The sequence below is a fragment of the Dromiciops gliroides genome, chromosome 4 (assembly GCF_019393635.1).
Source record: "Dromiciops gliroides isolate mDroGli1 chromosome 4, mDroGli1.pri, whole genome shotgun sequence".
Taxonomy (NCBI): Eukaryota; Metazoa; Chordata; class Mammalia; order Microbiotheria; family Microbiotheriidae; genus Dromiciops; species Dromiciops gliroides.
The window spans coordinates 362,772,662-363,926,094 of NC_057864.1; the positions used below are offsets into that span (position 1 = coordinate 362,772,662).

General features: G+C 36.7%; 1 protein-coding gene and 2 pseudogenes across 11 annotated transcripts; all 3 read right to left on the bottom strand.

Moving 5' to 3' along the window:
* Positions 1 to 112,373: 112,373 nt before the first annotated feature.
* On the bottom strand, positions 112,374 to 868,970 carry PTPRK (protein tyrosine phosphatase receptor type K). 11 transcript variants are annotated; one of them, XM_044001287.1, is made up of 35 exons: positions 868,829 to 868,970; positions 676,877 to 676,999; positions 583,795 to 584,066; positions 489,898 to 489,979; positions 487,417 to 487,532; positions 464,111 to 464,285; positions 425,248 to 425,541; positions 293,698 to 294,000; positions 285,556 to 285,665; positions 283,713 to 283,914; positions 280,629 to 280,734; positions 259,981 to 260,254; positions 254,131 to 254,167; positions 177,090 to 177,225; positions 175,963 to 176,004; positions 173,795 to 173,824; positions 168,852 to 169,012; positions 166,880 to 166,915; positions 165,146 to 165,157; positions 163,709 to 163,893; positions 159,724 to 159,811; positions 157,627 to 157,703; positions 157,414 to 157,431; positions 154,600 to 154,636; positions 152,276 to 152,373; positions 150,317 to 150,433; positions 134,573 to 134,727; positions 131,790 to 131,925; positions 131,416 to 131,565; positions 129,930 to 130,103; positions 127,350 to 127,481; positions 127,082 to 127,207; positions 125,409 to 125,572; positions 124,321 to 124,456; positions 112,374 to 113,860 (listed from the first exon to the last, which is right to left on the bottom strand). In XM_044001287.1, the coding sequence occupies exons 1-35, from the start codon at positions 868,923 to 868,925 to the stop codon at positions 113,807 to 113,809; spliced, it is 4,455 nt and encodes a 1,484-aa protein (XP_043857222.1). In that variant the 5' UTR covers positions 868,926 to 868,970; the 3' UTR covers positions 112,374 to 113,806. The 11 variants fall into 11 exon arrangements, with proteins under 11 accessions (XP_043857222.1, XP_043857221.1, XP_043857224.1 ...); XM_044001286.1 differs by having other exon boundaries at positions 177,090 to 177,228; XM_044001289.1 differs by lacking the exon at positions 175,963 to 176,004 and having other exon boundaries at positions 177,090 to 177,228.
* Positions 836,097 to 836,627, bottom strand: LOC122753692 (annotated as a pseudogene).
* Positions 868,971 to 1,142,491: 273,521 nt separating the features above from the next.
* LOC122755134 lies at positions 1,142,492 to 1,144,489 on the bottom strand (annotated as a pseudogene).
* Positions 1,144,490 to 1,153,433: the final 8,944 nt, after the last annotated feature.

A 1,153,433-nucleotide genomic window follows, 5' to 3' on the forward strand; every position in this document is an offset into this window, starting at 1 on the left:
TTTTGCAGCCTAGACAAAACTGTTTGTGGTCAAAGCTGCAGGTGAAAGGACTACCTGAACAGAGGGATTTCTGAAACTAAACTAGATGCAAAACTGTGTTACAATGTGGCCCATTTCACACGGACTTTCTATCTGATCACTTACTTATCGGGCCCTATGTGACTGCATTTTATGTGTCTCACTGTATTAACTGATTATATAAGTAAATAAGGAACTTAGTTTCTTTGTATATTAAAGATGTTATACTAGATAATCTCTAAATTCTGTTCTCTAACTCTTATTATTGTCACCATTTTCACAAAAGCTCTCCCCTGACATGAAGGACTAGAATATCCTTTAGGACATTTCTCAATTATTTATTTCATTTCTTCACCCTCCCTTGGCAAATCATCTGTGAATTTCTTATCTCATATCACCCAGTGTGACAGTAACTAACTCACCTTGCAAGAACAAAGCTCAAACAATGAATGAGTTTATTTAAAGGTCTGTGATCATATCAGAACCTTTAGTAAGTAAAAACACTAAAGGGTAATAGATAACCCTCACCGAGGAGCGTGGTTTCAGCCAGTTATAGAATTACCCTGGGTATGGTTCTAGTAGTGTACAAGAGGAACTCCTCCTCTCCTCCTTAGCACTCTCCTTTACAATTACCCCCAGGTAACTGCACAGTGCAATCCTACCTGTAGCTCCTATCTCCTGCTTCATCACTATGTGTGCAAATCATTCTTCCCACAGCTCCTTACAGATGTTGTAGCTCATTGGTTCCCATCACTAAATTCCATTATTAATCCTCTAACATAAAGCACTTCATGAAAGCTCCCTTGAGCTTCTAGGAAATGAAGGCAGATATCTTCTTCCACTGTCTGATATGGTGTCCTACCCACCTTTTAATTTTCATTGTTATTCTCCTTATCCCTCAGGAAAAAAAAAAAGTAAAACTTTTCTTGATTTCAGGGAACCAGATCTCTGTGAGGTTCCCATAGATAAGGAACCCTTTAGAATCCCTGACAGATTAAGGTATGGATAAAAATCTCATGAGCAGACAGGTGGTGAGGCGGTTAGAACACTGGACCTGTAATCATGAAGATCTGAGTTCAAATCCAAACTTAGATAGTTACTAGCCATTTGACCCTGGAAAAGTCACTTAACGTCTGTCTGTCTCAGTTTCCTCATCTGTAAAATGGGGACGATAATAGCACTTGCCTTTCAGGAATATACAGGGTTGTTGCAAGGATAAAATGAGATATTTGCAAAGTGCTTTACAAACCTTAAAATAACCTAAATGCTAGCTATTACTATAGCTGAAGCCTTCCCTTCCACATACAATGTTTCCCATGGCCTCTGCCATGAAACAAGAAGTATCCCAGGGATGGCATTATAATAATTCTTTTTGTATCCTACAAGCAAGTTTCCCTCTTTAATATCTTGTTATCTGAGGATAAGTTGGTTCCAAAGGTTGTCATGCCGGGGTGGGAGTGGGGGATAAGCTCCCACTCTCTATAAAATGCTCCAATGGCGTGCATCTCAAATAGCCTCTGACAACCGAAGCCCAACTCCTGGCCTTCTCGTGGCGGAACTGTTTCCACTAACAGGAGGAGGGGTGAAGGCGAGTCACTGGTGCCTTAAAACCAGTCAATTCAGGCTGGTGGGGCTCGTCAGCCTTGGCAGGCAACTCACCTAGGGGAAGGAACCTTGATTTTAAACCTCCACTGCTTTGCGGCTATACCCATATATGGGAAAAGCTTTGGGAGTTAACCCCGAGGAAAAATCAGGAGTCGGAGTCCCTTAAGCAGTTGGATGTTGGACATCACATCCCTCTGGCAACTCCTGTGGTGGCACTGGTGCCAAACTGTACTGGCTCTGCCTCTCCTTTGGATCCACCAATGTCGCAGAGAGGGAAAACCTGCTGCATGGGCAACAGCTTGTTTTCCATATTGATCTGCCCAGGCCAGCGCCCTGGAGAGGACACTCCAGCACAGCCACACTGTGGCCTGTGGCTCTTCAAGGCGCTGATCCATGGTCCTCCACAACTGATGGAGGCCTACTACTACTACTACTACTACTACTACTACTACTACTACTACTACTACTACTACTGAGGATGAGTTTCACAGCTCCCGATATGTGGTATACCCCATCATCCAGTATTGAGCCTCCTTTCCACATCCTTTCTTCCTATGAGTCTAGAGGTTTAGAAATACACTTTAACTTTTCTCTCCCACTGCTTCTCAATCCCCAATGATACTTCTTGGCAGTGTTATTGAATTTACCTGGGGCTGCTTATAAAGCATCTGGGGAGAATGACCAGGGAGAGAAAAATTTATTTTCCCCATTGCATTCTTTCCTCAGTCATATATATTTAAAATGTTCATAGATCATATATAGTATATGATACACAATATACAGCAAGCATCAATTATAAGTTTTGTGCTGTAGATATGGGTATGGAACAAGCAAATTTTCACAAATAATATTCTACAACAGACAACATAAGATCATGAGTTCGTCTACCTAGAATTAAGATGTATGGCATGAATGGGGGAACTAGCACTTCTGGTGTGAGGGCTTGCCAAGCTCTTTTCAGGGCAGTTCATCCACTTTTGGTGTCCAATTCTCACCTGTATCTCCAAGAAGCTATAGCATGCACAGTGACCATGCCCCAATAAAATCATCTTGGCAGGTGGCTTAAACCAGGCTGAGGATAATTGACAGGCCTCATACCCATTGGTGAGTTAGGGAAACATCTACCTCAAGCATGTGAAGACTTTGTCCAGTGGTATGGGCAGATAAGAACATTAGTTCCAATATGGCCACAAAGGTGGCTGTAACAGGCACTATGGAGCTCTTAGATTGTGGCCAGAAATCATCAATGCCAAGATCATCCATTCTATCCTGGACCACTGCCAGTCATCTTGACTTTAGTCCTGCCACTGGATTTCAAAGACTCTGGAAGACAGAATAAGACATAACTTTGTACTACTCTGTTTCATTTAAATCCAATTCACCCACAGCTCATGAAATCATCCATAATGTCATTGGTCCTCTTCAAAACCAAAGGACGAACAACAACATATCTAGAGTTGGTAAGGACCTTAGTGTTCATTTGGTCCAATCCTTTCCTTTTACAGATGATGAAATTTGGTCTCAGGGAAGCTAAGCAACACGGCCAAGGGCACATTGGCAGTACATACCAGAAGCAAGATTTGAACCCCAGTCCTATTTCTCTAGAGTCAGTGTCTTTACTGTGTACAACTGTCAGAGAGAGAATGCACTGTGGTTTTGCTTATTGTCTATTTTTAAAAGTATTTTACATAACAAACTCAGAGCAAACTCAGCTCTAAAGGCTGTCCTCCAGCATAGCCTATATGTGTATATATCAAGTCATCCAAGATTCCTTAGGAAATACAACAGTAGACATAATTTCAGTCTGCTACAATATGATTTAGTAAAGCATAAACCAGAGCTACATATGCTCTCTTTTGGTGTCTGCCACCATCATGGAGTATGCCCAGTATAGAGTTCAAATGGAAGAAGGATTCCCTGGAGATAGTTAGATCCTGTGAATAATCTTTCTTGCAAATGATAATTCTGATTACACTAAGAACAAGAACACAGTAGAACCTACTGAGTGGAAATCAGAATCATCTAAATGAGTTTAATCTAAATACACAGGAAAAGCAAGTTGCTATAGAAGGGAGTAGCTATATCACTGAAAATATAGAACCAATGAAATATGAAAGTAAAACATTATGCATACTATTATTAGTATCATTCTCCTCAGAATGCTCTCTGCTGCCTTGTACATATAGATATCCACACAGCATTGAGTAGACATCCCTTCTCAACCCTCTGGTTCATTATATGTCAGCCTGGCTGTTGTCCTTCTACTCTAACTCCTTCTTTTATGATTTCTTGCCACTGCTGAATGCTCTAAGAGATTTCTTTTAACACACCAACCCACAACTGAAGTGTCTGAATCAAGGATGAAAGTTCAAAGCAGCTCTAATAGCCTTCTAGCCTTTCTGATAACATATCTAAGGTCACTTTCCTCCTCAAAAGGATCTTGTCCTGAACATTTTTCAAATGAGTTCAATTATCTGGCTTAAACTGGTGTTTGAGACCTCCAGGGAGTGATGCATCAATACTACTATCCTCCTGTTCATTTAGGAGTCTTAGTATTTCTTTTGTGGGCAATGGTTGTAGTGCATAATTTTCCTTGACTCTTTATTGGGGGGGAGGGGCAATGAGGGTTAAGTGACTTGCCCAGGGTCACACAGCTAGTAAGTGTCAAATGTCTGAGGCCGGATTTGAACTCAGGTTCTCCTGAAACCAGGACTGGTGCTCTATCCACTGTGCCACCTAGCTGCCCCTTTCTTTGACTCTTTAGATATGGGTCAGTAACAGATACTTATGTCTTCTCAATATCAGAACTTACTCCCTGTTGAGATATTATTAGGGACAGAATAGCATAGTGGTAGAATATTATATTTGAAGTCAGAGACAAATAAGTTTAGGCACCTAGGTAATATAGTGGATAGAGTATAGGGCCTGGAGTCAGGAAGACTCATTTTCTTGAGTTCAAATACGGTTCCAGACACTTACTATCTGTGTGATCTTGGACAAGTCACTTAACCCTGTTTGCCTCAGTTTATCATCTGTCAAATGAGATGGAGAAGGAAATGGCAAACCAATCTAGTATCTTTGCCAAGAAAACCCCAAATGGGGTCACAGAGTCAGACATGGCTGAAACTACTGAACAACAACAAGAAATAGGTTTGCATTTCACCTCTATCACTTACTAGCTGTATAACCATGGGCAAGTCACTTAAACTTCTCAACTTCCATTTACTCACCAGGAACAATAATACCTATGGCAACTATCTCTAGCCTCACAGGGCTGTGAGCATCAAATGTGATGATGTAAGTTAAGCACTTTGTACATTCATTTAAATATTAGCTATCAGTAAATGACCTACATATTTGATAGATGCCTGTTGAAACTAGCACCTCTGAACTCTAATTCTAGGCCAATAGTTTTCCTAATCAATCACTTTCAGTAGTTTCTCCTCACATTCTTCTAGGTATTCCCCAACATTGTGTTTGTCCATATAAGCCAATACTTATTTCTCCCTAAGCTAATTTCTCTCTTGGCAGAAAGAAGACCTAGAAATCTCTTATGCCATGTGCTCAGATTAGTAGAATCCCATTGGACAAAACAAAATTTTTAAAAGCTACAAGAGATTTAAATGTCTGGGTGGGGAAGAGAGAGAAAACCATTCTTCCATGAATCTCTCTAAGCCCCATTTTCCTCATCTGTATAATGGAAATAATAATAACACTTACTTCATAGGTAGATAGGTGACTTTATGTAGAAAACACTGGACCTGGAATCAGGAATAACGGAGTTTAAAGCCTGTCTTAGACACCAGCTGTGGGAATACTTGGCAAGTTACAATCTCTCTGTGCCTCAGTTTCCTCATGTACAAAATTAGGGAGTTGGACTGAATACCTCCAAAGTCCTTTCCAACACTAACTCTATAATCCTATAGAGCATGGCTTCTTAAACTTTTTCCACTCACAACCTCTTTTTGCCTGAGAAGTGTTCATGTAAGATGGGTTTATAGCTATATAACAAAGCTTCTTAACCTTTTACTGTTGCCGAATTTTTCATGACCCCCCACATTCAGTTACATGGCCCCATATGGGGTGCAACCTACAGTTTAAGAAGCTTTGCTATAGATTTTTGTATAGATAATATATGTAATTTGCAAAACAAAGTACTATACAAATATCTCCCATTATTATCTTTAAGTCTATGATTCTAACAATGAAAATGGAAATCATGGGTGTGGGAGAGGAGAGGCCTTGTGACAACCCCTCAGATAACACTCTGTAGGGTTTTTGGTAAGACTATGATGATTATAACACCAATGATGGTAACAGCAAATTCCATTTAAAGCACTGTTACTTGACTTATTTTAATATAGTTGGGGCATGAATCTTTGTCAGATCCTCAAAGAGAGGGTTTTCCCCAAAACCCTTTTGCCAGTGTTTTTTCAAAGCCACGCAAGGTTAATTTGCATGACCTGGCATAGCTAGCACAGAGTCAAATGGGTGTAAAAAGACAAAGGGAACTGAAAAGCCCCTCCCAATGAGCCACCCCAGCTCCAGACTGAGTTGGAAGTACTAATGTGAGCATGATTGGGACTAGGTGAAGAAGGAGATGAATAGAGCAAATACACTTTAACTTAGGAGTAAAAAACACAACTTTTGTGTGGAAGGCTGAGTAAAAGTCAGTTCCACAGTAGTTGAAGAGACCCAGTTTTGAAGTGTGAGGCTTGAGGCATAAATAAGTTTTAGCACTACCATTCAGGATTTGAAATAATTTAACCATGGGAAGAAAGAACATCTTTGGGGTGTGTAATTTAAGATTCTAAATGTGGATTCTAATCTGTTCCTCCAGTTTTGGGGGAAACTGACTAAAATCACTGATAAAACGAGTTTAGGTTTTTAAGGGTTTATTGGAAAATAGAAAGAAAAAGATTGAGAACCGAATTCCAACAGCCTGGCATTCCTATCTTTCCTCAAGTTTCCTGTGAAGTCCTCTGCCGCCACCACCATCCAGTCAGGAACCCAAAAAACCCCAGAGCTCTCCGTGCAGGCTCCCTTTCCTCCTTCCTGTCTCCTCCCAGACCATAGGAGGCTCCCCAAGTTGATTGGCTGGTAGCCTTGATAGACAGCCCCCATGAGCAAACGTCATTTCCTGACGCCAAGGAAAAGCCACAATGTCTCTGAGGCATTTTCCTTATGGTGGAGCTTTCCCACAGCAAGTCTCCATCATTCCAATCATTACAGTGGCCAGCATATTGTATGTGCAAAGAGAGCTGAATAATAGGAAAAGGAAAAAAGTGCCTATAAGTCAGCTAGAATGAAGGAGAATGGCTATTGATTAATGGAGTACCTTTTTAAAAAATCTTTTTAAAATATTTAATTTTATTCTTTCTTCAATTCCATGTAAAAAATTTAACATTCATTTTTTTTAAGTTGTGAGTTCCAAATTCTTCCCCTCCTCCCCCCCAACTGAGAAGGCAAGCAATTTAATATGTTATAATGTGTGGTCATGGAAAACATATTACCATATTAGTCATGTTGTGAAAGAAAATACAGACAAAAAAACCCCCCAAAAAATAAAGTTAAAAAAATTATTTGATCTGAGTTTAGAATTCATCAGTTCTTTTTCTGGAAATGAATATCCCTTTTCATCATAAGTCTTTCAGAAATGTCTTGGATTATTGTATTGCTTAGAACACCTAAGTCATTCACAGTTGATTATCTTACAATATTACCATTACGGTATACAATGTTCTCCTGATACTGCTCATTTCACTCTGCATCAAATCATGTCAGCTTTTCTAGGTTTTTCTGAGAGCATCCTGTTCACTATTTCTTATAGTACTAAAGTATTTCATCACATTCACACAACACAGCTTATTCAGTCATTCCCCAATTGATGTGCATCCTCTCAATTCCCAATTCGAAGAGCTACCATACATATTTTTGTCCATGTAGGTCCTTTTCCTTTTTGTTTTAAATTTTTAAAAATTTATTGGGGAATGGCTGAACAAATTGTGGGATAAGATTATGATGGAACATCATTGTGCTATAAGAAATGATGAGCAGGATGCTTTCAGTAAAACTTGGAAAGACTTATATGAGCTGATGCAAAGTGAAATGTACTGTATCAAAGTAACAGCAATATTTAAGATCATCAACTGTGAGTGACTTAACTATTTCCAGCAATACAATGATTCAAGACAACCCTGAAGGATTTATGAAAAATGCAATCCATCTCCAGAGAAAGAACTGCTAGTGTCTGAATACAGACTGAAGCATAATTTTTTAGTTCCTTTTTCTAAAGTTTTTTAAAATTTTGTTTTCTTTTACAACCTGACTAATATGGAAATGTTTTCCATGACTACACATGTATCACTTATATTGAATTGCTTGTGTTCTCAAGGGGAGGTGGGGAAGGAGGGAGGAAGAGAATTTGGAACACAAAGTTTTAAAAATCAATGTTAAAAATTGTTTTTACATTTAATTTTGAAAAAAATTAAATTCTAAATGAATGGGGGTAAAAAAGAAAGAAAATTATTATTTTATTTACCACCTAGTAGTGCAATTGCTGGGTCAAAGAATATACATGGTTTTATAGTCCTTTGTGAATATTTTTTTTGAGGGGCAATGAGGCTTAAGTGACTTGCCCAGGGTCACACAGCTAGTAAGTGTCAAGTGTCTGAGGCTAGATTTAAACTCAGGTCCTCCTGAATCCAGAACCAGTGCTTTATCCACTGTTCCACCTAGCTGCCCCACTCTATGAATATTTCCAAATAACTCTCCAGAATGATTGAATTAGTTAACAACTCCACAGTGTATTAGTGTCTCAATTTTCACATATCTCCTCTAACATTTGTCATTTTCCTATTCTGTCATATTACCCAATCTGATAGGTGTGGAGTGGTACCTCAGAGTTGTTTTAATTTGAAGTTTCTATGCAATAGTGATTTTGAGAAATTTTTCATATAATTTTAGATTGCTTTGATAACTTGATCTGAAAACTACCTGTACATATGCTTTGACCATTTATCAATTGGGGAATGTTTCTTATTTTTATAGATTTGACTCAATTCTCTGTATATTCAAAAAAAGAGGCTTTTATCAGTGAAACTTGTAATAAATTTTTTTTCACAGTTATGATTACTAATTGCACATTCCCCTCCTTCCTACTTTTCCCTATTTATCGTACTCTCTCTGTCTTTTTACTCTGTCTATCCTCAAGTGTTTTGCTTCTGACTAGTGCTTCCCCCAATCCACCCTCCCTTCTATCACTCTTCCTCCCCCATCTTCCCTTCTGACCTTCCCCTCCTACTTTCCTGTAGGATAAGATAGATTTCTATATCTAAATGAACATGTATGTTATTTCCTCTTTGAGTCAGTTTTGATGAAAATAAGGTTCAAGGGTTCCCCCCCACACCTCCCCCGTTCTCCTCCACTGTAAAAGCTGTTTTGCACCTCTTTTATGTGAGAAAATTTACCCCATTCTACCTCTACATCTACCTCTCCCAGTGCATTACTCTTTCTCACCCCTTCATTTATTTTTTAAAATATCATACCATTATATTCAACTCATACCCATTCCATCTGTTTATGTATACTCCTAATTGCCTTAATGATGAGAAAATTCTTAGGAATTATAAGTATCATCTTCCATTGTAGGAATGTGAATAGTTTAACCTTAATTGAAAACCTTATGGTTTTTCTTTCCCATTTACCTTTTTATACTTCTCTTGAGTCTTGCATTTGAAAGTCAAATTTTCTATCAGCTCTGGTCTTTACATCAGGAATGCTTGAAAGTCCTCTATTTCATTGAACATTTTTCCCCAGAAAGATTATACTCAGTTTTGGTGGGTAGATAATTCTTTGTTATAATCCTAGCTCCTTTGCCCTCTGGAATATCATATTCCAAGCCCTCTGATCCTTTAATGTAGAAGCTGCTAAATTTTGTTTTAAACTGACTGTAGTTCCATGATATTTGAATTGCTCCTTTTTGGCTGCTTGCAAGATTTTTCCCTTGACCTGGGAGTTCTGTAATTTGGCTATAATATTCCTGGGAGTTTTCACTTTGGCATCTCTTTCAAGAGGTGATCAGTGGATTCTTTTGATTAAATCTGACTCTCTGCTTCCAAAATAACAAGGCAATTTTCCTTGATAATTTCTTGGAAAATGATGTCTAGGCTCTTTTGTTGATTGTGACTTTCAGGTAGTCCTATAATTCTTAAATTACCTCTTCTTGATCTATTTTTAAGGTCAGTTTTTCCAATGAAAAGTTTCACATTTTCTTCTATTTTTTTCATTCTTTTGATTTTATTTTATTGTTTCTTGATGGTTCATGGAATCATTAATTTCCATTTGCACAATTCTAATTTTTCGTATGTGAGATTTTTTACATCTTTTTCCATTTGGCCAATTCTTTTTTTTAAGGATTTCTTCTCTTCAGTCGATTTTTGTGCCTCAGCATTTGGCCAATTCTTTTTTAAATGTAGATTTTCTTCAATGTTTTTTTGTGCCTCTTTTATTAAGCTATTGACTCTTTTTATAACTTTCTTATACCACTATCATTTATCTTCTCAATTTTTCTTCTACCTCTCTTACTTCATTTTAAAAATTCTTTTTGAACTCTTCCAGGAATTTTTTTAGGAGACCTGAGACCAAATCACATTTTTCTTTGAGTCTTTGAATGTAGAATTTTTTACTGTTATCTTCTTCTGAGTTTGTCTTTTGATCTTCCCTGTCATTGGAGTAACTCTTATCAGGGTGTTTTTTGTTTGTTTTGTTTTGTTTTTTGCTGTTTGCTCATTCTTCTAGCCTATTTATTAACTTTTTTTTTTTTTGCGGGGCGATGGGGGTTAAGTTACTTGCCTAGGGTCACACAGCTAGTAAGTGTCAAGTGTCTGAGGACGGATTTGAACTCAGATACTCCCGAATCCAGGACTGGTGCTTTATCCACTGCGCCACCTAGCTGCCCCTATTTATTAACTTTTAATTTTATGTTAAGTTGGGCTCTACTCCTGGGTTGGAGAGGGTACTGACCCAAGTTTCAGGGGACTTTTTGTGCAGCTCTTTTTAGAGATAGTTCTGGGGGTCTATAAGTTTTCAGTTATTCCAAGGTGGTATGATTTATGGAGAGGTGTATTTATTACTTTTCTGGTCTATGCTCTGATCTGTGAGTGACCACAAGCCCTCTTTTCTATGCTGGAAGTGTGAGCAGGGTCCCTGTTCCCTTGCAGCCACAAGTTCTGATAGTCTAGTGCTTCTCCTTACCCTGGGACTACAACTTAGGACTTCAACCCAGATCTTAGTATGGGCAATGCAACAGAGTCCTGTCTCCAGTGCTAGCAAAGGAACCCCTCTAATCTACTTCTGACCAGTTGTCCAACCTCTTACCATCTGTGGGATGAGAGTTCTGGAAGTCATTGCTGCTACTTTTAATTCAGTTTCCACAAAGGCCTGCTGCTACTTTGTTAGGGTGCATTCCACTTTTACCCCAGTGTGGCAGACCTTTCCTGATGACCTTCTAAGTTGTCTTGGATGGGAAAATTGTTTCACCCCACCCTCTTGTAGGTTCTGCCACTCCAGAATTTCTTTAGATGTATTATTTAAATAATACATCTTGTTTGGAGGGGAATTTGGATAAACTCTGGAGAGTCCCCTCCATCTTGGTTTTTACCCCCAACAGAATACTTTTGAAAGAAACTCAAGAGAGTAAGATGCCTTTAAGTAGAACTCAGGAGAGTGGGTAGAAGGGGAATGATGCTGACTAGGAGCAGGAAATGTTGACTTCAGTAAATGGAGCAGTAGACACTTAAAGGAACAAAGTCACCACAGTGAGTAAAAGGTGGCAGAGCTAAAATTGAAGGCAGAACTACAACCCTGACCTTCTTCCTTGTAGAAGCACCACTCAGGATGAATGAATGAATGAATGAGGTATTTTTTAAGAGCTTACTATGTGTGTGTAGCTCTGTGCTAAGTGTTGGGTATGTAAATACAGAAGTAACACAGTTCCTGCTCTCAAGAAGCTCACATTCCACTGGCAGAAATAACATGTATGGAAAGTTTTCAATTGCAAGTCAGATGGAAGAATCCCATGGTTCTTAGGGTTAGTGCAGATGTTAATGCAGATGTTACCTTCTTTAAGGTAATTTCTTCTGATAAAATCATTGCAGTTTCTGATGTTGAGTCATTTGACAATGCCAAGAATTTTGGGGGTAAGAAATTTGTCTTCTGAATCTATTGTAGCTGTGGTTGTAGCATCTGCAGGATTGGTTACCAGGCTTCATCTCCACAGGGTTTGCTTCCCACGGATAATGTCTGAGGACATTAGGCTGGAAGCATTGCTATTTCCAAGACTCTTGGATTCTGGGACTTAGGCTTTCTTCATTAGGGTTCTGAGGGAAACATAGTGCTCAAAATGGTGGTGGTGGCGGCTGTTGAGCTTGCCTGGCACATGTTGCCTTACATCTCCCTCACTTTGCTTACTTTTTTTAGCTAGACTTGATTTACTTAAGATGTTACTATGAGTCATAAGGCATGTACAGGTCTCTAGATCAAAGCTTCTTAAACTGTGGGGATCATGAAAAAATGGGCAACAGTAAAAGATTAAGAAGCTTTGTTATATATCCATATACCAGGGGTCACCTAAAAATTTCTTGGGCAAAAAGGGGTCACAAGTAGAAAAAGATTAATAAGCCCTGCTGTGGATGACAGAAAGGTAACCCATATGAAGAGGAAATAGGTGTTCTCTAGGGGATACAATTCGAGTCCTTTGTGTGCCCTTTATTATGTGGATAAAATTTGTTTTAAATGTTGATTTTTTTTTTCTTTGAAGAGCAATAAGGATTAAGCAACTTGCCCAGAGTCACACAGCTAGTAAGTGTTAAGTGTCTGAGGCTGGATTTGAACCCAGGTCCTCCTGAATCCAGGGCCAGGGCTTTATCCACTGTACTACCTAGCTGCCCCTGTAAAAATTGATTTTTATGAACCTGTAAGAGTGGTTTTAAGGGGGTAAATGGGGAGGACTGATGCTGTTTTTGAGGAGTATAGGACATTGGCATTTCAGTTTTCACCTGGGTCAAGGGAAATGAAGCAGAGAAGATTAGGGGCCCCCAAAGTTTATACAGGTCCTTTGTGTCAAGAGGAAGACTGTGTCAAAAGCTTATACTCAATTCATTTTTAAATAGCACTTAAAAAAAAACATATCATTACTTCAATCTATTTAACACAGATGATTTCAGTCAGTTAGTAAGCATTTGCTTAGTGCCTTCCGAGTGCCAGGTACTGTGCTAAGCTCTGAGATACAAGGAAACACAAGAGGCTGCCAGCCTCTCTGCTCTCAAAGAGCTTACACTTTAATCCAGGCAAGAAGAAGGAAACAACTATGTATAAACCTCTTATCAGAGTTGTTGTGAGGATCAAATGAGATTAAAGCACTTAGTACAGAATGCCTGACGTAATAGGTACTTAATAAATACTTGTACCCTTCCCTTAGAGATCTTTTGCTATAGCTTCCACCTTAATGATCTTCTCCTTCCAATAATGCCTGGATTCTGTACAGCTCAGTAACTAACTTCTTGTGTGGGTTGGAATATTGCTGTCTCCTCTTTCTCATTTCTGTCTCATAGGATAATAGAATCATTTTTGTTGTCATTGTTCAGTTGTTTTTCAGTGGTATTTGGCTCTTCTTGATTAGTTTTCTTGGCAAAAATATTGGATTGGTTTGTCACTTCCTTCTGCAACTCATTTTACAGATGAAGAAACTGAGGCAGATAGGGTTAAGTGACTTGCCCAGGGTCACACAACTAGTAAGTGTCTGAGGCCCGATTTGAATTCAAGAAGATGAGTCTTCCTGACTCCAGACCCAGCATTCTATCCACTATAGTACTTAGTTGCCCAATAGGATCATAGGTTCATAGAGTTAAAGCTGGAAAGGAATTTGGAGGGCATCAAATCCAACTTTCATGTTTTACAGATAAAGAAACTGAGGCCAAAGGGGAATAAATGATTGGCCCAAGGTCACACAGATAGTAAAAAGTAGCAGAGATTGGATTAAACTAAAGTTCTTGACCCCCAACTCAGCAGCCTTTTCAATGCAACACAATGCTTCAATTTCCTTTTTGAAAACAAACAAACAAACAAACAAATGTTCTCTAGGGACCCTTCAGTCCCTGTCAGGTTGGAATAATAGAGGCATCAGCTTAACATAGAGGCTGTTTTCATAAACACAGAGGCTCAACCAGAAAATCCAAAACAAGCCAGGTCTGGTAAACACAACAGGAGTCAGTAGGAGATTAAGAGAGAATAGAGGTATAGCCTAGATGAGAAGACAAGGAGTTGTTTGCTTTGCTATTTGGCTCTCACTTTTTTTTTTCCACACACATCTGCAAGGTCAATTTGCCTTGCATAATGTTCCCCAGAGCCGACATGGTAGCAGGACACACACATTGTTTTTTGTTGTCTGTCTCTCTGTCCCTTTATCTCTTTATTTCTCTGTCTCTGTATCTTTTGCAGAGGCATAGAAGGTTTTTTTTTAATTATTCAGGAATTAAGGTAAATGGAAAAATACTAAGATAATAAATCAAATGAAACTATGTATAGAAGCTGATGCCTTCCATTCTTGCCTTCCATGTGCCTCCCAAACCCCTCTCCTCCCCCAATACTCTCATTTTCTCTACTATTGGCTGGCAATGTAAAGGTTCTTGAATGCAAAAGCTAATGCATGGTCCCCACCCTTCTTCCTACAGGAAGAATGTGGTCTGTTTGTGGCTGCAGCCATTCTTTCCCAGGTCTAGGTACTGCTACATGCAGCCTCAGTTACCGGTCCACACAGAGCTTGGCTTAAACCAAGCCCTCCAATCTTGGCTTGCACCCATGCTGGGCCTATTCCATACTACTGATAACCAGCAGTTAATCTGCACCTAAGTTGCTTAAAATTCTTTCAAAGTGTCACATAATATTAATATCATGCAATGGACAAAGTTACTTCAGCAAATCAGGGTAAAGGTTTCCCTAAGAAAGCCTTGTTTTCTCTCCCATTCATGTCTAACCTGAACAAGCTTCAGGGCTAGTAGATTGGTTGTGCTTTAGGAATCATTCTCAGTGCCATTACAGTTCAATTCAGGCATTGGATATGCAGAGTTCTATTTCAATACTTCACTGAAGTATGGAAGTCACCTTGGGTTCTTCAAGGCCATGCCAGGCTATGAGTTCTAACAGGTTCTACCATAGTGGAGATGTTTTGAGTACACTCCCAGTGACAGAGGCCATACCTTTGCAACGGTTGTCATTCATCACTGGAATGTTTTTCTCTTTACCTCTGCATCCTGGCTCCTCTGGTTTCCTTCAAGATTTAGCTCAAATCCTGCCTTCTGCAGGAAGACTATCTAGATCTTCCCAGTCCTAATGCCTCTGCTCTGGGACGACTATCCACTTACATCCTATATATCTTACAGTTACAATTTTTTTTAGTGGCTGGATTGGAAGGGGGAGAGATGTGAGGCATACAGACCCACCAACAAGCTATTAAAACAGTCCAGACATGCTGTGATGAAGGCCTTCACTAGATTGGCAGCAGGGTCAGATGAAAAAGAAAGGGTATATTTGAGAAATGTCATAGAGGTGAAATTAATAGACCTTGGCAACAGCTTGGATATAGGGGGTAAGAGACAGTGAGGAATCTAGGATACCTCCTAGGTTGGAAGCTAGTATTCTTTTCAGAGCTAGAACTCTTCCTACTGTATAATTTAATGAATGGTAAAAGAACACAAGAAGATGGTGGAGGAAAGACAATAACCTCTCAAATTTCCCCACACGATCAAGCCAAAAACCTCCAAATAATGCAATAGGACAATTCCTGGAGCAGCAGAACCCACAAAAGGATGCAGTGAGATTATTTTCCAGCTAAAGATGGCTTAGAAGGTTGACAGGAGGGAACTGCTGTGACAGGACAGGAGTGTAATCCAACCCTGTGGTCACACAGACACAGATCCAGACCCAGGCAGGCTGCACCAGAAAAAGAGAGCCCTGGAGCCTCTGAATCTACTGCAGCACCAGCATCTTTTGGAACTGAGCTCATGGTCTGGTGAGAGAGCTGAACAGTTGGCCGGAGGAAGATTGCAGGAGTCTCTACTAGTGTTGATCCATGAAATGAAACAGGAAACAGTCTTGAGTGGTGGCAGCAGCCCAGGTGGGGGAGGAGAGAGGACTTGCCATAGCTCGCTCAACCTTAGAAAAAACAAAGTTTGTTTCCTGGTTGAAGAGCAAATAGGCCTGGAGTTATTTACAAACCAGAGAAAAGGCCAGGTGAGTAAATAACTTGCCTCTCCTTAAATAGATCCACCTGAAGCTTGGGAAAGTACATCCTGGAAGCAGTGCCCCACTTTAAGGAGTTAAAAGTCAAGAAATAGCCTGGCAAGATGAGCAGGCAGAAAAAGATGACCATAGAAAGTTTCTTTGGTGACAAGGAAGATTGAGGTAAATCCTCAGAAGAGCATAGCAACGTTAGGACTCCTACATCCAAAGTTTCCAGGAAAAATATGAATTGGTCTTCGGCTGTAGAAGTGCTCAAAAAGGACTTTGAAGATAAAGTAAGAGAGGTAGAGGAAAAAATTCAAAGAGAAATTAGAGTGATGCAGGAAAGACTTGAGAAAAAAAAGTCAGCAGTTTGAAAAGTCAAATGGAAAAGCTATCTGAAGAAAATAATTACCTAAGAATTAAGATTGAACCAATGGGGGGGTGGCTAGGTGGCGCAGTGGATAAAGCACCGGCCCTGGATGCAGGAGTACCTGAGTTCAAATCTGGCCTCAGACACGTAACACTTACTAGCTGTGTGACTCTGGGCAAGTCACTTAACCCCCATTGCCGCCCCCCCCCCCAAAAAAAAAGATTGAACCAATGGAAATGAATGACTTTATGAGAAACCAAGACATAATAAAGCAAATCCAAATGAATGAAAAAATAGAGGGCAATGTGAAATATCTTCTTGGGAAAACTGCTGACCTGGAAAATAGATCCAGGAGAGATAAATTGAAAATTATTGGACTACCTGAAAACCATGATCAAAATAAGAGTTTAGACATCATTTTCCAAGAGATTGCCAGGGAAAATTGCCTTGATATTCTAGAAGAAGAAGGTAAAATAGAAATTGAAAGAAGCCACTGATTACCTCCTGAAAGAGAGCTCAAAAGGAAAACTTCCAGGAATATTATAGCCAAATCCCAGAGCTCCCAGGTCAAGGAGAAAACATTGCAAGCAGCCAGAAAGAAACAATTCAAATACTGTGGAGCCACAGTCTGGATAGCACAAAATCTATCAGCTTCTACATTAAAGGATCAGAGGGCATGGAATATGATATTCCAGAGGGCAAAGGAACTGGGACTACAACCAAAAATCACCTACCCAGCAAAACTGTGTACAATATTTCAGGGGGAAAAAATGGGACTTCAATGAAAAAGAAGACTTTTAGGTACTGTGATGAAATAGCCTGAACTGAATAGAAAATTTGACTTTTTTGTTTTTTTGTTTTTTGTTTGTTTGTTTGTTTTGGTGAGGCAATTGAGGTTAAGTGACTTGCCTAGGGTCACACAGTTAGTAAGTGATAAGTGTCTGAGGCCGGATTTGAACTCAGGTCCTCCTGAATCCAGGGCTAGTACTCTATCCACTGTGCCACATAGCTGCCCCGAAAATTTGACTTTCAAACACAAGACCCTAGAGAAGCATAGAAGGGTAAACAGGAAAAAGAAATCATGAGAGATGTTAAATGGTTAAACTTTTTACATTCCTACAGGGGAAGATGATATGTCTAACACATAAGAACTTTCTCAGTATTAGGGCAGATGATAGGAATAAATTTAGACAGAGGGTACAGGTGGGATGATAGATATAAAGCATTTCTCTTTTGTTTCTCTTTCTGTCTCTCTCTCTCTTTTTTTTTTTTTGTGGGGCATTCAGAGGTAGATGGTATACTCAGGGTTGCACAGCTGGTGAGTGTCTTTTGTCAGAGGCCAGATTTGGGCTCAGGTTCTCCTGGGTCCAGGGAGGATACTTGGTCCACTATGTCACCTAGATGCCCCATGGTGACATCTTTAAAACAAAATTAAGAGGTGAGAGTATTGCACTGGGAGAAAGGGAAAGGTAGAGGTGAAATGGGGTAAAATATCTCACATAAAAGAAGCAAGAAAAAGCTTATCGGGGGGGAAGGAAATTTGGGGGAGGAGCAGGGAAGTGAATGGGTCTTATATTCATCATAATTGGCACAAAGAGTGAATAATATATACACTTAAGTGGGTATAGCAATGTATCTTGCCCTGTGGGAAAGTGGGAAGGGGAAAGAATGAGGGGGGAGGAGTGAAGGAAGGGAGGGCAGATTGGGGTAGGGGCAATTGGAAGCAAACACTTTTGAGCAGGGATAGGGTAAAAGAAGATAGAAAATGGAGTGAATATCATGAGGAATGAATAGGATGGAGGGAAACACGATGAGCAATAGTAACTGGGGAAAAAATTTGAAGCAGAGGCAAGAACAATGTAAGATGAGGATGAGGATGATGGTACTTACTTTGCTTGCCTAATGTGAAAAAAAATTCTTTGTCAGATATAAGGTACTATATAGATGTTGGCTATAATTGTTGTTGCAATAATCAACCTCATGGGTGTTTTGTAAAGAAATCCTTTAAAGTACTATATAAATGTAGTCTACTATTAAAAAAAAATAAGATGAGCAGAATGCTATCAGAAAAAAACTTAGAAAAACTTACATGAGCTGAAGCAAAGTAAAATGTACTGTATACAAAATAACAACAATACTATAGGATGATTTGCTGCAAATGACTTAGTTATTCTCAGCAGTGCTGAGAACCAAGACAACTCGGAAGGACTTACGAAAAAAATGCAATTCATCTACAGAGAAAGAACTTATGGCATCTGAATACAAATGGAAGCATATTTTGTTGTTGTTCCTATTTCTAAAGTTTTTTTTTTTGTCTGATGTGTTTTACAGGACTGCATGTATAGCTTATATTAAATTGCTTGAGTTCCCAAGGCGGGGGGGGGGGGGTAGGGGGAAGGAAGAGAATTTGGAACACAAAGTTATAAAAATTGCTGTTTCAATTTGTTTTTACATGTAAGGTGGGGGAAATTCTAAATAAATAAATAAATAGGCAAACAAGCAAATAAATAAGTAAAAGGACACAAGATCCTACTTTGTTTGTTGATTACAAAAAGAAAAAAGAAAGAAAAGCATTAGACTCAGGAGAGCAAAACAAAGTCTTGTAGGTTTTCTTCTACTAAGAAGTCTCATTCATAACTTAAGATCATAAAAGATTACTATTCAAATACAGAGAACACTGTTCAATGTTCCTTTGACTATTTAGACATCTGGCTAATTAGAACAAAGGTAAAAATCAATACTGGTTAAAGATGAGGGAAAAGACATTGAGCAATTACATCAATTTCAATCTGGCTTTGATACCAAAAAGTGTGAAATAGTCAAAGATGTTCATCTTGATTATCATCATTTCCTGTAAAAGTTTGAAATGCATAAAATAGTCATCACAACTGTGAGAGCAAAAGAGCCCAGAAATTAAAGTAGCCAACAAATGCTTGTTTTCCTTCCCAAGCAGAGAGAGAGAGAGAGAGAGATTATACTGAAGGACAACATTCTATTAAAATTTAAAAATCATATGTAAAATAATAAAGGATATCTGACTTTTTAAAAAAATTCAATGTTGTCTTGCAGCCCTGTGATAAAGGAGTGGAAAAGACAATAAATCTACAGAGAGTTTATCATGAGACGCAACTTAATCACATCAACCAGAGAATATTCATAGATGAAAGTAGCAGCAGGATAACAAATAGATGGAAAATGGAATTAAAGTTTAACCATTTCCACAATGATTTTTATTCATCACCAATGAAAAGAGAAACACCACATTTGAAATTAACACCCCAGTACTCAAGAAGCAGAAATGGTAAAATGTCAGGAAAGTACACTAAGGAAATCCATGTTTGGAAGATCACTACCTTGAAAACACTGAGGATTGGTTTTTTTGTTTTGTTTTGTTCTTTTTAATAAAACACCTCAGAAAAGAGAAGGTAGCAATAGAATGGAAGCAGGGGATGGGGGGAATTACTGCTCGAGCAACATTAAAACTCCCAAAAGTCAATCAAGAAAACAGCTGCTTATCTGTATATCTACTTACTTATCTTTAGAAAAAAAATTTGAGAACTATCTGCAAGGATATCCTTTATGAAAACAAGAGAATGTTCCAGGTAGACCACATTGGATCATAGATCTATGGAGGTTTGTGTATGAAAACTCCTAAGCTGGAGTACAGGATAAAGAAGATTCTCTGTGATGATGTAGGACCCAGGGATAAGTTTGGGGCCCTTGGGAATGTATCCTACCTACTTCTCCCTAAAATGTCCGCTGAAGGCAGGTTTGGTCTAAAGTCCTGTCAAGGCTACTTTAGCAGCTGCCTCAAGAAGTTTGTTTCGCCTGATCTGACACATATTCTTTTCTCCACATGTTCTGCACACCTGGTCCTTCCTTTGTCCATCTGCCCAACCCGGACATCCTGTATCCTTCCTGTTACCTCTGCCCATCCCAGGGGTCTGCGTGTCCAGAAGTCTCCCCCTATTCAGCCTCTCACTCATACTTTCAAAAACTGCTTCTGTGAGGGGAGAAGAGTTTATGCATTCTTGTAGGCCTCCCTGATTCCTCAAGATGCCCAAAGCCTACTTTCCCCCAGGAATCTGGGTTTCTTTTATTCTTTTTTTCTTCTTGGTGAGGCAATCAGGGTTAAGTGACTTACCCAGGCTGTCAAGTGTCAAGTGTCTGAGACTGGATTTGGCATCAGGTCCTCCTGACTCCAGGGTCAGTACTCTATCCACTGCGCCCCCTAGCTGCCCCAAGAATCTGGGTTTCTGTAGCTCTCTCCAAGTTCTTTTTGTGAGACACCTGCCTGTTCCCTCCAACCTGTGTCTCCAATAACCACTATAAATAGCTGGCCTTAGCCTATATTTTACATTCCATCTAGCCATCCATTAGGAAAACAGATTCTATTTGAGCCACAAACTATATACCTTCATGTACACCTAAATCTTCTGTATTTTGATTTGTGGGGCCTAGTACAATGCTGTAGGTATTTAACAAATGCTTCTTCATACATTCACCTATCCATTCATTTATTCCAAAATTCATCTACCATGCCTCTTCCTGGCTATTTCCAAACTCTGCTGCCTCGTGCATCTCTCCTGGTCTTTTTAGTTTTCCTTTACGTGATATCTCTCCCTATTAGAATATTAGTCCTTTGTGGGGTGGCTAGGTGGTGCAGTGGATAAAACACCGGCCCTGGATTCAGGAGTACCTGAGTTCAAATCCGGCCTCAGACACTTGACACTTACCAGCTGTGTGACCCTGGGCAAGTCACTTAAGCCCCGTTGCCCTTAAAAATAATAATAATAATATTAGTCCTTTGAGATTTTAATTTAATCACAGATATTCCAAATTCAGAGCTAGTACTCTTCCTATTTGTATTACCTAGCAAAAGGTAAAAGAATACAAGATCCTACTGTGTTTAGTATTTGTTGATAACAAAAACAAAATGAAAAGCACCTGAACTAGTAGAATAAAACACAATTTTATAGGTTCTCTTCTAACAAGGAGTCTTTCATACATGTTTTAAGATCATACAAGATTCCTTGATAGATGCAACTAGAGAGAACATCATTCAGTGTTCCTCTAATTATTATTATTGTCAAGCAAAGACTGAAATAGGGAGTTATCATCTGGCCAAAGATGTCTTCCAGTGTCCTAAAGGGTTTTTTTGTGAATGGTAGAAATAGACAAAGAATTTCCCATAGATGATAACATCTTCCAGATGTTTTCATTTGTGGATGATATTGGGCATTACTTAAAAACAATCCAAGGACAACTAAATGAATGAAAAGCATTCAATATTCATGGGAGCAGCATAGTACTGGGGAAACAGACTAGACAATGATCCACATGAGAAAAACTAAATGGATGAAAAATGTACATTATCTTTGCTTTTGTATTTGGTGAGGAGGTCAAAAAATTGTTAGTACACAATTGTTTTAAGCACTGCAGATGGACAACTAGTTGGGTCCAGAATTGAAAAGGAGGAAAACAGTGGGCTAGATTGCATAAGGGAAAATGTTCAGTGCTTATAATGATCCCAAACTATTGTTCCATAGGACAAGGACCCATCTTGTTAACATAAATGTTCTTCCTATAATGCTGCACAGTTGCAAATCTTTGAATACCACATGCAAGTAGCATAGAGATCAGTGAAGAAATATATGTTGGATTGGAGTAGGGTACAACACATTTCTTTTTTTTTTTTTCCCTTTTTTTTTTTTGGTGGGACAATGAGGGTTAAGTGATTTACCCAGGGTCACACAGCCAGCAAGTGTCAAATGTCCGAGGCTGGACCTGAACTCAGGTCCTCCCAAATCCAGGGCCAGTGCCTCATCCACTGCACCACCCAGCTGCCCTCATACAACACATTTCTAATGGGCAACTAGGTAGTGTGGTCGATAGAGCACTGGGCTTGGAATCAAGAAAACTCATCTTTATGAGTTCAAATCTGGCTTTGAATATTTACCACTTGTGTGACCCTAGGCAAGTCACATAACCCTGTTTGACTTATTTCTTCACCTGTGAAATGAGCTGGAGAAGGAAATGGCAAACCACTCCAGTACGTTTGCCAGGAAAGACCCCAAATGGGGTCAGGAAGAGTCAGACACAACTGAAAAAATGTTTTAAGAAATGGCATGTATGAAGACATGTATAATTAGAAAAGATGAGCCAGTCTTCCAGAAAGTGGGAAGAAGAGCATATAGAAACTCCTCTAGTTTGTCAGATTATGGATGCCACATTGTAGATTTTCAGATATTTGAGGATTACATGAGATGAGCAGTCCTGTACGGGTTGTTTTCCTCATCAATAGAGAAAGTATCAAGATTCATGAGACCTTAGATCTATTGATGTAGATGTTTGTAACTTCCAAGTGATGCTAAGTCTCTTCAAAATGCTAGTTGTTCCATTCCTTACAGACTCATCTCATACAGCCACACGTCATGAGTGGTGAGAGCAATATTTTAACCCTTACCACATTGTGCTATTTTTTTCCCTTAAAGGCAACAAAGCTGTCCCTGAGACTTGATCAACTCAGGGAGAGATAACTCTGGTTGTATTGAAATGGTTTCCTGGTCACATAAGGGCATTAAAAAAAGCCCTCACATGTAGTCTGGGTCTTTCAGACTTAGCAAATGCTCCATGAACATGAGTCCCCACACCCTGCCCTGCCAACTAGACATGCTTTCATTTGGAGGCCAGGGAGTCATTTTGATCCAAGTTAAGTGCTAGAGGACCCTTTCTATGTTAATAAAAGCAGTAAACTGCTTTTATTAACTGTTGAATGATTTTCAAAGGCCTCATTTTGTTCCAACATTGAACTAGAACTAATAGGTTGCCAATTAGAGTCAGGCTTGTCTTATTAGACTATATTAGACATAAACAGTGTACGTTATTGACTTTGAGATAAATAAACTCCTTGGTAATCATACTCCATCAAAACAAAAGCTCCTTGGGCTAGTATTCAGAAAGATTGGATTTTTATTCTGAGTCTACCATATAAAAACTGAATGATCTTGGGCAATTTACTCAACTTCAAATCTCAGATTTCTCATCTACAAAATGAGAATAATGATAACAACAATAATGAAAATAATAAGACTAACCTTTTTTTCCATCACAGGGTGGCTGTGAGGTTCACATGAGGTAATGTAAAAGAGTGATCTGTAAACTGAGAAGCAATATGCATATATAAGATGGTGGTTTTATAATTTCCAATAATGTATGTTTAACTAGAGGTGTTCCCATTATTATGTAATTTCGTTATTGTCAACTACTGAGTGTTCACATGCTACATACAATTGTCTTTTCACGTTGCTTTTATCAGAAGAATCCGGGGGCAGCTAGATGGTTCAGTGGATAGAGCACTGGCCCTGGAGTCAGGACGACCTGAGTTCAAATCCGGCCTCAGACACTTAACACTTACTAGCTGTGTGACCCTGGGCAAGTCACTTAACCCCAATTGCATTACTAAAAAAAACAAACAAAACAAACAAAAAGAAGAAGAAGAAGAATCCAAGTAAAGAAATTACTTGATATGAGAAACATTTTGTTTATATGATTTTGGCAGGATCTTTAAATAACAGATTGTATGTCCTAGAAAACACAAGTGACTTTTGAAATGAACTAAGTTAGTTACTATCACATGCAAAAATTGAGTCTTTGCAAGTAGGTAAAAATAGCCACATAGGTTCTTCTCATAAGTATTTCAAAGTTACTGTGGAAATATTCTCAAAGTCTGCATCTCTCATAGATTTTTTTTTAAGGTTTTGTCTTATCTTCTTAGAGCCACTTATCTTAGTTACATCACCATCGATCCCATTTTTTTTTATTTTGGTGAGGCAATTGGGGTTAAGTGACTTGCTCAGGGTCACACAGCAAGTGTCAAGTGTAACCCCTTTTTAAAATGTAGCCAAACTGTATTTGTTTTTTCCATGGCTCCGTGACTTTTTTTTTTTTTTAACATCCATTTGCTCACTACCACTCATTGATCAGGCAGCTATGTGGTGTAGCAGATGGAGTCAGGCCTAAAATCGGGAAGACCCATCTTCCTAAATTCAAATCTGGCCTCAGACACTTACTTACTAGCTGTGTGACCCTGGGCAAGTCACTTAACCCTGTTTGCCTCAGTTTCCTCCTCTGTAAAATGAGCTGGAGGAGGAAAAAGCAAACCACTCCACTATCTTTGCCAAAAAAAAACCCAAATGGAGTTACAAAGAGTTGGACATGCCTGAATAATAACTGAACAACAACAACTGTAAAACTCATTGACCACAGTTGCCATAGAGACAATTGAGGGTGGTAGTATTGGTAGGAACCATCCAGCCGAGACAAATTCAAAGGAAATTAGAGAATGGTGTCTATGCAAACAAGTAAGTATACACCCACATGTAAACACACACACACACACATACACACACACACACACACCACAAATGAAAAGTTTAGTATAGCAAATTGAGAGTACTCTTTGTTGCTTTGCTCAGTATCAAATTACTTTAGCCTGCCCCTGGGCTTTGCCTCTTCCTAGGTCTCTCAGACTTTCTGCTTTGATCCTATTTTGATTTGTAGATACTTCTTGTCCTTACACATCTCATCCTATATTTTATTTATGGAATTTAATTGATTGTGCAATGCTTTTAGTTTCTACTGGTGGAGGAGCTTTCTGACTGTGCTGTCACCTTTCCTTCTAAAAGAGGAAGTCATTATCCAGAAGCATGGAAGGAACTTCACTGTGGTCTATTGTGGGTCCTGTTCAGGGCATAATGTGGTATTCCAGAAAAAGCATTAAATGAAATTAATTAGAAAACCCAGATTTAAGTCATGAGTCTGCCACTCCATTTTCTGTATGGTCCTGCATACTCCGTCTTTGCCTCAGTTTCCTCATCTGTAAAATGAAAATAATGGATTAGGTGATCTCTAAAGACTTTTCCAGTTCTAATACTCTATGAGTCTTTGAGAATCATAACTACTTATACATTCCCAGGTGAGGATTTGCTTATTTATCACAGAGAACTCATTCAAAAACTTGATGTCTTTTTATACATACACAAGGAACAGAAGGCTTCAGCTCTCTTATGTCATAGAAAGTCTCAGTTCTTGGCAGATGGCAAAGTAGAACTGTGTTAGGTAAGAGGCAGGAAAAGGGAAAAGGACTTAGGATAATGAGACAACAGAGAGGAAAAGTACAGAGACAACTGTAACCAACTCTCCCCCAAAATATTCAACACCTACATGTCCATATGTCCTTGGCCATATTCGCAGTCCAAAGTATGTGAATATGAAAGACAAGTACAAGACAGCTGTCACTCTGATCTGTTATTTTCCCTGAATGATGCTAACTCTGTGATATTATTCAGAACTCCCTTTTATTCCTTTGGCATTATGTTCCTTTTCTCCATTTTAAAAGTTCTTTTCCCAGATCTGTGTAGTAATTTTATTTAGTAGGTATATATAAGATGACCAAGTAATTTTCAAGGAAAAGCTGGAAAGAGGAGAACCAGAGGAGTGAATCAGCCCACCATGGTTCCATAAGGACCATAAACTCTTAAATTTGGAAGTTAGATAGAGAAAGCATTTATTAAGTACTTACTGTGTTCCAGGTACTGTTCTAAGCCCTAAAGATACAAATACAAGGAAACAAGACAGTCACTGTAGCCAGGGGGCTTATGTTGTATTTGGGGAAGACAACACTTAAAAGCAAACTGGAAGAAAGAGGTGGGGCAATACTTCAGGAAGAGGAGGAGGGAGTCCACGGATGAGCTGAAGCAAGGATAGGATCCTTACTAAAATGGTGAGCCTGGGGAAGAAGCTACTAATGAATAAAGGAGGGATCCAGGGCAGATATTTCACAGGGTGTAATGTGGCCAGAGAGGAGGAGGAAGCAAGGCCTTTAGAGGTCTTATAGTTACACTGAGGCAGCTAGGTGACGCAGTGGATAGAGCACTGGCCCCGGAGTCAGGAGGACCTCAGTCAAATCCAACCTCAGACACTTGACACTTACTAGCTGTGTGACCCTGGGCAAGTCACTTAACCTGGATTGCCTCAAACATCTGGGGCCAACTCCAGTCATTCTGATCTATGCCACTGGATCCAGATGGCTCTGCAAGGGAGAGTGAGGCTGGTGACCTTGCACAGCTCTCCCTCACTTAAATCCAGTTCACTGCAAGTCATGACACCACCCCCCAATATCATGGTCCTCTTAGACACCGAAGGACAAACAACAACAACAACAACAAAAACATAGTCCAACCTGTATCTAAAAGACAAATGCTTATTACAACACTTCCAAGAGGAAGTCATCCTATATCTGTTTGAAGACTTGCTATGACAATAATATCATTAATTTATGAGGGAAGTCAATTGAGTAAAAATCTATTTCCCTGTAATTTTCACCCATTTGTCCTAGATATTTTTTGGGGGGTGGGGCAATGAGGGTTAAGTGACTTTCCCAGGGTCACACAGCTAGTAAGTGTCAAGTGTTTGAGGTCAGATTTGAACTCAAGTCCTCCTGAATCTAGGGCCAGTGCTTTATGCACTGCGCCACCTAGCTGCCCTCCAAGATATTGCAAGTTTGGTTCCAGACCACAAAGCAAGTTACACAAATTTTTTAGTTCCCAGTGCATACAAAAGTTATGTTTACACTGTACTGTAGTTTATTAGGTGTGTAATAGTACATAACTTAATTCAAAAACACTTTATTGCTCAAAAAAAATGCTAACCATCACCTGAGCTTTCAGTGAGTCATAATCTTTTTGCTGATGGAGGGTCTTGCACTTATGTTGATGGCTGCTAACTGATCAGGGTAGTGGTTGCTGAAGGTTGGGGTGGCAGTAGTAATTTCTTACAATTAGACAACAAGGAAGTTTGACACATTGATTTACTCTTCCTTTCACTTGAACACTTAGAGGCCATTGTACGATTATTAATTGGCCTAATTTCAATATTGTTGTGTCTCAGGGAGTAGGGAGACCCAAGGAGAGGAAAAGAGACTGAATTGGTGGTTTGGTGCAACACTCAGAACACATGCAACATTTATCAAGTAAGTTTGACATATTATATGTGAGTGGTTCATGTACAATTACAATAGAAACATCAAAGATCACAGATCACCATAACAGATATATAAATTCTGAAAAAGTTTAAAATATTGCAAGAAACTACCAAAATGTAACACAAAGACATGATATGAGCACAAGCTGTTGGAAAAATGGTCTTGATAAATTTGCTCAATGCAGGGTTGAGCAAACTTTCAATTTGTAAAAACAAAACCCCAAACAAACCCTGAAATATCATACAAAGTGCAATAAAGTGAAGCATAATAAAGAGAGATATGCCCTACTTAGTTCAACAAATATTTAAATGCTCTCTATGAGCAAGGTACCATATTAGGTGCAGGCAACAAAAATATAGTCCTTGCCCTCAAATAGGACACTAAGAGGAGGCAATATGACTTGGACATAAGTGTAGCACAAGTATAGCATCAGTCATCTATCTTAACCACGTTTTAATCACTATGCCATGAAAAGCTTTGGTTCTCATTGAGGAATGAAAGAGGAAGGTGCAAAAGTGGCAAGATGCTGCTGGAGAGAAGTCCTGCAGTCAAGGTCAGGGACAGCAGGCCAGAAAAGCTCAAGCAGGTTCCTCCTTGCCAGGACCTAATCCACAAGCCTTGAGCTACTTGCAGCAAGGATGCCATCAGAGGTAAGCAAGACACCAGGTGGAAATGCACTGATAGTTCAAGGTTTCAGTTCATGCCAGATCCTAAGAGCAGACCCCACAGTATGAGGAGGCAAGTCCTGAGCAAAGATTTCTTGAGTCTTCACTGAACAGTCTTCCCTACTTAATGGTATGAGTCAAATATCATCTGGCAATGATGTTCAGTATTATCTCAGTTCCTTTGCCTGTTCACAGGAGAAGCATACACCCTGGATGAGACATATTGGCCTTTTGCCTTCCTTTGTGTGAATCAAAAGAAGAGAGAAATAAAGGCCTATTGCTTTTAACATTACTAGCAAACCTGACTCTTTCATGAAAGAAACTCTCAAAACAGCTGCAGCAAACTGGAATATCATGACAGCCCTTCAAAGCTAATCCACTGTTGGTGGAGTTGTGAAAAGATCCAACCGTTCTGGACAGCAATTTGCAACTATGCCCAAAGGGCTATAGAACTGTGCATACCCTTTGATCCAGCAATACCACTGCTAGGTTTATATCCCAAAGATAACCTCCAAAGAAGAAAAAGACCTATTTGTACAAAAATACTTATAGCAGCTCTTTTGGTGGTGGCTAAGAATTGGAAATCAAAGAAATAACCTTCAGTTGGGGAATGGCTAAACAAGCTGTGGTATATGATGGTGATGGAATATTATTGTGCTATAAGGAATGACAAGCAGGATGATTTCAGAAAGGCTTGGAAAGGCTTTTATGAACTGATGTATAGTGAAATTAGTAGAACCAAGAGAACATTGTGCACAGAGACAGAAATATTGTTTGATTTAGAACTGTGAACGACAACTATTCTCAGCAACATAATAATCCAAGACAACCCCAAAGAACTATTGATGAAACATAATATCCACCTCCAAAGAAAGAACTTCTATTGATTAAACACAGACTGAAGCATATTATTTTTTCACTTTCATTTTTTCTTTTATTCAAGTTTTCTTCTACAAAATGGCTAATATGGTAATGTTTTACATAATTGCACATGTATTACTCATATCTGATTGCTCACTGCATCAAAGAGAGGGACGGGGATGGAGGGAAGAAGGGACAAAATTTGAAACTCAAAACTATAAAAAAATGTTTGTTATAAAAAAATAGGTCTCCTATACTTCCTGGCTAAACACCCCAAAATTCCTTCAATCACTCTTCATGGTTTCAAGTTCCTTATACTTTGGAACTGTGTAGGTTGTTAATGTTCCTCCTCAAATGTGGTGCCCAATGTTGCATGAAATACTCTGGACATAGTCAAATAAACTCCAAATATTGATTGAAAAAAAAAGAACTATTTATCCCAGAAAAGAGAAGATTTGGAAGATAAGGGATATCGCTATTCAAATTTTTGCACATCATCATACAGTAGGCAATTACCTTTCTTGTTCTCAGTATTATACTTCCATGACCATAGTATCCTACAAACAGATTAGGTTTTTTTGACTGACATTACATCGCTGACATATGGAACATGATGTCAAAACACAGTATTGTAAAACAAGCACTAAATTGAAATTCAAAAGACCAATCCCAGCTCATCTTCTAATTTATTGCATGGCTTTGACCAAGCTATTTTACTTCTTTGGACCTCAGTTCCCTTCTCTGGGGAATAAGGTGTTCTATAAGATGATCTCTAAGGTCCCTTCCAATTCTATAGTCCAATGATCCTAGCATCTGAAGTTTTAATGATACCAAAGTACTGAAGCTGGAAGCCCTGCCACAGTATGTATGGTCATGTTATCTCTAAATACTATGATTCTATGAAGGATATCAATGTGTGTTGCATACAATTAATTGAATATGGGATCTAATTTCAAATTCTTCATAAAACAAATTGATGATGATCTTGTAATATGAGCAGCTACTATTTTTTGTTTGTTTGTTTGTTTGTTTTTTTGCGGGGCAATGAGGGTTGAATGACTTGCCCAGGGTCACACAGCTAGTAAGTGTCAAGCGCCTGAAGCTGGATTTGAACTCAGGTCCTCCTGAATCCAGGGCCGGTGCTTTATCCACTGTGCCACCTAGCTGCCCCCTGAGCAGCTACTATTAATTAGCTTTACCGTGGCTTTTTAACCATAGTGAGCATTTATATATTTCTTTAAGGTTCGCAAACTGCTTTATATATGTTAACTCATTTTTATTCTCACAACAACTCTAGAAGTTAATTGTTATTTTTATCCCCACTTTACAGATGAGGGAACTGAGTTTAAGTGACTTACCTAGGGTCACAAAGATAGGAGATATCTGAGACAAGATTTGAACTCAGATCTTCTGACTCCAAGTCCTGCATTCTAGGTCATAATGCCATTACAAAACAAAAAACAAAAAAAAACAAAACCTATCATTTTCTTTTATATTTTTACATAGTAGGTGAAGTTTTTTGACCAAAAATATGTTTTAATTTTTATCCTGTGAGAGGCACCATGCATAGAGAGCTGAGCTTGGAGTCAGGACATAATAGGTTCAAGTAACCTAACACCTATTGGGTATGTGATCCTGGGCAAGTCACAACCTCTCAGTACAGGAAACTCTGTAAGACTAAAATTTTTAAAGTAAGTACTGGTTTGCATTGATAGAAGCAGACCCCATATTGGAATGTGGAGTATTCCAATCGGTATGTTGGAATATATTTTGGAATATACTAATAAAATTATAGGTTTGGTCCAAAATTTTTAACCCCATGACTAAATATATGGAAGAACAATAAATAGTTAGGATGCGTTTTTTGGTTAATTTCTTATTTTATGAATTGAATACTCCTGAATTATTAAGGATTCCTTTTGACCCTTCTTGATTTCATTATTTTGAGCCTTCTTTTCAAAAAGAATCCCCTGCAATATCCAAGAGAACAGTAACCTGCTCTGGTGCTCTGACCAGCTGCTACACAGCAGGATAGGATACAGGAATCAAAAGGATGTTAATTTTTTGCTGGGGATGTAGAGGTTGAAATATATGATAAAGTGGATCATCTTTCCTCCTTGGCTCTCCTCCCAAACTCTTTCTATATATTCTTTCTCCTAGTCCTGCATTGACTGTTCAGAAATATTGTAATTTTAATTGGGTCACATAAATGATAGAATCTTGTACCTGCATCTTGTATTTGTACTGTAGACAATTAGGTGGCACGGTGGATGGAGTGCCGGGTCTAAAGTCAGAAAGATCTGAATTTAAATCTGGTCTCACACATTTACTAGCTGCGTGACCCTGAGACAGCCACTTAATCCTGCATTGGTTTCTTCATTTGTAAAATGAGCAGGAGAAGGAAATGGCAAACCACTCCAGTATCTTTGCCAAGAAAACCCCAAATGGAGTCACAAAAACTCAGATATGACCGAAATGACTGAACAACCACCAGAGAAAGCCCTTTAGCCATCACTTGATCCAACCCCTTCAGTTGTTGGAGAGAGAATTTAAGTGATTCTTTCAAAGACCTAAAGGGAGTTTGTTCCAGAACCAGAACTATAACCCAGTTCACTGGACGGGACACCTAGTCCACTGCTCTTTCTACTATAATGTGCTGAAACTTCAACATACCTCTCTCAAAATGAAAGTTTCTGTGATGAGTATCTAAATATTTGCTCTAAATTTCAAAACAAAGCAAATCTTGAATGTTTAACTATAATGAGCCATAGGGATGGATCTTCTCCTTTTACAAGTTTTCCCACCAGTATGATAACAGAAGGAAGCAATTTTTATCTCAGTGTGATAAGCTTTGAGGCTATTGCTGAAACTACTCAGTCCTTAGCACTTCAGAGGATCAATTTAGGTGTCATTCTTAAATCGAGTCCAATTAAACAAATATGTAGGAGCAGGTAGGTGGCACAGTGGATAGAGCACCAGCCCTGGAGTCAGGAGTACCTGAGTTCAAATCCAGCCTCAGACACTTAACACACACTTACTAGCTGTGTGACCCTGGGCAAGTCACTTAACCCCACTTGCCTCACTAAAAAAATAAAAAAAGAAAGAAATGGGATTAAAAAACAAATATGTGAGCATATTACTATATCATATATACAAGGCAACCATATAGCTAGCATGCATCATGGTGGGTACAACAATGAATAAGACATAGGCCCTGACCTCATAGAACTTACAGTCTGGTAATACTGATAATCCATATTCTCATAGAAATTTAAAATTTATAAATCATTCCCCTCATAACAACTTGTGATACAAGTATTATTATCCTCTTTTGTTGATGAGAAAAATAGATTTCAGAGAAGTTAATTGACATGGGTCACCCAATTGGTAAATTTCCTTTTCAAACACAGATTACCCAGGAACCAAGGCCTGTGCTCTTTCCATTGGTCCACACAACTTTGAGAAGAGAGAAACACAAATGAACATAATACCCAAAAGAATGAGGAAGTATTCTGTGTTCAAAGAGAGTACAAAGTGTTAAGGGGTTCAGAAGGAGAGTAATTCTTTTTGCCTGAGAAGACTAATAGAGGTTTCTTTTTTTTTCTTTTTTTGCAGGGCAATGAGGGTTAAGTGACATGTCCAGGGTCACAGAGCTACTAAGTGTCAAGTGTCTTGGGCCGGATTTGAACTCGGGTCCTCCTGAATGCAGAGCGGGTGCTTTATCCACTGCACCACCTAGCTGCCCCCTAAGAGAGGCTTCTTATAGAAAAAGTCACATTATTTAGGCTTTGAAGGAGACAGAATAATGTAAAGAGCACTAGATTTGGCATCAGAAGACCTACCTGGTTTTGAATGCCAACTTTGACATTTCATCCCTGTGTAGAGATGAGCAGGTCATTTTACTTCTCTGCACTTTGTGTTCTTCATTTCTAACACAAGGGGTTTGCACTTATAATCCTATGATCTCTCAAGTCACTTCCAGGTTAAAAATTACACGATGAAACTCACAGGTGGGAGTTTTGAGTGTACAACATTCAACACATTTTGGAAAGCACTTTCCTCACTATATACTGCATGCATTATCACCACTCCACCACCTCTGTTAACAGAGGTATAAACTGAGAACTTTTGAAGTTAAGAAACTTGCCCAAGGTCACACAATGAGTAAGTAAAAAAGTTGGGCCCCTAAACAGTTAACGCTGAGGCAGCTGCTCCTACTTGAAGAGCTAATAGGTGAAGGGCTGGATAACACACTTCCTCCAACATTAAAAAAAACAACAACAACAATCCACATCCCCTCTGTTCTATCGTCTTGTCTTGTGGTGCCCATCTTTCTATTTGTCTCCATTTGTCTGCTCCATCCCAGACTCCAGTGTCTGGATATTGGGATGCTGACCACCTGGGAGAGAACTAGAGATGCAGGTGCTGCCTTCTAAGTGGGAGAAACTTCCCATCCTGGCTCTGACGCTTCTGTGAGGAAAACTGCAAAGAGCAGGGATTGAGAAGGAAGAGAGGTGATAGTGGTTCTTAGAGGAATCAAGAAGCAGGCAAATTGCTGGTTAATGTGTCAAAGGGATAGTTTGAAGCTGGCCTTGGTATTGAGCCCCCTCTGCATAATCAGGGGTTAGATACATGTGCATTTTGAGGTGACAGCAATACATGAGTACAGTCAAAATTAGAGATGCTAGGAGGCACCACACAAATCACACTTGACTTTGGGGGAAGGGAAAGCTGATGCCTTCTTAATTTGCTTTTTTCGGGGGGGGGGGCAACGGGGGTTAAGTGACTTGCCCAGGGTCACACAGCTAGTAAGTGTCAAGTGTCTGAGGTCAGATTTGAACCCAGGTCCAGTGTTTTATCCACTGCGCCACCTAGCTGCTCCCTCTTAACTTGCTTTAATAATTATTTCCACCTGAAAATTATCTGGCCATCTCCAGTAATCCTGATCTATATCTTGTCACTGGACCCAGATGGCTCTGCAGGAGGGAGTGAGGCTGGTGACTTTGCACAGCCCTCCCTCACTTAAATCCAACTGACTGCAAGTCAAGACATCACCCTGATGTCATGGTCTTCTTTGAGAACAAAAGACCACCAGCAGCAGCAGCAACAACTACATTGTTTTTCTTTGATGGTCATCATTTATTTTTTTAAATTGGGGAATAGCATATTAAAATCTTGCTTAGATTATTGCATAACCAAATCCAATACAAGATAAAATGGTTAGGAAAGTGTCAAATCTTTAAAAAAAATTGAAAAGAAAAAACGTGAGATTGGCAAATTTTTAGCTCACGGCAAATATAAATGCAGTCCACTCTTTTCAAGTAACATTTATTCTAAAGCTTATAATTTTCATCTAAATGAAATACAATTAAAACAGGCTTTTGGCCTGTACTAAAAAGGTATTAATCTATTAAAGTCAAACATTTATGTTTAAAATATTAGGTCTTCTAGGCTCCTAGGAAAACTTCTTTTAAATATTTGAAGGGACTTCCTTATTATGAAAAAATAAGGATGGGTATTAATATGAAAACACTTAACTACTGAAAACACTTAACAGTTGTCTCTGTATTGAGCAAATCAGTAGGATATAATTTTACAAATTTAAGTGAACATGATCTTTCCAAATGTAAACTTTTAACAAGAACTTCTCCCCTCTAATAATCTTATGTTTTTCATCCCTTAATCAGCAACACATACCCTTCTACTTGCCTAATTTCTGGTGATAATTTCATTATTTAAAAGGCAGAGGAAGATATAAAGACAATACCACTCTGGACCAGGCACTCACTATCAAAGAAGAGCTGGTTTCTGAGAAAGAAACAATGGAAGCCCTGGAGGGTAGAGGGAACACTCCATCGCAGAGTTCATTAAAGACAGGAGAGGAAAGCCAAACATTCTGACAGAAACCCTAAATTTGTGTGTGTGTCAGGGGAGGACAGAGAGAATACATAAGATCCAATGGCCTAAATCACTGCAGGGGAAGTATGTTCTATGAAGATGTTAACAAATGATTCCAATGAGACTGTCTAAAGATTGATAAAACATTTATTAAGTACTATGTGCCATGCACTGTGCTAAGCACTGGGGATACAATTTTGTTTTTTTTTAATTTTAAGACTGTTACTGCCCTCCAGGAGCTTACATTCTAATGTTCTAGTGGATGAATACCCTAGAGCTGTCAGGAGAAGGGAAGGTTGAGGGAATGGAAGGCATATAAGACCAGAGGCAGGAGGACATATCAGCCTCAAGGTATGATGAGGATACTAGGGGGAATCAAATATATGGCTGGGTCTCATTAAGATAAAGTATCTTGGGGGCAGCTAGGTGGCGCAGTGGATAAAACACCAGCCCTGGATTCAGGAGGACCTGAGTTCAAATTCGGCCTTAGACACTTGACACTTATTAGCTGAGTGACCCTGGACAAGTCATTTAACCCTCATTGCCGAGCGCAAAAAAAAAAAAAAAAGATAAAGTATCTCAGGCAGCTAGGTGGCACAGTGGATAAAACACTGACCCTGGATTCAGGAGGGTCCTGAATTCAAATTTGACCTCAGACACTTGAAACTCACTAGCTGTGTGAACTCTGGGCAAGTCACTTAACCCTCATTGCCCCCCCACCCAAAAAAAAGGTAAAGTATCTCACCTACCAGAATTGGAGGCCCCTGGGGGCAAAGTCCAAATTTCCAATGGGAGGGAAACAAAGATAAGGACTGTTTGATAGATATCTAGGGATAGACAGCTAGGCTAGGAGGTGGCTAAAAGTGAAGATCTCAGCCCTGGCAAGATGAGACCAAAGCTCACCTGACAGAGCTAGAGAACTGAGGAGGTAGAACCCAAGGGTCAGATGGGAGGGTCCTGTGGATGAAGTCTCCAGTCAGGGGATCTTAATCTTTTTTGTGTGTGTCATGCCTTATTTCAACAGCCTGGTGAAGCCTATGGATCCCTGCTTAGAATCATTTTTAAATGCATAAAACAAAACATATAGAATTGCCTAGAAAGAAAACCAATTATATTTAAATATAGTCATCAAAATATTAAAAAAAAAATTCTTAGACTACAGTTTAAGTGTTCCTGCATTTAGGTGAATACAGAGAGACTCTAAATTCAGGATCTCAGCTTATCCTTGCACATGGAACTTGGGATCTGGAATAACATGAAACTCAAGAAAGGTCAGTGCTTTTCCTGTGCTCGCCTGCTTCTCTCCCTCTCCCTCTCCCTCTCCCTCCGTCCCTCTCCCTCTCCCTCTCCCTCCGTCCCTCTCCCTCTCCCTCCGTCCCTCTCCCTCCGTCCCTCTCCCTCCGTCCCTCTCCCTCTCCCTCCGTCCCTCTCCCTCCATCCCTCTCCCTCCATCCCTCTCCCTCTCCCTCCATCCCTCTCCCTCTCCCTCCATCCCTCTCCCTCTCCCTCCATCCCTCTCCCTCTCCCTCCATCCCTCTCCCTCTCCCTCCATCCCTCTCCCTCTCCCTCCATCCCTCTCCCTCTCCCTCCATCCCTCTCCCTCTCCCTCCATCCCTCTCCCTCTCCCTCCATCCCTCTCCCTCTCCCGCTCCCTCTCCCTCTCCCTCTCCCTCTGTATCCTGACATTGTCATCTTTACTGATGATGGACTCGGTCTCTCAAAAAAGGAACAGGATGTATAGATTTAGTAGCCAGGTCAGAGAACCTTTTGGAGCCTGACTCTACTTCAGTCACATCATTTACATTCTGCTCTTGCTCTTCCAAACTCCCCTCAACCACACACTTGAAGGACAAGAGTAGACATGATGAGAAGACTGTTATAATTGAAATATAGATTGAAGGCTGTAAGGGACCTTCAAAGTCATTTGGACCAATAACTCCATTTTACAGTTAAGGAACTTTGGCCAAATGAAGCAACTAAGCCACTTGAGATGGCTAGGTGGTACAATGCATAGAGCATAAGACTTGGAATCAGGAACACCTGAGTCTGAATACTGTTTCTATTGTTCTTCAGTCTTGTCCAACTTTGTGACTCCATTTGGGGTTTTCTTGGCAAAGATACTGGGGGGGCAGCTAAGTGGCACCACAGTGGATAGAAACCTGGCCTGGAGTCAGAAAGACAACTTCGTGAGTTCAAATCTGGCCTCAGATACTTAATAGCTGTGTGATCCTGAGCAAGTCATTTAACCCACTTAAACTTCACTTTCCTCATTTGTAAAATGAACTGGAGAAGGCAATGGCAAACCACTCCAGTGCTTCAGACACTTTAGATGTTCAGATCACTTAAGGGAAAGAGAAGAAAAGGGAATAAACATTTATATAATACCTATTATATGACAGGTATTATAATAAGTGATTTTTTCTTTTTTTCTTTTTTTTTTTTGGCAGGGCAATGAGGGTTAAGTGACTTGCTCAGGGTCACACAGCTAGTAAGTGGCAAGTGTCTGAGGCCAGATTTGAACTCAGGTCCTCCTGAATCCAAGACCAGTGCTTTATCCACTGTGCCACCTACCTAGCTGCCCCCATAAGTGATTAAAAAAAAACATTATTATCTCATTTGATTCTCACAACAATTCTGTGAGGTAAGTGTCATTATCCCCTTTTTGTAGTGGAGAGAACTGAGGCAAAAAAAGTTTAGTTAAGTAATTTGCCCAGGGTCACACGGTTAGATCTGAAGCCATAGTTGAACTCAGTTCTTCTTGACTTCTATTCACTATGCTACCAGCTGCTTTAATTTAATTTCTCTGTGCCTCAGTTTCCTCATCTATAAAATGGGAATGATACCAGCACTTAACTCATGGACTTATTATAAAGATCAAATGAGATAGTATATGTAAAGCCCTTTGAAAATCTTAAATGATTATAGAAACTGTAGCTATCATAAGTAGCCCCCAAATCACACAGATAGCAAGTGTCAAAGAAGATTTGAACACAGTTCTGATTCCAAATAAAACACTCTTTCTATTGCACTACAGATAGAGATAGGAAATAACTCATTTGATTGCAAGTCTAGAGATGGAGAGAATTACTGAGGAGCATCAGGAAATTGGTGGATTGCTGGTGTGTGTGGTAAAGTGGAAGGCAGGTTGGATAATGAGATTATTAGAGTGTAGAAGCAGAGTTACTGTGCAATCACTTGACAGGTGGCTCCCTTATGTGATTCTCAAATGCAATGCCATATAAGGGAGGCTCGACTCTATAGCCCTCTCTTTCATTAGTGTTTGGAGCCTGAATAACTGGACTGGCCTGAGTTAGACCTGGCCCAGAATAACATCCCTGGAAGCCAGTCCCAAAACTGCAGGCTGATTCTTAAACCTAATGTGGTTGGGGCTAGCTCTGTTTTATCAAAAGGAATTAAAACCTTTTTATAAACACACATTTATGAAGAGGAGCATGACCCTCTCTTCTCATTTTTAAGCAACATCTCTGTCTAGGTTGGAACGGGGGACCTCCAATTCCTAATATCTTCTTTCTCCCAGGAACTTGGATGGTAAAGGTTTTCTGCAATTAAACACATCCAAGAGCCCAAAAGCTTGCCCCAAAAACCTCTGTTACATCCCAAGTCCCAGAGTCTTTTGAAGGCAATAGGATAGGGTTATTTACACTACATAGTGTTGTTATTCCTTATCATACCCAAGGAGAGGTGGAGAGGTGGGGGAGAGATGAACATTCCCACAGCATTATCATGTGCTGGAAAACTGGAGAGAAGAAAGAAAAAAGAAATCTTGCTACAATATCATGGCAGAATTAGGATCTAAAAGAATGTTGGCAGTGTGGAAGAGTGCACCAACATTATTCAAATTCCAGGAACATAGATTTTCAACTGGAAGGGACTTCGGAAGAAATCTCATCCCTCATTTTTCAGATAAAGAAACTGAAGCCCAGAAAACTAAATGACTTGTCCATAGTTAAACAATTAGGAAACACTAATTAGAGTCAAGATTTGGACCCAGATCCTTGGACTTCAGAGCTAGTACTCTTTCCATTATATTCTGATAAAATTCAAGAGGAATAAGAAAATAAATCACTTGTAAAAACACAGGATCTGATAGACTCAACTAACCAACAATTTATGTGTAAGGCCCAGGGGTTTGGTGGACTGAGACCTCAATATGAGTCAACAATGTGAAAAGGCAGTCAAAAAAAGGAGATTTTAATCTTCATGTTCCATATCTGTGATTTCTAAGTTAGAATACAATAGTGGGGGGCAGCTAGGTGGTGCAGTGGATAGAGCACTGGCCCTGGAGTCAGGAGTACCTGAGTTCAAATCTGGCCTCTGACACTTCACACTTACTAGCTTTGTGACCTGGGCAAAGTCACTTAACCCCAATTGCCTCATTAAAAAAAAAAAAGAAAGAAAGAAGAATACAATAGTGGAAATAGAGTGCCCAGAATGAGGGAGGTGAAAATCCCATTTTACTCATTGGATACAGCTCTGGGCCTGGAGTCAGGAAGACCTGAGTTCAAATTCAGCCTTACACACTTTCTAGCTTTGTGACCCTGGGCTAGTCACTTAACCCATTTGCCTCAGTTTCCTCATCTGTAAAATACATTGGAGAAGGAAATGGCAAACCACTTTACTATCTTTGCAAAGAAAATCCCAAAGGGGGTCATGAAGATTTATTTGGACTGGACTGAAAGGACTGAAAAACAACAAAAACCAGACCACACCTTAGACAAACAAGCTGGAGAATGCCCCCAGGAACGTGATGGAAATCAGGTAGTTAATTATCTGAATAAAATTTAGGAAAGAAAAGACCTGGAGAAAGGAGGCTGTGATAGCAGTCTTCAAATTTTTGAAAGTCTGTCATCTGGACAGGGGGTATGCTGTTGTCAATTCAAACCTAGTAGCAAGAGCTAGCTGGTTGTTAGGTTTTCAATGTGCTCATTTACACCCCATAAATAGGCAACAAATTAGGGCTTAATTTATAGGCTTAATTTGTTGTCTAGACTTAAGAAAGTTATGGAGTAATTTTTTTTTCTTGAAGAGCAGGTTGTTAAACATTTATTGGCACACCAATGCTCATGGGGAAGAAAAATCAATGGTGCTTTTCCTTAAGGGAAATGGTGGGGTGCAGAAGGACTAGGAATGATTGGTAGAAGTTATAGAGGGGTAGATTTTGCATAGATGTGTGGGAAAATATCCCAAGTACCCACTGTGAAAAAGTAGAATGGGCTTCCTGAGCTACCCGTCACTAGAGGTCTTCAAGCTGAGGTATGATGACCACTTATTGAGGAGGTTGCAGAGGGAATGACTTTTGAGGTCCCTACCAACTCTGAAATTCTGAGCTTCCCTCCCCCCAAAATAATGGGTCTTCCATTTCAAATTTGTGTCAAGCCTTGTATCATATGCATTTTTTTTTTTTGGTGAGGCAGTTGGGGTTAAGTGACTTGCCCAGGGTCATACAGTTAGTAAGTGTCAAGTGTCTGAGACTGGATTTGAACTCAGGTCCTCCTGAATCCAGGGCCAGTTCTCTATCCACTGCACCACCTAGCTGCCCCTATATGCATTATTTATTACATATAATTTAAAATTTTTCATTTAAAACCTTTACTTCACAGAATCATAGAATTTCAGAGTGGAAATGGAGTTCAAAGGGTATCACATCCAAATGGCACCTGGGAAGTAATCCCTTACAAATAGCCATCCAGACTTTTCTTTTCCTTTATTCTAAGTCAGCCTTTTTGGTACCTTTTGCTGAATCCAATAGATATTTATGGGACATTATTAATTATGAAAAATTCATAAAAATCCACATGCCTCAATACATCAAAAATAATGCTGACCATCTCTACTGGCACTTTTGCAATGTCATTTAGGAAATTAAAATGGAATAAAAAGTCAAGTCTGAGACTCGGGGGTCACTGATCTCATTGAACAATAGAAAGAATCATTAAAAAGAAAGAACAAATTTATGACAACTTGAGAAAGGGAGCTCACACATGCCCTTGGGAGAAACAAATAGGAAAAGAGGTTTAAAGATTAGTCAGCTGGCTTGGTAGCTTCACATGTAGTAGGGTAGAGTTGCAAGTTATTGAGTTCCAGGTAGTCAGAAATATAATATGTGATGTGTTTCATTTCTATATGACACTAATATATAGAATAAACATAAATTTACTCAATACAACACAAGCTTATTAAAGTAATATTACATGTATTCAGAGCATGGTGCTAGGTAGTGGGGGATATGCAAAGTTTAGCTAAAATAAGGTGTCTCCTCTAAGGAAACTTAGAATCTAGCAGGAAATAAAGCACATGTAGAGATAGTACATGATAACTCCATCAGAAAATAACAACGAAAATGTTAGTTGAATTCCAAGGGAGGTGAGATGGCCATTAGTGACTGGCAAGTACTTCAAGGAAAGCTTTTTCATGAAGGTCATATTTGAACTATGTTGCATACAAAAGTTCTTTTGGTCCCAGGAACATAGGGAGGATTTCCCTGAGGTCACTGAAGACCTTCCCAGGGTGATAAGACAATTCTTGGGCTAGACCATTCACAGACATTAAGGAGAGTTCAATTTGTTTTAGAGGTCCGGCAGCTTTTAGAAAAAAGACTTTCATCTAAATCTTGGAGCATCACATAGAGAGGTGACAGTGAGTCAGGCAAATGGTTACACAGTCTGGAGAGAAAAATCAAAGGAAGTGGCTATGTGGCAGAGTAGTGGACTGGAGTTGAGACCAGGCTGAACCAACAGGTATAGCAGTTGAGGCATTTGATGAGAATAAAGTTCATTCAGTAGTTGCTTTCTTCTTTTTCCTCTTTTCCTAGTACAAAGTTGTGATTATGGCTTCCAGCCCCATCATAGCCTTCTGTACCATGTTATATAAATAAATAACACAGTTAATATGGTGATTTTTGTCTAAGCCTATAATTTTGTGGTTAAAAGGTACTTATTTATTCCTACAATATTTACATATCAAAGGAATTATTGATTACTAAGTATGATCGAAGCACTATCCTAAATTAGGCTAGTTTTTCCACGAAAGGCAACAAAACTGTTCCTGGGACTTGGTTGGCCCAGGAGTTTCTAAGGCTTAAGCTTTACCTCCTTTAACATAGTGCTATGGTAGCCTCTCATAGTCACCTGAGGGCATAAAGCAGACCACCTACATGGGGACCTGGTGGATGTCCCAACACTGTGCAAGTTACCACACAATAAATACCCTGATGATCAGAGACATTTCTATATGAAGATGGAGGTGGAGGGTGGGGACAGGAGTGGCTTTAGTAAGCACTGGACTATACTTGTTAAATATTCTTTCTATGCTAAATCTCCATTTGTTAACTGTTGAATGACCTACAAGTGCCTCATTTTTCCAACATTGAACTTGAATTAACAAAGCACCAGCCTGACTTAGGCCCACCCCTAACATTTGGCAGAGTTGGTAAGTGGAACAAGATGGCAGCATGGCTCTCATGGTGGTTGAAGTGAGTGGGGGAAGGACAATGCAAATATGGAGTATGGGGTAATCAGATGGGCAAAAAAAGCGCTGTGACATGTTGTGCCAAGGGTCCTTCTAGTGGTGTATAGAGGATCTTCTCAATGGAACAGAGAGTAGGCCCCAACTCACAAGGAGTAATTAGCTCAATTGGTACTAGAGGACAGTGCCAGGGAGGGTAAATAAACCTCCAAGTCCATCATTCCATGGTTATTGTTAACTCTCCTATAGAAGTTGGACTGACAGAATAATAAGACTGAAAATAAATCAGCCCAGTACATCATCAACTATGGACAGAGCTTTCAACTTTTAAGAGCTGTGCAATGAAAGTTGGGGTGCAGATAATATAGCTTGTAAAATCACAAGTCAAAGAAGCTTTGCTGATGGGGTTGGGGTTCAACAGTCACAGACAGCTAGGGATTCAGCCAGGAAAAGACAGATTGAGGCCAAGAAATAGGATTTCCAACATGGAGATTTCACTCTCTCATGCTGAGTTCAGAGCCACAAGACAGGAAAACGAGAGCAGGAGTTAGAAACCCATAATAAGAAAGCCCCAGGCTCATTCTATTACTATTCCTCCAAGAGTAATGCTTCCGCTCTGGGAGCAGGGGCTGGACAGGCTTTATCCACAACGAAACTGGAAAGATTTCAAGAAAAGTTCAAACAGCAACCTGATGAGTCTTGAATTAGTGGTTGCTGATAACATGGAGCCTCTCTCCACAGAAGAGTTCCATAGGCTTGGGGAAGTCTCAGAGAAGTTGCTATTACAAAACCAGTTGAATCAATTACCTACTCCACATGGAGGATGTCCTTTGTCTCTTTGCTAAGATGTGGAGTTACGTGTATCTGATCCCATAAAGATGAATTCCTCTTGCAGTTCATTCCCCATTGTAGGTCTGCAAGGAAGGAGGCAAAGTTTCTAAAAGAAATTACTTTGAGAGACTGGATCTATGCACCCCCTCCCAGTCTGCCACACATTATGATTAGCCTACCTTGAAGCAATTAATACTTCCTTCTTTCTTTCTTTCCTTCCTTCCTTCCTTCCTTCCTTTTTTTTGATGAGGCAGTTGGGGTTATGTGACTTGCCCAGGGTCACACAGCTAGTAAGTGTTAAGTGTTTGAGTTCGGATTTGAACTCTGGTCCTCCTGAATCCAGGGCTGGTGCTCTATCCACTGTGCCACCTACCTGCCCCCTGAAGCAATTCATATTTACTGCCTTCCAGGTGAAACCCTACTTAATTAGCTTTAGACATTAACCATGGGTCTCCCATGCCATACAACTATTCGAATCTGGGCTGGTTCATTGACAAAATATGAAAAGGATATTGGGACAGCTGTGATTTGTGTTAAAACTTCTCTCAGTGCAAATAGGGGAGAAGGGAGAAGGCACAAAGTCCACACTGCTTGTGGCTCCTGAAAATTGGGATCGATAAAACAATTGGTAGTCCTCCCAGTGGGGGTGAGCTTCAAGTTTCATTGCTAACCTGTGAGAAAGCCTTGAGAGATGGAATAGAAAAGAGCTTCATCTATACTGATTCCTAGAAGGTAGCCATGGGTTTGGTCAAGTGTTCTGGAACCTGGAAAGAAGAGAACTGAAAGGTCAAAGATTCTGTCCCTTAGGGTCAGGACCAATAAAAGAATTTTGACAGTGTTTCTCACTACATACAGGTGTGTGTGTGTGTGTGTGTGTGTGTGTGTGTGTGTGTGTGTGAAATCAGCACCCATCAGAGATATTATATGCTCTCAGTTGAACTAAACAACTAAGTTAGATCTGTTACAAGAATAGTAGGGGTTGGCAAGTGGGACCATTGCCAGTCTAGCATGGAGGCTCATTAGGAGTACCACATGGCAACACTGTCCCCATTTCTGGCTCAGCAATGATCCCTCTCCTTAATCTCTGCCTTGAACATGTATAACACTATACAAATGGAAGATGTATGACTTAATCACAGGTTTTTTTGACAGCAGGCAGGTATTATATCAAATGCTTCCTTTGTGCGATTCCCTGTGAGATTTACTTCCCATATATTCTAAATATAACATCTCTGTGTATGTTGGTTTGCCTGTTCTCTCTCTCTTTAGAATGTGAGTTCCTTAAACATAAGGACTGTGTTTTTACCTCTCTTTGGATCCCCAACACTTAGCACAATGCCTGCACCAGTAAATGTTTGTTGACTGATGTGTTCCTCATAATGTCTTGTATGATATAGGACCCAAAGTAGGCTCTCAACACATTTTGGTTGAACTGGATGAGAAACTGTCCTGTTGAGTTTTCCAATGGAAAGATAGTATTCCACTTATAACTAAAATATATTTAATTTGGGGGGGGGAACAAATTCCTATCATCATAAATAGTAACCACTAAAATAGGAAACATCATCCTTGAAGCTGATAAGAAAAAAGGTAACATAATTGATGCTTTTAAAACACAAAATCTCTGCCAGTTTTTAAACAAAACAAATAGAAAATGGTTATTATACTTGAGGGACACATGACACAGGAAAATAGAATGAGATGTTAAAGAATAGAAAATAAGTCAAAATAAGCCACATATTACTTAGATTTGTGGCAAAATGGTATACCCCTTGTGGTCAAACTAGAGATAAGCCAGAGTCTCTTTTCACCTCTCCAACCCCTCCCCCCTCCCTTCTTATTACTCTCATGCTTACCCCATTGACACACAATGAAGCAGACTTCTTTGACTTGTCCAGAACATAGCTATTTTTAAGTTCCAGTCAGTATCAGGCTGACTTTTGAGATTAGGGATGCAAAGGTGACACCAGGAGTCACCTTATGACATTATCTCATTGTGGGATATCTAGGCTGGTGTCAGTGAGACAGCAAATTTGGGCCTGTGTATCCCCAAAGCATGCTTTATGCAGTATTTGAATCTCATATCAACAAAACACAGAAACTCTAAATATTTCCCCAGGGTGTGATTTTATAGCTCACACTTTACAACTAGGTACCAAGTGAGGAATAAAGCATTAAGAACCTAAAGTATTCAGCTGGCCTCAAGAAAGGAACTCGCTTTGTGACCTTCCTTAAAGGCCATTTTGCCTTTAACACATCAACACTAAAGCAATCATTCTATTTTTGAACAGGGGGCAAAGCCAATACTCATAAAAGAGGGTGACATTGTCAAAGAAGACAAAATGTGGAAATTATGCAGGGGTTCTTAAACTTTTCTGTTTCATGGACCCTTTTGACAATCTGATGAAACTTATGGGACCTGTCTCTGAATAATGCTTTTTTTAAGTGCTTAAAATGAAATATATAGGATTAATAAAGGAAACCAATTGAACCATATTAAAATAAAAAATCAAAATATTATACAAAACAATTTCATGGACCCAATGGTAAGAACTTCTGATTAATATTCAGTGTTGGAAGGGCTACAAAAAGGGAAACTGATATATGGTGTTGAAAGAGCTAGAAATTGCTCCAACTATTCTGGAAGCCAATCTGGATATATATTTAAATAAGAAATTAAAATGCACATACCTTTTGATTTAGAGATCCCACTGTTAAGCATATCCCCCAAAGAGGTAAAATGTAGCAAGAAAGTTTTCATATATACCAAAATATTCATAAGAGCATTTATACAGTAGCAAAGAACTGGAAACAAAGTACATACTCATTGATTGTGGAATGGCTAAACAAAATGTGCTAAATGCTTGTAATGGAATATTACCACACTATAAGAAATTATGAGTATAAATAATTAAGAGAAATTTTGGAAGACTTATATTAACTGATACAGAGTGAAGTAAGAATCAAAGAAACAATCTATGCAATGACTACATTGATTTAATTGTAAAGAATGAGAACAAAAAAAGATAGTAAATGATGCATAATTATGAAGCACTTGTGGGATGCCCCTTTCTCAAAAGGGGCCCCCTAGAATAGGTGTTCTAGGTTCAAGCTTCTCTATAGATTCATATGCACTTAAACTAATAGTTCATTAGCCCTCTTTGATGTATCTACTTTTTTTCTTTCCATCTAAAGGACATAGTTTTTTCAAAGCAATAGCATTTAATGAACCATAGAAAGGGACACAATAGAATATTTCCCCCATAACTTAGGACAAATTCTCCCACAAATACATACCCTATCACTGGGGAGAGGGAAGAGGCATATATGGATCACAGAGATGTATGAATATGAGAAACCAACATGTGGGAAAATCATGTGAAAAGGCAAATCATGCTTCCAACAATGAAATATAATATCTTATGGTGATGTTATCACAATACTCTAGTATATCTACTCCTTGCAGAACATATCACCTCCCCTAGACAGTATGCACCACTGGGATTGCTGGACTAATTCCCTAATGAGTATAGCAGCATCTGTATTGGTTCTTCTTCATTCTGCTATCTATGCTGGGTAAAACTTTCCCTGATAAGGGTAGAATGACAGTTCTTAAGTCATAGCCACCAAACCCAGTCAACAAAAGCCAAACAATACTCCTAGTATAAGATGAAGTCTTTTTCTACATAAGGGTCCAAAAAAGAGATCATAACCTTGTTTTACAGATAACATCCATATTTTTAGTTAGCACCTCTTACATAACCCCAAGACTTCTAATTAACCACAAACAAATTAGTGTCAGGTAACCCAGGAAGAAAGGGTCATTGTTTACCACCAACCTAGCCCACATTTTTGTCTTTTTTTTTCATTCATATTTGTCAACAACAAAGTCTGATTTCTCTGGAACTGTGTTTTGGATGGCAGAAAGCTTCAATCTCCCTACAATTTTAATAACTAAATTTGGCCCAGAAGAAAAGGAAAAAAGTGGTCTCTGTCTTTCTCTGTCTTGGTCTCTCTCTGTCTCTATTTCTTCCCTTCCCTCACCTCCCCTTCTTTCTCTCTTTCTCTCAGTTCTGTTTCTTTCTGTCTCTCTTTGTCTCCCTTTATCTCTGTCTCTCATCTCTGTCTCTCTCTGCCTTTCTGTCTTTCCGTCTCTCCGTCTCTCCTCCCTGCCCCCTTAGAAGGATGGTTCTTTTGATAGGGAAGGAGGAATATGTTCAGAAATGAAAGTGATGGGAAAAAATATGCTGTCATTTAGAAAAATTTTAACTGAGTGACTCAAAAGGTAGAATGAAATTACTTTACATGTTGAATGCCCCCTATAAAATGTACAAGTATGCAAAATGAAGTATCAGATGCTTCATCCATTCAGTTATTCTATAAACATTTATTAATCACCTATTATATGCAGATTGTTATGCTAAATTTTAATAGTAATACAAAATTTAGGTGATTCAGTCCCTGCCTTTGGAGACTTGGAAACCTAATACAAGATACAAATAGAAACAACTGTCATACAAAATACTACATGAAAAGTACATTAGAGATTTTTTTAAGTATCACATGTAGTCCTAGGAGAAAACTTGCTATGAGTCTAGGGGAATCAAAGATGGCTTCAAGATAAAATACCATTTGATTGGAACTTCAAAGAATGGATAAAAAATTCAACAGGGTAAGAAGGTGAGTGAGGGCTTTTCAGGTATAGGAAATCAAGAGATCAGATATCCATATTATAAATGGGTGGTGTTCAATGGACAGAGTAGACAAAGTATCTCAAAGTAAAGAGTACTTTGAAGGTTATTGCATGAGTTAAAGATTGGAAAAGTAATGAAGTATTTGATTGTGGAGAACCATAAATGACAAGAAAAGGAATTGGAACCTTACTAAGTAACAGGGAGTCAGAAAATTTTTGAACAGAAGAGTAACATGTGCAGTTCTCTATATGGTAGGAGTATAAAAATTTGACTGGAAGCAGAAGACAGTAGAGTGCAGGAAAACCTTCAAGAGACTATGAGGGGGCAGCTAGGTGGCACAGTGGATAAAGCACCGGTATTGGATTCAGGAGTACCTGAGTTCAAATCTGGCCTCAGACACTTGACACTTCCTAGCTGTGTGACCCTGGGCAAGTCACTTAACCCCCATTGCCCCGCCAAAAAAAAAAAAAAGAGAGAGAGACTATGAGAATAGTTTAGGCAGGTAGTAATAAAAGTTTACAATGGACTGGTAACAATAGAAATAGGAGATAAATGCTAGTGATGTTGCAGAGTTGGAATTTACAGCCTTTATGTATCATTTGAAATTAGATGGGGATGGCTATCCCTGTTATAGGTTTTAGGAAACTTAAACTTGGATTTCTAATATATTGCTACTTGGAAATTAGAGGCTACTGCACCAGTTTGGGGCATTAAAGCATTTATTAAAGCATATTAAATGTTAGAGAAAGTGAGAGAACATGGTTCCTAAAGCTTAGAAGCCCTATATACCTAGGATAGTGTGGTAAAAATGAGAGAACTCTCCACAGGCAGCTTTTGAAGGACCTCCCCTTTTGGGGAAGGAAAGATTGAACACTCCCTGAAGAGAGGTGGAGGGTGCTTCTGGAACGCTAGGCTGATTCCGGAATGCTAGGCATCTTCCAGAACACTAGGCATCTTCCGGGACTCGGCCCTTTTTCGTGCTTGGCCCTTGTGGTGGTGGTGCGTGAGTCCTCTGTCTCTAGTGGCTGCTGTTCTGGTGGCACGAGCAACTGTAAACTTTCAGGTTCGGTGAGTTAATTATGGAAAACCCTAAATTCCTTTGAACTATCTTAATTGGAAATGGTCTGAGGATCACATAGGTTAAGTTTAGAGTTAAGAGCATTTCTCTGTATTTCTATTTTCCTTATCTTTGATTTTTATTAGTTTCACCTTTGTTTTTTAATTAATTCCCAAATAATAAACTCTGATTCTTCTGAACTAAAGCTTAAAGGCTCTGTTCTTATTGGCCTGGAAGAAATATCTAAAAAGGGCAGTTCAGAGGGGAGGGTGAACCTAAAAGTTCCCTCATATTTCCAGGATCCCAATATTAAGACAAGTCACCCAAATAATGCTCCATATATCAAATTTTGGCCCTCACAATAGAGAGCAAGAGTCAGAGGGCAGTGTGGGAGAGGGAAGAGAGTACCAAGAGAGAGAGAAATCCTCCTCTTCAAGGTAGAGGTGGGTCACTGCACACTGATCCAAGCTAATTGGCCACTAACATTTAAGTCCATTGATTGGCATAACTTGAGGGTGGACTAGGTGAGTTAACTTCCTTTAGGTAGTCAGGAAGGTCAATCTACATTTCCTTTGCAATTCTACTGACTCTAGGCTGGCCCTGCAAAACCAGCCAGAGTTCGTGTGTGTGTGTGTGTGTGTGTGTGTGTGTGTGTGTGTGTGTGTGAGGGGGGGTTGTCTCTGAGTCCCCATTATTAATAATTTTTTCACATTTAGTAATATTTCACCATAGCAGTTTACCAGGCTAGTTAGCTATAACAACCACCAAAATGAGTGACAGGTGACTGAGGAGTTGATTCTAACAGGTATACAGGACAAATGGATTTGCAGTGACCTTGCGGAGCATGTGCTATGATTGTGCTCTGCCAGTGATGAGTAACAGCTACACATACAAAAAGCACAGGTTATTCTTCCTCCTATAGAAGAAGGTAAATGGGACATAGATCCAAAATGAAGTGTTCCTTGAACAAATGGAAGAAGAACTTCAAAAACAAATCAAAGCGTGGTGGGGGGAGAAATCTGAATCAGATAAGAGAATAGTAACTTCTATCAGAAGTTTGAGAGCAGAGGAATGTGATACAGAGATGAAAAGGAAGATATTGAATATTTGGAATTATGTAATGAGTATATTCCTAAAGAGGGTAGAGTTGGATATTTTTAAAAGGATGCATCTTTCTGTGCTATAAGGAATGAGGATATCTGCCAAATATAATTGGCAGATCAATCAATCAACAAACATTTATTTATTAAGTCCCTACTATGTGTGCCAGGTGGCAAGGAGTCAAGAACACCCACAAGCCCTCACTAGGAGCTTACCTTGAAGTAAGGAAGACAGCAAGAACATGTATAGGCATGTACAGGATAAATATAAAGAGAACAAATACAAGTGAAAACAAGGTAGCATAATACAAGTTATTTTGAGAATCTCATCTTCCCAAGCTTCTCTGAATTCTTTACACTTATCATTCTTACAGTGTGGAAATATTCCATTACACTCATTTAGCATTTTTTATTTAGGCAGAGGAGGGAGTCAATCCCAGTCACAGGGGGACAGCCAGTGCAAAGACAGAGGTCATCCAGTAATGGTATGAAGAAGAAAAGATGAATAATGGTGATTAGTGACTCCCTGCTGAGAGATTCCAAGGCAGCCATATATCAACATGACATGACAATAGAAAAGCTTGTTGTCTTCCTGGCACACGTATTCTGGATGTGACAGAATACCCCCTGAGACTTGTCATAAATGATGATTGCTACTCACTCCTGGAGATTCATGGAGGGATAAATGATATCACCAGAAGGAACATAAAAGGCATTTCTGGAGTTTATGAAATCTTGGGCACAAAACTAAAGACCTTAATAAGAAGGTAGTGTTTTCATCATGCTTACTGGTTGAAGATAGAAGTTTCAGAATACAAAAACATGTTTTAGAAGTAAAAAGGTGGTTAAGAATATGATGTCAGAGAATGAGATTTGGATTTCTGGATAATGTCTTAAAATATAAGTATGGTGGGCTCTTGACTATATACATATTTTGGGGGGGGATATGAGTGTTGGAGTACTAGAACCTCTGGTGTGAGGGCTTGGCAAGCCCTTTTCAGAGTTGCTCATCTACCTTTAGTGTCCACCTATAAATCCAATTCTTACCCATGGCTCCAAGAAGCTGTAGCATGCAAAATTGCCACCATCTTGGCAGATGGGCTAAACCAGGTTGAGAGTAACCATGGACCACAGACTCATTGATGAGTTGGGAGGGGGTCTACCCCAAGCACGTGAAGACTTTGTCCAGTGGAATGGACAGATGAGAATAATTTGTTCCAATGGCCATGATGACCAAAGCAGGTGCTATTGAGTGCTTGTTGTTGTTGTTTATCTTTCATTCTCAAAGAAGACCATAACAGATGTCATGACTTGCAATTTGATTTGGATTTAAATAAGGAATTGGATTTAATAGAGGAAGGGCTGTGCAAAGTCACTTTCTCCTACAGAGCAATCTGGGTCTAGTGGCAAGATATGTTATCAGGATGGCCCCAGATATTTGAGGCAATTGGGGTTAAGTGACTTGCCCTGGGTCATACAGTTAGTAAGTGTCAAGTGTCTGTGGCCATATTTGAACTCAAGTCCTCTCAACTTCAGGGCCAGTGTTCTATCCACTGCACCACCTAACTGCACCTGTTGAGTACTTAGAATTTGGTCATATCTTGAAGATGCCAAGGTCATCCACTTCATCACCAGATGACCCAACCTTTGTCTTGCCACTGTACTTTGATGACTCAGAAAGAGAAAGTGAGGCTGACAACTTTGTGTGACTATGCCTCACTTAAATCCAATTCACTTGCAGGTCAAGACATCACCCTGTGATGTCATTAGTCCTTTTAGAAAATGAAAGACAAACAAGGATAACGACAACAATATGTGTGTATGTTTGTGTGTGTAAACATGCATATATGCCCACATTTGTGTGTACATATGCCCATATTTACTTCGTCTTGTGAATCTGAAGAGAGTTTTAAGTTGCAAATAGAAGAGAAAGAAAACTTCCCCAAAACATCTGCCAAGTCATATGCTACAAAGAATAGCAGGTGCAAGAAAGAACAATATGAGCAGAATGTAAACTCTTTGGGGACAAGGACTATTTCATTTTTGTCTATGTATTCCTAACAACAACTTTGTAAACAATACGAACTTAATAAATGTTTCCTGAATTGAATAAAGATTAGTTATTCACATGAAACAACTTCTAAGAAGAGAACTAGTCACATGATTCATTACCTCAGATATCTGCATATAATGTGGAGAAGAAATAAGGTGAACTAGATATGCTAAAGCAAGGAGGTATAAATGACCTCATAGGTATGTAAGAAAATAATGGGCTTTTTGCCAACACCCCAAAGCCCCAGATTGATTTGGACTGATTAGACTGACTGAGAGTGATTGACTTTGGTGTGTGTGTGTGTGGGGGGGGGGATTAACCCACTTAAAGTTAATTCAATTGAAGCCACACCTGCCTGACTCTGAAGAGGGTATTGCTCTCAGCTCACCTCAATGAGAGACTGACCACCCTCAAGTCCAGAGAACCAATGGATTTGGGTGATGCTAGCCAATTAGCTTGAAGCAGTGTAAGGACTGCCTCTTCCAGGGATGCAGGAAAGGGCTTGGTCACACACAGTTTTGGTCTCTCAAACTGGCATGGTGGCAGGAGACTTAGGAGAAGAACCAGGTCAGGCTGAACTCATCTCTACTCTAAGGTAGAAAGGTTTCTTAACTTTCTGAGCTCCACATGTTCTCTCTTTACTCTTTAATAAATGTTTAATGCCCCAAAACTGGTGCTAAAGCTTCTAGTTTTTAAGTAAACCCTAGCTAGTTTTCCCTACACTGGGGACAGGAATAAAGCAACCACACATTTAATTTTACTCATCACAGGTATCAGTGATACTTGATAGAATAACGGGACTCATGACTAGAATAAAGCTGTGAAAGGCTATACCTTATTCAAGGAAAAATGAATTGATACAAGGAGTGACAAAGCATTGTATATTCAGAAGCTATATTAATTTGCATTAATAGTAGCATTTAGATTAGTATAAATGGAAGGAGGAACAAAAGTAATACTATCAATGTGATATGTTACAGAGTACCTGGAGAGAAGAAAATAAAAAGTTGGAGTGGGGGAAGGGAACAAGCATTTATTAAGTTCCAGCCAAGCTCTTTACAAATATTTGATTCTCAGGGCAGCTAGGTGGTGGATTCAGCAGGACCTGAGTTCAAATCCAGCCTCACACACTTGACACTTACTAGCTATCTAATCTTGGGCAAGTCACTTAACCCTCATTGCCCCACAAAAACAAAACAAAACAAAACAAAATCTGATTCTCACAAAAACCCTGGGAGATAGATGCTATTATTATCCTGATCTTACAGTTGAGAAAACTTAGATAGAGATTAAGTGACTTGCCCAGGGTTATACAACTAAAAAGTCTGAGGTTGGATTTGAATTCAGGTCTTCCTTAATCCAGGTTCAGTGGTCTATCCACTGAAGTACAAGGAGTGATATTGTATCAAGAAGATATACTCCATTTGCTCTTAGTAGAAGCCTTAGGTGAATATCATTATAAGAAAGAACAGGGGCAGCTAGATGGCGCAGTGGTTAAAGCACCGGCCCTGGACTCAGGAGTACCTGAGTTCAAATCCGGCCTCAGACACTTGACATTTACTAGCTGTGTGACCGTGGGCAAGTCACTTAACCCCCATTGCCTAAAAAAAAACCAAAAAAAAAAAAGAAAGAACAAAAGCAATATTGTAAGGTAGTGCACTGCAGACTACCTGGAGGGAAGGAAATAATTTTCTTTCTAAAAAACTGTTGCTATCTTTTATTTTTACACCATTTTCATTTCTAAATATGCCCCACCCCATAGAGCCAGCCCTTGTTAAAAAGAGACAGATTAGTTAATCAATGAGTAATTTATTAGCACATACCTACCTACCAAGCATTGTGCCAAGTGCTGGGCATACAAACAGACTAAGCAAAACAATCCCTACATGCAAGGAACTTGTTTGTTTTCCTTCTAACAGGGGAGACAACAAGGGCATACATATAGAATAAAGATGAGAAAAGTAAAAAGGAGCAAAAATACAAGGCAATTTGAAAAGGATACTCAGAATGAAAAAAAAAAAAAGAAAAAAAGGGGAAAATCAATTCAGCAAAAAGAATCATCACATCATCCAAGTCTGAGAATACATTCAATGTTTATATCTGCATGAACTGGAGCTATGTGCCTTTATTATTGTGGTAAAATTGGTGAGAGTCTAATCAAGTACACTCTTAGGAGACCTCAAAAGATCCCAGGGCTGCCTAGAAGTGTTGTTTTTCTTGGGGGGGTGGGGAAATGGGGCAATGAGGGTTAAGTGACTTGCCCAGGGTCACACAGCTAGCAAGTGTCAAGTGTCTGAGGCCAGATTTGAACTCAGGTCCTCCTGAATCCAGGGCTGGTGCTTAATCCACTGTGCCACCTAGCTGCCCCCTACCTAGAAGGGTTTGGTGATGACTAAAACTAAATCACCTTACCTGCTCCCCAGTGTGGGGGCGGAGAACTAGCTAGGATTTACTTATAATTAGAAGCTTCACCAACTGTCTAGTCATTAAGCATTTATTAAAGTATATTAGAAATTAGTAAAGAGAGAACACATCTCTGAAAGAATGGAAAAACCTAGTTCAGATCTATGCGAGAGAGAGAGAGAGAGAGAGAGAGAGAGAGAGAGAGAGAGAGAGAGAGATCCCTCCACCTAGCAGATCATGTTCCCCCCCAAAAAAGCTTCAGTTCAAGTGGAAATTCCCTGTGGGACCTGAAAAGGGATGGTCCCCACACAGCTCCAAACTAATTAGCTGGTAGCATTCAAGTCCATTGACTGACATGACTTAAAGGTGGTCCATGAATTGTGAGGCAACTTCTGGACGCCAATTCAACCTTAGAAACTTCAGAAAGGTCACCTCATGCTTTCTCGGCAGAAGGCCCTGGAGAGTAATATTCTCACAGTTTTAATGGTGATTTGGGGAGTAGTCTCCTTAGCAGCACTGGTTTAGAACTCAGGTTGCCCTGAAAAAACTAAGAACAGCAGCTAGATTGGACAGTGGATTGTGCTCAGTTTTGGAGTGAGGAAGATTTGAGTACAAATGTGTCCTCAATCACTTAGTAGCTATGTGACCCTGGGTAAGTCCCTTAACCTTTATTTGCCTCAGTTTCTTTAACTAAAAAAATGCACATGGTAACCTATGAAGTAATAATCATAGTAATGGACACCTACCTTGAAGGGTTGTTGTCTCAAGTGAGTAGATATTTGTAAAGTGAGTAACAGTGCCTGGCACATAGTGAAAGTACTATATAAATACATATTCCGGGGGGCAGCTAGGTAGCCCAGTGGATAAAGCACTGGCCCTAGATTCAGGAGGACCTGAGTTCAAATCTGACCTCAGACACTTGACACTTACTAGCTATGTGACCTTGGGCAAGTCACTTAACCCTCATTGCCCCACAAAAACAAAAACATTAAATTAAAGAATTAAAAATAAATACATATTCCCTTCCTTTCTACCCTTAATGACCTCAGTGGGGATACTTCTGGACATCATGGTATGGAGTCATCTTAAAGCAGACTTGTTGATGTAGGGTAGAGGGAGTGGTAGGTGGTAGTATTCCTTGAAATTATTTTTCTGCCACTGAGGCAGGGTGCGGCAGAATAGGGTTGCTGTTTTCACACAGCAACCAGGCTGCAATTTTCCAGTGACTTGTGACCTAATCCAAATGTCAAAGTCAGGCCTTCCAAATGAAAGGTCAGTATTTCTAGTCAGCTGCCAAGCCCCTTGACTTTCCACAGACATATCAGCAGCGGGCAAATTCATATGCGGCATTTAACAAAGGTAGTCCTTGTCTGTGCAGGGAGACAGACTTCGCCTTCTCCTCAGCTTTCTGAATAAGAGATAGGTAGATGCCTATTAAACATTTACTGCTGTGTTCCCACCTCCTCCAGAACTCCTCAGGTGACAGGAAGCATTCTGAGACATGCTTGGAATATCTTAACTCTACTTAAGACACCTGGAGACCCACAGAACTTTCTGAATTATTTTGTTAAAAAAACGAACACACATAGCCTCCTCCTTGGCTTAAGTTGTTGTTGTTGTTGCCGGTTTTTTTTTTTCCCAGCATCATAATTTATTTTTTAAGGAGGCAACGTGCATTCTCAGATGCCATCAAAGGCAAGCAAAATAAATGTTTGTACCCAGATGCTATTAAAAGGGAAGGATACTGAATTCATTTTAATACATTTGCAAAAGATTGATTTTCCCAGTGGTGGGCACATATCCTCTTTCTTTAATTATTCTTGAGGTTTTGCCTATCAACTGACAATTTCCTACAGGAGGGAAGCAAAATAGCTTGTCTCTCTTGACAGCCAAGAGCTTTAATGATACCCGAATTAAATTGGGTTTGTCACTTTCCTTATCTTCTCTAATAACTTAAGTTACAGGGAGACCCAACTATTTTGACCCTTCTTCTATTGGATGTAATTATCCAGAGGATTTCATAGCAAATAAATAAATAAATTCCAAGTCAACTTTCTATGGGGAGCTTTTTAATAAAATTATTGGTTATTATGATTGACATTGTTTTAACTGTAACCAACTAACTACATGTTAAGTTAACAGGGAAACAGAATTGGATGTCCTTTCATCAATATAACCTTTTTTATTTAGTATAAATCCCTTCACAAAAGGAAGAAATGGGACATATTCACCATACTCCCCCAAATCAAAAGCCCATCCATTTTTGACTCCCATTCCAATTGTGTGTGTGTGTGGGGGGGGTACTTCTTACTAATACATGTATCAATTTTTTCAACAAACATATATTGTCTAACATGTGCCAGGCAGCAGACTAAAGACTTAGGGTACATAGATATAAATGAAACAATTACTCCCCTCAAGGAGCTTATATGTTATTGTGGAAAATAATGCAAAAATAGAAAAGTTCAAAATGCATATGAGGGGACAGCTAGGTGGCACAGTGGATAGAGCAGAATGGATAGAGTCAGGAGTACCTGAGTTCAAATCTGGCCTCAGATACTTAACACTTACTAGCTATGTGACCCTGGGCAAGTCACTTAACCCCAATTGCCACACTAAAAAAAATTTTTTTTTAATGCATATAAGAATAAATGCAAAAATGGGTATTGTATTTCTTGCCTCTTCAGTGAGTAGGGAAGGGGGTGGAAGGAGAGAGAAAATTTGGAACTGGAAATATTTTTTTTTTAAAAAAAAGAGATAAAAAAGAAAGTAAATACGAGGAAATTTGAGAGAGGACTTGAACAACCAGGAAGATCAGGATAGATCTTTTGTAAAAGGTGGTGTTTCAGTTGAGCCTGGAAGCAAGATAGGAATTCTTTAGGGGAAAGATAAGAAGGGAGTGAATACCAGGAATGAGGAACAACTTGAGCTAAGGTTTAGGGGGTGGAGATAAAGGCTTTCTACCGGGAAATGGAGAATAGCAAATAATAGGCCAGTTTGGCTGGATTATAGAGTGGATGAGATTGATGGACCATAAGCCTCAAAATGTATTCTGGAGCTACCACAGGAAGAACTTTTAAATTCTAAACAGATGAGTTTATATTTTGTCCTCAAGGCAATTGTGGAAACTGTAACTTCTTAAGGAGGAGAGGAGGGAAAACAGAGCTGTACTTTAGGAATATCAATTTGGCAGCTATATGGGAGGGTAGATTAGAGAAGGAGAGGGTAGGGGCAAGGATGACAATTCAAAGGCTATGACAACAGTCTAGGCAAGAGGTGATGAGGGCATAAATGTCGAAGCAAGTTGAAAGTGATGGATGTGAGAGATACTATGAAAGTAAAATCACAAGACTTGGTAACCGAACAGATATATGTGGGGAAAGAAGAGAGAAGAGTCAAGGATGATTCCAAGGCTGCAAACTTCAGGATGTCAAGAAAAACCAGTTTTAAAAAAACCTGTTCTTTTACTTATTTGACTATGTTATCAAAATAATAATAGAAGCAGCACAACTTGTGTATAAATACATGTATGCATGTATATGTGTGTGTATATACACACATATTTGTTGTTCAATTGTTTCAGTCATGTCTAACTCTTCGTAACCCATTTGGGGTTTTCTTGGCAAAGATACTGGAATGGTTTGCTATTTGCTTCTTCAGTTCCTTTTACAGATAAGGAAACTGAGGCAAACAGGAGTAAGTGATTTTCCCAGGGTCACAGTGTCTGAGGTAAGATTTGACCTTAGGTCTTCCCAACTTCAGAGCCAGTGCTCTATCCATAGTGCCACCTAGTTGTTCCTATGCACGTAGATATACACACATATAAATGTGTGTGTGGTATATGTATATGTGTGTATGTGTATATATACAGAAACATACATACACATATACCTACTGATAACATGAAACTGAATCTGAAAATATCCCTCTATCAAAGAATTACTTGCACACATGATCCAATCAATATTTAAGTAAAAGTTTTTATTATTCAGCACACAGAGGTATGGCCAGGAGAAGTCTAAACTTCAACTACCCAAACAAAGGAGAAGGTGATAGTTTTATAGAGGAAAAAAGGGGGTGGGGGGAGAGACTTAGAACTGAAAAGTTACAGCTGTTTGGGGAATGAAGATGCTAGCTACTGGGGAGTGGGATACATGAAATAGTAAATATGCCACATTCCTAACTTGAGATTATTGTCATTACCTGGTCCTAAATACATAGCAAATACAACTGGCTCCTAATTAGGCTCATGTTATAAATTTCAAGGCATCCAGCTTTCTGGGTGTCTGTGACTTGTCTGCTTTGTTATCTGTTTGACTAACCACAATCTGATTAATTAACTACTTTGCTTTTCCAAGGAAAGAGTAATCTCTGACCCCAGCAAATTGATCAACCATATTTCTCCATGGCCAGAGTGTCCTCCTCACAGCCAGTGTATCCCTAACTGGACCCAGGCCTACTAGACTGCCACTATACCTACTGTGTTTAAAGTCTAACCCAAAGTGTTTTCCTCACAATGACAAGGTGAGTTAGGCAGGTAGGTGCTGATGCTGATGCAAAAAAAGGTCTATCATGCAGTCCCTGCCCTCTGGGATCTTAAAATATAGTTGACCAGGTAATAATTATTTATTAGTCTGTGTTTCATCCATCCTCTTTTTACCCTATATGTCTGGTTCCTTCAGAAACTACTACCACTAGTTCATTTTATTCAGTCCCTATTCCCAACCATACTCTCTGAACCTCTCCATGGCAACTAAACCTACTGGGATGGGGAGTGAAGATGATGAAAGATTATAGAATCATAAAGCTAGAGCTAGAACAGACCTTAGAGATCATCTGGTTAAATGGAGTCGGGATCTATGGTAGAACTGGAAATCACAGAATTCCAGAATGAGGGGGGACCTCAGCTGGTCTAACTCAGGTCATACCTCAAAATGAATTTTTATTTCACTACACCTGACTAGGTGTCATCCTGATAAGACTGAATTCATTAGTTACTTCCTAAGCAATCTCATTCCACTTTTCAGTAGCTCTCAATATTTTATTTTTCTGATATCAAGCCTAAATTTGCTTCCTTATAATTTCTACCCCATTAGTTCTGCTTTTTCTTTGAACAAGCCTGATCCCTCTTCTCCATGATAGACCTTCAAATACTTGGTGACAATTATTATATTCTCTCCAAGTCTACAACCAAGAAATGAGGTGACTACAGAGAAGCATGGAAAAGTTTAAATGAACTGATGCAAAGTGAAGTAATACACAATAACTACAACAATGTAAATGGGAAAAAAATCAACCCTAAAATGATTTTAAAAAATGTTGCAAAATTACAAGCAAACTTGGTCCCAAGAAGAAATAGGAGAAAATTTTTCCCTAAGGGAGTCCATGGGAATAAATCAATACCTCAAATCTCAGTAAGCTGAATTTCCATGGAGTTCAGAGCTTATAGGTAGTACATGATGGGGACTGAATAAAATGAGATACTTGTTAGTGGTAGTATTTTCTGAAGGGTCTCCCTAGGAACAAGAGTGGTATAGGGAAGAAGGAGGATGAAGCATCGACTAAGAAACAATTGTTGACTTATCAACTTGATTCTAAGATCTCAGAGAGCAGATATTAGATCATGTACCTTTTTGCATCTGCCTCAGCAGCTACCTGCCTAACTCACCTTGTCATTGTGAGGAAAGCACTTTGCAAACATTAAAGCCCTATGTGGATATGTGTAATTCATATATTGTCAGATTTTTTTTCAGTGTATTGACCTGTTCATTGACACCTTTACTCTTTTTTATTTTCTTAAAAAATATTTGTTATATGGTATGGCACACTGGGAGGAAACAGTCCATGTGAAAACAAAAGAAATTTCATTTAAAAATATTTTTTTAAAGGAACAGCACAAGGAGAAACACAAATCTCTGAGATCTTTTCAAATGGAGAACTCCTAAGTGGGCATTGACTCATTAACTACTATTCTTTGGGTCTAGCCATTCAAAGGATCATCCATTTAATTGTACTTCATAGTGAAGATTCATAAAAAGGTCTTGACTGTAGAATTTTTTGTGCATCAGCTGTACTGTGGGTTTTTCTGGGGTCAGAAAAAGTGATGCAAATCCTTAAGCAAAGGAGCAATTGGAGGACAGGGTCATGTTATATGACTATGGAAACAGACCAGATCTGGAGGAGAGCAGAGGCAACAAACAGGCAGAGCTTTCATATAGGAGTTCATTCTCATAGATTATTAGAACTAGAAAGGACTTCAGGTCATGAACCCAAATCTTACCTTAAAGGACTTGCTCACAAAGTTGGTGAGTGGCAGAGCCAACTTCAAACTCATACCTTCAGATGCCTGATCCACTGGTCTTCTCTGTATCCCCACAAGAACCTTGAAGAGTTCAAAGCTCAGAGAAGGCTATTGATGTTCTATGTGCTTTTCCTTCATGTATGACATATCCATAATGGTCTCCAGGCTAATCCCCTCACCCAAAAGGTATCTCTTCCTCACCCCCAGTTTCAAAGTTCAGCTCAAATTCTGCCTCTTACATTTGGCCTTTTCTTGCCCCCTTCCCCCACCCTTTGCCCTATGCTAGTGCTTCACCTATGAAATTACCTCGAGTTCATTTTGTACGTACTTTTAAAAAAAATTTTTTTTAAGTGAGGCAATTGGGGTTAAGTGACTTGCCCAGGGTCACACAGCTAGTAAGTGTTAAGTGTCTGAGGCCGGATTTGAACTCAGGTACTCCTGACTCCAGGGCCAGTGCTTATCCATTGTGCCACCTAGCTGCCCCCATACATACTTATATGTGCACACATTGTCTCCACTGATAGAATACAAGAACTTCAAAAGCAGATATTGTTGTATTTTTGTCTATCACCAGCATCCAGTACACCGGGCTTTTAAAGCCTTTTCCAACCCAATGCTTTCCTGTCTTTCCAGTTTTCTTACTCTTTATTATCCTCTATGTACTACACACACACATCAACAGTAACCTTCTTGTGGTTCCTTGCACAAGACACTCCATCTCTTGGCTCTGTGACTACACTGGCTGTCCTCCACGCCAGGAAGGCACTCCCTCCTCACCGCTGCCTCCTGCTTGCCCTGGCTTCCTTCAAAACTCAGCTTAAATACACCCATCTGTGGGAGGATTTGACCTTTTATCTGAGTTTATCTTCCATTTTCGTTGCATATACCTTGTATTTTGCATGATGTCTGTCATTATAAGGCAAGCTCCTGGAGGACAGGAACCATGTTTTATGCCTGGGACATAATAAGCATTTATTAAATGTTTGTTGATTGATTGCAAAAGCACAGGAAGCTGCTCATTAGTGGCAATGAAAACACCTGGAAGTCCTAGCTGTCTGGTGGTGCCTCTTCCTTTACCTCTTCTTTTTCAGATTATTCCTTATGGAGGAAAGGCAGTGAGCTCCCAAACTCATGACATGATCACTCCAAAAAACATCCAAATAAGGTCATAGGAAAACGCCCAGAGCAGCAAAACTCACAGAAGAATGTGCTGAAATCATCTTCTAACCAACAACGGCTTGGAAGGTCAGAAGGAGGGAGCTGCTGTGCTGATACAGGAGTCAGGCCCAACCCCACAGTCACCTTGACACAGATCCAGTTTCAGGAAGTCCTCACCAGAGAAGGAGACCCCCAGAGCCTCTGAATCAGCTGAAGCACCAGTGTCGTCTGGAACTAAGCTCACAGTCTGGTGAGTGGGCTGAGCCCTGGGTAGGGAAGAGACTACAGGGGTCTATTCTGGTGCTAAAGCAGAACTTGGATTTTACACCCCTGCTGGGAACCAGGAGGTAGGCCCGAGTAGAAGTGTCCCAGGTGGGGGAGGGGCACAGGCTCGTTGGGGCTAACAACCACAACACACAAAGCTGGTTGATTGGCAAGTTGGTCTGGGGTCATCTAGGACCAGGAAAGAGGCCGGGCGAGGGAAGAACCTGATTCTCCTTAAATCATACCACCTGGGATGTCTTAAGCTTGGGATACTGCAGCTTGGAAACAGTGCCCCACTTTAAGGAGCTAAAAGTCTAGTAAAAGAAAGGCAAGATGAGTCGACAGAGAAAGGTGAAGACCATAGAAAGTTTCTTCAGGAACTAGGAAGACCAAGGGGCACCCTCAGAGGAAGATGTCAACATCAGATTATTCCTTATAAATTAGTGCCCATTAGCAGAGCCCTGATTAAATGGTCTGGAGAAGATTAGGTAGTTTAATAAAACCTTTGAAAAGGAAATTCGCTTTCCTTGGGACTTTGTCCAATGTCATATCTGGCAAAGGGCCTTTGGTATTTTAGTTTTGCTTCAGTCTTGACAATGCAGTATATCTTTACTTTGCAGGTAGAGCATGGTGTCAAGACTAAAGTGGAGAAAGTGTTGGTGAAAGATTTTTTTTTTTTGGTTTGCTGTTGATTATATACCCAATGAAGCCTCTGAAGCTGAGATACAACAAAGTATGGATCAATTTTCTGCTGCTTGTGCTAATTTTGGCCTAATAATTAAAACCAAGAAACCACAGGTGCTCCAAAAGCCAGCCCCACACCATCCATATGTGGAGCCATCAGTTACAACAAATGGAGAAGTTTTGAATACTGTGGATAAGTTCACTTACCTTAACACTTGCCAGGGGTGTACATCACCAGTGCATTGCCAGAGCTATCTCAGTGTTTGGGAGGCTCCAAAGGAAAGTTTGGGAGAGAAGAGGTATTATACTGACTACCAAACTGAAGGTCTTACAGAGCCATTGTGTAACCTGGGCAGTATACCAGTGCCATGCCAAGAAATTGAGTCACTTCCATTTGAATTGTCTTAGGAAGATTCTGTAGATCATCTGGGAACTAAACTGCCAAGCATTCAAACTCTACTGCAGAGAGCACAACTCTGATACACTGACCATGTTGTTTAAATGCAAACATATGCTTACCTAAAAGACTATTTTATGGGGAACTCACACAAGGCAAGCACTCACATAATGTTCAGAAGAAGCAATTCAAGGACACTCTCAAGGTCTCTCTGAAGAATTTTGGAATTGAATGCATGATATGGGAGACAACGGCACAGGACTGCCCAGCATGGTGTGCCCAAATCAAAGAGGGTGCTGTGCTCAATGAACAAATCAGAATTGAAGTAACTAAAAAAAAACTTAAGAGGCACAAATTTAGAGAATCCACCCCAAATGTTTACATGGACTATTTGTGCCCAACTTGTAGTAGAGCATTCCAAGTTCATATTGGTCTGATCAGTCATAGTTGAACACACTGTTACTTGACTCTGATATAGTGATGCCATTTTGCTCCTCTTTAAGAAAGAAGGACAACAACCAGATCATGGTATAGTGAAAGGAACATTGGATTTGGAGTTAGAAGCCATGCTCTGGAATCCCAAGTCTCCTATTTAATATCTGAATGGCACTGATCCAGGCACTTCATGCCTCTAGCTCTCAGTTTCCACATCTGTAAATTAAGTTCCCTTCCAACTCTGAATCCCATGATCCCATAAGTTTTATACTCAGATTCAGAAATAGGGTTTTAAAACTTGGAAGGACACTTTTAATAGTAATTTTTTTCCTCACTATATGTAAATTCCAATCTTAAACATTTCTATAGTATTTCATTTAAAGAGTTGCAATGTGTATATAGCAGCTCTGTAGAACCAAGCCTGCTTTTGGAATGTAGCTGACATTCTTCTCCTGCACATCATTTACATTTCTTCTAGCAATTTCCTACCTTCTGTGAGGCCAAGATATTATATTGCTTCAGGGCATTTTGCATATTATGTTGACTTTAACATTTGCAGGTATGGTGGGTTTTATTCTCCCCATTATAATCTAGTTCCATGTCCAAGTTCCAAACCCCCTTCTCCACTATTCCTTGGGAAGCAGCAAGGAACTTTAAATAATTTGTGGAATTAATTTGCATACATAAGAGAGACAGGCTTCTTTGTATTGTTGATAGCAAAGGGCAGGAGACAGAAAGAAATGAAGATTCAAAGGTCTGGGAAAGGTTATTCTGGAATGATGCTGTCTACCTATGATAGCTGGAAAAATGTCTTCCTAAGGATATTTTCTTTCTTGTATCTGCCCAGGTTTTAAAAATGAAAGAGAAAGGGGCAGCTAGGTGGCGCAGTAGATAGAACACCGGCCCTGGAGTCAGGAGTACCTGAGTTCAAATTCGGCCTCAGACACTTAACACTTACTAGCTGTGTGACCCAGGGCAAGTCACTTAACCCCAAATGCCTCACTAAAAAAAAAAAAAAAAAAAAAAGAAAGAGAAGGATAGAATTAAGATAACCTCTTGGGCACTTAAGGCAAAACAACCTCTTTGGCCTGATTTCTTTGCGTGTATGAAAATTGCTCTTCCATTAAATAAATTCATCTCCTCTGAACAAAACTTTGTAATAACAATTTGAAAACTCAACGAAAGGGAGCCCAAGTGTATGCAATGATAGTTAACATGTAAATTTACTCCATCAGCGGATGCTATTGTATACTGGAACTCTTTAGTCTACTCATTATTCTTGACTATGAAGAAGTGTCTATATGTGTGTGACTTATGGGAAAAGGGAAACATCTTAAATTAGGATTATAGTAGAAAGGGGGGTATTGGATAAGCCATTCAGAAAGGGTCAAGCAGGGCTAAGTAAAAGAATATTTCTGCAATTTAAGCTTTGTAGTTTATTTAAAAAACACACACCTTTTTCCCATTAATTCCATAGTAACATTTTTTAAAACCCTGATTAACCTTGTCTCCATCTAATTAAGAAAAACTAAGTTTTCCATTTGCCATGGCAGAGAGCAACAGGAATAATAAAGGTTTGTTTTTTTTTTTAAGAAAAGAAAGGGGTTTGTTTAAAGCTAAATTGATGGAAGAGACACAGACAGACAGAGACAGAGACAGAGACAGAGACAGACAGACAGACAGACAGAGGAGAAGAAACCCTTTTGGCCAAACAAAGACTTTGGAGGTTCTATGAAGCTATTCCAGCTCCTCAAGTGTTTCTTTACCTTGGGATGACAAACAGTAGAAGAGGTGGGATGGGAGGTGAAAGAATTGTAAAAAAAACATTTCCCCAGAAACCCACTCCTATTCCTTCAAAAGCCAATAATCTTCCTTGTATCACAATAACATAGGTTTACTTAGCTATCAGCATATCATAGGTTTTTCCAGAAAAATGCCAATTTCAAATATTCACAGAATCTAAGATTTGGAAGAGAACTCAGAAGTCAACCCATATCCTCTAACAGTGTGCCCATGTATCACTGGAAAATTCCCCAAAATGAATAGCTAAACAAATTATGATCTATGAATGTGAGAGAATATTATCATGATGTAAGAAACAACAAGTAGGGGGACAAGGGAAGACTCATATGAACTGATGCAAAATGAAATAAACAGAAGCAGGAAAGAATATATACAATGACAACAACATCAATAGAAAGGAACAACAAAAAATGGAAATTTAATACTGAGTAATTCTAGTGACCAAGCTTTCCCCTGAAGAAGCAATATGAGACTTTACCTCTGTCTTTCCTTTACAGGAGGGAGAGGGTAGCCATGGGTGTGAAACACTGCATATATATACTATCAAATTTTCTTTTGATTTGTTTTTATTTTTTCTCTTTTTACTTTTTTAAAATAAGAGATGTGGGGCAGCTAGATGGCACAGTGGATAGAGCACCAGCCCTGGAGTCAGGAGTACCTGAGTTCAAATCCAGCCTCAGACACTTAACACTTACTAGCTGTGTGACCCTGGGCAAGTCACTTAACCCCAATTGCCTCACCTAAAAAAAAAAAAAAAGAAATGATACTCAGAGGTGAGGGACTTATTGGAAAATGAAATTAATGTAAGAACAAAAGATGTCAATAAAATTATGATTTTTAAATGCCCCAAATAAAAAAAACACATTGCAACAAAACAACACAGAAATCACAAAAGTTTGAAAAAATAATGGAAAATCCTAAGCTGAAGAAAGATGAAGATTACTCATGAAAATAGGTATATGTTAGTCCATATTATGTGTATATATAATGCAAAATTGAGTCTGTCCACATGTAGTATGTATTATCTTTATAGTGGAGGTGGTAGGTGGCAAGTAAGGGCCAGGCATTTCTAGCCTCTATTTTTTGCTTCTTTTTCCTCCTCCTCTTTCCTCTCCCATCCTCCTGTTCTCTGTCCCAATTTGATTTTTGAAAACTAAAAGCAGCTCATTTTTCATTCACAAACTATAGCATTTTCTATAATGTTACCATGTTTAGGACCCCTCAGATAAAGCCCAGTTATTTTCCATTGACAAGAGAATTGCAGTGTATGACATATGGTATGAGTCAACACAGACCCTTTCCCCAGCCCTTCCTAAAGCTGTCATTTCAACAAACCTGTATTTCAAACCATTTAATTGGGAGGGAAAAAAAAAAAAAGGAAAACAACCAAACCAAATACTTTTGGAACAGCTCTTCAGAGTTTGGGAGTTTTGTTTTTCCTCCTTGTTGTTTTTGTTTTCTCTCGTGTTCATTTGATGGACTTGCCATTTCTTTGAACAACTATGACCGTGAGGAAAGCAATTCCCTCAGTGGAATTCCATTCCTAACCTCCTGGATGACGGAATGGTTGGGGCTTTTTATTGTCCTCATTCCCTCAGCCAGATCTTGACACAAATACAGCAGTTACTATTGGTAAAATGACAGTCTGTGATGCTCTTCACATCACTTTCAGAAATAGATTTAGCAGCATGTTTGTGTACGTCAAAATCATGTCAAAAAATTTTTCTAGATGCTTTTCTGCTGGAGGATGAAATTGTACATCAACCTCAGTGGCTTTCATGTCAAATTCTGTATTATAGATTAGATGGGCCACCAATGACTGGCTTTGAATATGGGTAATTCAAAGCTACAGATATGAATATATGAGATTGTTGTTGGGGGTGGATGAGAAACCTACTGATTTCAGATTCAATAGACCAAACATTTAATAGTAAGCACCTACTATGAACAGCACTGGGGATATAAAGACCAAATGCAAACAGATGTTGAACCCTTCCCCCATAAATGGGAGTCCCAGAATAGCTAACCTAGATCTAGGGCACTCTATGACTCAGCATTCATTTGAAACAATATCTTGCAAGCCTTGACAAACATGTCTACTTCTTCTTGTCAGGCAAAGGAATCAATTGGTTCAAAGCAAAGGCATTTAATGAAATAATGTAACAAGAAGATTCTCAATAGAACATTCCCTTAATAAATATAGTGTATGCTATCCCACAAAAAGGGCAGCTAGATGGTGCAGTGGATAGAGAATTGGGCTTGGAATCAGGAAAACATCTTCCAGAGTTCAAATTTGGCCTCAGACACTTACTAGCTCTGTCACCCTGGACAAATCACTTAACCCCGTTTGCCTCAGTTTCTCATCTGTAAAATGAGCTGGAGAAGGAAATGGCAAACCACTGGAGTATCTTTGCAAAGAAAACCCGAAATGGGGTCACAAAGAGTCAGACACAACTGAAAATGACCAAACAACAATAAAAATGCCACAAATGTGTATACCATCTGTGGGGAGAGTATGTATGGAAAACATTTGAAAAGGCAAATCATACCTTCTATGCCATAGGAGCAATCATTGAGCTGTTCTCACAAGCCTCATCCATGAAGGGAACTGGCCTCCTCAGGGCAAGCTGCCTCAATGACCTTCAGTCTGCTAGGACAGTGGCATCAAACTCCAATAGAAATTGAACCCTATGGGCTGCATATTGACTTCAAACATCACAAATGAACATTATCTATATTGTATTGTATTTTTTTTTATGTTGCCAAAGGTTACCCAATAACATTTTAATCTGATTCAGGCTGCACTAGGGAGTTTACAGGTGCTTGCAGCCAAGAGCTGCAAGTTTGATACCTCTGTGCTAGGGTAGAGTCTTTAGAATCATACTTAGCTACCATAAGCCTGACAGTATGTCTGAGACTAAGATTAGGCCTTTCCTTTTTGACTAGAGGCCCAGAGAAGTTAAAGGCCATGGCTAGGTCCACTTAGCTAGCAAGTGCTGAAGGAATGATTCTCATTTCTATCCAGGTCAGCTTTAACCTTCTCCAAGACCTAATCTTTTTTATTAACCCATTTAACTGTAACATCTAGAAATGCCCCTGAATCTTAGTGCACCTGAATCTTCATTCTCTTATCACATTGTCCTTTTTTTCCATTCACAGAAACCTAGATTTTTGTGAATGAATCCTCATCCTTAGCCATTCTTTTCAGGTGCTGATTTCTCCCTTTCTCAGGCTCCCAATACATCAGGACAGGAAGAGTTCATATACTGTGATCCCATGACACAATGAATACAGCAAGCCTAAAGTCAGGAAGACCTGAGTACAAATCTTGCCTCAAAAACTAGCTATGTGACCCTGGACAATTCACTTAACTTTTATTTGCTTCAGTTTCCTTGTTTGTATAATAGGGATAATAATAAAACTACCTCTCAGGTCTTCCTCTCCCACCCACCTGACTTCAAGGCCATTTGAACGCATTGGCATACAAGTCCATCGACCCTCATAATTTAAATCTGTTCCACTCTACCTTAGTCTCCATCAGCATGATTACAAGGGATGAACTCATCATTGCCCCAAATCTTCCATTTCCAATACTGTGAACTATAAGAGTTCCTTTTGATCATAAACTTCTGTTCTGCTCATTCTCCTTTTGTTAATTCCTTCCACTTATTCTTAATAATGACAGCAACTTTGCATTTCTTCATCTCTTCCTGCATTTCTAGTTCATCACCTCTATCCCTTTCTTCACAGTCTTGACCCTATAGGTAACCAGTTCAACAATTACCCATGCTTCAACCTGGAGTCTTTCTTCCTCTGTTCATCTGTTATCCACACCCTGCCAATCCATAACCCCAGAATACCTCCACCATCTAACTACTATTTCTGTTCCTAAACTATTTAGTGATGCTGGAAGAAAGCACAACCAGGGAGCAAAACAAATTCATATTATTTAATCTCAACTGGGACCTCAATGTCGCATAATAATCCTTTTAATATTTCCTGATTAAATCTCTATAACCCTTTCCAAAGCAGGTATTCCAAATCTCTTTCCTCAAGCCCCCAAATGATGCCTAAACCTTCTCTCTCATCATATCACCTCCTTTAGCAAGAAAATTTAAGCCATTTGTTATTAGTTTCTTCACTTTTCCCTATTCCATACCCCCAATTCCCCTACAACTTCAACTAAATTATTTTCTTTTAATCCAACCTCTGATGAAGAAGCAGCTCTTCTCCTTGCTAAAAATGGTTACTTGAGCCTTTGGTCCTCCTTCCATCTCTTTGAGGAGTCTTTATCTTTGATCATTTCCTCCTCCCCTCCCTTTCTTACCTTCCATTTCTCTTTATTCATTGGTTCCTTTTCTGCTATCTACAAACATGCTTAGGATGCCTTCTTTAAAAGAATATTCATTCAAAGCTGTCATTCTATTGTTATCATCCTTTATTTCTCTTGCTTTTCATTTTTAGATTCCTAAAGGAATCACATATACAGTGCTGTCTGCTAGTTGCTTTTTACCATCTACTTGTTTCTCAATCCCATGTATCTATCTGGCTACCAATCCCACCACTCCACTGAAATTACGCTTTCAAAGATTATCAGTGAGCTCTTCTTTGCTAAATTAAATGGCCCTTTCCCCATTCTTCATCCCCATAGATTTTTCTGTAGATGACTCTATTGACTACCACTTACCCTTAGATATTATCTTCTTTCTTGTCTTCAGGGATACTATTCTCTTCTGTTTCTCCTACTTTATGACTCCTTTGATGATTCATTGTCTATCACCCACCCTACTCTCCACACTTTATGCATGGGCATGTCCCAAGATTTTTTTTCTTAGGTCTCTTCTAACCCTAGTTCTCTTGTTGATTTCATCAGATCTCATAGATTCAAGCATGTCTATGCAACTGTAATCTTTTCCTGCAGTCCTCATCCCACACTGCAATCTTCCTGCTAGAAGTCCCATTGGCATCTCTAATCAAACAAAAACAAAACGGAGCTTATGGAACTTCTCTCTCCCCACAAAACCCTGCCTCCCCCCAAACTATCTTATTTCTGTTGAGTAATCCTACGTTTCCAGTCATCCAGCTTCCTAACCCTGAAATCATCCTGTACCCTGCATTTTCTTACCCTTCATGTATAATCAGTTGTCAACTCATGTCACATCTTTTCCCTCCTCTTTACATAAGATCCTTAACTGAACTATGGCTATAGTCTCTCTCTCTTTTTTTTTTTTTAGTGAGGCAATTGGGGTTAAGTGACTTGCCCAGAGTCACACAGCTAGTAAGTGTTAAGTGTCTGAGGCCGGATCTGAACTCAGGTACTCCTGACTCCAGGGCCGGTGCTCTATCCACTGCGCCATCTAGCTGCCCCTATAGTCTCTTAAAAAGTTTTATTGATATCTATTGTTTTTCCATCACTATTATTTTCACATATTTCTTTTCTCTTGACCACCAAATTAGCCCTCCCTTGTAGCAAATAAAAATATTTAAGCAAAGTCAACTGACACATTGATCTAATCTGGCAATATCTGCAACATTACACACTCAAAATCCCACACACCAACTCACCTAAAGGAGGGAGGTGATTCCTTATTGCTCCATTTTCATGGTATTTACATGTCCAATTATTTGCATATTGTATCCCACTAGAATATGAGCTCTTTGGAGGCAAGGACCATATTTTTGCTTTTCCTTGTATCTGCAGCACTTAGCACCCTGACACATAGTAAGCAAGATTGGTCAGGTATAGTGCTTTATTGTTCTCCCTGATCTTGGTCTTTCCCCTCTTCAATCCATACATGGAAATACCAAAATAACATTAAAAAAAAAACACAGATCCAACCTTGCTCAAAAATCTTTAGTGGCCCCTAGTACATCTTTTGGGAAATACCAGCACCTCTGCCTAGCATCTCAGTCTTCATAATCTGGCTCCAGTTGGCCTTTCCAGCCTTATTTTACTTTAGTCCCTTTTGGCAACAGTGAGTTAGTGATCACATTTGACAACAAAATAATTAAGAGTACTCTGAACTTAGCATTTGAATGCTGCTCTCTAATTAGCTAGAGCTGACAAAGTAGTGAAATATCAAATAGTGTGCCAAAATCTAGCCAGGCAAGGTTATAGAATACAATGATTGTGTGGAATTTGGGAGAGTGGGACCTGGCCAATGAGTGTCTGTTGTTGAGACTAAAAATCGGGCAAAAGAATGGCAGTCTTTGGAATCAACTTGGTGGTTCAGTGGATACAGTGCTGGGCCTGGATTCAAGAAGACCTGATTTCAAATTCAGCCTCAGACATTTAACTAGCTCTATGTCCCTGGCCAGGTAACCTAACCTCTGTTTGCCTTAATCCTCTAGAAAAGGAAATGGCAAACTACTCCAGTATCTTTGCCAAGAAAACCACACGGACAATATGGTCCATGGGTTCTTGGAGGGTCAGACATAAGTGAACAACAACATGACAATCTTATTGCCATAATTAATGGTATGTTATGCAATTAGGTAGAGCATGGACATATAAATTGAGCACATCATAGAAATAAAACAGTGCATGAAATGAATATATTTGAAGGAAGATAATTATTTTTTTAAAGTTAGTAAGAGGGGCAGCTAGGTGGTACAGTGGATAGAGCACTGGCCCTGGAGTCAGGAGGACCTGAGTTCAAATCTGGCCTCAGATACTTAACACTTATTAGCTGTGTGACTCTGGGCAAGTCACTTAACCCCAATTGCCTCACCAAAAAAAAACCAAAAACAAACAAAAAAGCTATTGTAAATATTGTCCTTACTGTTTTATATCCTATTGTTATTATTAGACAGACACTGACTATATAGATATAGATATAGATATAGATATAGATATAGATATAGATATAGATATAGATAGTTAGATAGATAGATAGATATGGACTTTTCATTTATCATGTATTATTGTTTCATTTTATTTATTCAGAATGAAAATTTCTGATTGGAATTATATCACAACTGATTGTTTTCTTTTAAAAATATTTAAATGAGTTCAGCATTCCAATCTCTTGTCTCTGTACACTTTCATAGACTGAACCTTATGCATAAAAATGGTCCCTATTCACCTCTACTTCTCTGAATTCTTATCTTTCTTCAAGGCTCAGGTCAAGTTTCTTCTTCTCCATGAAGCCTCCTCACATTCTCCTAATAATTCATGCTTGTTTCCTACTCAAATTACCCTCTATTTTTTTATTTGGATCCCTTTCATTGAAGGTAAGTTCTGTGAGGGCAATAACTATTTCTTTCATCCTTGTATTTGTATCCCCAGGTCCTAGTGCAGAGCATATGAATCGACAGAAGTACCCATGATTAGACTTTCCTGGGCCTGTCTCACATTTTGTACCTGTGGTGTGCTCAAGGCTTAAAGCATACCCAGTTCTAGTTAGACCTGCCCACTGAAATCCTTTGGCAAGCTGGCTGACATGGCACAGTTATCATTCCACCTTCCTCATTCTGAGTGGGCTTTTTCAGGTAAATTTTTAGAGATTCCCCTTTTGCTACTGGTCTGAATTCCCTGATCCTACCACTCTGCTGGTGACATGATTGTTACCACAGCAAGGCCTCTGTCTGAAAACTTTGTTTAAATCCAGGCTGCCAGAGGCTCTGGGATTTTGCGTAGAAGTCACATCCTACTGTTTCTCTAAGCTCCAACCCAGCATATTGCCTAGTCAGACAGTGAGGCCAAGGAAGACCCCATGTGACTATCTCCCTAACTGAATTGCTTTTCTTCTAGCCATACTTTCTTCCACTGTTCTTGGCTGTGAAATCTTCACAATAAATCATTCTAACCTTTCCTACTATTGCTGGGTGCCATTCAACAGAACAGAAACTTCAATTTGCATGATGACAGATACCTAATAAATATTTTTAATTCAATTAATTTGTATTCATTCTCTTCTAGAAAACATCTACTCATATAAACAAATAGGAAACATTTTCTCTTTTAAAAATAATAATGTCAGGGCAGCTAGGTGGCGCACCAGTCCTGGATTCAGGAGGACCCGAGTTCAAATCTGGCCTCAGACACTTAACACTTAATAGCTGTGTGACCGTGGGCAAGTCACTTAACCCCAATTGCCTCACCCCCCCAAAAAAAGTAATAATAATAATGTCAGGGCAGCTGGTTGGCATAGTGGATAAAGTACTGGCCCTGGATTCAGGAGGTCCTGAGTTCAAATCCAGCTTCAGACACTTGACACTTACTAGCTGTGTGACCCAGGGCAAGTTACTTAACCCCAATTGCCTCACCAAAAATAAATAAATAAATAAATAAATAATGTCACATTTACACAGGACCTCAAAGTAGTTTATGAAATGCTTCCTTCACAACAATCCCATGAATCCAATAGTACAGATAATATTATCTCCATTTCACAGATGAGGAAATTGAGATTCAGACACACAATTAGTAACCAAGTCATTTACTCCTTCCAAGTGTAGCATTCTTTCTACTGATCCAACCAGCCTCTTAAGAAATATATCTACTGAGGAACTCCTAGGCTACTCTCAATATCAGGTAAAAATTATTTAACTTGGTGGCCTTTACAAGGCCTCCTAACTTAGCCAATATTTAAGCTGCAACTGTGGTGCAGTAGAAAAGTCTATAACTATGGCCTGAGTTTTAAGCCTGTGTTGCACAAGTTTCTTTACCTGTGGATGGAGTGCTGGGCTTGGAGTTGGGATGATTCATCTTTGTGAGTTCAAATTTGGCCTCAGATACTTCCCAGCTGTGTGACCCTGGGCAAGTCACTTAACCCTGTTTGCCTCAGTTTCCTCATCTGTAAAATGAGCTGGAGAAGGAAATAACAAACAACTCCAATATCTCTGCCAAGAAAATCCCAAATGGCATCAAAAAGTCAGACATAACCAAAAATGACTGAAAAACAATACATATACATATGTATATATAGATATAGATATGTTTATAGATAGGTAGATAGATGATAGCATTTAACAATTGATAATGAGAAGAGGACCATCAGTTTCACCAGATTGCCAAAGTGATTCATTACACAAATATGCTTACACCCCCTCAGACTATATTAGCTTTAAAGCCCCTTCCAGGTTAGTAATTACCTACTGTGTTCTCATTACAAGTCAATATATAATCTCTCTCTCTCTCTTTCTCTCTTTCTGTCTCTGTCTCTGTCTCTCACTCTATCCCTCCCCCCTCAGAACTGAGGGATTAGAATAGCAAGTGGTAGTGGGAATTGAGTGAACCATACTGACTCTACCTTGTAATTCAATTCTGGATTGAGCTCGGTTCCCTTTCTATGCAATTGGACCTAGTCTAATTTCTGTCTTATGAGGAAACTTTGTTCAATTGTGGGAATTATTTTGTTGCATTGTTTGAACCTAGCCCTGTACTGGGAAACTGGACCACCCGTACATATTGTTTAGAGACCCTTAATTAAGGACCCAGGTTCTGCTGACTAGAAACCCAGTCAGATCTAAAGAGTGATGCAAGGAATTTTCTCACAGTTATACTTTTCAAACAACTCACATGTATTATCTGAAAACTGGCCCTGTACTGATCAATCAGCTATTGTTTCCATGGACCTTTGATTGTATATGGAAATGAGAGGAGCGGTACACCTCTTTTTCTAAACTCAGGGAATTTTACCTGCTCACTCTCACCCTCCTAACTTGGAAAGTCCTTAATCTTTCCTCCAATTAGAAATCAGATGACCTAAAATCGTATCCTGGCTAATTGTTTTCTTTTAATTAGTTGGTCTTATTTTATTAATTGCTTTTAGTACCTAAATGTCTGTGTCCTCCTATTAGGGCTCCAGTGACAAAATGGAGGAAGTCTACTGATCCCAATTTGTTGGGCAATGGGTGTGCATTGCTTAATAAATTGATATGCTCCAAAGCAGAAACCTTTGTTTCCTTAACCATTTCATATTTCACCCAGTACATTTCTAGGCATGTTGACTATAACCAATTTCTGATATCAGACTTCCTTTGGGAGGAAGCCCTTTTGCTTTATTTTGGAGAACTAGGATCCCTAACTTTTTAGTAACTGCTACTCATTTTTTTTAGTTGAAGCTTTCTTTACCAAAGTACCATATGGTACATTTATTTCTATTTGTATATGAAATATATACTTAGGATCTAATAAGACTAATATCTATTGGCTATCTATCTACAACAAAGATTAGATGCAACCAGAGGCATGCTGGAGCCAGTTCTAAAGGGAAAACCAATGGTTAAATTTTCAGTGTCAGTATCTAGACCTTGGCAGCAAAGACTATAAATCAGGGCTTGAATTTTTTGTTGCTGTTGATAGAGAAGGTGATGGATAAAATGTCAGGAATGCAGATTAAATTTTAAAATGTGTCCTGTATCTTTCTTTTCCCTCCTTTCTGGAGATCCATTTATTAAACACTTACTGGCCCACTGCTAGACACACCCCTCCTCCTGCCCTCCTGAGAGGGAGTAGCTTTCCCTCAAAGGAGGCAAAGCCCTTCTCAGGACTTGATTGGCTCAGCCTCCCTGATGCAGCTTTAAAGTATAAAAAAATCCCATCCAAATGGAGTCTGAGCCCCTCCATCGTGGGTATTTTATTTCCATATGTATGCTAGAGGGAGGCATATCCAGAGAGCTAAGTGCCACAGTGCCCTTATTGGAACTTCTTGTTGTGTTAAGGCAAATTTAACCTCTTTTTGTTAACTCTTCAATGATTTGATAGTGCCTTATTTCATTACAACACTGAACTTGAGCTAAGAGAGTGCTAGCACTAATATGGAAAGACAAGGTATAGTGGGAAAAATACTGGATTTAAAGTCAAGAAACTTGGCTTTGAAACCCAATTCCAATTCTTGCTAATTGTGTGACCTTAGATAAATCATTAAATTTCTCTGTTCCTAAGTTTCACAATCTGTAAAATGAAGTTATGATAATAATGTGATGCTACCTCCCTCAAAGGATTATTATGTGGAAAGTGCAGTATAAAATTTAATATACTATATAAATGTGAATTATTATTTTATAATGTAGGCCTTTAGTAATATTAAAATCAATTAAAAGTTCTCCCCCCTATCCCCCAGAGGATTTTGTGACGTTCCTTAAGATTCAAGGAATTCTTGTGTAAGTTCATGAGGCTAATGTGAGTAGTGCTATGATATGGTTAGAAAGTATACTCTTAAGTGAGAGTCACACCCACTAAGGATCTGAGTAACTCAGGCCACCCTTGCCATAATAATGGAGAAACAACTCAAATCCTTAGGCCACTGTGCCTTGAATAAAACAGTCTTATAGTTAAGACAGGATAGTATCATTAGATGTCATGATTGGGGACTTCTAAAATGGTAAACAGAAAGGAACTTAAAGTCTTTCAAAGTAAGTTTAAAAAGGGTTAAAATCCTTTTCTAGTCATTCCTGCCCAGTGTCCCCTTCAGAGGCCAGCACTCTTGAGGACCATGGTGTTGACCCTAGGGTTATTCTCCTCTGCCTGAGACTACACACAGATTTGCTGTCAAACTTTAACTCAACTCTGCCCCAGAGCTGTTCTCCCCAGCTGCACAGGAGGGATCCCTTCAAAGGCAAATTTGGCTAGAGGGGAAGAAATTAATCATCAAACATGGACACAGCCCCAGTGACTGTAGTCCATGTCTTCTTTCATCTGAAAACACACCTCTCAAAATACTAACATTTCAGGATCATTCTTTTCAGACAATTTCCCTCTTCTGCTTCCAAGTCTGAAATAGATCTCTGGTTTTACATACTGGGCACCATCCAGTCCTGTCCACAGCTGAATTAAGGGGAAAATGCTGCCAACCTCCATTCTTAAGTACATCAACTGACTGAGTAGGATGGACGTATTTCTTTCTGTTGTGTCGTTAATAGAAATAGATCAAAACTAGTACATACCAGACATCTAGGACATTATATTTTAGGCATTGTGTCTTTCTTTGTTATAGCCAATGGGCATAACTTTTTAAATCAGGTTTCTATTTTTCCTCTGGAATTACCTGAGGGCTGGTATTCTATCACCTCTGCCTGAGTTTCCTTTGCTTCCCTTCTTTATTCTATTTTGCAAAATTAAAATAGGAGGCAAAGGATTTAATCTTTCAATCGTAGAGCATGTGTGAGAGAAATAGTTAGAAAAAAAGAAGCAAATAGACATGAAAGCTCCCATGCTTTTTCACAAATAGTCCAACCCCAAGGCCTCTACCCCATACCACCAGCTTCCTGTGACATTTACTCTTGATTTCCCACCATCAATTAAACTGTGAGTTGCAGCCTTATCTGAAACCAACAGCATTTCCCAGGCTAAACTCAAGTGTTCTCTTTCACTCAGAATTCGGTCACAATTGATACTTCCATTTAAGCCCAGCCACAAAAATATGTTTAAAATCTATTATGGCTATAATTTTTGTTCCTTAGTTATTTCATCATTTCCCAACAAATAAAATCCAAAATCCTATTCTGACATTCTGCCTAAATGTTTTGCTGTTGTGGTAGAATCAGGAGACGGTGTGGTGGACCCAACCCATCAGCATGAGGACATATCAGTGCAAAGAAGGGTCAGACAATGTAAACAGTCAAAATAAAATACCAAAGTTTTGGGGAGATAGGTTGAGAATGTGAATTCCTCGAGGATAGAAATCATAACATTTTGTCTTTGTATCCCTACTGCCTCATAGTGAGTATCATGTAATAAAGGTTTAATAAATACTTGCTAATTTATTAGTTGGTAGCATTGTTACTCATTGGGGAAGATACAAGGATGAATAAGATGAGTTCCTGATCTCAAGGAACTAGTAAAGAAAGTATGCACAAAAACAATGACAATACCTGGTAGAATGTGCTGTATCTTAGCTATAAGACATCAGGAGTGATAAATTATTGTTACCTAGGGTGGCCGGGGAAATATTCTGGAGGAGGAAGTATATAACTTGGGCTCTGAAATGTAGAGATGGGGTTAAAACTGGTCTAACCAGAATAAGCACTTCATTCTTTCAACAAACTTTGTGAACACTTACTAAGTCAAAGAAACTGCTCAGCAATATGAGATATGCAGAGAAGAATAAAATCCAATCCTTGATATCACAGAATTTATAATATGAAAAGGAACAAATTCTCTAAGGCAGAAAGGCACAAGTACTCTTCAAGAAGCTATGGGTGCTAACCAACAATAAGAAAAATAACATTTATGTAGCATTTTAAGGTTTCTATCTGGCAAGAGAACATATACTTAAAGAAGCATATAGGGGGCAGCTAGGTGGCGCAGTGGATAAAGCATCGGCCCTGGATTCAGGAGGACCTGAGTTCAAATCCAGCCTCAGACACTTAACACTTACTAGCTGTGTGACCCTGGGCAAGTCACTTAACCCCAATTGCCTTACCAAAAAAAACCCAAAAAAAACCCAAACAAACAAAAAAAAGAAGCATATATAAAATAAATTTGAGGTATATATATATATGTGTGTGTGTGTGTGTGTGTATATGTGTGTATGTATATATAAACATATATGTAAGCACATGTGCACATACCCACTTGTATGTGTATGTGCACCAATATCCAAAAGTGGCTAGGCTGGCGCTTCTTAAAGAGGTGAGTCATGTAGTCCGCATATAAGAGGTGTGATATATAATACGGCTAGAAATATAGAATAGGATCAGGTCACTGGGGACAGAAATAACAAATTGTAAACTGAACGGCTATATGGGAAGAGAGAGAGAGGGAGGAGTTGAGGATAACACTAAGGCTGTGAACCTGAGTGTTTGGAAGGATGATGGTACTCTTAATGGAAATAGGAAAAACAACAAGCAGAGAAGGTGAAATGGGAAAAACAAGGATCACAGATAAGAAGCATGATATGGATTAAGAAATAACAAAGGAAACTAAGAAGGAAAAATCTGAGAGGCAGGAGGAAAACCAAGAGAAAACAATGTTATGAAAACCCAGAGAGGAGAGTATCTAGGAAGAGTGATTGATCAGCAGTACCGGATATTGCAAAGAGGTAGAGAAAGATTAAGACTGAAAAGACCATCAAACCTGGCAAATAAGAGACTGTTGGTAACATTGGAGAAAGGAGTTTCAGTTAAGTGATGAGGTTAGAAGCCAGATTAAAAGGAGTGAGTGAAAGGAAAGAAACTGGAGGCACCTAGTACACTATAAATGGCTTGATTATTATCTATGTCTTCAAAAGCTTAAGCAGTCTAAATGAGATACTATAGGGAGCAAAAGAGCCCAAAAACTGGCAAAAGGAGAACAGATTTGATCTCCTATCTAAACAGATAGAGATAGCATCCAAGAGCAACACCAGTTTAGAACAAAAAATCATTTGTAAAACACTATGGGGGAGCTACTAGCTACATGACCCTGAGCAAGTCACTTAATCCCCATTGCCCTGCCCCCCCCCCCAAAAAAAAACCACTATGGAGAAGAATGGAAGAAAATTACAAATAGACTTGCCTTCTAAAAAAAGGGAAAGTTGAAAAAGTAAAAACAGATATACAGGAATCTTGTGATGCAAGGTAACATTCCATCACATGTTCATATCAATTCATACCATTTTAAGGATATTCACACATGAAACTGGACAAAGAACAACAGCAAAAGACAAAACAATGAGATAGAAAATGCAACAAATTTGTCAATATTTCTATAATGATCTATAATGATCATCATAGAATCACAAAACTTTAGAAGAGATCTTTAGCAGTTGTCCAGTTTAACACAATTTTTAAAAAGCAATCTTCATGGGGCAGCTAGATGGCACAGTGGATAGAGCACCGGCCCTGGAGTCAGGAGTACCTGAGCTCAAATCCGGCCTCAGACACTTAACACTTACTAGCTGTGTGACTCTGGGCAAGTCACTTAACCCCAATTGCCTCACTTAAAAAATAAAAAAGCAATCTTCATTACAGTAGTTTTGTTGTTCAGTCATGTCTGAGTCTTCATGAAGCCATTTGGGTTTTCTTGGCAAAGATATTGGAGTGGCTTGTTATTTCCATCTCCAGTTCATTTTGCATATGAAGAAACTGAGGCAAACAGGGTTAAGTGACTTGCTTAGGGTCACACAGCTAGTAAGTGTCTGAAGTCAGATTTGAACATGGTCTTCCTGACTCCAAGGCCAGAGCTCTATCCACGATTCCAGCTAGCTGCTCTTAATGTAATAAATGCAGCAAGTAATCATATTGCTTCATATATAAGGACCTTTACCCACTGTTCCTAGCTTTGCCTTTTGGGGAAAAAATAGACTTTAATTCTCTTTCCACATGGCATCCTTTCAAATACTTGAATAAAGTTATCTTGTCACTGAGTCTTCTCTTCTACAAGATTAGCATACTTACTTCCTTCAACTAATCATCATAGGATATGGACTCAAGGTCTTTTAACATCCTAGTTGTGTCTTTTGGAAGCTCTCCATATTATGTGCTTTTCTTAAAATGTGGCATCCCAAAATGAATAAAACATTCAAGATGTGGTCTGACTGGGGCAAAATAGAAAGGGGATGTCACTTATTTCTGAAAACACAAAATTATAGTATTTTTGGCTTCCATATCACATTACTGATATATATATATATATATATATATATATATATATATTTAGCTTATAGTCCACTAAAAAACCCCCTCTGATTTTTTTATCAGAAAAATCACTGTCTAATCATGCCTCCAATCTTACACTTATGGAGGATTTTTTGCTTTTGTTTTTGTACACAAATATATGAATTTAGATTTTTTCCCATTGAATTCTATCTTATTAGATTTAGGTCAAAGACTGTGAAGATTTTTTTTTTAATCTAGATTGTATTACCTAGTATGTTAATTATGGGGTAGCTAAGTGGTGCATTGGAGAAAGCACTGGGTTTGGAATCAGGAAGATTCGTCTTCCAAAGTTCAAATCTGGCCTCTGACACTTACTAGCTATGTGACACTGGGCAAGTCAATATACTTGGTTTATCTCAGTTGTCTCATCTGTGAAAGGAACTAGAGAAGAAAATGGCAAACCATTCCAGTATCTTTGTCAAGAAAACCCCAAATCAGTTCAGGAAGAGTCAGATATGACTGAAAAACAATAGTTATTTATTTTGTATTCTGCAAATTTGCTAATCATGTCATCTATTCCTTTATCCAAATCATCATTAAAAATGTTCAATAACAAAGTAATAGCCCAGATCCCTTAGTTCCTCCACTGAAGACTACCTGCCATCATGACATTAAACTATTAACAACTACCTTTTGAATCCAGACATTTAACTAGTTCTGAATAAATATAATTCTATGATCATTTCATTCATATCAATTCACCTTTTCCATAGGAAAAATATCATATGGTTTATAAAATGTTTTGCCATGATCCTGGCAATGTTCAGAGGATCTCTAATGTTACCTCCACACATGGAGAGGCTGAGTTGTGATAATGTGTCACCAAAAGGGCCTTGCATACACTTGAGCATACAGAGATAGTCTATTACTGGTATAGTCTTCCAGTTGTAAGATAAGGAGAAGCTTTTCAACTAACTACATAGTTGGAAATGGAGGTGACTTCAAAAGGCACTGTCAAGCAGAGCCTTGACTATTTTCTATTTGACTGTCTCTTGTTTTCACTCTTTTAGAGATGGAGTTTAGTGAGAGACAATGGTAGAAGAAGTGAGGCCTTGGGTTTTTTCCCCTTAAAGGCCACATGGCTCTGTAAAAATTAACATGTTTTCTTTGCCTGCCTTGGCATGTGTTCTTTTCCATTTGAGGTGAGGGGATTACATATTTCATCCTTTTGAATTTTAAAAGGTCAGGCAATTAAGTGTGCAGGTCTCCCAGTTTTCAGGTGTACTGGTATCCAGATATCCCAGGGTTTTATAGCCAGCTGAGCATTGATGCCCTGAAGATCAAGGAGTGATGCTCAGGAATGACCTGGAAAGCTCTGTTGGACCAGAGCGGCAGAATTATAGGCTCCCCTGTGGTGTGGGATTCCTGTCCTGGTAATTCGTCTGCTGGTTGGTCTAGATGTTGGAACTGAGATCTTGTTCTGTGCCTTAGGTCTGAGCCACACTATTGCCACTGTTGACTTCTGAAGTTTTTCCAAGGACATTGCCCAAGGCCTTCCTAGCAGCAAACTTCTATCCACCTACCCCACATGCATGTATCCCCTTTATAGTCCATATTGGGTCTGTTACCTGGAACTGGGTAGTAGGCAACAGGGATGCTAGGTTGCACCTATCTGTATCTCCGTGTCCCAAGACAGGTCTGGTAGAGACCTGGTTTGTGCCTGGGACCTCCTCTTGCCCTATTACACAACTTCTCCCTGGAGTATTCAGCATGCAGAGGCCTAGTTCCTGAAAGTGCTACATTCTCCTAGCTTGACCCTATCTCCATTGTCCATAAATCACTTTGCCTCTTTCCCTATGTGTAGCTGGATTGCACAAATGACTGACTGTGACTTTTTCTGGATTTCCACATCAGGATTCATACTGGTGCATATTCTACATCTGTTTGAAGGTGTTTTGTAAAGGAGAATTTATCTGTGCTGCATCCTACCACTCTTCCATCTTAGCTCTGCCTCTTAAGAGTATTCTTTTTTTAAAAAAAATTTTTACATATATTTTGGAAAATAAAATTATATTCAGAATAAAAAAAATTTTTAATTTTAAATTTAAAAAATTTTTTTTAAAAGAGTAATCATAATAATGATAGGAATAGAAAACAATCTCTTGCAAACAGTTCTTAGCACCACATCTTTACAGTCACACAGTTGACTGAAAAGTGAAGAAAATATGAGCCTATAGTGTTTGTTTGCTGATTACCAAAACAAACCACTTAACTTGGTCGAGAAAAACACTTCCTTAAATACTCCACTGCTACAAAACAACAAAAAAGGAATCTCTGAGGTATATGTTAAAATTACATAGAATTCCTTGACAAGAATAAACATGGAGATAATTCTGTTGGGCAACACATCTTAGGAAGGACATTCATTACCAAAAGAATGTCACAGAGAGAGATACCAGGAAAATAAAGGTTGTCTTTATCATGCAGTCAGAGAATTGTTTGAATGGTTTTGAAATGTTTACCAGAGAATACTTGGAGAAAAGAGAAGGCCATGGTTTTTGTCCTTAAATATTTAAATATATAAAAGGTAGCCATGAGAGAGCAGGATTCGATTTTTTTCTGGTTGGACACACACTTCAGATCTAAGATCAATGGGTAAAAATTAAAGGCTTAATGTCAGGAAAAGTTTCCTAATACCTAGATCAGATGAGCTGCTTCAGGAAGCAATGTATCTTCTATCTTCAAGAAGAGACTAGACACTGTGAAGGAAGAATACTGGATTTAAATTTATTTTTATTTTAAAAAAATTTTTTTGCAGGGCAATGAGAGTTAAGTGACTTGCCCAGGGTCACACAGCTAGTAAGTGTCAAGTGTCTCGGGCTGGATTTGAACTGAGATCCTCCTGAATTCAGGGCCAGTGCTTTATTCATTGTGCCACCTAGCTGCCCCTAGAATACTGGATTTGAAGTCAGAAGATCTGTCTTCCCATCTTCATTTTGTCACTGACTGTCTTTGTAATATTGGGTAAGTCATTTAACTTCTCTTGACCTAAGTTTCCTCACCTATAAAATGAAAGGATTAGACTAAATGACCTGTAAGTTCCTTTCCAGTTCAGAATCTATTATCTTATGACCAGATAGTCATGTAGTAGAAAAATTCTTAGTCAGCTACAGTTTGGACTGTAGAACTTTTGAATTCTTTCTCACACTGAGATTTTTAACTCTTTGGATTTCCTTTGTAGACTGGCTTAACTTTTTTACAGGCCTATTGTGAGAATCATATGAAAAACTTTTAATGTTCTTTCAGTAAGTATAAAATACTATAGATAGATAAGGTATTTTTTATGTGGATTGCAACAAAAGAATAGGAAACTGGATTGTGGAAGAGCAGAGAAGGAAGAGGGAGCCAGCTGTGTAGAGTATAGCAGTCCAATTAGGAAGCCGTGGGCAGAGATAGTGAACATTAACTTGGGGTGGGGCAGAAACCGCATCAAATTGTTATTCAAGAAAATCACCTCCTCCCTATTTCCAACCCCACATTTCTGAGAAAGCTTTACCCCAGTTTATTTAGGCTTTAAAAGATCAAGGTAAGTACCAAAAAAGTTATGAAGCAGTGAATGCCTTTTCACCTGGGTATAACACTAGCAGGCCTTTACCTGAAAGATATTGAAGAAATAAGAAAAGGCCCTATATTACAAAACTATTTACAATAGTTCTTTTTTTGGTGGCAAAACCAGAAAAGTTAAGGCATATTCACCAATGAAGGAATGGTTGAATAAAATCTATGATATGAATTTGATGGAATACTATATTGTATTATAAGAAATAAGCAAATATGGAGATGGAATAAGCATTTTGTATAGCACCTACTATGTGCCAGACACTATGCTAAGCTTTTGTTTGTTTGTTTTGTTTTTGCGGGGCAATAAGGGTTAAGTGACTTGCCCAGGGTCACACAGCTAGTAAATTTCAAGTGTCTGAGGACGGATTTGAACTCAGGTCCTCCTGAATCCAGGGCCAGTGCTTTATCCACTGCACCACCTAGCTGCCCCCTATGCTAAGCTTTTTATAAAAATATTATCTTATTGTGACCCTTACAACAACACTGCAAGGTAGGTGCTGTTATCAGATATTTGCTTTCCTTGTGTGCTAAATTTCCCGCATGTTTGAGGATCAAGACCTAACAAACTCCCCTCTAATTTATGGTATTGGAAAGCTGCCTGGAGTGCTAAGAGGTAAAGTATAGGACAAAATTAAATCATAGAATCTGAGCACTGGAACAGATCTCAGCAGTCATTTAGTCCAACCCATAATAAAAGGATTCCTTACTCTAAAATACCCAACAGGAAATCATCGAGCCTCTACTCAGAGAACTCCAAGGAAATCAGAAATCCTCAACCTCTTTCATTTTTGGTCACCTCTAATGGGTAGGAAGTTCAGCCTCATATGAAGACTACATTTGCCTTTTTTGTAACTTCCACACAGTATTCCTGGTTCTGCCCTCCACTGCCCAAAATCTTCTACTCTCCAAACTAAACATCACCACTTCCTTAAACTGATCCTCATACAATATGGACTCAAGTCCCTTCACTCTGCTGGCTGCCCTCTATTAGGAGCTTAGCCCTGTCTTTCCTAAACTACGGTGCCCAACAATGAAAGCAATATTCCAGATGAGTTCTGATGAGGGCAGAGTATAGTGGGACTATTTCTTCCCCATTCCTGGAAACTATGCTCTTCTGAATGCAGTCCAAGATTATATTGACTTATTTTGCTGGCATGTCACAATGCTGACTCATTGACTTTTCAATAAAGCAAGCACCAAGAGACAAGGAATAGAGCCCACATAAAGCCATCATCAAGGTGAGCCTGGGTGGTGTCTTCCTGGACCTTAAGCTATTTCCCTTGCCTCTCTTCAATCTACTACCTTAGAATAAAATACTACTCTGACCCCTACTTACTTCAAGGAAACTTGTTATTTATCACCACTGAGCTAGAATTTAGACAAAGATTCAGCCTTTGTAACTGGACCAGAATAGGACCTCAATCAGGCATTTCCAGGATGCAGCTTTGAACAAGAGACACAGCTACCAGACCTCTTGCCATCGGGGCCACATCTATAAGTAAGGTCACAAACACCATGCCCACTTTCCTTTCTTTCCTAGGGTTTGAAAGAACTAAAGTCATCTTCTGCAACTTATAGAGTATTTGAGGGTAAGATACCTAGTCAACAGGTACCTCATCTCCAACCTTTAGTTATTAACCTCCAAACTCCTGCCTTTCCTAATCCTGATGATATGGTATTGAAAGTTGCCTAAGCAAAACCTACCCCTTCTCATGCTGCTACTCTCTATTCATCTCAACCACATTCTTTCAAAATTACCGTCCAAGGCAGCTAGATGGCGCAGTGGATAGAGCACGGGCCCTGGAGTCAGGAGGACCTGAGTTCAAATGTGACCTCAGACACTTAACACTTACTAGCTGTGTGACCCTGGGCAAGTCACTTAACCCCAATTGCCTCACTAAAAAACAAAACAAAAAACAAAACAAAACAAAACAAAAATTACTGTCCAGCTCTGTCTTTCCCTTCCATTTTATTCTTTGGAGCCAGATTCTATTATTAACATTCATTTTTTATTTGTAGTCTTTCTCTTTTACTATCTGTTGTCATACACAGAAACTTGGCTCCCATCTTACGTCTATCCGCTAGAAGACAGGACATTCCTGGGTCCCTCTCTAGCATTGGATTTACCTTCCAGATCAAGAGGAGGAGCAGGCATGCCCTTCCTTCTATAAGATAGATCACAACAAATTCTCCTCCTTTGAGATTTACAATGTTCAGATACATCATTATAACCAGACCCTGGTCATAATTTCCAACGTCCCCAATTTATTGACTCTTTTCTCAAAGCTTGGCTAACATCAACCCCACAAACTGCACTTATACTTCAGGTCATCAATATGTATATCAATACTCCCACAAAGATCCTGGCCTCTCAGTTCAGCAACCCCTTTAGCTTCCATGACCTTACCTTCGCTCTACATCAGCCACACACAGAAATGGTCGTACTTTTCTTCTCACCATCAATCGTATATGTTTTACTTTCATCATCAAAGAACTCTGAAACTTTTAAATTTGATAATACATCTTTATGCCTTCCATCTCTGCTTGTGCCTCATTCCTTCTAAACAGATTTTGTTTTGACTATGACCTCTAATCTCTACTACTCAGTATTCTTCCTTTTTGTTTTGTTTTGGTTTTTTTGTTTTGTTTTTTGAAGGGCAATGAGGGTTAAGTGACTTGCCCAGGGTCACACAGCTAGTTAAGTGTCAAGTGTTAAAGACTTCTTTTTTTTTTTTTTTTGTGAGGCAATTGGGGTTAAGTGACTTGCCCAGGGTTACACAGCTAGTAAGTATTAAGTGTCTGAGGCTGGATTTGAACTCAGGTCCTCCTGAATCCAGGGCCGGTGCTCTATCCACTACACCATCTAGCTGCCCCCTCAGTATTCTTCTAAGCCAACACTCTTGCTCTTACTTCACTCACCTTCTTTTCCAATCCATGCTCTGTAATTAACGAGCCCAATTCTATATTATGCACGACACTTGATTCCTTTGTCCCCATGCTCATGCATCATGATCATACTTTATCCAAACTGTCTACCTTCTCTGCTCCTGCTCACTTGCTATATTAGCCCAGAGGATGTCACAACCAGACTGACTGGCTCCACTGCAAACATGTAATCAAATTTCATCTGGATCCTTTATGGAAACAAGGCAATCATTTTACTCTTCCCTACTCGACTCTAAATTGTACTCCCAAAGAATGGACATTTCAAACCTTTTCCCAGCACAGACATATCACCCATTGCCCATTGCTGCTTTCAGAAGAGGATATCAACTTATACTTTAATAAGACAATTGGAGGACATTTGCAGAGGCTATTGAACATTTCAGAATCCTGTGACAGCATTCCCCAACCTTTCCTCCTTTGCTCTTATAACGATTGGAATGATGCCACCTGCTGGAGACTTACTGTAGAAGAGTTCCACCCATGAAGCGAAGGTCTTTGAAGGCAAGACCAGGAGTCTTTTCTTTGGCGTCAGGAAGTGACGCGGGCTAGTGGGAGGAGGAAGGAAGAGACTGGCGCTCGGTCTCACGCTCTTTCCTCTGGACTCTGGTGGAGAAGGGAGCTAGAAATGTGCTCTCCCTTTAATAGATAGGAATCTAGGCCTTTCTCTCTCTTTACCAAATTCTTATTCTCCTTAATAAATGCTTAAAAGTCTAACTCTTGCTAAAGCTTATAATTTATTGGTGACCACTCATTAGATATTTTAGACAGACTAGCTAGAATTTTAGTCCTTAACACTCTGGTCAATAATGAAGAGACTTTTTCTCTTGGACAATATCAACCCCTTGACTTGTGCCTTTGATCTCACCCTATTCTGTCTCTTCCAGCTGTTTCTTCTTTTAATCATCCATGTTCTTTCCTTAATTTTCAACTTTTTCATCATGGGTTCTTTGTCTGCAGCCTTCGCGTATGTCCAAATCTACCCTATTCCAAAAAAAAATGTTTTACTTAACACATCGTACCTTCAATTTATCATCTTATCACAGCCAAATCCATTGGACCATTTCTTTTCCTCTTACTTACTCCTTAAATCCTTATAAACTGTCCTATAACCTCATCATTCACCAGAAATTGCATTTATCAAAATTACTAATGATCTATTAATTGCCAAGTCTTATGGCTTCTCAATATTTGACCTCTTTCCATCATTTAACATAGTTGACTATTCCTTCCCCAGGACTGCATTTCTTCATGGAGTTTTCGTGATATTGCTCTTTTCAGGTTTTCCTCCTAAGTAGTCAGCAATACTTTCTCAGCCATCTTTGTTTGCTCATCATCTATATATGTTCCCTCTCTGTGGTTATATCCCAAAGCTTTTTCTTAGGAATGCATCTCTTCTATTTCTATATTCTTTCCTCTGTAATCTCAACAGTTTCCAAGTGTTCAACTATAATCTCTATGTAGAGGATTCCAACATCTATGTATCCCATCTTGAGTATCACTTTTGAGTTCCAAACCCACATTGCTAATTGCCTACTAAATATGTCTAGCTCAGTTTCTGAGAGGCATATCAAAAATCACCACATGCAAAACAGAATTCATTATCTTTCATGTCAAACCATTCCATGTTTTAACTTTACTATTTCTGTTCTGAGCACCACTGTCCTTCCAGTGACCCAGAATTGCAACTCTGGAGGTCATCTTCATATTTTCCCTCTCATTCTTCCTCCAATTCTAATCAGTTATCAAGTTGTTGATTCTACCACACAATATATTTTTTGGTTTGGTTTTTTGTTGTTGTTGTTGTTTTTTGTGTGGCAATGAGGGTTAAGTGACTTGTCCAGGGTCACATAGCTAGTAAGTGTCAAGTATCTGAGGCCGGATTTGAACTCAGATCCTCTTGAATCCCTTTTCTTTATTCACATGGTAACTAAGCTAGAATAGGCCCTCACCATTTTTCTTCTGAACTATTAGATTGGCCTCCTAATTGTTCTTCTTACCTGAAGTTTTTTCTCTCTAAAATCCATCATACACACAGTAGGCAAATTGCTATTCCTAAAATAGAAGTCTGAGTATATGACTTACCTGCTCAAGAAGCTGCAGTGATTCCTACCTGTGTCTAGGATTAAATACAAATGCATTTGACATTTAAACAATCTAACTCCAGTGTACCTTCACAAAGAAAAAAAATTCATGATCTTATTCTAGTCTACCTTTGAAAAAACTTTCTTCTTGTTGTTGATGCTTTTCTTTATATAATCATTCCCCTTCTTCTACCCATGAAGTCATTCCTTGAAACAAAGATGTAAAAAAACCAAACAGCAAAACCAATCAACATATCAATCATGCATGACAGCATAAGCAACATTTCACAACAAAAGGGAGAAAGTACATTTTTTTTCTCATCTTTTTCTGGGATTAATATTGGTCACTATAAGAATAGGAAAGTCAGTTCTGTTTTCTTATTCTTTCCATTTACTTTGTTCTAATTGTATGTATTCTTTTCTTGGTTCTGCTTCAGTATTATTTCATATGTTTCTTATGTTACTCTTCTTCTCATATTTGTCATTTCTTATGGGTTAGTAATATAGCATTACAATTCTGCATCGTCATCTCTTTAGCCATTGCCCAGTTGATGGGTATTCCCTCTTTGTTGCCAGTTCTTTGCTGCTGCAGAAAGTGCTATTTTGAATATTTTAGTGGATATGATCTTTCTTTCTTCCTTCCTTCCTTCCTTCCTTCCTTCCTTCCTTCCTTCCTTCCTTCCTTCCTTCCTTCCTTCCTTCCTTCCTTCCTTCCTTCCTTCCTTCCTTCCTTCCTTCCTTCCTTCCTTCTTTTTTTCTTTCTTTCTTTCTTTCTTTCTTTCTTTCTTTCTTTCTTTCTTTCTTTCTTTCTTTCTTTCTTTCTTTCTTTCTTTCTTTCTTCCTTCCTTCCTTCCTTCTTTCTTTCTTTCTTAATTTCTTTCTTCTGGCCTTCCTTCCTTCCTTCCTTCCTTCCTTCCTTCCTTCCTTCTTTCCTTAATTTCTTCCTTCCTTCTATCTTCCTTCCTTCCTTCCTTCCTTCCTTCCTTCCTTCCTTCCTTCCTTCCTTCCTTCCTTCCTTCCTTCCTTCCTTCCTTCCTTCTTCTTTCTTTCTTTCTTTCTTTCTTTCTTTCTTTCTTTCTTTCTTTCTTTCTTATTTCTCCCTTCTCCTTGTAGTATATTCTTAGCAGGGGGAATGGATATTTTACTAATTTTATAAATAATTCCAAATTTTCTTCCAGAATGGGTTGACAAATCCACAATTTTACAAACATTGAAACAACATTCCTGTCTTCCTATAGCCCATTCAATATTGACTATTACCATCGTTTATCTTCTTTGCCAATATCCCAACTTACCTTTCCAGGCTTATTTTACTTTCACTTCTTCACATAGTCTATGTTCTACCCAAACTGACTTACTTGTGTTCTCCCAAATGCCTTTCTATCTTCAGGCTCTATGTCTTTATATAGTTTGTCCTTTATTCCCACAGTGCATCTCTCTTCTCCATAATCCTTCAAGGTTCATTTCAGTTTCTGCCTCGAAGAGCCTCAATCTGATCTTATGCAAACTACCTTGTATTCACTTTGTTTCTGCTTATTCATGTTGGTATTGTTCTTCCTAATACACTGGGTCTTTTGTACCAGGAACTGTTTCCCTGCCTTCTTTCTGAATCTGTTTAATAAATGCCTCTTGATAAATATATGGTCACCTTAATAGTACAGGTAGCTAGCTAATACTTTGCAGGACTTTAGCCAAAATCTTTCATGAATCCAAGGTCAGTCCTTTACACACTATGCTATGATATTTCTCAAGAGAATATTTAAATGAAAAAATTTTATAAGAGCTCATATGTGAAATTAATTGATCAGTGACCTTTCTTCTTCCTGATCAGATCTGCAATCACAAGAAAGAAATTAAGCTTGATGTTAAAAGAAAAAGGGACTCAAGAATACTAATTTCCTTATTTTCAGACAGACCTGTGATTTAACTGATCAAGGAAACTCTTTTCTCTCTTTCTTTCTTTCTTTTGGCAGGGAAATGAGGATTAAGTGACTTGCCCAAGATCACACAGCTAGTGTCAAGTGTCTGAGGTTAGATTTGAACTCAGGTCCTCCTGAATCCAGGGTTGGTGCTTTATCCACTGCACCACCTAGCTGCCTCCTAGGAAACTCCCACCACTATAAATCAGCAATGATTCTGCAAAACACATAGTCCTAGAAAGTTTCCATAGAGAGTTTTCTGAGGTCACATGGAAATTACATGTCAAAGGTAGGTTGTGTCCCTGATTCTTCCTAATGCCAAGGCCAGTTATTTGTCCATAACTCCATTCTTTTCTCATTTTAGTCTAGGAATATAACGTGAAGGTTAAAATGAATTAATTCCACTCTGCTTGGTATGCTATAACTAATTAAATTTATGCAACTAAGAGTTCTTCTTCCTATTGCTGGCTGGGTTTGGGGGTTGGGAAGGGAGGAAACCCATGCAGCTTTGCACCTGCTATAGAAGTCCCTTTCACATTATCAATCTGGAGCTTGCATGCTTTGGCAGATGCTTTTTTGTAACTGCCTTAAAACATCTTTAAGCTAGCCCAAAGCTTGCGGGAGGAGCACTTCCCTTTTGTGGTTCTTAAGTCTACTACCACCAGAAGGCTGACTCCCCAGTGTCACTTTTTTTTGCTTACTAAGTGAAAAGCAAATCATCTGCCGTATGGAATTTTGGATTTAGCTAATCAACCCAGGTAAGAGAAATATACACATACAGACTTTGTCACTGGTTTTTCATGGGAAAAGCCCATGTCACCCACAATTTCTCTATCAAGCAATTACAACAGCTGAAAATGTTGACAAACACACAAACATGTCAAAAGGTGAACAGAAACGAGACAATAACCTTGCCTTTAGACTTAGCTTTGTGCTTACTCAGATTCATTTACATATCTTAGCCAAAGCATTTGGAGTCACTCCAATAATGTAAAGGGTCAGATCCATAAGCCTCTATAAGTTTCTTTTTGAAGATTGTCTCTAAAATGGGTCTGGAACTTACAAATCTCCATGCAAAGAATAAGCAGTTGAGGTACACAGACTTAGAGATGTGCTCTTTTTTTGGCTAGGAAATGCAGGAACTTTGTTTTGTTTTGTTCTTAAAGACAAACTTGAAGGAGTTGTTTATCTAAATGTGTGTTGCTGGCCAGGATTCTGGTGGAACTGGGAAGGTGTGAGTTAACCCGTATACCACCACCAACTACCACCAACCCTCCCCAACACATACACAAGACTACATGCAAAATAGACTTTTTTTTTGGTGAGGCAGTTGGGGTTAAGTGACTTGCCCAGGGTCACACAGCTAGTAAGTGTCAAGTGTCTGAGTCCTGATTTGAACTTAGGTCCTCCTGAATCCAGGGCTGGTGCTTTATCCACTGCACCACCTAGCTGCCCCGCAAAATAGACTTTCGTATTGAATAGGGATTACTCACTTTATGAGGCCATCAGCAGATGAAGACATCACAGGAGCAACGTGATAACATCACTAGAAGAAAGTGGTGGCCATAAATTCAAGATATGGTTTTCCTTCCATGTATTCATCCTTGCCATAATACTGCCTACAATTTTGCCCATTCATGTATATATGCTTGCCACACATGTTATCTGTGTGTATGCCTCTCCACAAATGTTACTTGAATATGTCTATGCCTACTACTGATAGTAGGTATATTTGTAAGAAAATATATCGTGGAAATGTTTTATTGTTTCTTTTCTTGCTATGCTGTTTCATTAAATACCTTTACTTTGTGCTAATTGGGTCCTTTGGCTGAAAAGAAAAAGTAAACCCATCAGTGGGGGGTTCTGAGCTATTGTTTTTGAGTTGATATGAAGCACACACAAAAAAATGAACCTTAGGTATTTTTGTCTGGGGGAAGCCCAGTGTGAGTGGCAGGTACCCCAGGGGCAAAAATAAAGGTGAAAAGTAATGAAAAATAATTGTAAGATGAAATGTTTCCATACTTCAAAAGAAACTGTGATGAAAACTGTTGACTCCTGAAATTCATAAATTTCTTTAAAATGAAATCAAGATACAAAGATATTTAAAATAAAGGTCATACAGAAAGGTAAAATATCAACTGAGTGTCAAGGCTACCACATCTACATACTTTCCTCTTGTCAGTTTGGTTTTGCCCATTATTCCAAGTAACACAGCTCAACTGAATAGTCATAGCTTAGGCATTCACTGACATTTCCACAGATTAGAACATGTTACTGGATCATCATTGTTTTACATCCGAATGGGGGGGGGCATTAAATTACAGAGTTTGGGTCTATTTCCTATGTCTCTTAGGACTGTACCAAACACCCATTAACAATAAATCACTACTCTAGTTTCTCTGTGAGATTAGGATCGTTTAACTCAATACAGGCTACTTCATCCAATTGGCAAGTACATAAGGAAAGGCGAATGTGTGGTTTTATTTTTTTCCCATAGGGCAGAATTTCACATTAAAGGAGAAGCTTTTAGATATACTAAGGGGAAAAAGAGTTTTCTTCTTCAACAGCCTTAGAAATCTCTTCATTGGTCTCCTTAATGATCTGGTAAGTGTAATCTCTCTCTGGTGTTCCCTATTTCTCATGCTAGTGTTTCCATTCACTATGTAGGCAACGGGAAGTTCATGCCTCTAATTTAACCACTAGTCCATTTTCCTTGATTTTTTTTTAAGGAGACAATTTATCTTTTAGGAATTGCATGTAGCTAATTTAAAAGAGATCCCAGAACATAGCTTATTCTTTTTTTTTTTTTTTTAGTGAGGCAATTGGGGTTAAATGACTTGCCCAGGGTCACACAGTTAGTAAGTGTTAAGTGTCTGAGGCTGGATTTGAACTTAGGTACTCCTGACTCCAGGGCCGGTGCTCTATCCACTGTGCCACCTAGCTGCCCCATAGCTTATTCTTTTAGAGATAATCTAGTAGTATTCTACAGACTGAATATTCTAGAGCTCTGAATAAATTTAGTGCTGTACCTCCCTCCTCACAAAACTTCTTTGTGTTACTAAGGGGAGTGATTCACAAAATCAAGGATGTGGAGTTATTATTCAGGGAATCATGACCACATGTTCCTCATCTTCACTCACAGAATAAAAGGAGATGGACATAGACTGAGACATAAATGGCTTATACTATATATCAGTAAGACTTTCCTGACTGGTATAAAGAAAAAAAAACCCACTAGAGTGGAAACAAGAAGTTTATATCATTTTTCTGGAAATAAGGAATTGAATTAACTTCAGAAAACATTTATTGAGTCCATATTGTATACTTTAGTGTATCAGTTCAATTTGCCACTGGACAAAGACATCACATCCTGTGTATCAGCAGTTAAATTGATGATGATAGGAACTCTAAAAAACTTTTGTTGTTGGTTTTTTTTTTGGTTTTGCAGGGCAATGAGGGTTAAGTGACTTGCCCAGGGTCACACAGCTAGTAAGTGTCAAGCGGCAGGTTAGATTTGAACTCAGGTCCTCCTTAATCTACAGCTGGTGCTTTATCCACTGTGCCACCTGGCTTCCCCTCTAAAAAACTTTTTGAACCATAATACTTATGCTCCCATTTCTGCCAACTCAGCAACCATCACCATTGGGATAGAAGGAGATGCACTGGACTGAGGACCATGTTAAAATATTTATTTTTTTTTAATAGGTTGTAATGACGCCTCCCCCCCAATTCATTACCTAATGGGTGATTTGCTGTTGATAACGTTTTCCACACTTAGCTAGGTTGTATTTTAGAGGGCCCATGGGAGGTACTATGGTGAAGTAGAAAAGAATGCTAGCTTTGCATTTAAAGGGCATGAATTCAAATCCTGTTTCTGTCACTTGCTACTATGTGAACCTAGACCAGTCAGCTAGGCAGCACAGTCAGTAGACTTCTGAATAAGTAATCAAGAAGACCCAAGTTAAAAACTGGCCTCAGACACTTACCAGTTATATGACTTTGGACAAATCACTTACCTCATTCTGCTTCATCTTCCTCATCTGTAAAATGAGGATAATTATAGCAACTACCTCCTAGGGTTGTTGCAAGGGTGATAAAATTTCTAAAGAACTTTGAAATCTTTAAGGTGCTTTATAAATGCTATTTGTTATTATTGGCTATTTTTTAATTGAGTCACTTAATTTCTCTGTGTTTCATTTGCTAATATATAATATGAGGGAGCTGGACTAGATGACCTTGGATGTCTCTTTGAGCTCTAAATAGAGAATCCTATGACCTAAATCAAATCCTTTTCAGTTTTTATAGAATCTGCTACTGCTTATGTTCTATGAGCATGAGCTTCAAAATCCAGGGTCAGGGGCAGCTAGGAGGTACAGTAGATAGAGCACCGGCCCTGGATTCAGGAGGACCTGAGTTCAAGTCCGGCCTCAGACACTTGACATTTACTAGCTGTGTGACTCTGAGCAAGTCACTTAATCTTCATTACCCCGTTTTTAAAAAATATCCAGGGTCATTTGTATGCTACAATGAAGCCTTAGAATAGGATCGCCTAATACATTTGTGAAGAAAAATATGAGTCTATATTGAAAATGAAATCAAAAGACCTAAAAAAATTGAAGTTAAATAGGAGAGCTCAAAGATTCTGGTCAGAGTTTTTTAGGGGTGGGCCTTATTGATTCATGTTTGATGTTGGAATGGCATGAAGCACTTATAGGTCATTCATTCATTAACAAAATGAGTTTTGTTTAGCCATAGAATTGAAAGCAATTTATAGTTTTAGAGAGTTGCCTAGAGCATTGAAGTGTTAAGTTATTTGCCCATGGTCACAAAGCTATTATGTGGTATTATAGGTAGGACTTGAAGACGGGTCTTCCTGGCTTTGTTATCTAACCACTACTCCATTCTAATGATGTTAGATTATATGATTCATGTTTAATAAAATAAAGAGGCTAAATGTTCATAGACTTCATGAGTAATACTTTTTTTTCCAATAAGAGAGTTAGATCATGGTTGACATTATTGAATTACGTTACAAAAAGTGAAATTTATTATATCTTAATTTGTAAGAAATGCCTATACAGAAGCCATTTCAGAATCAGGTCTCTGAGGGTAGTCAGATTATTGACTGATTAAATTAAAGGTTGGAACCAACAAAAATTAGAAGAAAACATGAAGATGAGAAGAAACTTTAATAAATTTCTATTCTGGTCTGACCTATAGAAACAAATGGTTGAATCTAAAAGAAAAAAAGAGATAAAAAAACTAGAAATAAATGCAAGTTAAGGCATTGAATTTAACATTATTTAGGTAATTTTGTTGATGAAAAAGTCACAACAATGAGGAGCCCAAAAGAGGGAAAAACTGGTTTTTGCCAGAAAATACCTGGTCTCCTTGCCAAGAGTAGAGATATATAAGAGAAGATAACATTATTTTATAGTACAGGCTAATTTCAAAATATAAGACAGAAGGATAATAGAAATCACAAACAGTTATAAATACCTTTGATGAAAAGTGAAGTGAATAGAGCCAGGAGGGGAAAAAAACAACATACACGATGACTATAAAAATGTAGGTGTAAAGAAGACCACCAAAAAAGAATTGAAACTGAATGTTGCAAAATTATTTAAAAAAATAATAGGGGCAGCTAGGGGGCGCAGTGGATAGAGCACCGGCCCTGGAGCCAGGAGTATCTGAGTTCAAATTCGGCCTCAGACACTTAATACTTACTAGCTGTGTGACCCTGGGCAAGTCACTTAACCCCAATTGCCTCACTTAAAAAATAAAAAAATAAAATAAAATAATAATAATAATAATAATAAGTTGGGCCCTAAAGAAGAAATATGAGAACTTTCTTGTCCCTTCTTCGAAGATGTCAGGAGCCATAACATTACATATAAAGTTACATTTCTTCAATGTGCTAATTTGTTATTATGAGTATTTTTCTTCTTCTTTCTCTTTTGTTAAAATATTCTTTGCTATAAGGGATAGCTCTCTGAAAGGAAAGAGGTGTTGAGATATAGCAGGAAATCTAGGTGATGTAAAAATAAAAGAAAATACTGCAAAAACCTTTCTGTGAAGCCCAACTAAGCCAAATCTTTAAAAAGGTTTTAAAGTAAAAGTAGAAGGACAACAAATATACATGTAATGGAAAAGACTCAATGCTGGGAATGAGAAATAACAAAATAGATGAAAGTCAGAATATAAAAAGTTATCAGGAAATTAGTCAAATCTAGTAAAATGACATGTAATAGAGATAAATGTGAAAATCTTACATGAGTTTTAAAAAATCAACTTCGTAAAATACAAGCTATGGAAAGTCCTAGCTAGACTGCCTTTCATTTGAGAAATGATCTAGGAATGTTAGTGGACTTCAAGCTCAATAAAATGAAATTATATCACATGTGTAATTAAGTTGTTACTGTTGAGTTGTTTCATTCAGATCTGACTCTGTGTGACCCCATTTCAGGTTTTCTTGGCAGAGATACTGGAGTGGTTTGCCATTTTCTTCTCCAGTTCATTTTACAGATGAGGAAACCGAGGCAAACAGGATTAAGTGACTTTCCCAGGGTCACACAGCTAGTTAGTGTCTGAGGCCAAATTTGAACTCAAGAATTATGAGTCTTCTTGACTCCAGGCAAACAGGATGAAGGAATTTATTTGCCTAGGGTCACATAGCTGGTAAGTATCTGAGGTCAGATTTGAACTCAGGTCCTCTTGACTCCATGGCTGGCACTCTTTCCACTGTATCACCTAGCTGCTCCTGTGTAATTAAGTGACATACCTTCAACAATGTGCCCTCCTCAAAAAAAAAATATTGAGAAGGGGGGAGGTAAGGGAGAGAGTAGGAAAAAGACAGTGAATATTTTAAATAGTGATAAAATAGTATGTGTGATTCTGCCCACAGTTCTATTTAATGAGCATATGTCCCAGAGTGAGTGTGAGATGGAAAGCATGATGGTGATGTTCCCTCAATTGGTTTCTATTCTCAGCTGTATGACCTTCAAGTGTGAACATCTCAGGATGTAGTGTAATTCTAGAATCAACTCTTCATTGCACCCACAGACAATCTATTCACTCTCCTTAAGTTCCTTAGAACAAATGAGACAGCCAGCCTTGTTAAGCCTTCTTAGTGTTCCTGGTCAGTTAGAAGGCCATTGATAAGGTTCCCCCTGACTTCCTGGTATCAGCACTGCCACATAACAAAGAAAGCATAATAAACACTATGTGTTTGTGTAATCATCCTATAATATAATCACAGTTATGTGTGAAGGCCTTTTAGAAGTATTTTCCCCCAAATCATGAGTTTTCCCACCAGCTAAGTATTTACCTTCTCTTTGAGTAGAACTCCTGGTTCTCTTTTCCTCTCTTGATCAATAGTTTAGCTGGAAGTATTGAAGAAAAGGATTTATGTTTAATCATTTCCATAGAAACTATTTCAGATTGAGCTCCTCTCTGAAACAAACTGTTTTCTTCTAAAGTGAACCTATCCTCTCTCTAGTCACAATCATTTAAAGATATTCTATCACGCTTTGTGGGGAATTTAAGGAATTTTTAGGGATAATTTTAACTATACACAATTTTCACTTTATATATTGACTTAAGGACCTAAGAAGCCATTTCAATATTAGGCTACTCTAAAAGAGGCCCAGTGTTCATCACAAGGCAGGTATTAGCTTTATTCTACTCTTCTCAGATCTGACCACATCTGAAGTATGTGCTTGCATGATAGTGGCAACATATTTTTCTAGAGGAGTGATGAGATAGGATGAATGATACATTTAGAGGAGTTTGCCTTGCCAAGGAAATGAGTTACCTATTCACCAGAGACTGGAGTGAAGGAAGAGATAGTTGGGAAGATAAATGATACCAATCAGTTTGAGATGAAGAGAAAGGAATAAAAAGGAGCTCATTGTAAATAGTTTCAATTTGGGGATAACACAAAGTGAGTTTGGCTTAAGAGGGAGAGATAATGAGAGGCTTGAAGAAAGAAGAGAAAGTTTAGAACAGTTATTGTGGGGAGAGGGATAGAGAGTTCGCTATGGAACAGACAAAGGATAGTCTTGCTGTCTTGAGAACCCAGTTGAGATTAGATAATAGTGAAACAGTGAGCGAGATTCTGTGCCTTTCTCCAGCTCCATGCAGCAAGCACTGGTTTTAGTTTGTTCATTGGTGATAAAATAATGTTTGATTTGGTAGAATAAAATAATCTTAACTATTACCTTCAAAAAGATGCATCCCGGGGTAGCTAGGTGGTGCAGTGGATAAAGCACCAGCCCTGGATTCAGGAGGACCTGAGTTCAAATATGACCTCAGACACTTGACACTTACTAGCTGTGTGACCCTGGGCAAGTCACTTAACCCTCATTGCCTGAAAAGAAAAAAAAAAAGATGCTTCCCGCGAATTCCAAAGGAGCACCCAGATTCATAGAACACTCCTATTCTATTTCTATTGGTTATAGAGTATTTTCTCTATGAAAGTGAGATTTTCCAGATGTTCCTGTTTGAGGATGGTATTGTGCTGTTTGCATCTACTTCTAGAACATTAAAGAGCCTTCTACGTGAGGTCCCAAAAAATATTGGCTTAGCAATCCACACAGAAAAACTCAAGTGGATTAAAAAACAAAACAAAACAAAACACTGCCCAGATTATGACATACATCTAGATGAGTAGCATATTGAGTTGCCCATCAGTACATATGATTGGATAGGCACTGCAGATGCTAATGAACTGAGCCCAAAATGAAAAGGAAGAGCAGAGGGACTGAATCATATTTAGAAAATTGTGCAGAACTTTCAATAACACCAAACTTCTCCATGAAGATAAAGCCTATCTTTTCAACATCTGTATTATTCAGGTGATATAACATGAGTCTAAATTATAGAATAACACAATATCAGAAGAATCTAAACTGACAGTGACTCAAAGGCCAAAGCAAACTTTTAGACATAAGGTCAATATAAGAAGGCTACTGTATAATAACAAAAATGACTTACATGAAAGAAGTGGCACAAAACATATCATCTAAGACAAGTGTAATTAGAAAATGATGTAGGTGGATTGAGTTGAAAGAGTAAGGTGTAACAGATACACAGCTGAATACTACACTGATATCTATAAGCTGTTAAAAGACCTAGGGGAAGGACCTCTGTCATATTGAATCAATCTTCTGCATGTCTCTGGGCTTCAGTTTTATTACCTGTAAAATGAGGGAATTGGAACTATTGGGCATATGCCCCCAAGGATGTCAGACAATGAAAGAAAAAAAAACACAGCAACACATTTTGTTGTTGTTGTTGTTGCAAAGGATGGGAAACAAAGTGAACGCCCATTAACTGGGGAATGGCTGAACAAAATGTGGCATACAAATATAATAAAATATTACTGTGCAGTAAGAAATGATTAATATAAGGAATTCAGAGAAACATAGGAAAGATTTGTATGCGCTGATGCTGAATTAAATAAGAGCCAAGAGAGCAATATATGCAGTGTCTTCTATGATGCAAGAGAGAAGAAAAACACTGAAAAGAAGCTGAATTCTGAGTAACTGCAATAAACAATCTTTGACCTAGAGAAGAGACAGTGAAATAAATATACCTCTTTCTTCTTTTGAGGGAGAAGGGAGTTAGGGTGTATGGAATGTTGCAACTGTTGGCAGACATGATTAGAACATTGGCTATTTTGTTAAGCTGTTTTTCTTTGTTACAGGAAAATGTTTGATTATTTTGGGGTGGAGAACCTATATCTAAGAACAATGTGAAAACGTTTGTGATGTAAAAAACAAATTACATCAGTACAGCTTATTAAAAATAAGCTAAATTTTTTTTGTCCAAGTAATAACTTATTCTGAATGTAAATCTAAATATTTTGAATTGACAGATATGGACAGGGTGTATATGGGTTGCAATCTGAATTACTGCAGGGAATAATAAAATTGATGTGATCGTAGACCCTTGCTAAGCAATAGCGATTTGTAAAACAATGAAGATGAGCAAAATATCTATCATTAAAAATCTTGCACTTTTGTATTTCTTACTCTCCACCATGATCCAGCTGCCTTGTCACCGTGGAATATCCCTCAGTGACTATATGTGGTCTAGACTTCTCTTTTGCTCTTAAAATTCTTTCTTGATAATAAGGACTTTCATATTTGTCTTATCCCTCTACACATGCTTGAAAAAGAGGCAGTCAGGCATGCAACAAGTCTTTGCCAGCAACCATTTTCCAACAAACTGGTCTTCTTTTTCCACTGGTTGAGTTTCTTATGGGAGTCTCCACTTTGGTGATGCTCCTAAGCCAGCCATGACTCATTCCACTGCGAGCTGTACTTCTGGCTTTGAATTTTGCCACTATGTCCCTACATAGCACCTTTACTCTGCTTCCCCACCCCCACCCCCAACATTTTTTAGATCTCTCTTATGTGTAGTCTTCCACCAATTGAATTTAAGTTCCTTGAAGGCATTTATTATCTTTTTCCCCCCTTTGGCGTATGTATGTATTCCAGTGTTTAGCCCTGTGCCTGGCACTGGGAAAGTACTTGATAAATGCTCGTGGTATGCTTGCATACCTCTCTTTTGAGAATATGTATAGGGGGACAAGTCTACAATTATGATTCAAAATAGGATAAGGACAGGGGAGAAATCTAGATAGCATGTTAAGAAATTTGAGAAAGGGGGAAGTCACTTTCAGCTGAGGAGATCAGGGGACAATTCATGGAGGAGGTGGCATGAGCTAGGTTGTGAGGAAAGAAAGGACATCAACAAGTACCAATGTAGAGGTGATACTTTCCCGGCACAGGAGATGGATGGTTTATGCAAAAGCATGGCAGTATAGAGGAGGGCAGGATGAGATTGAGGCACTGTTTGGATTCTGCTTTGTCTGAAACAATGTCCAGAGAGGAGAGCAGTGTGAGATAAAGCTGGAAAGGTATAATAAAGATTTGTTAGATGATGGCAGAATTTAGATGCAAGGCTAAAGAGTTTATATATCATGCTATAGGCAATAGGAAGTCACTCAAGAGTCAGATCTTGCCTCAGATACTTACTAGCTGTGTGACCCTTGGCAAGTCACTTACCCCTGTTTGCCCCCATTTCTTCATCTGTAAAATGAACTGGAGAAGGAAATGGCAAACCACTCCAATATCTTTGCCAAGAAAACCCCAAAAGGGGTCATGAAGAGTTGGACATGACTGAACAATACACATAGAGAAAATGGCTGAGGACAGCGCTTTGGTTAACAATCTTCTGAGAAATGGGAAGACAAGGAGTTAGCAAAGACGTTAGAGAAGAAATGGTCAGAGATGTGGAAGGGAAATTAAAACAGTAGTGTCCCAGAAACCAAAGGTGGAGGTAATATAAAAAAGTTGGGGAGGGTCAATATTGGCAAAAAGTGAACTAACAGATTTGCATCTGATTGGGGTCAGGTAACTATTGTATTACCGAGATCTATTTTGTTGATTTTTTAATGAAAACATTGTTTTAAGTGCTTCCTAATTGATTATAGTATTACTATAGCCAGGCTTACCCCCACCCCCAATTATCAAGCATTTATATTTGTCTTCCTCCTACCCCACCCCTCACCATTTTGGGGTGGGGGGGAAGGGGAGAGAGATACAGAAATCCTGGTCAATAGAGAGTCTGTAATCAGGAAGGGTAACTGGAGTTCAAATTCAGGCTCAGATACTTCCTAACTATGTGACCCTGTGCATGTCTCTTAAGTTTCCTCACTTGTAAAATGGGGATAATAGCACCTACCTCTGAGAGTTGTCAGAATTAAATATTGTTAGGGTGCTTAGCCCCATACCTAGCACACTGTAGGCAATTACCAAATGCTTGTTCCCTTTCTCTGATAACAAATAGTCAAGTAAATTATTATACTCTCCATGCTAAAAGTGACTCATTCTTTATACTATTCTGTTATATTTCCATCAGGACATAGACAGTATTGTTCATTATCAGTCTTCTGAAACCATGTTTGATCATTGCATTGAGCGGTTCTCAAGTCTTTCAAAATGATTTGTTTTCCCAATGACGATGCTATAGTTTAAATTATTTTCCTGGTCCTGATGAAAGCATATTCATTTCTATATCCCCTCCCATGCTCTACAACCCAAATCCTAAATGTATCTTTTATGACCCAATTCAAATTCCATCTTCTTCAAGAGACTTTCCCCCATTCCCATTGTGCTCAAAGTGATCTCTCTTCTGTGTTACTCTCAGTTCCATGTTTGCATTTCTCTTGATATACTTTCCTTTTACACTTTTAATTAAAATTTCATAATAAAAATTGACCAGTGTGTATCCCTTTATAGACTATAAATGACCTCTGGACCAGTCCTGTTCATTTATCAATTTAACAATCCAAACTAATCTAATAAAAAATGTAAAGTGTTTATGAAGTGCAAAGAGAGGAGCAGAGCTGTCTGCCCCTGTAAGGTAACAGGGCACCCACTACTCACATGACGTCTGATCTGTGCCGGTGCAGGATGGCACAAAAGGCCAAGCCATCCCTGAAGGAGGTGGTGATGTCGACCTCAGGGTAGCCCTCACACTGCTGCCGGCAGTAGGTGTGGGATATACAAAGGAACAAAGTATTCAGGGTATCAAAGAGCTTACATTCAAGTGGGGGAGAGATAACTTTTAACATAAGTAAAAACCAGATAATTTAGGAAGGAAATTGAAAGTACAAAGAACTATGGATCAGGAAAAGCATCCTATAGGGGATGGCACAGGAACTGAGCTTGTAGAAAGCCAGGTAGGAGGTAGAGTTGAGGAAGGAGTAAGATTGTCTAAAGATATGGAGGTGGAAGATGGAGGTCAGAGAATAGTTAAGTGTGTCAATTTGGCTAGAGTTTAGAATGTGTGAAAGGGAAGAATATGCAATAAGCATGCAAAAATATTCTAGAGTCAGATTGCTGGGGCTTTAAATGATAAGACAATGCATTTATAGTTGAGTATAGAGTCCACATGGAGCCATAGAAGATTCATAGAAAGGGGGAATGACATGGTCAGACTTGTGCTTTATGAATATTTTGGCCCCTAAGTGGAGAACGGATTGAAATGGAAAGGGATTGGAGGTAGTGAGACCAATTAGGATACTATTACAAGAGATTGTGCAAGAGGTGATGATAGCTTGAACTAATGTGTTGGCTATAGTATATGAGGGGAGAGAAAGGTATATATATGAGATCCTCTGAAGATATAGTGAATAAGACCTGGCAATTAGTTAAGTAGGGGGGATAAAGGGGAAGGAGAGGGAATAGTTGAGTACCATTCCAAGTCTGCAATCTTAGGTGACTATAAGGAAAGTTGTGACCTCAACAACAGGGAAATTTGTGGGAGAGTTATTACTATTATTTTGGGGGTGTAGGGGAAGAGAAGGTAATGACCTCCATTTTCTATACCTTGAGTTTGAGATGTCTGGTATGCAGCTGGGGATGTGGGACTGTAGCTCAGTTAGAGAAGCTTGAGCTGCAACTATAGATTTGGGAGTCATATGCATATAGATGATAAATGAACCTGTAAAGTCTTTGAGATCATTGAGAGAGGGTATAGAGAGAGGAGAACTAGGCATAGAAAAATACCATGAAAGATACCCATGTTTAAGGTGTCAGTCATGGAAGATGATCAGCAAAGGAGATTGACAAGGAAGGATCAGATAGGTTGGGGAACTAGGAAAGAGTACAGTATCACAAACATCTTGGGAAGAGACCCTATGGGTTAGAAGGAAGTGTTCAATAGTGTTAAATGCTATAGAGAATCATAATGGAAAATGATAGAACAAGTCATCAGTTAACTATTATGAGAACATTGGTATCTTGGAGAGAACACTTTCTATAAACATAACAGATGTGTCCACTGTATGCAGACTAGTAGGCTAGGAAGTTACAAAATTTAGGGAAACCTAGTATCTGGATAGGAGCAGTTAGGTGGTGCAGTGGACAGAGTGCAAGGCCTGGAGTCAGGAAGACCCATCTTCCTGAATTCAAATCTGGCCTCAGACACTTACTAGCTGTGTGACCTTGGCCAAGTCATTTAATCCTGTTTGCTTCACTTTCCTCATCTGTAAGATGAGCTGTAGAAGAAAATGGCAAACCACTCCAGTATCTAAGAAAACCACAAATCAGGTCACTGAGTAGGACATGACTGAAAAATGACTCAACTAAGAATCTGGATAAAGAATAAAACCAGATAATGATGTCACAATTCTATATGTAAGTGCATTCAAAAGTTGTGAAGTGCTACGTGAGATCCAAAGGGGAAGGACAAAGCAACATAGGGAAGCCTCATGGTAAAGATAATTGAGTTGAGAGTTACTCAATCATTAATTGAGTAAAGTTCAATAGGCAAAAGTGGGAAAGGAAACCATTCTAGATACAGAATCATATGACCAAAATATACAGGGTGTATCTGTTGGGAGACAGTACAGGGAATGAGGACAAAGATTAGTCTAGTTTAGAATGTGTGGAGGCGAGTGGTAGAAGAAAAGACTGGAAAGGGAGAGTGGTACCAGATTGCTGAGAAGCTGAAATGCCAGGCAGAGGAGTCTGAATGTAACTCAGTAGGCACTAGGAAGCTCATAAAGAATTTTTTGAAATGTGACAAAATAAGTTTATGTATAAGTTTATTCTGGCAACTGTATTAAGTCTAGATTAGAGGATGGCTAGAATGGAGGTGGCAGCCTCCTAGAGAGGCTAGTTCAGTTAAATAAGCATTAAACACATACTATGTGCCGGGCATTGTTAAATGGTAGGTCAATAGAACAGGGATAATAACAAGGGCTTCTTCTAATAGCATGATAGCAATAGGAATAGAAAGTAAGGGTAAGAGGATGGCAGAGGAAAGACATTAAACACACAGAGCTCCTGATACAATTACTCTAAAAACAGCAATAAAAGAACCCCTGGAGCAGAAAACCCCACAAAAATACAGGCTGAGATTATTTCCCAGCCATAGACAGATTAAAGGGGGCCATTCTGAGCTACTGGTAAAGTCCAACCCCATGATCATGCTGACAGAGACCCCAGGCATGCTGTACCAGAAGTACTTAACCCACGAGCCTCTGAATCAGCTTCAGCACCAGCATCTTCTGGAACTGAGCTTGTGGTCAGGTGAGAGGGCTGGATGACTGGCGGGGGAGGTGGGGGGAAGTGCAGGGGTGTCAGCAAGGCCTAGGGAGGAATTCGGCTGTCCCACCCCAGCAGGGAACCAGGAAGAAATTCTGAGTGGTGGGAGACCCAGGTGGGGGAGGGGCACAGGCTCATCGAAGCTAAGAACCACCACAGCACTCTGCTGGCTGGTTAACTAGCAAATTGGCTTGAGGTTATCTTTGGACCAGAGAACAGGCCAGGTGAGAGCAAAACCTGCCCTCCCTCAAACCAAAACATATGGGACCCTCTGAAGCTTGGGAAAGTAGTGTAGTCTAGAAGCAGGGCATCCCAGTGGGGAGTTTAATGTTAAATAAAAGATGGCAAGATGAGCCAGTAAAGAAAGTTTAGAATTATAGAAAGTTTCTTCAGAAACAAGGATGATCAAGGTGCACTCTCAGAAGAGGATAACAACCTCAGGGCCCCTACATCCAAAGCTTCCAAGAAAAATATGAACTGGTCTCAGGCCATGGAAGCTCTCAAAAGGGACTTTGAAGAGAAAGTTGGAGACATAGAAGAAGATTTAGAGAGAGGGAGGAAAAAATGGAAAGAGAAATGAGAGTGATGCAGGAGAGTCATGAGAAAAAAGTTAACAGTTCAAAAAGTCAAATGGAAAAGGAGATAAAAAAGCTGTCTGATGAAAATATTGCCTAAGAATTAAGATTGAACAAATGGAAGGTAGTGACCTTATGAGAAACCAAGACACGTTAAAGCAAATCCAATTGAATGAAAAAATAGAGGGCAATGTGAAATATCCCCTTGGAAAAACAGCTGACCTGGAAAATAAATCCAGGAGAGATAATTTGAAAATCATTGGACTACCTGAAAACCATGACCAAAATAAGAGCTTAGACACCATCCTTCAAGAGATTGTCAGGGAAAATTGACCTTATATTCTAGAAGCAGAAGCTAAAATAGAAATTAAAAGAACCCACCGATTACCTCCTGAAAGAGATCCCAAAAGGAAAACCTACCGGAATATTATAGCCAAATTCCAGAACTCCCAGGTCAAGGAGAAAATATTGCAAGCAGCTAGAAAAAAGGAATTCAAATACTGTGGAGCTCCAATAAGGATAAAACAAGATCTAGCATCATCTACATTAAAGGACCAGAGGGCATGGAATATGATATTTCAGAGGGCAAAGGAACTGGGACTACAGCCAAGAATCACATACCCAGCAAAATTGTGTATAATATTTCAGAGGAAAAAAATGGGACTTCAATGAAAAAGAGGACTTTCAGGCATTTGTGATGAAAAGACCTGAACTGAATAGAAAATTTGACTTTCAAATACAAAGACCCTAGAGTATCATAAAAAGGCAAACAGGAAAAAAAATTACTAGGGACATTAAAAAGTTAAACTGTACATTCATACATGAGAAAATAATACTTCCAACTCATAAGAACTTTTTCAGTAAGGAATACACAAAGGACACAGGTCTAAACTGAATATGAAGGGATGGTCTTTGTAAAGCATTTATTTTTTGTGTATCCTTGTTCTTTGTGGAGCACACAGGGTGTGTTGTCTTATGTCTGGGGCCGGATTTGGGCTCTGGGCCTCCTGGGCCCAGGGCTGGTGCTTTGTCCACTGTGCCACCTAGCTAACCCATGATGACATCTTTAAAATAGGGTCAAGAGGTAGGAGGAATAGACTGGGGGAGAGGGAAGGGGAGAGGTGGACTGGGAAGAGGGGGAAGGAGTGGGGGAGTGAGTGAACCTTACTATCATCAGAATTGGCTCAAAGAGGGAATAACATACATACTCAAGCGGGTATAGTAATATATTTTTGCCCTGAGGAAAAGTGGGAGGGGAAAGAGATGGGTTTGTGGAAGAGAAGAGGGGAAGGAGGGAAGGGAAGTTTGGGAGAGGGAGTTGTAAAAAGCAAAACACTTTCAAGGAAGGTGAAGATGTTCTGCATAGCAGCACATGTATGACATATATTGAATTGCTTGATTTAATAGGGAGAGTTGAGGAGGGAGGGAGGAAGAAAAATTTGAAAACAGAATTAGCTCAAAGACCTTAATCTCATCAGAATGGGTTCAAGGAGGGAATAACATACACACACCCAATTGGGAGGAGTAATCTATTTAACCCTACAGGAAAGTATGAGAGGAAGAGGATAAGGAGGGAAGGGTGAATGAAGAGAGGGTAGAGTGGGGGAGGGGGCAATCAGTAGCAAAACACTTTTGAGGAGAAATAGGGCAAAGAAGATTGAAAATAGAGTAAATATCATTGGAAGGGAACAGGATGGAGGGAAATAGTTATGATGACTGACTACAATGGCAAAATGTATGCTATCAGAAAAACCTGGAAAGACCCACATGAACTGAAGCAGAGAGAAATGTACTGTATACAAAATAACATTATTAGTGTAAGATGATCTGCTAGGAAGCATGTGGTTATTTTCAGCAAGGCAATGATCCAATATAACTCTGAAGAACATATGAGGGGCAGCTAGGTGGCTCAGTGGATAAAGCACTGGCCTTGGATTCAGGAGGACCTGAGTTCAAATCCAGCCTCAGACACTTGACACCTACTAGCTGTGTGACCTTGGGAAAGTCACTTAACCCTCATTGCCCTGCAAAAAAAAAAAAAAAAAAAAAAAAGAACATATGAAAATTGCAGTCCATCTACAGAGAAAGAGGTGATGGTATCTGAAAATAGAATGAAACACATTTTTTTTTTTGGACAATTCCTTAATATGAAGTTTTGTTTTTACCTGTTTTCTCTCATAACCTACCTAATGTAGAGATGTTTTCCATGACTACTCATGTATAATGTATATTGAATTCCTTGAGTTCTTGGGGTGGGGGGTGGGAAGGGAGGGAGGAAGAGAAGTTGGAACACAAAGTTTAAAAAAAATTGATGTCAAAATTTGCTTTTACACATAATTTGGAAAATAAAATTCTAAAAAGAAAAAGAAAAAAGAAAGAAAGGGTAAGATGTGAAGGGCATTGTGGAATCAAAACAGCTCCAAAACTGTATATGAGTGAGTGAAAGGTAAGAGTTAAAGACCACCCTAATAATAATTTCTAGCATTTATATAGTGCTTTAATTTTTGAAAAGATATTTACATATATTGTTTCATGGATCCTCATAATAAGCTTGGGAGGTAGGCACTCTTATTCCCATTCTACAGATGAGAAAACTGAAGCTAAGAGAGATTAAGGAACTTGTTCAGGGTCACAGAGCTAGCAAGGGTCAGAAGCAAGGTTCGAACTGCTTTTCTTGTCTTTAAGTTCTATAGTCCATCCACCAAGGTACCTAAAGTATTGAACACAGAAGATTGAATTACTGTTGATTCCACTGAGGGAAACAGTGAAGTCCAGGAGAAGAAAATTTAAAAGCTAAGATTTTAAGTTTTATTTGGAATATATTTAATTTGGGGTGTCAGCAAGGCATTCAAGTGGTCAGATGAACCTCAGAGGTCAACTCATCCAACCTATATCTGACTGAGAATTCCCTTTATATGTCCTGTAGGGAGATGGAGATTTAGGTTGGGGGCTTTTTATCCTCCTGCAACACCCAGCACTGGATAGCCACTAAATATTGTTGACTGAGTAAACATTGCAAAGGTAAATAAATGCTATTTGCATAAAAATATGTAACATTCCAAAACATGGTAAAATTTAAAGTTAATATTAAAGAGTCCTCCCAAGCAAAAGGCTTATCAACTGACTTGTGACTTGGTTCTAGTGACCTTAACATTCATTCTTATTCTGTCCTTTTCTTGAGTTTGTTTCAGAGTACAGGATTCTCCTTCTCTAATACCTCTTACCATGTGGATCTGGATTCAGGGCAATCTCTGGCACCCTGATTTGCAGCTTTACTCCAGGTCTGTAGTAGCATGAAGATAATCAAAAGTAATTTTTGTTGACCTAGAATGTTGAAAGACTATTTAGGTACAACCCAATGACACCTCTGTTAAAGACTACTTCTGTGGTTCAGTTGTGCCTTACTCTCTGTGACCCCATTTATCTGTGTGTGTTTTGGTAAAGATACTGGAGTGATTTTCCATTTCCTTCTCCACCTCATTTTACCAGTGAAGAAACTGAGGCAAACAGGGTTAAGTGAGTTAATCAGGGTCACACAGTTAGGAAGTATCTGAGGCCAAATTTGAACTCAAGTCTTCCTTATTCCAGGCCCAGCACTATCTACTGCACCAACTAGCTGCCCATGAAAAAAATGTGTTTTGTTTTTTTTTATAAAGAAGACACAAAATGCCAAAAATGGGTGTGAACGTAGGTGTGACAAGCTACTACATCTCTCAACATCAATTTCCTCTTGTTTGATATAAGGGGTTTAGACTAGATAACTTTTTTTTTTTAGTGAGGCAATTGGGGTTAAGTGACTTGCCCAGGGTCACACAGCTACTAAGTGTTAAGTGTCTGAGGCCAGATTTGAACTCAGGTACTCCTGACTCCAGGGCTGGTGCTCTATCCACTGCGCCACTTAGCTGCCCCTAGATAACTTTGAAACTCAGGTTGTGTTCTTTTTTTTTTTTTTTTTTTTGCGGGGCAATTGGGTTTAAGTGACTTGCCCAGGGTCACACAGCTAGTTAGTGTTAAGTGTCTGAGGTCAGATTTGAACTCAGGTACTCCTGAATCCAGGCCCGGTGCTCTATTCACTGCGCCATCTAGCTGCCCCTGTGTTCTCTTTTAAAAACACTCTGCAGTCTATCTGAGCTACTTACTATATGTGGGAAATATATTTTAATAGATTTTTACTACTATCTTTTGTTTTTACATTGCCCAGATTTCCTTTTTATCTCTTTCCCCTTTAATATAGTGTGGGTGAAAGGTCACTCCTTGTCTGCCAATGATTCTGGGCTATTGTAAATGTCTTCCTCTTAGATTGTGTTCTGATATCACAAATGTCTTAATGAGCTAGGCTAAAAATGGAGGTCTGGAAATGAACATGAGGGAATCGATTAAAGAAGAACAGAAAAAAGAAGAGTTGACTGTATCCTAGTCCTCCATTAGTAAAGCAACATACATAAAGTTTTGTACCAACTCTGATTTGCATTCTGTTGTGTAGAAACTTGCATCAGTGATGTGTGTAACGATTGGAGTGACGCCACCTGCTGGAGAGTTGCTGTAGGAAAGTTCTGCCATGAGAAGAAGGCATCTGAGGGCAAGCCATGCGGCTTTCCTTGGCATCAGGAAGTGATGTTTGCTCGTGGGTACTGTCGATCAAGGCTACCAATTAGCTTGGAGATGTGTGTGCACGTGGATGGGATGTGGCCAATTTCAAAGGAGGCTTGTGAGATGAAGGAGGTGTGGCTCGCTCTCTTTCGTGAGGACTCTTGTGGAGAGTGGAACTAAAATGTGCTCTCCCTTTGATAGATGAATCTAGGCTTTTCTCTCTCTTTTCACCAAATTCCTATTCTCCTTAAGAAAAGCTTAAGTCTAAACTCTTGTGAAATTTATTGGCGACCACTCATTAGATATTTTAGACAGACTAGTTAGAATTTTAGCCCCTTACATGTGATAGGGGAAAATAAATAAAAAGAAAAGAACTACTTTTGTGGAAGTCGGACACTTTTGCCAGCTATCTCACTTGCTGTATTCAACAACAACAAAATGAAAGGCCCCTGTTCTGTGACACTTTTTTAGATACCCACTTCACAAGTCAGTGGTGAAACAGGAAATCTACTTTTTAGTGAATATAAACAATATCCAGATGACACACAAGAATCAAGAAGTGGCAAATAATGTGCAATTGGCAAAGTGTTATTATAAAAAGTTTTTTAATTCACTCTTACTTTACATTAAAATTTTTTAAGCACCATGTCATATACTGTCAATCTAAAAAGAGGAGACTGGAATGCTCAAGTCAACAACAAACAGCAAGCATATGATGGGTGGTTACAACTGTGTGGAACACGTGAACAAGACCACATTTGGAAAGGTCCACTTGGAATCAAGTGACAATGCACAAAACTAGAATCTGGCATTGATTTATTCAAATTCTGCTTTGTCATAGCCCAAAGCTTACATGTGTGTAAACATCAAAAGAAACATTGTATCAACTTTACCATTTGATAAAACTTGTTTTACCCTGAAAGGATGAATGTTGCCATCTTATTGTTTTGACCTGTGCTTAGCCGGTGGCTCAACAAGATTGGCTATGTTAAGATTGAAATGGTGCAAAGAGACTACGTTCAACATTGTGCAAGTCATTAGCAAGGCCATCAGAATGTGTACACTTCTATATAATGATCTGACCAATATCTGACTAATGCAACTGGAAAACTATACATTTTTAGCAAAATGTTTTAATTTGGTCCCATGTTAAAAGACCTGATAGCCAAGTTGGTTTTATTTTTACATGAAAATTCACAAGCATGTACACAACAAAACCACTACAACAATGTTTTCTGGTCTAGGCATAAAAAGTATGGCTCCTACTAACACTAAAACATACAAAAAATAAACTACAAAAATCGTTTATACTTGATTTCAGAAAAAAAAAAGATTTTTTCAAGAAAAATGATTTTTTTTCTTAAGCCATCCAAAAAGGAATGCAAGTAACCAATAAATACAGTGTGCTTTCTCCATATAGACATATATACACTTGAGTCTTTGGCTTATGTTTATTTTCTTTAAAAAGAATTTTATGTGATCCAGTCATCATTGCACATTAAAACAAAATAAGCCAGTTAAATATATTTATATATTTATATAGATCTGCTACACTTGAAACGTATAAAGAATGGATTTTTTTTACTATCAATTTGCACAGCTTTTTTTCTTCTTTTTAAATTTTTAACATCTTTTATCAAAAGAAGGAGAAAAAAATGCCATATAGGAAATATTGATTCATGCAACAGGTGAGCCCAGAGAGAGCTGGCTGCATATCATATCAACTGTACAAACACTGAAAAGTCCCTATTTGCACCGCCATCCCCTTCCCAATTGGCTTAGTCTGGTTCTTATTAAATATAATTTTCTGGCACTAAATTTTGATATTGTTTACAGGCATAGAAACTGATTGGATTCCTCTTATACACAACTTCATAAGAAAAAATACTTTTGCATTTAAAATGTAAATGTTCCCCTCCCCCCAACACTTAAATCTCTTCACAGGTTCAACAGGTTAATTAGCTGCTGGTTCAACAGCTGAACGGGTTTTAGTTGGGATTTACTTTCCATGTCCAGTCCAACTATGAGGATTCAAGGTATTCCAAAGCCACATCATAGCAGAAACGGTACTGTTCCTAAAATATGTCAAAAGAAAAGAGAGAATTAGAAGAGATACCAAAAAAAAAAGAAGAAGAATATTGGTTAACAAATAATTTTCAGCCACAATCTGTCACGTATGGGTTTTTTTTTTTTTTGGTGGGGCAATGGGGGTTAAGTGACTTGCCCAGGGTCACACAGCTAGTTAAGTGTCAAATGTCTGAGGCTACATTTGAACTCAGGTACTCCTGAATCCAGGGCCGGTGCTTTATCCACTGCGCCACCTACCTGCCCCCATGTCACGTATGTTTTAGTGACTTCTTGTTGTTGCATTTTATAAGTTTAATTTGCAAACAGAAACCTCCACCTTCATCTTGTAGTTAATCTAAGCAGACTTTGTGAAGAAACATGTAAAAGAATTGTATAAGTGGAGATTGGGCCTTCTATGCCTTTCCCATGCTCCCAATGCATGGGAGTAGTTTTACACAGATAAAACCCACGGTTTCCATTGAAATAATTTTCAGAAATAAGCACTCATAATTTGGCTCCTCCAGGCTAACCCCAAATGACCACTACCTTAAAACTTCAACAAACCAAATGAATCTCACCAAAGATTCCAAAGAAAAATTTTGGAGAGTAAATCATATGTTGAACCGCAGTCACTTTTATAAAAGTGGCATTTATGTTATTTTTTTTTTCTTGGTCTTAGAACTAATTCTCAATGGTGACTAATAATTTATATATCTGGGATGATTAAAACTTCAATAAATTAAACTAGTTGAGGTATTCTGGTTTTAATTAGAAAACTATCTAAACAAAACTATTTCTAATTTAATATTGAAAAATAAACTGAAGTAATAAGAAGTTAAGGTAAAAAAAAGTTAACTGATAGAGGATCTTAAGGAAACTAAGGGGATTAGAAAAATACAAATCAGGAGGTGGAAAGTTTAGTGGGAACACAGAATGAAGTTTCTTTGAATTTAAAGAAAATAGCTCTTACTTTGGAAAAAATGTTCAAGAAAATCCATAAGAGGTAACCACATTGCTAAAGATTAAGATGAATTATTCAAAGGGCAAGATCAAAACTATGGGCCATGTTTAAAATAAAGAACAGAATTGATGTTTGGAAAGAACTGGCAGAGGAAAAACTAAACAAGGAAGCTACAGTTTAGAGATGGAACCCAGCAATTATGGTTGCTTTCAAAGCCATTAGAATTGGATTAATAATTCTAGATATGACCATTCATGGTTATTGCTAGGGAGATGTTTCTTAATTCTATCTTAAAGGATAGAGAACACAAAAGATAAAAAAAAATAATTTATATTATGTAAATTGAAAGGCTTTGCATGAATAAAATTAGTTCAGACAGGATAAGAAAGGGAACCATTGGTTGGGGAAACAAATGTTTCACCAAATATCTCTTCTAGATCGAAGATATAAAAGAAAATGACATAAACATAAAAGTCATTCATTAATAGATAAATGGTCAAATGATATTGACAGTTTTCAAAAGAAGAATGGCAAGCTATTAACAACTATGTGAAATAATACTCCAAATCATGATAAGGATAATACAAATCAAAACAACTCTGAAGAGTTAATAAGCAAAGATGGCAAAAGATGTAAATTTGCTAATGTTAGACAAGGTATGGGAAGATAGGCATACTAACACATGGTTGGTAGAGCTATGAAATGATGCAACCATTTTGGAAAACAATTTGGAATTAGGTTTAAAAAAAAGTGAGTAAAATGTTCATACTCTTTGACCCAGAAATTTCATTGCTAGGCACATATACTTCAAGGACATCAAAGAAAGAAAGGGCCCACATTGGCTTTTTGAGTTACCAAAGAATTAGTATCAAAGTAAATGCCCATTGAAAATTATGGTAAAAGAATGTAATGGAATATTTCTGCAGTATAAAAAACAATAAAAATAAAGAATTCAGAGAAGCACAAAAAGATATAAACTGATAAGAAGAAAGTAACTACAATGAGGAAGACAATATACACCCTGACTACAAGGTAAACACACTAAGAATGATAAGTTAAAAAAAGAAGAAACTGAAAACTGTTACTTACAATTACAAAGTTTGGCCTGGTGAAGAGTTGAAAAATGCTCCCCTCCCCTCTTTGGAGAAGTGAGAAACTATTGGTGTGTGTATCACATCATAGATTCTCTGATCCAGAAAGTGTTTTAGAAGGTCACCATGTTTAACCATCTCATTTTGAATATGAAGCATCAGTGAATACCATGCGTTATATTGTTTTAAAGTGGAAGGATTTGAACTCAGGTCTTCCCACATGTCCAACAATCTATCTACCATGCCGTACTGCTTCTGATCCCAAAACAACTGATGTCGGGGCAGCTAGGTGGAGCAGTGGATAGAGCACTGGCCCTGGACTCAGGAGGACCTGAGTTCAAATCTGACCTCAGACACTTAACACTTACTAGCTGTGTGACCCTGGGCAAGTCACTTAACCCCAATTGCCTCACCCAAACAAACAAAAAAACAACAACCCCAAAACACACAAACAAATAACAACAAAACAAACAAACAAAAAAACCCCAAACAACTGATGTCAATAAAATTAAGATAAGAATAAAACATAAAAATATCCTAAACATTGAAAGGACTCAAAAGGCTTTGGATTTCAAAGAGCACTTTATCTTTTATCCTAGGTAGAGACATACACAGATGGCTCCTTAAAATCTTTAGGGACAGAGATTCTATACCATTGAACACATAATAGTTGAATAATCTCAAAGTATGCATTCCACTTTGGCCTAATGGTAATGCATTAAAACTGGACAATTAAAGGAGGTAGTTATTATAAGACTTTAAAATCTGGGCATACCATATTTTAAAAGTCTTCTAAATTTACCAGAAAATTGAGTTTCCTTATTTACTCATATTATTTGCAAGTAAAAGGATGCTAATACAAAGCTAAATGCTAGCAAAGAATTGATAATTTACACAAACAGGTTAATTATAACATTTTGAATTCCGAGTTGGACTAAATACAATAAACAACCCTATGAGCATTAAAACAAAATTAAAGATTTAAATTTCTGGCCTTGATATAGCTTTAAGCTACTCAGCTTAATACCTGACAATGCCTGAAACAATTATTGTGCTTAAGTTCAGGGTGGGGGAGGAAGACTAGAGGGGAAGAAGAGAATGCCAGCAGTCTTAAAAGTGAAAGAATATGAACCCAACTTTTCAGATTTGTTTCAGATAGCAGCATAACCTCAGTATGCTTCATCCATAAGCAGGAAGTGGTGAGGATTTTGTTTTAAATAAGTTTTTTTTTTTTAATTGAGTCGTTCCTTTTAGTTATCTGATCATCTTGATATACATGGGGCAAGCAAGAATGCTGCATTGGTTTTTCTAGTTTGTTTTCTTACCAACAGCTGCTACTGATCAAGTTATATAAAACATTACATGCACCAACCACAGAAACATGTCTTTCAGCAACATGGCAAATTAGAGCTGAAATGTGATACAGAATTAGGTATATATTACACACACATGAATAATTATGTGGTATATATAAAATTAGGTATATATGTGTGTATATATATATATACATACACACACACATATCAGCATGTGGGCTGATACATTCAGTAGCAAATATTAGGTGACTAAGTATTTAACAAAAACACCTTTTTTAAACGAATGTAGTTTAATCAACATTAGAATAATATGTTTAGCATCCCCCTCATAGTGAAACAGAGTACTGTCTTCTTTTTGTGAACCTAATTGTGCACACCCAAGCAGTAATATGTAGAATTTTCAAGGCTCAAGAAAAATGTGCTTTTGATGGTGTGCCAACATGCAGCCTTATGTTCATGCTGTTCAGGGAGTTGCTTAGTAACAGACCTGTTAGAGTCACAGATACACTTTATCAATCAGCAAGCATTTATTACATGCCTACCATATATGTGCTTGACACTATGGATACAAAGAAAAAAGTAAGAATCCCAGACCTCAAGGAGTATGTATTCTACTACTTGAATGCAATGTATCTGTAGAGAGATCAAGAGAGAACCCAAACAAAATAAATATTCAGTTATTTGGGGATGAGGAAGCACTAATAATAGGGGGGATCAAGAAAGGCCTCTTGAAAGAGGCTGTCCTTGAGCTGAACCTTGAAGGGAGCCAGTGGTTCCAGGAGGTGGAGATGAGGAAAGTGAACATTCAGGAAGGGGGTGACACTGTCCAAAACATGGAAGCAGGAGAGGGAATATGATGTATGGAGAATCGTAATCCACTTTGACTACACTACTGAATGTGTCAAGGGTAGTCCTCTATATCCAGCCTGGCTTTTAAACCCAAACAGAAAAGTTTGTATCATATTCTAAATGCAAGGGGCAAAGAAAACCTCTTGAGGAAAGGAATGGTATGGTTAGACCTGAGCTAAAGCTTAGGAAGATCAATTTGGTTAACTGTGTGGAGGATGGGTTAGAAATGGGAAACTGAAAGCAGGGAGCTGTTACAAGAGTTTGCCTGGACTAGGGTGGTTGTGACATGAGTAGAGGAGGCTAGAGTTGTGAAATATGCTGAGGTAGAACTAAGAAGACATGACAAGTGATCAGATATGGAGAATAGTTGACACTAAAGGGTTGAGGATGCCTCCAAGTGGTTAATTTGGCTGACTGGAAGAATGGTAGTGCATTTGAATGGGCTGTTGGGTAGCAATATAGATAGAGCTTAGAATTAGATGACTACTCTTCCTGAGTTCAAATCTGGCCTCAGACACTTTCTAACTGTGTGCCCCTGGGCAAGTCACTTAACCCTGATTGCTTCAGCTTCTTCATCTATAAAATGAACTGGAGAAGGAAATGACAAACAACTCCAGTATCTTTGCCAAGAAAACCCAAATTAGGGTCATGAAGACCTAAATTCAAATCTAGCTGTGTAACTCTGAGCAATGTACTTAACCTCTTTGCCTCATTTTCCCCAACTGTAAAACCCCGAGGGTTGCTGTAACAATCAAATGAGATATTTATAAAGTGCTTAGCAAAGTAGCTGCTATATCTTAGAAGCTAAGAAATGCTAACTGTTATTGTTGATGTTGTTATTAATGGGTTGGATTTGGGAGGAAAGATAATGAATTCATTCTGGATATGGTGAATTTGAGATGCCTATGGGACATTCAGATTGAAATGTCAGGTAGGTAGATGATACAATTCAGGATAGAGATGAATACTGCATACACATATCTAGGAATCATTTGCAAATTGATGACTATTGAATCCATAGAAGCTCATTCAGGACAGAGATGTTTTACATATATTTTGGATTTGTTTGTAAATGGGTTCCTGTTGAATCCATAGCAGCTCCTGAGCTTAAGAAGAAAGAGAATGGGGGCAGCTAGGTTGTGCAGTGGATGGAGCACCAGCCCTGGATTCAGGAGGACCTGAGTTCAAATCCGGCCTCAGACACTTAACACTTACTAGCTGTGTGACCCTGGGCAAGTCACTTAACCCCAATTGCCTCACTAAAAAAAAAAAAAAGAAGAAGAAAGAGAATGTAAAGAAATGAAAGGGTATAGGGCAAGTCCCTAGCCAGTATAGAGGAAGGAATATGGATGATGATCCTGCAAAAGAAACCCAGAAGGATAAAGCTGATGGGTAGGAAGGAAGCAAAAGAGAATAGCATCATAAAAGCCCAGAGAGGCAAAAATAAACAAAGAGGAACTGGTCAACAACTTATGAAGACAGAATGGAACAGTGAAAAGAGCATTAGTGAGAAGACCTGGGTTCAAATCCTGCCTTTAGCAATTACTATTTGTGTGGCCCGGGGGAAATCATGAGATCTTCTTGGTCCTTAGCTTCTTCATTTACAGAATGAGGAAATTGGAATACATGTCCTCTGAGGTAAATTCCAACTCTAGCATGATACCAGAATGGGGACAAAGAAAAGGCGAATAAACAATAAAGAGATCACTCGTGACGTTGGAGAGAACATTTTTAGTTCTGAAGAACTGCAAGTCAGATTGTGAGGTGTTGAGGAGTGTGTAGGAGGTTATAAAGTGGAGGCAATGAGTATAGATATCTTTTTCTAGATCAGCAGGAGAGTTTAGAAGATAATACCTTGAAGGAACATCAGGGTCAAGTGAAGGTTTCTTTAAGGATGAAGGAGATTTGGGTTTATTTGTTGGTATAGGGAAGGAGCCAGTGGATAAGAAGAGGTTGAAAATTAGATAAAAAAGGGGAGTGATTTAATGGCCAAAGTACTAAGTGCGATGACATAAAAGGTGCAAGTAACAGAGCTGGCTTTGATAAGAAGAGCTCTCTCTCCTGCAGAAACTGGAGCAAATGATAAAATGTGGGATGATGTAGCCGAGATCTGAAATGTGGACTAGTGGAAGATGGCCTTAATTTTTTCCATGAAGTACGTGACAAGGTGCTCTGTTGAGAGGAGGGGGCATTTATGGATCAGACCAATATATTTTCCTGAGAAAAGAAAAGAAGATCTAGAGCAGTTGCTTTGAGGTGTAAAATGGAATTGATGGGGGTGGGCGTGGGGGTGGGAGTGAATGGGAAAGCAGCAGTGAGGGCCCAAGGGAGATTAAACACCAAAAATGTTGCTTGTGTGATATTCACCAGCATTCAGTCCCATGTGAGCATGAGCAGAGAAGCTGTACGAGTAATCCAGGGTTAGGGTTTGGAAAGGCACAAGCAGTGTTATGACAATAGGGCAAGGGATGCAAAGGATGGGAATGGTGTTAAATTGAGGTGGTTGATTAATATGTAAAGATCATGAAGGGAGGAAGGTGAGGCTGGAACAGTGGAGGATGTCCCAGGAAAGCAGTGAGGATCCGACGTGATAATTGCATATCAATTCTTTCTGAAGACCTGGGGAATTATAGTGTTAAGGAAGAAAAAAAAAATGAAGGTAGGTGGCTAAAATGAAATACTTTACTACATTTTATGAGACAGGAAACTACTCTCAGTATGAATCAGTATGATTTTTTTTTCTAATTAAAAAAGAAATTTCCTTTGGCTACTGGGGTCAGCTATCTGGTGATATCATTGTCCACATCTGTATTCTGAGAGACAGTAAAGGCATTTTACCTAAGAAATGGATATTGACTGTCTCCCTGCTTTCATTGCCATGGTGATAACAGACACTTACCACGACCAATCCAGGGTCATTAATGGCTATTATCATGGTGTACTAGAGAGAAGGTTCGATTTGGAGTCACAGCATCTCAAATCCCACCTTTTCTTATTGTTTTTCAGCTGTTTTCCAGTTGTGTCTGACTCTTTGTGACCCCATTTGTGGTTTTCTTGGCAAAGATATTGGAATAGTTTGCCATTTCTTTTTCCAATTCATTTTACAGATGATGAAACTGAAGCAAACAGGGTTAAGTGACTTGTCCAATCGCATTGCTAGTAAGTGTTTGAGGCCAGATTTTAACTCAGGATGATGAGTCTTCCTGACTTCAGGCCCAATACTTTATCCACTGTGCCACCTAGCTGCCCCCTTAACTAAATACATGCTCCTCACCTCTCTGGGAATTAGTTTCCTAATCTCTTAAATGATGAGGTTGGACTAGATGAACTCTAAAATCCCTACCACATTTAAATCTATGATGCTATGATTCCCATGATCCTACAGCTATGATTCTATGCTGTGAGCTGTAAGCTCCTGTCATCTCCATATAGTTTTATTTCCAAAAACGTCTTAGTTATTGAAGCCTGAAGCCTATCTGGAAAGTGAACTGTGTCAGAAAAACAGCTTGCCCATTCATTCAATAGAAAGTAAGCTCCTTGAGGGTAGAGAGTTCCATTTTTTTCTTTCTATATCCAAGGCCTAGACTGTGTTTTTCACATAATAGTTGGTTCAGAAATATTTGCTGAATCCCATTTGGGTCATGGGAAAAACAGGATTAAGGTGTGTGAATAAACTATGACAGCAACCTGTCATAAAGCTAAGGCACTTTCTGCCTCCTTCCGTGCCCTTTCCTAGGAATAGTATTGTCCCTACTGCTGTTTTCCAGGAAGTTTTAGCTACCTGTTTGAAGATTTAAGTGATGCTGGTAGGCCTAGACACCAAAGAGAACAAAGAAAGAGTATAAAGATGCATATGTACAAAAATATATATAGTAGGTTTTTCACAATTACAAAGACTTAGAAACTAAGGGGGTCAGAATGATTATGGTCTATGAATATAATCGAATACCACTGTGCCATAAGAAATGAGTTACAGATCAACCTAGAAAGATATGTATGAACTGATGAAGAGTGATGTAAGTAGAAACAGAATGATTTATACAATAACATTGTAAAGGCAAACAACTTTGAAAAACTTAAACAGCACTGATCATTGCAATGACCAACCATGATTTCAAGAGGACTGATGAAGAAACATACTACCTACCTCCTGATAGAGAGGTTAAGGAATGAAAACACAGAATGACACATACATTCTTTTTTTTTTTTTCCTTCAGGGCAATGAGGGTTAAGTGACTTGCCTAGGGTCACATAGCTAGTAAGTGTCAAGTCTGAGACCAAATTTGAACTCAGGTCCTCCCGAATCCAGGGCCGGTGCTTTATCTACTGCGCCACCTAGCTGCCCCCCCATACATTCTTTTTTTGTTTGTTTGTTTTTATTTTATCTTATTTTATTTTATTTTTGTGGGGAAATGAGGGTTAAGTGACTTGCCCAGCTACTGCACCACCTAGCTGCGCCCCCCCACCCCCACCCCATACATTCTTGTACATGGAAAATGTGGGGATTTGTTTTGCTTGGCTATGCCTATTTGCCAATGGTTTGCTTTTATACCTTTTTTCTTTTTCCTCTAAAGATTGTTTTTGGGGGTGGGGGAATGCGAAAATAACACTTTGTTAATTGAAAAAAAAATCAAAAGACCTCTGAAGTGATGGTACAGAGGAAATCAGTAGCTAAGTATGATCAAAACCTGTCCCTTATGGCCAGTTTCATTTGGAAACACTTTAATTCTCTTTCCAACAATAATTTGATCAATTTAATCTGACAGTTCCAATCTATACTAAATATTCTAAGAAACTATTCAATATTCTAATTATTAAATCCTAACTTTCCTCTTTAAAGTATTAAGCTATTATTGCAATGTGCCAAGACTAGTTTATGATCTCTACATTTATCTAAAGGTCAAAATGACACTGTCTTTTTGCCAAAAAGAGGGAAAAAGCTGATAGTTGCTAATTGAAAAGGTAGCATTTAATTTACAAATTAATTTTATAATAATGATCATAGGTTCATTACTATATTGAGGATGAATAAAATAGGCTTCAGTCTTCATCAAAAATATTTGTGTGGGGGTAGCTAGGTGGTGAAGTGGATAAAGCACTGGCCCTGGATTCAGGAGGACCTGAGTTCAAATCCAGCCTCAGACACTTGCCACTTACTAACTGTGTGACCCTGGGCAAGTCACTTGACCCTAATTGCCTCACACACAAAAAAAGAAAAGAAAAAAAAATCTGCGTGATAAAAATATTAGAACAGAGAAGGATTTTCTTTAGCTTAATGTTTTGTATCAAACTATAGAACATAATGAGATTGAAGAAAAAAAAAAAGGAAATGCTCCATGACTCTTCTTTCATTGGTTCCTTCCTTCCTTCCTCTCTCTTGATTTCTTCTCTTATTCAAAAGAATCAAAAGGATGAAATCTTTTTAAAAATACACATTAAAGGGGCAGCTAAGTGGCACAGTGGATAAAGCACCAGCCCTGGATTCAGGAAGACCTGAGTTCAAATCTGGCCTCAGACACTTGACACTTACTAGCTGTATGACCCTGGGCAAGTAACTTAACCCTCATTGCCCCCCCCCCCAAAAAAAAATCCACATTAAAGGGAAAAACCACTTTAAGATAAATATAAACAATATTCTAATCTCTCTTTACATTCTACTTGTGCCTATGAAAACAGCGAGATTACTGAGATTGAGACTTGCACTGTCTTGGGTACTAGCTTTTCTGTTAAAACTGAATTCATCTATGACATGAAAGTTATTACCACATATTGTGTTAATAAAACAGAATTAAACCCTGTAATTCTCTCAGGTATAAGAGAAATAACCCCCTTCATCCCTGGCACATGAAACAGAACTTGTAGTAAGCAATGATTTTCTGTGGGCATACCATAGAAAAATAACTCTGAGGGGCAGCTAGGTGGCACAGTGGATAAAGCACCAGCCCTGGAGTCAGGAGGACCTGAGTTCAAATATGACCTCAGACATTCGACACTTACTAGCTGTGTGACCCTGGGCAAGTAACTTAACCCCAATTGCCTCACCCAAAAAAAAAAAAAAAAGAAAAGAAAAAGAACACTGAACTACTGATTATCTCTTTGAGGTAAGGAACAGTCCAGAGAGATTCATATTAATCCCACTGAAACCTATGGTATTCCTCTATAATGATGTAAGAAGTCAAATAAAAAAGACAGAGAAGGACTGATCTTGCAAGTTTTTCTAAGCTACACTATTCTATGATCTGATGACTTACCGGGGCTTCAACCATGTTTGGCTTGCTGTTCCGTAAGGTCTTGACAGCGTGGAAAACGTCAACAACATTCTGTCTTTTCACCATTTCCACAACAATGCCTATGGCACAGAACATTCCACTTCGCCCCCCACCATTCCTGAAGGGAGACAAGGAAGAAAAGACAGAGAAATGAATGACAGCATTAAAGATCACACTTTTTTGTGACCACAACTTAGGTCAACTTATGTGTCTACAAAGAGGCAAGTGTAATACTTTATCCCTCAGAAAACACTATTTTCCTTTTTTCTCTCCTCTTTTAATCTGAGTGGGGGGATGTGGGAAGCAGTGCTTCGAGGTAACATGACAGGTAGACTCTGATCCAAGATCTGCATCAAATCCTACCTCTGACATCTACTGGCTGTGTGACTGGGAAAGTCACTATACCTTTCAGTGTTCTAAGCAGCCCTCTGAGACTACATTGCAGATAATATACTGAGCTGCCTAGCTATAGAGTGTTCTCATATCAATAACATCCCTAACCCAAGAATTATCACTTATGATGTCTGAAGGACTGCCAGCTGAGAAACTAGAAATTGTAATCGATTTTCAGCATCAAAAAAATTGTTTTTTTTTCCTCTCATCTTTTCCTTTTTTATTTATTTTTATTTTTTAGCAGGGCAATGAGGGTTAAGTGACTTGCCCAGGGTCATACAGCTAGTAAGTGTCAAGTGTCTGAGGCCAGATTTGAACTCAGGTCCTCCTGAATCCAAGGCCAATGCTTTATGTACTGTGCCACTTAGCTGCCCCTCCTTTTCCTTTTTTAAAATAGGAAAAAAGAAAGTACAAAGAAAAGAATGTGAGAAAGCAACTTAAATAATACAGTGAATACAAGAACATGTACCTTTGTACCCCAAATGGGGTCAGTAGAGAAGTGAATTATAGGACTTTAGGACTATGTAGCAGGAAAAAATGAATGAAAGAAATGTAGCCCAGTTTGTAATTTGGGGGGAGGGGGTGAGTGGGGGGGAGGGAAGATTTGCTAATGAAAGGCCAAACAGGGCTAATCACGATGATAATTTGTTCCAATATGACTAAAAAGCCATACTCACAGACAATGAATGATGGTCCGCCCTTCCCCTTCATCACACTCCTCCTGCCATTTCTCGACTTGCAGTATCAGCTTCAGGAATGATCGTTTGGATCCGGGGACTTCTCGGTGAGAAGCCCACCCTAAGTACTGAAACTGCTGCACCATTAGATACCCTTCCTGTGGCTATGGGAAGAAAAGTATTTATAGGAAAATAAATTATGACTGTTAACAGCTACTAATAGGCAGAATATAAAACTCATTTGATGTCATGTTGTAAATTATGTTTCTATAGAAAAAATCTCCTTGGTTTATACCAACTGTTCACATGCAAGTACAGAAATGGGTCTCATCAAAATAAAATATCCCCAAAGCAAGAATCAAGTGGCACTATGTAAGGGATTCAACTAATGGGACTATGAACTAAATTTTTGTTTTTTTGTTTTTTCACAAAAGCCTATTGCCTAAGTACAAAATATCTACAGATTTTTTTAAAACTGAAAAACTGTCAAGAAAAAAATATATAGATTTCAGTTGTTGTTCATGGTGCACACTTTCTTAACTCTACATCAATAGTTTTTCAGTGAAAATGTTTCCAAAGCAATTGTCCTGACAGATGTATAGACATAATCAAGTTTCATCTAAGTAAACATTTAAAATGGCTAAGAATATTATTACTTTTATCGAAGAGAGTATTTTAAAGTTTTCCTTTCTAAGGAACAGTAGAATTGACTATTTGTGATTATGGCACAGAATGTCTTTATCAGCACTTACAAAAATGTTTCTCCACTAGAGTCCTACCTCAATGTATCATCCTGATGCAGAGGTGACCCTGGGACCTAGAAAGCCATGGCAATTGAGGAAAAGCTGAGGCAGGTTCTAGATGTGGGCCCAGTGATGCACTGTGAGTCTTCTGAGAATCAGACTTACCAAGCTTAGAGAGCCCTATCACTAGAAAGTTGGACACAGGTAATGAATGTTTCTGGCCATAGCAACTAAGTAAACTTTCCTACTGTATGTGGGAGGGCAGTAATTTATGTGGGTGGAAGCAGTATCCACATTGATAGTCATGAATTCTTTGAAATTAAAAAAGAGTTAACTATGATGAAATAGAGTCATTTGTGAATATCTCTGAAATGATAAATAAGCCAAGAGCAGACTTGGATCCTAGGACCCTGGGGCAGGGAGTGGGGTGGGGAAATCTTATTTCTCTTTAATATCAAATCAGAGGTGACACACTTGTGATTTAAATGCTACTGTTCCAAACAAACCATAATCAGATTTAATAGGTGAACATTTTTGCTATTTCATCAAAACCTCTTTTTTAAAATGAAGGTCAATCCTAATAAAAAATGTAGCCATTCCCAACATGGTAAATATATTCTTATGGACCAGGATAAGCCTAGCAACCTCTAAAGGGTTAAATGTATTTGAACTGAGATTTCTGGAAGTAATAGGTTATTACAGAAATCCACTAAGAGAGCTAGCTTCCAACTGTCAGCATTTCTGTTTGTGGGATGCATATTTTACTCTGGCACTAAAGCATTGAATGACTACAAACCTCAGCACTGAATATGTGAAGTTTATTAATTTTTTTCCCTTGGTGTCTGAATACAATTATACTACACCATTAATATTATCACAATTCATGATATCCCGAAGCAGCCCTGTTAGAATGACTGAACAATTGCTTACCCTTGTGAGATTGCATATCCGAAAAATTCTGTTGATCACATCACAATCCATTGCACAGGACATGCATTCAACTTGAATAGGCCCATATCGCAACATGCCTTCTTCTGGCCAGTACTGTGGGCAACCCTAGAGGATGAGTATTGTGGAAGGAAATGAAGATGGTGATTAGACTTTCAAATTGATGTGGTGCAAAGAGAATTGTAGCATTGCAGTATGACTTTAGAAAATTAAGTGCATATAATACAACAATCCCATTGTGGGCATCAACCTGGGTCAAGTCGACTTCATTTAACATCACAATGGAGGTACAGCCATAATCATATACTAATCTCCAGAAGTCTTTTACAGTGTTTGGCAGAGGGTACTGTGTGACGATGAAAGCAGCAGGTTGTCTGTAACTCTAAAAAGAAACAGGGTGGACAGAGAGCATTAGAACTGTAAATTCATGAGCTAAAGCAACACATTTCATTGTAACACAAATAGGGCAAAATACTCTGATATCTAGCTCTAGCAAAGCTACTGCTTAATCCAGAGTGTTTTCAATTACAGCTGCTATAGTTCAGTGTAACCAGACGCTTTTGCTTCTAGATAGTATCAGTTAGGATTCTCTGCTCATGTAGCCAAGAGCAAAATCGAATTTCATTTTTGTCTCGGCATATACCACAGCGCCTGGAACACAGGTACTTAATAAATGCTTATGCAATGAGTGAATGAATAAAGAGAAAAGAGATAGTTTCCTTAGGGTTCTTCACATGGTCCTCTAGGACCTACTTAAATAACAGAAAACCATTAAGCATTCATATTTTCTCTTTCATAGGCAATGGTGGGAGCATTTGCAAACTAGCCAGTTCACTAAGATGGACATGCCATTTCCTCAATGCTGATCTAAATTACGAGTGCACTGCTAACTCATTTGTAACGTATCTTGAATAATTCCATTGTAGGAATTGATCTTGTGTCTGCTGAACATGCTGCCATATAGGAATGTCATTAACTCACTTCCTTCTGAGCCTGTTGCATCTCATAGGATTACTTCTGGATGGTCTTTTGACTCTATATAGGAAATGGAAGTGGAAGAACTTGAGAGGAGCAATAGGTATGGTTTAGTGTTGGCCCTATGTTTCCAATACTTTCATCATTTTCTGTTGTTATTGCCACTTCTCTTTTAATTTTGAGGTATATAAAGTATTGACATTATGACGATGAGAAAAAAATGATAATTTACATGAACTGATGCTGAATAAATAGAACCACAAAAAATAGTCTAAATGATTCGTATACCCAATGACTAAACAAAATGGACAACTGAGATACCTGATAACTCTGTAAATTTTTTTCTGTAAGTATTTTCATTCTTCCTTTTTTTCTTCTTATATATATTAAAAATGAAATGCAGGATTGAAAAAAAACAGCTTAAATAGTACAGTGTAATCACTACAAAATTTCTTTTATACATCTCCAACCCTGGCTTCTCTTCTGAGTGCACCTTCTTTAGAGTTGCTTATGCAGATGGAATTGTCTTTCACCAAACCTACAAATTCAAGATGTCCCAAGTTGAGCATATTTTGCTCTAAATCAGCCCTTCATTATAATTTGACTGTCACTGGCATCTCCATTCATATCCAGTGTCCTATCTTCAAAATCTAGGAATTTTCTTTGTCTTCTATCACTGATGACTAAACGGTGATAGAAGATCTCTTGCATTTGTGTCCATTTCTTTTTTATTGCATTGCCAATACCAAAATATAAGTCCTCATTATCAGATACTTAGACCATTTCAATAGCTTCCCAACAGGTCGCTGTGTATCTACTCTCTACCTTCTCTAAGTCATTCTTAAGTCATTGTTACCAGAATAAATTTTTTATATAGAGAGAGATCTGATCATATCACCCCTACGCTCTAAAATCTTTAGTAACTCCCTATTGCTTTCTGAGTAAAATTCAAATTCCTTGGCTTGACACACAAAATGCTACATGGTGGAAACTTTTCAGATTTATGGAATAATTTCTCTGTATACTCTACTTTCCATCCAAATTCCCCACACATGTTCTAGGGCATTCATGTTATGCCCAGGCTACAATTAACAGCTTTAGTCAAGTCCCTAGAGTTTTGTAGGAGTTTCAACTATGAAATATTTCTTTGGTGATAACCTGAGGGGATAACAGAGAAGTGTTGTGAGGGTATAAAGTCTAGCTCTTAAAATGTGCTATGAGAAACTGAGAAATATATGAGGAAAATACTAGGCAAAAAAATTCCTTGTTGTTGAGAACTTTCTCCAATACTTTTCTTTTGTTTCCTTTTTAAAAAAATCTTATATTTCCTTCATTCCTTCCAGTCCAGTTTTGCTAATTAATTTGATATTTAGGCTGCATGCTTATTCTTTAGTTGTTATGTAAGCATTTCTCAGACAATTAGAGTTGATGTATATATAGACTTTTCTTTAGGATCCTGGTGGTTAAAATCTGCCCTTTACTACAAAAAGGTGTTAGAGATAGAAGATTCTTACCTAACATGCTATATTCAGTGATTTTAGTCAACTATTTACTGTATTCAAACCCAATCTACATGTTTTTCTCTGAAAACAAATGAGACAAAAATAATTTCTAGGCAGATACTCAAAGCAAAGAATAGGAGAATTTCCTATCAAGTTATGAAGATTTTAGTTCCCCAAATATCCTCTCAGTGAAAAACTCCAAAATAATTCTTAAGGAAAAGAATGAGTACTTGAAAAATGTTAACAGTTTTCCATTGTAGGATTAATTTGCTGAAGAAGAAAACCAGTAAGTGTTCTTTCTCATTATGCGGCTTTTTAAGGCGCTCCATGTGAACAAAGAAGTAGTCTCTTACATCCATAAGAGCAGCATTGATGTAGTTACTACTCTCCCCATCAATAGTAATTAAGAAAGGCAGACATCTGTCAGGTGGCAGCATATCCATGAAACGATTCTTGTCATGGTTCCTTGGCAGGCAGGCTATGCTGCAATCTTCTGCTTGTAGTCGAGGAGTTACGGAATTTAAGGTCTAAAGAGAAAGGGCAAGACCAGGTTATAACATAGTGACCATCATGCAATCAGGTGCAGACTGGACAATTTAGGTCAAGAACGAAATGAAGATGTGTACAAAATGATGGCATCCACCAGACTGGCAGGTTGATAGACTTTCTAAGATTAACGAAGCCTGAGATGTAGAAAAATCATACAGAACATGCTGTTAGATGTCTCTCTGTCCTTGATGTATCTTCACTGAAGAAAGAATAAGGAAAAAATATAAAACACAGCAATGTGTAAAACCCTCAATTCTGCACAAAAAAAAAAAAAAAGCCAAAGCAACCAATTCAGGGTCATTAGGCTACATTCAAGTCAGCTAAAGCATAATTTTAGGAGGCAACATGGTCTAATTCAGGGGCTCTTAACAAAGTGTGTGTGTGTGTGTGTGTGTGTGTGTGTGAGACACGGACTACTCTGCAGTCTAGTTAAGCAGATAGATCCCTTCTCAGAATAATGTTTTGGAATGCATAAAATAAAATATACAGGATTACAAAGGAAGCTAACTGGGGCAGCTAGGTGGTGCAGTGGATAGAGCACCGGCCTTGGAGTCAGGAGTACCCGAGTTCGAATCTAGCCTCAGACACTTAATATTTACTAGCTGTGTGACCTTGGGCAAGTCACTTAACCCCAACTGCCTCACCAAAAACAACCAACCAAACAAACAAAGGAAGCTAACTACCAAAATAAAGATGTATTTCTCCCCCCCACTCAGATTCACAGACCTTATAAAAACTTATCACTGGACCAGGGTCCATGGAACCCAGGTTAAAAAAACCTGGTCTGATGGAAAGAGAACTGGATGGAGGGTTGGAATACCAAGGTTCTACAATCAGCTCTTCATCTTAGTAAAACCATATTTTTGGCATGCTATGATGTTTGTGAAAGTACTGGGGTTATTCAGAAGAAAGGGACATAACCAGCTCTTATTATAATTAATGAGCTTGGATTCTACAATATGATGAAGGGTATATAAGGTCAACTTTGTAAGATTGCAGGAGAGAAAAGGGGTTGTAAATATACATAAATCACCAATGTGGTAAGGTTTTTATGTTTCTTTTTTTAACCACAATTCCTTTGTGTCTGAACTCACATGTCCTTCAAAATACAAGAGAACAGAACTCATTAATATTAAAATGACTTCATAACATAGATAATGAAAAGAATCAAAGAAAATAAAGTTAAAGGTTGTGAATTTGATATGAAAGATCTCATTCAAAAAATTAAGAGTGCCCAGAACCAATGTCCTCAGTTGCTTGTATGAAGAACCCCTTAGTAATTGCAAATACCTGAAATTCATCTTTGAGATGTGATGAGTTAGTCTGGGAGTCTATTCTAATCATATCAAAATATGCAGCTTTGAATTCACAGACAGGTATGGCAGTTTCTCCACATAAGCAGGCTTCCAGAATGGCATCATGAATAAAAATGTACTGTTCCTACCAAAAGAAGAAAAAGGAGGAAAGTATTATGAATTTTTAATAAAATTTTTCTTTATGCAAGGGTAAAGAGTATAAAGAGCTCTCTTTAACCTTTCTGAAGGACAATAATATTTTTTCTATAAACACATAAGATTTGCAATTCCAGAAAAAACAAACAAACCTACCACCTTGTTTGATGAATGTTAGAAAGTAATAGATCTATTAGGGATCAACCAAATTACCTCTGTTTGAACCATGTTGATGCGACGTGAACGGAGGGCTTTGACACAGTTGTAAATGTCTACCACACCTTCTCTTTCAGCCATGTCCAGCATGATGTCAATCACTATATAACAACCAGTTCGTCCAGCACCAGCACTAAAAAAAGATCATGTAATAAGTATAGCTTTCTCTGGTGATCATCCAAAGCCTCTTTCATATCCACAGGCATGATCATTATAGTTTACCAAAATTCTGTTTCTTTTTGAAATTCATCTATCTCTGTAAATCATGGTGTCACAAGATACAAATTTAATTAAAAGTACAGAACACTGTATACACAACTCATATATATCCCCAAAATACCATCTGGTATGGTTTAATAAGTTGAATTGCTAACTATGGAAAATCTCATCAAAATCCATTATGTCATTATTTCATGTATTTAGACAAACCACAGATGAAATGATGCTATGTGAATTACAACTACATCAAGAAAAAGTGTGACTTAATCCTTTCCTGACACTAGCATTCTTAAATGATTCCACTGTGTATATACTTGATTCTTCCTCTCTTCCCCTACCAAACAAATAAAAAATCCAACAAGAAACACAAAGAAAGAGAAAAAAAAACTCCTACTATTCCTATTCCTCTTAATAATGGGGAGGATTCTTTGTCTGATGCCAAAACAATGGGATGATTCATTCAATTCAGTGACACAATTCAATCAAATGAATTAAGCACTGAATGGATATATTTAGATTAATTCAGACAAAACAACGGGGCAATTGACTTGATCTTTCATTTTCTAATCAGTTCCTGGGTCATAACTCTGGAAATAACTATGTTATAAATGAGTAAAATCATGAAGGGCTAACAAATTAAATCAAACCCCTTGAATTTGAAGTAGAAACAAAATAACAAATAGCCATGACAACTCATACAGAGTATATATTAATTTTCCATTACATACATAGTAAAAATACCTCATTCTGTGCAAAGTAAGGGATAGACAAGAAAGGATCTAATTGCTAGGATTTGGTTGTAAGCAGAATTAAGGATTACTGTCAAATTTTACACAAGAAAACAGGACATTTTATATCATCAGCAGGTCTCTTTTATTTCGAGGGAACTCATTTTGCACTCTAAGGAAAAAAAAAAGTGATAAACACATTTATATTTTTTAAATAATCCAAACCTTCAAAAGTAAGGAAAATTTCAATTTGGGTAATGGCACTTAGTGACAAATTGACAATATTGTTTCCCTCTTTTATATGCTGGAACCACTGTAAATAAGAAAACAAACCAAAGGGCCAAGTTCTTAGAGCTTAAAGATGTGAATAACCCCTAGGCCTGGGTAAACTGATGGAATTAGAAGGTTCTGTGGGAGAGCTGAGGGTGGAAGAAGAATGAAAAGTGCCACAGAGAAGGAAAAGAGGTCATTGTTAGATGGCGACTTAATTTCCCAAAAGGCATGACTAAGTGTGTATTGATAGATTTTTTCCCTCACCCACAGGGGTAATGCTTCTCCAGTTTTATAACAGAAGCTGCTGGAGAAAAAGAGAAGTCCCTTTACTTAAATTCACTTTGTCAATCCCATTTCTTGTAATTCAACTTTTTCTAAAGTTGGACTTGAAAGTGGAAAATGATACCTCTGAAAATAGAAACTTAACTGAGAATCTCAGAGCATCCCCTTGATCATGGAAATCCTAAGATGTGAAACTTTTGTGACAAGTCAACAGATCCCTCCATTGAAGAGCTGTTTTATCTCATGCTCTGAATTCTTAGCTTTGTCTATTAAGATTATTCCACTGATGCTTGGATTGAGAGAGCATTATTTTAGAAATTCAAGCAACAGAGCCTTCCTGCTCTCATAAGAGTTCTCTTGACAACTCTTTCCTTTTCTTCCCTGCCATTCTTAGGCTTCCCTTACCATCTTTAATCCTTTCCCAGGGTTTGAGACAAGAGACCTAATTGGAGAGTTCATCAGATTTCTTTAGGGGTTATTTGACTTGTAATCTTTTAAAGTGGTACATAGTATCTGACCTCCCTGAATTAGAACTGTTTTATTTCCAGCTTTTACTTTGCTTTCCTTTTTGTAGTCTTACTTCTTATTAGATTGAATATATAAGAAGAGAAAACAGATACCACCAAAAAGTTCCCCAGAGTAGCTTGTGGCATGTGGAAAAAGATCTGGAGAATCTGGGTTTATTTTCTGGTGACATCTCTCAAAATAAGGCCATGTGATATGTGCTCAGTGGCCCTTAATGTTTGTTTTAAGCTAAATTTCTAATCAGAAAAAAGTCTGAACATAATGTGCACATTACTCTGGTAATAATTGGTTGTAACTCATTGATTCTGTTTTCTGGTTCCTCTGATGCATTTTTTTAAATAGTTGCTCTGTTGTGAAAATTCCTGAAATCTGTGCCTATTTAGAACTCTGTGTGTCTCATATTGAGTTTTAAGAGCCTAGGTTGTACTGGGGATTTACTAGATTTGGGGAAAAAAACTCTATTACAACAAACCATTTCATCTAGCATGGGATTTGCAAAACTCACAGGAGAACAACACAGATGTTGCTACTGAAAGACAGTTTCTATTGGCTTCTCTGTGAACAACATGTTCACACCCTGGGATGAAAACATTCACATATTTATTGTCTATGTATTCTATGTATTCTCAAGCATGGCTAAGCTTCAAGTCAGTATTCTTTAACCTCATCTCTGAGACCTTTTAAAGAAATCTAATTAACAAATACACAAAGTTCACTCATTAAGCTGCTAGACCATTTGTTCCTTACACATACCTGCAGTGGACCACAATGGGCCCAGCACTGGGTGGGTTAGATACCTTGACCCGACGTATAAATGACAACAGGCCTGTGGCATGGTATGGCACACCATGATCTGGCCAGCCCGTAAAATGAAACTGTTTAACTTCACGGATTTCATTGTATCCTCTCTGTGAAAAGACAAAAAGGAAGGCTTTAAACATAAAACTATGCCACTTCAAAATGCAATCTAACATACTAGATCCAATAAAAACTGACAAAAATACATGCCATTTTACCAACAAAGGATATTTTTTACTAGAAAAAAAGAAAAATATAATGGCCATGATGATCTGCCATGGCCTAATTCTCAAAACCCACCCCCACCCCTGCAATAGATTGGAGGAGGCAGCACTTTCTAAGAGAACATGAATATGAGGTTTGGTCATAACATGTAATTAGTCAAATGACTCTGGAATAGTCATTTAACCTCTCTGAGCTTCAGTTTACTCAAAGGCAAAATGGGCATAATACTTGCTCTGTCTACCTGCAGAGGATTCTTTATGGGATAACTTTTTGTGAACTTAAAAAAGTGCTAAATATATGTGTGAGGACTACCACTAGCAGTATCATGCTGTAACTAGATAGTTTGCAGATATATTTGTGTCAAGCGCATGCACCTATCTAATTAGCTCCTTAATTTAAATGGCCTTATAAAAAATCATTATAAAAAATAATTGGGAAAACCTAATGCTTCCCTAGCCTACCTACTGTTTTCTTGGTGTTAATTGTTATGGTCAAAATTAGCACAGGGAGGGGCAGCTAGGTGGTGCAGTGGATAGAGCACTGACCCTGGAGTCAGGAGGACCTGAATTCAAAGCCAGCCTCAGACTCTTAACACTTAGTAGCTATGTGACCCTGGGCAAGTCACTTAACCCCAATTGCCTCACCAAAAAAAAAAAAAAAATTAGCACAGGGAGCATAGAATCATCCACACTTTGTTGGGAAGAGAACACCACCCTTTCCCCCAAGCAATGAGTATTGAGCTTGACTTTGACTTTAGAATATTAAAGAGATAGTTAGTCAACATCTAGAAAAGGAAACAGTTATCTAGTATTTCTAAAGTGCTTGAAGTGTTGTAAAGTGCTTTATGTGATATTTCATTTGATCTTTTGTTTTTGTTTTTTGCAGGGCAATGAGGGTTAAGTGACTTGCCCAAGGTCACACAGCTGGTAAGTGTCAAGTGTCTGAGGTTGAATTTGAACTCAGGTCCACCTGAATCCAGGTCCAGTGCTTTATCTGCTGCACCACCTAGCTGTCCCTATTTAATTTGATCTTCACTACAACCCTGGAAGGTAGGTGCTATTTTATCCCCACTTTACAGATGAGTATATGAGGCTGAGATGTTACTAGTGCCACTCAACTAATAAGCTGATGTGGGATTTTAACTCAGGTCTTCCTGACTCCATGTCCAGTGCTCTTATCCAATGAGCCACCTAGGTATCACCATAGCTTGATCAAGAATAGGTGCTAGATTGTAAATTTATACTTGTTCATTGATTGGTTTGTTGACTTGGATAAATGTATAGGTTAGTAGTGTGGGCAGCAAATTTCCAAATGAAACACAAAGCTGTGACAAATAACCAAAATACTGGATGAAAAATTCAGGACCCAAAGAGAGCATGGCAAGCTGTGTCAATGGCATCAATCTCAAATAGAAATGTAAGAAAATTATTTCTTGTGTTGATAAAAAATTTTTTTAAAAAAATCACACTCAAATAGAAATGGATCCCTGTGGGCTATATATTGACGTAGAAAAGCACAAACCAACATTATCTTTGTAGTACTGTACTTTTATTTATTTTGTTAAACATTTCCCAATTATTAATCTGGTTCCAATGACAATTGGGAAGGCAGCAAGTTTGACTCTTCTGGGCTAGAACACCTCTGAATAAAAGGTGATGAAATAAACTTGGGTTAAAAAAAATTAACTTTATAAATACAGGATGGAAGGAGGCTTGATTAGGCAGTTTATCTAAAATAGATCTGGGGATTTTAGTGATTGGGAGGAAGGAAAGAAACAAGCATTTATTAAATACCTATGATGTACTAGGTTGTGTGCTAAACACTTTAGATATCTCATTTTTATCTTTACAACAACCCTGTGAGGTACAAGGTATTATGATTCCCATTTCACAGTTGAGGAAACTGAGACACAGAGGTTAAGTGACTTGCCCAAAGTCACATAGGTAGTGAGTGACTGAAAATGGATTTGGACTTTCATGATTCAGCCAAAAGACCCCAATGCAAACTTCTAGTTCTAGGTCTCTTCTGTCCTCTGTCCTAGTGAGAGGACATCTGGACTTTTGTGTTGATTGTGAGTGACACAGTTTATGGACACTGATAAGCTAGACAGTGTCTAGAGGCAGAGAATAAGGATGGGGAAGGACCTTGAGTCCATGCCAAGGGAATCAATTGAAAAAAATGAGGATGTTTAGACTGGAGGAGATGAAACTCAGGAAAGGTATGACAACTGTCTTCAAATATAATAAGAGCTGGGGGGCAGCTAGGTGGCACAGTAGATAAAGCATCAGCCCTGGATTCAGGAGGACCTGAGTTCAAATCCAGTCTCAGACACCTGACACTTACTAGCTGTGTGACCCTGGGCAAGTCACTTAACCCTCATTGCCCTGCAGACAAACAAAAAAAAACCCCAAATATAATAAGAGCTGTGGAAGAACAATTAGATTCTATTTGTCATACAGCTATACCGAATGTTTCGCTATTCTTTACATACAATACTATCTCCCATATCTATGCTTTTGCTTTGTGTTCCTCATGCCTGGAATATACTTCCTGGCTTCCTTTTAAAGCTCAGTTCAAAGGTCATGAACCATGTGTACTCATCCTGTTCTGTCTCCGCACATTGTCATCAAGGAAATTGCCTAATATGCTAAAGACCTTCTAAATCCAAAAATTCCATGGAATCCAATTCAGCACATATATTCAACTATTATCCCTTGATCTTATAACATCAATAGCCTTTTCATATCTATTATTTTGCATGATATCCTCTACCCACTATGGCACATAAGCCTTTGTTGTCAATATGCTTTAGTCTACTTATCACCACCACATATCTTTCCGTTTCCCTTTGGGTCACTTGCAATTTTTATTGTTTATAGCTCATGACATACTATGATTGACAGCAACGTATCATTACCAGGAAAATATTGGAGCTGGAAAAAATGGGTTTGTGAGACATGATACTACTTTAAATATGCTGTACATTTCCCCAGGAATAGTTTATTCACTCTCTTCAACCTATTCAATTAGGAGTCTAGTACACTGTTCACAAAGAGTACATGTCCTAGATGCAAATAATCAATAGTTTGTCCTTATAATAACTTTGTGTCATAGTCTAGGCAATCATTAAGTCCTTATTATTAAATGTTTACTATAATATACACTAGATGCTAGGGATACAGCTATAAAAAAAATGAAAAAGTCCCTACTATCCAGAAATTTACATCCTATATAAATACACATAGAGACAAAAACTAGGAAACTTGATATTCTAAGGGGCAAAGGGGTGAGGAGAGTGTTATGGAATAGAATTGTCAAGGCTTGGAACTGATTTGAATGAAGACAAATGAATTAAAGGGTTACACTGAGGTTGCAAACCTGAGTGTCTGAAAGGATGGTAGTACCATAGACCAAAAAAAAAGGGAAATTAGGAAGGGTGAGTATAGGTGAAACAATAATGAATTCTGTTTTGGACATGTTGAGTTATGTTTATGGGACATTTGGTTGGAAGTGCTGCATAGGTGAAATGAACTCAGTAGCTGGATATAGTTATCTGGAAGTTATCTGCAGAGAGATGATAATTGAATCTATGGTTTGATCAGGTGAACACAGGGGAAGGTATAGAGATGATAATTAAGCAGGTCCAGGGCAAAGCCCTTAGAGTTTACCCATAGTTAAGGGATGGGCTGTGGATGATCAATCAACTAAAAAGTATTTAATAAATGTCTACTATGTGTCAAATACTGTGCTAGGCACTAGGATTACAAATGCAATGAATGAAACAATTCATACTCTTAAAGAGCTTATATTTTAACTGAGATGTTCCAAAAAAAAAAAAAAGAGAGAGTAAGAATAAATAAAAGATGGCAGAACCAAGAGAAAAATGTGTCAAGAAAACAGAAAAAGGAAAGAGAATTCAGGATGAGTACTCAGAAAAGGTTGCTGAATCTTGCCTGTGAACTTTAGAGAGAGTATTTTTAACTGAGTGATGATATTTGGACCTCAAGGGTCTGAAACACCACTATTGGTAGCATCATAGAATCAATCTGGGAAGAATTAAAGACTTTGCATGCTTAAATAAAGGTCCAGTTGAGAATATATAACAAACATCGATTTCTAATAAACCTAGTAGCTGGATTAAGTTCAAACCCCTCTCTTTGGAATTTAAAGCCCTTTATAACAGGGCTCCAACTTATTACACATTTTCCTACTTTACACATTCTATGATCCATCCAAAAAGGCCTTCTTGTTCCTAACATGTGAAATTTCATTTCTGCTTCAGAGCCCCTGGCCCTCCTCACACTTAGATAGCATTCTCTTTTTATTTCTGCCTCTTAAAATCCCCTATTTCACCCAAAACTCAATTTAAATGCCCTTCCCCCTTACACAAAGCCTTTCTTAATCCTTTCAGTTTCTAGTGTCCCCTGAAATTGGCTTATATTCACTTAAGATCTATTCTAAGCATATCTATGAGTGTACATGTGGTTGTCCTTCACCCACCCCCTCCCCACAGAAGTGAGCTCCTTCAGGACAGTGACTTATTTTTTTTTTCTTTGCATTTCTAGGACATAGCATTGCACACAGTAAGTACTAAATACTGTAGATGCTCATTGCTTGATTTCTTTATTCCTCTAGTACTCTTCAGCAGCAGCATCAAGTGAGTAGAGTAGAGAAGATGAATGGTGGAGGCAATCCAAGGTTGGTGTTCGTCAAGGCATAATTGGTCACAGGACAAGAAGACAAAGTGTTTGAGATTAGAGATCAGTAAAATGTTGAATTGGTTCAATATAGAGTAAAGAATTGAAAGGAGGAAAGTTGAAAGGTGGGGTGGAGTGATGTCCTAGGAGAGTAATGAAGGGCAGAGAGACTATGAAATAAGAATAAATTTTGGAGGAATGAGATGAATGGAATAACAGGAGGTTATGGTCTGATAGAGGATTAGAATTCTTGATTGAGGATGTAGGCGGTAGTGGGATCAAGGGTATATATAACCTCCCCTTTTCTGTGGCTGTGTTAGAGTCCAAGTAAAGTCATAAGAGTTTGCAAGACTGATGAACTGGGTTCCTTGGATACTTGAAGTAACATCAATATGTATATATGTTGAAGTGTCCTAGTGTAAGGACATTTGGAGAACAAGACTATGGGCTGGGTTAATGAAGTCCTTGAAAAAGGAGAGAGAATGATCTGGGATCACTAAATTGTCACACATTCTGGATAGGGTGATATGTCTAGATAAAGTGAAAGCCAAAAGAGAAGAGGTTGCTGAATGATGTTGGTGGTAGGAAGTCAGACAGTAACAAAAGGGAGCAAAGAGTAAGCCAAATCCTTATTCTTCTGGTCCAATATGTCAGAGCTATGCCTGGTAATGCTGGTATGGTACATCCAGTACTGAAAAGGATGGCTAGGGATCATGTTTTCTGAACTGAGATTTCTGCAAATCATTCTTCATCCATTTCATGTCTCCTATTTAGACTTTTGGGTTGATTTTTTTTTTTGGAGGGTAGTCTGGGATCTTGAGTCAAAAAGTATTCTGGAATTTGATGCAATTAACACAATATCAACTCCAAACAGGAACATCCAGAGAATTTCAGCATCAAAAGGGGATCCCTCTTTCATGTGGACTCTGAAGAGAGTGTCCTCCATGGATTTGAATGTAAGCCTGGTGAGCATATATCTTCTTTTTAATGTCTTAACAGGTATTAGTAATAAAATTACTATTGGAAGTGTATGATATGATTATGGATTTGAGTCAGATTAAACTCTGACCATGGGGTCTGGAAGGTACCCAGCCCTGCCCCAGTATAGTTTGTTTAGAAGTTTATTGCTTGTCAAAATTCTCACTGTCTCCTTTAAGTTTTATTGCCAATTAACAGTATTTTTAATTCTGCTCAGTCTCCCCACTTGTCAGCTACATGTTAATTTTGTCTTCAATCCATCATGTGTCAGAACCCCAGTCAGTGGGTCAGGGAGTTTGCCCACCAATTCAATACTCGGGACTCAAGAAGAAAGGATGGGGCTCAGCACAGGATGCAGCCATTGAGTTGAGACCAGATGTTAAGTAACATTGTCTCTTTTTCTCAGAGCAGAATCCCCTTGGCCCTGGGGTCCCAACAATGGATTATTCTTTTCTTCCCAACATAGCCGAAGATAAATTTTAACCTTGTCATCCTTATCTTTAGAGACAGGGGCCTGGAGAGGGGAGTCAGTGGGAACTGTGAGATGTGAAACATATGACTCTCACTCCCCTGTTTCCTTTTCCTTTGGTTTGACCTTGTTCCCCGTCCCCTTTTCCCCCTTGTCCCTGGAACACATATGCATGTCTCCATACGCACCCTGGGTGAGACAGGATTGGATGTTAGATTGTGAGCTCATCCACCCTAGGTGTACGTCGGGACAGTCCTTTTCAAGATTACTATAAAAGCCTAGAGGATTGGGCATATCTTTGCAAGACTTCAATGTGTAATTGGGTTTTGCCCGTCCTCATGAGGATGTAATAAATCTGTCTCTGCTTGACTTGGTGGTCTCCTCGAGTTATTTGGGTAAACTGAGGAAGTTTGCTCCATACAGAAGGAATTATACCTGGAGATGCATCATTTAAGAAATCTTGTTTAATTTTATACCTTACTGGTGGAGAATCTTTATGGTTGGATTTTGCTCTTTTGTTTTCTGAGTTAAATACTTTCCCCGTCCTTAACCCACAAATAATAAACTTAGTAGAACCTAACACTCTTCACACCATTTAATAAACAGAAAACATTTATTAAGTAGCTGCTGTACGCCAGACCTATGCTAAGCACCCGGGATACAAAGAGGCAAAAGACAGGGCCTGCCATCATGGAGATTACAATCTACTGGAAGAGACAATACGCAAACAAATACATACACAGCAAGATACATACACAGCAAGATATATATGTGTATATATATATATATATATATGTGTGTACATGTATATATGAATGATATATAGGAAATAATTAATGATGGAAGGCACTAGAATTAAGAAGGTTTAGAGAAGGCTTCCTGTAAAAGTTGGGAATTTAGGTAGAATTTAAAAGAAACCAAAGAGGTCAGTAGTTGAGAAGGAGCATTCCATGGGGGAGAACCGGAGAGAATACCCAGAGCTGAGCAGTCAGCTGCGTGCCTAAAGATGTAAATCTGCTGCAAAAGCCTGACTTTTATTCTCTTATATTTCAAGACGGGGTGAAGATTTTAGAGAAATGAAGAAGTTGGCATATAGGTTGTTAGTTATAGATGACTTTGATTCCTTTTTACAAAATGATATTGCCAATCTTCCCCTGACTAACTAACTGTTCTCCATTTTCAGTTATCAGGAAAAATGATCCTTCAGTGCTCTAAAAACTTGTGTTTTCCCAATATGAATTTCTCCTCTGTGTACTTTTTGAATTAGATGCCACCTTCATCTTTAGTGCCATTTCCTTTTCCTCATAAAGTTTATCTTGAGCTGCTAAGCTCCATTATCACTGAAGAAAATTATTTGCTATAGACATATGAATACATCTGTTCCAATATTATTTATTTTTCTCCTTCCAGTTTCATCTATTAATGCTCTTAGGATGATCTGGCTTGGCTGGACAATCTTTCTGAAGATTCTGCAGCTCTTCCCTATTTGGTGAGCTGAAACTGCTTGTAATCTTCCACTCTCCTCCTGCATTATGTTTTGCAAAAGAGCTCATATTCTAAACCTTCCTTACATGGGGCTAATTTAATGCAATCTTTTCTGTACACATGGCTCCCTATTTTCTGTTCTCATTTGCTAAAGCAGCCTGTTGAGACGGTGGTGGCAAAATAGCTGCACAGCTTGCAGAACACAGATGAACCACAGAATCTATTTTTAAAAATTAACATTTGTGTCAAAAATATTATATTCTGCTAAACTCCAACCCTACTGTGAACTATTTATAAGAGCTCAATTACAACTGCTTGCTCAGAGAACAGTTGAGAATACATTTAAAAATTAATACTTAGTATTGTACATTAACATTCTGATTAGGCACATATAACACTAATATGCAACATGGGTAACACTTCTGAGACACAACTCTCTGAGAGTGATCTTTAAAAATATTTATGTTTTCATATTTCATACATATTCCTATAATATTGCCTTTCTAGCTAAATTCCAGAAATCTAAATATATACCATCGAACACCATTATATGTACGCAGCTGTTACATGAAAAATCTGAATCTCCCTTGTTACAATGGAACACCAGTGAACAGTGACAGCAACCCAAATATAATTGTTCTCATAAAGGCCTTGTCTTTATGACAGATTCTTATGCTTTAATAAGTAAAAGGCATTGCTTTAACCAGTCCACAAGCATTTATTAAATACTCTATCTTTAATAAACACAAGTGTCAAGCACTGTGCTAATATGTACTAATAACCTTAACAATATTAATCATAGGATACTAAGCAATGGAGCCACAATGTAATGGTCAAAGGAATATTGGTCATTTGGAAATTCACACTAAGTCAAATTGTTTCAGATTTGCTGGGAAAAATGGGCTTGGAGTTTAAAGTTTCTTGCTTATAAGCCATCTTGCCAATTTTATTTCTCTAAGGTTTTCTAATGTAGGCTGGGCTACAAATGTGGCACTCATCAGTAAGCTCAATTTTGAATATGATTCATCTGATATATTATTCTGATCTCTCAAGCATGCCTTGGTATAGTAGGTAGGTAAAGCACCTTGGCCCCATGGGGAGAAAAGGAATAGCTGTGGTCAACAGCTCTGAGGACAGCATCAAACTCTTGCTCAGATGAAGCTGCTTTTCAGCCTTTGATACGAGTCTTCATTCACTCCATCATGCTAGGAGATGGAGAGAAGAAAAAAGCCCCTCATCATAGTGTGACCATGGAGGTCAGATATTACTAGGTGTTTTCCCTTAGTGGGGGTGGAGGGAGAGTATGATTTGAGTTTGTGGTCAGTTTGCTGAGCTGCCTGAAGCTTAGTCTCTAGCAGTACTCTGGAAGTTATTTGTGATGAAATCATGCTTCAGAGTCAACTCTACCATTAGGTGAGGCATGTGTGAGGAGGCTTAGAAGCCAGATTATCAAGAAGCAAAGTAAAGGACCTGATAATTATTATTCAGAAATCATTGCTCTGTTTGTCACTTCTGTTTCTGATTGAGGCTTTAAAAGTTTTCAGTGAATGCAAGATCCCATCTGGTATCTAATTAACAATAAACTTTGTCATACAGAGTAATAGAAACATGCATATCTTCAGCAAAGGAAAGCCAATTTCCTGATGTTCCCAAATCAGGAAGATTCTTCCCTCTCACCTTTTTAAATTTTTGATCTGTATCATTTGGAAGAGTTTCTACTTTCATTGCTTCAAACACTCCCTTATTGCCAAGACCAGAAAATAGTATAGGAGTCAAATGTGATGGGGATGCAACCTAACATTAAATTTTAAGTTTAAATGGTTGGAGAAGATTTGTTAGGTACATCTGGAGTTAGAAGGATGACTAGATGGGGACATTGGGACAGAGATTATTGGAGAAGCAAGTGAATAATACTAGCCCTCAGGCTCCTTGAGAATGGGGGCAATATTTTATTCATAACTATTTACCACTTGGTGTACAGCATAATATTTGGCATACGATAGGGTCTAAGATATGTGTGGAACTAATGTTTATTGCTAAAAGTATATTTTTTCCTTTTTTTTTTCCTAGTGGAGGAGGGGGAGAGGTGGAGATAAAACAAATTCTTGCTAATGGAAAAGATAATTTTAAAAATTAAAAAGAACTGATAAAATATTGTTTTAATAAGTATACACATGGCATAACAATGTAAGCACAAATATCTTTCTCCTCTCTCTGGCTGTACAGCTATAACATACACCCTGACCATAATAATGAACACCAATTCTAGATCTTCATGTTAAAGTATTTTCCCCTTTTACTAAGCACATATGCCTTTTAGGAAGAAGAAGGCAAAAGTTCATATTTTTTTCTATAGTTACCATCGAAACTTATGATTTATCTGTCTTGGATAGTCTCTCTGCCAGTATACCTTTAATCATTTTCTTTTGCAGGTCCCAAGGGCACACTCTTATCCACAGGCTATGTAGGAGATGAAACTGAAGCCACTGTACAGGTAAAAATGTGTGTGTTTCTCATTTTAGAGAAGCACACCCCAGCACTTTTATTTTTATTTTTCATCCTCTTTAACATTAGTAGCAATAAAATCCTTCTATCAGAGATTTTTGCTTTATGTGTTCCAAATTCACGTGCATTTAGAGTCAAAATACAGCATGTGCTTGGTATTTCTATTAAAAGTAGTCTTCCTTTTTTAGGGAGAAGGGAAATACAAAACATTGAGATGGTTTCAGAAAGAAGTTTCTGGGAACAAGCACATTTCTTTAATACAAAAAGTCACCAACAATCTCTTTTATTTCTTACGCAGATATTTCTTACTCTAATCTCCCTTATTGAATTTTCTTCCTTGTAAATTATTAAAAATCGCCCTTTTTATAAAAAAAATTACATGTTTTCATGAAAAATTACAATCTGGAGAGGCAACATGATATAGGGATTGGAGCATTGGCCTTGGAGTCAGAAAATTCCCAGCATTCTTGCCTCTAACACAAAATGGTGATGTGTTCCCAAGAAAAATCACTTAACCCTTTCAGGGCTCTAGGCAACTTTCTCAGACTAAAAGGTGGACAGCAGTTGCAGATCTGCATTGGTATTTCCTACAGCAATGAAAATATACTTGTGATTTTTAAAAAATCTCTAACTCACATCTATGTATACTGCAGTGTAACATTTCCAAAGCACTTTCCTCACAACAATCTTGTAAGGTAGGCAGTAATGGTATTATTCTTATATAGATGAGGAGACTAAGACTTTAAAAAGGAAAGGGACTTTCAGTTAGTAAATGTCAAAGCTCTGATTTACACCTAAACCTCTTCATTTGAATTCTAGTATTTCCACCATGCCCCATTGTCTCTCTAATCCCACTCTTCAATCCAAATGGATTTTAATTAATTAATTAATTTAATTTTTAAAAAAGCAAAAGAAATTTGTTTGCTGGGAAATGATTCACAATACCACCACTCATTTCAAAATTGAATAAAATAAAAGATACTGGATAGAATATTTCTATATTTATTTTTAAGTAACATTTTAGAGGGGACTCTTAACATTGAAAGATAGCCCTTAGAGAGTAAATGTTTATGCAAGAATGGACACATCATCTGGCAGTGTTTTCTGGTCCTTTTATGTACTTTCTGACTCTTTTACCTTTGTTTATGCTCAGTCAAGAGTAGGCTCCCTTCCCATCCTTACCTACTTCTTAGGGCCCACCTCAAATTTCACACTTACTATTTGTTTGACCCTATGCAAGTCACCTAACTTTCCTGAGCCTCCATTTTCTGATCTCAAAAATGAGAAGGCTTAACTAGACAGCCTTTTAAGTACTTTGCAGTTCTTTATCTATGTAATCATCTAATCCTATTTTGCCTCCTTGAGCAGCAGAGGTTAAGCTCCAAGAGGATAAAAGCTTTTCTCAATTATCTTTGTATTTCTTCAGGACTTAGTACAGTGCTTTGCACAGAGTAGGCACTTATGTTACATATATCTGTTGAACTTAATTGCCAGAAACCAAAGTAGTTGTAGCAGAGTGCATTGCTCTGTTCTATCATCTAGTCCAGTGCCTTAGACATAAGAAGTGCTTTAAACTGTTTTCTAAATTCATTGAATTAGTCCCATCCATCTGTCCTTGCTGGGGATTAGCAATGGTTCAGTGGAAAAAGCACAGAACTTGGAGTCAGAAGACCTGAATTTTATTTCCTACTCTAGCATCTCCTAATGGTATGACCATCCCCTTTAAGAAGCTTACAGTTTAAATGGAAAAGAAAGGCAAACACAGATGAAACATCAAATAACAATACAGCACCATAACATGAGATGTCATGAGGTAGTACACGACTAATTGAAAAGTAAAAATAGAGACATTGAGTGGTGTGAATTTCCAGAAGAGAGAAATCACTTTGGATGGTGTTACATGGGGAGGTTTCCTGGATAAAGTAGGATTGATTTATCCTCAGAGTTTGGGTAGGGTTTAGATACATGAAGAGGGGGGCAGAAGATATTGCAGTTAGGGAGAAGGGCATGAAGCTAAGAAAGTAGATAATATGTTCATGACAGCAGTTTGACTAGAAGAGAGGTTCTCTATAAAGAAATAGTGGTACATAGTTCTAGATAGGTTCAGTGGAGTTAGACAGACCTTTATTCTATATACAATGGGGAGTCACTGAATGTCTCTGAGTAGGAGTGTCATAGGATTAAAGGAGATTTTAAATACTTTTAAAATTTCTGGCTTTTCGGTTCAGTTGGTGTTTACTTTTATCATGCTCTCCATAAACATGCTTCCATTTTGTTCTATCCCATTATCTAGCACATCTTAAAAATTCTCTTGCTTCCTTTGCTATGCTTGGTCACATATCTCTCCAACTTGAAAAAACATTTCCTCTTTCAGATTTTTCTTTAAAATGTACTTCCTTGGGCAGCTGGGTGGTGCAGTGGATGGAGCACCAGCCCTGGGGTCAGGAGGACCTGGGTTCAGATCTGACCTTGGACACTTGAAACTTGCTGGCTGTGTGGCCCTGGGCAGGTCACTTGACCCTCATTGTCCAACCAAAAAAAATGTACTTCCTTAACTATGATTTTCCTTAAAAATAGTTAGTGAGGTGCTGAACACTAACAAAAAGTCCATGATTAATGTTTCCTTATTACTTATAACTCCCCACTGTGAAAACCAAATTCTGTGCATGTTTGTGGGTGTGAGTATGAGTATTTTGAAGGATGGATAAAAGATTTTTTTAAATTTGGTTTTATTTTAAAGCATATTGGAGTAAGACAATGGTTCCACTAGGAAAAGAAATAGCTACCTTTTAAATTCTATACTATTGTCATATGTATTTGTACCATGAACAAGTTCCATTTCATTTCTGTATATCCCATTTGTATACCATTGTCATGAGTTCTGAGAGCTTACTGCCTTTTCTCTGCCATCTTGGCTCCTCCCCAGACACCCAATTGTATAGCATTGTGCAGTAACATAGTATTACTTGGTACAGGTGTGTATTAATGAACATAATGGTGTGCTAATTAACCAGAAGTTGAGGATTAATAGCTAGAACAATAGCATTCTATTTTGCAAGGCAACTAACTAGTAAGAAAAGTCATCAAAATTCACAGATGATGCAAAAATCTTTTTCTAGACGAATCACGTAACTTTTAGCCCTTGCCCTCATCAATCATTTTAGAAAAAGCTATATTTTGTTTGGTTTTGCTTTTTAGTTCATACTTCTGATTTCTTTGGAGTAAGGAATTCCCTTCCATCCAAAGATTATTAGCAAATTAGCTACACTTTAGAATGTTGCTTGCAGTGTTACTTGGGAAGTTAAATGTCTCTTCCATTGTCACATAGCTAATATGTGTCAGAAGCCACACTCGAACCCAGGGTATCCTGACTCTAAGAGCAGTCCTTCTCTTCTCTAGACTATCTACTAGAACTGTTAAAGAAAAGAAATAGAATGACTTGAGAGGTCCTAACGATTGATGACACAGACAAAATCAGTTATTAGAAGAATCCTGACTCCTGGGTATTCTCAACATTCCTTAATAATCACACTACTAAAATTCATGTAAAAACAAATTGTTTTAAAATTAATCTATGCGATTTGAGTTTGGATTTTGTCATTTCATAAAGTTCAGATTTTTAATCCCCAGATTCCTCTTGGGTCCTTTAATTTCACATAATGGTATTTTGCCATGTGCTGGATATTCTCATTCTGAACAGCCAGATTTTGACACTTCCCCATTCATTTATTATTTTTATAATTAAGTAAAACTATCCTATTCACCAATCCCCAATTGATTAAAGTGAGTTTTATTCCAAAGTTTGAGTTGAATCCCAAATATTAATGTAGAGTCATACCCTCAACAGGATGTCTTACGCCAGCATCTGAGGCACTGTACCTACTATGCTTGCCTCTCATAGCCACAAGCAGTCCTATTTATCTCACTTGGCAGTGAGGGCTATTTAAAGGGACAAACTTTCTATTCCCTCTGGCTCTTCTACTCTCATTTCTTATTTTTTTAGGGTCATTGAATTGGAAGGGGCCTTAGAGGCAATGTAATCCAACCTCTACTAGAGCAGAAATCCTTTCCCCCCAAATCTCTGACAAAACAGGATATTTTGTTTGAAATTCTCCTTCAGTGTCAAGCAGGATGCTTTCTTTGAAGACCTCCAATTAATGGCAACCTGTTATGCTTCTGGACAGCTCTAATCGTAAATAAGATTTTGGTTCTTACTGAAATTTGTTTTGGGGGGTGGGAAGGGTAAGTGAATTAACTTTTGCTTATTGAAACTTTCTCCTGGTGCTCCTAGTTTTACTTTTTGGGATCAAGTCCAATACTTCTTCTAACTTGCTTCTGGAGTTTGAGTCCCCCTTCTGGTATCACGAATGGCAGAACAGAATTACTGCCTCCTATATTACAAATTCTAAGAGCACAAAGACTGTGTCTTATATAATTTCTATCTTTCTCAGGGCCTAGAACAATGCTCTATACATAAAATGTGCTTAATGAGTTTTTTTCTGAATAATTTTGTGAATGAAGGATAGTTTATAGTTAACTCTTTTTTTTCTTTTTCTTTTTTATTTGAGGGACAATGAGGGTTAAATGACTTGCCCAAGGTCACACAGCTAGTAAGTGTCAAGTGTCTGAGGCCAGATTTGAACTCAGGTCCTCCTGAATCCAGGGCCGGTGCTTTATCCACTGTACCACCTAGCTGCCCCCATGGTTAACTCTTGAGGAATGTGTTCTTGTGGGGGGGGGTTCACCTGAATTAGAAGGAAATAATTTTTCCCTCATGGAATACACATTTCTATTTCTCAACTGGAAGCTATCTGGCTACACAGATGATCTACTTAAATTTGAACACAATGATCTCCTTAGCAAGGAGAAACTTGCTATTCATAATATGTTAACAGCATGGAACTATCAACACTTTTTGCTTGTATATGGAAATTTTTTTTTAAAGGGAATAGCAGTGATTTCAAAGCAAATCACTTTTTGCTACCATTTTTTTTTTTTTTTTGCGGGGCAATGAGGGTTAAGTGACTTGCTCAGGTGTCACACAGCTAGTAAGTGTTAAGTATCTGAGGCTGCATTTGAACTCACATCCTCCTGAATCCAGGGCCAGTGTTTTATCCACTGTGCCACCTAGCTACCCCTTGCTACCATTTTAAATACAAAAACATTAACTGTGAGCTCCTAGAGCAGGGATTGTTATTGTTTTGTTTTGTTTTGGTTTTTTGCCTTTCTTTTTACTCTCAGCACTTAGTACACATCTGATACATAGTAAATGTTTTATAAACGCTGGTCAACTATTACAGCTGTTTTATTACAGTGATAATTAGATTTTAAGATACTTACCCTTTCCAGGGTGAATGTCCTAACCACATATTCAGCAAGTGGTTCCATTTCTACACAAGTTACTTTGAAGTCACCATAAACTTCAGTATCATCAGGCCAGTACTTATAACACTTAACCTAAATGGCAAATTGAGATAATACGTTAAAGAATGTAAAGGTGAAGACTCTAAGGGTAGTTTATATCAAATGAGATGCTTGAATACATTTAGGAACCTAGATCTTATGATCTGAGGTTCTACTTCTTATCAAGTTTCAATCAAAGATGACTAAGTAGAAACCAACAAGTCATCTGAAATCAGTGTCATCATCTTACAACAGCAATGAGATGATGATGCCATTTGTATATAAGACTGGCAGACTTGGTAAAGCAATGGGATGACATTAGATTATTGAAAAACATCCTATGAAATGCTCAGAAGTCAAAAAGAAATGTCTTGGCCATTGGCTTTTTTTTTTTTTTTTTGTGCAGGGCAATAAGGATTAAGTGACTTGCCCAAGGTCACACAGCTAGTAAGTGTCAGGTGTGTGAGGCTGAATTTTAACTCAGGTCCTCCTGAATCCAGGGCCAATGCTTTATCCAGTGCGCCACCTAGCCACCCCCGGACACTGGCTTTTTAATATGAAGTAGAAGTAATGATTTTTAAAAGCATTGCCTACTATTTACAGAACATAATAGCAAAACTCTCTATTATAAATAGCTTTTCTGTTTTTATTTTTTAATAAAATGTCAACTGACATAATATGGATCTGGCATATATCCCTACTTCTCATGTTCTATTTCAAAATTCATCATTGGCTTCTATGTTGAAAAACCCAATGACCACCTTTCAGTCTTCATCCACCTCAGCTTCTCTGGAGCATCTAACACTGACTATACCTTGCTTCTTCAGCTTTAGAGATGCCACATTCTTGCATTTCATCTCCATCTCTCTAAGTGTTCCTTTTCACTCTTCTTTGATGCCTTTCCTACCTCTCCCCCACTTCCAGAGTTAAGTGGCCCCGAGCATCTGTGTTCTATCCTTTTCTCCTTTCCCTAATCATTCTGTTACTTGGCTATCTTATCAACTTCTATATTCCGACCATTACATCTAAACACATGACTCCCAGATTGATATTTCCAGACCTACATTTCCAAGCTGGAGGTCCCTCTGAAACCTCACACTCAACAGAGCCAAAACAAAGCTTATTATCTTTGTCCCTAAACTTGTCTCTGAAAACTGTTTAAGATTATAGCATCATCATTACCCTAGTCTCTCATATTTGCAATCTTATCTTTGACTTTTCCTTCTTCCTCATGTTTCTTATGCAAACTCTAACTCACCAACATCTCTTTCAATGATCTTTATTCTAGCTACTAACATTATACCTATAAAGGACCTTATTACCAAGTTCATGAAATATTACAATAGCCTCCTATGACTTACAGGTCATCCTTTTTGTAGGCCATCCTGTCACCCCTGCAAACCATCCTTCATACCAGACTAACTTCATCAGGCAATTCTACAGATCTGGAATGAAAGCTCAAAGTCTTTTAATGGCTCCCACTCACCTACTGAATAATATCTGAACACCTATTCTGGGCATTGGAGGCTCTCTACTCCCTAATACTTCAGCCTCCTTTAACACTAATCTACTCTGTATAACTAATGACCATATAACATATAACTCCATATAACATCCTCCCCTGGACATCCCCTCTGTGCTTTCTGTCTTTCTGCCTTTACTTATACAGTTCCATGTCTTTTTACATACTTTGTCTGCTAAAATGCTTTAAAGTCCAAATGAAAGGTGACCTGCTTCATGAAGTCTTTCTCCCTTTGATCTTCATAAAGTACTTGGTCTGTATTCTTTTTATGTTCTTATACATGTTACTTATTTATGTATCTCCACTAAACTATAAGAACAATATGCTATGTATTAAGTATTAAATTGTTAGGGAATTAAAAAAAAATTGCTTACTCGGCCAACTTCAACTAAATTTGTAACCATTACAATGCAGGCCGACTGCTCTTGCCAGATCATCCTCCAGAAATCATAAACTGTCTCATGGACTGGACCTACAAAAGAAAGTAATCAATCAACCAAAAGCATTTATTAAGCCCTTACTTTGTGTCAGTCACTATGCTAAGTTGTTGGGAATAATAAGAAAAAGCAGTCTCTCCTCTCAAGGAGCTTACATTCTTTTTTTTTTTTTTTTTTTTTTTTTGGTAAGGCAATGGGGGTTTTGTGACTTGCCCAGGGTCACATAGCTAGTAAGTGTCAAGTGTCTGAGGCTGGATTTGAACTCAGGTACTCCTGAATCCAGGGCCGGTGCTTTATCCACTGCGCCACCTAGCTGCCCCAGGAGCTTACATTCTAATGGGCAAAAGAGCATAAACTTAAAATGGCACATACAAGATAAACACAGTTTGAGGGAAGGCAGAGTTAGAGGAGATGGCACAAGGACCTTAGGAAACTAGGAAAAAAATACTGGAGGAAGTGGTGTTTGAGCTGATTGAAGGAAGACAAGTATTCTAAGAGGCAGAGATTAGCAGAGAGAACATTTTAGGTATGGGGGACAGTCAGTACAAAGGCCCAGACATGGAAGAAGGAGCAACCTATGTGACCAGTATGTTTAGTATACAGAGTACAAAGAAGGGAGTAATGTGTTAAAAGTTTGGAAATGGGGGAAGGTACCAGTTGTGAAGTGTTTTAAATCCCAAATGGAGGAGTTTATATTTGATGATAAAAGTAATAGGGAGCCATTCAAATTTACAGAGTTGGGGTGGGGCCACATGGGCAGACCTACCAAGGCAGGATTGAAATAAGGCGGATATCTGAATTAGAAAGTTATTGTAAGGGGCGGTAGGTGGCGCAGTGGATAAAGCACCAGCCCTGGAGTCAGGAGTACCTGAGTTCAAATCCGGTCTCTGACACTTAACACTTACTAGTTGTGTGACCCTGGGCAAGTCACTTAACCCCAATTGCCTCACTAAAAAAAAAAAAAAAAAAAAAGAAGAAAGTTATTGTAAGAGTCCAGGCTCTGAAATAATATGAGCATTCAGTATTTTTGTAGTTAATGAAGAATACAGATATGAAAAAAAAAGGCAGAAAAACACCATATCAAAAGCAATCAGCTACATACAACAAATCGTCAGGAGATGGCATTTAAGTTCACTTTGGGTCAACATAAAGTATTAAAAAAACTGCAACAGAACATACCATTGTTTATCTGCCAGTTCTTTAAAAAGTCATAGACATTATTATTTCCTTTAGTACTTTTATTGTTTCTGTTAGGTCCATGCATTTTCAAATCATCATGAAAAATGTATACTTTCCACTGACAATGAACAAAAAAACCCATAATGCTAATTGAATAAATGCCCATTATTCACAAACAATGCCCATTTGGGGGCTAATGAAGATGCTCTCTTGCTGATAAATGTTCACTCCCTGCAAACACGTTGCTGTGATGTAGTGCACTTAAAAGAGTAAAACTTGAATGCTGTTCATCACTGCCGACCTTTCCAACTTTAAAATGATGCACAATTAAACTAAATTACTCCTGGAGATATGTGGCAATAGTTAGGATATGACCTCTGACAAAGCAGTAAATATTAGATTAGAGCCACCTGCTTCTATTTTCCATAAGACAGATGTGCAGTCTCCCCCCTCCCCTTTAGATAGTCAGTGATCAAGTTGAATAGAAAATTTACACTCCTCCCTGCCTCCACCCCAGACATTTTTACTCTTTTTTTTTTTTTTTGGTGTGCTGCAGTAGTAAGATTTCCCTGATCTTTTCCTTCCTCTCTACAAGAAATACAGGTTGTCAAAGCTCCCTTAGGACCTCTGTCTGTCTCCAGTCTTGCCTTATCTAGAAATGGCAAGAAGAAAGTTTAATATCTTACTATAATGTTATTGGTCTTGGACCAATAAAATTCCCCACAGACAAACTGTGCTTTAAGTAGGCGGTCACCTTATTTGGGATGGGGCCAATTTTAGTTCCCCTTCACTAAGGTGATCAGTGATTCTTTTCCACTGAATTTCTTGGCTAAATGCTCTGTTATGCCAGAACACTAAGGACCACACCATCAATATGGCAAGGTTCTCAGGAACCCCCAGCTCTAATAAACTAACACAAGCTTTCACTTATATTGGTTCCACACAGACAGAGGATATCACTCTGCAGCTGTACAAAAGAATAAAGGACAGGTGTTGCTCTGTGTGTTACACTGGAAATTTGGTGATTCTCTTTATTATCTTACTGTTCTATTATAGTTAAAGCCATAAGGGTTTTAATTTACCTTGGGTCGCAATGTAGTGGCTTGGCCTCTGGTAGCCCTAAAATAGCAAAACAAAGAGGTTATCATTGTGTAATGTTACCAAAAATAAAAGAATGAAGGCATAAGAAAGTATAGAAAACCCTTTATTAAGTAAGGTTAAATAATAAAATGCCCAGAAATGAGTAGTGAACTTTTTATGGTTCACCTTTCAAACTACAGATATATTTTATCTGAAAAGCAAATATAAACATCTGATTAGAATAACATAAAGTAGTCACTGTATGCTGTTTTATGACCCCAATACACTTCATTTTGTTTCATTAAAATAGTCATTTTACTGTGGACTTTATATTCCATTAAAGAGTTTTATGCCTTCCCATTGGTCTGTGGTCACACATCCAACGATAATGGTGTACAAAGATCTCGGTTCTTATTTTATTAGCCCAAAATACATCACGGTGAATTACAAATGGACAAAGACATATTAGAACCATAAAATAATAATTGAACATTTCAATGTTAGAGCTGGACAATGCATGTGTGCATAGAATTAACATCTTGATATATTTTGAAACAACCATTTTCTAGAAATGTGATCATGATTATACCAACTGTATTTGTGCATGTTTATTAGCTTACTTTACACACACACACACAATTATAAACATGCACACATATGGAAGGTTTTTTAAACAAACAACCCTCAACCAGAACAAATACCTTTTTTTTTTAAATGTGTATACACACATTCTCAGGTGAAACATCTGATTTTTCAAAAAAACCAAAAAACCAAACCAAAAAAAAAAAAAACATATTGCAGTGTTAAAAGATAGTTTTCTAACTGTTCTGACATTGGACAAATCCTTGAAGACAAATTCAAAATTAATTTAATCATCACTAAGTGTGGTGGTGGTAAGGTTTGAATTTGTTATGTTTGAAGCACAGAGGCCTGATTAAAGGCTAATATCACAATGGAGAGTATAACTATTTTATGTCTGGGTGTCGGTAGCTCAGCGTAACTGATCAGCTTGTGTAAACTGACAAAGGCTATGTCTACACTGAAACTCTTTGGGAAGGTCTCTGGTCTCCAAAATTTAATGGACCTCAATATAAAATATTTAAGAAGAAACAATCAATACTTTAATTTTAAAAAGCTTTTTGTCCAGAGCAATCTTATCACCATAATTCTACCCATTGCAAATGGACTTATTTTATTTACAATAGATCAATAAAAAGGAAAACATAATAAATATGTAAGGTGATCATTGGAATTCTACTGTCCAGTTCAGTATTTGGTACCAATTGGGCTTTCATCTAAGAGGAATTCTAAATTCAAAGTACCAGAACGCTCTCATTATGACACATCTCACTTATAACACATTATTTTATTTATTTTATTTTTTGCGGGGCAATGGGGGTTAAGTGAATTGTCCATGGTCACACAGCGAGTAAGTGTCAAGTGTCTGAGGCCAGATTTGAACTCAGGAACTCCTGAATCCAGGGCCGGTGCTTTATCCACTGCACCACCTAGCTGCCCCCACTTATAACACATTATTATGGGAAACTATAGAAAATGGTATTATAATAAGGTTCCAGTACATAAGTTATGACAAAATATGGACCTGGGATTAAAATTCTAAATAGGGAAAAGATACTAAAACATTGATTAATTGGGTTTTAAAAAAATAATTTATTGTGAAGAAAAATCTTTTGTTAGCTAAATGTACCATGATGGGGGTTGTAGTTATGTTACAATTTTGGGTAAGACTGGAACACTTAAAAGAAATGTAAATGTGTAATTCACACCCACTATATGAAAATCATCCTATTATTTAGCAATAGGTAGTAATAATTGTAATAAACTAAAGAAGTTTCAGTTCATACAAGTAAATTATCATATTTGACAAAGGAAGTATAAACATAACTCTAACTAAGGAATTTTTTCAAATATCTCTTTCATGGTTACTGAAATCAGCATGCTCAACTTCAGTTGTGATATTTACTTTCAAATGTATTATATACATATATAAATAAAATCACGCATATATATGTATAGTGTGTAAACTGGGCAAACATATTCATTTCAAAAGATTATCAAATTATCCCACAGTTTTTGAATGTAATTTATGTTTATAATCCTATCATCTTTACAAACAGATTGCAATAATTAACTTTTCATTTCTTTTTATAACTTAGCTATAATTTTTAAAAACGGTTATTTGCATGTATACTCACTTATAACTATCATTCTGTAAAACTAAAAGACAATAAGGAAATCTATGCCACACCTAATTGGTCTGTATGGTTTAAATACATTTTGAACATCTGATCTAAGTTTAACTTAATAATTTGATTGTCAGAAATAATACTTTTTCAACAACCACCACCACACTCCATAAACTAATTTCCCCACCCATTTTGTAAAGCGGCAAATAGAATGTGAAACATGAAGTTTCAGCATTACTACTACACATCATACCATCCAGCTTCTCACATAGAGTTTGGGGAAAGGGGTAGAAAAAAAAAGCTAGAAACAAAAACCATCAAGAAATAAAACTCAAATACTTGATGAATTGCAAAGGTGAAACATTTTTACCTTTTTTCCCCCCACTAGAAATAGCCAGGAAGGGGAAGGGGCTAAACTATCTTTTCTTACACAAGGAACAGAAGTCACAGACAAAAAAGAAAGAACAGATATATATTTTATCATATGATGTTAATTGGGTGAAGCATGCAGAGATCAACTAGTAATAGGCATTAGTAAGAACTGTAATTAAGAGTAGATAAAGTCAATATTTAAATAGGGTGCTGTTATTTACATATAGTGGTACTTACATCCCTGTACAGCCAAATCTACAGCCCAAACCAAAGTCAGGTGTGAAAGAAAGCACAACAACGTCAGTGAGTACTAGGACGTAGAACAAGGAAAAGTGTACAGTTTGTTCTTTATTTTTTAAAAGCTAGCAATCAATTTTTAGGTAGAACATGCAAAAAAAGATTCATAATAGAAGTCAACAAAGTTGAAATAAACACAACACGAACACTTACATCGATATAGTTGGCATTGATATAATCAGAAGAAGGATCATCCTCGACAGGCTGCAAAATGACTCTGGAGTGGTCATCTGCATATTTAAAATAACAAAAGCAAGTTGTTAAAATTTCATAATCTCCTAAGACTACCTAGACTTAAGGGCGTCAACGTGAAATGACAACAGGCAGAGAGGAATCACACACAAAGAGACTTCTATGGAAGTCAGTCTTCTTGATAATCAACTATTTGATGAATGGAATCATAAGCCTTTGACTAAGGGAGGGTAGTGAAGTGAGAAGCACACTGTACTTATGAGTCAAATGACTTGGATCTACCACTTATTGGTATGACTGTGGGAATTTTACTTAACCACTATATACCTTTGTCTTTTCTCCTAGAAAGTGAGGAAAATAATAGTTCACTCTCTTACAGGGTTGCTGTAAGGATTAAATGAGATAAAATATGTAAAAGACTTTGTCAAATGTAAAATACCATATAAATATGAACTGTTGTTTTGTGGTGTGTCCCAAAAGTCTTAGCTTAAAATGGCACTAAGACTTTTGGGACATCTCTTTATGGAAATTACCAGTTAGGCAGCTAAGTGGTATAGCAGATAGAGTGTTGTAATTGGAGTCAGGAATATTTGAATTTGAATCCTGCCTCAGACATTACTAGCTAGCTATGTGATCCCAGAGAAGTCACTTAACCTCTCTCAGCCTCAGTTCCCTTATCTGTATATGGGAATAATATTATCGCTAACCTCACAAGGTGGTTGTGAGGATCCAATCTGATTACATAAAGTGTTTTGTAATCTTAAAGATCATAACTTAGCTATAAGTATTGGCTATCATTGTCATCATGAGAACTCTGTGAATGTGTGCATAGATTTTAGTGATTTGCATCCTTTCATCCTTTAGCTACTTTTCAAACTTGCCTAGGAGGAAGCTAGTTGGCTCAGCCAAGCTCTAAGCTTGGAGTCAGGAAGAACGGCATTCGAATCTGGTCTCAGACACGATCTAGCTGTGTGAACTTGGGCAAGTCACTTGACTTCTGTTTGCCTTAATTCACTGGAGAAGGAAATGGCAACCAAGAAAACCCCACCCAGGGTCATGGTCAGACATGACTGAATGATAGAACAACAATGAACTCGCCTAACTATGATGTAATCTAATATAAGGTTTATGTATAATCTGAACTAGGGTAGAAAGGATGAGATAGCAAGAAGTCTACATTAATGGGTGTAGTAAATGGGAACCTGTTATGTCCTGAATTTATTTTAGATGCAGTTAGCATCTAGGAAGTCACCACATTCATAAAATTCTAGTTGCATCAATGCCACAAGGCCACTATAGCCACTTGTACAAATATAAACGTGTTTTTCACCACAAATAAGCAACAGATCTGAAGAGAGAACTACTAATTCTGGCTCCTAATCCCATATAACTGTTAGAAGAGTCTAAAATTCTGAAGCTTCTTTTAGCAACATGCTTTAAATTGTTTTTAAATGAGAATAAGGTGCTCTAGGTTAATTAACAGCTATGTAGCATCTTTGCCTTACCTACCTTTCCCACTGCCTCTATAGTTTCATATGATAATCACTGTATTCTTCCCACGTTTAAATCCTAGATATTGAAACTGAACTTCAGGCCCGAGAAAAGAGTAAGTACCTGATACTAATCTCCATTGAACAATTAGAGTTCAGACACACAGACTCCAAGTAGAATGCTGAAGGCTTGTGGAAAGTACAATACTCCTACCTTGAATATGTTCACTATGCAATACTATAATTTATGTAATCTATGAATGATTTTTTTTATTACCCTGACATTCTCAGTTGTTGAACAGCACCTCCATGCATTTTGGGGAAAACATGAAATCAAACAGCAGGCTATCTCCACTGGGTAAGGAATCTAAGTTGATTTAATTAATGAGGATGATGACAATCATGGAGACACGGCCAATAGCTAATGTGTCTGAAATTAAATGGCTGACTTCCTAACAGATGTGCTACCTTCTGGGATTCTGTTAAAACACACACAGAGGAAAGGCAATTAACAAAATGTGAGCTCCACATGAGATGCATGTTCAGTGAATATGACATGGAAACTTACATGCTATGATGTTTCCATATCGGTTCTTTGTTCTGTTTTGATCTTTTTTAGCCACATCCCAGGATGCTGACTGTCCCTCAAAGAAACTCTAGAGGAAAAAACACAAAACAAAACAAAACAGTCATGAAACAATCTCTCTCTCTGAATTAAGATCATACTGTAAGATCACACATCATTTACAGTATACTAAAAAGAAAAACTGATTTAAAAAATGACTGAAAAATAGTAAATAGCTTTGAGTGTTTAGACCTCAACCTCTACCTTTAGCAATAAAGATGATAATCTTTGTGTGGATGAGCTATAAAAAACTGTAGTTTTAAGTAACAACTATACAACTAAAAATTCATGATACAGAAGAAAATAACTATACAAAGATTTTTGGAAGAGAACAGTATTATATCTGAAGGTTACTGGAAGAGAAAAAACATCAGCTCTTAAAATAGCTAAGAGATCAACAAATTACCTATAAGCTTCCTAATGAAATAATTGGAAAAATAAATTTTTAGACCTTTGCATTTAATTATTTTTTAAAAGAATCAACAAGTTGAATAACACACACACAAATTTTGTATATACACACATGCACTTGAGTCTGTATAAACATATTATATCCCCCCAAAAAATCTTTGAAGCTTATGAAAATGGGAGAGTTCTATCAATAATGATATAAATATTAATAGCAACAACAATAACAATAACAGATAGCATTTATATGGCACTTACTATGTGTCAGACATTGTGCCTAGAACCTTGCAAATATTTTATTTGAGCCCCTGGAAGATATGTACTATTACAGCTGAGGAAACCAGAGGAAAACAGGTTAAATGATTTGCACAATGTCACACAGCTAGTAAATGTCTGAGATCTGATCTGAACTCAGGTCTTCCTGACTTTAGCCCAAGGGCTAGGCTACCTGGCTGCCTTTCAATGGAAGGCATGCATGTGCACTTAAAAAATAAATGTCAAGGGGCAGCTAGGTGGTTCAGTAGATAAAGCACTGGCCCTGGATTCAGGAGGACATGAGTTCAAATCTGGTCTTAGAAACTTGACACTTACTAGCCGTGTGACCCTGGGCAAGTCACTTAACCCTCATTGCCCTGCCAAAAACAAACAAAAAACCAAATGTCACCATTATTAGCTTGGAACACGAAAGTTTTTACATTAGTTTATTCGACATGTGTAGCTATTTACAAGGTGTATAGGGCTGCTACTTGCAAGAAAAGCTAAGCTTCATTTAACACAGGAAATGGGGTCTTTGAGATCAGGTGTACACAGAAATCTGTATAGAATGAGCCCAAGATATTTCTGGAGAGAGAGTTTACCCCTTCAGAATTAGTTGGTTATCATAACTTATTTCTTCTAGTAGTATGAAATAGCCAACTGAAATACTTTAAAACAAAAGACTTCAGTACCCAAGAAATCTGCACATAAACTGGAGATTGTTGTTTTTAATGGTCTTGACAAAGTTGGCAGTATTCAGAACTTTTTTTCAACATTAAATTAAGTAGTATTATAGCTTTACTCGAAACATGCAGGAATTTTTCCTCTTTCTTCTTAATTGAGTACTTTTTGGACAATGGAAAAGTGACAAGGAAGGCTTTTTCACACTGGCCATATGGAGACAATTTGGCTCTATCACTTAAATTATTTCCTAGGTATTTGAAGTCTTAATATTTTACTTAAGACAGGATGATTCCTACATGGTGTAAGAGGCTAAAATTCTAGCTATACTATCTAAAATCTAATGAGTGGTCGCCAATAAATTATTAGCTTTAGCAAGAGTTAGACTTTTAAGCATTTATTAAGGAGAATAAGAATTTGGCGAACAGAGAGAGAAAGGCCTAGATTCAGCTGTCTCTCTCGGGGAGCCAATGTCTCCAGCTCCTCTCCCCCCTGAGGTCCTCCAGAAAAAATCCCAAGAGAGCAAGTCTCGCCTCTTTTATAGACAGTACCCACAAGCAAACATCACTTCCTGACGCCAAGGAAAACCGCATGGTTTACCCTCAGACACCTTCTCCTCACGGCTGAGCTTTCCTACAATAGCTCTCCAACAGGTGGCATCACTCCAAACGTTACAATGGGATAGAGAAGTAAGAATTGCTCACAGCCCATTCTTCATTTATAAGTGCTTGTTTTCTAGGCCTACACCACTCTTGTTTTTTCATGTTGGGCAAGAAACAGATGATAAGGAGGAATTTAGAATAAAAAAATGGGTTTCTTATAGCCTTAGTTTCTTTACCTGTCAAATGAAAGATAATAATACCAGACCTGCCACACAGGTTTGTTAAAAGATCAAATAATAAAATATATTTTAAAGTAATATTGTAAATTGTGCTCTTCATTTTAAATGATGACAACAATGGGGCAGCTAGGTGGCACAGTGGATAAAGCACCAGCCCTGAATTCAGGAGGTCCTGAGTTCAAATCTGACCTCAGACACTTAACACTTACCAGCTGTGTGACCCTGGGCAAGTCACTTAACCCTTATTGCCCTACCAAAAACAGACAACAATAATGATGATGATCTGATTATGGGCAATAAAGTAGCCATTGCAAATAGTGTGCTTGGGATAGATAGCCTATTGAATTAAAAAAAAGCAAAGGTCCTGCAGTGAGTAGAGACCTGGTCTTGAATTTCAGCTGTGACATATACTAGTTATGGCACTTTAAGTAAATCACTTAATTTCTCTGGATCTCAGTTTCCTCATTTCTAAAAAGGGATAATCATGCTAGTGTTACCTATTTTATAGGGGTGCTGTGAGAGAAGAGTTTTAAAACCCAAAGAATCTGAGAAATGTGTTATTCCTATTATTAGTATTAATTCAGCCAACTTATCAAAGAAAGACTGAATAAAATAAATTTATGTGTAAGTCATTGAGTATGCAAAAGCATTTATTCAGGGCCAGCTAGGTGGCTGACTGGATAAAGCACCAGCCCTGGATTCAGGAGGACCTGAGTTCAAATCCAGCCTCAGACACTTGACACTTACTAGCTGTGTGACCTTGGGTAAGTCACTTAACCCTCATTGCCCTGCAAAAAAAAAAAAGGTAAAAAGCATTTATTCAGTACTTACTGTGTACCAGGTACTAGAGATTTTTAAAAAAAGAAAAGAAAAAATCAGTTCTGTCCTCAAGGAACTCACATTTCAAAGGGTAAGACAGCATGCAAACAACTCTGTACCTCCAAGGTATACATAAGGTACAGTGGAGGTAACCTCCAAGAAAAGGCACCAGTATTAAGGTGGACTAGGGAAAAAGGTTTCTTGTAAAAGGGTAGATTTTAGCTTGAGACCTGATGCTGTATCATCAATAAGGCCCATCAGTAAGGGATGTCATAGAGGAGATTCCTGTTCAGGTTTGGGCTAGATTAGAAAGATTTTGATGTATCTTTCACCTCTATGCTTCTGTGTTCAAAGTTATCAACTGGCTTTTTTCCAAATGGGTATTTTGAAACTTTAATGGCAAACAGGAACCAAAGACCCAAATTAGGGTTCAAGTTACTCAAGTAATTTTAGCAAATAAAATTTGAAAAAAAAATTAAGTCAAAGATTTCAAAAGTCCACGTAGCTTTAGACCCACGAGAAACCTCTGCTTCAGCCTTCAGAGCCTATTTCAGCACCGTTTATTATTGGTTTGGTTTTTTTTGGGGGGGTGGGGGGGTGGGGGGAGGTTGTTTTTCCATTCCCAGTACTTGGAACGATGCCTGGCACATAGCGGTAGGTGCTTAATGAAATATTTGTTGATTTGATTTGCTAATGATATTCATATTTTAATCTTCCCTGTGGTATACTGCACACCACTACCCCTGGTCTCTTTTGCCATACTTCTCCATAGCTAACTCATCAGCCTGCATTTGCCAAAACAAACAAACACACAAATGAACGAACAAATGAACAAACAAATAAATGAATGAATGAATGAGTGAATGAATGAACAAATAAATAAACAAAAATAATGATAACTTTAAAATTCACTCAGGTTTTTACCTCATATTCCTCTTTGAATCCATAGCTGTCTGATGTCTTCATGAGATTAATATGCTGTAATAAGTCTGCCACCCTGATGGCTGGGTGCAACTGTCCAGTCTGGTATGGAGACTCAGTCCCCTCACAAAGATAGCGAGGTACATCAAGGAGACGACTGGACTCTGCTGGAGCACTGTGGTTCTCATCTAGCATTTTTACAATGCAGAGGATTTAAAAAGAAAACATCATTTAGTAAATATTAAGAACTGTGAATTCTGGATTCATCATATCCCATAAGGAAACAACCATCCCATAACAGAGCAGCTGGGTGTCAGCCCCACAAAACTCCAGGCCTTTGCTTTAGCTCCAGGTGTGAAGTGAAGATGTATTAATGCAGAAGTCAGTAAGGTATCAGTACCAAGTACAACATGATATTGAACCTGCTTAAAAATTATGAAAATTAGATTTACATAAATTCTCACTCATTTTTTCCTCTTTACTGAAGTCATACAAACGTTGGTCATGACTAAGCTTAGCCTTTTTTTTCACCTAGGCAAGTGGGCCACTTTCTACTCTACCTTCTCTTCTACCCAGTAAGGCACCTAGACCTTATAGCTTCATGTTACTCCTTGCAAAACTCACACCCCACAAGCTGAAACTTACCCATTTCATCATACACATGAGGTCCCAAGACCTGAGCTAAGTTACCAGAACACTAACTTACGCTGATAGAGGGAGAAGGCTGGAGGGACCATTCCTATATAATATGCACATTTTAACTGGTCTTTTGGAGATAAGACTTCTAGCTTTTCCATGAAGCATTTTCTTTGGCTATTTTGCTTTTGTGGACGTAAATATGATTCAATTGTATCAAAGTATTACAATGAACCCAAATACTTCAAAAGAATAAATACCAGGGCACTTTACCCTCCCCAAAACTTAACATCAAAAGCCATTTGACTGTGCATGCAATCCCTTAACATATAGTTTAGGCCAAAAAGGAAAGAAGAATAATTTAATAGTTCAAATAATTTTAAAAAGGTAAAATGGAATGTAGCTGGTGAACCATGGGCTACCCATAGGCATGTATAAACATTGGCTTGTTGCTGCTGAACAGTTAAATATTTCTGATTTTAAACAACCCTGTAAGTAACCTAGAATGTGCAGTTAATGCATCAATATCACCAATCCTACTTATGACTCTATCCAAATAGGAAACAGACCAGGCTGTTTCTTTTGTACTAATCTTGAATAATGTAATATAAAAAGCTGTGCCAAAGATTCCTAAAACTGTCACACATGAATTCTTAATCTCAATACATTTACACTTCAATTAACCATGTAATAATAAGATTGACAAGTACCAATCATTTTCTTGTTACACATACTTAAGAATATGCATTTAAAATATTCTTATGTTTTACACAGGCTTTCTGCATTGCTTTGCAATACACTTACCAGTAATAGGGACTTTAACCCAATGAGGCAGTAAAACGCACACAAAAACACAAAAGCATGAATCAATATTAAAAATCCCATATTGAATCATTAAACAATTATTAATATTAAGAAATACTAATCTTAAGAAATATTTGAAAACCATTTTAGGCTTCTAAAATACAAAATTAAGCATAATGCAACACTCCCCTACCCTCAAAAAACCCACACATACACAACCTTCCAGGATTCTAGTAACAAAGAAAATGAAATAAAGTTTGAACATTGCAATTAATTAAAATTTTAATATTTTTTAAAAGTCACTATTAAAATTTTTTTCAACTAGTATGTCTTTTGAAAATAAATGAAAATACATGCATACATTGCTAATACTCTCAGCCCCCTAGGATCAGCTTTGCACTGATTTTCCTTAAGCCTATTCCGTAGGTGGCAATTTGACCTAAAGAATATTACTCTTATAACACTGACAAATCAGGTAACTAAGGTTGTAGAAAGATGTTTACTCATAGAGTTTTATTTCCTGATTTCACAACGATGCAATTCTTTATTTAACCTCCTTCCTTCTTGGAATTACAGATCTGTTGCTTAGGGGTAGCAGGCAGAAGCAGGACATGTCCTGATGATATGTACACAGTATTCCCTAGTATAATCATCATCACAGAAGTCAAAAGACAAAAAGAAATATGAAGATTTCTGCCTATCAACCACTTGGTTAGAATATATCTATTCTGTACATAGAGTAATAACTATATAATTATTTTTATGTTGGATTATGGAAAGGAACTTTTTGCTTAATCAAATTTAGGTTCTATTCAAATGAACAGTTATTAGGTGACTACTTTATGCAAGTCAGAGTGCTGGGCACTGATTTAGTGCCTATTATTCTTATTATTACACGGTATATATGCAGATAGTAAAAAAAACGCTTGAGCTAAAACCAGATTATTGGTTCATGGGAATCCCCTGAAATTATAAAAGGACAAAGTTTTTTTTAATGCATTTAATTTAGCACCATTAAAATAATATTTCTTAGAGCATTCTTTACAGAGGGGAAAAAATAAGCAAAACATCTGTTCAAAACTGCTTGAATGAAAACCTCTGCATACTGTTTAAGGGTCACTTAAAACAGTAATTTTCATATGCAAAAATTCACAAAATTTTATTAACCTCATTTGTTTTCCTTTGATATGCAAATTCTCACCTAAAGTAACTTCCCCTATTCACACTGATTAATCATATTTTTCTACTTCAGCTATTTTCATCAGAGTTTAGAAAATCCTGTATACTTTAGATTAAATTTGATAGTTAAATTAATCTCGAAACAAGGTGGTTTTTGTTTTTGTTGTTGTTGTTGTTGTTGGTGGTGGTGGTTTGTTCTAAGTAAAAACAAGTCTTTGACCTCATGGATCACTTAATCTGGATTACCTCTAGAGGCTGGGTGATCTAAATGGATCATGTATTAAAGGCAGTTCATGGCTTAGCTCCAGTTCCTTTAAAACTCAGAGTTAAAGAATATACTGTGATAAAGGTGGCACTTATTCTAATTTTACTGCCATCTGAATTCACAAACTATGGAGTGAGTTGACTCTCACTGCAATGTTTGATAAGAATATGACTATCATCAGAAACAAGCTGCTCTAGGCTCTGCCCTCAATTATTTTGTTGACAGACCCCACAAGCATGCAAAGAAGCACAGTCCATGCAGGAGGGGATGATAAGGGACTAGGTCCTCACCTAACACAGCAGTTGGCACAAGTGGATCATTGGGCACTGCAGGGAAACAAAGCTCATGAAAAAATATGTTACCCTCAATTTTTGGTTTTTATCCCTTGATCTTTCCTTTTTTCCCCCTCCCTCCCTCTTTTTTTTCTTTCTCAGTTCCTTTTTTTTTTAAAGGGATCATACTCAAAAAGAAAAGACAGCTTAATTAATGTTCTCTTAATTAATATGGCCTACAAATTTAAAATTCAAATGTCCATTTTGGGCATTTCATAGTACAAGGAAAGGGGTATCAGTTATTACCATGCATTATATTGCTCACTTGGAAAAACAAAACCATGACAGCTAATTAAAGACCAGGAAGCTATACATTACTATTATAAGGATATTTTTATTTCCTAAAGAAGTTGGGGACTTTGTACATTTCCACTCCATAGTATTTTCAGAAATAACTCTCCTGACTGGGAATCAGCAAGTTTGTGGAGGAAATTGTGCTGAATTGGGAATCAGATCAACTGGGTTTGACTCTAGCTCTGTAACTTGTTATCTGTATGACCCTGGACAAGTATCAACCTCCTTAACCTTGGTTTCCATATAATGAGGGGAGTTAACCAGATGATCCTTAAGGTCCATCATAGTTTCTAATTTTTGATCCTATGATGAAGGGAAAAAAAATTGTTTAGACTGTGAAAAAGTGGTACTCCATTTAACCCCATTCCTAAGCTTCTAATTGGCTATCTTTTTCTGTTGCCACTGACCTCTTAAGCTGGGTAACAAGGCATGGATGTTCACATTAAACAACAACTAGATGTTGGCAATGTGCCACTTCTAACCCTTTATCAAGCTTCAGAGAATTGGGAGGAAAGAAGGAGGTTTAAATTGATCAAACAGTAATAAAATGGTGGAGAAAATGATCTGCCTGTCATTTCAACAAAACAAATTTTCAACAGCAATAGGATTTTCTTTTTTCCTTTATTCTTACAAGATAGTGAAAAGCTAGTGAAATGGTTCAAAATAGTTACTCTTCAATTTAACTTAAGTTCTGAAATGAATCATTTAATACTTCTAAGTTATAATTCAGAGTATGTGAACATGAAGGAATATAGCAGGGCACAGAGAGGTAGTCAGAACCGAAAAATTTCTGCAAACTAAACATTTCAAAAGTAATCTTCCTCCCTCTGAAAAGATACAAAGATAAACCTTACAAATACTTTATGCTCACGATGATACTCCTACATCATTCTACAAAAGCAAAGAGAATCTTACAGTTTCTTTTTTCATAAAGGCCACAAATTCATAGGCAGAGTGAAGGACAAAGTTTAAACAACAAAATTCCTAAATCCCCTAAGATAATTGTACCTTTGGACAAGATGCTACATATTAAAAATGAAATATCTATACTAATCTGGCTACTTAACTTTCCAGTCTGTGATTTTACATAGAAGCATTTAAAGGGGTGGTAATCCCTACACTGACTCATAAACTTCCCCTCCAATACATGAAAGGATTCAGGTCTTTGCAAAGGGAAGTACAAATGCTAAAGTGTGACAACTATGTTTTGTCAGGAAAAACAAAACAAAACAACAAAAACCTCAGTCTGGCTACATAATTAAAATTGTCCCCCACAAGTTGGAAATTTGACTTGAAGGATGATTGCTTCCTCAGATACAGTGCATTTTGGGGGGGGTGGGGGTGGGGCAACGAGGGTTAAGTGACTTGCCCAGGGTCACACAAGTGTCTGAGGCTGGATTTGAACTCAGGTTCTCCTGAATCCAGGGCCGATGCTTTATCCACTGTGCATCTAGCTGTCCCCATAGTGCATCTTGAGGTTAAACCTAACACACTTTCAACAAGACTTTGACATGAGAAATATTTTTAAATGTGTTCATCACTTCTGATAGGAACTGCTCTAAACCAAAATGTACAGCACTTAGGAAAGCCAAAAACCACTTCAACAGCTTAGTAAAATTCTTACCCAAGTACTTACATCGTGGGCTAAAGTTATGAGAATCCATGAAGGTAATGGAAAGTGGGTCCTCTGCATGAAGAGTGCTCTGATCTGCATAACTCCTATCCATTGCATTTACCATGTGTGTCATCTCCTGGCGGGTGTTCCCCATGGCATCCTTGCGTTTTTTAGCAAGCTTGCTGTCAAATCAACATATTAAAAGGAACATGTTAGTATACTATTGAAGAGAAAACTAGCATTACGTAACTCAGGACAGCCTGGGAATAAAGATGTAGAAGAAGCTTGTTGGATATAAACACTAGTGGCAGTGGAAATTCCAAAAAAGTGAGGTTGAGATATGTACATTAATACTTCTTAATTGCCACAAAAAATTCTACTTGTGCTATATTGAAATTCCGATATCCCTCAACGCCTTTAGTCTGTCATATTTTTTTCTCCCTACACACCCCTTTTATGTAATTAAGGTGCTAAAGGGCATAACTATATTTTACTAAAAATAAGCATAGAAACTCATGAGACTCCTCAAGTTGAATTTAAGTTTTGCTGTTCTCCTGCTGGGTAGTTAATTCCTATGATCTACTTAAAGGTTTTCCTATAGGGACGAACTTAATGATTGCTTCTTCAAAATTATTTACTAAGAACACCCAAAAATATTCACAGAATTACATTTTGTATTTTTCATGCTAGGCACTTCTATCTTCAGTTAAATGCATGAAGATCAACACATATGACAACAATTACTTTGTCTGCTAAATGGTCACAAAACATTTAGGACCAGTAACTACTCAGTGAAGCCTAAATAAGCACTAATCCTTAGCCTCAAAGACAGTGCATTCAAAAGCGCCTTTAAAAAGTCTAGGAGAATTCCAGACATGTATGGCATAGTTAAAAATAGATATTTTTACTGAATTCATATTCAGTAGATACTGAATATGAATTCTGGAAATATTACATGACATGCTCGAGGTCACGCAGGTGTAGCTGGGATTCAAACTAGGCACTATGACTCCCCAAACAGCAAACAAACATATTCCAGTATTCATGATTAAAATTTTCCACTTCAAAAACTATTGATGATTGAAATACTGGAAGTGTTTCATTTGATTTAGAGACTAGCAGTGTTAAAAATCTTTAGCATTTGGAAAGTGATGCTTTTATTTTATATGGCAAGTAAACTACATAACTAGCTAGCTAATCCTGTGCAAAAGGCAAGTATATAAAATTGTACAGTCACCCTCCCCATCCTAATGATATGGCCTACCTGGACAAAAAGAGGAATATTAAATATGTTTTCCAAATCTTTCAGCTTTATGTACTTGAGGCAAGTCCATCAGAGGTCCTGCCTACTATACTATGGTGGCAATAAGGATAAAAATTAATAGTTCTTTATAAAAGTTCTATGCAAATCATGCCATGATAGATTTATTAAAAATAGATCCAAAATATTCAAAATCATAAACAATTTAAATGTGATGGCAAAAGTAATCAAGGAATCTAGTGCTAGGCAGCACTAGACAGCAAAGATTTTGTTTTCTACATTCTTTTTAGTACCAAGTATGATAACATTTGCCAATTGTGGGAGGTTGATATTTGATACTGGTGTTTCTTACATGAATGCTAAATGTCTAAAGATCATTACTGACATTCAGTACTCTCAGGAGCTCTACCAGCACAGAATCCAAAGGGGACTGTATCTTCCCAAAGTTATAATACCAACCCCCAGAACTGAATCATAGAATGGCCACTGTCCATAACCCATGATGGTCACTGGTTGCTTTGGAGTTGTTAGCTGCCTGAAATGCTTCAGGTACAGAAGAAACTTAAAGGGCCACCAGGGAAGTTTTTCAATAATTTTATATTTTAGTGAACTGTATATGGCTTTTGAGTGACAGAATAATTGAGGTTAGGTAACTCATGAATTAAAACAGTGTAATTGCCTACTTTCTGTTTTGGATAAAAGTCTTATTAATATGATGAGAAATATTTTTTCTATTGGTATATCATTTAATGGATCATGGTAGAAAGCTATTGCTTAGTTATTTCGGCTAAATTTCATTGGCTGTAAATTAGGTAAGAGGCAGAGGTGCAAAAGCAGCAGATTAAATATTGGTCCATCAAGGAAAGAAATGTATTACAATTTTTTAAAAAACCTTAGTAATAACTTGAAACACCTCACGCATGTATATCAACTTTTATTTGCCCATCTCTTTGACTAAAAATTGGCATTTTATCAAATTTCAACTTTGAAATTTAAGAAAAATAAAATTATTGATAAATGAGCATGTAAAATAGTACATGGTGGGTAATGACATATGCAAGTAAATGGCAAAGAACATTAACCACATCCTCTGAGACATGTGTTTATGATGTATAGGGGAAGAATGACTTGACCAAAAATGTATGTGGCCTTGAAATTTGGGGTGTTTTTTTTTTTAAAATGAAAGCAATAGACATGTTGAATATGGCTAGTGCTGAATAAATTGAGGGAATAACAGTAAAGTATGGAACTTTGCTTGAACACAAGGATAATTGATTTGCATTTCTCTATTGATGGATAATGAGAAATGATGACTATGTCAATGGGTGACAGCTGAAAAAACTTTTATGGCACAGATCAAAGACTGATATATTAGATTCACAAATCTGGATTACTTGACAAGCTATGTGTCCCCATAACTTTGTTCTTATACCTTGTTCCCCACAACAACCCTGTGAGGTAGGTTTTTATTTACCTTATCTTATATTTGGAAAAAAAATGGCACTAAACTTAAGTATTTCTGGTCTAGAAAACAGTTTCTCAAAGTACTTCTGATGATGGCTTGCTATTATATCATACTCCAGTTTTCTCTCCTTCCCTTTTCTAATTCAATCTCAGAATTTTCAAAATGCCCTCTCCAATTCATATTTGATTTGAAAGTTTTGTGCTCTCCTCTGTATATTTTTAGTGGATTAAAATTTTTACTATGTCAGCCTTTGGCTAAATTGAAGGAGTTGGGGAAAGAAGAATGTGTGTCTCTGCTTTCTTCAATACTGGTCACTTACACCGTATAAACACTCTCCATCAGTGATAATCAGAAACTCACCTATATGTTATAGCAGTAGTTCCCTGGGGCACTGTGAACTTAACAGACGGGATCATAGTCACAGAACCAGTGTGAGTTAGAGGCAATACGTGAACCCAGGTGTTCCTGACTCTAAGAGAACCCCTCTGATTTAATATAATTCGAAAATGACAAAAGAATTTATAACTCAATTATATATATATATTAGTGAGGCAATTGGGGTTAAGTGACTTGCCCAGGGTCACACAGCTAGTAAGTGTTAAGTGTCTGAGGCCGGACCTGAACTCAGGTACTCCATCCACTGAACCATCTAACTGCCCCATAACTCAATTATATTAAGCAACATTTTATAGCAGAGTTCTATGACAAAGCAGTCTTATGATAAATGTCAATAGATTTTTAAAGCCTATTAGCATATTATCCTAACTGTGGATAGTCAGTTATATTATTGTGTCAACTATGTTCTAAATCTATAATTGGTTTATATGAAGGGTATTGATAGTCATATCTAAATACTCATTAATTCCTTACATGTTCAATACTTACTTGCACTAAGAAGAATCTCTCTATATAATCTGAATTTCTGGATAGTTAAGCAATTCATTAGGCAAGTACTTTAGGGTGACTAAAGTGTACATGGCTTTTATTATCTAGCAAAGCATCAAAAACATAAACCTATGCAGGTGGGTGTATTAGTGGGAAAAATGTTCTATAGCAGTATTAAATGGTTGGCTTTGTGAACCATTATTTAACAAAAGAAATATCATTCATCACAATAAACTAGAAGCTATTTCAGTTTATAAAAGATTGCTTTAACTCTTTTCAACAAAGTCAAATCTTTAATCACCTAACTTTTTGATATGCTGCTATCTGGGTTGGTCTACGAAACACAATACTGTGTTAATAATAGTAGCAATCCCAAGTAATAGACTCTATGGGATTATGGTTGCCTTTCCTGAGGACATGATAAGGAAAATACTCTATAAATAATCTTTTATAATGGTTCCTCTTGGAAAGCCAGTCTACAATAGTAAAGTAAAAACTAGGCATGCTTTGAAGCAATTAAATCCTATTTAACTCTCCATAGCTTTCAGGAGACCCTTCAGTCCAAAGATGACACAGTCAGTCCCATGAATCTTTTATGGTCTAAGGTCCCATTCCTAGAGCTAGAAAACCAAAACTGGTGTTAGAGGACATCATATTGTTGTAAAAAGTATTTATACCACGGGATTTGCTCCCACCCCAAAATTCACTTTAATTTGCAATGAATCAACGAGTTCACCCTACCTAAGGCCCCAACAACCCACTACATTTTGCTATTTATTACGATACTATAATCCTGTATATTTTTACATGTATATTCTGATAGATTTGGGTCCTAGACAAATGATACCTCTAATAACAACATACTTTTATCTCCCTAAATTGTAGAAAATCAGTTTAAATGTTCCTATAAACTAGATTTAATTGATAATACATAGATCTTCCGAAGAATCATGTAGGAAAACTTCATTTTTTAATCTTAAAGTATTAGACAAATATAGGACTTAATGTCCTGTAATCATGCCCTCCACTTAATCTGGGGAGTTGAGCTATAATATTCTGAGGCTAAGATGTAGATCCAGCCTAGTGAACTATCTAAAGCTACTCATGGAGAATTGTAAATAAAAATTTAAAGAAGCTCAACATACGGTAATACAATATCCCTTTAAAAAAAATACTAACAAAGTCCAGAAATTCGAAGCAAGGAAGACATAAGCTTTCTGATTTTAGAGTCCAAGAACAGAGATCACTGTTTGAAACTTTACCAGAATTATAAAGCCCTTTCTTCATTTTTTTGAAAAGGGATACTGCATCTTACACACATGTAAAGAAGTACGTCACCCATTTTCTACTTACAGGTAGTAGGAGTAAGAATAGTAGCTCCTCCTGGCAAGCAAATCACAGACAGTGGAAAAAGAGAAGCAATGGTGAATGAAAAGCGTGACTCTGTCACATTCAATAAAGCAGAAAAATGTGCGTTAAAAAAAATAAAATAAAACCAAACTCATGTTTCTTCAGTTAGCAGTTCCGCTCGCTCCATGCACTGATTAGACTCCCTTTGCCATGCAATTAAACACACACAAGCGATACAAAAATGAATTCTGAAAAGAGATTACTTGAAAAAATAACATGCTGATATTTTATTTATTGCCCCCCAATGGAAGAATGGATTGTGTCTTTTCAACATGCAGTTAAGCACAATATGATCCATTACCATCTAGATGTCATGACAAATGGAACAGCTGTGTATAGAACTTGTGCACTACGTAGGCTTTTTACTTTTTAGTTACAAAACCTAAACATCTAAAATGTTTGTTTATTTTGTACACAGAATGACACCTACATTTGTGGAAATAGTTTCTTTTTTTTAATCCCAATGGTACACAGGTGTATACATATGTTATATGAACATATATATGCACATATATGTGTACATATAAACCATACACTATATACACACACACATCCACAAACATTTTTAGAGTAGATGCATGTGAACACATTCACACACACAAATGTTGACTGTAATAAAACATAATTTTAACATTTTGGTGTTTGGAAATGTTAATGTATTCATGCTGAGCATTTTAAAATATCATATATATATATGAACCAATGAAGAAATGGCATAAGTCTGGAAATATTTCAATGGCGCTTAAATTAAAAAAAAATGACACTGCTTTTTTGAAAGATGCAATATCCCTTTCCTTAGCCTATCAACTTACTTTATATAACTCCAGTTGGTACTTATATTCAACTGAATTTCAACCCATTTTTAACAAAACAACCAGAAGTACATAATCCCACTTTCAATACATGAAATAAGGAAGAGAGAGCTGCTTACCCACTTGTATTTTTCCCAGTAAGGGATAGAGTCATGTTTGAAAAAATTGAGGATTATATAACATTTCATATCCTAAGAAACTAAATAGATCCACTCTTTCATCACTTTCTTTGTAATGAACTCATGGTAAAAGGGATACTACATTATGAATTTACTAGCAACATATGCTGAAAATGATCAGAATTTTTTTTAAACATCCTATTTCCTTAGAAAAATGTATGATTCCATGTGTGTATGTATACATGTATGGAAGTCATGTTTAGAACTATTTTTAAATCTCCCAAAACAAATTAGGGTTTAACTAATTTTGGCATACATAATTCCATTTTATGAAGATTTTAGATAGTCATCATGAATTTATCTAAAAGAACACTTAAAAAACCACCCCTGAATTCTCTGGGAATAGAGATGGAAGATGGGCAGAGAAGGGTAAGCCCTATCCTCCATTCTACTGAGTAGAAAAGCAAATAAACTATAATTATGGTCAAGCATTAGAGACTCATTAAATAGTCTAACTTTTCCCATCTATTTTAAATATAGAATAGAAAGGAGTTAATTCGTGGTCTGTGTCTTTAGGTAACTGACAAAATATTATGCCTGACATATCATTGCTTTGAGTGATTAGAACAGTTCCCACGAGGAAAAGTTGTTGTTATTGTTGAAAGCTTGTGTGGTGACAGCATTAACTTACTATTCTAAGAAATTGTTATTTCAAAAACATTTTTTTCCTTAAGAGGAAGGGCCCAGGATAAGGAAGGATGTCAAAATAAAACTTAAAGGAATATTAAGTGTTTTCAAAGTCTACAAAATTGTTTAGTTTAGCTAAGTCTATCCCAGCTGGAAATGACTAATGATATGTAATTGGAAGCCACTCCAATATGCTCCTCTATCAGACATAAGGTGACTGCATGAATCTAAATGGTGAAGCAAGGTTGTAGATAACTTGTGAGCCAGCAATTGTTAGCCTGAACTACAAATAGCATGATAGCAGAAGGTTATAGTTGAAAATCTTATTGACCTTCATTTCCAAATTTGAGTCACTAAGAGACTAGCCGATCTTGTTTCTTGCTTCACGTAGAATGTAATTCTCAAATCACAAAGGTAGACAACAGAGAAAAGGGAGAGCACTATTGGAGAAAGCACATATGTAGCTAACTAACACAAAACACTATAAGCATACCTAATGTTTCTAATGCAGACGCTTCTTCTCCAAGTTATATATCTCCAGGGTGTCATTGTAAAGAGGCAATAAATTAAAAAAACTAATGGAACCATCAAAAACATGTAGCATGACTCTTAGCTACAACTTCAATGTTTTATTTCACTTATTTAATAATAAAAATACACTATGTTTCAAGTGAACATATGCAACATTTACAAGTAGTAGATTTTTCCATAGAGAGATCCATAAATCAGAAAACACTGCTGCACACAAACACTTTTAAGACAGACAGCTGTGCCTTTTGAAAGACAAACTGGTTGGTGCAGCACATCCCAAATATACAGACTTGGAGACATGGTGGTAGAGATTATTAGAGTACATCAGCTATATTAATTATGACGCTAGTATTGCTTTGAGGTACTGGTAAAATGATTATGGAATTTGACAAGAGATGAACAATTTTCAACCATGGAAAAGTGTGCACATTGATATATCTAAGAAACAGCATTCTTTAAATTAATTTCCTAAACAGTTGTTTAAGTTTAAATAACATCTTTTTTTAACTCCAGAAGATGGCGATATTGGTTGATGTCTTACAACGAGTCTTGACTACTAAGAAAAATATTAATCCAAAAAGGTCCTGACTTTCCTTTTTTTTTTTTTTTTAATAGTGAGGCTTATACACAGTGAAGATATAATATAAAGTATGACTACACAATATCCATATTTTTTCTGATCTAGATTTTTATCCAAAGTGAACATATAAAATGCAGTTGGTAAAACATGACATGATATAGCAGAAAGCATCAAGAGCTTTAAATTAATACACTAGAAAATAAGTTAAATATATGCATTCTGGATAACATATTCATGTCCTAAACATTCTTGGATTTCAACAACTTGGACAAAATTTAATTTGGAAAACTTAAAAGATAGCAGAGAATACAAGCCTCCGATAATGAACTGCAAAGAATTAGCTACTTTAAAATATGAGAAATCAACTAATGAGTGCAATATACTTGGAAAAACTCAGTTATTCTTCTTCATGATGGCCCTACACTGAAATATCCTGTGGGGAAAAATGTGTGGAGATTATTGACATATATGGTAAGGCAGTGGGACAAGACACCACTTAAAGGTCTTACCTCTTTTTGACAATTAATATGACAACTAGGAGGAGTAGGATGAATACCAAAATCCCGGCACTAATTCCTGCTATTTTCACTACTCGATCTGTTTGCTTGGCTGGATCAGGAATTACCTCTGGTTCTTCTGTTGCTGCTGCTAAATAAATTTTTTTTTAAAAAAAGAAGTTACTGGAAGCACAAAGTTATTACAAAAATAAAAATCAACTTCAGAGACAATTTTACCTTCCCCAAAAGAAATCTATTTTGTTTATACAAAAATAAACACAAGAAATATAAACATGAGTGAGCTCACTGAGCTGTAGTACCGAGGATTCATGTATGGGCAACCATTCCAACAAGAATGATATTAAACATCAGAAAGGATGGCCAGGTGAAGTGATAGACTCTCCCCCCTGTCAATATCCTTAAAAACAATGATACTCTTGCATCTGACGCTGTTCTATGTTATCCTACCTGAACATAGAGTGAAAGGTAAAGCAGCTACTTGACAATTATATGGCTTGAAGAGATACGGTAAATAGTTGCGTGGACAAAAGGGAAAAAACGTAAATGAGGAAGGACATATTAAACATGCTAATAACAGGAGACAAGGCTAATAAAATAGAACTTTGAGAAAGCAGAGGCTTTTAGTACCTTTTTTGTCCCTTCTTTTACAAAAAAAAAAAAAAACCCCAAACAAATACAACTCCAAAACAAACAAACAAACAAATAAAAAGATTAGCTGTGATAAGGTGGCAAGATCCAGCATGTTGTGCTGGAAAAGAGAAAAGCAAAACAGAACAGGGAAAACAAAAGGCATACTCAGATTTAACTAAAACTTACCATCATCACACCCACCCAATTTAAACCAACACAGAACCTCAATAGTTACTGCAAACAAATCCTGGTTTTGGTTTAACTCTGTGTGTGTGTGTGTGTGTGTGTGTGTGTGTGTGTGTGTGTGTGTGTGTGTGTGTGAAAGAACGTGTTGCTTAAATTAAATCTTAAAAAAAAGAAGAGAAGAAATAAAGCATACTGAAACCTAGCCTTGGGTATTTCAGTTTGCAAAAAGTAGGAGGATATTACCACTAGTCACTCTGTGTGGAAGTGATTTGAAAGGTCCAATGAAAAAACAATCATCCTTTTCATACTGATAAGTGTGAAGTGGTTTGTTTTTGTGTGGCTTCAGTCACTTGACCTCAAGCATTTCCTTGTGATGAAGTAGGGGCCATGTCTATTGGTGTAGACATTCATCTCTTATCAGGGTGGTGCAATGGAAAGACTCTTGGCCCATGGAGTCAACAAACCTCAGTCCTCCTCTGGTTTTGTCACTAACAACTTAAATGACCATGGGTGTGTCATGTTACCTTTCTGGGCCTTAATTTCCTCACCTTTAAAAGATTCTTTAGGTCTCATAATTTATCACTGTAAGTAAAATTTCTGAGGGCAGAACCTAGGTCTTGTCCCCACCTAAGAAATGTGCAGTGACCTGTTCAATGCAATTGCTTAATAAATATTAGTTGAATAACTCTGTTGAGTTTGCCAGCACTTCATACTTTTGCCACAATGTGTTTACATATATATAATAAAATGGAGCAATTAAATACTTTGTAAAATTAATTAAGGAAAGCAGAGAAATAGAAGTCAATAGCTCAGATGAGTTAGTTTTTGTAGTTAAATACTGAATTTAACTTCTGATTAGATTATATTTATTTCCCAATAAATATAGCAAAAGGGCAAACATTGTCTCAGAAAGGCCTAAAATCCTAACACTGACTCATTTAATTAAAAATTAATCAAATTAATTAAAATAAATTGATTAAAATCTGTTTTCTTCTTTTTCACTTTCCTGTTAGTTACTTTTTCCTCTCCTTTCACACCTTGGAAACATAGCTGATTTGGCTTCCAAAGTCTCTGTCTTCTTGACAAAGATAGTCTAGCATTCTACTCCTGTGTATGGCACTTCCTTTACTTAGTATTTCCAGTTTACCTAAGCCCCAGGAAAAGATATACTTCTGGGGCAGCTAGGTGGCGCAGTGGATAGAGCACCAGCCCTGGATTCAGGAGGACCTGCATTCAAATCTGGCCTCAGACACTTGACACTTACTAGCTGTGTGACCCTGGGCAAGTCACTTAACCCCAACTGCCTCACATACACACACACACACAAAAAAAGATATACCTCTACAGTATAATTATTGAAGGCAGGTCCCATTTCAATGCATATGTCATAGTTCAATTCAAGATTTAAGACACTCCAGCTACTCCTCATGGGGTAGATACAACATGGAATGTGGCAGTTACTGGTTATAAGTCACTCAGGAGCTGCGGCTCCCTTATCAGACTGCACAGCCACACTGTGTCCTGTGGCTCTTCAAGGCGCTGATCCATGGTCATCTGCGACTGGTGAAGGCCTACTGCTACTACTAGTCTGTTTGAAAACCTCAAGTATTTGGGAACTCATTCCTCATTAGCCCATTGAATTCCTTTTTGGATAGTACTGGTTAAGAAGTTTTTCTATATGTCATGTCAAACTCTTTAACTTTCACTCAATGGTTCCAGTTCTTTCGTCTTCAGAAGAGCATAGCAGAGTGGCAACAATACTGGATATGAAGTCAAAAGACGTAAGTTTGAGTCTTATTTTGTTGTACTTTCGTTTCAATCATATCAGGCTCTTCATGATCCCATTTGCAGTTTTCTTGGCAAAGATAATAGAGTGGCTTGTTATTTCCTTCTCCAGCTCATTTTACATGTGAGGAAACTGAAGGAAACAGGGTTAAGTCACTTGCCCAGGGTCATACAGCTATTAAGTGCCTGAGCCCAGATTTAAACTCAGGTCTTCCTGACTTTGGGCCTAGCACTCTGTCCACTATACCACTTAGTTGCTAGTCTTAACTCAGGAAATAATTAAAATTCTATCTTTCTCAGTAATATTCAGGTCAAATCTTGCATTTTAGTATTACAGATTTGGGAGATAATAGATAAAATTTGGGGGGGGGCATGGAGCTCTCCTTTGGGGGAATTATATATTTCTGATGGTTAAAAAAGGTTCCCTTTAGAAGATGCTTATTTTTTGGCTACTCCTGCATCAAAGTCTGATTAAAAACTAAATGTTGATTTATAAGAAATCCTTTAGAATTTACAAAAACATGTTGTTAAATATGAAGCAATCTTCAGAAATGCTGAAATTCAAGCAGAAGTAGATGCCCTTTACTTTAACCTTTTATGCATGAAGGTAGATATTGAATGTGCATGTGTGTGTACACGCACATCATAAAATCTGAACAAATGATGAGCACCGATATACATCATGAATTTGGGGACACATGGCAACTATAAAATGGGTAATCAATAAACCATCTTGGCATGAGGTAACAATAAATTATTTAAAATTCAAAAGAAGAAGCAAACACATTGAGAATTTTGTTCAACATATTTAAGATACATGTATTTCTGAGGCAAAGAAAACACAACTAATAATGAAATTATGAAGCTGGGAAACACCTCATAGAGACTGGGTTAAGGGACAACACTATGATTTTTCTTGGTACAGGAAAAATCTTCATGGATAAGAAACTCCAGCAGCCAATTCAAGTAGGCACCTTCTCTTGGAGTTTCCTGAAGTACCAAGAGATTAAGTGTCTTTCTCAGGATCACATAGCAAGTAGGTATCAGAAGCATGACATGAACCCAAGTTTTCTTGACTTGGAGGCCAGTTCTCTCTAACCACCAGACCACACTGTTTCTCTGAAGATGTCTGATTAATATCGTTTTCAGAGGTGTGACTATAAGATAAATGAGGATGCCTTTCATAACTTCTGTGTCTGTGTGTTCATATGCGTGCCCACACAAGCCCCAGTGAATGTACATGAGCATATAAGAACAGTTAAAGCCAAGTCTGGATTTCAATTAAGGTCTAATGTTAAGAAAAATAAGCAGGAAATTAATATTACTGTGTACTGACATAATTTTCTATTTATAAGATTGATTTGTCACATCTACAATTCTGTTTGCAATTCGACCATATAACCTGTTGAGTTCCTCCCTGTCTTCCCTGATCTTTCCTGAGTCCCCCCAGTTGTTTTAAGTATTTATTTTATTCTAAACTCAAATGAAACAAACATTTCCACAGTACAGTAGAATGGTATTAGAGAATAATCCCTCCCCTCCCCGCTTGCCAAGGCAGCAAACAATCTCTTATGGGCCATACATGTATGATCATGTAAAACATCACCATACTATCACTTTGTAGAAGCAAACTTAATCCTAAAATAAAAAGTAAGAATGTGAAAAATAGCATGCTTCAGTCCATTCCATCAATATCAGTTCTTTCTTTGGAGGTGGATAGTATGTTTCATCAATACTCCTTTGAGATTGTCTTAGATCATTGTATTGTTGACAATAGTCAAATCATTCACAGTTCTTCATCAAACAATATTGTTATCACTGTGTACACTGTTCTGCTCACTCCTCAATATGTCATTTCATACATGTCTTTCCAAGCTTTTCTAAAGTCATTGTGCTTGTCATTTCTTATTGCGCAATAATCTTCAATCACCATCACATACCACAGTTTGTTGAGCCATTCCCCAATTGATGGACATTACTTGGTTTTCTAAATCTTAGCTACCATAAGAAGAGCTGCTATAAATATTTTAGTACAAATAGGTCTTTTTCTCTTTTTAGGGATGTCTTTGGGATATAAAACTAGTAATGGTATTGCTAGATCAAAGCGTACTCACAATTCTATAGCTCTTTGGGAATAGTTGCAAATTGCTCTCTAGAATGCCTGGATAAAAATAAAACAAAAAACTGTCTCAGCTTTCCCACATCCCCTCCAACAACCAATATTGTCTGTTTTTCTTTTATTTGCCACTCTGATAGGTGTGAGGTAATATCCCAGAGTTGTATAAATTTGCATTTCTCTGATCAATAATGATCTAGAAGGGGCAGCTAGGTGGCGCAGTTGATAGAGCTCCAGCCCTGGATTCAGGAGGACCTGAGTTCAAATCCAGCCTCAGACACATAACATTTACTAGCTATGTGACCCTAGGCAAGTCACTGAACTCCAACTGCCTTACTACTACTACTACTACTACTACTACTACTACTACTACTACTACTACTACTACTACTACTACTACTACTACTACTACTACTACTACTACTAACAATAATAATCTAGATATTTTTCCATATGATTATTGATAGCTTTGATTTCTTTGCCTGAAAACTACCTGTTCAAATCTTTTGACCATTTATAAACTGGTGAATGACTTGTATTTTTTATAAATTTGATGCAGTTCTTTATATATTTGAGATTTGAGATCTTTATCAGAGATATTTATTTCAAAGATTCTTTCCCAGTTTTCTGATTTCCTTATAAGCTAGTTTACATTAGTTTTGTTTGTGCAAAACCTTTTTAATTTCATATAATCAAAATGATCTATTTTACATTTTGTTTTATTCTTTAAATTTTCTTTGGTCCTAAATTCTTCCCTTGTCTATAAATCTGACAGATAGACAACTCCATACACCCTTAATTTTCTTATGATATCCTTTATGTGCAAATCATGTACCCATTTTGACCTTATTTTAGTATACAGTGTGAGATGTTGGTCTATACCTAGTTTCTGCCATATTGTTTTCCAGTTTTCCAACAGTTTTTGTTAAATAATGAGTTTTTGTTCTAAAAGCTTGAATCTTTGGGTTTATCATATATTAGATTACAATAGCCATTAAGTATAGTGTAGTTTCTATCTATTCTATTCCACTGATCTACTTCTCTATTTCTTAGACAGTACCAGATTGTTTTGATAATTACCACTTTATAATACAGTTTGAAATCTGGTACTGTTAGACCACCTTCTTTTGTATTCTTTTTTCATTCCCATGATATCCTTGAACTTTTTTTTTCCCAGATGAATTTTGTTATTATTATTTTTTCTAGCTCTATAAATTTTTTTTTGAAATTTTGATTGGTATAGCACTAAATAAATAAAATACCTTAGGTAGGATTGTCATTTTTATTACATTGGCTCTGTCTACCCATGAGCAATTAATACTTTTCCAATTGTTTAGATCTGACTTTATTTTTGTGAAAAGTGTTTTGTAGTTCTGGTCGTATAGTTTCTGTGTTTCTCTTGGGAGGTAGACTCCCAAGTATTTTATACTGGCAACAGCCATTTTAAATGGAATTTCTCTTTTTATTGTTGTTGATGTACTTTATTGGTACTATATAGAAATGCTGATGATTTATGTGGATTTATTTTGTATCCTGCAACTCTGCTAAAGTTGGTAATAATTTCAAGTAGCTTTCTAGTTGATTCTCTAGGATTTTCTAAGTATAACATCATATCATCTGCAAAGAGTGATAGTTTTGTTTCCTCATTACCTATTCTAATTCCTTTAATTTCTTTTTCTTATTGCTATAGTTAACATTTCTAATACAATATTAAATAATAGAGATGATAATGGGCACCCTTGCTTTACCCCTGATTGCATGGGAAAGGCTTTTAGGTTATCCCCACTACTTATAATACTTACTGATGGTTTCAGATATATAGTACTTATCATTTTAATGTAAGCTTCTTTTATTCCTATTCTCCCTAGTGTTTTTAATAGGAATGGGTACTGTATTTTGTCAAAGGCCTTTTCTGCATCTATTGAGATAATCATATGATTTCTATTGCTCGTTATTGATATGGTCAATTATGTTGATAGTTTTCCTAATATTGAACCAGCCCTGCATTCCTGATATAAATCCTGCCTTGTCATAGTGTATGATCTTTGTGATATATTTCTGTAATCTATTTGTTAGCATTTTATTTAAAATTTTGGCATCAATATTCATTAGAGAAATTGGTCTATAATTTCCTTTCTCTGTTTTGGCTTTTCCTGGTTTGGGTATCAGCACCATATTTGACTCATAAAAGGAGTTTGATAGGACTCTTTCTTCATCTATTTTTTCATATAATTTATATAGTATTGGGATTAATTTTTCTTTAAATGTTTGATAGAATTCACTTGTGAATCCATCTGGTCCTAGGGATTTTTTCTTGGGAAGTTCATTGATGGCTTCTTCAATTTCTTTTTCTAATATTGGGTTATTTAAATATTTTAGTTCTTCTGCTAATCTGGGTAATGTTTATTTTTGTAGATATTTATCCATTTCATTTAGATTGTCACATTTATTGGCATATAATTGGGCAAAATAATTCCTAATAATTGTCTTAATTTCCTCTTTATTGGTGGTGATTTCACCCCTTTCATTTTTTTTCTTTTTCTTTCTTTCTTTTTTTTTTTTGGGCAGGGCAATGAGGGTCAAGTGACTTGCCCAGAGTCACACAGCTAGTAAGTGTCAAGTGTCTGAGGTCAAATTTGAACTCAGGTCCTCCTGAATCCAGGGCCGGTGCTTTATCCACTGTGCCACCTAGCTGCCCCCCTTTCATTTTTGATACTAGTAATTTGGTTTTCTTCTTTTCTTTTTTTTTTTTGATCAAATTAACCAATGGTTTATTTTATTGTTTTTTTTTAAAATAAAACCAGCTCTTAGTTTTATTTATTCATTCAATGGTTTTCTTACTTTCAATTTAATTAATCTCTCCTTTGATTTTCAGGATTTCCAATTTGGTGTTTAGTTGGGGATTTTTAATTTGTTCATTTTCTAGTTTTTTTAGTTGCAAGCCCAAATCATTGATCTGCTTTTCCTCTATTTTATTGATGTAAATGGTTAGGGGTATACATTTTCCCCTAAGAATTGCTTTGGCTGCATTCCATAAATTTTGATAAGTTGTCTCATCATTGTCATTTTCTTTAATGAAATTATCAATTGTTTGTGTGATTTATTCTTTGACCCACTTGGTTTTTTTTGGTTCAGATTATTTAATTTTCAATTGGTTTTTAATCTCGCTTTCAATTGTACATTATTAAATGTAATTTTTATTGTATTATGAACTGATAAGGATGTGTTTATTATTTCTGCTTTTCTGCATCTGGTTGTAAAGCTTTTATGCCCTAATACATGGTCAATTTTCATGTATGTCCCATGTACTGCTGAACGGTATATTCCTTTCTATTCCCCTTCAATTTTCTCCAGAGATCTATCATATCTAATTTTTCAAGAATTTTATTCAATTCCTTAACTTCTTTCCTGTTTATTCTTTGGTTAAATTTATCCAGTTCTGAGAAGGGAATGTTAAATTCCCCCCCTAGGATAGTTTTATTATCTATTTCCTCCTGCAACTCATTCAACTTCTCCTTCAAAAATTTAAATGCTATATCATTTGGTACATATATGTTGTCTATGGTACCTCTCAGCAAGATATAGTTTCCTTCTTTATCTCTTTTAGCTAGATCTATTTTTGCTTTTGCTTTGTCTGAAATCATAATTGCTAACCCTGCTTTCTTTGCTTCAGCTGAAGCATAATAGATTTTGTTCCAGCCATTTACATATACCCTGTATCTCTCTGCTTTAAATGTGTTTCTTATAAACAACATATTGTAAGATTAGGGTTTTTAATCCATTCTGCTATCTGCTTCCATTTAATGGGTGAGTTCATCCCATTCACATTTATAGTTCTGATGCTTAACTGTTTCTCTCCATGATATTTTTCATCTGTTTATCCCCCTCACTTTGACCTCCCCACCCTCTCCCTTTCCACAACTGTTTTATTTATGATCACTGCTTTCCCCAATATCCCCTCCCTTGTATCAGTTACCCCTCCCTCTTCTATTGTCACCATCTCTTTTTAGAATTTCCTTATAGGGTAAGATAGATTTCTATATCCAACTGAGTGTGTTTGTTATTCCCTCTTTGAGCCAACTTTGATGAAAGTAAGGTTTAATCTTTTCCCATGTTCCCCATCTTCCCCCTATTATGTTAATTCTTTAATGTATCTTTGTGTGTGTGTGTGTGTGTGTGTGTGTGTGTGTGTGTATAATCACTCCATTCGGTTTCTCCCCTCCTTCTTCTTCTATGCAATTTCTTTATACCCCTTTATTTTGTTTTCTAGAGTATCACACTATCAATGTCACCTTATGACCACATTCTCTGTCTACATATACTTTTTTTTGAGGGGGGGGGTGAAATTGGGGTTAAGTGACTTGCCCAGGGTCACATAACTACTAAGTGTCAAGTGTTTGAGGCTGGATTTGAACTTAGGTTCTCCTGAATCTAGGGCCAGTGCTTTATTCACTGTGCCACTTAGCTGCCCCCTACATATCCTCTTTCTAATATTCTAATAGTATAGTTTTGAAGACTTACAAATATTATCATCACTTCAAAATTACTTTATGACCACATCCTCTTTACACATACTCCTAATTGCTCTAATAATTATTCTTATAATAGAGTTATTGAGATTTACAAATATTATCTTATCATACACAACTAGGAAAAGTTTAATCTTAAAAAATTTCTTACAGTTTTTCTTTCTTGTTTCTTTTTTACCTTTTTATATTTATCTTGAACCATGTATTTGGAATTCAAATTTTTTATTCAACTCTGGCCTTTTAATCATAAATGCTTAAAGTCCTCTATTTAGTTAAATGTCCAATTTCCCCCCTGAAAGATTATATTCAATTTTGCTGGGTATGTGATTCTTGGTTGTAAACCTAACTCATTTGCCTTTTGGTTTATTATATTCCAAGCCTTGAGATTCTTTAATGTGGAAGCTGCCAACTCCTGTGTAATTCTGACTAGAGCTCTACAGTATTTGAATTGTTTCTTTCTGGTTGCTTGCAATACTTTTTCTTTGATCTGTGAGCTTTGAAATTTGTCTATGACATTCTGGGGAGTTTTCATTTTGGGATCTCTTTCAGGTGGTGACTGGTGGATTCATTCAATTTCTATTTTACCCTCTTGTTCTAATATTTCAGGGTAATTTACTTTGATAATTTGTTGAAATATATTGTCTAGGCTTTTTTTTTGGTCATGGCTTTCAGGTAGTCCAATAATTCTTATATTATCTCTCCTGGATCTATTTTCTAGGTCAGTTGTTTTTCCAAGGGGATATTTTACATTTTCTTCTATTTTTTTCTTTTGTTTTATTGTATCTTGTTGTCTTAAAGAATCATTAATTTCCATTTGTTCAATTTTAATTTTTAAAGAACTACTTTCTTCATTGATCTTTTGTATTTTCGTTTCCATTTGTTTAAATTTTTTTTTTTAGGGAATTATTTTCCTCAGTAAATTTTTATATTTCTTTTTCATGGTTCTCTTGCATTATTTTTATTTCTTTCCCCAATTTATATTCTACTTCTCTAATCTGATTTTTAAAGTCCTTTTTAAGCTTTTGCAGGAATTCATCTTGGGCCTGAGACCAATTTGTAGTTTTCTTTGAAGGTTCATCTGGAGCCATTTTATTACTGTTCTCTTCTATGTTTGTGCCTTGATATTTCCTATCACTGAAGTAACTGTCAATAGTCAAGGGGTTTTTTTGGTTGTTGTTTTTTTGCTCATTTTTTTTTGCCTTAATATTTTTATATCTATTTGGGCTCACTTCCTATAACTGTCCCAAGGTTTGCACTGAGGTGCCAGGTCTTACTGGTATTTTTCACTGGGCTTCAGGGTTTAGCCACTTGCTGGGTTGCTAAAGTTAAAGTCTTTTTAATGGTTGGCCCCTGGAAGAGTGATCTTGTTGATTGTCTTGCCCAGGGGTGGTATCTTGAATCTGCTGCTGACCTGCTTGGACAGGGTTTCACTACAGTTCAGCAGTAGGCTTCAAAGTGGAGCCTCACTGGTGATTTGTACCAGGCTCAGAGGCCTGCTTACAGGTCCCCTGATCTGAGCCCAGAAGATGCTGCTGCTGCTCCTGGACTTCACTTTCCTCCCACCCAGGTAAGACACACCTTTCCTGATGGGCTGATAGACTTTCTCCCTGCTCCTAGGATGGTTTAGAGGAAATTTTATGTCAGTTTAGAGGGGAAATCTGGGAGAGCTGCAATGGATTGCTTACTCACTTGGCCATTTTGGCATAGAATGCTAATGAATAATACACTAATCCTTATTGAAACTATTTAGTATATACTTTATTTACTTGTGTACATATTATATTGCCTCAGCAGAATGCAAACTCCTTGAGAGAAGGGAGTGTATTTTTTTTTTATCTTTACAAACTAAACTTTGGAACAGTTTATACATATTTGGTATAATGGAAGATCAAGTTTGCTAAGAGACTGTCATCTCCATGGAGGATACAAAGTAGCTGATCCTCAGAGAATCAGGAATACAGAATGTCTGGGCATTCTGCAACCGGTTCCAGTTGGCCTACCTACCACTTGATTGGGGGAAGCATTTTTCCTTTGATTTTATAGTGGGCTGAGTCAGGATCCATCCTACGAGCTTGAGAAATGGGGATCTAAGGGCCCAGGAATCCAGGTCAGGTACTGTAGCCAGCCCAGCATTAACTCAAAGAGGAATTTAGGTCCAGGACTCTAGGCAACAGAAACTGGTAGACATGAACTTGGTAGAATCAAATGCTCTGTAAGAACTGAGCTAAGTTATGAGCCTAATTTCTCCCTCTTCCCCTTAAGACAGGTATGGTTGAGGGAAAGTATCTATGTTTGTCTGTACTATAGCTAAGAAGTAAATATTCTTTTGTAAAAGCCAATTGCTATGAAGTGGCTAAATGGCAATGGAGTGTTGGTCACTATCTCCCTAAAATGGAAGAAACATAGATAGTAGTTGCTGATGATAATAGAAAAGAGAGATTTCAAACCCCTCAAGGTACCAAGAACCCTGAGGGGGAGAAGTAACAATCCTGGCCCTGAAAGAGTAGGACCAGAGTCAACCATAGTGCAAAGGTGCCTAATAAATGATTACTGAATTGACTTTTTCCAGGAAGTAATGACCTTGTCATTGTTTGTATATATCTGATGTACTTTATATGCATTAGAGTTCTTTGTGTGACACATGCTTCTATTAATCTATAACCTCCATGAAGGTAGGAACTAGATCTTATTTTCATTCTGTACCTTCCCATACCCAACAAAGTGAGTGCTCTATACACAAAAGGCACTTCACAAAAAGGTTGGCTGAATTTAACTTTAATTAGTGTTCATTCAATGGCCTATTGAAATGCAAAACTTTCATGTGTTACTAGTTTTTAATATTTGAACAATTATTCTTGGTAATTGAGGTGCAATCTTCTGTATTTGTTTTTCTACTAATCGGCAAAAATTTATTAAAACAAATAACCATTAATAATTATTGATAATAATTAATAAATTAAGATGAATAGTCATATAATCATTTATTAAGACAAAAGTGAAAGAGTCCCCGTGTTCCAAGAAGTTTAAATTCCATTGGGTGAAATTGAGAAGGGGTATATCACAAAGGAATTTAGGCACTAACTTCTGGGGGAATGAGGAAAATGATCATGTGGGATATAGTACTTGATCTGCGATTTGAAGAAAACTAGAACAATTTTTAGAGGTGTCCACAAGGGAGGAGAAAATACCTAGTCTAAAGGGCAGCCTAGGAAAAGCTTGGAAATAGGAGGTGGAATGTGAAACAAGGCAACAGCAAGGACCACACAGTATGTACTAAAGTGGAAGAATAAGTCTACAGCCATCCTATAAAGGGTTTTAAATGCCTACCAAAGAAGTTGGTATTTATTTTGTCTTAGAGATGACAGGGAGCCACTGTAGCTTTCTGAGCAGCAAAGTGGCATGGTAGGACGTGTGCTTTCCAAATATTACATTGGAAGAGAAGTAGAAGATGAAATGAAAATGGGAGAGATCTGAAGCTGAGAGATCATTTAGGAAGATATTGTTATAGTCCAAGCAAAAAGTGATAAGGGCTTAAACTACAGTAGTAGCCGTGTTAGAGAGAAAGTAGCAGATGTGAGAGATATTGTGGTAGTTGAATCTTCAAGACTTGTGGAAACTAGATAAAGATCAGAAAAAAAAATATTCCTAAAAAGCAGACCTAACACTTGAGGACCAAATTATAATTTTAGATCCTGACATGTGTATAAATGCATTCCTTTGAGTCTTTGCCTGACAGTAAATCCACTGAAGGGCTTAAATATCTTCTTTACAACATGCCATTTGAATGTAGAAGACTTGTTAGTGGGAGTACAGGCAGTAAGAACAAATAGGACTTTTCTGTTTTCCTGATCCAGAAAACAAAGTTATTGGCAGTGACTACACTCCGGAGTCCTGTACATAATTTACGCACATGCACCAAGACAATGTGGATCGCTCAGCTATGCTTTTCCTTATGCTATAAATCTTTACCTTCTTATCATCTAAAGAGTATTCTCAGATTCCCCAACTCTACAATTTTGCAAAGAGCTATCTAACTCTTTGGACAATGAGAAACATTTAAAGTAGTATAACATCTTTATTGAGAAAACTTCTGAAAGGTATTTTTACTAAAATATTTAAACTTACACCATAAATTTTATAATATATGGGCTTAGCTGTATGTTTAAAAATATAAATCTTAATATTCCCAATGGTCTTTAAATTAATTTTATTTCTGGAAGAAATAAAATACAATTTCACAAAAGTTAAACCAATATTCAGGAATTGATACAGATTCTTGTGGAAATAATGGAATGATCACTTATGGAGTCATATCTTTTATTTTTCTATTGAAGTACTATTTTAATGTCCCATTGTGGCATAAGGGTGGCCCCAGCATCTTGAAGGTGTTATGTGAGCACATCATAATAATCTGACAGGCTATGAACACTGCATATTGGCTTGGCAATGGATTCCATCTTTTTTTGTTTTTTGTTTGTACAAGAACCAACCTAAGTGTGGGAAGATTCATCTCTAGAAAGGTGGTCACCAATGTGTTTGTGTATGAATATGTGCACACAAATCTATAGTGTATATAATACATATATGAGAAGCATATAACATATATGAAACCATCTATTTGAAGGATTACTCTTCTGAATTCAATTCAATTTAACAAGCATTCATTAAGCTCCTATATCATCCCAGGACCCTGAACCTGACAGCCTTGGAAGAATAGTAGTGTCCCCCAAACCACAATGACTGCTTCCAGCCCACCCCCAGTAGCTATCATTGAGAATGAAAAGTCAGTAATAGCTACTTTACCTCTGAAACCTTACATATATGTTGCCTCCACCATTAAAATAGGAGATCCCAGGGGCAGCTAGATAGTGCAATGGATAGAGCACTGGCCCTGGAGTCAGGAGTACCTGAGTTCAAATCCGGCCTCAGACACCTAACACTTACTAGCTGTGTGACCCTGGGCAAGTCACTTAACCCCAATTGCCTCACTAAAAAAAAAAATAGGAGATCCCTGTGAGATCAGGAACTGGCTTTTCCATTTGTATTACCAATGGCAGCTAGGTATATAAGGGACTAAAATTCTAGCTATGATGTCTAAAATCTAATGAGTGGTCACCTTAAATTAGAAAATGTATAGCACCAATTTTGGGGCATTAAGTATTTATTAAAGTATATTAGGGGTTAGTAAAGAGAAATACATGGATCAAGTATGAAATTTGCTTGCTCTCCCTATCCTGCCCGTCTCTTGCTCCCCAGCCAAAGTGTCCAACCGAAAGGCCCGCTTGCTCCTCAGCTTCTCCTAGAAGCCTTCTAAGAAACCAGAAACAGGGCCATCCACACCCACACAGCTCCAAGCTATTTGGCTGGTAGCTCTGATTGACAGGCCCCACAGGTGGTTCTACTATAGATGTAACTTCGGGATGCCACACAACTTCTGGATGCTAAAGTCACATGGTTTCTAAATCACATGCTTTCTCCTTATGGCAGAGCTTTCCCTGCAATAGCTTTCCCAGCAAAGGGTGTCATTCCAATTCTCACAGGTGCCATAGTGGGGAAAAGTGCAGGGCATTTAAGGCAGGAAGATCTGACCTACAATTCTGGCCTTAGCTGTGTGAATAGGCAAATCATCTAACGATTTCCCTTAGTTTCCTCAACTATAAAACAAGAATCATAATACTATCTAGCTCCAAGGGTCTTGAACAGTGAGGATCAAATAAGATGATATCTGTAAAGGACTTAGCACAATGCCTGGAACATAGTTGTTCAGGCCTTTTAGTCATGTCCAACTCTTTGGGATGCCATTTGGAGGCTTTCTTGGCAAAGACACTGGAGTGGTTTGCCATTTCCATCTCTAGCTCATTTTAAAGATGAGGAAACTGAGGTAAAAAGGGTTAAGTAACTAATCCAGGGGCGAAAAGGTAGTAGATTTGAACTCAGGTCTTCCTGACTCCAAGCCCAGTGCTCTATCCACTGTACCATCTAGCTGCCCATTTTAAGCACTTAATAAATGCATCATTCATTCAGTCATTCTTATTATATACAAGACACAAATAAAGTTGTGGATCTTTTGAAGAATTAAAGGATTCTCTATTACACAGGCAGCTCTTACTTTGGAAACATTTAAGTAAGGAATAGGAGTCATTAACTCTTTTTCTTTTTTTTTGTGGGGCAATGAGGGTTGACTTGCCCAGGGTCACACAGCTAGTAAGTTTCAAGTGTCTGAGGCTGGATTTGAACTCAGGTCCTCCTGAATCCAGGGCCAGTGCTTTATCCACTGTACCACCTAGCTGCCCTCAGTCATTAAGTCTTAAACCCAAATTCTAGACTGGAAACTGAGGCCATTTCTACATGACAATACAGAAATATATGAAAAGAAACTAATTAAGATCATATTTGTATGGGTTTGATCTTTATAGCAGTGGCAGATTGGTGCAACAAATTTTCTCATCAAAACTTTTTTTTTTAATAAAACTGGTGTGCTCTGTCATAGTCAGAAGAGATTTCCAGTCAAAATGTCTAATTAGCACATTACCAAGACACTGAAAATGTTTATTTCTAGGCCAGAGCTGATAGCAGCCAAATGATATAGGCCCTAGGACTAATGAGTAGGTTTAGGCCTACCCTATAATGATGAGTAAGCGATTGGTTTTAACTAGTTATAAACATTGATAAATAAGAGAGCAAATTGCTTTGAGTGTTATATATTTGTCACTCCAGTAGACTCAATTTTATGGTTAAAGTGTTAATAATGATACACTTTAAGGGAGATAATGTTATCAGGATCCGTGGAGGTCTATGATAAGTTTACTTATTTTTTTTCAGGAGATGCCTTGAACAAGTATTTTGAGCTAACAATTATTTGTTGCACTCTCCAAACTAGGCTAGGCCCCAAATCGAACCATACTTCTCCAGTTTATCAATCTTCTGCCTTGCCACTATGTTGCTTATTTCTCCTACCTAACTGAGCAAGTTCCAGACCTGATCATAGTTTTTCACCCCAGTCATCTGCTGATGTCATAGACTCCAAATGGAATTGGCTATCCCCTTTCTACCACTTGCATTAGAAACTATCCAAATTGGGGTGGCTAGGTGGTACAGTGGATAAGCACTGGCCCTGGATTCAGGAGGACCTGAGTTCAAATCCGGCCTCAGACACTTGACACTTACTAGCTGTGTGACCCTGGGCAAGTCACTTAACCCCCATTGCCCCACAAAAAAAAAAAAAAAAAAAAAGAAACTATCCAAATCAATACTACCATGGCTTCCAGAAATAATGTGCATCAATCTACAAGTCCCAATGGCTCGTTCACCATCTTTTGTGACATCCCTGAGTGACATACATTCCTCATCTATCACTTCCCATTAAATGTTGTCTTCCCCACGAGAATATAAGCTCCTCAAAGTCAGGGGCCATTCCTCTTTTGTATTTATATCCCCAGAACTTAGCACAATGGCTGAAACATAATAAGAGCATCATTCACTAATTCATCTTCCTGTGGTACAGTGATCATGTTGAAACATGTGCCTAGTTACCTGCTTGGACCCAAAAATGATCAGTCCAATACACTAATTGCCTAGATACTAGTGCAAGTCAAAATTGTATGCTGCTGTTGGTGTATCCTATTTCAGGAAACCAGTGCACCTAAATTAAAGCTTCGTTTGTTCTATTACAACTAATGTGGTCTCTGTCCTCAAGAGGAGTACTTTTGTTTGTTTGTTTGTTTTTTTAGTGAGGCAATTGGGGTTAAGTGACTTGCCCAGGGTCACACAGCCAGTAAGTGTTAAGTGTCTGAGGCCAGATTTGAACTCAGGTACTCCTGACTCCAGGGCCGGTGCTCTATCCACTGTGCCACCTAGCTGCCCCAAGAGGAGTACTTCTGATGGAAAACAATGGGTATGGGAAATGGTATCCAAGAAACAGAGTTTTGATATAGGGAATGCTGATTAGAAGTAATAAGGTATTTCATTGACACAACCTTTCAAGAGGCAACTATGGCGTTCATTTTAGCACAGTTCTCAGAGAAAGATGAAAGAGTGGGTGAGGGAGGAGGGCAGGAGTGTTCCGGGCAAAGATTAGGAAAGTCTCAGGGGGGACTAAACACTTGCCTTAGCTGTCTTTGTCTTTTTGATCATTTAATTCTTCACTAATATACCTCATGAACAAAAGAGGATAATACTGTCCTATAACTTAAGTTTTATTAGAAAAGTTTGATCAGTAGGTACTTGTTTTTATTAGTGCATCTTTGTTATGAAGCAGGCTTGTAAGAATAGAAAATAAAAGTTAATATGAGAACTAATGCTAATTTTAATTGTTGTATATCAAATTATGTACTTTGTTAAATTCATATTATTAACAGTCAGAAATAGTGGACTTTCACATGATGACAGCATTATGGACAACTCTAAGGGTCTACTTAATTCACTGATTCTTTGAACCATTATGATCCCCAAGGTTCCATGATTCCAGATGACTTTTGTGTCCTCAGGTAAATAACCTGTGTAGCCTGCTATAATTTGCCAGCATTATGTCCTGAGTAATATTTATGGAAAAAAACAACTACATTCTTATAGGTAGTAAATTCTACTTTAAAAGTGTTTGGAAAATGATTGTGATTTATCTGTCTGAAAAATTTGGACAATTCATCTTCTATCTGGAATATATGGTTGCTTAAAAAAAAGGAGATGGGAATAAGCTTTTTATTAAGGCACTGTGTTAAGCACTTTACAAATAGTATCTCATTCTAATTTTTTAAAAAAACTTTAAAAAAATGCCATCCTCTAGATCTGACAATGTATATACATCCTTTTATTTATACTTTGAAACTGACCCAATTTGCTTTTTTCTATGCCCTTTTGACTTATAAAGCAACATGCTTTCATTACATGCATATTCAAGGTTTGGGAAAGGAGGAAATAAAGGGTTAGATATATTAGATGTATTTTATTTTACAGTAAATTTGCACAGAACAACTCTATTATATTAATTATATTATATAACAGGATATTATATTATATTTTATCATTTGTTACATACAGCAGAAGACAACAATCTGTTCTGGCTATGTTGAATGTTAGTAACTTTATGCCCTTTGCACACAAGAACAACTGTCAAAAAGGAAAACATATATTGTCACAATACTTAAGATGTTCTAGTTTGTTTGCAACAGTCTTTTGAAACAAGATGTAACCTCAGGTCTTGACTTCAAACAAGAATATTATATACATACATACATATATAAATATATATAAATAAATAAAACCATCTCAACATACTTTAAATACATCTAAAAATGCGAAAGAGCTGGTAATGTTGTGAGCAGGTATTTAATAAACATTTTTTAAAAAATTAAATATAGAGAATATTAAATCCATTTCAGAATGTAATCCCTACATCTCTTGGGCACTGGCTGGTATGCATTCTAATAAATTGTGCTAGCATCTCATGATGTAGAAAGATCATTTTGTAAACCACAGCTAATGGAAGGACATTGAATTTGGCTGATCTTGATCAAATTGTAAAATATTGCACTTATTGGGGGAACATATGTGTAGTAAAATATCAGGAGGAAAGGCAGGAAAAGCTTGCGTGGGCTTTGAAGTTGTTGGTCAAAAACCCGTCTTCTAAGAGAGATGGTTATTGAAAGTCACTGTAAAAAAGTGAATATGGGTGTGATATAGCCATGGCATGTGTGATGGAAGTGGTATTTAAAATACATGATTTCAACAACAACCAGAAAAAAAAATCTAGAAGCTGGAAATTTAGAAAGGAGAATATTAAAATATTGGTGGGTTTTAAATACTTCCAAGTAGTACCTACACCACAGATTTTCTGTTCTAGCAAAAGAACTCATGAGGAAGGAAAATACATACCCCAGATAAAATGTTTAATGAATTGAAATGCAGTATACTTAGCAAAGCACAATAGGGGATACAGAAAGGAATAACAACTCATAAGGAAATCCCAATTGAGTTGGTGGGGATAATATAGATATTGCCATAATACAATGCAGAATGTGGGAAGAGTTATAACTGTCACAAAGAAGAACTTTTTGGAGTTCAGAATGTGGGAAGATATTTCTGAAAGAAATGATCAGAGAAGGCTTCATGGAAGAGTTGACATTTGAGCCAGGCCAGGAAAGAATAGCATTACTCTGTTAAGCAGAAATGGGATTTCAATACAGATAATACCCCAGGTAGAGCACATAGTATGAGTCAAAGAGGTACCAGATTTCTACCTCTTTATGAGCCAATTCTTTTTTCTCAAGATTCTCTCTCTCATCTATCCATCTGATATTACACATAATATATGTCTATATCATATATATGTCAGATACATACACATATATGCATATACTTACTTTTTTTTCAAAATTGCTACTTTTTACCAAGTCCTAATTGATGATATCCATCCCTTACATCAAAAAGCAAATACATGGTATAGTGGATGGGAATGCTGGACTTGAAGTCAAGATGATCAGAGTTCATGCCCTTCCTAAGCAATTTATTAACTATTTGCTCTTCAGCAAGTTACTTACTCTTTTGTCAGTCTCTATTTCTTCATCTGTAAAATGAGGATAAGAATAGGATATACCTCACAGGGTTGTTATGAGAATAAGAAGAGATAATGTACAGTAGGAATTGTGTGAACCTTAGTCTTATATAATGCTCTCCTCTAGTCTAATCCTTAAATGGCCAAGTCAAGTTCCATCCATCCAGAAGCCTTTCCAAGCTTCAGTCATCAGTAAACATTTTTTTCTGGTATTGTTCCTATCCCACTTATTTAGTACCTAGTCTACACAACCCTGTGTTGAAAATAATCTTTTTATACATAATAACATGTCACATCTGTCTTCATTTTAGATTTACAAATTATCTTGACAAACATCCTGTCAGGTGGGTGGTATATGTATTATTGCCTCTGTTTTTCAGCAGAGGAAACAGAATCAATCAGTTTAAGTGATTTGCTTTCAGTCCCACAACTAATAAATATCACAATGGGATCCTACAGTTCTCTTGATCCCAATTCATTCATTCATTCATACGATAAGCATTTATTAAGCACTTACTACATGCCAAGGCATAGTCCTAAGCACCAAGGATATAAAAAGGGCAAAAACAGACTCTGTCCTTAAAAAGCTCCCATTTTAATGGGGGAGACAATATATAAATAACTAGGTATATACAGGATATCTGCAGAGTCAGTGAAGGTAATCTTTAAGGAGAAGGCACTAGTAAGCTGGCTCCCCAGGATAACACCAGGAAAAGCCTCCCCCCCCACCCCGGGGGCAATGAAGGTTAAGTGACTTGCCCAGGGTCACACAGCTAGTAAGGAGAAGCCTCTTTCTACTATGCCAGTTGCAGTATGTACTTTCCCCCTAATTAGAACTTAACTGCCCCAAGGTCAGAGAACATATATAATCAAGCAATTAACCAACAAGTATTTAATAAGTGCTTTTTATGTACACGGTGCACTAGACAAGGCAGAGACAGAGGCAATGAAGCAGAGCATCCTACTATTATCCAACATGTCTTCTGCCCTTTGTAGATAAAATCCTCAAAAAGTCCATTTAGTTATTTAATAAGAATCTGGGCCTTCTTTTCTTTCATTCTCTTCTTAACCCCTTACAATCTGGCTTCTGACCATATTATTCTACTGAAATTGCTTTCTCCAAAGTTACTAATGATCTCTTAGTTGCCAAATCCATTGGCTTTTTCTCAGTTCTCATTCTCCTTGAACTCTGCAGTTTTTGACACTGTGGATCACCCTCTCCTCCTCTTGTCTCTAAGTTTTTCAGCCACCACTTTCTCCTGGTTCTCTTAACCACAAGTTCAGCTTCCTTTGCTGGAATCTCTCCCAGATAACTGCCCTCTAAACACAGGTATCTCTCAGGCTTCTGTCTCTTCTCCCTTTATACTACTTCACTTGGTGACCTCATCAGCTCCCATGGAAATTACCAACTCTATGATGATGATTCTCCAATCTTCCTTTCCTGCTCTAGCCTCTCTACTGACCTCCAACTGCCTTTCAGACATCTTGCAGTAGATGTCCACTAGGCTTCTTAAATTCAACATGTCCAAAATAGAACTCTTTATTTCCCCCTAAACCTTCTCCTCTTCCTAACTTCCCTATTACTATAGAAACTACCACCATTTTCCCAGTCCCTCAGGCTTGAAACAGTAGTCATCTTTAACTCCGTAATACTTCTCACCACCCATATCTAATCTGTTGCCAAAGTGGACAGATTCCACCTTTGTAACATCTCTCAAATATGTCCTCTACTCTGACAATGCCATCACTTTAGGATGACCCTTTATCACCTCATACCTGGATGACCACAATAGCCTGCTACTGAGTCTGGTACATCAAGTCTCTTCCCATTTCAATCCATCCTCCATTCAGACATAAAGTGATTTTCCAAAAGTGCAGGTCCAATTAAGTCTGCTCCCTACTGAATAAACTCCAGTAGCTCACTATTGTGTTCAGGATCAAATACAAAATGCTGTTTGGCATTCAAAACCCTTCATAATCTAGCCCTCTTCTTTACACCTTCTCAACAAATATTCTTTGATCCAGTGAGATAGCCCTCCTGACTGTTATATCTCTTGGCGGTAGGCATTAGGGGTTACCCTAATTTTCTCTCTTTCCCCCATGTTTGGAATACTCTCCTTCCTCAGTTCTGCTGACTGACCTCTTGGCTTCCTTAAAGTTCTAACTAAAATTCCACCTTTTACTGTAAGCCTTTCCAAACCCCTCAATTCTAGTACCTTCCATCTGTTGATTATTTCCCAATAATCCAGGATATAGCTTGCCTTGCATACAGTTGTTTGCATGTCATCTCTCCCATTAGATTGTAAGCTCCTTGAGTTTAGGGACTCTCTTTTGCTTCTTTTTGTATCCCCATTGCTTAGTGCAGAAGCCTGGCACTTGACAGGCACTTAATAAATATTTATTGATTGATATATCCTGTATATGGTTTGCTCACATATTTGTATGTTGTCTCCCCCATTAGATTGTAAACTCCTTGAGGGCAGGGAATACCTTTTGCCTTTTTTCAAATCCTCTGTATTTAGTGCACTCAATAAATGTTTACTGATTGAAAACTGATTGATTTCAACCATGGGGGACAGCCAGTGTAAAGTCACAGAAAATGGAGATGGAATGGTTTGTATGAGGAAGTGCAAGTGGCCCAGTGTTGCTAGACTGCAGACTATGCATAGAAGACAAAGGGAAGAAAGACTGAAATGTAGAAAGGAGGAAGGTTGTGAAGGGCTATAAAAGTCAGAGGATTTTGGGGCAGCTAGGTGGCGCAGTGGATAGAGCACCGGCCCTGGAGTCAGGAGTACCTGAGTTCAAATCCAGCCTCAGACACTTAACACTTACTAGCTGTGTGACCCTGGGCAAGTCACTTAACCCCAATTGCCTCACTAAAAAAAAAAAAAAAAGTCAGAGGATTTTATATTTGATCCTCAAGGTGATAAAAATAGAAATAATAACAACAATCATATAGTGCTTGAGGGTTTACAATGCACTTTACAAGTATGATTTAAATTAAATCTCACAATAAATTAATAAGTTAAAATAATAGCAATTATTATTATTATTATTTGCAGGACAATGAGGGTTAAGTGACTTGCCTAGAGTCACACAGCTAGTGTGTCAAATATTTGAGACCAGATTTGAACTCAGGTCCTCCTGAATCCAGGGCCAGTGCTTTATCCACTGTGCCACCTAGTTGTCCCTGGCACCTATTATTATAACAGTTATTACCCCATTTTACAAATGATGAATCTGTCCCAAGTCATACAACTAGCAAGTGTTGAAGTATGACTATGAACTCAAGTCTTTTTGAGTCTAGGTCCAGCACACTATCCATAGTGATACTGAGAGGTCTACTTATTACTCCTATTATGTAGCCACTGAAGTTTATTGAGTAGGGAAGTGAAGTGGTCAGTCCTTTGCTTCAGGAAAAATATTTTGTCAGCTAAGTGGATTATAGTGGGGAAAGACTTGATTCAGAGAGACCAACTAGCAGGTTACTGCAGCAGTCTAAGACTGAGGTGATATGTTCTTGCTTCAGTGTGTTGGCTATGTGAGAGGAAATCAAGATATATATATATATATATATATATATATATATATATATATATATATATATATATATATATATATATATATATATATATATGATTGAACATGTGGGGTCAGTGCTAGTGAAGAGAATAAATCATACCAATATATTGCCAGGCTGGATGACTAAACGGATGCTGGTGTCCCCAAGGGTAAAAAAAGAACTTCATACCTACCAGACCTGCCTATATTAACTAGAGTTCATTAAATGAGGTCGAGAGCTAATAGACTATGTCCTATAATCAGTTAATAATTTGATTTTTACTACCTGTGTAGAATGTTAGGATTACAATCTGTTAGATTTAGGGACAAACATCTCTCTAGATTCCATATCTTGGCCCTTCTTAGCTTGACCTATTCAATTTCCACCTGAGTAACATTTGTCATCTAATTTATGTGTGAGAGAGAGATTTTTCCTTTGTTCTCTGAAACTGCCATAAATACTACTTATTCTGTGAAAGTTTTCCACCCAAAACCAATCAAAGTTGGAAGTTAACACATACATACATACATAAATATGGAGAGGGAGAAGGAGACAGAGAGGGAGAGGGGGAGAGAGGGAGAGAATCTCAAATTTGGTTTTATCTGAATTGTTTGATCTGCATTTTAACCTGATCTAAGAGAATCAGAAAATCACCATAATTTAGTCTCTATCCACTCATGTTTCTTTTGAAAAAAGAAAACTTAACTTTATGCCTGAGGTACAAAGCTACTTCAGGCTAAAAGTAAAACAAAACTGCATAGTCATTTAATCGTCCAATATTCTGACTCATCTGAACCCATTCAGATAATTCCTTATAAGAACTGTGTAAACATTAGGACAAATCTTATCCCAGCTTGTCACCATGCTTTTCAGTCACTGAAGTCTATTCTAAGCTTATGACTATACTGTTATTCTCATTTTAACAGATGATGGTACCAATATAGAATTAGGTTGCCATGGTACCAGCAAGCCATGATCTTAATGTATTTTCTTGTTTACCAGGCAAATTCTCAAGAAGAAAATATGAATAGTTGGTCTCCAATATATTAAATGTTTATATTTATAGGAAAAGTTATTTGAGTTGTACTCTAAGTAAGAATGAATAACCAAATTTCATGATAGCTCCCAGGACTAGAATAAAAATTAAACCAACCTTTGACCTTTCTTATGCAAGCACAATATTTTCTAATTCATTTGTAGGACCCAGTGGATAAAAAAAGATAAAAAGAAGAAATGCAAATGCTGACTTTTCATGCTAAGGTCCCACATCACATTAATTTGATTTTGCAGCACAATGAGCATCATTTTTGAAATGTATGGAATAAACTCAGCATTTCTGTAGGAATTTGTTAGGCCTTTTAAACAACTGTAATTTGATTAGCACAAACTATTTTCCAAATCCCCAACAAATGGCAGGAGTTATAATTCTTTGCATTCTCTATATACAAACTTGGCTGGCTACAACAATTTACATAAGATGTCCTTTCCCTATGAGGCCAAGCTTTGCTTACCTTCATTATTCTTTATTCATTCATATTCTGGTCTCTGATTTGGACAGATTGTTTGTTGTTAGTTTCAGCATATCAAAGTTATTTACACTGTACCTCAAAGGAGATAGCAGTTCTTACAGAACTTTATTCAACTACGGAACTTGTACTACCTCTTGTGGAAGGAAAATACGTGAACACATTTAAATAAAGATAAAACTCATGAGCATTGCAGGTGAGGAAACTCTGGTACTATCCTTGCATAAAGAAGACAAATATTGTACAAACAATCAATCCTTTGAGAAATTATCATTAAGGAGTCATTCCATGTGTGTGCTTACCAACATTTACTTTTAATATTTTCCAGGATATGTGATTGAAATAACACAAAAAGTCCACCAAGGGAAGAGACCTAACTTGTACACAGGGGTAAATAGCCAAATAGGGGACAGTCCATTATTTTACTAGTCATGGCACCCCTTAGAATTTTGATAATCGCTAGTGTATACATTTGCTTCAACTTTATCTCCAATTGTCAGTGAATCCCTTGCAAATATTCAAATGCTATAGAAATGAGTTATTACCTATTCTTACACTGTTTCTACTATTTTAACCTCTTATTTTCCTCCTCTCATTCACATAAAAACAGTGTAACTTTAAAAGACAATGAATAGAAAAGGCCAATTTTGTTTATACACCCATCCTTTTTCATACTTATCAATATAGAATAGTCACTCCTTTGAAATATAGAATATAATACCACTATCACTCAGTTATCCACTATCCTCAAGAAAGAGACAGGAATCTTTTCCCTAGTTGATGACAGATATACAAGATGTACCAAAGACATGGGCGCCAAAGACAATCAAAGAGGATTAGGAGAAGGAGAAGGGGTGTAGAAAAGAAAAGAGGAAGAAAGCAGTGGACAACAGAAGTAACATGGTAATGAGGCCATCAAGAAGCATATAAAATGACAAAAGAGAACAGTGATAGCAGAGAGAATGGTGAATGAATTATCAACAAGGATAAAAGAGTAAAATACTAAATGGTTTGGGAGAATGAAGTTGAGGAGTCAACACCTCCCCCCCCACACAAACACACAAAACACCAAAATTCATCTCTATGCTGCAACACAGTACAATAATAAGCTTTCATAATAATCACCATTAGTGTAATATTTTCTTTGATTGAGGTTTTTATTCTATTTCCTAAGGAAGGAGTGCATTTATAAATATTTCCATCAAAGCAAGTCCTATATGATAGTTTCTAGATTAAAGGGTTTTTAAAAATTTAATCAATTTTACAATAAAAAATACACCTATCCATTGAGACAGCAGAACCAAAAGGACGAAAAAGTCTTATTATTTTGTTATTCTTATAACATGACTATTCCACGTTCTATCTCTATTTTTTAAATTGAGAATTATTTCTGCTTTTCTATATAGTTCTCATATAGCAGTAATTCTTGTCTCATGACCTTCTCATCACCTTTACTGGTGGGCAAGTTTGATATTAGATCAAGGAATCTTTTCGTCCTCAAGTTAGAAACTTATGCCATTCACCATTATGTAATATACATAAGAAAAGAGTAAGCCTCTGGTGTTTCATGTAGTTTTGGCCAAGATGATTAAAGAAAGAATGGGATTGAGAAATGGATGAGGAAAGTCATTGGGGAACTTAAATAACCCTACTCTCCAAACTGAAAAGCAAGGCAAGGGGGTTGTCCAGGGGTTGCTAATTTCCTCACTTTGCCAAGAACAGAAATGTATACTTTATATTATTATTCAACCCTACCCCCCACTCCCAAAAAAGCAAAAACCTAGACTGGATAAACTGATTCATAAATTCCTTGAAAAGGTCATGTTGATTATAAAGCTACTTTTGTTCAGCTCCTGTATTTTAATTAATTTTTTTTTAAAGTATGGTCAAAGTATGGTAAAGTATGATTTACACAGGACCTCTGGGAATCCACTCTTTAGTTTTTAGTCATAGTTACTGTCAAATCTTGAATTAGTTTAGATAACTGATCTTTTATTATACTTAACTGTGATTGATCAATATATATTGTGTACATGCACACAAAGAATAGCAAGAAAGAAAGAAACAACCTGCAGTATAATTGACACTTCAAAAAAGAATGAAGTACCAAGACAGGAGCAACATTTTTAAAGACTAAAAATCCCCCAAACATAAAAACATCTTCAACAATTTCTCAGCACAACTGGCCATTGCTCATATTTATCTGCACATCCTGACATTATCTTCAGAAGGTCCTTAAGAGTTTAGTCTTCCATTAGCTGAATATGTCATGTGAGACATAGATGTTTCTCAGTTCTTGTTTCTAGCTGTGCTTCTTGAAATTGCTTCTTGGGATTATTTTAATCTTATCAAAGCCTTCATATGTTTTTGACTCAAACTGAAAAAGAAGAGGCTCCTTCAGCTCTCTAGCTTCCTCCAAGGAAAAAGTCCTACCTGGCTGATCAGATAGTAGTTGAATTACTCCTAAAAAACTGCTTATTCTGTTTATTGAGCACATGCACATCAGGTCTGACTTTTGCTTCCTTCAGTCAGAACCAAAGTTCAGGAAGAATTTCAGACATTAATAAAGAAGAATTCTAAAGAAACAACCAAAAATAGTGTGAAAACTCACTATTAGAAGCCAATTCTCTTCTTTTTACATAAATATTCTCTAGAGTAGCTAGCATTTACATAGCACTGACATTTACAAAGTGGTTTAAATATGGTATGTCATTTAAACCTCACAAAAATCCTTGAGTTAAGTAATACAGGTATTGTTAACTCTATTTTACGGATGAGTAAACAAAGATATAGAGAGGTTAAAGGAGTCGTTGAAGATCACACAAGGGCAGAAGGGAGAAAGGCATTGAAGGCTATAGAAATAGTGTGAATGTAGGAGACAGGAAGGGACAAAGAACAGATCCGTCAACCCTGCCACCTACCCACAGACACACAAGAGGAAAGATCATCAATTCACATTGGAATGGTAGAAAACTGAGCTGAATTGACCAAGTCTGATTACCTTCAACCACGTTACACCTACTAGCCTAGATGCAAGAATCTACCTACCCCTCCTCTGATTATCAGCCATTCACTGGACATTTACTCTGCTGTCCCATGTCCCTCCTGTCCTTTCACCTAACTACTTTTGATACAATGAAGATCATGAAAACCTACTATTTGCTCTATGGCTCTCTTATAACCATGTTACCACTCAATCTCACCCACCATGCTCTCTGGAAACCTTATTATGTCTAAAAAACAAACAAAAACTGCTGTATATGTAAGACCTGTGTCCTCCCTGTGGATACAGAGTATGTATTTTTATTTGTCTATGTACACATGCTGTTTATTTCTTTTTCTATCTTTTTTTTTTTTGAGGGGCAATGAGGATTAAGTGACTTGCCCAGGGTAAGACAGCTAGTAGGTGTCAAGTGTCTGAGGCTGAATTTAAACTCAGGTCCCTCCTGAATCCAGGGTTGGTGCTTTATCCACTGCACCACCTAGCTGCCCCCATACATGCTGTTTCTATCCCTACTCTAAAAAGAATGCAAATCCTTGAGAGTAGGGATTATTTCATTTTTGTCTTTGTATTCCTAGAACTTAGCTCATATCCAACAAATGGCAATGTATTGGAGTTAATATTTGGGGAGTAGTGAGTATACAACTTCATATAAAATGCAGGGGTCATGTAGGGGAAAAGTAGAGAGGCTAGTAAGTTAGCAGGGGCTTTAAATGCCAAACTAATAGGGATGCTGGGAATAAGGACATTGCTCTCCTTCACTGGCTAAGAGATAGTGAAAAGATAGATGTGGGCATACCCAGTAAACCCTTCAATACTGCTATAAACATGAAGATAACTATTGGTTTGTAGCTACAGTTACTGTTTGGTGCTCTTTCTCCGTTCCTCTTAGGCTGCTTGATGGGTCTATAGCTGTTATTTTTCTCACAATTATTCTACATTGTTCTGGATACATACTTCATTGTATCCTCATTGTGCATTACTATTGACTTGCTTGTTTTGTCCTGCTTAGGTTCATTGTGGAGCAGTTCCTGGGAATTCTGCCAACATCCTTTCTCCATATAAGCAACCCAAATGAGTCAAGTTAACTTAAGTTTCTCCCCAGTAATAAATTATAGAACCTCTTGCTAATAACATTTTCTTGCCACTTAAAGAATGGTTTGTATGTAATGCTAATGAAACAGATGAAAAATTTTGTCATAACTTTTGTAACTGGAGATAATACTCACAGTTCTTACCCAATAGTTGATGTATGGATCAAATGAGATCATGCATGTACAACATTTTGCAAACCTTAAAGCATTCTATAAATAACAATTATCATGTTTCCTTTAATTTCACAATGTGGTATTTTAAATTCCACAATAACATACACTACTCAATGTCTAAGTCCCTCTGTAAAGCACTGGGGATATAATCCCAGAATCCCAGACCTTGCCAGTTAGAAGGCATTGCAGCAGCCATCTAGTCCAACCCCTCTCTTAAAAGAACCTTTTCTATAATACTCCACAGGTTTTCATCCAGCCTTTGCTTAAAGACCTTCAAGGAGGGGGCTCAACCACTTGAGGCAGCCATTCCACTTCTGAATAGCTTTAACTGTTAACAAGTTTTCCCTGACTTTAAACCTAAATTTGTCTCTGCAACTTCCCCCTAGAGCCCCTCGTTCTGCTCTCTTGGGGCAAGAAGAATAAGTATAATTCCTTCTCCAAAGGACAGCCCTTCAAATGTTTGAAGACAACCATAGTATCCCCTCAGATCCCTACTACTCCTGGTTAAATATCCCCAGTACAGTCAAACATTCTTCATGGGATATATACTCAGCGCTCTTCACTATCCTGGCTACCCTCCAATTTATCAATGTCCTTATTAAACTGTGGTAATGAGAAGTGAGTACCATATACCAGATAATGTAAGATAAAGACAGAAGAAAGTGAAACTAAGATCTCCTTATTACTAAAAGTTATCAATGCCTCTCTTGATGGAGCCTTAGATTGTATTGGTTATTTTAATTACCATATGACACTGCTGAATCATATCAATATGATTGAAGTCCCATAAAAACTCCATATATTTTTCAAATTGTTGTCCAATCATATCTCTGCAATATCATATTTGTGATGTTGATTTTTATACTCATGTGTAAGAATTTACATTCTTGGGGGCAGCTAGGTGGCATAGTGGATAAAGCACCCGCCCTGGATTCAGAAGGACCTGAGTTCAAATCTGGCCTCAGACACTTGACACTTACCAGCTGTGTGACCCTGGGCAAGTCACTTAACCCCTATTGCCCCACCAAAAAACAAACAAATAAATAAATTCATTTAAAACAAAAAGAATTTACATTCTTCCCTGCTTAATTTCATCTTATTAACTTCACTCAGGGCTCTAGCCTATCAAGATCTTTTGGGATCCTGATTTTGTCATTCACAATGTTAGCCATCCTTCCCAGTTTTGTGAAATTTGTATACTTGATGATCGTTCCATGTATGCTGCTTTCCCAAGTCTTTGGTAAAAATGCCAGGTAGCATTGTCCTTGTTTCAATGGGAGTATGAACGTGTGTGATAGAAGGTAGAATGCAATAGAGACAAAGAAAATATCTCAACAACATGTTTTAAGGAAATGGTAGGAATGAGATAGTACATATCAGATATGGCCCATGTGAAAGCACTAGCCATAGAAGAAAGTATGATAAAATTTAGGAATAGTCTGTATTCCAGTCTGGGTGGAATACCAAATTCATGAAGGGTTATAATGTGAAATAAGGTTGATAAGCGAGGTTGCAGTCAGATTGTGGAGGAGCTAAAATGCTAAGCTATAAAGTTAATATTTTTCATATAGGAAACAGGGAACTATTGAAAGTCTTTTTTTTTTTTAAAGAATGGCAAAAAATTAGATCTGTACATTGGGAAGATGAATTCTTTTTATACCTTAAAAAAGAAGAATGGAGAGGGAAGGGACCAGGGATGAGAATTACAACAATTTAGGTAATAGATGATGAAGGTCTGGAAGTGTGACTAGAGAAGAGGAAACAGACTCAAGAGATAAAGTTTCAGAGAGTAGAATGGTAACTCATTCCATGTGGAAGATGAGGGAAATGGAAGAGTCAAAGATGACACTGAGATTTCATACTTGGGTGATGAGGATGAGCATGGCATAAACAAGAGAAAAAGATAAATTGGGAGAAGGGAAGGTTCAGAGGGGGAATATATTTAGTTTAACTTGGAACATATTGATTTTGAGGTGCCATTGAGGCATTTAAATGGAAATATTTAACTATCTGTTGGAGATTGCAACTGGAACACAGGGGAGAGTTTGAAGATACATGCATAGATCTGGGAGTTCTCTACACAGAGATAATGACAAGTTATAGAAATTGACGGTCAAAGATAAGTATCTGGAGAAAGGAGGAGAGTTCTGAAAAAGGTATTTGTGAGGGGTTGGGGGGGTTACTTAGGAACCATATTGATAAAGCACTGAAGAAATTTGAGAAGGAGCGGCCACATACACTAGATTGAAATCAGGAGAAAGCAGTGTTAAAACTAGGAGAAGAGCCAGGAGATCACAGAGTCAAAGAAACCAAATTGAGACCAGGTCAGTGAATTTGACAATTAAGAGGTCACTAGTTATCTTGAAGAAAACAGTTTTAGTATAGTTATGGGAATCGAATCAAGGGATTACAAGGAAGTTAGGATAGAATGAGTGGTGATGAAGCACACTCAGTTGTAGCCAAGGAAAATTACTCTTTTTAGAAGTTTATCAGTGAAATGAATCAACCAACCAATAAGCAGTTATTATGCATGTGTGTACCAGGCCGTGTGTTAAGAAAGCAAATACAAAAATGAGACTATCTCTGCCCCAAACGAAGCTTCATTCTGCTAGAAATTGTGAGAAAGGTGAAAAGTGACAAGAAATATAGGATTATAACTTGATAATATAATAGGGTGAATGAACCAAGTTTTTAAACCTTACTAACAAATAGAATAACAGGGACTTATTAAAAAAAACACTCTCCCTTATTATACATTACTCCATTTTTGAATAATAATGTACATGGTCAAGTTTATTACCTGCTTTCATCAGCTTCTGCATTCCAAAACAACTTTTTCCAATGTTGGGATCTGTGAGGGATGGCAAACTTTTGGGACATAATAATCTGAATTTCATGATTCCCAACAGACCATGCCCCAGGAATCCAGTCACTGGTTTCTTGCTATACATATATAACTTTCTGTCTGAAGATGCAATTGCCTTAGTCTTGACTATCCTGTTCTGTGTAATTCTAGCTCCTACATCCTGTCTTTTGTCTTCACATTCTTTATTATTCATTTATCTCTAATCTTCTACTCTATAATTCTGGGATTATGAATCTTCCCTGGTCTTGAATTATTTGCTGAGTTCGACATTATTCTTTGTTTTGGACCTCCATCTTTGAATCTTTGGCCCTAGCTTCCAACAATGTATCCAGTGACAACTACCTTGATACCCTGTTTAAATAATGTATAACAAATTTAACATGAGAGGATGAGAGAAGAGGATTTATTTAATGCCTTGAAGGATTATTACCATAATCTTATAACCTCTTTATTTCAAGATGAAATTGCAATGAACTTCAGATGAACTCTTCTATCCTTTTAATGATAAAGAACAATCAAGTAATTTTGAACCAAATTGAAGTTATCGTGTCTCATGATCAGAATCATCACTTGGTTCTGAGTAGATTAAAAAGTTACAAGTTCACAAATGTGAATGGTCAGTTCACTTAGAAGATGAAAATATTCCCTTCTTTGAGAATGGTACGAATCAGCAATTCTGCTTCCCATTGGCTAAAAGTTCTTGGTCCTTGCAGTGACCTATATCTTTTCCTCTAGGCTTTTAAATCAATACAGGGGAGACTAAACTGCTGTGGGAAGTAGCCAACAACACAGTCTGTCACAGATCTGTATATCTGTTCACATGAGGAGTGCTATTATCAGTGTGAGCTACCATGTGTAAAAGAGAAGACACACTTGAGACAGCTCTGCTTGGACCAGATACTAGATCTCTCTCCCCTTGAATAATAAATATTTTTTAAAATAGATCAATTCTGATTGCCCAAAGATGCACCCTAAAATAGACTAAAGTTATATGACATTCCAAAGAATAAAGGCAATAATATTTTCCCTCTAAATAAATGATGGGAATGGTTGCTGAAGGCAAGAAGAAGAGGTAAAGGGGAGGTGGTTAGTAAAAGGAATGAGGATGTTTTTTAGCAACTCTAAATTACTTCCAGTTGTCTAAATGCCCTGGGGGATAGGTCTTAGAAAAGCACTGCTGATTGTGGTACATGAGGATAGCACTTGGGGCTTGGCACAGATGTCTAAGTTATGCTTTCAATTTGAGAGTGGAAGTTTGTTTTTAGGAAAATGACTTGAGATCCTCATATATAATTGGATGACTTGTGGTCAGACAGCTTTTGTTGATGTCAGAAGTTGAGAGCATTAGAATCCAGCTGACAAATCTATCTTTTAAAAAAGGCTTAAGTTTACATTCAAGCTTCTTGAGCCCAGAACTATCTTTTTGATTCTTATCTTTCCAAATTTCTGGCATTAATACAGCAGGTATTTAATGTTAGCTTTATGTGAGGTGTATCAAAACCAACGATCTACTAGCCTTTTCCAACTAGATGTTTTATAGGCATCTCAAACTCAAAGAGAAGTTACTATCTCTCCTCTCCTCCTTACTCTGCTTCTAACCCAACTACTCCTTCTGACTTCTCTGTTCCTGTTAAAGTCACCACTGTTATTCTAGTCACCCAGGCTTACAACCTCAGTGTTACACACACCCTTCTCCTGCTCAATAAAGTCCAGTGTCTCTCAAACTCTGCTATTTGATGTGTAAATTTCTTCACAATCTGTCTTCTGTTTTCTTATACATTATTCTTCTTGAGCTCAGCAATCCAGCCAAACCGATGTCCTTGCTACTTCAACATAACACTTTATCTCACATCTCTGTGCCTTTGTACTGGCTTCCTCACCCCTTTCTTTCCTCACTTTTACTTCCTAGAATCCCTGGTTTCTTTAAAATTCAGCTCAAGAACTACATGAAACCATCCCGGATATCCCAAATGTTAGTGTTCTACCTCCCAAAACTACCTTGTTTTCATTTTGTTTATATTATGCTTATACTTATGTAGGTTCATAATGTCTCTCTCAGTAAATGTGAGCTACTTGAGGGCAGGGATTTTTTCACATTTTTCTTTATGCTCTTAATGCTTGCCATAATGCCTGGCACATAATAAAGCACTTAATAAATACTTGTTAGTTGGCTGATTAACTGTGAATGAAATGAACTTGGTTGGTGGTTTTACAGTTACCTAAATTTATAAATGAAATGCAGAAATTTTTTTAATCAAAAGGATCAAAGTTGCATGAGTAATTCACAAAGAAATGGTCTTGATGGTCTTTAAGTTTGCAACATCTGAATTAACCAAAAGAAAATATTGAAGTTGAAATGACAGTTTTGAATCCTTCAAGGGACACTTAGCTTGACAGAGACAGATTCTGTTTTTTCATTAGAAATCTCCATCTAACTTTCCTCCATTTTCTATAGTCCAGTTTTCCTAAAATTTACAAAAATAGTTTTGGAATAAGCAGGAATCATTTTAATGAGAAATAGTACAGACAGATATTAGGTACTAGCAAATGGGTTTGTTTAATGCAACCAAAAAGTGCCTTACTTCCAGATGGATCCTCTGCAATGCCTAAGATTGAAGAATGGAATCAAAAAGAAGCATTCAACAAAATGACTGAGTTATGCAAATTTGTTTACAGAAATGAAGATTTATGATGGTAATTTATTCAATTACTAATAACAATTATTTTATTCTCCTGTGAACTAGTCCACAGAATATTACATGATAATAACAAGAACAGTGACTTGTCCCAGGACAATCTCCATCTAAACTCCATCAAAAATATGAGAAGAATTAGACTGCTATTGATAATAGTTGACATTTAAATGGTATTTTAAGGTTCACAGAGTACTTCATGTAGATTTTCTCATTTAATATTCACATCAACCTTGAAAATTAAGTACAATAGACATTATTATCCCCATTTTTTAATGTAAGGAAACTAAGGACCTGAATGACTTTCTCAAAATAAAAGAGCTTAGTATAAGAAGGTGGTACTTGATTAAAGGGGACATCCACAAAGTGGTAAATGTAGAGACAAAAGAATGATTTTTTTGGTTACTTTTATTGTAAACAAAACAAAAACCAAAGAAACTCACAATACCTTGTAATAAAAAATAAGACAAGGGCAGCTAGGTGGCGCAGTGTATAGAGCACTGGCCCTGGATTCAGGAGTACCTGAGTTCAAATCCGACTTAACACCTACTAGCTGTGTGACCCTGGGCAAGTCACTTAACCCCAATTGCCTCACTAAAAAGAGAGAGAGAGAGAGAGAGAGAGAGAGAGAGAGAGAGAGAGAGAGAGAGAGAGAGAGAGAGTTATTTGTAAAGGTGCTTTGAGATCTTTAGAACAAGAGGGAAGTATAAATACCATAGGGATATATAAATCATAGTCTTTTGTGATTTTTGACTCAGATTTTATGTTACTACAAAAGTCTGGTACAATGAGAAAAATGGGAAAAAAAGATGAGCATGGGATGATATGTGATTCTACATTCTTTATTTCTTTAATACTATGGATAAAGTAACCCAGGATTAACCTGAACCAGCCCTGTTACAGGGCCCAAATTAAAGCATTTTAACACTAAGACACTTAGTAACCTAATGAGCTGTCTAATTTGGTTTTCTAGAGGCCTACATATGACCCAGAGACCTTATATTAATTCCTTGGCAATAAAGAGATCTGCATCAACTCCTTCTACTACAAGCAGGCTCATAAAATACTTGCTTTGAGAGACCAGTCTTCCTTCAGAGAGAAAACAAACCACACACACACACACACACACACACACACACACACACACACACACACACACACACACACACACACCCCTTTCCAACAACCACAGTCAGCATCCTTTTGGGGAATAATTACTTTGCTAATTACAACAGTTATAAGGGATCTACAAACTACTGGTGCTAGTAGTTTGAATACTTCAAGGGACAATCTGGTCAATCTGGAACAGGAATCTTTACTGTCTCAAGAAGAAAAACAACATGGAAAACCAGGTAAGGGTAGCTCACTGGTATTCTGGCTCAATTACATTTCCCTTTAGTAATCACCTTTTTAGGTGAAATATATTTGCAAGATTTTAAAAACAATGGTTTGTACTGCCAGGGAATTTAAAGTTTTACTCTTGAAAAATTTTGCAATGTAGTTTTAACACCTATCTCCCAAAACATATGCTCTTTATAAGAAAACAGGATACAAAGCTAGATGCTTCACAGCAAAGTAAGAAAGAGATATCACTAGAATGAACACTGAAAAAGACTTCTTTCAAAACATCTGGTAAACACAAGTCAGTTTGAACTTAGCTTGTGATATGAACATTTTTGCAATTTTTTTTCAACTTGGTTAAGTAACTTCGGAGTCATGTCGCTGTTTTTTTTTCCCCCAGGAGAAACATAAAATATTAATGTGTGCTTTCACGTTTGTTGTGACATTCATTTTGTTGCCTGTATGCAATGCATTGTATGGATTTTTCAAATATCAGCTACCTTAAGCAAGATATTTTTGAAAACTTCTCATGGGACTAGAGTTAAAAATATTATCCACAGTGGTCTCTGCTACTGACTTAGCTAATTAATCCTGAGCTATTTGTGTGGTGCTTCATGCCCTTTTTTCTTCTGAAATTAATTTTTATGATTTTTTTTAATGCAAGGCATATTTTATGCACCAGAAGAGCAAACTCAGTAGATTCAAGTCTCTGTGCTGTACTATGAAACTTGGACTGAGTACAATCTCAGATATTGGGAGAAAGGGGGCTTGAGGGAAATGCTATAGTTTCTGGGGAAAAGCTTCGTAGCGATCACCAAGGAATCACAGAATGGCAGGATTTGAGCACTAGAAGGAACCTCAGCAGATCTCTGTCACAATCCACCTCAAAAAGTCTTTGTTTGAAGACCTCCAGTGAGAAGGAGACCCCCACTGTGCTGCCACCTCCAGAGATAGCTCTTTCCACTTGGAGAAACCTCTAGTGTCAGGAATTTTTTTATAGAATCATAGGATGTCAGAGCTGTTGTCAGAGCTGGAAGGAAACTCAGTAGCCATCTGCTTCAGCTCCTACTTGAACAAAAAGCCCCTTCATGATATAATGGACAAGTGCTTACATAGTCTTTCCTTGAAGCCCTCGGGTGAAGGGGAAACTTTTCCATATATCAAGCCTAAAAATACCTCTTTACAATATCCACCTTTGTTCTCTGAGGTCAAACAGAACAAATCCAAGACCTAAATTCACACCCAACCTCTGATCCTTACTACATGACCATGGACAAGTGTGATTTAAGGTGAATCTGTTTCCTCAGTAGTAATACCACAGGGGCTGGGGGAGTGGGAGGAGAAACATATACATCACAGGGCTATTGTGAAAATCAACTGAAAAAAGCCCTAGAAAGTAATCCAGAAACTTAAAGACATAAAGCAAATTTCAGCCATTATTACTATTGAGGAAGACCTGTTCAGTTGCTTTTATCTACTTAAAGTTGACTTTCTCATCATTACAAGCTAGAGTTTAGAATTTGAGAAAAAAGGGGAAATCCTATAATTAGAGCCTAAGCCCACCTAAAACACCACTGCCACAGGAGCTGATCTAGCCTTCAAGTACAGTGGGCCCCCAGAGCAAGAGTCAAGGTCCTGAAACTGAATACAAGGACACTCCCAGACTTTAATATCAGATGTGAGAAAAGGAATACACCACACACACACACACACACACACACACACACACACACACAGAATATATACACTTTTTTGTTTGTGGGTTTCTTTGAGACTTTTTTTTTTTTGGTGAGGCAGTTGGGATTAAGTTATTTGCCCAGGGTCACGCAGATAGCAAGTGTCAAATGTCTGAGCCTGGATTTGAACTCAGGTCCTCCTGACTCCAGGGCCAGAGCTCCATTCACTGTACCTCCTAGCTATCCCTAGAATATATACACTTTAAATAGTAAATTGATCCACTGAGTGTATGTTTTAAAACTAAAGCTCAAAAAAAAAAATTAAAAAACAAAAAACAAACAAAAAAAAACAACTAGGGGCGGCTAGGTGGCGCAGTGGATAGAGCACCGGCCCTGGAGTCAGGAGGACCTGAGTTCAAATCCGGCCTCAGAACATTGACATTAGCTGTGTGACCTTGGGCAAGTCACTTAACCCCAATTGCCTCACCAACAAAACAAAACAACTAAAGCTCGGAGTAGTCCAGTTAAATATCTGTCAAATTAGTGTACACTGATGACATCAAAGTTGGTATAGACACACCAGAAGGATTTAATACATTCCAAAGGCTCCTACTGGATGAGCAGCGAGGATGCTATTCATTTTCCCAGTGCAAAAGAAGGGTGTTCAAGTCAACTTACTTTTTTCCCCCTGAAATCACAAGGCGGGAGGAGGGGAAGTAGTCACCACCATCTTAAATGCCACCTTCCTTAACAACCCTTCAGGCAGTATCCATTGGGACTGTATCAGTGTGGGGCTTAGAGCCTTGGGGGGCCAGCAGTTCACATTTTAGCTGCTGGATTTGATCTGGAAACAATTCTATTTACAAAGCAGATATCGCAGCTAGAGATTTAACCCATTTGCCCTCACTAGAATCCAGTTGTGTATAAAAACAAAGTTCTTAAAGTCAGAGTTCCATCTTGAAGTGGGTTTATTTGATAAGAGAAGTTAGAAATAAGGCAATAGTCAAGGTACTTCTAGCTTATGATAAATGAAATCAAAATCATTAAAGGTACAATTCAGGTTTTAAAAACTTTGTTTTGACTGGTTCCAAATGACCCTGCATCAATCAGACAGGGCTTACTTGAATAGGGTAGTACCAAAGTGAATGATCAAAAAGTCTTATTTCTTAGTGGTCTATTTCTCACAAATGATGACCATGATTGGGCGACCATTTTGGATACATAAAATTGAGCCTAGTTGCAGAGATTCAGATACAAAACTTTTAAGGACAATCTTCAGTGACTTCCATATCTTTGATGTACTCTGGGTATTGATTTACAAGCACAGACCCTGGCTATAGTCCCAAAGGCAGACAGCTAGAGTAATGCAAAGGGGTCATATGAGTTCCTGAATGCCTTCCTTAGGAGGCCAGAACTGAAATATGCACCAAACACACACACACACACACACACACACACACACACACACACACACACACACACACAGAGCAAGAAATAAATGGGAAGAAAACCTCTAGGCCACAAGAGCCAAACACTTGCAGGCTTCCTAGAACCTTGATTCGTTTCTAAGCTCTCCCATACAGGGCTGCATGAGCTACACAGAAGATAGGCTATGTGTAGTAACCTACCTAACTTAAATATTATCTTTTCTTAAAGCCTCTTCACTCCAGAGCTTTCTTAGAGAGTTCTGATTCAGGCTCCACTCATATCACTCACCAGTGGTATCTTTAGTCCTGAGACTTAATAGGGAGGCCTGCATCATGCCTAGATCTAGAACACCCATTCCGGGCCTCTGACTTCACCTCAGATCATTTTCCAGTGTTCCCAAGGCTGGTTCCACATTGGAACCACCTCAGACTGCCAATTCTTTCCTCTTGCCCAGCCTCAGTCCCTCACTCCTCTAATGGCTCTGCTCTTGACACTCTCCATACTTCTCTACCATGCCCCAGAAGCCTTTTAACCCTGGAAGATGCCTCCAACCCTGGCATCCTTCTAAATCTGGAAGATCCCTTTTTTTACTGTGACCCTCTCCTCTGATTGATGAGTTCTAACAAAGTACCTCCAGGCATCCATGCTCAATCTTCCACTTCTTTACTGGCTCCACAAACTCTCTTGACTTTTCCCACCCTTTTGTATCCCCCCCCCCCACCCCTTTTATCTCCCTTTTGTTTGTTATAATCACTCTTAGAACATAAGCTCCTTGAAAACAGGGACTGGTATTCTTTTTGCTTGTATTTCTATTCCTAGCACTTAGCAAATGCTTAATAAAGGCATGTGGAACCGGCTCCACCAAGCCATAATTTATTTGCTCCTTCCTGTTTTGAGGTGATCCCCCTGCGCCTCATGGGATTTAATATCAACCCCTCCCACAAGGTTGCGACTTGAAGGAGAGCCTTGAAAAGTCTAATCACTGCCTCCCTCAATAAACCAAAGAAGAAGAGAAGTTAAATTCAGTCTGGAGGGGGTCATGTCCAAGAAAGGAAGATAGTTCTGTGGTCTTAATGAGACAACTGGTATGTGAACCATTACAGTGCAATGCAAAAAAAAATTTTTGCATATGGTAGCAACAGTATCTTTGGGGCAGAATTTGAGCACTAGAAGGAACATTCCCTAGAGCATTTTTTGTATTTCTTTCTTCTTCTTTTTTTTTTTTTGGGTGAGGCAATTGGGGTTAAGTGACTTGCCCAGGGTCACATAGCTAGTAAGTGTCAAGTGTCTAAGGTCGGATTTGAACTCAGGTCCTCCTGAATCCAGGGCCGGTGCTTTATCCACTGTACCACCTAGCTGTCCCGAAAGCATTTTTTTGTTTCTGAGTGTGACATAAATGCTAGTGCCTATAAGCTTCCTGAGGAGGGGCCTATATTGATTATAATGATCTTTTTCTTTATATCTCCTGTGTTGAGCACAAAGCCCAACACACAAAAGACACAATGTAGAAATGACCTGAAATATGCGTGTGTGTGTGTGTATACATGGGTGGTGATGGGGAGGTGTGAAAGAAGATAGAGAGGGGAAGCAAAATACAGAACCTAAGATAATTGCTACAATTTGCTTTCCCCTAGGGCTGGTTTTATGGACTACTCTAGATGAGAGCCTGGACTGAGAAATAATCAGATAATAATGTGACAGTTCTAAGGGCTACTACTACCTCCAAAAAGGCCCAGTAAAGCAGGGAAATTAGGGGAAATTTTCAGCATTTCAAAGCCTACAGAAAATCTTGAAAATAAACACAAACTTCTGAATCAATAATCAATGAACAAATTATTAATTAAGTGTCTACTATGTGTCAGACACTGTGCTTCTCAGCTGGTATATAGGGCCCTCTTTAATTTGGTTCTTTTTTTTTGGGGTGGGGGGGAATTGGGGTTAAATGACATGCCCAGGGTCACACAGCTAGTAATTCAATTTGGTTCTAATCTACTTTTCCAGTCTTATTTCATATTATTTCCTATATACCTACTCTATGTTCCTGCCACACTGTCATACTGGCTTCTCCCCTATTTCCTGTTTGTGTGCAGTTTATGCCAACTGTCCTTTATTGAGGGATACGCCTCTTTTCAGAATTTCTATTTTCTTTCAAGGACCCTCGCAGCCTGCTTTGTGAGGTGAAGCCTGCTTTGATCTCCCCAGTAGTCTTTGTGTGTTCTCCCCTCAAAGATTTTTAAGTGCCTACATTGAGCAAGGCAGAATGGAGAATTTAGGAGTAAAAGACTTTGTCTTTTTTTTTTTTTAGTGAGGCAATTGGGGTTAAGTGACTTGCCCAGGGTCACACAGCTAGTAAGTATTAAGTGTCTGAGGCCGGATTTGAACTCAGGTACTCCTGACTCCAGGGCCAGTGCTCTATCCACTGTGCCACCTCGATGCCCCAAAAGACTTTGTCTTAAGGGCAAGGTGGGGTGGGTGGGGTGGGAAAGCTAATACCGATGAACTCAAGTCAATACAAAGTGTATGCAAAGTAAATGTTTGAAGGAGAAAGCTAGTCATTTCAGAGTGGGCAGGGGGATGAGTTTGAGACTGATGTGCAAAGCAGAAGCTAGTATTGTCCATATGTAATGAACCACCAATGAGAAGGCATGGAGCAGCTTTAATAAATGTTAAATGGACCTGAGACAGAATTGTTTGGGATAAGAAGTGTGCATGTGGGGAAGTGATCTTGAGGAATTTTGTTTCCTTTGGATATTCTTCATCATCTTTCTCCTCTATCATATTATGCCTATTGGTATATTTATGCTATTCTCTTTCCTACCCTTCTCTACTCCTTGTCCCATTTCCTTATCAATTAAGTTCATCGACACCATCTGGATACTGCCATCAAAGCAATATTATTCTAACACCAATAATAGTTTTTCTGGTAGTGCATACAATAAAAAGAATAATAAGAATTCTAAAGTACCTGTTTTTTTTTTTTTTTTTAAGACTGGAGAGGGATGATAGCCAGTCAGATGGAGCAAGGGCAAGTTATAATGATACCTACAAGCAAAATTTCCAATGACATAGTACATTTGTGTTCACCACTGGGAGATAACAGCAGCAGACAGACTAAGGGAGCATACAGCATTAAGGCAATTGGGTGGTTTCTTATTAAGTAAAGTCCTTCATTGTTAGTAGAAGAGGTTGAAATGCAAAGGGTTGTAAATGACAGTTGAAGCCAGAAGAAATCAGGAGATTATTTCTGCATGTGTGGTCCACAGAAGTGATGGTGGGTCCTTCACTTATCAACCTATTTGAGCAAACCTGTGCAAATAAATAATGCTCAATTTCGGTAGCAGAAATTTAAACTAATAATGTGGTGGGTTTTTTTTTTAATACAAATATAGCATTGTTGTATCTAAAGAATGGTCTGAGTTGGCTAGGATCATCTTATTGCTGCCAGTATCACATGTGCAAACACCTGAATTGTGTTAACCTTTCTGCTTTTGCTTAAAGCAATAAACATGAATATGAACTACAAATCTATTGGTTCTGAAAGATATTTAAATTTAAAAGCAAAGCTGATTATTTCTCCATTAGTAATAGTGTCAGGGACCCTTAAATGTAAAATTCAACTCTCTGGGCAAGGAAGTTCAATCACTGTAATGAGAACTAGAACAAAGTTCCAAATTTTAAAGTATGACTAAGTTTATCTCAAAAATATGAGAAACAATCCTTACAATAACTAGTTCAGTATCTTGATAAAAATCTATTTATATTTATATGGAATTAAAGTGTCTCCAATTGCCAATACTGTCCTTTGTTACAACGAAACCCTTTTAAGTCAGATTTGGTCATAAAATGAGAAGATAATATTTAGAAAAACTATTATGTTATTACTACTAGATATTAAATCATGTCCTTCATCAGAGGTCCATGTCTTAGTAACATGCAAGTTGAGTTTAAAAAATACACACCACTTATCACAAATAGTACTATTTTGTTGTTTAGTCATGTCTGACTCTTCATGATCCCCTTAGGAGTTTTCTTGGCAAAGATATTGGAGTGGTTTGCCATTTCCTTCTCCAGCTTATTTTACAGATGAAGAAACTGAGGTGTTATGATGAATGTATGGACCACCTGGATTTGATGGAGCTGCCTCGTTATCCAAAAGGATTTTATGAAATCCTTGATTAATAAATGCTAACAGATTTTTTTGGGGGGTGAGGCAATTGGGGTTAAGTGACTTTCCCAGGGTCACACAGCTAGTAAGTGTCAAGTTTCTGGGGTGGGATTTGAACTCAGGTCCTCCTGAATCCAGGGCCAGTGCTATATCCACTGCGCCACCTAGCTGCCCCAATCCTTTATTAATAAGATCAAAATGCCCTCCACCTGAACTCCAAACTGAACCCTGATAGCTAGCAGACAAGTCCCTATATACTGACTTCTTTTCCCAGGACTGTAAATCCCTATCTTGTAAAAACATCTGGGTATCTTTGTCCTTGCCAAACCCCTTTTGGAATCATATAATCTTATCATAGTGTTTCCTTTAAGTCAAACTATAAAATTGATTGGCATTTCATATGTTCTTGTTATAGTTTAAATTGTTAAACTGATTTGTATTTCATATATTCTTGTCATAGTCTTTGCTTTTTTTCACCCTGAAATAGTGTTTGATTTAAGTTGATTTGTATCATGCTGATGAAACTGACAATATCCTGTTTATATGCATTGACATGCCTGCTGGTTCTTGGGACAAATAAACTGGTACTTTGTTTTTCCTGTCTCTGATCTGGTGGGGTTTTTCTTCCCCCCTTGGGTAAGAGAATAGGTACAAAAACCAAATTTTGAACAAAGGCAAATGGGGATAAATGACTTGCACAGAGTCACATAGCTAATAAGTGTTTGAGGCCAAATCTGAACTCAGGTCTTCCTGACTCCAGGCCTAGCTCTCCACTGCCTCACCTAACTGCAGGAATAGTACTTTGCCTTCTTTCTCCTTGACCTATTTCTTCTGTTCTTTGTCCTCTCTTCCTATCAACAAAGGTCACAACATATTCAGGAAACAATTAACATTTTGGCTGCATATTATTTATCACTAGGATATATCAGAAAGATATTTTTAAAAGAGATCCAAATTTCATTTTAAACAAACAAAAAATGAATTCATAAAGGAATGGCAAGGAAAGGGGAAAAAAAATTATTTTCCTATTGATGTAGGAGGTAAAAACGGGTTAATAGAAAAACCTGAGACCCAAGCTTTGATTCAGATATTAGCTCTAAAAGGGAGTCAGACCTCAGTTAATGGATAACTTATGTTAGGTTCTCATACCCATAGTGATCAACATCCATAATGGACCAGAACAGGTCAGGTCAAAATAACAATAAAGGAAAAAGACAACCTATAGAAATTCTAATGAAAAGTGATTATATTTAGAAACTAGCCATGGGAATCAGAAAGAGACATGTGCAGAAAAACCCAGATTTGTCCCCAGATTCACCTTGTGACTTGTAAACCCCCAAAACACACCTCCACTGAAAAAGGTACCCGCCTCGGGGGTTTGGCTTAAGACCCCCAGGAACTCCAAATTAGGATAAGCCCTCCCCTGTAACACCCCAAGTTGGAGAATATTATAATGAGAAGGACAGGTCCTCCCTTGTACCTCCCCAAGGTGGAGATTATTATAATGAGACTGATAATCAATTTATCTATACTATAAATATAACTGTCTTTCCTTTCCTTATTTGAGAGATACCTTTCCAGTATTCTGGTTCTCTCCCTGTGGTCACCCACAGCATTGCAATAAAACTTGGGAAACTGAGTCACTGAGTCTTGTAATTCTTTTGGGACTCGCAACCAATTGGACCCCAGATTCCAGCCCACATCACTATCACAGTGATATACTGGCTGAAAGTTTTATAACACATTAGGAATATGTATTCAAGAAACACCAGGGTGAGTTTTTAGCTTTCCTCCCATAATAGGATAAGACTTAAGAACAAAACATTATGAAAATGCAAGTGAACCAGATAACACGATATTGGAATAATAAATAATATAATCCTTTTGCTATGAGGAATCACAATAAAAGGGCTTCCTTGTATTTAATCATCAGGAACATGAAGTTGTCAATCACTGATCTAAGAAAAAATAAGCAATTGTTACTGCATTTCTCCAAAATGATTAACAACTTTCACTGAACTATTTTGATTTCATTAACTTACAAAATACACACTACACAAAATATACATTATACTTATAGTGAAAATAATTCAATTATGTGGAAGAAAATGCTCTTATCAGAATAGCTGTCAGTAGACTAACTCCTGGACTGCAGGTTTTCAGGAATTACTTCATTCATACGGATTTTACAGTATTAGAATGAAATATCCATGTTTCGGGAATTTGCATCTTAATGTCATATTGAACTTTTTTTTCTCCCTGCAATAATTCTCTATTTCAGGATCTACCAATTGCATTCAAGGTTTAAGGGGTAGTAGAGGATGAGTAAAGTTTTTAAATGGAACCAATGTTTTGGAAAGGCTGATGTGAATGAAGTATTCTCCATAACTGTTTTTAAAGCCAAATTTCCTCCATAGAAAATGATCTAATTCATGGATATATAAAGTCTACTTCACTTAAATAATAGTAAAATAAAGAGCTTTATGAACAAGAGACACACAATGATGTATTTAGAAAGAGTGCTGGGCTTCGAAACAAACAGCCACTATCTGAGGACTTGGTTCTGCTCTATAACAACAGTGCAGCATTAAGCCGGTTTTGAAAACTAGCTAAATTGGGGTTTCCTTGCCTGTAAAATGAAGGAGTGACATTAGGAGATCCTTTAGGTCTTTTAGCTCTAAATTCATGAAATGTACAGGGAGAAAACTTACATATTCTGAAAGCTTGCATAAAGAGCACCAAATCAGAAATTCTGAAGTTTACTTTCATTTATCTATTGAATACAGTTGGAGTTCCCTTGCAAAGCTAAGTGGCTCAATTTTCCTGATAAGAGAGGCTTATAAAAAGGATTAGAGAGAGGGACAAGCCTCAAGTTAAAGCTATATCTGCACTACTGAATCAGCTAAAGGGATTTTCCATTCTTGCCCTGAAATTTCTGTGATAATGTATCATGTGCAACCAAGAGTAATTTGAGATCCTTTACTCACTAAACTTCATCCTCCTAGCATGGAAGCACTAAGGTATTTTTTGAAAGAAACCCTAAGTTACAGAATCTGTATCAGTGAAAAAAAATGTTAACCAGTTTACTACACATGGAATTATAGCAGCATCAAAATCTCTGTGAATACACCTCCTGTTTGTTATTTTATAAAGACGTAACAAAACTCACAGTAGATCTTAAAATTTCTATATTATTATCTTGCAATTCATGATGCATTGTGTATCTATTCTCAAAGTAGTGACTAAATGTCATGTAGTGGAAAGAATATTAATGGAGTCAAGAGATATTCACTCTAGTTCCAGCCCTGCTAGTATGTCAGTATAGCTGTATGATTTTGACCACATCATTTAAACTTTCTGGACATAATTTTCCTCATTTGCAAAATGATGGGGCTGAATTAGATGCTCGCTAAGCAATCTTCACATTCTAAAGTTATTTTAAAAAAAGAAAGGAAGAAAGAAAGAAAGAAAGAAAGAAAGAAAGAAAGAAAGAAAGAAAGGAAGAAAGGAAGAAAGAAAGAAAAAGAGAGAACGAACATTGGCAAAAGTCCAATTATGATAGATAGGCACAATGTCAGTCACCTAAGGATAAAGGAGAAGGATAAAAAAAGGACAACAAAGAAAAAAATGGAAAAGGCTGGTGAAACTGAAGTGTTTTTTTTTAAAAAAAAAAAAACAACCTACCTGATGGGCAGCTAGGTGGTGCAGAGGATAAAGCACCAGCCCTGGATTCAGGAGGGCCTGAATTCAAGTCCAGCCTCAGACACTTGACACTTACTAGCTGTGTGACCCTGGGCAAGTCACTTAACCCTCACTGCCCCACAAAAAAAACAAAAACAAAACCAAAACCAAAAAATCCTACCTGAGAATATTAAGTAGTTGCAGAAGAACACCCTATTTGACAAGAATTGCTGAGAACACTAGAAAGCAGTTTGGGAGAAATTAGGTTTTGGCTAACATTTTTACCAGGTTCAGGCCCCATAAAATGCCATTGTTGCTTTCATGCAAGTCTGCCAATTAGAATAAGAGCTCCTCAAAGGCAGGGAGGATATTCTTTTCTTAATTTGTATCCCTAGAGCCTAACATAGTTCCTAGTGCAAAGTAACTAATCAATAAATGTCTGTTAGTGATGAGAACAATGGATAATACTTTGGAATTGGGATATTGTGTGTTAAATAGAACTACTAATCTATGTTAAACAGAACTATTAATGGTTCCTTCACCTCTAAGACATGGATCCAAATGTACCTTTCTATACTTATCTCACTCTATTTCCTTCTTATAGTCTACATTTCAGATATACTTCTTTCTCCTGTTCATTCTTATCTCCCTGAAAGCCAGTTTTTAAAACTAGCTAAACTTCCATCACATGCTACAATTCCTCCCCTCCTCTGAGAACAAACTCATATGCCACTACTCCATATGCCTCCCCTGGCCACCTTCCCCCTACTTCATGCCAAACTAGCATGACATTTTGTCTGGACCTGTCCTTTGTATTTCTCTCTCCCTCCCCCTTCTCTGTTTTCACAGTGCATGTCTCTTCTTCTATTGGACTGTCAACTCTAGACAGAAGGATCCTGCTCTTAGTTACTTTTGCACCTCAAGCAATTAGCACAAAGCAGGGTACTTTGAATACAGGAAGATTTCAATGAATTTTGGGAATGAATTCCTTATCCACTGCTTCAAAATAGCACTGCATACAAACTGACATTCTTTTCCCACAAAAGGTTAAAGAGAAAAATACTTTTCCCACTAAAATATGCCCCAACCCATGAAGATTCAAGAGGAGTGCAATAATTTTTATTTTACTGCCATTGAATTTTAAAGTTGGAAGGAACCCTAGAGATCACTTAGTTTAATCAGAAAGCATTCCTGTTTTTCTTGTTTAACTGGAAGTCCCAGTAAAGTGGAAAGACTCTGGAGAGCAAAAGAAATTACTGAAATCTATTTTTTACCTCAATGAGCTATGATGCTGAGAAAGAAAAGCTAATTGATAAGCATAATTTTGGCTTTTCTCCTTACTAGTTGTGTAAGTTGGACAAGTCGATTAAAATCTATTTTACAATTTCTTCTTTCAAACTACCTTCTTCAGGATTAGAGTGACAATCAAATGAACTAGTATATATAAAGTACTTTGCAAACCGTAAAGTACTATAGAAAATAAACATTTATTATCAATATTAATTTAGGGAAAAGATATTTGTTTTGGTGAATGAAATGATGATTTGGTCATTAAGGTCCCCTCTAATTCTCAAATTCCATGATTCTATGAGACTGTGACATTATTATGTAGACAGGTATACTTTTTTTTTCAAGCTTGAGAAATGTAGACAAAAATATAACATTTTTACTTGAGAAATACACATTGGAATAGAAATACATTTAAATATTTCAGAGGTTAAACAAATCCACAATTTTATTTATCTTACCAAACTTCCTTATTATTTAAAATGAATAATTAGTCAGCTTCGATTAGCAGAGTGAACCGGTTATGTATGACAGCACCAATACTGAATTAACTTTTTTTCTTATCATTTTTTTATTTTTTCAGGTTAGCTTATTTTAGGGACAGCTTCATTCTTTTCAAGTTACAGGACTCTACAAATCTCTTTCAAATTCTAGTGGTATTGTAAAAAGAATACTGGTACTGCTCTGAGCCTTTTCTATAAAAATAAGGACAAAACTACAAGTAGGTACAAGTAGCCTCACAGGGCTCTTATACTGCTCAATTAAAACAATGCATATAAAGAACTCTGTAAATTACAAAGCGTTAATTTTTGTATGATTCATAACATAGATATTATTACTATTAATCCTTTGTTGTTGTTGTTTTAATAGTTCCCTTAGGATGATGGGTCCTATTATTTATTAATATTATATGGCTTTCTCTTAGGATACGTTCCAAATAATCTTTTTTTTTTTTTCTGGCATGGCAATGAGGGTTAAGTGACTTTCCCAGGGTCACACAGCTAGTAAGTGTCAAGTGTCTGAGGTTAGGTTTGAACTCAGGTCCTCCTGAATCCAGGGCCAGTGCTCTATTCACTGCACCACCTAGGTGCACCCCCCCCCCCCCAAAATCTTTTAAGATCCATTTTATACTTCCAAAATATGCTTTAAGACTGGTAGTAGGGGCGGCTAGGTGGCGTAGTGGATAGAGCACCAGCCCTGGAGTCAGGAGTACCTGAGTTCAAATCCAGCCTCAGACACTTAACACTTACTAGCTGTGTGACCCTGGGCAAGTCACTTAACCCCAATTGCCTCACTAAAAAAAAAAAAAAAGACTGGTACTGATGAGGTATTAATAGTTGTAAATGCATTCTTTCTACTGAATTTTGATTTCAGGATGTCAGTGAGTCTTTTGACATTTCCAGCTATGCTTTTTCCTTGATAGTTTTATGAATGTTTTGTTTGCCAAGAAGTAACCAAGGGATTAATAGATATATTACCTTCATCCTTTGGTTCAATCTGACCACTGAATTCAATCTTGGAGTCTTCAGTCTCTATCTTTCCTTTGTGTATGTTAAGGATTTTATGTTTTCAAGTCCAAATGAAATTCTATATATTATTTATGTAAAGCTCCAGAAGATGAAGAAATTATTTAATGTTTTTTTTTTTAATTTGCTGGAGTCATTAAGCTTGACATCACCCATGCATATTCAAGTGACTAAAAGATGTTCTGTTTCAATTCCCTCTTTACCATACTAACTTTTATTTAGAAGAGATGATCATGGATTTAATTCTAGGCAGAACCTTAAACTACCTCCCTGAAAAATGCCACACTATCTGTATGTCAATTGTGAAATCATTACATTGGTGAAGTGTAGAATCCAGTGGGTGGAACAGAGGACCTGGGGTTGGGTATAACTTAGTCCATATTCTGCCTCAGATATTTGCTACTTGTGTGGTCTTAGACAAATCACAGAAATCAGTTTCATCTCAGTTCCCTCCTTTGTAGAAAGGGGTTAGAAATCAAGGGCCTTTTAGGTCCCTTCAAGCTCTAAATCTACAAGCCTACAAATAGTTTTTCCGATAGACATCAAATATTAGAATATTTTTTCAATATACTTAAGTCTATTTTATATTTTACAGTGTATGGATAAATCACAAGAGCAGAACTGAGTCAAAGTCTTTGTGATAATAACTGGCAATATAAATGTTACTTTGCTTTCAAGAGGCTTGTTCAATAATTACTAAATCAATAATAAGCTGACCTTTATATACCTGGAACTTTTTGGAATACCCTTTTTCTTTTTTGTTACTAGGCAATATATTGTGTTCTTTCAACTGTTTATGGATTTTTTAGAGATACAAGCTACAAATGCTTTATATAAGTATATAAGCTTATTGGCTTATATTTAGAGGGTTTACTTATGTTGTCATCTTTTGGAAGTAAATATGTGATGACTTCTGATAAGAAAGGTAGGATCAGGCTTTCATTTGAAGGATATCTGCTAAAATGTTTTGCTAGCAATTATTATTATTATTATTATTGCACAAAATGTTTCCTATTGCTTTGTTACACACTGATTCCACATGATCTTCCTGAATTTTAAAACTGAAGCCTGAATTTAGGCTGTTTTAAAGGTGGGATAGTCAAAAGTTTTACTCCAAGTTCTTTTATTTGTGTCCATGTTATGTGGGGATTTCCTGAAGCACAGGGTCATGCTTTCTTCCCTTGGCATTTTGTTTTTGTTTTTGTTTTTTTCAGGGCAATGGGGGTTAAGTGACTTGCTCAGGGTCACACAGCTAGTAAGTGTCAAATGTCTGAGGCTGTATTTGAACTCAGGTACTCCTAAATCCAGGGCCGGTGCTTTATCCACTGCGCCACCTAGCGGCCCCTTCCCCTTGGCAATCTGAATGAAGACTATGGCTTGTGTACTTAACACCATGACCCTGGAGAATTGGGAAGTACCCATAAGAAAAAAGAGGCAGGGATGTAGTGATCCAGGAATCTTGTTCTTTTTGGATCAGTAAATGCTTCTTCCTTTGAGTTCCCTGAAATGCCCTTTCTTCTTGAATAAAGCTTCTAGTTGAAAAGCTTCTTAAAGGTACCAGTTTCTACCAAAGCTATTAAAATTTCTAATAATTGGAAAAATCTGGCCCCTTTCATTGGAGTTGCTGGGAACCCAATTAGGCCTTTTCTTTCTGTTGGAGTAAGGTCCACAGATGGAGATTTCCTCCTTGAAATAGCCCAATTTTTTATTTCCAGAGAGTCCAAATTTCTTTGGTAGCACCTTACCTGTGGAAGCATTTAAGCTTCTTCCTTGGAGTCTAGCCTTTGTCCTTGAAGAGTCTGAGATTCTGAAGTCCCTAACCAATACCTTTTCCTCTGCTACTCGTACCCTCACTACCATCTCTTATGTCACAAGTTCCAAAAACTGGGGGTGGGGGGAGAATGAACCTCTGGGGCAAAGGAAAAAATATTAGAACTTCTATTTCTATTTTTTACCTAAAACAGACACAAAGCTCAAGAAATATTTAATATAAAGATGGATACCTCCTTCATTCCATATTGTCAAATGGTCACAATGTCACATGTGGTATATGAGGTATTCTGTAGGAAAAGTGGGATTTCCACATGATGGAGCAGTTGATGGTGACACTATTCATTCATTTATTCATATTCAGTGTACTCCAAGTTTATGTGTGGCTGACTAAAATAGGTTTACAGACAATATAATCAGTTTAAGATAATGCTCACAATATGGATGACTGGTTTAACCACAGATTAAAGATAATGCTAATAATGTAACCAGAAATGTACAAATAAATAAAAAAGTGTATGCTGCAATTCCTGGCACAAGCTCTTTGTCAGCCACATTATGAAGTAAAAATCATGATCTATCTTATAGTCACATATGGGCTTCTTCCATTTGGATCTATGTAGCTTTATGAGCTACCTTTTCAATTAGGACAGCTATTACAACCAATTATCAACATATAATGAATTTAGAACTAGAGACTTTCAAAATTACTATACTAATAAGTGTTAAACTGGAATTTCAAAAATTAATGAAACATTCAATTATACTTGAACTCACTAAAAATAGTAATGATTTTAGTGAGAGTAAAAAATAATCTTAGTTTCTATTTCTAGTTTTTGTTTTTATTGGGTAATGTAATAGTCAGCATATTCATGGAGCTTTAAGGCTTGCAAAGTGCTTTGCACATAATATCTCATTTAAGCAACAACAATGATCTGAGGTAAGTTCTGTTACTATTATAATTATGGTACAGAATGTTCTTCTTTTTGTTCCTACTTACTTCCCTACAATCTTCCTGAGTTGTAAAGCTGAAGCCTGAGTTTAGACTATTATTGGCCTGGGACAAAGTTTTGCCTCAGGTTTTTATATCTGTGATCATGGTGATGGGGATTTCTGGGAGCAGAGGGCACATGTTTTCTCTCCTTGTTATTCTGGAGAATATGGTCTGGGGATGATGATCCCCATTCTATAGATCAGACAAAGTAGAAAAGTTAAATCATTCATATAGCTAGTAAGTGTCTGACGTAGGACTTGAATTTGGGTCTGACTCCAGGTCTGGTTCTTTATCCATTTCATCTTCCAGTAGTATAGCAGTACATGTATAAAATTTAGAAATAAACGCATATATATGTTTATATGTGTGTATAAATACATAATATACATAGCAGGTGCATGCTTCATATTTTTTGCCAACTGCATAATTTACAGGGATACATCATCTTGGAGTTCATTATTCTACTGTACCCACTCAGGGGAGGGAGTGTTGGACAGGCTATTTTATTGCTGTCTTCCCCCTACTGTTTTTGCCCCAAGGGAAAAATCAATCACTCTTTCTTATACCTTTACCAAGGGATATTCTAAGGAAGAATATGTTTAAATAGGCTGAAGAAACAGTGTGAATTTATTTTAATCACTCAAACTAGATCACTAAGCTCTAAAATTATAGAATTTAGAACTGGAAGTGACCATCAAGATCTTGTAGACCAACTCCCTCATCGTTCAAATGCAAAATTTGAAAGTAAGAGGTGACTTACCCAAGGTTACACAGGTAGGAAATGAAGTGACAGGAAGTAGAAGAGGGCAAATACAAACTCCCATGATCTTACTCCAAATCTAGCACTCTTTCCAATAAAGAAAGAAAAGCTGCCACTGTTCATAGCTATCTGAAGAACAAGCTAGAGAAATCACAGTGGATAATAGTTAAATGATGCCAGTTTTGGTCACCATTTAAATCATTTAAGAGGTTTTGAGAATTTTTTGGTGATACCTAATATTCTGATTAATTAGAGGTAAAGTAGATAGAGTATGGGAGCTAGAGTCAGGAAGACCTGAGTTCAAATCAAGCCATGGGCATTTAACTATCTGTTTGACCCTGAACAAGTTATTTAATCTCTGTTTACTTCTTTCCACAACCATAAAATAATAGCATCTACCTTGCAAGGCAGACCAATTAAGAATTATTACAGTTTTTCCAACAAGAGGGGACATGAGGGCCTGATCAACAATCATGTGCAACTTGCTAGAGACAAAATAAAATGATGAAATTTACTTATATAAAATAAACAATACAACTTGTTACATCTCAACAATTTAAAATATGTATTTTTTCCCCTCCTGCAATCACTTGTTTTACATGATTAGGCAATGAGTTCACAAGATTTTGATACAGAATTCTTAATGTATCATTGTGAAACCACATTTTTATTACATTGGATATGTGTAGTATTGATGATCTTTTTTAAAAAAATTTTCCAATTCTAGTCTGGACTATCCCCAATAGGGTGTTTTATTTTGTTTTTGTTTTTGTTTTGTTTTGTTTTGCAGGAAAATGGGGTTAAGTGACTTGCCCAGGGTCACATAGCTAGTAAGTGTCAAGTGTCTGAGTCTGGATTTGAATTCAGGTTCTCCTGAATTTATCTACTGCACCACCTAGCTGCGCTCCCAGTAGTTTTTAAAAGGAGTTAAATCAGTTAAGTATCCAAGTCATATTTATTTTTGAAATAAATTTTTAAATCTTTAATCACACGTGCCACGATGCAAGGTTGTACTGAAGGATTCCATCTCCACTTAGGAATTCTGGTAATTCCAAAATATCTCGGTTTCTTATTATAGCAATATATCTGTTCACCATTCATTTAATGGGAACAAACTTTCCAGGTCATTGCAAAAAACAAAACAAACAAACAAACCAATCCCAAAATATTTTTAAGGGGGATGAATATTTTAGAATTTGACAAAGATACCTGGAACTTTATAGACTTATACAGACTTCTTCTGGCAAAGGTTTGGTATAGCCTTGAATGAGTTACATTAGCAAAAACTAAATTTTTCCAGTCTCCAGTTTTACAGTCTTCGCATAGTTTTCATCCTGGCAAGAGTTGAATTATTATTTTTTTTATTATTAAAAGAAACAGAAGATTTGGTTGTTTGTTTTTAAACTAGTATTCTCACTCTTCTTCCACTTTTAAGAAGCCAATGCCACAAAAATGAAAAACTCTCCCATTGCCAGATTTCCCTAAAGGTCTTTCCTTGTTTCCTGAGGATTAATTGGGCTCTTCTGCAGCATCATTTGGTAAGTTCTTGGTACTATCTCTAACAGTCATTAAAATGTTCATGTTAAGAGCTATAATGATTGCATTTTAAGAACATCCATTTTTAAAAACTATACTGTTAAAGACACACTAAAGGAGACTAATTAAATACATTTATGGCATGGAATTGAGTACTTATCTGAGAGAGATCTAATTAAAATGGGAAACCAGTTCAATCCAGTCAAGGTCAACCCTTCTGATTTCGCTTAGAGTTATTAGAAATACAATTACACAGCTGTCCCAAAATAAAACCATATCACAAATACTACTTGTCCCAAATAATCCCCACAATGCTGTAGGGTGACTGATATATAAATGGCCAGGTGATGAATGGCAAATATATTGTGAAGGTACAATCAAGACTTGACAGCTAATTGGATATGGTGATCAGGGAAAATGAAGAGTCAAGAATGACTTTAGAGTTAAGAACTGGAACTTAAGAGTTAGGTGACTGGAAGGATATGGGTACCCTCAACAGAAATAGAACAGTTAGAAAGAGGGAAATGTTTTTTGTTATTATCTGTTTGTTTTTTAGATGTTAAGGGTTGTTTGTTTGTTTTTTTCCTCTTTTCCTTCTGTTGTTGGGTAGGAAGATAACAATTTCTATTTTGGATAAACTAAGGTTGAAATATTTATGGGCTGTCTAATTTGAAATACATAATAGACAGTGATATGGGAAAGGATTTGGGGAAGCAAATTGTATCTGACCATGTAGATCTAAGATATACCTTCATAGAGGTTGAATCTATAAAAGTTTATGATGAAATAATAAAGTGATTGGAAAGGACGGGGCGGGGGGGAGAGGCAGGAAGGTACACAGGGCCGGAGATTCCTAGAGGAAATCTAGTTACAGGACTTAGAACATCAAAAAAAAAAGAGTGAGGAGTGTATAGACAGATAGAACAACCCAAAGATATTCATGTCATGGAAACACAAGGAGGAAAGGTTGCCAATAGAGAGAGGGTTGTCAACCAGAGTTATCAAATACTGCAGAGAGGACAAGGAATAAATAGAAAGACTGAGAAAAGGTCACCTGACTTGGCAATTATTAGTAAGTGGTAACCTTGTAAAGAACAATTTCAAGTTTAGTGGTGAGGTTAGAGCTAGATGGAAAGGAGTTGAGAAGGAAGTGAAATGTGGGAAAATGAGGACAACTATTATGGTTAATTTAGAAGACTTAGTACCAAGAGATTAACTACCAGGTGCTAATTTTCTTAAACCATATCAATTTATTAAGACTCTATTTTAAAGGTATGGAGTGGCTACAATTGATAACTGTGAAGGAAGAAGTTACACCAATACAATTACTGATTCTTGAAGTATCAGAGTAATTTTCTTATATAAGATATGAGAGGGGCAGCTAGGTGGTGCAGTGGATAAAGCACCGGCCATGGAATCAGGAGGACCTGAGTTCAAATGTGACCTCAGACACTTGACACTTACTAGCTGTGTGACCCTGGGCAAGTCACTTAAGCCCAATTGCCCAGCAAAAATAAATAAATAAATAAAATTTAAAAACCATTATATAAAAAAAGATATGAGATATCTTTAAATCCCTCCCCCCCTTTGTGCTGTATTCCCAAGACATACTTTAAATATTCATATTTATAGATTGCAGGATAGTTCTGGTAAAGAATCCTATTGTTACAAGAGCTATATGGTAGCAGAGCACAAGTACAGTTTAAATGGCTTTCATTTTCAAGATCACTGTGTTGTATCAAGTAAGTTTCTGGAAGGCAGGTTCATTTTTCTGTGGGTTTTTTTTTTTACTCTATATTGCTAACACATAGTACAGTCTTTGCACACAATAGACAATTATGAAATCCTTGTTGAATGGAACGGAATTAAAAACAATGCGAATTCATTCAAAAGATGTATACAAATAGAGCAGGACCCAAATGCAGTTCAGATGTGTTTATTTTTTTTCAACAGATTAAGAAGCCTTTCTCCCTTATTTCTAACTTATTTTCCAATGTCTGTCACTTGAGATGGCATTTTCATCCATCTGCAAGCCCAAAGAAAACAGTGAAGGATGTTGCTTAAAGTAGCAACACATATTGAAACTTCAAAAGCAAACGTGTTTTAAAAATATAGACTTTAGGGGCAGCTAGGTGGCACAGTGGATAGAGTACTGGCCCTGGAGTCAGGAGGACCTGAGTTCAAACCTGACCTCAGATACTTGACACTTACTAGCTGTGTGACCCTGGGCAAGTCACTTAACCCCAATTGCCTCCCCCCCCCCAAAAAAATATAGACTTTACCTACAAAGAAGAGTAGAAATGACAGAGAAGTAAGAGACAAAGGATGAAGGGAGAAACTGAATATCAGCTTTTCTCGTTATTATTTTGCTACTTACATATTTTCTATTGTAGGCAATGAATTTTAAAAAGAAAACCTGCCACTTATTTTTTCCACTCCTAAACAGATTTTCCTCAATTTTGGAAAGGTTTTATGGATTGCGGGGTATTTCTCTAGTCATAATTTTTTTGGGAAACATCACTATTTAACAAAATGCCCTCTCCTTTCTATATAAATGATTACCTGAAATAACTGCACTGCCTTATCCACTCATTCCTACAGTATTACCTTCCTGTTCCATACTTGCCTCAGCATTATAAAGATGACTGCTTGGGTCCTCTAGTATACCAATGGAGGGCAAGTGTTGGAAGAACAGGCCACACTGAGAGGGCTTAATTATAGACTAGATGAAATACTGGTACACTGGAGAGAGTGCTGGGCCTCGAGTCATGAAGACTCATCTTCTTAAATTCAAATCTGGCCACAGATACTTACTAGATGTGTGACCCTAGGCCAATTTCTTCCTCTGTGAAATGAGCTAAAGAAGAAAATGGCAAATAACTCCTTTATCTCTGCCAAGAAAACCCCAAATAGGTCATGAAGAGTTGGACATGAATTTTTAAAATCATCATTATCATCATCAATCATCAACACCAACAATGAGATGAAATACTGTGTTCCGTCCATCATCTGAGGGTTAGTTCAGTTTTCAGAGATGCATCACTGGAAGGATGGCCATCAAACAATAGATTGTTTGGGCCAAAGCAAGTTCATGAACATTTTTCAAGGCATGGAGGTACTTTACTCTTCTTCAGTACAGGGCTAACTCATGCTAAAATGGTATTTTAAAGTATCAAAAAATTTTTAAAAATAATAATAAAAAAACATTTTATTTAAAGTTTTGAGTTCCAAATTCTACCTCTCCTTCCTTCCCTCACACCCCTGCCCCTCTCACCCTCCTTGAGGTAGTAAGCATTAAGTTATAGGTTATACATGTGTAATTATGGAAAATATTACCCTATTAGTCATTATGTAAAAGAAAACTTGAATAAAAGAAAAAATGAAAGAAAGTAAAAAATGCTTCAGTCTGCATTTAATCAATATCAATTCTTTCTTTGTAAGTAGATAGTATGCTTTATCATCAGTCCTTTAGGATTGTCTTGGATCATCATATTACTGAGAATAGTTAGGTCATTCACAGTTCTTTATCAAACAATATTGCTGTCACTGTGCACAATGTTCTCCTGGTTCTGCTTACTTCACTATACATCAGTTCATATAAAAGTCTTTCCAGGCCTTTCTAAAATCATCCTGCTTATCAATTCTTATAGTACAATAATATTCCATCACCATCATATACCACAGTTTGTTTAGCCATTCCTTTGATTTCCAATTCTTAGCCACCACAAAAAAGAGTTGCTATAAATATTTTTTTGTGAAAATAGGTCTTTTTCTCTTTTGGGGAATGTCTTTGGGATATAAACCTAGTAGCAGTATTGCTGGATCAAAGGGTATGCACCGTTCTATAGCCCTTTGGGCATAGTTCCAAATTGCTCCCCAGAATGGTTGGATCTCCACCAAAAGTAGATTGGCACCCCAGTTTTCTCACATCTACTCCAACATCCAATATTTTCCTTTCTTATTATATTTGTCACTCTCATAGGTGTAAGTTGATAGATACCTCAGAATTGTTTAAATTTGCATTTCTCTGATCAATAGTGATTTAGAGGGGCAGCTAGGTGGTGCAGTGGATAAAGCACCGGCCCTGGATTCAGGAGTTCCTGAGTTCAAATCTGGCCTCAGACACTTGACACTTACTAGCTGTGTGACCCTGGGCAAGTCACTTAACCCCACTGCCCCATTAAAAAAAAATAGTGATTTAGAGCATTTTTTTTACATGACTATATAGCTTTGATTTCTTTGTCTGAAAACTGCTTGTTCATATCCTTTGACTATCAATTGGGGAATGACTTGTATTTTTATAAATTTGGCTCAGTTTTCTATGTATTTGAGAAATGCAGCCTTTATCAGAGATACTTGTTTCAAAAATGCTTTCCCAGTTTTCTGCTTTCCTTAAAATCTTGGCTACATTACTTTTGTTTGTGCAAAAGCTTTCTAATTTTATTTATCAAAATGATCTACTTTATATTTTGTATTGCTCTCTATATCCTCTTTGATCCTAAATTCTTCCTGTTTTCATAAATCTGACAGTTAAATTTATATATGATATCAAGCTTTATGTGTAAGTCATATACCCATTTTGACCTTATTTTAGTATACGATGTGAGATGTTGGTATATATCTAGCTTCTGCCATACTGCTTTCTGTTTTCCAGTTTTCCCAGAAGTTTTTGTTAAATAATAAGTTTTTGTTTAATAAAGTATTGAAGTTAACAGTTACTTTTGGCTAACGTACAGTTCAGTTAGCAGGTTTGAGCTCCTAATCTATTTAAAGAATTCTAAGTACTATCATGCCCTTAACATCTATGCATTTCAATTCTCCTATAGATAATACTTTTTTGGGGATGTGTGTGGGGGGCAATGAGGGTTAAGTGACTTGCCCAGGGTCACACAGCTAGTGAACGTGATGTGTCTGAGGCCAGATTTGAACTCAGGTACTCCTGAATTCAGGGCTGGTGCTTTATCCACTGCGCCACCTAGCTGCCCCTGGTAATACTTTTAATAGTAAAAGCAGGGGTATTATTTCTTGATTATTGACTATCTTTGATTATTCAGGGGGATTCTTTCTGGACATTTAAAGAGTTCATGAGAATAATGCTTTGGGAAACAGTGATAACAGGCTCTTATTTCCCTTAGAAAAAAGGCGATCTTGGCTCCTGGGAACACACCTTCCCTCCCGCCCACAGGTATAAGAATGCTTCCTTACTCACCACTACTAGAGAGGTCAAGGATTTCTGTTCATATAACCCTGTTCCTGGGACTCTCATTCTCTCCCCTCCCTTCTACCAGTGGATTAGTGAAAGCCCTATTCCTGCTACCATAATTGAGTGCTGGAAGGAGAGACATGCTACACTTGAGGAAATGTGTTCATTCTGTCTCATATGGAAATTCAAAATCTGTTTTCAGATAAAATTATGTCGTATTACAATCAGATTCTTTATCACTATTGCAAGTAATAAATTTTGGTTATATTATGAGTTAGTTACATGAAAATTTTCTATCCTAAAAACTTAACCACTATCCATTTTCAAGGGGAAAAAAAATTTGAACTTGTAAGTGAACTTTTGGAACAAAAATAGTCAAGATTGATTTTGTTATCCATTTTTGAATTTTGAAACCATAATTTTGATTAAATGTCTTGGTTCTAGAAATGTTTGTCTTCCATAAACTACAGTCCCCCCCCCCAAAATCTGTCTTTTCTGGAAAAAAGGGTAAAATTTACTGAAAATACCTTTTCTACAATCATAACTGGATAAAACACCAATTTTATTTAGGAAGTTACTAACAATGAAGGCAGGGAAAATCAGGGACAATTAAGCATGTCACAATTTGTAGTATCTATAGGAACAGTTTATCATATATTTTCCAATTTCACACACTATTGATTTTGCCTTTCAGGCTTACATGAAGAGCATTATTCAATACCTGAATTTCACATTATTTCTTGCTTTTTGCTATCAGTAATTTGTTCAGATGAGTTATTACTTTAGTCTTTGTAATTTTTTATATTTAAGAAATATAAGATGACATGGTGCCATAAGTATTTACAAAGTAGTGTCTAATCAAAGTTTCAATTTGAATGCGGTGACCCTTATAGGTTTAATATTGATAAAGGATTTATCAATATTTGCAGGAAAGTGCTATTTTCAAAAATCCATTCAGCAAAATCCATTACAGCATATAGGATATTTTTATGAATTAAGAAGGGAGCTAATTGAAGAATGTAAAAATGATTTCCTTAAGAAAATTAAATTAGCATATATTAAAATCCAGAAAGGATGGTGATACAAGACTATTAGCTATTAAGTTATAATGAAAACATTTTATATCCTGAACTAGAGCTGAATTGTAGGTAATATGACAGCAAATCTATAAAGGGACGTTAGGTATCTGAAACACAGTTTATAATGCAGTCTCCTTTCTATTATGTTTAAGAGACAAAGGCAGATCCAACTCTAGATTATTTTTGCCAACCAAGGGGAATGCTGTCACAGAAAAACTGCCCAGCTGGTTTGAGTAATGGTTTTACATCTATCGAGCTGGACAACAGGGAGTCTGGGTCCTAAAGATCCAAGGTGGGCTCTTAATAATGTATAATGATCTTTAAATATTATAGACAACTTTCAAACACAACAGTAAAAACATTCAAAGTAATTTATTTTCATTCATTAGAAAATATAGACCACTGAAGAAAAGAGAGACGTAAATCTTATTTCCCACTGACAAGCTCTGACTTTAAGTAAGTGGCATTACATGCTGGCCTCAGCTTTCTTATCTGAGAGGGCTATGATGGTGATCCAATGAGATAATGTATGTAAAGTGCTTTGTAAATGATAAAATGGTACATAAATGTCAGCAATTATTACCATTATTATCTACAAAGTAGACTGTGCCTATCACTAGACTCTTATTGCTTTTTGGTCAGACCACTTTATCTACAAGATATCTTAATCTGAATGTCTTGTTGCCAAATCAAAATGGCACTCCCTCCCCAAATACACATACCATAAAACCCCTGACTTCTATTTTTTTCCTGTATACTCTCTAGTACCTATGTAGCTTCCTGATTACAAAATATGAAATACCAATGTAATACTCATAATTTCATATCTTCATTGGGCCTCCAGTATATCATCTGTCAATTGGGGATATTTCCACTTTACATGAATCAAGGTAGAAGGCTAGACCAAATGGTCTTACTGGTCCCTTCCATGTGCTGATGGATAAGCATGAAAATTAAAAAGTATTTTTTCTTTTTAAAAAATGTTATTTTCCCCAATTGCATGTAAAAACAACTTTAACATTTATTTTCAAAAGTTGTGGGTTCCAGATTCTCCCTTAAAAATATTTTTCAACCGGTTACTGTGTGTGCAATTTATTTTTAAATCTTGCCACTTGACATAGGCTATATATAGTCCTTCCTTTCTACTCTTTAAGCTACAAGCATAAGTCCCTACACTTTCACCTTTAACATACACTGTTACAACACCCCCCCCCCCATCACTATTATAAAATAGCACAGTGATAAACTAATGGGCTTCCAGTCCTGGGTTCCAGTCATGGTTATATTAGCAAGGTTACCTTGGGAAGACACTGCATTTTTATAAAATATCCTTCCAGTTTATAGTCTCAATGTTCCAACATTTGCAAAGTGGTGAGGATTTCTTCACTGCATTCTTGTGGTGGTATGACATTGACATGGGGCTTAGGACAAGACAGACATGTCAAGGAGTCAAGGGATTATTAAAGTTTAAACTGGCCAACTAGCTATCAGGAGAGACATACCTAAGAAGTAAAGGGAGATAAAATTCTATAGCAGGAAAGTCAGTTAGGCATGACTACTACCTGAGCTAGGAGACAGAGGTAACTCCAGAGTCAGGACTATCATTCCAAAAAAAGAGAATCCCCATGACTCTCAGGAATCTTTCCCCACTCCACTTTCCATTTTCAGGTGGTCACCCCACCTATCTTTTATAAAAGCCTTTGTCTTCCTTCTGTTCTAGGAAGATGTCTCTAAGCCTTTTCTTCCCCTTTAGGCTAAGTCTTTGACTTCCCTCTCAGTCACTTTCATTAATACCCAATAAAGGACCATTTTATTTCTGATTGGACTGTATAGAGAGTGCAATTCTTTACAGAGGAATACCTAAGTACCCACTCCCCCCCCCCCCCAGTTTTCCCTGTGACAGCACAGATGGGGGCAGTATTAGTTCTCTCATTATCCAGGGCAAAAAATTCAGAGATGGGATAATCCTGGGAAGTGTGATTATATATGAATACATTTACGTGAAATCAGAGCTAATTCTGATATTCTCTTCTTTCTTTTGTCACCTCCCAAATTCTGGAAAAAAAACATGGTATGCTGAGTTTAGAATGCAGAGGCTAGTTCTCCTAGCTTGGCCTTGAAAAGGGAACTAGCGAATAGAACCAAAAAGAAACTGACCTATCAAACTAGGGTGTATACCTTCTATATGTATAGCATATCTACATGTAATAAGAAGAAAAAATGGGAAGACAGGGCAGGTACTTTCATTCCTTCCCCAAGAGCTATGTTCCAAGTATCATGCATAGGTGCCTTCACTTACCTCTCTTCTTTTTTCTGTCAGAAGGCTATATCAAGGTTTCTCTGCTATCACATACCACAAAATTTCTCCACTTGGTGTCTGAATTTTGGATTATGATAAAATACAGTCTAAATCTCTTTGTTCTGTGCATTTATACACACATACAAAGACATGCATGATTAAATATTTGGGGTTTAGTACTAAAAGACACATGCCTAATTCAGAGACCCTATTATGTTATTTTTTTTTGCATTATAATTATCCTTTAGATGTATAAAAATTATATTATGGGGACTAGAGGTTAGGTTGGCATAAGGATGGTCACAGGAATTTCTTATTTCTAATAGTCTTAGATCCTAAAGGGTTTAAAGTACCAAATAAAGGGGACTATCCGGGTAAATTCTTGTTTAGAGAATGAGGGTTCTTCTCAATCCAGAGTGTTTTAGTAGCAGTTTTTTCATCTGCAAAACATGAGAGATTATCTGACAAAAGTTTTGTGAATCTATGATTGTATCTGTTCAGTTATCGACAAAACATTTTTCCATCTTTTAATAATAGCTTCCCCCCCCCCCGCCCCCCTTTGCTACCAGGCCCAGAGCTCCTGCCCTAGCATAATTAACACTGTCAGCTCTAGAATTCCCACCTTGAGAGCCTACGTTGCCCTGTCACTTTCCAAACCTCTCTGACCTACTGTCTTCCTCTAAACAGAATGTAAGCTTTGAGGACAGAGACTGTCTTCACCTTTGTGCTCATATCCCCAGCACTTAATATAAAGACCTTAGCACATAATAAGTGGTTTTTCTTCTATTCATTTATCCAGAAAAAATTGTACAAAAAATATTTATAGCAACTCTTTGTGGTGGCTAAGAATTGGAAATCGAAGGAATGTCCATCAATTAGAGAATGACTGAACAAGCTGTCGTATATGATTGTAATGGAATATTATTATGCTATAAAAAATGACAAGCAGGATGATTTCAGAAAAAACCTGGAAAGACTCATATGAACTGATGTATAGTGAAGTGAGCAGAACCAGGAGAACATTGTGTACAGTGAAAGCATTATTGTTCTATAAGCAATTGTGAATGACTTAACTACTCTCAGAAATACAATGATCCAAAACAATCCCAAAGGACTAATGATGAAGCATACTATCCACCTCCAGAGAAAGAACTGATATTGATTGAACACAGACAGAAGCATACTATTTTGCATTTTCTCTTTTTTTTTACTTGAGTCTTTTTATGTAAAATAACTAATATGGTAATATTTTACATAATTGCATGTGTATAACCTATACTGATTGCTTGCAACCTTGGGGAGGGGGGAGGGTAGGGAGGGAGAGAATGAGAGAGGGATAGAATTTGGAACTCAAAACTTTTATCCATTCATTCACCTCTCTCTCTCTCTCTCTCTCTCTCTCTCTCTCTCTCTCTCTCTCTCTCTCTCCCTCTCTCTCTCTCTGTGTGTGTATATATATATATATATATATATATATATATATTTTTTTTTTAGTGAAGTAATTGGGGTTAAGTGACTTGCCCAGGGTCACACAGCTAATAAGTGTTAAGTGTCTGAGGCCGGATTTGAACTCAGGTACTCCTGAATCCAGGGCAGGTGCTCTATCCACTGCACCATCTAGTTGCCCCCACTTCTATAATTTTTAACAGTGGGTTCCCTCTAGGAGAAAGGGAAGGAAAGAGCGAAGGAAGAGAAATAAGCATTTATATAGTGCCTAATATGTGCCAGCACTGTGCTAAGCACTTAAAAAAATATATTATACTTCTAGAGGAAGCTAGGTGTCGCAGTTGTTTACTCCAATAATTTTTAATGGTAGTTTCCCACAGTACCAGGACTAGGTCTCACTGTCTACTTCAAAGCTTTTCAAGAGTATTTCTCACTTCTTTTAACTTCTATCCATTTCTATGTTCATCACAAACATAAATGCCTTTTAAACCATACATAAATTATAAAAACATGAAACTTACAAGTGCATATTTTTCCGGTTTAGTTGAAAATAAACTTGAAGTTTAAAAAAATGCTCATTCTGCTTCTAAATTTTTTTGTGATTACAAATATTGAAATAAAGTGGATTACCCCTTGATGCAACTTTTGTTCTAGATACTGAATATTAGAATATATCTCTGTACGTAAAGGGGGTAGATATTCCCCAGGACTGTCTGGGTTTAATTCTGTCCCAGTATTTCTGGCACGTACAGTGTATTTGTCCTTATTTTATGGCCAAGAAGCTGTATACTTCCATTTAGTTCCCATTTGGTATAGCATGAACACTGTGATTCACAAAGTGTATTGAGAAAGTACCTGCCCCCTGATAGACAAATGACACAAGGAGTAGATCTACTAACAAATTTTAAGGCCTTGTTAAGTCACCTAATCTATCCGAGCTTTAGTTTCTTCATGTCTAAAATTGTGATAGTAGTTCATTAAGTGGTTCTATTACTAATACTGGTATGGCAGATACCTGGACAAATATTAACAAGTCAAATAATAAATGGTGTTATGTCAGATAGAAATAGTGCATGTGGTAAGATAGCAAATGAGGAGTCATGGCAGTTACCTGGAGGTTTGACACCAAGAAGAGTTTGCTGTCTCTTCTTTCTAGGCAGGTAGTTCTTTATTGAGGAGGTGCTATTTCTGGAGTTGTTTATATGGAGCAGGGAGAAGGTATACATAAATTAGAATCTAATAAGGGAAAAGTCAATTTTATTTTCCTTAATGATCATGTTTCCTAAACTACCTGATACTACATTATTTTGCTCATCTCTTTATATCGTTATTACTTTCTCATTACCCTCTCAATCTTCTAGATGTATACTCAACTAGATACCTTTCCTTTCATTTTTCTTTCAGGGAATATTCATGTAGAATGAATTGAGGGACATACTATATACATTGTCTAGGTAGGGAAAAGATGTACAAGTGAGAATGGGTTTCAGTAGAATAATTATTTCACAAGCCTGCAAGGACTCATTAAAGACCACAGATCAAAGCATAAGGAAATAAAAAATATAAAGGCAAATATATTCAATAATGGGTGGTTTTCTTTTGATTTCTTTAAAAAAATGATTTTGTGGAAATTTTATTGAACCAGTTAAAATCCCAACATGATCTATTTTCTTCTAGTTTTATTCTCACTGGAGATGAATAGCAGTTGGTCACTCTCCTTCCTATTTTTGTTGTTCAAATCTATGACGTTAACATTGCAAGGAATTCCCTGTGTGCCAAATGCTCTGTAAAAGTGATGGCTACCTCTTAGACTCCTTTCCCTCTTTGCTAACAACTGAAATGTCTATTGGCCATTTTCATAGATCTAATATTTAACTATTTTTTCCCCTTTCTTTCTATCCCCGGGTCTTAGCATAGTGCATAACACATGGTTAAGTGTTTAAAAAATGCTTGTTGACTTGACTTGGATTATTTGCATTCCTCTCTGTATCCTTTCCAAGTTGTGGAGCCAAAAACTGGATGCAGAGTTTTACAAAGTTTCAGAATAATCTAGGGGGAAAAAGATTAATTTGCTATCTCTACATTTTGTAATCCTGGACTCTGTCTTATTCAGATGTTGTATTTTTTTTTAAACCTATGTCTAGCAAATACTCTGTTGTTTAAAAATAAGGCCTTCTGGCAACAGTGTGTGCCAGCCCCAGCCAAATGTTTCCCCCAAATTAGTAAAGTAAGGTTTGCCTTTATTCTTCCTGGAGAATTAGAGATTCATAAATAATGAAAGAAGCTGCTGAGAAATTTTGGACCACTCTTATGAGACTGCCAAAGTTTCCCTAGTGGGGCACCTGTTGATTTGGGTGTTTGGGAGAAGAGAATCATAAAGTACAACCATGCCCTATTCTCCTCATAGCAATCTAATTCAGGGATGTTAGAGATGAAAGATACTTTGACCCTTACAATTCCAGGCATGAACAATCTAGCTAGATCTTCCCAGTCACTTTAACTTAATATCAGGGTCATATTACTAGTGGGTCTGGTACTTCAGATGGACCTAGGTATAGGTCTGAGCTGAGTAAGTCATATGAGCAGACAATCACTGCTCTTTGTCAGCCACCTTTTGTCAGGATCTGTTGAGTGAGGTGATAGAAACTATTCCTTCAGCATCACTTATTTAGGACTACCTATTTATCCAAGTTCTCTTTCTTTAATTCCCATAGATGACTCAGAGAGATGTAGGTGTGTGCCGTAATGGCAAAAGATGCTAACTCATGTGTAGAACTGCAATTACAATGTGCTACCTAGACCAATTTCTACCAGACATATGATGCTGATTGGCATTTTCTCATGGTATTATTATGTTCTTTGCAGGGTCTTCCCCCATAATAAGTGTACTACCCTCCATTTGTCTTTAACTTTATCTTATTTGCTTTTGATAATTTCTCCAGTTTCTCATGAATACTGACCTGAAGGCATAAAATGCCATAAAATTTACAACAAAGGTAGTTATCTCCTTATGAGTTTTGAGGACAGGACAATTATTTTACCTGTTGTTTTCAGAAAACACTTGGATACTATAATACAAATACTAACTTAGTGTGAGAATCAAGGTGCCACCCCCCTACTGAGAAAGACAATTTGAGAACCAAGGCAATGCCCCTCTGAGAAGAAAGCATGAGACTAACATCGGGAAGTTATATCTATTCATAGAACCGCCTATAAGTCATGTCAATCAATGCTACCAGCCAATTAGCTTGGAGCTGTGTGTGGGGACTACCCCCTCTTGCAGTTCCACAGGGAGCTTCCGCTCAAGGAGAACGGAGGATTTTTTTCTTTGGCTTGGAGGTTGCAGTAGCAGCAGCAAGTCCAGGGAGCTAGGCTCTTTCTTTCTGAACTCCATGTGTTCTTCCTCTCTCTTGCTAACTTCTCATATACTTTAATAAATTTTTAATGCCCAAAGACTGGTGCTATAAGCTTCTAATTTAAGGTGACCACACATTAGATTTTAGATATCACACTAGCTTGGATAGCAATTAGTCCTGTCATCTCCTTCTTTAATAGTAAATTCAATTCAGTTAAGACACTTATTAATTGCTTTTTTTTTTTTAGTGAGGCAATTGGGGTTAAGTGACTTGCCCAGGGTCACACAGCTAGTAAGTGTTAAGTGTCTGAGGCTAGATTTGAACTCAGGTCCTCCTGACTCCAGGGCCGGTGCTCTATCCACTGTGCCACCTAGCTGCCCCTATTAATTGCTTTTTAAACACAAATCACAGAGAATACAAAAACAAAACAAAAACACTCACAGAGCTTTTGGAGTTTCCATTTTATTGGGGTGTGTGGGAGTAGAGTGGATAATAGGTACACAGATAAGTGAATGTAAAATAATTTGAAAAGGGGGATAGCACTAAAAACTTAGGGAGATCAGGAGAGGATTCCAATAGGTGGTGGAATACGAAATGATCCCTGACAGTAGTCCAGGATTCTAAGAAGCAGAAGTGAGAAAAGGACAAAGAAAATGTAATGCTGAGTTTGAGGACCAGTAGATAGTACAGTTTGGATGTAATATAGAGTATACAAAGGGGAATAACATGAAAAAATGTATTAAAATGTATTAAAAGTTTCAAATTCTAGGCTGGAGAATTTGAATTTTATCCTAGAATCAATGGGGAGCCATTGATGATGCTTGAGGAGGAGAATAACATGGTTAAACTTGCATGTTGGGAAGATAACTGCTCCTCAGTTGTTCTATCTTTAATGTTAGTATGGTTATCATTCTACTTTTTATTTCAATATGCACATTGAGTCTTTTAGATTAAAGTTCTAAAAAAACCCATATCAAAAAGGAAGGGGGAAGGGAATAAGCATCTAAGTGGTACATACTACGTGCCAGGCACTGTGCTAAGCACTTCACAAACATTAACTTTATTTCAGCCTTGACACAACTCTAGAAGGTAAGTGACACAAGGGTCTGAGGCTGAATTTAAACTCATGATTTTCTGACTCCAGGCCTAGTGTTCTTAACAGTTTGACACCTAGCTGCCCCCCAAAAGGAGCAAATAGTGAGAGAGGTGATGATAGAAGGATATACATACACATAATTTAAAAAACCACAATGGATAATAAAATATACCTATTTATTAATACATGTCTTAATATATACATATATCCTCTTTTGTCTGTTCAGAAGCAAGGACTCATTGTACTTTCCATTTTCTTTCTTTTTTTTCTGTGGGCAGAGCAGTGAGGGTTAAGTGACTTGCCCAGGGTCACACAGCTAGTAAGTGTCCAGTGTCTGAGGCTGGATTTGATCTCAGGTCCTCCTGAATCCAGGGCTGGTGCTTTATCCACTGTGCCACCTAGCTGCCCCCATACTTTCCATTTTCTAAGAATTTCCTTGTTCAATTTTACTATGGGGGAAATGGGACTCTATTTTATATACATTACACATCCCTAGACTCAAGGTAGGGAGCAGGGTATCCTGGAAGGAGCACTATTTTCAGAGGAACGATATATCTCCACATTCTGGGTTTTTGGGGTTTTTTTTGGTGAGGCAATTGGGGTTAAGTGACTCGCTCAGGGTCACACAGCTAGTAAGTGTTAAGTGTCTGAGGTCAAATTTGAACTCAGGTCCTCCTGAATCCAGGGCCGGTGCTCTATCCACTGTGCCACCTAGCTGCCCCCCCCCATTCTGTTTTAAACTTCTTCCCTATCTGCTGCTATCAGAAGGAAAGTGGAGTCTACATGTGTGACATGTATAAGAAAAGCAGAAAAGGGAACCACCTGTGCTAGTGTGGAACCAGTCCTGTGGTTCCAGTCATTTTAGGACTAAGCTTCAACTTCAATTATTGTGTAATATAATCAACAGCATAGCATGAAAGCGGAAAATGAAATCCCTTCAATATTTCCTGTCCCTAAAGTACTCTGAGGCCCTGAAAGGAAAGGCATCATGTCAAGGTGCTCATTTCTTGCAGGATGAAATCTGACCAAATTCACTAGAAGGTTAAATTGTAACTTGCTACCAAATAGCAGTTCAAGCTCCTGCCACCTCTTTGTGGCACTTCTCTGACGTTTAATTATAGTTGTCATCATTTAACCTAAGACTCCAACAACTGAGATCTAAGTAATGATAAGAGGTAATGGTTAACCTTTCCTTTGGAGCCTCTGCTCCGATCTATCACCACACTCCTTAATTTGGATTAAATCGCAAAAACAGACTCTTCACAATGAATTGTGAGCTCCAATGGCCCAAAGCAGCTGTAAAAGGAAGTCATAACAGTAGCAATGATTAAGGTGTTGAGAGAGATTCATCTAAACTGTATTTCAATTTAAGCTAACAAATAGTCAGATTGGGTAAATCTAAATACTAGGGATAAAAACATACACCAGTGGTTGGGGGTGGGGAAGAAGGGGAGAAAGAACCTTTGATCTGAATAAAATGATGTACTTAGTAAAGCAAAAATATGTTTTAGTTTGGGGGTATGCAGGTGGTATAGCATATGGAACACAGGGACTTGTATCAGGAAAACTTGAGTTCAAATCCAGCCTCAGACAATTAGTGGCTATGTGACTGTTGGAAAGTCACTCTGCTTTCCTCAGTTTCCTCATCTGTAAAATGGGGATAATAATAGCACCTAGCTCCCAGGGTTGTTATTAAGATCAAATAAAATGAGAGTAAAGCAATTGGTAGATAATAGACACTCTAAAAATGTCAATTAGGTGTTATTATTATTATTAAAACAATATTTTAATGAATTCCATTTGGAAATGATAAGGATTAACAGTTTGGGTGAGGGAGATTCTGTATCATATGGTAGTTTAGGTTGAAATCTAAGTCCATATAGAAAAAAAAAATTGACACTACAGTAAAAATTATAAACTTAAATAGTGGCTACAATTATATCACCTGCAAAAGGTTTTTATTCAGGAAATTTAATAAGGAATATCTACATCTGTTTTAGATAGAAGTTATTTTAGATTTAATGAATAATGTAAGATTTACTGAATTACTCTATTAATGCATATGAATTTAGAAGCAAACAAAACTTTGTGTAGTGAGGCAAAAATAATACAATGGTGAAGGTGGCTAGGAAACCCAATTAAATAGGAGCTAATCAAGAATTCAGTTAAACTCAACAAATAATTAATAAGTGTTCACTGAAACTGAGGACAAATGAGGAAAGGTTAAGAAACAACCAACTAGATACACTTAATGAATACACCAAGCCCTCACGAACTATATCCAAGGATACAAAAAAAAAAAAAAAAGAAAGAAAGAAAGAATGAAAGACCAGGCATGGTGGGGTACATGCCTAGAATCCCAGCTTGAGGAGAAGGGTTGGCTGAAGGGAGAGGTTGAGCCTTGTGGATCTCCTGAGTTTGGGAGTTCTGAATAGCAGTGGGCTAAGCTAATAGGATATCTGGTCCATAAGGTGACACCAACTTTTCTCCATGTTGCTATCTAGTGGAAGGTCCCAAAGATCTATCCTTGGGCCTATACTATTCATTTTTTTAATGACTTTAATGGAGGCATGGAGAGCACATTTACTGAATTTGCCAATAATATTAAAAAGGGAAATAAGGCTAACACATTGGATGACATAATTCAGAGCTCCCCTCCCCACCCCAAAATCTTGACAGATTAAAGCAATCAGCTAAACCATATAATATTATGTTTCATATGGATAAATGTAATGCATTATGCAAATTAAGGAATGTTCTATTATTTTGTCAGTCAGTGAACTCCCATAGTGGGAACTATTTCCACTAGCAAACTGCAACCTTTTTTTTTAACAGAGGTCAACAAAGTACTGGTCCAAGGGCCTATAAGGCCCATGAACTAAGAATAGCTTTTAAATTTTAAAATACAAAAAAACTTTATTTAAAAATAAATGTAGGGGGCAGCTAGGTGGCTCAGTGGATAAAGCACCGGCCTTGGATTCAGGAGGACCTGAGTTCAAATCTGGCCTCAGACACTTAACACTTACTAGCTGTGTGACCCTGGGCAAATCACTTAACCCTCATTGCCCTCCCCCCCCCCAATAAAGAACATTCTCGGCTTTTAGGGTTGTATAAATGGTAAGCCGCTAAATATTTATGTTGAAAAAATACTTCAGTTCAAAAGGTCAACTGTATAGATACAAGATAGGGGAGGCATTGCTAGAAAATACTTCATGAGAAAAAGGTTATCAAGCTCAGTTTAAGTCAGGAGTATGATGTGGCAATTAAAAATGTTAAGCTGTAGTAATAGAAATGTACTGTACAGGACAATGTAGACAGTGATGTGCTCAGCTCTGTTCAGATCACATTGTGTTTAGTTCTGGACACGCCACATTTTAGGAGGGACACTGACAAATTGAAGATAAAAGAACTGAAACCATGCAATATATTAGTCAATCCATCAATAAACATTTATTAAGTGCCTACTATGTGCTGGTCACTGTGCCAAGCATTGGGCTATACAAAGAAAGACAAAAATAGTCCTTGTCCTCAAAGACCTCACAATCTAATGGGAAAGACAATGCAATAATAGAAATAAAAACAGATACACATACACATACGGTGCTTTAAGATTTGCAAAGCGCTTTATATACATCATCTGATCTGATCCTCATGCCAACCTCATGAGGTAGATGTGATCAATATCTGAGGCTTAGAGAGATTCATTATCTTGCCCTGGGTCATAGAGCTAGTAACAGTTTACATTGGGATTTGAGCCTAGGTCATTCCCGACCCCAGCAGCTAGGTGGTACAGTGTATAGAATTCCAGGCCTGGAGTCAGAAAGATTCATCTTCCTGAGTTCAAATCCAACTTCAGACACTTACTAGGTGTGTGACCCTGGGCAAGTCATTTAACTGCATTTGCCTCAATTTCCTCATCTGTAAAATGAGCTGGAGAAGAAGGCAAACTGTTCTAGTATCTTTGACAAGAAAACCCCAAATGGGTTCACAGAGTCAGATATGACTGAAAAATGAGTAAACAATGACAACACCATCCTGACTCCAAAGTTTAGTGCTTTATCCACTATTTATGAGGAATCAGTTCAAGGAACCCCATGGCCATTTAGCTTGGAGAAAAATATACATACACACCAGATAAGCAGCTTTTTTATGTCAAAGGCCTCCCTGCATTTTCACTGGCTGTCCCCCATATCTGGAACTCTCTTCTTTCTCATCTCCATCACCTGACTTTTTTGAATGCCTTTGAGTTTCATCTAGTTGTATATTTTACAAGAAACCTTTCCTGGGCCTCTCCTTCCTCTATGGATTATCTCTAATTTAGCCTGCACATAGCTTGTTTGTACATAGGTTTTGCATACTGTTTCCCTTATTTGAATGAATGCTTGCCTTTCTTAGTCCTTAGCAAAGTGTCTTACACACAATAAGTTCTTGTTTTTTTTTAGTGAGGCAATTGGTGTTACGGGACTTGCCCAGGGTCACACAGCTAAGTGTTAAGTGTCTAAGACCGGATTTGAACTCAGGTACTTCTGACTCCAGGGCCAGTGCTTTATACACTGCGCCACCTAGCTGCCCCATAAGTTCTTAAATAGATGCTTGTTGACAGTTGGCTGACTGGAAAATGAACTAGACTTTTCTGCTTGATATCAGGGACCAGAATTAGTAGGAATAAGTGAAAACTATAGAGGCAGAATTCAGGTCAATAGAAATAGACACTTTCTGACAATCAGAGTTGTATAAGAGTAGAACAGGTAACCTTGGGGGCCAGTGAGTTCTCCATTACCTTTTTTTTTTTTTGGGCGGGACAATGAGGGTTAAGTGACTTTCCCAGGGTCACATAGCTAGTAAGTGTCAAGTGTCTGGGGCAGGATTTGAACTCAGGTCCTCCTGAATCCAGGACCAGTGCTTTATCCACTGCGCCACTTACCTGCTCCTCCATCACTTTTAAGTCTTCATTTAGAGGCAATATCATCATCAATGGGAATGCTGCTCAACTAAAAGTTGGACCAGATGACCTTGAAGGGCCTTTCCAAGTGAGATTCTCTGATATGTAAGACAACATGTTTGGCTGAGAGCACACAGATCCTGCCCCTGAATAGCTCCCAATCAAATAGAGGGGAAATGATGTGTAAAACAAAACAAGACCACCAATTATGATAAAAAACCAGAGTGCCGTGCAAAGGAAAGGTCTGGACAAAAGACAATGAATTTGAGGACAGGGATCTCTTTAATCCATTGGTTAGTGGCATCTGCTTTTATTTCAAGTTGATACCCCAGAACTACAGCATACTACCTGTCACGGGTAGCTAGGAAGCACGAAAGATAGAAATGGGAAATTCTGAGTTCAAATTTGGTTGGAGACCCTTCCTAGCTGGGTAATCCCGGGCAAGTCATATAACCTCTGTCTGCTTCAGTTTCTTCAACTGCAAAATGGGGGTCATAGGAGCCCTTTCTACTCAGAATTGCTTTAAGGATCAAATCTGATTTGTAAAGGGTTTAGCAAAGTGCCTTGGACATAGTAGGTACTTAATGAATATTTCCTTCCTTCTTCTAACAGAATTTTTGACTTGGATTTGTCCATAATAAGCATTTTAGGATGGGCCGGCTTGAGCCCATCACCTTTTGGTTAAAAACCAAATGTGCTGATTGAGGGGGAAGGTATAGAATCCTAAAAAATCATCTTGACATGGATGTCCTTCCAGAGCTTCAAATTCAACAAGTCCTAAATATAGAACTCCTTAGCTCTCTCTCAAAAATGCCTCTCTCCCTGATTTCTCAATCTCTGTTGACAACACCATTACCAATGAGACACTCTGCAGTTTTGTCTTCACACTTTCTTTCTTGAGAGCTACATACAGGTCTTTTGATACCAGATCCAGGGTTCTTTCCAGACCAATCTGCTTTCTATCAAAGAATTTGAACTAGACTTCTATGACATGAAATATACTGGACTCTAAGAAATATGTTATAGAAAATATTTTCTTAGTGAAAGAAAAAAAAAGACAATCAAATTCCATAAGCTAATACAAAAACTAAGTGAGAACTGAAAATATTTCAGGGGCATTTCAACCTGTCACTTATAATAACAAAGGAGTAGCTAACTAGACCTAAAAAGATTCTTTAAGACTCCAACAACAAGTGTTAATTTAACAATACTTTGATCAAGCTGATGCCTCTCCCCAAAGGATGGGAAAACAATGTTGGTAAAAACCCAACATGTCTGCTCTCTTTAAACTACGTCCTAAAAAAAAATCAACTAAAAATATACTGGAATGCAAACTAAACTATATAAAGGTAAATAATCATATATAACAACTTTTTTATTCCTAACTCTTCTTTACAATTTCTCTTCTTTGTATTCTCTTTGAACAATTAAAAGAATCTTAATCTTCACCCCGCCCAAAACTGTTATTTCATTTTCTTTAGAAATGTGTACACAGTATTCTGTATAAATCAAGGGGAAATAGTTTTAATTGTCATCACAAATCAAGAACTCAAAACAAGGGCTTACTTGAGCAGACTGATATTAGACTTTGGAAAATGATGGAAGGAAAGATGCCAGCACAAACAGAATGTAGCCATTCATTTTTACCCCAAACTGATTTACTACTACTCATGAATATGGGTCCAATTCTAATTACAGCAGCCAACATATAAACGCAACACCAATTCTCTGAGGATTATTATGTTAACATCAATAGTCCTTTCTTGTTTCTAGTGCTAAAATCTATCAAATGCTTCTCCTTATTGCTGAAAAGTCACGTAACTATGCAATGAGAAGCTATAAATGTGGAAGGAAAAGGAGAATCTCATCCACTTTGAACCCTGTCTTCATCCTAAGACAAAACTGCTTTTTACTACTGAATGACTTGAATACTGCATCACTAAACCATGTTATCCAGAATTAGCATGATTTGCCCTAGCAGATCTCCTTCAAGGAGGTCTTATGCTATGGTGTCCCTTGAAATTTTAAGAAAAGGGAAAAAAATTGACAAAGGAAAGAAACAGAGAGCAAAGAAGAAAAGGAGAAAAGTATCATCTAGGAGAGGGCTTCTTAATCTTTTTCCACTTGTGATCCCTTTTTGGCCAAGAAATTTTTAGCAACTCCAGGTATATAGGTATATAAAATAGGTATACAAATCAAACAGTTACTGCCAAATTTTTGCAACCCCACATTTAATTACATGAAGCCATGTGGGGTTGTGACCCAAAGTTTAAGAAGTCTTGATCTAGGAATTTCTTCATATAATAAAGTTATCAACCTGTCTCCATGCCCTGAGCTGTGGCTACATGTGCATTAAGGAGGATGGCTCTTTTATGCTTCATAGTAACCTTCCACTTCTAACCTGCCCTTGGTAGCTTCTCCTAATACTCCAACTGTTCAGAAGTACAAGACCTTGCTGAGTACAAATGACAAAAATGAGCTTTTCATATTTTGGCTAAATCCTGCCTATTCTTGAAACAAGATTCCACTAGCCAAGTACAAAGGAGTAGAAAGTAGCCCACCATTATGTGTTAATGATACTCAAGTGAGCCAGAGTACTTTGCTGGCACTGTCACTGGGCTGTGCTACAAAGGCTATATAATAGAAATGGCACATTTAATTAGTCCTGATGCAAGGAATAAAGCACTTTCCTCTTAGGGCAGGGGAAAATGGAGTGAAAGAAAACCAGTCTCTTACCTTTCGTAGCTATTCGTACACACTGGGTTTTGGTTTCCTGTTAAAGGGGTAAAAAAAGAAAGGAAATATAATCAATGTATAGTTCAAGCTATCCTACTTAACAACTAAGAAAAGGCTTTTTAAGACCATCCAGAGTAACAAAGACTGGAGTTTGGACACTAGATATTTAAATATTTTCCAAGATTAAAAAAGGAGATTATTATTTTTTAAAATTTAAATCGGACTTTACAAAAGTATTTGTAAGTGTAGGCAGAATTCTGCTTTCATTCTCCACACATCCAGTGGCATGAGAAAAATTATAGTTTTGTACATGGCCTGGAAAAAACTCCCATCTGTGCTTAAATTTAAGGCTGGTACCACACTCCCACAGGTCATGTCCACTCATGACCTCTTCCCTTCTTCTATACTATTTCATTTGATAATCTCTTCCATGACTTCAACGATCATCTCTATAATAATGATTCTCAGATCTATATATCTAGCCCTAACTTCTCTCCTAACCTCTGTACTAGCATTTCTAATTGCCTAGTAGATATCACAAATTGTATGGCCCATAACATCTTAAACTCAACATGTCTAAAATTGAGCTCATTATATTTTCTCCCGATCATTCCCCCCATTAACACTGGCTCACAATCTATGTGTCATCATCAATTCCTCACTCTTTATCACTCCCCATATCTAATCTGTTGCCAAGCCCTATCAATATTTCCTTTGTAACATCTCTCACATATACACCTTTCTCTCCTCTGACATTGTTACTCATCCTGGTTCAGTCCCTTACCTCTACATGCTTGGACAAATTCAATAGTCTTCTGATTGGACTCTAGTCTCTCCCTCCTCATCAGTCAAACCAATCTTCCTAAAGTACAGATATAACCATGTCATGCCCCTATATTTCGTAAACTTAAGTGGTTCCCTATTATCTAAAGGATCAAATATAAAATCTTCTATTCATTCAAAGCCCTTCACAACTTGACTCCTTTCTACTTTTCAGTATTTCTACACGTTATTCCCTCCCACATATGTTGTAATCTGATGACAATGGCCTTCTTACTTGTTTCTGGCACAAGACCCTCCCATCTCAAGTTTCACTGGATGTTCACCTTGCCTAGAATAGTCCCTCCCCATTTCTTCTTTCCAACTTCCTTCAAGTCCCAGTTAAAATCCCATCTTTTTTGAGAACCCTTTCTTGATCCTCCTTAAAGCTAGTGTCTTTCCTCTATGGATTATCTCCCACTTATGATGCATACAGCTTCTTTGTACATAGTTGTTCTCGTGTTGTCTACCCCATTGATCTGTAAGCTCCTTGAAAGAGAGACTGTCTTCTTTCTTTGTATCCTCAGTGATTAGCATAGTGCCTGGTACATAGAAGGCACTTAATCAGTTCTTTCTGACTGATGTAACAGCTGGGTTAAGTTCCATCTGCAAAAGGGCCAAAATACAGTTGGGAAATGTATACCCACCAGGACCAGAAGGGTCAAAAGGCATGTGTGTAGTTATCAATAGGGCTGCACAGGTGATATCAATATAGAAGATAAATATCAGAGTTGCCCCATCATTGCTGTAGATAACAATGAAAGAGCTTACATTGCTTTGGGGGTGATTTATATCATTACAAATGATATTTTTATAGGTACTATCAAGAGCATGAGAAAAGAGCAAAAAAGATACAAGGCCAGAAAACAAACAGGTATTTAGTGAATTTAGGAAGTAGCTTCTGAGCTGGCTGGTGTATATGTTGATTTAGTAGCTTGAGAAACTGGTGAGGGACCTATGAAGACCTGAGTGTAGAAAGAGATTCAAGACACTGACGGGAGAATCTTGTTGGTAATTTCCAAGAGATTAGGAAGACTTAATGGTGGAGTGAGAGTGGGTTACATAGTAAAGGTAGTCTAATGAGAAAGACATCAAGGAAAAATATCATAGAGAACCTAGAAGCATCCCAGTTCTGTTGGGGATTTGGAATGAGAATAAAGGGGATGAGAAAGGAGATTTGTTATATGGTAGCTAGGCTGGACCTGATCACTAGTATGCCTCTCCCTTCACACAGCACATCCTACTATACATTGGGTTATGATGAAATGCTGTAAGATCAGATCCAGTACAGCCTTTGTGAACTGTATGCTTTCATGCTCCTGCTGAGATTCTATTTTGGATGGAAATTACTTGCAGAGGCCATACACTGGATACCCTGCCAGACTTTTTACATTCTTCTTTCTGTTCAACCAGAAGAGGTAAAATTAAGACTGGTGAAAGGTAGAAATAGATGGTATATCTCATGAGCTTTTCTTTCTTTTTCTTTTTCTTTTTTTTTTGTGGGTCAATGAGGGTTAAGTGACTTGCCCAGCGTCACACAGCTATTAAGTGTCAAGTGTCTGAGGTCGGATTTGAACTCAGGTCCTCCTAAATCCAGGGCTGGTGTTTTATCTACTGCGCCACCTAGCTGTCCCCAAGCTTTTCTTTTTTAAAGCTTTCTGGGGGAGAAAACACGGATTCACCTTTCTCAGATTTGTTCCCTTTTATCCATGGTTTGGGCATCAATCCATTTAAAATGATGACATTTAGTGAAGGCAGAAAATAAATGAATTCTTCATCAATCATTAAGCATTTATTAAGCCCCCACTGTGTGCCAGACTCTGGGATACAAAGATAAAAATGAAACAGTCCTTGCCCTCGACTGCAGTAAACCATAGATATATACATTGTATGTGCATGTGGACAAGTGCATCAGTGTGTGTATGTAGGTTTGTAATTCACTATCCAACCCCTGATCTCAGTTGAAAGTTATAGAACAGGGGGCAGCTAGGTGGTGCAGTGGATAGAGCACTGGCCCTGGATTCAGGAGAACCTGAAATCAAATCCGGCTTCAGACACTTGATACTTACTAGCTGTGTGACCCTGGGCAAGTCACTTAAGCCTCACTGTCCCGCAAAAAAAAAGTTATAGAACATAATTACATATGATAAAAAATTAATATGTAAATAAGATACATCTTTATGATATCTTTATGAAATGTAAACCTTTCTGATTGTATTTGGAAGATAAAAACAGAATTAGCTGAGCAAATAATGTAATCATACCACCGGGGGCCTTAAATATGTGGATGAATGCCAACTCCACAGCAATTATATGCAGAAGATCTGCACAGAGCAGAGTAGGTAGGGCTGGTTCTCTCTTTGCTCCTCCCATGTCTTATAAGCTCCTGACTAGAAAGAAACAATGCATTCAGCTAGGAACAATGACATGTGCAAGGAGAGATGTGTACATGGGGAGATAGTCACCTGAAGGAGAGGGTCAACATCAAGAAACATAACCCTAGCCTCAGAGAAACGTTCTGGGTATAGATTCAAGATTCCAGGAGTCCAGCTGAGCATCCTTCTCAGTTGAGATTCTATACCTAAGAGTAGCTATGTAAGGATGCTGCTGTCTAGAGTGAAAGGACCAGGCCATGCAATACCAGGAGCTGTGACTTACCCTTTGTCATACATGTATCCTACATGTGTGCTTCACTTCCAATTAATTTTAAATTTAAGGCCACTCTTTTCAAAGATTCTTTCTGTATTTATGAAAGGGTAAACCCTGGGCTCTTGAAGGGAATATTTTGTACCCTTAAAAACAAACAAACAAACCTATATCACCCAAACAAATGCTTTTGATTAAAAACTAATTAGGTCTACTGGATGATTTTAGTGGGGAAGCCTACCAATAGGGGCTTGTCATCTACAGTAATAGGAGTAATCACTCACAGGGTTACATTTACAACCCACGGTGGCAGCCATACACTGGTAACCTGACTGATTAGTATGAATGTAAGTATGAATTAGTAAGAGCAAGGCACTAGATACTTTGTGATTGGAGAAGGCCCTAAGAAAAAGAGAGGAGTTCGTTCTCATTTTCTAATACACTTCATCATTAAGGGTCCTCTGAGGTGATACTAAACCTTAACATATAACACAGAACATACTTTCCCTATAAACATTTTACTTTAAATAAAAAGTGATATTATTTAACATCAATCTTAGATTGATGGTTGATACTAAAATCACAAAAAATAATTCCTTCAGCAAGTAATAATTAAAAGTGTACTACTCTTATTTAGTTCTGACCCGAGGCCTTTGTAGCAAACTGAGAACAAGAGATTATTTCTCGCTCTAGTAAAACCCTAAAGGGCTTTTGCTTTCCTGAAAGCAATCACTTTTAACTACATCAGCACTCCTTGACCCTGCTGCTGATGTGAACCACATCAATTTTAAAACTCCATGCCAAGATAACTGTGAAGTACATTGTTACAACTTTACACTTTAGATGTACAACAGTATGGTCACACTAGCAATTAGAAAGGAAAATTTCCTCTCAAAGCTTTTAAATAGTACTGTAGAAAACCCTTTACCAGAAAGGAACATTCATTAACACCCCTTCTCATATCACAGATTAAGTCACAAAAGTTAATTTGCTATCTCTCACCTCTTAAAAGTTTTTTTTTTAAACCCAAATATAGAGCTATATTTTCTACTAGTGGGTCTTTATACTCTAAATGGAATATTAATTTCTGTAGTTACTGCTTTATCAGGGCAACTAACTACCTTCAGTGCAGGAAGTAAGAAGTGTTCAGGTGGGAGAAGGACATTTTGTTCTTTTTTTAGTATTACCAAGCCTGCAGAGACATAGAGAACAGCTTCTTGCATAATAAGTCACCTTTGGCTATGTTACCTTTGTTTCTTCTCTAAGTCAAATATTTCCATAATTAGAGAGGTAGAGATTTTATTAAAAATATTCAATAACTATCCAGAAGTTTTAGTTTCTCACAGAGGCTGTAGGAATGCAAATGGAAGAAAATGACTGTCCATCAATTAAAAGACTACAGCTAAGATCAAATTCCCTTAATCCAGTGATTCATCATTTAATTTCCCAGATACTCCTTTAGGATCTTGATAACCTGAAAGCATTCCCTATACATACCTAAAAATGTAATCCTTAAATGGATTTAAACACTTGGCAGTTGCCCTCTTGTGCAACACACACACACACACACACACACACACACACACACACACACACACACACACACACACACACTCTTTCTGCCACCACTTTTCCCAAAACATATTTCCATTTTAAGGAAGAAAATCATTCAAAGAAAACAGCATGGGGCATGAGAAACCTTTCTCACCCAGAACCATGGTGGTATTTAACTTCCTCTTGTGTTTTTCTCTTCAACATTCATACAAGACCAGTAACAGCATTCAAAAACAACTGTGTCCAAAATGGATAAGGGAGGAGGTAAACAGGGAGATGCGAAGGCCCACTTTTCTGGCTACACAGCAGTTGGGCAATCTAGAGGCAGTCTTCTGCATGGGCTCCATCAAATGTACCACAGGCAGTGCATTACTTTGTAATCAGTGGATTTTTACTTTGTTATTTTCTATTTGTTCAATACTGCCTGAAAAGTTTGCAACATTTTATTAGCCTGCTGAGGAGTACGCATTTTGTTTATCCTACAGTAAATTTAATCTTTTGAAGTGTGCCACCACAGAGAATGGGGGTAAGAACAATGGTGCATATTTACAGAGGGTGCAGAAACACACTGCTTAAATCATTTTACTCAAAACGGCTACTGTGGGCTTTTACTAACGTCTCAACTAGAAACAGTTACTAGGAAACAGGAGCTGTGTGAAATATGACTGGCGTGGAGCCTCAGCCTCACAGTACAGAAGTATGCACAGCGGTAGAGAGAGGCAACAGCACCAGAGTACACTATTACTTTTGACTAATGCTGTCTGGCATTTCTAAAAAGGCAATGGCTCTTTCCTTGGAGCAGTGAAAAAGAAAATGTGGCAAGGTACTTACCTTTTCCACACTACTCATAGCCTGAAAGTAGATATTGTAACCTTTCCGAGGTGCTAGAGGTGGGTTCCAAAATCCTTGGTAAGTCCTGTTGTCACCAACAGTAAATGGGGCTGGTTCAGGAAGATTCCCAGGGGGTAGTTCGGCAGCAAAGTAATATGGTGAACCTCCACTCATGGCACTCTGGTAGGTGATGGGGACCTGGTAGCATTCCATTGCCCCTGTTTCTCGTTTGGTTCGGTGGGGATGTAATTCTTCCACCACAATTTGATAAGCACTTTTAGGTCAAAGGAAAAAAAAATAATGATATCGCTTGTTAGTTGTGCTAAAAGTTATAAGGCATCCATAGATACTCTAAATACAACTTATCAATTCTAAACAAGCGGAATGGGACATTCTCCAATACAATATCTCAAATATGTAGGGCCAGAATCAAATGACATTTTCATACTAATCCTCACATGAATGTAATATTTAATGCCTCAAAGTTATTTATTCTTTTAAAAATGTCCCCTCAGTGCAAGCAACCTTGTTAGCATTCTTGCAGAATGCCACTTGGGCATAAAAAAAAAAGACAAACCACATTAAAGAACCTTCTCCATATTTGGGAAATTTTGTGTAATGCTGTACCTTAATAAAGAACTTGACACTAACCACAGCCATGCAATAGATTAGGTTCTCTGCCTGATCATTTAAAAATATTTAAAGTTAACATTTTTCTTTGAAATGATATTATCGAAAGCTCAGCTTCAAGGCCTGACATAATGACTGCCTTTGGGCTGCGCTTGAAGCACCAATTTGCAGTTGTCATATCATTAGAGACAGAATGTGCTGACAGGCTTCCCCACCTCTTGACCTTGCTATGGCATCTCTCTTGGCTCAGAGCTATGCAGATCTAAAGTACAAGTGACATGTTGTAATATGGGCACAGATGGACAGAAATCTGTCCACTCCACCAAAATAGACTGCCTCCTTTTCTTACAGTTGTCAATGATAAAATGCCACAAATTGCAGAAACAGATGGCATTTGGCCTATTAAAATGCCAACCTAAACCTTCCAATACCTTTTCTGTAAAGCCTGGGTAGTTTTCTACTAAGGCTTACTATCCATAGGGGCCTGGGAGGAGGGCAACTTTGAATTTTTTTTTTTTAAGTATTCTCTAACTTGGAACTAAAATGACTATGTTAGCTAACTATTATTGATATTATAACATACTCCATTATTGTGTACAGCAAATTCTTTAGGTAAAGGTGCTTCTAGGAAAGTGATGTGCCTATATTTTAGATTCAATAACAAAGACATAAGCTTAAAAATGCCTGAAAAAAATGTAGAGATATTATACTATATGTAGCCCACTGAAACAGATAATAAAAGTGCTTGGTCAGTGTTTAAACTTTAAACTTGGTGTTCTATATAACATGAATGTATCCCCCTTATTATCTTAATGCCCTTTCTAACTGATTAAAAATAATCTGGAATTCTAAGAAATAAGAGGCTCTTTGGATGAAGGGCCAACTTGCAATGAAAATGTTATTCAGAAATACTAGAGTCCATCAACACACGAAACCTGGACTGTATAAACTAAATCACTTGCAGAAATGAGAAAACTGACTAGATCGGAAGACAAAAGAACATCCAGAATTAAGGGGGGGGGGGAAGATCATCTCTAAATATTTGAAAAATAGTTGTTTCTCTTAAAAAATTATCAATAAAATGAGTGATTGCTCCTTACCCAGTATTTCCTTTTCCTTAGAAATATAACAGGAGCATTGGTAAATCACAGTTCCTAATCTGGGAAACCAACCAAGACCGAAGGTTATGCAAGTTAAAATTGTGTGCATTACATCTTTCTTTTCCTTTCTCCCTGCCAGCTTGGTTCCCCTAAGCTTCTAAGATTGGCACTGACAAGAATTCTGCTCTGAGAGGTGCCTAGGGAGCAGGAATTTTTCAATTCAAAACCCTTTAAGTTCTTAAGCACAGAATCAGCAGGAGAAGTGGGATGCATGGCATTGCAGACATATGCCCAACAACAAAAAGACACTCCAGGGGCTCTTTGATTTTATTTCTCATCCATATTTGCATTATACATTCACAGAACCAAGAAATTTCCGAGGGGAAGAGAATCTGAAAGATTATCTCATCCATGTTTCTCATTCTATATCTGGTAAGAACTAAAGCCTAGAGAAATTAGGTGACATGGACAAGGTCACATAACAAGTCAGTGACAGAACCACGATTAGAACCTAGTAAAATGACTATTGGGTTAGTATTATTTAGGTAATTTTAGCTTCATTCAATTAAACTTTTAAGTATTTTTGTACAAGTTACTGTTTATTAATCACTGGAAATACATAGATGAAAATGATATAATTAATAGCCTCAAAGAGTTTACAAGACAGTAGAAAAACAAGATTTATAGACAAATAACTATGATACAACTTGGACTATTATATGTACACAGGAGACCAAGAGATGGGAGCTCGTTAGCTTGGCAAATCAAGTCTTCCACAATCTGACTCTATTCTACCTGTATAAGTTTATTGTATACATTCTCTGTTCCAGTCAAATAAATCTATCTGCTATTTACCAAACTCATCATTCAATCTTTCCTTTCTGGGCCTTTGCACGTGTTGTCCACTATGAAGGGAATGAACTCTCTTCTCACTTCTGCTTCTTAGAATTCCTATATTTTGTCAAGGTTCAGCATATGTATCTCCTCCTATGGGAAACCTATCTTAAAATCCCCTAATTTTATCTGCTTTCTTTCTCTCTCCTCCATAAATCATCACATATAAATTTATCTGATTATATGTTGTATCCCACCAATTGAATGTAAGGTCCTTGAGGGCAGGCATTGTTTTTGTATTTTATCTTTGTGTTACCTAGAAACAAACACAGTAGTTTGCATTAGTAGATTTAACAAAAAATGTTTTCAGTTGAGAGAGAGAAAGAAAGAGGGAGAGGGAGAAAGAGAGAGACACAAAAAAAGAGACAGAAAGATACTTGTGATAGTCAAAGGACATGAGTCATGTCTAGATGGAGAAAGATCACAGAGAAAATTTAATGAGGTGGCATGTGAGCAAAAAGAAAAATAAGCCAAGTGAACAGGCAGAGAAATGGTCAGGTGGTATTTATCATATAGGAGGCAAAGTCAGGAAAAAAGGTTGACTGAAATTGAATCTAGTATGGCTGACATGTATTGTGTATTGAGGGGAAGCTAGAAATGTGGGCTGGAGGCAAGTTATAAAGAGGCTTAAATGCTATACAAGGAAGTGTCTAATTTACTTGATAGGAAATTACGGCAACAAAGAAGGCTCTTTGCACCATACTTATATTTCTTCCATGCAGAATTTCTGGTTCATGAGAAAAAAATAAGCAAAAAACCAAGTACAAATATTTTCACTAACCGCTAACATCACCAAAATTTAATCAAAAAAGCAGGTAACAATAGTGCAACATTTAATCAATATGTGTTTAGTTAAACTGACAGGAGCCTAGTCCACAATTAAAAATACTCAATTGAACACAGTCTTTGCCTCCAAATCTTCTGGAAATAAACTAAAGAACTTATTAGAAGTATTTTATGTCATCACTAGCATTGAGGTGGGTCTTAGGGAAAAAGAAATAACTCTTGGGTGAAGGACCCAGAGCAGTGTTTCTTAGATGGTCATATTAACTCCTTGAGGTGTGCTTTTAGATATGACAATGTGCCTGGTTACCCGAAAGAAGAGATGATACAGCTAATAAGTGTCTGAGACCACACCTGAACTCGGGTCTTCTGACTCCAGGTCTAATTCTCTATCTATTGCTCCACTTAGCTGTGGAGAAGATGCATTGTGTAATATATGCCATCAAAGACATGAGGGAACATAAATGAAAATGTGATAGGCATGTGGAGAAAATACAATAATTGTGCTCCATTCAGACATTTCGGATATCAAGGTAAGCTTAGGAAGCTTCTCAATGTATTGACTGTATGTCCACTGGAAACTTAAAATAAGACAGTAGTCACATATATGATTATATTGATGGACATACTGCATGGTTTTATCATTTAATTGCATATTAGAGTCTGAACCTATAGCATCCTTCAACTGCTTAGTTTTTCTAATGTAGCAACCATGTCAAACTCTTTAACATGGTTATGGATCTCATATAGGAGATTGTGAAATGCACCAGGATATAGTGCAAACAGCACAGTGTCTCCTGGAAACAGAAACATCTGAAGGTCCTCACTATCAATATGAAATATCTACATGAGCTATACTTATTGACAGTTTTTTTGGGCGAGGGAGACAAGATGATGAAGTAAAGGAGGCAGCTGATCTCTCCCAACATTCACCTCCAAACAACTTTAAAAAAATACCTCAAATCATCTTACATCTATCATACTGGCTAATATAATAGATACCCTTCAGTTGGGGAATGGCTAAACAAGTTGTGGTAGAACATTGTGATAGAATACTAGTGTGCTTTAAGAAATTATGAGCTCGGGGGCAGCTAGGTGGCATAGTGGATAGAACACCAGCCCTGGAGTCAGGAGAACCCGAGTTCAAATCTGGCCTCAGACACTTGACACTTACTATCTGTATGACCCTGGACAAGTCACTTAACCCTAATTGCTTCACAATAAAATAAAATAACAATTGTGAGCTCAATGATTTTGGAAAAACATTTAAAGACTTAGTCCTATGAAGGAGTGTAAAACATCTTTCTAGCCCTAAGCAACTGAGGAGGTCAGAAGGACAGGTCTGTGATACTGGGGTTTCTTAGGTGGCCAAAAGTCCACATGGCTATACCACCAGTCATGGGCCTTGGAGGCGGAAAGAGCATCAGCCTCTGCTTTGGCAGTTCTCAAAACAGATATGGTAAGGGGATCTGGCAAGTAGTAAGAAAGAGACTACAGGAGACCCACATGCTAGACTGGGTGCAAGACAGGGCACTGTCTGGCAACTCCATTGTCTATACCCATTTCCTAGTCACATTTCTAGTGAAGAGAGGAGTTCTTTAGGTTATGACATAAAGTCCTGAGGAGAAGTATCATTTTCATCACAAGTGAGCAATGATAACTCTATACAGATCACATCACCTTGGATGTACAGAAAACTTTCAACACCCCACCCCCACCCCCACAGAACTAGCTCTGAAAACAGCAACATAAAAATGCCTGAAACTTGTGAGAGTGTCTGTCCCTTTACCCGGAGAACAGAGCCCAAATTTAATATGAAATTCAAAGTAAAAAAATAGGATGGAAAAATGAGCAAACAGAAAAAGAATCCAAACAAAAAAACAAATCTACTACTACAGGGAAGATTTTGACACAAATTTAGAAGAAAACGATGAAATCAAAACAACAAGCAAAGCCTCAAACACAAGCCCAACAAGAGTTCCTGCAAGACACAAACTAAATAAACAAATAAGCAAACATACAAATAAATAAATAGAACTTTTTCAGAATCAAATAAGAATGGTAGAGGAAAAATTAGGAAATGAAATGAGAATGCCGCACCAAAAACATGAAAAAATTAAGAGCTTGGTAAAAGAGGCTCAAACATAGTGAAGAAAATAACACACACACACACACACACACACACACACACACACACACACACACACACACACACACCCCACCAACCACAAAACTGACCAAATGGAAAGAGGTACCAAAAATATACTAAAGAGAATAATTCCTTAAAAAAGCAGAATTGTCCAAATGGAAAAAAGAGTTAGAAAAAAAGTTCACTAAAGAAAATAATTTCTTAAAAAAAAGAATGAGGCAAGTGAATGACTACAGAAAACATCAAGAAACAATAAAACAAAGTCAAAACAATGAAACACATAGAAGAAAATATGAATTATCTCATTGGAAAAATAATTCACCTAGAAAACAGAATGAAGAAAGATAATTTAAGAATTATTCAACTGCCTAAAAGCCATGATGAAAGAAACTGCCTTGACATCATATTTCAGGAAATTAGAAAATAGAAGACTTCCAAGAATTCCTGATAAGAAGACCAGAAATGAATAGAGATTTTCATTTTCATATACAAGATTCATGAGAAACATAAAAAGGCAAACAAGAAAGAAAAATGTAAAGGGACTCAATAAGGCTTAACTGTTTACATTCCTACATGGGAAGATGATACATGTAACTTCTAAGAATTTTATTTTTATTAGGGCAGTTTAAGGAAGTCTACATAAATAGAGGGCATAGGAACTAATCTATTATGCTGGGATGATAAAAAAGGATATACTGGGAGAAGGGGGAAAATGGGGAAATTATCTCACAGAAAAGAGGCATGCAAAGAGCAGCTTTTACAGTGGAAGAGAAATCAGGGTGGGCAATGCTTCAGCCTTACTCTAATCTAAACTGGCTCAAACAAGGAAGAATATGTAGACTTACTCAATGAGACAACATAGCAAAATTTGTGGGATGAAACCAAAGAAGTACTCAGAGGGAAATTTATCTCTCTAAATGCATACCTCAATAAAAGAGAAAAAGAGCAGATCAATGAATTGGGCATGTAACTAAAAGAAATTAGAAAAAGAACAAATTTAAAATGCCCAGTTAAATGAATTAAAAATTCCCAATTAAGACTAGAGAAGAATTTATTTTGCTTCAGTTGGGAAAAAAAAAAGGTAGGGATAGCAATTAAGATCTGAAACAAAGAAAAAGCAAAAAGAGACCTATTTAAAAGAGATAAGCAGAGAAACTACATCTTGCCAAAAGACACCACAGACAATGAAGTATCAATGCTAAATAAATATGCTCCAAATGGTATAGCTTCAAATTCTCAAAGGAAAAGTTAGAAATAAGACAGTAAGACTATAGTAATGGGGGAATTCAACTTTATATTCTGAGAGCTAGAAAAATTTAGCCATAATATAAATTAAAAGATAAGTTAAGGGGATGAATGAAATATGAGAACAGTTAGAAATATTAATTGCACCCTTTTCAGAACATATGGCAATAAAAGATACATTTAATAATGTCTCATTAAAACAGATGAAAAAATTAATTAGAAACAAAATAATCCTTAAAAAAGACTGAATAAGAAAAATAAAACATACAATCAATAACTTCTTTAAAGAAAATCAAACAATGATATTACATAACAAATTTTGGGTTATGCAGCCAAAGCAATACTTAGCAGAGAACATCTCTCTAAATGTATACCTCATAAAAATGAAAAATATCAGATCAATCAACTGAGCATGGCACTAAAAAAAATGATTCTCTCCCCCCAAGACAAACAAACACAAAAATGGAAATTGTAAAAATCAAAGGATAGATAAGTAAAATAGAAAGTTTAAAAAAATATTTAAATAGGAACTAGTTTTATTTAAAAAACAACAAAATAGATAAATAATTGGATAATTTGTTTTAAAAAGAAAACAAAGGGGGAAGCTAGGTGGCACAGTGGACAAAGCACCAGCCTTGGATTCAGGAGTACTTGAGTTCAAATCCGGCCTCAGACACTTAACACTTACTAGCTGTGTGACCCTGGGCAAGTCACTTAACCCCAATTGCCTCACTAAAAAAAAAAAAGAAAGAAAGAAAGAAAAAGAAAAAAAATTGTCAAAATATAAAAAATAAAGAGTGGATGCACCACCAATGAAAATGAAATTAAAGCAACTATTAAGAGTTATTTTGCCAGATTATATGCATTAAAACTTACAACCTAAGTGAAACAGAAGAATATTCACCAAAAAATATAAACTGCCTAGATTAATGGAGAAGGAAATAGAAGACTTAAATAACCCTATCTTAGAAAAGGAAATTGAACAAGTCATCAATATGCTCCCTAAGAAAAAAATCCTCCAAGATCAGATGGATTTACAAGTGAATTTTACCATTTGAGGAACAATTAATCTCAATATCATATAAACTATTTGGAGAGGAAAAGGTAAAGAAAGAGCCCAACTAAATTCCTTTCATGGCACAAATGTGGTTTTGATAATTAACAAGGGAAAGGAAAAATAGAGAATGAACAATGCTGAAAAATTTAAATAAATAGTAAGGAGATCACAGCAATAAAAAAAAAAGACCATACAATATGACTAGGTAGGATTTATGCCTATATTGCAACTTTGGTTCAATATTAGAAAAATTATAGACATACCTGACCAAATAAATATAAAACAATAAAAAATATATTATTGCAACTGCTGGAGAAAAAGCTTTTTTAAAAAAATACAATATCAATTCCTATTAAACACACTAGAAAGCATAAGAATAGAGGCCTTCCTAAAATGATAAGTAGCATCTATTTAAAATCAAGAGGAAGCATTTTATGTAATTGTGATTAGCTAGAAGTCTTTCCAATAAGATCTGGGGTGAAGGAAGGATGTCTATTATCACCAGTATTGTTCAATATTGTTTCAGAAATTCCAGCTACAGAAATGAAAAGAAAAAGAAATTGGAGGAATTGAAAGGAGGAAATAACATGCTGGAGGGGATTTGGAAAAATTGGGATAATACACTGTGGGTGGAACTGTGAACTGATTTTACATTGTGGAGAACAATTCAGAACTATGCCCAAAGGTTTATAAACCTGTGCATACCCCCCCCTTTTTTTTTTAGTGAGGCAATTGGGATTAAGTGACTTGCCCAGGGTCACACAGCTATTAAGTGTTAAGTGTGTTTGAGGCCAGATTTGAACCCAGGTACTCCTGACTCCAAGGCCGGTGCTCTATCCACTGCGCCACCTAGCTGCCCCCCCCCATACCCTTTTACTGAATAACACCACCGCTAGGTCTGCATCCCAAGAGATCAAAGGGAAAGGAAAAGAACCTCTATGTACAAAAAATATTTTTAGCAGCTCTTCTCTTAGCAAAAGACTGGAAATTAAGGAGATGACCATCAATTGCATAATGACTGAACAACAAGTACTATTTTTGTGCTATAAGAAATGATGAGGGGAGCTAGGTGACGCAGTGGATAGAGCACCAGCTCTGGATTCAGGAGGACCTGAGTTCAAATTCGGCCTCAGACACTTAACAATTACTAGCTGTGTGACCCTGGGCAAGTCACTTAACCCTAAATGCCTCACCAAAAAAAAAAAAAAAAAAGGAATGATGAGAAGGATGGTTTTAAAAAAAATTGGGAAGACTTAAATGAACTCATGTAATGCAAAGTGAGCAGAAGCAGAACATTGTACAAAGTAACAGCAGTATTGCAATGATCAAATGTGAAAGAATTAGGTACTCTGATGGATACAATAATGCAAGACAATTCCAAAGGACCCACGATGAAGACATTTAATGAACTCTCAGTATTGACTGAAACATACTTTCCTTTTTAGTGGTATTTTTGTTTCTTTTTTGGCAATATGGCTAATATGGAAATGTTCTGCAGGACTTCATAAGTACAAGTGATGTCATATTGCTTGCCTTCTCAATGGGTGAGGGAGGGGGTGGAAGGAGAAAGAGAATTTGGAAAGGAAAATTTTGAGAAATTGAATGTTACCAATAAATAAGAGGGTGCAGCTAGATGGCACAGTAGATAGAGCACCGGCCCTGGATTCAGGAGTACCTGAGTTCAAATCCGGCCTCAGACACTTAACACTTAGTAGCTGTGTGACCCTGGGCAAGTCACTTAACCCCAATTGCCTCACTTAAAAAAAAATAAGAAATGAAATACCAAGTATTAATACTTAATAAGTATCAGCTATATCAGTAACATAATTACCAGTATAGTAGGAAAGATCTGTTTTCATTTGGAATAGAACCAAAATCTAAATGTTTAAAATTTGATTCTTTTTTGAAAGACAAGCCCTTTTTCCATAGTCTGTCAGTAAGCTCGCATTGGCCTATTGTCAGATCCTATCTCCTCTCCAAGGAAAAATCTAACTAAATATCAAAAAGTTGGCCAAAGGGTCACAACTATTTTGGTCATGATTGGTAGTAAAATAGATCAAAATCACATGACAGCTTTTAGATCTGTGGGGACCCATTCTTTTTCCACAGTGACATAAGTAGAGTGCCTGAAAAGAAAGCAAGAAATGGTAGGAAACACAATTCTTACAACTGTCGATAAACATTAATTTACTTGTTTTTAACTTAAAACACAGTATTTTTCCAGTGGCCAACAAGAGAGATGACATAGTATTTGAGATTATCATCCATACCTATAGACGCATTCTTACTCTAAGTGGAACCAGATGCTCTAACTTGAAAGGTGTTCCACAGGGGTACCCAGAAAATTGAATGAAAATGATAGGAAAAATAGTTTCATCATGATATAAAAGATGGCAATTATCTCTTACCACCAAGACAGTTATATAAGAAGTACCAAGGAAGCCCGGGTCACTATAGAATCACATCTGGGAAAATGGAAAGTAGTGTCAAATGAAGCAAAGAACTGGGAAACAGGTAGGTAGGAGAAGAGAAAGAAAAATGATGTAATCCCTACCCCTTAAAAAGGTCACAACAAAAAACCAGTATTACAAACTATGGATCTGATAAAATGCTGGTAGGGGAACTAATCCTCTCCTCCATATCCCTATCCAGCTATGACAGGGAGCAAGTTTAAGGGACTAAGGCACCTTATCTTCTTGTCCCTATCCACCAGATCTCCAACCATAGTTTTTACAACCTATCATTTTACTTTAAATAGTTGGCAGGGAATGAACCTGATATAGTATATCTGCCAGGGACCATGACAAGAAGCTGAGCATAGATTCAGCCTCATCTCATGGATTCATCTCATCAAAGACTTTGGGAGGTAAAAGGAATGTAAAACCTGGCTCTGTAACCCTATTCAGAATTGATGGAGGCCTGGCCTAAAACAGGAGCAAAAAGACAACATCAGTATAGTCAAGTGATTATTCATTACTACTGTGTTGAATCTATAACAAACATGCAAATGGACAGTATTAAAAAGAAAATAGACCATATTTTTGGCCTATGTGCTGTTCTTCACACATTATGAAACACATCCTCTCTCTGTGACTTTGCACTGGATGATCATTATGCCTGGAATTCTCTCCATCCTCCCCTCTTCCTCTTAGAATATTTGCCTTTCTTGTAAGGCCTTTCCTGGTCCTGTCAGTTGCTAAGGAGCTTAGGCTCTGATATATAACAGCATGTTTCTTGCATACACACACACACACACACACACACACACACACACACACACACACACACACACACAAAAGTAAATATGATCTCCCTAATTAGAATGTAAGCTTCTTTACAGCAGTTATTGTTTTTGTTTTTCATTTGTAGTTTCAGGGCTTAGCATAGTACCTGGCACATAGTAAACAATAAATTCTTGTTGATTATATCAATCTCTCTAGAAAATAAAATTTTCTGATAAAATTTGGCACTCATTTATGTTTAAAACACTAAAAGAAAAGGCATGGGGATGTTCCATAATATGAAGACAGTATCTATCCAAAACAAAAATCTAGGATTATATGTATATGGAAAATACTAGAAGCTTTGACAATAAGATCAGGGAAAGCAATGATGTCCATTTACACTGCTATTACTTGACATTGATCAAGGAATCCTAGCTGTAGAAATAAGTCCAGAAAAAGAAACTGAGGAATCTTAAGTACAGGCAAAAATGATATAAGATTATGTTTACTTGAAGATATATTAATTACTTAGATATGGGTCAAACCAACACAATAGAAATGATACTACCTAAAATAATTTATATACTTAGTACCATACCAAACTAATAAAGAGCTTACACTACACAACTATATCAAATAATGATAAAATTAATCTAAAAAAGCATTGATATCAGGGGATATACTGAAAAATATAGGAAAGTAGGGAGCATAACACTACCAGATGTCAAGCAACTTAACAAAATTGTAATCATCAAAACTATTTAGTATCTGTTTATATTAGGAGAAGTGCAAGCAGTACCTTTTACAGCTATGACTAGGGAGAGGATTATTGAGCAAACAAGGTATATAGGTCATTATAGATAATAAAATTAATGATTTCAGCTACATAAAATTGGAAAGCTTTTGCATGAAAATTATCAACTGCTTCAATTTTCAGCCAGGTATAATTACAAAAGCAGCAATAATTGGAAAAAATCCTGATTGGTTTACATCACCATAATTAAAATGATGATATTACCTAAATTAATTTAGAAACTGAATATGATAATCGAGTTCAGTTTTAAGTCACTTCCCATTAATTATCAAATTCACAGTCACTTTAAAAATTAGTATACTGGGTCTTTTAATAACTTAAATTCTCAGGTTCCTGGATCCAACAATTATCCTAAACATCCTCCCTGTCATATATATATATATATATATATATATATATACTTTCCAAGACATTGGCAATAGTACTCCCTTGCCATCCCCAATTTGAAGAAGGCCTTGAGTGATTTAACAATTATCTTCTCTAGCTAGATTTCAAAACAGCAGTTTCATTGAGAATTAAATTTTACTTCATTTCATTACCTTTCCCAAATATAAATAGGTTCTATGCTTCTTGTTTTTTAGAAAACCCTTATTCTCTCACTCTATTTACTTCCAGTTTTAAACTCCAACTTCTGATGACAGTGTGTGGAGTCTCCACATCTCATTTTCTTTGGTGATCTAAGCACCACTGGTACAGGTCAGCTTTATATGTTCTCAGGTCCCTATAGAGATCAATTTCAATGTTTTATGACTCTCAATTTTGACTGCTTAGGACTATGTCTTCCATTTTGTAACACTGCTGCTATGAACTAAATATCCCATGCAATATTGTTTCACCTTGTCAGGTTTGCATGAAACCATTTAACGATTTAGGTAGGGTATGCTGATATAGTACATACTCTGAAGTCATAGAACATCAACACTGGAAGGAACGTTAGAGATCACGTAGTTCACCTTGTTTCTTTCACAGTAAAGAAACTGAGTACCAGAGAAATTAATTTTTTTTGCCCAAACTCACACAGCAATTTGACTATACCTACAAAATCAGATCTGAAAAAAATATAGTGACCATAAAGAAAACTTCTATAACCTCAGTAGAGGTGAGGATATCTCACTGCTAAGGTAAAAACTGCTTTAAAAAAAAAACCACAAAATAAGATAATAAGCTCTCTGGGGAGATTACTACTTTTCTCCTGGCAAGAGAGTTGGAATTAAACTGTGACCCTTTGAAAATACAATTTCAAAGGGTCAACAATTTTAATATATTGGCCCAGAGCTAGACCACCCCCATATATTATAATTCACAAGTAAAACTATTTAGCTCAGAATCTGAATAAATCCAGGAAGAACAGCTAATCTTTAGGAATATTAACAAAAATCTTATATTCTATGGGATTGACACTTAAAACTTAAAATAGTATTAATTTTGAATTATAATCTAGGGCTATCAAACTATGATGAAATAAAGGGAATTGTTTTTTTAAATTTGTGGATGAGATTTGAAAGCCTCGATGAAATCTGTAGTGGGTTTCTTTACAAGGGACCCTTTTAAGTGCTTTAGATTGAATCCAAAAGGAATTTTCTGCAGAGTGAAACTTACCAGGCCTACAAAATATGTTTTATAGTGTGTAGATAGGAATTCTTTCTTGTTAACAGAAAGATTAAATGGATAATATTTTGTGCAACTTTATCTGGCATCATAATGATCAATGTGGCATATATACTTTTTTGTTCTGAAAACAGCATGAAATATTGAGGGATTAAAATAGGTAACTGTGTCAGAAACAGAAGAAAAAGAAGAAAAATAGAGAGTGGGACCTCCCCCAAGAAAGAGATCAATCCCAATTTAGCTCTGTGTAAAGATAATGTCATATGTTCAAAAGTAATATTACATTATAAATATAGTTTCTTTTAGATGTGATGTGAATCTACTGAGAAAGACAGGCTTTAAGGACATTTATAGGTTTCAAGTGGAAAATGTGGATCAAAAGCTGGTGCTGGGTACAAATGAAGATAAAGCATGGTTTAGTAGGGTGCAACTGTCTAGAAGGCAGAGTTAGTGTGAATAGGAATAGAGAAACCTGCATTCAATTCTTATGTGACTATGTGAGAAGAACTACCTAATTTGGAAGATCCAAGGTAGTCTGTAGTCTGATTCATAAATGAGCAACTGAAACCAAGTAATTTCAGGCAATAAAGAAGTGGATTTAAGTCCTTTCTTTAAATATCACAGTATTATTCATCCATGCCAAGTAATCAGTTGCTTATGGGTTCTTTGCAGAAGCCAATTTCTTAGTTGTTCTGATTTGCTAATATTGATAAAATGAGGTAGGATTATATGATGAATGAATAAATGAGTGAATTAATTAATTAAAATATTCATGTTTACTATGTGATAGGTACTATGCAAAGTACTAGGGATACAAGTAAAAAAAGAAACATCCTTGCACTCAGGCAACTTATGTTGTAAGTTGTAAGTAAACATCTCACATTTGGAGAAAGGTAACCTAGGCTGATTTGGACAGGAGTATATCAGGGATGGTGAGTTGATTCATCAAGCAGTCAAGTGATAGGTTTTTTTCCAGAAGTAATATTACTATTTATTTGATTACTATGCACTTTAAGTTGGTTCTCAAATTATGAGTTTATGACTCTCTGTTCCTTATGAGTGAATATGGATCTACAGTAGACTCATTTAGGCTAGGGAATATTGAATTCCAAAGACCTGAAACCATCATATCTTATCAATTTACCTACTTACTCTAATTATATACCCATAGGAAAAAGGTTTTTGAGAATTTATTTGATTAAGAAAGAGTACTTGGAAGGAGATTACAGCAAGTGATCACCAGGATAATACACTATGACCAGGTGGGATTTATACCAGGAATGCAGGGCTGGTTCAACATTAGGAAAACTATTAACAAAATCAACCACATCAATAAGAAAACCAACCAAAATCATATGATTATCTCAATAGATGCAGAGAAAGCTTTTGACAAAATACAACACCCATTCCTAATAAAAACACTGGAGAGTTTAGGAATAGGGGGAGCTTTCCTTAAAATAATAAACAGTATCTACCTAAAGCCATCAGCAAGTATTATATGCAATGGAGATAAATTAGAGGCCTTCCCAATAAGATCAGGGGTGAAACAGGGATGTCCATTATCACCCCTATTATTTAATATTGTACTAGAAATGTTAGCTTTAGCAATCAGAGAAGAAAAAGGAATTAAGGAATTAGAATAGGCAAGGAGGAAACAAAACTATCACTCTTTGCAGATGATATGATGGTATACTTAAGGAATCCTCGAGAATCAACTCAAAAATTACTTGAAACAATTAACAACTTTAGCAAAGTAGCAGGATATAAAATAAATCCACATAAATCATCAGCATTTCTATACATGACCAACAAAGTCCAGCAGCAAGAGATAGAAAGAGAAATTCCATTTAAAGTAACAGTAGATAATATAAAATACTTGGGAGTCTACTTGCCAAGACAAACCCAGGAATTCTATGAATACAACTACCAAACACTCTTCACACAAATCAAATCAGATCTAAATAATTGGAAAGATATCAATTGCTCATGGATAGGCAGAGCTAATATAGTAAAAATGACAGTACTGCCTAAATTAATTTACTTATTCAGTGCCATACCAATCAGACTACCTAAAAATTATTTTATAGAGCTAGAAAGAATAATAACAAAATTCATCTGGAAAAACAAAAAATCAAGAATATCCAGGGAAATAATGAAAAAAAAATTCACAGGAAGGTGGGTTAGCGGTACCAAACCTGGAGCTCTACTATAAAGCGGCAGTCATCAAAACCATCTGGTACTGGCTAAAAAATAGAGTGGTAGATCAATGGAATAGGCTAGGCTCAGGAAATGCAGTAGTAAATGACACTAGTAATGTAGTGTTTGATAAACCCAAAGACTCCAGCTCCTGGGATAGGAACTCAATATTTGACAAAAACTGTTGGGAAAACTGGAAGATAGTATGGCAGAAATTAGGCATAGACCAACATCTGACACCTTATACTAAAATAAGGTCAAAATGGATACATGATTTAGACATAAGAGGTGATACCATAGGTAAATTAGGAGAGAAAGGAATAGTCTACCTATCAGACCTTTGGAAAGGAAAACAGTTTATGACCAAATAAGAGATAGAGTATATTATAAAACGCAAAATGGATGATTTTGATTACATTAAATTAAAAAATTTTTGTACAAACAGAAGCAATGCATCCAAAATTAGAAGGGAGGCAGAAAGCTGGGAAACAATTTTTGAGGCCAGTACTTCTGATAAAGGCCTCATCTCTAAAATATATAGGAAACTAAATCAAATTTATAAGAATCCAAGTCATTCCCCAATTGAGAAATGATCAAAGGATATGAACAGGCAGTTTTCTGATGAAGAAACCAAAGTTATCTATTCCCATATGAAAAAATGCTCTAAATCTCTAATGATTAGAGAGATGCAAATTAAAACAACTCCGAGGTACCACCTGACATCTATCAGATTGGCTAAAATGACAAAAAAGGAAAATAATAAATGTTGGAGAAGCTGTGGGAAAATTGGAACACTAATGCATTGTTGGTGGAGCTGTGAACTGATCCAACCATTCTGGAGAGCAATTTGGAATTATGCCCAAAGGGCGATAAAGCTGTGCATACCCTTTGACCCAGCAATACCACTTTTGGGTCTTTTTCCCAAAGAAATCATGGAAAGGGGAGAGGGACCCACATGTACAAAAATATTTATAGCTGCTCTTTATGTGGTGGCAAGGAACTGGCAGTTGAAGGGGTGCCCATCAATTGGGGAATGCCTGGACAAGTTGTGGTATATGAATACAATGGAATACTATTGTGCTGTAAGAAATGATGAGCAGGAGGAGTTCAGAGAAACCTGGAGGGTCTTGCGTGAGCGGATGATGAGTGAGATGAGCAGAACCAGAAGAACACTGTACATAGTATCATCAACATTGAGTGTTGATCTACTGTGATGAACTATATTCTTCTCACCAATGCAATGGTACAGAAGAGTTCCAGGGAACTCATGATGGAAGAGGATCTCCAAATCCAAGGAAAAAAAAAAAGAACTGCGGAGTATAGATGCTGAATGAACCATACTATTTCTTTTGTTTTTGGTGCTGTTGTTTTTTTTTCTATTTTGAGGTTTTTCATCAGTGCTCTGATTTTTCTCTTATAACATGACTAATGCAGAAATAGGATTAATGTTATTATGTGTATATATGTATATATATATATATATAACTAGCTGCCCTGGAACATCACCTTTTGTATAAAACAAATTGATTTCCATATAGGTGAAGGCTCACTTGTTGACTTCAGCAGTTAAAAGTTGATATCTAGGGGGCAGCAAGGTGGCACAGTGGATAAAGCACCAGCCCTCGATTCAGGAGGACCTGAGTTCAAATCCGGCCTCAGACACTTGACACTTACTAGCTGTGTGACTCTGGGAAAGTCACTTAACCCTCACTGCCCCACACATAAAAAACAAACAAAAAATACAACAACAAAAACAACAAAACCAATAAAACAACAACAAAGTTGATATCTGAACTAAGTAGATGAAAGGGAATCAAGAGCAATACCTTGAATTATGCTACAGTTGAATGCCCAGATAATTCCAGAGACTAGACCAGGGCAAAGGTGTACCTTGAGTCCAGATAATCAAAAGTCCAAAGCAGTTATAGCCATCATTACATTCTCTCTCATTTAGAACTTTCAGATAACTTCATAAATGCAGTTAGAGAGACTGAGTTGAGGTCTTCCACATTACAATTTATAAGTACATAGATAACTCCAAAGTCCTTATCAACTAAAAGATATGGCAAACTCTCATATATAAAGTAATACAAGGAGAGTTATAACCACCATCTGAAGAAGCATAAGCTGATCACCCAGAAGTATTCTCATATTCATTCTCTCTCTCTCTCTCTCTCTCTCTCTCTCTCTCTCTCTCTCTCTCTCTCTCTCTCTCTCTGTCGGGCAATAAGAGTTAAGTGATTTGCCCAGGGTCACACAGGTAGTGTCAAGTGTCTAAGGCCACATTTGAACTCAGGTCCTACTGAATCCAAGATCAGTGCTTTATCCACTGTGCCACCTAGCTGCCCCCTAGAAGTATTCTCTTAAATTAGGGAGCCCTAGTTACGATCATAGGCCACATGATTGATTAGCAGCAACACTGGGATTTTTTCATTTATTTTGCAGGCATGATTTTGTACCTAAATTGAATATTTCACTTAGCATTTCATCTAGAGCAGAACCATATAGGATCTGGGAAAGTTTTAACCATATCTTAAAATGAAAAGCAGTATGACATACTAAAAACCTACAGAAATATCAGTGGTCATTTTTTGTTTAGAGGGGGAAAATAGGTAAATTTTTCTTCCAGAATTTAATTTAAAAATCAACTTTAAATGGAATGGATTGCAGCACTACCCAAGGGACTTGCTATCCTGATTAGTTAGTCAGACACATGTACTTGACCCACTATCTAAATAGTCCCAGATCCCATACAATGCTTGAAAGTTTCAGACATAACTCTTTACCATCTTACCTGCCATTAGGCAGGAACCATCCAGAGCTCTAGAATAAGGATCAAATCAATGCTATCATTATTTTGGGAGAGTGTGTCAAATAAATTAATTAATCAATAAATATTTATTAAATGTTTACTATATTTCTGGCACTGTGGTAATCTTTGAGGATACAAAGAGAGACAAAAGACAGTCCCTGACCTCAAGGAGCTTACAATAGAATGGGGCAGACAACATGCAAACAAGTACAAACAAAGCAAGTTATTTTCATGATAAATAGGAAACAATGAAGAGAGGGAAGGTACTAGAGTTAAGAGGGAACAACAGATTCCCCAATGACATACTCAGCACTCCTGTGCCTTCCCCCTACTCCCACTCCCTTTACATCAATTGTCTCACTCTGCCTCAAAGTAAATTGCTAGAATTGTCTTGGTGTTGTTTTTATATCCCAGATCTTTTACAACCATACTTGACAAACAGTAAGAACTCAAAAAATGCTATTCATCCATTCATTAGTCAGCTGGTTGGGTTCTGTTCGTTTGGTTTTGGTTTTTTGTTTTTGTGAGGCAATAAAGGTTAAGTGACTTGCCCAGGGTTGCATAGCTACTAAGTGTCAAGTTTCTGAGGCCAAATTTGAATTCAGGTCCTCCTGAATCCAGGGCTGATTTTTTATCCACTGTGCCACTTAGATGCCTGCCCCCCCCCCCACCCCATTAGTCAGCTGTTTGAAGTGTGGCTAGTTGAAGATGGACAAAATTGAACTATGCTGGTAGTTCGAAGACCTTTTTTCTCATGAGTGTAAGGTTATCTTCTAAACTATTCTATCACTTGCTCATATGTTTGTCTTGTTGAACAGATATTTTAAATTTATTTTTATTGATTACTTATCTCCTATGCTTTTTGTGAACCAAACAGAGTATAAGACCCTGAACTAGGAAAGAACTATATTACTTATTAAAAATAGGTAGTATTATGGGCTCTCAGTCATCCCTCTCTTTAAAGCTATCAATAACATCCTGTTTTTTAAAAAAAGATTCAAGATATTACCCATGTTCACAGTGTGTACCTCAGAAATAATGAGTAAATATTTTAAAATGCTTCTTTTAATTTATTTAACAAAGAAGTATGAAGCATTCACTATGAACTAGGAGAAAGATAAAACCAAATGTAGCCACTGGCCTCAAGAAGCTTTCTAATAGGCCTAGATAACACATGAACATAATCATGATACCAAGTGGAAGACACAATGTATTTGAATAATCAATTATTACATTCCTTAAAGGTTATTTTTATGTAAGTTAAAGAATAGATTTTGCAAATACTAATGAGGCACTAAGTTGTAATAAACAATACAAAGTCATCTTGGTACCTGGTTTCTATACCAAGCACACTATAATTTTGATAATTCTCTGTGTGTGTCATTTTGTAAAATTAGATTTTATTACAAGTTTGAACATGAGCCTAGTCTATGTACATTTAGGCAGTTACAAATAAATCTTTGTTGTACTGAGGAGGAGGGAGCTTGGTCACTGTGAGAGGGAAGATATCTGAATTATTCCTTGAAACTAAGAAGAATCCATTTTTTTTTTATCATTGGGTAGAAGTGAGAGAAAATATTTCTGAATGTTAAGGTAAAATAGGGTATTTCATATTGGTATAGGGGCATACTAAATAAAATTTAATAGCTCTAACACAATTTCCAATAACAGGTACTTCAGGAAGAAAAAGGTCAGATAGTTTGTATTCAATGTTATTATTCTACTTCTATTTCCTCAACTTCCAATTTTTCAATCATACATATGAAATTCACTACATAATAGCTGATTTACTGCACTGGAAAAGAGTTATTTTCCAATCTTCTTTCTGACAAATACCCTCAAATCTCATATTCCATAGATACCGAGAGGAAGCAAAATGAAAAAAAAAAAGATCAACAATCTAAATCAAACAGAGAGAAGGATAATTCAGGTCACGAATATCTAAGAATCCCCACAGAATTTATTTTTAACTACAGGTCTATCTGTAGGCTTTGTAGAGCCAAGAAAAACAAATTTGACAGTAAAACAATCAAATGAATATCACTTGGAAACAAATTATTTTATTAGCTGCTAGGTGACTAAAGTATAAACTCTTTTATTGGCTGCTTCTTCTGATACCCATTTACTTCCTCTTACCTGATAGGTGCACCTTTAGCCTGTGCAGGTCTCAATAACACTGTTATAGTGGTGGCAGTTTCATTAAGGGATGCATCAATTCCTTCATAGTCAGGTAAGGTGGGAGCTGATTAAAGGGAAAGGGAGAAAAAGAGGCTTTGATCAAGTAACACAATTCTGTCACTGTTTGAGTCCAGACGATGTTGAATTCCAAAAGAAATGAAAATCAATGCAATGTTTAATTACCAAAAATGTTCATTAGAAGAAACCACACAACACTAATTACTACAAATCTTTAGGTATTTGCCATCATTTGACTGTGTTGGCAATAAACATTTGCTGTTTATTTTTAAATGAAAGAGACTGAAGGGAAACCATGAAATGGTTTCTAGAGCAAAAATAAGGGGAAGAAAAATTGACAGAAGCTTGCTTATAAAAAACAAGACTCAATGCAAGGTATTTAATAAATAATCATGAAATAATATCAAGCAAAGTCACTGAGTTATTCAGTTGGAAGGGAAGCTTAATGGAAACTTCTTATTTTTTGGATCCAGAGCCTGAGCCCCAGAAAGGTCAAATGTTTTGCTCAAGGTGACAGCAGCAGTTAATCATACAGACAGGACTAGAATTTAGGTTTCCAGGGCCATCTTCTTCCATCATATCAGAACTGTATGGAAAACAGAACTTTCTCATCTCAGGCATTTATATTATGACTGTTTTTAGACACAGGAAGCATTATGATTAGGTTTGAGTGAAAAAGAACAAAAACAACCAAATGTATTTAGCCAATTACTGGGGCACATATAAACAGTCGTGCCCATCATTTTTTTTTTTTATAATTTTTTTTTTTTTTTGCAGGCAACGGAGGTAAAGTGACTTGCCCACGGTCACACAGCTAGTAAGTGTCAAGTGTCTGAGGCCGGATTTGAACTCAGGTACTCCTGAATCCAGGGCCGGTGCTTAACCACTGCGCCATCTAGCTGCCCCTGTGCCCATCATTTTTAAGAAGAACCTTTTTCTTATCTAAATTCAATAAATTTTGTTGGAGGAGAAGAGGAAATTCACTTAGTTAATAAGAGGAATGGGAAGGAGGCAACATCATCCAAAATACTCCTTGGTACAAGAGGCAAATTATCAGGGTCAAAAGTGAGTCCATAAACTGCTATATCAATATGTTATAAGTGTACATACATACATGCATAAAACATACATGTGTATATTAGGAGAAAACATACAGTGATATTTTTCCTAAGTGGGATAAAAGTCACAAATATTTAGTAAATATTTGTCGAACTGAAATTTAAAAAAAAATTAAGCTAGTAAACTCCCAACAAAAATTCTGAAAATTCACTTACTCCCTTCCTTTATTCTAAAATTATACATTTTGGTCAACAGAAAGGCTTACAAATCTTGAACAGACTATAATGGTAATGCTAAAATATATTTTAAAAAGTGACTTCAATTTTGAGCATTTTCATTTGAACAGATCAGAGGGACTGATATTAGATATTGACAAAAATGATTTTTATATTTAGTGAAATAAATTCATTTTAAAAGGACAATTAGAAGGAGTAGAAGAGAATACCACAAGTATCTTATGAAACAATGGAAATTACGATGGATACTCCTTTACGTTTTTATTAAAATATAAATACACAGAAGTCTCCCATATGCCAAACTGGTTTTCACCTTTTACTAATATTAACATGAATAAAGCTAGTGGAGAGAATATATATCTTAGAGGGGAAAAATACAGCATGTTCTCAAAAGTTTTGTTTAAAAATATATTTTGACAAAGTTTAATGATATCCTTTGGCAAGAGTGATCTACATATTTGGCAATGAGATAGGGAGAATTATAAGTACATTATCACATATAACTGCTGTCACTTTGCTATATAGATGGAAGACAACGATAAGTTTGATGAAGAGTTATAAGTCAAATTGTTCTTAGAACTTTCATAATATCTCAGCCAAAAGCAATGACAAATACTATTTGTGACCACTACAACTTTCATAGGAATAGATAGATGAATTAGGTGTGAAGATTTTATATTAAAACTTCATTTTACTGGTATTCTCAAATAAAAAGAAAAGAAACCTCTGATTTTGATTAGGTCAGATAAAGTATAAATGTGATCTATGAATATTCTCTTTTGGGGAAGGAGTGAGTTGTGATTACAAATTCATATCTAAGTCTGTATTTGTATTTACACATAGTCATGACTATGAGGAAATAGCTCCAGTTTGAGATAGTATAAATACACTCAGTAAATATCCCTCACAATAACTTTGCATTTATATAAAGTAAAACAAATCAATATGTAGGTAAGAGTAATTGACAGCACAAGATACAATCTTTCCCCTCTTAGTTCAATGACTATTGACACTAATGGTTTTGAGAGAGAAGAAAACAATAATTTATCTTGTATAGCATCATTTTTAGGTTTTTCATGTAATCTTTATACAAAGTATATTTTATTAATAAGGTCTTCCTATGCTTCATCTTCTCTCCTATGTTTGTGCATGTGTGTGTGTGTGTGTGTGTGTGTGTGTGTGTGTGTGTGTGTGTGTGTGTGTGTGTGTGTGTACTTGCACCTGTGAGAGGAAGATGTGTTTCTTTAAAATTAATTATATTCCGGGACACTGAAAAGGTAAGACAGATAGACAAGAATATATTATTAAATGATAAAAGCAAGAGATCTCCAAACCTACGGACTTATTCTAAGAAGTGATAGGAATTAATTTTGTGGACAAATGTTATTCCATTTTAAGAGCTGGTGCCAAATTTACCAATTTCTCCTAGGTACTATAAAGTCTAAAATAGGTGTCTGTGGTGAACTCTAATTCTCTTAAGAGAGAAACTAAATGGAAAAAGATATTTTTAAAATTAACAGTCTATGGTTCATATTTGTTGTGACGGTATGGAAGTTTAACTATGTAATAATTTGATTGAAATTATCTTAAGTGATTTAAACCATACTTAAATGTATTAAGAAACACTGTTAAAGACTATCTTTAAAAAAACTATCAATGTTTCTCCAGAACACACTAGTACAAACCAAAAGGACAAAGAGTCATATATACATATCACTTATTTGAATACCTGAGATATTGGTTGTAACATTGATTGCTGTTGCTGGCCCAAAGCCTTTGACCGTACTGGCTCTTATAAAGAACTGGTAGGTTGTCCCAGGGTGGAGATGCAGAAATACATGATGTGTACTGTTCCATAAATTTGTCACAGTCTGGGGAGGTCCAGCCACAGGAACGGCAGGATCAAATGACCTGATGCTATTATAGCTGACCTGTTTGTTAAAGAAACATACGTCCTATTAGGTATTTGCCTTAAATTATGGATAATTGGTCCTTACTTGTCTAACAGTATCCACCCTCTTCTTTCTCCAATCTATCCTTCATCTAACAGCTCAAATGATATTCTAAATGTTCAGGTCCTAACGTGTCATGCCACTGCTCAAGAAACTTCAGTAGCTTTCCATTGTCTCTAGTATAAAATGTAAACTCCATTGTCATTTAAGGGCCATAATTACCTAGCTAATTGCCACTACTTGCTAGAGTTGTTTTTTCCATCTACTTCACTTAACTTCTTTTCCTTCTCTTTTCTGGCATACACATAGATTCAAGTTTAGAATATTGTGGCTATAGATATAAAAGTCTTCTTTGTTACCTTATTTTTCTAAGCCCAAAACAAATTTTTATGTAAATAATATTCAAGGTATGATAACATAATCATAACTTGCTGGATTACTTCCACGAATCCTTCTTCAATGATGCACTTGCCTCATTCTGTAGCCTCTGGAAATTTAAGTATTTGTAAGCTTTAGTCAAGTCTAAGTAGGAACAGATATCCTTATATACACACGAATGCTTTTTGACTTAATTCTTTAGTTAACTTCTCGTTTAGGAAAAGGAGGAAATAGAGAAAAAAACCCTGAAAATCGTGTATTTTAATATCCTGTTTATCCCATTATTGGACTCAGGAGAAGAGAGTTTCAAAGGAATAACCAAAGTCAGCTTAAAACTCCAAGAGTCAGATCTATATTGACCTTTTTCTATTTTTGTATTATTTGCCAAGTGAAATTCCCACGTCCCTATTAAATCAGATCCTTCGACAGGTATCCATTAATATTACAAGACTGAAAATTAGTGTTCTGTATATTTGTGAATTCTATCATTTATTATACATAACTGTGAAGAAGATTGATTGACATTGCCACCACCCACCCCTGGCAAGAAAAAAGATCACACTTTCAGATCAGGGTTCTGAAAATTCTAGATACTGTTTTGTGGTAGTTTCAAGACTCAGGATCAGAGAAACATTGTTTATAGCATCAAAAATATAAAAATGCAAAGGGCTTTATAGTTTATCTACTACAAGATCATTATATATTGATGAGGCTATTAAGGGTCACAGAATGTAAATGACATGCCCATGAGGCAGCTATGAGACAGAGTGGATCGCACACTCAGCTTGTTGTCAGGGAGACGTTGAGTTCAGAACCAGCCTCAAACACCTACTAGCTGTGTGATCCTAGGCAAATGACTTAAACTATATTTGCCTTAGTTTCTTCAACTGTAAAATGGAGATAAAAAGAACTAAAAGTTCCTGTGAGAATCAAATGAGATAATATTTGTAAAAGCACTCTGCACAGTGCTGGGCATGTAGTAGGCACCAGATAAATGCTTATTCCTTTCTCTTCTTTAACTCCTTCATGATCACATAGATAGCAAGTAGCAGAGTGAGGATTCAAACCCAGGAACCTTTGATTCCAAATCTAGCAACCTTTCCACTATGCATATAATTACAAAATATTTGCAAATCACACTGAAGTGAACTAATAATGATTTTAATACTGCTCTTTCCTATTTTGTTTTATCTCCATTCCAATATGTTTATGTACATTAAAATGATTTAAAAAAATCAATACCTCATATTGAGTGATAATTCCATTTGGATCCAAAGGTTCTTTCCAATTCAGGAAGATCTTGTTTTCAAATGAAGTTCCTTTGAGAGACTTGACTGGAACTGGACCAGGCACTACAAACAAGATGGGTTTTGTTAGAAACATATTTATATACATATACATACACACATATACAGAAATTTAAATCAGATATGCTACATCAACCAATTAGATGTTTAAATGTTTATGGCATAATGCATAATTGTACATTTATGTAATTTCTATCTATATCTAATCTGTGCATATTAGAGACTGGGTCTTTCTACCTAGCCTGAGCTGAAAGTACAGCAGCCTCTCATGGACTGGATTCTACTGCTGATTGGAAGGAAAGTGTTGATATGGGCTGCTTTGCTTTGCCCTGCCATAGGTAGTCTAGTGTTCTACTTATCCAGGGGCTCACTCTATTAGTGTAGAGCTATGGCAGACATCTAATAGGCTTTAAGACACATTGCAGATTAGAATTCTTGAGCTAAAATGATCCAATAGCTTGAACCTCTCACCTAGAAGAAAATGCATAGCAGTACTACCATGCCCAGCTTGAATACTTCTTAAATTTAAAAGGTTATGTATTTAATGGCACTCTATTCATGTTGACAGAGAACTAAGGTATACATCGCTTCAAGAACATAATTGTAATAGAATTTTCCGAATGCAATAATGTCCCTTAGTCAAGACTAAATTAAAATTAGCTTTCTGCAGAAAATCTTGCATATTGTAGGCACTCAATAAATGTCTACTGAATGGAAATAAAGTGCTTTGGGATGAAAGTGCATAATCTGGTTTGGCTTCATTAAGCCTCTGAGATAACGTTAATGTATTTGTTTTAAGAAAGAGACTGTAATTTCAAGAAAGAATTTTGTGAAGACTATGACAGACCAACAAGCCAAAGCAAACACAGCTCATAAAATAATTAACTACTATTAACAAACATTGTTTAGATCCAGAGAAATTAAAAGCCAAACCAAGTAGAATTAGACTATGCCATCCATTACTACTCAGTTTGGCTTTGTCTCAGATATTCTTGTATGAACAAATATAACCTCAAATTCATAAAAATGAATTGTTAATGGCAAAGAAGTTCAGCTAGTGCTGCTTTAACCTTTCAAATGAAAAACATTTTTCAAAGTTAACAGCCAAAGGAAGTTAAAACAGCAGGAGTTGGGGGGCTTTTTTTTTTGGCTGGTTTTTTAAAATCAGCATAATCAATTATGAAGTATCCCCAGGTGTAACAGGGTTTAAAGCTTCACCTCAAAGCCTGCTTGTGCTGACAATAGTTCATAATAACTGATAATCACAACAGTAGTAGTTTGGAAAGCTTAGGAATCTTCCATTTCTATCATACCCTATGTTTTTTTTTTCGTTTTCATGTAGTTTATACTTTTAAACATAAATTCACCTAGAGTGCTGGATGTTGCAGGGAAAAAACAAGTAGAAGAAATATAATACTTTTTATAAATGTCTCATACTTCAGTTTTTAAAGTTATTTTTCCCTTTTAAAGCCAACCTAAATATCTGCTTGCATATTTTTAATTAATATTTTCCCTTAATCTAATGTTCTAATGAACTTCACACATGACATTTTCAGGGAGTGCATGTTCAAAGTATGCTGCAATTTTGTGAGGAGAGAAATAAATTAAAAATCACTAGATCAAAGGAAATGCTTTGCACCGTGGCTAGCAGCATCAAGGCAAAGCAAACAGTCTGTCACAACAGTGAGATTCAATTCAATCTACAAGGAGACCATGAATGATGAGATGACCTCTGGGACAGGCAACATAATTTGGCACATTAATAATAAATTCATGAAGGCAAAGAAGCCCACAGTAAACAGCTGAGACGCCAACACTAAACTTCATAAGAACTGTTCATCCATCTGTCAGTGGAAGACTCGAGGAGAAGTTAACTAAAGGCATCCAGGGCTATTTTGCTTTACTGTACTGAAACAGATTATGTAACACATCGAGGCTGATAGGACATGACAACCCCTCTGTGTGTTTTGTGGCATTTGTTGATACTATTGTAGGCAGGTCTTTATTTTCCAAAGGAGTATCTGTTGTTTCTCTTCTTGTCAAATGAAGCATGTTTACTAGTTTAATTAAGGGAGAAAAAGATTCCTCCATTTATCCTATCTTACAGAGACTGGCTATAGGGAAGAAAGAAACCCCAATCAATTAAGAAATATCTAATCAGAGAACTGCAGTTATTATGTTCAGTCAACATTGATTTTGTTAACAAATTTAAAATGGCACAGGGGCACCTCAAGAATATGTAGGGGTATTTAAAAGTCACTATGTAGCAGTCTGCATTTTAAGAATAGGCAGGCAACAAGAGTAAAAATGGGACATGCCTTTTCCATCCATTCTCTCGGATTTCCACGTTCCGCGAATAAAGTTCACTTCAAAAAGTTCCCTGTATTGTTCTAGATCCCACTGGTCATCCTGCATTTAGCTCTGGGCTGTTACCAAGATGGACATAGAGAGGAGAAAACAAGCTGCTTATAGAATTTGGCTAATTCTCCTGGGGAATTAGGACTGAATAAAAGGCTTTATTCAACTTGCAACTAGGCCATGGAAGTGACTAAGCTGGAGGGTAAACTACATAAAAGCAGTTTGGCAGCTCTAAGAGAGATGCTATTCTGCAGTTTGCTCCCTTTGACGGGGGCATCATCTTCAGAAGGCTGCCAATTTCTGTGTATACCTGTGGTTTGGCTAAATGTAGCATGAAGTTGGTAAATGGCTGTCACCATGGCAACAAATAGGTTGCCATGAGACATCATTGTATATTCCCGCATCATCTCTTCCATTCAACAGAGGAGCCAGAAGTTTGACTTATTACTTTGTGGTCATGTGCTAATATGACTTTAATAATTCCCTTAAATTTATTTCAATTAATTTAAGCAAATAGAGGAAACTCCTGAAAATGATTATACTACACAGAGTTGGGGGAAAACTGAAGATTCATGAAGACCAATGATATAGAAGGGCAGCTGCAATAAGAAGGCATAATGGAATCTTTAAAATATAATCATCATAAATGTTTTTTTCACAACATATGCATAACCACCTTCTGCCCAAGTCCCCCATTAGTTTTTTTCCTGAGCCAACTCATATTATTGATTTTTATGACTTCTAGAATAAAAAATGATAACAAAACCTTCATACAAAAAAGTTCTAGCCTTGTACTGGGAAAAAAAAGTATCCAATAAATTAAATATAAATTCTACCTTAGGGTTCTGGTGGGAAATCATTCTAGTATGGCTTGTCTGATTTATGGATGTCCCCAGAATTCTTTTTTGTGAAGTCATATCTTTTTATTATATAGCTGATAATTTATTCTTCCTCTATGTATGTAAGGTGGCAATAATTTAGTACAGTGACTTAATCAGATTGCCATCATCCATTGATCTTTAAACACCTACTCCCACCCCGCAAAAAAGAAAATTAAGAAGGATCTTGCATTGTATATTGAAAATGGAGCTCACATGGGAACAGATGAAAATAAGTATTATATTATAAAATTTTGTTAGAAATTTACATTTTTTGTTTAAATCATATAATACAAGGAGCAGTAGGTTTTATGTCAATGTCATAACAAATTCATGTAACAATAATTGCATAATAAAAACAGTAAAAGCAAACTCTAAAGAACTAAGATTAAAATTAATAATAAAGTTATTGGTATTTAAATTTACATATGGATTTCCTGGAGTGGGAAGGAAAACAGGATAGTTATACCTTTGCCTAATTTAGAACCTACTTTAAAAATCCACAAGAATTCACTTTATTAGTAACCTATTCATAGACAGTTACCCAGAAATTTAGTGTAATATGCATAAAACAGTATGAATTAATATGTTATCTGGGATGCATGAAAGACCTGTATTGGGAGAAGAGGGGCAAAAGAATTCAGGATGCAATAAAAATGGGTCATATAATGACTACATGGTGCTCAACCAAAGAGTCACAAACCTCACAACTGCCTACAAAAGGACAGTTTTTAATTATTTTTAAAAATTTTCAACAAAGACCACACTACACACTATTAAAGCAATACTGCCAAGAACTTGTTTAAAAAATGTCCGCCTGGGCTTAGGTGATTCAATGTCTATTTTGGGTGTTGACAGAACTCAAGTAGATTCAGATGAAAGCTCAGTTAGGAGAAGATTAGTGCTAACCTTTAAGTAGTTGCATTTATGTATCTGAATTCACTATCTGAATCTTTAATTATGTAAAACGAGATCATTAGTCCTAGGCCACTGGAAATATGGAGTATGGATTCAAATAATGCTACCACTAGAGGGCAGTGGGGAGAGGATTAATTCTCACTAATCTCAGGGGCTAGTTGTATTTACAAATCTCACAAGACTATTCTCCAGCTCCCCAGCCTCATCTTCCCTCATTTTCTGATTGTTAAACAACCCTCTTTTTTTCATCGCACAGGAGAATTTTCAAAGCAATTAGTTCTAAATATATCACGAGTGTAGTAGATGAAAATATTTTCATTGCTGCTACAATCAGGAATTAGCTCAAATAAGAAAGATGAATCAGTTAATTTGAAATTGGTTGAACTGCATTTACCTTTACCATCTCCCTGGGGTTTAATTGTTCAGATTTCAGTAACAACCTGACAGATTTTCATTTGGACATCAAAAGTTATGGGAAACTTTGATCAATGTTATCTATTAAGACTGTACCATCCAACCCTGCAGTTGTGGGTATGAGAGACTACCAGAGAAGAAATCCTTCTATCCAATCATGAAATGAGGATAGAGGGAAAGAAAAAAGAAGACAAAAAGACTAATCTAGAAGAATAGGAATCTTGCCAATGAGCTTCAATTTGTATGAGGCACAGATATAATTGGTTCTTTAGCCTCTTACAACTTTAGACGATAGTCTCATGCCAAGTTTTACATGACCATTTGCAATCTACCCTCTAGAAAAGTTCCCAGTATCTTTTCTTCACCCAGCAACATCTTCATGTTGATCAGAATCAGGTCCAGCATAGCAATTCATTTACTAGCTCAAAGTTGAAATTGCCTATAAGGCAAGTCAAGGATTTCTCAGCTACTCTGCTAATTGTGCAAGAAGACTCCAAGCAGATGTCAGAATATGTTCAAGTCTTCTATTACACTCTATCTTCTAGAGGTTTGAGAGCACACATATATAGCCTTAAAAGCCAATAGGGTCTTCAGAAATGATCTAGTTCAAGATGTTGAAACTAAGATGAGGGAGATTAAGTGAATTGCCCAAGATCAAAAAGTTAGTCTGTGACAAACCCAAGACTAGCAGTCAGGCTTCTGACTCCTAGCCCAGCTGAGGAAGAGGATTAAAAAGAGACCACATTGGGGTGGCTAGGTGGCACAGTGGATAAAGCACCGGCCCTGGATTCAGGAGTACCTGAGTTCAAATCTGGCTTCAGACACTTGACACTTACTAGCTGTGTGACCCTGGGCAAGTCACTTAACCTCCATTGCCCCAGAAAAAAACAAAACAAAACAAAAAAAGAGACCACACTTTCTTCTATTCTTTGTTATTCCATGCTATATGTGCTTTTATTTCTTACTGCATACCAAAAAAGGTAAATATTTCACAGTTCCAATGTTAACATGATTGGATAGTATTATGTGAGAATCTTTTTTATAATTAATACTCATATTAATTAAAGTTTTACGAATTTGTCAGAATTTGTCCTTTAGTGTGCTTCCTGTGCACATGAAAATGATCTCCATAATTTACAATGCCTCATTAGTTGAATTTACTTATTGTTATTCTCCCTCTAAATTAAAAGAAGGGAAATCTCAGTCCCATTGGATCTCACTGTCCTCCCAATCAGTGTAAGTTGAAGGTTTTCTAGATGGTATAGTAAGGAGGCGGGGTGGGGGAGAAAGAAGGTGTCTGGTATTACTTTCCTCTCCTTTACTAGGATTCACGTGAACTCCAACATACTCAAGGTAGGGCTTTAAGAACAGAAAGAGGGAGAGAGTTAGAAACAACCATATGTCATTTTATCTTCCGGTCACATACTACTCACTAGAGCAAATGGTGCAGAGCAGCCAAAAAGGGGGTGCAGGGGGAATCCTCTAAGACTAAAGTAGCAAACAGTAGGATGAATACTAGATTTTGAATGTGAAGATGTATTTGAACTCCAAATCTAATGTATAATCTGGATAAAATAATTTAATATCTTGGGGCTTTAGTATCTTTCTCTGTTAAATGTGGAATGGACTAGAGCAGAGGTTTTCAAACACATGGCCTGATGCAGCTGGCAACACTCTTGAATGCAGCCTGAATGAGAATAAAATGTAATTGGAAAATATTGAACAAAATAAATAAAAATAGAATAGCATGAGATAATACATTGATGGGTGGTTTGCTAAGTAAAACTGTGGCCTCCAGTCACCCTAATGTATGGTTTAGTGTCTCCCATTTCCATTTAAGTTTGGTACCTCTGTTCTAGAGGATCTCCAGGTCTGAATTTATGATACTTTGTCCTGTATATACATAGACACATCACCATTGTATGTATACAGGGCACATGAAAGGCAGTGTAGCATAACAGAATACTAGAACTAAAGTCAAGAAGATCTGGGTTCATATTCCACCCATGACGCTTACTGGTGGTACAATACTAGGTTATCCCCTTAGCTTATATAAGCCTATTTCTTAAATTCTAAAACAGAGATAATTACATGTATATTAGCTACTTCTGAGACTCAAGTGGGATACTTCATTTAATGGAATTTATAAACTTTAAAGTGCTTCAAGATTTGAAGTTAGTCTAATTTCATATTTCATGCTGCTTTGACCTGCATACAATAATTGCTGGTTACAGCTCTGCCTCCCAGAGCTGATGATGAATGGACCTAAAAAAGTATTAAGATGTGTTTAAAACAGTAAAGTACTTTTGGCACACTGCAATGGTATCATATATGTGTGTGTATGTGTGTGTGTGTGTATCTATATATACACATGCATACATATACATATATATACACACAAGTAGGCTTCAATATCACATATGAAGATGTGATATCTTCAGTATGTACATGTTTATGCTTAAATATTTATTACTTTCTCTTAATAATAATAAAAAGTAACAATGACAACAACTAACATCTATATAGTGCTTACTATGTACCAGGCACTGTGCTAAGCACTTTACAATTATTATCTCAATTTAGCCTCACAGCAACTTTGCAAGTTAGGTGCTATTATTATTCTCAGTTTTATAGATGAGGAAACTGATGCAAACAGACATTAAATGACTTACTCAGGGTTACACAGCTAGTAAATATCTAAGGCCAGATTTGAACTCAGGTCTTTCAGACTCCAGGCCCAAACTATCTAAAGGACAGTATGGCCCAATTGATTAGAAATCTTCAGTTAATGCTTTTTAGTAAGATTTATATTAAGATTATTAAAAGATGGGGGCAACTAGATGGCTTAGTGGTTAAAGCACCAGCCCTGGATTCAGGAGGACCTGAGTTCAAATCCAGCCTCAGAGACTTGACACTTAACTAGCTGTGTGACCCTGGGCAAGTCACTTAACCCCCATTGCCTGCCTCCCCCCCCCCAAAGATTATTAAAAGATGATAGGGAATGGTTCTGTTAACATCTGATGCTATCCTTCTTCCCCTATTATCAAGCAATGAAAGGCTTTCTCCTCATTTGACTTACATGTCAAAGACACTTTAAATTGAGATCTGAGAATGTCATGATGTTGCTTTCCTTTGCTAGAAAAACCTGAAGACCCTAATATTCAACTTATAAATTGTAAAAATTCAATGAACATTTGAATATTTTACCAAGTACTTCGACATATACATCATAATAGTTAAACTGTTAAACATTTTTCAACTGTCTGATAAAATCCTGAGTCAAAGTTTTATCTGTAACATGGTTCAAACACATAATTAACTGCTTTTCAGATGGCATTTGGTAGCTTATTTGAAGAGAGCTAACCATTTTCATTAAAGAAAGATAACAATATTAATTTGAACCTTATAAATAGAATTTACTGTTTTCAGTCAAGTTTAGTTTAAGTCAACTTAAGAGTAATGTGAAAATATTAATATTTCCCTTTTGTAGTAACACAGTATGAGCATACCGTCTTCATCAGTTTGGATAATTGTCTCCTCGCTTTCCTTCCTCCCTTCAGGATTGGTTAGAATCATCTTGAGGCTGACATTTGTGTAAGGTGGCAGATGGCTCACAACATGCTGGGGTGCTTTGGGGTCCATGTCCAAGCAGTCAGCCTTGCTCTCATTGTGACCACGGAAATAATGGTAGCAAATAGTGACATTGAAAGTGTGGCAACGAGTAATGTTGTAGCCTAAAGACTCCCAGTCCACCGCGATGTGTCTTGCTTGGATTTCAGCGATTTTTAGTGTTTTGGGTGTTCTCATTGGTTCTGAAAACAAAACAAAAATGCAGACAGTTCCATGAGCATGACGACCACAAAGGCAGACTTGGAAATGACTTAGAATCCTTTTATTTAGTCTCCCACCTTGCATCATAGATATCCCAAATCTGTTTTTCTTTATGGGAAGGTTCCAAGTTAGTGACTATGATTTATCCATGATATAAACAAAAGAGTAATGAAAAGTGTCAGCAATCCAAAGTACATAGTACCATAATAAAAAAAAATGCTACGAAAGTAGACACAATACCACGAAAGCCGTCATTGCTAACTTTTCCCCTTGCCTTTCTTCTGTTATTATTAAGTGAGTAAATTAGCTAATATATCATAATGGAAAAGAGTCAACATGTTCTGCACTATGATTTATCATGCCACCAAACTACGTCGTATACTAATTACACTAATTGTGGTACTAAACTACCACTTACAAAAATGATGCAGATATTAATTAACATTTATTATTTCAGTAATGATGTTGTTCATCAAAGCAGGAAAACTGTGAAAAAATGACAAGAATATATGTTCACACTGTCATCCTCTCCCTTTGGTCCCCGTCCAACGCAGTCCTAGTACGAGCTCATGGTTGATCATTAGAGCACTGTCACCCATATCAAACTACTATGTGAATTTCCATTCATCTGGAAAGTACCAGCAGAACAGTGAGCAGTCCCAAGGATGCTATTAATTCATTTCTGCTTCCCCAGTGTGCTCAGCCCTAACACCAGAAAAAGTTTAATAGTTTAACTTAATTAAAATACTGATACACTGAAAGCCATGACCATGACTATGCATACACATGGAAGAAACCAACATAACAGCATAGCCTTAATGTATTTATTTTTCAAAGAAAGCAGAATGAAATCCCAGGCTGAACCTTAACTTACCACTCTCAGCCCAATGTTGGTAGACTCTTAGAGTTAAATGAAAATGAATGAAGAAACCCCCTTCTCCTTCAGAAAAAGCCATTCTGGGCCTATGTTTAGAGACTTGCATTTTTGAAATTTAAATCTCAATTCTGCAAAGATAATCAGCAGGGTGCACAGATGGCAAGTCCAATTTGGAATTCCAGTTCAATGTATTTAATATGCAACTTGAAAGATGCTAGTGGCCATTTAATTTAAAATAACAAAGTATCTTTAAAAAATACACAGAAATGTAACTCATACTATCTGATGCTTTGGTTTCAATGCTTTTTTCCCCTATCATATGAGAATTAACAGGACACAGTTTCTCCTTTTCAGTAATATAATTCCATTAGGAGTTAAGGCACAGAAAAGCAGAATAAAAGTGTTGTTTTTTTTCAGTTAACTCAGCTAGGGTTTTCTAAGTATCTATTAAATGCCCATCCCTATTCTAGGACTACATCCAGAGAAAGGGAGAGCTCACAACTAGGTAAACATCCTAAATAAGTATTGGCTCCAACAACTTAAAGTGCACAGCATGGCTAAAAATCAACAACTAGACTATAGAAAATTATATACAATGAGACCAATGAAAGCATTTTGCGCAATCAAAAGATATGCATTACCTTATTGTGGAAAAACAACATATAAAAACCCATGCGTCCCACCAAAATGTAAGAAAAAAAATCTAATTTTGAAAATAGAAATGCCAAGCATAATGCTCTGTATAGAACAGAACCATATATTCATAGAATATAACAACAACAACAGTAGCAGCAGCAGCATTTCTATAGCATTTACTATGTGCCAGGCAGTGTACTAAACACTTTAAAAATGTTCTCTCATTTGATCCATACATCCTCCCTGGGAGACCAGTGCTATGATTATCCCCATATATCTGAGGAAACTGAGGGAATGAGAGGTCAAGTAAGTTGCTGAAGGTCACCCAGCTAGTAAGTGTCTGAGGCTGGATTTGCTCTCAATTCATCCTTACTCTAAGCCTAGTACTCTATCCAATGGACCACTTAGTTGTCTATATTTTAGATGAGGAAGGTAACATAAAAACCAAGTCCTCATTAATAGCTAATTTTATTTTGATTTTGCTAAAAAGATATATATTTGAGGGGTAATCATCGGCTAGTGATTTAAAATAAGTTTAGCAGCTCTTTGTGGTGGCTAAGAATTGGAAATTAAAGGAATGCCCATCAAATGGGGAATGACTCAACAAGCTGTGGTATATGATTGTAAAGGAATAATATTGTGCTATAAGAAATGACAAGAAGGATGATTTCAGAAAAACCTGGAAAGACTGATGAATAGTGAAGTGAGCAGAACCAAGAGAACATTGTTAACAGTGACAGTATTATTGTTCTATGAGCAATTATGAATGACTTAACTACTCTCAGCAATATAACGATACAAGACAATCCCAAAGGACTAATGATAAATCATACTATCCACCTCCAGAGAAAGAACTGATATTGATTGAACACAGACTGAAGGATGCCAATTTATGTTTTCTTTTTTTCTTTTTGAGTCTTTTTATATAAAATGATACATATGGTAATGTTTTACATAATTGCACATGTATAACCTATATCTAATTGCTTACCAACTCAGGGAGGGGGGGAAGGGGAGGGAGGGAATGAGAGAGGGATAGAATTTGGAACTCAAAACTATAAATACATTTAAAAAGCAAATGATTTTACTTTTTAAAAAAGTATTGTTAGTTCCTTTTATTTTTACAATTACTTTCATATAGATGGTATATACAATGTACATACATATATAAATTTTTATATGTATGCATTATATATACATTTATATACCATCCATCCTTCCCCCAATATACATACACACATACACAAATAGAATCTTTCCTTTCAAACAAAGAAAAATAGTTAAATAGGAATGACAAATAAATACTGTGACTGTCTAACAATACATGTAACATTCTGTCTTCATAATCTCCTACTTCTCAGTTAAAAGGAGAATGAGATGATTCCTTCTTCTTTCTCCTGACTGCAAACTTTGTTTTCCTAGTTACTCATGAGAACCAACTTCCACTTAGAGATCTTTTATTAGGATTGGAATAATCATTGTATATTTTGTTCTTCTGGTTCTGCTTAGTTCACTCTGTACCAATTCATACACACTGTACCTCATTTCTTTAAATTCCTCATTTCTAAAATCAAAATATTCCATAATGTGCATTTACCACAATTTGTTTAGCTATCCCCCAAAGAGCAGCTCTTTTGTTTCTAGTTCTTTGATACTACGATAAATGCCACAACCACTTTTTTCACATATTTTTTACTTTTATTTTTGTCTAATTATCTGAGGTATACATTCATTAGTAGGATCACTAGGTCAAAGAGTACCAGGTGATAATAATTTTCCTTAATTTCAATTGTTATCCAGAATGATTAAACTTAAGTCACAGTTCTACCAATATCTTAATGTGCCTGTCCTCCCACACTTATGTAAATAAATGTATATATTACATATGTTATAAGCATTTACCTCAATACAGAAAGTAAGGATATATCAATTATTTCCCATTTATATTTGAGAAAATTAAAGTCCAAAAATATTAACTTGCCAAGTTCTTTCCCATACACCATTTTGGGGCATGAAGTGACTTCTCACTTTTCAGCAATAATATATAGGAGATGCTTTTACATAAAGATTGAACTAGATAGCAGCTGAGGACCCTTCCAATTCTCAAAATTCTGTGATTTGTTTAGCAACAAAACAAGCCATTGTGATCTATGATAATGTAGAAATGACTAGAGAAATCCATACAATGCTTAAGTTGTTTAGAATAAAGCTGTGGAAATTCTCAATATTATGTAGACCAAAATTGGAGGGAAGAAATACTAGTTGATAAAAAGGAGAGAAGGCAAATTTACCATTAAAATTCTTTTAAAGCTTTATCTAGGTGTTTGTTGTCTACAGATTTTACACCTTTTTAACACCTTTTAAAATAATTGTCACTTTCCCTTTGAAAAGTGAACAGACAATTCATTTCTCTCTTTTGTTCCCCTCAGTGCAAGTTATGTATTCATTTCCCTAGTCATGTCTTCATCCCTCCACTTATAATCTTCTCTGCATACTAATTCAGTTTTATAAGCAAAGCTGGACATGAAACATATTGCACGAGACCTTTCTGCACAGTCAGGATGTGTATTCCTAAGCAACAACAGGAGACATTTACCATCTAGTTACACATAAAATGAACAGAGAGGAAACACTGAGTGAAGATTTTGATTTAGAGTATTAAAACTCTACCCTTAATCTGAACTCACAATGAATTCTATATAAGTATTTCAATTAAGGTCATTTTTATATATGGAGAAATTTCTTTAAAAGTCTTAAGCCAGTCAATGACCTTTTATAGGGCTTACTGTGGGATAATCAATGAGGATACAAAGAGGAAGATAAAGTGCATTCCTTCAGGAAGCTCATATTTTGTTGCCAGAGACAACACAGAAATAACTATGCACATGCAGGTTGTATGTATGTATGTATGGTAAATGGAAGTGAGAGACTGTACTAGGAGGCAGTGCAGTTGGAGGGGAGAGCAAGAAATGATTCCTATAAATGGTGGGATTTAAGCTAAATCTTTTTTTTTTTTCGGGGCAATGGGGGTTAAGTGACTTGCCCAGGGCCACACAGCTAGTAAGTGTCAAGTGTCTGAGGCCGAATTTGAACTCAGGTACTCCTGAATCCAGGGCCAGCGCTTTAACCACTGTGCCACCTAGCTGTCCCCTAAGCTAAATCTTAAAGGAAAACAGGGAAGTTAGGAGTTGGAAATGAGGAAGGAGAACACCCCAAGCACATGGGATATGTCAGTGAAAAAGCAGAGAACAATAAGGGAAGGCATGTATAAAGAATAGTAACTAGCCCAGTTAAGTTGTATTTGCTGGTTGTTGACTTGGCATTATCTGCCTGGAGATATTTGCAGCTAGGTGCTCCAGGAGATGACTGCCTGGAGTCAAGACTCAACTTCCTGAGTTCAAATCTGGCCTCAGACAATTAGTAGTTCTGGGACCCTGGGCAAGTCACTTACCCCTACTTGCCTAAGTTTCTTCATCTACAAAATGACTGGAAAGAAATGGCCAAGCCCTCCAGTATCTTTGGCAAGAAAGTGCCAAATAGGGTCATGAAGAGTTGGACATGACTAAAATGACTGAAAAGCAATAAAGCTATATTACAGAGAGTATTAGTAAAAGTCTAAGAAGACTGCAAGGATAGGAATGTCAGAAGACTTTATATTTGATCCTAAGGGTAAGAAGAATAATGAAGTCTCTTTAAGTGGTAAGATGAGGGTGACATGGTTAGAGCTGTGCTTTTAGAAGATCACTCTAGCAACTATGTGAAAGATGAATGTGAAGAGGATAGATTTTAGGAAGGCCAATTAGAAGGCTACAGCAATACCCTATGTGAAAGGTGATTAAGACCTGTATTAGAGGAGCAGTTGTGTGAATGAAGGAAAGGGACATGTATGAGGATTACCCTGGGAAATTAGAAATAACAAGATTTGACATGAGAGTGTAAAGTGGGTTGAGTGAAAGGGAGAAGTTGAGAATACCATCCAAGTTGTGCACTGGATTGATAGGGAAGATGGTGGTGTTGCCCAGAAGAGTAATGTCCATTAAAAAAAAAAAACTGCCAAAGCAATAACAAGTCTTTTAATTGTTAGTTAAAACAAATAACAAGAAAGAGAGAGAGAGAATGAATTATGGGAAGGTGTCAGAATAAGGTAGGAGAATACCTGGTTCTCTCCAATTCCCCCCAACATAAATTAAAGTAATGCCTAAAACATAAATTTTAGATCAGCAGAAATAATTAAAAGCTGGAGAAATGCAGTCATCCATCCTAAGACAACTTGGGAGGCCATTGAGAATGATTTAATTTTCCAGGACAGTGCAGATACTGCTGGTCAGATAACATCTACTCAATAAACTACAAGTCCTTGGGCATAGCTATGTCTGGCTACCTTATCTTGTGGAACTTTAATTCCACAGACAGTGCAGAGGTTTGGCAGCTGATCAGAGGGAGATTGTGGGGGCCCCTTCTTGGTTCTGGACCTGGGTGTGCTGACCAGATAGAGTCCAAGCTATGGCTATAGGTGAGGAGGAGTGAGCAGTGATCACGGTCACAGAGGGCAGGGGCTTTGCTGCTTGTGGTCATTTGCAAGAAAACTGAGTCCTTGGTTTCAGTTCCAAGAAAGAGGGGGTGAGCTGATACTTCAGCCATGTGAGAAACTACAAGGAGCAAGAGCATTTGCAGTCATTCTGTTCCCAGCACAGAAGCCAAGAAGAGTACCTGAGGTAGACCAAGGCACGAGTGAGTGTTGGGAGCAGTGACCACATATGGACATGGATTGTTGAACATTCAAATAACCAAGAATTTTTTTTTAAAAGCCATCAAATAGTACTCACAAAATAACAGCACAAAAATCTGAAGCCTGAAATATTGTTCCCCACTGTGCAAGAGCAGAGCCCAGTTCGAATATAAAGTTAACAGCCAAGAAATACTCCATTTAAAAATGGGTAAAAATCAGAGAAAGAACCTGATCACAGATAGCTGTTATAGTGATAGAGAAGATCACAGTTCAAATTCAGAAGACAAAATAGCTTTTTCTAAAGATTTAAAGGAAAATGTAAAAGGTTCACAAGCCAAAAAGGAGTTTTTGGAAGATCTTAAAAAGGACTTAAAAAAATCAAATGACAGTGGTTGAGGAAAAATTGGGAAAAAATCCAGGAGTGATGTAAGAAAAACAAGAAAATTATAAAGAGAAAGCTAACCAATTGGGAAAAGAGATCCAAAAAGTTATTGGATAAAATAACTCCTTAAGAATGAGAATTGGGCAAGGGGAAGCTGATGGCTTCATAAAACATCAAGAAATAATAAAAAAAATTAAAAGAATTAAAAAATAGAAGATGATGTGAAGCATTTCATTGGAAAAACAACTGACTTGGAGAACATATTGTGAGTTGTGGTAAAAAAATGAAAGTTTTTTAACAGTTGGTTAGCGATAACTGAAAGATGCCAGTTTTTTGAAGGACCACCCTTTCAGGGAGGAGACCGTGACAAACCGCCAGTGTGTCTGCTAAGCACTCCACTTCTGGGGTGCGAGCTTAAAGGCAAGGAGAGAACAGAAGTGATGTCTCTTTTTCGCTCTCCTCATCCGCTGGCTTGCTCTGCACACACAGATGCTGACTCAGGTTCGACTTGGCCCGGTTTTCCTGATGCAGTTCTCGGCCTCAGAGGGGGCCTTGGGTTTTTGGTGAGTTCTATACAAAATATAGACTAAGCTTAGATCTAAGACTATTTGTTTGTATTTCTACTTTCCTATCTCTGTAATCAACATCACCTTGTAATTCCCAAACAATAAAAGCTCTAACTAAAGCTCAGAGGCTTCTTTAACTTACTGATCTGGGGGATATATAAGGGAAAGGTTAAAAGGGAATTTAATGCTCTTGTATCCAATTTTAAATCTCACAGAGTCAAATTTGCAAATTGTCAGACTAGTTATGAAAGTCTGAAAGTTAGGTTAAAAAAAAGAAGACACCATACTTCAAGAAATTATTGAGGAAAACTACCCTGAAATTACAGAACTACAGGGTAAAATAGAAATTGAAAAAAATCCATTGATCATCACCTGAAAGACAATCCAGAATGAAAACTCACAGCAACATTAAAGTTAACTTTCAAATCTCCTAGGTAAAGAAGAAAATATTAAAAGCAAGTAGAAAGAAACAATTTAAATACTGTGGAGCTATAATCAGGATTACACAAGGTTTAACAGCTTCTACATGAAAAAGGACATGGAATGTAATATTCTGAAGGCAAAGGAGTTGGGTTTTTCAACATGAAGTGACTGCTCATTAAAGATGAATGTAATCCTTCAAGGGAAAAAATGTGTATTACTGAACTAAAGGCCTTTCAGATATTCTTGAGGAAAAGACTAAAACAGAAAATTTGACTTACAAGAATAAGAAAAAAACCATAAGAAGTTAAACATGAAAAACTAATTATGAGGGATTTCATAAGCTTAAACTGTTTATTTCTTATATGGGAAAATGATATTTGCATCTCTCAAAATGTTACCACTGCCAGATAGTTTTAAAGAATATATACAGAGATATAAAGCTTGGAGTTGAGTTCATTATGATGGGATGATGCTAAAAGTAAAATTGGGTAGGAAGTGGTAAAATGGAACAGATTATCTTATACAAAAGAAGTGTGAACAGAAGAACTATTATAGTGGAAGGGATAAGGTAAAATAGTGCAGCAACTATTTCCTAAGAACTGAGTTGAAGTGGGAATAATATAGATTTGTGGTAGAAAAGACTTCTGAACTTAGAGATAAAGAAGGGAAGGGGATAGGATAAGGAAGGTACTCTCAAAAGAGTGTGTGGATTAAGAAATAGGAGGACAGGGGCAGCTAGATGGCACAAAGAAAGAAAGAAAGGAAGGAAGAAAGAAAGGAAGACAAGTGGGTAGGATAAAGGAGGGAGTTTTACAAGGGTGTATAGGCTAGGGAGGCAATGATCAGAAATAAAGTAGATTTCTGAAGAGGGATTGGGAATAAAGATAAAGAGAAAGACAAACAGTGGGGGGAAACAGGATGGAAGAAAATATATAACTGGTTATTATAACTTTGAATATGAATAGGATAAAGTAAACCATAAAACAAAGACAGCATAATGGATCATAAGACAGAAATAGATAATATGCTGTTAACAAGAAAAACCTTTAAAAAGGAGAGACACAAATATGGTAAAAATAAAGGGCTAGAGTAGAATTTATTATGTAGGAGTAGAAATCATGACCTCAGACGAAGTTAAAACAGATTTAATTAAAAGAGATAAGCAAGGACACTTGTTGTTTGTTCTTTGTTCTCAAAGAGGACCATGGCATTGGGGTAATGTCAAGACTTGCACTGAATTGAATTTAAGTGAGGGAGGGCCGTGCAAGGACACTAACCTCACTCTCTCCTCCAGAGCCATTTGGGTCCAGAGGCAAGATCTCTCTCTCTCTCTCTCTCTCTCTCTCTCTCTCTCTCTCTCTCTCTCTCTTTCTCTCTCTCTCTCTCAGGATGACTGGAGATGTCCCCAGATATTTGAAGCAATTTGGGTTAAGTGACTTGCCCAGGATCACACAGCTAATAAGTGTCTGAGGTGAGATTTAAACTCAGGTCCCCTTGACTCCAGGGCCAGTGATCTATCTGTTCCATGCAGTGACACTACATTATGTTAAAAGGTACCATAGTTAATGAAGAAATATCAGAACTAAAATATATGCACCAAATGTTATAGCATTCCAATTTTTAAAGGAAAAGGTAAATGAAGTAGAAGTGAAAATAGAAAAACAAAAATAGTGAAGTGTTTCAACCTTACTATCTCAAAACTATATAAAGCAATCCCCCAAAATGAATAAGAAATCAGTAAAAAGAGATTAATATATCTTGGGCAATTTAGATAACAGATATCTGGAGATAATTGCATGGGCATAAAAAGAAATATGTCTTTTTCACATTGCTACATATAGAACCTTTACAAAAACTGACCATATATTAGATCATAAAATTTTATAGTTAAATGCAGAAAAGCAAAATTGCTAAATGCAACCTTTTCAGATAATAAAGTAATAAATTACATTTAATAAAGAACTACAGAAACACAGGCTAAAATTAATTGGAGACTAAATGACCTAATCTTAAATAATGAGTTGGTTAAAGATTAAGCCATCTGAACAATAATTTTATTAAAGAAAATTATAATAATGAGGCACATAAACACTTGTGATATGGCAAAATAAGTAATCAAAGGAAAACTGATATCTCTAAATGCTTCCATCAATAAAAGTGAAGGAGCAAATCCATGAATTTGGTATACAATTTAAAAATCAGAAAAAAATTAAAATCCCAATTAATTGGAAATCCTGAAAATAATAAATAATAAAGGTGAGATAAATAAAACTGAATGTAAGAAAATCATTAAATTAAACATAAAAGGAGTTGGTTTTATGAAAAAAGGCAAATAAAATAAAACATTTGTTAATATGATTAAAAGAGAAGGAAAACAAATCACTAGTATGACTTTTTTTTTTAAAGATGAATACACTACTAATGAAATTAAAGCAATCATTAGGAGCTATTTTGCCTAATGATATGCCAATAAATTTAGCAATTTAAGTGAAATAGAAGAACACTTACAAAACCATAACCTGCACCACAGATTAATAGAAGAGGAAATAGAATATCTAAATAAACCTGTTTTAGAAAAAGTATTTGAATAGGCTATAAATGAGCTTCCTAAGAAGACTAGATGGATTTTGGGTTCTTTGGAATTATCTTAGATTACTCCCATGAACTTTTTTTTTTTTTGTGAGGCAGCTGAGGTTAAGTGACTTGCCTAGGGTCACACAGCTAGTAATTGTTAAGTGTCTGAGTCCAGATTTGAACTCAGGTCCTCCTGACTCCAGGGCCAGTGCTCTATCCACTGAGCCACCTAGCTGCCCCTAAAACTAGGTGGATTTCCAAATGAATTCTACCAAACATTTAATGATCAACTAATTAAAATATTAGGTAAATTATTTAGAATAATAGGCAAAGAAGGAGTCCTACAAAACTCTTTTTAAGGAAAAAAAAATGGTGCTGATACCTAAGCCAAGAAGTGCAAAAACAGAGAAAGAAAACTATAGATCAATTTCACTAATGAATATTGCTGCAAATATCCTAAATAAAATACCAGATAGAAGAGTACAACAATATATCACAGAGATTATACAATACAAGCAAATGGGGTTTATACCAGGAATACAAGACTGGCTCAAGATAAGGAAAAATAGTAACATAATTGATTAGATTAGTAAGAAAGCTAATAAAAATCATGATTATATGATTAGATGCAGAAAAAGATTGACAAAATAAATAATGGATTTGTCCTTAAAATGATAAAAAGTATGTACCTAAAGCCTTCTACGAGCATTATCTATAACAGGAATCAGTTAGAAGCCTTCCTAATAAGAGAAGGAGTAGAAAAGGATGCCCATTATCATCAGTATTATTCAATACTGTACTAGAAATGCTAGCAATAGCAATAAAAGAAACTGAGGAAATCAGAATGGGAAATGAAGTAATAAAATAATCTCTTTTTTGCAAATGATATATTATACTTGGAAAATCCTAGAGAATCAAATAAAAAAGCTTGTTGAAACAATAATTTTAGCAAAGTAGCAGAATACTAAAAAGAAAACATTAATTATCAACATTTCTATATATCACCAACAAAGCCCTGCAAGAAGAGATAGCAAGAGATACCCCATTTAAAATAACTATAGAAAATATAAAATACCTGGGAGTATACTTGCCAAGACAAACCCAGGAATTATATGAACAAAATTATAAAAACATTTTTTTATACAAGTAAAGTCAGATTTAAAATTATATATGTATAATCCACAAGTGTTCTTTTTATCAGTTCTTTCTAAAGCAATGCATAGTATGCTTCCTCATTAGTTCCTTGGGATTGTCCTGGATCATTGTACTGCTGAGAGTAGCTAAGTCATACACAATTACTCATTGAACAATACTGCTGTGACTATGCACAATGTCCTCTCAGCTCTGCTCACTTCACTATACATCATGTTCATTAGTCTTTCCAGGTTTTTTCGGGGATCATCCTGTTTGTCATTTCCTGTAGCACAAGTCCATTCCACTACAATCATATAACAAAGCTTTTTCCATCATTCCTCAATTGATGGACATTCCCTTGATTCTCAATTCTCAGCCTCCACCAGGAGTTGCTATAAATATTTTTTTGTACATTTTTCCCCATTTTCTCTTTTTCATGATTACTATTGTTAACTATTTCCCTTCGATCCTATTCCCTTCCCCATGATATTTATTATCCATCTCCTTTTATCCTATCACTCTTCAAAAAAGATTTGCTTCTGTCTGTCCCCTCCCCCACTCTGCCCTTCCTTCTTTTGCCCCTCTCTCTTTATCCCCTTCCCCTACTATTTTCCTGCAGGGTTAGAGAGATTACTCTACCCAACTGAGTGTGTACATTAGTCCCTCCTTGAGTCAATTCTAATGAGATTGAGGTCTTTGAGCCAATTTTAATGAGTGTTAGGCTCTTTTACTGCCCAGATTAAATAGATTACTCCACCCAGTTGGGTGTGTCTGTTAATCCCTCCTTGAGGCAGCTCTGATGAGTTTAAGATCTTTGAGCCTTTTCTGATGAGTGAAAAATTCATTTACTGCCCTGCTCCTCTCCCATCTCTTCCCCCACTCCATAAGCCTTTTCCTGTTACTTTCATGTAGGATTTTGCTTCTGCCCTTCCCCCTCCCCAAATGAATTCCCTTCACCCCTCAATTTAACCCTAAAGATGTTATCATCTAGCTAAGTGACACAGTGGACAAATCATCACCCCTGGACCCAGGGGGATCCCAGCCAAAACCTGGCCTCAGACACAAGACAGTCGCCCACTGTACGACCCCAGGTATGTCCCCCAGCTGCAATTTTTTTATGGTTCTCTAGGGTCTTGTATTTGGACATCAAATTTGCCATTCAGTTCAGGTCTTTTCATCACAAATATCTGAAAGTCTTCTTTTTCATTAAAGTCCCATTTTTCCGCTGAAAGATAATGCTGAGTTTTGCTGGGTAGGTGATTCTTGGTTGTAATCCCATTTCCTTTGCCCTTTGGAATATCATATTCCATGCCCTCCAGTCCTTTAATGTAGAAGCTGCTAGATCTTGTGCTATCCTGACTGGGGCTCCACAGTACTTGAATTCTTTCTTTTTGGCAGCTTGCAATATTTTCTCCTTGACCTGAGAGCTCTGGAATTTGGCTATAATATTCCTAGGAGTTTTCTTTTTGGGATCTCTTTCTGGAGGTGATCAGTGGATTCTTTCAATTTCTATTTTACCTTCTGCTTCTAGAATTTCAGGGCAATTTTCCCTGAGAATATCTTGGAAGATGGTGTCTAAGCTCTTTCCTTGATCATGGTTTTCAGGTAGACCAATAATTTTCAAATTATCTCTCCTGAATATATTTTCCAGGTCAGCAGTTTTTCCCAGAAAATATTTCACATTGCCCTCTATTTTTTTATTCATTTGGATTCGCTTTATTGTGTCTTGGTTTCTCATAAAGTCACTGGGTTCCATTTGTTCAATCCTAATTCTTAGACAATTATTTTCATCAGAGAGCTTTTGTACCTCCTTTTCCATTTGACTTTTCAAGCTGTTGACTTTTTTCTCATGTCTTTCCTGCATCCCCCTCATTTCTCTTTGCATTTTTTCCTCTACCTCTCTAATTTTATCTTCAAAGTCCTTTTTGAGCACCTCTATGGCCTGAGACCAATTCGTATTTTTCTTGGAAGCTTTAGATATAGGGGTCCTGATATTGACATCTTCCTCTGAGGTCTTCCCTTGGTCTTCCGTGTTACTGAAGAAACTTTCTATGGTCTTCACCTTTCTCTGTTGGCTCATCTTGCCTTTCTTTTACTAGACTTTTAGCTCCTTAAAGTGGGGCACTGTTTCCAGGCTGCAGTATCCCAAGCTTAAGACTTGGTGGTATGATTTAAGGAGAATCAGGTTCTTCCCTCGCCCAGCCTCTTTCCTGGTCCTAGATGACCCCATACCAACTTGCTAATCAACCAGCTTTGTGTGTTGTGGTTGTTAGCTCTGATGAGCCTCTGCCCCTCCCCCACCTGGGCCACTTCTACTCGAGCCTACCACCTGGTTCTCAGTAGGGGTGTAAAATCCAAGTTCTGCCTTAGCACCAGTATAAACCCCTGTAGTCTCTCCCCTGCCCAGGGCTCAGCCCACTCACCAGACTGTGAGCTTAATTCCAGATGACACTGGTGCTTCAGCTGATTCAGAGGCTCTGGGGGTCTCCTTCTCTGGTGAGGACTTCCTGAGACTGGATCTGTGTCAGGGTGACTGTGGGGTTGGGCCCGACTCCTATATTAGCACAGCAGCTCCCTCCTTCTGTCCTTCCAAGCCATTCTTGGTTAGAAGATGATTTTTAGCACATTCTTCTGTGGGTTTTGCTGCTCTGGGCATTTTCCTATAACCTTATTTGGATGTTTTTTGGAGCAATCGTGTCATGAGTTCGGGAGCTCACTGCCTTTCCTCTGCCATCTTGGCTCCGCCCCGGAAGTCCCGTAAAGTCAGATTTAAATAATTGGAGAAATATAAATCATATTATATTAATGGATACATGACCTAGACATAAAGTGAAATATTATAAGTAAACTAGAAGGACACAGTACATATTACCTCTAGGATAAAATATAAAGTCCGGCATTTAAAGCCCCTTTGGATTTATTTGATGTGACTACACCTTACATACTATAGAGAAAGTGGTTTCCTTGTTGTTCCCTCTTTCACCATGATGCCTCAGCACTGGTGTCCCTATCTGTGGTATGTCCCTCTGATGACTATGACCTCATGGCTCTGTCAGGGAATCTTTTAGGGGTGAACTATGGTTCACAAGAAGCCAAATTTCCTTTTTGTTTTGGGTGGGAGAGATTGAGTCACACAAGATGAGCAGACATGGACAGACGATGAACTATGTCATTGATCTCATTGTATTATCTTTTTTTTTCCTCCAAAATTATCCCTCCTCCAAACTTTTCTACTCCTGTCAAGATCCTTCCAGATACAAGAATTCACAAATAGGTATCATCCTCAAGTCCTCAATCTCATTCACCACATGTACTAAATCAAGTGTGTCAATTCTACTTTCTCATCATCTCTGGAATCCTTCTACTTATTTACACTCACATAGCAACCACTTTGATTGAAGACTTCATCATGTCTCACCTGAACTATTACAACAGCCTCCTAATTGGTCTCACTGAACCAAGTTACTACCCACTCCAAATCATCCTCAAAAGAGCTATCAAATGAATAAAATTGATATTTCCACAGCTCAGGTCTGACCATATTAATTCCTATTCAAAAAAAGTTTAGGTGCCTTTTTATTGACTCTAGTATGATTTTTTTTCATTTTTATTTCATTCTTTAAACATGTATTTATTTAAAATTTGTAATACATTGAATTATTAGTAGAGTATAAAGTATATTTTTATAAATAACTCTACATATATATTGGGATATTTTTAAAAGGTGTGAGAGAAAAAGAAAATTTGGACACAATGACTTTCAAATTTCGAACTCATATTTTTAACTCTCTATAGCGGAGGTATTAAAAAGAAGTAGTTATTTGGGAGGAAATATATTGGTCTTTAGGTTAGAAGGGAGCTAGGATCAAATTTCACTTCTTGCAATTATGTGTGCATGTGATATACTCTGATAATCAGTTTTCTAACCTGTATAATGGGAATAAAATTACTTACCTAATTCATAGTATTTTAATAAGAATGAAATGTAATAATGTATAAAATGTGATATAAACATAAACTTGAAAAAGTACTATATCAATGCCTGATTGCATGAAATCTCATCATACTGTTTAACTCAGCTTTGAAATCTCAAATCCTTTCCAACTCCCTTAGCCTCCTCTCTACACTGATTTGAAGCCTGGAGGGTAGCACAGTAAACTCCAAGTTTTCCTTGGGCTACTTAGATGGCATTTGGGCAGGAGTCAGGAAGACCTAAGTTCAAATATGGCCTAAGACAATAGCTATATGACCCTGGGCAAGTCACAGCCATGTTTGCCTCAGTTTCCTCATCTGTAAAATGATATGGAGAAGGAAATGGCAAACCACTACAGTATCTTTGCCAAGAGAAAACCCTAAATGAGGGCATGAAGAGTCAGATACAACTGAACAACAATGACAATGTTTTTTCTTTATAAAGGGCTGGACCTGGGACTGTCCCAGCTAATTCCACTTTCTCTCTGTAGTTCTGCTTGATTTGAACTCCAAGGAAAATGATGCCCATCCCAAGATAAGCTGATCACTTGAGATCTCATAATCATGCTGTTTCATACTTAGTGATGGACACTTGAAACTATTTCAACTTGTTTGGTTCTCCTTGATGGAGGGTCTAGCACTAACCTCCTCAAGGCTTTCCTTTTTGGGTGGCTGGATCCAGACTCATCCAACTAATTCTCCATTTTACATCTGTGGCTCTGTGTGACTTGAAAATCAAGGAACATGATGCCCCTCATTCTCTGACCTTCCCCTTAAACCCCACTTCCTAGCTTCTTTTTGTGGTTTAGATTGTAAGATCCTTGAGGGCAGGAGCTGTATTTCTTTTTTGCATCCTTAGAGCTTAGCAAGGTGCTTGGTGCATAGCAAATATTTAACAAATGTTTCCTGAACAGAATTGCAAAAGGTCACATTTCGTTATTCTCCCCATTTTAAAATGAGAAAGCAAAAATTCAAAGGATCACTGGCTCTGAAAGTCAGAGGAACTTGACTAGCTTTTAGGCTGTTCTGTCATTTCACCTCCTTCAGTCTTAGTCTCCTGATCTTTAAAATGAGGGGATTGGACTTGATGGCCTACCTTGTAAATCTAGGTTTATGATTTTATAACCTGTTAGGAGAAGTATGAGTCAAAGACACTGGATTTTATCATCATTACAGAAAGCATAACTCACCTCAAATTTACTAACAAACAATACAGGATCAGGAAATTTGTTAAATATTTGGTTAAATTATCATTTTGAAAAAGTTGGTCCATAAAGATGACACAGGTTGTGACATATCCAAGGTTAACAGAGCTTGTCAGAATGCAAACTGGGATTAAAAACCTAGGTCTTCAATGTCTCTAAGCTAATCAAGCTCTTGCTAATGCATAGTGTGCTTTAATTTTCTAACTCAGACTTGAAACATTCCTTTGAACCTATCCCATTTTACTTTATATTATATAAGTCTATGTATATCTTTATTTAATGGTCTATGTATCCTTATTCAAAGAAATGTAAGTTCCTTGAACTGACATGTCAGTTTTTGTATTCTCAGGTCTAATGCGCAGCACCTTCCTTGTTTTTACATTTATCATCTTAATGTTGCCTGGGGGCGACTCCCCATGTGGAAACTCTCAACCCAAATCAGCAATGTATCAGTAATTTGTCTGAAAATATGGGATACTGGATGGCTTTTCCCTGGTCCCCCAATTAGTATGTGTCAGAGACAAGACTAGAACCCAATCCTCCTTAATGAGCGACCAATCCTCTATCCACATGTACAATGCTTCTCCTAATAGGTGACACTATGGCCTAGGTACTTAAATATATTTGATACCTTCTATATGTATGGAAGGTAGGTGTATGTGTGTGTGTGTGTGTGTGTGTGTGTGTGTGTATTTTCAGTCATTTTTTAGTTGTCTCTAACTTTTTGTGAGCCAATTTGGGGTTCTCTTAGGAAAGATATTGGAGTGATTTGCCATTTCCTTCTCCAGCTCATTTAATTGATGAGGAAACTGAGGCAGATAGGGTTAAGTTATTTGCCGAGGGTCACAAAGCAAGTAAGTGTCTGAGGCTGGTTTGGAACTCAGGAAGATGAGTCTTCTTGACTCCAAGGCTGGCACTCTATCAATTTTGCCAAGTACCTGCCTGTGTGTGGATATGTATGCATGCATATACATGTGTGTGTATATCGAGAGTCAGATTATATACAGATTGATAGATAGGTCTGGGGGAGAAGGAGGGAGGGAGGGAGGGGGAGAGAGAAAGAGAGAGAGAGAGAGAGAGAGAGAGAGAGAAGTAAACATATGTAACCTTAATGCAAACATGGAATATATCTTGTCTACAATATCTATCAACCTCAGGCCCCTAAACTAGAATCTTCAACACTTAGTTCTTCCTTCAAGCTCAAAAAAGCAAACATGTGACATGACCAGGAAAAAAACAACAACTATGTGTGTGTAACACATATAACAATATGTATGTATATATATACATACACACACATGCACACGTACACACACATACACGCACACACATAAAAAACACATTTGTGTGTTCATCTGTGTGAAAGCAAAAATAAACACTACCAATTCAGGCTTCTCTTTCAATGTGAAATAATGTCAAGAAAAAGATTTCATCTTTTTTTTTTTTTTTTTTGCAGGCAATAGGGGGTTAAGTGACTTGTCCAGGGTCACACAGCTAGCAAGTGTCAAGTGTCTGAGGCCGGATTTGAACTCAGGTCCTCCTGACTCCAGGGCCGGTGCTTTAACCACTGCGCCATCTAGCTGCCCCCCAAGAAAAAGATTTCATCTTTAAGATGCTCACTTGAAGTAGAAGAATCAGAAAAATTTCACCCAACTTTGTAAAATAAAATGAAGAGCCACTTTTGTAATTCTGTCAAGGTTAATGGAGGGATGGATGAGAGGAAGAGACAGAATCTGTTGACCCCTAGCTACCTCTCAACAGCAGTAAGATTCAATAAGCAGCGCTAGAGAACAGATAAAGTAGGATTCAATTTCTCTGGCACTTGTTAAGCAACATGTGACAGGACAGGTCAATATCAGCACCTCTTTTGGAGAGATAATCTCTAGTTATTCTGAAAGAGTTGTGAAAACAAAAGCTTTGCCATCGACAGGGGAACTGAAAGCAAAGCTTGTATTTCCCTAGAACTGTTTTTTAATGATAAAACTTATTATCCAACTGTCAATCAGAGAAAAATAGAAGATGTCCCAAAGCTTGTGACAAAAAAAGAACAAAGATTTCGGCCAAGATGTACACAATCTCAGAACACTGGAGCATGACAAGAGCTTTGTGCAAGGGGGCTACTGCTTCCTAAGAAATCCTAGAGTTAAGACTCCAATGCACAATTTCCATTCTGTTTATCTAAATAAATAGAAGGTAAAGCATATGAAAGCCAGACAAAGTATTTGTCACTGGAAAACGTTAGGAAAATTTTTAGTATCAAATATAACCTTTTGGGAAAAAAGACAAAGAGTAAAGCAACACACCTAGGGAGAAAGGAAAAGCAAGTAGGTTCCGTATTAAAGGTACGGATTTATTTCTTTTCTTTTAGATGCTCCTTTTTAAATTAAATTTTTTTCAATAAACAAAAATCTACTTTTTCTCCCGCCCATTACCAATCCTCCAATGGGAAAAAGTAAGCATAGTTAGGCAAAACAAATCCCCATGTTGGCAATAATCCTGTTATGGATATCTATGTACATAGATGCTAATCTGTCTGTAACTGTCAACTATCTGTGATCTACTTACATATCTGTCATCTGTCTATGTATGTTTTCCATCTATCCATCCATCCATCCATCCATCCATCCATCCATCCATCCATCCATCCATCCATCCATCCATCCATCCATCCATCCATCCATCCATCCATCCATCCATCCATCCATCCATCCATCTATCCATCCATCCATCCATCCATCCATCCATCCATCCATCCATCCATCCATCCATCCATCCATCCAGACCCTGAGTCCAGCATCTCTGTCAGGAGATAGTTACTTCCTTTGTGATGCTTAAGAATGACTAGAAATGGGTTTTCCACCCACCTACCTCACTTTCACAACCTTATGACATTACTGCTCTTGCCAAAAACTATTTTGTCTTTGATTCTACAGGCAAAACTTAGTTAACTATAATTTGCTGAGATACCTTTATTAGGGCTGGAAAATAAGGGAGCTCAAAGTTATAGGGGTAGTCATAAGACATACATTTTCTGGGGCAGCTAGGTAGCACAGTGGATAGAGTACCAGCCCTGGAGTCAGGAGGACCTGAGTTCAAATCTGACCTCAGACACTTGACATTTACTAGCTGTGTGACCCTGGGTAAGTTATTTAACCCCCATTGCCTCATAAAAAAAAAAAAGACATACATTTTCTTCTTTGGTGGACTAACAAACTACATTATTGATGTTATATGCTTGGATCCCAGGGTCATGGAAAGAAGCAAAGGCTTCAGAGTTCTTCTGGCTCTCTGGAAGAAACATTCAACTTCATTAAAGATAAAAAGAGCAACATCCTTGTACTCTAGCATCTTGCTATCTAAAATGTAAAATAATACTAATATGATAAATACTAAAACTATTCCAAACGCCAGGAAAACTGGCTGATTTGATTATATATGGTTAATAGCATTTTTGAATAATAAACAACAATCAAGTGATGGCAGAGAATAAGCCATTGATGGAAACCTTGGCTTTGTATCCTAGCACCATAAATATAGTTCCCAAAAAAGGGATTTGGGATGTTTTTAAGATGCTTTGATCAATTTTAAGCCCAATTTCAAAACCAACAATAAAGAAGCAATACCTCATGTTGAATGTACATGAAAATAAATGTGCTCAGGAGCTACGCAGTCACCAATGAGCCTTCTGAAATTCGGCCTTGATAGTTGTGAATATGGCCTGTTTGAAACAAAGATTCCTGAAAAATATTGTTTAAAAATAAATTGTTCCATGCATATCTGTCTTTAGGTGGCTGAAAACAAAAGAAAAAATTAGTGTCGCTTCAAAACTCATATTAGAGAAATACAGAGGTAAAAAACCAGACTCATTTGTATGATATATGCTTTATTTCTCTTGAAAATATTGTGTAAGAGCACATCATATTTTTTTGCTTTTTGTTTGTTTGTTTGTTTTTTGGTGAGGCAATTGGGGTTAAGTGACTTGCCTAGGGTCACACAGCTATTAAGTGTTAAGTGTCTGAGGCAGGATTTGACCTCAGGTCCTCCTGACTCACCAAGGCTGGTGCTCTATCCACTGTGCCACCTAGCTGCCCCAAGAGCACATCATATTTTTAAAACTCAGAATGGCTTGCATACTTCACTAAAAAGCTAAGAATATAAAATGTTTTAACAGTATGTAGAATGAGAATTAAAGCTGGTGTTGGGAATAAATCTAAAATTTCTTTGATCTTTAGAAACCAAATTCTTAATTATAACAGCAAATTTAAGGAGGACTGGTATTATCTTTGTTTTGAGAGGGAAAAGTGATATACATGTAATCATGTTTCAATATTTCTTTTTCCTTGGAATTAAAGGCAAACAAAATGGGCCTAGAAGCTATACTATGAGTTAAGTTCAAAACTTAATTAAAATTAGGCTTATCTTCTTATTTATTTCTTGTCAATTCATTCAACAAGAATGTGATGATATACCTGAGTGTTGTCACACTGACTGATTGATGGCTACAGTTTGTGAGCGTTTTTTCCCTTGGTTAATAGGTTAACTCTATAATTACCCAGTGCTTCTTGACATTAGTTAATTTGCTCAACTAGGAAGGATTAGGGAACATGCATTTATTATGTGTCTGCTATGTGTCAGGTACTCTGCTAGAGTACTTTATGAATATTATTTCATTTGATCCTGCCAATAACCCTGGGAGGTGGGTACTATTTTTGTCCTCATTTTAAAGTTGAGGAAACTGAGGCAGACAGAAGTTAAGTGACTTGCCCAGAGTCACACACCTTCTAAGTATCTGAGGCATAAAAATTATTCAATTTGGTATATATTATTAAAATTAAAACAGGTATGTAAAGCAATAAAGTTTAAAAAAATAAATACACGCAATGTATATGAAATATAAGCCAAATCTTTTTTTAAAAAGTCAACAGTGAGAACATTTTTATTGTTTTCTCAAAAAATTCTAAAATATATGTATTTTTAATTTTGTTTTTAGCATATATAAGCTAATTGTAAAGTTTTCAAAGTTTTTAGGATATATAAATTAATTCATAAAATTTTCTAGTACTGATATTGAGAAGGAAGCTGGCTTATTAAAGGGCTGAGTTAAAGTTTTACCTCTAGAATATACTACTTACTGCCCTAGGCAATACACTAAAACGAAGTTGCAGACAAGTCTCTGATTTGCATCAGTGGAAACACCTACCATATTTTTTTTTTGGGGGGGGAAGCAAAGATACTGGGGTATTTTGCCATTTCCTTCTCTAGATCATGTTAGAGAAGAGGTAAATGAGGTAAACAGATTTAAGTGCCTTGCCCAGGATTACACAGCCAATAAAGGTCTGAGGACAGATTTAAACTTGTAAAGATAAATTTTCCTGACTCTATGTCTGGCCCTCCATCCACTGTAGTAACTAGCGAGAATGAGACATATGTAGTGATACAAACAACAGAATTTTAAAATTAAAAGATAAGTTTTTTGTTTGTTTGTTTTGGTTTTTTTAACTTGGGAGTCTTACCTGCCAAGACAAAGCCAGGAAGTATATGAACACAATTACAAAAACACTTTTCATACAAATTCAGAGCTAAACAATTTTAAAATATATTAATTGTTTATGGATAGGCCAAGTAAATATAACAAAAATGACAATTTTACTTAAATGAATCTACTTATTCAGTGCCATACCAATCCAACTACCCAAACTATTTTATAGAACTAGAAAAAATAATAACAGTATTCATCAGGAAGAACAAAAGGTCAAGAATATAAAGGAATCAATTTTTTAAAAAGGAAGGTAGCCTAGCCATACCAGATCTGAAAATGTATTATAAAGCAATAATCATCAAAACAATCTGGTACTGGCTGAGAAATGGAATATTAGACCCATGAAATAGATTAGGTATACAATACATTGTAGTAAATGACCCTAGTAAAATCTAGTGTTTGGTAAACCCAAAGATTCAAGCTTTTGGAACAAAAACTAATTACTTGACAACTGCTGGGAAAACTTGAAAACAATATGGCAGGACTAGGTATAGACCAACATTTCACACCATGTACCAAGATGAGATACAAATACCCATTTGTGGGTATATGATTTACATCTAAAAGGTCATATAATAAACATATTAGGAGAGCATGGAATAATTTAAGTCAGATATATGAAGACTATAAGTTCTATAGACAGGATACATTTTTTTGTGTGTATATGGGGCAATTGGGGTTAAGTGACTTGCCCAGGGTCACACACCTAGTAAGTGTTAAGTGTCTGAGGCCAGATTTGAACTCAGGTCCTCCTGAATCCAGGGCCGGTGCTCTATCCACTGTGCCACCTAGCCTCCCCAAGGTCCAACTAACTCTCTCCCTCCCCGCCCCCCCTCTCTTTTTGGTGGGGCAATGGGGGTTAAGTGACTTGCCCAGGGTCACACAGCTAGTAAGTGTCAAGTGTCTGAGGCTGGATTTGAACTCAGGTCCTCCTGACTCCAGGGCCAGTGCCTTATCCAGTGTGTCACCTAGCTGCCCCCAACAGGATACATTTTTAACAAAACTTTATGATTCACAGTTAAGCTAGACTTATACTTCTAAAGTACTGAGTGTTAGATTAGTATGTTGATTGATTTATTAGTGATCTACAGATATGATTTGTTAGTGATCTACAAATATGAACTGCTTCAGACACTAGTTTTTTAAACTTTATTATTCCAGAGCAAGGAATGAAAGAAATAAATTATAAAATCTCTTGTTGCTATATGACTTTAATATAATACATATTAGTCTGAGAACAGTCTATATTAGCTTTGAATATATTTAGAGATGTGGAGAGGTACCCAAATGGTGATTTTCCTGTGAGGGAAACTCCCTCTTATCAATGAAGGTTGATACCTCCTCTATAGCTCAATGTCTTAGAGAACTGGATTGAGCACTGAGAGGTTAAGCAAATTGCCCAGGGTGACACAACCGATATGTATCAGAGAGGGGACTTGTACTTAATTCTTCATGACTTTGAGGTTAACTCTCTATCCTGTATGCCACATTACTACCCCCCATCCTACTCTCTTCAATGTGTGAAGCACTCATCATAACAAAAAACAATTTCCTTTTTTTTTGCTTTAGCAGATGTACAATTAATAATGAAATATATATGTATATATACACAGATACACATATTTCTATATATCATATATAATATATGAGAAACATCTTTTTAGCCTAATAAATCCCCTTTGCATATTACTTTAAGGTTTCCAAAGCATTTTATCACAACAATCCTATAATGAAACTAGCGTCCCCATTTTATGGATGAGTTTAACTTATTTACACATGCCTCACATTGCTAGGAGTCAGCTAAGTGTCACTGATTTATTCAACAATTTAAAAACAAGATCCCAATGGATGTATGGAAAACATAACTTTTATTTTATATGTCATCAGGGAGGGGGGGGGAGTATTGAAGAACACTGGTCCATGAGTCAAAATCAGTCATAACTACTGTGACTCTACTCTCAGACACTATCTTATGTAATTTAGCATCTAGACCAGTTAAACATAGCCCTGATGAGCATAAACCACAGTGGGGGTACATCTCCAAAACTGTGATTCAACTCCATGAACCTAAGCCATTTTCTTTGCCTTCTTATAACCTATTAAGTTATTAATTTACCAATTACCAATCAATTTAACCATCTTTAATGGGCTCCGTATTTTAGTAAGTGAGCAAACACATTAGAATTAAAAAACAAACACCAAAAGTCCACTGCACTTAAGACTTTACAGTGGTAACTAGTGGATGGAATATTCCATTTAAAACTTTTGTTTTAATATGCAAAATGTAACTGTCAAGTATATTGAAGTAGATGCTTGGGGAGAATAGTAAAGAGACAAATAATAACTACAGAACTGACAATTATTTGTCCATTCCCTTCTGACATAGTGTTTATTCTACTGCCTTCATGCATGATTAACAGCTTGTGTATCCTTCACATGTAATCAATAGCTGTGAATTCTTGTATTAGCTTTAGAGATTAGACATCCCTTGATTATAAATTTCATTGATTTGTACAGCTAAGCTGCAAAAATCCCAGTACATTTTTCAGAGTTTAAATTAAAAGGAGATATATGGCCTACATGCAGTAGAAACGGCAGTGTGATTGTAAGGTGTGACCTCTCTATACTCATTCCTCTAAATGAATAAAACCTACCTGGCACAATCAAGCATGAATCAGCATGCCTATCAGCATCAAGCTGAGGCAGTCAACACAGTATAAACGTGACAAGAAGAATTACCAAACTACAAAGAGCCCTGTCTAAGACTGTAATTAATACGGGCATCTTGTAAGGATTAATTGTCTGAGCTCATTTATAAATTTTTTTTTTAAATTGACACATATAGGAAAAAAAGAGTCCTTAATTTTTACCTGATAAGCATGTTGTTATATTAAAACTACTGAAGAATTATCTCTTCCCTAAAGCAACAATAACACAACAGACCCCAATGAAACATTTTTAATCACTAGAAGGATAATAATTATTGTTTTAAGATAGTAGGATAATCAGCAAATCCACAGATAAATTTGCTTAATGAAAATGCTTGAAAATTTTCATTTCCTATCATATATTTTGCTTGCAGTTATTTCCAACTCTACAGTTTACTCAAAAAAACTTAATTAATAACCATAACATTAATTAAATTCTGAAGTGGAACATCATTTGAGACACTGTATACTTTTTCCCCTGAAGTTCTATTCTCATCCTTTGGCCTCTTAAGTAAGGTACCTTAGAACATTTACTATGAAGCAGAAATTGAGAGGTTGGCCTCTTGAGAGTGTCTGAACAGGTGAGTATAAGCGACATTACAGGTGAAGAAGAAATCCAGTTCAAAGGGAGATAACCAATAGAATTGGCATCTAGCAATACTGAGAAGTGGAAGGGGAGGAGTAAGAAAAAGTCAAAACTGTTAAGAAATGACAAGATTGTATATTATAAAGTGTGACATTTAAAAAGGTGTGAGAGACATAATTTCTGAGTACCTTAATAATGTTATTAATAATGCCAGCCTTTTAAAATAAAGGATAGTCATTTGGTTGTCTTTCTCTTAGAGCAAAGCATGGATGACAGCACATGGCTTATATGCTCATGTGATAAAATAATGGGATTTGGCAGATGTCCAGTGGCCCCACCTGAAGATTGATTTAGAATTGTTTGAATTGGGTGAGACTGAGAAACCGAGTACCCACTTAAGAATGATTAAATGGAGACCACACCTGGCTGGCTCTAAGTGACCTGTTGTTCTCAGAGGCTGTGGACTACTGACATCAGAAAGAGGCCAATCTCAACCAATGACCTTGAAGGACCTCCCCTTTTTGGGAGGGAGACAAGAACTAGGAAGTGGAGGTCAGCTTGCTGGATCTCTCTCTTTTCATTGAGGAACAGCATGTGGCAGCAGACGGGGGGGGGGGGGGGGGAGAAGGAGGGTCCCTCTTTTCATTTGGACATCAGATTGGTGGCAGAACCTCACGTGGGCTGCTAGGAAAGAAAGGTTTTTTTCTCTCTGGCTATACCAAATAGATCTAATATAGAATTTTCCATGCTATAAGGAATCTGTTCTCAATCTCTCTCTCTCTCTTCACTAACTTCTAAGATATTTTAATAAATCTTTAAAAGCCTAAACTTTTGCTGAATTTATCAGTGATTTTAGCCAGCTTCCCCCCCAAAACAGGGGGGGGGGCAGATCAGAACCTACATTTAGATTTTAAACAACAAACCCATTAGGAGAGGGGTATTCCTTAGGGTGGCAATCAACTCTTATTAGTTAACAATTAATGAGAGAATGAATATTATAATGAGGGTTTGGACCTGAATTTTGGTTATGTCATCTACTGCTAGGTTACCCCTAGCCTTGAGCAGTCTATATGAAGAATTTATCATCAAGCAAACCTGAATCAAGCACAGTAGCTTCCCCATCTCGGTGGGGAGGTGGCCTGGACAGAGAAGAACATTAGTTCAACTTTCAGAGCCTTGAAATGAGGTTTTGAAATGAGGATAAAAGAAAACAGGTGAAAAATCTGAATCTTCCCAAATCATTAGTTATTAATAATTTTTTCTCAAAAGTATTCCTACCTATAAGAAGGACCCACCATATGGACTTGGTAAGACAATGTTTACAGTTTCAGTGCATCAATTTTTGCTCATATGTAGGTGAAATTTCAGCCTCCCTCAAAGTTTTATGTTGTTGAAAGAATCATCTAGATTTCACATAATTAAATTAAATTTACACTTTCATCCTTCATGTCATGCTTCTCCTTGGCACAGAAGTTCCTGTGGGTTCTTCCAGACTATGACAACAGAACATAAGAGCTAGCAAGTTAGAAAAGCTTCACTGAGTCTAAAATTGGCATTTTCAGTTACCTATTTAACTCTTCCACATGGACAGCACACTTTCAAATCCAAATCATTATGTTCCAAACTCAATTTGTTATTTTATCTTTTTCCATCTTTATAATCTATTATTCTTCCATATTTTTAACCTTGAGATTGCTTTTGACACTTTTTCCTACCATATCATAACCATTCAATTAGCTGGTTCTGGCAATTTTATATCTTTCATAGCTGTGTCTTCCCTGTTATTCTCATTGTTTTCAGTTATTTTTTTTAGTCATGTTCCCATTTGGGCTTTTCTTCCCAAAGATACTGGAGTGATTTGCATTTCCGTCACATTCCCTAGGAAAAAGCTTCTTAAACTGTGAGTCGCAACCCCATAAGGGGTCATGTAACTGAATGGGGGGGGGGGGTCATGAAAAAAATTGTCAGTAAATGTTTTATTTGTATACCTATTTTATATACCTGTATACCCAGGGTCACGCAAAAATTTCTCATGCAAAAGGGTGTCATGAGTGGAAAAAGTTTAAGAAGCCCTGCTCTAGGAAGCCATCTGTGGTGATGTAGTGAGTCTTCTTCCCCTCCACAAACTATCTTAAAATTACTTACCTATGTGCATGATATATCTCCCAGTAGAATGTAAGCTACTTGAGGACAGAAAAGGTTTATTATGTCATCTTATCTTTATCTTTTATCTATCACATACACAATGACTATAAATTAGATGTGATAAATAAATGATTACTGAATTGTTAAATTCTACTTGCCAGTAACCCAATACATACATACATTTATAAAGTATGTGTATGCTTTTAAGTAACATGTATATACACACTTTATAAACAACTGGCTTGGCACTGTATAGGGATCGATTTTCTTAAACTCATTAACCTTAAGAAACAAACCAAAATAAAGCAAATATATTCAATGAGATAAGAAAAATGTCTAGACACTTTGTGAAATCAATTGGGTAGCAACAAAGAGAAATTTAAGTGGTTTCAATTAGGAAATTTTTGATAGAAGGTACTATACTTACATAGAAAAGACATGTATATATAGTATTTTATTTGTCAACAATGTTATATTAATTTAATTTTCCTCTTTTAAAATGGGTTCCATCATTAATTTTTCATACCTTTAATTCTTCAACTTACTAGATTGAAAGTTCCTTGAGATCAGGAACTACATCTGATTTTCTAGTCCCAAGAACACAAAAAGGAACATTATAAATATTTGTGAACTTGAAACAATTTTAACGTATAGCTATTGAGATATCTAACAGCTTTTTAAAAGACTGAGATATATCTAAAGCAACAAAAGAAAAATAATCTGTGAAGGTGATGGGGAACACAGCAAAGAAAATCACTATTCTTTTCAAAGAATAAGGGAAAGAAGTCTTTGGCATTTTATATTATTCGATAGCCTAGTTTAAAAATGAGATATTATGTATAAATTCAGTTTAATTCACAAGTAATTGATCTTATTTTAGGCTAAAATATATAACAGATGTTGTCATTAAATGAAAAATAAAACTTTGCTTTTTATTCAGAGAGATCCAAGGGATTAGTTCTTTAATTACAACTAGAGTCACTACTGTTTACTATGAGATTATTTATTCCACTTGCTGCCAATCATGCTCTTTGATTTCCAATGTCTACATTATTTTGTCTGTTGCATCCTAATCATAATAGCAGTTAATGGAGAGCAAAGAATTCTAAAAATGACAAGAGTTTCACTATTTTAAAAGAAAGTTCCTCAGGATTCCTGTGTTATTGAAATCATTGAAACCCATGTTGAGCACGTTAAAATAATTAATTTCTTTCTATTGCTTTCTTAAGGGTGGTGTGGGAGAAGATAGCATTTAATCCTAAGGGCACATGCATTCTTGATGTACAATTCTTGAGAAGTTTTAATTAATAGCTGGATAGCAGCATTCTGTCATTTATAGTAGGCTCACCCACAAGAACAGCCTTTACAGGTTTAAGAAAAGTTGTTGCTCTGTTTTTAGACCTTTGAAATTTATAAGCTCCACTGAGTGTTTCTGCAGTTACTCCTGTTGTCCTGTTGGGTAGTGTCCATTCTATAAATGAAAGCAGAACTCATTTCCTTAAACTGGAAGCTTTCAAAATGTCACCTGGGCAAATAGCTGAAGAACATACATTTTCTAGTTTGTTCTGCATCCATTTTCAGCGTGACAGAGAGTATGGATGCATGGCACCTACAGAATGTCTGATAGTCCACACATGATTTAAAAAAATATATATGTGAAATATAAATACAAAGGAACAAATCATAGACAAGATTTTAAAATGTGTTGTTGATACTGAATATGAAGCCTTCTCTCCCATATTCACTACCCCCCAAAAGAATTCTCACTCATTTTTATATATGTGCAAATTAGCTTTTCTTCCACACTACTGGAGCTTACAAAACATCATTAAATGTCATTTTTATGTTAGTAGAAATATTATTCTGTGGTAAAATTCCCAGGGGAAAGTAGTTTGAAAGGTTGTGTTGATTTTTCTTCTACATGAGCAGTTGCCCAAAAACAGTACTAGTGCCCAAATATCATGATCAAACTGTACTTAATTATAAAATTTCAAGGGACTATAAGATGTGTAATGCTTTAATGGACTATTTTAATGACTTTTCAGTATTTATGCAAGTTGGTTAATTACAAACTACCTGAGTACACTCCCAAGAGATACTTTACTATGGATTCCACAAAACTGGGCTTGGATTGAAGAAATTAAATCATTTTGAGAATGCTCTGAACTTGTACAAAAATTCTGGTCCTTCCTAACACTCCTGCTTTAGATCCACATAATAAAATATTTTGGCATATAATAACCCTTATAAAAGATTGCATAAGATAAACAAACAAGTCATGATTATTATAACATAAGAAATCTATGTTGATAAAAATGTATGAAATTAAATGCTAAAATTTTAACAAGTCACCTTCCTATGAAATAAGATTTTCTAATATAAAGTCACTGCAAGCTTTAAGAATTAATAAAATCAAGCTCCCTAAAATATTATTAGCTGCTGACTATTTTTTTTTTGCTGTTTCCACAAAAAAATGCTAGAGGATACAAAACAGGAAAAATAATGGCTATTTTTTAAAAAAGGTGAATTATCTCTTATCAAACATTAAAAATAATAAAGTGCTCCAAATAATTTTCAAGATGGCTCAAATGTTTTCCTTTAAGTGACATTTTTTAGATATTCTGCATGGAAATTATTTTTTAAATGTAATATTCTTTTTTTGGGGGGTGAGGGGGAGGCAATTGAGGTTAAGTGTCTTGCCCAGGGTCATACAGCTAGTAAGTGTTAAGTGTCTGAGGTCAAATTTGAACTGAGGTCCTCCTGACTCCAAGTGCCAGTGCTCTATCCACTGCGCCACCTAGCTGCCCTGTAATATTCTTTTAAAAGTATTGAGTATATTTGATAATTCAGAGCAATCACCTATCTTCTTACACAGCAATTCATTAATATGTTACTGATGGATGAATAGATGTTTACCTATGCAACAAATATCCATGTAAGACATTAATTTTTTTAAAAATAGTTTCTACATTTTTTGCTCCAATCAGTTTTCAAGCTATGATTATTTAGAGATAATACTCTGCTTATTCTCTCCCCTCCTAATTTTCAGTGAGTTAAATTACTCTATTTTTCATATTTTAGTGGTGAACCAAGGTGCATGCTCAAAAATTAAATCAAGAAAACAAACCTCTCTTGGCAAAATTAATATTGGAAATATATAATTTGTATCATTGATTTTTTTACAACCTAAAATACCGATATACATTTCATTTAGGATTGATCCATGTTTCCTATTTTAAGAGCTCTTGCTTAAGAGTTTTATGTAATTGCTTAAACATGCTTACTATAGCATAAATAAAATTATATTAAAATTAAGATGGAGAAATGAATCTTTGAAGAGATAAAATTTAAATTTTTTCATTAAATGTTACAATTTTAAATTCTTGAAGAGTCCATAAGTTTCTATTAAGCAAAAGCATACACATACATACACAGAATGTGTGTGTGTGTGTGTGTGTGTGTGTGTGTGTGTGTGTGTGTGTGTGTGTGTGTGTGTGTGAGAGAGAGAGAGAGAGAGAGAGAGAGAGAGAGAGAGAGAGAGAGAGAGAGAGAGAAAAGAAACCATAATCCTAATAATCCAAAGTATGCTCCTTTGCTTGCCAGTAAGAACTTTGAGGGAAGAAAAAAACAAGATATACAAAGAGTAACATTTTTTAGTTTATGGGTCATTGTCTACCATATGATGTCTTTTAGTTATTTCAAGTGTATAAATCTTCTCTTAAAAAGATAAAAGTTAAACATTCATAGAGAATTTGGGAATTACAGAACAATAGAAGATATTTTTCTCCAATTAACTGTAAAACTATTTTTCTTCACTTATTTAGCTTATAAACAACAATCAAAACAGCTTACATTTATAAGGTTTTAAAAATCTGGAATTCTTTTCCTCATAATAGCCATGTGATGGATATTTTCCTTTGTTCTAATAAAATTTCTCATATATATATATATGTGTATGTGTACACATATAAATATACATACACGCACACATATATTTACATATTTTTTTGTCTCATTGCAACTGGACTGTAAACACCTTGAAGGTGCATACCTTGTATCCCCCAGAACAGTTAGCACAGTGCTATATTCATGGTAGATACTCACTCAAAAAAATTTAAAAATTGAATGAAGGGATTACTGACTGGAATGCAGGAATGAAAACCAGCCATTTGTCATTTCCTGGCAACACTTTTTTGGGTCCTAAAATAGAGACAAGCAGAATTACTATGTTTTTAAGACTACACCTGAGATGTATGCAATACCTTACAAATACAATGGAGGGGGGGAAATGGTTTTATTCACATTCTTCCAAAAGACATGTGTATGGGTAAATTCAAAATAAGAGATTTCAGTTAAAAGAATGACATTGTTCCTCTTAAAGCAGAAACATAAACAAAAGAGAAAAGTCTTCTTAACTAACAAATAATTTGATATGAGTGCGTATTTCCTTTGGTTGTCATTACAGAACCTTTTGTTTAATTATAACTTTTTGACAATTTAGAAAACTAGACATTTGTAAAGCACTCCAAATGAGAAAGATGATTTCTTCATTGTTGATCTGTTTCATTGAGTAAGCCCTCCTGGAGAGAAGGATAATTGAGATGGCAATTCTCACTGTGTAAGACACCAATCCTATTCACTGACATAATGTTATGACAAAATTTGTACAGGAATTTGATATTTTCCTTTAAGAAGAATAATATTTCTTTTCTACAGTCATTAGAATCATCTTTAAAATATGTATGGGTTTAAAAGTATTCTTTGACATATCCCCTGTTATGTTATCAATGCACAATAAAAGTATTTAAACATCCAATGGCAGAAATTTCACTCAATTTGAGATTAGTTACTTCCTAAGTAAAGTCTTAGTTTGGTCAGGTATTCCTGATGCTTTGTTATCCCACTCAATATATGATTGTGGATTTTTTTTTCTTTTGTGGGGCAATGAGGGTTAAGTGACTTGCCCAGGGGTTACACAGCTAGTAAGTGTCAAGTGTCTGAGGCAGGATTTGAACTCAGGTCCTTCTGACTCCAGGGCTGGTGCTTTATCCAATGTGCTACCTAACTGCCCCCAACTATGGAATTAAAAAACCAGAATGATGCAGTTTGGTAGGGGAAAAATAACTATATTATTGACTTTTCAACATCTGTTTTATTAATTAAACAAATTTAATGACTATAATGTGCAAGGTATATAAAGTCAAACAACCAACAAACAAAATTAAGTTCCTGTCCTCAAAAAGTTGACCTTTTTTTAGAGATAACTCATATGAACAAGGGTATAATTATAAGATAATTAAAGAAGGGAGAGAATTATTAATAAGGAGGGGGATTGGGGAAGGTTTCCTATAGGGGGTGCAACTTGGGCAGAGTCTTAAAAGCAACTCAGGATCCTAAGATATGGATTTAAGGATGGGAGCGACTGGAAGAAATAAACAGCCTATGCAAAGACCAAGGGGTGGAAGAAGGAATGCCCACTTCAAGAAACAGCATGAAGGCCAATTTGGTTGGAATATATAGTAGAAGACACAAGAGGGAATGATGTGAAATACTGTGGAAATATAGAAAAGATCCACATTTGTGAGGGGATGACTGTAAGTGCTAAGTCGATTCTAATTTTATGTTCATTCTAAAGTACGTTGGTCAACCGTATGCCCATTCAGGCAAAGTAGTTGTCTTCATGTTAATTCAAATGGGCCAATGATTTGGTATCTTTAACGTAAGTGGAAATCTGATCATTATATGTATGTTAAGAACTATGAGAACTGGGTTATACTCTTGATTCAACCTACTTCCTAAGCTGTGTGACTTGGCAAACTATTTGTCAAATGGCTCTTATGACATTCAGAGTAACTACTAGCTAACCAGTAAGAAGGTATGAGGTGTAGGTCTTCAAAAAGTAGGATAAGGGTATGTTATTTGTACATGTTTATTGTTAGTAGTACTCTGTTATTGTTATTAAGGATGATAATAAGGTCTTTGCTCTGAACCGTTGAATTCATTAAATTCTAAGGCAGTGAATAAAACAACTTGCCTTTCATATCACTGAGAGTTCACGATGTTTTCTTCTTGGATTCTATAAATAGGATATGATCCAGACAGTTTGCTATTTCATATTCTTTTTTTTTTTCTTTTTTACCCCTACATGAATCTTTAATGCTTCCAACCTTTTAATCTCTCCTTTTATAAGCAGTGTGGACATTCATTACCTCAATCATTGTTGTTACCTTTCACTAGTTCAAGGTGATATTTAAGACAACTGTGATGCTTTCTTTTCTTCTTCTACAACTGGCTCTGGGGAAATGAATTATTTGATCTAACAAGTCTTCTCTATCTCTAATATCTGTAAATTAAGTGTGACTGTGTTGAAGCTAACTGGCTGGCAGTTCAAAAAAAGAAAATTTAAATTCAGTCTGTGCCAGATAGTCCCCCATCCAAAACATAGTTGAAAATCTTTAAAGATTTCTGTTGCTCTACTTACTTTCTTCTTCTAAATCACCTAATAGGAGATTGCTATGCATATGCATGCATTCATGTATGTATTCTTGCATGCATGTACATACATACACATGTGTGTATATGCATGTGTGCTCTGTTTATATAATTGAACTGTGATCCTTATCTAAAACATGCCATTTGATTTCCCCCAGAAGAGAAAACAGTATAGATACATATCAAGAAAGTGATGAAATGTGCATCTGAAAAGAAATCAGATTCCTCATTCACAACCACCACCAAAGGCAAGGGATATGTACCCCACTCTAAAGAAGAGCCACACAAGGAACTGCAGGGGAATGCTTTAACTATCCTTTTTAATACTCCAAAGGAAATTACATTACCTATGCTGGTATCATGTTCATTTCATCTACATTAAGAAGGTACATGCAATTCAAAGTAGGAGATAACTGTTAGTTGAGGGAAATCTGTTATTACAGAAGACATAGTTTTCAATAAACAGATTTAATTGAATATTAAATCTTCCAGTAAGGTCATAAGAAAGTATTTAGGTCAAACCATCAGATATACATACATGTATATGTATGTATATGTGTATATACACACACGCACACACACATGCTTTCAGTATTTAGATTGATAAGCCTGATTACGGTAGCAGACGTAGAGAAGAGGCAAACAATTTATCAAAGATAACAATGTAGAATATCCTCTTTTAATATTTTCCTTGCTTTCTTCATTTTAATTTCTTAAGATATTTTTAAATGCTTTCTCCTTATTTAAACTGAGCATGTCCAAAATTGAACTCACTAACTTTCCCCCTAAAACCTCCCCAACTGCCACACTTCCCTATTACTCTAGAAGGCAACCCCATCCTGCCAATGCCCCAGGCTTGCTATCACACCCCACATCCAATCTGTTTCCAAGGTCTATCAATTTCACATACACAACATCTGTCTGAAACAATCCTTTCTCTTCTCTGACACTAGGACCACTCTGGTACAGGCTCTTTTCATCTCATGATTGGATTACTGCAATAGTTTATGGTGGGTCTCTCTACCTATCTACCTCCAATCCATCCTCCATTCATCTACCAAAGTTATTTTTCTAAAACAACAGTCTGACAATGTCACTCAGTAACCTCCAGTGGAACCCTATCACCTCAAAGTTGAAATCTAAAATTGTTTGGCTTTCAAAGCCAAACCTAAGCATTCATCCTAACCTATCTTTTCCATCTTCTTACACCTGTACTGTACAATCCAGTAACACTGGTGTCTCTTTGCTACTCCTTGAACAACACTCCATTTCTCAGCTGCAAACATTTTCTATGGTCGTTGTCCAGTGCCTGGAATGCTCTCACTCTGCCCTGACTACTGATGTCCCTGGTTTCCTTTAAGTCCCAAAGAAAATCTCATCTTCTACAGGAAGCCTTTCCAAACCTTTTATAATTCCAGTCATTTCCCTTTGTTAATTTTTTCCTATTCTCCAATACATAGTTGTTTGTGTGTTGCCTCCCCCATTAGACTATAAACTCCTTGATGAAAAGGCTTGTCTTCTGTCTGCTTCTGTTATCACCAGCCCTTACTGCAGTGCCTGGCAAATAGTAGGTGCTCAATAAATGATTAATGACTTATGTAAGTTTCAGATTTACCTAGATATTTTTTCTATGTAATACAGCTTTCCAAATGTAACAATTGATCTTAGGTTGAGGCTTCTAGTACTCTAATAACTAAGTGAGCTGTTAAATTATGATTAGGGGAACAGTAATACAGAGGCAATAAGAAGTTGCACCAAACTCTGCAAACAGGGGTTAGGGCAGCAAGTATTGTGTGAAGGATCAATGGTTCAGATATCTGCTTTTTGGTCACAACCCTATTCTAAGCAATCACTAATGTCAATTACATCAGTAGGAATGGGAGCAGACTTAGTCCTTCAGATTAATTAGCTCCAGTGGCCCCATATTTCTCCCCTCCACCAAGAAGGTATACAAATAAATGAACTTAAGTCTACTCCTAAAGCTAGAAGCAGCAAATTCAGTCCTTAAAAAATATGCAGGCTGACAGAGTTGAATGTCAGAAATATTTCCAATTCCATTCCCGAGGGACTTCTGCTCTCCAGTCTCAATTCAGAATCTCAGAAGAACAAATGGGCATCTATGAGTAGTGGAGAATTCCATTCCTAATCCCTCTCAAAAGTGGAACTATTTGAAAAAAATGGAGGCCACTGTGGGGTGACTAGAGAAGTCAGGAAAAACAAAGCCAAGAAATAGGAGTGCTCTCACATCTGAGTCAGAGATGGAATCTGGCATTTTCCTAGATATTTACAGGTTCTATTAACAAGGGTAAACGAGGCAAATCAAACATAATCATTAACCACTTTCCTTTATGTGCTGAGAGAGGACTTTTTAGATTAAGAAAATCTATTTGCATTTCTTTATTTTAAAATTCTACTTAGGGTTTCACTAAGCTAAATAATTTGATGACATCAGCAAAACTTCTCCACCTCAATATTCACCTCACCTTCTAAATCATTAACAGACTGAACACCACTGGTACTAGGATTGATCTCTGGGGTATCCCCCCAATTAACCTCTTTCCACTTGAGGAATCAGCCATTTACCTCTAGTTCTTGTTTTCTATCTCTTCAACAGTTTCAAAATGGTGATGGAAATTTTCCTTTTAAACCCATTGTCATCAAGTTTCCTTAATAGCTTCTCATAAGGGATTTTATCAAAAGTTACAGGCTGCAACAAGCATTCTTTAATAAATAAGAAATTTGTAAATTCCTCCCTTCCTTCCACACTTTATTGAAGCTTCTACTTTAAATTTCAATAGTTTAAATACAATGTTTAAAAACCCTGGTGGAATAACTTAACTTTTTTTAATTGAGGTGAGCAAATTAAGTGAAATGAGCAAATTTAAAACATACTTATCCACTAGACTAATGTAGTAATTAGTCCACTAAATATAGTTGAATGCCGTTCTGCTAAATATATTTACACGAGCCATAGAAGCTCCGGTATGCCACAAATGAGATCATTTTTAACTGGGGTATTCAAACAAAACAAAAAGGGGGAAAATACTGTGGAAGATTTCATTTCTTCCTGCCCCTCCTATTCTGACATATTTTGTTTGGATATTGATTCTTTGTATGCAAATTTCTAAGATCAAGGCAGATATATCTTTGATGCCCATTCTATTCCTTTTTTTTTTTTTTTTTGCGGGGCAAAGGGGGTTAAGTGACTTGCCCAGGGTCACACAACAAGTAAGTGTCAACCCATTCTATTTCAGAAGACCTGTTGGTTGTTTTTGTTTTGTTCATATTTATTTAACAAATAGATGCTTTTTACATGGAAGATGTTCAGTTTTCTACTAATAATGTATTTACTATAATGAATAGAGTACTAGACTTCAGGAAGATCTGGGTTCAAATCGTAAGTCAGACTCTTACAAACTGTGTGACCATAGGTAAGTCACTTCAACTCTTTTGGCCTCAGTTTCCTCATCTGTTAAAATGAGAAGTCTGGATTTGATGATGTCTGAAGGCCTTTCTAGCTCTAAATCTATGATTCTACGATATTTAAGGTTTACTATGCCCACCATTACATCACCCCAAATCAGGTTTAATAATAAATGAAAAGAAATATGGTTCATTACTGAATTTATAATTCTGAAATTAGAAACTATTCTTAAGAGGAAGATGTAGATATTTAAAGAGAACAGAAAAGGAGGGCAGAAAAGAACTTTCAGTCTGGGAATTAATTGTGACTATCCCAAATGAATATGAAATCCCAATTAAAGTACTTTGGCATTTGAAATACTTCTCATATATATTTTACATGTGCTTCCAAATCTCTCTCACATACAAAGGTGGATCAATATCTAAATTGTATTTAAGTATGGTTTTAAAAGAGTTTATAACACAAGAATAGCCACAAAATATTTGTTCCAATTATATCTTAATTTAACATACATATTTCAGTGAAAAAAAAGTTTCCTGATTTCACCTTTCGGGTAGATGTGGAAAACAGTGTAGTCATTGATATAGTTTGAAGGTCTGCACAATCTTTGAACTTGTACCCCAGCTACATCAAGAAGTGAATTCTCTAACTCATAGTAAATATTATATTTCACTTTAACTCTTGCTTATAAAAATGGTTTTGATACTACATAGTTCAATAGTAATAAAAGAGAAATGTGGGTGGGCCATCCAAAAAATTCAGCAAAAAATACTTTCAACTTACTATTGTGTAAATCATGACTTCAATATGCATACATGCTATAATGAAGAATACCAATGATTATGTTATAAGTAGAGCATGCCTATGAAATATGCAATTTTACCTTCCTTATTGCCTCCATCTCAAAGGTGTGCCGGATGAGTTTAGATGAAGATGAAAATTATTAATAAAAACTTTGAAATATTTGGTGCTATCTGCTTACACACCAAAAAAAAAAAGTAAACTTTTAAAAAGGAACAGTTTTGTTGGAGATTAAACATATTATAATAGAGTAAAAGCCACTGACACTTTTTCAGAATTAAATAAATTGGTTGTGTTTCATCATATGCTTGATTTCAACTACAGACACAGAGAATTTAAGTAGCCAAATAAACCATGAAAGTTGGTATCACTACTAAAATTTTTTAGTTCTGTTTTTTTTGAAACTAACTTTTATTACAGTAAAACAATACCTATAATAGCTATGGAAATATTTTCTTCTTTGAACAGTCTTGCTAAGGGGATGGAGGATGGGTAAAATCAAGTCTTATTACTTCATAGTAAGGTAAAAAAAAAATGAAAAAATCTTGTATTGACTTACCACCCTCAACCAATCAGTCAATAAATATTTATTAACTATCTACTATGAGCCACGCAAGGTGGTGCAATAGACAGAGTAAACTGAAACATTTAAGTAAACTGAATGAACTCTGCCCACATTAAAGGGCTCAAAGGCCACTTCCCATAAAGTACAGTTGGTTGTCTTTGTACAGCCCTTCTAATGTCAACATGTGAAATTTTAAATGCCGCAAAATTTCTATATAAATCACAGGCATAATTACATATAGTGCAGTATGTGGGTGCAGTGGTTAGAGCACCAGCCCTAGAGTTGGGAGGACTTGAATTCAAATCCACCCTCAGGTAATTATTAGCTATGTGACCCTGGGCAAGTCCCGTAATCATGCTTGCCTCAGTTTCCTCATCTGTAAAATGAGCTGGAGACGGAAATGGCAAACCACTCCAGTATCTTGCCAAAAAAACACCAAATGGGGTCACAAAGAATCAGATATGACTAAAACAACTAAATAACAAAACAACCATAGTGCTCAAAAATCCTTCTATGCTATACCACAGCACAAATTGAGTGCTTCAATCTACTTCCTTTATCCTCAAAATTCTAAGCTTAGACTTATTAGAAATGAACCAGCTACTTACTCTAATGAAATTAAAAACTTCTCATGACCTAGTAAATTACCATATCCTATTTCTCAGCATCATTACCATTGTTTCCTCCCTTGCTGTCTTGGAAAAATAGGCACTCCAATTATTTCCCAATCCTGTTAACTATACTCTTGAATCTATCCCCTATTACTTCTGTAGTAACTTGTTCCAGGTATGACTTCTTAAAGTCATCTCTAAAACTATATGGTTTCTTTCAAGACTAATTGTATGAACCACCTTTTAATGGGTAACCTTTCCCAGTCCCCAGTTACTAATGCCTTGTCCTGTATCTTTTTGTACCCATTTTTCTTCCATAGATCCATGCTATCTTTCATTTTGGGATGTAAGCTGCCTGAGGGCAAAGGTGGATTTTTCCCTTTCCATTGCAATCCAAAGGAACAGCACAGAGCTTATTATATGGTAAATGCTTAATAAAAGCATATTGGTGGGGGCAGCTGGGTGAAGCAGTGGATAAAGCACGGCCCTGGATTCAGGAGAACCTGAGTTCAAATCTGGCCTCAGACACTAGACACTTAGTAGCTGTGTGACCCAGGCCAAGTCACTTAACCCTCACTGCACCACAAACAAAATAAAACACACACAAACACAAACAAAAGCATATTAGTGGATCATCACAATCTAGACAAGAGTTATTCTTCCTCTTCTTGGTATTTCTTGTATGAAGAATTAGGTTAAATACTTTAAAATCTTGTTAGAAGGCTCTCTATACAGATATTAATTTTGATGGACTCAGTGCTGTCTTCAAGAACAACAATTTCCTCCACCATCTGATTTGTGCCTTATTTTATTTTTATATTTAAATATTACTGAAACATTAACTCTTACATTAAACATTAACTCTTCTTATACCTTTTAAGTAATCTTGTATGATTGTGGCATGAACATGGGGAAAAATAATTCTGAAGGAAAGCATTTAAGATTCTAGGAAATTAAATGCTTTTTTAGAGTAATAAACAAACAAATAAATATACACAAATACAAACACACACATAAATACACTGTGAATTGGATCCTGTATTTGCTATGCTTTTCAGTCAGCTGCCTGAATGTAAAGAAGCAAAAAGCCTTCCTGTTCCTTTTATTACATCTTCTTCAAGAAGGCCCATGATCTGTGAGCAGAGTATTCTCAAAAATTTTGTACAGATATAGGATTGGATATAGAAATTGATACTTATTGTGTTTTCTTGTTTGTCTTTTTTTTGGGATAAGAAATTATGCAAACCCCACCCCAACATAGTGTTTGGTTTAACCCTTTCTATTGATGATATTGCTGTCTCTTTTATTAGGGACTCTTAACAGCTTTGCGACCTTAGGAAGATCACTTAGCCTCTATTTGCCTCAGTTTCCTCACCAATAAAATTAGTATAATAATAGCACCCTACTCTCAGTGTTGTGAGAATCAAAAAGATATAATTTGAAAAGCATTTATTGCAGTGCCTGGTATATAGAGGTTCTATATGTGTTGTTGTTGTTGTTATTATCTTTTCTTTTATTAGTTGTTCACTAGGTATGACTTTAATAAAAAATTTTTTATGAAAATTGAAGTCACGCTCACTGGTTTGTAGTCTATAAACTACATTCTGTTCATTTCCCTCTTTTATTGGAGAAAAATCAGGACACTGATCTTTCTGTGAGTCATCCATGTCATTCATTCATCATGATCTTTCCATATCCACTGACATTGGCTCAGTAATCCCATATGTCAGTTCTTTCACCACCTGAGGATGCAGTTCATTTATAAACAGATGACTTGGATTCATTAAGGCATCATCTCTATAGCTATCATAAGTAGCAATTCCATATTAGTAATATTTTTTTCTTTTCTAGAACAGAAATCTATTATTCAACTACAGGAAAGAGAATCAAAATAAGAAGTTGGGTTCCACTATTGAAATACCTTAAAAACTAAAACAAAAAAATACTTTGTATAGTTTCTTTTGGCCCATTTCCATTTTCTCACGCTGCATATTGGAGATTGGATATTAGACAACAAATCTGGTTGCCTAGAGGTTTTTTTGGAAGAAAAAAAGTTATAATGGGCAGGTTATTTTATTATTAGTCTCTCAGTCAGTGAGAATTTCTAAAGCATCTACTATGTGCCAGGCACTGTGATAAGTTCTAGGGATACAAAAAGAGGGAAAAGACAGTTGCTGCCTTAAGGAACTCACATTCTTATGTGAGACATGGATGGGGCTGGGGGATGAGACAAGAAGCTACATACAAATAAGTTATAAAAAAGATAAATAGGAAAAAATTATCAGAGACAAGGCACTAGTATTTGGAGGGGGTGGGAAAAGGGTTCCTATAGAAAGTGGGATTGTAGTAGAGACTTGAAGAAGCCAAGGGAAGCAAGAAGGCAGACATGAGGAGGGAGAATATTCGTCGCATAAGGGATACCCAGAAAAATTGTATTGAGCCAAGAGATGGAATGAATGTCTTGTTTGTGGGACAGTATGGAAGCCAATATCAGTGGATCAAAGAGTATTTGTAATGGACTAAGGCATAAGAAGAATTGGAGAGTCAAGGAAGGGGACTAGTTTGTGAATGATTTGAAAATCCAAAGAGAAGAATTTGTATTTGAAACTGAAGGTGTTAGAGAGACAGTGGTGTTTAATTTCCTTCACTGAATTATCTTTCCATCTGGCAAGCTCATCTATTTGCCAGATGAGGTTTTGGTTTTAGTTTTTTAAATTCTTAGTCTACATTCTGTGGGCATTTATTTGCATTGGTGAAATTTCCTTAGGAAATAAAGACAGTCTATATTGATATCTGTTCTTTATCCATTTCCCATTTTTAGTATCACTAGCATATTTATTAAATTGAAGTTGACCTATACCATATCTTCTTTTCATTTTTCTTCTACTAATATAATATTGTTTTTGTTCTAAGGTCTATCATTTTATTTCTGATTGCTCACAGATGACTTGTCTCACTTCAGAATTACACCTTTAACAAAAAGCAAGGATTGATTTGTATTTTTCCCTACTCTAGGATAACTAATGTTCAATATATAAATGGTAAAGTTTATTTCTTCAAAAAAACTAAAAGGAAAAAAATCCTAAAATTTTAGGCCAATTTCTTTATTTTCCATCCTTTATTTTTTCAGTCTAGCCACAGATCTTCCTAACACAAGGCCCTAAAACTGTTCCCTTGACTATTTTACATATGAAACCCAGGTAATTTTGAAAAAGTCAGAGGAATACTTCATACCAGCTGCTGCCTTCTCCCTAAATGACTGCCTATTTGGACTTGGTACCTTTCAAACGCAGAGTGAATTTTAAACACTTTTTTTAATGTTTAGGCTTCCCCTCCCTCCTCCTCCCCCCTCCCCCGGCAATCAATGTGGAGATTATAAACACCTGCTCTCCTGGTTAGTCTCACTTTTTCTGAACTTGGTATCAGACCCTATGAGCTGAATTTAGCTTGCTAGCCTCATGTTCTTTTTTTTAAAAAAGAGCCAATGGTATCCATACCAATTTGCAGCCATCAGTCATTTAGCTATGAACCTCCACTGCTCAGAGATGTCTCATTTCATGATAGAAGGGCAGTTAACACCTGTAAAGTAATTATATCTACCAAATGTTGTTGGCCAGAAATATGAATATATAATTGTTCCTGCCATCTGTTAATTATGCTATTTGAATCACTTATTTAATCATATACATTTACTTGACATCTACAAACTTTTTAATAGCTTCCACAAATGCTACACTTGAATTCAGGCACAAATAAGTTACAGTTTATAAGTCATCCAAGGAAACAACAGAGTTGTACAGAAACTCAACTAGAGAAATAAAGAGGAGAGGCAAAAATAGGACTAACAATTCTTTTAACTTGGAGAATTAAGAAAAGGCAACAAATACATTATTTCTAAGGTAAAATAAATCATTATTAACACTATTTAAATGAGGGAATAGAAATATTTTCTTGTCTTCCCTAACCCTTTTAAAAAAATGACAGTCCAGGTTATTTTTTGTGTAAAAATTCATTGATTAAGCAGACAAATAATGAATTTCTATGCCAGGAGTCAGAAAGACTGGGTCCTGCTCCCAGGACAAGCTGTGAGAATTCAATGGAGTTGTTGCAGTTCTGAGGCTCCAGCATCATTTATAAAATTAAGAGACTGGTGGGAGATGACTTGCAAGGCCAATTTCCACTGCCACAATCTTTGATTAGAACACTGGTGTTCTAGCTAACACTGATAGAAAGGATGTTTCTTCTGCTTAAGACTGCCAGAGGTGGAAAAAAAAAAACCATTATATTCATATGCTGCTATGGAATTTCTTTCTACAAAAATATGCTATTATTAGTTAGTCTTGAATAATGTGCCTTATGAGACCTGTTGAATATTTTAGGCCTTTTCTTAATAAACTACATAGACTGTCCTTTAACTTAGATCTGAAATCATTATTTGCAAGGTCAGAAATTTTCAGAAAGAGCAGGTGGCATGCATAAAAAATAATTCACTATTTTTGCTCAAATAACATCCCTCTATTTGATTCTTGAACTGTGTTTGTGCTCCTGTAAGCACAATTACCCACTTTAAGTCAAACTATCCTGCTTCTAAATGATAGCCTTATACTTATTTCTCTACCTGGATCAGTCCTATTGGCCAGGTTTGTCAGGTACCTTCCCTTTCCTCTGTAAAGAATACACTAATATAATACATGATAAATATGTAGGATGAATACTGTCCAAGCTAATTCACCAAACATTTACCAGGTCTCTTCTATCTTATAGGTAATTAATTATTACAAACTTGGCTTTTACTTCAGTTAAATTTATTGAACATTTAAATAAAGTTTTGTAGTACAATGAACATATCTATAATATATGTATACAAAGGGATTTATCTATATTTTTATACTGATAGCATCCTTTTTATAAGTTTACAGGATAGGACGCAAACACCTGACACGCCACCAGAGAAATTTACCACAGAGCCTCTGAATCAGCTACAGCACCAGTGTCTTGTAGAACTTAGCATGTGGTCGGGTGAGAAGGCTGATCAGTTGGAGGTGGGTGAGGGGGGTGGTGGTGGTGAAACTGCAGGGGTACCAGCTAGGACCAGGGGAAGGATTCAGCTGTTCCACCCCAGAAGCGAACCAGGAAGAAATCCTGAGTGGCAGGAAGCTCAGGTTGGGGAGGGGCACAGGCTCCTCGAAGCTAAGAACCACACCACAGAAAGCTCTGCTGGTTGGTTGTTTAGTAAGTAGGCTTCAGGTTATCTTCGGAAACAGAGAACAGGACAGGTCAGAGCAAAACCTGCCCTCCCTCAAACCAAAACACCAGGGACCCTCTGAAGCTGGGAACAGGAGTGGTGCTGAGAAGCAGGCTCCCCCACCCCCACCCCCCTGCCCCGCCCAGTGGAGAGTTTAAAATCAAGTAAAAGATGAGCAAGCAAAGAAAGTTCAGAACTATAGAAAGCTTTCTCAGTGACAAGGAAGATCAAGGTACAGCCTCACATGAGGAAATCGACCACAGGGTCCCCTGCTTCCAATAAAAATATGAACTGGTCTCAGGCCATGGAAGCTCTCAAAAGGGACTTTGAAGACAAAGTAGGAGAGATAGAAGGAAGATGTAGAGAGAGGGAGGAAAGAAAAGAAAGAGAAATGAGAGCTATGCAGGAGAGCCATGAGAAAAAAGTCAACAGTTTGAAAAGCCAAATGGAAAAAGATATTAAAAAACTGTTTGATGAAAATAACTGCCTAAGAATTAGGATTGAACAAATGGAAGCTAGTGACCTTATGAGAAATCAATATACAGTAAAGCAAATCCAATTGAATGAAAAAATAGAGGGCAATGTGAAATATCTCCTTGGAAAAACAGCTGACCTGGAAAATAAATCCAGGAGAGATCTTTTGAAAATCATTGGACTACCTGAAAACCATGACCAAAACAAGAGTTTAGACACCATCCTTCAAGAGATTTTGAGGGAGAATTGCCCTGATATTCTAGAAGCAGAAGCTAAAATAGAAATTGAAAGAATTCACCAATCACCTCCTGAAAGAGACCCCAAAAGGAAAACCCCCAGGAATATTATAGCCAAATTCCAGAACTCCCAGGTCAAGGAGAAAATACTGCAAGCAGCTAGAAAAAAAGGAATTCAAATACTGTGGAGTTCCAATAAGGATAAAGCAAAATCTAGCAGTTTCTACATTAAAGGATTGAAGGGCATGAAATATGATATTCCAGAGGGCAAAGGAACTGGGACTACAGCCAAAAATCATGTACCCAGAAAAACTAAGCATAATCTTTCAGAGTAAAAAATGGGATTTCATTGAAAAACCAGAACTTTCAGGCATTTGTGATGAAAAGACCTGAATTGAATAGAAAATTTGACTTTCATATACAAGACCCTGGAGAATCATAAAAAGGTAAACAGGAAAAAGAAATCATGAGGGATGTTAAAAGATTAAACTGTTTATAGTTATACATGAGAAAACAATACTTCCAAGTCATAAGAACTTTTTCAGCAAGGAATACACAGAGCACATAGGTCTTAATTAATTACTATGAAGGGACAGTATTTGTAAAGAATTTATTTTTTGTGTATCCTTGTTCTTTGTGGAGGAAACAAGGTGGCTTTTCTGGTGTCTGGGGCTGGATTTGGGCCCTGGGCCTCCTGGGCCCAGGGCTGGTGCTTTGTCCACTGTGCCACCTAGCTAACCCACGATGACATCTTTAAAATAGGGGTGAGGGGTAGGAGGAATAGTTTGGGGGAGGTGGGAGGGGAGAGGTAGAATGGGGAGAGGTAGCTCACATGAAGGAAGCAAGAAAAAAGCCTATGGAGATGAGGGGAAGAGAGGGAGTGAATGACCTTCACTATCATCAGAATTAGCTCAAAGAGGGAATAACATACATACTCAAGTGGGTATAGTAATATATTTTTGCCCTGAGGAAAAGTGGGAGGAGAAGGAGATGGGGGTGGGGTGGGGAGGAGAAGGAGGGAAGGGAAGTTTAGGGGAGGGAGATGTAAAAAGCAAAAATCAAGGAAGGTGAAGATATTCTGCATAACACCACATGTATGACATATATTGAATTGCTTGATTTCATAGGGATAGTTGAGGAGGGAGGGAGGAAGAAAAATTTAGAAAACAATTAGCTCAAAGGCCAGAACCTCATCAGATTGGGCTCAAGGAGGGAATAACACACACACACACACACACACACACACACACACACACACACACACATATCACAAAGAGTAATCTATTTAACCCTACAGGAAAGTAGGAAGGGAAGAGGATACGGAGGGAAGGGTGAATGAAGGGAGGGTAGAGTGGGGGAGGGGGCAGTCAATACCAAAACACTTATGAAGAGGATTAGGGCAAAATAAGATAGACAATAGAATAAATATCATTGGAAGGGAATGGGATGGAGGGAAATAGTTATGATGATTGACTACAATGTCAAAACATATGGAACCTACTCTGCTGGGCTATTGTGAAGGAAATTCTCTGTCAAGTTCAAGGTACTATATAAAAATTATGATGAACAGGATGCAATCAGAAAAAACCTGGAAAGACCCACCTGAACTGAAGCAGAGAGAAATGTACTGTATACAAAATAACAGCATTAGTGTAAGATGATCTGCTAGGAAGCACGTGGTTATTTTCAGCAAGGTAATGATCCAATATAACTGAAAAACTTATGAAAATTGCAGTACATCTACAGAGAAAGAACTGATGATATCTGAAAACAGACTGAAACACTTTTTTTTTTGACAATTCCTTAATCTGAAGTTTTGTTTTTATCTGTTTTCACTCAACCTAGATGAGGTAGAATTGTTTGCCATGACTACTCATGTATAATTTATGTTGAACTGTTTGAGCTCTTGGGGTGGGGGGTGGGAAGGGAAGGAGGAAGAGAAGTTGGAACACAAAGTTTTAAAAAAATTCATGTCAAAATTTGCTTTTACATGTAATTTGGAAAATAAAAGTCTAAAAACATTTTTTGTAAGTTTACAGGATGTGGGGCAGCTAGGTGGTACAGTGGATAGAGCACCGGCCCTGGAATCATGAGTACCTGAGTTCAAATCCGGCTTCAGACGCTTGACACTTACTAGCTGTGTGACCCTGGGCAAGTCACTTAACCCCAATTGCCTCACCAAAAAAACAAAACAAAACAAAACAAAACAAAAAAGTTTACAGGATGTAAATCTGCTTAAGTTTTATACAATACTTTGTGTAAGTATAATGAAGTAAGAATTCAGTAAATACTAATTGGAGAAATAAACGGCAAGCCACTCCAGTATCTTTACCAAGAAAACCCCAAATGGAGTCACAAAAAGTGAGAAATATCTGAAACAAGTGGACAACAACAAAAATACTAATTTATTGTAATTAAAAAGTATTATAACAAATCATGAATCTATAATAATATTAGTTGTTCAGGGTACTCTTAAAATATCCAGTTGTGAAGACCCATTATATCTCAAGTCAGTCCATTTTGCCTTTGGACAATTCTTAACTGTTAGGAAGATTTCCCTCCAAATCTACCTCCTTCTAAATGCTCCACACTGGTTCTGATTCTGTCTTCCAGGGGCAAAGAACAAGTCTAAATACTCTTCCACAAAATGAGTCTACAAACATTTCAAAAGAGCAGTCATATTCTCATAAGTCATCCCTTCTACCTAAGGAATACCCTTAATTCCTTCATTTGAAGAATTAACATTTATTAAGTGTATAGGAAGATAGAAATATAAATTTAAGGGTGAAAGTATTAACAGTTGGAATGGGGGTAGGGGACAGGAAACCTTTCATGTACATGTTCCTAGAGCTTAGTCTTGAAGGAAATTAGGGATACTAAAAGACCCAAGGTCAACTGAAAGCACATGGGAGCACCTTTGTAAAGGCTCACAAATGAGAAGGCATATAGAAATATCATGCATTAGGATCAATAAGACCAATTTTGCTGGTAGTCAGGAATCACTTTAGATTACTTAGTAGGTGATTTGAGAAGCTTATAAGGTACTCAGCTTGAAATGCTCTGCAGCCAGTTGGTGATATAGAACTGGAGTTCAGGTAATATACTTGGGCTCTATGTAGAGATATGAGGGCCATTTACATAGAAACAGAAATTAAAACCATTGTAGCTGATTAGGTCAACAAGTTAGAAAGAAAGAAAGGGGCAAAATATAGTGCCTTGGAGTACACTAACTGTTTGGGCTGGGATGAAAACAATAATGAGCCAGGAAAAGAGTCTGAGAAGGATTTGTTAGATAAGTAGTAAAGAACAGTGCCATGGAAACACATGGAAGACATAAGATTCAGGACAGAGTGACCAACAGTATCAAATACTGCACTGCGGTCAAGAAAGAGGAGTGTGAGGAAAAAAACATTAGATTTTGTAATTAAGAGATCACTGGTAGCTTTAGAAAGGGAAGCTTAAATTGAGAAATGAAGTGAGATTACAAAGACTTGAGAAATGCTAAGCAATTGTAAGCAATGAGTACAGTGAGCTTCTTCTAGGGGGGTTAGGAGTGAAAGACAGGAAACATACTAAAGGATAGTTTTGACAAATATAGGGAAATTTATTTTTTAAGGTGGAGTGGAATGGGCATGTTTGTAGACAGCAAAGAATCCATAGGTGAAGATCTAAAGTTATGTAGGGGTAAAGCAAAAATGTCTAGTGACAGTTTGACATTTTGTTCAAGCCTAATCCTGGTCATTTCTACTTCCAAAGTCCTGGCTCTAGAACCCACAGAAGTTGTTTTGTCAATGAAAAATAAAAGACAACACAATTACCAGGCGCAAAACCTTACTCAGCAACCAAAATTTTCATTGTTACTAGCCTGTCCATTTGTAGCTAATCTCCTGAAATTTTCATTTTACAGCTTTTCCTCAATATGAGCTCTTTAGTTCTTTTTTGTCCAAGTTTCTTTCTGATTAGATGCAATTTACATAATAGAACATGGGATGCCTCTGTTCTTATGTTCAGTGGTAGCATTTGATATGATGGTATGATAATCCATCTAGAACTACCACTTCTTAGTGTTAGTAGAGGCAATATATGCACATAAATGTAAAAATGATAGTATTATCCATGCCAAAGGTAAATGTCATTGACTTTAGTATAACCTCAAACCAAATGTATTTAGAAAAAAATTTAAGGCAGTGATTTTTATTAGGCATTTTCTTACCTCCAATCAATAAACTTTACTGTCATTTTGCTATCTGATGTACCAACATGTCATTTGAGTACATTAATCTTGCTTAGGTTTAGAAAGAAAGAAATGCCATCTACAAAAGCAATGAAGCATTTCTCCATATCTTTTATGTTTAAAGGCTTTCTGTGTGATCAGATAATGTCACATGATGACAATCACTTTGCTGGTCCTGAATATACAGCTTGAGAACTAGTGCACTGAAAGGAAATATAACAATACACAGTCACAATTTTGATATGTGTGCTCTCTTCCATCCAGAGTAGATTTTCAATTGCCAACAAAACAGAAATGAAGTATCTGCTGGGTCAAAAGATCTGGGTATTTTAAGGACTATAATATGCTCTACTAATTATACTGACTATGGATTTTCCATTTCTTTTCATATTTAATTTCCTCATTCAGTCAGAGTTATAATTTTTTCTGAAGACACAAAATTTCTTTAAATGATTTACTTCCAATAATAAAAATGTGTGAAACAAAGATCAGCTTGATTTTTCATACAAGAAAAAATACTGTCCCAATTCATTGCTTGGAGTCTAAGAATTCCCTTAATTTTCTTTTTTTTTTTAATTTTGACTTGGGGTGGAGAGGAGTTAGGTACATGTATGGGGAGTCTTTGATTATTTGTGATTTCAACAACACAGGAAATTTATATATGACTTAAAATCTTTAAGAGGTAGCAGCAGGGGATATGGGCTATGGGGAATGGGGAGAAAAGAGAACACTGAAGTGACTTACCTATGGTCAAGTAGTAATTAGGGTTACATGCAAGACTTAAACCAAGGACTTTCCAAATTGTGTTAGATGTTTAGATTTGAACCAAGGACTTTCTGACTCCAAGTTCAGTCCTCTATGCATTATACTATGCAACCAGGGGCAGATAGGTGGTGCAGTGGATAGAGCACCAGCCCTGGAGTCAGGAGGATCTGAGTTCAAATCCAGCCTCAGACACTTGACACTTACTGGCTGTGTGACCCTGGGCAAGTCACTTAACGCTAATTGCCTCACCCCCCCCAAAGTCAATTATATCATGCTACCTCTTCTGAATCACACACACACACACACACACACACACACGCACACACACACAGCTTTACTGATCAGATTTGGTATGAATCAAGAACTAAGATGGTGCAGGAAGGCAGTGTGTGTTGATAAAATTGTATGAGTAGAATGATTTACTAAAAAGAAAAAGTAAATGGATTTAAGAGGCAATACAAAGAGGCTCCTCTTTATCTAAAAGGATGAAATACAATGGAATTATTGTTTTTTGGTTATAGAGGCAAATGACGATTAATACTGAGCTTACATTTTACTAAACTCTCAGATTCCTTGCACATTAACCAAAGCAATTGGTTTTACGAACCCCAGTGAAGTTTATATTCATCCCAATTATTTGAGGATCTCACCTCCACAATCTCTATACCAGTGGTTCTCAAAGTATGTTCAGGGAAACCCTACAAGTCCCAAAGACCCTTTCAGGTTGTGCAAGAGGTTAGGACTACTTTCATAATAATACTAAGATATTTTAAATTCTAACTTGGTAAGTATAAATGCATATAAACAAAAGCTCTTGAGGGGAGTCTTAAGTATTTAAGAGTATAAGATACTGAAATAAAAAAGTTTAAGAACTTTGCTATATATAATGCTCCTACAATTAATTAGACTAAATAAAGGGAATAAACATTACTATTATTGAAGTTTAAATGGGAATACCAAGAAAATGTTCGGAAGTGTGCTGAGGTTTAAAAACTATTTACTCCAAAACTATCTGGTACTGGCTAAGAAATAGAGTGGTAGATCAATGGAATAGGCTAGGCTCAGGAAACGCAGTAGTAAATGACACTAGTAATGTAGTGTTTGATAAACCCAAAGACTCCAACTTCTGGGATAGGAACTCAGTATTTGACAAAAACTGCCGGGAAAACTGGAAGATAGTATGGCAGAAATTAGTTATAGACCAACACCTGACACCTTATACTAAAATAAGGTCAAAATGGATACACGATTTAGACATAAGAGGTGATGCCATAGGTAAATTAGGAGAGAAAGGAATAGTCTACCTATCAGATCTTTGGAAAGGAAAACAGTTTATGACCAAACAAGAGATAGCGAATATTATAAAATGCAAAATGGATGATTTTGATTATATTAAATTAAAAAAATCTTTGTACAAACAGAAGCAATGCATCCAAAATTAGAAGGGAGGCAGAAAGCTGGGAAACAATTTTTGAGGTCAGTACTTCTGATAAAGGCCTCATCTCTAAAATATATAGGGAACTAAATGAAATTTATAAGAATCCAAGTCATTCCCCAATTGAAAAATGGTCAAAGGATATGAACAGGCAGTTTTCTGATGAAGAAACCAAAGCTATCTATTCCAATATGAAAAAATGCTCTAAATCTCTAATGATTAGAGAGATGCAAATTAAAACAACTCTGAGGCACCACCTGACACCTATCAGATTGGCAAAAATGACAAAAAAGGAAAATAATAAATGTTGGAGAAGCTGTGGGAAAATTGGAACACTAATCCATTGTTGGTGGAGCTGTGAACTGATCCAACCATTCTGGAGAGCAATTTGGAATTATGCCCAAAGGGCTATAAAGCTGTGCATACCCTTTGACCCAGCAATACCACTTTTGGTCTTTTTCCCAAAGAAATCATGGAAAGGGGAAAGGGACCCACATGTACAAAAATATTTATAGCTGCTCTTTATGTGGTGGCAAGGAACTGGAAGTTGAGGGGATGCCAATCAATTGGGGAATGGCTGGACAAGTTTTGGTATATGAATGCAATGGAATACTATTGTGTTGTAAGAAACAATGAGCAGGAGGAGTTCATAGAAACCTGGAGGGTCTTGCGTGAGCTGATGATGAGTGAGATGAGCAGAACGAGAAGAACACTGTACACAGTATCATCAACATTGAGTGTTGATTTACTGTGATGGACTAGATTCTTCTCACCAATGCAATGGTACAGAGGAGTTCCAGGGAACTCAGGATAGAAGATGATCTCGAAATCCAGGGAAAAAAAAAAAGAACTGTGGAGTATAGATGCTGAATGAACCATACTATTTCTTTTGTTTTTGGTGCTGTTGTTTTTCTATTTTGAGGTTTTTCATCAGTGCTCTGATTTTTCTCTTATAACATGACTAATGCTATTATGTGTGTGTGTATGTATATATATATGTATATATATATATAAACCTATATCAGATTACCTGCTGTCTAGGGGAGGGGGGAGAAAAATCAGAAATTGGAAATCTTGTATAAACAAAAGTTGAGAACTATCTTTACATGTAACGGGAAAAAAATAAAATACTTTATTAATTTAAAAAAACACCTATTTACTCTAAAATATTTTCTTTCTTACTTTCTTTCTTTTTTCTTTTTTGGTGAGGCAATTGGGTTTAACTGACTTGCCCAGGGTCACACAGCTAGTACATGTCAAGTGTCTGAGGCCGGATTTGAACTCAGGTCCTCCTGAATCTAGGATGGGTGCTTTATCCACTGCACCACCTAGCTGCCCCTCTAAAATATTTTCTAACAAGTCAATAACTCTATTGTCTAAATGAACTTAACCTTTCTTACCTTGACCCAATTTGTTCTCTTCCCATTCCAGTTAATGTAGAATTTGTTCTAAACTCATGTTGGTTAGAAGGTATGGTGCAGTGGATAGAATACTTGACCTGGAGTAAGGAAACCCTGAACTCAAATCCTGGCTTAGACAGTTACAAGTTACAGGATCCTATCCAAGTAACTTGACTAATGTCTGCCTTGGTTTCCTCAACTGCAAAATGGAAATAACAGCACTTCCTACTATTATAATGTGGATTAACCGAGATATTTATGAAGTGCTTTGTCAACCATAAAGCACTTTATAAACTCTAGTTATGATTTTAATCACTACAACAAAGAAGTGACCTGAGTTACCTAGAACTTAGAAAAGACAAAAGAGTCTTTAGACTGAAATGGTAACTCTCATATTTATATATCCCTTCCAAGGTTATCTAAATTGAACCTCAGAACATACTCTTGGGCATTATTTTCCCCCATTTTATCACTGCCTATTGTTTCAGAGGGGAGAAAAACTGAAGGTGAGAGAATGATTATTTTAAAGTCCATGATCGAATCAAGAGGATCAAGTCATCAATTTCTATTACTAGGAAAACACCTCCACAATCCATTATTATTTTTTTTTTTAGTGAGGCAATTGGGGTTAAGTGACTTGCCCAGGGTCACACAGCTAGTAAGTATTAAGTGTCTGAGGCCGGATTTGAACTCAGGTACTCCTGACTCCAGGGCCGGTGCTCTATCCACTGCGCCATCTAGCTGCCCCCACAATCCATTATTGACATACCCCTCCTCTGAGAAAAAAAATGCTCTTATGGCACCTTTATTTCAAAATATCCCTCCTATTTCTTATATCCAGTGCATCATTACTTTTAACAAGATATTAAAAGACCTTGAGCAAGTCAATTAACATCTGTTTCCCTCAGTTACCTCAATTGTAAAATAGGAATGATAATAGGACCTACCTCCAAGGGTTGTTGTGAAGAGTAAATAAGATAGTATTTGTAAAATGCTTAGCACAATAACTGACATATATAGTAGAGATTAGTAAATGCTTATTTCTTTCCTTTCCACTCGAGTACACAGACACTAGTATCAGTTTATTCTTTAAAGGAAAGTATTGCAAGGATGATATTAGACTTAGAGATCTTGTATAATCACTAGCACCAATGGAACCCTGCCTTCTCTGAGAGGCAGCACATTCATGTAACTCCTTTATCTGTCAAAAAGAGAACTATAGCTTAAAACTAGGATAGAGGAGAAATAGTCCCTGTTTAAAGTGATCAATAGTCATGCCATAAATTGTATTGCTATGTGGCTCTAGATACCTTTTCTCTATCTTGCGATGCTACTTCCAGTTTAACTCATACACTCAGTTAATCATTCAAAAAGCATTTATTTAGTGCTAGCACTATGCTAGATGTTGATGATATAAAGGCCAACCCTCAAAAACAAAACAAAACAAAACAAAACCCAACACACACACAACTTTTTCAGCAAGGAGAATACATTTTATAAAGGAATACAACATACAAATATTTATGTGGATGCAGACTAAATATATGTAGAATACATACAAAATCAAGATAAAACAAGATAGGGAGATAAGGAGGAAGGAACTAGTATTTGGAAGTTTTTGTATCTGGAATGCATTCAAAAAAGTCATGACAGTATCTGCATACTTCTTCTCTGTTGTTTCCGCCCCCCCCCCTTACCACTCAAAACAAAGAATCATAATCTGCAATCTAGTGAATAGGTCTTATATCATGAAGATGTTTCCATCTGTATCTTCATTCTCACTTGAAGTTCATATTCCATACTTGCATCCTGCTTGTGTTCTCCAGTTGGGCCTGTTGTATTGGACTGATATTTACTCTCAGCACTTAAAATGGTCTCACATCTTAATGGCATTCCTGGTGTGGCCATTATCTTTGCCAATTTAACCATTCTCCCTGCTCAGATAAACAAGCTGAACTTCCAGATGGCTTATTTTATCCCACAACTATCCATGACTCAACACTGATGACTAGACAGATCTATTGGTGGAATGGTATGATTTTTTCTAAGTGGAAAGTGAATACAGAAAGCTGCAAAAATTGGACTAGAGTTTTAGAAAAAAGGCAAAGAAAATGTCTTCTTTAATATTCACTAAACATAAATCTATTATATGCACATAATAAAGGAGGGAACATTGTACTGATGTGTTTTCATTTTTTGACATGGTTATAACTAGGACTAGATTATCTTAGTTGAAAACAACATGATGAAACTATTGAATTCTGACACATGCTGGTTTGAAGCAATCATGTTCTTACAATGAAGCATTAAAATGTTCTTTTAATGTCTTTGATTCAAATACTAAACATGAGAAGAGGAATATGATTTTCATTTTTAAACAAAAGCATAAGGAGAAGATAAGCTCTACCTCCACATATCCTTTTTAAACCCAAGCTCTTAGGATAAATCAGTAAGGAACCAATAAATCACCTAGCTTAAGGAGCAAAACATTTCTAATAGGAAGTTGTTGCATCAAAAAATTCTTACATTAACTATTAAAAGTAAAAGTTTCAGTAAGTTTTAGGGAATACCATATCGAGTAATTTTATCAACTATTGCCAGTTATTTGTAAAACATGAGGCTACAAATTTCAGTGGGACATAAAAAAATTTGAAAATATTAAATGCAAAGGTTTTAGAGCTTTTATGAACCTTTTCAAAGAATAGTTACACAAAGTATTAACAAAAAGAAAAGAAATAAGATAATCTTTCATGTGATTTATATCTCTTCTGTGCTATTTTTTTTTTGCCTACTTGAAATCTAAAGGCTAAAAAAAAAAATCTGAAAGCAATGAGGCCTCATTTTCAAGATAAAGAGCATTTCTAACCAGAGCTTTTCTGCTGAAAGATGACATCATTTGGCACTATGATAAATGATACTTCTTAAAGATAGCTATCATACTCCATCTCCATAATCAAAATATAAATCATAAACACTCCATTGGCTTGTTTCTTTTAGGTATTAAGAAACACACAGAAAAGTTGGGCTTACATTGTTAAGATATAGAATTCTGTTGATCAGAATGTGTGTATTTCTATACTGGAGTGATTTAAGTAGGTAGTCACCCAATTCCTGCTACTGAGAATTGCACTGTCCATGCCTTTGAACTGATGATCCCTGATACCTAGAACACATTTATTTTCACCATCAACTCTTAGAATCCTTAGTTTCATTCAAGGTTTGGCTTAAGTGCCCCCTCACATATTAAAGCTATTCTGATGTCAGTATCCTACCCAAACTTCAAAATGCTCTCTTGCTCCTGGAATTAAGTGTTTTCTTCTCTCTATACCTTTGAAGATTCTGCAATATTACATTAAACTCCTTAAGGACAAGAACCACAACATCTTTTTGTTTTTGTATCTAGCCCACTGTAGGTACTTCATAAATGCTCATTGAATAATATTAATCATTCTTTATTTGACGGAGGCTAAGCTTAATGTTTCACTGTGGTGTTGAAAGAAAATACTATTTCTAGTTTTTCTTAAAAAGTTAATTAAGATTTGTATATATTAAATCTAGGCATGGACACTGCTGCCCCTAGTCCACAGGTCACATCATCACAATAACTAACAAACATTTATACAGTACTCTAAAATTTACAAAGGGTTTTACGTATATGATCTCATTTGACTCTTAAAACAACAACAACAATGAGGTAGGTGCTATTATTACCCCCATTAAATGGCCTCCGTGTTAAGGGGCCAAGAGTCAAACAGCTAGAACATAACTGAGGCAGGATTCAAACTCATTTATCCCTGACTCTAAGGTACAGTGTTCTCTGTAGAGGGGTTGACAGTGGTGACTTCCCTTGATCATTTTAATTTTTCACGTCATTCTGCAGTTTATGTTTTCCTAGTAAAGTGGCCCTTCAGATAATATTTCCTAGTTTTAACTAGATCAGCCTTGAAAAAAAGTACAAATTGCTTTAAAAGATTCCTGCAAAGAGATGATGGTTTGAAAATACTAAAATGCAAGCAAAAGAAAAAAAAAACACAAGAAAATGTCAGAGCTACAAATTTTCCTAATGCTGATACAAACTCTTTGTCAGCCACATTACAAGAAAAACAAATAAGATCTAATTAGAAATATCGGCCAAAAAAACCCCACAAACTGAAGTAAGATTATTTAAAATATGGATTAACATGGGGGCAGCTAGGTGGCTCAGTGGATAAAGCACCTGCCCTGGATACAGGAGGACCTGAGTTCAAATCTGCTCTCAGACATTTGACACTTACTAGCTGTGTGACCCTGGGCAAGTCACTTAACCCTCATTGCCCCACCAAAAAAAACAAAAACAAAAAATATGGATTAACAGTCACTGACATTAATGATGAGCACTGTTCTAAGTGTGTATTGTGCCTGAATGTATTACCTAAAGACAGTAGAAAGCCATCTTGATTATTATCAAGACATTCAAAAACTATCATTTTAACAAGTCTCTGTATAACTGATGGATGAAACTAAAATATAAAAAAACCTGAAATATAAGTATCAGTGTTAACTTTTACAAAGTTAAGTCCAATATAAATTTTTCTGGTTCTGCTCATTTCATTCTGCATTGTTTCATACAGCTTTTGTTGAAAAGATAAGATTTCTTATCAATGACATAGTCAACTTCAGAAAACTTATGCTGAATGATGGCTACCTATCAACAGAATGGTTATGGAAGAAACATGCAAAGGATTTTTGCATATTTGTTACAAAGATTTCGTTTTTCTTCTTTTTTCTTTTTTCCAAAGTGGAAGAATCAGTAGGAGGCAGTTTTGCTTGTTAATAGGAAAAAAATACTGTGGAGGTCAGAATAGCAAAAAATAACTGCATGCATATGTATATATATATATATATATATATATATACACACATATATGTTGCATATATATAGTAGGCAAAATCAATAATGCAAAAATAATGACTCATTTGATCCCTCTCTCACTGTAATATTGACAATTAAAAATTAAATTAATATTTCAGTGAAATCAGTAAAAATAATGCATTAAGATAGTTAATTTATACTTCATATTCCTCTCATGCTTTAATTTCTATTTTTGTGTATATTTCATCATGTTCCTAACATTTTAATATAGTATTAAATGTAGTACTTGCATAATGCTAAAGCAAAGCAGAACAAAATTGCAAAGATGTGCAGCCTAGGCTCTTACAAATTTATGTTACATAATCTCAACTTGGCCTTCAGAGAAAGTAGGCATTTCTTTCATATCTTCATAAATGATTTGCAATTCCACTCATTTTAGGGGCTATTCTAAACATTTTTAACCCTTTTCAACTCTCCCATAATACCTTCTTTTCCTATCTGAGCTAAAAACTTTGTCTCTAACTTCACTAAAATACTGAAGTTATATTGAGTCCTTCTTTTTTATGTCCCACCACTCAGACACCTTCCCTTAATTATCTTCTCCACTCTTACTTCAAAGGAAGACATGTCCCTTCTTCTTGCCTAGGCAAAGCTCCCTACATGCACCTTTGATGTGACCTCATTCTGTTTTCTCCAGAAGATTACTCCTACCATCAACTCCATTTTCTTTAATCCTCAGTTTCTCTCACTCTATTGGCTGCCTTCAAGCATACTTATTTCTCCCCACTGTTTAAAAAACCTTCACTCATGACCACTGCGTATTGTCCTACATCTTTCCTCCCATTGGCAAAATTCCTTCAGGAAACCATCCAGAACTGATCCTTCCATTTTCTCTACTGTCAATGGATTCTAAATCCTATGAGATCTAATTTTTGGTCTCATCTTTCAAACAGAAATTATTTTCTCCAAAGTTATTAAAGATCTCTTCAAATTTTTTGCAATTATCAAATATTTCTCCACACACAACCCACGTGCACACCCCTCGACAGAGGAGGATGGTGGAGAAAAAGAAAACTCATAACAGATATGGATGGTCAAGAAAAAAACATACTTCACTGGTCATGTATAAAATGTATGCTGCATTGTATGTCTTGAGTCCATCATCCTCTCTCTGTCAGGACGAGGAGATCATGATTCATTACTATTGCCTTATATAGTAGTTGGTCATTGCATTGATTACCTTTCTTAAATCTTTCAGTTATTTATTCTGACAATGGTTTTGTTACCATCAAAATTATTCTGCTAATCCTCATTTCACTCTGCATTATATAAATTTTCCCAGATTTATCTAAAACTTTCCTTTTCATAATTTTGCATGGAACTTTAGTATATCATTGCCATTTGTTGTTGTTCATCAAGATGGACCAATAACAGTAGGAGGAAGATGTCTTAAATTGCAAGTGAATTGGATTTAAGTGAAGCAGAGCTATGCAAAGTCATTAGCCTCACTCACTCCTCTGGAGTCATTGGAGTCCAGTGGCAAGGCCTGGGTCAAGATGACTGGCAATGGCTTCAGGTGCAGTGAGAGACCTTGGCCTTTTTAAGCTAAGGTCTTTCCCAGGTTTCAGTTTGCCTGAGCCAATGCCCATTCATTAGTTAAAAGCTAGATAAGAATTGATGCAAAAGATGACCTGGTTTGCATTCATAAAAGAATTAATTTGGGGGTGGTGGTGGGGGGGTGAAGATGACAATAAATTGTTCCACTACTTCTCAATCAATATCCCTTAGTTCTCAATTCTTTGCCACTACAAAAAGAGCTGAAATAAATATTTTTGTACAGATGGATCTTGTCCCTCTTTTCTTGATCTCTGGCATACAGAAGAAGTCACTGACATCACTGTGTTAAAGAATATGCTTTGGGAATTGTTTCATATGGCTTTTCAGAATGGTTGGAACAATTTAAAGCTTATTCATTATGTAGTAATGGGCCTGTTTCACCTTTTTTTTTTTTTTTTTGGTGAGGCAATTGGGGTTAAGTGACTTGCCCAGGGTCACACAGCTAGTAAGTATTAAGTGTCTGAGGAAGGATTTGAACTCAGGTCTTCCTGACTCCAGAGCTGGTGCTCTATTCACTGTGCCACCTAGCTGCCCCTAGCCTGTTTCACTTTTAAAGCTTTTTACAACCTTTCCCCAGTATTCTACACTTCCTTAATATACCCTACAATTCAACAACACTGGCTACTTGATATTCTTCAAATATTACATTCCATCTTCTGATTCTGCCTTTTCAGAGGTAGTCATCCATACCTGAAATGTTGTCCACATTCACATCAAGACAGCTCAAATCCAGCATTCTGCAGATTTTTTCAGTGCCTCATCCCTATTGTCTTCCCTCTTAAAGATTATCTTTCTCCTACATTATATGTACAACGTTGTACAAATGTAAGCTCCTTGAAGTTATGGACCCTGTTTTGTTTTTGTTTTTGTTTTTTTTGGTGAGGCAACTGGGATTAAGTGACTTGCCCGGGGTCACACAGCTAGTAAGTATTAAGTGTCTGAGGCCGGATTTGAACTCAGGTCCTCCTGAATACAAGGCCGGTGCTCTATCAGCTGTGCCACCTAGCTGCCCCTGGACCCTGTTTTTGTATCTTGAATATCTAGTATAGTATTTAGCACACTGTAAGTGCTTAATAAATGATTGATGACTGACATATTTTAAATTTGTTAGTAATATGCAGATACGGGGGATGAAGACTTTAAATGTTTTTAATAATATGGCAAGTATGACCTGCTAAATTGAGAAATCTGATCATACTCTGTAAATATTAATGAGTAATCCATGTAGTTGGGGCAGGGGCATGGGACAGGGGGAAGTTTCTAAGCAGAATATAAACTCCTTTTAGCTGGGGACTCTCTTACTTCTATATCTGTAACCTCAGTGTCTAGCATAGTCCCAGTTATACTGTAGGCACTTAATGAATGCTTGTTGATTGACTAAAACAGAGTCTGTCATTCTCTAAGTTTTAATATCATTTGATGCCAGATTTTGGCAGTCAGAATTTAATCATGTACCTTAATCAATTGTCGTTTTGTTTTTGTTCCACTAGAAATAAAATTTTCTCCAATAATTTGGCATCCATTGAAAAAAAAATACAGGGGTAGCTAAGTGGCGCAGTGGATAGAGCACCGGCCCTGGATTCAGGAGGACCTGAGTTCAAATCCAGCCTCAGACACTTACCACTTACTAGCTGTGACCCTGGGCAAGTCACTTAGCCCTCATTGCCCCCCCCCCCCAATACAGTAAGTGGTATGCCTGGAAATGGTAACTGAACTGCTCACACATAGCTACTGATTCCCTTTCTCTCTAACTTAAAAGGAATTTTCTAATTCTATGTGTCAAATATCAATTACAGGGCAGCTAGGTGGCGCAGTAGATAGAGTACCGGCCCTGGAGTCAGGAGTACCTGAGTTCAAATCTGGCCTCAGACACTTAACAGTTACTAGCTGTGTGACCCTGGGCAAATCACTTAACCCCAATTGCCTCACTAAAAAAACCAAACCAAAACAAAACAAAAAAACCAAATATCAATTACACATTAGTCTTGTTTCCAGATGCACATGTTGTAATACTGTTCCCCTTTTCTCAACACCAACACCTTATTTGTGCCACATTATTTACTAAGTAACTGATGAAAATTTAGGCGAGCTTATTATATTAAAAAAAAATTGTTCCATTCTCCTCTGAAGATGTCCCGAAAACACAACATTATTACAATGAAGTATTTAAACTGCAAAATATATTCAGATTGGTGGTGCAGTGGATAGAGCACCAGCCCTGGATTCAGGAGGACCTGAGTTCAAATCTGGTCTCAGACACTTGACACTTACTTGCTGTGTGACCTTGGGCAAGGCACTTAACCCCAATTGCCTCACTAAAAAGAATGTGTGTGTGTGTGTGTGTGTGTATGTGTGTGTGTGTGTGTGTGTGTGTGTGTGTGTGTATTCAGATGCTATGGGGTTATGAACTTGAGAATGGCCAATTGCTCTCAAAATAGGCAAATGCAAGCATATAAAAACATTTTCTCCCTCTTCCCTCATTTACCACATTTTTCTTTCTCTTTAAAAAAAACTTAAAGACTTTCTGAATACTAATTATAATACTCCCAAAAGAACGACAAAAATATGCCTAATTGATGACTATTTTAGCTCATGTATATCATGTGCTCTGTCCCTCCGCTATGTCCCCAGGACCTATCACATCATGACAACAAGTCCCAGCCTGAATACATCGACATTGGTATCACAGACCAAAAAGTGTAAAACCAATTAAAAAAAAAATCCTTAAAGGGGAGAAAAATAATATTACCTAATTTAACTAATGTTGGTTATTTTAGTCTAGGCCACAATTTCAAAGAGAGCAAGCCTAAAAGGTAGTTTGTCCACTTTGGTTTGTTTTGTACAATACACACCTAGTTAAAGAACACATAATACAGGACAACTGAAATTCAGATTTCACTTGGTGAAAGAGGAATAGATCGTATCAAATAAAAGTAATGCTCTGGAGGAGGTTTAGCATTTTAAAAGGTTACACAGACATTTGAGAACACAGAAGAGTGTCATTATCAATGTCCCTGCTAGTTCACAGATTTCATTATACCTCTGAGAAAAACATATATTACATATTCATTGTGATACATGTAGGTTCATACTAACAACAGGCATCATAGAAAGCCTTTTCTTCTGACACAAGAATTTTTACGAGACCCTCCTCTAGCCTGCTAGGTTTTGACGAAGTTTACTGCCAGGTCATTAAAAGCACTGATGTGGGAGAACTACAAATTAATAATTTCAGGTTTACTTTTCCCCCACAAACATATCATTATTGTTGTTAAATTTAAAAATGTTTTTTTCCCCCCATACAAGCTTGTGTTTCTGTTCTAAATAAGATCATCCAGTCTTGTCAGGATGTGTTTAGTATGCCTGAAAGAGTTTGGATATCACATAGAGTAATCAGAGCATTTCTGCTTTCCTTGGACAGGGGGATGCTCTATCCTAAAACAACTCCAAGACCTGTCAAGGTAAATTACGTAGACTCCAAAATGACTTCACATGCTTTCAGTAGCTATCAGATTAGAAAACACTAAAGGCAGAGAAGATCAGTGACTTGTTCACATTCCTGAAGCTGAAGTTAGTGGTACAAGGTGCTGGGGGAGATAAAATGACTAAATAAGATAAGGTCCTTATCCCAGAGGATCACATAATCTAGTGGGAAAATACATAGACAAATACTAATAAATAATGGCCTAGGATAAATAGCTATCATTATCACAGAGAGTGAAAGAGGTCATTGAAAAAGGTATGACATTTAGTTAAAGGACAGGTAGACTTTCCCTAGACAGAGATTGTGAGATGCCAAAGACTTATGGTGATAGAAGCCCCCCAAACTCTTCTTTGTAACTAATGGAACAGGTTTTTCTGGACTTGAAATACAGTCTCCTCAAGGATTCCCAGAGTGGTTAAGTGTCTTCTGACCAATCAAATTATATGGTATTTATTTATAACTTAGCACATGTAGATTTCCCCCATTCATCCCCTCCCATTGCCTCTCCCCATCAACCCATCCCAGGGAACTAGAAGGTCTTTTAGGTGATGTTTTTGAGTATCTGTTGGTATTAGGACAGTGATATAATAATAGGTATTTAATTTCTGTTGAATTGAAGTGATTATTTTCTCCTAAAATATCTCATAGCCCTCATATTTCTTATTTTCCTGCATTTTGATATCTCCTGCATGATTATAAGCTATTAGACAATAAAGACTGTGTAGGACTCACTGGCAATGGGGGTAGGAGGAAGGAAACAAAGAGGCATTCTAGAAATGTTAATTGAAATCTTCTAACACCTAAATACCCTAGCACCAGAAGTTTCTCTTCTAGCAGAGTAACTATGAAGGTTTTGTCTTTAGGCAACTTTGTAAACTGCTTTACTATATCCTAAAGCAGTTGTTTTCAACAATTTATAGTGCTCTAATTCAATTTTAGCCAGCAAAAGCATTTCATCTTTATTTGTCCTGACTCTGAAATTGTTGCATCTCCTCAAAGCCTCAAATCCCCTAATGCCTAGTCCTTATTTATGTAAATATTTTTACCAAAAGAAGAGATCTCAGTGGTGTTTAACAACCTGTTTAATAGCCCCACATTACGAAGGTTTGGACACTAATAATTTAACTTAGACTCAGGAGTCTATATGCTGGGATTATTTGTTAATGGCTATGTGCTGAATATAAAAATAATTCAAGATACTTTCTTACACTGGTCTTTTAAAGTTTTTCTTTACTTCCATTAAACAATCCATCACTTTATCCCTTCAAAATAAGAATACTACCACTAATAATAATAAATATGAGCAGAGCAGATGAAAATTCTTTTTATCCTTTGTGAATGACAATTCAGAAACTTGTTCTCCACTCTTCAGTTATCAAACCAGTACCAGGGGGCAGAAGCAGTTCAGAATATGAGCTCAACAAGCAACACAAATTCATTCATTTTCACTTTTAAAATTCAAATTGAACAGCCTGCAGAGAAGCTGATAAGCTCTGTAGTAGAGTATAAAGTCTACACAGGCCTTCAGATCTAGTACAGGTGGATTATGTGTAATGAAGTAAAAGGAATAAATATCATCTAGGGTGAACAAATCCATCAAGACACTCACCCATGCAAGCCATACAAAGCACAAAACACAGTGAAAGTTATGCATATAAATATCTCAGAATATATAAATGTTACCTTCTCAGAAATATGTCTTTCAGGATCAAATATAGTGCATTATTTCTTTAAAGTGATATTAGATTAGTAATATTTGCACACAGTGTAATTTTTATGAGAAGTTGAATCTTGAAGAAATTCAAATGCATTTATTTAAAGGAAAAGGGATGTCAAGCATTCTGAAATTTCAATAAAAATAAAGGCAATAAGTGTGTGTGTGTGTGTGTGTGTGTGTGCGCGCGTGCGTGCATGCTATTCTACTTCCGGAAACAGTATTTTCTCTAGCAATTCCAGTATTAAACATTTGAACGATGACTTTTCTTTTGCTGAAACCTTTCATTAAGCTACTGAAATATAAGGGACAACATTTTGAGATACAATTATAAGCTCTTACTTATCTTTAAGAATATATGATTTGGAATTTTTTAGTCTTTCCATATTCCAACGGACACATTAAAAGCATTTAACTTACCAGTTAAAAAGAGAAACTATCAAATGAATTAGAGCAAAAATGGGGAAAAAAAGCTTAAGACTAGTAAAGGTTCAAGGAAAATTTTCCTTTAATAAATGAAAACTTAATACTTAGCTTGTCACAAGATTTTTTGTATATTCGTTCATTTCTCAATTATCTCTCATCAAAGGAGTCAACCAAACTATTTCACATAATATTACTACCCTTTGAAGAAGCAACAGTTATTTGGCCAACTGATAAACAGAAAAATCAATTCCAAGGAAATGCATAAATTTCATGAATCAAGAATTCAATACTTAAATTGCAGTTATAGGAGCTTCCCTTTTGCTTATTTGTCTGCTTTGAAATTAACTTTCAAAAATTAAATTTTGAAATAAAAAATAAATTGAATTATATTAAATAGTAGTACCGAGGACATTGGTGGATTTCTTTATTGGGGAAGATAGATATAGGTATTTATAGCAGGGATTCTTAAACTTTGGGTCCATGGAATTACAAAAATCCATATTTTATTAAATATATTTCAACAAAATGATATACTATGTAATCCTATGTATTTTAATTTATGAATTTAAAAACACTTTTCTGAGGTGAGATTCATAGGCTTCAGCAGAGTGCACAAAATGGCCAAAACATAAACATGTTAAGAATACTTGTGGGGGCAACTAGGTGGTGCAGTGGATAGGGCACCAGCCCTGGATTCAGGAGTACCTGAGTTCAAGTCCAGCTTCAGACACTTGACACTAGCTGTGTGGCCCTGGGCAAGTCACTTAACCCTCATTGCCTACCAAAAAGCAAAACAAAACACCCCCCCCCCCCAAGAATACTTGGCTTGGAGGTTTTTAAATCTAGTTAATATTTAGAGGTCTAAGGAGGGAGGTACCATACTGTTATTTAAATAATGGTTTTCTGGGACAAAAACACATACAGTAAGGAGGGATTCAGGTCTTCAAAACTGTTAGTATACTAGAAGTGAAACATAATACAATAAGTTTTTACACAGAAGAAACTACTGGTGTACAGAAAGAAGGAAGTTACAACTGATTGACATTCAAGATTATTAGACTTTATTTACATCTACCATATAGGATTCCAATTCAATATTGCGTAAAGTCAAAACTCTTTTACCACATACAAGAAACAAAAAAGCTGATGCATAGTATCTCTCTGTTGCCCCAACTCTTTATAAGAAAAATCCAGACTATTGATAAAATACGTATGAATTCCAGAAGATACATAAAATGAAAACATTTCCTTTCTATAATGGTGAAAGATATTAAGATAGAGAAAAGTACTCAATTGTGTCTTGAGCTTCACAGTACAAAAAGTCCTTCTGATATCATCCTGCTCATAATTTCTTTCACAGTTACTATTGCTACCTATATTACCCTCCATCCTATTCCTCCCCTTGATATTTACTCTATTTTCTATCTTCTTTCACCCTATCCCTCCTCAAAAATGTTTTGCTTTTTTACTGCCCCTTCCCCCAATCTGTCCTCCCTTTCTTCACCTCTCCCCCCCTTTCCCCATCACTTCCCACTTTCCCTCAGAGCAAATATATATTACTATACCCACTTGAGTGTGTATGTTATTCCCTCTTTGAGCCAATTCTGATGAAAGTAAGGCTCACTCACTCCCCCACTCCTTGCCCATCTTCCCCTCCACGTCATAAGCTTTTTCTTGTTTCTTTTATGTGACTACTTTACCCCCTTTCCCTTTCTTCCAGTGAATTCCTCTTACCCCTTAACTTTATTTTAAAGATGCCATCATGGGTCAGCTAGCTGGCACAGTGGACAAAGCACCAGCCCTGGACCCAGGAGGCCCCAAGCCCAAATCAAGCCTAAGACATAAGCCACCCCACTCTGCCTGTCCCCCCAAAACAGGGATCAACAAAAAATAAACGCTTTACAGATATCATCCCTTGATATTCAATTCATACCTGGGCCCTCTAAGTATATTTCTTTCAGCTGCCCTAATACTGAGAAAGTTCTTATGAGTTAGAAGTATTATTTTCCCATGTAGGAATGTAAATAGTTTAACCTTTTAACGTCTCTCATGATTTCTTTTTTCATGCTTACCTTTTTATGCTTCTCTATGGTCTTGTATTTGAAAGTTAAATTTTCTATTCAGTTCAGGTCTTTTCATCACAAATGCCTGAAAGTCCTCTTTTTCACTGAAATCCCCCCCCCCCGAAAGATTATATTCTGTTTTTTTCTGGGTAGATGATCCCAGTTCCTTTGCCCTCCGGGATATCATATTCCATGCTCTCCATTTCTTTAATGTAGAAGCTGCTAGAGCTTGTGTTATCCTTACTGTAGCTCCATAGTATTTGAATTCCTTTTTTGTAGCTGCTTACAATATTTTCTCCTTGACTTGGGAACTCTGGAATTTGGTTATACTATTCCTGGAAGTGTTCCTTTTGGGATTTCTTTCTGGAGGTGATTGTTGGATTCTTTCAATTTCCATTTTACCTTCTGCTTCTAGAATCTCAGGGCAATTTTCCCAGACAATTTCTTGGAAGATGATGCCTAAACTCTTATTTTAATCATGGTTTTCATGTAGTCCATTTATTTTCAAATCATCTCTCCTGGTTCTATTTTCCAGGTCAGCTTTTTTTCCAAGGAGTTATTTCATATTGCCCTCTACTTTTTTTTTATTCATTTGGATTTGCTTTATTGTGTCTTGTTTTCTCATAAAGTCACTAGCTTCCATTTCTTCAATCCTAATTCTTAGGCAATTATTTTCTTCAGAGAGCTTTTATATCTCCTTTTCCATTTGACTTTTCAAGCTGTTGACTTTTTTCTCGTGAATCTCCTGCATAGCTCTCATTTCTCTTTCCATTTTTTCCTCTACCTCTCTAAATCTTCCCTCTATCTCTCTTACTTTCACTTCAAAGTTCTTTTTGAGCACTTCTATGGCCTGAGACCTATTCATATGTTTCCTGGAAGCTTTGGATGCAGGAGCTTTAACTTTGTTATTATCTTATTCTGGAGGTATATTCTGGTCTATCTTGTCCCCAAATAAACTTTCAATGTTCTGCTGTTTTTCTGCATACTTGTCTTGACTATTTCTTGGCTTTTAACTCCTTAATGTGTAGCACTGCTCCCAGTACAGACTGTCCCAAGCTACAGTGTGGCCCAGGGGGTGATTAGGCTTGTTCCCAGCCTGCCTGGCCTATAAGTAACCACTGCTCACTTTCTCTTTGACCTGGAACCAGATGTCTGATTGAAATCTGATTCTCTATGGTCAGAAGCTTGAATTGACTGTGCCCTACCCCACTGGGTGGCTGCCCCTGGAGTTTGCTTTGCTGGTTCAGAACATGGGCGCCTTGCCCCAGTTCCAGTAGGAACCGCAGCTATTCCTCCCAACCACTGGACCCCTTCAGCGGTCCGTGAGCCAATCTTCAGAAGAAGCAGCTGAAGATTCTGAGGCTCTGGAGTCACTGCCTGCCTGAGGCTGGTCCTGTTTCCCCATGCTGCACTCCTCTCTCAGTCTGAACAGCAGGTGATCCCAGTTGCCTAATTAAGCCATTTTTGACTGGAAAATACTCTCACTCTATTCTTATGTGGGTTATGCTCCTCCAGGAGTTGTCTTATGGCATTATTTTTTGGAATGTGTGGACAGGTTTGTCGAGGCAGGGAGAGTCATAGCTTTTCCACTGCCATCTTAGCTCTGCCCTTCCTGATCCACTTATAGTTTTGAGTTCCAAATTTTATCCCTCTTTCTGTTCTTCCCTTCCTCCCTCTCCCTGAGGAAGTAAGCAAACAGGTGTGGGTTATACATGTGCAATTATATAAAACATTACCATAGTAGTCATTTTGTAAAAAACAAAAGAAAAAAAACCTTGAATAAAAGAAAAAAATGAAAGCAAATGAAAAATAGCATTCTTCAGTCTGTGTTCAATCAATATGAGTTCTTTCTTTGGAGGTGGATAATATGTTTCATCATTAGTTGTTTGAGATTGTCTTGGATCATTGTATTGCAAAGAATAGTCAAGTCATTCACAGTTCTTCATAAAAAAATAACTGTCTCTGTGTACAACATTCTCTTGTTTCTGTCTCACTTCATACAAGTCTTTCTAGTCCTTTCTGAAATCATCCTGCTTGTGATTTCTCATAGCATAATAATGTTCCATTACCATCATATACAACAGATTGTTTAGCCATTTCCCAATTGATGGATATTCCTTTCGTTTCCAATTCTATCTGTAAGATTTCTGAAGAAGTTCATTATCTGTTTACATTTGTTCTCTCTACTCCAGCCCCTGCTTTCAGACTGAAAGTAGTAAATATATACTCTTACATCTCCTCAGACTTTTGGCCTATTCATTTTTCCTGCATGGGCTCATCCAGAATAAGGAATTGTAGATGAACCTTAAATTTTTCACTCACTAGATTACTAAAATGGTAGATGAATAGAATGTCAGAGTCTTCTTATAAGTGGTAAACTTCACATACCATAGTGCATGGCCCTTAGCAAGTGATTAATAAATGCTTATTGACTGACTGCCTGAGGAAATCCTACCTCCACTGGAGAACAGCAACAGGTTTCTAACCCTTGTTGTGGCCTAATTAAAAGTCCTATCAATGTAGAGAGAGAGTGTGTGTGTGTGTGTGTGTGTGTGTGTGTGCGTGCGCGCGCGCGTGCGCATGTGTGTTCATGTGTGTGTGAGAGAGAGAGAGAGACAGAGACAGATACGTGGGATATTACATACAATTTCAGATGAGGTCACTGTATTACTTGTTTTACTTAACTATTGTACTTTATTACAAGGGACATCTCAAGAGGCAGTGTAATGTTTAAATGTTTATAATGTAAAAGAAAAACATCCAAAAAAAAATATATATATATATTTTTTGGGGGGTGAGGCAATTGGGGTTAAGTGACTTGCCCAGGGTCAGACAGCTAGTAAGTGTTAAGTGTCTGAGGCAGATTTGAACTCAGATCCTCCTGACTCCAGGGCTGGTGCTCTATCCACTGTGTCACCTAGGTGAACCAAAAAATATTTTTAAAAAATGAAAAAATAAGCCACAAAGAACTTCCTCAAACCTAACCTTCTTCCAAATTTTCTTATTTCTGTCAAAGTTACCACCATCTTTCTAGTCACCCAAATTTATATGTCTAATGCTATATAATCCCACATACCAAATAATTTACCAAATATTATTAATTCAACCTCAGCAATATCTTTAGCATCCTTTCCTTTCTCTCCACAAGCAGTTCAAGCCTCTTGTTCAGGCCCTACCCTCACAACTTTTACTTTTTCATCACTCATCAAATTTCAATTTTCATCAGATCTCACCTGTACTTATGCAAAAGCCTCTTAATTTCTCTTTCTGATTAGGTATGTCCCCTCTCCTAGCCATCTCCCATGAAGTTGTTAGAGTAATATTACTACATCCCAGTTCTGACCAGGTCACTCCACTAAAAAAGAAATTCCAGTGGCCAACTGTGTTTATTGCCAATACATGCATATTTCAGCATGGTTTATGAAAAGGGATCTGGTCATCTTAAATAGTACAATCATTTGGTTAAAGTAATCAGACATGCTCGTCAGCTATAGATAGTTACCAGACATAAAAAACACAGATTTTTTAAAAATAAGCTTAAGGATTTGTAGTGCACACAGATATTAAAATTTAGAATGGCCTTCTTCATATCAAATCTTTCTGTTAGATACATTACACACACTCTATGGCATATCTCAGCAAAGAAGAAGAATGGGCTAAATGTTAGAGGATGTACCTTTTTTTATACACATCAATGTTAAAGTCTACACCTAGGTTTAAAAAAACAAAACCTAAGGGGAAGGGGTAGAGTGGGGGAAGGAGCCTTCAAATACAAAAAAAGCTGGCATGTTGAAAGAGAACTAGATTTATTTGCCAGACCCCAGAGGACCAACTTGGGAAAAAATGGAAAGAAGTAGGAGAGTCAGATGTTGGTGCAATATTAAAAAGAAAAGTCCTAATAATTTTTGATGCCCAAAAGTGGAATAATTTTTCTCTGAAAGTAGTGATTTTCCCATTAAGGTAGATTTTCAAAGACAGCTTAAATGATTACTTCTAAGGGATGTTACAAAGAATATTTCTGTAGAATTGTTAAGTTGCACTAGACAATCTCTGACATCCTTTCCAACTATAAACCTCTACGATTAGATGAAAATTCCCATCAAAACACCCATATTTATTTAGTTTTCCTTTTTTTCCCTTTTTTTTTCTTTCAGAGCAATGGGGGTTAAGTGACTTGCCCAAAGTCACAGAGCTAGTACATGTCAAGTGTCTGAGGCCAGATTTGAACTTAGGTCCTCCTGAATCCAGGGCCAGTGCTTTATCCACTGCGCCACCTAGCTGACCCCACCCATATTTATTGTTAAACTTATGTTACTAGAGTCTAGTCACAGAAAGTTTCTATGCAGGTTTCCTAATTTTGAAATTGAAACATTAATTGGGATCTTGTTATAAAACAAGTTATTATATATAAAAGTACTAAAAACAGTATAAAGCATTCTATAAATATAACACACTATCATAATCCTGAGTATGTCATAACAAACAAGAAACAGCTGGATAGTGAGGAAACTACAAATATAAAGGAAGGCATTTTAGTTTTCATATTAAACCTTCACAACAAACATTATAATCATTAAAGGGCATTAATTTATATCCATTTAAAATAGAAATAGTAATTTTATGTAGTTATTTTATGTGATTTTTTTAATTGCCCAATTTGTTATGGTGTCCTTTTTCCTATAAAAAGGCATACATTGGAATTTAGAGAAAACAGTAGAATGTGGAACAGGAAAGGCAGAAAAAATAGAAAACATGAAAGGATAGAAAGGAAGGGAAAAAAAAGAAATGAAAGGCAACAAATCTTATAAGGTAAAGGACAATTTGAGGAGAAAAATAGTAATAAATATCAAGTAAACACTAAGCTTTGGCAGGGGGAGGGGGCACTATTTTTCACTCTTGCCATTTAAAATGTATCTTGCAAAACCAAACTTAACAAAGAAATTTATTACGAATTTGCCAAAGCTTTTCTGTAACATTATTAGGGACCTAAAATAAACAAATGGTAAAAGAAAGAAAAAAAATGTGAAGAGAGAAATAAAGAAAGAAGGGAGGAAGGGAGAGAGGGATTGAAAGGCCAGAGGGATAGACAGACACAGATGCATACCAAGACTGAGAGATAAAAAAGTGAAACAAATAGAAGACAAGCTTTTCTAAATATCAGGGTAATTCTGATTCAGAGACTTTGATTACAATAGCCCTTTCTGCATATTAAAAGCTATGCTATTTCTGAGATAATTCTCAGCCAAGGCAGAGGTCATAATCCATGTTGCACATACACTGGGTAAATCAAATAGAATCAAGAACCAAGAACAAATGTCTCACTTTATAGAAGAAACGGAAACAAACTCAGAGAGGCTAAGTGATCAAACCTTTGGTACCCAAATGAAATGGAAGTACTATCAAGGTTTTCTGACCCAATCTAGTCCACTGCTTTTTTATGTCAGGTAAGTGATAGAAATGGATATTTATACACATACACACATATATGTGTATATTTTAATAAAAATCTAACATTATAATGTTCAGAAATAGAACAAGCAGATTTTCAAAAATTCTATTTAAAATTATTACCTTCATCATATCTCACAATATAAATATATACAATTAAAATCTAAGGTACTATTTCATGTAATTCTTTTTGGTAGCTCTAAATTCTATGATCTCATAGATTAATTTAAACTTATATATGGATAATGCAGTCAAAATGTTTGTAAATTGTAAAAAAAAAAGCACCTAGAAGCTTATAACATTAACTACTAAAAATCAATATAAGCAAAATTAATATTTTAATACTGTTCTGTATAGCAGAGTATGCTATTTGCCAATTTCATATGTTGTTTTCAAAATATTCAAGAATCACATAATTGCCCTAAAAGGCACATTTTTCAATACAAATGAATAGCCTGAAAAACATCCTCTTGAGGGCTAAAAGGGACACTTTTTTGTGTGTGCTATTCTAATTAGCATTTATTTCTATCTCAGCTAGCTCCTTTGTTATCTCTTGAGATATATCTTATTTTTTCCTACTATAAAGAGACTAATGAATCAATCCATTTTAACTGGGTAGTTGCATAATTAGTGGATCTACTGTTCATAACAAGGTATATAACTTTAGAGAATATATTAAAAAAAACTTAAAACTTGGTGCACTTAGTTACTCATGAAAAATATAAATGAATAAGCCTTATAGTGTTTAGATCTGCCAATAGATTTGGTAGTGTTGGAAAGCCTTTCAAAAATAATATTTAGTTGAGGATCAAATAGCTTTATATCATTTTTACAGTGCTTTAAACAGATAAACCTTCATTTTCAGATATGAACACATCCTTAAGAATGACTTCACTGGAATGGAGATCAAAAGTTCACCTCCTCAAAATACCAGACCTTCACACAGACAACGGTTAAGATGGGCTATTAAAGGTTTAAAAATGAAACTAGCAGCATTTCTCAAGATAGACTTTCTCTATTTTTTATGTGGATAACAAGAAAAAACACTCAACAAACCACATAAAATAACCAAATGAACTATTAAGATAATAATGGAAAGAAAACCAAAGGGCACTATTTAATGTGGTGTTGTTCTTGTGAGGAAGAATCCTACTGGTACTACTCTTTAGCAAGGTTATGCATTGATTATGACCATTTGTTGAATGTATCAACTAATGAAAATAGTAACAACTAGCTAATTGTGCGAAAAAAAGCATTACACTGAGGAAATTCTTTTCAGAAGTTCTCATATAACGACGTTTTTCCTAAAAGTGCTGTTTAGAGCTAAGGTATCTAGTTTTATTGGCTTACCTAGTAAAGAATCATAAGAATAACCAAACTGTGTATATTCTGTGATCCAGAATTACCATTATTAGGTCTGTTTCCCAAAGTGATCAGGGAAAAAGGAAAATGATTTATATATTCTAAATTTAAATCAGCTACCTTTGTTTTTTATTTTATTTTATTTTGGTGAGGCGATTGGGGTTAAGTGACTTGCCCAGGATCACACAGCTAGTAAGGGTTAAGTGTCTGAGGCCAGATTTGAACTCAGGTCCTCCTGACTCCAGGGCCACTGCTCTATCTACTGCGCCACCTAGTTGTTCCGATTCTATTTATTTATTTATCTATTTATTTTTTGAGCAGCTCCCTTTGTGATGACAAAAACCCGGAGACTGAAGGGAAGCTCATCATCTGGGGAATGGCTAACCAAATTGTGGCATATGAATATGATGGAAGATTACTGTGCTATAATAAGTGGTGAGTTGGTTGATTTTAGAAAAACCTGTAAAGATTTTTATGAAATAATGAAAAGTAAAGTGAGCAGAATCAAGAGAATGTTGTATACTGTAACAGCAATATTGTTCCAAGAATAATTGTGAACAACCTAGTTATTCTGAGGACTATAAAATCTCAGTTGAACTATAGTATACTTTATGTGAAAAGAGGAGGAGAGAGCTTAGAAAGAAAAAAAATAAAAAGCAATATGTGTAAGCTAACCACTCTCCTCATTCTTCTTTATCAATAATAAGATACAGGGGCAGCTAGATGGCACAGTGGATAAAGCACTGGCCTTGGATTCAGGAGTACCTGAGTTCAAATCCGGCCTCAGACACTTAACACTTACTAGCTGTGTGACCCTGGGCAAGTCACTTAACCCCCATTGCCCCCGCAAAATAATAATAATAATAATAATAATAATAATAATAATAATAATAATAATAATAATAATAATAATAATATACAGTAGATTATAGTGTTTGAGGGATTTCCTTACTCTGAGAATACTTAAAGCATATCTCACCAAATCCTAGTATAACATACTTTTTTTTTTTAAAGGAAGGGGAAGTAAATGTTATAGACGGAAGCAGTAAGAGTTCATTCTGCAGGATAAGACACTATAATCTTGGGATGGAGAGAAAGCAATATAAGGTCATAATGACAGTTGGTTTCCGGACTATGAGGGTAGACATTAAAAGGGCATAAAGGAAGCTTAGATAGCATTAATGTCAATCTTAGGTTCAAAGATTTGCCTAGAGCTTTCCAGTTTTCAAAATGGACTAACTAAAAATTATTTAATTGCTGAAGCTTATACTTGACCTTAGTCTGAAATCCTATGAGGAATTTAATGAGCTAGTAAGCAAAGATCAAGGAAGAATAAAGATAGCTAGGTGGTTCAGTGGATAGAGTCTCATACCTACAGTTAGGAAGCACGACTTCAAATCCTGCCTCAGACACTAGCTGTGTGACCCTGGGCAAATCATTTAACTCTATTTGCCTTAGTTTCCTCATCTGTCAAATGAGTTGGAGAAGGAAATGGTAAACCACTTCAGTGTCTTTGCCAAGAAAAGACCCCAAATGGGGTCATAAAGAGTTGGATATGACAGAAAAACAACTGAACAACAACAACAAAAAAGAAAAAATAAGGGGGTAAAAAAGAGAAGTTAGACACATCTGTCATTCATATCTGATGACAAGTGTTAGCAATTAGAATGTTATAATCTATGAATGAAATAGCTATTTCAATTTGGGGAAGAGGTGGTCTTCTCTTTATCCCTGTGCATAACAAGAGCCCTGAAAATGCAGAGAAAAAGAGAACTACATTATAAATCATGGGGTGTACAGAGAAAGACCAGAGGAACAAAAGAAAAAAGAAACAAAAGAAAACAATTCATAATTTTCAGGTATTCCATTCTCTGATCAGCCCAAACATATGGGCAGATGAACCTGGAAATGGACAATTTGTCTATATTGAAAAATAATTATAATAATTTTAAAGATGTTGAATTATTAATATGCATATCATTAAGTTTGTCAGAGTGACATTCCAAGTTTTATTTGTTTGACTATATAATATATGTATATATAACTATATAAAATACATGCACACATACATATATATAGATTTTTTTCATCCTCTCACCAATTGGAAAGCAACCCATGCCTGTACCTGATGTTTTATAGAGTTTAGGTGTTGGTGTTTAATAGATTTAAACTGAACTAAGATGTTAGAATAACCTGTACATGAGCATCTAAATTACAGACAACTCTTTAAATAGTAACATTAAAAACATGTATGAAGAAGTTGGATAAGATACATAGAGAGATGGGTTAAAGTACTATAAGACCATGAACAGTGTCATGCAATAGGGAACCAGATACTGACAATAAAAGAAAAATAAAAAATTAGGCATGCTGACAGACAGCAGAAGAAATGAATGTATAATATTTAGCTCTTCTAGTAAAATATAAGATATCACTATGGAGTGAGTTTCAAGAAAGAAAACTATTATTTTACAACTAATAAGAATTAAGATTAACAAATTTAAAGTGAAGATTACATAAAAGGATTAAGAGAAAGTGAAGGGGGACTATAGGGAGTCAGCACTGAACAGAGACCACTTCTCCAATGGAATCAAAGAGCTAGACCAGGTGAAAAGTGGCAGGAAGACCAATAATACTGGCAACTAAAAAAAAGCCAAAACCAGGGAAATTGCTTAAATTTCAGCTATTCAGAAGCATTAAACAGGATGACATTTAATTAGATACAGCAAAAGAAACATCTTAGGTTACAGGAAGCAGATTTATTCATTAAAAGAAAAATAGAAAATTAACCTGAACAAGTATATGTGAAATGCCTTTCTTTATTCCTAGTACTAATAGCTGTGCTAGGTCTTGTAATTTGGTATAGGATGAAGAGTTTTGCTTTCAATGACATGCAATCTACATGGTAAGATAAGATTCATAAATACCAAATTAGTTTACAGTGCAAGCCAAGAAGTGTTATGGAAGGCAAGGATCTGAAAACATAAGAGGCAATTTCAATGAGTCAAAAAGTTGCAATGAAAAATTTAAATCTATGGTTGTGGGAGGCCAGCCAATCTGTTCAAGAAAAAGGAAAAAAGAACATGGAGCAAGTACTGAGACATGGATAAAGAAAGAAAGGTTTCAGATTAAGATATATGAAAACTTAATACAAACTTTATGGAAAAGTAATTAAATATATTTAATCAATGCGCTCTCTCTTCAGCTTATGGATTTTAATAATTTTAAAAATCTATTAAGAGATTTGCTGGGGCAGCTAGGTGGCGCAGTGGATAGAGCACCGGCCCTGGATTCAGGAGGACCTGAGTTCAAATCCGGCCTCAGACACTTAACACTTACTAGCTGTGTGACCCTGGGCAAGTCACTTAACCCCAATTGCCCCACCAACCCCCCCAAAAAAAAAGCAAAAAAAAAAAAAAAAAGAGAGAGATTTGCTACCAGAAAGAAAGAAAATAATTTCCATAATTTGACTTACATTACTTGGGTGTAGAACTAAATGTAAGATGAGGACGGGAGAACCATTCTGATACAATTTATGTTCATTTTTTTTTCATTGCTATTCTACAGGTTGAAATTCATCTTTCAAGCTATGATGAATATCAGTAGATTTACAGCCATCCCTTTCAAGAAGCAGTTAGTAATTTACAAATAGCTAAAGATAAAGGTGCAACAATGCTGATGTGACAGACAATGCCTGTTTTTTAGACACTTTGTCTGCTGAATGAAACATACTGTGAAATTCAGCAACACAGTGTTAATCATTCAACCAAAACTTTTCAATCTATGGACAATTATTCATTCAGTATGCCCATGAATAAATGCAACCTTTCCCTCTGAAGTTTTAAAATAGCCATGAGGGGATTGTGTCAGACAAGTGACAAATGGAGAAGGGTTAGCACTGATTAAAAGCAGCTCCCCTTTCTGCAGCACAGAGCCTTGCCCAACAGCACATTCTGTAATGCGGTAGTAGCAATGAGAATGGCAGTGATAAGGAACTCTTATATCAGTAAACATTTACTCATTATTCTGGAAGCTGGCATATTTATAATTATATTAGGGCAGATGTATTCAATGGTGAGTAAATATAAAATTGGCTCATGATTGCTGGCTAAGATTAAAGGTTTCATTTATTCTGAATTAATTAGGGACCTTCTCATATGAAGGTCATGTATTATATCTAGCCATTTAAGAGCTCATCATATGACAGAAGTACTGTAGACATCATCCAAATTTAAGTCAAAGAATAAAGATATGAAGTTCATAATTTATGACCGTCAGTTTTCTAAAGAGGGTTAAATCAGTAATCCTTTCTATATTACTATAATTATACATGCATATGTATAATAAGCATAGAATCCAATAATTAGAAAGTAAGGATGAATTGGAAATGATATAGATGTTAATACTGTCTTTGAGGATTCATTCACACTCCTGAATATCGCTACTGGCTATCTTCTAGCTAGCCTCACTGACACTATCTGAGAAAAGATTCTTGTTACTATCTACTTGAATTATTGTAATAGTATTCTAATATATCTTTCTACCACTAAAACAGGTAGTTATACCACTAGTCTTAAGATGGGGAGGGGGAAGCAGCTAGGTTGCATAGTAGATAGATCATTGGCTCTGGAATCAGGAGGACCTGATTTCAAATCTGGCCTTAGACACTTGACACACTAGCTATGTGATCCTGGGCAAGTCATTTAATGCCAATTGCCTCAAACATCAAGGGCTATCTCCAATCACTTTACTGTATATCTTTCTAGATGGCTCTGGAGAAGAGAGTGAGGCTGATGGGACTTTGACAGTCCTCCCTCACTTAAATCCAATTCAGTGCAAGTCATGAAATCACCCCTCAATGTCATGGTCCTCTTCCAGAAGAAAATACAAATAACAACAACAACAATGACAATGACAACTTAAGATTGGGGGATGGGGTATAAAATGAGGTCTCAAAGGCAGTCACTGATGCTAGAAGTATGTGTGATCAAGCAATGGAGGTAAGTAGAAAATGGTTCCCATCCCATCATCTACCGCAGCCAACAGCAGGCTTCTGTAGATCACAACTATACATCCTCCCCTCAAATCTCACCCAATCCACTCTCTTCTACTGCACTGATAATGTAATTCAAACCCCAGTCTCTGTAGCAACACCATAGGTAAAATTTTGTGCTGCCTTTCACAATTCTAGGATCCCTAGAGAACCTCTTGTCTACAACAAAGTGTCTTTCAGAAAGTAGGTTCTCCAATCTAGGTCAGTGTTAGATAACTCTCAAAACACAGATCCACACATATCATTTTGTTGGGAAAGGGTAAACACCAAAAGTTGAACAGTTATGAATGCTTTGGAACTTCCCTATCTCCCACAGCGATGCTACTATTCTTGCAAACTCTTAGGTTCTCTGCTTTCTCATTATTCTTGACTGCTCATTAAACAGGGGCAGATAAGATACAAACAACTATATAAAATGGAGATAATCAATTAATGGAATGAAATAGCATTAAGGGTGATCAGGAGAGGTTTCTCAAAGAAAATGGACTTTTAGATAAGACTTAAGGAAGCTAGGGAAGCAGAGTGGGAGAGATCAGGAGGGAGAGAATTGCAGTCATGCAGGGCAGACAAGGAAAAAGGAGAGTTGGAAGATGATCTTTCTTATTGGAAGAATAGCAAGGAGACAAGTGTGACTGAATTGAAGAAATAGGGGTGAATCAAGTATAAAGGGATTTAAAAGTTACGAGGCTAAGGTTTTGAAGTAAATTAAAAACCAGAGAATTTTGTATTTGATCACTGAAGTAATAGAGAATTCAACAGCATTTATTAAATTAGGGGTGACTTGATTAGACTTGTGTTTTAGGAAGATGACTTTAATAGCTGACTTTAGGTTGGGTTGGAATGTAGAAAGACTTGAAACAGGAAGACCAACCAGAAGGGTATTACAACAATCCAAGGGTGGGAGGATAAGGCCATGTACCAAGGTGTTGGCAGTGTCATAAGAGAGAAAGGGACATATATGAGGAATGGTAGAAAGATAAAAACAACCACTCAAGAACAGTTAAGATATGTGGGGTGAGAAAAAGGAGGTGAAGATGACACCTGGGATGTTAGCCTGTGTGACTGGGAGAATAGTGGTATCCTTGAAAATAATAGAGTTACAGAAGGGAAAAGTTTTTGTGGGAAAGATATAGTGAACATGGTGAGTTTAACATGTCTGCAGGATATCCAGATTGAGAGGTCTTATCTGCAGTTGGAGACAAGAGTACACTGGATAGAAAAGAATTTAGGGTAGCATAAGTAGATACGAAAATGATTATCATAGAGATAATAAGGAGGAAGTAATGCAATTGACCCAAAGTACCAGAAATATATAATTCGCTGCCAATTACCACAAAGGAATCAGGAACTCTGACCTTCTCTGTAGGCACAACATAAAAGCAAAAAGCTGATATTTCAAACTGTCCACTAAATCACATTAATTGGTGGTCTTGTCTTATCTTCAGTGAGGTGATGCAGTGGATAGAGTGTTGGTCCTGAAGTCAGGAAGACTAATCTTTTTAAGTTCAACTTTGGCAAGTTACCTGACATTCATAACCTAAATTTCCACATTTCTTAAATGAGAAGGGTGGAATAAGTGATCTCAAATAATTGTTCCAGCTCTAAACCCATGATTCTAAAATTCTTTTTTTGTTGTTGGGGTTTTTGGGTTTTTTTTTTGCAGGCAATGGGGGTTAAGTGACTTGTCCAGGGTCACACAGCTAGTAAGTGTCAAGTGTCTAAGGCTGGATTTGAACTCGGGTACTCCTGAATCCAGGGCCAGTGCTTTATCCACTGTGCTATCTAGCTGCCCCACTGTCCTTCATTCTCAAAGAGGACCATGACACTGGGGGAATGTTATGACTTGCAGTGAATTGGATTTAAGTGAAAGAGGGCTGTGCAAAGTGACCAACGTCACTCCTTCAGAGCCATTTGGGTTCAGTGGGAAGATTTATATCAGCATGACTGGAGATGGCCCCGGATGTTTAAGACAATTGGGGTTAAGTGACTTGCCCAGGGTCACACAGCTAATCAGTGTTTGAGATCCTTTTTGAACTCAGGTCCTCTCAACTTCAGGGTCAGTGCTCTATCTACTACACCACCTCACTGCCCTGCCAAAGAAGAAGTGCATTGATGTCAAAAAAGGGAAGATTTGGGGCAGCTAGATGGCACAGTGGATAGAGCACCGGCCCTGGAGTCAGGAGTACCTGAGTTCAAATCCGGCCTTAGACACTTAACACTTACTAGCTGTGTGACCCTGGGCAAGTCACTTAACCCCAGTTGTCTCACTTAAAAAAAAAAAAAAAGGAAGATTTGTGGAGAGCAGCTAGTTTTCTAGTTTGGATGAAATGGACAGAAGAGGCTAAAAATATGTCTAGAAAGTTATGCTAGGGCTGTTTTGTGGAGAACCGTGAATGTTATGTTCTACAATTCATATTTTATCCTGAAGGCAATGAGGAGATGGTGAAGCAGTGATAGGGGAAGGGGAAATTTTAGGGGAAAATGGTTTGTTGTTTTGTATATATTTAGTTTGAAGTGTTAGCAGAGAAATCAGAGGAAGAATTCCAACAGGCATTTGAAGACATAGAAGGGGAGACTGAAGAAAGGTTAGTATAGGAAATATACAAATGTGCCACTATCAATCTCCATCTATGTTTTATGAATCAGCTTTGAAATTGGCATTATACATATTATGAAATCTAAATACAATGGATGACTTTTGTTTTGGGTTTGGTTTTTTTTTTGGTTGTTGTTGTTTTGTTTTGTTTTTGAGGGTCGACGAGAGTTAAGTGACTAGTCCAGGGTCACACAGCTAGTAATTGTCAAGTGCCTAAGGCCGATTTTGAATGCAGGTCCTCCTGAATCCAGGGTTGGTGCTTTATCCACTGTGCCACCTAGCTGCTCCTAATAGATGACTTTTCTTTTTCTTTTCTTTTTTTTTTTTTGAGAGGCAATGGGGGTTAAGTGACTTGCCCAGGGTCACACAGCTATTAAGTGTTAAGTGTCTGAGGCCGGATTTGAACTCAGGAACTCCTGACTCCAGGGTCGGTGCTTTATCCACTGCGCCACCTAGCTGCCTGCTAATGGATGACTTTTAATTCACTCTTCTCCCAATTAGATTTTATTTGAACACAGAAACATACTATTTTCCATATGGACTACAATAACTGGATAATTAAAAAAAAACACCAGATAATTTTTTAACTCTACAATTATTGATTTTAACATTTCTAAAAAAAGAACATCAACAAAACACACTAAAATTCTCTAATGGATTTCATTATGACCACAGGAAAAAACATTCCTATGTCCACAAAAACAGTGATAGAAATGTCATTTTGTTGTTTTCTTAATTTTTCCTTATGGATTGTTTTAGATATTGTATAGAAGGGCAACAACTTAATTGGTTATTGTAACATTTGTATATTTATTTATATCCTTATTCTAAAAGCAATAGCATACATAGTTGGGAAGGAAAACTTAGGACAGCGACCATATAATTCAAACTTTTAAACTTCAGTGATGTTTTTCCTAATTTATACAGTTGTATTTACTCTTTTTTGTGTGTATGTGTGTGTGTTTGTGGGGGAGGGGGGCAATGAGGATTAAGTTATTTGCCCAGGGTCACACAGCTAGGAAGTGTCAAGTGTCTGAGGCCAGATTTGAACTCAGGTCCTCCTTGAATCCAGGGCTGGCCCTTTATCCATTGTACCTCCTAGCTGTCTCAGTTTAATTTAATTTTTTTTTTTTGCATTTACTCTTTTTTGTTTGGTTTGGTTTTTTGGTTTTTTTGCAGGCAATGGGGGCTAAGTGACTTGCCCAGGGTCACACAGCTAGTGTCAAGTGTCAAGAGTCGGAGGCCGGATTTGAACTCAGGTACTCCTGAATTCAGGGCCAGTGCTTTAACCACTGTGCCATTTAGCTGCCCCCCTGCATTTACTCTTAAAAGAGAATAATGCACACATATTACAGATGATGGGCAAAAATATAAGGACAAATTTTGGTAGAAAGTTTCATTTAGAACAATCGAACATAAAATCAATTAATGGAGATTTTTTAAAGATGTCTGCAATCTTTTAAATTTCTTTCTCCTCTTTCTTGCCCCCCCCCGGACAATCCATTAAAAACATGGATTTCTCAAACATTTAATTTGTCTCTTCAAAATTTATCATTTTTTTCTATTTCTTTAGTGACACTTTCATCTTCACAGATCGTTTTCTCAAATCCTTTCTGCCTGAAAATATAATTTCATTTGAAGTAGAAATCCTGTATTATTCTAATTTGTTCTCTCTCTCTGTCTCTCTCTGTCTCTCTCTGTCTCTCTCTCACACACACACACACGCACAGAGTAAGATGCTTAACTTTATTTGGTTACTTTCCTGCAAATGTTTCTATCTGCATTCTAATCATATCCATCCTGTTAAGAGACAGAGGAAGTAGATCCAATATCCTATAATTCTCCTTAGGTCTGAACACTGTCCCTGGTGATGAATTATTTTAAAGTGAATCACAAAATTTACTTCAGTACTTTTTTTTTACTATGGGGGTGGTGGTTCTGTCAAGATACACAGACACCCAAAAGTTTTCCTATAGATAGATAGATAGATAGATAGATAGATAGATAGATAGATAGATAGATAGATAGATGATAGAACCTAAACTGTTTGTACAAGCATTTTTTTCTTTTTTTAAAAAATGATCCAGTTTTCATCAAAAGAGACATTGTAAAGGACAAAGGAAGTGTAACAATAGAAAAGGATACTTTAAAATATGTAAATATTATAGAACTTGAACATTCATGTTTAAAATAATAAATACTTCAGAAAGGACATAATTTTAAGATTTTTAGTCATCAGAATTTTATCATAAATGAATTATATCACCTGCTCTAAAATTTTATCTTAATGACTCACTATTAAAAAAAAAAAAAAGAGTATCCCAGGACCTTAATTAAAGAAGCTCAAGTTTTGGGAGGTATTCCCAAGAGGTGAACCGAAGCTGAAGACCTATCTCATTACAAAAACCTAGTCTCCATTTGATGAATGTTTTCACCCATGAAAAGCCAGTAAAACTGTTACTAATAAATAGATCACACTGTGATGTGAATCAATGTAAACATCAAGGAAAGCACATTTTCTAGAAGTCTTAAGTAATTATTGGACATAGAACAACAGATCATAGATTTAGAGCTAGAAATCTAGAGATGGGAGACCAAAGGTTCCCAACATAAAATTTTTCAAACATGTTGATACAATGTATAGCTAAGTTATGTAGCTAATCTGTGGTAACGTCTCTTTTTTGATAACAGAAAATTCTGGCTTGTTCTTTTTTGTTCCAACTCTTGACAGATTCTGCTATCTCTAAATATGTTCTTCCACTTCAGCAAATTGCTAGCAAATTGTTTACTTGGGGGCATAGAAAAAGAAATATATATATATATATATATATATATATATATATATATATATAAATGGCCTAATCCAATATTACTTTTTTTGAAAAGACTTAGAGACCAAAATGTCTGAAAAAAAATCACATAATGGAAGACTATGATTTTCCAAAAGTGCCAATTAATGCCCACTGTATTTAAAGAAGAAATGCAAATTACCATAAGAAGGATCATATTTATTGTCTTTAAAAACTCACTGGTGCTTACCAATTTTTCTCCCTGGCAGACTTATGACCCTGCTGTGAAGACATGAAGATAAATGTGGAGTATCAATTATTTCCATGGTAACAGATGTTGATGTCAAAACAGAAATTTATGAATTTATGGCAGAAATAGTATATCCATGTTCAAGTGTTAATGTTGTCATAAGACTTAAGTAAAAGAAGAATTCAGGTAATGTAACTTTAGCAAAATATAATATTATTTCTAAGTATACAATTTGGGCATTTATACAAAAAATTCATTAATAAATAGGCAACAAGAATCAGCAAATCACAAAGTGCAGAGAGCTGCCCTTGAGGTTTAGGAGACCTAAAGTCCTACCTCTGATACATGTTGGTTGCGTGACCCTGAAAAAGTTATGTAGCCTGTGTGCCTGACAAATTTGCTAAGACTAAGAATTGCATAGAAAAGGCCAATTTGCATTGGTAGAATGTGTTCCTCACCTGAAGGACCAATAAGACTAATATAATTATAGATCCCATAAAATAAGAAAATTAATTATGGTAAGTAATATTTGGATAATACTTTAGAATTTATAATGCATTTACACATATTATTTCACTAATGCCTTTACAAAAACCTTTTATGATAGGTACAAGAGGTATTATTTTCATTTTACAGATGAAGAAACTTAAGCTTAAAGAGGGCCCATGACTTGACCATGATCTCACAAACTGTTAATTATAAGGCAAAAAATTAATCCATATTTTCCTGAATAATATTTTAGTATTTTATTCACTATAAAACAAAGTACACATGCAATCTATTTCACAAAATGCTTCATGTTTTTACAAAATTATTCTGGGACATCTTTTTTTTGTTGTTTTTTAGTGAGGCAATTGGGGTTAAGTGACTTGCCCAGGTTCACACAGCCAGTAAGTGTTAAGTGTCTGAGGCCGGATTTGAACTCAGGTACACCTGACTCCAGGGCCAGTGCTCTACCCACTGTGCCACCTAGCTGCCCCCTGGGACATCTTTAAAAGCTTCATTTTAGGTAAAGCTATCATGAAAACAATTAAGCCATTTAGACTTAGGTTCTAAAAATGAATTTTGCACAATTATTTGTTATTTGAAGTAAACCTTTTATTCTTCCACAGAACTGACAGTCTGACCACCAAGCCATGTAGAGTTCTGATTTTGTCTGACTTTGCCAATCTGACAGAATAAGAGTAAGGTACTTTGATTATTGCACTAAAACAGAATAAACCCTAAATACAGGTATAAAACATGTTGGGGATAAAGTATGATTGCTGTGTATTGTTTTATTACATACTGCAAATAACAGAGTATCTACAGTGAATTAGTGTCCAAAGATTTCCATATCCACCCCAACATTTGTTGCTTTCCCCTTCAATTATTTTAGCCAATTTCATAGCTATAAAATGATATCTCAAGGTTGTTTTAATTTGCATTTCCCTATTCAATAATGTTTTAGAAGATTTTTCATATGAACATATTTTTTTTAAATTTTAAATTTAAACTTAAAATTTTTTAAATTTCTTCATCAGAAAGTGCCTCTTCATATCCTTTCATCAATTAGGGAATGACTCATATTCTTATATATTTGAGATATGAGATCTTTATCTGAAAAATTGTCCATTAAATTTCCCTCCAATTTTGTTTTCCTTCTAATCTTGGCTATAATTGTTTTATTTATACAAAATGTTATAATTTAATGTAACAAATTATCTGTTATACCTCACACAGTTTCCCTCTTGTTTATTCAGAAATTGTTCACCTGTCCATAAGACTGATAGGCAATACGTTCTATGGTCTTCAAATATTCTTGAAATATCTCTATATCTATGTCACATATCCATTTTGACCTTATCTTAGTAAATGGTGTAATATATTGGTCTATGTCCAATTTCTGTCAGTATGTTTTCCAGATTTCCTGACAATTTTTTATTTACCAAATAATGAATTATTTTCCCAAAAACATTTCCAGGGCCATGGGGGCAATGTATCTTCAAAGGTAGAAATGGCAGACAAAAGGTCCTAATTTTCAAACCACCAAGATATTTAAGGGGAAAATATTACCATTTTAATTATTTTATCATTGTAAATTTTCAAAGGCCATAACTGAGAAGCAAAAGTCATGAGGGTATATTATACACTGTTGAATAGGCAAGGACAATCCAAAACAGAGATGAAGAGACTCAGTAACAGAAGGCAAAACGAGAATAACTAAACAGAAGATTAACTAGTAATATGATGAAAGGAAGGGAAAGCCAATAGTTGGCCTGAATGTGGCACTATTAGGCACAGTATAAGGGGAAAGTGAAGTTCTATATCACATTGGGAGACAGGTGTGATCTGAATAGGTGAAACACATTTACATTAATAATAAGACACATCCATTTGAAAATCTCAGAATTTAAAGGGTAAATAGGATATACTTTACAGATAACTGGTGTCATTGCTAAGTTATGAGACCCCTGCCTTCCTAGAAATGAGGTATACTTCCCCCCAAAAAAAAATTAACAAGAAGGTGGAGCCAATATGGCAGAGTACAGGCAGCAACTCAGTTGAAGAATGCTGATATTCTGCTCCAATAAATCTCTAAAAATAAAGCCTCAAATCAAATGCTTAAGTAGCAGGTCAGGGTGAGACATTTTTCCATCCTAAGAAAACTTAGGAGGTCAGCAGGAGAGGTCTATGACATCAGGGAAGTAGGTGGTCTGGAGCTCTTTTGGTGGAAGCACCAGCAATGCACCTTGGAGGCAACCATGGCAGCAAATCGGCAGCAGCTTGGCAGCAAATCGGCAGCAGCTTGGCAGCAAATTGGCAGCAGCTTGGCAGCAACAGCTTCAGGAATTCTCAGACCACAGATAATAAAGGGGTCTGACAACTAATCAGAAATAGAGTACAAAGAATCTTTTGTTGGCACTCGGTGCAGCCAGCACTGACTGGCAATTCTATTGCCCATATGCAGTACTAGGCTACAGTTACATGGCAGAGAAGAGCACCTGGAGTCAGTCACAAGGAAGCAGGGGCCATGGTTGTAGTTCCAAGGCAAAGAGAAGAGCTATTGTTTACAGATGAAGGAGAGCAGGGGGACATGGTCAAAATTCCAAGGCCAAATGATTACTAATGTTTGTGGCTACAGGGTATCAGGCAGGGGCCCTTTCCGGAAAAAGCCCAGAGAGCAGTGACCACACCTTTTCTTTCCATGTGGGAAGAACTGGAAATTGCAGATTCCCCTGTACTAGCTCAGAAAACAGCATAAGATAAAAGCCAGACACTTGAGACAGTATGCCCCCACCCCAAGGTGAGCAGAAGCCAACTTTAAGTTAAAGTTCAAAATGAAGAAACAGCAAGGAAAAATGAAAAACAAAAACAAAAACAAAAACAACCTTGACCAGAAAAGGATACTACAGTGACAATGAAGACCAAAACATAAATTTAAAAGGCAATAATGTGAAAACAGCTATTAGCAAAGCCTCAAAGAAAAATGCCACTTAGACACAAGCCCAACAAAAATAGCTGAAAGAGTTAAAGCAAATAGTCAAATGGAAAAAGAGGTACAAAAGCTCATAAAAGAAAATCATGCCTTCAAAATTAGAATTGGGGGGCAGCTAGATGGCACAGTGGATAGAGCACCGTGGAGTCAGGAGTACCTGAGTTAGAATCCGGCCTCAGACACAACACTTACTAGCTGTGTGACCCTGGACAAGTCACTTAACCCCAATTGCCTCACAAAAAAAAACAAAAACAAAAACAAAATTAGAATTGGGCAAGCGAAATATAATGACTCCATGAGACATCAAGAAATAATAAAACAAAGATAAAAGAAAAAAATAGAAGAAAATGTGGAATCAAAAAAAGTACAGACCTAGAAAATAGTTCAGGGAGAGACAATTTAAGAATTATTGAACTACTTGAAACCCATGATCAACAAAAGAGCCTAGAAATCACATTTCAAGAGGTTATCCAGGAAAACTATGCTGATAGCTTAGATCTAGATAATAAAATAGAAATAGAAATCATCCACTGATCAACTCCTAAAGAGATACCAAAATGAAAACTGAGGAATACTATAGCTAAATTCCAGAGCTCCTCTGTCAAGGAGAAAATATTACAAGCAGCTAAAAAGAAACAATTGAAATATCATGGGGCCACAGTCAGGATTACATGAAATTCAGCCAATTCCACATTAAAAGAGTGGAAAGCTTGGGATATGGTATTTTGGGAGGCAAAGGAGCAAGGATTACAACCAAAAATCACATACCCAGTAAAACTGATTGCAATTCTTCAGGGGAAAAATTTATATTTAATGAAATAGAGGATTTCAAGCATTCCTGATGAAAATATCATAACTGAATAGAAAATTTGGCATTCAAACAAAGGACTCAAGAGAAACACAAAAAGGTAAATGTGAAGGTGCAATCATAAGGCATCCAAAAAGTTCAACTGTTTACATTGCCATATGGGATGATGCCTGATGCTACATATACCTACTAAGAACTTTATCATTATTAGGGCAGTTGATCAAAGTTTACATAGAGAAAGGACATGGGTCAGTCAATTATTCAGAATGATCTCAAAAAAATGAAGGGGTGAGGATGCAGGCTGCACTGGGAGGAAAGAGAAATGGAGAATCAGAATAAGGAATTTTTTTCACATAAAAAGTATACAAGGAACAGCTTTTACAATTAAAAAGGAAAATGAAGGGAGTGATGGCCAGTGCTTGAAAAACTCACTTTCATAGGAATTAGCTCAAAGATGGAAGATACACACACACACACACTCACCCTCGTTTATGTATAGAAACCTAACTTACTCAATCATTTTTGAGGAGAAACCAGATGGACGGAAATACACAGTAAATTATTATAACTGTGAATGTGAATGAGATGGGTGCACTCATAAAATGTAAGCAGATCACAGATCTGGATTAGAAACTAGAATCCAACAATATGTTGTTTACAAGAGACACACTTGAAACAGAAAGACACACACACTGATAAAATAAAGAGGTGGAAAAGGATTTAATATGGTTCAGCTGAAGTAAAAAAAAAAGGCAGGGATAGTAATCATGATCTCAGACAAAGCAAAAACAAAAATAAAACTAATCAAAAGAGATAATCAGGGTAACTACATTTTTTTTTCTAAAAGGTACCAGTACCCCAGACAATGAAATAATACATATACATATATATAATTTACAATAAGTCTCTCTGATAAAAGCCTTATTTCTCAAATGCATACTCAGAATAGAATTGAGTGAAATATGTAAGAGTAAGACCAATATCCCAATTAATAAATGGTCAAGTAATTTAAATAAGCAGTTTTCAGAAAAATAAATCAAAACTACCCATAGTCATAAAAAATACTTTAAATCACTACTTATTAGAGAATGAAAATTAAAACAACTCTGAAGTACCACCTCACATCTATAAGAAATGACAAATGCTGGAAGGGATAGAAGGGGGAAAATCAGCACACTAATGAATTTCTGGTGTAGTAGGGAACTGGTTCAATCATTCTGTAGAACAATTTGGAACTATGCCCAATGGGCTATAAAACTTTATATACCCTTTGACCCAGAAATACCATAACTATTTTTGTAACCCAAAGAGATAAAAGAAAAAGGAAAAGAAAATCTATTTGCACAAAAATATTTAAAGCAACTCTCTTTGTGGTGGTAAAGAATTGGACATCAAGGGGAATACTCATCAACTGGGGAATAGCTGAACAAACTGGGACATATGATTATGATGGAGTACTATTGTTTATAAGAAATGACAAAGGAATAGTTTCAGAAAAAAAACATGGCAATACCTATATGAAATGATGCAAAGTAAAGAGAGAAGAACTGGGAGATCACTGTGCACAGTAAGAACAAAGTTGTAAACATGATAAACTGTGAAAGACTTGGCTACTTTGATCAATAAAATTATCCAACATAATTCCAAAGGACTCAGGATGAAAAAAATGCTGTCCACATCCAGAAAGAGAACTGGTGAACTCTGAGTGCAAATTGAAGTATATTATTCTGACTTTTTAAAGCTTTTATGTCATATGGCTAATATGGAAATGTTTAATTAATTCACATGTATAATTGATATGATATTATTTGCCTTCTCAGTGGACAAGGGAGGTGTGGCAGTGATGAAGAGAATTTAGAACTCAAAATTTGAAAAGGCAAGAATGCAAAAATTAGATACTTTCAAAATCTTTAAAAAGACTAATCATTTTCTCTTCTGTATCACTGTTTGGATATAAGCACATATACATGCAGGAACAAACTGCACTTTTTAGGGTTATGCTGAAGTCTCTTACACCTCTGTTACTTTGAGATCTGTTACCAAGTAATTATTTTATGAGCATCCTTTGTAAAAGATACTTAAAAATTATTGAGTACAAAGAATAACCTATGCAACAGAAAGTATAAGCTATTTTAAGTCATGGTCCAAAGATCACAGATCTTTCAAATTCTGAAGGAATTTGATGAGCTCCTGAAATTTGTTCAAAAATAAGAAATGACTGTTGCCTTCATAATTAACAATGTCACAATCTCTCAAAAATATAAATCTCAGAAAGAAACAAAATTTGAATAATGCATTAGTGTTCTAGTAGCCTTATGTGGATTGTCAGTGTGTATTCCAATACCTCATTATGATTTATCTTCATCAGCCATAGGCCAAAATTACCAGACTCCAATTACTTTCCTTCCTGTGTTCAAGGAAAAAAAAAATTATGTCAGGCCTACCACAGGAGATGGCTTATAATGCCTGAGGTAAGGAAAGTAATCTACTGTTCTCTGACATTCACTGCCTGAAAGTCATTCACATTAACAACCATTCAAACTTGTTTAGTGCAAGCCAATTGCTTCTATTTCCCTCTTGTCAGTAACATTAGCTTCAATTCAAATTTAACTCTTATAAAATTAAAAAATAAAATAAAACCCGGTGAGGCTTCACAAGGGCATATACAAGTCCTGACAGAACATAATGCTCCTAAATTTATCAGCTTTAGTATGCTAAACATGAAATTTCAATTTTCAAAAGGAAAACTCTGACCTTTGCCATTTAACAGTTACATTCATTTTCTTACTCTTTGCCCCAGAGTGGGGTAAGAGAAAAGGGACAAATATTTAAGTTTATTAGGTTTGAAAATAAAACTTTACACTTTTAAGAATGGTAACTGCATCAAGATAAAAACAGTTCCCTTAATTTCAAAGAAAACTGTATCATTAGTTATGATTATGAGTTACATAACATTATATAGAAAACTGCATAAAATAACCTGATATTCATTCAAGGAAGAACTATTAGACTTGTATAATGGGCCATTAACTTTCAGGCAGTCGAGATATTACAAGGTTAATATCAATAATAATAAAAGGAAGTGGGATTGGTATTTAATAGTAGTGTCAATATGTCATCATACACAATAATGGAAATATGAATTTTTACTTTGAATAACTATTTGAAATTTATCCTTTGCTGTTTTTAAGTACTTTCCAAAATCAGATCTTTCTCCAGCACCTGGTAGAATAAGTATGCTTGCCAGTGCTACTAAAAAAATTCTTACAATTTTTAGTAATTCCATAGTTTTTCCTAACCACCATTCCTTACATTTCAAGATATTGTATAATAAAGACAGTCAATTTCATTATCAATGCCTCTATACAGGAGGAAACTAGAACACAACACAGCTGATCCGTTTTAAGGTTGTCTTCATGATATGTTTCATAGATACAGATACAGCCTATGGTGATGATAATACTGATGGATCCAATTACATTTACAACAAAGTAATTCTAAAATCCTAGTTGATAACTGTAGTTCAAACCTAAGGAAGAGGCAAATCACCTCTTCATGTTCTCCATTAATGAAAGTAATAAAAGTTGGACATACACAATTAATTCTATCTGGCCAGCACACATTTATTGTTTAGAATTTAACAACAAAACAAATTACTGGAACCTATTAATGTAAAAGAGCTCTGAACAGTAGCTAGTTCAGAGGTAAAAAATTCATTCTAGAGTGGTGGTGGTGATCAAAACTTCATGTAAAAGAATTCGGTGGAGATAGACATTGACTTTTTTCTTTTTTAATTCTTCCTTACCAGTCTAGCAAATTAGGTCTTTAATTTCATTTTCATGTCTTTAAGTTTCATTTCATTTCAATATCTTAACCACTGGACCAGAACCATAATTTTAACAAATACTTGAGAATATGCATGTGAAAGATTAAAATCAGAAAAAAAACCAACCACAGCTTATTCTTAAGCATCACTTTCAAATTTTATAAAGAACCTTTTTAAAAATAAGATTGGAGGTTGGTAGCATAATTTTTATTATAGAAATTACAGAGAGGGAAAAAATACAGTAGAGAAATCCCCCAGATAAGAAAGCAGCAATGCCTGAACTGGAACACAAGAATTCTTGATAAGACCATCTCTGCTTTCTAATATGCTGTATTCTCTAGTAATAGAAACAACAAATTCATGGTTTCTGGACACACTATTTATCAGCACTATACACATACACAATACTAACATGTATATGATACATGCAAATATTATGTTGTAGTTATTTTCACCAGCATCACAAATATACACACATGTATATAATATATGAATATCTCAAATACACACATGTATGTTTGTTTCTGGTACTGATAAATATATTACATATTATACATAGGTATGAATCTATGTTGTAGGTAGTTTCCTTTCCTGAATTATTACTTTTATTTCAGCATAGAATCTTTTTTTAATTTTCTAAGCTTTCTTTCTTTCTTTATTTAGGATTTTCCCCACCTTACACGTAAAAACAAATTGTAACATCTATTTTTAAAGCTTTGTGTTCCAAATTCTCTTCCTTCCTCCCTATCCTCCTTTAAGAACTCAAGCAATTCAATGTTATACATGTGCAGTCATGCAAAACATAGTAGACAAAAAAATTTTAGAAAAATGAATTATTACAACAACAAAATACAATTCCATCTGTATTCAGATACCATCAATTTTCTCCATAGATAGACTGCATTTTTCTTCTGTCCTTAAGAAGTGTCTTGGATCATGGCATTGCTGAAAATAACAAAGTCTTTCAGAGCAGATCATCTTATAATATTGCTGTTATTTTGTATACAGTACCTCTCACTTTGCATCAGTTCATGTAAGTCTTTGCAGGTTTTTCTGAGAGTATCCTGCCTATCTTTATTTTTCTTTTTAATGGTAAACTACATTTATAGAGTACTTTAAAGGGAGATTTCCTTACAGAACACCCATGAGGTTGATTATTGCAACAACAATAATAGCTAACATTTATATAGTACCTTATACAGGACGAAGAATTTTCTTTACAATAGTCCAGCAAAGGACCGCTAGGTGGCGCAGTGGATAAAGCACTGGCCATAGATTTAGGAGGACCTGAGTTCTAATCTGGCCTCAGACACTTGACACTTACTAGCTGTGTGACCCTGGGCAAGTCACTTAATCCTCATTGCCCCCAGCCAAAAAACAAAAAACAAAAAAACAAAATAGAGAAAAGAAAAGAAAAAGGAAAAAAACACACAATAGTCCAGCAAAGTAAGTACCACCACCACCACCACCACCACCTTACATTGTTCTTGCTTCTGCTTCAAATTTTTTTCCATTACTATTGCTGTTTCCCTCCATCCTATTCACTCCCCATGATTTTTACTCTATTTTCTATCTTCTTTTACCCTTACCCTCATCAAAAGGGTTTTTCTTCTGACTGCCCCTCCCCCAATCCACCCTCCTTTCCTTCACCCCTCCACCCTTATCCTCTTCCCCTACCACTTCCCCACAGAGCAAGATATATTACTATACCCACTTGAGTGTGTATGTGATTCCCTCTTTGAGCCAATTCTGATTAGAATAAGGCTCATTCACTCCCTCACTACTCCATCTTCTCCTCCACTACATAAGCTTTTTCTTACTTCTTTTATGTAAGATACTTTGCTCCATTTTGCCTCTTCCTTTCCTTTTCTCCCAGTACAATCCTCTCACCCCTTAATTTTATTTTAAAGATGTCATCATGGGGCAGCGAGGTGACACAGTAGACAAAGCACTAGCCCTGGACCCAGGAGGCCCTGGGCCCAAATCTGGTCCCAGATATAAACTACCCCACCCTACCTGCACAACAAGGAAAAAAAAAAAGAAAAGAAAAAAAATGGATGAAACAAAAATTAAATGCTTTACAGATATAAACTGAATATATTGAATATATATTAAATATATTTATATTCAATTCACACCTGCACTCTCTAAGTATATTCCTTTCAGTTGCCCTAATACTGAGAAAATTCTTACGAGTTAGAAGTATCATCTTCTCACCTAGGAATGTAAACAGTTTAACCTTTTAATATCCCTCATGATTTCTTTTTCCTGTTTACCCTTTTATGCTTCTCTAGGGCCTTGTATTTGAAAGTTCAGTTCAGGTCTTTTCATCACAAATGCCTGAAAGTCCTCTTTTTCACTGAATTCCCAGTTTTTCCCCTGAAAAATTATACAAGTTTTTCTGGGCAGGTGATTCTTGGTTGTAATCCCAGTTCCTTTGCGCTCCCCAATATCACATGCCATGCCCTCCAGTCCTTTAATGTAGAAGCTGCTAGATTTTGTGCTATCCTGACAGTGGCTCCACAGTACTTGAATTGTTTCTTTCTGGCTGCCCACAATATTTTATCCTTGACTTGGGAACTCTGGAATTTGGCTATAATATTTCTGGAAGTTTTCATTTTGGGATCTCTTTCAGGAGGTGATCAGTGTATTCTTTCAGTTTCTTACCTTCTGCTTCTAGAATATCAGGGCAATTTTCCCTGACAAACTCTTGGAAGATGATATCTAAGCTTTATTTTTTAATCATGGTTTTCAGGTAGTCCGATAATCTTCAGATTATCTCTTCTGGATCTATTTTTTAGGTCAACTGTTTTTCCAAGGAGATATTTCACAATCCCTTCTATTAGTTCATTCTTTTGGATTTGCTTTATTGTGTCTTGATTTCTCATAAAGTCATTAACTTCTATTTGCTAAATCCTAATTTTTAAGCAATTATTTTCTTCAGAGAGCTTTTATATTAGACTTTTCAAGCTTTTGACTTTTTTTTTCATGACTTTCCTGTAGGTCTTTCCTTTACCTCTCATACTTTATCTTCAAAGTACTTTCTGAGTGCTTCTATGGCCTGAGAGAAATTCATATTTTTCTCTGAAGCTTTGGATGTAGGAGCATTGACTTTGCTACTTTCTTCTGAGGGTGATTTTTTTTTTAATGGGGCAATGAGGGTTAAGTGACTTGCCCAAGTCGCACAGCTGGTGTCAAATGTCTGAGGCTGGATTTGAACTCAGGTCCTCCTGAATCCATGGCCAGTGATTTATCTACTGTGTCACCTAGCTGCACCCTGAAGGTGTATTTTGATCTACTTTGTCACCAAAGAAACTTTCAATGGTCCGCATCTTTTTCTGTCTGCTCATTATCCTAGCCTATTTCTTTACTTTTAACTCCTTAATGTGTGGCATTGCTTCCAAGAAACACTGTCCCAAGCTTCATGGGGTCCCAGGTGGTATGATTTAAAGAGAGGCACATTCTCAGCTTCCCTGACCTCTGCTCATCATAGAATCTTTGGGCAAAAAGAAACTCAAAGAAATTATCCAGTCTGCCCTCATATCTTCAAAGAGGTCTATTTTAAATCCCCCCGCCTTTTTTTTTTAGTGAGGCAATTGGGGTTAAGTGACTTGCCCAGGGTCACACAACTAGTAAGTGTTAAAGTGTCTGAGGTCAGATTTGAACTCAGGTACTCCTGACTCCTGACTCCAGGGCCAGTGCTCTATCCACTGCACCACCTAGCTGCCCTTAAATCTCCCTTTTTAAGGAAAATTTTCACAATAACACTTGCTTATCCATTCTTAGTGCCAGAGAAGGAGAATTCAGTATCAGGTTTACACCAGAATAAAGTTAAGCTAAATTAGCATTAGAAAGCAAAAATTAAATTTCTTTAATTAGAAAATATATATTCATAAATATTTTAAATATAGATAATGGGAAGAAAAAGTGGTAGTAGGAAACTAAAGTAGATGAAATATAGCCATAAGTGACATGAAAAACATCAAGCGAACTGAATGCACACTGTACATATGAAATTTATCAAAAGCCATATTCCTTTAAAGTATTGTTGACTGTCTTTATAGTCTTGTTAATGTCAGTATGTGAAATTTTAGATAACACAGAATTAATATATAAATAACAGGTATAATTACACATAGTGTAGCTAGGGAGTGCCCTGGAGTAAGGAGGACTTAAGTTCAAGTACAGCCTCAGACACTTACTAGCTATATGACCTAACTAAGTCACTTAACCCTCTTTGCCTCACTTTCCTCATCCATAAAATCAGCTGGAGAAGGAAATGGTAACCCATTCCAGTATCTTTGCCAAAAATACCCCAAATGTATTCATAGCATAGAGCTCAACCAAAATGACCCAACAACAATATAATTAACACATAGAAACATGGGTTACTAGCCCAGGACCAAAAGAAAAGTGCCCCATTACAAACAAATATTTTTCCTCCCAAAGCATATATCTAATATATACAACACAAAATTACTAACAATGAACAAAGAGTAAATGTAATGAACTATCACAGCTCCATTAGAAATATCTTAGTTTCAGGTTTTTCAATTGTTGTCTATCTAGGAAGCTCACCTCTAATATTATCTACCTGAGATGTGAATCCCAGCACGCATATAACTATTGTTTCATATTATTATATTCATCAATCATCAAGCATTTATTAAACTTTACTAAAACCTGCCAGGCAGTTTTCTAAATACCATCACTGAAATCATATATGCATCAGTATCTTTGAAGTCAATATTCTAATTAATATAGGAATTATAATTTTCATATGCCCCTTGAAATAGATACTATTTTATCCTTAGAAAATATGAACTTCAACTTTCAGAGTAAAGTGCTGTTTTCAAGAAATTACTGCTATCGATTTATTGTCTATATTATCTAAAGAATCTTTCTAAATATTCTTTCATGATTATCTCACAAGCTAAATACTTGAATCTATCAGAGTTTTGGTTTTTTTTTACATTTTATGTGAGGCAATTGGGGTTAAGTGACTTGCTCAGGGTCACACAGCTAGTAAGTGTTAAGTGTCTGAGGCTGGATTTGAACTCAGGTACTCCTGACTCCAGGGCCCGTGCTCTATCCACTGTGTCACCTAGCCACCCCTATCAGAGGTTTTAAAATTTCTTATATATACTTTTCAAAGAAAACCTTAGCACTTAGCATAACCAATAATATGGAGTTTTTTTATTGTTAAGATTCTTTCTGTTTGTGAAAATATTTAATTCTATTTCTCTTTAGTAATTGAAATTAAAGGTAAATTACATCATAAAGAAAAATTAAGTTTTATTGAGATTGCCAATTAATACACTGAACATTTTACATCTGTAAAAATTATTTTTTATTAAATAAAAATATAATATAAATTGTTATTATGAAACAACTGTTGAACACAGCATATAATACACTATCCTTTCTCAAAAAACATGTGTATAGAAATATACATAATGTATATGATATTCTCCAAATATAAAATATGCAACTGATATAATAAAAAAAATCAATTCTAGAACAAGTTTAGTATTCCTGATAATATACTTAAAATCTCATGTGCAAGATTTGTACTGCAAAAGAAAAAGAATGATCAGTTTAAATAATCCAATACTAAAGATAAACTGGTGTTCAATCATTAAACAAAACCAAACAAATAAGTAGAGATAATCAAAAATACTAAAGAAAACATAAGATTTTAAGACTCCATATAAGCAGTTCATTTTAAATCCTTTGAAAAAACATTAAACTGACATTCTTGTTACTGTGTCCTCAATGATAAACACAGTACCTTGTATGTATTAGGTATTTAGTAAATGATGAATTCAAGAGCAGGGTTAACAACCACTTGTCAGGTATGCTGTAGAAGATATTTTTTGGACAAGAACCAATCAATTACTAGTTTCTGTGAAATTCATGGTTCTGACCACTAATGACTATATTCTAGACATGGATTACTCCATTATGACAATGAATCTAAAAATCCTTCAATATATTTAACATGCTAGTTGCAGGGATCCTTTTATTCTTTTGCAATTTAAATAACTGTCAATTAATAAATTTTTATTTAATCACTCTTCTGCTAAACTCTTCCATTGATAAAAGGAACAGGAAATCCTTGTAACAAACATGCATAGCAAAAGAAAGCAAATTCCTACAATGGCCATGTCCAAAAAGGTATATCCCACTTGGGAAATTGAGTCTATCACTTCTTTCTCAAGAGGTGGATAATACTGTTCATCATCAGTGTTCTGTAATCATGGGTGCTCATTGAATTAACTGTAGTTCTTAACTCTTTCAGAGATGTTTATTTTTATAATGTTGTTACTTTGGGGGTGGGGCAAGGCAATAAGGGTTAAGTGACTTGTGCAGGGTCACACAGCTAGTCAAGTGTCAAGTGTCTGAGGCCAAATTTGAACTCAGGTCTTCCTGAATCCAGGGCCAGTGCATTTTCCACTGTGCCATCTAGCTGCCCCTAATGTTGTTAATGTGTTCTCCTGGTTCTGTTTACTTCACTCTGTATCAGTTAATACAAATCTTTGAAAATTTCTCTGCAATGTCCCTTTCATCATTTCTTTCAGCACAATAGTATCCTATTATGGCATTCCAGAACTCATGTAGACTTTTAGAAGCACTTTGATAAAACTAGAAGCATATGTCGATCAGTCATTTTCATTTGTGTCTGACTCTTCATTGTCCCCTTTTGGGGTTTCTTGGCAAAGATACAGGAAAGGTTTGCCATTTCCTTCTCCAGCTCATTTTGCTGATGAGTAACTGAGGCAAACAGGATTAAGTGACTTGCTCAGGGTTACACAGCTAATAAGTGTCTGAGGCCAAGTTTGAACTTACAAAGATGAGTCTTTCTGACTCCAGGCCCAGCACTCTATACACTGTTTCAGCTAGCTTCCCATATTTTAAATTAGAAGCCCAAATTCTGCTTGAATTTCTCATAAAAAATTTGTGGGTATTTTTTTTTACCTCAGTACTAGTTATGTACCAAGATATACTACTCATTATTTTTCATTTTTTAGTCATTTCCAAGGAATGTTTTACAGAAATTAGATTTTTAAGTATCATTTATTCATCCAGAAGCTTTCTGAATTCACTGAGAGGTCTTTGAAGTGGCTTAAAGCATACAAATGATAGCAAGACAAAATAGATGTGGGTTCTCCAACATTTCTGTTGATTTCAGTCACATTCAAAAAAACCCAATACTTTACCAGGCTGCACCAATGAGTTCAAGTACATTTTTCCTCCACTGCAAGGTCAATGAATAGAAAAGGAAAATAGAATAGTTAAACATTTTACAGAAGAAACAACAAATTCATACTCTTTTTAGGCATCTGAAAAATGCTAAAAATTCACAACTGTGAATTATAAATAATGATAAAAACTTTGAATAAGATACATAAAATTATCAAATATGATGCCCATCTTTGAAAGAATCTACTTTGTTATGGGTACAAAAGAAACACAAATTTGACATGTAAAAAGGATTTTTAAAAACCTCATACAAATCAAAGAAAAAAAGTAAATTTGTAACAAGGTGACATGGTTTTTTTCTTGCTATCAGTTAACATTTATCATGCACCTACTCCATGCGAGGCACTGAGCTAAGTTTTAGGGAAAAATTATAATGACAATAATAATTGTAAAAATAAGGAGGAGAAGTATTAAACACTTAAATAAAATTTATGTTTGGAAAGTGTTTTACAAATTTTATTTTATTTCATGTACTCTCATTTTATCCTTAAACCAACCCTGGGAAGTATGTGCTATTATTATTCCTATTTTAGAGTTGAGGAAATGGAGGCAAGACAGAGATTAAATGATTTGGGGGGTTCACATGGCTAATAAGTTTCTGAGGTCTTCCTGACTCCTGATCTAGCACTTTATCCACTATACCACCTAGCTGTGTCTTTATAGATATAAAGACAAAAATGAAAGTATCTGTTTTCAAAAGGACTTCCTCTCCAGAAGTAAATATGTTCACACATTACATACACAAAATAAATACAAGGAGCTCTCATCAATAGTAAGGTTGAGGGGCAGCTAGGTGACACAGTAAGTAGATAGAGCATTGGCCCTGGAGTCAGGAGGACCTGAGTTCAAATTTGACCTCAGACACTTGACACTAGCTGTGTGATCCTGGGCAAGTCATTTAACTCCATTTGCCCCCCCCCCCCCCACACACACAGTAGTAAGTTTGAAACATTAGTATGGAAGAGGTTGGGACATCTAGTAAAAGTCTAATATAAGACACAGATTTTTTGATGACCTCTAAATAAAGTTAGGAAATTTAAGTAGTATAACTGAGGAGGAAGTAAATTTGTGACATGGGCAACCATCTGTTCAAAGGCATGGAGATAGGAAATGGAACATCATGTATGAGGAATGGCATGACATTTGGTCATGATACCCTTTAAATAGAGCAAACGTTTTCTAAACTGTAGCATCCTCCCAGTCATATAGTCTCACAATCTAATTGTCATTCTAAAATCATTATTCTCTCTCACTCCCCAAATCAAATCTGTTGCCAAGACCTCTTAATTTTGTACTTCCATCATATCTCTCTCATATGCCCCCTTCTGTTCTCTGTCACAGCCACTTCCCTGGTTCAGACCTTTATCACCTCACATTTGAACTATCATGCTATTCTACTGGTTGGTCTGCCTGCTACAAATCTATTCCTCACTCCAGTCCATGCTCCATCTAGCTGTCAAAGAGTTTTCCTAAATCACAGACCTGACCATGTTATCCCCTTACTTAACAAATTTTAATGGCTCCTTATCACCTGCAAAATTAAATATAACATCTTTTCTAATCTTCTTACAACTTACTCTGCAACCGCATTGTTGTTCATTTTTTTGTTTTTGAAGAGGACCAATGATATCTTGGGTGATGTCTTAATTTGCATATGAATTTTATTGAAGTGAGGCAAAGTTGCACAAAGTCATCAACCTCACACTAGCTTCCAGAGTCACTCTCTCGGCCAGAGTCATCGAAATTCAAGACCAAAGTCAAGATGAATGGCAATGGCCCAGGATGTAGTGGATGACCTTCACGTCTTATAGCTCTAAGATCTCTATGGCTATTAGAACAAATTGTTTTCATCTACCCATTACATCAGGTGATGTCTTCACATACTTGAGGCAAACATCCCTTTAACTCACCATTGGGTTTGACGCATACTGGTTACCCCCAAACTGGTTTAGCTCATCTGTCAGGATGGTTTTATTGGGGTGTGACTACAGCACAAGCTATAGCTTGTAACCACATACTCCTTAATCCAGTGCTATTCCTTCAGCAAGACTCAGCCCTTCTCTGTCCTGGACATTTTCATTGCCTTTCAAATAACTTAAATATTACCTCAGGTAATAAATAACTAATTTTTACTCATCACTAATTTGCCAGACAGTTCCTTATGTTTGCAATACACTTTCACCTCTACCTACTGGAATCTGTAGCTATCTTCAAGAATTGGATGAAATAGCCAGGCCTAGTGTTACATACCTATACATGAGGAGAACTAGCTCAAGAGTTGTGAATTACATATGGTGAGCCACAATGAGTGGGAAGCCACAAAGCTTAAGAGCTGCAAACTGTGTCAGTATGAAAAAGGAACAGGTCAAATCTCCTCTACTGATCAGTAGTGAGATTGGGCCCATGAGTAACTACTGCAATTCCATACTGGGTGAGATAGTGAGACCCAGATCTCTACTTTCCCCTTTCCAACCAAAAGAGTTAAAGTATCACCTTTGTAGGTCCGCAATTATAAACACACTACAACATAACATTTTATAATAACGTCTCTTGATTATTTACAGGTTGAATATGACAACAGCAAATGTGGCATTTGAACTTCCCACCAATGCCATCCCTGAACTGACTTACTAAACTCCAACCCATACTTGTAGTGCAAGGTTTGGAGGAAGTTCCTAGAGGAAGCCCAGCGCAGGTATGACCAAAGAGATACTACTGAAGTCTCAAGGTCCTAGGAGTAACCCATGTGTGTGTGGGGGGGGGAGGAGGAGAAACATTCTTTTTTATTCTTTTCTTTTTTTGACAGGGCAATGAGGGGTAAGTGACTTACCCAGGGTCACACAGCTAGTAAGTGTCAAGTGTCTGATTTGAACTCAGGTCCTCCTGAATCGATGACCAGTACTTTATTCACAGGGGAAACAATCTTAACACTTGCCACTGTACCTCTTGATTGTCCACTTTTTTGTCTTGCCTAAAGAACTCACATTGACACCATTAAGTTTTTTAAAAAATAATTTCAATTTATTGTGACTCCACCAGGTCTAACTTGGCTTGGAAACATTACACAGTCTCTTCTTTAACAACATGGTCCTTCTTGAGTGGCCCTGTGAAAGCTTCTTCTCCTTGAAAGTCTGGAATAGGTCATGGCTAAGTTTGTAGTTAGTGCCAATAAATTTCAAGTCAATCTTCTTCTTTAGGGTGTGACATTTAGTCTATACAGAGGAAAGTTTCATAGTATGTGGATGAGCTTCTTGGTCCCAACAACACAGCCATTCAGCATGATAATGTCTTTGGTCCCTTCACCACAGTGGACAAATCTTTCTAGGGATTTAGTGCTCATCAGATAAGTCATTCTCAGTGGATGCATTCTTACCGTTTTTGATCTAGTAGGTCTGACCAATTTTCTAGATCCTGTTGTTGCCCTTGGTGCAATAATGCTAGCTGTTTTAACCAACATGGGTTACAAAAAAGGCCACACAGCCAGGTTGTCAAGTTCTGAAATAAGTCATCTTATGGAAATCTTGGTGGATTTTGTTGTTGTTGTTGTTGTTGTTGTTTTTTGGTGTGTGTGTGTGTGGCGGGGGGCAGTTTCTTTGTATGCCAGCAGCTGGTGACCCATTTGTAACTTTTGCCCTTGGTCACTTCAGTGACATCAATTATCTATCCTACTAAAACATAGTGTACATAGGCACCCACTGCTTCTTGCAGGCCCAGTCTACATTCTCAACCATGCTGCCACCATTCTCCTGGAACTCCATTAGGTGAGACTTCTTCTGCCTCAGAAGGAGCAGGCACATAGGGTATGGGTGATGACTAGGATCACCTGTATTTTTTTTTCATGTTGCTGAAGTCTTTCTCTGACTGTTTCTTGCCTTCATTACCCTTCTCCTTCTTGTAGTACTTGGTAAACACCTTCTTCTTAGACTTCTGCCGGTTCTTGTATAATGGCCTTGTAACGATTGGAATGACACCACCTGCTGGAGACTTACTGTAGAAGAGTTCCACCCATGAAGCAAAGGTCTTTGAGGGCAAGACCAGGAGTCTTTTCTTTGGTGTCAGAAGTGACGCGGGCTAGTGGGAGGAGGAAGGAAGAGACTGGCGCTCAGTCTCGCTCTCTTTCCTTTGGACTCTGGTGGAGAGCGGAGCTAGAAATGTGCTCTCCCTTTAATAGATAGGAATCTAGGCCTTTCTCTCTCTCTTTACCAAATTCTTGTTTTCCTTAATAAATGCTTAAAAGTCTAACTCTTGCTAAAGCTTATAATTTATTGGTGACCACTCATTAGATATTTTAGACAGACTAGCTAGAATTTTAGCCCTTAACAGCCTCTTACACTTTTCATTTGTGTGTTAAGCAAAGATGCACAGGCTTTGCACATAGCTCATGATACCTACAATGATCCTTCTTGTTCCCCTTTGAAGCAGGCCCATCCATTTCCTGAATGATTTGGGAAATGCTGGCCTTATAGTTCAGAAGGGCTGTGAGGTGGATGGGCTTAGTAGAGTTATCCATGGGGAAGTTCTTCACCTTCCCGCAGTATCTACTGCTTTGCTTTCAAGGCCAGTACTCCTGAGAGTTAAGAACTTGCATGAGATATCTTACAGTTTTAGCTTCTGCCAATGCAAGTTGGGTAACACCAATCTCTCTTAAACATTTAAACAATGACTAAACAAATCAAAGCAATAATAATCATAGCATAACATATACTCAATAGAAGGCAAAAGTTAAGAATAATTGAAATATAAAATTCTACTCATAAATCTGTCAGATTCTCTCATTCCATTTAAACACTGTCCATGGGGAGAGTAAGCATACATTTATAGAAACTGAGCCATGAGCCACATGGGGAAGGAAATGTGCCTAGGGTGACTCATGACTGTACTATAGGCCTGGCTGCTGTTGATCTTTTTGAGAAAATCCTATACAACTCACCAACTGCTCCTCTTCTGATTCTATCTGATCTCATGCTGAGCAAAAATCTCTAATGTTCTTGTGCCACAAAAGCAGTACTAAGCTCTTTTAGTAACCTTGCAGTATTATACTTGCACAGCAAAACAGCAGTTCCCTTAAATCTGCAATTTAATCAGAACTGTTCTCTTTTTCAGAAACATTATAGGCCAGTAAAGGGTAACCCAGGGAAGCTACTGGTGGAGTTTCCCAACTCTCAAGCTGTAGCTACCAGTTGGGCAATGCAGTCTTTCTCTAGACCATTCCAGGTGTAAAAAATTCCATTTTCTCTTTTCAACTTTGAAACATAACTGCTTTACCCATCAGAACAGCTCACAGAAAAGTAGATTCTAAGTCTGTCTTTCCCTTTCTGTTTCTCCTGTGCAAGCTCCATAGGAAAGTAAAGGACAACACCGCTCAACCAATGCAGATGAGCATCTTGTCTGCCACTTATAGTCAGGGCCAAATGGCCAGCATACATTCAGGGGTAGAACCTGAGCTTAGGGTTCCTGGTTCAAAGGCAAACTCTCTATCCACTAAACCATACCGCCAGAATACAGTACATAATGGTTGGCTTGAAATAGATATGGAAAGGGGGCACATAGGACTAAAGATATATTTTGTAATTTTGTTTCATAAGTTACCATAGCCAATGTAGTCATCATTAGTATTCGACACACCAAATGCTGAGTCTTCTCCATACTTAACAGAAAGAGTCTGGAAACAGCACCATTTTAACACCTTTTTCAGCTTGAGACAAATAAGTAGATCTTGAGCCCAAATGCCTTTGAGAATGCACAGACACTTCACTGTCATGAGCATAGTATAACAAATGGATAAGAGAGGTAGAAGACACCACAGAGAAACTCTAGTCTGATGCCATTATCTCTTTTTTTCTTGAAAAGAATTTTGTTTTCCAAAATATATGTAAAAACAAAATTTTAACATCAATTTTTTTAAAACTTTATGTTCCAATTTCTCTTCCCCCCTCCATTCTCAACCCCCCCCCCAAGAACTCAAGCAATTCAAAATAAGTTATACATGAGTAGTCATGGAAAAATTCCCACCATTATCTTAAAGAAGAGGAAAGTGAGTCCTGAGTAGGCTAAGCAATTAGCCCTATGTAAAAAGTAGGGAAGTGGCATTGTAGGGATACAAACCCAGATACTCAGACTCTGAAACCAGGATTCATTGCAGTATGTGACACTTACTGAGAACTCTTTCCCCTTATATGAAACAACTAAATTAAAAACTGCTATATAATATACTAATGTTTCACAAAATCCAGGAAGAAAAATATTATCAAGAAATCAGGGCAGCATTTTTCATTGAATCAAAAGGCTTGGGTGCACCATATAAACATATGCATCCACCATCTAACACAAATTACAATTAGAGCTAGGTCAGAAAGTAAAATTGCACAGAAATATTTGTAGAGCCAAGAGAAAACATCCAGTTATAAGAGTAAATAATAAAATGTAGTAATTCTTTGCTGGCAAACACATTCTAAAAAATGATATAAAACCTACATGCAGAATTTTAAACCTAATGTCATATTTTTTTAAAAAGCCCATTGCATTCATTTATGCCATAAATGACATTTCTTAAATAGTATAAAATTATTTTCCTTTGTATTTTAAATTGTATCCTTGTTATTGTGAATTATTTTGGCATTGTCTTTTTAAAATGTGAGTTATATTAAATGATTTTTTACAGAAATCTTATCTATGAGTATTTCAAATAGAAAATTAATATCATAAAGATAGTGCCTACAATTACAAGGAAGAACATATGATAGTAAGGAATCCTCTCTAAGAGAATATACTAGCAATTTTTTTTTAAAGAGAAGAATATATATTTCAGGACAGTAAAATAAAATTTTAGGTAAAATTTGTTTCTCAATGGTTATTACCACGTGACTTGAACTAAAAGATTTGATCATACTTCCCTTGAAACCTAATTTTCTACCACAGAGAATCTTGAAAACAAATGCTTTATCTTGTCTTCATCCTTCCATTACCACACACACATACACACAGAAAAAGAGATAGAGAGAGTGAGTTTGCTCCCTCTTTATCACTCTTCTGTTTCTATTAATGGTAAATACATTCTCCAGTCACCTAGGCTATTAAACTTTCGAATATTCTTTGACTTATTCCCCTTTCTCATCTCCTATTCAATTAGTCACAAAGTCTTAAATGATTTTCCTCCCAAGCAATCTCTTTTATCTCTATTCTTTTCTTTCTATTTCTACTGCTACATCTCTAGCTCAGGTCACCATTACTTATCATCTGAGCAGATTGCTAATTGTTCTCTTCTACAGCCAGTCTTTGCTTATCTTTATACAGCCTTTGCCAGATTAACTCTTAATGCACAATTAGATTCATGTCACTCTTCTGATCAAACACTTTCAACAGCTACGCAATGTCTAAAACATAAAGTTGAGATTGTCTTACTAGTTGACATCCAAACATTAATGTCTGTCATCTGAGTTTGGTCATTCAACTACTTTTGAAAACACCTAACTATACTGACATCTAATAAAGATTCTTCCACCATGTTTACAAAAATAACTTGCAAGAGTGTAAAATGATTCACTAAAATTCAGATAAACTATACTAGTACTCAGCTGATCTACCAGACTAAAAATCATTTTTAAAAAGGAAATTAGGTTGAATGGGTATTTGTACCTGTATTAAGCCCCTTAGTTTATAGTTTACAGATTCTGTAATTTCCTCTTTGTGTTGTTGTTGCTGTGTGTAATTTCCTTTTAAAAAAAATAGGCCATATGCCCTCTAGCTCTATAGCAAGTATTCTATTTCCCAAGACACACAAAAGATATTTGATAGTAGGCAAACTACAAAGTTCTTTTAGTACTGTGAGATGTAGTTTGAGTCTGCTGACATAAATTCATCAAGAGAAGCTGAGTCTTCTCTTACTATAAGCCAATTTATCTTGGTTTTCATCTTCCTATAAGTCATTTTTGTTATTTTTTTTTCCAGTCTCAATGTCAATCTCTTTGGTAAAGAAAACCGAAGCAAAATAAGAGCTGAACAGTTTTCCCAATCTCTCATCCAAACTACCTCAAGTTCCAGCCAGTGCTACCCTTTCTAACTACCTGAAAAAAAGAAGTGCAATTTTATTGACCTAACGACCCATCTCTAGCCTTGAATCATTCTTAGGACTGTGCCATACCTTTAGATTCATCATTTGTACTCTATAATGCAACCATGCCAAGCTATGCAGCTTGTCTTAATGCATCACTGCCTTAATGGTTGTCTTTGGCAATCATTCAGTGGATATTTGAGCACCTATTATGTGCAAGTCAAGGGCTGAGGGGCTGTCAGAATTTAACAGCTATGCAGAACTATGAAGTTAAAAAAGTTAGGCAAGGGGCAGCTAGGTGGTGCAGTGGATAGAACACTGACCCTGGAGTCAGGAGGATCCAAGTTCAAATCTTACCTCAGACACTTAGCACTTACTAGCTGTGTGACCCTGGGCAAGTCATTTAACCCCAATTGCCTCATCAAAAAAAAAAAAAGGCAAAAAAAAATTAGGCAAACATTAAATATGAATATCTATTAACAAATGCTATAATACCCTTTCTATTAAAGACAGTGAATAGTGAACTTTCTTTGGAATAGAGTTGAAGAAAGAATACAATTCTAGACATGGCTTAACTGAAAGTTTCTTGAATTTTGTTTTGAATTTTATCGAAATAGTATTTTCTATTGCTTTGGCTTACTGCTTGTTTGTGTTTTTTTAAATCCACACAAATTTTGCCTTAGATGGGAGTGTGGAGGGAGTGCTTCCAAGTTCATTGTACTTTCAGATCACTGACTAGAATAAGCCTAATATTTTAAAGTGAGCAACTGAACTCTATACTCTTTGTTATAACAACATTGGTCAAGCAGAAATTTTTTTGGGAGGAATTAAAGGCATGGATTCTTCAAATGAAGATCTTTTAAATAGAAGATGCATTTTCTCAGCATATGGTATACTACCATACCAGCAGAAAGAAACATTCATTTTCCATCACTAAAGACATATTATGAATAACGTCAGTGAGTAAACAGAGCCACTCTTTCATAGGCTGCCTCAGAAATATTCTTCCAGTGAGGCAAATAAAAATGTTATAAAATCTTGAGACAGAAAATATACACACACAAATACATGTAGAGTCTGCTGTGGAAATGAGAAACCAAAGAACAAAAAATAGACACCCCTCCAGTAAGGTATATATGTGTTAATTAGGTTTCCTCTATGATGTTGAGATCTAAAGATGAAGAAATGGCTATTCATCTATGTGAGGAGTTTGGTGGGGGTCAGGGTATATGTGGGGTAAGTCTATGAGGTTCTATAGCATTAAGAGTGGGAGGAGGGTAGGGGGTGGAGGAAAAAGACACTTCACACCTAATATGTTTTAGCCAAGACAAATACACGTTCCACACAGTGATATCTACTAACTCATTTCAGTCAGTATACTAGAGCCTACTCATATATTAACTCAGTTTCAGCAAAGAAAAGTTACCAAGCCAGAAGCTGAAGCAATATGTGTCAAGGAGATTGAATTCCACTTTCATATTAGTACAGAAGAAGACAGTGCATGATTATTGCTTGGAGCATGTGGTTGTTTAGGGGATAATGTCTGCACCTTAACATTGGGCAGTAATGGAAAATGTCTATCTCATTCTCATGCCTTTCAAGACAGTCACTTGTGATATGTCTTGTTATCCTGTCAGGCCATTTCTCACTTCAAACTTCTTAAATACCACCTGTCCAAGTGGAGAATATATTTTTTTTAAATGATAGCATTATGGTATATTCTTTGCTAAATACTTCAATATAGTATGAGCTTTCCAAATCATATGGGAGCCTCCACTCAAATTAAAATATTATGCACTGTTTGTAACACAGAGGCAGCTCTGTTTGATTGCTCTGCATGCAGGCAAGCATACAGACTCATTCATTCTCTATTATTCAGACACAATGACAATGATTGCTACCTAAAAGGCTTATAATTATACTTTATTGTTTTCTCAAAGAATGTTTCCACTTCTGGAAGAATTTCCACATGTCAGATCAATTCCTGATCTTCAATCAAAAGGTTAAAAACTTTAATTCTCATGTGTTTTCATTTCTGTATTAGAAGCAATATGCACACACCCCATGATCTCAAATATTATATCACATGCTGAGCTAGTTTCAAGATCTGATCTGGTTAGTGTTAGTTCAGAAGAGCCTTTTCTGTTGAAGTAGGCCTAGTTATTCACAAAGACCCAGTGATGAATCTCATTTCATAATTAATAAAGAGATCAAAGGAGGAAGGTAAGAGAGGCTAAATAACTTCAACACAAGTTAACAACATACTTAAAATTAAGAGATGGTGGTTTTAGGAAAGAATGACTATCAACTAGTTGTTTCATCTATCCTTTCACCAGCATCCATAATTAGCTAAATTATCTTATGACCTTTACTTAAAAAGAACTTACTGTTGATATCACCAAAAGCTGATAAATCATTTCTGTGCTTCTATTCCAACTTCTAATGCACATAAATCTCAAAGGATAGTAAATTCTACATTAACTATTTCTAACTTGGGTAAGGAAAGAGAACAACCTAATCACAGGCTAGAAAAACACTTGGAATATACTAATTATACAGATTTGTGCAACCCCTACCTTGATTTCTATTACAGAAATCAGGCTAATTAATTCAAACCCCAACCCTGGATCACACATCAACCTTTTGCCTCCTTTGACTTTATTCATGAGCAACCAAACAGAGTTTGAATAAATCTGGCAACTGACTGGGTAGACTAGTATTTTGAATAAATCTGGAAGTTGACTGTGTAGACTATTATTTTGTAATCCAATATCAACTTGGCCCTAATTAGAGCAAGGCAATTCTTCGATCCCTTCCACTTGATGATCCTATTCTCCACTTTGACCACTCTAGATAGTAACTGGAGAGAAAGTAGAAGTACCTATTACAGATAGCCTTTTTGAAGAATTTAGCTACGAAGGGCAGAAAAGCTATGTCAACAGTGGGGATAGAAGGATTAAGTGAAGGTTTTTTTTTGTTGTTTGTTTTTTATGATAGAAGAGACATGGGCATACTTGTAGACAGTAGGAAGAGCCAGGAGAGAGGGAAACATTTGAAAAAGCGTAAAAGAATAGGAATGACAGAGTGGGCAATCTGTGGCAGATGGGATGAAATGATGGTAGTGATCCAAGGCTTGCCTAGGAGTTATCAGCAAAATAATAAAGAGTCTTGATTCCCTATTCAATAATTCCTTACTAGGTGGGTATAAACAAGTCCCTTAAATTCTCAACCTCAGTTTTGTAATCTTTAAAATGTGAATGATATTTGTAATTACCTACCTCACAGAGTTATGTGTGAGAATTCTGCTACATAAATTTGAAATATTGGTTTTATTATTATTATTATTATTATTATTAAGAAGCATAACTGGAATGTGAATACAATACTAGGTTTAGGAAGAACAGATTCCAAATCTTGACTATGATATTTGTTAGCTGAGTCTTTATAATAATATATTATTATATATTATAATTATATTATACATTATAACTATATATAATATATTATAATTATATATATTATAATATATAATGATTCTTCTATTGCCAATCCTGATATACTTACAATTTACTAAACATTCAAACTGATGGGGGATGGAGTAGAGGAAGGGAATGCAGTACATATACTTCACCTAAAATTAGATTAATTCAAATAAGTCATTAATTGACTTCAACTTTGTTATTCTTAAATACCTCCCCGCTCCCCCCCCCAAAAAACAACACCTATTTCTTTGATTGAATTTAACTTTATGGAATAAGGGTGGGGTGGAAGATAAGAATAAACCTGGCTTTTGTATATAGATATGAAAAAAGTGCCTTTATCTGGGTACTTGAAAACCTTAAATGGGTACATTTTAAGCATAAGAAGGATGCAAAAGGAGGCCTGCTCCCACATACACACCGTTCTAAAAGAGCATGGTAATGCATTCTCAACCAGAAAGGGCATATCTGTACAAAGGAAGAAAGATTAAATAAACTAATGGAAACTTAAAAAAAAAAGAATAAAATAATCTTATGTCAGAGTTACCATGGGAACACAAATTTTAGAATTACATGGTACATGTATTTATTTCTTAAATGTTCAACTTGAATGTATTTATCAACATAAGCTTTATATCTAAATTCTTGGTTTATTTTCATCTCAAGGCAAAAAAAAAAGAAAAAGTAAAAAGTACTTAAGATGAGATTCAGCATGGTAGCTGTCATGCTTGCCAATGTAGTCTAAAGGGGGTAAATGATCAAAACAGAAGATAAAATACAACACAAGTTAATGCCTTCATATTCTGCACATTTTTTTCTTAGAGTTTTCATTATTAAATATCTACTGAAAACCAAAGCTATGATCTGTCTTCTTCAATGAGAATATCTATTTCTCTGAGAAATAAATATGGGGAGTAAGAAGCAATACAAAGTTGTAGCTCCAAAGGCCAACCAAAGGACAAACTTCCCTGTACACAACAAATGAAAAGGAAGGTAGTTCATATATTGGATCTGTCACTTAGAGATCCATATGTACATTAAAATCTTGTCAGTCATGATTCTGGGCCATGAAATGAAAGGACAAATAATTGGTAGAAATATGTGGAGAAAATAAAGAAGCATTTTTCCTCCCATTAAATGAATTGACAGTATCCCACATAACTTATAGATTAGGCTAAAGCTAAATGACAGGTAGAATCCCCTTTAAAAGATAATGCCTCATTCTATACAATGAAGTTATTTCCGTGTTTCTCTCTGTGCATCAGATAACAATAAAGTTTATTAGGTGAAAAACGGTTACACAAGAGGTATCTTACTATAGGTATAAGTGGTACTTTCATATTTGCGGTCTGAAAGACATATAAGAGGGTTATTGTTAAAACCAGAGAGGAGATATAGCAGGAGCCATATTAAAGCAATCATTAACATCAGCAGCAGCAGCAACATCAATAACCATTTATTAAAGCCCTACTATGTATCAGACACTATTCTAAGAACTGTGGATAAAAATACAAAAAAGGACAGCCTCTACCTTCAAGGAGCTTACAATCTAATAGAGAATGGCAACACACAAAAGAAGGCTGAAAAACAGGAGGGAGAGAAAGGTACCCCACATAGGAACATGGAGAAACCAAAGAAATACAAAATGAGTGCTGCCATAGAAATTAAAAGTGGTGCTAAATGAGTGCAGCAGGGAGAGAAATGAGATGTCTGGGATATCCTGTTCTGTTCCTTTATAGATATATCCTGAAATCAGAGGATGAGAGGGTATGTGAAGTGAAGAGATATATAGTGACTTCACAAACAACTCAGGGATTTGTTTCATAATGAATTAGTAGCAGAACTAAGGTATATTCTGCCAAACTGTACTTTTTTTTTACATTTCCTTTTTTATCTTGAGCTGAATAAATATGGACAAAGAGTACAACAAAAACAAAAACAGTAATCAAATATGAAAATATGAAGTCTCATAATTTTTCCCTCTTACCACAGAAAACTAGGTTTTGGGGTTTTTTGTTGTTGTTTACTGGGATCATTTAACATGGCAGTTCCAAGAGTGTTCTACTTTATCTGTGAACTCTTAACTTAATATTGCTGATTTTATTTACTTGACTTGATTTAATTTATTAATGTTTTCTCCCCCTTTTCTTCAATCTGAAGTATCACTAAATATTATGTCCTCATCCTCATTCTGACAACTATGTCTCACAAAGAAAAAAAAGAAACCCCTCCAAATTAGTAAAGCTGAGCAAACGTGAGCTGTATCTGAAAACATATCTCCCATTTCGAATCTCTAATCCATCGGCTCTGTGCAAGAATGTGAGAAGAAATGTTCATCATCGATCTTCAGGAAATATGATTAATCTTTACATTGATGATAGCACTTAAAGTTTTTCAAAGGTTTATTTTTTTAATTCTTACAATGTTGTAAATATTGCATAAATAGTTATCCCAGTTCTTCATATTTCACTGTTTATGATTTAATTTATAAAGTTCTTCCCCAACCCAGGATTCTCTGAAAGAGTCCTTTTCATCTATTACATTCATAAAATAGAATTTGTTCAGCAACTCCCCAATTGAGGGGAACCCGCATTAAATGCAGCTTTTTACTACAAGAAAAAAATGCTGCTATTAATACTGTTGTAAATTTGGTTCCTTTCCTGTATTCTTTATTCTCTTTGGGGTACAATCCTAGCAGGGTCAAAGGATATTCATATACCCTTGAGTATAATTCCAAATAACTTGACTCACTTTACAATTTCATCAATAATACATCCAATCTCATCTGATAAACATTTATTAAGCAAATACTATGTGATAAGCACTATGCTAACTGCATATGACATGGGTAGAGTAATAGGGAGACCAGGGGGTACCTGGCATGGGGCATCTTGTTCCTTGGAAATGAAATGAGTTAGGGCAGCAGATACAGGCATAATTGTATCTGTCCTTCCCACAAACCCCTCAATGAACTATCCATTTTCTTTTAAAAAAAAATCTTTCTAATCTGCTAGGTAGGAAGAAGAGCCTCAGTATTGTTCTTGCATTCAGCATAATCCTAGGTTTAAACCTAAACACAAATTATCTAGGTAGGTCAAGATGGGCAAGGCATAGAATATGTATACAACTGTGAAGTAGTAAGACTCAAATATAAGGCGTGTTAAGTGCTTAGGAAAAACTCACTATGAAATATAAACATCAGTTCTTATTATTCCTTATTGAGTGCAAACAGATCCATGGAAGGGAGAAGGGGGAGACATGGTGCATGAGATCTCAAGCTAGCTGGAGGAATGTGTAAGTGTAAGGTTTCCAGGTAAACGTATCAGAAATCTTCTAGCTGACCTGATAAAACAGGGAAAGTGAAGTACTTATCAATGTGGATTTTCTCATCACTAGATTAGGGGTAAAGAGATGAAAAAAAGAGGGAAGGGCTGTCATTTCTTACTGAAACACTTGGGATGAAAAGGTTTTCTAGAAATATAAAAAATTAAAATACATGTGGAAGATGCCAATGGTACCAGCTCAAAAGGACAAAGTAATTTCATAGTAATCTTTGAAGAATGAATCTAAGAAATCTCCAAAATGATTATTAAATTGAGGATCATCTTGCTAATATAACGGATGGATAATGCATAACATTGTGTGTAAGAATCTCAGGCTAAATTTTTCAGTCTTAGAGAAAAGGGAAATGGGACTACATCTTTAAATTATAAGAATATTAGCATAACATTTATTTATTAAATGCTAAGGGAAGAAGCACAAGGTCAGGGAAAGCCTTCAAACTAAAACTTGTCTTTGACTTTACACTTCATTTATTTATTTATTTATTTTGGGCTTTATACTTTAAAAAGAAGAACTCGATACTCTGAATATGATTCCTGGTATTTCCATTTCAAAAATGCAATTCTGCTCTTTTAAGGTACACCTTAGAGATGAGAAACTTGTGGAACAGCAGTATATTATTTTAATGAAGCAAGAGTTATGCTTTCAAATAGTTAGCTGGAGTTTTGCCTTGAATCTTGGGTAAAGCATCTGCAGGTGGCTATTTACTTTAAAAAATACAAATAGGACTCCACTCAAAAATTTTAATTTCAAATATCTTCCCTTTCCCAATTACTGTCAAGAAAAAGCTTACATTTGGAGAAAAAACTCTGATATCAGATTAGAGAATTATGGAATTACATTTGGCATTAACACTAAAAATGATATTTGAATTATTGTTTTGCGTGTAACAGAATAAACCAAGCAATGAAGCATTTGTATTTTTTTAAAAAGTTCTCCGATAGGAGATATATTTGGATCTTTCTTCACACCTACCCCATATTTTACCACTTTAGTTCATATTAGGTAATCTGTGCAGATATTTTAGAATCCCCTCCCCCTGGAGGGAAGGAAGAGTCAGTGTGTTATCTGTGACAGACACCTAAGAGAAAAGAGGCTGGTACAGAAGAGGGAGGTCAAGAGGGAGAGGTGGAGGGAGGAGGAGGAGGGAGGCGGAAGGAGGAGGAAGAGGAAGGAGAGGAGGAGGAGGGGAAGGAGAAGGAGAAGAAGGAGCAGGAGGAGGAGGAGGAGGAGGAGGAAGACGAGAAGGAGAAGGAGAAGGAGAAGGAGAAGGAGAAGGAAGGAAGGAAGGAAGGAAGGAAGGAAGGAAGGAAGGAAGGAAGGAAGGAAGGAAGGAAGGAAGGAAGGAAGGAAGGAAGGAAGGAAGGAAGGAAGGAAGGAAGGAAGGAAGGAAGGAAGGAAGGAAGGAAGGAAGAAAGGAAGAAAGGAAGAAAGGAAGAAAGGAAGAAAGGAAGAAAGGAAGAAAGGAAGAAAGGAAGAAAGAAAGAAAGAAAGAAAGAAAGAAAGAAAGAAAGAAAGAAAGAAAGAAAGAAAGAAAGAAAGAAAGAAAGAAAGAAAGAAAGAAAGAAAGAAAGAAAGAAAAAAAGAAAGAAAGAAAGAAAGAAAGAAAGGAAGAAAGGAAGAAAGAAAGAAAGAAAGAAAGAAAGAAAAAGATAACTACTAGAAAAAAATGAACATAGGATGGGAGAGAAGTAACTGGAAAGAGGAAAGTAAGGGAGGAGAAAAAGAGGGGGAGGGAGGGAAAAGAAGGACATCAGAAGAATGAAAGAGGGGTCTTAAAGCTCCAATTTCATCCAAATGTTCAGATAAGATGGAAATCCAAATGGACATCATTCAATGACATTTCTAGGACGTATCATGTGGAGTGACAGCTGAAGTTGCACGGACTTTGCCTTTGGGAATATGGAGGGCATGAATATATCCTCATTGAAATTTCTTTCTCATTTAATGCATTAACTATGGTTCAATTTGGAACATTTCAGAACAGAATTGTGTCATTATGTTTTTATTAGACTATTCCATCTGGCTGTTTAAGTTTGAGAGGGGGAAGGGGGAAATATAGAGGGTTACTCATTCCCATATTCACTAATGATTATAAACATGAATAAAGAAAAGAACATGCATTATATATTGCCTATACACCAGCTAGAACCAAGTAGCAGCTAACAAGACTGCAATTCAGTCAGTATAGATAGAGATTTAAGTAAGAGTCAAGAAGAATCAATCATTTGAATAAATTATCTTGTCATTCAAAGATCCCTTGAGTTTCTCCAACTCGTTTCTAATCATAACCATTATTTTCTCTTCACATATAGCCTAAAAATATAGTTCTTACTTTTTTATCTTTAAAATACTATCTTTTTTTTTTTTAAGTGAGGCAGTTGGGGTTAAGTGACTTGCTCAGGGTCACACAGCTAGTTAGTGTTAAGTGTCTGAGGCAGGATTTGAACTCAGGTACTCCTGACTCCAGGGCCGGTGCTCTATCCACTGCGCCACCTAGCTGCCCCCTAAAATAGTATCTTTAAAATAAAAATAGTAACAACAAACCATTGGGTTTTCCTATGATCTAAATGAACTTTTATGCAAGCTGCTTCTACTCCTGTCCCCCAGTTCACTCATGCACATGCGCGCGCGTGCACACACACACACACACACACACACACACACACACACACACACACACAGAGTATGAGTTAGGAGTTTTATGCAATTTACCAAGATAGGTCCTTTTTTCCCATTAGCAAAGCCAATTGGGATCATATGATTTGGGGGATGGGTTGGGGATTAACAGGATAGATAAAAAGGATGCAGAATGTCAAGGTATGGAAGAGAAAAGCCAGTAAAGAAGTAAAGCTGTCTCTATTGGTAAAACTGTTTGACTCAAGGTTTGTAATCTTTTCAGTTTTCTTAAAAGCAGGGGGTTCTTATCCTGAGGACTGTGAACTTGTTTTTCATAAAATTCTGATAACTACATTTCAATATAATTGTTTTTCTTTGTCCTCCTCCTCGGTATCTTATTTTATACACTTAAAAATGTTATTCTGTAAACTTCTCCATAGGTTTCAACAGACTGCCAAAGGGGGACATGATACAAAAATGGATTTAGAACCCTTGCTTTTAGAGTTTCCTTTAAGGCACTAGGAAATCACAGCCATCTCTTGTTAATATTATATTAGGTGGCCTAGTTTCTTTTCTTTTTTTTGGTTTTTTGTTTTTGTGGGGCAATTAGGGTTAAGTGACTTGTCCAGGGTCACACAGCTAGTAAGTGTCAAGTGTCTGAGGCCATATTTGAACTCAGATCCTCCTGAATCCAAGGCCAGTGCTCTCTTCACTGAGCCAGCTAGCTGCACCCCCCCCAGTTTCTTTTATTCTCTCCACACATCTTTGTCTTTCTCTTTTAAAACACTATTATTAACATGTCTTTTTCCATTTTTACATTTCTCTCATGGTACTGATCTCAAGTAAAATACTTAAGAACTAGAGGAAAATTCAGGACCTTTATGGTGCACTCACTCATCCTGGGAATGATGTCAACAGAATCATCTCCACCTGTCAGCCACACAAAATTGCAAAATTTAACATAACTTAATGGGGCAATTTTAAAAGTGTTTTATATTTTTATTATCAGATTCAGGATGGTTTCAAGTCCTAAGGATAATTAAACATGGTGTCACTTCCAATAGTCACAAAATGCCTTTCGGGAACTAAATTAGTAGGATTAAAATAAGTAAAATTGGTCTACTTACAAAAAAAAAAAGCAACTAAATTGAGTAAAAACCAGTAAAAAGAGTAAGGATATAGATAGATAGATAGATAGATAGATAGATAGATAGATAGATAGATAGATAGATAGATAGATAGATAGATAGATAGATACACACACACACATATATATATATATATATATATGTATGCATGTAAAGGTCATTCACAATTTTTAACTATTCACTGCTAGGATTAGAATCCCAATTACAAAGACTGTTAATAAATTACTGTTAACTATTAACAGATTATGACAACTTTCCCCAATACAGAAGAAAGGGTACCTCTAAGACTCTCTGGTTCCTTGGAATCATAGGCAAAATTTGCCATAGATCACAGACCCATAAAAGAAATTTTGAAGAGGGAGACCATTTTGTAACTCCTTAAATTGGGGCCTGATTTACACATTGCTAATAATATTTTAACTTCACTTCAAATATTATACAAAGAAAATCAGTTCAGAATGAGGCTTATGGCTGCAGAACTCCTCTTTCTATGGCACAAACCCACAAAGCTCTTTCTTATATGATATATCAATATTTTCCTTGATAGTGTCCCATCCAAATATACATAATCATTACTTAGCTCATAAAGTTATTTATTTCCATTTCTTGATGCCTCAATTCCCTCCAAATTTCATCTCCAGTCCTTCAAGAATACTTCCTGAAAACAATCATATAAATACCATGCTTGTGAGAGTGTCCTTTAAGAGCACTCACACACAGAGAAATGGAAACATAAATGGATTGTGCTGCTCGCCAAAAAGTGCTAGAAAGTAATGAGTCATACATATAAAGACATTCTCTCTTTTCCTGGATTGATTGGACAAATTTTTCATTGAATTCATTTCCTCCAACCCAGAATTCAAAGTAGCAATATGCAAGATAATACTGAAGATATTTTCATTCATTGACAACACACTGCATGCTCATCTGACAATTTGAAACTCTATACTCTTTGCCTCATGTGAGGGCTGCTCCAAGACAAGCCAAGAAGCTGCTAAAATTAATGAAAAAGTCCTGGGAATTTGGGAAATTATTTAAAAGGATATAGGATGGGGACAGCTAGGTGGCGCAGTGGATAGAGCACCGGCCCTGGATTCAGGAGGACCTGAGTTCAAATCCGGCCTCAGACACTTGACACTTACTAGCTGTGTGACCCTGAGCAAGTCACTTAACCCCAACTGCCTCACCAAAAAACAAAAACAAAACAAAACAAAAAAAGGATATAGGATGAATTACAAAAGAAAAAGAGGAAAAAGATTTGGGGTATTCAATTTTGTTCTTTATATTCCAAATCTGATCATTTTCCTCCCATGGGCTATTTTCTTCTTGGTACTTCAATCATAATTATTCTCTGCTACTGAAGTTATATTTCCAATGTGAATGAGAATGAAATCACATCTAGGAAACATCACAATAATAATAGCAATAATCCATACATTTTAAGGAAAGAGAGAGAGAGAGAGAGAGAGAATAATAAAACAACCTTGAGGAGAACCTTTAAGTAAAATCAAGTCATAAGTCAACCTTGTAGTGCTGAACAAAGGCTTGCCACAGCTTTTTGGCCTCAAGGCTGATTGTCATTGATAACTATTCTTTGTGATTGATAACTATCTTGGACACCAGTAAAAAAAAAAAATCAATATATATGGTTCCATTTTCACTGATAAAGCTGTAGCCAGAAGGCTAAAAGTAATTCCTCACCTTTTAAGGTGGAGACAGAGAGGGGAATAGTCAAGGAAAGGAAAGTACAGAGGCTTAGGAAAGGAGTTTTCTAGAAAAATGTTGACAGTGAAAATAAAAAAGGCAACCTCCCCCTTTTTACTTCAGAGATCTACATGTTTCACTGAAAATTGCCAACAGCATTGAACTTCAATACAATAACAGAGAGGAACTCTCCCATCTGTGTAAATATATTATGTTCTGGATGCACTGAACTATTGGCCTTCTCAACCAGGGAGATTCTGCCAAAATATCAACTAATCATAACACAGGGCTACAACTGGTCAGGTCCAAATAGAAACCAATGTAAGAGAGCAATTATAACATACAATTGTTCTAGTTCTGCTATTCAGACAATCTTTGATTTTGAAACAGTTTATTTCCACTTAATAAGAGAAAGAAAAAGTGAATTTTCCTTGCCTCTATACCAGATGGTATTCCCAAAGGAAATAGGCTCACAGAAATGCATATTTTTCCCAAATGTTCTATAGAATTCTTGAATGACTTCCTATTAAGACAGTGTCACACTTCCACCTCTTTTTAAATACATAAAGAAATGCTGCAAGAATTATTACAGGAGCAACAACACAGGATAGGTTGTGTGTTTCTATGAAAATAAATCACTCTTTCCCCCAAGGTACCAGATGAAGTAGGAGGCAAGGGTAAGTGGATTCATCCCCAGGAAATATAGAATTATAACTACTTCAAAGAAAACAAACTCTGGAACTTATCATATGATTTTAAGGTGCATAGAAAAAATAAAACCAAATGAACAATTCTGGATGCAGAAAGGAGAATTTAAGAGGAAAAAAAGTGTTGTTAATATTTAGGGTTGTTTGTTTTGTCTGAGGATTTTTAATATTTCAAATGCTTAAGATCTGCCACCTATGTGTGTTAAATATTACATTTAAATGTCTTCCTGCATTAAGTCTCTCACCAGGGATAAGTCACTTCACCCAAGTGAAATTCAATTTCTCATCTGCATAATAGATAATACCCACTAATTAATCCACAGGGTTAGTCAGAATCAGATTAGACCAAGTATGTAACATTACTTTGAAATGTTAAAGAGCAATAAGAAAACATAGGATTGGAAAATTAGGAATACTGAATGCACTGTTGGTGGAAATGTGAATTAGTCTAACCATCCTGGAGAGCAATTTAGAACTATGCCTAAGGGCTATAAAACTGTGTGTATCCTTTGACCCAGAAATACCACTAATAGGTCTATTTCCCAAAGAGGTCAAAGAGAAGGGATTGCAGTCTAAAACCATTTACTTCCATTCTTTCTGTGGTAGGAAAGAACTGTAATTTGAGGGGATATCCATCAATTGGGGAATAGCTGAACAAATGGCTTATATTGTGTTTTTAAAAATTAATTGCTATAGACACCAGTTCTGGGTAAGCATGATAATAATTTATCAATATTATACCAGTAAGGATTGCCTCCCACAAGTCTCCCTAACTTCTCATGGTCTTAGGCCACATGGAAGAGAAAGCAGGGAGAGAGTTTCAGCATGCCAGTTAGCACAAGCAGGAGAAAAGACCCAAAAGACCAGTGTTGTCCCACAGAGAGACAGAGACCACATGGTCTCAGAGAACCAAAAGAGAAGCTCAGTCCCAGATGCCCTCCCATGGTGTTTTCCAAAGGGTTTTTATCTTATTTTAAGAGAGGCTGGTAATTATACATTGATCAAAGTTAACATCAATCTAATTGGTTAGCATCATTCAACTATTGGTTGACATGATTTGGAGGTGGTCTACTTTAAAATGAACTCTATAGATGACATCAGGGAGAAGAATGCAAAAAACCCCTCATTCAAGTTGCTCAAGACAAAATCCTTTATTTGTGTGGGGTTTAATCCCAATAGTACTTTACTGATCTAGACAAAAGAATCTATCTCTATTCCTTTTATTCCTTTGGGTCTGTCCCAGATGAGATTTGATGTAGTTTCTCAAGGAGAACTAGACTTTGGGGGAGTGGGGGTGGGGGAAGGACTGAGAAAGTGATCTCTGAATGCCCCAAGAAATTCATTATTAAAAATCATTTTCTCACAATATGATTGGGATGGAAGACTATTGTGTTGTAAGAAATGAGGAATAGGATGGTTTCAGAAAAACCTGGGAAGTCTTATATAAACTGATGCAAACTGAAATCAGCAGAACCAGGAAAACATTGTACACAGGAACAGCAATAATATATAATGATCACCATTGAAGGACTTAGCTAGTCTGATCAATACAATAATCCAGGCCAATTCCAAAGAACCCATGATGAAAAATGCTATCCATCTCAAGAACTGATCAATTCTGAATGCAAAGTGAAGCATAATTTTTAAAAATTTTCTTTATCTTTCTTGTTTTTATGTGCTTTCTTTTACAACATGGTTAATATGGAAATATGTTTTGCATGACTGCACATGTATAATCAATATCATACTGCTTGCTTTCTCAAGGGGTGAGAGGGGCAGGGAAGAATGTGGAACTCAAAATTATTAAAAAATAAATGTTAAAGGGTGGAGCCAAGATGGCAAACTAAACTAAGTGATTTTCAAAGACATTTTAAGTATATGCTGTGGGTAAGACCATCCAGCCTCAGAAGCTACCTGAATTCTTTTTTTTTTTTTTTACTCTTTCTTTTTGAGAAAGGGTTATGGAACCCTATTGCTTGATACCCCCACTGACTTTGCCTCATTTACCTAATCTCCCTTGCTTTAAGCCTCTAAAAGTCTTGCTTTAAACAGAAATTAAGGGAAAGGTTAAGTAGGGTAGATTTATGATCTAATATCCAATTTTAATCTCACAGTTTGGCTGTGACTCCCCTAAGCTCCTAATAAATACCTCCACTCACTCCAAAATAATGCCATAAGACAACTCCTGAATCAGCCTAACCCACATAAGAACAGTGAGACTATTTTCCAGCCAAAGATGGCAATTGGGATCCCCTACTATGCAGGCTGAGAGAGGAGTTCAGTGCACAGTGCATACCCAGCCTGGAACAGACCATGCCTCCAGGATCTCGGAGTCTTCTGCACCAGCAGCTTCTTCTGAGGCCCAGGTCGAAGACTGGTGAGGGGTTTCACTGATTGGCCAGGATGAAGTAGCTGTAATTTCTGCTGGAGATGGAGCAAAGTGCCCTAGTTCTGAACCAGTGGGCCAAATAGAGTGGTGGCCATCCAGTGAAGGAAGGGCACAAGCTCACCAAGCTTCTGACCATAGATAATCAGATTTCAATCAGACATCTGCTTCCAGGTCAAGATGAATAGGCAAAGAAAACAGCGGACAATACAGAGAGCTTCTTTGGTGGGGGAAGATAGACCAGAATGCACTCTCAGAAGAAGATAATAACAAAGTCAAAACTCCAACATCCAAAGCTTCCAAGAAAAATATGAATTGGTCTCAAGCCATGGAAGCACTCAAAAGGGACTCTGAAGAGAAAGTAGGAGAGATAGAAGGAAGATTTAGAAAGGTGGAGGAAAGAATGGAAGGAGAAATGAGAGTGATGCAGGAGTCATGAGAAAAAAGTTAACAGCTTGAAAAGTCAAATGTAAAAGGAGATACAAAAGCTCTCTGAAGAAAATTACTGCCTAAGAATTAGGATTGAACAAATGGAAGATAGTGACTTTATGAGAAACCATAACACAGGAAAGCAAATCCAAATGAATAAAAAAATAGAGGGCAATATGAAATATCTCCTTAGAAAAGCAGGTGACCTGGAAAATAGATCCAGGAGAGATAATTTGACAATCATTGGACTACCTGAAAACCATGATCAAAATAAGAATTTAGACATCATCTTCCAAGAAATTGTCAGGGAAAATTGCCCTGATATTCTAGAAAGAGAAGGTAAAATAGAAATTGAAAGAATCTACCAATTGCCTCCTGAAAGAGATCCCAAAAGGAAAACTTCCAGGAATTAATATTAATAGCAAAATTAACAGCCAAATTCTAGAGATTCCAGGTCAAGGAGAAAATATTGCAAGCAAAAAATAAAGGTTAAAAAATTTTAATGTAATGCTAAATGTTTAATGAAATAAATAAGAATATTTTTAAACAATTAAATACATGGTATTATTGTTTGAAAACAGAATTTTTCATAGAATATCCTTTATAAGAGACATGGCCATCTATTCAGGAAAAGCAAAAAAAACCCATAGGCAACACCACATCTGAGATTTTAATTGTTCTACCTTTTATCTATCATTGCCCTTCTATTATAAAAGGTGTATGCTGAAGACATCCTAAAAGACAGAATTCACACAAAATGTGACAATCTAACAATATTTGGCTAACTGATATGATGGTAATTGTTCTTCAGTCATTTCATTCATGTCTGACATTTGGATTTTCTTGGTGAAGATACTGGAGTGGTTTGCAATTTCATTATCCAGCTCATTTTATAGGGTTAAATGACTCATCCGGGATCACACAACTAGTAAGTACCTGAGACTGAATTTGAACTCAGGAAGGTGAGTCTTCCTTGTTTCCAGCCCAGTGCTCTATCCACTGTGCCTTCTAGCTTCCTTAATTGACAAGGTTAAAAATTAATAAATAAGATTGTCACTAATTGCATTATACTCCTGAAGAATTTTTTTTTTCCGTCCTATCCAGTCTTAAGTTTCCTAAATGGGGATGGTAGTACTATAAAGCTGGTGAAGCAGGTCACCTCTAAAGTGACAAATCTAAAATTTATTTTATTTATTTGGAGATTATTTAATTCTGTTTTAGGCTCTAAGACTATGCAAATCATATTGCTACTTTTTTTTTTTACATTTTTTTTTTTAACGGGGCAATGGGGTTAAGTGACTTGCCCAGGGTTACACAGCTAGTAAGTGTCAAGTGTCTGAGGCCAGATTTGAACTCAGGAACTCCTGAATCCAGGGCCGGTGCTTTATCCACTGCGCCACCTAGCCGCCCCTCATATTGCTACTTCTTAAATATATCTTGAGTTCTAATAACATATTTCACTCTTTTATGCTAATGGTAAAATCAGTTGGTACTCACAAAACTAAGTTAACCTGCACATAAAATTTTAACCAATTCATATCTGTATCTATCTATCTATCTATCTATCTATCTATCTATCTATCTATCTATCTATCTATCTATCTATTTTACCAATGCAGTCCATGCTGAAGGAGATAATGTCCATTGAGGCCTGAGTATCTTTTCACTTAAACTTTTTTTATGCATGATCATTTTATGTATATTATATACAAAGATAGTAATGAACAAATTGGGATAATGGTGTCCTTGTAAATGCTCACTTTCTCACTCACCTAGGAAAGTAACAATTTATGTTGAGTAAGCAGAAAAGAATGTTGATTACCTTAGTAATCACCAGGAAATAGCTATAGCTTCAAAAAAAAAAGTGAATTTGCTGATAAATCTTGGTATTTATTTGCAAAGCTTTCCTTATGAAGGAACTTACATGAAGGAATAAATTTGCTTGCCTGCAATATCTGTCAAAATACCAATAAAAAACATTTACTAGGTAAGGTCAGATTTATATTCATCCAGTAAAATACTACATTTATAAATTGGACCCCTACAATCCTTCATATACTCATTTCAGAATCAAATATGTCAGTAATCAGTGCCTCCAGATTTCTATACATTTAAACATGACGTGTTCCCTTCAAACACATTAGAAATTTAATGATCAATTAATTAACCCAGAAGACAGAAGATAGCAGCTGGGTGGCTGTTGCACAGTCTTAGATTTGTATTCTGAAAGTCCTAAATTTGATTCCTGCTCAGTCATTTCCTAGCTGAATAACCCAGGGCAAATAATTAATCTCTCTGCCTCAGTTTCCTCACATGTTAATAAGGAGTGATAATAGCATCTGACTCCCAAGGTTGCCATAAAGAAAAAATAAATGATGGACTTCCAATGTTTTGAAAAACCTTAAAGTGCTAGAGAAATGCTAGCTATTATTCTTAGCTAGATACTTAGATTTAGATAACTAACTTAAAACACTATATATAAATGATTTATTCTTATCGAGGTAATAAAATACTCTCTAAGTGATACTCTTATCACTCTAAATATGTTCACCAGACTCTTCATCTTTAATTCAAAAAATCAAGAAATAACCCTACTTAAGCAAAAAGTAACAGAAATATCCAGATTGGAAAACGACATTTAAAACAACAACACCATAAACTTATCCAAGGGTAGAATTATAGATAGCCCTTTTCCAAGGGTTACTTTCATTTTCATGCCACAAAACAACACATCAATGTGGTTCAAATAAAAAGCAGTATAAAAGATCGATACAATATTCTTCTGAAATGTCAAGACATTTGCAAATTTAAAAACAACTGTGAGTATAAATTATTTTTACTTTCTTCCCCAAAATAAACATTTATTCCTGGAATAAAATACCTCATAGAATTTTATAATCACTCTTACCAAAGATAATACGAAAACATACTTTGAATATAAAAATTCAAAAAGGATTTTCATCTTCATAATAAAGCAGAAGTAGCATTATGGTACAATTTCATTTACTTCAAATGCTGTCACTACCAGACATTATACAAATGGCAAACTACAACTGATTTCAGAAGAGAACCAAAAAGTGCATTAACACAAATAAAAAGGTGGCAAATGCATATTTAGCATGCATTACCAGAAAGAAAGAATGAGAAGCCATCTGTAAATAAATTGCCATTTAAAACAGAAAAAATGTTGTCTTTTGACATTGGATAAAAACAAAGATACCCCCCCCCCAAAAGGAAAGCAGATAATACAAAGAAAAGGAAGAATTTGGGGATGAGAGAAATCTAATTGCTGGAGTATCTAAGCATCATAAGCTTATATAGTTGTTACTGTTACACTGTGCCTTTATTAGTTCGAGATATTCAAAGGAAAGGATACTTCTAAACAAATTAAACTGCCTTTCTCAAGAAGGCAAAAACCCTTCCACCTGCCTTGCGACTTCACTAAACATGTACAACTGTAATATAATAGTTAATTTTCTTTAGCATTTATTAAACTCTTACTGTATGAGAAATATTATACTACATATGAGATTCAATAAATTTTGGTGAATGTGGACATTATGAGGGAGGCAGTATGGAAGAGTTAAAAAATGTAGAACAGAGTCTTGACTTGAGTTTGAATGAAGGTACTGTAATTTATCACCTCCTTTGACCTTAGGCAAATCACAAATTCTTTGGTCAATGTCCTCAACTGCAAAATGAAATCGTACACTAGCAGCCACTCTGAGGTCACTTTCAGCTTTAAATTTATGATTTCTTTTATATCTAATACATTTCTATCTGTCTTCTTTCATGTGTTGCTTATAAAGGGGGCATTTACTTCCCCAACATTTTATCCTTTGGATTCTTTTCTTCATGACTGCTCAGTAGATGATCCCAACCAATTTCATAAATTCAACTATCACCTCTAGTCCTGTCCTATCTCCTATGTGGTAGATTCATATTCCCAATGATGTAATAGAGACCCCCACCAATACCATAAGCACCACTTTTAAAAACACATTCACCAGGCAGCTAGGTAGCACAGTGGATAGAGCACTGGCCCTAGAGTCAGAAGGACCTGAATTCAAATCCGGCCTCAGACACTTGACACTTACTAGCTATGTGATTCTGGGCAAGTCACTTAACCCCAATTACCTCACCCCCCCCCCAAAAAAAACACATTCATCATTTTCCTCCCCAAAAACCTGTTCATCCTCATGTCTCTTATATTTTTCTCATTAGCACTACCATTCTCTCAGTCACTCATGCTCAAAATCAAAATAATCTTTGATGAGGTTTTGAGAAGTCTCTCATCACTAACTTCCAGACGACTAACTAAGCCCTGTATCTCTCTGTAACACTGTTTATATGCATCCTTCCCTATGGTTTCTACTATCACCCACATGAGTTCAGTCTTTATTTTCACTTGTCTGGATTACTGCTGTGATTTCCCAGGCTGTTAAATGGTTCCTCTCGAATCTATCCTAAGCACCAGTGATCACATTGATCTTCTGACTACACTGGCAAGATCATATCTCTATACTACTTAAAAATTTTCATTAGCTCTCTGAGCTTACCAGGTAAGGTTAAAAACCCTTCAACTAGTATTGATGACATACACAATTTGAGTTCAACTTTCAAGCTTAATTCACAATATCCTCCTACACTGAATACAACATAGAGCTTCTCAATACCACATGTCAGCTTGTGATGGTGAACTTAAACATAGGATACTCGCTCATTCATGTTAATTTTAATTATTTGCATCTTACTCTTCTTTCACATACTTCCATGAAGACTTCCCTATTCCCTACTTTCCCCTTCCAGCTAGAAGCAATTTCCCTCATCTTATCTCAGAAACCTTTACACTGTTTTTTTTACATTCATCACAATCCAATTTCAACAATATTCATCTCTAAATACAACTTATTATCCCTCCCAGCAAATAAAGATGGAAGACAAGGGACATATAATATCTTTGCATTTACTTTTCCATTTAGGACAAAGAGCTACACAGTTGACACATTAAATTTTTCTTGAATAATTAGATATCAAGCTTATACAATATTATATATTATTATTATTTTCAACAGAGTACAAAGTACTTGCTCTAATAATAGCAATAACTTTGAATTTTGGAAGAAAGAAAGGGGGACGCATGAGATTCCTATCAGCCTTGGATGTTACACTGTCTCAAAACTTCTACATGAAGTGGTATTCCACTTGACTCTTTCTAGGTATCTTTTCCCCTTCTATTACATCTATAGTTTGTTAAAATATCCTTGAAATGATATAAACTATAGCAAAACACTAAAAAGAAAAAGAAATCTAAAATGCTCAATTCTTACTAATAGAAATTTGTTCCATTATTTGCTATAGTAAGTACCTGCCTAGCAACTAACTGACAAGTGGCAAATCATAGGCTAATTAGTATGACTGGATTTTCATGCCTGATTAACTGATGACTGGTGAATTCAATAAAGTCTATCAAACATATCAAAAACAGTATTAGCTAAATAAAAGATAGTCATTGATTACTAGTCTTAGCAGAGTAAAAGACAGTCATTGATTACTACATGATATCAACTGGCATTAAAATTAAGCTTATGTCACACACATGTATCATGAGTAACTAGCCTACTTTAGAATTTGAACTCCTAAGTATCTAATGCATTCTGCCTATTAAAAGTATTTATAAAGAAAGACACAGAGGCAGCTAGGTGGTACAGTGGATAGAGCACCAGCCCTGAAGTCAGGAGTACCTGAGTTCAAATCTGGCCTCAGACACTTGACACATTAGCTGTGTGACCCTGGTCAAGACACTTAACACTTTTCTAAAGAGGATTAGCCACAGAGCTTTAGCTCTATTGTGGCACTTTCATTCTACAATATAAAATATGGATTTTGCACTAAAGCAACATATTATTAGGCAAGAAATCTCCTGGAGATGTAAAGATCCAGCATTTGGTTGAACAACCCACAAAGTTTTCCCTTTTGATGGTATATATACCTGTACCTGTCAAAAAATCTGAAGATATGCATGGGAAGCTAAATTCCCTAGAAGAAGACTAGCTAACACTGTGATTCAACATTGCACAATATAGAAAAGGTCATAAATAGATAGTCACTGCAATAAAAATGGATGTGTCATAACAAAACCATGATGAGTTGCTGGTGCATTCTGTTTGAGTTTGGAGAGATGAGTACAATTCATGAAATCCTATTATAGGAACTAAAGGAGTTGTTCCTTATAAAAGAACTAAAAAGGTGTAGAGCCAAGATGATGGAGAGAATCCAGGAAGTTGCCTGAGCTCTCCCTAGTTTCCCTTGGAAACAAGATTAAATAAAGCTCTAAAAGAATTCTGGAGTGAAAGAATCCACAAAAAGACATAGTGAAACGATTTTCCAACCCAAGGTAACTTAGAAGGACTTTAGGAAAGGTCTGCCTCACTTGGCTAAAAGCAGAACACAGGCCAATGAGGGCTGTATCCAGGAAAGCCAGCAGGAGGCTTCTCTGCCACAGCACAGATCTGCAACTGAGGCCCTTCAGTCGTGGCTCAGCACAGCACAGAAACCCAGTAACCAAGGCTCTATCCCCCCAGCAAGAAGTTTAGGACCTCATGTACCTCATGAGCAGAGTCAACCTTAAAAAATGAGTAAAAAAAACAAAAAACAAAACAAAACAAAAAACAATCATAGAAGAGTCCTGAACATAGAAAGTTAATATGGTGACAGGGAAGACCAAAATACAAATTTATAAGAAGACAAAAATGGCAAAATGCCTACATGTGAAGTCTTAAAGTGGAAGATGAATTGGTTTCAAGCCCAAAAAGTCCTCTTAGAAAAGCTCAAAAAGGATTTTAAAAAGCAAGTAAGAAAGGTAGGAGAAAAATTTGGAAAAGAAATGAGAATTCTGCAAGAGAATTATAAAAGAACTCAAAGACAAACCCTTTTAAAAAGGAGGAAATTTTCAGAAAAGCTAATATAACCAAGTCCCTTAAACCTGCTGAGTTTCTAAGCTCATACTTTAAATGAATCACATCTATCAAAAATTTTAAGTTTTCACCTATTGTATCCCTTTAGATTTATCTAAATAAGAAGTAGGAATGGGAAAAAAAAAGAATTAAAACTCATCATTTTTGCTAAAATGGTTGGTTCATCATTTGAATAGAAAATAACAGCTATTCAATCTTACCAGCACATTTGGTTCTGGTGATAAGTGGTGGTCCTGGCAGTCCTGTCCCACCTTCTCCAGGTCTTGTGAGTAGAACACGAATCTCATATTCAGTATCTGGGTCCAAGTGCCAGAGTTTATAGGTGGGTGCATTGACAGCATGAGTTTCTGTCCAGGATCCTGATGTCATTCTATATTCCACTTCTTTCAAGATAATAGGACCATCACCAATAATGGAATTGGCATTTAGTTGAATCAACAAATATGTAGGTCCTACACCAAGCAGCTGGGGAGGAGCTATAGGTCGAGGTGGTTCTAAGAGAAATGAATATGAAAAATAATTAGATAAAAACTAAATAACATACAACACAATTATGAAATACTCAAAGCTTCTCATTATTTTATATGTATGATTTACACAAGTGAAACATAACCAAGCAAAAAATAAATAAATAAAAGGATAATGATCTATAGAATAGTTTGGCAATTATAAATGACATGTTTTACTGGATCAAAAAAACCATTTTTCTTTAGAGGAGATGAACATTCAGAGGTTTTTACTACAAAAAGAAAAACAGAGAAAAGGTTTTGAAAAGGATATCTCTGATGAATAATAAATTATGATAGTAAAACTCATTATTTGGAAATGTGAACTTATAAAAAAAGTACCAGTTCTTTTATATAAGTAAAACCTAATAATCTATTGTAAAACTCTAAATGAGGACCAACTGATGCTATGAAGAAATAATTAGTATGCTTTGGCAAGATAGGCCTTTACTGAAGCCCCAATCCAATTCTTTTTATGTAAGACCCATTCTCAAAGAAGAGTATTTATTACCATCTCTCCCCTTCACCTTCACTACCAAGACATAAAATGATATACTGAAACTAGATAGCTTTTTCTGAAGTTCTAATCTATACCCTGATTCTCTAGGAACTGTTTTCAAGCAGTCTTTTACTTTTTTTTCTTTTCTTTTTGGGGGTGTGGAGTGGGAGGAGGGCAGGGCAATGAGGGTTAAGTGACTTACCCAGGGTCACACAGCTAGTAAGTGTTAAGTGTCTGAGGCCAGATTTGAATTCAGGTCCTTCTGACTCCAGGGCTGGTGCTCTATCCACTGCACCACCTAGCTGCCCCAAGGGAAAGAATTTTTAAGATTGCTCCAGGGGGCAACTAGGTGGTGGAGTGGATAGAGCACCGGCCCTGGAGTCAGGAGGACCTGAGTTCAAATTCGGCCTCAAACACTTGACACTTACAATCTGTGTGACCCTGGACAAGGCACTTACCCCAATTGCCTTGCCAAGTAAAAAAAAAAAAGTTAAAAAAAAAAAGTAAAAATTCTTTCCCTTTTAGTTAACAGTTATATATGTTATTAAAAAAAAACCCACCAATATGTTTCTGTCATCTTACAGAATCAAAGATGTGTGCTTTGGGGTAGGGGTGGTATAATGTGTGGGGATGTGTGAGTACATGTGAGCATATGTAAGATAGCTTAATGTCTTATTTTTTGAAAGAGGAAAAAATAAAAACTTGATATGTGATTTCTATCTATACCACTGGATTACTAGGTAATAGTGTTTTGTAAGTAACACTCTATATAAATGGACATTTAAGATACAAATAATTTATTGAAAACATTATAAAAGCAAAACATTTTGTTTTGACCATGGTAGCAGTGCACTATGACAGTGCTATTTTCTTAGGGCCCAACTCTGCAGCCCTTTAGTGTGTACAATTCTGTCTGATTTTATTTTGAATTATTAACATACAAAGGTTTTCATGTCTGGTCCTTAGAAAAATCAGACTTCCAAAGTACTGCTGTACATTAAGGATTTTATCCCTTTTTGATGGATAAACAATTAAGTTGTATTTTAAATATCAGCATTTATTAAATAAAAATTGCTTTAAAAATGAATTCTTCTAACACAACAATGACTGAGTTCATATTGTCACATGGGAATGTTTATTTAAATAAAAAGTTAAAATTAATGGAGAAACTGAACTGTATTTATATTATCAATGTCATAAGTACAATCAAATAAGTAAATATACATGTAATGCCGTTTACTACACATTATCTTAGATAATTCTTTTTATTCTTTAAGATTTTCCAGCTTAGGAGGTGGGGAGGTGATAGGGCGAGGGGAATAGATGCAAAGGACAATCATTATGTTATTGATACATAAATCTCAAAGGAAGCTAACTAGGGAAAATGAATATTGAAGGAAGAAATTATGCAAATTTTTCCTAGACTAACTAAATGGTACATATATTTCAATAAGCAATCTGCACTTTACTAATAAAATGAGTTCCCTCATACATGCAAAGTTTGTTTTCATACCAGATGGTTCACATATTGACTAATTTAAGTTAACTAGGAAACAATTCTATATTCAAAGCACACTAGATCTCTATCTCCTACCTATCAGAAAAGCTATAATTACAGCTCAGCAACAACCTGAAGATATTGGCCACAATCATGGTCAATGAATAAAGAATTTTTCAAATAATGGTTTATTAAACCTTTATTGACTTAAAACTCTAGAGTTACCAAAGGCCTTGAACAAATACTAATGTAAGGGATCTTAAATATTACCCATCAAAACTCCAGGACTTGTCACCCCAAATATAAAAGTCTAAAATATGTAATAAAACTGTAAAACCATTTTCTTCTACATTTTAAATTATTAGAATATATATTTCAATTCAAAAAGGTAGACGATAAGAGGATAACAAGATCATAGTTTAGGTGGAAGGGACCTCAGAGCTTCTTAAGCCAAACAGCATTTATTTAGTACTTATATTTTGCCAGACATAGTAAGAATCTATTTCCTTCACTTGACAACTGAAGAAACTAAGGCACAATGCGGTTAACCTCCATAGTGTTTTATTATGATGACTACCTCTAAAAATATACTTGTGAGTTTATGGAGGTCCTATGTTGAATGCCTTCTTCCTAAAGATAGCAGGCTTGAAGAAATCAGCATTTGAATTCATGTATTATATGGCCAAACTTTAAAGTAAAAGCCAAAATTAGAGAAGCAGTTCCAGATCTGAACTATGGCAATTTTGAGTGCCACTTAGATGCATGGACTTTGATTAACAACATGCTTATAATGAGTGAAATTTAGCATTAATGAAACTAATATACCACTGCATATTAAATTTTTTATGTTGGAGGTAAAGAGAAGTCATATATTAGCATATGTATTTTGTTTTTAGGCCCTGGAGAACAAGAAGTCTTATTTATAAAATCTCTATTCATTTCAATAAATTATGCATGCATTTTAATCAGCTAGCAAATGAACAAGTAATTGTTCTGCAGCATTATTAATATTCTTCATAACATAATACACTAGCAAACCCAGAGGTGTGGCATAACCAAAATCCCAGTAGTACACTTGGTGTCAACTGAAGCATAAAATCCCAATCTACCAGACAGACTTTTCTGATGTTGCCCAATTAACTTTCAAATCAATGCTTGAAAGTTATTCTATAACCAACTATATAATAAAATTCCTAACTGTAATCTTAAATTGTATTATTTGCTTTGAAATTTCTAACTACAAAAAAATGTAGTTTAAAGTGAAAAAAACATATACCATAATCCAGTTATCAACATTTCAATGCTTTCGCCACTTCAAATTTTATTTCAACTCAGAAAACTATAAATGAATTACACAAGTGAAAAAGCAAAGATAGAAACCTCAAGGCCCAAAAGAAGTCATAGAAAAAAACAAAACAAATATATTTTAAGATATCTAGAATAACCAAGGTTTCCCTCTTCACAACAGCTATATAATACAAACTTTCTTTCCTTCCTCTTCTACCAAAAATCTTATCATTTTTAAAAAATGTACATACGGAATTTGTCAATTGGGCCTTGGGGAAAAAAAGCATTTCCAAAATAATCCTATCACTATATGAGAAGTAACAATACATACTATGAGTCCAGAGGGTAGTTAGGTAGTCCAGTGGAAAGAAAGTTGGGCTTTCAGTCAGGAATACCAGAGTTAAAATCTGCCCAGTTTTGTTGGAACTTAAAATACGTGGAAGACAGTAGTGTAGATAAAGTTATAAAGATAGATAAGTCCCAAGTTGAAGAGAGCCTTGAATGCTAAGCAGTATTTAAATATAGTTTTTTTAGCTACTAGGATGCTAGTGAAAGGTTCTGAGAAGAGGAATGATATGACATGATCTCTGAATAAGGAAAACTGCTGCTTTAACAATGTGAATTATGAACTGGAGAGGCAAAGATGCAAAGGAGGAAGTTCTTTTTTTTTTTTTTTTTAAGTGAGGCAATTGGGGTTAAGTGAATTGCCCAGGCTCACACAGCTAGTTAAGTCTTAAGTGTCTAAGCCGGATTTGAACTCAGGTACTCCTGACTCCAGGGCCAGTGCTCTATCCACTGCACCACCTAGCTGCCCCAGGAAGTTCTTTATGAATGCCATTGCAATAATCCAATCAGATAATAATGAGGGCCTGGATCAGACTAACAGAAGTAGGAATTGGGAGAAGAGAAGAGATGACAAGTATACAGTCAAAGTATAATTAATAGGACTTGGAAACTTGGAATGATTACAGAAAGGGCCCTTACAATAAGTCATTAAGTGGGTTTGGGGAATAGCATTTTATGTTAAATAATTAATTTTTATTATTCTTCCTTATTTGATCAAATAAAATAATAAATAAAAAGAACAATGTACACTGAAAAATGCCGTTTTAGTCTTATCATTCTTGATGTTCATTAAAGTTTCAGTCACCAGTTCCTATATGTAGTAAAACAAAATGCAAATACAGAAGATGATAAAAAATATTACTCAAATGAGCTATAGATACTAATCCTATACAAACTTTACATGGGGCTACTTTTCATAGTTATACATGTTAATCCAATACAAAATTTACTTGGTCATTTTCATATTTATATAATTCTAACATATAATCAACAAGGCTTTGATTTGGCATTTTAGATTTTGTTTATTGCTAAGGTCAGCTAACTACGTTTAAAGTGGAACTTGATGATAAAGTTAATATCAAATGTGGTCATTATGAAGTATTCAGGTTATATTATTTTGTTGGTGGTGCTGGTGGTGGTGGTGTTATTGTTGTGATTTACTGTTCTTTGCATGACTGTTGCTGTAGTCATTCTATATGTTGTTTTACCTGGGTCTTAACTTCATGCTGTATCAATTCATTGAAATCTTCCCATGGCTTATCTCATTCTTAATAATGTTATTTCTTATGACACAAAATATTCCATCATATTCATGCACAGTACCTTATTTTATTTGGTCATTCCCAAACTGAAAGTTCACTTTTTACTACTACAAAAGTGCTGCTATAAATATTTTGTTGTATATAGGACCTGTCTATATGTGTGTGTGTGTGTGTGTGTGTGTATTTAATCATTTATGGGAATATATCTGGCAGCATGATTTCAGAATCAAAGGGTATGTGCATCTGATTCACTTTCTTGATATAACTCTGAATTAATTCTCCAAAATGGTTAAAGTAGACCAATTTTTAAATTGATAAAGTTCTTGAGAGGGTGAATATATTGTTCTTTAGGGCAACACAAAATTAGTATCATTCCATGTACTTCAGATATGGTTTGATAATACAAAATGCAATGGAAATAACATTTCTTTTCAGTAGTCATGAAAATTATATTAACACAACTTTGGATGTTAGCTTTGGCAAACATAACATGCTTTTGGCTCACTTTATTCTTATAATCATGAAATATCCCTAGGTACGAATGATTTTTCAGCAGGCTTCCCTCAAATTGTTTCATGTAGATGATACTTTTCATTCCAATTCTGAATGTTACAGTCACATTTTATAAAAGTTCATTTTGACCTAATATCAAAAAGCTTTTTTAGTCATTTGGTTCACTCCTGCTAGTTTTTCAAAATTAATTAGCAAAGTCTGCAATTCTGGGAATTCATGGGGTATGGAAATAAGGTTGTAATAGATGGAAAACACAACAACACTGACATTCTAAAGGATACACTGGGGTGCACAGGACTAGAGGGTAACATTATTAATGAAGACAAACTGCATTTGAATCTCAAATACTATTATTGCATATTTGAATATTTTGTATTTATGTATATAGTCTTTTTTGTTGGGCCTTTGGGTTTAATATATGTACATAAAACATAAATAAAAGAAATCCATTATTACTTGTATAATTTTTATTAAGAGAATATGTAGGCAGACAAAGATGATCAATGGAGGTTCCTAGGCCTAGCTATTTTAAACAATATATAGAGAACATGTTCCCAGGCAACATTAAAGGATTCAAAATTAAATTATTTCATTCTTTGGTCTTAGGAAGTGTAACATTGATTTGGGGGAACATCATATATTTATCAAACATCAAGGATCAACCTTCAATCACAAGGCAGCTATTCTTCCCTGTGACTGATCACGGGATATGATTCCTTCAAGCAGTTTCCTTAGATATGATGGCATAATATGAAAAGATCTTATACTATGCTATCACTTGGCACTTATATTTTGCTTTAGGAACATAACATTAGATGGGTCCATTCAGCATAGAAACACAGAAAAAACCTGAAGGCAGAAGAAATTATTACAATATTTTTTATTAATTATATTTAATATTTATGTAACACTTTACAGGTATGAATTCTTTCCAGAAGAGGATTAGCGAGTCTCAGAAAAACTGAGACTTAAATTGAACAAATCTAGGAAATGTGGAAATCCAGACTCAAATCCAGGTCCTGGTCAGTGAAATGAAAACAAGGTAACACAGAACCACATATGAATATTTCCCTGGTTAAGTAAAAATTACACAATCTCAATTTCTATCGATTAGTTCAATGAAACTTGGTTTTGTTATTATAATCCCAGTGGAGGGCAGAATTTCTACTTCACTCTTCTATATACTCTTTCCCCTTCTCCAAAATAAAATTATTCACCTTTCCATATTTGAAAAAAAATAGAGCTGTTACTAGACATTTAACTTAGCTTCAGTGGTTATCTGTATAAATATATTACTATAGCCATAGTACCAAACTACATTGTACTACCTGTCGCCAAGGAGCAGCTTACACTATCTTTCCAGGACCAGAATTGCAAAGAGAAGTTACTACTAAGAATAAAGTAAAATAATATTTGGCCTTTAAAAAAATGTAGCTGAAATTATCTCCAAAAATAAGATATACCCCCTTGCATTTTGAACCTTGTAACTAATGGCTCCTTCTGACAGTGATACACAGCACCTACAAAATGTTACTATTTAATTAAAGGAGTTAGTTGACTGGAACAAAAGAACACTTTCTAAGCAATTGCTTAGTGACCAAGTGGCATCAGATGATTTATCCAGCTCATATAAAAAGGCACATCTGCAAACTTAGCAATAATTCTTATTGACCTTTTACTACAATCAGGGTGATTAAGAATATGTATATTATACATTCATGATTGATGGACATGTATATTTATACATATATGTTCAGTGTTCTCTATGAAAAGCATATTTGGGTTATATTTTAAATATTGTTCATTTGCTTTAGTTGTAAAGCTGTGCGACCACACTTGGGGTTTTTTTCTTGGTAAAAATACTGTGGTGGATTGCCATTTCTTTCTCCAGCTCATTCTGCAGAAGAGGAAACTGAATGAAATAGGGTTAAGGGACTTGCCCAGGGTCACACACCTAGTTAAATGCCGGAGAACAGATTTGAACTCAAGAAGATGAGTGTTCCTGACTCTAGGCCCAGCAGTGTGCCAACCTAGCTGCCCTACATTTTAATTATATCTGGCAATATACTGAAATGATCAAGAATATGAAAGGAGATCCTATTTAAAAAGGTTAAATGCACTAGGCCCAGAATATAAATCAGAAATTTCTTTGATCTTGGCTCAAATTTAATTTATGGTATACAAACCTGCTGACATTAAATAATATACCACTATTGATCATAGACAACAATTTTGTCTTTCAAATTACATGATACATCCATTCTATATCTCTTTGTGTATGTATGTAGGACATTCTAAAAATGATTAGAAGCAAGTTCTGTGGAACTTAGAGTGTTTCATCTTTTTGACTTAGGACTTTGCCAGCCAAAGAGATGAAACAGGAAAAACATTTCAGTGATGATATTGCCAAATTCTGCATTTATAACTGCTTATCCTATGCATTATCATATCAATTTGTTAACCTTGATTTGAAAACCTTCCCCCAATATAGCCTTTTTCATCTGTTGTAAAATAAAGAGGTAACACAACCCATGGTTTCTTTTCTTTCACAAGAGACTGTAAACAAGGTTAGTCCAATATTTGGAAAACATTTGAAAAGATGAAATTCTCTGAAATCCAAGTAGTGTTGGCCTTTAGTTAATACATACCAAATGCTGGATACTCGTGCATATTATCCGAGGAAACAATTAAGCATATGATGTCCCCTTTGATCAAAATCTGAAAGTTTACTACCCAAACATTTATATAATGAATTGATTTAGGGAACAACAAATTACTCAGAATAATTTGTGACTTTACATGGGTATCACAATACATAAAGTAAGAACCTACATAGAGGATAACGAATGAGTTATGCATCACTGTGAATGAGTCAGGAGTTAATGGAGAGAAAGAACTTGACATATGGGAATCCTCATATTGACTCTATCAGAGGTTGAAATATTTATACATGTGAAGAAAATTATATCTAGTTGACTCATTTATGATGACTAATCATAAAAGAACTGAGTGAAAAAAGTGGATAAGGGAAGAAATATAATTCTCTTATTCCTGTGAGTTTCCCCTCATTATCCTAGGGGTCAGGTGTTGACCAGTTATCTTTAAGGGATAATAAAATAAGGCTGCAGAAAAAGGTACTAAAATATTATTTGATAATAATATCTGTCATGACACTTTCTGGGGCTGAAACATGTTAAAGTATGCCTTGTTCACTAAATAAGCTGGTTATACAATTACATATAAAAGAACTAGTCAGTTCTGCTATAACATGTTTGAAAAATATGAATTTGTTTCAATGAAATATATCAGGCAGCATTTTGAGCATAACTTGAATTCTGAGTTTGCTTCTGTATAATTTCTTCTGTGAGAGAGTAATAGAATGCAGAAAACTGCATCACATAACAACACACAATCTCCAACCCTTCAGACACCTACTTCCACAAGCTGACTTCAGGTTTTTGTCAAGGTTAAGTTACACATTTAATTGGATATCTTCTGGTTACAGTGGGAAATGTAAGAGGAAGAGGGTTGTTCTGTACTTTGACTCACCACCTTCCACCATGGCCCTGAGTTGCAGTCTGCCCAACTTAATCAAGCCACCTAGGGCATAGCCCCACAGACACTGATATTATTTGTTGCAATATTTTTGTATTTCTTAATATTTATAAAAATATGCTACCATTTAATTGGGTGTCTATTTTTTTAATGTGTCACTGATAACATTTGGAGCATTGAGGCCCTGGCCTCATTTTCTCTATGAGGTTTTTATTGCAAGATTTTCTAGACAGGTGCTTTTGGGGATTACATATATCAAATTATAGCAGAACTGCCTGTAGTTCATCTTAGAAACAAAATAAGTATAATGTTCCTGATGTTCTAAATGAAACTAAAGTAGATAAAAATGGGTTAGATGGAAAAGTAAATCCAGTAAAATAATAGGTCACTGTTTTGCAATTCAGTCTAAAAATTCCTGATATGAAAATCTCCATGCCTAACAACAACAACAACAACAACAACAACCAAAAAGTGTTAGCATTTATATGACACTTGTGAAAAGATGTGCAAATATTACAGTTGTGTCTGAAGCAGGATTTGAACTCAGGTGTTCCTGACTCCAGGTCCAGGGTTCTATGCACAGCACCTTCTAGCTTCCTCTTTTAATTTATATTGGTAATTGTTAGACTATTATGAAAAATTCAAGCAAATATTTCATTTCCAAGTGGAATGATTTCCTCCACTCCAAATTTTAACCAAATGAATCATTATTATACTTACCTTTTTTCCCTATTTTTGTCAACTGTCAATTACAACTTCATGAAGCTTACATGAAGACTAGGTTTATTACAAGAGAAATGAAGATGCATATAGAACCCAAAGAGTTCACAATTCACAATCCATATAGAAGTCTGCATTTTTATAACTGCAGGATTAAGGAAAGAGGAAATACTTGGGGGTGGGGGGGATAATAGCACAGGAAGGGAAAAGGTGGTGAAATGATAAAACTCCTTCCATAGGGGAGGAGCAAGGCAATGGCAAAAGGCATATTCTTTTCCCTTGGCAACCTCTAGACTATGAAAATAAGTTGGTCTGCTTATCTACACAGATGTCACTTGCACAGACATAGTACAGAGTACCTGGTGCCTGTCTTAACTCTCAAGGACACACAGGAAGTCCAACTTGGGTTGCAAACAATACATTATGTCAGCTTAGAGGTGTTGTTTGCATCAGAAGATGGACTCTCTGTTGGGAGAGGGGGTTCATCCTTGACACATTCAGGGCCTCCTGCATGCTTAGGTCCAGTGTTTCTGGAAAATATGGCTGCTCAAAAAGACAAGTTGAAGGGACCACTTAAAAGTCCTTAAATTTCTCAAGGTATTTCATAGTAGTACAACAAAGATATGCCTATTACAAATAATTAAGGTACATTTTCCATTTACTTTGGATTAGCTATAGGCAGCCCCCCTCAAAAAACATATAATTTTTATATTTCCAAATTTAACCAAATTCAGCAATAGTGACAGCAAATGTCCAGGATCCTTAAAGCTATTCCACAAAGCAACCCCAGCTTCTAAATTATTCAAGATACAAACCGTGGTAGAACATACTTACACATACACATATACATACACAGATACACACCAAACACACACACACACACACACACACACACACACACACACATTCACCCTTTGCTAAATAGGGAGAGGAAGAATCTGCAGATCCTCTTATTCACAGTGCTGTTTACCTCCTCTTATTAACAATTATAAAGAGTTGACCTTACATTAACTCTTGGGACTTCCTTCTAGGACTCAAGTGAAATAGTTATGAAATTTTTATGAACAATTTTTGTATACACCCTGTTAGGACAATATGGTAAAACTTACTCCATGGTGCTTGTGTGTGTGTGTATGTATCTTGAGGATAATTTCATAAAAGCTGATTTCCAACATGAAGAAAAACCCAAAATACTAACAAAAATCACTCACACACCATTTCATTAGTCTATCTGTTCTATTCAGTTAAATTGGTACCATAATCTTGAAATACTTGTTCCAAAAAGCAGAATGACAGAACTATATGTGAGATTATATAGTTGTCATCAATTATAAAATAAATTTCTTCAATTAGTAAAGGAAAATAGAGTGAGTCATTCCATGAAGTGACTATCACAATTTGTATGAGACTAATAGGTCTGGAAAACTTTATCAGAAAATACCATGGGAGATCATGATTTGGATGAATTATTTTGAAGTGCACATCCGCAATGAATAAAATAAGTAGAAGATTTACAAAAACAGTACACGGAGGAACGACGGAACAGCACAAAATCCTTAGTGAGGCATCTAAAACTCTCTACAGTGTGTGTAACACAGGAAATTGGTTTTGCCATTGTTAATTGACTTAGTTCAGCATTGGGAACAGTGGAAATGACATTATAAAAGCTTGTTGTCCTTCCTGGAGACTAAGCAACCCCAACTCTCAATTCAATTAAGAATGATAGTATCATAGATTTATAGATGGAAGGGTCTTAGAGGCCATCTGGTTGAACCCTTCATTTGTCACATAAGAAAACTCCAGAGAGGTAGTATCTTGCCCAACACCACACAGCCATGTAACAGAGATAGGATGTGAACTCAAGCAGTTTGAATGCAAAGCTATTGTGCTCTTTCCATTTTACCCAAAGCTCAGGCTGCAGTAGTTGCTCTTTGTTTTGCCCTAAGCAACACATACTGATTAACTGAAAACAACAATCACTACCACCACCTATATTTTGATTATAACACTATTCCATTCCCAAGTCATTTCTGCATTTAGTGAAACATAGACCTCCAAACAAAAGCACTTAAGGAGAGACATCCTGACTCTGATTTTTCAAATTTCTTTCATATTGCTCCTTCTTCATATTCTATCCAACCTAGACTGATTACCCATCATTCCCCTATGAAAATCAGCTATGATGGCACAGGAACCTTCCTGCTGTTGCTCATTCTCTATACCTCATTTGTCTTGTCCATTCTTTTCCCACCACTGTCCCACCTCAATGACTTGTCATCTCATCTCTTAATGCAAAACTTAAATGTCTATTCCATGAAACTTTGTGATCCTTCGAATCAGTAATGATCTTTCCTCTCCACACCTCCCACAGCAGGCTACACTCTCTAATGCACTTATCCAACAGTATTTTGCAATATAGTTAGTGCCCAATGTTAGAAAGTTCACTCGTTTTCAAACAAAATCTACCTCCATGTACCTCTCATTCTCAATGTTAGACTATAAAGTCCAAAGAAGCAGAGATATTAAACATTATCTGATCTCTAGTATATATCTGCTACCACTGGCCACCTGAAGCCTAACTCAGGTATTTAATGCATGTTTGCCTAATTGAATATGATAGAAGGACATATAATTTCTATTTAATCCTTAGCACTAGGAAAAACAGAGTCTTGAGAATCTTTCTTGGGCTTAAAGGAAAATTTAATATCCACTTGGGACTGTTTTAGAACTAATCACCACTGGATATTTTTTTCCTACAGCTAGGGCCATAGATAATAAATGTGTTTCATGTACCTTAGAAGTATCTGGTAATAATAACAGACTATACTGCTTACCAATTGATTGAGTTACTGACATTTTTAAATGTAATTTTTTTCCCATCTCAATTGTAAACTTGCCATGGGATTAAAGTCATAGAGACACATCTTTTAAAAAAAATTTCCATTGCTGACCTTCTCATAGAGGTAGCTAGATAATTAAAATGTCAAAGTGTGATAAATCATTTAACATAAGATTTTTATAAAAGTCCTAGTTGTGTGTATTTGTGTGGGTATACACATGTCATGATGTCATATTTAAGATAAATTTTTTAAAAAATTACTTGAATGCATAATATTTCCCAAAATGCTGCATTTGATCTTAGTCAAGGGACCTAATTAATCATCTAGTCAAAACCACTCATTTTGGAGACGAGGAAACAGAGGCTGAGAAGATTCAGAGGTTTACCCAAAGACAAACAGATTACCAGTAACAGAGTTGGCTTCAGATCAGGTACTCTTCCGCTTAGGTCACAGAGCTTCTAAGATACCACAGAGTAAAGGATCCTAATGCATAGTTGAAGGAATTTGTTTCTTCTCTGTGAGGACTGCTGCTGAAGAGTAATTACTGCCAACCTCTATTTCGTGTCTGAATTTAGGACAAAATGAAATGCCTCTAACTATACAATGGTCCATAGATCCTCTTTGTGGACCAGATTCCAAAATCCTAGAATCATAAAGTGTCTGAGCGAAGGGGCTTCAGAGGACACTTAATTCTTTCACTGTACAAATGGGGAAAATAAGACCTAGAAGGAAGTTACTTGTCTAAGGTCATTGAGTTCATCTGTAGCTTGAATTTCCAATGCATTCATCTCCCCAAGCCACCAGAAAACCCCACTCTAGCCCATGAACTGTGAGAAGAAGCTCAGTGAGGAAAATTTCTATGAATGGTACAGTGGTTGTATGGGACACACAAGTCCTTTAAAAAGACAGCCCTTTTACCACATTTAGTAGATGTGATTAAGGTGAATTAGGAAGAGGAATGATTATCCTTATTAGGCAAATACCTTAATATTAATTATTTTCAGTACTAATTCAAGGAGAAGAATTGGTGTGCTGACTTGGCATAGATTTTATAAAATTATGCACTGATAAGAATTTATAACAGAGATTTACCCACTTCATGTAAAGGGTAAAGTTTTCTATTCAGCAATCAACTGTTTGTTTTAAAATGAAAATCAATGACAAAATAATAGAATTAAATCCTTTGTACTCAGGTTTTTAATAGGGATCATGAGACCAGAGAACACTAAAACTGGAATATTCACTGAGAGCTCTGTTTTATACATATGCAATACTTTTGAGGTCATGAGCACATGATTCATTTTAAGATATTATTATTCATAAACTACATGATGAGTTATCAGACAGCTAATAGAACCCACAGATCCTACACACAATAAACACACACAAAGAAAAAAACATGGATGCCTTTGGCCACTCCTATGTTTTAAGATTCTAACTTCTCAGTCCAATACTTCACAGGCTTATTGCTAAGGTTGCCCATTTCCTCATGCTCCAGGAAGGCAACTTCAATTATATACTCTCACAAAAAAATATGATTTAGGGTTATTATCTATCAAAAAAGAGAAATCCCCTGCTAGCTTGAGCTTTCCTGTAAATCCAACCCAAACCCTATATTCTTTTACTTATTGGAATTCTATTCTATCATTAACTACCTCCTTTTTACAAGCTCATTCTTCCTTGACTTCTTTCACAAGATTCTTTCAATCTTTTCTCAGAACATAGAAATCAGAATTTTCTTCAAAGACAATACCTCATCTCACATGACTCTGTAGTGATGGTTACTCCTCATCTCTTGTCTCCTTACCAAAAGACCCAGACCAAAAGCATGAGAACTGATTAAAAAAAACACAAATTAATGTCTATGCAAACCTTTGAAAGTTGGTAAATTCTTTTATTTTCCAATACCACTAATAGACTTTGCATTTTTAAAATTTTATTTGTATACTTCTACATACAAACAGACATACTTATGTCCTTGTTGGCTCCTGATAGAATGGGAGTACCTGAAAGGCAAGGACTGTCTCAGTTAGTGTTGTCTATCACTAGTGCTTAGCACAGTGCCTGGCACATAGTTGGAACTTAATGAAAACTTGTTGAACATTTTTACCCATTCTTTCCTTTTCCTCCAATTTAAAAAAAAAAAAAGAGGTCCACTAATTTGCCAAGGCTAACTCCTATAGCTATGTCCATAGTCCCATTCATCATCTCTCTCTTATCTTCAAATTCTTCCTATCTACAGGAACCCTCACCAGTGCCTACAAACGGGCTCAGAGCTACCCCAGTAAAACCAAAATATTAGAAATTCATCTATATTCACTGACTCCACTTCCTTATCACTTAGTCTTCAATCAGTCCTTTATAATAAGGATTCTGCTCTTATATTCTATTGAGACTAGTCTAACTAATTTCAGCATCTTTTCTCAGATAACATACTTACTGACACATCTGGAGTTTTTGATACTGTATATTATTCAATCCCACCTGGATATTGTCTTTCCTTGTGACCAATGCTACTGCTCTTTCTCTAAACCTGCTGCTCATTCATAGTTTCCTTTTTTGGATTATTATCTTCGTTTTTCAAAATGTGGGTATATTCTATAAAGCTACAATGACTTCTCTACACTCTCTTGGAGGGATAAATTATGATCTTTATCCAAATGACTCCTAGATCTTCAGTTGTAGTAATAATCTCTTTCCCAAATTCATCACAAATTACCAAGTCAGCACTATGTAAGCCTACCCTACTTATATGTTCCACCAATATTTCAAATTCGATATATTCAAAATATAATTATTTTACTCCTGACTTTGTCTCTCCTCCAAACTGCCATATTTCAACATGCCAATCACAGAAATTTTTTATTTCCATGTTATTTGGATATTAACTGCATTTTTCTTAATTCATACAAAATTATTAACAGACAGCTTAGTATCTTCATTCCTCCTTGATGATTGGCATGATAAATGGTAAAGTAAAGCAACTCACCAATGTAAGTCATTAGCAGAAATATATTTGGCTCACAATTTGACTTTTAAGCAATGTGAACAGTTGCTAGACAAAATTGTGAAGAGCACTCATCTCCCTGAATTCAAATCTGGCCTTAGACACTTAATTGCTATGTGACCATGGGGAAATCCCTTCATCTAGTTTGCCTTAGTTTCATCAACTATAAACTGATTCAAAGAAGGAAATGGAAAACCAATCCAATTTCATTAAAAAAAAGTAACCTTAAGCATTCAATTAATATTTTTGCAACCATTATAAAGTAAGACAAAAACATGGCTAGAAAACATATATTAATAGACTCTGAGGGAAAGATGATTGTGTCATGAAAATTTGGTAATATAAAAAGCTACCTAGGAAGATGGCAGAGTAGGTAAGAAAACTCCATACTTTCCACATTTCTTACATAAAAAAGAGAATATGAAACATCTCATTAGGAAAACAACAAATCTGGAGAACACATCAAGGAGAAAACGTAGAAGAACTGTTGGGCCATCTGAAAGTTGTGATCAAGTTATGATGACTGAATACAATGTCAAAACATATGGTACCTATTCTGCTGGGCTATTGTGAAGAAAATCCTCTATCAAGTTCAAGGTACTATATAAAAATTATGATGAACAGGATGCTATCAGAAAAACCTGGAAAGACCTACATGAACTGAAGCAGAGAGAAATGTACTGTATACAAATAACAGCATTAGTGTAAGATAATCTGCTGGGAAGCACATGGTTATCTTCAGCAAGGCAATGATCCAATATAACTCCGAAGAACTTATGAAAATTGCAGTCCATCTACAGAGAAAGAACTGATGGTATCTGAAAACAGATTGAAACACATTTTTTTTTTGACAATTCCTTAATCTGAAGTTTTGTTTTTGTCTGTTTTCCCTCACAACCTAGATGATGTAGAATTGTTTTCCATGATTACTCATGTATAATTGATGTCAAATTGTTTGAGTTCTTGAGGTGGGGGTGGGGGTGTGAGTGGAGGGAGGAAGAGAAGTTGTAACACAAAGTTTTTTTAAAAAATTGATGTCAAAATTAGCCTTTACACGTAATTTGTAAAGTAAGAGTCTTAAAAAAAAATCGTGATACAATATTATAAGAAAGCAGAAATAGAGAAAAAAAATCCACTGATCACTACCTGAAAAAGATCCTAGGAAGCAAACTAACAAGAATATCATAGTCAAGTATCAAAGTTCCCAGGTTAAGGCGAAAATATTACCAACAACAGGGGAAAAATGTAAATATCACAGAGCTACAATCAGGATCATACAAGACTAGCAGCTTCTACATTAAAAGACTATAGGTCAGAGGCAGAGCCAAGTTAGCAGAGAGGAATCAGCAAGCTGCCTGAGCTCTCCTTCTGTTCCCTCAAAAAGAACATTAAATCAAGCCTCTGGACAGATTCTGAAACTACAGAACCTGAAAAGAGACAGAGAGACACAATCTTCCAACCAGAGATAATTTAGAAGATTTCAGGAAAAGGTCAGTCTGACTCAGGCAAAAGGGAGGTGCAGTGCCAGGCAGCAGTCCAGCGGTGAGGGGGTCAGGTCAAATCAGCAGGAAGCTGTGGGCCACAGCCGAACAACTGAGGCCCCTGGAACCTGGCTCAAAAATCTGGTGGCCCAGTAGGACAGTGGAAAAACCTACCTGTACCAGCCGAGAGGGCAAGTTGCCAGCTGTAGGGCCATGAACAGGACAGGTATGACTAGGCCCACTAATCTAGCACGCTCAGACAGGAAGTGAAGGGGGGCGAACTGCACACACAATAAAGGCCTCAGAGTAAAAAGCCGGTCACACAGCACCTGTACCCCTGCACAAGAAGCCCAAAACAGGCACCCTGGTGCCCCCAGAGCAAACCTCAACTTAAAAAATAAATAAATAAGCTGTAATAATGCGTAAGAAGCAAAAAAGAGCTCTCTCCATTGAGAGCTTCTGTATCAATAGGGAAGAAACCAACACAAACTCAGATGAGGACAATACCCTCAAATTGTCTACATGTGAAGCCTCAAGGGAAGGTGAATTGGTCTCAAGAACAAAAAGCCTTCCTGGAAGAGCTCAAAAAGGATTTTAAAAATCAATTGAGAGAGGTAGAAGAAAAAATGGGGAGAGAAATGAAAGCAAAACAAGAAAACTATGAAAAAAGAATCAGCTGCCTGGAAAAGGAAGCACAAAGAATGACTGTAGAAAACAATTCCTTAAAAAATTTATCTGGCCAAATGGAACAAAAGTTACATAATAACATTGAAAAAAACAATGCTTTAAAAAATTAATTTGGCCAAATGAAAAAAAAAAAGGTGCATAATCTCATTGAAGAAAACAATTCCTTAAAAAATTCATCTGGCCAAATGGAAAAAAAGGTTCATAATATCATTGAAGAAAATAACGCCTTAAAAAATTCATTTGGCCAAATGAAAAAAAAGGTACATAATCTCACTGAAGAAAACAATGCCTTGAAAATTAAAATTGGCAGTTGGAAGATAAGGAATCCATGAGACACCAGGAATCAGTCAAGTAGAATCAAAAGAATGAAAAAATAGAAGAAAATGTGAAATACCTCACTGGAAAGACAACTTATCTGGAAAACAGATTCAGGAGAGACAATTTGAGAATCACTGGACTGCCTGAAAGCTATGACCAGAAAAAAGAATCTAGACACCATATTCCAGGAAATTAGTAAGGAGAACTGCCCTGATATCATAGAATCAGAGGATAAAATCATCATTGAAAGAATCCACCGATCACCTCCTGAAAGAGACCCCAAAAGGAAAACTCCAAGGAATATTGTAGCCAAATTCCAGAATTATCAAGTGAAGGAGAAAATACTCCAAGCATCCAGAAAGAAGCAATTTAAATATCATGGAGCCACAGTCAGGACTGCTCAGGACCTGGCAGCTTCAACATTAAAGGACTGAAAGGCTTGGAATATGATATTCCGGAAGGCAAAGGAGCTTAGATTGCAGCCAAGAATCTATTACCCAGCAAAACTGATCACTCTCTTTCAGGGGAAAAGATGGACATTCAATGATATTGGGGACTTTGAATGTTTCCTGATGAAAAGACCGGAACTGAATAGAAAATTAGATCTTAACATACATGACTCAAGAGAACTTTTAAAAGGTAAGCAGAGGGGAAAAAAAGTTACTTGATTAAGTTAAACTGTTTACATCCCTACGTGGGAAGATAATACTCATAACTCTTAAGAACTGTAAATGTATTTGGGCAGAGAGAAGGACTTTACACAGAGGGTATAAATATAAATTGTCTTTGATGTGATGATACAAAGGGGTTAAAAAGGGACTCTATGGAGAGGAGAGGAAAGGGGAGGTGGAATGGGGTGAATTATATCATATGAAGAGGTGAAAAAAAACCCCATTACAATAGAGGGAAAGAAATGAGGGGTGAACATTGTTTCAACCCTACTCTCATTAGATTTGATTCAAAGAGGGAATAACATATACATTCATTGGGATAAAGAAACTTATCTCATTTCTTTAGGGAAACAAAAGGGGAAGGGAAAGGGGGGGACTGATAGAAGGGAGGACAAAAGCAAGGGAGAAAAGGGTAAAGAAAAGAGAGGGAGGTGATAAAAAGGAAGGACAGACTGGGGGAGGAAGGGGTAAGAAGTAAAATGTCAGAGAGGAGGAATAGGGTGAAAGAAGGGGGAAAAAGTACAAAGGGGGTAAATAGAAAGGAGGGGAATAGACAGTCAGTAATAATAACTGTGAATGTGAATGGGATGAACTCTGCTGTAAAACAGAAGCGAACTGCAGAGTGGATTAAAAACCAGAATCCTACAATATGCTGTTTACAAGAAACACATTTGAAGCAGAGAGACACACACAGAGTAAAGGTAAAAGGCTGGAGCAGAATATATTATGCTTCAGCTAAAGAAAAAAGAGCAGGGGTAGGAATACTTATCTCAGACAAATGCAGGCAAAAATAGATCTCATTAAAAGAGATAAGGAAGGAAACTACATCTTGCTAAAAGGTACTATAGATAATGAAGTAATATCAATATTAAATATGTATATACCAAGTGGTATAGCATCCAAATTCTTAGAGGAGAAGTTAAATGAGTTACAAGAGGAATTAGACAGTAATACTATACTAGTGGGGGATCTGAATCTCCCCCTCTTAGAATTAGATAAATCTAGCTGAAAAATAAATAAGAAAGAAGTGAAAGAGGTGAATAGATTACTAGAAAATATAGACATGATAGATACCTGGAGAAAACTGAATGGGGATAGAAAGGAATATACCTTTTTCTCAGCAGTACATGGCACATTTTCAAAAATTGACCATGCATTAGGGTACAAAAACATCATAGTCAAATGTAGAAAGGCAGAAATAGTAAATGCATCCTTCTCAGATCATGATGCAATAAAAATTACATGTAAGAAAGAGTCAGGGAAAAGTAGAATGAAAATCAATTGGAAACTAAATAATTTCATTCTAAAGAATGAATAGGCCAAACAACAAATCATAGAAACAATCAATAACTATAACCAAGAGAATGACAATAATGAGACAACATACCAAAATCTATGGGATGCAGCCAAAGCAGTGCTTAGGAGAAAATTAGGAGAGGGAGCAAGATTAGAGCATAACAAAAACACTAACATAATAAACATGAGGTCTGAGAATAGAAGACCTGGTTCACTTGGGTGATCAGGGAAAGTTTCATGGAGGAACAAGATGAAAAGCAATCAAATACAGAAGGACTGATGATGGGGAAGCAAGGATATAATAGGCAGAGGAAAGAGCTGAAAGAAAGGTATGGTCATAGGAAAAGACTGGCTATGTGCAGGATATAGAAAATCATCTCATTTTGCTTGATCTTAGCGCACAGTGAAAGGTTGTATGGTATAATGAGTGCTAGACACAAAGTTAGGAAATATAAATTCAAATCGTGGATCTGATACTTGCCCACTGTGTGATCCTTGGCAAGCTACAAATTCTCAGACCTTTACTTTTCTCACTGATAAAATAGAAAATAATAATATTTGAACTACCTGTCTCACAAGGTTGTTGTAAAGAAAGTGGTTTGAAAATTGATAGTTATATAGGTGCTGTTATCATTATTGTGTGAAGAAAGGTTAAGTAATAAAGGAACAGAAATATAATGTACTGTCAGGTTGTAGAGGGCCTTGAGTGAGTTTGAGTTTGTTAATAATTTGGAATTATGCTTAGTAGACAATAGATATCTGCTTTAGGGTCTGAAAAACAGGAGTGACAGGACAAGAACCATGCATAAAGTAGAAGTTCGGCAGGAAAGAAGATGTATTATGAGGCAACTGGAATAGTCTGAATCAATTATAATAAAGGCCAAGACTAAAATGATTGCAGTGGTAAAACAAATTGGACACTGTATTAACTATATGGATGCTATCTAGATTTTTATGCAACTCTAAGCAGCTGGAATATTAGGAACCTGTGTTTTACTATTTTTTCTTAGTGTTCTTATGGTATCAGAGATATTGAATTACCACTTATAAGGCAAAATAATAGTAAAACTAGACATTCCCTTAGGCATTTCTTAGGTGAAGAAACACTATTCCTAACACTATTTTGTTCTGTTCACAATATGATGAAAAGAATGAAAAAGTGGGAAAAATCATTTCTAAAAAGATAATTCAAAAGAATTGAAAACAGATTATTCAAGGAATAATATGCAAATAACTTTCTGGCACACACAGACAAATAAATAAAGTAAATGGAAGGCAATCAGGATGACTCTTGAGGTAGCCAAAAGCACTGCAAGCTGTCTTTTATGTTTGTTTGCCCAAGAAAAACCAAAGGGTATCACCAAGGAAATGATGGACAAAAAAAGATTGGCTGGTCATGTGGTGAGGGATAACCACTAAAGGTGTGGCATATTTAGTATGTTTGGAATGTTAAGAGAGGATAAAGAAGACTAAGAACCAAGACAATACATAACTCACTCCCAACCCTCTTGCCCATCAGTCTCAATGGCAAACTTAATGAGAAAACATTATATAATCTATATATAATCACAAGGTGGGTAGCCATTTTATCACTGGAGGGAATATCTTCATCAATGAAATCACAAAACCACTGAGGGATTTGGCTGTGTACATTTGTGGATGTTTCACATTTTCATCAAATGATGACTGTAGGGTCAGGAAGGACAGTGAGTATGCAGCATGGATATGTCGCAATGTTTTAGAAGCAATTTTAGCAAGAAAAGAGAAAATAATTGGTTTGAAATGACCGATCTCTGAAGTTCATAGGTTTCTTTTTGTGTAAGGAGAGCCTAAAAAGAAAGAAGAACAGAGAATTCTCATGTAAAATGAGGAGAGTGGGATAGCAATCATAACTATGGCTCCTAATGAAACTTTAAACAGTGATACACACAGACACACAGAGCCAAAAAGAGACAATACTTATGTGTTTTTATCTATTTAAAGAGATATTTGTATTTACATGTATATATGCATATGTATATACACTAACATGTATATGTATGTATCTCTGAAGTGAACATACACATATGCATATACATATACACACGTATTTTGATATGAACATGAAGGCAAGAAAGATAAGTGAAAACAAAGAAAGGAGGATCAGTCTGATGGAAGATTAATAAGGTAATTATGTACCTGAAAGCATGAAAGAAAATAATAGGATGTTAATAGGTGACAGGGAACATATACAAATTAGAGAAGGCAATAGTTTATACCTTAGTGAAGCAATTTTTGGAATCTTCATGAAAATATTTGTCTTTCAATATCAACAAGTGTGAATTTAGGGGCGGCTAGGTGGCGCAGTGGATAAAACATCGGCCCTGGATTCAGGAGTACCTGAGTTCAAATCCGGCCTCAGACACTTGACACTTATTAGCTGTGTGACCCTGGGCAAGTCACTTAACCCCCATTGCCCCGCCAAAAAACAAAAAACAAAAACAAGTGTGAATTTTAAAAAAAGAAACAAATCTTTGTAGAGAACAAAAGTTGCTTCATGCTTATTTCAATGTTTAGAATCAGAATGAAATCTTTGATTCAAATAAATTCAATTTAAAAAGTTTTTATTAAATATTTCCTCTGTATAAGATAGTATTCTAGCCAGGGGGAGGGAAGAGAGGGACTTGATATATGTAGAGAGACTTTATTTTTGTTTGTTTTTCAAATGGAACCTGTGATTTCATTTCTGCAAGGGATGCCCAGTTAAGAAACTATATTAGTTCAAATCTATAACCATTCTACAATTTAATCATCTTAGTGAGTTGTCATGGACACTGAGTAACTTTCCCAGACTCACAGAGCTAGTGGTGGATTATCAGACACTGAACTTGAATGCAGATTTCCCCAACTCTGAAGACAGATCTCTATCCACTAAGCTAGGTTGTGTCTCATAGATAAGCAAACTAAAAGGTAACTGGTATTACAGAATAGTGTAATAGGGTGAAGGAGTATCAACAAGTAGGGACTGTGATGGTGAATAGAAATGGCTCTGTGCAGAGAGTAAGCCCGAGTTTAACCTTAAAGGCAGATAAAGATTCTGAAAGCTGACTGAGAAAAGATTATATTCCAGGCATGGAGGCATGACATGTCTGAAGACACAGGACTGGAAAATGAATGAACTGTCAAGTTTACGTAAACTATTTCTAGTCTAGTGTGGTTGGAACATAAAATACATAAATGGGAATAATGGTGAAAAGGTCAATAAAGTAGATGAGAATCAAATTACATGGTATATTGAATGAGAAGCAGAAGAATTCCTATTCCATGAAAGGCAGCCACCAACATAGTTTCTGAGTAAGAGAATGATACAGTCAGAGCTGTCGCTTAATTTAATCATCCCAAAGCTTTTATTAAGTAAGTACCCATTCTATGCGAGATATTTTTCTGTGTTGCAAACACAAAAAGGTGAAACAGTCCCTTCCCCCCAAGGAGCTTATAGTTTACTAGGGGATACAAGATATTCGTGTGTGTATGTACACACACACACACACACACACACACAATTATCTATCTAGATATATATAAAAGCTAGGATATAGTCAGAATAAACAACAAGTAATTTCAGAGGTGGGATGCTAACTGAGGAAATGAGGAAAGACATCTTAGGAAGTTTATTGTTAGCTATATGTAGGATTAATTGGAGAAGGAAGAGTCTTGTGGAACGGAGACTAAGAGACTATTACAGACACCCAGGAAAGGGGTGGTGTGGGCTTGAAATAGGGTTGTGGTTGGGTAAGTAAGAAGACAGGCTCAAACAGAATACACAGAGGCCGAATTGAAAGGACTTGACAATTCACTGGTTAAAGAGGGTGAAGGGAAAGAAAACACAAATGTTGGTACTACAGATAAAATCCTGAGTAACCGGAAGAATAATAGTAACAGATATAAAGAAATCTGCTGGGTTTAGAAGGAAAGATGGTGAGTTCCCTTTGAATATCTTTAGTTTGAAGAATCTTTGGGTCAGTGAATGAAGAAGGGATTACCTGAATGAATCTTCAAATTAATAATGGAGGAACTGAATCTAATTAATATACATCAAGCTTTTAGAGTTGATGAACCACTGATTCTACATAAAGTAAAATTACATTTTAATTATATGTCTATACCTCAGTGGCAATATCTGATGACAAACCAATAAAAAATAACCACCCAGCAAGATGTCTCCTCTTTATTCACCATGGTGACATATTCCATTGGTGATCATTTATTTTTTAAACACTTTTACTACCTTTTGCACTGTTTCCTGAGTGAGTGATTATGATTTTTAATAGCATACTCCTTTCTGTCATCCCTAGTTGGAGGTATTATAAGTATCAATTAGTATAAATCAATTGTAAGTACATAAGGCATTTAAAATGCAAGTGATTTGAGGGGGGAGTAGTTAAAAGAGGTGAAAGCATTTCTACCAACACAAGTCTTGCCATCTCTTTAAAAAATTGTCCTCAAATAATACCACAACCAACATTATTAAAGGTCACCAATATAGTGCAAAGCACATTTTTAATGAGATAAATTCAATTATAATTGCAGCAAGTATTCCAGCCACAATTTAGACATAGAATCCAATTATCCATTTCATTTTCATTTACACCTCATGGGTGAGATCATTTATCATGTTTCATGATAATGATCAGAAGACACATGGAAAGTGATTTCTGGAGGTAACAAATTACCTACTATATTAGCATAGCTTACAAGAACCTGTCAACAACTACTATGCATAAATATAAGGTAATTAAATTTACAATGTACAGGAGTGTTTGATATGCTACTTGCTTCTTTAGCAGCTGCCAAAAATCTGGGTTGCTAAATTCAGTGTACCAGTCTGTCTGCTTAAGTATAGTAATTTAGCTCTTCATGACAAATCAGGAATCATTATGCCACTGGAGCACCAACAGGTAGACGGTGTGCCATGGCTCAAGATCTGGAGATGAATCTTTCATCATCTCGCTGTATTACTTCTTGCCACCAAGCCATCCATCACACTGCTGAGACAGCTTGGAATGATAGTGCTGGACCCTCACATTACTGCACCTTGAACTCTGTCTCATCCATCTTTTGCATCATTCCTGATTCACAGCTAAGCACCATTTCCTGGCTACAAAACTGAGTGTGAACCTGTAATGCCTTTAACCTACAGTGCCACTCTAATAGTAATTGATTTCTCTTTATTACAAAGGCACTGTTCAGAAAGACCATCCTGGGTGCTGAAGCAGAAAGATGATAAAAAAAATCTAATACTGCTATATAGAATTGCATTAGTTTTAGGAAGTCTTCGCTTTTTTGCTATGCTAGTTGAAAGTATTTCATGATTAACATTTGTGTCAAATTGTATATTTAACACATAGAATAGAGAAATAAAACCAAATATGATGAATAATAATTCTATCACAAACATAATACAAACGTAAATTAGCAGCCACACATTTGATAAACTTTTTCGTAAAAGTACAAAATGTTGTAGTTAATCTGAATAAAAGGACAGAGAATAATGGCTCAAATCTGCATGTAAGCATGCATGTGAACATGGCTTTTAAAAATAAGCTTTGTTTCAGTCTACATATTGTTAAAGCAACCTTGATAGAATAACACCAGTAACATGCTGGTTTGTGTACCATAAACTACCCCAGACTAAAGTGTTTTAATTCACTTCCATCTGAATGCTGTTATAAAAGTTTAATAAATCAAAATGATCAAAATGCTCCCAGTGGCAGATTGGAATTCAGTTTCCAATTCAAATTCTCTTTAATATACAGCTTCTCTGACATCTTGCATTTTCTGCCATGTATGGTGAATTCCAAATACCTCCCTTTTCATCATTACCATGCGTCAACCAATCCAAGCATCAGAATGGTTTTCTAACATTCCTCCACAACACAAAGAGATGCCAAACCTGGTGGGGGTTTTGCAAAAGGGATATGATGACAGGTTGGAGCTCTCTGTCTACCTTTAAGTAAATATTTTTAAACCACCCTCTGAAGTCAATGACATTCAGACAGAATTGAGAAAACTATTACCTGTAGTTCTAAAGAGAAAAGACCCCTTGTTTTCATGGAGAGAAGAAAACATGCTTTTAAAGACAGGGACTGGAGGCATAATTATCAGGAGTAGTAAGCCAAAGGACAGAGATAGAGGGGAATTCTGCTGAGAAATTACCCCATTGTTCTGGAGTATAAAAATGTTCACAAAGACTAGGAAAGTATTTTCATTTTGCATATGCTGTTTTGAGCTCAACTATGACAGGAAGATAAACAGAGATAAAGCAAAATAATTTCTAGTATGCCTCCTACCTGCATTATCACTACTCAAGGGATTCTAGTCTAGCTAGAAAAAAATTAGCAAATTCACTTTTAAATTTATCTCTGCTGTGAACAACTATTGTGAAACCTAACCATCCATTTAACTGTGACCTTTGATCTTAATCAGACGTATAATCACAGAAACATATGGTACTGGGTATAAAGTATTAACTTGTGTAATACAAGTAATTTTTATTTACTTTCTTATTTCTGAATTCTGTAATTCCACCTCCATTTTCCTCTCAACTCTACTGCAGAAAAAGATCTTTTCATCCTAATCTAGATGCTCAAGATAGCACTGAGGTCTCTAGCAAGGTACACACAGGAAAATGTTTGTCCTTCAACCATATTTTTTGCCATTTCTTCTGGTGCCTATGATTGATTATCTCTCCAATATCTAGTCGATATAGCAGAACACCAGCTTTTTTCTTTCTTCAAAGACCACAAGGGGGCACTTTTTCTTATCTATAAAATGAGAAGACTGAACTAGATGACCTCCATGGTTCCTTCCATATTAAACATTCTGTAATATTGCTTCTTGTTGTTGTCATTCCTGTTGTTCTTGGGAGTAGGGAAAAGGTCGAGAGAGGATCAGCGGCATTTTATGATATATCTAGCACCTCAAAGTTTACAGGTCCAGAAAACAATCTTGTGAAAAAGTACAAGTAATTCTTCAATCATAACTTTACAAATAAGGAAAACAAGTCTCAGAGAAGACAAATAGCTTTCCTAAGGTCACTGGTAGGGTTGCAGCTCAAACACAGGTTTCATAACTCCAAATCTATTTACTAATTATGTGGCTATGGCCATTTCACTTTCTAAGCATTTCTTCCCCTATAAATGGCTGTGATATTCCTTACTGTCTTACCCAAGTGTCAGGAGTGTTAAGAATATCAAACGATTGTCGAGGTTTAAAGTGTTTAGTTATCCTAAACCATTAATACTATCACCATTCCAATTCACCAAACTCTCTTGTTTCACTACTGAGATTTCAACTTTTTAAAGAAGTTCTGCTAGCTGCTGACATTGTTACTGTTGTTCAGTTGTGTCCAACTTTTCATGACCCTTTGGATCATACTTGCCATAAGGCTTTCTTGGCAAAGATGCCAAAATGGTTTGCCACTTCCTCTTTCAGTAGATTAAGGCAGAGATTAAGTGACTTGCCCAGGGCCACACATCTAGAAAGCATCTGAGGCCAGATTTGAAAATAAAAGCTTCACTGGTCCTTACTGCCTATAGGATAACATACAAACCCCTCAGGCCAACATGCCCAAGTTTTTTCTTTCTTTTTTTCTTTCTTTCTTTTTAAACTGGGCGATGAAGGTTAAGTGACTTGCCCAGGGTCACACAGCTAGTAAGTGTCAAGTGTCTGAGGCTGGATTTGAACTCAGGTCCTCCTGAATCCAGGGCCAGTGCTTTATCTACTGTGCCACCTAGCTGCCCCTCAAGTTTTTTCTGAAACACACTGAAGTTTTCCATTATCACTTACCTTATATTACATTTATGTGTATATATTGAAAGGCAGAAAGGCAAAGCAGAGAGCTAGACTAAAGAGTCAAGAAGACCTGAGTTCAAATTTTGGCTCTGTTACTATTTATTACTGTTGTCATTGCTGCTCTTGTTTTTGTTTTATACCATATATTGGCCAGAAAAATGTAACTTTTACAAGACATAAGCCACATCATTTTTCATGCCAGTGTCTAAGAGACATTGTGGTTTAGTCAATAAAGAAATGGCCTTCAAGTCAAGAAAATCTGAGTTCCAGTCCTACTGTTCAAAAGTTATGTAACCATGGACAAGTCATATGATCTATTCCTATCATAACTAAGGTAACTTTAATACTATAATTTTTTTTAAAAAAAAATTATACATTAAAGAGGAATTACCTATTTACATCAGTAGAGGGAGTTCAACACAGACTAAAATCACAAATCCTGCCTTTAAAAAGAAAATTCCCCAGTGGCTAGCTAACACATGACCTTAGAAACAGTAAGCATTTAATAAATTCACTATACCACCTGGTTCCACTTGATGCATTTATCTATATAGCTATCTAGCTCATACTAAATACCTCTGCCCACATTAAGGTGTGCTTTACAACATAATTGCCCAGTGAAAAGAAAACACTTCTGCTTAATTCACATACTATAGCACCTACATAGTACAAAGCCGTTAAATACCAATATGCCATGACAGGGAGGTTGCTTTACTCCTTTCTGCCATCATAAAGAGTTAAAAAATGTAAGTCAAATCTAGAATGATGTTTTAAAGTAATTTATACTGCTATATTTTTTGTGGCATGCACCATCAATTAAATTAAAAATTCCTTGTGGACAGGTGTTATGTCCTCTATTTCTCCAATGTCTAACAGTGTCTGGAACATCGTGGATTCTCAATTAATGTTGCTGCCTTATCCAGTGGAGCTGCATAAAAACCAATTGAGACTGGCATTCTTCCTTTTACTTACCCAGGCTATTTTCTAATTAGTCCTTACAATAGGGAAAATAAGGTGGTGAGAGGGAAAGTAATAATAATAAAAAAAAGTAAACAGCCCCTACTGGCTACCACATTACAAGTAAAAAGAATCCCCTTGGCTTAGTGGGATCAACTTCACCTGTTAGCACAATTCTGATACAACAGAATAAAGGGATCAGATCCAGCTGAAACTAGCAGTTACGCCACAGCAGCTTAGCAGCAGGTACTAGAGGCAATGATTCTACTACTTTGTTATCTATCTAGTCTTCGATGAGGCTTCTAACTAAAGACAAACACCCCAAGACTTGCTCAGTGAGAGAAGTTAATAACTTCATTGCTAAATCTCCTCTTATCCATAGCAGTTAATTTTGGAAAGACATTCAAAATTCTTCAGGGAAAATAGCATCTCCTGCTATGAAGTATTTTTATGAGGATATTAAGAAAGAATAAACACAACCTGGAAAAAAAATCTATCTGAACTTGAATATCAGCTCAAGATTGCTACAATAATACTATGGGCAGTGCAAGAAATACATGTGGGGAAATCATTTATGTCATTTAATGAAAATAAGGCCAGTTTGGAATGATATATAAAGAAGACCAACAAACCTCTTCTTAATTTCAGACATCAATAGGATTAAATAACATACAAAATAACATATTCTTAAATGAATATCAAGCCAGTTGAGATACTATTCTATAGTATATTCCAAAAGTCTTTGTGCAGTTTTAAGCTATTAAAGCTACTGAAATAGTAATTCAAGCTATTAAATCATAAACTACACTGAGACTTTTGGGGCATCCTGTATTAAATACTTGTATATTTGGAAATGAATGTTATTCTTCAAATATAAACTGTCTTTCAAGACTAGATTCAGTAATTTGAATGGTACCTGGTTTCAAATTTCTGCCATAGTGCACTGTGTGAAATAATGATAGCCTTACTTAATATTGTTCACACAGTCTTTAAAAATGGATCAGACATTTTGAACACTGATTCACCTGCATGACATGCAAATACTTTGAATGAGCCGAATCTTCCATTTTTTCTTATTCAGATCATTCAAGAGATACAAAAGAAAAGAGGCAAATATGAGGGCTACAGGATTTAAAGTAGCTAAAATATTGAAATATGATCAAGATTCTCTTCTAACATCCCAATATAATTACTATGCACTTCATTAAACAGAATTTAGAAGGGGTAGCTAGAATACAAAAATGTATCACAACTGAACTAACCACCACCATCCAGACATTTTTTAGGTGTTTACAATATCTGAAATGTTACCAAACTACTATTTTGAAGGTGAATTTCAAAAAACAGTAAATTTTTAAAAAGCAAACAAAAACAAACAAACAAACAAAACAATTATCTGAATTCACTAGCCTTTCCCAACAAGACCTGACTTGTAAGCTTAATAGCTGTGCTATTAAAAGCCAACTCAAAAACAATACTGCATAATAATTAAATGAAATATTGGAAAGTTTTCTCTTGAATTTGTGATTCTACCATGTGACAGTATGAGGATTAATTCCACATTTTCTGCAATATAGATTAGTTTTCCCTAAAAAGCCACACTTTCCTAAAACTTAATTTTTTCCTGACTCCCTGGATCTATTTAACTAAGGGTAAGAAAATCTTACCTGACTGACAGAGGCTTCCTTAAAACTGTTGGAATTCTGAAGACCACAGGAGTCACCATATCCTGTCCTACCCACCTCATTTTCATATGAAAAGAAGGGTGGTCATGTCCAGAGAAGCTAAGTGCCCATGTATCTTTGTTGTTTATTCTTGCAGTGTTAAGGCAAAGTAAACCTCCTTTTGTTAACTGTTCAATGACTTTTAAGTATCTCGTTTTGTTTCAATATTGTACCTGAAGAGGGAGCTGGTGTTAAGCTTGCCACTAACACAGCATTTAACTAACCAACTAGAAATACTATTAATAAGCCATTGTCACTTTCTTCTACCTTAAAAATTGCTCTGCTAGTCAGAGTGGAGGAGAAGGATGATTACTTAAATTGGAATTTTTTAAAAATACTGAATAAAATTAAATTTCAATAAAGTTTAGTTTTAAGTAAAGCATCAGTTATCTCAGCTAGAAAAAGTCGAATCACTGAAAATATTGGATAGAAAAATAGAGAGGGGAGACTGAAAATAGGACCCAAAGTACCACAAGTCGGGAAGAGTCCTTTAAAGCTGCTGTGATTTCTGTTTGGAGATGGAGCTATGTGTACAGGGGGGGTAAAAAAGCAGAGAATTCAATCTATTTTTACAGCTAGGAAATTTCAAATGCCAAGAGCCAGAACTGTGGGCCTCAAAGACAAATGAGGCTTGGGGTGGGGCATGGGGGGAGAAAAACAGATGAGAGGTGGCAGACATTCTTCTGAGAGCCTTTCAATATTTTAGCAAAAAGGAGTGTGCCTCCAGCATAATAGTGTAAGGGGATTAATTGGGGGAAGGGAAGGAACATGGGAAGAGATCCTCAAAGGAGGGTTATGAAAATAAGGATAAATAAAAGGATATGGGTTGGAACAGATATTTTATTGGTATACATAACTCCTAGAGGCCAGAACCTTCTTGGTAACTTATACCTATTGTATTAGAGAGTTGCCTGCAGCACTAAAAAGGTTCAGTGATTTGCCCAGGGCCAAACTGCCAGTACATATTAGAGGTAGGAATGGAACAAAGGTCTCAAGAGTTTCAGGAGGAGCTCCCTATCCATTATGCCACACTGAAAGTGAGTGAGTGAGATAATTAGCAATGACAACACAGACTCCTCCAAAACAAGGATGGATACATAGCTATTAAGTTATATGATATTCATAAAAATAGGAAATATCACACTCCAAAAATATTATATTATGTGCCCAATATATTTTTTGTGATTCCTTGTTATTTATAATAAATCAATGGGGGCAGCTTGGTGGCCCAGTGGATAGAGCACCGGCCCTGGAGTCAGGAGGACCTGAGTTCAAATCTGGCCTCTGACACAACACTTACTAGTGTTAAGGGTTAAAATTCTAGCTAGTCTGTCTAAAATATCCAATGAGTGGTCGCCAATAAATTATAAGCTTTAGCAAGAGTTAGACTTTTAAGCATTTATTAAGGAGAATAAGAGTTTGGTAAAGAGAGAAGAAAAGGCCTAGATTCCTATCTATTAAAGAGAGAGGACATTTCTAGCTCCGCTCTTCACCAGAGTCCAAAGGAAAGAGCTAGAGCGAGCGCCAGTCTCTTCCTTCCTCCTCCCACTAGCCCACGTCACTTCCTGACGCCAAAGAAAAGACTCCTGGTCTTGCCCTCAAAGACCTTTGCTTCATGGGCGGAACTCTTCTACAGTAAGTCTCCAGCAGGTGGCGTCATTTCAATCGTTACACTAGCTGTGTGACCCTGGGCAAGTCACTTAACCCCAATTGCCTCACCCAAAATAAATAAATAAATAAATAAAATTTAAAAATAAATCAACAACAATTTTCCTAGAAGCAATGAAGGATAATGGACAGAGTTGTGTTTGAAGCCGGACAGACTTGTTTGTTTAAGCTCAAGCCCAGCCCCTCACATACTGGTTTTGAGGCCCTGGATAAAATACTAAACCTTTTCAGTTCTCCAGAAAACTATAAAAGATCATAAGTTGCAGAAAAGGGAAAAGGGGGAAGTTTTCTCACCTAGAAGTTTGTTCTATTAATAAAATCCCAGCTCTAATAACCTATCCCAACAAAGATTTGTCAGGTGTCTTAATTTCTTCAAGGCACCTGAATATGGAAAGTTATGCTCACGTTGCAGAAGGGACACTGAAGGAGGAGTCAGGAAAACAAGTTTGTTATCCTAACACATACAAAGATAAGTGACACTATATGGCTGGAAATGTTAAATGCAAAATAAGGAACACAGTGATAGAATATGAGCCATGGGCTTCATAAAAAAAAAAAAAAGTCTCATACTATTTTTGTGAAAAATATGGAGTTGAGGGCTATATTTAGGTGAGTATAGACCTGTACAAATGTCTGGATCCTGAGAGTTATCCTTAAGTGTTCACTGTCAAGATGGAAGCCAATCTAGTGAACTGCTGCAAAAGTTTGTGCTTAGATAATGGGTGTATATCTGAAAGCACCTTAGAAGCCATCAAGTCTAACTCCTTTATAAACAAGGCAACTGAGGCCTAGATAAGTTAGGTGGCTTGCCCTAAATCATACTTGTAATAGGAAAATCAGTATTGGAACTCAGATTCTCTGTTCCTGATCCAGTTCTCTCAGCACAGCACTACATTACTAAAACCTATTGGTTCTATTCAGCCTTTTGTTGACTTGGACCAAAGCAGGGAAAGTATGCATCATTAAATTTGCAGGTGACACAATCAAAACTCACAGAATCACAAATCAAAAGCTAGCTCGAGCCTCAGACACTCTGTGCCAACCCTCATTTTATAGATGAAGATACAGGGGCCCACAGAGAATCAGTGACTTGGCTAAGGTCACATGGGTAGTGAACAGCAGAGGTTAAATTTTAACCTAGGTTCTCTGATGTCAGAGGCAGCATTTTCCCCCCTAAGACCAAGGAAACTAGAAGGGACAGCTATCACACTGGATGGCAAAGTCAGGATCCAAAAAGGTCTCAATGGGCTGTACTGGGTCAGATTTAATAAGATGAAATTAAATACTGAGCCGCAGCATGACCTAATGGATAAAGAGCCCGACACAGAGTTGGGAAATTCTGGGTTGAACTCTAACAGTTTACAGATACTGTGGATTAAACTGGTGTTAAAAGTAACTCTAATTAACAAAACAGTTGCTAATTTACACTGGTAACAGTTATTTCATCAGGAAATTTCTGCCTGAAATTTACAGGCACAGATTTTTAAAAATTCAGTTCACTACATTATAGTTTTTTACAAATCATAAGTAAATTTCAATTCAATAAATATGAAGTTACTACTATGTGTCGGGCCCTATACTAAGTTGACGGAAGAAAAGCTAGCTAGCATTCTACCCCACCAAAAAAAAATGTATGGGAGTTTTAGTGCACTACAAATTCAATATTATCAATAGTGTGACGTAGGAGGGGAAAAAAACCCAAAAGATCAGATACTAAGCTGCAGTGAGAGAGGCACAGTATACAGATTCCAAGAGGTGATAACATCACTGCACTCTGCAGAACACACTGGGGAGTACTATGTAAAATTCTGGATGATAGAAAAGATGGTGATAATTTGTGAAGTGAACATAGAAGGGTAACCAGGATGGTGAAAAGCCTTTAGAACATACTGTGTGAGGGCTGTTTCAAGGTAGTGAATCAGCCTAAAGAGGAAGCTAGGTGTCTCAGCATTAGACAGATCACTGGGTTTGAAGTCAGAAGATCTGAGTTCAAATCCAAACTCAGAAACTCCCTAATTGGGTGACCTTGGAGAAGTCCCTTAACCTGTCTACCTCAGCTTCCTCAACTGAGGAAAATAGGAGTAATAATAGCACCTACTTCCCAGGCTTGTTGTGAGGGTCAAATGAGTTAATGTTTATAGTGTTTAGTATCACATTGGTACTTAATAAATGCTAGTTCCCCTTATCCCAAGAGAAGCGAAGGATTAAAAGGGTATGATGAATTAGCTTTCTTAGAGTATCAGGAAGGGATACTTTCTTCAAGTATCATTCAAAAATTGGAAGAAGAAGAAAAAAAGAATAAATGTACTACTTGGCTCAAAAGGGACAGAAGCAGGAGAAATGTATTGAAATTAAAAAGGAAGAAAAGTAGGTTGGATATAAGGAAGAGCCTGGTAAACAGTTACAGTTCAACATAGGAAAAATGGATTGCAACAGGAGATGGTAGCTTTTCTTTCACTGGAAATCTGCAAGGAAAAACTGAATGACCACTTGTTCTGAGCAAAGCAGAAATTGATATTAAAATACAATAAATTAGTGGGCCTTCTCCCAAATTTGAGATTATAAAACTGCCTGAAATGGTGCTATGGGACTTTCAGAGAGGGAATGTATCATAGTAAAGCATTCAGGGGTGGCTTCAAAGTAGACCTCAGCTTGAAAGGTGCATCATTTTTAGGTAGGTGGAGAAAAGGTAAGTGGGCATTCTAGGCAGGTGGGAGAGCAGAACTTCACAACAATGAAACTTAAATTACAAAGTCAGAGTTTTCCAAAGTGAGCTTTGTCATTGGCTGACAAACCACTAGAAAATGAAGAACGTATAAATGTTAGACATTTCAGCCAAGATTACACACTTTACACACTGCAATTTTTAGATACATTGAGCAAAAGCTTCCGTTCATCTCACACTCTCTAATAACCACTGTTGTCGATAAAGTTTGACTTTCACAAGGCAAAGACATTATCATTACTCAAAATGATCTGGAAGCAATACTAAAGTCATGACAACGTAAATTGTGTATTTTCCCACCTTTCCTTCCCTTGGCTGTGAGAACACATAGATCAATACTTTTCAGCATGAGAATGCGGCAGTGAAATTTTCATTTGTTACAAACAGCAACAAAAAAGCCCTAAGCATGCCCTGTCACTTTTAGTTTAGGAGGAAATGCACAAATAAACTCTTACCCTAGGGTCATCTTTGACAACAGGCAATACTATGCCAGCTTATATTAAAGACAATTCATATCAGTGGCCCAAAAATTTCCTTTAAAATTATCATCTTTTGTATCCATGTAACAAGATGTCAGTTTTAAAGTGCCACTGAGATATAGGACCTGTCATTATGGTTAATTTTCAGCAAAGTTTTAACACCAGGATAGCTGATCCCTGAGGGGATGTTTTTGGTTAGCAATATTTGTTTGGTAGTTATCAAGACAAACACGGAAATGTATTAGCCTATACTGTTAAATAAAAAACTGTGAACAGGTTATTATATGCATTTTATTCAGATATACAATGGCTACAGAGATGTTTTTTTTTAAAAATTGGTGTGTGTGTGTGTGTGTGTGTGTGTGTGTGTGTGTGTGTTTGTAAATACCCATATGCACATATATGCATGGGCTGGCACCAGCTCAGCAGTGCAGTTCTTTGGATTGTAAAAATTGTTACATTTTTAGTACATCAGCAAAAGTTACAAATCAAGGCTTAGATTATTGTTGAGTGTCTCCACTTAAGAGAGTGATGGAGACTTTTTTACTTTTACTTTTTTATTTTTTAAAGACATTATTAACAATATAGTTTAAACCTAAAAGTATGTCTCAAGTACGTATTTTTTTTCAATCAGTTGATAATCATTTACCGACTCTTCTCTGTGTGCATGCACATGTACACACACAAATGGCCCCCTAAGTCTTACTGAAGTTTTAAGCTTTAATAAATAGTTTAAAACTTCACATGATAAAGAGCCCTGGACCAAGAGCTAGAAGGCCTGGGTTCTATAACTCTTCCATTGACTAGCTGTGAGCTACCATTCTCAGTGGTCCTCAGGCCTCATATTCTTCACCCACAAAATGGGAAAGTTAGTTAAATGATTTCTCAAGTTCCTTACAGGAAGAATTGATAAATTCTATAGACAATGTATTCTGTGCTATATCCAAATACATTAATTTGTGAAATATGTAGGTTAAACACTCAGTCATTATTGCCTTAAAAGTCAGAGAACCAGCTCTTGCTTTATAGTTTTCCAATTTTAGATAATTAAATATTTAATGAGTTCTCTTTCTTGCAATAGTTAGAATACATTAATTATAAAGCTTCCTATACCCCTGCACAAGGCAACTGATACCAGATTTCACTGATTAAAAAGTGTTTGCATTGTGTATCAATATTCACTTGTACAAAAATAGGAATAGCATGTGTCTTTTCAAGCAATTTAAAAACCATTCATTTTACACACAAATGCCCCATATTTCATTGCTACAGAGACATCAGATGAGTTGCTGAAAAGGTACAGTAACAGTTAACCAAGATAAGCACTGCTTCCATAGAAGTAGTTTAAATTAGGGTATCTGAATAAAGACTTCAATAGTCTTCCAGATCTTGTCAATAACACATTCCCCACCAAATCTCTTTCTTAAGTCTATTTATACGGAGACACTTCTATCTCTTCATTAAAGCAAATTTTCCCTTTTAAAAAATTCATCACTACATTCTTAAAGCCATTACTGCTCTTTCAGCCTCCGTCCTCAGCAGCCCCTGTGATCATCAAGGGAGTTTACACACATTCACATGGCATACAGTGAACATGACAACTTTACATAGTAATCACCATATTTACATTGGGGATTATCCAGAGCCATCTTTAGTTCAGCTAGGAACATAAGGGTAGTTGTGGTGGCAAGCTGGGAGGAGACCATGTTCAGATACTGAAAGGGTATGATTGAAGAATTATGATTATATTTGCATGAGAAAGAGAATGATACACTTGTATCTAAATGTGTGCTAGACTTAATATGACATCATCATAAGAAGAACCAACCCTTTTGTAAAGAGCTGTGCATCCATTTTCTCATTGAAGCTTCACAATGAACAGTAAGGGAGGTAATATTGGTACTAGTATCCCCATTTTTGAAAGGACAAAAGGAAAGCTCAGAGAGATCAACATTTCCAGAGCCATAGAGCTAGCATTAGGGGTAAGGTTAGAACCCAAATGGTTTATGTATATTTATAATTCTGTGTCAAATGGTGGCCTTCTCTAGTGTCTGGTGCAGAGGGTGGGAGGGAATGGGTGGAGAACTTAAAGTGTAACAAAAAAAAAATAGATAGATTAGAACCCAGATCTTCTTGACTCCAAATCTAGCACTCTAGCCACTATACAGTGGTATCCCTAACATTTTGGCTTTTTACTATTATTTTATGTGAGGAAATCCAATATTATTTATGATAGAGTTAACTGTAAAGACATGAGAGCAAAAGGTTTATTTGAAGTAGAGCTACAACTAGGGAGAAAGGCAGGTTTTTACTGACCTGCATTCAGTAATGTCTAAGAAATATCTCATGAAACAAAGGAGAAGATGTTACTAATACAAAAATTAGCATATGCAGGTTTCAAGGTAGTGAATGATAATCAGCCTAAAGAGGAAGCTAAGTGTCTCAGCATTAGACAGATCACTGGGCTTGAAGTCGGAAATGTGTGATAGTAGTGTAGTAGTGGTGATGGGTACACACTGAACAATCTCCACTGTTTCACTTAGTTTTCCCCATACATTTTGCCTCTTTTCCCACCAGCTGAATGAAATTGTATCATAGTTGGCCCAGGGCAAATTAATGATTCACATGGGGATAGAATCCAGGGATTTGATTTCACTAGCTCAACAGAGCTTTGAATAATAATAATACAGGGAGGGGACAGCTAGGTAGTGCAGTGGATAGAGAACCATCCCTGGATTCAGGTAGACCTGAGTTCAAATCCAGCCTCAGACCCTTGACACTTACTAGATGTATGACCCTGGGCAAGTCACTTAACCCCAATTGCCTCACTAAAAAGCCAAAAAAAAAAAATACAGGGGAAAGTATTTCCACCTAAAAATGGTTTAAATATTTATCTGTATGAATTTTAATTTCACATAACTTCATGACAGAAAAAATTGGCAATGCATTTGATATGTTTAGTATAGTTTAAAAATTATTTTTAGTAGAGTCCTTTGACTGCCAAACTTTAAAACTTCATCCTTAATTTTTAACTATGAAAGTTTCTGTACTTTTGTGATGTCATTTTCATAGTTCTTTGGAGTGAAATCAGTAGATTTGAAAACAAACAAAAAAAGAATTCTAACTTTAATTATAAGTTATTTGGATCTTAAAAGATGTTATTTTTATAAAGTTTTTAAAATCCTACCATACCTCTCACAATTAGTTGAGCAAAATTGGAAACTCCGGAGCCTCTTTCTGACTGAGTTACACAGCGGTACAAATCTTGGTCAGTTTTTGTTACTTCTTGCAATCTAAAGGAAGCAGCAAATCTTCTATGATTGATATTTTTAGTCTGGGCCACTGGTATATCTTCTCCATTTCGTCTCTGCAAATACAAAACAAATGTTCAAAATATAGCAGGAAGTATTTAAGTAATTATTTTTAAAAGTCAAGTTAAATAAAGTCAAAATGAACTGTCTATTTAATGCACATCTAGTATGTACTAGGCAGTACGTGTTGGAATATAAAGTATAAAAACAAAAACTTACAAACAACAACCACAAGAAAAAGGCCCTGCTATAAGGAGTTCAAAGTCTATTGGGAGAAACATGAAAACAAATATGTACAAATAAGATAAACTAAAGAAACAGGGTAAACTGGAGATAAGCACAGCAAATAAAGGCATGAGCATTAAGGGGGACAGAGAAAAGATTCTCATAGAAGATGAGAATTCAGTTGATACCTAAAGGAAGCCAGGAAAGGTATAAGGTAGAGATAATGGAGAATTCTAGGTATGATTGTCAGCCAGTGAACATGCTTAAGAATCTAGAAATGGAGTGTCTTGTGCAAAGAGTGGCAAGAACACCAGAGTCACTGGATCAGTATAGGTGGAAAGAGGATGTAAGGTATGAGTAGGAAGGAAGAAAACAAGCATTTATTGAGCACCAATTATGGGCCAGACACTGTGCTATAAAAACATTACTGCATTTGATCTTCACAGGAATACATGCACACATACATAACCTCTGTAGGCATGTATCACTTGACTCATTCTTCAATTGACTTTCGTATTTTTTTTTTGGTGGAGCAATTGGGGTTCAGTGACTTGCCCAGGGTCACACAGCCAGTAAATGTTAAGCATCTGAGGCCAGATTTGAACTCAGGTCCTCCTGACTTCAGGGCTGGTGCTCTATCCACTGCACCACCTAGCTGCCCCTTGACTGATTCTTAAGACAAAATCACTCAGGAATCCCCTTGAACCTTCTTCCCCTCCTTTCATTCAAAAGAAAGAAGGCGGGACAATTGGGTGGAGTAATCTCTCTAACCCTGCAGGAAAATAGGAGGAGAAGGGGGTAAAGAGAGAGGGGCAAAAGAAGGAAGGGCTGTTTGGGGAGGAGAGAGACAGAAGCAAATCCCTTTTGAAGAGGGTTAGGATGAAAGAAGATGGATAATAGAATAAATATCATAGGGAAGGGAATAGGATGGAAGGGAAACAGTTAACAAGAGTAATCATGAAAAAAGAGAAAAGGGGTGAAGATTGTACAAAATATATTTATAGCGACTCTTTGTGGTGGCTAGGAATTGAGAATCAAGGGAATGTCCATCAATTGAGGAATGACTGAAGAAGCTTTGGTATATGATTGTAGTGGAATGGTATTGTGCTATAGGAAATGACAAATAGGATGATCCCAAAAAAACCTGGAAAGACTCATGAACTGATGTATAGTGAAGTGAGCAGAAGTGGGAGGACATTGTGCATAGTGACAGCAGTATTTTTCAATGAGTAATTGTGAATGACTTAACTACTATCAGCAATACAATGATCCAAGACAATCCCAAGGGACTAATAAGGAAGCTTACTATCCACCCCCATAGAAAGAACTGATAAAAAGAGCACTTGTAGATTGTACATATAGAACCTGGTTGCTATCTTATGGAAGGAGGAGGAAAGGGAAGGAGGGAGAAAAATTTGGAACTCTAAATCTTAAGAAAATGAATGTTGAAAACTATCCTTACATGTAACCTGAAAAAATAAAATAAATGTTTGTTGCAAAGAAAGAAAGAAAGAAAGAAAAAAGAAAGAAGGAGGTAAAACTCTGACCACAATTTTGCATTCCTTATCAAGTTGTATCTCTGGACTTTGACATTTTATTTAATAATAACATAACATATTGCAAAGATAGATTTTTATTTCCTCTTTGGCTCCCATATCAGTAGTTGAATTTTAGAGACTACATATTACTTTGCAGTGAAACTTGCATGTGAGAGAAGTAAAAGAAAAAGAGATCATATCAAATGGATATTTATATCAATATGCCAGAATGTATATGTACAAAGATGTAATTTTTAAATTTATATAACCTTCACCATTGTTTGAGGACAAAGGTGTCAGTACCCCTTCTCTCCCCTCCGGCAAACAGATCATATGGTTCAAGTACCCCTGAGCTGGTCTCGATGAGGTCCTCTTTTGGACTGTGGCCATATAAGGGAAGATTGAAGAAATGTCCCTGTGTTACCTCCCCCATTGGCTAAGAACCCAAAGAATAATTATGGAAATTAGGGTTAAGAATACCATGTTCTGGTCAGCTAGCTTTCCCGGGGATATTGCAATTCTTAAGTAATCTGACTAGCGATGAACAAGGAGAGGGTCCACTTTGAGTTAGAGACTAGGGATTCAAAAGGGGCTTGCGAGCCTTCACTCTCTGCGCTTGCTGGCTGTAGCACATATTTGCAAGTATCCATTCTGGTGAGAATGAGAATAAATAAGCCTTTGACACACTGCCAATGAGTTCCAGAGAATTACTGAGCAGGGGTCATTTTCCTCTCAATTAGCTTATAAGCATTAAAGAGGATAACTCAATAATTTGCCTTAAGAACCAGGCATTTTATAATGTGGGAGTGTAGGAGGGAAAGAGAAGTCTAAGATAACAGATAAAAAAAAATAACACTTATGAACATTAATTTCAAACGATACCAAAATGCACTCAAAAGAATATTCCTTTGTAAAAGAGTAAAAGAACAGCATCAAAACTATGAAAAATTTTCCTATAGAAGAGTAACAGTTGAAACACTAATGTGTTCTTAATGTCTCTTCATTATATGCTATAGTAAGCTTGGGTTCTTGAAGACTATGAGTGTAGATATTACACCAAAGAAAAAAGGTTTCAAACACAGAGACAGACTACATTGTTTTCTACTGGCCAAACACCCAATGTAAGTGCAAGGGACTCATCACCAGAATTGGAATAACAGACAATCATTTAACATTCTCCTTCTCCTCTTCCTCCCTATCATCACTACTATAATTGCCACCATCACCATCAACATAGAAATCCATTCAGAGAACCCATTAAAGAAAAAAAGGGGTTTTAATTTACATCATCGGTTGAGGGGAAATCTTTCAATCGGTAAAATTATAGATCTTTGGAAGCACTAAAGTTACAGCAACAATAATAAAAGTATTACTTTTGATAATATAGTTTCCTTTCCTGAATTTGTTTAGCTTCAGATTTCCTTAAAAAACAAATAAAAAGATAACAGGAAATTTAGTGAAAAGGGTAGAAGGCCAGACCTGGAGTCAAAAAGACATGGAATCAAATTGTCTCAGATACTTAGGATCTGTGTCACCCTGCAAAGTCTCAATGACTAGAAGATGATAAGTTACACCAAATTGTTTATCTGTTTTGATAGTTTGAACATGGATCATTACTTATTTCAGTGAAATCACATATACACATATAACCTTTGCAGGCATGTACCATTCAACTGATTTTTTTGGGGGGGTGGGGGGAAGAGAAGCAATGAGGGTTAAGTGACTTGCCCAAGGTCACACATCTAGTAAGTGCCAAGTATCTGAGGCCACATTTGAACTCAGGTCCTCCTGACTCCAGGGCCGGTGCTCTATCCACTGCGCCACCTAGCTGCCCCGCATTCTACTTAAATTTTAATTAAATTTACTTACATTTAAAACTGTATGGCACATTCCAGTAACACTGGCCTCCTAGCATGTTGTCTCATATTCCAAATCTCATCTCCTTACCTTTTCACTGGCTGTACTCCAAGCTCTGAATACCTTCCTTCCTTGTCTCTATTTCCCAGTTTCTCTGGCTTCTGAGGGAATTGAGGTGATTCAAAAAGCAAGTGGTAGTGGAAATTGTGACTCAACTCTGGATCTAGGTCAGTACCCTGTGTATTCAATTATGGGTCTAGTCCAATCTCTGTCTTGTGAGAAAACTTTGTTTAATTGTGCAACTTGTGAGATAACTTTATTGCTTCATTTGAACCCAATCCTATGAGGCTGGGAAGGTGGACCATCTCTACCTGCTACTTAGATTACCTTAACTAAGGACATTATGCTGACCATAAACCCAGTGAGATCCAAAGAATGATGGAAAGGGGTAGCTAGGTGGCGAAGTGGATAAAGTATGGGACCTGGATTCAGGAGGACCTGAGTTCAAATCCAGCCTCAGACACTTTACACTTATTATAGCTGTGAGACCCTAGGCAAGTCACTTATCCCCACTTGCCCCACCAAAAAACAAACAAAAAAAGAGTGACAGAGTTTTCTCACAATTGTACATCTCAAACCACCTGTATGTCTTATCTAAAAACTAGCCGTGTATTGATCAATTAGTCATTATTTCCAGATTCTTTTGACTATTCAGAGTCTTTTGGAGGGAGTAGGACACATCTTTTTCTGATTTCAGTGAATTTCACCTGTTCACACTCCACCCTACCTCCAATCTGGAAAGTCCCTAATCTCAGTCATTTTGTCATTCACCCACCACATCTACAGGCTTGCTGAATCAATCTACATTCTGATACTAAACTTCTTTTTGGTGTAATTCAATTTAAAATTAAGGCAAATTTTGTTTTTCAAAAAACGAAAAAGCAAGAAGAAGAAGAAGAAGAAGAAGAACTCTAATGTATTATAGCTCTGTAGCAATGAGTAAGTCATTTAAGTTCACAATGGCCTAGACAACTCTCTATGAATGTAATTTACAGATCTATATGTGTGAAGTTTCAATACCTAGAGCTCCTTATAACTATCAATTCAGAGGTCTTGCTTTTACCCTCTCCTTTCCTAAGAAGTGGCCCTTTAGAACAGTTATAGAAACTGTATCACTCTGACTGATTCACAGGAAAAATAAAAATAAAGCCAAACTTCAGTGTTTTATTCATTCGCTAAAAAGTGAACACTCCCTTTTCACTGCAAAGCAATGATTTACTATCCCTCATTTCTCTATATTTAGAGTAGCTGGAGAAAGATTATTTTCTCCCTTCTCCGTATTTAAGTCTCTAATGAATGATATTAAGTGAACCTCAAGTCAGTTCTGCCAATTTCCACTCTTATTCCAAGCACTATTCCCACAGTGAACCCTGAGAATTCTAATTAAAAGTGCTGGAATTGAATTAAACGACAATTCTGCTGAGCTGTTCTCAAGTACCAGTGATAACCTCACTATAGACCAATCAGCATCCTCAAACTGGTGGTTGTTCATAATTGTCTATAAAACAACTGACTATTCATTATTTATAAATCACACTCAAGTTTTTAAAAGGAGGTATAATATTAATTAGTGTAAAACTTCCTCCATGTAACATTAAAATAGATATAATGATGAAAATTTTCTAATTTTCCACAAAATTCTAGAGTTATTCCTAAAACTCAAACAAAAAAAAATATTCGCAGACCATTTGGTATCATTTCAGTAATTTCAAAGAGATAATAATATTTTCACATAGTTCATTCATATGTGAATTATAAGTCATCTTCCTTATAACATTGTCCATTAATTCCAGTAATGATTTTAGTCTGCTTTAACTGAGACTTAAAACGACAAGTAAACTGCATCACAAAAATTAAAATATAACGAATGTTTACTAAATACCTATGTATGTAACAGCATGATGCTAGGCACTTAGAGATATGTAAGATTCAGTTCCTGAACTCCAAGAGTTTAAATTTAGTGAAATGCTTTGTGACCAAGTGTTAAAGCTGGAACTTGAAGAGAGAAATTCTGGCTCTCCATCAACAATAAGCACTGCAAAAGAAAACACTATCCCATTTGGGGGGAAGAAAACTACACTGAAGTAATTCAACTAGTCTTACCAAAGAAAAATTTATCTATGCTTGAAAAATCATTACCTGATTTCAAGTACACTGATATCCTCCTTTAATTAAACTACTCTTCCAAATGTCAGTTTGTTGTTTATTGAGAATGGAGTCTCATTACAAAGTATACAATTTGAGCTACTGTATCATTTTATGTCCACTCACTTCAAACAAGGCCAGGGAACTAACCGTACAATTAATTCTTAAAACCTTAATATGAAATTAATGTGGATTTAAGTTAGTAACTAATGAAACGACCCTGTGTGATTTCTAGTCCCTGTAATACTCTAGTGTATGATTTCAACAATTCAAACATTAAATTACAGTAGAAAAGCTAAGAAATAATGTCATGTGTCAACTATTTTTCTTCTTTTCCAATAATAAAGAAATGCAAGAAGCACATCTCCACTCTAAATGTTCATATGGACTATTTGCACCTGACCTATGGTAGAACCTTCCAAGGTCATATTGGTCTGATCAACCACAGCTACACTGTACCTTGATGCCAAGATAGTAATGAAATTTTAGTTCTTAGAACAAAGGACGACAATCAACTAAGAGTCTAAGGAATGTATACAGGGGTTAAACCTGTGGATATTTGAGACTGTAGACCAACATCAAGAACTAGAGAAATAGTATGTTAAAAACTAGCAAGCATTTATGAACTATTGAAATGTTCTATGAAATCTGATTGCACTTATGGTGTGAATAATTCTTCCTTTAGTTATTACAAAAATTGAGGAAAGAGTAATATTCTGGCTAAGATAATACATTAGAAATGGCTTACTAATTTTCATTCTGAAGGGTACTTGGTTGCTTTTATAAAAAAAGCTTTTGATGTATCATCTCTTAAAAGAAAGATTTTTAAAGAAACATGTTTAATAATGTCCTTTTTAAGAAACAAGGTTATCAGTTAATGTTTGTCAGGAACCATATACTCCCTTTTTTGTATAAATGTTTTGCCTAAAGTAAAGCTTTCTGAAGTCAGTTGATAGTTACACATTTAGTAATCAAGGAAATAGATAAAAGAATTTGAAAAGCTCATAAGATCATTTAATACAAACCTTAGTCAACCAGAATTGCAAAACCATACATACTTTTCGAAAGCACTTAATTTTATGATTAATTCCTTGTCTGTACTATACCCCTCCCCCACAACATGAAGACCATTAGGCTGACATTTTCAACAGTTTCTTTTCTCTTTGACTCACAAGGTTCATAATGTCTTTTTCTTTTTTGGTGACCACTTTATTTAGAATTAGAATCAGGTCTGGGGCAGCTAGGTGACACAGTGGATAAAGCACTGGTCCTGGATTCAGGAGGACCTGAGTTCAAATCCAGCCTCAGACACTTGACACTTACTAGCTGTGTTTCCTTGGGCAAGTCACTTAACCCTCACTGCCCCACCCAAAAAAAAAAAAAAAGAATCAGGTCATAGTTACTTAGATCCTACTTAACAAAAAAAAAAAAATCCTCCATATATGCTTTGGATTTTGCAAGTTCAGTACTCCTAGTATACAGTTAAAGGGCAAGGTAGTAAGAGGAAAAATAACCATATTTAGAATCAGAAGACAGGTTCAGATATGTGTTGTTCAGTCATGTCTTCTTCTCCATGACCTCATTTGGGCTTTTCTTGGCAAAGATTCTAGATTGATTTGCCATTTCCTTCTCTAACTCATTTTACAGCTGAAGAAACTGAGGCAAAAATAGTTAAGTGACTTTCCCAGGGTCACATAGCTAGTAAATGTCTGGGGGCAGATTTGAACTCAGGTCTTCCTGACTCCAGGCCAAGTGCTCTATCCACTGCACCTAAGCTCTCCACTGCACTGTCTAGCTGGCACTCTACTACTGGGCAATTCAGGAACCTACTGTTTTGTTTTGTTTTTTCCTCTGCAAAATAAGGGGATTAGACTAGATGGCTTCTGAGTCTTACAACTCTCTGCATAGTGGAGAGCTTATTGACTGTGATAAAGCTCCTGGGTTCAGTTTCGAACTCTGGTGCTTATTAGCTCTATGAATTTGAACAAGTCACCTAATACCCCTGAGTTTCACTTTTCCAAGCTATAAAAAAAGAAGTTGAACTTTGAAATCCCTTCCAGTCCTAGATCTATAGTCCTAAAATTTTTTGAATTATTATCCTATGGATATACACTCTGACCTCTAAACTTTAACATTTCCAATCTCAGTTGGAAAGAGTAGGAAAAGCTGGAGAAGTAAGAAGTTAGGGTGGGAACTTGTAGAGGTTCAGTGTGGCAGCAAAAGGGGGTCTCCTTCAAAGACAAAAGGCTTTTTTTAATTGACTTTACAAAGCACAAGAACATCAGTGAGCATGTGGACATTTGAATGTGTTTTCTATGGAACACAAGTTCTATATAGGGAACTATTCTAAGAAGAACTGGGAAAGGCGTTGATATTTGAACATATATCTGAAAAAGATGAAGGAATGATCTGACAAAAGTAAAAATATAACTAACTGGAGATAATTTTTTTTTTAAAAAAAGGTAAGGGACTGACATTTGCTTAGGTGAAAATTAACAATCAGGCATAAAAAAAATCATGGAACATCTCTGAAAGATCTTTAAGGCCATGTTCAGAAGTTTATGGGGCAGTTCCGTGTTCTGGAAAGAACACTGAACTTTCAAAAAGAAGGAGACCTGGTTTTAAATCTTTGCCATTGGGGCAGCTAAGTGGCACAGTGGATAGAGCACCAGTCCTGGAGTCAGGAGTACCTGAGTTCAAATCCGGCCTCAGACACTTAACACTTACTAGCTGTGTGACCCTGGGTAAGTCACTTAACCCGAATTGCCTCACTTAAAAAAAATTTAAATCTATGCCATTTACTAGCCTTTTGACTTTAGGCAAGCCATTTAATTTTTCTATGCCTCACTTTCCTCATCTGTAATCTGAAAATAATGCTTTCATTATCAATGTCAAAGAATTATTGTGAGAAACATTTGAGAAATTTTATGTTAAGCATTCTAAAAATGTGAATTAGTGTCATTAATATAATTATTTGTATAAAAGATATTTGGGTAATTACTAGCACAACCAAGATTTGAACTCAGGTTTTCAGACAACAAATCCATTGTTCTTTCCATGTATTAGCTCACAGAAATAACGGGAAAGGGTTTTGGTTTTGTTTTTTTCTTTTTATAAGAACTGGCTCTAACAGGTCAGGAGAGTTGGCAGGAGCATAGGGCAAATGAAGTCAAAGTAATGATTTATAGAATGCTACTACTGGGCAACTAAGTGGCACAGTGAATAAAGTGCTCAGATTGGAGTCAGGAAGACTCATCTTCCTGAGTTCAAATCTGGTCTCAAACACTCACTTGCTGTATGACACTGGGCAAGTCACTTAACCTTGTTTGTTTCAGTTTCATCATCTGTAAAATGAGTTAGAGAAGAAAATGGCAAAGCACTCCAGTATCTTTCTCATGAAAACCCCAAAAGGTGTCAGGAAAAATGACACAACTGAAAAATGACTAGATAACTCCATCGGTGAGGCAATCTGCACAGAGAAAAACATCTGTAGTCACAGAATAAACCTTTAATCAATAGCAACCATCTCTCAAATCAATATTATTGGTAAGAGGAAGCAAATGGGCAAAGGCAAGGACACTCAATGAAATTCAATCTGGAAACCGTAGTCCAAGAGCAAGCAATCTTACTGACAATGGAACAGTCCATCATCTTCCTTCTTGAAAGACAGAGCATTATTATTTATAGACTACAATACTGAAAAATCCTTGAGCTTCTAAGATTGCTCAGCGTTTATAGGCATTTTTTTGAGGATGAGCAGGGCCAAAATAGCTTTCTACATTATTCTTTTACAATCAATTAGGAAGGCTATAGCCATCAGACCCAAAGAGTTCATGAAGTCAAGGAAGGAAGAAAAGGATATACTATGAATTCATTGCATATAGTTCTTTCAGGCAGTAAGTTACACTATGACAACCCCAGGAAGACCCAAAGAACCCCAAACACAAGAGGGAATTAAAATTTATTGAAGAGAGATGTGATATGCTCAGCAACCCAAGGAAGGACCCCAGAAAGAATTAAGGTAATAGAGGCAAATCATAATCAATTGCACATTGTCAAGGATTTTAACCTAGAGCCCAAGAAATGGAATCTTTGATAGTGAAATTTTCAAGGGAAGAACACAAAAACCAAATGTTAACAAGAATAAGGAAAGACTCACAGAAAAAAAAACAACACAAACACTACACATAAGCAAGGAAGGCTAGATGGCTCTAGGCTACTGAATAATACTGGTCCTATATACGTAGAACAGAAATGAATTTAAACCAATTTATCACAGGAAAACTGCTAAAACCAAAAGTAAGCACAGAGAATTAAAGTCCTATATTTAATCACAGATCAATTGACTGTTTGGTGGAGGGGAAAGACTGAAGTGTCTAAAGTAACGGCAACTGAAAGGATATGCAGAAGATAACACTCTGTTGGCAGAAAGTGATATGGGTGAAAGAGGAGAGTATAAAAGTTGGCTTGAAGCTTACTATCAAAAAATAATAAGATCATGGCGACTGGCTCCATCACTTCCTGACACAGAGAGAGAAAAGAAATGGAAGCAGTGACATATTTTATATCCTTGAGCTCAAAGATAACTGCAGACGGCAACTGTAGCCATGAAAGTAAAAAATGATTGCTCCTTAAGAAAAGCTATGGCATGGGGCAGCTAGATGGTGCAGTGGATAAAGCACTGGCCCTGGATTCAGGAGGACCTGAGTTCAAATCTGGCCTCAGACACTTGACACTTACTAGCTGTGTGACCCTGGGCAAGTCACTTAACCCTCATTGCCCAGGGAAAAGGGGGGGGGGGAGAAAGAAAAGAAAAATTATGGCAAATCTGGGCAGCAAACTAAAAAGCATAAACTTCACCTTGCTGACAAAGTTTGAACAGTCAAAGCGGTGGTTTTTCCAGCAGTAATGGATGGTGGTGAGAACTGAACTATAAGGAAAGCTGAGGGCCACAGAATCAATGCTTTTGAATTGTGGTCCTAGAGAAGACTTTTGAGAGTCCCTTGGGAGCAAAGATATAAAATCAGTCAATATATAAAGAAATTAATTCAGACTATCACTGTAAGGACAAATGCTGAAGCTGAAGCTTAAATACTTTGGCCACATAATCAATAGAAAAGATCCTAATGATGGGAAAGATCGAAAAGAAAAAGGGATGCCAGAGCATAAAATAGATCGAATCATGGAAGCAATGAATATGAACGTAGACACTGAGAAATAATGGAGGGTACAAGAGCCTGGTGTGCTATGGTTCCCAGTGTCATAAAGAGTCAGATACGACTGAATGAATAAACTACAACAATCTATGCAAACATGTATACACATCTTGTATATATTTCTGTGTATATACATATATGCACTTAGATGTGCTACACACACACACATACACACATTCCTTTCCACTTAGATCTAGCTCATTCTCTACTTGGACTACCAGTTTTTTGGTGTTTTTTAAGGAGGCAGCATGAAGGTGAAAACTGACATGGTCCTGAGGGGGAAATGATCAAAATGGAAAACAAAACAATGAAATATAATACCTTCATATTTTACACAGATTTTTCTTAAGAGTTTCCAATATTAAATATCAACAGAGAACAAAATTATGATCTATATTCTTTAATGAGCATGTTTCTCCTAGAAATAGTTATTTAGAGTAACAAGTACTACAAAGCAGTAGGTTCAGAGGCCAAATAGGAGAGTCCCCCTGTACCCTAGAGAGCAAAAGAGTAAAAACATGTGTATGTACACACACATACATACACATACAATATAAGTTTGATTCATACACACACACACACACACACACACACACACTCTATTACTATATGTATTTGTTATCATCACAAGATAAGTCATTCCTTTTCAGATAAAGGTTTTACTTAATGGGGTCCCTTGCAAATCTAAAACTGTGGGATTCTATAGTGTTGTGTTTTGTTTTTTTAAATAAGGTAAAATTCTGGGTCAACTCTAACAAAATTCCATGGGGATTTTCATGGGGAAAATTTCAATCTTACATTTGGGTTTTTAAAAAATCAACTTCACAATAATAATATGAGGTAGGCATGACTAGGTAGCAGTTTGCCTAGAAAAGAATTAAGAGTTTACATGGAGCAGAAATTCAATATGACTCAATGGTCTGACACGGTCACCAAAAAAGTTCCAGCAAGCTTAACTTATACTAAGTATATGTAATGGAACCCATGAAGAAGAAAAGGATTTATTCCAGAAACATTGGAAAGACATCATAAGATCTGCAACTGACTGTGTGTGTGTATACACACACACACACACACACACACACACATACATATATATATATATATATATATATATATATATATATATATTGAGTAATGGATAGTAGATGTGCTTGCCAGAAAAGGGTCACTCAGTGATGCCATCAATAGTTTTAAAAGAAAAAAATTCAAAACAGATAGATTTTTAGAGAAAGATAATTCAGTTATTTCAAACATGCTGAATTTAAGATATTTATTTATAGGACATCTAGTTCAAAATGTCCAATATGCAAGTGGTGATATGGGACTGGAGTTCAGAAGACTAGAGTTGGATAAATAGTAAAAGGGACAAGGAATTAATCTGCATAAATATGATAACTGAACTCATGGAAGAATAAGTTGAAGGAGTTGGAAAGAATTAATTTTAAGGGGAAAAAATAAGGGGAACATGATAGCTATCTGCAAGTATATGAAGGGTTGGCATATGGAAAGAAGGATTAAAGTTGTCCTGCATGATCTCAAAGGTCAAACTAGGAGTGAAACTAGGGTGAATATGAAAGAAAAGAAAATTTAAGTTTAACGTAAGGAAACTTATTCTATCATTTAGAGCTGCTATGTGAAACTAGAATGAGCTGAAGGACTTAATGAGAAAGTTTAATGCTTATTTTGCCAGGATATTATTTAGAGGTTCCATTCTGAGGTATGGGTTGCATTTTCAGGTATGGATTCAGCTAGATGTTCTCTATGGTTACTTCCAACTGTGAGACTATGTAATAACCAAAACACCGCTTCAAGCTTTTGAACACTTAGGATATTCAAAAAGAGTGAATGGTTGGTTCACTGTTGCTGCTCTGAGGAAAAATTCCAAGTGTACTGCCTACCTGTAGAGCTTTTTTATCTATTCATTCCTCTATATGAAGCCTCTACTTTAGCTAGGGAAGTATCCTCACTCTTCCTTAAATACCATGCCTGCCTCCCATTCTTTAATCATGTTTTCTCCTCCCCTTACCTCCATCCAGCAAGATTTTCTTTTACTTATTCAGATTATTTCAATCCTTCAATGTTCAACTAAATCATAACGTGATAGAATTTTGGAAGATACTGTGCAGATAATCTAGTCCAGGCCATTCATTTTAAAGATAAGGAAACTTGGGGACAACAAATAAATAAATAAAGAGTCAAGCTGCCCAACATCATATAGTAAGCAAAAGAGCTTGGATTTTAATTTATGTCCTCCTAATAAAATGGTCCATGATATACTTACCAATTCTAATATATATGATTCTTTCTCTTCTCTAGGCTGAAAACACAGCACTGCTTACCTGAAAAACTTATAATTACATGCATCACACATTATCTCATATTGTATATATCACATTGTTTCCTAAGTATACATCTTGTCTCTTCATATAGACATAAAGTCAGAATTAACTCCTTTCATGTACTTTGTATCTACCACAATATACAGCAAAAGTCTGGTTATGTGGTAGGCACTCAATTTAGAATTGTTTGCTTAAGGATATATTTGGGATAGTGACCCCACACTAACTTTGCATAATTTATACATACTTAAAATTTAATGCCTTTGTCTACTTTTATACTAATAACAACTAGTTTAAAGAAAAATCTAAATAAAAAATTAAAAGGTTATATTGATATTAAATGTTCTGTCAAAATTTTAAAACTAGAAAATAAATAATATCAAAAATAAAAATATAGTAATCTCAATGTGAGACTCCACATGATGCTATAAATTTGTTTTTTAGGACAACAATGTGCTGAATGTGAGACTCAGAAATAATGGTTTGGGTGACCACTATGTACTATTTGAAAAATGCTGGACTCCTATTGTGTTTATAGAATCTTCTTTATTGTCCACACAAACACAAGTCTCATGGCTCTATTTCCTCCTACCTTATAATAATATTTAAGATAAATTGTGATCATGAGGATAACAAACTTCCCTAGCATCACATGGTCAAAAGTTTTTGATCAACTTTGCAAAGTGGACCATAAGTAATAAGAGTTGGTTTTAATTGAAGGCCTGCCTGTCTTGTTAATGGATTTTTGTTTGGGGGGTGGGCTTTATTTTTGAGTGATTCACATCACATTTACCTAATTTTATTTTTCCAATTTTTACTCTGAGGCAATTGTTCAAATTATCTGTTATTCCATGAGGACTGACATTTCCTCTGGCTGAGAGACTGGCTACATCACACTCCATTAGCACTGATGAGTCTCACCAAGGGCAGCATGGTGGCTGACTTCCCCATTTTGGCAGACCAACTGAAGAGGCACTGAGCCAACCCCCCACAGCAATTGCTGACAGATTGGCCCAACGACTACAGTTCTGATGGCAATCTGCAAAGGATTACCAGTCACACAATAAACAGCCTCATTTCAGAGCCACCAAAGCAAATGGTGCTAACCAAAGACTGCCCCCCAAATACCCTATTCTCACTATTTCTGCAGTCAAGCTTCTCTGCCTGATCCAATGATGCATCACTGCCAAGCTCCAAAATGATGGATGAAGTCATTAGTGTTTTAGTTATCTACACTAAACCTGAAGCCAAGGCATATGGTCTGACAGATGTTCTGGCAATGGACCCTTTTTCAATTGTTCTGTAGGTGTCCACATATTTTGGACCCTTTTAAAACAGAACAGTAATCTGAATCATGATCCTTGACTCCTTCTACATTCCCTCCCCCAATAAAGGACATCAATATAAGAAGTGCTTAGACTTAAAATGTAATAACCTTGTTTGACTGTTATTCTACTGTTCACTTTGGGTTACTGATGACAATGTGTCTTTAACATTTAATTGTTCATGGAAGGCTCTTGGAGATCAACAAAGTCAAGCCCCTTATTTTACAGATAAGTAGACTGAGAATCGGAGAGATTTAGTGATTTGTCCAAAGTCACACGAGCAGTAAGAAACAGAGCTAGGATACCAATTAAGAGCCTCTGATGACTCCAGCATTGCAGGGAGCCACACTCTCTCTAACTGTTTTTCTGTCAATTATGTCTAAATTTTTATAAACAAAAGTGAATATACATATCAAATATTAGGAAAAGATCTAAGATTTCAGCAGTATTTCATACACTGATAGAGGCCATAACCACTCCATAACCACAAAGAGGTGGTTTCATGATTTGCTAAGGCCAAGGAAATTCATCACCTGGCATCCAAACTTTGTAGTGGTTCCATTCTCTAAACTTGGGAAGGCAAAGTGTAATACTAACCCTAAATTGAGATCCTTTTCTTTTTTTTCTTTTTGAAGTAGGAGTTGAAAGAGTGGGTGCTCTTTTAGGAGAGCCTTGTAGAAGACAGAGTTACCTCCAAACCATAATTGCATTTTTTAGTAGTATTGTAATGAATTGATCTTCGTTATAACACAGAAAATCTATTAAAATAGTTTGTCCTTTTTTCCTTATAAAAAGTATAACCACAATCAACCAGGAACACTTCTTTTATCTATACTTGAAGAGGACCTACCTGAGTCTGAAAAGGAACAGTTCCAAAAAGGCTTTGCTACAGAAAAATAGCCATTCAAAGATATTTTTGTAGAATTAGAAAAGCAACAACACAGTAAACGTTCCTCAGAAATCCTGATAAGCCATCCAGTGACTTCGTCCTAACATTTATATCTCAATGTGATGGACTGCAGTTTAGGTTTTCTTCCCTTTAGGAATATCTACAAGGAATATCTTCACAAGAAATGAGAACCCTTTTGCATGTCATTATCATGACTATTAAAATCATCAGGCAATGTAACAATACAGCTGTGCTATAATAAATGATGAGCTGGTTGATTTTAGAAAACAAGGGAAGACGTATGAAAAAATGAAGAGGGAAATGAAAAGAAACAAGATAATATTATACACAGTAACAATATATTTCTAAGAACTACTTTGAGGGGGGCAGCTAGGTGGTGCAGTGGATAAAGTACTGGCCCTGGATTCAGTAGGACCTGAGTTCAAATCAGGCCTCAGACACTTGACACTTACCAGCTGTGTGACCCTGGGCAAGTCACTTAACCCTCATTGCCCCACCAAAAGAAAAGAAAAAAGGGAAAAAAAGCTATTTTGGAAGACTAAGGCATTTTGAATATTATAAATACCTAAAGCTACTACAAAAGGACCTATATGAAGGAAGATACAATCCAAATTTAGAGAAAAAACTGATAAACACAAATATGTATAGTATGGTTTTCAATATACATATGTATACACACATATACATATATACATACACAAATACATATGTGTCTAATGGTAGCTTTCTCTACTGTGAAGAGGGAGGGAAAATATTTTAAAGTACATAGCAGAAAACAAAAGAAATCTCAGAAGGAAGTACAAGAAAGCAAGGTAGCTTTGAAAATGATTTGTAGTGTTTGTTACAGTCTTTCTAAAAAGGTAAACTGTTAAATGGACATTCATTGTTTTTTTTGTTTGTTTGTTTGTTTGGTTTTTTTTTGCAGGCAATGGGGCTTAAGTGACTTGCCCAGGGTCACACAGCTAGTAAGTGTTAAGTGTCTGAGGCCAGATTTGAACTCAGGTACTCCTGAATCCAGGGCCGGTGCTTTAACCACTGCGCCATCTAGCTGCCCCCCATTGTTTTATAATGAATCTTCTTTTCATGTTGTGCTATGAATATGGAAATGTTCCCTTTTTTGTCTTTTTGTATTTAAGCTCAAAATGAATACTTTTAAAAAAAAATCATCAGGAGAACTGAACCTAGAACAGGTCACTACACTAGGTGAGTCATATACATATGTATGTGTGCGTATACACACATACATATACATACACATATATAATACATATGCATATATGCACATATATGCTTCTATGAAAGTGTTTATATGTGTGTATATGTGTACACACACACACACACACAGCCACACACACCCCTTCACAGAAGCCCCCAAACTCTCCTGGATCAAGTAGAAGAGACTACAGGTAGATGTATGCTTATACTTTAAACTCCTAACTAGTCAATCCCAGGATTAGGTAGCCTCCAGAGCATTTAGTGTTTTAAGGTAGGGAAATGAAAGGAAACAACAGGTCCAGGATGGGGGAAGAAAGAAATTCTTTGTTCCTAGAAGCTATGGGATTTAAGCTTCAGCTAGCTTCCATTAAGAGACTGAATAAATCCTCACACCGAGATACCATGTCTGAATTGTCATTGTCATCTATCATACTGAAGTTCAAGAAAAATCCCAAGGCCTTCAACAGTCTGGTGGTGCTCAGATTGTTAAGGGCTTTGAAAGACTATGTGCTCTTGCTAAAGCTAGGTCTCCCTCTGGGGCAGAGCTCAGAGTAGAACTAAATTAGGAGGCACTGGCCATTATTCTGCTGGGATCTAAATTGTTTCTCTGAAGGTTCTGATCTAATATTTGTTGATCTCAGTTCTAACTGGGAAATAAACTTTCTAAAGAACACATCTAAGAAGAGCCATGAGAGTAGTCTAAAAAAGTACTCCATTATACCAAACCTTCCTGAATCCATAAATTATTGATTTATTTATCTTTAAAAGTTTACTACATTTTAACTACTACAGTATATCATTTATATATATATATATATAAATGTGTGTGCATGTTTGTGCATATGTGTATATCTGTATTGTACATGTGTATGTGTATATGTATATACACACATATTTATATATAATGTAAGAGAGTAAATGAACAGTACTTTTTATGTCCTATGCAATTTAAAAATAAATATATTATTTTTATTTCAATTTAAATAAGCTATTACGTTCAATACTTTTGAGTTCTTTCATCAGTGTTGATATTTGAAATTCTACAGAAAAAGAACTTTTACTGTTAAGTTTGTAATCCTCTTACTCTTTCCATTACTGAAAACCATTTTAACTGGGCACATTTTAAGACATTATGAACCTCAGGAAAACTGAAAATCACAAAGATGGCAATAATGTTTTCCTGACTTCCTATACATAAGGATCAGTAAAAGGCCATTTGCCATTCTATCATGTGGACAACATGCCCTTTTGTCAAGTTATTTCTAATGCACAATCTTCCACAGTCTCAGTTTGACATCTCAAGTAGTTACTCTCACAATGAATTCTTGAAAAACTCATAGGAAAAAGGCTATTATTCTTAAAATAAATGAAGCAACAGTAAAGCCAGTAGCCTCCTAGAAGAGACTATGACATAGGCAAGAAAGGGATATGGTACCACAGAAAGAGGGGATTTGCAGTCAAAGGACCTGGATTCTAATCCTGATGCTGATTGTTACACGTAGAACTCTAGATTTCTCACCTATATGTGACTCAAACTCCTCCTATATAAAAATGAGTGCGTTTCATCTAGCTAACTTTTAAGGTCATGACCAGCTCTTACAGCATATTATATTGTCACATCATTCTATGATTGTATGATCCTGATGGAAATAAAATTGGTCTTGGAGTCAAATATACTTGGAGAATGGATATTTGAGGAGTGTAATCTATTGGGACATAATTTTATCAATGTTGAACTACGTATCAAAGCCTTCTTCAGAAATCGGAAACTTTAAAAGTATTTTTAATTGGGAATTGAGATTTTTTCCCCCCAACAAATTATTATTATTTTTTAAAGTGAGGCAATTGGGATTAAGTGACTTGCCCAGGGTCACACAGCTAGTAAGTGTTAAGTGTCTGAGGTCGGATTTGAACTCAGGTACTCCTGAATCCAGGGCTGGTGCTCTATCCATTGCGCCACCTAGCTGCCCCTCCAACAAATACTTATACAGAAAGATTAATAGTTTCACTGTTCCCTGTACAATGAAAGAAAGATATTTAAGTGATGAGGTTAATAATGGATATACTTTAGTTGAATGAAAGTTAGCCAATGTTTAGCTTTTTTTAAAAAGGTGATTATGTATATGTGTGTGTGTGTGTGTGTGAGAACCATTAAAAACAGACAATAGAGGTATCAGAGTTTAAGAGAAATACTAAGATTCATTGAAATCCTAAAATGGAATGTGGAAGAGAAATTCATATTATCTCTTTTCTAAGCAGTCCCTAACAGCCATCATTTACAAAAAAAAAAAAAAAGACACAACCTATAAGTTTATACAGTAGAAGAAATAATATGATATGCCCATTACTGTAATAAGAAAAAATAAACAATAAACAGAAGATTTAGTGTAGTTCACTTAAAAGAGTAAGGTCAATCTAAGGAAATATTTGTTACCAGGAGTACACTGAGATATGGAGATATAAAATGATGTTAAGATTTGGAACCAATAATGAAGCAAAATATTTGCATTCTTCTAGAAAGGATCATATAATTGAAATCTATGTCAAGAAAGAAGCCTGAGCAAATCAACTGTCTACATTTAGACATATTTACCAAAGCTAAAAGTTAGCTTAAAGAGGTATTCTCTTCTCCCCTAGTAAATCAAGGAAGCAGAGATTCAGTGAAATAGAAGGGAGCTTAGATTCTACTTAACACAACTATAATTGAATCAACTCAAGAACGCTTTTTCCTGAAAAAGTCTTCATCCAGTGTTTTTCATCTCTGAAACCAAAGAAGGATCACTGAAATATCTGCCACCATTACTACTATGTCAATCATTTTATGCCAAGGAGGATTAGCAGCTGTGGAAACCATTTATTGGATGCTTCAGCTTCTGAAGGATAGATGGAGAGTTGAAGGAGTCATTTTGAGAAACAGGCCATGCTTGCAAAGGTCTGCAATTTGTAACAATCCAGGGGCTATGGTTTTGCTATCTATTCTATACTTTAAAAAGTCATACATAGATATAAGAACTCACAGGAATGATGGTAGGGGTGTTGAACAAAGAAAGGGCTTATTTTCAAAGAATTTCCAATGAAGGGATATCCACTTAAGTGTGGAAAAAAAATCTTTAAGGGTAGCTTTGAGGAAGACACTGAGTTATAATAATTAAGATATAACTTTTAACAGAATTGAAAGACTGAAGTGATTAAAATTATGAGTGACCAAAAAGTGGAAAGAAGATGGGCTTTGCTTTTGTGACTTTTGATGACTGTGACTCTGTGGAGGAGATTATCTCATTCAAAAATAGGATATAATTGCAGCTCTTTTGTGGTAGCAAAGAACTGGTCACTAGTGGGGTGCCTAAAGGGGGAATGGATTAATAAATTATGTTATATATAAATGTAATGGGATACTGTTGTACAGTTAAAAAAATATCTTAAAGAGATGATTTTTGAAAAATGCTGGAAAGATGTGCATGAACTAAAAGGGGCTGATATGAGAAGAACCAGAAGAACAATTTATATAATAATAATATCAAAAAGAAAAAATGGAAAGACTTTTATCAATGCAATGGCCACAGTTCTGGAAGACTAGATGATGTCTAGAGGACATCATGATACAACATGATACCCTACTCCTGAATGGCTGGTAATAGACACTGGGAGCAGAGTAAAACATAGATAGTGGAACATGACCATTGAAAAAATTTGTTTTGCTTGACTATGCATATTTATTGCAAGAATTTTATTTTGGGCAGCTAGGTGGTGCAGTGGATAGAGCACCAGCCCTGGATTCAGGAAGACCTGAGTTCAAATCCGAACTCAGACACTTGACACTTACTAGCTGTGTGACCCTGGGCAAGTCACTTAATCCCCACTGCCCCCCCCCAACAAAAAAAGAAAGAAAAAAGTAAAAGAATGTTTTTTTTCCCAATGGAGAGAGGAGATGAGAGAGAGAGAAAAGAGATTATATGTTTGCTGAAAAATACAACTAATATTTAAAATAAAAATACCATACTGTAAAAATAAAAACTGTGAAGGGGCAAATGCTTGTCAACAAGAAATGGCAAATGCTTAATATAGATGAAGAGACTAAAGTGGTTCTGGGAATTCTGGTGGTGGTAGAGACATCTCAGTTTTTGTATAAAAGTGACTTTGGCCAAGGTGAAAAACTTCATTGGTCCTGGTGCTTTTGGGGGCAGACACGATGGTAGAAAATATAGTTGAATTGGAGAGGGGCACAGTGGAAGTGACAATAGTAGAAACATTTCTAGAAGTGAAGGAAGCTAAAATTACTTTGGAAAATAAAATAATCATGTTCAAATTCTGGTCCAATGAAGGGATGAAACTTTGGAGGCAGAAACTCCAAACCATATAATGGGGGCGAATACTTTCCTAAGTCACATAACCAAGGTGGCTATAGTTGTTCCAGCAATGGCAGATTTTAATTACTGTTAGAATACAAAATAGCAGGAAAGGAGAGCCAAAGAAGGGATAGGAAAACTTTAATTTAACACTGATTAGTGAACTCAGTCAGGCACAGTGATGACATGCTTTAGATTTTTTTTTCTGGTGCATGAAAACAAAATAAAACAAAACAAAAAACCACCACCACTGTATTTTTGACCACTTGTATAACAGGTTAATTTATTTTGTGTTCAATGAAAAGCATACAGCATTCCAACAAAGGGATCTTTTTTTCCCCATCCATCCTATTGATTGTTAAATATTACAGTCTGATCATGTCACAGAATAAATATAGATATAAAAATTAACAAGAACCAAAATAAAATTGTCAACCAATTTTTGTCTAAGACTTCCAGCGTGGGGGAATATATTACCTCATAAGTAACCTGTATCATTTTTTGATAGTTCTGTTTCATGTCTTTGCTTATGTAAGGCTTTCTATGCCTCTTTAGGACATAGACATATTTATCCCAAATGGTAGAACTGGGAGAAATCAATACAGATCTAATTCTGCTTCTCCATGATAACCTTTCAAATATGAGGAGACAAGTATGCCCTTCTACCCCAAGATTTCTGTTTGTTTGTCCATTTCACAAGTATATTGGAAATGCCACTCAGGGGATTCACTTTTATTTTAACATATAAAGAAAAAGGCATATCCAGAAGTTTCCTTGAAGCACAGACTCCATTCCAATTTTATATAGTTTCTAAAAGTACAGAGACACTTCAAGAAAAAAAAGTTTAAAAGTTTCCTTCTCTACCAACTATAAATTTAGAATTACTTCCCACAGTAATCCTACCTTTATAGAGAATTAAAAGAGAAGTGAAAGTAAATATGAACACACATTGGGGGACAAAATAGTAATCTATACAAACTTCCATTTATTCACTTCTCATTAAGCCTCCACACTTCCTGTCTTCATCCTAGGACTCAAGCCCACCAAGTTACCCACTTTTTTTTTAGTTGGATAGGATAAAATAGTCCTCAGACCACTTCATTACGTATAGCTTTGTCTAGCCAATTTGCAGGCAGGTTAAGCTTACTTAAAGGAAAAACTTTCAAATAACTGAAACTTTTCAAAAGTGAAATAGTCCAACCCAGCAGGTAGTAGTATTGCTACTACAAGAGGTCTTAAAGCAAAAGCACAATGACATTCATCATCTATATCTTCAAGTAAAAGTAAATGACCACATGTTATACATGCTGTAGAAGGAATTTTTGAGTAGATATGGGTTGCATTATATATGACGTGCTTTCTCAAAATTTTGCTCCCACATTTATTTTCAGTTAAGCCTATGCCTCTCCATTGGTCGATCTAATTCTTCAGATTTCATTTTACATATATTATTTTCTTATGCATAATTTGTACACTGATTCTTCAGTTAACCCAAACTTGACCCTAAGATCTGACTTTATCCATCATACACCTAAACTCTGAACAATTTAATTTTCTTGTGTTAGACTACACATTGCTTGAAATATTGCCCCAGAGGTTTCTCAAAATGTAATTTATCATACTGACAGTTTTCCATCTTATGAACCATACTCTAGTAAATCTAGTTTGTGAAGCACTTTAAAATGAAAGAATTTTCTTTTTTTACTCTATTCACTTCCAACTATTTGAAGGAACTCTTTATTAAGTTGAACAAAGAGAAACTGGAAGAACCATAAAATCTACCTAGGAACTGATAGAAGACACAACATTTAAATTTCCATAAATTAATTTATATCTTTGAGTAGTGAGCAAGAAAAAGGACGAATCTCCACAAGATCAGCTGAAGCCAAGCAGAGAAAAGTTGCATGACAAAATAAGTGAATTAAAATATAATCTGTGCTCATGTGGCTTTGGTGACTTTTCATTATCAAATTTATACACACTGGCCCAACAGACTAGTTAGCCTTACCTGCAGCCATAACTTGTTATTCACAGCATCTCTCCCCGTAGCAATACACTGAAATGTAGCATTCTGCCCTGCATTGACCTCTACATCACCCAGCCTCAAGAAATGAGGGGATTTATCTATAGAGAGAGGGGGGGGAAAGATAAACACAATTCACATGGAATTTCACATTATATATTTCTATTTCCCAAAGATTAACAAAATTACTAATTCTAAAATTGGCTAAGACAAATTCCATTAAAAGAAAGATGTTTTATATTCTCCCAACAAGAAAAAAACAATCTTCTATCTGTCCAACAGTCTCCTTTTCCCTCTTTTCAGTAGCTTTGTTTTCTTTGAATACCACATTAAAGATAACATTCTATATGCAATGGGCATTCAATAAATGCTGGGTGACAACTACTGCATGTTTTAAGTGAATAATAATAAAAATCATTACAAATTGTAATAAGGAAAAGCAGACAACACAGAAAACATCAGGCAAAATAATGTAAGCATTCAGAAACAAGCTCAATCTTATCTTATGCATAAGGATCACAACAATACCACAGATACACAAACACACAATTTAATTAGCCATAGTTTCATTCATTCCTACCCCCTAATCCCCATAGCACAACTGCTATAGTTATCTCTAGTGCTTTCAAGAAAATAGCATTTCAGGTGCCATCAAGTACAATAACAGTTTGTGTGACCAAATTCTTATGTGTGTACAGCCTCAGGAAAGTCACCCAAGTGAAATATTAGAGTGACAAAAGTGATGACCACAGTTGAAGGATATATGAGTTACATATCCCTCATAAGGATTTTCTGCAGAATTACCTGTTAAAACACAAGGTTTTCTACTGTTTTCCTTTTAAAAAGAATCAACTCAAAACTCATACAATTAGGAAGTATTGGGGGATCATTTGAATATTATTGATAAATTACATTTAAGATTTTCAACTTTTGTTTAGTTATTTGTTTATACACAAAAGCCTTTTTAAAATTCAACATCTATTTTTATAAGGTCTAAATGATCTCTCAGTTGGCATACTACTTACTTTCTCACATTAATGTTACAAAAGAATCTATGATGCTTATTAGTCCTTGGAGTGAATAATTTTCCCCCTCTTTATTCTTAGAAAATGTAAGGTAGAGGAGGAGACAGTTAGGACTTTACTGCTGGTATCTGATTCTAGTAAGATGCTAGTTCTTCAGAAAACAATAGATGAGGCAATTAGCGGTCACTGCAATAAAAGCAGAGCAATGGCACCTATTTTTAATAATGCCCTTCCATTCACATCCACACATATAAACCTCACAAGGAGGATCACTGAATGCTCAAAACAGCAAATATAAGCCCTTTTATAATCAGGTGTTAGAGGAAAAAATTATTCTCATAGATTAATTGTCCCAAACCTGGCTTTGGCAACTCCATGTACTTGTTGTGTTTTAGAGGATAAGATTCAACCCAGAGATAAGTAGGAATGCCTACATGAAAATGGGCCAGATTTTAACATATAGACCATAATATGTAGAATGATGAAGTATGCTAAAACAGAGATTAATCAGTATTCCCATTTGACATAAGAATCTATTTGAATACTTGGATTAGAAGAGGCAAAATCAATTCCTACACTTGGCTTTTTTCTAATTCTATTTATAGAATAGTACTGTAAAGGTACTACTATGTGTATGCCAATGTCTTTTAACAAAAACTCTCCAATTTAAGCAGTATAATGAATCCACATTTAGAAACATCTGTGTGCATATAAATCTTTATTTATTTGATTTGCAGCGTTACCTGTATGTATATTATATGCTTATTCTTTCAATTGTGACCTTAAAAGAAAGTTCCTGCAAAGTCTGTCCCTATGTTGGTAATTGCATTGTTGCTAAAGTTCTTACTATCCTTTTCTCTTAAATAGCTGAGGAGGAGGGAAAAAAATAGCAGGTCAGTGTAATATAAAGTAAACTGGTAAAAATGGCAATTATCCAGCCAAACTGATGAAAAGGGAGCCACTAAGATGGAAGGGGACAAAAAGGGGCTACATGATCTGCACAATATTACATTGAGAACTGTGATAAATTCAAATAAATGACTTTTCCTCATTGCAGTCCTAATGCTCTATTGGATCCTGGATAATAACTTCAAAATAAATTTCTAGTGAATAATGCATATGCCTCTTGATCTCTGGAAGTTTATATATATATATATATATATATATATGGCATTATACTTAAACAAAAGGGTTTTTTTTTGTTTTGTTTTGTTTTTTTAATTGAACTAAATTAACAAGAATGGGATTCATTCCTCAAGACTGAAGAATACTTCTTACACAAGCTATTGCAATAGCCATTAAATGGTTTTCCTATAGGCTTTAAAGAGAAATACTAGAGACAAGAAAAGAGGAGTGATCAAGTGATGAAAACTCAAGTCAGTGCCAATATAAAATAGGTCCTGAAGAGCCCCAGGAAAACACAACTTTTAATCACACTTACCACAAGGATAGCTCAGAACTTGGATGTCATCAATGGCAATGTAGCCATTCCGCCCATCTGAGACTTCAGCCTCAAATATTACCTGTCAGAATGAAAGGAAAAATGTTTACAACACTCATTTCTGCACAATTCCCACTGCGGAAGGAGAACAGATGACATATGACTTTTATTTACACTGAATTTTCCATAAGGATTAAAAGATATTTATTATGTAACATCTTGGATTTTGATCACATTCTAAACTTTTATCACAGATAGATCACAGGAATATCAGAACAATAATTAATTTTTCTGAGATGAAGTTGTCACTCATTTTTTTTAAACCTACTGAAAATTGCTATTTTATCTCTGGTAGGCAATATGTGGTCTCCAAAACTAAGTTAAATTGCATAAATATACATGAGCACACAGATCCACATATATCCACACCACTGAAAATGGAGATAAACATGGAAAAAAGACTGGGGCAAGCTTGTTCAATTACATTTCATTAATAAATATCACTTGATCCTCACAAGAATTCTGTGAGAAAGGTGGCACAAATATCATTACACCAAATTGAATTAATTCAGTAGGTAATTCTTGAATGGCTTATATGCATTAACCACTGAAGATTCAAAGACAAAAGGATACAGTGCTTGTTGGAAAGAAACTAACATTCTACCAGGAAGAGAAAACATATTCACAGATAAGTACAATGATAATATATGCAGAATAAATCCAAAGCACTTTGGAAGTACAGGGGAAAACACTAAGTACTAGGAAGATCTACCTCCTCCAGGAGATGAGGCCTGAGTAGTATACAAAGTGGAGTTGAGGACACAGGGTGAAAGAAGTAAAATTTGCCCCAGGTCCTTGGGTTAATCTGTACCTGGTTTGGGACAAGAACTCTGATCTTCTGTCTCCTGTCTAAATGCTCTGTGCCTAAACTTCCTTACATATGTAGGAAATAAGAAAGCAAGACTGAGCTTCCCAATATGAGGGAGAGGGATTAAAAAGGAATTCTATGGTCTGCACACTATTACATTAAGAACTGGGATAAATTCAAATAAAAGAACTACTTTTCCTTAGTGTCACAGGTGTTTATAAATGTTTATTGGGCTGGATTGGATTGATATTGAGAGGGGGGAGGTGTCAGTGATAGAGGTAGCAGTAGCAGTTGCAGCAGGCTGAAGCCTATACCTGAGGAACAGAGGGGGATCCATTTCCAAGGGGTAGGCACATAATTTCAGGGAAGTATGAAGAGGAGACTCCTATCCCCAATGGGTAGGAGATTATGTTTTTAGAGAGAAAAAAATAATCCAATATGTGATTTCAGAGAAACTACATTGGAGGAGAGTGGAGAATGGGGTGTCTAGCATTGAAAAGAAACATGATGTGGATGAATTGTTCCCCACAAAAGATATACAAGGAGAAAGCTTAGTGTATTATAGTAAAGATGTATTTGGTCCTAAGGATACATGGCCACATCTTCTACATCATTTCTAATTCTTATAATGAAGTCTCACATCATAAAACATTGTTGGTTGGCATTAACATAGGATGGGCAGGGGTAGCTAGGTGGCACAGTGGATAGAGCACCGGCCCTGAAGTCACGAGTACCTGGGTTCAAATCTGACCTTAGACACTTAACACTTACTAGCTGTGTGACGCTGGGCAAGTCACTTAACCCCAATTGCCTCACTAAAAAAAAAAAAAACAAAAAACAAAACCATAGGATGGGCAAGGAGTGGTACAGAACATGAATTACATCTGTCTATAGCACAAATATTCACTATGAGCACTTAGACTATTATGATACGGTCAGAGGGATGCCCAAAGACTCCTTGCAGATTTTTGCCCATTCTATTTTTTATCTTCGGAATCACTTTCTTTTACATTTATTTTACTATGAATGTAACAAACATTAAATTAAAAGAGTAATTTCAAAGCTGAAAAAAGGAATTATTGAACATGAAATTTCAGATCTCTACTGTATACAGTCTGTTTGCTTTTTAAGTATATAATAATGTCAATATAAAGTTTTCAAAGTTGTCTTCTTTGCTTTTATTTCTTTCTGGACTTCCATCAATTCTCTTCTCATATGCCTGAAATTACTACAAGCAACTATTACCCTAACCCATCTAACTGAAACTTTTTAAAGTTTGAAATCAAATGTATGTTTCAAAGTTTATGTCAAAAGTCATCTTACTTCAGAAAGACTTTCTTAATTTTCCTAATGAGAACTTTGTATACCTTTCTTAGGCAATTAAATGCTAAAATACAAAACAGTTTTATACTCATGGGGCCTGTTATATCATTTCTGTCCACGATTGCAAAGTGGGATCCCATTATATATACACATTATGTGTGATTCTGGCTCATGTCTTTACATTAGATTCACCTAAGACACTGGAGAGCCTCCCTTTATCCTATTAATATATTGAGGGTACCAATATAGCATCCTATTTTGCTATCTCCTATTGTGTCTAAATAGAAAACCTCCTATTTTAGTCATATGTCTCAATGGTGGCTTTACAATATTTTTTTTGTGCCCAAATAAATATTGCTAACGCAGTAGCCTAGTTGGGTCCACTCTGGACTATAATTATAATAAATCTGTTATATAGGATGACATATTTGGTAGAGTATAAATACAAAATTTGGTAGACTTACTACAATACTGCTGGGTCCAAAACAGAAGGGACCATGACTGAATACCCTTTCGACTGCTCCAAGGTATATGACAAAGCTCTGTATAATCCTTAAGTTATTGATTAAATGTCACTAAGATAGCCACAGGATAGCAATGTCTCTACGAAGCAAATGGCCCTGCTCTCTACCTTCTAAGGACACACAGACCTTCTCAGTGCTCTTCTCAGACTCAACATGCCTCACTCCCATTCAGATACCTCTCTGAGTCCTACTGGTGGGTAGTAAAGTTCACTCTACCACTCCATTTTCATTCGATAAATTGAACAAATATATATTAAGCTACTATTACATAGCAGGCATTTTGCTAGGAGTTAGTGTTAAAAGAATAAAATATAGAAATCCCTGCATTAAACAAACTAATTTTTACCATCAAAAGCCACATTATCAAGCCGTACTTCATGTGTAAAGTACAGAGAGCACAATAATAAACACCCATTCAAAGAGAATGAGCAAGTAAAAAATTAGAGTAAAAAATAAGTAATAAAATTGAGTATTATCATTTGCCTGCCTTAATGTGTGATAAGAATATGAAATAATCATGATAACAATATCACTACTAGGCTTATATCCTCAAAGAGATCAAAGAATGAAGAAAAGAATTCATATATATATATATATATATATATGTGTATATATATATATATATATGTAGTAACTCATTATGGTGGCAAAGAACTGGAAATGATGAGGATATCCTTTTTTTTAAGAGAATAGCTATAATAAATGACTATAATAAAATATGTCTGTGCTTTAAAAATGATATAATTACCAGGTTCAGAGCAACTGTGATGACTTATATAAACTGAGGTAGAGTGAAATGAGCAGAACCAGGTGCAGAATTTGAAAAATAACATTATAGGGGCAGCTAGGTGGCTCAGTGGATAAAGTAATGGCCCTGAATTCAGGAGGACCTGAGTTCAAATGCAGGCTCAGATACTTGACACTAGCTGTGTGACCCTGGGCAAGTCACTTAACCCTCACTGCCTGGAAAAAAAAATAACATTATAGAGAAAAACAACTTTAAAAGACCTGAGAACTCTGATCGATGCAAAGATGAAGGACTTTTCAAAGGGCCAAAGAAGAAGGATGCTAAGTACTTCCTGACAGAAAAGTGAAGACATCAGGATGTAACGTGCATTTTTGGACATGGTCTATGAAGAAATTTGCTTTTCTTGACAATGCATATTTACTACAAATGTTACCTTTTTCATTTTTTGTTCAATTGAGGATTTAGGAAGGAGAGAAAAGAAATGCTTATTATTTGAAAAGATAATTAAAATGAAATTTTTAAATAATGATGATGTATTTCATTTATTTAGTGCTAAAAGATTTGCAAAGCACTTTACAAATAACATCTCATTCACTTATCCATTCTCACGTAATCAATGTTTGTGAATGAAACAAACATGGATGCTAATTTTTAAAAATAGGGATTTTTATGGCAAAGGAAACTGGCAAACTAAACTCTGAAAACTACTACAGAATAAAACAGCATTCTTAGGTAACATCTTTCACTTAAGGCTTTTCCATCACATTTCACAATGACATGGAGGTTACTGTATATTTCTGAAGGTTACAACAGCAGAACTTATACTTATGTAGCTTCTATCAAATTAGAACAGATTAGTACAGGCCTGGAGGCAGACTGTTTCAGCCACATGAGAATCAGCCTACCTTGATAGAGATTCTTATCACCTTAAGGTTCACAATTATGTGATTCTTTTTATAACAGCAATCAATATAAGTAATAAAAAATATGAAGGCTTCAATCTTGTTCAGATCCCTTGATTTTCTTAACAAAAATGGCAAAATAGGAGAGAAAGGGGAAGTGACTGCTCAGAATATCAAAATTCTAACATGTGGCAAATGTTAATTTACCCATTAGTATTGAGAATGTGCCAAGTTTACACACTATTGGAGGGAATCTGCAGTTAGATTTCCATTTTTGTTAAAGCAAAGGAAGAAAAAAAAGAGAGAAAACAATGCATATGCTTACAAGAGCTAAAACCTGACCTCTAAAACAAGTTAATTCCAAAATAGGAGATGAAAAAAAAGTCAAAACAATCACTTATTTACTATTTCAAAAATTTAACCAATATAAAAAGTTACTAAACTGAGTTAAGTCAAAAGGACTCAAAAACTTCCTAACCTGGGGCAGCTAAGTGGCGCAGTGGATAGAGCACCGGCCCTGGAGTCAGGAGTACCTGAGTTCAAATCTGGCCTCAGACACTTAACACTTACTAGCTGTGTGACCCTGGGCAAGTCACTTAACCCCAACTGCCTCACTAAAAAAAAAAAGAAACAAAAAAAAATTTCCTAACCCGATCAAATTCGACATAGCCTTGTCAAATGGAAAGACATGAACATCATGGAGGAAGTTGAAAGATTATTAACTATTATATCTCACAGAGTATTAAAAAAAATAATTGAGGAAAATATGCACTCAGAGAAATTTTGACATGAGACAAAATAGTTATCATGAGGAAACTATAGAACATTATATGTATGTACACACACATATATAATTAAATTTTATTATATGGAATATTATACCTTAATTATATTGATATTTATAAATATATACGCATATAAAACATAACAGTGGAAGGAGGATCAATGATAACATGGAATGGAAATGATCTGCTAAGAGTTTTGCTGAAATCAATTCTCATGAATAAACGTACTCCATTATTTTGTGCACTATGTAGGGAAGTGCCAATATGGAGTGAAGATGACCATCTTAAGAAGTTGAATTATGAAGTTTTACCTCAAACCCATATTTGGTAAAGATGAATGGGGGGGGGGGGAGGGGGTACTGATTGCATCAAGCCAAAGAACACTACAGGGTCTCCTTAATGGTATCCAAAAATATTCATAAAACATTAGCCTAATAATTCATATAACAAAAACTAGATAGATGAAAGATTCTTCTTGTAAAGACTATGATTTATACTTGGAAGCCCAGACCTCCAATTCACACACACATACATATATGTGCATGCACACAGAGTACTGTAAAAGAACATTACTTGAGCCAAGAATTGATAGATGGAAGTGAGTGGAGCTGGTGCATATTTAAGGAAAATTTGCCATATTTTTAATGATTATAATTTACTCTTTACAATAAATACCCAGTCTTTTTCCACACAAATCTTCTAGTAATACTGTATGGTGGAGAATCTTTAAACACCACAATGTCTGAATGATCCAAAAAGCCATGGAGAGATACACATTGGGAATAGTTTTATACAGGGGGTAAAGTGCTGTATTTGGAGTTCAAGAGACTAGGTTCAAAGTCCAGCTCTGTAACTTAAACTCTATGTGACCCTAGATAACTCAATCAACCAAGCTGGTATTCAATATCTTCATCTATAAAATAAGAGATTTGGTTTAGGTAACATCTGAGGTTCCTTCCAGCTCTAAATTTATAATCCTATGAAGTATATTATATATTTCTAATGACAAAATACATAAAGCTTGGTTTAAAGAGACATCACTAACAAAATATGTGAGTAGAAAAGAAAAATGGTCCAGTTATGTAGCAACTGCTACAGATCAACACATAGACAACCAATATTTTAATGACAATGCTTCCAACACATTGGATGGATCCTTTGTAAGAACTATGGAAAAACAGGATGGAGAATGAGAAAAGTAAGAAAGGGAAAGGTGAGGAACGAGAGCCTGGTCCAAGTCTCATGGGACACCTACCAATAGCCAAGTCTTTTACAAATATTTTTTCATTTGATCTTCAAAAATCCTATGGGGATAGGTACTATTATGACTCCCATTTCATATTTGAAAAAACTGAGGCAGATAGAAGTTAAGTGATCTGCGCAATGTCAAACAGCTAATCTAAGGGCATATTTAGACTCAGGTCTTGACTCTAAATGCAGTGCTCTACCCCATATGCCACTGGGATGCCTAAACATATAGGATTTCATATCAGATAAGAAACATATAATATGAGAAGCATAAATATAGCATGAACAGGATGGGAATATATGGGGAAAGGAGCACCCACATCAATGGGTCACAAGTCACTGACATTGAAATATGTTTTTTTATATTATGTTAATGACAGATTTAAAACATATTTTATTTATCTTAAAATTTAAATGTATCTTCTATAAGTAATTTTAACTTAAAGACTTGCTCTACTTTTACTTTTACAAATTGTTAAAATTCCTTCACTTCTGAAGCTGTTTTAGGGACTGGGATTACTGCACTCCTGAGAAAAGTATTTTATTTGCTCATTTAAATTCAACTTCATTCAAGAGGGTGTAATAAATCTAGGCCTTTGTTAAAAAGGAAACTAAAGAAATGTTTCTTGATTGTGAGAAAATAATTAGTTTCTCTTTTTACTGACCTTTTTTTCCCTGTTAGGTGTTGGCTTTGCATCATTAAGAAAAGCCAGAGGAAATTTCTAAGAGCCCATAGCCTGAATGGTAAAGATCTCATCAGCTTTCTCACTTCAACAGAGCATTCAACTCATAAAGTTCTGTCCAGCCCCACAAAAAAGGAGAGTAGGGTGGTAGAAAGATTCCTACTATGTAAATTATGCAAAGCTTGTGGTAATGGGTCAGTTCTAATAGAGTAGGCATTCCCAGGAGAGGGGTCTTTAATAGAATGGGTTTGTCATCTCGACACAGATCAACTTAAGAAAAAAACAAAATCTATTCCCTCTGCTGAGGCGTAGAATGAGCCTTACTTTGTTGGAATACTTCTCCCCTTCCCCTCCTCCCCCCTGCCCCCACTGCACTCCATTACCTGAAATCCTGAAGGTGGATCTTTTCATCTAATTTTTGCAATGGTAGCAATATTTCTGAACTACTGACTGAAAATAGAAGTAAAATAGTGGAAAGGAAATAGGTAATGAGAATAAAGACAACTGAACTCTTGTCAAACTGGATTCAACTAATTATCTGCAAAATATCTGAAGACCAATAGCATTTTTGTTTTTAATTTTGACTGAACAAATGATATTTCAATAAGCTACACATATTCCAAAAGTAGAATTTTATTAAAAAGGAAAAACCAGAATCTGTTCTTTTTTCTTTTAAAAAATAGCTTTCATTTTTATATCAATTTTATTTCCAAAGGTGCACTTCCCTCTAAATCTACCCAGAAAATTATCCATTATAAAAAACAGATTAAAATAAAGATAACAAAAGTAGTTCAGCAAAAATAAACCAACCCATAAACTCAGCCTGATCAGAGATGAAATTTTCCACACTCATAGTCACCTACCTCTGAAAAGAATGAGGTACAAGATAAATATCACCTTACACCGACATAAAAAATGTAAATATTTTCAAGGAAGTAAAAAAATCTAGAAAATATCCAATATGTACATGTCTGAAACTGAAATATAAAGCTGCATTCATGCAAGTAATAACCTTACATATGTTTCAATTATTTTGCTTTTTAAAATTCTGTTTATACCCAGGTCTCTGATAAAATGAATCAAACATTTGATAGCATTTACAAATGTATTTATTTTAATACTTATTTCTATTATTTGCAATTGAAAGTTCAGGTACAGAATATTCCAGTTAGCCCATAAGGAAGTCTAACAGTGCATTTAAACTTAGAGCTTTAATCCAACTCTTCACAGCTTATCTCTATCCTTCTATACAAATGAAGACCCTAAATATTTAACAAAGACAGTGAAAAAATTTCAAGCTTGAAAATGCTCCAGAATCTTGGCTAAAACATCACAGTAGTGTCAGGTCCCAACTGTCCTTCTAAAAAAGTGATTCTATGTAAAGGTAGTTTCACTGAAAAAGGGAGCATAGGACAAAGGTGTCTCCTATATTTTTACCTAATTCATAAAATTTTGTTGACATAATAAAGTGACTTTCCCTGGAGAAAGTCCTGAATACTTTTGCTGAGCTAATTTAGAAACCACAAAAAACATAATTACTTCCATTTCAATGCTAAATGATGCTGTGAGGCAGTTTTCTGCTGACAGGACCCCAGAGGATCTTAAATACCACAATTCAAACACTTGTAGAAAAACTTTTAAAATGTAGATTTTTTCTTTTTACTTTTTAAAAAATGAAAATACCCTACTTTTCAAAGGCATATCTTTCATTAATAGGTTCTTAGATTTGATCTGGAATGGTCCATACACATTACCTATTCCAATTCTGTCATTCAAAACTGAGGAAATTTTGGATCCTCATGGAGATGTGTCTCATAAAGAGTATCAGATGCCTAGGTATATTATTCAAGGGATGGTAAATTCAACATACTAAGCAGTAAACTATATCAGATTTCTAATGAGGTCAAATTTGCATTTGGACATGGCAACAAGTAATAACCACTGAGACTATATCTTCTAAATATATAAATATACATATATAATATATATAATTTTATACACACACACATACATTAAAACCCTTTGAGGGGACAGCTAGGTGGCGCAGTGGATAGCGCAATGGCTCTGTATTCAGAAGGACCTGAGTTCAAATCTGACCTCAGACACTTAACACTTACTAGCTGTGTCACCCTGGGCAAGTCACATAACCCCAACTGCCTCACCAAAGAACAAAACAACAACAAAAAAAACCTTTGAGGACTGGCTGACTTTTTTTTGTCTTTTCTAGCACCAAAATAATTGACATATACCCAGTCTGACGCATGGTAAAGCCTCAGTCATGGATTTCCTAAATGATCTCAGAATGCAAGTCATCTAACACAAGATTAATTATAGATACAAAGCTAGTCTATAGATCATCTAACTAGTCGAACATATATGAAAAAGAATCTGAACAATAACAACACACCTGATAAATGTTCACATAGTTTCTTCTGGAAAACCTCCAATAAAAGGGAACTGATTACTTCCCCAACTAGCCCATACGCTTTTGAAAAGCTCTAATTGATAAGAAATATTCTTGGCAAAGAATCATGCCAAAATCTACCTCTGTAAATACCACCCCTCATTCTACTTTGGTACTCTGGGATAAACAGAACAATTCTAAACACTCTTCACTTGACAATACTTCACATATTAGAAGATCACCATGGCTATCTTATATACTCACTTATATACTGGGCTTCACTCCTGAAGCCCAGAAAGAGAAAAACTATGTCCCCAAAGAGACTCCATCAGTAATATATCCACTTATATTGCCTCTTGGGACCAAAGATATGTGTGAAGCACAGCCTGATGATAACATATTCTATTCTCTAAAAGTTAACATATTCTACTCCCTGACGCTCTAGTGACTAAAAGAGACTAAAGCTGTCAGATCGACAATGACCTGACATCTTCACACTCAAAAAAGAAAACTGGCCAATTATTTGCCCCATATCCTAGAGGGAAGGGAGGAGGTATACAGAGTTTTATTTCCATTGAGACAGCCAATTACATTAATTGTGCAGAAGTGATGCCAATTAATAAGTTTATTGTTGCATGTTTTTTACCTTGAAGCTAAATTGAATTAAATGAGGAAGTATGTTATCTCAAAGAGTTTTGAGATGCATTTTCCTTCCATTGACCTTTATACAAAATCTTACCCACTTCCAAATACTTTCTTTAGCTGGTTACTAGTGACTAACCAACAGTCAATTCAAATTCAGAGATACAGCCATGGATTTGGAGTTACATCTGTTGAGCTTAGGTCTGTTTCATGGTCTACCTAATATATCAAGGTAATAAATAAGAACAGTTTTTCTCTTCCACTGCTATAATAATTTAATTAACTAAAATATTTCAAATTTTCTTAATCTTAATAAAATAACAGAAAGTCTATTTTGGGAAGATGGAAGATGTTATTGGATAACTAGTGGATGAGATATTAATCTTAAGATGTTGAGCATAAAGTTGAAAAGATAAGAGTTTCACTATAATGCCTATTAAACAATTAAAAGGGGATTCAGAGGGGCAGCTAGGTGGCACAGTGGATAAAGCACTGGCCTTGGATTCAGGAGGAGCTCAGTTCAAATCCAGCCTCAGACACTTGACACTTAACTAGCTGTGTGACCCTGGGCAAGTCACTTAACCCTCATTGCCCTGCAAAAAATATATATATAATTGGAAAAGAGGATTCAATAAGACGAGGGAGGGAAGACAGTCAGGAGAGAAACATTCTCAAGGACATGGGATGCAACTAAAAACAAAGAAGTCAAAATCACTTAGAAAAATGTTCGCAGAGGCCTTCCCTCAGTGAATTAACAAGTATTTATTAAGCATCTCCTATATACCAGGCACTGTCTTTAGGTACTTCCAAAAGAGGTATATATCATGAACATCATTTTTAAAGTCAAAGGGGGTAAGCAGAGAAGAACAGGAAATTCATCAGTAAAATGTCACTTCCATAACTTTGCAATCATGGCTCCACCATCTGTGTTATATTTTACAGTTAGTTGCCTTTGACAAAAATAAAAGATGATTGGTAAAGGTTTCTATTTCTTTTACTCATTTATCAACATGGCACTGAATTACATTACTATTTTTTCCTGGCTCTTAGAGATGTGTCATTTGTCTTCTCACAAGCCACAAGCAGAACCTTTTAAATTTTAGCACCAACAGTCCAATCTTGCACATGGGAGAGTAGAAGACTTCACTCACACAACTATGTCTGAAAAGTGTCTCTGAATTAAAGCAAGTTGGTCTATTCAATGGTAAAAGAGCTCTAAGTTTATAATCATAGCACTCAATTAAGTAAAGTTTAATGTACAGGTCAAACCATCATAGTTTTTCTTGAGATATATGATATCCTGGCTAGATAAGCCTAAGATAATAAAAGGGAGGTAAGTTTTAAATAAGTAAGTGGATTTCAAGCTGATGACAAAGAACAGTTAAGACACTTAACATCTCATTAAAACAAAGTTTGAATATATGTTAAAGCTTTGCCTTTACTCCCTTCCCAAAAGCATACACTTAAATCAAAACCTGTCTCTTACATTATTGTATGGTAACAACAGATAAGAGATTCACTTATATCATATTGGTCTAATAATTTTGTACAAATCTCTTCAGTGGCAGTCAAGAGGACCTGATTTCAAATCCTGACTCAGACAACGGAGAAACTTGGGAAAGCCCTTAACTTCATCTCCAGGCTCCTCATCTATAAAAACAAAGCTGAGGGCATCTACATAGGTAGGTGGTAGGTAGTAGAAGTATTATTAATTCTTTTTCTTATTATTTCTTCTTATTATTATAACACAAGATACAAAACAGAACAAAATGGTCATTGAGTCTATCCAGTCTCAATCTGCATCTGCAAAATAATAGAAGAATTAACAGAGGATACTATGAATCACAGTTTCTACATAGTTTCCTATCTTTAAATAACTGTTGATAGTCCATAAGCATGAAATGAGAAGACATTCCAAAACTGAGGCACTGAAATCCTTCTAGAGACATGGAATGTAACAATATCGACATTCTCAATATAAATGAAACTAGAACACAAAAAGGAAGTGACAACAAATTAGGAGAATTTATCAAAGGTTCTCCTTGGATCTACAAATCCATTTAAAAAGTGTCAATTCCACTAGTAATGTAGTGTTTGAGAAACCCAAAGACTCCAGCTTCTGGGATAGGAACTCAGTATTTGACAAAAACTGTTGGAAAAACTGGAAGATAGTATGGCAGAAATTAGGCATAGACCAACATCTGACACCTTATACTAAAATAAGGTCAAAATGGATACACGATTTAGACACAAGAGGTGATACCATAGGTAAATTAGGAGAGAAAGGAATAGTCTACCTATCAGATCTTTGGAAAGGAAAACAGTTTTTGACCAAACAAGAGATAGAGTATATTATAAAATGCAAAATGGATGATTTTGATTACATTAAATTAAAAAATTTTTGTACAAACAGTAACAATGCATCCAAAATTAGAAGGGAAGCAGAAAGCTGGGAAACAATTTTTGAGGCCAGTACTTCTGATAAAGGCCTCATCTCTAAAATACATAGGGAATTAAATCAAATTTATAAGAACCCAAGTCATTCGCCAATTGAGAAATGGTCAAAGGATATGAACAGGCAGTTTTCTGATGAAGAAACCAAAGCTATCTATTCCCATATGAAAAAATGCTCTAAATCTCTAATGATTAGAGAGATGCAAATTAAAACAACTCTGAGGTACCACCTGACACCTATCAGATTGGCTAAAATGACAAAAAAGGAAAATAATAAATGTTGGAAAAGCTGTGGGGAAATTGGAACACTAATGCATTGTTGGTGGAGCTGTGAACTGATCCAACCATTCTGGAGAGCAATTTGGAATTATGCCCAAAGGGCGATAAAGCTGTGCATACCCTTTGACCCAGCAATACCACTTTTGGGTCTTTTTCCCAAAGAAATCATGGAAAGGGGAAAGGGACCCACATGTACAAAAATATTTATAGCTGCTCTTTATGTGGTAGTAAGGAATTAGAAGTTGAGGGGGTGCCCATCAATTGGGGAATGGCTGGACAAGTTGTGGTATATGAATACAATGGAATACTATTGTGTTGTAAGAAATGATGAGCAGGAGGAGTTCAGAGAAACCTGGAGGGTCTTGCGTGAGCTGATGATGAGTGAGATGAGCAGAACCAGAAGAACATTGTACACAGTATCATCAACATTGAGTGTTGATCTACTGTGATGGACTATATTCTTCTCACCAATGCAATGGCACAAAAGAGTTCCAGGGAACTTGTGATGGAAGAGGATCTCCAAATCCAAGAAAAAAAAAAAACTGTGGAGAATAGATGCTGAATGAACCATACTATTTCTTTTGGTTTTGATGCTGTTGTTTTTTTTCTATTTTGAGGTTTTTCATCATTGCTCTGATTTTTTCTCTTATAACATGACTAATGCAGAAATATGTTTAATGTTATTATGTGTGTATATATATATAACCTATATCAGATTACCTGCTGTCTAGGGGAGGGGGGAGGGAGGGGACGGAGGGAGAAAAATCTGAAATTGTAAAGCTTGTATAAACAAAAGTTGAGAACTATCCTTACATGTAACGGAAAAAAATAAAATACTTTATTAATTTAAAAAAGTATCAATTCAATATTTTACTATTATGATTATAAATTGTGTGATTCAATTCAATAAGAATTTTTTAAGCATCTGCTACAAAAAAGGCATTTCTTTACACTAAGGGGGAAAAATAGAATATCTCCAGAAGTAAGGAGGGTCTGGACTAAAGTAAATGTGAAAAGAATGAAGGAGATGGATACAAGAGATTTGAACCCAGGTCTTTCTGAGCCCAAGCTCAGCAATCTATCCACCATGCCAAAAGAAAATCAAGAAAAAAATGTAAATGTTATGGAGGAAGATTAAAGATTATGAGAAGTATTTGTACTACCTCATAAATTGTAGAGAAGGGGAAAAAGAAAAAAAATGGCCACAACATTTGGTAAGAGGCTCTACAACAATGGATTCATTTATCATTTTTTATTTTTTTTTGCATTAACAGTGGAGTCACCTCTTTCAGATTCTAAAATCCATCAGGAATGTTTCTTTACAACAAGAAGAAATAACATGAGAAAAAAGTTAGGAAAAGACAGCTGGACTAGATAAAATATACACAAATAAGGTCTATGCTTGAGAGGAAAGACAAGAATGATTAAGGATCAATACTCGAGATAGCTGAACAGAGGACAAGAAAAACTTCAAGGGGGAAATAGAAGGCATTATTACTACATAAAAATCATGATCAATATAAAAAACCCAGAAAAATTAACACCCCATATATTTATCTTCCACTTCTATAAAATCTTTAGAAAAACTACATCAGAATTGAGGAAATCCTTGGACTGTGAAGGGAATAGGCTTTAGTTTACAAAAATCAACATATTTAAAATTACATAATTTACTTAAAGGTTCAGAGAATACATTATCTCACTGTCGTCAAAAATAAATTCCTTTTTAAAGTTATAATGATTGGAATAACTTTAACAGCAACAGTGGTCAGCACTTTAAGGTTTGCAAGGCACTTTCCATATATTTTCTTTTTCTTTTTTTTTTTGCAGGGCAATGGGGGTTAAGTGACTTGCCCAGGGTCACACAGCTAGTAAGTGTCAAATGTCTGAGGCCGGATTTGAACTCAGGTACTCCTGAATTCAGGGCCGGTGCTTTATCCACTGCGCCACCTAGCTGCCCCCCATATATTTTCTCAACCATCATCCAAATGTTCAGATGAGTTGGATGTGCAGACTTTAGAGTTGGTCCATTTTGGGGGGGCATGTACAATAGATAAAAAATGAACTGTAAGTATACCTAAATAGAAGAGAGAAAGTTATCTTGCCTTCATAAAATCATGGAGAGTTGTAATGACATGAAGCTTCTCTTGGAAATGAAAAGGTCTCACCTTTTTAACACCAATATTCTTCAAGTCAGTGCTATATGGTTACAACTCATTGATTGGCATAGTTTCAAAAAATTTGAAGTTGAGGACCACACAAAAGTCAATGAAGAAGGGGGCAGCTAGATGGCGCAGTGGATAAAGCACTGGCCCTGGATTCAGGAGTACCTGAGTTCAAATCCGGCCTCAGACACTTAACACTTACTAGCTGTGTGACCCTGGGCAAGTCACTTAACCCCAATTGCCTTACCAAAAAAAAAAAAAAAAAAAAAAGTCAATGAAGAGGGGGCAGCTAGGTGGTACAGTGAATAAAGTACCGGCCTTGGATTCAGGAGGACCTGAGTTCAAAGCCAGCCTCAGAAACTTGACACTTACTAGCTGTGTGACCTTGGGCAAATCACTTAACCCTCACTGCGCTGCCCCACCTCCCCCAAAAAAGTCAATGAAAAGATGCACAATGCCTTGAAAAGGCAAATAACACATTAGCAATGAAAAATTCTCTTCACAAAATGGCATCAAATATATCTCCACTGAGATGTCTAACTAAAAAGGTGTGGTCTAATCATATAGTACCTTAGGTGGACTGTCTATGTATGACTTATGGCATGGCATAGACAACAGTCATCTAGGCAAAGAAAGCAGAGAAGAATTTTGATTAGCACTCTTAAAGAAGTACCCACAGAAATTAGATGAAAGATCCATTAACATATAAAAGTATAATAAAATTTAGTTTCCAGAATTTAAACATAAACATTATGCTTAAGATGTTATCTTAAACTAATTGGTTTAACTATGATTTAAAAGCCTGGTAAAAATGATATTTTAAGCCCACTAAGAATTAAAAAAAAACATTTTCTTAATTTAAGGGCTTAATGGAGAAAAAAATCAGCAGAACTGATCCATATTTAAAAAAAAATAAATTATATACAATATTCCACAACCTTGGACTACCACTTCTTTAAAGAAGTGAGGGGAGATGTCTTTTCATATTTCTTTTTATTCTTCTTAAAAATCCTTTTTAAGACATCAAAAAAACCTATTTTAAAAAACTCAGGTGTATTTCATAAAAAAATGAGTCATACTAGAATAAAATCAACAGAGGTACTAACATTAAAAGAAAACACTGCTGATGGTCCTTGAAATATGGACATAATATGCACAATCTTACCATACTTTAAGGAATAAGTTTTTAACCTAAAATAAAAATATATCCAAAGCACTAAAACTAATAAAAAACTGAAGAAATTTTATTTATTGACAAAAAGAAAGAACAAGAGCCTTGGCAGAATATCAAACAAACTACTACCTTGGATGGCTACTGTTCAAATAGGAATTTAATGTTCAAAAATTCTTTTGTACTAAAAATTTCTATTGTATTACAGGACAGATTCCTTCTCTGTCACTTTTTAAAGTGTAACAATTTTAAAAAACAGAATGTTAGGAAGAATATGTACAATGAGACTTCATCAGTTAGAAAGAATAAAATGTCTGGATACACAATGAAAAGAAAAGGAATAAAAGCATGAAAGGAACAGTTGTGAGACCTATTATGGATCTAAATGTGACAAAATTTGGTAACTTACTGAATACAAGAGGTGAGACAGAAGGAAGAGTGAATGTGGACCCGAATTATAATCCTGGGTGAGGAGGAGGTCAGAGGTGCCCTCATCAGAAATCAGAAAGTTCTGTAAAGTGTAGGTTATAGAGGAAATATAGAGTTCTATGTTAAACATGTTGAGTTTAGTAGGGTCCAAGAGGAAACACCTAGGAGGCAGCAAATGATGCTTACTGGAGTTCAGGAGAGAAATTGTACCTACATATACAGATGAGTAGGTAACAGAGATGTAAAGCTTTGGGAGTACGGTGCATAAGGAACAGGATACCATATTAGGACCACTTAAAGTCAAGTCTTGCCTTAGATATTACTTGATGAGTGACTCTGGGAAAGTCACAATCTCTGTGCCTCTGTTTCCATATCTTTAAAAAGAATGTACCCATGTTACCTCTAAATCTATAAATATTTATTAAATACCCATCATGTATGGTGTGAGGCCCTGTTAGAGGCTAATGCTTACAGAAACCTGCCCTCAAGAATTCTGTATCCTCCTAAAGTGCTAAAAATAGATGATGATCTAACTCAAAAGTCTGAAAAGGAAGACTCAGATAAGTAGGAGAAGCAAGAGAGTGATTTCATAGAAGCCTGGGCAATCTATAGGAGAAAGTGGCTAATTAACATTATAAACTACAAAGAGGTCAAGAAGGATGAGGGCTGAGAAAAGTTGGCAAGATTTAGCAGTTAAGACATCATGATTCTTTTTGTATACTGAAATATAGACTTTGTATATTAGAACCTTAGAAAGAAGTGTTTCTCTTAAGTGGTGGAAGTGGGAAGCCAGATTTCCCAATCAAGTCCATCCTTTTCTCAACCATCAAAGTGAAGTACAGGTCTGATGAGGTCACACTCCCATTCCCCCCTCATCTCCACTACAACGTGGGGCTTCCTTTTACTGCCATCTCACTTTTAAAGTTCATAATAACCCAGGCCCTTTCTGCCTTTCCAATCTTCTTGCATTTCAAAACCCTCCCCACATAATGGATGATCTAGCAACATTGGTCTCTTGAAGGCTTACCCCATACCATATCTTCTGGCTCCAAACCTTTTTTCCTGATTGTCCCCCATACTTGGAATGTTCCCTATGCTCATCTTTGCCTCATGGTTTCCTTGGCTTTCTTCAAGTATTAGACTCAAATCTAACCTTCAACTTTGCTGGTCCCAGAAATACCAGTACATGCCCTCTGAGATAATCTCTAATTTACCCCATCTATTTTCTTGTATGGACATAGTTGCCTGCACTTTCTCTCTTCCATTAGTCTGTGAGAGCCTTGAAAGCAGGTGCTTTTATATTTGAGGGGGGCCTATCTTTGTTTCTCCAGTTGAGCTCGGCACCAAAAATAAAAGTTCATTTTTTGTTAATGTTGCAAGACTGGAAAAAGAAGTATAAGGATATGAGGAAGTCCAGGAAACCAAAATAGAGGATGCTGCCTAGAAGTCTGGCAGTAAAAGGAAAAAGCAATAAAAATAATGTAAAGGTGAATGGGGAAAACCTACTTATGTAAGAAGAAAAAGTGAAAGAGAAATGGAAGATGGTATGAAGGGAGGACAGAAAATATTACGACAGAGAACAAAAGAAAGAGGGAATCAATGGAGAATCTTTGAGAAGCAATGGACAGGTGTGGAATTAAAGCAATAGGGAGAGTGTTTGTCCTTGAAAAAGGGAAAAGTGACCTTAGCTTCAAAGACAGGAGTAAAAAAGAGAATGGTAAAAATGGAGCTATGAGAACACTGACTACATAGTATAGGTTGGGCCAAAAGCCATAAAGGGGTTTGATGTTTTAATAACTTTTTGAAAATTATTTTTTATTTCCTATATGTATATACATACATATTTATTTCCTACATATTGTATATGATGCTATGGTATTATAAAATAAAAACAAAAAATAAAGGAGCTATTAAATATTGAATCTCTGTCATGACTTTTAGCCCACCCTGTAGTAAGGAAATCAATGTCTAAATCCTAATTCAGGCACTTTCTGTGTGACCCACAGAAAAATAACTTGCTTCTCTGAGACTCAACTTTCTTAGCTATGAAATGGGAATATTTGCAGTCCCTTTATAAGGCTAATGTAAGGAAAGTACAATATACATTTTTAAAAATGTTATCATTTAAATTTTAATAATAGCCATTATTTGTGTAGTGTGTGAAAGCTTGCCAATCACTTTACAAATGATTCATTTTATCTTATTTCTACTTCTATCCTAGAAGCTAGATATTATTATCATTATATAAATAAGTGAAATGAAGCTGACTGAGGTACTAATTTGCCCAGGAGATCACAAAGCTGGGGCTGTACTTGAATTCAAATCTTCATGACTCGAGTCCAGTGTTGTGTCTACATAGAGAACAACTTTACTATTTACATTGCAACACACTATATAGGTGACTGTGTAAATCTTTAAAGTACAAATACAGAACTCTGAGTCAATATTTCTCCCATTTGTTATAGAGCAGATTTGCAGCCTTAGTTCAATTCTTTGAAGAAGCAAATGTCATTGTTCAAAGCTCCTCCACTGCTCCCTATTTGTTCTCCATACTTCCCTGTGGCTTGGACATTTGTCAGATTCATACTATTGTCTGCTATCCTGGAGAGCATCATTTTGACCTTTGGAGCCTTGCTCATTTGAGCTCTTGAATGAGAACTATGTTACAGCATGATAATGAATCCCACCCCACCATGCATACACAGGCACTAGAGGGTATGTGGGTATGCATTCTCACACACACACACACACACACACACACACACACACACACACACACACACACACACACACACATTACCAAACAACATGTACCTATTAATCACTCATTAATCCCTTACCCCCAGCTCTCAGCATACTGTCTGATACATAGTAAAGGTTTAACAAATGCTTGTTGAGTGACTTACTGAACCCTCACCTCCAGGGGAGTAAAGAGATGGTAACACAGGTTTCCAGCATGCAGAGACTAGGACAGGTCATTTCAGGCAAAAGCTTGAAAATAAAAAATTAGAGTGTGTCCCAGTCTATAACAGACCATCTGCTTCCTTCTGTAATTTCTGCTTGGGCTGGGCAGTCCTAACTACTTAATTGCACAACTGCAGCAAGATACAAAATCAGGAGTCTTGCTCTAAGGATTACTGGGAACTCTTTACAATCAAATGCCTTTCATGTCTGAAACATACAAGTCACAAGATGGTGATCAATGGCCATCTCCAACTCTAAGTCCTGGCTGCTAATGTCACTTCCCCAAAGGTGGACACAGATTTCTTTTACTGCTCTAGCTCAACTATCAAAACAGATTCAATGTCTGAGGGCTCAAGTTATACCAGAAGGCATAACAAAAGTAAAAGGTCAATATGAGTTATTCTAAACACACCTAAGAAGTGCTGCTTTAACAGTTTAAACATTTACTAGTACATTTATCCCATATATATATATATATATATATATATATATATATATAACTTACATGTAAACATAAGACAATGCTACTCATCTCTATATATTTAATGGAAGAGTAGCATTGTTTTGCATATTTTTTTGCCAATATCTTTCATATGTGACTTTTAAAAAGATAGTTGGAATCTCCAGATCTGCTTTTGTATTCAGTATATTGTGATACATTACTTTTGCTAAAGAAAATCCAGCTTCACACAGATATGTAGCTAGAAAATAGTATATCTTAATAGGCAAGTAGCGTCAGAGTATTATTATGAAAATAGTTTTGAAAGTGCAATTAGATAGTAAAATGCACAGGAAGTTGGGCCCGGAGTCAGTAAGTCAGTTCAAATCTGCCCCCAGAAACTGTGCTACCCAGACTGAATCATTTAACCTGTCTGCCTTTGGTTTCCATAACTGCAAAATGGAGATAATAATGGCTTCTATCTCACAAGGTTTCCATAAGGAAAAAATAGACAATATTTGTAATGCATTTAGCACAGTGCCTAGCGCAGAGTAGGCATGTAATAAATGCTTTTTCACTTCCTCCTCGTGGACCTCTTGAAAGAGTCTTATGGACTGCCAGAAGTCTATGGACCACATTTTAGAACCTCTGAACTAGATGATATAAAAATTCTCTGTCAGCTGTAAAATTCTGTGAAATTCAAATACTCAAGTGGATGATGTGTGATTTTATCAATATATGTATACCATCCAATAACACAGACCATAACCCATTTGAGTCTATTATTTGCAATGCTTGCACATTTCATCCAAATATGCATCACAGGGGACTCACCAAACATGCTGGGAGGTTTTACTCAAAATCTCTTCACATAATGAGACAGCCCAAAGGCTGTCTACTAGTTATTATCCTTCACTCCTGTCAAATGACCAGCCAATAACTTTTTCACACATTCATATCTTTGATGACTGTCTCTCTGATTTCAAGAAAGTCCCAGCCATGCATCACTTCACTCCTTTCCACCTCACCACTACCTCCATAATTCTACCTCAATATCAGGAGTACTTCCTTCCCCACCAGTTCTGAAAACATTAACCATGATCAAGTCAACATACTTTCCCTGTAACTTTCCTGGAAAAAATGTAATCCTCCTTGGCCACTGCTCATTTCCTAATGTGCATTATTTCCTTTATTTAAATATATACCCCTTGAGTAAAGGGACTGTCTCTGCAATTATATTCCCATCTCCAGCACTAGCAAAGTGCCTGCCACATAGGAAGTGCTTTTTTTTTTTTTTTTGCCTCTTTCATTATCCTTTCATACATTTTTCCTTCTTGACTTCTTATTAGTAATATGTTGTACCTTACCTACACCATGCACCTACCCATTACCTTCTGGGTAATACTCATATTCAATTCTTCCCAGACTCTAAGGGTGTGTTATGCTTCACAGCTAAAACTAAAACTAAAAGGTTATTAGTATTAAAAAAAAAAAAGATGGTTCCTTGTCTCTGTGAGAAGTTTGGGGTTGTTAAATGTACTTTGAAATTTCCCCAAGAAAATGTGGTCTACTTTCCTCCTGCTGCTCAATTCACAGTCCATCTCTAGTGTCTGTCCAAGATATGGGCACATACACTCATACATACATACATACATACATACATATACATATACACGCAGAAAAGCACTATAAATTTCCCATTCAACTAACTACACAGCATAAACTAAAAAATTTTGTGATAAGAACTGTAATTTCCTTTGGTATTTAGGTAGCAAATTTATGAACCTTTTGCTTCTCCACATCTTTTCATATTTTATTAGTAGTAGTGGCAATAATAATAATAATAATAATCTTTTTTAATATCTGAAGTACTTTTACATATCTTATTTAATCCTCAAAAACCCTTTGAAGTAGACAATATAAATTACGATATGTTCTCTCTCATCAAAATATGACATTTATATCCATAAGTAAAGTTACAGTTTTGATTTATGACATTATGCCAAAGGAATTCATTCATGAAGCAAATAAGCACCAACAATCACCATGACTGCCTCTGGTATCTTATATCTAGGAGTTGTCAGTGATAGAAAAAAAAATTTTCCAAAGTCCAACAAATATTCCAGATCAGTGGAGCTTTACTCTTCTTTGGTCTAGTAAAATTGTACTGCTTGCTATTACAACCAAGAACTATCCTTTCCTGGGTTAGCTATTCACCTTAATTTTATGGCTGAGAAATTCAGCAGCAAACTGAAAGATATGCTTCAACTAAAAATTGTTGATAATCCTGCTTGGTTTTTTTGGTCAAGTTCACTAGAACATAGTGCATCTGCCTCCTTAGATACAAACAGAGATAAAGAAAAACTTAATACCATATTAAAATCATTTACCAAGGGGCAGCTAGGTAGCAAAGTGGATAGAGCACCAGCCCTGGATTTTCAGATCCGGCCTCAGATACTTTACACATTTACTAGCTGTGTGACCCTGGGCTAGTCACTTAACCCCAATTGCCTCAAAAAAACAGGAAAAAAAAAATTACCAAGATGAAACAATTTGGAACTCTGCTTAAGAAAGTCATTAAACTCTGCCTACAATTTGACACAGTGATACCACTATTGGGTATCTATCCCAAGCAGGTCCAAAACAGAGATACGCAAACAATATTTGTAGTTATAATTTTTTTTTTGTTTTTGCTAGCACAAAAAGTAGTTAGCAAGGAAAGAGTTAAACAAATAGTACATTAGTGTAATGGGACATTATTGTGCCACAAGAAACAAAGGATATGACAAACGAATAGAAATTTAGAAAGATTTGTAAGAACAGATGCAAAACCTGGAAAGAAGAGAACAATTTACAGAATGACCACAATAATGAGTAAAGAAAAACAACACTAAATGACATTTTGACCCATGCAACAAGCAACTTTGTCTTTAGAAGACTGATACACATCATTAGTGTCCTCTTCTTGGCAGAGAGAAGACAGATCCCATATACTATATATGAGGTTGACTTCATCTGACGTAACCAACATTATTGCTTTGTTTTATTTGTTTTTTTTTGGTTTATTTTATTTTTGGGGATTTGGGGGTTGTTTTTGTTGGTTTTGGGGGGGTTTGGGGGGAGGGGGCAATGAGGGTTACTTGCCCAGGGTCATACAGCTAGTAAGTATCAAGTGTCTGAGGTCACAATTGAACTCAGGTACTCCTGAATCCAGGACCAGTTCTTTATCCAATGTGTCACCTAGCGGCCCTGGTTTGTTTTGTTTAATTATGTTTCTTTATTATACAATGGAGGGTCCTTTGCTGGGCAGTTACTGTGTAATAAAAGAAATGGGGTTCTTTTGTTTTTCTGGGGTTTTTTAAGGATAAATAAAGTATTTTTTAAAAATGAGACGATGCATCCATGAGAACTTTAAAATGTGGTATCAATCTCATAATATAAGATAGTTGGGTTTTTTTTTTCTTTTACATGCCGAGTCTGAAAGGTTGCTACTTGAAATCATCTCACTAATCTGCCTGCTATTTCTGGACTTTATGTTCAGTGGTTGTCTAACTAGGCAAGTTTCTTAAATTTTTTCTTGCTCTTCTTAGCTGCAAGATAATAACTTCATGGTGAAAAGAACTTTGGCATACACCAATTCCAATTATCTTTAATAAAAGAAAATTTTCTCCTAATCTCTTTAAAATATAACCCTGAGATCAAAATAATATTCTAGAAAACTCTCAAAAAAAGAGATAGCTCTTAGGTACTTCTAAAAGTAATGTGAGACTACAAATTTCCTATGCCCAGATTTATTGTCTTTTCCACTTACATGAAAATTCTGTCACTTTTTGTTTTGTTTTGTTTTGTTTTGTTTTAGTTTGGTTTGGGTTTTTTTGGGGGGGTGGGGTGGGTCAATGAATGTTAAGTGACTTGCTCAGGATCACACAGCTAGTAAGTATCTGAGGCAGAATTTGACCTCAGGTTCTCCTGAATCTAGTGCCAGTGTTTTGCCACTGCACCACCTAGCTGCCCTAATTCTGTCATTTTTAACTCTATTTGAATAGCCAGTTTTTATGAATTATAACCAGTGGAAATATCTGACAAGGGAAACAAAATAAAGATTTATAAAATAAATTTCCATTTATTTTAATATCTAAAGAAGAAAATAAACTTTATCCAACAAAATAAACCATATGAATTCCATGGATGCATACTATTATTATAATATATTAAAGGATATAATAACTGTCACAGAACCGTATTAAATAAAATAATATATAGTTAAATGTTTTGCATAAGTTCATGTGGTATATTAGTAGAAAAAGAAAAAGTATTAGCATAATTCCCAGAACCCAATTCAAATCAATAAGCAATGTACCAAATATATAGATACTAAAATTACTTTTTTAAAAAAAGATATCCTCTGATTCATGAAACAGCAGTACAGATTAGTAGAGTTATTAACCCATGCCATCAAATCCCTCCACAAACAGATCACACCCATTCTCCCTTTGGAATTTTAGCACACGTGGATACAAAAATTCTCCCAATAGTAGTCACCTTATCTGACTCTTTTAATGGGTGACAGGAGAGAAACACTCTTCCCCCTGCTGAAGAAGGTGAATAACTGTACAAAATATGTGCAATCATGATCAAGAAAAAGTAACAATGAAAAACTCTCATGATTACCAATGATAAACAGGGTAATTATATTATACTAAAAGGAACCAGAAAGAAAGGAACAATATAATTATTAAATTTCTGTTCACCTAATGGCATGGCACCTAAATTCATTTGATACTTGCTCAAGACTTGATAGGGCCTTCTCCAATCTTACAAATCTGAAAATTTCCAGCTCCCAACTCCTATCCAGTCTCTCCCAGACCATATTTATCACTTGCTCCTTCCTGTTGTGAGGTAGGTCTATTCAACCTCATGGGATCAAACATCTTCTCAAAGAGGTTGTTACCTTAAGGTAGGGCCTTGAACAGTTTAACCATCTGTCTCCCTCAACAGACCTCTCTCTAGCCAGTAATAGTTTTCTTTGACTCATTTCTCAATATTAATAACATATTCTCACCCTGTTGTACTCTCTCCACCTCAGTCAGACTATGGAATGGTAAACTGGACTGTGTTGGAAATGGTGCAGCACAAAGTTTCCGTTAAAATCCAGTGAGGTAAGGCCCATGGATGACCACTGTACTTCCAGCCTGGGCAATATAAGGTGATTCAATCAATCACAAAAAGTGAATGAATGAAAAAACAAACAGAAAGAGAGATAAATTGAGGTGATAGCATGCCATTTATTGCTGTAACTTCTAATCAATATAGAATTTTGCAATATGTTTAAAAAAAGAAAAGAAAAAAAATAGAAGCTATCCCCATCAGAAAACTTCTTTCAATGACCACTGAGTGTACATAAAAGCTAAATTGTATAATAATGTTCTGTTTGTCTGCTAACATGAATTGATTATTGGGAAAGGGAAAGGGAATAAAATAAACAGATAAACTGTATTATGTTGGACTCATAGAAATTTGCCAGACTGAGAGGGTTAGGCATAAAGAAGAATTGTGTGCATATTTTCTTAACCAAAAAAGATAGGACATGTAGTATTAAAAAGAATTTTTGAATGAGACATAATATTTGAAAGTGGGAAAATAGAGGAAGTGTGGTCTCTATAACAAAAGAAAAGCAACACTTGTACAAGAATCTGAAAGTTCACTTCAGGTAAACTAAGATGTACAAAAACAACTGAAGAATAGGGGGGGGAAAAAAAAACACCAAAACATGGCTCACTACCTCAGAAGGGAGCAGGTCCATGGACTATTTTGGCATGACCACTAGACTAGAAATGAGGAGACATGGGATTTAGTTCCAGATCCATCACTGTCATCTCATGAACAGACTCAATTTCATCTATTAAATGATTCCCTTCCATTTCTATGATTGTATAATTGATTGGAACATGTTTAAGATACATTCAGACAATAGCTACATTTTCCAGAGTGTCCGCTGAGAAGCAAGGATCTGAGACTGTCAAGAAAAAGTCATTTCTCACCATGCTCCTCTCCACAATGCCACGAAAAAAGCTCTTCATTATGAAAAATCACTTTAGCTTTGGAATTCACATCTGAGAAGAAGCCTCCATCCTTAATCCTCCTCCTTGACCCAGAAACTGCATTTAAGGAGGAATCCAAAGCCAGCTGTATCTTCATTTTTCACCAGACTTCTCCATCAAATACCCCGTTCATATTCCTTCCATATTCCTCTCCTCACTTTTGGGCTTCCTTTCATGCATCATCTTCCCCCATCAAAAATTAAACTCATCAAAAGCAGGAACATTTTGGAGGGGGTGGCTTTTTGTATTCAAAACTCTTAGCACAGTGCCTGACACATAAGAAGTGCATAACAAATGCTTCTTGTTGACAAATAGGAGTGTAAATAATAGGTAAAGGACACTAGTAGAAAAAAAACAGCATCATAATTAGGGCATGCTTTATGATACAAGAGATTTAATGTTTGCTGTAATGGAAAGAACTAATTTCCAAGCATGACTAGCTTGCAACCGCAATCCGCAGCTGGAGGTAACTATACTAAGAGAAGGGACTAAGAAAGTGGAAAGGAGGCAATTTATAACAAAAGAATAGTCACATTTATTTGGTGTTTTCCCTTTTAAAAATACTTTTACCTGGCCTCAGAGAGGAAGTACCACTTTCATTTGCCAATGGTCATATTCCAACTAAGGATCAAAACTTGGATTAGGACTGAAGTATTCTTTCAAATATCAATATATCATTGCTGGGGGCAGTGAGGTAGCACAGTAGATCAAGCACCACTGAATTCAGAAGGACCTGAGTTCAAATCTGGCCTCAGACACTTGACAATAGCTATGTGACCCTGGGAAAGTCACTTAACCCTCATTGCCTTGCAAAACAACAACAACAACAAAAATAATATATCATTGCTCAATTAGATATATTTATTTTAAAATGTTGCTATAATTCCTATAAATTCATAACATAAGAGCAATACCATAGTTAATCTGACATATAATTTAGTCCATAAAAACGGTAACCTTTCATTCCATTGCTATAAATGAATCATAACTGAACAAAATACAAGGTATCTTTTAAAAAATATTTTTTAACGACAAGATTAATGGGGAAAGTCAGATATTATAGTATTTTAGGTTTTTAAAGTTATTTATCACAAACCCACACCAAAAGCCATGATTTCCCTCTTTCCTTTCCCAGTTAGGCTCTCAATTACTGCCTCCCTATACCTTGCAGTTAGTCTACAATTTAGGTGTATTTTACATTGAAAATGCATGCCTTATTAGGAATTATGCTATAAAACTGTGTCTAACTCTTTGATCCTGCAGTCATATTATTACTAGGTTTCTATCCCAAAGAAGTTTAAAAAAAAAAAAAGGGAGAAAAGACCTATTTTTACAAGGGTATTTATAAGCAGCACTTTTTGTGGTGGCTAAGAATTGGAAATTAGGAGAATACCCATCAATCGGGGAATGGCTGAACAAGCTGTGGTATAGGAATGTAATGGAGCACTATCATGCTATGAGAAATAAAAAGCAGGATGATTTCAGAAAAACCTTAAAAGACTTACGTGAACTGACACAAAGTGAATTGAGCAGAACCAGGAGAACATTACACACAATGATGGCAACACTGTATGATAAATAACTATGAATGACTCAGCTATTCTTTTTCTTTTCTTTTTTTCTTTTTCTTTCTTTTTTTTTTTTTTTGTGAGGCAATTGGGGTTAAGTGACTTGCCCGGGGTCACTCATCTAGTAAGTGTTAAGTGTCTGAGGTCAGATTTGAACTCAGGTCCTCCTGAATCCAGGGCCCATGCTTTATCCACTGAGCCACCTACCTGCCCTGGACTCAGCTATTCTTAACAATACAATGATCTAAGATAATCCTAGAGGACTCCTGATGCAATATGCAATCTGCCTCCAAAGAAAGAACTGACAGAATCTGAATAAAAACTGAAGCATTCATTCTTTCTTTTTCTTTCTTTCTCCTCTTTCTCTTTCTTTCATTCTTGTTCAAGTTTTCTTCCATAAAATGACTAATGCAGAAAAATTTTATATGATTGCACAGATATAACCTATATCAGATTACTTAATGTCTAAGAAAGGAAGGAGATAAAGGAGGAAAAGAGAGAATCTGGAACTCAATTTTTAAGTGAATGTTAAAGATTATTTTTACATGTAATTGGGGATAAATAAAATATTTTTTTAAAAGAAAAAACTGCATGCTTCCTATACCTGTGACAATGGTATCAATCAATGTAATGAAAGAAAAATATGTGTATAGATATGAGTAAAAGTATATGCAAAGTTGAACTAAATAGGGTTTCCTTGAATCAAGTAGTTTAATCAACATTAATTCCAATGTTAAATAAAAAAATTAGATATTTTAACTTTAAAAAAAATAAGATTAAGAACACCCACAAGTTTAGGATACTGTCTTTCTGAGCACCAACTCTGTCAAGACCAGAATATTACTTTTAAAATGTTGGTTTTAGTGCTATATTTTCAATAAAAGAACTAACCTTAAAATAACTTTTACAAAATGGTCAGTATTTAAGTATTTCAAAAGCATATAAATAGGCAGGATGCTATGGGAAGAAGAAAAGAGCCAACTCACATTCAGCCTTCAAATAGAAAAATATGTAGGTGAAAGAGAAAGCAAGATATTGGTTGCAAACAGGATCACAGATAGAGTTAGCAATTGATTTCTGTTATTGCATTATACCTCCTATACCAAGCCCTGAAAAGTGTTTTGGCATAAGAGAGGCATCAGGAAATACTAGCTCAAAGAGTCTCATCTGTTTAACCTCCCCAGTTCCCACAGTGCAAAACATAGCTCTGTGTGGATAGTCTCATTTATTTTTGTTTTATATTTGCAGTGCCTACAAGAGTGTCTTGCCTATTTACTAAATGTTTGTTAAATTGGATTAAATTTGTCATTTATATTTTCTAAACTAAACTAAGGGCCTCTTGTGAATTACCATATTAAGGTACATTCATACTGTGTTGGGAGCTCACAAATATTTAATATTCCTTAGAAGATAATTTATAACTTGGGAACACAAAAACCATAGGACTGAGGGGGAAAAGTGGGCATTTTTCAGATGAGGAACCCAAGGCTCAAAGACTTGCCCAAATGCTAGGTGAAAGAGGTAATGTAGCAATAGCAAATAGAAGGCTGGTTCTGAAGTTAGCAGGAGGTGGGTTCAAGTTCTGCCTCAGATACATACTGTCTCTGGGCCTTCCTCAAATAACTTGAGTTCTTAGTTCCTGAAGCTACTCTGGAGGGAGGGAGGGAGGGAGGGAGGGAGGGAGGGAGGGAGGAAGGAAGGAAGGAAGGAAGGAAGGAAGGAAGGAAGGAAGGAAGGAAGGAAGGAAGGAAGGAAGGAAGGAAGGAAGGAAGGAAGGAAGGAAGGAAGGAAGGAAGGAAACATCCTTTCATACTATAGTAAAAAGAAGAGAAAGGATATGTTCTCTTAATTATAGCAATTGCTTGAACTAATGGGCCATTAAGGTTTCAGATTAGAAAGTGATGCACAGCTCAGCAGAAATCTACATTGAGCCTTAAGATAAAGTTACCAGCATCAGACTTTAACACATACAGAAAATTATATTCTCCACTTCACTGGCAATTTCAATAAATAAATGTTATGACATAAGTAAAGAATGGAGCATTCTGTTATTGTGAAGTCATCACTGTATCGTAGAAATAGCCATATTTGTCTTCATCTTTTGCATGCATGTGGCTCTAATGGTATGTTATTATCTCTAGGATAAATGTTAATTCCTTTGATAACTATGTTATTAAAACAACAAAAATAAAAATAGTGAAGGTGCTTGATAAATCAAAGCTAACAATTTAGCCCATATTTTCATTAAATTCTATGAACTTCATTTAATGGAAATGTAGAATCACATTTAATTGTACAGTGATTTGTTTTTTCATTTAAAGAGTGACTCAATAATCATTTCCAATTTATAGCACCAAAAAAAAATACCTCAAAAAGTAAATGATCTTCATAGTTTCTACTTCTCTCAACAACAAAGGTATAGTTCAAATGATAGAGCATTAAAGAGAGGAAGAAAAGGTGAAAGTTTGCTTACTTTTATATAGCTGCAGGAACAATAGAAAAAGCATTATTCTGCAGTAATCATTATGCCCCAGTGAACAATAAAACAATTAGGACTTGTTTTGCAATTCCCTAAAACACAAAGACTAGTTAAATTAATGTATTGTAACCTAACCAGCTAATTTTGGTAATTCTTACTAAGGAGATATTTTCCTATTAAACACATGGCATCTAATTAAAATATTTTAAAATACTATGTACCCCTTGCTATATTTATACCACCCACGTCTGTTTTGTATATTTTCTACTACAACCTAAAACAATTATAAACTCCATAATAAAAACAAAAGTAATTTTAAAGTGTTTTGTCCAGAATATTTTTTCAAGTTTCTGTTTCATAAATTGGTAAATTAGGAGAAAGAATATACATTTAATATGCCAAAAACAAACAATCATTTGCCATATCATTTGATATCTAATTTTGTCTCTGGAGTGAAAGGGGCATCATGCCCACATTTTAAAAGCTGAATTTCAGGTCAACTCATTTATTCAATTACTTATTAAACAGGCATTATAAGCACCTCAGTTTACCAGATGCTGGGAGAACTAAGCATAAAAGAGTCAGCAATCTAGTAGGAAGAAATAAAACAAATATCCATAAATAACACAAAACAATCAACAAATCAATAAATGTTTATCAAGTACCACTATGAACTAGGCAACTTGCTAAGTGTTAGGGATCCAAAAAGAGGCAAAAGACAGTTGCAGACAGGTCTGTCTGTCTATCTATCTAGAGTATAAAGAGGAAACAATCAATTAAAATTTAATTAATTAAAAACTAATTAAAGAGGGAAAGCACTAGAAATAAAAGGGGCTGGGGAAATCTTCCAGTAAAGGTTGATCTTTATTTGAGATTTAGATAGGGTTTTAGTTAAAATATAAGATGATACCGCTCTACTCTAACTTACTTGTAATGCCTCATCAAGATGTGGAGGTGATCCTTAATTTTCAAAGGCTATGCCAAAAGAATGCAGAGTTTGTGCTGCAGGTACTATACTGAACTATAAAACTTTTTAAATATAGAGTCCATCTGTCACCTAATGACCAGTATGTAGCTAAGGCTTGAGATGGTGAGGTCATCAGCAGGTTGGCTTCAGGCTGATGAGTTTTTCTGCCAAAATAATTCAAAAAGACTAACTAGGAAATTTTAAAGAAGTCATATTTATTACTGAGGGAATACTCATGTCACTAATGACATGGATCACTGAAGTACTTAATAAAAGAATAAGTGCATAAGAGTAGTAAAAAGTAGGAAGAAATCATATAAAGGGAACAGCACTTAAAAACCAGAGAATCATCAGGTTAAGCTTCAATGGAGTTGACATTTGAATCATGCTTTATAGGGGCAAGAAGACAGTAAACTAATGGACCATTCACGTTTGGGAGAGCAGAACCTACTAGAGAACAGGGAACAATTTGCTTGATTGTACTTGTATCTTCAGCAATTAACACAGTGCCCAGGATATGATATATGCTTAACAAATGGTCACTCTATCAATCTATCCATCCCTCAAAGGATGAAGTTTAAGTCTAACTACACAATTCCGGTTTCACATTATGCTCAATTGGTTGAATGTGGTGGTGAACAATTTAATTTCTCTTTTCATGTTTTTTTTATTTACCTTAAGAAATAAAAGCAAAAGGGGGCAGATAGGTGGCACAGTGAGTGGATAGAGCACTGGCCTTGGATTCAGGAGGACCTGAATTCAAATCTGGCCTCAAGATACTTGACACTCACTAGCTGTGTGACCCTGGGCAAGTCATTTAACCCTTATTGCCCTGCCACCCCCCAATTTTTTAAGCCAAATGATATATTTTTTTAAATAAACCACCATCCCAAGTGGTACAGTAATTAGAAAAATGACCACCTGCTCACAAATTGCATTAATTCCCTACAAAGCAGTTAACAAAAGTCATGATTTTTAACTATACATTTTTTAGTATATTCATAAGTTTAGAAAGGCAGTGTAGCAAATTAGGAAGAAGCAGCTGGATTACAACATCAGTTCTCCAACTTAGAAACTGTGTGACACTGGGAAAAAAAATTATTCAATTTCTCAGGACTAAGTTTCCTCACCAGCAGAAGGAGGGAGTTTGACTACATAATCTCTGCACTTGTTTCTACATTTTATGAAATAAGATTGAATGATTCTGAAAAAATAGCCCAGACAGATATTACTTTCTATAATACAATTAAGTCTTCTAAAAGTGTTATTTATATAGAAATTGATGAGAGAGGAAATGGTTATTTACATTGGATTATCAGTTAGCTCACTAGTTCCCAGTCTTCCTATAATAGAAATAGGCTTCTGGGATTTTCATCCAGAAAAAATAATAAAAACCTTCTAAGAGTTCTTAACCTTTTTGTGTGTGTCATGGACCCCTCTGGTGAAATTCTATGAATCCCTTCTCAGAAAAAAAAAAAAAAGGTTTAAAATACACCCAAAAAATTACTTAAGATTACAAAGGAAACAAATTGTAATGCAGTTATCAAAATAGATCTTTTTTAAAGTTAAGAAACCCTTTTCCAGACCAATCCTACTTCACTAAACATATGAATTGAAATTTCTGTTCTATCTATACCACCAACCAAAACCAAAACCAAACAAACAAACAAAAAAGAAATCTGAAATTTCCCAGACTGGGCCCACATTCCTAGACTTTACTTCAAACCTTATAAATAGCTAAAAATAGGTTGTGTAGTCTGTGTTTCCAAATTCAGATATTAAGATGTGATGAAGAGGTGGTTCTTAGGGTACAAGGGCAAAGTATATGTTAATGTTTCTTTAATTTCATTTCCACTGATAAAATCAAATGAATTTTTAATGTTGAATTATTTGACAAAGCCAAGGGCTGTGATGTCAAGAACTTTCATTTTTGGGTCTTTGATAGCTGTGGCTATAACACCTACAGGAGCAAAAGGCAGGCTTCCTGTCCCCAGGTTGCTTCCCAGAAAGAAGGCTGATATAGCATAGGCTGGAAGAAAAGATGTTCCCCAGGGTCTTTGGATGAGGGTCCTGGGATATCTACAACGAAGACTGAGGAGACATGGTCAAAGTGGTTATGGTGACTTGACTTGCCTATGATACCTCCTGTCTTTCCTTCCACCTGCCTTGCCATTTCAGCTAGACTGGCTTTCATGCTTGTGTGAAGCAGTTGGTTGAGAATGGGTAAGATTAGACCTTTCTCCACTGGAATTGCTTCCCTTGATTATGGGTGTAAGGGACAGAGTAAAAGTAGGAATCATGATGTAGGAGGTGCTGCCACTTTCCAAGGTACTGTGCTCCCATCTACTTGTGACAGGGACTTAGAAGGTCTTCTGGTTTCTGAAGCATTGCAATTCCTCCCTCAGAGTAATTTGCTACTTCAGCTAGAAAAGGAGCTAAATCTTATAACAGGATGAAGCATGATAATAGGTGTTTAGGGAAAAATATCAAAATTCACATTCTCAGAATCATCTATGTTATTATCCTTATTGTAGTTCTTGTTCCTCCTTCCTATTCCAAGAAGACCAATGACTTCAAGATGTTGGAGTCAAGGTACAGTGTTTCCCAGTGTAGCTGATCAGTCCAATATGAGGTTGTGATGGAGATGTCTCTGCATTTGCACAGCTAGAATTTCCTTTGTGGTGCCGTGATTATGCTTGGCCCATGGAGCACAGTATCTTCTTTGATAAGGGCATACCTTCCTGGGCAGTCCCGTGCCAGCAGCAACTATGTCCTATAATCAGTACTAAACTTCTTCAGAGAGACCTGGAGAGTTTCCTTGTATTACTTCTTCTAACCTTCATGTCAGCACTTGTTTTTTGTACATTCTCTATAAAATAGTATTTTAGGGACAGCTAGGTGGCACATTAGATAAAGCACAGTCCTTGGATTCAGGAGGACCTGAGTTCAAATACGGCCTCAGACACTTGACACTTCCTAGTTGTGTGACCCTGCATAAGTCACTTAACCCTCATTGCCCCACAAAGTAAATAAATAGATGAAATAGTATTTTAGGAAAATATATATATGGCATTTGGCCTATTTTGACAACCCATCAGAGTTGCACTCTCTGCAGTAGAGTCTGAATGCCTGGCAATTCAGCTCAAGAGAGGACCTCATGTCCAGTACCTTATCTTACCAAATGATCATCAGAATCTTCCTAAGAAAATTCAAATGGAAGAAGTTCAATTTTCTGGCATGGCTCTGAGAAACTGTCCAGGTTTCATCGGCATACAACAATGACGTCAGCACAACAGCTCTGCAGAACTTCAGTTTGGTAAGTCAGCTGTGAATGCAACCCTAAAGCAAACTTAATGTTTTCCTGAGTTGCCATCTTTTCCAGAAATGCTGGACCTGGAGTATGCAAAAGAGCCCTGAAATGAGCAGAGGAGGAATCTCCACCCCAAACTGACATAATTTGCTACTTCTAAACCTAACTGAACTCTCAGTGTGTCCTTGCCAGACCTAGAAATAAGATTGAATTATTCTGGCAGACTGACCTGTACTAGTCAATCTGCACAAGACAGATAAACTGTTTCTGTAGCTGGGACCCTTTTAGATAATCAGAGCATCCTATCTTCTAGGTCTGACAAGTTTCTAAAAGGAGGGAGGAGGAACTGACACCCTTACTCCTCCCCTTTTTACTGCAACCCTTGCCTGCATTGCAAGCTCCTTTCTACCTTTTAGAAAGAGCTCCAACATTCATGTTCTTATAATAAAAGAAGTTACTACTTAAGTCTTTTTGAGTTGAGACTGTTGGTTGGCACAGCCTAATGCTGCTTCTCTCCCACATTTTCTTTCAGAGCCTCCTAAATGCTGAGCTAGCTCTGGCAATGAGTGCATCAACCTTATCATCTATATGGACAAACCTGGAAAGTAAGTATACTGCCAAGGTATGTGAACTTACCTGCAACATTCAAAATTGCTCCATTTGCTGTAACTGATGGTTCCACATATGGATGGTGCAGTGCTGCTTGGTGAAGAACTCTTGTTTTCTTGGTGTTGATTGTGAGGCCAAAATAAGAACAAGCAGCATAAAACTGATCTATTCTCTCTTGCATCTCAGCCTCAGAGACTACACTGAGTGTACAATCATCTAAGAACAATAAATAGTACACCAACTCTACCTGCACTTTACTCATGGCTTGTAGCCTTTTCAAGTTAGTTTACCATCAGTGCAACAGCTGACCTTGATGCGATTTTCATCCTCATTGAAGGTATCTGACATCATGGAAAGCACCATGTTAAAAAGCATGGGAGCAAGCACACAGCCCTGCTTCACTTCACTGATGACTGGGAAAGCATGACAGCATCACTCTTTATCTAAAACCTATGCAAGCACGCTACCATGAAATTAACATACAATACTGGTAAACTTTTCTAGGCCACCAAATTTTACCATGATCTTCCACAAGCCATCAAGACTGACAATACTGAAAGCTTTGTTCTGATTGATGAATATTTTATACAGTTCTCTATTCTGCTCCCTACATTTCTTCTGCAGTTGTTGAGGAGCAAACATCATGTTAACAATTCCTCTGCCCTTTCTGAAACCACACTGGCTCTCAGGTAGATGTTCATCTTCCAGATGAAAGACCAGCCTATTAAGGAGGACTCTGGCAAGAATCTTGCCAGCAATCACTAAAAGAAACTATCCCTGTAACTGTTGCAGGACAACCTGTTTCCTTTACCTTTACAGAAATGGACAATTATCTTTGATTCTTGATCTCCTGAGGGAATAGCCTCCTCTTGCCATATAACCTGGAAGATTTCAGTCAGCTGCTGTTTAAGCACTGGACTCCCTGCCTTGTAGATCTTTGCTGAGATAAAATCATCACCAGACACTTTGCCACACAAGAGGAGCTTAATGGTGTTCAATAACTCTTCTTTGGTTGGAAATTTGGATAGACAGGGGTTGACTTCAACCTAGGGTATATGGTGAATGGTTTCAGTACTGGTTGATGGCGTAGTGTTGAGAAAATTCTGGAAATGGTCAGCCCATCTCTCCAGAATCATGTCCTTATCACTGATCAGTGTGGTTCCATTACCACCAAGTAGTTGAGTTGTACCCGAGGTCTTTGGTCCATAAATAGCCTTCATGGCACTGTAGAAGCACTTTGGATTGTTGCTGTTAGCATAAAACTGAATCTCAATTGCCTTCTTACTGAGCCAAGCTCACTAAGCTTCATCGAGAAGTCAGGAAGTAGCACAACTACATAGCAGCCCTGAATGAAATGACTGGCAAATCAAGCTTAGCTTACTGAAGTTAAAAAAGACTTTTTACCGCGAAGTGGTCACTGCATGTGATACAGATTATTGGAGCCACAGGTGAGAGTCAGGTATTTCCTGGACACCAAAATGTGGATGAGCAGCCCTAAAAAGGGTTAAGTAAGCTCTAACACCAGAAGTACTAGTCCTCCCTGAGTACCCATATACCTCACGTTAAGAGTAATCAACAGGGGGCAGCTAGGTGGCACAGTAGATAGAGCACCGGCCCTGGAGTCAGGAGTACCTGAGTTCAAATCCGGCCTCAGACTCTTAACACTTACTAGCTGTGTGACACTGGGCAAGTCACTTAACCCCAATTGCCTCACTAAAAAAAAAAAAAAAAAAAAAAGAGTAATCAACAGGATTTAAAACTCATCAGTGAGATATGAGGGAATCCCCCAAGCATGTGAAGACTTCCCCCAGTGTAATGAGTGGATAAGAATAGATTGTTTCAACAGCAGCTGATGCAGGTACTGTGGAGAGTCTGGAGATTGGTCAGAAATTGAAAATGCCAAGGGCATCCACTGGATCTCAGGCCACTGAAATCATCTTGACTTTCTGGCCTACTCCTAGAGGTCAATGACTCTGGAAGAAAGAGTAAGATAGATGGCATTGTACAACTCAGCCGCACTTAAATCCAATTCAAATCCAAGTTAAGACATCATGCATCTCATCATGATGTCAGTGGTCCTCTTGGAAAATGAAGGATTAACAACAACTGAAGTTGGAGCTGGATACATTTTTTTTCTAGAGTAGCCACTGTGATGAAGAGTGGAGTGAAGATGACATGGGTTTTGAAATCATCTAATCTATTCAGCAAGCTTGTATGACTCCTAAAAGAAGAGAAAAATGGGTTCATGACAATTTTACTTGCAGGAAAATGCCACATCACCATCATCAGTGTGTATGCTTCTACCATGTTGAAGCTTGATGAAGTCAAAGAAAACTTTTATGGAGACCTGGAGACCCATATCATCAATAAACCAAAAGATGAAGTTTGTAATTCTGGGTGACTTTAACCCCAGAGTAGGCACAGACTATCAGACATGGCAGGGAGTCCTCGGGAGGAATGCTCTGATTTTTCTCTTATAACATGACTAATGCAGAAATATGTTTAATGTTATTATGTGTGTGTATGTGTTTGTGTTTGTGTGTGTGTGTGTGTGTGTGTGTGTGTGTGTGTATAACCCCTATATCCAATTACCTGCTATCTAGGGGAGGGGGAGGGAGGGAAGGGAGGGGAGGGAGGGAGAAAAATCTGAAATTGGAAATCTTGTATAAACAAAAGTTGAGAACTATCTTTACATGTAATGGGAAAAAATAAAATACTTTATTAATTTTTTAAAAAAGAAAAAAAAAAGAAAGAAAGTACAGAGAGGCAATGCAACTATCTGTCTTTTTAGAATTCTCGAACACTGTGGCTATGGCATTCTACCTGTGCATCACTTCTCTAGGGAGAAAGCTCAACTTTTATTACTAAGATAGAAAGCTCTTGTCTGAGTCTATAAAAACCCTTGTGTGGCTCTATGTGTGGCTCTGAAAGAGCAAAATTCTAGAATCTGAACAAACTCTCTCTCTCTCTCTCTCTCTCTCTCTCTCTCTCTCTCTCTCTCTCTCTCACACACACACACACACACACACACACACACACACACACACACACACACACGCGCGCGCGCGAACACTACCACTCACCACAATAAAAACATAAGAGAAAGAAATAGAAATATGAAAACTTTGGGCACTTTCATAAGTATCCCAAATGAATTGCTTAACAAGTCCATTTCGCTGTATTTATGCTAGCATATGTCACCACAGCCTCTGCTCACCATCATAAATAATCTAATCTGATTCATGATGCACCAGCCCTTTTAAACCATTTGGCTCTTTGAAACACTTTCTTGGAAGTAACGATGCAATCAGACCTTGACTTCCTTAAGTTTGTAAGATATTAGGTTACAGATCTAGAACTGAAAAGGGCATTAAAAGCTATCTTTTTTTTAGATGAGGAAAGTGCAAAAAAAAAAAAAAAGAGGTTAAGGGACAAGCCTAATGTTACACTAGTACTAAGAAGTGGAGGTAGACTTTGAACCCAACTCCTCCAGTTCAAGTGCACTTCCCACTCTCCCACATTATCTCCATATGTGAGGAATTACCTGTCTACTGTCCAGGGTGGCATAGTATCTTTTACTGAATCCTGGTTCCACAATATGCCATTTGCCCTAGTATTTGAACAAGCTCTTTCATGAATCCCCAACCAAAATTTTTATCATTGTTATATGCCCTTAGCAAGGCTGACAAAGCTATTGGTTTATGAAATTCCCCATCAAGCATATATTTATCACCTATTATATATACCAGAGAGGGCAAAGGAAGGAGAAGAAAATAAGCATTTATATAGCATCTACTATGTGCCAGGCACTGTGCTAAATGCTTTATAAATGTCTCATTTGATCCTCACAACAACCCTGTTAGGTAGGTGGGTGCTATAATTTATACTCATTTACGGATAAGGAAATTAGGGCAAACAGAGGTTAGGTGACTTGCCCAAGGTCACAAAGTTAGTAAGGGTCTGAGGCCAGATTTTAACTCAGGTATTACATATTCTAGGCCCAGTGCTACACACTGTACCATACAACATTTGTTCTACTAGGTACTAGTGCCACAAAGCTAAAAAAGTAAAGTAATACTTGTTTTGAAGACTTAAAAAAACAACAACAACCAAATAGAGGGCAAAAAACCTGACCACAAATATATGTGATACAGGAAATAACTTGATAAAGGCAACAAGGACAAGAAAATTATATTAGATAATAAGACATCAGTTACAACTAGGTGATGAAGAGAAGGTTTAAAGAGGTGAAATAGATAATATAGGAGGAGAGGCAATTTGGGGCACAGAGAGGGATGAAGAGCTCAACCATGGTGGTACTCTATTTGGAGTGCTGGTAGAAGATGCCCAATTAGTAAGCAGAAATCCAGGACTGGAGCCTCAAGAAAAGATACTTAAGTTTGAGAATTCTTGGCAGAGAGGTGATCACTAAAACCACCAATGTGGATTGGATTGCAATGGGGACAGTTACGTCATCATGGTATGATGGTGTATTATTAACATAAACATACAAATAGGAAGATTTGGATATAAAGCTTATTCATATTACATATTTTTAAACATTATTGAAATGAAGTATTCTCCTTTACAAAGAAAGAAATAGCGATGTAGCTATACTCACCTCTAAATATGTAACTGAGCCTGTCTCCTAAAGCAAGAACTTAGTCCTAACATTCAAATTTTAACAAAGTTTTACAAATGTTCATCAGCTATTAAATGCCAAATAAATAATGCTGCACTTTGGAATTTAAGAATATAAGACAACTATAAACAGGTGCAAGAAAGTTGAGTGCTTGCTTTTTGGAACTATATTCATTGACTGGTATTTAAAATGTCAGTTAGTAAAGTAAAAAAAATGATTTACTTAATGTACTTTTTTCCTAAAAGCTTTAAAAATGCACAATTTATTTGTATCTTTCTCACCAGAAACATAAGATCCATTCTGAGCACTAAAAAACCTTTAAAAAAAAGGAATTTTGTTATAAAATTTAGCCATAATCTTCAAACACACACACACACACACACATATAGATGTATGCACACAAACACAAATATCCAAGGTATATATAAGTGAAGCATATATAATAAGTTTAACATACTACCATGGGGAAAAAGGTGTGTGTGTGGCAGTTGCGGGGAGGGGGGGTGGGGTTTGAATAGGATGGCCTTCTACATCATCATTATAAAAAAACAGGAAAGGAGGGAAGCAGGGAGGGAGGGAGGGAGGAAGGGAGGAAAGGAGGAAGGGAGGGAGGAAGGAAGGAAGGAAGGGATTTATTGAATGCCTATCAAGCGCTCAGAATACAAATAAGAAAAATAAAGACAATCCTTGCCCTCAAGAAGCTTTTGATCAAATAGGGAATTGGGGGAGGTGGGTTGCTGAATTGGAAATTGGTGGCAAGGAATTGGAAGTTGAGGGGATGCCCATCAATTGGGGAATGTCTGGACAAGTTGTGGTATATGAATACAATGGAATACTATTGTGCTGTAAGAAACCTGGAGGGTCTTGCATGGGCTGATGATGAGTGAGATGAGCAGAACCAGAAGAACATTGTACACAGTATCATCAACACTGAGTGTTGATCTACTGTGATGGACTATATTCTTCTCACCAATGGTACAGAAGAGTTCCAGGGAACTCATGATAGAAGAGGATCTCCAAATCCACAAAAAAAAGAAAAAAAAAAGAACTGTGGAGTATAGATGCTGAATGAACCATACTATTTCTTTTCTTTTTGTTGCTGTTGTTTTTTCTATTTTGAGGTATTTCATCATTGCTCTGATTTTTCTCTTATAACATGACTAATGCAGAAATAGGATTAATGTTATTATGTATGTGTGTATGTATGTGTGTGTATGTATGTGTATATATATATATATATATATATATATATATATATATATATATATATAAATAAAGATACACACACACATATATATAACCTATATCAGATTACCTGCTGTCTAGGGGAGGGGGGAGGGAGCAGAGGGAGGGAGAAAAATCTGGAATTGGAAAGCTTGTACAAACAAAAGTTGAGAACTATCTTTACATGTAACAGAAATTAATCAATTAATTAATTAATTAATCAATTAATTAATTAATAGAAAGAAAAAGAGAGGCAGGCAGGATGTTGGGAAGAAGGTACCCAGTGTGGGGGCAGCTAAGTGGTACAGTGGATAAAACACTAGCCCTAGATTCAAGAGGTCCTGAGTTCAAATCAGGTCTCAGACACTTGACACTTATTAACTGTGTGACTCTGGGCAAGTCACTTAACCCTCATTGCCCTGCAAAAAAAAAAAAAAGGGGGGGGGGGACAACCCAGTGCCCAGTGCAGGAGCAGAATGGAGCCCAATTCAAGGAGTACAGCTGGTGGAAAAACAATTTGCTGGCCCAAGGGTCCTCTTTAAATGGAGGCTTTGATCTACACTCCAGCCCTCCAATGAAATGGGTAAAAGGAACTGAGTATATTAATGAGGTATTAGCTCCATAGCTGATCTTGCTGGATTATGACTTTCCTGGTGATGAGATTTGCTGGGAATATGATCATGGTGGAGTTAAGTCCAAGGTATATAGCTAATATGACATGAAGAGCTACTGCCCTGGGATCCCTCTTTAAATAGAGGCCGTGGGAGGAGTGTTTTGATCCATTCTCCAATGAAAGGGGCAGAAGACACTGAAGTGATGGAAGGACAGTAGGAGCAAAGCAAAGAAGGGTAGAAGCCTTAAATATAATAAAGAATGAAAACCAACATGCTCAGGCAGAAAAGCACTGGTTAACTAGGTAAAAATGGAGGACCAGAGCTTGAGGTAAATATAAGAGAAGATAAGGGTCACACAGTAATGAGAATATCTGTTATTCTTATTCATATTACCGCTGCTGGTGCTGCTACCACTACAGCAATAATAACCGCTAAGCTTTTATATAGAGCCTACTACGCTTTAGGCACTGCGCTAAGTGCTGTACAAATATTATCTCATTTCATCCTCACAAGAACCCTAGGAGGTAGGTGCTATTATTATCCCATTTTACATCTGAAGAAACTGAGACAAACTGTTTAAGTGATTTGGCCAATGTCATATGGCTTGTAAGTGTTTGAGGCCAGATCTGAGCTTGGGTTTTCTTGATGCCTCATCCAGCACTCTATCCACAGTGTGGTCACCTAGCCACCTCTAAGGCTGCCCTCCCTCTTCTCTTATAAAAGAGGAGACAGGGCAGCTAGGTGGCACAGTGGATAAAGCACTGGCCCTGGATTCAGGAGGACCTGAGTTCCAATCTGACCTCAGACACTTGACACTTACTAGCTGTGTGACCCTGGGCAAGTCACTTAACCCTCACTGCCCTGCAAAAAAAAAAGAGGAGAGAAGATTCCAGGAAGGTAGTATTTAAATAGAAAGGTGTCCTGGCAGAGTGAAAATACAACTCTGAAAACTTTAGAGAATTATATAAACATGAGCTGTTGTTATGGAGCTGAGATTCATGTAGAACTTTAAGATTTACAAAGCACTTCATATGCATTACCTACCCTTAGATGGGCAGATAAGAAAACTAAAGCCTGGGGAGCTAGGTGACAAAGTGGATAGAGCACTGGCCCTGAAGTCAGGAATGCCTGAGTTCAAGTTCAAATTCAGATACATGATAGTAGCTGTGTGACCCTAGGCAAGTCACTTAACCCAACTGCCTTGCCCCCCCCCCAAAAAGAGGAGGACAAAGAGAGATACTGATCAATTAGTTCTTTTTCATTTTTTATTTCTTTTATTTCAATGTATGAAATAAAACAAGCAATTCCATAACATGGTATAATAAAAATAGATGATCATACATGGAAGTACAAATATATTAACTATAATTTACTATTCCTTTTAAATATATTAGTTATCATGTAAATTTCTTTTTTCCCTTTTTTTTCTCTTCCATTACCTTAAAGATGGCTACTATCAGACACAAATAGGTATATGGGTGTGCATGTGAAAGTATTCCAAACATACTTCTATTTATCAGTTCTTTCTCTGATCAGTTAGTTCTTGAAGAGATTATTCTCTTTAAAGAGCTAGACATTATGGCATGTATGAGATATTAACAGCCTTTTAAAGGAGGTTTCATTATTACCCCCATTATTGTTTTTTGAGATAATGAAACTGAAATTTAGAGATGCTCACCCCAACTAAAAAGTACCAAAGGAAAGATCTAAATTAAGGCTTTCCCCAACTCCAAGTCCAGAGCTCTACAGAATCAGGCAGGTGGCAGAGATATATGTTGAGAGAGTACTGGATTATTCCTAAGACCTGTATTTGTGTCCCACCTCAGATACTTCCTTGCTATGATCCTGGGAAAGTCTTCCCCCCCACATTTTTTTTTCTCGAGGGCAATAAGAATTAAGTGACTTGCCCAGAGTCACACAGCTAGTAACTGCCAAGTGTCTAAGGCTCGATTTGATCTCAGGTAGTCCTGAATCCCAGGCCAGTGCTTTATCCACTGGGACACCTAGCTTTCCCCAAAGAGGCTTTTTTTTTTTGGGGGGGGGGGGGGCAGGGCAATGAGGGTTAAGTGACTTGCCCAGGGTCACACAGCTAGTAAGTGTCAAGTACCTGAGGCCAGATTTGAACTCAGATTCTACTGATCCAGGGCCAGTGCTTTATCCACTGTACCACCTAGCTGCCCCTCTGGGAAAGTCTTTTAACTTCTCTCAATCTCAGTTTCTTTATCTGTAAAATTGAGATAATAATAGCACCCACCTTAGAGTTTTGATGTCAAGCTACTGTGAAATATTATGTGTAAAAGTGAAGCAGTATTTTAGAAAATTGTAAAATTACAAGCTGTCCAAAGCCACAAATTGACTCCTTGCTTACTAAAACACTTTCCTGAGGTGGGGTGGGTAAAAAAAAAAAAAGTTTTCCAAATAAATCTGTTGAATTTACAGTTTTTCAATAAAGATTAATGTAGTTGATAACTAATGTGAATGCACCCTAGTAATTCTCCTCCCTCCACGAGCCCCCCCCCCCTGCTGAAAGTTCCTAGATTTATATGTGTGTGTGTGTGTGTGTGTGTGTGTGTGTGTGTGTGTATATTTTCTTCTTAGGAAGTCACTTTTGCAACATTATTTCAGAAGGTTTATTTTGTCCAAAAAATGCATGTGCAAATAATCCAGATAGATTAAACATTTTAAAATACCATTAATCCTAATTTTTAAGAGAGACCAGCAATATATAATGTCCACCTAAAAAATATTAGTTTAGGAGAGAAGAATGTATTCATTGATCACAATTAAGGATTTAATTTTAATCCTATTTATGATAATATTTTGTAGTTCACACATCAGCATTTCCCAATCAACTCATGGCATATATAAGTAACACCAGGTTATCAACAGCATGGCAGCATATAAACAAAATTTCACATAAGTTTTATCAATTTTTGTGGAAAGAGGCAACCTCAAGTTTCACTAAAATTTTCCTCAGCATACATGTCAGAAAGCTTTTAATGACTTATTCCTTTACCTATAACTGTATATTTTCTTTAACCAAAAATCTTAAAATCTCTTGCTTATTGAATTGGAAATAAATTACTCTGCTACAGCTCTAACTAACATTAACTGTTCCCTTGTAAATACAATATAAATACAATATCAAGCAAAATGAGATCACTGAGGATTATTCATGACACAGAAACCTTATCATGTATGAGAGATAACTGTATGAGGAAGATTAGAACCAGAAATGCAAGGGGTGACTGGGAAAAGCTGATATAAGGATGACCAGAACTTTCATTGAAGAGTTGAGCTTGAACCATTTGAGTATTAAGTGGGACAGGAAAGTTGGGGAGATGAGCCACAGGTAATGAAGGTGGGTGTCAGTTATCAAGGGAACAAGGGGTTAGCTGGAGATTAATGAAGTCCTGGAGAAAAGAGGTAATGGAAAATGAGTGGTAAGTAGGCATTTCTGCTCAGCTAAATTGAGTTGGCCCAGGCAGAGTAGGGAAGAGCTAGTTTCAGTCAATGTCCACACAGGGAAACTTCGTAATTACCTATTAAACTATGTATGGTCAAACTATGTTGAATGGATAACATTAAGTGGTGGTGCCTGTTCTGCATGATAAGACAAGTCATCTCTTTGAGCTTCAGCTTTCTCTTCTATAAAAGAAAGGGATTGGGTTACATGGTTTTTTATGGTTCCTTATGATTTTTGCTTTTACTCCCCAGTTTCTGGTTAGCAAGGTATTTCCTGAAACTTTTTTTTTTTTTAAAGATGTTGCTATTGCCTTCTTTGTGAATGAACAGTAAGGACATACTTCATAATTTTTAAAAAGAGATAGTTGCTGGGGGCAGCTAGGTGGTACAATAAATAGAGCACCAGCCCTGGATTCAGGAGGACCTGAGTTCAAATGCATCCTCAAACACTTGACACTTACTAGCTGTGTCACCCTGGGCAAGTTACTTAACCCTCACTGCTCCACCAGAGAGAGAGAGAGGGATGATTGAGTGAAGACTGAAAATTTAACCTTTCAGAGTTTGAATAATTTTATAGATAAGAGTAATTTCATACACAATTTTAGTTAGAGAGTGGTATGGGAGCTCCTAGTGTCCCCTCTCCAAAACTGTTTTATGTTTAATTGTATTTATTTTGTAAATATGTATGTTTTCCTCCATAATAAAATGTAAAGTCCTTTTTATTTTTGTCTTCATACTTTACAATTCATGAATATCACTTGACCAGTAGTGAGTGGTTCATAAATGACCGTTGATTGACAGAGGACTCTAAATAAGAAATTTACAAAGTATTCTTGTATAATACATGATGACCCCATATAAGTTACTCTCCCTACATCTATGTCAGCATCTTAATACTATTACTGATTTATCTAACCCAAACAGCTATTTCTAAAAGAAATTGTCTGAGATCTTCAAAAATCAGTGGAACCCTTAAGCCTGTTTCATTGCAGAGTAGACATATGAAACAGATTAGTGGAAAACAGTAGGTGGTACAGATAGAGATACATGTAAATAAATCATGAGCACAAGGCTATTCCAAATTGATCTTTAGGTTCAAATGCCTAAGGAAGAAGCTTTCAATTTGTTTTTTAATAAGTCTTTCACTAACTTAATATAAATGATAAGAGAATTGCAGCTCAAAACAGTACTTTCACATGAAGAGAAAAGCACAAGGGTGCTATCTTAGAGCAAGGATAAACTTATCAACTACTAGGTGAAATTGTATTGAGGAATGAAGAAAATTATGGGTATTGTAGACAGGCCTGAATGAAAAGCTTAAATTCTGAGTGTACACAACAAAATTTTCTAAGGCAGACACCATTTCCTTTTTACCTTCCTCAGAAATGTTCTAATCACTTAAAATCAGGAGATTTCTATGTGTTTTTCATGGACCCCAAACACTACACTGACTTTTTCACATGTAGTATTTCAAAATCATAGCACATTACAGCAAGAAAGGTAGTTTAGAGATTATCTAGTACAACTTCCCCAGTGGACAGTGGATGATGGTTAAAGCTGGCATTTAGCTGGGTTAATGCATTCAGCTTTGGTAGTCTTCCTCAGATTTCAGCTATACAAATTGGTGAATGAGTGAAAACTCATCTAACCTACTATATCTAGCTAGCTACAGTTCAAGCTTCATATTCCATTCATATTATTGCCAGGAAACCAGGGCCTATAGGGTACTTTGCTACTGCCCAAACATTGACCTCCATCTCATCACCTGAGACAATGACCTTTCCAGATGCCAGGGATCGTCTTTTACCCCTCTCCCCTACCCTACAATCCCACTGTCTGCCTCTTGCTCTCTATAATGAGAGCACTATGACCTTTCTTACTAGACTGTCAAATCATACATGATTCTATTCATAAACCTTGTGAATCCCCAGACCAAAATTTTCTTCCTGGGTCACAACTCCCCTACATATTCTGTATCCCCCTAATAGGATAACAACAACAACAATAGCTAATGAAAATTATGGGGGGACAAGGACTCTCACTTTTGGATTTATATTCTCAGTTTCTATCACAGTGCCTACCATAGATTAGGTGCTTAATGAATGATTTTTCATTAACTCATTTATATAGCACTTTAGTCTTCTCAAGGAGAGGAAAAATGACTTGCTCACAATCAAATAAGTAGCAAAGCCAGGATGAAACCTAGGTCTTCTGATTACAAGTTCAATATTTCCTCTATTATAAACATCCTACTTAGCCATTTTATATGGAAATGAACAGAACAGTATCTACTACATGTAAATAACTGTAATAAACATTGGAGATACAAGTTCAAAAATGAGATGGTCTTCACAACAAGTCCGAGCTCCATATCAAAAGAGGCAACACAGAGAAACATGGAAGAGCAAAAGAAAGGTGGCACCTAAACCCTATGAGGGGAAGTAACAGAGCAGATGGCAAGGCCCTGAGGACCTTAGACAGCAACAGGCAGGGCAAATGGTTGTCAACCAAACAGACAGTGGGTGCAAGAGTCAGAGTACAGTGGGTCACTGGGATACCTCTGGTAAAGATCAGGATGGTGATGGAGGTCATCACTGAGTTGTAAGTAGGAATTTGGCAATGTTACAATAGTTCTTGGATTGGAGAAGGCATCCCTCTATGGAATCTAGTATTGTTGGTCCTGGTAACCAAATGTACCACTAGTAAGGTGGGAAAAGCTACCACAACTGAGCCCAAATCACAATAATACTTTACTAAGTGCAGGTTATAAACAGAACCAGAGGTTGCTGACTGAAACTTCAGCAATTAAGGTAATTGATTAAAGAATGGGAATCCTACAGCAAATGATAAAACACCCATGATCTGTCAGTCTTATAGGACTATTTCCATAAATTACTAATTCCTTATATTACAATTCATATCTTAATTTGAATGCCTAACTTTAAAACCTCAAATAGCCTATATCCCGTTGCCAGAGGATAAATTCTAAACTCTTAAATCAGTATTCCAGATGCTTTAGAATCATATCACCAATATGACAATTCAAAATGTTTAGCTTACAAAGTATTTTTTCTTGAAACAATCCAGTGAAGTAGACAGTGGAAGAATCACTCCCATTTTTAGCTGAGGAAACTGAGGCACAGAGGGTGACATAATTTCCCTAATATCCCAAAGTGAGAAAGTGCAATCCATGATATTTAAATCCAAATATTCCGATTCTGACACTGGTACTATTTCTTTGGAGACCTTCCACTATCCTACAATCTATTGATGGCAGTCTGCTCATCATCACTTTATCACACCTTATTAACTTGAGTCTTTGTATCTTTGCATAGATATAGGGAAATAGACCCATGGGAAATGAAGAGTTGAGGAAGAAGTGAAAGACCACTAGTGCTGACCATACTTGAACAACAACAAAACCTTCTACGATACACATAAAAACAAGTGGTGAGTTGGTGATCTCTATTTAGCTTCAAGAACTTTAGTGGAAAGAGAAATTACTCATTACCCAAGGGCACTCAACTTTTAGGTGATTTTAATGATATAAAAAAAGGAAAAACTGACATCAATCCTAACTAAACTGTTGGCAAATTTAACCCTTGCTCCTAAAGCTAAACTCTGAGATCAAGTTTTAAAAAAAATCCACCAAGTCTTCTATTCTTAAGGCTAATGATCCCCTTTTCCTTGAACGTGTTTAAAAAATAACTGGAGGACCTTTGGCATCCTGGATCCCTGCTGAAATCACCCAGTTTATTAATGCTCTTCTTAAAATGTATTTTCAAAAACTAAATATGATGCTCCAGATGTCATCTAGCCAGGACAATGGACAGTAGGACTAATTCTTCTCAACTCTTGGACTTCTCCTTATCTTAATAAATCTGAAGGTCATCAGCAGCTTCATTAAAATAACAGGTCTGTTTCATATTGCGCTTGATGCTCACAGAAGCCCACATGTTGTTTGATTTTACAAACTGCTTCCTAAACAAGCCATACATCCTTTACTTATGATTTTTGTGGGGGGGGGTGTAATTCAAGGGTCTGAGATTTCAGATTTATTCCTCTTAAATTTCATCCTGTTAAATTCAACCGAGCAATACTGTCAATATCTTTTTGAATTCTCAGTCTGTCATGCAGCATGTTAACCATCCCTCCTAACATGGTGTAAACAGCAATTTTGATAAGCATGCCATCTCTTCCTTTATCTAAGTCATTGATAAAAGATGTCAACCAGCACAGGGACAATCACAACCACTGGATTCCTTCCGTCAAGTTGGCATAAAATGATTGATGACTATTCTTTGTGGCTAGTCATTCAAACAAATCTTGATCCATATAACTATTATTATCTAGCCTACATTTAATTCAATACAATTCAAAAACAGTCCTTACACCTCTGTAAGGAGGCACTGCGCTAAACAACTAGAATACAAAAAACAAAATGAAAGAGACCTTACCCTCAAAAAGCTTATGGTCTCCTGAGGGCTTGGGAGTGGAAGGGAACATAAATACATATTCAGATAAGTAAATATAAGTACATATGAAGTAAATTAAGAATTTAAAGCATGCTAATAATTGGAAGGTTAGGATAATTAGTAATGTAGAAAGTAACACTGGAGCTTTGAAGAAAGCAAATCAGAACAAGAACTTCTTCTGGAATTCATTACAGGCAGTGCAACTACTTATGCAAAGGCAGGAGATATCATCTACAAGAATAGTAATAGAAACCCATTTTGCAAAATTCTCTGATAAATCCAAGTAACCTATGTCTACAGCATTTCCCTGTCCTTGTTGTTCAGACATTTTTCAATAGTGTCTGACTCTTCATGAAGCCTTTTGGGATTTTCATGGCAAACATACTGGAGAGGTTTGCCATTTCCTCCTCCAGCTCATTTTACAGATGAGCAAACTGAGTCAAGCAGAGTTAAGTGACTTCTTTAGGGTCACACAGCCAGTTAAGTACCTAAGAGCAGATTTGAATTCAAGAAAATGAGTCTTCTTCACTCCAGGTGTGACACTACCCACTATACCACCCAGTTGTCCCTTCTCTGTCCTACTAGAATAGTAATCTTATTCAGAAGAAAAAAGAAAACTGGGGCATTCCAGTATAACCTCCATGGGTGTGTGTATGTGTGTGTCTTTGTGTGTGTCTGTGTTTCCAGATACATACATGTGTGTGTTTTAAAATCAAACTGCCCCTGGCAGTGGCCCAAATAACACAGAATCATAAAAGTGGAAGAGACTAAGATGGTGAGTTCAACTCACACATTTTATAGATGACAAAAGTGAGGCTGAGTTTAAGTGACTTCCCTAGAATCACAGAACTAATAATAAGGCAAAATTTGAACTCAGGTCTTCCTAATTTTAAGCCTTATCCATTATGATATGATGTCTTAGAGATAATTTCAAACAATCAATAAACAAAAAATTTATTAAACAGCTACCTATGAGAGCTACTGTGCTATATGCTGAGGATACAGAGACAGAAAATAAAACAGCCTTTGTCTCCAAGAACCTTTCATTCTATTAGGGAGACAACACAACTGCATACTGAAGGCTTTGTTTTTTGTTTTTGGGGGGTTTTTTTGGTCAAAAGCACTTGGGCAGAGCTTTAAAGAAAACAGACCTATAGAGTGGGTGTTAGGAAGGAATACATTACAAGCATGGAAAATAACCAATGCAAAGGCAAAGAAATGGAAAAATTGAGTGTCCTACATGAGGGACAGCAAGAAGGTCATTTTGGCTGAACCATAGAATGCTGGAAGGGAAGTAACCTAATAAGATTGAAAAATTAGTTTCGGGAACAGGTTGTGAAGGACTTTAAAAATCAGTTATATTTGACTCTAGAATCTATATAGAACTACTTGTTAGAGACTAACAAGATCATTTTTTGTACAGTTTAAGAAAATCTCTTTGGCAGCTATACATATGATGAACTTTAAAGGGGAGAAATTGAGGCAGTGAAGCCAACTAGGAGGGTACTGAAATAACCCAGATAAAAGGTAATAAGGACCTTAATTAGGGTCAGGACTAAAAGAAGGCAATGAACACAAATGATATTATGAAAATGCAAATAATAAAAATTTGGCAACTGATCGGTTACGTGAAATGAGAGAATTGAGGAGATATATGTAGCCAAGGCTGTGAACTTTTGTGACAGAAATAGGGAAGGTCAGAAGGAAGATAAGTTTACGTGTGGAAAAGATGAATTTGGTTATGGACATTTTGAGTTCAAATATCTCATTTAACAGATAAGGAAACTGAGGACCAATTAGGTGAAGTCAACAGCCCAATACTGGAACATGCAAAGTCTGTCTTATGGAGAAGGAGGTACAGCTCTTGGTTTCCATGAGAACAGCTTTTGTAATCAATCTGAAGTGTACTATTTAGTGATAGATGACCAGGGATCATTGGACTTCTTGATTCCAGAAGTTGCCAGAGCAGAGATAATAGCTAGTATTCACACAACACTTTAATATTAGAGCTTTGGGGGGTTTTAAAAAGATTTTATTATCTTTTTTTTAATCACCATAATTTTCCAAAGTGTTTTACATGTGTTATCTCTTTTGATCTTTAAAACAACCCTGCAAGGTCAGTGCTAGTTTTATCCTCAATTTACAGGTAAAGAAACTAAGGCTGAAAGAGGTTAAGTGACTTGCCCAAGGTCAAAAGCTCCCCTGACTTTTCCGATTCAAAGTCCAGCACTCAATGCACTCTGCCATCTAGTGGCCACTGCTGAAATATGAATACCTATTTGTACAGAGCTACAAGCCTAACATGTTTACCACTATATTACATTAATTCTCCTAGTGATGGTTTTGGGTTTAAGTAGGGATTGAAAATAATGTTCATGGCTCTCTATGTAGGAAATTAATGAGTTCATGAATATGCATATTAATGAGTAATGGTCATTCAAATAATCATATGCACATTTTTCCTCTAATGTTCAATTTGAATGCTTCATCATATCATGCAGATTTTCCAAGATTCTACCAGCAGAACGCTCTGAAAAGCCTTACTAAAGGAGAGTAGGGCCTTAAAAAGTTATCTAAGACACAAATTACAGACATCTGGATCCCAACATTTCAAGAAGTCATCTACTAAGGGAGCAGCTAGGTGGCACAATGGATAGAGCACCAGTCCTGGATTCAGGAGGACCTGAGTTCAAATGCGGCCTCAGACCCTTGACGCTTAGTAGCTGAGTGACCCTGAGCAAGTCACTTAACCCCAATTGCCTCACCAAAAAAAAAAAAAGAAAGAGAAAAAAAGAAGTCATCTACTAAATTATGAAACGGCTTTAATCAGTTATCATTCGAAGGAGCATCCACACCAGTGAAATCATAGAGCTTAAAGATATTTAAGTATCTGCACACAACTTTTCTCATAATATGCTTATAGGGAATCAAATAGAAGTAGCTGTTCAGAAAGGTGTTCAGTTTCTACTGAATAAATCAGAAAGAGGGTTAACCACAGGTACTAGGCTGATATCTACTTCACTGAAAAATCAAATCCTAGTTGGTCTGAAGGGAACTGACTTATTCCCTTGGTGGACAAATATTTGCAAAGAATTTTTAGTGGGAGAATAGATTCCAGAGACCAAGTGGTGAATTAACAGTGGAGTATTATTCCAAGAGAACCGTGTGCCCCTTAGCACAGACTTCTGATAAGAATCTCCATCTAGGGAAGAAAGGATAACTGCTATCCCAATGACTAGGAAAGCAGTTTTGAAGTTGGAAATAAACTTACAGATTACCTAGTTCAAAGAGGCAATAAAAGACAGTGGATAGAGTGTTGGATAAGGAAGAACTGGGGCTCAAGTCCAGCCTGACATTTACATCCCTGTGACCCTTGGGAAGTCATTTAGTTTCTCTGAGCCCTTAGTTCTATCAAAGGAGGGGATTAGATTACATGGCCTCTAAGTATCTTTCCAACCCTAAATCTATGACATTTGGCAGTGGCTCAAATGACACAGAATCTTAGAGGTGGAAGTGACTGAGATGTTGAGTTCAACTCTCTCATTTTAAACATGATGAAAATGAGGCTGAGTTTAAGTGACTATCCTAGAATCAAAGAACTAATAAGTGTTTGAAATGAAAATGAATATGATGGGTCCAAGCATCTCTTGCCAGATGGAACCCAATTCATTATCTTTGACCATTTAGAATAAGAATATGGAAAACATCAGCTTCAATGTCTCTTATTCTAGAAGGAGGAAGAGGAGGATATTCATATTATATTATCATTGTTATGATTTTTATTTTGGAGAAGTGGATAGAGTGATAGAGGAGAGGGAGAAAAAGAGACTGGGGAAAACAAATCTATATGATTTCTTCACCCAACTAGAGATTGGGAAGGCATCTGCCTCTTCTACCACCAACGTGAATATTTACTATTTCTGAATAATAGTCAACTATCCCCAACCCCCCCCCCCCCATGGGACTAAACTCTAAGAACAAGAAAAGCAGCTTCAAGAGCTATACATAATGCCAGGAAGAGTTGTTGACTATGGAGTTCTTGACCTGAAAAGGTAAAGGTGATTTTTTTTTTTGGTGGGCTGAGTGATTATTGAGACACCAAAAATCTGCTATTCAAGGACTCAGTAGAAAGCCATACTAATTAAAAAAGACACTTTAGGATTTTATAGCAGTAACAGATATGTGTATTTGTTTTATTCTACCCTCTCCTACTATAAAATTCTTAATGTTTAACATGGAGCCTGGTACACAGAAAAAGGTACTGTTAAAGGGCAGTTGGGTTGCACAGTGGATAGACTTCCAGACCCAGAGTCTGAACAAACTAAATTCAAACACTTCTTAACTTTGTGACACTTGGAAAGTTGTTTAGCTTCTTCTGCCTCAGTGTTCTTATATGTAAAATGGAGAATAATAGCACCTTCTTCACACATTTGTGAAAATCAAATTAGATAACATATAGAAAATGCTTGGAGCAGCTAGGTGGCACAGTGGATAAAGCACTGGCCCTGGATTCAGGAGGACCTGAGTTCAAATCTGGCCTCAGACACTTGACACTTAGTAGCTGAGTGACCCTGGGCAAGTCACTTATCCCTCATTGTCGCACAAATAAATAAACAAACAAACGAATGAATAAAAATAAAAAAATGCTCGCTTACTATAAAACCTTATATATAAATGCTAGTTATTCCCTTATGGAAAATGCAAGAATGCAAAAATTTAGTGAATCTAATCCAAATGTTTATTTCACATGGATTATTTGTGCCCGACATGTGGTAGAACACTCTGAGCTCATATTGGTCTGATCAGTCACAGGCAGACATACTGTAACTTGACTCTAACATAGTGATGTCATTTTGGTCCTCTTTGAAAATGAAGGACAACAACCAACCAACCAACCAACCAATTTTCTTATGGGCAAGGACTATGTCTCATACATTTTATCACACACATACCAAGCACAGAGCCTTGCACAAAAGAGAGACAACAAATGAACAATTTTTCAAATGAATCAGTAAATAGTTATACTTACATATAAAACACCATTTTGTGGCATAGTGATCAATTTTTTTATATTTTGGAAGTACTTAGCAGGCTAAAATGCTTTATAAATATTACATGAGTATTTGAAAAATGCTTTGTTGGCATTTATAGAATGATTTTGTTAAGTGCTTGACACTTTTAATAATTATTGTTTATGATTTCCCTATAAGATGTTCAGTAATATTATATTCTTTTTAAAGAAAAAATGATACAAAGATTTTTCTCATGGAGTTCCTCCACTGAGTCATTGTCAACATATATGAAATTAGAGCTCAGCTTATCATAACAACACCTAGCTAGGTGGACTTTTTTCTTAATCAATCCCAAATTTAAAAAAAATATGTCAAAGATAAATAAAATGTACTTCTGATACAAATTAATTTTAGTCATTTTAATAGTGTGTGGACATATCTAAATCTACTCATATTATTAAAACATGGTCTCAATTTTTCCTTTATTAAAATTTTAGGAGAATGGTCTAAAAAAAAACCAAGCAAAATGTTAATCTGAGCTTTAATCTTTCTTATATGGTAGCTCCTTCCCTGCCACCCACAAATTAATTAAATCTACACCAACTTAAAATTGCTAGACCCAATAATACCAACTACCATTGTCTCCTATTCTCAGTTAAACTCATAGAAAAAGCTGTCTACTTCATTTCCTGCATTTCCTTTCCTCTTATTCACTCCATGATTCTTTGTAATTTAACTTCCAAAGTCATCACTCAACTGAAACTGCTTTCTCTAAAGTAACTAATGATTTTTAGTAACTAAGATTACTAATCATAATTGCCCAAACTGATGACCTTTTCTCTACCCTCATACTTCTGGACTACCCTGCAGCTTTTGTCACTATTAACCTGAGACGGTGAATCCCACAGAAAGGTCTTCTGGAATCTATGTCTCAGTCTCATGAAAAGTTATTGCATTCATCCTTGACAATCCTGCCCCAAAATGTAACCCAGGCATTTGGTGACTGGATGAATGCAAACAACCCCCCTCTCAATGAGTTTCATCTCCTGGCTGACCCTAGATTCTAAATCATGCTTTGGTTTCACTTCCCATCAAGCCATTCACCTAGGACATTCATCATCAACAGAGAACCCCACCAGCCTCTTCCTTCCTTACCTCTCCAAATAAAACTACCTGCCCTGGTCACCTATGCTCATGTGTTTTCTGCCCCCATTAGAATATAAACTCCTCTGCATTCCCGTACCGGCCCCCCTCTTCTTTTTCTCTTCCATTCTCCTCCCTTCCCCACTTCTATCTGTCTGCAAAGACTCTGTCTCTGTCTCTGTCTCTCTCTGTTTCTATGTCTCTGTGTTTCTCTGTCTCTGTGCCTATCTCTGTGTCTCCCTCTCTGTCTCTGTGTCTGTGTCTGTCTTTCTCACTCTCCCTCCCTTCCCCTTCCTTCTTGTATTCCCCGGCATGTAGCATATTGTATTAGGCACGCAGAAATAACTTAACTGATATCTATCTCATTAATTCATTTCTTTCACTCGCTACCCTCTCTTCCTGGATACCCTCTCTTCTCTAGACATTCCTGACAAGGTTCGCTCTTGTTTCTCCTCCTGCTTGTGTTATCAATCCTTTGTAGTTTCTTTTCCTGGACCATCATTCATGCCCTTGCCCTGAATGTACTGGTGAACCACAAGCTACTATGACTGGCCTTCACTCTCATCTTGATACTTTCTCTCTGGATGGTCCCTATTATTATCATATCTATGCAGATAACTCCTAGATTGATATATGAAGCCCTAAACTCTCTTGAATTCCAGAATCATGTCACCAACAAGGCATAGCTAAGTGGATATCTCATAGGCTTTTCAATCACTCATTTTCCTCCCCACCCCAAATATACCTCTCTTTCCCACCTCTCTGTTTTTCTTGAGGGCATCATCATCCTTCTAGACACCCAGGTTCAAAATCCCAGTGCTATCCTCCATTCCTCCTTCCATTACACACAACCCAATAGAGCAAATCATTCACCAAATCTTGCCATTTGTAATATGTAAGAACTCTAGCAAATGGCCCATTTTTTCCACTTACATGGCCCTGTTATTCTCACTTCCAAAAAGAATGCAATACCTTCCAAATAGTTCTTCCCATCCCAAGTCTCTACCCTGGCTAAAACATCCTACACAGAGATGCCAAAGTTATTTTTCCTGAAGTGATGATCTGACCATGTCATTTCTTTATTCAGTGAATCTTAGTGACTATTACTTCAAGGATCAAATATAAACTATTATGCTTGGCGCTTAAAATCCTCAACAACCCGTCCCCAACCTACCTTTTCAGTATTGTTCGACATTCCTTTCTTTCCTATAGCCTCAAGTCCAGCCAAACTAGCTTCATGCACAATATACCCCCTGCTGCCTCCACAGCTTTGCATGGCTTGTGCTGCCTATGTGACACTTCCTCCTTCCTCATCTCTGCTTCTTAGAATTCCTAGCTAAATAAAGCCAAATCTTACTTGAGGCCCTTCTTCACTATCCCCTACCACTCTTGCATTCCAGCAAAGGTTACCTTGCACTTGGTTTGCATCTATTTTGCATATACCAACATATGTATGTGCTGTATCTCCCAGCAAGACAGAAAAAGCTCCTTAAAAACAGGGACTGTTCATTTTTGTCTTATTATAACCAGCACCGAGCACAGAGGCTAGTGCAAAGCAGGCACTGAATAAATGCTGGATGATGAACTGAGCTTTTCTCTTTTCTATTCCTCATTCTTTGAGAGTGGCAATAAGGAGTAAAATGACCAAAAGGCATGCTAAAGGCAGAGGAAAAGGAAGAGTAGAGGAACATAATAGGCATTTAAATATTGGATGACTCGCAGAAATCAAATCACTTCAAGATAGAAGGAACCTCAAATGAGATGTAATCCAATCTCCTAATTTTATAGATAAAGAAAATTAAACAGAGAGGTAAACTGGAAGATTCCTGTACAAACTTTCAAAAAATACTTAATAAAAATACACTTTATACTCATGTGAATGTTGACACTGAGAATTTACCCTACCAAAGAGCAGTGGGACTTAGAAAGTGCTTTCCTCAGAAACAGCATGGATACGTGGTTTTATTTCCATTTTATAGTTGAAGAAACATGCTCAGAGCAGGTCAAAAAGGAAATTATAACAGATGGAGGGGGGATAAAGTTCTACACCTGCAAGTTGTAATTTTATACAACTTTTTAATCAACCATTCACATGCCCAGTGTCCTGACTGTGTCACATAAGTATATAATATTTCAAATTTGATACTAGATAGATGACACATTTCAATCAAGTGTAACTCATCTTTACCCCATTTCTGTTTTCAGGCTGAAAGAAGACTTATCATTTTGGATTATAAGGATGTGTTGCAACAACAAAGGAAGTTTAACTTTGTATTCTAGAATGACCAGAGTCACATACAATGCAAGTAGATCAATTAAGTTCCCACAGAGAGCAAAAAGAATAATTAAGACAAAATGTTAGGGGGTGGTTAGGTGGCACAGTGGATAGAGCACCGGCCCTGGAGTCAGGAGTACCCGAGTTCAAATCTGGTCTCAGACACTTAACACTTACTAGTTGTGTCACCCTGGGCAAGTCACTTAACCAACTGCCTCACTAAAAAAAAAAGAAAAGTTAAAAGTTTTACCTTAACTTTTATTTAATTTTTATCAAAATCTAAAGTTTTCTTGTGCTCTACTTAACTGATTTTCCCATGATAGTTCACAAATTTTTTATCTTCCCAACTTTCTAATTTTCTGCTCAATAGCTTCTAGATGAGCCCATAGAAACAGGCAAAATGATAGATAGATATATGCACACATACACACAGAAATACACAGATAGATAGATAGATAGATAGATAGATAGATAGATAGATAGATAGATAGACAGACAGACAGATAGATAGATGTCATTGTTCAGCCATTCAGTCTTGTCCGACTCCTCATGACCATGGATCATAGCACACTAATATGGTCCATGGGGTTTTCCTGGTAAAAATACTAAAGTGATTTGTCTTTTCCCTCTCTAGTGGATTAAGGCAAACAGAGGTTAAATGACTTATACGGGATCACATATTTGGTAAGTATCTGAGGCTGGATTTGAATTCAGGTCTTCCTGACTCCAGGCCTAGCATTCTACTCACTAAGCCATCTAAGCAGCAAATAGATAAATAGCTTGATAGACACAGACAACAGGAGAGACAGATGATGGAGACACAGAAAAAACAGATGATACATACAACATAAATAAAAGAATATGTGAACGTTCTTTATGATAAAGGAGAAACTAATTGTAAAAATAGGATACTAAAATAAGTTGATTCACTGCAGAGTTGGTTAAAAAGGAGGGGCAAAAAGGGACAGTAATAACTATGGGGGCTAATTTGCAGAACACAGTAATAAAACTTTTGGGAAGGTATTCTCCTTCCCAATGACCTTCAGCCTCTGGGATGTAACAAATGCTGTTTTTAAAAAATAGTATATTGCTAATGATTTTTTTAAAAATCGTATTTCTTTGAAATAATTATTGACATCAGAGTTAGGGTTAAGAAGCAGATCTCTGATTTCATTGGTACAGAAAAAATTCTGGTGAGGAAATTCCTTCCACCAATGCAGCTGGGCACAAACATCATACTAAAGAGTTTTCTAGTACTAAGAGATAAAGTAATTTGGCCAGGATCACACAGTCAGTATGTGTCAGAAGCAGGATTGAACCCAGATCTTCCTAGCTTCACACTACTATCACATGCTATCTAAATCCAATCAAAGTATCAGATGGCATTGTAATAGAAAATTTAAATCAGCCATATGTTCAGATGGAAGGAAGGAAGGAAGGAAGGAAAGAAGGGAGGGAGGGAGGGAGGGAAGGAGGGAGGGAGGAGGGAGGAGGGAGGGAGGAGGGAGGTAGGAAGAGAGGAAGATTCTTCTTTGTGATATAATGGTCCAATGGAGAACCTAAGTTAAATGTTCATACATTTCCCCTCTACCTCTCCAATTACAAGGGGAAAAACCCCCTATATTTTCCCCTTTAAAAATAAGTAATATTATTAATCCATAAACCAAACCATTGTAATTTTGTTTTTCTCCAACTGTTTTTATAAGTGCTTACTTTTTAACATTTGGAAATTGAAAAAGACCCTAAATTCCAAAGTCAGATTGACACATACATGCATGTACCTCTGTACTTAGAAAGAGAGACAGAGACAGAGACAAAGACGACAGACAGACAGATAGAACAAGAATGCAACACAGCATAAGGGACAGTTGGCCAACTTTGGCATCAGGGCCACCTAGGTTCGAGTTTTACCTTTGACAGGGTAGTAATGTGAGCCAGGCCTAGTCATTTGATCTCTCAGTGCCCAGATAATTCTCCAAGATTATAAATTATATACCAGCTTCAATTACTGGGGAAAGCAGGGGGTTAGTTACTCTGAGCTTTCCCACTGATGAAATCAGTATGTGTCTTTCCAGAAAAGCTTATAATGTCACCATTTCTCCAAGCTCCTGATTATTCTTCCCCTTTGCCCACAAAAGCACTGGCCTTTGCTGGCTTCCTCTCAGAACATCTCCCCTGTGACTCTACCTACTTCCTCAAGTCAACCTAGTCCACTTACTTATCTGCTAGTACAATCTAGGCTCTTGACCTTCCTAGTTCTTGGGGTCAGATCCCTAATGTCCACTGTAGGAAACACTACAATATATTTATATAATCTCAATAGGTTATCCCAATCAGACTTGACATAAAACCAAGAGGTTCATTATCCATCTTTAATTCATTAGCTATTTTACATTCTTCCAGCAACTGGGTCACACAAATCCACGTTAAAATGACAAAGTCCAGTCAGCCTTAGTTTAAGAGTGCTGAAAAAGAACACCTGACTTAGCAATTCTTAAGAAATACTTAAGTGGTTCAAAGTAGTTCACCAGTGACCAAGCTCTTCTTCCACTTTCCAATCAGTGCAATGACATTAAACTTCTTTAAACATCATTCTCCAAAAAGCAGCAATTAGTCTTGCAGAGGGGTCTACTGTTTTAATTATGAACTGGAAGGTTTTAATGAAATTTTCTCATCTTTGTTTTCCCTCTAAAATTTCTGCCTTTTACAACTTAGATAAATAATGGTAATTTGACCTATGCCATCTTAAGTTAGTTTAAGAAGATTTAATACTTTCAGCAACTTGTTCTTTGGTAATATATTATAGCAAATTTGAGTTCAAATTTAGTTTAGTGCAAATTGTTTGGTATTTTATAGAATCATAACTCAAGGGCAACTTCAAGGATGTGTCAAAGTACATTATTAATTTAACATTTCATTTTTCATGCATTATATAACAAGAAAATACTTTTTGCACTTCATAAAAGTCATGTTACAAAATAATAGCACTGTGTTTAGCACCTTCGAGACAACATTATTAAAACACACTTGATTTGTGAAGTAGTAATGGAATCAAATAGAAAACGGCACATTTTTATGGTTTATGTTGTTGAAAAAAGAATTGCCAGCCTTCTACATTGACTCAACCACTCCCCCAAAAATCAACATACCATCTATATGAAGCATATGTAGTTTTATTTTTTGGGCTAAATGGCATGCCTCCTCACCCCACTCCCCATTGATATGGGGAGACTCATTGAGAAGTAAAGGAAATGCGAAAATGAAAAATATTACAATAAAACATTTTGATATACACAAAAATGACTATATTGCAAGCTCTGTAATTCTCAGCAATTTAAAAACTTTTGTCTCCCAAGCAAACATATTGCCAAGTTATCTAGTAGAACCATAACCAGAGTACTTTGTACATTTAAAAAAAAAACATTTATAGTTATTAATCATTCAACAAATCTTAATTGCGAACTTAATTCTGTGCAAAGAATTCTAGTGGAAACAAAAGGACAAAAGACAGTCCTAGGCCACAGAGAACTTACAATTCATTTAGGGAAGGCCAGATATCAATTGTCAGTTATCAATTAAATGTGAGAGAAATTAAAACTCTTCTTGAATGGGCAAAATTTATCTCTGCTTCCTCTTGTTAGCAGATTCATGAAATCTCCTTTTTCTCCCCTTATTTCTTGCACATATAGCGAAGTAGAAAACCATTCAGTTTACTCTTCTCCACTCTCACACAGATTATCAACTATATTTTCTTTGCAATTCCCATGGGCCTTATAGTCCCTGACTTCTTCCCCCTCAGTTGTGACCAGCAAGTATGAATTTGGCAAATGTCTGTATTTTACACATTTGATTTTATTAAGGTATTATTTGCTAGTCAATGCTATAGGGCAAAAAACAAAGCCTGTATTTGATCTCCCCTTTCTATTAGGCAGGCAGTGTGTTTTTAAAATAACTTGAGGTAGAGCTACCATAAGCAGAGATATTTTAGTTGAGCTTTAGTTAAACATATCTCCTTTGCAAAAAACAAAAAACAAAAAAAAACAAAAAGCAAACAAAAAACAATCACCTTTGCAAAAAAACAAAAAACCAATTTTTGTTTGCCCCCTGTGTGGATGCGTGAAAATCACTGCAGGGCTGAGATAATAAAACTTGTCGATGCATATGTATGTACACACAAACACACACACAAACACACACACACACACACACACACACACACACACCACTTTCACATTTTTCTAACTTGTTGCCATTTAGGGTTTATGAAATCGGGTTTTACAAGAAGAATTATTTTTTAATTTACAAACTAAACTTAATGAGAGAGGGGAATATCAAAGTAGAAATAGCAGACCTTTGGGAACAAAGGTAAATTTTGGATAGGCAAAGTAATAGAAGGGGAAAGAGAAGACAACAAAATAGCTCAGGCAATGAAATATATAATGTTTTATAAGAGAATTAATTTCATTTTACTGTTTCAAAATTTTCAGTGAAAGAAATTTGCTTCTGTTTTAAATTTTAATTATATAGGTAGATTCGAGGCACTTTTTCGATACAACTATAAAATGTTACTGATGTGGGATGGATTTAGGGTCAAATTGATTGTGAGTTGTCCCAAAAGAATTACAAGAATCAGTGAGTCAGTTTCCCAAGTTTTATTGCAATACTGTGAATGAACACAGGGAAAGGAAAGACAGTCATATTTATAGTATGGATAAATTGATTATCAGTCTCATTATAATAATCTCTACCTTAGGGAAGTACAAGGGAAGGCTTATCCTAATTTGGAGTTCCTGGGGCCTTAAGCCAACCTCCAAGGCAGGTACTTTTTCCCATGGAGGTGTGTTTTAGGGGTATACGCTTCATAAGATGAATCTGGAGACAGATTTGGGATTTTCTGCACTTATCACCTTTTCATTCCCATACTTAGTTTCAAAATATTTCCATTTATCAGTTTGAATTTCTATGTCCTGTCTGTTTATCATTGTTATAGCTAAGGTCTCTATGGCTGGCATCTTTATGTTTTTGTTATGGGTGTTGATAAATGTGGGTAATGAGAGCCCAGGCCCTGACTTGTATTAATGAAGACTCAAGTCTTAAGTTATCCATTAACTGGGGTCTGAATCCCTTTTAGAGCACATATCTAAATTAGAGCTTGGGTTTTAGGTTTTTCTGTTAACCCCTTTTTTGCCTCCTACATCAGTTACAATCATTTCCAGACTAAATTCATTTAAGCCAAATGCCAGGGTGAATAAGTTCTACTTATTTGGAAGAATATTTTGAAAATCTTGCGTTCAAGTCTAGTTTTCAAAATCTTTTTGGTTTCACTATAACTTTGTAGTGTTGTCAATTAGCAATTATTATGGGATTCTCCCAGTTCCTTTACCATCTTCCCCCTTTAAGACATCAAGCCTAAGGGGGACCCTGTCCCATCCCCCAGCATTGACTATTTCTGCCTTTCTACATTTGACGATGAGCTTTTTGTGCCCTACATGGTCATTTTTTGAGTATGTGCCATGTACTGCTGAGAAGAAGGTATATTCCTTTCTGTCCCCATTCAGTTTTCTCCAGATGTCTATCATAGCTAACTTTTCTAATATTCTATTCACCTCTTTAACTTCTTTCTTATTTATTTTGCAGTTATATTTATCTAATTCTGAGAGGGGAAGATTCAGATCTATCATACCTTTTAGCAAGATGTAGTTTCCTTCCTTCCTTCTCTTTTAATTAGATCTATTTTTGCTTTTGCTTTGTCTGAGATAAGAATTGCTACCCCTGCTTTTTTGATGTAAGCTGAAGCATAATATATTTTGCTCCAAACTTTAACTTTTATTCTGTGTGTTATCTCTCTCCTTCAAATGTGTTTCTTGTAAACAGCATATTGTAGGATTCTGAATTTTAATCCATTCTGCTATTTGCTTCCATTTTATGGGAAAGTTCATCCCATTTACATTCACAGTTATAATTATTAACAGTTTATTTCCCTCCATCTTCTTTTCCCCTTTGTTTGTACTCTTGTTTTCCCTTCTTTCACCCTTTTCTTCTTGACCAGTGTCTTGCTTCTGACCACTGCCTCTCTCAATCTGCCCTCCCTTTTATCAGGTGCCCTTCTTTTTCTTGCCCCTTTTTCCCCCACTTGTGCCCTCCCTTCTATCAATACCACCCTTTTTTCCCTTTCCCCTTTTGTTTCCTTAAAGAATAAGTTAGGGGCAGCAAGGTGGCACAGTGGCTAAAGCACCAGCCCTGGATTCAGGAGTACCTGAGTTCAAATCCGGCCTCAGACACTTGACACTAACTAGCTGTGTGACCTTGGGCAAGTCACTTAACCCCCATTGCCTCACCAAAAAAAAAATGCCTACCCCTCCCTTCTTTCCCTCTATTGTAATGAGCTCTTTTTGTGCCTCTTCATATGATGTAATTACTCCCATTCTACCTCCCTTTTCCTCTCCTCCCCCAGTCTTCTTTTATTCTGCCCCTTAAGTTTCTTTTTTTTTTTTTTTAGTGAGGCAATGGGGGTTAAGTGACTTACCCAGGGTCACACAGCTAGTAAATATTAAGTATCTGAGGCCAGATTTGAACTCAGGTACTCCTGAATCCAGGGCCGGTGCTCTATCCACTGTGCCACCTAGCTGCCCCCCCCTTAAGTTTCTTTATATCATCACATCAAAGTTGATTTAATAACCATAGCTTAACAGAGATACAGATCCCAAGAGTTAAAAGTATCATCCTCCCTCATAGGAACCCAAGCAGTTTAACATCATTCAACAACCTCCCCCCAGTTACCTCTTTATATTTCTCTAGAGTCGTGTATTTGGAGATCAAATTTTCTGTTCAGTTCTGGACTTTTTCTCAGGAAGCCTTGGAAGTCCCCTAGTTTATTGAATATCCTTCATTTCCTCTGAAAGAGAATACTCAGTTTTTCTGGGTAGTTGATCATGTGTTGTCAACCAAGCTCCTTTGCCTTTTTTATTTTATTTTAGTGGGGTGTGTGTGTGTGTGTGTGTGTGTGTGTGTGTGTGTGTGTTTTGGTGAGGCAATTGGGGTTAAGTGACTTGCCCCAAGGTCACACAGCTAGTAAGTGTTAAGTGTCTGAGGCCGGATTTGATCTCAGTTCCTCCTGACTCCAGGGCCGGTACTCTATCCACTACGCCACCTAGCTGCCCCTTTCTTTGCCTTCTTGAATATCATATTCCAAGGCCTGCGATCCTTTAATGTTGAAGTTGCCAGGTCCTATGCAATCCTGACTGTGGCTCCATGACATTTAAATGGTTTCATTCTGGTTGCTTAGAGTATTTTCTCCTTCACCTGATAATTCTGGAGATTGGCTACAATATTCCTTGGAGTATTCCTTTTGGGGTCTCTTTCAGGAGGTGATCGGGTAGATTCTTTCAATGATGATTTTATCTTCTGATTCTACAATTTCAGGGCAGTTCTCCTTAATAATTTCCTGGAATACAGTGTCTAGACTCTTTTCTTGATCATGGTTTTAGGTAGTCCAATAATTCTCAGATTATCTCTCCTGGATCTATTTTCCAGGTCAGTTGTTTTTCTAATGAGGTATTTCACATTTTCTTCTATCTTTTTCAGTCCTTTAATTCTGCTCAGCAGATTCTTGGTGTCCCATGTAGTTATCAGCTTCCATCTGCTCAATTTTAATTTTTAAGGCCTTATTTTCCTCAGTATGCTTTTGCCCTTTTTCCATTTGGCCAATTTTTTCTCCCATTTGGCCATTTTTTTTCTCTCATTTGTCCAATTGTATTTTTTAAGGAATTGTTTTCCTCAATTTTTGTGTTTCTTTTTGCAGTGTAACTCTCATTTCTCTCATTTCTTTTTCCATTTTTTTTCTTTTACCTCTCTTATTTGGTTCTTAACAGCCTTTTTGAGCTCTTCAAAGAAGACTTTTTGGTCTTGAAAAAAGATCATCTTCCCACTTAAGTCTTCAGTTATAGGCGTTTTGACCAACTCACCTGAGCTTGAGGTTTGGTCTTCCCTTTCCCCCTAGAATTTGTCAATGCTAAGGGTCCTTTTTTGTTTCTTGCTCATGTTGTAGCCTATTTTTAAACTTATAAATAAAGTTGAAGTCTGTTCCTGGGGCACAGGGTTCACTGTTGCAACTTCTTACTGCTCTTAGCTGCCCCACTCTCAGCTGTGTTGAGCTGCCCACTGAGCTGCCCCGTGCTGAGCAAGCTGCCCACTGAGCCAAGCTTTGCTGAGCTGAGCAGCCAGCTGAGACAAGTAGTGCTGAGCCGCCCTCCCCCTTTCACCCAGATGAGACAGTCTTTTCCTGAAGTATTCTAAATTATCTCAACTAGCAGCATTGTGTCTCTCTTTTTGTAGGTTCTATTGTTCCAGAATCTGTTTAGAGGCTTGATTTAATGTTGTTTTTGAGGGAAATATGGAAAAGCTCAGGCAAGTTCCTAGCTTCTCTCCGCCATCTTACTCTCTTTTGTATTCATCAACACCGGAAATTACTTGTTCTTGGACAATAAAAAGGTTATTCTAAATCCTCACTTTGATTCTAACCTAACATTCATAAGGAAATATAAAACCATTGTAGATAAGAGTATGTGATTAAAACAGCCTTTCTAATGAATGTCAACAAAAATTGTGATAAAGATTTCCCAAAATAATATGTAAAAAAAATTTATGTAACATTTTAAGTCAAGCTAGCATTTATTTCTTGTTTTGTTTCTATTTCTAATCAATAATATAATAGCTATCTTTTCTAGAAAATGGAAAATTTTCAGAAACCGCTATCCCTAAAATGTTATTCAGAGCTCGACGCATTGTCAATTATTGCCATTTTGATGTCTTCTTCATCTCCAACCCAGAAAATCGAAAGCCAAATATATTTTTTCCCTCAAAACTAGCTCTTCCTTCTGAACTTTCTATTTCTGCCAATTATACCATCATTCACCTGGAAACATATGATTGAAACCTTTGACTCTTTCTTCTCCTACATTTCCAACATACAATTAGTTACCAAATCTCATGGAGACTCAACAGTCTCCTTTAGATTAATCTCTGATGAAGAGAAAAAAGAAGAGTCCATCTTAACAATTAAAACTGAAGCAACAAGAACTTTCTACTAAAATCATTAGGATACACACTTATGATGCAAAGTGTTTTAGAATGTAAAACATAGATATTACGGAATAAAAATTAAAAGAAGAAAGAGTAAACTATTCTTTTCACTTTCCCACTACTTGCCACCCATTTCAAAAGGAAAGGATAGAAAACCCATAGATATGGAAAACTGTGCTAAGCAGAAGTGGTATGGTGTTCAAAATAATTTGATTCTGTTTCCCCTTGTTTGAAAAGTATAATCTCTGGACTTAGGAGATTTTTACTACAGCGAATTTTTCTTTTTTACACCACCTTTCTATCCACTCTAATACAAGCCCTCCTTACAATCAATTATTGCCAATGCAATCATTATCCAACTACTCTTCCAACCACCACTCTTTCCTTATGTCAATCCATCCTTTGTGCTAAAGGCCTCCAGTTCATGACATTTCAGATTTTCTTAATCTTTGAGTAGATTTAAAGAAATATAACAATCATCTTCAGCATCTGGAATAAGTATACTTGTACTCTACTCAATCCTGGAAGGCAGTAGTACTATGAGAACTGGTTATCTGGTTAGATATCTAGTTAGAGTGGGTTATCCATGGAGGTATCAGGTTCCCTTTTCACTAGATATCTTCAAGTAAAGGTCAAATAACTAGTAAGTAAATGGCAAGTAAAAAGTCAATGACTAGTCCAGTATCCAGTAAGATGTTGAAGAGATTCTTGTTCAAAATGGCCTTTATAACTCCGAGGTTCCTTTCAACTCACATGCTCAATCTAGTAATACTAAACTGTTCTTCCACTAATAGCCAGTAGGTTACACTATAACAGTATCTTATAATACACTATTATACCAACAGCAGTCCATTTCTAGGAGTTCTAACTTCCTATTCCATTATTTTTAAGCACTTTAGTGAACTGGAATAAATTAACACCACCAACTTTTTCTTCTCTCAGTATTACCACAGAGAGAGGTATCAACAAAGCTTCTTTTTACATGTACATAAAAGGTAAAGAATTTTTGTCTGACTTGAGACAATCAAATGCACTGATTAATGGCAGAATTTCTCCTTTAGCCATTTCCAATCCACTCTTTCAACCCCCTCTTCCATGATAAGTTTTATTACTTGTGGGGAGGGGGGGGTTCCTTACTTTTCATCTCAAAGTAGGAAATTTTCCAATTTTGCAGAAAGAAAAGTGTGTTTAGTGCTACAAAGTTTGAACACATTAATGTGTATCATATCTTCCTTTTTATGATAATGGACATGTAACAACAGTATCATATTACAATAAGTGAACTTTGGAGATCCAGTTATTACTTTTACTGAGAATTATAATGTGCAATATAATAGTGATAAACCATAGCTCTTTAACATAATTTTAGCCAGATACTCAGAAAAGAATATATGATCAAGGAAATTTGAGATACTAATTTAAATCTAAATGGCTAAGAAGGGGGAAATGTTAAGCAAAAAGACCTTTGGATTGAGAATTGAAGGGGGGGGGTAGACTAGGTAGCACAGTGGATAAAGCACTGGCCTTGGATTCAGGAGGACCTGAGTTCAAATCCAGCCTCAGACATTTGACACTTACTAGCTGTGTGACCCTGGGCAAGTCACTTAACCCTCATTGCCCCACCAAAAGAAAAAAGAGAGAGAGAATTGAAAAGGATTTTATAAATCCTCAAGTCCAGTTTACATGTACCAGTTTACAGCAAAATAAACTGAGGCCTACAGAGTTTGAATGACTTGCAAAAGTTATTTAAATAGTAAAAAGCAGAGCGAAGATTTGAATCCAGGTCTTCTGACTTCAGATTGGGTGTTCCATTAACCCATGATCCCAGTTACTTCAATAGTATTTTTATAGTAATTATTACTTTCTCTTTTAAAGGAAATGTCATGATTTTTATATGAAATAGGAAAAGAAAGTAGAATTTTGCCTTTCTGTACACACCATTCAGGTGCTATAGATTTAAGACTCATTTCTGTGTCTTACAGACTTTAGGGAAAGATTTAGAATCATTTATATAGCCTCAGATAATGAGAACTGCCAAATTTTCTTTTTTTTTCCTTCAGTTGGCCTGAGGAATGTGTTCTTCCTATTAAGGTAAATATATCTTTACAATGATTTATGTGCAGTCGTGGCCAAACTCAACTAAAGCAAGATACTTTAAGTACTATTTGTCTAAACTGGCCCAAGTCAATTACCTTACAGGCCACAGTACTTTTAAGGAAGCACCATTTCTAATGAAAAGAACAATGCACTCAGATTTCAACATCCCAAAGTCTGACCCTAAATCTGATTCAAAGCCCTGAATTATGTAATTCATGTATCCCAAACAATATATTACTTCAGAAGTTTGAGGGGGGTTTTACTTTTTGATGCTGTGTTGCAATAATTTCCCCCCTTTAATTTTTTTCTCTATCAGATTTGCTATCTCCACCCTCCCAAGGATGTCAACAATTTAGAAATTGTGACATATTAGAAAAGTATGATTTCCCTAATAAAAAGTGAATAACATAAAAACAAGGTCTATTCATTACTTTCACATCTGTGATAGCATCAATATGTACCAGAATTTCCTCCTTCTGCACCACAACATGGGTATTTTCCTCAATAAAAGCCTTGAAATTTTTTATAAATTCTATAAATTGATGTAAATTCATCTACCCCCCTCACAAGACAACAGGTTTTTAAAAATCACTGCTCCCTTTCCTTAATACAAAACAAATACCTCATTAAGACAAAAATAATGAGCTCCTTCAGCACATATTTCAAACAGCAAGCACAAGCCATCCTGCAAATACTAAAAAGTTACCTCTTTTTTTTTAACCAGTGCCATCCATATATTTCACAATTTGGCAGCAGACATAGTTACTATTGATGATATGTACTATTCTGTTAGGTCTTCAATTACAAAAGGACTTCTATACCACAAACGCAAAATTTTACAACCTGCAATAAACCTAGATGTCTCTTTAAGAAGTTTAGAAAATTCTATAAGCAGAAAATAATGCATTTTAACTGCATTTTCTCTACTACTTATTTAAATTTAGGGAAAACATTTATATAAACAAAAAAAAATACAGAAGGATCATGTCTTATTTCCCTTCAAACAAATGAAAATAGAGAAGAAAAATCATCTCTCTGTGTACAAATGTATTTACTTTTAAAATTTTAATGAGTTTTAGTTTAAGACCATAACTTCTACCTAGATGACCAAAGACATTCTCCACAGTTATCTAATTATTATCCATCCCTGACAAGTTACCATACAGTTATGGTTCTTATTTTAAATGCCATGATAGAGTCGTGATTTCCTTTTTATAGTATTACTTTATTACTCTCTAGCAAATTGACATCAATTTACTCTTATGATTCCTAAGAAGTCTTGTGAACCTCAAGTAAAAGATACATTTAGTTAAAGTGCTTATTTAGAATGATCCATGACCAAACTGTAACGACTGGAATGATGCCACCTGCTGGAAACTTACTGTAGAAGAGTTCCGCCCATGAAGCGAAGGTCTTTGAGGGCAAGACCAGGAGTCTTTTCTTTGGCGTCAGGAAGTGATGTGGGCTAGTGGGAGGAGGAAGGAAGAGACTGGCGCTCGCTCTAGCTCTTTCCTTTGGACTCTGGTGAAGAGCGGAGCTAGAAATGTGCTCTCTCTTTAATAGATAGGAATCTAGGCCTTTTCTTCTCTCTTTACCAAACTCTTATTCTCCTTAATAAATGCTTAAAAGTCTAACTCTTGCTAAAGCTTATAATTTATTGGCAACTACTCATTGGATATTTTAGACAGACTAGCTAGAATTTTAGCCATTAAGAAAAGGAAAAATTACTACTCTACAAATTAGTCCCATATGGCTACAAAGAGAATGCTGCACAGATTTACACCAGCATTTCTTCTTCACCCAATTAAGTGGGTCATTCATATTTGGAAAGATGAATTATATATTCCTAAGTCCCTGTATAGAGTAAGCAATTAGCTCTGCAAGGGTCAATTAAAGCTGTTAGAAGATTAAGATTCTATGATGCAAAGAGAAAACATGATAACTTGAGAGGGTCACTGTACTCAAGGAGAGATAAAGGGTTCAGTCAAAGGTTCTTGAATTCTACATATCAAAGTCCAACTGTGATTATGAAATGGATATAATCTAGAGAGCTTTCAATGACTATATCACTGGAGTGAGAACTCTGACACATCCTATAGATCATATAATTAGATTTAAACGTAGAAGGGACTTGAGGGATCATCCAGCCCAACCCATGGATTGTACAAATAGAGAAACTGACACCTAAATAAGAAATGTAACTTGCTAAAGATCACACATGGAGTAAGCATCAGAACCCACATTTGCATACAAGTCCTCTGACTGCAAATCCAATCCTACCTTTCTCAAACTTGAAGGCCTTTAATTACAGGTCTACCCATGTAGGTCCTAGTTGACTGAAGATTTTTGATGACCATCCCAGATAAATTCAACCAGATTCACCACCAGAAGACTGACTACCAAATAATTAATTTTCATTTGTCACAGCAAGAAATGAAGAGCATCTACTAAGAGGTGGAGCCCTAGTGATTCATGTTGAGAAAGGGCATACCTATACTAATGAAATAACATATCATTATTTTAATGGCTTAAGAGAAATGGTAGTTTTACTCAATTACTACATTACTTTCTTTAGTTTTAAAACCATTTACTCTAATGTGTTTTTTTAATTTAATTTTTCCTGGTATAATGAACAGTGGCAATCAAGAGTTAGTGTAAAAAGAAAAGCCATGGGGCAGCTAGGTGGCACAGTGGATAGAGCACTGGCCCTGGATTTAGGAGGACCTGAGTTCAAATTCAGCCTCAGACACTTGACACTTACTAGCTGTGTGACCCTGGACAAGTCACTTAACCCCAATTGCCTCAAGGAAGGAAGGAAGGAAGGAAGAAATGCCATTTTCCCAACCGAAGAATACTAATAATGCCCCTTAATACTTTTGCTATTGCTATTAATATTGCTACTAATACTAATCATGTCTGATATGTACAACATACTGAAAGTATTTCAACCTGCTTTATAAAAAAACATCACATTTGAACCTACTAATGGCACTGTGAGGGAGGTTATTGTTCCTTGTCCTTCATTCTCGAAGAAGACCAGGACCTCAGGGTGATTTACAATGAATTGGATTTTAAGTGAGGAAGGACTATGGAAGTTCACCAAACTCACTCTCTCCTCCAGAGCCACCTAGGTCCAGTGGCAAGATATTCCTCAGGACAACTAGTGATATCCCCAGATGTTTATGGTGATTAGGGTTAAGTGACTTGCCCAGGGTCACACAGTATCTGAGGTGATTTTTTTAACTCGGGTCCTCACAACTTCAGGGCCAATACTCTATCTACTGTGCCACCTAGATGCACCTGTGAGGGAAGTAACCACAGGTTTTATTATTTCCATTTTATAGATGGAAAAAACTAGAAAAAAACTAGGCCTAAAACATTCCTTGGTCACAATGGCAACATCAGAGGTGGAATCTGAACACAGATCTTCCTGATTGTAAGTCCTATACTTTATTCACAAGACCATATTGTCTCTCACACTCATATAATTGTAACACAGTCTTTCCAAGAACTCGGACATTTTCTACATAGTGAATGTATATGAATTCTTGCAAGGTATGAATGGGGGAAAGGCAAAAACAAATTCATTGTGGGTGTAAAAGGGGTGAGAATAGAAATTTTTACATTTAGAACAAAAGTTCTTACTTTTTTTTTCCTGTCATAAACCCCTTTGGCAATCTGTGAAACCTATGGGTCTCCCCCCCAAAAAAAGATGTTTTAAATGCATATTTTTTTAAATCCTAGAAATACAATGGATACCAATTATATTGAAATAAAACTATCTTTTTTTTCATGTTCAGAGACTCAATATTAAGAACTTTTTATCTAGAAATATATTACTTCTTCAGGTGTATTATTCAGGGCTAATTTTTCTCACTTGCCAAAGTAACAGGGCAGGAGGGGGGGATAGCAACTTAACATCGCATAGCATTTTACATTTTCAAATGTTTCACATATATTATATCTATTTTGATCAAAGAATAAGAAGGTTGGTTTTCTTTGAAAAGATTTAATGTACTGGATAGAACTCAGAGTTAATATGTATTCATTTGCTGTAAATCATTTATTCCCTAAGTGAAAATGACTCTGCTATCTCAAGGTGTTAGGCTAATGTTTCTCATCACATAAAACACCTAAAACTTGCAGATTTGAAGTGAAAGTTTCGGTATTGAAATTTCAAAAAAAAATTATCTCATTTTATTTCATTGAAATTATTTTTTAAAGCCCACACTCTTCTTTCCATGAACTTGGACTATGCAAGAGAAACTTAAGAGGCCACAATACCAGGCTCCCAACAGAGATCTTTCTATCATAATTGTAACTTCTGAGCTAAAGTCTGATTACCTCAGCTTCAACACCTTTATTGTAAAGCCCTTTGAAGTCGGGTTAGGGGAACAAAGGTTTCCTTTCAGAAGACAAAAGCTGCACTGTATGTAGAAGCACATGTATAAGAGATAGCGTCAGAGCCTAACCACTTGCACAATTCTGTAACCATGCAAACCCATGTGGAATTTGGCTTGTTCACCAAGGCCACAGGGAAGGCCCATTCCTATTATGCCAGAGACTTATTCACCAATACTAGCTGAATACAGGAAGTAGGTTGGACCTTGTTATGTTTGCATTTCTCTGAATGCCAGAGGAGGTAACAAACAAGAACACACATTACTCAATCCAGCTGGGTTTGCCATTGAAGAGGGAAAATTACCTCCTTTGAGGAGAAAAATACAGAGAACTCCAGGGGAAACAAGCAAAAAAAAAAAAAAAAAGTAAGATGTTTTGATAGCCCTCCCCATAGCTATAAATATATAGATCAATAATACATTGTGTAGTGCAAACAAGATCATTTCCAGAAAACCAAAGTAGTTTGCAGAAATTCCTCAAATAATTTAAAAACAGGCAATCTTAATGGTATGGAGCCAAATTTCTGCAAAGTTCATTTTAATGAGCAAAAATACAACATCCCATACCTTGGAAATAGGATACAAGTAGGCAGGTAGAAAAGTCTTGAGAGGAAAAAAAAGGCAAAAATTAGGGTGGCACACTGGAAAGGGCATTGGTTTCTGAATTAGGAAATGGGTTCGAATTCCTCTGCTATTTACTACCCATGTGATCTCAAACAAGGCACTTCACCTGTGAAGTATGAAGCCTATGAAGTAGAATACCCTAAAAGTATTTTCCAGTTTTAAATGATATGATCTTAAATGTGAAGGACATGTAGGCCAAAGAAAACCTTCAGATGTGCAAGTTTCACTGATGGTAAAACCCCCACATGATTTTAGTAAAGAAATAATGAAAGGTGTGCTTGCAGCTGTGTGAATGATACCATCCTCCTTTGCTTCTCTTATTTCTACAAATTTTCTTTTCATAAGCAAAATTCTCCAAGAAATAAATATCTTTATGGCACTTAACTTTCTGTCATTTGTCTTAAACAGTAAGTTTGAAATGGAGACAACCAATGTCCCTATGCTTTGTGAGAGATCTGTGAAGAATTTCATTCTTTAATACATTATTTTTGGTCAATTTATAAATATCACCTTAGATTATAATTGAAACTGCTATTTAGAATGGTGTTATTCAAATAAAAGTCTTGGACTAGAATTTCATTTCATGATATTTTTTTTCTCCTTCATAGAAGAATAGGGAGTGTACCAACATCATGCTTTGGAGTTTAGAAGATTTCAGTCATTAGTTTCCCTACAAGAAAGCTATAAAATTATTGCAGAATTCCCCCAAAATTCTCCTTTAGAGAAGAAAGTTTTCTTACACTTGACCATAGAATGCACGCTCTACCAGAATACAGAAAGGAAAGGGTGGGAAGGATATGGGTAGTTTAAGGGGCCATAAAGGAATATAGCTAATGTACTGAAAGTTGAAGGTAGCTTTCTTTATAAGATAGTATCATTTAATGGCTGAGAAAGTGTAGAAATGTAACATGAATGAAGAACAGGGGGGAAAGTCAAGGAAAGAAGAGTAGAAGTACACTTTACAGTAAGAATTGTGTTTAATACTTTGTGATTTTTAAAAAATGCTGCTTTAAAGTAAAAAGCACCCAAAAAAGAAGATAAAATTATTCACTCAGGAAAAAACAACTATGACATTAGGAAAATAAATTACTTAAATAATTAATTTTTTAAGATTAAGTGATATCATCAGTATAATTAACAAATGAGTATTTTCTCTGTATAAAACATTGTGACTGGTAGTTGTAAAGAATTAACTGTTATTTGAGGTTTTTATGACCCCATCTTTTGGCTAGAATAAAAAAAAAAAAAAAAAAACCTGGGCCAACACAGTGGCCTGGGGTTCTGAAAACAGCAGGGTGCTCCATCCACTGGTTGTAGCCGTTGCCATGGCACTGGCACCTCATGTCATCATCACTCGCTGACGCCTACATGGGCCTGGCAAAATTATAATGATTGGAAGCCCAGTGAGGGCAGTCATGTGACTGTGAGAGCGGCCAGCCAATTGGCTGGGGTGTGTGTGTGGTCATCCTGGGGTCTGCTGGGAAGAAAGGAAATTTTTCGCCATTCTAGCTTGAAGCTGGAAGGTGACAGGATGCTGCTGTGTGTTCTCAGCTGATTCTTAGAAGGTGGTGGTTTTCAGGTTGTATAATTTCCCTTTCCCTATTTTATTTCCTTTCCCTTAATCCTACTGATCCTGTTTGTGTTTTTTTAAGTTCATTCTTGTTAAATGAATCCAGCTCTGTTTTGAGGGAGGCTGTCGGTCTTGATCTTTGCCCCAATATTGCAGCGAGCCACCTAGCTAACACTCCCTAATTAAAAATTGGTCCCTATGTAATTGAAGGGATAGGAATAATATGAAGACACACTAGCTCTTATATCAAGGAGTTTACAATCAAGTTGGTGACCTTAAAGACATGAAAAGTGAATTAAAAATACAAGAGAAAAATAATTTTAACAGAAGGAAGATATGTCTCAAGACAATACAAGAACAATTGCCAATTGACTAAAAGATAATAAATATTATAGCATCTCCATTAGGAAGAATAGTCTAGGTAAAAGCACTGAGAAGAAAAGATTCAAGCCAATTCTCAAAGCATGGTCAAGGCTTTGATAGAGAAAAGAAATATAAACATTCTAGGCAGAAGAAATATGAACATTACAGGGAGAAGGAATGACCTATGCAAAAGTTTTGTAATAAGAAAAATGAGTAGAATAGTTTAGCTGGAGTAAAGATATGTTTGTATAAAGGAGTGGGGCCAAAAGGTGAGAGAAAAATGGTAGTTTTCAATTCCAGGGTTAGGTTTTATCCTGGAGGCAACAGTCAATAAAGTGATCTGAGTTGGAGAGTGATTTGCTTCTTTACTGATTGAAGTGATACATTTAGAAAATTAATCTGGTAATATGTGGTTGGCTTAGCTAGGGTAAAGAATGGAGAGAAAAAGACTAAATAGGAGAAAATGGCTGTAGGCCTAAGATGATGAAGGCCTAGAAAAGGAAACATTTAAAATTCTTAAATGAGGTAGGAAGGTATGAAGGTAGAAAGATGTCAGGGTAAACCAATGCTATTCCAAATTAGAGCCCAAGAGGTTAGAAGGACAGTATATTAACAAAAAGAGGTAGGGGCAGCTAGGTGTCGCAGTGGATAGAGCACCGACCCTGGACTCAGGAGGACCTGAGTTCAAATCCGGACTCAGACACTTAACAATTACTAGCTGTGTGACCCTGGGCAAGTCACTTAACCCCAATTGCCTCATCAAAAAAAAAAAAAAAAAAGGTAAATCAGGAAGAGGAAGGATCATCAGGCAAAGATGAGCTGGATCCTAGATGTACTGCATATTAGACAATGGTCAGTAATTCAACTAAAAAATATGTAGCAGTCATTTCTAAGAGAACTCAAATGCATAAGAATATCAAAACATAAAAAGTAGAGATCAAGGACTGAAAAATGGGAATTGTTTTGCATAAAGAATAAAGGGAACAAGTAAAGGAAAAAACACCACCACCACCACCAACAACAACAAATTTAGCTGTCTGATAGTTTGGAGAACCAGATGAGTCATGCAAGTCAGAAGAATGCAGTTTCATAGTGGAATGGGTAAAACAGCATGAAGCAGCAGTATAATACAGTGCACAGCGTTGGATCTGGAGTTAGAGGACCTAGGTTCATATTCTGGCTATTCGGTTCAGGATCTTGGACAAACAATTTCCTGATCTCTAAAATGAGGGCATTAAAAGAATAGCAAAGACTATTAGATCTGATGATTGAGGGTATATTTAAAAGAGCAAAATCCAGGAAACAGAAAAGAGTAAAGAGGACACAATAGATACAATTCACTATTTCAATAAATTTGACAGGAAAGCAGAGAAATGAGAGAATAGGCTCAAAAGAGCAGTTTAATCAAGTAAAGCTCTGTTTCAAGACGTTTAAAAAATCAGGGAAAGAAGGTGATGGAGGAGAGATTGAACAATTATCCCATTTAAAGAGGAAATAATTCAGGGAATATGGTCTCAAATTTAAACAAATGAAACTTTACTATGCATCATCACCAGCATTGAAAGATGCTCTAGGTAGGTGATGATGAGGGTGAGGATGAGGATGATATTTATATAGCACTTGAAGGTTTGCAACAAGCAGCTAGGTAGCACAGTGGATAGAGTGCCAGGCATGGAATCAGAAAGACTCATCTTCCTGAGTTCAAACCTGGCCTCAGACACTTATTAGCTGTGTGACCCTGGACAAGTCACTTAACCCTGTTTGCCTCTGCTCCTCATCTATAAAATGAGCTGGAGAAAGAAATAGCAAACCACTCCTGTATCTTTGCCAATAAATACAAAATGGGGTCACAGAGTTAGACATGACTGAAAAACAATTGACCAATAACAATTATGATAGGCATAGTACTTTATCAATATCATCTCATTTTATCCTCACAATAATCCTAGGAGGCAAGTGCTATAATTATCCTCATTTTACAGTTGAGAAAGTGATGAAGATAAAGTTAAGTGACTTGCCAAGGGTCATACAACGGTAAGTCTCTAAGGATGGCTTTGAATTTAGGTCCTCCTAACTCTAGGTCTAGTCTCCCAGGTGTATCCACTGTTCGTCCTACATGTCTATGAAAACACTAATTCAGTGAATAAAGTCTTTCTTGTTCAAGATAGGTAGAAACATAAATGTTTGAAAACTGAGAGAAAGGAACCAGAGGAGGAGACATTGATAATAGGAATCTTCTTTTAAAGAGGGGATGATAAAGACAGCATAATCTCAAATTTAAATGGATAAAATGTTCATATGCATCACTGTTATCATGAGAAGTTGGTGCTCACAGTACAGTAGTTTCTAACAGAACACTCCCCACCTGGCTGCCCTTTGAAGAATAGAATGGAAGCTCCTTAATGAGAGGAAGTTTTATTTCTCTGGTCAGTTTCTGTCAAGTTCAGTGCCTTTTTCCATTTCATTTAACAAGCATTCATTAAATCAATGAAATATTTACCAGGCACAGTGCTGTGTTAAAGATACAAAAACTGAAACTGAACAGTTTCTTCCCCATATGTATCTATCCATCTTTTTTATATATCCACCTTTTGAGCAAAAAGAATTGGGGCAGTTAGGTGGCACAGTGAATAAAGCACTGGCCTTGGATTCAGAAGGGCCTGAGGTCTAATCTGGCTTCAGACAGTTGACATTTACTAGCTGTGTGACCCTGGGCAAGTCATTTATTCCTCATTGCCCCACAAAAAAAAAAATAGATGAATAGTTAGATAAATAAATGAATGAATGAACAAATGGGTGAATAAACGAATGAATAAATAAAAATTAAAGTAAACACAAAAATCCATATGAAGCAATTTGTAGGTGGGAGGCATTAGCAACTATTGGATCGTCATAGCAGAAGTATGGGAAGAGTACGTACTAGATACAAGTTGCTAGATGAAGATGCAAGGCAGAATATTATGTATGGTAAAGAAAATCAATTTGGTTGAACCATGGAGTGCATCAATGAGAATAATGTGCAAGGAGCCCTAGAAAAGCATGCTGAAGTTAGACTGTGAAAAGGACCATTGGTATTTTATCCTAAAGGAAATGTAATGCCACTGAAGATTCTTGAGGGGAGTAATGTGGTCACACCAGCATTTTAGAAATATGTTTTCCAGCTTAGTAGAGGATGCCTTATGTATAATACATGCTTAAAAACAAAAACAATCCAAGCTGAATGCTGTGAAATTATAATGGCTAAGCTTGGCTCCAAAGAAAAGGTATAGGGAGGCATCTCCCTTCTCCTTCTTTATAGGCTTTTCATGTGGAACACTCAAAGAAATGGCATTTTTTTCTATGTGCTGGTTAGTTTTTGAGCTTTTCTTTTTTCTTTTTCATTCTTAATGTGTTTTATTTATTTTGTCAATCATTTCTCCCATTAAGTTTTATTTTCCCAAATTACATGTAAATACAAATTTTGACATCAATTTTTTTTAAACTTTGTGTTCCAAATTTTCTTCCTCCCTCCCTCCCCCCACCAAGAACTCAAGCAATTCAATATAAGCTATGCATGAGCAGTCATGCAAAACATTTTTACATTAACCAGTCTTTTTCATTCTTTATTCAAAGATAGCTTTCTAGATAGAGGAGGGAAGAAATTTATTGATATGAAGGTGATGTTAAAACCAAAAGTTAATCAGCGAAAACTTATTACAAAATTAATTTTTGTCCAATTGAATTATTGTCATTTTGACTTATTTACAAAGTGCTAGGCACTCTGTTTATACTTAGCCACATTTCAGTTATAAAATAATATTCAGACTCTGTAATAAATAGTTCATTATATATATATATATATAGAGAGAGAGAGAGAGAGAGAGACAGACAGACAGACAGAGAGACAGAGAGAGAGACAGAGAGAGACAGAGAGAGAAAGAGGGAGGGAGGGAGAGATATCCTTGTCCTAATAAGCACCATTCTCTATCAACCAGCTGACAATACTGTGCAGTGCAATATTGACTGAAGAGAATGATCACAGTTTTAATATCTGTTATCCTTTCTTTGTTGCTTGCTTGTATCACTGTAGTAGAGGGATATAGGTGATAAAAGGACCCTATATAACCATTGTCCCTTTCTTGAGGTAACGATATAAGTAGATTATAGCAGTATAAAAGAGAAAGTGCTTTTTTAAAAATTAAAAGGCCAAAGAATCATTTCTGAGCCACAAGCTTTCAATCAGAGCAGGATTCAAGATGAGCACAATCCAGGGTATAACCACTTAAGACAAGATACTGTCCAGAACCAAAGGCAATGGAATGATAGACTCGAAGCTCTGGCTAACTGGACCATTCCTATTCTCTTCTTAAGGGTTTTTTCTTTTAAAAGTGTGCTTACAGAATAATCAAGAATCAAACTAATTTTAAACTTCCACATCTTACAGTGCAGGGAGATTACTTAACTGGCTACAAACTGGGAAGCAAATGGCAGTCAGAAAAATGGGAGGGACCTTTAAGTCCACTGCAAAGGAAACACACTGACAATTCAGAGGTTAGCAGATTGGTACAAAGGACCTCTCAATGTGAACAAGTAGCTTCCCGCTGTCAATCAATAGGGCACTCCTGGTTGTAAAGGTACTGAATGCAATTTGCTAACCAGGTTGCATTAAAACTGTCTGGTCCATCTGTGAAGAGCAGTCACTTGATTTTCTAGGAGATTGCAGGGAGTATCCCTTTTCTGGTGCAGGAAAATTTATTTGGCATATTCTGCAGGGAGCTTGTAGAACTTGGAGCCATCAGTAGGTAAAGCAAATAGAGTATTAGAAGCCACCCAGGTGTAGGAGATTAAGGATTTAACAAGCAGATGGAGCAGAAGAGCATCATCTGGACACAATTCATCCTGTGTAATAAGGGAACGTTCCCCAAAGATTAAAGCAGAAGGAGCAGGAATTCAGCATTAATTGAGGAAAAGGGAAGGATCTTCTAAAAGAAATTAGGAGTAAGACTCTTGTTTCTCTGTCTCAAACCCAGTACCTTTAAAGGGCAAATAATTCTCCATGTAACTAGAGTGGAACTAATTAAAAAAAAAAAAAGGATTTCTTACAACCCTGCCAAAGTTACCAAAGGGTGGCCACTTTGGAAGGTTGCTAGAGGGGAGTCAAGATAATAACTATGGTTGACCAACAAATACTACCTCCAATATGTCGTTCTGTGTGTGTTTTTTTAATCATGTCACACACACACACACACACACACACACACACACACACACACACACACCCCTGCTTAGAAACTTCTAAGGGCTCCCAACTGCCAATGGAATAAAATTCTTTCTCCTAACCTGTCTCTAAGACTTTGTTCATGCCGTACCTCCTGCCTGAAATGCTGAACACCTCTCACTTAGTCTTTTCCAAATTTTCCCAATTCTTCCAAATTCAATTCAAGTCTCATACCTCATGAGGCCTCCTTGCAATTGCCCCAATAGGTATTAATCTATCCTTCATCTCAACATCCCTAGAAGAGATGGAAATGTTCATTTGAAAATTATTCCTCCATGATTATATATATTTAAATAGAGCTAGAAAGGATCTCAGACATGACCTTATTCACCTAGTCTTAAGTTATAGGAAAACTGAACAAATCCCAGAACCTTCGGCTCATCATGCCTTCTTTGGTCTCTGTCTTTGCTCATGTTATGCCATGTCCTAAATATCTCCCCATAATGTTCACCTTGCCTTAAGTTCAATCAGTCAACAGCACTTTGTAAGACTTTACTATGTACTGGGGCAGGGACTGAAGCTAGAAAGACAAAATTAAACAGTCCGAATCTTTGAGAGGAAACAAAACATATGTAAAAAGTAAATTTATATATATATAAATTACAAAAGAATTCCAGGGGCAAGGGGAATACACAGAGGACAAGGCTGGAAAGTAGAGATGATAAAATGGCAAGAGCAATAGACTTGGAATCAGAGGCCATAAGTTCAAATCCCAGGTCTTTCTACTTATTGTCTGTGTCACATGGAAATAAGTCATTTACTCTCTCTAGGTTGTAACTTCATCTATTAAATGAGGTAGCTGGACTGAGAAAATGAAGGCTGAGAAATAGCTACCACTTGTGTTGAAGGGTATAATTTTAATCCCATTGTATTAACAGAAACTACATCACAAGGGATCAATTAATAAGCAAGTAATGGCCAAATACTTATCTACTTACATATGAAACCCTTTAATGGAAAAAAATATTAGTCACAAGTTAACTAGCTAGCTGACTGAAAAATTCTTTAAATAATGTCTCAGTGTATCAACTTAACTCGGGTTCTGTATTGAAGCCTTTCACAGTACCAGTCATGTAGTTTGTTCCCTTACATCATATTTTAAGTTCATACAAATTGATGAATTGGGTTGCGATCCTATCTCATGTTGTGGCATATGTAACATCAATAATAACTTAAACAAACATATATTTTAACACTTTAACAGTTAATAAAGTAGTTTCATCCATTATGTCATTTGACATGACAATATCCCTGGGAAGTAGGCATGATAATTATTATACCCACATTACAAATGAGGAAACTGAGGATGAGAGAGGTCACATAACCTCTTACCTAGGTCTACATCGTTAGTAAATGATAAAGTCAGGATCAGATCCATAGTTTTCTCATTCTCTTTCTCGATTATATGGGTTCCTTTCATCATATAAATATTTATCTTCCCCCCAAAAGGATCTTTTTTTATTTTAGCCTCCCAAAATATAATATAAACATTCAAAAAAAGTTGACAATGACATGCTTGTGGTTTCTGCTTTAAAATCCAGTTCTGGTATTTAGGGAATGAGTACTCATTCCTATGGGAACCTACATGTTACTTAGGTCTACAATAAAATGTGATTTGCATCCCTTTTGGACCAAAAGAAGCTTCTAGTGAAATTTATCTCAGTCAAAAACTACAACTGTTTTTAAGAACAATAATACTATTGTTGTTACAAAACTCTGAGAAATGAAAATGTTTATGTTTACAACAGACCAAATATTCTCTTAATTTTCAAGGCTCAAAAAAAGTTTCCATTTTTTATTGCCTTTTCATTTCACTCACTGAAGTGCAGCAAAGTAAAAATTTATGATTACAGACCTTTCCTTTTTCTTTTTAAACTATAAAATAAGAATTGATTTCGTGCTTCCAAAAGGCAATGGAGGATTTTTTTTAAAGCTCATTCAAGAATATTAAGAATCTAATTTTCATCTGGGTATTTAAGTAGTGATATGCAATGATTATTTATATTAATAAATGCAAAATAACACACAAAAGCTAGTTTTATACAGCTAGGTCAGAGAACTGGGCCTCACATCAGAAAGACATTAGTTTTACCCACAAGTCACAAATCTAACCTCCATTTGCCTTAATCTATTGGAGAAAGTAATGGCAAACTAGTGCAGTTATCTTTGTCAAGAAGACCTCATGTATAGCATGGACCATGGAATCACATTCGTGACTGAATGACTAAAAAGAATTAGAAAAAAGAAGGAAAAGGAGGAGGAGGAAGAAAAAGGAAGAAGAAATCTGACCATGCCCCTTCTCTACTAAAGAAGGTATAGTAGCTCCCTATTGCCATAGGATAAAATGTAGACTCCTTTGGCCTGTCTCAATCTGGCTCCAAACTGTATTTCTAGACTGATTTCACATTAGTCACAAACACACATTCTACATTCTAGCCAAAATGAACTTCTCTTTATGGGACACATCTACTTCCCCATGTATTTATTGGTTTGTTTGCTTGGGGGACACAGCTAGGTGGCTCAGTGCTGGGTCTAGAGTCAGGAAGACCTGAATTCAAATCCAACCACTGACACTTACTAGCTGTGTGGCTCTGGGCAAGTCACTCAACCTCTGTTTGCTAATCCACTGGAGAAGGGGAAATGGCCAACCATTCCAGTATCTTTGCCAAGAAAACGCCATAGGCAATATGGTCCACAGAGTCACAAAGACTCAAATATGAATAAATAACTGAAAAATATCCTCAGAAAGGATAAAAATGAAATCCCAACCATAAGTATGTCAGCTATCCTCCTTGGACTTCCTTTCTACTAGATCTCTTGTAATTGCAAAGCTAGCATAAAATCACAGTGATTTTGATTACACAGCCTTTCACTTGTACACTGAGTCCTCAAAAAATATTATCTCTAATTACCATAAGAAATAACATGTGTAGGGGGCTGCTAGGTGGCACAGTGGATAAAGCACCAGCCCTGGATTCAGGAGGACCTGAGTTCAAATCTGGCCTCAGAAACTTGATACTTACTAGCTGTGTGACCCTGGGCAAGCCACTTAACCCTCATTGCCCTGTAAAAATAAATAAATTAATTAAAAATAACATGTGTAGGGGGCAGCTAGGTGAGGCTCTGGCCCTGGATTCAGGAGGACGGACGGACAGATGGACGGACGGACGGACGGAAGGAAGGAAGGAAGGAAGGAAGGAAGGAAGGAAGGAAGGAAGGAAGGAAGGGTGTAAAAATAAATGTCACTTGGGTGTGTCTTTTCCCCCCTTGCAATTTGGCAAAAAATACAAAAATAAAAATACAAACCCAGTATTTTAAAATAAGATAGCTCATATAGAGATTGAAACTATACAAAAATACTAACTAAAAAAATAACCAAAACTAATCAGCTATATCAAAGGCAGCAATCACATAACAGGGGAAGAAATTGATTTAAAATGGTGCTTATCTGAATTTTTATTGTGTAGTATTGCATCAAGAGACACCAAGGCAAGGTTAGAAGGTATTAAATGGTTCAGAATGATGTGACTATGCTTTGTTGGGACTCTCAACCCAGTAGGGTACTTCCCTTTTCCTTTCTTGATATATGGAGACAGGCAAATCAAAATGTATGGTAAATAATTGATGCAATGGTATGGTAAGCTAAAGAATCAAAACACACATTCAGCAAGGCAAGCTGCTCCAACTGAATCCAAGTGAATTGTAATGGTGATAGGCAGAATCCCATCTATTTTCCTTAGAATTACTCTATTCCCCACCCTTCTAAATCAACACAAACTTCTAACCATCCAAATGTAGTCACCAGTTTGTCTTAGCTTTCTGATATGTTCCAATCTATAATGTTTTTGAGGAAACTGACAAAATGAAAATGGAAAGAAATTCACAAAAAATATTCTTAGAAAAAAATCAACATCTAACTGCTTTTACTTTGTAGAATTAAGCTGATATTGTTTAATATTACTTTTAAAAATAGCAGGATCCTTTCTATTATTGTTTTGATAAATATGTTTTAATCATATATTCATGATACCTGTCTAATAATATAAGGATATGTCTAACAGTTAATCCAAAGTGTAGAAGTACAAATTTTCATAATAAATCCAAATCATGGTCAGTAATAGGCACCAACACACTGCCAACAAGAGACAAATCTAAACAGTATTACAAAATTTAAGAAAACAACATTCAAAATAGCATGGGAGTTTTTGTAACTTTGTTGGTACCATCCAAAAAATAACAAGAGAAACATGTTAATACACGTGTATATTAAATAGTAGCAGAAAGAGTCCAAAATGCAAAATATACTAATATAAAGGGTCTTTCTAATCTAAAATTAACCTTGCTAAGAATATAAGCAATCAACTGAACAGAACTGCTGGAAAAACTGGAAGACAGTCTCACAGAAATTAAGATTACACTACAAGGGGGCAGCTAGGTGGCGCAGTGGATAAAGCACTGACCCTGGATTCAAGAGGACCTGAGTTCAAATCTGGCCTCAGACACTTGACACTTATTAGCTGTATGACCCTGGGCAAGTCACTTGGCCTCGCTTTGCTTCAGTTTCCTCATCTATAAAATGATGATAACAATAGCACCAACCTTAGGTTTGTTGTTAGTATCAATTGAGATATACATATATAAATTAAAACATACATATACATTAAAGCACTAAATAAATGCTAACTATTAGCATCAGTATTATTTACTGAGTAATGGAAAAACCAATAGAGATACCACAAAAGAAATAACAAAAACCTCCTCTTCCTTCCCCAAGGCATAGAGGCAGGGAAATATTAGAATAGAGTACTGAAGGTCTCTATATCAAAGGTTTCGTTGAATTGCTTTTTCTTTTTGACAATGTTCATTAGGGGAGGAGGAAGAAAAGAACTGATAGTAACAAAAAAGCAAAATTCAGCAAGAACACACCCTTTATTTTTTTTTAAAGAATCAATCAGATGACAATATAACTTCACAAATTACTATTATAGTCAAAAATCCTAAAGGAAACACTTTGATTAATTTGTTTCATGTTTTTGTTTTGTTTGTTTTTTCGTTGTCTGACTGGTTTATTAGAAACCAAAAAAGAAGGGGGGGAGTTTAGTATCCCCTAGCTCAAGTATACTGAAAGATAGGGATTGTGTCATCTAGCTACATATGTAACGTTATTATTTTTGTCCTTTACAACAGTTTATTAAAAAAACAATTTACTGAGGGTTTACTATGTATAATACACCCATCCCCAACCTCTTCCCTTTCCAATAGGATTCCACTGGAAGGACCTTATCTAAATTCCTCATTTATAGAAAATGTGTCTTGTCCTGGCATTTTGCTGACAAAGTCCAGGTTCAAATCCTACCCTCTCTCTCCCAGACCTAAAGCCAGAAAGATCTCTATTTTGGTTTCTACCAACCCTTTCTAAGGCAAAAATATTAACACAAAATATGAAAGTTGGGTAAAAACAAAATGTCTTTAAAAACATAATTAGTGAGTAGGAAGTGGGATGCAACAGACTTTACCCTTCAGAATCTTATTTTTCTGAAGAAAAACCATGAAAAACAAATTAGGTGGTAAGAGTTTATGGTTTATTTCTCAGGGAAAAAAATTCAACTATTATTTCACACCAATTTCTGGCCACCCTGTAGTTTTTATCACGCATCATTGTAGTGATTAATGATGTGCACCCAGTTAATGGAAAATAGCAGATTAGGTTTCCACTAATAGATTTGAGAGTTATATCTTTGTGGCTCATTTGGTAACAACCTCACTGCTCAGTAAAGAAGTAATGGATTTAATCCTAGACCAGAACTTGATTTTTTACATACAAGATGGGTCAGACTATTTGAAAGGAGAAAACTACAACTTTCAAGGTGGTCTGATCATCAGCAAGATAGAAAACAATTGACTTATGCAAATTCGACTCTAATAAAAGGCACTGGGCCTCACAAGACTGGGTCAACCATATCATCCTTTTTTTCTTTTTTTTAATTAGCCAAAAAAAGTAGTTTATCAACTGTATGCAGTACAGTTTAAATCCACTGGAAAAGAAGCAGTGAGCATATAAGCAGGATTCTTTCCCAAGTTCCACTATAAGCAATTTGTTTATGGATTGATTTATTTTATTTAATTATGCTTATACATTAGGAGGAATGTAAGGAGAATAAGCATTAATACAGCAACGACTATGTGGCTGTTCTGTGCTAAGCACTTCATAAATATTATCTCATTTGATCCTAACAACCACCATGCAAGGTAGGTACTGTTATTATCCTATTTTTACATTTGAGGGAAAGAGTATTAAGGTGACTTATCCAAGGTCTCCAATGGAGTAAATGTCTCAAGCTAGATTTGAAATCAGATATTCCTGACTCCAGACCCAGGCCTTTATCAATTGTGCCACAGTGCTGCCTCAGGTAGGATATTAGGGAATTATATAGGGAAGGAGAATAAGGAAAGGGAGGAGTTTATGGGATATGATTAGTTCTGGGTAGGCCATGGAGGTGGTGGTGAGAATATAGAAAAAGAGTAAACCAAAGAGAAATGAAATAAATAAAATGTAAATGATAAAGTTAAATTAAATAAACTAATTTTTTTTAAATTATGGTATTAGAGGGAAAGAATGAAAAAGACAAAACACAATGTAAAAGCAAAGCGTATGCAAATAGCATCAATCAAACTGGAGAAGAAATAAAGAGGCAAGAAGTAGCCAGAATGCAAATTTCACCAAAGGTCTTTCTCCCAGACTACTGGCAGGGGCTATAATTAATATGCTCCTGGATATCTAAACAAGTGAATCAATTACATTTTTAACAATAACAATCTGTGTTTGTATAATTATTTAATGTTACAAAGAACTGTTATTTAATAAGTCACTGCTGAGTAAGAAATCATTTGCTATGTTTTGAGAGGCAGCATGAGATAATAAAAAATAACGGGCAGAAAAATTGGGTTCAAGTCCAACATTTGAAAGATACTAGCAGTATGACCGAGAGCAAGTTCTTATCTATAGTACCTTTTAGCAAGATGTAGTTTCCTTCCTTATCTCTTTTAATTAGATCTATTTTTGCCTGTGCTTTGTCTGAGATAAGGATTGCAATCCCTGCTTTTTTTACTTTAGCTGAAGCATATTATATTCTGCTCCAGCCTTTTACCTTTACTCTGTGTGTATCTCTCTGCTTCAAATATGTTTCTTGTAAACAGCATGTTGTAGGATTCTGGTTTTTAATCCACTCTTCAATTTACTTTTGTTTTATAGCAGATTTCATCCCATTTACATTCACAGTTATTATTACTATCTATTTCCCTCCATTCTATTTACCCCTTTTGTACTTTGTCCCTATTCTTTCACCCTATTCCTCCTCACCAATGTTTTGCTTCTTACCCCTGCCTCCCCCAATCTCCCCTCCCTTTTCTTTACCCTTTTCTCCCTTGCTTTTGCCCTCCCTTCTATCAGTCCCTGCCCTTTCCCTTCCCCTTTTACTTCCCTAAAGAATGAGTTGTTTATTTATCCAAATGAACGTATATGTTATTCCCTCTTTGAATCAAATCTAATGAGAGTAAGGTTGAAACAATCTTCACCCCTCCTTTCTTTCCCTCTATTGTAATAGGTTTTTTTTTTTTCACCCACTGAATTTTCTATTCAGTTCTGGTCTTTTCATCAGGAAACCTTGAAAGTCAACAATGTCATTGAATGTCCATCTTTTCCCCTGAAAGAGAATGATCAGTTTTGCTGGTTAATAGATTCTTGGCTGCAATCTAAGCTCCTTTGCCTTCTGGAATATCATATTCTAAGCCTTGAGGTCCTTTAATGTTGAAGCTGCCAGGTCCTAAGCAATCCTGACTGTGGCCCCATGATATTTAAATTGCTTCTTTCTGGCTACTTGGAGTATTTTCTCCTTTACCTGATAACTCTGGAATTTGGCTACAATATTCCTTGGAGTTTTCCTTTTGGGGTCTCTTTCAGGAGGTGATCGGTGGATTCTTCAATGACTATTTTATCCTCTGGTTCTATAATATCAGGGCAGTTCTCCTTAATAATTTCGTAGAATGTGGTGTCTAGACTCTTTTTCTGATCATGTCTTTCAGGCAGTCCAATAATACTCAAATTGTCTCTCCTGGATCTGTTTTCCAGATCAGTTGTCTTTCCAATGAGGTATTTCACATTTTCTTCTATTTTTTCATTCTTTTGATTCTGCTTAACCGATTCCTGGTGTCTCATGGATTCCTTATCTTCCAACTGTCCAATTTTAATTTTTAAGGCATTGTTTTCTTCAGTGAGATTATGCACCTTTTTTCCCATTTGGCCAAATGAATTTTTTATGGCATTGTTTTCTTCAGTGATATTATGCACCTTTTTTTTCCATTTGGCCGGATGAATTTTTTAAGGAATTGTTTTCTGCAGTCAATCTTTGTGCTTCCTTTTCCAAGCTGCGGATTCTTTTTTCATAATTTTCTTGTTTTGCTTTCATTTTTCTCCCCATTTTTTCTCCTACCTCTCTCAATTGACTTTGGAAATCCTTTTTGAGCTCTCTTCCCATTTTTTATTCTACCTCTCTCAATTGATTTTTAAAATCCTTTTTGAGCTTTTCCAGGAAGGCTTTTTGTTTTTGAGACCAATTCAACTTCCCTCGAGGCTTCACATGTGGGCAATTTGAGAATATTGTCCTCATTTGAATTTGTGCTTGTGTCTTCCCTGGCAATACAGAAGCTCTCAATAGTGAGAGCTCTTTTTTGTTTCTTACTCATACTGCAGCTTGTTTGTTTGTTTGTTTATTCATTCATTCATTTATGTATGTATGTATGCATGCTGAGGTCTGCTGGGGGGAGGGGGGGGGCGGCACCAAGGTCCCAGTTTTGAACTTCTTCTGCTGGGGTATAGGGGCTGTGTCACCGGCTCGTTACTCTGAGGCCTGTATGGTTTGTGGATTTCCCCTGCCCTGGACTTCCTGCATGAGCACACTAGATCAGTGGGCCTAGTCCTATGCATGGCCCTCCAGCTGGCAACCTGCCCTCTTGGCTGGTACAGGTGGGTTTCACCACTATCCTGCTGCACCATCAGATTTTTGAGCCAAGATACAGGGGGCCTTAGTTGCTCAGCTGTGGCCCACAGCTTCCTGCTGACTTACTCCGACCCCCTTGGCTCTGTGCTGCCACCCTGAGCTGTGCCTCCCTTTTGCCCAAGTCAGACCGACCTTTCCTGAAGTCTTCTAAATTATCTCTGGTTGGTAGACTGTGTCTCTCTGTCTCTTTGCAGGTTCTGTAGTTTCAGAATCCGTCCAGAGGTTTGATTTAATGTTCTTTTTGAGGGAACAAAAGGAGAGTTCAGGCAGCTTGCCGATTCCTCTCTGCTATCTTGGCTCCAACCCAATAGCAAGTTCTTGAATTGTTCAAGTGTTAGGTGAACCTCCCAGCTAAGTAATGCAAAGGATAAAGTACTAGGCCTAGTATCTGGAAAACCCAAGTTCAAATCCAGCCTCAGACAAACTCTATGATCCTATAAGCTCTTTCTGATCTAAGTCCCTCAACTATAAAATGGGGACAACAATAGTCATGCTTTCACTGGGTTGTTTTAAGGATGATTTGAGATATTTATAAAGCATAATTCTTGGCACATAGGCAATTAAATAGTAGTAGGTAATAGTAGGCAATAATAGTAAGCAATTAAATATCCTCATCACCTTCCTGCCTCAGCATCCCAGACAACTAAGACCATAGATTGCAGAACAGTGGCAGGCTTGGATTGGTAGAGGTTTCCTTATCAGGAATCTCCTTATGTGGATGAAAGCACAAGTCTATTAAAAAAAAAGTCTAAATGATCACTACTCATAGTCATGAGGTATCAAGAACAATTTAAGTGCATACAAGAAGTGAACAAAATCACAGTTAAGCAAAAGTGGTAGTTGTATATAATTATCCATCTAAAGCAATTTTCAAAATATAAAGTGTGTTATCTGCTGTTATTACTACATAAAAGAAACAAATACATCAATTCCAAATAATACTCTGCATAACAGAGACAATTTAGTAATAGGTCCCTTGTTCCTAACTACTTTTCTTTGTGACAATGGAATTCTTGAAAGAGATTACTGACCTGTATAAAACTTCCTTAAGTGTTTCCTCCCCTGCTTGCTAAACACATTGTATATAGACATATAACCTTGGGAACTGGTGAGCTAAAGCATTATATCATCGTGTAGAGTAGAACAGAACAAAAGACGCACTCATTTTTTGTGGTATATTGTAAAGTCAACATGAAAGCTAATGTTTTAAAACTACAGAATACCCAATAGAATTGTTAACCTGACATATTCAAGCACAGGTCTAACAAAAAAATGACAAAGACATGGTTGGAGGTAGCATGAGAAATAGGGAGGGTCACTGCATACAAGTTGCTCCTTAATTTAGAAGGCATTTCTGCTCTGGCCCTGTTTGGATGTAGTTTCCCAGTAAGGACCCTTCAAAGTCTGAGATCCTTTGAGTTTATGATGCCTAAGTTCATGAGTACACAAAATATATGAAAGTCCATTCTGTATTTATCCCTGTGTTAATTATTAGCTGAATCATTATAGCTCCTTTTCATTATTCTGTGGAAGAACCCTGAATTGATCTTGAAAAATAGATGGAATGGAATAGAAAACACTGGGCTACAAACTGATACCACCATTACATCACCTAAGGCCCCACAAGGATCTGTTAGGTACATGGTATTGAACTAGCTACCTTAAATGGAAGAACAGAAAATAACAGAAAATAGTCTTTGACTTCTAGGCATTTATAAAGCAAAAGGCCTTGTTTCAAGGGAAACTTCAACCCAAGGTAAAGGAAATACAACTATTTGTTACGTTTTAAGGAATAGAAGAACAGCCTAAATCAGTCATACATTTTACCAGCAATCATTAAAATAAACGAAAGAAGAAATTTAAACGGCCAAATAATCCTGATTTAAAAAAAAAAAGTGAAAATAGACATTTTCTCAAACTATGAACCTCTTAGAAGTTTGAAAGGCTCAATCCTAAAGAAAAAAGTTCATCAAGATACCAGAATTTTAAAAATACATTCTTTTCAAAGAGCAGGTCTCTTTTCTGGCTGCTGAATATGAAATAAATAGGGAACTGTACAATTAAGGGTTAAAGGACAACCTTACCTATTGACTAACTCAATTCATGAGACAAATAGACCCCCTCTCCACACATACATAACACCTTTTAATTTATTTTAATCTCAACTAGTCCAACCATTTCTCTTTAAAAAAAATAAGAGTAGAGGGCACCTAGGTGGCACAGTGGATAAAGTAGTGGTCCTGGATTCAGGAGGACCTGAATTCAAATTCGGCCTCAGACACCTTACACTTACTAGCTGTCTCAACCTGGGCAAGTCACTTAACCCTCATTGCCCAATGAGAGACAGAGAGAGAGAGACAGAGACAGACAGACAGAGAGAGAGAGAGAGAGAGAGAGAGAGAGAGAGAGAGAGAGAGAGAGAAAGAGAGAAAGAGAGAAGAAAGAAAGAAAGAAAGAAAGAAAGAAAGAAAGAAAGAAAGAAAGAAAGAAAGAAAGAAAGAAAGAAAGAAAGAAAGAAAGAAAGAAAGAAAGAAAGAAAGAAGGAAAGAGAAAGAATGAAAGAAAGGAAGGAAGGAAGGAGGGAAGGAAGGGAGGAGGGAAGGAAGGAAGGAAGGAAGAAAGGAAGGAAGGAAGGAAGGAAGGAAGGAAGGAAGGAAGGAAGGAAGGAAGGAAGGAAGGAAGGAAGGAAGGGAAAGACAGGAGAAAGAAATTAATAAATGAATAAATAGATAAATAGGTACATAAATAAATTAGTAAATAATTAAATGAATTAATGAGTGAATAAATAAAGAAAATATAAGAAAATAATCTGCCTTAGTTTTTAAAAAATATTCAATTTCACAATATTCTGTCTCAATTAGATGGTATAAATAAAGCATTCAAAAAACCCTCTCCTAAGAAGACCTACTTCAACCCTAATCCAAATATATTTTTATTTTTTCCAAGAAAAAAAAATTTTCTTTAACTTTTCCAGTTAAAGATTTATTAAACAAACATATTTCTACAAAGGAAAATCTTATAACATCTGGTGGCACAGTAAAAAGCTCTGAGGCTGGAGTAAGGAAGACCTGGGTTCAAATCTAGCCTCAGACATTTACTAGCTGTTTGGACATGGGTAAGTCACTTAACCTCTGTTTGCCTCTGTTTCCTGCCAACTATAAAATAGAGATAATAACATTACCTAACTCACAGGGTTATTGTGAGGATCCAATGAGTTAATATTTGTAAAGCACTTAGCACAGTGTCTGGTACATAGTAGGTGCTATATAAGTGCTTATTCCCTCCCCAATTCCTTATTGGTCCTTAAATATCAGTGGTTACTAGATCAAATGTATTTAATATTGAATTTCTTCCTACTATGAGTTTGGAGATATCTAATTTTTCTTGGAAGTCATCACTAATTTAATAGTTCAATAGAGCTAAAAAAACTAACTAATATCTTTAAGGATGTTATTTCAACCATTCTGGTTGCAAATGAGATCCATTAACTCAAATAGAGGATATTAAAAAAAACAAAACAACAAAACATAGCTTTACCTGATATTCATTGGGCCAGAAGGTGCTCACTGCCAGCTCAGCCCGAAGCCAGTCTTTACCAGTGAAGCCAGTCACATTCCAAATGGGATTAGCCAGAGGTCCTTTATTCACCCTAACTAATATGTTCAAAGTGCCAGGATTCATCCTTTTCTGGCTATATAACAGATAGCTGAAATCAATACAATGTGTATCATTCTCCTTCATTGTTGGAAGCTGAAGTCTGGCTTTTTCTCCAGGGTCATGATTCGAAGCATCCACTACCATGTAGGATCCTGAAATGACATCAAAGAAAAAACATAAGTGAGATTTTTTTTTAAATGAAAATCAAGGGGGCAGCTAGGTGGCCTAGTGGACAAAGCACCAGCCCTGGATTCAGGAGGATCTGAGTTCAAATCTGGCCTCAGACACTTGACAGTTACTAGCTGTGTGACCCTGGGCAAGTCACTTAACCCAAGTCACTTAGCCCTGCCCCCAAAAAAATAAAAATAGTTTAAAAATAAATAAATAAATGGGGCAGCTAGGTGGCGCAGTGGATAGAGCACTGGCCCTGGAATCAGGAGTACCTGAGTTCAAATCCAGCCTCAGACACTTGACACTTACTAGCTGTGTGACCCTGGGCAAGTCACTTAACCCCAATTGCCTGACCAAAAAACAAATCATAATTAAAAGAATTTATGAAAAATTATTTTTATAAAATAAATACCAAAGACCCTTCTTCATTGTAATTGAACAAGGATGGTCTCAGATAGTGAGACAATTATCACAACTGAATAATTTGGGCAAATCTTTCACATTCTATTACTTCCACACATTTTATTGCAAATAAAACTACATGGAGTTCAACTGAAAGTTAGTAGCCTTTTTCTTTATATTGTATGTAATAAATTATCTGTGTTTATATTTTCAAAAATGTTCATCCATTTTTATGCAGAGAGGACACATTAGGCAGGTCAACATCTTTTCTGAGAAAGTTGCATATAATATTTTTTACAACACTGTTTTCATATTACAGGATAGGTTGTTGAATATTAAATTATTGCTCAATAAAAATAACACTCAAATACTTTTATTTTGAACTATGTATTAAATCAAGAAATTTCCCTTACAAAACAAAGCTACAGATTTCAAGGGGGTTTTGTTTGTTTAATGTACAAGAGAAAATATGATGACAAGGCAACAGAAGTCACTTATTTGATAATTCTAATTCTACTGTACTTGGTACAGTATCTGGAACAAAGTAAGTGGACAATAAATGAATTTTGATTGACTAAAAAAATGGAGGTTACAAAATAATATTAATGGCTTCATAAAATGCTCTACCATCAGTGTAGCCTGCACTGGTTTATTTGCACAGCACCTTATCTTACAACACCAAGCATGCTACTTAACAATGTGGAAGCACTCCACACAGAATGAATGAATGAATGATCCAATTAAACACACACACACACACACACACACACACACCCCTCAAATCACATTATACAGTATTTTAGAAATGGGTATCTTCATGTATCATATGATTAAGAAACTCATTCACAATTTCAGTTTATTACTTTCAAATACATGCCATCTAATATTCTCATCTTATGACAGGTGGGTTTTGTTTTGGTTTTTGCTTTGTTTTTATTTGGAGGGGGGATTAGAATTCCTTTTGTTCTTGGCTCTCGCATACTACACAAAATAATTGTTTGCATATCAAGAAAGAAATGGGGTTTGGGGTTGTTGTTTTTTTAATTAAATGACTATGCTCATAACCCATTTCAGGGAAATGTGATTTTGCTCTACTTGGTTACCCTTAGAAAAACAACCATTGTGATCACCATACATGATTTAGCAAGATGTCCTTGGAATATGGCCAACTTTACCACTGATAGATTTTCATTTAAAAAGGAAAAGATGGAAGTAGGATTTTTAAATTAGTTTTACAAGTCTCCAATAATTATAGCTTCCTAATCAATTCACAATTAGACATTAGTGGTCATTGCAATTGGTACTTGGAAGAGTATTGAATTAGCTTTCACTGTTACCTATCCTTTATTTCTGAAATGAACATTGGATAAATTATTACCCTTTTTATCTTCATTATCTTAAAATTTTCACCAATCATTAGTAGGTTTCGGTCAATTATATCTTAAGAAATTATAATATATTTCTGTTACTTGACTTTGATTTTAAGGAGAAAAAACAAGCAGAATGGACAATGAGCATGCATTTTTGCAGAAATCACAAACTTGAAATACAATGAAAGAATTCTAAAAAAAAGAGAATTTCCCATTTTAATATTAACATTTCACGTGAACTCAATAGTTGTTAAATCATTATACTTATCAATAATCTTCTGTAGAAAAATATTACTTCTCCGATTCCTTTGAAATGTTCTATCAAATTCCTACAGATTGATCTTCTAGGTGACCTATACACATCATTCTAGAGAAGGAACCACAAAAGGAAACAATAAATTCCTGCGCTGTGACTCTAGCCTCATGGCTTTTATTGGAAGTAGATGTTTCACCACAGAGAAATGTACAAGTATTCTCCAAACATACACATCTATGCTATTGCTATAGATGCACAAGATGATTTCTCATACCCTCCCCCTCAGTGACTAACTTTTTTAATAACCTTGGTGGATAGATCTGGGTCTAGAGTTAGGAAGACCTGAGTTCAAATATGGCCTCAGGAGTGTGATCCTAGACAAGTCACTTAAAGCTCTGTTTACTACAGTTTTTTTCAACTGTAAAAGGTACATAGTTAATAGCATCTACTTCTTAGGATTTTTGTAAGGATTGAATGAGATAATATTTGAAAACCACTTAGCAAAGTGCTCGGCACATAGTAGTTACTCAACAGATGTTTGTTTCTCCCCTCCTACTTAACATTTAAGCTTATTTGAGCTCCTTGTTCTCTCAGTGCTACAGATAGAAAACTGCTCAATAATTGATTAATCAGTAAGCACTATTCTTTTCCAAGCACTATCCTGGACTCTGTTGAGGGTTACTAAGAAAGGGGATAGAAAGACAAAACTCAAGAATCAGTTCTTGCTCTTTAAGATTCAACATTCCTGATGGGAAGATAACACATATACAAGGTCAATACAAAGTGGCTGAGAGAAGAGAGGTATAAGAAAGGCCTCATTAAGGAAGCATCACTTGAAATGAGTTTGGTTGGGGACTAAGGATTCTAAATGGAGATATGAATAAGAAGTGAATTCCAGGTGCGAGGGACAGCCTGTGCAAAATGACTAGAAAAGAAACGTTTGATAGATAGATAGCGATAGACACAGGCATAGACATATATACACACATACATGTATGTGTGTATATATGTGTATGTACGTGTGTGTGTGTATATATATATATATATGAATATGAATATAAGCCTATATCAGATTACCTGCTGTCTCGGGAAGGGGGGAGGATTGGAAATTGGAAATCTTATAAAAACAAATGTCAGAAACTATCTCTACATGTAACTGGAAAATAATAAAATATGTTTTTTTTTTTAAAAGAAATGAAATATTATATACATGGAACAAGAAAAAGGTCTATTTGGTTGGCCCATGGAGGACCAGAGAGTTATCTTAAAAAAATAAAAAATAAAAAAGATGGGCTGGAGAGAGAAAAGCAACTTGTGGTAAGAAGCCCAATTAGGAATTCATTGCATTCTTCATTACCTATTTCCAATTCCCAACATCTAATTAACAGTTTTCCTTCTATAAAGGGGAAAACTCATATGGATGTACACTGAAGTAAAAATAAGTGGTATTTATGTAATTCATTATATTTTTTTCAAAACACTGTGCATAATCACTTCATTTGACGCCTATAATAAACCTGTGATAGATAGCATAAATATTCTTGTTCCCCATTTTAGAATTAAGAAAACCAGGATTGGGGGCGGCTAGGTGGTGCAGTGGATAAAGCACCGGCCCTGGATTCAGGAGTTCCTGAGTTCAAATCTGGCCTCAGACACTTAACACTTACTGGCTGTGTGACCCTGGGCAAGTCACTTAACCCCCATTGACCCGCAGCAAAAAAAAAGAAAAAAAGAAAAAAGAAAACCAGGATGGAGAGAGGTTATGAGACTTGACCAACAAAGAGGTTGGAGGTGGAACTGAGACCTGGTTCTTTCTCAGTTCAAAATTAAATTATCCTGGGGGCAGCTAGGTGGTGCAGTAGATAAAGCACTGGCCCTGTATTCAGGAGTACCTGAGCTCAAAACTGGCCTCAGACACTTGACACTTGTTAGCTGTGTGACTCTGGGCAAGTCACTTAACCCCCACTGCCCCGCAAAAACAAACAAACAACAAACAAAAACAACAAAATTAAATGATCCTTCCATGAAAGACTAGATACTGTAAAAGAAAACTTCTTCCATAATATTCTCCTTAAATTCTGGAGTTTAACATTGAGAAATGCAAGAATACAGATTTTAAAAGTATGCTTAAGTAATAATAGTTTTCATCTGTTTAATTTTAATATTATCCTACAAATCAACAGTATATTGATAATCAAGAGCATACTATAAAAAACTCATGTACTTTTTAAACTACTAAAATAAATTAGAGACAACATGGCAGCTCATATAAAGAATTTTCAAAGATGTTAAGACTATAATGATAATAAACACAATAGTTTTAAAGACATTTAAGCTATAGTGATTATCATACTGTAGTTATGTATTGAGACTTTCTTAAGAGTGTTTCTCCTCAAGTTACTCTTCAAAGGAATTTAGAATTAACTTAATTAACCTTGAAGGTGATGATTAATGAATGCTATCACAAAGGAATATGACAAGAATGAAAAAAAAAGAGGTTAAATAACAGTCTAAAGCAGCTGTCTCCACTTCCACACTATTCACTCTTAATCCTTAATAATTCACTGTCTCCTCACTCTTCTACTGAAACTCTTCCAAAATCACTAATGACTTCTTTGTCACCAAATCCAGCAACCTTTTTCCAGTGCTCATTCTCTTTGGCCTCTTAGCTACATTTGACACTGTTCTCTTGCCACTCTGATTTTTTCTTTTCTCTCTACTTTTCCTCTTACCAACCTCTCCATGGTGTCTTTGACCCTCTCCTCTCTCTCTTCTTTATCCACTGATGCTCTCAATCATCACCTCTAAGGAGAGGCAGGCTCGTGTAGTAAGTAGAAAGGCGTAGGGGAACCAAATTGGCATAGAAAAAAAGATGGAGAGAATTAATGTTGAAGGAACTATGGCACACTAATACATTGTTGGAAGAGCTGTGAATCCATCCAACACTTCTGGAAAGCAATTTTGAATTATAGGGCAAAAGTCACTAAAATAGTCATTCCCTTTGATTCAGATATACCACTCATGGATATGTACCTAGGAAAAGCAAACAAAGAAAGAAATGTCCTATATTATACTAAATATTGTAACAGCACTTTTTTTGCAGTGGCAAAAATATGGAAACAATGTGGGTGCCCATAATTTGGGCAATTATTAAACAAGTGCTGTATGACTATATTAAGAAACTTTCTACCATATCAAATATAAGGAATTTAGAGGGCTGGCGGGGGTGGACATGGGAAGACTTGTATGAATTTATGTAGAGTGCAGTTAAAAGAAACAGAACAGCACACACAATGAATGACCACAATCACATAAATGAAATAAACATTAAAAGACAGCTTAATAGAGATTAGCACAAGGACAAATCATAGTCCTAGAGAACAGATGATGAATTTAGGTAGAGTGTGGTGATGATGGGAATGAAATGTTGCATATGCTGTAGATACTGTCCTGGTGGTTTTATTTAACTTTTTTTCACTGTATTACAGGGAAAGAGTACACTGAGGTTAGTGCGATATATCAGAAAATTGCTGATTAAAAAATAGTCACCAATAAAATTTAGAAAAGAAAAGGAAATGAAGCTAGGCTAGTTTATGTTCAACTCTTATCTCAGTCTCAGTGATTATTATTTTACAAGTGGACAAAGCCACTTGAACCTTGTCTCAGTTTCCTCAATTATGAAAAAGTGATTATAATACTTTCACTCCACACAGATCACTGGATTATTATAAAGAAAAGGTTTTCTGAAGTTTCACATGTTATAAAAGTATGAGTTATCATTATAACTCCAAAATCCCCATCTCCATACCTGACCTCTCACAAGTTTTAATCAAACATTTCTAACCACTACCTTTAAGTCTTTACCTGAATTTCCAGCCAGTCATTACCATAAACTCATTAATGTTGAAAACTGAATTCATTATCTTCCACTCAAGCCTACTCCTTTCTTTTTAAAATTAAATAATATTTTATTTTCGGATCCAAATTCTCTCCCTCCTGCTAGCCACAAAGAAAACAAGAAAAACAAAATCAAGCAAAACAAATTCCTACATCAGCCACCCCTTCCCCCAAATAGCCTTAACCTGAGTCCATCACCTCTGTATCAGTAGGTAAGTAGCTTATCTCATTTTGAGTCCTATGGAATTCTTTGGAATCCTATGGAATTGTAGTTCTGTTAATCAGAGTTTCTAAGTCTTTTGAAGTTGTCTTCATAGTATTGCAGTTATTGTATAAATTTTTCCTGTGGTTCTGATCACTTCACTCTGCATTAGTTCATACAAATCTTCCCAAGTTTCTGGAAAACTTCTCCTTCATAATTTTTTATATATAGTGCACATGCACATACATACACACAGAATTCAGTTATTCCTCAATTGATGGGTACCCTGAAAGTTTCCAATTCTTTGCCATCACAAAAAAGAGCTGTTAAAATTATTTTAGCATACAAGGGTCCTTTTCCTCTTTATTTGATCTCTTTGGAGTGTAGACCTAGTAGTGGTATCACTGGATCAAAGGGTATACACAAATTGAATAGCTTTGGGGGCATAGCCCTCAAGTGGTTTCCAGAATCTACCCTTTTTTCTTAACTTCAACATTTCATATGACCATTAACCATGGATTTAGAAAAGCCTATGTATTTTATCTAATTCATCTGCCCTCTCTTATCCCCAGTTTTACAGCTGAGGAAATTGAGACCCAGAGAGAAGTGACTTGCTCTAGATTTATTTAAAAAAAAAAAAAAGCAGCATGAAAGCTGGATTCCACCCCGCTAGCTGGTGCCACATACAATAAAGTGTTCTTCCCACAACATCATAATCACTTTCTGCTGAATACTTCTAGTGATCACACCACCATACCTCCAGTCAGCCAAAAGATCAGTCTTCTTTAATTCCTCCCTTTCCTTCACAACCCCACCAACCACAATCAACTAGATGATAAGTCCCATACATTCTACCTCTGCAAAGTCTCAGACATACACTCATACTCTCTGACAGCTAGGTAGTGAAACAAATACAGCACTGAGTCTCAAGTGAGAAAGGCTTGAGTTTAAATCTGGTGTTAAATAGGTACTATTTACGTGACCTTGGACAACTCACTTAACCTCTGTTTGCCTTAGTTTCTTCATCTGTAAAATGGGGATGATAATAGCACCTACCTCCCTGGGTTGTTTTGAGGATCAAATGGAATAATATTTGTAATGTACTTAGCACCGTGTCTGGTACAAAACAGTGTTATGGGGAAATGGTGTTGGGGTCCTTAGCAATTCCTCTCACACACAAATCCAATTAGAATAAAATATTTTATAATAATAAATAGATAATAATAGAATAAAATAATATTAGGCACCAGAGAAAGGAAACCAAGAGAAAAGTTCTTGAACTTTTTCTCATGGGGAGATGGCATAGCACAAAGACATGGTTCTCTGAGATACCAATCTCTTCCAACAGGAGAAAGGCAAATACTCTTATTGAAGACTGATGGTGGAGGGACCAATGAGGTGATCATGTGACAGTGGAAAATTCCCTTTGGGGGTGGGGGAAGCTAGAATGAGGGGAGGTATTCCTGACTTAGAGACTTATCTGTCTCCTTGGCTCCACTCAGGCTGCAGTCACACCTAATAGGATTATCTACCTGAGGGGAGGGGAGAAATTGGAATGAAGTATTCCTGGAGTTAACTCAGTTCCAATTCCCCATCAGGCATATCTGTTTAGATGTGTCTATCCTTCTCAAAGAGAACATTCCCTGAGCTCCCCCAGAAAACTTCTGAGGTACCCCAGGCCCATAACAACAGGAACTTTTCATTTCCTCTTCAATGATTATGAATTGTACTACTTTAAGAGCTGCCTTGCCTCAATTTAATTCAAAAAACATTCATTAAGAAGCTACAATGAGGGCAGCTAGGTGGCGCAATGGATAGAGCATTGGCCCTGGATTCAGGAGGACCTGAGTTCAAATTCGACCTCAGACACTTAACACTTACTAGCTGTGTGACCCTGGGCAAGTCACTTAACCCCAATTGCCTCACCAAAATTAAAAAAAAAAAAAAGAAGAAGCTACTATGGGGGGTGATATAGGAGGCAAAAAGGGGTTAATAGAAAAAACCTAAGACCCAAGCTTTAATTCAGATATTAGCTCTAAAAGGGAGTCAGACCTCAGTTAATGGATAACTTATGTTAAGTTCTCGTACCCATAGTGATCAACATCCATAACAGACCAGAACAGGTCAGGTCAAAATAACAATAAAGGAAAAAGACAACCTATAGAAATTGTAATGAAAAATGATTATATTTTGAAACTAGCTATGGGAATCAGAAAGACACATGCACAGAAAAGGCCAAATTTGTCCCCAGATTTACCTTATGACATGTAAACCCCCAAAACACACCTCCACTGAAAAAGGTACCCACTTTGGGGGTTGGCTTAGGACCCCCAGGAACTCCAAATTAGGATAAGCCCTCCCTTGTAACATCCCTACATGGAGAATAGTATAATGAGTAGAACAGGCCCTCCCCTGTACCTCCCCAAGGTGGAGATTATTATAATGAGACTGATAATCAATTTATCTATACTATAAATATAACTGTCTTTTCTTTCACTATTTGAGAGATAACTTTCCAATTTTCTGGTACTCTCGCTGTGATCACTCACAGCATTGCAATAAAACTTGGTAAACTGAGTCACTGAGTCTTGTAATTCTTTTGGGACGACTCACGATCAATGGGACCCCAAATCTCCTGCCCACATTAGGGGGCAGCTAGGTGGCACAGTGAATAGAGCACCAACCCTGGATTCAGGGAGGACCTGAGTTCAAATCCAGCCTCAGACACTTGACACTTACTAGCTCTGTGACCCTGGGCAAGTCACTTAACCCCCATTGCCCCACTTAAAAAAAAAACAACAACAACAACAAGAAGAAACAACTATGTACTAGGTCCTGGGAATACAACCCCCCCCCCCCAAAAAATAAATGAATGAATAAATAAAAATTCAGTTCCTAATCTCAAGGGACATTCTGCTGTATTCTCCTTCCTCTCCAAATTATCATTCTCACAACTGAAAGTATTCCACTGTATACTTAGAAAATGTAATATAACCATTTGTCTAGATTTAAAGCCCTCCCCAAACCTAACTTTACCAATTTTATCCAATACTGCCATTTCACAATCTCCAAATGAACCATTTGCTCTAGTCCGCAATGACAGAATATTTCCTGCCTTTGAACCTTTAACAACAGCATCCTTATTCCAAAAATCTTTACCTTCCTTCTCAAATCATTTTTGGTCTGACTTCTTCTAGAAATCCTCTCAAAATTCTCTCCAATTTCAAAAGATTAGTCCTTTCCTGAATCCTTTGTATCTTACATTGGACCCACTTATCATAGTATGATTTAGGGTTACATGTCTATTTGTTTTATCTGCACCAAAACCCAAGCAACATCATAAACCCTTTCAGGTGAAGGACTGAATCTCATTTCTGGTTTGCATTGCCAGGGCCCAACAGGATGCATATTTGTTGGAATGAATTGAATTGGTCCACGCCTGCATTTTATGAGGTTTTAACCCATCCTACTCTCAGAGATTTTTCTCCTCTAGGCTGCAGTTAATAATTATTTTGGCCTGATAGTCAAAATCCTCTACAATCCAGCATCATCCAGCCTTTCCAGTCTCACCTCCCACTAATTCCTTCAAGTAAACTCACTCCAACAGAATTGGATTAGTTGGGATATTCCCTGTACACACCCTGCAATTTCTCACTTTTGTGACTGGTAAACACTAGTCCTTGTACGTGGAATGACAACACTCAATCTCATCTCTTCCCTGAATTCATCCCAATCCTAAAATGATAGGTTTTGGTTTTTTTCTGGAGTTGAAAGGATCTCAAAGATCATTTAACTCAGTAATAACATTTCCTCCCCTTATCTGCATATTCATTGCCTATGCATCTATTATGTATTTCTGAATTATTTTATATTTCCGTTATTGTTCTGTATCATATTGTAAGAATATTACTCTCCATCAACACAATATAAACTAATAATAATAATAATAATAATAATAATAATAATAAAAACCAACTATGTTCCACAGGAGCAGAAATCATGAATTATCTAAACTTATCCTCATGCTAGTACCCAGACTGTTGCTTTGCATATGATTAGCAGTTATTAAATATTGAATTAAACTATATAGTGCTTGTATTTTTTTACACATTTTATGAGCTGATGCCTAGTTTCCCCCAAAATATTATAAACTCTTATTAACAAAAAGGTTCTAGGTCTAATATTTTTTCCTCACTATATCTTGGTCCAACTATATCACCCACTGGATACCTTAACAGAGATTGAAGACCACTTGTTTGGTGAATGAATTAATTAATGAAAATTTTAAACTCAAATAAATAGTAAGGAACCATATGTATAATAACAACCTTACATAAAACATGATGAATTTTCAGTTCCTTCAAAAGCTCAGGAATGGACCAAAAATTCTGTATCTTTGTGCTATTATAAGTATTGTAAATTTAAACAGAATGAACAAAAAAAAAAAAGAAGGCAGAAGAGGAATAGGGAAAGGAATATTCTACCACTATTCTACCACTGTATTTGTGTTAACCTATACACACAAGTAAAATCTTCTACTTATGAGAAATGCTATTTATTCACCAGCAATCTTACAGGAACATTATTGTTATTAACATTGAGTAAAATTCTACCATTCTGTTGCTGCAGGGTACACATTGAAAGGCTGGTCAAAGAAATAATCAAATAACCATGCCTACTGGAGTTTGAGTGGAAAAGATAGGAAGAAAGTGAAGCGAAATTATTTCCTCCTTCCAATGTAAATCCATTGAGCATTCTAGAGTAAATATTCTTGACCATTTCCTGTGTCAGAACCCTTCTGGACAGTCTCCTGAAGCCTCTTGGCCTCTTTTCAGAGTAACGTTTTAAAATGCTTTAAACAAAATACAAAAAATAATAAAATCAAACATTACTGAAATAGGGATGGATTTCAACCTCCCACCCACACCCCCTCATATAAACCATGGGATTCCTGAAATCTTTCCACAGAACCCAGATTGAGAACTCAAGTTCTAGAACATAGGATCATATCTAAAATTCTGAGGATCTGACTCATTACACAATAATTAATGTTTTAATGCAGGAATAAATGTAACAGACAATACTATTTCACTGGAAAGGGAGGGAGTGGGGTTGTGTGTTTAATTGTCCTTAAAAACAGATTATTTTGAGTACTTCTTTGGAGCACCATCACACAGTAGAAAAGCTGTTAGCTCCTGGCATGAAGTGAGATCATCCCAGAAGAAGAAATGAACATGCCAGAAACTGTTGATTGAAAGAACTAAAGACATGATGTGGTAATACATTTTCGTGCCCAGACAGTTTAAGAAGCAGTAATCAGGAGTGCTTGGTGGGGGGAAGAGAGACAAACTGAAATCATTACTTGAGGCCCAGCCAACACAGGATAATTTTTTCTCCTTTGTTTCAAAAATAATGCCCTCAAGCCTTTCTACTGCTATGACCTTCCCAAAGGAATACAGTGGTTTGGGGAGGGCCATTTTTCTGAGCTAACTTTAGTCTACAATCCCCAAGAGGATGTTTTTTCTACCTTCTCAAAAACCGTGACTAGTATGACTACTTAAAGTTGAGGCCACTGCTCTACTCAGAGAAACTTCAACATTTTTATACTGTTTTAAAATGTACAAAGTATTTCACATACATTATCACTTTTGAATATCGCAATAACCTGGTGAATGAGATACTAATTATTCTTCCCCATTTTAGAGATAAGGAAAGTAGGCTAAGAAAGATTCAATGATTTACTCAGGGTCTGAGCTATTGGGTTGGTATCTCTGGCAAGATTCAAATTCTGGTCATTTGGACTTCAAATCTGACACTTTATCCATAGTTATATTAAGAAGCTGACAATCATTCAAGGTTCTCCATTTATCCTATACAAATCCTAGATGTAGGCCACCCACTCATCATCCAAAATTGCAGTGTGGTAACATGGAAGACACACTGGCTCTGGAGTCAGAGAAACTGGGTTCAAATGCTACTTCTGATGCTTTTGGCCTGTGTAAATTCAGACAAATCATATCATCTCTTTGGGGTGAAGTTGCCTCATCTATGTAGTGAGGGAAATAAATTGGCTAGCTTTTGAGGTCACATGTAGCTTTGCATCCAAGATCCTAGGACTCTCTCTAATCTTTTACAACCAGTCAATCTTCTACAAGTTATCAAGTCTGAAGATAGATAGAACAGGCATCTGTTGGTTATTTTTGTAACGATTGGAATGACGGCACCTGCTGGATACTTACTGTAGAAGAGTTCTGCCCATGAAGCGAAGGTCTTTGAGGGCAAGACCAGGAGTCTTTTCTTTGGGAGGAAGTGACGCGGACTAGTGGGAGGAGGAAGGAAGAGACTGGCGCTGACTCTGGGGCTCTTTCCTCTGGACTCTGGCGGAGAAGGGAGCTAGAAATGTGCTCTCCCTTTAATAGATAGGAATCTAGGCCTTTTTCTCTCTCTTTACCAAATTCTTATTCTCCTTAATAAATGCTTAAAAGTCTAACTCTTGCTAAAGCTTATAATTTATTGGCGACCACTCATTAGATATTTTAGACAGTTTAGCTAGAATTTTAGCCCTTAACAGATGGCTGACCACGAAGAGGAAAGCTAACCCTCAGTCTTCTGATCTGCTGGTTGGGTAAGAAATTTCCCCTCCCTCTCCCTTTAACTGCTAAGTACTGGCGCACTGGCTGTGTTTTCCCTTTAAATTTTTTCGAATGGACCTTTTAAACTCCCTAATTACCCTATTTTTGATTTTAGTCTGTTTAACCAGACAAATGGGAGATAAGATCATGTTAATGCTTTGTTTTTGTGGATTTTCTATTTTTCTTTTTATTTTTGTTAAAAGAGCCAGCAACTTACTCACACAAGGAAATATCTCTCCCTCTCCCAACCATGCTTTTTCAGAGGAACCTGAAGAGATTCCCGCAGCTTTTCCCAGTTCTAACAGTAATTGTTGCTCTAATTTTGCATGCCTGGAGGCAATGACCCACCCTCTAGTAGCTTTTAATCCCCTAGCGCCTGGAGGCAAAGTGGGGGAAGAGGAATCCAGGCCTGAGTTCAAAATCAAGTCTGATTCAAATTGCGCTGGTCCCTCCCCTCCTCTCCAAACCCCACCCTCTACTCCTCCCATGGCCAAGCCCATTGCTTCCCCTGCCTGGGAAGTCCAGAGAACTGATGCGCATGCTCAACTTTCTCTAACTACATTTGCAGCTTCAGGCTCAGCCCTTTCCCAGCCTGGCTGTGCTTCTGAGACAACCTTAGAAAGCCCTTTAAATTCCAGATATGCTTGTTTTGTTCATAATTTTGCTAACCTGCTTTTGTCTTTAATTAGTAATCTTATAAAGCATTTGTATTGTGAAAAGACTGACAGACAATATAGAGGGGTTAAAGAAGAAAAACTTAAGCTGAATAAGAATGACAATCATCACCATAGTTCAAGACTCTGCTTCTTTTGCCATGGAAGGGTACATATTTTACAGAAATGTAGAAGTAAGCAGCAAGGTATTGATATGAGTATTGGGGATTTTAGATATCGGAATCAAAAGTGTTCTGAATTCACTCAGAGTAATAATGTCAGTTCAGAGGTTACATAGGATTTCTATGCTATTATATATACATTTTGAAATTAATGGTATGGGTTTATTTTCATAGAGATTTTCATGCTTTGGAGATTGTGTCTTATACTTAGTTTTTAAAACAAGGAGAATATTTGTAAAAGCTTTTTAGTCATGTGATCAAGTTTATATTTTATAATACTCTTTAAGTTCATGTTCATTTAGATTTCCTTAGTTTGAATTTCACTGTCTTTTATTGTTCCATGTGTATTTTCTTCTATTCATTTATCTAATTTTGAAAAAATTGCAAGATGGTTTTGATTTCATAATACAGTGTTAATTCTAGGAGTATTGTGCTCCCATATTCTGAGTTGTTTGTTTTTGTTATTTTTTCTCAACTGATTATTTGATCAAACTCTTTAAAGCATTTCCCTGGCAAATTGTTTGCCATGGCAAGTGTAAATTGATTCTAGAAGTATTATTTTTGATAAGCATATTCCAAAAAAAAAAAAAAAAGAGGGGAACATTTGTAAAAGTTTTCTTTTTTCAGAAAAAAGTTTTCTTTGATATTCTGTTGTGCTTTAACTTGTATTTAAATATGTTCTGATTTTTCACAAAAGTAATTGTATACTAAGTGCAAAAAAGGGGTATTATTTGAAATTGTTGCATAATTATATATTGTGTTCTGAGTCAAGATGTATTCACATTTTTTGCAATCATTTATTATCCTCAATTTTTAAATCCATATGAGACTTGGATTATGGGAACTTATCATTTAAGACATTAATTGCCTTTATTCTGAGTTATCAGATGCCAGTTGGCCAAGATGCCATCCAATCACAAGAGGAATACATGCAAAGAGCAGACATTGAACTGTTACATGAGGGGAGACATGCACGAAGTTAAGGTATGGCCGAGGGAACGGCTTTTGACAAATGTTGAGGTTGGATTCTCTTGGTTTAATATTTTATTTTATTTTTCCCCACAATATTGTACAGATGGCTGGAAGTATTCATCCCACCCATCTCACTTCTACACCTGGCTTCTATGCTCCCTCCTATATGCCTGATGCCATGGACATCTCAATCCCATGCATCTGATTAAGTCTGACTCAGTTTCTTCCAATATGTTCGGTGGCTTGGACATATATTCCATCCACCTATTTTAAGCCTGGCATACTGTATGGGCAGTACATATTGCTCAAGTGTGGGAATGCTCATATCCCATCATTTCTCTGTTCTTTTATGGTAACCCCCATAATTATCTCAGGTGTCATGATAAATAACAGTGTTGAATTTGGCCTTGACATCTGTTACTAATTATATTAGATTTTAAAATTTCTCATAATGGCATGAGGATAATTAGGCAGATGATGCAAAAAGTGATGAAACAGATAAAAATTATTTTTAATAATTAATATTGCAGCAATTATCTTCTCAATTACCCTCCATAAGGGGGGACTATAGTAATATTATAATTTTAAAGAATGTTTCAATTTTTGTTTTATTATATGTTTCATGTGTAACAACTAAGATTCTGAATTCCCTTAGACATGTTTTTGAGAACTTTCATTGTTTGATTTGATTATTGACAAAGCTATTTTAAAGTTGTGTTAAGCTCAATTTTGTAGGAAATTTTCCTGGCTGATTACCAGCATCCACACATCAACCCCTGAAAAGACTTCCATTCCACGACTACACCTAGAGGACATCTGAGAAAAGACTTTCAGAGACTTTAAATGAACAGTTTTGATTTGTTGTTTTTGTTGTTTTTTTTCTCTTTCTGTTATAATATACACCATCTGTAACATGTATTCTCTGCAGAGGCCCTCCCTTTGCAAGACTAATGTCAAAGCGTCGGTTCATGAGGACAAAAAAAAAAATCGCCCCTCTGGACAAAACTTTCCTCTCTTCCTTTTCTATATTGTTGTTCACATATTATTAGTTAGCAATAGTTATTATATTGTTTTTACTGTTCCATCAAGGAAACATTTTGTTTCTTGAGGAACAACAGGGGGGACTGTAACGATTGGAATGACGGCACCTGCTGGATACTTACTGTAGAAGAGTTCTGCCCATGAAGCGAAGGTCTTTGAGGGCAAGACCAGGAGTCTTTTCTTTGGGAGGAAGTGACGCGGACTAGTGGGAGGAGGAAGGAAGAGACTGGCGCTGACTCTGGGGCTCTTTCCTCTGGACTCTGGCGGAGAAGGGAGCTAGAAATGTGCTCTCCCTTTAATAGATAGGAATCTAGGCCTTTTTCTCTCTCTTTACCAAATTCTTATTCTCCTTAATAAATGCTTAAAAGTCTAACTCTTGCTAAAGCTTATAATTTATTGGCGACCACTCATTAGATATTTTAGACAGTTTAGCTAGAATTTTAGCCCTTAACATTTTCCAGAGAAATCCAGTTCATATCCTCTAATGAAATTTCAATATAGTGAACTTTAATTTCTTATTCTGCTTCACTCCACCCTCCAACTACCCACTTCAAGGAAAAACAAAACAAAAAAACAAAAACTGAAATCTTATCTGCTTTTCCCCATAGAAGACTCATGAGATACAATATGTTAAAAGCCTTCCACCAAAAGTACTACATCAGCATAAAGAAGTCTTATTTTGCTCCCATGTGCAAAGAGAAGGATCAAGACTAAGAGGAAAATAAAAGGCATAAGAAACAAAGGAGTACCACAAAGAATAAAGAAAAGTGATAGAGGCTTAAGAGATGAAGGTGAATTATAGCTGCCTAAGGAGGTGATGCTAAATTGTTCAGAGGAGGATTTGAAAATTGCCTATTCAAAACCACAGGTATATCAGGTACTGGCAGTCAAACAAAATGAGAAATTTTGAAAAAAAGGAAAAACAACATATATTTTAGAAAACTCAGGAACCACAATTACTTGTACTGGGTGTATAACCTCAAGTCAAGCACTTTCAGCACCCTGAACAGAGTTCTAAGACTAAAACTTGAAGAAAAGTTGACCTTCCATAAGTAAAGAAAATAACTCTGAGTGTCCTAGACCTTCAAAATAGTAGATCCATTACCCCAAAATTGTGTGTGTGTGTGTGTGTGTGTATATGGCGGGGGGGGGGGGGGGGGGGGGGGGGGGGGGGGAAACGGACCGGCGCGGTGAGTGCCTTTTGACCAAATAAGTCAAGTCTATGCCAAAGTACCTGATCAAACATGATTAAGCTTCATAGCTAAGAAGAAAGTGGCTGAATCTGAACCTTTAGAGAATTCCCCAAAGCTTTTGTCTCCAAACTTTTTTTTTAAACCTCCCCTTGACTTGGCATGCCTCTTTCAAGCACATTCCTCATCAGTTAAATATTTTCTAATCCCTCCATAAGGGCTTTATGACTGCTCTGTATAACAAATTTTCATTTAAAAATGGAACAAAAATGTTTTGATAATGAAGAACAGCCTCAAAAATCTTTCAGAAGGCAGATAACACTTGATAGAAGGCTGCCATTGCAACATGTACAGCAGTTTTCCTTCCTATTCTAACACAATCCTGGAGGGAAGGGGCGGGCTGGGGGGAAGAAGGGAGAAGAGAACCTCATCTGATATGTGCTAAAATTTAGGAATCGTGATTAATTATTCCTATTATATACAGCCTAATCCTTACCCACACAATACTGGGAATCCAAAGTATGAATCTCCTTTACATAGCTGCTCTTGATTTCCAGATTTTTCTCACTTAAACTTTGATGACTTGAAATTATTTTACCATAAGACTGTAGTACGGTTTAATTTCCCTTTGCTAACCTCCAAAAGCAATTTAAATTTCAGTCTCTTTTGACTCTTTTCGAAGTATCCATCAGAAAAAACACACACACACACACACACAGAGGAACTGACCAGTTTCCTTTTTCCTCATCTCAGACAAATAACCCTTTGTGTTCTCTTTACTCTTTTTTCTTACACCTAAACCAAAAAAAGGTATCTATATCAATGTGTGATTCGCTAATAAATCTCCATCAGGAACCAATTTGTGCATTCATTCCCATTTACTTTTTCTTCTTACATGGTCATAATTAGTTTATACTCCCTTTTCCTTTTATCTTTCCATCCATTCTCCATTATTTCATAAAAGATTTTCTCTATGTCTTTGTATTCTTCATAATTTTCAGACAAAAAGTTTAGTTGAAGCTAGACGATCTTTTGGTAGGACACAATCTTAACATGAAAGCTATATCTGGCAAAATTTCATTTGGTTGAATAAAGATGTAGGAAGCCAGACTGCAGAATCAGGAAGGGAATGAAAGGGATGTAAATGGACATAATGGCCTTCTCAAGGAGTTTCACCACAAAAAGAAAGGATAAGGATAAGAATAAGGAATTTAAAGACTGGAAGAGACTGCAAGAAATAATGGATAGAAAGCTGGCCTCTGGCATAGAAAGACCAGAGTTCACCTCTCACTTTTACTACCTATTCACTGTTTGACACTAAGAAAGTCACTTAGCACCCAAGTCAATTCTCTAAGACACTAAGATTCAGAACTGTCACTCACAGAGGCAGAGAAAGTACCCCCCCAAACCAGTGGGAGTGCCTTATACCAATTAATCAGGAAGCATTTATTAATTGCCTACAAACAGTCACCACCCTCAAAGAGCTTACATTCTATTGGGGGCAATTATGGCACAAATTCCTGCATTAACCTTATGATATCTGAAGAATAAAGGATCCTGATTAGCAACAGAAGAGGTACAGGATATATTTCCCAAAAAGTCAAATATATCTTGGCATCTTACAAGTTGGAAAACAGGAACTTTTTATTTAGAGAACATCTAAGTCAGAAAAAGATATGCCTCAACAGTAACATGTCTATAAAATGATGAGATAATAAAAAGTCAAAGCAATTTTTTAAACTTTTTTTTACCTGGAAAGGGTTGTATGAACAGATTAAAAGTGAAATGAGCAGAACCAGGAAAACATTGTACACAGTTTGAGTACACAGTACTCAGCAATACTGTGAGATAATCAACTACGAATGACTCAGGTCTTCTCAGCAACACAATAATCCAAGACAAGTACATATGAAGGAAAATGCTATCCACATCCAGATAAATAACTGATGGACTCTGAATGCAGATCAAAGCATACTTTTTTTCACTTTATTCTTTTTTTATGTTTTTCCCCCTTTTCATGGAAAAATGTTTTACATGATAGTACATATGTAACCTATATCAAATTTCCTACCATTTTAGGAAGGGGGAGGGGAGAGAAGGAGGAATGGAGAAAAATTTGGAACTCAAAATCTTGTAAAAATGAATGCTAGGGCAGCTAGGTGGCGCAGTAGATAAAGCACCGGCCTTGGACTCAGGAGTACCTGAGTTCAAATCCGGCCTCAGATACTTGACACTTACTAGCTGTGTGACCCTGGGCAGGTCACTTAACCCTCATTGCCCCCCCACACACACAAAAAAGAATGCTAAAAATTGTCTAACATGTAATTAGGAAAAAAATACTATTACAAATTTCCTCCTTCCCTTATCAAAAAAAAAGAAAAAAGAAAAGAAAAAATGCTATAACAAATATTTTAATTAAGCAAAAGCAACCCCCACATTGGCTTCATCCAAAGAAAATTAACATTTTTTCCTTCCCCTTATAAGTATACCATTTATGGGGCAGCTAGGTGGCACAGTGGATAGAGCACCAGCCCTGGATTCAGGAGGACCTGAGTTCAAATCCAGCCTCAGACACTTAACTCTTACTAGCTGTGTGACCCTGGGCAAGTCACTTAACCCCAATTGCCTCACCCCCCCCCAAAAAAATAATAAGTATACCATTTATGCCAGAAAACAGCAATCTTAATGGCTTAATGTGTCACCAACAGAACTAAACAATAGGCAAAGGCAAGGCAAAGGGCACAGCCTTGAAAACCCAAATAAAAATGGACTGGAGAGGAATAAAGGAAAGTAATGATCAAGAAGAGGGAAATAAGTGAAATAGGAAAGGACGGGGGAAATTGGAATATGTGATAGAGATAGATACTAAAGTAAACAAGTCAAATAAAAAAACAGGTAGATGTGACCTTTAAAATCTAATGTATGAGGGGCAGCTAGGTGGTGCAGAGGATAAAGCACCGGCCCTGGAGTCAGGAATACCTGAGTTCAAATCTGACCTCAGACACTTGACACTTACTAGCTGTGTGACCCTGGGCAAGTTACTTAACCCTCATTGTTCTGCCAAAACAACAACAACAACAACAAATCCAATGTATGGTTGCCTTGTTTCTACCCCTAGTATGGGGGGAGGGGGAGAAATAGCTAAGGTTTATTTATAAGCTAGAAATATCAGCACCAGTTTTTGGCATTAAGCATTTATTAAAGAGTCAAGAGAGGACATGTGGAGTTACAGAAAATACAGAAAGAAAAGCCTATCTCCCTTAGGGTTCAGACTGTCTTCCTTTCCTTTCTACCACCAAACCAAAGTTTTCAAACCAAAAAGACCAGAGCAAAGAAGCCAGCCTCCCTTCCTACTTCATGTTCCCCTCCCCTGGAAGGGGAGGTCCTTCAAGCTGATTGGTCGAGGGTGGTCTCCTGTTGATGTCATATTCCACAGGCTCTGAGAACAACACCCCACTCAGGGCTGGCCAGGTGTGGTCTCTATTTAATCAATCTTAAGTAGGTTCTCAGTCAGTCTCTCATTCAGTCTCACCCAATTCAATCAATTCCAAATCAGTCTTCAGGTGGGGCCCCTGGGTGTCTGCCAAATCCCATTCTTTTCTCACATAGATAGGTTTGGAGTTACCAAAAATCTCCCACAGTGGCATAAACACAAGGTTATCTTTTCGGGAAGTGCATTCTACAGTTCTAAGGTAAATAATAATACTTAGTATTTTTATAGTACTTTAAGGTTTACAAAGAACTTTTCAATTATTACTGCATTTTTTTTATCCTCACAATAACTCTGTGAAGTAGGTACTATTACTACCCACATTTTAAAAATGAGAAAACAAAGAGAAAAACATTAAGTGATTTGCCCAGGTTCATGCACCTAGTGTCTGAAATAGAATTTGAACTCAGGTATTCTGGAACTTGAGTAATATTACTGTTCCCACATATACAACCAGCTAGTGTGCAAAACTGACTCGTACTGTTGCCCAACATCAGATACTCTGCCTGTTCCAATTGTCAATAGCAGATGCTTTACAAATCACCAGTAGAATGCACCTGGTCAGTTATAAAATGCCATATTCAGCAACCTTATGGCAAAGAGAAGAAGTCTGAGCAGCAAGTGAGGGTTTCCTCTCCAAATGGTGGTATTCATAACATAACAGCCAATTCAGTTCCCCTTCACTTAACACACGTGCTTTGGCATACGCAAGCTGCCACTCCAGTAGTTTTCTTTAGAAGCTGAACAAGCCTGAGAGAGAGGGACTGAACTTGCCATTTCAATTATACTAGCCACAACTTAGACCAAAAGGTAGCAGGTCCACACTGTCTCTGCCATATACCACCTTAAAGAGGTACCTAGAGCACAGCGACATAAAGAGATTGACAAGGGTCTCAAAAAAGTCTGAGAATTGGGCCTTCACGCCAGCTCTCCTTGCCTTTAAGACTAGGTCTCAGGGGCAGCTAGGTGGCACAGTGCATAGAGCACCGGCCTGGAGTCAGGAGTACCTGAGTTCAAATCCAGCCTCAGACACTTAACACTTACTAGCTGTGTGACACTGGGCAAGTCACTTAACCCCAATTGCCTCACTAAAAAAAAAAAAAAGAAAAGAAAAGAAAAGAAAAGACTAGGTCTCTTGTGTCACTAGGTCATATGACATATACTTCCAATTCCAACCAAGTTTATTTTTTTATTGGTGGGAGGGGAATAAGAAAAGTCCTCTCTTTTGGAGTCACATCTCAATTTAAATCTGCCTTAGATTTTTACTAGCTATTTGATACTGTGGCAAAGCATTTAACTGCTGTTTGCCTCAGTTTCCTCATCTTTAAGATAGGATAATAAAAGTTCAAATATTGTAGGATTATTGTGAAGATCAAATGAGATAAGAAATGCAAGATGCTTTTTAAAAACCTTAAAGCACCAAATAAACACTAGCTTTTTTTTTTTTAATTAGTTGGAAGCAGTAGTTAAGAAGCAGTTGCAGAACCAGCAGTTAAGTGAAGAGAGTGTTGGACTTCGAATCAGGAAGGACTAAGTTTGAATCCTGATGCAGATACTTAATAGATCTGTGACTCAGGGCACCTCAATTAACCTCTCAGCCTCAGTTTCTTCACGAGTTAAATGAAATAATAGCATCACGAGGTTACTATTAGGATCAAATGAGATAATTTATGTAAAGTCCTTAACAAATTTAAGAGGAATATAAATGTTATCTATTCTTTACTATTTTCAAAAATCGATAAAGAAGTTCGAAATGAGTACATTGAAGAATTTCAGTTTACTTAAAGTATCCCTCCTTTGCAAACTCTAGATATCAAAATGAAGACAGGACAAACTGGTTCAGCCAAAGCAAGAAACATTAGAAACTTCTGCCCATCCCTCAAAGGCAGGTTTGTTGTGTTTTTCTTTTTTTATGTGAGGACAGTTAAGGGTCTGAGAAACTGTTGAATTAAAGAGACCCCTACACACACAACTAACAACTCCCCTCTTGATTTTACTTCCATTAAAAAAAAAAATTCAGACTGATAAGGTTCCTTTTTAAGAATCCCTTAATCTTCTTTATTTGTTTTGTTTTTTTGTTCTTTTGTGGGGCAATGTGGGTTACGTGACTTGCCCAGGGTCACACAGCTAGTAAGTGTCAAGTATCTGAGGCCGAATTCTGAACTCAGGTACTCCTGAATCCAGGGCTGGTTCTTTATCCACTGTGCCATCTAGCTGCCCCCTCCCCCCACCCCCGCCTTAATATTCTTTAAATTGGTTTTTTGCCCTAAAAGAGAGAATCAAATATCTTCCATTTGAGAATTATCAACAGTATCAAGGTATGCCCCCAGATCATTCTGTCAACAAGAAACCCCCTGGAAATGTTTACATGATTAAAAGGTGTTATCTCTCTGAAAAAACATCAGTATGATGACTAAAATTATTTTATTGCACGTAGAGGCACTAAGGAAATTCCAAAAAGATGAAGGTCTGGCAATCAAAGTCTTCTATAAAGCCAAATAACTTTCCAGGCTTATCTATAAAAACACTTTCTCCTCATCTACATTGGCATAACCTACATCCTACATCATATCCTAGGCATTCCTACTTGCTTGATTTGGGCTAACTTTGTACTTCTTCCTAGTCTGAAATGCTTTCTTCTCTCCACAAACTTGTCTGAGTCTTACTCTTATTTCTCACTTTTCCCTTTGATCATGAGAAGGACCCATGGTGGTTCCTCAAACACCTAAGTTGTTTCCCTCATTGCTCTTTCCTTAATTTTTTTTTTTTACTATTTTATCAACATTTATTTATCAAACAACATTGTGATATTGGAAAAAAATACTGCCACCTCTATTGCTATTGTGTTTATCTTCCCAAATAGATAAATCCAGAAACAAAGTCTTTTTTTTTTTTTTTTTTGGTGAGGCAATTGGGGTTAAGTGACTTGCCCAGGGTCACACAGCCAGCAAGTGTTAAGTGTCTGAGGCCGGATTTGAACTCAGGTACTCCTGACTCTAGGGCCGGTGCTCTATCCACTGCGCCATCTAGCTGCCCCAACAAAGTCTTTTCAATAACAATCATCGGTCCCCAGATTTTCCAGGGCAGTTCCAAATTTCATAGTCTTCCCTCTTCTGCTTCTAAATTAAAATGCCCTAAACTACCAAAGGTCTAGGGCCAAAGAAAGGACCTTAAGTGTCTCCACTCGAATATTCCTCCGAAGTTGACAGGTATCAATAAATATACTTTGAATGCTTCAAAGAATGTATTTCATAAATCAAAACACAGACTTCCATCAATTCGGTTTCGCAGAGTACAAAGAATAAAAAGCTATTCCTCAATAACAAATCAACAAGTCAGCAAATCTATGACAAATCAACAAATCAGGTGTTTAATTAAACACCTACCGTGTTGTTTTTATCCAATCAGACTAGCTGATCAGAGATCAACTTAAAATTATTTGGTGAAGAAAGTGACTAATAGACATCAGATTTAGTGAGTGATTAATATTCATTGTAAGGATATTCAGTAAGGGGTTTCAATAACACTAATAGCTGTAGAAGCCTGAAACACTTGTATAAATTTGCAGAATTACTGATTGCAGAAGGAGAACTAGATTTAAGCCTCTACCTGATTCATGAGTCAGTAGTCTACTTTTATCCTCAAAAGTTTGCAGAGCATTATGCTGGTAGCTCTCCTGGTAATATACTGGAGCAATAAATGATTGAGTTTGAACTATGCTCTGTGGAGGGTAATAGTCTAAGAATAACATGGCTAAATCTGTGCATAACAAAACTGATGTGGCAGCATAATTTTGTTAAGAATTCAGGCAAAGGGACAGCTAGGTGGCGCAGTGGATAGAGCACTGGCCCTGGAGTCAGGAATACCTGAGTTCAAATGCGGCCTCAGACACTTAACACTTACTAGCTGTGTGACCCTGGGCAAGTCACTTAACCCCAATTGCCTCACTAAAAAAAAAAAAAAAAGAATTCAGGCAAGGGGCAGCTAGGTGGTGAAGTAGATAGAGCACTGGCCGAGAAGTCAGGAAGACCTGAGTTAAACTCCAGACTCAGACCCTTGATACATATTAGCTGTGAGACCCTGGGCAAGTCAAAACCCTAACTGCCTCATAACCTACCCACCACCACCGCCCCCACCCTCCCCAAAAAAAGATTTGGTAGATGTGCTGAAGGTTAGTTTTGTTGAACTCTCCTGCCTACCACCACCACCCATGCTCCCTTTTTAATGCTTTTTATAAGACTCATATATCCCATAGAATATAGTGGGAAATATAGATATAAAAACCAAAGATATTAAATTTTTTTAAAGTTCAATTGCAACAGTCCAAGGAAATAGTGATAAAGACAATTAACAATACAAAACAAAAATAAACCAAAAACAATCAATCAATCAATCAATCAATCAATAAAACAACAACAAAACCCAACAATACCAAACAAAGACAATTAAATGGATAGGAGAGGTAAGCAGAGTTACTGAAAATCTGAGGATAGACCACTTTTGGAAAACGGCATTTTGTTATAGGCAAGAATTAATAATATGATGCTTCACTAATTATGCTAAATCATTTACATAGTTTTAATGAACCAATAAAGATTTATTATAGTAAATAACAGTGGGATTGTCTGTTTTAATCCTACTGAAAGAATCTTAGAATACAAAAAGGGTTTAGAGCTAATTATCATACATAAGGATGGCTTAACAATAACCCTCCCCTTTTCAGTAGAACTGCAGTACACTCCTAGAGATAACAATGATAACACAATGCTACTGAAGAGACCACCCCACATCAACACAAGAGGGTTAGATAGTCCTAAATTTTAATGGAAAAGTCAACAATATAATACAGAGAAAGGAATAAAACCCACGGAAATGTTTGGGTTTTTTTTTCTTGTACAAACAGCTTAAGAAACAGAATTCTTTGAAAGAAATAGTCTATACACAAAAGGAGATGCTAAGTACATCTGCTTCTCCTTGATATTACCAGGACCCTCTAACCCCCAGCTAATTCTAATTAGAATCAATTCAACAAAATATTTTTAAAATATAAATTATATGTTTGAGACACAATGCTAGAGGACTAGGATGCAAAATGAAAAGCATCCTCTCTTTTTTCTGGGAGCTTACAATCTAACAACAGGTATAAATAAGGCACTAGTAACAGAGGCACTTGGCTGCTAAGCCTCAGTTTCCTCACCTGTTAAATGGAAAGGATAATAATTATGCATCTACCTTTTAAGGTCACAGGAAAGAACTTTGCTCATCTTAACAGCAACCTAAACGAGTTATTTTTAGTATTTTGTGCTTAACACAGTGTGTGGTACATAGTAGGTCACTGATAAGTGCTGTTGACTTATGTGAAAATTATTAGTAAGGGCAAAAGATGATCCAAATTAAATGAGAAATGGAAATTTGGACAAAGAGACACACACACATACACTCAAATGGTATCCTTTTTTTTTATTTGGACATAGCTGATATGGGCAGCTATACCCAAATTTTTAAAAGGATACAATTTAAATCTTAAAACAACAGTTAATTACTATAATGCTTCCTGCAAAGATGTAGTACATCATTAGCTCAGCAGTTGCCATCTTGTTTAAATAAGAACTTGGTAGAATACCAAAAGTATTTCCTTATCTTTGGAAAAAACACAACTATCAAAGTAGCCAAATGGTAAATGCTTTTGAATCCCTCACATTCTTTTGATATTCCAGACAGTTTGATCCATCTAGGTAAAGACCAGGAAGAATTGGTGGGTAAGGAAAAGCTGACTGTTCCAGCTGATAGTCAAAAACTGTGAAGTCAGTATGGGATAGGGATAGGGATAGGGATAGGGATAGGGATAGGGATAGGGATAGGGATAGGGATAGGGATAGGGATAGGGATAGGGATAGGGATAGGGATAGGGATAGGGACGAAAATAATGATTTCAGTGGTGTAGGAAACTAACTCCTAGGTGAAGAAATTGCATTTACCAATGCAGGTCAGCACTTTGTCTCAACTTTCTCTTCTTAGAGAGTTGTCTGGGATTCTGAGAGGTTAAGTGACTTGCCCAAGGTCCTAGAACAAGTTTTTGGTTTTTTTAAACAAAACTTGAACCAAGGTCTTGCTGGTTTCAAGGCTGGCTTTCCATCAGTTCAGCTTTGTGACACTGCCTCTCTAATATGATATATACTGAGATGAAAAATGCTTACAAAAGAACACTCTCCAGTGAAATAATTGTAAGATGCCAAGAAAGGGGCTGGATGACAACTAAATTAATGGCTGGTTATCAAATGTATGAAATAGGAGGCCTAGAGCTCTACTTCAAAAAGGGACAAAGCTAAGTAAGGCTCACTGCATTTAGAAGGCATCTGATTCCTGAAGTTAAAAAGACTGCAATATCAAAATAAGAGCTAGTGGCTATTTCCAAGTAGAAAGACATCAAAACTAAAAATCTGCCACTTAATTAAGGATTAGCCCTTGAAAGACACCCTCCAAAGATGGTATTCCATGGGGTTTTGTCCAGAGAACATGACTATCATAGCAACTAGGCAAAAAGTCAGCCTTCAATCCATTCAACTGGATTTTATGTGCTCCTAAATCTATCATTTGGGACTTTAAAAACACTATATTTCAAATGTAATGAACAATAGCAAAGGTGCCACTTTTTGAGAAAAGCTATGAGAAAGAAAATAGACAAATAAAGATAAAAATTAATAAAGCATCTTTGTTTTGTTTGATTAACATTTTAATACAATTAAATCACAGTAATTTCCATCCATGCTACCTTCTCTTTAAAAAACAAAACAGGGGCAGTTAGGTGGCACAGTGGATAAAGCACTGGCCCTGGATTCAGGAAGACCTGAGTTCAAATCAGGCCTCAGACACTTGACACTTACTAGATGTGTGACCCTGGGCAACCCTCATTGCCCCACCCTAAAACAAACAAACAAAAACCCAATAGTTAACTAAAACCATCTGACACAGCAAATATGACTAACAGACTTTAAATTAAAAGATAGAAAAATACAACTCAAGAGTATCTATTATACTGTAGCACAAGCATCCTATGTGTTACACAAAATGATGCTTTATACAATTAATTTTCAGTGTATACCAAGATTTTTTTTCTTTTCAAAGAGATCAGATTTTAGTAATACTGCCCATATTCCTCCACAAAAGTCCACTTTTACCTCTTATCATCAAACAGCAATGGGTAGAATTATCAATTACCAAAAATATGTCCTAAATTTGGGAGCTTGGGGTGGGGGAGAACTACAAATATCAACTTAGTTGAACTGGGATTTCTAAAAATGTTGCACAATTTCTCAAATACTGACTAGCCCATTATTAGATACAACATTATACAATGGACCGAGTACTTCAATTAGACACTCTGACACTATCTGTATGGCCTTTGACAAGTCACTTAACCTTTCTGAGGCTCAGTTTCCTCCTCTATAAAAATAAGGCTTCTGTGGTAACTCCCAGTAAGTACTAAATCTACCAGTCTATGAGCCTATGAATAATGGGACCACCTCTTTGCCTATCTGCAGTGTCTGTCTCTGGGAAAAAAAAAAAAACCACCTACATTTTTTACTGCATCTTTAAACCATGGTATATCATAATCTCTAAGAAGCAGAATCACAATTAATCCACAGAACCAAAAAGTACAAATAAGTTGCAGTACCTTAACAATAAGAAATTGAATTTTTTTCAATGAATACAAAAGATAAAAAGTTCTGTGATGGCAACTCTCCCCACCCCCCAAAAATATAGGCCAATCAAGGAGTAGATTTAGGGAAAACAAGCAGATGGATAACTTCTGTGCTGCACTAGCACTTAAATAAGGCTAAAAGAAAGCTACCAGACCAATGGATGTTCGATCCCCTTTGAAAGAAACACAGGATATAGAAAGGATTCCAACACAAGGGGGCTGGGGAGTTGTTATACTTGACACTGTCAGAGAAAGTACCCACATCAATGAGATCACGGATCTTTTCAAGAACAAAAGTATAAAATAAATCTTTAAGACTGAATAGCAGGGGGGCAGCTAGGTGGCGCAGTGGATAAAGCACCAGCCCTGGATTCAGAAGGACCTGAATTCAAATTCGGCCTCAGACACTTGATATTTATTAGCTGTGTGATGCTGGGCAAGTCACTTAACCCCTATTGCCCCACCAAAAAAAAAAAAAAAGACAATAGCAGTCTTCCATTTCTTTTTCTTCTTAATTATGTTTCATATTTATCCTGATAGGTTGCTTAATTAAAAGAGAAAGTCTTCTGGAGGAGAAAAAAAAAACTGCCACTCTACAAATGGTATATACACACACACACATATATGGAGAGGCAAAATTGAAATTAATTTTGATTGAAATGCCATCCTCATTATCCCTTCTGCAATGGAGCTGGTTCTTTTCTTAGTAGAAAGAACTCAAGAACATGAAAAGCATGTACAGTCTTTTAATACTTTGAAAATGAACTGAATAGATGAAAAATTAACAAGTCCTTAGGAATCTGGAAGACATTTTAAAAAGAAATATATTTTCATGTCCAACAGATGAATTCATGGACTTCCAGAAAAAAATTGGACCAATGGGATCCTTGGATATAAGAAGATTGATAGTAGCTTGGACTCATGAATAGTAAATCTGATAATTTTTAACTATCCAGAAATAATCCATCAATAAACATTTATGTGTTATTGTTACTGTTGTTCAGACATTTCAGTTTTATTTGACTCTCTTTGACCCAATTTGGGATTTTCTTGACAAAGATACTGGAGTGGTTTGCTGTTGCCTTCTCCAGCTCATTTTTACAGATGAGAAAACTGAGGTAAATGGGGTTAAATGACTTGGGGGGGGGGGGAGCAGCTAGGTGGCGAAGTGGATAAAGCACTGGCTCTGGATTCAGCAGGACCTGAGTTCAAATCCAGCCTCAGACACTTGACACTTACTAGCTGTGTGACCCTGGGCAAGTCACTTAACCCTCATTGCCCTGCAAAAAAAAAAAAAATACTTGTCCAGGGTCACACAGCTAGTAAGTACCTCAGGCAGATTTGAATTCAGAAAGGAGTCTTCTTGACTCCAGGCCCAGCACTCTATCCACTAAACCACCTAGCTGCCCTTTAAACACTTATTAAGCCCTACTGTCTGCCAGGCATTATAGTAATAAATGGAAATATGAAGAAAAAAAAGTTAAGAGTTGGGGCAGGGTATGACAGAATCTAGAAAAGTGAAGCCAGGTGGGAAAGGATGAAATGGCTACCCTGGGTGCCCCCTATAAATGGAGGATCTAGGAGAAGCTCACTATGACGTCTGCTCTCCAAAAATATGGAGGAGGCATGCATTTAAAGGCTAATGTGATCTTGCAGAATGAGGAAATTCTGATTAGTAAGACCAAGGAAAAGTCCAAGGGCAAAACACCTAATATCAGGCTCTGGCAGCAGGGATTCCACAGTATGGTACAGTAGCAGGGGCACTGTCTTTGGAATCCTAAGAAGATGAGGGTTCAAGTCCTCCAACTTCATTCTTCTCCAGGCTACAGTAATGACTCAGCTCCCCTGGAAAATCTCCATCTATCCATCTTTGGCCATAGGCTTAAATATATATATATATATATATATATATATATATATATATATATATATATATATATATATATATATATATATATGACAAGTTTATAAAATTTGTGGATGACTGGACTTTGGAATTTTCCTGCTAATTCTACATGTCAAATTCATCCAGGATGAGATGTCCTATAGGCAGCTGGAAATGCTAGGCAAGAGGTAATGAGATGGATTAGCTCTGGACAAACAGAAACAAGAATCATCTGAACAGAAATGATCATTATATTCATAGGTAAAGATAAGCTCGCTGAGTGAAATGTGATAGGGAGGGGGAGAGGAGAGGGAGGAAGAGGGAGAGGGAGGAAGAGTGAAGAGGGAGTGGAAAGGAGAAGGAGGAAGGAGAGCAGGTGAAAGAAGAGAGACCTTAATCTGAGCCTTGTGGGGCACCTACTGTTAGTAGGCATGGTCTGGTTGAAGATCATGACAAGCAGTGATCCAACACATAGGAGTAGGAGAGAATGGTTTACAAAAACCCAGAAAGAAGATTGTGTCATGAAGATGTTGATGATCAGTAGCAAAGGCTGCAGAGATCAAGAAGGAACATGATTAAGAAAAGGCCATCATTATATTTGGCAATTAGGAGAACATCGGTAACTTCAGTTAGAGTCATTTTAATTAAATGATGAGGTCAAAAACCAGACTGCTGAGTTAAGAAGAGAGAATGAGAAGAAAGGGAGTGGAGGCATGGTTTGTCGGCAGCCTTCCCAGGGACTTTAACCACAAAAGGGAGAAGAAATATAAGAAGTGATATTCTCATAGGGCTTCAGGATTTGCAAAGTGCTTTTACCTGCACCATCAAGATAAATTAAATGAAGCGAGGAGGATTACATGCACAGCTCAGGATGATAGAGCTTCTAGATACAAGTAACCTTCTCTCCCAGCTCCATTCCTGACTCTCCAGGCTTCTCTACCTCTTGGCCAGCAGTATTCTTAACTTGGAAGCACCTTCTCTGCAGTCCTCTCCTCTGGTTTGTGACTCTTTCCCAGGTGCTATCCCAGCTCTACTCCTGCGTCTCCCACTTCTTTGTCAGCAGCCTTGCCACTGTGTGGTTACCTCTTCCCTCTCTTCCACCTTCCCAGCTCCCTTAGACATGTGGGGTTCAGAAGAGTGAGTATTCAAGAACAAATACCAAAGATCTCAACCTTGGAGACTGTTGTCTTCAAGTTCTTTCAAATTAGGGACTGTCTTTTTTTTTTGGCTTGCGTTTATATTCTCAATGCTTAATACAATGCCTAACACGGTGACTACATAATAAATGCTTCATCGATTTATCTGCCTATCAACCTAGATGTCTAAGAAGAGTAGAATTTGAACCCAGGACCCTTCTGGAGATCTGCTGGCACTCTCAAAATGACAGCTCAATTTTCAGCTTGTAAAAGGTAAATAGTAAACATGGAAATGATTTCCTTATAACAGGCTGGCCTGGTCAGCAAGTCTTTATCCTGCTGTCAAAATACAATCATATTATTGACTAGAGGAAGACAGCTGCTTATTCCTCCATGAAGGCAGAAATAATGCCTAATATTTCTATAGCCCTATAATGCCTAATGTGATATTTAATAAATGTGCTTCTGCAAATAGGTATTCACGCTTTCCTTTGGGGGGGGGGGGCAGAGTAAATTGAACCTTTACTTCCACTAAAATCTGACTCATCTTGTACTGGAGGTAACCTATGTTGACTGATGTCAACGCCAGTGGAAAAAGCTCTGGCAGGTTCTCCTAGGATCGACTGGCTATGAGCCTGGCCCACCACAGGACCAAATGTCTGCCTCCTGAGGACCAACACAGCTATACATAATGAAGCTTATCACCAGACTGTTAGGCAAGAGGTAATCATTTTTGTTTTCCAAACCACTAAAAGTCAGGAAGACCCTTTTGTACTAAGAGGTCATGTGGTTGGGAACTGTAGAGGTGGAGGGAGTACCTACACTGTCAAAATCAGAGATCCTTGAAATGCTGAAGTAATTGAGCAATCTACTGAAATTGTATGAATGGAGCAGCTGGTTATTTTTGACTGCCTGCTGGATGATATCCAAGATGGGATTAGAACAATCTACTGGGTGTTTATTTCAGTATTAAATGCTGGGACCAGTTTTGTCAAGTCACTCTCTTCCTTTTCCCTTCCTCCAGACCACATCATTCCCTCTGTGCTAGCATATACTACCCACAAAACGGGATGCAGCCTATATTCATGGCTAGACTCTCCCTTAGAAAACTTAACACTAAATTGAATACTTCCCCCCTACCCCCCCCCCAAAATAGTTGCAATCAAAAATAAAAGTGCAAAAAGCAAAGGGAAAAAAACAACACTACCTCTTAATCTGGTAAGACTTAAAATAAAATGTTCAGTTGAAACATTAGTTGATCAATAAGCAACAATGAATGAATTGGTGGCTAACAGACAGATGTCCCTTGATAGCAAAGGAATAGAAGAGATCAGGAAGACAAGACATTCTGAAGTTATTGATCAAGTATTTATTAATCAACTACTAGATACTATGCTAGAAAATGAGGATAAAAATTTTTTAAAAAATGAAACCATCCCTTCTAGCAAGGAGCTTACATTCCTTTAGAGGAGACAGCAAGCATATATTTACATGTGTGTGTTTATACAATATAAATAAAATTAAATACACATTCATGCAAAATAGTTAAATACTAAAAAGCCTTGAAGGGAGGGCACTAGAAGTTGAGGGGATGAGGAAAGGCTTCAGTAAGAAGATGGTGTATGGATTATGTAATAAAATAAAACAATAACTTTATTTAGTGGAGGTAAGAAGGAGATATATTCCAAGCATGGGGGATGGCCAAGAGAGAGGCACAGAGATGGGAGATGGAGTGTCAAGACATGGAATATCCCTTGTGATGAAAAGAGAAAACAAGTTTTCCTAAACTGAAGAGTCCGATAGAGGAAGTAGTTTCCAGTGAATCTGGAAAAATAGGTGGGAGGAAGATTGTTAAGGACCTTAAACGCTAAACAAAAGGGTTTTATATTTTATCCTAGAAGCTATAGGAAGCCACTGGAGTCAATTGAATAGCTATATCCCATATTCAAATCTGTGCTTGAAAATTACTTTGGTAACAGTGTTGCAAGATGGAATAGTGTGAAGACAGACTTGAGACAGGGAGCTCAATTAGGAAGTTGTTGCAACAATCTGGGCAAGAATAGGTGAGAGGCTGAATGACGGTAGCTGTGTGGACCGGCAGATGCAAGAGATGTGAAGTTAGGAACAGCAAAGTTTGACAACTAATTAGAAATGTTGGTGAGGAAGAATAAGGAATTAAGAATAAATTCCAAGATTCTGAATGTTTAAGGTTAGAATAATGGTCGTATCTATGACAGAAATAGGAAAATTTCAAAGGGAATTTTGACGCTTAAAAAATGTTTGACAATTAGAAGCTAAGAGAAATTAAAATTCATCATTTAACAAGCATAACAATTGACACTGTAATGGCTGTAAGAAGTAAAGATAGCAATATTAAGAAATTAAAGTGTTTTTTAAGTAAGTGCAGAATAGATTTGATTGTGAATTCATAGCTAATGCTTAGCCTATTCTGAAATAATTATCTTAAGAGACACTGGTAGAACACAGCACTTGAAGTTACGTAACCTCAAATTCAAGCCCCATTGCTCAGATCTCCCTCCATGACTATGGGGCAAGTCCTTTAAGCTTTCTGAACTTGCTGGTCTGTGTGTGTTTAAAGGTGTCATAAGAAGTTCTCAGAGATCTCAAAGATCTCTCAGAACTTTGCCTTAGTATTTCTTAACCAATAAGATTCCTAATGGCTAGACATTAGTTTCTTTTCATTGTTTATTTCCTTACAGATGTAATGCCTAAAAATTCCTTTTTGGGGAAAGAGAGGCCATGACATCCAATGAGAAAAATGCTGAAATGATTCAATAAGTTTAAGATAGCAGGAACCAGGGATAGCTTTTCTAATATAGGGAAGGCTATTGTATCTCTCTTCTAAGGTTATACAGGTCAGGATGACATGCACATTTTGGTCTAGATATCAATATATAAGAACTCGATAAGGACATATGCAAAGTCTTACTGCTCCCCCTTCTCCCACTGGTGAGTTTCTCCTGAGGCATCCATATAGAGGAGGGGCCCAGGTGGGCCAGCCTTTCTTCCCCTCCCAGTCATGCTTCTGTACTTTCCAGGTTTCAACTCCATACCTTCACACAAGTAACTTCCCCTACTAGACTGTAAGCTCCTTAAGGGCAGGAACTGTCTTTTTTCTCTTTCTTTCTCTCTTTCATTTTTAAAGGGGGAGGTGGTGGTTCCCAAAGCTTATCATAGTGCCACCTCATAGTAAGGCCTTAATATGCTAGTTGCCTTTGCATATAGGGAATTCTGTCTCCAATCTTTGCACCTTTATACAGCATGCTTCCAATTTCCTAAATGCACTCCCTGCTTACCTTTGCCTCATAGAATTCCTAACTCTCCTGTTAAGGGGAAATTGGGTCGGGGTTTGGGATAGGGATCCTCAGGAATTCCTCTTTAAAGAATTACACCTTCTTGTACACAAGTCCAATTAGAATAAAATAATAGTTTATTAGGTGCTAGGGAAAGGAAACCAAGAGAGAAATCCTTGGGACTTCTCATGGAGAGAAGGCATGGCACAGAGGTGTGGCTCTCTGAGATATATTTCTCCTTGAGCAGAAGATAGGCAGATATTTTTATAGAGGACTGATGGTGGTCCAATGAGGTGATCATCTGACTGGAAAGTTCCCTTATAGGGGGAGGAGCTTCCCCCACTGGGGGTGGTTGGGGGAAGTTGGGGGAGGGGCTGATCCAGATCTCTCAAGCCATCTCTGTTCCCCTCACTCCACAAAGCCAGCAGCCACACCTAATCTTATCTCCCTCAGGGATGGTGGTCCTGGAGCTTACTCAGTCCCTATCTGGTGCCACTTAGCTCTTTAAGTGTGTCTGTCCTTTGGTTTAGTTTCTCAAGGAGAAGGTTCTTTGATTTACCCCAGAAAACTTCTGAGGTACCCAGGAGCCCAGCTCAAATTCTGCCTCCTATAGCAAGCCTATATTTATCCCTCAAGTTTCTAGTGTCTTCCCCTAGAAACATTTTTATTTCACTTATTACATCTATTTTGTCTTTCCTGATTGAAAGTAATGCCACCCCCCAAAAAAAAACCACAACAAAACAAAACACAGACACACACACCAACCAAAAAAGAAAAAATATAATGTTCCCAAGAGTAAGGGCTGTTTCATTTATGTCTTTCTATCTGGCAGCTCCTAGCACAGTGCCAGGCACAAAGCATTTACTCAATATTGCATATGCTGTTGAACTGGGAGGCAAATACAAGATATTTCCTACCCTAAAAGGAGCTTACATTCAATTGAAGTAGAATGAATAAGGAAATGGTGACTCAATTTTATAGTAGTCAAATGAGGGAAGAAATGGCTATACCAAATGTCTAAGCATTTAAAATTTCACTGATGAAGACAATTATGATAAAACAAAATAACTAGCAGCTGGGGATTCACAATCATGACTACCTTCTACTTATTTTAAACAGTTCAATTTCCTAATATTAATGAGTCCTTTTGCTTGCATGGACATACAATTTGAAAATCAAACCCCCAGAATTATAAATATATTAGTCAACTAATTAGTAAAGTTAATGGATTTTCTTGTTCTGTCAGAAAGTTTTAGCCTAAACATGTTAGAGCTCTCAGGATAACTGCTTTGCTGGATGTGTAAAATATTCACCTAGTACCCAGAAGAATCAGATTGTGTTAAGATCATCAAGAATATTCTCATGAGAGAAAGTGGGCTCTCTAATAAAGAATGATATTATGGCTTCCAAAAAGTGACATGTAACAGGATCAAGAGCTAGTGCATTTATGTAATTTTTATATAAGATTGAGAAAATAATAAAAATTTTGTACTTGAACATCCCAAAGTCAAAATGGTGTTTTTATACTTAATTGAGTTCTAAAATAAGGTCATTTTATTCCCAAATATGTATTCATAATTAGACAATTTGCAAACACAATTTGCAGTGGATTAAATCAATGTGCCAATGAACAAGTAATATTAACCACTAAATCTGCCTACACCATGTTCAAAATCACAAGATACTGGTGAAGAAATACTGTTATAGAAAAATTTAGCAAAATCTTTCTGAAGTCATCCAGTGAAGGTCAGGACTTACTACCTCAAAAAAATAGTTTATAATTAAATAAAAATAAATTTTATATAAATATATTGATTATACAAACACCCCCACACACACACACTCACACTTTAAGCAAAGATGCTTAATAAATGCTTCTTCACTTGACTTGATTTTCTGAAGCACAGAATTTGCCATGTCACAAACACCCCCTTCACCCCTCCCCTTTCTGTTCTTGGGTATTCAAAAATGCACAAATTTATTTGTATACTTGGGAAGAAAAAAAGAGCACTTGATTAAGAACTATATTCCAAATATAGCTTTATAAAATGAAATGGGGGCAGCAAGGTGGCTCAGTGGATAGAGAACTGGCCCTGGAGTCAGGAGGACCCGAGTTCAAATTCGACACTTAACAATTATTAGCTGTGTAACCCTGGGCTAGTCACTTAACCCCAATTGCCTCACTAAAAAATTTTTTAAAAATTTAAAAATTGAGGGTCTTGCGTGGGCTGATGATGAGTGAGATGAGCAGAACCAGAAAAACATTGTATACAGTATCATCAACATTGAGTGTTGATCTACTGTGATTGACTATATTCTTCTCACCAATGCAATGGTACAGAAGAGTTCCAGGGAACTCATAATAGAAGAGGATCTCCAAATCAAAAAAAAAGAACTGTGGAGTATAGATGCTGAATGAACCATACTATTTCTTTTGTTTTGGGTGCTGTTGTTTTTTCTATTTCTATTTTTGAGGTTTTTCATCATTGCTCTGATTTTTCTCTTATAACATCACTAATGAAGAAATAGGATTAATGTCATTATTTGTATATGTGTGTGTATATATGTATATATATGTATATATGTATATGTGTATATATATATGTGTGTATATATATATGTATTCTTATTATATATTTATATATATATATATATATATATATATATATATATATAAAAATAAAACCTATATCAGATTACCGGCTGTCTAGGAGAGGGGGGGAACGAGAAAAATCTGAAATTGGAAAGCTTGTATAAACAAAAGTTGAGAACTATCTTTACCTGTAACGGGAAAAAAATACTTTATTAAAATAAATAAACAAATAAATGAAGATAGATAGATAGATAGATAGATAGATAGATAGATAGATAGATAGATAGATAGATAGATAGATAGATAGATAGATAGATAAAATGAAATGGCATCTTTCCCCCCCCCCTTTTGCTTATTAACAAAGAGCACCTTTCCCCCTTTGATTTTGCTTTTAAACACAAGTCTCACCTGAAGGCCCAGTGAATACCCTGCTACCAAAGTGAGGTCTAATCAGCAGCCTGTCAGTGCTGAAGTTAATTCTCTTTACCTCTCCTCAGCCCCTCCTGCATTTGGAGATATGTCTAAATAGGCCATGAATAAAATCATGAGTGTCTCAAGAACAACCTTTTTTGTTTAAATTCTAAAAGGGGATGGAGTAATCAAAGTTTCTGTGAAGAGAGATAAGAAATATCATGGCTAATTGGGTGAATAATGAATAAAAACTTATGGGACCTGTAGCATAGGATAGGCAGAATTCTTCTTAAATGAGAAGAAAAATGAAAATCCACCTTGATACCTAAGTGTGTTAGTAATTATTGGCCATTGCAAACAGAAAATTCTATAACCACTCTCTCTTATACAACACAAGAAAGTAATTTAAAATGAAGAAAGGAAGAGCATGTGAAATATTGAGAAGCATTCTGAACAGGGAATAGTGAAAATTCTCCTAAGGTTATCTGAGGAGACTCGGGGAGTGGGGATGGGACAAAAAAGGCAGGTACATAAATCTACTAAAAGGCCAAGGATGATGTGGTAAGATTATAGCTTAGCCAACCTATAAATATACAATGTTACTATTCCCAACACCTCTCTCCTGCCTCATTCATTTCATCAGATGTAACTACAAAGCAAAGAACAGAAATGAATTTGCCCATAAATATTCCCTTGTGGTTTTCTATTTAAGAATTAAATCCCTCAGTGGTCTATAATTGAATGTACCATTGCTGAAGGATGAGAGATTGCATCAATGAGAAAATGTAGAAATTTGTTCTGGTTTCACGCCTCCCTGAGCTCCATGTTCTTCATATCTTCTTCTTATTGTATCAAATATAAATAAATGAATAAATGAAAACTTGAGGTGAGAGGCCTAGTGGGACAATTTAGCAGTAGTGTGTGCTATTATGTTGCCTCAGTTGACAGAACAAGTGTGGAATATTTTCAGAAAGTATATAAAAAAGAAGTTTCTCATTCTCTTTTCTTCTTTCCCCTCCCTTCCCCCGACTCCTTCCCTTCCTCTTTATCTTCTCTCCATTAAAAATAGATTAAAAAAATAAATTATTTTGGAAAAAAATGAGAATTTTCATTAATAAGTAATGCCACTATAGAATGATGTATTTTACAGTCTGCAAACATTTATGGTCATTAGGGTTTTGCTGTTTTATCAAAAAGTCAAATAAACATAAAAGCTATGTGAATGATTTTGAAAAATCTTAACTTTGTTCTAAGGACTAAACCAGTATTTGTCCTGATATTTTTAAAGGGGAAAAGAAGAAGAGGCTGGAGAACATTTAAGGAAGGAGGAATCTTTTTAAGTTCATGAAGAAATAAAAGTTTTTATACAATACCCTAAATACATGAAAAACAACAAAAAGTCTCATGCACATGTAAATATTCATACCAAAGCTTTCTGTAGTAGGAAAAAAACAAACAAAAAAACCCCACTATTTAATAACAGTGCTTTATTGTTTGCAAAGTGCTTTCCAAATACTAACTCATTTTATCCTCACAACAACCATGGGATATTATTTTTTATTATTACATTATATTATTACATATTAATAATATTATCCCACTTTTTGTTGTTGTTCAGTTGTGTCTAACTCTTTGACACCTCATTTGGGGTTTTCTTGGCAAAGATACCAGAGTGGTTTGCTATTTCCTTCTCCAACACATTTTATACATGAGCAACTAAGGCAAATTGGGCTAAATGACTTGCCCAGGGTCACAGAGCTTGTAAATGATAGAGGCAGAATATAATGAGGGGGAGGGCACCAAAGAGAAGTACAAAGGTAAGTGAGAGAAATATCCTAATCCCTCCGCAAGCAAGTTAGACCAACTTTCTTCTTTTCTTTTCTTTTCTTTTCTTTTCTTTTCTTTTCTTTTTTTAAAGCACTGAAACCATCCTCTGATCTTGGCTGTCACAAGGAACTAAAGGCTAAGACTGCTGAGGTTACTTCCTTATTGTCTGAGTAAGAGCAGACATACTGAGCTCCTGGAACTTTTTAATTTTTTCAGAAAGGTAGGCTGGTGCCAAACTGTGAGTGCCTTTGGCAAAAAGATAACTTTGTTTTATCCTACAAATAAGAGAAAGTAACTGGAGATCATATGCAAAACAGAAAAATTATCAAAACATAAAAATTATCGAAATACTTATCTTGCCTACTTCACAGTACTGTGGTGGTCCATCAATTCTCTCCCTTCAATCCGATAAAATCTTCACCTGCACTGACTCAGTTTTGAATCAAAGAAATTCTTAATGGCATTTTACTTATCATGGATCTCACCCAAAATTGTGAACCCCATTTTTAGTTGCTCCTTGGACTAACAGACTAAAATAGATAAATAGATAGATAAATAAATGAAAGCATGCCATATACATAGTTGCTTGCATGTTGTCTCCCCATTCAAATGTGATTTCCTTGAGAAATTCCTTGTCTCCCACTTTTTGCTTTTCTTTGTATCATTACGACTTAGAACAATGCCTAGCAAACAATAAGCATTTTGAAAAATGCTTTTTGCTAACTGAATACAAGAACAGTCTCAATGTCTCCCTACAGCTGCAGCCCCTGAATCATGTTTGTGCTGAAGAAAATTCAGGACAATTCTGAATAAGCTGCTTCTACAACTTCTCCATGTAACCAGTCCCTCAATTTACACATAAGAAAATTCATACTCTATGTGTGGTTCTTGATCACTATATCTCTGTGCAGATCCCCAACCCATGTCACCACTTCACTCTACAACCCCATGCAAAGTACACTTCTTCCTCTTGGCAAAAAAGACATGTGGTGGGTGAAGGACTTGTGTACATGCTGGCCCGTGCTCCAAGACCTACTAGATACACAAGAATTAAAGTAGTCATATTTATACAAGAGACAGTGCAAATGTATCTCATATGGTAGAAAGTGCCCACTATATCTGAAAGCTCCAAAGCCAAAGGATTATTTATCACCAGTCAGTGTACCTTAAGTATCCGGAGATAATCTGATATATGAGTCCTAGGTATAGAGTTTGAAGGAACTTCAGTTGTTCCTCGTTTTAGATATGAGGAACCTGATTCCCATGGAAGCTGAGTGTCTTAGTAACTGTCAGTGAAAGGATCTGAATCTTAACCAGTACTCTCACTCCTGTCAGTGTTGTTTACACTATAACTGGCTACCAGCCTCTAGCACTAAAGAAGAGATGGGAGATTAAAAGAAAGTTCTGGTCAGAAAAGGGGATAAGGGACTAACCTCAAAGGATGAATCTCCTTCTCAGGAAATTTTCACGAACCAAATCATTATGTCAACATTCCCAAAGGGTAATTTTATACCCAGTTTATATTAAAAGCACAACACAAAAGAGTGACTAAAAGAGTTCCCTTCATAAAAAAAAAAAAATCTATCAGCTAAAAATTTGGCGACCACTTTCCTGTTTGTCATTTTCAAACCAAAGCAATTTCTATCAAAGTCAGAATATCACATCACTCATTAAGTTACCATGAAAAGCATTATTATAGGGAATAGATTCCTTAAATTACACATTTCATCTCTCTAGACTAGCATATTCTACATTTCAGAATGGTGATTAGGGCAAGTTGCCTTTTGGGCCTATTTTTTAACTCAAAATCACAGTCTTTGCCATGTGAACAAGTGCTTCTTCAAATAATGATTTTTAAAACTGAATCATGTTTTTCTGTTCAAATTTAATCCCACTGAAAACACAAATATGCACACTAGAGACACTGAAAATCTGAGATCACCTAAAGTCCTGAGTTTGAATGTAAAAAGGATAAACAGTTTAGAAGAAAAATGACTGACATAAACTTGAAATTAATTTTTTTCTGAATGAGCAGGTTTTTTTCAAACAATAAAATGAAAACATTAGGAATTATGTTAAATAAGTAACAAAGATCAGCACTCTTCTCTAAGACTTTTCCCCTTCTTTTATTGTATGTAAAGATGCCCAAAGAAGCCTCAACTGAGAGGTTTCCAATAATTTTGGTTTCTCAGATCTAAATATTTAATTCATTTAAACAAACATTTATTAAGTAAATAAGATGAAATGGTCCAGAGACTGGGCTAGAGACTTAATATACAAAGATAAAAATGCGCTCTTCTCTTAAGAAGTTCATAATTTGCAATGAAACAAGAAAAACAGAAACAAATACAATGTACAAGGTAATTTCAAGAGAAAGAAAACATTAACTCTGGGGAGTGGAGGGACCAAGATAGTTCTGTAAGAGGTAACATGTGAATCATGCTTTAGGGAGTCTAAGGGGGCTAAGAAGGAAAAAAGTGACATTCAAGGAATCGAAGTAGGGATATAGGAAGTTCTCCGTTAGGTATAGGGAAGTTAGATTTGGAATGGGCAGTTTGTAAAAGGGAATAACAAAATAAGATTGGAAAAGTAGGTGAGAGCTATATTGTGGAGAACATAAATTTTAGGCTGAGGATTCTGAACTTTTTTCAAATCAGAAAATATTTGGCCTCAAGCAAAATATTGACATAGCTCTGAGAAACTAGAAAGTGGTAGGTGATTAAAGAAAAAATGTTAGGAAGTGGCATGAACAATCAATTAGCTAATATTTATTTTCTCAAAAATAGTCCCTATCCTCAAGGTATTTACAATCTACTGAGAAAACTAAAGAAGAATGAGCACTACTGAACCATCAGAAAAAAACTATATTTGAATTTAGGCACTCCATACAAAAATCTAAGCACTACACAGAGCAATGAGGGTTAAGTGACTTGTCCAGGGTCACACAGCTACTAAGTGTCAAGTGTCTGAGCCCAGATTTGAACTCAGGTTCTTCTGAATCCAGGGCAGGTGTTTTATCCACTGTGCCACCTAGCAGCCCCAACTCTAGCAATTTTTAACTATTTTAGAGAGACAAATATGAAATTCTATGCTGACTTGCACTTCTCAACAGCAACCGAGGATCAAAATGAAATACACCAATAAATTAAAAACATTCATTTTAAGCAAATGTTCTTCACCTTCTTCATAGGCAAAGTTTCTTTCATATCTAACAATTATTAAAACTTACTCATTTGTTATCTTTAATGTCTGTTCCCTGCACATCTCCTGGGAAGATACTTAAAAGTACTGAGACATCCACAAGTCAAAACATGTAACCATGAAAAAACTATGAAAAGTAACCAACAAGGGAAAACTATATCAAAATATTTGAAACTGTATGTTACCAGTGAAACCTTAAGACTTCTTTAACATTAAAGAATCACAGGGGGGCAGCTAGGTGATCCAGTGGATAAAGCACCAGCCCTGGATTCAGAAGAACCTGAGTTCAAATTCAGCCTCAGATACTTGACACTTAGTAGCTGTGTGACCCTGGGCAAGTCACTTAACCTTCATTGCCCCGCAAAAACAAAACAAAACAAAAACCAATCACAAGAACTTGAACCTGCCTATTTTGCAAATGAAAAATCTGAAGCCGAAAGTGCCTTAAGACACATAATTTAAACAAAACTAGAACCAAGGTCTTTTGACTTTTAGTTGTATGTTGTTTTCAGTATACCAAGCATAGCCAAATATATAGAAAATACAGAAATAAATATCACTTAATGACTGAAGATTTATTCTGGGTAGGCTTGAGACCAAGTCTTTTTAGATTTAAATAAATATCCTGACTTGACATGTTTGATTGTGGAATTCGAGGAAATCTTTATTGGGAATCCAAAAATCATTTTATTTTCAGGATGACTCTCTTTGAAATCTGTATTCCCCTTAGGATGCTGCAAAGAACATTTAATATTTCTAAGTTAAAGATACTCTTTTACCTTTTAGATTCTGCATCTCTTCTCCTCTAACACTCTAACAGACACAATAGAAAAAGCTAAAATATAAAGAATATACCAGATGCTCATATCCTGACAAGTATATAGAAAGACCATCATCATGGTATCAAAATGGCTTCTAGGGGCAGCTATATGGCAGAGTGGATAAAGCACTGACCCTGGTGTCAGGAGGACCTGAGTTCAAACCCGGCCTCAAACACTTAACACTTACTAGCTGTGTGACCCTAGGCAAGTCACTTAACCCCAATTGTCTCACCAAAAAAACAAAAAAAGCAAAACAAAACAAAATGGCTTCTAAAATTAGTGTAATAAAGTAACAATTTACAGCTCCCAAGGTCACTATTGAACAAAACCTGCCTCTTGAGACTAAACTGTGACAACTATCTTGCTTACTTATTTTGAGTAAAAGGTCAACTAAATCCACTTAAGAACTCTTAGGACAATGTTGGGCACCAAACATGCACACAAATGTTAAGTAAAGATGACAGAAGATGACATTTCTTGAGATTTTCCAACATCACGTTTTGTCCCACCCCCACCTCCCAAATCAGCTCTTTCCTCTCCTACCCTCAGTTAATCCAACATTTGATTGCTAATGATTTGAAATTGTGCGACTCAATGTGTACATTGTTTCATATATAATAACCATATAATGTATACCATTGATATGCTAATCAATTAACAATAGTTTAATTGAATTATATATGACAACCAGATAGACAAACTGACAGATGCAGATATGGGACTTACGATTTCATTAATATTTGAAACTCATAAAGTGAGCAAAAATATTTACTGTTGTAGGTAGGTCCCTTCTCAGCAACTTTTAGCATAAGATAATTTCTTTGGTCCATGAGTAGTGATTTGCCCACAGTCACATATCCAGCCCCTGACTCCCAGGTTGGTTCTATACTCAAAACACCAACCCAAAAAATAAGAGCCCACATAACTATTTGGAATAATTGAAGAAATGCCACAGAACACAGCTCAGCAAAGCAATGGAGGACCTCAAATAGCAACTAATGACAACTGAGCTATGAAATTGGTGTTATTGGGTTTCTAAATTTAAGATCCTATTTATAATTATACTTATAAAAGCATGACATTAAGTGATTCACTTCTTAGTGAGGGTAACACTGAGGAGATTGGCTTAAATGAAGTTCAGACTCCTAGGGAGGAATCCAAGGAGATAAGGTTGGATCAAAGAGATAAGTGAGATTTTGGAAGCTCTGGATTGCCAAGTAGAAAACTTCAGTGGGAGGCAGAAAAGGGCAGGGGAAGCATGGAAATGAAACCATAGATCCAAAAAATACAAGACACCTTAGAGGAACTCCCATCCAAACACTTCATTTTACAAATAGATGACATAATTAAAGCCTAGGGAGGTTAGATAAGGGTAGTAAGGTAGGAGAACTGGAATAGAAATCTAATTCCTCTCATGCCAAAGCTAACACTTCCCACTGCACTGTACTGCCTCTTACACAAGAGCTTGAGTTAGAATTCCCATTTGTACTACCTACTATATTATTCACTACCTAGATGTTACACAGATCTTACTATTGTAATACCTAGAGAAAGAAGGTATTTAGGATCATAGAATCATGGATTTTTAGCTGCAAAGGACCTTAGAGATGACAGGATCACATAGAGAGCAGCAGAGAAAGCAGTCATAATCTACTAGTCTAACTACATCTTTGTACAGATTGGGAAACTGAAGTCCATGTACAGTGAAATGATGTGCTGACAGTCTCACAGTAAGAATGAGGGAGAGGCAGCTAAGTGGTACAATGGATGGAGCTCTGGCCCTAGAGGCAGGAAGTTCTTAGGTCAAATCCAGCCTCAGACATTTATTAGCTGTGTGATCATAGGCAATACACTTAACCATATTTGCCTTTAAAAAAAAAAGAAAAGAAAAGAAAGAAAGAAAGAAAGAAAAAGGGAGGGAAAGCCACAATTGTAACCCAGGCCCTCTATTTCTAAGTTCTGTACAATTAACAGCATATCTGACCTCATTATCTCCCCATCCCCACCCCCTTCCCCAACCCTTCTGTTCTTTTTTTTTTTTTGGTGAGGCAATTGGGGTTAAGTGACTTGCCCAGGGTCACACAGCTAGTTAAGTGTTAAGTGTCTGAGGCCAGATTTGAACTCAGGTCCTCCTGACTCCAGGGCTGGTGCTCTATCCACTGTGCCACCTAGCTGCCCCCCATCTGTTCTTTAGAACTTTTCTCTTACTGTAGAAAGCTACCACCATCCACCATCCTGTCAGTCCATTATTCAGGCAAGCAGCCTGGCTGTAAGTACATTTCAACTACTGACTTTCTTATCCCTTACATCCAATTGGTTATCAAGTCCTGTCGGTTTTACCTTTATGATATCTCACATTCGTGCTTCCCTCCTCTGTGCTATGATCACCCATCACTGCTGCAAAAGCTCACTGCTTTTTCTATATGCCTCAAGTCTTTCCACACTCCAGTCCTTCCTATTCTCAGCTGTCAAATTTATCTTCCTAAATCATAAGCCTAATCAAGTCTCCCCTATTCAATAAATACCAGGGGTTCCCTTTTACCCACAGTATCAAATATAAGATACTTTATTTGGCTTTCAAAACCATTCATAACTTGGCTCCTTCCTAACTTTCCAAGCTTCTTATGCCTCACTCTCCTCCACATACTCTGCAATCCGGTGACATCAGCCTCCTTGCTGGTCCTCACAGCACAAGAAATTCCATTTCCTGATTCCAGACACTTTCTCTGGCTATCCCCTATGCCTGGAATTCTCTTCCTCCTCATATGTACACCCTTGCTTTGATGGCTTCCTTAAAGTGTCAACTTGGGACAGCTAGGTGGCACACTGGATAAAGCACCAGCCCTGGATTCAAGAGGACCTGAGTTCAAATTCAGCCTCAGACACTTGACACTTACTAGCTGTGTGACCCTGGGCAAGTCACTTAACACTCACTGCCCTACCCAAAAGAAAAAAAAGTGTCAGCCCAATTATACAGGAAGTATTTCCCAAGCCTCCTTAATCTTAGTGCCTTGCCTATGAGACTACTCCCAATTAATCCTGTATATATCTTGTTTTCATATAATTGTTTGCATGCTATCTCCTCTAGTGAACTTTGAATTCTTTGAAAGCAGGGGCTGTTTTTTGCTTGGTTTGTGCCTTCTTATATTCCCAATGGTTACTACAGTGCCTGGTGCTTAAGAAATACTATTTGAATAATTCATATCTTTCTACCTCCTCAAATTTCAAAATGTTTTAGGACCTATAATGTTTTACTAAAGATTTTTCCTTGATAAAGCTAAAAACTATCATTTGATGATTTCAGAATTATTGAGCAGATGGATTTTTGAAGTACACCAGAGCTGGTGAAATCAATCATCGTAGACGGCATTGTTACCCCAAAGATTAATGTAACATATTTTTTGATAGTATCTTGAGGTTACTGGGATGAGGATTTCAGAGGTGAAAATCACAAAAGTCCAGAAGAAACAGCAAAGAGCCCATCCTTAACCAAAACCCTGTCTTTAGACCCATTTCACTAAAATGAAAGATAGATTGGATGGATAGATAGATGGATGATGGATGGATGGATGGAAGGGGTTGGATTTGTTAATGTATTTTTATTACTAAATATTTAACTTTTTTGGTGCCATAACCCCACTTATCTAGAATTCTGTAATGCATACTCCTGTGCCTCTATTTTATTTCTAAATAAAATAAGAGCCTGATACAGTGCATACAATGCTAGACCTAAGGACAGGACAAGCTGGGCTTAAAAACTTTCTCTGATTCTCCTTTTAAAATGTTATTTTATTCTGAACTTGAGCACTATAGAACATAGTAGAATAGGGAAAAAAAAAGATCTATGTGAACAATATTTCTTCCCCAAAGAAATACTTCCTTTCAGTTATAGATTAAACAGGAGACCACCACTGAATAATTTTCTTTCTCGTTTATTGAATTAATAATGCCCCTAAGAGGGGCGGCTAGGTGGCGAAGTGGATAAAGCACTGGCCATGGATTCAGGAGTACCTGAGTTCAACAAATCCAGCCTCGGACACTTGACACTTACTAGCTGTGTAACCCTGGGCAAGTCACTTAACCCCCATTGCCCCACCAAAAAAACCCAAACCAAACAAATAAACAAACAAAAATAATAATAATAATAATAATAATGCCCCTAAGAGTCTATAAATAGACTCCTCCTTTTAAGGTGTTCATCCATTGATTATTTGCCCATACAGTCAAGCATCCTTTCAACAAACATTCATTTATTTATGACACTAGAGGAAATTAAGTTGTTATGAAACATTCAAAGAAGTTGCTTAGAGGAGACATGAGAAAATTCTGCCTGATGCATGCCAGAGTGAGAGGTAGGAATGACACTGTTCCTTGTCTTAGGAAGGGAGGGGACATGAAAACAGCAGAGGGACTAGCAAGTGAAGATGACTTAGCAGAGTAAAAAATTTATGTCATGAAAACATCATGGAATGAAAAGGTGAGTAGAGGAAACAAAAAAAGCATGTACAATTATTTTTGTCTATCAAGCAGTAGGATAAGCCCTGTGTATAAAATTAATAGAAGCCAAACAGTCTCTAAGCTCAAGATGATTCAATTCAAATGGGAGAAGCCATATATGGAACACACTTGGAATTTTTGGAAAGGGAGCTGGATTTGGAGTCAGAGGGCCTACATATACATCCTGATTCTTTTTCTATGTAAACTTAGACTATAATTTCACCTCTGTCCTAAGGTGTGGGGTTTTGGTTTCATTTACAAAGCACGAGTTTGGACTACCTCTAGAGGCAGTAGTGTACAAAAGAGTACTGGATTTAGAAAACCTGTTTAAATCCTTACTCCAACATTTATCTGCGTGACAAGTAAAACTAAATGTGTGGTCGCCTATTTCTGTCACAAGTTTGGGGAAAATTTGCTGGGGTTCCTAATATAGTTGTTACTTATAAATTAGAAGCTTTAGCACCAGTTCTGGGGCATTGAGCATTTATGAAAGTATATTAGATATTAGTAAAGAGAGTACACATGGTTCTGAGAGATAGAAAAGCCAAACTAGGATCTACAAGAGAGAGAAAAGAAAAAGCTGCCTTCACCAAGAGTCTCAAGTGAAAAAAGAGGAAGTTCCTGTGCCTGTGAGAGCAGAAGTTCCCTGCAGTCTCAAAGAGAGGCAGTCCCTACACACTGCTCCAAGCTAATTGGCTGGTAGTATTCAAGTCCATTGATTCACGGGATTTGAGGGTGGTCCAAGAATAGAAAACATGCTGAGGTCAAAGTTCAGATCCTCTGTGGGGAACAAGGTTTTCAAGGTAGGTGTGCTTCGCTAGGCTGATCTTAAAAAAGGTCAACCAAGATCTCTTAGCGGAAGGGGGTGGGGGGTGGGGGGTGGGGTGTTAGTGGTGGCCTAGAAGTCCCCAAACCCCTATTATTAATAACTTTTTCACATCTGTATCCCTAGGACCCAGGTGGCCAGGACAGTTCCTGGAACTAGTCAGTCACTCAATCCACCCCTGTTTGATCATTCTTTCCTAACTATGTTGAGAGTACAACTGTTCTCTACGCTATCCAGGTTTGAATCTTCTGTGTCATCTTGGTGATTATTTCCTTCCTCTCTCATCCCTCATATCCAAACATTTGCCAAGTCTTGTTAATTTTACCTACACATTTTCTGTCCCATCAGTCCCTTCTCTCCAATCACACAGACACTTTCCTAATTCAGATCCTCAACTGGACTGTTGAAGGATTCTCCTAACAGGTTTCCCTGCCTCCAATTTCTCCTTTCTCTAATCTGTCATCCACATGCTAAACTGACATTCCTAAATCACGTCATTATCCTGCTCAAGAATCTCTAGTGATTCTCTGCTACCTCTAAGAATAAAATACAAACTCTGTTGGGTTGTTGTTGTTGTTGTTGTTTGGGGGGCAGCAGGGGTGTGGGGGGGTTGTCACTTAAAGGTCCTCACAATCTGGTTCAAGACCTTTCCAAGCATGCTACATACTATTCTTCTCCTACTCTATGTTCTAGCCTGCTGGTCCCAGTATAGGACATGCCATCTCACTTCTTTGGCAAAGGTTGTTCTCAGAGTGTGGAATGTATTCCCTCCTCTATCCTGTCATCAAAGAATCTCTATCTTCCAGTATAACGGGGCTCAAATACCATGTCATATCCTGTCCCCTTCCACAGTTGTTAGGTGCCTTCCCCACCCTCACCTCAGAAATTAATTTTAGTTTTACTTTATATATAGTTCATACTCACTCTTTTATAAGTACATTTCCCCCCTATGATATGTGGTTCTTGAGGGTAAAAAATGCTTCCATATTATCTTTGTATCAGTGTCTGGCATAGTGCATGGAACATAGTTTACACTTTAATAAATGCTACTTAAATGAATGATTAAACCCTCACATTTTACAAATGAGGAAACAGCACAATACAGTGCCTTTCACAGATAATAGGAAACAAAGACTAAAAAACAATTCATCACAGCAAGAAAACTTGCATTCTAATGGGAGTGTGTGTGCATATGTATGTATGTGTGTGTATATATACACACATAATAGTTATATATGCATATGTACACATATATTATATGTATGCATATGTTTACAGTATGTGCATGTGCACACATAATGTGTGTTGCTATACATATATAATCGGTGTGTATGTTAATATGTGTGGTGTAATATGTATGGTGTGCATGCATACATAAATAGCACAAATATAAAGGTAACATATGCATGTAAGTGTATGGAGAGGGGGAGAGAGAGAGAGAATGTTAAATGCAAGGTGGTTTGAGAGGGAAGTCACTAGCACAGTTCAGAACAGGCAGGAAATGCTTCATACAGAATATGGTGTTTAAACAAGGAGGAAGACATTTCAGGCATATGGGACAGTCACTGTAAGGGTAAGGAGATGAGCCAATGCAGTGTAGTTTGTGATGAACGGAGAAGCCCAGTTTGACTGGATCACAGAGTATGGGCAGAGGGAAAAGAGGGATGAGAAATAATGTCCAGAAGGGCTGGGAAGACAAGTTGGGAATGGAATGTGAAGGGCTTTCAAAACGAAACAGAGTAGTTGATTTCTTTATTCTAGAGGCAATAGGAAGTTACATTCAGAAACCAGGTTTGCTGACTCCCAATCAAGTGGGATATATTTAAAACAAACAAACAAACAAATTATGTGGTCTTCCTTCAGCACCTACTGATCCTATGACTTGGGAATGGCTGCTTCCCATACCTGCAATGCTCTCCCATTTCATCTCCACCTACTGATTTTATTTGGGGGGGGGGGGGGGGGAAGAGGGCAAAGAGAATATTCCTTCAGGATTCCATTCAAACCTCCCCTTCTACAGGAGGCCCCTCTAGGGTCCCCCAGCTTTTAATGCCTTCTCTCATATTACCTTCCATTCATTCTGTGTAAATCTAGTATACACGCAATTATCTTCGTGGCAATCTCCCAGTTATAATGTTAGCCCCTTGAGAGCAGGGGGTGATTTTTGCCTTTCTTTGTACTCCTAAAGGTAAGCACAATGTGTAGCACATAGTAAGCAACTAGTAAATTCTTGTTGACTAAGACGATTACAAAAGAAATCATGATAAAATCAGGAGATACCTCTGAAAACTGTATTGGTATATAATTTGAAATATATCATCATGAAATATTCAGGCTATTAAAATAAAATTTAATATTTAATAAGTTCTAGAGATTTTTTTACACCTCCCTGACATAACTCCTAAGTTCTTCAGTGACATTTCTCACTAATGTAGATTTAAATTGCAATATGCTTCAGTGGATCTTGTATTAATTCATTCCTAGAATTACCATGTCCACCCAAATGGCTCTTTGTAATGTGGTAGTTCTCTTCGCTGAAATTCTCTAGGAACTCCCAGGACCCTAAAAATTGGTCATGACCCTCCAGCTCAAAAATAATAACCTAAATAAACTCCATTAGTTGCTAAATATTAAGTAACGAAAGCTAATAAGGAACATTTGTGCTCTCCTTCCCACCCCACACACTATTTTGATAGCTGTATCACTCAGCACAATAGGAGGGCTTCTCTGGGGTATTTCAACTTCTCTAATATTTAGCTATTTATTTGGCTCAAATACAGATCATTCCAAATTCTCAAAGAGAAAGGAAATGAAAAAGAAAACACATATGTTTGTGAGTAAGCTTTCCCTTCTGATCCTTGTTTTGTCCCATGTGTAGCTGCTCTTGTCTTTTGTGAACATGAATTCCTATTTTCCCATGGAGGAAGAGTAGCCACTGCTACTTACCTTTCAAGATAAAATTTCTGAAACTGCAGAAAACATAAGATTCAAGGAGAAAAAAAAAGACTCAAGAGGAGCCTATTTACATTTTTTAGGTATCACCAAAATAATATTATTGTCTACATAAAGGAGAACACAGAACATGATTTTTATTTCCCTAAATAAAATACAATTTCCATCAAAAGCTTGAAATTAATCAGTTAAACACAAAGAAGTGTTTGCCAAAATTATTACACAACTGGATTTCTCCAGTACATGTTCACCCACCTACATGTTCTCTCACCATTTAATATACTATACTATACAAAGAGAGAGAGAAAAATAGAGTCTCTAACTTTCACAGTAGAAAGGTCTTTCTCATGCATCCTTATTTTTCCTAGTTGTCACAGGACTAATATGTAATATACCAGCTTTCCCCCACAACATGCATTAAATTCATGCCTCCGCCACCTCTTTTATGGGTTTAGGTATTCTTTCTTCCTTCCCTTAAAAGGAGACAAAGTGATTTGCCCCAGCTTTCCTAATGAACCTTGCTGGAAATAAAAAGTTTTCACCCAGGTGAGGGTGTGACCTCTCAGACTTGGTTGCCTAAAATCACTGATTCACCCTATTCTGATCCAATGATTAGCAGACCAAATGAGTTTCTGTGAGGAGGCAAGAGGAAGCAAGGAGACTAAGGAGACAGAGTCTACCAAATCTGAAGAGAAGCCCCACTGTATATTTGTTACAGATCATGCCTTTTAAGGAAAAGTAAACCAACTTTGTGTTAACTGTTCAATGACTTATGAGTGCCTTCAAAACTGAATTAAGAGAATGCTGTCACAAGAAACACCTCTAACACCAGTCTTTTTCTTCAAATAAAGACCACAAGATTAAATGAAGCTTCCATTAAATTGCTTTTTAGTAAATACCAATTTGGATACTTAGGAAGAGAACCATAAACTATCTGTAACCTTACAGCATTTACCAATAATACCTTCTTACTAACCAAAGCCCAAAGGAAAAAATAAATAATTTCAAGGTGGTGTTTTATTTATATATATTTTAATTCAACATCTCATCCTTGTTCTTTCATTAACTTGATCAGTATATGATTGTGACTTAAATTATTAACTTCCTTCTGAACCTCAGTGTCATTACTTATAAAATAAAGACTGTGGACGAAATGATTTCTCATCACTTTGGTTCTAAAGTTTTATAATTCTATTAGATAATCTACAAACTACTTGGCTAAATGCCATATAGTTTCTCCAGGTCTTTGTCCTTTGTTATGTCTGACTTTTTTACAGTATATATTCACTTACACCCCCACACACTTTTATTACACTGTAATGCACATTTTAGGACATCCACATTTTAAGTGATAAAGTCTTTCTAAAGACCTGGGTTCAAACATTCTATAACTTTGGTGCCAAATAGGCATTAGTAGATGACTTGTATTTCATAATTAAGTTCCAGCTATATTCATATATATGGCCTAAAGATCTAAAAGGAATCTACAAATGAAATTATCCCTCTTTGATAGAAACCTGAATTTTTTAAAACTGATATATGGCAAGGAATATGTTCTGAAATGTTGCTTTTGGGACCAGAATTTAAATTTGTAAGACAGTCCCCCCTGGAAATCATTTTGTGAGAGGCGATCCTTTCCAAAAGTATATTTCTGAGCCATATGCACATATCTTAGCTGAGTTATCCTGTTGACATTTATTCCACATAATTATATTGACCATAGTTGAATATAATTATGAATTCATATCATCTCATTTGTTATGGGTTTGCCACAAATACAGAAATTAATTCCTCTTGTGGTCTGTAATTAAGAAATACTCAAAAGAAATTTAGTTTTTCTAAAAGGTAATAGATTTGCCTACTCTTCTGTTTCCCTAAATCTTCCATATATAAAAAGTTTAGTTCCATATCATTCCTCAAGAGCACAAGGCATTTCCAGGTTGAGGGTAACTGACAGGCCTCAGAACTGCTGACAAGTTAGGGGGGATGTCTATCCCAAGAATGAGAAAATTTCCCAAAGGCCAGAAAGATGGCTAAAGCAGGTGTTGTGAAGCTTTTAGAGCTTGATGAAGCACTCAGACATCAAGGTCATCCACTGCATTCTGGGCCATCACCAGTCATCATGACTTTTGTCCTGCCACTGGACTTAAATTCAAAGAGTGACACTGATGACTTTATGCAACTCTGCCTCACTTAAATGCAATTCACACACAAATCTAAACCATTAACCATTACTGATGATGTCACTAGTCCTCTTTGAAAATGAAGGAGGAGTAACAGGTATTAACAGTACACAATTAAGATTTCAACTCATGTCCCCTGACTCCAAGTCCAGTGTTGTTATGCTGTGAGCTCCCCCTTGAAGTCTGTTATAGATAACATCTTAATCATACATTATGTTGTCTTGAATTGTAGAATACTATGAGAAGTTATAAAGTAGATAAAAGTCAGGTCTTGGAGTCAGAAAGCCCTGAGTTCCAGTTCTATGTATTATACATATTAAGAGTCTAACCTTAACTCTTAGGTTCTTCCCCCACTCCATATGTACAACTGAGTTTCACAGGAATAGCCAATATGAATCAGAAGTAGGAGTTTCTACTGAGAAGATTCCCTACATCAAGGAAATAACAAGTGCAAAAAAAAACCCACCCCCACTCCCAACCTTCCTTTGCTCAATTAAATGTATTCCACTTGCAAAGTCAGGAAAACCATTTTTTAAAAAAGTTATCACCTAAATGGCTATAACTTGTTAAAAAGCACAAGAGTTACACTTTGCAATGCCCCATGATCTCTACCATATTTTCATGTGTATCTCCTCTCTACGTTTGAGTAAGCTTGGATTATTTGTCTCATCACTGCTTTACCCATCTGAACTGACCCTGTGTCCTCTGGACCACTGGGCCTTAATTACCATCTGCCTTGATGCTGCCGCATCCAGAGCCCTGGGTGTGACCTCCCACCCTAAGGACCACCAAGCCTTTCCATATATCCTCAAGTTGATCCTTCTATATGTCATCTTTTTCCCTATTAGAATGTTAGCTTTTCCATAACAAGAATCTGCCTAAGCTTTTCTACTTTTATCTCCAGTACTTAGCACAGTTCTTTGCATAAATTAAGTACTTAATAAATACTTTGTCATGCATTCTTTCTTTTGGCACAGATTACACTGTTGAGCAGAATAACTATTTGGCTACTGTTGCCAACTTAGTCAAAATTAATGAAGGCTACCTGATTCTTCCCTAACCATTTACCCCCCATATTACATCCTCCCACACATACATAGAACATTTTTTTCTTCAACAGTGGCTAATTAGGAGTGTATTTTATTTGAACTATGTAAATAATAGGGCATTACCCAACCTTTTCACTTTTCCTATCAGGCACTTCCTAAATATGCCCAATTTCAATGAACCCTGCATTAAAAGATGCATCATCCAAGTATCTAGTCACACATCCACTCTTATTATTACAGCTTTCATATTCTATGGACTCACATGCTCGCAAAGACTTATGTTTACTCAGAATCAATACATACATACTCACTTTCACTTTTCTGTCATCTCACTATAGCCAAAGCCCTGTTTTATCCAGATCCCACATCAAATGTCTGTAGAAATATCACTGGTTTTACTTGTTTTGCTACAACATTTTTGGCCATTATATTTAGAGTTCATACATTGTGTTCTATGACTGATGGTAGAGAAAGGGAGTTTGCCTTATGTTTTAAAAAAACAAAAAACAGGGGGCAGCTAGGTGGCACAGTGGATAAAGCACTGGCCTTGGATTCAGGAGGACCTGAGTTCAAATCTGGCCTCAGACACTTGACACTTACTAGCTGTGTGACACTGGGCAAGTCACTTAACCCTCATTGCCCTGAAAAAAAAAAACAAAACAGGGGCAGCTAGGTGACGCAGTGGATAGAGCCACTTAACCCCAATTGCCTTACCAAAAAAACAAAAAAACAAAAACCAAACAAACAAAGCAAAAAAAAAAACAAAAAACAAAAAACCCAACAACAATCAACTTTTCAGGGTCCCTTGAGAACTGTAACCATGTCTTGTACTCCTTTTGAAAATCAATCCCTAATCACCCCAGTATAAGTTGTGTTCTCCATAGGCACTAATTGGCAAAGGTCAGGGACCTATCTCACTCTGTACAGGAGAAAAACCCACACAGCTCAATCTTTGGGGGAGAAATGTATTTATTTACTACATTACTCCAGACCTCTATGATAAAAATGAGCAGGTCATTAATGTTTATGCTTCAAAAGTTAAGTATAGAATTGCAGATCTGATTTATTTTGCAAGAGAAAGAAAATAGTAAAATAGGGAGATTAAGGGCAGAATTAAAAGTCAATTTACTGGTGAAAGGAGCCCTAGAAGAGGGGGGGAAATGAGTGATAAAAAATTTTAAGTCCTCTAGAAGGCTTTATATAACAGTATTGAATCAAACATCATGATTCTTCAAGGACCCCCCCATTTACCACCCCATACCCAAATCCCTAATCATAAGCATCCTATAATATAACAAATGGCATAAATATGTATTTAGCCATGATTATAATTCTCCCTTTTCATTATTTCTTGGTTCAGATGCCCTTTCTCAATGCTCTTGTCATGTCATTTATTCTCCACTACTGATACAATGTTTTCCTTCCATAACTTTACTTCAAATCGCATTTAAATAGCAGTTTAAGGTTTCCAAAGTACCTCTCAAGTATTTTCTCATTCTATCGTCACAACAACCCTTGAAGGGAGTGTTTTTATTATTCCCATTTAACAAATTAGGAAATTGAGGAAGATAAGAGGTTAAGTAACTTGCCCAGGCTCAGCATGCAGCTAGTAAATGTCTGAGGCCACATTGGAACTTCCTGATTCTAGGTCCAGATTCTTTAGTATTTATATAGCACTTTAAGGTTTGAAAATGCTATTTGTTCTTAAAACAATCCAGTGATGTAAATGGTATTATTATCCTCATTTTACAGATGATGACACTGAACAGGGAGAAGTTAAGTGACTTGCCCAAGATCATGAAGCTGGTAAAGTATCTCTTAGAATCAGTCCTTGGTTTCCTCCAAGAATTTGCTTAATGGGGCAGCTAGATGGCACAGTGGATTAAGGACCAGCCCTGGATTCAGGAGGACCTGAGTTCAAATCCGGCCTCAGACACTTGACATGTACTAGCTGTGAGACCCTGGGCAAGACATTGATCCTCATTGCCCCAAAAAACAAAACAAAACAAAAAACAAACAAAAATAATTTGCTTAATAAACACCTTCTGCAGACTATCTTTGCTGCCCTTCTTTTATTCCTCTTTCCATATGAGGTTACACTATGTTTATTTCCTGTGTCAGTGGCAGCTAAGTAGTGTTGAGTGCTGGGCCTGGATTATAGACAGGAAGAACTGAGTTCAAATTCAGTCTCCCACACTAAGTAGTTGTGTGACCCTGGGAGAGTCACTTAACCTCTGTTGGCCTCAGTTTCCTAATCTATAAAATGGGGATGATAATAATAGCATCTACTTCTCTAGGTTGTTGTGAGGATCAAATGAGATAATACCCATACAGTGTCTGGCGCACAGTAGGTCCTATATAAATTTGGCTATTATAATTATTATCATGATGGTGGTGTAGATGATGATGAGGAGGAGGAGGAGGAAGATGTCTCATATATACCTACATATACACATTGGTGCCCCTATCAGCAATGTAAGCCCCTGGAGAACAAAGATCATTGTTTTGCTTGTTTGATTTATTTAGTTTGCTCGTTCATTCTTTTTGCTGATTTCTCTGTGTGCCAAGCTTAGCACACAGTAAACATGCAATACGTGTAGGTAGGTTGTCCATGTCATTCATGTTTATGTATTTTAGACTTAAGAAGACAAGACACAGCTTCATGCTAAGTATTTCTCAGAGGGCACTTTAGAAATCTCCAGTTACGATGTGCTGGTAAGCTGCTGTTAGGATCAGGAAGCACTGAGTTCAAATCTGCTTCTGGCACTGAACCAGCTATGTAACCTTAGGCAAGACACCAGATCTTGGGTTTCGGTTTCCTCATCTATAAAATTGGAAAGTTGGACCCAATAGCCTCTCGGGTCCCTTCCAAAAATTATAAAACTATAAATCTATGATGCAATACAATTCCCCAAGATATCATCCTGATATAATGTTGAGTGGACATAGAATCTGGAGAAACCTGCATAGGTTTAAACCATTTTTATCAAGATTGATTCAAAAACGTCAGACAAAATTCTGTCTCCCTTTGCACAGACACCCAGTAACAGCATAGCTGTGATATTCGTCACACTGCTCTCAAACAACAGATGACTGTGTTTTACCAGGTCTGAACCTTTTCCCAAACACTGGGTAAGATCTGAGCCAGGTGATTTCCACAGACTTCAAATCAGTCACAGGAAATGAGCTATTTGAGGTGAAGAGAGATAAGCCTCTCCTTAGAGATGGACAGCTTCCAAACCCTGGAAAAACTTGTCAGCCTAGGGGGTCAGACAGAGAAGGCCCAAAGTAAGCAAGGGAATAAAATAGATTCTCACTCCTGAAGAGAATAGTTCATCTCTTTGCCCAGCTTTCTAGATGATGAATTGTAGGTGTTGGGCATTTTTGTAAATGTCTTTCTAAAGTAGATACTAAGATCACTTAGAGAAAAAACAAAGCAGCTTTTCTGAAACATTCTCTGAAAATACACTGCATTTTTTTTTTAAGTTTGGGGTCTTATGGAGTGAAAGCTGAAGGTAAATAAGCCTGCTATTTGGGATGATAATAATAATATCCACAGCAGATTTCTTGGATATTAAATAAGATAATTAATTTTTAAATTTAGCCCATCATCCATTCATTCTGATTCTGTTTGTCTTAAGATGCCTTGTCCTTGGTATTTGTTCTATCAGGTTATTCATCTGTATGTTGCATCACTTAATATAGCAGCTGACAAGGGCAATTCTCCCATCTATGAAGAAGTACAGTATCCATTATTTACAATAACATCATTTGGAGGCAGCTAGGTTTCACCGTGGATAAAGCACCAGCCCTGGATTCAGGCGGACCTGAGTTCAAATCTTGCCTCAGACACTTGACACTTACTAGCTGTGTGACACTGAGCAAGTCACTTAACCCTCACTGCCCCACCAAAAAATAAAATAAAATAAAATAAATAACATCATTTGCCCACCACATACACACACATACACACAAATGCTATTTGAGTTGTTTTTCAAAGGACGATAATAAGATACATTTAAGTCAGTAACATTTGGTATGTTCACCTGCTAGCAAGTGTTTATGAAATGGTTGTCTAGGAGTTATAGATATAAAAGTTTCTGCTCATACAATTATCAGACCTGAGGTGGTGGCCTCGCCTCTTCAGCATCCTACTTTTATACTACATACAGTATGAGGGGAAAAAATATTTCTTTGTTCTTACACCATGTATTGTACAAGGAACTATAAGTACTGAATCTTTCGAAACTCAATATTCTTAAAATTCAAATTATATAAATTTTAAATACTACATAGATGTCTTAAGCAAGGTCTGAAAGAAACTTGAGAACAAATATTCTTTGGAAGAGTTAGCCCAGTTTTGCTTTAAAAAGTAAAGAGCAAAAATGGTAGAACAATAAAAATTCTAGGTATCAGAAGGTCTGATCAGTCGATCAATAAACATGCATTAAGCACCTACCATTTTCCAGTCCAAACTTCTTATTAGCTGTGTCCTCAAGCAAATGCTTAAACTCTCATCTGTAAATCATTCCAATCCCTAAATCAAGTTTATAAATAACTAAAAACAATATAAGGCAAATCCAGAACCCAATTCCTGGGAGTTCACTTTCTGATGACATGGAATAGCAAATAAATTTAAAATTCAGCACAAAGTGGACAGATAATAGCTTTAAGTAGTCCTAAAGTCATGATAGGTTTTTTTGTGCTAATTGGATTTAAACTACAAAACAAATAGAGAAAAAGACTATGTTAATTATCTTATTTTTCCTATCCACAGAAATGTTAAGGACTAGAATTTAGCTGTCAACAAACAAGGGCCTATAATAGCTAATATTTATATAGTGCCTTTAGGTTTGAAAATCACTTTATTTATGTTCTCTCTTATGATCATCCAAACAAACCTGTGAGATGGATGCTATTATTATCTTTATTTATCAAACAAGGAAACTGAGGCTCAGAGAGACTAAGTAAGCTAATAAATATCTAGAGAATAATGATGGAAAAACAAGCTGCTAGGATGAAGGAAAAACAAAGATTGGTGGGTTTGTTCAGTAATTTCTATCACATCTGACTCTTGGTGACACCATTTTGGAGTTTTCTAGGCAAAGATACCATTAGTGGTTTGCTATTTCCTTCTCCAACTCATTTTACACATGAGGAAAGTAAAGCAAATAGGGTGAAGTATCTTGCCCAGGTCACACAGCTTCTAAGTGTCTGAGACCAGATTTGTTGTTGTTTTTTTGTGAGGCAATTGAGGTTAAGTGACTTGCCCAGGGTCACACAGCTAGTAAGTGTTAAGTGTCTGAGGCCAGATTTGAACTCACGTATTCCTGACTCCAGGGCCAGTGCTCTATCCACTGTGACACATAGCTGCCCCCTGAGACCAGATTTGAACTCAGGAAAATAAATCTTACTGATTCCAGGTCCAGTGCTCTATCTGCTACAACACCGAGCTGCCCAGGAAATAAAGGTAGAACACCCTTTTCTCCTATTGATAAACTCCCAGTTTAGTACAAAAGATAACAGGTACTTTGACAGATTCACAATTACATCAATGTAGGTATTCTCTCCACTATGCAAACTGCAACCCCTTCACAACTTCTTATTCTAATTGACCTTAAATTAAATATCAACAAATGTTCCAAAATGACACTTACTTAGGGAATCCAAAGCCTGCCTCTCATCCTTAGCACCCTACTTTCAATGTCCATTGGCTCTTTCTCAATCTCACTGAATTAATAACCTATCTCCTTTTCTAGTCATGCATATCCTTTTTGTCTATATATCCTAGCCTGCTTAGGTTCTTCATACATTTTATCATGCCTTTTGGCTTTTCATAATTTTAGTTCATGAATCAGGCTTCACATTTTAACCTTCTAGAATGACATCTAAAAATTACCTACTTGGTACCCAGCTTAAAAGTCAGGTGAAAATATCTGTGACTCTTCATTTTACAAAATATGGTGTGGGTTTTTACAAAACACATTCATCTTTCTTTCTTTCTTTCTTTCTTTCTTTCTTTCTTTCTTTCTTTCTTTTTTTTTTTGGTGGGGCAATGAGGGTTAAGTCACTTCCGCAGGGACACACATCTAGTATGTGTTAAGTGTCTGAGGCCGAATTTGAACTCAGGTTCTCCTGACTCCAGGGCCAGTGCTTTATCCACTGTGCCACCTAGCTGCCCCCAACACACTCATTATTAAAGGAAAGTTCTTTTCTGGCCACTTCACTAGTTACAAGAGAATTTTGAGAGAAATGAGCTGAAGGACTCCATTTCCTCAGTAGCTAAATAATTCCACCTTCTTTGGAAGCCTTTCCTAATTACTTTAAATTCTAGTACCTTCCCTCTGTTGATTATCCCCAATTTATCCTGTTTACATCTTGTCTGTAAATTGTTGTTTACTTGTTGTCTCCCCCATTCAACTGTGATTTCCTTGAGAGTGGCAGCTCTTACCTTTTTCTTAGTAAGCACCACTACTATTGTTGGTTATTTGACTAGCTTGTAATAAATCATTAACCCCTCTCAGATCCTCAGAAATGAGAGTACTGGACTAGACTAGAACATCTCTATGTTCCTTCTAACTAAAATTTTAAGGTTGCTGAAATATTTTGTTTCCAGTGATAGCAACAACACAAATAAGAGCAAATAAGGTTTTCCCATCTTGGCCTTTGCTAGTGTTATCTATCAGTAATAACTTTAACATATCTTGTAGACTATTGTTTCTGTGTAATTGAATTCTCAGATTATTTTCCTGAAAAGCTTTCTAGTGAATGCTATGAGCTATTCAATTAAAATCAGAGGAAGAAATGAATTGGAGCCAAACAAATAACATTCCTAAGACTGGCATGAAAACTGAAGAAATAACACTATCATTGCCTTGGTCCCTCCTCCTCACAAAAACCATTCTGCCTTTTCAATTTCTAAGCAGCAACTATTGTTTATTAAACATTTTGGACTCCAACTGCATCTGCATGGTCACTTGTAGTTAGTAAAAATCAATAGCTACTACAAGATAATATGAATAATATTTTCTATTTCTAAGCTGACTGGAAAAAAACTTGTTAGCATATGTTGAGGTAATTTCATATATCCCTATGAAAATTTTTTAAATAAAATCGACTTAGAATTTTCATTACAGAAGTAACATTGTCATTACATAATTATGGGTCTAAAATCTAAGTTGCTATAACAACTTGGAACACTTCTATGCCCATTACAATCTGTTACTCTTCCTTTTCCCTACTCCTCATGTGGCAGGTCCTGCAACTTTAACTCTGATTCTCTCTTCATCATCTTTCAGTTATGAAGCCTCATTAGTTCTTCACCCTGCTGTGGCAGTTGGAAAGGTTCAACTCTAGGCCTCTGGTCCACAATCCTACCAAATAAACCAATCAAACTAGCTCTGACAAACTGCCAGAGATAGTGAACATCTTCAGAAAAGTAGCATTAATGCCATGTTCAATTGCATTCTCCTAGAAAGTCTTTACCCTCTGAATTCTCAGCCCCTTAATCATTCAATTGCTGACTTGAGATTCTGTTTATCATTACCTCATCTCAATACACAGGCCATTTCATACAAATGCTACTATTTTAAACAATACCTATTCACCCCCTAAAAAATTAAAACATCAGTATGTCCTTGTACTTTCACAATAATGAAGCATAGGCCTTTTTTTTTTTTTTGCCCTTCTTTTGATTACTTGCTTCTGATCAATGCCTTGTGTAAAAAATATTTCGGTTTTTTTGTTTTCCTTTCAGGAATGGTTTCTTCTCTGATTTCAAATTTAACACCTAAACTAAGCATCTATTTTGTGTGAGGCTGTGTAGTACCTAAAACTGCTGATAACCTAGGGAAATACATTTCTTTTAATGTCAGCAAAAGAACCCTTGTGTCCATCCAAAATAAAGTAAAATAATGAGGAGACTCAAGCTCTATGGTATTATGGTAGAAAGTGCCCTTGGACTCTGAGTTGGGAGACCTAAGTTTTATTCTTGCTTCCACTAATGATTAAGCTGTTTCAGTTTCTTCATCTGCAAAATTGATAAGACAGTCTCTGAAGGTCATTTCTACCCTAATACTCTATGACCTTAGAACTAACTAATAGCTTAGCTAAACAGGTAGCACAGTATGGTAGGAAGAACACTGTAGAGTCAGAGAACCTTGGTTACAACCATGGCTCTGCTACTTACTACCTGTACGACTTTAAGGAAGTCATTTCACTCCTCTAGGTCTTGTTCTCCTTATCTGTAGGATAAAGAGGTTGGATTTTTTTTGTTGGGGGGGGGGGGCATGGGAGGTGGGGAGGGAGGGCTGTTCTATTTTGCCTAAGCTAGAAGTTAAGGTACTTTTCACAGGCCAGATTGCATACTGATTGGTAGCAGAGCTTTGACCTGTTCTGTTTCTGAACTGTATCAGTTCTTCTCCTTACTTAGCCAACCTAGAGAACACCTGCTCCTGAAAACTTACTAAACTGTCACCAAACAGTGCAGATACCAGATCATCTTAGCCCAGTGCAGCTGAGAACTCCAAAATTCAAGATATCTAGCAGTCTGCACTACCCAAGAAGCATGGATTAAAGATGTGCATGTGTCCCCATGACTGGCAAACCAGATAATTACACAAAAGCCACTTTCTGGCTTAAACATTTTTGAACTTTTCAGAATGATTTAATGAGCCTTATGCAGAGGCATTCGAAACACACAAAAAGGTAAGTCTTCCACAATGTGACACAGAAAGGATAACTGGTCTTCCCCTAGACAAAAAAGAGCATCCAATAAAAATTTCACATTCATCCATGTGTCCTCCTCCCTCCCTCCCCTCCTCTCCTACCTCTTTCTCCTTCCCCACCCTCTCAATTTTGGAAATGCAACAATATTGCTCCTTCCAGATTGAAATCAGATAATCAGATTAGATATGTATAGAATGTGCCTACAACTGTATGTGATCAGTATGTAATAGATAGAGAAAACCAGTAATAAATCCACTACCCTTTCTACCATACCATGCTACCTAGTTGACCAAGGTATCACCTCTATCTAAAATTATTGCATAAGAGAAAGGAATGAACCTTTAGGGATCATCTTGTCAGTTTTACTGATGAAGAAACTGATAGTGAAATATAAGTTCATTTGCTTAACGTCATATAGCTAAGGCACTAGCTTAAGCAGAACCAAAAATCAAGGTCTCCCAATTTATAGGCTAGCATTATTTCTACCATACCTACATCAGTGGCTCAAGTCTACTTTTCCCTTCTTTTGGATAGATAGGCAGATTGTTTTATTGGCAAGAAAAGACTTTTTTTCCCCTATGTTATCAGCAGAAATACACATGTACAAAATAAAAGATTTCTTTTTTTAAAAAACAACTCCCGGGGGCAGCTAGGTGGCACAGTGGATGGAGCACCAGCCCTGGAGTCAGGAGTACCTGAGTTCAAATCCGGCCTCAGACACCTGACACTTACTAGCTGTGTGACCCTGGGCAAGTCACCTAACCCCAATTGCCTCACTCAAAAACCACCCTCCCCCCCAAAAAAACCCAAAAAGCAAAAAAACAAACAATAACACACACAAAAAAATGCAGGCTAGGCTAAATTAGAACATACCTGTGTCAAGATAAAAATGTTTTGGAAAACACTGGCCTAGAATAGTTGATTCTAGAAAACTGATTATTTTTAGTAACAAATACATTAGTTACCATTTAGAACCATAAGGATATTGTACAGTAATGTGAATTCAAGGTTCTTGTACAATTTCCCTTACATATTTGGAGTTAATTGGTTTAAAGTCTCAATGCTGCATTAGTATAGTTTTTTCATGAAATAATCACAATACTACAACTAATAAGGTATTGAAATGGTTAACTTCAAAACTGTCATCTAGGTCTCCCTGATAGAACTAGAACCAAATCAATTCCTACTCATCATCAAAAAGGAAAGAAAGATATTTTATAGTCTAGTATGGTACCAGAGTAAGAGAGCTATTTTCAAAATTATTTTTTATCAGGAACTATTGGTGAATACATTACTTTAGAAGGTCAATTATGAACTTGACAAATGGTTGACACCTAATCAAAGTGAGAAATTAAGCTTGCATCATTAATTTTTATATATAAATTATCTATGTGTATGTGTGCTCAAACAATTATATTCTCTGCTCTGACCAACTTTATTACTGTTTCATTAAGCATATGTGATTGAATGTTGTAGGTACGTTGCCTTTAAATAAACTCAATAGGATTGGTGAATATACAGATGAGTAGGTATCAAGAATGGGTACCGGGTTCTGTCATGGCTATGCTCTCTTTTAACAAGATAAGAGTTTGTACAAAGAACTGAGAGAGATGTATCAGGATGCTCTATTTACATTTACGGAAGAAGAAATTTTAAAAGATTATATTCTGCCTGTAAATTAAAAAAAATGTCCTAATTAAAAGGGAAGGTCATCTACAAAGACTATAGCGGCAATTTTCCCTCATGCTAGTGGTTTTCTTTCTTTCTTTCTTTCTTTCTTTCTTTCTTTCTTTCTTTCTTTCTTTCTTTTTTTAGTGAGGCAACTGGGGTTAAGTGACTTGCCCAGGGTCACACAGCTAGTAAGTGTCTGAGGTCGGATTTGAATTCAGGTCCTCCTGACTCCAGGACTGGTGCTCTATCCACTGCACCAATTAGCTGCCCCCATGCTAGAGATTTTAATCAAGTTCAGAAGAATCTGAAACTATGAAAATACAGCTCTTTAAATTTATAATACATTTAAAATTTTTAATTCTTCAAGGCATAAAAAAGAATTGCTTCTTCACATGTTCTAAACCCAAATATCATATTCAAAACACATGTTTCAAATGTGAAACTACAATCAAGGTTTCTTTTTGTGATCTTCAGCTTTCTAGATATTTCCTCAAAATTAACAAATCTCTTTCATATATTAAATTGAAAACATTGTTGCAATGAAGAGGAATGAAAATATAATATTATTTAATATTAAGTGAGAAATGATTTTTCTAATGTTCTAAGGAGTGAAGTAAAGGAAGAATGCAGAACTCAGTAGGAAATCCGTGCCTCTGATAATGGTATACAGGCAAATAGCTTTTGTTTCAGATTTTTACTCTGAATTCATGTAAAACATACTTGAAATTTAGAGTTACATAAGTATATTATTTATGAGTTTCTTTTAAAATTAACTCAGTTCAAAATAAAAATACATTTTATGAAAGAGACCCATGGCATCTATGTAAAGGAAAGTTCTAAAATTGGATTGATATAAAAAAAGAAGGCAAGGGGGGCAGCTAGGTGGCACAGTGGTTAAAGCACTGGCTCTGGATTCAGGAGGACCTGAGTTCAAATCTGACCTCAGACACTTGACACTTAGTAGCTGTGTGACCCTGGGCAAGTCACTTAACCCTTATTGCTCCATAAGAAAGGAAGGAAGGAAGGAAGGAAGGAAGGAAGGAAGGAAGGAAGGAAGGAAGGAAGGAAGGAAGGAAGGAAGGAAGGAAGGAAGGAAGGAAGGAAGGAAGGAAAGAAGGGAGGGCAGTCAGGTAGTAGAAAGAATGGTGGCACAGTGGATAGAGCACTGAGCCTGGATTCAAGAAGACCTGAGTTCAAATCTGTCTTTAGACCCTTATTACCTATATGACCCTGGGCAAGTCACTTAACCCTATTTAGCTTAATTTCCTCCTCTGTAAAATAAGCTGGAAAAGCAAATGGCAAATCACTGTAGTATTTTTGCCAAGAAAAAGCCAAATGGGTTCACAAAGAGTTGGACACAACTGAAATGACAACAGCAACAAAATAAAAAAGAAAAGAATTATCTCTCTAACTCGTATTCTAAAATGGTCCTCTATTCTATCAATTTACAGAGAAAACAAAGTTCAGCCTTTTTTTTCTTTTTTTTTTTTGGTGAGGCAATTGGGGTTAAGTGACTTGCCCAGGGTCCACACAGCTAGTAAGTGCTAAGTATCTGATGCCGGATTTGAACTCAGGTACTCCTGACTCCAGGGCTGGTGCTCTATCCACTGCACCACCTATCTGCCCCCTAGTGCAGCCTTTTTTTAAAAAATAGAAATCAATGCCTTCTTTAAGGGAAATCTGAACTCAATATCTCTTCAATATTTTCAATGCCAATTAGATTAAAGGATAAATAAGCAGTAAATTTAATCATAAAGGCAACAATTACTGTTAATTTGCATGTATGATATTCCAATGTCCAAAAAAAGAAATGTTTCTTGTGCACTTATTTCCAAAGGATTTAGCAGTCCAGGGGCATCCCTTCCACCCTTTTATTATTTGATTTGGCCTTAACCTTCTAGAGCCTCCTCATAGTTTTTTTCCAATATAAAATTTTCTTTAACCCTTTTCCCCCATTCTGATATGATTGATGCCCCCTGGAAAGTATTATGATCTATTAAAAAAATTATTTTCAATGGAAAAAAGGAAGTATAATGATCAGACTCATTACAATAAGAATTACCTAGCAGATAAATAGGTATATAGATCTATATAAAAATAGATCTAATATATATTGCAACATATATGTACATGTATGTATGTGTGTGTGTATATATATATATTACATTACATATTTTATTATATGTGTGTGTATATATGTGGGGATAGGGAGTTCCCTATACTTATATTAGGCTGATCTTTCATTATATATCCATCTCTCTGAATGGTCTTTTAATAAGTTTCTGACATGGACTCCAATTTTGGATTCTCCCACCTTCATTAGCACAAGCAATTGCAAACTTATAAACAGGGGCCACCTGAAAGACTCCAGTGACAAGTAACTCACTATGTCTTCAATCCATTCCCTTTTTCCATAATCAATTATTAAAAGTCTCTTCATATGCTGAGTAAAAATCTATATCATTGTACCTTCCACCCCTAATTTCTGGTTCTATCCCCTAGAAAAGGACTTCTTAACCTGGAATCAGTGCCCCGGGTTTTGTTTTGTTTTGTTTTTTTAAATGACTATTTCAACCTAATTGGTTTTCTTTTAAATCCTATGTATTTTATTTTGTGTTTCTAAAAACATTTTAATAAGGGATTCCATAGGCTTTACCAGACTGTTAAAACAGTCCAAGGCACATCAAACCAAGTACAGTAAATCCTTCTTCCAACTCATTTGTACTTCAGTGGATCTATGATTTTATAAAAGTGAGGTCTCTACCTCTCTCCCAGATATGCAAATTCTAATTGATACATGCTTTCTTATCCTATGAAATTATTTTCTATAATAAACCCCCAAATAGTCTATGTAGGAATTCACCCAAAATCCATTTCAATATTATGAAGGCCTTCATGAAGATAGTTTAATATAAGGTAACAAAATTCTTAGTGCATTTAAAGCTATAAATAGTGTTTAAACTATTTTATACTATTAAAAGCTTAAAATGCACTAAAACGTTTGGGATTTTGTGTTTACTGATATAGCAGCCACAATTAAAATAAGAAAAAACACCTCTAGCTGAATTCCTTTTCTAATGATCCATCTCCTGTAAAATATCTTTTGCATTCATTTTTATGTAAAGTCTTAGTTGGTAATATGCCAGTCTCTTTATACTCACTATATATTTCTTTACTGTCCTCTGGGCCACACACAATTTTTATGTTTTTGAGAAGGTGGCATTCCAAAATTTGTCATCATATAAAATATAAATGTAATTCATATATGTAACAATGTCTATGTAAAAATAAGTGTACTAAATGTTTACCATATCAAATCATTTATATCACTATAAAATTATGTTAAATACATGTTTTGTTTTATTTTTCCCCAGGGCAAAGCTTGAAATTAGTAAATATGTGGTAGCTAGATAACGCAGTGGATAGAGTACCAGCCCTGGAGTCAGGAGGATCTGAGTTCAAATTCGGCCTCAGACACTTAACACTTACTGGCTGCATGACCCTGGGCAAGTCACTTAACCCCAATTGCCTCACACACACGCAAAAAAGTTAAAAAACAAAAGAAAGAAATTAGTAAATATATTTTATAATTTAAAAAAAAGTGGTCTGTTCCATTCTGGTCCTAGGTTATTATCCCCCTTTAATGCCTGTCTAAGATATATGTAATGATGTACCAGCTCAATGGGCTATCCATCCAATTGATACCAAAGTAGGGACAACAAGAACCATTCTTCATCCACTTGTTTTTTCCTGTGTAGATTACTACATTCTGTAATATTCCAGGTGTAAGGATTGGAATGATGCCACCTGCTGGATACTTACTGTAGAAGAGTTCCGCCCATGAAAGGAAGGTCTTTGAGGGCAAGACCAGGAGTCTTTTCTTTGGCGTCAGGAAGTGACACGGACTAGTGGGAGGAGGAAGGAAGAGACTGGCTCTCGCTCTCTTTCCTGAGGACTCTGGTGGAGATCGGAGCTAGAAATGTGCTCTCCCTTTAATAGATAGGAATCTAGGCCTTTCTCTCTCTTTACCAAATTCTTATTCTCCTTAATAAACGCTTAAAAGTGTAACTCTTGCTAAAGCTTATAATTTATTGGCGACCACTCATTAGATATTTTAGACAGTTTAGCTAGAATTTTAACCCTTAACACAGGTTTTAATACAACCCAATAAAATAAATTACTTGGGGACAGCTAGGTGGCTCAGTGGATAGAGCACCGGCCCTGGAATCAGGAGTACCTGAGTTCAAATCCGGCCTCAGACACTTAACACTTACTAGCTGTGTGACCTTGGGCAAGTCACTTAACCCCAAATGCCTCACTAAAAAAATTAATTAATTAATTAATTAAATTACTTGAGTTTGGGATCAGATTCATTTCTGTATTTGTCACTGTGGTACCTACCATGGACTTTGGTATATAAAAGGTATTTAATAAACATTTATTGAATTGAAGTACTTACTATCTACAAGAAATCCCACTTCCACTGGACTCTGTGCAGGACAACCTCCACAACAAGGGTAAATTACTTTGGTGAGCATACCTTTCCTCATTTTATGCCTTAATTGATATTGATAATAAAGTAATTATTTGAACAAACTTTCCCCTGATGTGACATCTATCAACGTGTCTCGAGATTCACACATATAAGGAGATCTAATATCCTCTCATCTTTTCTTCTCTGGGCATCAATTTTGAAAAGAGACACCATTAACTATAATCCTGACAACATAATTAAAAGAAAAAGACTGTCAACCTCCTTCATTCCTATTTTTTCCCAAAGGAGAAAATTGAGGCACAAAGAGATGATACAATATAATCCAAGTTAACATTGTCTATGGTAATTCTAAATGACAAAGACAATTTTATGACTGAAGTATTTAAAATCCCTGAATTGTTCTTTCCCTTAACCTCTTATCCAAAATTATAGAAATTACCAAAACCAATAGGAGCTAAATAAACATTTGTGTGTGACATAAATGGAACGTTTTCTTCTCTCATCAAGTTGTCTTTAAGCCATAAAGCCAAAAGCAGTTTGCTAAAATAGGCTAGATCATATCGATATTAAAGTGCAGTGGATAAAAGCACCAGCCCTGGATTCAGGAGGACCTGAGTTCAAATCTGGCCTCAGACACTTGGCACTTCCTAGCTGTGTGACCCTGGGTAAGTCACTCATCCCTCATTGCCCAGCCCCCCACCCCCTCAAAAAGTGAGATTTTAGCTAGAACAAGAGAGTTCAACAACTTTACTGGAAGAATGATGATGGAACCCTCAACAGAAAAAGGGAAATTTAAGGAAAGGAGGAGCTAGGTGGGGGTAGAGGGAGAGTAAGGGTTTTCATTTAGATATATTGAGTTTGAGATATCTTGGGGATATCAAATCAGAGAGGTCCAAAGGACAGTGAATGATATGGGAGTAGAAATCTATAGGTTTGGGTATAAAGATTTGGGAATCCTCTGCCTAGATTAGACAATTAAACACCTTGCAAGCTATATAGAGAAAAGAAATTAGGAGAATCCCCAGTTTGTCTCTGTCTGTCTTTCTCTCTCTCTCTCTCTCTCTCTCTCTCTCTCTCTCTCTCTCTCAAGTTGTTAGGGTAGCTGTGCTCAGGGGACAACATGAATGATCTATTTAAGAAAATGAAGAAGGAATGGTCAGACAGGTGGGAGAGGAAGAAGGAATCAGGGGAAAGAAGAATCAGAAAGATGGAAGGGAATGGACATGTCTATGGTGAAGACAACGTGCCAGTCATTGTGCTGAGTGCTTTAGAAATATCTAGTATGATCTTCACAACTACCCAGAGAGCTTACGTGCTGTTATTATACCCATTTTACAGGTGAGGAAACTCAACAGGCCACAATGAGGTGTTAAGAGTGGAATTTAAGTTGAAGAGAGAAAGGGTCAGGAATTACAAATCAATTATTCCCATTTACATATTATGGTTATAAGATCTTGTGAATACTCTATCTAGAGGGAAAGTAAGGATGAATCAATGACTTCTCAGATTCCCAGGCCACTGTAGTAGTCACTACCCTTAGGCAACTTGGAAGGCCTCACTAAAATGCTCAAACATACCTGTGTGATTGTATTTATTGCCCAAGTATTCCACCTATACCCCCAAACCCAGATCCATTAGACTAGCGACACTCAAGAGGTATCTTCTTCCAAAGACACACCATATGGACATCGGATGGAAAGAACTAGATAACTCCAGAGAGCCTCAAGAAATTCACAAAATAACAGCTCTCATTTATACATCATTTTACAACTTTCAAAGCATTTGCCTCACAACAATCCATATAGGTACACAGTACAAATAACTACTCCCATTTTGCAGATCAGCAATATTCAAACACTATCTTATATGGAAACTAAAACTTAGCCATTTCTTCCCTATCTTAGCTAGGGTGTGTGAATTTTGGGCTGTCATTACTCCTAGCCCAATGCATTCTGTCATTTTGTAATTGTGTGACAGCAAAAAGGAGAGTTAAACAGTAGTGTGTGCATATATCCAGTATTCAGATTCAAACTATTTCCTAAAACATTCATTTGTTTTTCATTTATAGGCATACAAGTAGGATAATGGGGTGAGGGGATTTTAATTTAAAGCTATTGAAATAATAAAAAAAAATTTCTTTTGATGTTATAGCAGCAATATTTGACATTTATCAATCAACAGTTAATAGATAACCTACCAAAACATAAAAAGGGGATATAAATTACATATTAAAAAGGAAAATGGCAAAACATGTTTCTATGTATGAATAAAAAATAAACAAACATGAAGCAGCTGGGGAAACTATTCTGCTTCCATAATTCTGACTACAAATTTCTAGGATACCATTTCAAAAACTAGACTATTTTGCAAAGACTAACACATTCTTTCCAATTATTTTAAATATTACTCCTCTAGGCTATAAAAGTGAACATTTTGCCCTAAGTCAACATTAGTAATGAATTAAGTTAATTATCTGTAATTCTTCTGTCTAGTTAAGTCATCTCTTGAATTAGTCAGCCTTAGATTTCATCACTTAGGTCATCATACAATTACAAAATGCTTTAAATCTAATCAAATACATTCCATATCGACCACCAAAGGGTGCTGTTTAACAAGAGGAAATTCATGATGGCCTTTTAACAGATCAAGCTGACAAGCTTTCATTTTCTATCTAGGAAGGTCTGGATTATAGTGGCACTTGGCCCCATGTGAAGTATAGTAAACCAGCAGCTCTATGAGACAAATGATTGCAATATCCAAACAGTTTGAACAGTTTGCTGCTCGGTTTCTTTCTTGTAACTTTTCTGGGAAGAATGATCTGTTTGTCTCAGATTCTAAATTGGGAAGTGCATTCTTGCAATTTTAGACACACTCATTGCTCCAGTGAAATCTACTGGTGATTTATCCCAAAGTATTTTCAAACAGACATTTTGCCTATTTACTTATTTCTTCTTATTATAGAATAACTTTACTCTCATATAATGGGAAACTGGTCAACTCTACAGCAAGATTCAGCAGAAAAACCAGTGTCAACATTTCAAATATTTAGCTGACTAAGTAGTTTATGTCTTTAATTTCCATCTGAAACTTTAAAAGTCCCATGAAGTATATTGTTATTCTGTCTACTAACATCCAGTAGAAGATGTAAATATGCCAAGAGGGTAGCCACTTCTTGTAACTAGTAATAGATTGGCAATAAGGGGGAGAGAAAGTGGATCCACTTTTCCTTGAGAAAGAAACATGTAGGATAATGATTCTCAATGACATCTTGAATTCATGGCGTTTAAAGCTAGAAAAAAATATCAGTTGAACTCCATTTTTTAAATTTTTTAATTAATAGAAATATTCTTCCACACATCCTTGCCCCCATCATTAAAGGAAAGAAAGAAAAACAGAACCCTTGTAATAAATATACATAGGCAAGCAAAACTAATTCCCACATTGGCGATATCATGTGTGCATGTGCATGTGCGTGTGCATGTGCATGTGCATGTGCGTATGCCCTTGTCAATAAGTGGGCAGCATGTTATATCATGAATCTTCTGGAATCATAGCAACCCCTTCATTTTACACATGAGGAATCATTTATATTTTCATAAGCCCCTTTTATCAGTGTCTATATTTGTACAGCCCCTATTGCCTCGGAGCCTGTGGGTGCCTATTAAATCAAGTGAGGCAAAGGAAAAAGAAAAACAAAAATGAAAGCAAAAGCTCAGCAGGAGACGAACTTGGGAGTACAGAAAAACCCAGTGAACATGGCAATTCTTGTTCCTATCCCTTCAAACCTCCCCATTGGCATGTCTACCTTTGCTACGTCTGCATTCTACCTGCATATATCATGTCTCATGAAACCCTTCAGCAATTTCCCAGAGCCATCTCTGTATCATTACTTACTACTCACTAAGAAAGTAGCATTGCAACTCTATTAAATTTCTAGAATTACAGCATCATTTCTTTCTTTTTTTTTTTAACAGGGCAATGGGGTTAAGTGACTTGCCCAGGGTCACACAGCTAGTAAGTGTTAAGTGTCTGAGGCCGGATTTGAACTCAGGAACTCCTGAATCCAGGGCCGGTGCTTTATCCACTGCACCACCTAGCCGCCCTGACAGCATCATTTCTTGACTAATATGTACCTACTGAAGATGTTTAATGAAAACAAATGTTGTTCAGAAAGGCAGCATAGGGTAATGAAAAGAACAGGGGTCTAGAACCATTAAACAAGAGTTGTTAGAACAGTTACTAAAATAAAGGTTCAATCCCTTGTTTTAATACTGATAAAGCTTGAAGAAATCAATGGCTTTTTCTTGGGTTTTTATTTTCTCATATGGGAAATGGAGCTAATGATCCTAGCACATTATCTACCCCCAAAGGGTTGCTGTGAGAATCAATCAAATGACATAATGTATGTAAAAACTATTTGGGTGACATGCACTGTTGGTATATGGATTAAAAAATTAGTTAAGTATATATCAAAATTAAACAGTCTTCAGTGCAATCTAAAGTAATGGAAAACACTTAAAGTATCCAATTTACCTAAGAATTTATTTCCTTATGACTTAAAAATTGATCAATGCAGTAACCAATCATGATATCACAGGACTGATGATAAAGCATGATACATACCTCCTCACAAGGATGTGATGGACTCAGAATACAAAAACAGACATATTTTTTGACATAGACAACATAGGAATTTGTTTAATCACATAAGCATATTTTTACAACAGGTACAGGGGTGAAAGGGGGAACAGATATATTTTTATTAATTTAAATAAAAATTAAATGTAATTTTAAAAAAATTTATTTGCTGGGTTTTTTTTTAGGTAATAAGTAACTCCATGCATAGAAAAAAGGTAATTTTTCCTGCTGTAAACTAGAAGATAGACCTATTATGATAGTATAAAATGCTAAAATCTCAGGTCTAACCCTAAATCTGAATCTTGTAAATTTCTAACCACACTTTCCAGTCCTTTATTTTCCAGTAACTTTGTGGTAAGTTAAAAAGCATGTATTAAGCTATTACTGTGTAGCAAGGACTGTGTTAAGGCCTAGAGATGGGGAAAGTGGAAGGAAAAGGACCATATTTGCCTTCTTTTCCTCAAGGAGCTCACATTCCCGTTACATACAAGGGTAGTTTTCAACATTTGTTTTCACAGGATTTTTAGTTCCAAATTATTTTCTCCCCTCCTCCCCAAGACAGAAAGCAGTCTGATATAGGTTGTATATGTACAATCACATTAAATATATTTCTACATTAGTCATTTTGTGAAAGAAGAGTCAGAGCACAAGGGAAAACTCTCAAAAAAGAAGGGGGAAAAAACAGTCCAAAAGTAGAAATAGTATGATTCAATCTGCATTCATAATTCACAGTTCTTTTTTCTGGATGTTGAGAACATTTTCTATCACGAGTTCTTTGAAACTGTTTTGGATCATTGCACTGCTGAGGAGAGCCAAGTCTATCCCCATTGTTCATCGCACAATGTTTCTGTTATTGTGTACAATGTTCTCCTGGTTCTACTCCTTTCAGTCATCATCAATTCATGTAAGTCCTTCCAGGTTTCCCTGACCTCCTCCTGCTCATTGTTTTTTACACCACAATAGTATTCCATTACATTCATATACCACAACGTGTTTAGCCATTCCCCTATTGATGGGCATTCCCTCAATTTCCAATTCTTTGCCACTACAAAGAAAGCTGCTATTAATATTTTTGTACATGTGGGTCCTTTTCCCTTTTCTATGGTCTCTTTCAGATACAGACCTAGCAGTGGTACCACTGGGTCAAAGGGTATGAACAGTCCTATAGCCCTTTGGGCATAGTTCCAAATTAAGAAGCTCACATTCTAAAGGGAATGGGAAGGCAAGATCCCTGCAAATAACTATGCCCATTCAGTGTGGATGAAAGGTAGTGGAAGATTGAAAAATGAGACTAGGAGAGGGAAAGGTTTCCTTCAAAAAGTGAGATTTGCCTGAATCTTGAAGAAAGCCAGAGAAAACAGAAGGTGGGGGTAAGGAGACAGAGCATTTCATGCATGGCTGAAAGTGAGTGAAAAGGCTCTGTCTGAGATGGGAGATTGAAAGGAAGGAAGTCTTGCAGCTAGAATGAAGAAGACTCAGAGTATAACATGAATGGAAATGTAGAAAGAAGTCAATGCAAAACAGAGCATTTTATATTTTTTCCTGGAGGTAATGGGGAGCCATTGGATTTTATTAATTATGAGTTATTTGGAGGTTTTTGGAGTGATTGTTTCAGGAGCTCTGAGCACTTACTGACTTTCCTCAGATTTTATTGATTATGAGGGTGATAGTTAAATCTTCATTCCAGGAAGATCACGTGTCAGCTCCAGGTTAGATAGAATAGAGTGGGGGCGAGACTTGAGATGGGAAGATCAACCAGTAAACTTCAGCTGTCTAGTTGTGAGACAATAAGGCCTTATAGCAAGGAGGTGACTTTGTGAATAGACAGAGAGAGGCATTTATGGGAGATATCATGAAAGTAAAAATGATAATACTTGACAAGTGATATGGGGGGAGGGGGGAAGAATGAGAATGAGCAGTAGATCATGACCACAAATATTACAAGAGTGAGAAAAGCTACAGAAAAAAACCAACAGAGACACCAAGTTTGGCTATGTCTTATTTTATTGTATTCTCATTGTATATAAAAAAGCAAGTCAGAGTATTTCTGCTGAATCTAAGAACCCAGGTGAAAATTTTATTATAATGTTGCGGATATTTCTTACCTCTCATATGTTCTAAATATATGATACTCATTTTTCTTGATAAATTCTTATTTCACAGTCAATAATTTCTTTTGGCGAATATGTTGTGTTATACATGCTGCTGTGTCTGTTGTTGTTCAGTAGTGTTCTTTGTGACCCCATTTGGGTTTTTCTTCGTGGAAAGATTGGAGTGGTTTGCATTTCCTTTCCCAGCTCATTTTACAGATGAAGAAACTAAGGCAAACAGGGTTAAGTATCTTGCCCCAGTCATACAGCTAGCAAATGCCTCAGGCCCAGTTTGAACTCAGGTCTTTCAGATTCCAGATCGAAAGCTCTATCCACTATGCCACTTAGCTGCCCATTGCATTATACATGGAGCCCATCAATTCTTATACTTTGGGTATCACTCAATTCAATTATATAATATATAGCTTTGGAAAGTACAACCTTGTTTCATTCAACAAATATTTATCAAGAAGTTATCGTGGGAAGCCAGGTGGCTCAGTGGATAAAGCACTGGCCCTGAATTCAGGAGTACCTGAGTTCAAATCCAGCCACAGATACTTGACACTAGCTGAGTGACCCTGGGCAAGTCACTTACCCCTCATTGCCCTGCTAAAAAAAAAAAGAAGTTACCAAGGTCCTGCTGCAAGGTATTCAGTTCAAGACAAACGTAATTAAGAAGCAGTCTCTGCTCAGTGTTTACTCCAATGAATCTCAAACTTGGTTTTGGTTTTGATTGGGGGGGAGGGGTTCTTTACTGTCTAAAATCACAGAACACTAAATGTTCAACAAAGAGGCCTTACAGGTCAATCTGGCATCCAGACTCTTTATTTGTACCTCGGGATTCCTCTGCCTCTCCTCCACATTCTGTCTGCCCCACCTCTGTCACTCACAAACACCTTTTTAAAATTTCCTCCGGGTTTTCACAGAAATGGAGGCTTTGAGGGAGAGGAATGGCTGGGAGTATGGAAGTCTTAGTGGCATGTTTCCTGGCACATCTATTACAATAATATTTGGACCCCAATACTAACTTCTGTTACTGTTGAGTATGTGCCCCTAGTATTCAGCATGTACTTCAAAGTGATGGATCTTTTAACTTGAGAACGTGGTAGACAGTAGTCATGAAATCAGAAACAAAGTTTATTTGTGTAGCGTGAGGGTGCAAGGTCATAACTGCAATTTCTGTAGTACTCCTCTTAAGAGAAAGTAATTTTGTTTCTGTGGATCACATATTGATTTTTAAAGGCACACAAAAAAAGGTTATTGTACAGTTCTTGAAATCACTCTGTAATCTTATCCCTTATACATTATAGGGCTGGGTCAGGGGTGTCCAGTGCCACTGACATTAATATTAAAGTTCCTTTTCCCCCCCTTTTGTTTCTATACTTCCCTCTTGATGAAACATTAGTACATCTCTAACTCAAATACATTATGTACCTGAAACATCAGGGGGAAAATGCCTGCCTCAGCATGCCATTTCTGTCCACTGTAATTTAGACATTCTTCATGCTGCATTTGTGTCCAGGCAGGTAATAGTCCTTACATTAAAAACCAGCCTTCATTAAGTGGCTCCCCTTCAAGTAGTCCATTATAGGCTTTCACTCACTGACCCTGATTCGTGGCCAACCCCCACTGCTACCCAAATGCAGTAAATAAACTCCCTTCTCGGGGCTGAAGGTAAATGCACCAATAAGTTCATGAGAACGTAGATGGAAAGAACACCATGAAACTGCCCATAATTCTACTCCTAAAGGGCCCCATTGTGGATTAAGTCATGTGTTGAAAAATATTTTTAAACTTTGACTTCAAACTAACTAGCAAAGCATTTAATTCTCAGCAACAAATGGCCTTTAAACCTAGGTGTCTTTTCCCTTGTAGTATATGTTTAGGCAAGGGATAATATCTATTTTTTTCAAAAAGTTTGTTTGGACAAACAATCAGGAAGCATATATCCAGAGGTGTGTGTGTGTGTGTGTGTGTGTGTGTGTGTGAGAGAGAGAGAGAGAGAGAGAGAGAGAGAGAGAGAGAGAGAGAGAGAGAGAGAAAGGGGGGGGGGGCAAATCAAAGAAAAGCAGAAGCATCACTACGTGGAGACAGAAAATTCTAAAGCCTAGCAACCTTTCAAGACAATGAATCCTCTCTCTTTCCTCCCTCCCTCTCCCTCCCTCTCCTTCTCCCTCTCCCTCCCCCTCCCTCCCCCCTCCCCCTCTGTCTCAGCAATGAGGGTTAAGTGACTTGCCCAGGGTCACACAGCTAGTAAGTGCAAAATCTCTGAGGATGGATTTGAACTCAGGTCCTCCTGAATCCAGGGCCGGTGCTTTATCCACTGCACCACCTAACTGCCAAATGAATTCATTAATATAACATTTGGTGTTTTATTACAGAAAGACATGGAGGGGGAAGATACACTACTCATTAGAAGCTTTCTAATCTTAGCAAGAAATAGTATTTTACTAAGATATAAATAGCTAATAAAATATGCTTCATTTTAAAGGGTATATAATAAATAAAATCTTACTGTGATGTTTCATCAATGTGATCCCAGCTTCCCAAAGGTCATGGCAGCAGAACACAATATTTAAAACTGGTATTCTTGACCTGAGGTCAGTGGACTCCCCCCAAAAAGACGTAAGTGGATAGATTTCAGAGGGATTTGGGAACTTTGACAGTTAATCTAAAATTCTATCGTTACTTTCACTAACCTTTAGTGTCCTTTGTAATCCTAGGTATTTTGATTTATACATTTAAAACATAATTTTGAAGTTTAATCAGAAAGCCAAAGAGGGCCATGAAACACAAAAAATGTTAAGAATCCCTGGTCTAATGGCCAATGGGGGGATTTTTGCTTGACTATACATGTATATAGAGCAAGAGTTTTTGGGGGTTTTTTCCCCCTTTCTTTCTCAATCAGAGGGAAGAAGAGAAGAGGGCAAAAAGCAGATTTTCAATGATTCAAAAATAATTAAAATTTAATTATTTTCTTAAAATAATGCCTGGTTGAGAAGTTCCTATATCAAGTTGGACTAAATGACCTCTAAGTTCCTGTCTAGTTCTAAAGACTATAGTCTTTATATATATTTATTTGTATATAGTCTGAGGCTATAGCCTCAGGGGATGCTCTAAGAAAATGGTAAAAGAAGAAAGAAGGAGGGGAGGGGGGAGGAGGGGGAAAGAGGAGAAGGAGAAAGAGGAGCTGGAAGAAAAAGAAGAAGACCACCCAGTTTTTTCTGCTTTGAGTTATTTTCCCAATAGAGGTGATATTTACATAAAGTCTTTTTATTCGCTGCACCTAAGATGACAAGCAAACACAAGCAGAACAGGCTGGGATATAAATTAGTGAAAGGGTCCTTGGCCACCTAATAGATTAAAGCTAAGCTGTCTATACTAGATATGGAACATAAGGGGATTAGGGCTCTTCAATACCAAGCTCTGAGTAGCAAATTAACTGACTCCTAAATGCCAGCAATTCAACCACTTCATGCCAGTACTATAGGCCCATGCTTTCATTCCATCATTACAGCCTCCCCTGCATACTCTTTAATCCAGTGACACTGGCATCCTGGCTGCCCCACAAACAAGATGCTACATCTCAGTTCTGGGCAGTTTCTCCAGCTGTATCTCTTGCCTGGAATGCTCTTCTACCTCTGCTCTGATAACTGACCGCCCTGGCTTCCTTCAAGTCTCAACTAAAACCTACATACTATAGAAAGTCTTTCTTCAATATCTCTTAATTCCAAGGCCTTACCTGTTAATTATTTCTTATTTATTCTGTACATTTCTTATTTCATATATATATATATGTGTGTGTGTGTATGCAAATGTATATATGTACACACATACATACATACATAGCATGTTGTTTCCCTCACAAAATTGCAAGCTCCTTGACAGTAGGGATTGTCTTTTGCCTTTTTTGTATCCATAGCATTTACCACAGTGCCTGGCACACAGTAAGTGCTTAATGAATATTAACTGACTGAATTACAAAGTCATATTGCTTACTAGCATCTCTTTCTGGTCAACCAAGCTTTTTAATCTCACATGCTATCTACAGTTTCTATGTTTGGCAAAGAAGAGATCTGTTAAATAATAGCACTTTATTATATTATATTATATTATATTATATTATATTATATTATATTATATTATATTATATTATATTATATTATATTATATTGTATTGTATTGTATTGTATTGTATTGTATTGTATTGTATTGTATTGTATTGTATTGTATTGTATTGTATTATATACTTACAGTATATCTCAGTAAATTTTATAACCCAGAAGAGGAATCATTCACCTTAACAATGCTCAGATTAATTATCATAATAAATATAAGTAGCACTGTTCTTATGTATGTTTACTTTAAGCAAAAACTTTGAAGATAATTATCTTAGCAAATATATAAAGTGCTAGACTGAAGCTGAATTTTAATGTCTTTGTAATTTTATATATTATCTAAGAGCAACCACATGGAATTTCACCCAAAATTCAATTGGGTATTTAAAAACTTGGGAGGGGAAAAAAATAACATTGGTCACTGCAATGGGATATAGGTTCTATATACTTTGGGCAACATTTCAATGACTGTCCTTCCTGCCACACAGAAGCATTCTGGCAAAATACCCCAAAGTTCTAAAAGTTTTCATGTTAGGCTCTGCATGTGAAAATGCTCTCTACACAAGTCCAGAGTCAACTGTAGCCCAGGGGCTGCTTTCAGCCAAGAAAAAGTTTGGGTTATGTTCTTCCTCCTTTTTCACCCTCTTCTATACATTTCAAATGTAGAAGATCGGGACTAATAATCACACAAGCAAGCAAGGATAAAGGGCTTTGTTAAACTGTAAAGAACTACACAGAAATTATTGTTGTAACAGAAACAATTCTGGAAGTAATACAATCTTAAAATGAATGTGCCTGAGAATAAATTGCCTAATACATGTAAGCAAAGGAAAATCTTTTTTAAAATCTCTGGCTAACTTTTCTAATGATACTAAATTTCAAATTATCAGAATGCTTAGAGTATTTCCTAATTAAGTAGGGTCAATTTTTAAAAAAAAGTTGGCTCTACTATAGAAAATCTTTCCAAATCTTATTTTCTCTAAGTATATAGTGTAAAATATGTGTGTGTGTGTGTGTGTATGTGTGTGTATTAAAAACTAAAGACTGTATGGTTCTGTGAACCAGTGATGGACATCACTTATCACTGGAGGTCTTTAGATGCTGGGGTAAATTCGAATTGACTGGACTCTGAAAGCTGATATTAAATAAATCTTTGTCAGAACCTGAGACTTTTCTTCCCTGTAATTTGCCTCTTTCTCAAACCAGTAAGGAGTATGGGAGGGGGAATCCAATTTTGGAGGATTCCAGTAACAGTCTCTGGGTTCTGATTCATCAAGAAAGCCTCTAATGTAAAAGAACACAGTTTTCCTACAAATTGTTTTGTATCAAAGAAAAACAGGGGAAAAAACAACAAATTATTTTTAGTCTGAATTTTGATTCATCCCTAATATGCCTAACACTTTCTAGTCAAATTCTTTACAGAAAGTAAAGTGGACTTTAACGTGAGATTGTTTTGGATAAAAATGGAAGAAGAAAAAAAGCACAAACATAATTCAGTACTATTGTGCTATAAGAAATTATTTAAAAGATGATTTCAAAAAGAATTGTATGTGAACAGATACAGAGTGAAGTAAGCAAAATCAGAAGAATAATTTCTACTCTAACATCAATATTATAAAAATGAGCAATTTTGCAGACTTTTATAAACCGGTGAAGAATGAAATAATCAGAAGAAGTAATTGTACAGTAATGACACTATAAAAACAAACCTTAAAAGCTATATGAAAGACAATGAATACAGTGGCCCTTCTTCAGGCCTATAAAGGACCAATGATATAATATGTTATCCATTACTAATAGGTGATGGAGTTATAATTTAGAACTGTATATAAAGACATACTTATATTACATATATGGATATGCCTACATTTATGTATATACCAAGAGAATTTGTTTTGTTTGACTAGATGCATTGATTACAAGATATTTGTTTCTCTTTTTTACCCAATGGAGTGGAAGGTGGGAAGAAGAGAAAATAGATTTCTGTTGCTGTTACTTTTTTAAACAGAGGTTGGGCAACTGGGTGGCCTAGTGCCAGGCCTGGAATCAGAAAGACTCATCTTCATGAGTATTCCTGAGCCTCAGACACTTAGTAACTATGTGACCCTAAACAAATCACTTAACCCTGTTTGCCTCAGTTCCTTATTTGTAAAATGAGCTGGAGAAGGAAACAGCAAACCACTCCAGTACTTTTGCCAAGAAAATCCCAAATGGAGTCACCAAGAGTCAGACATGACTGAAAAATGGCTAAACAAAGAAGGTCTTCTATAGATGTGAACTGTGTCATGTGCTTTCAAATGTGATCACTGGTAATTTTACTTAACTTGTTTACTTTATAGGAAATCTCATAAAATGAGTTATTTATAAATGTAATATCAAAACAAAACTTACCAATAAAATTATTTAAAACAAATATTAAAACATTAAGCGTAATGAAGTATTATTTGCCAATTATTTCTACTATTTGGCCAACTTTGGGTGAATACAAACCAAAGGCTACTCCATAGACAATGCTTACCTGAGATAACTGGGTAAAAGACAACAAACACATTTTACAAAAGTCAAACAACTTCCAAATGCTAACAACTACTTCCAAAGATCTACTCTACTGAGCCAAGTCTGGAAGCTTTCTTAAAGGGGCAATGACTGTGGTCTTTAACCACATGAGCCATAAGAGGCACACTTAAAGTTTAATATTCATTTACCTATTCCAATATTTAAATAATAATAACTAGCATTTCTATAACGCTTTTAAGTTTTTCAAAGTACTTTACAAATATTATCTCATTTTAACATTGAACCTTTGGAGAGGGTTGTTATTATCTCCGTTTTACATATGAGGAAACTGAGGCAGGAAGAGGTGATTTGTCCAGGGTAACATAGATAGATAACATCTAAGGCAAGATTTAAACTCGTCTTCCTTATTCCAGTTCCCACTCTATACACTGTACTACCTAGCTGCCTAAAGTACATATGATGCTTAAATGTTAGAGTTAGCTGGAGATCTAATATATACTTAGTGGAGTCCCTAAAGGGTTCTATGCTTCTGGATACTGTACCTGTTCAGTTACCTGTTTAAAAAGATCTACTGAAACTGTCAATTTTTATGTTAAAGTTATTCTAAATGTAAATGATCTCCACTCTGCCCTATTTTTTTTTAAATCAGTTAATTACAGCAATTAGGTGTTGCACTGGATGGAGCACTGTCCCTGGAGTCAGGAGAACCTGAGTTCAAATCTAACCTCAGGTACTTGACACTACTACCTGTGAGACCCTGGGCAAGTCACTTAACCCCAATGACCTCAAACACCGAGGGTCATCTCTAGTCACACTGATGTATATTTTGCCACAGGACTCAGCTCTGGAAAAGAGAGTACAGCTGGTGATTTTGCATAGCCCTGCCTCACTTAAGTCCAATTCACTGAACATCTAGACATCACTTCCCAATATCATGGGTCCTCTTTGAAAACAAAGGACAAACAACAACAATGATCAGTTAGTTTCAACCACTGCCACTTGCAAAAGTATCATTTATGGGTAGGTAGCCAAGACACAGGGATCATCTAAAATGATTACTGGAGCAATGTACAATTCATATGGGGAACTTCTTTCTTTGCTTCATTTCTTGGACTCTGTCCCCTTTCCATCCATAATCATGTTATATACATGTTCCCCCCTTTCCCTGTTAACTCCCAACTTTGTCTTAGCTTCACAATATAAATGGACTACTGAATCCTTATGTGAGAATAGCAATGTAACCCAACAACCTTCTTAAAGATTTACTGCATATATGATACTCTTCTGCATACCAGGGACATTTTTTTTTTTAATGACAGACCCTGCACTCAAGGACCTAACAGTTTACCAGGAACATGAATTTGTAGACCTGTGATCATGACAAAGGAAATACGGAGTGCTATGACAAAGTCAGTGGAAAGAGAGGTTACTTTCAATTCCAAAAGGGTAGATGAAGAGGAATAAAGAATCAAGTAATAAGTGTTTATTAAGTGTCTGCTAACTTCCAGGTGATTGCAAGACAACTTCATGAAGAATATAACCATCAAAGTGGAACTTGAGGAAAAAGGAGAAGAAGAGATTTAATGGGAGAACCAGCATATAGCTTCCAAAAAGAAATAAGCAGTGCCAGGCTAACTGTATCCCCCCACACACTTTTTTTTTTGACAGGTTATTAAATTTGTGAATCACTAAAATGCTATATGATATAGCTTAGCTTACTTTAATTCTTAGTAAAGTGTTTAACAAAGTATTTCACAGTATCCTTGTGGAAAAGGGCCCATTGTACTAGACAATAATACAGTCAGACAGATTTAGAAATATATAAATAGCTAGACACAGATTAGTTATTAATAGCCAGATAAAAACTTGGAAAGCAATTTTTAGTAGACTGCTTCAGGAATCTGTGCTTGCTTGGCCCTATGCTATTCAACATTTTTATCAATGAACAATTTATACAGTAACTACAACATTGTACGGAAAAAAAACAACCTGGAAAGACTTAAGAACTGGCCAATTCAATGACTTTCCATGACACCAAAGGATGGATGAAGAAGTGTTATCCAGTACCTAACCAAAAAGTGATGGATTTGTGGTATGCAATAAGACAATACCATTTGGACATAATGAATGCATGATTTCTTTTACTGGACTTTGCTTATTTGTTAGAGTGTTTGTGTTTTTCATTTTTATAGGGTTTGAAAAGAGCTAATGATAGGATTGCTGACAAAATAAAGAAAAGAAAATAATGTTTTCAAAAGACAAAGAACAGAAAGATATTCGGATGGAAAGAGATAAGCAAGAAAGCTTCCAAATTAATGTGTTGAATTCACTATATATTTTATAAATCTGCAGATTATACAAATCTGGGAGGATTGCATATATGCCAGATGACAGGGTCAATACAAAAAATACATTCAACACCAAGAATATTGGGGTGGATTTAATAGATTCAATTTAGTCAGAAAAAAAAATGTATTTGGATTTTAAAATTGACAAGTACAAGATGGAGGAAACATGGTAAGACAGAAATCTGAAAACAATTAAAAGATCACTGATGTAGAGCTAGAAAGCAAGCTAAAAGGCCACCTAGTATAATCTTCTCATTTTATAAGTGAGGAAACTGAGGCCCAGGGAATGAAAGTGACTTGGTCAAGGTAACATAGGTAACACAGTACCTAAAATGTAAAAAGTGAATAATAAATGTTCATTAACTATCACTAAACATCTATAGTGGGATTCTTACCCGACTCCTCCAATGACAGAGCCATGGTCCTTCTCCATTATAGCATACAATCTGTAGGTTTTAGAGAACTGTATATCTAATATGAGTAAATGGTGTAAAGTGGCAACCAAGAAGCTAATTCTACCATGTTGTTCTTTGAGAGGTAGACCTCTGAGGGATAAGGAAGCAAAAGCCTAATATATTCTGACCACCTTAGAACATATATGGAATACCATGTTCAGTTTGGACCATCACAACTTAAGAAATATATTAATTAAATGGACACAGTCAAGGAGGGTAAACAGGTAGTGAATAACCTTGAGTTCATTTTATATAACAATCAGAGGAAGTAGGGCTGTTTCACTTTGAGATGAGAAAGATCAGGGAGGGTATGTCAGCCACACTCAAATATTTAAAGATATCATGTGGGGAAAAAAGGATTGGATTTGATCTCTTTAACCCAAGAGAGAAGACTGAGAATCAATATGAAGAAGTGGCAGAGTCAGATTTGCAAAGTTTAACATTGGGGAACATTTCCCAATAATTAGAACTATCTACAAGCACAAAGGACTGCATAGAAATAGTGCATTGTCCCTTCAATGACTTTCTAAAACCAAAAGCTAGATAACCAGTTGTCACATGTATTACAATACCACAGTAGGGAATTTTTTTTTTCAGGCCTCAGTTCAGCTAGACAACCTCTGATGTCACTCCTGATTCTGTTATGCTGTGATCCTTGGAGAAAGTTTTGGGTTTTTTTTTTTCCCCCTACATATAAGGAAGAGCTTGTATAAATTCAAGGAACTATAACATCTAAAAGTATAGTATGACTATAGTATGACTATAGTATGGCAGGCTAGAAATGTCAACTAGAACTAGATTGTGGAGATCTCCATAGAAGCCAGGCTAAAGAAATTACATTTTATTCTAAAGATAATATGATTTTGATCAGGCAGATGACATAGTCATTTATGCATTGGGAAGATTATATTGGAAGCTATTTTAAGATCAGAGTGAAGAACAGGGATAGAAGTCCAAAAGAATGAGGTCCTGGATGACAGTGGTGGTAACATGACTAGAGAGAATTGCAGGGATGCAAAAAATACCATTGAGGCTGTATTATCAGGACTTGGTAACTAATTGGACAAAAGGGACAAAGTAAACAGAAGAGTCGAAGATGAGTGAGGTTTCAAGACCAGGTGACTAGAAGATGCAATTAACAATAAAAAAAATTAAAAAGATGCAACTGACAGAAAAGTAGGGGAAAAATGACCAATTTAGAAAATACTGACCTCAGCATGAAGTAAGCAAACATTGATTGAGTTCTTACTACATGCCAAGCACTGTGCTAAATGCTGAAGATAGAAAGTTAAAATCATGGTTCTTGACCTCAAGCTCACTTTCTAATGGAGAAGGGAACATCAAAACAACTATGAATATACAAGATATGTAGAGTAAATAGCAGATAATTTTAGAGGGAGGCTGGAACATCAAGGAGATCAGACTCTAGATAATACAACTGTTATTATAAATTGTCATTTGTACGTTCTTTTCTGTTCTAAAAATTAACATCTCTGCCCATAGAGACTATCTTGTACACTTTAAAATTAAAAAATTGAGACAAAGAAATGTTAGATAACTTGTTATGGGTCACACAGTCTCCAAAACAGGATATGAATTCCTATCTTCATGATTCCAAATTCAGTTCCTTATCCTATCCTGTCTAATCTAACCACAATCTAATGAGGTAAGAAAACTGCATATGTTTGCAGATCTAGAAGAGAGCTTAAATATTATAAAATCCAATCACCTCATTGTACTCCCTATATTCAATTTTTAATGCAATGCAAATGGTAAACTAGAACCCTGGTGCTCAATGCTGACTACCAGTCAAGAAATGTGAATGTAAACTTGTTTCATAGTACTAGCTTTCCCATAGATGCAGATCAGTGGGTCTAAGGAAGGCTATGAGATAGATCAGATGGAATCAAAGAGCTCTCCAATAAAGGAAGTTAGGTCAGGGAGGTGAATAGGTTTGCCAATATTCAATATGAAAGTTAGGACAGAAAATGGAGACACCTAGACATTCTGGATAAACAACAGTTTCCAAACCTATGGGGCTCTTGCAATCCCAAGAGAAAAAAGTTCAGTAAGATCATGGTTCAGTTACAGTCCAACAGTAGCAAGGAAGGCTAGCATCCTCATACTGGGAAAGATAGCAAGAGACTCAACAAAGGTCACAAAGAATTATGAGCTCAGGAGCTTGTTCCTCTGCTTCTGTACAGATAGGGAAGGACTGCAGCAGACATTCTCCATATACCCTTAGTGTTAAGAGGAAGAAGGGAAAAAGCAGGAGTAGGAAACTAATTCTGAAGATGCAGTAGTGAGGACAGGTACTAAAGGACTTGGTGGAGGGGGACAATCTTTGAGTTGAGAAAAGTTCTAGAGTCCCAAGTTTATTTAGGACTTTGGGGGGACAACGTGACAAGAAATGCTAAGGGAAATTCAAATGACTCAAAGAAATAAGTACTGTGTCTGTCTAACCAAAGAATTCTCTATGCTATTCTCTATCTAAGACATCCCATCTTCAGCTTCTATGCAAAGGGAACAGAACGACTACATGTCTAGAAATGTTCTTCAATTTCAACTCTACCTCGACTCCAATTCACCTCCTAAGCAAGACTTTCCCAGATTGCCAAGTTATTAGCAACTCTTCCTCAGAAATAGATGGTATTGAGCTTGTAAATACTTATTTAAAAGTATGTATAAGGAGGCTGCTAGGTTGCGCAGTGGATAGAGAACCGGCCCTGGAGTCAGGAGGACCTGAGTTCAAATCCAGCCTCAGAAACTTAACACTTTCTAGCTGCGTGACCCTAGGCAAGTCACTCAATCCCAACTGCCTCAAAAAAAAAAAAAAAAAGCTATGTATAGGGGCAGATAGGTGGCACAGAAGATAAAGCACTGGCACTGGATTCAGGAGGACCTGAGTTCAAATCCGACCTTAGCCACTTGACATTTACTAGCTGTGTGACCCTGGGCAAAGTCATTTAACCCTATTTGCCTCACCCAAAAAAATAAAAAGTATATATAATTTTTCTCTGGTAGAAAAAAGGTTCCTGGAGGGGAGAGGAAATATTTTCATTTTTGCTTTATAACCTCAGCTCTCAGTATAGCATCCCATGTATAGTAAACATTTAATAAATGCTTACTGAAAGAAATCATCTGTCACAATTTCATTATTTGTGACTCAATCTTGCTATCCCATGAACTATTTAGCATACCACAATTTATTCAATCAAAAACCAAATGATTCTTCTTTTGAAAGCAGATTGATAAAAACAGGTGCAATTGTTTTAAGTTATCTACTTCCAACTCAAATTTGAGTCAAATATCTAACTGCTTGAGTTAGCATCAAACAATAGTGTTCAGTCAGCATAATAAAGGTATCATGAAAGAAATGGACTGGCAGATGAGAAGAATGAATGTTTCCCAAAAAGTTAAAAATTTCCCCTCCTTATTTGTTTTTTTTTAAACTAAAAGAATTTGTTAGGTAAAAATAAAATGGCCATGACCTTTTTATCTTCCCCCGAATGATTAATTACTTAATGTCCCATTAATTGGAAGATGTAGCAGAATTTTAAAGCACTTTCATTTTCTCTGCACATCATCCTATCTAGGAACCACAAATTAAGTTGTTCATCAAAGGTGAGTCATCAAGGTCATCTGAGCTAGTCAGGACTTCTTCAGTTCTTCATTACCTAACCTCAGTAGTAATTAACAATGGCAACATTTCCATAAATCAACATCTTTCTGATTATTCTCTGATGATGAACAGTCAAAATGTGTGCATGTTCCAACTCTCTCTCCCCTTTTAATTTTGTCCTAATACTTCAAGCTAAATAAACCAGAGAGAATAGTGATGCTGAAAAATTGCAAGGGTTTTTCTAATTAAAATATACCAGCAAAACATGGTTAAGTATCATTGAAGGAGAGAAACAAACCTATGCACAAAATGAAACAATTGTGCTGACAACGTAGGAATAAAATTTAGAAAACAAAGGTTCTTAGCATCACAGTGAAATTATTTTCTCTTGCAAAGGAAAGATGGCTCAATCTAGCTTCAGCAACCACTACTTGCCTACTCACCCATGGCAAATAACAGTTAGAAAAGAACATAGATTTCACTCATCATGTTGTCAGCTTTATCACCACAAGGAAGGAAGAATTGGTAAAGTAATTCTGTGGAATTGACCGCTTTTCTGTGCTTATTATTTACAAGGTGTGAGAAAAGAGAAGAATTTTTTAAATTTCCATTTCACTTGGGTTTGTGTTTTTTGTTTGTTTTGGGGGTTTTTTTGGTGGGAAGACAGAAGTAATCCTCAAAAGCAATCTTGAATTATCTTTGACCAAATTCGACTATTTTGTTTCTTACTATACTTGTCATTTCATCAGTTTTAGGAACTCTGGAGAGGAATGTCCTTTGCCAATGCAGATCTGCACCTTATTTGAAACACTGTTTTATAGAGATTCCAAGGGCACTGAAATATTACAAACAAGTTTATATTCGAGGTCAATGGTGCCATTGGCTGCCATCTCTCTCCATTTTCAAAGAATTCAAGAGTCTGTTGACTAAAACCTTTTCTAAGCTCTCTGGGTCTCTTTACTGTGACAACTAATTGATAGTGGATAAACTTTCTTAAGAGAATGATAAAGCTCAATCTGCTAACAAACAGTGACAGGTACTGCACTGGGTATTGTACATACAAAAGCAAATAATCAAACTGTCCCTGTCCTCAAAGAGTTTATAAAACAGCCTGTGCTCTATACCTATTCTTTTGTCACTTCCCATTTCTTGGCATAAAGAGCTTAGGCCACAGTCTACTGTACCAATACAATTGTGTTTTTTTCTTAGTTTGATCTATCTGAGCACTTACAATTGATGCAGAAATAACTCTAAGATAGAAAAGCAGTTATTTCTTCTTTGTTCAGATATAATCAGTTTTACTTTTTGTGATATTATTTGGTGGTTGCTGTTTCTGAAGCCTTCTTACTCCCTTCTTTAAAAAGTATTCAAGATATATACATATGTGGCTTCTGTTTGGTCAACAAGCCTCAAGTTGCTTTTGTTTCTCATTCTTCAGCCATATTTTCCAACATTTTTCATGAACTTTCTCTGTACCCACTTATATTTATTTGAAGTCTCTAATACAAACAGTGATTTAATTTGGAGACTTTTGTTTATTTCAATTTAATATTTATCCTGCAACATATTTTGAGGCTTAGACTACAATAATCTTGAACATGATCTTTGTTGTTATGTTCCTGTTAAGCTCTACAATCTGGGAACTGTCATGTAGTAAGTGACAGTTTCAAATACGGTGTTTTTTGTTGTCTTTGGACTAAAGATAAAAGTAATTCTGCCAAATCCTTTGTTTGCCTTTCTGAAGAAAACCTGGGCACCATCTTTCTTTTTATTTCCAATTTCCTAGCTTCATTCATAGTGAGAATGTGAAGAATGATGTGATTTCTTTCTTCTGGTAGCATTCCAATAGTTCAATAACTAAGACATCATACCTAAAAACTTTGTGACTGTTAGCCCCCTTTCCTGCCACTCTACCACCACCATTATATACAAGCAAAACCAAAAGATAGAGTTGAGCTTATGTTTTATTTTATTTCATGAACTGTCACAACAAAAGAATTCATCACTAATTACTCAGCCTACTGGTAATGAAGCTTTCCACGCTCAGTTTAAGTCATCCTTAGAAGAGACAGTCTCTAACTAGGCATATATGCCAAACAGGGGACAACTTCCCAGAGCTTACATTCAATTGACACAGCCCTGGAGAATCCAAGGTCATCATATTACAATGAGGCATTGGAGTAGGAGTATGGGTAGAATATGGAACAGAAGGGAGTAAAGAATATTTCTATCTTTATCAATTTTTTCAAGGTAACAAAGCTAGTTAATGTCAGAGTTGGGACCCAAAAAAATTGTTTTTTTACTCTAAGTACAGTATCTTTTTCTTATATCATAGATATCTTATTCAAAGCTTAGTTTTTTTTTACCAAAATAACTATACCTGGCAAAGCAAAAAAAAAAAAAAAGAGGCAAAAGGGATTTGAGCCAGAAATCTTTTTTTTTCTTTTGCCCAAGTTTCTTCTTAATTTACATTGTTATATAACTGACAAACGTTCCTTTTCACACCAAATCTAATATTAAATAATTCAGGCTGCATAATGTAGTGAGAAAATGCACTAAGGGACTAAATTGCAAGCCTGATCAACTCAGTACTACTACCAGTTCTGCCAATGTCAATGTTTTCTTTATTTAAATGTAATATGAATAACATTATCCCTTACATTTCCCCCCAGAAATAGTGCCAGTTAGCAAGCATTTATTGGTCCCTCATAAGGTATATGATAAAAAAGAGCCTTGTGAAAATAAGACAAAAATTATATCAATACATTAAAGCTTCCACAAGGAACACCAAATATAAAATCACTTTATCACTAATAATAAATGGGTGTGGCTCTTAAAAAAAAACACAGCATGTATTTTTGTGACATTTTAAAAAGTTCAAGAGACATATATTCCAGGTAATTAATCATTTTATTAATAGCAGTAGCATATTATCATAAAAAATATCAAAGACACTCTTGAATGCCAAGTTCCCCACATAATGGTGGGCTCACAGCTTATATGTTCTTGAAAGAGTGAGTGTTCCTGAGGGTAGCAATCAACTCTGATTGGTTAACAATTAATGAGAGAATGAGTATCCTGAGGCACATGACATTGAACACCCAAATCTAAGTTTAAAAAAAAATTATCAATTTCCAATAAACAGGTCTGACACAAGGGAGAATTCACATTATCCCATACTTGTCTGAGTAAACACAATGAACAGGAACCCACCCATACACTAAAATTTAGAATTTATTTTACTGTCTTTGATTAGATCTTAGCCTGGATAAATTTTTGTTCAAGATTTCAAAGACTAGTTGATTTCTGGATTAGGAAGTAGGAAAGTGGGGAAATAGTTTTTAATTCAATAATTAGCCATTAGTACAAGAGAGAAATAATGATTTATCTCATTTCCAAACATGGTATTACCACAATGGCTCTTACCTTGAGGCATCTCAGGAGGCAAATAATGAGGCTCTTGAGAACTAACATGAACCCATTCGAAATCATCATACAGGTCTTGATGGTAATCACAAGCTCCAGGACCATCATCAAAAGTACAGCCCCCTAAAGGAAAAAAAAAAGGAAAGAAATTAAAATCCTTTGTTAATTTCCAGAAAAATTAAATTAAAATTTCAAAATATTTTAGAAATACTAGTAAGAATATTAAATGTGTTTTCAAAGTGGCTTGTTAAACAGTTCACAACTTCAACTCTTGACTATCCTAAGCATTCTATCTATCAATGGGCTCTTCAAATTTCTGTACTCTGTTCAAGTGAATTCCTCCCAGTAGCGCATTCCCCTTTGGGAAGTAAACTAGATTGAACTAGTAAAGTGAAGCTGTAAATCAGTCCTGAATGATATACCCAATATGATGTCATTTTACTTAAAATAGGCAATATATTGTTAATGCATGCTTCAAATTCCCTAATATACAAATTTCCTATAGCAAGACTAACTAAAAAATAAGAACAAAAAAGAAGTCTGATTCCATAATTACAGTTCCATTCAAGTGAAATAGTATTTCAATTATTACAAAGTAGTTTCAATGTTCCTGGCCTTAACCCAGTCTAAACAAAAATTCTCTCTGGGTCAAAAGATGATATGTAAGCAAGGAATGGCTTCCATTATTTCATATTTTATTCTGGATTAGAGGGCAAAATAATCTTGTAATTAAGATTAACCTCTATATGATGTGGGTTTTTCCTTCCATATTTCAATCCCTGGCCTCTTGAAAATTTAGTATAACTTTTTCCCATAATGTAAGTCAATTATACATTTTATTTTAATTTGTGAGAGTTTCTTGGTCCTCCTTATTTGCTGATGGTGGGGGGGGGAGGAGAGGGAGAGGAGATGGCTTTTTTTTGTAAAGCATATTCTTCAGTTAGCTTAATCAAACCATGGAAATAAGTACTGGCCCATAACCCTAAGTATTTGAGGAAGCAGGTGGACTAATTACAATCAGTAGGCCTAATGAAAAAAAAAAATATCCTAGTTCCTTTTGTTATGGGCCTGAGGTACCTAAGAAATTTCTGGGGTAAATCAAAGAGCCTTCTCCTTGAGAAACTAAACCAAAAGACAGACACATCTAAAGAGAGAAGTGGCAACAGATCGGGGATTGAGTTAGCTCCAGGACCATCACGCTTTGTTCTGGTCTTTCCCACCCCAAGGGGGAAATAAGATTAGGTGCGGCTGCTGCCTTTGTGGCAAGAGAGGGACAGAGATGGCTTGAGAGGTTGGAGCCACCCCTCACCCAACTTTTCCCAGCCACCACCAGTGGAGGATGGTCCTCCCAAATAAGGGAACTTCCACAGTCAGAGGATCACCTCATCAAACCACCATCAGTCATCTTTAAAAGTATCTGGGGGGGGGGGGGGGGGGGCCGGGCAGCTAGGTGACTCAGTGGATAGAGCACCGGCCCTGGAGTCAGGAGTACCTGAGTTCAAATCCGGCCTCAGACACTTAACACTTACTAGCTGGGTGACCCTGGGCAAGTCACTTAACCCCAATTGCCTCACTAAAAAAAAAAAGTATCTACCTGTCTCCTGCTTGAGGAGATAGGTATCTCAGAGAGCTACACCTCTGTGCCATGCCTTCTCCCCATGAGAAGTCCAAGGATTTCTCTCTTGTTTTCCTTTCCCTAGCACCTAAATAAATGTGTATTCTAATTGGATTTGTGTGCAAAAGGGTGTAATTCTTTAAAGAGGAATTCCTAAGGACCCCTACCCCAAACCCCGATCAATTTTCCCCATAACAACTTTCAAGAAATTTGCCTGTTTTGTTTCTTCTTTTGAGGACTAAGTGTACAGCCTTGAGTTCTCTTAGCTTACTTTTCAGAAAACAAAAGGAAAGGGACTTGGTTGATTTCATAGCCTAATAAGAATTGGTGGTCACTTCTGCCCCACATGCTGAGGATTAATTCCATTCAGCACCATTTTGACAATAATGATAAAATTGTAAATGTAGTATGCTATGTCACTGGAAGAAATGTCAGTATCACCAGTGAAGAGTTTCTCAGTGAGATCTGGAAGTGCTTTTGTTTAAAATACAATCTATAGGTAATTGTGTGTCTAGCAGAACTTTAAATTTATCCTAAAGGTTTGCCCTTAAAATCCTTTCTATAATTGTCCTAGGGGTGGGGGTGGAATTGTTTTAAATTTACAACAGATAAAATTAAAAGGAACCATGAAACATATTTTTACATACAATGGAAAGGAAAAGTTTTTCAAAAAATTTAGTTTGCAGTCAGGGTCCTAAAATGACTTACAGCTTTGCAAAATATGCCTTCTGGGGACCCATTACCATTTTTAATGACTTAAGTGCCCTCAGTACATAAATTTAAACTACTAGTGGTACCTACATTGACTCATTAGGAAGACAAATGGCTTTAATTGCCTTCCTTCAGATTCACTGTTAATTTTAGACATCAGGCATCTGATTAGCAACAACAACCAAGAGAGTCAGTACAAAATAAATGGGTCAGCCCAGGCTATTTGTTGAACTAAGGGAACACAGCAAACCGGTAAAATCCACCCAGGAAAATAACATAACTGCTTACTTACCTGGAGTAACTATTTAACCCAGGTTAAAAAAAATGAGGTGAATTTCTTTGATTTCATAATAAACTATCAGGAATAGTGACAAGAGTAAAGAATTCCAGTTAATCAAACACCATGCTTAATAAATAATTAACTCTGGCTACTATAGAAAGATTACGAATTTCCAAAGACTTAAAATGCAATAAAGTATAATTAAGACAAACTGTACTGAAGATAGTTTCCATTCATTTTATCTGTCTCCCTTTTTCTCCTAATATTACATTAAACACGTTAAGATTCTACAGTGCTTTCAGTCTAACTTCTTAACTTCAAGCATCCATCTGTGAAATTCAGGACTTCCAGGTAACAGAATTCCAGTTGGTGAAATGCTCAATATCTGTTCATTCTGCCTTTCTTAGATTCCCCTAAACAACATGAGGCTGGCAAACAGCATGTGTAGAAAATTGATATTTTTGCACCTATTCACAAAGTTAAAATCTTGAAGACAGGGGTAGGCTTTTTTTTTTGGTTAACCAAAAAAAAAACCAAAACTATAAATCTGTTCTAATTTCTATGATATTTCCATAATGCAGGTATTTCCTTGCCCAAGAGAAATTAACTAGAACTATATTGCTTTGTGCATTTCTCAAGATATCTAATGCTTCAAAATTAAAGAGAGGAATACATTCATCTTATCATTATGCTACTACAGCATATGAACATTAAGGGACTGGGTCACTATTTCTATAAAATAATGATGAGAACTGAAAACGCTCTCCCTAAGGTTACAAATATTCTCTTAACTGCTAACAACAACAACAAAAAAAAAGGTCTTTTCTCATTCTTCATCCTTTTGACTTCTCTGATTCATCTGACATGGTTGACCATTCCTTCTCCCTTAGTAAGTACACGTCCCTTGGATTCTTTCCTGGTTCTCTTATTGCACAGGATCAGAGATTGAAAGTTAGAAGAGACCATTAGAGACCAACTAATCCAATCTGCTCGTTTTAAATAGGCCCAGCAAAATTATGCTTTGCCCAAGTTCACACACGTCTAGAGTAGCAAACATGGGGCCTTGAACTCATCATCTCTAATCACATATGCAGTACTCTAACCACTGTCCTCCACATTACTTTCTCGGTCTAAACTCTTCAGTCTCCCTTGTTGGATAATCATCCCATCTAGTCCCTAAAGTTTTATGGCTCACATCTAGGGCCTTCTCAGTTTCTTTCTACCATTTTCCCTGGTGCTCTCATCAGTTCTCTCTACATAAATGACTCCCACAAATGTTTTATTAGCACTAATGTTTCTCTTCTACGTATCCACTGTATCTATCCTGAACTTCAATCTTGCACCACTACCTTTGGAAATCTCCAAAAAGGATGTCTGTAGACTTCTCAGAACAGCTATGTCTGAAACAGAACTCATTATCTTACTTGTTTCCCTCTAAACTGACCCCTTCTTGAAAGTTTCCTGTTTTTATTAAATATATACCATTAACTTTCCAGTTTTCCAAGTTCAGAACCTTAGTGGCATCCTTGATCATTTTCAGTAGCTTCGTCTTGTCAATTCTAGCTCCATAAAATCTGGCACGTTCATTCCATTTTCCCTACTTGGCTACCACGATATTTCAGGCCTTTATCACCTTTATCAGCTGCACTATCTCAACAACCTCCTAATTGATCTCATTCTCTTGAGTTTCCTCCCCAATCCATTTGACACATAGCTACTAAAATAATCTTCCAAAGTATATGAGTGATCATGTTGCCCTCCTTGGCAAAAAGCTTCAATAGCTCCCTATGACTTATTGACTAAAATGCAGATTCCTCAAATGAGGGTTTTCTTTTTTTCTTTTTTTAAAATTTTTTGTGGGGCAATGAGGGTTAAGTGATTTGCCCAGGGTCACACAACTAGTGTCAAGTGTCTCAGGCAGGATTTGAACTCAGGTCCTCCTGAATCCAGGGCTGCTGCTTTATCCACTGCACCACCTAGCTGCCCTCTAAATGAGGGTTTTCTTCATGAAAATTCAAGTTCATTCTTGACTGAAATCAAAAATAGAGTACTATGGAGCATCCAGAAATACCTAATAGGGGAAATTCATTGTAAAAAATTCATATGCCTCATGTGGAATTGTATTCATAAATCAGAAGATCATAGGTTTAAGAGTAGAAGTAAACTTAGAAATCATTGAGTACAACCCCCTCATTTTAAAGATGAGGATACCGAACCTGAGGGCATTACGTGACTTCCCTAAAGTCACACAACTAATAAATGTCCGAGTCAAGATTCAAACTCAAGGTTTTTCTAACTCTAAACCCAGACTTCTATCCTCCGAGTCACTTAGTTGTCTCTGTAATGGACATGTGCACAATGAGTAGAACCCAGAATTAAGGACACCTAGGCTCCAGTTCCAGCTATGTGGCTAAATGAGGTCAGACCAGATGATAAATTCCCTCTAAGTTGTAAGATTTGATGGATTTGTTATGTGCCTAGGGCATCCCAGAAGTTTTCTGGGATAAATCAAAAGAAACTTCTCCTTGAGAAACTAAACCAAAGGACAGACACACCTAACCGGTCTCCCCCACTTCTTGGGGAGATAAGATTAGGTGTGTCTGCTACCTTTGTGGCATGAGGGGGAGAGAGATGGCTTGAGAGATCCAGAACCGCCCCTCACCCAACTTCTCCCAGCCACCACCAGTGGGGGATGTTCTACCCCCAATAAGGGAACTTTCCAGTCAGAAGATTACCTCAACGGATCCTGCCTGTCTTCAGCTCAAGGAGAAAAGGATCCCAGAGAGCCACACCTCTGTGCCATGCTTTCTCCCCTTGAGGAGTCCAAGGATTTCTCTCTTGGTTTCCTTTCCCTAGCCCCTAAATAAACTATCATTTTATTCTAATTGGATTTGTGTGTAAGAGTGTGTAATTCTTTAAAGAGGAATTCGTAAGAAACCCTATCCCAAACCCCCATCTATTTTCCCCATAACATAATGATCTTTAGTTTTACAGCAATGGTCTAATTAACAAAGAAAATCATGGCTCATTATTATAAGGAAATGGATAATATGGAAAATGTGTTTTGCTTGATTTCAAATGCATAATTGATATAACATTGCTTGCACTCTCAATGGCTTTAAAGGAGCAAGATAATTTTGAATGCAAATTTTTAAAAGATGCAAAAAATAAATGAATGGAATGAATGGAAAGGATTTTGAAAGAAAAAAAATGCCTCTGAAAAGTTATTTCAAAGATGGCTAATTCCTTGCTGCCAACTGATCAGATGAAAAAACAAATCCATCACTGCAACTGTATGTCTTCCACTATGATGAAGCATTTAAAATACACTGTAATCCTTTCACCTAAAAATCAAATTCCAATCTGGCTTGTACCACCAGTTCTTATTTAAGTACCTAAACTGCTCAATCAAAAGGACAGGCATACAGGAGGAGATGCTGGGGGCCTGAGATGTGGCCTGCCAGAGCATCTGGCACTTTGAAAAACAGAGCCTTGGGAATTAAGTTACAGAGCTGACAGTAGTTCTCTGTGTGAACATGGGAATAGCGCCTATTTCTCTGTAGTCATCAGAGAGTGAATACTCAACTCTGAACCTTTTTGAAGGCACACAATTTGATAAAATACTGGGACAAGTCAAAGTAAAATGAAGCAGACCTGTGGTTCCAACATTAAATCAATATTCCCTAAGCCAGTGCAGAGCAGGGAGCAGAGAAGAGGCCCTAGGTGCTTTGGATGGTTCAGAATAGTTAGTGAGGGACAGCCATACTGTGTTATATTTTAATTTGCAATGTCCTCCAGAAAGTCCCCATCCCCCCACCCATTTCTCCAGGGCAGCTGTGTAGTTCTTAATTATCTTACAGAATATGAGGACCATGAGCACACAGAGTTATCTTTCATGGTTTTCTTTTCTGTTTACTTAGAACAAGCTTCCATTTAACTAAAGACACAGACCATTTTCATTTCATTTGCTCAAATTAAATTTCCCTTGGAATAAACAAAGTTTTAAGAGTTAAGAGGGAAGTATGAGGCAAAACATATTGGGGAGGGGGTGCTATGTCAAACCAAATGTACTTGGAATAAATGATTAGTTTAGATGTTTGATGACCTTCAAGCAAAATGCCAAACATAATCATCTCCCTTGTGAATCTGTCAGAAACATAAATTTGTTCATATAAATATCCAATTGTACATTACATTTGGAATGATCTTCCACACATCAAAAAGCACAGAACTATTACTTCACTGCACATGGAGCATTAATTTTAAATAATTTTAAATTTACTATCTTTATATGAGTTAATAAGAAGGAATGGTGCAAATGTATGCCTAAAATAAACCATTTAACAAAAGATATAATCAATTACTAAAAACATGTAATAGACCAAAATTCACTGTCACACAATAGTCACAAAAATTAGATATCCTCTAAAGTTTTATATTTAGTCTATCAGATTAGTAATGTGAATTATGACAAATATGGAATTATCATTTAAAAAGTAATTTTATTTAAAATTAATAAGGAGATATTAATTTTACATATTTTCACCATACTCTTATTTTGTAACCAAAGTAACACTAGTTCCATAGCATGAGCATAGAGAAAAAAATACATGGAATCACAAACAGGGGCAGTTTGAGATCTACACTGATGGAAGGAATACTCATAACAATTCAATTTAATCTATCAAAGCTTCAGTATATTACCAAATACAAGTGATGTTACTTTTTCCCCAAGTGCTATGATTTCATTTTATTTCTTTTTTGTTGGTTTTTGTTTTGTTTTTATCATAAAAATATGTAATTGTTTTCCAGTTACATATATAGTTTTCAACATTTTTTTCATAAGATTTTTAGTTCCAAATTTTTCTCCATCCCTCCCTTCCCTCCCCCCTCCCCAAGACAGAAAGCAATCTGATATAGATTATATATATACAAAGTGATGTTACTTTTTAAACTGATTTGCCCAATGGAATCCAGTTAAAAATATATTTAATGGGACCAAGAAATGTCTTTACAGATTCAGCAAATGTCAAAATACACATGACTGGGTAAAAAAAAAAATAATCATTGATGATCTCCTGGCAGCAATACAAAATGATAATTAATAAATGTGATTTAACAATTTTTGGAATTCCATTATAGAAAATAATCTCATATTAAATAATTTTAACTTAAATAACTTCACTAGGGCAGGTGATTTGCTTTCCTCATATGTAAAATAAGGGAGAAGGGGGCACTAGATCATTTCTAAAATGTGGCTTTTCCATCTCACTAATGAGGGCTGGTAGAACAAGTCAAGTTGGTCCAATGGTATTTTTACCCAGGGCTGCAATACTGACATTTAAAAGTAAAGATAAATGAATTTTCAAAGCAGGTGCATCTTCAGACAAATGTGATAGCTACAATTCTATTGATTTTAGGAACCATGTATAAAGAGAGGTTCAGAGAAAATCAGGTGAGATTTGAGGGTGTGTCAAGGGTTCAGGTCAGCCCAGTCTGGGCCCTGTGATATTCTTTATATTTAGTCTAATTATGTTCTCTCCTAATTGCCCTTCCCTGGAGAAAATGGTCAAAAAGGATAGAGTTATTCATGGCCCTAAGGTACATGCCTGCACTCAGACTCTCCCCTGAATAAGAAGCAGACACACTGCACCAAGACACAGATAGTGATGAAAGAATTTCCCATATTCAGCAAAAACTGTATCCCTGGGAACCTGCAGTTTCAAACAAACCTGATATGAAGGGAGGGGCAGGATCCCAACAATACAATACAAGCTTATTAAACCAATAATATTTCTATTTAAATGTTGTATAATCTGAAGCAAATGCCATTTCTCAGCTGACTGGTTGCCTTTTTCTCCAATAAGAATAGTAGATAGCCCAAAGTGATTAAGTAAGAATCCTCTCTCCAGTCTTCTGCATTTTACACGAATAAGACTTTAACAAACTAGAGTTTCCATTTTTGGTATACCCCCCTTCCTAGTCATCTGAGGTAGCCATTGGGAAATAAGGTACCAATTCAGGGTCAATTTTTAAATGACACTTTACTCTGTGAACTAGCATGTGGCTATATCCACATGCCCAAATTTGTGACTAAATCAGACACTAATTGCTTTAGGGGAATGAGAACATTCCTCACCCCTTTTTGTAACAGAAGTCCATCAACAGCTTCTATAACAGCAGCTCTCTCATTTCTAATTATACCAATACAAAGATAACCCGACCATGTAAATTTCACAAATGCCGGGCACCATTATCAAGGCTGACCTGACATCAGGAGAGGGGAAATTAAATATAGGACACTGTCTAGTGGAAAGAAAACTACTCTCAAAGTACTCATGTGTATACCATCACCATGTGGTAAAACAGATTGTGTGGCACAGTCAGGAATCGATGTAGAGTAGTTAGTAAGTATCCTAGACTCAGCAATACACTTACTGGTTGTGGGACCATCTATCATCTCTTTGCCTTTTCACAATTGGTCTAGAATACATTCCCTTTTCACTTGTATGTCATAGGATACCTGTCTTCCAAGTACAACTAAAATGACACCTACAGAACACTTACCTGATCCTCCGATTAACTAGCTATTTTTGAAATTACTTTGTATTGCTGTTTCTTTTTTTCTTTTTTTCTTTTCTTTCTTTTTTTTTTTTTTTTTTTGGTGAGCCAATTGGGGTTAAGTGACTTGCCTAGGGTCACATAGCTAGTAAGTGTTAAGTGTCTGAGGCGGGATTTGAACTTGGGTTCTCCTGAATCCAAGGCTCACTATCCACTGGGCCACCTAGCTGCCCCTGTCATCATTTTTTTGTTTGTTTGTTTGTTTGTTTTTTGTTTTTGTTTTTTGTTTTTTGCAGGCAATGGGGGTTAAGTGACTTGCCCAGGGTCACACAGCTAGTAAGTGTCAAGTGTCTGAGGCCGGATTTGAACTCAGGTACTCCTGAATTCAGGGCCGGTGCTTTAACCACTGCGCCATCTAGCTGCCCTCATCATTTGTTTTTCAAGAACAAGGCACACACCATAACTGGGAAACACCACAAATAAGAATTAGAATCTGAGACAGAGAATAGCTAGGCCAACATTTAAAATCAGGGAGCTAGAATTCATAGGCAGGATTATCTACCAAGAGAAAAAAAAAGTGCAACAAACATGGTCCAAGGCCACAAGATAAGGAACAAAGGAGGAACCCAAGAAGGCCAAAGTTAAATGCATTTTTAAGCCCCAGTGTGCCAACTACTAGAGTAAATCACAGCAAAAAGGATGCTACAACTACTGAGATGTGAAGTACAATGCAGTGAATAGCAACTATACTTACAGTCAGGAAGAGAAACAAATTTGAATTCCACTATGGTCACTTGAGTAGCTAGGTGGCACAGTGGAGAGATTGCCAGACCTGGAGTCAGGAAGACTCATCTCACTAAATACAAATCTCAACTTGGACAGCTATGTGACCCTGGGAAAGTCACTTAACCCTATTTGTCTCAGTTTCCTCATCTGTAAAATGAGCTGGAGAAGGAAATGCCAAAGCACTCCAGTATCTGTGCCAAGAAAACCTTACATGGGGCCACAAAGAGTCAGACAGAACTGAAACAACCCTGCCACCTACTCTTTGGGTAACCATTGCCAAGTCACTTAAGGCCACAGAGCCTCAGTTTTCTCATTTGCAAGATAGGGATAAGTTCATATAGTTGTTATGAGGATGAAATAGGATGTCAAAAAATCTCAGTTTTACAATTGGAAGGATTCTCAGTAGCCATGAGTCCAACTCATACCCAAAGGAACTCCCATTATAGCATCTCAAAAGCAGTGATAAACTCTATGCTTAAAGACCTCTAGTAATAAGAAAACCAACCACCTCAAAAAGCATCCCACTCTATTTTGGGACAGTTCTAATTATTCAGAAGTGTTTCCTAAAATCAAGTATAAATTTGCATCCTTCACTTTCCATTCATTGCTCCTGGTTCTGTCCACTAAGGCTAAACAGAGGAAGTCTCATCCCTCTTCCACATGACCAAGCTTCAAATACTTCAACATAGCAATAAATCCCCACTGCCTTCTCTCTTCCAGGTTCCTTCAACCAGTCTTCAAATAACATGTACTCAAGGGCCTTTAGTATCCTGATTGCCTTCCTCTAGACACTCTTTGGCTTATAAGGATCATTATTAATTTGTAGGGCTCAGAATAGAATCAAAAGTCAAAGGCCACTAAGGCACATCTTTTTCAGACAAATTAGGCTCTAACCATGACTCTCATCCAATAGTTGTAAAGGTTATTTTGTAAGCCCACAAGTAAGACTACATTTATCCCTATTAAATTAATCTTATTACATTTGGCTCAATGTTCTCTCTATCCAGTCAAGGTTTGTCTAGGTTCTGACCCTGTCATGCAGTGTGCGAGCACTTTCCCAGCAATCTTGGAAAAGCTTTGAAATCTATACCTTAATTCAATACTTTGGAAGAAATAAAGTTAAGCCATCCAGGGTCAAGTCCAATGGAGATCTTCAGCCCAGATGATATTAAACCATTGGTGACTATTCTTTGAGTCTGCTCACTGAACCAGCTTTGGATCCTTCTAATTGTAATGGTGTGTAATCCATAACTCCAACCATTCCACAAGAAAATTATGAGTACCACATAGTTCTACAACAATATAAGCTCCTGGGGCAGCTAGGTGGTACAGTGGATAGAGCATCGGCCCTGGATTCAGGAGGACCTGAGTTCAAATCTGGCCTCAGACACTTAACACTTACTAGCTGTGTGACCCTGGGCAAGTCACTTAACCCCAATTGCCTCACCCAAAAAAAAAAAAAAAAAAGAATATAGGCTCCTTTAAGATAGGAACTGCATCCCCATACAGCTTGTGTAAATAGTAGCAACCAAAAAATTCTTTGCTGATTGACTGATAAGATACAATTTTACCAAATCCTTTGGTGTTCACAAAATGCTCCTTCCAACCCCACCCCAGTCAATGTATTTTCACTAACTATGCCCAGCCTAGAATGCTCTCCACCCTTCCTTCCCACCTTCACCTCCTGTCTTTCCTCACTTCCTTCAAGTCTTGGCTAAAATCTCAACTGCTGCAAAACAACTTTCTCAGTACCCCTGAAGGCTAGAGCTTTCCCTCTGAGATTACCTCTAATTTATCACATATGCAAGAAATCTTTTTCTGTATAATTATTTTCATGTTGTCTCCCCCCTCATATTGAGACTTACTGGAAGACAAGGACTGTTTTGTGCTTTTGTGTCCCCAGCACTTAGCACAGTTCCCAATACATAGTAGGCACTTAATAAATGCTTATTGCCTAGGCTAAAATGTAGGTAAACTGTATCTGCAGAATTCTTTTGAATGTTCCAACACTATTAATTAATATGAATCTAATATCACCTATCCTACACGAAGCCATCCTTGCTCTTTGTATACAAGGTCCTTTGCAAACATGAAAAGTACTATGTAAACAACAATAATTACTCATTATTATTATGGTTATTACTTTAATAAAATCACAAAGCTCCTCCTTTTCAATCAGAAACCTACATCCCAGATGGGGGAGGGGATGTGGAAGAGAGGAAGGCTAAGAGTCTAAAAAAGAAATGAGTAACATTCAAGGTTCTGACTCTTGCCCTTTGGCCTCAGAGGTGAGTGGAATCAAACTGGATTGTGAGGATCTTTAAAGGCCGAACAGGATTTTTTATTTTATTCTAGTAATAACAGTTAAACAGTAGAGTTTATGGAGCTGGGGTAGTGTAACTATGGTCATACCTGCACTTTAGGAAGATTACTTTGGCAGATGGGTGGAGGATAGATTGGAGTGGTGAGATACCTAAGGCATGGAAAAGCAATTAGAAAGCTATTGCAATAGTCCAGGTCAGCTGGAGTCGCACTTAAATAGAAACAGATCTCTGCAGGATCCATATTGACTTGGAACACTACAAATTAACATTATCTATGGTGAAGTGTATTTTTATTTATTTTGTTAAACATTTCCCAATTCTATTTGAATCTTCTTCAGTCAGCAATCAGGAGTTTTGAAGGATGCTCCCATTTGAGGCTGATAAGCAAAGTCTGAGAGCCTCTGGCCTAGGTGAGAGGTAATGAAGGCCTTTACTCAGGTGGATACTGTGTGAGAAGAAAGTATGAGAGAGATGCTGTAAAGAAAGAAGCCACATAATTTTACAATAGAGTGGATATGTGAAGTAAAAGTGAGGAGTTGAAGATGACATGGAGAATATGAGCAGAAAAACACGATGAAAGGGGAGGGGGAGGGGGGTTGGTTAGATGTAAAGAAAGAGAACCTTACCACTTCCACTGTGGCAGTGACATCTCTGAATGCCCCTGACAAATACTAAATTGCAGAAATGTCATAGACTGAAAAGGACATTCAACTTTGATTATGTGGAAATAGAAAATTGTAGCCTATTGCTCAGTCTGTCCAGCCTTCCTGTAATGTGTCTCAGATTTCTGAAGTAGCTAAGTGAACTGTGTAGAAACCTTGTTACTAGAAATTGCAAACCCCTCTCAGCCCTCAGCCCTGCACTTTCAGTCCATTCTCAGGGATACCCAGGGAAATTTGATGAAAAGGAGCAAATTCATCAGTTATCCACTGTCCAGAAGCAGCTATATTTTCCTAAAGTACAGGATGCCACCCATTGAATGAGCTCCTCCAACAGAAATCTCTCTATTCCCCCCACCCCTTTGAACTACCAAGTCTGTTCAAGGCAAAATTCCAAGAAAGCAAATCAAAGATAATGTTTATAAATCTCCCTTCCCTCCCCAACTTATACATTTCAGCCTAGAGTGAATTTCATTTTTGGACTGAAACTCATTTCCACTCCAACTGTAAAACTCTCAACTGGGACACCCCTTTTCTGATGTGTCATCTCCCTCAGACAGCCCAATATAATCACTACTTCAACTCCTGATTAAAAACACTAGTCTAAAAAAAAACCAAAAAAAAAAAACACACTAGTCTAAGTATAGACAAGACACCAATTTTTGTAGAGGCACAAACCTTGAGAGTTGAGTCAGATAAATTTCAGTCTCCAGGAAGGACTATACTTAAGTAGTTTGGTTTTTTTTTTTCTTTTTAAAGATCTCCAAAGTTGAAACTTCCTTCCAGAATTTCTCTGGTATGACATAACAAGCATATCATTCACTTCAACAAACATTTAAATGTTTGTTAACTTTCTGACTTGACAGGAACTGTGCTAGATGTTGGACATACAAAGAAAAAACCGGAGACTTTTGACTTTCAAATATACAGATATACTGAGGTGAAACAACATCTACATAATAATTAAATATGGGGGCAGCTAGGTGGCACAGTGGCTAAAGCACCTTCCCTGGATTCAGGAGGAACTAAGTTCTGAGTTCAAATCCAACCTCAGACACTTCACACTTACTAGCTGTGTGACCTTGGGCAAGTCATTTAACCTTCATTGCCCCACCCCCACCGCGCGCGCACGCGTGCGTGTGTGTGTGTGTGTGTGTGTGTGTGTCTGTGTATACACCTATATCGAAAGAGGAGGGAGGGAGGGAGGGAGGGGGCTGGGAGGAGAAAGATGGACAGAGAGAGAGGGAGAGGGAAAGGGAGAGGGAAAGAAGGGAAGAGAGAATTCTAGGGCAAAGCACTAGTAACTGCAGGAGGAGACAGGTAAATCAGAAAAGCCTTTTTGTAAGAACTTTATTCTGTTATGAAGAGATAGGGAGGGAGCACATTCCAGGAATGGGGATAAATTTGTGAAAAGTCACACAGTGTCCTATGTTTAGAATAGTAATCAGGGAAGTTTGACAGAACATAGTATATATAAGTGAATAAAATGAGAAACCTGGGAAAGTAGGCAGGAACCTAAAAGGCAGGAGGAGGGAGGGGAAGGGGGGGGGGCGAGAGAGGGGGGAGAGAGAGAGAGAGAGAGAGAGAGAGAGAGAGAGAGAGAGAGAGAGAGAGAGAGAGAGAGAGAGAGAGAGGGAGGGAGGGAGGGAGGGAGGGAGGGAGGGAGAGATTCTTTCATCCCAGAAGCAATAGGGAGTTACTGAAGCTTCTTGCACAGAATGGAACAGTCAGACTTGCATTTTAGGAAAATCATGTTGGCAGCTTAGTGAAAGAGAGCTTAAAGTATGTGGGGAGAGACTAGAGGTGGGCAGACCAATCAGGAGACGAGAAATGTTGAGGCCCAGTCTTGGAGTGAGGGTTCTGTAAGTGAGAAGAAAGGGCATTAGATGGGAGAGATAGGGAAATACATTTGACATGTTGGTATCCAGTATGGTAATTCTTCCTATGAACAACTACAGTTTTTCTGCCATAACTTAAAGTCTTTTTCATTTGATAACTTTTCCCTCATCTGCAACAATATCATCTGATATAAAATCAGAGAGCTTAATGTTTCATACCTAATATTTACAGAGAATATGACATTTCATGTCTGGTCACCTCACAAAAATAAAAATACTAAGACAAAGTAAAGCCTTGATATATAAACTTGACATGGGGAGATCTGTCATTTCTCTATTGCCAGGTATGGAAACTCTTTCTACCAACAAAGAACACAATCCTTCTGCCAGCACTTGTTAACTGTTTGATTGACTTAGCAATAGAGGATTGATTCCTTAAGCACAAAGAGGGTCAGTCACACAGCTATTATCAGATATGAGATTTGAAACATTGTCTTCCTGACTCTAAGACCAGCTCTCTATATCATGATGCCTTTCAAAAAAGTGTTAAAATATTTCAAATTAAATATTCACCAAGAACACATTATTAGAAGAAGACTTCTAGAATTCCAGAGTTGGAAAGACCCTTAGAGGTCAGGTCATGCACACAATGTGTTAACAAGAATTTTATGCTCCCTCCACACCTCTTTAACACTTGCTTTTAAGGTTTACAAAGAACTACCCTCTCAACCATCATGTGCGGTAGGTACTATAAAACCCGCTAACATAAAGCTATATGGTACTAATGGAAGCAGAGATATATGTTAACTGAGTGGCAAGCACATATGCCCAAACAGCTGATTGGATGAGGTAGACAAAGTCTGTGGTTAGCAAAAATGAGAAGGAAAAAAAAAACATCCCAGAATAGAAGATACGGCTTAAGGATGGATATGTTGAACTACATCTTCACAAAACCATTTACTTCCAGCACAGTAGTTCTTAGCCTGCAACCAATAAACTTGGCTTTTTTTTTTTAATTGGCTTTTAAAAAAATATTTTGATATGTTGTTATTCATCCATATTTCTGTTGTGGCTTCATGACCCCATTTTGAGTTTATCTTTTTTCCCCCAGCTAAGATACTAGAGTGCTTTGCCATTTCCTTCTCCAGCTCATTTTTTACAGATGAGGAAATTGAGGCAAACAGGGTTAAGTGACTTGCCTGGAGTCACACAGCTATTAAGTATCTGAGGCTGGATTTGAACTCATGAAGGTGAGTCTTCCAGATTCTAAAGCCAGGGCTCTATCTACTACTGAGCTACCTACCTACATTTTGACATAAACAGTTTCTTTTTATAATCCTTTGTATTTGATTTTACTCCTTTAAAGACATCATTCTGAGAAAGTGTCCCTAGGCTTCCCCAGAAGGTCAAAAGTTTCCATGACACAAAAAAGGTTAAGAACTCACTTTGGGATTGGGTTGGTGGAGGGGAAGTTACATGGCACCAAAGTTTGTAAAGCTAATCAAAATGGGCTTTGTCTTTGGAGCTGAAGTATCAAGAAGGGCCTAAGGCTTCTGATGGAAGAGAAAGAACACTGGCTTTGGAAAACCAGAACCTGGGTTCAGATTATTACTTTGGCATTTACTACCTTGGGCAAGTCACTTAATCTCAATGGACCTGAATTTTCTCAACTGTAAAAGATGGTTGGACTAGATGACACAAAGTCAATTCCATTTCTTTCTATATATATACATATATGTGTGTATGTGTATATAGATGATTATATGATCTTAAAGACGAAGCAGGGTTACAAAGAGCCCCAGGGCTTGGCAATTAAGGATATGTACAGACTGCTAGTTACAAACTGGTCATTCTAATAAACTGAACAGCCTTTAACCAACACAGATATTGTCATTTTTAAATATTAAGGTTGGCAATAAAATATTAGAACCATTCATCCCATATACCTTATTACAACTACAGTATCTCCCTCCACTAGCTGATGTTGCAGAAAACATCAGAAATAAGGGTGTTTTAATAAGCACAGATTTTGAGAGGGGGGACATGATGAGTTAGTACAATCTAGGAAAAAAATAATGAGGACATGGTCACAATATCACTATATATCAGTATCAACAGGGCAAAACTGCTTCAAAAAACTAGCACACAGTCAGGATCAATTAGGTGGTGTCTGACAGGTAAGAATCACCAAGTAATCTTTCTTTTTATGCTCAACAGTGGTGTGATCCTTATTATATGTAGCACTATTCAGTGTTTTATTTTAGAATGTATATTTCAGAAGGGCAAAAAAAAATTATATCGTGCCCAGAACCCAATGCACAGAAATTATTATAAGCATCTATATAGTGCTTTAAGGTGTGCAAAATGCTTAACATATCTTAACCCATTTGATCCTCAAAACTCTAGTAAACAGATGCTACTTTCTACATTATACCAATAAGTAAACTGAAACATGTAGAAATTAAGTGAGGTGCCCAAGGTCAGAGCACTAGTATGTGTCTGGGCTGTGATTCAAATCCAGGTCTTATTGACTCTAAGCCCTGCATTCTACCTACTGCACAATCTAGCTGTATTGCTGAGTCATGTAGCCGCTATGAGGAAAGGCCAAAATAGTTGGAATTATGTAGTCTGGAGAATGGAAAACTAAATAATATATGATATTTCACTTAGTCACAAAGCCAGTCAATAATCAACCTGACTGAAAGGAAAATTATGATAAAGAGGATTATGTCCACTTATGTTAATCAATGGAACATTTGTCGGACTACAAAAACAGATGGAATGTAGTAGCGAAATTTTTTTTTTAAAAAGTACTACAATGAAAGAACCAGAGACTACACTGCTGTTCACTGAGATATAGCTAAACTACAAATTTAGAGGAATGGGTTGGGCGGGGGGGGGTGACGACTTCAAAATTAACAAACCAGGATGCTAAAAGACACTTGAAATAAAAACTTATAATAATAGACTTGAAATAGGTAAGCAGAGCCAGCTGTAGTAATAAAAAGAGATGGTGTACAAATGAGATATTAATGAAGCTAGGGTATTCTCCCAAAATCAATGAAGGTAGCTTTGATAAAATCTCAATAGATACAGTGATATCAAGGGGACACAAATCTAAATTATAAGTAATGGAAAGGGAAAGAAAATCTATTTGATTGCATTGTAAAAAGGCCAAAGTAATCTCTCCTCTCCATCCCTTCCATCCTACTATCTCTGCAGGTTGGGAATGTGATGGAGGAACCAAAAATTGTGATTTACGTTGACCAAAAGTCCTTGACATTACCTAATTAAGAGTGTTGAGAGGTGTCTAAAAACAAGTTTATTCTGAGACGACTGAATATATACCTAACTACACATGCTGGAATTCTTAGGATAGTGATGATTTCAAGAGAAAAAAAAAATTAATGAAGCTTTGCAAGAGGAACACTTTAAAAAAAAATAGGTACCAACTTTTTAGATGTAGAAACTATAACCATAGCCAAAGCCTTGATTTAGGATAGAATGTACAGGAGATTTCATAGGATTTCGGCTTCAGCTCATATATTACATCAAAAGATGCCTGTGCAGGCAGTAGGGTAACTTCAGAAAGAGTTTCAGATTTGAAGTTAGAGGAACCTGAGGATGTCATTCAATGTCTCTGGGTTTCAATTCATTATGTGTATTATAAGGGAGATGTCCTTATAAGGCCTCTAAGGGTACTCTTAGTTGTAAACTTAAGATCTTTATAGACCCCACTCCTATGCTGTATAGCCTTTCTGACCTCCAGTAAAGAAGAAAGAGTATGCTTAACACATTTGGTATTAGCCATGGGCTTGATTACCTATAGTTTATTCTTAAACTGAGACAAGCCTGGGAATTTTCTGATCATTCTAAAGCAGCATAATTGTTAGTGCAATATGCAAAGCTCTAAAGTTCTCCCTCCCTCTTCCCACTCCTTTAGAGAAAGGGGATTAGGGACAAAAATGGTAGGAGTGTATCATAATAACATTAACATATAAAGAATAGTACAAAAAGCTTTGAATACCATACTTTGAGGTTTCCCCCACAACTCTGGTACAGCAATGTCTTTGGGGCAATCTACATGGTCCATATCCATTAACTACTGACTACTGACTACACTGTACATAACAAGATTTAACAAGTTACTTGTCCTGCTAGTCCATATGAAGATCATGAAAATAGTCCTACAATATCTTGGCAACCTTACTTCTCATTTCAATTCCCTCAAAAATGGCTCCACACAAGTATTTACTTGTACTGATTTTTTTATTTAAACCATGAGCCCACTGAAATCCTAAACACATGAATAGTTAGCTATGGTGGATGTCAGTATTAGCTATGCAGTCCTCTCTAAATCAGTGGTCCTAGATTCAGTGGTTTCAACACACAGACATACACACAGTAGTTAAAAAAATAACAAATTAAAAATTTTGTTTTAAGAATTTCACAACACCATTCGAAATAACCTGTGACATCTCATCTCAAGAATGGGATTAGGAATCACTGTAATATCATTTTTAAAAATGTTTTCTGGATGTTCAAAATATTTACCTATTTTTTGAAAATGTATCCTCTTACCTACTTGAATACTATCACACCTTTTCACTCAGATTTAGATACACTAACCCAGAGGAACCCAATGAACAAAGTAATATAGAGTAAAGGCAGTTCTAAAATATAATTTGTATTTGAAGCCACTTTTACTTTTGACAAAACTGGAAACCACCCAAGCTCATATTAAACTTTAAAAAATACATATTACAGAGAGAGATTCCTGGCAGGTCGATTTCACCTATATAATACCTAGCCAGGTTTATTTCAGCAGTTCCTCTTGCCTGACCTCTAGTCTGGAAACTCAGAAGGTCATTTTTCCTTTATGAAGGGAGTCCGGTTAAAGAGAGAAAGTACAGAAAACAGATCTCCAAATCCCAACACCTTTCTAACAGTAAGGAAAAGATCTACTTTAGGATTATGAATTAAAAGTTGTATTACAGGTTAGGGAAAATGTCTTAAACCTACTCCTCATACAAGTGTGTTTTACAGGGTCTTAAACCTTTACAAATCTGTAAGTAAATAAACAATCCAACCTCAGAAGGCACTAATCCATAAGTCAGGAAAACTACCTGTACAATTAGTTCAGCTGCCAATGAATGTATGCAAGATGCTTTTAACATTTCTGAAAAGTCTGAAGAAAATCACTTTTGTGTTTTATTGCTACAAAAACAAGATCTACCAAAGGAGTCCATATGTCTAAAAAAAAAAGTAGATGTGGCATTAAGAAATCAAGGCCTTTTCTACTATTAATATTCAAAGAAAAAAATACTGGAGAAGAAGAAAAGAATCAAGCCACATATTTATGAATTCATCCCCAGTTGTCACCTTCCCAAGGGTCCTAACTGAATCAGAGTCTAGAAGGACTGCTGATACAAGACATGCTCCATAACTTTTTTTTTTTCTGTCATGCCTATGTTTGGATTTTCCATGGGTTCATATTAACATTGTCTTAAAAGTCTGGAAACCACCAAACCTTGGGCTCTATACCCAGTAACTGAATCTTCTCTGTGACATAATCTTCTCATTCATAATACTAAGAAACTATTTACAAGCCCCTCCTTTCCTCCAGAGCAATTTTGTTTTGAGGAATACAGTAAAACTTTGTTGTATTTGCACTCCTCGAAGCTAAGTGCTAGACACCATTCAAGTCATTAATAGTCATAGTATTTGGTCAAGAAAATGATATGGCAGCAATCTCTTATTTCATATTTGATACTAATTTCTAAATGTCATTATCTTGAAAGCTTCAGAAATGTACATAATACACACAGTGTATGCTCTGGGTCTTAGTCACCTTCACAAAACCTTTTACAGGTATAGAGACTATGCATTTTCAAATATAGTTAATTATCAGTTTTTTAAATTCCTGACTTGTGACTAGTATTGCTACTTAAATGTAACTTCCAATAGTAAGTCCATTAATTGCACACTGATTAATATTTCTCAGGAGTACTATTTACCAACATGAAAAAGAATCAGAAGAGACAGAATTCCTGGAATAAAGTGATTGAGTATGTGCCACTGGAAAGAGGAAATTATTTTACTATTATATCTGCAGATTTGTAGATCATATGCCCATGATTTCTAACATACTTGGGTCTCATCCAGTCCAGATGACTGGTTGAAGCAATCTACATCATGTATTCAACAACTTGCTTTTATTTTTACTCTGGTTCCTTATCCAAAAATATAATGATCAGGAGGAGAGAAGAGGGGAGGGGAGGGGAGGGGAGAGAAGAGGAAAAGAGAGGAGAGGAGATCATCTCCACATTCTCCAACAGGTTCCTATGTGGTCCACAGGCATGTCCCTTGAAAAAGAAAGTAGGATTCATTATATATGATTGTAGCTTCAAGTCCCATAATGTTAAAATTATACAGGAAAGGCAATATTTTTATGTGATTAATTTACAGTTGTACTAAGACTTCTGGAACACCTTCAACAGACAACAAATCAACAGAAAATGGCCATGATAGTATGCAATAGATTTATTTTACAAGAAGGACAAGCCCTTACACATAACTATATATTGCTTAAGTTTATCATCAATGACATCTGCCTTTATTTTTCCTTTCCCTGTTCTGCCATTTCATACCTTTCCCAGTCCCTAACTCCTTTGCCTCAACTCAGATAGGGCATCCTACATGGTATTTCAAAATTAAATTTACAGGACCCTAGATTTAGAGCTAGAAGGGACTTAGTTCATCAAGTTCAACTCCCCTTTTTTTACAGAATAAAAAACAGACAAAAAGAGGATAAGTTTCCTCCTTATGATCACAGAACTATTAAGTGTCTGAGACAAGATTCAAACTCAAGTGTTCCTGACTTGGGGAAGGACTAGAGTGCAGCACTCTTCCCACTGTTTCACAGAACTGACTCCAAAATATGTGTTTTCTGCATACATCTCATTTCCCCAGGATTTTGAGCTGGTCCTTGACAGATGGAATGAGCCTTAATAAATAGGGGTATTGCAAACAAAGGTAAGAATGAGAACAAAGTGAAGAAATGTGAAAACACAAGATATACTGGGGAAGAAAGTCTCACCTGAACTATTATACACTGAGAAGAATAGGAGGGTAAGATTGGGCTGGAAATATAGATTGAAGGCAGATTGTGGAGGGCCTTGCACGGTCGAGCTAAAGGGCTTTATCCAACAGGCAATGAAGAGCCATTGAAGATTTCTGAGTAGAGAAGTAGCATGATCAGAACTGTATACTAGCAAAAATAATGTTACAATGATGTGGAAAATGTTATGGAGAAGGAATGATGTTGTCTTCATACAGAGTATGAAGTGGGGTCCAGCACCATAAGACAGAACAAAAGTCAAGAGGCAGCAGAGAGAAGGGAAAGCAAGCCAGCTTGAATGGTGGAATACACTCCCATTTACAAAGGGCCAGGCAGGAAGGATGGACACAAAGCGGGTCCCACTGAACACCTCACTGAAAGGAAGTGTCCGAAAGAAAAGCCTTGGCCTAGTTTTAGAAGAGTCAAGGAGGACCAGACTTTGATGGGAAGGAGTGGAAAGCCTCGATCAGGTATTCAGATAAAATATGGGAGCTGGAGCAGATTCGTTGGGAGCTGGGAGAAAAGGGAGGATGGCTGCTAGCTCATAGTCAGACTTCGTACCACCAGGAAAGCTGGGCATTAGTGCAGGCCTTATTTGAGTTGGGATTTAAGCTTTTCTATTGGTTAAAGGGAAGCATAGGCGTTCTCAGGTTCTTTTAGATGGTATCACTAATACAAATAATAAAGGTAAGAAGGATGGGTTGGTTTTTTAAAAGGAAATGCTGAAGTCATTTTTACCATTTAGTATCTCCAGAGAATATTCTTTAAAATTCACCAAGTCACTTAAAAACAGTGGTATTCTTTATACCCTGTCAATTCCACCTGTGGCATCCACTCTCACAATAGTGACATTTTTCTGGATATGGAGACAATGTAGAAAGGGAGGCAGCATGTGCTGAGTTTGGGTGTGAATCTTGGCTCTTCAACTATCCACCTGGGTGGATAGGTAATTACCTAACTTTTCTAGACCTCAGCAACCTCATTTGTAAAATGTGGGGGTTAGACTAGATGACTTTCTATGCCCCTTCAGTCTCTAAATCTATGATCAATTCTATGACACATTTCTCTGCAACTTTAGCCAGGGTAAGACATGAAAAACGTATGTTTTCCCTGATACTATTTCAGGATATGGCTAGATTTCAGAATTGGCTGCTCCCATCTTTAGAAGAACTAATGCTGTGGCCTCCTAACATTTCTTCCTCATGCTGGCATCAGCAAAACAGAAACAAGATTTAGAATTACATTTCCAAAGTTATAGTGAAAGGTCTTTTACAGAAAGAAATCTGCTTCCCAACCAACTTTTTAAAAGCACATCGGTTCCATAAAGTGAGCTAACATCAGCATAAGTAAATGAAACAAACCTAATAAGGCATATGAATTCCGAAATGGCTTTATCACATCAGTGATGAATTATACTAACTCCAAGATCATTTCCATCAGAAACTTTCTGGATTACAGGTTTTCTATGAGCACAGACAGTTATTCCATTCAGATTTGCTTAGGCAGACCTGGTGGGAGTCAAATGGATTTAGCACTTCATTAAATCAGAATATAATTTTGGTCCAAGAGTCAGAATGACATAGTGGATAGTAAGATAGCCTCTGACCTCATAGATACCTGGATTCAAGCCCTACCTTTGGCACATACCAGCTGTGGCAACTTGGGCAAATGATTTAATCTTAGCCATGTTTTTTTTAAATCATTCATTAAAGTAAAAATGGGTACACAATTTGCACATAAAGGGTGATACCATAAGCAAATTAAAAGACCATGGAATAAATTATCTGTCAGATTAGGAACAGAGGAAGAATTTAGGTCCAAAGAAGATACAGGGAGTAAAACAAAATGTAAAATAGATCACTTTGATTATATAAAATTAAAAAGGGTTTGCACAAACAAAACGAATGTAACCAAGATTATAAGGGAATCAGAAAGGGGGAAAGAATTTTTGAAATATGTACCTCTGGTAAAGGCCTCATTTCTCAAATATATAGAGAACTGAGTCAAATTTATAAAAATACAAATCATTGCCCAATTGATAAATGGTCAAAGCACATGAAGAGGAAGTTTTCAGACAAAGAAATCAAAGCTATCTATAATCATATGAAAAAATCTTAGATCACTACTGATCAGAAAAATGCAAATTAAAACAAGTCTGAGGTATCACCTCACGCCTATCAGAGTGGCAAATATAACAAAAACAGAAAATATTGGTTGTTGGAGGGAATGTGGAAAAACAGGGACCCTAATTCACTGTTGGTGGAGTTGTGAAAAGATCCAAACATTTTGGAGAACAATTTGGAATTATGCCCACGGTGCTACAGAACTGTGCATACCTGGGGGAGCTAGGTGGCACAGTGGATAAAGCACCGGCCCTCGTTTCCGGTGTACCTGAGTTCAAATTCGGCCTCAGACACTTGACACTTACTAGCTGTGTGACCTTGGGCAAGTCACTTAACCCCCATTGCCCTACCAAAAACAACCAAAAAAAAAAAAAAAAGAACTGTGCATACCCAGCAATACCACTGCTAGGTTTATATCTCAAAGACATTCCCTCAAAAGAGGAAAAGACCTAATATTTATAGCAGCTCTTTTTGTAGTAGCTAAGAATTGGAAATCAAAGGAATGCCCATCAACTGGGAAATGGCTAAACAAACTGTGGTATATTATGGTGATAGAATATTTTTGTGCTCTAAAAAATGACAAGCAGGATGATTTCAGAAAGGCCTGGAAAGATTTGTATGAACTGATGTATAGTGAAAAGAACAGAACCACAAGAACATTATACACAGTAAAAGCAATATTTTTTGATGAAGAACTGTGAATGACTTAACTATTCTCAGCAATACACTGATCCAATATGATCCCAAAGGACTAATGATGAAGCATACTATCTACATCCAAAAAAAGAAATGATATTGATTGAACAGACTGAAATATGCTATTTTTCACTTTCATTTTTTTCTTTTATTCAAGTATTCTTAAACAAAATGACTAATATGGAAATGTTTTACATAACTGCCCATGTATGTCACAAAAATTTCTAAATCTGAAGAAGGAAAGAAACAACGAAGTCTCCGAGTTGTAGAAAAATAGGTTTATTGAGAGAGGGCCTATCTCACAATAAAGCTGGTCTTAGGTCTGGGACCCAAAGACCCTGAGCAGTATAAGGAGATGGTATTTATACCCCACTAATAAGGCTCAAAAGCACTATACCCTACTGCTTTAGGACCAGCTCCTTTAATACCTATTGTAAATGGTACAGACAAAAGTATAAGGAAACAATCATCACCCAAGAAAACATGAACCTGAGCTTCAGAGGTACCTCATCTTGACTGACAGATAGCCAGCTCCACAAGAATGGGGCAAAACCTAACAATTTATATAAACATTACATTTCCGTGTGTGTGTGTGTGTGTGTGTGTGTGTGTGTGTGTGTGTGTGTGTGTGTGTGTTGGGGGGAGGGGCAAGTGGGATTAAGTGACTTGCCCAGGGTCACACAGTTAGTAAGTGTCAAGTGTCTGAGGTCACATTTGAACTCAGGTCCTCCTGAATCCAGGGCTGGTGCTTTATCCACTGTGCCACCTAGCGGCCCCCAACATTACATTTCTAAAGTAACACTGATATAAATCTCAATGCTGATTGGTTCCCTCAACAAGATACTATTTTTAGCTTTGTGGTTTAACCACAATGAACTAAGAGACATCACAACAAAGCTAGTGTGTAACCCATATTGAACAGTTGAAATAGAGTCAAGGAACATTGGTTTTGGTGCTTGGAAGGACAATATTGAAATATGCACAGAGAGAAACAGTTTACATGTCTAGACAATACTTAAACATATTGGATCACCATTTATCTCGTATTGTATTGATTATTATCACAGTTAAATCTCTTATATCTAAAGGTTAGGGGAAATCTCATTCATATGTATAACCTATATCTGATTGGCTACCACCTCAGGGAGGGTCAGGGGAAGGAGGGAAGGAGGGATAACATTTGGAACTCAAAACTTTAAATAAAAATATTCATTTTTTTAAATCATTAATACTATAATACTTTCCTTCATTTCACACCAGGCTGAATTCTGAACTTCACTGAATTCTCACTTCCCGCAGAAATTCACACATCCACAGAATCCTCTCTTACCCCAACTGGATGGTTCTTTTCAAACCTCCATTCAATGGAGTCAGGAGGACCTAAGTTCAAATCTAGCCTCAGACACTTAGCACTTATTAGCTGTGTGACCCTGGGCAAGTCATTTAACCCCAATTGCCTCACCAAAAAACAAAAAACAAACAAACAAAAAAACCCTTCCATTGAAGAATGGCACCCAGGCAACTCATCTACTTCTTTCTTAACAAGATGTAGGCTGGATTTCTCCATCATGCCCTTCTTCATAAATGTCCTGAACTGAATATCTATCTGATACCTTTTTCCAGCTTTTCAGCTTCTTTTTCTGTATCATCTTCATCCATTATAATGTAAGTTTCTTGAGGGAAAGAATTGTCTTTCTTGTGCTTGTACTTGTTTTCCCAGAACTTACCACATAGTAAGCACTTTAAAATTCTTGTTGACAGACTGTACCTCAACTCCTTCACATTATAAATTGGAAAGCAGTTTCTGATTTGCATTGGCAAAGTCAGTTTCCTCATTAAGACTTCCCCACATGAATGAAATCACAGATTTGGGACCTTCCCTCCCTCCAAAACTTCTCTGTCTACAAAAAACTGTTTGCTAACTGTTTTTTGTCTGTGTTTAACCATTCCCTTTCCCCAACTAGATTATAAGTTTCTTGTGAACAGAACCATCTTTCCAAATTTCTCTTGCTTCCTCCTCCCTTCTGGACACTCACATAAAACCTAAACCAGTGCCCAACACATAGTGGACACAATTAATATTTATTGACTGCTTGAAAATGGCTAAGTAGAAGAGGTCAAATCCCCACCAAATGTTCAACTATAACCCAGCAGTTAGTTGTATGACCCCGGCACCCACTTTTACTACAACACTATACTACCCATGACTAGCAGGCCAATATTAAAGATGAGATAGCTGTTTCTGAGCAAATTTTTTACTTAGCTTACAAAGCAGAAACAATCACAGGCTAAGTATAGCTTCTTATTTCAAATAATGAGAGAGAGTGGAACTATGATTTAATTGGTATAGAGAATTCTCAGAAAAGAATACTACCTTTTTGGAAGCAACTTGGAACACTTTCTGCTTATTATAGTCTTAGTGATTTAACTAGTGTCTAGAACAGTTCTCTCAGTAAAGTGACTTGCCCAGAGCTATACAGCTAACATGTACCAGAAGAAGAACCTGAATCCAGGTCTTTGTGGATCTTGGGTAGTTCTCCATTCACTATTCCATGCTTAAATAAAGTAAAACACTACTAAACTAGTTCCATTCTGGACCTCAAGGAAGAAAAAGGAAGCTACACCCTCCTTAAATCAATCTCTCTGGGACTTACTATTACTAAGAAGGTCACACGGGAACTGAACCTTTTATTTTGACACAAAAATTGGACAAGGACTCATAGGTACTGCTGACAATCATGCTTATCAATAAGCAGAGACAGCAAGATAATTGGGAGCTTAGACTCCATGGTACACACAAACCAATGGGCCACAAGCAATATTTTCAGCAATCTTTTGTCAGTTTTACTCCCAAGGTGATGCCATACAATTTAAGAGAGGTCAGAAGAAGAAGTTAAAGATTTCACACATCAAGGAACAGATAACAGAAGGGGAACATCTGCAAAAGATAAAATTATAAACTAGTCAGTAAACACTAGAGATAAAGTTGGAATTTACACACTAACCCCTAATACCTACTACTGTGACATACTCATCTTAGGTAGAGAGAATAAAGCTGAATCAGAAAATCTCATCACTAATCAGTTATTCATTTGAATGAAAGTGTAGTTTCTCAATCCAATTCTACGAGCTCTAGCTAGTGATATGACTAGCTGTCTAAAGTAAATGTTGACAATACTAAAATTATCTCAAGACAATTTCATTGGTATTGGGAACTACTAGGAGAGAAAACTCCCTCTATTAATGCAAGCCACAACCTTCTCATGTAACTTATAGTCTTAGTGAGTTACCTAAAGCAGTGACAGGCCAGACTGTTTCATTGTTGTCTTTGTGGCCTCAGTGCCTTGTAGAGGGCATTATATCCAGTAGAAATTAAATATTTACTAAGTTGAGCTGAATTGGGTGTGGTGCATGATAAAGAAAATAGAAAGTACAGTGAATGGGATAAGCAGTAGATGTTGGCAGTTCTTTGGCTGACAGGTTGGTGGGGGTGGAGGATAGGATGGGGGTAGGTGGCATAGGTTCCCTTTGAGGATGATACAAAAGTAAAAAAAAAAATATTTAACTATTGGTCAATTTTTTTTTAATTGGAACATAGGGGCTATGACATTAGCTCAGACAGCAAAGCACCCCCCCCCCAATTCAGTGAGGCAGAATGGGTTTGGGGGCACTATTCTAGTAGATTACCAAAATGATCACAGGCAAATTATTTTGGAATAATATAATTTGTATGATTCACCATCCAAAATAAGATAGATGATACTTAATAGCACTAAAAACCAAGTAGAAATAAAATTATCTTTAAAAAATGGCTTTGTTTATGAGTTCCTAGTATGCTGTCCTCTCCCTCCTTCCAATAAACATTTTCTTATCTCCTTTTCACTTATCAGTTCAGTAACTTCAGGCCTCATCTGAAAATACAGACAGAATGCAAAATAGATTAGGCAGAATATAGAGCCAGGCATGTCACAAAGCATTTCTGATGTTCCTGCAACTGCAAGGCATGGCTCATAACTTTTTTGAGAGAAACTAAAAATAATCCAGATTTCCATATAAAATAAAACCTCCCAAAGAATTCCTGGAACTTGATTGAGAACATTCAACTATTACAGGTTTGAGCAAATTCAAGACTGCTCTGCTGTGATGGAATTTTACAAGAGGATGTCAATAACTAAGGTACATTTACATTTTTCACAGACATATATACTGACTTTATACTCATTACTAGAGAGTCTCATTATTGCACGTCTGAACAAGTAGCACTCATAGGTTTCACATCAAGTGGACAATATCATCACTGGTAGCTTTCAAAATGGCGCCCATCTAATCAAAAGCCCCATCGTTGAATGAGGAAGAAGCTATCATTAACTTTTTACACCATAATATATGGCCGCACCATGTAAGCACTTGTCTAACATCAAAAGAAAAAGAAAAAAAAAACTATAGTATACCATTATTTCATCCCTAAGAACAATAACTGAAGTGCTACAATGGAGGGAAAACAAGTAAACCAGCATCACTTGATCATACAGCATGTAAAGGACAGCAATGTGTCAGAAGCCTGGAAAGATAAGATGATGACAGACTGTGAAGAGACTTAAATGCCAAATGGAGGACTTAATATTTAATCTAGGAAATAACCAGGAGTTAACGATGGTGGTGATGGTGGTGGTAGTTCTTCATAGTCAAAGAAAACCAAAATTACAACACTATGTCAGGATCAATGTAGTGTGTACAATTATGTCTAATCAGATCAATCTAAGTTCAGAAGGCTCTTCCAGAGGTCAGGAACAAATATTTTGTATTAGCATTTGGAATGGAGATGTTTCTAAATCTATACATCCCATGTTTCTTTTGAGGTACTACAATACTGCAGAGCACAGTGCCTTCTTCAAGGTGGGCACACCATGCTGGACAGTTCTGTTTCAGTGTCTCCCATGTCTGACAACCCAAAGTTCGAAAAACTCTTTGAAAAGATTCCAAAGTTGTTTAGAGAGAACTTGACAGTAATGCTTCCTTGTAATGCTTCTTCTGACCTCTGTGTGAGCATTGTTTTTAGGCAAACATACATTTGACATTCAAACAACATAACTAGTCCATCAGAATTGTGCTTCCTACAGCACAGATTGGGGGTTTAATAAATAGAAGGTGACAGGGTCAAACCTACACTGCAGGAAAATCACTGGTAGCTGTAAGACAAAGCAGGAAGACCGATTAGTAAGCTACTACAATAGCATAGACAAAAGGAGATGAAGGTCTAAACCACTTTGGTAGAAACATGGGTAGAAAGAAAGGAACACATATGTGAGACTTTACAAAGGTAGAGTAGAAATCATGAGTTTAAAACCACTAAATTTCACAACTAGAAATGTGAGGTAACAGTGAGGAGTCAAGGATGACACTAAAGTTGCCAAAAATCTTACTGCTAGATCATCCCATCCCACTCCCTAATAGGCAGATGATACTATCTTTAAAATATCATCTTTTTTCCCCTTAATAATATCAAAACTTTTCTCAGATACTAGAATTAATGTGTCAAAATAGGAAGTAATTACATTGGAAAATAGCATATTTGGGGGAAAATATTTTTGTAACATACATACATCTCCTTTTGTTTATTGACTTCCTTTCTTATTAAAGGCAGCATACTTGATATCTATTTTTATCTTCAAAATTAAAGATAAACAGTAGAATTAACAAATCAAGTAGTACTTTGAACTCACTGCAGAAAGCTTAAAAAGTATTATTAGATACCACTCCTATCTACATTTCCTTCTCCTTGTCAGTCATTTCAGTCATTTCTGATTCTTTGTCACCCCATTTGGGGTTTTTGTGGCAAAGAGATATTGGAGTAATTTGCCCTTTCCTTCTCCAGTCCATTTTACTGAAGAGAAAACTGAGGGCAATGAGGTTAAATGACTTGCCCAGGCTTCACACTCTCCTGTGCCACCTACATGCCCATAAAGATTCTAGAGTGGTATCGAATCCTTCCACAGCTGAGTAAGGCAAACAGAGGTTAAGCTACTTTCACAAAGTCACAAAGATTGTACTTGACTGAGGCCAAATTTGGCCTCAGGTCTAACTGACAACAGGCCTAGCACTATATCATCTACTGAGCCATGTGGTTGCCCTTCCTTCTCTAAACTGTGAGATTTGGGGGGAAATTGGAAGGGTTGGGGTGTAGCTGGTTTGAGTAACAGATCCTCAGTTGTTGGTCAAAAGGAAGTGTACTAAACTGTCATTAAGATCTATGATAGGTCATTACACTTTTTTGACCTATCACTTAGTGATTACCAATCTTCTTTTCCATGATGAAGAAAGCACGCAATCGAATCTTTCCTAAAGTAATTGTTATATTTGCATAAGTTGGCCAGGGCACATCTTGTTGGAAATTATTTCTTGTATAGAATTTGTTGAAGCAGATCTGGATAATAATATTGCTTGGTTTTAAGCACCAATATATGAAAATAACACAGAAAATTTCTTTGTAAGGTATTTCGTTGTAAAAGGTTTTTCCCATAATTATAAATAACAATTCAATATTTGATTTTCCTTTAAAAAAACAAAACAACTATTAACTTTAGTGACTGTCATTTTGACTATTGTAAATAGCCAAATAACCTGCAAAGGACCAATGAGAAAAGAAGTTATTTAAGTCCAGAGAAATGACAAATACAAGTATGTATAGAATGATTTTACATAACTGCATACACACACACATTTGTTTCTAATGGTAGCCATCTCTAGGGCAAGAGGAGGGGGGGAAAAAAAGGAAAAATAAAGAAATTTACATGACAAATTTATTATATATTTAAAAGAAACAGCAAGTTATGCATAATGAACTTGTAGCTTCATGTGCAATAATCTTTTTATTAATCTAAAAAAAATAAGAAAAAAGAAAATATTTTAAAACCATTATACACTAACAAATATAACTACCAACTCATTTTCGTAACGGGAAACAAATGTTAAACTTTAGCCAATGTGTAATTGCAGACACTAATTAATTAGTTGTATGACTTTGGATAAGTAATTCCCTGAGTCCCACATCAGTAAAATGAGAAGGGAAGAGATGGATTTTTAGATCTCTTCTGGTACAGTAATCCTTTCATGACCATGAGATACGGGTTAAAATATAAGGCAAGTCACTTCAAATGCAGGCTTTATTTTGCTTTTAGTCTGACCAGCCACACAATAGCTTTTCAGAAGGGCACAATGAAAATGAATAGCTTGTTACATAGACAGTCCCCAAACTATAAAAGAATTGTTAAGTTCAAATGATATGTCATATATTATAATGTGTCATATTATATGGTATAATAGGACTTTATAATTTGGACCAAGAAACTGATGGCTACCTTTTTCTAAGAGTCACCATAAGCACCATGTTTAATTAACTATCGATGATATATGCCTATACTCCACACAGTACAAAGATTTTAAAGTATACATAAATCAACTAAATAAGAAATCACAGTGAGTAATCATAAAACATTTTATTTCACAGACCCATAGATTTCTACAGCTAGACGAGGCATTTTATTTAATGGGGAAAGTGCCAAAGGGCCGAGAGGAAACTAGAATTAAAGCTCTTCTTTCATCAAAGTGAACTCAAGAGGAAAAGAGCTAGGCTGGTGTTGGACATTAGGAAGTGAGGAGACTTCTTAAAGATATCTAAACAGGGAAGCTAGGTAGCACAGTGGATAAAGCACCAGCCCTGTATTCAGGAGGACCTGACTTCAAATCCGGCCTCAGACACTTGACACTTACAAGCTGTGTGACCCTGGGAAAGTCACTTAACCCTCATTGCCCAGCAAATAATAACATTAAAAATAAAGATATCTAAACCATCATTCCTTAGTCACTCCACTCTCTAAGACATCATTTCCTACCATAATCTTCTTTTTAACAATGTACCCAGGCCAGGATATGATCACACATTCCATCCTTTCCAAGCTCCTGACTTCTTTCCACACCTAGCACCAAATGGCTACTGGCTACTCTTTCCTGTTCCTTTCCCCTGCTTTTCAGCTTCCTCTTGCATATTATCTTACTTCAGTACAACGTGAACTCCTTGAGAGTGGGCTATTTTTCTTTCTGTTTGTCCCAGTACTTACCACAATGCCTGGCACATAGTAGGTATTTAATAAATGTTTACTGACTTGACAGGGAGAAAGGAAGGAGAAAGCAGACAGTGCCTTGTGCTTGAGGTCACATCAGGAAGCAGACTAGCTCATTTATGTCCTGTCTGGCTAACTTAATTGCTATACGTCATATTGTTCTAAATTGAGGACTACCTGTACTTAGAGTCATTTACAATCAATAGTAAGTAATATTTATAGCTTCATAGGTTCTTCCCCTTCTGTCCCCATTCAGTAAATATTTATTAAGCTACTACTTAATACAACAGAGTCCTATAATAAGGCACTAAATTAATGAAATTGCACTTCTGCTGATGATGCTCCAAATCAATGTAAGGAGATAGGTCTTACTCTACCCCTTTAATTTCAACAAAAATAACCTGGAACAAAGAGAGACAAAGTCACTTCTTCCAGCTGAGTCAGCTAGCAAGGAAAACCAAAAAGGAATCCAGTATAATTTCTGAATGAAAAGTCAGCATAACAGTCTCACCCTGCTTTAATGTGGATATTTCTATTAGCACTTATTGAGAACCAACTGTGTACCAAGCACAAGAATGAAATGCTTTCCTACCTTACAAATAAATGCTCTCTCCTAATTCATGTCAAAGAACAGGGGAAACGTGAGGAGAATGAAATAGATTCCACTTTTTAGGTTCCTGTTTACCCAATCACAACTCTAGATTATCTTGACTGCAAGTTTACCTAAGCAGATAAAAGTCTCCTTTTCATAGAAAAGTCCCCAGAAGAAATTTCACTTTCAGTGAGGCACAAAAGGGTTAAACAATGCCTACTATCTGGAAACTCTTTCTTCTGTCTAACAAGATTTTCATGTGCAGCAGCCAAACAAAACAGTTTCCTTTTATCACGTTGAGAGTGGAGATTCTGCCAAAAGAGAAAGCCATGTTTTCAGCACTTTCAGCCATAATGCTATGGTGTCCAAATATGTTTACTCTCAAAATTAAAGGCTGGTGACTTACCGTGTCATTTTCATGTACAAAAGGTATGCCCTGACTTACAATTTATATAATCTCTCCTCCTCCCAATACAATCTGATTTCTTTAAAGACTCTAGAAACTTTATGGTTAAAATGTTACAATTTTTATTAAATTGTGCTAATTATGTTGCTAGAGGGGAAGTGAGGCCTATAAAATTCATAGATAAAAACTTAATAGAACTACAGAAAAGGGGAAAGTCACAGAGGAAGGCAATCAATCTCAGAAAATTTGACTTCCTGTTCAAATCAGGAACTTTTTTGAACAGACTCCTATCTTCAGTGTTAAAAAAATTTCTGTGCATCCTTCATTTTATTTATTTTTTTATTTTAGTGAGGCAATTGGGGGTTAAGTGACTTGCCCAGAGTGACACAGCTAGTATGTGTGAAGTGTCTGAGGCCAGATTTGAACTCAGGTACTGCTGATTCCAGGGCCGGTGCTCTATCCAGTGTACTACCTAGCTGCCCCCATTCTTCATTTTATAACCAAAGCAAGCAATGCAAGGATACAAATGCAGCTTTCAGAGATGTTGACAGTGCAAAGGTAAATATAGCATAGTACCTGAAAAACTGCTTTTCTCAAAATATAGCCTCCCTAATGACCCCTGTCAGAAGATCACTGGTCAGTCTTTATAGTAGATATTACACACTAATGAACAGATGGTATACTTTTGCTTACAGGGAAGGAATGTAGAAATTATCTCAATTTATCAGTGCTGAGAAAGAAGGGAGCACAAAAGAAGATGAAGTTGGCACTCACACATTGCAAGAAGTTTTAGATCCATCCACCGATCAAATCTCATCTCACATTGCCAATTTCCAACAGCAGCAGCAAACTACAGCGTGGACTAGTTGGGTAAGCAGGATTGAGATCACAATCTTTTAGTTGCGTGGTAATTTATAAACAAAACTCAGGAAGGCTTTATGGGCCTCAAGGGATTTTTAATAAAAATCTTTTGACAACACAAACCACAAATTTTAAAAACAAATCATTACTTTATAGCCTTGTTCTGAATTTGAGTTTACAGTGAATGACTATTGCCAGAAAATGGAAATATACCTTTATAATATACCTTATTTATTCACCATTCGAATTTTGTTTTTGTTGGGCAATGAGGGTTAAGTGACTTGCCCAGGGTCACACAGCTAGTAACTGTCAAGTGTCTCAGGCTGGATTTGAACTCAGGTCCTCCTGAATCCAGGGCTGGGGCTTTATCCACTGCACCCCCTAGCTGCCCTCTCATCCTTCTTTGTGAAATGGAGGCAGTATACACTTTACCATTTAATTTCTTCCATTGTCAGCACACTGGGAGACATTCTTTGGAATAGGAGTTAAACCTTAACCTTAGAATACATCGTCTGAATAGAAGGAAGGAAACAACCATTTATTAAGTGCCCAGTATGCACCTGGCATACTTCTAAGTGTTTGACAAACATCCTTATTTGATCCTCATGACATCTATGGGAGAAAGGTGATATTATTCCCACTTTACAGCTGAGGAAACTGAAGCAAAAAGAGATTCAGCAACTTGCCCAGGGTCTTAGGGCTAGTAAGTGGTCTCTCCTAATTCCAAGCCCTTTGTTGCTCACCCAACATTTAGCATAGCATTGTTACACAGTAGGCAATTAATAAATGCTTGTTGACTTGACTTTCCACTGCAATAGGCTACTGGAATACCAAAAACACCTGAGCTTCAGAACAGGGCCAAAAAGAAAGCTATTGCCAAATACTGAGTATTATTCAATTAAAAAAATTTAACATTGGTCTGCCTGAGATAAATGCAAAATCTTGTCCGGAATGTTGCTGGCACGAGAGAATGGTGCTCATTCTGTAAATGATACAAAGAGGAGTTATAGTTTTGCCCTAGTCAAAGAGCCCAAACAGTGCTATATTGTAAACTAACAGCTTCCTCTTAGCTAAAAATCCTCTTGATCCTCTTCTCAATCCAATGCATTAAAATATTTCACTGGCACTATTTCTCATTCCTTCCTTTCTTCCCATGGCTCCTCTAAGAAAGAAAAAAAAGGCACTGTCTTTATTTTAGCAACTGTGACTCAGCTGCCTGAGCCAAATGCCCACAGTACGAACCTCAAAGTCTTGTTCGGTGCCATTTACCATCAAGTAACTCCTAGGAGATTAAGAATCGATACCCTTTCCAGCACACTTTCAACTTAGCATCTCTATTGTGAAATAAATATTTTGAACTCTTGTTTATTTCAGCATCTACAACCCATACATTTTCCTCAGAAGTAAGGGCCACTTAGTGTAGAAGAACCAGTCATTTGAAGGATGGTAACTATAGTTAAGCCACCCACGTGGCAACTTAGACTGAGCAAGACAATGACATTCTTTTTTTTTTTTTTAAGTGAGGCAATTGGGGTTAAGTGACTTGCCCAGGGTCACCCAGCTAGTAAGTGTTAAGTGTCTGAGGCCGGATTTGAACTCAGGTACTCCTGACTCCAGGGCCAGTGCTCTATCCACTGTGCCACCTAGCTTCCCCAACAATGACATTCTAATGTGACTTCAGCCAAAGTTCTCAGCTGTTTCTTGGTGGGGGGGGGGGGAAGAATAAAGATAAAATAAACCAGCACTGAAAGCAGTCATCAAGTATATGTCTGCTCTTTTTTAATGTGCATTACCTGTCATGGTTCTGGTCCTCTAAGAATTCCACTTTATCTGAACTTTTGTTTTTACACTTTGAATGCTATGACTATCTTCAATTTTTTTTTTTTTGCAGGGCAATGAGGGTTAAGTGACTTGCCCAGGGTCACACAGCTAGTAAGTGTCAAGTGTCTGAGGCTGGATTTGAACTCAGGTACTCCTGAATCCAAGGCCAGTGCTTTATCTACTGCACCACCTAGCTGCCCCCTATATATCTTCAATTCTAACACATTCTAAATCTTACCCTTATCTTTGTAAAAAGCAAGATATCTATGGTACCAACAAGTATTCTTGATGGATATCTTTGAAATTATGTCTCTTAGAATGGAAAACTAGATTTACCCAAAGGTGGGACCACAACAAATTAAATAAAATCATAGAATACATGTTAAAACTGGAAAAGGTGAACTCATCTAGCAAATGTTCTCCTTTTACAAGAGCTTCTGTGACTTGAACAAATTATCAGTTAGTAGCCAAGCTAGGACCAGAAGACAGGCCTATTTAGGAAGTCTAGGACAAAATTTTCTCTTCTGTAAAATGATAGAATTAACCTACATGGTCTCTGGGGGGTCTTTTTGAATTCCAATTTTATGATCCTATGCATATATTTTATTCATAATAATATCCTATGAAGAATACACTATCTATTCTGAGGCATTTTCAATCTCTGTTATACAAAGAGATTAAGTCCAAGGTCACACAGGCATTGGATTATAAGGCTGGTATTTGTGTCCAAGTGCTGAGACTCCAAATGAATTGTTCTTTCCATAGTACCATGCTAACTCACCGATACTCTTTCAATTATCTCTTATTAACTTCAATCTCAATAAGCTGTCACACAATAACCAACCCATTTTCCTTTATGTTGCACAGGCAAATAAAATCTCATCAGAGGAAAAAAAGATAAAGGATAGCAGCTTTCATATTTCATTATCCTAATGACACAAAGGTAAATTATTCCAGTCTGCAATGAGCACACTGCAGAAACTTGTTCTTGTCTCCACATATAAAAAAACTCTCCACTGCTATGGACTGGCTTTTGTTTTCCTTCAAGTCTGATGCTATAAAACATCTAAACTTCAAAAATATTATATATTGAATCTAAAGAACTATGGTTTCATCCAAATCATCAATCTAAAAATAAAATACACTTTCATTAAAACTAGTGTAATGGTTAATAAATAAAACCTTACAATGGAAATAAGGATTTTGCTTAAATAAATCAAAGCAAACGAGTTCCTATGAATTACCAAACATGGGCATTCAGAGCCTTTTTGCTTCTAACAAAATTTAAAAAAAAAATAAAAAATTGATCTGGAAATTGGCTTCCACCAGAAATAGGATCTATAGATTGACCACTAATTGGGATGGGAGAAAGGGAGGGAGGGAGAGAAGGAAGGAAACTATTTTGAAAGACCCAGAAATGCTGGAAAAAAAAAGATAAGAAAATAAGCTGGACTAGGTTAAGTATACATAGAAGAGGTTTGTCCTAGAGGTGACAGTACTGAGAGATTAATCTGAATAATTAATTACCTAAGTGAATCCAGAATGTCATGGCTGAAGGTATTCTCCCCAGCAGTAATAGTTCTCAACCTAGCCACAATCATCATTATCCCACAAGTCCTCCATAGCAGGAGAAGAGGTTTATCCAATGTGCTAGAAAACTTCTGCTCAGTTTCGTAACAGCCTGAGGGTACCAGCATGGTGTCCATTTGTTATTCCTTGCCCTCCTTACATGATGAGCTCAACTTAATTTCTGATCATAATCTCTTGCGTGGTATTTTTCATACTAATTCTTATGTTGTAGTCATCACCAATAATGTGCTACAGTCCATTTACAACCATACACATCCTTCTACTGTCCATTGGCTAATGGACATTTGAATTATGCACATCAAAGTTGCATATACATAAAATACTTATTATATGTAGCAACTTTTCAGCATGAAAATGTGGTCTAATTTTCTTCTATTCTTGCTTTATTTTCTCCCACACCTTCTTATCCTCAGGAACTCCAATTGTAAATACCATCAATTTATTTCAAGTTTCCAAGTGGTCCACTGGCTTAAAAAAAAAGGTGTAGGAAACACTGGTTTAGTAATAAAAGATTAGGACACATAGAGATAGATAACACTGTTAAAAATTTCATAACGAAGATACAAACTGAATATGCAAAGGTTTTACATTACAATAAAATGATACTTAAGCAAAATACAGTAAATTTTATCTCTGTTTTCTTCCTAAATGCAAATTTACCAATTATTTAGTTTCTACTATGTACACAGGGTGCTGTGATGGGGACCAGGAAGATAAAGTAAGATCACTCAAAAACAGGGTACCTGCCCTCATAAAATTTTAGCAGTGTGGGGACTAGGTAAAATTTAAATGTACTTCCATCACCCACACTGATAGTGCAGAGAGATGCAAAGTAGGACAATACAAAGCTAACCTCAAATTATTTGTTATAATTCCTGTTCGGTTTTTGGTGTACACGTTATAGGAGGGGGATCGTTTAAAAGGTAACTGTCCCAAAGAAGGCATCCAAAATGGTAAAAGGCAAAAAGTAAATGATACATAAGAATCAACTGAAGGGACTGAAGGAATTGGGAATTTTAAGCTTGAAGAAAGGGGATTGGAGAGGTTACCATCGGATACTTCAAAGACTGTCATGTCGTCGTCCCCCCACCAAAAAAAGGATTGGGCTAATTCCATTTGGCACTGGAAGGCAAAATTGGGATCAATGAATGGGAGAGGCAAAAGAAAAATTCAACCTTAATATCAAGAAAAAAACCAAAACAACAAACCCTAACAACTGGAGCTATTCAAAAGTAGAAGGGATTGTATTATGGGATCACAAGTTTCTGCTCACTGGAAGTATCCCAGCAAAGGTTTGATGAGTACTTATTGGATATTTTGTAGTAAGGATAACTTTTCAGGTATATATGAGTTAGACTAGATTGATGACTAAATTTTGGGGGGTTATGGACCCCTTTGCCAATCTGATGAAGCCAATACTGTAGTCATTTATTACCTACATTCATAATTGAAGGAAATGATAAATTTTGATTAGTGGTTAGTGAAAATAAAGATGTAATTTTTTCTCATGCAAGTTTATAGACCTCATGAAATATATATATATATATGACCCCCTTAGGGATCTATATACCTGAGGCAAAGAACCTCTGAAAGTTCCCTTCTAATTGTGAATTTCTGTGGATAGTATTTTTTCCCTTGAAAAGGGATTATTTTTCTAATTCTACTTTCCTTAGAGTAGTTCTTTCATTATTGGAGCATACATTAAATTGTTAGATGGTAGAGAGCAGTCCAGAATTTTAAACTGGGACTTAGGTGGCAGGAAGAGAAGATCAACATTCAGCAACAAGAAAACCACAAAGTAATAAATCACAAGTGGATTTAGATCAAAAATTAATGTTTAGTAATTTTAAAAGAAGTAAATTATGAAGTCTTGGTAACACTGAGATTAATAACTCCTTCTCCATATCCACCCTACAAATGGAGAGTATCTTAGGCATCAGTGACAGTATCAGTAGTGTGGAGTTTCTACTTTAAGCAAATGTGAAGGTTTATTTACAAATGGGGGAGGGGGGGAATGTTCTGGTCTAATGGAAAACCAAGGAGATATTTAATAATGCTAACAGGCACAGATCACTTTAATATATGAAAACCATCTAATTTATTGGCATATCAGTACAGATTCTTTTAGTTTGCATCAGTATAATAAATCATTCAGGCTTCTTAACCAAACAAACATTTAATAGGTAGCAGAGATCAGAGTTTTCCAACTTGATTTACTAAGTGATGCTAGGTTTTATCTCATCATGGATCAAATGAAAGAACTATCCTCAAAACTGCTGCATTTCCCTTCTCACTATGGTCTCTTAGAATCCCTGGCTTCCTTCCTTCTTTCTTTTTCTTTCTTTCTTCTTTTTTTTCCTGGTTTCTTTCAAGACTTGGTTCAAGTACCCCCTTCTCAACATGAAGTCTTTCCTGATCCTGCTACCCCTCAGAAGCTGGTGGACTCCCTTCCAAAACTACCTTTTATTCATTTTTTTTACATATTATGTATATCCTTATGTAATGAGGCATTATGGAATCTACAATCTGACAATCTCCCTCGTAGGTGACCTAAACCCAGCCTTCCACTTGGCTAAATAGTGTATTAATTTTATCCTTCAGAGCTTTACAGCAATCCATTTTTTAAATTAAGTTGAAACCTTTTTTCCCATTAGTTTAAGTCATCACCCTAGTTCATGAAATAATTGTGTATGAATAAATTCAAGAAATCTTTTTCCAATAGTATTTATATAGAATTATTTAATTAATCAATCAATAATAAAGCTGAGGCAGGGAAACCATTTACAATACATTGACCATAAAGAAGATCATAGTCAGCTCTCTCAAACCTTCAATAATATAACACTTCTATTGATGAATCCTCTGCACTGTTAACTTAGTTTGCCTTTCATTTCAATCCAAAAAATCAATTAAATAATATTATCCTTATATTGTTCTTCATAGTAAGAATGAAATCCAGTCTCTCAGAATATGTTAGTACTAAGTTAGTTAGGTGTTCCTTTTTAACCAAAGGAAATCTATCCTTAAAAAGTTCCCTTTCTCCTTCCTCTCTTTAGCAATCACAGGAAAGGGGCTTTCCAGAATTCATTGTACTTACCTGCTCCTTACAGCCTCTTACAGAATTTTCTCTGTAAAGTTCTTTCTAACAACCAAGATAACACTTCAATTCTGAGAAGATATTAGTCCAGATTCACCTTCTGCTTCTTCAAGTGTTCATCTCACAGGTCAATATTAACTCACACATTCCCCTGACTTCAAATGATTCTCTAAACTCAGCACAAATTGCTTTTACCAACATTCCATTTGCTCTTTAAGATATAGCAACTATATCTACTGTTTCTGTGAGAAAAAATATTTTTTAAAAAGGGTTACATTAGTATATGTTATCTCCCTATTAAAATATAGAGTTTTGGGGCAGCTAGGTGGTGCAGTGGATAGAGCACTGGCCCTGGATTCAGGAGTACCTGAGTTCAAATCTGGCCTCAGACACTTAACACTTATTAGCTGGGTGACCCTGGTCAAGTCACTTAACCCCAATTGCCTCACTAAAAAAAACAACAAAAAACTAAAACTAAAATATAGAGTTTCATTTTTTTTCTTTGTAAGCCCTGTACATGACAACTATAAGGGGTGAACAAGATGCATCTTAATTGATAATAGATTCTGATGGGCTCAAATTTCATTTTCCTACATACTTCCCAAGAAATAAGTTAACAGATATGATATTGCTGTCTAGACTCCATTGTATAGCATCTTACAAGACCCAAAATAGCAGTAGGCAATGATGTGAACCTTCACTTAGTCATACTTTGGTATATAAGAGAAAGCCTCATAGGTAAAATGTTTTATCTCTTTAGCATAAAGAATGTTTACCAAAAAAAAAAAAAAAAGTCATGAGAACATTAGTTATTACAACAGCCAAAAAAGTCTAAAACATTTGTAATTGGTTAAATGACAGTGAACAAGTGACTTCACCTCTGAGCCTCAGTTTCCTCAATTATAAAAATACTAAGTTGGACTATATCATTTCTAAATCCTTTCCAACTGTAGTAGTAAATGAAGCTCTCAAAAGTAATAATAAGGGGCAGCTAGGTGGCACAGTGGTTAAAGCACTGGCCCTGGATTGAGAAGGACCTGAGTTCAAATCCAGCCTGAGACACTTGACACTTACTGGCTGTGTGACCCTGGGCAAGTCACTTAACCCTCATTGCCCTGTGCACTGCCCCCAAAAGAAGTAATATTAATATTTATATAGCACAATGCAACACCAAAAGAAATTATTATCTCCTTTTACATATGGGAAAAGTTAGTCTCAGAGAAGTAAAAGTTTAAAAAACAAAAACATTGATCAATTTGGGAATAATTCATATACTCTAAATTTAAATAAATTTCCTCTGTATCTTAGAAATGAGATCATTATTAGAGAAACCTGGTAAATAATTTCCCTCTTTTAACAATTTCTCTTCTAGCTTTAGCTGCACTGGTTTTGATTAGGCAAAAACTTTTTAATTTTGCATAATCAAAATTTTCCATTTTATTTTCTGTGATGCTCTTATTTCGTCATGAACTCTTTCCTTCTCCAAAAATCTAAGAAGCAATTTCTTCCTTACTCCTCCAAATTTTTTTTTTTTACTATTTCCTCTTATGTCTAAGTCATACACCCATTTTAATAGGGACAAATCTGACAGTCAAAATTAGGAAAGAGGAAATACTCTATGTGGCTGAAACAAGTTAAAAAAAGTAGAGACAGAACTATGAAGAGTGTGATAGAAAGCAGGCAAGATTTGCTCTATTTAATGACATGTACCTAAAAGCAATAAAACATTTCTTGAAAAAATACCACATAGCTCACATTTTTCAATAAGTGAGGAAGCTCTTCCTCATTCATTTCTTGCAAGAACTAGGCAAGATTAAATAAAACCCTTTTGTTTAAAGATGAAAATAAAAATTTGGTGAATTATAAATTACTTCTTCCATTTAAATGTTGGTGTTGATTTTGTTTTGGCTTTCTTCAAAGCTATTTCGGTCATAAGAAAATATGTTTGAGAAGAAGGGAGTGTGGGAATGGAAGATTCACTGCCAAAGAGAAATTTATAAGAGAACATCTGAGCAATAAGATTTTGGAAAACAAGGATGATATTGGTCAAAGATGCTAATGAATCTGTTAAACCCCATAGTTCAAATGGTGAAATCATTAATATAATAGGAATATGATTATTGTGACAAAGATTCAAATATTACACAAGAGGAAAATACTCAGGTCTTCAATCCAAGATTCAAGATCAGTATCTAAAAAAAATCTTTCATTAAGGCAAGTACATTTTTTCATTTTAAAAAGAAAGTAAGGATAGGAGGCATTTCTCAAAAAAGCCACAAAGGTGGTACTAAGAAAGCATTATTGTTCTTTCCTAATAAAATAATAGCTAGCATAATTATAAAACTTTAAGATTTGTAAAGTATTATCTTGTTCAATCTTCACAACAGTACTTCAAGGTAGGCATTACTATTATCCCAATTTTACAAATGTGGAAACTGGAACCACTTGTTCAGGGTCAAAAAGCCAGTAACTGGCTGAGGTCAATTTTGAACTTAAGTCTTCTAGACTCTAGGTCCAATGTTCTATCCATTCACCACCAAGCTGAATAAAATGAAACCAAATATCTAAACACAAAAGATTTGAGGGTTTGGAAGCTGGTTGTAACCAGAACATTACTGTGAGTATTTTCAAAGGAGTACTTCACAGCAAATCTAGGAAGAAGGCAAAGAAAAGAATAACTTAAAAAGAGGTGAAATCTATTCTTCAGACCATTCTGGTTTTTAGGTGGTCTGAATCTGGTTATGCTTTCGGCAGACTGTATAAAAGAACCTTACTCAAATAAACTAACAGTTCATGACTCAGTCTGCTAAGTTCATTCAAAAAAGTATTGTACATTGCTAAGCAACATTCAAAAGTTTATCAACCAAAGGCTTGCCCCATGAAATTTACTGAAAGCTAACAGGGCTGCTTTAACAGATATTTAAACTCATTTAAAAACACACACACACACTCACACACACACACACACACACACACACACACACACAAAACACTGTATTTTTTCGTAGAAGCAGGACATAAGTTTAAATTATCATGCATTTCAAATTAATCTATTATATTGTTTGATTTAGTATTTATGTATAATTTCATTTTATTTTGAATAACTATTGACATTGTCATTCAAGATACTATGTCAATAAAAATTCCAAATCCATCTCCCCACTTTTTCTTTTCAAGAATAAAATCACCATACCACTTGAGTTCCTTGACCATTCTTTATAAATTACTAACATATCACTTCAGTAAACAATTCATTATTATTGAATTGGAGTGAACCTCTGAGTATCTTTAATCAACAAAATTGAACACAGAAGATGTTGCTAAAGCTTGTATACTTCCTTTCCCCTTTTCATGGCACTATTGAACACTTCCCCCTCCCCTCACCCTCCAGAAACTAAAAATACTTAACATAGAAATCTATCTGGATTCATGAAGAAATGCTCAGGAATGCCATTTTGCAAAGAAAGAAACCAAAGTTCCCAAGGCTTCATTCAGTAAGCAGCTACATAACCCTGGTGGTCATTTCTTAACATCAGGTTATCCGTCAATTGAGAAGGGCTAACTAAAATCTCAAAATCTATGATTTCCCTCCCCAAATCTCATGTAGCACTACTATTATGAATTAATATAGTTATCTTAAAACATTTGTTCTACTCTGAAACTTTCAAATGTTCTAGGGATGTACTGAGTGTGGACTTAGTACTGAAGTGGTCATAACATGTCTGGCAAAGAAGCCTTGGGAAAACAGCTGATCTAATTAAATAGGGAAAATTCTTGAGCATTTTTCTCTTGCTCTTTATGCAGGATCAGGTTATGGGTCAGCAATACAGCTGTGATTAACAATAAGGATATTTATATTTATTTCCAGACTCTTCTCATGAACTATGGGTTGTATCTACTAAAAAAGGAGAGGGGGGGGAAACAGGATCCAACAAACAATTATGACTATTAGAATCACAAAATCTCGAAGTTAGAGGGGACCTCAGAAATCAATTGGTCCAACCCAACTTAAAAAGAATTTCACCCACAATATAAATGATATAAAATCATACAGCTTTCTTATGGAAACTTCAGTGAGTGGATTTTTTTACATTAATTTTTTTACATTAATTATACACACTCTGACCCCCGTGAAGATTGTGGGGAAAAAAGGCAAAGCCAGAGGAACAATTGTAATTTGGAACATGATTTCCATAATATCAATGTTTTTCCAGGTATTGAAGACTCAAATAAGTATAATACTGGTTTTCTTCTCTTCATGTAAGCTCTTTTTTAAAGACCGTCAGGGATCATGAAGGTGACCTGTTTCTACTAGGACATATTTCAAGAACTGACTTGGTGATACAACCAAACCCTAGTCTAGTTAAGTTCGGTAAGGATTATGATAAGTCTATAAGTACATCTGGACCTTAAAACTATTTCTCCTAAGGCATAGAAACATTTTGAAAATAGAGTCATTACTCTCCTGGAGAAAATTCAGAATTTAAAATTAAGTTATAATGAATTTAAGGTCAAGTAACAAGAATTTATAGAGAGTTTACTAATACTAATAGCTACTCTTTATATGTAAATTGAAGATGTGCAAAGTAGGTAACATTCCATGTCTCACAAAAATGCCATCAGTTAAGTGCCATTATCATGCCTATTTTTTTTTTAGATGAGGAAACTGGTTTTTTGTTTTTGTTTTTTTGTTGTTGTTGTTTTCAAAAGCATTAGGTTTTATGGCCAGTTTTGTTGTTTAGTCAATTTCAGTTTTGTCTAACTCCATCCAGGGTTTTCCCTGCAAAGATACTGGAGTGGTTTACCATCCCCTTCTCCAGCTCGTTTTACAGGTGGGGAAACTGAGGCAAATAGGGTTAAGTGATTTACCCAGGATCACACAGCTAGTAAGTATTTGAGGCCACATTTAACTCCATTCCTCCTGACTCCAAGCCCAGCACTCTATCCATTACATCACCTAGCTGTCCTGTGGTCAGTTTTACCAAGGCAGTAAATATCAGTGGCAGAATCAAACTCCAGTCCAGATGACTCAAATTCCAGTGCTCTTCCCAAAGTAATAGAAACACAGACTCTCCCATAAAGAATAGAACTCAGAGGCTATATAGCTGAATAATAGTGAAACAAAATCTCTTTTACATTTCCAACAAGTGTGGACATAGCCTTTGCTTGAAGACTAATAAAGTGTTCTCTCTGAGATCACTGATGACTTCTTTCTTTCCAAGATTAATCATCTTTTTCTCCATCCCCCCCAACAACTCCCCTATATTTCTTTATTACCCATTTCCCTAAAATCAATTCTTCCTTGGCTCCAATGATTCACATAATTTCTTTGTTGTGAATATTTAAAGGGGTAATGTATTTAATACAAGTGGTTTACCAACTTTCAAGGGCTACATATTTGCTCTCAGAATCTTTTACTCATGGTGTGATCATTCACTGTTATATATCTGATTTGGAAGTGGACATCTCTTAAGAGCCATTTCCATACCTGTCCTCACATCCTCTTTCTTCTCTTGTACCTCTGGATGCCTACATGATGTAGCACACTGCTACTTTACCCGGTTATGTTCAAGGTATTGTGGGGAATATACAGATGTGGGAGGCAGGGGCCACATCTTAAGGCACTTACAATGTAGATGGAGCAATAAAACAAGCAGAGTGAAAATATGAGCACATCAGAGTGTGCTAAGTTCCATAAGGGAGGCATAAATCACCATATGTGCTTCAAGGGTTCAAAAGAAGATGCAATCTCATTTATACATGGTGGCATCAATGAAGGATTTATAAATGATTTATGAAGGTGGCTGTCATTTGATAGGACCTTTGAAAGATAGCTATTCTGTTAATAAGCAGAAATGTAGGAAAAGAGCATCTTAGAGGGAATACAGCAAGAGAAAAAAAGCTACGATGAGGGTAGTTACAAGGTAACGTGTATTTTTTTTTAATTTGTGTACTGTTAAGAAATTCACATTAGCTGGAGCTTAGGGATCCTTAAGACACATTTAAAAAAAAAAAGGAGAAAATAGGGCCCTAAAAAACCCATTGGTAGTATAACATGTACAGACCTGAGGAGCAGAGTGAAAACTAAACTCAGCCAACAGCCACTGACGAACCATCTAAGATTGGGAGCCAGGCAGTAAAATGGTCATTCCTGTTCTTATGAATTTTTAAATAAAATTGGCATCTATGCCTTTGTTATTTGATGATGTTCTCAGCATCACACAAATAGTAAGAGCTTAAGAAATACTTGTTGACTTGACTTTAAGGACTGGATCTATGGTTTCATCAGCATATAAATTTCTATACCAATGCATATCGATGAGCACCTTCTCTAGAATTTATAGAGTTGCTTAGTGCGGGGTCTCTTAAACTTCTCTTTTTGTTGGAGCAATTTTTGTATGACCCCAGGTTCATAGGTATATAAAATAGGTATACATAAACTTTTGGTATTGCCAAATTTTTCATGACCCCCACATTCAGTTACATGACTCCCATGACCAACAGTTTAGGAAGATTTAGCTTAATGCTCTGAGAGGAAATGGATGTCAGACAAGACCTGCCAATGTCACCAGTCTGTGTCCACTGTTCCACAGTCTCTTGATGCATTAACAATATGTAACACCCATAGTTCATAAGGCACAAAGAATTTTAGAATGTTATGACTGCAAAAAATACTTAAGAATTCTTTAAGTATTCCAAGATATCAACTATCTTCCCAAGGAAAACACCACATAAATCTGCAATTGATCAAATAATAATTGTTGGCATTTATAAAGTTTTCTCCAATTTAATAAGTACTTTATATATCATTTGATATTTATAATGGCTGTGTGAGAGAGGTATTAATATTCCTGGCTGTCAGAGAAGAAAACCTGGGCTTTGAGAAGTGAATTGGTCTGCCCATAGTCATAATGCTAGTGAATGTGGAGACAAAAATTAAATTCCTGTCCGGTCCAATGACTTTCCTATTACACTATATGCTTCATCTCAAAAAGATGTCAACCAACATTTAGATCATACTTTAAAGTTCAAGTAACTTTTAATCAATAGAACCATGATAAGACTAAAAAGAATTTGTATAGGTTCTACCTTAAAAAACCTTTACATAGCCAAGATCATGCCATTAACCTACTTAAAATTCTGTTGCTACAACTTTCTAACATGTATTTTGCTTATTACACATAAATTCATTTGAAAATGTAATTGATATACTGGGTTGTCTCAACTCTAAAAAGGGGAACACTGCAACGGATACAAATTTGGAATGGCATTTCTATTGCCAAGCTTATATCATTCCACATTATAAATCAGTGCTTCTGCTTAGCCTCACTAGAAAGCATGGGATTGCTCACTTCTCATTTCCCAAGTTCCTTTTGCCAAATGATCTGTCCTACTGATAACAAGAGGTGAATGAAGTAACTATCCTTAATCTGATACTGATTGTAATAGAAAAAATGCTCCAGAAGAGAGGCATTAAATACATGCCTAGGACACAATAATTAAAAATCTTCAGATTTCTTTGGCTCAAATAACCTTAAAAAAAAATAACCTTGGAGGGGGCAGCTAGGTGGTGTGGTAGATAAAGAACTAGCCCTGGATTCAGGAGGACCTGAGTTCAAGTCCAGCTTCAGACACTTGATACTACCTAGTTGTCACTTAACCCTCATTGCCTTGCAAAAATAAAATTTTAAAAATATAACCTTGGAAAAAATAGGTGACCAAGTGGCCGATACATATGAGCTAACAGTTTAATAATTTGAAAATAATTTCACAAAAATGAAGCCCATCATCTAGTAAGAATTAAATGAAAGCATCAAAAAAAGTACAGTTTTATGGAATAAAAGAATCTAAAGCTCTAGTCTTAGGGCTTTTGTGAGGAGGAGATAGATTAGATAAACTGAGACACAGAGGGTATAACACTCAATCTTGAGTCTAGGATTTTATCTCCCACTAGAAAGAAAAGGGCAGTCCACCATTCCAATAATATTTAGACTTGTCACACAAAGGTTGAGATGAACATCTGTATATTGGTAGAATAACAAAGGATGAGTTTATAGTAATGTTACTTTGAACAAAGTGACATTCTGTCCAAAGAGATTATGCTTGCAAGAGGTTAATATCTAGCTAAAGATTATACTTAAAATTCATTAATGCAAGGAAGGAATAAATAAGAGTGAAAAGAGAAATATGGAATTTGCTCCTAAAAAAACCTTACAGGTAAAAGGTTATAAATCCACATATCATTTGAGTCTAGTCAGTATTTTCCTTATTACAAAATAGCCTGTAAACCATCATGCTAAACAATGCCTTTTCAAGGGCAAGTTCTTCTCCTGAAATGGAATTTGGAGCATCAATCTATATATAGAAAAACTAATAGGCACTGCGAATTCCCATACCTCTCACTGCGTCTTTATAACACAGAATTCATCCTTGAATCTTTCCTTTCCCTCAACAACCAACTCCAACCAGTCCCAAAATCTGGGAAGCTTAAGCTTTAAATCTTACCTTGGAAACTCACTAGCTTTAAGGTGCTGAGCAATTCACTTAACCTATATAGTATCTCATAATCATACCCTTACCTGTGAGTGCTCCATCAAGAGGAATATAAGATTCGATAACTGAAACCTCACAAGAAGTCTTGAGATTTACAGACTAGCTTTCTTTAGTTTGGCCAGACACCCTGAAAATCTTCCCTTCCCAGATGTATTTGCTCATATATTCATTCATTAGCTAGGTAAAGGAGGTCATTCTTTGCCTCATGTCTTACCTAGCTTTAATCACTAAATGGGTGTTGCCTCAGGCAAACTGAGACCTGGGAAAGACCTTAGTTTAAAAAAGCCAAGGTCTCCCACTGCAACCCAGCCATCTCTGGTCATCTGGTATTAGCAAAACAACTAAAAAGATCTAAAAATTCCTTAAGAACAGGGTCTAATTTTAACCCTCATAATCACTAGGCCAAAATTACGCAATTTTTGAGAAACCACCAATATCTGACAAATGAATAACACTTAAAAGACTGACTATATAATTAAAGGAACATCACACCAATGAAAAGTCATTATATAACTAGAATCTTCTTCCTATATTTGAGATGTAGATATATGATTCAATGCAACATGTACGTATTACCTACAATACACCAAATTTGGCAGAATACCAAGTGTTTTATGTGTTACAGAAAATATAGGACATGATCCTGACCTCAGAAAACTTTATGATGGTTTTGCTTCAAGTCATTACAGGTGCTCCTTCATAAACAAAATAATTCCATACTTAAAAAGTTGCCTGTAAAACATATTTCTACGTATCAAATCTTATTTTACCATTGACTTTCAATATAAAAATTAAAGTAGTAGTCCTGGGGGAAAAGAACTCAGTTCTAAGATTTAATAAAATCACACTTAAGAATGCAGCAGAGCTTTCTTAGAAATATATTAAGAGAACAATGATCATGTTAGATAAAATATTAATATACAAAATAAATTACAAATATTGAAACTGAAAGTGTCAGGCACTGTAATGATTATTGCATGAGAAATAAGGTAGCAAGGGTTGGAAAAAGAAGAGGCCTAGAATTTTTATGAATTTAATAAGTTTTTCACCTAGTCCAAAGTCCTTAAAATTTCTCATTTCATATGTTACATTCTGACATAACTTTCGAGCTTTTTCCTTATTCCTTCAGCCTTTGAATGTCTGCTAAACCAGATTTCCGTTTTTCTCAAGGTCTCTTTGGATAGGCAATAACCATGACAAAGGTTAATTTTGGTTCATAAGAGTAGATTACCATTGCATCAGTCTCACTGACTCCAGGGATTTTGAATCACTCACCCTATCCCCTGAAAAGGAGAGCCAACACTGGAAGCTTCCCTTTTTTTTTTAATGTAATCAACATTTTTATTTATAGTTTTGAGTTCTTTTTTTTTTTCTGTGAGGCAATTGGGGTTAAGTGACTTGCCTAGTGTCACACAGCTAGTAATTGGTGTGTCTGAGGCCAGATTTGAACTCAGGTCCTCCTGAATCCAGGGCTGGTGCTCTATCCATAGCGCCACCTAGCTGCCCCTGGAAGCTTCCCTTTAAAACAAGGGATCATAACCTTTTCTATGTGTCATGGAACCCTTTAACCTTATGGTGAAATCTATGGACTCATTCTCAAAATAATGTTTTTAAATGAAGAAAATACATTGGATTACAAAGGAAATCAGTTAGGGGCAGCTAGGTGGTGCAGTGGATACAGCACCGGCCCTGGAGTCAGGAGTACATGAGTTCAAATCCAGCCTCAGACACTTAACACTTACTAGCTGGGTGACCCTGGGCAAGTCACTTAACCCCAATTGCCTCACTAAAAAAAACAAAAACAAAAACAAAAACAAAAACAAAAACAAAAAACAAAGGAATTTAATTATATTGAAAATCAGTTACCAAAATATAAACTCGGGTTAAGAATTTCTGCTATGAAATAGAGGAGCACAGGACTTAAAGTCAAAAGGAACCTTGGAAATCATTTAATCCAACTGCATCATTTCAACAAATGATAAATGAATGAATGAATGATAGTAAGGTAACAGACCTTGGATTTGACCCAAAGCCCTGACAACAAATCCAGTATTCATTCCATTATATTTCTAGACAAGTCAAAAGTTTAGTCTGGGAGCACAACTCTAGTGGCATTGTTTTTGGCTCACTGCTGTCTACAGCAGAACAGGTCAGCATTAGAGCAAAGACAGCAACTGAAGGCTCGGAAAATGGCTATGAGTCTTTATTCCCTATTTCAAGAAGCAGTCCTTGCTGTTTTCCCCACCATAATATGTTCCAGGAAACCTTGAGGAAAAGCAAAACAGTCAAAAGCAGATTATTCTGTACAGTTCTTGACCTGTCCAGTTGGGTTTAGGATGCCTATAAAAGCAAAGCCCAAACTTAAATAGTTGTATTATGATTCAGAACACATTTTCTCATTGAGATATTATTATGAATGTTTGGATTCCTAGACCAGCCCCCCAAAATTTACTTACCTATACAACATATTTGAATCAAAATACTAATATTATGACCTAACCATTATTTATCCCTTAATTTTCTTTCTATCATCACATGAAAGACAATTTATATTTATATCCTCTATGTATACTCCTTCTGTCTGCCCAAATAGAAATACAGTTCTCAAGAGTTATAAGTATTATCTTCCTGTGTAGGGATGTAAACAGGTTAACCCTATTGAATAACTTTTTCCCCTGTTTACCTTTTTAAACTTCTCTGGAGTTTTGTATGTTAAGATCAAATTTTCTATTGAGTTCCGGTCTTTTCATCAGGAAAACCTTGAAAGTCCCCAATTTCATTGAATGTCCATCTTTTCCCCTGAAAGACAACAATCAGTTTTGCTGGGTAGTTGATTCTTGGTTGCAATCCAAGCTCCTTTGCCTTCCAGAATATCATATTCCAAGCTTTGTGATCCTTTAATGTTGAAGCTGCCAGGTTCCATGCAATCCTGACTGTGGTTCCATGATATTTAAATTACTTCTTTCTGGCTGCTTGGAATATTTTCTCCTTCACCTGATAATTCTGGAATTTGGCTATAATATTCCTTGGAGTTTTCCTTTTGGGGCCCTTTCAGAAGGTGATCAGTGGATTCTTTCAAAGATGATTTTATCCTCTGATTCTATAATATCAGGGAAGTTTTCCTTGATAATTTCCTGGAATACGGTATCTAGACTCTTTTTCTGATCATGGCATTCAGATAGTCCAATAATTCTCAAACTGTTTCTCCTGGACCTATTTTCCTGGTCAGTTGTCTTTCCAATGAGGTATTTCACATTTTCTTGTATTTTTTCATTCTTTTGATTCTTTTTGACTGATTCTTGGTGTATCATGGAGTCATTAGCTTCCATCTGTTCAATTCAAATTTTTAAGGCACTGTTTTCTTTAGTAAGCTTTTGAATCCCCTTTTCCATTTGGCCAAATTAATTTTTTAAGGAATTGCTTTCTTCAGTCAATCTTTGTGCTTCCTTTTCTAAGCTGTTGATTCTTTTTTCATAATTTTTTGCGTTGCTTTCATTTCTCTCCCCATTTTTTCTTCTACCTCTTTCAATTGATTTTTTTTTTTGTGAAACAGTTGGGGTTAATTGACTTGCCTAGGGTCACACAGCTAGTAAGTGTTAAGTGTCTGAGGCCCGAATTTGAACTCAGGTCCTCCTGACTTCAGGGCTGGTGCTCTATCCACTGCATCACCTAGCCGCCCCTCAATTGATTTTTAAAATCCTTCTTGAGCTCTTCCAAAAAGGCTTTTTGATCTTAAGACCAATTCATCTTCCCTCTTGAGGCTTCACATATAGGCAATTTGAGAGTATTGTCCTCATCTGAGTTTAGCTCTTCCCTGTCAACACAGAAGCTCTCAATGGTAAAAGCCCTTTTCTGTTTCTTACTCATATTGTAGCTTATTTTTTTTTAAAGTTGAGGTCTGCTCCTGGGGCACAAGGATCACTGACAAGGGTCACTGTTTCAAGCTTCTTGTGCTGGGGGATAGGGGCTGTGTTACTGGCTTTCTACTCTAAGACCTCTATGGCTTGTGGACTCCTCACCGCCCTGGGCTTGCTCCCTGCACTTGCTCCAGGTGCTGGCATGGCCCAGACCAGTGGTACCTGTCCCATGAGTGGTCCTCCAGCTGGTAGCCTGCCCTTTCAGCTGGTGCTGGCATATCTCACAACTGGCCCGCTTCACCACCAGTTTGCTGAGGCAGGGGCCTCAGTTGCTCCACTGTGGCCAAGAGCTTCCTGCTGACTTGCCCAGAACCACTCCGTGCTACGCTGCACTCCCCTTTTGCCCAAGTGAGACCGATCTTTCCTGAAATCTTCTAAATTATCTGAAGTTGGAAGATTGTGTCATTCTGTCTTTTTGTAGGTTCTGTAGTTTCAGAATCCATTTAGAGGCTTGATTTAATGCTCTTTTTGAGGGAACTGCCGGAGAGCTCAGGCAACTTGCAGACTTCTCTCTGCTATCGTGGCTCCACCCCCCCCCAAAAAAACATTATTTATAACATAAAACATATTTTCTGGATTAAAACAAGATTCCAGTTTCACATACCAGCAACATATGTTGCCCTATAGCAATCTTGGCAATCAGAATAGAGTCCATCATCCCACTCATACCCTCTTACAAAGACAAATAGTAAAAATAATGATCCTCCCATCTCCAAGACACAGATACTCCTAAGTTTTATGGAAGGATTCAATGGGAAAGGAGTGGTATCAAAAGAGGAGTGGGAAATGGCAAAAACTACAGAGAGAAAAAAAGAAGGCTGTGGCTTATAGGTGAGGTAGGGTGGGAAAGATGTTCCAGTTTCTTCTTGCCCTCCCCCCTCGTTTCATTACTCTCAATAACCCACAGGTAGTAACAGAAAGAAAAGGGGTACCATAGTGCTTCTACTAAATAGTGGGGGAAGGGCAACTTGAGAGTTAGGGGCTGCCTAGCTATATCACAATGCAGTTCTCCCTTTTTACCACAAGATGGCACTTCTGCACAGGTGAGGCTAAATGCTGATTAGGTTTCCATTTGTCTTATGTGTGTTTTTTTAAGACCATGATAAAACTGATAAATATGCAGATTATGGTGGCAAAGAATGAAACTTAGTCCTTTATTAGACATTATTGAATAAATGAACTGGAAACTGTAAATATGTAATAAAAAAAACTTCAAAAAGAAAATAACTGAGTAATGTTTCTTAAAATCATAGATATCTATACAGTTGTTTTTAAAGGAACCTCATCTAACACAGAGCTTCAGAAGTAACAATTCATCTTGCCATTCCACCCTGAATGTGTCCAGAGAAAACGACAATATTTCCTTACGTTCAGCACCCAGACATTCAGAGCCATCTACTATGATCCATACAACACCTATTGGGGTGGTATGTTGGAGACACAAAGGGGAAAGGAAACAGTTCTTGCCCTCAAAGAACTTACAGATCTCCTTTCATTCATTCATCAAACATTTATTAAATACCAACCATGGGCAAAACACAATGTTACAACAGAAGTGTGCTCTAGTTGAAATGCCTACCCATTTATAAATAGTTTAAATTCCAATAATAGTTACTGTCTATCACATACAGGACACTTTGAGTGATACAAAGAAATATAATGTTGCCTTCTTAGAGTTTAACTGACAGGTAAGATGTGGATTTATTTAATAAGCATTTAATATCACAGCACTCTGACATTACAAACACAAAAAAGGAAACAGCAATTGTCCTCAAGTTAGCGATATGCTATGGAAAAGTTACATTTACAAAGATGAGTAAGTACAAAATTATTTGAGGAAGGAAAAAGCACTAAGTATCTCTAGGGATACAGATGTATACAAATATCTACCATACACAAAGCAGAATGTGTAGGTACAGTAAAAGAGGCACAAAGTAGCTTGACCTTTCAAAGACAGCCTAGTTACTTCTAGCAAGTAGAAGGGATGTAGTGGAGTGTGGTAAAGATGGGACAGAAAACTGATTTTTGTTCATTTTTTAAAAAAAACTTTAACAAAAAAGAATCAAAGCAAAGAAACTCCTTAAGGAGAATTTCTACCATTCTTGGTATTTTGGCATACACTATTTTGGCATGTTTCCTAAGTGAAAAATTCAAACATGACCTAAACCTTTTATCTGCCCGCAGAGAGTACCACAGAACACACATATAATTTCAAATGCCCTTTGGTTTTGCCAAGGAGGGCAGCACTTCCAATATTCACAAAAGGCCTTACAACCATCCAGGGAAATCTTAAGAACTGCAAATGAAAAGGTTGCAGCTTTAAATAGACTGAAGGAAAAGGAACAACAATAACAAAGGCAACAACACCTCTCAATACTGAAAAGTTCTATAGCATATTATGAGTGGACTATGAATGTCCTTTATAACTTTGGACCCTGTTTAACTTGGGCTTTGAGAGAGGAGGTGAGTTAAAGGTGAATTTTTTTCTTAAAAGAAAGATACCTTTTTTTTAAAGAGTAAATTCAATTGTAGTGTACAAAATTCAACACATTATTACTTTTTTTTCGAAGTAAAGAACCATCCAGGAAACATTTTTTTTAAGTGAACATTGTGATAAAAAAGTTTATAGGGTCATTGCTTTTTCCGGAACTCATTTAATTCAACATTTTATACACCGAGATTCAACACCAGGACACTTTAAGGGTAATGAATTTTTTGGCCTTAGCAACTCTTGGAAACGATCTACTAAGTCATAGAGAGGGTGGAATCTGCCTTATGGAAGTACCCACGGAGAAGATAATACTCATTGCTGAAATATTGAGATAAACATAAATCAGTTCATTTATCTTTTGGCTGAACCAATAGCTCCAATATATAAAAAAATTCCCCTTCCTAACCAAATCTTCTTAGAGTACAATATAAAGTCCCTTAAAAAAAAAAGACATGGGGCAGCTAGGTGGCACAGTGGATAGAGCACCAGCCCTGGAGTCAGGAGGACCTGAGTTCAAATCCGGCCTCAGACACTTAACACTTACTAGCTTGTGTGACCCTGGGCAAGTCACTTAACCCCAATTGCGTCACTAAAAAAAAAAAGACAAAAGGCAAAAGAATTAGATTATATTTTTATAAAACTACTTCTCAACATGACTACTTTTTGATAGGCTCATGGAGAATATATGAAGATAGGAAAAGTGATATTCTAAAGTGGAAAAAAACCACATTTGATGTAAAGTAAATATGTCTTTGCTAAAATCCTGGTTCTGCAATTTTACTTACTGTGGCACCTTATGCAGGTCACTTACCCTCTCATAGCCTCAGTTTTATCATCAGTAAAATGGGAAAAGTAATACTAGTACTACTTACCAAAGGGTTTAGTAAGAACAAAAATTTGTAAATGCTACTTTCCCATTAAAATGAGCTATTTTTATTTCATTAAGGAAGAATGGAATATCTTACTGGAATGATACAATAGAGGGTCCCTCTCTTCTCAGTAAGAACATAAAAATAACTGTTCTACTTTCCATTAATAAGAATTTGGAGGTTTTATCAGGAGCATTTGAAAAAAGTACACCCAGCTATGGATGTCTTCCAAGTAACTAGCTGTTTAGACAAATAAAGAGCACTTATTGCTTGAATTTTACTATCCACAGACCTCCTGGAAGGAGGATAATCTGCTAAATTTTATGTCCTTATTTTCAGGACTTATGTAAATCTACCTAAGTGGTTATCAATTTTTTATGTTCAAAAAAGAAAAGAAAAAGTATTTTGGAGAGCTGCCCTTGTCACAACCAGACCATTATTTTTCTAAGGGAATGTGCAACAAAGCTGGTCACCATATCATTCTCCCTCTACTAGAGTACAAAAGTAATAAATCTGACAAGACTCAGCTTCAGCTTCAGAAGGGGACCAACAAAAATGTCCTGAAAACCAGGATTCTAATAGGTCTTCTTTGATTTGCCCCATTTTTCCTCATCGCGCTTCATTATGTTCACATCACTTATAATCATTTATACACATGATATTCCCTTACTAAATAGATCCTTTCTCCTGAACAGTGCTGTCCTAAAGAATTAACAAATGCCTGTTGTTGAATTGAATTTTAAAAGGTTAAATTATTTGCCCAAGGTCCCTCTAGTAGGAAGTAGCTAAGTCAGTATTTGGTTCCAAGTTAAGTACTCTTTTCCCTACACCATGCTATTCCACTGACCAAGTTTCTGTCACTCTCCTACCCAATTCATTTTCTCCTCACAAATGTACCATAAATTTTATTTGATCCTTCAAGGGAGAGAGAGACAGCATTCAGAAATACAATAGGAATATCTCAAAACTCATATTCTGGGCTCTAGCTGCATCACCAGCTTTAAACTGGAAAGGGTAATGCACTGAGCGACAAGCCGTTTAACTTCTTCCCCTCTAGTTAGTAGGGAAAAAGGAGGGAAAAAGGAAAGAAAGACTGGCTAGTTCTCCAAAACCAGCACCACCACCACCCCACCACCCCACACCCAGAGCAACCAAAACCATTTGAAAAATAAGAACCTCTCCCAGTGGGCTTGTCTAAAGAAAGGTCAATTACTACTACTACTACTACTACTACTACTACTACTACTACTACTACTACTACTACTACTACTACTACTACTACTACTACTACTACAGAATTTATATAACACTTTAAAGTATGTCAAAGACTTTCTACATGGTAGCTCATTTGATCCTCACAACAACTCTGGAAAGTGGATACTATTATTTTTCTCACTTTACAGAGGAGGAAACTGAAGCTGAGATGTAAAGACAAACTTGCCCAGGATCAAAAGCTAGTGATTATTTAAGGAAGGCTTCAAGCTCAGATCTTCTTGATTCTAAGGCAGAACCACTATCCAACCTGGTATTGAGCCGCCCTTCAACACTGAAGGAAAATGGGATAAGGAAATAGACAAGTCAAATGAAAAATGTGTTTTATTTCTTAGATTTTAAAAACATGAAAAAAACAACAACCCAGAAAACACCATTCTCAGCAATTATAAATCAATCAATAAACATTTATTGAGGGCCTACTGTGTGCCAGCCATTTTGAAATCAGTGGCAAAGACTCTAAAATGTGAAAGAAAAAGCCAAAACAACTTCTGGCTCTTCCCCAGATTTGTGATGGACAACTGGGGTGGGGGGTGGGAGAATTATGCGGGGAGGGCTGCACTATTATTAATTTTCTATATTTTAATTTCTTCTCATGTTTAAACAGAAAACACAAGGTAACTCCTTATGGCTTTCAGTGCCATCAAATCAATTCCATAATGGTATGCTTTGATCAGAACTGGAAAACGGTAGCTAAATATTATATATAATTCTGGTAGATTTCAAACAAACAAACAAAAAAAGTAATATGATCTAAAATAAGGTGACAGGGATGAAGAAATCTAGTAAAAGGCCCATAAACCAACTGTGGAATAATCTGGATGAAGTTCCTTAAAGGTAGAGTTTAAGAATTTCTTCTCATTGAACTTTGAAAATCTCCTCTTTTCTTTTATGTCTTACAACCTTCCCTCCCTTTCACCACATTTTTAGGCTACCCTTCCCCCAACAAAAACAAAATTCTTTCTTTTTCATTCTCTCTCCACTCAGGCCAAGTACCTGATCACTCTTTTTTACAATTCAGAGAAAGGCTGAGTCACAATGGAAACCCCAGCATTCCCAGGCAGGGTTTTAAAAACTCTAAAGGCTTCTGCAGCATGACCTGTAAATAATTCATGTTAATTAAACAGAAGCCCTGAATAAAACCACCTATGGAGAAAATGTTTCTATAAGTTTAACTCACTTTACCCCAACCCAACCTAACATCATAAAAATAAATCAAAGGGAATGATTCCACTTTCCTCTTCTACTGTAAACAATAAAAATCATACTATCCTTCATATAAGATGATGATTTTGATCCATTATTGAGAGGTAAACTGGTAGAAGTGAAAACGGACCAATCTATGAGTCATATGCTTCATGGCTACAGTTGTCTGGTAACAACAATTGTAATAATTTAATTCCTCTATATCTTGTTTTTTTCCATCCTTAAAACAAAACCACTCATTTACCTCAAATCATCTCTAACTTCCCTCCCAGCTCCAAAATTCTACACATCTGTAAGCAGGAGTTATATATACACTTTGAGTTCATTTTCCTAGAAGCAATAGCCATTTTGTCACTGCAGTCAGGAAAAATGGGGACAAATCCAAATTCTCATACTATATATGCATGTGATCATGGACAAGATGTTTCACCTCTAAGCCTAAATTTGCTCATTTGAAAAATGAAGAAACAATGCTTTTGATGAAGGAGTGTGAGGGAAAAATTCATCCTCTTCTCAATAATTTTCAGGAACTCAGCAGTGAGGTGACAAAGGCTTTATTTTCTTCTCATGAGAAGGAGGCACCCTAGTGCCCAAAAAAAGGGGAATCATAGGCCCTGTTTTATACCCTAGTGCCTAACACTAATGGGCCTTCCCCTTTTTCATCACTGGTCGGGGTTACAATCTACTCGCAAAAACTAGCTAATCAGAACGCAGTATTCCCACCCCTCTTCCTTGTATGGGCATAACTCAGGAGTGGACCTTATACATCCTTAGATGGACAGAACTCTGGAGAGGACCTAATTGAGACCAGGGCTCCTTGAACCATGTGACCTTGCTAACCTGAGGAGGAGGAGGAGATCTGAGACCTTTGTCCTACAAAGAGGTCAGGGGAGTATGACTGACTTGTTATATCCACATTGAGAGGAGACAACTACCCATTTCTCACAAGGAGGCAAAAAGGAGTTAATAGAAAAACCTAAGATCAAAGCTCTAATTCAGATAGTAGCTCCAAAAGGGAGTCAGACCGCAGGTAATGGATAACTTACCAAGTAGGATGCTAGGTTTTCATACCCACATAAATCAATACCCATAACGGGAACAGAGGGACCTAGGCCGAGGAGACCTGAAGACTATAACAAAGATAAAATGTCATGGGTATAGATATTCTAATGAAAAATGGAGATATTTTGAAACTAGCCATGGGAATCAGAAAGAGACATGTGTAAAAAAGGCCAAATTTGTCCCCAGATTCATGTTATGACATGTAAACCCCAAAAACACACCTCCACAGGAAAAGGTACCTGCCTCAGGGATTGGCTTAGGAGGATAAGCCTTCCCCTGTAACACCCCTAGGTGGAGAATACTAATAATGAGAAGGACAGGCCCTCCCCTGTACCTTCCCAATGTGGAGATTATTATAATGAGACTGATAATCAATTTATTCATACCATAAATATAACTGTCTTTCCTTTCTCTATTTGAGATTTACCTTTCCATTATTCTGGTTCTCTCCTTATGGTCACTCACAGTATTGCAATAAAACTTGGGAAACTGAGTCACTGAGTCTTGTGATTCTTTTGGGTTGCCTTACAATCAATTGGACCCCAAATTCTATCCCACAACACTTTCACTATTACCTCATAGGGTTATGGTTAGTAAAGTACAAATTCTTGTCCAAATTTGAATTATAATTAAGAACTCACATCCTATTATAAACAAGGGCACAACTGCAACAGTACATTAAATCTGTGGCCATGGAAGACAAGAGTGAATCAACCAACACATAAATCAAATACATGTTCTAAGAAATCAATGAATTAAGGCTGAAAAAGTCACTGGATGATCAAATCTAAACCAATTCACCTAATTGTAAGAAAATAATTAAAGAGTGATTTTTTCCAACACAATACAGGCATTAAGGTAGATAATTCAGATTTTATATTCTAATTGAATTAATCATATCGAACTTCCAATAAAACAAATTTTCAATGACTTTAGACATTTATATATTTCTCACTCTACCTCATGGAAATTACATAACATCATGTTATAGATTACATAAATCTACAATCACGAATCAGAGGTAGCAGAGTTATATTATTTTTCTCAAAACACAATACAAGATACACAAATGTTTAGTTTGTCTTCTAGGAAACTAGTTCTCCATAACTCTTAAAGAGCCCTTAGCACAGCTCCTTAAAATAAATGCCCATTTATTGACTTTATTCTAAGAAACCTAGCTAATTGAATAGATATCAGAGAACAAATACCCCAAGGGAGATTGGTCAGGCACCAATACCTAGAGATAAAAAAGGAGGGATTTCTGATTAAAATGACAGCAGGAAATGATGTAGAGGAACCTAATTCTCCCACATATCATTTCGGCAATTATCTAAAAAAAGCAACCAGAAAAAAAAGTCAAGAAATTCAAAGGAAAAATAATCTATGAGGTCCTTTACCCAACTCATGGTTTCAATAAAAGACAATCTGAGTCACGGGAACAGAAAGGAGTATCCTAAAATGGAAGCCAATATAATCTCTGGTAAACAAGGAAGAACTTTAGCCCTGTGATGCTTCAGGGGAAATAGCAACCCAGATCAGCCCCCAGGCCAAGAAAGCCCAGAGGGATTAGAAGACCATAGAACTTAGAAAAAGAATGCTGAAGCTTCCCTAGACTCTAGATACAAAAGCAAAAGGAAGATATAGACTGTGGCAGAAGCTCAGGAAATATATATAGGTGAGAACCATAAAAGGTAAACCACCCCATTGGACTGTGTAGGGGTAAGTGTATCATAGCCCTAATATGAACATACAAACCAGGAACTATGGCTAGAGAAAAAAATAAACAGCGAAAGATACTAAACACAATGAAGAAATACAGATCAAGAGATACCAAAATGGGGGGGAGGGGAGGGGGGGGAGAAGGGGGCAGCTAGATGGCTCAGTGGATAGAGCACTGGCCCTGGAGTCAGGAGTACCTGAGTTCAAATCCGGCCTCAGACACTTAACACTTACTAGCTGTGTGACCCTGGCAAGTCACTTAACCCCAATTGCCTCACTTAAAAAACAAAACAAAACAAAAAGAGACACCAAAACAGTAAAGAAACAAAGAAACAAATAAATAAAGGAGGAGGAGAAAGAGAAGATGAGTAAAATGCAGTTTCAGGGATGAGGGGAAATGGCTGGGCTACAAGATAAGAGGAATAAGTGGATAGAATGAAACCAAAAAAAAAGTTTTAATGTAACTGGAAGTCATAAGGGGGAAAAATGGAGGGATAGTAAATAGCTTTGGGGGAAAAAAGAAAAGGAAAATTTTATTCAAGTAGTAGACTCCTAGAAATACAGAATGGAGCAAATACAACTTAATGACTCCATGACACATTAAAAAAAGGGGGGGGGGTATGTGTCAAAAAACCAATTTTTTTTCTAAAGTATCTAATATTTAAAAAAACTGACCTGGAAAACAGGTCAAAGAGAAATCATATAAACATTACTGGACTCCATGAATTTCTTTTTTTTAATGTGGATATCTTATTGGATGTCATTTACCCTGTTTGCTTCAGTTTGTTCAACTGTAAAATAAGGATAATAGCACCTACCTCACAGGATTACTGTGAGGATCAAATGAAATAATATTGGTAAAACATGCTTAAGCACATTGCCTGGAATATAGTAAATACCATATAAATGTGTATTCCCTTACTCTTCTGCTATCATGAAGTGGAAAACTTTCCTCATCTTAATTCCCCTGGAAATGTGGCTGGTCACATGCATTGATCAATGTTCTCAGAGTCTTTCCATGTTTTGTTTATTTTTACAATGTTTTTGATAGCATATAAATCATTCTCCTAGTCCATCTTACTTTATACAAGTCTTCCTAGGTCATGTGCAGAGCACCCCAGAAGTTCTCTGGGGCACATCAAGGAATCTTCTCCTTGAGAAACTAAACCAGAGGACAGATAACACCTAGAGAGATAAACTGAACCAAATCCCACGGAGCTAGCTTCAGATTCCTACCCTTCATTCTTTTCTCCCTTACCCTGGGGAGATAAATTTGGGTGTGACTGCGGCCTTTGTGTTCTGAAGAGGGATCAGTAGCCACCCCTCACCCAATTCCACTAGTCACTACCAGTGGGGGATGGTCCTCCCTCACTAAAGGAACTTTTCAGGGGCAGATGGTCCATCCCCATCAGTCCTCTATAAAAGTACCTTCCATTCTCCTGTTCAAGGAGATTTGGTACCTCTGAGCCATGTGCTTTATGCCAATCTCCCCATGAAAAGTCCAAGGATTTATTTCATGGTTTCCCTCCACCCACCCTCCCCTTCCCTTGCTCCTAAATAAACTATCACCTTATTCTAACTACTTTTGTGTGCAAGAGGGTGTAATTCTTTAAAGAGGAATTCCTAAGAACCCCATCCCCTATCCCAAACAGGTACCCCACTTCCCCCATATCAGTCATTATCATCATATTGTAGCAAAATAATATTTATCATGTTACCTTTGTGTATCATAATTTATTTAGCCATTGCCCTATTATAAATATAATAATAATAAAATAGTATTCATATAATGCTTTAGGTTTTATAAAACATTGTATATTATATCATTTGATTAAATATTTTTGTACACAAATCTTTTTTCTCTTTTAATCTCTAAAGAATAGGGCTAGTACTGGTATTGCTGAGTGAAATGGTATACACCATTTAGAAACTTCTAGGAAATTGTTTACATTTAAATGTAAACAACAGTCTCCCTTTACAATTCTAAATAACAATCATAGAGGAGGTCAAACAAGACAAATAAAGGTAAAAGGTGTGGTTTTGTTCGGTTTTGAAGGTTGAGGGAAAGTAAAAAATGAGTTAAAGTAATATAATAGGGAAGAATGCGAAAGAGACATCTATACTAACTGAGTTAAAAGAGAGTGTAAAAACAGAAAGGGTTGAATGCATCACATGAACTATACATTTCTTTGAACTAGGCAAAGGAGGTTTACAAAGAAAGATACACATAAACAGAGTTTTGTGTAGTAAAATATTAAACTCAACAAGGAAACTGGCAGACACAGGGGAAGGGATTAGGAAATTTAAGAAAAAAAGACAGATAAAGAGGGAATAGTTGCAAGCAAAAATAAATCTCATTTCGAGAGGGTAAGTTATAAAATGAAAATTAAAAAGAAAGTATGGAAGAACCAATGATCCAAGTTTGGGCAAGGGAAAGATCAGAGGGGCAGTGCAGTGAAATCAGAGTGTTTTAAATCACATGTTTTTCTTTTTCTTTTACTAGTTTCTATGTAGAGAAGACAGCAAAGAGAATAATTATAATAACTAACATCTATATACCACTTTAAAGTTTGTAAAGTCATGCACATACAGATATAAAATCTCATTTTTCCTAACAGCAATCTTCTAGATTAGGTGTGATTGGTATCCTCATTTTAAAAAATAAAGAAATTGAGGGTAAGAGAGGAAAAGTGATCTGTCCAGGATCATACTTCTAGTAATCCTCTAAGATATAATTTGAACTTGGTTGTTCTATAAGTCCTGTATTATTATCAACTAAGCCATTTAAGTGTCTCAATTATCACCATAACCATGAACATGAATGGGAAGAATTTACTCATAAAATGAAAGAGAGCAAAAGACTGGATTAGAAAGTAACATGCTACTAACAAGAAACAGACTTGAAACAAGGATTCAGAGAGTTTTTAAAATAAGGGACAAGCAAAATTTATAATTACTCCCAGAGAAATCAAAATGAAACGTAGTAATTTCAGACAAGAAAATATTTAAAATAGAAATGGTCAAGAGAAAAATAGTAAACTTACATTACAATTACAATTTTACAATTAAAAGTTCCATAGATAATGGAATAATATTAATACTTCATATAAAAATATCAAATAGCCTAGCACTTAAATTAACTGAAAAGTTAATCAAATTAAAGGGAAAATAGACTATAGAGTTGTAACAGTTGGCACTTCAAAATACTTCTCTGAAATGGATGAATCTAACCCCAAAAAATAAAAATAAGGAAGTCACTAAACAGAATTTTAAGAGAGTCAGGTATGAAAGATATCTTAATCACTCAATAATAAGAGGAAGAAGTATATAGTAATTTTCATGTGTTCATTGCACCTCTGCAAAAACCGATCATGTTCTAGGGCATAAAGACCTCAGTTAGAAATCCCCAAAAGTGGAAATATTAAGCATAGCTTTGACCACAATGCAATAAAATTTTCATCAATATGAGGAATTTAAAGAAAAAAATCAAAACAAACATAAATTAAATAATTCAATGCTAAAGAATTGGTGGATTAAAGGGAAAATTATAGAAACAATAACTGCATCAAAGAAAATGAAAACAATAAGGTGATAATAGTAAATTTTTGAGATACATAGCAGTGCTCAAGGTAAAATATATATCACTTCAATCAACAGACAAAAGAGCAGCCCAATCAATTGAGCATGCAATGAAAATAACTAGAAAAACAACAGATTCTTCCCTCCTTTAAAAAAAAATACTAAGCATGAAGGAGAAACTCTGAAAATCAAAGAAATGGTTAACAAAACTAAAAGAAAAAATACATTAAATTCATAAATACCATTAGAAGCTGATTTTTTTTGGAAATAATATTTTTAAATAATCTATTAATCTAATCACAAAACATAATCCTTTCTATATATTATCAACAAAATCCAAAAGGAAGAAATAGAAAAGTTCTGTTGAAAATAATTATAGGATGGATACAAGGAATCAAGTTGTTAATAAACACAAAGGAACTACAACAACGAAACTTATTACTGAAAAACATACAAACCAAAATAACTCAATCAATACAAAGTGCCTATGATTGGGCCACTCCATAATAAAAATGACCAGAATGTTTAAATTAATTCATTTATTCAGTGTCATACAAATCAAACTACTGTAAGGAATTAATTGTAATTTGGGGTCTCCATGACCACATCTTTGCTTCATTATGGTCAGACCAAAAAGATGTAATCTTGAAAAAGCCTAAGAGAAGATGGGTGTGTAATTGAAGAGGTTATAGGAAAGAACAACTAAGTATCTAAGCCTCCTCTAATAGTTCCTCTACGCCCACATGGGCCTGACCAAATTATAATGGGGACAGCCCAGGGGTATGTTGAACAAATTGGAGACTCAGTAGGGCTAAGATTCTCCCCTTCCTGTGGGAGAGGAAAGGGGGGGGGGGGCCACTGTGTGTGAAGCTTTGGCCTGAACAGGGAGAGAGGACACAGCTGACTCTCAGTGCCCAGGTGGTGGTGAGTTTGTGGAAGTGAGGCCAGCTCTTTTAGCTAGCTGACCTGGAAGCAAGTTTGGTCAGTCTTTGTTAGAGCCAGGCAGCTTATTAGTTTTCTTTTCCCCTGTTCCCCTTCTCGTTGTCCCTGGCTTTATTAACTTCACCTGTGTTGTAAATTCATCGTTCCCTTTAATAAAACCTGGTTTGTTTGTGGAAAAGTGGTTGTTAATCTGCTTTCTTATTAGTCTGGGAGAAATAACTAAAAAGGGCAGTTTGGAAGGGAGGAAACTTTAGACCTAGAGGTCTCTCATTATTTTCTGAACCCCAATTTTACAGCAAGCCTCCCAATTAACTCTCCCCATATTAAATTTGGCCCTTATACTACTATGGGATTACTTTATAGTGCCAGAAAAAAATAATAGCAAATTCAATCTAGAGAAATCAAAATTCAAGAAATCTCAAGAGAAATAATTTTTTTAAAAAGAGGAGGAAGGGGGTGAAGCAATACCATATCTCAAATGATACTACAAATCAGCAGTCATAAAAATTATTTAATACTGGTTTATAAAAATTAAAAGTTAAATAATATGACAGATCAGGAACCCCAAGTCTATAACCAAATAAAAGTAATTTGTGGGGCAGCTAGATGGCACAGTGGTCCTGGAGTCAGGAGTACCTGAGTTCAAATCTGGCCTCAGACACTTATCACTTACTAGCTGTGTGACCTGGGCAAGTCACTTAATCCCAATTGCCTCACTTTAAAAAAAAAAAAGTTTAAAAGTAATTTATAACCTCAAAACACCAACTACTCGAATAATAGCTAACTACTGAGCCACAACTCCTGGGGGAAAAAAGTGGCAAGCATTGTGAGAAATTAGTTTTAGAATAGTATAACAAAAGGTCACACCATAAACAAATTGCAGAAGCAGGGTAAGACACACTTTTCACAACTATGGGTATCTTAAGTGTTCTTGGCCAAACAATGGACAAAATAGAACACACCCAATGAAATGCACAATTTTGTTTATGTACAACTGAAAAGATCATACACAAATAAAATCAATGCCACTAAAATTAAAAAGGAGAAAAGCTAACTGCAGAAAAAAACAAAATGTTGCAACAAGTTTCTCTGATAAAGATTTGATATCCAAAATTATAGGGAAATATGTGTGTATGCATAGATAGATAGAAAGATAGATATGAGAGAGAGAGAGAGAGAGAGAGAGAGAGAGAGAGATGCCATTTCCCCAGTAGAGAAATGGTCAAAGGATAAGAACAAGTAATTCTCTTACAGAAGAAACCCAAGGTATAAGTACAAAAAAAAAAAAAGTATGGAAAAAACCAACCTTCAAATCAGTACTAATTAGGGAAATTAAAACTAAAAGAGCCCTGGGATTCTACCTGATACCCATCAGACTGTCAAAGAGAAATTAAAAAGAGAAAACTGACAATTGTTCAAGGGTAATTGTTGTTGTTGGAAGAAAGGCACACTATTAGTTTGGTGGTGGGGCTATAAAATGATCCAGACCTTCAGATAAGCAATTTGTAAATAGGGCCCCAAAAACACTAGCCAAGAGCCAGTAATTAACAGTACTATACATATGACCAAAAGAGGGCAAAGAAAAAGAGCAAAGGACTAAATACCAAAAATATTAACAGCAGTAATTTTCAGCAAAGAGCTGGAAACTAAGTTCTTTCCCATCCATTAGGGAATGGCTAGAGAAATTATGATATATAGAAATAGCTAACATTTGTTTAGAACTTTAGAGTTTACAAAGGACTTTACATACTTTATCTCATTTGATCCTCACAACAATCCTGTGAGGCAGGTGCTATCATTATCTCCATATTGCAGATAAATATAAGGGAATATTATTGTATCATAAGAAATTAAGGCAGGCATTGATTCCGAGAAACCTGGAAATTGATGCCAGAATCTATACAGTGACTACACAAAATTGTTAAAACAAATTGAAAGAAATACAAATTATGAAAAATGCAATGACCAACCAGAAATTCAGAGGACCAAAGATAAAGAATGCTTCCTATCTCTTGACATAGAGATAACCATATTAAAAGTGAAGTATTAAACATACTCTTTAGGACATGGATAATTCATGGACTTGTGTTGTTGTCTTCATATTGTTAAATGGAAGATTTTTTCTTTAAAGTGAGGCAATTGGGGTTAAGTGACTTGCCCAGGGTCACACGGCTAGTAATTGTTAAGTGTCTGAGGCCAGATTTGAACTCAGGTACTCCTGACTCCAGGGCCGGTGCTCTATCCACTGCGCCACCTAGCTGCCCCCCAAAATTTTTAATTAGGAGTGGGGTAAGTAATATTGATGCCAGTGAAAAAATGAATGAGAATTAATGAAGCACCCTTTTTTTAAAGGCACAGAATATAACAGACATCTATTCAGAGGCAAACACAAATAAAGAGAACAGCTTGAATACTAATATACTGAAAACAGAAATATACACACATATATGTTAAACTACATATAATGTAGATTCTCAATTTCATATTGAAGTATGGTTTTTTTGCATATAAAAATAATTTTTCATTAATGTCTGTCAACTTCAGAACAAAAAAAAAATTAAAACATTTTTAAAGAGAAAGAAAAAGACCCTACTATGATGATGTGACTTCCAAAGTAACTAGTAAGATATATGTAGCATGGATTCCTTCCTATTAATCCACAAAATCCTGTTTACTGCAATAACATAATTTGCCATTGATGTGAACTTGGGTAAGTACCTGAACATCTCCAGACTGGAATGTTAAATGAAGAGAGTAGATTAAATTATCTCTAAAGTTCAACCTAGAGATAAATGCATTACTTCTGTACACAGATCTGTATGGATGCTTGGAAAGGTAGGCATAAATATTAAACAAAAGAGTGCTTTGTAGGTTTTGGGATTTGTTTTTTAATATTAGTAAAGGACTATGAGAAGTGGAAATCTATTTATTTTGAAAAAAGGGAAAAGGAACCTTAATTGATTACTTTTCCTATGGAAGAGAATGTGTAGGGTGGAATGAGGTCCACTATTTGAACTTTGCCCACAGGGTACAAACCATTTCATCCATAAAATCTATTACTGTTTCTTTGATAAATAAGGCTTCTGAGGAATTTATATCATTTTCTGCATTTCCACTTCATATTTATTAATGTAGAAGTGTTCTCCCTCTTAGTAGATTACAGGCCCCTGGCCTATGTCACATTCATCTCTGTCTCCCTATAAATCCAAGCACAGTGCTCTGAACACCAGTACATCATAGTTTGCTGTTACAATAATGCTTGTTGAGTTGAATTGCTGAGGCCACCAAAAGGAGAATCAAATGAACAACATTCAAATCCTTTAATGCTTATTACAAATCACAACACATGGCTTTGTTTTATTTTTATTTTTTAAACAAATCATTTATTAGCAATGAGCATCCACTCAAGCACATCAACTGAGGATACAAATACAAATCTTGATAAATTGGCCATGTTTCTCTGTTTGGATGAGAAACTGTAAAAGTTTGCTCAGTGAAAAAAAAGGAATATTATAGTCACCCTAAGGGATGACTATGAAATTAAATTGGCTAGCATTTTATTACGTGTAAAATTGCACTAGAAAAACTTGGGTCTAAAAATGAAAAGTCCTATCAGGCAATTTGAGAATTACTTTAATATAAACCAGAACAAACCTTATCTTGTGTAAATTAATATCCCTTTCCATATTTTGCTCTGTATGCTGCTTCCAACACCTATCACCATCACCAAAAGTGAAAGGTTATCATGTTTTAGGTCACTTGATGTGTATTTTTTTTTCCCCGATAGGGTACTTCCTGCCTTTATTTATTTATTTATTTAATTGGGGGTGGGGGGGTGAGGGTGGGGCAATGAGGGTTAAGTGACTTGCCCAGGTTCACAGAGATTTTAAGCGTCAAGTGTCTGAAGCCGGATTTGAACTTAGGTCCTCCTGAATCCATGGCAGGTGCTTTATCCACTGTGCCACCTAGCTGCCCCAGAATTTTTTTGTATACAGTAAGAAATTCATTCTCTTAAAAATGAAAACTTCAGAAACTTCCTATTACTTAGATTTGATAACAGAGAATAATACAGGCAAGTGTGAAACCACTGAAAAACCATAAAGAATGTTTTGAGACAGATGGAATCATAGATATTCCAGTCTGGAAGGGACCTTAGAATTTTTTTTTAATAGATGGAATAAGCAGTTTAGGAAGGAAAGGTTTTTCTTTCTTTCATTCTTTTGAGATAACTGAGAACCTAGTTGTCTACCTCTCCAAATTAATCCTTGGTTATATCATGTGGTTTCTCAGTGGCTTTTAGAGGATGAAACCAATGTCACTAATTTATCTCCTCAAACTAAATACCAGTGGGAGCACAGCAAAAGACCTGGCAATGCCATGATGAGCCTTCTCCCTGGTATCTCCAAAGCTAAAAATGTCCAGGGCACAATCACTTATTATTATTATTTTTAATTATCAACTTTCTCTTATAAAATTCACTTTAGTAAACCCAATCCACAAAGGCTCATAAAAGGAAACTCATTTAAATCTAGGCAACCTAACAATAAAACAATTCAGTGTCGAACTAGTTGAGAGATCCAAGTTTAAGTGAAACTTGTACTCAGGACAAGATTAAGCAATAGTTAGTCACCAGTGTACAGAAAGACTGATTGAAAAATTCTTGGGTTTTTTTTTTTCCTAAAGGAAACTAGAGAGGTTGGTTGACCCTCCTCCCAATCCACTGTAACACACCTACATTACATATGTAATATTTACATATTTTATATATATAGAGAGAGTATATAAAATACATTTATGGATATCTTTTTAAATGTGTCTGTATATGTGTATATCCCATAATTTCTAAAACCTGTTGAAAACACTGCACCTCACCATATTCCAGTACCATCTGCTAAAACCATCATGGGCTATTTCGAATAACAGCTAGAAATGTCACCATAGAAATCAATCAGTAGAGATGCAAAAATAACAATAAAATAACAATACTATCATTTATATATCAACTCTCCAAAGAGTCCTATCAGGGATGCAGGGCAAGTACCCTCTCCCACATCTTCCTCCTACCTCACCTGCCCACCCCAACCTCCCCAAAAAGAGACAGGTGTGATTTATCTAATATGTTAGAATCAGACCTAGAACCAATGTCTCCTAACTCCCTATTTCAGTGTTCTTTACACTAAAGGATACAAGTATGCCTAACTTTATTATTATTATTATTACTACTACTTTTTTTGCAGAGCAATGAGGGTTAAGTGACTTGCCCAGGGTCACACAGCTAGTAAATGTCAAGTGTTTGAGGTCAGATTTGAACTCAGGTCCTCCTGAATCCAGGCCCATGCTTTATCCACTGCGCCGCCTAGCTGCCCCTAGTATGCCTAACTTTAAGACAGCCTAATTTATACTCTGTACTTGCCAACAACAACAAAAAAAAATTGCAAACAAATATTTTCTGGGTGAACTCTCCTGTAAAATGGATCTTTAAAAAAAAAAAGAACTGATATATCTCCAAATTTTCAGGAGCTAACCTACTCTATTATGTAAAATTAAATCATAGTTGTAAGTATGATGTGGTTTAATTATATAACTCTACCCACCCTAAATGAAATAATGTAACATTATATAGATGTCAGCTTTTAATGTTATTAGGAGATGAATGAACATTTCTGAAAGTGGACAGAAGAGTGAGTTCCAATATATTTGGGACCATTCAAAACAATTAAGATTACAAATTCAGAACTGGGCTAAAATTCAACATAACCACTTGTATTACTTGTCTTCAAAGCAAAATTATCCAATCCTCTGTTTCACAAGTAGATTCTAATAAGCCTAGGAAGTAAAATGGCATTCCTATTACCAAACAATCTTGCATTTAAGCTTTAAAAGAGTCTGGGTATTTATCAGACCTTTGGATAGGACCAAAATGCCCCATCTATTTGCAAATGAATAGCTTTCCATGAGATCCTTTGGAATCTTGAGACACAGTTGGGATAACTAGAGACACAGTTCTTTCACTAAAGAGGTACTTTTCTTATTGAAATGTAACCAGTTTCAACATAAATGCAGAATATTTCAGCTACCATTCTGAATTAATGAGAGGAACCAAAAATGAGGCTCCAAAAAGGCAAAACTATACATAGTACAGCCTAAGTCTGTCAGGTTAGAAAAATGAAAAGAAAATCACATTTTTCTGTCTTGTTGGTGAACGGTTTTAAAGCAATTCAGGAGCTGTACTTTGAAAGAGAAATGCTGACCCAAACAGTCATTAGATGAGAGTGCTCCTAGAAACTAAAGAAAGAAGGGCATGGAGGGTAACCATGACTGAGGACAGGAAGGCACTTGAATACAGCAATAAAGCATCTATCTCCTGCTTGAAATAAGACAAAAACCTGTGGGAAGAACCTTTAATCTTATACCCTAATGACAGAGACACATTCATGTATCCCATATTTAACAAGTAGAGAAATATAAAAATTAAATAAATTTAAACATTGTTGAACAAACACACACCCACAAGCACTAGGGCTAGGATTAGTAATCAATTCAATGTGCTTCAGAGACACCCTACTACCTCCAGGATAAAATACAAATTCCTCTATTTAACATTTAAAGCTCTTCATAACCTGGCCCTTTGCTATCTGTCAAGGCTTCTTACACTTCATTCCCTCCACGCACTGATGCAACAACACATGCTTACCTGAAGTCCTCAAACACAAACTGCCAACTCCCATCTCTGCCCTTGGTACTATCTCCCCCATGCCTGGAAAGTTCTGTCATCTGACCTCTGCCTCACAGTTTCCCTGCCTTGCCATCCTTCAAGACACTCACCTTCTGCAAGGGGGTCTTTCCTCACAAATTATCTTCCATTACTTTCTCCTTCTCTTCCCCTCCCCTCCCCTCCCTCTCCCTCCCCCCTCCTTCTTCCTTCACTTTCTCCATCTGTCTCTCTCTGTGCATGTCTTTCTGTTGCTTCCCTCCTTCTCTGTGTGTGTATATATATATAAAACATATATACCCACAGATATTCATATACATGTATGTGCGTATATATATTCATTTGCCTTGTATGTACTTAGTTATTCACATATTTACATCTCTAATGCATTAGAATGCAAGCTCTGGGAGGACAGGAACTGTTTTGTTTTTCTTTCTATTAGGAGTACTTAGTAAACTGCAAGACACAAGAGTTAAGCCTTAATAAATACTCATCAGAGAAGATAAACTGGACTAGAACATCTCACATTTAAAAAGCAAGTGATACGACTTACAGATAACCACTTTGTTGGCACAGTTTCATGGAGCCTTCCAGTAGAATGTCACTAAATAACCACCATCCCTGGGTTAAAGATATGAGGGAAACTTGACAGAGGCAAGAACTGAGACCAAGAATTTCAATAGCCACAAGCAATGTTAAGCTATAGAGTTCCCAAAGTACAAAAAAGGGCTCATTTAGAAATTCACCCAATTTTCCATTAAAACCAAAATTTTCCATTAAAACCTTAGTTTTTCAAACTGGTTCAGAGAAGCTAATTCCATTCATAATTGTAGCCTACATACCACAAACATCTGCTATACCAAAATGATAAACATTGCTACAATAATAAGATTAAGACACAAAAACAATTATATCGAATAGGAAACGTATGCCTTCAACTGATGCAAGATCAATTAGGGTGAGAATTTAGATTAAATCTTTTTTTTGTGGAGCAGCCTAAAGACTGGGAAGCACTTGCAAGGGTTTTCCTCATTACTGTTCTTATAATTCTAGACTTAGAGATCTAAAGAAACCTAAGAGCTCATCAAATCCAACAACCTACTTCAGTGTACAAATGAGAAAATGAAGCCCAGGGAGGTCAAGTGACGTGAACAAGGTGACACAGGTAAAGTACACTTATATTATCTCATTTTATCCTTACAACAATCCTGGGGAGTTGGAATTGTTATCCCTATTTACAGATGAGGAAACTCAGGGAGCCAAAGGTTAAATGACTTGCCCGGGATCACGCAATAAGCCAGTGTCTTATGTGGAATCTTAATTTAGGTCTCCCACACTCTGTGTCTAGCACTCTTTGCACTGAAATGCCCCATCATTGGGCAGCTAGGAGGTGAAGTGGATAGGGAGCTTGGCCTGAAGTCAGGAAGACTCAGTTCAAATTTGGTCTCAGAAGCTTAGTAGTTGTGTGAGTCTGGGAAAGTCACTTAACCCTGTTTGCCTCAGTTCCTTGTTTGTAAAATGAGCTGGAAAGGGAAATGGCAAATCATTCCAGTGTCTTTGCCAAGAAAACCCCAAATGGGGTCACAAAGAGTCAAACATTACTAAACAATAACAAAACAACTACAACAACAACAACAACCAAAAAACCCTGCTTCAAAATTTAAGCAGAAAGAAGAGATATTAAGGGGGAAAGAAGGGGAGAAGAAAGATTTTCTTCAACCAAATGGGTAAGAAAGTGAAGAGAAAAGAAGGAAGGTTGCTACACAGGATGACCACCTAGGAGAAGAAAATGCCTCAGGTAACATTAAATCTAGGATTTTGCATTCTGCCTGCTCCCTCTTTTCATTTTTCCCCTTTGTTCTGCTATTAAAATGCTCTAGCAAGGGAGGCAGGTCTGGTCTACAGACCAAGTGAGGTTTCACTTAATACTAATAAATTCCTCTAGTAGTCTAGGAGGGGAAAAACCAAAATCAAACCAAACAAAAATTTAACAAGTTTCAGTCAACCCTAGGGAAAGTCTAACAAGACTTTCATCAAAATTGACCTTGTTCAGCTAGCATGCCTAAGTAGAGCAATTGCTTTATCTTCAATTCTATATTAAATTTATGCAACCAGTTTTAGCATAAGTAAAAAAAATGTCCATTAACAGCAAACTGATAAAATTATATCAATTCCAAATTGCAGAAACAAGAAATAAGGTCGGGCAACTCCAGCCCCCAAAGACAATTCAAAGGAAAGGTAGAAGCAGCAAACAAAAAAGAAATGTAGGATCCCTTAATCTAGCCTAGGTATGAGAACTTTTTAAGCACCCACTATTTATCAGGTCCACACGATATTTTGCCCAAAGGCAAATCTTCTCTTCCATCCCCATGCACATGACTATCCCAATATTGAAACAAAGATCAACATGGACAAACATGTGGCACCAATCTTTGGTAAATTAGAATGGAACAAGGTCTCTCTAACTCCACTACCAGAAATAGTATCATTCTGGGAAATGTGGTAGCACTGTGTAGTTTGAGGGCCAAAATTTGATATACAGAACGTTATTTGGGTGACTCGCCTTAGTATTGGGGTCCAGGAAATATGAGGGACCTTTTAGGTTTAACCCTCGCCTCTGAACTGCCCTTTTAAAATATTTTTCCCAGGCCAATAAGAAAGGAGCCACTAAGCTTTCATTCACAAAAGGATCAGATTTTATTACTTGGGAATTAATTAAACAAAGGTGAAACTAATAAAAATCAAAGATAAGGAAATAGGAAAATAGAAATACAAATAGATATTCTTAACTCTAAGCTTAACCCAGACCCTTTTGATTTAGCTAGTTCAAAGGAATTTAGGGTTTTCTGTAAGTAACTCACTGAACCTGAAAGTTTCCAGTTGCTGACCAGAGACAGCAGTCGCCTGAGAGAGAGCACAAACACACACTGCTCACCACCACGACAAAGGCCCAAGCCAAAAGGCCAAGTTCTGGAAGTAGCCCGTCTCCCTTCCGGGAGCATTCAATCTCCCCTCCCCAAAAGGGGAGGTCCTTCAAAAGCTGCCTTCCTAACCTCAGGGTGGGCCTGGTGTGGCCCCTCCCAAATGAATTAGCTAAAAACGAGAATATTAATCTTTACCACAAATAATTTTTACCACATTTGGAAATAGAGTCCATCAGTCAGCAAATTGGGTTTTTTTAAATTTTTGTTGTTTTACATTTGAGAAACACAAACATTTCCATATTTATAAAACAGAAGGTTTTGTATGAAAACAAGAATCACTGTTATGTCTAGATTCAACAAGTATTTATTAAGTGACTACTACATGCCAAACACTGTACTAAGCACAGAGGAAATAAAGAAAAACAAAAACAGGGTTCTTCTCACATTCTTATGGGAGAGATGAATCAATAACTATGTGCAACACACATTATGAGAATATAATTAAGTATAGTGTATACTTATAGAATAAATGCTTTAATATGCTATGTATATAACATACACATATACTATATATATGATATACTTATATAAAATATAACATACAAGATGTATACAATCTAGGTGGTGCAGTAGATAGAACCCTAGATCTGAAGTTAGAATTAAATTTATACCCATTTACTAGCTGTGACCCTGGGCAAGTCACTTAACCTATGTTTGCCTCAGTTTTGTCCTCTGAAAAATGGGGATAAGTGCTAGCTGTCATTGTTATGGTTTATTATTGCTGTCGATGCTGCTGCTGTTATTTCAGAAGGAAGGCAGTATCACCAAGGGGAGCTGGCAAAAAGTCTCACATAGAAGATGAGAACTGAGCTGAGTCTAGAAGGATATTTGGAATCAAGAACACCTGGGTTCAAATTCTGAGTCTGACTTACTGGTCACAAAAGCACAGTCAAGATACTTAACCACTTTAAGTTCCCTCATTTAAAATGGAGAATAATAATTTGCACAGTATGGAAGTTGTAAAGATTTTTGTGAGGTGTATGTAAGATAGCACATGTTAAGTTCTTTACTAACTTGAAGGTGCTATATGTCAGTTATTGTTATTGTTGTTGTTATTACTATATGGTAGGCACTCCTGTCTCAGCCTCAGTTATTGTCCTGGTTTTTTTTTGTTGTTGTTTGCCCTATTAAATTTTTTTTTTAACATTGCTACAAGTTCCCAATGATTCTCCTGTCCCCATCAAGTAGATTCCTTGTTAGTAAAAAGACAATAATTTTAAGCAAATAGAACAACACATTGGCCATATCTAAAAACATATGTGGTCCATCCATATCTAGAGTTGAACAATCCCAGCTCTATCAGTACTTTCAAGGAGAACCTGATCATTGTATCAAACACAGCACTGATTTCATTCAGTCTTGCATCTTTGCATGAAGCCTTTCCTGACTTCCTATCTCCTAACTCTTGGTGCTTTCCCCTCCAAACTACCTCACGTTTAACCACTTTGTATTTATTTCTATTTATACAGCACATACTCATATTTGTACTTGTTGTCTCCCCTATTAGAATAAATTAAGAAGCATTTATAAAATTCTTAGTATAAACAAAGCACTAGGTTAATCAGTGAGGAAACAAAACTAAAGTATGATATGCCCTGCTCCCAAAGAGCTTACATTCTTATGGGAGATTTCACACATATGGAAAATTTCAGCAGGAAGTCAGATGCTAAGGTCCCATGGTCCTTTGGGTATAGCAGCGAAGCAGATGGTAATGCTTCTTTAATGTTATTTCCACTGATGAAAACAGTGGATTTTGGAAAATGAAAATAAATAAAATATTCTCCTCAGAAGCAGGGATTATTTGTTCTTTATACTTGTGTCCCCAGTGCCTAGTGCCTGATATATATTGTTCAGTTGTTTCAGTCCCATTTGCGATTTTCCCTGCAAAGATACTGGGGTAGTTTCCCATTTCCTTCTCCAGCTCATTTTACAGATAAGGAAATAAATTAAGTGACTTGCCCACTTCACCACCTAGCTGCCCTGCCTGACAGGTAAGAGTCACTGGATAAATATTTGTGGATTGTTTTCCTGTATACTATTTTGGTCATATTCTTTTAGTTCTCCTGACCCATATGCATCAGTTCATACAAGTCTTTCCAAGTTTCTTTGAATTATTCTAAATATCATCAGCATTTCTTACAATTTCTTGCCCTGTGTTCTCATAACTGTATCTGGTAAATATCAACTAGCCCTACCAACACACACATTTCACATTGTTCTGAACTACATCCCCAGCACAATTTCTTCTTTACTACCAAATTATCTTTATGTTCTTTTCCTCTGCTTTCCCATTTATGTGCCAGTAAGTCCCTGTTCTTAAGAACCAAAAATAACACAATATGAACTATCACATCTAACCACAAGATAAATAAGAATAAATTTTCGTGAGGCAGAAAAAGTGAATTTTAAAGCTGGAATATTTATGAAAATGGAACAGTAAGCAGTGACTCTATTACAAGAAGCCTCCATACATGCCAAAAATCACAATAATAAGAAATAGGTTTCAGAAGACAGAGCAAGTCACTCTCTGATGACTCTCTTTAAAATCAAACTTACTTAGGCTTAGAGGAAAAACAGATTAAGATCCAGCTCTAATTCATTCATTGATCTACTGCTGCATTTTCAGGACACTAATTAGTGTGGCAAGTCCATTAATATACCATCAGTTAAGCAATAATCAGTAACCTTAATGGCTAATTGGGGAAAAAAAGATTTATAGCAGGAAGCATTCAAATTCAAAGAACCACCAGCACATAGTATATTTTCATTTTTAACACATAAATAAATTTCAGAGTTTATATTTTGTACCACTTTTTAAATTGGGTATACAATGAAGTTATAGCACTTAGTAAGGAAAATTTGATTGGGGAAAAATGAACTATTTTCTAGGGAAAACATTCAGGTCAATCAGTCTTCTGAAAAAAATTACTTTCCCAGAAGGAGTTTTAAAAGACTGACAAAGATTCCTCTTTAAAACAAATTTTCTGTCTAATCTATCTATGTATCTATGTATCTATGTATCTATGTATCTATCTATCTATGTATCTATCTATCTATCTATCTATCTATCTATATCTATACATGAGTGTATACACAGAGGCATTACCTATATCAAACGACTGTAAAATTATTTCCTCTAACTCTAAATTTGGGGGTGTGGCAATCTATATATTTTTTTGCCAGTGCCTAAATAAATAATTAAATCCAATGAATAGAAAATAAAAATAAAATCCAACAAAAATAAACAAATACATAAGAATCACTAAATTCCCATGCCCATTCTGACATTAGTTTCTGTTGTCAGGGCAGGCCAACTCAAGTATGCCTGTGAATTAATGACTGGGAGCATTCTCAGTAGGAATGATAGCTTGAATAAGCCCTACTTGTTACCAATTTGGTGGTGACATCTGGGCTTGATTCCTCCTTCTAAGGGCTAGGTTCCTTGTATTTATGTTCTCCCAAGTAGCTATTTTTTTTTACCTAACTGGTTTTCTCCTTTGTTTAATTGACTCAGTTTCTCTTGTGGGAACATCTTCCTGTCTGTTTTTCTCCTTCATTTTAGACACAACGCTGCATAAGATGCCATCCAATTTTAGGGTAGTATATCTTACTGCTGACTCTTATAGGACTTGTAGTCCATTCAGTTTCCCAGGTCTTTTTCAGAGAAACTTCTAAACAGACACATCCTCACCATCTTATATTTATTAATTCTATTTTTAAAAATCTAAGTGTAAAACTTAACATTTATCTCAACTAAACTACATCTCAGCCCACTGTTTCAATCTGAGCATGTTTTTGATCCTATCATTCAACCTGTTAGCTCCTCCATCCAATTCTATGCCACCTGCAAATATGAGAAATATGCCATATATAGTTTCATGAAGTCATTGACAAAAATGGTTTAAAAGAAAAAATAAAACACCTAGGGTCAATGTCAGATTCTGGAAACTGTGAAAGCAAACAACTTTGCCTCAGTGAGGGTAAGCCAGACAAGTATTACTTGACTATATTATATATATATACACACACACACACACACACATATAAATAAATATAACTTTTAAATAACAAAAACTCAATTAACCTTTTATCTAAGGAAGCTAACAGTAGTAGGAAGAGCTTTAGATGTGAAATCTAAAGAACCTGGTTTCTGCTCCTAAATCCATTATATAATTTTGAGTAAAAGACCCAACTTCTGTGAGTTCAGTTAACCTATAAGGAATAATAAAAAGAATATAAGGAATATTTGATCTGCCTACCTCAGACCCCACTTGAGAGGACTCATTCACATAAAGCTAAGTCCAAGCTCTATATAACAGTTATAACTCAAGGAAACTGACCAAAAAAAAAATCATTACTAACTAATCAATTATCAAGGAGGAAAATGAGCATTCACCTCATTCTGTCCAAAATCAGGCTCTAAGCCATCTTCCAGACATCTTCACACCGTGACTCAGTGTCCTTCTCCTCCTTCCTTTTCCAGCTTCCCTTTATTGTGTATTTTCTTCTCTCACTGGACACCAGGACAGTCTTGCTTGCTAGTAATTATGTTCCCCAGCTTAGCACAGAACTTGGCACATAATAAGCAATTAATAAAGTCTTGATTTAGATATTTTTTGCATGAATGCATTAAGAGAATTATAGAAAACCCTTCTGTATTTATCTCTGTGATCTCTAAATCTATGATCCTCAACATTAAATTCCAAAAAAACCCATGTCCTATGGATCTTGTATACACGTTAGCTTAAAAGGGTTGACACATAAAGGATACTGGTCCAGCAGTGCCTGGTGATTGGTGATATATTGTTAATGATGAGTATGGCTGTACCAAGTCATTTATTTATTTATCTCTACCTACTGATTAATACAGGTAAAAGGCAGCTAGGTGGTCCAGTGAATAGAGTGTCAGGCCTGGATGCCTGAAGACTCATCTTCCTGAGTTCAAATCTGGCCTCAAATACTTACTAGCTGTGGGACACTGGGCAGATCACATTGATGTGGAAAATCACACATAGCCTCTGACCTTGTCGGTCTCAGACAGGCCCTGGCCTTGCTGTGTTCCAGCTACAGCTGCAGGCCTGTCTCTCCTTTGTCCTTTGTAAGGTAATCACTTACCTCATACTTGTTTGATACACTTGTATGTATCTTGCCACTATACCATGCCTACTCTTTTTGTATATAACCAAGTAGACTACAAGACTCGGAGCCCATTGTTGGAAGTTTGACCCACCCTCATCTTGGGCCCTCACGTAATAAACTAACTCTCTCTCTCTCTCTCCACCTTGAGTACCTGGCTGAGTATTTTCGGTGTCAATCATGCCATAACAATATAACCTTGTTTGCCTTAGTTTCCTCCTCTATACAATGAGATAGAGAAGGAAATGGCAAACCACTTAGATATCTTTGCCAAGAAAACCCCAAATACAGTCATGAATCAGAAATTACTGAACAACAACAACAAAAAAAGTAAGGTAAGCTTAAAGCCAGCTCAGTGATTGGTAAATTCTAAGTAATCTTGAGAATTTGTACCTTAAAAATCTGCAAAGTCTACAAATCATGTCCTGGTTAATTGTTTGGGTGGTTATCTTTAGATTGTAAAAATTGATGAAGAAAAATACAGATTAAATAATACAGATTAAACTTTAAAAGTGTGTCTTTTGTTTTTTGTCCTACTCCTCCAGAGCCAGTTGCTAAGCATTTATTAGGCACATCCTTGAAAACGAATGAATTAAACTCAAGCCCAAAGAGTTAAAATCCATCCTTTTTTTTATTGTTCAAATGTTCCCAGAAGAGGAAAGCAGGATTTACATTGTGTGCAAGATATGAAAGGGAAAGGGAGTGTTTCAGAAAACAATGAATTTAAAGTACAGGCAGCTAGGTGGCGCAGTGGATAGAGCACCGACCCTGGAGTCAGGAGTACCTGAGTTCAAATCCGGCCTCAGACACGTACTAGCTGTGTGACCCTGGGCAAGTCACTTAACCCCAATTGCCTCGCTAAAAAAATAAAAAATTAAAAAAAAATAAATAAAGTACAGTGTGAACTTTGAACAAGGCTTAAACATAAAGCCTGCCACTCTTAAAGAGCCAGTTAAATGAGACTTAGATTTGTTGTTTAGAAACTGAATAGGATAGGATAATTACACAAAAGCATTAAATGAAAACATATGCAATAAAAAAATAATGCTTTAAGCTCACTATGGGGGCGGGGGGGGGGGGCTGTGAGGCAATTGGCCTTTAGTTACTTGCCCAGGGTCACACAGCTAGTAAGTGTTAAGTGTCTGAGACCGGATTTGAACTCAGGTCCTAACTCAAGGGCCAGGGCTCTATCCACCATACCACCTAGCTGCCTCTAAAGCTCACTATTTTTTAAACAAAGCAATAGTACTCTTTACAATTTAAATTGAACAAATATATATTAAATATCTTCATAAAGCTTTGAATTGAGGAAGATACAAAGATAAAAGCAGGTCTCTGCCAAAAGCCATTCCCCAAAAGATAAGTGATCAAAGGATATGAACAAATAGTTCTCAAAAGAATTACAAATTATTAACAACCATATGAAATAATGTTTCCAATCACTAATAATAGGACAAATGCAAATTATAATAGCCCTAAGATTTTAACTCAATCAGAGAATTGGCAAAGATGACAAAAAAGGAATGAATAGTCTAGGGTTGTGGAAAAACAGGCATAGTAGTACATTGTTCATGCAGCTAGGAATAAGTACAACCATTTTGAGAATCAATTTGGAATTATGCAAATAAAGTGACTAAAATGTCCGTGACCTTGGACCCATAAATTCCACTGTTAGGCATATAGTCCAAGGATGTAATTGATAGGGTAAAAAAAAACCACCTCTTAATACCAAAATATTTATAGGATCATTTTGGGGGGGGGGGAGGGGAAGATTAGCAAAGGACCTGTAACAAAGTAGATGCCCATTAATTGGGGAAGAGCTAAACCAATTTTGCTACATGAATCTAATGGAATATGATTATGCTACAAGATATGACAAATATGATGAATACAGAGAACCCTGGGAAGATTTATATGGTAAAGTGAAGTAAGTAGAGCCAAGAAAATAAAAAAGTGAGGGGAAAAAATTAATAATTTAATTGATTAAATTAATCAATCAATAAATAAGGGCAGGAAAACAGTCATTCTGCAAGAGCAAAGGTCTCCCCTGGGTGTAAAAAACACATTTAAATATTCTTCCCTGAACAACAGCATTTTGAAAATGCCTATGTTTTCTCTTACCTCAATACTGCCTTAGGAATTTATATCTGTATTTACCTTATTTTTAAATGTGTGTGCCTCAAAACCTAAGGAACACCAACTACTAGGCTTTGTTTATTTTAACATTATTCCATGGGACCATGCAAAAATAACAGACCTCTCCTCTCCTTTTTTGCTTTCAGAAATTCAGCAGACGTTAACCTGGACACAGTTGCCAGAAACCTTTATATGCCTGACAGAGCATAGCATGCTCCATCTTGTCTAGGTTAGGCCTGAGCCAGCTTTCTTTGCTTGAGGCCCTAACACTGGAAACATTACATTAGAACGATAGGGGAGGGAGGAGATAGTGCTAGGTCAAGGCAACAAACTAACCAATGGCTGCCTAACCTTTGCCATCTCAGTAGTGTTCTAAGCTTTGTAGCTGGTTAAGCAATATCCTGATACACAAAGAGGAAAGCCTCCTTCAGTAACATCCCTCAATTAGCAATCACCTTCATTCAGTAGCAGCACCTCTACCATGCCAGCTGCAGGGGAAATTAATTAAATTTAATAGAAGCCATGGGGGAAGTAATTAAATTTAATAGAAGCCATGGATTTCAAATGAAGATAAACTGTATTTGTAATCATACCTACTATGCCACTTATTCACACTCAGGCTATTAAAAGCATGTTTTTAATGTACACCATCCAAGTGCAAAGCTTCTACGGAAACATCTAGTCATCAGCAATCACTCCCTCACTCTCCCTTCAGAATATAAAATGACAGGAGAAGCATACCACTGAAACCACCTCCATTTTTTTTTATTAGGAGCTTTCTCTTTTTTAATTAAAAAAAAAATCATTGCAACATGTCAATTTTCAGTAAACTAATCTATTTGAACAGAATGGTACAGAAACTGAAGCACAGACAAGTAGTAATGAAAGGTTGGCATGTTTGTATTGGGAAACAAAACTAGCAGCCCATTTATCTAAATGCAGTTATGTTTCAATTTAACTAAATTACAAGGTTTGAAATTAGCAATACTTGAAGCACCCCAGGCTACTACTCCCACCAGAGCACTTCATCTTTAATACCTGCTCCAGCTTGCAAATAAAACCAAGGAAAACAGTGGGAGAAATGCTCAGAACAGCTTTCTAACAAAGACCATCACTAAAAGGAATTTCAGTCTTACATTTTCATCCCTCAGAATGTCCAAAGTCAAAACAGAAAGCAAATAAATAGAATTGTTTTCCATGTTTTTCTGCAGTAGGGTAGGACTGTCTTCCACAAAAAGGCTTCTCTGTGAAATCTTTGTTGTAATTAAAGTTTGTTCCTAGTTCCTTCCAAGGGTGAGGGTGAGTGGCAAAAGCCAAGGGATAATCTTAAGCCTTTTCCACCGTCTGTACCCAGATTCCTTCAAGCGAGTGGCAGCTTAAATTCATGACTCACCATGTCTCTCGCCTTCATCCCTCCACTATGTAAAATGGGGATAATGATTCCTGCAGTACTCTCCTCACAGTTTGTATTTTGCTTGAAAAATGCATTGTTTCTTAGTTTTCATCATTTGTGATTTCTCTCTACCTTTGGAACATCTGTCCCATATGCCCAATCTCTCTTCTCTGGCACTGCCACCATTCTGATGCAGGCCTTCCTTACCTCATGCCTGGACTACTGCAGTGATGGTTGCTTAGTATCCATACCTCACAATTCTCTCTTCTCCACTCCACCTGTCCTCCACTCAGCTGCCAAGGTGATTTTCCTAAAGCACAGATCTATCCATGTTATTCTCCTGGATCAATAAACTCCAGTCAGTGGTCAGCTCCAAGAAAAAAATACAAAATCCTGCTTGGTTTTTAAAACTCTTCAAACTTGGTCCCTTTCAGTGTTCTTACACATCACAGCCTTCCTCCACTCCTCTATGTCCTCTGACACTGGCCCCCTCTTCCCCCTCTTTGTAAAATACTCCATTTTCTAATCTCTAGGCATTTTCCTAGGCTGCCCCCATGCGTTATTTAAATCTCTCAGTCCTCATCTCAGCCAAAATCCCACCTTCTGAAAGAAGCCTTTCAATATTCCCTCTCTATCTTCTTTGTATGTAGCTGTTTGCATGCTGTTTTCTCTATTAGACTGAGCTCCTTGAAGGCAGGAACTGATTTTGCCTTTCTTTGTATTGAAAGTCCCTGGCACATAGTAGGTAATCAATATATGGGGGTTTTTTTTTTGGGGGGGGGTGGTATTTCATTTTGGTTTTTGCAGGGCAATGAGGGTTAAGTGACTTGCCCAGAGTCACACAGGTAGTGTCAAGTGTCTGAGGCTGAATTTGAACTCAGGTTCTCCTGAGTCCAGGGCCTGTTTTTTATCCACTGTGACACCTAGCTGCCCTCAATGTATGTTTATTGACTTGACTCTCTATGCTTTCAACTTTTTGTTTTCAACTTCATCTTTTTATATACTGTTCTTTCCTTCTGTCTATTCTCTGTTTTGTAGGATGATCATTTATATTTTCCCCCCACCACTTCCCCACAATTTCCACTGGACTAGAGCCAACATCCATATGTGACATAATAACTTGAAGCAGTTTAAATCTGAATATATGCAACCACTTCATGCTATTCATTATTTATACTAACTGGAATTGGCTATAGTACACAAATGTTTGTGGTAAGTTGAAATTCATGAATACTTTGTAAATCATTAAGTGCTGTGTAAATGTCAGCCATTATATTTTTATTAGGCAGTAATCTAGTAAGTATTTCAAAGCCAATGATTGATGATGATACTAATAATAATTAATAGTATTATCATTTATGTAGCTCTTTAGGGTTTGCTTGATGCTGTACATGTTATCTCATTTGGATAGAAAAGTTTTATGACTTTTAAAAATCAAAACATGAGTTCAGGCAAGTCATGACACACCAAACAATTTAATTTAAAATAATAATGCATCTTTTTTTTGGTCTATACCCATATCTACCTTTTTTGGGGTGGTAAGGGGGCAGGGTAATGAGGGTTAAGTGACTTGCCCAACATCACAGAGCTGGTAAGTGTCAAGTGTCTGAGGCCAGATTTGAACACAAGTCTTCCTGAATCCAGGGCTGGTGCTCTATCCACTGTGCCACTTAGCTGCCCCACCCCCACCCCAATCTGCTTTTATAGGGAATATAAACTCCTCTGAAGGAAGTATCACTTATTTCCTGTTGTGTATAGGACACAGAGGAAGCAAAAGAAAATCAAAGAAACTCTGGAAATGATTTTTTTCTTTTTTTCTGGTGAGGCAACTGGGGTTAAGTGACTTGCCCAGGGTCACGCAGCTAATAAGTGTCAAGTGTCTGAGGCCGGATTTGAACTCAGGTACTCCTGACTCCAGGGCCAGTGCTCTATCCACTGTGTCACCTAGCTGCCCTGGAAATCATTTTTTTAAATCACCTTTTAGGATGTAATGAACAATTACTTATTTCTACACTTGGCAGAAGAAAACACATTGCATCAGATAAATGTTTAAAACTTGTTGGGTGGGTAAAATCAGATTACATAAAGCAGTCTGAGGCTGTGGTCTCTTTGCCTAACCCTCCCCACCCTTCAGTTTGTTAAACATGTTCAAAATGTTTAAATTCTTAAGTGTTTGTTTTTAAACACAACCACCTAGAATGTCATTATTAAGTACTTCAAAAAACCTCAGGCATTGTGAGTAGCTGGAATTCTGTGAAAATCACACCAATATGGTTTTAAATCAGGCAGATCCTGAGTAAAAACATGCATCACTTTCTGTAGTTTTGTGCCACATTAACAGCCGTTTAAAGTCAAAGTTGATGCTTTTTTTATACTCATTCACCCCTTTATCAGAAATTGCTAACTTAATTTCCCAAACTGTGATGTCAACCTGCAAAACTGTTTCAGGTTTTGTCCATGCCAGTTTCATGGGGGGAAAATGGGCTTGGGGTCTTTTTATTACTTAAAAGGAAAAGGACACTTTTTCGAAGGCAATATCTTATCCACTTCCCTTGACATGTTTTTTCCCCCCACAAGGAAGAGCTGAAAGGAAGGAGTGTGAAGACAAAGAGAAATTTAAACGATTCTGATCTCTCTTGCTTGACAAGCCATTATTTTTTTCTAGGGTATATTTTTTCATTCTTACCTTTGGCCAAGAATAGGAAAAAGAAGCTAATAATTGTGTCTAAAATGGACACAATGTGAATTCAGTGGTTGAGAAAGCAAAACAACAACCACCACCTTTCAAGCTCCTACTGGGCAGAATCAGTATGCGGCAAAAAAGGAAAGAGAGGATAAAAATTCAACTAAGAATACAAGCAGAAAATCAACAATAATTGAAATCTGGAGAAATGTGCTGTCTTTCTAAACACCATTCATGTTTTCCCTTCTTTCTTTGGGTGAGCAGCCCTAATGATCAAGAAATCTTTCATAGGACAATATTACAAATTTAATTTAAAAATATTCAAGAGTATATAGTGTGCATCAAATAAAACACAGTCCCAGCTCTCAAGGAGGTTTCTAACTTACAGAGAATTGGAAGAATAATACCATTATTCAAATATGTATGATGAAAGGTATAATATGACAGGGGCAAGAATCACAGGATGACAGAAGGCTGGTCAGCAGCGTTAATCCAATGCTGAGAAAGGGGATACAGAGAACGGGGGTGGGGGTGCCAGAATGCAAAGTTCATGAAGAAGATGAAATTTTAAAAAGGAAGGGTAGTGTCGGTGCTGATTGGGGAGAGCCTAAAATGCCAGGCTCAGAGGTTTTGATATTTTTTTCAAAAGATAAAAGGGATTAGGGCAGCTAGAAGGCGCAGCGGATAGAGCACCAGGCCCTGGAGTCAGGAGGACCTGAGTTCAAATCCAGCCTCAGACACTTAACACTTACTAGCTGTGTGACCCTGGGCAAGTCACTTAACCCCAATTGCCTCACTTTAAAAAAAAAAAGATAAAAGGGATTCGCTTAAAAGTTTTTGAGCAAGATGTTTAACATAGTTTGACTTGAGCATTAAGAAGTATTTGGATGAATTAGAAAGAGAAAAGGCTTTAAGGAGAAACAGCAAGGTGGCTCTGAGAGGCCAGGCAAGAAGTAATGAGGGACAGAATTAAGGTGGTGATAATGGTGTATGATATGATTATGGATTTGAGTCAGATTAAACTCTGAGGATGGGGTTTGGAAGGTACCCAGCCCTGCCCCAGTATAGTTTGTTTAGAAGTTTATTGCTTGTCAAATTCTCACTGTCTCCTTTAAGTTTATTGCCAATTAACAGTATTTTTAATTCTGCTCAGTCTCCCCACTTGTCAGCTACATATTAATTTTGTCTGCAATCCATCATGTGTCAGAACCCCAGTCAGTGGGTCAGGGAGTTTGCCCACCAATTCAATACTCGGGACTCAAGAAGAAAGGACGGGACTAGGCACAGAATGCAGCCATTGAGTTGAGACCAGATGTTAAGTAACATTGTCTCTTTTTCTCAGAGCAGAATCCCCTTGGCCCTGGGGTCCCAACAATGGATTATTCTTTTCTTCCCAACATAGCCGAAGATAAATTTTAACCTTGTCATCCTTATCTTTAGAGACAGGGGCCTGGAGAGGGGAGTCAGTGGGAACTGTGAGATGTGAAACATCTGACTCTCACTCCCCTGTTTCCTTTTCCTTTGGTTTGACCTTGTTCCCCCTCCCCTTTTCCCCCTTGTCCCTGGAACACGTATGCATGTCTCCATACGCACCCTGGGTGAGACAGGATTGGATGTTAGATTGTGAGCTCATCCACCCTAGGTGTACGTGGGGACAGTCCTTTTCAAGATTACTATAAAAACCTAGAGGATTGGGCATATCTTTGCAAGACTTCAATGTGTAATTGGGTTTTGCCCGTCCTCATGAGGATGTAATAAATCTGTCTCTGCTTGACTTGGTGGTCTCCTCGAGTTATTTGGGTAAACTGAGGCAGTTTGCTCCATACAATGGGAAGAAAGAAGAGCAGATAGATTCAAGAGAGACTATGGAAGTATGACGAATAGGACTTGGCTGTTGGCTGTATATGAGGAGTAATAGGAAAGAAAAGGTCAAATATGACCCAAAGTACATGTGTCTGAATGACTAAAAAGTCATTACATCAAAACTAAATTAAATTTTAAAAACAAATCAAAACAAAATGAGATAAAATTAAAGCCTTGGATGGGAGTAAATGGGAGGGAATATATATCAAAATGGAACTTGAACCTAGTTCTATTTAATTCTGATATCGATTGTTTATCCACTTCTATCTATGGCTTCTCAAAGAAAACTTTTCAAAATATTCAAGAAAACCTGTTGTGCAAAAAAAAAAAATTATTGAGTCTTCAACATCTTTTGCCTTTTTCTACATGGAATTTTAAAAGGTAAGCCTTTTGTAAGGTCACAGAATCTCAAAGTACAAAAAGACCTAAGAAAACATCTGGTCCAACTCCTTGACTCAAAGTATTAAGCCTTAATTCTGAAGCTTTGAAGGGTACAGAAGTGGATTCCTATGTGATATATGTATCTATGTATATTGTGATATATGTGTGTATATGTATATTATGAATATATGCATGTGTGTATATATGTCTATGCACGTTTACACATATATGTATGTAGAGATGTATATAGATATCAGGTAATGGGGCTATAGAATCACAACCAACACTTTATGTTAAAGCCGGAAAACAATCCAAGACTCAAACTGTTCATTTTGCACATCAGTATATCAGGTCCTACAGGTTTTGGTTCTAGAACTACATTGTTAGATTTCAAAACTTTTGCTTTCATGGCTTTTTTTCTTCAGTTTCATTATTGCTTACTCCCTCTCCCAGGCAGAATGGTTGTTTACTAACCCTCATCCAATTTCACCAGCTCACTGATCCTTTATCTATGGCTTCACACCTCTGTCAGGCTCAAAGTAGTACCCCAGAAAGGTTTTCTCTTCTTAATTCCCTCTGCCCTTTCTCCCTCTTCCCTCTTTCTCTCTACTTTTTTAAGAATTTATTTTATGGGTAAGAGGACAAAAAAGATTAAATGGTAGAAAACATTCAGTCTGGTCATGTGTTAAGAAATACAGAACTGAGAATCAGGAAAACCTTACTTCTACTTTTAGCTTTGCTTATCCTTAGCCATCAGCCCCTTGCTAAGAGAAGTCTCAACTTCTATGACCCCAACTTCTACCTATAAAGTGCAATGGTTGAATGAAATGATCACTAAGCCTCTCCTGTTTTAGGCTTCTATGACTACACTGAGTTAGTAAGTGCTTGTGACCAGCAAAGAAGCAGGAAACATCCAAAGGGAAATGGATGGATGGATGGATGGATGGATGGATGGATGGATGGATGGATGGATGGATGGATGGAAGGATGGAAGGAAGGAAGGAAGGAAGGAAGGAAGGAAGGAAGGAAGGAAGGAAGGAAGGAAGGAAGGAAGGAAGGAAGGAAGGAAGGAAGGAAGGAAGGAAGGAAGGAAGGAAGAAAGAAAGAAAGAAAGAAAGAAAGAAAGAAAGAAAGAAAGAAAGAAAGAAAGAAAGAAAGAAAGAAAGAAAGGTTTTTTCAAAGGCAGTAGTTGAAACACTGCCTTCCTGATTTCAAGGCTATCCTTCTATCTATCCATTATAACTCTTCCTCTTCCAATGTAATACAAAGCAATAAAAAGTAAAAAATGAAACAAGGTTCAGTTCTCCAATTATTCACATGGGTTAGAGTAAACCCTAACACCAGCTACTTCTCTTAGTTCTAGTTCACTGCTGGGACAAAATGAGGAACTCACAATTTACTGAACACTTAAAAGTACGTTTATTTTAACCTAACTTTGTAACACAACATGGAAATGATCTGCATAAAATTTGTAAATCCCAGTCGAGCGTACTTTGAGCTACCTCTTCCCTTTGGCCAATATTTGTAGCCTTGAGGATAACAAAGTCATTTCAATACTGGCTTGTGCAAACATAAGGGAGAAATATGTGAGTACTGACATAAAGTTAATCATATAATTCAATCTAAATAATTAAGTGATTTTTTAAATGATCCACTGCCTTATATCATCTCCATATTACAATGGATAAGTACAGGGCAATAAGAACTATAGAAATATACAGGTTAGTATCCACCATCAGGGACATCTGTCTGTCTACGAGAGAGAGAGAGAGAGAGAGAGAGAGAGAGAGAGAGAGAGAAGGGGGGGTGCGTGGGGCAGGCTTATTCTCTTACAAAAAAGTTCATAAAATTTAAATACTTGGATAACATCTAGTCTGACATACTTATTTCATAGATGAGGAGGTTATGAGAACTGAAGTGACTTGCCCTGGCATCATGCTCCTCTCACTACACTAGCAAGGCATAATAGATAGACTTATCTTAGCATGATCAAGTATAGTGCTCAAATTCTATCTCTGAAATTTATCAAGTAACCGCTGCTCATCATCTGACTTCTCTCTCCAGCCATCTTCTCCACAGTCTCACCATTTACTCTATCATCCATGCTTCACTTCACTCTTTACTCCCTAAGCTACCATGTTGAGAGCCTAGGCAACTATTTGGCAGCCTGCCACAAAGTGACATTCCACATCAACTCCTGCACAGCTTCTAAAACCATTATCAAATCAATTTTGCCATTGTTTTTTAAAGGAAAGAACCAATTAACCCCCCACTCACCAAAAGTATCCCTTTCCTGGCCAGGACTCCCCTATGGGTATTGGTTCTGCAGATTAGAACAACTATAACTTGCTTGACTTTGCTTTGAAATATGTAGTCTCAGAGCAGGCTACATTCTCTAGTGCTTAATAAATGTGTTCCCCCCCCATTCATTCATTTATCCTATTAAGCCTCAGTTTCCTCCTTTGTAAAATGGGGTTGTATGATTTAGCATTTTAGATCCACTCTAGCTTTAAATCTATGATCCTCTGATTCTTGTACCTATGTCACTGACCAGATGCTAACAAAAGAAGCATCAAACCCACCAAGAATTATTCCAAAGTCACTTTTCCTCTACTCCTCTTTAATGCTTCCTGGTATATTGCTAACCCTCTACTCTACTCCCCATAAGAGGATCTCACTTTAGTTACATTTCTGTAGGCAGGGAAATTTTTAAATAGTACCAATCGACCTGGATCAAACCACAATTAAAAAGGCAAATACATTTTCCCTTTAAATGGAGCTTTACTAGAGCTAGGAAGCCAAGGTGAGGAATGGAGGTGAAAAAGAAATCTTAACTCTGAATAATTGTTAGTATTATATTGATTTATTTTATGAAAATGTTAGAAAACTCTTTCAGATGGAAAGTCAAAATAAATTTCCCATTATTGCGAAGATTAGTATTTTGTTTTAGAGTATATACATCCTAGCAGTACTAAATTTTAAAAAGTGAAAAAATAAAGCTATCCTGCCAACTCTAACATTGTATAATTCTATGGTTTATTCTACCTCCGTAAGAGCAGTATTCTTTACTGGGTAGCCACTAAATTTGATCTCTATAAAGATTTGGCTTTTCCTTTGAAATGTCCCAATACTTAAATCACCTACCTACCTATCTGCACTGAGTTTGCCTGTTGGTTTTTTTGGGGGGCTGCTTTCATAGAGCACTTAGCGAAGGGCCTGGCATTTACATAAAAGGTACTTCTAAACAAAGATAGTTGACTGACTCTTTTCCCTGTGTTCATCAATTATGTGATGGTGCTTTAAGCTACCGCTCTTCCAAATATCCTGATGCCATTTCTTTTTGTGGTTGCCCCACTTCACTTCATAGTTTAACATCTTCATAAAAATGAGCAGAACTATTCCACTGCCTTTGGACCAAGTTCAGGTATTATGATGTCTCAGCTAAAAATACATGAGACTACCCAAAGAGGAGTTGTTTGATAATCTATCTTTGCAATTTTCAGTAAAATTTTTGGATCGTGGCATTGTCTACACCTCATTAGAATGACATAGGTTGGTAAATGTGAACCAAGATTAAAATTTGTGAGAAGAAATGAACACTGTAGGGGGCGGATCTATGGCCTAAATTTAATTTAAAACAATATAATGGCTACTTGTCAAAGATCATTTGATTCCATTGACCATTCAAATGACAACACAACACAACTGAAACAATCTGAGTTAGAAGGTCCTCAAAGTCTAATCCTAATTAATGCAAACCTGTATTTTAGTAAGACATTAAGTAACTTGATAGTATATTTAAAAGAACTACTATCTTTAAAAATTTATAACTGGTACACTTCATAAATTTGGCTCAAGATCCACATCCAAAGTCCCCAGAATGCTCAGAATAATTATAAACTGGATAAACTAATGTTTCCAAAATTTCATTACTTTGAACTCCAATAATTTAACTATGATAACTCTTTAAGCACTGACCTGAATAGCATGTTATACTTGAAAGCAGAGTAGTATATGTCATGGAAAGAACACCAAATTTGATATTAAAAGACTTGTGTTTAGCTCTAAGCTTTACTACTTACTTACTACCTGTGTGACCTTGGACAAATCACTTCTTTTATGATCTACAGTCCCACACCACCAATCATCTACCTGCTAGAAATTTCAAATTGAATGTCCCTTACTTGGCTCATCCTCAATACCTCCAAAGCACAACTCATTATCTTTCCCTCCCTCCAAATTCCCAATTACTGTAGAGCAAAGATGTTAAAGTCCAGCTTCCAACACTGACTAGTACAGCCAGAACCAAAATAACATTTGACTGAGAAATATTTGAGAACTGAGAAATGCTGGACAAAATAAATAAAAATGCAATGAAAATAGATAATGCTAATTTGTAGTTTTCTCATTCAATATGCAGCCCATTTGGATCTTTTTCTATTAGAGTCTGATACTACTACTGTAGAGGACACTACTGATCCATCCAGTCACCAGGCTCACACCTTGGTGTCCCATTAGGATCCTTGTTCACCCTCACCCCATATATCCAATTCATTGGCAAATCTTGTCATTTCTATCATCACATTTGTCCCCTTCGTTCCACTCACAGAGCCATCACCCTGAATTCTGTCCCAATTCCAATCCACACTACTTCTGACAAAAAGCTTAAGTCTGCCATGTCACACGCCTATGCAGTAAGTTCTAGAGGTACCTGATTATGTTCAGGATCAAAAATACAAGATCTTCCATTTAGAATTTAAAGCTCTTCATGTATTGGCCCTTTTATACCTTTCCAAACGTCTTTTGCTTTGCTACTGTCCTCCACAAATGGTACAATTCTGCTCTCCTAGTCTATTTGCTGTTCCTCCCACAGAGTACTGCATCTCCTGTCTCATACCTTTACACTGACTGTCCCCTACCTGAAATACTCTCCCTCCTCACCTCTGCCTCTTAGATTCCTTCAAGATAGCTTAAATCTCAACTTCTAAAGGCCTTTTTCAGGCCTCTCTATATCTTGCCTAATGCCTTCTCTCAATCCACCTTCCACCTACTCTGTATACATCAGATAGATAAACAGACAGATACACACATATAGCTATGTGATGTATACACACACATCTTTTATATTTGTATACATCTTTCGTATATAAAATACGTATGTGTATATGTATGTATAAATAGACAGACAGACAGACAGATAGATAGTTGCTCTCGTATATGTATGTATAAATAGACAGACAGACAGACAGATAGACAGATAGTTGCTCTCGCAACAGAATGTGATCCTCCTTGAGGACAGGGAATGTTTCTGCCTTTCTCTGTATCACACAGAGCTTAGTTCAGGGCTTGTAATATCGTAAGAACTTAATAAATGCTTGTTGGCTGTATTTCTGGGTTTGGTATCCTCATCTATAAAATTAGGAGAATGGACTGATTGAACTCCAAGGTAATCTCTCCTTTTTTTTCATATTTCTTTGTTTGCTTATTTCTGTGTTTAGTACCTTAATCAGCTCTCCCTTTCACTACCCCCCCCACATGAATGACAAAACAAATTCCTCACAACAAACACAAGGGTCAGCAAAACCAATCCCCATATTATCCATGTCTGAAAATACATGTCTTGCTATTTTATCACAATTTATAATAAAAAGTTCATCACAACTCTGTTGAGGTGAATGGCATGTTTCATCTTCATTCTTTTGAAAATATGGTTTATCACGCAATTGATCAGGGTTTTAAAGTCCTTCAAAGTTGTTTTTCTCTATAATAATGTTATCACAGTGTAAGTTGTTCTAATCTTGTTCAGTTCACTGCATCAGTTCATGAAGGTTTTAACAGTTTTCTCTGAGATTGACCATTTCATTTCTTATTTAAGAACAATTATAACGTACTCATATGCCACAATTTATTTAAACAATCCCCAACAAGTTTATATCTTCTTAATTTTTTAATTTGTGGCTACTATGAAAAGAGATGCTATAAATATTTCTATATATGTGTGTCCTTTTCCTAATCTGTTTTTATGGTATAGGTAGTAGTGGTACAGTTAGTAGCTTTTTGAGCATAGTTACAAATTGCTTTCCAAAATTGCTATACAAATTAATAACTCCAACAACAGTGCCTTTAGTGTCTCTTTACTTGCCAACCCTCCAATATTTGTCAATTTCCACCTTTGTCCTCATTTCAAAACCAATGGATGCAAAGTAGAAACTGAGATTTGTTTTATTTTGCATTTCTCTAAATATTTCTGACCTGGAGCATTCGTTCATATCTTGCTAATATATTAGATTTCCTCCTTTGAAAACTACCTCTTCATATCCTTAGACCATTTAACTATTAGGAAATGGCTATTATCCTTAGACATTTCAGTACATTCCTTACATATCTTGGATATGAGAACTTGATCCAAAGAAACTTACTAGAGATTTCCCCCCCAGTTACCACTTTCTCTTCTAATTTTAATTGCATTAGATTTATTTGTATAAAAACTTTTCAATCATATAATCAAGATTGCCTCTGTGTTCTAAAGGGCACTGGATTACACTATTAACTTAGATCCTAGCTTTAGCTCTTTTGGTACTTACTTTTGTGACCTTGAGCAAGTAATTTAATTCACTCTGAGTTGAATTTCCCCCTTACAAAATGAAGATACTCATCTTGTTTTGAGAATTATATAGATAATACATGACCTTAACTAAATGCATGATAAATAAGGCAAATTTTGCTAGACAACAGGATATACTTAGAAAGACTAACTTCTTCCAAGTTAATGATCTAAGGGACCTTTATAGATCTATCTAGGGGCAGCTAGAAGGCGCAGTGGATAGAGCACCGGCCCTGGAGTCAGGAGTACCTGAGTTCAAATCCGACCTCAGACACTTAACACTTGCTAGCTGTGTGACCCTGGGCAAGTCACTTAACCCCAATTGCCTCACTAAAATTTAAAAAAAAAAATAGATCTATCTAGAAGAACACAAAGTATTTCAGAAGCATCTACTTAAGAGCAATGAATAATTAACAGGTTAATCACAACTTGCTTGTATAGATCATTTAAGGCTAAAATACAAAAACTAAAACTAAAGGCTTCTTCCAGCCAGTAACTTGAGTTTTATTTTTATTTTGGTATTAATAATTAGATTTACCTTAAAGGGGGGGGACTTAATTTCTTAAAAAATCATTCGGTGATTCTGACTTTCAAATAATTTGCACCAGTCTACTCTCTCTCCTAAACTCCTCTCCTGCCTCCCCCTCCCCCACAACAAACCAAAAAAAGTCCTTTGGTTTTATCACAACCAAAGTTCTAGAAATAATGTGAGAACTTTATTTAACTTAATATAGTGTTTAAGATTTTTTAAACTTGTATGGAGGTTTAAAATTATATGTATTTTAGCTTTACTATATAGAAAGGTATGAAAACATAAGATTCTAGGCATGCTGAATTCAAGGGAATATGTTAAGAAAAAAAATAAGGTACAAGGTACAGTGAATTGTAAGTTGTACAGGGGAAATCTAAATGAACTAAGCATCTTTGTTCTCAATATAAATGCCTTACCTTAAGCAAAGAATAATCTTTTCTTATCTTTGATTCTCAACAGTTTTCTGATTCTAAGATCTTTAAACTAGAAATACTAGGAATAGATGAGAAATTAGTTAATAGGACTACAATTTAAATTGAACTAAAGTACTTTAGAACTGATCTTCCTGGGAATTATCCAGTACAAATTAAGCTGATTCAAATCTGGAATGGCTAAGGGGTCATACAATATAATGGAAAATGACTGAAGAGGGCAAGTAGAATGCCAGGCAACTATGAGCATATGCAATCAATTACAGCAAGAGAGAACCTAGTAATTAAAATCTAGACATTCCTTGTTCAGACATTTACAGATATAACCTATTATCTTTTCACCAAAAAAATTTTTTTTAAGTTAGTTTCTTTCCTGGCTAGTGGAATGATGATACAGAAAGCAACAGTCCAGACATAGAACTATTAAAAGTTAGCTGTTGCACCCTGATAACTTCTATTGATTATACAGTTAGAAGAATGAAGTATTTTGAACTTTTGCTCTCATAGAATATTGATGTTTGGTTGATCCTTAAATCTTCTAGGATTTAAAGACTGCATTAAGTCAGCTTCCATGAAAACAGTCTACACTGATGGTGAATGTTACCTAGAGTAAATGTGGGTATGGTGGGGGCAGTGGGGGTGAAAGGGAAGAAATTGGTAGTTTGCCCTCAAAAGACTCCCATTAATAGCACAACACATTTTAGAGGTGTCTTTCTTGTTTCTGGGGCTGGGGGTGTGGTTTATATCCAAATATATTTAATGAAGTTTGTTTTCAAAAGAGTTTTCTATTTCTCTTCAATGTTTGAATAAGAACCTTCCCTACCAAATTCTATTTGGTCCTGCAGTGAAGTCAAATAGGGGATCATGACATCAATTTGTTGCCATGGAAATAATTGAGATGTCACTATTTCAACATCATGACTTTACCCTAAGAGCAGATGGGCTACAAAAGGCAATATCTTTACCAACAGTTCTCTCTGAAAATTAGCCAAAGTATCAGGTGGTATTGTTTAATATAGGTAAGCGAAAAGCACATTGGTGTGAAATTAGGGGCAAGAGTCTTTGGAGCACTCATATGTCAAAAAACTATTTTTAAATTATTTTCTTTACTAAGAAAAACTTTTTTTTTCCAAATCACACAGGCATAAAATTTTTCGATTTATTTTCTCCTTCTGTCTTTCAGCTTTCTAAACTGTTTTTGTACTTCATAAGAATATGTACCACAGAGTTCAGAATAAATCAAATAAGACAGAAAAAAAAAGCCTCCACATAAAAAGTGAAACAGGTGACAACACTGCTTTCCAAATCTTTGACTAAATTATATGAAATTGGGTGTGGAAAATGCTGAATAGGGGTTTCTAACTCAGGTTTCTTTATCATCTGATTTCAACACAATTAAATTAAGTTTAACTTGGAACCCAAGATCATAGGATCATAGATTTAGAATTGTAAATGGCCAGCCATCTATTTCATGTCACTCATTTTACAAGTGAATATTGAGACCTAAATGTGAGTAAATTACTTGCCCAAGGTCACACCGTTAGTAAAAGAGTCCATTCAGATTTGCTATTTGGCCAATCATGTCCACATCACTATCATTTGCATCTGCTACTAAAAAAATTTTATCAACACATGTTTTGTTCATTTATGCCTATGTACAGTCTATTTCTTCTCCTGGAGATAACAAGTTTGACTACTTAGCATGTTAAAAAGATATAGATGGGGGCAGCTAGGTGGCGCAGTGGATAGAGCACCGGCCCTGGAGTCAGGAGAACCTGGGTTCAAATCTGACCTCAGACACTTAACACTTACTAGCTGTGTGACCCTGGGCAAGTCACTTAACCCCCCAATTGCCTCACTAAAAAAAAAAAAATATATAGATGATGCATTAATGCATCTAATACACATATATGTATATTGTATAGTATAAGTGAGTATATAACTATTGCCCTCATCATTTTTGTAAATTACATTTAAGGTACTGGTAATTTAGAGCTTCTTATTTTACCACTCACAGTCAGTCCTTTCTATCAAAACATAAAAACATAGTCCTTCACCATTGTAGGCTAATTATACCATCTGTTTAGCCACAGTACAGTAACACTAAGACATACCACATTAACTCCTTAACATTCCCACATGGCACTGCCTTGTGCTGCCCCCAAACTCCTTCAGACTGTCAAAGGCACAGACTGCACAGAAGGCAAAGAAATCGGTTTCCCAGGATTTGTATTCCCAGCTTTCTCCCATGTAGCAAAGTTCTGAGGGCTCTGTGGGGACTGAAGTAATCTGACAATTTCCCTGCATCTCACCATAATACCCTAGTGCCAGTTGTCAAGATTAGCAATAAAATACATCAATCAACTCCCTCCCGGTTTCCCTCCAGCCCCTCCAAAAGAAAACTAGGTGAAGGTACAATAAGAGCAGTAGGGGGTAGGGGACAAGAAGGAAGACCTGATCATCTGACAAGGTTTGCTTAACCTTAAAATCAGGCTGAGGAGTTTTTCCACATATTCCCACACTGCCTCCATGGAATCTGCAGCACACAGTAGGTGCTCATTCTCTCTTTGACTAACCAACCAAAAATTTAAATAACTTTGCATCTTAACAAAGTAAAAAATGGGCGTCCTTAAAAAATATTCACAAAACACAGCATGTATCACTTAAAGCTACAGAACACATTCTGTGCTCGTTTGCCTATTCATATAAAGGGAATTCTTTTTAAACAAATTCTTGCACCCAGGAATTAACAAAACTAAGTCATGTGTGCATAAAAGGGATGCTACAGTTTAAACTTAAATATTTAAAATCAAACTGTGATTATGGCATACCTGATCATCCTTCATTGAGGCTCGCAGTTCTTCAATCCTTCCTCCAAATAGCAACTACATTGATATTCTTAAAACATAGGTCTCACCAGATTACTCCCATGCTCAAGAAGCATTAGTGTCTCTTTATTATCACTGAGATAAAATTCAAACTTCTCTGTCTGGCATTTCATGCCTTCCCCAATCTGGCTCCAGATCACCTTTCCAAACTTTCTCATGTTACTTATTCCTCCTCACATCATTTTTCATTCAAACCAGACTACTCCTGCTTTCCTTGATCCATAACATTCTCTTTCCTATCTTTGTCCCTTGGACAGCAAAACTCTCCCTCCTCATCTTCATCTCTTGGAATCCCTAAATTGTTGTACAGAAAGGGCCATCTTTAAGGTATAAAACTTCCTTGCTCAGATCACACTGTTAGTAGGTAATCCCACTGAGACCTCTGCCCCACTCTACAGCTCCCTCCCTTCTATGATACTGGCCTTATGGGTATCCAAATCCCAATCTGCCTATGTTGCTAAAGTATGTATAATTTTATGGTGGTTTTTTTTTAATCTGCTAAAGCATGTGTTTGTATTGACTTCCTGAGTACTAATTTCTACAAATCCTTGAACCCAGGTCTTTATTAGAACCTAAGCTGAGAGGACATATAAAGCATGTTAGATATATATAAACATGCATCCAAAAGATGTGTTCTTGACTACCAAGAAAATGTAACCTCTTTGAGTACAACCATTACTATTATTATTTTCTTTATAATCTCAGCAGATGTTGAATAAATATTTTAATTGAATTCAATTATCTAACCTCATCCTCACAATAACCTTATAGATGCAATTACATATGCTATAATCTCCATTTCACATAGGAAGATGCTCATTTCACAGGGAAGTTAAAAGTGATTTGCACAGGGTCACATAAGCTAAATTACAAAGCAAAGTCTTCTGAGTTCCAAGTCAATTGTTCTTTGTAATAATGATGCATAGCCACTCAAATTGTCTTTGTTATTTTACCTATATTATGTGTTAAGGTTCCTATTAGCTGTGTAATGCTGAGCAAGTCGATTAATCCTGTTTGCCTCAGTTTCCTCATCGGTAAAATGAGCTGAAGAAGGAAATGGCAAACCATTCCAGTATCTCTGCCAAGAAAACCCCCAAAAAGTGGTCGTGAAGAGTTGGACACAATGGAAAAATAACTAAATAACAACACCCCAGTGTACTAAGGGGAAATAAATGAAGCATGCTGTAAGACAGAAGTGTCAAACTTGCAGGCCCAGCTCTAGGAATTTGATCACTACATTATCACCATGTACTAGATTCTGAGCTGAGAATGAGTTCCTCAAGCTCCGTAATCCTCCATTCCTCCAGCAGTGATAGTGATAGAATGAATAGAGGAAGAATGAATTGAAATGAGGATCCAGGGAATCTCTAACACATCTGTGCCGCTGTTATGGCTTCTGAAAGGTGCTGTCCTGGTGATAGGAGTTAAAGATGATGACTGCTACTAAACCATGCACTGACTCCTAAATGACAGAAGCCACAAATTTGACATCAACAGCCTGAACATTCATATGTTCTTTTGGTTTTCATGGTGATGAAGAAAAAACCAGGAAGACAATAAGATCAAGAGTGACCATATGGTCTCTAACACTATCAAAGTTCCATTCACCTCCAAATCTTGATCTAGGCAAAAGTCTATTGTGTTTCTTAGAGTAGAGTTCAAGGGGCAGGTTTGATGTCAAAGGACCACAGAATTCCCAAATGAGAAATAAGGCATAACTGCAATAATATTACCACCCTTGTACTGCCTTTGGCTGTTTGGTAAATTAACATAAACTTTACTGCTGATAGAAGAAAACTTCAATGAATGAAGTTCTAATTCCAAGTCATTTCCACAGCATTCCAACTGCACACAATCACCATCTTCATTTCCACTTCCCACAAAAATCTTGAACTCTGGTCCTAAGACACCAGTTCTGGGTTTTGCCTTATCTTGCCCAGAACTAGGCCTCCACTCTATTTCCAGGCCATTCCACACCATACCAACGGCCTGCCACTTTCACCACCTAAATTCCCTCCACTTCCAATTCCCCTGAAATGTTGTATCCTGTGTAAGGATATGGATGGCTGTGTAAGTCTCTTTGTGGTCAGGAACTGTCTTGCTAGTGTGGCATTGTATCCAGAGGACTTAACATACTACCTGGTATACAGCAAGTCCCTAATAAATGCTTTATCCAGGATGATTTCCTCCTTTATGTAGGTAAGGAATATATGTGTAGGAGAGCCAAAGAAAGAAGCACTGTATTCAATTTTATGGTAACCTATTATAATAGTTTTGCATCTATTGATAAAGACTGCTCATTCCAAAAACCAAAGAATATCAATAATGAAGCTAGGGAACACCACAATAAATAGAATGTTTCTCTTACAAAGTTACAGCATATTTTGTGTAATGTTATTCAAGAAGAAAATGGGGACTGTGAGGGAAGAAGAATGCACACTAGAAATAAACTGTTTAAAATACTTTTCCACATAAATCCTTTTCGTCTTTTTTACAATGAAGCATTTTAATCAAAACACTTCTCTTAAACACATGCATTGTTCAAGAGATACATATTTATAAATTTATAGTAAAAATAGATATATGTACAACTTCCTTATGCAGAATAAAGGAGTTTTACCCCAGATGTCCTAATGAAAAACCACAATTCTTGAGATGTTGGAACATCAGTGAAATAAAAAGAGAACGACCAGTAAATGCCATAAAAATATGTTAAATTGCTTCCTTAGTACATTTGTTTTAAAAGTTCCATCACATGGGGGGGGGCGGGGGGAGAAAGATCTCAGAAAATGATTGCTTTGTTCATAACATTTTCAAGGTGGAATAACATTTGAGTGAAAGTAGACACAATTTTTGCATACTGGGCCTTTCTGCTACTGTATTCATTCATATTCTAGGTGATCAGCTTTCGATCATCACCATATACTCAAAGGGCATCAGCAATACATAGGTTAACCAAAGATAATATTAAATGCCATGAACATAGGCAGAAAACAATAAATCGGAAGCATTAGGCGCACAAACATTCCACCTAGTTTTTTCTGGGTTTCCCCCCCCCCCAGTCATATCCACCTCTTCATGACCGCTTTTGGGATTTTCTTGGCAAAGATGCTGGAGTAGTTTGCCATTTCCTTTTCCAGAACATTTTACAGATGTGGAACTGAGGCAAACAGAGGTTAATTGACTTTCCAAGGGTCACAAAGCTCATACATGTCTGAGGCCAGATTTGAATTCATGAAGAGGTGTCTTCCTGACTTTAGACCCAGCACTCTATCCACTGTGCCACCTACCTGCCCATTCCACCTAATATTTCAAAATAAGCTCCATTTACATTTAAATGCTAACCTGTCTTTCCTTTTTTTAGTTGCCAATTTTATTTTATTCTGCATTTAATGAACAAAGGAAATTTTCACAAAAAAGAAGAGAAAGAGGATAAGAAAATGCAAATGTCTATTACATACAACTTTATTTTTTAAAAAGCACATAACATATTTGTAATGGGAGGAAATGGGGTTTGGGTTAGATCAGGGGTTGGGTTTTTTAGGAATTCCTCTTTAAAGAATTATACCCTCTTGCACACAAAAAGTAGTTAGAATAAGATGGTAGTTTATTTAGGAGCAAGGGAAGAGAAGGGTGAGGGGAGGGAAACCATAATAGAAATCCTTGGACTTCTCATGGGGAGACAGGCACAAAGCACATGGCTCCGGGGTACCAAATCTCCTCGAACAGGAGAATGGAAGGTACTTTTATAGAGGACTGATGGGGGTGGACCATCTGCCCCTGAAAAGTTCATTTAGTGAGAGAGGATCATCCCCCACTGGTGGTAGCTGGGGGAATTGGGTGAGGGGTGGCTACTGATCCCTCTTCAGAACACAAAGGCCACAGTCAGACCCAAATTTATCTCCCCAGGGTAAGGGAGACCAGAATGAAGGGTAGGAATCCCGAAACTAGCTCAGTAGGATTAGGTTCAGCTTATCTCTCTAGGCTTTATCTGTCCTCTGGTTTAGTTTCTCAAGAAGAAGGTTCCTTGATGTGCCCCAGAGAACTTCTGGGGTACTCTGCACCCCATGACAATATTCAACATATTACTTTCAAAAATTTTCCTTTTTATATTTCCTTCTGCACTTCCTTTAGTTCCCTTCTGTGTATTTAAAAATGCTTGAATAACTTTTTCTTTCTCTTCTTCATTTTTCTTCATCCTTTTTTTTTTTACTTGTTGGTCGCATTAATTCCCTCAAATCCTCCTCAATAAAACAAAACAAAACAAACCCACAATCCTTATAACCAATAAGCATAGTCAAGTAAAACAAATCTACCCATTGGCCAGATCAAAAAAATATGTCTCCTTTTGTAACTGGAGCCTAGCAACCCTACATCATGAAGTGGAAAGTATGCTTCCTCATTATTTCCCTGGAATAATGATTTGACCAGGTATTTTTGAGAAGAAAGTAAAGAAAGGTAAATTAACCTATTTATATCATAAGAGTAGTGGAGAATGGGCAAAATGTTGAGGAATATGAAATGGAGAAAAATCAAATGAGAATCTAGAAAAAAAGAATGGAATTCCTTTAAGTTATGATGAAATAAGGAAATCAACTTACGTACTTAAGATCACTCTTCAAATAGTGAATTCACCTAAGATTCTCACCTGTATCCCTTAGTTCTCCCAGTCACAGGGACATTTTTTCACATATTCCACAGAATTGGTGTGGCTGCAATGTTTTGCCTCCCATCATGACTTCCTGTATGCTACTACTTAAAATTTAAAGATCTAAATTGCACATGAGTTCAGGAAGTAGGAACTGTGTATAAATGAAATAAAATACCTCCCCTTTATGGCTCACTTTGTTGTAGTCATGGCCCAAATTAGTCACATTCTGAAGCCAAGCTATAATATAGGTATATGTATATAATTTCCCTTTAAATTACAAATTCTACCTTAAAAGTCATGGTGGATTGTCATAAGGCTAGTAATCTACCAATTATATAATTTCAACATTCACTTTCTCCAGTGTGCCCCCTATTAGCATTTAAGTTGGCTCTGCTGTTTTATTTTATGAATACTTATCCAAACAAACTTAATGCCTTCAACTAAAACATGTACCCCTTAGATAGTAAATAGTAAAATATCATAAACTTTGGACATCTATTAAGAGGTATGGGATTTACAGCCTTCTATGATGGATGGATTATATGCTCCAGCAAGGGCAAACAGATGACTGTAAAATGAAATAGAGAGAGGGAGAGGGATGGAGAGAGAGAAAGAGAGAGAAGGAGAGGGAGATGGAGGGATGAAGATGCTTTGGCCTACAAATCCCATGCCAAAGATAATGTCACATTAAATAAAGCATGTCTGAAAATTGGATGTACCTATTCATTTAGGCATAATGTACTTGGCAAAAAGCCCATTTTAACACATGCAAAAGCTTATATAACAGATTGCAACCTTAAGAAAATAATGCTGGGACTCAAAAACACAGTATTAAATATTGGTGCTGAAGTTCTTTCCTAAGGGTCTACACTACTTAGCTGAGCAAAGTCATGACTGCCCTGGAAGGTTTCTTAAGTAAAAGGGCTATTTGAAAAGAAACAATAAAGAGCTATATTAATAATTAATCATGTTAAAGAACCTTTATTTGATTTGCAAACATAAAACCTAAAGTAAAGGTGCAAGTAGTCATTGAGTGAATCAATAATGCAAAATTCTCAAAGTTGGAATTTCATTTCCATATCAAAAAAACCAAAACCAAAACAAAAAAGAATCACCTAAACAAATTCAACTTTAAAATCAAAAGGAATCACTACGTACCAACAACCCATTACCATGTTTCTTCAAATGGAGTCTTTGACAGCTTTTAGGTTAGTAAAGCCTGTTCATAAAGCAGCAGATGGCAAACACTATGGCGCTAACAAATTGCCCTGTGGGCACCTGTAGCACCAGAAATATGAACTCCATTTTGTATAAGACTCTTGACAGAAGGGAAAGTTCAAACAGAGGAAAAAATATTACAAAGAAAAAAAAATTATAGTCAACTGAGGTTTTTTTTTTAAACAAACAAACAAAAAAAGATTGCAAGTTTATAGGAGTGGGAATAACACAGGTCACAAAGGTTATGTATTGAAAGATTAAATCCAATTTGTTCTTTCTCCCTTGCATTTGATTTTTGAAGTGAGGAAGTTTCAGTTTTTGCCATAGGCAGCCCTACTCTACTCCTATATATTAAAAGGCCTTGTGAAAAACAAATATGACCTTTGGTAAAGCAATCAAGGATTTTTTTCCCCAACCAAAGATTTGGTACCTTCAGTTAATTAAGGGTTAGGAAGGGCCAAAAGGAGGGAAAGCAGGGAGAAAAGAGTGAAGTTTTCAAATAGTAGACCATCAGTGGAAAATAAACCAATATCATTAACATTTTAGGGAGAAACTTGACTTACCAATAGCTAGTCAACAGATTTTTCACAGCCAGTTTAGGGTTTGGGGTTTTTTTTTTAAAGAAGTGTTGTAAGGGGCAGCCAGGTGGCCCAGTGGATACAGCACTGGCCCTGGATTCAGGAGGACCTGAGTTCAAATCTGGCCTCAGACACTTGAAACTTACTAGCTGTGTGACCCTGCGCAAGTCACTTAACCCTCACTGCCCCCAACCCCCCCTAAAAAATATATTTGTATAGGATTCAGGATTCAATACCACAATTACACATTTTTCATTCAAATAGTTTTCAAAGAAATGAAAATCAAATTTAAAGGCTGACAGCTTAGTCTGTGGAAAGATTGTTCAAGAATAAACCACCTGGGGGCAGGCAGCTAGGTGATGCAGTGAGTAAAGTGCCAGCCCTGTATTCAGGAGGACCTGAATTCAAATCTGACCTCCGACACTTGACACTAGCTGTGTGACCCTGGGCAAGTCACTTAACCCTCAATGGCCCGCAAAACAAATAAGTAAATAAATAAAAACTTTTTTAAAACCAAACAAAAAAACAAGCAAAAGAATAAACCACCTATTAGTCCCACTACTACACAATCATTGGTGCATGAAAATTCCAATGGCAAAAATACAAAAATACAAAAACAAAAACAATTCATTTGAATGCCACAAAGAAAAAAAAACAGCTAAAACTGGGCAGCAAACCCCATTATTTTCCTAATGATGCAATCAATAATTTACAAAGGTAAAAGTTAGAATGGACAATTTCCGGGTACCAGCTGGCTGTTGTCAAGAAGTTTCAGCATACCTAAGTAAATGTGAAGCATGGTCAAAAAGACAAGCTTTGTACTTTAGGAAAGTGTTTTACAAAGGGTTCAGAGCAAACAAATAGTTATAACTCATGGTTAGAGACTTCCAAAATTAATAGATAGCTTATTTAGATGGAAGACTTTAAAAAGTGACATCGTAATTATATAATCAACAATTAAAATGAGAATAAACTCTCTGATCAGCTCAAATTTTTATAAAAAGAGTGAGCCTCCAAGTCAAGAGCACCTAAGTTCAAATACACCCTCTTATCACTATGTTTTTGACCCTGTATAATTAACCTCTCAGTGTTCTAGACAACTGTTTATGTCAGGGATTCTTGACCTTTTCAGTGTCATAGACCCCTTTGTCAGTCAACTGAATCCTATAGACCTCTTCTCATACTAATGTTTTTAAAAGCATAAGACAAAATACATAGGATTGCAAAGGAAATCAATTATATTGAAGTGTAGATACATACACACATACGCAAACATAAATAAAAGTTCATGCCAGGTTAACAGTTCCTGTTCAATACTGTAAGTTGGAAAGAAAGTAGAGACCTACATTGTAGAGTGAGTTTCTTTACCTGTCTCCAAATAACAAATCTCCATTGCTATATAAAAGATTGGAGGGAGATTAATGACTAAAGATAATATGGAGTGAAGAATCCCCATATTATATGGGGAATGAATCAACAATCATTTATCTAGAAGAAATGAGAATGAAGAGTATAGCTACCTCAAATATTTCAATTTTCAAGTAAATGAAAAGTATATATTTTGTGTTCTTCCAGGGCAAAAACCAAAGCCCATTAGGTAGAAATTACAGGATAAAAAATTTTGGCTCAACAGCAGGAATAATTTTCTAACTGTAATCAAAATGCCTTTTTGGTGTACAATAAAAAAAAAATTATTGAGTAGATGAATGAATCAAAGAATGACCAGAGTCACTCAACAATAACATAGACATCATCTTAGAGTAGAGTTCCTTTTCATTTGCAAGTATTTCAGCAGATTTTGGAGACATCCTGCCTCAGATGCTGAGAGATTTTTTTTCCCATCACGACTTTTCTTAAATTAAATGCTATCTTATTTAGTTGTAATGCATATTAGGAAATTGTCTTTGGGATCCTCCCACAGGGAAAAAATATTACTTTGTATTTAATACATATATATTTATATATGTACATATAATCTCCCAAATAGAACGCATGATAGTTGAGGATAGAGAATTCACGTCTTTATATCCTGAGAGTTTAGTACAGTACCTTGCATGGGGCATTTAATACATGCCTGTAAATTTATAATTACCAATATAAATCATTATTTTAAAATTTAACATTATATGTGTGTGTGCATGTGTGTATAAACTACTGAATTTAGGACACTGCTGATCAAAATGGCCATGCATATTCACAGCAATGGGATATGTTAGGCATATATATGGAAGCCTGCGAAAAATGTTTGAAAGTGCAAGTGTCCATGTATCCATATACCCTGTCCTGTTTGAAGCAAATACATCCAAATTTACCCCACTCAAGCATGTTTATATTGGGTGTTGTTTTATCTCCTTATATTCTAAAAATAAGAAGCTAAACTAGTCAATTCCATGAAAATGATACACTGTTTAAACAGAACTCATGCAGTTCTCCTTAGGAGGACAGAATTCATATCCTTTCTCCAAATTTGGAAATTATTATATATAATATGTATTTTTTTTAATCTGAAGAACCTCCCTTTAAAGCCAACTTTCATTATAATCTTTAGTGACACACTGATGAAACTTGGAAATGTTAGTCAATTTATAACTAAATAGCCTGTCTATATTTAGCTTGTCCAATGGGGTAGAGGGTTGATATGGTCTTCCCTTGCTAATTTCCCTCACTGGAAAGCACAGTGGAGAAGTCTTATGAACACTACATTCCAAAAGAAATAAAAATTATTTTGTAATATTTCCCCAATGACACAAATTTTTTTTTAAAACTAACAAAATTACCTCAGAATAGTTCAATAATCAATTTCTACCATGACATGAAGAGTTATAAGAAGGGCAGATATAAGGCATGTCCATCTATTCAAGTAATACTCAGAAGTTAATGACGGGAAAAACATTAAACCCCATATATCCCAGGTTGTCCTATCTACTTGTTAAAGGTAATAATGATTTTAAAATATTTGAAAAGTGGAAATACTGGGAATAGAGAAGGAATTACTCCATTGGTATGCAAAATAATCTTTGAGTTACCTAAAAACTCCATTTAGTTCTAATGATATGTGTAGAACTAGTTTGTAAAACATAGAATCACAGATTTAGAATGATTTGGTCTATTTTACAAATGAGGAACCTGAGTCTAGTGAGATTAAATGACTTGCCATGGGGCACACAATAAACTGAGGTGGGATTTGAATCCAGGTTTTCCTCACTCCAAATTCAATGCCCTGTCTATTAAACCTAGTGTCTTATCATGACATGGATGGTGAGGCTTGCCATCCTTTTTTTTTTTTTTTTGCGGGGGGGTGGGGAGGTGGGGGTTAGGTTATGAACAAGGATTAAACAGGAGAAAAGAAGCTAGTGGGGAATATCTACTAAGACAGGTCAGGATTTGTGGTTTGCTTACACCAGTGAAATCATGGATCTTTTATGATACAAGTTAAAATTAATTCAATTATTTTAACTGTGCATATGTAAAAAGTGTTGTGCTGCCCATTGGGAATACAAAGGAAGATACAATATAGACAAGATTCTTTCACAGAGCTTACAATTTATTGGGGGAGAAAGAAAAATATACAAAAGTTAAATCTTCACACTCACATGGACTCATTTTCAAGATTTTTCCATTTTATCAACCACTTTCCCAATCTGGAAAATCCCTGTATTAAGGCCCCACTCTGATAGTGATTCCCTCAATGGGACCATCAATCACATTTCACCTCATTTATCCCTCAAATAATTCTCCCAGCTCCTATTCCTCCTTCCCAACTGCTGCCATACCCCTACAAGGAATCACTTGCCTCCTCCTTTAGCTGCCTTGTTTGTGGTATCTTACTCCATTAGAACATACACTCCTTAAGGATAGGGGCTGTCTTGCTTGCTTAGTATTTGCTTCCCTAGCACTTGGCACAATGCCTAACATATAGTAAATGTTTAACAAGTGTTTTATCAATTAAGAAATAACCATGATACAAGAATGAGCAGGATAAATGCAAAAAAGAGGAGTAGGCAAGGGATATGAGTGGTAGGTCACATTTATACAGGACTTGAGAAATCAGTAGGAGAAAAATTAATAGCACAAGGAAGACTTGGCATGTTGGTTGGGCCTTTAAGGAGGAGAAAAACTTCAAAAGAGTGAGAAAGGGGAAATAATGGGTGATGCAAAAGGAGAACATTCAGGCACTAGAAATGCTAGATTTAGTAAGGTACAGCAAGGTCTTTTCCTCTTTTTTGGGATGTCTTTGGAATTTTTTTTTTCAGGGCAATGAGGGTTAAGTGACTTGCCCAGGGTCACACAGCTAGTAAGTGTCAAGTGTCTGAAGCTGGATTTGAACTCAGGTCCTCCTGAATCCAGGGCCAGTGCTTTATCCACTGTACCGCCTAGCTACCCCCTAGATTTAGTAAGGGAAGAACTTGGTGGGAACCTCCAGGATATGAAGAGAGTAGTGTGAGAGAAGGTTGGAATTGACAATGGAGGCCATAAATCCCAGGATTACAAATGTAAGCATTTGTGAGAACCTGTTCCTGAGGAAGAAATGTGATTACACTGTCAGAAATGCCTTTGAAACAAGTAAAATCATCATAAAGTATTTTCTTTCTTTAAAAAAAAAACATATATATATATATATATATATATATTTTTAACTTTTATGGTAAAGCTGTGAACTAGTCCAGCCATTCTGGAGATCTATTTGGAACTGTCCCAAAAGCTGTTGGATACGCGTATACTCTTTATCCCAGAAATACCACTAATAGATCTATACCATAGGGATAGCAAAGAAAAAAGAAAAAGGGCTCCCGTTGTTTCATAGCACCTTTTTTTTAAGGTAGAAAATTTTTTTTGAAATTGGAGAAGTGGTCTTCAATTGGAAATGGCTGAACACGTTATGGTCTAAGAAAGTGACAGAATACTATTATGCTGTAAAAAATTCTGAAAGAGATGACTTCAGGGAAAAAAAAAACCCTGGGAAGACATATTAACTGATACAAAGTGAAATAAGTAGAACCAGTAGAACAATCTACTCAGTAACAGCAATAGTTGGTGTTTTTTTTTTAAATAAATAACTATGAGAGACAGTAACTGATCCACAAAATGATCCACCACAACTCCAAAGGGATGTTAATCTACTTCCAGCTAGAAAACTAATTCAGGAGGACCTGAATTCAAATCAGGCCCCAGACACTTGACAGGTACTAGCTGTGTGACCTTGGACAAGTCAATTAACCCTCATTGCACCTCCAAAAAACAACAACAGCAGCAACAACAACAAAAACTAATGCACTCATCAGAGTAGAAAATGAAGCATTTTTTTTTTCCTTTTTAAAGTTTTCTTCCTTTTTTTTTCTAGGATATGGGTAAGGAGGAAATATGTTTTGCACAACTTTAAATGTATAGTAAGTATTATATTTCTTGCCTTCTTAATTGATAGAGAAGGAACTGAAGGAAAGGAGAGAATTTAGTTAAAAACAAAAAAAAGATGAATTTTGTTATTTTTACATCATCTTAATTTCTCCCTGTACCTCTCCAATTTTCTCCTCCCAGAGAACATCCTTTATAACAAAGAATCTTTCAAAAGAAGAAAATCATTCAATGAAACTTATAAGCATATCAGACCAACCTGTGGATCCTAAAACTCTCCAAAGGAGATGTAAAAACTGTTTTCTCATCACTTTCCTAGAGGTCAAACTTATTCTTTGTAGTCCTGCAATATGCACTTTGAATTGTTTTTGAGCTGGTTTTTGTAGTGTTGCATATATTGTTTGCTTGACTTTGTTTACTTCACTTTGTATCAATTCATGTAAATGTTTCCATGCTTCTCAGTATGAATTCTGTCATCTTTGCTAATTTGCTGTGTGTGCATTGAAGCCTCAGAGGAATTTTAATTTGAAACATTCTTTCACCTGGTTGTTAAATCATTTGCAAGTCTTTGAGAATTATTTGGGAAATCCTTTGACCATCCAGATAGCATTTTCTTTTTCTTTTTTTTTTTTTTTTGCAGGGCAATGGGGGTTAAGTGACTTGCCCAGGGTCACACAGCTAGTAAGTGTCAAGTGTCTGAGGCCAGATTTGAACTCAGGTACTCCTGAATCCAGGGCTGGTGCTTTATCCACTGCGCCACCTAGCTGCCCTGATACTCTTTTTTTTATTTCGTGAGGCAATTGGGGTTAAGTGACTTGCCCAGAGTCACACAGCTAGTAAGTGTTAAGTGTCTGAGGCCAGATTTGAACTCAGGTACTCCTGAATCCAGGGCCGGTGCTCTATCCACTGTGACAACTAGCTGCCCCCAGATAACATTTTCAATGGACATCTGATAGCACTTATTTAGATGAATTCACAAGATCAGGATGTAAACACAGGACCAATATGGAGCCAGAATTAGTCATTTATTAATTGTGCAATAAGGAGTCTTCCAGAGGAGGCTTCTTGATCAAGAAATATACTATGCTTACCATTTCTGAACATTACATTTAGAATCTTTATCTATTCTTGTAATAATAAATGCCGGGAACAGCTAGGTGTTGCAGTGAATACAGCACCGGCCCTGGATTCAGGAGGACCTGAGTTCAAATTGGACCTCAGACATTTGACACTAACTAGCTGTGTGACCCTGGGCAAGTCACTTAACCCTCATTGCCCCCCCAAAAAAAATTCTAATAAGAAATGCCAATTCCTTTAAGTATAGGTGAAAGTTTCTAGCGAGAGCAGAATACAAAAACCACCCACTGAGGTTTATACCTGCATCAAGAAGTCCTTACACAACTTAAATCAAAAAACCTTGAAATGTGTGCATCAGTAACTAAACATATAGTGATGAAAAGGGTTATCATAACTTGTACATAACCAAATCAGATTATACTCTATTGTTGGAAAAGCCTGAAGTCCTTCCTTCACTGGAAAGAAACCAAGTAAGATTATGGCAGTGTGGTATAATGGGGGTGTGGGTGGGGGACTGGTTTTGGAGGAAGTTAACTTTTGTTAGGTGAAATCTCTGAAATATAGAGTGCATCATAGGCAAGGCACCTCTTAATGTCCCTAGACAACTCTGAAAAAACACTGGCTATAAACTGGGTAGAAAAATTCATCACAGTGAGCTTCCTGACAAAATCACAGGTCCAACGAAAACAACAACAACAACAAATTACATTTTACCTAAGTAAGACAACTATAAGCTCTGGCTTTCTCTTATTTCTAAAATGAAGCTATTATTTTGATGATTTCTCTAAAGTATACCTACTATCTGATCAGGACATTTAAAAATCCATAAGAATATACAAAGCCCAAGCGCTTTTGTTTTCTAAGAAGACTGTTCTGATGAATAATCCATAGTTTCATATCAAAGTATTTCATTGATAGCAATGATAAATGCCTTCTCCACTTTTAGAGAAAAATAAGATCTCAGTATCAGTTGTGTGATTAACTTGCATCTAACCTTGAAAAAAAAATTATGACTACCAATTTGTACCTTTCTACAGTTGTTTTATCTACCTAGTAAGCATATATTAAGTCATCTATCAGAAAACAAAAGGTTATCTTCTGTACTTAGCTGTCACTGTCAAAGGGAGGAGAACACTGGTGAAATGTAACAAAAAAGGGATGTATACTTGGAGAGTGTGCCTGATTCACTCAACTCTAAATAAATGAAATAGCTACATAATAATTTACAGATTAATGACTTGGAAAGACACTGAAAATTCAAGAGAACAAAATTTAGGCAATTGTTAATATTGTCATTTACTAGGTAAGGCTAGATGAAGGAGAATAAATAGTTCAAGAAAGTAATAAAAAATTCCCATGTATTTTTGAGTAAATAATGATCATGACAACATGAAATAATTTTAAGATTAATAAGAACTTAGGCTAGTATTTAACTGTTTTAATAAACCATTTATATGTTTCTCAACTTTAAAAAATTGTTACAGTCTTATTTCCATTAACTTTTTATCTTACATGATGTACATAACTTACATTCAGTAGATGACAATTTCAGGAAAAAAATCCAAAGTTCAAACATTTCATTTTGTGTGTGTACACTCCACCCCATTTATATGTATTTGTATATACATATTGTATATATCAATGTATTTATGCATGCATGCATGTATGTATGTATACATACACATGCTTCCTACAAGTGACGTTTATATAAGTATATATTGGGAGTTTTTTGTTTTCAGTGGAGTAAAGACAAAGTGATAGAAAGGGGAAAAAAAGGTATGTTCAACACATTATAATGATAGTGGTGGTGGTAACTTGTATGTTAAAATATTATATTTTATGGTGTTTTATGTTTAAAATGTATTTATATGTTAATTGAAATAAAACCAATATAAACTAGAAAAAATGTTGTTCAATTGTTTCATTTCCTATTCTTCATGACCCCATCTGGGATTTCTTTGGCAAAGATAATGGAGTAATCTGCCATTTCCAACTACAGCTCATTTTTTACAAATGAGCAAACTGAGGCAAAGACTTGGCCAGGGTCACAAAGACCATATCTGAGACTGCATTTAAATCCAGGTCCCCCTGATTCCAGGGCAGGCACTCTATCCACTGGCTAAATCTGGAAGGAAGCAAGTCTTTATGTTGTTCTTGCTTAGATCTATGTATTCAGTGTTTTCCATTATACCCAATGGTTTGCTCTCTCACCCAATGGTTTTGCTCAATACCAACAATTCCAATGAGTTCATTGGTCTCTGATTAGTATAAGATCCTAGAATATGAAAAAAAGTAGGTGAAAAATAGGTATAACCCAAATCAAGGACATTCAGCTTCTCATAATAACCCAATTTTTTGGCTTTAATTCTCTAAAAATTTCTTTGGACTTTCTGTTTTTATTTCAAAAGGGCAAAGTCCAAATAAGTGAATGCTTCAGTTAGCATGTAGTTTTGGCTCAATAACAACCCTCTTATCTGAGAAGAGGAAAAGAAAAATTTGCATGCCCCCTCAAAACTTCCATAAAGTTTAAAATCTGTGTGTGTGTGTGTGTGTGTGTGTGTGTGTGTGTGTGTAAGTACAGGTACAATAAGCATAATTTTGAACTGAAAATTATATATCATTTTTTCTTCCTTTTTATATAAGGAGGAGGAAAAAATAGGAGATACAGCAGGGGTAGAGACAGAGAAAGAAAAATAGGGACAGAATTCTTTTTCCCCTTCTAGTCAACTATTATATAAGCTCAAAAAGATCTTGCAAAACCAACACTGAAAGCTATTTTCATATAGTCACTGCATTCAGGAAGGGTTCTTCTTCTTCTTTGTTAATAGTAGAAATATACCAAATTTATTTTCTTTCCTCTTAAAGAAGACTTCTACAAAATGAAAAAAAAATCACACTATGATATTTCAGTCAAATTAGGGACTGGAGCTGAGTTTAATCCTTTTTAAGTTTATAGAATTAAAATAATAGCGTGTGAATACAAGTTTATACTTCCCATACACATCATTGAACTGTTTTATTCCCTTAAATATTTTCACGTGACAATATCATTATAGCTTTACGTGAATTTAATATTTCTTAGTATTGGGTACTACTAGTGTACTCAGAGGCTAAATAATATCATTTGATATTTATATAGTTCTTTGTAGTTTATGAAAATTTCCTTCCCAGAAGTCTCTATTGTAAACAGCAAAATTACCATCCTCATATTATAGCTAAAACAATTTTAAAGGAGGAAAGCGACTTGCTTAAGGTCACAAAACCACTAAGTTCAGAGCAATTAGTGAAACTCAGTTGTCCTAAACTCCAGTTCCCCTCCCCGAATTATCCTGACACCAAATCCAATCCATCACACCATGCCATGCAATAGAGTAGATGTCCCTTTCTTAAAATGTCAATCATTTCTGAATAATATATCCTTATTATGCTCATGAATGAGATTTCACTTACTAGCTCTGTGACCCTGGGCAAATCCTTAGCCTGAGTTTTCCTCATTTGTAAAATGGGGATAATAATAGCACCTACCTCGCAGGAGTTTTGTGAGGGACATAACAGATCTACAGGGGGCGTTGAAAAAAAATGCTGATTACTGTTGTTGATATTCATAATAGGTATAGGGAAGACTGATATCCCCATTAGAGAACTAGAAAATTATCTTTAAAATTTTAGTAAATGTTGTGCTGCTATTTGGAGTGGAGGTGGGGTAGTGGAATCTAGGTATTATAGGGAGCGGTAGGGAATATTGGGCTAAGTCAAATTCTGCAGTGAGTGGGAGAAAAGTCCAAGGAAAGGAGCAATGAAGAGTTGTTCTAGGGAGTTCCATAGGGAAGGGAAGAGTAACTAGATGGCCTGAGGGTGACTGATGATAAAAGAGATTTGGGAGGAGAGAAGCAATTGTGATTAGTTCAGGGTGATCTGGAAAAGGACTGAGGAGGTGAAAGCCATTTTTTAACAGGGAAATAAGTAATTTCTATGATGAAAGTTGTCTAGTCATGAAAATCAACTCAGCCAAGATGGGCTAACCCCATGATCATATTGCTCCATTTATTGAAACACAAGGTAGGAACAAGGCGTACAAGTGCAAATTCTGGGGGCCAACATTAAATGTATGCTGAATTACAGACACAATAGATTCAAACCACATTTTTTCCAGACTGATTTCCAGTCCTGATCTTGTTTGTTTATCAGAGCCCAGCAGAAATAAGATCTTGATACACCATCTCACAAGAGGAAGATGAAGTGGGATAGGACCCTTGAGGTTTAGGAGAAGAAAGCAAAGAGAAGAATAACATATCCTGTAATAAAGAAGAAACAAGGAAGTAAGAAGAGGTAGGAAGCTGAGCAAAGGCCCCAAAGCAGATCTCTTCTTACAACAGCTCCAGTGCCTCATCTTAAACCAACTACTGGATGTTCTCTTTTGGACACTCTCATGACCTCAAATTCAATATGTATGAAACTAAACTCATTTCCCCCCTTCAAGATTAGACTTCCTTTTACATCACTATTTTTTTTTGTGGGACAATGAGGGTTAAGTGACTTGCCCAGGGTCACACAAGCTAGTAAGTGTCAGGTCTGACTCCAGGACCAGTGTTTTATCCACTGAACTACCTAGCTGCTGCCCCCATCACTATTTATTTCAAAGGTATTTTCATTTTCTTAATGATCCAGTACCTAAATCTCAATGTGATATGTGACACTTCCATTTTCTTCATCCCCAACTGAAACCCTGCTGATTCTTTCTCCTCTGAAATCTCTTGTATCTGTTCCTTCTTTTTCTATTTGCAGATGATACCATTGAGGGAGGGGAAAAGGTGGAGAGGGGGGAAGGGAGGGAGGAAAGGAGGAAGGGAAAACATTGACTAAGTATTCCAGACACTATGTGATGGGGGGGGAGGGGGGAGGAGAGGAGGAGGAGGAGGAGCAGAAGCAGCAGATTTCCTGTCCTCAAAGAGCTCATATTCTCATGTGGAAAGACAGGCTTTCCCATAAAGGAAAGCCTGAGGACCCCTTCTCCTATTTACCATTATTTCCTCAAAGGGAGTCCCTTCTACCTAGGTAATCATGGACCAAAAAGAAAAGCCAATTTAATTTTTCAGGAATCTTCAATAAGAATGCTCAACTCTATTCAATACCCATTCTGTGTCCTTCCTTGAAGAGACATTGTTCATTCATGGTTAGAGCATTTTCTCAAGTTTCCCATACAGGGTATCCTTTACCTCCCCGCTTTAACTATAAACCTTTCAATGTCCAATTCAAATTATAATTACTTATTTTTAAAAGTTCTTGACTTTTCCAGATTCTCTCATATAACTCTCATGATTAACTGCCAAAACAAGTAGTCCATATTGTTACTTAACCCTTTCCCACCTATTTCTTATCTCTCCCAAACAAAGTGAAAGCACCTTCCTTGACAAATCCATGCTTTTCTGCATCACCCTCCCCATACCCTGCCACACACTCGGGGCCTTTAGAAGATTTTGTACAAAGCAGACAATGAATAGAGGTTTACTATGGAAAGAAGTTGTTAGGCATGTGAATTACTGATTGAAGGGGGAAAATCCACAGGGCAACAGGCAAGCCTTATGAATTCCTCTGGAATATGAGAAATTTCAAATCCATAGATTGACAGTGAGTTCCACATGATAGATTCAACGACCTTATTAATGTGTTCTCCTACACTCAAACCAAACTCAATTCTAGGTTAGACAACATTCTATTTCTCTGTCCATCAGAATCTAAGTGCTTTCCTAGTATCTGCAACAACAGAAAATTCATCTCAAAAGAGACTGACTGCCTGAGGCACAAGCATGAAGGGAAATATCTTCACACCAAGGCAGAGTTTCATTATATTCTCCTCAGGAGCTAGATATGTATACCAAATTACGAGTGATAACAGAGACAAGAAAAGATACTTATTCACATGTAGGGGAAAAAAAACCAACAACCACCACCACCTAGATAAAAGCCCTGAGAATCTTTTTATTAATACTTAACAATTCAATTCAAATATAAACCACAAGTTGCCCTGTTAATTTCAAACATTAAATTTTGAAATATTTCAATTCCATGACAATATTCTGGTCAAAATCATCTTTGCCTTTTAGTATCAGCACCAAAAAGAAGCATGGTGGTTTAATTCAGTGATGTCAAAACTCAGATAGAAACAGGAGCCACTAAATCTTACATAAGGATCCATGGGCTACTTATAGACAGTTTTAAAATGTGTTCTATATATGTTCGAATACATTTTTATTTATTTTGTTAAATATTTCCTAATTACATTTCAATATAGTTAATACTGGAGAGTGTTGACACCTCTGTGGTGTCCAACACTAATGGATAGAGAGGTGGCCTTTAAGGCACGGTCTGGGTTCATCCTGCCAGGATAATCACTTAAATCCTTAGTTCTATAAGAAAGCACTAAAGACAACAAATTATCAACCTCTTCCTTTGTGCCTGGAACTGAGCTAGGTTCTGGGGATATAAATTCAAAGAATTAAACAGGATTCATCACCAAGAAGCTTGTATTCTGATAGGGAGAAATGATAACATGTATATATAAAAATATAAATAGAAAGTTAATGAATGCAAGTAAAAGTAGTCTAGAAGGGAGTGCACCAACTGTTAGCATCCAGAAAGGTTTCATGCAGAAGACAGTGCATAAGCTGCAACTGAAAGAAAGAGTCTCAGAGAAGATAAGCAGAGAAGTATTCCAGGAATGTGAATTAACCAGCACAAAAGTACAGGGCTGGGAAATGTAGCATCATTAACCAGGCTGCAATCTAGCCTCCTCCATCATGCTCCAGACAACTCTTTATCCTGGCAGATCACTTCAATCCTAAAATTCACACTTAAGAAGTACCCTCAGCCACTGAGGCCTCTCCCTCTGACTGGATGACTGTCCCAGAACCTCAATTTAAGGAGGAAGGCCTGGCCAGCCTGCTCTTTGTTCTTATCAGGCTGAAGTCCTGACTCCTCCATCATGTCCTTGGCTGAGTACCTTCCTCACTCCTCCAACTTTCAGCTTCCTTTTATGTGTTATATGCCCCTATTACAATCTAAGCTCCTGGAGAGAAGAAACTATCTTTCTTGTTGCTTATATTTGTATTCCCAGTGTTCAGCATGAGAGAAATATCTATATTTGGACTCTTTTCAAGTAAAGCAAGTTAAGGTTCCTGACTTAAGTTTTGTTTCTTGAAAATTATGCTAAGGCATAAGATTAAGAAGGAAATAACTGGTTGAAATTGTATGCTAATAAAGGATCAAGATTGTTAAAAGATAATTGGATGTTTTCAAATAGGTAGTGACAAAATATGTTAATGCCTAGCATTGTGTTTAGTGCAATGTGATTGGTCCATACTGTTCAGTGCAACATGATTGGTCAATACTATATGTAAATAGGTGAATGGAAATACTGATATTAAATGATTAAAATTGAGTAGTGACTGTGAACACCGAATTACTAGACCAATGAGGAAAGAGGGGGGAGACCCTTCGCACATTAGGAGTAGGTAAAAATATCTGTGTGAAACTTCACTTTGGTGCACTTCTCCAACATAAGGATAGTGTCCACCCTTGTGAGATGTAATTAAAGAGCCTTCAACCACACTCTGCTGAATACATGCCTTATTGAGCTGTAAACACATATACTTTCATTGAATTCATCTCTGACAAGCAAATTTCATGGCTCAGAGTAAGCACTTCACAAATGTGTTTGACTGTGGTAAACAAATAGTCTAGGCTAGATCACAGAGTAGGGAGTAATGCCCAGTGTGCAAGTGGTCTAATACCATTGCTGAGGTAGCAACCTTCACTTGGAGAGGAAGTTTCTGTATTCCGGAGCTCCCTATTATCAGGGAAATCATAGGTATAGTCTCTATCCCTAATAACAGTAATAAAAATGAACATAATGACTTTTAAAACTGGGTCATTACGGTGGGGCAAGTCCTTAAGTAAACAAAAAAGGCTCGGATAGGTCACAGGATTATAAAGCAAAATGCTACCACTTTCTTGTCATATATACACACAAAGAGACTGATTAGTGACTCTTAGGGATAAAAGCTCACATTTCTATAATACTTTACAATTTATAAAGTATTTTCTTCACAATAACCCTGAGATGTAGTTAGTATAAGTATTACCCTGTTACAGGTGAGGAAGCTAAGACTTGAGGAACATGATCTACCCAAGGTCATATAATTAATCAGTAACAACCTTCCATATTTGGAGGACCACAATCTCAAGGCAGAAATATCATCAACTTTAAAAATTTCCTTTTTTATTATGTTTAACTTGACAGACATCTACAAACATGAACATTTTAAAGAACTGAAAAAGAAGACTGTATGGGAAACCATAAAAACCTACTATAAAATAGAATTGCTTTTTTTGCATATTACAAATTTATTATGGTAGTTTGAACACTGTCCTGCTCATACTGCCCCCTTCTGAACTTCCTTCTATTCTGGTTTTTTTTATGATTTATTGATTTTCTTTCTTCTTATTTGTCTTATCACTTTCCACTTCTTCCCACCAAAAAATAATTAAAAATCAGCAATTAAATACAGTCGTGCAAACTGAACTACATATTGAGTCTAAAAAGAATATCTAATCCTAACCCTTTAAGTATCATCACCTCTCCACAAGAGCTGGAAAATGTGATGTTTAAAATCTAATGTGTTGGTCACCACCTTTTCTTGCCCCCAGTGATGTGTGTGGGGGGGGTGGTGGTGAAAACTAGCTAGGGTTTACTTATAAATTAGAAACTTCAGCAACAGTTTAGGCATTAAGCATTTATTAAAGTATATTAGGAGTTAGCAAAGAGAGAGAGAGAAAGCTGCCTTCACCTAGCCAGGCACACTATCAAAGAGAAATAGCCTCACTCAGTTCCACTGGAAGCTCCCTGTGGGACTGTAAGAGGGGTGGTCCCCACACACAGCTCCAAGCTAATTGGCTCATAGCATTAAAGTCCCTTGATTGTGGGGGAGCAAGGTGGCATAGTGGATAGAGCACCGGCCCTGGAATCAGGAGGACCTAAATTCAAATCCAGCCTCAGACACTTAACACCTACTAGCTGTGTGACCCTAAGCAAGTCACTTAACCCCAATTGCCACACCAAAAAAAAAAGGTCCCTTGATTGACATGACTTAAAGGCAGACCATGAATTGTGAGGCAACATCTGGGATGCCAATTCTACCTCAGAAAGTCAGAAAGTTCACTTGGTTCTTACAAAAATAAATCTCAGCAGTCTTCTAGAGACAGATAGGTGGTACTGTGGATAAAGCACTTGCCCTGGATTCAGGAGGAGCTGAGTTCAAATATGTCCTCAGACACTTAATACTTGCTAGCTGTGTAATCCTGGGCAACTCACTTAACCCTCCCTGCCCCCCCCCAAAAATTATGTCAATAATTGTAACAACCCCATCTTAACACTGCATCATCTCCTGACCCATTGACATTTCTTTCTTTCACAACCAAGTTCTTAAATTACAAGGCTAACCCTATGTTCATATACTTCCTCACTCCTTCTTTCTCCTCAATAGCCTGTAAACCCAAAGATAATTATATCCACATCGAGGGCTAGTAAAATTTACTCTCAATGGCTCCCAGTGACCAAGTAACTGGCAAACCACTAACCTTGTCCATCCTCATCCTCCTTAATTTCTCTGCAACTTTTAATATACACCCTCCTTCTTGAAATATTCTCTTCCACTGAAGTATTGATTGAAATCTATAATAATAACAGTTATCACATATAGCTCTTTAAAGTTTACAAATTTGCAAATATTGTCTCACTTTACCCTCACTCACAACAGCCCTGGAAGTCAGTGCTATTATTGTGCCCATTTGATAGATGATGAAACTGAAGGAAAAAGCCACAGTGGTATCAAATGTAGAAGGGTATGTTAACTTCAACAGTTGCGGGACCCCTCTCTGTGACACCTGCAGAGATCAGCTACTTCTGGGCAGGGATACACAAAAAGGTACCAAAAAACAAAAATCCATGCCCTCAAAAACCTAAAAAGTGTAATGGAGGTAGAGGTGGGGAAACATGCAAACAACCATGTATGAACAAAGATTATAAACAGAATAAATTTAGGGTAGTTCAAAAAAGAAAACATCTAATTCGTGTCAGGCACTCCACACTTATTTTACACAAACACAAACACATAAACACACATGCATACACACACACCCAAATGCACACACACATCAAACTAAATATAGACACGATTCAAAAGATGTGGGCCAAAAGTGTAGCAGGCCACCAAAAAAACTCTAATATTCTCTTCAGTTTTTTGGTTTTGGGGGTTTTTTGGTGGGACAATGACGGTTAAGAGACTAGCCCAGGGTTACACAGCTAGTAAGTGTCAAGTGTCTGAGGCCAGATTTGAACTCAGGTTCTCCTGAATCCAGGGCCAGTGCTTTGTTCACTGCACCACCTAGCTGCCCCCATCTGCAGTTTTAATAATAAAAGTCCTGTATCCAGAACACAGGACCCACTGTCCCCTATCAAACTACATTTTAAGAAAGAAATTCCAAACTGAGACACTTCCAGTGGAGGACTACCAGTATGGAAAATAACCAGCAAATACTGTCATTTAGAAGTTGTTGAAGAGGATACGATAGCTATCTTCAAAAATATGAAAATCTACTTTGTAGAGAAAGGTTTATATTCATTCTGTGTCAATAGAGACAGAAAAACTAAGACCATTTGATGGAAATTACAATTAAAATAGACCTCAAATCAAGATAAAGATTTTCCTACAATTAAAAAAATAGAGGTATCCAAAGTTGTAATGGACTGTCACCTTGTAAAATAGAGCTTCTAAAACTTTTTCCACTCTTGACCCCTTTTTGCCCAAGAAATTTTTACTCAACCCTGGGGATATGGGTATATATAACCTTTTACCATAGCCAAATTTTTTTGTGAGCCCCACATTCACTTATATGACTCCATGTGAGGTCATGATCCACAGTTTAAGAATCTAGGTTTGTCCCTTTCTATCTGGGTTCCCTCTATAGCAGAACCTGTTCCCACTGCCGAGATGTTGATGCCCAGAAGAACCGAATAGCTATCTATGAACTCCTTTTAAAGAAGGAAGTAATGGTAGCCAAGAAAGATGACCATGTGCCAAAGCATCCTGAGCTAGAAGACTAGAAGGTGCCCAATCTCCATGTCATGAAGGCTATTGCAGTCTCTAAAGTCTCGTGGGCTATGTTAAGGAGCAGTTTGCATGGAGGCATTTCTACTGTGTATCTCACCCATGAGGGCATTCAGTATTCTGGGATGACCTTCACCTGCCCCCTGAGATTGTGCCTGCCACACTCCGCAGAAGTCATCCTGAACTCAGGTAGTCCAAGGCCTAAAGCTCTGGAACCGTGAGCAGCCTGCCCGGCTTACTCGTGGTGAAGCTGCCAGAGACACATACAGTTGAAGCGCTGCTCCCACGCGCGCTGACAAGATGGCTGAGGGCTGGTGCTTGGGTCAGAAACAGACTTCCCAGTTTAGAAGTAAGATTTGCCGTGGGCGTGGTCAACCTCCTCAATAAAAAGTGTAGATGTTTCGTATTGAATAAAATTTGGGAAAAAAAACTTAAAAAAAAAAGAATCTAGGCTTTAAAGTAGTAAGTTCCCTAATCTGGACAATTTTCAGACAAAAGTTGGATATGCTAAATGAGGATATTACATGAGAGAGGAGGTGGACCAGATGAACTCTAAGGCCCCATTCAACTGTAATGTATGCTTCTACCATGTTTGTTAATTGAATTGATACACTGTTTTTTTGGTTTTTTTGGCTGGGGACAATGAGGATTAAGTGACTTGCCCAGGGTCACACAGCTAGTAAGTGTTAAGTGTCTGAGGCCAAATCTGAACTCAGGTCCTTCTGAATCCAGGGCCAGTGCTCTATTCACTGCGCCACCTAGCTGCCCCTGATACGCTGTTTTCTTAAATTCATAGACAGAGCCAGAAGGGACCTTATGACATAATCCAACCACTTCTTCTCCTTCTCCTTCTCCTTCTCCTTCTCCTCCTCTTCCTCCTCCTCCTTCTTCTTTGGCAGGGCAATGAGGCTTAAGTGACTTGCCCAGGGTCACACAGCTAGTAAGTGTCAAGTGTCTGAAGCTGGACCTGAACCTAGGTCCTCCTGAATCCTGGACTGGTGCCCCATCCACTGCACCACCTAGCTACCCCCGCCCCCAACCACTTCTTTTAACAGACAAGAAGCACGAGGTCTAGAGAGGTTAATGACTTTCGGAAAATCACACAGGTAGTTACTAAGAACCAGAATTTGAACCCATTAACTGACTCTAAATCTAGCTTTTCCCCTATCCTATACAACTTCTCTATTTTTTCTGTAGCCACAGATTTTTTCAGATTACATTCTTCAAATATTCTTCCTGTGCTATGGTTCACAGACTATATGGGTGCTTCTCACTCCTTTTTGTTCCTATAAATTTAACTCTGGAGGATTTTTATATCAGGTAACAGTATACTGTGATAAATAATGAGATCTGGACAGCGAGTCAAGAGACTCTAATCTAAAAGACCTTGAGAAAGTCCCAATCTCTCTCTGCCTCACTTTCTAGAGCTATAAAAAGAAGTTCACCTAGAAAATATTAAATCTTTTTGAGCTCAAAAACTATTAGGAAGAGATCATCCAATTGCATATTCTGAACCGCAGAAATGGACCCAAAATATTCTTAAGGTTCTGAAACCTTCCATTCATAGAACATGATGAAACAATAGGAATGTTATCCTCTTGATAAACTCTATTTAATAATGTTATAAACTTAACATACTTAACATTTGAAAAAGACGTGAAGCAGGCAATCAGTAGATGTGGGGTTTACTGCCACCACTCCTTACATGATCTTAAGCAAATATCTTTATAGCTCTCAAGTTTTCTTAGAGGGAATGGTCCTCTGCCATACCTCCAGTTCTAAAAGTTAATGTTCTATTTTTGAATCAGTAAAAATGTGGAAATTAGAATAAATTATCTTTCTGATCACTTCCAACTCTCAAATTCTAGGACCCTAACCTTGCCATTTCAGAGCTATCTTCAGCTATCTTTCCCAAAGTGTGCACATAAAACTAGTCATGCTTCCTAATATGAGGGGAATAATAATATGAGTCACATCTCACAGCACAGAAAGCATCACGAAACAATTACTTTTTTTCAAATTTTATTTTGACACAGACTTGAAATTCAGACAGTATCTCAGAATCTAAGAATGGAGTTGACCTCTGAGTCTATGGAGCCCACTCCAATCTACGTCTAACACATAACTGGAAGGAAAAAAAACCCTCTACAATATCTCCAACAAATTAACATGTAACTATTTGGGGGGTGGGGTTGGAAATGAGGGTTAAGGGACTTGCCCATGGTCACACAGCTAGTATGTGTCAAGTGTTTGAGGCAAGATTTGAACTCAGGTCCTCCTGAATCCAGGGCCAGTACTTTATCTACTGTGCCACCTAGCTGTCCCATCCAGTCTTTTTATAAGGTCTTTTCATGTGGTCTTTTCATCACTTTGTCGACTACGCAAGAGTAGCACTGGACTTTGCCAACTAGACAGTTATTTCTTCTCCAGAAGTAGCAAAAGAATCACTCCTACCAAGATAACAAGCTGTTATCAGATTTATTCATTTGTCCATTCTATTAAATGCTTTCAATTGAACAAGCAAATAATGCCAAACTCTCACCAAGTTCATTCTCTAACAGCATAGCACTTGGTTTATCCTCCCCACAGAGGTCTGAGACATCTAATGCAGATACCAGCAAATTTTCAGTTGTATCAAAGTCAAATTGTTTCCAGAGATTCTCCTTTAATGTATCAAGACTTACAGTAACCTCTCCATATCCATTTGTCATAAAATGTTAGCATTCTAAGTTGGTTAAGAATGGATTTAAGTTCTTGGCTTAACAGGTGGTTAACTAAATTAAACTAAATAGTCTAGCACCATCTATATAAAAAAAATTAAAAAATAAATAACACGGTGTATGATCATGGGACTGACTCGCTTTTTTTTTTTTTACAAAAATTCGCCCAGTTTTGATTCAGTTTGCTTATTTTCAGAGAGCCATGGATTTGAATTTACATCTAGGTACAATGATAGTTTAAAATAATGTCTTTATAGTTACAGAATATGTATATGTTTATTTCAATTTAGGCTTATAATCTACAAAATAATACAAAAAAATTATGCTCCCCATTTTCGATATAAGGATATAAAGACACTAGATTTGAGTGACCTTGTTCAGACCAGAAATTAATAAATAATCAGTTGAAAAGACCTGATTCCAGGTCTTCTGACTTTTAAGTTCATTACCCTTTCTTTTTTTTTTTTCTTTTTTGTGGGGCAATGGGGGTTAAGTGACTTGCCCAAGGTCACAAAGCTAATAAGTGTCAAGTGTCCGAGGCAGATTTGAACTCAGGTACTCCTGAATCCAGGGCCGGTGATTTATCCACTGTGCTATCTAGTCACCCCCTTCAGTACCCTTTCAAAACAATTCTATCAAGTTTTGATGTGGCATTTTTTTAAAAATCAACTTTAATTACATTAAAACATTTAGTTTAAGGGGCCGTTAGGTGGTGCAGTGGATAGAGCATCAGCCTGGAGTCAGGAGTACCTAAGTTCAAATCCAGCCTCAGACACTTAACACTTACTAGCTGTGTGACCCTGGACAACTCAACTTAACCCCAATTGCCTCACTTAAAAAAAAAATTAGTTTAAAAGCCAATCCTTGTGTTTGTGTGGCTTTTCAAGTTTCACTAATTGGTTCAAATTATTTCAAATGTACCAAATGTGAGTGTTAAACAGAAAACCTTGCCAGGTTCAAGAAGCCTGGCTTTGAAAATCAATCAGCATATAATAATAGGCAAAATTTCAATGCTATCAACTTGCAACTTCTAATATATAAAATGATACTGTTTGTCATCATTAAAGGTTAAAAGTCCATTTCATGGGGCAGCTAGATGGCGCAGGGGATAATGCACCGGCCCTGGAGTTAGGAGTACCTGAGTTCAAATCCAGCCTCAGACACTTAACACTTACTAGCTGTGTGACCCTGGGCAAGTCCACTTAACCCCAATTGCCTCACTAAAAAAAATTTTTTTAAATTTTAAAAAAGGTCCATTTCATATAGCTTTATGATGTTTCTTTCCTTACAACAACCCTATAAAGTACATAAAGAAAATAAATTTGTGCCTCCTTTTTCAAAATAGTTTAATTGCTTTTAAACCACTCATTTCTCTATTACCATACCTTCTCTCTCTCTCTCTCTCTCTCTCTCTCTCTCTCTCTCTCTCTCTCTCTCCAAAAATGGAAAAAAAAGATCAAATGAAGCAACACAGCAATCAGCAGGAGATAGAACAATTCATCGTCATCTACTCTTATCTTTTTTCCAAGAGCAAGGAGGCATGCTTCTAAATCTGTTCAAGGATCATTACAATTAATCACAGTTTTGTTAACTTTTAGCATCATTTTCATTTCCTTTATTATGGCCACTTAGGGCATACAGATGTCCCAAAATTCTTAGTGTGGTTTTTTAAAACTACTAAACTAAAGCAAAATTTTAATAGCTTAAAATTACACTAAGCTTTAATAGCATAAAATTGCATTAAGACTTTTGGAATTCCCTGTACATTGCTCCCATGGTTCTGCTTACTTCATTTGGTAATCCATGTTTCTCTGAATACTTATTTATAGTTGGTTATATTTCAATAATATTCTTATATATGCATTTGTCCAGCCATTTCCGAATTTATTCATTCTACTTCCAGTTTTTTGCTACTGCAAAGAAAATGCTGCTATGTGAGTTATTTGTATACATGAAATCTTTTGGTTTACTTATTTTAGCTATGTGCTCATTACTGTGACCCCTTTTTTATATATGTAGAAATTACACTCAGGAGGTTGAGAAGACTTGATCCCAGCTGAACCACTACAAAGGGTAAGAGCCTGAACTTCAATCCAAGTCCACTCAGTTCAGAGGTCTTTCCAGCAAACTAGGCTAACTACTATTACCTAACATGGCACATGTATAAAGATAAATGTGATGATTTTATGTATGTATGTATGTATATATGTGTATGGATACACATGCACACATACACACGCATTTATCAGATTGGGGTGGGGTGAGGGAAGGGAGAGGGAAAAAATATGGAACTCAAATCTTACAAAAATGAATGCTATGGGGCAGCTAGGTGGCGCAGTGGATAAGGCACTAGCCTTGGATTCAGGAGGACCTGAGTTCAAACCCAACCTCAGACACTTACTAGCTGTGTGACCCTGGGAAGTCACTTAACCCCTTGCCCTGAAAAAAAAAAAAAGAATGCTGAAAAATAAAGCAAAAATATTATTGCTTATTATAAAAAAGAGAAATGTGAATTCCAAATTTTGTTTAGAAGCAGTAAGAATGACCACAGTACAGAAAGCTTCACTGGTTGGTTAATTAGTAAGTTGGCTTGAGGTTATCTTTGGAACCAGAGAAAGGCTAGGCGAGAGAAAAACCTGCCTCCTCAAACCTGAAATACTGGGACCCTCTGAAGCTTTGGACAGTGTACCTTGGAAGTAGCACCCCACTGTAAGAGGGAGTTAAAAGTCAAGTAAAATACAACAAGATGAGCAAGCAAAGAAAGTTGAGAACTATAGAGTTTCTTCAGTGATAAGGAAGATCGAGGTGCACCCTCAGAAGAAGATAACAACCTCAGGGCCCCTACAACCCAAAGCTTCTAAGAAAAATATGAATTGGTCTCAGGCCATGGAAGAGCTCAAAAGGGAATCTGAAGAGAAAGTAGGAGAGACAGAAGAAAGATTTAGAGAGGTGGAGGAAAGAACAGAAAGAGAAATGAGAGTGATGCAGGAAAGTCATGAGAAAAAAGTCGAGCAGCTTGAAAAGTCAAATGGAAAGGAGACTACAAAAGCCTCTCTGAAGAAAATTATTGCATAAGAATTAGGAAGGCATGAACAGATGGAAGCTAGTGACTTTATGAGAAACCAAGACACAGTAAAGCAAATCCAATGAATAAAAAAATAGAGGGCAATATGAAATATCTCCTTGGAAAAAAGATCCAGGAGAGATAATTTCAAAATCATTAGACTACCTGAAGATTAAGAATGAGAAAGCAGGGAAGAAAAGTTTTATTTTTCTAAACTAAAAGACATAAAACTTTCCCTTGGACAAGCTTTATTTAATACATATGGCAAATCAGCCAGATTTCTGAAAGAAGTTAATGGACTGTATTAAAAATAAATGCACTATGTTCTCTTAGGAATCACAATAACAAAGGTTTTATAGGAATAAAAAGTACAGCGCTCTTTGCATAAATGTCCTTAGCCTCCCAAAGGGTCACATCTTTTTTTTTTTGTTTTATGGTAATGAATAAGCTTACAGATTTGTAGCCTTGCTAATTTTCATGGGGTTTATGATTTAACAACAACAACAAAAAGGTCTGATACAATTGATGTATGCTTTATTGTACATGATGAATAAATTGATGTATTAAATGTACAGAAACAGATGACTCAAGAAATGACTCTCAAGTTAGTAACCGCCTTATTTTATATGTTCTATTTATATTTAGTAGCTTTTGGTGTTCACTATGTGCAGTGCTTTTCTGATTGTTTTTAAATATTTGAACTCAGGTCCTCCTGAATCCAGTTGCCTATGCTTTATCCACTGCACCACCAAGTCTGCCCCATCTTAAATATAATATTAATGAACTATGTGTGACCATGATTAAGAATTGATTTCTTAATAAATTAAGGGAGAGGGTTCATAAAGCATAAATAATTTTGATCTCATAAAATTTAAGAAAGCTTTTACAAAACAAAATTTTTAAAAATAGAACTAGAGGGACAGCTAGGTTCAAGAGTGGATAGAGCACCAGCCCTGGATTCAGGAGGACCTGAGTTCAAATCTGGCTTCAGACACTTAACACTTACTAGCTGTGTGATCTTGGGAAGTCTATCTTAAACTGAATAGCCTCACCAGAAAAAAAAAAAAAGAACTAGAAATGTGACATCACTATAAAATCATATCTAAAACAGAGGTAATTTCTAAAAGTATAACACCAAGAGCCATTTCTCATTAAGTAGTCAAAGGATATGAATGGTTTTCTAAATAATTTCAAGGTAGTCATGACCACATGGCCAAAAAGATTTTCCAAATCACTAAGATAAATTCCATTCACATCTACAATTTTTAAGTTTTGCCTCAAGACAGCAGATTGTCAAAGATAAAAAATACTAGCAATAATCAATTATTAGAGGGCCTGGAGGAAGTTAGGAATACTATGGATAGACAGTCTATTGATCAGTTTCTTTTATTAAAAAATAATTTACCTGGGATGTGTCTAGCCAACTCAGAAATATATTTTTCACTTAATCTGGGATTTCTTCCTGGCATTTTTTGAGATGGGTGGGGGTTTGCACTATGCGAGCTATGATTGTGGTCCAACCTGTATACTGTTCTGAGAATTCTACAAGAAAGAGACTAACTAAACTGTTCAATTCCTTTGAATAGAAGATCCCACTAAGAAAAGTATAAGTCAAGAATATACTGACAGAAACAAAAGTTCTAAAACACCAAAATATTCATAGCAGCACATTTTGGTATAGAGAAGCACTGGAAACAAAGTAGATGCCTACTAGTTGAAGAATGGCTAAAAAACACTATCATGTGAATTATTTTTATTTATTTCATTTATTTATTTTTTTTGCAGGGCAATGGGGGTTAAGTGACTTGCCAAGGGTCACACAGCTAATAAGTTTCAAGTGTCTGAGGCCAGATTTGAACTCAGGTACTCCTGAATCCAGGGCTGGTGCTTTAGTCACTGCACCACCTAGCTGCCCCTATCATGTGAATTAAATGGAATATTATTGTGTTGGAAGTGGTGATTTAGAAATTCCTTAGAATACTGACATTTTTTTCTGAACCTATACAGAAGGAAATAAACAGAATCAAGAGAACAAAATACAAAACTATCAGCACAAAAATGAAGAGATCCCAAGGGAAGTCAAACTCTAAATAAATAGAAATAAATAATGAAACAAATCTGACCCCTCACAACAGAAGAACAGTACACCAGATACTGCATACAGGATCAGAAAAATCAGTGTATCCAAGTTTTGGCTAAATTGTTTCTGCTACAAGATTCTACTTTAGGGGGTTTGTGACAAAACTGAAATAAATACCTATGAGATTAGTAATACTGGTTTTCTTTTTTTAAATAATATGTATTCATGATACAATTAATGCAAAGTCTCTGTGTAGTCTTCAAGCCTTGGTGAGTTTTCATTTCTTAATACTAAAACTTATTTCCCAAAATATTTCTTGCCATTCCTCCCCACCCCAACTTTGGTCACCTTTTCCTTGAATTCACCATTAAATGCACTTACTTATTCAATTTAGAGAAATTGAATTGTGGGTTTTCCTGGCTCTAGGGCCAGTACTCTATCCATTAAGTCACCTAGCAATTTGCAAACCACAGTACTATATAAAATGCTAATTATTATTATGAGTGCTGCAATGAAAGGTATTTCATGTTATCTTTAGATATATAATAAAAACAACTATCAATTCTTTCATTTGTTTCTTCAAGAACTTCTGTGCCACCATTTATTAAGCTGTAACTTATTTTTGTCTTCTTGGTTTAATTTAGAGTTACAATGACAAAAATGAGATGAGTTAGTTCTTCAAGAATAAGTCTACTGTACATATATATTTAGAGGACCAGTAATATTTTATTTTTTTAAATTAAGAGCAATCTATTTGTGCTCCCTCTCACACCTCATCTAAGAAGATAGTGCTTAGACTCTAATACTAGAGAGAAAAATGCACAAGTAATTATACAATGTGGTATCAAGTGTTACTGAATTCCAAAGACACATCAAATTAAAAAGTGGAATATGAGATATATTTTCCTAGTAATATGGTCTTGAGTGGAGAACTTCAAAGAAGGAAAGCTTCAGAAATATAGTTACCTGAAAGTAGTGGGTACATGGGTAAGAGGTAACAGAGATGCATAAAAGCAGGAAGGCTACTTTTCTGGTATCTCTTTTTTTTTCTTTTCCTTCTTTCTTTTTTTTTCCGTTTTTCTTTTTTTGCTTAGGGGCCTGGCATTGAAAATCTTGTTGCACCATTATTTGCCATGACTTATCTAACCAAAGCATGTCAAAAAACAGATAGGCACTTGTACACCTATTCTTTTCTCAGAATAAAGAATGGGGGAAAAAAGAATAAAGAATGTACCAGTCATCCAGACTGGATAAGCACCCATTCTCTGATAAGAACAACACCTACTTCCTCCCTTATCTATTCTGTAATGTAAGATATTTAATACTGGTATCAGTATTGAAGGCAGTCCAGTCCCAGTTCGAGTCAGTTTTCCTGTTGGAGGAATTGTCAGCAAACATTTACTGTACCACCTTAATACATGGCATGAACTGAGTGTTTTAAGGACAGTTTAAATCAAAAGTCCAAGAATCAGGAAGGCCCAGATTAGAGCACTACCTTCTACTTCCCCAATAGCAATCAAACCTTACAATATTCCTGATAAAAACAGTGAGACTTATTAGATGTTTGTACTTTGATGAGGACTTCAAAAATAATTATCTATACATCTCTAGTAAAATTATTCTAACATATAGTTATTGAATTAGAACATGAACAGATAACTATGGAATGTATTTTATCTGGATGACATACTTTGCAAAATTTACACTCAAAATTTAATCAGTTTATTAAGCATCATATTATTGACAATTCACTCCAAGTCAAATTCTAGCAGGATAAACTCTGGAAATGTTTTGTTTTGTTTTTTTAAATTATGATCTCCAATAATGGGAAACAGTACTTTAGCAATGCTGATCTACAATTCCTGTGAAGAATATTAGCAAGTGCTCTACAATCAAAAGGAAAAACTGAGTTTTCTTGCATAGCCATTTACCTTCCCTAAACTTCATGTTTTTCTTTATGTAGCATGTGTTTTGTTTTGTTTTTTCAGTAGTCTGACACTTAGGTAAGAGAGAAATTGGGAGGAATAGCTGCTACTGGATGGGAGGACAAGAGAGCACAGTTTTCCTCTCCTTAGCATAACATCAAATGAATTTCAAAGAATGATTAACTGCTATTTGGACAAGGATCAGAGAATGAACTGGCTAGAAACAGTAAACACTATAGAAAATCCACAGTAACTAGGACAGCAAAGCATTGTGATTGCAGGACAGTCACCAAAACAAGGAAATAACTTCTTTATGTTGAGCCCATAGTAGGATTTTTTACCTGAAAAGTCTCTTTTTCCTTTATTCTTCTGCTCTATAGATACACCACAAGGATGCTTTTTGTAACAAAATAATGAGCCCAAGCCTGAGGAAAGTATGAATCACATGTACAGAGAAAAAAGGAGGAAGCCTGAATCTTTTGGGGACACTCTATATAATAACTAACCTTTACATGGCACTGTTAAGTCTGCAGAGTGATATACACACATAATGCATACATATATTCAATATATATATTATTCATATATATATATTTTTTTTCCATTAAAGCTTTCACATCAGCACTGTGAGCTATTACATGTCTTTGATTCTGTGACTATTGTCAACAAAATCATTTAATTTCTGAGTTGGAAAGTATCTTAACAGCATGTAGTCAAATCCCCACCCAAATAAAACCCCCCATTTTAACACCAGGGACAAGAGGTCATCTGGCTTTTGCCAGAAGACCTCTAGTCAGAGAATGCACACCACTCCCTAAGGCATCCTATTTCACATTTGGCTAGTTCTAATGGTTATAAAGTTTTTCCTGACACCACGTCTAAATTAACCTAATTCTGCTTTCTGGGTCTAAACAAGGCAAATTTCTCTTCCAGGAAACAACCCTTTAAATTCTTTTTTTGGGGGGGTGAGGCAATTGTGGTTAAGTGACTTGCCTAGGGTCACACAGCTAGTAATAGTTAAATGTCTGAGGCCGGATTTTGAACTCAGGTCCTGCTAAATCAAGGGCTGGTGCTCTATCCACTGCACCACCTAGCTGCCCCAACCCTTTAAATCTCTAAAAGCTATATTTCCTCTTCCCCCCACTTCCCTCTGCCCCATCCCCAATCAAGTCTCATTTCACAAATGTGCAAATAGGCTCCCTAAACATTAAATAATAAAAAAGTGGGGCAGCTAGGTGGACAGTGGATAGAGCACTGGCCCTGGAGTCAGGAGTACCTGAGTTCAAATCTGCCTCAGACACTTAACACTTACTAGCTGCTGTGACTCTGGGCAAGTCACTTAACCCCAATTACCTCATTAAAAAAAAAATAATAATAAAGTTATTGGTTTACACATTCTACCTAAACAAGACAAAACGAATAAAATTAATATTACCCAAGATCATTATATTAAATGAGTCTATTCAATATATGTAAATTGGACAGTCATTGTAGAGTATAATAAACTGGGCCCCGAATTAAGCTACAAGTACACAGATGAATCTAGATCATATTTGAAGCTGATATTAATTAACCTGATTGATGCTGGAAAAAAAAAGCTACTTCCCCAACATAAATATTCTTCTAATGATGCAATATACCTCCATCTGGGAGGATCTGAATTGCAAGTAAACCAGAGCACAATGGAAAGATATTTTTACGTAAGTAGGATCAGAGATAAGAGATAGCTGCAGAAAAACTGTAATGATCATCTAATCCCAATATCCTGGTTTTACAGATGAGGACACTGAGGCCAGGACTTGCCTGATATCATTCCAGCAGTAAGGGGACAAAGCTGGAATTTGAACCCCAGGTCTACTTTTTCAACTGTACCACACTGCTTAGGTTGTCACATGTTTTGTTTAAATCATGTCATATATTTCTCATAATTCTCCACTAAATTCCCCTCCCACAATCAGTTTACTGAGAGTAACAACAGTGCCTGGCCCAGCACTTAATAAATACTCACTAAACTGGATTGACTGACTTGTTACTTTTTTATCCGTACCATTCCTTAATCTTCAATCCAAAGAAATTTTTTTCTGAAATGCAAAAGAACTTATAAGATAGTTTTACAAATAAATTATGGCTTAAGGATAGTGAATGTATCTTTTTTATATCTCTGACCTTTACCAAAAAAGTATTTTTTTTTCTTTTTCTCCTTCTTCCAAACTCCATCAAAGGCACCACAATTTTTTTCCAGTTTCTCAGCTTCATAACCTTGGCATTATCCTTGACTACCTACCCTCCATCTTCCCATTTAATCTACAGTTGTCAAATTATCCCCATACTACCTTCCGGACATCTCTTGAGTCCAACCCCTTCTCTCTCTGATCCCATAGTCAACATCTCAATTCCCTAATCACTTCTCATGGAGACTCCTTCAGTGTTCTTCCTAATTGAGCTCCCCTTGCCTCAACTCTCTTCCCCAATCCAATTCCATCCTCCACACAACTGCCAATGTTATTTCTCTTAGGTGTATATCTGACTGTGATATTCCCCTATTCAATAAACTTTGGTGCAAGGGTTCTTAATCTTAGGTCTGTGAACTTGCTTGTGTTGTTTTTCTTTAAAAAAAAAATATTCTGATAATTATATTCCCATGGTTTCCTTTGTAAACTATGTATTTCACTTGATGCATTTAAAGTATTTTTTCTAAGGAATGGTCCATAGATTTTACCATACTATCCAAGGGGTCTATGATACAAAAATGACTGAGAATCCTCCTCTAGGATGAAAGACAATCTCCAATGTTTACATTTGAAGGCCCTTCTCCACACGTTCCCAATATTTCTTCCCCATCTCATTATACATTACTCACCGTTCTGCACTCTGTGGTCTGGCCAAATCGACCCCCTCCAATTTGTAGCTTCTCTGCCTTCGTTATGACCCTCCCCTTTACCTGGAATGCACTCTCTTTGCCTTCATCTCACAGAACCCCCCTTTCTTCCTTTAAAACAGCTCAAGCCTCACCTTCTAAAAGAAACTTTTCTTGATATCACTCTCATCTGCCAGAGCCCAGCCTCCCCAAATATCTCATATTTAATCATGAGAGTTGGATAAAACATTTATATAGTATATTGCTTCTCAACTGCTGTATATTTGTTGTATCATTTGATCCTCAATAACAATCTTGTAAGGTAGGTGTCATTGTTATCCTGTTTTATAGATGATGAAACTGAGGCCTGAAAGAGGTTAAGAGGACTTGCCCAAGGTCACACACTATTAAGTTTTTAAAGGTGGTATTTGGTTTTTTTGGTTTTGTTTTTTTGGGCAGGCGATGGGGGTTGAGTGACTTTGCCAGGGTCACACAGCTAGAAGTGTCAAGTGTCTGAGGCTGGATTTGAACTCAGGTACTCCTGAATCCAGGGCAGGTGCTTTTAAGCACTGCGCCATCTAGCTGCCCCCTTCAAAGGTGGTATTTGAAATCAGGTTTTCCCAACTCCAAGTCCGAACTTCAGCCAGTACAGTAGCTATGTATCAATTACAATGATTTTGTTTTGTATTTCTTCTGCATGTATTTATACATGTGTTAATAAATTAATGTTTTATTCATTTATGTTGTCTATCCCCATGGACGATAAGCTCCTTGAAATACGGATTGATTCATTTTCTGGTTTCTGTATTCCTAACACCTGCACAGTGCCTGGAATGTAATAGGTACTTAAAAACTTTCTGATTAATTTAGAAACGATAAAGGGCTACATAAATACTTGCTATCATCTTTCACTCTCAGTGAGATTCCATCTATTATATTTTTAGCTACAACCTTAAATTAGATTAATCTTAAGTGGCTTCTCCAGTCCTGGACCTCTCATTCTCTTTCCTCTCATACCTGTATATGCCTTGAGGACATCTCACTCAGATGTCATTTACATTTTGACATATAAAAAACTGAGATCATCACCTCTTCCTTCTTAATCCTTCCCCAATAATGAGTTTGCCTGTCTCAATCCCTACAAATGTCAATAGCATCTCCATTCTCCCAGTGTTTCTCATAAATCTGGAGTTTTTTTTGATGCCTCAATCTACTTTGTCTGGGGGTAAATTATGTGTGTATTATAAATGTGAAAATGTTGGGACATTTTATATGGTCATAAAGATTATAACAAGAATGTAAAGAAGGATCAATATTAGGAAAACAATAAAAATTATTCATATAAATAAGAAAAATAATTCAAACCTAGGACATCAGTACATGCAAAAACCATATGATAAGTGAAGCAGACATATTTATTTATGCTAAAAATAAATATGTAAAGATTTCTCTTAACATGCGGACTAGTATTTAAGATCACTGCTAGTATTACATGTAAGAGTTTTACCACTGTCTCCATGTCACATCCTTATTACTTAACATAGTTTTAAAATGTCAGCTATAGCAAATAAGACAGCAAAAAGTATTTCAGGGAATATTCAGAGGCAAAGATTAAAAATCTCAACATATAGATGATCTAATAGGAAAATACCAGACCCAATCAAAATATTATTCAGAATAAATACTTAAGCTGGAAAAAAAAAAACCTCTGATTTAGAGATAGTACAGTAGATGCAAAGAGGTGAAGATTTATAAGTGCCTGGTACATCATAGGCATAATAAATACTGTTTGAATTGAATTGATTTGAAATGGTTCAGATTCTGACTCTGTTTATTACTTGTGTGACCGGAGAAAAAAGTTAAAAAAAAAATCTCTGATTCTCAGTTCACTCACGAAAAAGTTAGTAAATTTAATTTACAAGAGCCCTTCCTACTTGAATCTATGATTCAGCAATCCTAGGGCTGGCAAAAGAAAAGAAAAGGAGAGGAGAGGGAAGAAAATGGGGGCAGCGGCGGGGGGGAGAAAGCAATAAGCATTTATTATGGACATTCTGTGCACCAGGCACTGACATATAGCACTTTTTTCTTTTCTTTTTTTTTTGGTGAGGCAATTGGGGGTAAGTGACTTGTCCAAGGTCACACAGCTAGCAAGTGTCAGTGTCTGAGGTGCTTTAGGTCCTCCTGAATCCAGGGCTGGTGCTTTATCCACTGCGCTACCTAGCTACCCTCCAAAATTTAGTAAGCATCTATTATATATTTATTTTGTTTTCTTTTGTTGAGGGGCAATGAGGGTTAAATGACTTGCCCAGGGGTCACATAGCTAGTAAGTTGTCAAGTGTCTTGAGTCCGCATTTCAACTCAGGTCCTCCTGAATCCAGAGCCAGTGCTTTATCCACTGTGCCACCTAGCTGACCCCCTTTTTTCTTTTTTTTAAAGAATCTGTTAGCAAGTTTATTTGGTGAAAGCAGAGAGCAAAGAGGCCACCTTGGGGTCAGAAAGAAGGATGTTGGTAGCCCTGACAATGTACTTAGTTGCTTCAGGAGCCAGAGGATCATTTTCACACTGAGAAAGTTAGGGGATTCTTTGTGGAAAGGAGACTTATGTTGTCCAGCTGTTCAATCCCATCTGGACTAGCTCTTCATAGTTGATACAACCATTGCTGTTCTTATGCCCTGCCACCTTCCCACTTCTTCCTCACCCAGAGTGAGGAGGATGTGCCATATTTCAGCCCCCATGATTGTGCCATTCCCTTCCTGTATCAAACACCCCAAAGCCCCTCTGCTTAGTCTTCATATGTACCTGGTCGTTATTCTCTGCTACAGTCTGCAGCTTGGCAGAAAGTGTTCAAAGTCCAGCACCTTCACATTCATCTCATCACTCTTGGATTCCCCAAGATCTTGAGCACCTGAGCATTGGTGGGGTTTCTGGCCCAGGGCCTGCATCATGTCCCCACACTGGCTGTATAGATCTTTCCATCCCCCATGCGGTCAAACAGCTGAAGCAAGCAGTCTGACCCTCTGTGAAGTCACACAGGTCAGTCTCTGCTGCCACCCCCTGCTGCTGCTTCTGCTGTATGTAATGGCACCCCGTGCTAGCACTTTTAAAAAATATTGTTTAATTTGATCCTCACGACAATGCTGGGAGTGAGTATTATTATCTATATTTTACTGATAAGGAAATTGAGCCAAAAGAAGTTAAGCTACTTGCCCAGGATCATACAACTACTAACTAAGGACTGTATTTGAATTCAGGTCTTCCTTGAAGCTGGGTCCAGTGGTCATACATCCACTCTAACCAGAAGGTGAATTACCTTGACTAGTGAATGACTGCTTGAAAATTCACTTCAACTTCCTATATCTAGCTAGCCCCATCTGTTCATTTCCCATTCAACCACCTGCCAATGCACCAGAACTTTCCTGTCATGAACATCTTGTCATGTGCCCTGCTTGGATCAAATAGTCTTCCTCTTTCCTCCCCAACCTTCGACTTCTTTCTACTCTCACTCTGAGAACAGCAATCTATTCAATAATACCACTGATACTGAAAAGAGTGGGGCAATCTACTGCCCTATGGCTTCATTTTCCATGACTGATTCCTGGCTGCTGTTGTCCCATAAGATATATACTTTATCCTCTTAAAGGAATGTAAGCTCCTTGAGAGCAGGGCCTGACTCACTTGTGTATTTGTATCATCACTACCTAGTACAGTGCTTAGCATACAGCACAAAGCAAACACAATACAACCAATGCATGTTCAATGAATTAAAACAGTATCCTTATGCCTTTGAAAAAAAGCAATAGAGTAATATATACAGAGTGAAGTTAGAAGAATCAGGAGAACTATTTATACAATAACCACATAGTAATAGACAAATAATAACAGTTCCTTTTGTGCAGGATTTTAAGATTTGCAAAGCATTTTACATGGGAATCATTTGAGCCTCCCCAAAGCCCTGGAATGTCCTGAATTCTATCTACTATGCCCACCTTGTTTTTGAAAAACTTAAGATATCTGATCCATTCAGTGACCAGCATTTACAAAGAACTGATGATAAGATATGATCCCCACACTTCCCAATGGAGGCAATGCGCTCAAGGTAATAAAATGAGATAGGTAGATAGACAAATAGACAGAGAAATAAAGATATGAGTATATCAAGAAACAATATTGGGAATTTGTCTTATTTGGCTACATATATGTTCTTTTTTGTTTTCCCAATGTGAGATGGTGTGAGGAGAAAATTGATTTTGTTTTTGTTTTTGTTTTTGCTTTTGTTTGTTGCTGGGCAATGAGGGTTAAATGACTTGTGCAGGGTCACACAGCTAGTGTCAAGTGTCTGAGGCCAAATTTGAACTCAGGTCCTCCTGAATCCAGGGCCAGTGCTTTATCACTGCACCACCTAGCTACTCCCCCCCCCCCAAGAAAATAGATTTTTAACTAAAAATTTTCCATTAAATAAAAAATTAAAATAAAAAGGTAAAAAATATTATGTATTTAATTTACAGAAGATGAGCTAGCTTCCTTATCAGTTTGCATATGGATTACCCAAAGGCTTACAATAGCTCCAGGCTTCTTCCCCCTTTATGTATTATAATTCCAAAGCTATCCTTAGGCCCAGTACAGATCTCAGAGAGAATAATGGGAAGCTGATTAGAGTAACTTCACAATTTCTGTTGAAGCACTACCAACCTTCCAGTCATCCAAGTTTTCAAGCTTGGTGTTCTCCCTCATTTTCCACATCTCGTTACTGTGCCAAATGTTATGGAGCATAACTCTACATTTATCTCCCTATCTCCACTCTGACTCAGGTCCTCATTACCTCTCATCTAAACTTTTATTACAACTGCCTGCTGATTAGTGTCCCTTCTATTCTCTCCTCTCTCCAAACCATCCCTCATCTGCTGCCAAAATGGGTATTTTGATAACACAGATGTGACCATGTTATCCCATTAGAGACTATTCGGTCTCTAGGATACCATATAAACTCCTCAGACTGTGATTTGAAGCCCTCAACAATCTAGGTTCCTTTTACCATTCCAGTTTTATTTAGTAGTATTCTCCTTAGCCCTTTCTGTATTCCAGTATAAATTCTAGCTGCTCCCTGTATGCAACATTTTATTTCCCACTTCTTTGCCTTTGCACACAGGTTCCCTATGTTTAAAATGCAGGCAATACAGAAAGCTGCCTCAGAGAAACAAGAGTTTTCTTCAAAGCATATCTAAGGTCCTACATGAGACTTTACTGATCCCCACAGTTAATTAGCATTCTCTTCTGGAAATTACTTAATATACTTTAAATATCTATTTACTTTTTGGGGGGGGGGGTGTTAGGCAATTAGGGTTAAGTGACTTGCCCAGGGTCACACAGCTAGTAAGTGTCAAGTATCTGAGGTCGCATTTGAACTCAGATCCTCCTGAATCCAGGGCCAGTGTTTTATCCACTGCGCCACCTAACTGCCCCTAAATATCTATTTAGATGTGCCTACCAACCCCCAGTAAAATACCAGACTCACTGAAGACAAGGTCAGTGTCACCAAATATGTATTACTCGCTTATTATGAGCTAGGCATGACATGTGCAAAACGCTGAGAAGAGAAACAGAAGAAGAAAGAAAAGCAATCCCTGTCCTCAAGGGGCTTACATTCTAAAGGGAACACAACATGTAAAAGTTGTCCAAAAAGGATGAAGGAGAGAACGGAGAAAGAATAGAGACCATTTCAGCTTTTTCTTTCCATCCTCAGTACCTAGCAAAGCACCTTGTCATTACTTAACAAATATTTGTTGAATTAATTTCTTATTTTATCCCTAAAGAAACTGAGAAATAGATTCGTCTGTCATAAATTTGCCTCCTGTCTCCAGATTCTCTTTTGATACTTCGCAGTCTAAGGAGGGTAGCAGTGAATCAAACAGTAAATTATATGTAGAAAGAATGCAGGATTTACAGCTAGAGGATCTAAGTTAAAATCATGGTTTTGTTATCTATTTTACCTTGATCAAATCCCTTAAAAACTCTCTGCTCCTCCTACTATTTCCTCATGAAAAAAATTAAAGCAATGAGCTAGATGAATTCTAAGATACCTTCTTGTTGTTGTTATTTAGTTGTAACTGACTCTTCATGATCCCATTTGGAGTTTTCTTGGCAAAGGCACTGGAGTAATTTGCCATTTTTTCTTCTCCAGCTCATTTTACAGATGAGGAATCTGAGGCAAATGGGGTTAAACGACTTACCCACAGTCACACAGACAACACATGTCTGAGGCTGGATTTGAATTCACATCTTCCTGACTCCAGGCCAGGCACTCTAGCCACTGCACCATCTAGCAGCCTAGATAAGATACTTTACAACTTGTTTTTATTCTGCAAAAATATCTCTGATCTCAGTAAGTCAATAAATTAAGTGCTTGCCAAGTGCCAGGCCCTGTGCTAAAAGCACTGGGAATACAAAAGAAGGCAAAAGACAGTCACTGACCTTGAAGAGCTTACAATTTGATGGGAGAGGAAAAATGTAAACAAGTATATACAGACAAGCTATACACAGGACAAACAGGAAACAATCAACAGAGGGAAGGGACAAGAATGATGAGGGACTGGGAAAGGGGCTTCCTGTAGAAGGTGGGGTTTTAGCTGGGACTTGAAAGACAACAGGGAAGCCCAACAATGGATTTAAAGAGGGACAGACAGTGTTACTAGGCATGAGGGCCAGGCCAGTAAAAAAGGCTTCATCAGGAAACGTCATGTCTTGTGTTAGGAACAACATGAAGGCTAGTATCACTGGACTGAAGAGTACTTAGTGGAGTATAATGTATAAGAAGACTGGAAAGTTATGGGAGGGGGTGGTTATTAGAGGCTTTGATGTCCAAATGGAGAATTTTGTATCTGATCCTGGAAGGGATAGGTTGGACTGGAGTTTACTGAGGAGGATGGTGATATGGTCCAATTTATGGCAGCTGAATGAAAAATGCACTAGGTTATGAAGAATGGACTATGGCAGCCTGGATCTGACCTCTTCTCTTTATTTCAATACTTGGTTTTCATTACCTCCTACCTCTGCTACAGAAAATGTTCACCTCCATCCCATAGTTGGATTTTTTTTAAGTTTCATTGAAATATCAAATGAAAGAAACCTATGGTGACTTGAATATATTCAAAGAATGTCAAGGTTTGCAAGGGACCTCGGAAGTCATCTGGTTCAACCCATTCCTTTTTACAAAAAGGAAACTGAGACTTGGTAAGGTTAGCTGATTTGCCCAAAGTCACAAACTAAGTGACTCATACCTTTTATTTTCCTCATACAGATCTCTACCTGACATCTGTAATACAACAAAGTTTGGGGCTATACAAAAGCTATTTTGTGCTAGCTAAAATAAAGATATGGGAATTTTAGGATGTTCTCCAATGTATTCACATAAGTAACATACTGAAGTTTTCCAGTTCACGTGACTAGAATGTCCTATCTAATACCCTGATTGGTTCTCTGAGATGAATTAGAGGACAGTTATCTCCATAGGAGTAAAGTTAAAAGTGCAATCAGGAGGGGGCAGCTAGGTGCGCACTAGATAAAGCACAGGCCCTGGATTCAGGACTAACCTGAGTTCAAATCCAGCCTAGGACACTTGACACTCACTAGCTGTGTGACCCTGGGGAAGTCACTTAACCCCATTGGCTCACAGAAAAAACAAAACAAAACCAAAACAAACAAACAAAAACAAAACAAAAGAGAAAAAAAGTGCAATCAGTGGGTGGTTAAATGCAATTTAGGACAAGGAAGTGATTTTTATGCCAGACAGTAGGGTTAGGTTATAATGTATCAATGATTTTACTAAGAATTGATTACCTAAGTGTAATTTTATGAGATACATACCTAGGTTTCTTTCCAATTCACAAACTAGATCCTTTGTTTCGATACCACAAATACTAGAACAGCAAAAGTTGCAATCAACAAATCTGAGTGCCAAATGTGAGAAGGCAGGTGAAAGACAATTCCAAGGCCTATGAACAAACTACTGTTTCAAATGGACAAGAACTATAAATAAGTATAATACAAGTCAAAATATAAGGCCACATGAGAGGTCCAAAATGCTATAAAATATCCAAGGAGAGAGATCATTTTCAGTTGAGGGGACCAAAGGACATTTCATGGAAAAGGTAATGCTAATAGTCCCCCTAAGTTCAACAACTCCACCCAAATATGGATCAGAAAGACTTCATATAAATAATCTTGGGTTATTTTGATCACACCTCACCATCCATCGTCTTTATTTCTCAAAACATTGTTTTGTATTCATTACTCTTCCAAATCATGAGATCTTAGGAGCAGAAATTTAGAGTTTAAACAGAACATAGTGACCATCAAATGCCCACTCTCTTCATTTTACAGATGAAGAAACTGAGGCACTGCATGGTTAAGTGATTTGCCCAGAGTCATGTAGCTAGTAGGTATCTGAGGTAGGAGCTGAATCTGTATTTCTGACTCCAAGTCTAGTGCTCCATTTTTTCATGTATGTGTGTTTTGAACACATATTTTAGTAAATTTGATTCTAGGCTGTTCAAGAAAAAATAATTATATCCCTTACTTCCCTTGTATCTTGCTATTAACAACAATAAAAACAACAATACTGAGTGATATAGTGCTTTAAGGCTTGCAAAGTACTTTACGAATATGATGTCATTTTCTCTTCACAACAACCCTGGGAGATAGGTAATACTATTATCATCATTTTACAGTTGAAGAATCTAAGGCAGAAGGAATAGGCCACTTGCTCAGGGGTACACAGGGTGTAAGGGTGGATTAGAATCCAGGTTTCTGGGGCAGCTAGATGGTGCAGTGGATAAAGCACCAGCTCTGGATTCAGGAAAACCTGAGATCAAATCGGACCTCAAGACACTTGACACTAGCTGTGTGACCCGGGGCAAGTCACTTAACCCTCACTGCCTCGCCAAGGGAAAAAAAAAAAAAGAATCCAGGTTTCCCTGACTCCAGATTCCAGTGCTCTATCCACTTTGTCATACAGCTGCCTCTGCTCAAAGAAAATGCTAGCTATAAAGTGGCACTCAGATGCTTTCTTAATTTATTAGTAGTTAACTCCAGAGGGAGGTATGAAATAGATCTAGCTATTCTGCTTTTTTCTTCTCAAAGTCTCATTTTGTTCTAATCTGCTGTTCTGCACCACCCCTCCAAATTGTTCCCTCTTATAAAAGTAGAACATTTGGATCCCCTACATATTTATAAGAAGAAGGTTAAACAGAGGGACGATTTGGACACAACTATAGTTTAAACTCATGTAGAAGTACCTATTTGTTCCTGATGATTCCCTCTTGGCACTGGAAACACTTTCTGGCAGATGAAGTTTAAGACCACAGGAGCAAGAATGACATGAATGTCCTCAATATGAAGCACCTGTTAAGATCATTATTTCTGGGAACTTCAGTTATCTATAACAGGAGAACACTCTCATTTTTCAAAAGTTCTAATAAGCCTGGTGCTTTTTTAGCATTGTCCCTGTCCTTTATTTGAAGGGTCTATTCAGTGAAGGAAGCTTTTAAACCTCCATCCTACTAAAGACAGCTTGTGTAAACAATTCACAAAACTGCATTCATACGCAAAGTTTCCAAAGTCCTTCCCTAATAAAGTGACCTAAGAGCAAAACATATGGACTAAAGTTTACTTCTCACCTTCTAGATTGATCAGTGCCCTTTATTTTTAAGGGGGAGGGGGGGGATTTGAATTTGCAAGCAGATATGGGCAGCCTTGATAAGCCATAAATAGACAGTCTGTACAATGGGTAATAAGGAGTTGTATCTGAAAATTCAGCCACAAACTTGTTTAGAAATCTGCAGAGACGGAACGTTTAGTTCATTTCTGAAATGATGGCAACAAAGGAAATTTCCTATCAATATATAAGAAGTTGAAATAACTTTGGATCCAGAATGTAGAGACTCTTGTTATCTGTCTAACTAGTTAAAGTAAGCATCTTCTCATCAAGGACTTGTAATATATATAGAAGTGGAAAGAAGGTACATCTAACTAGAGTTTTCCAGAGGTGAAAAGGAACTATACACTGCATGAGGTTTCTGTACCTCCTGTTTCTTGAGGTGGGAAGATACTAACCCTTTACTACATTTTATGTTTCAGAAACAAGACTTGAACCCATGTGTTCCTCGCATCCTGGTCAGCTTTCTATCCACTAAGCCATGCTTCCTCTCATAGCACATTATCCTGTATTATAATTGTCAAACACAGAATAATCATGTGAAAGATTTTATGTATTATTTTAATAGAAAACACCCCTCCCCCCCACCAAAAGACAACCAATGTCTCACTTTCCAAAGTACCCAGTCCTTTCTAGTGATGGATCCGTCTACATTCTGGACAGAGAAAGCAAGGTGCTAAAGATTACAAAGAATTCCCTCTTTGGTTGTTTGCACTCAACAAGCCTCCAATTGTTCTTGGTTGAATAGCTTATTCTGGGAATTCCTCTGACAGGGAGGAATCAGATAGCATCTGTCTCTTACAAATGGAGGCACTAGGCCAATGAACAGTACTCATTATTTCAGACAAACAACAAATGAAGTCAGTGCAAGGAGGAACCAGGTGGTTTCCTGCTCATAAAGCCACTTAATGCATTAACATCACACTTGTTTGCCTACTTGTGTCTAAGAAGAGTTTTGTTCTCAATTCTCTAGAAGGATGATTATTACAATAAAATCTCACTAACTCAAGCTCTACTCTCTGAGATTTTTGTCATGAATCAGACACTGAAAAGCCTCCTGCACTATTTTCATTATTTAGTAAAAAAAGTGCTTTCGTTGCAAGTGCCAGCAAATAATTTGTACTACAAGGCTTAAATTTATGATGCATTATACAGTAAGGGCCTACTGTGAATTGTAACTTTTTCCAACAATCTGCCTCATTTAATTTATTGGTACTCATTTAAATCTTGGTTTATACTATTTATTATACTTGAAAGTAATAAAAGCATCCTTTTCTTAAAATCTATAATTCAGTTATTTGCTCTAATTCAGAGGACCCTTCTTCCCCCGCTCATCTTCCAGATTTGGGGCTTGCTGTCAAAGGAGCTGAATTCATGTTCCAGCTCCACCACTTAAAAGCTGAGCATCAATTTCCTCAACAAAAAAATCTGGTGGTAATAATATTTTCACTAACCACTTCACAGGATTCAAGTGAAAAATGAGATAACATATAGAGGAGAGTCCTGTGAACCTCTTCTCCATCAGTTATTTTAAATTAGTTTAGTTTTTAACATAGTTACAACTGGTAAGATTTTACTATTGAGAATCTACTCATTCAGGGCATCAGCTATTTCAGGATATTCAGATCCATTTATCCAAGTCAACAATCATTTTTAAGCACCTCCAAAGTGGCAGGCACCCCTAAACACTGGGAGAAGATACAAAGAAGAGGGGGGAGGGGGCAAGGCCCCACCTTGTAGGCAGACAGAGTCATAGGATATATCCAAGGTTAAATTGGGCATAAGAGCAGAAGGAAGACACTGCCTTGAAGGAGGACGATGAAAGACTTCTTGTAGAAGGTAGGACTTTAACTGAGGAAAGAAGTCAGGGCAGGGAAGAGGCAGAGAGAGGTAAGAAGGGATAGAATTCCAGGCACTAGAGATAGATAGGGAAAATGCAACCAGGAGAAGGAATGAGCATCCTCATCCTCAGGGAGGAGCAACAAGGAGGCCATTTCTGTAGCTTGGTGGCACACTGACCGAATAGGGTGCTAAATCAGTCTCACTGATTAGCTGTGTGATAATGGGCACTTAAACTTTGATTCTGCCTCCTCTTCTCTAAAATGGGGACAATCAGAGAATCTATACTCCAGGGCCGTCATGAGGATCACGAGTTATTTTTAGGGTGTTTTAATCCCCCTTAAGGTGGTGAAGTGAGAAGAGTCTTAGGCCTGGAGTCTGGAAGACTTGAGTTCAAATCTGGCCTCACATACTTACTAGCTGTGTGACCCTGGGCAAATCACTGAATCTTGTTTGCCTCGGTTTCCTCATCTGTAAAATGCGCTGCAAAAGAAACCGTCCCAACCACTCCAGTATCTTTGCCAAGAAAACCCCAAATGGGGTGACAAAGAAATGAATGAATAACAATATAACACATGGCTATACAAATTTATAAACATCAAAAACAAAAGTTATGATAATGATGAAGGTGATAAGTAAGAGGAGGAGGACATGAAGATGATGATGGCAACAGGATGAGGACAATGAGGAGAAAGGTAGGAAAGTAAATCCTAAAGGTAATAGGGAGCCACTAGAATTTATTGACTAGAAAAATGGCATGGTTAGACATGCACCTAGAAAGATCATTTTATAGCTGAGTGAAGGATAGACAAGAGTAAGGAAAAACTGGACCAGGGACGTCAAACAGAAAGCTACTGCAATACTCTGGGCATGAGGTACCAGGATGGTGGTGGCAGGTTCAGAAAAGAGAAAAAGGTATGTGGTTGTCTGTACACACACACACACACACACGTATACACACACACATATAAGAGATGTTGCAAAAATAGAATGAATGGAACTTGGCAAATGGAAGACTGGATACAAGGAGGGGTCAGAGTGAGGAGTCTAGAATGACATCTAGTTTTTGAGCATAGGTAAGTAGGGTGAAGGACAACTGCAGATGGTGGCCCCAGCCATGAAATTCAGGCACTTGCTCCTTGGAAGGAAAGATATGGCAAATCTGGGCAGCATACTAAGAAGCAGAGGCTTCACCTTACCAACTGTGAGAGTTGAACTCTTAGGAAAGCTGAGCCCTGCAGAATCAATGACTTTGAACAGTGGAGAAGACTTTTGAGAGTCCCTTGGGCAACAAGATAAAATCATTCAATACTCAAAAAGAAATTAATTCAGACTACTCACTGGAAGACAAACACTGAAACTGTACCTTAAATACTGTGGCCAAATAATGAGAAGACAAGACTCCTGGAAAAGACTCTGATGTGGGAAAGATTGAAGACAAAACAAGAAGGGGACAGCAGAGAGGTGAGATAGATGGGTAGAGTCATGAAAGCAACAAATACGACTTTAGACAGACTTCAGGAGATAGTGGAGGATAAAAGCCTGCCCTGGGTCCATGGAGTCACAAAGACACAACTGAATGAATTAACAGAAACTAGGATGGTTATACCCTGGACAGGAATAGAGAAGTTAAGAAGAGTGAAAGGTTTCTGAGGGTAAAGAAAATAAGTTCATTTGGGGGCATATTGAGTTTACGTATCAGTGGGACATCCTTTTCCAGATGTCCAATCAGCAGTTGGTGATGAAAAACTGAAGGTCAGGAGGTATATCAGGGATATATAAGTATATGTGAGAATCATCTTTACAGAAATGATAATCAAATTCATGGGAACTGAAAAGTTGACCAAGCAAAAGAGAAGAGAAGATAATTTATTTGGTAAAAATCATCTTAGATGAAATTTTATTGGGGAGGAGGCAGATAATATATACACAGAAAAATCAAATAAAAAATATATACAAAGTAATTTCCAGGGGGAGGGCACAGTCTACTATGAATGATAAGACAAAAAAAAATAGGCGTTCCAAAGGGAAAATCAGAAGAGTAGGGTTGGGAGAGGTGAGATTAGACATGGATGAGCATGAAGGATTGGAGGCCAATAGAACAGAGCTTCTGACTATGCAACCTGCACACAATTTTATCATAATTCAGAGTAGAGGCTTAAGAAGAAGCTTGTTAAAGGATATTTGATTAGCAATCCCAATGTATGAAGTGGAGATGGGTTGGACAAACTGTATGGTTTATTGCTGATTAGGCAAAGGAAGGTTAGTGAAGGCCTGTATGTGGCTGGTTATAGAGCACAGGTCAAACTCATGTTGTCCATGCAATGTAATTGTGCATATTCTAAAAGATTTCATGACCCAAACCTACCTTCATTTTCAATCAAAATGTAATGAATATAATGAATACAGTATAACTGTAATTAAACTGCAATCATAATTAAAATTACCAAATCATCTTCTATAATTTGCCTTACCCTCCTGGGGTAATTAGATCTGAGGACGCCATTGTCCTCTAGATACATATAGATTTCTAGCCTTTTTTTTTTTTAAATAAGAGAACCTAGACTTGGAAAAAAATAACACCAGTAGCAGATCATAACTCTACCTGGTAATTTTCTGGTTTGGTCATTTCCTTTTTGTTTTTTTGGTTTTTTACAGGGCAATGAGGATGAAGTGACTTGCCCAAGATCACACAGCTAGTAAATGTCAAGTGTCTGAGGCTGGATTTGAACTCAGGTCCTCCTGAATCCAGAGCCAGTGCTTTATCCACTTGGCCACCTAGCTGCCCCTGGTCATTTCCTTTTTAATTCCATTTTCTCCCTTTACCCTAATTACATTCGCACTCCAGTTCCCTAGGATTCTTCAGAACCAATATACTCACCTCCTCAAAATTTCTCTAAGGTACTACTCAAAAGTATTTAGTATTTAAGTATTTACTTAAAATCTCTTGATATATTTAAATAATTTCATCAAGACCTATATATGTTACTACAACCAGATTTATCAAAATGCCATTGTTGGCTAGGGATTTTCTTGTTACTGCATAATTTGAACAAAGTTCTATTAAACCAATCATTTTTTTCCCCCTTTTCCATTAAATTTTCTTATGTATATGTGCATGGCAGGGGTGGGGTGGGGGGGTGTTAAAAAAAAACTGTCACACCAAAACCATAGTAGAGTAACATAGAACAAAGACCACATTTGACAGACCCAGATTTTCATCTCAGCTCTACTACTTCAGCAAGTCATTTCTAGTCACTGGCCCTCAGTTGCTCATCTGTGAAGTGAGAAGGCTACAGTACTACATGGTTGTTAAAGCACCCTCATAATTCTAAAATTTAGCTTTGTGTTCTTCAGATGAGTGGATCTCTTTTCACTAATCCTTTGCTCTACAGAAGTCCCAATATAAAATTTAGGAGAACTACTACCACTCTTAAAAGTCAGATGATTTCTTTAAAAAAAGCTTTCTATGGTTGATTTATTTAATGTCTCCAAACATATAGTTCGATTTTAAAATCAAGTTCTGACCTTTAGCAAACTAAATGTCAATCATATGGTTTTAACTAGTTCTAACAAATATGAGTGAAAAGGCAAAATCTGACAATTGTTGAGATTATCAAAGAAAATACTAATACACATTTTTTCCCAAGGTCAATTGTGAATTGGGAAATGAAGTGTTGTTTCCTGACTAATCTTCTGTGAAGTAAACTTTAAAGGCCAAAGCAATCGCTGGTGGTAAATGGCTTTTCTTAAAGACTACAGTAAACACAAATGCAGTGGGGATAGTAATGGAAGAAATGTCTTGGATAACACTGAAAGGCAGTATCAAACTATCCCCATTCACATATTTCTGCTAATAGGCTCTCGAAATTATTTTAATTAGCATAGCTTCTCCAGTTCAAAATGCTATATAAACAAGAATGTCAAGGAAATATTTCTGATACCATTCAACATTTGGGTTTCTTCTCAGAGGATAAAGGAAATTAATAAAAGAACACATAAATCTATCTAAAGTACTATAATTTTATTCTGGCTAGAAATTAAGTTGCCAAATGTACACAAACCTCATAAAAATTAGAGTGGTAATTAAAAATAAGCAATCTGACTCAATAGGATGCTGATAGGATCAAGAATTTAGACAAGAGGGTCCCTGAACTACAATAAAAAAGGGAAAACGATTAGCAGATCATAAATGTTGATCATTTGGAGCTTTGATGCTACCTAATAACAAATAAGAAGCTCTATAATTACAATCAAAGCATATTATTAGGAAACTGCCAGAAATAGCAACCCCTTCAGTGGTCTATAAAATGTTAACTTGTATTTCCTCAAATTTTGCCCATTGTCACATTCATGAATCAGGTAAACAAAGGCTTTTTTTAATATATACTTGGTAGTTTGTTACAGCAAACACTCTTAAGTTAATCATAAGGTCTTAAGCAATTAACGAGTTATTAATTTGCTTAACTTTGACAAGACTGTGAGTGTCAGGTCTATTCCTATAATTACCATTAACGTGGAAAAAAGAATTAGGGAAGAGGGTATATGATCATGCTCAAATGATATTAATCAGCATCATGAGGTTTCTCAGCATGAACATTCTCTCCCTATCTGATCATCTCCACATCAACTAATACAAGACTTTAAGGAAGCCTAACTTTCACCAATATAATTAATAGTTTTTAAGTTATGGTATTTTTTAACTGATCTGAAAGGATCATCAAGTGATTACAATATAGGTTCATCAAACCAATAGTTATCATTCACCTGCAAGGCACATTGCTTACTGCTCTGGGGAACCATAGAAATGGTCCTTGAGCACAACAAAGTTAAAATTCCAGGCAGAAGACATATCCTTAAAAATAATAATTCATTGTGCAAGTTGTCCCCAAAAAGTGCGCTATCAGTAAAGCAGTCTGACTTATAGTGCTTGAGTTTTCTTTAGAGGAATGAGAGAAAGAAGGTTAGCATAATGAACTGAAACCAAATTGTAGAGGGCTTTGAAGGCCAGGCACAAGAATCTAGACTTCTTCCTGTAGAAGCTGAGTCTTAAAGGTCTCTGTGCAGTATGATCAACATTTTAGTTTAGAAAAAATTAATCTGGCACCAGTTTGCAAGACTGGACTGGAGGAAGGCCTGGGACACTGTTTAGGAGGTTATTACAATAAATGAGGAAGGAAGGAAACCAGAGAATGGTTAGCAGCATGAATGTAGAGAGATCACAGAAGAAAAGAGACACTACAAGAGAGGAACAAACAGGACTTTGTGACTTCTAAATACTAATATTGTTCATGTTAAATTGCTTTGGTAGTAGCTCATTTATTTTTGAAAATCCTACAGAGACACTAAGCAGCATACCAACAGTGAACTTTAACTTTGTTCACTAGAGTCAGCAAGAGATGTTTTGTCCCCTTCTCAGTGCTACACATACAGACTAATGTGTTAGAATTCCTTGGAAAAGCAATCAAAAATGTATCAAGGCTCAGGTTTTCCCATTTATACATGAATGTATATTATATTAAGTAGCTCTGAGTAACCAAGAGGAAAACTACAAAAGGTATTAGATAAGCTGGATTTTGCAACTAGATTTTCCTCTAAAGATAATTTATAGATTTCAGTGCCACTGGTTCTTCAAAAGCCATTCTAAAACTAAGGAAACTGTGAATGTCTCTGTATACAGTTATCCTCCCACATAGCGACTTTCCCCCATCTCAGTTTTGATACATCACCGGTCAGCATAAGAAATTAAGTGGAAATTTTGGGTGGAGTTTTGCGGAAGCTGCAGATAACACACAAAGGCCAGCTGATGACACAGAAAGCTTAGAAAATTCAGAAATACATAAAATATATGTATAGTTTTGCATAATATCAACAATAAGTATAGTAAGGTACTGTAAACAACCCCATAAAAGAAAAAAAAATTGGACTTATCAGATATGAAGGGAGGGCCAAAATTTTACATGGATTTTCCAGCTTGCACCATGCCCCTAACCCCCAGGATATAGTATGGATTACTGTATATATTAAAAGATCCCAAATCTCATTATCACTACACAGTGACATAAGCCTAGAATTAGATTACTCCTAAAAACATTTTCTTCTAAAATACAAAGTCATTGACAATTAATGGAAGAATTATTTTAAAACCCACATCATATTATCTATTGTATGATTGATTTGTTTACTTTAAAATTTATATTCTTTGCTCATTTAATTTTTGTTAGGAACATATACAAGAGGATTTATACAATGTGACAAAAAACAGTTCCTTTTATTCTATTGCACTCTTCCTCACAAATCATAATCCTAGGATTTTAAAACATCACCAAAGGGGGCAGCTAGGTGGCGCAGTGGATAAAGCACCGGCCCTGGATTCAGGAGTACCTGAGTTCAAATCCGGCCTCAGACACTTGACACTTACTAGCTGTGTGACCCTGGGCAAGTCACTTAACCCCCATTGCCCTGAAAAAACAAAAACAAAAACAAAAACAACCAAAAAACATCACCAAAGCAACCAATTGCAGTGTCATAAACAGAGGATTACACCTTCAGGTGGTAAATAAACTGATAAAAAAGAAAAGACAAAGTCAGGAATTCACGGTGGAATACACTTTATGTAGGAATTTACACACAATCTATGCATTAATAATGCATATACAGAGAAATAAAATATTTCATGTGAGCAAATCTATTATAAATAATTTTAAATGAAAAACATGGGTACTTTATATTTAGAGTCTTAAATTCAGTCTAAATTAAGATGCTTTTGCTCATTTCTTCTTATCCTGATAATACTGCATAGTACAGCTAGATAATAAACAGTTGAACAATACACTGTAAAATCAGAACTCCCTCAAAGACCATGAAAACTCTAAGGCCTCCTCCCCAAAAGTAACACAAATTCATACTAAACTATGACCACATTATATGCTTAAAAACATAATTTACCCCTTCTAATTGTTCCATCTATTTTTCCAGGCATGTTCAATAATTCAGCAAATAACAATCATATTCCCATCAGCATTTAGATATAGTATGCTATAAAGAGTCTGGAAAACAAGAATACATGAATGTAAGTCGTCCCCCTGACACAAACTGACTATTCAACCCTGATCAATTGAACCAACCTCTCACTGCTCCAGAGCAGAGGTACTCAAACTTTTTAATCTCAGGAAACCTTTACACTCTTAAAAATTATTGAGGGCCTCAGAGAGCTTTTATTCACATGGATTGTAGTTATAGATATTGACTATATTTGAAAAGAAAACTTCTTAATATTGCTATGAAAATAGTTTTGATCTAAAGGACCTCCTGAAAGTTGGGAACCCCAGACCACTGTTCTATGGAATTCTCAAAGGCTAAGGTGCATGTAAGGTGCCATCTTGCATTAGTAATGGGAATTTACTTACCTAAGGTTTCCCTACACCACTGAAATTACAGATCCCACCCCCAAACTCCCTTCAATCTGCATGTAAAGGTGATATAAGAATATTACTTATAAAGTACACATTATTTTCTTTTTTCCTAAATCCCATGAGAATTCAGGAAGACCATTCAATTATTCAATGAAAGTTTGTTTCCACACACACTGAATTTAAAACCTTTTTATAAATGTGTATGAAGCACATTTTTGTAATAAGCTCAAAAATAAATCTCTTTATGGGACTGCCATGAGAAATAACCCATTTGCCACAAAGTCTAAATCTTATCAAAATTCATTAAAATGAAATGGTTTCCAGCCACTTGAATATATATCAGTAGTATTCCAACCACAACTCCAAATATCATTTAAAATACATAAAAGCACTCTCAACTATAACTCATTTCAAATACATTGAATAAGATGTCTTCAGAAAAAAATTTCAATTCCTCATCTCACAATCATTTTATTTTTTTTTCAGTTGATTCACTTTAAGTTGACTGCCCAAGATATCAGCTAGCAAAATTAGAAATGCTTTTGTTGTAAAACTTCAAAATCAATATCAGGAATAAGACAACAAAGACAATCTAAAACTTATAGACTAAAGTAATAAACAAACCTAGTTAGTCCACACCAAGAAGATAAATTATATTATTATCTTTGTACATTTTAACATAAAACTGAGTTTATTATGCATAGCTTGGTTTTTTTTTTAAGTATATGATAAAATCAACATGTAATTTTCAAAGCTGCCATTGTCTGTGATTCCCTCTGGTCCTTCACTCCTGTGAATATCAAAAACAAAACAAACTGTATAACACTCATTTTCTCCTCCTTTCTCTTTATTTTTTTTGATTGCCAACTCTATTCTTAGCTCCCCCTTTCCTTCTAAAGCCTCTCCTCAAATCAGAAAAAAAAATCTTTGTACAAATATTCATAATAAAGTAAACAAATTCCCACATTGGTTGCATCCAAAAGAGTTTCATTTTATGTCTTGCTTGAGTTCATCACCTTTCTGTCAGCTGGTATGCACTATGTAGAGGTGAAAGTTTAATAAGAGCTCTCCAAAAAGAACTCCACATACATTAACTTGCATTATTTAACATTTTTTCCATAACTCTCTTAAGTCTAAAAAATAAAAATAAATGCGTGAGTGAATGAATGAACAAATGAAAACAATAAATCACGCCCTGATTTGTATCATTTGCCAATTTCCAAGGTGTAAATTCTCACACAGAAAATTTAAGAATCAATTCAGTCACATAGTTCAAATTGGCACCAACAAACCCTTAATAACCATGTTTCATCAACAATCTTCTGGAGTTGTAGTCATTGCACTGATCAGAGTTCAAGTGGTTTTTCTTTACAGTATTATTACTGTATAACTAGTCCTCTGGTTCTGCTCATCTTACTCTGAATGGATTCATACAAGTTTCATATGCATTCATATACCATACAGTTGGCCATTAGTGAATTGATAGGAACCACTTTAGTTTTCGATTCTTTAACACCACAAAAAAAGCTGCTATAATTATATCCATACATATGGTTCCTTTACCCTTTTCTTTGATCTTTTTTTGGGTATGGACCTAATAGTAATATTACAAGATTGAAGGGTACACACTGTTTACTGATTCTTCCAATGGCAGAACCAACTTATAGCTTAAGCAACAGTGCATGGTTATCCTCCTACTGACCCTTTCTACAACAATCATTTTCCTCTTTTGACATCTGCCAATATTAAAGATATAAGATGGAATCTCAAAAATGCTACATTTGCATTTTTCTAATTATTAGTGATTTGGAATTTTTTTTTTGAGGAGCTGATATATTGGATTTCCTCCCTTTAAAATTGCCTATTCATATTCTCTGACCTTTTATGTATTGGAGAATTCCTCTTGTTCTCATACATTTGAATCTGTTCCTTATAAATCATGAATATGAAACCTTTATCAGAGAAACTCTCTGCAAAAATAAAATTTATTTCTCCAGTTAACTGTCATTTCTTTCTTTTTTAAACTGTTGTCTTTCTAATTTTAACTGCATTTGGTATGTTTTATACAAAATCTTTTCAGTTTTACGTAAGCAAAATTGTCCATTTTATCTTCTGTGATCCTCTCTATCCCTCATTTTGTCATTGTTTTCCCTTAGCCATAGTTCCAAAACATATTTTCTTCCTCCTCAAATGTTTTATGATACGACCTTTTATAACTAAGTCATATATCCTTGGATCTATCTTAGTATATGATGTGATATGCTGGTCTATACATAACTTGTTGGACCACCTCCCAGGTTTCCTGTAGCTTCCCCCCCCCCCAATAGTAAGTCCTTACCCCAGAAGTTCTAATTATTAGATTTAAACCAAACTTGTATTCACCAAGTTCAAATTATGGTTAAATTTGTTGAAATAAGTTATTTTAGAGTTGTCAATCCTGAATCTAATGGTGCTGGCCTTCTCCAATTCATCTCTTATACTATGAATTTTTCCCTCCAAAAAGCTGAATATATTATCTAGGTAGATAGATAGATAGATAGATATTGAAAAACTAGTTTTTCCTCTAAAAATACTGCTAAGCATGAATAGCAAGTTTGACAATGGAAATAAGTTTTACTAACATTTGAAATGTAATCATATGAAAAGTTTAATAGTTTGTTATACTTTCCACTGTGTATCATGAAAATGCTTTAAGGAGGGAAGAGAGTTAATATGAAGGAAAATGAAGGAAAAAGGAGAGGAGAGCAACTAACAGCACTTTATGCATTGCTGTCCAATTGACTAGAATTTGGAACAATCTGGTTTCTGTGAATTTCATCTTTCCAGAATTTTTAAATGCTGCCCACTAAGATTAGTGCATGTATATGAGAGCTACAAAGAGACAGAGACAGAGAGACTGAGAATGTTTGAGAAAACAATGAAAAGCATTTAACACTCTATAAGATATATTTAAAAGGGAACTCATTTAACAGTCATCTAGTCAAACCTCTGATTTTGTTGTTGTTGTTGTTGTTGTCAAATGTTAATTTATTGGAATAGTCTTCCTTTGTAGCTTAACTTGCTGGGCATTTCACAGCACCACTATTGATGTCATCAATAACATCATGAGGATGCCTGCCATCAAGTTGCAGCCCACAGACTGGGCTGTTCCAAGGATCCCTTAATGGTTCCAGAGAGCTCTCTTGCCAAGGATGGGTGCCTCATCTGTCGAGCAATGTTGATGATCTCATTGAGACTGATGTTTCCACTGTGTTTAATGTTTTTCTGCTTCTTTCTGTCCCTAGGAGGTTCCTTTTGGGCTTTGATGATCAAGGCTGAAGCAGAAGGCACAACCTCAATCTGGGCCTGTCTGTTCTGAATGGTAAGTTTCACTGTGATCCTTAGCCCTTTCCAGTCACCAGTTGCCTTGGCAATGTCCTCACCAACCTTTTTGGGAGACAAACCCAAGGGACCAATTTTGAGGGCCAGAGCGGATGTGACACCAACTTCACCACCAATGCACCTTAAAAACACACCTTAATTTCGTTAGGGTCAAATTTGGGCGGCATGGCGGCGACGATGGTGGAGGCTCGGCCTGGACGCTGCGGGGTGGCTACCGGTGTCGGATGAACCCGGATTCGGGACAACCAAAAGAAGTTGCACCTTCACCACCATGAGCTAGGAGCCAAAAGCCAAACCTCTGATTTTTACAGATAAGAAAAACAGAATATCAGTGTGTTAAAGAAACTTGTCCATGGTTCCATAGCTAGAAAAAGAGATAGGACTTGAACTCAGATCCCCCAATTGGCTCATACATTTCAATATTTGGCAATCATAAAAATTAAGCATCTTTCTACTGTTAGAAGGTTCCCAGTTATTTTTTTACTTATGAAGACCCAAGTTTACACATGCTGGCTCTTATAATGCCACAGAAAAGATCACCACCTACTACTGAATAATTCCAAGTTTACATAACTAATACTCTACTTTCTTCAGTTTCTCTCCCCTACTTGATTGATGTCTATTATGGGTTCTAGGAAAACACAAGATTAAATGAAATTGTTGCAGAGAAAGAAGTAACTAATGTTATCAGGATGTCAGAAATTGGTCATTGCCAGGGTTTGGGAATCTAAAATGGGGTTTAGCTATAATATAATAACTAGGTAGCAAAGCGGATAGAGTGCCTGGCCTGGAGTCAGGAAGACTGATCTTTCCTGGGCTCAAACTGGTCTCAGGCAATTACCAGCTGTGTAACCACTCTGTAAGTCACTGTCTGCCTCAGTTTCTTCATTTGTAAAATGAGCAGGAGAAGGAAATGGCAAACCACTCCAGCATCTTTGCCAAGAAAACCCTAAATGGGGTCATGAAGTCGGGTATGACTGAAAATGACAGAACAACAAAAATAGCAGTTAAATTATGAAGCCTTGGTTAGGGCAATTTTGAGTGAAGTACACTTATATTTCTCTCCAACCACTGGACCAGGATCTATATAACAGAAACACTGAGAAGTATAAAAGAAGCTTAGGGTAGGGACACACAGGCAGCGTAAATGTGTAAAAATTCTTAAGGATGCTCGGAAAATGTGGGACATGGCGGGGGGGAGGATGACTATAATTAGTGTACAAGTTGGTAGCAGTGATAAAATGATGTTACTCTCCTGGAAAAGAGTTCTCCACAACCCTTTATTCCCAATCAGTTAGCAATCCTTTAATTATAGAATAACCACTCTGGCTCACTACACAAACTAGTTCCTTCTAATCTCTGTACTTCTATGATTTTCTAAAAACATAAGTTTGACAATGTCACACACATACCCCTAATCAATAACCTCCAGAGGCTTCCTACTGCTTCTAGGGTCAAACATATATATTGGTTTGGCATTTAAAGCTCCTCCCAACCCACTGCCCTTCCAGTTTTCATTCCATTACTTCACTACATTCACTTAACAATCCAACCATAATGCCCTACTTGCTATTACTTCTACAAACAACTGAGAATGCTTTTATCTCTTGATAAGGCTATCCCCTTGTCTAGAAAAACTCTCCCCTCACTTTCACATCTCACAATTCCTGGTTTCCTTTAAACTAAACTCAAACACCACATTCAACATTGTCTTTCCTGATCCCCTCAGCTGCTAGTTCATTCACTGCAAAACTAATATCTAGGGGGCAGCTAGGTGGCACAGTGGATAAAGCACTGGCCCTGGATTCAGGAAGACCTGAGTTCAAATTCAGCCTCAGACACTTGACATTAGCTATGTGACCCTGGGCAAGTCACTTAATCTTTATTGCCCCACCAAAAACAAACAAAAAATATTATCTATTCATTTTGCCCATTATGTACATACTTACACACAGACATCCTATACTGCCCCATTAAAATGGAAGCTCTTTGAGAGTAGCAACTGTTTCACTTTTATCTTTGTATCCACATAGCACTTAACACTGTTCCTGGTACATAGCAAGCATTTAATGTTTATTGACTGATTCTTCCAGTCAGTTAGCTTTGAAATGTGTCTATTTTTCACCATGACATAGTTGTCAAGTCTCCCTACCCCAAAATGTCTGGCATTGCTCCCTCTTTTTACATTATCACCATTCCTTCTATAATTAGTTTCTTATGAGAGAGGCAAATGGTGAGTTAAAGTATTATACTTGAAGTCAGGAAATGTTGTGACCATAGACAAGTCAGTTTCTGAGTCTTGAGTTTCATCTTCTATAAAATGGGATCAGCATTACCTACCTACTTAAGAGGTTGCAGTTTGTCTCTCATTTTCAAGAGGATCAAAAGCATCATGGGGTGATGTTTTGACTCATGTGTGAAACTGGATTTAAGTGAGGCAGAGCTGTCTTCAGCCTCACTCACTTCCAGAGTCACCCAAGTCTAGTGGCAAGACAGGAGTCAAGATGACTGTTGATGGTCTAGAATGTAACCTCACAGGGTTACTGCAATATTCAAAGGTCAGAATGTATGTAAGGCATTTTGCAAATAGTAAATCCATATATAAATATCATTCACTTCTCCTACTAATACTAAACCTTGTAATGCTCCTTCCTTCAATCATTACTTGTCAAAATCCTATTCTTCTTTCCAACTTCATATTTATCAAAATCATGTATCACAACTTGTTCAATTATTCCCCAATTGGCGGATATCCCCTCAATTTCGAATTCTTTGCCACCACAAAAGTAGCAGTTATAAATATTTTTGTACATATAGGTCCTTTTCCTCTTTTTTTTTTATGTATTTGTGATACAGACCTACTAGTGGTGGTGGTAGTGGTAGTGGTGGTAGTTGTTGTTGTTTTGTCCTTTGTTCTCAAAGAGGACCATGACATTGGGGTAATGTCATGACTTTCAGTGAATTGAATTTAAGTGAGAGCTATACACAGTAACCAACTTCACCCTCTCTTCCAGAGCCATCTGGGTCCAATGGCAAGATCTAGATCAGGATGACTGGAGATGGCCCTGAATGTTTAAGGCAATTAGGGTTAAGTGACTTGCCCAGGGTCACATAGCTAGTTAGTGTCTGAGGTAAGATTTGAACTCAGGTCCTCCCAACTTCAGGGCCAGTACTCTATCTACTGTGTCACCTAGCTACCCCCCAGTAGCGGTATTACTGAGTCACTTCATATATCTCTTATCTATTTATTTACATGTTGTCTCTCCCATTAAAAAGTAATCTTCTTGAGGAGAGGGACTGGTTTGTTTGTTTTTTCCCCCTCTTCCTCTCTACTCCCTGAATTAAGCACAGCATCAAGTACATATTTTTGTTGGTTATCTGATTGTTTGAAAAGAACAGATCATACAAACTTTACTCACTTAATTTTGCCTACAGTCAGTAGTCTTGGCTCAAACTGTTTTGTTTGCCTTAAAAAATATTGAAATACTTTTAATCATCCTTTTAGAAACAAAAAGGGCCTTAGAGTTCTTCTAGTTTAACATTTCTCAAGCTAACCAGTGCAGCACATACAGAGGGCTTAAAATATACTCAAGGACCGCCAATGGGGGGCTGGGAGTAGGAATAGGCCTCCTTTCTCTGCCATTTGCATTTTAAGGTCTTATACTGCTCCAAACATGTGGTCCTAAAAGGTAAAGGAAATTTCAGAACAAAATAAAGCTTATTTTCCTCATTTTCAGAAAAACAAAATTTACACAGGCCAAAAGAGTTGTGGATTACTCTAGCCAACAGCTCTTCAAACAGCAGGTTTTGTTACCTCTAATAGAAGGGAGTAAGTGCTTTGATTGTTTTCTGAGCTCCAAAACAATTTACCACTGCACATTCTTTTCCTTCTACCTGACAACTGTCAGGTATTTCCTTCTGTTCTCAACATATCCTACTATAACCCCGGCTGCCTCTGCATTAGGCTTTCCCCAAGTATAGACAAAGCCTAGATTTTGACTTGTTCCTTCAACCTTTGTCATTAACCTTTATACCTCAGTCACATTTAAACATGGCCCATTCCTGCATCTCCTCCCATTCCCTAAGCTGTAGCCAGAGACAAAAGTCCACTTCCCTTTATAAACACAGTCATACATCATCTTCCTTCTCATCTTGAAGTAAGGGAGCCCATGTTTGATCTTTAGATTCCCAGCTACAATTTTTTATGAAATTAGGACTGCCTGTTCACTGAAGTAACTTCTAGTTCTAGCTATATGTTCCTGTGATGCCTGGTCCCAGTCCCACATATTCTGTAGCCCCTGGAATTCTTTGCCATAAACCATGTACAGATAAAGGAAGGGGCAGGTGGGCAAAAGTCCTGCATCCATAGTTAGGGGCACATCACTTACTTTCCCGGTCCAATGTCCCTGCAACCCCAATGATATGCAGCTCCCCAGCTGATGGGCTGATGTACACCTGACTTGTCTCCTAAGTCAGTCAAGCCCTCTGAGTTCTCTTCCAACCCACCGATTCTATGATTTGCTCATTGACACTTAACCAGTGCTGCCAAAACATCTGAGAAGAATGAACAGTAGTACCTACTGACAGAACGCGGCTTCTGTATGTAAGAACATCTCAAAAGACATAATTCTCATGCAGAATCAGCTCTTCACCTTATTCCACTGAAGTTTTAACTCCCTCTACATGGCTTCAGTTCTCCAGACCTCTACTCCTGTTTCCCTCCCCTTCATTTTGATAGGGACTCTAGTAATACCTGAACTTGGTATGAACAGGTGTCATCAATGCCGATGCTAACCAGGAGATCCCTGTGTTTTATGCAGACATTGTATGTGTACAATGTCGTCTAGGCTCAAGGGTAATGTTCACTAAAATATAGCACTAGAAAAACTACAAAAAGTTTGATCTATTATATTTCAAAGTACAAGAAGCTACACTGAGAGGCATCATGGCATAGTGCATAGTGTAAGACATGAAGTCAAAAAGACCTGAGTTTGAATCTCACCTTAGACACTAGCCAGTTCTGTGACCCTGTACAAGGAATTAACCTCACTGAGCTTGAGTCTCACTTGAAAAATGGGGGTGATAATAACAGCACCTACCTCTCAGGGTTGTACTGAGGTTCAAATGAGATACTGTATATAAAAAGCTTTGTGACCCTTCCAATGCTATAAATATGTGAGCTACATTCCATTATTTTGTGACAAGCACTTCCTTTTAGTATTTATATCTTACAATCTTCAGATAAGGCATTACAAACACTTTTCATCAGGACTGAATTGACTGTGTAAATAAGGTACAGTGTAGCTTTGATGCTGCCGGACACTAGCCTGACTACCACAGCAGGCGCACTGATGTGAAAAAAGACTTTTGTTTCCCTGGGGTAAAAGGTTAGAGTAGAACACAATAGGACAAAAGCAACAACAAAACAAGAGAAAATGTTTACAAGATTTATGGTGACTGCTTGAGAAGAAAATAAAATCTTACAAGCCTTTCCTATAGAACTGGAACCACACAGTCATGCAATCCAGAAACAGTTTTATAACTGCCAATGGTGTTTTCCAGTAAACATTTCCAAAAGGGACTGCAACTCCATTTGTGTGTGAAAAAGAATCATCCCACACCTTCTAAATGTTACGATTTTATATCAAAGGTCTCCTGCCAATCTATAAATATTTTGAAAGACTAAGGCTCAATTTCCCATTTTTCTGACTTCATTACACATCCAAAAATTGTCATTTGCAATTTCTCACAAGACAAAAGACACTAAGATCTCAGCCTTCTTCTACTGATCCTCTAAGATGTCTTTATATATAAGAAACTTGATAAATTCTAAAGGTGAATTATCAACCCTAAGTAATTCCAATTTCATAGTGCACCAACTTTATAAAACTATCAAATACAAAAGAAATCAAGTTTACATACTCCAAAGGGAAAGCTGACATGGAGGGGGGGAGTGCAAAAAGGATGACTAAATCCATATTAATATTTATCAGCCAAAAAAGACTATATGAAAGCACTGTGAAGAAGGAAGAAAAGTGACATTTGATAAGCAGCATGATACATTTAAAAACAGCCTGGATTTAGAGTTTTAGAACCTGCATTCAAAATCCTGCCTCTAAATCTGTGACCTTGGCCATATCTTTTAACATACTTGGCCCTCAGTTTCAACTATAAAATGGGGGAAGAGCTGGACTAGATTCAATTCAATTCAATAAACATTTATTAAGCTCATACTAAGTGCCAAGCAACTAGGGGGCACAGTGGATAGAGTAACTGGAGTCAGGAAGACATGAGTTCAAACCCAGCATCAGACACTTATTAGCCACGTAGCCCTAAGCAAATCACTCAATCTTGTTTGCCTCAGTTTTGTTATCTGTATAAAACCCAAATGGGGTCACAAAGCACCAGAGAGGATTAAAATAACTGAACAACATTAATCATCCAGACTTAATGTAAAGATTACAGGATTTAGATTCAAAGGATCTGGGTTCCAAAGTGAGCTCTTCCACCTCCAACCTATGTGAACTCAGGATCCTTATCTACAAAAGGAAAGAGTTGGACTCTGATGATAACCTTGAAGATTCCCTCCAAGATGTCAATGGATACAGCACTAGACCTGTAGTCAAGAAACCTGAGTTCAAATCCTGTCTCAGACACTTAGCAGCTATGTGATCCTAGGAAGTAACCACCTCTGCTTGCCTCAATTTCTTCATTTGTAAAATAAGGGCTGTTTTGAAGATAAAATGAGACCATATATATAAAGCACTTTGCAAACTTTAAAGTATGTAAATGCTAATTATTATTATCCTATAATCTCAGGTGGTCAGAGATCAAGCCACCTTTGAATAAGGTGATTTCATTGGCTTGAACCCCATAAGCATAAAAAATTAAAATATAAATATTAAAATAATTTTCAAGAATATTATCATCTTTAAACCTGGATGGCTGGGGGGGGGGGGGAATATGCATTTCAATAATCCCAAAACTCTTTCCAGATTTAGGAAGAAGCACAAACACCAGGTGTATGACTTGGGACCATAAGAGGTATCACCATATTCTCACATAAATCATGGGGCAGCAGTTCTACCAAAGGAAGACTATTTAATCATTTACAAAATTCCATTTTTATTCCTAGTAATCAAAGAGTGGGGACTATTGTATTCCTGCAATATAGGTGGCAATACTGGAATTCTTTTATAGAGGTACAAAATGTACATGCCAACTAAAATCAAGAGCAAAATAGTAACCTTATTGTGCTCTGGTGCCAGAGGGAAAATCAATAGCATTAAAGGGAGAGGGAATTTTAAAAATATATTGATAAACTTAATTATGCATAGTAACAAGATAAGTTTTGAAAAATCGAACTGCAACACTGTTGAAATATTTTTAAGAAAATTCTTTCAAAATGTTTGTGGTTCAATCCTTGGTTTTGAAAAGGAAATTTATAAAATGTTAATTTGTTCAAATGCACACTAAAATGGGAAATAAGCTTAAAATGTCCCTTGTGCCATTTGAGATGAATTTATCCTTTGATTGCCTCTGCCTTATTTTTTCATCCACAGTTCAATATAACCCAATTCTACAAACATTTTCTGAGCACCTATGCAGAAGGGCATTGTGATAGAGACTGGCATGAGAACAAGATGTACAAGACTCTAACACAAGGACACAAACAGCTTCTAGTGCAGGAGATTTATAACTTGGAGTCTGGGAACTACTTTAATACATTTTAATAATTATATTTCAACATATTTTCTTTTGTAATCATATGTACTTTCTTTTATGCATTTAAAATACTATTCTGAGATAGGTTCCTTAGGTTTCTCCAGACTGCCAAAGATATCCATCACACATGCATGATTAAGATCCCCTGTTCTGTGCATGACTGTGTTAAGGCTAAAATTCTAGCTAAACTGTCTAAAATATCTAATGAGTGGTCACCAATAAGTTATAAGCTTTAGCAAGAGTTAGACTTTTAAGCATTTATTAAAGAGAATAAGAATTTGGTAAAGAGAGAAAAAAAGGTCTAGATTCCTATGTATTAAAGGGAGAGCACATTTCTCCACCAGCGTCCCCAGGAAAAAAGCCCCAGTCAGAGCGCCAGGTTCCTCCCTTCTTCCTCCCACAAGCAGACGTCACTTCCCGACGCCCTCTTTTACAGTAAGTCTCCAGCAGGTGGCGTCATTCCAATCGTTACAACTGTAATAACAGTTACATAATAATAATAATAATAAAATAATAATTTTGTTAAGGAGGCAGACATGTGGTGCCATGGGTGAAACCTAAACCTGGAGGCAGGAAGACCTGAGTTCAAATCTGGCCTCAGATACTTACTGACTGCCTCAGTTTCCTCATCTGTAAAAATGGGGATAATAAAAGCACCTACCTCTCAAGGTTATTGGAAGAATAAAGTGAAATATTGTTTATAAAGTGCTTTGAAAACCTTAAAGTGATAGGAAAAAGTTTATTATTCTTACTCTTATTATTATTGGTTTTTAATCTCCCATCTGTGAAATGAATTTTTCTTTATATATCTTACATACTTATTTGTATGCATGTTTTCTCTCCCTTTAGAACATAAGGTACTTGTAAATGGAAGCTCTTTTATTTTTGTCTTTGCATACTTACAGTCTAATAGTTCCTGACACATAGTAGGTGCTTAATAAATACTTAGTGATCAGTATACATAGGAAACAGACAGACTAAGCAACTATAAAACAGCTATTTTGTTTTGTGTTTTTACAATCACATGATGACTAACACACATACAAAAAGGTGCTACTAATTTCCACTGCTTGGAAAATGGGTATGTGAACCAATGAAAAGTCTGAATTACAACAGGTTTTTAAATATATTATTTTTACACTGTGAAACACATGGAGTAATTCTATTTATATGATGTTACACCTAGAGATTTTTTAAGGGAACTGTCACTCACAAAGTAAAACAATAAAAAATCTAATATATACAGATCCTCGCACACCTCCTTTTCATAAAGGAACCTTCTTTTTAATCAAAATAACTGAGGGCAGGTAGATGGCACAGTGGATAAAGCACTGACCCTGGATTCAAATCCGGCCTCGGACACTTGACACTTACTAGCTGTGTGACCCTGGGCAAGTCACCTAGCCCTCATTGCACTGCGAAACAAACAAAACAAAATAACTGGACATGTAGTTTGGGGGGAAAGTCTGTTCAGATAGCTACTGTGGAGGTCTGGATCACTCCTGCCAGGTGAGCAGAAAGAAGATCCTAGATCCATGAAAAGGAATGATGTAGTTTAACCATCCGTAATAGGCTGCCTCCCCATAGAAATTAGTGTCAATCATGCCTTTTTCCCCACCCCTCCCTTCACTGAGGAAAATATGGTGAAATATAATCACTGATCACAAGCATATATTTTACCTTATTTATGAATGAATAACTGAATAAAAATGTATTTATTACTATATAAAACATAAGCAAGAAAAATAGTCCCTCCCCTCAAGCAGCTTACATTCTACCAGAGTAACCAACACATAAAATGGAGGAAGGTGGCACATAGTTGAGAAACAGCCAAGAATTGTCAAGGTTGTGAAGTTTTGGACTAGATAAGGTGAACTCTCACTTCTCACAATACATTATCAGAGTCTGATATCTGGTGAGATGAGGGTGAAGAGGACAGACCAAGTTTAGGTGGTATGGTTTGGAAATGACCAATTATATTTCAATATGTTAAAGAAGAACATTTAGGAAGTAACTGGTATCATCAAGACAGCAGCACCCACACTAGCTGCCGACCCCTATTCCTGTCTCTGCATGGCCCTCTGTAGATATATATGAATCAAGATCCACAGAATGCTTTAAAATCCATAATATTTTATCATAGTAACAGACAGTGCCAAACATTGATACTCTAGCTAAATTCCATGTATAAATGCTAATAACTTTTATTCTGAACTTATAGTCATGAAAACTAAACATATATTTTGACAACTATCTTTCTGATAATGTTGATGTAAAAGGGAAAAGGTTATTTGAGGTTATCAAAATATCTCTAAATAGTTTCTTGAATTGAGGTTTTTCTGCTGTTGTTGTTCTGAGATACATGGAGTGTATTCTAAGTCACGAGAACTTACATTTTACCATTTTGCTTCACATGAGTAATTACCAAAAAAAGAAAAACAAAAAACAAAAATACAAAAAATGATTCATCATTCACAAAGATTTTTGTATTTAAATTAAAAGTCATGTTTGCTTGAAAGCACAAGTGTATAATCAGTTTTATAGATATATCTAAACAACTTTAGCCTTCTGCTCTTTTATCAATAGCGACACCAAAACTGATAAAAAGAAAATACAAAGTCAAGCTTCTCTATGATGACATTCAGTAACAAAATATCTGCCACCAAATACAATGTAGAGTGAGTAGTTTACTTCTTTTTGCGGTCAATAGATGCTTTGTGGTAAAAAAGGACTTTTAGATACAAAGGTAAAAAGCCACCAATATTCTGATAGGGTTAGTTAAATGGGGGAAATTTTACCATGAATACTAGTACATAAAATGGATATAGACAGAAAACTTTAAAAAACAAAACAGTTCACTCTGTATAGTCCCCAGGGGCAACATTTTGATGCCAACCTTACCCCACAAAGGGTCCCTGAATCAATACAACTTTCTGCAAAGCCTGTCAATTTCAAGAATGTCTTAGTTGCAAACAGAGTAGGACCATAAATGCCCAAGTAAGCGTATGTTAGTTATATATCTGTAAATTGTTAAAGAAATTGGTATCCAAAAAAGGCCCAAACTATATATACCAACCCCACCCCCCAAAGCACGGTACCACGAGCCATTTTTTAGTACACAGAAATAGCTGTTTCTAGTGGAACTAGATGTCCCAGTGTCAGAAAGTAACATAACATGACTAGCATCTACATTTTCTACTAAAAGGGATGTGAAATCATCAGCAAAGAAAAATACAATAGACTTAGTTTCAGGTCTGTACCTGAGTAAAATTAAGAAATCAGAAATCATCAAACCAAAGGCTAAGCAATAAATCTTACCTTCAAACACATGTGGTCAGAAATCTAAGCTTTTTTTTTCCTTAAAAAGAAACACATATGTATATATTTCATATATGCATTACTATAGCTCAAAAATGTAAAACAGAGAAATATAGTGAATATAAATACTGAGAAACACACAAATGGAATGATTTTTTAACTGAATTTGCATCATGCACAATTCCATATATAATATTGAATGTTTCTATTATTCATCTGTGAGGTAGGCAGCCAGAAGTACATAGTAATTTGCAGGCCATATTTCTTGGGGATGCACCTCCTACTGTGCAATATTCAGGTGTCAAGGATGATTAACATAGAAACATGTTCATGATTCAAAGATACTTAAATGATTTCTCTTGCCAAGCTTTGCACAGGTTAAAACTCTTTAAAGAGGTCTAAATAATTCACAGCATCACCTAAAACCAAAAAGAAAAAGGCATTTAGAAGATTATTATCTAACTGCAGGGAATAGAGATAGAAGTGTTGGGACAAAGGAGATCTAATAACCTCCTTCTCAAGAGCCTTCATACACAGACACTTCTAATGCTCTCCATGAAAGAAGAGTGAAAGTTTTGTGCTTTATGGCATTCAAGAAACTAAATATATTTTGGTCAAGTTCTATGTAATGGGATCCAAGAGAGACTCATTATCCTTACAATGCATTCTTCTCTATTTGACGTGATAGTGAGATTCCATGAAGTAACCTAAATAAATAGATAGATAGATAGATAAACAAATAAATGAATAAATAAATAAAAGTCCATGACTGAAAAAGATATCAGAAAGAAAGCCCTAGCTTTGGGGAAAGAAGCTGGGAAAGGTCTTTTGCAGCAGATGAGGTTTTTGCTGAGTCTTGAAGGAAGCCAGGAAGGGAAGGGAAGAAAGAAGAACATTTTGGGCATGTGATCCTAAGTTGAGGGATGGCAAGTCCTGTGGAAGGAAGAGCAAGTAGAATCATGCTGCTGGATCCCAGAGTACCTGACTTGGATACAGGAATGTATGAGAAGCCTGGACAAGTAGGGAGGGGTCAAGGTTGTGAAAAAGTTTAAAAGTCAAACAGAGAAGGATTTATAAAAGACCTTGGAGGCAAACAAGAATTACTGGAGTTTATTGAGTAGTGAAGCAACATGGTGAGTGAGATATTCTAAATAAAATTAACCTAATTTTTTCCTCCCAAATCAATAGGTGTTGCAGGTAGGAAAATAAAAGTCTTTTTAGAAGACCTCAAATTGTAAACAAATTGTTGACATTCTAAGGTATTATATATGTGGAGTCTCCAAATATTACTGGAGAGAAGCGTGTGCGTGTGTGTGTGTGTGTGTGTGTGTGTGTGTGTGTGTGTGTGTTTGTGTGTGAGAGAGAGAGAGACAGAGAGAGACAGAGACAGAGACAGAGACAGAGAGAGAGAGAGAGAGAATTTAAGCTAAATAAACTGACAATAAAAGGCGTCTGAAGGTGGTTTATCACACTGCCTGGGACAGATTTCTTTGGTATATAAAACTCTCTTGGCAAAGTTTATCCTCCAAACCTTGTAATTCTAAGAATATTTGTACTAGTAATGCTGAGAGCTAAGATCCAAGTTCCTAACTAGGAGTTGTTTGTCTTTCATTGTGGAAGAGGACCATGACATGGGGGTGATGTCAGGACTTGCAATGAATTGGATTTAAGTGAGGGCTATGCAAGGTCACTAACCACACTCTCTCTTCCAGAGCCATCTGGGTCCAGTGGTGAGATATAGATCAGGATGACTTGAGATGGCCCTGGATGTTTTAAGGGAATTAGGGACTTGCCCAGGGTCACAAAGCTAGTAAGTGTCTGAGGTGAGATTTTAACTCAGGTCCTCCTAGCTTCCCCCTAACTAGGAGTATGAAGAAAGGTGAGCTAAATGATCTGTAAATGTTCCTTCTCCCACTAAATTATATGATTCTACACAAGATTCTCCTCCCCAACCCCAAGCAAGCAAAGTCCTAACTACATTTCAATTCCCAGGATATCGATTTCCCTAATATTGGTAATAAAACATTGAAATTGTCCCAGCCAAACCAAGATATCTGGTCATCTCAGCCAAGGGCCTTAGGCCTTTGCTGCCTCTCCTCAACTTCATCCTTACCCCTGAAAATCAGTTCAATATACTTCAGAAAGGCTACAGTATCACATTTCGGGATGGGGGGGGATGTTCAGTTTTAATAAGAATATTTAAATGTGTGCAGGTGATTAAATATGATACTAAAATGGAAACACCACAAAGAAACTGCCTGCTATTAATAGCTAAAATAAGACAGAGCATTTACATCATTCTTTAAGGTTTGCAAAGAGCTTTACACATGTTATTTCATTTGATTCTCACAAGGACCTTGGGAAATAAGTGATATGAGACTCACTTTATAGAAGAGGAAAACTAAGGCAGAGAGAATTTAAATGATCTGCCCAGAGTCACACAGGTAATACATCTGGGGATGCATCTATACTCAGGTATTTTAGACCAGGTCCAGCTCTCTAGCTGATGCACTACCATAAGCAGAAACTTTGTGAAAGCATCTTTTAACTAGATCAGTAAAACAGTATTTGCTAGTGTGAGCTGTTGCTTAAGACATGAAATTACTTTTTTCCTATTGAACTGGAAATACATTAAACTAGTTTTTACCCCCCCCCCAAAAAAAACCCTCCAATTTGATAAGAAATTTACCAGAATGTTTTTTGTTGTAATTTTTTTTAAACTGAACTTCAATATCAAATATTGATTTATCCAAGGTATAGTAACAAGAGTTGTCATTCCTAACATTTAACTGAAGAAAGCATAGTAATATGTAAAAAATACTAGAGCTTGAGGGGACTATAACCAGAAAGTACACAGATGGAAAGCTGATGGAGGGAGCCAGAGGTGGGGGAGTGGGGGGGGGGGGAAGCGGAGAAAGCTGGATCTTGATCTGTACCAGAGCAAAAACTATCAAATTTGAGCTCAGACCATCAACTGATCAAAGAGCAATTCCACAAATGAGGTTAATCAATTGTCAAAAACTTTACATAAACTCAAAAGCAAACCGATGTGTTATGCTAAGAAAAACTATGTTCCTGGCACACAGAATACTCTTGTGTTCTATTTGTATCATGTGTTTATCCAAAAAGACTTGACCCTAGCTAAAAAGATTTAGAAAAGGAAATGAAATTTAAATTTATTTTCAAATAAATCATTTGATAAGAGAGATTCTAAAATCTAAAATTGATAACTGGCTAAAAAATACTAACATGCTGTACCAAAAAATCTATCCCCCAAATTCATCTTTAAATGTAAACCATTTATTTCCTTAGCAAACATATCAAATATAAAAGGCAACAAGTCCTCAAAGATACCCTCTAACTTAGGAACCTGGAAGAAACAAAATCATTTAAGTGCCCTTGGCCTAACTTCTCTTCTGGCTAATGCTTAATTGTCTCATTTCCAAATCAGATTGCCACTCCTTGGTGTGATATTAGTCTCCACAGGAGTAAACACTTCTGCCGGAAGTGGCATGACCTATTCTCCTGTTCTGGCCAGTTCTAGTTTTAATCTCATTCCAAATCAGTTTTTTATATATCATGTGAGATTAAATCTCCATGGAGGTGGACAACTTCACACAGGCAACATAGCTATTGCCTCCCTGATCCTTGCTGGTCAATTTTAATTCAATTTTATCAAGATTTATGAGGTGTTTTGGGGGGGTTCTTTTGTTTTTTTCTTAAAAGGTTGTATTCCCTGAATTTCACTTCCAGGCCTGTTTTCATGCTTTTGCAAATCTCTAAGCACTACATAAATGAGGATTATCTGTTTCTTTTTTCTTTTCTTTTGCATCAATATTCTGCTGTATTCTTAGCAGTACTTGCTTCTGTCAAGCCAACACCCATCCTGAGTTGAATCACTTCTTTGCATCTTTTGCTACCTAGAGTTTTTTCCTCAGTTGTTCAACTTATTGAGTCATTTTGTTTCAATACACATGCATCTCAGAAAAGACCCAAACAAACCTTCTTAAAGTATATTCTCTGAAAAAGAAACAACAGTTAAATTGGTTGTATGTTAAAAAGAAAAATAACAAAGTGAATATAGATTTTTTTTAATGGAACAGCATCTGGATAGTGCATTGAAAATAGTAATTTATTCTACTACCTGTGAGATAAATGCCTACATATTTGTTTCTGCTCCCTCATCTATACAATCCAAAGAGAGAGATCAGCATCTGAAGGGCCTCAACCAAAATAGAATCAATTTCAGGGCCTCCCTCCATCCTATGTCCAAACCATAAGGACACTATCATATATACACCCAAATTGTCAAATTTTCAGATAAAGTTTATGGAAAAAGTTTACCTCTGTTTTAAGACAAAAGAATACAGCACTATCTTTAGCTCGTGCACTTTCAATTACTTAAATCAATCCAGAATTTTGAATAGGAGTTTTAGCTGTCACAATTCCTGGAAAGTTATAAATCAGTAGTTCTTAACCTGGGATCTGTGAATCTTTATATATACATATATAAATACATATATATATTGATAAATTGTACTTGGAAGTTACTGGTTTTCTTTGTAATCTTGTTTTATTTTATTCATTTAAAAGCATTACTTTGAGAAAAGATGCATAGGATTCACCAGACTGCCATGACACTGAAAAAGGTTATGAACACCTAATATAAATAATCTTCACTGTTAATGTCTATTGAATATGTGGGGGGTTTTTTGTTTTTGTTTTTGGAGGGCAATGAGGGTTAAGTGACTTGCCCAATATCACACATAACTAGCACGTGTCAAGTGTCTGAGGCTGGATTTGAACTCAAGTCCTCCTGAATCCAGGCCCAGTGCTTTATCCACTGCACCACCTAGCTGCCCCCATTGTCAAAGTCTATCAAAGCCACGAGCTAGTTGCAGTGGGTGGCCTGGACCCTCTTCAGAGAGTAGGTATATAATAGAGAGCAGCGAATTGTACAAAGGCCCTACACCTCCTTTCTCAACATCCCCCTCTTTAGGCCACTGTTTATCTATCTCTTCTGCCGGTCCTCCTTCATCCAGCCCTTTGTGGCCTTCTGCTGCATAAACTACTAAAGAATATAGGCATTAACATGAAAATTGATGAGTCTCCCAGTGGTCCAAACTAACCCTGGGAAACAGCAAGCATCAATAAGAGCGATTCCCAGTTTGTCCTGACACTGGTTTCCAAAGTAAGAGAAGGGAAATCTCCAGGAAACATACTGCTAATACCATAAAATGTTAATGTCAGAAATTCAGAAAGGTTTCTCCAAGCAGTGGAGTATTAATATAGTTCTGAAAAAAGGAGTCAACTTGGATGACTCTTGGATGTTCTTCTACAAGCACTGAATAGCCATCAACCCCTTCCAAAAACAATCCATGTATTACATATCAACCTGGTATTTTGAGTCAACTCCTGTCTTATGTCTCATATTGCAACTGAAAATATGTATTCTACTCTATTTGCTTTTTTTTTTAGCTTTTTAGAAAAAAATTATTTCCTAAAGTACAACAATAAGAATGGCTGGTACAATATGTTCCAAAAGTCAGTGACACTCACCCTGAAATATATACAGACCTGGGTAAATGAGGTTCAAGTTTGGAAAGCACATTCCACTCTTTCATATATAGCAAAGGAATGATATAAACTAGTTTCTGTGACTCAATCATAACCAAAAAGCACTTACTCAGTATGAAATAAACTTGGACCTGGTATAGACAAACCAAAAACAAATTAAGTGGATCTGATTCTAGCCCTCTAAGAGCTTACAATCTATTGAAGGCAATTAAAATGAGCTGTCCTTCATGCAGGAGGGAGATAGTAGAGGGGAATAGATTTTTGGATTGTTTTCCCTAATTATGGTGATGGGCTAACCACAAGGTATTGCTGAGATCCAGAGAACTCAGTCAATACTACTCATTTATGGAACTCTTTATATATCTATTGCCACAGAAGAAAAATTTTCCCCTGTACAAAGAGAAAAATTATGCTTTGTTAACCATGCTAGGTTATCCAACCCAAGCAAAAGAGTTAAAACCAAATATCTTCTTATCATGATTCCTCTGTAATGGATTTTTAAAAAAGTGTCTTTATGGAAGCTATTGGAAAAAGATCTAAAAAGTGCCAAGAAGCATAACAGGTATTGCCTATGTATATCACTGGGTGATTTTTTAACATTTTCTGATCTATAATTAAAAAAAAAAAACTTTTAAGGTTAAAAACCACCTAAATTTTTAGAGAAAATACATGCATACACACATATAAATATAGATATGGCATTGTTTTAATCACGTTAAATAGCACATTTTGCTAATGAAATTATACATGCATTTCAATTTAGATACAAGGTCTTGATAGTACAATATTAAGGAATTTGATAATATAATATTAAGCAATTACCCAGAAATTACAAAAAAACATGCTGACTGGGTTTGCCATATGTTGCTTTCATGAAAACACATAAACTTTGAAAAAAAATGAAATGTCTATTTTCTCATTTCTGTTCAACATTAAGATGTTTCTAGTTAACATATGAAGGGAACTATTGTTTGCTGGCAGCTATTAATCATTACATTCCTACATTACCATGTGCTATAGCATTAATACATGCCAGGTTACTAGAATCAGATTGCTGATACCTTCTCAATGTCACCAACATCATAGGTACTAAATGTAAATTCAATCCGTGTGTGTTGATATATTTATTTGCTGGGCCTCAGTTTCTTCATCTGCAAAATAAAGAACTAGACTAAATGTCTTCTGTGACCAATGATGCCATGATTTTCCTCTGGAAAGTAATGATTTTTTTCTCAAATTAAATGCCTTTATGATGATATGAATATAGAAGAGCCTGAACTTTAATCACCTCAGATTTAACATCACATTGAGACCAATGGAATGAGAGAGTATCTTCTTTCTCTGTGCTGTTTCAGTCTTTCATTAAAGTTACCAATATAATCTTGACCAAAAATCTAGATCCTGGAACAATAGAAATTTTGTCATCTGAATGTCTACAACCAAGCTAAAAAAAGTAAAATTCTTCAGTTCTCATTTCTATATCATTGCTAAGTTAATAATTTATTCTCTACTTCATGCCTTTTAAACTACTACAGGGTAGTCAATGAGGAAAATAGTAAAAACATTACCAAACATCACACATTTATTTATATAGTGTTTCAAAGAGTTTACTTTTCTCACAACACTCTGAGATACTCTGCATGAGCATTGTTATCTCCACGCTACAGATATGAAAACTTGATGGAGGTTAAGTGATTTACCTGAGATCATCCATCCATTTTTCAGAGGTGGGATTTCAACTAAAATCCCCTGACTTCCAGTCCAGAAATCTTATCTACTCCCTTCTACATCCCATGCACTCTTTTCTTTTCTTTTTTTTTTTTTTTCTGGAGAGGCAATGGGGGTTAAGTGACTCGCCCAGGGTCACACAGCTAGTAAGTGTCAAGTGTCTGAAGCCGGATTTGAACTCAGGTACTCCTGATTCCAGGGCCGGTGCTCTTTCCACTGCACCACCTAGCTGCCCTGCCCATGCACTCTTTTCAAACACACTTTGAATTAGATCTTAAAAAGAAACTACAAGGGCAGTTAGGTGGTACAATAGATAAAGCACCAGCCCTGGATTCAGGAGGACCTGAATTCAAATCCAACCTCAGACACTTGACACTTACTAGCTGTGTGATCCTGGGCGAGTCACTTAACACTCACTGCCCCACAAAAAAAAGAAAAGAGAAAAGAAAAGAAAAAAGAAAAGAAAAGAAAAGAAAAGAAAAGAAAAGAAAAGAAAAGAAAAGAAAAGAAAAGAAAAGAAAAGAAAAGAAAGGAAAAGAAAAGAAAAAAGAGAAGAAAAGAAAAGAAACTACAGGTACTCCCTCAGTAAGAAATACCCTATTTATACTCAACCAGCCTACTGTATATGCTTTCCCACTTCCTCTACTTATACAAAAGCCAATTCACTCATTCTGAATAGCAACCAAGGGATCTACATCCCTCTTTACCCAAAGCAGATAAACTCAACCAACCATCCTTTCTTTTCTGGAGTGATGCCTGAGAGGGAGGCCCCAGACCCTCTGCAGGGCCAGGTTGTGCATCAACCATCTTTCCTCTTTAATTTGGTCAGCTTCAACTTACAAACTCTTTCACACACATTTTCTCTTTGTGGGTGAAAACATGGAACAATGGAAGGACCACTATAGTTGAGTCAGAAGAACTGACTTCCATCCCTGGCTCTGTGCTTTACTGTGTGACATGGAGCAAGTAACCATTTTTGCAGTCCTAGATTTTGCTCTCTGACTTATTCCACCATACAACTGTTTGAAGGCTCAAATGGGAGTTGTTGTTCAGCCAGGTCCAACCCTTCTTGACCCCATTTGGGGTTTTCTTGGAAAAAATATTGGAGTGGTTTGCTATTTCCTTCTCCAGATCATTTTGCAGATGAAAAAACTAAGGCAAACTGGGTTAACTGACTTGCCCAGGGTCACAAGTCAAGTGTCTGAGGCCAGATTTGAACTCAGGTCTTCCTGACTCCAAGCTAACCACTGTGTCCACTGTATATACTAAATCACTTAGTGCCTTAGTAAATCACAAAGTACATGGAAAGGGTTGCAATCTCTATCATTCAATAAAACATTCCCTATCAATTAAATCCCAGATCCTTGAAATTTTCTAACACTTTCTCAAAATTATTTTTAAAGACAATAGAAGTAGATTAAAAATTATTAGTAGTATCATCACTAACATCAACTGTGTGGCCTAGGGCCTTGGGAGGACTAAATTTATGATAGAACAGTATTCCAATTTAACATTCAGTGTCCTTACAAACAACCCTTTTTTCTGTCTTCTTTAGCTTTGCAATTCTGCACAACAGTCAATAAATTGAAAGAGTGCTATACTTGACTACAAAACTTCAGTTTTAAAAAGAGATTACATTAGGGGAAGCTAGGTAGCACAGTGGATAGAGCACTGGCCCTGGAGTCAGGAGGACCTGAGTTAAAATCTGGCCTCAGACACATGACACTTACTAGCTGTGTGACCCTGGGCAAGTCACTTAACCCCAATTGCCTCACAAAAAAAAAAAAAGGAGAGATTACATTAAAGGTTGATAAGATTTTAATTCAAAAAGAACAAAAAAATACACATTAGAAACCAATTCAGGGGGCAACTAGGTGACGCAGTGGATAGGGCACTGGCCCTGGATTCAGGAGAACCTGAGTTCAAATCCAGCCTCAGACACTTGACACTTACTAGCTGTGTGACCCTGGGCAAGTCACTTAACCCTCATTGCCCCACAAAAAAAGAAAAAAGAAAAGAAAAGAAAAAAGAAACCAATTCAGGCAAAATAAGCTTTTTTCATAAATAGGTAGACTAGGGGGCAGCTAGGTGGCGCAGTCGATAAAGCACCCGCCCTGGATTCAGGAGGACCTGAGTTCAAAGCTGGCCTCAGACACTTGACACTAGCTGTGTGACCATGGGCAAGTCACTTAACCCTCACTGCCCTGCAAAAAAAACGAAAAAAAAAAAACATAAATAGTTAGACTAGTTGAGAACATTATATCATTTTATCATAATGGCAGCAAGGTGAATAGTTCTAGAGTAAGGAAGACCCAAGTTCAGTTCCAGCCTCAGACACTTATTAGCTGTGTAACCCTTGGCAGGTCACTTAACCACTGTCTGCCTCAGTTTCTTCACCCATAAAACAGTGATAAAATAGCACCTACCTCTCAGGGTTATATCTGTAAAATACACTGTAAAACAAAGTTCATCATCATTATTAAACAAACGAATGGGTTAAAATGTTGCCGTACTCATTCATAATTCAATTATCCTCATAACAATCTACTCAAGGTTTTTGTCAGGAAAGCACTTTGTAAATTTTGTAAAACATTACCTAAAAGCAACTTTGTAAAATACTACCTAAATATGAGCCACTGATATAATTAGAGAAACTTACTAGGGAGAAGGGAATACATAAAATCTTAACTATTTCTCTAACATATAAAAGACTTCTAACTAAACTATTTCTATTATCTAAGACATCAATATCCAAGGTATTCCACAACGCAGGATTCCTTTGGAGCAGTATGAGAAAGGGCTGTTACCCAGGCTAACAAAGCATTCCTGCTTCAATAAGATTTTTGATGAAATGATGTCACAATTCACTAGTATCTTTGTTATTGAGACTCCCATACAAATTTCTCAGGTGCCTAGCACATGGTAGACTCTTTTTTTTTTTTTTTTTTGCAGGCAATGGGGGTTAAGTGACTTGCCCAGGGTCACACAGCTAGTAAGTGTCAAGTGTCTAAGGCCGGATTTGAACTCAGGTACTCTTGAATCCAGGGCCGGTGCTTAACCACTGTGCCATCTAGCTGCCCCTGCACGGTAGACTCTTAATAAATATTTATTGACTATCTTAAGGAATATAAAGCAGTGCTGTTGCTGATGATGATGATAACGATAGCTGACTGTTATTTTTTAGGGTTTTAGCATCTGCAAAGTTCCTTTTCATACTTCATATCATCTGATCCCACAATAACCCTACAGGGTAGGTGTGAGAAAATGGGTAGTTGTCTCCTCTCAATGTAGATGTAACAGTCAGTCATACTCTTCCTGACCTGTTTGTAGGACAAAGGTCTTGGATCCCCTCCTCCCCTTCAGGCTAGCAATGTCACATAGCTCAAGGAGCCCTGGTCTCAATAAGGTCCTCCAGAGTTGTGTCCATATAAGGAAGTATAAGGTCCACTCCTGAGTTATGCCCATATAAGGAAGAGGGGTGGGAATACTGTGTTCTGATGAGCTAGTTTTTGCCAGTAGATTTTAACCCTTGAGTAATTGGACCAATGATGAAAAAAGGGAGGGTCCATTCAAGTTGGGGACTAGGGTTTAAAACAGGGCCTGCAAGCCCCCTTGTTTTGCACCCACTAGCTGCACACTAGGGTGCCTCCTTCTCATGAGAAGGAAATAAAGAGCCTTTGTCACATCCCTGTTGAGTTCCTGAGAATTATTGAGAAGGGGATGTTTTTTCCCTCACAGTAGATATTACAGAGACTGCTATCCTGGGTTTACACATGAGGAAATCAAGCAAAGTTTAAGTGACTTGTTCAATCATTATAGAACTAGTCAGTATTAAGAGATGGCTTATAGACTCAGTCCTTCCTGATCCCAAATATTTCTCCATGTTGCCTCAGCATACATTCCCAGATGAAAATCATAACTATTTTCACATTCAGTTAGAACAAAGGAACGGAATTTCCTCCAAAACTTGGAAAGATACTTTGTTGTTCTACTTCTAGGGACAAAAGGATAAATTATTTATTTAGCGGGGTAATGAGGGTTAAGTGACTTGCCCAGAGCCACTCCCTTTTTTCAGATGAGGAAACTGAGGCAAGCAGGGTTAAATGATTTGTCCAGGGTCACAAAGATAGAGTCTGAGGCCAGATTTCACCTCAGGAAGAGGAGTCTTTCTGACTCCAGGCTAGGCACTACTGTGCCACCTAGCTGCCCCCCTACCCCCCATATAAATATATATAATAAATATAAATTAGGTTATATACAAGGCAGATTTTGTCTGTACCACATCTGTATTAACTGAGTACATTCTTCTGAGTTACATTATAAAATAACCCTGGACCAGTTTTTATAAACAAATATGTTAGATGGAAAGAAGAAATAAAAGTGAGTGGCTGGGCGGGATCCAGCATTTTAAGAAGAAATGAACAGAATTATCACTTCTTGAAAGTGTGGTTTTCTAAGGTTTTCATTTTAAAGGTGACGATGAGATCAGACTAAAATGTATGCAAAGAATATTTCTATAATGACACAGAGCCTGCCCCCCTCCAGCTCCTACCACAGTTTATACAAAATATTCCTCATACCCACGTAAACTACCAAGTTATGCCTGAGCACTAGAGATTAACATTAATTTACCCTTCTTGTTTTTCATTAGCCTCTGTCACAACCCTACCATTCTTTCGATATTTTCTGAATTGCTGGTGAGCAGTAAAAAACAAATACAGCAGTCATGATTTAATCAGAGACTTCACTGCAGAAACAGCCAGAAAAAGTAGACACACTTAGAATAGTAAATGAATCAAGAAAAACACTTACAGGCTCATTAATAAGGTGGCAATTAGGTCTTCTGGGAAAATCCATTTCTAAAAGAACGCCAAACTAAGCTATCTAATTCAAGTAAAATTATGTTTTGACACCAATACTTTACACTGTATATGGCATCATAATTTCTCTTTTGAGAAAACTGACAAGGATCTGTTTTTTTTTAATATGGAGTACAGACAGCAACAAAAAGAATACTAGTATAGAAATATTTAATATGTTTTAAGTGTGAACTCTCACTTATTAAACATGACTGCCACCTTAAATAAGTATTCTCTATACAAACATTCTTAAAAACACATCCAAAAGAGAAGGAGCTTCATCTAGGACAGTGTAGCAAGGATTCTTACAAAGGACTGGGCAAGGTGGGGAACAAGATGATTTTAGGTTTCTATTTAAGACTAGAATCTGTAAGAAAATATAACTGCTATTGGCAACATTGAAGGGAATACCATTTATTGTACTTTAGTTTCCAGTATCAATGCTACCAACAAAAGTGTGCTAAGTACAATTCAATCTTATATTGCTCTTGGTTCTTAGGAACCAGATCTAATCTTTTACTTTTAATAGACACCTTTTCTTTCTTTCTTTTTTTTTTTAAGTGAGACAATTGGGGTTAAGTGACTTGCCCAGGGTCACACAGCTAGTAAGTGTGTGTTAAGTGTCTGAGGCCGTATTTGAACTCAGGTACTCCTGACTCCAGGGCTGGTGCTCTATCCACTGTGCCACCTAGCTGCCCCCTACACCTTTTCTTTTAATGTCACATCCATGTCATATTCCCCTCCCCTCTTCTCCTCTCCTCTTCCCTCCCTACCCTCCTCTCTTCTCTCCCTCTCCCACCTCTCCTCTCCTTCCCTCCCTTTCTTTCCTCTCCTCTTCTCTCTTCTCTCCTCCTCTTCTCTCCCTTTATCCTCTCCTCTTTTCCCTATTCCCCTCCCCTTTTCTTCTCTTCCCTCTCCTCCTCCCTTTTCTTCCCTTCTCTCCTCTCTTCTTCTCCCCTATTTTCCCCTCCTCACCTCCACCTCTCTTCTCCTTCCCCCTTCCCATCTTCCCCCCTCTTCTTCTCTCCTCTCCCCTACTCACTTTTTTTTGCCTCCTCTCCTCCTTTCCTCTCCCCACCTCTCATCTCATCTCCCAGCAACCTTCCTTTACTATACTTAGTACAACAGCAATGACAGTAAAGTACAGCCCCACATTCTTGTCATTCTCATTAAAAGCAGCTGTCTTCTTTCTAGTTCTTGAATTTGTATTTGCTTTAATATATCTGAACAGGTAAGCTATCAATAGGTGATATAAATAGGTAAATATTTCCGGTTTAAAAAAACCACAACAATCACATTCATGTCATCAATAAATTCATTATGAAAACTTTTTTTTTTCCCTTTACACTGGAGTCCACATGGCAAGTCTTTCCAAGCAAAGCCTCTCTGTGTGCAGTCATACCCCAGAACACTTGGGAGCTCTGGTAAAGCAGTGCATAGTAAGGAAATCCCACGGTGATTCAATAGGCAGTAGGTACATTTGGGAGGAAGACAAGATTGAAATGTGTGTTTGTTCAATGAGTCAATTTGTTCAAACTGAGTCAAGGAACTCATTCACCCAGGCTGCTGTCTAAACTGTGGTATATTATCCCATTGCTCAATTCTGACTTGGGGTAATTTCTGTAGCCAGCCAGCTGCTACTCAGCAAAGCAACACAAGACTAGGCTTTAGGGAAGTGAGGCCCATTAGCAGCTGCTTTTTAGCAGAAGGAGGGGTAGAGGAAGGTTGAACTTATATTTATATTTAGTCCCCAAAGATTCTTTTAACCTCAAAAGGTTAACTTATAAATCACAATGCACATATAGAGCCCTCTCTCCATCTCAGTTTTTCTATCTACAAAATGGGAGAGATAAATACCTTATATTCAAATAAGCTGTGCAGGGATTTTAAGGGGTGGTCCAAAACTCTTGACTTCATTTGGTTAGGACATTCTAAGAGAGTAAATTTCCCCAACCAATGCACATTCAGCAAATGTCCAGCAACTTAAAATCTTAGATAGCTTACCTGAGTACCAGAGGTTAAGTGACTTGCCCAAGGTCCCAGAGCCTGGTCACACAGTGTCAGTCAGGGGTGGACCCGAAACTCAAGTCTTTCTTACCCCTCTCCACCCACTATACTGTATGCTACCTCTCTACCAGGACCTGCTGATATGAATCAGGTACCATGCATGGAAAGGCCTTAAGTAAATATTATCTGACATCTTCTTGGCAAAGACATTCCATCTTTCTAAGCCTTGACTACCCAACTCATAAAATGAAAGGGTTAGGTTAGGTAATCTCTAAGGTCCCTTCCAGGTATGATCACATATTATCCAAGTAAAATAATTTATATGGCAGCTAGGTGGCACAGAAGATAGTGCAGGGCCTGGAGTCTGAAAGACACATCTTCCTGAGTTCAAATCTGCTTTACTAGCTGTGTGACCCTGAGCAAGTCACTTAATCAAGTTTACCTCAGTTTCTCCACATGGAGAAGAAAATGTCAAACCACTTGAGCACCTTTGCCAGGAAAACCCCAAATGGTGCCAGAAAGAATCGGACTGAAAAACGATTGAAATAACAACAAAAAATGTATATACCTAAGTAACTTAGCTAACTCATTTCCCTACAGAATAGAATGACAGCTGAAAAGTAAATTCTAGCAATTAAATTAAGACCCAGAGAGGTGAATTCACTAGACTAAGGTCATTCAGGCAATAAGAAGGTGAACCATGTCTTCTGCTTCTGAATTCAGGTCTCAGTGTACCACACTAGGGATGTATAAGCTCTTTTAAAAGTTCTGAAATAGTATCAATCAAAAACATGGATTTTTTTTTTCATTTGGAACTGCTAAATTGGTTCCTAAAATAATTACATGTGACAAAATAATACACTTGTGGGTTTGTTTTTGTTTTTTTCTTCTGGATTACCAATATGCAAAGAAGAATGCCAAAAAATTCAGTTCAGTGTTAAGTGGATTAATGGCAATGTTCCACAATTCAGTCCCTATGATTCTTATACCCCAAAGGCTTATTTTTCCCCCAGAATCTCAGCACTTGAAAATGAAGGAAGACAAAAATCTTTTTTTTAAACAATTCATCACAGAAATTTAATTTCCAATACTGGAAAGACTGACTGTAAATCAAAATAATTCCTCAAGCACTTTACTAAAATGTTAAAGGAAAATAAGGATACCACACCCTCCAACGTACTCTGGATGGTAGTAGGAAAGCTATTTATGTAGCTATCAAACCATTTTACATTAAAGAAATCCCATTTTCTTCAGACTACTTTCTGAAAAAAAAAATCAGGAAATTGATTTTTGGTCTCTAAATATCTCCAGATGCAGATTTCTTAAAGATTGTTTGATGATCATAATAAATAATCAAATGAAGCAATAGTTTTCTGAAGAATACTTTAAAATTATTTATTATACCTTAACAAGTCGAATTTTTGTCAAACTACCTTTATAATAAAGGATTTTAATAATTGACTCCATGTTTTCTCCATGCATGAAATATAAACATAAATAGCTATTCTGTGAAAAGCAAATGATCAGATGACACAAAGTTCAAAAGTCAACGGTACCAATGTTAATCTATTATATTGATTTGTATTTTGAAATGAAATACAAAACACCATGATTTTATGATGATAATATTTTTAATAATGACATCCAGCACGTGATTTAATAAAGAATAAGCAGTGCTAAAAGCATCACAATATTATTAGATAAAAGGAAAGGTAATATGTAGTGTAGTACATGAAATAAGGCAACATGGTAGGGGTTTGGTGTGGAGGTGGGGTGGTTGACAAGAAGAATCTTACAAAACAAAGCTGACCAGATAGATCTAACCTTAGGACAAGGTGTAGCTAGAATATGCCAAGAGGAAATTTTTGATCTACTGAATGGATGACATATAGCTTTAAATAAAGCTTGCTAACAATGAGATAGATTCTTCCTTCTTTGGGAATAAACACCCCTCCTTAAAGAATTCCATTTTTTTTCTTATTTGTACTTTACAAACAACAACAAAATAGAAGACTGTAAATTCTCTGAGTTGTTTCCTGTCTGTCAGTCTTCCTGCATTCCTCTTTCTTGTCATCCCCTGAAGAGCAAGCAAGGGGAATAGGAAAAGGAAAACAAAATGCGACATCCCAAACATGAAAAATCTCTAAAGTCTTTTTCAGTTCAAATCCATGTTTTTATAAACTTAGTAAAGCTTGCCTAAGGCTTCAAGACCATGTTAAATATTATTTATTCCTTATGCATGTACTAATACTTTCAATAACCCAAGAGGATACTTGAACTAAAAATACTACTAAGCAACAAAGCTAGTTTCCCTAAATATAACTACCACATGTTAGCTATGTATGTGAAAGTTGATAAACCAAGTGTAATGTTAATGTGCCTGTATCAGATAGAGATAGAGACATAAAAGTTCAATGGGAACATGACTGGCATTAGTGAAGGGTGTGAATGAGTCCCATTCTCAGTTAAAAAAAAATGTGCCCAGGACCAGAAGTCGTCTTGATCAGAACACAGGGCAATGGTTTTTTGTCACCCTAATGTATACTTAGTAACAGAGAAGGAAGAGCTGTCAGCACCATACATGCTAATGACCCCAGCAGCAGCCAGATCTCTCTCCCCATCCAGTTAGGCCAGACACAAAATGAGGTAGAAAATCAAGAAACTTAATTTCTGTCAGATAAAGCATGTGGAGAAGTTGAGAGTCAACATATGAACCATTCCAAGGAAACATCCTGTGGTAGCACCTTTGTTGACATTTGTTTTGAGTTTACAAAACTAATGTACTGAAGAATGTTAATAGATGTACAGAAAATTAAAACAAAGGAAAGCTCTAAGATAAAGACTTTATGTTTGTTTCTGCATATAAAACAGGGGAAGATAACTGCACAAAAATGCAACACTTAGAAGCAGGACTGCTAAATGAGATGCAAGAACTAGAAGAGAACAACTGGATGAATATTTACCTAGTAATATGACATGAAGCTATATTCAAAGTAGTATCTTGAGCTGCATGCAAAGACATACATCACACTAGAGAGACAATAGTCCCTCTCTAGGACACTGATAAGACTGCATCTAAAATACTGTATATTATGCAGGACACCAATACTAAAAACTGAACCGACAGGAATATATATTCAGCTCTAGTAGATTATGTAAAATGCCAATAAGACACCTGCTTGTTCAGCATGAGTAATGATTTACACAACGCTAGTAAGTACAAAAGTATACCGATCTCTTTTTCTTAGAAATGACAAAAATTGTGGTCTAGCTGTGTGGATATTTGTGGGTAATGCTGATTAAAAGGAAGAACTAGTTGAAGGTGAAAGACAGAAAAATTTTTTTTCCCATGCTAGGTGACACCTTATGACATTTAGGATGTACTAATTTAATTATTTCTTAAAATAAAATTTCTCCTTTGCATTTCTGTGGCACTTCATAGATATTATGTAGCACTTTATTATTTGATCTTTAAAACAACCTTTTATTGGATCTCATTGAACAGATGGGGGAAGTAAGCTACAAAGAGGTCAACTGACTTGCCTAGGGTCAGTAAGTGGCCAAATATGATTAAGACCTAAGCTCTTATGACTCCCTGGACTTATGATCTTTCAGAACACTGTTTCTTCCATCCACAAAAATCATTATACTACAGAGTCTAATGAGAGGACTCATCCTTGATTCACTGAATAATCTAAACAAGTCACTTAACTTTACTACACCTCAGTTTCCCTAGCTATGAAACATGCTATTTTAAGTGAAATATAGAAAAATGACAGGATGTGTTCATTTGGGCTTGACAGGAAGGTCTATGTAAAATGAACTTCATTTATAACATGTCTACAGTTCAAGTGATCACATAATTGTTCAATAGTGAAATAGCTTTAAACTTACATCTATCATGTTTTGAAATGCAACAACAGACTGGCAGCTACTAAGGCAGTAATGCTGAATGAACATCAAACCTTCCAGTGGCCTTCCGGGTATACTGCATAAAACAAGACTTGTTTGTAAGGAGCCACACACTATAATTTCTTGAAGTGGCAAGTTGACCCTTGTGTATATAATTTAAAATGCATACAACAGTAAGGAATCTTTATAGCACTAATACCACCTTACATCTGTAGAACACTTTACAAAATGTAAAGTGTTTCCCAAAGGGCTTCCCAAAAGGACTGGCCAGTAGGCCCATTTGGAAATCTAGTCAAGAAAAAACACCATAGGGAAAAATTCCACATTGACATAAGGACCTCACAAACTAATATGCTTTACTATGTTTTTTGCCTCAAGCCTGACAATGAATTTGGAATTAATATTAGCAATAAGCCATACCAATGTTCTGATAGTCTCAACTAAAATCATCCTTAACAAAACAGATCTTTAATTTCTACAACTGAGCAGTTCAAAAACGGATGCTAAGTATCAGAGATTATATGTAAATCAATATTGTATCATACACGACACAAATTTCTTTAGTTATAAAACCAATGTTGCACCCAGTCCTGTGAAGATTGCATCCATTAAGGAAGCACATCATTTTACTTCAGTTCAATATAAAGCCAAACTTTTTTTTTAATTAACCAGAAAAGAGCATCTGAGCACATCCTACTATAATTATTCGACTAGTTGGAGTACATAAGACAACTTATTCCACCTTTTATTCATAAATATATGACATGCAGAAACATAAAAAGGGCAAAGAGAATACCAGAAAAGCAAAGAACATCTACTCAGTTCAGATGGGGTCACTTAAATGTTTATTATTACTCTAGCCAGATCATTATCCAGTCATATCCAGACTCTACTCAGTCTACATTGATAGAAAACATCTAATAAGTTTCACTGTCTTCTTACCTCCTGGACAAACCAGTCTTTAACTGGTCTGCTTCACTATTTATTTGCTCCTTAGTACAACAATGTATAGTTCATTACCCAGAATGTATTATTTTTGGAAGGAGACCAGATATAAATCACAAATAAATAAATAAGTACTCAATACAAAAGACACCACAGAGAAGATTAGGATAATGTTAGGGTTGATTTACTAATCTCAAAACTTTTATAGGGAGCCTCCCATAGATCATTTGAGATATGGAAACTGCTTACAGCAGACAATCACCTCTTTTGATTTAAAAGCATTCTTCTGAAGAAAAAGTAATATTTTTATGCAGCAAGAAATGTGTGTGAGTGGGGAGGAAGGCTCATTTTCTTTACTACAGACTGTATCCTGAGCTGCTGTAACAATAGTGGCTACAACTCTTGACTACATGTAGTTTAATCACTCTACTAGTCAGGAGTTCAAACTTTCAATTAACAAACTCCTTGTCTTTCCCAGCTCAGGCACTCAATGCAGTGACAAACACTGTGGCAGAAATCAATACTCCCTCCAACTTGCCTGCATAGAATGCCTTACACATCAAGAACAACTCCAATACTAATAGTCAGACTAAGTCAAAGATGCATGCAGTAATGTTTACTATAAGGAGAATTAAATTATATTATCAAATCATTCATCAAGAGCAGCAAATGAATTCATTCTGCATATATCACCTACATGGCTAACATTCAGAACAGCTTTTATTGCAAAGTGTTGTATTTCATAATCTCTGCTTGACTGCACTGCATACACAGCACATGGAACTACCTGAATTTCTCTAGGCTGATTCCCTTTATAGATCCTGGGAAGGGAAGGGAAGGGAAGGGGGGGGGGGGAATAAAGCCATAATCATGAAACCTTCAGGCTGAGGATTTTTTTTACCCTCCAGAAAACCGGATAATCACAAACACGTGAGGAAACCACCAATTATAAACTAAGTTAATTATCCGTCTCCAGAATAGACATGCTGATAACCTAGATAGCTGTGAAGCTTCTTCCCCGCTCTATCTTCTCCATAATAACTTGGCCACCTCTGTGTCTCCATCTGCACAACCAACCAAAGCAGCAGATGCAGTTCCCAGCGAAGTGGAGCTGTGGGAGCCTGGCCAGCCAAGTTGCTGGGACTGGCGGATAGGAGCCACAGAGCCCCACTGCACGCCGCCATCCACCAGGTGAAACTCACAATGCTTCAGAGGAGACACAGGAAGCAACCGAAAAAAAGTTACTTTATTTGAGAAGGCGCCAGTCGCACGGGAAGGCGAGCAGGGACCAGATCTGTTGGAAGGGACGGGGTTCAAGGGCTCCTCTTGGCTTGAATTATGAGCCAATATGTTTGTCTTCCTGTGGAAAGAAGTTTCATTCCATTCCGCCCCCCCACCCCGCCCCCTCGCCCCATCACCTTGATCCTCCTTCTGCCTAGTTCCAGTTGACCTTAGCAGAGCAGTAGCTGGGTTTCTAAAACCCACTCCGAGTTCCCCACTCATGCGAAGGTTCAACCTTGCCCAAACCTGGCTTCCGAGGAATACGAATATTGTTTCCTCAAGTCATGTTTCGCTCACACATGAAGTCTAGGTGAACAGATCAACAACACAAAGAAAAGGAGTACCTTAACATTACTAGGCAGGCTGGCGGGGGCCAGGGGAGGAAGGAGGAAGGGAAGAAAGAAGTTAGACAATAGTGGCAGGTTCGATTATTCCCGGGACAAACACTACCTGGAAAGGAGGGAAGCTCGACATTACTTCATCCGCCACAATTAGGAGGCCGGCTTCCCCGGGGGGTTGGGGAGGGGGGGGGTGTTTGATTTTCTTTCTTTTCTTTTAAATGAACTAATACCAAATATCAACAAGAGCTCCAGAGTAGCCTCTGAAGAAGTACTGAGTACTTCTGCTCCCCCTTACCCTACTAACCCAGAGCGAGCCGGACTCGGCTGCTACCAATCCCTGTAGGAAAAGCTAAGCAACACCAACGCTCCGGCACAAGTACACCGACACGCCGCCACCTATGAGTGGCCTGAACCCCGGGCTGAGAAACCGTCCGAAAAGAAACAATGGATTTGCAGAACGAAAAGTGTCTGCCTGGCTCCCCTCTCCTGCCCCGCGGTTCTCAAGAACCAGAAACTCGAGCACAGTCCAAGATTCCCCGGCACCTTTCCCCGACCCGGGGGCTTCTTCCCTCTCCCCTCCCTTAGACGTCCAAGGAAGCCCCTCCTGCCGGAGCACTGCCGGGAAAAGGTGGGGGGGGGGGGAGGAAAGACACGCGCCGCCACCATGCAACTTACCTGCGGAGAACTGGGCTCGGGCAGCTCCAGGGAAAGGCCACGGGGCAAGGAGCACGAGAGCCACGAAGGGAGGAAGCGCCCACGCCGCTGTATCCATGTTGAGTTGGGGAGAAGTTTTCCAGCCACTTCACAAATTACACCTCCCCCCCACCCACCCACCCCCCGGTGAAACCCAAGCGAGGCGAGACCCCGCGGGTCGAAATCCGACCTACAACAGCTCCCCGCGAATCACTTTCTTTAGGCTTCTTCGCAGACTCCAAACTAGCTTCGGGTAGCAGAGGCGACCCTCGTCCCGGTGCGGCCGCGGCGGCTCTCCATGCTCCGCGGCGGCGGCGACTCTTGTTAGTCCAGAGTTACTTTGGTGGAAGGCGGAGGGAGGGAGGGAGGGATTGAGGGAAGAGGGGAGGAGCCCCACGGGGTGACGTCTCCTCCTCCGTTTTCAAACACTTCGCAGGAATGTGGGACTCCCGAGCCCAGCCTGCCCGGCCGCCCGCGCCTCCTGCCGGAGACACGGAATCCCAGCATGCCGGAGGAGCGGCGCGGTCCAGGAGCGTCGGTCCCCGCGTCCGTCTAGGAGGTCTGTCAGTCCATCTGCCCGGCTGAGAGCAGCAGCTGCAGTTCAGGCTCCCGGGCGCTTTTGTTCGACTGCCTGGATCCACGCTTCTGTTTGTGGGGCGCGGTTGGATTGGAGGCAGAAGGGGAGAGAAATGGCAGCCTGGCTTTTCTAACCTCGACAGCCGTGGCTGGACCAAAGAAAAGATAGTCCTTGAACATCTGCACCCCCGATTCAAAAGGCCGAGAAATAGACAGCCTTGCTTCAGCTGCCAGACAGCCAACAAGCATTTCTTAAATACCTGCTATGTGCCGGACACTGTGCTAACGGTTGGTGATACTAAGAAAGGCAAAAAGAGTTCCTGCCCACAAGAAGCTTCCATTCTAATTGAGGGGAGAGACTCTGTGTGTGTGTGTGTGTGTGTGTGTGTACACATATACACCCACACATATGTGTGTGGATAAAGTGGAGATAAGCAAAGAGGGAAGGAAAGAATTGGTAATTGAAAAGAGGCTTGGGAAAGGCTTCTTGCAGAAGGTGGAGGAGTTAGCTGAAATTGTATAGAAGCAAGGAGGAGGAGTTGAAAAGGAGAGAGTAGGTGATTGGAAGCAGGTTGTAGTGAGAAGGAAAGAGACGCGAGGAAATGCTCCATCACCACCACCCCTTCAACTCCCCGTTCGTTGTTTATATCATCCTGTAAACTCATAATAAATAAATAAATGGCGCTATGTCAAGCCAACACTCATTAACTTTTCTAGGACGGAAAACTAGCTGACAAGTCTCCTTTCTGGCTCACTTTTGACATTTGCCAGATATGGTATGACATTTACTCTGCCCAGAAGTTTTGAAATCTTACACGTCCTGCTATTTTCCCCCAGTCCAAAGAAGGCACAGTGTTCTCTTTCATGTAGACCGTGGTTTGTAGAGGTGTAAAAGGAAGTAGCAGGAGAGCTGACTTAGAACTAGAATGGACGGTAGAGGTCACATAGTCCAACCACCTCATTAACAGAGGAGGAAATTGAAGCCCAGATAAGATGTGACTTTCTCAAGGTCAAAAAGGTAATAAGTGACAGCGCCATATTTTGAAACCATGTCCTCCGACCCCAAACCAACTCTCTTGGAGAATATCTGGGTTACCAGTCATTGACAATATCAGATAGTGGTTATTCAAAACATAAAGACCTAGCAGCAAAGTTTTTTCACCCACAAAAAATGTCTTTCATCTAGATGGAGACTAATGATACTGCAGAATGATAATAAGAATACTTGACAGTTTACTCTTCTTCAGCAGCCTCGAGTATTTCACTGAATACCATAATCACTTGCTTACATGATAAACCTGAATAGTGTGAAGTTAACTCAATAGTACAATGTATGGAAGGAAATAGCAGAAAAGGACATAAATATATTAAAGGGAGTTTAAAGGGTTTTATTTCATATTCTCATGGACCAAAATTGGTTTTATAGAACTACAGAACACTGAGGTGATATATATTGACCTCTGTCACATACTCAGACACACATGGCATTTAGAAGTAAAGAAAAACTTGAAATTCTATTAATTCTATTATTATTACCTAACATTTTATAACCTGAACCTTTCCTTTAAGCAAATTAAATAGTATCAGAGATAAATTAAATGGCAGAACCTACAGCCCAAAGTAACACTGATAGAAAAGAATGAGTAAAAAGTCAGGAGAAAAAGACATTTTCAGCTAAACTTTGATAAGAAAAAGTAGCCTGATAAGACAGAACTAGATGCTGTATAGACCGCTTATTAGCATATTGACTAACCTAACACACTTCAATTCAGCTTTATTTTAATTATTCTTCCCCAGGGTGTAAAACAGTACTTTCTTTGTTGTAGTCCCCGGACCCCCCCCCCCAACATGTTAACTCCATAGCTCTGCCAGTACCAGATAGAAAGTCATTCTTGACATTATTTACAACCAAATTTTGCAATGACTAGTGAGCATCCCCATATCAATTGTGAATGTTACCTGGTAGGTAGCTTCAGTAGGTTGATTTTCCTATAGGTTTAGTAAAGATTTGTAAAGGAAAATGTTTTTGTTAATGACATACACAAAAACCTCACATATACGCAGATAGCTTTTTTCTTTTGAATTGTAAAAATTCTGAACTCAAATACCAAATAAAATGAACATTTCTACATACATAGTAGGAAAAAAAAGAATATACATGAAACTATGAATCTTGACTATGTGCAGCTTGTTTTTCTTTTTAAGTATATACTAAATTCAGCATGTCACTTTCAAAGCAACCTTGCTTATCTGTGATTGCTTCTCACCTTCCTTCTGTTCTCATAAATGTATCTTAAATGTTCCAGCAATGTTCTTTTCTATGTTTTCTTTTTCTATATATTTTTCTTTCTTTTTGACAACCCCATTGCCTATCTTTCCTCTTCCACCTAGTCAACATATATAAGGGGAGAAAATCTTGCAACAAATATGCATAGTTAAGCAAAACAAATACTGGCCATGTCAAAAAAAAAAAAAGTATATCTTAATCGGCACCTTTTACTCCATCACCTCTCTGCCAGGAGATAGGTACCATGATTGATGATTAGTTCTACTGTCCTCTGGAATCACAATTGGTTATTGCATTTATCAGGGTCTTAAGTCTTTCATATTTGTTTGTCTTTACAATTTTGTTGTTATAAAATTGTTCTCCTGGTTCTGCTCACTTCACTTTGCACAAGTTCCAACAAGCCTTCCTAGGTTTCTCTGAAACTGTCCCTTTCATCATTTCTTATGGTTCAATAATATATTAAACTCATATACCATAATTTGTTCAGCCATTCCCCAATTGATGTTGCTCATAGGTTTTAATTTGTTAAGCTACCTTAGTGGCTTAGGAGGAATGAGCAAATAAAATGAGAAAAGAGTGCCTGTGACAATAGGTTTATTTTTTAAATTGTTATTCATATCTTTTATTTTTTAAATAATAAACTTTTTACATATAGTTTTGGGTTCCAATTTTTATCCTTCGCTCCCTCCCCTCCCCCCTCCCTAAATCAGCTTCATTTCTAAATACTTCACTCCCTTGTCCACAAAGCAGTGAGTCAATGTAACGACAACAAAAACAAATGAAGGGTGGGGAAAAGCAGTTCAACAAAACAAATCAGTGTATCATTAGAAGTTAACAGTATATGCAATGATCCAGACCCTAGTTACTCAATTCAAAAGGGAAGGGGGGGAATTATATTTTCTCATCTCCTGACTAGAACCAAACTCCATTATAATTTTTTAACAATTTACTTAGATGCAGACATAAATTACTACAGGATTCTTAGCATTCCATTTCCTTGGTTCAGTAGTTGAGAGATTCATCCCAGCAGCATGTTGGTACTTTAACCTCTCTGACCAACAAGTACCCTTTAAATATAAAAGTAATTACAGTGCTCATCTGTAATGAATTCTGAGCAATATGTCAAGAGATAAGAGAAAGTCCAGAATCTTGGTTTCCTCTTACAAAATGAAAGTGAAAAAGAATGAATTTGATCAGGGGAAGAAAAAAAGAACACCAAAGGAAGCATTATCAATTTTGCAGCTGCCATTCATGCAAAATTCCACTTATAGGTTTCTTATGTAATCCATTAGTTCTTCATTGGCCGATCTTAAATTACACTTCTGTAACCAGGAGAAAGGTTTTATTTGTCTAGTCACTAAAAATGAACCTTGCTTCACAGTGAACATAGGTAAATAGAATGTGTCTACATTTAGTCATCCTAGACATTTCCCCGGTTCCCATTTCCCTTTTCTCTAGAACCTACTTCCTTTCCCCTGCCCTTTTTCAGCTTCCCCCCCCCCCAAAAAAAACCCAAACAAACAAAAAAACAAAACTCATCACCACAATCAAATGACCAATTCTAAAATTTCAAGTCATTAGGCAAAGCTTATAAGGTTAGACAATGGAAAAGAGCTTCTCTTTAAGAAGAGAAGAAAAAAAATAGTCGTCCTCTTTACTACTGAAAACTTACTCATGGTCTGCCATGACCATAGTCCTGTAATTTCAGCTTTCTTGAATACAAAGTGTATTTATAAAAGTGTCAGGGTACAGGTTACCCTAGGCCAGAGTCTCTTCTACCATTATTGCATGTAGCTTTTTGTTCTTCAGGTTTAATCTTTCTCAGTTCAGCAATATGTCCATGTCTTAGCCATACCTTCTCCTCATCTTTTTCATTCTGTCTCTTCTCCAGTATTTGGAATTATCTGTTCTGATCTAAAAAATTCCAGTTTCCTAGATGATCTGTGCCTCCTTATTATACCTCAGAGATAAGAAACCCATTAGACTCATTCCCTCCCTAAAAAGTTCATGAATGCCCTAACTGCTGAACTGCCCTGGTATTTGGACCCAGGAGTCCTGCTGAGAACTTTTTGTTATTTAATCAGAGAAACCTCTTGAAAAACCCTTCTGGATTCTCTCTACCAGTTATGAACTGAAGGCTATGGTATCTAAGGTTGATTTCACCATAGATTATCTCCTTACCCAGAGTGTGAGTCTCAACTGAAGCAATAGGGAATGACAGCCTTAAAGTTCTCTTGTTGTGCATGCCATCCCAGGTATTTCCTTTGGTGGCTCCACATGACCTAATTTTGACTAGGCCAAATGGAAGAGTCTATTGATTTTTAGCCTTGCCTGACTCATCTATTCCCTCCACAAAGTCCCTTCATTCTCAGCAATAGAGCCTGACAAATCATTAAGTACTTTATTATCTGCACCTAATGCACCAGAGGTACCTCTTGGCATAGTGAATAGAATGCTGGTCTAGAAGTAAGACCTGAGTTTGAATTTGCCCTAAGACTAGCTGTATGATGCTGAGCAAGACACCTTAACCTCTGTTTACCTCAGTTTCCTCAACTGTAAAATGAGGATAATAATAGCACTTTATTCCTAGGATTATTTGGATACTCAAATAAGATGATATTTGCGGTTTTTTAAAGTGTGTAGCACAATAGTAGGGGCTAAATAATGTTTCCCCCCCCTTTCCTTACCACTTTGTTTATGTGTCCTATAATTTCCATGATTGCAGGAAATGTATTAACTCAACTTTTGATCTTCTCCAGTGTCTTGCACAGTGTTCTGCACACAATAACATTTTATTTGGGGGGGGGGGGGCGGCACGAGGCAATGAGGGTTAAGTGACTTGTCCAGGGTCACACAGCTAGTAAGTGTCAAGTATCTGAGGCTGGATTTGAACTCAGGTCCTCCTGAATCCAGAGCTAGTGCCTTTTCCACTGCACTACTTAGCTGCCCCCTACAATAACTTTTCAATAAACATTTGTCGAAAGTGAAATACCCAGTACAATGATACAAAGGCTTTAATGAAGAAAAAAAATGAGAACACTCTGGGATCAGTGTTGCCAACTAGCAAGAGCAAGTTACTTACAGGTTGATATAATTAACGAGCATTGGTTAAAAAGAAAGCCAATCATAAAAGTGGAAATTGCACTGAGGTAGAAAGAAAGGACCATATCAGTGGCATTTCAGTGTTGGCTAATCTGCCTTTGTTGAAATTCCCACCCATTTTCAGTGAATCTGGCCTGACAACAACCTGATACAACATTAAGTACCCTTTCTTCTGAATTTCCGTATCTTTTCTGATGCCTTCTAGCCATGTGATCCTGGGCAGGTCACAACCTCTTTTACTTTTTTCCTCATCTCTAAATATAGTAATATTTGCATTATCTACCTCACAGGGTTGTAAGTAGTTTGCAGGTCTCAAAATGCAATATAATTGTGAGATATTTTGATGATTGAGAAAAAAATATCTTTAAAAAAAAAAGGTTTGAAACCCATGGTACCTCAGTATGTATTTAATAAATTATTTCCTCTAGGCAAGTAAAAGATGCCTTAATACTCCTTTTATTTCCATACCAAAAAAGGTGTGTGGGGGTAATATTTATTTTGGCTTACCATAAGAACTTGTCTGAGAGGTACAAACTTATTTTGTATGCATTATTTCGTACTGGCCTTCCTTTGGCATAAAAAGGAAGTTTATGCATAGGTCTGTTTTTTTATTTGTTGTTTTAGTAATAACCTGGAAACGGGACAACTTAAAATTGATTAAAAGTCTTTTAAAAAGTTTTTTCTGGGTTAAGAGCTCATATGCTCTTTATAGCATAAGGATAATTTTAAAATTTGAAATCGAAACTCCTAAATATTTATATTCCTTTCCTCCTCCACTTACTCCTAAAGATTATAAGGGGATTGACTTCACATTTGGAGACTTGTAGATCCTCTTATCTTCCTTCCTTCCTTCCTTCCTTCCTTCCTTCCTTCCTTCCTTCCTTCCTTCCTTCCTTCCTTCCTTCCTTCCTTCCTTCCTTCCTTCCTTCCTTCCTTCTTCCTTTCTTCTTTCTAAGGTTATTGATATGTTTTGTTTTTTACATGCAAATATTTAACCATTACCCCTACTCCTCAAGAAATCTCTTGGAACAAAGTAAACATTAAAGCAAAGCAAATAATCAAATTAAAAAAAAAACAATGACATCATCTGAAAATGCACGCAACATTTCACATCTGTAGTGCCCATTCTTTATTTTTAATGGTTATTTTAATGAACAGAAATCTATTTTCTCTCTCTCCCAACCTCATCTGAATGCAAAAAAAGAAAACAAATTTCTTATAACAATATTCATTGTCAAGCAGGAAAAGAAAACCTCATTGGTTTTATAAAAAAAAAATGTATACCTTTATTCTACACACAAAATCTATCACTTATGTCAAAAAGTAGATAGTTCTTTTGGTATCTGTTATTGAATCATAGGTGGTCATTATATTGATCATAGTCCTTATAGCTTCCAAAGTGGTTTGTCTTAAAGTCTTAACAAAGACAAGTGATTATTGTTTGTTTTGTGTAATTTTTGTTGTTACTATATAAATTGTTCTAGCTGTGCTCATTTCATTCTTCATTGGTTTATAAAAATTCTCAAAACTGTTCATCTGTATAATATTGATATTATAGCATGATTTACTCTTCTGGTTCTATTTACTTCACACCACATTAGTTCAAAAAAGTCTTTCTATGTCTCTTTGTAATCACCTCTTTTCTCTTTTCTTATAGCATATTAGTATTCCATGACTTTCACAGACCACAGTTTATTCACCATTCCTCAATTGATAGGCATCATTTTAGTTTCTAGGTAATTTTTTTGTTCTTTTTTTTTTCATTTTTGTTTGTATTGTTTGTCACTACAAATGGAGCTACTATAAATACTTTTGTACATATAGGACCTTTTTTCCTTATCCTATTTTGGAGAACAGTCTAGCAGAGATATAACTGTTTTAAAGAACATGTACTGTTTAGTAACTTTTTGTGCATAATTTCAAATTCTATTCCAGAATGGTTGTTATCTATTCACACATTTATCAACACTACATCAGAGTGCCATAGCCCTTCCAAAATTTATCATTTTAATTTTTTGTCATCTTTGACAATTTGATGGATGTAAGGTAGAATCTCATAATTACTTTAATTTTTATTTCTCTAATAGGTAGTGATTTGGATCATTTTTTTTTCTTATGGTGATTGATAGACTACATTCCTTCCTTTAGAATTGTCTGTATATATCCCTAGGCCATTTATCAATTGGGCCTTCGTTCTTATAAATATGAAACATTTCCTTCTATCACCTGAAAATCATGCTTATTAAGTTATTTCTCCTTGATCTCTTTTCCAGGTCAGTTGTTTTTTACAAGACACAATCTTATTTTTTCATTCTTTTGGATTTATTTTAAATATTCTTTTTATCTTCTAAAGTCATTCATTTATATTTGATCCATTCTGATTTTGTTACTAGGGTAATGTTTTATATCTTATGTTAAGCTGTTGGTACTTTCCCCCTGCCTTTACTCCATAGACCTCATAAATTTTTAATCTTTTTAAAAAATGTACATCTTTTGTTTTTTGAAGAACTCTTTTTTTGTTTTGAAGAAATCTAATGTTTCTTGTGGACAAACTGTTGTTTTGTTTTTCTTTGAGGTTTTCTATATATGTCATTTTTGAGTTATTCTAGTCACTCAGGTTTCCCAGAGGTAATAAAGGTCCTTTTTGTTGTTGTTCTCTCATTTTTATTGCAGATGCCACAGAGGTGAATTCTTGACCCTCCTTAACCCATTCGGGGGATCAAATCAAATTGAGGATCTTTCCTTTGCTCCAGGGGTCCTTCTTTAGATTGGGTGCTCCCTTTCCTAGGGGTAGAGTTTCATTTGATGCTTTTTCCTGTTAAGGGCTAAAATTCTAGCTAGTCTGTCTAAAATATCCAATGAGTGGTCGCCAATAAATTATAAGCTTTAGCAAGAGTTAGACTTTTAAGCATTTATTAAGGAGAATAAGAATTTGGTAAAGAGAGAGAAAGGCCTAGATTCCTATCTATTAAAGGGAAAGCACATTTCTAGCTCCACTCTCCACCAGAGTCCCAAGGAAAGAGTTCCAGACAGAGCGCTAGTCTCTTCCTTCTTCCTCCCACTACCCAACATCAATTCCTGATGCCAAAGAAAAGACTCCTGGTCTTGCCCTCAAAGACCTTCGCTTCATGGGTGGAACTCTTCTACAGTACGTCTCCAGCAGGTGGTGTCATTGCAATCATTACATTCCCTTACCAGGACACCAAATTTCTCCTTTTTTGTGATTGGCCTTAGTTGAAGCCCTTTCCTTTGGAAAGGAAAGAGAGGGAGAAGAGGTTCTTTCTTTAATCCTTTATTGAATCCAAAGTTATCCTCCTGTGTGGATATAGCCTAAGTTGAAGCCTTTTTCTTAAGGAGGAGAAAGAGAAGGGACTTTTAAAAATTTACCTCAAAACATTAAGGTCCTTTTCTTCCAAAACCAGCCAAGGTCTACCCAAACCACCCCCCTCTTTTTTCCCCACAATCTTTCTCCTATGCTCACTTTAGTTTCCAAATGGTAGAAAAGAGATATCTAAACACAAAAAAGCAAATGCACTAAATCACTGGAGACTTTTCTAATCCTATAATTGTTCTCCAGTAAAGTATTTCTTTTACACAGTTTGGTGTTACTATACATTCAGTAACCTTGGAAGTTCTGAAAAGAAAATGAATAGTTTGGAAATCCTCCATCCAAATGAAGAAGGTTATTTTATATTTCAACAGAAAATTCCCTATTTCACGCACATGTATTTATTAGACACCTATTCTGTATAGAATATTGAATGTGCATGAAGGATGGTGCACCTTACCTGGGAAATGTTTCCAATCTTTGATAGTTCTATAAGCACCCCCCCCCCAAAGAATATCACTAAGAAAAAAGGAAAAATAGCACCTACTATATAGATACAGAGCAGGAGAGTGATGATGGATGGGGGGCGGGGCGGTGACTATAGTCATGGAAGGTTTTCTGGTAGAAGTGGCCTTTGAAATTAATCTTGAAGGGGAAAAAAAGTATATTGGTAGTAGGAAAGTTTAAAGGTATTCCAAACAGGGGGAATAACACAATCAAAAGCACATATGTAGAAACAACTGAAAAGCGAGCCAGTTATTCAAATAATGTTGTTTAAAGAAAGGGAGAGGGAAGAAAACTCTTCTGACCTGTGCATCTTCTTTGAAACAAGTAATTCAACTAGAAAAAGGTTTTTGTCTGAACTTTCTATGATAGCATGTTCCAATTCTTCCCTTCTCTTTGGCTATGGGGAACGAGCAGATTTCGTGAGAGTTTGAAAGCACCTGAAATGCTTGGTTAGAAGATGCATAAAGTAGCCCTGTTTTTCTTGTATCATTCATTTATATAACTTCTTGAGTTGTTCAACTGCCTCAGTAAAATAAGTCAAGAGAAGAGTTCATTAAGAAATTTCCACATGAGCACAGTGGAAATCTTCAATATGAAAATCACATGAAATTTCTTTGGGGACATAATGGAATAGTCAATTAGCTCTTTGACTTGTTGACAACTACTGCTGATATATACTAATGGTTCACTGATCTCAGTAGAATGTCAAAAACATGGAACAACAGCAAACAGAGAAGAGTCTCAGCTGCTGAGCTAGATAGGAAAACAATCAAAACAATCACAAAACAATCACAAAACTGACTTGATTTCAGGTTTTAACTAACATATCTTAGTTATCTCCATCTGTGAGATATACTTCAAAAAAGCCTAATAGCCAAGGCAAACATACAAAGAAAAGAAAAAGAATTTTCGAGGCAATGGAATTACTATACAACATAACTTGAGGTAGCATAATGAGATTTCTTTTAAAATTTTTATTGCACAGGCTTGTGGGTGATTCCTTCATTTGACTTATATGACTAAGTGTCAACAGATTATGATATATGGAATCTAAGTGTCCCATTAAAATGTTCATGATCTTCTTTTTTACATCAAAATCCTAGGCTGATAAAACCACATTATTTGGGAAGAGGGCCACAAAAATCAGCAGGCAGTCTTTTGTTAAAACTTATTCTATACATGTTTCTCTTACAGATTGTAAATTCTTTGAGAGGGAAAAAAGTTGCCCTCTCTATGTTCTGTTGCCACAAATTCCAGATTGTTCAGAACAGTTCAATGTATTTTATGAGGTATTCAGTAAATACTATATGGTAATGGGAAGGTAGAGTTCTTTCTGTATGTTCCATTTCATATGAAAATGAGTCATCCAATCCACATAGGACAATTATTCTCATTTCTTTAATAGTTTATAAGTAGATGAATTTGGAAGAATCACAATGTTTGGGCTAGGGATATTTTAGAGATAGTCAAATCCTTTTGTTTATCGGTTAAGGAAATTGAAGCATAGAGTTTAAGTAGCTTGTCCAAATCCACAGTATTATTAAGGAGCAGAGTCAGGACTCAAATTCATTTTTTTTTTTCTATAGTGGTCTTTCTACTGTAGGACTTTGCTTCCCACCTGGAACACCTGCAATAAAAAAGATTGTAATGGTAACATAATGACTGTGTCTTTTTGGTATGTTAATTTCCACAACACACACACACACACACACACACACACACACACACACACCCACCCACCACTCTAGCACCTACCACTTAGCATTCAACAAATGTTTGTTGAATCAACCAATCCATTTACTTTTTTAAAAATTTCCCAGTTTCTACACTTTTAATGGTTTTTCTCAGTATATATGCAACACTGGCCATGACATTACATTGGCTTTGTTTTTCATTTTTTTATTCATTCTGCTACCTACTGATTATTTTCCTTTGAACATAATTGATCACCACTTTTCACATCTTTTTTCCCCCCTAAGTAAATTATTGTCTTTCAGATGTAAAGTACATTAGCAAATAGGCCAGTCTGGGTGTCTTCTTCAGGACTCTAGGATAGGCCCAACTAAGATCAATTTAAGTGCCTTTAGGCAAGAATATAAAGAGGGAGGGGCTGTAAATGAAGGGAGCCAGGAAATCTGGGGAGGAAAGAGATACTCCAACTGTTTTTGGAGGGTGGAAATAGTGCATCATCTCTTAGAAGTGTAAAGAGTAACCCCCTAGGGGCAACTAGGTGGTACAATGGATAAAACTGGGCCCTGGATTCAGGAGGACCTGAGTTCAAATCCAGCCTCAGACACTTGACACTTACTAGTTGTGTGACTCTGGGCAAGTCACTTAACCCTCACTGCCTGGCAAAAAAAAAAAAAAGAATAACCCCCTTCCCCTATCTCAATTCAGAGCTATGTGGCTTCCTTCCTCAGTTTGAGGGCCACTTAAAAGGTAAGGGGAGCTCTCTCCCTGGTTCCCAAGGAAACTTAAGAGACAAAATGATGAACACTCTTCAGAGTAACTGGCCTTCTCAGTTGACTGAATCCAAGCTTGCACAAACACTCAGAAAAAGAAAGGAAAAAATAACATATCAATATGCAACTTAGAATAGAAAAGGGAGGATTATGTGTTAAAACAAAAATCCCTATTAGTCAGTTGTGAAAAAGCATTTATTAAATGTTTACCATTCGCCAGGCAGTGTGATAAAAACTGGAGATAAAAAGAAAGTAAAAAACACAGTGCCTGCTCATAGAGCTTACATTCTTTTTTTTTTCCTTTTTTTCTTTTTTTGCAATTATGTAAAATATCATTTTGTACAAGAAAACTTGAGTAAAGAAAAAAAATGAAAGAGAAAAATAGCATGCTTCAGTCTGTGTTCAATCAATATGAGTTCTTTCTTCTTTTTTTTTTTTGTTAGTGAGGCAATGGGGGTTAAGTGACTTGCCCAGGGTCACACAGCTAGTAAGTGTCAAGTGTCTGAGGCCAGATTTGAACTCAGGTACTCCTGACTCCAGGGCCATTGCTCTATCCGCTGTGCCACCTAGCTGCCCCATATCAGTTCTTTCTTTGGAGGTGGATAGTATATTTCATCAATAGCCCTGTAGCATTGTCTTGGATCATTGTATTGTTGAGAATAGTTAAGTCATTCACAATTCTTCATCAAACAATATTGCTGTCTCTGTGCACAATGTTCTTTTGATTCTGTTCACTTCACTGTACATCAATTCATACAAGTTTTTTCCAGGCCTTTCTGAAATCATCCTGCTTGTTATCTCTTATAGCACAATAATATTCCATCATAATCATATACCACAGCTTGTTTAGCCATTCCCCAATTAATGGGCATTCCTTTGATTTCCAATTCTTAGCCACCACAAAAAGTGTTGCTATAAATATTTGTGTATAAATAGGTCTTTTTCTATTTTGGGGGATGTCTTTGGGAAACAAACCTAGCAGTGGTATTGCTGGATCAAAAGGCACAGTTCTATAGCTCTTTGGGCATAGTTCCAAATTTTTCTCCAGAATGGTTGGATCTTTTTACAGCTACACCAAAAATCGATTAGCATCCTAGCTTTCCCACATCCCCTCCAACATGGCACTTACATTTTAATGGGGAAGATACCATGCAAATTATCATGTATATAGTATATGTGTATGTATATTTATGGGGAAAAGGAGGGGTAGTCTCAGAGCGAAGACAGTGGGGACAACCAAGAACATTTCTTTGTAAAAAGATTTGACCTGAGTTTTGAAGGGAAGTCAGGGAAGCCAGGAGGTATAGGTCAAAAATGAAAGCATTCCAGGCATAGGGAACAACCAGTGAAAAGAGATAGAGTTTTATGATCATGGAACAGCCAGAAGTCCAGTGTCACTGGATAGCTTCTTGTTGTTGTTGTCTTTTAAAGTATATAATAAATTCACCAAGTTATTTCCAAAGACATTTTACTTCAGACAATAATGATTAAAGGCATCAAAAAAAAGTATAAGAATAAAGTAGGAGCAAGAAAACTTGAATTCTAGTTATACCCAGAGTTGAACCTATATTTAGATAGCATAAGCTATCATTTATCTCTGGTGATTTTTTCAGAATCACTGAAATCTCCTTTAATACACAAAAAAAACCCTAAACAAAAACCAACAACTCCCTCACCAGCTTGCCATGCAACCTGAAAGTAATTGGGTTTTGGTTTTGTTTGTGCTTTGGGAATGTTTTGACTAGTAAAGGAATTTTGTCTTAGAGAAGGCTATCACAGGTGTCTCAATTTCCTTTTCTCTTACTTTCTTCTTAACTCTCTATGAAGCTAATAGTTTTGTTTTGTTTTTTTTCTCAATCCCAGTCCTTCTGGATTCCTCTAAAGCCCATGACAATGTTAACCACTCTCTTTCCCTTTGATAATCTCTTCCTTGTAGGTTTTCATTATTCACTCTGGTTCCTTCCCACCTGTCTGACCACTCCTTTTCTATCTCTTTGACGGGTTTTCATTCAGGTCAAGCCTATTAAAGGACAGTACCCTAGAGGGCTGTCTGAGACCTTTTTTTTTTGTTTGTTTCTATATTATTTCACTTGGTCATCTCATCAACTCCCATGGATTAAATTATCATCTCTATGCAAATGATTCTCAAATCTATTTATCCAGCCCTAACCTTGTTGCTGATCTTCAGTACTGTATCTCCAACTGCCAATTGGACATTTCAAACTCTGTGTCTTGTAGACATATTAAACTTAACATGTTTAAAACCCTCTCCTCTTCGTAACTTCCTTATTATTGTTTAGAGTACTACCATCTTCCTAGTCACTCATTTCAACATCACTATCTTCCTCAATTCCTCGCTCTTAGCACCCATATTCAATTTGCTTCAAGCCTTGTTGATTTTTCCTTTGTAACATTTCTCATATATATCCCCTCCTCTCCTCTGACACTGCCACCACCCTGTGGCAGGCCATCATCACCTAATTCCTCTATTATTACAACAGTCTGCCCCTAGCTCTCTCTGCCATAAGTATCTCCCCATTCTACTCTATCCCTGACTCATCTATCAATGTGATCTTCCTAAAGTAAAGGTCTGACCATGTTACTTTCCAGTAATTAAATTCCAGTGAATCCTGGTAACTTCCTGGATCAAATATAAAATCCTTTGTTTGGCATTCAAAGTCCTTTATAAATTGATTTCTGCACCCTACCCTTCTAATCTTCTTATAACTTATACCAATTTCCCCACACATACTTTGTGACAAAGTGACAGTGGCCTCCTGTGAGATGAATCGGACTGTTCCTTATTGGTAGAGATGAAGGACTTGCTCAATATGAGAAGAGGCAGAGAAGGAGAGAGGATAGAACTTCAGTCCCCAGCCAGTGCTCCTTTGGGGACTATTCAAGTGGGATTCCCTCTTCCAGATTCTCCAAATGAAAGTCTTCTTTGAGCTTAGCATAGAGTTGGCTTCCAGATCCAAGAGAAAAGATGGAAGTTGCCAACCTCACTTCAGATTACTGAAGGAAAAGACTCTGGGAAGACATGAGTTGAGTAGATGATTTCCATCATGTCCCTATTCCCAGTTTGCTGATTTAGAGACTTCAGGGAGTTTTCCCTTGGGTGAGATCCAAGACACTCTTTGTTGCCTAAGTTATCTTACTCCTAATAGAAGAGCTCCTTAACTCTATAATGTCTGGCATATATTCTCCTATGCATATCTTCACTGGTTTTTGTTTTGTTATAATTTGGATAAATGGGATTCTTTGGTATTCTTTATGTGTATTCATTGTGGAACTGGTATTAGGTGGGAAAGAAATCAAGACTTAGATATAGAGCTTGGTGTCCCTTTTACCTCAAGATGTGACAAAACAATCACAAGTTAGATGGAACGCAGTCACATCCCCTGGATGATGAATATTTAAGGAAGCAGAGAAATATACTTCTAACCTGGTTTCTCCTCTCTTTGAGAAGAGCAGAGAGATGGCTTCCAGCTCTAACCTCTTACTTCCCTTCCTGGAAGGAATGAAAGTCTTCCTTGGAAGACTTGGAGAAGAGTGGGGGTGGGGGGAGGGGAAGAGGCTAGAAATGCCTATTCTGTGTCCCTTTTAGCCATATACAATGACAGGTCCATGATCATATATGAGCCTCTCAACACATATAGGGTCTACCTCTCCCATCACTACAGAGGTATATTAATATGAAATAACTTTGCAGGTGAAATGAAGCTGGGAAGAACAGTTAACACACCAAATGACAAAGGGAGAATCCAAATAACCTCGAAAGGTCAGATATAACTTAAGTGAGGTAAGTGCAAGATACTGCTGTTGGATAAAACAAATTGATTTTAAAAGTACAATATGGGGGTGGTAGAGAACAGTTCGCTAGAAAAAAGGTTTTGAAGTTTGGGTGACATAATGGTTATAGGACAAGGTACTTTTGTGGTAGGGCAGGAAAATAGTAATTTTCACCTTTCCACTTCAAGTGTTGCTAATTCCTAATTGAGACTAAATAAAAAGATGAGATAATGTGTATAAACCCACCAGCCAAGGACATGGCTACATTGAAAGGAATCCATTCACCCATCACTAACCTAATCTCTCAGGGAGGCCTGGAGGGCTTCTGGTTGAGGGTGGTAAGGATGGTGGTTGATGAGGATCTAGGTAGCTACATATGAAGGTGCCTTTTATGTTTCTGCCAGGTGTGGCTGTGGTGCTTGGAAGAGGGGTTGAGAAATGTGGTTAGTCCTCAGCCATTTTGGATGGAATAGTTCCAATGGGGAAAAAAAGTAGAAAAACATCCCCTTTGAAGAAGTAGTTCATTGAAGGAGGAGTAATGCACTCATTCTCTGATATGCCAATGAATCTCTGGCCTTATTGACGAGGCTATTTCCTTCCAATAATGCAGATCAATGTTCAACCTGAACCATATCTTTATATTACCATCCATACCCTCTCATAGACTTACCACAGGGAGTTCTACCCAATATTGAGGGGGGCATCCTTACATGCCCTTCACATTGTATGGATACTAATGGAACATGTAGATTGTCTATAGGTTGCCCCTTCTTCTTCCCTTTGATTTTTCTTTTAACACATTTCTTTGACATCTTTCACACCATTTTCCAGCTAAATTACTCATTTGTTTTGTGTTGACACCTGCTCATGCCCACCATGTGTTCCTCTATTGCCCTTTGGAGAATCCTTAACTTCATTTTTTTTCAGAGACTGGAGCATTACACAATTTTGAGCCATATAACACCAGAAGAATAATACTGCTGCTAAAAGCTCCTTTTAGCTATTTTTGTTTTGTACTTTTGATTCCAAAAATCATTCTCCTTAGGCAAAACCAAAACAAAATAAAGTTGACTTACATTACCTTCCTATCTTCTTTTATCATCATCCCATTCACCCTGAACAGTGGTAATATTATGTCTTCTTAGTTCTTATATTCCCCAATAAAGCTAAAGAAACCGCAAAACAATTAATTATGTTGTCTTTAGTATTCTCTATCAATTTTAGCTCATTCTGATTTTTGGTGCTTTGCACACTGCTCTCAGTGACAAAGGAAGTTATAGAGGTGATTCTTACATTTTGTCCACTATTGGACTAAGATATATCCCTGTTCTCAATCTAGAATATTAATAACTTTCTTTCTTTGACTTTCTTCATCTATTTACATTGGGGATATGATCTGATCCTTTCTTTTTCTTTTTTTCCCCCAGGGCAATGAGGGTTAAGTGACTTCCCCAGGTCACACAGCTAGTAAGTTTCAAGTGTCTGAGGTCGGATTTGAACTCAGGTCCTCCTGAATCCAGGGCCAATGCTTTATCCACTGCCACCACCTAGCTGCCCCTGATCCTATCCTTTTCAAGATGCCAACAAAGATGATGGAAATACATTTTCCATCCCAGGAAATACATGCTAAGGGGGCAAAAACATCCTTATGCCATTCTCATGTGGTAATTTTCTTTTTTTTTCTTTTTTCTTTTTTTTGCAGGGCAATGGGGCTTAAGTGACTTGCCCAAGGTCACACAGCCAGTAAGTGTCAAGTGTCTGAGTCCAGATTTGAACTCAGGTACTCCTGACTCCAGGGCCGGTGCTTTATCCACTGCGCCACCTAGCCGCCCCGGTAATTTTCTTTAAAAGGCACTGTCTTCTTAGGCTATGACTTTAGGACATGATGGAGAGCTAACCTTTATAAGCCTATTTATATACTACTAATGCTTTGTGAAGAAATCTTGCTAAGAAGAAACCTGAAAAAAAAATCTTTAGAGTTTATGAAGTTGTAAGCAGGAAAGCAAAGCCATTTTGAGCACAGGTGGTGTTTTCATCACTAATTCTATTTGAAGTTAGGGACTTTAAAAGGAAAAATAACCCAGATATATCTTAAGTAGCCTGTCCTGCTGGCCAGGGATTAATTGTGTCCTACAAAGAACAGAAATGAAATATTTGTCTGGATATTTACTAATATGATCAATATAGACTTAAACTGAAAATTGAATGGGGAGGGAGGAACCATTATGGCAGACAAAAAAGAAAAACAATGGAGCTATCTGATGAGTCACAGAGGACAATAACTTGAAAGAGAAGCAAAAATGATACTCATGGCATTTGAGATCTTTATACAAATGGACCAAGTGTCTGTAAAAAAGTACACTTGAGATCTTAACACAAGGGGGCAAATATGATTTCTTTTTTTAAAAAAAAATTTAGAATTTTATTTCCCCCCAATTACATGTAAAAACATTAACATTCATTTTTTAAATCTTGTGTTCCAAATTCTTTACCTTCCTCCCTTCCCACCCCACATCTTTTAAGAAGTCAAGCAATTCAAAATAAGTTATACATGTGTAGTTATGTGAAACATTTCCATGTTAGTCAAGTTGTTAAAGAAAACAGGCCAAAAAAATTTCAAGATAAATACAGTTATATATATATATATATATATATATTTCAGTCTGTATTTAGACATCATGAGTTCTTTCTCTGGAGATGGATAGCATTTTTCATTATGAGTCCTTCAGGGTTGTCATGGATTGTTGTATTGCTGAGAACATCCAAGTCATTCACAGCTGATCTTACAATATTGTTGTTACTTTGTATACAGTACATTTCACTTTGCATCAGCTCATGTAGGTCTTTTTAGTTTTTTTCTGAGAACATCCTGCTCATCATTTCTTTTCTTTTCTTTTCTCTTCTTTTCTTTCTTTCTTTCTTTCTTTCTTTCTTTCTTTCTTTCTTTCTTTCTTTCTTTCTTTCTTTCTTTCTTTCTTCCTTCCTTCCTTTCTTTTTTTTTGTGGGGCAATGAGGGTCACACAGCTAGCAAATGTCAAATGTCTGAGGCTGGATTTGAACTCAGGTACTCCTGAATCCAGGGCTGGTGCTTTATCCACTGTGCCACCTAGCTGCCCTTGCTCATCATTTCTTATAGCTATTATAGTTTTCCATCATAATCATATACCACAATTTGTTCATCTGTTCCCCAATTGGTGGTTATTCTCCCAATTTCAAATTATTTGTCACCAGAAAAGAGCTTCTATAAATGTTTTTTGTACATATAGATCCTTTTTTGTTTTGTTTTTTTTAAATCTCTTTTTTGGACATCAACCTAGTAGTGATATTTCTAGGTGAAAAACTATGCATGGTTTTATAGCCCTTTGGCCATAGTTGCAAATTGCTCTACAGAATGGTTGAATCAGTTTACAACTACACCAACAGTGCATTACTATTTCATTTTCCTCATATCTGCTACAACATTTGTCATTTTCTTCTGATATCCTATTTTCTGATCCAATAGGTATGAGGTGGTACTCCTGAATTGTTTTGACTTGCATCTTTCTAATTAATAGTGAGTCAATAGCTTGGTAAAGGAGGCACAAAAAATACTAAAGAAAGACATCTTTAAAAAAACTAGAATAGGTTAAATGGTAAAAGAGACACAAAAATCCACTCAAGAAAACTCTTTAAAAAACAGAATTGGCCAAATTGAAGAAGAGGTACAACAATTCACTAAAGGAAAGAACTCTTTAAAAAATCAAATTGGACATGTGGAAAAGGAAATGAAAAGGCTCACTGAAGAAAACAATTCCTTAAAAATTAGAATTGGGCAAGTGGAAGCTAATGAAACATGATGTCTGTGAGACATCAAGAAATAATAAAACAAAATCAAAAGAATGAAAAAAAATAGAAGAAAATATGAAATATCTCATTGGAAAAAAAAATGACCTGAATAATAGATCCAGGAGAGATAATTAATAACTTATTAGGCTATTTAAAATACATGATACAAACAAAAAAAATAATTTAGACATTATCTTTCAAGAAATTATCAAAGAAAAATGCCCTAATATTCTAGAACCAGAGGGTAACAGAAATTGAAAGAATCCATCATTCACCTCTGGAAAGTGATCCCAAATGAAAACTCTCAGGAATGTTATAGCCAAATTCCAGAACTCCCAGTCCAAAGAGAAAATATTGTAAGCATCCAGAAAGAAAAAAAAAATGAAATCACAATAAGGATAACATGAGAGCTAGCAGTGTCTATATTTAAGAACCAGAGGGCTTAGACTATCTGGAAGGAGTTAGGATTACTACCAAGAATCACCTACCCAGCAAAACGGAGTATAATCCTTTAGGGGGAAAGTAGGTATTCAATTAAATAAAGGACTTTCAAGCATTCCTGATGAAAAGACCAGAGGTGAAAAGAAAATCTGACTTTCTTTTTTTTTTAATTTTTTTTTTTTGCGGGGCAATGGGGGTTAAATGACTTGCCCAGGGTCATACAGCTAGTAAGTGTCAAGTGTGTGAGGCCAGATTTGAACTCAGGAACTCCTAAATCCAGGGCCAGTGCTTTATCCACTGTGCCACCTAGTTGCACCGAAAATCTGACTTTCAAATACAAAACTTGGGAGAAGCATAAAAAGTAAATAGGAAAGAAAAATCATAAGGGAATCAATAAGGTTAAACTATTTAAATTCCTAAATGCGAAGATGATACTTGTAACTAATAAGAACTTTCTCATTATTAGGGCACTTGGAAGGTATATGCATAGAGAGAGGGCATGTATATGAATTGAGTATAATGTCATGATATTTAAAAAAATAAAATTAAGGGATAAGAAGAAGGAATGCATTGGGGAAAAGGGAAGAGAGAAGTAGAATGGCGTAAATTATTTCAAGTAGAAGAGATGCAAAGGACTTTTTTTTAGAGTGAAGGGGATAATGAGGGAATTTAGGAAAGGGAGCAATTGAACTTTATTCTCAGTGGAAGTGGCTCAAAGAGGGAATAACCTATGTACTCAGTTGAGTATAGAAATCCATCTTACCTTACAGGAAAGTAGGAAGGAAAGTGGATAAGAGAAGCCGGGAATGTGTGTGTGGGTGGGGAGGGGGTAAAGGGGAGGTTGAAAGAAAGGAGGGTGCAGATTGGGGGTGTTGGCAGTCAGAAGTAAAACACTTTGAGTATGGACAGGGTGAAAGAAGAGAGAGTAGGATAAATAGAGGATGGTAATAGGATGGAGGGAAATATATAGTAATCATAACTGAAAAAAATATTTACAGCAAGTTTCTCTGATAAAGGCCTCATTTCTCAAATATATGGAGAATTGAGTCAAATTTCTAATAATAAATTTTCCCAGTTAATAAATAGTCAAAGGATATGAAAAAGCAGTTTTCAGATGAAGAAATCAAATCTATTTATAGTCATATGAATAAATGCTTTGTATCACCACTTATTAGAGAAATGCAAATCAAAACTCTGAGGTACACACTTATCAGATTGGCTATTATGCCGGAAAAGGAAAATGAGAAATGTTTGAGAGGATGTGTAAAGATTGAGATGCTAATGAATGGTCTGTGTAGTTCTTTTTCCGGTGATCAATTTGGAACTATGCCCAAAGGACTATAAAATTGTGCATACCCTTTGACCCAGCAATACCACAACTAGGTTTGTATTCCAAAGAGATTAAAAAAAAAACCAATCAAAAATAAAATGGACTTACATGGACAAAAATACAAGGTGAAATGAACAGAACTAGGAGAATATGATCAACTGTGAATGACAGCTTTTCTCAGTAATATAATGATCCAAGAAAATTCCAAAGAACTTATGATGAAAAATGCTATCCATCTCTAAAAAGGAAGAACTGATGGAGTCTGACTGCAGACTGAAAGGACCTTTTTTTAGAATTTTTATTTTTCTTGTTTGTTTTTTTTTTTGTTGTTGTTGTTTTTTGGTTTGTGTTTTCTTTCACAATATGGCTAATATGAAAATGTGCTTTGCATAACTGTACATGTACAAACTTTATCAAATTGCTTGCCTTCTCAATGGGCAGTGGGAAGAGAGGAGAGAATTCAGAATTAAAAATTTAAAAATCCCCCAAATGTTAAAGATTGTTTTTACATGTAATTGGGGGAAATTAATTATATTAAAAATAAGTTCTGACATATGAGGGGTATGTGGAGAAGTATGGTAGAGAGCATCTTAGAGGCAGTGTGATGTTGAGGATACAGCACTGGACTTTGAGTCAATAGGACCTGAATTCAAATCCTATCTCAGAAATTTAATAACTTCATGTCCCTGGGCATGTCACTTAATCAATGGAGTATAAGCCCCTTCTAGCTTTAACTATCTATACTATCTATCTAGAGATTAGAGGAATGAAAAACAGAAGCCATGTTTTGGTGGGATTATGCCACAGATTGCCTGGAAAGATGGTTAATGAGTTCCTGATTACAGACCACAAAACTAGCACTGAGGTGTTATATAACTAAGATGGGAGAAGGTGACGATGCGATCATCTGCTAGAGTGCTTTCTCAGCTCAAAGCAAAGAAAGATTTCACTTGTTTTTTTTAAAAAAATCAACTCTACAAGTATGAGATGGGAAAAGTGTGGTTAGATAGTTATTAAACTGCTATACCCTTTGACCCAGCAATACCCCTACTAGGTCTGTTTCTAAAGATGATTGGGGAAAAAGGAAAAGAACCTTTATGTTCTAAAATATTTATAGCAGCTCTCCATTATGGCAAAGAACTGGAAAAGTCAGAGATGCCTGTCATTTTGGGTATGGTTGAACAAGTAATGGAATATGATTGTGATGAAATACTTCTATGCTATAAGAAATTATGAGCTTGATAATCTTAGAAAAAACACAAATAAACCTGCATGAAATAATGAAGAGCAATAGAAGTATTCAGTAACAGCAATGTTGTTTTAAGAATAACTTTGAGCAATTAAGTAATTTTGACTATTATAAACACTCTAATTAACTACAAAGTTATGCTATAAAGGAAGACACTATCTACCTCCAGAGAAAGAACTGATAAAGAGAAGTATGTATAGAATGATTTTAATACGTAGGTATATGTACATATATATTTATATTTGCATGTATATTTATATATGTATATTTACATATATGTGTGTGTGTGTATGTGTCTAATTGTAGCCATCCCTAGGGTGGGGGAAAGGAAGGAAAAAAGGGACAGAAACAAAGTTGTATGATAAACTTTCTATATATTTAAAAACAATAACAAGTTGTATGCAATAGATTTGCAGCTTCATGTGCAATCATTTTTTTTCTATTCTACTATGTTATGGAAATGCCTATTTATTTCTTAAGTTCAGAATAAAATAAATATATTTTTTAAAAAGTCTATGTCACCTAGGGGATTTTTGTGGGCTACAAGCTTAGTATAAACATAGTGATATGGTAGCCAAAGTAGCTAATGTTTTTTCTTCAGTGAAAATATGAACTCATCAATGTCAGCACTTATTCTAGTGGTGCAGATTTCTATCTATCCATGTATCATTTTCCTGAATAATTATGGTCCATCTAATCCTCTAAATCCTCCAAAGAAGTTCTACCCAGTCCATGGAAAGCTTTCCTTGATAATTTTTATTTTTACATATTTAATGTATGTCAGTATAATATATAGGTTATCAGATTGTCTGTTGTCCCTTGTTCTTTTGATTTGATCTATCCACCTCTTCTTAAAAGTTTTACATAGGGAGCCAAGATGGTGGAGGACAGGCAGGGACTTCCCTGAGATCACCCCAGGATCCCTCCAAATATGTTCAAATAATGCCATAGGACAATTCCTGGAGTAGCAGAACTCACAAAAGGATGGGGTGTGTGATGTTTAAAATCTAAATGTGTGGTTGCCTTAAATAAGAAAGCTTTAGCACCAGTCTTTGGGCATGAAGCATTTATTAAAGCATACTAGGTATTAAAAAAAAAAAAGAACATGTAGAGTTAAGAAAAGGCCTATCTAGCCTAGAGTTCTAGCCTTGTCTGATTCTTCCTTAAGTCCTGCGCCATGAGCCTGCTTCAATCACAAACTCCCTTCAAACTGAATGTGGAAGCTTTTTATAGGTCTGGAGCAGAGGTGGTCCTTACACACTACTTCAAGTTGATTGGTAGGCGTCCTCCAAATCCATTGGTTCACTGGACTTGAAAGTGGTCTTGAGTTGAGTTCAAAGTCCTTAGCTTCTGAGAACAATACCTTCTTACGGGCTAGCCAGTTGTGTTTACAATCTAATTAACTTGAAGTAGGCTAATCAGCAGTTAATCACTCTTACTTAATTCAATCAGTTTAGATCAATCTCCAGGTAATCCTTTGAGTATCTGCCAAATCCCATTATTGTTTCACAGGTGAGATCATTTTCCAACCCAAGATGGCTTAGAAGGTTGGCAGGTTGTCCTGGGGTGAGAATGGAATGCAGACCTGTACAGGCCATGCCAGCACAGATCCAGCCCCAGGCAGGCTGCCTCAGTGAAACAGGCCTGGGGAGCCTTGGAATCAGCTAGGGCAGAGGCTACTTCTGGACCTCAGCTCAAAGATGGTGAGGGTGTCAAGTGGTTGGCCAGGAGGAGATAACAGGAGTCTCTGCTGGCACTAAAGTGGGACTCTGTTGTTTTGCCCACACTCAGACCTGGGAAGCAGTCTTGGGAGGCAGCCCAGGCAGGGGAGGGAAAACAACTGACCTAGAAAATAGGTGCAGGAGAGATAATTTGAAAATTATTGGACTACCTAAAATTTTACATATCTTTGATGCTATCTTTAATGCCGTTTATCATGTGAAAGTCATTTATTACTATAGTGTAGTCTGCTTAAACACAGAATGCAAATTTCCATGTTTTTGTGTCACACTGGCATCTTTGTTCTTCCAAAACCATGGTGTTTTCACCTAGAGAAAATAATTGTCAAAAAGATGTGATTTTTGTTGGAGGATGTATTTTATGATCATCAATAGTGTTGAGTAATTTCTCAACAAATAACACGTTCCTTTTATTCAGTTCAGTGCCCAAATCATTATATCTCTACATTACATGCCCAGGATGTACTGACTTGAGGGGCTTCTTATATATCTACACATACAATTCTGGGAACTATGCATTCTCCAATGACATGATTTTTCTTTTGGGGATTTCTAGGTTTGATTTCATTGCTGAAGCTCTGTTGTATTCTGTGGTTTAATGTAATCAGCATGATATTATTGACAAATATTATCCAGGGACCTGTACTATTGACAGGACATGCCTGCCCCCTTCCTCTTTCCATTTGAACTTGGTTCAGTTCACCAAAAATGAGAGTAGTAAATGTCTTTGGTGAGTATGTCTCCCTATTTTATACTTCACAATATTTTAAATTAAATGATTGATTGTTTGACATGACGATCTCTGTGGTAATATCAAGAAATCTCTTATGTTTGTTAACAAATATAGTATATTGTTATAACAATATCTATCAGTATATCTGTGTGAGATAGCTTGTTGAAACAAAGCTTTATCACTGTGCTTTCTAGTGAAATATTGCCGCTTCCCCCTTCCCATACACTAATAGACACAAATCTATAAACAACAAACAGTGAAAAGATCTTGTATTTTTTTTTTTTACCAATTCCTATCAATTGTATGAGGGCAGGTAGGTGGTGCAGTGAATAGAGTGCCCTACTTGAAGTCAGGAAGACGCATCTTCCTGAGTTCAAATTTTGTCTCAGACACATTGGCTGTATGGCCCTGGACAAGTCATTTAACTCTGTTGGCCTCAGTTTCCTCATCTGTAAAATGAGCTGGAGAGGCAAATGACCAAACACTCCAGTATCTTTGCCAAGAAAACCTCAAATGAGGCCATGAAGAGTCAGATGTGACTGAACAATAAAGACAACAATCAATTGTATGACTATAGAAAAAAATTTTCCATAAAACTCTGCCTGTTATTTACCCACCCATTCATTAAAGATAGCATGCATAGCCAATAGCTGTATAGATCATTTTATGAGAAATTTCATAGAAGACTTCTTGTAAGGTGAGTATGTGAAGATTTGTATATATTCCCATTTCCCTAATAACCTCATAACATTTAGAAATGTACCCCAAACCTTAAAAATAAAAGCAAAAACAACTAAAAGAATAGAAAATTCTGTCCCCCCCCCCCAAAAAAAAATCAGCAGAGGTACTGGAAGAAATAAGTAAACAAAGAAAAACTCCTAAAGATATGTTTTCTAATAAATAAAATAATAACAATATCTCATTAACAACTTGGGATTAATTACATTTTGAGCTCTCTAGGTTAGGGGATTCATCAAAGATCAGCTCTCCAATACATATTTTCCCAGGTTTCTCTGAATATGTCAAATTCTTGTCTTCCCATTTTTATGTTCCACAGCACAAGAATTTCTAAAATCTGACTGACCTAGGAAAGATGGAATAAAGGGATTTCTTCAATTTATCTTTAAAATTTTTTTCTCATTGAGGTAGCAAATGATTGGAAATTGGGGGGGTGTTCATCAACTGAGGAATGGCTGAACAAGTTGTGGTGTATGATTATGATAGAATACTATCATTCTGTAAGAAATGATGAGCAGGATGTTTTCAGAACAACTTGGAAAGAATTATACGAACTGATGCAGAATGAAGTGAGTAGAACCAGGAGATCATTGTAAACAGTAACAGAATATTATAATGATGATCAACTGAAAGACTTAGCTACTCTGATCAAGGTATGCTCTAAGAAAATTTTGAAGGATTCATGATGAAAAATGCTATCCACCTCCAGAGAGAGAACTGGTAAACTAAATGCCAATTGGAATTTTGTTTTCTATTTTATTTTTCTTGCTTTTTTGGCAACAAGTTTAATATGGAAATATGTTTTGCATGACTGCACATGTATAATCAAAATCAAATTGCTTGCCTTCCAAAGAAGAAGGAAGGGAAAAGAGGGAGGGAAAAGATTTTGAATTCAAACAAAAAAAAAGAATATTGAAATAAATAATAATAATAAAAAAAGAATAAGAATCATTCCCCAAAAGATAAGTAGCCAAAAGAAAGGAATAAATAGTTTTCAAAAAATAGAAGCAAACTATTAACAACCACATGAGAAAATGCTTCAAATAGTTAATAATATTATGTCAATCAGCAAGTGCTTTTTAAATGTTTTCCCTGTGACAGGCTAGGCCATGGTGCTCCAAAACGTAGCTATGAACTGGGGGTACCAAGACAAAAACAAAATCATCTCTGCTCTTGAGGAACTTATATTCTACTGTGGGTGTCAAACAAATTAAAACAACTCTGAGGTTTTGCTTCATACCAATCATATTGTCATAAACAATAAAAAATGGTACATTTAGTTTTAGAGCATCTATGGGATGACAAAAACACTAATACATTCTTAATGGAGCTAGAGAGGGAAGTGATCCAATTCTGAAAAATAGTATAGAACTACATTAGGAAATGATCTAATAATAATAATAATAATAATAAGCAATGACAATAACAACAATAATAATATTTACATATGGCACTTTAAGATTTGCAAAGCAATTTATAAATATCTCATTTTATACTATCAATAGATTTGGGCAGTAGGTGTTATTAATAACCACATTTTATAGATGTGGAAAATGAGACAGATAGAATGACTCACCAAGGGTCACACAGCCAGTATTTTATTCTTTTTTTCACTTAATAGTATTTAATTTTTTCCAAATATATGTAAAGATAGTTTTCAATATTTTTTTTTTAGATTTTGATTTCCAATTTTTTCTCTCTTCCTCCTTCTTCTCCCCCCTTTCCAAGGCAGCAAGCAATCTGATATGTTATATATTTAAAATCTTGTAAACATATTTCTGCATTAGTCATGTTGTGAAAGAAGAAATCAGAAGAAAAGGAAAAAAAAACACTAGAAAGGAAAAAAAAACTACAAAAGTGAAAATGATATGCTTTGATCTGCATTTAGACTCCATAGTTCTTTCTCTGGATGTAGATAACATTATACGTCAAGAGTCTTGAAATTGAATTGGATCAATGCTTTGCTGAGAAAATCTAAATCTATCATAGTTGATCATCATACAATGTTGCTGTTATTGTTCTCCTGGGTCTGCCCATTTCACTCATGTTCATGTTAGTTTTTCCAAGTTTTTCTGAAATTTGCCTATTCATCACTTCTTATAGCAAAATAGTATTCCATTATATTCATATACCAAAACATGTTCAGCCATTCCTCAATTGATGGTTATCCCCTCAATGTCTAATTCTTTGCCATCACAAAAAAAGAGATGCTATAAATAATTTTGTACATGTGGGTCTTTTCCCCTTTTTTATGATATTTTACAGCCAGTAATTTTCTGAGGCCAGATTTGAACTTAGATTTTCTTGACTACAGCTCCAGTACCCTATGCACTGGACCAGCTACTTCTCTATTCACACTGCTTTTCATATATCTTCAAGTGGGGAAAATGGGTGGAAGTCCCATATGTTCTAAAATATCCATAGCAAGTTTTTTTTTTTTTGATAAAGAAAAACTAGAAAAAAGTGCCTATTTATTGATAATTGGATGACTGAACAAATTATGTGAACAATATGAATGCAAGAAATGACAAATATTAGCTATTTGAGGACACCTGGGAAGACAAATGAAATGATTCAGAGTGAGGGAAGGAGGAACAAGAGGACAGTGCAATGATAATGATAAGACAGAAGAAAATACTAAACTCATTTCAATGCAATGACAAATCTTTAGTCCAAAAGACTAAGGATGAAGCCTCCACTCTTCTCTTAGCAGAGAAGGTAATATACAATAGAAGCAGAATGAGATATACACTGTTAAGTATAGCCAATATGTCTGTTTTTCTTTACTGTAATTCTTTATTATAAGGGAATGTTCTATTGGAGTAAGGGTTGTTTGGAAGTAAGAGTGAGGCTTTTAAAAAGCATCAATAAGGCAATTAAAATAAATAAATATGTTTGTTGAACTGAATTTAATTGAATCCATAATTTGATACAAATGGACATGTTTACAGAGAACATTCTGACCAAGGAAGACATTAGAAATGCCTTTATATGATTGCAACATTTACCCATTACTAAAAAGAAATTTTATGATTCATATTCAAAGGTATGATTTCTCAAGGAAGAATAATGACTCCCAAATTGATGAGTGACAAGACTATTTGCTGTGCTATTTTGTCCAGCAATAATACATTGGCTGATCAGTTGACTAAGGAGCCTAAGGGACAGATTAATTATTTATCAGTGGAATAAATTGAAAAGTTGGACCTAACTACTTCAATACAAATTGAAACACTGCAAAACTTTAACAGGGGTAGGAGTGAAGACTAGTGAATTTGAAAGTAGCATTGGTGCTGTGATCTATCACTACTCTTTTTATTCTCCCTATCTTATATTTTCTCTTCAGTCTTCCCTGCCAAACCTTAGCTTCCCAACATGAAAATCTTTTCATTCTATAGTAAGGACAGGTGATAAATAATCTGAGGAAGAACATATTTCCTTTTCTCTCTGTATTGGCCACTTCTCCAGAAGTATAAAACAGGAGCACATTTTTCATTTTTATTAACATATATATATGAAAAAAAATTAATATGGCCAAATCAATATAAAAAAAGCCAAAATACGAATTTTCTCCAAATACATCTTCTGAGGTCAGTGTTATCCTTAAACACCAGTGAGCTGTGTAAGCCTGGCCAAATCACTTTGCCTCTCAGCTTTAGATTCCTGATCCATTAAAAGCAAATAATAACATCTTGCTTTTAGGGTTGTTCTAAGAATCAAAGATCATGCATTTAGAGTGCTTTACAAACTTAAGTACACAATGTAAATGCCAGATGTTGTCACTATTTGTAAACTTTATTTACTTGATTTTCCTGCTCACCTATGAGCCTATATTTCTGCTCCTTATTTTCCTCCCCCCAGATTTCTGAGCCTTGTGATTTCTAAGGATTAGATTATTTAATATTCCTTTCCAGGTTTAGCACTGCTCCAGGCTTTTGATAAATGTGGTCCTTAGGTGAGGGAACCAAGGACTTCTGGGTCAAGAGCTCAGTATCAAATCTCTAAACTTGTGGCCTCTAATCTGTTCATTAGAGTCTTTCTTTATGACCAAGTCCCCTTTCCCTTGATTCCAGTTTTAGTAATTAGGACTTAGTTTCCTCTGCCCTAGATTCCTGTTCTCTGCCTAGTTCCCCAGTGATCTTGGGACTGAAGATCAGCCTTTTGCTTGATGTCCTACTTGTTGGGGACTGGGGTCCAAGCCCTCTAGAAGCATCTAGGTGCCGTATCTGTTGCCTCTCAGGATCTGACCCATTTACCTATTGTCATTCTCTACTGATAAACTACTCAGAGTTTCTCCTGTTGCCCACTACTTGGGTCGTACTGGATTTTTTGTACTGCCTTGGGAGGTTTTTTTTTATTTATTATCGTGACCTAGTCATCCTTATTTTCATATGTCCTACTCCCAAATAAGCCTTTGTAATTATGATCTTATTTCCTTAATTCCCTGATTTCCTTTTAGGTTTTTCCTCCACTTTGTTCTTGTTCTATTACCCTTGTAAATTTGTATCTTCTGCTGTCTTTCTATATTCACTCGTTATACTCTCTTACTTTGTTAGTTTCCATTGGCTTAACTGTCACCTTTTGTGCAATTGATTCCCAAATCTATATAGTCAACCCTAATATCTTCCCCTAAAAAGAAAAAAACAACACCTTATTTTCTTTCCTACAATCCCATCGCTCTTCCAAACCTCCTTATTTTTCTTGAAGGTTGCACTTTGTGTCCAATTATCCACTCAGATTGCTACCATCTTATTTCATGCCTTCATCACATCTTCAATTGCAATAGCCTTCTAATTGATATCTCCATTTCCCTACTCTAATTCATTCTTTTTTTTTTTTTTTTAGTGAGGTAATTGGGGTTAAGTGACTTGCCCAGGGTCACACAGCTAGTAAGCGTTAAGTGTCTGAGGCCGGATTTGAACTCAGGTACTCCTGACTCCAGGGCCAGTGCTCTATCCACTGCCCCACCTAGCTGCCCTAATTCATTCTTAACACAACTGTGAAAGTTAGTTTCCTAAAGTACATGTCTGACAGTGCCACTCCTCTACTCAATAAACCCCAATGATGTCCTATTGCTTCTAGATCAAATGCAAGCTTCTTAGTCTGGCTTTTAAAAAACTTCACAACACAGCTGCAGTCTACATTTCCAGCCTTCTTATTTATTATTCTGCTTTCAAAAATATGATCAAGGGCCACTTTCTAATTGAAGCTTTTCCTTACCCTCCCAACTGCCAATTCTCTCTTCTCTTCATCACTTTTCCATAAATTTACCTTATATTTATTTTGTTCATATTAATTTATGTACATGTTGTCTCCTAGAAAAGCATGTAAGTTCCTTGAGGGCCGAAGTTATTTTATTTTTGTCTGTGTTTCCCCAGAACCTAGCACAGTTCCTGGCACATAATTGGAAGATAAAATAATTGTGGCTTGATTAATTGATTGATTTTGACTACTTTACTTGCAGTATATCCTAGACATAGACCAGTCCAGGGATCAATGATAACCTGTCTGACAGGATATAAGTGGGATTCTGTAGACTCTGATTTCCAAAAATCTGTTCTTTGCCTTGCCTGAATCTTTCAAAAATCACTTTCACATTTATCTGACTTAATAGATATTCTGTGTATACACTGTTTAATTTGTGATTATGAGAAGACGGGATGATTGTGTAATGAACTGATTAACTGATGGGGAGTCATATGCTTCTCCGGTATCTTACTGATGTCAGTTTAAAGTAAGGAGAGTCAGCACAGTTGGTAGACTCCATGTGGTAAATTTATGGAAGGGTACAAGATGCATGAAGGGATGGGCAGCATGGATAATTTTGAACTGTATTTTTGGTCAGAATAGTCTCACTGAAGATATCATAGATCTATTTGAATATATATCTTATTTAAAATGTAAATATCTTTGAAACAGTTGAGGAGGCCTATCAGTCATTCAGACCTTTGTTTGAATTATTTTAGATTTCTTTCCACCTGGGTGACAGCAACCATGGAAGAAATAGGAATTTTGAATTGAGGTTTGGTAGAGGCATAAAGTAATTTGTATCTCACTTTATTTTGGAGAAGAGAGGGCCTAGGTGGAGTCACACAGTGGTGGATTTGGGTCAGCACAAATCACCAAGAGGAAGGAAGGAGATATAGTGATGGAAGGGGAAGGGCAAGAAAATTACATTTCACTTATTTTAACATTTTGTCTGCTAGAGGCATAGTGTAAGGAGAAAAACCTGAAATGTACTGAAGTGTAATGAGCTAATCAACATCCCTTTCTTTAATTGGGCTTTTCTAATCAACAAAGGAGCATTTCCTTTGTTATATAAAGATGAATTTACTGCTTAGTAGAACTGTTCTACTGCAATATTATTTTTTATTTTAAAATTTGATACACACACATACATCCTTCCATTTCTAAGCATTTTCCTCCCCCTCCCAAACCCAGAGAACCTTTCATTTAACAAAGAATGATCCACGCCTATATTCTTCCACTTCTCCAGGAAGAGAGGGAGGTACATTTTCTCCTATCTTCTATGGGAACAAGTTTAGTCATTATAATTATAGTTTCTTTTTTTTTAAACTAGTTGTTTCCATTTATAAAATTGAAGTCATTGTATATGTTGTATTCCTAGTTACACTTACTTCATTCTGTTTCAATTCATGTAAGTCCTCTCTTGTTTCTCTGTATTCATTAGTCATCATTTCATATAATGCAGTAATATTCTATTATATTTATGTACCACACCTTGTTCAGCCATTCCCTGATTAACGGGAACTTAGTTTGTTTCCAGTTCTTTGCTACTACAATAAAGTGCTCTAATGATTATTTGGGATCCCTTTCCCTTCTCTTTGACCTCTTTGGTGTATAAGATCAATAGTTGGTTTTGGGGTCAAAGGACATGAATGTTTTAATCACTTTCTTATCCTAATTCTTCATTGCTTTCAAGAATAGTTGGATTGGGGGGCAACTAGGTGGCACAGTCGATAGAGCACTGGCCCTGGATTCAGGAGGACCTGAGTTCAAATCGAGCCTCAGACACTTAACACTTACTAGCTGTGTGACCCTGGGCAAGTCACTTAACCCCTATTGCCTCCCCCTCCCCCTCCCCCCCCCCAAAAAAAAGAATAGTTGGATTGGGGAAGCTAGGTAGTGCAGTGGATAAAGCACTGGCCCTGGATTCAGGAGAACCTGAATTCAAATCCAGCCTCAGACATTTGACACTTACTAGCTATGTGACCCTGGGAAAATCACTTAACCCTCATTGCCTGCCCCCCCCTCCCCCCCCTCCCCCCCCCTCCCCCCCCAAAATAAAGAATAGTTGGATTAATTCATTCAACAACACAATTTAAATAGTCTTTTGCACATAATGAGTTCCTTGCCTATGTATTGGAGTCATCAGTGGCCTGGGTGGTATCAAGTGATTCATGTAAAACACTCTTTCCTTTTGACGAAGGGAAATCACATAAAAGTATTGATGAGTCCTCACCTGGAAGAAAAAGTTTGCCTCCTTTTCTCTACCCTTCTAATACTGATTTCAATTTCTTTCTTTTTCTTTTTCTTTTTTTTTTTTTGCAGGGCAATGAGGGTTAAGTGACTTGCCCAGGGTCACACAGCTAGTAAATGTCAAGTGTCTGAGCCCGGATTTGAACTCAGGTCCTCCTGAATCCAGGGCTGGTGCTTTATCCACTGTGCCACCTAGCTGCCCCCTTGATTTCAATTTAAAAAACCTAAGAGTAACATGCTAACTCAATGGACTAGCCTTCCATTTGCATATCAGAATCTGGATAGGAGGACAAAACATCAGACTTGAAAGTGTTAAATACTTTGGAAAGCTTTTAAAAATATCTTACTTGTCATTAAGGATGAAACAGTTGTTTAATAGACTTATCTATATGTTTGCATTTGTATTAAAGTAGTGAATCAAATAACTCAATTTAAATAGACAGGGTCTCTTCCTCTTAGGTGCTTATCATCCAATTTTGGGAGATCTTGAAATAATTAACTATATTCTTGAAGATATCCCTTAAACATGTGGGGTGCTTTTAAGAGTAGTATTAATACTGAACCCCCTTCCATTTATTATAAGATTCACTGCTAGCTTCAAACAATAGCTCTGCCAAAAAGTCTATTTTTTCTCTTGTGCTCTTGTCTTTCTAGTACTGAAATATTCTCTTCTCTTCCATTTCCCATAGTTAATGGAAAATGAAGATGCAGGAGGAAAATCCCATTACCTTTGTGAAACCTGCTGCCCTAAAGTCATAAAAATAATTTATTGATTCTAGCCATGCTTGTATTCCTTGCCATGCCAATAAAATTTATTGAAATTGGAGGTGAAATTAATAAGGCTAACCCCCCCCCAAATTGTCCAAGTGTAGAGAATAGTGTGTGTGGCATATACCCCATATAGGTAACAACATCTTTGTCCTGGCAGCTAGATAAAAATACAAGGTTGTCAGTGACTCAGATTGAAATTGAGCAAGTCAGAATATGTTCAAAATATCTGATTTTTATTTTTTAAAAAATCAATCTGGTACTTACTAACTTAATTTTCCTTTTTTCTTCAAAATAAAATTTTCTATGACCTATCACAGAACAATACTTAGTAGAAATCAGTCTGAGGGAAAAATGTACATACCATTTTGTCTTGTGGTTCATAGTTTTAGGGCTTTGAGATTTAGAGACAACATGACAGAAACTATCTATGGTAAGGTTAAAATTACTAGTCAGGGCTAACATTATGAGACTGTAAGTAAAAGTGACTTTAAAAGTGATATGAGTACATTGAATTGGTTGAAACATAAAATCCCACAGAGAAGGATTTGTGGAATGCTGCAGGAAATCTACATTAAAGTACATTATTTCATGCAGAGAGGATCTCACAGAAATTATAAAGTACTCCTATGACAGAAAGGAAAGAACGACCCGCAGCTTTATAGCAGCAACCACTGTAATCGCATACATCTCAAAATAAATCCCTCAGTCTTTCAGAATGACTCCCACTTATGAAGTACTGCAAAACATCTGGACAGTTCTTGTCTACAGTTGTATTTGTTGGTCACAGACACAGGGTTTTAATAATACAGTAGCCACCAATGGTAATTAGAGTTTGCAGGGATTCTGTCTTCTAAAGTTCAAAATGTTTCTAATACATGCTTTCATTTATCCTTGTAGTATCCCTTTGTAACAGGGAAATAAGAAGATGCCAGGCATTTTGGTCAATGCTTTGCAGATGGGGCTTTGTAGAAGGATGAAAAAGTGAACTTAAGTAGGTTAGCTGACGTAGAACTAGAACCCATATATATTTAAAGTTCTTTACAAGCTCCAATTTTTCTATATAAATGCCTGCTATTGTCATTATTTCAATAGGTTCTTTTGGAGTTTATGTGCAATCTTCTACTTCCTGTCACTCCTAAAACTGCTTGGAGACTAGATTCAATAAATTTTTTGGTGGCTTAGCCCTAATTCCTTGAGAAACTGCTTTCCCTTAGTTCCAGTCATGGTTTACAAATAATTTAGATGCAAACTGTTTAATTTGATTGCTCAAAACCTGGTAATATCATACAGAAGAAGGCACAGTTAGTGTAAATCTGAGAAGACACTATGCTCTCTCAGGGTCTAATTTCTTCTATTCTCTAAATTAATATTAATTCAACGTTCTCCTCCTACCTCCTCTGCTCTCTACTCTACTCTTCTCCTTTCCAGTGTCCATTTAAAAAAATTCTGTTGTGTGTCTCCCCTTGCTGAAGTTCTTCCCAGGAAACATAGGAATCATATCATAGACAGTTCTTCACTGAGAACTTCTGAGCTAAAGCCATAGCCCAGAAATGTTTCCATTTGATTGTAAATCAAATGTAAATATCCACATTTTCATTTGGGCTCTTTCCCAACTATCAGCAAGTATGATTAAAGCTGGAGGCATCATTATTTTAAAAACTTTTTTGGTTATTCAGAACTTGACAACTATCATTAATACACAGAAGAATAGAAAAAAAATGATTGTACACAAAACCATGAATCTCTATTATGTATACCTCACATTAAAAAAATCATATCAATTTCAAAGCTGTCCTCCTTATCTGGTCTTTCTTTTGTGTATTTAAAAATTGATTTTTTGGGGATATCTTTTATTTTTATGTCACCTAGAATTCCCTCCCTGTTCCCAGAGAATCATGCCATATAACAATAGAGTAAGTAAGGGTTGTATCACTTATTCATAATTAATTTGATGATATGCTTAATTACAGGCTACTTATTATGATTTTCAAGGAATGCATGTCTATGCTTCTTTTCGCACTTAAAGTTCAAAATGTACAAACTATGCCCCAAAAGTCACTGGTTACATTCTTGATTGCTCTTTCCAGCAGTTGAAAACCAAGGATACTGTTGGGATTGGGAATCACCTAACCATTTTCAGGAACATCCAGAACACAAGAATTTTAAATAAACACTACTAAATATGTTAAGGGACCTGGAGCTCTAAAAGGTGTCCCTCTTACTGAGACCCTTCCAGAATCTGATTGAGATTGTAGTTCCTTTTCAAATCAAATTTAATAAAGAGGAGTCTAATGCAACTGGTCCAATAAGTGGAAACTAGAAGTAGACAATGATAATCCAATACTATAATGGCAATAAAGGTGCAAAAATCATGACAGAGGTTTAATTCCTTTGTTTTTTTCTTTTAAAAAGTTTTATACATGCCTTTTGTCTTTATATTACAGTCATCTCCCTCCATATCAAGTGCCCCTTTGTGACAAAAATATACAATTGAGCAAAAACATCCAACAGAGTGACAGCATGACATATTCTGTCATAGTATAGGTTCCATCTCTGCCATACAGGAGGAAACATGTTTCATCTGGTGTTTGGACCTTACTTGGTTTCTCAATTCATTGTCTTTGAGTGTGCTTTTCATTTATACTGTTATAGTCATTGCGTATGTACTATTCTCTTGGTTCTGCTTATTTCACTCAGGTCCTATAGTTCTTTATATGTTTCTCTGAATTCTTTATGTACATTATTTATTATTTCATAGCAATATTCAATTATATTCACATGCCACAGTTTTGTCTCCCCCAGCCATATTATAACTGATAGGCACCCACTTTGTGTCCATTTCTTTGCTACTATAAATAATGCTACTCAGAATACTTTGGTTATATATTGGACCTTTGATTTTGTCTTTGGCTTCCTTGGGATATGTGCCCTGAAAAAGTGGGACTACTGGGTCAACAGATATAGATAGGTTGGTCAATATTTTACATAGTTCCAAATTGAAATCCAGAATGGTTGGATGACTGAACAACTCTGCCAACAGTGCATCAATGTGCCTGTCTTCCTATTGCCCTTCAAGTACCAATTGTTTACAGTTTTTCTTTTCCAGCTTTCATGGTAGAAAGTAAAGTGTCAGAGTTTTAGAAATCCACATTTCTCTTAGTATTAATGCCTTGGAATATGTTTTCATGTGTTCATTTGTAGTTTGCAGTATTTCTTTAGAAAATTGTTCCCATCCTTTGATCACTTGGCGTGATATATTAACATAATTTACTTGTGTATTTCAGACAGTGAGATTTGATGCAAATTGTTTTTCCCACTCCATTATTTCTCTTCTTATTCTATCTTCATTGATTTTATACATGCAAAAGCTTTTAGATTTCAGGCAGTGAAATCTTCACAAACAAGAAGTAGAAGGATGGGGAAACAACTTCTGCAAATTTTTCTCCAGTGTATTTCAGTCTTGGGTTTGGTCACTGAATCAATGTGACTTGAGGGGATGAGGTGCTGGGAACTAAATTAATTGCATAGTGCCAAGGTCTGTGTGGAGGCTGTACTTTCACCTTGACAGCAATGAATATGTCCTACGACTGCTGGAATCAAGCTGGCTGCGTGATACCTGGCTCCAGAGAGATCGCTTGGCAGGAAGCCTCTTGTCTGTTTCTCTTGCAATCTTGTCAGCAATAGGTGAATTGGAACAGTACTGCCCCAGTGTACCAAGAAATGACTCAGGCCAAGTCTGCCACCTGATCCCAGGGAAAACTGGAAAGACCGGGGACTGAGTTACATTTACAACAAGGCCATACTTACACTCCTTCACCTGTGCCTAAAAAGTTTAGGTTTCCAGGTCACTGCCCCCTATTACAAGAATTGGCTACTAACAGTTTCTTTCCTAGGGTTGTAGCAGAGTTCCTATGCCCACTAGGCCAGTTTTATAATCTAGACAGTTGGGGGAAGTCTATGGATCCACTAATGCCTAGACCCAGCGAACCTGTCTAGCTGGCAGGGCTGCATTGAGGAGCAGGGACAGATGGTATAGTATTCCAAATTGGCAGGAGGACAGCAGGAGGGACTTTATCCAGCAGAAGCCCCCTCACTATGGAACTCTTAAATTTTTCTTCCCTCTTGGGCTACTGCTAAGGTGTACCAGGTTGTTTCATAGGAATTACTTGTCTTGGGGCAGCTAGGTGGCGCAGTGGATAGAGCACTGGCCCTGGAGTCAGGAGTACCTGAGTTCAAATCCGGCCTCAGACCCTTAACACTTACTAGCTGTGTGACCCTGGTCAAGTCACTTAACCCCAATTGCCTCACTAAAAAAAAAAAAAAAAAAAAAAGAATTACTTGTCTGTGATATATAAGGCCCATTTAACTGAGTCAGTTCTGTATGGGACCTTCTGAAGTTCATGGATACTACATCAAGCGTTAGGGCCCATGAGGTTTGGAGGACAAGGAGGATATAGGGTTTCTATGGTCAACTTAGCTATCTATCATTGAAGAATTTTTTGATTCATTTGCAAAATTTGATAACAATGTATAGGGTCTTAATTGGCTCTATATTTGTCAAGGCCACATGTAAGCTGATACATCAATGCTGGCTAGATCCACCAGAGGCCTTGGACCAGCATGTGGAAAGTATGGATACATTATACAACGGAGCCCCTCTCCTTTTATATCTACTGGTTCTAATGGTGAGCAAGTTTGCTACTAAACAGATCAGTGAAAGCCACATAGAATTTTTTCCAGGAAACCCTTCAAATCCACTAACAGATAAAGAGCGGAACAACAAGCAGCTTACACCAATCAATTCTGAGAGGAGTAAAATGACTTTGGCATTATTAGAACGGAACTCCCAGTGTTAAAAACAAATGCAAAAGTAACCACTTCAGTTCTGCAGCAATTCCCCCAGGGGGTTTGCAGCACAATCAGAAAACTTCTGTGGAATGGTCACTTTGCCCCTAGCTCTTTCCATAAAGCTCTCCAGGCAGGCTGGCAGCTAGGCATGTGTGTGTGTGTAGAAGCCAGATACCCTGAAATGAAGCACTGTAGAACATTGCATGGTTGAGCAACAGCCGAAATGTAGTATTCCATGCCTATGCTTTCATTGGTCACTCCTAGAGGGCACTCATCATGACTACTAGTGCTTCCATAGCGAGGCAGGAGTGGGAAGTTGGAAAGACTTTTCAAGAATATGGCAAGTTTGTATGGTTCTTTATCTTGGACTCCATTTGGGACAGTCTTGTTTCCCTGATGGATACGGTTGCAGCTCAAAAGTGCTGGACAGGGAAAAGACAGAAGCTCCGTGTGAACACCCCCCCCAAAAAAACAAACAAACCCCAAAACCACAATTACAAGGACTATGGATAATTGAGTGGAAGGATCAGAGGTAGTAAGAAGTATCTAAGATGATTCAGTCTAACCGGTTCAATACCTGTATCACAGCATAATCTGAAAGTGTCTCTACTGTGGCTAACAAAAAGTTAATGAGCTTGGTGGATATTTCTTTCAATTTACTTCATTCAATTATATTTATGTCTGCATATGTGTGTGTGATCATGTGTATGTTTGCCATTAGTTATATGGTCAAGGTTACCTTTGAGCTTCTAACAAATATTCTCTAGTTAGACAATTCCCTGAACTACAGCCTTCACTGTACTTGACAATAGCTGTGGCTGATGTCAGACAGGTAGAAAGCAAAGTTTTATTTGTTTTTAAATTTTGCTACCCTGAAGACTCAATACAGAAACATTATTTTCAAATGAATTTGCATAAAGAAGTAAGTTATCTAAGTATCCACAATTCCACTAGATCATGACCTTTAAAGCTGGAATTTAGTCCAGCTTGCTTTTTTTCATACATGAGGAAATTGAAACCAAAAGAGGTATATGAGCCCACAAAGCTAACTGACTGATGTAGGTCTTGAGCCAATGACTGTCTTAACTCGCCACTATGATTTAACTGAAGAAATTTGGCCACTCCCATTCCTTTCATACACAATCTTTTTAACCTATGAACATGCCATGATGATACATTCTAATTACATGAAATCCATGACCCCCAAATTAATATTTTAATGGAATTTTGAATTCTTGAAATGTCAGTTGTATTTATTACTATTTCCTATTTTAAGTTCTTCCAGGACCATTTTATATAATTTAACTCTTTTTCCTTGTGATACAAAGACATGTTCTCAGTTTTCTTTCAATTTCTCCTATTCTCTTACACTTACTGACCTTTGGTTCCATTTAAATCAGCTGTTGTTGGCATTTGGTCAGGGACAAAGCAGTTAGGGCCAATTTCATGAATCACTGGGACTTGGCCAGGTCATGTCTCTTCTCTGGGCCTTCATTATCTCTTCTGCAAAAGGATGGGCTTGGAGAAGATTTTTTTCTAAGTGTCCCTTTCCATTCTAGATCCTATGATCCTCTATAGGGGGCAGCTAGAGGACACAGTGAATAGAGTTTGGAGCCTAGAGTCAGGAACACCTGAGTTACAAGTTATAAGACCTCCCAATATTCTGCCTCAGACACTTACTACTTATGTAACCCTGGGCAAGTCACTTTATCTCAATTGGCTTCGATTCCCTCATCTGTAAAATAATAATATTTTATTAATAGTACTAAGAATAGTAATAGTACCTGTCTCACAGGGTTGCTGCTAGGATCAAATCAAATAATATTTGTAAAGGTCATGGCAGCTATGTACCATGCCTGGTACTTATAGGAGGCACTTAATAAGTGTATGTTTATTTATTGCCCTTTTCTCACTATGACACTATCTGTAGGACTTAAGCTACATCATCTAGAAAAGAAATGAAGGCACATGTCATGTTTCATTATTAGTCAGTGTGTTAGTATGTCCATTTGAAAATAAGAATGTGACTGCCACTATTAGAAGGAATTAGACTCTACTTTTTTTAATAATGTAAAAACAATTTCAATTAACCAGTTTTTCATAAATTAAGATGCTCTTCCCACTACTCCCACTCATTAAGCAAACTTTTTAAAAAAGCAAATAAACTGAACAACCAAAGCCCTTAAGACATAGTTGCATAATTTGTCAAAACAAATCCCCACATTAACCATCTATGAAAATGTATGTTTTTTATGCATTTTAAGTTCATCCCCTTTTTTGTTAGGAAGGGGGTAGCATGTTTCATATTTATTCTTCTGGACTTTTGATTTATTTTGTGATGGTCAGAGTTCAAGTCTTTCATGGTTGTATTTCTCTCTGATGTTGCTGTCATTGAATACATTGTTCTCCTTCACACTTCACTTTGCATCAGTTCATACAACACTTCCTAGTTTTCTCTGAAATTGCCCCTTTCATCATTTCTTATTGTACAATTATATTTTACGAGATTCATATATTACAATTTGCCTAGCCATTCTCCAACAGGATGGTACTCCTTTAATTTCCAATGTTCAGCTACCATAAAAAGAAGTACTACAAATATTTTTGTATGTATGATGTTTATGTTCAGCCGAGTATAGAGTTCTCAACACTTAAATAAAGCCGAGTACCTGGCAATGTGTATTAACTTTGAGTCTTTTGATCTCCCACCATGATCCTGCTGTGTTCAAAGTTCTTGGGATTGTCTGGAGGCAGGCACTTGATAGATGACATTCAGCTCTTTACCAGCCTGCTCTGTGAATCATATAATTGTTTACTGTGCCAGTCCATTTAACTCGCATTTACTCTCATATCTCATACAGATTGTGAATATTTCTTTTTTCCTTTCCGTAATGGTAAGGAAACCTATTTTATGTTCTATATTTCTGGGGCTTCAGAAGTCTAATCAGATCCTAATATGAGGTATCTTTACCTCTTTGTCCTAGGTTAGGTGCATGTGTGTGTGTGTTTGTAACTGCACAAATGTGTGTTTGTGTGGCTTTGTTAAAGACTTCAACATGCAAGCTATATTTGGAAAGATACCTATTTTCTGTGAGGAAATATTGATACTTGCTTAATTATTAACTTACTTTAAATAGTAAGGAATAATTTTACATATTTATCAGAACAAAGATATTAGCAGACTTTAATTAAAAAAGCTTTTTCTAGACCAAATTGCCACACCTTCCAGGACTTTAAATAGACAGTACGGCATAGTGGAAAGAGTACTGGTCTGGGTGGGAACTAGGAAACCTGGGTTCAAGTCCTAATGTTTATACTTACTAGTAGTGCGAGTATGGGCAAGTCACTTTGTCTCTTTGTTATACAACTTATTTATAACTTGCATAACTTATTTTCTCACTTGAAAAATGGGAATAGCAATACATGCACAATCTACTCCACAGGGATGTTGTAAGCACTTTGTAAACATTCAGTGCTATAGTAATGAAAGTTATGCTTAATGGTATTTAAAAGGTTTGAGTTTGGAGAGTAATTTGGTCTCAATAAAAATAATAACAGTAAATGTTCATATGGGGCTTTAAAGTTTGCAGAGTACTTTATATCTACTACCTAATTTGATCTCCAAACAACCCCTAAAATTTAAGTGCTATTATTATCTCCATTTTACAGATGAGGAGATTAGGGCCAAGAGAGGACAAGTTACTTGCCTAAGGGGCACATAGCTAGTGTCTGAGGTAGGATTTGAACTCAGATCTTCCTGTCTTCAAGTCCAGCATTCTATCTATTATGCCATTTCCTGTTTATCCTGATACTTCTGAAAAGGGTTTCACAGATCCAGGGAAATTCCATCATGAAATCTAATCGTAGTCTGGATAATTGGTTTAATATTAAGAATATCTAATTTAGTGAGTATTCAAAGATCACATATATGTATACAAATAATTAAATTATATATGGACCCCAAATATCATATACACGTATTACATATATATGTATATTTATATGTCAATATATAAATACCATATATATGTTGTATACACATATGTGTATACATGTATATGAAGATATTTTGTATGGCTCTCAAATATTAGATTTTAAGTTTTCCCTCATATTTTCTGGATTGTTTTGGAAATATAATGATTGGAATGATGCCACCTGCTGGAGACTTACTGTAGAAAAGCTCCACCATGAGGAGAAGGCCTCTGAGGGCAAGCCATGCAGTCAAGTTTCTTGGCGTCAGGAAGTGACGTTTGCTCGTGGGTACTTTCTATCATGGTTACCAGCCAATCAACTTGAGGAGCCTCCCATTTTTGGGAGGAGGACACAAAGTAGGAAGCAGATGCTGGTGGAGGGGTTTTTGTCTTTTGGTTCCTGACCTTGCCATTGTGGATCTGATGATGGGGTCTCTTAGAAATAGTTAGATTTTTACCTTTCTCTCTGATCTTAATGCTCTTTAATAAATACTTAAACACTTAAATACTCTTGCTAAAGCTTATAATTTATTGGTGACCACTCATTAGATTTTAGATAGTATAGCTAGAATTTTAGCCCCTTACAGAAACAAATGCTATTATCTGTATTAAAGGTCCCTAAAATACTAAATGAAGTGTGAAAATTGTATAATCTGTGCACATTTACACATTTCCTATTACAGTGATATTTTTAATAGGCCATGATTAAATCCCCAGATAAAGGATGTTTCTATCTCACTATCCATGCATGTCTATGTACTTTGGCAACAACCACATAAAGTTAATAGGGAAAAATATATTCCCTTATTTACACTAATAATTATCAGAGTAGAATAATTACTAGCTATGAACATTCATGTCTCTTTGCTGTGGAAAAAGGAAAGAATTATCTTTTAGAGATAAAGAGAAAGAGGCAAATTGGGCAATAACAAGAGGATATATATTTGTCCAGTGTTGTTTTTTGTTTTTGAAAATATGATCTGGGTACTTGTGTATTAAAATAAAGATACAGTGAATAGTTGGAAGTGAAAGCCAAAATGTTATGGAGGAGTTCAGTGATGTGGGTCCCTGGAGAATATGTGTGATGCTACTTTCAATTGTGATAATAGTGAAAAAGCATTATACTGTACTTGAGAAGCACCACAAAAACTTGGCCAATACTAAGTTTAGAAATACTTAAGGGATCCTATACAAGCTACTAGTGAATTCTTAGCATCTTCTTTAGAGATGATTCCCTTCCCTATACCAACCTCACAGATAAGAATGCCTATAAAAAGTGTGAATGAATACTTATGTTTTTAGAGATGCACCCTGGTCTAATGCCAGGCTAACTGAGAAGGGAGCACTTATAGATCACTACTTGGCTAGGCTGTAAGAGAAGTTGGATAAGAAATTCAGAATAATCAAAGTTTGTAGGAATTATATGCAAAGTGCAGGAATATTTCATTAGCAACATAGAAAATTTAATGCATCCAGAAAAAATGTTTCAATTGTGGGAAACTGTAAGTTGCAATAATGCTAAAAAAAATGACTTTATATTGAACTTGGTGGAAAAGGAGTGATACCTGATAAGAATTCTCTTGGTTTATCTGAATTTTCAAAGTTCCCTACAAAAGTTAAGAGAAATTAAGTTTAACTAGTGGTATCTGATGTGTAAATACTTCATTTTTAAAACATATTTTGGCAGTTTTATATGTCTTCATATAGTACGGCACAATGCTCTCAATGAGAAGCTAAATCTTTTCTACACTATACTTGTTTTCATTTCCATTAAAAGAGAAAGGCACAAATAATAGATGGAATGTGAAGGCATGCAATCTATGTTATGTCAGTAAATCCTTGATGTCTATTAAAACCCCACCTAAACTTGCAATTCCCTTGACAGAGCACGTAGGAAGGCCTTTCTCCATCTGCTGCTTTTGCTGATGAGATGCCAAATGTCTTTATGGATATATCGTGGAAAAAGGGATGGAAATGCAATTACAGGAATCATGCTCTTAAAAGCAGCATTTCAGAAAAGGTGAGTAGTTTTATAAGTGCTAGATCAACACACAAGGATGATTCCAAATGATGTTCATTAACAATAAAAGAGAGCTTTATTTGTATTTTTTCATATAGGCTTATGCCCAATAGATGATGTATGAAATGTCCATCATCTGTCACTCAGTTCTGAGCTGAGTTTCATCTTGTCATTATTTTTGTACCTTAAAAATCGATCAGCTTTTAAAATGTGAATATTTGTATGGAATAGAAATTATTTTTGTATTAATACTCATAAATTATATTAAGCCCCGTGTTATCTTAGAGAATTGAATACAGTAATGTTCAGTACAGAAATAACATCTCCAGATTTGGGTGTACCTTCATATTCATAAAAATTCAATGAAGCAGTAATATTGATACTAAAAAATTTGTAATTCTTGGTCCTAGGTAAAATTTTTAGGACTTCACTCCTTTTATTGCCTATATCCCATTTAACATTTTAACTCAAACTGATTTCTAGCTGAAATTACTATCTTCTTCAACATTGTGGAAACAATATGTGCAGTACTCTGGGAGCACAGTATTGTCATTTATATTGGTAATATTTCTTCTAATATCAGGATATCATTAAGACTTTCAGATTTACAATTCTGGTTTTGTGTTTTTTGTTTTTGAAATCTTACTGCTAAATCACTAAATTAATACATTTTCTTAGAGATTGCAACCATAATTTTAACCTGTTACTTTTTAGGGTTCATGAGATTGAAGTCATCAAACATAATTATTTTACATTTGAAAAATCTTTCTCCTAGCTGTTTCCTTTTCTCATGATAGTCAACATCACAAATTAAATTCAGGGCAGTTCCAGATAGCTACAGCTTCCTTATTTACTACAACTTCTTAAATAACCATACCCATCTGTTCTTAAAAGCATCAGACTGTTAAAAAAAAGCATGTAGGAAAAATAAAAATTGTCTTTGAGGCTGTGGGTGATACATTTTCAATGTTCTGGAATATAGGTGTAAATTGAAATAGAATAAAACTCGTAAGAGCAAACAGGGTAAGAATTAAAACATTCTGTCTTTGTTCTTTCATTTCCTTTACTACAGAGTGCAATCAATCCTTTACAACAGGGTTAATATGCTCGCTTCAAACATGCTATTATTCTTTCAAAAGAGCACAATAACTTTATTAGTTATGCTGTCTGCAATCTTTCCAAAGTGACAAGATTGTGTGGGTGTGCGGATCATGAGTAATTCTTGGTGCCCTCTGTTGGAGTATTTTCAGTGTGCACCAACAATAGCATGGAGCTGCTCACAGCTGCAGGTAATTTTAATGGTGGAAGTTCTAATTTTAATTAGTATAATTAACGGAAACAAAAAAACAGAGATTTACTCTTTCTGCTCAGTGGTTATTGAATATTCAGATCTCACATCTGCTAACCCACTTCTATTCGAGTGGAACTAGAGTTGCCTTTCGTTTTTTAGAAGTAGCAGCAGTTCTATAGCATGATATAGTGTTTTTTTTTTTAAGATGCATTCTAGTACTGACAAAGGTCCCAATAACATCAGTGTATGGCTTAAAAAAAAGATATTAAGTGAGAGTAGCAGAAAATAGCTAAATGATAAAAACACGAATTTGAACTTTGAGTTTGAGCATAGAGGCTTTGAAAAGGGCAATGTTTGCCTTTTCTGTTATCTTCCACTCTTTTCCCAAGAATAAAATCCCTACCCACGAAAGTCTGATATATAAAATATATCCTAAGCATAAAAATCATGATAAAATACCATTCCCTGATCACCCCCTGTATGTATGGAACCATGCCAGACACTAAAATATTGTAATCTCCAAAGGAACATTATATCTTCTGGCCAAGTGAAACTGTTGGAAAGGAGTGGTCCTTGACAGGTCAGGATATGATAATAGAAGAGAGAGGACAAATAGGTGTTAATCTAACTGTAAAATATGTGGCCAGGCTAAGTGATCTCTTTATGAGGTGCAAATTAGCCACATGGATGAATCAGAAAGGAAACAGGAAGATATGATGAAGAGTTCTAGTTGAACCTTGTTGAGAAATGAAAAGACAATTTATTAAGACAGATTTGAAGATGAACCCAGTTTCTGATGGTTTGAATAAAAGAAGCATGGAACTGGAAAAATTAAGGATCTAGGAAGCGATGAGAGAAGCAAGACAGAAACAGAAACAACCACAACAAAGACTGGGGCCAGGACTCTGGTTGTGAAGGGGCTTGAGACAATTAGCCACAAAGTATTTCCAACATAGCAGGAGCCTAGGTGCTGAAATCCCCTGGGTTTTCAACCCCAAGGCAATAATCCCATATCATTTTTCTCCCCTTAAGTTCTGTCAAGGGAATGGAAAAGGGTGGGGTTGCTGATATTTCTCTGTTTTATATGTCTCACTTAAATGTTTTGCCAGAATGGAGAAAGAACATCTATACTAAGAAAACCATTTGAGAAAGGAATTTGTGAAGGGAAAATGAGGGTTTAGCCTGTTTAGCCCTCCATTGCTTTAATGCTATTACATTACACATTGAGGAGCTTTGAATAATTCAGGCTCTAACATTCCTCAGTTTCTTTCCTGAATTGACAGTGAATTCCTGACAATAATACAGCATGGTGTGTTGGAAAGAATGTGAGATTTGCATCTGAAGTACTGGAGTTCAAATCTAAACTCTGCTGCTTAACTACATGAGTGACCTTGGATGAGTTATTTTAAACTGCCTGGGTCTCAGTTTCCTCCTTGGAAAATGAGAATGATTTGGACTAGGTGTTCTCTAAAGTCCCTTCTGGCTCTAAATTATATATGACCAGAGGTTATTGTGAGATAGTTAGGAAAGGAAGACACAGTAATAAATTGGCCTTGGAATTCAATTGCCGAGTTTGAAAAATGGAATATAAATTCTCCCATACTTCACAAATGATTCAACAGGTAAGAGGGAGATATAAATCATGCACTAATAAGTTTAAGGAAGACAGATCACTTAACACATGCAGTTAAGAAAGATCTAAGACAGATCCTCCATTGATTCATATTTCATTAACATTACAAATATTTAATAATAATAATTAACATTTATGTAGCATCTACTATGTTTCAGGCACTGTGCTAAGCACTTTACAAATATTATCTTATTTGATCCTCACAATAACCCTGGGAGATAGGTGCTATCATTAACCCCCATTTTTGCTATTCAGTTGTTTCAGTGCATCAGACTCTTTGTGACCCTGTTTGAGGTTTTCTTTGCAAAGATACTGGAGTGGTTTACAATTTCCTTCTCTAGCTCATGTCACAGATGAAGAAACTCGGGCAGAGTTAAGTGACTTGCTCAGGGTAACACAGCTAGTAAGTATCTAAGGGCAGATTTGAAGTCAGATCTTCCTTACTCCAGGCCTGGCACTCTATCCACTGTACCAACTAGTTGCCTCATTTTACAGGTGAGGATATTGAGACAAACAGGAGTTAAGTTGTTTTCCCAGGATTACATAGCTAGTAAGTGTTGAAGGCTGGATTTAAACTCTGGTCTTCCTGACTCCAGTCCCAGTGATCTTTCTACTGTGCCACATTATTGGCCCTAAACAGTAAAACTTGAATTACTATTTACCAAAAGGAAAAAAAAAGATAAAATAAAAACAACCCAATTTCATAGGCTGTTTTAGAAGTTGATGCTTATCTCACCCTAGTCAAAATAAAAATTCTGGAGGTGTCCCAAGATCTGAGAGATTTGGGCCAAGGGCACCCTCAGCTTCAAAGCTTCAGAGGGGAGGGACTGCAGCTCTAGCTGGAAGAGTACCCAATTGGCTTGGAGCTTAACTGCCATGTGGCCCATATCCTGGGAGGTTCTGGTGTTCCAAGAGTAAACGCTGCACAGTCACAGTGCCAATGACAAGACCAAGATTATCTAAAGACTGGGGGGAAAGAAAAGTAGAGCCCCTGAGAACAAAATAGTAGATTGAAAGATGAGAGGAAGTAAATGAGAACAGAATGTTAACAGATGGACTAGAGTGAAAAAATAAAATCATGGCACATTCTGTCAATGAATACATGAGGAGTGGAAATACATTCTGTTGAAGAGAGCAAGAACAAGGAAGAAATAAAGGCAGGAAGTGCCTTAGTGAGATACACAAACCCTATTTCTTTTTACCTAAAAACAGAGACCAAAAGCAATAGAACAAGTGAAGTATATCAAAGGGGTGAATATATCCATTAAGTACATAAGGTACCTATTAAAACTAAAATTTTCTTACCTTGGCCTTTGAGTCAAAATAAATCAAAGGCATGATCAATGCAGAAACATGCGATCTATTTTTAATTGCGACTTATTTGGAATGAATGTAAGTTGTATGGCAGATTGATGTAGATCTGGAAGGGAGTTTTAAAGGTATCCAGTGCAATGCCCACATTTTTCAGATGAGGAAACTGAGGCAGGGAGTGGTAAAGATTCTTTATCGAGACTATCGAGGCAGGCAGCTAGGTGGTACAGTGGATAAAGCACTGGCTCTGAGTTCAAATCCAGTCTCAGACACTTGACACTTACTAGCTGTGAGACCCTGGTCAAGATCAAAACAGTAAGTGGCAGAGTCAGGGTTCAATTGAGGTCTTCTGACTCTAAATCCAGTGTTCTTTCCGCTACACTACACTGTCAGTGCACAGCCAGATGATTTGAGTAAGTATTTGAAAGCCATGTATTGTTCAAGCATCTCTAGTTTGCTTGCAATGTAATTTCAGAAATCATGGTTGTTTGATTTCTAAAACTTGGCTTCTCTTGTGAGATAAAAATACTTGGAGATTCTTCATAAAGTGCTTCCCAATGCCACCTATAGCATGGTGTTAATTCATTCCCACCCTTGCTTCCTTTTTCAACCACTGTGTCTTTTCCCCATTTTTGCTGATTTTTTGTTCTGCTCTCTAAGCGTCTGCTCTTAACCCAGCCTTCTAAATATTTCCCCCCCCCAAAAATTGTTCGATCCTCACATTTTATTAAGGCTAAGCTTAAAGAATGTGAAACATTGCCACTGTCTGTACTTGCCAAAGTCATAATGCCTTTCACCATGATAGCCTCATTCTCCTCTTGTACTTTTTGCTAAGAAAAATTAACTTCTGCTATAGGAGTCTATAGTTTATCCCCCGCCCCCCCCCCCCACCGCAAATTATAGCAAGAGGATGTTAAACACAGTGTTTTTTTCACATTTGCTGCTCAGTTTTCTTTTGTCCTCAGGCACATGGAAACATTCTTATTTCAGGTCCATTTTGATCTCTTTATACTAGTAAAATAATTTTTACCAATAGGATGAGTTATATGCATAGGGAGAGGGTATGGACCTGGCATAGGATGATAACAAAAGAGGAAACTCTGCCAATGTAGATACACACCTTTGCAGTTTAATAGTCTAAGAAGATTGCCTACAACACTAAAAGATGAAGTAATTTGTTCAGAACATAGCCAGACTGGATCAGAGGCAGGATATGAAGACAAGTCTTCCTGGCTTTGAGGCTACCTCTCTATTTACTATGTCATGCTGCTTTTCTAGATTTATTTCTTGATAGAAAATGTTTGAGGGGTACCGGGAAGATCCTTGCCTGCACACGAGACAGGGACTACTTCCTTCTAATCTTACTCTCACTCCGATCAGTTAAAGTTCCTGAAATTTGAACATTATGGATTCATTCCTTTTGGATTTGAAGGCTTTGTTAGTCTATTAAAATGTCAAAAATTCTGGAAAGGGTAAGACTTTAAGCTATTTTAAACTAACATCTTAATGGATATTAACTTTCTCTCTATGACAGCTAGTTCAGAAAGTAAGCTCTTGAAATAAGGAATGAGATACCAGAGAGTGGATACTAGATAGTAGATGCCTATAATTGGAGTTGGAGAACAAGGAAGCAGAAGGAGGAAGTTGAATGGGGATTTACTGAAGAAGAACTCTAGTAGTTTTGCTGACCTGTTTAATAAGTCAGTATAAATTCCTTTTGGACATACATACCTCCTTTGGCCCATCTTTCCTTAAGGTTTCAAATTATTATTCCCACTCATCATTCACCTTTCAGAAAATTATTAGTCTATAATAAGTTTTTTAATTTGAAAATGATTGTGAAATCTTTCAAATTAGTTTTTTAAAAAAAGTCTATCAGAGATTGCCTTGAAGGTGATGTCTTTGTTGACTTCATACTCTTACCTGAACATTTATCTGATTTTTTTAATTAAAAAAAATTGTATTGGTATCTTTTCTTTTTACATCCCTACATTTTCTTTTCTTTTTTTTTTTTTAGTGGGTCAATGAGGGTTAAGTGACTTCCCCAGGGTCACACAACTAGTAAGTGTCAAATGTCTGAGGCTGGATTTGAACTCAGGATCTCCTGAATCCAGGGCCAGTGATTTATCCACTGCGCCATCTAGCTGCCCCATCCCTACATTTTCTAACGATGCCACTATCTTCCCATCTGAAAGAGTAATTCCTTATATCAAAGAATTTTTTTTAAAAAGAGGGAAAAGTCAGTTCAGGAAAAATAATATCAAAAATGTTGAAAATATAAGCAGTGCTCTATATCCATAGTTGCCCACCTCTGCAAAGAATCAGGGAGCTTTCTATTTATATCTATTTTGGGGAGCTAAGCTCAGTCATTATAAATTCAAGGCATTCAATTTTGATTGCATTGCTCTTCTTCTTTCCATTTAAATTGTTCTAATTATTGTACAGTTCATTTTTCTGGTTCTGCTTTTTTCACTTTACATAAGTTGAACATAAGTTTTCTTAGGTTTCTCTTTAGTTATCAAATTCATTGTTTCTTATATCACATAATATTTAATTAAATTTATTTACCATAATTTCTTGACTGTTCCACAGTTGATGGACATCTTTGTTTTTAGTTAATTTCAATTTTCAAAAATGCTGCTAAAAATATTTTGTCATTTATGGGGCCTGTCTTTTTGTGATTAGCCTCTTTGAGGCATGTGTATAGCAGTAGAATCTTTGAGTCAACAGTGATGAATAGTGTAATCTTTTTTTTTCCCCCTGGGAACTTTCATTTCTATATTGATGAAACTCAATTCTTTTTTCATTCTAATGAATTTTTTATCCAGAGGCTAATTTTATGCCAAAGATAGCCACTTTATAGGATAGAGGTTTGATATCTCTATCCTAGTTGGTCTCTGAGGTTGGAAATGGCTTCTGAGGTCTGTCCCAAATCTAAAAAATCTTTAATTCATTGTAAATGACAATGTGAGATGTATGTACATATATATGACACCCACATATGTCTACATACACATATATGTGTGTATATATATATAGTTGCTCTTCAAATATTAATATGGCTTGGCTCATATGGCAGTATACAAGATATCTGATCTCCTATGGATTTTACTTCTCTCCCATGGAAACTTTGATTAATACATTTTTGGGAAGGAGCGGAAGAGCCTGTCTCAGTGTTTGCTTCTTCTGTAGCCTAGAAATTGCTATCTCTACTTGCTATCAATAGGAGGTTAATTATTAGCTTAATATCACTATCTTATTCCCCATAAAACACTTTCTTATACAAAAGACCATCTTGAAAAACAAATAAATCCATTTTCCCAAGGAAAACATTAAATAAAAGTTGGGAAAAGTTATACAGATTAGAATAGAATAGGAAAGGAGTTCTTCATTTAGAATATTAGTTCAATGAAGGAAAGAGAACAGTCTAACCAAGGGGAAATCTACTCTTAGTAATCTATGGGGTTGCAAGTGATGGTAGTCAAGGGACATGTTGGTGAGATGATTTTCAATGTGACAGAGCTGTATATATTTGAACAACAAGCTATTTCAACTAAATTTCTCTTTTCTTCACTAAATCTCTGTCCTTCACTTTCTTCTGTATCATTTTCAATAGCATTCTCACTCTGTGACTTGACATTTTATGTCCTTAACATGTCATTCTATTTTTCTCTTCAAGAGCCCTCTGTTCCATTTCCTTCTACAACTTCAAATTCTTCTCTTAAATCTCTACTTTATCATATTTTCTTGAATCCAATTAAGTTTCCATCCAGATGATTTCATCCCCCTACCCATTGCATAAACCTTTGCATTAACTTATTTCTATACTTGGTTAAAGCTTCTTTATTTCCAAGGTCCCTTACTTATAGCTGTTTGGTTAACTGACAAGGTTTATTAAGTTGAATTTTTTTTTTTTTTTGCGGGGCAATGAGGGTTAAGTGACTTGCCCAGGGTCACACAGCTAGTAAGTGTCAAGTGTCTGAGGCCAGATTTGAACTCAGGTCCTCCTGAATCCAGGGCCGGTGCTTTATTCACTGTGCCACCTAGCTGCCCCCCTATCAAGTTGAATTTAATGATATTATTAAGTTCCTAGGATATAAAACTCGTACAATTCCTATTGATGATTTAATTTCCAGCCCAAAATTATAATAATATATAACATATCCATTGTTTGAGCTCAAGATTCAAACTAGGGAAATGAGATTACTGTCATATGCTGCTTTTTCAAACTACATCTGAAGTATTATATTCCATTATGGGCAATGTATTTTATGAGGGTGTATTCTGGTCTACCTTTCCCCCAAAGAAGTTTTCGATGGTCTGCTGCTTTCTCTGCCTACTCATCTTGGCTGCCTATTTCTTGGCTTTTAAGTCCTTCTTAAAGTGTATTGCTGTTTCCAGGACACACTATTCTGAGCTACAGCGTGGCCCAGGGGGTGATTGGGCTTCTTCTCACCCTGCCTGGCCTGTGAGTAACCATGGCCACTTTCTCTTTGATGGGCAATGTATTTTAGCAAAGGAATTAATAGACTATCCAGATTACTTAGATTATCCCAGAAGATGGTGACGAAGTGCTGTTGGATCATGCCATGTTGAGAAACTAGGTGCTTTTTGTCCTGGATAAGAGAAGATTTCATGAGTGGTAGTGATATGGGGAGAATAAACAAGCAAACAAATAAGTAATAATTAAGCTCATATTATGAGCCAGGAACTATAGACACAAAAACATAAATGACACAGTCCCAGCTCTCATAGAATTTACGTTCAATTGTGCGTGTGTGTGGGGGGGGGACAAGGGGGGAAACTGATTTCACTCATATATGGAAATCCCGGGTAAAGAAACTTCCTCTGCCAGTGCAGTTTAGTACATTTTCTGTGATCTATAATCGAAGAGAGTTACCTAGTACATTGAAAGGTTCAGCAATTTGTAAGATTAGGGACTAGAATCTAGTTCTGCTTCACTCTGAGGCCATGGGTTGTTCAGTATGCCCCACTACAATATATCATCTGTATCTATATCCATATAGCTATAGATATATCATGCACCTTTATCTATAAAGATAGATATATTGGAATTGGAGTCAGGATGATCTGGGTCCAAGTCCTGTTTCTGACACATACTGGCTGTGTGGCTTCCCAGCAAAATAAATATAAGATACTTGGAGAGAAAAGGTACTATTACCTCAAAAGATTGGGATTGGCTTTCTGCAGAAGGTGGTGATTGGGCTAAACTTTGAAGGCAATCAGTGCCACTAAAAGAGGAGTATTCTTTCAAAGGGCCTGCTATTACTATGAAGTCAGTACTAAGCACTGTTGAAACAAAAGGCAAAAACAGTCCCTGCCCTCAAGGAATTTAGAATCTAATGGAGAAGAAAGTAAGTACATAACAATATCTATATATGTATATACACATATATATGTGTGTATGTATGTATGTTTATGTATAGGTTGTATATGTATATGCACACACACACACACACACACACATATATATGGTACAAAATAGAGATATTCTCAGAGAGAAGGCACTGGTATTGAAGGAGAACAGGAAAGTGTTCTTGCAGATTTTCACTAACATCTAAAGGAAGCCAGAGAAGCCAAGAGGCAGAGTCAAAGAAGGAGATAATTTCAGGCATGGGAGACAGCATGGAAAAATGCACAGTTAGGAGTTAAAGAAACTTGTGTGAAAAACAACTGTAAGGGAGACAAGGTTGCTGGATCATTAAATCTGTAGAGGGGAGCAGAGAGTCTATTCAGGAAAGGATTAGACTAGATATTCTGAAGTTTCTTCTAGCTGTTTTGATTCTATGATCTGTGACTACAAATCCAGTGCTTTCTCCATGTTATCCCATGGCCTTCCTCAAGCAGGGAGGGTACTGAGTGAAATGGCAAAGTCAAATATGGAATAATTCCTTATAGTTCAGGAGAATAATTGAAAGATATGATGAAGAAATGTCTTTTCAGTCACAGTACTTTCATATATACTAGAGATGGAGGTTTAAGAAGCTCTAGCAAAAAAGAAAAATGAGATAAAGTCTAACTTCAGCTAAAACTGTGACTCCTTATTGGACAAGTGACCTCAGGTGATTGTTTCAAGACAAATCATCAGCAGGAAGTCAGAACAGAAGAGGCATTCATTTGGAGCAAGCTGTTTGTCTCATAATTTGATCTGGCCTCATTGTTTTATTTTATAGCCAGAAATGGAAGAATGACTTAATCAAACTTCATTAGCCATTGAAGAATATGCTACTCTTAGCAGAATGGGGGTGGAGAGGAAACTGTTTGTTTATCATTCTCAAAGAGGACCATGACATTGGGGTGATGTCATGACTCACACTGAATTGAATTTAAATGAGGGAGGGCTGTGCAAGGTTACGAACCTCACTCTCTCCTCCAGAACAATCTAGCTCCAGTGGCAAGTTATATATCAGGATGACTGGAGATGGCCTAGGATGTTCAGGGCAATTGGGGTTAAGTGACTTGTCCAGGGTCATACAGCTAGTAAGTGTCTGAGGTGAGATTTGAACTCAGGTCCTCCCAACTACAAGGCCAGGTTTCTATCCATTGTGTCACCTAGCTGCCCCAGAGAGGGAGTATAGTCTAGTGGAAAGAGTACTTGACTTGATTCGTTAGAGAATTGGGTTCAGATACTAACAGCTGTGAGCCTCAGTTTTATCATCTGTAAAACAGGAATAATGATGACAATTATATAACAGTGATTACCCTGGTTCCTATTGTCTGGGAGTCCAGTGTACTACATTTTACCCTTCCCCCAGGGTTCTCCAATACCCTTAAAGAGTTGAGAAATGTCTAGTCTTTACCATTGTCTCAAGACCCCATGATTTTCTCCCCACAATTTTAGAGGTCTTTTATTTCCATTTAACCTTTTAAGAATCAGATAGATAAGCGTTTATGAAGGAATTTTTTTACTTTAAAGTTTTATAAAAACAAACAGAAAACATTCCTTCTAATACCTAAAGGACATAGTTTCCCCTTATAGTTCCTCAGTCTCTGGAGAGGGGATGGGGATTAGGTCCAAAACTCAACTCAATTCCTATATAATATGGTCCTACCAAGTTCAAAGTATAAAGCCCATTGGTATTGCTTCCTATCACCCTGGTTTCTCAAGGATTCCCTGCTGAGCTGACTGGCAGAAACATTCTAACTCTAAGGTTGCCATGGCTTGAGTTCCTCAGTCTGGTGATACCACCACAGGATGTTCCTAGAACTGAAAAGGACAAATGAAATAGATTAAAAAAAATTACAACCTGATTTGCAGGGCCACAGTGTCTAAGTTGGGTAGAAGAAAGGTAACCCTTACCATGCACCCAGCTCAGTGTATATTTACAAAGCTTTGAGTTAACAAGACCTTCACCCCCTGGATACCACTGGAAAGAGAACCAGACTGTCCGAGTCTGGTAGTGTTACAGATTCATCTCATTCTTACTATTCAGCCAGTGAAAAGAGTCTATACTCACATGGTGTAAGAACACAGAATGTCTTTTCCTAGGAGCAGGTCCCTGCAGTCTCCCATATGCATGCTTCCATCATTGTGATCTGAGTATGCACAGGAAAGCCCCATGCAAGGATGTTGTGATAATAAAATGAGATAATATTAAAATGCTTTAGAAATATTAAAGGGCTTTTGGAAGCAGTGTTATGTAAAAGAGTACTAGGCTTAGTCTCAGGAGACCTAGTTATGGATCCCTAGAAATATCTATTTCTACCTGTGTGAACCTGAACAAGTTAATTAATATCTCCATACATCAAAATCTTCATATCTAAAATGAAGATAACATTATTTCACTATCTACCTCACAGGGTTGTTGTGTGGAAAGTACTTGGTAAAACTTGGTGCTATACACTTGGCCATGAATCATCATTATTGGAATCCAAAGAGATTGTATTTCAGTTACCAACTGAAGTACTCTACCTCTGGTTGTTCCTGTCTAGAGCAATGGAGGACAAAGCAGATTGCTAATTAATCTCTGTAAATTGTTCCACTGTTCATAGAAATGTGGCCTTCAAATGACATCCGATTAATGTCACTTAATGGCTCCTAGATTTCTCAGAAGCCTTTGATCCCTGAAAACCTTTTCTATTTAACAAAAAAGGAAAATGACAAATGTTGGAGGTGCAATGAGAATAACGGTTTTTTGATGTGTTCTTGGTGGAACTATGAACTGGTCCAGTCATTCTGGAAAATGCTCTCCAAATTACTAAACTATGTATGCTCTTTCACCCAGTGATACTACTAGAAAGCCTATACCCCATGAAGAGATCAATAGAAGAAAAGAACTCATATATGTAAAAATGTTCATAGTAATGCTTTTTGTAGAGTCAAAGTACTGGAAATTAAGGGGACACCCATCCATTGAAAAATGGTTTAAATTATTGCATATTAATATAATTGAATATTATTTTACAGTAAGAAATGATGAAGGGGATGGTTTTAGAGAAAATTAGAAAAACTTGTATGAACTGATGTAGACTGAAGTGAGCAGAGCCAGAAGAACAGTTTAAATATATAACACACATATATATGTTATATAAGAATAACATTGTAAAGACAAACAACTCTAAAAGGCGTAAAAACCCTGATCTGCACAAAAATGGACTAGGAATCCAGAGGACCAGTAATGAAGCTTGCTTCCCATCACCTAGTAGAAACATGATGAACTCAGAATACAGATTAGGACATTTTTTGGACATGATCAATGAAATAATTTGTTTTGCTTTACTCTGTGTATTTATTATAAGGGTTTTGTTTGTCTTTCTTTTTCATTTAGGGGAAATTGGGAGAAAGTGAATTTTTCTTTATTAAAAATAAAATTTAAGGGCAGCTAGGTGGCACAGTGGACAGAGCACTGGCCTTGGATTCAGGAGTACCTGAGTTCAAATCCGGTCTCAGACCCTTGACACCTACTAGCTGTGTGACCCTGGGCAAGTCACTTAACCCCAACTGCCTCACCAAAAAAAAAAAAAAAAAAGAAAGAAAAAGAAAAAAATTAAATTAAAAAACCCTTGTGGGTTTGCAAAATATAATTGCATATATGAAACAAGTTTTATCTAATTCAACTGGATTAGGTTTTCAAGGAAAAAAAATGAAGAGGAAAATCTAATAAATTACCTGAATAACTTAAACAAGAAGTTAGTGCTAGTTTGTTTCATATTCTTGATTCAAGTCCTTCATGAATCTCAGTTTATGTATATGTAAAATGATGGACTAAAAAAATTTTTTTAAAGGTATCTCCCAGTGCTATATTCTGATAATTGTTCTGTTTTTATATCCACCATCAAATAAATCCACAAGTATAATGGTTACAATAAGCGTGGTGACTTTTTTGGACTCTATTAATATATGATTATGAAGGACCACCCTTATATTATTATTTAATTGATTGATTGATTTATATATTAATTAATTTATCCATTTATTTATTTCTTTGTTTGTCTATCTATCTATCTATCTATTTATTGTGGGGCAATGAGGGTTAAGTGACTTGCCCAGGTTCACAAAGCTAGTAGGTGTCAAGTGTCTGAGGCCAGATTTAAACTCAGGTCCTCCTGAATCCCGGTCCAGTACTTTATCCACTGTGCCACATAGCTGCCCCCCACCCTTATATTATAATGGTGATGAAGACCATGTGTACATACAGAGTCACATATCAGAGGGATGGTAATGAAGGCTGAAAAGCAAGTTTAGAAAATTGTGCTCAATTTTTTCACCTATGTTGGTTATTCTATAATGTGCTTTGTTTCCTTATTTTGATTTTTTAAAAAATCTATTGTATATCCATAGAATAGGGAAATATTTCCCCCCCTGTATTCTAATAGGAAAGTAATGTTTTCTAAAACTGGCACATTACATCCTGTGTCCTATTGAAGGTACAAACACATCTTTGAATAAAATCTTTGAAAAAGAGCACAACCATCTAGCTGTTATTATGGTTGTCTTTAAGAATTTGCCCTTGGAAGTGTGTGTGTGTGTGTGTGTGTGTGTGTGTGTGTGTGTGTGTGTGTGTGTGTGTGTTCTCTCAAGCAAAATGCCGGCGGGGTAGTCAGCCCTCGTATTTTGGCTCTGTGAACACTTCTACAGGATGTTAATAATATGGCAGATATACCTGTATAACCGGCTTTGTGGGACTTCACTAGGCTCAGTTTTTATTTGTGCTTTGGTTTTCCTCTAAGTCAGTTTTGGGTTTTTGTTTTTTAAGTCTGGAAGCAGGAGGCATGTAATTTTGGCAGAAGTCTCCTCAGCAAGTTTCTAGTTGTTTTATTGTTTATCTGGAGTGTGGGGGTGAGCACTAATGAATTGAAAGAAACTGCACTGTAGGTCAATGCTGGGCAAGCTTCCAGTTACTGCTCTGCCAGGTCTCTATAGTCAAGGAAAAGTAGAGTTTTAAAGCAATTATTTAGATAATCCAGGAGAAAAGAGTAAAAGTGGAGTGTTTGGGATTTTTGTTTGGGTTACTGAGATAAGGAACTCAGTTCACTGTTTCGGTTTGACTGCAGTAACCTGATCTTCCTGAAGCTAGAATTGAACTAGCCTTACACCATAGGTTCTGATCAAGTCAGGTGGCTGTGGTTTGAGAATATGTCAGAGCCTTGTGGCTATGACCCAGAATCACAGAATCATAGAAACATAAAATGTCAGTTTTGGAAGGTCCTCAGAAATCTATTTGAACCTTTACTTAAGGAATCCAACCCTTCTCCAAGTTATTATTCTGCTTCTACCTCCATATTTGGGCAATTCCAATTGTTAGGAAATCTTTATTTATTTGTCATTTATTTATTCCATAAGCATGTATTTTAGGTACAATCCTAGGTTCTGGGGAGAAGATGAAAATGGAATAGTTTCTGGCCTCAAGGAGTTTTTATTGTATCAGGAGGGGATTTTGTACACAAAGAAGTAAATAAAAACATTTACAATATCAATAGGAAATGATTGGGAAGGAGGAGGATGCTAGCAGTTGGAAAATCAGGATAGACCTTGTGTAGGAGGTGCTAATTGAGCTAGACCTTGAAAGGAGCTAGAGATTCCAAGAAGCAGAAGGTAAGGAGGGAATATATTTCATCCATCAGGGACAATCCATTAAAAGACGAGACAAGAGATGGAATATCATGGCAATAGTCCTAGTTTTGCTCTTTGGGGCCAAGAAGAACACGGTTAATCTCTTTCCCACATGACAATCCTTCAGACACTTGAAGACAGTGAGCATATCCTCTACTATACTTTCTCTTCCCTAAACTAAGCATTCCAAGTTTAACTAAGTAGCCAGTTTAAGCCATCTATATATGGTATAGACATTTATCAGTCTGATTTCTTTTCTCTGGATGCTCTCCAATTTGCTAATGTCCTTCCTAAAATGTGGTATGTAGAACTGAATATAGTATTTCATATTTGGTCTGAAAAGAGCAAATTATGGAAAGAATTTCTTTCTTTCTTTTGTTTTTTTAAGGGCTATGAGGGTTAAGTGACTTGCCCAGGGTCACACAGCTAGTTAAATGTCAAGTGTCTGAGGCCAGATTTGAACTCAGGTCCTCCTGAATCCAGGGTCAGTGCTTTATCCACTGTGCCACCTAGCTGCCCCTATGGAAGGAATTTCAAATCCTTTATTCTGGATTTTATATTTCTCTTAATGTAACCTAAATTTGCATTAGAGTTTTTAACTATCCTATCATACTGTTTATTCATATTAAACTTTCAGTCAATTAAAAAAAAAACTAACCTCAGGTTAGTTTACTTAGCCTACTTAGGCAGTAGTCTTTTTAAAACCAACTCTAGAAAATTTCATATATATCTGCATAAGGTGTGTACACTGACCTTTTCTAACTATATGTTGCTAGATTTATTCCTTTATTGTAGCCTGTCAATGACTCTTTAGATCCTTATTCTGTCCTCTGGTGTTCTTAGTCATCCCTTCCAGGTTCATGTCATCTGAAAATTTGAAAAGTGTATGATTTATATTTTTATCCATTATTGATAAAAAAATGTTGGACAAAAGGGTACTAAGACCTGCAGTATTTTAGAGACCTCCATCCAGCAAGAGTTTGTGTTTTCAATCCATTAAAAACTCATCTGATTGTAATATTTAGTCCAAATCTTCCATTGTTTCTGTAAGTCTATCATTAGATAATTTGTCAAGTTTTTTCTTTTAATCAAGGTTCCTTAGATTTGTTAGTCCAATAATCCTGTCCTCACTCCTAAAAAGGAAATATGGCTAGTTTGGCATGATTTGTTATTGATAGACTCATGATTGCTCATAGTTATCACCTCTTCCTTTTCTAAGTGATCACAACCCCTTCCTCCCTTTAATACCCTGCTCTAGAAATTTCACAGTAACCAAAGTCATATTCATTAGGTGACAAACTGAATAATTAATCTTCTACCCCTTTTTGAAAACTGTAACAGTGCTTGCTGATCGTGAGTCTCAATGTCCTTTTTTTCTTTCTCAATGATTCTTTAAAGATCAGACAGGGATTCAGCAACATTATATATAAGCTCTTTCAGTACTTTAATATGTAATTTCTCTGAATCAGCTGAATTGATCAATTTCTTTTTTTTTGAATTGATCAATTTCAACAGGGCAACTAGGCGATCACTTGAAATCTCTTCACATCTTTGGGTGTCAGTTATATATTTCTTGTTTTCTCTTTTTTAATCTGAGGATCATTATATCCTTGGTTAAGAAAAGAAATGCAGAAAAGGAAGGAGTTGAATAGTTTTGCCCTCTCTTGCTAATCCATTCTCATTTTGCTACTTATGTGATACAAAGATAATGTGCCACTAAGCAGTCCATCTATATTTGTTTTTTTTCTTGTCATTAATATTGAATATGAACTTATTCATGATTCAAAAATAGACCCTCTTTCAGTCTTGCTTCTTTCCCTTTTTTCTATGTTGAGGTTTGGGGTATAGTTTGGGATCAGAAAATTTAACAGTTAATCAACAGCTTGGTCTAAGCTAGGATTTACATATAACCAATTATATGCTTATTATGTAGCAGGCATACAAATACAAGTAATTAAGATGGTTCTCTCCCCATAACAATTATGATGGTGAAAATAAGAAGGGATAGAAGTATATGCTGTGTTTTAGAAACATTTCTAAGTAAATATTCAAACAAATTATAATTTATATACGTATTAATAATTCCTTAGTCTTGAATATATTTACCAACCTACAAAACTTGGAGAAAACTATGTTTAAAAATGATCCAAAGTACCAACCAGATGTACTATTATGGCACTAATATGATCCTTGCAGTAAGCAAACAGAATTTAGAAGTGTTCAATTTATACTGCCTCTCCTAAACCTCACAATTCTTCCTATATTTCTATAAACCTAAAAAATCTCAGTTATCTGGTATGGTCAAGGAAATTAAATGTTCTGGGCAAGTGAGGCTTCCAGACAAATGTAGGTAGTCCTTTAAACATTTTATGAAAATATTTGTAAAACATATTATAGGCTTCCATCCCTTCTTTTTTCCTCCTTTATCATATAAGCTCATTGAGGGCAGGAACTGTCTTGATTACTTGAATTTGTATGCCTGGCCCAAAGTAAGAACATAAAAAATGCTGTATCTATGTCTCTGTCGTTCTATTTTATTGAACAAGGGATGTTGAAAATCTTTTCATCTTTTTGTTGTTGTTGATTCAGGACAGAGTACAAACTTTTAAACTTCTCTTATGTAACGTGTATCTATTAGTGCATATGAAGACAGTGTGACATGTAAAACCAAATGTAGACTGATTTCTGAAGATTCCCTGAATCTTGCTTACTTGAAACAGTCCTGTTTTTTTTTATCCCCAATGGCAGTATGTTTTTTGTTCATTTCTCCTAAGTGTAGTCTCTTCAAAGATGGAATGAATGATATGAACTATATGATTTGCAAGGCAGTGTAACATGACTATCTTAAAAAAATAATTCAAAGGCCAAAGCAGTCTTCTCTCAAATAGTTTTCTTGTCTTCTAGAACTTTTTTTCATTATCAGTCATTTCACTTGATAGCAGCACTCAAAACACTATTTATTATAGCTGTAGTGTACATTGATCAATACATTGTACCAAGTTAACTTCCCTTTGAGTAAGTTTCATCTCATAATTCTATATTACTTCAACTGTGGATAGAATGTGAAAGAGAAATATTCCTCATGATTTAAATAATTTATGCTAGTGTATTTGAGAGGGTTCTTATTCCAAAGCCTATAAATACTTCATCACCAGAAGCAGACACTTTATGAAATTTAGCACCAAACTTTCTTTAATGTTTGATTTTAACAGGATACTGGGTCCAAACAATATTTTCAAATGCATCTTTAATGTTGTAATTAGAATTAATGTCTTATGTAGTGTTATACAGAGCAATTTGATCATGAAATATTTTCTGAAGTATATGGGACACCCAAATTTAGCCAATAGGGTAATATCAGCAGGCAGTAGGCAGTTAGGTAGGTCAGTGGATAAAGCACTAGACCAGGAGTCAGGAAGACCTGAGTTCAAATTTGACCTCAGATACTTACTAGCTGTGTAACCCTGGACAAGTCACTTAACCTCTGATTGCCTTAATGCACTAGAGTAGGAAATGGCAAACCACTCCAGTATCTTTGCCAAGAAAACCTCAAATGGGCTCATGAAGAGTAAGACATGACTAAAAATGTCACTGAAAAAGTAGGCAGGATGATAATTTTTGAAAAAAAATCATTATACAGTAATCTTACTTCTTCAGAGTGAACACTGCAAATGTTTAGAAATAGAGTATCATTCTGTTCATAGGTACATCTGAAATACTGAAGTGTTTTTACTACAGGTCCAAAAACATAAAAGGACAAAATTTTTGTATCTACACATGGAATGGCTTTTTCTTTTGCAAGCAACTAGTTAAATGTGTGGCAGCATTGAAAGCTATAGGTAAAAACTTTTTTAATCATCAAATATTTTCATTATGAAAATCTGTAGTATTAGTGCATGACAAAATGGTAACTCATTCTCATTCTTCTTTAATGGAATTAGGATCATGAGATTTTAATTCTAAAAGGGACCATGCTGTTAAATCCCCTCTTTTAACCTACAGGTGAGGAAGGAGAGGCCCAGAGGGGTAAAGTTACATGAACAGCAAAATAGTATTTTGAATTGAAAGTCTTTGACACTAAATCCAGTTCTTTTAATATGACATCATGCTGATTTCCTAGGATAAAAGTTGTCATTTATCGCTTAATTATACTACCTTTATTGGCATTATAAAGATGTTAGAGTTAGATGGTGCTAAGAAATGAATGCTTGGAAAAAAGCATGTAATTGTTTTTCAGGCTCACTCTATCAATCTATCAATCAAGAAACATTTACTAAGCACCTACTATGTGCCAGGCACTGTGCCTTCACAGTTGGCTGGTTATTATTGTTGTTTTTTTCTTTCTTATTTTTCTTCTTGGCTGTTTATTTTAGTTGCAGTGTTTAAAAGAATCTATTAAAGATTTAAAAGAAGTCTACTGGGGTGGCTAGGTGGTGCAGTGGATAAAACACCGGCCCTGGAGTCAGGAGTACCTGAGTTCAAATCCGGCCTCAGACACTTAACACTTACTAGCTGTGTGACTCTGGGCAATTCACTTAACCCCAATTGCCTTACTAAAAACAAAAACAAACAAAAACAAATAAAAGAGGTCTACTAAAGGGTTGTTTTTAATTCTTGGTTGGTTATCAGTAGATACCTCTAGTGTTTGAAAATAGAAAAAATACATAGGGTTCAGTCAGGTGCATCTGTCCTTAAAAATATTCTGCTCTATCAACTGGTATTGCGAGAGGGCTATCTTGTCATTTTTTCCTTGAAAATCACTCACATATATCATACTCCAGATGCTCTAATTTAATTAAAAGCAGAGTATATCAGTGCCCACTTTATAATCAATCTTTCCCATCCTTTCAATCCTGTTCACATTTTGCTTCTCTTTATATTTCTTTAATAAGTGACGTTAGACTCCATGTTGGTTCTCACAAGCAACACACTATCTACCAGTTCTGTACCATTTAATTGGTTGGCTCCCATGTCTTGAATGCTCTCCCACTTAGTCTCTCACTTCTGGATCCCCTCAGGGCTCTGAGAATGCTTCCAATTTGCCTTGTATATATCTTGCATGTATATGGTTGTTTTCATGTTGTCCTATTGATAAGAATGTGGTTTTTTGAGCACATAGATTGTTTTTGCCTTTTTCTGTATCACAAGCACATAGAACAGTGCCTGGCACATAATAAGCATTTCTTTTTTTTCTTTCTTTCTTTTTTTTTTTGTGAAGCAATTGAGGTTAAGTGCCTTGCCTAGGGTCACACAGCTAGTGAGTGTAAAGTGTCTGAGGCTGGATTTGAACTCAGGTACTCCTGAATCCAGGGCCGGTGCTCTATCCATTGTACCACCTAGCTGCCCCATGATAAACACTTATTAAATGCTTATTGACTTGATTTATTAGATGCATAATGTATAAAACAAAACTATACATCAATATTTTCTCTTTTGAAATGATATCATGGGTGTGGTGGCACATACCAGGGAGGTTGACACTCATGGATCTCTTCAGCTTGGGATCAAGTGTCTGTGTTAAGCCTGGCATCATATCATAAACCCTTTCCACCTAAGGAGTGCTGGGTAATGTGACCCAGGTGAAAAACAGAGTTCTTCTGATAATGAGGAGTAGGTTATGGTCCATGAGTATCCCCTTCTCTTCTAGTATGGATGAGATAGGACACAGTAAGTAGATATATTTCTTTAGTGTTGGCCTTTAGATTTTCAGAGGAAGTTTGGAATTTTTACTTTGTGATCCTCCCCTCCCCCACAATGCCCCTAGTATTGTTTGTTTACTATAGTATGCCACATTGTGGCTAAGTTTGTCACTACTCAGATATATTTGTGTTCCTTTATGGGATGGGATTCCTTCAGGGTGATATTTCTTAAATTGCAGAGGTTTTCTCAGAGGTCATTGCAGCGAATGGGATTTAGTTTGGCCTGTTCTATCAAATGCAACCTTTTATTCTGCTATTTTGTTGCTATTTTCTTGTCTCTCATTTCTCAATTATACCCACAACGGCTATTGAAAAGTGAAAGCCTTAGTTTACTCCTGCATTGAATGCTCTCAGATTACTGACTTGTCCATTATGGCTGCCTTTGTTCTGCATGTCCTCCCTTTTTTTCTTGTCTTTGTATCTACATTGTCCTACTTCTGTGTCTAATCTTTAAGGCCACATTCAGTCTGTCACATTTCTTCCCATGTTTTCCTCTTTTCTTTTTCTGACACTTCTGCACCCCCTGCTTTTTTGGTGAGGTTGCCTGACTGTATAGTTTCATTCCTATATTGTGACCTGGCCAATCATATTTCATCATCTTTGAGTCCGTGGTTCTTCTTGATTATGGTCTTTGATGCTTCCACATAGAGACTTTTAGTCTTTCTCAGGCTTGGTAGATATTCTGGATGGCTGAGGGCATTAGATATCTCAGTGACAGATAAGTGGGGATGTTAGTATATTACTGAGCAAGAAAAAGAAGTATGTGGTTTGTCATTTCTTTTGAAATTAAATGGCAAAAAAAAAAGAAATTAAATGGCAGCATATTTATAGTAGTTCTTGTCCTTCATTTTCAATTTATTTTTCAAACATTCACAAGACTTAAAAAAAGTATCACACTATTTCTTTGTTCCTAGCAAATTTAGATTGTACATTTACAATGCTCATGATTAATGACTGACAACTTTAGAAAAATATTTAGCATTCTTTGTAGTCATGCATTTTTGTGTCTAACAGTGTAGACTACAGGCACTAAAAGGAAAGTATTGGACTAAATGGAGGACACAAAGAAAGAAAAATAAATTTCTCCCTTAATTTTCTTTTTCCTTGGGAGTAATATTTTTTGGTTTATTTACATAAATATCTGAGAATTGTCCAAATTATGTGCAAACAAGAAGCTTCTTTTCTTGAAATGAAGGCAACTGATAATAGCCAGAAGACATTTGAAGAACACTGAGAGGTAGTAATCAGATACAGAAGTTTAAATACCAAAGGTCAGTTTACATTTAAATACATTTTCCGTCAGTTTGTGCCTTTATTAACCTTTTCCAAAAACATTTCCTATTTGATATTATTTATTGGACTCCCCGAAGGAATGGAAAATCCCTTGTCTGTTTCAGCTACCTTATGAATACGTGTTGTAATGTAATTTCATTGAACTGCAGCATAAGCAAAACCCATAATATTTTCTGCACTTAATAATATGCTTGTATATTATAGCTCTTTACTGTAACAGGGCAAAGAAAAGTTTTCTGAGGATACTTGAAGGATCATTATATTTCTAAAACAACTCGTTTAAGTTTTGTTTTTCTATGATTGACTTGTGGAATTTGATCTTTTGCTATCTTACTGGATTGATGAGCTATTTTAGTTGAGAGGGTGTGGAGGAGAAGGCAGGATGATTTGCCTTGAGTCAAGTGAGACTTGGGTTTAAATGTCTCATGTGCCCAAGGGCCCCTGTGTGACTTTGGACAAATCATTTAATTTCTAAATCTTACTTTCATCCTTTTGTAAAATGCAGACAATAATACATTATCTACTCACTTCACAAAGTTATTGTGAGGATCAAATGACATAACATATTTGGATTGGGTTGCAAACCTTAAAATTCAATAGTTAAGGTTAGTGTGAGATTTAAAATTGGATACAAGAGCATTAAACTCCTCTTTAACCTTTCCCTTATATATCTCCTAGATCAGTAAGTGAAAGAAGCCTCTGAGCTTTAGTTAGAGCTTTTATTGTTTGGGAATTAATTGGCCAACAAAACAAGGTGATGTTGATTAGAGAGATAGGAAAGCAGAAATACAAATAAATAGTCTTAGATCTAAGCTTAGTCTATATTCTGTATAGAACTCACCAAAAACCCAAGGCCACCTCTGAGGCTGAGAACCGCATCACAGAGGACCAGACCGATCACCAAGGACCATGCTGTCGAAACTGAGTCAGTGTCTGTGTGCCGAGCGAGCCAGTGAGCAAGCGAGTGAAAAAGAGACCAACTTCTGTTCTCTCCTTCCTTTTAAGCTCGCACCCTGGAAGTGGAGTGCTTAGCAGACGCACGGGCAGTTTGTCACGGTCTCCTCCCTGAAAGGGTGGTCCTTCAAAAACTGGCGTCTTTCAGTTATCCTAACCAACTGTTAAAAGCTTTCACTTTTTTTTTTTTACCACATTAGCTATTATTATTTGTATTCTGTACTTGGTAAGCACAGTACAGAAACAGTCTGAATGTTGAAACTTATTTTGTAATGACAGGTGAAATGACCTAAAATACTTAAGGCACTTTGATGGAGCCATGAACTCATTAATGTGGACATTCTCTGTGACAGTACAGATAGAAACCTATCCATACCCTCTCATCCTGCATGACTTTTTGTCCTTATCTTCCAATATATTTTCATTTGGGCTCAACCCAAGATTGTGGGGACCATTCACTAGCTTACTTGACATTGAATAGATACCATTAGAATACAGAGACCATCAGTTATTCCTTGCAATTATCATATGACAGGGTTATATATGCCAAAGACGACATCTTTTATGCTATTTCTCTTGTGCAATTCTTTTTTGGTAATGTATTATAGCCTAGACAATCACCACATCTCTCTATTTTTTTTTGGTGGGGCAATGAGGGTTAAGTGATTTTCCCAGGGTCACACAGCTAGTGTCAAGTGTCTGAGGCTGGAATTGAACTCAGGTCCTCCTGAATCCAGGGTCAGTGCTTTATCTACTGTGTCACCTAGTTGTCCCCTCTCTATATTTCTTAGGGCAATCTTTAGCTTAAATTCTTCAGAGACTGTTGTACTCCATAACTTACAGCCATTCAGCTTCACCATAAAATTATTATTATTAAAAACCTATGGTTCAGTCAAGGAGTATCTTTTATGTCTTTAAAAATATTATATATTTTTCCAAAGGCAATCTAGCCTCTTCCTTCTATCCAAATCTGGGTTCAGCTAATTATACATAGGCAGTATTGACTCAAGTTATATAGGCTGAGGGAATAGCTCTATGGGTTGTCCATTTAAGTGCATATCACAGTCATTTTCAGTCACTTGTTGTTTTTTTTTTCAGTAGACTTATCAGGATCAACTCTTGTAAGTGATTATAGATCACCTATAAGATTCTACCATGTTCTGGGGCTTGATGCAATCAATATAACAACATTTGCAAGTAGTGCTAGAGGTTGTTGTCTTGTATTAGTCATGTCAGACTCTTCATGACCCCTTTTTGGAGTTTTCTTGGCAAAGATACCAAAGCAGTTTGTCACTTCCTTCTCCAGCTCATTTTACAGATGAAGAAACTGACACAAACAAGGTTAAATTATTTACCCAGGGTCATACAGCTAGGAGGTCTGAGGCTAGATGTGAACTCAAATCTTCCTGACTCTAGACCTTGCATTCCATCCACTGTGCCAAATAACTATCCATATTTAGAGATATTCACAATCTATAGGGAATTCCACTTCTATTTATACTTTATGCTAGATAAAGTAATTGTATATTTTACACCTAACAATTTTAATGATCATTGAATTTTAATGATCACTGAATAAAATTAACTTTTTAATATCTTTTATAGAATTCTATATGATTTTGACTTATGAATGGGAGACATTCTATTGGAAGAGAGTCTTTAAGGTTCCCCTTACGTTTTTTTTTTTTTTACCAAATCAAATGCTTTTTTTGCAGGCAATAAAAGTCAAGCATAATTGGACCTTGTAATTTCTATAAATATATGGTCTGCTATACAATATTGTTGTAAAAATTTGCTCTTTCACTTCTCATACCTGTATAAAGTATACAATCGATATATGAATAGAATATTCTTTTTTCTTTTTATGGGCAGGGCAATGGGAGTTAAGTGACTTGCCCATGATCAAGGAGCTAGTAAATGTCAAGTGTGGGAGGTCAGATTTTAAACTCAAGTCCTCCTGAATTCAGTGCCGGTGCTTTATCCACTGAGCCACCTAGCTGCCCCTGTATAGAATATTCTTGCAGAAATTTTGTAGAAATGGGAAAGTTGGCATATAAGTCAACAGCTATTAACATTCTTTTGTTCACTTTCTTTTGATGTAGTAGGCTCAGATTTTGTCCAAGCTTTGATATTCTCCTCTTTTTCAGATTCGCTGAGAATGTGTCACTCAGTACCATTTCCAGCATGTGCCAGCTATCCCAGTGTACCTCCTTTCGGTATCTTGTATCTAGACCAGCTGCTCTTCTAATCTTTGTTTTCTATAGTGATATTTCTACTTCCTCATACAAAACATCTAGGGTTTGATGTTAAGAGTTCAAATGTAGCAGCAACACTATCATTGACAGAGAAAATAATTTGTTACAAAAATCTTGAATTTTTAAAAGTATTTTTTCATCACTCTGTTGCCCTTTTTACAATTGCATTCTTAAAGAGACTCACAATGATTTTACTTCTTTGTATATCTTAGTAAACTTTTTGTAAACCATTTATTTCTCCCATGATTATTGTTCTTTTTTCAGGTAATACCTTTCATAAACTTCCAGAGTTCCTCCTCTATAAGGTGATACAAATGAGTTTATACTCTAAATCAGTGTAGATATTAACTGCCATATATTTTCTTTCTGCAAGATGAAATGTTTCTGGGCTGAGCTGGTTTCTAGGCTTTTTTGTTATCCTTATTATGGCCACTGATTTATATTCCTTAAATTTGCTTTGTTCAGGGACTGGAGCTTTGATCTCATTGGTATAGGGAGTTCATAGTGAGGAAGTTCTCTTTCCTAATATGGATGGGCACCTACTCTTCAATTTATAATCTTAGAGAGTTGGGCCTGAGAATTTATATGACTTCTCCAAGGTTACACAGTCAGTGTTTGACAGATTTGAGACTTAAACCTAGAATTCCTTATATCCATATTGATTATTTTAGGCTATAACAGTGACTCCTGCTTGGGGGATGATGATAATCCATGTCAATGTCTCTTCTTTGATCCATTTTTCATTCTCAATACGAATTTGTTTTACTAGAATAGGTTCTCCATTTTTTGCTATCTCTTCCTTTTTATATTTTAAAGTTGATATTAATATTAATCTATATTCTAAAATGTTAACATTATCTTTTAGAAATTACTTCCAAAAATATAACTACTCAGTTATTGTTCATTTAAGTATAACAAGTTTCATTTTTATAATGTTAGATGGTACTTGACTAGTATCACCTTTAATTTCTTGTCCAAGAAAGTATTCATCATTAAATATAAGCCTGAAGCTTATATTTAATCTACAGATCTTTGATTACTTTCTTACTCTTGAACCATCTTTCCCAACATTATTTTGCCCATCTTTCTCTTTCCCTGCTATTGTAATATGTCATCGAATATATGTATTGATTTTACGTTTTACTAGAACTGTTATTTGATGATGAGATACAGAGCATACCTTTGTTGTAATTGTTAAGCTGTTTCAGTCATGCCCAACTCTTCATGATCCCATTTGGGGTTTTCTTGGTAAAGATAATAATGTGGTTTGAAATTTCCTTTTCCAGCGCCTTTTACAAATGAGGAAACTGAGGAAGACAGGGGTAAGTCACTTGCATAGGATTACACTAATAACTGTCTGAGGCTAGATTGGGACTCAAGTCTTCCTGACCCCAGGCCCAATACTATATTGACTGCAGTATTTATCTTCCTCCAAAGAACTAAAGATAATTATCACATAACAATGAGGAAGCACATGGTGAGCAGGCTACAAAACACAACCAGTGAGGAACTCTGAAGAAACAGAAGTAAAGGACTTCTATGAGGTGAAGAAAAGACCATGTGGCAGGAACAAAGGATGACAGGTAGATGGGTGAAGTACACCACTGCTGCTTACATGATTTTGGGAGAAAATAAGGAAGGCAGACAACACACTGGAAAGAATCACTATAGAGAATTTTTGGGAGAACATGGATGAATTACATAGGATAGGCAGTCATGTATAGGCTGCTATCCACATGATTGAAGGCAATTCCTAAATTGATGAGATCATAGATCCATCTGAGTATGTTGATTTATTTTGGAGATGTTCTACACAGAATTTCTATTCCTACCTTTCCCTCGAATCAGAAGATAATATATAAGAAGCAATAATTTTCATGGTGATCTTATCTTGAGTGCTTATTATGAGCACAGTAGAACAAGATGACCAAATGTACCATGAAATGATTTTCCTTGTTATCCTTAGAGACATGATAAAACAAACTTGACCAACTTCATTTGCCTCTTCAAGGAGAATTTGTGAGAGATCCTTACATTTAGCTGTAACTTTCTTTTATTTTCTATTTATATTTTTAGGAAGAATGTCAAGATTAATATAGTTCACTTCCATTAGTAATTTGAATTCTCATTGGTCACTGAACAAGGATGCCACATTTAGAGCAGCAAAAGTTAATTGTTTGGGGACATTCTAAAAATTGGAAAATCGTTAATGCCAAAGTACTTATCAATTGGATCATAGGTCTAGAGTTCAAAGGAGCACCTAGTTATTAACAAGAGAAAGTATAAAAAGTAGACAAAATCTTAGCCTGGAGGTACTTTTTCCTCCTTAGCTGGAAGTGATAGCTCATAATCTCAACTATGACTAAAGAGGTGTCAGTCCACCCTTGTCAAGGAAAAGCTTATCAGAAGGCTAGCTGGAGACAGGAAGACAGATCTGAGTTCAAATTTGACCTTATACACTTACTATCCCTGTTACCCCAAGCAAGTCACATAAACTCTGCTTGCCTAAGTTTCCTCAACTGTAAAATGTTGATTATAGTAGCACCTTTGTTACACATTTGTTGTAAGGATGAAATGAGATGTGCCTTGTAAACAGCTTAGCACAATGCCTGGCACATAGCAGGTACCAGATAAATGCTTATTCCCTTCCCTCTTATTAATCATTGCCCCCTAGCAGGTAGGAGCTGATATATTTTCATGGTCTCTAAAAAGATGAAATCCAGAAATTGGTAGCAGAGAGTTTATCTGCCTTGGATCCAGTAAAGAGATATTGTGAAAGGGGTCTGACTCAGGTTAATTCCCAGCTAGTTCAGGTCCAATATTGGAATGAAATGTATAACCTACAGGCAATTCAATAGTTAATAAAAGACATTTATTTACCTATAGCATGGAATTTGTACTCATTAAGGATATAGCAATTAACTTGGACATCCATGGGTCCTCTTACTTCCATAGAAAAATCTAACTGATAAGTAGGGCAGTGTGAAGTAAAGTATGAGGCTTGGGACTTCCACCAAGTCTGAAGATGGGTGAGTCTTTTATTCTCTAAGTTGACCAGAAAGACATGTTAGCATTGTCTAAGTTCACCAGGAAACAGGTTCAGTGGTGAATGACTTGTAGGAAGAGAATCTTGGCCATATTAAACTTCAGGCCTTAATGTCTAGTTCCTAACGTTTTTCTAACAGACTTCCCACCATTTAAATTAATTCAGAGCTGGTATTGGACAATCCTAATATCAGGGATGTGAGGAACCTAGTATAGGCAGAAATGGAGAAAAAGGAAGAGAAAAAAACCTTACTAAAAATATTGAAAAAAGAAAACAAAACAGTAACATTTAATGCTTTTCTTCCTCCTCTTACCTCCACAGTGATCAAATTTGGAAGTGAAAAAAAGACTGGAAATCCCAGCTTCACTTTTCTGCCTTGGGAGGATCATATCCTGCATCTCAATGATCTGGTACATGTGGTATATGATACTAAATATTTATCGTTCGTAGTGGGTCTCCTGATGCAAAGTAGTTAAGTAGTAATACCAGGGATTTCTGGTCAATAGAACAGATGGTGACACTTTGTGCACAGTCACTGAGTTTCATAGCTCATCTCATAGCTCAGTGTCGTCTGTAGTAAGGTAGCAAAGAGATTTTACTTTTTTTGCATCCAGTCTCTCCTGGTTCTAATGTTGACACTAAGACTTGCTCTGCACCACCACTTCTACAGTATTTCCCATCCCATCATCTAGGACATCGTCCTACCTGGTAAGCCCAATTGGGAAGCTAACTCTATGTTTCTGTCTCTTTAGTTACTTCTGCAGAGTGGTCTTCCTTTCTTTTATAAGAAGTGTATAAAGACTTTCTCTCACCTTTATCTAAGAATCCAGGATTATCACCAAGTCATCTAGGATAGCTTATTTCTTCCAGGTAAATATGTAAATATATTCATCACACTCATTATGTTGAGGCAGTTTCACTTCTCCCATGCTGTTAGAAAGCAAGGCATCTTTCAACAACACCCTGTGTTGGTCCCTCAAACCCTTTCTGGGAAGAAAATCTTTGAAGCATCCACTGGGGAGGGAGACTTGATAACTGAGGAGGACCTGAGTTGTTTTTCCAACTTCCTCTGAAGGTACAGGGATCAAGCAACTCAGTGCCATGAGAATATCAATCAGTCAATCAACAATCAATTATCAAGTATGTTCTATGTACCAGGCACTGTGCTAAGTACAGAAGATATAAAAATAAGTAAAAGATGATTTCTGCCCTCCAGGAGCTTAAAATCTAAAGGGGAAGACAACATACAAACAAACATACAAAGCAAGTTTGATCCAAGATAAACAGGAAATGATTGAGAGAGGGAAAGCACTGGAATTAAGAGGGGTCTATGGAAGGTGTGATTTAATTTGGGAAGCCATGGAGTTCAGTAATCAGAGTGGAGGAGGGAGAGCATTCCAGGCAGGTGAGGATGACCAGAGAGTATGACTGGAGTCAAGAGATATAGTGTCTTTTTGGTGAAATATTCAGAAGGACCAGAGAGGATTAACCAGGACTGTATCTTACAGAAGTTAATCCTTACATAGTGATTCTTCCTGGAGGGTGAATCTGAGAAACTGCTGGTCTGGAGAACAGCCCACCCTTCCTAAGGTGGCCTAAATTTCCAATAGAAATGGTTCATAGGAGGCAGAACATTGGACCCTAGACTACAGGGAGATAATGTTAAAACTGTTGTTTAGCCTGGGAAGACCTCTTTTTTTGCTGGGTGAAGAGGGCCAGTTTCTGAATTGGGAACAAGGTGAGGGTCATGTAAGATAGAGGTGTGCTTTAATTGACAAAAGGAGTTCCAATGCCATCTTCCAGACAGCAGCCAAAGGGATTTCCCAAAAGTGCAGGTCTAACCAAGTCATTCCCCTACTCAATAAACTTCATTATCTCCTTCCTGACTCTAGGATCAATTATTATTTCAATTTTATCTCATTCTTTCTAAATTTCTATTTATTGTGCTGGTTTTATACTGTACATCATTGTTAGTATAGTGGTAAATGTATGTAATTTGTTACATATATTACATATTACATAATTAATATACACATATGTATTTGTAAATACACATTATAGTCATATATTATATAATTTATAAATAACTGTATGTCTATTTGTGTGTATATATACATACACACACACACACACACATATACTTTTTTTGTTTTCCAGTGGGGTGCACAAGTAAAAATGGCTGGAGACCAATGGAAGAAATGATCTTTAAGGCCTTCTCTAGATCCAAAAATCCAGTTATTCTATGAAACATTGTTGCCAGCAATATAAGCTAATATTTGTAGCCAGAAAGACCAATTAGCAAATGTGTTAATCAGGGTCTTGTTTGAATTTCTATTATCAACTCTAATCATCCATGTATTTGAACTCAAATTTTCTGCCTTCATTACAGTTATTAGCACTTGTCAGTGAATGCTAATGTGTTAAATTTCTACAAGTACTTTAGACTTTCATACCTTGCATTTTATAGAAAGGACTATATCTCAGTCAATATCTTCAACTAAATTAAATAAGCATGTATTTAGTGCCTACTACAGATATTGATCAAATAATAAGGACTTAAGCAGACTTTTATTTGTAATTTTTTTGCAAAGGATAATAATTTGTTTACTTAGTTAAGTTTTTTTTTTTTTTTTTTGCTGCTGCAAATATCATCCTCTTCATCTGTATTTTTTCATACTTTTTTACTAAATGTACCACTAAAATTGGAGGAGATAAAAGGGAGTAACTGTGGTGGCATTATTTTAGCAGTCATAGCAGTGTAGCTTAAAGCATAATTTTCTCCTTGTGGGTTACTGTGCCTGTATTAGTTAGGGATGATTCTTAAGACTGGTTAAGAGGGGGCAGCTAGTTGGTGCAGTGGATAATGTACTGGCCCTGGATTCAGGAGGACCTGAGTTCAAAAGTGGCTTCAGACACTTGACACTTACTAGCTGTGTGACCCTGGGCAAGTCACTTAACTCTCATTGCCCTGCAAAAACCCAAATTCCCCCCTCCAAAAAAAAAAAAGACTGGACAAGAACAATAGAGATTGTATGAAAAGTACTTAACTTTGCTGTATTTGTCCCACTTGATTGTGTTTGTGTGTGTACTTGCACTTACAAGAACAGACAGACAGACAGACACACACACACACATAAATCTTTTTACTTCTCATTCTTAGGATACACAAGTTTTCACTTATGAAAATCACCCTTTTCCCAGAAGAGTGAAATAAATGCTACTTTTAAATACAAAGCCCAGCCACTGTGAAATAATGTACTTTTAATTTCTTTTTTTCTCTTAATATTTTGTTAATTTTTAAATAGCATAATCACTTCTCAATGCAACTCTATATCATCCCCTGCTATAGAACTTTCCCTTGTAATAAAAATATATAGTTAAGTAAAACAAATGAAATTGGCCATAGCTACCAATGTGTACCTTATTCTGCACCTACAGTCCACTACTGATCTCCTGAGAGAAAGGGTTTATGTTTCATCTCTAGTTCTCTGAAGTAAAAATTGCATTGGTAAAAGTTCCAGTATTTTTCAGTTTTGTTTTCCTTTCCATTATTGTATAAATTACCTTCGTGTTTCTGCTTACTTTGCTCTGCATCAGTTCATAGAATTCTTTCCAAATTAAAAAAAAATTCTTCACAATTGTTATTTCTTATAGTGCAATAACATTCTATTATAGTCATATACCATGAGAGATTCCCAAACTTTTTGGTCTCAAGAGTCTCACCTAGTCAATGCAGTGGATAGAGTACTGAGTTTGGAGTCAGGAAGAACTAAGTTCAACTCCAGTCATAGACACTTCTTAGCGGGGGCATTCTAGGCAAGCCATGTAACCTCTGTTTGCTACAGTTTTCTAAATTGTAAAAAGGGAGCAATAACAATATCTACCTCACAGGGTTGTTGTAAGTATCAATGAGATAATGTTTGTAAAAAGCTTAGCAAAGTGTCTAACAGTAGGCATTTAACAAATACTTGTTTCCTTCCCTCCTTCACAATCTTTTAAAATAATTTATTTTATTTTTAGTTCATGGAATAAAACAAGCATTTCCTTAACGTAGTATAAGAAAAAAGATGATTGCACATGAAACTGCAAATATGCTATGCACAACTTCCACTTCCCTTTAAATATATAAGAAAACGATAATGTAAATTTCTTTTTTCTGATTTTTGCTTCCCACACTGCTTCGCCTCCCCCCCCCCCCGCCCTAGAGATGGCTACCATTAGACACAAGTTACATGTGTATGCATACATCTATCTATCTATCTATCTATCTATCTATCTATCTATCTATCTATCTATCTATCTATCTATCTATCTATCTATCTACATATATGTATATACAATGATTTTCTATATATTTCTATTTTTCAATTCTTTCTCTGGATGCAGATAGCATTTTTCTTCCTATGCCCTTTATAGTTAATTTGGCCATTTATAACAGTTAAAAGAACTTATTTGCTCAAAGTCATTCTTTTTTTTCTTTTCTTTTTTTTTTTTTGCAGGGCAATGGGGATTAAGTCACACAGCTAGTAAGTGTTAAGTGTCTGAGGCCAGATTTGAACTCAGGTACTCCTGAATCCAGGGCCGGTGCTCTATCCACTGTGCCACCTAGCTGCCCCCTCAAAGTCATTCTTAAAAAATATTACCATTACTGTGTATAATAATCTCTTGGTTCTTCTTTTTTGATCTTTAAAAACTGTTGAGAAATCCAAAGAACTTTTGTTTGTATGAGTTACATCTCATTTATTTATTTACTGTATTATATATTTATTATTTACTGTATATATTATTATTTACTGCATCATATATTTATTTACTATATTAGAAAGTTGAAACATCTTTATATTATGAAAATGGTTTTGACTTTGGGATCTCCTGAAAGGGTCTTAGGGACTTCCTTGCTGTTGTTTAGTTGATTAGTTGTGTCTGTCTTAATTTTCATGACTCTATTTGGAATTTTCCTTGGCAAGGACACTACAGTAGTTTGCTATTTCCTTCTATAGTTCATTTTATAGATGAGGAAACTGAGGCAAACAGGGTTAAGTGAATTGCCTGGGGTCACATATTTAGTAAATATTTGAGGGCAGATTTAAACTCAGGTGCTCCTGACTCCAGGGCCAGCATTCTGTCCACTGGTTCACTTAGCTGGGGGATAAGAACTGCTAGTATAGCATAATTTGTTTGGTAATTCACCAATTAATAAGGATTCACTTTACTTTGAGTTCTTTGTTATTGTAAAAATCACAGCTCTCTCTCTCTCTCTCTCTCTCTCTATATATATATATATAATATACACTTTCCCATTTGTTTTTTGTTTTTGTTTTCTGGAATACATTCCCAGTGTCTGTATTACTAGGTCAAAAGATGTGCATTATTTTTGTGACTTTTCTACTTTGTGCCAAGTGTTTTTCCAGGGTGGTTATGCTGATTCATATGTTCCATGACCAAAATCAATGCAGCTAATATTTGAAAAGAAACTATAAATTGGTCAGGGGGGAAATCTTTGCAGCAAATATATTTTATAATTATTTTATAGTCACAATATATAGGGAATTAATACAATTCATTAGCACACAAAATCCCCTGGATTCCTATACAGTGCATATATGTGTACATGTATGTAATTATATATATATGCACAAATACATGCACATGTATACATACTAATACACACTGGTTTTATAGTCAGGATAATCTGGGTTCTAGTCTTGCCTTTGATATTTATCATCTCTGTGCTCTATACCATATGTAGTCTGGACCTAGACTTCACAGATATAAGTAATTCGATGTGTCAATAAATTGATGAGTAAATCAATCATTAAATCAATGAGGAAGCTCAGTTCCCCAATGAAGATCTTCAACTGATGGTTCCAAAAGGATTCATGGGGGCACTAAGAAATTAAATGATTTGCTCAGGGCCACACAACTAGTATGTGTCAGAGACAAGACAAGATCCAGGTTGTCCTGAGGCTTGAGGTCTGCCTTATAGCCACAATGACACCATATTACTCTGGTTCTCATAGCACTCTTTCTCTATGCATATGTATGTGTATACACATATGGACATGTATGTATATGCATGGAATTATGTTACTTAAAATATTGGGGTGCTAGCCTCTTTCAGTCTAAATTATTGGAGAACTAGGCTGGGTTTATTCCAAAATATTGCAACTTATAAATTAATGGCTATTTTACCCATTTAGGTAGTAAGCATTTATTAAAGTATATTAAATACTCCAAGATCATTGACTGCATTTAACACAAACCAAAAACCCCGCAGCACTATATTGTCTCTAAGAACGAGCACGGGGCTCTAAGCGGAGTTCAGAAGCCCTACATTACCTAAAGAGGAGAGTGCTCAACAACCAGAAGGCCTTCATAGCCTAGCATGTGACCCAGACTGGCATTTGCTGTGTGATCTGAGTCTCTTTACCTCTTCTGATAGACGTGGCTCTTACACACTGATCAAAGCGAATACGAATACGTTAGCATCATTCAGTTCCATTGATTGACATGACCAGAGGGTAGTCCATATTCAAATGAGCTCTACAGTGATGACATCAGGGTCTAGTGCAAAGACTGACCCCCTGAGAGCAAAGGCCCATTCAAATGAGTGTGTGGTTTTTTTTAATTAAAAATTTTTTTTTTAGGTGTGATTTTAATCTCCTCACTTCACTGAGTTAGAGTCTCATCTCTATTGTACCTGAGGGCTGGTTCTGAAAGAGACCAGCTAAGTTTCTTGAACTAAGCTTTCCAAAGTGGGGTCCTGGGTCCCCCCAAACCCATTATTAAGAATTATTTTCTCCCAATATACACATTAATGTAGATATGTATACATATATGCATGCATGCATGTATTTGTGTATATATACATATATGTCTGTGTATGTAAAACATGAACCACTAAATGCACCTTATTGTGTTGAATATGATATTCTTAAATAACCAGCCAATCATATTTGATGAAAGACCTAATCCATAAATGTGTACTTACTTGGTCACATCAAGTAAGAATTGTCCATAATGTAAAAAACTTTCATGGATCATCAATAAAAAATCTGAAAGGTTCTTAAGTCAAACCTATCATTTTATAGATGAGGAAATTAGGAGCAAGGATATTAAGTGCCTTGGTCAAGGTAACTAGTAAACCTTTGGAGTTTGATTTGAACTGAGGTCTGTTGTCTCTAGACCCTGGCCACTTTCCATTCCACTATGGTTTCCTCCTTTTACTTTGAACTAGAGAGCTCAATTGAAAGACTTTTAAATCAGAATAATGCACACCTGCCAAAAATCCTAGAGTTATCTCAAATCCAAGTTAGGCTCTTTAAATGTCAGAGAGTGAGGAATAAGAAGCTCTAGGAAAGATGTTTCCCCTTGCGGTTGTATGCTATTGATGTTAGACTAGAAAGTCATTAGCTCAATGAAAAACAAATTGTAGATGCACATCTTACTTGGTCATTTTCATGCAGCCCTGACAACCAAAGGCAAAGAATGCACTTGTAGGGGTCTGTTATCTTTTTGTTTCTGACTTTCATGAACCAGAAATAATTGGTACAGCGAATCTGAAATACAGACATAGAAAGTCATCCCTTTATTTGATGTCCTTTTCTGTTTTTCATGTATTTATTTGTGTGTATATTTTTTATCTTGTCAAATATTATCTGGGTGCTAAAAATCAAAAAAAAAGAGAAGAAAAAATGAGCAAAAGTAATGTGAAAAATTGACTCATTACCACTGTGCTGTGTGCCTGATTGGACATGTGTGATTGGCTCATTAGACTCTGTAGAATATCATTGTACTTCCCCGTAGACATCAAAATGAAATGTGAAACAAACAAAAAAGAGTGTATAGGAAAACATATTATTTATGTATGCAAACAGAAACACAGTTTGTGAGAATTTCTGGCTATTATCTTAAGGTAGATGCCTGTGTTAAAGTGGATTTAAATGTCCAAGAAATTTGATGGTTTTTTTTTTTCTCACAGCAATTGTCATTTGGTGAAAGAATACAGAAAGAAAAGGTTAGATTATACCCGTGGCCCATTATTATCTCAATCTTCCTTCTTACAACAAAAGAGAGGTACATTTTATCTTTATAGGATGAAGCAGAACTTCACATTAATTTAAAATATTTCCCTAAAATTTTGCTTTCTTTTTTCCTTTACTGAGAGTTGATGTGAGCCAAAAATGCTAAGAAAACAATGAAAATGATAGGCCCTCCAGTGCTTCTAACAGTGTTATTTGCTTTGGAGTCCTTTTTACAGGGTGGTGAGAACGTTAATATTCCAATGACTTTGTAGTTACATAAGACTCTAACACTCTGTGATTCAGTAATCTAGGTTCTGCCAGGTACTTCCCACTTGATCACTGAATTGCTATACTATTGGATCACAGTTTCATTTGGTCTACTCCCATGGGAGAGGTTTGTTGGGTTTTTCCCCCCTAAGAGTTTACCAGAATGTACGGCATAATTCAAAAATTCCCAATGAAAACTTTGCTTCTTTCTCCCTTCCTCCCCCTTTCATGTGTGCTACAGTTAAAAAAAAACAACTTAATTCTATTCTAAGATATATCTCTATAAGCCAAAATGAAGGCTGAAAACATTTGATGTATAATAGGTGAGTTTTTAATAAATACAGTTTAAAAAAGACTCAAGTTTGCAAGTATTCAAATTTGCATACCATGTTTATTTACTTACTTATTAATTATTTATTTATTAAACACCTTTCTGTGCAAAACTTGGTGCCCATACTAAATAACTCATTAGTTTATTTTCCAGAAAAATCATACCAAATAATCCACGTTTAATAAATAAAAAGTTCATTATAATAGAGTTTTGTAAAATTAAAAAATTTAGCAGTTCTTTTAATTTAAAAACATTAAATCCTCCCTCATCTCATGCTCAATCACTCCTGGTTTTGTTCAAGACATAAAGTTCATTCTTTTACCTGAAATTTCTCAGACTGCCCTCTCTTTTGCTTAGTCAGATGGCTGTTAGGCAGTCAGTCCCTATCAACTGGGCTAATTACATGCATGTAAACCCTCTATTTCCCTGTGAAAATTGGGTAATTTTGTGCTCAGTGAACCAATTTGCATGTAGAAAATGTAGGTTTGGGTTTTTAGTCTGAATGTTCACTGTCTCTTCAGGAGAATTTTCTTTTCATACCCAAGCCAACTTAACTTTCTTCAAGTCAGGCCTCTCAATCAGATAAAGCTTGGGGAACAATGAAGTTTCCTAACCACTTAAAAAAAAAGGAACTCCCCAATCCCTCAAAATTTAATATTCATTGAATTCTGAACATATTGGCCTAGAGCTGGTGGAAGCTCAGAATGGGAGTTGAATACCTGAACTATTTTAATTCAGGAAAGGACAATGTAGAAAGATAGAGATTTGAGCATAGATCCCACTCTTGGTGATGGGAAGGTTCTTTGTATAAAAATAGGAAGTTCTCAGAGAAATGTGGAACATTATATCAACTAAAAGGAAAATGTTATTATCATTAATATAAATTAAATTCAATGAGCATTTATTTTTATTTTATTTTATTTTTTTATTTTTCAATGAGCATTTATTAAGAGCCTACTATGTGGCAGACACTGTCCTAGGGATACAGTGGAGAAAATGAAACCATAATAACTCATAAGGAGCTCACATTCTTCTCCAGAGAAATCATATCTGCTTAGATAATTAAGTACACAATAAATAACAATTAATTTCAGGGAGAGTAGTATTAACAATTGGAAGCTTCAGGTAGTGAGTTGGCATTTGAGATGAACCTGGAAGGTGACTAGGGATTACAAGAGCCAGAGATAAAGAAGGAAAGAATTCCAGGATTGGGGGGCGGGACAGTGTTTGCCAAGGTTCAGAGTTGGGGTTCTGAAATGTCACTCATGGGGAAGAGCAAGTAGTCCAGTTTTGCTGGAATTTAGGGTATATTCAAGGGAGTCATTTAAAATCAGTCTGAAAAGATAAGTTGGGTTTTCAGTTGAGGATTTTAAATGCCCAAGAGAAAACAACCTAGAGTAGTGGCTCACACTCTTTTCAGATATGGGCACCCCTACATTGTAAGACTTATACTAAATAATGCAAGAGCTTTGTTTTCCAATCCAAGCCCAAATTAATGTATCTAACCAGATGACTTATGTTTTGATGCCTTTATTAGGGAAGAATACCTCTTTGATTGAATCACAGTGTCACACAATCAATCAGATGTATAAGTGAATTGCAAACAATGTTAATCTGGGAAGAGTGAAGAGCTTTGAGTCATTGGATGATATCAGATGATACTACAAAGGAAACATATCTGGATTGGTTGAAAGAATTATACACATCTCTAGGCCTATGTATATTAGAGAAAGGATTCCATCAGGCTGTCAGTCAAGTTTCAGAAGTGCTTTTAAGAGGCAGACCTTTGCTTGCATAGCCAGAGGGTAGCAAGTGTAAGTGTGTGAGGAGACCCCACCTCCTGCTCCCCAACAACTGACCAGAAGAAGATCTTATGAACTTTGAAATGTCAGAAGGTTTGGATTCCCCCTCAGTGTCAGGTGTAGCATCTCTGAAATAGTAGTGACTAATGACAGAATATCCACAGGCAGCTAAGGGAAACATCAAAGACTAACTAGAGACACTAAAGAAAGGAAACTTCAGGACTCTCTAAGGGCATCGATTCTTGGAGCCCAGCAGAGAACTCTATGTAAGGGAAATTTCATAAGAACTCCACAAAAGGAGAAAAGAATTTCTAGTAAACAAGAATTATGAATCATCCCTTTGTCACATGTGCTTTCTAAGTTTGATCCCACTTTCCCCAGGGACCTTGTATATCAGTTAGTGATTGAATAAGCATTTTTAAAATGCCTGCTAAATGTCAGGCACTGGGGATACAAAGAAAGGCAAAAAACCAGTCCCTGCCCCCAAAGGAGCTCACAATCAAATTGGAGAGATAACATGCATGTGTGGCAGAGTGTGCCCTAGTTTGCAGGTGGGGGTGTTTTTAACCAATGATTCTTTTTTTTTTCTTTTTGTAGGGCAATGAGGGTTAAGTGACTTGCCCAAGGTCACACAGCTAGTAAGTTTCAAGTGTCTGAGGCTGGATTTGAACTCAGATGCTCCAGGAATCCAGGGCCTTATCCACTTTATCCAGTGCTTTATCCACTGTGCCACCTAGCTGCCCCTACCAATGATTCTTATTATGCTGGTTCAGCAAATTCCCTTTTCAAAAATTTAATTAGCTCCAGAAGAGTAATTGAAAAGCAACAGGGGTACAAAAGGAGACATTTTTTGGACTTAGCTAAGGTGGATATTTGTTTAATTTGTCTATGAATATTTTTAATGAAGGTTTTACTTGTTTCTTTTTTAATGATGGAAAGGGGTGGGCAAGACTGAAAATAGATTTTTGTTATTCAAAAAGAATAAAATTTAATAAAAAGTTTTAAAAAGTTTGGTTTTTATAGGTATTCTGAGACCACTGACAATTGTGCTAATGCTCCTGACTTGCCCATGGTCCATAGGTTGTGAATCATTAATGTAGTTTCTTTGTGTCCTTTGTGTATTCACTTCTCTGTTGGCAGTGATTAACACGTGGGAGAATTAGACTTTAATAATTTCCAAGCTTTTGTGTATTATAAGCCACCTAATATGAAATTGGTCTCTGCTGGGATTTTGCCTTCTTTGGTATCAATTTTTATTTTGCTTCTCTATCTTAGCTAGCTTTCTCTTTTATATATGTTTTCCATTTCTTCTGCATTTCAGTGATAGCTGCCTTGGAGCTCAGTCTCACCTGAAGGCTCTGCTGCAGACAGTTTTTATTTTTAGGTTTCCCCCTATTCAGAAAGAGTAGTCCCTGTTTAGGGAATTCACTGTCATCCTCCGCCCTTCGACTGAGCTACAATCCCGCAGCCTTCTTCAAACTCAAGTCACTGGGGAGGCCTCTTAAAATGCTGAAAAGACAAGACAACATTCTATACAAAGGGAAAAAAAGGAAATGAAAAGAGATTCCAGAACCAAGTAGGAGTAACATGAAGGGGAAAGCAAGTGGAGACAGTGACAGCAGCCAAATGAACAAAAGCAAAGACTTCAAGGTGTTATTAAAGCTAGCCAGAAGCAATGGGACCTTGGGAGGGCAACTTGTGGTTAGAGGTTTACATGCTGGGAGGGAGCTGCTTGCTTCCCCATTCCCACTATTCCCAACAGTGCTGTCTTGATAGCAGTGCATTAAAGAATAACAATGAGATGTTAGGGAAACGCTTCCTGAAGTCAAAATAAGAGACTCCACTTTCTGGTCCAGGATATCCTTGTGGAGGTTAGTCATCATGGCTCCTTCAGATACAGATTTTCCAAAGGGGCAAGCATAATTAACTGGATAAAGACAAATTCTATTTTTATATTGGAACAAGCATATTTTGTTATGACTCTTGTGAATAGATAAATGGATCTAATGAGGGTGTTTTGGTTTCTTTGGTTATTCTCTCAGGAAGGGGGCACCCTGCAGTAGAATGAGGAGCTGGTGGATCAGTACATTCTGTCAGATGTGTAGCTATGAACTGTGTTGAGACTATCATCAGTGCCTGACAATTTCTGGTTAAACTGTTTGGCTTAAAAACAAACTTGGGATTTGTCTGATTCCACTCAAATTCACACAGATTAGCAAAGATTTTCAAAGGACCTATTTCTTTGGAAGATATCAAAGATGAGATTGTATACTTTGGACCAGCATGCTCCAATGTAAAAAATGCTGTGGTCTTGGGCAAGCCACTTAAATCCTCTGCACCTTACCTTGTTCATCTATAAAATAAGGAAGAGTATGGTTTAGATGATTTCTAAGATTCCTTTCAGCTCCAAAATCTATGATATTGGGAACTCAAGGGGTCAAACCAGGAAGAAATGCAAAATCTTTCAATACAGGGAAAGTCCATAGAGTTGACTTCTCAAGAGTCCTACCAACTAAAAGCTATCCTAGGTCTTTTTTCCCCCAGAGGTATGACTCTGCATTACCCAGAAAAGAGGAAGCAGAGCCCGTTTTTTAAAATATAACTAGGGGGCAGCTAGATGGTGCAGTGGATAGAGCACCGGCCCTGGATTCAGGAGGACATGAGTTCAAATCCGACCTCAGACACTTGACACTTACCATCTGTGTGACCCTGGGAAAGTCACTTAACTCCAACTGTCTCACTTAAAAAAAGAAAAAATATATAACTAACATTAAAAGACAACCTCTGTTGATTCTTATATTTGTGTTGCCATAGGCATGGGACATGGTCTCTGTGAGGAGAATTTGGCAGTGATTCAACAGTGCAATCACTTCTTAAGGAGGAAAGCAAACATCGATTTTGTATTTGATTTCACTCTACAATTGATTCTGTCTTATAACTAAGTTGTAGTTCTTTGCCTCTAAGCTTGGTGCAGAAATTCAACTGGTTTGTAAGGAATACAGGTTGGAAACCCAGTTCTCTTGTTAATCACTGTTCCATTCTTGCCTCAAGAAAATCTGTTATGGGGGACACAGGTGGACACCATGGAGTCTGGTCTAATAACTTTATACCACTAAACTGTCCTTCCAGATCTATAGTTTGCTATCTAAAGAAGTCTGGCCTAATATCGTTTGACATTGTAGGTGTACTTAAACAATGAACAAAATTTTCTTAATTATAGGGGGGAATGAGGGGACTTTTGTTGGGGCTTCTTCTCCACCTTCCAACCAAACTGTTCCCCTTGCCTCAGCTATGTAACCAATCATGTTGTCCTGAACCCCATGATGAAATCTACCCTGTTCTGTTTTTGTTTTTTCCTAACCATATAAAAATGAGTTAAGTCTTCATCTCAGGACCTTTGACTAGAAATGGAAGCAAACCATAGACTCCTTTATTAATAGATTCAGTGCCCTGTTAATAAACTGTTATCTTGCTCAGAGAAAATGTGCCTCAGGATACCTTTGTTGAATTTCACTTATGATATTAGTGAGTCTTCCTTGTGGGTATAAATCTTTGTTATCACATTTAGCATACCTTTGGTTCACAGCCAAATATAAGAAAAAATATTAACCAGGGCATTAAACAAAAAAATCTCAATGATCATGTCAGTAAAGATTTTAGAAATGTTATTCCTGATTTTCTCCAGCCAGATACATAGTAGATTATTGACTCTAATGAAATGATGGAAAATTACTGGCTAAAGGCAACCTTCAGGACATGCACAATCTACTTTTGAGCAAGAATACCAGTAGCAAGAATATGTTCTCTGGGGACATTGCATGCCATATTGTAGTCTGATCATTTAGACAATAACCCATGAACCTTGTAGTGGCCAAGAATGCCATATGGATAATGGAACAGGAGCAGAGTTCCAGAGTAATGTTTGTGTGTGTCTTTGAGGATTCCAGAGGAAATTATTCTTATAATTTGGTCCATTTTAAAGTACAATGGGCTATCTTTAGAAGTAGCAAGTTCTTTGTCAGTAAAGGTCTTTAGACATAAACTAGATGAATTTTTTATAGGTTTTATAGAGGAGATTCATATTTTCAGTGAGAGGTGTACTTAATCTCCAATGCCCAATCCAACTCTTAAGATTCTATGCACCTGGGGCAGCTAGGTGGCCCAGTGGATAAAGCACTGGCCCTGGATTCAGGAGGACCTGAGTCCTCCAGTCTCAGACACTTGACACTTACTATCTGCGTGATCCTGGGCAAGTCACTTAACCCTTATTGGCCCAGAAAAAAATATATATCGGGGGCAGCTGGTGGTGCAGTGGATAAAGCACCAGCACTGGATTTGGGAGGACCTGAGTTCAAATCCAGCCTTAGACACTTGACACTTACTAGCTGTGTGACTCTGGGCAAGTCACAACCCTCATTGCCCTGCTTAAAAAAAAGATTCTATGAATCTTAGGTGTGCTTAGAGTATGAACTAGAAGTGTACAAGTGTAGCAACAATATTCCCATGTCTATGACTAATATAAACCCAAATCTATGACTAAAAGATTAGAAAAAAACTTATATAAGATCCCTCATTCCATAACCACTTGCTTTGCTGGATATATACATATTCAAATGAAACATGTATGGCTATCTGAATTTGGTCTTAAAAGAAACTCAGCTTGGCAGCTCAGTGGATAGAGGGCTAGGCCTTCAGTCAGAAAGACCTGAGTTCAAATCTAGGCTCAGATGCTTAGTAGCTACATGACCCTCAGTAAGTCACTTAACCTCTGTTTGCCTTAATACACTGGAATTATGCCCAAAGAATTATTACACTGCCTATATCCTTTGACCTAGTAATACCACTGTTAGGTCTATTTCCAAAGATAATTAGGAAAAATAAAAAGAAGCCATAAGTTCTAATATGTTAATAGCAGTTCTCTTTGTGGAGCCTGGAAATTTCAGAGATGACTGTCAATTGGGGAATGGCTGAACAAGTGGTGGTATATGATTGTGATAAAAAACTACTGTGGTATAAGAAGTAATAAGCTCAATGATCTTAGAAAAAACACACAGAAAAACTAGTCCACAATAATGAAGAGCTAAATGAGCAGAATCAAGAGAACATTCTATACAGTAATATGACTTTGGGCCAATAAGTAATTTTGACTATCGTAAACACCCAAATTAAGTATAAAGAACATATGAAAAAAGATGCCATCTGCATTCAGAGAAAGAACTGATAAAGAGAAGTATGTATAAAATAATTTTACACACACACACATACATACACACACACACACACACGCACACACACACTTTGTGTATGTTAGCCACTTCAAAGGTGAGATGGGGGAGGGAAGGAAAATAAAGGAAAAAAGAAAAAGAAAAAAATGGAGAAGGAAATGGCAAACCACTCCAGTATCTTTGCTAAGAATACCCTATTGACAGTATGGTCCACAGGATCACAAAGAGTGGGACATGACTGAACAACAAAGTAATTTTGCATTGACCATTTCAATCAGTTTTGTGCTATTGCATTGTGTATCTCATCCTGTTCCATATAACTGTGCAGCTACTCACCTCCAAATTCGGTTAAGTTGGCATTTGCTCCCATGAAACTGAGAATGGAATAAAGACAGATGAGGTTGAGAGAGTAATGTGGGTCAGTACTACACTACTTTACTTCTGCTTTATCTCAGTTCCTCTGAACCTTCTGGCTGCTGATCATTTGCGAACCCCCCTTGATTTCCCCACTCTGGCTGCTCCTTTACCATCTGTAGATTACCCAGATGTTTTTTTTTTATTTGTATGGAATTCAGACCTCCCACATTGCTGTGCCCTCCAGTATCTGATTCCTCTTCATTTCTGTTTGCTTATTTCACTTCTGACCCTGTTGTTGCCATAACCCCTGCATTTTGTAGGTTATCTGACAATCACAGTTCCTTACCCTTTTTCTTCAACCTGTTGCTGTTCATAACCTGGCATGACAGAGCATTTTCTACTGCAGTATTTCAGCCTTTCCTTGAGCCATTAAAATGAGGAAGAATTCTTGCATCCTTTTCTGTTAATTCTTTTCAGTAGCAATAAGAGCCAGTTTACTTTTGAGGAGCATTAAACATGCTCATGGTTTAAGACTTCCATCCAGAATACTTAAGATATAATTAACTATTTTTTTGAGGCTATTATTGATTCACACTAAGGTGTAAACATCTAGTGTAGAAATGCCAGTTTGGAGCTTTGTAAATAATGGGTGACAAACAATGATAACAACAATAATATTAACAGCTGATATTTTTATATCCTTCTAAAATTGTGAAAGTGCTCAACATTATTGCATTTGAACTTCACAACAGTTTCCCAGTTTACTAAGAAAACAATTGAGGCTCAGTGAAATTAAATAATATGCCTATGGTCATCTATCAAGGGAGTATCAGAGGAAAGATTTGAATACTTTGTTCTGGACTCCCAATTCCAGAATCTTTTCTTCTGCTCTATACTGTTATAATGTTCCTTTTGGTAAAAACATACTTTATCCACTGTGCGACCTAGCTGCCCCCACATGCAATAGATAATTAATAAAGATATTGTTAAGGTTAAAATTTTGTGGCTAGGGGCAGCTAGGTGGCGCAGTGGATAGAGCACTGGCCCTGGAGTCAGGAGTACCTGAGTTCAAATCTGGCCTCAGACACTTAACACTTACTATCTGTGTGACCCTGGGCAAGTCACTTAACCCCAATTGCCTCACAAAAAAAAAAAAAAATTAAAAAAAATTGTGGCTGGGGGCAGCTAGGTGGCTCAGTGGATAGAGCACCGTCCCTGGAGTCAGGAGTACCTGGGTTCAAATCCAGCATCAGACACTTAACACTTACTAGCTGTGTTACCCTGGGCAAGTCACTTGACCCCAATTGCCTCACTAAAAAAAACAACAACAAAAAAACAAAACAAAACAAAATTGTGGCTGGTTGTTTGCAGGTATAAGCTCTTAGCAGCCTATTGATTCCTGTAAAACACTATGAGCATGCAAAATTTCCTTAATAAAGAGATTTGTAGGTATAGCATTGTTTTCCAATTTAAGGAATCAGAGGGAAGAGGACAGACCCCTCTTTGTCTGATGTTATGGTATTAAACTGGTACCTCTTGGCCAGTGCTGTAGCCACCAGATTTCATCAGGAAATACTCTGGAAGGCACTATTCTGTTTATAGCTCAGTTCTTATGGATGGGTCATTCACATTGTAGTCATTAAAGATAGTATGGAAGCAGGGTAACCAGGGGAAAAACAGAAGAAAAATGACATGCTTCTCTTGTTGAGGTTTTGATTCACACTAGACTAGCAATGAGAAACCTGCTGCTATGATGATTCTTAGATAGTAGCTGTGGGCTGGTAAATTTTAACAACTGGATCTCTGGAAAGAAATTACACTCACCACACTGCATTTAATCAGCATTTTAGTATTTTCTCCGTCACTTTCCTAAGTCTAAACAATCAACAAAATAACAAATCAAGCTGTGAGTTTTAGGTTTACTGATTTCTGAAGTGTGAATATTCACAGTGAAAATTTAACAATTAGCTGAACCATACAAGATGGCACCAGCACATTGCTGGGTGAGAGTCAACTACATTCACTTAGCCTTGCTGTCTTGCTCTGATCCCTGATTGGGCAAACTATTGCTGGGGAAAAGCAATCCCCATTGTCAATAGGACTTTGAGCCCTTCAGTTTCTGCTATTCACTTCCCAACTGCTCTAAGGCACATGCAAATTCCATATATCTAAATACAAAACACTAAGTTACAAAGCTTTAAAAAGGATAGTCCTTCTTTTGCCTAATCACCCCAAAGCATGGCCTACAAGTGTAGTGTTTCACTATGCATTCATATATAAGTCCTAGCCCTATTAAACCTTCATGAAAACTTCAAATTTCTATTTTCTAATAATGCCATTCTCTATTTCTATATGCTCACCCATGTTGAAATCTGAATTAGATTGCAAATTCTAAGTGTCAGGGTCTGTTTGATTTTTTTTTTACCCTAGTATCATGCACTTGTGAAAATTTAATTAATATTACTTAATGTAGTTCATACTCTTTTCCTGAAAACAGACAGGGTCTACTGTTAATTTAAAGAGGAAGATAAGACTTCACTTGGGAGATGAGCTCATGGAATGACCTTCTTTATAAAGGGTATTGTAAGAAACCTTTAAAAATAGCTGGGTAAAGATTAATCATTGGAATCCAGAACCAGTGGTGATATATCTGATGATATGCATGTATGGTGGGGGAGGGGGAGTGAAAATTCAACATGACTTTTATATTCTTTGCTTCCTGTTCCTCTGACCCTTAGTTAATAATCTCCATGGGCTGTCTATTAATTATTCATTTGCTTTTTTTGTTGTTGTTTTATCACCAGACTCTTCAGGCATTATACTTTAGAGGTCAGTTAGTAGCAGGACCTATGGAATAAGGAAATACATTATTCTGTTCAATCCAGGAAATGAAGAGAGAATGGATTTCCTTCCCCCCCACACAGTTAAATTTTTCCCCTCTCCCCCCATGTTGGCTAAATTCCTTTATCCTGTTTCCTTACAAATGTCAGGGTTGGGTTGTACCAGTCTAAGACAGCTCACTTCATTATGATTATCAGTGTTAATGCCATGTCATTAATCCTCATGGGAATACCATGGTCCTTACACTGAATGAATTGGGAAGGTCACCATGGAAACATTTGTCTCCATATCTGACTCACAGCAAAATCCCCCCCACTCCACCCCATAACTGCTGAACTACATCCTGTCTGCCATCAGACTTGTACTGAACGTAGCCACAAACTCTGCGTCTCTGCATCAATCTTTTTGAAGTTATTTATAAGTTGTTTCAGAAAACTATCCCTGGATTCTCAGACATATGCAGGCACATCTATGAAGTAAGAGCTCTCTATATGAGGAGTTTAGGCAGGGGATACCAACCTACTATTGCTGTTAACACTTCTTAATAAATGCACACATAAACACTACCTGTGAATTCACAGCTTCCTTCCTCTGCACAGTGTTGTGGTCTCTGGTGAAATGTATGGGTAAGGCAAAAAGTAGCCAAGTAGAAAATAGGCAAAACACTGGGCAAGTCTCCCATTTCAGAAAACTGGCTCCTTGCGGGTTAGTGTAATTTATCAGCTTTTATCAAGAGTGAAGTGGCAGAGAATAAAGAGACTCCAGCCCCTCCTCCACCCTGATCTGAATCAATGAAGGAAGTAAGCAAGATAGTCCATGAAGAAAAATAATATCTGAGAAAGGCATACTTCTCCTTTAGCCTTATCATAAGGAGGAAGGTTATCAGCAGCCCCAAATGGGAATTTAGGTCCACATAGGAAGGTATAGAAAGGCATTTAAAGCAAATCAGGTGACTGCTCCTGAGTACAAGCCAGTCTCTGAGGCCCTGCAATGCTGAACTGGAGACTCTAGCTGCTCCTTGTGGATCTCATGCTCCTCCTAGATACACGGCCGAGTCCAGTTATGGAAGAGCAAAGGCAAGTAGAAGTCAGTATATGAAAAAAAAAAAAAAAGAGCAACAACTCAGGTTGTGCATGCTCATCATTTACTTAGGGTGGCAGGGGTGGAATTGCATTTTTTTACCCTTTTCTTCTCAGCCAATTAAAGCTCAGATCTGTAACTGCTCATAGTTCCTGTGAGGCAGGGCTGTATATTCTTTCTCTTTTTTTTCTTTTAAGAAGGGGAGATAAATGTGTTCCATTTTGGGCCCTGGCTACCCGGCAGAAATGGATTTGTCCATATACAGGGACATGTAAGCTGGCCCAGTGATCTGCTTACCTTATATTCAAGTCCAGAGGAAGTGTGGCATAGTACAGGGTTTCTTAAACTTTTTCCACTTGCTATCCCTTTTCACCTGAGAATTTTTTATGTGATCCCAGGTATATGGTTATATGAAATAGGTATACATAAACTTTTACTGTTGCTAAATTATTCATGACTCCCACATTCAGTTACTTGACCCCATATTGGTGCCAAAAACCCACAGTTTAAGAAGCTTTGGTATAGTGGACTGTTGGACTTTGGGGGCAGGATGACCTGGGTTTACATCCCTCCTCTATTTATGTCACCCAGGGTAAGCCACTTAATCTCTATATGCCTCAGGCAATTTACTAAGGCTTATGAACAAAGTTATATATGGGGGAATCTGCTTTGGCCCGAAGATTTCCCAAACTAGGAAGTAATTCCTTTTCTACTCCACACTAGCAGGCTCTTTTTTCTCCCAACCTTTCTCCCTTCCAAAAAAAAAAAAAAGGAAAAGAAAAATCAAATTATAGTTATATGAAAAAATGTTCTAAATTACTATTGATTAGAGAAATGCAAATTAAAACAACTCTGAGGTACTACTTCACAGCTATCAAATTGGCTAATATGACAGAAGAAAATGATAAATATTGGATATGTGAGAAAATGGGAACAGTGATGTATTGTTGGTGGAGTTGTGAATTGATCCAACCATTCTGGAGAGCACTTTGGAACTATGCCCAATGGCCAATCAAACTGTGCATACCCTTTGATTTAGCAATACCACTACTAGTTATGTATGCCAAAGAGATCATTAAAAAGGGGAAAGAACCTACATTACAAAAATATTTATACCCACTCTTTTTGTGGTGGAAAAGAAATGGAATTAACAAGAATGCTCATCAGTTGGGGAATGACTGAACAAATTGCTGCATATGAATGCAATGGGATACTATCGTGCTATAAGAAATAATGAGCAGGTGGAATGCAGAAAACTTGGAAAGACAACATGAACTGATGCTAAGTGAAGTGAACATTGTGCATAGTAATAGCAATATTATGCTATGATCAACTATGACAGACTTTGATCTTCTTAGCAATAAAATGATCTAAGACAATTCCAAAAGACTTCCTCATGATGGAAAATGCTATCCATATCCAGAAAAAGAACTATGGAGTCCGAATGCAGATCAAGGCATACTATTTTCACTTTTTTTTTTTTGTTTTCTTCTTGGTTTTTCCGTTTTGTTCTGCTTCTTCTTTCACAACATGAATAATGTAGAAATATGTTTAACATGATTGCACATGTATAACCTATATCACTTTGTCATCTTGGTTAAGGGGGATGTGAGGCAGGGAGAGAAATATTTGTAACTCAATCTCTTTAAAAAATGGATATTGGGAGCAGCTAGGTGGCACAATGGATAAAGCATTGGCCCTGGATTCACGAGGACCTGAGTTCAAATCCAGCCTCAGACACTTGATACGTACTGTGTGACCCTGGGCAAGTCACTTAACCTACATTGCCTGCCCCACCCCCCGAAGAAAAAAAAGATGTTGGAAACTATCTTTACATGTAATTGGGGAAAATACTATTAAAAACAAAAACAACAAAAAAGAAAAATCAAATTGTTAATTAATTTTTCAGGATAAGCAAAGGGGTAAACTTGTCTTTGAGACCTTGAGTGTTGTCTTCATGAATTATTTCTTATCCCACTTCCCTATCAGTTATCTCATCTCTTTGCCTCTTAACATGTTTTCAGTCAGCCAGTTCCCAGGTGCCCTTTCCCCCAATCAAAATATATTATCAAGAAAAGTTCTGCTATCAGTCATTTACATAGTAGCATGAAGGAGAAATTTGAAAGAATTTGTCTTTTGATGCATATATTTCATGTGTAAGGAGGAGTCATGTTTATGATTGAAGGAATGGGAATTTATGTCAGGAAAAGTATGTGCAGTTGCCTCATTAGAAAACACAGTATGGGTAGACACGTGTTCCTTCAAGTTGGCATTGTAATGTTCAGACCTTAAAAGTGTCCCAATCTGTAGAGGGAGATATTGTTGGAGGAAGTTATCACTTAACATGTAACTGTCCAAGTGCCTCTTACGTATTTGCATTCTTGGCATGATGGAGGGCCACTGGCAAGCTTTAGTCAGAATATACATTTACAGCACTCCTGGGAAGAAAAGAAAAACAGGTATGCACAGTGGTTATGTATCTGGCCTCAGTGTCGGGAAGACTTGAGTTTACAAGTCACAGTCTCTCAGTGGTTTAGGAAACCATCTATTGCTACAAATTTTAGAAAAGGTGTAGAACTGTATTAGCAGAGGAAATATCCTTATCTTGAGTTCCTTATATCCAGGAAGTCATATGGCCAGTTCATATCCCAGTCTGTACTAGAAAAACAGCAATGACAATCAATAAAACAAAACAAAACCCCCCAAATACCTCCCTTGAAAGGCACAGGTAAAATTCCATCATAGTGAGCTTATCATAATGGAATGTATATCATCGCTAGAAATAACATTCTCAGACTGTATGACTAAATAGGAAATCCAGCTTCTCCATAGTCAGTAAAAATTATTACTCTGAACACAGAAGGGGAAAGTGAGGGGTCTCAAAATTCAACCAATCAACACATATGTATTAAGTGCCTTCTATGTGCCAAGTGTTGAGAGTACAAAGACAAAAATTTGACAGTTATAGCCCCCAACAATTTTATTTTCTAATGGGCGTGACAGCATGGGCATATGTGTGTATGCATACACACATATATAGGAAATATGTATGTGTATATATACATATATATATATATGAAAATACATAATAAAGCATATACTTGATGTATTCAAAATGAATAGAGATCATTTGGGGTGGGGGTGTGGATCTCATTGTAGCTGGGGTAAGTAGAAAGGACTTTTTCTAGAAGGTGGTGCATGAGCTTAGGCTTAAAGGAAACCCAGGCTTCTAAAATGTGGAGATGAGAAGGGAGTCTATTCCTGGCAGGGGAGCAGCTAGTACAAAGGCATGGAGATAGGAGATAGAGTGTCATTTGTAGGGCAATTAACCAAGTAAGTCTGAACTGAAACATTGGAGGCGAAGGTTGTGTAAGATGACAAAACGATTCAATTAAACATTTGTTTTTTTAATTACAAATCTTTACCTGGGATTTTTTTTTCACCAGGAATAAAGAGAAGAAGTCTAAGTTTTGAGCATTACTATGCATCATTGATATGAAATGGAGAGATACATAAGGGATGAAGAACCAGGATTTTATTTAATGGTGGAGAAGAAGACGACTGTGAATTGGTTATTGAACTTACTGATCAGGAGGGACATAGACCTGGTGGGGGACAGACTGTAGGTGACAATAAGAAAGACAGCCTACACACTATGTAGTGTTTTAGAAACAAACAGACTGGAGAGGCAGAGCCAAGATGGCCGAGGAAAGAAATTAAATGCACAGAGCTCCTGATACAATTGCCCCCAAAACAGCAATAAAAGAACTCCTGGAGCAGAAAAACACAAAAAATATGGGCTATGAGTAAAGTCCAACCTCACAATCATGACCACAGAGACCCTAGGCATGCCACCGGAGGAATTTACCCCAGAGCCTCTGAATCAGCTATAGCACCAGCATCTTCTAGAACTGAGCATGCAGTCGGGTGAGAAGGCTGAATGGCTGGCCAGGGGGAAAAGTGCAGGGGTATCAGCGGGACCTAGGGAGGAATTTGGCTGTCCCACCCCAGCAGGGAACCAAGAAGAAATCCTGAGCAGTGGGAGGCCCAGGTGGGGGAGGGGCACAGGCTCTTCAAAGCAAAGAACCACACCACAGAAAGCTTTGCTGGTTGGTTGTTTAGTAAGTAGGCTTGATGTTATCTTTGGACCAGAGAACAAAAACATCTGGGACCCTCTGAAGCTGGAAACAGTAGTGGAACAGAGAAGCAGGGCTCCACAGTGGAGAGTTTAAAGTCAAGTAAAAGATGAGCAAGCAAAGAAAGTTGAGAATTATAGAAAGCTTCTTCAGTGACAAGGAAGATAAAGGGGCACCCTCACACGAGGAAATCAACCACAGGGCCCCTACATCCAAAGCTTCCAAGAAAAATATGAACTGGTCTCAGTCCATGGAGGCTCTCAAAAGAGACTTTGAAGAGAAAGTAGGAGAGATAGAAGGAAGATGTAGAAAGAGGGAGGAAAGAATGGAAAGAGAAATGAGAGTGATACAGGAGAGTCATGAAAAAAAAGTCAACAGCTTGAAAAGCCAAATGGAAAAGGAGATTAAAAAACTGATGAAAATAATTGCCTAAGAATTAGGATTGAACAATTGGATGCTAGTGACCTTGTGAGAAACTAAGACACGGTAAAGCAAATCCAATTGAATGAAAAAATAGAGGGCAATGTGAAATATCTCCTTGGAAAAACAGCTGACCTGGAAAATAAATCCAGTAGAGATAATTTGAAAATCATTGGACTGCCTAAAAACCATGACCAAAACAAGAGGTTAGATACTGTCCTCCAAGAGATTGTGAGGGAAAATTGCCTTGATATTCTAGAAGCAGAAGGTAAAATAGAAATTGAAAGAATCCACCAATCACCTCCTGAAAGAGATCCTAAAAGGAAAACCTCCAGGAATAATATAGCCAAATTCCAGAGTTCTCAGGTCAAGGAGAAATTATTGCAAGCAGTTAGAAAAAAAGAATTCAAATACTGTGGAGCTTCAATAAGGATAAAGTAAGATCTAACAGCTTCTACATTAAAGGACTGGAGGGCATGGAATATGATATTCCAGAGGTGAAAGGAACTGGGACTACAGCCAAAAATCGCATACCCAGAAAAACTAATCATAATCTTTCAGAGGAAATAATGTGATTTCAATGAAAAAGGATTTTCAGGCATTTGTGATGAAAAGATCTGAACTGAATAGAAAATTTTACTTTCAAATACAAGACCCTGGAGAATCATAAGAAGGTAAACAGGGAAAAGAAATCATGAGAGACATTAAAAGGTTAAACTGTTTACAGTCATACATGAGAAAATAATACTTCCAACTCATAAGAACTTTTTCAGTAAGGAATACACAGAGGACACAGGTCTGAACTGAATATAAAGGGATGGTATTTGTAAAGCATTTATTTTTTGTGTATCCTTGTTCTTTGTGGAGCAAACAGGGTGGGTTGTCTGGTGTCTGGGGCTGGATTTGGGCTCTGGGCCTTCTGGGCCAAGGGCTGGTGCTTTGTCCACTGTGCCACCTAGCTAAACCATGATAACATCTTTAAAATAGGGGTGAGAGGTAAATAGACAGGGGGAGGAGGGAGGGGAGAAGTGGAATGGGGAGAGGTAGCTCACATGAAGGAAACAAGAAAAAAGCCTATGGAGGGGAGGGGAAGAGGGGGAAGGAGAGGGGGAGTGAATCTCAATATCATCAGAATTGGCTCAAAGAGGGAATAACACATACTCAAGTGGGTATCATAATATATTTTTGCCCTGAGGAAAAGTGGGAGGAGAAGAAGATGGGGGGGGGGGGGGGAAGAGGGGAAGGAGGGAAGGACAGATTGGGGGAGAGAGCAGTAAAAAGCAAAACACTTTCAAGGAAGGTGAAGATATTCTGCATAACACCACATGTATGATATATATTGAATTGCTTGATTTCATAGGGAGAGTTGAGGAGGGAGGGAAGAAGAAAAATTTAGAAAACAGAATTAGCTCAAAGGCCTTAACCTCATCAGAGTGGGCTCAAGGAGGGAATAACACACACACTCAATTGGGAAGAGTAATCTATTTAACCCTATAGGAAAGTAGGAGGGGAAGATGATAAGGAGGGAAGGGCGAATGAAGGGAGGGTAAAGTGGGGGAGGGAGAAGTCAGTAGCAAAACATTTTTGAGGAGGATTAGGGCAAAATAAGATAGACAATAGGGTAAATATCATTGGAAGGGAATGGGATGGAGGGAAATAGATATGATGATTGACTACAATGTCAAAATGTATGGTACCTACTCTGCTGGGCTATTGTGAAGGAAATTCTCTGTCAAGTTAAAGGTACTATATAAAAATTATGATGAACAGGATGCTATCAGAAAAACCTGGAAAGATCCACATGAACTGAAGCAGAGAGAAATGTACTGTATACAAAATAACAGCATTAGTGTAAGATGATCTGCTGGAAAGCATGTGATTATTTTCACCAAGGCGATGATCCAAAATAACTCTGAAGAACTTATGAAAATTGTTGTCCTTCTACAGAGAAAGAACTCATGGTATCTGAAAATGGACTGATCACATTTTTTTTTGACAATTCCTTAATCTGAAATTTTGTTTTTATCTGTTTTCTCTCACAACTTAGATAATGTAGAATTGTTTTCCATGACTAAAAAAAAATAAGAAAGAAAGAAACAAACGGACCTAATATTAGTGCTGATTCCTGCTTTGACTTTTCCCATCATGTCTTGATTTCTTTCTGATGTGTCTATTTATATTATATTATAATATTATATTATTCTAGATCTCTCATAAGGGGCTGCTAGGTGGCCCTATGACAGAGTGTTGGGCCTGGAATCAGAAAGACTCATCTTTCTGAGTTCAAATCTGGCTTCGGATACTTATTAGTTGTATGGCCCTGGACAATTTATCTTTGCTCCAGTTTCCTCATCTGTAAAATGAACTGGAGAAGGAAATGGTCAACTGCTCCAGTATCTTTGCTAAGAAAAGCCCAAATGAGGTCATGAAGAGTTGGATATGACTAAAAATGACTGAACAACAATAAGATCTTTTATATCAGTCACCTGGATTCAGCCCTCTTGTTCCCACCAGAGACTTCCAGATATAATTTGTTCTTACAGGACCAAATCTGTTTGATTGACCAATACCCCACAGGTGAGGGTGGGGCAGAGTTGACTTTTGTTGTTGTACAGCAGAGAGTTTCTAGACTGCAAAGATTGCTTACTACCAAACGAGATTGGGAAGGGAAATCAGAATCCTTGGAAGTAGTGACAAAGGAGCTGGATCCTACAGGATGGGTTAGATTTCAATAGTTGTGTATGGAAGAATATATTCTGGGCAGAGGGAAGTGTGGAAACATAGACAGAAAGGTAGAAAAGAGAGGAATATGTATATGCTTTTGGACTGGCTCCTCTTTCTTTTTGAAATTCCCATATCCAGTTTCTAAGCTTCTGGATGGCAAGACATTTTTGTTTTTGTCTTCTGGGTGCCCTGAAGCTAGCATTATTGTACATTCTTAGCTCCTCATACATTGTTTCCAGATGTATCATTTTTATCAGTTTGGGTAACTCCAAGTGTGGGAACTCCCTCTCTTGGAACAAATTGTCAACTTGTCTATAATATAACTTTAGAGGCTTGTCTGAGGGCACTGGAGAGGTAAAAAATGACTTGTCTAAGGTGATAGTATGTATTACAGTTGGGACTTCCCAACTCCATGGTCTTCCATTCTCTAAGATCAGGTTTCTGAACCCTGTGTCATGCTGCCTTAGACAAAATAGATGCCTAATATACACTGAATGAAGTTGAATTGATTTAGGTAGAATCAAAATGTTAAAGTTCAGGTGAATAGAGTTAAGAGAAATGTTGAAAATCTCTCCTTTCCCCTCATTTCCTTCTCATCCTTTAGAGAAAATACCATACATTATTCTTGAAAGAATTTGTTACAATTCCATCAATCCTCTAGGAGCATATGTAAATAATCATGTAATAAAGGACTTCCTTTATAATTTGAATTTGCCAATGGTATAATTTTACATGTATTGTAGCATCTCAGTAACTTGAGCCCACTGGGAAGGAAATATTTTAGAGGAAGAAATTGATTACTATAGAAAAAGAATCAGATTAAAGAACAGAGTAACAGTAGAGAGATATGTGGAGAAAGAGACATAGTAGGAAACAAGAAAGACACAATCATGAGAGAGGTGTGATTCGAAGATCACTTGCTAAAAACAAAGTTCCGGTCTAGATTGTACTAGTAATTAGCTATGTGACTTTCAGCAAGCCATCTATCATCTAGGCCTTAGTTTTATCATCCATAATATCAAGGAGTTAAATTATATCAGGGTTTCTTAGCCATTACCAGTCTAGTGAAGCCTATGGGTCCTTTCCCAGAATAATGTTTTAAATGCATAAAATAAAATATATAGGGTTACAAAGAAAATGAATTATTTTAAACTATTATTATTAAAATATTAAAAAAAAACAAGTTCAGGGACTCCAATTCTTGGACTAGGGGGCAGCTAGGTGATGCAGTAGATAAAGTACTGGCCCTAGATTCAGGAGGACTTAAGTTCAAATCTTGCCTCAGACACTTGACATTAACTAGCTGTGTCATCCTGGGCAAGTCATTGCCCCATCCCCCCAAAAAAGAATTCTTAGATTAGATATATATCTAAGGTCCTTTCCCCCTCTGAAGGTGCTTGACAGTAAAAAAAATGTACCCTTTCCAGGATACTGCAGTACCCATTTTCACCTAGCCCTTTCCTGACTATCACAGAAAATGACCCTGTAATAAAGTGAATAGCCTTGTCTAGGTGGTTCAGGTAAGATACTTGGGAGAAGAAATTGAGACTCTGTCTAGCTTATAGAACCAGGCTAACATGGATGAAAGGTACACTGCTTAAGTGCTAGAGGTGATGGGACATCAGACTATGGAATTCACTTTGGCCCAATCCGGTATTGGTGATGGAGATATCTTTGGAAGATAGTTTCCCTCTGAACAAGCTTCTTCAAGGCAAGACCGTCACTGGGGAATGTAGTCCAAGGGAGCAATTCAGAGCAGGGTCCCTTGTTTGGCATTATTAGAGCTGTATGCTGGGAGGTCAACTGTCTCAGAGAGCTATGGAAAGCTATAGAAGAAATGTCAGTAGATAAATGCCAACTGGAAACTGCAGAAGAGCATATCTGATACAGAGAACCACAAGTAGTAATGACAAACAACTCTGGACATACCTACCTATGCAGAGAACCTCAACAGAAGGCCAAAAGGAGCCATGCTTTTAAATCAATAGTTTATAAACAATTAAAAAAACCTCAATTTAACAAATTAAATTTGTTTGGTAACTATTTGCAATTATTTTTTTTAGAATAAAATACTAGAAGCATCTGGGTGGCACAGTATGGGGCATTGAGTCAGGAAGACAATTCAAACCAAGCCAACAGACACAAGCTTTGTGACCCTGGGCAAGTTACTTAACCTTTATTTGCCTCAGTTTCCTCATCTGTAAAATGGGGAGAATAATAACATCTACCATCCTGGGTTGTTGTAAGGATCAAATGAGGTAATAATTACAAAGTGTTTAGCATAATTTCTGGCATATAGTTAGTGCTATATAAAAGTCAGGTATTAATATTAATAGAAAAACTTTTCAGTCAGTTTTTCTAAGTTTCATCAGGATTCTTCATTCATCCATTTGCATTCATGGTCCCTTTTATAAGGTAATAATTAGTATGCCTTTTCCTTTTTTCCCTTTTCTTAATTTCATAAAGTGGAGCCCTACAAATATTTGTGTTCCTCACCTTCCTTGGGCTTAACTGTCTTATGGTATTTAAATAAATAAATGTATCCTAATTTATTTAGCCGCCCTCCTATTGCTGAACATTTAGTTTGCTTCCAGGTTTGTTTTTAATCACACATAATGCTGCTCTGAAAAATTTTGAAGAGATTGCTCTTTTGTTTCTACTAACACTTTCAGGGTCTAGGCCTAACACATTGGGATTGCTGGGTCAAAGGGCATGATTATTTTTGCAACTTTGGTTGCCGCCTGCCAGATTGCTCTCCAAAAATATTCTTCCAGTTGAAGCAACATGTTCTAGAAGCCCTACCCAGGACATGACTGTGAGGCTCTATGTGCCTCTGGGGAAGCCAGTATGGTTATTTTCCATGAGCTCTTTTGTAAATCCCTCTTGTTTTCTTTGACCTCTAATAAACCTCTTCATTCTTTAAGCTTTGTGAACCATATGCCTACAAGGTAAGTTGCTGACAACATTTTAGGTGGCCTTGGATGGTGAAGTTCTCAAATGATTTGTGTGAGCTCATCTAGTAAGACAAGTGAAAAATTCCTAATGCCTCTCTTCCCCTAGGACCTTTATGTTATGTGAGAGCCTCTGACATAAGGGTTATTTTTGGATGTTTCTGATCTAGAAATTTATGACGGTCAATTAAATAGTAAAAATCAAGACCATTGTATCTTATACTTTTTTCCTCACTTTCCTAATTCGTAAAATGGAAATTATAATACCACCTATCTAATAGGGTTGTCATGAGGGTCAAATGAGATAATATATAAAGCACTTTGTAACTTTTTTTTTTTTTTTTTTGGTGAGGCAATTGGGGGTAAGTGATTTGCCCAGGGTCACAAAGCTAGTAATTGTTAAGTGTCTGAGGCCAGATTTGAACTCAGGTCCTCCTGAATCCAGGGCCAGAGTATTATCCACTGCCCTTTGCACTTTGTAACTCTTTTTTTTCCTGATAAAAGTATTTTATTTTTTTCCAGTTACATATAAAGATAGTACTCAACATTTGTTTATACAAGCATTCCAATTTCAGATTTTTCTCCCTTCCTCCCCTCCTTCCCCCCTCCCATAGACAGCAGGTAATCTGATATAGATTTTATGTATATATATATATATATATATATATAGGAAAAACCTCAAAATAGAAAAATAACAGCACCAAAAACAAAAGAATTAGTATGGTTCAATCAGCATCTATACTCCACAGTTGTTTTTTTTTCTGAATTTGGAGATCCCCTTCCATCATGAGTCTCCTGGAACTCTCCTGTACCATTGCATTGGTGAGAAGAATCTAGTCCATCACGGTTGATCAACACACAATGTTGATGATACTGTGTACAATGCTCTTCTGGTTCTGCTCATCTCACTATCATCAGTTTATGCCAGTCCTTCCAGGTTTCTCTGAACTCCTCCTGCTCATTGTTTCTTTTTTTTTCTTTTTTTTTTTTTTGGCGGGGCAATGGGGGTTAAGTGACTTGCCCAAGGTCACACAGCCAGTAAGTGTCAAGTGTCTGAGGCCGGATTTGAACTCAGGAACTCCTGAATCCAGGGCTGGTGCTTTATCCACTGCGCCACCTAGCCGCCCCCCTGCTCATTGTTTCTTACAGCACAATAGAATTTCATTACATTCATATACCACAACTTGTTTAGCCATTCCCTAATTCATGGGCAACCCCTCAATTTCCAATTCCTTGCCATCACAAAAAGAGCAGCTATAAATATTTTTGTACATATGGGTCCTTTTCCCTTTTTTATGATCTCTTTGGGAAAAAGACCCACAAGTGGTACTGCTGGGTCAAAGGGTATGCACAGCTTTATAGCCCTTTGAGCATAATTCCAGATTGCTCTCCAGAATGTTTGGATCAGTTCATATCTCCACCAACAAGGCATTAGTGTTCCAGTTTTCCCACAGCTTCTCCAACATTTATTATTTTCCTTTTTTGTCATTTTAACCAATCTGATAGGTGTCAGGTGGTACCTCAGAGTTGTTTTAATTTGCATCTCTCTAATCATTACAGATTTAGAGCATTTTTTCATATGGGAAAAGATAGCTTTGATTTCTTAATCAGAAAACTGCTGGTTCATATCCTTTGACCATTTCTCAATTGGGGAATGACTTGGATTCACATCAATTTGATTCAGTTCCCTATATATTTTAAAGATGAGACCTTTATCAGAAGTACTGGCCATAAAAATTGTTTCCCAGCTTTCTGCATCCCTTCTAATTTTGGATGCATTGCTTCTGTTTGTACAAAACCTTTTTAATTTAATGTAATCAAAATCATCTATTTTGCATTTCATAATATTCTCTATCTCTTGTTTGGTCATAAACTGTTCTCCTTTCCAAAGATCTGAAAGGTAGACTATTTCTTCCTCTCCTAATTTACCTATGGTATCAACTCTTATGTCTAAATCATGTATCCATTTTGACGTTATTTTAGTATAAGGTGTAAGATGTTGGTCTATGCCTAATTTCTGCCATACTATCTTCCGATTTTCCCAGCAGTTTTTGTCAAATACAGAGTTCCTATACCAGAAATTGGAATCTTTGGGTGTATCAAACACTACATTACTAATGTCATTTACTACTGTGTCTCCTGTGCCTAGCCTATTCCATTGATCCTCCACTCTATTTCTTAGCCAGTACCAGATAGTTTTGATGACTGCCATTTTATAGTAAGCTCCAGATTTGGTGCAGCTAACCCACCTTCCTGTGCATTTTTTTTCATTATTTCCCTTGATATTCTTGACTTTTTGTTTTTCCAGATGAATTTTGTTATTATTTTTTCTAGCTCTATAAAATAATTTTTAGGTAGTCTGATTGGGATGGCACTGAATAAGTAAATTAATTTAGGCAGTATTGTCATTTTTACTATATTAGCTCTGCCTATCCATGAACAATTGATATCTTCCCAATTATTTAGATCTGATTTGATTTGTGTTTGGTAATTGTGTTCATAGAGTTCCTGGGTTTGTCTTGGCAAGTAGACTCCCAAGTATTTTATATTATCTACTGTTACTTTAAATGGAATTTCTCTCTCTATCCCTTGCTGCTGGACTTTGTTGGTCATGTATAGAAAAGCTGATGATTTATGTGGATTTATTTTATATCCTGCTACTTTGCTAAAGTTGTTAATTGTTTCAAGTAATTTTTGAGTTGATTTTTTAGGATTCTCTAAGTATACCACCATATCATCTGCAAAGAGTGATAGTTTTGTTTCCTCCTTGCCTATTCTAATTCCTTTAATTCCTTTTTCTTCTCTGATTGCTAATGCTAACATTTCTAGTACAATATTGAATAATAGAGGTGATAATGGACATCCCTGTTTCACCCTTGATCTTATTGGGAAGGCCTCTAACTTATCTCCATTACATATAATGCTTGTGGATGGTTTTAGGTAGATACTGCTTACTATTTTAAGGAAAGCTCCACTTATTCCTAAGCTCCCTAGTGTTTTTATTAGGAATGGGTGCTGTATTTTGTCAAAAGCTTTCTCTGCATCTATTGAGATAATCATATGATTTGAGTTAGTTTTCTTATTGATGTGGTTGATTATGTTAATAGTTTTCCTAATGTTGAATCAGCCCTGCATTCCTGGTATAAATCCCACCTGGTCATAGTGTATTATCCTGGTGATCGCTTGCTATAATCTCCTTGCTAATATCTTATTTAAGATTTTAGCATCAATATTCATTAGGGAAATTGGTCTATAAGTATCACCACCATATTTGTGTCATAAAACAAATTTGGTAGAACTCCTTCTTCACCTATTATTCCAAATAATTTGTAAAATATTGGAAATAATTGTTCTTTGAATGTTTGGTAGAATTCACCTGTAAACCCATCTGGCCCTGGGGATTTTTTCTTAGGGAGTTCATTAATGGCTTGTTCAATTTCTTATTCTAATATGGGCTTATTTAAGGATTTTATTTCCTCTTCAGTTAACCTGGGCAGTTTGTGTTTTTGTAAATATTTATCCATTTCATTTAGATTGTCAAATTTACGGGCATACAGTTGGGCAAAATAATTCCTAATTATTGATTTAATTTCCACTTCATTGGTGGTAACATCACCCCTTTCATTTTTGATACTGGTAATTTGGTTTTCTTCTTTCTTTTTTTAAATCAAATTAACCAAAATTTTATCTATTTTATTGGTTTTTTCATAAGACCAGCTCTTAGTTTTATTGATTAATTCTATAGTTTTCTTGATTTCAATTTTATTAATTTCTCCTTTAATTTTCAGGATTTCTACTTTAGTATCTAATTGGGCATTTCTGATTTGTTCTTTTTCTAGCTTTTTAAGTTGCATGCCCAATTCATTGATCTCCTCTTTCTTTTTTTTATTCATGTAAGCAGTTAGAGCTATAAATTTCCCCCTAAGAACTGCTTTGGCTGCATCCCATAGATTTTGGTATGTTGTCTCATTATTGTCATTCTCTTGGATAAAGTTATTGATTGTTTCTATGATTTGTTGTTTGGCCCATTCATTCTTTAGAATGAAATTATTTAGTTTCCAATTGATTTTCAGTCTACTTTTCCTTGGCTCTTTCTTACATGTAATTTTTTTTTAATTAAAAAATCTATTTATTTATTTATTTATTTTTAGTGAGGCAATCGGGGTTAAGTGACTTGCCCAGGGTCACACAGCTAATAAGTGTTAAGTGTCTGAGGCCGGATTTGAACTCAGGTACTCCTGACTCCAGGGCCAGTGCTCTATCCACTGCGCCACCTAGCTGCCCTTCTTATATGTAATTTTTATTGCATCATCATCTGAGAAGGATGCATTTACTATTTCTGCCTTTCTACATTTGACTATGATTTTTTTTGCCCTAATACATGGTCAGTTTTTGAAAATGTGCCATGTACTGCTCAGAAATGGTATATTCCTTTCTATCCCCATTCAATTTTCTCCAGACATCTATCATGTCTAACTTTTCTAATATTCTATTCACCTCTTTCTCTTCTTTCTTATTTATTTTTTGGCTAGATTTATCTAATTCTGAGAGGGGAAGATTCAGATCCCTCACTAGTATAGTATAGTCCAGTTCCTCTTGTAACTCATTTAATTTCTCCTCTAAGAATTTGGATGCTATACTACTTGGTGCATACATATTTAATATTGATATTGCTTCATTATCTATAGTGCCTTTTAGCAAGATGTAGTTTCCTTCCTTATATCTTTTAATGAGATCTATTTTTGCCTGTGCTTTGTTTGAGATAAGGATTGCTACCCCTGCTTTTTTTTTTTTTTACTTTAGCTGAAGCATAATATATTCTGCTCCAGCCTTTTACCTTTACTCTGTGTGTCTCTCTCTGCTTCAAATGTGTTTCTAGTAAACAGCATATTGTAGGATTCTGGTTTTTAAACCACTTTGCAATTCACTTCTGTTTTATAGTAGAGTTCATCCCATTCACATTCACAGTTATTTTTACTGTCTATTCCCCTCCATTCTATTTATCCCCTTTGTACTCCCCCCCTTATTTCACCCTATTCCTACTTACCAGCATTTTGCTTCTTACCCCTTCCTCCTCCAATGTGCCTTCCATTTTTATCACACCCTCCCTTTTCTCCATTGCTTTTGCCCTCCCTTCTATCAATCTGCCCCTTCTGCTTCCCTTTTTACTTCCCTAAAGAATAAGCAAAGTTTCTTTATCCAAATGAACATATGTGTTATTCCCTCTTTGGATCAAATCTAATGAGAGTAGGATTGAGACAATGTTCACCCCTCCCTTCTTTCTCTCTATTGTAATAGGGTTTTTTTTTTACCTCTTCATGTGATGTAATTAATCCTATTCAACCTCCCCTTTCCTCTTCTCCCTATAAACTCCCTTTTTAACCCCTTAATTTTCTTTATGTCATCACATCAAAGATAATTTATATTTATACCCTCTGTGTATAATCCCTCTGTCTGCCCAAATACATAGACAGTTCTCAAGAGTTATAAGTATTATCTTCCCATGTAGGGATGTAAGCAGTTTAACCTAATTGGTAACTTTTTCCCCCTGTTTACCTTTTTAAACTTCTCTTGAATCTTGTATGTTAAAATTGAATTTTCTATTCATTTCTGGTCTTTTCATCAGGAAACCTTGAAAGTCCCCAGTGTCAGTGAATGTCCATCTTTTCCCCCGAAAGAGAATGATCAGTTTTGCTGGGTAGACTCTTGGCTGCAGTCCAAGCTCCTTTGCCTTCTGGAATATCATATTCCAAGCCTTTCAGTCCTTTAATGTTGAAGCTGCTAGGTCCTGAGCAATCCTGACTGTGGCTCCATGATATTTAAATTGCTTCTTTCTGGCTGCTTGGAGTATTTTCTCTTTCACCTGATAATTCTGGAATTTGTCTACAATATTCCTTGGAGTTTTCCTTTTGGGGTCTCTTTCAGGAGGTGATTGTTGGATTCTTTCAATGACAATTTTATCCTCTGATTCTATAATATCAGGGCAGTTCTCCTTAATAATTTCCTAGAATGTGGTGTCTAGACTCTTTTTCTGATCATGGCTTTCAGGCAGTCTAATGATTCTCAAATTGTCTCTCCTGGATCTGTTTTCCAGATCAGTTTTCTTTCTAATAAGGTATTTCACATTTTCTTCTATTTTTTCATTCTTTTGATTCTGCTTGACTGATTCCTGGTGTCTCATGGATTCATTATCTTCCAACTGTCCAATTTTAATTTTTAAGGCATTGTTTTCTTCAATGAGATTATGTACCTTTTTTTTTTTCCATTTGGCCAAATGAATTTTTTAAGGCATTGTTTTCTTCAGTGAGATTATGCACCTTTTTTTCCATTTGGCCAGTTGAATTTTTTAAGGAATTGTTTTCTTCAGTCAATCTTTGTGCTTCCTTTTCCAAGCTGCCGAATCTTTTTTCATAATTTTCTTGTGTTGCTTTCATTTCTCTAAATTGATTTTTAAAATCCTTTTTGAGCTCTTCCAAGAAAGCTTTTTATTCTTGAGACCAATTCATTTTCCCTTTTGAGGCTTCACATGTAGGCCATTTGGGAGTATTGTCCTCATCTGAGTTTATGTTTGCCTCTTCCCTGGTGATACAGAAGCTCTCAATGGTGAGAGTTCTTTTTTGTTTCTTACTCATACTGTATCTTATTTTATTTTATTATTTTTTTTAAAGTTGAGGTCTCCTCTGGGGGCACCAGGGTCCCTGTTTCAAGCTTCTTGTTCTGGGATATAGGGGCTGTGTTACTGGCTCTCTACACTGAGGCCTCTATGGCTTGTAGATTTTTCACCACCCTGGACTTCTTGTCAGAGCATGCTGGGATCAGTAGGCCTGGTCTCGCCTGTCCTGTGGGTGTCCCTCCAGCTGGCAACCTGCCCTCTCGGCTGGTTCAGGTGGGTTTCACCACTGTTCTGCTGCGCCACCAACTTGTTGTGCCAGGATCCAAGGGCCTCAGCTGCTTGGCTGTGGCCCAAAGCTTCCTGCTGACTTGCCCTGACCCTCTCCAGCAAGCTGCACTGTGGTGAGCTGAGCCTCTCTTTTGCCCAAGTGAGACCCACCTTTCCTGATGTCTTCTAAATTATGTCTGGTTGGAAGACTGTGTCTCTCTGTCTCTTTGCAGATTCTGTAGTTTCAGAATCCATCTAGAGGCTTGATTTAATGTTCTTTTTGAGGGAACAGAAGGAGAGCTCACGTGATTTGCTGGCTATTCTCTGCCATCTTGGCTCCACCCCTTCCAGTTTGTAACTCTTAAAGAGCTATATAAATACTAGTTATTGCTCTTACTTTTCCCTTAAAATAGAAGTGGAGAGGAATGAAGAATGATGACAGGGAGCATAACAAAGTTCCTTGACAAATGTGAGGCAAACATTTTGGGGCAAATTAAAATTTCTTTTTTCCCCCTAATTGTAATTCATTAGATTTCTTATTGTATTAGGTAAAATTTTCTGCATTCTGGTTTTTGATTGATCCTTTCTATACCTCACATAGAATAAAAGGCTCTCAGACCTGGATAAGAAATTAAGGTCCATCCAATTTCACCAGTATCTGACTGAGAAGTACCCCTTACATTATTCTTGACAAAGAGTCATCTAGCTGTGAAGACTTTTAGTGAGGGGGGGACCTGCTACCTCCTGAGGCAGGCCATTACATTTCTGGGTAACTAATTGTTAGGAATTGTTTTCATTACTTTGAGCCTTAATCTATCTACATCTCTGAAACCTTCCACCCATTGTTCCTACTTTATCCTTCTAGGGTAAAGCAGGATAAAGATAACCCTTCTTAGACATAACATCAGTAAGGCATAAACTGTGTGTAGATGAACATCTTACACTGTATACCAAAATAAGGTAAAAATGGGTACATGATTTACACATAAAGGATGATACCATAAGAAAATTAAGAGAACATGGAATTGTTTATCTGTCAGATTTATGGACAGAGGAAGAATTTAGGACCAAAGAAGATATAGAGTAAAATAAAATGTAAAATAGAAAATTTTGATTATATAAAATTAAAAAGCTTTTGCACAAACAAAACTAATGTAACCAAGATTACAAGGGAAGTAGAAAACTGGGAAACAATTTTTGAAACAAAATATCTCTGATAAAGGCCTCATTTCTCTGACATATAGAGAACTGATTCAAATTTAGAAAAATACAAGTCATTCCCCAATTGATAAATGATCAAAGGACATGAACAGGCAGTTTTCAGAAAAATAAATCAATGCCATTTATAATCATATGAAAAAATGCTCTAGATCACTATTGATCAGAGAAATGCAAATTAAAACAACTCTGAGGTAGCACATCACATCTATCAGAGTATCAAATATAACAAAAACAAAATATTTGATGTTGGAGGGGATGTGGGAAAGCTGGAAGGCTTTCCATTGTTGGTGGAGTTGTAAAAAGATTCAACCATTCTGGAGAGCAATTTGGAATTATGCTGAAAGGGTTATAGAACTGTATATACCCTTTAATCCAGCAATACCGCTGCTAGATTTATATCCCAAATACATCCCCCAAAAGAGAAAAAGACTCATTTGTATAAAAATATTTATAGCAGCTCTTTTTGTGGTGGCTAGGAATTGGAAATCAAAGGAATGCCCATCAATTGGGGAATGGCTAAACAAACTGTGGTATCTGATGGTGATGGAATATTATTGCGCTATAAAAAATGACAAACAGGATGACTTCAGAAAGGCCTGGAAAGACATGTATGAAATGATTTATAGTGAAGTGAGCAGAACCAAGAGAACATTGTACACAGAGAGAACAATATCATTTGATGAAGAACTGTGGATGAATTGACTATTCTCAACAATACAATGATCCCAGACAATCCCAAAGGACTATTGATGAAACATACCATGCACCTCCAAAGAAAGAACTGATATTGATGGAACAGACCGAAGCAAGCTATTTTTCACTTTCTTTCATTTTTCCTTTAAATCAAGTTTTCTTGTACAAAATGAAAAATATGGTAATGTTTTACATAATCATACATGTATAACCCATATCTGATTGCTGCTTCAGGGAGGAGGGAGGGAAGGAGGAATAAAAATTGGAAACCAAAACTATAAATAAAAATGTTTATTAAATAAAAAAAGAATATCCCTTCAAACATTTGAATAAAACTGGTGTGTCTTCACTAAGTTTTCTTTCTTCTAAGTTAAACAATTTTTGTTTACTCATTGATCTTTGTATGGCATTACTTTAATGCCTTTAATATACTAGCCACCCCATCTCTGTTGTTCTCTGACTTCTCAATAATATCCTTTTTAAAATTGCATATGCATCGCCGAACACAGGCATGGTTTGATTGGGTCCCAATACAACTGTTCTGGATTTCCTTGTTCTGGACTCTAGGCCTCAATAAACATAGCCTGAGATTACAATGGCTTTGTTGCCTGTCAGATGACACCATGGCCTCATTTTGAATTTGTAGTCCCCTAAAGACCTCAGGACATTTTTTAGAAGGATTTGCTCTTTATCCATATCTTCTCCTTTTTTGAACCCAAGGGGTTTTTTATTTCACATTAATTGCTATTAAATTTCATCTTATTAGACTCATTAATAATTCTACTTTGTACCATTCTTTTTGAATTCTGTCATCCAATGTGTTAGCTATCTCTTCCACCTTTGTGTCATTTGGAAATTCGGTAAGCATTCATTCTATGCTATTTTCTAAATATTCCACTAGAGACCTATTTCTGAAATGACATTGAACCATTAATGTCAATTTTGGATGTGACCATTTAACCTGTCCTGAATCCATGTAACTATAATATGACCTTGTAGATTATCACACATATTTCCATCTATTCCATGAGGATTGTATGAGAGATTTCATCAAATTCTTTATAGCATCGACCTAGCAATGTACCAGCTTACATTTTTTTTTTTTTAAGGAAAGGAAATGAGATTAGTCTGACATGAAGTCATGCTGGCTTTTTGTGACAACAACTTCCTTTTCTACATGTTTGTTCCCCATGCCATTCATAAGTTAAAGAATTTTGTCAAGAAGTAAAGTGATGTTCACTGACCTATAGCTTGAAGATTCCATTCTCTATTAAAACAGCTTTTTGTTTGTTTTGTTGTCTTTTAGGTGACCTTGTTGCCACTCTTTACTTTTTTAAAAATTAGGGTAAGATTTTCCTTTTCTGGTTATGCAGACCTCTGGTGGGGTAAATGGTGCTTTGAAACTTAGAAGGCCACTTACTATTTTCTTCACCAGCCTATGATGGCAAATACTTTAACCACAATTGAATATAAAAATAGCCAGACCATCAAAGACATTGTCCTGTTTGACAAATCTGTTCTCTAACATGGATGGGGCTTTCTCTTGAATCTCCCTATCATCTTCTGCTTTCTAAGACTATGATATCCACTCTGTTGTGCAGAATTAAAAAAAAAAATCTCATTTACACATAAACTCCACAGCAAAGCTTTTTGGAGGCAGTTGAATAGAAAACTTAAGTTACAATAGCTATTTACATCTACATTCCTCTTAGCTCCTGTAAAGATTCTCTTCCAAAGTTCAGAGCCCCATTAATCTTTTTTTAATTAAAATTTTTTTCAATTAAGAATTTATTTGTCTCTCTCTTCTACCTCCACCTAAGGACTAGGAAAAAAATTAAAACAAACAAATAAAAACCCCAAAGTCCTGTAACAAATATGCATAGTCATGCAAAGCAAATTTTCACATCAAATTCATTTACTGGCTGGGTCCAAAAATGTGTCTCACTCTGCATAATTAGTGAACATTTTCAGGAGGCAGGTAGCATTTTTTTTTTGATCATCATTCTTCCATTTTGAAGAAGGACCTATGCTAATTATCCCTCATTCTGCTCCATTTTCTGCTTCTGATGCTCTGAATTTCACCACCATGTCCCCAAGCTCTGTTTTTGTGTTATCTCCTCCATTAGAATGTAAGTTTCTTGAGGGCAGACACTGTCTTTTTTAGTTATATGCCCAGTGCTTAATAAATGTCTGGCAAGTGGTGAGCACTTAACAAATGATTATTGATGTGACAATATGTTCTCTGGAATCAGAGTTCATAAATTCAGATCAGAGTTCATAAATTTTTCAAAATTGTTTTTTCCTATACTATTGTTATTGTACAAATTGTTCTTCTGGGTCTATTACTTTACCTTGCACTGATTCATTTAAGTCTTTCCAAGTTTCTATGAAATCTCTCCCTTTCTTGTTTCCTATAAGCCATATTCATCTTAACAACTCAAGGTTGTAGAGTGGGTTTAATATTAGAGTTTAATTGAGGATGAAGGAAAAAGCTCTCTGTCTCTCTCTCTGTCTCTTTGTCTCTGTTTCTCTGTCTCTCTCTGTTTCTGTTTATCTCTCTCTGTCTCTGTCTTTCTCTCTCTGTGTCTCTCCCTATCACTCTCTGTCTCTCACTCTGTCTGTGTTTATGTCTCTCCCTTTCTCCCTCCCTCCCCTCTCCTTTTCTCTCACATCCAAAGGAAGTGTCTATAACTAAGGCAGAACTAAGTCAGGAAAAGAAAATTCTGATATCCATAGTGATGGAAAATACTAGGATTGAAACCCTAACCCTAGGAAAGAAAGAATCTAGTTCCTCAGGTCTAAGGAAAGATTCTCAACTTGATTTTTTTATCGCCAGGTTAGAGGAAAACTCAACTCTTGAGCCCTCAGCAACAAAGGTGAATTAAAAAAAAAACTTTTATGATGATGCTAGGAATGACCAAGAGTCAAATCTGAAAGTGGAGACAAAATTTAAAAACACTATAACAAAAATCTCAAGAAGAAACAACAGTTTGCCCACAAAAAGAAGTAGAAATTTTTGAAGCAGTGATGCAAAGCTCTCAAAAGGTACTAGTTAAAAATAATTGAGAGCTAAGGAGAAAAGAATTGGAAAAAACATTATCAGCCTGAGTGAAAAAGTCCAAAACCTTACTGGACTTACAAACTCCCTAAAAATCAGAATGGCTCAAATGAATGACTCTAAAGTAGAGTAGAACAGAATAATGTGAAAATAGAATCCACTGATCAGTTCCTCAACAAAAGTCCAAAATGAAAACTTCAAGGAATATCAGTGCCTAAATCCAGATCTTTCACCTAAAAGAAAATGCTGCAAGCAGCAAGAAAGAAACCAAATTTGAAGAATCTCAATCATTGTATCTATCATTATAAAGAAATGGAAAATATGGAATGAGATATTTCAAAAGACAAAAGATAAATATCTACAATCAAGATTCATTTGCCCAGAAAAACTGAATATAAACCTACAAAGAAAAAAAAAAGAACTTTGAAATACAGATACAGCAGTCGAGGCAAAAATAAAGTTAAGTAGGAGTGATCAATCATAAATAATTTTATAATGAACCATTTACATTCTAATAGAAGGAATAGGGATATTAAAGGGTTCTTTCAGGATCCTAATGTCTCATGTGGTCACACAGGTAGTTTTGAGACCTATGGTTTTGTTATGCTTTGAAGATGCTGTTACGAAAATGAAAAGGAAAAAAAAGATAAGGATATATTATGTTAAAATGGGAAGAAAGAGAAACTTGTTAACACATGAAATTGCACAAATAGAACCATACACAAACATAAAGAGTGTGAGGAGTGGGTGTCAGGTGAACTTCATTTTCATCCAAAATTATCAAAAGAGAGTAGAACACATGCACACACAGAGTGGGGTATAGGAATACATTTAATTAAAAATAACATATAGAGGAAAAGGAATAATGGAAAGGGAAATATAAGAAAGATGATCAATTCAGGAAAGGATTAGGCATGAGCAAACCAAATGATAAACTTGGAGAGGAGATTGTAGAGAGAAGGTTAAAGGGGTTGGGGGCAGGGAGGTAACAACTTGAACTAAGTGAGTGAGAATTATAGAGAAGAAAAAGTACAAGAGAAAAGGACAGAAGGAAATAATTAGATATCATGACCATGGATGTTGAAATGAAGTCATCCATAAAACAATAGGTTAGCAGAATGGATTAGAAAACAAAATCCAACAATATGTTGCTTATGAGAAATGTACTTATAAAGACACAGAATTATAAGAGTGATTGTAGTAAAATCTATTCTGTGTCGGCTAAACACAAAAAATTAGAAGAAGCAATTTTGATTTCAGACAAGGCAAAAAGCAAAAATATCCTTAATTAAAAGAGATAAAAAGGGAAATACATTTTGCTGAAACATAACCTAGATGATGAATTAATATCAATATCTAACATTTATTAACTCAGTGGCATAACTTCTAAATATTTAAAGGAAAAAAATGAACTATAAGGCAAAATAGAAAGTAAATCTACAATGGTACAGGGGTGGTAGTGGTAGTAAATTTAATTTTATCAGTCCTAGATAATCTAACCAAAAAAAAAAAGAAGTAAAAGACTTGAATAGATAATTAGATATGATAAACTTCTAGTGATTACTGAAAGACAATATAAAAGAATACACATATTTCTTAACTGTGATATAAAAATTGACCATGTTTCAGGATATAAAACACTCACAAGCAAATGCAGAAAAGCATATATCTGGATCTATATGTGTATATGTTATATGTGTGTATGTCTACACATACACACATATCATTTACTCAGCACAATCCAATAATTTTTTTATTAAACAAAGGATTTCTGAAAAGAGTATTAAAATTTAACTAGAGATGACATACTTTAATGTTAAAGAATTGTTGCATCAAAGAGCAAATAATAGAAACAAAAAATGTTTTTATTAAGAATGATGAAGAAAAAAAAGAATGATGACAACAATGAGAAAACATGCTAAACATTTTGGTATTGAGCAAAAATATTCCTTAGGAAAAAGGTTTATCTCTAAAAACAATTCCATTACCAAAAAAGCAAAAGAACAGGTCAATGAATTGGGAGTATAACTAAAATTACTAGAAAACCATCAATTAAAAAAACCCAATTAAACAACAGAAATTATAAAAATCAATGAAGAGATGAACATAATTGGGAAAATTGAGTCAATAAACAATATTGGGACATGCTTTTAATAAATAAAATAAATAATTAGCTAATTTAACTAAAAAGAAGAAAAAACAAATTACTAGTATCAATAATTAAAAAGGTGAATTCCTAATAAAGAAGAAATAAAACATTTTATTAGAAACTATTTTGCCTAACTAAATGCCAATAAAACTGGAGGCTTAAAGGAAATAAAAATTATATTTATTAAAACATAAAGTGCCCATTTTGAAAGAAGAAGAAGTAAAGAATTCAAACATCTCAATTTTAGAGCAAGAAATTGAACAAGTCATACATGAACTTCCAAGGTTGGTGATTTCAAGATTACCTAAATTTTGTGAAGATAGAAAAGAAAGTGATCCTATCTATAAATTTCTTCTATAACACAGATGTGATTTTGACCAAGAAACCAGGGAAAGGCAAAATAGAAAAAGAAAAATATAGACCACTATCCCTACTGAATATAGGAGTAGAATTGTTAAATTAAATATTAGCAAAAGAATTTATAAGAATATATGAGGGGCAGCTAGATGGTGCAGTGGTTAAGGCACTGGCCCTGAATTCAGGAGTATCTGAGTTCAAATCCAGCCTCAGACACTTGACACTTACTAGGTCACTGTGTGACCCTGGGCAAGTCACTTAACCCCAATTGCCTTCAAAAAACCAAAATAAAAAAAACAAAGAAAATATGAAAAATATGAAACACTATGACCAAATTGGATATACAACTAAGCCTGAAGGGTTGATTTAATATTTAGGAAAGTTCTAAACTTAACCATGTTCATAATAAAACCCTCAAATATAATATGATCATATAAATGGATACAAAACAAAAAGATTTTGACAAAATATGCATATTCCTGTATAAAAACACTAGAAAATATTGGAATAAGTGAATTTTTCTTAATATGATAGTCTATATGTAAAGCCAAGAACTATCATTATATCTCCTTTCCAATAAAATCAGAAGCACAATAAAGATGTATTGTCACTATTTCTGTTAGACATTGTACCAGAAATGAAGGCTATATCAAGAAGACAGGAAAAAAAGAAAATGAGGGAATAAATACAGGTAAAGAATCAAAATTATCATGTTTTAAAGATCATACCGTGCATTTAAAGAACCCTAGAGAATCAACTGATAATTAATTGAAAATATTAGAAACTGAAGTAAACTTCTAAGACACAAAACGAAACAACAAAAAACACTGATATTTCTATGTAATACCAATAAAACCTAGCAGGAAGAGATATAAAAAAGGCAATTTTATTTAAAATTGGCATAGAATATATAAAAATGTGGGATTTTACCTTCTAAGATACACACACACACACACACACACACACACACAACACAGACACACACATATACATACAACCACTTATATAAAACCAACCACAAACCAGTTAGAGAAATACAGATCTAAACAAATGGAAAACATTAATTGCTGATGGGTAAGGAGAGTCTATATAATAAAAATTACAATAATAGCCAAATAAATTTACCTATTCAGTGCCATACCAGTCAATCTCCCAAAGGATTATTTTATAGAACAAGAGAAAATAACAAAGAAATTCATATAGAGGCAAAAAAAGTTAAGAATCTCAAGTTATATAATGGGAGAAAAAAGTGAGAATGAAGGGGACCTAGAAATGCCACATATCAAACCATACTATGTAGTAGTAATTTTCAAAACAGTTTTGTACTGGTAAAAATATAGGAAACCCAATCACCCCCTGGGCCACGCTATATCATGAACAATGTGTCCTGTAAGCAGTGCTACATTTTAAGAAGGAGCTAAAAGCCAAGAAATAGTAAGCCAGGATGAGTAGGCAGAGAAAGCAGAAGACCAACGAAAACTTCTTTGGGGGAGAGGTAGATCACAATACAACTCAGAAGAAGAAGAAGAAGAAGATAATAACAGGGTCAAAGCTCCAACATCCAAAGCTTCCAAGAAAAATATGAACTGGTTTCAAGCCATGGAAGCTCTCAAAAGGAACCTTGAAGAGAAAGTAGGAGAGACAGAAAGAAGATGTAGAGAAAAGGAGGAAAGAATTGAAAGAGAAATGAGAGTGATGCAGGAGAGTCCTGAGAAAAAAGTCCACAGTTTAAAAAGCCACATGGAAAAGGAGATTAAAAAACTGTCTGATGAAAATAATTGCCTAAGAATTAGGATTGAACAAATGGAAGCTAGTGACCTTATGAGAAACCAAGACATGGTAAAGCAAATCCAATAAGGATAAAGCAAGATCTAGCAGCTTCTACATTAAAGGACTGGAGGGCATGGAATATGATATTCCAGAGGGCAAAGGAACTGGGAATATAGCCAAAAATCATATACCCAGCAAAATTAATCATAATCTTTCAGAGGAAAAAAATGGAATTTCAATGAGAAAGAGGACTTTCAGGCATTTGCTATGAAAAGACCTGAACTGAATAGAAAATTTGACTTTCTCATTCCCCAATTGAGAAATGGTCAAAGGATATGAACAGGCAGTTTTCTGATGAAGAAACCAAAGTTATCTATTCCCATATGAAAAAATGTTCTAAATCTCTAATGATTAGAGAGATGCAAATTAAAACAACTCTGAGGTACCACCTGACACCTATCAGATTGGCTAAAATGACAAAAAAGGAAGATAATAAATGTTGGAGAGGCTGTGGGAAAATTGGAACACTAATGCATTGTTGGTGGAGCTGTGAGCTGATCCAACCATTCTGTAGAGCAATTTGGAATTATGCCCAAAGGGCAATAAAGCTGTGCATACCATTTGACCCAGCAATTCCACTTTTAGGTCTTTTGCCCAAAGAAATCATGGAAGGGGGAAAGGGACCCACATGTACAAAAATATTTATAGCTGCTCTTTACGTGGTAGCAAGGAATTGGAAGTTGAGGGGGTGCCCATCAATTGGGGAATGGCTGGACAAGTTGTGGTATATGAATACAATGGAATACTATTGTGCTGTAAGAAATGATGAGCAGGAAGAGTTCAGAGAAACCTGGAGGTGGGGGTGGGGGGGAAAGGGGAAGGAGGGAAGGGCAGATTGGGGGAGAGAGTAGTAAAAAGCAAAACCCTTTCGAGGAAGGTGAAGATGTTCTGCATTACTGCACAAGTAGGACATATTGAATTGCTTGATTTCATAGGGAGAGTTGAGGAGGGAGGGAGGGAGAAAGAAAATTTAGAATGCAGAATTAGCTCAAAGACCTTAATCTCATCAGAGTGGGCTCATGGAGGGAATAACATTCACACCCAATTGGGAGGAGTAATCTATTTAACCCTACAGGAGAGTAGCTGGGGAGGAGGATAAGAAAGGAAGTGCAGAGCGGGGGAGGGGACAGTTAGAAGTAAAACACTTTTGAGGAGGAATAGGTTAAAAGAAGATAGAAAATAGAGTAAATATCATGGGAAGGGAATAGGATTCAGGGAAATATTTATGATGATTGATTATAATGGCAAAATGTATGGTACCTACCTTGCTGGGCTATTATGAAGAAAATTCTCTGTCAAGTTTAAGGTACTATGTGCAGGTTATGAAGAACAGGATACTATCAGAAAAACCTGGAAAGACCTACATGAACTGAAGCAGAGTGAAATGTACTGAATACAAAATAACAGCAATGGTGTAAGATGATCTGCCGGGAAGTGTGTTGTTATTTTCAGCAAGGCAATGATCCAATATCACCCTGAAGACTTATGAAAATGGCAACCCATCTACAGAGAAAAAACTGATAGTATCTGAAAACAGATGGAAACACATTTTTTTCTCCTCTTTGACAATTCCTCAATCTGAAGTTCTTGGTTTTTTTGACTGTTTTCTCTCACAACTTAGCTAATGTGGGAAGGTTTTCCATGACTACTCATGTATAACTTATTTTGAAATGCTTGAATTCTAGTGGGTGGGGGGTGGGAATGGAGGAGGAAGAGAAGTTGGGACACAAAGTTTAAGAAAAATGATGTTTAAATCTGTTTTTACATATGTTTTGGAAAATAAAATTCTATTCAATATAAAAATTCAATAAAAAAATAGAGAGTGGAATAGGATGTACACATTATAAAACATGCATCTAGTAGCCTAGCGTTTTATAGCACCAAACACCCAAGCTACTAGGGGATGGCCTTACTATTTGAAAAAAAAAGCTATTGGAAAAAATGGACAGCTAAATGAAAGAAATTTGGTTGAGAGAAATATGTCTTGCCTTATACAAAGATAAGCTCCAAAGAGGTATATGACTTAAATATAAAAGGTTACATCAGTAAGATGAAACAAGGAAAAAAATGACCAATCAGATCTATGGATAGGGCAAAAGTGATAGAGAGAATCCTAGAAGATAAAACTCATCATTTTGATTATAAACAGTTAAAGTTTTTGTAGAAATAAATCAAGTTTTAAAGGAAAACAACTGGGATGTTATTTTCAACAAATTTATCTGATAAAGGTCTTACTTTGAAGATATACAGGGAACTAATTCAAATACATAAGAACAAGAGTCATTTCCCAATCAATTATTTGTCTGGTGATATGGACAAGTAGTTACTTTTTTTTTTCAGTGAGGCAAGTGGGGTTAAGTGACTTGCCTAGGGTCACACAGCTAGTAATTGTTATGTGTCTTAGGCCGGATTTGAACTCAGGTCCTCCTGAATCCAGGGCCAGTGCTCTATCCACTGTGCCACTGGACAAGTAGTTACAAAGGGAATAAATATAGGCTAGCTAAAGCCATATAAAAAAAAATAATGTTTCATATAGGCTATGGAAATTCAAATTATGGATACTCTGAAATTCTACCTCATACCCATGAGATTGTCAAAGATAATCAAAAAGGAAAATTATAAATGTTAGAGGAGATTTAGGAAAACATGCGTACTGTTGCTAGACCTGTGTTTTCTGGGAAGTAATTTGGAATTATAAACAAAAAAAATTACTAAAGTGGATTCACTCTTTGACCTAGCTATATCACTACTAGGCCTATATTTCCAAAAGAAACCAAAGAAAGAGGAAAAGTTCCTAAAAAGACAAAAATATTTATAGTAGGTTTTTTTTTTGTAGTAGTAAAAAACTGGAAAATAAAAGGTTGCCCATAAATTGAGGATTTGCTGAATAAGTTGTGGTATATAAATGAGAAGGACTACTACTGTGTTGTAAGAAATGAGGAAATAGATGGTTTCAAAGAGACACAGAAAGACTTATATGGACTTAAGGGGGTTAATATTTTATTTGAAACTGGAGAAAAATTTAGACTATAACATCAAGGTTATATAAATGAACACTTTTTAGGACTTTTGGAAACTGATGAAGAATAAAATGTGCAGAACCAGGAAAACAATTTATATAATAACAACAACAGTATAAAGACAAACAACTTTAAAAACTATAAGAAATATAATCAATACAATGGCTATCCATGATTCCAGAGGATACATGATGAAACATACTTTGTTTATTCTGACAGAGAAGTAAAAGTTTTAGGGTGCAAAATGTGACATCTATTTTTCAAACATTCAATGAAAGGAATGTGTTTTGCTTGACTATGCATATCTGTTACAAAGAAAATATAGGAAAACTATTATCAATATAAAGCTGTCTTTCCCTTATTATCCTTTGAAGCATAAGTTTCTGCTACAAAGAACTTTCCTCCCAGACACACAACTCTCAGCATCCAAAGATGCTCAGAGATGTGCAAAGATTTCCATAATAGCTTCGAAAGTTTGACATCTGAGTGGTTGGACTTTACTCTGGTGACTTGGAATGAGTAAAGGTAGTATGGAATACAGGGAGGGGAGCTAATAGACTGATGCTTTAAGACACAAACTAAGGGACCTGCCAGCTGCGAGTAGCTTTGTATCCCCTCCCTCACTGTCACCAGCACAGTAACCATAGCAACTGCCCCAGTTGCCTGATTAGGGCCAATCACTATGCTGAATACCTAAATCCTTTTTCTAAGGCCTATAATCTTTGTCTGCTTATATTCTTCATGTTCATACTGCATCCTATATTTGATGGAGATGACTAACACTTCCACCTTTCTACTAATTTGAATCTCCTTTGTTTTAATGGGTGGGAAATTGAGACATTAAATGTCATTGGCTGTACTTTTGAGGGGAAACAACTGAAGTCCCTCGTATATGGTCTAATCAGAGTGTACCCAGTCACAAGGGGCTCATAGTAACTCACATGTGGCATAATGAAAGTAAAAGCTGTTATGCAGAGGGTCTGAGACCCTAAGAATTACTATATCTCAGATGACTGCCTTCCCAGTGTACCCCTGCCTTGATCCTTTCTTCTGGAAGGCCTTTTGATTTCTTTTGATTATCCTACTTGCCATTTGTGCCGAGTGCTAGAATTTCTAGTTATGGCTCTGAATTTCCCATTTCCCCTGATCTATTAAATATCATTAATAATGACTCAGCAATCACTCCCAGCTTGCTCTTTTTTCTTAAATTAAACTTTTTTTTATCATTCTGAACTGGACTATATGAAAAACATGAATATTTTCTTAGAGAAAGAAGATTGCATATAAGCCTGAAATATCTTTTAAGAAAGAGTTTTTCAAAAAGCCTCCATTATAATATATCAACATGTTAGTTACAAAGTTGCTCTGCTTCCTAGTGTCTTGTGTTCAACTTCTTTCCATTATCCTCTGGGCATTTAAAATAATTCTTTCCCTTTTAATGGTTTTCTTTTGCAATCACTATCACTGCTCCACCCCCGTTTCCCATGCACATCCCAAAAGAATTTAAAAAACCCACGTTCTATTATAACAAATAAGCAGACAAAAGCAAAACAAATTCACATATTGGACATATATTTCATTTTTCAACTTGAGTTCATTACCTTTCTGTCAGGAGGTAGGAAGTAAGCTTTATCATAGGTTCCCTGAAGTAAAGATTGGTCTTTGCCTTGATGAGAACTTTTAACTTTTTCAAAGTTGTTTTTCTTTATCATGTTAAAGTCATTGTATAAATTGTTCTCATAGTTTTACTTTTTTTTTTACTCTGGTTTATACTTTACTCTTCATTAGTTCAAACAAACCGCCCTGGTCATTCTGAAGCTATTCCTTTTTTTCATTTCTTGCAGTATATCATTCCATTGTGTGAATATAACAGAAAGTGTTATAGCAATTTTTCTCCCAGAATCCTAATTGGTCCTGCCATTTCAGTCTGTTTGCATACTGCTGCCAAAGTATTTTCTTTAAGCATAGATCTCACCACATGACTCCCTAACTCCAACCATATAAAATGGCTTCTTATTTCCTCTAGAATAAATTACAATTTTAAGTTTAGCTTGTAAAACCCTATTCATCTTGGCCCCAATCTACCTTTCTATGCTCACTGAACACCCTCTTCCCATTTCTGCACTCTGTGATCTAGTCAAATTTGCCTTCTCTATGTTTCTCACTGATGAGACTCCATTGCCCATCTCTATGCTTTTTTTTTTTTTTTTTTTTTTTAGTGAGGCAATTGGGGTTAAGTGACTTGCCCAGGGTCACACAGCCAGTAAGTGTTATGTGTCTGAGGCCGGATTTGAACTCAGGTACTCCTGACTCCAGGGCCGGTGCTCTATCCACTGCGCCACCTAGCTGCCCCTCATCTCTATGCTTTTTACTGTCTGTCTCTCCTGCCTTTAATGGGCTTCCTCTTTTTTTCTTGCTTATGACTTTTTAATTTTTGCATCCTACAATTACAAGAATGAAGAGTTTCATTTTATGACATTAAATTTGAGTAGCAGTCTGGAAATATAGGGTCCATTTGGGATTTTGCCACTGATGACTGATGAGTAGTTTGATTTGGGGAGTTATTTAATTTCACTTTTTTCTCTGTTCGCTTATCTGAAAAACAGGCATAACACAATTTATCCTCCTTCATTTGACTCCAAATCAAGCTGTATCAGAAAAGCAGTTTTCATTTAAAAAACACTCAAATTTTGTCTTCTTCAGCATATTTCCCCTCCCACATTACCCCTACTTTTCTCCATCTTGTTTCCTTGCCTAATGACTCCAACATTCTCCAGTTTACCCCATATTAAAAAAAAAAATTCAAGTTGATCTACTATCCCCTCAGACTATCCTTCTGTCTCTCTCCTTTTCTAAGTGAAACCCCTAGCAAGAGACTCATATTCTCCACTTCCTCTCCTCTTACTCCTAGACCTTTTGCAGTCAGGCTTAAGGTCTAATCACTCAACTTAAGTTTTTCTTTCCAGAGTTACCAGTGATCTCTTAATTGTTAAATCTGATGGTCTTTTCTCTATTATTACACTTCTTGATTTGTCTGTCCACCTCTCCTCCTGGATATTCTCTCTCTCCCTCTCCCCTCCCTTTCTCTCTCTCTCTCTCTGTCTCTCCTCATTCTAATTCTCCATTTTGCTATATCAAATACTCACAAAGACACTTTGTGCCCAACCTGTGGTATAGCCTTCCAAACTCATATTGGTCTGATTAGCCAGAGTCAAACACACTGTACTTTGACCCCAGCATAGTGATGATATTTTGGTCCTCTTTGAGAATGAAGGACAACAACCAACCAACCAACCAACCAACCAACCAAAAACATTTGACTGTTCCTCAATCTCTTTGCTGATTCATTACAGGGCTTCCTCTTTACATTCCTCTCAGAGTGACTCTTTTCCTTTACTATGCAAGGACCATCTTCTATATGAAACCATTCCAGAGGTTCCCAACTGTTAGTGCTCTACCGGCTAAACTACCTTATATTTTGTGTATGTGTATTGTAACGATTGGAATAACGCCACCTGCTGGATACTAACTGTAGAAGAGTTCTGCCCATGAAGCGAAGGTCTTTGAGGGCAAGACCAGGAGTCTTTTCTTCAGGAGTCAGGAAGTGACGCGGACTAGTGGGAGGAGGAAGGAAGAGACTGGCGCTCAGTCTCGCGCTTTTTCCTCTGGACTCTGGCGGAGAAGGGAGCTAGAAATGTGCTCTCCCTTTAATAGATAGGAATCTAGGCCTTTTTCTCTCTCTTTACCAAATTCTTATTCTCCTTAATAAATGCTTAAAAGTCTAACTCTTGCTAAAGCTTATAATTTATTGGCGACCACTCATTAGATATTTTAGACAGTTTAGCTAGAATTTTAGCCCTTAACAGTATATTTATGTGTTTATTATTTATAATTATACTGCATTTTTATATGTATTTGGTATCTCCTTCATTGGAATGCATGCTTATTATACATAGAAATTGTTTTGTCCTTTGTGTTTTTATCCCCAATACCTGGTACATAGTTGGTGCTCAAAAATACTTCTTGTTGTTTTGTCCCTCATTCTAATAGAGGACCATGACATTGGGTTGATGTCATGACTTGCTCTGAATTGCATTTAAGTGAGGAAGGGCTGTGTAAGGTCACCAACTTCACTCCTCCCAAGCCATTTGGGTCCAGTGGCAAGATATACATCAAGATGAGTGGAGATGGACCTGGATGTTCAAGGCAATTGGAGTTAAGTAACTTGCTCAGGGTCACACAGCTAGGTGAGATTTAAACTCAGGTCCCCATTCAGGACCAGTGCTCTATCAACTAGACCACCAAGCTGTCCCAGGTAAAAATCCTTGTTAACTGATGAAGTGAAATGTCACATAGTTAGATAAATGTTGGAAGTAAGCTTCAAAATTAGATCCCCTGATTCCAAAGCCAACTCTCTTTCCAATGTACCCCTCAGAAGTAGTTCCCTATGTGTTTGGCCCTATGGTTTTCTTTTTTGATTGCTTTGTAAACTTCTTCTGTTCCTGTAACCAAACAAATCACAACACTTTTTCACCTGCATTGATTCCTGAGCATTTTTGTCTTCCCGTGTTTAGAGATCCACTACACTTGATCTTTTTTTTCTTTCTCTCTCTCTCTCTCTCTCTCTCTCTCTCTCTCTCTCTCTCTCTCTCTCTCTCTCTCTTTTTTGGGTGAGGCAATTGGGGTTAAGTGACTTGCCCAGGGTCACACAGCTAGTAAGTGTTAAGTGTCTGAGGCCAGATTTGAACTCAGGTCCTCCTGAATCCAGGGCCAGTGCTCTATCCACTGCACCGCCTAGCTGCCCCTACACTTGATCTTTAATTATATATTCTCACTAAAATATTTGCTGCTGTAACAAGATATTTAACTGCCACATCTATCCCCTCATTCCCTTATACCCCTGATTTTTGTACACTCAGGACCATAAGAGTACATGTTCTGGGGTCTGTTTATAAGTGAGAAAAAGTTATATAATTTCAAAAATAGTAAATAAAAGCAGAACTATAATTAGGAAGTTGAAAGTACAGGGCAAATTAAATTGATCTGTGTGTGTGGAATGCCAAGGACAGTCATGTCCAGTTGGATGCAGTCATACTTGTATACCTAGAAGTAAGGAAGGGAGATAGTTGGCAGGGAATATTGGTGGCCCAGGAGTGGGACCCTTTTGGTACTGTACATCAGGGTACTGCAGTTCTTGGACATGGGGGCTGGAGGTATATATTAAGTAGGAAATCCTAGAGATGTTTTTGCCCTATGGCAAAATGTCATTCACCCTGTTCTTATCATCAATTACCTTATTAAGGTAAGGAAATTAATAGAAATAAAACTAGCTAGTTTCAGAGTAGAGGAGGATAATAACAGCTTACATTTTTATAGTACCATGAGGGTTACAAAACACTTTCCTTAAAAATATCTTGTAAAGAGGATAGTATAAATATAATCTCTATTATTTTTTTTAACAGATCAGAACATGAGGCTCAGAGGGATGGGATGAATACCCCAAGCTCACTATTTTAAGTGGTGGAGTTTGGACTTGAACTCAGATGTCCTAACTTCCAAAACCAATACTCTTTCTAGTATATCAAAAACAGTTTATTACTGAATGCTGCTATCCATCAATCCCATTTAGCTCATATTTTCCTTTGGTCTGGAACCCTTGCTCCCTCATGATCAAAGATGAGAATAATATTTTCTATTGTTTTGTTGTTGTTGTTATTGAGTTCTTCAATAGTATCTGACTCTCCATGCCCCAATTTTGGGCTTTTTTTTTGGCAGATATTAGGGTGATTTGCCATTTCCTTCTCCACCACATTTTACAGAAGAGGAAATGGAGGCAAATAGGGTTGTGACTTGCCATGGGTTACACAGCTAGAACTCGGGTCCTTGACTCCAGGCTGGGTGCTATATCCACGGTGCCACCAAGCTGCCCTAATATCTTCTATATCTTCTATTTTTGTTATTTATCTATAAAAGCACTTTAAATAGGTTTTTCATTTAGTCTGTAGTTACAGGCTCATCATCAGCCACTCAGGACATTTCCTGATTCATAATGGCTTGGATTATTTTATGCATATTCCTACATAATAAATTGATATCTCACTTCTGCTCCTCTAAGACAAGAAAGTCCAAATCGGACAATGTCCCTATTATCTAAAATATCAAAATAATTTAACTTTCCCCAAAAGACAGACCCCTGTCTTAAAGACTACTTCTTTTCTGATAGAATTATTTTAATTCTAAAAGTTGGAAAGTGTCTCAGAAGCAATTTAATCCAACACAAAACTGATTAAGCACCTTCTCTACAATTACTCTGGAAATTGGTTATCCTGTTTCTGCTGAAAGAATTCCACGGAGAGGGAATTTTCTATATACTGAGGCAGTCCTTTCCACTTTCAGACAGCTCTCAAGAATTTTCCTTCTATCTAGCTGAAATCTATCTCACTGTACTTGCTTTCCATTGTTTTTTAGTACCCAGGCAGAGTTATCTATGCGATATCTATGTGCTATCCCTTCATATAATTGAAGATTACTTTCATTTCTCTAATACCTCATTCCCCAAAGCTCCACCTACTTTCTTTAATACATACTTCATGACTTTTACTTTCTTCTGATTTAGCAAAGGTCACACTTGGTTGTTGCACCAATAAAAACTAAATTCTACCATTTTCTGTCTCAGCACTTTTGACTAAAAATATCACAGCTTCTTTAATTAGCTTGTCATGTTACCATAGGGGTGTCAAGTTGACTCCATATCTCTGTCTATGTATGGAGATACCAAGCTTGATTGACTTCTATTAGTTATGAAGTATTTTTGTCTATTTTTCTTAGATTCTAGCTCTTCCTTTAGTTTGTAGCTGAGCATACATCATTGATCCATTTCACTTTCATTTTGGGGGGGGGGGTTGTTTGTTTTTTCTTATTCTCTAGAAGACCTATTTTTTTTCCAGTTGGAAAAGACAGAACAAACAAACCAATAAGCAAATAAGCAAAAAAACAAAACAAAACAAAACCATGAATAATGGAATGAATGAATGAGCCACCTAGCCAGCAAATAAGTAAATACAATGAATGAAGGAAGGAAAAATAAAACAATCAGACAGATTTATGATGACTTCAACTAAATAATAAAAGGAAGGCAATGGTGTGTAGTAAAGGCCAACTGGCATTGTAGACAGGAACATTTGAGCTGAAGTTCTACTTCTGAAACATCCTGAACAAGTTACTTAACTCATTGTCCCAGGCTGCTCTCTAAGACTGTAGGTAGTAGAGCAGTTGCTGAACTGAATTTTTAGTAGTGGTTTAGGGTGAGGGTTCATTACCAGGAACTCTATATTGGTGAAATCACAAGTCATTTGAACATGTTTGCCTTTATATTAGGTGCAGTGTGACATGCATACAAGATATAGTTTATATACATGTATATACACACATGCATATATATACATACACACACATACATATATATGTATATGTATCTATATAAGTGTTTCCTTCTCATTGGGAGAAAGGGAATATGCGTAAGACAGTTAAGTAGTAATCTAAAAAGCATGTAATTGAGTTCTAAAATGAGTGATACAGACAATACGTACCACAGTTGACCAGAACAGGATTGTTGTGGTTTATTATAGCTAGGGAAATTTTCAGGGAAAAAATATGATTCACTATAGGTCTTGAAGATTGGTTCAGATTTAAATGGATCAAAAAGCATCATCATAGTGACTAGGATACTGGACTTGGAGTCAGGAGGATTTGGCTTCATTATCTCACCTCAGACACTAGTTGTGTAATTTTGTGCAAGTCCCTTAACCTCTCTGTGCCTCAGTAAAAGCTATAAAATGAGTTTGGACTCAATGACTCATAAGGTCCTTTCCAGTTCTAAATCTATCATCCTGAGGAATGAGAAAGGCATTCCCAGATAAGAACAGTGGTGTGAGAAAATAATGGAGTTTTGGGTCTCCCAGAGGCTTCCACTTGAGGGCTTAACCCAGAGAGCCTTGCCTGATCTTTCTTGGGGCCAGCTGAGAGTCAGGAGAGTTTCAAAGGAAATGCAGGTTGACCTTGCTGACTACCTACAGGAAGTTACCTCACTCAAAACCACACCTACCTGAAAGTTTTTCCCCCCAGAGGGTCTGTCCTCTGTACTTTGACCTTAGCACATACTGTGCCAGACCACACTCAAGTCCAGTAAACTAATAGATTTGAATGATGCTAGGCAATTAGCTTTGAGCAGTGTGAAAGGAATGCCTCTCCTTAGGACTGCAGGAAGCTTCTGCTCACACATGGTCAGGCTCCCTTTCTTCTCCCTGGAACTTGGAGGAGGCAGCCATGCTGAGCTCTTGCTCCGTTCTGAGCCATGTGCTATCTCTTTACTAATATTTGATATGCTTTAATAAATGATTAATGCCCCCAGACTGGTGCTATAGCCTCTAATTTCTAAGTAGCAATACATTAGAAACTCCAGGTAAATTTCCTTACAACTTGGGACAGAGATACGGCATCCCATAAATTTTTAATCGACACAGTGGCATCAACAAACATTTGGTGAATTAGAATGAGGATGGCATGGAATAAGCATTTAATTAATGATAATTTGAGGAATAGGACATAAGTCAAATGAACAAGAATTTATTAAGTGCTTACTACATGGCAGACACTATGCTAAAGCAGTGGGAATTAAAAAAAAAAGGTGGAAAAAGGTCTGTGTCCTCAAGGAGCTCACAATCTGATATGGAAGACAACTTTGTGGGGGTAGAGGGGCACTGTATGTTGAAGGAATATAACCATGTGGTGATACAAAAACCTGAAGGTAAAGTGTTATGGAAAACATTTGGGTAAAGTTAAAAGAAGAGACAAGATGGCATGATATTGTCATCTGGGTGAACTACAAAATTCAACATGTGGGGGAAATGGATGATGAGTTTCTAATTAAAAGCAGAAAATGAACAGTGGCAAGATACATCAGTGATGAAGGACTTCAACTAAATAGACATTTCCTGGATATTTAATTTTACTAACTAGGCTTGACTCCCCTTAATAACAATTTCATCTCTCAGAAGGTATAGGAGCTGATGAAAATTGGTTCTGACCATCAAGGAGGAACTAATGAGTGAAGTAAGAATAACTGAAACCTTGGATGAAAGTGATCCTACCATCCTATAATCTGTGATAATTAAGCTCGAGAATGCTGTTAATATCCATATGTGTTACCTAGAATTTAAGAAAACAGATTAAAAAAATAGAAAAGTGATAGGAATGACTCCATGGCCAAATATTATAGAAAAGAAGATAAAATAAGAGGAATAGAATAAGTTGTGCTAGAGCCAGCTCCAGTGGGCTCTTAAGAATTGATTAGAAAATATTCAGTGTGATAATTTAGACAAATCAGGGCTTAAATTATTGTCTTGTTGATTGTTTAGATTTAAGAAAGTGTTGGACAAAATGTTAATAACACACTAAACTTAAAAGTGTGTCATGTATACATATGTTTATATACAGAACATAGATTTGCATGTATGTATGTGAATATATATGTATACACAAAAACATACATACATGCATATTATGTATATGTATATATGCCATTGTCAAACATATACCATTATACCACTGGAGGGGAGTTTATAGAAAATGAAAGTCTGACTATATTTATTTATTTATTTATTTATTTTTTCTTTGTGAGGCAACTGGGGTTAAGTGACTTGCCCAGGGTCACACAGCTAGTAAGTGTTAAGTGTCTGAGGCCGGATTTGAACTCAGGTACTCCTGACTCCAGGGCCGGTGTGCTATCCACTGTGCCACCTAGCTACCCCCTGATTATATTTTAATAAATAACTCTAGTGAAGAAGAGAGGGAAGCATCTAAGGAGGTCAATGTGACTACATAGGAAGCTCTCTGTCAGGGTAAGCTTTTAAAAGAATAGATATAGAAGATAGGAGCAGTTGTATATCATTGAATGTGACTGCATAGACGTTCACGAATCCCAAAAATAATGTCAAAGAGTTAAAAACACAGATTGAGGTGAAACTTGTGAAAAAATACTCTGGACACAATAAGGGAACTTTTAAAGGAATATTTCAGGCAAGAATAAGAAGGAGTAAAGGAGAGGCCCTACTATTTGTTGTGGGTGTTACAATAATGTCCATTAGGACAGAAAGAGAGAGAAGAGAGCACTCAACTGCTATTTTGCTCATGTCTTGTTTGTCAAAGAGAATGATTTTCAGGCTGGAAAGGATAGAACAAACATTATAGAGAGGTAATTGAAGTAGAAGAAAGATGAGGAGATAATAAGCAAGCACCTAGCAGCTTTAAATGAGTTCATGTCTTCTGGTATGGACAAATTACACCCCATAATACTGACAGAAATCACAGACATGATGGCTAATCTTGAAGGAATTATGGTGAACAGACAGTGCACCAAAAAAACTGGAGATGGTCAAATATTGTCCTAGTTTCAAAACACATAGGAAAGTAGCTTCTGAAAATTACAGATCAGGATGTTAAAATTTTTTTCTGACTTGTCATAGGAAACTCTTGTTATGAAAATTCCTTCCACCAATACAGATCTGAAACAATTTTTCAACTTATGGTATTAGAGAATTGCCTGGGGTCACTAAGAGGTTAAATAGTTCACCCAGGGCCATATAGACCAAACCTTCTTAAATTGTAGGTCTTGAATCCATATTTGATCATGTAACTAAGTGCAGGGGCTGTGAAAAATTTGGTAAATGCAAAAGGTTATGTATATCTAGTTTATATACTTATACACTTGGGTATTTTACTTCAGTAAAAAGGGGTGATGAGTGGAGAAAGTTTAAGAAGCCATGATGCAAATACTATATTTTAGAGCTAAAACTAGAACCCTGTTCATACTGACTTTATACTCCAAACTGCCTCAAAACCTTGAAGTATATGATATTTGGAATTTTATAAGAAATCTTTTTTTTAGAGAAGCTTTTAATGGGTACTATCAGAGGCAGCATGATATAGTAGATACTTCTAATAATTGTAATTTAGGTATGATTGCAGGAAATGGGGTGAGTTAGTCTGAAAAAGAGAAATCTTAGTGGCAGCACAATAACTTCCCTAAAGTATCTGATATGTAGAACAGGGCTAAGACAGAACCCTTTTGGCCTGAGAAGGTATAATTGGGTCTAAGAGGAACCATTTATAGTGAGGTAGATTTGGATTTGACATAAGGAAAGACTTTCTGTCAATTAGAGTCATCTAAAATGAAATTAACTCCTTTGGGAAATAGTGAATCCCCCATCACTATTTATTAGATATTTTATTAGAGTTCATTACTAGAGATTGGAATCCACAGGTAGATATATATTTTTCAAAGGATGTGGAGGTGAACTGTGACAGTGATGTTAGGGATCTGTATTAGTGTCAGGAAGACTGGTTCATATGTGACCATGGGAAAGTTCCAATCTTTCTGAGCACCATTCTTCTTATCTTTAAACCTTCTTATTATTATCTGAGAATAATAATAAATATAATATCTCTATTGGGCTTTTTGAGGTCTTATGTTTTAGATGGGAGTAGATTAGACAAACTCTTAAGATTCCTTCCTACTTTAGCATTTTTAAATTTCAGATCTGGAGAGTAATAATCAGAGTGGAAGTTTCATTTGGGGGAATAGTAGAAGATTAAATTGAAGAGTTAGGTGGGATTATGGAGGACTTTAAAAAACAAACTGGAGGGGACAGTTAAGTTGTTCAGTGGATGGAGCACTGGCCCTAGATTCAGGAGGACCTGAGTTAAAATCTGACCTCAGACACTTGACACTTACTAGCTATGTGACCCTGGGCAAGTCACTTAACCCTCATTGCCCTGCAAAACAAAAACAAAAACAAAAACAAAAAACCAAACTGAGGCATCAGTGGTAAGCCAATGAACTTTCACAAGAAAGGGAGTGATAAGGTGCCAAGGCTAGAAGTCTAACTAAATAGGTGGAATATAGCACCAAGCAGACACCATATTTACCCTTGTTTGTCAAGTCCATGGAGGGCCCCACTGTCATCAGAACTTCCTAGAAGATGTGCTAGTTATACTCCCTAACCTATATTACCCATTAGGTGTAGGTGGTTTTAGACACACAGGTGTGTATCTTATGAAGGCCAGAAGGAAGTGAGAGGACTACAGGTGACTCTTTACTTTGAATGAGACTGGGCTTGAAAAAATAGAGTTACTTCACACAAAGTTAATGTTGCACAACTTTTCTTCCATTTAATTTACTTCTTTGGCAGGAGAGGTGATAAACAATGGTAACACCTTGGCAAATGCTTTATATTTAATTTCAATGCCTCCATTAATGCATCATTATTGCAATTCCTTCAGTTTGTGTTGCATAGTCAGTTTCTACCCAATAGGAAGAAATGCATGGCAACTTGTCTAACAGGTTGGTTGAGTAAGCTTCCATATGTGATACAGCAGAGTAAATTCAAAAAAGGGTAATCATTAGTGCAGCTTATGGTAGTTTGTTTTAATCAAGGGGAGGAATTTTTGAAATATTATGCATTGTTGGTAGTTCTCATAAATATACTCCTAATTCCTTTGAACTGTGGCTACTACAATTATAGAACTACTGAACCAGGATAGAGAAGATGGCTCAGCAAAAATCTCCAGTATTGAAATAAAAAGATTTCAATTTGAAAATCAGTTCTATTACTTATTAGTCCTAGTGTGACACTGAGCAAGTTATTCAATGTGAGGAAAATTTTCTTAAGAGGTAGAGTTCTTCAAGAGTGGACCAACTTACTTTGGAAGTAGTGCAGTACTCATTCCTGAAGGCCTTCAAAAGAAGGCTCTCTGTAATGATAACCTTGGACAAATTACTGAACCTCTTTGAGTCTCAGTTTCCTGATCCATAAAATAGAGGTAATAACAATTGTAATATCTAACCTACAGGGTTCCTGTGAAGATCAAATGGTATAATGCATATAAAAAATGTTGTGAACCTAACACTATATAAATGTAAGAAATTATATTATTATCTACTGCATCCCACTCACTTTATAGATGAGGAAACTGAGGCCTAGAGAAGTTTAGTAGCTTGTCTAATCACAGAGGTAGTAAGCAGTAGAAAAAGAACTAGTACTTGGCATTTACATTGCTTATTTCTGTGCTTTTTTCATATTATTGATATAATTTCCTTTGTTAACTTGTTCATTATTTAGATTCCTTAAACTGTTAAAATTTGCAAACTTTGAATACTAATCTTTTAATAGCAAGTTCTTACACTGACTAGAGTAGGAAATCAAAATATTTTTCTATTTTTTCCTTCTCTATATTAAAGTTTCATATTTATTATTTATTTCTTTTTGACATTTGTTTACATTTTTTGAGTTCCAAACTCTTTCTCCCTTCTGCCCCTCTCCTACCCATTGAAAATGTAAGCAATGTCATATCAATTATACATGAGAAAACATGCAAAACATATTTTCATATTATCCATTTTGCAAAAAAACAACCAAGAAAAATAGAGTGAAAAAAATTGTGGTTCAATAATCACTTAGACCATCAGTTTTCTTTTTAGAGGTGGATAGCATTTTTCATCATGAGTCTTTTAGAATTGTATTGGATCATTGTATTGATCAGAGTAGATATATCTTCCACAGCTAATCATTGTTAAAATATTGTCGTTACTATGTATAATGTTCTCTGGTTCTCCTAATTTCACTTTTTATCAGTTCATATAAGACTTCCTAGGTTTTTCTGAAACCAACCTCCTCATTAGAGAATAGAAAATCTGTGCTTTATTTGATTTAGCATTCCATGTAATGTGATAGAGACAGCTTCCTCATCTGTAAAATAAGGTTGCCTATTTTTATCATGGTCAGGTGAATATTAAATGAAATGGCTATTTCCAAGTTCCTCTGAAAAACATAAAATATAATGTATAACCAATACATTTTATTATCATAGAAACTTGTTATATGCTTCCTTGATGCTAATAAAGTAAAGAACTTATTTCCTCTATCTGTCTTTTAACATAACCTCAAAAATTACATGGAAGGAAAACTATAAACCTGATGAAGATCCCTTTCCACTGTTTTCAAGGGTTTTAGGCAAGCCCAAGGAGATCCTACTAAAATCAAATGACTTTTTGTTATAGTAGGAATAGTAAGCATGACATCTCCTGGCTTTCTTCATGTCATCAGGTCTTTCAGTCTTTAGTAAAAAAAGAAATGTGGTGTATCAATGTATAATATCATATTATTATTTTGGAGGGTACTTTATATGTGAGAAAAATCTCAATAAAAAGAAAACATTTTTAGTGATGAAACAAATTTCTCTGATTTTCTGTCTTTTTTTTCCTTCCTAAGACATTTCGTATCTATTGTCCCATTGCTCTCATTCAGATTGGAAGACAGGACAAGACCACTAGACTTGAAGTCATAAGAGACAGGGATGAATCCAGGCTCTGCTTCTTAATATAACTCATAAATTAGCTCTTAAGTGAGCTTGGATAAGTTTTTTCTCCTCTCTGTGACTTGGTTACTTGATCTGAAAAAAAAAAAAAAAGCTTGGACTAGATTATACAAAGTCCTTTGGAAAAAATGAGAGCATTGTATAAATATCAGTTGTTACTTTATAGATTTAAAGCTCCAATTGTAAGTCAATAAGTCTAGGTATTCTAGTTAGAAGTATGAAAAATGACATCAATTTTAGAATTGAATTTGAGCCCTCAGAATATACATTTATTACAATTTGGTATAAATTTTTTTTTTTTTAGTGAGGCAATCGGGGTTAAGTGACTTGCCCAGGGTCACACAGCTAGTAAGTGTTAAGTGTCTGAGGCCTGATTTGAACTCAGGTTCTGCTGAGTCCAGGGCCGGTGCTCTATCCAGCAACTAAGGACAATTTTAATTTAGAATAGAAACTTATTTCATAAAACATTTTATGAAGAAGGATGGTGGAAGATTATGGTTGTTATCACCTTAAAAAATGAACTAGGAGTAGTAGAAGAAAGTATGGAGAAATACCCAAATAAACAAAGTAATCCTGAAGGCATTTAAGGGTGAAACTGAAAGTCAGATGAACAGATAAAAGAAGGAAATGTTGTGCAGAGTGTTATAATTTTTTACCATCAAGGAGCTACTGAATTTGCACTCAAGCATCAGTCCTACATATACTTCTTGAGAACATAGAAATGATACAGAAATCGTACTCCTCTTCCCACTCTCATGCAATAAAGTTTTTCCCATAGTTATTTGACACATCCCTGATTATTACCATTAGGTATAGCATAGGGATATGTGTATTCATGGTACTTGTCATTGTCATACAAGACATACAGTTTATAGTCAAAAAGGAATTCTCTATATGTACTAAGGACCCCTGGATATTCTTCCTTTCAGATAACATTGTGTTAATCATATCAAGCATTAGGTCAGGTAGAGCCTTCTAAATGAGAGCTAACTCAAAATAATTTAGTCTAAGAGTCCACCCAGGAAAAACACTTGTAGAAGAAGAATACCTTTTGTCTAGTCTACAATATACAGTTACATGAACAATCTATGTAGCTTGTCTCTCATTTATCTATCTTCATATCTATCATCTATCTATCCATCTTGGACAAATATTATCAATTTATAATGGGTCGGGTCCAGAGTTGAACACATGCAAAAGGAACTTGTTTGCCTTTGGAATATTGGATAAATTTTTAAAAAGACCCTAATCTCCCTGAAACAAAGTTCATCTTTTTAATCCCAATATTGTTTCAGGAACATTGTATTAGGTAGTAATGAAATGACACTGAAGGTCACTCGAAGAGTAATAGAGAAGTACATGGTGGGAATATGTAAGTTGTTTCACATTACAAAAAAGGGATTATGAACAAGTGTTATTTTGTAAAGAATTAATTGTTATTTGAGGTTTTTATGCCTCGGTGGGCACTGGCCTGGGGCTGTGCAAACCGCACGGTGCTCCACCCACTGGTTATAGCCATTACCATGGTGCTGGCACCTCCTGTTATCACCACTTGCCACATGGGCCTGGCAAAATTATAATGATTGGAAGCCTAGTGAGGGCAGTCATGTGACTGTCAGAGCGGCCATCCAAGTGGCTGGGGGCTGTGGGGTTTCTGGGATTGGGGGAGGAGAATTCGCCATTCTAGCTGGAAACTGGAAGGTGACAGGAGCTCTGCTGTGTATTCTCCGCTGATTCCTGGGTGGTGGTATTTCTTCAGGTTGTATAATTTCCCTTTCCCCATTTTATTTCCTTTCCCTTGATCCTACTGATCCTGTTTGTGTGGTTTTTTAAGTTTGTTCTTAGTAAAATAAATCCTATTCTATTTTGAGGGAGGCTGCTGGTGTCCTTCCTTGCCCCAATATTGCGGCGAGCCACTTAGCTAATACTCCTCAATTAAAAATTGGTCCCCATAGGTTGCACTGAGATAAATGCATGAGTTTTTAGAAAATGGGTTGTTCATTTGATAAGAAAAAAGAACAACCAGCACATAGCTCACAGGCTCCATTTATATCCATTGGATATCAGGAGAACTTGAGGAAGGCCTGAAGATGTTGAGGGGACTCCTTGTGTAGGATTTATTGAAAGACATAGCCAAGAGTAATAAAGGACATGGAGTCTTGAAAAGTCTGTGATCTAAAACACTAGATGAAACCACAGATACACTGAAGCATCAACTCTGACAGAAGTCAAGAGAAAGGCATTTGAGTTGGTTTCCTATACTTAGGAATATTTCACATGGAGGTGGCAACAGAATCACCCAACTTATCCTTCTGGTTAACAACTTAAAGGCATTTTTTTTTTTTTTACTTTTTCTTACCATGAGAACACTACTTTATTTCTAGCTGCTTTCCAGCCTGTACAATCTAACCTTATAATTTATGATTGGAACTAATACTAAACTCATTTTATGTTAGGGTTGCAGTGAAGACAGATAGTGGATAAGAATGGTACAAAGAGGTAGGAAATATATTGTTATTGTTTTTTTTTAATTTGAGGTTTATCCAAACAGGTTTATTTCATTTTTATGGATAGTTTTTGTTTTCAGATGACCTTCATTTCTCAATATATAATGATCTCTTCCTTCTTTTCCTGGAGAAATATGCCTCATTACAAAAAATAGAGGAATAAAAAGAGTTCCTCAAAATTAGTCAAGAAATCAATTAAGCCTGTCAATAAATATTTATTATTATAAATGGCGAGCTGTTATCTTAAAGTAGATAGATGTTTGAAATGCATGGTAGCCAAAGGGAAATGCAGTCAGGTAGAAAGGGTGTTGAGATGCAGTTTGGTGGGGTGAATAAGGCATGCAAAGAACAGTAGGAAGAAAAAGTTTTGAAAGTCTTAAGAACATAGGAAAGACCTTGATAAGGAGTTGCATCCAATGGTATAAACAGAATATGGAAGCAGTGAAAAGCCATCTACCTCTCAGAAAAAAGATTGAATTTTTTCTTTCTACAGTAGACAAAATAAGCCAATATTTGAGGTTAGCAGGAATTTGGGGCATGCAAAATATATTTAACATGGATATTCTTACAGAGTATAGCTGGAAGATGATCACCAAGTTTAGAATAATAATAAAAATGATACTACTTTGTGTTCTGGGATTAACAAAGAATTATTTTATCTGATTTTCATTATTAAATCTTGAGGTAGATAGTACAAGTAATGTCATCTCCATTTTCTGGATGAAGAGACTGAGGCTCAGAGATATTACGTAATTTGCCCAAGGGCCTGAATCTTGGAGACAGTAGAATCAAGGAATCAGCTCCAGGTCTTTTGAATCCAATTTCTGTATTCTTCCCACTTCATCTCAGTTTTCTCCTATGGTAAGTCCCATTTAATATAACATTAGATATGCATAATAGACATTAACATTTTTATGAACCCCCTTATAGGGGAAGCTGATGTGTGATAAGGGGATATAGGAAAAAATGAGGTATAGGAAGCAAGTTAAAAGATCAGAGATGATATGATTGTCTGGGTAAGAAATTTAAGATGTAAAGAAGCACTTTACATGTAGCTGACTTATGTATGTATTATATATCCTGCTGAAAGAACATAATTAACTTTTATTTTTTCTCCTAATGAAAGGCATATTTCATAATATAACATTCCTAAAGATGAAAATCAAAATAGGGAAAAGATCCAAAAGGAAACACCAGGTTGACCACTTAAGTAAAATCTTTGAAGATTGGGGGCAGTGTCCAATTGATGGGCCTCATTTAGTAGTCCTCCATTATTTCTGAGCGCCCTATAACATTAGGATAATTCCAGTAAAGTGTTGTTTGTCACATGAAAGCTGGTGCTAAGGAAGTAGTAGGGAACTGATTTATCAGAAAAAGCCAAAAGAACAGTGACCAGATAAACATTGACTACAGGGAAACAGATTCTTTCCTGTAAGTATTTATATGTTGAAGGCACTAAGCAGGGATGAAAAGTGCTTCTGGTGGTTTGATCCCTATAACTAACAATAATATGTTCTACTTATAGAAATCTTTTTTATCTCCAATGCACTTTAGAGGATTAATTAGCTAATGCTTATAATTTCTTTTCTACAAACATTAGCAAATCAATCTAAGTAATTTGTCCTATCCTGAGCTTGGTTAGCAGAGCTGATAGCAGAAAAGAAAATAGTCTATTTGAATGAAGGATCCAGAAAAAAAATTACCACCCATTAGTATAGTTAACGAGTTAGATAATGGGAAAGTAATACTTGACTTTCTATATTTAAATTCTCCCCAGGATCAGTTATAACTCTGCTCAAGGTGTTTAAATTGCAGCATTACACATCTGTATAAGTAATCCATCTTGAAGAGGGCACTCAAACAAGTTCCAGGGGTCCCCCTTGGTAAACAGATAAAATCCATTTCTGTTTGACTAGGCTCTTAATGTTGTGTGTGTGTGTTTGTGTGTGTGTGTGTGTGTGTGTGTGTGTGTGTGTGGTAAACTCTATGGCTCCCCAGAATGTTTTATAAAGCATAAAATAGAATACATAGGATTAGAAAGGAAACCAATTTTATTGAAATAGTTATGAAAATTTCTTTTGAAGTACATATAACCTAGGTTAAGAACACTTGAATTATATGATCTCTAGTTTCCTTTAACCACCCATCAAGGTGGAGAGAGCTTCCTACCTCTCCATCCCCTTCCAGAAGCTAGAGATTCAAAGACTCCCTTTATCTCTGCTAAGGAATGCCACCTTTCCAATTTAATGGGAGAAATACCCCAGTTGATATTTTAGAAGGAAATAGAAGTCCTGGAATTATACCTGATTATACCACATGCTTTGTAGTTACCTCAACTCGGGAAACAATTAACATTTTCAGCTGAATGATATTAGAATGCAGTCCCTGTCTTGAAAAATTTAAAAGGAGTCATCTTTTCCCTCCACACATCCTCCCTTCTTTTTACTCCCCACCCCCCCACCCAATTTTATATTTTGTAATTTGATTCAGGGCACAAATCCAAGGAAGAATGAGATGAAACTATTTAATCAAAATTTTTCTTAATAGTGAAGTCCATTTCTGTAGTTTCCCATTTTTTGTGTAGGTGTTGAGTCAGATGAATTACGAATGTACTGAAGAGCACATATAAGAAAAGAGATATAATTTAGGACTAAGGTTATGAACCAGATGACCCATGAGATATCTTTAATTGCTTAATTTCAGTAATCTCATGAAAAGTCATGGAGACAGTCATTATTTCTTAAAGTTTACTTCCTATTGTAAATAAATTTTATTTGCTGCTGAAAAACAAGTCCAATATCTTTGGCAAAAGTACCAGGTGCTCCTTTGGAAAGGTTAAAAATCTCATTATAGATAATTCAGTATTAGTTTTTTTTTTTTTAACCTGGACAGTCCAATTATATTGAGTCCATGCCTTATCAGGGGGATTGAATGCTCATATATGTTATGTTATTGATGAATATGGAGTGGAACAGAGTATAGAGAGTTTCCTACCACACAACAGGTGAGAGTTATTATATCAATCTATTGGAAATGGCTAAAGGTAAGCTCTCATTCAGTTTTCAATGAATTCATTAATGAATGAATCATGAATCAATAAGAAGTGAACACGAATGATTTTTTCATCCTCTTTGATAGGAACGGTGTGTCTGCCTCAGTTGGCAGGATACATTATTCAAGTCCTGGGGGCTTCTCCCCCTATCTCCACCATTCTTTCCTTTTTACTGCTGAGTTGACAGTTAACTAGTACAGCACGTTTCTCTCAGATAAGAACATACTACATAATCCAAGCCCCCAAAACTTATTCCCACTTCCCAAAATTTCCCTTCCTTTTCCTTGCTGACTCAACAGAGGTTTTCCAAAGTTAGAGAACAAAAGATTGTAAAATCTCAGGGTCTAGTGCTCCCACAGTGTGGGGGCCACTGTTTTGCCACATCTGGGGGGGGGTGGTCTACATGTTTAGAAGTGTTGTGAAGAATGTGAACCCAGATTGGGGAGGGACCTTGCATTAGATCTAGGATAAAAAGGAGGCCTTCACGGGGACAAATCACAGTACCACTTTGGGGTGCTTGCCCATTCTTGCAGGACCGAGAATAAATGGCCTTCCTGCTTTGCACCAGACTAGGGGTCCTACCTCAGTTTACCTATTTCTTACACTCTTCCTTTCCAATACATTCTTTTCCAAAGACATTAAATTAGATTGGAAAGACATCTTTGGCCCAGTAACAATCACTCATATTTTTGTACTACTTTAAGCTTTGTAAAATCCTTTTGCTCATAACTTTATGAGGTAGGAAAGGCTAGAATTATTACACCCACTTTAAGGGTGGGATGGGGCAGAACTGAGTCTCTGAGCAATTAAATGACTTACCAAGTCCAAAGCAAATGAGAAGTGGAATTTTAACCCATGTTTTAGCATTGCCAGGGGAAGAAGTACAAGCTCTATCTGGTGAATCACTTCAGAAGATTTATCAGAGTAGGGGTATAGTCCAGGGCATGAGTTCTTAAACTTTTCATGTGATATGGAGCCCTTAGGCATTCTGATGAAGTCTATTGGCCTCTTTCAGAATGTGTTTAAATGCATAAAATAAAATACATATTACAAAGAAAATGAATTATAATGAATTACAGCTCTTAAAATATTCTTTTTTAAATCACAAAGCTACATAATAGAACAAAAGGAGCAATATGAATCAGCAATAATAACTGATATTTGTCATTTTTATTTATTGACAAACTTGAGTTTTCATTGGTATAAAGAATTACTGGGGAGGAATTTCCTCTCACTCTCTGTAATTTATAGTGTTAATTCCCTGGGGCAGTGAGAAATTAAGTGATTTGCCCAAGATAAGACAGCCAAGATTGGGTGGAAGCAGTGTACTAAGGTCTTCCTAACTTCCTGGCTAGCTCTCTCTCCCTCCACTATAACACACTAAGTCATAGCTGAAATTTATGCAGCACTTTCAATTTTGCAAAGGACTTCATATATATTATCTCACTTGATCTTCACAGCAACCCTTTGAGGTAAGTAATACAGGCGGCTGTGTGCTGGTAAATGTCTAACAACCAACTCTCTAGAAAAAAAAATGTATGCATGACACATTTTCAAGTTTCATCTGCATTACTAACATTTTCCCTATCACTTTCCCCAAGTCTAGACAGTCAACAAAATGATAAATCAAGCCTTGATTTGTAGTGTTTGCCGATTTACTGAGATAGAAGTGTTCCTGCTGAATATTTAACAATTGGCTCCTAGCCAGTAGGTTCTCGCTCTAGCACACGCTGACAGGTATTGTCCTGATTTTAAAGATGAGGGAACTGAAAGAGAGGGGGTTTAAGTGACTTACCTATGGACACAATGGTGTGAGACTCCAATCCACATCCCTCTTCACTCCAAGGTCAGCACACTTTTCACTATGCTTACCACATTAGGCTCAGAAATATTATGGCGTAGATTTTGGGTTTGTTGAAGAAGCAAAAAACAGAACATGATGGGAGTAGAGTTACAATTAGGTTTCTCAGTAGGAGGCAGGAACACAGGTGAATACAATCAAGTTGTTAAGCCTAGACCAGGAGCATAAAAGTCAGAGAGGAGGATCTATAATACTATGGGTCACACTGTTAGAGTGGAAGTGGGTAGTGGAAGAACTATTATGGGATTCCAAGCAACACCTGTGTCAGTGACCCACTGGTGGGCAAAGCCCCTCTGGGGAGAAAGACCCCCTAACACAGAGGCAGATTTCAGAGGAAGTACTGAGAGGATGAGATTATACTGATATTAGAGGTCTCCAGTAAATGAAATAGGCTTACAAAGGCATCAGGAGATTAAAAAAAAATGTCTATATTAAGAGAGTCTCCTTGGACAGCTGGGTATGGAGATAAAGAACTGAGGAAATATCATGGACACATTTGGGCAAGCTTCCAACTCTTACTACTACCATCTTGCCCCTGAAATATGGATCTTCTGGGAAAATGTGTAAGCAACACCTTCACAATGCAGGGAAACTGTAAAAACAGAACCAGCAGGTAGGTCCTAGAGATTCATCTTGAACCTGGTCAAGCAGACACTTTGTCAAAATGTCCAGCGGAGGACAAGGTTTCTTTTACTACCAAGTCAGATAGGCATGAGTTATTGCTACTAAAATCTCTATTGGATCTTCGGGAATAGACTCAAGGACATGTACAAATGAGGGAAAATGTTCACATTAGGATTAGGAAAAGTTTCCTTGGTCCTCTGATATAGTATGGTATTGTTTGTTTGTTTTTTCTTGGTATCATCAACCTCATTGATGTTTTGTTGAAGCATATGGGTGACTAAGTTTTTTTTTTTAATGTGTAATATAAAACACGGGATTCTAAAGAAAACAAAATTGTATTGAAGTATAGTTATCAAAATATTAGACAGATAAATGGCACCTTGGATCCGGTACTGGAGTTAGGAAGACCTGAAATTTAATTCATCTTTATACAAGTGATAGCTGCAGGACCTTGGACAAGTCACTTAATCTCTGTCTACCTCAGTTTCATCATCTGTAATATAGGCATAATTAAAGCAACTTTTTCCCAGGATTCTTGGGAGGATAAAATGGGAGAATATTTGTAAAGTATTTTGTATATTGAAAGTTTGATGATGATGATGATGATTTCCAAATTCATGGGCTGTTTGAGATCCATCCATGGACTTCCAATGGGTAAAGAATCCCTGTGTTTCATGTGGGATAATTCAGAAACAGAGTTGGGATTCCTGAAAAGGAAGCTGCAAAGTCTTAACCCTCTTGGAAGGACTGATGGCCAATCTCAAGGGTCCCAGAAAACAACTACTTTGGTTATTACATAAACTAATTCTATTAGGGCTGTCAGTTCCTTAGAAGTGAGCATGTTTCCCAGATCAGAAGGGCTCCCTGATTTTCAGCGTCTGTTGAAGTTAGGGTACATTGACCATCAAGGCAATCGAGAGTTATGTAATAGCAGGCTGATGGTCATTACAATTCTGAACAATGAAACATAGCACCAGCAGAATGAAACATGTATATAGGAACTCTAAATCCCATATGGTATATAGTGAGATCTAGTTTTCCTCCTATTCTTGGCTTGAAGTTTAATCCTTATGATTCTAAACTGCCTGCTTCCCTGCAGTACTGTGCCATACTTGAAGTTAAAATAGGGGTGCATTTTTAATTATTCAATGTACCTTGAGAATTCATCCTTTGTTACAGGCTAGGCACTAAGCAAACTATGCAATAGTCCCTGACCTAGGGGTTAACTCTTAGGAAATTATGTTTCTCTAGACAGGTGCCCAAATGAGTTGTGTAGTTTTACCAACCTGAAATATAATCAGTCTCTTGAGATGTAATTGTACATGGGCAATGAAAATAGAGCAGCTATGATTACTAGATGATTCAGTTGTAATAGTGACATTGGGGTATCTGAATAATGTCCACATATTAGGTTTCCATGTCATAGTAGAAAAGCTTCATTCACTACATGTCATGGAGTAAGAGGAGGACACAATTGTACCGCCAGGAAAAATCAGACTTTGCTATTGGGCTTAACTGAATTATGACATTTATTGACCATTCACAGAGTACTTGATGTGATACAAAATCCAGAGCCAGATACAGCTCTTTCTTTTTTCAGGGCAATGAGGGTTAAGTGACTTGCCCAGGGTCACACAGCAAGTAAGTGTCAAGTGTTTGAGGCTGGATTTGAATTCAGGTCCTCCTGAATCCAAGGCCGGTGCTTTATCCAGTGTACCACCTAGCTGCCCCTTAGAGCTCTCTTTTAAGCTTAAAATATGTCACACCTGAACTTTATATCAGCTGACTATGGCATCTGTCACTGCCATTGAATCAGCTAAATTTATTTCCAATTTTGAGAGAAATGTAAGGTGAGTTTTGAGGCATCAAAGGGGTAAAGTTGTTGGAAATTGACAAATCACTACTATGTCAAAGTGTATTGTGCCTTTGACACATACAACTCTGTGTAGCTAGTGTTAATGTGAATATATGGATCACCTGGATTTGATGGAGGTCCTTCAACTGAACTCCAAACTGAACTCAGATAGCTAGCAGATAAAAGACCCTACCTAGTGACTTCTTTTCCCTCAGGATAGTAAGTCCCTATCTTATGGACATCTGGGCGTCCTCATCCTTGCCAAACCCTTTTCTTTTGGAATCCTGTAATGTTATCATGATGCTTCAGTATTTCCTCCATACTTGTTATAAATGAAATTTTTAAACTCTCTTTGCTTCTGTATCATAGTATTGAAACTGACAAAGCCCTGTAATCAGTGGACAAAAGAAACCTTAAGAACCCTCAGAAATCGAGGGTCTCTGAGCTTCATTTTAGGAGGAGAGTGCCCACATGATCATGTGTTATGTATTTCTTCTTGGGACAAAATATTAAATTGATATTATGATTTTTTCTGTCTGATCTGTTTTGTAGGAGGACAGGTATGGATATCATGTTCTCTGATCTGGTTAGTAGGAGATATTATAAGATATTATAATTTCTCTGATCTGTTTATTAATTTTGTAGGAGAGATTAAATATTATTTCTCTGATCTGTTTGTAGGAGACAGATACAAAAACTATATTTTCATATTCAACACCAGTGTCATGTGCCTTTCAAAGTAGGGTAGGATCAAGTACAGAAGGATGCTATATAAAATAGGAAGTTAACTTTGACATGTGTCCAATGTACTAATCTTTGGACATAAATTAAAATACCAACACACTAAGGGAGAAGTATCCCAAAATTATTCTGTGGGAAATGGCTCACCTTCCATCACAATGGTGACTTTTCTGTGGGAGCATTGGGCACTCCTTTAGTACCTGGTAAAAGAGTTTTCTGTGAAAGGATAATGGGAATAACTAGAAGAAATCTTGGAGACCATTTGGTCCAAGTGCCTCATTTTATTGATGAGGTCCAGAGAAGGTAAGAGCTCTCCAAAAGTCACAGATAAGTGGAAGAGCCAAGATTTAAACCCAGGCTCCTTGACTTTTACCATTACATATCACGCTGCTATACCATACTCCAAATCCCAAGGCAGCCTAGATTTTTTTTAAAGGACTATCCTGACATAGTGGCACCTCATTGTCACAGGCCATGGAGGCCTTAGAGATTTGCTTAGAGGAAACTAAACTGACAATCTAAGTGAAATGAAAGAATATTTACAGAATTAAAAACTGCCTAGATTAACATAAGATGAAATAGAATACTTAATTAACTATAACTTAGAAAAATAAATGGAACAAGACATCAACAAGCTCCCTAAGAGAAAAATCCCCAGTACTAGATGGATTCATAAATGAATTCTACCAAACATTTGAGGAACAATTTCTACTAATACTATATAAACTATTTGAAAAAAATAGTCAAATACCTTTGACTCAGCAGTACCACTATTTCCAAAGATTATTAGGGAAAAGAACCTATATATTCTAAAATATTTATAGCAGCTATCTTTGTGTTGGCAAAGAACTGGAAGTTGCAGGGAAGCCAATCAATTGGGGAACAGCTGAACAAGTTGTGGTATATGATTGTGATGGAATACTACTCTGCATAAGAAATTATGAGCTTGATGATCTTAGAAATACATGGAAAGACTTGCACAAAATAATGAAGAGAGAAATTAACAGAGCCAAGAGAACATTGCATATAATAACAGCAATACTGTTTTAAAAACAACTCTGAGTGATTGATATTTTGACTATTAGAAATACCCAAATTAACTACAAAGGATCTATGAAAGAAGTATCTGCTTTCAGATAAAGAACTGGTAAATGGAAGTATGTATAGAATGATTTTACATGTATATATGTATTTATGTCTAATGGTAGCCATCTCTGGGGCGGGGGTGGGGGAAGGGAAAAAAGAAAAAAATTACATGATCACTTTATTATATATTTAAAAGGAATAGCAAGTAGTATATGATAGATTTGCAGTTTCCTTGCAATCATCTTTTTTATTATATACCATGTCGTGGAAATACTTGTTTATTCTGTAAATTAAAAATAAAAGAAATAAATTTAAAGAAGAAAAAATAGTTAAAGGAGATCTACAAAATTCCTTTTATGACAAAATATAGTTTTGGTAACTAAATGAGGGAGAACAGAACCAAAAAGTATAGCAAAATTTCCTTAATGAAGATCACTCAACTGAAACTAGTCTCTCCAAAGACCAAGTATGAATTCCCCTCCCCCCACCCTCATTATTTATCCTTCTTGACCTCTCAGCAGCATTTGACACTCTTGGCCATTCTCTTTGCCTGGGTTTTTATGACATTATTTGCACTTAGTTCTCCTCTTACCTGTCTAAGCACTTTTGTTCTTTTCTGGTTCATTTTCCATATCATAGTCCCTGGCTGTGTTTATTCCCCAAGGCTTTATCCTGGCTCTGCTTCTGTTTGTACTTTATTTTAAAAAATTTGATGACCTCATTATCTTCTTTGAGTTGAATGACCATCTCTATGCAGATGATTCTTAGATCTATAAATCCAACATTAGTCTTTCTTCTGAGTTCCACTTCTTTTTTGGGGGGTGGGGAGAAGCAATGAGGGTTAAGTGACTTGCCCAGGGTCACACAGATAGTAAGTGTCAAGTGCCTGAGGCCAGATTTCAAGTCAGGTCCTCCTGAATCCAGGGCTCGTGCTTTATCCCCTGTACCACCTAGCTGCCCCCTGAGCTCCACTTCTGAATCACCAACAGCCTTTTGGAATTTTTGAATGGGAGATCATATAGCTACCTTAAATTCAACCTGTCCAAACCAGAACTTGTATTTTCCCCAGAACTTACATATCTTTGAAACTTCCTTATTTTTATAGGGAAGCCTTCCTCTCAGTGCTATCTTTAAAGTCTCACTCGCTAATCAGTTGTCAAGTCCAATCATTTCTATCACTACAACATTTTTTATTAATGTTCTCATCTATCCACCAGGCCACTAACCTTATTCAGGTCTCTACCTCAAGCTTATCCCTACTCAATCAATCTTCCACATGGCCACTGAAGTTATTTTTCTCGAGTGCAGATCTAATCATGTCACCATGTCACTCACTCTACCTAATTAAACTCCAGGGCTCTCTATTGTTTCTCGGATAAAATATAAATGCCTCCGTTTGACTTCTAAATATATTTTCAACCTGGCTCTGATCTATCTTTCTAGTCTTCTTCCTTATTTCTCCCCTTCAGGAACTCAGTGATCTATCTATATTGAAGCCTATCTTTTGTCTCCATGCCTTTGTCCTGGCTATCTGCAGTGTCTTGAGTGTAATCTTTCACCTGTAACTGTTATCCTTGTTTTCCTTCAAGATTCAACTCAAGTTTATTACATAACACTTTTCTTATTTCCCTCAGCTAGTTGGGCTCTCCCTCATCAAACTACCTCATATTAAGTTATATGTGGACATACATACATATATATGTGATGTGTAACATATGTAAGTATATTCATATAGAGATATGTAGTAAATATAAAAATTCTATATCAATTTATCTATTTGTATTCTATTTCCCGTTTAAAATGTAAGCTCCTTTGAGGCAGAGACTCTCACTTTTGGTTTTGTATCCTAGACAGCACAGTTCCTGGTTACAGTAAGAACTTAATAAATGCTTGTTGATTGATTAGTGTCCTATCAATTTTTCAAACTCAACATGTCCAAAACTGAGCTTGTGTTGCTCCTTTACATTTCCTTCTTCTTCTGAGGAGAATTTACCAGTTCTCCTATGTTTGTCATCATGAGCTTATCTTTTTGTTTTCCTTCTTACATCCATTTCTCAGCTGCTAGAAATTTGATCTCTGCCTCATGTCCTGAATCTGTCACCTTTCTAGTTTCATCATGAAAGTCCAGTACAGTGACTTATACATAGTAGGTGCTTAATAAATGTTTGTTTAGTTGACACCACTCTACCATGGGTCCTTATCACCAGCTGTCTGGACTACTTCAATTGCCCTTAATAGGTATTTCTACCTCTCATCTCTCTGCTGCAATCTGCCATTTATACCACTGCCAGTATAATCTTGTGTGTGTGTGTGTGTGTGTGTGTGTGTGTGTATGTGTTTGTGTATGAGAGTGAGTGAGTGAGTGTATGTGTGTGTGTTTTAGGATACAGGTTTGGCTATGCTTCTCATTTACTCAAAAATTTTCAGTAGCTCTAGTACTGATGAGTAAAATTCAAACTCTGCTTCTCATTCATGTTGTTGTTCAGTCATTTCAGTCATGTCTAACTCTTCATTAACTCATTTAGGATTTTCTTGGCAAATATCCTGGAGTGGTTTGCCATTTCCTTTTCCACCTCATTCACATATGAGAAACAGAGGTAAACAGGGTTAAATGACTTGCCCAGGGTCACACAGCTAGTAAGTATCTGAGACCAGATTTGAACTCTGGAAATGTCTTCCTCTCTTCAGGTTATCTACTGAACCACGTAGCTTCTTATTCATGGCAATCAACAATTTGGTCCCACTCTGCCTATCCCGCTCTTAGCTCATGACTTTCCTTTATGTTCCCTCATTTCCAACAATCTGAACATTCTGCTTGCCAAATAGATATTGTCCTCTCAAGAATGCCTCTGTAGTTGCTCTTTCAGCCCAGAATAAGCATCTTTTCACTCTTGCTCTTCTGATTTCTGACCTATTCTTTAAGTTTCACCTCAAAGGTCACCTCTTCTGTGTACTTTTTTGCTTCCTTTTAAGAAAATTATTAAACTTTTGAAAAAAAAATATTTCTAAACAGAATGGACTGATTCCTACATAGTAGGGGCACAGAGTAACCCATTATGACAGCACGGATTTCTTTTCATAATTTGGAGATGAATGGGGGGGGCGGGGTGAGTGGGTAGGGAGGATATGCATCTTGCTTGTAAACCAAAGCCACAATCCCAGCATTTCAAAATAATTTGCTGCTGTCATTGTTGATACCCCACTCCTCTTCTTCTCATGCCAACACCCCTGACATCATCCTGGAAATCTGTTTAGCCACTTTTCATAGCTAGAGCTCCAGCCATTCTCTGTAGAAATGAATTCTAGTGGATTCTAAAAGTGTTCCTTCATTTACAGTGGCTGGAGAACTGCCTTCAGAGGTAGGGAAACCCAGATTTAAGTCCCACCTGATCTTGGGAAAGATGCTTAACCTCTCAATGCCCCATAAAACTCTTTGAGATTGTTAGTAATGTGTAAAAAAACCCCCACTTCATTAGAGGGTGTTTCTTCGTGGCAAGTTTTCTATACATATGAAATCATACACATAGACCAAACATTATCATGTATTAGTTAGTATAGAAATCTATTCTGGTGTCTTAACACTCTATTAGGATATAAGCCAGTTGAGGGCAGACATTATTTTTTCTCAACCTCATACCTCCCTTAGTGTCTAGAAGAGAGCTCTGTACACAGCAGATACTTCATAAATGTCTGTTTCATTTCAACAGGACAATGTTAGCTCTCTGGATTTGGAGTGTGAGATGAATCTCCCTGCCAGCTGGTAATCAACTGCGGGATTATATGCACCCAGGGGTTAGCTGTCAGGGAGTTGTAGCAAGAACTAAAATATAGTTTCCCCATCTAGAAACCAACGAAAAGGTCTGTAACTGGTCTTAGCAGTTTTGAGAGATACTCTTGTTGAAGGAATGGATCCTTAATGAACAGAGGGAAAAACTAGACCTTTTCCAAAAAAACTTTCTTTTGAAAAACTGCCTTGGTTGATGCCAACACCAGAAAATTTACATTTCATAGACAAAGAGGAAACCTTTCACGCCAAACAAAGGCAACATTATAATCACACGGTCAAGCCTCAGCTACATTGTTGTCTAGAGATGTGGGCCAGATGAAGATAATGCAGGGAAAGCAGCTCCAGCAGCAATCTCAGGGAAGCCTTCTTCAGTTTGCTGAAATCCCAATCCCTTATCACAGATATAAGAGTTACTTGATTAAAAACCTGGCAGCCCCAACTAATCCTACTCTTGCCAAAGCAAGAAAGAGATACTTAGAGATGGACACACTCTTAACATGATCAAAAGGAAGAATGTAGAAGTTTTATTTTCAGATGTTCAAGTCACTTCAAGCTCATTCTGATAGGGTTTTTGGCCTAGTCAAATCCCTTGTTCCAGTAAGTAGAATAACTGGAAGAAAGAATGGAAAAGACAGAAGAATAGAGTATTTGTTTACTCAAAAGTCCAATGAAATTAATTCCCTCATGGGGTAAAAGTAGGATGGAAGACTACTCCTACGTTTTCATAATTCATTTATTCAGACAGCCCTTTTTCTAGAGGGCTCATAGTGGAAAGTTGGTAATAAACATAAGCAAGACAATTATTTGGCTGTTTTTGTCAACAGGGAAAATAGAATCCTTGAGCTGGCAGGATCACAGAAATCAGATCCTCTCATTAAATTATTGATGGTTAGTGCTGGCAGACACTATAAGGAATGTATGCTCTAGGCTGTGGACTCTTGAACCTTAGCTTCCCAGGAATCAGCACATCCTCTGGATGGAGCTCAGGGAATTGGGCCTTTGGCTTAGGGCTAGATGGTGTATATACCCCAAAGTACCAAAATACACAAGGAAAAAAAAAGGTTACAGAGGATTCTCCCCCAAACGTTTTTCATCATAGAAAATTTAGAGCTAATCTGTTCCAACTCTTCTATTTTACAAATGAGGGGCAGCTAGGTGGCACAGTGGATAGAGCATTAGCCCTGGAATCATGAGGACCTGAGTTCAAATCTTACCTCAGACACTTATTAGCTGTGTGACCGTGGGCAAGTCACTTAACCCCAATTGCCTTGAACATCCAGGGCCATCTCCAGTCATCTTGATATATATCTTCACACTGGACCCAGATGACTCCGGAGGAGAGAGTGAGGTTGGTGACCTTGCACAACTCTCCTTCACTTAAATCCAATTAATTTAATTCATGACGTCTTTCATGGTCCTCTTTAAGAATGAAGGATAGGGGCAGCTAGATGGCGCAGTGGATAGAGCAATGGCCCTGGAGTCAGGAGGACCTGAGTTCAAATCTGGCCTCAGACACTTATCACTTACTAGCTGTGTGACCCTGGGCAAGTCACTTAACCCCAATTGCCTCACTAAAAAAAAAAAAAAAAAGAGTGAAGGATGAGGGGCAGCTAGGTGGCACAGTAGATAGAGCAATGGCCCTGGAGTCAGGAGGACCTGAGTTCAAATCTGGCCTCAGACACTTAACATTTACTAGCTGTGTGACCCTGGGCAAGTCACTTAACTCCAATTATCTCACACACACAAAAAAAGAATGAAGGATGAACAGCAGCAATTTTACAAATGAGGAAACAGACCCAAAATGTGGGTGATTTGCCTGAGGTCACAACTATTTGCTGGAAATTTAGACTAAAATCTGGGTGGTTTAGTTTGGAGAGAAATGATTATTAAATAACCAATTGTTAACATTGTGGAGATCAAGAAATTTTTTCCCTTCCTCATTTGGAGATTAGGTCAAAGCTTAGTTCTTTGAAGGGCAGGGCAGATGAGGAGATGAAATCTTGGAGTTGTTGCCCCTCCCAACTAGAGATCTTTAAAATGAATTTAATCTAAAATGAATTCTGGCCCATTGTATTGTACTCAGATTTGGGTTGGGGCAGATCCTTTCTCTAGATTGCCCAAGGCTGGGGGGATGGTCTGGAAGAAAAATGACATAATCACAGTCACCCACAAGCCCCTCCACTAAAATAGGTCTACCTTTCATTATAATATTTATTCTTCTCATTAATTGTTAACCAATGATTTGGTTGCCATACTTAGGAATACCCACTCTTCCAAAGGCATATAAGCCTTGAGTAAGTTCCAAGAAGGATCTTTGGCATTCATTTGACAGTGCTACTGACCCCTTTTATTAATTATCTGCTAACATTATTAATTAGCCAGAAACTATGTCTCTGAAACTTTTTATAGATCACATTTCACAGTTCAGTGTAGTTTTGCTTAAAAACATAGCCCCTCTTTTATATTAAGTGACTTGTTCAAGGTGACCAAGCTAATTAGTGACAGCTTCAGCTTTATTCCTAGATCATCAGATAATCTCTTTCCCTCAGACTTTTCTTCTAAACTACCCAAGGAAATGTATCACAACTGAGACATTCTGAATTCCCTACTGAATTAAACTGTTCATGGTAAAAGTTGACTGCCTTGGATTATCATACAAGGACAGAAATATCAGTTGAAAGAAAGTTTGACAACAACATTAAAAGTTCTATAAAAGTAGTTAGGTAGAAGGGTAGGGCAGATCTGGTTTAACTGATTTCACATTCAAGTCAATATAATGAAGATAGTTCAGTTTCCTTAATCTTCACCCTTTGTGAAAATGAGATGACAATAAAATTTCTTCCTAGCCTCAACTGTCCTTTTGCTTGCAAATTTGGAATTATGCCTTTGTACCTATTTCCAGTTTTCTTTCCTTAGCAAATCCACTCCCTGTTTCTGAGTCATTTTTTGACCTGAATTCTCATACCATTTCAATCTCTTCCAAAATGCTATTTATCTCATAGCAAAGTTGTATGACTTAATAAATTACATATATTAATGACTCACCTCTGTCCTTTCATATTCAAACATTCATTGAATGTTGATTGATACTTTGTGCTCTTAAAGATCTCTTCCCCCCCACACAAATGTGCCTTTTCTTTATTTCTCTACTTCATAAAAACCTTCTTCAATATTTATTTTTCCCCCTCTGAAGATTTTTCACACACCATAGGAACCTAGAAAAATGGCTAGAATCAACTCATCATTTGTATACACTCTTGACCTATAGTGACACCCATTTTACCCTTGAGCATATTTCTATCCTTTCCAAATGTTTATGTCTTGTCAGCCTGTCAAATTTAGATTTTTAAGTGTCTTGTGCAGGGAAAAATAGTCTCTTCTATTTCTTTCATAGTACATACAACTATGTCGCTTTGAACATTGGCTATCCTTAAATTGGGGCTTCAGCCTTTGCAATGAGACACATATAGGCACACAATGACAAATAAAAAAAAGTTATTTATTCAGGAGGAATATAATAATAGGCAAAATATTTATCAACAATAATGCTACATAGATGTATTTTATATGTATATGTACATGTGCATATGTAAAAATGTACTATTCTATATCTGTAAAAGTATGTCCCAAAATATGATCTAGTAGTCCTTTCCATCTGACTTGCCCATCTTATCTGACCTTTAGACAATGATTACAGCCCTTTCTTTGGTGGAGTTCTGAAGTCTGTGGCATTTCCAGATATTTCCAAATCTACTTTTTCCTTCTTCTTTACCTCTTATGAATACAATTGCTCAACCATTTTAATTTCCACGCTATTGGACTTGATGTCCCCTTTTGTCACAATAGGGCCTTGAATCATGTCAGGTATTGTATCTAGGGTGTGCTTACCTTGGGATCACATTCTTTTGCAATGGGCTGCCATCAGTTTTGCTTTGTCACCTGACCAATGTATTGCTTTTTGAATGCAAATGTGTTTGTAATATCTGTGGAGTGTCTGCAGTCCAAACTTTTCTATGAAGATTATCTCCTGCCTCTTGGGATGATGAGGGAGCAGGATACCACCAAAATATGTCCAAAAGCTAAATATAATGTTCCTGAGAGGAAGAAAGCACATAGCACTAGCAACTTTTTGCATATGAGAAAAGAAGTACAAAATTTATCCTTTTAAAGATCATTTCAGTTGAGAAGAATGGTGAGGTTATTCATCTGGGGTTTAGCTATTGGTGGAAAGAAGCACTCATCTTCTAGGTTCCAATTTTAACTAATTATTCTTATAAATGAGATTCCTGTTTCTATCTGTATAAGGAGTGAAAGTATTTTTACTATTCTCTAAATGAAAGCACATAAGGGCAAAGCCTCAGTGGTCTCACCCTTTGGTTCTGCTTTGGTGGTTAGATGGCAATGAAATAAGTACTATCAGTTTTTTAGAGTTTGTTATTTAATAATAATAATAGCAACAAAAACAATAATGTTTAGTACTTATTATATGCCATGCAACCATGGGGGATAGGTGCTATTGATTTCCATTTTACGGATGTAGAAACTGAGGTAAACAGATTAATTGACTTGCTAAGTGTCTGAGGATGGATAGGAACTCGAGCTCAGTCTGACCCAAGGCACTCTATCCACTGTACTACTTAGTTCCCTTGACACTCTTAAGGAGACCAGAGTTAAGTTCAATCTCTGACTAATGGTAGTTGTATGACTCTGAAAAACTCCTGTGACATCTGTCCCAGTTTCTTCATCTTCATATTTAGGCAGCTAGGTGGCATAGTGGATAGAGCACTGGACCTGGATTCAGGAAGACATGACTTCAAATCTAGCCTCAGACATAGCTGTGTGACTCTGGACAAGTCACTTAATTTCTATTTGCCTGTTTCCTCAACTGTAAAATGGGGCTAATAACAGCACTTAATTTGAAAGGTTGTTGTGAGGATCAAATGAGATAATATTTCTAAAAATTGCTTAGTACAGTGATACATGGTAGGCGAATGCATATTCCCTTCCCCTTTGCCTTGAATTATTACATAAATGGGAATTATTATTATTTGAGCTGGGTATAGGGGGGCAGTTCAGGAGTTAGGGAAGGCATTATGAAGAGTGTGGCATCTGAGGTTGACTTTGAAAAAAGAGAGGATATCAGTAGAATGAGAGAAGTAGCAGTGAGGGGGTAGAGATTCCTTCAAATATTAAAGGTGGCAGTATATTCCAATAGAATTTGAACTCCTTCAGTAGAATGTAGGTCTTGGAGGGCAGAAACCATTTTCATTTTTGTCTTTGTATCACTGGACTTCAGCACACTGACTGGCACATAGTAGAACCTACTAAAGAAATATTTTGTTGAATGAAATTAAATTTTGTTGAATGGAATGAACAAAGATATCGAGGTAGAAGAGGGAAAGATGAAGTCAGGGAATTGGCCAAGTTGGCTGGGATATAGTGTGGTACTTGAAAAGGAAGCATAGGGAAATCTTTTTTTTGTTTTTGTTTTTGTTTTTGTTTTTGTTGAGGCAATTGGGGTTAGGTGACTTGCCCAGGGTCACACAGCTAGTAAGTGTCAAGGGTCTGAAGCCGGATTTGAACTCAGGTCCTCCTGACTCCAGGGCCATTGTTCTATCCACTGTGCCACCTAGCTGCCCCTGTGAAATCTTTTTAAAAGAGTGAGTTGGAGCCAGATTATGGAGGATCTTCCATATCAGATGAATAACTTTGTAATTTAATTAACCAGCAATGAGGAACCACTCCATGGTTTTTGAGTGGGTGAAAAAGGATGTGATAAAGTTGTGCATTAGAAAGATGGCTTTGGCAACCACCAGAAACATAGAATGGGGAAGGAAGAGACTGGAACTACTCTCATATATAAGGTACAAAGTAAGAGAGTAGCTGCTTCCAAGATTACCTCTAGGACCCTGTGAGAGTTGAGTTCTAGCAGTTGCTTCAACTCTTACATCAATCAATTGGAGAATAGTTCAGAGAATATTACAATACCTTTGGATAGAGATAATAATGGTCTGAATTAGGGCAGTAGTAGTGGGAATTATAAAGGGGATATAAGTTTCATGTATGACTTCAGTAGGCATCCTCTAAAATGAATTCTTGTTTTTCACTATATAACATGACTTGAAAATGTAACAATGTGGTGCTTTCAGATTTGGACAATTTTGCTAGTAGAAAAGAACAAAAACCTCACAACCCTCAAACAATATAACTTGATGTATTGGAGAAACATTAAGAAAGAAGCCTAAGACAAGATACTCAGTATAAAGTGGACTTTATCTTCTTTGTGGCTTCCCTGTTCTGTTTCCTAGTTTCAGATGTGCACAACTGACAAGAATCCTTCAGAGTTGATAGCTGGGAAACTCTGAATCCCCACACTAATTTGTGAATATTGCACAAATGTACATTTCTGAGTTATGATTTAACCAGCAGAAATAAGGCATTTGCTAATCACCATGAAACTCTGAATCCCAGCACAATTTGTGATTATTGCACAATGTACATTTCTGGGTTATGATTTAACCAGCAGAATACAGGACTTTGCTAATCACCATGAACTAGAAGTGAGATCTTTCAGTAGAGGGCTCCTTCCTTGGTAAGGACAAGGATATTAGAAAAGACCACAGAAATGATTGGTGGATGGACAAAAAGCCTTCCTTCTTTCTGCCTGCAACCTGCTGCATGGAAGAACTGACTGGCAACAAAAAAAAGGTTTTTTTACCACTTTCTTTGCATTGCCATCTGTTGCCTAGAAGAGCTGATTAGTGATAGAAATACTTTATTACCTTTCTACTATTTGTGCTGCCTGCTTCCTGGGAGAGAGAAACCCCTCAGTGCCCAGCCAGAGGAGAAATGGGAAAGCTCTGCAAATCCACCCTAAGGGTCTCTGCTCTTTCTGAATGAGCACCTTAGCAGCAATGCAAAGTAGCCCAGCCCAGCCCAACAGAGAAGTTGCTCTGCTCATGCCCCAGAATAGGTCATCTGGGTAGTAGAAGAGACCATCCATGGAGCCACCCTGCTTAGTAGCAATGTCCTGTCTAATAATGATGTCATGACCATCAACATACTTTTGTGTGGACTATTCCTGAGGAAAAGACTCCAAAACTTGCATTTCCAGATTTTATGATCTTCTCTGAGCCCATGAAATTCCTACTCATGGTCCTGATTACAATGGTACATCAAATTTGGAGCTGCTCTCCCACATGAGCGCTCTGGTATTCCCTGGTGGGAGAGTGAGCCTTAGGTTTATGAATAAAATGTTATAATTATTCTTGCTTGACTTCTGTTTAGTGAGGGATTTTGTGTATGTATGTATGTATGTATGTATGTGTGTGTGTGTGTGTGGGGGGTTGTTTTTGAATTATTGGAGTCAGCTGGCTGATTTGTTAAATAGTAAGCATAATAGGGGCCCAGGAACTACTCTCATATAAGGTACATAGTAAGAGAGTAGTTGCTTCTACTTACTATTACTATTACTTCTACTTACTATTACTATACTTCTACTTACTATTACTAGAGGTAATCTTGGAGATTACCTCTAGAACCCTGTGAGAGTTTAGTTCTAGCAGTTGCTTCAATTCTTACATCCTTGTACCTGCCAGCATGGGTGTAAATTGGATAAGTGAGGCAAACCAGAGAGAGGAAGAGCCACAGAGAGGAGACTGGAGGTCAGTCTACTCACCTACAAAATAAAATACTGCAAGAGTGGTTCATAAATTAGGATGAAAGGTTTGGTGTAGAACAAAAAGACACTGTTCTCCTTCTTCAAATGACCTTTCTGAATTTCAGGTCCTCTGGAACATTGTATGTTTTCATCTTGATAGGAAAATAGATTTACCATAAAAATCTTTGCTACAATCTTATGAATGATCTAATCTTATTAAGGTAAACAATAAATCTCTTAAGTGGAGTTTTTTTTTTTTTTTTGCTTTCTGTTAGTACTAAGAAAAAGCCCCCTCACTTTTTGGTTCCTGTTAAGTATTTTCCTTGTGATTAGAGGCATAAAAGCTAAGGGTGACCCATTCATCACTGCCCCTGTTAGAAGATTCACATCAGGATGGGAAACTTAGTGATAATACTGGTATGAAAGGTTCTTTGGTTACCAGAAAGTTAGCATTTCTTCAACTGATGCTAACTGAGGAGCCATTTAGTGTCATCTAATATCAAGTGGCCATGTTTACAACAACCTAAAATGCTGCAATGTTTGAAAAACATTTCAGATCTATCATTTTTCATTGTAGCCTGATGCTAAATAAGGTAGACGGGACATGACAATACTTGTCCCACACTATTGAATGTACTTAGCTTAACTGTGATAGTTGGGAAAGAGTTCGTGTACTAGCCTGCTGTCCTGCCCTGAAGGTAAGAACGGTGAAGGAGATTTATCTTCTTTGACTTGAGCTTGGAATTCTTCTATGACTAGTTAACCATTTTGCTCCCCTTTCCTGTTAAGAAAAACAATAGAAGGAGGGTTCTAAGGATCTACACAGAAATAAATCATTTGCGTAAGTAACCCATGTAGTATTTCCAGATAATCTTTCATGCTAAAGTTGTGAAGTTACATTCATTCTTTCAAAGATGCTCTTTATGCTGCTTGGAAGGAAAAGCATGGGATCTGAGAGCTGGCTTATCCTTCCTGGCCAAGCTCCAAGTCCTTAAAGTACTCTAGGAAGGTGTTTCTCACCCCTCCCCCCAAGGGGCAGAGGAAACAGAAAACCAAGAATTCTGAGAAAGTGTTGCTGTGCACACTTCCTAGTTTATGTAAATCTAGATGATCTTCCTCCCCCCTTTTCTCCTGTATTCTCCTTGAATTCTTAGAAAACTGGGTTTACTCCAGAAATCTTTTTTTTTTTTTCTCTAGGAGACATGGTGACAGATTTTATGCTAGATTTCAAGTCAGGAAGACTTTGGTTCAAAGCTGCCTTGGTGTGTGACCTTGAACAAAGTAGTTAACCAAGTCCTATCTGTACAATGGGAATTATAATACCTGTAATTCTACATCACAGAATGATTGTGATGCTTAAATTAGATGATACAGATAAAATGTGAAGCACTATATGAACATTAGTTTTTATATGACCAGATCACTGGTTTTTGTTTTCTTTTTTGGTTTTTTTCTCTTTACTGTAGGAAGGTTTTTTGGGGGGTGGGGTGGGGCAATGATGGTTAAGTGACTTGCCCAGAGTCACAAGGCTAGTAATTGTCAAGTGTCTGAGGTAAAATTTGAACTCAGTTCCTCCTGAATCCAGGCTCGTGCTTTATCCACTGTGCCAACCTAGCTGCCCCAAAATGTAGGAACTTTTAAAGGACTTTCCACTCCTTGACTCATCCCTCTTTCCATCCATTCAAACTTTGTGCGATCTTTTCTTGCTCATAAAAATGTATGAACAAATTTCTAGCAAGTGGGCTATCGTGAAAGAATGATAAGTGGAGACAATGATTGCACAGAGCAATCAGGAATTGCATGATCCACTTTAAGCAAAGTAGTTATGGTCACTAGCGAGTCTGAAACACATGATTTGGAACTGATGGGTTTAACAAATAGCCATGATTGGAAATCAAATACCAATCTTGAGATGTGTACAGTAGGAAAATGATAGGTGTTCATGCATTGTTCTTGTCCAGTTATAGATAACCACTCTTAGTGTTCCAACCTTCAAATATGTATATATACACATATGTACATTTATGTATACATGTATATAGACACATGTATAAATATACATATATATAGCCAGATAGTTTAGCATTCCTCTAAGCTATATTATTCTCTCTAAGGGAGAGAGATTTGTAATGAGGTGATCAAATTTACCCTAGGGAAAATGTAGCCTTTGGAAAACTATCAGCCAAGAGACTTGATACCTTCCTGGCCTTTTGACAAATAAGTGGCAACCAGTAGGCCAATATGACTCCAGCAACAGAGCTTTTCAGGCTTTATGGATGGGATAATATTACAGGTCAAGTCTTATTTACAGAGAAGCCAAGCACTGTCCAAATGTGCTTTACTGAATTTGGTGTATTGGACATGACTTGACATAAATGGGGCTATCAGTTTGTACTTTGTTACACGATTTTTTTTTCTTGTACTAGTATTGGACTTTTAGTTTTTAAAAAAAAAATTTTTTTTTTTTGGAAAATGATTTAAAAAAACCCCTTAGTATCTTATATGCATTCATTTGATGGTCCTGTTCCAAAGAGGAAGACCATGGGAACCAAGTGCTTAAAGGACTGGAGACCATATTGTAAGGGGCTAAATTCTAGCTAGTCTGTCTAAAATATCTAATGAGTGTTTGCCAGTAAATTATAAGCTTTAGCTAGAGGTAATTTAAGTGTTTAAGTATTTATTAAAGAGAATTAGGATCAGAGAGAAAGGTAAAAATCTAATTATTTCTAAGAGACCCCTATCATCCGATCCACCATGGCGAGGTCAAGAACCAAAAGAGACAAAACGCCTCCGCCAGCGTCCACTTCCTACTTTGTGTCCTCCTCCCAGAAATGGGAGGCTCCTCAGGTTGATTGGCTGGTAGCCTTGATAGACAGTACCCCATGAGCAAACATCACTTCCTGATGCTAAGGACCTTGACTGTATGGCTTGCCCTCAGAGGCCTTCTCCTCATGGCGGAGTTTTCTACAGTAAGTTTCCAGCAGGTGGCATCATTCCAATCATACAATACCATATAAAGATCTCTTGAAAGGACTTGAGAATGATTAGGTTGTAGAAGAGAAGATTAAGGAACATGATAGCTGTCTTCATTCATTTGAAGGGATGTCACATAAAAGAGAGAAATAGATTTATGTTGCTTAACCTAAGAGGAAAAATGCTCATGCCTATATCTCACAATGTAGGATATAAGGTGATCAAGTCTGGAAACAAGGGCTGCTGTAGGCATGCATGTAGGAAAACTGGGCTAAGGCAGCAACCTGGGGGCCTGAGGATGACCTAGAGACCAGTGTGAAGTCCTGGATGTCCTAGTAAATGATTACATAAGGAAGTAGGACAGTTTGATGAGGGGACAAGGCACTGGGGACCCCCTAAGTGATAACCTGAAGATAGTGATATCTTTGCCACTTTGCCACTCATGGGTCCAATATCTGAAACTGAGGATCTGTAAGTAGCTGATCAGACAAAGACATGGCAGAGGACAGCACAACTAGGTCTGGAAGCAATGTAGGAGATTGCATTACAGCCAGCCTAATTTGGACCAGGGGCTCTAGAGGTGGAAATCTGAAGCTGGAGATCTCTGGCTCATAGTTAAACAAAGCCAGAATAATTAGGGTCAGAGGAAGCCCTGGAAAAAGATTCAAGCTGTAAACTTGAACAGTGAGTAGATTTTTATATCATCTTTGCTTCCAGCTCTTAGTGCTAGGTCAGGGCTGTGGAAGAAAGCAGTGGCCTGACCCAAGAGGCCTCCTTACCAGGAACTATAGCCAGCCACTTCGAGACTTCATAGGTGTAGGTCTAGGCCCCCTATTTTTTTATCCCACTCTGGCACTGCAGAGTTTGGACCAGAGGCAGCCAGTGCAGTAGGGAACAGTTCTTGGCCCTGGTGCAAAGCCTTAATCAATAAACGGAAGTTGTAGAATGAACAAATAGAGAAAACTCCTACTTCAGTCAAGAATATGCATTCTAAAGAACTGCAAGTTAAATCAGAGAGGAAGGAAATAATTCCCAAATTGCTGTAATAACAAGGTACTCTGATACAGAGACAGGAGGTAGCACATAACCTAGCAGTTCAAACTCCTACTACTTAGCTCTCCTCTCATGGAGATAGTATAGAAACATGGGACCAAAATCCTTTCTGTCCCCCTCACCAACACCCCCCCACCCCAGTTCTTTTTTTTCCATCCTGTCCATGCAGGTATCATCAAAGGGAAACAATCCTTATGGAGAAGGGTACTGCTATGCCTGGCACCTCTGCCAAAAACCATACACACTGACCAGTGACAGGCAGGAGAGCTAGCCTAATTGAAGAAACCAGGCAACCGAAGGAAATATAGGAAGCAGCAAATATGAAGTGGATCCAATCATTTTGACTGCCATCTCCCTTTAAAACGTGGTGGAGACAGTCTAACCCCTGGACACCAGGAAGCTTGGGAATAGAAAATATTTACCTTGCCCAGACCACCAACTCCTTCAGCAACCTAGCATTACAGGAGATCACACTCCCCACGATCACTACCGACTGGACTGCTGACTGACTTTGTTTTTTTGATCGAGTCTTGAGGGTTTAAGTGACTTGTCACAGGGTCACACAGCTAGTAAGTGTCTAGTGTCTCTGAGGACGGATTTTGAATCTCAGGTCCTCCTGAATCCAGGGCCGGTTGCTTTAGCCCCTGTGCCAACCTAGCTGCACCTAAAAAGCCCATTTTTATATGGGTTTCCAAGGAATTAAAAAATTCTACAGCTGTGATGTGAGAATCTGAGTACTTGTGACTACTTATCATTATCTTTTTATATTCACTGCAAAGACTGTTTTGATCCTGTCTCTGCTGAAATGACTGAATTGATGTAGGGTAAAGTTAGTTGGCTATTGTACAAACAACCCAAACTTTCCTGAAAATTGCCATGACTAGATCAATCTGGTTGTGATATGGATAGTCTTTTTAATTGACTGAAATGGAGCAGATATTCTGGGCCCCACTGTGTTCATTTTGGATGTGTGTGCTTATGGGGCCTTTATTAAAAGATTCATTAGAAGTTGAGATCTTCAAGTATCCATTCTGAAACAAGAGACCCAGTGCCAATTTGCTTTTTCTCCATAAAGGGGCAATTGTCTTCATAACATGAGTAAATATGTTTTTTATGTTGTTGAGGAGTAATTCCATAAATGATTGATTATGGATGAGATGTGAACCAAAAATTGTCTCTTGATTGGTAGGAGAAGCACAATAATATCAAACCAATAAGTAATCTTAAATTAATTATTATTTAGCTTTGGTCTTTGTTAGAAATATACTGTCTCCTAATTTTTTTTCTTTTTCTGCATGTGCACATGAGTGAGTGTTCACACACACACACACAAACACACACACACAAACACACACACAAACACAAACATCAACTTTCAATGCCAGATACTGAATTGTTCCCAGCTTGCCTCTCCAGTTGGCAGCTCAGATTCTGGCTGAGTGATGAAGGAAGGCAGCAAGTTGGTGTCCAGTTTGTAAAGTATGTGTAGTCCACTCAGATAATTGAATGTTGGGCCATATTATAGAAATTTGAAGCCAAAAAAAAAAGGAATATAAAAGGATGTTGAGTAAAGAATTTCTGGTTTATTTTCCTAGCCTTGGCACTGATTTTCTTTGTGAAATAAGTTTTAGTTATACTGCATAAATGGTACAAATAAGGCTTAATAGTCTTCCTTGTCAAATTTAAGTATTAATGTAATGGGTATACATTGCTTAAATACATTGACATCCTAAGGAGAAAGGATCTAAATTGGTACTAAGTATTGTATATATGGATTACATATGTTTCATAAGTTATATTATAATAGGAGTCCCAGAAGACAAGAGATGGGGGTGGATTGTTATCTTCATTGGTGGGAGAAATCCTTACATTGATTAGATAAATAATTCATTTTTGTGTTCTTTTCAACGCGAACCTCCTGAATCAGCTGGGCTGGCATCCACATTGCTCCCATGTGGCCATGAATATTTGCCACTACTATTTCTTTTGGCTGCGTCTATTCTTTCTTTATCTTAGGTGAATGAATATTAGAGTTGGAGCAGACCATATTATAACTTTGTAAGCTTTGAAAGGTTTGAAGAAGCACCGGATTTCCAGCAATTAGACTTCAGAAACAGAGTGGCTGGTAGTTGCAGCAGCCAAATCTGGTGAGTAACCTGGCACAGAGGAATGACAGGCTTCACTAGCCCAGTGGTAAACTGATCTGGTGATGAAGATGTGATGTTCTGAATCAAGGAAATAACTTGTTCATAAGCCTATGCCATACTCAGAAGTGAACTTGGTAGGAGGAATAGTTAGTTGTAATTCTTTTACGTATACTTTCCCTGGGGATCGAATGGATGTGTAGAGAGGAAAGTACACTTCTAATTTGGGATTAGGTTTTATACTTTTTTTTTTCCTATTAGACTTTCCTATTGGATAATTCTTTAAAATGCTAATTGGTATCAATTGCTTAATTGATATTTAGATAGTAACTGGTCAGTTGATATTGGCAGGGAACACATTAAATTGAGGCTCCTGAATAAGAGTATTGAAAAGCACTCCCAACCAATTTAGAACATGTCATTTCATCTACTAACATAGGCTGTAAATGAAAACATGACTTGCAAATAAAAAAGGCCTATCAGAAACATATTAGAGTAGTAAGGAAGAAATTATTTTCAGATCTATGAACTGGGAAAATTCTATGACCAAACAACAATTATAGAAGATTATAGAACACGAAGAAGGCAATTTTGACAACATAATGTTTTCTAAAAAGTTTTTACACAAATAACACTAAACTAGCTAAAATTAGAAAAAAATTGGGATAAAAATGTCTTTAAGCAAATTTCTCAGATATATGTCTCATTTTTCAAGGTCCATAAGAAACTGGTTAATTTTACAAAAAAAAAAAAGAGAGACAAGAACCATTCTCTAATTCATAAATAGTCAAAAGTTATGAACTGATAGTATTTTTAAGTAAATTCAAGCTTTAAGTGGGGAAGCTAGGTGGATATAGCATCAGCCCTGGATTCAGGAGGACCTGAGTTCAAATCTGGCCTCAGATACTTGACAGTTACTAGCTGTGTGACCCGGGGCAAATCACTTAACCCTCATTGTTCCATAAAAAAAATTAAAGCTTTTAATAGATAAATGAAAAAGTGCTCCAAATCCCTAAAAAGTAGAGAAATGTAAATAATAGCAACTCCAAGGTTTCACCTCAGCTTATTTGATTGGCCAAAGCAGAATAATAATAGGGAAAATAATAAATATTGGAGGGCTGTGGGGAAACAGCATATTAATTAAATGTGGGTAGAGCTATCAATTGGTCTAGTAACTTATGGAAAGCAGTTTGGCAACCATGTTCCAAAAGCTCTTTGACCCCAATTCTGCCATTAGCAGGCCTATATACCAAAGAGATGAAAGAAGAAGATGACCCATTTATATAAAACTATGTATAGCAGCTTTTTAAGTGGAGTATAAAATAATTAGAGGATAAAGAGGTGTCATAAACTGGGGAATGGATCAGATTATGGTACATGAATGTAATGGAATACTATCATTGCACAAAAAATGATGAAGGGGAGGGCAGCTAGGTGGTGCAGTGGATAAAGCACTGGCCCCTGGATTCAGGAGGACCTGAGTTCAAATCCAGCCTCAGACACTTGATACCAGCTGTGTGACCCTAGGCAAGTCACTTAACCCTCGTTGCTGCACAAAAAATCCAGCTGTCTTCTTTGAAGCTGGACACAAAAGAAATGATGAAAGGGATGATTTCAGAAAGCTCTGGAAAACATCAATGAATAGATATGGACCTGAAATGATCAGAGCAAATATATATATATATTATATATATATATATCTATATATATATATATTATATATATATATATATATATATATATATACACTTTTTTTGTTGTTGGGGCAATGAGGGTTAAATGACTTGCCCAGGGTCACACAACTAGTAAATGTCAAGCATCTGAGGCTGGATTTGAACTTAGGTTCTCCTGAATCCAAGGTCAATGATTTATCCACTGTACCACCTAGCTGCTCCCCCCTTTTTAAAAGATATTTAAAATTTTTTTTACAAAAAATAATTTATACAACTACATTGTAAAAACAGCTTTGATCAATGTAAGGATCATCCACAATTCCAGAGGACCAATGATGAAATAGGCTACTTATATCATGAGTGGTAGACCCATGGTAGAATCATGGTAGACTCAACATACTGAATATGTCATACATTTCTGGATATATTCAATGTGGGAATTATTTTGTTTGACATGTATATTTGCTATGAGGGTTTCCTTTTTCTTTTATTTCTTTCTCAATGAGAAAGTGAGAGGGGAAAATAAAATAATAATAATAATGCTTATAATTAAAAAATAATAAAATTGAATTTTTAAAAATTGAAAAGAAAAAATACCTCAGCTTCTCAGGATTGCTCCTAGAAACCGTGTGGAAAGAAGGGTTTATCTGAGTTTGGGGAATCAACCTGCTGGTTTATATGGGATTGAGGTAGTATATGAAAGTACTAACAAGAACTTGAAGCTACATTTTGAATTTACTTAAGTATATACATCCTATTTCCCGCAATAGAATGTAGGCTCCTTGAAGGTAAAGATTGTTTTGTTTTGGATTTGTATCTCTTGCACCTAGCATAGTGCCCACCTCACAGTGTGCCTACTAAATCCATGTACATTGATTATGTTTTAAATGCTAAAATTTCCAGTCATCACTCAGATTCAAAGTGTCTATTGTAATTGTTAACATTATTTCTGTTAGGAAAGGTATGACTCAAAATAGGACTTTGAATATTTTTTTTCTTTTCTTTTAAGTAACATAAAGTGAAAAAAATGAGCTTTAGTTGTATCAGCAATACACAGAGATATAGTTTGTTCAAATTGGGTCATTCAGAGAATGGTACTGAACTTGGAGTCTAGAAATCCTGAGTTCGAATCTGCCTCTGGCACTTAGTAGCTGTGTGACCTAGGCAGTCATTCAACTTCTGGCAATTTTAAGGTTTTCTTATCTGCAAAATAGACACAGTCATGAATCATAGGGTGTGTTATGAGGATCAAAAGAAGTTTGATGTATGTATGTAGTGTTGTGTATGTGTGTGTGTGTGTGTGTGTGTGTGTATATATATATATATATATGCAAATATAGATAGATATAAGGATTATCTGGTTTATCTAGTAGCTGCCCCCAAAAATAATGATGATGGCAGGGATGATGAGGATGAAAGTTTGATCAGTATAATTGGATACAGGGTTTTTGGAAAAGAAATGCATGAAATGGTGCTATATAAATTTCGAAATCAAAGTTCCCCAAATTACTATTTCTATCAAGAAGATGATTTGAGAGCATAGACTTATCAGCTTTTATGGATGCTGATGAGGAGAGTATAAGCCAGGGGCAATCCCAAGCCAAGCTATTTCTTCCCTGCCTCCCAACTTTTCTTTCCATCTATCATTCTGGAGACATTCACGCCGATGAGAGTTTGTTTTTTTAAGACTCTTAGAAAGAAAGATATATGGATCTTCTCATGTACACTAGTGAATCATCTTAATCTGGATGTTTCCCTCAAGGTGCTCCAAACAGACATTTTTTTTTTCATATCAGAAAGTGAAAACATATTGAACCTAAAGTCTAGTTATAGATCTCCTAAAGCTAAGCATCGTATAAAACAAGTGATCCATTTTTTCTCCAACTTTTCAATCCTGTTTTTATCCATTAACTTGAAAATGTTTTCTCTCTTGCTGCTAAGTTGCTATCGGTAGAGTCTGATAGTCCCCAAGGTATTTTCTTTCCATTAACTTTCTATTGATTTTCAGTTATGTGTACGGAGTACAGCACACACGGTAATTTGCAAACATCAGCTCAGAGAAGTTCTGAGGTATGACAGATTCATCTCAGTGACAGAGCACTATAGGGATATTTACCATAACCTTAGGTTCTTTTTTCTCCATAAATATTTGAAGTGAGATGGGCTGTGATGAGTAGGGTCAGTTTCTAACATTGAACCCTTAGGGAATAAAGGCCTATGAATGGAATGGGGAGGTTAGAAGAAAATGTGGAGTCTGGCCAGTAGACTGTAAAATAGGCAAGAGTTTGAAGAGATGAAAACCAGGTTTTGAACGCCCTTTTACTACCTGTGTGACCTTGGGGCAAAACACTTAATCTGCTGAGCCTCAGTTTCCTCACACTATCAAATGAGGGAGGTTAGACTAGGATGACCTCTAAAGGCCTTTCCAACTCTAAATCTATGATCTCAGTGTATGATCTCAGAAAGCTAAGGAGTGCATCAATCATCATTAAAAGGATCAGGTACATACAGATGTAGGGGAAGAAAGAATGAGCTAAGTAGAAAAAAATAACAGTTCAAAAGTGCACCATTAAAAACTCCAAACTGAGTTTTTAAAAAAATGTAACTTAGCAGGAATAAAAATGTATCTTCAACATTAAAAAGGACAGAAACCAATTTAAGAGGAAACATTTACATTGTTTTGTTAGGAATTCATAAGAAGTTGAGTTTTATGAAATCACAAATATCCCTATATGGGAATAATATCAATATCTTTTCCTAAAGCTAACTAAAATGTCAAATAATAAATTCAATGGAAAGAGAGGAAAATCTTAAAGTAAAATGAATTTTTAAAAGTCAGACTGAATATGTGAATATTGAGCAGCAGCTTCCGTGCAATGCAAAGAACAATAGAGTTGATATCAGGAATATTAGGCCTGAATCCTGGCTCTGCCACTTAACTATTTGTAGGATCTTAGGCCACTCACTTAACCTCAGTTTCCTCATCTGTAAAAATGATTGAGTTGGAATAGGTGACTTCTAGAAGTCATCAACAGATGTTGGCCTGTGATTTTCTCTCTCCTCATATGTCATATATGGCTTTGTCATGGAATTCCTTCTCTGAAGAATTAAATATATTGATCATCAAAAGAATATGGAAAAAGGCAGAATGAGTATGAACAGGTGGTTGTATTTTGCTAATCGTGAAGTACACTATAGAAATGATGTTAGTGTTGCTGAGTGAAGTGACTAGAATTAGGAGAAGATTGTACACAGTAACAGCAACATTATGCAATGATCAACTGTGATAGACTTGGCTCTTCTCAGCAATACAATGATCCAAGGCAATTCCAAAAGACTCATGACAGAAAATGCTCTCCATATCCAGGAAGAAAGACTATGGGAGTCTGCAGGTGGAAGCATACTATTTTCACTTTTTTTTTGTTTCTTTTCTTTCTCATGATTTTTCCCTTTTATTTTGATTCTTCTTGCACAACATGACTAATGTGGCCATAAGTTTAACATGATTGTGCATGTATAACCTGTATCAGATTGCTAGCTGTCTCAGGGAGGAGGAAGAGAGAGAGGGAGACAGAAAGATTTGGAACTCAAATCTTATAAAATGAATGCTGAAAACTATCTTTACATGTAATTGGAAAAAAATAAAATTACTATTAAGTAGAAAAAATGATTTTAGGTTGATTCATTATGAAGGATGGATGAGAACAAAGGACAAGAGTAGTATAATGAGTAGATATGGACATGATTTTTGTTTTCTACACACTAGAGACACATTGAGAATACAAATCCAGAGAAGTAGCTAAATACCTAACAACATACTTATTCCTTAATAAATGTTTATTTAATTCCATTTCCTCTAAAAAACCTTTTTTTAATCTCACCAATGAAAACATTCTCTTCTTTCTCAAAGTTTCCTTGGAACTTTCTACACTCTATCATGTGTTATACATATCTTTTATGCAAGTTGTATTCCTCAAGTAGAATGTAAGCACCTTGAGGATAGGAATCTCCCTCCACTCCCTCCCTCCTCCCCACCCCCCCCCCCCCCCCCCCCCTCCAGTGTCTATGATCTGGGAACATGTTACTTTTAAAAAATTGTTCATCAAAATGTTATGGTGACCAGAACACCCCAGAAGTTTCTATGGAGCACATCAAAGAACCTTCTCCTTGAGAAACTAAACCAGAGGACAGACACGCCCAGAGAGATAAGTGAAACCAGATCAAACTGAGCCTAGCTCCGGGACCCCCACCCTTCATTCTAGTCTCCCTCAACCCTGGGGCCATAAGATTAAGTTGTGGCTGCTTCCTTTGTGTCCTGAGGAGAGATGTGTTTTGAGATCTGCAGCCACCCCTCACCAAACTCCTCCAGCCACCATGGGTGGGGGATAGTCCTCCCTCACTAAGAGAACTTTCCAGTCAGATGGTCACCCCTGTCAGTCCTCTATAAAAGTATCTTCCTGTCTCTTGCTCGAGGAGATTGGTATCTCAGAGCCACACTCTCTCTGTGCCATGCCTTCTCTGCATGAGAAGTTCAAGGACTTTCATGGTTTCCCTTCCCTTGCCCCAAATAAATGACTATCTTATTCTAATTGCTTTTGTGTGCAAGAGGGTGTAATTCTTTAAAGAGGGATTCCTAAGAACCCCAAGCCCCAAACCCCTTACCCCCTACCCTAATTTCCCCATGACAAAACTGAAAATCATAAGTCTGTCAACAATTCTGAAAACTGAACTGGAAAAATGTCAAAGAGCAAGGGAATTGAAATTGTCAATATTGAGAAAGAAAGCATGATGAGGGAGGGAAAGGGTTTAGGAATGCTGCTTTACTCTGAATTGTGGTATTTGTTTAATGGATCTTTGTCTTTGGTATGATAGATAATCAAGATTATCAGCAAAGATTATATTTTTCTACATTCTGCGATTCAGTCATGAGTAATTTTTCAGTTCTTCAACATTATGTATCACTGATTTAAAATATTATTTGAAACTCAGCTAAGTTAGGATAATTTTCATTGTTATTTCTAAAAACTTATTAAAGCAATTGTGATTTTAGATGACACATTTTAAGTGTATTTAGCTATACTCAATTTTTTTTCCATCCTATTGCCTAGTTACTTCTAGAAGGGCATATTTTTAGAGAGTAGGCAATTTTCCCATCATTATATATTTTCCTTTTTCCTCTTTTTTTAAAAAAATCCTCTTCACTTTGTCTACATGAACACTTGTGTACTTCTTCCCATATTTATTTATTTACTTGTTTTGATTTCTTTACTACTATTTCTCTGAAGAGTTCATGACATTTAAAAAAAATGTGTCGGGGCAGCTAGATGGAGCAGTGGATAGAGCACCGGCCGTGGAGTCAGGAGTACCTGAGTTCAAATCCGGCCTCAGACACTTAACACTTACTAGCTGTGTGACCCTGGGCAAGTCACTTATCCCCAATTGCCTCACTAAAAAAAAAAAAATAAAAAAAAAATGTGTGTATTTTACATTGAGTTCATTTCTATTCTTTGCATAAAGAAAGATATTAGGAAGAAATCTTGTCAAGTATAGGAAATTGTGTCTTGGTAGCTCCTCCTAGGGAAGGAGAGGTGAAGTCAATGGATCCAGGCAGGCACTTAACCAATATTTTTAAGTGCTTACTACTGGTCAGCCACTGTGCTCAGAGTGAAGGATACCAATCTCAATAGTAACAAAAACAGCTAATCACTGTGCTTGAGGAACAAAGGTTCTAATGGGGAAAGATAAAACATTAAAGGGTGCTAAAATGTGGGGGGAAGAGACTTATGAAAAAGTTCAGAGACTCAGAAGTAGAACAAGGAATGAAGGAGAAGTGTTTTGGGATCCTTAACTCACCAATGATAGAAGGGGACTAAAAGGGCAGAAGGTGGTTATAGAGTAAGAAGGCTCCAGGTTCTACAGGAAGTTCCAAGGTAAGAAGGGATTCAAAGGAGACAATATCTGATAGAAAATTTCTGATCCAGATCATGCCTCACACTCCGTTATTCCCTAGGCTACTCAGCTCTAGAACTGGAGGCTATAACTTGGGTGGTGCCTTCTATGCAGACCATTCAGCTTTGAGCTTCTACAGCCCTTCGTGTTCTGGCCCCAACCTCTCTTTCCAATCTTGTTAGAAATGCCTCCCCCTCTCTGTTCTGTGATCTAGCCAAAAAGGCCCTGTCTCTATTCCTCACAAACAACACTGTATCCTGAGTCTTTGGGATTTTGTGCTGGTTATTCCTCATGCTTGGAATGTGCTCCCTCCTCACATCCACCCCATATAATCCCTCTCCTTCACAACCCAACTGAAATGCTATCTTTTACATGAACTCTTTCCCTAGCTATTACAACTACCTTTTATTTGCTTTGTCTCATTCTTTCAATTTCTGTCAGATAATCTCAGTGGAATTGAAAATAATATGGGAAATTGGGGGAAGCTCATAGCAGTATGACATACTAAGCAAAAAATAGCACAGATTGGAAGAAGCTGTAGTGGAAAGGGGATAAGGAAAGAGGAGCCAGCACTTTTGTCAGCAGAGCACAGGCACATTACTGATAGCTACAAGGTGGAGAAAGAGAAATGGGAGGGGGGGGAGGTAAGCTTGAAGATCTCTCAGTTTGATTAATTTCAATTCAGTTCAATTAAACCAGCATTTATTAAGGGACAATTATGCATTAGGCAAATGGATATTTCTCTAGATTTGTCTTTCTCATTATGTACTAATTACCTCTACTGTGTTGATCCGAAAAATCATATCCATATCTATTCATTTTATGCTACTCTTGCCCTTCCTCCATCTATCTTTCACAGTGAATACATCTAATTTTGTTACTTCAGTATACTTCCTTATTGGCAAAATGCTAAAGTCTATTCTTACTTAGTCTATACTTCTACATGCCTCTTTTAATGACCAACACATTTATTCACCACAAATGGACCAATTTGCTGTCATTGGTGAGAAAATAATTTGCAATCTTTACAAATCTTTTCCATTTTTGTCCATTTATTGTTCTTTAGGAACTATTGATAGCTTGTATTGATGTCTTTTTTTTTCTCTTTTTTTGCATCAATAGGTTAAGTTGGTAATGTAATTTGAACTTGCATTTCTTATCCTCTCTTTTTTTATCACTCAAATACTGATTTTGAATTTTGTTCTGACAAGTCCATGTTTGATTGAAGAGAAGTGAGTGGAAACCTGTTCTAAGACGGTCTTCTAAATTAATCAGATTGCTTGTAGCAGAGGAATACTTTTATGTTCTTTTGCTTCAAGGTCTCATAGTATGATGGGTGCTCAGAAGATGCTGATTTGAAGGGTTTATATAGGACTAAAATTCTACCTCCCCTGCAACATGGTTTAGGTTAGTTTACCTCCCCAAGTCAACAAAGCTGTCGCCTCTGCCTCCTTTGATGCAATTTCCTGGTAGCTTCTGGCCATATTTACATGGCTTCTTGGTCATCTGAGAGCATAAAAATTTCACTCCTATATATTTGGTGCCTTTCAGACTTGATAGATGTCATGAGACCATGGAAATCACTACATTCTGCTCTGATGATCAGGCATGTTTCCATAAGGAGGTAAGGGACAAGGAGTTATGATTACCTGAGCTAAGTACTACTGTAAATTTATTGAATATGTTTTCTATGTTAAGACTAAGTATACTTCCTTTTATTAAATGTTTGATTGAACTATTAGTGTCTTACTTCATCCTAACACCAAAGTTAAACTAACAGGTTCAACAGTCTTCAGTAATGCCTATCACATAACTGGGCTTCACAATAGATTGAGTATTAAGCCAGACTGTGGATCCATATAATTTGAAATGACTCCCATATTTATAGGCAGTTATTTTATATCTTTTCTTTTTGTTTGTCTTGTTTTGGTCTGGATCTCTAATTTTATCAATATAAGGAACTCTCTGCATGGAAACACTTTATACCAATGTAAACTGGCAATTGATCTATAGTAATAATTTTAGAGAGCTCCATAGGGGTTATTATTGTTGTTCAGCCATTTTTGGTCATTTCTGACTCTTCTTGATCCCTTTGGGTTTTTCTTGGCAAAGGTGATAGAGTGGTTTTGCCATTTCCTTCTGCAGCTCATTTTACAGATGAAGAACCAAGGCAAATAGAGTTAAATGACTTGCCCAGGGTCACATAGCTTGTAGGTATCTGATACCAGATTTGCACTCAGGAAGAGGAATCTTGTTGACTTCAGGCATCATAATCTATTCACTGTACCCTATAGCTGCCCTCAGTCCCTAGGGGGTACTGAGAAGTTAGTTATCTTGCCCGTTGACATACAGCTATTATGTGTCAAAAGTAGTACTGGCACCCAAGTCTTCCTGACTACAATGCCAAACAAATGTTTATTTGTTTCCAAGTAGCAACATGGTACAGTATGAAAATCACTGGATTTGGAATCAGATGACCTGGGTTCGAATCATGGTTTTGTCATTTAATACCTGTTCCACCTTATATCATCAGTTCATTTCTCTAGGTTTTCGACTAGATGATCTTTAAGGTCCTTTCTCACTCTAACTCTTTGATTATACAGTCCTTCTTATTAAGGGATCCTATCCCCTTGAGGAGTAAGAGTGAAGTCCCAGATTCTATTCATTCTCAAGTACTCAATCACTAGTATCTGTGGCAAGAGAGGTTCTCCTCCAAAAGGGAATCTAGGCCATCTCAGGCCTCAAACAGTTGGGTTGAGAAAATGACCTGTTTTAAAGAGATCTCTAAGCTATGTTTCTGAGTCTCAGAACCAGTGATATTTGATGGTAGGGGTGACAGGGAACTTCCAATGATGAAGAGATTGAGAGGCTGAGTGCTTGTGACACCATAACCATCTTTTTGGTATACCTGACCAAGAGGGATAAAGGACATAGAGCAGATATGGAGTGTGAGTTCAGCTAGTCCCTTGGGACCTATCATCACGTTATTCTTATTTTGTCATCCAGCTCTCAGAACTTTCAGAGATGCTCACCCTCCATGAATTGAAGCCCTGAGTACACACAATTGACTCTATGCTCAGTTATCAAAGGATCTTAGAAAAGGGTGGGGTCCTATCAACTAGTCACTTCCGGTTCTATTGTGGGTAAATACCTGGCCTTCTTCTCCATTTACCCTCTGACTCCAACTCAACATTTTCTGTGGTGACATTTCCTCTCCCTGTCTATCTTTCTTAAAATATAGGCTCCAAACTACTTAGCTCTGCCTATTATACTCCATAGGACTCTTTGGTTCCCCCATCCTTTTGCACCCTCTGGATTCCTGCTCTATATTAATAAACTACCCGTTATCCTAGATCTTTTTCCATTTGCCATTCTCCATTATCCTGAGCTCTTTCCTAGGAAGCCACTGCATCCTTTCCAGAACTGGGTACTCTTCCTTGCCCATCATTACACTTACAAAGTGTTCTTTGCCATTGTCTCTCAAACAACCTTACTACCACTGAGTTTGACTGCATCTATTTTTATCACTCGGCCCAATTCCTTATCATCTTAAAAATGAATAGTATTTGTATAGCACTTCAAGGTTTGCAAAGTACTTTACAAATAGCTCATTTGATATACATAACATTCCTAGGACTATTATCCTCATTTTACATATGAGAAAACTGAGGCAGCTAGAAATTAAATGATTGTCCTGGTCATATAGCTAGTAAATAACTGATGTTGGATTTGAACTCATCCTTTATATTTCAGGTCCAGTGCTCTGTCTACTGTGTCACCTAGCTACCATCAACTTCTAGCCTCTAGATCATCCCCTCTCTTTCCAGATATCAGTACTTGGTTCACATATATCTTTTCCATCTCTGCCATTTGGGAACTTTACTACACATATTGATGTCCCATTAAAAGACCTGGGCCGAGTCCACCAGCTCCTAAGCTCCAATGACCACCATTTTTACTTCAGCCACACATAGGAATGGGTATACCCTACATCAGTGGTATTAAACTCAAGTAGAAATGGAAACCCTGTGTTGTCTGCATATTAACTTAGGAACCTATATATTAACAGTATCTATGTTATATTACATTTTTATTTAGTTAGACATTAGCAATTACATTTTAATCTGACTCCTGGCACTCACAAGTTTTGCAAACCCCATGCCGCCTGCAAGTTTGACACCTCTCCCCTAGGTGACCATCAATAATAATGCCATGATCTAGAACTTTAAAATTCTTCTTAACAATGGTGAATTCATATCCTTTAATCTTTTTCTGATTCTCTCTTCCTAAACACATTTTCCCTCCATTGACTTTATGTCATCCCTATTCTCCTAATCTACCATGCTTCCTTTGAATTCACTTCCTTTTCTTTACTGCATTTACCCTATGGTTGACCAATTCAACCACAGAGTCTTAGCTACCCTTGGATCTCTTGGCCCTTTATCCTCTTGCCAGCAGCTCTTGCTGAACACTATCCCTAGGTGAACCCTACTATCTTCCTTTTCCATTGCTACTCATATATTGCTGAATACTTCTGGGAAAATATCATCCAACTTTGCTGACTGGGTTCTCTACACATTTAAATTATCTAATCAAATCTGAGGCCTCACTGCTACATGGAAATCCTGTATTTTTCCTTAATTACTCTTTACCACATTTCACAAAATAGCGAGTTGAAAACTTTCCTATAAGTTGAAAACCTTCTGTACCACCTCCTATATTTTTCTTCTCAGCAAAGGACCATGCTTCTTACTTTTCTGAGAAAACTTGAAGTGATCCCTTGCAATTGTCTTTTCTATTTCAAGTTTTATAATGTCTCTTTATGATACATATGTTTCCCCCCTTTTCTCTGGTTTCTGATGTAGAATCATTAGAGGTGGCATAACAGAGAGCTGGACTTGGAGTCAGAAAGACGGATTGAAATACAACATCAGATATTTATTAGCTATGTGACTCTAGGTAAGTCATTTAACATCTATCCTCCTCAGTTTCCTCATATGTAAAATAGGGATAATAATAGTATCAATCTTAGAGTTGTAAGCATCAAATGAGATAAAATATGCAAAGCACTTTGTAAACATTCAAGTGTTTTATAAATAGTAATTTTCCTTATAAAGAGGGGCTTCTTTAAGGCCAAGTCTATTCATATCCTTTAGGAGATGTTTATTCTTTGCTCAGGGGTCACACAGCTAGTATGTGTCAAATGTCTGAAGTTGGATTTGAACTCAATTCCTCCTGAATCTAAGGCTCGTGCTTTATCCACCACGCCACCTAGCTCCCCTGGGATTGTCTTTTAATAATTTTCTTTCACTCTACTTGTATTCTTAGTCCCATTCATTCCCTCCTGTATCCTCCAGGAGGATGCTCCCTCAATTATTCTTTTTCTTTTTCTAGTCTTCAATTTCTCTTTGTCTACAACCAATCAAGATGCTCTTGTTTTATTCTGTCCGGTAGCATTGGAAAGTACAGAAAAGAAGTTCAGAGGGAGTCATAGATAAGCAGGATAGCTTTGAAATTAACACTAGATTACTTATATCCTTTTTTCCCCTTTAATCAAAGTCACATATAATAAAGATTTATGCATTTACAATCATCTTTTTCTATTTTCTTCCTATGGAAATGCTCATATTTGGTGATATTTGTTAAGTTCAGAATAACAAATAAAATAAAATTATGAAAGAAAGGCAGGTAGAAGATAAATTATGGAGGGAATTAAATTTCCAGCTGAGAATTTTGTATTTTTTCTTAGGGACAATAGGAAACCACTGAAAGGATTTTAAGTAGAATGGTGCCCTGGTGATATGTGGAGAATGGATTCAAAAGAGAGATAGTTTGGATGTAGAATAAAGGATCATTGGAAGGTGAAATGACCATGAATACTATATGAAGGCCCCATGGAAGATTTTCCAGAGGACCTCTTTTCTTCTTTGTTTTTGGGCATTGCTATTGATGGTTCTCTTTTTCCTCTTACCTATCTCCCCTATTAAAAAATTAAAAACAAACAACCCCCCCCCAACTCTCCCTAAAGAAATAATCACTTTAGCCATATTTGCAAACTTATATCTCAAAGTGTCATTTGGGTCACCCACCTCTCTGTCAGGTCCTAACTGCCTTTTGAGTTTTATTTCATATCATTCATTCCCTTTCACACATTCTCAGTTCTAGAAACTAGCCTATTTTGTTGTTTAATTGTTTTTTAGCTGTGTCTGACTCTTTTTGATCCTATTTGGGGTTTTCTTGGCAAAGATAGTGGAGAGGTTTGCCATTTCCTTTTCCAGCCCATTTTACAAAGGAGGAAACTGAGGCAAACAGGGTTAAGTGACTTGCCCAGGGTCACAAAGCTAGGAAGTGTCTCAGGCAAGATTTGAACTCATGAAGAGGAGTCTTTCTGATTGTAAGCCTAGCAGTCTATCCATTATACCACCTGACTGGCACCTAGCTAGGTCATTAGTTGTTTCTCTAATCTAGACTTTCCAATTTCCACCTCTGTGTGTTTGTAAAACTATTTTTTCCTTGTTTAGAATACTTTTTCTTTTTCTTTCCTCCTTGTAGATTCTCTGGCTTCTTTCAAAGGAAAGTCTGTGTACTACCTCTTATTTTAAGGCATTTTTGATCCCCTTAGTTGCTGGCTCTTGAGTTTTTCTTTAAATTACTTTCTATTGGACATATTATACCCTTTAGTAGAATGAAAGTGATTGAGTTTAAATAACTTATTTATTATTTTGTCTGTATATTTTCGGCAGGTAGCACCTTGCTCAAAGTAGGTGTTAATATAAGTTCATTGATGGAATTGGCTATTTGTGCAATAGAAGCAGGTTACCCTCCATCATGGCTTCAAGTGCCCACAATAGTAAGGCATAGGGATGGTGTTCTGGGGTTTGTGAGAAAGATCCTGCATTTGTAGTGGCAAGGAACTAGAAATTACAGGGATGTCTATCAACTGGGGTATGGCTAAACAAGTTTTGGTACATGATTTTGATGAAATATTACTGTGTTTTAAGAAATGATGAGCTCAGTGATTTTAGAAAAACACAGAAAGATTTGCATGAAATAATGAAGAGTGAAATAAGCAGAACCAAAAGAACATTGCATACAGCAACAACAACGTGGTTTTTAAATTATATTTTATTTTTTCCACTTACATTGTAAAGATAGTTTTAACATTCATTTTTATAAGATTTTCAGTTTCAATTTTTCTCCTTCCCTCCCCCCCAAGACAGCAAGCAATCTGATATATGTTTGCATATGCAAGCATGTAAACATATTTCCACATTAGTCATGTTGTGAAAGAAGAAACAGAACAAAAGGGAAAGCCCCCCCCCCCAAAAAAACAACAACAAAAAAGTGAAAATAGTATGTTTCAATCTGCATTTATATTCCACTGTTCTTCTTTGGATGTGGATAGGGTTTTCCATCATGAGTCTTTTGGAATTGTTTTAAATCATTGTATAGCTGAGAAGAGCTAAGTCTTTCAACAATTGATTTTCACACAGTGTTGTTGTTACTGTGACAATGTTCTCCTGTTTCTGTTCACTTAATTCAGCATCAGCCCACTTCAGTCTTTCCAGGTTTTTTCTGAATTCTTCCTTGAGCAGGTAGTTTTTTTGAGGAAAAAAAATCAAAACTTATTTATAGTTATAAGAAGAAGCACTCTATTGATTAGAAAAATGCTAATTAAATAATCTGAGTTAGCAACTCACACCTATCTAATTTGCTAACGTGACAGAAAAGTGACAAATACTGGAGGGGATATGGACAAACAAGGACACTTATGTACTGTTAGTGGAGTTGAAAACTGGTCTGCATCCTGCAATTTCCAATTTTTTGGTAGTACAAAGAGAGCTATTATAAATAAGCAATAATGTTTAATAATGACATTGAGTGAATACATTACTTTGTCTATTATAAATACCCTAATTACCTATAAAGGACATTGGAAAAAGATGCATCTGCATCTGGAGAAAGAACTGATAAAAGAAGTATGTATAGAATACTTTATATACAAATATATATATACATATATATATATATATATATAATTTAGAAGTATGTGTAGAATAACATAGCTATATACATACACACATTGTGTCTAATAGTAGCATCTCTAAGACAAGAAGAAAAGAAGAAGAAAAAAGAAAATTACATGATAATTTTCTCATATAATTGAAAGGAATAGCAAGTTGTGCATAGTAGATTTGCAGTTTTCATGAGCAATCATCTTTTTTATTGTATTCTGTTATGGAAATGCTTGCATTATCCCATAAATTAAAAAAAATTAAAAGGTGCTGCAGAACACCAGAATATACTGAATTCCTCTTCAGCTCTTTCATATTGTCTGGACAAATCATCCCTGGTTCACCAGGCCTTCCTTCCTTTTGGGCCTCATGTAGAATTTTTAACTGAGATAATCCTTCCAGTCCCTCAAGCATAGAGAATCACTCATGTCAAACTTCCCCAGATTGATGTCTGAGGTGGAGGTTCAGAGCTGTACTCAATCCTTTGGCTACTCCTTTGTTATGTTTTGTGGACTTCTCCAGAGAAGGAATAGATCATCAGGGTGTTTGTGTACTGAGCTTGCTGTCTGCAGTATTCTACCAAGACTTTTCGTAATCTTCTAGGACTTGGAGCAATTGGAATTGGCCCTGATTAGTTCTGACTCTATAATACTAATAATAGCTAGCATTAGGAAGGTAGGTAATGTGGTGAACATGTAACAAGCATCTCATTTAATCCTCACATCAGCCCTGCGAGGTAAGCAACTGTATAACCCTTATTTTACAGATAAGGAAAGCAAGGCAGACAGATATTAACTTTCTCAAGGTCACACAGTTAGTGTCTATGATGGGATTTGAACTCTGGTCTTCTTGACTACAGGCCTTACTCTCTGATTCACTGTACCTTCTGGCTGCTATGGAAATAAAAGTCACATCTGGGATTAACAATGACATTGTTTCTACCTTTTTTCCTGATACCATAGCTTCTCTTGGAACATCAAGCTCACGTTTCATACAACCCAAACGTGGATAGTCTCTTCTTACTCAGTCTACTGAAGGTTTAGTCCTTCCATAGAAGGAGGGGAATATGGGGCAGGAGTACCCCATAAATAAGGATGATATAACTGGGAAATTTACTTGAAATCACACCAAGGATACTCTAGTTTTCAATTCCTTAACTGTTACTGATCTATGATTATCCTATGAGCATAGTTGAGAAGAAAAGAGGGAAATTTTATGAAGTTGGTAATTCTGTCTTTGTCTCTGTAATGATTGGAATGATGCCACCTGTGGAGAATTACTGTAGAAGAGCTCTGCCCATTGCGGTGAAGGTCTTTGAGGGCAAGACATGCATCTTTTCTTTGTGTATGGCAGGAAGTGACGTTTGCTTGTGGGAGGAAGAAGGAGGAGACTGCGGCTCTGAACTGGGGAGCTTTTTCCTGTGGATGCTGGCGGAGAGTGGAGCTAGAGAATGTGCTCTCCCTTTAATAGATTAGATGAATGTAAGCCTTTCTCTCTCTCTTTACCAAATTCTTATTCTCCTTAATAAATGCTTAAAAGCCTAACTCTTGCTAAAGCTTATAATTTATTGGTGACCACTCATTAGATATTTTAGACAGACTAGCTAGAATTTTAGCCTTAACATCTCTTATTGTCAATCTCTTGTAATTCTACTTCTGGCATACCAATTCTATATTCCTTTCTACTTACATCCAACATAGTTGCAAAATATATTTTAAACTGGTTTGGCTGTTATTTCTCTCTCTCTCTCTCTCTCTCTCTCTCTCTCTCTCTCTCTCTCTTTCTCTCTCCCTCTCTCCCTCTCTTTCTCCCTTTCTCCCTTTCTCCCTTTCCTCTTTTTTAAATGGGGGTTGGGGAAAGGATCTCAGTGAGTTTAAGGGTCCATTTCAGGGTTGTTTTTTGTTTTTGCCTAGGGTTGCACAGCTAATAAGAGTCAAGTGTCTGAGGCCAAACTTGAACTCAGGTCCTCCTGAATCCATGGCTGGTGCTTTATCCACTGCACCACTTAGCTACCCTTGGCTGTGCTTTCTTGGTTCTGTTTTTGTTCCAGGCAACTTTGATATCTAATTCCAAATTCCTTTTTCCTTTTCAGAAGCAGTCTTCATCATTGTAATATCTTTCAGTAAGCTTGCCCTGAGTTCTTTTTGTGGTCAAATGAATTGCCTGAATAGAACTCTCATTAGGTCTAAGAGGCCCATAGTTCAGAAGTTCTAGGACTAATTTTGCCTGTCTTTGGCTTCTCTTTCTGTCCACTAACTTTATTTCTAATTTTTTCATCAAGTGTATAACTCCATGTTAATTGAGATGTCCTCCATGTCCTTTCCTCACTGGTATGTACCTATGAAAAACCATCATTTGTAATTTACATTAATCTATCTTTTTCCAGAAGGGCGGGGCTCATTTTTATGCCTTTCTTTGTATCCCCAGTACTTAGCACTTTACAGTGCTTGCCACATAGTATAATAACAGTATTAATAAATGCCTTTGGTCATGCTAGTAGGCACATTTCCTGTGACTCTCACTCTGGGACAGGCTTTCCAAAAATAATACCAAACAAGAAACACTTTTCTTCCTCTCGTTAAGGCTTATAATTGACAAACTGGACAAGGATATCTTTACACCATACAGCTGTCCATTGAGATCTTGCAAACACTCAATACTGGAATATTGGCTATGTACATTTTTATTTTATTTTTTAAAAATGTATTTTATTTCTTTCCAGTTCCATGAAAAGATAGTTTTCGACATTCGTGTTTTTTTTTTTTTTTTAGTGAGGCAATTGGGGTTAAGTGACTTGCCCCAGGGTCACACAGCTAGTAAGTGTTAAGTGTCTGAGGCCGGATTTGAACTCAGGTACTCCTGACTCCAGGGCCGTGCTCTATCACACTGCGCCACCTAGCTGCCCCGACATTCGTTTTTTATAAGATTTTGACTTCCAAAATTTTTCTCCCTCCTTTTTCCCCTCCCTGCTCCCCAAGACTTCCGATCAATCTGGGTATCTGCATTTTAAAAGAACAAAGCCAATCAGAATCTGCACATCAGTCTTCTATGTTTTTGTGCATGAATCCCCTTCCTCTCCCAACTTTTTTATTACAGTGGTAAGTCCCAGCCAGGACTAAAAGGTTTTCTTCATGTTTTGGACAGAATGGCCCCCTGAAAAAATCCTTAGTTTCCTATTTTGAGTCACTTATATTAGCCCTGGAAGAGAGTTTGTACTTCCTAGTTCACTAGGGTCCAATAATTATAGGGAACGTGTAGATGGACATCTGTCATTGACTATTGATCATTTATCATGCCCCTGCAACATTGAGATTGAGGTGAGGTGACCCTTGCTTCATAACATGTCAAGGATGTGGACATCCTCACAAACAGATGTTTCATCTTATTCTTAGTTGCCTCCTTCTTTTACTGACAAGGTTCTAAAATTCCTCATTACATCCTGCTCACAATAAGGGTTTGATAAACTGGTAGTCAAAAATCCACATTAACTTTTATTTTATTAGAGATAGGGGCAGGTACCACTATTTTAAGCAGTTTATAACGTAACTTAATGAATCATCTTTACCCCTATAAACTGTAGCCAGCAGAGTACCTTACATTTCTCTTGAAATGTAAATGCAATGTAAAATTCTCTCTAGTGCAAAATCTTTTCAATGTACTCTGTCACATCCTTCAGGGTTTCTCACCTTTTTCCTCACTCCCCATTCACAGCCCTTGATGAATATCAAGCCCTAACATAGAACACCAGTTCTCCAATAACTGAATCCCTATGGTGATTAAAATGGGTATTTATAATGATAGGATTATTTCTATAGATCTATCCCTGAGGGTAATGACTTGCCCTAAATTGGTTATTAGCCTTCAAAAGTGAGATTTGAACCCAGGTCTTTGGATTCCAAAGCCAGTATTCTCTTCTGTATCACATATGTAACTTAAACAAAAAACAATAGAATGTGAATGAAACTATAGTGTATCTTTGGCAGCTCCATATCTTAAGACAAATGGGTCTTGTTTAGAAAATTCACACCAGAAAACCCTACTGTCCAAACACAACTAGGGAAAAAGAAGAGCTAAAATTTTCAATGAATTTTAGTATTTCTATAAGAAAAAGTCTCCAGTCTTGATTAAAAAATCCCAGCCTTGCTATTTTATTTTAATTTGAGTCTCCTGAAAATGTAATTTAAAGCTCCCCTCAAACATGGACACCTTCAAAATTACTCAAGGTTTTTGATGTGTTTTGGGGCAGCATTCACTCAACAACATGGCCCATGAGGCCTCTCACTGAGTTCTTTTTTTTTTTTTTTTTTTACCGGTTTTGGCTATTAATTCACAGCAAAGACATTTACTTGAACAGAACAGCTAAGTAGATTTTCCCAAGAAACTATTTTTCTCCTTCTCTCTAAAGAGTTTAATTCTTGTCTTCTCTGTAGCCTCCTTTTCACCATGAGAGAGTGACAAAGGCATTTCACGTACAACTGGACAATATGCCTCCACGCATCAGCACCACACTCCCTAAGGCTGTGTCTTGTCCGATTTCTTATGGCTGCCTGAGGTTCAGGGGTTTTCAGTTAGCCACTTGTACTGGTTCCCAAATAATTTTTCCTGTCATAACAAACACAGGGTGAGAGGGAATAGTTCAGTCACTCATGGGAGATGGTTGAATACCTTGCTGCAGCTTTTAGTGTGTGCTGGGAATCTTAATAGCAGAACTGTGAAGCAATGATGCAGGAAGCAGACTTCTCTGGATGGAAAACCAATCAAGGGGAAAAGCCGACTGCTGCTTTCATCAGGAATGGTTTTTGCTGGCACATACTATAGTAAACTAAAGTTGAGGAAAAAAGATTCTTGAGAGAAAATAATGATGATAATAATAACAACAATATAATAAATACATCACATTTCATAGCCCATAGTGGGATTACCTTGAATCAGAGGGTTTATTGAAAAGAGTCAACCTCAGGATAAGGAAGAGCTAAGTTCAAGTCCTACCTTTCACATATACTGGATGTCTGACCCTGGGTAAGAAACTTATGCCTCCAGGCAATTCTTTTAATACTGTAAGCTTCAGAGAACCAGAAGACCTCTATTGGTAGAGGAACTTTCTCAAACATTAAAATGAAATCACATTCCTATTCACTAATGCCTGTATTCTTATTCACACTAGTCCTGGTGGAAATACATCATTATGTCAATAGGTCGATAAGATCATAATCTTTTTTTCTTTTACTTTCTCCTTCTGAGCTCTCTTTTCCAACACCTCCTTTGGTCAGGAAGAGATATCTCCTTTCCAGTATGTGTTCTGGGCTGTGCTGTAGAAAAACATCTACCTATTAGGGAATCTAGCTGGGCTCCAAAGCATTGTGGGAAGAGAATATAGTCTAGAAAGCCCATGCTCACTCAGACATCTGTCCTTATACTTCAATTTTTAAGGATCTCTATGTTCCTGGAACATTGCTACTTCCTATAAAAATTCAGAAGTAACTTTTCTATAAATTAAGTCATGGCTTTGAATATTGGTGTGGCCAAAATATGAATCATTTAGCAAATGAGCTGGTTATGAGCCTCTCAGAATTTATTTAGGTTGATCCTCAGTCACAGACATAGATTCTAACATCAAACTTTTGTACTAGTCTTTGCTGTCTCTTGTTTTTCCATGCATTAGTATGGGCTTTCACCTTGCTTGAAATGCATTTACTCTTCCACTCTGCTTTCAGAATCTTTCTTAGACTAGGATATAACCTCTTGCCTAAAGCCTTCCTCAATCTTCCTATCACTCATTGAAAATGTTCTCTCTCTCCTCAGATTTTTTTTTTGGGGCAATGAGGCTTAAGTGACTTGCCCAGAGTCACACAGCTAGCAAGAGTCAAGTGTCTGAGGCCGGATTTGAACTCAGGTACTCCTGAATCCAGGGCCGGTGCTTTATCCACTGTGCCATCTAGCTGCCTCTCCTCCTCAGATTTTAACTAAGGTTCTTTGTCTTAATTGGCTAAAAGTTTTTGTAATTTTTTGGTAAGTATTTGTATTTTCAGACCTCATACTGTCATGTTTTAATCTAGGAGAACTTACCTCCAAGGCATGACGAAGTATCAGAGACATCCATCCTTTTATCCATTGAGATGTCAATTGAGGCCATGAGAGTCAATGAAATCTTCAGTGTAGAGATAGAAGGGGGAGCACTGATGTATAGAGCATGTGTAGAGGATAAAGATGAAGAGAAGAGTTATCAGGCAAGTAGGAAGAGAAACAGGAGGAAGCAGTGCTACAGAAACCAAACAAAAGAAAAGTATCCTGAAAGGGTGGCATGATTAATAGAGTCAACTGCAATAAAAAGTTGCATGAGTATGAGGGACTGGGAAGCGGTATTGGAATTGGCATTGTTATCATGAACGACCATTAAAGAACTATTTCAGTAGAGTAGTGGGATGGGTAGATTGTTATGAGACTGGTTGGTGAGATCGTTGAGTCAGGAATACACATATTTTATATTCTATAATTAAAATAACATAAAGGGGAGGAAAGCAATAGTATGATGTTAGGGTAGTGGTTAGAGGGGATGACAGATGAAACATATTTGTTGGTAAACTATATGGAAGGAGGAGGAGGAGGAAGAAGGAGAGAGGAAGAAACAGACAGAATGAAAGAGGGAGAAGGAGAGAGAAAGACAGACAGAGACAGAGGGAGAAAGAGAAGGCACAGAGAGAGATTTAAAGATGAAAAGGAAAGAGACAGGACTGATTGATGAAACAAGAATGATTGTGTCAAAGGTATATGTACAGGACTTAGTCTTGGCAAGGATGTAAGCCACCTCATCCTGTGACCTGGAGCAAAGAGGAGAGGATGGATGAGGACAGAGAGAGGTTTTGATGTGTGGAGGGTGGAAGATGAAAGCTCATGACAGATGGCTTCAATCTCAATAAAGCAGAAGGGAGATGCCCCTGCTGAGAGAAAAGAGGTAGTACTGGAACTAGAGGATTGTGGAGATTGGATAAGGTTTAAAACAGCTGTTGTAAGGAGTGTGGTAATGAGTCAAACAGAAATGAATAAAATGATTACTTTGATGTGGTGAAGATCCAGTTGAGTTTAGATAGCATGAATCTGAAATAGATGTTAATCAGCAGGTCTTCATGATGTTTTTTCCAGCAGTGTTGAATGATTGGAATCAAAAACTCAGAAGGCTGATAGTTGGGACTGTCTAAGGTTAGGGATTATCAGTGAGGAATATCTTGTGGGACAAAGTACAAGGAATTGAAGGGTAAACAGTGTCTTGTTCAAATTAGTTACTGTAATATTGAGACTTAGAAGTGAAAGCAGACTAGGTACTTTAATTCAGAATGCAAAACGCTCTTCAGATGTCAACATTACCTGGACAGGTAACATTCACCTATGACTTGATCCTGTACTATGTGGAGCAAACTCTTTGTGCTGGCATTTCATATTTCTGGGATCCATGTATCCTTGGCAAACTATGTAAAAAAAAAACCAAGTTGTATAATGAGTTTGAGAAAATATACAGTAACTGTTTCTAATGCTCTTTCTACTTAGATCTGAGCTTGAAACCCCAAAGTCACATTTGGGTCTGTCTTCTGTCTCTGTCCATCTCTTTTTCTCTTTCTCCCTTATCATGATAGTTGTTCATTCTTTCTCCAAAACCTCTCTCTAATCATTCCCTTTCTCTTTACTCATACTGATACTACTCTAGTTCAGCCCTTCATGTTCTCTCAGGTACTCTTTTGTAATAGTCTTCTAGCTATCTCTGTCTCCATTTTTTGCCTTTTTGAATCTATTCTTTACACGTCTGAGAAAATATCCTTTTTAACATACAGATTGGACTATGCCAATTCTTTGACTATACAGCTTCAATGACTCCTTTTTGCCTCAAGATAAAGTAAATACCCTCTAGACTAGTATTAAGACTGTCTGCTTTTTGGTCTATCCTACCTGTCCAGCATGATTTTATAGTATTTCCCTCTATGAACTTTTTGTTCTCGTCAAATGGGACTACCAGCGTTGCCCATTCTCAACACACTGTATCCTTCATTCGATGAATTATTAGCTGTTCCTCATGCCTTAAATGAATCTATCTACTATTCCTCTCTGCTTTAAGAACCTTTCTGAAGAGATTTTACCTCTCCTTAAAGCCTTTTTCCAATCCTACCCCCAACTGAAAATGTTCTTTCTCTCCTCAAGTTTTTACTAGAGTAGTTTATCCTTTGCCCTCTTCCATATCCTACCTTGTATTATAGTCACTGTATGCATATCTTATTTCCCTAGCAAAATATATGCTGTTTTATGACAGATCTCTGCCATTTTTGTATTCCCAGTGCCTAGCACAAAGATAAATGTTTGTTGAATTGAAATATTAAAATGCATTTATTCCTCTGGAATGATCTTGTGCATTGACTTAAAGTTTTGCTTTTTTCACCCTACAATAATTTTCCATTAATCCCAACTAACATGGAACCTGACCTTATCATAACTAAAATGAATTGAGATACCAACCAAATAAAAAGTTAAGAAATCTGAACCAATACAACACTTGCGTCTGAAAGCAGATACAACAGTTACCATCATCTCTCATTTTCATTTATCTACTGGACTGTAAATCCATTCATATCTAGGACAGTTATTTTTTTCTCTTGCAATTCTCAACCTGTTCATACTGCTTGGTGCAGATAGATTTATAGTGGGATACAATAGTTTTACAGCAAAGTTAGGTGAATAGAGCCAGAAGAAATGTGTATCACATATGGCAGAAGAGTTGCCTCCATTACAGCACAATGAAAAGAAAACCTTTCTGTTAGAAGATTGAAAAAACAATTAGGAGAAGACAAAACTTATTATTCATTTGGGATTTAGAGAAGAGTAGGATTAGACTAAGAAAGAAGGATTTAAGGAGGTCAAGTACAATTTGGAATAAATGACAACATTTATATGACAACAGTGTGAGCGGTACAGGAGATGAATGGGAAACTTTGTTCCCAAGTCAGCTTCTGAGTTTTTTTCCAAGTCTAAGACTCTCTGATTTCTTGGGGTTGTGTGTATGACATTTCTTCTCCATACTGAGTAATTTCTTGGGGACTCAGGGATCTAGGAAGACATAACTGTAGTGGATGTTTGGTTTATGTGCAGAGTACTTGGTATGATGTTTCATTCCACGAACATTCTGGGAACCTTGATCCTAGGACAGTTGTCATGAATTCCACAGGTAGATTTTGTATCTACACCTGTGATTCCTAAACTTGCATATTGTCAATAGATAAACTCTTCTTGCTTCCTATAGTGAAACTATCGGAATTAATAGATGAAGCAATAATTAATTTCTTAGAGTCATAGAATATTAGGGCTGGAAGACACCTTAGTGATCATTTAGTCATAACATCAAAGTACTTTGGAAAGACTTGTGGGGTACTCAAAATCATTCTGGAATTAATTCTGTTTGGCAAACTATGTACTGAAGAAGAGGATCTTTATTTATCTGCATACATATTAAAAAGTCCTATTATCTTCAGCTACTATTTCTTGGGGAATTTTGATAAATGGAAGGGGCCTACAACTTTGTGAGTTCAAAAGATGAGTTGAAGATCACTCCTTGGTATCCTATCATTCTAGAGTTTATTTTTGCAGTAAGTACAATATCATTACCTCTAAGTATGAAGATAGTAGAGTATCTCTCAGATTCTTAGTGTTCCAGAATTTGGGTTTTACAGCCAGAGCAGCACCAATGCTCTTGAGAGAAAGGAACAACTTTTGGGAGTGACTTTGGCGACCTAGCCCAGCAATAGCTAAAATACAGACTCATCCAACATCTGGACATGCATTAGGTAGGACTAATGCTATATAGAAACTGAGCTATCTTTTTAACCAAATTTTCCCCCACTCCTACCACCAAGACTAAGGTTACAAATTGGGAATCATGCCCTTGAAGTGTTCAGGAAAAGGTTTATAAATTTGCCCTTGCAATATCAGTGAAATAAGTATCAATTTATAAAGCCAGTTAATGTTAATTGGTTAAATGGAACATGGCCAATAGGTACAGACCTCTACAAATGGAGAGAACAAAGTCATGGGGGATAGGGCAATGGCAGAGAGAGAAGACACTTGCAAGCCCTTTAATGTGTCCCAGAACCCTGAATGAATATGTAGCCAATCTGACCCTGAAACAGTGGGGCCAATGTGTACACTCTACAACAATGGTATCAAACTCAAATAGGAAACAGTAAGCCATAGATAAAAGCCACCATTTACCCCATACCTGTGAGCTGCATGTGACTTGGAAAATGACATGTAACATTATCTATGTTTCAATTACATCTTTGTTTATTTTCTTAAATATTTCCCAATTTTTAAATCTGGTTCAGGAAGTACTTGGGATAGTTGTGGGACACAATCAATCCCAAGGTTGTGTGTATGACATTTCTTCTCCATACTGAGTAATAGTTATCTCCACAGCTGGACTTTGTATTTATACCTGTGATTCATTAAGTTGTATGTTGTCAATAGATAAGCTGTTTTAGCTTCCTGTAGTGTAACTATCAGAATTAAAAGGCTACAAATACATAGCCATTGATTAGAGTCATATAAATTAGGGCTAGAATATACCTTTTTTTAAAAAAAATTAATAAAGTATTTTATTTTTTTCCTATTACATGTAAAGATAGTTCTTAACTTTTGTTTATACAAGCTCTCCACTTTCAGATTTTTCTCCCTCCCTCCCCTCCCTCCCCCTTCCCCTAGACAGCAGGTAATCTGATATAGGTTTATATATATATATATATATATATATATATATACACATATATATATTTATATTTATACACACACACACATACACACACATATACATACATACATAATAACATTATTTCTGCCTCAGTCATGTTATAAGAAAAAAAATCAGAGCAATGACGACAAACCTCAAAATAGAAAAAACATCAGCACCAAAAACACAAAGAAGTAGTATGGTTCATTCAGCATCTATATACCACAGTTCTCTTTTTTTCCTGGATTTGGAGATCCTCTTCCATCATGAGTCCCCTGGAACTCTTCTGTACCATTGCATTGGTGAGAAGAATCTAGTCCATCACAGTAGATCAACACACAATGTGATGATACTGTGTACAATGTTCTTCTGGTTCTGCTCATCTCACTCAAGGGCTAGAATGTACCTTAAAGACCATTTAGTCATAGCATCATCAGTTCATGATATTAGGAAGTGTTAGAGACTTTAAGTGATCATCTAGTTTAGCCTAACCATTTTAAAGATGAGGAAAACAAGGCCCAGATGGATAGCAAACCTCAAAAAATGGCTATGGGGTCCAGATCCCCTGATTTCTATTCTAATGCTCTTACCCACTTTTTAGATGACAACAGTGTGAAAGAGGTACAGGAATGAGTGGAAACTGTTCTCAAGTTTGTGTCCATCTCTCTCTCTCACCTACCCGGTTCTTGGGTAATGGCAATAGAAATTTGTAATCAAGTGTCAGCCAGTTGTTAAAGTCATCATCAGTCTATATACCAGATATTCACAATTAATGGCATCTAGGGTTTATGCTGCAAGACCATGATTTAGGTACTAGAATTATACGAAGAGTCTTCTGGTATTTCATTTGATGATAGCATCATAGATTTAGAGACAGAAAGGTCAATTAGTCTGATTCCTTAAACTGATGGTTGAGGAAACTGAGGCCCAGAGAGGTTAAGTGACTAGAGAGAGATTATTGTTGTTTTTCCTTCATTTTCAAGGATCAGTGACAACAGGGTGATATCTTGACTTGAGTGTGAATTGGATTTAAGTGAGTCATAGTTGCATAAAGTCTCACTCTCTCTTCCAGAATCATTGAAGTCTAATGGCAAGACAAAAGTCAAGATGTCTGGAGATGTCTGGGATCTGGGTATCTTCAGTGTCTGACCAAGCTCTCAGTGCTCCATTGTGCCTGCTTCAGTCACCTTCAAGGCTATTTGAACAGATTGTTTTCCTCTGCCCATTCTCCTAGAGGAAGTCTTCACATAATACCCCCTAACTCTTCAGTGGGCCCATTGGTTACTCTCAAAGATTACAGAAACGGCAGGCCAGGTGGCTCTTCTGACACTAAAATTTGGCAGTTTCCACTTTATCCCTCCAGTAGATATACTTTAATCTAATTTCTATTCTGTAGCTGATGATGCTATCTTTCATGCTTTTTAGAATGTGTGTGTGTGTGTGTGTGTGTGTGTGTGTGTGTATGGGCGGGACTGGGTGGTGATCTTAGGAAGCAATGAGCACTCTTTTGAGATACCCATCAATTCATTTGTATTAGAATCCAAAGGAAGCCTGAAGTATGAAATAAACTGCTCTTTCCTGTTTCTGTAACCTGCTGGGATTCCGGGCTTCCAAGGCACTGGGATAGTAGATCAAACTCCTTAAATTAGAGGGGATGGCCTACATTACACCTAAAGCAAACATCCCTTCTGGAGTGTTACAAGGAAACCCTGGAATATTATAGAGTTATTATGGTATCATTGGACTGAAAATATTAATTTTTTGCCTAGTTCATCCTAATTATCTGAGATGACATATTATTTCTAAGTCTTGGACAGATTAAAAACATTTTCTTGGTTGATTTTCTCAGCTGTTGCTTCATTATGTTCCAGGTCTTCCAGAGCTGATGACCTTTTCTTTGTTATATGAACACAAAGGTGTTTTCTCTACTGGCAAATTAAAGGGCAGGTGAAAATGTGTTAGTTATTTAAGTATGGGAAGGATGGTGGTTTTGAACTTGGCAGCAAGTTTCCAAAGGGAAAAATCTCTTATTGTGATGGGACACAGGGCATCTTGAACCCGAAACTATGTGAATGTCTTCCCTATACTCCACATAGTTCTATCAATTGACCCACAAATCCTTTTACAAGGAATGATACAAATAACTCTCTGTTGTTAAGAGTTGTGCCACCAGAAAGGAGTCTCCAGGAGATTCTATGAGGTTAGGAATTTGACCCTACTTTGGAGTTGGGGAAGGAGGGATGCATGTAAGGATTCTGTTGTACAGGCCCTGATTTTCATCCCAACCTTTATTCCTAACCTTTACCTGCCATTTTTGGAGAATAAAGAAAGGAAGGAGGGAAATAAAGGAGGAAAGGAAGAAAAAGAAAGATGAGATAGAGGGAGAAAATGAAGGAAGAAAGACAGAGGGAGACAGAGAGAAAGAGACAGATACAAAGAATTATGCCATTTTGAAGTACTTTCTTTGAAGCCTCTTGCTACATGCTTAATCCTGATTGACATTCCCTAGTTGTTTTCTTAAATGGTACAAATCTGTTCAGGCCTTATTCACCTCACTTTCTTCAGAAACAAAATTGAACAGTAAGAAAATGGGAATGAACAGAGTTGAAAAGCCCTGTGTGTATGCCCTGAGAAGTTAGGTTAAGCTAGGGGACAAATGTAGTTTGCTTTTGTAGTGAATGAGTTATATTTAATATATACTAATGGGCATTTCTTTACAATGCAGAAGAATGTATACTGTCAGTCTGTATTATCTGGAAGCTAGCAGGAGTAATCTGTAGGCTCTCTGCACCAAAAGGACAGGATCATCTGGCAGAAGAAGATATCAATGTAGGGATGCATTCTTAGGCCTATAAGCATGTATTTTGTTGCTAAGGTCCTGTGGACACTGAAGCTTTGGAAACATGTAGGGAAATAAAGTTTAAGTAAAAAAACTTGGGATTATAGCCTTGCTTAGTTTTACAAAAATTAGGAATTGGAAGAAGGGTTCTATAAAAGGTCTTGATTTTCTTCACTTACATGCAATCTCAGTAACACAACAATGAGAATCTATGAATTTGAACCATTTTAAAGGCAATGACTTTTTTCTAGTTTTTAATTAATATATTTTACTTTGTACTGCTAGAAACCCTTCAAATATGCAAAGAAAAATACTTTTTAAGGAGAAGACTAAGAGAGAAAGTAAGCTAGACTGGACTGGAAAGAGCCTTAATATAGGCCTAAGGGAATTTTGTCATTTTATGTCTGCCACTAAAAAGGCTGTGTGACTTTAAGCAAGTCATAAATCACAGAATCAAACCAGAAGTCTCTAGAGAAGTCTCTCCTCCATTTTATATATGAACAAGTGGAGGCCCATGGAAATAAAGTGACTTTACAAATTCACAAAGTAGCAAGTAACAAAGCTGGAATTTGACCCTGAGATGTCTAGCTCTGAAGGTAGTAGTTTCCTCACAAAGAAATGTTTTTTTGTTTGTTTGTTTGTTGTTACTCTTGTTTTTTTGCAGGTCAAATGAGGGTTATAAGTGACCTTGCCCAGGGTCACACAGTGGTAAGTGTCAAGTGTTTAAGGCTGGATTTGAACTCAGGTCCTCCTGGATCCAGGGGAGGTGCTTTATCCACTGTGCCACCTAGCTGTCCTTGAAGTAAATGTTTTTTTATGATATTTAAAAGGAATAACTCTCCCTGTGGTACTATTTTCAACATTATTTTCCCCTTTAGTACTCCGTTTGGTTTATATGAAACACATTAGAGACTTATTTGTCCTGTGTAATATCTGTCTCTTAGACATAACTGTCATTTTTCATTCAACCCCCTGTCTGCATAATACCTATGGAAAAAAGAAAGCATCCTTGCTTTCTAGGAGTTTACATAAATTTGGAGAGAGCAGGTATATATGAGATATATGAGTAGGTATATATATATGTGATAATACACACATAGATAGGGGCAACTAAGTAATGTAGTGGATAGAGTATCAGACCTGGAGTCAAGAAGACATTAGATAATTATCTTGCTGAAAACAACCACATGCTTCCCAGTAGATAATCCCGCACTATTGCTGTTTTTTGTATACAGTATATTTCACTCTGCTTCAGTTCATGTAGGTCTTTCCAGGTTTTTCTGATAGTACTTGTTCATAGTACAAGATAGTATCTGTATAAACAATATCTGTTTATAGTACCTTAAGCTTGACAGAGAATTTTCTTCCATAAAAGCCAACCGAGTAGGTACCATACTTTTTGCCTTTATAATCAATCCTCATAACTATTTCTCTCCATCCCACTCCCTTCCATGACATTACTCTATCTTCTTTTTAACCTATTCCTCCTCAAACAGTGTTTTACTTCTGGACTATCCTCTCCCCCGCTCTGCACTCCCTTTTTTCACCCTTCCCTTCCTTTTCCTCCTCCCCTGCTACTTTCCTGCAGGGTTAAATAGATTACTCCTCTCAATTGGGTATGAATGCTATTCCCTATATGAGCCCACTCCGATGAGATCAAGGTCCCTGAGCTAATTCTGTGTTTTAAATTTTTCTTCCTCCCCTCCCTCCTCAACCTCCCTATGAGATCAAGCAATTCAATATGTCATATTTGTGCAATAATGCAGAACATCTCATCTTCCTATCTTCCTTGAAAGTGTTTTGCTTTTTACTGCTCTCTCCCCCAATATGCCCTTCTCTCCTTCCCCTCTCCCCCCTACCCCCCCCTTATCCTCCCTCCCCTCCCTCAGGGCAAAAATATATTACTATACCTACTTGAGTATGCATGTTAGTCCTTTTTGAGCCAATTCTGATGATATTAAGGTTCACTCACTCCCCAACTCCGTCCCCCTCTTCTCCTCCCCTCCATAAGCTTTTTTCTTGTTTCCTTCATGTGAACTACCTCTCCCCAGATCATCTCTCCCCTTCTCTCCAGTCTATTCCTCCTACACCTCAACCCTATTTTAATGATGTCATCATGGGTTAGTTAGGTGGCACAGTGGACAAAGCACCAGCCCTGGACATATGGCCTTGGGCAAGTCACTTAACCCCTGTTTTCCTCAGTGTCCTCATCTGCAAAATGGAAATAACAATACCATTTCTCTCTCTCACACACACACACCCCTCCCCATTTGAAAAAAAATGAGGAAAAATCCCCCATTACAGCCAGGCTTAGTCAAATGAAACAAATTTTCTTACTGCCTGTGTAAAAAAGAAATGTGTCTCAATGTGCACTACAAGTTAATTGTCTCTATCAGGAGGTAGGTAGCTTGTTTTTTTTCATCAGTTTGCTCTGGAATCATGGTTAATCATTGTGATGATCAGAATTCCTGTGTTTCAAAGTCAATTCTCTTCAACATTGTTGTTATTATATACATTATTTCTTTGGTTCTGTTTACTTTACTCTACATTACTTCCCACAAGTGTTCCCAGTTTTCTTTGAAACCATCCCCTTTATCACTTCTTACAGCACAATAATATTTCATCCTATTCATATACCATAATTTGTTCAAGTACTCTTTTGTTTATAGGAATCCCATCAGTTTCCAATTCTTTGTCCCAACAAACAGTGCCGCTATAAATATTTCTGTACATATGGATCCTTTTCCTCTTTCTTTGATCTCTTTGGGGTATAAGTCTAGTAGAAATATGATTGGGTGAAAGAATAAGAGGATTTTTGGTCATAGTTCCAAACAGTCTTCCAGAGTGGCTGCACTAGCTCACAATTCCCCCAACTATATGTACCTATTTTCTCCCAGCCACCCCAGCATGATGTTTTCCCTATTTGTCTACTTTATCATTCCAAGGACTCTCAGATGGAAACACAAAATTCTTTTAAATTTACATTTCTCAATTATTAGTGATTTAGAATTTTTCAATGTGATTTTTTTTTACAGGGTAATGAGGGTTAAGTGACTTGCCCAGGGTCACACAGCTAGTAAGTATCAAGTGTCTGAGGCCTAATTTGAACTCATATCCTCCTGAATCCAGGGTCAGTAACAAGTTACTTTTGATAACTCATTTCTTATAAAATCTGGCTCTTACAAGAATAAGAGGCAAAGGATAGGGACCATTTTCAGAGGATTAAATCCAAGCTATCAAAAATCACCTAGCTGCCCCCTTCAATGTGATTTTTGACCACAATGATTTCAGATTTTTCCAAACTATTTTTTAAAATAGTGACTTCTTGCCCCAGTAGTTGAAATTTTCGTTCTTTATCAAACACTAGGCTACTGGGCTAATTTGCTTCTGAATGTTGTGGATCTAATATGTTCCATTCATCAACCTCTGTATTTCTTACCCAGTACCAAGTTATTTTGGTGATTACTATTCTGTAGTATAGTATAAGATCTGGTTCCTTTCTTTCTTTGTGGATAGGATATTGCAATCTCTTGCACAGGCAGAGAAAAAGCTATGAGTTCTAGGACAGATGTAAAGCAAAATAATTTCTATTTCTCTTTTTTATAACCTTGAAGAGAAAATCACACTCTTCACTGTGAGGTACATATTTAAATTTATGTAAAATTGCCCACATGCAGAGGCTCTAGTCAGTCAAAGAAACAATAAAAAACTTCAAAGCATTCTGTCCTGGATGTAATGTAAATTCAGTGGATCAGCATGCCGTGAACTATAACCAATCCATCTTTCCCAAAGCCAAGGGACACTTTTTTCCTGTAACTTTAAAAGCTTTCAGTAATACTGAGTACCACTGATAATAAAGCTGAAATAGTAAAAACAGAAAATATTCCACATCTCAATTTATGTTCTTTTCTGTTTTCCAAATTAAAAAAAATCATAGGGAACTCTTTCTTAGTTCTTTTTGATTCCATGCATGTTAAAATAAAAGTCAGAACCATGACTTGTCTAAATAAACAACTAATTTGACCATTTAGACATGAGTTGGTCAGTAATTAAGCTTCAAGAAAATGTGGCATGGTTCATAGAAAGTGGCTAGAAGTTAAGACTACTTAGATTCAAATCTAGCTCTGAAACATAGTATCTGCCTGATCCCGTGCAAGTCATCAGACCTCTTACTGTCCTAGGTAACCTCTCTCTTAAGTTGCAGAGAGGGTGCTGACCTACATCAGTCAAAAGGAGTTATCCTCATCTGCAAGTTCCTTGTACCCATTAAATCATAGGTCTAGTTCCTATCCCCAATCAGATGAACTTGTGATTTCACCTTCCTCACTGGTCAAGATCAATTTCCTTCATGCCCTTTCATTCTGTGTGCTTCTTGCCCATGTCTCTCTACAAATTCCATCGACACTTTGGAAGCCTCTGATTCTTTTAATGTTATTGGCATATAAATAATAGAACTGCGGTCTAGGCAAGCCTTACTATTGTGCTTCTAGAGAGCTTGACATCATTTCAGATACTATATACTATATGTAGACTGGGTTTTTACTAACCTGAAGAACCTATGAGTAGGAAATTTTTTCTTTCCCATGAAAAACCTTGCTTTCTTTGGAACAGAGCTATTATTGTTATTTTTATTATTACTTCTACTGCTTATTGTAATCAATTAAACCATCATTGTTTTTTTGTTTGTTTGTGGTTTGTTTTTTGTTTGGGCAATAAGGGTTAAATGACTTGCCCAAGGTCACACAGCTAGTAAGTGTTAAGTGTCTGAGGCCATATTTGAACTCAGGTCCTCCTGACTCCAGGGCCGGTGCTCTATCCACTGCACCACCTAGCTGCCCTAACCATCAATGTTTTAACTTTTCTGGTAATTTGAAATCCAATCCCAGAAATTTGTTGAGCCTCAGTAATTCCTTTTTGTATGCCAACAATAAACACTAATTCTTCACAACTCCATTTATGTTGAATAAAACCAACATTTTATATTTTTTACCCAAAGACAAAAAGCAATGTTTATTTTGGGGAAATTGAATAAGAAACTCTCCACAGGACGTCTCTCTTCATCTTTCTTTTGTCGTCACAAGAAATAAAAACTAAGACTTTCATAAAGTAACAATCACTTATTCTGGGTCGTTTCTTAATCATAGTATTCGACTCAGGTTGTACACTTAAGAGATCTTGTGATTGACCCACCTTTTTTTTATTCCCCAGTCATTCATATCCTTTATATTGATTTCATTGCCTTCCTTGAAAGCAAATCATTATTGACAATTTGCTAGAGTAATTACACTTTCATGCATTTCCCCCCCTGCCCTTTGGGTTACAATTTTGAGATTGTGATATTCCAGTAATTAAACAATCAATTCAGTAAAAATACTCGCAGTGCTTATGAATACAGTCAAAGTTGATATATTCTGAGTTGATTAAGGGCCAAAGGTGGCAGGCAAGCATCAGTCAGTCTATGAGCTGTAACTTTCATACTAATCACTAAGAGAGACAGTGGCCCGGGGCTCTAAATGGGTAAGGTATTTTACTTACTTTTTAACTTCTAAATCTTGTATAATTCCATCTTCTCCTACACACTTATAATTGGGCTGACTTCTTGGATATGAATAGATATAATAATAATATATAATAACTATATTAATAATAGAATGGATAGAGAAAGAACATGTCAGTATGAATAGGGCTTTAGTCTTTAGTCTTGTTAGCCTGACATCTTTCACATATCTCAATCTATGATAATAGCAATGTTTGTTTTATATAGTATTTTAAAGTTTGCAAAGCCTTTCATAAATATCTCATTTTATGCTCACAACAAATCTGGGAATAGGTGTTATTATTACCCCTATTTTATAGACGGGGAAACCTCAGGAAGACAGAAGTTGTGGCTTGCCCACTGTCAGACAGCTAGTAGATGTCTGATACCATTTAGACCTCAAGGTCTTATTGACTTTAGATCTAGCACCCTATCCACAGTGCCACCTAGCTGTTGTGAAATTAAATTAACTCTGGGAAAGGAGTCCCAGGAATAGTTAAATAATATATATATATTTTTTGGGGGGTGGTGTCAAGTCAACAAGTCTTTATTAAGTGTGTACTATGTGTTAGGCCATGTGCCAAGCACAAGGGTTATAAAGAAAGGCAAAAACTGCTCCTGTTTTCAAGGAGCTCAGAGTCTAATTGCAGAGACAACATGCAAACAATTGTGAACAAGATATATACAGGATAAATCAGAGATAATATTAAAGGAAAGGCACTAACATTAAAGGATATTGGGTTAATAAAAAGGTGAAATATAATCATTCTAAATGGAGGGAAGGTTGTCATTAGATTATTAATGCTCAAATGGGCATTAACATTTTAGTAGTGCCCAATCATTTAAAGTATTTCATCTAATGTATTGTCTTGGTGTATAAATTTAAATATCTAATGAGTATTTTGTAAGTTTTTTTTTTATACAGGTTCATGTTTAAAGACAGATTTATTTAATTTAGTCACCTGCTATAAACATCCATTTTGACAAATCGCATAAATCCTTGCCAATATAATATATCACTTTTATAATCTCTAAAACTTGGGATGAGTTTTTGATAGATGTTACAAAGTGCAATTCTGGCATATATTTCGCCTTCTTGGTTTGTGGAACAGATGCTGTTTAGATATTTATCTGCATTTGTTACAGCTTGGCATAGTGGACTGAACATTGCATTTAGAGTTAGATGACCTAGGTTTTGGTTTTGATTCTACCATCTATTAATTATGAGAATATGGGCAAGTCACATACTCTTACCATATTATGCTCACATAGCTAATGTAATGATAATCATTGTAGGGCAGCAAATCTAGTTCTGATATTCCTATCCAAAAGAGAGATGAAAACATTCTACTCCCTGCCTCACAAGGTTGTCATAAGGACAGTACTTTGCAAACTTGTAAAGCACCATCTAAATGAGAGCTATTATTTGCTGTGTGTATAACTAACACTTAAGTAGAGAGCATTACAAAGTTCTCTGTAAAATCTTAATTCTAATAAATATTGTTAGCACTGTTCTTACTAGAACTTACAATGTTACTTCATAAAAAGTTATATTGTAACTAATCAAGCCTTTTTTTTTCTTTTTGCTATTTAAAACATATGGAAATGATCACAGGATTGTTTGAGTCTTTGGCCCTATTTAGACATATGTGTTTAGATAATGAATCCTGCTGCTCCTCAAAGGAACTACTAGTGATTATGGATTCATCTCTTTTGCTTTGTACTCAGCATTATGTTGGGTGCAGGACAACAATCCTTTTGCAAATATTTCTTCTCAAAGACACTGTTTTGCATTTTATAGCAGAAAGCTCTAAGATAATCCATGAAAAGGAAAAGAATGTACTTACAAGTTACATTCCTCCCATTCTAGCTGGCTATAACTTCCCATATGATTCAGGGATCACCATAGTTTAAAAAAAAGAGATAACACTATGTTACTATGCCGTTGCCAAAAAAAAGTGTATATTCAATCATTCTCTATTTTTGAAGTAGAATACTTTTAAAATCTATTGTAGTTCTCACAGTGAGAAAAGAGCTTTTTTTCTCTACTTATTTCCACACACCACACACCTCTTGAGCTGAGGAACTAACCTCATTTTACAGAGAAATGGAAAGCCATTTGATAGGAACTCTGTCTTAGCTATATTTCAAAACAATTTTGGCATCATTACCAATTATCTCTTCTTTAACTCCAGTCTCTGATGAAGTAATCCTCATACTTACCAAAGCCAATTCCTTATAAATATTACCCCTGAGTTTCTTTGAAACTATTGCCTCAATTACTACTCTCTAATTTTTCAGTCTCTTCTTATCTGCCTGGTTGCCTTTAAACAAGTCCGAGTTGACCCATATAGTCTCTTTAACAATATTATATGATATTTCTCTTCCTTTTCTATCCAATCTCCTTGAAAAGGGTACTTATACTCTCTACCACTACTTCCTTTCCCCTCTATCACTTCTTGGTCTTTTCAAATATGGCTTCCAATATGAATCAGTCAACTGAAAAATATTATCTCCAAGGTTACCAATGATCACTTAATTGCCAATTCTCATTTTTTCTCAGTCTTCATCACTTTTGATGTCTCTGCTGCAGTTGACATAGTTTGACAGTACCTCCCTCTGTTAATTATTTCCTATTTATCTTGTATATAGTTTGCGTGTACATATTTGTTTGCTTGGTGTTCCCCCTGCCACATATATTGTGAGGTCTTTGAAGGTAGGAACTGTCTTTTGCTTTTCTTTGACATTTCTTTGTTTTGCACAGTGCCCAGCATGTAGTAGGTCATTAATGAATGGTTATTCCTGGAAGGACTTGCATGCACTGATGATGAGTGAGATGAGCAAACAGGAGAACATTGTACACAGACAGTATCAACAACATTGTATGTTGATCAACTGTGATGGACTTGATTCTTCTCAGCAATGCAGTGGGTCTAAGTTCTAAAGGACTCACGATGGGAAAATGCTCTCCAAATCCACAAAAAAAAAAAAAAAAGAACTGTTGAATTTAGATGCAGATCAAACCATACTATTTCTATTGTTTTTGTTGTTGTTTTTCTTTTTTTGAGGATTTTCCTTTTTGCTCTGATTCTTCCTTCACAGCATGACTAATGCAGAAATATATTTAATGAGATCATGCATATATAACCTATATCAGATACTGCTGTGTTGGGGAGGGGTGAGGGAGGGGAGGGATGGAGAAAAAAATTGAAACTAGAAATCTTATAAAAACAAATGTTGAAAATTACTCTAAATGTAACTGGAAAATAATAAAATAATTATATGGGAAAAAATGGTTATTGATTGATTGTTGACGATCTTACTCCGTTTCAATATTCTCAGCTCTCTAGGATTTGTGAGTGTTACCTCTTGGTTCCCTTTCTACCTCTCTTATACTTCTGGTCTCTTTTGCTACATTATTCAAATCATTTCTTCCTAACTGCGGGTTGCTTTTTAAACCAAGCCCAAGTTGACCCTATCATAATATATTTCAAAGCTCCGTCTTTGTTCCCTCTTCTTTGATCTCTTTATAGACTCTCTTAGTGACTTCATCAGCTTCTATGCCTTTAATTACATATGCAGACAACTTGCCGACCTATATATCCAATTTTTCCCTCTCTTGAATTCTCATGCTCATGCTTAGTGGACATTTCAAACTATATGTCCAGTAGGCATTTGTAGTCAATGTATCTAAAGCAGAACTAATTATTTTTTCTCACCACTCATTCCCTGCCCACTACCCTTATCTATAGTTTCCTTCCAAACTTCCTGTTTTTGTCAAAGTAATAGCATTTTTACAAGCCTCTAAAACTTGCCATCTCTGAGTCATTTTCAACCCCTTTTCATTTCAGACCCACAAATCCAATCAGTTGTATTCTTGTGGCTCCTTGTTTCCCTTAGGATCAAATAGGGTTCAATTTTCATATCTTTACATATTTCATTACTTTACAATCTAAACTTATTGAACATTACTTTCCCACATACACTCTATCATCTTATCAAACTTACTTTCTTGTTCTTTACATTTAATTTATTGTCTGTATGCCTTTGTCATGGGATTTCAGTGATATTTCATTCACTAAGCACATATTGACTATTATGTACAAGGTATGGCACTATGTACTATCTTCCAATATGTAAATATATTAACCAAGGACATATTTAAACATTTTTTTTTAGCAGAAATGGACATTTTGAGAAAAGATAACTACCAAAACTTTAGAGGTCATTGGAAAGTCCTTATATGAGCATAGAATCACATGAATGGAAGTTATCTTATAATCCATTTCATCAGCTTTCTTTTACAGATGGGAGAAATGAGGCTCAGTGAAATAATGTGTTCAGTATTGTACAGCCATTTAGCAGTAGAGATAGAACTCAGATCTTCAGATTCCTGATTTTAGGACTGTAGGATCATAATATCTGGAGTAGAAGGGATTGGGGATATAATTACTAACTTAATCCCATCCCCTCATCTTACAATGATAAAACTGAAGCTGAGACATGTTATTTGCCAAAGGTCCTAGAGAACAAACAGACCTGGAATTTAAATCAAAGTCTTACAAATACAAATCCATTGATATCTCTACTGTACCACCCCAAATTTCTAGCCTAATTAATGATATTTATTATAAATTCAATGTATTAAACAAGGTAAAATACAAAATGTTCACTAGTGCAATGTGACTTCCTTGCTGTAATGGTGGCAGAATTGTGGAAAGGGAAGTAGTGAGGGCTAAGAATCACTATTTTTAGATGTCAACAAAGATGAATTTATCTTTTAGTATCCTAAAAGTGAATCCTTATCAAGTGATTAAGTATGTTAATGACAAAAATAACTGGACTGTATTAACATTAGAATTCTTGCTTTAAATGAAACCAGAATCCATAGAGAAGTTACAGTTAAATTTAAGAGTGGATCATGAACTCATGACACGATCACTCCAAAAAAACATCGAAATAATGCCATAGGAAAAATGCCCAGAGCAACAAAACTCACAGAAAAATGTGCTGATATCATCTAACGAAGAATGGCTTGGAAGGTCAGAAGGAGGTAGCTGCTGTGCTGATAAGGGAGTCAAGCCCAACCCCACAGTCCACCCTGACACAGATCCAGTCCCAGGAAGGCCTCACTAGAGAAAGAGACCCCCAGAGCCTCTGAATCAGCTGAAGTGCCAGTATTGTCTGGAGCTAAACTCGCAGTCTGGTGAGTGGGCTAAGCCCTGGGCAGTGGGGAGGCTACAGGGGGTCTATGCAGGTGCTAAGGCAGAACTTGGATTTTACACCCCTGCTGAGAACAGGAGGTAGGCTCAAGTAGCAGTGGCCCAGGCTCATCAGAGCTAATAACCACAACACACAAAGCTGGTTGATTAGCAAGTTGGTCTGGGGTCATCTAAGGACCAGGAAACAGGCCGGGTGAGGGAAGAACCTGATTCTCCTTAAATCATACCACCTGGGACTTCTTAAGCTTGGGATACTGCAGCCTTTAAGGACCTAAAAGTCTAGTAAAAGATAGGAAAGATGAGCTGATAGAGAAGGTGAGGACCATAGAAAGTTTCTTCAGTAAACAAGGAAGACCAAGGGGCATCCTCAGAGGAAGATGTCAATATCAGGGCCCTATATCTAAAGCTTCCAAGAAAAATAAGAATTGGTCTCAGGCCATAGAGGTGCTCAAAAAGGACTTTGAAGATAAAAGTTAGAGGGGTAGAGGAAAAATGGAAAGAGAAATGAGGGTGATGCCGGAAAGACATGAGAAAAAAGTCAACAGCTTGAAAAGTCAAATTGGCCAAATGGAAAAGGAGGTACAAAAGTTCTCTGATGAAAATAGTTGCCTAAGAATGAGGATTGAAAAATGGAAGCCAGTGACTTTATGAGAAACCAAGACACAATAAAGGCAAATCCAAATGAATAAAAAATAGAGGGCAATGTAAAATATCTTCTGGGAAAAGCTGCTGACCTGGAAATAGGTCCAGGAGAGATAATTTGAAAATTATTGGTCTACCTCAAAACCATGATCAAGGAAAGTGCTTAGACACCATCTTCCAAGATATTCTCAGGGAAAACTGCCCTGAAATTCTAGAAGAAGAAACTAAAATAGAAATTGAAAGAATTCACCGATTACCTCCAGAAAGAGATCTCCATAGGAAAACTCCAAGGAATATTATAGCCAAATTCAGAGCTCTCAGGTCAAGGAGAAAATATTGCAAGCTGCCAAAAAGAAAGAATTCAAGTACAGTGGAGCCCCAGTCAGGATAGCACAAGATCTAGCAGCTTCTACCTTAAAGGACTGGATGGAATGGAATATGATATTCTATAGGGCAAAGGGATTGGGATTACAACCAAGAATCACCTACCCAGCACAACTCAGCATTATCTTTCAGTGGAAAAAAAGGGACTTTAATGAAAAGAAGACTTTCAGATATTTGTGATGAAAAGACCTGAACTGATTGGCAAATTTGACTTTCAAATACAAGACCCTAGAGAACCATAAAAATTGGAGTTGGGGGACATACCTGGGGTTGTACAGTGGGCGACTATCTTGTGGTCTGAGGCGGGTTTTGGCTGGGATCCCTTGGGTCCAGGGGTGATGCTTTGTCAACTGTGTCACTTAGCTAGGTGATGACATCTTGTTTGGTTTTTTTTTTGTTCTTTTGTTTTTTGTTTTTTTGGTGAGGCAATTGGGGTTAAGTGATTTGCCAAGGTCACACAGCTGGTGGGTGTCAAGTGTCTGGGGTCGGATTTGAACTCAGGTCCTCCTGACTCAGGGCAGTGCTCTATCCACTGCCCCCTGATGATGGCATCTTTAGGGTTAAATTGAGGGGGGAGGGAATTTCCTGGGGGAGGGGGAAGGGCAGAAGCGAAATCCTACATGAAAGTAACAGGAAAAGGCTTATGGAGTTGGGAAGAGATGGGAGAGGAACAGGGCAGTAAATGAATTTTACACTCATCAGAAAAGGCTCAAAGACCTTAAATTCATCAGAGCTGCCTCAAGGAGGACTAACACACACACCCAACTGGGTGTAGTAATCTGTTTAATTTGGGCAGTAAATGAGCCTAACTCTCATAAGAATTGGCTCAAAGACCTCGATCTCATTAGAATTGGCTCAAGGAGGGAATAATGTACACACTCAATTGGGTGGAGTAATCTCTATAACCCTGCAGGAAAATAGGAGGGGAAGGAGATAAAGAGAGAGGGGCAAGAGAAGGAAGGGCAGAGTGGGGGAGGGGACAGACAGAAGCAAATCACTTTTGAAGAGTGATAGGATGAAAGAAGATGGATATAGAATAAATATAATGGGGAAGGGAATAGGATAGAAGGGAAACAGTTAACAATAATAATCATGAAAAAGAGAAAGGGGAAAAATTGTACAAAAATATTTATAGCAACTCTTGGTGGAGGCTAAGAATTGAGAATCAAGGGGATGTCCATCAATTGAGGAATGATGGAAAAAGCTGTTATATGATTGTAGTGGAATGGTCTTGTGCTACAGGAAATGACAAACAGGATGATCCCCGAAAAAACCTGGAAAGATTAATGAACATTGATATATAGTGAAGTGAGCAGAGCTGGGAGGACATTGTGCATAGTGACAGCAGTATTGTTCAATGAGCAATTGTGAATGACAACTACTCTCAGCAGTGCAATGATCCAAGACAATCCCCAGCAAACTAATAAGGAAGCTTACTGTGCACCCCTATAGAAAGAACTGATAAAAAGAACACTTGTGGATTGTACATATATAACCCGATTGCAATCTTGTGGAGGGGGGGGAGGAAAACAGAGGGAGAAAAATTTGAAACTCTAAATCTTATAAAAATGAATGTTGAAAACTACCCCTTACATGTAATTGAAAATAAAATGAATGTTTGATTGCTGTGAAAAAAAAAAAAAGAGTGGATCATGAGTTATCTCTTGAAAGCCAAACCAATGATGTGGTCAATTGGCTTTATATTTTCCCAAAGCCAACAAGCAACATTGTTTCGTGGGACATGAACATTTATCTTTATATTACTTATGATAAACATAAGAGAAGACCATTATGAAGATATTTGTGGCCTTATGCACCATCATCTTTTTCAGAAGATGAAATGGTATGTAAATTCTTTAATGGATTTAGCAGGTGCTACTGAATAAAACCAACATATAGTCTTCAGCAATGTGAATATAAAGGTGAACATACAAAAGGGCATCAAATCATGATTCTATTTATTTTTATAGTTAGATTTAAAAAAAATTAATGAAATCTGTCTTCTCTCCAACTCATCCCCTATTGAATAAGAAGAAAAACAAACCCTTGTAACCAGTATGAATAGTCAAGCAAAAATAAAATTTCACATTGACCATATTAAAAAAAAAAATTATCGGGGCAGCTAGATGGCGCAGTGGATAGAGTACCTGCCCTGGAGTCAGGAGTACCTGAGTTCAAATCTGGCTTCAGACACTTAACACTTACTAGCTATGTGACCCTGGGTAAGTCACTTAACCCCAATTGCCTCACCAAAAAAAAAAAATTATCTAAATTTTCACTTTGAGTCCAATGTTTCTTTGTCAGGAGCTAGGTAGCACTTTTTTTTTTTTTCATGAGTCCTCTGGAATCATTGTTGGTCATTATCTTGATCAGAGTTTTTAAGTCTTTCAAAGTTGTTTGTCTTTATAGTATGGTTGTTATTGTATAAATTGTTTTCTAGTTTCCAGCAAAACATATGTTGTAAAATATGGCTCAGGATAAAAACAAAAGAGTCCAAAGGTTTAGAGACTACTAAAAGTATCTTCCTGTTATATCATGAATAAATTCTTCATGAAGAGGGTTGGAGGTAACCCACAAGAATAACATTATAATAAAAATTAAATTTATTTCATCTAAATAAATAGAAAGTAACTGATCAATGGCATGGGAGCTGTAATTTGCAAATCAATTGTGTGGAGTTATACTATCAGTAAAGGAAAAAACCAATACTTAGAAGAATAAAGATGAGAAAATATATTTACAACAGTTTCAACATGCTCTTTTTGAATGCCATTTGTACTGGAAAAAATGGGAAATAAGGAAAAACAGTAATGTGGATTGTTACCATTTCATATCAAAGTTTAAAGGATATAATGCAATTAAAAGAACCCCCAAATACTTGATCTCCTTGCCAACAGCCAAGAGCAAACATGGCTCGGAATGTAAATGTACAGTATAATAGAAGACAATGAACACCATCACCTTGTAAGACAAGAAGACACAAAGAGGATAAAAGAATCTCCTGGAAATTTGACTTGAGACCCAGTTAATTCAAATCAGCCCAGGAACATTTACAAATAAAACTGGAAGATAATGAATTAATTAAAAATGGAACAGATTGTTCAGCATCTCTAATAATAAACAATTAAAAAAAACCCTCACTAGTGACAGTGGAACCATCACATCTGTCCTCTCTCATCTTAATTCTGAAAGTGCTATATGAAGAAATGGAGATGGCACTAAGAAAATGAAGATGGGAGCAGGACTAGAACAATTGTATACAGAAGAAAGCCATGCTACAGGCTTTACAAATTTGATTGTATTGAGGAATAAATTCTTAACATACCTGAAAGAGGGGAAAAGTGACATATGATATCCAGGAAATTTCGGATTGACAAAGGAGGTGAGCCTGATATATACCATGAATGAAAGAACACGTCTATTATTTGTCAATTTCATTCATATGTGATGACATTGTTCCATAGCAACTAATATAGAATTAAGGAAAACTTTGTAGTTTCTAAAACATCTATTTCTAATATTAAGAAACTTAAAAGAAGCTTTCCAGTATGTTGGGTGGATCCTTTATAAAGGGAAATAACATGAGATTTTTTTTTAATGAGGCAATTGGGGTTAAGTGACTTGCCCAGGGTCACACAATTAGTAAGTGTTAAGTGTCTGAGGCTGGATTTGAACTCAGGTACTCTGACTCCAGGGCCGGTGCTCTATCCACTGCATTACCTACCTGCCCCAATGAGTTTTAATCTGATATGTATTGGGTCAGTGATCTCAAAATTATATATATATATATATGAGTGTGTGTGAGTGCATATATATGTATACACACACATAGTGTACACTTATCAATGGACACTTCTATGAGCATATATCCGTGATATATGTATATACTTTTCATATTCATATGTACTTTTTTATAAATTGTATACATTTAACTATTGCTTATGGGGATGAGCAATTTTGCCAGCACAGTTGGTAGTAGGGGTGTCCAGTATTATTTTTAGATAACTTCTATAAAGGTCTGACACAAGGTAGAGTAGTGAAGCAGTTGAATGAGAGAGGGAGGGGTGGAGACACATTGGTGATAATGAGTGATATAGGTATTGTGATAGTGTGGGAGAGAAGCCCAATAACAAGTTGGCTGTTGTAGGGAAGTTGAGATATGACCCATCTTTTCACCATTACATTGAACATACATACTTTGTGGTCATGGTACAGACTTCAAGGGTCAGAGCCACTTGGACATCAATAAATTTGATCACAGATCCATCAAAATCCTAGTGTCATCTTATTTCCTTCCTTGTTATGGCTTCTGAAGAAAGAAAAAAAACCCCACATGATAATAGATTTGAGTTTGTTTTTTTTTAAAGAGCTTGGAAATGTCTTATATAAATGTAAAATTTTAGTGTTGGTATTATTTAGTTTATAGAGACCTTTCCACAATTCTCTGAATCCCTCATATTCTTCATTTTTGATTTTTTTTTAAAGAAAATATCAAACTTTCTTTAATTCTCTATTAGTTGCTATGGAGCAGTGTCATCACATATGAATGAATTGATAATATACAGAAAAAATAACTAGGTAAAAATGTATTCTTAACCATAGTTTTTCCCCCTATAGATACAAAATAACAAATTCAAGTGATTTTAATTTTGTCTCCTCTACTTTTCCCAGTGCAAACTTTGTTTTGGCGAATTATGAGCAGAGAGTTGGTCAAAATGTATGTAACCTGGAAGTAAATAATTAAGAGGCCAGGAAATAGATAATCAAGAATCCACCTACCTTGAACAATTTAGAGCATAAAGAAGAACTGACTACTAAGAATAACAATGACCTTTCTAACTTTGAAATTGATGGTTATTCTCATTATATTCCTTTTTTGCATTATTTAATGCTGGAACATGACTATTATGTAAGAAATTGTTTTGGTTTTAGAGATAGGTAAGGTTAAAAGTAATCAACATAATTTGCACATGTAAACAGAGTTTACACAGTATTTTATTGCTTCTGAACATTCTTTGGACACATTGCTATATGAGTAGAGGTAAAATGCCTCTCATTCATATAAAAGGGGCTAGGGAGCCTCATCTCATTCCTATTCTCCTACTTCAAGAGGTTCCTAATGATCTGTAATAGAAGCACCTTTAATAGACTTTGGAACCTTTATAGTGTGAGAATTGGAGTGCCACACCCTGCTGGAGAGATACTGTAGGGAAGCTCCGCCATGAGGAGAAGGCAGGTGAGGACAAGCCATGTGATGTTAGCATCTGGAACTGACCTTTTCGGGGATTCTGAAGGTTAGCCCGGCATCCAGAAGTTACTTTTGTAGAACCACCTGTGGGGCTTGTCAACCAGAGCTACCAGCCAATTAGCTTGGAGCTGTGTGTGTGGATAGCCTGTTTCCTGTTGTAGAGGAGACTTCTGGGAGGAGGAAGGAAATGTTGGGGTCTTTTGGGTTCCTGACCTCAGTTTGGAGCGGTCGGATGATGGGGTCTCTTAGAAATAGTTAGATCTATTACCCCTCATTCCTCACCTACTGATTGCTCTTTTATAAAGTCTTAAAAGTCTAAATTCTTGCTAAAGCTTCTAGCTAGAATGTCTAAAAATCTAACGAGTGGTCACCATAAATAAGAAGCTTTAGCAAGAGTTTAAACTTTTAAGAATTTATTAAGGTGCATTAGGATTTGGTGAGGAGGGAGAAAGAGGCCAAGATGCCGTCATCTATCTATCTAATGGAGCCAGCATCTCTGCTCCACTCCACATGAGGTCTCGAGTGAAAAGAGCCCTCCTCCTGGGCTTCTTCTGGAAAACTTCTGTGATACTGGAAACGGCCATCCACACACACAGCTCCAAGCTAATTGGCTGGCAACTTTGATCGAAAGTACCCATGGGTAAACATCACTTCCTGATGCCAAGGCCACATGGCTTGGCCTCAGGCCAGAGCTCATAAAATGGTCCTCCCAGCAGGGGGCATTATTCCAGCTCTCAAAATAGGCATATCTCAGAGATATTGTGGAGTTGGTTCCAGACTACCATAAAAAAGTGAATATCACAATAAAGTGAATGACATAAAGTTTTTGGTATCCTATTGCATATTAAAGTTTTGTTTTCACTGTACTGTTTTCTTTAATTTTTTTTTTTTGGTGAGTCAATTGGGGTTAAGTGACTTGCCCAGGGTCACACAGCTAGTGGGTGTTAGGTGTCTGAGGCCAGGTTTGAACTCAGGTCCTCCTGACTCCAGGGTCGGTGCTCTATCCACTGTGCAACCTAGCTGCCCCTGTACTGTTTTCTAATAAGTGTGCAAAAGCTTGTCTAAAATCAATGTATGTACCTTAATTAGAAATACTTTATTGCAAAAAATACTAACCATTATCTGAGCCTTCAATTAGTTGTCATCTTTTAGTGTGGGGGAGGTTCTTGTCTCAATGTGTATGGATACTGACTGATTAAGGTGATGTTTGCTGAAGACTGGGGTGGCTCTGGCAATTTCTTAAAATAAGACAACCTATTTTGAACAGATGATGAAATTTACTATATTGATGTGTTTCCTTTCATTTGAATACTTAGAGGTCATTGTAAACTTGTCACTTGGCCTAATTTCAATATTATTGTGTCTCAGGGAATAAGGAGGTCTGAGGAGAAGAAAAGAAGTAGGGGAATGGCCAATCAGTGGAGCAATTGTTGTTGTTGTCCTTGTTGTTTGTCCTTTGTTCTCAAAGAGAACCATGACATCAGGGTAATGTCATGACTTGAACTGAATTGGATTTCAGTGAGGGAGGGCAGTGCAAGGTCACCAACCTCACTTTTTCCTCCAGAGTCATCTGGGTCCAGTGACAAGATAAACATCAGGATGATGAGAAGGCCTCAGATTTTTAAGGTAATTGGGGTTAAGTGACTTTCCCATGTTCACACAGCTAGTAAGTATCTGAGGTGAGATTTGAACTCAGGTCCTCTTGACTCCAGGCAGTGGAGCAGTTAGAACACACAGAACATAATTAAGTTTTCTGTCTTATATGGGTGTGGTTCATAGCTCCCCAAAACTTTTAAAATAGTAAAATCAAAGATCACTGATCACAAGTCACCATAACAGATATAATAATGAGGAAAAACTTTGAAATATTGTGATGATTTCCAAAATGTAACACAGAGACATGATTCAAGCCCATGCTGTTGGAAAAATGACACTGATATACTTGCTTTACACAGGATTACCATAAATCTTCAATTTGTAAAAAAAAAAAAAAAAGAAATAAAAAGTAAGGTCTGCAAAGCATAATAAAGTGAAGTGCAATAAAATGTGTAGACATCCTGTTTATTTTAGCCTGCTTACCCCATTATAAAAAGAAATCTTTTTAATGGCTGCATAGCTGGAAGAGAGGCTACATTCAAAAGGCTCTCGTTGCCCAGCACTTCAACCCTTATTTTCTTGTGACTTTTTCCTGCCTGATGGCATTCAAAGGAGAGAAGAGAGACAATGCTAGAAAAGAATAGTCCTTGTAGCCTTTCTTTCCAAGGCTAATATGTGCTCATATATATGTCCAACTCAACCTATGTTCTTTAATTTTACATGAAGGTACTTGTGAATTTTGAAAAGTCAGGACCTTGAACTACTAGGAGGAATTAGGAATATGGGGGTTGAGTCCATGCTGTGTTTTACAGTTAATCCATGTATGTCCTTTGAACACAGAGAGGGGTGCGCTTTCAGACCCAGTTCAGCAGTAACTAAGACAAGGGTTCATCCAGTGTGATGCTGCATTTGGATGTGAACTTGGAGTATATAATTTCATTGGCTGAGCCCAGTTTCCCTAGGAACTAAGATGGTATAGAAGAGTGCATAGCCTAAAAGTCGTCTGGTCAATGTTTGTACTTCTATACTTGCTATAATTTTAAAAAGTAAAATGCCTTTGTAAAACTAATTGATATTTGGTTAATTGGTAAATGCAACTGGGACACATCAGTAGTGGCTAACAGTGATGAAAACATAACTGTAATGGGCTGTTGAGCTGATGGCATTGAAAAAGAGACCACATAACCCTTCAGGTTTAGAACCCTGATGTGGTGATGTGGCAACTGGGAGATCTCACTATACTTAAATACTTGATTATAGTAACAGCAATTTTGTCAGAAAGGGTTTAAGATTCTTGATGTGCCCTCCTATGCAATTTTCATTCACTTTGGTGAATATGTATAGAGTGTAAAGTAGGTTTCATTTGCTACTAAAGCAATTATTTTTTCCCTAATGCAAATATAATACTAATGATTCTTATGGCTCTAATGTAATTGTCATAAAAATGATGAATATTTTCTGCATTGCTTTATAAATGCACAACTTGTATAACATATAATTTTCTAATTTAATTGTTTACATTTATCTTTCTTATTTTGCTTTCCCATTTCCTCTCAGACTAACATTTTTAGGAATATGAAATATTTTAAAAATAGAATTAAAAAATGAAATGTAAACAAGGGAATTCAGAGTTATTAGGCAATTTTTTGTATTTTTCTTCATAGGGTGGTTTTTTTGCCTTCTATTTCAACTATTAAATAATGGACTGAATTTTTGAAATCATCTCTAGAATGCCAGGGTTAAATTGAATAATCAAATTATGTAATGTTAAAGATCTAGTGCAATTCACTATATCATTAAGGTAGAGACTATAAGAGATATGTTTCTAAATTATCCATTTAAACAACCCTTAAGCAACAACATCTCATAAAAGTATAGCCTAGATAGCAGAAAGTAAATGAGATGGCATGCTACTCGTAATCCTCTTTCCCAGACTATTCTCTCCATTAGGAATCTGAGGACCAAGTATCAGTTCAGAGGCTGCATTTGGCTCTAGCTCAACTGTTCCTATAAAGTATGTAGTAGAGTTTTTAGAACTCTAATACATCACCTATTTCCTTGATAGTATCTATTATGTCACTGGTAACATACATAGAATCCATTGGTAATATACTGTGGTCTACTTGTATTCACCACAAATATTGCCATTGTACTTTGTATTACTTGTAATCTCAGTTCTTTGGATTCATGAAATAAGCATTCATTTGTTTATTTTAAAAGTATTTATTGAATGCCTATTTTCACTATGTGAAATAAAATTTGCTTCTCATGTGGTGAAGGTGATGAATAACCAATAGGCAATCTACAAACTCCAATTTTTGTTTTATAATGCTAGAGAAAGGGGTAAAGATCTTGGCATGTTGATGAGATCCCCTGAGAAAAAAAACATATGGGAGAATATGGAAAAGAGTCTCATAGGACAGGCAAATCTAGATGGGTTGTGATATCAGTATTATTGGAAGAAATACTCACATTAATGAGATCATAGATCCTTTTGAGTATTTAATATAATCAATAGAGTGTAGCAAGGACATGGATCTTCTATCAGTCAATCAACAAGCAATTATTAAAAACTTACTATGTGCCAGGAATAATGCTCAGTTCTAGTTGTCTGCCCTTATGTCAGGAAAAGGCCTATAAAACAAGGTTTATATTAGTTATTTGTACATGCATGTGTATATATACACATACTATGCACACACATATATGTACATGTGTGTGCATACAATGTATATGTATACATATATGCATATACACCCTAGAAAAGTACTTTTTAACCTAATAAAAATAAAATACTAATTATTTTTATATCCCTAATATAATTGTCATAAATATGATGGATATTTTCCATATTGCTTCATAAATGCACAACTTATATACATAATATTCTAATTTGATGACTTTTATGTGTATAGATTTATATATATATGTACATACATATATGATGTGTGTGTGTGTATATATATATATGTGTATATATATATATACACATCTCTCTGTCTGTGTCTTATTTCCTATACTAGATCATAAACTCTATAAGAGATGGATTAGCTGCAAAACCCAGCATGGACTCCACTCCCATAACCTTAATTGCTCCTAGTGGATCAATATATGGGAGGCAAGAGATGTGGATCAATATCTTGGATGTGGATCTTCCTGAAGGGGAGATAGCTGAACACTCTGAAGAGTAAGAAGTTGTTTTCCTCCTAAGAATTACATAGTAGAGTGACAAATGGTATCAGGTTAGAAATTAAGCAGTAAATGTGAGAAGAAAGAAGAATAATAGTACCTGGTGATTCCTTTGTACTAGATACTGAGGCAGTTATTCATAGACTTGATGAAAACAATAGAGAGATAGCTTGTCTTCCTAGGGAACATATTCAAGACCCCAAATAGAACCTCTTATGACTAATCAACAATGAATGACAACTTCCCAGTTTTGGTGAGTTACATGGGCACAGATGACTCTTCCAGAAAAAAAGAAACAAAATAAGTATTATCAATGAAGTCTTGGGTAAGAAACTGAAGACCATAGAGGTACAGGTTGAGTTTTCTTGACTGTTGCCTATTGAATAAAAAGAATACAGAAAATACAAATTAATTTGGGAAGTGAACAACTGGATAGGAAGGTGGTATCTGAGAATGGGATTTGTCATTTGGGGTCACTACTTATAACATAGGGATACCAAATTTCTTTCCAGAGATAGAGTATAACTAACAAAGGATGGTAAGAATGTATTTGCTAAGTGTCTTGTAAAATTAATCAAAAGGTCTTATTCTAAAAACAAAAATACGAGGGAGGGAGAAGAGTATCTAGGTCTACTCATAAAGTTAGGTATTATAGAGAACATCCACTTAGAAGCAAAAGAAAGATTAGTACCCGAGACACCCAGAAATTCATAGGAAGCAATATTTTAAAGTTACTAGTAAAACTTGTGGGCTTAAGTCTTTTTATACAGAAATGTCCAAAGTTAAGCAACAAAGAAGATCTAGTGGTCCTAATACAAAGAGGTCAATTTGACCTCATGACATTACTGACACTTAGTGGGATAAACCACATCACAAGACCATGGCTCTGAAGTGGATAGGTATACCTCATTTTAAAAAAAGAGAAAGGTCTGTTGGTAAAAGAGTGTTAACTATATATCTATATCTATAGATATAGATATATAAAGAAGCCATATACATGTAAGGAAACCCTGGAACCACAGAGAGAAGCATGATGGAGATTATTTGGGTGAAAATAAAAAAAGGAGGGAGAAATAGAAGGGATTTTTGTAATTTGGAATAAACTACTGACCATTTGGACAAAAAGAAGAAATAGATTAGGAATTTGGAAAACATAGAAAATTGGGATAGATAAATGATAGAGTAATGATAATGGATTTCAATTAATAACAATTTTAATTAAGAAGATTTTAAAAATTTGCCTTAGTGTTAATGTCAATCTTGAAAATACAGAAGAATGAATAAGGGAAAAAAATCAATGCTGGACCTAGTTTTCTCTAATAGGAATACAACAATTATACAAACATTGATGAAATACTGTATCCCAAAAAGCTCAAAGAAAAAGGAAAAGGACCTATATATACAAAAATATTTGTAGTAGCTCTTTTAATGGTGGCAAATAATTCCATCAATTGTGGAATGACTGAACAAGTTGTATATGATGGATGGAATACTATTGTGCTATAAGAAATGATGATGAGGATGCTCTCAGAAAAAACTGGAAAGACATGGACTAATGAGAAGTGAAATGAGCAGAGCCAGAACATTGTACATAGTAACAACAACATTGTATGATAAACTATTGTGAAAAACTTATCTATTCTCGGGACAGCTAGGTGGCACAGTGAATAGAGCACTGGCCCTGGAGTCAGGAGGACCTGAGTTCAAATCTGGATTCAGACACTTGACACTTACTAGCTGTGTGACCCTGGGCAACTCACTTAACCCTCATTGCCCCACACAAAAAAGCAAACCAAAACAAACAAACTTTATCTATTCTCAGCAATATAATGATCCTAGATAATTCTGAAGAATTTAGGATGAAAAGTGCTATCTATGTCCAGAGAAAGAAATGATAGAGCCTAAATAGAGATTGGCGAAAAAAAAAACCCAACTTTTCTTTGCTTTCTTTATTTTTCATGTTTTTTTTTTTTTGGTCTGTTTTCTTTCATAGATGACTTACATGGAAATGTGTTTTGCATAATTACTCATGTATAACCTATGTCAAATGCTTGAGGAGGCAAGGAGGGAAGGGAGGGACAGAATTTGGATCTCAAAATTTGAAAAAATGTTAAAATTGTTTTTACATGTAATTGGGAAAAAAATTAGAAATCATTTAAAAAAATGATTGGACAAAAATAGAACCTGACAAAGATATGGCAACTTCCCAAGTAATTAAGCAAAACAGCTTTCTCAATTGGTTGATAAACCATTAAAACTTCTGTTAGGTCCTTAGTAAGTAACTGAATTGTTGTCTTAAGTAATTATTAGCTTTTTAAGAAATTCCTTGCATTACATACAGATTTTAGATAAGAATCACTGGGGATGATTTAGGCCTAGATGACCTCTAAAGGGCCTTTGTCAATAAAATTTTGTTCATATAAATTAGAGAGACCTGTGAATTTAGATATTTTCAGATTAGACTACAAGGAAGCAAGAATGAAGGTAGAATTGCTTGTCCCATGAAAGGTCTAACTCACTTGCTGTTATTCTACAGGGAACATTCTTGTTTTGAATGACCAAAAAAAAAAAAAAAAAATCTAACAGTATAACTTAGTCTACTCTATAGGGACTAGCAAAGGACTGATTATTCTTTACAGTGCATCTTCTAATGATTTGTCCAGACTAGATTTAAATGCTAAAGTCATACTTTGCTCTTGGACTTTTCTCTCCCTTCTTTCCCCCAGTGTATTATTTGTACTGTTAGTAAAATGATGAATGGTTCCTTATATATTCTAAATGTGTTTATTTCCTCCAGAGAATCCAAGTGAAACAAGTACATTCTTGCAGGAGAATCCTAATGTAGTTACTTATTCCTTTGAAATTGACTTTATCTTTGATTTTTAAAATTCTGTACAAATTGAATACTCTGTATTAAAAAGCCACAATGTTTCACATTTTTAATAGCCAAGATAAAAAATAGAGGAACAAGTTGTAATAGAGAAAGGATTTTGCTTTCTTTTGGAGAGATGTATTTCTAACACAAAATGAATCCGTTTAGGGATTTGCTCTCACATTTCCCTCATATGACACTAAGAAACTTTTAAAGGCCTAGAATTAATCTTGTCCTTTTCCTCAATATATAACTACATATAGATCTATTTCTTTTTCAGTGCTTCAATTATTACTTATCCTTTGGGTCTTAAATTTCTGCTTCACTTTTTACTCTAGGATCCATACATTTATTGCTATCCAACACAAATCTATCAGTGAGTGAGTTAGGTCATTGAGAAAGAGCCTAAAACAAAGTGGAGAGTTGAGGAAATAAATTGGAGAACTTAATGAAAAAAAATCCACTTGAGATTTAACTGTTTTTTTGCTTTCTGTGATGCACAAAGAACAATCAACCAATACCAATCGATAGAGTACTGAAATTGTACTAACACAGAGTACCAGTGAATATGATGGGTTTATTTTGGAGTTGTAGATATTTTTATTTTAAATACCAGGGGAGGTAGTTGTGAAGATATGTGTATGAACCTGTGATAATGGGAAGAGATACAATGCCCGTTGAGTTAGTTTTTTTTTTTTTTTTTTTTTTTTTTGCAGGGCAATGAGGGTTAAGTGACTTGCCTAGGGTCACACAGCTAGTAAGTGTCAAGTGGAGTTCTAACTCCATTTAAATTGAATGTAGGTATTACTGAAAAGATTTTCATAAGTTCTGTTTGGTTTCTTATCTCCAGAATTTCCTTATTTATTCATCGCCATCCTTCCATTTATTCATTTGATAAATTGAATATCTATTTTGTAGAAGACACTGTTAATATACAAAGGAATATCTAGTATCTGGGGACAAAAATACAGTAATGCCCTTGCAAAATTACAAATAATGCCCTTTCAAGACAAATATTGTATGATGTGAATAGTATCATGTTTTAATGTTATAGGGAATGAGTGTTATAGAACTTTCTCATCCTTGTATTCCCTGAGCATAACACACTGCCTACCATATAGTAGGTATATAATAAATATTTATTGGTTTGTTGGTTAACCTATTATTTCATTGATTTATGTTAGTCCCAATACTGAAACCCTCCATCAATGCAAACTGATGACTTCTGTGACTTTAAATCTCAGCTAGTGAGGGAGTACTTTGAGGATGTGACTTAGCCAGGGTCACAAAGCCAATACGTATCAGAAATGGGACTTGAGCTCCACTTTTCCTGACTCCAAAGTAAGGTTAGAAAAGTAGTTTTGAGAGAGATTGTAGACCAAGAATTTAAATTGTGTTATTTATACAAAACTATAAAGCCTAAGTATACAGACATTGTGAACTCAGATTTTCTTCTAGGCAAAAATATGCTGTTGAAAAATATTGAGTATAAAGCATTGCTTTAAGAAGATGGTAGTGGAGCAGCTAGGTGGTGCAGTGGCTAAAGCACAGGTCCTGGATTCAGGAGGACCTGAGTTGAAATCTGATCTCAGACACTTGACACTTACAAGCTGTGTGACCCTAGGCAAGTCACTTAACCCTAATTGCCCCACCAAAAGAAGAAGGAGGAGGAGGAGAAGGAGGAGAAAAAGAAGGTGAAAGAGGAGAAGGAGTTGGTAGTGGGATTAGATACAAGAGGATCAATTGGGAACTATTTGTAATAATAACATAAATCTGAAATATCATGGATCTGAACTCAGGACTGGCCGGATGAGTAGAGAGGAAGAAATTAATGTAATAGATTAATAGCTACCATATAGTGCTTTCAGGTTTGAAACAGAACCTTAAAATATTATCTCATATCCTCACAATAACTCTGTGAGGTGTGTACCGTTATTATTTCACTTCAGAGATGAACTGAGGCAGACGAAAGGTAAGTCAATTGCCTAGGGTCACTCAGGTAGTCAATGTCTATGGCAGGATTTCAGTGTAAGTCTTCCTGACTCCAGGTCCAGTGCTTTTTCTACTGCATGACCCATCTTCCTACTGTGCCTTCTAGCTGCATTTTAATGATTGAAGGAAGAGTAAAGAGGATTTGATCATTGAGTTAATGTGAGAGGCCAAAGAGAGTGATGAGTGAAAGACGACTGTAATTTTGAATGGGAGTGACTGAGAGAATGATTGTGCCATGAATAGAAATATGGAAGTCAAACAGAGAAGATGATGGGATTGTGTCCATTTCCAAGTTTTTGGCTAAAGCAATGAGAGGGAATGAGTTCAATCTGTAAGGATTTGATGTGTTTGATCTCATTTGCATTTAATTTTTAAAAATTAGTGAAAACATGTTACCAGAATCAGGACTATCTTTTCATTCAAACTTAGACCCATGAAGAGCTGCATGAATTTGTTCTTTTAACAGGCATTCATTTTGCATTTCATGTCAAGAACAGTGTGGGATATAAAGCTGTACATGCAACAATCCTTTTTCTCAAGGAACTTAAAATTGAATAGGGGAGATAAGGCATATTTCCCAATATGCATAAGACCCTTAACAACTCCAGTTTGAACATGAAGGGACACCATTTGAAAGAATCTATTGTGCTAAATTGTGGCTATAACCCCAGAGGTATCTTCAGTGAATTGTGGTATAGATCTTGGGTCAATTAGAAAGCTTAATGGATGATGGACTCTCTTATTGTGTTTATAAATGCTTCTTCTTTACTGGAATGCTGGCCTATTTATGAGAGAAGCCACAAAGTAGCCTGTTGGGAACTTTTTAAGATGAGGATAAATGGACTGCCAATTTGGAATTGGGAATAAAGAAAACATGAAATTCATTATTTTCTTTAGGTAATGGAAGGATGAATGGGAGAAAGGGATCCAGAAGGGGGAGACAGAGGTGAGATGATATGGCCAAGAATGGGAGATGAAGCTCTTGCTGTACCCACAAGATAGGAATTTAGCCCTAGGCTCAGATTGGTAATTATCTCTAGCATAGTCCAGGAGCTAGGGAGAAACAAAGAGAGAGAACTGCTTTATTTATTAACAAGGCATTTCTATTATTTAGAATTTATTTTTAGCTATAGTAAACAAGCCACAATATAATCTAAGGAGTCAATACAGAGAATAAGGAAGTGCTCAGTGATATAGGAAGCCAAAAGATATTGACCAATAAATATTAGAAAAGTATGGGGCAGCTAGGTGGTGCAGTGGATAGAGCACCGGCCCTGGATTCAGGAGGACATGAGTTCAAATATGGCCTCAGACACTTGACACCTACTAGCTGTGTGACCCTGGGCAAGTGACTTAACCCCAATTGCCTCACCAAAAGAAAAGTATGTGCTTCTTTTTCAAGACCTTAAATTTTTTTTTTTTTTTTAGTGAGGCAATTTGGGGGTTAAGTGATTTGCCCAGGGTCACACAGCTAGTAAGTGTTAAGTGTCTGAGGCTGCATTTGAACTCAGGTACTCCTGACTCCAGGTCCGGTGCTCTATCCACTGCGCCACCTAGCTGCCACAAGACCTTAAATTTTAAACTCAAAACTTTGATGAGATACAAATTAGGAAATTGTATTCTTTTTAGTACTGTTAATAATAAAAGATTACAAACACTGAAAAGATTATTAATAGAGTTTAAAGAAGACCTTAAGGAAATGGACAGATGGTTATTGTTCTGCCCTGGTTTAGTGGTAGATACTCACCCTTTTCATTTTGGCTTATGAAATGTCCATTCTGTTTTTCAAATAGCCATCAATTAGACTTCTTCTCTCATACTCCTTCCATCATCCCCCCACCCCCACCCCAGGGCAATGAGGGTTAAGTGACTTGCCCAGGGTCACACAGCTAGTAAGCGTCAAGTGTCAGAGGCCAGATTTGAACCCACGTCCTCCTGAATCCAGGGCTGGTGCTTTATCCACTGCGCCACCTAGCTTCCCCCTCCTTCCATCTTCTTGTAATAATTATGGAAAACTGCCTCCCATCCAGAAAATGTGACATCATTGGCTATGTTTGCCAATGCTAGTTGTATCACCGAAAGGGCCAGAAAGAAAGTAGACGTGGTTTCTACTGATTTCAACTATAGCCTATTTATTGCCAGCGAGTGGGAATCTGAATTAGATGACCTCTGGAGGTCATTTAGAATAGAACTATAGGAAAAATTTTCTTTCTTTATTCATTTCTTTCTTTCTTTCTTTAATAGGAAAACAGTGTCTGGAAATAAAGAAATGATGACATCTGATTTTACTGATCTAAGCACTCTGGTTCTAATTCTATCACTGTAGCTAACATCACTGCTGCTGTTATTAATACAATTTAGAGTCTTGCATTTATCAGAAAATGAATGCAGTGAGGCTGCTAAAGTGTCTGACTTAGCTTTTCTCTGTAAAATTTTTTAGGAAGATACCATTTTAAATGAAGCATTTGAAGGCTGAGCAGGCTGCATTATCCCTTCCATGTAATGCCTTTCTTTCTGGATTTCTTTCTGTGTCATATACTTCTGACCTTCAAAATGTCCTCAGATTACCGTCTCCTCCTTGTCCTTCTGGAATGGGTGTTTCTTTTTTTCTTTTCTGTACTGATTGCCAAGTAAGAACCACAAAAGGCTGGCTGGCTGGTTGGCACTCTCTCCTCTCTCTCTCTCTCTGTGTCTGTCTATCTTTCCCTCCCTCTGTCTTTTTCCTCCCTCCCTCCCCCCTTCCCCTCCCTCCTCCCCCTCTCTCCTCTCAGTCTGTCTCTCTCCTTGTCTATCCTCCCTCTCTCTCTTCTACCTTCCCTCCCCACTCTGTCTCTATTTGTCTGTCTCTCTCTCCTCCTCCTTCTCTCTCTCCTCTCTCTCTCTCTTCCCCTCCCTCTGTCTGTCTCCTCCCTCCCCCCTCCTCCCCTCCTTCCTCCCCCTCTCCTCTCGGTCTGTCTGTCTCCCCTTCTGTCTCTCTCCTTGTCCCTGCACCCTCTGTCTCTGTCTGTCTTTTCCTCCTTCTCTCTCTCTCTCTTCTCTTCTCTTCTCTTCTCTCTCTCTCTCTCTCTCTCTCTCTCTCTCTCTCTCTCTCTCTCTCTCTCTCTCAAAAGTTTTTTGGTAAGCTTAAGTTTCCCTTCTTCCCCTCAATGGGACTTGTACTTTCCCTAAAATACTAGGACATAATTTTTAAAACTTTGGCCTTTCTCATGCTTCTTTGTTAGGGCTTGATGCCAGCAAAGAACAGATGAAGACATAGAACCTGCAAATGTCCCCACCTGTTTGAGGGAATTCAATTCCCAACAGAGAGCAATTAAGGGCAACATTAATATGCTGGCGGGATATGTCAGAGTTCAATTGGCCTCCTTGGCTGAGTGCACATTTCAGATTCTCCAGGATCTGTAATATTGGCTTGTGAAAGTTCCTTTACAGAGAAAGGGTCTGTGACCTTACACAGACTGACAGGTGGCAATGAGAAAGCTAAATGTTTGGCATAGCCTCCGATGTCCTCCCTCCCAAATTCACTATATGCCCCTCCCTCATGCCACTTACTTCTGCCTGGAGGCGGGGGAGGGGAAGCTTAGTATTGTTGAAATCATAACATTCTGCAAAATGGAGACACAACAGAAAACCACCTACATCCCTCCATATAACCAGGGCAAGATAATAAATATGATTATGCTGCTGCCTTCATTTAGAACTGGATGCTCTGGTTGATGATTGGAGATTGGAGGGTGAGTGAATTAACCATAACTCAAGTTTTGAGTCATAGTTTATTTAGAGAACTAGCCAGATCTCAGACTCAGGCCATTTTTTTCCCCTAGTCTCTGGATCCTGCCTGTGATCACAGCTATTTGACTAGGGCCTAGGTAGCATCTGATCTGCCCTGTGGCCACCTGCACCAATCCTCTTTCAATCAATGATAATCAAATCAACATTACCAGTGATAATGGGAAGAATAAACAAAAAAATCTATCACTCCCTGACTTTACCTAAATTCCTTGTGATTCAGAGGCACAGAAACTACCTTCCCTGGTTGCCTTGCCTGCTTCCTCATACCCACTTAGGTCAGCCCCATCCCTACCAAACCTTCCCCTTCCATTGTGCCTTATAGAACCCCCATTCTGTTGTTACCAAACTATCTTTCATATTAGACTTCTTTTTCTCATACTTGGCTCATATTCTTATAATAATCATAGACACCTACTTCTCTCCCTTCTGCAGCTTTCAGAAGATTTTTCATCCAGGGCCACACTTTAATGCTAGGTATATTTTCTCATGCCCTGAAGACAGGTCCAGGTAGGAGAATAGGCATATCTCTAGTTCCTCCTTGTGAATTTCACATGCTCCTCCACTCCCATCACTCATTGAAATTCACTCTCCCCAGGTATATCATCTACACCCTTGTGACTGCTATCTCTCTGCCCCCAGGTCATTCTTTCTTCTTTATCAGAAGTTCAGCATCTTAATTCCCATACATCCTGCCCTTAATCTTCAATTTGTGTAGATAACTCATCAGATATTCTTGGAGTCCAACCTTCTAAACTCCTATGGAATCTGGCTTCAGACGCATACTACCTGAATGACCCTGGGCAAGTCACTTAACTCCTATCCATCTCAGTTTCTCCTTCTGCAAAATGAGGATAATAATAATAATACCATCTACCTTCTTTGGCTGTGAGGATCAATTGAGATGGAATTTGGGAAGTCCTTTGGAAAGCTTTTTTTTTAGTGAGGTAATTTGGGTTAAGTGACTTTCCCAGGGTCACACAGCCAGTAAGTATTAAGTGTCTGAAGCTGGATTTGAACTCAGGTCCTCCTGACTCCAGAGCCAGTGCTCTATCCACTTTGCCATCTAGCTGCCCCTAGGTGGACTTATACTTTTTTTTTTTTTGGCAGGACAATGAGGGTTAAGTGAGTTGCCCAGGGTCACACAGCTAGTAAGCGTCAAGTGTCAATACTTTGCAAATCTTAAAGCCCCACATAAACACAAGCTATAACAAAGGAAACTATGTGGTATGGTGGCTGTGGCTGGAGCTCTGGGTCTAGAATCTGGAATCCAGCATCAGAAACTTACTAGCTGTGTTAACCTGGGCAAGTCACTGATGTTTGCTCTCTTTTCTCAACTGTAAGATGAGAATGATAATAGCACATACCTCACAGTATTATTTTGAGGATCAAATGAGATAATAGCTATAAATGGCCTAGCACAGTGACTGGCACATAGTAGGCACATGATAAATGCTTATTTTCCTTCCCCCTATGATCAGTACTTGCATTTTACCTTAGGCACACTCAAGAATGGTCATAATCTTGGTCTTGTTATCACCTATATGTAACCCACTGACTCAATACATAATACTGTAAACTCTGGTTTTCCCATCTCTCCTCAGGAATTCTTTTTTTTTTTTTTTTAAGGGGCAATGATGGCTAAGTGACTTGCCCAGGGTCACACAGCTAGAAAATGCAAGTGTCTGAGGTCGTATTTGAACTCAGGTCCTCCTGAATCCAGGGCCAGTGCTTTTTCCACTGCACCACCTAGTGGCCCCCAGGAATTATTTTTAAACCCAGTCTCTTATATTCACCAAAACCTCTAGGCCCTCTACTCCTCTTTATTTTCCCAGGCTGTTATCCTTGCTCAGGGTTTGTTTTCCTTTCTTCAAAATCTAGACAACCCTCCCCTCCTTATTTTACCAGTTCAACCTTACTCTCCCCTCTGCTCTCGAATCCCTTATTCCATTTTCCTTTCACTGATATTGTTTCAAGTCTGTATCACCCCACCATCCATCTCCATTCTCCTTTACAGTTGCTGAATACCACTGGAGGAGGTCTAAACACTGAACTGGTTGGGTCCATTGAAATTTATTTTATCCAGTTTCAACTGGTTCCTCACTCCTGTACACAAATGCTCTCACTGTTCCCTAATTGATTCATTATTACATAAAGTCTGTTTCAAACTTTCTCTTTTCTTCTAGAGCCACTTGTATTATCCTTTTGATGTAGGATACCAAAAATATGCTAACAGAAAAACCTAAGACCCACCCTCTAATTCAGATATGAGCTCTAAAAGGGATTCAGACCTCAGTTAATGGATAACTTAAGACTTGAGTCTTCATTAATACAAGTCAAGGCCTAGTTTCTCCCTATCCACATTACTCAGTACCCATAACAAGAACATACAGAGGCAGGTCATAAAGACTCTCACAAAAACAATGATATTTTTCCACTTTTCTGGTTCTCTCAATGTGTTCACTCACAGTATTGCAATAAAACTTGGGGAACTGAGTCACTGACTCTTGTAATTCTTTTGGGATGAGTCACCATCAGTTTGACCCTAACTCCATTCCACTTCACTTCCCCCCCTCCCCCTGCTCTATAGTGAAGGACCTCACCTTGTACATTGCATAAAAAACCTGAGTTCATTCATTGTGAACTCCTTCTATCTCTCAGCTCCCCAGTTCAAAATACCCCAGAATCATGCCCCATTTTCTTTTCCTTTTCTTCAGTCTCAGAAGATTATAGCCTTGAAAATATCAACCATTCAAATTGTGTTATTGATCCTATCCCTTCCAGTCTTCCCTAGAAGCTCTATCTCTTTAATATTCCACCTCTACTTATCTATCCAGGGCTCTTTTCTCTCTCTCTCTCTCTCTCTCTCTCTCTCTCTCTCTCTCTCTCTCTCTCTCTCTCTCTCTCTCTCTTTCTCTCTCTCCCTCTCTCTCTCTCCCCCCCTTTCCTTTCTCTTTTTCCTCTCATCTCACGTTATCTCATCAAAAATTTTAAATGATCCCTGGAGATGACTGCAATTTATATATCCATCTTTCATTTTTCTTTTGAGATCCAGTTATACATCTCTAACTGCCCATTGAAAATCTCTTACTAGGATATCTCATAGGTGTCTCAAACTCAACACTTTTTTTTTTTTTGTGCGGGGCAATGGGGGTTAAGTGACTTGCCCAGGGTCACACAGCTAGTAAGTGTCTGAGGCCGGATTTGAACTCAGGTACTCCTGAATCCAGGGCCGGTGCTTTATCCACTGCACCACCTAGCCGCCCCCCCAAAACTCAACACTTTTAAAGCTGATCTCATTTTCTTTCTATGCTATCTCTAGCTTCACTATTTCTGCTAAGAAATCACCATTCTTTTTGTCAACCAGAATCACTTAGATGTCATCCTTAATTCTTCACTCTCTTACAGAGCCCACAGCTGACCAGTGATCCTGTCTTTTTATTTTAATCTATAACATCTCTCATCTCCAAGTCCTCCCTTATCATACCACAGTCGATCTTGTTCAGGCTCTCATTACCTCTTGCTTGAACTATTCTAATAACTTCCTTATTGTTTGCCTTCCCTCATCTAATCCATATAGTTGCAAGAGTGATGAAACACGAATACCACCATATTGTTCCCCTGCTTAAGGATCTTCATTACTTTGGCTCTGTAATTCAAATTCCTGTATGGCATTTGAAGCATTTCCCAATCCGACTCATGTCAGCCTCTCCAAGCTCATTAGACATTACTCTTCTTTGTGTATGCTACATTCCAGCCATACTGGCCTAGATATTATTTTCCATGCTTGAAATGTTTGCTTTCCTCATCTTTACCTCTTGGAACCTTTAACTTCCTTCAAGACTCAGTGTAAGTGCTAACATCTTCAAGAGAAATTTTTTACCCCCTCTGATTCTCCCAGTACTTTATATCCTTCCCCAAATGACTGTCTATTTATTTTATATATTTATTGCATTTGCATATCCCTCCCTCTCCCTTGCCCCCTCCAGTTAGAATGTAAGTTCCTCCAGGGCAGGGAATATCTCACTTCTGTATTTTTATCTATAGTGTCTAGCACATAAAAAGTGCTAAGTAAATGTTTGTTGATTGAATGATGTGTAATGTATTATTATCCACTGACCATAACACACACAAAAAGTCTGGTAATTGACTGTATGACATAGTACTGATAGTGATGCATATGATAGGATTATATACCTAAGAATTAGAAGAGACATTATAGATAACCTAGGCTTACCCTATGACTTTACTGATGAAGAATCTGGGGCCTAGGAAGGTAAAATAATTTCATATGATTTGAGGAAAACTGAAGGTCCTCTTCTGTCCATTTATAAATATATGGCATAGTGATGATAGTGAGTTCAAGGGTTAGAACGGCTGGATTCAATGAAATACCTCCAGCAGAGGTAGTAATGCAGTGTGTCAGCATCTAGCTGACAGTGGGTGACCTATTACTGGTGGGAACTGGTCAAGGAGCAATGAGGATTGGCTGGGGAAGTGACAAATACTGTGACTCCTCTCTCTCAGTGGCAGCAAGTGTCACTGGCCAGTCTTCATATCGCCCATTGGTGACCCAGTGAAGGAGGTAGGAGGTGAATATATTTTTCTGAGGAAGGAAGGCTGCTCTTATCCTTCTACTGGGTTGGGTTCATGAGATAATACTGGGCTCCGCTAAGCTACTAGGTTAGCTGGACATCTGTATACACCTTATTGAACCTTTTTTGTGCTTTAGTATTTTCAGTTGTAAAATAAATGGGGAAAATAAGTCTTACTTCACTCACAGGGTTATGAGGATCAAATGAGACAGTGTAAATGAAATTGTTTGGGGAAAAAAAGTGTTACAAATGAAAAGTATTATTATCATTATCATCATTATTATTACAGCAATACTTCAGTTAAAATCCCCCTGGGAACAAAGCTCTTTTATGAAACAAAACAAACAAAATATCTTCATAAATCATGCAAAATGGAGTTGCCTCTCTCTACTTTTGGCTGCATGACAAAAATATGTAACTGTTCTCTTTGTATTTTTCCCAGACAAGTTGAAGGTAAACAGGGTCCTCCATAAGTAAAATGATAACATCTTGAAAATCTCCATTCCTCTTGTTGTTGACATCACTTTCTTCATGCTTTCCTGATGACTACTCTCTTGCCTTATGCATACTCTAATGCTCTCCTATGTTTTCTGACAACCTTTTTTCTATCCATAGAAGGAAACAATAGAAGTCTTTTATAATTGTCAATTTATTCCATTTTCACAGTAATTTGCTCCTGCTAAATTTTTATCCCAATTAGGCATTTGTATTTGAAGCCTTTTATTGCTAATTATGATATGAAAGACCTTTGTCAATTAGTCAATAAATATTTATTTGGTGCCTACTGTGTGCCAGGCACTGTGCTAAGCTCTGAGGATATAAATACAGAAAAGAAAGATAATCCCTCAAGGAGTTTATAATCTGAATGGGGAAGTCAACACACAAAAAGATGAGAAGGGGGATAGGGTGGAAGGAATGGAAATGCAAGGTAGGGGGTATGGCATGGGGGGCACAAAAGAGGATAGTCCAAAGGAATATATTTTGGGGGAAAATGAGATGGCCTCTTTAAATGGAGCCTTTGAGAGGATCTCTTTGTTCCATCCATCAATCAGATGGGCAGATGGTACCAAAGGTACTCATGATGTGTGAGTAGCAAGGGTTATGCAATCTCACAGGATGATGAGTTTCCTGATGATATGATTCCTGAGTGTATGATGAAATCCAGTGCAAAGGAGTGCAGCCAGGTGGGGAACGAAGAGACAAAAAAATATTTTAGAGGGTTAAAATCACTCTGTCTTGAACTGGATAGCTCTGAATGCAAATGTGACAGCTTTGTAGCTCTATAATATCAAAACATGAAGTGAAGCCCAGTCCTGTGAGACACCCTATTACATCTTCAGTTACAAGGGAAGAATGCCCAAAAGATGAGAGTACACTAAGAATCCCACAGCTTTTAAGCCATCCATAAGTATTCTTTTTTAGAAGGTTAACTCCTTGAGGTTAGTTCCTGTTATGTTTTTGTTTCCCTAGCACCCTGGCATAGTGTTATGTACATGGTGTCGTTGTTATTCAGTCACATCCTACTCTTTGCGACATTGTTTGAGGTTTTCTTGGCAAAGATATTAGAATTTATCATTTCCTTCTCTAGCTCATTTTACAGATGAGGAAACTGAGTTAAACATCATAAATGACTTGCCCAGAGCCATACAGCTAGTAAGTGTCTGAGGCCAGATTTAAACTCAGGAAGATAAATCTTCCTGTCTACAGGTCCTGTACTCTATCTACTCTGCCACCTAGCTGTTATATATATATATATATATATATATATATATATATATATATATATATATATAAGGTACATAAAAAATGTTTGTTGCATTGAATTAAACAACTATTTATATTCTCAATGTGAAAACTTTGTCTAGTCACTAAAGAGATGATGTAATTCTAGAGAAATTGAAGCACATTAATATTGACATCTGCATTATAAATGAAATAAGACAAAATGTTATAGCTAAAATGAAGGATGGATGACAAGTCCTCCTCTTTAGAAAAGCAAAAAAAAACTCTAGTAGATACATATATTATGAATACTTTTTTTGAAGTAATAGTATTGAGCGCAGCTGGGTGGCTCAGTGGACAAGGCACCGGGCCTGGATTCAGGAGGACCTGAGTTCAAATCACTTGATATTGATATGGCATTTATTTTAGAATCATTGCATGTGTATTGAGTTCAGTTACTGTCTTTTTGAAATGGTCCAAATCAAACAACAAATTACAAGAAATGATAAAGTTGTGGAGACTCTCTTTGCAGTTATAACTCTAATCCAACTTATTTAAACTAGCTGTTGACTCTGAAAAAAAATTATAAACAAACATAAAAACATTGTTATTATTACTTAGAGCAGTTTTTGTTTTCCCCCTACAGACGTGTGGTTTAATTGGTTTTTGAGAATTCCCATCTTAGAAACATCTATATAGATATCTATTGTAGGACAGCTAGGTGGCACAGTGGAAAAAGCACCAGCCCTGGATTCAGGAGGACCTGAGTTCAAATCCCACCTCAGACACTTGACACTTAACTAGCTGTGTGACCCTGGGCAAGTCACTTTACCCTCATCCTCCCCCCCCAAAAGAAAGATATCTATCAATTTATCTGTAATGTATAGTCTTAGAGACTTGTCCGAGTTGCTGAAAGGTTGTGGCACATAGATAGTATATGTGAAGCAGTGCCCCATGAGAAACCCAAAGGAGGAGCCTACCTTGTGAACATTCTATTCACCTTGGCTACTTATGGGTCTCAGTCCTCTCCCTACCTTGTCCCACTTCAGCTCTGCCTATCTCTTCCATTGTGCTTCATGACCTGTGTGTCATGGAGTATGACAGAAATTGCAATCAACCCAGGTAAAATGACAAAGAATTCAGTGTTGTTGGGGTGTGTGTTGGGGGACGACTAGGTAAATTTCAGGAGGTGGAAGGAGCACAAAAGAAAGAGGTCTAAAGTGAAGGGGAGTATGGTTATTATGGAACAGGAATTCCAGTAAGCATAATGGAAAAAACAGGAAGAGCTGGAGTAGGACAATGTAGGGGTAGGGTTGAGCCAGATAGGGATGAGAAAATGAGAAATGGGATTTAAGAAGGGAGGTAGTTTACTCTAAAAACGTCAGGGTTTCAGTATCAATTAGATTGGGAAATTATGAGGGAGTAGGAGTTTGCCTGCTCTAGGGATTTAGTCTAGGCAGGAATCAGTAGATGGGAATATTCTTTCAGCTACTTATGGCAGCCAAATAGTGTCATATATCCTTTGCCTTATAGAATATCATATTCCAAGCCCTCCAATCCCTTAAAGAGATGGCTGTAAATAGAGCGTGATTCTTACTGTGGCTCTTCTGTACTTGAAAATGTTTATTTCTGGTTGTTTTTATTTTTTTAGTTTAACCTGAAAGTTCTAGATTTTGGCTATGATGTTTTTAAGAATTTTTGTTTGCGTGTTTCTCTTAGGAGGTGACCAGTGGAGCCTTTTTACTTCTACTTTGCCTTCCTGTTCCAAGAGATGTGGACAATTTTCTTTTTTAAGATTTTTCGAAATTCTTATGTGTGCGCTCTCTCTCTGGTCATCACATTCAGGAAATTCAATTTATATCCCACCCCCTCCTCCCCCCCATGGTCTATTTACCAGGTCAGTTGATTTTGCTTTGAGGTATTTTACATTTTGTCCTATCTTTAATTTTGTTTCAATATTTCTTGTTGTTTCATGGATTCTTTGGCTTTTATTTGGTCCATTATAATTTTTAGTGAGTTAATTGTTTTTCTTTTTTTCCTCCTGGGGCAATGAGGGTTAAGTAACTTGCCCAGAGTCACACAGCTAGTAAGTATAAAGTGTCTGAGGTCAGATTTGAACTCAGGTCCTCCTGAATCCAGGGCCAGTGCTTTATCCACTGCACCCACCTAGATGTCCCCGAGCTTATTGCTTAAACAAACTTTTATTTTACCTTTTATGCCAAGCTATTAATTCCCTTTCCAGTTCTTCCCTCCATAGTTCTTATTTCTTTTTCATTTCCCCCTTTAGCAATGTCATTTAATTTATAAAACCCTTTAAACTCCTTTAAAAAACTCATGCACCATCTCCTCTAAGGATTCTAATTCAGTCTTTGCCTAAAGCTTTGAGGTTTTGCCTATTTTGGATTCATTCAGTTCTTCTGGATGTGGGTCTTGAATATCCCTGTCAACATAATAGCTTTTTATAGTGGGATTCTTTCTGGTTTGTTTGGTAAATTTTCTAGCCTACTTCCTGACTTCAGATTTGATGTTATGGCTGGGCTCTGCACCTTTTTGGTAGGAGGGTCTGGACTTATTTTGCTGATGATTCCTTGGTTTATTGAGAGTTGTGTTATTTCAGGATCTCCAGTACAGCTCAGCCTTGGGATCTGTAAACTTTCAGTACTCCCAAAGTGGTCTAGTTCAGTCCAGAATCTTAAGGCTGCCCCTTTATCTGAGTTCTGTTCTTGATTTGCATCTGGATTTGCATCTGAGTAACAGTAAGGTGCTACTAGCCTCAGTCTTTATCAGCCACCTGAGAAACTCTTCTGGTTTGGAATAACATAATTTCAGGTTCCCCTTTGGTCTGGGATTCCTGCCTTGGTTATATCTCTGTAAGCTTTAGACTGGACTAGAAGCTGGGACTGAGATTGCTCTGCTACTTAGGTCTCAGACACATGGCTGATGTTTGATTCTGAACTTGTTTTTGTTTTTAATTCATGGCATAGGAATTACTACCCACTACTCCTTACTCTGAAACATCACCTCTGGCCCCAGGTTCCCTCCTTCGTTAACTCTGGATCTGTGACCTGGAATTTTGGAATGTTCTGTGTGACTTGCTTTTAGCCAGACCCCAACCCCAGCACACACAGTCCTCTCTGCTCCCTATGTCTCTCCCTAATCAAAAATTTAAAGAGAGGGAGATAGAGGGCTTAATTGGCTTTTGGAAATTTCATAGTGCTTTAACAAATTCTTAGTTTGTTTCTGAAATAAAATCCCAACCTATTAATATCAATATTCTTTCAGTGATGCTTTATGGCTGCAAGATATGAATTTGCCTCAGTTTCTAAAGAATTACAGCTGAGTGTCACACCACAGGCAACGGAAAAGCATATGGAGATTATGAGTAGACTGCAGCATATTGCTAACTAAGAATTGCTCAAGGGAAACAGTGTTAGAGGATGATATCTGAGAATTATTCAACCAGGGAGAAAAAAGTGTGCTGTTCATGTGGTAAAAGCATCAGCTAATTGATGGATAGCCTATTTGCTCAATTGGCATCCTTGAAATGTCAAGATTTCTAAAGGAAGGCCACCAGCACATTACTTGTACTCTCTTGGGAATTTTGGGGAATATATATAGTGGTTTGTGATATGAATCCCTGGAGTGATTACCCACTTTGATAGAATCCACATTTCATTGAAATACCATTGAAGTACATGAAATGCTCAGGCTACAAAGAGAAAAAATTGAATTTCTCTCCTTGGCTACCTTACATTCTACTGAGGGGAGAGTGGGGGGGCGGCATCTAAGAGAAGTAAATAATTTGAAATAATTATTTGGGGAGAGAAGTAGAATCTTGGGGAATTAGAGAAAGCTTCTTGCCAGAAGTGGCACCTGAGGTGAATTACCTTTAAATCTTCCTTCAAGTACCCCTTAAAATTCCACCTTCTATAAGATGTTTCAGGGGGCAGCTAGGTGGCACCAGCCCTGGATTCAGGAGGACTTGAGTTCAAATGTGACCTCAGACACTTGACACTTACTAGCTGTGTGACCCTGGGCAAATTACTTAACCCTCATTGCCACCAAAACAACAACAACAACCAAAACACCCCCAAACAAACAAAAAAAGTTTCCTTTTTCCCCTTTAATGTTAGCAATGTCTTCCCTCTGAATTACTTCCAATTTATCCTGCAAATATCTTGTTTTTAAGTAGTTCTTTATACATTCTCTCCCTGATTAGTCTGGTAGCTCCTTGAAGTCAGGGACTGTTATCTTTATGTCCCCAGTACGTGATGTTTAGCTATCATTAAATGATAGAAAAAAACATCCATTTTATCTAGTACCCTAGAACAAATTCATTGTTTTATTACTTATACCTGTGGTTAGGACATTTCTGACCAAGTATAATGTTATAAGGTATTCTTTTCATTAACACAGGTATTTCTAAATAATTATTATCATTTGCAAAAATTACAAGTTATTGAAAATCTAAGGAAAGCCCATCAATTGGGAAATGGCTAAACAAGCTGTGGTATATGATGGTGATGGAATATTATTGTGCTATAAGAAATGACAAGCAGGATGATTTCAGAAAGGCCTGGAAAGACTAGTATGAACTGTTTTATAGTGAAGTGAGCAGAACCAAGAGAACATCATTCACAGAGACAGCAATATTGTTTGATGAAGAACTGTGAATGACTTAACTATTTCCAATAATACAATGATCCAAGACAATCCCAAAGGACTATTGCTGAAACAAAGTATGCATCTCCAAAGAAAGAACTGATATTGCTGGAACACAGACTGAAGCATGCTATATTTCACTTTCATTTTTTTCCTTTTAATCAAGTTTCCTTGTACAAAATGACAAATATGGTAATATTTTACATAATCATACATGTATAACCCATATCTGATTGCTTTCTGCCTCAAGGAGGGGGGTGGGGATAGAGGGAAGGAGGGATAAAAATTGGAACCCCAAACTATAAATAAAAATGTTTATTACACCTAAAAACAAATAAATAGATGAACAAATAAACAAACAAATAATAAATAAATGAGCAAGCAGATTAATAACTAAACAAATGGATGAATGAATAAATAAATAGATAAATAAATGGATGATAAAATTACAAGTTATGCAGGTTATTTCACTCCCTGAGGTCCTCAAAGATCACTGGATTGCTTAATTCAGCAACCTTTTCCCAACTCTTGTTTTTCTAGATCCTTCTATATAGTGCCTGATACTGTTGACTACTCGATCTTTCCTGAGCCTTTCTCTTTCTATGACTTTTATCAAGCCACTGGTATTAACAGATATAAAAGCCGGAGCAATGTAAAATAACTTGCTTGATAGATTACCAGACTTTGAGTCAGAAAGAGCTGATTCAGTCCTTCCCTAGCTAGATCCTGGCAAGGTGCATAAACTTTCAATGTCAGTTTTCCCATTTGTGAAATGGGGATAATAAGACACCTAGATCACTAGGCTTTTGAGAGGATCAAGTAAGATAACATATGTAAAGCACTTGATAAACGTTAAATGCTAGCTATTTTTAATGGTGGTTTATTGATAATGTTAACCTGTAAATTAAGGAAAATCAATATAGGAGAAATAATGTCTAATCCTGGCAGAGGAACTATAGCTCCTGGTATCACAAAGTAATAAGCTAGGGCAGCTAGGTGGCACAGTGGATGGAGCACCGGCCCTGGATTCAGGAGGACCTGAGTTCAAATCCGGCCTCAGACACTTTACACACTTACTAGCTGTGTGACCCTGGGCAAGTCACTTAACCCCAATTGCCTCACCAAAAAAAAAAACACCCCCAAACCAAAACCAAACAAACAAACAAACAAAAAGCCAAAGTAATAAGCTAGGAATACCCAAAGATAGGAAGCAAGGACAGGGTTTTTATGGGGTAACAAAACAAAGGAACAAAAAGACTGCTCCAATACAGAAATTACTAACTACTTAATGTAAATAAACCTTTAACAAAAGAAAATATAGAACTGCTCTAGAGTTAAGTATAGATGCTACTTAACTCTAAATAGAAACAATGAACCCTTTTAAATAATAAGAAAGTCTAGGTGGGGGATCATTTTGCTTGGGGTCCATAAGTCAAGAGTCTGGAATTGACAAATACTGGTCAATTCATTGACAAAGAGAGGCAATTCACTGGCCTGGGAATGGAGAGTAGGTGGGGATCAGTCAGTTCTTAGTAAATTTGTGATTATTGTATGGGACAATTGCCTCAGTTTACCCAAATAATTTGAGGAGACCACAAAGTCAAGCAGAGACAGATTTATGTCATTCTCATGAGAATGGGTAACCTCATGCAAGAGATGAGGAGTGTGCTGAGGAGTTCATGAGTTGGATTTTTACGGAAGTTTGAGGGAGCAGTCCCCTTGTGCACAGGGTGAGCTCACAATCTAACATCCAATTCTGTCTCACCCAGAATGTGTGTTCAGTGTGTGATCACGGTATGGAGGTATGCTCAGCTGGGTTTGAGAGCTGGAGAGAAGGGGAGGGGGAAAGGGTGAAACCACTCTACCCGTGTAAGGAGGGGTTTAGGGGGAAGAAGGGAGAGATGGTACCAGGAGCTTGTACCAGGAGCTAGGGCTTAGGAATACAAGAAGGGAGAGGAAGTATCAGGGTGGGTCTGCACTAACAGGAGAAAGCTCTCCTGCTTGGCCTCAGAACAAGGGGGGGAAGAGGTGTGTTTTAGCAATGGGATGGAATATGGACAGAATGGTCTAACAATAACAGAGACTAGGGACTGGGTACTTTCCAGACCCCAGTCTCAGTCTGAACTGACTCAAGTCCAACATATCCCACTCAGTTATCAATAACAAAATATTTTCTTCATAACAACCCTGCAAAGACTATTATGGATTTCTGACTACCTCGCAGGCTACTCCTTATCTAATTCTACTTCCTACTCCCCAGTGAATTTAACTCCATAAAGTCTTTTCTAACTATCTCATAACTTGGTAGAATGTAAACTCATTGAGGGCAAGGACTTTGATTTTGCCTTTGTATTGCATGTACCATAGTGCCTGGAACATAATAAGCACTTAAATAGTTGGTTGACTTTGATAACTACAAATTTAGAGAACTGACTGATCCCCACCTGCTCTCTATTCCCAGGCCAATGAATTGCCTGGGACTAACCAATCTTTGTCAATTCTAGACTCTTGATCAACTTATGGATCTCCCCCACCTCCCCTCAAGCAAACTATCCCCTCCCAATGGTTCCCCACCTTACTGCCTGGACTTTATGTTATTATGTAAAAGGGTCCACCTACATTAAGTAGTTTCTATTTAGAGTTAAGTAGAGTCTATACTTAACTCAGGAGCAGTTCTGTGGTTTCTTTTGTTAAAGGTTCATTTACATTAAGTTCCCTTTTGTTCTGTTGCCCCATAAAAACCCTGTCCCATCTTTGGGTATTCCTAGCTTCTTGCTTTGTGATCCCAGGGGCAATAGCTCCTCTTGCCCCGATTAAAGACCTTATTTTCTCCTATATTGATTGTTTCCTTAATTTACAAGTTAACAACTTCATTAGTGATCATTTTCATCTCTGAATTCTTATGATATGTATCAAAGTTTCATATTGTACATGGTGGGCTAATATATGCTGCTGCTGTTGTTTGTCCTTCGTTTTTGAAGAGAACCATGACATCAGGATGATGTCATGACTTGCACTGAATTGGATTTAAGTGAGGGAGGGCCAATATATGATATAGCACATATGTACTATGTATTTCTGTGTAGTTCTGATGTAGGAAGCAAAAAAAGGGTAATAGAAAAACCTAAGACCCAAGCTCTAATGCAGATATTAGCTCTAAAAGGAATTCAGACCCCAGTTAGTGGATAACTTACAAATCAGGATGCTAGGTTCTTGAACCCACAGTAATCAGTACCCATAACAGGAACATAAAGGGGGCAGGTCAAATAATAATGAGACACAAGACAGGGTATAGAAATTCTAATGAAAAAATGAAGATGTTTTGAAACTAGCCATGGAAATAAGAAAGGGAAATGTGCAGAAAAGGACAAATTTGTCCCCAGATTCACCTTATGATGTATAAGCCCCCAAAACACACTTCCACAGAAAAAGGTACCTGCTTCAGGGGGTGGCTTAGGACCCCAGGAACTCCAAATTAGAATAAACCCTCCCCAGTACCTCCCTAAGGTGGAGGTTATTATAATGACACTGATAATCAATTTATTCATACTATAAATATAACTGTCTTTTCTTTCACTATTCAAGAAATACCTTTCCAGTTTTCTGGTTCGCTCCCTGTGTTCACTCACAATATTGCAATAAAACTTGGGAAACTGAGTCTTGTAATCCTTGTGGGATGACTCACGATCAATTGGATCCCAAATTCCAGCCCACATCAGTCCTAGTACCCAATATGATAGCTAGCACAATGCCCTTAATCTTATATGTTGAATACAATTTTAGTTATCTTTAGAGAATATAGTTTGTATTACCTAATATATTTATTAACAAAAATACTTCAAAAAAATTTGCTAAATTTTTGTTTTTGTTTTTAGTGAGGAAATTGGGGCTAAGTGACTTGCCCAGGGTCACACAGCTAGTAAGTGTCAGGTGTCTGAGGCTGGATTTGAACTCAGGTACTCCTGACTCCAGGGCTGTTGCTCTATCAACTGCGCCACCTAGCTGCCCTAAAATTTGCTAAATATTAACCTACTTTGTTATCTTCTGCTTTTCTTGAAACTTTGAGTAGAACTATTTGTTAAAATAGGTTTATGAAATTAAATTACTATCTTGTTACAACTCATAAACTAGATTTTGTTATTTTGGTAGTGATGTATGTAATCTTTCTCAAGTTCACTAGTTCATTGGTATGGGCAAAATTATTTTAGTCCACTTTTATAGGACATCTAAATAATTTTTCGATAATGAAATTTTGCTAAAATGATCACATTGTTAGAAATTATATGCCCAGTCTGTGTAATATAGACATGATATGGAAATAGAACATTCTATTCAAAGTGAATTTGCAAATAAAAAGTAGTTTGAATGTATAAATCAAGTGAGAACATTATCCCTTTCTACCTCCATCATCTTATGTGTTTTATGTACTTGTTGATTTATTATTATTAGTCTTCTTCCTCAGCTTTCTTTCTTTCTTTCTTTTTTTTGCAGGATAATGAGGGTTAAGTGATTTGTCCAGGGTCACACAGCTAGTAAGTGTCATGTTTCTTAGGCTGAATTTGAACTCAGATCCTCCTGAATCCAGGGCCAGTGCTTTATCCACTGAGCCACCTAGCTGCCTCAGTACCTTTATTTTCTTCCTTTCTTCCTTTCTTCCTTTCTTCCTTTCTTCCTTTCTCCCTTCCTTCCTTCCTTCCTTCCTTCCTTCCTTCCTTCCTTCCTTCCTTCCTTCCTTCCTTCCTTCCTTCCTTCCTTCCTTCCTTCCTTCCTTCCTTCCTTCCTTCCCTCCTTCCTTCCCTCCTTCTTTCCTTCCTTCCTTCCTTCCTTCCTTTCTTTTTGTTGAGGCAATTGGGCTTAAGTGACTTGCCCAGGGTCACACAGCTAGTAAGTGTTAAGTGTCTGAGGCCAGATTTGAACTCAGGTCTTCCTAACTCCAGAGCCAGTGCTCTATCCACTGCCCAACCTAGCTGCCCCAGTACCTTTATTTTCAATGGAGTTTAATAGTACTGGTCTTGACACAGGTTGCTATCCTACTGTTGTTCTTTATTGTTTCAACAACATTTATTCAACAATATTTATTAAGTGTTTACTACATACCAGGTACTGGCCTTTACATTGGCAAACAAGTACACAGAATGAAACAATCCCTAGTCTTACTGCACTTCCATTCTAATGGGGGAGACAACATGTGCATATATAAATGTGCACACATATGTATAGTGTATGTATACATATAAGTGTGTATGTACATATATGCATATGGATATGTGTGTTTCTTACAGCACAATAGTATTCCATTACATTCATATACCACAACTAGTCCAACCATTTCCCAATTGATGGGCATCCCCTCATCTTCCAATTCCTTGCTACCATGTACGGAGCAGCTATAAATATTTTTGTACATGTGGGTCCCTCTCCCCTTTCCATGATCTCTTTGGGAAAAAGACCCAAAAGTGGTATTTCTGGGTCAAAGGGTATGCACAGGAGAAGCTTACATTTTATGTTAGAGTAAATAGGAAACCACTGTTGTTGTTTGAGTATAAATGTCACATGGTTACATTGGGCCTTGAGGAAAATTATTTTCAAAGTAGTGTGTAGGATGGATTATAATGGTAAGAGACTCAAGGCAGGCAGTTCAGTTGGGAGGTTTTAAAAAAAATCTGGGTGAGGGGTGAAGAGGCCCTGACCTAAAGAGGTAACATCTGGATAAAATTATTATTTTTTCTAATTGAATCAATATGTTGAGTTGTAGACTCTTATTCTTTGGAATCAATTAATGTATTTTTGGGACTACTCCATTAGTGGACAGGATGATGGTGATAATGTGTTTCCTCTTGTTTAGATATGGTTTTGATTCCTTCGTCTATGTCTCTATATTTTGAGCAATTTTCATCCCATGTATTTTGGAAGTTTTTGTTATGGCAACCTCTATTCAAATATTCTTACACTTTGGTGGTTCAATGTTATGTTTAAGTGATTTTGGGAAACAATTTTGCCTCTCTTAATACTCTGCTCACAGTATAATTTATTTGCTGGATTCTCAAAGGTACTTGTGAGTTTGTATATGTAGGACAAGGAATTGACATCTTTTGGATTATGAAGAATGGTGAATTTTTTGTGAAGAATTTTGGTCATATAAATGTGTTTTTCTAGTAATGCTGTAGGCTCTAAATTTTTTCTGCCTCCTGTGGTGAGTAAAACTGTATGTAGTCACCTTATTTCTGTCCTAAGTATGGGGAAAATTAGCTAGGGTTTCTAATCTATTGCTACTTATAAATTAGAAGCTTTAGCACCAGTTTGGGGGCATTAAGCGTTTATTAAATATTAGTAAAGAGAGCACACATGTCTCTGAAAGTTCAGACCTATGTAGCCTAGAAGAGAGAACAGAGCTCAGCCTGGCCTGTTTCTTCCTACAAGTCGTCTGTCACCAAGAGTAACTGATTGTGGAAGCTTCCTATGGGTCCAGAGGAGAGGCAGTCCTTACACACTGGTTCAAGCTAATTGGTTAGTATCACCCAAATTCATTGGCCCCACTGGACCTGAGGATGGTCCATGAGCAGAACATGCTAAGGTCAGAGTTCAGAGTACACACCCCCTCAGGGCCAGGCCTTCAGGTTGGTGTAGTTCCAACCAAGTTAACTCCAAGTGAGTAAATCAGCAAAGTCAATCCAATCAATCTTATTATAATTCCCTGGAACAGGGTGGGGCTCTGGGCATTTCAAAACCCATTATTTTTTTCACACTCCATTTTCATAATTACTGCTACTGTTGTTTTTGTTCTTATCCCATGTAAAGCTTTCAAAGTATAGATATTGAGCAGAGGCAATCCACATGTGTACAACTGAGGTAGCATAAAGCATAACAGGTATGATCTCTACCTCATCCTATTTCTTTTAGATTTTATTTGTCTGCTCTCTAATCTTTGATTGATTTGGGGGGGGGGCTGGGCAATGAAGGTTAAGTGACTTGCCCAGGGTCACACAGCTACTAAGTGTCAAGTATCTGAGGCCAGATTTGAACTTAGGTCCTCCTGAATGTGGGCCTGGTGCTTTATCTACTGTGCCACCTAGCTGCCCCCTCTTTGATCTCTTTTCAACCTATATAGTTTGATAACAGAGTGATGGACACCAGGTTTTGTTAATATTGCACAAATTTTTGTTAGAGAACTCCCCAAATTTGTTATAATCCATGCAATACTTATTTCCCTTTGTTAACATGAGCAACTTCATTTCAGAACGGTTCCATTCGAATTTAAAATGGGCAGTTCCTTTCATCCAATACATTTTCCTTCATGCTCTAACATTTATTTGAATCCATTTTATGTAAGGACAATGAAAAGACTGAGTCTGTCCTCTCTAGCATCCTCTCAGACCAATAAAAAAAATTACCAATCTTCTACCCTCAAATATAACAAATTACCTTCAGAATCAATCATAGACTTATCATGAACCTGTCATAAACATCAGTTTTCTGGACACCCTAAGTAAATGTGGAAAATCATTCATACTCAGAAACCCACTTGCCCCATAGAAATAGCCTGCTTTATGTGCCAACTGATGTTTCACCTTGACTTGTAGCTATCAGCTGAAATAAAACCTTTAAAGTCTTGTAGTATACATTATAAACTTTCTTCTTACAAAAAATCCAAAACAAAACTTGAATACAAATTTCATTTTGATATCATTAAAGAAAGAACTCACAAGGTAGAGCCTTTTTATTTTTATTTTTGGTGGAACCATATAAGTTACTGTCATTTGTATGCATCAAGTGGTTAATAAGATGTTTTGATTTGACTGTGTGTTGTTTTTTTTTTCCAATCTTGAAGCTAAACATAGTTCTGTTTAGGAGAGAAGATAATAGCTTTAAGGTCAGGCAGAACCATAATTGGTTTTGTCTGTCTCTCTGAAACATGATACATTTTATATTAACTGTTCTTGACATTAGATTGGTGGCATGTTTTAAATGTTTAGGGGCAGCTAGGTGGTACAGTGGATGGGGAGTTGGCTCTGGAATCTGGATTACTTTGACTTTAAATCCAGCCTCAGACACTTACTAGCTGTTTGACCCTGGGCAAGTAACTTAACCCTTGTTTGCCTCAGTTTCCTCATCTATCAAATGAACTAGAGAAGGAAATGACAGATCACTCTAGTATCTTTGCCAAAAAAAACCACAAATGGGGTCATGAAGAGTCGGATATAACTGAGAAAAGTTTGAACAACATTTTAAATAATAAAATTTCTATGTGGATATCAAATGCTCCATCACTCTTGCTACATGGATCTATTTTTTATATTTACAATCTGTCAATAAGCCATGAGCACACAATGATTTACAGGATTTGTGATAATAAGCCAAGGCAGTGTATGTTATAGCACTTTGGGGCAGCTTATTCAATAAATAGTGAATTGATTTTAAGTAACTTGCAATTTTTTGACAGACCACTTTTGCTTCTGGACTAGCATGTTGTTAAGGACTTAAGAACTATGATCAGCACAGTGACTGAATATGGTTCCATAGTGTGGAGAGTAAAATTAAGTGTGGTTGCCCTATAATTGTCCCAAGTTTAGAGAATGTAGCTGGGGTTTTATCATATATATATATATATTATTAAGAAATTAGAGGCTACTACACCAGTCTTGTAGCATTAAGCATTTATTAAAGCATATTAAATATTAGTAAAGAGAGTGGACATATCTCTCTGAAAGTTTAGAAAGCCCAGCTGGGATCTAGGGGAGGAGAGAGAAAATGAGCCACATCTGCTCTCTCCAAATTCCTGGGCCAAGAGAGCAAACAGTGAGGTAAGCTCTCTGAGGGAAGGCAGAGAGGAGGCCCTTACACACACTGCTTAAAGCTAATTGGCTAGTATCATTCAAATCTATTGGTTCACTGGATTTGAGGGTGGTTCTGTGCAATGCATGGTGATGCCAGAGTCCAGAGAACAGATGCTCTGGCGGGAACAAGGCTTTTAGGTGGATGTGGTTTTAATCCCCATTCACAGTTCCAGGTCCCACTTGGCTGACTCTGGGCCAGTCTTAAAAGGTCAGGCAGTGGGGCAGCTAGGTGGCTCAGTGGATGGAGCACCGGCCCTGGAGTCAGGGGTACCTGAGTTCAAATCTGCCCTCAGACACTTAACACTCACTAGCTGTGTGACCCTGGGCAAGTCACTTAACCCCAATTGCCTCACTAAAAAAAAAATAGTCAGGTAGTTAGTCCCTCAAGTGAGGGGGTCTCTGAGAATCCCCAAACCCCATTATTTTCTCACAATAGGATGTGTGACAAAACAGGCTACCTACCTCCTGACAGAGAGGTGATTGACTCAGAGTTCAGATTGAAGTATGCATACACATATATACGTGCTTCATTCTGAACTCTGGTATATAAAACAAAACCATTGATATAAACACATGTAGTCAAGCAAAACAAATTGCTGAAGTGTCACTGTCATATTTAATATATAATATATATGTCATGTCATATATAGAATACATGTTTATATCACAGTTATATGACAAAAGCTTCAGGGGTTTGTTTTGCTTGACTATGGGTTTGTATCATGGTTTTGTTTTTCTTGTCTCAATGGGAGAAATGGATAACAGCACAGTGCTTAGTGTAGGTGCTTAATAAATGTTTATTGGATTAGATTGGGGTGAGATGAAGGGAGCTACAAAATGTGGATCTTCTTGAAAATAAAATAAAATTGAATTTTAAAAAGAACAAAAGACATATGGGGTAGAATGGGCAAATAAAGATGAAAGAAAATTGTTACTCTATGGCAGAACAAAAGAACAATAAATAACTTAGCAACCTGTTTCCCAGAGTATAAACATCATGGAAATAAAATTATTTATACAAAACCTGCTGGGACAACTGGAAAAGTATATGGCAGAAACTAGGTATAGACTGACATCTCACATCATATACTAAAATAAGGTCAAAATGGGTACATGATTTATGCATAAAGAATGATATCATAAGTAAATTAAGGGAGTATGGAATCATTTATCTATGAGATTTATGGTCAGGGGAAGAATTTATGACCAAAGAAGATATAGAGGATAAAATTAAATATAAAATATATAATTTTGATTATATAAAATTAAAAAGCTTTTGCACTGCGAAGCCAAGATGGCAGAGACAAGCTAGGAACTTGTCTGAGCTCTCCCGTATTTCCCCAAAAAACAACATTAAATCAAGCCTCTAAACAGATTCTGAAACTACAGAATCTACCAAAAGAGAGACACAACCCTGTTACTTGAGATAATTCAGAAGACTTCAGGAAAGGTATGTCTCACCTGGGTGAAAGGGGAGGGTGGCTCAACACTACTCATCTCAGCTGGATGCTCACCTCAGCAAAGCAGCTTGATACTGCTGCAACTCAAAACAGCTGAGAGTGGGGCAGCTGAGAGCAAGAAGAAGCTTGCAACAGTGAACCCTGTGCCCCAGGAGCAGACTTCTTAAGCTTGGGATATTGCAGCCTGGAAACAGTGCCCCACTTTAAGGAGCTAAAAGGCAAGTAAAAAAAAGGCAAGAGGGGCGGCTAGGTGGCGCAGTGGATAAAGCACCAGCCCTGGATTCAGGAGTACCTGAGTTCAAATCCGGCCTCAGACACTTGACACTTACTAGCTGTGTGACCTTGGGCAAGTCACTTAAGCCCCATTTCCCTGCAAAAAAAAAAAAGAAAGAAAAAAAAGAAAGGCAAGATGAGCAGACAAAGAAAGGTGAGGACCATAGAGTTTTTTCAGTAACAAGGAAGACTGAGGTGCACTCTCAGAGGAAGATGTAAACATCAGGGCCCCTATACTTAAAGCTTCCAAGAAAAATATGAATTGGTCTTAGGCCATAGAGGTGCTCAAAAAGGACTTTGAAGATAAAGTGAGAGAGGTAGAGGAAAAAATGGAAAGAGAAATGAGGGTGATGCAGGGAAGACATGAGAAAAAAGTCAATAGCTTGAAAAGTCAAATGGAAAAGCACTCTGATGAAAATAATTGCTCAAGACTTTATGAGTGACTTTATAAGAAGCCAAGACATGATAAAGCAAATCCAAATGAATAACAAAATAGAGGGCAATGTGAAATATCTTCTGGGAAAAACTGCTGACCTGGAAAATAGGTCCAGGAGAGATAATTTGAAAATTATTGGTCTACCTAAAACCCATGATCAAGGAAAGAGCTTAGACATCATCTTCCAACATATTCTTAGGGAAAATTGCCATGATATTCTAGAAGAAGAAGCTAAAATAGAAATTGAAAGAATTCACCAATCACCTCCAGAAAGAGATCCCAAAAGGAAAACTCCTAGGAATATTATAGCCAAATTCCAGAGCTCTCAGGTCAAGGAGAAAATATTGCAAGCTGCCCAAAAGAAAGAATTCAAGGATTGTGGAGCCCCAGTCAGGATAGAAGAATACCTAGTAGCTTCTACATTAAAAGACCGGAGGGCATGGAATATGATATTCCAAAGGGCAAAGTAATTAGAATACAATCAAGAATCACCTACCCAGCAAAGCTCATCATAATCTTTCAGAGGAAAAAAAAAATGGGACTTTAATGAAAAAGCGGACTTTCAGATATTTGTGATGAAAAGACCTGAACTGATTGGCAAATTTGACTTTCAAATACAAGACCCTAGAGAACCATAAAAAATTGGAGTTGGGGGACATACCTGGGGTTGTACAGTGGGTGACTGTCTTCTGTCTGAGGCTGGGTTTTGGCTGGGATCTCCCTGGGTCCAGGGGTGATGCTTTGTCCACTGTGTCACCTAGCGGGTAAAGGGCAGAGGTGAAATTCTACATGAAAGAAACAGGAAAAGCCTTATGGAGTGGGGAAGAGACAGGATAGAAGCAGGGCAGCAAATGAATTTTACTCTCATCAGAAAAGGCTGAAAGACCTTAAACTCATCAGAGTTGCCTCAAGGAGGGACTAACACTCACACACACTGAACTGGGGGGAGGAATCTATTTAATCTGGGCAGTAAACACTCATCAGAATTGTCTCAAAGACCTCAATCTCATTAGAATTGGCTCAAGGAAGGAATAATGTATACACTCAATTGGGTGGAGTGATCTCTGTAATCCTGAAGGAAAATAGGAGGGGAAGGGGATAAAGAGAGAGGGGCAAAAGAAGGAAGGGCAGAGTGGGGGAGAGGACAGACAGAAGCAAATACCTTTCAAAGAGTGAAAGGATGAAAGAAGATGGATAATAGAATAAATATCATGGGCAAGGGAATAGGATGGAAGGGAAACAGTTAACAATAATAATCATGAATAAAAGAAAAGGGGGAAAATTGTACAAAAAGTATTTATAGCAACTTTTTGTGGTGGATAAGAATCAGGAATCGAGGGAATGTCCATCAATTGAGGAATGACTGAAGAAGTTGTGGTATATGATTGTAGTGGAATGGTCTTGTGCTATAGGAAATGACAAACAGGATGATCCCAGAAAAACCTGGAAAGACTAATGAACATTGATGTATAGTGAAGTGAGAAGAGTTGGGAGGATATTGTGCATAGTGACAGCAGTATTGTTCAATGACCAATTATGAATGACTTAACTACTCTCAGCAATGCAATGATCCAAGACAATCCCAAGGAACTAATGATGAAACTTACTATCCACCCCCATAGAAAGAATGGATGAAAAGAGCACTTGTGGATTGTACATATATAACCTGGTTGCAATCTTGTGGTGAGGGGAGGAAAGACAGGGAGGGAGGGAGAAAAATTTGGAATTCTAAATCTTATGAAAATTAATGTTGAAAACTACCCTTACATGTAACTGGAAAAAAATAAAATAAATGTTGCAAAAGAAAAAATTAAAATTGAGCAGATGGAAGCTGATAACTCCATGAGACAATAAGAGTCTGCCGAGCAGAATCAAAAGACTGAAAAAAATAGAAGAAAATGTGAAATACCTCTTTGAAAAAATAACTGACCTGAAAAACAGATCCAGGAGAGAAAATCTGAGAATTATTGGACTACCTGAAAGGCATGATCAAGAAAAGAATCTAGACACCATATTCCAGGAAATTGTCAAGGAGAATTGCCCTGAAATTGTAGAATCTGAAGATAAAATCATCATTGAAAGAATCCATTGATCATGTCCTGAAAGAGACCCCAAAAGGAACACTTCAAGGAATATTGTAGCCAAACCCCAGAATTATCAGGTGAAGGAGAAAATACTCCAAGCAGCCAGAAACAAACCATTTAAATATCATGGCAGCTTCAGCATTAAAGGATAGCAGGTCTTAGAATATGATATTCAAGAAAGGAAACGAGCTTGGATTACAACCTGTGATCAACTGCCCAGCAAAACTGAGCATTCTCTTTCAGAGGAAACGATGGACATTCAATGAACTAGGGGACTTCAAAAGCTTCCTGAGAAAAAGAGTAGAACTGAACAGAAAATTTGATCTCTAAATAAAAGACTCTAGAGAAATATAAAGATGTAAATGGTGGGGGGCGGGGGAGGGGAAGGGAGGGAAGATTGTTAAATGATGTTAAACTGCTTTCCTCCTTATGAGGGAGGATAATACTTTTAACTCTTGGGATCTGTATCTCTGTAAAGGTATTGTTATTAGATCAACTTTGATGTGATTATATAAAAAAACTTAAGGGGCAGAATAAAAGAAGACTTGGGGAAGAGAGGAAGGGGGAGGTGGAATGGGGTTTATTACATCATATGAAGAGGCACAAAAAGAACTCATTATAACAGAGGGAAAGAAGGGAGGGGTGGGCATTGTTGCAACCTTACTCTCATCAGATTTGCTTCAGGGAGGGAATAAAATACACTCCCATTTGTATAAAGAAACTTAGCTTACTCTTTAAGGAAACAAAAGGAGATGGGGAATAACGGTGGTATTGATAGAAGGGAGGGCACAAGTGGGGGAAAAAGGGGCAAGAAAAAGAAGGGCAGCTGGTAAAAGGAAGGGCAATTTGAGGGAGGCAGTGGTCAGAAGCAAAATATTGGTCAAGTGGAATAGGTTGAAAGAAGGGAAAAAGGAGTATAAACAAAGGGGAAAAGGAGATGGAGGGAAATAAACAGTTAATAATTTTAACTGTGAATGTGAATGGGATGAACTTTCCCATAAAATGGAAGCAAATAGCAGAGTGGATTAAAAATACAATATGTTGTTTACAAGAAACACATTTGAAGCAGAGAGACACACACAGAATAAAGGTAAAAGGTTGGAGAAGAATATATTATGTTTCAGCTAACGTCAAAAAATCAGGGGTAGCAATTCTTATCTCAGACAAAACAAAAACAAAAATAGATCTAATTTAAAAAGATAAGGAAGGAAACTACATATTGCTAAAAGGTAGTATAGATAATGAAGTAATATTAATACTAAACATATATTCCCCAAGTGGGATAGCATCCAAATTCTTAGGGGAGAAGTTAAATGAGTTAAGAAAGGAGATAGCAAAACTATACTAGTGGGGGATCTTAATCTTCCCCTCTCAGAATTAGATAAATATAACTGAAAAATAAATAAGAAAGAAGTTAAAGAGGTGAATAGAATATTAGAAAAGCTAGATATGATAGACATCTAGAGAAAATTGAATGGGGATAGAAAGGAATATACCTTCTTCTCAGGAGTACATGGCACATACTCAAAAATTGACCACATATTAGGGCACAAAAACCTCATAGTCAAATGTAGAAAGGCAGAAATAGTAAATGCATCCTTCTCAGATCATGATGCAATAAAAATTACAAGTAATAAAGAGCCATGGAAAGGTAGACTGAAAATTAATTGGAAACTAAACAATCTCATCCTAAAGAATGAGTGGGTCAAACAACAAATCATAGAAAAAAATCAATAACTTCACCCAAGAGAATGACAATAATGAGACAACATACCAAAATCTATGGGATGCAGCCAAAGCAGTTCTTAGGGGAAAGTTTATATCTCTAAATGCTTACATGAACAAAAAAGAGAAAGAAGAGATCAATGAATTGGGAATCCAACTAAAAAAAGCCAGAAAAAGAACAAATTAAAATTCCCAACTAAATACTAAATTAGAAATCCTGAAAATCAAAGGAGAAATTAATAAAATTGAAAGCAAGGAAACTATAGGACTAATCAATAAAACTAATAGTTGGTTATATGAAAAAAACAATAAAATAGATAAGCCTTTTGTTTAATTTGATTAAAAAAAAGAAAGAGATCCACATTACCAGTATCAAAAATGAAAGGGGTGATTTCACCACCAATGAAGTGGAAATTAAAGCAATAATTAGGAGCTATTTTACCCAACTGTATGCCAATAAATTTGACAATGTAAATGAAATGGATGAATGTTTACAAAAATACAAATTGCCCAAGTTAACTGAAAAGGAAATAAAATCCTTAAATAGGCCCATTTCAGAAACAGAAATTGAACAAGTCATTAATGAACTCCCTAAGAAAAAATCTCCAGGGCCAGATGGGTTTACAAGTGAATTCTACAAAACATTTAGAGAACAATTAATTAAAATACTTTACCAACTCCTTTTATGATGCAAATATGAGGTTGATACCTAAACCAGGCAGAGCCAAAACAGAGAAAGAAAATTACAGACCAATTTCCCTAATGAATATCAATGCAAAAATCCTAAATAAAATATTAGCAAGGAGATTGCAGCAAGTGATGCCCAGGATAATACACTATGACCAGCTGGAATTTATACCAGGAATTCAAGGCTGGTTCAACATTAGAAAACTTTTAATATAATCAACCACATCAATAATAAAACTAACCCAAATCACATGGTTATCTCAATAGATGCAGAGAAAGCATTTGAAAAAATACAACACTCATTCCTGTTAAAAACACTAGAGAGCATAGGAGTAGGTGGAGGTTTCCTTAAAATAATAAGCAGTATCTACCTAAAACCATCAGCAAACATCATATGTAATGGGGATAAGTTAGAGGCATTCCCAATAAGATCAGTGGTGAAACAGAGATGTCCATTATCACCTCTATTATTTAATATTGTATTATAAATGTTACCTTTAGCAATAAGAGAAGAAAAAGGAATTAAAGGAATTAGAATAGGTGAGGAGGAATAAAAACTTTCACTCTTTGCAGATGATATGATGGTATACTTAGAGAATCCTAAAGAATCAACTAAAAAACTGCTTGAAACAATGAACAACTTTGGAGGATATAAAATAAACCCACATAAATCATCAGCATTTCTATACATGACCAACAAAACTAAGCAGCAAGAGATAGAAAGAGAAATTTCATTTAAAGTAACAGTAGACAATATAAAATACTTGGGAGTCTACCTGCCAAGACAAGCCGAGGAACTCTATGAACACAATTACAAAGCACTTTTCACACAAATAAAATCAGATCTACGTAATTGGAGAACTATAAATTGTTCATGGATAGGCTGAGGTAATATAATAAAAATGACAATTCTACCTAAATTAATGTATCTATTCAGTGCCATATCAGACTACCAAAAATTATTTATTTTATAGGGCTAGAAAAAAATAATAAAATTTATCTGAAAAACAAAACGTCAAGAATATCAAGGGAATTAATAAAAAATAATGCACAGGAAAGTTGACTAGCTGTACCAAATTTGAAGCTATACTATAAAGCAGCAGTCATCAAAACTATGTGGTATTGGCTAAGTAATAGAGTGGTGGATAAATGGAATAGGTTAGGCATAGGAGACACAGTTGTAAATGACTATAGTAATCTACTGTTTGATAACCCCAAAGACAACCGCTTCTGGGATATGAACTCAGTATTTGAGAAAAACTGCTGGGAAAACTGTAAGATAGTATGGCAGAAACTAGGAATAGACCAACATCTTACACCTTATACAAAAATAAGTTCAAAATGGGTTCAAGATTTAGACATAAAGGGGGCAGCTAGGTGGCGCAGTGGATAGAGCACCAGCCCTGGATTCAGGAGGACATGAGTTCAAATCTGGCCTCAGAAACTTTACACACTTACTAGCTGTGTGAGCCTGGGCAAGTCACTTAACCCCAATTGCCTCACCAAAAAAAGAAAAAAAGATCTAGGCATAAAGGGTGATACCATAGATAAATTAGGAGAGGAAGGAACAGCATACCTCTCAGATCTATGGAGAGGGAAACAATTTATGTCCAAATGAGAGATAGAGAATATTATGAAATGCAAGATGGAAGACTTTGATTACATTAAATTAAAAAGCTTTTATAGAAACAGAAGCAAGGCAGCCAAAATTAGAAGGGGAGCAGAAAACCGGGAAACAATTTTTACAGCCAGCATTTCTGATAAAGGCCTCATTTCTAAAATATGTAGGGAAGTAAATCAAATTTTTAAGAATCCAAGTCATTCTCCAATTGAGAAATGGTCAAAGAATATGAACAGGCAGTTTTCTGATGAAGTCCAAGCTATCTATTGCCATATGAAAAAATGCTCAAAATCACTATTGATCAGAGAAATGCAAATTAAAACAACTTTGAGGTACCACCTCATACCTATCAGATTGCCTAATATGACCAAAAAAGAATATAATAAATGTTGGAGAAGCTGTGGAAAAATTGGAACACTAATGTGTTGTTGGTGGAGCTGTGAAGTGATCCAACCATTCTGGAGAGCAATTTGGAACTATGCCCAAAGGACTATGGGACTGTTCATACCCTTTGACCTGGTGGTACCACTCCTAGGTCTTTACCCCAAAGAGACCATAGAAAAGGGAAAAAGACCCACATGTGCAAATATATTTATAGCAGTTCTCTTTGTGGTGGCAAAGAATTGGAAATCAAGGGAATACCCATCAATAGGGTAACGGCTAAACAAACTGGAATATGAATGTAATGGAATACTATTTTGCTGTAAGAAACAATGAGCAGGGAGTTCAGAGAAACCTGGTAGGACTTGCATGAACTGATGTTGACTGAGAGGAGCAGAACCAAGGGAACATTGTACACAGTAACAGCAACATTATGTGATGAACAATGGGGATAGACTTGGCTCTTCTCAGCAGTTCAACAATACAAAACAGTTATAAAGAACTCGTGATAGAAAATATTCTCAACATCCACAAAGTGGAACTGTGAATTATGAGTTCAGATTGAATCATACTGTTTCTACTTTTGGACTGTTTTTTAAAAAATTTTCCTTCTTGTTTGAGGTTTTTCCTTTGTGCTCTGATTCTTCTTTCACAAGATGACTAATGTAGAAATATGTTTGATGTGACTGTATATATACATCCTATGTCAAACTGCTTTCTGTCTTGGGGAGGATGGGGGGGGGGAAGAAAAATTTGGAACTAAAAATCTAGTGTAAACAAATGTTGCAAACTATCCTTATATGTGATATGTAATTGGAAAGTAATAAAATTATATTAAAAAAAGCTTTTGCACAAACAAAACTAATGTTACCAAGATTACAAGGGAAGTAGAAAACTGGGAATGACTTGACTATTCTCAACAATACAATGACCCAACACAATCCCAAAGGACTATTGATGAAACATATTATCCATCTCCAAAGAAAGAACTGATATTGATGGAAAAGACTGAAACATGTTATTTTTCACTTTCAGTTTTTTCTTTTAATCAAGTTTTTTGTACAAAATGACAAATATAGTAATGTTTTATATAATCATACATGTATAACCCACATCTAATTGTTTGCTGCCTCAGAGAGGGGGAAAAGGAAAAAGGGATAAAAATTGGAACCCAAAACTATTAAAATGTTTATTATTAATAATAGTCATTACTTATATTGGAAAAAACAAGATATACTGCTGTAGAAAATTATTTCTAATATAGTATTGGTTATCATTATAGGGGAAGGTCCACTCTGACATGGCAACACTAAAAAATACAGAATATTCCTTTGTAATGCTACTTATAATGATAGGATTTTGCCCATGTTCATCTTTGGGAGAACTCTGGGAGTTTTTCCTTTAGTGCTATGGACTATAATCTTCCCAATGTCAATCTAACACAATCATGCTCTAATGGTCTGCAGTTTCTCATCTTTAATCATCATTTCTTTTTTTTTTCCAATCTAGCATAATTTTTTCCTCCATTCTCTTACCTTTGATGTGAATAATAATAATAGCTACCCTACATTAGAAAAGTGCATGGATTAATGAAGCAAATGATTGTAAAGTTCTATACAAATTGTATTATGCTATCACAGATCAGCTCTAACTTTTCAACTTGAAATCATTAGCTCTCTTCTGTACAAATTCCACCACTACTTTTCCACACTAAGCCCTCTTCTTAATCAGTCCAGGATTTTCCTTTCCATCCAAAAGTTTCGATGCAATTGTTTTTTTTGTTTGTTTGTTTGTTTTTAGTGGTGAGCTGACTCTGTGGTGTCCTACAGTTCAATGCAGCAAGTCCTTCATGTATTCCCTGTCAACATCAAACACATTAAATACTTTAATAAAAAAAAATATACCAAAAAGCAGTAGCCCAAATACAGTCACTTCCTAGATTCATTGAAAAGGCCTAATCTAATTTCTTAGGAAACAAATAAGCAAACAAACAGAAACATAAAAATCAATATCCTTAAATGTTATTTTGTTGTTGTTGTTGTTGTTCAATCTTGTCCAATTCTATGTGATTCCATGGACCATAGCATGGCTGTGCAAGGGGCTTTCTTGGTAAAGATATTAGAGTAGTTTACAATTCCCTTCTTCAGTGGATTAAGGTAGAGTTTAAGTGATTTGCCCAAAGTCACCCAACTAGTAAGTGTCTGAGGTTAGATTTGAACTCAGGTCTTTGACTCTAGGCTCCAGAGCTCTATGCATTAAGCCGCTTAGTTGCCTAAATGCTATTTATCCGCTTTAAAAAACAAACAAACAACATTCCAGGCCTCCACTTTCCCATCTGCAAAAGGAATGGATTGGATTATAGCAGGAACTCTTAATCAGGACACCTACAGGAGGGTCTATGTATAAATTTCAGGGGCAGGGGAGGCATCTGTGAACTTGCATGAGAGATAAATGACATTTTTGTTTTCACTGACCTCTAACTGAGATTTATCATTATGAATGTAGACAATAGACATGGAGAAGGGATTCATAGACTTCACCACACTGTCTGTCAAAAGGGCCTATGACACAAATAGAGTTAAGAACTTCTGGATAAGACGCTCTCTAAGAGCCCTTCTCAATTCTAAGATTATGTGATTTCTTCAAGATCGGATACCTATAGATCAGTGTCCTTGAAATCATCCCAAACAGATTTTCAGTGACTTCTGTTGCACAGTAGCACTTAAACACTGCTTTGCAGAGACTGGAAGAAAAAAAATGATTCTTTTGAAAGGACATATGAAGAAAAATACTATCTTCATCAAGAGAAAGAAGTGACAAATAGAATTACATATAGAATAGTGTGATATATGTGTCTCTATGTCTAATAGTAGCCATCTCCAGGGTGGAGTTGGGAGGGAAGAAAAGGAAAAAAGAAATTTACATAATAACTTTGTTATATATTTGGAGGGAATAGAAAGTTGTACATAATAGATTTGCAGTTTCATGTGCAATCATCTTTTTTATTGTACTATGTTATGGAAATGCTTGTTTTCTTCCATGAATTGAAAATGAAATGAATTTAAAAAAGAAAGAAAGCACTATAAATGGCTTTTAAATTTACAGTGCCAGTAGCAAATCTGCTTGGAAGTTTTCAAAAGCAATGCTGGTATAGATACTATCAGTCCATCAACAAGCATTTATTAAGTGCCTGCTGTGGGTAGGACACCGTGGTAGTCATTGGACACACAAATACAAAGAATGAAACAGTCTACCTCAAGGAGCTTACCATCTAATGGATACCATATCACGGAAGTTCAGTTTCCAAAATTTTAACTTGGTTGCTAACAATCCAGTCCAATCTCTCTCTCTCTCTCTCTCCTCTCTCTCTCTCTCTGTCTCTCTCTCTCCATCTCTCTCTGTCTCTCTTTCTCTCTGTGTCTCTGTCTGTCTCTCTCTCTTTCTCTCTCTCCCCACCCATCATCTACCCACCTACCCACCCTCCCACCTACCTAATCTGTGCAGAACCTGAGGCCATGTCCTATGAGGATCAGTGAAAGGAATTGAGGATGTTTAGCCTAGAGAAGACAAGTATTAGAGGGGACATGAGAGCTGTCTTTAAAGTACCTGAAGGACTGGCACTTGGAAGAGGAATTAATAAAATTTCTCATATTGTCCTGTACATAATTTCTTTGTACATATTTGTTTGCATATTGTCTTCCTCATTACATTGTGAGCTCCTTGAGGACAGGGATGGTCTTTTGACTTTCTTTTGATCCACAACACTCAGTACAGAACCTGACACATAGTAGGCACTTAAAAATACTTAGTGAAAAAAAATGCTTATTGACTGACTGAATTATTCTTATTAATTCAAGAGAGCAGAACCAGGAGCAATGGGTGGAAGGTGTAGAGAAACAGATTTTGCTTCAAAATAAGGAAAAATGTTAACTATCAGAGCTGTCTAAAAGTGAAATGAGATGTTAGTGAATTTCATTTTCCCAGAGGTTTTTGAACAAAGGCTGAATGACCTCCTTCCTTAGGGAATATTACAAAGATGATCCTCAGTCAGGCTTGGGTTGGAATGGCTAAATTCTGAAATTCCTTCAACTTTGAAATTCTATGGTACTGAGATTTCTCTGAATGTTCTTTCTCTGCCACCCACCTTCGTTTCTATACTACATGCCCTTTTCTTTTCTTTTTTTAAAGTTCCTTTTTTTTTTTTTTAATTCCTCTGGGTAAAATACCAGGTGAGGCAGTTTATTTCTTTTTAAGGATACACACGCACACACACACACACACACACACACACACACGCACACACACACTACATACACTGTTCGGAAAATTTCTAAGTCCAACAGAGGAACAGAAACAACAAAGTCTCCAGGCTGGCAAATAGGTTTATTGAGGGAAGGCCTCACAATAAAGCCAATAGGTTTATTGAGAGAGATTTAATACCACAATAAAGCTGGTCAATCAGGAGATGGACCTGAAAAACCTTGAGTTACAAAATTAATGGGTTTATATACCTTTCCAGAAGTTAATATTAATCTTAATTAGTAATTTCTAAAATTAAAACATCTTCTTAGGAAATATAGAAACTGCCTATGTGACAAATGTCAGCATTTTCCAATATTCTTATCAGTCCTATTATGGCAACAGGGTCATAGTTATTCTGCATGACCCCCTTCTATTAGTCAAGCATGCCACTGGTAAGCTGCATGACCCCTTTGAGTCAAGCATAACACTTGTGGTTTCTAATATATAATATTGCTGTGTGTAATTTAAGATTCTAAATGTGGATTCTAATCTGTTCCCCCAGTTTTGGGGGAAACTGACTAAAATCACTGATAAAACAAGTTTAGGTTTTTAAGGGTTTATTGGAAAATAGAAAGAAAAAGATTGAGAACAGAATTCCAACAGCCTGGCATTCCTATCTTTCCTCAAATTTCCTGTGAAGTCCTCTGCCGCCACCACCATCCAGTCAGGAACCCAAAAAGCCCAAGAGTTCTCCGCCCAGGCTCCCTTTCCTCCTTCATGTCTCCTCCCAGAAAATAGGAGGCTCCTCAAGTTGATTGGCTGGTAGCCTTGATAGACAGCACCCATGAGCAAACGTCATTTCCTGATGCCAAGGAAAAGCCACAATGTCTCTGAGGCATTTTCCTCATGGTGGAGCTTTCCCACAGCAAGTCTCCAGTAGGTGGCATCATTCCAATCATTACAGCTGACTACTGTATCTTCTGATATTACTTAATGATTGACATTGGAAAGTTAGTTAGAAGAGAGACTTAACCTATTAATATAATTGTAATAATAATATCTAAATATAATAAATCACAATTTTTTAGTTAATATATTGATTATTATCTTTTTTTCGGGGGGGGCAGGGCAATGAGGGTTAAGTGACTTGCCCAGGGTCACACAGCTAGTAAGTGTCAAGTGTCTTAAGCTGGATTTGAACTTAGGTCCAGGTCCTCCTGAATCCAGCGCTTTAATCCACTGAGCCACCTAGCTGTCCCTATTGATTATTATCTTAATTAAATCACTTATAACTATATTAAATCTCTTATAACTAAGGGATGGGGAAAATCTCAAAACACACAATAATTTTAAACATATTTATACATTAGTCATGTGAAAGAAGAATCAGAACAAAAGGGAAAAACCATGAGAAAAACAAAAAAAAAAACAAAAAAAGTGAAAACAGTATGTTGCAATCTGCATTCATATACCACAGTTCTTTTTCTGGATGTGGAGAGGATTTTCCATCATGAGTCTTTTGGAATTGTCTTGGATCATTGTATTTCTGAAAAGAGCTAAATGTATTACAGTTGATCATCATACAATGTTGCTGTTACTATGCACAAGGTGCTACTGGTTCCGCTCACTTCACTCTATCTCTTGTTTCATCATAAATTCTTCCTCTCTCCATAGATCTGATAGGTAAACTATTCCTTCCTCTCCTAATTTGCCTTTGGTGTTACCCTTCATGTCTAAATCACATACCCATTTTTATCTTATTTTGGTATGCTGTATAAGATGATGGTCTATGTCTAGTTTCTGCCATACTATTTTTCAGTTTTCCCTGAAGTTCTTATCCCAGAAGCTGGCATCTTTGGGTTTATCAGACAATAGATTACTATGGTCATTTACTACTGTGTCTTGTGTTCCTAACCTATTCCATTTATCCACCACTCTATTTCTTAGCTAGTACCAAACTCTTAACTTTGATTATTGGTGCTTTATAATATAATTTTAGAATTGGTATGGGAGGAAGTTTATTCTTATTATATATTATTAGTTAATCTTATTGTTTATTAGAATCTATCTCCAACTACCTTTGCAATTTTCTTCATGGAGTTATTGGTATCATACTTAATTTTGTATTTGCATTTGACATATTAGTTTCACTAAGATTTCTCACTCAGGCAATGGACAAAAAAAAATCTTTTCCATTTTCATGACCATTTTTCCATTCAGAGAGGAAATTGAAAGTATAGAGTTGTTGAAAAGTCTGTGTACAACCTTAAATTTTAATATCTTTAGATGCACAAATGATAGAACCACATTGTAAATTATATAAAAAGCTGAAACTTTATTGTTTTAAAGCATTACAACTTTATTTTTTGATCTTCATATAACCATTCTCTTTTGTGAGACCCTTTTGAATTAATTTTTAGTCATTGTATAGTAATTTGTGAAATGAATTTGCAGAAAAAACCCAGAAAGCCCTAAAACTTGATTGATCCCAAATTTACAAAAATAATACATAAAGAAGCTTTAAGAATTCATCTTTTATACATTATTTATAGTGTGCTACCATTATGTGTACATCTAAAATAACTGAAATTTAACATTGCATAATGACTTCATAACCATTTTTTATTATAGAAGAGGACTTTGTAACTTCTTTGCTAAAGATCATTCTTTTCCTCTTTCTTTGCTAATTAAAAAAAATATTCATTTTACACACACTTTCCTTTTTCTCATGGATACCCTTTTAGCTCCCCCCCTTTCTCCACCATTCATTATCTCTTCCTATTACTAGTTAAGTTGTATTTTTTCTACTTTGCTCAGATTTCTCATCTTGTTCATTTTGAAAGACCTTAAATAAAGGCTATTATATTTGTACAGGTTATCTCCTTACCTCTCCCTAAACCCTATCCTCTTTCTTCTTTTGTGGTGACCTGCATCTGTCCATCTAGAATAAATGTCCTGTTGTCTTGTTCATTTCTGCTCAGATGACTTGGCATGCACACTACTATGTCCTTGCATTTCCAATTTTAAGACTCTTCTGTGGATTGTAATTCCTGCTGAAGAGTTCTAAAATAATTCTTAAAGCCTTATCTCAGCTGCCTGGCTTATTTACTCTGACCCTTCTCTGTACCTGGTAGAAGTTTCCTGCTGAGTGACTTCTCTTAGGACATGACAAGGTGAAAAGACTAAGTGGTCAGGCATCTACAGAAACAACAGGTCACATTCAAAAGTTTTGAACAGTTTTTAGACAACTGAAGGAACCAACTAGGAGGAATTCCCTTCATGGATTTTTTCACACACACACACAAAAAAGAAAAGTTATTGGAAAGGGTAGAAACAGTAACTAAATTTAGCCAAAAGTTTCCAAATGATAGAACTTAGGATGCTACAAATGGGAAAAAAAGGTAGTGGAGAAAGACAAAAGAAGATTTTTTAAAAATGAATTTTGTGAAAGTTGAATTTACCAAAATTATTGGGAAAATCATAGAACTTTTATTTTAAGGGGAATGAGAAAGAAGAGATACAAAGAACTGTTTTTGTTGGTGTTAAGTAAACAGAAGGTTTACCAGATACTGTTATTTCCTCATTAATATTCTACTTCCTCCACCATCCCATCTTAAAAGAAAAAGTAGCATGGTGTAATGGGAAGGGTGCTAGCTTTGAGCTCAGATGATTTAGAATGAAATCCCAGCTCTGCTACTAATAATTATGACCTTGAACAAGTCCCATGACATCTTTAGGTCCCAGTTTCTTTATACTAAAATGAGGAGGATGGACTAATTGGCCTCTAAGGTTTCTTCAAGATATAACTCTATAAACCTATGATATTGAAGTGAGTTGAGCATATTCTTACCTTGTCTCTTGATTTCAGCTCATAATCTCCAGCAACTCAAATGAAGCTATAAACTCACATTTCATCAAACAAATTTATTAACATGAAAATTTCTACATAATTTATCTAATTTTTTATTTGGTTGTGCTTTTCTCAATTTATTGCCCTTTGGTTTTACATAGTCACAAGTTTGTACATTTGTCCTTCTCTATGAATGGCCATCCATTTTCTAAAGTTGACATCTATACCTGGTAATATAACAAGCATGCTGTTCCAAGCAAGGTAAACAGATACAGCTTCTGCCTCCTAGGAGTTTGCAATCTAAACCAATCTATAACTATGTCAAAACATCTAATTTCCTCCTCTGACAGGGTGACAGACCTTGGAGATAAAAAATCAATAGATATAATATTTACCCCCTGAAGATTAAACTCATTAATCCACCAAATGGATACAGACAATGGCAGCTTCCCTCAGACCCTGTGAACTTGCCTGGGTATTTACACAAATAGAACATTGAGACATGGCATCTCGCATGATGAGTGTAAGAGGAAGAAGGATAATTTCAGTCTCATTTGCATTTCTGCTATGCCAAGGGACAAGAGTGGCAATTAGTACTGACTCTGATTAGATTTTCTTCATAATGTGGATATGTTCTGTCTACAGGCTCTAGGCTAGAATTACCAAGTCATTTCAAGTAAACCTTAATTTCCTTAAACGTTTTTCTCATATCTAGTTAAAGCAGACACTGAAACTTTACCTTTGTGGAACTGCCCACCCTTACAACTGGTTAAATAATTTTAAAAACAAAAAATGTAGTGATTTCAAAAAATCAACCAGATTGTAATGTATCTGAGGGCCAGAACCATGTCTCTGTCTTCTTTGTACCATTCACATATTCACAGTGCCTTACTTTTAGTAGTCATTAAAGCCAGTGTTTGTTGAATCAAATGGAATCATCACAAACAGGTTTTTTGGGAAGAATTAATGGATTTTGTACAATATACATATTCAATACATTCCTCCCTTAATCTACCCTTTATTAAGAAAGGTTTGTTCTTTCAATGTACCCAATGCTCCAAATGTGGCACAGATCCCATGAAGGTTGTAGAACTAGCAGGCAAGGAAGGAAAGACAAATTCTTCCTTCTCCCAACATTACCTGGCACACCATATCTTTAAACTGAGAGCATCCAGAGCAATAGGTTGTAGGTGGGAAAAGATTAGGAGGGTGTATCAAAATAAAGTGTTTTAAGTTATAAAGAGACTTAGAATTGATAGCTTTCAAGTAGAGAGTGACCTTAGAAGTCATCTAGTACAATTGGTGACCTAATGGAATGGATTACTACTGGAATAGATAACTAGTATGATATCCTTCCCTAAGCATTATTTGCTCCATATCTGAACATTTCTAAAATACAAAGTAGTCTAGGTCAAAGGCTTTAAATAATCTATCACAGTTGCCTCCAAATTACCTACAGAGTCCAGAAAACATTCCCTCGTTCACCTAGATTCTACCTATCCAATGTTATCTATCTACACACTACAGAGAAAACATGTCCTAATGGAAAAAGCATGCCTGACTTGGAGTAAGGAGACTTAGGATCAATATCAGTTCTTCTTTCTTCTTTTTTGGAAGGTCAATGAGGTTTAAATGACTTGCCCATGATCACAGAACTAGTAAGTGACAAGTATCTGAGGTCAGATTTGAACTCAGGATCTCCTGAACCCAGGGCTGGTACTTTATCCACTGAGCCACCTAGCAGCCCTCCAATATCAGTTCTAAAGTCCATTAATCTAGGCTCCAATATTTTATTCATCTTTATTATCATAAAAAATTAATTTAACTTCTTTCAACCTCAACATCCTGATCTGAAAAAAAGGGAATAATAGTTATATAATTTGGCTTAGGTTGATTTGCTGTCGAAGAAAAAGATTGTTTATAAAACTTTAAAGTGCTATTTGAATACGGATTATTATTATTATTACTATGGTTTTGTTAGACTAGGAAGTATCAGGCATTTAGTAGTTATCATCATCATCAAAATAATCGTTGTCATTGTCAAAAATCATTTCTTGAACACATTCAAGGTACTGTGCTAAGTTCTATGAGTATCTTAATTAAACAATTTTGCACACATTTATTAAATGACTACTGTTTACATACATGATGTCTCCCCAACAATATTGTAAGCTCTTCCTGATCAGGGACTGTCTGACTTTTTGTTTTTGTATCCCAAGTTCCTAGCACAGTACCTGACACTTAACAAGTTTTTACTGTTGTTTGAATTACTCATATTCAGAGCATAGCAATAGGTGCTGAAGGAGATATTGCCACATGGAAATCCATGAACTAGAGAGGATAATGACAACAACAACAACAACAGAAGCAGCAGCAACTAATATTAGTGCCTACTATGTGTCAGGCACTGTATTAAGCACTTTACAATGATCTCATTTGATTCTCACAACAACCCTGGGCAGCAGGCTTTACTATTAACCCACTTTATAAATGAGGAAATTGAGGCAAACAGAGGTTAAGTGACTTGCTCAGGGTCACACAATTAATAAGTGTCTGAGGTCAAATTTGACTCAGGTCTTTCTCACTCCAGGCCTTGTACTCTACCATACTACCTAGGTGAGGATTAATAAAGGAAGAAGCAGAAGTAACATTGTGTTAGGAGTATATTATAAATCATATGGCCAGAAGAAAGAATTGTATGATGAGATATTAGGAGTAGACTAGAAAATTGGAACGGAGGTAGCATATATTAGTGCAATGGCCAAATAAGTGTGTGTTATTGGGTAGTAGGCTAAAAGCAGAGCTAAAGGTTAACCATGACATACTTGACTTGAATCTTCTCTTCCTCCTTCTCCCTCCTTCTCCCCCCTCTTCATTTCTCCCTCCCTCTTCCCCTCTCCATTTCTCCCACCCTTGCCCTTCTTTCTTTTTCTTCTTTCCCTCTGTGTGTCCCTTTCCCTCTTCCTCTCCCTTCTTCCATCTTTTTTCAATGGCAGTCTAACAGTTACATTCTGAACTACTCAGAAATTAAATTAAAATAATACAAACTGTTCTACAGCCCCCATTTTACATGGTCCCCTTTCAGTGCTCCCAAGTTACATGATTAGATACTGTAAATAGTTATGTGATTCAATAACAGATTTTAAATAGCAAAGAAAATACAAATAAGCATTAAGATTAGAATCAGTGCTTCAAGTAGAAGGCTGAAATAATTTTGTGGGTTTATCTTTTCCCCCCATCTTTCCCCTGCTATTTGGCAGAGGATGGAAGGGATAGTGATTAATATATAAAATTCTATAGGGAATTCCTAAGCATAACTCTTGGGAGAAGCAGCAAAATAAAAAAGCTATATATTGGTCTCTGTTTGCACTCACCATCTGAATTGATTGAGCTGAACACATTGGGGGCATCTAGCTGCTCTCAATCTCCATACTTCTCTTGGTTTTCTCCTTTAAAAAATTATTGTGCTAGTGTACCCAATTTGAAGGACAATTTATTTTGTGGAGAAATCAGAAGGACAGTAGAAAGAAAAATAGTTCTATCTTCAATGATTCATTTAGCATTATTATTCTACCTACCTCATAAGCACGATTCTACTCTTCTAATTTTTCCTCTTGACTCCAGTATGGCTATAATGCCCTTTTTCTTGTCCTTAGCATTCATTATAAGCCTAAACACATTCTAAGTTTTAGTATTCCAGACAGTCTTTTCACCAGATCCACTTTTTTGCATTCACTTTCAGTTACCTAACCATTCTTCTAGCTTTTCTTCTTTATGTGACCTTTAAAAATATGAATGGCTCAATGAAGTTCCTGTGAAGCAAAATTGATCTTTTTAAGGCACTTATCTCTTTTCTTCCTCATCAACATGGCAAATGAGACATATTACATGTATTGAGATGAGCACAAGTGGTCTTTATTTTCAAAAAAAAAAGAGAGAGAGAAAAGGGAGGAATCTTTAAACTAAAGAAAAGTCTTTTTGTTACAGCCAAGAACTGTAAGGGAGTAACCATCATTTGAGGAATGACTGAACAGATTTTGATATATGAATGTAATGGAATATCATTAGGATCTAAAAATGAAAAAGGAATATTTCAGAGAAATCTGGGAAAACTCATATGAACTAATTCAAAGTGAAGTGAACAAAACCATGAAAACAATTCATCCTATGATATTGAAAAAAAAACACATTTTGAAATATATAAGAACTCTTGTCAATTACATGATGAAACAAAACTTCAGGGTACCAATGATGAAGCATGCTACTTACCTACTGTCAGAGAGATGATTCACTCAAGATACAGAATAAGATGCATATTTTGCATGACATGGACAATGTGATAGGGTTTTGTTTTTGTTTTTGCTTTACTCTCCATATTTGTTTTGTTTTCTTTTTCTTTTTTTTTTTTTGGTGAGGCAATTGGGGTTAAGTGACTTGCCCAGGGTCACACAGCTAGTGAGTGTCAAGTGACTGAGGCCAAATTTGAACTCAGGTCCTACTGAATCCAGGGCCAGTGCTCTATCCACTGTGCCACCTAGCTGCCCCACTCTCCATATTTGTTACAAGGCTTTTCTTCTCTTTGTTTTGGAGGAGAAATGGGAAAGAAATGAAGTAGGTAGAGCATTGGCAAAAAAAAAAAGAAGAAGAAAAAGCAAAAATGAAGGGAGAAAGGAAAGGAGAAAGGAAGAAAGGGAAAATAAGGAAAGAAGAGAAAAGAAAGTATTTTTTTAATTGAAGAGGAGGGTCAGAAAGAATTACAAATAAGCTGTTACATGTTAAATTAATCATATTCTTAAAAAGAAAAGCAAGCACTATATAATAGATATCCACAGTTTCATGCACAATCCTCTTTTTTTGTTCTACTTTGTGTATGGAGATGTTTATTTTATTTGGTGTTCAATTCAGAATTAAAAAAAATCATGGTGAATGAAAAATAGTACATGTATTGAGATGAGCAAAATATGGTCTTGATTTAAAAAAATAAAGAAAAAAGAGGAATCTTCAAGCTAAAGGCTGTTTTTTTTTCAATTTTTGGCAAAATTCTAGAACATGTTATTGAAGGGATAGTTTGTAAGCACTTAGAAAAAGATTTCATCTTCTTAAAAATAATTTTTATAGTATCTTTTGTTTTTATATCACTTAAATTTCCTCGTCTCACCCCTTCATGAAAGCCATCCTATATAACTAAAGTTTTTTTAAAAGGAAGGAAGAAGATAACAATAGTCAAGATAAACTGACTAATGTATCAAAAAAAAATCTGAAAATAGTGGCAATATTCCTCAACCATTAACTTCCCACCTCAGCAAAGGTGTGCAAAGGAGGGGCTTAGAAAATTTGATTTTTATAGGGCTAAACAAAAAAAGTCATACAAGACTAACTCATTCTCTCTTTTTTTTTTTTTTTTAGGTTTCTAGTCTCACTCATGGGAATGCCATAGAAAAACTATGCATAGATTTCAGCAAAGTATTTGACAGATCCATTAATAATACCTTTGTGCACAAAATAGAATGATCTGAGCTGGATTATTCTAAAGTTAACTGAACTTGGAACTTGTTGAATGAGAGTAATCAAAGAGTACTGAGTAGTGATTAATAGATTAATGTCAACTCTTAGGGACCTGTCCATGAACCTGTCCATGAACCTGTCCTTGACTCTGTGCTGCTTGATATTTTAATCATTGGCTTTGATGAAAGGAGAGATGGCATGCTTATAAAGTTCACAGATGGCACAAGGCTGGCAAGGATAGCTAATATGATTGATGATATAGTAGGGATCCAAAAATGGTCTAAATGGGGTAGAACATTGGACCAAATCATGGAATCATCAAATTGGACCAAGATGAAATTAAATTGTGATAAATGTCAAATTATGCATTTTTGTATTTTTTTTTTAAAGTTGACTGTACAAATACAATATAGGGGTGGTATGGTTAGATAAATGTTTAAGTACAACAAATCTTTTATTCTAGTGCAATGGATGCAAGTTATACAAAGAGTCAGATTTAAGCATAACATATAGAAAAAACTTCCTTAAATTTAGAGCTGTCCAAAAATGGAATGGGATGCCTCTTGGCTTAATGACTTTCCCATCATTGAAAGTCTTTAGGCAGAGTTTTAGAGAGAACTCTTTCTTGGTTAAGTATTAAATACAATGATACCCGAAATCCTTTCCAACTCAGAAATTATATGTGTCAGCCTGGTAACATGGAAATAGAACTTGAAGTTGTAATTGAAAGAATGGTAGGATTTAAGGAAATTAAGGAGAAGAAAAGAGAGAACTTCAGATGTGAAAATGTCCAGGAGCATGTTAGGGGACACTAAGTTAACCAGTTTGAATAAAGTAAAGGGTTTGTGTAGGGGTCATTAGAAAAGACAGAAGTCACACTGTGATGAATTTTTAATGTCAGAACCAGGAATTTGGACTTGTTCATAGGTTGTTGAAGGTTTTCGGTCAGGGGAGTGATATTTGCCAAATGGTGGATGAAGGTGATTACTTTGGTAATGGTTTTCAGAATAGATGAGAGATTCAAGAGAGGGAATTGTAAGAGACAGAATGACACAGTGGAAAGAGTGCTGGATTTGGTGTCAGAGACCATGTATCACAATCATGGCTCTGATACTTGTTCCCTTTTTGGCCTTAACTTGCTACCTTTGGTCTTTAGTCTTTAAACTCTCTAGGTTATAATTACCTATAAAATGAAGAATTGGACTATATGATTGGTAATGGCTTTTTAGCTCTCCATATAAGATCTGCAACTAATTAGGATATAGCAGCAATCTAGGTAATTAGGATATGGCCAACCCCAAATTAGAGACTGCTGTAACAGACACTCTGAATATCTTGCTATCTCCCTGGTTATAGGGGGAGAAGGAGGAGGGAAAAAGACTAGTCTTGATAATTGAGTCTTGTTAACTGAGAGAATGATATTACTACTGGAAGCAAAAGAAAAGATGGAAAGGAATTGATTTTCAGAGAAAGGTGATTGCTTTTGGACTTGTTGAATTTGAGGTCATTAGGAACGATATGTACATATGTGCAACTAACAATGGGAAGTGTGGACTCAAGTTGACTAAATAATTCAAAGCTAGCCAATTTGATCTGTGAGATATTTGCCTAGAAGTGATATTTGAAACTATGAATATGGCTGACATCTCCAAGGAACACACCATTACATAAATAGTTGTTGCTATTTGTCCTTCATTTTGGAAGAGGACTGATAATATCACTTGGGTGATGTCTTGACTTGTGGGTGAATTGGATTTAAATTAGGTAGAGCTGCACAAAGTCATCAGCTTCATTCTCTTTTCCAGAGTCAGTGGAGTCCAGTGACAAGACAAGTTGGCTCAGGATGCAGTGGGTGGCATTGGCCTTTTAAAATCAAGGTCTTTCCCAGGTTTCAGTTTGTCTGAGGCAACCCTCATTCAATGACTAGGGGCTAGGTAAGAATTGAGACAAAAGATAGCCTAGTTTACCATCACAAAAGTATCACTCTAGGAGGGGAAGACTCTCAGAATTTCTGGTCAGAACAGAAAGCAATTCTTATTTGCTTTTATCCCTTCCTATCAAAACCCAAACAATGGGCTTGGGCTGGGCCCTACATGAGTAGATAAATTGATCTGAATGGTGGGAGCTAAATCTTGGACTTCATCTCCCTGTGAAATAACCTTATATTTATTTTGTATATATCTTTATACATACCTGTCTACCCCCAATAGAATGCACATGCCAACCCTTCTAAGGCAGGGACTGTTTAAATTTTATTTGTATAACTATAGATTCTGGTAGTGCCTGGCACAGAGTTAGTGCTGAATTCTTGTTGATTGTTTGCCAAATCTAGATCGTGTTAACCATTGCCTTCTGATTTCCATGACATTGTGCTTTTTTCTTTTTTCTTTTTTACATTGTGTTTTTTTTTTCCCCTAAGGAGTTTAGTTCCTGACTTCTCCTCAATACCCTTGTCTTTATACAAAGGAACTTCATTATTAATGTTGGTGCTCCATCAAATACTCTAGCATGTCAGTCCATCAACCTCCTTAACTCCCATAACCTATTCCTTCACTCTAACTCAGGGATGGTTACACTTTAAATCTCACCATTATCTATGACATTCCACTTCCATGATCAAGATCCCTATTGTTTCTCCATATGATCAAGACTTGCTATCATTTTTTCCCCTCCCCATACCTTGCCCTTCCTAAACCTATTCTTGATCCTTACTGTGATTTCTAGTTACTATACATTAGTAGTATCTTTTAGGCCATTATCCTTGCTCTTCACATCCATTAATGACCAATGAATCAGTCAGTTGACAAGCATTCATTAAGCATCTATTTTTTGCCAGCTATTGTGCTAAGTGCTGCAGAAACAAAGAAAGGCAAAAGACAGTCCCTGAGCTCAAGGAGCTCACAATCTAATGGGGGAGAAAAATGTGAAATGATGAACAAATAAGATCTATGTATGTATGTATGTCTATCTATGTGTTTATCTATGTATGTATTTATCTATCACGTGTATATGTTTATATACGTATGATAAATGAGAGATAATAGACAGAAGGAAGACACTAGCATTAAGGATGACTGGGAAAAGCTTCTTTCTTTCTTTTTTTTTTTTTTGGTGGGGCAATGGGGGTTAAGTGACTTGCCCAGGGTCACACAGCTAGTAAGTGTCTGAGGCCGGATTTGAACTCAGGTACTCCTGAATCCAGGCCCGGTGCTTTATTCACTTCACCACCTAGCTGCCCCAGAAAAGCTTCTTTCAAATGATGAGACTTTAGCTAAGACTCAAAGAAAGCCAGGGAATCTAGAAGACAAAAGTGGTGAGGGAGAGAATTCAAGGAATGTGATAACAGACAGTGAAAATGGACTTGGAGATGGAGTGTCTTTTGTGTGGAATAGTGAGGAGCCCATTGTCAGTGGATCACAGAGCACATGGACAGGGTGAGGTATAAGGTGTAAGGAGACTGAAAAGATAAGAAAGGGCCATGTTCCAATATTCAACCACTTACCAACTATTGCCAAGGGGAGAAATAAACCCAAGAACCACAGGAGCAGCAGTTTCCTCAAAGGCCATTGATCTTGCTTCCATCTTGCTCCCTAGAAATATTATCCTGGGAGACAACCCCATGGAGATATGACTTGGTAATGTCTTCTGCCAGAGCTGTAGCCCCTGCCCCCTTAGCAGCTATAGCCACTGAAAACAGGGAAGAGAATGTTTGGCATTGTCAAGTGATTTTACATCAGAAATTGATATAGTTTTATCAGTAGAAAGAACTTTAAAGAAGACACATTTATCATGTGCTTTGCAGCTGCATCCCTCTGAGACCTTTTCATCTGATTTGAAGTTGCAGTTCCTTTATGTATTGTCTTCCTTGTTAGCATATGAGTTCCCTGAGAGCAGGGACCATTTCTATTTTTCTATTTGTACCTCCAGCACTCATCACTGTTCTTCACACATGGTAAATATTTAATTAATGCTTCATTTATTCATTTATTCTGTTAACCAGTTCAACTCCACTCTGTCCTTTAACCTTGAATCACTTTTCCACTTGTCCTATCAGCTTCCAAACACCAACCCTGTATTACTTCTACCATTCACTTTTTTTTGTTGTTGTTCCTTATGAACCAAGCTGAATGGAATCACACAAACAAGCTGACTGGATTCACAATAAAAAAACATTGCTTAGCTCCAACTGGGTTATCTTTTTGCATATCCTCCTTCATTGATTTCCCCATTCCACTCCCCACAGCAGCTGTCCTAAACCTTTAATTTTCTTTTTCTCTTTTTTGAAACAAAATTATCATCATTACTTTACTTTTATGTGGGAGATTGCTATCCTTTCATACAAACCTATGTGATACAGGTAGAGACTAGATTAAGAGCCAAAATATATTCATACACATGTGTATGGACAGATGAATGTGTCAAGAGACCTGGGACAGAGAAGGAATCAAGTTCTGTTCTCACGCCAAATGAAAGGGTCTTATTAGAAAGAAGTTGACTATGAATGAGGTTTTACTTCTGAGGTGGAGGGGCACTTCACAAGACAACTCTCAGGGAAGTCCCACTGGGGGAGTTAGAGGGTCAACCCTACTGCTGCTTTAGTATAGACAGTAAGCATCAGAGAGTAGCAGCAAGCACTGGCTACCCCTGGGTGTGGAAGGAAGAGGTAGGCAGGAGGGGCAGGCAATAATTTGGAGCAATTTTTCTTTCTCTGCCCTTGAATAAGTTTTCCATTAGCTGTAGGGTGTGCAGAGCTAGAGTATAGGGTAGCACAAACCAATCAACCAATCACCTTTCCACTAAGATTCTGCAAAGGACTTTGTGAAGGCTGTGAATAATCTACAGGACCACCTCTTTGGCTTTCTCTTCACACCAAGCCCTAAAGCAACCTGTACCATTGAGTGGTGCATGCTGGGAGCTCAGAAGACAAGTCTTCAGTTTAGGTCATTCTTTTACCCTCTCTGTGGTTGTCTCATCTCCAGGTGCTTGTTCTGGACCCTCTCAAAGTGCTGCAGTAGCTCTTCATGATCACACTGCAGTTGTTGAGACCAGAGCTGGAAAGCAACCTTCTGCGGGAGCAGGCCATATAGAGCTTTGATCATATAGGAGTTGTTTATCTCCAGCAGCTGCAGGTATATGAAAACTGGACACTCAATCAGTTACACAAGCTTGTGTACTTCAGAGAGGGAGAAAATCCACAGTGACCTCTAGATCATCAAACTTCTGGATGAGATTGTAGGCATTCTGGTAGTTTTGGGTGAGGAAGCAGAGGGACACTGTGCTGACTGGGTTGTGGCACCAGGACCTGGCATAGGCAGCAAAACAAACTCTGGCTCTCTAGATCTTCAGTCTTTGAACTGATTTCTTAGCTGGAAGAGCTCTGTGGAGGTCAGTAAGATTGTGTTGAGGGTGTGAACCATTGTTGAGGCAAATTTGAAGTCTTCTGGGAGAATATGTTTTTAGCATTCAACAGTAAACACAGCTGCCTGATGAAGAAAGCTCCTCCAATCTCCTGGAGTTTGTGCTTCCTGCCAAACTTTTTCAGCAAGATGATCATGAACTTGAAAAAACAAGAATTCATAGTGGGTGAGGAAGATGAGCACTCTAAACCTTTGGTACCAGGGTGACCCAGCTCTGGCAGAAATGGGCACCTGCAGATCCCAGAGGCTAGCCTATAGGTTGGGGTTATTAAAGGGGCCAGAACCCTCTCTTTGGCCTATAGGGGATGATGCAATTTCCACTAAAATCTCCAGGTCCTTCAGGATATCCTCATTTTATTTGGAGGGTTTGAAGGAGGTTGCGGGATAGGTTGTCTGTATGTTGGAACATTTTCAAGGGAGTCTTGATATACAAGTGGTAAGGTCATTTTAGGACACTAATTCTGGTGATTAGTTCAAATGGCTGGGTCATGGAGGTGGCAGTTTAGCATCTGCTTGACTTCATCAACATTCAACATCCCTTGTAGCCCTTCAGCACTACCTTTAGTGAAGACATTGAAGCTGGAGTCACAAGAAGCATGTAGACAGCCACTGGTGGTCACCTCCTACTTAGCTAAGGAGTTGTCTGGTCTTTGGATGGCCCAGAGCTTTGGGCCTTGGTTCATCTGGCATTGTCATCATGAGGGGGTAGCTTTATCAGGCTCTGGTTACACACATTGGCCATCTCCTTTATGTTTTCTTTTGGTTAGCATAGGCCAGGTAGGGCAAAATGGCTGTCAGGATCCATGAGGAGTAAGGTAACATCATCCAGCTAGTCAGTTGCATAAATTTCCTCATCCAGTATGTAGCTGTGAACTGAATCAGATCATCCAAGTCCTTGTTGTAAATCACCAGGTACTGGGCATTTCAGGAAACTTGACACTAGATGGATTCATTTTAATGTCTTTTAAGAATTCTCCAAGAGCTACTTAGCACAATTTCCCCTGTTCTTTGTCGTTGTCTCCCAGGATGGGGAAGATCTCATATAGGATCTCAGGCAAGTAATCTAGCAGGTTAATATTGGGTACAGACTTGAGAACCAGATGAATTGCCAAGAGCACTATTGTTAGAGGGTATCCTCTAGGTTGGCTAGGAGATGAAGCTCACTAGGCAAACATTGTTTTTGGTCACAATGTCCTTTAAAAGGAAATCTAGGAGCTTAGAGCCACCTTTGATATTGAACTTTGGATCAGCAGCCAATTTGCTTAGCTCATTAAAAAGCACACAAAACTGGGTCAAAACAGAGACCCGGGCCACCTTGAAGATATTTTACAGGCATAGTAGCACAACCAGCTATCAGCATTATTGAAGAATTTTAGCATAGAAGCTCCTTTAGGTACAATCCATAGTTCTTGCTCCTGGCAATGTAGCAAACTAGTAAGGCCCCCTTTTCTCCTCTGAGGGTGCTGAAAGAGCACAAACTCCTGGGCCAGAATCTGGATCACGTGTGTAAGCCATACTCTGGGCCACAAATTCTCAGACCAGCTGCTGCTTCTTCTTCTTCTTCTTCTCCTCTTCTTCTTCTTCTTCTTCTTCTTCTTCTTCTTCTTTCTTCTTCTTTCTTCTTCTTCTTCTTCTTCTTCTTCTTCTCCTCTTCTTCTTCTTTTCTTCTTTCTTCTTCTTTCTTCTTCTTCTTCTTCTTCTTCTTCTTCTTCTTCCTCTTCCTCTTCTTCCTCTTCCTCCTCCTCTTCTTCCTCCTTCCTCCTTCTTCCTTCTTCTTCCTTCTTCCCTTTTTTTTTGGGGGGGGGCAATGAGAGTTAAGTGACTTGCCCAGAGTCATACAGCTAGTAAGTGTCAAGTGTCTGAGGCCAGACTTGAACTCAGGTCCTCCTGAATCCAGCGATGGTGCTTTATTGATTACACCACCTAGCTGCCCCAGACCAACTTCTTGATTTCCAGACCCGTCACCTTTCTCTTCTTGTATAGTTTGCTGTTGGAGGCACACAGGATGCTGGGCATGAAATATGTGAATTTCTTCTCATTCATGGCTGCTGCAGGGACTGGGACAAGGAGGGAGGACTGGAAATGAGTAGCATGGGATGTCTGTACCTCCTTGCTCACTAACCCAGTGCTATTGTTGCCTTGTGGGCACCACCTCTATCAGGGTCCCAAATATTTTTTATTTTCACCTAAAACTTCCCACACCTGCTCCTAACTTCCACTTTTACATTAGTAAGATAATGGTGAGGTGGGTAAGTGGCTCCGTGGGTAGAGCTCTGGACCTATAGTTAGGAAATGATGAGTTAAAATCCAGCCCCACACATGCACCAGCTGTGTGATTCTGGGCAAGTCATTTAACCTCTGTTTGCGTTAATCCAATGGAGAAGGAAATGGCAAACCACTCTACTTTCTTGGCTAAGAAAACCCTATATGGGGTCACAAAGAATCAGACACCAACTCAACTATAACAAAGCCAATGGAAGTAATTAAAAGTGAAGTCTCTCCCCATTCTTATCCTTTTCAAAACTTCTTGACACTATTTCCAGCTCTTTTTTTCCCCTTTCCATCAAGCTTCAATAATAAAGTGGTCCATCTCCTTGCCAACCTCATATGGTCTATTCAAGCAGAATTCACCCCTAAACAACACCTCTTTCTCTTTATTCTTGACACTTTCCCTATGAGTTCCTTGGTTTCTTCAGTCTTAGAAAACCTTAACTATATCATACCATCCCCTTAAGTTCTTGTTCTATATCTGCTTTTTTTCTTAGTCAAATTCCTAGGAAAACTGTCTAATCATTGCCACTGCTTCTTTTCTCCACCGCTTCTTGAATATTTGCAATCTGACTTCAAAACTCATCACTCAACTATAACTATTTTCTCCAAAGGTACCATTCATCTCCTAAATACCAAATCTCATGGTCTTTTCTGAATCCTTGTCCTTATTGACCTCTGCAGCATTTGACACAGATGACTACTCTCAGATACATTCCCTTGTCTGGGTTTTTGTAATGTGATTTTTTTCTCTCCTGATTTCCTTCTTATCTATCCGACTGCTCCTTAGTTTCCTTTACTGGATCATTATCCATATCATGCAATGTAGCTGTGGATTTACCCCAAGTCCTCATCCTGGGCTCTTTTTTTTCTTCTCTGGCATTTCTTTTTCACTTAATGACCTTATAAACTCCCACAGACTCAATGATTATTTCTATACAGACGACTTTGAGATCTCTTTTTTCAGCCTTAGACTTCTAAACTTTATTCTTGCATCACCAACAGTTTAGTGGGCATTTCTCATAAGATGCCCTGTGATCCTCTAAAATTCAATATATCCCCAACAAAATTCATTCTAAATCACTTTATCTGCTCCTCTTCCAATCTTCCCTATTATTATCAAGGCTATCAGTGTGTTCTCAGTGTCCCAGTTTTGCAATCACAGCATTATCCTCACCTCACCCCTCTTGCCCAATGGACATATCTAAGTATTTGCCAAATAGGGCTTTTCTACTTCCACAACATCTCATGTACCTGTTCCCTTCTCACTGCTCACATAGGTACCATGTTAGTTCAGGTTCTCACCATCTCTCACCTGGATTATTGCAGTAACCTCTCAATTGATCTATTTGCCTCAAGTCTCTTCTCACTCCAATCCATCCTCTACATGGCTACCAAGGTGATTTTTCTTATGTACAAGTATGACACTGTCACTCCTCTGAGCAGGAAGCTCCAGTGGTTCCCTCTTGCTTCTAGGATAAAATATAAACCCCTTCATTTGGCTTTTAAAACCCTTCACAACTTGGCTTATAGCTAGCTTTTCAGTCTCATTATTCATTGCCCTATTTTCTACACAGTTTGTGGTTTAGTCATGATGGACTTTTTTAAAGAAAAGAAATCCATTTATTCAAGTCAATTGCATAGCAGAAATCAGAGAAAGTATACATAGAAAATATAGCAGACAATACAAAGCTCTCCCCTTGGAAGTGAGATAATTCAGTTCAACCAAGAGAGAAAGTTCCAGTTCTTACCCAAGGGTAAATTTCCTGAAGTCTCTAATGTAGCAGACTGGGGATGGGGATATGATGGAGACTGCTCTTTCCTATCATGTTGGCTTTTCCCAGAGTTTTATTTACCCTTTAACACCCCAAAGAATGGCTGGAATTAGTCATCTTCTCTTTCAAAGCTGGAAGCCAGAAGTGTCCAAAGTGACTGCAGAGCCTGAAGAAACCAGAGACTCAAAGAACCTGGGACTTTGTTCCCTCCTGGTCTCACAAACTCTTCCCAGGCCTCATGCAAGCACAAGGAATTGATCTCTACCAATGAGGTGCACATAGCAATTGGCTTGGGGACTTGGGTTTTCCCTGGGCCAAAACTCTTTTAGAGGACAGGTGAATTGAACCAAGAAGCAACTCCTTTTCTGGTCAAAACTGCTACACAGAGGGTAGGTGGCACAGTGGATAGAGCTCCAGCCCTGGAGTCAGGAGGACCCGAGTTCAAATCTGGCCTTAGATACTTGACACTTCCTAGCTGTGTGACCCTGGGCAAGTCACTTAACCCCAATCACCTCACCAAAAACCCCACAAAAAACCAAAACCAAAAACCAAAAACCAAAACAAAAACTGCTACACAGAGTCTCCTAGGGTACTTATTCAACCCACAGAGCTTGAATTTACTGATAACCAACCTCAAATGGCTGCCAGCCCAAAGATAAACACACAAATCTATAATGATCCTGATTGTGAGCCCATACCAATTACTAGCTCTAGTACAAGAAGCAGAGAGATCAGACAGTTACCAGAGAATTATGGCTATTAGACCACTCACTAGGCTAAACTATGATGTTACAGATAAACCTTAATATATAGTTACACACACTGACCTTTTTTTTTTTACTGTTCTTCAAACATCTTCCATTTCTGCATCTTTGCACTAGATGACCCCCATGCTAAGCATGGACTTCCTCTTCAGTCCACCTTCCTTTCAGACTCAGGAAGCATTTCCTGACTCCACAGCCTTCCCAACTAATAAGACCTATTTTGAGCTGCATCATATTTACTTCATATTTATTCTGCATATATTTAAAATGAAGTATGTATTGCCATTTCTGACAAAGGAATTTCAGTGAAAGAAGGGACTTTTAAATTTCCTTGTGCCTAACACAGTGCTTGGCTCATTTATAGAGTCTTAACAAAGAATTGTTGATTGATTATGGTTTATTTAGTTTAACCTTCTAATTTTGTAGGTAAGGAAACTGCAATCTAGAGATGGAACAAGCAATTGCCAAAGACAATACAATGAGGAAAGGACAGGGCTAGATCTTGATAATAGCCCTCCCTGAAAGCTCTTTTTTCTGCACACCTCTGGGATGCTGATAGTTGGACTCTGAATTCTCAGACTGTATAAATTGTAAGATTTCTTCACAATATCCAGGAAGTTCTAGCATCCATGAAAAGGCTATGTTATCAAATCTCTTCCTATGGATGATTACTTTAGAACTTATGACTTTGTTTTATACTGGATGAAAGCCTGGGAAATTTTGTCTTTAAAAAGCAAGACTTTTCCATAAAGGACTTGAGCCTACCAGAAGGTCCACCTACACTGTTTTTGTTCTTTACTTCTTTCAACTATTCACATTTCATGGCAGGACCAAAAGGTTCTTGAGAGGACTGAGGGAAGAAAAGATGCCTTGTGCTCACATAGTTAATCTGTATTTCTTTACAAAAGTGCTCAAATTATTATTATTATTAATTATTATTAATTTTGGTGAGAAAGTGTGCAAAAATTTTAGAAAGTCAAACAGGAATTACAAAGATTTTCTAAACTTAAAATAGAATTTTGGGACAGATACTTTCATCGTGCAGGCAAGAGGCAATAAGTTTGAATAATATACTTAATATTAGTCTTGGGGGTACATTTCCTGATTTTTGTTCAGTTGCCGCTTACTAGATGTAGTAGCTCATAGTTTCTCTTAGGACTAAAACATTGACAAACTTCCATTATCATAGAGAGTCTTTCTAGTCTCTGCACCCTGCCAGGTTTGAGCTGAGCTAGTAGTAGAACAACATATGGCTAGTCACTCACCTTTTAAAATTTTCTCCTCACAAAGAGAAGGGGGTAAAATATTGTCTTTGTAGACCAGCACTTTCTCATTTCAGCCATAGTCTCTCATTTTTTTTTTTTTGACATGTAGAGTTAGAAGTCTCATTGGAAACTCAAACTGGACATGTATGAAACAAAGCTTTTCTTATCATCTTTCTCCCCTCAAACCTTGTTTCCAGTTTTCCTGTTAGCATTGAGGTTACCTCTGTCCTATGCGCCATCCTCACACCCTCAGTGTTACTCACCTCATATTGCCAAATCCATTCGAAAATCTTATTGCTTCTACCTTCACAAACTCTCTCTTCCATGTAATCTGTTTTTGTTTTGACTCCTACTTCTGCAGTCATAAACTTTCTTTAGATCCTTATCACTTCTCACAAGGTGTATAGAAATAGAATTCTAATTGGTCTCTATGGCTCAGATTTCTTCTCCAATCCAGTGACTTTCCTAAAGTTCAGGTTTGTTCACATCATGCTTCTTATCCAACAAATTCCAATTACTCCCTACTATTGTCAGCATCAGGTAACAAGTCTTCTGTTTAGTATTTAAAGTTCTTCAAATTCTGGTCGCTTCTATCTTTCAACTTTTGATGTGCTTTACTTCTCTCCAAGAAAACTATGATCTAGCAACTAGGGCCTACCTGTTCTTCTCACAAGCCAGTCCTATCTCTGTGGTTTTTGCACTTATTGTATACATTGTTCTCCATCTTCACCTCTGACTCTTAATTTCCCTTTAAGAACCAGCTGAAATAATTTTCAGGCAGCCCTTGCAGCTGCTAGTGCCTTCCCCTCTAATATTGCCTCCCATCTATTCTCTATATATCTTATATATACCTAATTATTAAGGTGTTGTATCCCAAATTATAAACTGTGCTCCTTGAGGGCAGGGACTGTTTTTGCCTTTCTTTGTATCAAGTACCATTTGCACAGTGCCTAGTCTACAGTGAGTATTTAATAAATACTTGTTGATTTCTACTTAGGCCACTCAGTTGTATGACCTTTCCATTTGATCCTCATCTCTACCTGGCCTTTGTTTGGATATATGAGGATTGATTGAGGTATTTGAAATCTAAGACATTTAGCTTTGTTAAAATGGCTTATTCTTTAACCCAGGAACAAATTGGTTCCAGATCAGATGGCTTTCTCTACCATTTTAGGAGCTTATAAATAAATGTTATGGATAACAATCATCACCATAAGATGATATCACACATATAGCTCATTGATTCATTAATTAGGGAAAATCCCTAACACTTTGGATAGATATTAAAACTCTGAACTCTGACCTTTTAAAGTCTGTGTGTTTCCAGCTAGTCATTTTGGAATCTTCCATTTTGTGTTCCTTGTCATGGAATGGATGGATAGATAACGAAGCATAAAGCCATTGTGGTCAATTATCAAAGTTTTCTTAAGTGTCAAAATGAATATACACACATATGTATATGTATATATTTATATACACATACCTATGAGTAATAAGAAAAGTCATATAGCAACAATGACTAGAAGTAGGCTCTGGATAGAGAAAGTTCGGGGTTGGGACCAAAACTTTTCTGAGTTTTTCCTCAATTCTTAAAGGGGCAGTTAAAATTGGGATGTTCAGGCTTAATTCTTTGTTACATTAGGTGGAAGCATACTAGCCAAAGCTGTGCAGCCATGCTTAATTCCTAGTTCCAGGGCTCACACCATAAAATGCTTCTGAAGACTCAAGCATCACAATGCTGTCATTCCTGTTAGAAGACTTCTTCCCTCTTGACTCCATCTCTCTTGTTTTTTATACTGCATCTTCTTCTTTTTCCCTGTTTTGTATTTCTTCCCCACTCTGTTGCAGAATGATTGAAAAGATCCTGTCCAGCTCGAAATACTGTGATCCTCAGTTAACAATGATGACAGGCAAGGTAGTAGTAAACTATAACTCCTCTCCTCAGTTTTCAGTGGTTTTCTTTTTTCCCTTGGACAAAATGAAAACTTTTCAGATTGGCATCCAAAGCCTGCCATAGTCAGACTTTTCCACACAAATTCACCTCACTTTGTTTCACGCATTCTAGATTCTGGCCAAATTGTCCTGTTACTTGACCTCAGTGTTATATCCCCCACCTTCTTGACTTTGAATGGGCTGCTTGCAGGGCTGGAATGCTCTCCTAAATTATCTCTGCCCCTTAGAATCTTAAGGTTCCTTTAATTCAGGTGCCAGTCCTATAGGAGTCCTATAGGGACTCATTTTTTGATTCTTCTGGTTGTTAGTGCTCTTTTGATCCTTAAATTATCTTGTATATACTTATATGAGTAAATAATGTACTTTCCTCCTACTGCTTGACTGTGGACTGTAAGCTGCTTAAGAACAAGGACTATATTTATTTCATGTTTTTAATCTCCTGTACACATGCCCTTGTTTATAGGTGCTTAATAAATGGTCATTGAACAAAAGAGTGAAAACTACCTTTAGGATCCAGAATTTAGGAGAACTTAGAGATATTATGTATTTGTTAGCTCTTCCTAGTCAAGAAAAGTTTTTGCATTGTTGGGAAAATCTCAAAAGAGGAAAGTTGAATGACCAGAAATTACCTAATTTTAAATAACTTCTCATTCCAATAAGTATTAGAAAAAGTAACTAGAAATATCTAGAAGTTAATGGATTCATGTACCATAAGTTGCATCAAGTTTATGGGAAACAAATCATGCCAACCTTGATGGCTTCTTCTGATGGAATTACAAAATGTATGAATGAAGGGTATACAGCAGAAGTAATATGTAATCCCTGGATTTTAATAAAGCATGATATCGGTCTCAGGAAATATTACTTGAAAAATTAATTTAAATTGGCTTGGAGATGAAGAGTATCAAATTGGTTCCGAAATTAATAACGTTTCATGGATTGAAAACCATCAGAAGGGGCATAAATAAATCTTAAGGTTAATGGTGTTGCTTTGAATTTGTGGGAGCTGTCCAGCAATGGATTAGTTAGGCCTGATTTGACAGATTTTCATTAGTGTTCTAAAAGGTATTATATAATACTCTAGTCAAATGAACGAATGACACTAAATTAGGAAGTGGTTTGCAATAGTAACCATGCAAAGTTTAATAAATTGATCCTTACTTGGATTTTTTGTTCTTCTTTTGCCTACTTTGTAAAAGATGCCACAATATGGTATTTTTCTTTTGCATTTTAAAATTTTTATTTTCTTTTACACCTTTTTCTTGTGTGTTTTATCAGCATCACTTTTTTCTTTGGCTTTCTAATTTATTATTCCTGTATTATATATTTGGGTCATTCTTTCTTCTCCATTCTACTGTCACAGTCAAATGACTCTCCTGGTCTATCCCCACCCATTACCAAGTCAAAGTATGTCCTTGAGTCAAGTATCATACCAGACTTGTAGATGGCTTTGAACACATAAGACTATCTTCTAAAGACAGTTTACCCTAACAGTATATCTAGACCAGAAAGGCTCCACAATAGGACACTGCTTTCCATGGTGCATAGCCAACAGATTTCTTTCCTGAGTCTGTGACTGGTTAGAGTCACACAAAACTTGATCAACAAAAAGAGCTGGGAAAGTATCTATAGATATAGTGTTTATTGCTTTCTATTCTCACCTGACAATTACTAAATATCTATAATTAGTGCTGTGATACTGGCTGACCCCATGGAGTGGTTGCAGGCAGTGAGAATATTAACCCTTAAGTTCAGAAGGATCTCAGGGATTATCTTGTTTATTACCCTCAGTTTATAGAGAAGGAAACAGATCCAGAGAAATTAAGTGACTGAATTGAATTGGTGGTAGAAGTGATCTTCATACCCAGCTCTTCTAATTCTCAGAGTTTTTTTCCCATTATACCATACTATCTTTCAAATGATAAATACAAGTTCCTTGAAATTCTCTTGGTTTAAAAAAATATTTGGTATTAAGTAGTTGGGGTGTGTGCAAAATATACTGTATTACTTTCTCCCCTGCCCCCACTCAGGCCTCTGAGATACTTAAGGATAAGTTACATTGGTGACCTCTAGTGTCCAGGTGACTGATGGTTTCCCAGGAATTGGTATAAGAACATTCTAAGAACCTGCTTGATGGTAAAGCCAAACTGTTGCTTAAAGAGGCAAAATTAGGCTTAATGTAAGGAAAAGCTGCCTAACAATTATTGCCATCCAAACATGGAATGAGTCGCATTAGAATGTGAAGTATTTTCTCTCAGTAGAAGTCTTTAAGCAACGGCTGGATAACACTTGTTAGCCATATTATAGAAGATTTTTTTAAATGCATGAGTTGGGCAAGGGCAGTTAAGTGTTGCATTGGATAGAGAGTACTGGGCCTGGAGTCAAGAAAACTCATCTTTCCTGAGTTCAAATCCAGTCTCAGACACCTACACACAATGTGACCCTGGGC

Bases quoted from the DNA above. Each gene is read 5' to 3' on its own strand.
- PTPRK (XM_044001286.1), bottom strand. From the start codon at position 868,925: ATGGATACAGCGGCGTGGGCGCTTCCTCCCTTCGTGGCTCTCGTGCTC. The intron at 254,168-259,980 runs GTAAGTACCTTG...CCCCTTTAACAG, and splicing joins CTATGAGTAGTGTGGAAAAG to GAAACCAAAACCCAGTGTGT. The intron at 125,573-127,081 runs GTAAGCAATTGT...TTCTTCCCATAG, and splicing joins GGATATGCAATCTCACAAGG to CCACAGGAAGGGTATCTAAT.